At 35.8% G+C, this 1,153,433-nt stretch overlaps 4 protein-coding genes across 13 annotated transcripts; 2 read left to right on the top strand and 2 right to left on the bottom strand.

The window, feature by feature from the left end:
- Window positions 1-241,548: 241,548 nt before the first annotated feature.
- Window positions 241,549-300,475, bottom strand: LGSN (lengsin, lens protein with glutamine synthetase domain). Of its 2 annotated transcripts, none has more exons than XM_039730434.1 (4): window positions 300,362-300,475; window positions 254,665-255,661; window positions 244,385-244,563; window positions 241,549-242,748 (listed from the first exon to the last, which is right to left on the bottom strand). In XM_039730434.1, the coding sequence occupies exons 1-4, from the start codon at window positions 300,473-300,475 to the stop codon at window positions 241,549-241,551; spliced, it is 2,490 nt and encodes an 829-aa protein (XP_039586368.1). The 2 variants fall into 2 exon arrangements, with proteins under 2 accessions (XP_039586368.1, XP_039586376.1); XM_039730442.1 differs by lacking the exon at window positions 300,362-300,475 and adding an exon at window positions 262,491-262,520.
- A 32,529-nt stretch (window positions 300,476-333,004) lies between these two features.
- Window positions 333,005-346,546, top strand: PTP4A1 (protein tyrosine phosphatase 4A1). Of its 2 annotated transcripts, none has more exons than XM_039727006.1 (6): window positions 333,005-333,273; window positions 339,851-340,401; window positions 341,578-341,670; window positions 342,049-342,179; window positions 343,795-343,869; window positions 344,940-346,546. In XM_039727006.1, exons 2-6 carry the CDS (start codon window positions 340,297-340,299, stop codon window positions 345,055-345,057), a joined length of 522 nt encoding a protein of 173 aa, XP_039582940.1. In that variant the 5' UTR covers window positions 333,005-333,273; window positions 339,851-340,296; the 3' UTR covers window positions 345,058-346,546. The 2 variants fall into 2 exon arrangements, with proteins under 2 accessions (XP_039582940.1, XP_039582942.1); XM_039727008.1 differs by having other exon boundaries at window positions 333,078-333,273; window positions 339,854-340,401; window positions 344,940-346,536.
- Window positions 346,547-354,354: 7,808 nt separating this feature from the next.
- Window positions 354,355-405,700, top strand: PHF3 (PHD finger protein 3). Of its 8 annotated transcripts, none has more exons than XM_039729667.1 (16): window positions 361,146-361,254; window positions 364,787-365,055; window positions 374,401-374,562; window positions 375,629-377,444; window positions 388,057-388,381; window positions 389,411-389,588; window positions 391,112-391,262; window positions 391,389-391,545; window positions 392,565-392,681; window positions 394,617-394,748; window positions 395,173-395,305; window positions 395,800-395,992; window positions 397,558-397,705; window positions 398,798-398,887; window positions 400,041-400,236; window positions 401,390-405,700. In XM_039729667.1, exons 2-16 carry the CDS (start codon window positions 364,812-364,814, stop codon window positions 403,561-403,563), a joined length of 6,216 nt encoding a protein of 2,071 aa, XP_039585601.1. In that variant the 5' UTR covers window positions 361,146-361,254; window positions 364,787-364,811; the 3' UTR covers window positions 403,564-405,700. The 8 variants fall into 8 exon arrangements, with proteins under 8 accessions (XP_039585646.1, XP_039585601.1, XP_039585640.1 ...); XM_039729686.1 differs by lacking the exons at window positions 361,146-361,254; window positions 364,787-365,055 and adding exons at window positions 372,391-372,409; window positions 373,724-373,840; XM_039729696.1 differs by lacking the exons at window positions 361,146-361,254; window positions 364,787-365,055 and adding exons at window positions 373,822-373,840; window positions 374,067-374,142.
- A 148-nt stretch (window positions 405,701-405,848) lies between these two features.
- Window positions 405,849-1,113,936, bottom strand: EYS (eyes shut homolog). The gene is made up of 47 exons (XM_039729652.1): window positions 1,113,183-1,113,936; window positions 1,110,913-1,111,026; window positions 1,070,313-1,070,506; window positions 1,068,328-1,068,455; window positions 1,063,126-1,063,240; window positions 1,049,668-1,049,827; window positions 1,034,938-1,035,042; window positions 1,034,536-1,034,675; window positions 1,027,444-1,027,610; window positions 1,019,304-1,019,557; window positions 1,008,530-1,008,634; window positions 932,391-932,513; window positions 918,964-919,068; window positions 902,621-902,743; window positions 901,379-901,492; window positions 900,103-900,216; window positions 899,537-899,650; window positions 884,082-884,279; window positions 881,536-881,657; window positions 856,396-856,517; window positions 837,006-837,265; window positions 829,483-829,579; window positions 828,236-828,343; window positions 827,527-827,672; window positions 816,917-817,088; window positions 816,320-816,398; window positions 804,275-804,474; window positions 747,310-747,434; window positions 743,636-743,760; window positions 740,109-740,361; window positions 668,715-668,905; window positions 666,916-667,004; window positions 650,700-650,850; window positions 622,435-622,547; window positions 597,783-598,012; window positions 551,813-551,977; window positions 544,429-544,582; window positions 514,480-514,588; window positions 511,438-511,658; window positions 458,203-458,375; window positions 447,582-447,764; window positions 442,297-442,463; window positions 441,969-442,113; window positions 435,351-435,525; window positions 428,057-428,229; window positions 418,714-418,875; window positions 405,849-408,755 (listed from the first exon to the last, which is right to left on the bottom strand). The coding sequence occupies exons 1-47, from the start codon at window positions 1,113,934-1,113,936 to the stop codon at window positions 407,557-407,559; spliced, it is 8,736 nt and encodes a 2,911-aa protein (XP_039585586.1). The 3' UTR covers window positions 405,849-407,556.
- Between the last annotated feature and the right edge of the window lie 39,497 nt (window positions 1,113,937-1,153,433).

Here is a 1,153,433-nt window from a genome sequence, read left to right as displayed (position 1 = left end):
GAGGAATCCAAATCTATTTTTCAAAAAACATTCTTCCTTTTGCATATGATTGTTCATCTTCTTTCCTTCTGCTCTATTTTGAAAGGATGAATAAATAACTCCACAAATTTTGAAACAACTAAAAAAAATCTACAGAACTATAAGTATTTGCAACTGTTTTATATTTCTAGGTAGGTTTTTGGTGGTTTTTTTATTGCTATTTTTTTTCCATGTTATTTACACAACCCCATACACACATCCAGATCTGTACTTAAAGAGATTAAATAATGATAGGATTATCTGACTCGAGGCAAAATGTAAATTGTTTACAAATCTGGTTACTGAGTGACAGTGAACAGAATTGGATTTATATTTTTTTAAAAAACACAGGAGAGAAGGCAATTTCTCAAGGCATTGAGAGTGATTCTCTGAACCATGTGCTGAGTCTAACCTGCATACAGAACTGTTTAAGTGACCTGCTAATGTAGAACAAGGACAGTGTATGGCTTTGAATAAACTGCTGACAATAAACCGTGGTTGTGCAATGCTGCTGTTCTTGGGCACCCAAGCAGATTAAAACATCTTGTTTCGACAGTTACATTGTGGTCATTTTTGTATTTCTTTTTCAGCAGTGCTCATTCTCGTACCATGATTGACTACAGATTTTCTAGTTATGTTGGTAGATTTAACTATGAGTTTTAAAATAAAGATTTGCAACCATCTTACATTTCAGAGGCAGAGGAAATTTGATCACTTACATAATTTAATAGATAGCCTCATCTCATTCTGTAATTCTCTCTTTCTCTGTGGTTACTCTGAACACTATTATTCAGAGCGCTGCTAAAATGAATCTCAGCTACCCTGTGGATCATTGAATCGCTGTTTGAACTGAGGAGACATTCTCTCATTGAAAGAAAGCTCAAATTATCATTCAGATATAAAAACATGTCAGCACATTCATATTTTAGCTTTTCATAACAATTCCATATTCTATACATTACAAAAGAGTCCCATAGGTTACCAGATAACCATTAACAGAACTCTGTCAGTATTCTGCACCTGATAATAACATCCCCTAATGAAACCTCAAGAGTTTTTGACAAGTGAACATTAAGTCTTGAATTACCAGGACCATTTTTAGTTGCAACCACTTTATTTCATTGCAAAACTGTTTTACCCGCACTTACTGCCTCAAAGCAAACACAACACTAGTTCTGTGTTGTCAAAAACAAAAAACTGAGTTATTGATTGGACAACTGAAAATAGCATGTTGCATTTATAGAAATATTTTTTGGAGAAAAAAGAGCATTTGGAACCCTAGGTGATATAAATGAAGAGTTGAGACAAAGTTTGCCAATGTGCCTAATTTTCAAGGGACGAGTTGTAATGAGTGGCCACAGTTCTCAGAGCCGAAGCTGTTAGGGACATCCCTCCAAGTAAAAAACACCAGCAGAGCTAGAGGAAGCAGTTCAACTGAAGTTGTGCCTTCCATTTTAATTAAGGACATCCTCTGAGGATTTTTCTTGGCTTCTATAACCAAAGTGAGGCTCAAAGAGCAAGCTAATAGCACAGCAAGCTTACTTTCAGAAACATACTATTTTTTATATTTTCTTTGACCATGGGAAGCAGAAAAAATGTTCAATCATACTTCTGCTCCCACATGCTACATTTCAAAATATGAGCTGAGACAAAAGGTTTGAAACATATCTCCTTCTCATCTTGCTACATACCCCATTGATTACTCTGAGAAACTGTGAGGTGTGTGTATTCAGTTTTGGATACATCTGAATTGATTGCCTCCTTTTTGATATTTCTTTAAAAAACTTTTTTTCTTTAAAAAAAATTACCTATTAGGAAATTATATTTCTGTGCTATAATAAATATAGCTTTTGGTAATCTGAACATTCCTCTTCCTGTTCTCAGGTGCTAGCTTCTAAATGACAAAGCACACTCAGAGCATTCCCCTCTCAGCAAAGTTTCCCTCTGCTTACTACAGTTTTCCTAAATTCCTGCAGTAATTTAAACCTGAAGTCTTTTGTTTCTGGTCATGGTACATTCAGTACTGTTTCAGCTCCAGAAAAAATACGTAAGAAGTTTTTCATTGCTAATTTGTTTTCAGTGATTCTTAACTCACTATTTTGTGTGTGGTTTTTAATAAGTTTTGCTGATTTATCAATGATGCAGAAGTTGGAGGTTTCTTTTAGAGTGCTGTTTCTGAGTTGTCTCCTTAATCCCCCTTTCCTTTGGAGACCCCAGTTTCCTTAGCTATGAATGAAGCAGGAACACACAAATCCTGCAAAGTAATCACAAATTAATTATTGCTTTTGCCACATAGTTGGTCTACTTGCTGCAAACTTTAGATGGCTGCTTAGTGTCACAAGGATCTTAAAGATTCTGCATAGCCACACAGAGGAGGAGCAAAGGTCCAGTTTTCAAGTACTTTTAAATAAGTGACAACCAACATGTTTTCAAGCATGAAAAAGGCTTACAAAGCTAAATGTAGTGTAAAAGAGATAGTTAGAAGAAGAAGAAGCAATTAAATTTAAAGTCTTATGGAAATGTTTATCAACATTGCCAGAGTTTTCAACAGCCAGATCAACAGTGGGGAAAATTATCCAAAACACATATTTGAACCTGTAGCTCCCATTGTGAATTTTCCCTTTTTATATTATTGCTTTCAGCATAAACCACAAACAACAACAGTAAGGGCTGAAATCCATCTATTTTGGATCCATACAGGGATCAATGATATGGTAGTATCCTATGATGTGGAGCAGAGACTAAATTTTGTAGGTGCTGAGTAGATTGCTTACTAGTGTACTGTGTATTGTGCTCTTTAGTGATTCTGTAAAATTACAGTAAATTATTTTTTCAGGTATTTTAAGGATATATATAAAAAATAATGTTTTAAACTTGCATATAAGCTGATAATGTAAACTTGTAAATAGCATTAGGCTTGATTCACAAAATGTTTTATAAAAGGAATGCAGGATAGTGCCTTTAAATTATAAAAAACCCTGAAACATTTTAGTTTACTGGCAAATCTCCCAAGTTTTAAATTTATGTAGATTGGAGTAAAATATTAAAATCTTAAAGAGAAATGCCAGGTAGAGAGACTTGTTAGCAGAGCGTGAGCCCTGGAGTGCTCCCTCTCAGATTAAGATAATCGTAGGGAATCTGTTTTGAATTGCTCAGGCTAAAGGAATAAATGCCAAGGGAAAGATAAGATATATTCTTGCTAAACAAAGGTACAGCAAGTGTAGGACTTTAAGACCAGCATGATAAGCACAAGAACTGAGGATCACGAAGCAAAAGATTTAAAGAAGCACGGGATGTAAAGAGAATAAGAAATTACTATCACATTAAAACATCTAAACTAATCCACAGATTGAGTATGGACTTTCAACAAAATGAAAAGCATTTCTGAAAAAGCACAAGGTAAGAACTTCAACAGAAGATTTCAGAGCATTGAGAATAAAATCATAAGCTGTGGCTAGAGGTGATTAAAGAACCAAAAGAAAGTCAAGAATTGTTATAAAGGAGCAATTAAAACTAAAAGAATGTATAGAAAACAAAGGCTTGTATACAAGAAACAGAAAAAGGACAGTGTTCAAAAAGATACACTGTAAATAGTTTTCAATGGAATTTAATATTTAATGGCAGGACAAAAATTTGTCACTATGACTATATTTTGAAGTTTACAATCTGAAGTTATCTTTCATTTCTGTGTGATGGCAATGTACATATGCTGATATATTCAGAAAACCAGTTACCTGTGTTTTAGAGGTGTCTACTTCCTTTTACTGGTCTCCACCAAACTGTCATCTTTGTATTATCAGTAGATTTTCCATAATATCCCTGTTGTCTCTGTGTATGTATTGCCAATACAACTGAGACTACCAAAACAGGTGTTTCATTTGTTTAGTTTGCCACTTGAAAAAAGACATCCATTGCATATAAATTTTCTTTTAATGGTCGTTTGTAAAAGACTTAAAACTACTGTTGCTCTGATTTTTACCTTCTCAGATTCGTCACTATATGTATCTCTAGGATAATTCATGTCCAAACCATACCAAGGTTACCCTTGCTGTTACAGAAACACCAAAGAGTTTTATTTTCCTTTCATTTCTTGGCAAGAGAATGGGCGAAACATTTCATTAGCACTTCTGAGGCATTGTTCTTACCTACCATATACTGGATGGGGTAGGAATCACTTTAAATGTTTATGTGACTTTGGGGTATGTGTACACTAGGAGGTATTTTACAAAACAAAAAACTAAATTCTTCCTCAATGCTTCCCCAAAATCACCAGTTCTGTGGTGTGCTAGTTGTGTGCTATTTTGAGAAATTTCATGGATGCATAAGTGCTCCATACAGTTCTACTCAAATATATACTATAAGGGACAGAACAAATTTTCTTACAGAAAATAGATATCCGTATTCACCTTAAAACATTAGGAAAATGAAGGTTTGTGAAGTGATGTGTGATTGTACTAAACTCCTTTCTTATACCATAAAAAACATAATCAGAGGCAGGGATGCGAGTTTTCCCTTTCACATAAGTTGAGACTAATTATAAGAGATGCTAACCCATAGTGCCAGAAGACAGATTAGGCATGCCTTTCTTTCTCTTCCCATGGTTTTTAATTTTTTTCTCTGCTTTCCAAGAACTGAAGACTGCTCCCAATTACTGGCAATAAAATAATTCTTTATAAGATTTTTTTATGATATCAAGTGCACTTGGACAGGAAACAGGAGCTTTTGTATCTTCCATTCTCCAAGGCTTTTCAAACTTTTCTCCATATAATGATCCCATGTCTGCTTTCTGGTACACTCTGCCTTTGTTATTACCAGAGGTTCCCAGACCTACTTGTGTCAAAAACTTCCTCTAAGAATGTTATAAGCCACAAATCTCTTTCAATCATTTCCACCTTGTACAAGTTTATGTTTTCCTCTCTGCTTTCTCTTTAAACAGTTACTGAGAAAGCACTGTGCCAAAGTATTTTTCTTTTTAACAAGACCTTTACTACCATTGTTATTATTACAGGGCTTCTTTCTGAGTGTCTGGTCTCTACCAAATATTGGTCTGTGCTAAGGGAAAGTGGCCATTCCTCCTCCTGTAGTGATGGCTACAAAAATCCAGCTCCCTTCTAAGAGGAGCCTGGTCTCTGTGCAGACTCTCAAGGCTTTGGAAGGAATTGTCCCTTGCCCACCTTCAGTCACAAAACAGATTATTGAAAGAGTTAATATGCTTTATTTCCTGCTTTGGAAACTAGTATGGCTCATCTTGCAACAAACTTCTGAAGTTCAGCAAAGCTCCTCTGAGGGCAATTTAAACTTTACTGAAGTCAAACGAATAATGGTGGCTAGCAGCAGAATAAACTCAAAACAGGTTTATGAAAAAGAAAGAATAAAAACAAGCGTGAATAATTTTCCAGAGCGGATATGAGTGCCACACACAAAAACTAAGGAACAGAAAATCCTGAATCTCAGGATTCAAAGCAAGATCAGAGTCCTGAGCTGTAAACAGAACTGAATAAGAAGCACTTGAAATTCGGTGGTGAAAGAGTAGATGCATGTAGTTAGTAGCAAAATAACAACATATATATAGAATGAAATTAAACATAAAGCCTCATTTTCATTTAGAAACTCTTTCTGGAAGAATAGATTTTAAAACTCAGGATACAGAATAATGAATAAAGGATTTAAATTTCCAGGGTCACATGTTTAGACATAATTTAAGAGTATACTTCAAGGGAATTTAAATCAATGTTCATGGGGAAAATTAAGTAACCCTTCCCTTCTTTTCTATTGCAAATAGAATTTATGAACAGTATCTGAGAAACATAAAACCAAATACTTAATTTCCGTTTAACAGATATATTTCGTGCAATGGAAGCAAATAGATCTGTCTCTCTACTAATTATGGAGAAATATTGGAAGCGAATCTCTCTGTCATTAAACATGAAGACAGTATAGAAGTCACACAGCTTACTGGTATTCTCAAAGTTGGAGGAACTTTCTTCTTCAATAGAAGAAATAGCAGAAATAGCAGAAGACGACACTGAAGGTGAAGACCTCAGGTCTTTTTTCACAGGAAGATTTAAGCAACAACTCTGCACTTAATATCATAGTGAGCCTTAGCAAATGTGGTAACTCAGCAAGTAAAAAGATGCTGTTTATTTTGTCCATTCACACCCTGAAGCCACCATGGATTCTGAGAATAGAACTGTGGGGTTCTGTTCTTTGGCACCTCTCAGAGACCTCCAAGCCACATCATGTTAGTCATCATCTATGTTCTGCTAGACCACGGTGATGGATCCTCTGTCCTCCATTTTCAGCCTTGACATACAACATTTAATTTTATGGGGATGTTCCCAAGCCAGATTCTGCTTCTCACAACATCAGAGTTTATGTATACCTTTGAATACTCAGATATTCAACTAATTCCAATGACCATAAGTATATATGTGAATGCCTTTCTGAACAACACCGTGCTGCTAGCAAAATCAATCCTCCATATAAAGAAAGAACTAAAACCACTAGAATGTGTTCTAAATGTACTGGTAAAAACTTCCTCAAAAAATTACAAATTAAAATCTACCTATGCAAAAAACCAGAATTAAAAGTCTCATCAAGATGTCATTTACTTATTTCTGTAAAGAACCCATAAGGATAGTCCTTAAAATTCAATATATCTGTCTTTATTTTTATCCAATATATTTTATAGACTTGATAAATCAATATAAATAATTGATTTACAAAATGTAAATCTATATAATGAAACTGGAATGAGAAGGGAAATAAAAGTTTGAAAATACTGAAAATTATGTCCGTGTATGCACAGTGAAAAATAAAAGTAAGCAAATAAACTCTAGGTTACCCATGATCTTTTGAAAATCATGCATAATAAAGTAATTCTACACATCTGATTTTGCACTTGACTGTATTGGTGTGAAACCTGTGAAGAGTTGGAGGGCAGAGCCACCTGTGAGGTATAGATTTGAGAGTACAGTGAAACTCAGGAGGGTTTTGTCCCTTTCAGAGAAATCCTTTTCTCCACCCCTTGATAATGTTGGCCAGTTCTGCAGACTGTGGTGTGAGGCCACTGATCACCACCTGCCTGTTGTTATCCTATAGCAAAAGTTTCATACCTCTTGGTGGTTTCTCAGGGGCAGCTCCTCACAGCACTGACTCCTTCTTCTCAACACAGCCAACAAACTCCATCTCCCCTCTCATCCAGCCAACCTGCTCTTTTATAATACCCCTCTTAATTGCATCCAGCTGTGGCCTATTAAGAGGAGGCTTGTTCTTAATGCTTGATAATTAGCACAGCTGTAACTCTTTAGAGGCCAGATTACCTTCACCACTGTCTCTATTCCCTTACCTTTTATCTAACCACAATACCCCCTTTTCTTTTAATTACAAGTTTTCCATTCTTTTAAAGTCTTATAGAATGATTTCCAAGTGGCAGCCAAATCTGCAGCTGCCTTGCCCCCTTTTTGACACTATACTTCACAGTTTTTTGTTTTTTTTTTTTTTTTTTTTGCGTGTGTGTGTGTTTCCTTTTTTTCCCCCCTTCCTTTCCACATATATCAAACAATCTGTTCAGCACTCGATATGTTATTTTTCATTGTGTCCCCAGTGGCTCACCTGTACCTCAGGTGTCAAAATCTGTCAGGTCCAGATCAGGCAGCTTCCCCTGCTGCTCTCAATGCTACCCTGGGCTCCATCTCCAGCTGCACCTTGCCCTGCAGCCCATTCCAAATCACATTGGGTCACTGTGGAGATGGCTACTATATATTTTTAGAAGGCTTTTCTTACATGTTGTCTGTGCAGCTCTGACTCTGCCTCTCAGAGCTCCCTGTTGCTGTTGTTCCAGTGCTCATGTTTCAGTGACTTAGCAAACCTCCCCCTGTACTCCTCAGGGGCCATGCTATTGCTGAGGCACCCCCTGCTGCTGTGGCCATGCCATTTGCCACTTCTGTCACACAGCTTGTGTCCTACTGCACACACTGCCATTCAGGGGGAACCCAGCACTATCCCGGGTCCTTGATCACGTCGGGGTCACCAATGTTGTTATCCTATAGCAAAAGTTTCATACCTTCTTGGTGGTTTCTTAGGGGCAGCTCCTCACAGCACTGACTCCTTCTTCTCAACACAGCCAACAAGCCCCATCTCCCCTCTCATCCAGCCAACCTGCTCTTTTATAATACCCTCTTAATTGAATACAGCTGTGGCCTATTAAGAGCAGGCTTGTTGTTAATGCTTGATACTTAGCACAGCTGTAACTCCTTAGGGGCCAGATTACCTTCACCACTGTCTCTATTCTCTTACCTTTTATCTAACCACACCTGCCCATCTCTTCACAATCCTTTGGTATCCATGTTTCTTGACCAGCCTCTGGGAAGCCTGCAATGCAAGAGTTGCAGTTTACTGGGGACTTAGAAAGGCCATTTCCAGCACCTGGTGTGTGTTCCAATGGGGACAGGCAGAACCTCTCCCTGGTTTAGGGGAAGAAGGGGCCTCCCATTCCACAATACAGGAATGAGGATAGGTACCTGTGTAATGCATTCATATAGCAATATTAAATACATAACAAAATAGACCTGATTTTGTTTTTCAGATTTGTAGTTTTGCCACTTGATTGCAAGTAAAATTTTGCCAATTTTACTTGAATTAAAAGGTTTTTGCAGAGGAATTTAAAGAGTGCTGTAAGTGGATGGCATCCTGAACAGTAAGCCAGTTACTGCTCACAATTCCAAAGAACAGAGGGCACCAACTGCTCTTTGATTGATTCACATATGCTTCCAAATGAAGTCAGTAGGAACTTTATCTCTTCAAGGGGAATAAACCATGCAAAAACCAATAGAATTTGAGAAATAGAAGTGCCTGTATTTATTTAGTGAATGTATTTCTTTTGCTTTCAAAGAATCAAACACAATATAATTTCACTTTTTACAAGGAAAGATAAAACAGAAAAAAGGCTTTATATCCACTCTACATGCACTTTCATAGCACCTTACATCTGTGGAACTGTGTATAATCCTGTGTAATGAAAGTGAAAGGCATCATTTTGACTCTGCATGTTGTATTTTCAAAGACCCATTCTGGAAGGTTTGCTCTACTTTAGTCACACTGTGCACAGAGCATGAGACAGTCAGCTGAGGAATGATAATAATTCTTCTCCCCCACAGGAGCCCAGAATATGCAGCCCTGTGCCAGTAAGTAGCAGCTCCCAGAAGGACAGCATCCAAAGGAGGACAGCTGAGCCCAGATTCCTTCTCATTTAAAGAACTCAGTACTGGTGGACGATGTGAGATGGCAATATTTTCAACCTCTGCTTTCACCACTGTCAATCAAAGATATTTTTGTGCTTCCTTTTTTTGTCTCTTTTAATCTGCATTTAATTACCTGCTAAATAGGCTTTTATTCTTTTCTCTGATGGAATTTCTTCTGTTTTTAAATCACTGAAAACCATGTAGACCTGAAATAACACATCGGCACAATATTCCATGGGCAGATGGTATGCTAGCCTGACCTTGTTTATCACTGGACCACATCCTGTGAAACATTTTTTTTGTAAGGACTGCAGCAGTCCCAGACATTCCACATATCACATTCCTCCCTTCTTATTCTGATTACACAACTGTCAGGTCAGAGTGGCGTTTCTAATTGCTGCCTTAGTATTGTACTACCTAATTCTGCTGGAGACCTTCAAAATTTTAAAATATAGATTTCAATCAGTGAATCAAGAGATTTTTTTGGAAAAAAAACCCCCACATTCTAATGAATGATATGACAAAATTGATATAGACTTTGAAAACAACAAAATTTTTAATAAGAGGAATTGTATTTTTTGTACTCCTTTCTTCTTGATAAAGAATTTGTTCAAACTACCTGTTTGTTTTTTCTTTAAAATGTATTTGGATTTTATTGTCCCAGAAATTTCACACCAACTGGATTTACAGCATGTATAAAAACATCTTTTTTTATAAACTAAAAATTAAAAAAATACATTTTACATCACATATTATGTTCTTCTTTCCACTGAAAAAATTAAGCAGAGGTTTTATTTGGTACCTGTAACATTTTATTCCTGTTCAAACATCTTCACCTCAAATTATGCATACATTTTAAATTCAAATGACATGTATCTTAATGTTTCTTCCTCTTAAATTTTTATACAGCTTTTCTGAGTTTCAGTCTCCTTCAAAATTCTACCAAAGAAGTAGGAGTTCCAACAGAAAGCAATTTAGTTCATAAAATAACAATAAAACTTAGGGAAAAGAGCATTTATCCTTCCTTCTACAAAAGCTTACTCTTCAGTTTGGCTAGTCCAGATGCTGCCCTTTTAAAAAGAGGGAAGGCTGAAGCTCAAAAGCCAGCAGATCTTTGCTCATGGTAAGGTCAGCAGAAATTTCAGCAGACTATACTCTTTATTTTGGCAGTGCTTTGTGTGCAGACACAGCCTCAACTGAAGTCAACACATCTGCACTTTAAAAACGCAGTGTCATTTTTCATCCAATCACTAGTCTGTGTAAGTGAGAGATTTTAAGCTTTGTGTCAATCCATAGTACTTTGTTTTGGCTTCAGAGTACAGATCCAACTCCCTAGAAACTGTGATATGTGAAGAATCTCTCATCAACTTTCAGGCTGGAAATAATGTGTAGAATATATTTGTTTGATTATAAAGGATGAGCCACAAAAGATAACTCAAAAGATGACCCTAACAGACTCTATGTTGGACAAGTCTTGTCAGAAGTCTTCCCTATCTAACATTTGTATCAAATGCATATACTGAAAAATTATATATGCAGAGCAGAGGCTTCTGAATTAACACAGTGGGGTGGCAGGATGTTCAAATGCTTTTTTAATGAGATATCAGGCATTTGGGCTCCATTCTGCAGGTTCTCATCTTCAGCAGACACTCGTACTTCCAGCAGACCAGCAAACCGTGCAGTTCCAGGCTCCTTCTTCAGTCCCATGGCCCTGTGATTATCCTTATTCCCTCCTCATAAGAAGGCACAGCAGAAAGCTGCACAGACAGAATCCTGACTTCCATCTTTAGCACAGAAGTATGACATGTTATAATCTGTTTATGCAATGCTACTTCTATGTTGGTTACTTAGTTCCTTCTGTCCTAGCACCCTGCTTTCATTTGTACTTATTTGACTAATCTTTAGCTTCTCAGGCTGAAATTTCCTGTGCTAGATATGTGTGTCAAAATGGAAAGTAGTAGGAAAAGAGATTTAACAGTTTCTACACTGAGATTAGCAAAATTTTTCAACAATAATTTTACTTAAGACCCTATAATTCTTTCAGATTTTCATCAGAAACTTTGATTTTCACTCTGCTATCTAATTTTTTATGTAATTCTTTAAGTGACAATCACAATAATTTAATGGGCAAAATTATTTTCTCTTTAAAGAAGTGACAATCACAATAATTTAATGGGCAAATTATTTTCTCTGTTTTATTAAACAGAACAGAAAAAAATTGGATTGTTCATCACATTGAACACCCAAAATATGGGTTATATAGACACAACAGCAAACTCTTATACATTTGGATGAAATAATACTTTTAAAAAGACATACTTATTTTTTTGCTTTACTCTATAAAGAGGTATTATATAGATTTACCAATTGCCACAGCATGTGTTCCAACTGTAGTTTACAATAAATAAACACACAATTGAGAATCCTACAATAAAAATTTTATGCTTCTTTTTAAGTGCAGCTATTGGAATAGAGGATATTTTTAAGATAACCTACCTGTGGGACTGCAAACTCAATTTGCTTTAACAATATGTCTTTAAAATGCTCTCTTATAATCTACTTGTATGTTGTTCTATCCAGCATGGATTTAGAGGACAGAAATTTGTGATTGTATGAACTCACATCCTATCCATAAAACAAAACATTGTTTTTTGAGTGTATAATATAATCTACATAGCTAAAGACCAGACTAGCATTTTGCTACTCTAAAAAATATTTTCTCAGTCATAAGTCTTTATAGAGGAACTCTGAGTATTCAGAGGAGCTTTGAGTTCACTAGTTCAGAGAAGCCATTACTTGCTTTTTATACAGCAGCTCAAAACCTTCCATTTGAACAGTTCTTTAGGAGGAAATTCTTTACTGTGAGCGTGCTGTGACACGGAACAGGTTGCCCAGAGGAGTTGTGGATGCCCCATTACTGAAAGTGTTCAGGGCCAGCTTGGATGGGGTCCTCCACAGGCTGCGTGGATATCTGCTCCACCATGGTCTTCATCATGGCCTGCAGGGGAATGTTTGGAGAGTTTGGAGCACCTCTACTCTTCCTTCTCCACTGACCTTGGTGTTCACACCCACGCTTTTCACAGCTCAGCTGTGTCCTGCGCTGGGTGGTTGGATCTGGCTGGAACTGGCTGTGTCCGGCTGGAACCAGCTGTGTCCGGCTGGAACCGGCTGTGTCAGGCTGGAACCAGCTGTGTCCGGCTGGAACCGGCTGTGTCAGGCTGGAAATGGCTGTGTCCAGCTGGAACCGGCTGTGTCCAGCTGAGACTGGCTGGATCCAGCTGGAACCGGCTCTGTCCGGGGCAGTCCTGGCCTCCCCTCACGGAGCTCCCGCAGCCCCCGCTGCTGAGCCCTTAAAACCCACTCAATACAAAGCTAAACAAACAACTTGCATTGTTTGTGAGAAGCCTAAGAAATAATAATTCAAACGTCTCCATTTGCTTTTTTCAGTAGAGTTCCAGCAGTTTATTTCAATCCCAATGTCTCTGGAACTAGACTGATTTGCTATGGTTTTTTATTCAAATAAAACAGCACTCATGGTTTTACTACACTATTTTTCCATTACTTACTAGAGCTTCAGGGCCTGAGAAAATTATGGTTCCTCCTAAGAACTGTAGCCTCTGTTACAAGTCAACAGATCATTTTTTATTATATGTTATTCATTTTGATTTTATTCAGCCTCAACTCAGACTGTCCTCAGAGAAGATCATCTTTTTCCATTTACTGTCCTGGGGAAAAAAATTAGGTGCCATTAGCATGAGTCCCTTTAGCAACCCTTTTACCTAAAACTGAGCCTGCTTGAAAGCAATCTCCATTTGTATGTATTCCTAAAATATTTTTACTGGCTCATAAGGATCAGAGGCAGTTTTACTTTGGGTGATGAATTTAAGCAACATAGCACTGAAGAGGACTCACTGAACCCCCCACACTCACATATGAATTCTTTCTCTCTCTAGAGCACTTTGGTTCCAGCTTGAGATTGTGCCCAGATTGTGTACATAGGGTATGAAGAGGGTCACCAACACTGGTCTGAGACTCAAGAAAATAAATTAATTTATGGAAACGGGTTAGAAAATCTTTGCCATGTTACTGATTCACCCAGCGTCTTCTCAAATTTGCAGCAGTGGGACATTAGTCATACTGCTGATTTCTCTCTTTCTTCAGTCCATTATGGCTGTTTTCAATCTTTTAAGGTTTGGAGACCAGGAGGGTATGAAATAATAATTTACAGGTTAATTTTTTTTTAATTCGATACCTGCTGTAGAAGTTACTTAGCTCATGTAATTCCTGTTTTACCACTGAATCTGCAAGACAGGCATCATCAACTGAAAGTATCCTCTTTTCACTTCTCTCTGCTGTAGTGCTACTCAGCTGTTGTCCCAACAATGACTAATTCAGGGGTTTGGGAATCAGGTAAGACAGAAAACAAAATGGTGTTATTTTCCCAAGTGCACAATTCCAAGACCAGTAAATTTTTGAAGGGAAATACAAGGAAAAAGCTTTCTACTGATTTCATCCAGAGCCACAATTTTACATTCTTTGCTTCCAGACAGATTTTCAATATGATTGCCTTATACTATTTTGAAAATAACATGTATAATACACTTACAATGGCCATCAGAATGGTTAAGGGTTGTTTTCCTCTTAAGCCACTATTTTGATGCTTTTATAAAAGGAAAATTATTACTTGCTTGGATGACCTTTTCTGAGGCATGTTTTCGAAGCCAAAGTTATTTCTTTTCCTTCACTAAGAAAAGGTGTGATAAAATTAAATGTTTCTGGTTTAAAACTGTCAGAATGGGAAAAATGACAGTTTCATGCTTTGGAAAAATGTTGAGATGCTTATTTACACTGAGTACTGCAAAATGACTTTATTTTATCTTTGAACGTGGCACTCACAGAAGAGAAAATACATTTTAAAGGAAAGTTGTTTAAGGAAAAAAAAAGTTGGCTTGAAAAGTAGTTAAAGAGCAAGATGGACAGGTCCCTCAGTTTCTACAGGAAATCAGATATGCTTTATTGACATTAAAGACATGCGTATATATATGCTTAAAATACATTCTTTATATTATATATTGTTTTTTTTAGTTGTCCTGTTGTACCACTTTAGAGATACTCGATATATAGGAGGCAGAGCTAGTAGGAAAAAAATATGTTTGAGGTTATCTTATTTTTCTTATAATAACTTGGCTTTTGTTGCATATAACTATGCTATACCTAAAACATTCACATTGAAACTTCCTGACCCATCCCCAGAACATATTGCTTCCATCCTAAACAGTGACAATTATGATAATTTAATTGTGGCTTATCTTATTAAGACTGCTGCGACACAAATTATTAAAGCTATCAATTGCCACAGCTATTTCATTCTAGTGTTTCGTAATTTCCAAGTTTTCTACTTTGTAGTTCTATCACTCTTTACCAACCTGATACAATGTTTTGTGCTTAATCTGACTAGATGTTAGAATCACAAAGCTGCTTTAAATTTTATTTAGATTGGTCTTTGCATAGCAGTTTTTTAGTTCATAGAGGTCCCTGGTATATACAAAACCTGAAAATGTGGCCTGGAAGCATGTGGTAAGTTACTTCAGTTAAAATTTCTCATATTGGAAATATGTGATAAAAAATAAGTAAGATTAAAAATAGTTTGGATAATATAGTTTTAACATCTCAATTTTGCATTACTTATGCATGCACTAAGTATCTCATCTTTCCCTGTTTGAAGATCCTAATTCTACTTTCTATGACCAATCTATATCACACTTTTTTCAAGCTTCCTATTTTTAATGAAATAATATCTTAATCCTGCCTGAAGTTTTTTCCTCTCATTCAAATTCCTTTGAAATGATGAGTTTTCCAATCTCTGCCACACTGGCATCTTTCTATCTGAATTTACTTTCAAGTGACAAAAACATGTAACTGCAATTCCATGCCATTAAAGTCAAAGGAAGATTTGCTATTGCTTTCAGTGACTGCACTGCATTCATCTGTAATGCAAGCAAAGGAAAAATAAGCAATCACATGAGATTTTTTTGAAACCTTCTTCCATTTCGCATAATGTCAACTATCTCCATGCCAAGCCATGTCTCGTTTGCCTAGATAAGACTAGCACAGTTTTAGCACTAATTGTATAATGGATTTCGAGCCTCAGAGAAGCAGAGTTGCTTAATTCTGCCAGTAAAGTGTTATCCATCTCCTATATGTTTTATAAAGATATGAAATGACTGTTCCATATGTACCACATGTTCCTTACAAATATATAATTCCACATTTAGCTGCAAAAATTCACTGAGAAAAAACCAATTTCAGACTTTGGTTTTGATCACTCAGATTTTTCTACTGAAATGATTTTGATAAGAGTGAATTGCTTTTCTCTGGTGGAAGCATAATTTTCTGCAGTATGCTTTGACTTGGAAATTGTGAAAAAAACCCCAGGAGACTAAAAAAAAGAATAATTTTAGTCTACCCAAGGACATTATTCAGCAAAGCAGCTAATTGTATGGTAACATTCAAAAAATATAAGGAATGGGCAAATTTGTGTAAAGTTTGGTATCGTCAGAAATGATTTGGTGAACAAGAGGCACTGTGTTATTTTGGCCTTCATTTATACAGAGGTTATTATGGACAAAGAGAAAGTTCTATGATGGGAGTTATTAGTGCATGGCTGTTGCAATAGAAATTTGGTGACAGACTTAGACCTGCAATAATAGCCATGAAATATTCAGTTAGGCTCCAGTTTTGGACTGCATTCAAATAAAGCAATTCCTGGTGGAGAAAATTGTGAGTAATTTTTTTGGCACCCATCTGTCAAACTGTTGCATTTTTCACCACAAGATAATCACTTCTGTGTAAATGACAGTATCCAAGTTGTAACCACTTTTTTTCTATTTATTTCTTCTTTTATATACAAAAACCACATATGATATTCTGATAGCTGTATTAAGTTTCTTATATTCTACCATTATCTGTGTTTTTAAATTGTCTCCAAGTTTTGTTTTATCAAAACATTTTTGTTGATGTAATTCAATTAAAACTCACTGAGTTGAGGAGCTTCTTGATTTCTACAAAATTTTCTGCAAGAGACACTCTATTGTGGAGGTGCTTTATTGGTATGATTATCATCTTATTTTCCTTGGCAAGCTCATGTTTTATCCTCATAAAGAATTCTTTAATCCTGTGAAACTCTCATTAGAGCAACCAAATCAATAGTGTTTAAGAAATACTGGATAGATTCTTAAAAAGTCACAAGGAAACCCAAGTCTGTTGCTGACAGAGTTCAGCTTTTTTCTCTGTAGCTGAGCTTAAAGGCAGCCAAGACAGATTCTCTAGTTAATACAAAACTGTCTGATACCGTAGAAATGTTTGAATGCCTAAGGCGATTAAACCAGTTTTGTTTTACTGCACTGACATTAGCAATGTCCTTTCGGTGTAAGGCAAAACCCAATCAACATCAGCCACAGGTAAGCAAAATATACCAGAAAAGGTATTGTGTAAGCATCAGCATAGAAGTGTTGATGCATTAATAGTTGATGCAAATTATAGTTTTTCAGTTAGGATCTTTGGGATTTAATTCAGCTTTTGGAAGAGGAAGAAGGCTGGACTGAAATCATAAAAATCCTATAGGCTACAGCTAATTGTTGTGTCAGTTTAATAACTGTCCATATGACTGCTCCAGACAGTTTGCTTAAATGAGATATTCAGGATCCACTGGATCTTTCTGTATTTCATCAAACAAATTACTTTTAAATACTATTAATAAAATTGTTGATCCTCTTTCACTCATTTTCCTGAGTAAAATATATGTGTATTTTAAGGTGTCTAGCCTTTCTCAGGCTTTCTCACCCTGGGACAGGAGGAAGTTGAGTATCAAAACTACAAGCCTTAAAATTAATTTTTACTCTACTAATAACAGGAGTTTAAAACAAGTTAAGGTAAGCAGGGAATATTCATACCACATAGCATTTTGGGACACCATGTGACACCCTGGATTCTGTGTATAGCCAGAACAGAAAGCAGGATGAAACTGTTGGTGCCCATTAGTGGGTTAGGTTCCTAACTTCAGCTGTGTAATCTTACACCCTCAAAGCAGTAAGCAATCTTAACTGTAGGCACTTATTCCACAAGTAATATTTTGAGGGTATTAGAATAACAGTGTTTCAGGTATCAGAACCATCTCTCTGATGCGTAGCTCACCAAATTTTGCACACAAGTCATTAGTGGGGGCTAGGGCTTTTAAAATCTTTATTACTACTGCTCTTAGAATTTGTTTTTTCTGTGACATTTTAAATATATAGTAATCTAGTGTGAAAATTCCAGTTTGAATTGTCAAATGTCCTTTATATATATTTTTTTTTGTTGTTGTTGTTGTTTGCTTTTTTAACAGGCCTTCTGAAAGACCACCATGACAAAAGTTCAATAATGTGGTTAGCCTGGCATGGAAAGAAAGAGTCCAAAAGATCAGAGAATCATCTTGCATTTTTAATGGAAGATCTATGTAATCAGATGAAAAAGAAAATTGCTGGTCTTAGAACTTGTTAAAAGAGTACCAGGGAAATATTTGTCATTGTAATTCGCATTTTAGAGTAACAGAATATGCTGCAGCCGCTGAAAAAGCATATCTGAGAAATAAGAGACTAAGATTTCAGCATTCTCTCATGCTGTTGTTGTGGATATTAATTGTACACAACATAAAAATGTATTGTTTTTATTAGCCTAGCAGGTAGCATTGGTGTTCTGGTTAGATGTGTGCCAAAATATGTATTTTAACATAGCATAGAAGCTATAGAAAATGGCATTTTAAAAAGAGATATTTAGAAATCAAAAATGCATTTAGAACTATATTTTCAATGTCAAAATAGGTGCAAGTTCAATGAAGTCTATAGAATTTGCAAGTCCTAGCAGATAATGCTGCGCATTGTGGAACTCATAATGGCCTCTTAAATAAAATTTTATTAAACACTCCTAGTCATCTCAGTTTGAGATTTATTTAATCGTATGCCTCTGAAGTTATCTGCATTTTGTCGTGACCTTTTATCTTTCTTTTAGAATGCTTCTGCATCTACTCGCAAAGACCCTTATTTACACATTCCCCATGGAGCTGCCTCCTCACACTGCTTAGTAATTGCAGGTTTTAAAATGTTTACTTTTGTGTGGGTGGTAGTGAAATCTATAATTGAAGGTTTCTTTTTAGCAGATGTTCCCTTGTTTATAGCAAGGATAATAAAAATTTGAGGCTCTCCAACATCATCTAAATATCCTGGAATTCAATTTAAAGCTTTTTTGTTGGAACTATAATACTTACTGACTTCATTCAACAAAAAATAATAAAAGAATCCTACCAATTGCTAAATTTCCAATACAGCAGCTCCTGCTTTAAATGGATTAGACTATTAGGGTCATCTATTTGCAAATGCATCTGAGCAGGAGCTGGTGCCTGCTAGTAAAAAGTTCTGGGTTTTGTTTCTAAATACAGGGATAAGATTTAAAAGACCTGTGTTTTGGTTACTTTGATAGACTTTGTACAGTTCGTATTGCAGGTGTCATGTCTATGTCTGTTACTGGAAAATAATTGAACTCTTACCATTGAACCCATCCATTTGAGGTATGTAAGAACTATATGCCAGACCATAGAGCAAAGGGAAAACTGAGCCACAAACAAGCTCTAATCACGTCATCATGATAGCAGACCAAACAAAGCAATAGATGCCGGAGAATCTTGGTGGAGCTTTAGCGTGTTCCTATTTGACATGGTATTGTCGGAAAAGTTGTTGAACTGTTCTAAGACAGAATTATAGAAGAACATAACATTGTCTATCCCCTGTACTCAGCACTGCTGAGGCCACATCTCAAGTCCTGTATCCAGTTCTCAGCCCCTCAATTCAGGAACAACACTTTGGTGCTTCAGTGAGTCCAGAGAAGTGCAATGGACCTGGTAAAGGGTCTGGAGCTCCTTCTATGAGGAGTAGCTGAAGGAGCTGGGGCTGTTTATCCTGAAGAAAATGAGGCTCATGGGAGATTGTTGCTCTCTACAACTGCCTGAAAGGACGCTGTAGCCAGGTGGGGCTCAGTGTCTACTCCCAGGTAACCAGAGACAGCACAGGAGGACTCACTCCTAAGCTGTGTCAGGGAGGTTTATGTTGGACATCAGGAAGAAATTCTTCACACAAAGGGTGAGTAGCTATTGGAATGGTCTGCCCAGGGAGGTGGTGCCATCACCAGACATAGCCTTTAGGGCCATGCTCTAGCTGACACAGTGGTGTTCAGTCATAGGTTGGACTCAATGATCTCAGAGGTGTTTTCCAACCTAGCTGATTCTATGTTTCTGTGTATGGGATGCACCAGCCTCAGCTTCAGTCTGTCATCTCTGTTGAAGTACACACAGCCTGAGGCTGCTCAGAGCCACAATTCATACTAGCTTGAACAGGTTTGTTACTGGGAAAAAATGAAAAGCAGAAGAGAGAGGAAGCAAGAATGCAGGCACTGAGGAAACTCAGGCTGTACTTTGAAAAGAATGGACACATTAAATGTTCAGACTAATCTGTGTCTCTATTGGAAAGATTTTTATATTATACCTGAGCTTATAATTATTTTTCTACCAGAAAAATAATTCTATACTAGCAAAGCTAGAGTAAATCCTTTGTGATAAAATTAGAAGCCAGTCATAAAGTAGACCCATAAAAGTAAGAAGATGAATATTGAGCATTCAGTGCAGTTGACATCAGGTATATTATATTTTTTGTTGTTTCTTAGGCATAACATGATGCACTTTTTGGTTATGAGAGTCAAGGACCAAACCAGTACCATTCTTGAAAGCACTGTCATTCAAAAGGAGAACCCCAGCCTGGGTTGCTTTTCCTCCTCTTTTGCTGGAGATAATTGCATGTCCCTGAGCAAAAACCATTTTTTCTAGAATGTTCCTCTCCCTTTCTCCTCTAAATTATTTGACCCCTATTTTCCAGAGACTTTGGTTACTTGAATGAAAACAAAATATTGATTAAACATTTTAGGGAGTGTTTTTCTTTTGACATCCAAAGATTCTTGGACATGTTCATTTTTTATGCTAGGTTTGTCTTCCTACTTTCAAGCTCTATTGAATTACCATATATTTTTCTTCCCAGACAGTGTGATTTGCATTTATTTTTCTTAAAATAAAATATCACATGCATAACTTTGTGATAGTCTAATAATACCTGATCTCCTGCTGTCCTTTTAATGAAGATTGCAGAGGACCACTGAGGACTGATGTGGTATTTGGAGTGGTTCCTTTTAAACTCTTTTCCAAGGTAACTTCCCCAATCACCTCTTGTCAGAATCAAAGGCTCAAGCTGCCACAGTGACTGACAGGCAAAATAATTACTGAAAGAAACCAGAGATCCATTAGGGAACATGCAGGAAATTTTCTCTCTGGATTCACCTCACAAACCCATTGGAGCTTTTGCTACGATAGATTCTCCTGCACCATTTAACAAGAAAATACTAAAATTTAGGCTAAAATGAGCCTGAAACTGCAGCAGGACACAGTAGCATAGAAGCATAACAGATGTGTCTTTAAAGCTCTCCCTGTTTACACGTGACTGAGAAATAGTAAATTTCTGAGAGGTGCGCAAAATTGTCTGCATTTCATGTAGCCACAGGGTGTGATTTTATTTTTTTTCCCTCTTTGAAAGTCTAGGAATGTCTCTCAAAGCATCCTCGTGTAATGGCTATAGACCTGAAATGTGAAAATGCCATCATTTTCACATTTGGCTTAAGTGCTGCTATTCACTTTTTACAGGGTATCTCTAATAGCTGAATTCAGCTGAGCTACAAATAATGGAGTTATACACACTCCCTTCTATTCACTTTGCCCAGAGACTGCAAGCAGACAACAATTTCACTTAATATGAGATACTTGCCCTTTGACAGGCAATTGTGTGTGATAAGCTCAGTTGCTGTTGCAGCTTTCACCTGTCTCTTATTTTTTAGTATAATAGATTAACAAGGACCATTTTTTTACATCCTGAACTGCTGTTCATCTAAAAACCACAGAGAAGCAGTTAATCTGTTTAAATACAGGTGATTTCAAGTATAATATCACAACAGAATTTTGCCTTTTGTTACTTTCTCTTGGTTTTATTATTCATTTAGTATTTTTAATCAGTAGCATAATGAGATTTTCTTCCTATGTTGCCTGGTATTTCTTCCTTTCAGTCTCCCTCTTCATCCTTACCTCTTTTTCTCCATCTGTAATAACATCCCTCCATTCTTCAAAAGGCCATTTTCTCTCTTCTAAATGTTGTCCCATTTTTGGGGTTGGTTAATTTCTTTCATTGTTTGCATTAAGCCTCTCATCTTTTACTTCAAAGCTGTTTTGGCATTCTAGACACCTGTTTTCTGAGAAGCTTGATTTTTGAAGATGCTGCTTCAGCTCAGGTAGCATTTGGAGTTGCTAACAAACACTTTAATTCAAGAGAGACTCAAGACTTGAACTGATGAAAACTAAAGATCTGATGCTCAGCAGGATATCTTATTGGATGTTTGATAGAGTGAGCTTTGGAAGAGGCTCTGCAGTGATTTGCCCCCAGCAGGACTTTGTGTCACTAATAGAAACTCTTTAAGGCTTCCATTCCAGCCAGTTGTTAATCAACCTCCTTGTACGCTTATCTGGCCCACACTCAGTTTGTCTACTTTGTTTAAGTCTAAGATACTTTGTCATGCAAAATGCCATCATTAAGATTTTGGATTTCAGAGTTTGCATCACTTATATGGAACAAATTATATCAGATACATATAAAAAGATGAGAAGTTTAATCTAAATTTGAACATGTTTCCTCACTTGATGCATATTTCATATGATCCATATATGTTTTGTCTTAAACTGTGGTAACAAAGGTAGGTCTAGGCATGATGTGGCAGTCTGAACAATCAGGATGTGATGGAATTGTTTTGACCTTCAGCACACAGATGAAAGGACAGGCAAAGTGCCCCTGTTACAAGTGACAGCATCTGGAAAGCCCATACAGATTTGAAGCAATGTTTTTCACAACACAAGAAACAGACAGGACATTTAGACATTCGAAGAGATGTATTAAATTTTTTTAAAATCCATCAGCTAAACTACGTCAATAGCTGTAGTGGCATATACATTTCTTAACTTTCAGAAGGTTTGCAGTATCCAAGAACAAAATATCTGTAATTTAATAGGAACAACCTAATGATCTTGGTTCTGTGCTGAAATGCAAACACATTTCTCCAACTGATTTTTGTTTTTAACATCTGGCCTCACCTATTACTAGGTTTAGAATAAAGCAGTTGTTGTGTGGCCCATTTGATTCTCTGACCCCCAATTAACTGACTATGAGGAAATATTGCACTTAAAAAACCCCTATCACATATGAACTTAAAATTGTCTATTTTCTATTAGTTTACTCTCACCATTTATACCCAGCTGCTAGCAGAAGAAGCCATGTTACTTCTTCATAAACAAATTTCAGTAGAAGTTTAGATCTTCAGTTACAAATGCTGTCAATTATTTTGAAAGTAAATGGTGATCCTGACAGTTAAGCACACCATGGAATCCTTTGTACTGCCTGAAATGTACTTGACTATATGAATAATAGATGTTACTAAAGTATTTAATATGCAGAAAATTGTCACAAATTCAGATTATTACAGCTGGAAGTCACTATAGACATTTGCCTTCTATAACTAAACAACAACAATATCCAAATTTGGCTCTTCACTGGAAGCATGGGAAAGTTTAAAAATGCTATGGATGTCATAGTAAATGAAGGAACAAAGCATTCATGTGTTAAAGGTCCACCCTTCTCTGTATGGAATTCTTAGGAATTATTCTATTTTCTCTTTGTGAATGTAGAGGCTTAGCCTGTGCCAGGGATTAGAATTTCTAAGGAATTAAAACTGATCAAACATTTAATGGAGGTCTCATATCAGCTAAGTGAAAATAATATACTAGAAGAACTCAGTGATGTGTTTGATTAAATTGGTTGCATTAAGGACACACTTCACATTTGTTTAAACCCTGAGGTAACCCCATTTATTACTCAAGCTGGGAAAACTGTTGTTATTGAGAGAATGTGTTCAGCAGAAACTGTAAAGCAAGCTGAATTTATAAGTTATTAAGTCAGTTAGTGAACCACCTGGCTGGCTGCAGTTGAAGGTGGTTGGGTAGAAAAGAGGAAGAGATTGTCAGCAAGTATGCCAAGAAATAAATTAAATTTGGTAATGACTTAATGAGAGCACATTCATATACTCACTGTGGAAGAAAGAAGAAAAACACTGGCAATAAAATTTCAGTCTTGTAAATGCATATATTTTGGCCGATATATATTCCCATGGAAAACATAACTTTCACATAATATGTTTAATAAATTCCCTCCCTGTGGTTACCTTGATTCCAGCAGGATTGTTTCATAAGCACCTGCAAAAAAATGGAAAGAAAAGCTAGACACAAAGGCTTTAACAGGTGAAGAAAGAAGGCATATCAGTCCAAGAACACAACCCCAAAGACCCCTGCCCAGCTCATATCAGTTTTTTAAGAACTTTAGTTTGCAGTGACAAGTTTTCAGAGGTTTTCAATGGTACATTGTTTCATCTATTAGTACCAGTCAATGACTACACCCTATTTTGGGAGCAGGGACAGGAACTGTGGCACAATCTTGTAACCATCTGCCTGCAGAATTATTTCTTTTGGTTTTTTTCTTCACTTCAGCCACATTCCCCGGATCACTGTCCTACTGGTGTGCAGATCACACACCAGAAAATTTTTCATAGTTTGGTGTGGTCATACCAGGATCACAAAAGAGGACTAGGGTGCTGTTACCTCTTTTTCCTACACTTAAAAACATGTCTTTTGCAGTTAGCTTTTTAAGTTAGTGTGATTACAGTAACCCTGAGAACAATAACTTTAGGACTTCACTGAAAAAACCAAACCCAAACAAAAAGCAGACAGGGGGGCACCATGTCCTGGAGTGCATCTGGCACCGCATCACCAGCCAGGCAAGAGAGGGGACTGTCCTGCTCTGCTCTGCACTGGGATGGTGTCACCTTGAGTGCTGGGGGCAGTTTTGGTCATGGTGAGCGCCCTGGAGGGGAAGCCTCAGCCTTGTGAGGAGTGGCTGAGGTCACTTTGTTTTTCAGAAGTGGAGACTGAGGGGAGACCTCACTGTGGTCTTCAACATCCTCATGAGGGAAAGTGGAGGGGCAGGTACTGATCTCTTCAGTCTCAGGACCAGTGATAGGACTTGAGGGAGTGAAATGAAGCTGAGTCAGAGAAGGTTTAGGTTGGATATTAGAAAAAGGTTTTTCACCCCGAGGGTGGTTGGGCACAGGAACACACTCCCCAGGAAAGTAATCACAGCACCTGAGCAGGGCCAGGAGTTCAGCTCAGTGATCCTGATGGGTCCCTTCCAGCTCTTATTCAATGAAACAAAATTCTGTTTGCGTTTAGGTCATTGCAGGACAGGAGGTATGATCTGAGAATAGTTTGGGTAAAATTCTCTGCAGATCTTTGGGTTAGAGCTGGAACAGTTCCCCTTCCATCTATGTGGCACAAGGAGAAATGCTAGAAATCCCAGACTTCAATACATTTATTTCTAGAGCACTAAAGTTGGTGAACAAAAATTATTTTTTTTTATATGTGAGTCAGAACATAAGACAATCTTAAACTTTCTGTGTAGAATTACCCAGTTTCCCCTAGGCAGTTTACTCTTGTTCACTTGCTGTAGGTATAGAAGTACAGAGCTTCATGATTTTCAGTAACTTCTTATCCATGAGTTGGCACTCTGTGAACTCTTTTAAGACATTTGTATTCCCCATGGTGGAGTACACTATGAAATATGTTCAGTGTGGCCCATAGGAAATGGGCAGTCACTGATCAAAGTGTTCGTGTGTACTTAGGTTACCTGAGAGGCACTGAAGGTAAGAACAGGACTGTGTGAGGTTTGGTGCAGTACAGAGGGGAGACAGCTACAGTTATCAGTAATGCTGTGCCTTGTAGAAATACTCCACTGACACTGGCAACAATAAAGCTGTGTTAGCACAACTCCCATGTTAATAAACTCTAGTAATAAATCATATGAGAAATAGATTAGGCCAAAAAAAAAAAACAAAACCAAAAAACAAAACAAGTATCATGGTTTAACACTGGCCAATTGCCAGCCACTCATGGCAGCCACTCACTTGCCCTCCTCTGTTACAGCTGGGTAGAGGAGAGAAATAAAAATTAAACAAAGAGTTCATAAATTGAGATAAGGACTGAGAGAAAGCACTCCAAGGGTAAAACAGGCTCAACTTAGAGGTACAAAGTGAATTTATTATTAACAAAGTCAGAGGAGGATAATGAGAAGTAAAATAAACCCTTAAAAACATCTTTTTCCCCGCCCCCCTCAACCCCTCCCTCCTTCCCACCGGCAGCACAGGAAGACAGGATGTGGGGGTTTGGTCAGTTCATAACTCAAGATGATCTTCTTCTTTTCTGGGAGAGCAGTCCTTCCCCTGTGAGACCATGGGGTCTCTCCCATGGGAGGCAGCTCTCCATAAACTCTTCCAGTGTGGTCCACTCTCACGAGCAGGAGCCAGGTCTCACCTACTACAATGTGAGTCCCTCCCATGGGCCCACATCCCTCCCAAACCTGCTGTGACGTGGGTCTCTCTCCCACGGGGTGCAGTCCTGCAAGGACAGGCTGCTCCAGCCTGGAAGCAAGGGCTCTCTCTCTCCGCTGGATCTCCCATTGGATCACAGCTTCTTCCAGGCATCACCTGCTCCAGCTTGGGCACCTCCTGCATGGGCCATGGGTGGATCTCTGCATTTCCCATGGATCTCCATGGGCGCAGGGGCACAGCTGCCTCACCGTGGTCTCACCACGGCCTGCAGAAGAATCTCGGCTCTGGTGCCTGGAGCAGCTCCTCCCCTCCTTCTGCACTGACCTTGGAGTCTCCATGTTGTTTTCCCTCACATATTTTCACCTCCTCCTCTTCTCTGACTTGGAGAAAAACTGTGCTCCACTACGTTTTGATTTTCTTCTTAAGTATGTTATCACAGCGGTGTTACCAGCCTCTGCCATTGGCCCAGCTTTGGCCTGTGGCATGTCCATCCTCAGAGCCACCAGGGATTGTCTCTGCTGGACATGGTGGAAGCTTCCAGCAGCTTTCCACAGGAGCCACCTCTGCGCCAATACCCCCCCCTCCCCCAGCAAAAACCAGGCTATACAAAATCAACAGAATAAGCAAGGAAATTTGTGTCACTTCCAGAGTCTTAGGATATTCAAGCATTACAAATTTATTCTACTGGCCTTTCTCAGTCACTGCAAGAACTTTCCACTTAATTCTGAAATCTTTGAAATCCTTTGGAATTAGAGCCAAATCCAGATAATTTCAACTCAAGCGGAACTAAATTTATAGGAATATAATTTGTCTTAGGAACAAAAGTGTGCTGCAAAATTAAAAAGGAAAGATTTTCATGGGACACATATCAGACAAAATTTCTTCAATAATTATGAACATATGTCTCAAGTGACAATAGATATATAAATGCTTTGGTTTGGCTTAAGAGCATGGTAGCTCCAACTTTTTGGCACTGCCCTGTCTTATCTTATTGTCAGAGGTTATTTCCATAAATGCTTTGCCAGTTTAAATTGTTTGTCTTAAGCTGTTTATACCAGTATGTTCCCAGTCAGTCAGTATATGCAAAATGCACAGCTGACCCTGGCTATTACTATGCTGTAATGTCCTGTGACAGGTGCCATACCTGAAGTTTGAAAATCTGAATAAAAGAAGAATTTTGTTTTAGATATCTGTGGTTTCTAAAAGCTAGAATATATCTCAAAATAACCCATTTAAATCCATTAAAATTAAGAAGTGTTAATTGTAACATTCCAAAGCTATAGGAAGTAGTTATTACATTACTAATATGGTAGTGCAGAAACATAATTAACATAAAAACCTTAGTTTGCAAAAATTTTGCTCAGGATTTAGTCAAGAAAATAAGGTACAATGTGAAAAGGTAAAAGACATAAAAGCTTTTTTCCTGGTCATCACAGAAGTTTCAGGGCTACAGCCCTGCTTAAAACACATTGGTCCAGACTGCAGAACCACATGTACCTGCCAACACATGAAGAAAGACAGTATTTTACAATTCAAATAAACTACATCATACCTTCATTAACATGGCTGAGGCTGATACCAAGCAGAATATGCAATTGTTCAGTCTAGATGTCAGGACGCCTACTTTCATTCCTTTCTTGAGACTTTTTTAAGATTTAAGGGAAATATTTGGAGTAATTCATGATCTATGAGAAACATCAGAACTATATTTTTGATTTTTCTCATCTCCACCTGTTTGGCTACTGGACAGCATCTGATTTGACCATGCTCAACTAAATTTCTTTCCTCTTCACGTAGCAAACCCAAATAATATTTTGTGATAGTTCAGCCTGCTCTTGAACTCTTTCTTTTACTAAAATTCCTATGAATTCTTTTCTTAATTTATATGAATCTTCTTTTCTTAATTTATACGAATCTTCTTTTCTTAATTTAAATGAATCATGTGCATTTACCATATTATTAAAAGTAGAAAATATGGCAGATTTTGAGGGCGATTGAAGGAAATAAGCAGAAGTTGAACAGGTTCTCATGAAAAATCTGAGGAAAAAACCTGTAAACTCTAATGTCACATGGGAAATTAATGCTCAATAATTTAACTGTTCATTTATGTATAAAAGACTCACCTATTTAAATATCAGTACATCTCTCCTGAATGACAAACTAATTTTTTTCAATAAATGGAAAAAAACCAGTCAATAGAGTGTAACGAACTGGAAAAAAACCCCAAAATACAAAACAAAACCCAAAGGAAAACAGAATACCAGAACACACGTGATAATGATTCAGCCAATTCAAACCAAATATATCTGGAAGGAGTTAGTGCAAAGTTCTCTTAAATTGTTTTCTATGACCAATTACACATTACAATTTTTTGCCTTCTACTATTTAGGTTATTGCCTTTCTAAAAGATTTCCCTCATAAGATAATTAAAAAGGGCCAAAGATTTACTTTAGTTTCTGTATGTTTGCAGATAAAATTTACCTCATGCAGAGACTAAGAATTTGGCTGGAAAATTGGAAGCGTCAAACTGCTTGAATAATTAAAAAGAGAGAATTGTACTATAAATTGTTTCCCAGCTTGTGTTAGTTGCTTGAAAAAATGAGAAGAAAACAAACATAAAGTAATAATTTGTGGGGTGGAGGAGAATTTTTATTTCTCTGTGTGCTCTCAAGCTACAGAACAAAAGTTAGTTCATTTTAATCAGACAATTCCGTTCTAATACCAAAATCTTGACAGGGCCTTCATTACTGTGACTGCTTCACATATGTGGCCTTAATTTGCCTTCATAATCACATATAAACAAAAGTATGATTCAAAATCCATGTTCTTATCAGCTATAAAGTTTGTTACTCACTTTAGATTAATTCAAGGATATGAGGAAGGTGTATGACTTTGATTTACTAGTGTTCCAAATAATATTTTTTTCAAAAAAAGCAGGCAGTAATCAGATTATTGTAAAATTTGTTTTATATACAACACAGAAAGCAGTCTTTAAATAAAAAGGATCCTAAATAATTTTTTTCCTGATGATCAGAAAAGCATTATAAAAGGCAATATTGAATAAAGGTGCACAATTTCTGAAACTTTAGATGCTACCCAGATCAGTAAGACAATATTTGTTTCATTCATATTTGGAATGTATTAAACTTAACACTTACTTCAGTATGGTTGTAAAGATAAGCAAAGCTTTTTCTGTACTTAAAGTAAAGATATTAAACACATTGTTAAGCTAGTTGCATCCTTAATCAGTGTTTCAATTAATTCATGTCCAGACATCATTGTCTTCTTCATCAGACATTCAAAGCTCAAGGTCCAAAACATCTAAGATAAATCATATGTCTTTGAACTTTAGTATTATAGGATATCAGATTCTAATGTCTTTACCAGAGCAAAAATTAATAAGACCTGGCTCAGGTGTTATACACAACTTGTTGCTGTGATTAGCTGTACAACCAGATTTTCCTTATACTTGTTTTATGAGAGATATCTGCGCTGTTACTTCCAAGATATTAGTTATTTACACATTGCTGTAGAGTAGTTAAGCAGAGTAGAATTTTCTAACTATTTCTGCTCTTGTAATATGACAATTCTCAGGGTTTTTTTTAATTATTTTTTTTTTATGAGCAAATAAACCCCTAAACTATATTTCTAATTACTTACCTAGAAGTTAATTACTTCTAGGTTCTAAATAAAATTTTGCTTCAATCCAAAAATTTCAAGGAAAAAGACAAAAAAGTACTTGCCAACTATAGTTTTGAACTCTAAGAAAGGAAAAATGTTAGAAAACTTAAGAAAGAATTCTGTTCTTTTTACAGGATAACACAACTGCTGAGATAGTAATAATGGTTTATTTTTAAAATTGATGAGTTTTTATAAAGATCAGGAATTGTGATAGAAATTGCTAAAATATTGAAAAATATTGCTAAAATATTGAAAGCCCTTATTACTAAGGGCTAGAGCAAAACATTAGTAATAAGGGCTTTCAATTTATTTGGGAAACAAGAACAGAAGACAATTACTAAAACCAGGAAAAGAGCCTCCAAATAAATCTTGAAGGTCACATTTAATAACAGACTATAATAATATAAAACACCTAGATAAAAGGCTCAGTGGTTATGAAAGTAAAATTAATATATTTGCATAAGTTTTACACAAGTATTAGATTTGGTATGATGGACTCTGAGATATAGCAAAAACTCAAGAATAAAATTAGACACTTGAAACTGGCAATTAGGGTCACATTTTGCTCTCAGATTTAAATGCATGACTCATATGTAAGACCAAACAAATTAAAGTATCTCTCTTGGTGTTTAAATGATATCTGATCTTGCAGCATTGAATAATGGCAGTGTGAGGGAAAAGAGGAACAAATGACAATTCCTTCTCCTCTCCTCTCCTCTCCTCTCCTTTCAGCATGAAGGAATTTATGTCTTCACAGTCATCCCTAAGGTACTGAGATCAAAGGACATTATTTAGAAGTGAGATTATACTACTGCAGGTCTTAAACTTTCCAAACAAGCATAGAGTTCAATTCTTAAGTTTTTTCTAACAGTAACTTAGAGATTTTGTTGATTGGGCATTTCTTTACGTAAAAATACAAATTAACAGAGAACAGGCACAAATATTCTTCAATTAGCTTGTGTGGCAGTGTCTTTCCAGCTATTTTCACAAATAGTGAAAGGTCTGCAGGTTAGCTGCTTTCCACAGCATCATCATAACAATAGTTCTTCCCTACAGCAGCTGGTGTAACTTCTATGTCTGCCTTTTCACTATTCAGGTACATCAAGAGAAGTTTTGCTGAACACTTTGGAGGTGAACATTCAAAACTGGGTTAAGAGAATAATGGCGAATATGGCTGTAATTTTAAGATCACTCATAAATATACTTTTTCACAATCTTAGTTAATTCAAATTTTTGTGGCAGTATTGTCTCAGCACATGACAATCTCTATCTCAAACTGCTTAAAGAAAGTTCTGGAATCATGTGAATAATTTGACATATGTTGGAAAAGTCCATCTACTGTCCTTAAAACAGGCTTAGTAGAGCCAATTACTGGACAGTAGATGGAAACCAATGAGGCTGCAAACATAGCTCCAAACTGAACTACTTTGTGAATGGACATGAAAGATAATGTCAATTAATTGTGTTTTGTTGAGAGTCCTTCTTAGGTGGGATACTGTTGTAAAAAATTACTTGTGTGAAGGTTTATAACACAGATGTGGTGGTGTTGTTGTGAGTTTAAATTCAAACAAAATGCTTATTTCCCACTGATAGAAAGCTTAGAAAAATCAACCAGCAATAAGAAAAGCTTTGAATTCTCAATCTTTCTTGTGATGTTTTCTTGTTTCTCAGCTCCATCACAAAAGATCTGAAGACAAATTGCACCCTCTCCTGCAGTTAGAGAACACCATTTTCTTCTACTATTGGCCTCAGCATGTCATAAGCTACAGTCTTGTTTCTGCTGTGTAACTGAATGGCTTCATACATTACAATTTAGATACAATTCTACTGACAATACAGGTACCAGAAGAAATAGGGCTTAACAAAACCCTTTCAGAATGTGAGTTACCAGCAATAAAAAAGCTGAAGTGAGGAAAAAAGTTTTTTTTATATATATATAGTTTGGATAATTAGATAAACCTGCATGATATATTTTTTTAGAAACATAGTTATTTTCCATTTAATAATAGAGGGATTTTTTTTAATGTATATTCCTGCTTCTTTCTTCAAAGGATACATTTAATTTATTCAGAGACAGAGCATTTTGTTTCATTTATTAAATAATTAATAAATTCTGTTGAACTATCTTGTTAAAAACAAATTGTTCCTAGTCTAATATTATAATTACAAACCAGCATTTTAGTGTTGAGTGATTATTCCCATCGCTTAAGTCTTTTTTGTTTTTGGCAAAAAATGTCACAACACAAATGACAGTCTGCTGAAAACAGCCTTTAATTCTGAAATTGTAAAAAGGGAGGCCCAGATTTTTTTGTTTCATTGTGCCTCAGTATTAGAACTGAAACATTTTTATTTTGATTCATATAACGAACACATCAATGCTGATAAGAGCAACAAGACATGCCTTTATTCTGTCCACATAGTGATAGATACGTGAATCTAATTTTCTGTGTTTTCCTGATTCTAAGCCAAGACAGATGTTTGCAGCAATTTTTATAGCCATGAAATATAAAAGGCGGAAAAGGGTAAAAGCCACAGTAGGGAAACAATCCATTTCCTCAGCTAGAACTGAGGAGTTATAGTGCCCTGGTAATGCAGCTAAGCAGTTTCTGGACTGAATCTGGCCATTGTCCAGAAACCTACAAGTAGATTTATGGAAGCAGAATTCAGTTTGAGACTAGCATAGGAGTGGGATTGACTTGAGGGTTAAGATACATAAATTTGTGCTAGGTGCCTACGTTCCATTAGATTCAATAAAGATTGGGGTCGTGATTTGATTGAATATATGGGTGTGCTCAGGGCAGTTTGAGATAATATGAGATGTTCAGGATAGCCAGACATGGGGGGCAGAAATGAGGCTCTTTCTGGAGCTGTGATCACAGGTCAGATGCCCTAATGTAGGAGTAATGAAGTAGCCTTGAACAGCACCAGATGTTGAGGTTTAGGCAAGAGAATCTCACCCCCAGTCTGCACAGCAAAGGGAAGCCCAGCCATCCCTTTCTTTATCTCTTCCTCCTTTGAACTTTCCCTTGCTCCCTCTCTCCTCTTCCTTTTCTGTGTCAAAGGAGACAAATGGTTTCAGATATGACACTATGCAGACATAGCTGAATCTCGTGTTCTCTAAATGAGTCAAACAGATATGTGAGTCTGTGACCCACAGAGGAGTCATGCAATATCCTATCATCCAGCGTGTGTCTGCAGTATCTGGTTTTGCAGGACAACTACCTGAATGATGTAGGTTGATTTTCACTGGCTGCCAAGTACCCACCTAGCTCCTCTGTAACTTCCCTTTTCAACAGGACAGGGGGCGAAAACAAGCTAGGAAAGCTCCTTTACCAGCTATTGTCATGTTCAAAATAGCCTTGACTTGGGAAAAATTAATTAAACTTATTGTCAATTAAAAAAATTAAAGTGGAGTGGGAAGGTGAGAAACAAAGAAAAAACTCCTCCAAACCACCTCCCTTCCTCCCTCCTTCCCAGGCTTAGCATCATTCCTCCCTTCTCAACACTTCTTCAGGATTCATTACTGCATCATTTTTAGTCCTGTCACAATTAATTACTTAACTGGCAATTTGAAAGATTCTCAATATGTCATTGAGAGAAGCAAACACTGTAAGCAGTTTAAATGTTCTGAGCTCTTGAGTGCCTGAGAGTGATTGCACAGACAAACATAAATAGTTCTTGAATAGTGAAATTTCAGCAGTGTAGGAAGAGAATAAAAATTTTATTTTCTCTCATGTAATAGTCTGTATTCCAAAGTTATGGCATTCCTTGCAGAATGAAATATACTTGTGTCTTTAGAGTCTGCACTGATCCAGGATTTTTCAGTGAGTGTTAGTAATTAAATCAAAGTCTTGGCCACTGCAGCTGTCCTTTGGGTGTCTGATTTAGCTCGCAGATACACAAAACTGTTTACCAATTTGTAAAAAAGGAACAGGATTTGATTTACTTGGTATAAAAATTTCCTCATAGAGTGCTTTTGGGCAAAAAGTATAATTTCCTCTCTCCATCTTTTAAAATCTTTTTGCTCAAGCTACCATCCTTCTGGCCGTTTTTATACTGTGTGTTTGGAACACGTGAAGATAATAATCTTTTCCAGGGGAAGACAAACAAGTCAATAGATCTTCAATTAAACATTATAATCTTAAAAACATATAAAGGCTTTGTTTTTTTTCAACTCTTTCTTGCGCCCATCTGTTGATATATCATAGCCAGAAAATTTCATCTACTCTTCATTATTCTTCACCTGAGGTCATGATCTTGTTTTTTGATACGATGGCCACTTTCACAGCAACAAATTCTGATGGTGAAGGCATATAATGGTTTAGCTTAGAGAAAAAGTATCAGAAACAGTTGAATTTGCAATAATTCAAAGACAAAGCTTGTTTACAAATGTAAACAAAAAAATGTATCAATGAAAGGTTTCTACCTTAACATAAAATGGGATGCACTACTCCAAAATACATTTCAGCATCAATGAGCTTTTCAGGTTACACACCAATCAAAAGTGTTGCATTTTTGGTAAGTAAATATTAGTAGAAATTTAAATTATCTTGAGAATTAATATATTTCTAATAACATTAATTAAAACCTTCAATAAACACTGTTAAAAATTGAAGTATTTTTACATATAACAAAAATAACAAGTGTAATTTATACACTGGTGGCCATAGAAATAGTTGACCTTTTACACTTACACTGTACATACATTTTCAGATATGGAAAACACTTTGGTATGTGTGTGCCTATGGAAACCTCTAACACCATACCATACATTTATAATACATTTTCACTACAGTAGCTACAAATCTCAGGTGGCTTTTCCAGGTGTTACGCTTGACAAAATGGAACTCTTTTCTGATAAGTGGTTCTGAAATACCAAAGAATTAGGTGTTTTCACAGCATATGCAACAAAAAATATGTACTAATTTAAAATACTAGAAAATATAGCCATGGTTGTGTTTGTCTTGGATACCAAATAATATTGGAATTTAGAGGAATGGAAGAATTGGTTAGACTGTTACAGCTACTGTTTTCAAGGAATAGCAACCAAGTTCCTATTGTAATCTGCCACAAAAGCTCTGCTTAATCAATGACCAATTCAAGCACAGTTGCTTATCAAACTGGAATAATAAATGATATTGTGGTTTTATATTCAGTGCCCAAGAAGAGATTCAGGAGGCAATTCTTTGCTTATCAAAACACACACCACATTATACAAAATATTGATTGACTCTCTGAACTAAATTAAGGAATGGCTGAATCAATCAGGATGATACACAAGTTACTGAGCATCAAAATACAAAAAGAAGGCATGCTGAGCATCAAAATACAAAAAAAATTTCTGCCATCTAATAATAAGTGTGGGGTGAGATTGTGTCATGAGGGAGAACATCTAGGGTAGTATTTTTGCTATTTTCACAGTCATCAAAGCCTTTTTTTGTCACTCACAATGATCAGCATTTGCTGAGGGGCCACCCTCCTAAGGGACATCTCAGGACATCCCTTCAATTCTCCTTCCTGCATTCAGGACTTCCAAAGTGATGCTACTGTGCCAAGAAGAACTGCATCACTCTGTTAATCTGCACTGTATAATCTCTCTTTGAATTACTCTGTCACTCTGCAGGTGCATACAGAGGAGGCCAGGGAAAGTGTGTAGCCAGGCAGGAGCCCATCTTGCACATTACCATCAGTCCTTGGCCCAAGCTGGCAAAGCTGGGAATGCCAGGAGTGTCAGGACATTTCTGTATTGGTGTAGTGAGTTCCACATTTAATGAAAATCCTTGAATTCTGTGAACTGAGTTGGGGGGGAAATGTAATAATAATGAATTGCAAGCACTTATTCAACTGACAATGGCAGCTTAGTTTCAATTATTTATAACACTTCATAATGTGCTAATAAATGTTCTTTAGTAGCATGTCTTGAAAATGTAATGAAGTCTTAGTAAAATAAAACCTCATTAAAGCATTCAGCTATTAATTCTGTGTTGACAAAAGGAAAACATAATCTGTTTTTATGACAGTGTGTTTCTCATATCTTTTCTATGGTATTTGTCTGTTTCAATTATTTATCAGCATTGTTTCTGATTTCTCTGAGTTTTAAGTGTATTATATTTCCCTTATTCCAAAGTAAATTAACACCTTATTTTTTGCTGTGCCTGTCAAAATCTCTTGATCTGAAGATTGAAAAGAAGAATTTATAATACCTTGAAATTAACTTCTTCTGTCCCTTCTTTATGTCTGCTGTGGCTGCCAGTTCCACTACACTTTTCTGGAATTTACAATGAAAGAAAAAAGTAACATAGACACAAATAGTTACACAGAGGAGTGTGGAGATAGAATTAGCTTTGTATAGGCGTCACAAATCTAATTTCATATTCTAGTTAAAATTTCGATGTTGAATGCATTTCAAATGCATTATGCCAGCAATCATTCCGTTTGAATGTTCAAGTCAGGATTTATGCTGCGCTGCCCTGCCTCAGAGCACTGTCCTAAAATTCTAATTATTTGCTGGGTGCCAGGATATAATCTTGGAAGAACTGTATTATCAATTCTTAAGAAAAATAAGTTCTTTATGGTGCCACCCTAAAAAACTTTAATGTAAACATGGAGCAGCAAAATTCAGCAAACAGTGAGGATTAAGCAGAGAATGTTCTGCTTCCATTTATCATACCTTAGATTCTTTCTTCTATCAAAATCCATGACCTGAGGGTACTTATCTATACCTGTTTTTCGGAGACAAATGTCAGACATTATTTAATTCTTTAAAGCAAACAAAAAACTGAGATAGAGGTAAGACAATGCCTAGACTTTCACAAAAGCTGGCTCACTGTGAACTATAGTAATCCTTTATGAGTTGGCTATAGTTGTCATCAGTTTGTAGGAAATGCTATCTGATGTTATGAAGTCCTACAAGAAGAACATTGAGCACCTTCCATTATATAAGACCATTTTATTGACCTCTTTTTCTCTCATATGTGCATAAAAGCATTCCCTATCAATACCTCTGTATGTTTATGCTGTTAGTAGGACAACAAAAACTGAATCACATTCTGTTGAGAATGCCTGTTGGACAACCAATACAAAAGGCTCCATAGAAAGATACACAGACTAGATAGACTCCTCTGGGTTGTAGTTCATCCTCTTCCTTTGAACTGTGCCAATGCTCTGCAGCCCAGTCTCATGCCCATCACCTTTTCTATCTGCTGCTTGTGCACTCTTGTTTCACTCTTATTTTTATCAATTAAGAAAAAAAGCAACAAGGTTCTTCTGACTTTTGTCTGAGTACTACAGCCTAGTCTCAAATCTTAGAGTTGGAAAATGAGATGAAGTTTAGAGCCTTGGTATAACACAGGAACATGTTAAAAAAGAAACGTTAAAAAAGTATTTTTGTATAGGTGAAGTTCTTTTTTTGTGTAAAAGCTACCTTGTGTGCACTGTCAATAGTCATGTAATTCATATCATCCCAACAACAAATGAAGAAGTTTTTACCTGCTTGAGAAATTGTAATGTAACTATAGATTCTATGTGCTTCAAAATAATGTATAATCAGTCAATGTAATATTCTCAAATTATTTAGTAAATGCACAAAGATAGATCAGACATTTGATGATACTGAAAGCTCAGCAGTGGGTAAAATTGATTGAACGCACTTTGAGCATGAATAAAAGAGTTTATGATTTATTGACTCTCTGTAGATTAATCTGAGGCCTCATTAAGCAATGAAGCATAATAGTAAACCTGATTTGAAGGAATGTTAAAAATGGTCCTACAGCAAGGAAAAAGAATTACATCGCACTTCTTGACATTAGGTATTTTTGGCAACTTTCAGTGATCTTAAAAGGTAACACCTGTAAACAATGGGGGAAAACCCAGTGTTCTTTGTGTCAGATTTTCTAATAATTCTATTATTTCCAAGCACTGAAAAATGCTCAAATAAATAAAAAATAAGGACAAAATAGTTGTGATTTGGAATAATATGCTATTTTTTTAAAAAAAATTAATCTACTTATGGCCAAATTTAGTACCTCAGATTTACCAGTCCAGTTTTCCTTGCTATGTGATTGTTTTGCATTTTGTTAGATAATTTGAGTTTGATATGTAACACTGATTTCTCAATATTTGCTATCTAGATCTGAATTTTGTAACTTGAGGATTTGTTTCTTTCACATTAAATCACAGGTCTATTTTGCTTTCAGTGGACAGCAAAGAGAACAATTCTGCTGCATTCACAAAGGGTGCTTAGAGGACACAGACAGATCTTTTGTGTATTTCCAATGTATTTTAGATTTTAGGTTGTTTACTCAGCATGTACTGATCCAGCAGAAAAAACATGTAGGACAAATCCCTTGTAATTATTAATTTGGATATCAGGATCCTAAGGGCAGTCATGCAATAATAGTTGTTAAAAATGTTCATGATAAATAAACCTTTTATTTTCTCATAATATTGTTGTAGGGACAAGTGCTGAAGCACTTTTACTGTGCTGATAGTTTAAAACAATCCTCACTATGTATGCATATATATTTATGATATACAAGAACATAATATACAAAATAATACCTAAGAATTACACCCATAAAATACAGAGTGGGAGTTTTCCACCTGGGCTGATATATTCAGAATGCATGAAGAAACAGAACATTACTCCCAAAACTACAAGCAAGAAAAGAGTAACTCCTCATATTTCCTTACTTTATTTTATACAGAATATTAAAGAGGCTTGAAGGAGCCCCCACCCTGGAAAGAAGTATACAAAACCTTAGATGATATTTCCTTCCACTGGGTCATCTTGAAAAATAACTGTTTTCTTTGAGAAATGGATGTTCTTCATTTGCATTAAAAAGTGATATAAAGCAATGTAATCTTTCAGTTTCTTTTACTGGGAATGTTGAACTTGAATTTTGATTGGGAAAAAAAAGACTATCACCAGATACTTCAAGATGATTCAGCAAAATGGTGTAACATACAGATTTATATGTCAATGTTGTCTGTGAAAGAAGAATACAATAAGTTTGCAAAGACAGCAGTAAAAGTTGACAGGTTATGAAGGTAATGTTTGAACATAAGAAATTCAACAGTTCAGAAAAAAATTTATTTTACTCAGAAAAGTTAGGAGGGATTCAGGAAAGAGGAAGAAAAAAGAAGAAATCTTGAAAGACATCCCTTTAAAAAGTTGGAAAATCAATTAAACACAAAGGGGTTAATCCAAGTGAGAGACTGTTACAAATGAATTATTTGCTACTTTACATGAAAAGATGAAGGAGAAGAGCAAAAAAGACAAAGAAAATAAATGTAGAAAAGATGAGTAAGCAAAGTTTGGAGTGGAGTGAATCAGAGGAAGTTCATGGTAACAGCAATATTCAGGTATTGGATAAGGTGTCCTCAGGATAATCCTGCTTCTACTGGATTACATATCGCTGCAATCCTCACATTCTAAACCTGGCTCTTGAAAAAGACATTTCATTTGGTTTGCAAATCAAATATTTATTGCTTATTTGTGTGTAGGGGTCTTGGGTTTAGGGGATGGATGACAAAGGAACACTTCACTGTTTTTCTTTTTTTTTCTCATTTCCTTAACATAAAATGACTACCATCATAGACAGTGTGGTGGTAAAATTATTAACATACAAGATATGAGAGAAATGTTTACGTTTATCCTAACTAGAAAAATCACTTTTTGACTAAAAGCTGTCAGCGACCATTTCTAAACTAAGGTGACAATGGGTGTGCCACCCCTACAGACTCCACCAAGAGCCAACTCTCCATATTGTCATATTATTTACCATTTTATTCCTTCTTAGGAATTATTTACTGTTTTGTTCCTTTTCTGTTATGGTTACACTGAAGGGTTTTACTAACATCATAATTATTTAATATGCGTCATGTTGGGAAAAGATTTTTTTTCCTTCTTTTAATGTTTTACTTGTAGGCTTTAACAAGTTTATAGATACCAGCCTCCAGTGTTATGATACAGTTTTAATTTAGAGGCAGATGACCATTATTGCACTGTAATTCTTTCTTGCAGATTTATGGAATCATAAACCTGATGGTGCGTTAGGGATGCTTTTGAAAGGAAACAGCAGGAACAACAAGGGAAATGTGGGAAAGAAAAGTATTGTTGGATACTGTAGAATGTTTTTCTGTTTTGAGGGAAGAATCAGAATACCTATACAAGGGAATGATAATCCTGCAATGTAGAATATTTTGGGCAATATTATTATAAATGTTACCAGTATTTCCTGCTAACTTACTCCCTGTATAGCATACACTCTTCTTGTCATTCCATGCCTTCCTTTCCTGTTAGCAAAGTTTTGTGCCAAGAGTTTTCTGTTGTGCTGTGACTTTCTAATACATTGGAATCCATCTTTAGCTTCACCACAGGTGTCTCACAAATTTGTCTCGCAAAAAAATGCACAAGAATGTGACTAAGATGTTGTTTATTTTGATTTAAGGGATTAGCCTGTCTTAGTAGGTTTTGTATGCTTATTATGCCCGATAATTTAGGATTATTTTTGGACTCAATTGTCTATTTAGACATTATATTGCTCATGCATGTACATTTGTGTTAAAACAGAACTCTAGGAGGTTTATATTTTTTTCTGCCCAAAGTCAGCAGGATAGAAAATGATTACAAATGCAACATAAAATTGGACATTGGCAATAAAAAATTTGGTTTGATTTTGAGAATGGTCATATTTACATTAGTAGTAAAAATATTATAAATGCATTTCCACATTTATAGTATGGGTCTATGATCATCTATATTCTTATCTGACAATCTAAAATGTATAGAAAGGACATCAGTCATTAACTCTAAAAAATAAAGTATTTCCAGGCAGACTTTCTGTATTTAGAAACAAGATAAAGGCTTTATGACTCAAAGAAAAAAAATCCAAATTTTTTTTGTTTGTTTGTTTTGGTTTGGTTTTTTTGTTTTTTTTTTTTTTTTTTTTTAGCCACAAGCATCATAGTTACTCAAAGTACTCTAACGATAAAAGCAAATATCTCTTAGAGGAAGTTAGGACAAAAGCTGTCAGAGAACTGGGCAGTAAATAGCCCTAAAATTGTTTTCTCTTCTTCATTTCAAAAGCTGAAAGCAAAGAATGTTTGACCTTTTACAAATGGAATGGTTTCCTGCAGGTCATGGTGCTGTATTGAGTGCTGCTGGTCATGTGCAACTTGATGCAATCATTATGAATGGTGAAACCATGGCTGCTGGCACAGAGTCCTGCATAAGGAGATTTCTATATCAGTGACATTTGCTTGTTTCAGTCCCCCAAAAGTTGGAATATGTCTTTCTGCTTCCTCCATTCAGTTGTATTGCCGGAGTTTTTTGACAGGCGTTGCAAATTAAATAGTATGATTGTTCTACATGACCCAGAAAGTGTAAAAGGGTCAAGGAGAGAAATGTGAAATACAAGCAAAAAAGCTGCTCTTAAACCCGTGATATCTATACTCCATTAGTTTTCACCTTGACATATTAATGAAATATGAATGATATTTCTATTCAAACTTATATTACAACTTATGAATATTTTAATGAATGTCATATAACCCGTAGGCTAAATTTTGCTCCCATTGAGAACAATGGAAATTTTTAGAATTACTCTCAACAGACTAAGACTTGACTCCACTTTACAGTTAATTTATCTGCAGCATTTTGTTAAAAATTCTTGTTTGGATACTGGTTTCTTTCCATGCAGCTGGTGTGTTGATAACTAATACATTAATGCCAGTTTGGGGTTTTCTTCACTTTCTCATGCTTTCTTAAATTTCATTTTTGCTGTGACCACTATAGAAGTCAAACAACCAGGTTGTGCAACAGTGGAGATCATTTGAGCATACATATATATGTATCCCTATCACTATTAGGAGTTATAGATTTAGGAATTATCTAATAAATTATGTCAGACAGTGTTGCTTTCAACTTTTTGTCTGTTTTAACCATACTTGTGTTGCAGTTATTCTAGACTTGCAGTGGAAACTCACAGGAGTGAGATACCACGTGTTAAATTATCCTGACCCTTAATCTGCAGCACAAGTGCGATCACAATAAGCTCCATAGTGGTAAAAATAACGTCTTTGTAAAAAGCACATGGTAAATATTTTAAATATTTTAACACACTATGAAAGATGGTTAGTTGAGTCCATAGAAATGTGCTGTTAGAAACATATGAGAACTGATAAATTTCAATTTTCTGTCATAATAATTTAATTATTGACTAACTATTTTGAGAAGCATTTATGAAACCACAAAGAGTTTCTCTGGTCTCTTGCTGAGAGTGATTCAGGATTCACAAACATTTAGTGCTAAGATGCTTATAGGGAATCTAAATGTGATGACTGGTCACACAAAGTCTGTGACTGCTGCTGAGGATGATTAAAGGATTTATAAAAGAGCTTTGTCTTTCACAGCCAAGCAAGTCACTGTAACTGAACCCATGGCACACACCAGCCCTTGAATGGCTGCTTTGTATGGGTATTATGTTGGAAAACTTAAGAAAGTAATGAACAACTTGGCAGTTTTGGGTGCTCTAGTCAACTCTTCGCATATCCAGAAGATTTGAAGCTGCTTCAGGATGGTTAACTTTGTATGGCTCATCTCAAAGAATGAGGATAAGACAATAATGGGCTCGGGTACTGTCATGGTTTCCCAGTCACATTCATGAGAAGAGCAGCAGAAGTGAAGCAGGAACAGAAGCACTGGAATTGGCAGTGTAAATAACAGGCTGGACATTTTTACAAAGGCTAAGCAGAATTTTCCAGCATGTATCAGGTGTGTTAGCAGTGCTATCGGGTTCACATGCTATCTACTAGACAGGCTGACATGTAGTCATTTTTCTTTAGGTCATTTATGTTGAAATGTCCTTTAATGTTTACAGAGGAACTCTGAAAGAAAGATATCTATTGGCAAGTTCATATAGTAGATACTGAAGACTAATCCTCACTAAAATACTCAATAAACTTATCAAACAAATGAAAGTCAGACGGGGAAATGTTGATTTCCCTATAATCTTGCTGACCTCTGTGGTTTTTTGGATTAGTTTTTTCATACTGTGTCTTGTAAGTATTTTTCCACTTGCATCTTGTTTTATCATCACCTCAACAGATGGCAGAGAAGGGGGGTTGTAAGTTTTAACCCCTATGAAAAAAAAAATAAATTTATCAATAACCTCTTCAAACGTTACAATTTCTTTCTACTAAGAAATTGAAGAGACCCTGCCTTGAAAAAAGAAAAAATAACATTAATAATTAATTTAATATTTAAAAAATATTTTCTTGTATGATTTTAGATTAGCCTTTAGAGAAAGTTTAATATAGTTTAAAAATATTCCTTCTGAAGAAATACTATCAACTTAAGAAGCAAATTTGAAAGGCTCTAACTTATTGTGCAACATCTGCCATCAAAAGCATCAATACTGCTATATATATTTTCTGGCACATCATTAAAATCCAAATATCACTATAGAGATATAATTCAGTTTACTTCTTCTAACTTTTAAATAAAAAGAAATCTTTCTAAGAGGAACCTTAATGTGGGTTTTTATAGAAAATGCACAACACATTTTCTTTATGTCAAGGATGAAAGAATAATTTTTCAAGTTGCTATGTACAAACTTCCTCCTCTCTGTTGCATTTGAAAATTCCAGCTAAACCCCCCTGAATAGAGTCAGTAAGATTAAGCAAAAATGATTGTAATAGCCTCTAAGCATTTTTCCTGAAAAAATTAATTCTGTAGTCACTCACTTTGCTGTTTTCTTCACTATGTACTTTGATTTTCATTCCCAAAAGCCATTAAAAAATAAAACAAAAAAAAGGGGAAAAAAAAAAAAGAGTGCTTTTTGCATTGACATATTGGCCTAGGATTTGAGCTTTCAAATTATATGTAAATTCTAAATAGGAAATTCTTGTTAGCTGCATTGGAGCTTCTTCTAAGATAAGAATGAAGACATATTGTATTTGATATTACTCAAGAGAGTGCAGGTGATCTGCATAGATTTGCTACTGACTCTCAACGTGAAGAAACAAATTCAACTGCAATTTCAAAAAAGGCAGTCAGCTCCCTAGATGAACTTCTGACTTAAATTTACTTATAATTTGGCTTTTCCTTCCTCCTTTTGGAATCCTTTCAATAAGATATGAAGGGAAAATAAGGATTTATCATTCAAATAGGTTCCACACTGTTAGATTTTTGCTCTTCTTTGTAGCTTTTAGAATGCATCATAGGAATGGTGACATGTTGTGCTCAAGTCACCTGAGATCTGTGAAAGTTTTTGGTATGCACTAGGCAGTATTAAGTGGCAGAGATGCTTCTGCCATCTCTGGGCTATGAAGCCCTGTTCCATGATGGAGTGAGCTGTGGATGCCTCCTGTCTTTGATGTGTGAAACTTCTCTTGGGCTTTCTACTCCACTTTTCATCTTAGACATTGTCCTGTGGAGTTTGACAGCATAGATATTTATGCTCTGGTATAATAAATCTCATGGTACTACTATGAAGCTGAATATCTGGCACACAAAGACTGTTTCATTGCTGGTCTTCTGTCCATTAAATTGCTAAAAAACCCCATAGCACCCCACCTAACATCCTGCTCCCCTGCTTTGCATTTACTGCATTTAATCTGTTCATTTAAAGTGGTAGGGTACATAGCTGGTTGGGGACTTTTTCCTTTCTCCAGCCACATAGTAGATTCTGGTGACTTTGGTTCAGTAGAATTATTGTTTCTATAACCCCTAAATTAGACAAGCAAACAGGTAAGGAGGAAAGCTAAAATGGTGGGAAATATTTTCAAAGACAACATGTAAATCTGCATGCATTGCTTGTGCTTTAATTAAAAGGACATCTTGAGGTAACCATTCCGTATCTTGGCTTTACTACGGTTGCCCTCTCTGACTCCCTGTATGCCTCCTTAAAACACCAGGGCCTCCACTTTATACCAGCTCTGCCATGGTTCTTCTTCACAGCACAACATCCTTTTTCCTTCTGACCTGCTGCTTTGCCTCCAAGGACATGTCTGTTCCCTTGTGACACTCTGTTGCTGGCTGTGGAATCCAAGCAGTGTGATAAGGTTGTGGGGTAGCAATCCTAAGTCTAGGACATGGAATTGTACAGGAGAGAAGATGGGATCCTGCTGGTCTTCTTGGCCCATTAAATCTTGTGATTAAGCTGTATAGAAGATAGGTAGATCCATAGAGCTTCATTTTTAGAAGTTACCACTCCTATTTTTTTACATTAAAAGAAAATAAAAAGTGAGACTAGAGAAAATATCTCCTCTTACGTAGATGTGAGGATTGCCACAGAAATCCAAACTGATTTTGCCAATATCTCTGCTGGTGTTATATGACTAGGTTTCTGTAGAGAACTTTCTCACCAGGGTATTTTCTTATGCAAAACTTCATTCTGGGGTTGGAGATATTTCATGGAGAGATCCTGTTATCTATGAGAAGTCTTTCCCTTTAGCTCTACTATATGGATATCCAGAGTTCATAAGTTATTTTCTCAATTCATAAAGCATGTCCTGAAGAAAATAACTCTGATCTTGTCGCCTAAACCATGCAGGTTCTTGAATTTACCATTCTGCTCCATTTGTGCAACAGCAGGTTGGATTGGAGCTGTAAGGTTTGTTATGGGAATAAAGGAATATGTCTTGAGTTCTGACTCCTAGGCTTGACAGATTTGTCTGCAGGCAAACCTCCACAGAGTACGGCAGTTCTCACAAGCTTTTAGGAAGAATATGATTATAGGTTTATTTTTGTTGCTGTTGAACCATGCTTGGCCTAAAGTTCCATTTTTTTTTGGTTTTCATCTAAAATAAAGGTAGCTGGAGCTATAATTTATTCTAATAACTTATTTCCATTAATAATTAGAGCTTTTTCTCCTATTGAGCGAAGGTATAAATGCTTGTCTGGTTGAGCTTTTTATTCTTTCAGCTGAATCGGAGATCTAAATATTTAATACATGATACAAATATGTGTCAAGGGGTCTTTAAATCTGTAAACTTTGGAATGATGCATATGCATCCCTGTTTGGAAGATTCAGCAGTACTTATTCATTATATCAGTGTATAATTATCACAGAGGATTTGAATGCTGAGGGGAAAAAAATAAAAACAAAACAACAAAGGCACATAATACTTTAGCTATATTCTTAGGAGAAAGGCAAGGATTATTTTTTGTGTTAGAGAATGCTTATGCATCTCACAGGTTTTGAAACAGTTGTCTCTGGTACATATTTTTCCCTCAAGAGGGAAATGTGTATTTAGAATTTGACCAGCTGCTAAACTCTCTGCTTCTTTAAAGCCTGATGTACCCTTTGAGTTTGGTTCCAGTCATGTGCACAAAAATGGCCAGAGAGCCACACATTTTCAAGTTGTTTTCCAAGGTGTGCATGAGGTTTAAAATATGTCTTGTGAATGTCTTCAGTGAGTTAAAATCTGTAAAAAAGCCTGATTTAAATAATATCCTCCATTATGCAGAGAAAAGTTACATGATATATTTAAATTTTCAACGGTTTTTTACCAGGATATCCAATTTCCTTCTAGGCCCTGATTATTACTCTTTCAGAACTATTTTAGTCTATTCTATCACTGATTCTTATAATGTCTAGTACCACTTAAGCAGGAAACAGCTAAGTTATAAGCACTATTGAGTAAGTCACATATATACACTAAACTTAGTCTTCAAAAAATATTAGGAGCAGCTTTAAAGGAACTGATCAAGGTTAAGCTGCTCACATCTTGACAGTCCAAATCTGAAAAGAAATGTTCTGTTTTATTGGGGAGTATTTTAAAAACATAAAATACCGTTTGGAGAGGAGGAAGGGTCAACCTTGCAATGTCCCTGTAATGCTTCTCAGGTAGTTTACATTAATGACCCATGTCTAACAAATTTGCCAATAATCTTGAATAGGAACCTTGGTTAACTTTCTGTTTCATTTTATAGGTTTCAGTTAAGCACCATTTCATTGGGTAAGATTATATTCTGTTACATGTAAAATAGCTCTGCCAATGCTGCATAAAAGCAGCACCTTCATCTCATTTTGTGTAATGGAAGGAGATCTTCTTTGTTAATTAAATGCAGCACAAAATGGACTGTTCAAATTGAGTTCTGGATATTGGTCAGACATCCTGAAGAAAATGCTGGGAAACAAGAAGATTCATTTTTCCAGATAATATGTGACAAAGGACAAGAACTTGCTGTGCCTTCTATTTTTACAGATTTTCAATTCCATCTGTATTCATAGTAGAACTTTTAATGAAACTTTATTTTTATTGAAGAGAAACTGTTTATATTTTTTAAGTAATACAAAATATAATTAAGTAATTTAAAAGCAAATTACTGTAGCTCAGAGCTCTCTGTAAAGGACTTTGAAATTTCTTAAATAAATTCAAGTGACACAAAAATGCTCACTGTTGAAATGTATAGCTAAAAATAGAGGCCTTAAAAAAAGGAAAAAAAGAGGAATTAAATGCTAAAATGATACAGGATTTTTTTTTAATCAAATGCTCTTGGGTATTTGCAGGGAATTAATCTGAATTAACTTAGACATCTGCAAGTTGTCTAGACTTAAAAAGTCAACCCAGATCACTGTCATCTTCAGGATACAGTGACCTTCAGGATCACACAAAGAAAATATGCACTTCTAGAGGGCAAAACCCTTTCTGCAAGGACGGGTTGAATTAACTAGAGTGATCTCTATCTCCATTAACAGTATGGATATCTGTACAGTCACCAGTTTGGATTTAAAAAACAAATTTAGATGCACTAAGATAAATAGTTTTCATCCTTATGTTCTGAAACTGTACTTTAAAGAATGTTCTCCATCCGTATTATAATTTATTATGTAAAAGTGATGCAGAAGTGAAGCAATCCAGTCCTCATTCGTTCGTTCATTCATTCATTCATTGATTCATTGATTCATTCATTCATTCTTCTCTAATCTACTTAGTTCCACACTTACTTCAAAGTGCTCTAATGAAACAAATAATTCTGGAATCTGCTACCTGTTTGGAGGTTTCAGAGTAAGATTTCAGGTTCTTGTGATGACTGAACTGCTTAAATTTCCTGCACAAGTTCAGCAATAGAAGTAATCCCAGAGTCCTGATATTTATATTTATTCTTATGCAGATTCAATCATTGAGACTAACAGAGATTTAATTCTGTCATGTAAAGAACAAATATGAATGAACCAAATAAAAAGATTGTGTTTCTACCTTTTGTAAAATCCATATATTCTTAGTGGCAAATACTTTAGGGTAAATTGTGTGGTGAAAAAGTCAAAGTAATCCATGCTTTGGGAATTTGCACTCATTAGAAAAAAAATACCATCAAAAAAATTTCTGAGAAAGATAAATACAGAGAAACTATCAATGTATCATTCTTATCTCTTTCTCTCATTATTGTTTTTATCCTGATTGGCAGAACAGACAAAGAATACCTTTCAAAGTCATAAGCTGCTGAAGTACATTTTCTATGATGTAAGAAAATTAAATATGTCTCCATTGAAGACATAACAATTTCTAACTAGAAAAAAGAAGAGGAAAAAAAAAGAAAAATGAAAATTCAATGCCATCCTGTACTTAGATGAATTCCTAAGTGTTACTTACAGGACATTTACTTTGTTTTGAAAGTCTTGACTGGTGCTGGATTAAAAAAGGTGGTATCATAAACTTCATTTTCCACACATATGATTCATTGTTATTTCTCTCTGAGCAGAGCCATAATTTCTCTAGTCCCAGGAAAATTAGATGGAATGCACAGGGGACAGTATGTGAATTCTACCACTTCCCCCCCCCCAAAGTGAGGAGAAAACATTTGTCTTTCATGTTCAAAGAATTCTTTTTATTGCTAAAGAAAAACCTCACTAAAGGTATGTGTTCTTTAGTTAGATTAGATTTTTGGCTCTTCCTCTGAAATCCTGAAACAAAAATAGCTGTGTTTGTAAGCATGTTTTTATATATCAGGGTGAGAGAGCTATTATTTTAGAGCTCCTTAGACTTTAAAAAGCAAATATGGAAAAATACACATACAAATTTGGTACACAAAATCTGGTAATCTGTGGGACTTGTTCCCAAAACTGTCCTAATTTTCATAAGCTTTCCAAAGAAAACTTCCAGATCTCAGAGGAAGTCATGCATTTCTGCAAAAGGCAAGGAATAACTAAGAAATAAATTGTTGAAGTTTTGGAATTTCCCTTCCCTTCCCTTCCCTTCCCTTTTGTTTATAGATTGTGGAAGCAGAAATTGCTTAGAAATGCAATAGATTAAGGATATGTGCCATGATACTTTCTTATTCACTCATTTCTGGATGATTTTTGCATGTGAAAAAGAATCCTGGAATCAGAATGAATGTATGGCTGAGGTTGGGCAGAACTAGTCCCTTTTTCATCCATCCTTTTATGCCAAGCTCCTCTCCAGCTGCTCAGCTCCCACCCTATACATGGGGTTGTTCCTTCAGAGGTTCAGGCCTTTACACTTGACCTTGTTGTACTTCATGACACTCTTCTGGAATGACTTCTCCAGACCATGGGGGTCCCTCTGCATGGCAGCCTGACCCTCTGGTGCATCATTACTACTCATGCTTAGCTGTTATCTGTAAACTTGCTGAAGGTAGGCTCTGCCCCATAAGCCAGATCCTTAATGAAGATGTTAAAGGGGATTGAGCCCAGTGCTGAATTAAGGGATGGCCAGTCACCCAGTTTTGAATCACCCTGTACTTCACTCATCTATCTCATATTCCATCAGCTTCTTTATTAGGATCTTACGGAAGACTGTTTTGGAAAGTTTACTGAAGTCCAACTGTCCTTTCTTTAGCTTAGCATTTCTTCTATGTTAACATGTAACAAACAAAATTAAGGGAAGGGAATGGGAAGGGAAGAAGTTTTTTGCAGACAGCGTGACGAAGCCCATGGAGGTGGTGGAGTCACCATCCCTGGATGTGTTTAAGAAAAGACTGGATGCGGCACTCGGTGCCATGGTTTTGTTGAGGTGTTGGGGCAGAGGTTGGATGCAATGATCTTTGAGATCTCTTCCAACCTAGTCATTCTGTGAATTCTGTGTAATTTTATGGCCTGGGCTGGACTGACAAGGGAGGCCAAGGAGAAGCAGTTCTGGTTGAAGACATAGATTTGATAGTAAATTATACTGTTCCAAAATGATTATTATAAAGACAGCAAAAGATAAAGAAGATCTACGCTTGTCTGGTAGCAGAATTTTTTTCCTAGACCTCATATTTCATGGGTGAATTCTAAATACACTTAGATGTGAAATAAATGCTGCTTATCTTCAGAAATAGTGTTTGCTCAAGGTATGAACAGAAGTGGAACTGTAGTTGAACAGGCGGTATGACAGATGAGATGTGTCTTGAACTGTGATCCTAAATCCTACTGCAGTTAATTATCTGCTCTTGAAGCTCTGAGTCTCAGAAGACAGAAATTAGGTATTGTATTACTGAACCAGTGGATGTTGAGGGCTACCCAAGAGCCACTTCAAGGCAAAGAGTGGAAAAATACTGTACTCTACTTAACACAAGGAAAACCAGCACAAATCTACTATGATAAGCAAAAAGGTGTCAGACTTTGTTTCAATGTGTAGGTCTCCATATATCAATTACTTTGTGTAAATTGCAAGATACTCCATTATTTACACAACTTAAAGCTCTTTATTTTTCTAAAAATAACTATGTGTAAAATTTACTGAGATCTGTGCAATTCATTTTGTTAAACAGCAATGTAAAAATCCCTTGCCTATATTTGTCAACATTTTCCTAAAACATGTTAATTTAACTGAAACATTTATACATGACCTAAAAGAATTTTACTTTATTAAACTGTGTGGAGTTCTAATATTTCTATGAGTTCTACTGTGAAATGACAGGCGATAACAGTTTTAAGTTAACCACTTCTTCAATATGTAGTCTGGAAATGTATTAATCTCTACTGAAGACTGAAGCATCCATAAAAAAGTCTCAGCTTATTAAAATGGTTCTCTTGCCTTTGTCTTTTTCTGGCCAGTGCTAAGTAAGCTGTAATTTTCCAGGAAAAGATGAATATATAGATATTAGGGCTAGATACCAGATAAAAAATACTGATTTGTAATTTGACTCTTGAATCTATACTGAATCTCTATGTACAAATTTCCTTCTTGAGACAATGAGATTTAAGGATGTTTCTTCTCACACATAGATGCTGATATTGGTTTATTTTTATCTTGTGTACTTCCTTTTCCTGTAGTTGTTTTAAATGCAAAAGTACAACAAGATAAGAAATGCTGATAATCTTACTGACATAATAAAACCACCAAGCATTTGTTCTCAGTTTTTTTTCAATAGGATTATGCTTCCAACAGTACTGGTAATGTTTCCAAATTATATTTTTTTCTTATTATTATCATCTTTGGGGAACATTAATCTCTGAATAATTGAGAAACACTGGCTAAAATGTTAGCTTTAAATGACACATTAGTAGCTGTCAATTAAATTGATAGTTAAAGCTTTAATTGAGAGTAATGTCAGAAGGTAACTACTCTGTCATTGAATATTTACTGCTTTATTAAATTACTGACCTGATGCAACTCTGCACCTGGCTGAGGTGTATCATCACAATATATTGGAATATTTTTACCAAGTAAGGGCAAAAATTGTGATTTTAATCCTTTCCACCATAAAGCTTCATATTCTGTTTTGTTTTGTTGCCAAATTTTGGATGGCTATATAGATGGATATTCTTTCTTTCGGTCTGTCTAGCTATCTTGCTTCATGTCTGCACAATTTTTTTATGACCTTCAGTGTAGGGCTCTCAATTGTTTAGACCTCATAAAGAATCAATAATAATTTCTTACAAACAGAGGCAAATAGTTAATATTCTGTAAGAGAGTCCTGCCACATTGCGACACACTCCTCAGTGCTTTAAATTTTTTTTCAGTATTGCTTTATTTTGGAGAAACAAGTAGATAGATTTGAGCTATTTGATAGAACTGTTATACTCTCTAAATATTATGCAAAATGGAGTAAAAGACATTAGACACTAAATTCTGCATTAAAAGTTACCATTCTGGACCAGCTCATCATACTTGCCCTTTTCTCTCTCTGTGGATATATCATAATTCTTAAACCTGCTATTTGTGCTGTTATGTTTGTAGAGACATTGATAGTGAGCATTCTATCAAAATTTAGTATTTGACCACTGCAAGTGCTGACATTTTTATGCTTCCACTAAAACACTCAGGTTGACTTCAGACCTGCATTTTAAAAACAGAAGCAGCAGTTCCCTATATCCCATCAGGATACCAAGATGCTGTGAATAGATGCAATTCAAGGTCCATGTCCTCTGCTACTATTGTGAAAAAACATTTAAACAGTGGGACTGGTTAGTGTGCTCCTAGCTATTCCTAATGTTTGAGTGAATATTCTGGGGAGAGTGTCATAATGTTCTTTTGTCTATCTGCTGCACAGAGATGTTGGTCTTTGCTCAATATTTCTATTTAGTTTAATGTTCTCAGCATGCTAACTCACTCTTCAGAGTTCTGGGCAATGTCTAGAACATACTAAAAACTCATCTACATATTTTTAAAAAAGATATTGTATCTGCAGTTCTTTTAATATGAAATGAACCTTGACAGTTTTCATTTTATGTCTGACAGCCTGGACTTTAAGCACAAGGCTTACTAGCTGCTCTAAAATTAGCCAAACTAATGCAAAAGGAATATGTTAGATTAAAGTGAAAGGATTGTTGGGTTAGCTGTCATTAATGTGTAGAATTATTTTCTGTTACATAATTTATACATGATCTCTACTGCCTTACGTCTTGGCTCTGCAAAAATACTACTAAGCTGGATACAAGTTGCTGCATTTCTCTATTTTGAACGATTCTCTGACCTTTCCAAAATCATTTTGGTAAAGGAATAAAAATTCTATGCTAACACAGCTCAGGCCTTGTGACTTCAAGACATCATGGAAGCTTGCATTTATTACTAGCTGAACACTCACCATTTTCTTCTGAATGCTACTTCCGTAATGTGCAGACACAGAGAAAACATATCTTCCACAATTTAATGGAACATGACAGTAGCAGTTGAGCCTGAATAGGAATAATTATCTCCACCCAGCACCCCACTCAAGCCCTGCAGCTCAGCTGACAGCCATTCTGTTCCTTTGCAGCTCTTCAGGTCTACCTTGGCCAAGCCATCCATGCAGTTGAAGCCATTTGGCAGGATTCCACTTTTTATTTCAGTTCAGCTTCGTACTGCATAGCATTCTGATTTAAAGACAAAACAGCTGCAAATCTGAACCATACAGGACCAAAAGGTTATTGGGAGGGCTGCCTGAGAAAAAAAGCATATTAACAGGGACTTGCCCTCAAGTGAGACTATTTGTACTTAAATTCTATTTGCATTGATAAAAGACCTATTGCTCCCCAGCATTTTCAATAATCATATGAAATAATGAAAAGTATGAAATAACTTCTGCTAAACATAAAAGAGTGGCATAAAAATGGAGAAATTATAAATAATATTGCAGAAGGAGCTGATACACAGAGTGGTATGGATCATTTAGTAGCTGATTAAGGCTTTTTTAACATAGCCATATAGTCTGTAGAAGATCTAGTAAAAACAATTCATAGGATATACAGGCTGTGACCAAATAAATCAGCATGTGTTCTCATCATAAAGCTTTTGAAAATAAAGGATAGTTACAATAATTTCAAATAAAAATACAATACATGGGTTCAAAAATAGAGAGTAGTTTTACTGCTGTGTATGAGTGCAGATAACATTAGAGCAGTACATAGTCAAATGCATCTATTCTTAAAATGATGCTAAAAGACAAAAGATATAATTCAAAAAGAGAATCAGTCTTATGTCCAAAAATTTGGAAAAAACCCATAATCTTTAAAAACTCAATTTGTGTGTGTCTGTGGAGAATTGGAGAAGGAGGTGAGTATATTACGTGGTGTATCTACCTTTTCAAGGAAAAAATGCCAAGTTCTGAAATCTTAGCATTCTGTGAGGAAAAAGTATGACAAGAATAAAATTTTAGCAGCCGAAGTCAAAAAAATGACATTTGAAATTGAGAAACATGCTTTGAATAATAAGCATGCAAAGCTACTCATAAAAAATACCAAGATAAATAGTGAGTTTTCTATCATTTATCTTCAAATCAAATATTTGCCTTTCTATTAAAAAAAAATTCATCAAATTGAGCTCAGAAGAGTGAAGTGCAACAAGATATTAATCTTTCTGGCTCAAAAAAGTTTCAATATGAATCTGTTTTAATTATATAAGTTATCATGAGCACACACATGATTAATATCATGGACAGGCTTAAATTTCTCTACACAAGAAGGGCATAGGATCACAATGAGATGGAACCGCTGTTAGTCCCTAGTTGTTGACATGGCAAAAAATCTCAGAGCATAAAATGCATGAAAGTGTGAAGTAAAACATCATTATTTTCTGACAGTGTCATACTAATGTTCTGCTTATGCAAAGGGGCATCTGCAACAACATGTCAATTTCCCCAAACTTAAATGGTACCCAGGCCAGAAGGCTTTGCTTTTTGTACAAAGATTTGAGTGATCCTTTTATTTATCAGCGGCGGTTAGTAAATTTAGGCAAGCCTGACCCATTTAAAGGTCATCAGCAAGGATAGGTCTTCACATTATCATACTACTTTCTGCTGAAATACACTACTGATGGCTGCAGATTGTTGGAAAACTCTTACTGAACACATTGCTCTCTGTGTCCTATCCTGCATGTGGAATACATAATTAGAAAGGGGTTTGGATGAATAAGGAGCTGATAAATCACATACAGATTTAGGTAGTAGGTCTTCCTAATGTGTCTGAATCAGAACCATGAGAGATTTTAGTTAGGGATAGTTATGAAACAAAAGAGATGTCTGATTATATTAGAAAAGCAGTCTAGAGAAAGATGAGAAAAAATACCATCCTGAAAATCCTTCTGTTCAGTTTCCATCTAGTGCATAAGCTGGACAAGTGCCTTTCTGTTTGATCTGAAACAACTGATGCCTGTAGTGCTACTGATTTACTGTTCCATATAGATATCCTAATAATGTGCTTTTTGCCCAGATTTTAAAAGCCATGAAATCAATACTTCCACCTAAGTCCCATAAAGCAGTAAAGATGTCTATGATACGCATGACACACATCAAGGAATTCCAAGGTATTTCACTATTTTGGAAAACACAGCTAACAGTGCCAGTGATGGCTTTGCATTCTGTCCTGCTCCTTCTTACATGTCTTATTCTTGCAGCAAAGCATGTAAATGTTATGGCATCTGTGAGAAAGATGACAAATTCAACAGCACGGTGTATTGATCACTGTATAATAAACAATAACATTAAATTCCTGGAGCAAATACATGAAAACAGAATCCCCTTTTCCAGACTGGTTGTAACAACCACAGGGGTAGAGATGATACTCTTACTTGGCTTTTTCAGTCCTTTGACTCATTAATCTGTTCTCTGCTCCTCAGTGGTATAACTTGAACTGGAAAGATGAAAATTAACCAATCTAGTATTTAGGGTTCGTTCTTGAGAGATTTGAAGTGCTTGATTACCCTTAAGATGAAAAAATGCAGAATGCATGTCTCCTTTTGTGGGTATCCTTCTATGGGCTATTTTATAAAAGATTTGTGACCTACCCAGCAGCTACATTTTAAAAGAAAATAAATTCAACTAAAAGAAAATGGAAAATACCTCTCTTTCTCCCCATATCTTGCACTAAAGACAAGAAGAAATTGAAGGAACAGGTATGTTTTCACTTCCCTTTCCAAATTCTCCAGTGTATTTTTTCACACTGACATATTTTCTCCAAAATATAATGTGTTCATTGAGAATGAAATCAGAGTTGAGCATCACAAGAAGAACTGATCTGTCACGATATAGAATCAGAATATGGTGTGACAAGCTAATTATAGTCCATAGCAAAAGGAAGCTTAACTAGCTAAAAAGTGACAAGTGTACTGTGGCTTTACACTGTCTAGCTTATTTCTGTTTCTTAAGATACTTATGAAGAACATGGTCTTCTGTAGGACATTCCTTACTGTGCTCTGTTATTACTGAAGTTTTGGCAGTGAAGCAGCTTTATGCTGAGTTATACAGATATACTGTAAACCCATAATTTAGAATAAATCTAAACTCTTCCTTGAAAAAATCTAGAAGATTTTTCTTCCTCCTAGTACAGCTTGCTGCTAAGTTGACTGAATTAGCAGTATTTTGTAATTAACAATGCATCTCCTTTCTTTGAAGTCATACTAAAGAAGTATCATGGTACCTCTCCATATCTACATCATATTGTTGAGGTTATTTATCATTAGCTTCTAAGAGTCGAGGAATGTGCTTATTTTATATGCCTGTGCTTATTTTATGTACCATTTTCAAGGCATGTGTTATTGGAAAATAATTTTAAGGAAGAATGTTTAATATGACAAACCTATGATTTTCCTTCCTGATTGTAACTTTGTAAATTTCCTTCCTGGTTATTACTGACCACATGTGTGCCCTACTCTTTGTTCTCCATTTTATGATGAGAAGTGAAAGAAGTGCACAAGAACCATGCATCACATTGCACACCACTAATGGGAGAGTGATTATTTCAAAGAACTACCTGTAAAACTTTGTCACAATGCTAACTAGTCTTGGTGCCTAAGATTTGATGCCCTGAAGATTTAGCTGCACTATTCTGAAGCAGAATATTAACATTCATTAAAGAAAAATGTAGTAATAAAAAATTCATGACTACAGGAAACAGCTTAATCATGAAATGTGCATTTTGGAGAAAAGTGGGACACATACAGCCATGCTTGAAGAATATCACACAGGTCTTAAACCATTATGGCATTTTGGTTCAACTCAAAACCCCTTTGATGATTGTACTTCAGTTTTCAGACTACCATGCATCGTGGTTTTGTTGTCCCATAAGAAAAAATTAAATATAAAAGTAAAACCATAAGGCACATGAAACAATATCAGCAATATCAGCATTTCCAAGAGGCTCTGTTTATTGCATTAGCAGATTTTTTATTCATGAACTTTGCTGTAACCATATTATTATCAAAGTTTATTATTTTATTGATGATAGCATTATTAATGTAATTACTGATGATCACTGATTAATTATGGATTTCCATTTTTAATAAAATAATGCTATTCTTTTAAGGTTGAGATAATTTAAAAAATGCATTATGACTAGGCTTTGCTTATGATACATAGATGAATAATTTTCATTCTAAGGCTTAATTTTACTATTTCAGCACAATTTTATACAAGAATCCTTTCGTTTTTTATATTCAAAAATGTAATGATTTTAGGAGGCATAAGAAGTGAGTCCTGTAGACTATTCTTTTCTTACCCTTACATAATGTCACATAGATTGAATTCAGAACCAGTAATTTGCCAAAAATGATGTTCTAAAAGAAGTTCTATATCAGTAAGCCATTACTAAGAGAATAATTAGGTGGGGGAAAGATAGATATATAGGACTACAGAGAGCTTGTAGCCGATCAGGGGGGTGCTGCAGACAGAGAAGTAGAAGGTTGCTATGATATAATGGACATTACCTCCCTTGAGCAGAGTAGGCAGCTAAAATCCCCACAGCTGTTTCCTCATTCCCCTCCAGTGGGAGGGGAAGGGAACTGCATAAAAAGGTGCAACTTGTGGGTTGAGATAGAGACAGTCTATTAATCAGACAGAAAAAGGAATGGGACAAAAATAAGGAGATAGAACAAGTAATACACAATGGAATTGGTCAAGAGCCACTGACCAATGCACAGCTGGCCCCTGAACAGCGGGCCCTCACCCCACAGCCAACTCATCCCAGTTTTATTGCTCAGAATGACACCAGATGGTGTGGAACACCCCTTGGGTCAGTTGTCACTGTTTTGCCTCCTCCCAGTTTCTTGTGCACCCTCAGCATCCTCGCTAGCAGGATCTCATGGGGGACTGAAATGGCTTTGGCTTAATGTCAGCCCTGGTCAACCACAACTAAAACATCAGTCTATTGTCAATGACTCATTCTAAATCCAAAACACAGCACTATATCAACTGCAGGGGCAAAAATTAACCATCCCAGTTGAAAGCATGACAAACACGTAAGTAGCATAACAGGAAACAGAGTATAAGCAGTAATACCACAGTAATGCTACCAGGGTAAACTGGGCTTAAATACATGAATGACACATAACCAAAAAAGTTGTAAATGAGGACTTGTGTCACCACTGACCAGTAGAGTACAGTAAACATCATGTTTTAAATAGTAAAATATGCAAGACCAGGAAAAAAAAAAAAAAAAAAAAAGGAGTGATCAGGGTAATCAGGGTAATTAGGAAAGAAGTCTGGAAGTCTGGTATAATTGCAGTCCCCTTGCAGAAAGAGTGGGAAGCAAACTAAAATAAGTCCTTATCTGAAAAATATGATCAATTTTCTACTTTCTTTGGAAAAGGAACTGAAAGACATCCAGGATGAAATGGGTAAGAAAGAGGTCACCCACTTCAGTACTGACCTCCCCCACTGAATAGCACTACATCCTGGCAGCCCAGCCTTGAAGACTGAGGCTGTGAGGGCTTTGACCTTCACTGCCAGCCACAGCAGTATCATACACTGACACTGAGTGTAGGGTGAGACTGTCAAGGACTAATTATTTGAATATATAATGATAATGAGTAAGAACTAAGCCTTGGCAGCAAGTATGGAGTCGATGAATGACAGTCTTCGAAAGTGCTATTCTGAAGTCTGAAACTGGCCTGATTTATTCATCTCTGTATTCTTCCACCACAGTGGTCTCTCATTTCCTGGGGCTTTTGGATATGCTTAGTTGCCGAAGGGCTTTTGCAGAAGGTCTGAGGGGAAATTATTGATATGTCTTGTCACTCCGATATAGCCAGTAAAACAACCCCAGCCTAAACCAAATAAACCAGATAGCTGACTAAAGCCAAATAGAATAATATGAACATTAAGACTGGAAAGCACCTCCAGAAGTAAATGTCTTCTCCTAATTTAAAACACACATGACAGTGAGGCTTTCTTCAAATTACTTCTTCTTCCTTCTTTCCCAAAGGACAGCATAAAATATGTGATGGGAGCTGGATATAAAAGAGGAAATTATATGAATCCAAGTGATGGAAGTGCCAGAAAACCTGAGAAGGTGTGGAGGAGCTGCAAGACTGAGGGAAAGGACAAGAAGCTCTCAAAACAGAGCAGTGGAAATGAATAAAATAGAGATTAGTTTGGTTTAAACTCTTAAAAGGAATTCTGCATTTCTGTCATAGGAGTCTGAAGGAAAGAGAGACAAAGAAAAAGCTTTCTTGTTTGTGGAGATAGAGACAAGGAGATCCCTTACCAATTACTGTAATGAGCAAGACAAACTTTACTTGGAAAAAAATTGATTTATTGCCAACTAGAAGAGATTGGTGTACTGAGGGGGGGAAAAAGACAAAAAAAACCCCTCCACAGCTTCTTTTCCCCTGTGATTTGCTGGCTGAGCTTCACTTCTTCACTTCTGACTTTCAAGAGCTGATGGAGACTGAGGGGAAAACACTGACAGTGCTGGGGCATGTACACCTCAAAATGCCCCTGATGTAGTTTGCCTTTGTGTTTTTGTAGAGCCCTCGACCAAAGTTTACTTGCCACAGAAAAGCTGATTCATTCAAGTAGTGTTCTAATCAGATCCTACAAAAACACCCAAATAAGCTAACCTGTTTCCTTACAAATTGTTCTGCTCTTTTTTTGGTAAAAAGTAGTAAATATTAGGAGTAATTCCACAAAGCTAGATTGCATAACTTGTATTGTACTTCATGGGATTCTTCTCAGTATTTTGTAGGAAAGGTATTAACTCTGTTTCCTTTTCTAATAGATTATTTTGACACAAATAAAAAATGGGAATGAAACATTGAAAAATAACAGTCACCAGACAAGAGCCCCATAGTTTTTTGGAACATAGTTTTCTGCCAGTGAAAAGTATTATCAATGAGTACAAGAGAGTCTAACAGTTATGAGGGTAAGAATTGGACAGCCCTCTTTAGATCTGTAGAGCTGTGAAGAAGTTTTACTTTAAAAACTTGTGTATTGTATGTTAGAGTTACAGGTTTAGCCACAGATGTGCATTGGTTATGGATCATAACACCACCCATAACAGGCAGCCAGAGTTCACCTATTGCTTCCTCTTCAGCCTGGCTAATTAGCTGAAAGGGGTTGGGATGCTACTGAGCAAATCCTAAATAATTTCTGATAGGAATGACATTTTCGTCCTTATTGTAATGGATATGTTGTAATTTTACAGTAAAGCATTTAAAACTTGACTAGGTTGTTATGAGATTATGACTAGGGACAAAAACTACTTGGAAGGTGTACCTTTAATCATGAATCAGAAACACGGTATTTCCAAAATAAGTTTTTTTTGTTTGAGTCTTGGAAGATAAATGAGAGGCATCTGCTACAGCTGGAGTGAACATTTTAGTTTTAATCTGAATAACTTTATAGCCATAAAATAAATAATTTAAATACATATATGTGTGTGTGTGTATATATATATAATACATATATACACATACACAAAGAGATATATGTATGTCATGTCAACTTTTCATTTTACAAGTAAAATATATATATATATATATACACATACACAGAGAGATATATGGATGTCATGCATACATTGCAACAGATGTCAAAGCTAATATTAATATCTAGACAATGATACCACTCACAGAGGAGGTTTATCATGGAAAGACATTTCATGATACTGTTTAGACACAAGTCAAGCTGGTGCAGTAGAACGTGTTCTTCATTCACAAATGCTAGCAAATGGACTTTTAATTAGTCAAATTCTGCAACACCTGTGACCTGGACAAGCCTCAACACCTTTTGTACTGTTGCCATGTAGACCAAAAAAAAAAAAGATTTGCCATCAAAATCCAGTCATTCCCTCAGGAAGCCTCTGATATATTTAGATTTATATGAAAGCTAAAAATGAGCTCACCAAGTGCCTTTGGCAAAATAAATCCTGAGGGAAGAGTATGAAATAACCCACAATAAATTGCCATCTTTTGAACATCTTCCTACATGATTAGTCCAATTACAGGTCGGTTCCTTCCATTGCAATTGTTGTGAAAGGTAAATATTTCACCAGTAATGCTAGCTGATAATGTGATACCCTAAGAATATAATAGTTTTAACCCATAGTTCTGCAGTGCTATTTCAGTATTTTTTTGCATCTCAAAGCACACTCTCTGTTTTCTCTATGGGGCTACTGTACTCAGCATAACTGGAGTAGAAAATGGATAAGTTGAAGTCTGGCATCACAAATGATACCTGCATTATATCACTGTCCTGTTTGTCTGTAAGACACAATGATTTTTTCTGGATTTCATGTCAATATTTGCTTTAAGATTCTTTTCTTCCTCAGGGAGTGTGATGCCCGTGATAAACATGCATTGCCACAGTGTGTGGTGCTGCTTTGTCCTTGAAAGTGACAAAAAAGCATGCAAACATATGATGTGAAGGGCAGAGGCTGTCAAACCGTGGCTGAAGAAGCTGTGGAGCTGTATGACAATTACCTACCTTGTCACTGGGAGCCCATATACCAACCCAGTCAGCAGCAAAAACAGATTTGAACACTCTTGGCTACTTTTCAGTCTGGTTGACATTCCCTCCATGTCTTATAATTTGCTCTGAATATTAAGAAAACAAAACCTGAATTAACATTTTTATTGCTCTGGATGGTTACAGACATTAAGGCACATATTTCTCTCACATGGTTAAGAATCTGAAACAGAATACTTTTTTGTTGCCTGATCTTTAGTGACTTTTAGATAATCTGGCAAAAAATTGTCTTTGTGTTGTTGATGTTTCTCTATCCAGAAGTACAGTCTACTCATGCCTTTGCTTCTGAACACAACCAAATTAAACTCTTTTCCTAAAAGATTAGGAAGACGTCTGTAAATTAGCCTTTGTGAAAGAAACTTAAAAATAAGAGAGAAGTAAAATAACATTATGAAGCATTAATTGATATGAAAATAAGACTATTTTTCCCTGGAACCATGGCTACCAACAGAAAAATAATAACTTTAATGAATTGTGCCCAGACACAAAAGGAGGTTGTCAGTGATGGAAGAACAAACATATTTTTGTATATGTTTTTCACCATGGGGTAATATTGACTCAAACTGAGGAAAAAGATACTATAAATATATATGAAAGACCACATTTAAAAGAAATTCTAGAATCTTGTCATGACGGTGCAGTACATTGCAATTTGAATCTTCTTTCCTGTCTCTTCTGTGGTGATTTATTCAGACACCGAAGTTAGAAACTTCCAGCTCCTGCCTCAGCGTGTATCTTACCTTAGTCAAAAAAATAAAACAATTAATTTGGATATGCCTTCAGTGAAATGCATGATAGACAGGCCTGCTCCAGATTCAAGTTGAGAGTTCAGAGGCAGTGTCAATGCAGCAGTGTGGCAAATTGCAACTTCCAGACTTGCATGTGCAATGCCTGTATTGACTCTAATAGTTGAACTCACTCACTTAAAGCTGGATTGGGTGTCCCTGCACAGCAGTGCTTACTGGGGTGCCAGCTCCTTAGCCCTGACCTTGTGAAGATGGTCACAGTTTTGCCCACAAAGCAGAGTCCTCCCTCTGGCCTGCCCAGAGCTCTGCTTGGCACAAAGCAGGGGCAGGTGGTGCTCCAGCCTGAGGGACAGGATTGTACTGACCACAGAGCACCCAGTGAACTCACCAACACAACATCAAAGGAAACAATGAAAGCTAAAGCAATGTTCTAAGGGCAAAGGTTGAGATAGCATTAATGGAGCAACAGGGAGCTGGTTAACAATTTTTTGTGAGATAAAGAAATGTTTTACCTGATGACTGAAATCAAGGGAAGTGTACATTGTACAGTAAGAAAGAAAACAAAGAAGTAAAAATTCTTAAATTTCACAGAACTGGAACCATGAGACTGCCTCTAGGTTTTTGACAGAACCATTAATCATATTTAAATGAAACATTGTTGTGATATAAATCTGATTCATTCAACATAATCTGATTCATTCACCCACAGTGCAGTTAACTGAGTGTTCAACACCACTTTGTAACTTCTGTGTCTGAATATGATTCAAGGAAGTCAGAAAATAGTGTCATAATGAAAAAGTGAAATATTATTCTGATTTTCCTGGGCTTTCAGTGGTCTTTTTAAAATATATTCCCTCAATATCCTACACAAGTTTTGAATATATTAAATGTATTCATAATTTTTTTTAATTACTGGTGTAGTCATACAGTAAATATCGCTTGTATTTGTGTAGGCAATCTGTAAAACAGGTTCATATTTTAATGTTTTATGTACTTAGGTTGAGTGCTGAAGATTTTGAAGTATTCCACAATGGTGAAATGTTGTTATATCCAGCATGGAGTTTCACCCAAAGCATCCCCCAGGAGGTACAAATCAATATAAGGCTCTAGATTTTCTGGGTCTGTAGTGTGAAGAAGTATCCAAGGGGAAAAAAAAAGTGATTCTTAGATAAATAGAAAGAGAATTTAAAAATGGAAGTACAGAGCTATTTTTGATTCTCTATGATATTAGTGAGACCTCTACTGTGCTCAGTTTTATGAACTCATTTTATGTTATATTGGAAATGGCTTTAAAAAGAGTTACAAGAATGATAAAAGTTCTAGGGAAAAAAAAGCTATTTCAGTGAGATACCTACCCAGTTCAGTCCCTTTAGCTCAATGAAATGAATGTTAAGAAGTGAACCTGATCATGATCTATAAATGCAGATACTTCCAACACTGGAGGGAAGTTTAATCTACCAAAGACATTAGAGACCTAGAGCCTGAACACAGAGCATAGGTCAATTGAGACTAGAAATAAAAGAAGCATTTTTACAGTGAATAATCACTAGCCAACTGAATAAGTTACCTTGATGCTTACTGACTAAGTTATCTTGATAAGTGTTCAAATAAAGACTAGATATCTTTCTGAAATATATGTCCTAGCTGAAACAGAAATATGAAGCTTGATATGCTATTCAGGAAAATTTTATACAATTATTGTTCTGGTAACAGGCTTTGTTGCAAACCAGTTTCAAGATGAGACTTGGTCCGTAAAACTTATTTGATCTTTCATTCCTGAAAGTGCACAAAATATTAAAACAACCTTCCTAGTAGACTTTGTTCTGTAGTGTATTTCCAAACTTAGGAAATTTATCAAGACATCACTGTCACCCATTTTTAGGTAGTGTCCATTTATTTGTCTTAGGGACTGAGACAGAAGGAAGATTGAGATAAATTATGTCTTATTATGTATTATTATTTCTCACCAATGAAATATTCATAATATAACTGAAGTTGTTCCTACATACAAAAACAATAAGAAGGCTAGCTTAGTATTTTTAAAATCATATATACTTTTACCCTGGAGGATAAAAAAGCATAGAGGCAACCCTTCCAAAACACAGGAGAAAAAATACAGGTTGAATAATGAAGTGATTTTCTTTAATAAACAAGATAGATACATATGCCTCTTGAGTTCATTCCTACTAGCACAAGCATAAGCAATACAGAAAAAAATTGTGATTTTTTTTTTTAATGCTTCTTTCTTTTGATTCCCCCAGGCTATTATTCTGATGCCCTGTTTTTAGGGGGAGGCAATGTGTTTTTTAATATGAATTATGAATAAATGCAAAATGTGGGGATTAGGCTGAAAAGCATACTTATTTAAATTTTAGAGAAACACAAGACAAGAGTTGCAATTTTTCTAATGTAATGTGTCATAAAGTTGAATGCTGAATTTTGGAATGAGATATTCAAGATCTTTAAACAGAAATGTAAAGAAAGCCACTCTACTTGTATAATATCTTATTAGCACCCTACTGAAAAAAAAAAAAAAAGAAGCAGTGAAACACTTTTTTGTGCACATCAGTTGAAAAGTACATCCAGAATTTTTTTTTTTTTGTAGAACAGCAATTATACCTGGGTCACTATGAAAATAACAACTCACTGTGTATTCATACTGTTACTGTTAAAACCAGCGTTTCAGAAAAATTCTTGATAACACTTCATGCCTCACAGTTCCAGGGAGTCTGAGGCTGCTGCTGGTCAAAATGCAGTCCTCCAGTTTACACAGACTCCTGTGGGATGTTCAATGCCTTCAGCAGTAGGAGTGACTTTATCAGTCTTCTCCAAAACCTGCTCTATTTGCCTCACTACAGAATTAATTTGTGTAAAAGCTGTTGGTCCAGGGACTTGAGTGTTTCAAAGCTTTTACTGTGTCACACAGAGCCATCCCTTGTGCTTTCACAACCTTTAAACTCAATGTCAAAAAATATTCTGTAAATAATTCATAAAGTTTAAAAAAGAGTTAGGCTTTATGAAGAGCACCACTTTTTTCTCAGAGGAAGTAGGAATGGAGTGATGCTACACAAAGGCATCTAGTTTTTAAACTGTTTAAAGGGTTGCAAAAACAAAGTAATAAAAATCATCAGCAAGCTGCAAATTAAGCAGATAACAGGTATCAACATTAATTCTAGACTGTATTTCCAACACCTTTGCCTCCACACCAGTAGTATAGGTGCAAGTTTGCTGTCCCTTTCTACCAGAGTTTGATTTCTGATTTCTGACTTTCAGAATCAGGAGTGAATATTGATGCTAAAATCAGTGAATTGTGCAGGTTGTGCATGTACTTTTCCAACAGTTTTCCTTGCCTTGGACTTTCAGAAAAACTGTTGTCCAATCTAAATCCAGTTTTCAAGATGTAGTTTCTGGATCTGTGAGAGGAGCAGGATTTTCTGCAGATTTTTAGGGGATATACAAATAATAAAAGACAGCAAACAGTAAAGCACAGGGAGGTAGAAAACCTAGTAACATTTTTGTTTCTGAATTTGGTGTGTATTCTCACTGCATGCAAGACATACCCCTCAGAGCATCAATATTGTCTAGCTCGGATATTATGTGCACATACAATGTCTTAGACAGGAGAAACTCATGGACAAATAGTGCTTTTAAAACATATACACACATGTATCCATATAAAATATAACTCAAATTTAAAAGATGGCATATTGCCACAACAACCTCTATTCTTTGTTGTTAATTTACATGTCAGCAAAACTGAGGTAATGTTGGTCTTTTCCTTCTCTTTTTTTTCCCTCTTTATTAAGTAATAAGACTAAAGAATCTCAGTAAATATGTTGGGAAATTAAGTAACATATTGATATTTTTCAAACAGAATACCTGGACTTCATAATTCATTTTTGGTGGAAGATTTAGAATTCTAATTCTAAGAGTTTTAAAAAAATATTTAAATAGGAAGTTAAGGTGAAACTGTATTATGATAGTGTACTAGATGGGCTTTTTGATACAAAAAAGGTGAGAAAAGATGAAAAAAAGTCTGTGGATCAAAGGTCCAGACATTAGATACACTAATTATAAAGGAATTCTGCAAAATGTAGAGCACTCTTCTAATAACTTTGTGTAAGTTTCTCATGTTTGATGTTTCAGAATAGGGAGTTGCAGAGTTCCACAGCTCCACAAAAAATAATTTATGTAGAAATAACAGTTGAAAACAGATGTGAGAGAGCACCAACATTCACTGGAAGGCTTTTAATCACACTGGGTACAATTAAAAGCTTCCCTGATATCACAGGAAGGGATCTGTGAAGTAAGACCTGAAGGAACAGGCTGCCAAACATAAATCATTCAAGTTTTTCATTAGCCATCAGTGTTTACAAAATAAAATGCTTCTGAAACTGCTTGTGTTTGCAGCAAAAGCCATTCTCTCTCCACAATTCGTTATCTTCAGTCTCTCAGTATTGTTAATGATGGTATTCATCTCACCTGACATTACACATCTGACAACCACATGAATGTTACTCTAGTTTCCCAGTGAAGGACAGAAATAGGCACCTCTGGGTATGGTTAGTTTTATCCTAACATGAATGAAGTCAAAATAATGGGAAGATTTGATGGCAGTTCTTCAGTGGCAAGGAATTCCTGGGAATAGGCTGCTGGGATTTGCACAGGAGCCTGGTGTTCTGGGGGAGTTCTGCACTTCCCACCCTTTTCTCCCACTCTGTTCCCAGTAAAAGCTGTTCTCTGCAGGCTGAAGGTGCACTTGGTTCAGCACTCACACTGATGAGGATCCTCTTTGGCAGAGCTGTGGAGAGGAGAACCTGAAGCATAGAGGAAGCTGGAGGACAAGGGTAAGACCTTCCCTGAGCATGTGTCTTTGCACACACAACATAAGCACCTTTTATCTTGGTCTTGTATAAACTCTGAAGCATACTGCAGCAACACCAGCCAAAGTCCATGTCCTTTCTTCTCAATGCCTCAGTCTACCTGCCTCAGTCTCATTGGGCCTGGGGTCTCTCCACAACCTGCAGCAGCCAGACATAGAGTTGTTGTTTTCATTTTGAACGTTCTGGAAGCAGATATTAGGCAACTCCATTGGCCTCACTCAAAACTGATTGCTGCAGATGAGGCTTTTAGAAAAATAGCACAGATACCTTGTGACATTCGCAGATTAATTGTGACAAAAGAAATACATTTCCAGGAGTCCAGGGTTGCCCTTTCTAATCTTACACTTGTGATGATCTGTAGATCATGACACAATTTGGTTCCATTTGAAACATCCACTAGGGAAAACCAGATTCCGCAGAGTGGATCAGATGTTGATTTAATGCTCTCAGAGTATTGCCACTTTGGCTGAGATAAGTCTCATTAACATTACTAGAGACACATCAAAGCAAGTCAGAAAATCTTGTGGAAGAACATCTCTGCCAGATTTACTCTTCTCATGATAGCTACCACCTGCTAAAATTTCACAGAACTACAATGAGCAGCAACTATTCCAAGCACTGAGGACAAGCATGAAATTCCTACAACTGGAAGAGCTGTCCTATGTACAAGCTATACTCATAATGGCTGTATATTAGTCATGCAATTTTGGCATTAAACCATTAGTATTTGATCAGTATTTGATCAGTGAACAGGAGGAACAATAAAAGGAGGAAAAAGTCTCCTTTTATATCCTTCTAACGACAGTCTACAAAATTATTTTAAGAATCTTTATGCCTTTCTCCCCATCTTTTCTTCTCTGTGGAGGAAAAGAGGGAAGTACTGAACAGAGAAGAAATGTTTCTATTGAAAGGATGAGGTGGGAGCAACCAACCAGAGGTTTGGGCATTTTCAGTCTTATTAATCTCTTTAAATCTCTTCAGCAACATCTTCCCTCCATTGCTTCCTGTATATAAGAAGCTTCTCTTCAGCAGCCTCACTAATTTCCAAATAAAAATGCATTACAGAAACCATGCTGTTATTCTTTTTATAGCTTCACCAGCATGGGAGTGAACATAACAACATTAGAAATAGTTTTGTTAGAAGCTCTGTGTTGAAGGGCTAATGGGAAACAAAGAGAATACAGTGATCCCAGTTCTCAGGCCATATTTAGTAATTTATATTTTATTTCTGTCTTGGCTTTAAAAAATTCAGAAACTGCCTGGTAATTTAGGAAGCTAAATAACATTTTAAAAATGCATTGAAAACCAATTTCACAAAGTTTTTGCAACATAAATTAAGCAGGATTATCTGCTAGCTCTTCTATTAGGAATTAAAAGAAGGCAAATATGATTATTATTGTCTGATCACATAAAACAGTAACAATAGAATATTTATTATGTGCTTTCATATATTGTATTAAATATTGATTGTATATTAGCAGACTTCTGTGTATACATATAAGTGTATGTCTGTCTGTGCATGCATATATAGAACACCCAGATTGGAAGGGACCTTGAAAATTCTTCTGGTATATTTGTATCTAAAACATCATATTTGTCTGTCTAAAATGCATATACATGTGTTCCCAAGAGCCTAAATGTCTTTAAAATTCATTTGCTTTAGTCTTCTAAGTTTACCATGGAGCCTTGAAATTCTTTGCTAGGTTTCTGTGAAAGGTGAGAACCACTGCTCCACAAGCTGAACTACATTATGATGCCTCTAGTTTCACACCCAGGTTCTATACATATTCTCTTGTAAAGATAGAAAAAAGTGAGTTTCTATGAGAAAAAAAGGGCACTTTTCTTGCAGTGAAAGGGCAAGCTGTAGAAGAGGCTGAGCATTCCTACAGCTTGCATTCTTGGAAAAATATCTTCTTTCTGTATAGGACAAAGTTTATAATGCCTTGCAAATCCAAAGTTGGAAGGGTTGGATACCAAAGTGATAATAGGAAGGATGATCTTGTAGCATTTTTAAAGGAGGATGTTGAATAAAATACTTTAGGTCCCTGGCAGTAGTTTTGATGTACAGGAGGCATTTTCTGTCTGAAATAATTTTAGCAAATGCTGTACCATAGTTTCAGAAATTTCTGAGACGGATTTGCAAAATTCAGTAAATTATTCTTTAAATTCTAAATGTGACATTGAACACTTCTTAAACTGTACAGCAGTATGAACTCCCTGGGTATGAGAAGTCCAGCACATTACAGGTGTCCACCCTCCAAGCCAGGCAAAAACTGAGCCACCCTCAGGTAAGGAAAGCCAAAAGCCACACTGCTTCCCTCACCACCCCCTGCCCTGGAATCATTCCAGTGTTATGCCAAGGCATTGCTACAACTTTTGTCTCTTAATACAGGTCTGTTTGCCATTTCCATGACAACAAATGGTGAGAAAATTCCCTGAAGGAACCTAAGGAGCAAGCAACAAAACTAGGCAACATACAGCTTCATTCCAATGCAAACTGCATAGAATTTTTGCCTAAAGTTTTATTTTTATGCATCCATTTATATTGTTTAGGCAGGGCAATTGCTTTGCTACTTTCAGCAGTGCTTTCAAGCCACAAGTACTCCATAAATTGCAAGTGCTCCACAAAACAGTGGCTGTCAACTTGCAGGAGATGACGTCCATCCAGTCTATCTTCTCACTGAGAAGACAGGCAGCAGTTTTCTGACAAATAAGACTGCATGTCTTTGTCATTGAAAAAAAGATTTTCATGTCTCTTGTAAGCAGCAAGTTTAAAAAATAAGTTTGAAAAATATCTATAGTAGTTCGTCTGACCAGAAAAACTTGCAACTTTCTTCTTTGAGTTAGTTTGCCTTTCAAATTAAAATAGGACTCATACATTCTGTTTTATCAGGTGTCCACAAAGCCATTGTGAGCAGATTTTTAAGACACTCTGATATAGCTGGTCTACAATGTCAGAAAACTGAAGAGTCACTGAACCCGTGATAATTTCTTTTTTCTTCCCATAATTTGTCCTCTAAGAAAAAATCTTCATATTTTTAGAAAAGTACAAACTCCTTTGACCTAACAATTGGGCACACAGAATTGCTTAAGTTTAACTAGAACAACAAACAGGATTACATAAAGAAAGTGAAATATTAGAAGTAGAATAATCAAATTTCTTAACACATTTCAGTATATTTAATTCACCATGAATGTAGATGAATAGGCGCATGGAAAATCAGGGAATTTAACTGTTAATATACAAATTTTGATTTTCAAATTGTGGTGGGTTCATTTATAAAAATATGTTTTTACCATTATTTGCTTGCTATGTGTTTCTAGTGTCCTCTTCTTTGAATACTTTGACCTTACTGATATTGAATATTTCAAAGCCTCAGCTCTCAGAAACTCACATCTTCCCATTTTTCCTTAAATTCAAGTTCTCAATATCTAATTTGGAGGTTTTTTTAAGAATTGGTTTTGAAATAATCACTATAAACAGCACTTCTATGATAGTAATTGACACTGTGTGGAAACATAGTTAGACAGAATGTATAAATGCTGTTAAAATGGAAGGAATAAAGTATTAGGCCAAATAAGCTTTCAAGTTTCACTTATTTGTAACTTTAAATAACCTAAAAGAGATTTATTTGAATGCTGGGTACATGGCAAAGCTACAGTAATCAAAGATACTGAAAAAAAATTTCAAGATTTTTTCTCTTTTATGATTTTGACTTTTTAATCTCTTGTATGTTATGGCTAAAATCATACTTTACATCAAAACCCATCAGTAACAGAAGTCCATCTAATTTTGAATGACATCTGTAATACTGAGGTATTAATTCGTGTAGTTACAGTGTCTGGATCTCAGCAGAGTCACATTACAGCTGCATATCTCAGATCTTGACACCTCTTTCTTATTATTCTTCAGATATTTCTCCCCACCCTTTGAGACACATTTGACAGGTTGGTTACTTTCCATAGCTACACCATCCATGTTCTAGCTCTGTGTAGGTACATAGATTGATATAGACATATTCAGGGTAAAAGATTCCCAAATCAAATACACCAGTCTCCCACCATTCATGCTCTTGAAAAGAATTGCTAATCATATTCTTAGTCCACCAGAGACATATTCATAGGTATTGTAGTGGTATATTAGTGATGGTGACATAAAGAAGAAGAGAATATATTAGGAAGAATGCCAGAATCAGGTCTCTAATTGTGATACAATAATTTGCCCCAGTAATATATGATTCTTCCTGTGGTTTTCTCCTTCTTTGACTGAAAAGGAAAAGGATGGAAAATATTTTAGCCCATACCAAAGCAGATAGTGGAGAATATTTACTATGCTAGATTTTAAAAACATTGATTATATATACATGTCAGTTGTTGTTATATGAAATATAACATTTTAATGTATACTCTACTTATTTATCAAATATATTTCTATTAAAATTTTTGAGGGGCAGCTGTGATTTCTCTAAGTAGTATTTTTCTCTCTGAATAGGAAATTGACTTGTAAATGAATATAGAACTTCACTAGATAGGATTATGACATGACAGATAATTTCACTGTCAAAGAACTATCATTTATAGTATTAAACATCAGTAATTTTACTAAAATGGTGATGTAATGTGAGCTAAGAACATCTTCCAGATTTCAGGGGGAAAAAAGAAGAGTTAGTATCTGTGTATGAAATTGAGTTGCCCTTAAAAATAATAGATACTTCAGTGTTCAGTTTTTAATCAGCAGGCAGAATAATTGATAACTTTATTGCTCAAGTCAATTATCATATATGTACCTAGCCATATATTACCAAGATATTCCTAACTTTTCAGACCCTGCAGTTAATAATCTGGAGCCACAATTAGCTAATGATAAAACCAGTTCTCTCATAAATTGCTTTCCAGGGTGCAATGACACATAAGAAATTTATTCAAATGTATCTGCAGCAATATGGAACTGCAAGGCTGTATTTACATTGGTGCTGCTGTAGATGACTGAATTCATTCAAAGCAGAAGAAAAAACTGGCTATGTCTGCAGAATAAGGTTATTACTCTTGACTCCCTGCTAGCATTTTCCTCTGTTTGATCCTGTCCTCAAAAACTGGTAATCATCAAGTTCCAGGCAGCATGCTCTTTAATGTGAAAATTGAAATAGGCTCAGAAGATTACTTTGGAACTCAGGTACTGTAGGATTGTGCCTGGCAGTGGGATGTGACACAATTCAGAGACAGGCAGCTGTAGTGCTGCTTGAATTGTGGACATATGGAATGGGATCAAAACAGTCCAGCAGGCATCGTGGGAGCACTGCCAGGAGGATCTTGCAGGAGAGTGTTTCATTGTCACCTTCACATCATGGAGATAAAAGCTTAGCAGGGAGCAAGTGAATAGTTCTGGTGCTGATTACAGAATGCAAGGAGAGCTCCTGGAGAGTGGCTGTAAAAATAGTAGGTTAAAAGTCCTAAGTGACACTGCTAATTTGGAGGATTTAATCCTGTGTCTAGATTTCATTATTGATGAGACCTCTGTAAGTAAAGCATTTCTGTAAGGACCTATGTCTGAAGGTTGGAAACTCAATTACACATTGTGTGAATGTGGTTGATTAGCTAGCGGCCTTCAATTTAAAAGCGGTGGCCCTAGGTTTCTTTTTTACATTGTGAAGGTGGCACTTTGCTGTGGGTGTTCACATGCTAAAAAAAATATGTTCAATGTTTTTTTAAACTGTTTCAAGGCCAAATTTAGTTGTTCTTGTCTGCAAAGTTCCAGTGAGGCACGGTCCAAAACCACTGTTTCTTTTAATTAAAGAGGTAAGATGTGTATATATTCAATATCTAAGTAAAAGAATGCTTTAGTAATCAGTTATTTATTTCACTGTGCTAAGATTTCAACAATAAACTGTTATCTGCTATTGTATCTTATTGAATGGGATAAACAGATTGTATGGGGATTTTAAGAGCTCATATTCTCCTGTCCTTGACTATGACTAAACAGATAATGGCACTTGAATTGGCATTCATGTGATCAAAGTGCATAGATATTTGATGACAAATACACAAATGAAAAATTATAGTTACATTTTTTGCTGTGCTTCAGAGAAGTTAATCCTGCATTTCAAGACACTGAACATTCAAATAATGTGAAATATAAATATTATTAAGGTAAATAATCTTCTAATAAGTGAACAATGCATATGACATTGAGAACAGAGATTAAAATGGGCTGTACCCTTTCCTCTTGCTCCATGTATATTGTATACTATTATTCCGACTGGTTATGTATTACAGAAATGTTGACTTACTTTAATGTTTTTCATGACATAAAAAAAGTGTCTGGAAAGCTGTTTATCAGGGAAGATTGACAGCATCCATGATAATAACCCATTATATTACTTCCATTTTATCATTCCTGTATTTGCAGTAAAAAGTAGAGCAGGCACAAATGAAAATATCACATAGAATTCTATTGACTGCCATTGCATGCACAGAAAACAGGATATTAAGAAGATGGATGTAGAAAGACTTCTAAGAACTGTTTTCTTTAAAAACACAAAATAATTATACGTCTGTAGGCTAAAAGTTTGTTCGGAATATTTTCCTCCCTCATTTGGAGCATTTGAGACTAGTTTATATAAAATGCAGATTAAAATCATGACAAACCATTTAACTGTGAAGACATTTTAAACTTTTAATATGATGCACAAGATTAAAGAGATATGGAATCTTAAACCTAATCATCTGTTGGGCAGCTGTTATTCTTCTCATGCATGTAGCATCTGTAAAAATCATGAGGAAAAGGATCAGTTTATCAGCAATGCTGGCCTTGTTTCTTGATAGGGAAAGAAGGCAAGCAATATTATTTTCCCCATAAAGAAGTTAATATTGAAATACCTTGTTGCAAAATTTTATTTTCAACAAAAATTGAAGTCTTAATTAAAATAATCAAGCAAATTCACATTTCCTTAAAATTTGTGGCCATCTTTTATAGTTGGGCTTATTAGTCTTCATGCTTAAAAAACTCTTATTCCTCTTGAACAGAAAAGGAGAATTAAGTTTGACATTTCTCCTAGATGGAGCATAAGGAAAACGAAATGTTCCTAGGTTAACCAGGGCATTGATATCTATATCATACCAAAATCATACCATCCTCAGCAGATCAAAATCCTTCTATATTCTGAGCAGAGACTATGTCCCAATTCCAGGGTCCAGTACAAAAAAAAACAAAAAAACCAACCAACCAACCAACCAACCAAAAAAATTTAAGAAAAATAAGAAAAGCGAAAAATCCCAGGAAACAATTTAACAATTTTTACGTCTGCAATTAGAATACACACCTGACCACCATTTTAAGAAAGGTATGGTTGAATTAGAAAAGTTGCAAACAAGTCCTATGAGAGTGACCAAAGTCCCTGAACACTTCTGATACAATTTTTCATAGTTGATAAAAGCCTGGTGTTTTGTAATTCAGCAGTTTTTGTCTGTCCTTCAAAGTACTTTGAATAAAATTATCTTGTATATAAATAACTTTCTGCAAGGTTATTTTATATAACAAAGTCTTCCTTAGTGTCCTCACAAGGTATCAAAATAGCATCACTACTTTTAGGTCACTTGTCATATAGAGGGACAATTTAAGCAGGTGCCCAAGTTTAAGCATACGACTGCTCTTTGGTGCCCTGGAACCTTGATGAACTTCTTTACAATTAAGTAATTAAGTCATGTAAATTTCCTGTCTTTCAACTGATAGATAAGACCCACAAACTGAGACAGTTAAGACCTTTTAGATGGCCTAGTACTTTAAATGGAATTAAATAGGAACAAATATGAAGGAATTTGGATAATATCAGTCCTACTAATATTAAATCTGTATGTTTTATTTCCCCCGTTAAAGAAAAATTAGGCTTTATGTAAGTCACAATGTTTACTCGACTCTTCACTCTTCTAATCTCTTTCCACATCATTCCTTTAATGAGATAGTGTTCCATATAAATATCACATTACATGTTCAAAACAGTGGCTACTGCTAAAAGTTACTTTAAATATGTGCAATGAATATTCCACATTAATGACAAAAAACAAGGTAAAGAGTTTGTAAAATGTTGCTTCCAGGGCACATCACCATGTATAATACATAATTCTAAAACAAGGTGATTTTCATTCAATTGTTTTTTCATTAACTTCAAAGGTGTGCTGAATTAGTGAGAAAAGGTATAGATGTCCATGAAGCAGAAGATAAAGGACTCTCCTGTTTGATGTTACTATGAAAATTTCACTCTCTTGGTGTGGGAAAAGAAAGCTTATGCAATGCAGTTTATTTAGTAACTAAGAAAATCAATAAAATACAGCATATTAACTATTACATTTATTCTTGAAAAACAAATATGCAACCTGGAGTGTATTTCTCTGCCAGCAGTATCTGTTTATGAAGGCTTTCTATTGTTCTTTTTTACTCTCTGCTTTTGAGAATACTTCAATTCACTTTCAATCTTCAGTATTTCTCCCTGTACAGAGTATTTGCTCTTCCTCTTCCCTGGGACCCTCCTGCCCTCACTGCAGCACCTCAGCCTTAGGGCAGTGCTGGCTGGGCAGAGGGCACAGAAGTTGGGACTTCTGTTCATTATTCCTCCCTTCAGTGCTCATGCCTGCTTCACCTTTGGTCTGTTGTTTTCACTCTGGTTTTTTTTGCTTCTTTTATTTTTTTTCCAACTCAGGTTTGTCCAGAGTTACTTTGTTTTGCAGTTTGATAACCCCTGATACCAGTGTTATTTTTCCAGCACAGCACCGGTGCATCAAGAATGAACAGAGCCATCACTGTTCATGTCTTTTTTTCCCCTCTTCTATTTTAGATTGTTTATTCCAGTGAATGTTTCCTCACACTGTTCTTTTGTCAAAATCTTTGTCCATCTCTGATTCTCAATTTATCTATCTTTTTCCGCTTACCTCTTTTTGTACTTAATGATGCTCCTTTTCTTGCTCACAGAGAGCTCTTCCATGAGTGGCTTGTATTCATAAGAGTCTGAAAGGCACTCAGGTTTAGTTCTTTTTCAAATGAAAGCTAGTATACCTTCCTGTTTATCTTTTAAAATTTTTTTCAAGCTGCTTGATCTCATTATTGAATATATTATCAAACTTGCTGTGTAGAACCTGACAGTATTGATATATTTTGATTACAGGTAAAGCAGTCTTTTCAGGACATGACAGTTCAGGTTTCAACAGAATTTTTAAAATAAAGAAAATTTGAAATTATTGAATCTCCCCTAGTTTTGGCCAAATGTGCCTTTGGATAAACAGACTATCTTAAGAAAGATTATGGAATGTGGTCTTAGGCTCTTCATTATGCAGGCAGACTCTTCAATGCTGCTGAAAGTCTATGTGCTCTGGTCTGCTCTTACGAAACCACAGGAAGCTGGTGACTGCAGCATTGTGCTGGGAGATTCAAGTCCTGGCATGACTATTATCTTGCATCTTAACATTTAACAGCCCACATCACTCACATCATCAGTGTTTCTCTTCTTTCTTTTTCTTCCATATTTCTTTTCAATTTGTAGTTTTATTTTAATCCATTATTTTGAGCTAGAGGCAAACTACAAAAATTCCTTATTTTAACTGGCATCTCTTTGCATCTTTTTTTACCAACCAATCTCCCTCTAATCCCGTGCAGCTCTTGACTCATAATATTGTTATTCACTTTAGACATCAAAATTATTTCAAATATAATGGCCATATTTTATTCCTTTTTATCTTTCAGCCCAAGCATCATTACCTATGCTGTGCATATTTTATTTAAAAAAAAGGCAGTTAAAAGTAAAGCCCAAATGAATTAAAGTACTTTGCTTGTATAGTAAGACTTGCCATAAGTTCTTATTCTTACATGTGACTATAATAAGTTCTTATTCTTACATGTGACTATAATTTTTGGAAATGAATACACAATTCAAGATCTTGGTTATGTGAAATGAATAGGGAAAATGAGTGAAAAGAGGGAAAACAAACTTATTGCATGAGAAAAGATATAGATACACATAAATATATATTAAAAATTTGTGTTGCGTGGATACAAATTATCCAAAATGTTTCTCAGTTCAGCCAGAGTATTCTTTTTTGTACAGTGTTGGGATGGTATTTAAAATACAGTTTTGTGGGGGTTTAATTGTTTGGTTTTTTGGTTGAGTTTTTTTGTAGTATATATTTTTTCTTCACTTTTATGGAGTGTGTCCATAAAAATGAGTGCATTTTGAAAAGTTTTCTGCTATAATGACGTTTTGACCTCAACAAAATCATAATATTATAGAATAATTCAGGTTGGAACGTACCTCATGAGGTCTTTCATCCAAACTTTTCCTCACAGCAGGGTCAAAAAATAATAGAGACTAAGTTGTTCAGGGCTTTATCCACTCAGGTCTTGAAAATCTCCAAGAGCAGAGGCTGCAAAATGATCTGGAAAACTTGCTCTATTGTTTAATCATGGTCATAATTTTGTCCTTATGTCAGAATCTTTCTTTTGAATTTTTGTCATTGTCTCTCAACCTCCTGACAGGCCCAGCTGTGAGTAGTCTGTCTGCATCTCCTTTCCATCTTTCCCAGAGGGACTGGGGATCTCTTTAAATGCCCTGGAAGCTGCCCCATTTTCAGGCAGGAATGGAAGGAATCTTGAATAATATTGCAGAGTTACATTTTTCTTCCTGGGATAAATTTCACATCAAGAACTTTCTTCTTCTTTAGAAACATGACTTTTGAATTTTTCTGTATTTTATGTAAAATCTTTCATACTTTCACAGAATTTATAAATTCACTTAATCCACTTACTATCTAGCAGGTCTGGAAACATCAACTCAACTCTTCAGTGACTTTCTTGGCTTCAGCACCATAAATTGCAGGCAGTGTCTTTAATGTGGGTTATTGTGCTTGATTTTACTTTCTTATCTGAATTTGTTAACTTCTAGTCTGTGAGTCTGAGCATTTCTAAAAAGCCTTTGGCAAGCTGTGGGGATATTGAATTTATGTGAAATAATTTGGTTATTTGATGTGTTCAGTGTTTGTATGTATTGTTAGCAGCTCTGTGTACCAAACTAACATTTACCCCAGACTTTGATTTAAAATGGAAGAAATTTATTATAAGACACTACTCAGAATTACCTTAATCCATGAAGATTTTTTTCTTAAAATAAACCTAGGGTTGAATACATGGCCAACATCACTAGAGGGAGATTTATCTTTATTCTTTTATCAGGTTTGCCCCTGAGCCAGGGAAGTGTTCCCAGCAGAGGTTGCATAATTTTAGCATGGACCTGTGGTGCAGCATTGCTAGAGAAAGGAAGAGGAGTTATGAGATAACCCTGGTTGCTGAGCAGTGTTGCAGTTTCTGTTAGGTAGAGAAAAATTTTAGCACTGTGCAGTAGCTCTGTGTGTGTGTGTGTGTGTGTGTGTATGGAAGAGGTGCAAAGAAAGAGAGCTCAGTCGGTACTAAATTTGCTGCAACATTTCCTTCTCCCTTCTCAGTAAGTTTATGGCTAGGAAAAAAAGTAACACCCCCCTACTGCCTAATTATGGTCCTTTGCAACAGGACTTATTCTTTAAGACCTTTTTATTCAAAACTTTGAAACACGGTTTGTTTTATTTTCCTTAAAATTTACAAAGTACAGGGATACATCAGAATATGAAGATGGTGAGGGCAAAGTCTCAGAAACTGGGCTATATAGGGAGTGAAGCATGTCTAGAATTGCAATCAAACAACCCCTTTTAATGAAAATTTGTCTGCTGGACAGAATCAGAGAATCTCCTCTGAAATTTGAAGCAATGATGAGTGACATTAGCTGATTTTATGGTTCTGTATAACTTTATAAATTTTTCTTAGTGTAGGTCATCATAAGAGTGCCCAAAGAATAATTATCCTGGTAATTTTTTTAATCTTGGATGAATATATTGTATAGCATTGTACCATATTTATAAAAAGCTATGCTATTTTTTATCCTAAAGACAACACCCATCTATCGATCTATCTATCTGGCTTTTTTTTTTCAATAAATTTTTAGACAATTTATCAAAAGTATATTTGATTTATGCATGTGCATATGCATTATTCAGGATAAATGAGGAGTGTTCTAATGCATTTCAGAAAGCATTTTTAAAATCCTATTTCTGAAAGGAAAAAATTAATAATGTAGAAATATTTAAAAGCTATTTAAAATTCTAGACATTTTTCCTTTGAAATCTGAGTTTCCTATTCTGTCTTTATTGTATATTAAATTCTGAAGTCTAAGGAAACATGAGAAATACTGTGAAGTTGGTTTTTCAGTCATTGCCTAAGCTGCTAGGACAATCTTGGGCCTTGGGTTAGAAATTGACCTCAACCCAGCCAGAAGATTAGATTAAAGCAGAACTTCAAGCCACATGCCTCAACTCGGTATTACACATGCAAACTATGTATATATGCAAAATATCATGATTTTGAAAACTTTTGGGTACAATGACAGAATATAGACAAAAAGCTGGGTTTTTTGGAAGACACTTAGGCACTTTGGTGCTCATTGCTGCAGAGCCTTGGGAACTGACACAGAATGTGACATACACAACAAAGGTGAGAGTCATAATTGCAAGTGATATGTCCTAATTTTAGCTGCCCAATCCCAGATTAATTACTCTCAATTACTTTTAGGGTCACAACGAGGAGAGCTTAATACAGCCACATCCTAGGTACAACTTTAAGAACATGCACTTAGTTTTTCTGCATCCCTCAAATTTCTAAATAATGTTTTTTACAATCCCCCACTTCCACCCCGTGAAAAGATAATACCAGGTTGACTAAGACTGCTGAAAGAACTGTGAAAGAGAAAGGCTGATGAAAATGTTGAAAACCAGACATAGGATGATCAGCATGTAGATGATGACAGCACAAAAACAAAGAAACAACAACAAAAAAACCCACATTCCCCAGAAAAGGGGGAGAAAAAGCTGGAAAATGTTCTTGAATAATCCTCTGAAGAGATGTCCTTGTTCAAAAAGCCCAGAGCCAGAAATATTTGGTTGCCAACAATGCAATTTGGGAGATTTTGTCATTTTTCAGTACTTGCAGTGACCTGTGCAATAGAAGATACTAACAGTATGAAAAAGTGCAAAAAGAACTGGTAGTCACAGGGAATGTTCTGAGTTCCTATGACGACTGAGGACTGTCTGGAGGCTGCAAAAGAATCCCATTTTAAATATATGCTACTTAAAATGATCAAAGAGGATATTTTCCTTTTATTCTTGAATTTTTATTCAGAATTAGTTGCCTGCTTACTACCAAGCTGAATACTAATAACATTCAGTACCATGACAAAGGCCGTGGTTGCAGCTTGAGAACGTTTCGTGAATAATGTAAAACTTATATTCCATAAAAATTATTAATAAAACTACCATAGGGAGAAAAGTTCTGCATGTTTATTTATTTATTTTAGCTTCCTTTGCTTTTAAAAATGATAGTTTATAAATAGTTCACTGTACAGGCCATAGGCTAGGGTGATAAATTTTCATGTGTTTGTCATGGGGAAAATATTAAATTTCATGCTTTTTCACAGATTAATAGAAAAACTCTATTAATACAATGCAGAAAATTTATATCATTTCAGAGTCATGCCTAGAAAGAAAACAGAATTAAGAGTTTACATAGGAAAAAAAGGGCAATACAATGTTGAGACATCTTGAAATTTCTCTGTAGTGAAAGAGAACCCCATAAAATATTGGCTTTGTCCCTGTTGTTTATTGAAAAGAAAAATCTTCACATCATTCTCTGTACTTTATCTCCGCTAAATACACAGCCGTCATGATAGGTTCTTCTTATAGAGAGAAATAGGCATTTCCTGAAGGTGTTTTTCACTCAGACTCACATTTAAAGAGGAGATTAAGTGCCTTCTGCATTCTTCTGGAATAATCTGCTTCAGTAAGGTCAGTCTCACATTTTGTGTGGGCCTGTGGAATGAGTGAAGGTTCTATTCTTTGTTGTATAAGACATTAGAAAGTGTCAAATAAGGCAGTGGAGAAGAACAAGAACAATCCACAAGGAATTGGTCTTTTCTAGATGTTGGAACAAAGAATTAATGCTTGTCTGTATCTAGGTACCTTAAAAATTGTAAGTTACTCAAGAGGTAAATACGATATAAACACCATAAAAGAACATAGTATTTTCTATTGCAAAGACTTATGGAAGAGACTTCAATGCAGCAAAAATTGAACTGTATGACTGAAAAATATACTTCAGTATTTCCTAAATTATTAAGACGTGTGTTGTGTATCACACATACTTTCTCTGTAAAGACCTCTCATTTTTCTTTCTGGAATTAATCAGTATATCAGAATAGCTTTTGGGTTTTTAGTCACTTTGAAGTAATACAGGGTCCAGCAAGTATTTTATCTCTATTTCTTTCTACTGTATCTCTGTAATATTAATTATTTCCCTCTCTTGATTTCAGCATTGCTGCTCTTGGGGTACTATCGTGCTATGCTCCATCAGTTGAAGCAATAATCATATAATCAGCAATTATATCTTCTCTGGAAGTATCACCAAGTGCCTCATAACTCTCTTTCTACAGTATTTCACTGACACATTTAATCTCAAATGTTAATCTAGAAAACTGATAATGTCTTCCTGGAGATTTAGAGGTACCTAAAAAGAGATGTACCTGTCTAATTTCACCTGCCAGACCCCATGTTTCTTCTCTGAAATTGTAACAAGTTGCTTGATTTTTAATTGATGTTGCAAATCTTCTGGTGTCAGTCCTGAGCTGCGGTAATAGCCATGGTGCCATTTAACCTTCTGGTGTTAAACATACTGAGTCTCTTTTTTTTCTTTTTTTTTTTTTCCCTTTGTTTTTTGATCCAATAGAAGTGCTGATGCATTCCCTAGTGATATCAGCTTGTCCTCTTTTTTACTGGCTAAGGGCAAAATTTTGATATTTTCAAACATACTTTAATCCATAACTTGTTGTCCTAACTTTACTGCTGATTATAGTGAAACTACTCATGCAGCATTTTAGGTATTCCAACAGCACCAGAATTTATCTTGCTGCAAATACATATACATAATACAACATTTATTTCTATGCAAATATGCTCAAATTCCCCAATTCCCTTAAATATGTCATGGTACACTATGACAATATCTTCTCTGGATGTTAAATTTATTGTTAAATGTCTCTCACCTATATATTCAGCATGTTATGGATGGTCATTCAGTTATGAAAAATTGTCATTTGCCATTGCTTTTTTTGGCTGTCACTTCCAGCTCCACCACTTTTGATTAAGTGTATCCTCTGCTGGTAGAAGTAGATGAAATGTGCTTTACCTTGCAAAAATTAGCTTTTTGGTTTCAGAATTTGGGTTCTTTTAGTACAGAAGACTTTTGTCCTTCTGTCAGTGCTGGCTTCCAGGCAAATTTGTCAGAACAGCTGTCAAGGACTTAAGATTTATTTTTGTTTTATTTTCTCCCTCAGCCCTCCTGGTGGCCCCAGCATGAGCGAGATGCCAACTCAGGACACAGAATAAACTGCAACTATTTAATGGTGTAGAGACTTCATGGAGCTTAATATTGCAACTCTCTGCATTCCTCTCTTTATTAAGAATTTAACCTTTGCTCTCCTCCTAATGTCACCATGAGGCTTTTCCAATGTCATTGCACATGCTATGAGTCTTCTAATATCAGTGAATTCTATACTTCTGTTCACACAGAGTTAAGATTGCTTAGGTATATATCTTGCTTATATATCACATGCTTTCAAATTCATCAGATAAATTAGTACTTCTTTGCAAATGGGATTAAGTATTATTTATTGAGAACAGAAGCAACCGTTAGGGGAAAAACATTTTTTTAATCCCCAAATCGAAATATTATTTAATAACAGCAAGGGATTCTCCCTTTGGACCTTAATTAGAAGGAAGCAATACTTAAAGTTTTAAAATTAAAAAAGAATTTGGGCTATTGAGGGAGAAGAACAACAGGCTTACATAAACCTATTTGGTAAACATAAACTGATTTGGTAAAACAGAATTTATTTTCTTCCTAGGCTGTTTTATAAATAATTAAAACACTTGCTCAATAAATTTCCAAACAAGCCTCTCTCCGAGGACAGTCTGTAAAACAGAAAACATGGTCATTTTGGAACTTTTACTACCCTGAAGAGATGTACACAGTTTTTCTGCAAAAACTGACTAGCATTCAGAGATGATTTTCCACAAAAAGAAAATTAAAAAAAAGAAAGTTGTATTACAGCAGCATTCTCACCACTCTTGCATATTTACTAATGAAAACAATGTTTATGTCTTTAAGATGATGACAAATTTGTAAACCAAGAGGCTAAATTGAGAAAAGAAGGTTCATGCTACTAAGTGACTTTACATAGATGACAAGAGGTAATAAAGCTGAAAAAGAAGACTGACAGAGCATTACATGAAGAAATATGTAAATAGATTAACCCCACAAACGCAGAACTCTTAAGGAATAGTTTCATTTGTCCAAGGACTAGCTAACACCTCATATCCTGTAGAAGGCTGTTTTCACTGTACCAGGGTTTTGCAAAGTCAGGATGATGGAGAACAAGATAAAAGTCCATTGCTGTGATGAAGTAGACTGGTAGGCTGAAAAAAAAAAAAAAAAGAGGTAGTATCTTTTGAAAGCGGTCTCAAATTATCTATAGTTTCCTTCACCCCAGCCCTGCTAAGGGGAGCAACTCTAGAAAATCCTTATATCTCTGGCATGGAGCTCTTCTTGTGTTTATCCTCAAAGAACACAGAAGTTTTGGAAACTATTGATGTCAGCAACCAGCCCTGGTTAGTAATACGGCTCTGACTGTGCTTTGAAGATGCATGGGAAACCTTGGCTCTGCTGAGGCATTGGTAACTTCAGAACACTCTCACCTTTAGCTTTGATGCTTCTTCCCTTCTGTGGAAAGCTCTGTGGTTTGTCAGTCATTCAAAAGGTCTCCGAAAAACTTGCAGCAAAAGATAGTTGCCAAAGAGCAACTTTTACTGTTAGAAAAAAATAAAAGCCAGAGCCAGAAGCTGGACCATTCCTGAAAAAATGCTAAGGATAGTTACAGTTTTGTTTGGGGTGGATGGTGCTGTAGGGATTGGGTGTTATGAGTGGCTAGGATGTAGGAGAAAATGCTCGGAAGGTCCACAATCAACATACAAGTGTAGATAATTCTAGTGTTTATGATTTTATTGATAAATCTTAGTTCTGCTATAGAGTTGAGGGTTTATTGTGGTTTTTTTTGGTTTTTTTTGTTTTTTTTTTTTTTTTTTGTCTGAGATTTTTTAAGAGAACTTTTTCTCACATTGCCTATAATGGATAGGCAAGGGGAGCAATTACTACTTGAGATGGCAGAAACTGTCAGTGTGCTTTGTGTACTTTGCTCAGCAGAAGCTTCTCATTTGGTCTCACTGTAACCGAACCCGAGCAATCCAATATCCTCTTTCCTCATGTGTCTGCTGCTTCTTGCTCTTATTCAAAGACACAGCCTTTCAATACTTTAAGGGGACCTGTATGAAAGATGGGGAAGAACTTTTTTAGCAGAGCCTGTTGCAATAGGATAAGGGTAGATTTAGATTTGAGTGAAGGAAGAAAGAGGTTATTTTACAACAGAGGTGATAAAACATTAGAACGTTTCCAACAGATGTGGTAGAAGACATTCCAGGTCAGGAATGTTTCCTGTCACATCTGTGGATGGGGTTCTGAGCAACCTGATCTAGTTGATGTCCCTGTTCATTGCAGAAGCTATTGACCAGACCCAGTCCATAGGGAGGTTTGTTGCCTCCCTGGGGCCTGGGTAAGAGGCATCACCAAGAAACTTCCCAGCCTGGTATGGCCCACTGATTATTACCAGCTGCTGGTTTCTCTCAGGGTTACCAACAAAGACCCAACAAGAAGGCTGCAGACAAGCAAGAGGGATTTCAATGCCTTGAGACAACAGGTCAAGGGATTCTGTGTTCTCTTCTGTCCTAAGGGTCCTGGATAGGTCAGAAGAATTACACCTTATCATTACCATTAGCAGTGTTATTAACAGTGATATTAGCATCTTCTTTGTCCAAACTTTCATTGAGGTAACTTTCATTGGGATATTTTCATTTGGGTAAATGTTTAATGCATCAGCCTTCAGTTATTAATATAGAGTTAGTAGCTTGTACATGCCTGTATAGTTAAGTTGCTGTCTACTTCATGTGTTCACAGATTTGGCAGGAAAAATAAAGCTTTATGTGAAAGTTCTGGGTAGCTTTGTGTGCTGATGATCCAGCCATTTGCTGATTATCCAGATTCCCTTCAGTCTTTGTTGTCCAGCCATATTTTTTTTATTATTCAACAGGCTAAAATAATGCTGCAAAGATTTCTGCCAAATCCCTATCTAAGCTTTTATGTGCAGAGCAAGATGGAACAGGAGGCATGGCAGGAGTTTGCAAGAATAAATTTTGGCACTTTTTTCCAGAACAGCTGGCAACAGCCTTAATTGATACCAGTTGTTGCACTTTTAGGAGGGGATTGAGAACATGTAAATTCTTACCGTTTCTTAAAGAAATACATGAGATATCTAATGCATGCAAAAATTCGTGGAAATTCAGTTGGGAAAGGTGCCCTTTTTGTGAAAGACTTTTTGGGTTTTTTTAATACATTTCCAAGTCTTCCCTTGACAGTAAAAGGATTAACTCTGTTGCATTCCAGGGAGATGTGCAGATTTCTCAGTGGTTTGAATACACCATCAGTTCCACAGAATTGACATGACTTAGATACAGTGTACAGTGTGTGCTTTTATTGACAGCAATATAACATCTATTGTTTCAGTGCAAGAAGAAGAGTATGTTATTTGATTTTTGTTATTAAAATTGTTTAATAATTCAGTTTATTTTTCAAAGTCTCTCAAAAAAATCAATTTTAAAATATCAAAATACATATGGCCGATGACATCACAAGCACTATATACATCACTTCTTTTCTGAATGGATAATATCACAGGTTAAGAAAGGAGATCTTTCCCAAATACTTCATATATGATTTTATGGAGCCCATTTGGAGGGCTATGAAGTTATCATTTTGATAACTCTTACTTATTCATAAGGCTAAAGTCTGTCTCCAATTCTGGAACCCTTTACCCTGAAATACCCATAGCAGATAGAATGTCATTTGGTATAGGTCTGGATGACAAGAATATTTGAAATATTGCTGCTTGCCATTCAAATTTATAATTGCCAGTGATGAGGTCCTGTGATTACTTGATTTTATGGAAAGGGAGCAAGAAAAATAAGTTTGACAGCCAGTATGAGTAAGCACACAGACTTTTTAATGAATTAATGTTAATCTTCTTTTCATAAGCTGGTCAGATTATTATACAAACATTTGATCTAGATTTTGAACCAGCTCAGTATCTGAGATTTGCAGTCCAATGTTAAAATGTTGTCACAGTTTTTCTGGGAGGTTTCATGCGGTATGTATATTACAAATGATGCAGAATAAATCTATGAAATACATATTTCAAGTCTGTTCATTGGTGCTATATTAAAAATGTGTTATTAAGGAGTAAGTTACAAATGGTTCTTGTACAATGTCAGCATGACTATAGATAAAATAAATAGCATTTGAATTCTAACAAATTTCATTAAGTTTTTACCATTTATGAATGAAACCATCAGATGCCAGCACTGACCTCTGGACAAACGAAAATATGCAGTGGAAATATGAATGTCTTCTATATCAGGAGCTACAGGATTCAAGGACTGGTTGACAGTTAACAATCCTTCATGAAACTTGGATTGCACAAATATGGTTTGTATGGGTTTTTCTCACTTATTTTGATGAAAGTAAAAACTTTATTTACTGCACTAAAGACTTGAGCCATTAAATCAGGTGAAGAAATTCTCTTCTGGATGGGATACTGATGGTACAATTGCATAGTGGACTCAAATGGTTGTGTCACAGAGGATGAGTAGTGATGTTTAAAAGACCTTCAGAGTTCCAAGAGGGATGTAAAGATTTTAATGGGACTGTGTAAGAAGTTGATAAGATTCACCAGAGGTGAGACCATACTTTCATTTTATTGAGTTGGAAAATGTTTAGGTCTGCTAATCATAACATGAAAGTAGCTGCATATTTCCTTACATTGTTCTAAGAAATATCTAGAATAGACAATCAGGATTTAATTTGCTCTGAATAAGTAATTCTACATTAATAATAGTTGATATAATGCATATCTGTGTCTATTTATTTATGAGATATGAGACAATTGATTTTCTCAGTCTGTCAGTTACTCAGATGATTCTTTCATAGATAATATCTGTCAGCTTTCATAGTTTATTATCAGGTTGCTAACTTTATAGTTTTGTCAGAATTCTACACAATATACAAACAGATTTTCTTTATATTCAGCTTAAACTTAAGAAAACATTTGATTTATTAATTAATAATTTCTTGTTTACACCCTCTTTCTGTCTCTTAATTTACTTTTGTGGGAAAAGCAGTACAAGCAGCCTTTCTTTAAAGGGAAATGCCAAGATGAGATTTTAGGGAGAAAAGTGAAGTAGTAAAAAAAGAGGAAAAATAAAGTAGAGAAATTCAGAAAGAGAATAAATGGGTTAGAGCCTTTTATTGGTTTGCATGGCAAGTATTTTGTTGTTTGGTTTTGAGGGTTTGGGGGCAAGGCAGGCTGGGCTACAAGGGTGAGTTTTTTGAGATTCCAAAAACTCCCCTGATGCATCTGCTGCTGGCCAAGGGTGGATCCATCAGTTTATCTTATCTGCAGACAAGATAGCAGAAAAATATGTATAAAAAACCCTCCACTTGTAAGTATAACAACTTGCGACATAAAAAATTGCTCTCTTTGTCAGGATTTAACCTAACAAGGCCAAGAACTAGATTTCTATATTGCTTTCCTAGCTGCTGCTTTTTCTAAAGCTTAGGTGAAAGTGTACTTAGGAGAACTCAGATATATGTTCTTGTTACCCACATAACATTTAAATCACTGCACTATTATGCTTTCTTCTCCTAAGCTTGCTTGCTGTACTCTCATTTAAATAATATTTTCACCTAAATTTCCCATTTAATCTTTAAATAGCCAGCTGGGATTTCCTCTGATCACATTGGTAATGGCAAAAATTGGATCAATCCAATATTTGCCATTTCTACTAATTTCTGTGCTTTAGGAAATGGATGTATGCTCTTCAGGAGAGTATTTTATAATCATATGTATTTATTTAAATTTTTTTATTCACCACTTTTAAAGCAATAGCTGAGTAAATTAAATCAGGTTAAAGTTTATGTGTACAAAAATTCAAGGGAAATTTTTGCATAGTAAGTCTCTGCTCAGGGTCAAAAGCTTGGACACTGCATAAATTCTGTTAGTTGCTCTCTACTCAGTCCAGCAATTAAACCACAGAGGTGAAACTTGAAAGTGAAAAACAATAGCCAATTAACAGAGATAACTGTACTGTGGAAAAGAAACATGAGAAATACAAATAAAGGAAAATGAAACTGCATGGTGTTTGGAGGTTTAAGAAAGTAAAATGAGGGAACCTAGCATCAAAATTTAATATTCAGAAAAATAAAGATGAAAAGAAGAAGAAACAAAAATAATCTGTGACATAAAGAAATTTTAGGGGTCGCTAGTGGTTTTCATAAACAGAATAAGGAAAATATCTAATTAAATCCACCCTTTGTTAGCATGAAAGAAAAGCTGTTGCATATAGTTTTTCCAGCTCTATAAATTACAAACGTTTGATCCTTAGAGCCAAAGTAAACATTTTTTAAAAATTAAGACAAAATAATGACATTTACATATAAATATTCTTTCAGGTGTTCTTTAATCTGCTCAGTCACAAAAGACTTAGGAACAAAAAAGACAGATTATAACAATTCAGAGGAAAAATATTATAAGTATCTGGTTTGGTTTTTTTGGGAAATGCAGCCCTCTTGCCTGTTCTTTAATAAGGCTAGCATTTGCACACATGTTTACTGAGAGTCCTGATCTATCTCTGACCTTGTGTGATCCCCACAAGAATTTGATTAAAGAGAAGAACAATGGAGAAACACAAATTCATGCTTTATAAAGGAGTTAGATTTAATTTCTCTGATTTTTTATGCAAAGATTCTATGGACAAGTGGAATTATTTTTAAGGTTGCCCAGAATCGCAGAACCAAATAATGGTTGAGGTTAGAATGGTGGAGGTTGGAATGGTACAGGTTGGCTTCTCTGGAGATATCTCTTCCAACCCTTCTACACAATCAGAGCTGTCTGGAGCCATTTGCCCAGGATTTTGACAAAATGGCTTTCGAATATCTCCAAGGATGGACACTCCATAATCTCCCTGGGCAATATATGCCAGTGCTTTGTCACCCAGTAAAATAGTGTTTTCTGACAGAAACAGTGATTCCTAGACAGAATAGGCAGAATAGACAGAACCTCCTGTGTTTCAGTTTGTGCCCATTGTCTCTAGTCCTGTCACTGGTCATCACTGAAAAGAGCCTGGCTCTGCTCTTCAGGTATTTACATACCTTATCAGTATAAGGTTACTCCAAGCTTTCTATTTTCTACACTGAACAATTCCAGTTCTCTCAGACTTTCCTCATATGAGAAGTGCTCCTGTCCCTTAGTCATCCTGATGGCCCCTCAATTAATTCTCTCCAGAATGTTCCTGTCTCTTTTGTACAGGGAGCCCAGAACTGGGCACAGCTCTCCAGAAGTGACCTCACCAGTGCTAAGCAAAGGGGAAGCAACACCTGACTCATCTACTGGATTATTTTTTGTCTGCTGCAGCTGAGGATACTATATGCCTTTTTTCTAGCAAGGGCAAACTGCTGACTTATGTTCAACCTGATGTTCACCAGTACACCCATGCTCTTTTCTGATAAACTGCTTCTCAACTGGCTGGTCCTCATGGGATTGTTCCTTCTGAGGTTCAGGATGTTGCACTTTCCTCTGTTGAACATCATGAGGTTTCTGTTGGCCTTTTCCTCCAGTTTTTCAAGGTCCCTCTGTATGGTAGGTTGACCCTCTGGCAAGTCATTCACTCCTACTGCTTTGGTGTCATTTTCAAACTAGCTGAGGGAACACTGCTGAGGTTTGCTTGAGAAGCTGACAAAGGAAATATTAAATACTCAGCCACAAGTAGGTAGAGCAGGCATGTTTTCTAGAACAGAGGTGAACAGGACAGGGTTAACCACCACCTATTAGTCTACCCTGAAGACAAGCTGCTTGTAATGTCCCATGTGGCACACTGTTAGAAAGGGAAGAATTAGTGACCTTTTCTGACACTGTTCATCAGGGTTTTAATCCAAGTAGTTAGAACAGTACTGCTATGATAGTTATTTAGAAATTTTAGATTAGCAGCATGTTTAGAAATATGGCTGTCCATCATGTTTACATATTGAGTTCCTAACTGCACATTTTGTCTATAATTGAGATCTTTCATTAGCTTTAAAACATCTAGTGAACCACAAGACTGCTGTGTTAAAAATTAAAAGCTTCTTAATGTGATTGTGACAAGAGTTATGATATTCTGTGTCAAAACTGATCTCCAAGTTCCAAAGACATAACATTCATGCTAAAAGAGATTGACTTTTGGGAGGGTTTTTCAGGATTAGGATTTCCAGCTGCAGCCATCAACAGTGTAAACTGTGAAATCTTCCACTTTCAAGTTCCAGTATCTTTGTTAAATTAAAATGATGACAACAAATTCATTATTTCTATCTATTTGCCATAGAAATATAAAAAAAGTTTCCACTAATGAAGCAAGATTTTATTTTTTCCTAAACCCAGATTTTATTGCTTGGAACTGAGCAATAAACAGAAATGTCAGAAAGTATCTTTGCTATTTATATTGTTCATAAAGTATCAAATCAGTAGTGATAGATAAACTGCTAAGGTTTAATAAATAAATGAATTAGTACCCTGAGGCATAGCTCCTGTTATATCAGCTGATGCAGGAGAAGTGGTGTACCTGCTATCAACAATCTCTCTAAAAGAGTATTTATGTCTTGTCAGCATTCTTCTTTTCTTGTACTGAAAATCTTTCACCAAAGGGAATAGGAAATGGTCTACACTGAGATATCATTTATACACCTTCAAAACTCTGCTTGCTGTAGACTTTAAAATTATGAGTCTTATATCTTAATTTCCCAAACAAACTGGCCTCTGTAATTATACTGCACATTTGTCTGTCTGTTTTCACTGACTTGTATTTCTTTTAATAAAATTAATCACCCAACCAGGTTCCACCAAATTTTGCTGCAGTCTCATAAATCATACAGGCATCCTGCCCTGTATCAGGAATAGTGTGGCAGCAGGAACAGAGAGGTCGTTCTTCCCCTGCACCCAGCACTGGTGAGGCCACACCTTGAGTGCTGTGTCCAGTTCTGGGCCCTCAGCTTGGGAAGGACCTTGAGATGCTTGAACGCATCCAGAGGAGGCAACGAGGCTGGTAAGGGGCTGGGAACACAAACCCTGTGAGGAATGACTGAGGGAGCTGGGGGTGTTTAGCCTGGAGAAGAGGAGACTCAGGGGTGACCTTATCACTGTCTACAACCTCCTGAAAGGTGGCTGTGCTCAGGTGGGGGTTGGTCTCTTTCTCCAGGCAGCAGCTGACAGAATGAGAGGACATAGTCTCAAGCTGTGCCAAGGGAAATATAGGTTGGATATCAGGAAGAAGATTTTTACAGAAAGAGTAATAAAGTACTGGAATGGTCTGCCCAGGGAGGTGGTGGAGTCACCATCCCTGGATGTGTTTAAGAAAAGACTGGATGAGGCACTCTGTGCCATGGTTTAGTTGAAGTGTTGGGGCATAGGTTGAACTCAATGATCTTGAAGGTCTCTTCCAACCTAGTGATTCTGTGAATTCTGTAAATTCACATGATTTTTGTGATGATCACTTGTGAGATAAATGTGTATGTGACAGAGGTCTGGGAAAGGGAGAGGAAGAGGCAGACTAAGCTGGGTGAAAATATGAGCTGAGTGGAAAGGCTGGAAAAGCAAAGAACTAGGAGATATCATAGGATTATACAGGGACATAAGAGAGAATGTTAATGCAAAGATAAAGCAAAGAATTTCTCTGTGTGACATACCAGCCAAATCAGTCTAGTCTACAGGAGCATCATCTATTTGAAGCTTCCTGTTAATAATAGTTCTTTAAAAGGAGATAGACTACATAATATTCTGAGTGTGAATATGGTATAATTATTACATATAATTATTGTGTCTATGAGATGAAGTCTGAAAACACAAAGTAATTAAAGTGCTGTCCTTTAGAAGATGAAAGCTGTGAAATTACTGTGTACCATAATTGGAAGTTCTAATTTCAAGTGTAAAACCCACTTTTCTCAATTTATACTTTTGTAATAACTAACACTTAAAGTGTTTTGTTTCTTTTCCATTTGATTAAGTTTCAAACAAATTACTTTTTCCCATTCGGACTTGCCCACATTTTGTACTCTTTACAGGGCTGATATACACTGGCAGCTACAGCTGAAAAGTCAAATTGAAATACAGCTACTGTTTCTTCAAGGAGATATTTCACATAACATTTCAACATTTAAAATACCGAAGTGACAGCTTAAGTCCTTGGAGTGTGTGTAACTCAAATGACATAGCAAAAGTGTCAATATCAAAGTGAATTCTAAACAAACCTCAAGTGAAAAATCAGATCATTTAAAATGCAAACACATCTTATAAATATGAAAGCTGGAGATAAAAACAGCGGAAGTGCACAAACCTGCACATGCTTAGAATAAAGTTTCAAGAATCCATGTGTTACAAGGATAATGTAGGACCACAGTGAACTACTTGCAATACCTACATACAGTTCTAAAGCTCTAGTTAAAGTCTTTAACCATCTTTTTAAAAATATCACTTTTGCATGCTCTGTTTAAACGTTCAGGAACTTGTTTATTGAAACTGGATTCATGACTGTGGTCACTCTTATGATGTTTTGAACAAAAATAGGGCAAGGCTATGCACAGATATGCTTTTTATTGGGATTTTTGTTTTGGTTTTCTTTTCTAATGCTCATGACCAGAAAACTCGACCAAGAGCAGACAACATGGCCTTGGATAAGGACGTGAAAATACTGACATAAATACCACATGTAACTCTTTCTTTCTTTCCTCATCTCAGGCTAGCTCTTTGATGAAACAAAGGGCAGGATTCTTTGAGGACTCTCAGATGCATTATATTGAATTAAGCCTCAAGGCTATTCTATCTAAAAACTATAATTAAGACTTCAATAGTGCTCAGTCAATTTTGTAAAGAGCTGGTTTCTCGTAAGATATGTGTCAGGCATGCAGGAAACAAGAGTTTATACTTCTCAAAAGTGCATTAGCACAAAAGCTGTTGCGCATTTATTGGTATTCTCTATACTTAACACTTTTTATACAGAAGTCTGATACAACACCTTCACTAATTTTTAGCAGATACAAGGGCATACATTTGTTATTAATTACCCTGACAGGTATCTGTCTGGATGTGGTGGCCCTGTTGGGTTTTCTGATTTTTCAAGCCGAGAAAAAAAACTTCAAATATGACCTTTTCCAAATATTTGATAATTTCTTCAGTGTATCAGACATAGATTTAATAATTAGTCAATTTACTTAACTTCTGGTGAAGCAGAAATTAAGATTCTGTAACCGGAGTTGTCCAGGCGTTATGATGCACTTTTGAGACTCTACAAGCAGAGTATTCTTCCTCAAATACACCCAACTAAGTTTAGTAAGAATGTGCTAAACTAGAGATTCCGTCAAAAGCAGTCAGACAGCAGCTATTGTGCCATTGCCAGTAACAGCCTGCATAATTTTCAGCTTTCTATTTCATTCCAAAAGTTGTAATAGGACATAAGTGTTATCACAATGGAAAGTTATTCCACCAGAGGTGAGCTGCAGCAATGTTTTGCCTTATACAAAGTGATGCATTTGTTGAAACATAAACCTCCTGGGGAAAAGCAGCTCTTGTTGCTACATGCATTAATCATTCAATTAAGAGATCTGTCTTAAGCTTCTGGGTGTACAGCTTTCCTAATTGACTCCTCATTTTTGGTACATTCGTTTCTCACAAGGTAGGTACACAATGGATGTCTCAGGAACCTTTGAGTCGCTTTGCCTTCCAGTCTGTACATCTGAGGCTTGACACATCCTAGCTATGCTGCAAGAACAAGGTGGGTCCAAGGCCAGTCCTGTCACAGCAGAGACAGCCATGATACACAGAGTAGCATCATACAATTTCAGAAGATTTCAACCCACACAGAGTAACACCACACCGCATCAGAAGGCCTCAGGCATCTACCCTTCTTGTTCTTTAGCCCAGCCTTTTATACCCCTCATGTTGATGCATTGCACCTGTGTGCCCTCTGTTCCCTTTGGTGGTTGGTCAGTGCACCTGGGAACTCCATGGCTCATTGCTCCCAATGCTGCTCACCTGCTGCTCACAGCTCTGCCCCTTGGGGATGAGGCTCAGCTGCAGCCCCACTCCCAGTTACCACAAGCTGTGTGCCTACACAGTCCCACCAAGAGCAGTACAGAGCATATTTATAGAGAAATCAATCTGGCTGATTACTATACCATCCGCATAACCAGATAACTTGCTGTGGGCCTCCTGCTGTGACAGGCAGGTGGAAAGAGGCTAGGGAGAAAGTTCCTTTTCTTGTTCAGAGCACACATTGTGCCTCTGTCACTCCTGTGCTACTCTGTAGTGGAAGGGAGCCATGCAGATGAGAAAGCCACAGTGCCAGTTGTTATCATGGGCAAAAACAAATCAGGGAAAATGCTGACTGACAGGCTGTTTTGCTGCATAATTAACCCCTTTACCTACATCTTAAATCAGTCTTGTGTCAATGTCCCCCATCTGTATCCATAACGATTGTTTGCACTGGCTCCTGATTGATCAGGAATGGTTTACTCACATTGGATGTAAGGATAGCCACTCAGAAAGGCCATTGATTAAACAGACACTTGAGCCATCTTGTAGAGCTTCTAATTTTTTTTTAACCTTTATCTTTTTATTTATTTGCTTGTTTATTTTTGTGCTCTTTTGATTTTAATTGAACTCTCTCAAACAGAATCACTGCATGGAGAAATATAAGTAGCTTTTAACACAGACTGGGATTTTAAGTTAAATGGCTGTTGGAGATGTTGAAATAGAGATTGTACAGACTAAATACAGGCAACCAGGAAGTGTTATGTGTCGTGATGTTTCTTTATGCTGGTTGAAGGGGAAAGCATCGATGTAGAAATGTCAACAGCAGGTTTATTTCCAGAGAATTTCAAATCAGGCAGTTGATGGGTCACAGGTTTGTTCTCAAGTTTCCATCTAAGAGGTGCCAAGGTCGTGCCAACAAAAAATCATCTTCCCAGTGCCACATCAAGTATGAGCATAATCTGTTCAAATATGATTTGAGACTAACACATCCCTATCTGTGGCAAAAGTCAAGGGAGAAATATTTGAAGTACTGATCACTTAATTTATTCATTTCTTTAGATTGTTTAAATATTCATACATCCAATGCTCTGTGTTTTCTATTAAAATGTTAATAGAAAACACAGAAACATAATGAAATCATATAATACACGTCTCAGAGGTACTTTGTCAGAGAAAACCTTTGCATTCTAAAAGCTTTATTGTTCTCTAGAGTTATCTGATGTTTTTCCTTCTTTTTCTTTGACCTAAATTTAATAGAGAACTTTAGGTTTTTGAATAACCTTTGTAGCTTTTAATAGAGGAAAAAATGAAAGAAATGAGAGATGAGATGGAAAAGAGAAGGGGAAAGATGAAAAGGGAAACTGAAGGTAGAGAAACAGGAATAAAACAGAAAAAAGAGATAAAAATAAAAGAAAAGAGATAAAGAAAAAGATAAAAGAAGAAAAAGGAAAATAAAAGAAGAATAGGAAAAGAAAAAGAAGGAAAAACAAATATGTCTGCTAAATCTACATACATAACAGAAGCATGTGTTCTAAAATAGGTTGTTATTCGGAGAGAGTTTTATGATCCATTAGACAAGGAAAGTCTTCAATCAAGAAATTTGAAAAACAGTTTACCATTTCAAGCCTCCTCAAAAGAAAATTCATCTGATCTGATGAGACAAATCAGGACCACCGTGGTGATTTAATGGAGCAATCAGCAACGTGTCAAATCTGATTGATGTGTCCCTTCAGAAAGCTGACAGGTGATTTGATCCCCACCAGCACAAAAAAATCTTCCCCAGAAGACTCTCTTGCTAACACAAGCTATGGAAAGATATTTCCACTCAACTGTTTCTTTTTTGTCCTTGAATTGAGGTGATTTTTTTTATCCTATCCTTTGCTTTGACTTGAGGATTTTTTATCCAATCCTTTGCTTTGACTTTGAATAGCATTGTCTTGACCTAAAGATGTTATTTATGACAGAACATAGCTCTTACCTTTCAAAATGTCAGACATCTTATAAAGTGATGAAAGTTATTCCTTTGATAAAGCTAAAATAGGAAAGCAATAAATATAATTTGTGTAGAATTCCAGTTCTAATAGCTATAAATGTATATTAAACCCAGTGAAATTCATACTAGCAGTCCAGAAAAATAGTTACTTTTTTTTCTGGATTTTAAGTGAGTTACAGTAGAATGACTGCAGAGAAAGGCAGAGGGTAAGCAACAGACATAAAACAATTAGGGGCTCAGTTTATTTCAAAATGGTTTAAAAATCTTTTTATATTAAGTGATTATTTTGTTTTATAAATTATACATATTTGAAAGCTTTATTAAAAAAATATGAAAAATATTATTTTAACTTGTGTCAGGGGAAAACTACATTGAGTTGCCTTGCTGCTTTCGAATCTGTTTGCTTAAAAGATCTCTGTCTGCCCTGCTTTACAGCCCATTCATGGCATTACACACAGAAATCAATTTTTTAAATAAGGCTGTACTGTAATTTCACATTCCAGGCTGTAGATAGAGTCCTGCGTGTATTAGCAGATGCCATAATTGCAAAGGCCAGAGACATTGAAGGCATTATAAATAATTTACTGTATCAATTAATACTCAACATTATATAATTAGGAAGTCAGCATACCCTGTTTATGTAATGCTGGGTGCATCATTAAAAAAAGATAAATAAGCAGAATGTGAACAAACTGTCAAACAGAACAGAGGAGCTGGCTAAGTTCCTTCTCCCTGCCAGGTCAGCTTGGTGAAGCTTTGTTATGATGAAAATGTGTACACAAAGGGAGAGCTCAGGAATGCAGAGGCAAAGTGGTGGTGGCAGCAGCAATCTCCCTCCCAGAGCTGCTCCCCAGACCTGGGGCTGTGGGGCACAGGACAGGCAGCACACTGCCAGTACTGCTGTTCTGCCATCCTGTCCTATGGCTCTGCAGCATCGCAGCATCATGATTTAGTATCCTGCCAGTGGATGGAAACAGGTTGAAAAAAAATAGCAGCTCAGAATCCAGGGAGTTCAAAGAAGAAGATATCTTTTTCTCCTTGGTCTTTCTGTGTGCTCTGTGTGCATCCAGCTATTGGTGGTGCAGGGTTTTCAGGTGCAACCAACAGTCAGGATCATCAATACATTAACTAAAGTGTGATCAGTGAAGGATATGAGAGGGTAGCTAGATTTGCAACAGAAAGGAAAAAGTGAATCAGTTTAATATACAAATTCTATTTATATAACTATCATGTCCACATAAGATCTGCAAGTAATTTCCATTAAATAGGCATGAGCCTGATGGGAGAATTGAGAAGGCAGAATTCCTTCTATAAAAGCTTAGGTCTACATGAAGGTGTTTATTTTTCTTTATGAAGTATAAAAAAGTCTGTTTAAGCTCTGAGCAGTTGAATAAGATAATTATTTGCAATGCATTAGCAGTAATATGAAATTTCATATAAAGTATGCATGTTCTGAATCAAGATTGTGTAGGGTCATTTCTTTTTAATGATGTCAGTTCATAATTAAAATCGACACAAGTGGGTTATTTTTGGAAGATGGGAGCTAGTCTTTAAATGTGCCTGCTACAGATCTTGTGTCCAATCCCAGTCTGACTGCTTTATTAAAATGTATTTGGTGTGCTATCCTAATAAAAATCAATTTTAACACCTTTTTGCAAACAATTTCCTTTCTGTTAGAATAATTTTCCTTTGTAATTATAAAATCATCAGTGTAAGAAGATACAATTGGAGTTTGAAGAGTATAGTTTATTTTTTTAATTACATTTAAGGAATAATTGAAAATTATATTAATCTAATGAAAATGAATTTGAATTATGATTGTTTCATTTTAATTTTTTTAATCCATTAATATATTCATTGCAGGAATAGCTATACATGTTCTACAGCCTGAACTTGTCTTTAAATAGCCTACATAGGATCAAACTAATCTGATGATTTATTCTTATTATCTCCCAGGTTACATGTGCATTAATGTGATCAGTTAGATGCCTACAGTGTAATTTGGTTTCTATTAAAATTGAAGATACAGTTCCTAGTGATGTAGCGAGGTCAATACTTTGTCCATGGAAATGTACAGCATAATTATGTAGGAAGGTCTTTGGGAAGAAATGCTGCTTTCATCTTCTGCTGACCAGAAAGGTAAGGATGACCTCTGCCCCTCATTAGCTTCTGTAGAGTCTGAGGGTGTTCTGCATTTTTTCAGCAGCTTACAGGGCCCACGTCACAGCCCCAGTCCAAGAGCCTATTAGAGGTACACATGGCTCTTTTTGGCTCTGTGGACATGGGATCAGGTATGTTCTATTAGCCCTGAAGGTCAAAGGCAGATTTAGCTTTTGAAGCTATAGAAAATCTTTCTTTGATTATGAATAGATGATGCTTTAAGAGACTCATTTGACATAGTTTTTCCATCTGCAGTTTTAGTGTCTAGTCCAAATTTTCATGTGGGTTTTTTAAGTTTGACTGTGGTATCTACCTTACAAAAAAAAAAAAAAAAAAGCCTGTAGATTTTCCCTTTTATATACTGAGTGAAAGAAAATTTTAAATGAATGGTTAGATTATGACAGTTATGGTTTAGCTCCAGCTGGCAACTGAGCTCCACACAGCTGCTAGCTAACTCTCCCACCCCTCTGTGAGATGGGGAAGAGAATTTGAAGGGTAAAAATGAGAAAACTCATGAATTGAGATAAGAAGAATATAATAAATGAAATAATTTAAGAAAACAATATTAAGTAACGAAAAGGAAAATAACAAAGACAGAGAAACAAAACCCAAGAGAGAGATGTGATGAAATTAAGATAATTGTTCACTGCCAGCCAACCAATGCAAAGCCACTCCTCAGGCAGTGACTCCCTCTCCAACCTTTCCTCTAGTTTTATTGCCTTGTGGTTTGGGATATCCCTTTGGTCAGCTGGGATTAGCTGTCCTGACTGTGTCCCCACCCAACTCCTTGTGCATTCCCAGCCTTCTCACAGGTAGGATGGGGTAGGAGTAGGAAAGGACTTGACCCTGTATAAACACTGCTCAGTAATAACTAAAATATCACTGCATTATCCACACTGCTTCCTGCACACACCCAAATCACAGCTTCATACCAGCCACTATGAAAAAAATGCTCCAGCCAAACCCAGTAAATTAACTAATTTTAGATGGACTTGCTTATAAGGAACAAATTCACTGTGAAGGCAACTGAAATTTCCAAAATATTTATCAGTTCAGGTGCTGTCAGTTTTCCTATAACCAGTTTCAGACATTCTGTGGGCTGCAGAAAACTTCTCTGTAGACATCAGTGTATTCCAGTTGGCTGGATCTACTGGTGGGCACAGCCTTAGTATTTGGAAGTGTTATTTAGGATGTTGAACTTAGTCTATCCTCTTCTAAAAAAAATCCTCTCAGCTGTAATTGCACAAAGACTTCCATCAGGAAAGTTTTGAGTACAAAACTGCTGTAGAAATATGCTTACCTCCAAACTGGCTATTCTGGCCATGCTAATAGTCACTCTAGACTACAAAACCAGTTCCAGTGCCAATCTTAGACAGAACATTAAATTATTGTGATGCAGATTAAGGAAACAACACAGCATGATTTCTGGATAGTTTTAAGTTTATATGCTTCAAGGTGCTGCATGTTCATCCCTGATCTTACAAAAAACCATCTTTAAACTTGAGAAAGTCAAGTCTATATCCCTAATTTATTTTTCTTTTAGGGAAAATAGGGTTCAATTTTTATTAAATTTCTGCTGGTAATGAAAACTGGATATTCCATTATAAAATTAACAGCCTTATTACGTGTGGCTTGAAACTGTCATTAAACACCCTTTTGTTTTATCACTGCACATCAAAGTAATCTCTTTGCCTTAGAAAATCTGTCTTTCTGAGTGAAAAAAATTGATTAGGAAAAGAGATTTATTTACAGCTTTGATAACTAATTTTCTATGAAATTTGCAGCAAGACTGTGTAGCATAAAGTATTTGTGATTTGAATACTCCTAGTTCTCTTTTGTTAAAATTGTAGTCCTGATTAATGATTATGTGATATGAAATTATTTCAGTTCAGCAACCTATACATAGCTATTACCTGTATCTTAAATACAGTTTGAACATAAATTTTTATAAGTGCCAGAAAATGATGGCAGCATAATATTCAAACAAAAGTCTAGGAGCAAATATAGCATTTTCTTCCTTAAATTAATTTATTCATTACTTTGATACTGAGGGCACTTACCTAAAAACAAAAGATTCCTATGTTGGAACAATAATCTTTTGTTTTTAGGTAAGTGCCCTCAGTTTCAAAGTAATGAATAAATTAACAAACTTTTTTGTAACTTTTCTGTGAGATTTACTTAAGGTGTGTGAAATACTCTGGTATCCTCATCTGATGGGATTATATAAAACAAGGCAATAGCTGACAAGGTGGCTGTTTTCATATTCATGTCCATATAACCAGTTCACACACAAAAATAGTTTCTCTATTTGCCAGTTAGACAAAGTCAGCAATCACATTTGGGTAGTAAAATCAGAACAAAACCCCTCCAACTTATACTATCTAAAAAAATGTAGTTTTTCAAGTTTCTGTCAATAGCTTCTGAGATCAATTTATCACATGATTTAACAAGATACAAGGAGACACTTCTTCCTTCAAGGTTATCATATGCCATATGCCTTGTTCTATAGGTTTGCCAAAAGTCACTTAATGCCATATGTCCTGAGCCATTTGTTTCTCAAACAGTATCTCAGCCACTGCAGACACCATCTGATATAAATAATCAGAAAATCTAATCTTTGTGCTTTGCTATGATTTTCTGTGTATGAGATTTGTGCATGTTAAATCTTAATGTTGATTCTTCAAAAGACAATTTTCAGCACCACGCACAGTTCCACCTCCTGCAGCACTGGAAAGAGGGGGTGGGTTTGTCTGCATAGGCAGGTGAATTCCAACCCAAATAAGGGACTCCACCTTTCCCTATCAAAAATACAAAAACATCTGAAGGCTAAGAAAACCTCTCAAACAGCTTTTAAGAAATGGTGTTTAATCACAAAATGCTTACCAGTGTAGTGAACTGCTGGGAGAAGCAGAAGGCAGGGGACATCCTTCATCTGTAATTCTTTCTTTCCTACAGCTGTTAGACAGCTGTCTTGTCAGGCAGATTCTTGAAAATTCAGAATAAAGGTTTGTCTTGTGCCATTGCATAAGATTCATGATGCTTTAAGCTGGACCTTAACTTAGGGCAGGAGTAGTGCAGCAGGCCATACATCACAATAAGCTATTCTACTGAGCTATTTAAATTAGGGATTTGTGGAAGCAGCAAGCATATTTCAAAAAATATATTATTAGATATTTTTAAAAATCCTAAAACTTTGCCTTTAAATTAAAAAACACGTGAATATCTTTTATTGCAGGGTGATTTTTTAAAAAAAACCCTTGTCACTAATTTAATTTTTATTAACCTTCATAATTTTACCTTATATCTGTTTTTTAGCCTATATATTTCTTAAAATAACATTCAAATAAAATCTTATTTTCAAATCTTGGAAAACATGTATAATAGAACAGAGATACAACTGTTGCTGTTGCCAGTGGTCCAGTCATCAGAGATCAGCAGAGATCTCCACTGATATTTACTTTGTACTTTGGTTTAAGCAGACCTATATAGTCTTTGAATTTGTAAAGAGAGCATCCTTTGCAGGATGCTATAGGATTAATTACCTAAGGTTTGTTTAACTCTTTGGAGGAGAAGAATTCTATTTAGATATGAAGCATTGCTTTCTTGTAGGAAAATAAGTTAAATGCTGACTAAATGGCAGTGCTGGGGTAACACAGCTGTTTGGCTTGGAGTTACAAAATCACTCTTGCCATTTGAGGCCTCACAGCATCCTCAGGACTTTCTCTCCAGAGTGTGAAAGTGGCAGGTGTTCATGGCCGTTGCTGGGGGTGCTGCAGCTCTGGAAAGGCTGAGACACCTGGCAACAACACAGCAAGTCAGATGCTGATTACATGCAGGAAAGCAATTGGAGTGTCAGAAGAAACTGAGACTAGAGTTGTGATAGGATTTGAATGTATTCTCACATGCTTTTGTCCTACACTTTTTGTGCAACCCAACGTATGGGCACCTTCTTTTGGTCTTGCACTACATGCAAGGGAGCTGCAGTAAAAAATGTTACTATTTTCAGGCTATTTTCCCTTTTCAGCTTAAGCTGAACACCAAATATTTACTGATTTACACCCCAGAGAAAATACAATGATGAGAGCTGGAGACTGCTCTAAGCCTCTGTAACACATGCATGAGCAGCACATGCTGTTCCAGCCCCCAGAAATGCAGCTTCCAGTGCCACACAATTGCATTTTGCTTGTTCATTAATTAAGGACAATATTCTGTTGTATATCAAAAAATCAATTCAGATACCCTTAGGTATGGAAAGCACCATTGTTGTAGTCATATAGCAGTGGAATTTGGTTAACCAAGTCTTGGATATCTATTTAATTGGGATTTTGAATTCCCTGAGTGCATCGACTATATGTTCACTGATTATAGCAGGAATCAAAATACCCAGTTGTCATGGTTTGACCCTGGCACAGTGCCAGGGCCCCCATGGCAGGTGTATTTCCAAAATGGTTACTGTGAGGTGTGACCCGGGAACAGAACAAAGCAGACTCTCACTTGGGGATGGAGGGAACAAAACAACACTTTATTAATTACAATGACTAAAAAGGAACACATACAAAGCTAAGAATGAAAACTTTCCAAATACATTCCTCCTTCCCCCTCCCTTTTCTCCAAAGAATGAAGTAACAACTTAGATTTCCACCCAGTCACCATCTCTCAGGTAATCAACTTCCAGTCTATCACCACCCCTCAAATAATCAACCCTCAAATCCATCAGGGAGAGAGGAGTCCCCCCTTGCACCACAGGCTTCTCCCGGAAACACAATTGAAATCTCTTGTGTTTCCGTGTCACTCGTGGCACTGCATTCTACAAAGGGGTTAAAATCTTCGCTTCTGTCTGCCCAGGACTCCCACAGCTGCCGGGCACTTCTCTCGACGCATCCCCCGCTTCTGGCCGGCTGAGCTGCCAGCACAGTCTGTCTCTCTCTCTGGGGGGGGCTGCCCAGACATCCTAAGTCTCTTCCACCCCTGCACGGTCTCCTCCACCCCTGCACCTTTTGGGGCTCCTGGCCTCCTCCCACAGGCCGCATGGCCTACCCCTCCCCCACCCAGACACAGCTGAGCAGGGGAGAGGTCCAGACTCCACTCACCAGCGCCGTATTCCCAAAGAGGAAGCTGTCTGGGAATCCTCTGCTTTTAACCCCTGTGTGTTCTCAGAGGCGTATCCAAATCCCCAGTGGCCACACCAGATGCCAATTTCAAATTAGGCCACTGATTGGTTTGACCTAGACTTTTCCAGAAACACACTTCCGGGCCAAACCACGACACCAGTGAAGTTGTAGAAACTTACAAATAGATGTGTAGCAACCTCTTTTCATAAGGGCACAAAATCAGTTCTGTAAATTAAGGTATTTTGAGCTGCCGTAGATGTGGTCTTGGAAAGCCAGGTCCCACCTGGCTTCAGATGATGTTTCAGAAGGGTTAGATGCCAGTATAAATACAACTGCACAAAAAAAGCTTAAAAGTTCCACAAACGTATGTAATTAAGCTGTAAGCAGCACTGAGTTTTTGAGATGACATTGTGTGAAGCATGGTTGATTTCATTACAAATAGAACCAGTTGAAGACTTAAAGGGAAAACCACAAAGTGATTTCATCCAGAATAAATTTAAATCCACTCTGTACAAGTCCTAATATGGGGATACATGATGTCTTGTGACTTTCTAAATAAAGACAATAGTTCTTGTAATACTATATTGTGGGGGTTTTGTGTTTTTATTTCTAATGTCCTTCAAGTGACAACAATAAGCAGTTAAAGCATTTTCTGTTTTCTGCTAGGAAGACTGAATATGACAATGATGAATGAAATATGCTACCCTGACAGGGTTTTCTATAACAGTCATAGAAGGCAATGATTCTGAGCTCTTTGGGTCTTGAAGCCACTAAAGAGAGGGGGAAAATAAATTAAAATTTAAAAAATCAATATTTTCAATACTACGTTTAGTTGTACAAAATCATCATAAGTCTTCTATAAAATCAGAGCTGCCAAACTTCAGGAAATGCTTTTCTGCCTTATAATATCTTGTTCTACATAAAGAAGAAATAAATGGACCAATACAAGGACACGTCAACAGAAAATTTGCCATCTTTTAAAACAGAGAGGGCTGAAGTCTGCATGAAAACTCCTTCACAAATCTTGGAGATCTCTGATAAGTTACTACAGTTGTTCAAGGATCAAAATAATTTATTTAGTTGAAAGTAACAGCATCCCTACTGCACAGCACAGGATGCTTTAGATACCACATGCCAGCAGACTGCTGATTACCAGACTATTTCTGTAGCAGCAAAATTGTCAGTGTCTCAGTCATAAGCAGGTGATTATCTGTATTTTTAATATGCTAATGTAGTTTCTGGCATTTTTTTTACCAGCATGACTGTCTCAATAAACTTATGGACATACTCAAATTGTGGTAATCAGTACAGTGGTTTCTAGGCTGTCAGCTTTCTAAGTTTTGATGGGTTTTTGATGTTGCTGTTGTTAGGGTTTTTGGTTTTGGTTTTTTGTTTGTTTTTTATTTCCTTCTTGACTTTTTCCTAGAATTTGTGTAAAAGAACAGTTATATAAAAATATACATCAGTGGTCTGGAATTTAATTTTCCAGGAATTTTTTTTTCATTATCTTTATTTTTGAACACTTTTGCCACTGAAAAGAAGGAATTCTTATTAAAAAAAGTTGAGTAAAAATGTTTAACTAAACAGAATTCAAGACACAAAACTACAATGTGAGTGTAATGACATTTTTGAAAGAAAAAACGTAAAGTAAAGTATAAAAAGAATTCTGAGCCTACAGTGAGAATTTTCAAAGAATAAAAAACACATAAAATAAATTTTCTGGCTGAAATACACTTAAATATATTCTTGATGTGCCCCGAAGGAGCAGTTTTTTGTAAATTTGCAAGCAGATCATACTAGAAATTGTCTATATTTTATAAAGCTAAAAAAGAAATCCTAAACAGCTGCAGAAATTAAGTATGGATCCCTGCTGCTTTATAGCATTCGTAAAGATGTGATGAAGGAAATGTAGCTCACCTGGAACAGTTTCCCACTGAACAGAAGCTCTTATCATTGAAATCACCTTAGATAAACACAACTGTACACAAAAAAAATGTTCATAACATGTCTCTAGACCTACCTCTGAAGACAGAAAGAAATGTTATTCCTTCCTACTGTTGAAGAGAGGAGTGCAGGGAGTGCAGAATGGTGCTATTTGGCTGTTGCTTGCAACCAAGTAATGTTTTAAGAACTAAGCATGAAAGCTGCAACATCACATGAGAACTTCTTGAAATGCAGTGAAACAGAGAGAGAGAAACACTAAGGATTTTTGTGTACAAGTTTAGCCGTTGTATGCCTACAGTGAAAATATCTGGTACAACCAGAGCAGTGATTTGATTTCTTAGCTCACCAGTAACTGTAATGAGATTGTGTTTAGCACCAAATCTTTGGAGCTAACAAGAGTCAGAAGAAGAGTCAAACACTGATAATTAATGTGGCGGAAAACACAGCTTATCGTTTTTGGTTACGAGTGTTATCTAGTCAGTTTAAAGGGAAAAGCTGTGAACACAGAGATATTTGACAAAAAGAAATGGCATCTGTGGCAGCAGCTCTCTGGCCACGGAGAGAAACAGGCAACTTTCCCAGGCATGCTTCTGGGAAAGGCTGTGAGATCAGAGAAAATAATGAGAAACAATTCTTATCTTCACCTGCTGCACCTGGTTTTTGTGAAAATGTGGAATGTGTTATGGAGATTTTTTTACCAAAGGGTGGTTTCTTAATTAGCCAATGGTGTTTTAATTAAAGGACCAGTCAAGTCCACCTGCAGCAAACAGAATGGGGTCTCTTAAGAAAGATTATGATTAGCCTTCTGTAAATGTCTGGAGAGTCTATGTCCTGTATTACCCAGTCCTGGCCTGTTGGCTGCTGACAGGCACCCAACATGAGGAGAAAAAACTGAAGGGAGAAGCAGAGAGATGTTTTAGTTAAGTAGCATCATGACATCCCATCTATAGGCCAAGTTTCATTCCATTTGCCCTATTGTGTCTGGCTGTTCTTGAGTTGCATCCAGAAGCTGATGACCAGTAGGTAAAAAGGATCACTTAATTTGAAACCCTAGTTTATAGTTTATATAGTTTATATATGAGAAACAAGACCAATTTGTTTTGCAGCACTGAAATTCCTGGGTTTTGGTTGGGGTTTTTGAGGTTTTGCTTGTTTGTCCATAGAAATATGAGAAACAAGACCAATTTGTTTTGCAGCACTGAAATTCTTGGGTTTTGGTTGGGGTTTTTGAGGTTTTGCTTGTTTGTTTGTCCGTTTTGTTGTTGTTTGTTGGGGTTTTTTTTTGGGGGGGGGAGTGATTTTTTTTGCTGGTTCAGGCAGGTCTTTCTTATCCTCAAACCTCTACAGTCTGAAAACTTGCAATTCCCAGTTTCTCTCATTCCTTCAGATCTCAGTGGTTTTGGAATGTTTAAGTGTAAGTTTGTTTTTGGATGTAAGAATCAGCATATTTTTTTAGTTTAGTTTATCATTGAGACCTTCTTGTGCCATGGCACTGACATCAGGAATTGAGCAGATGTCAAACTATAACTGGACTTTTTTGCTGACTACTTCCAAAATTACTTATTTGAATGACCAAATTGATTCTTTCGGGTTGCAAGTCTTTGACAGTCACTGAAAAAATGATGCCATAACAATCAAATGAACATAGGCAGAACAAAGTGACAAAGATAAAACAGCTCCTTTTCCTTCTTTCTTTTCCCACCCCACAGTTGGCTACAGATAACACTCAAATGAACATAGGCAGAACAAAGTGACAAAGATAAAACAGCTCCTTCCTCTTCCTTCTTTCTTTTCACACCCCACAGTTGGCTACAGATAACATTAGTGACAACAACATGTGTGAGAAATGGAACAGCACTGGTTTGTACTTTTTTGCCAGGTCTTTTAAACTGAAGCAGCTTTGACATTTCTGATGAATATTTCAGACCAGATGCCCCAGAATGTGATAATGGTAGTTCTGTACTTGGCAATCCTTTTTCACACAGGTCAGAGAAGCCTGGGACAGTATTCAATTTTGAGTATCTTACCAAAGCAATGGTCTGCATTCTTTTGTTAACAAAAAAAAAAAATTGAATAGTGGCTTCACAAGAATGAAGTATTACTGTTCTGTCTTCTATTCAAACTTGATGATTGTACTATCTGAGTTTTCCAGTAATTTACATAAAGACAAATACAACAAGGCTGATTTTCTGAGATAAAATCTGGGAGGTTGCTTTCTAACAACCTATTTTCCTAAATACTTCCTTAGGGGGGAAAAAAAAAAAAAGGAAAGCCAGAGTAAATTTCTGTGTGGGTGTTCAGAATCTTTTGTTTAGCACTTACTACAAGTCTATGCTAGTGTGACTTTCAAAGCAAAAGGTCTAAGACTGCTGGTTTTGGGAAGGGACGCAGCTGGGAGCTGACCCCAGCTGACCAAAGGGATTTTCCAAACCATATGACATCATGCTTGGTATATAAATGGAGGAAAGAAGGAGCAAGGTGAAGACAGTCAGAATTATATCTTCCCACATAACCATGAGACATGATGGAGCTCTTCTTTCTTGGGGATGCCGAGCACCTGCCTGCCTATGGGCAGTGATTAATTAATTCCCTGTTTTGCTTTCCTTGTGTCCTTGACATTTGCTTTACCTATGAGACTGACTTTATCTCAAGCCATGCGTTTCCTAATTTTTGCCTTCAGATTCTCTCCCTTATCTTGCTGGTGTGGGAGTGAGAGGGCTGCAGCATGAAGCTGAGTTTCTGGCTGGGGTTAAACCACAATAAAAACAATATCAGCAATGAGAGTTGGATCTCCTCCTTTTCCTGAAATTGAGGTTGTCATTTACAGCCCATGAACCTGTATGAGGAAGTTCATAGGCTGGAGAATTACTCTTTGCTTTCAATCACTTTGTGCTTTGTATGAGTTGAATGTGCTTGGTTACATCTTCATGATTTTCTCTGAAAATGAAGAGATGGAATTGCTAATTTTCTTTTCATAAGGAAAGGTAAGACTTAAAAAAAATTATTTGCTGTTGGTCCTAAGCACCTTAATTAGCTAATTTTTTCTTTGACTGTGGTAATGCTGTAGTGATTATTCTTTGACTCAATGAAACACTAAGTTTGAACTGTAAAACATGCATATGAAAATTTTGGTAGTCTGAGCACTTAAAATATTAATTTCACAGAATTTTACCTAAAAACAGCCTTAAATATGACAACCTACATTTCATTTTAAAGTCTAACCCTACATCACTGAAGTAGTTTATACATCCTTATTTGTCTATTCATTTTCAGATTTATTTCCTTTCTATATATTGATTGTCTTACACATACTATTTTCACTTAGTTGTCAACATTTTAGAATTAGTGCAAATAATTAATGCAGATTTGGGGAAGATTGGAGCAGCATAAATCTGGTCCAGGGATATTATCCTTGAGAGATGTCAAATGTAACAATAAGATGCAAACTACGGAATATAATTGTTGTTAATGTTTTCATAATCTGAATTCACTACAAAGGCTTTCAGCATATTTTTATTAAAGCACAATAGCAGATTGTCTGCAATCGTTTGCATGGCTGCAGAACAGTAATTCTTCTTAATATAACAAAGCTTTGCTGATCTTCTTTGGTGAGTGTAAGTACTTGTGGCTCAGACATACAAAGCTGTTTAAGACTGTAGCCTCTATTTTGGTCCCTGTTTCCCACCAATTGCTAGAGGAGCTAGACACCTAAATCTATCAGAGAACCTGTGCCTGAAGTTCTTGAGGGGTGATTTCAAAAGGTTTCTAGCAATTTGCCATAGTTCAGAGGTTAGCTAAATTACTTTTAGAAAGCTTCTGAATAAAACAAGGGGATAAAGAAAGATGTATTTCTTTAACATGAAGCTCCTCTTTGCAATCTGCAGCTGGCGTGGGTCAGCATAATTGAGTTTTATTCTTCCTGAAGCCTTGTGCAAGATTCCAGCCATGTCATCATGCTACATAATAAAAGGTTCCAGCTTGCCTTCCTCAACTGCAGACTACAGGGAAGGATGCACAGCCTTTTGTATTCTCTGTCCTTCAAGATTTCTATATCACCATCAAAAATCTGTCTCCCTGAGGTCTTGCTCTCATACAAACTGAGAATATATTTGCTTTGAATGTACTCTGAAAATTTTAAACTGAGTGTACTTGAGACAGTGCAGAATGTAATTTTTTTGTTCTTCAGCACAATTAATACCTTTGCCACAAAAATGACTAGTATCCAGTCTTTTACTAAACCTGAAAAGGGGAAGCTTCACACTTAAATTGTAAGCTCTATTTCCTCAGCACTTAACCATCCTAATTTATTGCTATCCTAACTTTCTCTAGTACAGAAGAAGAAACAGCTATAATTATCATTATGACTAAACAAGACTGTTTAGTTCCTTTAGCTGAGAATCTGTAGTGGTGAAATGACAGCAACTTTTTTACAACATGATGATAAAATTACAGCTGAAAAAAAACCCCAGACAAACAACCCTGCTGCCATAGATCATAATCAGTACCAGTAAGATATAATTTTATTCCTTGTCTTAATTATGCTTGATTGTGCAAGTGGAATTCCTCACTATGGAACATGAAGTTTTTGTTAAGAAATAGTTTTTTGAATGACAAAAGATTTCAATCTGGCAAAATGTACCACTGCTGGCAGAAAAAGATAAATATCAGTAATAACAGCTTATTTTACTTTGAAAAATATTCCTTCACCATTATGTTTAAGAAGTACAATCTTTAACAGAAGAATCACATATACCCTGCCCTACTTTCCATCAAAAACTGTCCTGTTCATTGTTGTTCATGTTTTTCTGACATTAATAAAATTTGTCTCTGGTTTTGGTATTTGTTGGTCAGCATGTGATTATTCCATATAGATTTTGAGTCTAGCAAAGTGGATATCTCAAGGTACTGCAGGGATCTACTCCTAATCTGTCTGTTATATTTGAACTAGACAGAAAACGTGTCTGCTTATCCTGGAACCCCAAGGCAATAAAGGTTCTCCAAGCTTCTCAGAGCTTGCAGCCCTCTTACCCACTGCAGATAATTGGATTTGACCCAGATTCTGGTCTTCAGCACGATGATTGATGCTCCACTGTCTGCATCTCATCATGCTCTCATGACCTGTACATCCAAAATTTATTTGACCTTCAGCATGCTTTCTGTGCCAAGTCGTACAACCTGAGAGCATCTTGGTTTCTGCTGACAAAGATATTTACCAAGGTACGGCAGATTTCTGTTCTTGTGTATAAGTGGTGCCACCTACAGCACATGGTCAGACAGCATCCTTCCTCCTGGACACTCTGCTGCTTTCCAAGAAATCCTGTGACAGCCTTGAAAAATTAATGTGACATGAATACTTTCTCACACAGGCCACTTAAAACCTGGGCATCCCAGATATACTGGTATTTTTGTTTTCCCTGCTGCCAGTGTGGAAAACTGGCTGAATGAAAAACCTCCTGAAACAGATTAGTGAGGCATGTTAATCATACTCAGGAAATGTCTATATCAACCCACTGACTGTAGAATGCAAATGAATTTTTAACATAGCCACAGCTATTAGAGTACTATAATTACAGAAGATAACTTTTGTCCTTACTTAGATACCCCACTTTTCTCAGTGTTTTCTGTTGCCTTAATTTATGTAACTGAACCTAAAAATGTGTGTGGGAGCAGAATGTCACTGTATTGGGTCTGGCTGAGAAGGAGTTCATTTTTGCCCCAGCAGCCCTCACAGTACAGTGCTCTGCATTGGTGGCTAAAAAGGTGCTGGTAACACACCTTTGGTTGGTGTTTTGGGCACAGCATCAGCACTGTCTGTCCATCATTCCACCTCTGTCAGTGGACTGTGGGTGAGCAAGGTCTTGGGATGTGACACAATTAAGACATCTGACCTAAACTGACCAAAGGGATATTCCACACCATGTGACAGCTCCTTGGATAAAAAACATAAAGAAAGGAAAAGAAAGGGAGGGCATTCTTTATTTACAATGTTAGCCTTCCACAGCAACTGTAACACATGGTGAAACCCTACTTCTTGGGCTGTAGCTAGACATCATTTGGTGATGAGAAGTGCAGGCTAAAATTCTGGGGTTTTTCTGTGTTTGTGCATGTGCAACCTTTTGCTTTAGTTAACAGCCTTACCTCAACCTTCAAGTTGTTTCCTATTTATTTTCTCCTGATGTCTCTTCAAATATGAATTATCAATGATCTCATGAACAAGTCATAATGAGCCTTTAATGAAAGCATGCCTACCAGGGGGTTTGTCTTCTACCATATGGGAAAAGAAGAAACAAACATGACATTGATGTATGCATCTCCTCTATTGAAACAACATTTACATGGTGCCTTTATCAGTTGTTACAATAGTATTCCATTTTAGCTGTGGATAAGGCAGATGTTTGTTTGTTGAACAATGTCTTTCGCAGGACACACACAAATATTCTGCATGTTCAGAGCTCCCCATTTCCTCTTCAAATGTGCTTCTAAAGGCTGAAAAATGAGAACATTTGCTCCAGAAAGATGAGAAGAATGCAAAAAGCAATGTCTAAGCAAAAAAGATTGCACTGTGCTTGCCTTAGGAAGCTGCCAGTATATTAGCAAGGAGTTTGGAAAAATATTCCAGCTTATACCAAACACTGATAAAGCTGAGTCAATAGCAGACAAAATGGAGGAACTTTAGATTGAAGAGTCCTGAAGATTTGTTTCAGACAGCACTACAGTGTTCTATGTTATTTCTAAAGCTAATGTGCAACACTAGTCACCTTAAATAAGTGTTTAGGTGAACTTGAAATCAGGAGACCCCAATGATATTGAATGAGAGCATTATGGTTCATACTCATTTGAACAGAAGCTGAAATTTTATTATGGTTAAAGTAATTGGCATATTTTTATGGATTCATTTTTTAATTTGGCATCCATTCAGATTTCATTGCTCGTGCTACAGTAGTTGTATGATGGATTGCTGTGTTTTTTCAATTATTATTAAACTTAATTATTTTTGCTCATGTACCCAAGATGTGAACAACGTCAAGAGTTCTAATCTAATAATACAGACTGTTTGGAAAATATGTGCTGTCAATTAAAGTCATTTTGTAATAGAAACGATAAAAGAGTCATTAGTGAAAAGTAGTTTGCCTCCCTATGTACTGACTTCAGTTAATCAAAGGTGCTTTGAAATTGAAATCATCAATTAACTTTGCTTGGTTTTGTACTGATCAAGCACTTTCAGAGTTGCTGGAAATATGTGAAATTAAGTTATTCTGCAAAGGAAATCAAAATTAATGTGGATTTTTTCAAATACATTTTATTCTTTCCTTCCAATAATATATTATATATTTATTTCTTCCAACGTTAAAGTGGAAGAAACAGGCAAGATTAAGCTAAGAAATTACTCGTTGCACTCCGCTTTTAAAGGCACCTCATTTATATTTTACAGGGCCATGCAATAGATAAAGAAATACATCTCTCCAATGTATATAGTTTGTTTCTCATTTTCCTGTAATATTTTAAGTGGCACTCTGATGCTGAAAACAAATTTAAAATTAAGAACTTAAAAAATTAATTGAGAAACAGAAAAGCTATATGATCAAATCCCTGGCATGATTATTCTGCAAATAAATCTTTCTGACAAAGCTGTGTGTCTCTTCAGTTCTCCAGCACCAATTTGACACAGGGAAAGAGCCATACAGGCCAGTAGAAAGTGTTGCATTATCCTCCCTCTTTCTGCAATAGTTCCAGACCAGAATTTCTAGTGGCTGAAAACAGCAATTTTACTTGCTGCATGGTTTTACTAAATTTTGAAATTTTTTTTTTTATTTATTTTTAAGAAAGGGCTTTCTTCTGAAAGTGTTGGGCTTTTTTTTTTCGCCACTAGAGGACTGTGAGCTTATATTTTAAATTTCAAAGACCCAGAGAAGTTGGCTTTTTCACAGGGTGAATTGTGGTCGTGCATCGCCCTGCCACCATGGCCACATTATGATCTATGAAACACTCATTAGGTCTCAACAGTGAGGAAAAAACCACCTGGAGAAAGCCCCTCTTGCAATTACCAGAACTATTGTTTCCAGGATCCAACAAATGTCTAATGAGCGCCTTTTTTTCAATGAACAGCCTTGGAAACTTATTTTTGTTCTCTGAATAGCAAGCCAGGTGGAATAGTATATTTACTATTGAACCTTCAAAGAAAGTCTTGAATGGCAAACAGGATGGAAAATTTCTCTAACTAAAGCCCACCCTCTTGCAACCCTACAAAACACAGTTTAAAGCGAGACCATTTGAGCTCTTGAATCCCATAAGAAAGAGGGATAGTGTGTATGTCTCAAACACCAATAACCAGATGGCTGTGGAGTTGAACAAGGACTGTTAGACTGTTAGAAATAACAGACAAGAATTGTTGGTATTAACATGTCAAGAAAAGCAAGATTTGGCTGGAGAATGGAGGCCAAGTGGAGGCAGGGCAGTGCTTTTCTATGATAAAGAACCTCAGCACAGTACAGTACAAATGCAGGAATGAGGCTAAGAAAAGGGATGATTACAAGAAAGTCTTGAATGGCAAACAGGATGGAAAATTTCTCTAACTAAAGCCCACCCTCTTGCAACCCTACAAAACACAGTTTAAAGCGAGACCATTTGAGCTCTTGAATCCCATAAGAAAGAGGGATAGTGTGTATGTCTCAAACACCAATAACCAGATGGCTGTGGAGTTGAACAAGGACTGTTAGACTGTTAGAAATAACAGACAAGAATTGTTGGTATTAACATGTCAAGAAAAGCAAGATTTGGCTGGAGAATGGAGGCCAAGTGGAGGCAGGGCAGTGCTTTTCTATGATAAAGAACCTCAGCACAGTACAGTGCAAATGCAGGAATGAGGCTAAGAAAGGGAATGGTTGGTTATAGGGTGTGGGATTACACACACTATAAGCAAAGGTCCCCAAAGCCATTTCCAGAAAAGACTGAAAGAACAAACTATGCATGATAACTCATTTACATAGAAAATGACAAGCTTGGCTTTGGGATGGAGAAACCTGTACATAGAGAAATACCTCCCCAAGCCTGGGTGATTCCCTGTTAGGCATCTCATTGGCTGAACCAATGCAGCTGGATTGATGCTTATCAGCTGGATCAGTGCTGGAACTAGGACTGGTGGTGTATTTTTCTCTCTCTTTTTCTCTTTCTTTACCTTTTTCTTTCCCCCTTTCTTTCTTTAATTTGTGTCTCTAATTTCTCTCTTCATTTCCCCCCACGCTTTTATCCAGAACTCACTGCTGTGGGCTTAGATAGTAGGTCAGGAACTCATTTCCCAATTTCTATGCCAAGTGTGTAATTTACTAATAAAACCTTCTGAGTGTTTGTGGACCCTCCCGTGTCATTCCTCTTATGAATCTTAAGTGCTTCCTTCTCCATAAGGATGGATGGTTACAGTGGATTCATATGTTTAAAGCTTTATAATAACCTTGTGTCCTTTATAGTGTCAGTCTGAGAGGGATTTTTTTTCAAATTGTTTAGCAAATAAATAAATTCTTCAATACTCCCCAGTTACTGAAGGATAAACAGCTAAATTACAATGCCTAGTCCATCTTTCAGTTTAAAAAAACCCTGAAACATGCACAGAACAGTTACAAATATTGCTAGCTGGTGTAAAGCAAAGTTTAGTTATGCATAAATTCATGGTAAATCGAAAATGGCAAAAAGAAAAACAGAAAATTGATCCCAGGCATACAATCATACATCTCTTACTCAGTAAGGAGTTTTCCTAGGTTTACAATGCACAACTTAAATTACAAAGGTCTTCATGTAGGACTTATTACATAGAAAATACCAAAAGGCTTTGCCTTTTTCTGACAGTAATAGGAGTTGAAAGGCCTCAGCAGTACGACAAGGAAAACGTGCACCTTTCATTTCTCAGAGAGTCAATCATGTTCTGCAAGGTCACAGGCTGACAGTAAAGATTTTTAAAAGCTTTCAGCAAAAGAAATGAATAAAATGCTTTCTAAAATTTGTGTTCATTTCAAATGTCATAGCTGCAACATAATAGTAATTGCAATAATTTGCTGTATTTCTACCACGTTGATAACAGCACAGCACAATGGAACAATGACAAATGCATTCTATAAATAGCCGTGCACCCACTGTAAGTGTGTCTATGCTCTCCACAGTGAATGACAATAATGTTCTGCGTAGGAAATAAACTAAAGATTGTACATTACCTTGGAGTCTTTGGGAATGAATGGTTGATCTTGATAGATTTGAAATGACCTGTCAGTCATTTTAATAATTTTTTTTAATTTAATATAATACTGTATTTTTGCTACAGAAACCCATAAGATGGTTTTTAAAAACTACCGCAAATCTATTATAATCTATTATTATAACTACCATGAATTACTTATAAACATTTCTGTATGCCTTTCTGCATTCCTTACTACTTGTCTGCCTTACTTCTAAACTCTGCAAAATGTCTTCATAAAATTATGTGATATAGTTGTAATTATAAAAGCATGTGATATGACTGACCATATTCACCCACATGTATGTTTAGCACAGCCTGACTACAGTCTTAATTAGAAAGGACATTTTACTGAAAACCAGAGTAATCTTAGCTCTGGTATTATGAACCACTTTACATTCCTCAGAATAAGCCTATCATTAAGGCAACATATCAGTTCTCATTATGTCAGTATGTCAGATTATACAACATAAGTGATTGTGATATGTCAAACCTGGTGGGACTAAAAAAGGAAGGATTTGCTAATACAATATAAAAGTTTCCAGTATTTCTCTTTCACCACATGTCCTGTTGTATCAAAACCAAATCTAAACCGATGCAATTATTACTTGCCATCATGTGAAGGTCCTTGCCAGTTTCCAATATTTTCTCTGCACAGTGAAAGAGTTCCTTGGTGGATCTTTTCTATACTGTGCCCAAGGAGAACTAGAAACTCTGGGTCATAAGTCCCCAACTCTCCCATTTTGTGCATAGGTGTGTCCCCTTATTCTGCACCTTGAAGAAATGTCCTCCAACACTTTTTTTCTGAAGTTGAATTAAAATGAACATCTTCTAATAGGTTTTTTCTGAAGAGGGTTTAAAGATTCTGAAGATTTTATCTTGTTTTTGGCTTTGTTTGGGCTCTTTTTCTTTTGTTTTGTTTGGTTTGGTTTTTTTTTTCCCTTGAGCACAATCCATTTCACAGAGGGCTAAGATGCTATGGCAGCAGGTGGAGCTTGAAATCCAAAGGAAGGGGAAGTCCAATAAGTCTCTTCTTTTGAGTCACACTTCCCTGCAGGCCTTCTTCGTCCTATCACTACTGTGTCTACAGGTAACAAATGATAGTCCTTTGTACCTCATCAAGACAAGTTTGCTGAAAGTATTTTTATGGTTGAGATTATTGGAATCAATAGCTACATGCAAGTGGGAGGCCGTGGACAAGACATGCTAAAAATCAAAGCAAGAAAAGCAAAATAACCAAGAAGGATCATGTAACATTTTACAGAGGTTTTTGGGTTTGTATTTTAATTGTTTCATCCATTATTGCAAAATGTGCCAAAGACCAAATGTTAGAGATAAATAATGATTTGACAGTGTAGAACCAAACACCGACTGCCAGAGCTTAAAAGGGAACTTCAAATTGCCAGGACACGGAAAGTTCTTAAGTGATAGAAGGAAACTGTGAATGCATTGATACTATAAGAGAGTGAAAAACTCGATTCAGTCAAAGTAGCTTCACTGAAAGAAAGCAAAAAGAAATCAGGATAGATTTAGAAGCAAAGATTTTATGGTAGCATAACCTGAATAAACTGCAGCAACAACCTTGGAGAGATTAATGACTTTCATTCTAGTCATGCTTTGTTCCTCAATTTCACAAGTAGTATAGGTGAAAGTATAAAATGGCTGATAGTAAAATCTGAATTATAAACAAATTTGCATTTAAAAGGATTTTGACAAAATAAAAGCTACTTCAGCAGTATGCAAGGTCTAGAAAAATCCTTCTTGTGTAGAGTTACGGCCTTTCTATCTATTGAAAGTATTCAAGAGAATTTAAAGTGTAAATTTTATCACAGCTAATGAACACCTTAGTGAGATGATTTTTCTGCTAAAAAAGGCTTTCCAGTCTTAGAGAAAAAGAGACATTTTAAGAACCAAAATCTGCAGTCCAAATTTAGATATATTTAGACAAGAAGACAAAAGTCCCTTGCTTTATAGAAGAAGAGTTAAGTATGTAAGAAAAAAACCTTTGTAGTGTTCTACCATTTTCCAAGCTGTCATTTGAAAACTTTAAATTAATATCTATTGTAATCTTTTAAAATGTGCCGTAATACAGGTTTCACCAGTACCACGGGAATCACTGAATTCTGCAGCCTGGGTTACGCAGCATCTTACACTGGGTGATTTACATTGTCCTTAAAAATCTATGGCCTTATATTGTATGAAAAAATCCTGACCTGTGCTGCAACCAGCTAGTTAGAGCCACTTGTTAAAAATATTGAAATTTCGCAAACTGCTGTTAAGTGGAATAATTCTCTGCACCTGCTGCAAGCTGATTTCCTCTTGCTCTGTGCCAGAAAATCCTTTCCCCAGGCATATTTTTAACAGCTGGCATTTCTTTTTCCACCTTCTTATCTACTTGTTGGGTTGGCAATCTCTACTTCTGGCCTGTGTTTTTCCCAGTTCAGACTGTCTCTCTCAGCCTCTAGACCTACTTGTTGTCGTCTAGTATCAGAGCAGTAGAAAGGTGTTTGGACCTAGAACTGCCTTCCTGCTTCTCAGGAGCTTACATGATTGCATTTTCCATGATGTTTGCAATTCCAATAGTCTACTAAGCTCTGCCCGATGGACTATGTCTCATTTTTCTGACAAATGCTTTTGGATAAATTGGTGAAGATAATTATTTTTGTGGAAATTTTAAATTTAAAAATATCTGCAAAGATAATGACAGGTCCAGCTCAGGGAAAAATCATTAGCATCCCTTTCCAAAGACATTGAAGTTCTTGGCTAGCCTTTTGTAAATGGCTCTAAATCAATCAAAGCAAGACTTTGGACAACAGTAACCCCATAAGCATCCTGCATTTGCATGTTGGCATCTGCTCTGGTGGTAGGAAGACTCTTCTGGTCAAGATTTTTGGAAAATTTTTGCTATTACAACTTCAAAACTTTGCAAAATATGATTTTGAAAAGTTTCTGAAATTTGGTTTTAAAAACAAATAGGGGAACTTCCTTAAAAAATCTGGAACAATATTTAATTGTCCTTTAAAAATTACAGATTGTTTAAAAAATGACACTTCTGTTAACCTCTGCAGAACACTTGGCCTAAGAGGATGTAAAAAATCTCACATCTAAAAAGTGAATCTTTCCATTGAATAAAAAAATATAGTGAAAAAAACAACTAAAAATCCTGGAATTCACTTAGTAATTCTTGGATCTAATCCTAAAAGGAGATAAAATATAGATAGGTATTATTCCAATTAATAAACAGCCTGCAATTTCTATATTATAAAATCAATTCAACAATTTTTAAGGAATTAAATTATATCTTCACATTAGTATTGTCTTTAAATTGTCAGATTACTTATTTCTGAAATGGCCATAAATACATTTATCAGGTTTTGTCTGACAACCAAGTGAAAATAACTTTTTGTCTACTGACAAATGAAGTAATTAAAAGCTTTTAGAAAACAGTTTTCATTAGTATAGAATACTTCAGATACAATATGAAAACAAAGCAGATGAAAACTAGTCTTTTTTGGATCAAATATTTTTAAAAATATATTAAAAGAGTTTTATGATCTGCAGGGAAGAAAATGCTACTGTTTATTGACATTTTCCTGTTCTTAATACATTGACTGTTTCCACCCTTATGCATGACTTAAGTTCCCTAGAAAAAAAGAAAATATAAATTAATGCTATAGTAGTTTAACAAGGATATTTGCTTTGTAAAAAGAGAAACTATGTGGGTATGAAAAAAAAATCAGGAAAACAGTCATCAGCACAGATATCTGAAATATTTTCATTGGTTTAGTTTCAATTGGTCATCAGTTGGTAGAATTATTTCATGCTCACATACACTGTCATTTTTGGCCCACTCAGAGCGCATGTTCACCCTACTTGCCAACCTTGAGGCTCAGCAGAGTGAATTGTATCATTGAACAGAAATGGATATTTTTTTAAGGTGATATTTTTTTCATCTCTGAGGATGATCTTCCTTTTAGCTGTGCAGCTGTCAAAATCTTCAGTACCCTGTTCAGCTGAGGATGATTCTTACATTCATGATTTAACCTAAACCACATGTTTAAAGAAAAATGAAATTTAATGGGTAAGGCTATGATGTAAGGTTATGTTTTCCAAAGGGAGGCTTTTCCTGTTTCACACATCACTGCTACATAGTCAGATTTTTCAGAAACTATATCCAAACCCACAAGTTTTAATGCCTCTGTACTGACGTTCTCTTAGTTGTGGCCTTAGAGATGAGCGTCAAGATGGTCCTTGCTTTTCTTTGGTGGATACCTCACTTCTTGGAGGTCATTGCCCCTGCTGACTCCTTGGAGACTAAGACTAGATTCACACTGAGGAAAACTAGAGTTTCCTCTTTGCTTTTGCCATGGGGTGTCTTCCACATCAAAAGCAGATGTTGAGGAGGACTGAGCCTTTCAGTAGAGTGGGCTCAAGTTGCTGCCATGGAATAAACTGTCAAGTGAACTGACAGCCACTTCCACTCCTTTTTATTTGCACTTTGAATAGTGTAAGGCTAAAAGCATACTCCAGGATTTAATAGGCATTCATATATAATATATGAGCACAACCACTAAGAGCCAAGTTAATAATTTTCCAGTGCATAGCATACTCCTTAAAAAGACATTTTAAAAGGGATAAAATGAAGTCTACTGACTGCAAACATCCTTAACCAGAAAATAATTTTTTTTTAAAAATCCAAACAAATAAAAGAGAACATTGAAGAAGCAAATTATTTTGTTTATCAGTTATTTTGATTTTAATGAAATATTTAATAATTTATATTTAAATTTAGACAATTTCTTTTGAATCCAAGAATTCCTGTACCTGTAAGTCATTTTCTAACTCAAATTTAGAAAGAAAAATAACCATAGGTAAATTGAAAATGGAAACTGGACTACAACACTCCAAGAACTTTATGCCACGTTATAGCAGTTTTGGTCTTGACATTAATTGTAATTAAAACCAAAAGCCAACACTATTGTCTTTTCAATTTTGGACTTCATATTGAGCCAAATGAAGTTTGTTACCTTACGAGGTTTGAAATAGGTGCCATCAGAAGTATACAGCCTCTGCAAGGAGCTAACTGTGTATATTAGATAATCTTGCAATTCTTTTTGCTGAGTGTCACAGATTAACAAAAAAACCATACTGTATCAACATATCATTGCAACATATTGCATCACAAAGAGATACATGTGAAAGCTAGGCATAATAAAATTGAGAATTGAGGAGTAAGAAATAGAAATAAAAAATCAAAACCAATAAGGGAATTGTGAGGAGGTATTTTAATGCATAGGAACAAATTATCTGTAAAATTTCATAATTCAGGCAATTAAAGGGAACAAAGATGAAGTTTGACAGATATTTCTGTTAATATTAGTAAGTGCTCCAATAATGTCTTTGCTTTCAGAATGGGAACTTATTATGTGAACAACATACTTGAAGTTTGAATATAATTTGCCAGAAGGAAGAATTATTTTCATAGCCCAGAGACAAATAGCTCAACTCAGTTGATTGAGCTTAAAGGAGAAGCGCTTTTAAATTCGGAAGTCCAATTGGATTTTTATTTTTTTTTTCTTTTATTTTGCAATGCTATACTTGAGTCTGAAGCCCATGATGTGGACAAAGAGCAAGGAACTGGAATTTTAGACACTTTGCTTGACTGATACTTAGTGAAGCAACACCTTGATATATATATATACTATATACTGCATTCTTTCTGCTGCACTGTGCTGCTTCTGAGACCGTTCCCTAAAAACTAATCATATTAGTTCACATTACCTTATTTTAAAAGTAATGTTGATAGTGTTTCTGCAAACTGGAGAAATCACCAGTAATTCTGCCTATAATGCAATTTGTAAAGCATCAAAATGGAAAGAAAAAATTGAATCATTCCTTTTCACTGCAGTTGGTTTTTGGAGATGTTTTGGTGTCACCTTGAAGCAGTAAAATGTCATACTACACAGCTAATAGAAAATGGGTTACAAAAATCAGTATAGTACATACTTTTCCAGAGTTCTGCAGAAACAGGTAAAACCAGATGTTTCAAGAGAATTAAGCTCTCACTTAGCTCACATGGCCCTCCCATTAAAATCTGGACTCTTTTAATGCTTTGTATCTTGTTATTTTTTCTTACTGGGATCTGTTCAAAGCAAAACTCCTTTAACAATCCTATCTACAACCCTGTTTTACCAGCATCCAAGAATAGAAAGAAAGGTTTTATCAGGATTAACAATATGCACTGTAAGTAAATGTTAACAGTAGAAGAAAAAGAATTACAATTGGTGCAAAATTTATTAGGTTTACAATTTGGATAAGTTTTCTGAGCACTTACAATGTTTCACACCTTCCATGAAAAAGAAACAATAAAACTTCTACCCATTAGTCTAGAAGTCATATATTTAAACTCTCAAAATCCTGACCCTGAAGTTTACCTCACATGGAGATTAATCATCTATCAATGTACTACAAGTAGGATTGCAACAAAAAATATAGACAAGGGCTTTAACAGGCAAAAGTGACTTAAACCCCTTGTATTTCTTTATTTTTGCTTCTCTAAATGTAGAACTCATCTTGCCGGCAAATCTACTAACTACAGTTTGACTTAGATGTCATAATTTTGTAAAATTATCAGTTTTATTGTTACATGTGAAAAAGAGAAAATAGAATTTGAAGTAATGATTGTAAATGAAAGCATTATAACACAACACTACTGTCTCCTCAGAATAAAATTTTATTATTAGAAGGAAGCATCTTCCATTCTCCCTTTGAAAAATGTGGCTTAGAATAATGTTTTCTTTTCTTCAAGAACTGCCTGGTTAATACTGAGAGGAGACCCTCCAAAACTTTTCTTGGTTTAGCCAGATCTTATCACATCTCTATACAGTAGGGCAGTACTCTTGTATTTTGCTGTAACTGTGGGCATTGTGGACTCCAGAATCTCAGTGTTTAATTAACAGCATGGCAGATGCAACAAACACAGCAAATGCCTGTGGAAGGAACACAGTGTGTAACCCTCTCTTGGCAGTAACTCAAAGACTCCCACTAAAGTTTTCTTTCACACCTACCCACAACAACTTATTAACTCATGCTGAGAAAATATTTGCATTCTCAAGCAAAAGCCTTTTTGATCTTTCATTGTCCCTTAGATGTGTGCATCTCGACAGCAGTATTCCTCACTCTGAAGTATTTCTGGAGCATTCAGTTAGAAAACACTTCTACCCTTTTTCCCATTGTACTGGGTTTTCCTGGCCAAATTTTGGTGGCTGTGGGGCTGCAGGGATGGCTTCTCTGAGAAGCTGCCAGAAGCTTTTCTAATGTATGACAGAGCCAATGTCACCTGGCTCAGAGGTGGACCTGCCACTGGCCAAGGCAATCAGAAATGGTGGCAACATTAACACCCCTGAGACAATATATTTCACAAGGGGGAACATGTGGGAAAAAAGCAGCCAGAGAGGGGAGTACCTGCCGCTGGCCAAGGCAATCAGAAATGGTGACAACATTAACACCCCTGGGACAAAATTAACACCCCTGGGACAATATATTTCACAAGGGGGAACATGTGGGAAAAAAGCAGCCAGAGAGAGGAGTGAGAATGTGTGAGAGGAACAGCTCTGCAGACTCCAAGGTCAGTGCAGAAGGAGGGATAGGAGGTACTGCAGGTGTCAGAGCTGAGATTCCCCTGCAGCCCCTGGTGCAGCCCATGGTGAGGCAGCTGAGTAGGGCCCTCCCCAGGTTGCATGTGGATCTCTGCTTCCGCATGGCCCTCCAAGGGCTGCAGTGTCTGTTCATGGAAGACTGCATCCCATGTAAGGGAGCACTTGGGAGCAGCTCATCAAGAACTTCATCCTGTGGAAAGGATCCATCCACTTGGAAGAAGTTCATGGAGGACTTTCATCACCTGCATGAAGAAGTTCATGGAGGTCATTGAAGGGACTCCATTCTGGAAGAGGGAGTGTGAGTAGTCCTTCCCTGAGAATATAGGATTAGCAGAGACAATGTGTGATGAACTGACTACAATCCCCCTTCCTCATCTCTCTGTGTTGCCAGAGGAAGGAGGTAGAGAATGCAGAAGTGAAGTTGAACCCAGGAAGAAGGGGTGGGAGTAAGGATGGTGATTTTAAGACTTGGGTTTTATTTTCTCTTCAGCCTACTCTGATTTGATTGGTAATAAATTATAGTAATTTCCCCAAATGGAGCCTGTTTTCCTGTGATAGTAACTGTTGAATGATCTCTCTCTATTCTTATCTTGACCTGCAAAATTTTAGTTGTAATTTCTTTCCTTGTAGGGAGAGAAGTGATGGAATGGCTTTGGTGGGCACCTGCCATCCACTCAGGGTCAGCCCACAACACATGTCTCTAATCCAGAGAAATCATTATGTTAGTCTCTCCTCCCTTACCTAATGAAATTGTGAAGGGAATTCTTTGACTGTTTTTCTTTTTTTTTTTTTTTCTTATTTGGATCTTTTTGGCTGCCTAACATTTCTTGGATATCTCTAGGAAACTGCAGCAACTCTCCACAACAGAGGCTCTCTCAAGTCCCTGCTAGTTACCTACCTTTTCCACCTTGTTTTTTCCCATTTTTTAATGTTCCAGTTCCAGCACACTACTTCAGTTTAGTCATCCTACTCCACCACTGTCACCCTGCCTTCAGTGGCATTTGTCAATTGTTTATGGCTATGGCAGTGACAAAACAGATGCAAGGAACAAATTCATGGGGAGCTACCAGGTCTCTCCAGGTTCAGTATATGAGAGACAGCAGTGTTGTGGTTAATGGTTTAAACATTGTCATGAAGCACTATTTGCCCATTATGGCAAAACTGTATAACAAAGTTGCAGCCACTGAAGCCAACCCCTCCCTGAATATGCCTCCTGACTGGAACTTTGGACTGTGAGTTAAGCCAATTTTTTTAAGGTCTAGGGAGAAGCAAACAAGACTGAGGAAGAAGAATGTATCTACCAGGAAAGCCAAACCCAGCAGCTGCCCCGAAGATCATCTCTGTCTGGATTTGTGGTGGGGGAGGCCAGAGCCCACAGGTTCCTCTGCTGAGGCCAGGTTTGCTCACATCCCTCCCAGTCAAAGGGGAGGAGTAGCGTTTTGGGTGTGTGGTGTAACCTCTGGTCAGAGGGAGTGAACAGCCATCCTCCCTTACACAAAATGGCTCAGTTGTGAAACTCCCCACCCTGGAAGGCCACACACACACAGGACATTCACCTGAGAGGCAGCTGAGAAGTCTCATAAACCATCAAAGACCCCCAGAGTGCCCCCACCCCTGACTGATTCCTGAGGCCTTGCACCAGTCCTTCACATGACACAAAGTGATGCAATGGATCCAGAGTCTGCTGCAAGAGGCAGTGTCAAACTTGTCCCCTACAGGGGAGGTACCTGGGTACTCCCACCCAGCCCAAATGTGTATTAATTCATTAAACTCTGTTTTGAGGGACCTCACCACCAACAAGACCAGAAGAGGACCAATGGAAGGCTGTTGGGACCCAAGAAATGGTAATATTTTCTACTTAATCTGTCTCTGTTACTCTCTTTCTCTCCCCCCACTTTTTCTTATTTCTCTCTCTCCCCCCCACCTCACATTTAATGTTAAATAAAATCCATATTATTGACTTTGGCATGTAGTCTCCTTTGCATATTAATTTTGGCAGAGGCAGTTCTCTAACAATTTTAATAACTGGACCTTAACACAGGAATATGATTTATGCTGGTAGAGCAGTGCTAAGCCCACAGCCCACCTGTATTGCTTTGAGACAGTCTCAAAGCCACCAAGGTAAGCCATCTACAACAACAACAACCCTACTAGTAACAAGCCCATGTAAGATATTTTCCTTGGGTCTGCCTCTCCCATTAATGTCTTTCAACTGTGTTAGGAATATAGACAGATTTTTAAAAAAAAACTTTCATTGTACTTTTCAGAAAAAAATAATTAATCTTTGGGACAGGTTTGGGGGTTTGAAAGATTTTCTTCCACTCTATATTTTACATGATATTATAGTGATATAAAGCAATTTTAAACTTCATCTTTCATTTTCATGCTGAGAGATAACTCAGGATACAGGTCCTCCTTACTCTGTTCCAACCTGCCAATGAATTCTAAAAACCAGATTTCTGACCTCTCTCAAGCAGGTTGCAGGTTAAAAACTATGTATTTGTCTTCCAAAACCTTCAAACTTGTACATTTTGTTATTTCCCTCTCAAAAGATGAAGGACATTATCATTCAATGCTGGCAACAGCACTTTGCCAAAGCACTGTCCTGAACTATCAGAGAAAATTATAAGTGAGGAAGATGATAGTCTATCTTAACTACTGCTGTGAGATGCTAGGAGCATCATTTGTTACATGGTTTTATGATCCTCAACTCAAAAAGAAGTTATTTTCTTATTTTTCTTGCATCTTTTTGAGTAGGAAACAAAAGCAAATACTTGTGCAGGAAAATGCTACACCTGAATTGCTTCTAAAATTATTCCAATTCCCAGACTACTTCTACTTGATAATCCCAAAGAAATACCTACAAAAATAATGTAGGTAGTGTTTTCCTTTCAATTGTTTTGTTAAAGTACAAGTTTAAGAATGTGAGTTCCACAATTTCCAGACAATTGCAATCTTGGGGCTTTTTTAATATATCCTTGCTAAGAATTTTTTTTTTTTAATCAGAGACTGTTGTGAATTTAAATGTTGAGTTAATTTAATCTGACAATAGCACAATCTCTTCAGCTTTGTGAAACTGATTGCTTCAGGCACAGGGAATTAATATAATCACTTTTTAGTCCTTTAAGTTACACCTTCACAAAAGCTATCTCTCTAAATTAAAGTTTTTATTTGAGTAAACTCACTGTTTTGAAAAACGAGTCAAACTGTTTGCTGTGGGGAAACACAATGCTTTTAAAAACTAAGATAATAAAATTTGCTTAGTTTCTTTAGAATTTATGTGAAAAAACTCCAACACAATTTATAACAAGAATCTGAAAGGCCATGTGAGGAAACCATTGCCACCCCCTGGTCCAGAAGACAAAGGCAGCAGCCTCTCTCTGACAATGAGGCAAGGACTTTTTTAGGAAAATCAGTCTAGAATGTAACTCACCTTCTATTCAAGGTGCATACTTTGCTGATCCTGATATCCAGGTTTGAGATAATTTTTGGTGCCACACCAGTGCCACTGAAGTCAGTGCCCGCTGGAGGAGGCTCCTACAAGGAGCTCACTGATTTCTGAGGAGGCAGCCTGGCTGCTGACAGCTCAGCCAAAGGCAGGTTCAGCTCCAGCTGGGTCTGCCTGAAGAAGGAGATCAGCTAAAACCTGGGCCTTGTGCTTTGTGCAAAAATTTCATTACTTATCCCATAACTAGAAGTTAAGTTCTAAGTCATCTTTCCTCTGGGATTTCCCCAGCTGAGAGTGAAGGAGCCAGGATGAATATAAGGGAGGCAGAGACCAAGGTGCTGGGCATGAGGGGAAGTCCCCACTCACACTACCAAAGCTGCCTTAGGCCAGCTGTCTGGGACCCCAAATCTATCAGGAAAACTCTGGAATCAAGAATTATTAATGAAGTCAGAATCTTCAGGCTTAGACTGGTGAAGACAAGAGGGTATTAACTGAGGAGAATCTGACAGAGAGAATGCTCTTCCACTGGTAAAATTAATAAGGCAGGAAATTTCTTGAAACTAATTTAATTGCCTCTCCCCTCTGTCAGAACAGTGATTAGTACAAGAGATATAGAGTGATTGATTCCCTGCAGAAGAAAAGAATAATATTAAGTCAAAAGATATTTATGACACAAATTAAAAGCAAAAATGAGCCATGAACATGCTTTCTATTAACATGTGCTATAGCACAATAATATGTTGGTTTGCATTTCTTTCTTTATGATTTCTAACTCCAGAAGACATATTTCAGTAGCAACATATGCAAGATACAATCTGAGAGTAGTGTACTGGCATCTCTGGAGAAGAATCTACCTTCTACTACACTGTCTGTAATTTTATATATACACTAATGAGTATTATTTTTTTGTTCACTGACATATGATAATCAAAAACAATGACATCAGAAAATTTTACTTTTTTATTTTTTCCTTTTTTTTCATTGACCAAAGGATTTGTTCCCCAATTATGAATGCAAAAACAGTTTTGATGGGTTGGAATTGTCCAAAACTAATGGCTGCAGCTGGGCTTTAAATCCTGTTTATTGGATCGGAATGAGTAAGGAAATGTTCTCAATGCTTAAGCTTGAGAGGGACATAGAAATTAATATTAGTCAGTCCTCTAATTAATATCTCTATTAATTTATTTTTTTTGTACACAATACACCCATACTTATACATAGAGGGATATCTGGATTTTGTTAAAAACATAACTCCATGAGCTCATCAGAAAAACAGAGTCTCACTAACGTAACTGGTCCCTTGAAAAGGGCAAATCCCTCCTTATGTATGAAAGTAACATTCCATGTGCCTTCCAAAACTGTTATTCACACACAACTTTTCAGAGTCCAAAATGACAGTTCACCCTTCCATTTTAAATTTTCCTTTGTGTACATCTTCCTTAGGGGGAATTAATGGGAATATTTCTCTGGTGTCTTGAAATATAATACCAAGAGCACAAAGCCATAAATAGCATACTGTAGTAGTTTTGCATCATCTAAAGCACAAGTTGACTCTATAACCCAGATTATTTTCCTGTAATAGATTTGTGAATTCCAGACTGCATCAGTTCTGCACATAGTAAAAATCTGTTTGCTGCATTACCAACATTGGTATGTGCAGGATGATGCCTCCAAAGAGAGGAGGGTACCAAGGCACATCTGATCTCTTATGATTCTACAGAATGGCATAACTCATTCACAGGACTGAGAAGGAACTATAGAATATCTCACACTACAATTTGAAAAATTGCACTTGTAGGATGATACAGATATTTATGCTCATGATTGACTGATGTAAACCATACAACTCCAGCAATGGTGATTTTTGCAATATCAGGAATCATGGACAAGCTGCTGTGCAGTAGTTAATTATAGAGCACTGGTCATTGTAGCCTATTAATATTTTCTGCAAGTTCAATAAGCTTTAAAAGTACAACACTGTTTTAAGGAATCTCAGAATGAGTTGTATGAACCACACTGCTAAGAAATTAAAGGTTGGCAGCAGCAATTCAAAATTGAATTAACCCTCCCTGCCTCAAGGAATGAGATCAAAATAGCTGAATCTGGAGTATAGCATCTCTGGAGTAGATAAAAAATTTTGCTGTAGGAGAAAAATTCATGAAGGAAGATGAGAGAAGAGAGGTAAGAAGGAATCTGAGATCCTTCTGAGGAGGATAATGGAGTTCAGGGAAGAAATAAGGCTGGGGGAGCCTCACAAGTTTCCAACATGCAGCTAATGGGGAAACTGGGAACACATGGTGAGAAAAAAGGGCCCTGCCTTAAGTGTTTGTTTAACACTTAATTGGAAAGTGGATCTAACAGCAGCACCACTTTCAATTTTTTTCCTTCCAGCCAGCCTCAAAGCATAAATGCAGACGTCTCCCATTGTGTTTGCATTGGCTATATCATTAAGACCATTGGCATTTTCCTCTCAGGTGTTCTTTGGCTGTCTGGGATCCTTCTCCTGCTAGCAGATTCTCTTGCACCCATTCTTTTGCAATTCTACACCTTCTTTATCTGAGAATTCTGAGAAAACTCCTTTGTTTTAGTGCTAGGTTAAGCTTGGTTGGCTGTCAGCTGCCCACCCAGCTGCTCTCTCAGTCCTTCTCCTCTACATAGAATAAGGGGAAAATATAAGATGAAAAAAGCCTGTAGGTCAAGAAAAAGACAGGGAGATCACCTACCAATTACTGTCAAGGGAAAAGCAGGCTCATCTGGGGGAAATTAGCATAGCTTATTGCCAAACAAAACGAAAGTAGGATGGTGAGAAATAGAAAAACACCTTCACTCCCCCCTGCCTTGCTCCTTCCCAGGCTCAGCTCCACTTTTTCATTCCTGACTTTTCTGCTTTCTACCTGCCCCATGACTAGCAGGATGGGTGGGGAATGGGTCTTGATCAGTCCATATCAACCTCTGTTATTTGTTCTGTGTATTGAATTTCATAGATGTCAGTAGGGGTTCTGTGTGTGAAATGACCATAGGGGAGAGGACTGGGAAATTGGTGTAAAACAGAAAACAAAGGAAAAAAAGGTATCATTCCTTGGGTAAATCTGACAGTTATTCCTATGATTTCTTTACAGAGAGATTAAAAAGTGAGTATTCTAAATACAGATTTCTGGAAAATGAATGAAGTTATGCTGCTCTTTTATGTACTTTTGCAAATGTTCTTGAGAGTGTTACTTTTGTCATGGCAGGTAAAATGAAAATTAATAAATTATGGTTTTCATACATTTTCTTATTGTTTATGTTTCAGATTCATTATATTTATTTAATATATTTACACTTCAGTTTTATGTGCATTCACAGTAAAACTGATGTTCTCCTAAACAACTGAAACACTCCAGAAGAAACTGCCTTTTTGCACTGCAGATTAAATTATAATTGTCAAAAACTGGGGAATGAACTTTATGATTAACCAGCAGACAGCATGAGTACATGTCTGGTTAATTTACGATCTTGAATCCAGGAGAAATACTTCAAGAAATTGTTTCACATTCCAAGGAAAAAAGTTTTTGCAACATGCCATTTTATATTTCAAATGCTATTATTTTGTGTTGCACAATGATTGATGAAACTGATATAGAGACATTTATATATTAGGTAGATTAGACTTGCAGAAAGCCACAAAAAGTACAGTTTTCTTCCTGTAACTGGAATGTAAGAAAAACCTGAAGCCTCCAAACTGTAGAAATCTACTTATGGCATTTCTAGACTGATTAACCCCTGTTTGTTTTTCTGCTTATTCCAGAAGATTCATAAAACATAATTTCATTACTTTTGTTAGAGTTTTCTATTTGTTTATGTGAGAACCTGGCCAAATGTTCTATTGAGCTACTTTTTTATGAGTTCTATTTCACAAGAAACTCAATATCTTCTTTCCAATAGCAAACTAAAATTGGGTTTGGTATTATATTTACCACTGAAATAGCTGCAGCTAATATAGTTATAGTTAATGGAGCTCATTAATCCTGTATAAATTCTTTAGCTTCCTAAGTGTACTACACAAAATAGAGTGCACTTTAAAATATTTAGTTGACAAATTTCAGTAAAATTGAGCATTTAAACTTCAGCCTAGTTTATATAAACTGTAGTTTATGGTTCAAGCCTAAGTTCTGAGTATATAGAGTATATATATATATATATATATAAAGAATAAATAATTTAAGAAATGGAAAACAGTGACAATGTTTGTATGTTTCATAATATAAGCCATGCACTTATTGGTCTCTAGTTCTGTTAGTTTGAAATTTCCTCTTACATCACTTTTCTCATTCTTTCAAATATGGAGATACATAACTTTCTTTTAAACAAACTTAACCTGATAAACCATTTGCTGAGAAAGAGAGGTAGATGTTTTCTTCAAGGGATCAAGTTGAGGAGGGATTTAAATGTTGCATGTAATGTACAAAGTTCAGCATTTAAAACCACACACATGCAAACACCTTGCATTAATACCTCCTTGTTACAGAACTTTTCATGGAAGAAAGGGCAAATCACAGACTTTATTTGTTAGAACGATTCATCTCACATTAAATTTGGTCTATACAATCCATATATCATTCCAGTGTATATAGCAGCAGTGCCTATACAATCCATATATCTTTACAGTCTATAAGGCAGTGTCTTTTTCCTGAAGAATTATCTGTCATGCTTCATAATGAGCTGCACTTTCACAGGTATATTGTATAGATTTTTGTAACAGCACCTCGTTGGTTTTGTAATCCTTTTTCCTTAAGAGAAGTCATCCATTTATGAAATTTTCAATACTTTGGAAAACAGAAAGGTTATATTGCATTCAAGTTTTGTGGTCCTTCAAACTGAACAGCCTGAAAAGTTTCTACAGCTTACTGCTTATGGTTTACTCTCTACTGATATTTTCCTATTGTACACTGACAGGTACAATAAAAACACCTCCGCTGTGGGTCTTAGACCTAAAAATAAAGCAGTGATCTAATACCATTTCTATAGAGTGGATTTTTGGGTTTTTTCCCATATTGAAGGTCCTTAGTTTTGTCTTCCACATTAGAAGAGGTAAGACGCTCAAATCGTCTTGGTCAACAGTAAAAAACACTTGGCTTAGGTTTGGTGGAGTTTGGGAGAGTTTTGCTGTACCAACTCTACAGACAGGACAAAGGATGTTTTAATATTAAGAATAAGCCCCGACATCAGACTAACTCCTACTTTTGATGCTATGTCCACAAAATATCATTAAAGTGATTTTTTCAGCTGCTGTCTAATTTGGCAGGTTCTTCATCCACATAAACACTGATGTTTTGACATTGCTGAAGTTCAGCTTCCATTTATATTAGAAATTCCTTCTATTTTGATGTCTGATTTTGACATCACTCACAGAGATAGATATATTGCAGATTAAGCACTTTTTGTCCATGCTTACCATTGAACAAGATCCACAGGATCTTACAGCATTGTCCTGATCCTGTCCTATCCATGAATTGTGGCTCCAGGGCTCACAGCTTCCTCTCAAACTTGACCAAATTCCAGCAGCTTAAGCTTCACTTCCACGTAAATTCCATCTTAAATTGACTCAAATTCACATGCAAACTGACTCCTGCAGTATTTTGACAAGCTAAAAGTATAAATGCAATCAGGAAAGTAAGTCCTAGCAAAATATATCAAATACATGTTATTACAGTTATTTGTTATATGGATGAAAGTGATATGTGAATTTAAATGGCTGTTTGTATGACTATAAATACAGTTTCCTGTTAATCTCAGGACGTCCTTTCATTGCAGAACTGCAGTAACCACTTAGAGATAAGCAGAAAGAAGTCAGACATTCATTGGGTCATTTGGAAGACAGGAAAAGTTACAAAAATTAATAAAAATTATTACAATTCCACCAATCCAGAAGACATAGTGGATATTTTCTTAGTTGTGACTCTTGTCCTGGTGTTCTGGTGTTCTGAAGAGATGTCCTGCTCATTGTCTGTCTCTGTTATTATTGCTTCCAGCCTCTCAAATCCCTCTATTTCTCTGCTTCCCAGATAAGACACATAAGATATTCTGAACTACCATATGTTGTGGTGATTTCATGCATGCACTTGCTTCCAGGGTCGTAATCACAAAGTGAGGCAAACTTGCAGAACACTGAGACCAAATCCAGTTGAGAATATATATTTCTATACCATTTTCTTATTAAAATTTTGCAGAAGGTATTAAGACCATGGAAGTGAGTAAAAACATAACAGAAAATTAACAACATCTGAACAAAATCTGACATTTTGGGTAATTTTTCTTCTTCCTAGGTTTAGATTGCTGTAGTACATCCATGCAAACTAAATATTCTTCAAAATTGCTCTAGTTTAACAACTGTGTAATCTGGCATAAAGGTTATGCGATGATGATTCTGTCTTAAGGTCAGCTGAGGAATAGCAGCATTTTTTTCTCAAAAGGCTTTGAGATTCTTCAGAAACTTCTGAGGAGGAAGCTCTAGGAAGGGAATTTAACATCTTCATCTGAGATGAAAAGCTGGAATTAAAAACTTTTTATTAGCCTTGTTCTCACAGTTCCTCTTCAGGTCTAGCAATAGGTACCATCAAAAATTGGATTTTAATTTTTTTTACTTAAAAGCTCAGTTGTTGAGCCTTTTCTGTAATCTGTCAGATATAGTTTGCATTTGTTATACATGGTCCAAGGCTATGTGTTTCAAGCTCTGGGATATTGTGTTTGTCATGAAGAAAGAAACAGAAGCTACCTCATTCTGTTCAATGGAGTATGTTTCACTTTGTCTTAATGAGTTATAGAATAGCAGTGCCAGAAAAGCAACACAGGTGTCATGATATAAATAAATTAACATATTTTTAAAGGAAGAAACATCAAATAAGTGTGGATTAAATATTACAATAATCTTTACAACAGAAACCAAAGCCCATGTGTCCTTCACTCTATCAAAATAGCTTAAATGTCAAATTACAGCAATATTACACTCACTTGGTGTAGTTTTCAGACTTCTGAAAAATGTTCTAGTTAGTATTTTCTTACAAAAGTGAGGCAGGTGTTCCCCAACTGAAATTTGACTATTAACTTCTTTTGTGTATTAAGGCATGTGTTTTTCCCACAGGAACAGATGAGCCAAGTCTGGTTCCTTTGGCCAGAAAAATTATTCATGAAGTTTCAAGACTGATGGGAAATAATTTACACAGCTAACACTTATGGTGCTAAAAAAATAATCTGTAATATATAAAATAAGCATAGAATGATTCAGCTTTTTTATTGTAGCCTAGCTAAGGCCTTGAAAGAAATGGTTCCTTGGTTCATCTTAATGGGAAACAAATTTTAAATCATAATTAAATGTGCGTGCCCTCATTACCAGCCATTCAAAAATGATTAAAAAGCATAAAAATAAAAGCAGAGATCACATTATGATAATATGATTTTATCATGAGTGCTTTTTGGCATAGTATGTAGCTGGCCTTGGGTTATGAGTGGTTTGAGAGAGCACAATCACTTATTTTTCAAGCTTCCTAAGGCATAAATTTTACTTCCAGAACCATCTGATTTCTACTCCTAGTTGTTTGAATTTAAATGAAAAGGAAGAAAAAACATCATGGGAAGTAGCACTCTTATAGACTGCTTTAATTTAGAGGCAATTTTTGTAATAATTTTCTTTGTCTATAAGAATCCATGCTATATTTAGACTATGAGCAGTTTGCATTTCACATACAGCTAATGTACTTCCAAGGTATAACTTTTTTGTTATGTTAAGTGCAAAAACATTTTGACATGCAGAAAAACTTCTGAAAGATTTATTTGTGCTATGATATTTTTACAATGGCTTTATCTGTAGATAATGTATATGCACATATGTTTCAACTATGTATTTTCACTATATGTATTCTATTTCTGAAACAGTAAAGTGAGTATTTTATAGAAATGTGTGTTACAAGCAACAGAATTCAGTCATCTACCCATTGTCTATCTATAGTATTGCAAGATCAAATATATTTAGCACAGCCTTTACACATCTGTTCATATCTTCCTATTATCCAACAGGTTTAAGCAAATTGAAAGTGGATTTCATTTTTCAAAAACTACTGAGTGGACTTAAACACACACATAAGAAACAGAGTCAATTTTTGCAATCATCTGGAATTTTATAATTTATTATTTTTAGTTTTTACAAAGAGAAAATTTCTTTTTTTTTTAAAAAAGCAAATGTATTTACAAAATAATTTGATAATTTCCTGTGAAATGATAATGATTTTTCTAAGTGACTGTCCTGGTTTAGGGCAAGTTTGTGAGGAAAAACCTCCGAAGGGGTTCCTCTAGAAAGCAGATTCAAGCATCCCCTCCTCCAACTGGTTCAGGAAAATATTAAATATTTCCTTGGAGAAAAGAGAAAAAAACCTGTTTATTTAACAGGCAAAGCATTCACCAGCACAAAAAATTAAACAGTACTAAGCAATAAAACCTCTTGCTTCTCTGAAGAGTTGACAAACTCAGAAAGTCCCCTTGGTGGACTGTAGCTCGGCTCACCCAGTCTGTTGCTATCAGTCTGCTATCAGTCCACTATCAGTCTGTTATCAGTCTATTTTCAGTCCCTCCAGCACTGGAAATGCCACAGCCCAGGCCCAGCCCGGTGGGCCACAGCTGTGAGCTGCTGATGCCCTTCTGGTGTTCAGTCCAGAGCAGGTTCAAACAGTCCAAGAAAAAGAAAAAAAATACAGTCCTGGGAACTTCCTCTGCCTCAGCTAGCTAAAACTAACTAAAAGCAAAGGAGAGCTCTGTCCTGCTGTCTGTCCATGCTGCAGACAGCACAGTCCAGGAGCAGGACGCGAGGGAGCAAGTGCAGTTTCTGATAATAAACTCCACACTTCTCTCCCCCGCTTCACTCTTGGAATCAGTCTTAGAGGTGCAAAACTTATTTCTGGGCTGAACAGACAAATGGGGATACAAGCATCATAAAGTTACCCCAGGACAGTGACAAAGCATTGTAAGGCAAGTTGAATTATCACTAATACTTCTGGCAATGTTTAATAATTTCAAAGATGTTTTCATCAGAAGTGTTTTGAACACTCTAATGCAATGGCCTGGAAATATAAAGATCAGTTCTATGTGACAGTTTTCAGGAAATTGCTTGATGAAAAATATTACTTATATTAATCTTTAATAGCTTATAAACTATGAACATCTAGGAAAGCTCTTTATACTCTTCAGCGTAAATTGAAGCTGTGCATAATGTCTGGATGGCAAGAAAACAGATGATCTGTGATAACAGTTCAATCAAAATTGCATAAAGTCTAATGGTGCTCTTAAATTACAATATGGTTCTCCTAATGGCAGTTTCACCCCTGGTGTGAATTTTAGATAGATTCACTTTCTGACTGGAAACAACTGAATTCTTGAAACTAAATCTCAGAATTTAAATTTTTACTTAGTAAACAATCTACAGTCAGCTACGAGGCTATGGAACACTTGTGTTCACAGCCCATCAGTTGGCTCTAGCTATCACTTACTGTGTCAGAAATTTAGGTGACAAAGTATTTACTCTCATTTCAGTTGAGACCCTCAGAGGCTTTGAAGTTTCTTAATCCTCAGAGAACTTCTCCTGCTTATATGAGATAAAGTAATGATCCTTCAGGACTGTCAACTTTGCCTCTTTGTCCATTTCTGTAAGAAAATGGGTCCTCATTTCATACATTTTTCTCTTATGAAAAATTCTTGGCACTATTTCTATAAGGACCATTTAAACTATCTTAGCCATAGAACAAAGATTTTTGTTCTGGCAACAAATTTTATTTCAGAGAAATAAATTAACAGCAAGATAGATCCTTTTTAGCTAACACATGGAACAGTAATATAAAGTCGTCCCTCCACCTTAGGTGACCTGACAGTAAGGTTTGGCAGTGACAGCAGGATTTTTCCTTTACGATTAGCTGATTATACAATTTAATTCTGAAGTTTAGACAATTTCATGGCAGAATAAAGGCAGGAATGGAGCAAGTTTGAATGTTTCCAATTCACTTCCCTCATTAGCACAAACTTGTGTCATCTCACCATCACTGCTTAGTATACATTTTGTCACTCTGCCCTAAGTTGATTCCTACATCCTTCAGGTGTCCAGATGAGATTCAGAGCTTGATGGAGAGCTAGTAAATGCCACTGTCATGAACAACAAGACTGTCTGATCTGACTGCTGACAACTGCACCTTGAGTGCTCATTCTCACAACCTGTGCAAATAACAGTGAATTGAATTTCCTCTGCATGTTCACCTTTTGGAATGATTAATGATCTTATAAACAACACTTTTCCTGCTAAGGCATCAGCCATTAGTTATGACTAAAGAAAGCGCATGTCTCCAACTGTAGAGAAATTTTGTCCCCAGAATACCTCAGTAGTGGGAACAGACAAAATTTTCAGGAAAGCACAGACACACAGGGAAGCCTTCAGAAAATAAAAGAGGTGTCTTTTTGACAAGGAGAGTGGAATTTTACAGACAAATTAAAATGTGAAAGGTGTCTGCCAGGGAGCAACAAGAGCAGAAGTTATGAGTATGTAGCTCTGTTATGACCACAAGTTAATGACTCAAGCTCTTCAGAGTGTAACATTACCTAAAATATTGTGTGGGCAAGACCTCCATGTAAGCAATGATAATAAGTACAGTGAGGATGACAAAGTAGTTAAGAAAACAGATAGCAGACTTACAAATGCAAATGTTTTAAGATGTATGCATATTGCACATCATGGCAATCATTGACCACCAAGCTTAGCAGTCCCATTCACATAGTCCAGCCATAAATGAAACAGCCATGTATTTTCCTAAGTGAAAGGTAAAGAAAAAAGCCTAAAAATACACAGGGATGTTATTCTTATAAGACAGTAATTAAGAGGCACACAATTATGTTTCTAAAATCAATAGAATGAAATTTGTATAACATAAATACAGGTTATATCTTAGATTAAAATATTTTCACTCTCAGACCCACCAGACTGTGGATCCACATATTAACTCTGGTCCTGCTTCAAGGATAAAGAGAGAATTCCCATCTCTTTGGCTGCTTCTTGTTGCTGATAAAATCAGATGGAAAAGCCTTTAGAGAAAATGCACTGGAGTTTTTCAACTCATTGTCCTTCTTATAATCTCTTTCTGCATGCTTTTTCTGCTGTTAAGAGTGACTATTGAAGGAAAAAAATAGTTTTACTGTTGCAAAAACACTTCCTAGAAAAAGAGGGAAAGGCAGATAAATGCATCTTGAAAGACATTTGGCAAATGCATTTCTCTTTCTAATATTAGCCTGTCATTAAAAAGGATAATGGAATATGTCCAAAGTGTCTCTTCCCTCTTTTTGATAATATAAATCTGGACAAGTTGGCAGAAAATTAAGACTTAGGACCTTCCAAAGTAACTTCTTATGTCAATGCCTCTAAACACCTTTTACATATTTCTAAAAATGCAAGGGAGGACTATCTGGTTCAAAGATAGACATCTATGCCTATCAAATCTTGCAGACATTCAGCCAGACATATTTGGGAATTAAAGTTTTCCAATTGCTAAATTGGAAAAAAATTAGAATAGAAAAAGAATAATAAAATGTTTAATTAAAGATTATGTTCTTGCATTAAAAAAAAAAGAAAGCCTTGAAAATGGTCTTAAGGAGTCATATATATGATTGGAAACAGTAAGTACGAACCTTCCCTTTCTAAAAATAGCCAGTAGTTGAGGATTTTTTTATTTCATCTTTCTCTAAGACTATTTGTATTTTATTATTTCTTTCAAGTGTTAGTGGCAATAGGGGTGTCAATCTGATATTGAAATTAAAATATTTCCTACTAAATGCTACATACGGTATTGTAATTAGCAGAGCTAAATGGAATGCTGCATATAAGGCAAATTAAATCCTATGCTATGAAAATCAGTAACAATATAAACATTAATTTCAATATTGCTAGCATTTTTTCTATTAAACATATATTCATTTGCAATCAGAAAGCCAAGAATTTGCAATCATGTCTTAATAAGTGCATACTAAAAGTTATGTGGAATGTAATTGAGCAATAAATAGCACATTGTATGTATGGCCAAGCCTTTTTATATTAAGTTAAATCATTAGCATAAATGTGAAACACAACTTGGATTAATCTTCTAAGAAGAATCAATATGTATAATTGCAAAAAACATTTAATAGTATCCATTAAATAGAAGCAAAAATTGTTCTTAGTAATTTACAATCTAGTTCATAGACATTGATAAAAATATTCATATTGTCTATAAATTTTTACTATGAAAATACACTGATTCTAAAACACTTTGGCAATTCTTTGTTTTAAACAGCCCATATTCCAATCATTCTCATTGATACCAGTGATAATACTTTAAAATAATAGCCTCAAAATTTTTAGAAGCTCACTGGAACTTTTATTCTGACTGAGTTCACAGCTCTAAAAAGTAAATGAGAAATCTCTTCAGACCCTTTCTCTGTAAAGTTCTGAGAAAAGCATTTTCCGTTCCATTTTCCAGAGTGTGATGTTTTGTCTACTGATCTTCAAAGTCATCTCTGGATTAGATATAAATAAAAGGCACAAAACATTTAGCTGTGCAAACAGATGAAAATATTAGATCAGACATGATATCTATGAAGAAACTGAGGTGAAAAGAACTGAAAGTAAGTGGTCAGTCATTGATCTCTGAGTTCTGTAAAGCAATCAGCTACTATCAATAAAGTTCGACCTCGACGTGGACCTGTCATCACACTGCTCTTACCTAATGCTTCACTCTTTTGGGGGAATGATGTGCATCATGAATGTGTGACAGGAAAATTATGGGGCTGTGATTCCCTCACCTCTTTTCCCTTTAGAGTCATTAAAATTCTGTCTCCCTGCATCCAGGATACCTAAGTATCCACTCACTTGAAATTCAGGCTGAGAAAAATTCAAAACAGCCAAAAACAAGTCAAGTAATTTTTTCAGTGTAAGTTCAGGGTTCATTGAAGCCTTCACAGGCTGGATGCCACACTCTGGAGTTCCTCAGAAAAAGAAATCTCCTTTAAATCTCGACAGGCCCGTTTACATGAGGAGCATGCTAGCATATTTTATCCAGTCCAGAATCAAGGCACTATTGCAGACACTTTGTGAACACAGAAGAGAAACCAAATTAAACCATAAATATACCCACAAACCAGGGAGTACATGCTCTAACACACAATGATAGGCCCACTGATGGGCATGTTACAGGTAAACCAGCAGATAGTAGTGTTTCTATCATGTCAGTAGCTGAACACTCATTTCTCAGTGCACAGCTAATCTCCTAATCTTTCCAAAATGTAAATGGAAATAAAGAAAATGTGCTTACCTATTGTTTTCTGATCTGTAGAGAAGTCAGTTTTGCCTAGATCTTCAGATGCCTAAGGGAATAAAAGCTGAGTCTGCTTTGAGGACTCAAACATATTCCTGTTTCATCCAGCTGTTTTCTTTTCTATATCTCAAGACTCACTCCTATTAGTCTTATCTTGTTTTAAGTACCTCTTATGGTCTAAAGTCACTACAGCCCTTATTTTCACAATGCCTTTTACAATAGTCTAGAATCTCCACAAATGCAATTGTTGCACATTACCTTTACCTGGAAGATAGAGACCCTGTAGAGATCTCTGCAGCAGCATCCCTTTCTTCAAATTTACAAACAAGACAATTACCACCAGATGATACTGCCTTGTTTCTTAGGAAAGCTAGAAAGGAAAGGAAGAATGCTTAAGCCTGCAAGTCACTATCCTCTCACTTAAACAACTAGAGCAGACAAGTTTAATATTCTTATGTTGTGTAACCTTGCCACCACAGGTTGATTACATAGATGAAGCTACAAAGGCTCTTAGCCTGTTCAAAACTAAACTAATAAAAATAGTTCTGTAAAATTGTCACTGAAAGTCAGACACACCATTTGCTATAAAACTCTATTTATTATGGAATACCTATGTAATATTGATATTGTTGTCTCTAAATATTATTATTACCCAATAGTTAATATTTATTTGCCAGAATTGTAAATTCTGGAAAACTGGCTTTTCTCCTTCTCTTAGAAGAAACTTATGTGAGTTTGAGCTGGCACACATAGGGTTAATATTTTGTAATTTATAGTAGATAAATTCTCTGGGATGTCATAAAGAAAATGTAATTGAAGATATCCCCTAGCTATATTGCTTTACCTTGTGTTATTGACATGCTTGCAGCCTATTCAATGTTCTTTCATCTAGCAGTGTTAATTTTAAAAGCAAATTGAATCTTTTTAAAATTCTATTTGAGTAGCCAATTAGATGCAGAAATTTTGCTTACGGCTTCTGCAAGAATTTCTATAAGGTGTCCCTATGTTAATACTTTCCCACATTGATTGCATAATGCAATATGACATTTTGTGTTAATAGGCTTTTATTAAGCTGGATTCAGAGGTTGCATTTCTTGGAGATTAAAGAAGTTGTATAATGAAGTTTTCTCAGTTTGTCGGTGTTAGAAAGAATATGGTGATCTAGTTGTGGAAAAGGATGGCTTTAACCCATTTCTCAGCTGGCAGTTATTTTTCATAATTTTTAACTATTGTCAGACCTAAAGCAAACAGATGTGTTTCAATAAAATCAGAAGCCTATCTTTAATTGCTATTTCAGTAGTCAATGAAAGTTTTCATTCCACTGATGACAAATCTATGTTTTCTTCTATGCATTAAAAGCCAGCTATAAAATTAACTCACACATCAACTGCAGTATTTAACATAACATACATTTAGAAATTCATAAACACCATTCAAATCAACTTTATAATTCACATTTCCAATGTATAATCCAGTGGATTACTTTTGGCTTCAGCATAAGAGTCTTAGCTATGGGACACAGATAAAAAACTTCATTTCCCATGGCAGCAAGTGGGATGTTGCACTGGATATCTCAAGACAAAGTGTTCCATGCAGAGTAGAAGGAAAAGACTAACAAACCAGTCAGTCAAGTACCACTGAAGGGCAATTCATAGGCCCAGTTCAATGCCTAGTTTATTTTTTGGAGGTATCTCACTCAGGAAAGAGTAGGGTACCTCCAAAAAATAAGCTCCCTGATACTCTGAATTAACATCACATAAGAAGCTTTGCATAGCTGGCCAAGAAAGTAACAGATTCTTCAGACTCATTCTTCAAGGTTTGGAACTACACAGAGATGGTTTTAGTTATAATGGATACACAACCTAGAAGCTCCTCTCAAGGAGCTGTTATTTGATGGATATATAATACAAACAATAATTTATCAGCTAGCACATGTTAACTGGCATGCTTCACACCTTGTCAAATCACACATTCAATGACCAAGTGTATCTGGAACAAAGAAACTTCACCTCCAAAATCCTAATTGTAAGGAACCTTAAGAGAATGGAAGGAAATAGGAAAATGTTACATGTACCTTCCCTACTCTTCTGATTTTTCTCTGGGATGATAAGATACAATTGATGATTTATTAAAAAATTTGTTTTCTTCTCTCATTAAAATTTACATCTAAAGGAATGAATTTCTTGTGCAGGACATTTTTGTGGGACAGCCTAAAGATTCAGGTAAATGTGTTCTGTTGGATGCTAAAGGGAGTTTTTCAAAACAAGACTACTGAAGCTTCTTGATAATCATGGGCATGTGTCAGAAAAAATTTAATTTTGAAACTTCTATTTCTAGAAGTTGGGTGCTGATCCCTGTGCCTTCCTGCCCCATCTGGTATATTTAAAACTTTTTAAGCCAATGAGAATTAAACTGTTATTTATAGCTCAGTTGTGTCTGTTTTCATAACTAGCACCAGTGAGTTACGTGATCATTTATGATTCATGAAGAAATGTAGTAATTACAAAATAATGAAGTTTGTGAAATTTAACAATTCATCAAAATTAAGCATCAATGTCAACCATTACTACCACTTGTGTCAACAAAAGGCCCTTCTGCTGTTTTCTTTGAAGTAAAGCAAGATCTGTGGGGAGGAATAATACATATTCCGGCAGTAGACTGTCTGACTGTTGCTGAGGAAAAAGCAAATAAGTTGGCTGAAACACAAACCCTTATTCAGACATGAGAAAAATTAACATCTTTCCAAACTAAATACAGGCTGAAAACATTGTGTCCAACACCACCTGGAAGAAAAGCTGGCTGTTACTTGAGAGAATATTAGTTGAGGGATAGTTGATAAGGTTGTCATTTGTGAGAAAGAAAAAGAAATGATGGCAATTTAATGTTTGTGGAACTAGAAGGGGCTAACCTGGAAGGCAGAGAAAACTAGCATTTCATGAAACCGTTGTTTTTTGCATCCAGTGCTGTGTAGCTAATCTTAGGTATTCAGCACTGTTTTCTCTCCCCGAATCACTTCTTTGCATAAGGAACTTCATTTCCCTAGAAACCTATTTCCTTAGACTTTCGTGTCCCCTACTGCCTTGCTTACAGAGGATGCACTCATTTTTTATTCTGTTTTGCAAGTTAAAGCTATGTTTCTGCACAGACAGATAGCATGGTGTGGTTGTCCTCAACTAGTGCATTTAAAAAGTATCTTTTTTTTCATACTCTATATATACTGAATGTACTACTTAATTTTACATAATGTAAAATATAAATGCAATTCTTGTATCTGTATGTAATTTACAGTGATGATTTCTGTCTTTTGAGTAGTGATTACCATGCTGTGTTCTGTGTCAGCAAAGATATTCTCAGGGACTTTCCAATTTACATGTTTAGGTAAGCTGTTTAGGTATTATCCTGGCAAGGAGGAAGATATCCTTTTCTGTCAAGAACAGCTCAGAAGAGCTTGGGAATGAAAATGTTATGCCCACATGCTGGGATAAGTAGGGGCAGATGTTGACTGAATAAACACAGTCACATTCATACCTAACCCAGCTACTTGAATCCTCTAAGCATAGGTCCAAATTTCCCCTTCACCATATTCCTCAGCATGCTTACACCCATGCCCCTGGCCATAGTTTTTTATTCAACTACATCCACACTAACACTCAATGCAATACAGTAGAATATGTTTGTAAAGCTAAAACGGTGTGACTACACACCTGTAATGTGTGTATTTTAGGGAGACTTTTTCTGAAAATACTTTGGCTTTATTGATTGAAGGTTGTTGGCTGGAATTCATTAGGTGTGCTGTAGACGTGGCTCAGTTTTGTTTCAAAGAAGTCAAATTTGCATGCTCTGATATTGGTATAAAGCAAAGCATGATCTATAAGAATTATTGGAGATTTATATCTGAAGTGTAATTACGACCTTTTCTGGAACAGTAAGGGAGGTAAAAATGTATGTAAATATTCCATTCTAGCTAACTGGACTTAGAACAGTAAACAGGTGGTAATAAAGAGAAAATTGAATTTATGGTGATAGTAAAGGTGACACTCTGCCATTTGACAGTAATTTTAGTGATTTGGGAGTCATTAGTTTCCTGGCTAATGAAGAACTAGAAGAATCATTATATACTTAACCTGTTTGCTTCCAACAAGTGGCCTAATCATGACATTTCATTTTTTTATAAAGTAAACTTATTCTATCCTTTATTTTGAAATTAAAATAACCAATTTCATCCATTTCTAAATAATTTTGAAAATACTGCATCTTAAACCCAGTGGAAATAAACAGTAAAAATTAGAAGTTATTTATTTTTGAAAGGACTTTAGAGCTGTAAATAACCAATTTCATCCATTTCTAAATAATTTTGAAAATACTGCATCTTAAACCCAGTGGAAAGAAACAGTATAAAAATTAGAAGTTATTTATTTTTGAAATGACTTTAGAGCTGTGATTGCTAGATCTAACAAAATTCTCTTGTGCTGTTTGTCACACTGCCATAACTAAGGTAAGTAGAGACCCAAATGCTGGATGTCCCTAGATGAGAGGATATGCTGTGAGAAGATCCCTGTAAAGAGGGAAAGGGGTAGAAAGGGGGAAGAAGTTCCTCAGGAAAAGGGAAGTATTTCTAAACCAACTGCAAGAGGGGTTTGACATATATATGGACATTGAGGTGTGTAGAAGGAAAAGGTATGGACGATATGGAAAGACAGGGACAATAAAGGTAGAAAGAGCTGAGGGACAGCCAAGGACTACAAGCAAATTTCTTGCTATAGTCGTGGCACTGAAAGAGTAGTGAGCATTCATCTCAGCTTGTCTCTGCTAGTGGATTAAGGAATGGTTATGGTCAGGAAATACAGCTGGTCTGAACACCAGCTTACATGCAGCTGGGATGATGTGGTTAAAGACCACTTCTGTACCTGTTTCTGCTTAGTACTGAGTATGGATGCTTAGACTATTTGATTTTGCTTTAATTTGTTCAGCAGTGATACCCATGATGGGTACATTAGTTATTTCAGACTTCAAGCAAAAACTCAGGCTACTGTGAAAACATGAAATGTCTCTGCCAAAGTGAAGTGTCCACCAGCTCACAACAATTTCTGTGCAGTGCCAACTTGTCTACCTCTTACCCTGCTGCAACAATATATGTGACATTCTGCCAAGATATAGTCTGGATGTGTTTCTCTCTGAGGGTGCCAAACTCACTCATTTTGTCTGTAATATAAAATCTTGGAACCTGAGTTCACTACAGAAGAGCTTTCAATGTAGAGAATAAAAATTCTTTTTGATGTAGTACCCCATCTACATCCCTGTTTGATTAACTTAGAGATTTTCTTTTTCATATAATCACATTTCTATTAAAGAAAAAAAAGAACAAAGAAAGAAACAAAAAAAAGATATCTCCCCAGTATGATGTCCATGTATTTGAATGGCTATTTCTACCTTTCATGTCCTTTTTGTGTGTATTTCTGGGAATCAAAGGCAACATTAGAAGGAAAACAGCTAACAACTGCTACATGCTGACAGAATTGAAAAACAAATATTGTTATTCAGAAAAATCAATACTGAATAATTATAGTTTGAAAGCTAAAATAACTTTAAATATGTATATAAAAACTATGAACCCAAGTCAAAGCAAAACAGCTCTCCAAACATGTCAGAAAAGTTTTTACAAAATGTACAAGTTGCTTGTTTTTATGATTCCAGGGTAAGATCTCATTGACAAAAATCACATTTAACTATCAATATTTCAAATGGTATGATGCTCAAGATACAAAACTATTAAAACTCATTAGTAGGGTAAAGCTGTTTTATGTACTTTTAAACTGTAGCCTAAATTGATTGTGCCTTTTTGTATATAAACCAGCTGTCCATTCCTTATTAAGGCATCTGTCAGTTCTTCATAGAGAAAAATAATAAAAATGAGTACAGAAGAGCTTTTAACTCAAAACCTTGCAAAAACATTACCTTAGAGGAATATAAAAGAAGAAAAGAAAATGTAAATCAGATAACTATAAAAACAGGAAACACGCAATCTGCATTAAATTTAATCTGGTTTATAGCAACTAATTTTATGAGCTTTCAAATGACTTATTAATCTCAATATATGTTGTTTTACTAATAAAAATATTTTTCTACCTTTGTTTCATAACGATAAGGATGACACTGTGAAAATATCAACCTCTCACTCTCCAGTAGGAATTTAAAATTTAATTATAATATGTTACTTCATTCTTTGTATTAGCCCTGAAAACAAGGCCGTGAACCTCTCAACCTTCATTTAAAAGGATTAGTGGTATATTATTAGGACATGTTTTCCCCCATATTCCAAGTTAAGAGCATGAATCTGGTTTTGGTTCTCCTAGTAATCAAAACTAATTGCAAATGTGCAAGTATATTTCAATTAATTCATGCTTCTAGTTCATGGAACTGCAAGCAGGAGACACGGCTTTAGTTTTTATGCAAGATCGTGATCGTAATCTCATCAAAATCTCTCTCTGCTCTTCCTTTACTAAGGAGAAATGATTGTGGTGTGACCCAATTTACATTTGAAAACTAAGTGGAAGATTCCAAACACGTTTGCTGAACTATCATTTTGTGCTAGTTAAGTGATGTATGCCTGATGAATAATTTAACACTTCAATAAGAAATATTTTTGTGAGCCTCAGGTCCATTCTGCTCTGGAACAACACTTTGACACGAGGCAAGGTTCTATCCATGGAGTCAGGGACTGCACAGCCCAGCCATGCTTTGACTCTGAAAGGTTCATTGCTGCTTTCTTCAGTAACCCAAAACCTCTTAACTGTTGAGGAAGACCCAAGATGAAACTGGTGAAGGAATGGCCACATGAGCAGTTGCTAGAAGACTTGAGCTCCTCTGTTGTGGAAGGCACATGCTGGGGCCATGGCCCCGTGCCAGGCCTGATCCTCACCCACATTCATGAATGTGCTGACACATCCCAGATGGGTCTTGGTGCTTCTCTGATCCAAAACAAACTGCTAACACACACCCACTTCTCCCTCTGGATTAGTGAAAATTAAGTTCTGCAATGCGAATGTGAGATTGTAGTCACAATTCCAGTGGTACTTCAAAGACCTATTTTGCATTGAGTGCACGCACCTCAGTTCCTCCTCATTTAATCTCTTGGAGAAAAATGGTGTAAATTCTTTTGCTCAATCTATTTCAGAACTGTGCTGAAAAAACCCAGACTAATGCATTATACACAAGAGAATGAGTCCAATGAAAGCATACTACACTTTGTGAGTAACATTGAAAGAATAAGGAGCTATAAAAAGCATAATAGGTCTTTCTCATGTATCATTTCTGCAATTATATTTACCAAAATGTCTTTTAATTAAAAAAAATAAAAACAAGCATTCTCAAGGTGAAATGAAAAATGTTCATACTGTACTGATAATACACATTGAGAAAATTACCAGCAAAGGCTGATAACTACTGCCTGTGGATTGCTGAAAGGTAAAGAGAAATGCATTGTTATACCCCTAGGATCTAAGAAAGAAGAAGAAAGAAAAAAACTATTTCTGTTTTGTTTGTGTTGACAGTTTCATTATTTTTTTAACTGAATGCTCGCATTTTGATTGAAGTTTGTATTGAGCAGGAATTTTAATTTGCTTATATTGGCTTTTCTGATTAATAAAAAGTCCTTAAGAAAGAACTCATTGTGCTCTTTCATTTCACATCTTTGGTTAGATTTGCTGAGTTCTGGTATCTACATTGTAAGAAAATGAATAGAGAAGTTTAAAGCAAATCAATACCTCCACATTTATCTTTCCTCTTTCCATTTCCTTAGAACAGAAATTGTGCTATTTTTACTTGAAAACATGTTGCAATTCCATTCCCAGTTAATCCTCTGAAACAACTGTACCTTAAATTAAAATCATACTCTCACAATGAATTGAATATGTATTTTCATTGCCACTTCTTCATGTATAATTAACCCAAAAAGAATACAATTTTCATACGATGGATTTACAAAGCTAAATAAAACAGAAAGCATAAAACCAGCCAGGTTCAAGTTTTATATTCTTCACTGATTTTAGTTCATGTTTTCAGATATGCCATATTGCAAATTTAAAGTTATACCTCTTAAGAAGAGAAGTTGGGAGAAGAACAGCCATCTGAATTATTTATCATACAACATTATCTTGCAAGATTCATCATTGAGGGACCCCAGGGATTTCTTTAGCAGGGAGAGGGGACTAATTTAAAATATTAATGAGTAAATGTCATTTCTTTATTTCAAGATTGAAAGAAAGCATTGAATGCTTTTATTAGCTATAGGTTTTAGGTTAAATTTGCTTTTAGGTTTTCTGAGTCTTGCTATTTTCTAATGGGACTTGAAAATTCAATGAGACTTGAATTTTGTCAGTCCTACTCTGTCTGCAGCTGGGAAACACATTTCGATATCAATGAGATGACAGCTCCACTGGGAAAAAGACAACAGACCCATTTCTTGTACTAAAATACTGTTCCAGGGTCAACAAGGCTTTAAAAATGCATTTAAAAAACATTTTGATTTAGTATCTAAGATTGTAATCTGACAACATTTATTCTCTGTATAATTGATTGAATGCCTGCTCAAGTCAATGGTTAATTTAAGCTTGAAGAAAGCCAGGACGTGGCTCTTCAACTAACAAATCTGATATTCCCCTTCCTTACCCTTTGGTAAATCGAGACTTGCTCCTGCCTATTGCTTACTGTGAGCAAGCAGTGGATCATATGTGGCAAATAAGTAAACCAATTGTATTGTAAGATATATATACTTCAACTTGAAGCTTGAAAAGAAATTAAATCTGAATGCCAATCTATTATATATTAACTTTTTAAAAGACTGTTTCCCTGTTGGGGTGGCTCAAATAAGTTGTCCTAATATAGTACAATGCAAAACTTTTGTGAACTTCACATTGAAAAGTATGATTTTATATGTTATTCTATCAAGTGAGATTAAGAGATCAAGAGAGATTAAAGGGCACTGAAGTTCACTTAGGATGCTCCTGGACAGTTAATGCCATTGCCCCAAGAATTTTTTATTACAGGAGCTGTTGTATAGAATGTGTGATGGACTTAAGATCTGCAGATATTCTCTCTTTCCAAATCTGAGCCTGAACTCAAAGGCTGAACAGAATTTTTCTGTACACATCTTCCTTTCTTTTTCACTGTCCTGAGTCCTGACTAGAGAAAGGCTGCAGAGGTGCCGTATCCCTTAAATTCATTTGCATTTATTACGTAGTGTTTGTATTGTGCCAGTGGCAGCTCAATATTTGGCATTTCATTGGTGACCTCCTCCCTCTCTGAGCCATGCCATGCAGGAGACAGTGAGTTGTCTTGCCTCCCAGTGAGTGCCTTGTTCTTAGTTCCGGGCCACACACTGTCTGCCCATGGCATGGGGCACAGGCAAGACTGAAAAAATGTTGGAAATTTGTAAAACACTGATGGCGACAACCCCCACTATTTGTGGTGCAGGACACTGTCCCTGCATTGCACTAGGGCATGTCACACAGAGCTGTGTCCTCACTGTTCTTGGGTCATCAGTCCAGGATAATTCAGGTGCAGTCTGCTCTTGGGCAAAACAGAAAAAAGGATGAGAGACCTTCAATTGTGTAACATCCCACAGAGCAGAAACTGCAATTCCATTAGTAAGATATGATGCTTTTACCACCTCCAGTCCAAGGAGAGGAAAAAAATTCTACTGTGTGGCACATCAGGAACTGGAGTAGGTGAACAGAGAATTCAGGTCCCAGGTCTCTGTTCTTCCAATCCCTATCACAAGGCATAAATTTTAACAATTCTTTGGGACAAACTGTCACTTATCTCCTGAGAGCCTAGGGAAAGAAGCAGAGATAAAGTCCAGTGAAGGGCAGATTATCTGGAATGCGAAGGGTGAATGTGTTTTTAATATTATGATGTTACTGTCTTTTATAATAAGAATCTTGTATTTTTATTACTCCTTCTCTGGCAGGGGAAAAATAGCAAGCCAGTTATCTAATTGTTTAATAACACAAATTTGCCTTGTTTTATGGTTATATCCATCTGCTAGGACTGCTTTGACTGATGAAATACATTTTAGGCTGTAACACAAAAATATTAATTTACACTGTGTCATTTTTTGTTTCTCATTAGATCACCTTTCGTTGCTTTCTGGAACAATAAAACTTTGCCATATTTTCTAAGTGAAATCCTTCTTAGGGAAGACAATTCAAAGTTCATTTCAGTAACTTGTCTGTGGACTGATAATGTAAGTTTTAGAACTGAACAGATAATGCTCATTTTAATTGTTTTTCTTAATATCTAGTTTATTTCCTATAATAGAGGCACCATGCATTTTACCTTGAAGAAAACCCTAATGAGGAATTAGACACCCTTCCTTGTTTCATGTTGAATACTCTGTGTGTCTTTTGACTGAATTAAACAACTCTTGTGTTTTAGCAGTCAAACTCGCAATATTTTATTGCTGGTATTGTAAAACCAGTTTCAGTTTCAGTTACCTTTTTTTGATCTCCAAACAAACAAATCTGTAGTTTACTGAAATAGAATCTTCCAATTTTTATTGGAAATCATAGCACACTGTGCAGTGGTAACAAAACAATTTTAAACAATGTCAACAGATTTAAGAATTGAAAAATAATAATACGGATACCCATGAAAACCCAAAGCTCTAAATTCCTCATAGGAAGAAATTAAAAATATTTCTAATTTAGCCAGATTAATTTAAATTCCATTTGACCTTGTAAATTATTTCTCAGTTACATTCCTGTAAGTAATTTTGCTGATGTGGGAGACCATGTCAGTTAAGTAGAGGACTGTGCAAAAAAAAAAAAAAAAAAAAAAGGTTAATGCCATGTAAAGGTCTGAAAACTCTACAAAATCATGCAAATCATCACTTTCTATGTGGTTTAGTTATTCTAAAACATGTGGTGAATGCAAATCAGAAGCAAATTATCTGTTGCCTAAAAAATATTTTCCAAGCTATTTTTAATTTTTTCCTCTCAAATGAAATATAATAGACAAGAATTTGTTAATGTAATGTTCTTTAAAATATTTTAGTGTATCTATTTCTTCAGTTTAAAGTGATTGAGATTATTTTTACCTGAATGTGAACTATAAAGTTAAATATTTTTCATTTGCTATATTTTAGCTATAAAGGAGTCACTGAAAACAGGCAAGTACTTTGGAAAAAGGAAAAAAAATCTTAAAAGGATAATGTTTTTTCAATGCAAATTCATGATAATAAAATATCAGCTGCAATTATTCTATTGTGCTCTGGGTTTTTGATATCAGAATCAACTACTGCAGACAGAGAATTAGAATGGAAATAGGGTAGTGAAGTATTGAGTAGTGTGTAGTTCTTGTCCCTATTATGTAACATAATTTTTTTCTCCTTTAACAGGAGATCAGCAATTTGTAAGAATCTCCCTGCACTTCCCAGAGATCATTGTATAGGCTAATATTAAATTGTCCCTTTTCAAATGTTATTGGTAATACAATGCACAGCTGATCCTTCTAATATTTTGCCTGTTTTTTCCCAGCCATTTGTTGTAGTCTTGATATTTGGGGAAAGCATATTTCACTTGTTTTCTCTTACAAAGTATTACACTTCTCTGTTTCTTTTATCTTTCCAACTGTTTTTATGAGGAACATTGTCAGTCACACCTGTTTAAAGCTGTGTTTATGCCACTCAGAATATTGACTGGGAATTTGCATTGCCAGAAAATCTTCTGGTATAGTGGCTTTTTTGCAGAATATGTCAATCCATCAACACCAAAGTGTTCTGTGAGAAAGAGACAGTGCCAGCAGTAGTCTGAGGAGCTTTATCCTCTGCCAGGAGGGGTTTTGGCTGGTTCAATGTCCAGCTGCTGCTTAATGTGATGCTAAGATGCCCTGCTCTGCTGGAAATTACTTCCTGAGTGTCCTGACTGATCTGCCTGCCAAGATCCTGCGATCCCAAAGACCTCACTGTCAGATTCTGTCTATATTTGAAAGGTGGATCATTATGGAGCTGGAACTTGAAAACTTTCTTCCTTAACTAAGAGGGACAAAAGGAACCAGGAAAGCAATTATCTTCATTCTCAGTAGTTCATTCTCAGTAACGAGAAACTTGGCAGGTATTCTGCTTTGTGATACTGTTCATGGAGAAAGCTCCAGATCTCCAGAGTTCCCTATTGCAATGTAATCTTGATAATATTTCCTTTTTTTTTCTTTTTTTTTTTCACATTTTGTAGGTATTGGATAGTTAAAAATTTCTATAGCACATCAAAAAAGTTAAAATACAGTCACACTGTTTTTGATATTTTTGAGAAGTCTGATATTTGGATCATATTTTAACCTTTCAAATTACTTATGAAATTCTTCTCTGCAATCCCATTAGAAGCAGTCAGATTCTTGTTCTCAAAATATATTAAGTAGCACTATAACATTTCCCTTATTTCACACTCTCCTTTCTTTGAAAAATGCTATGTCTTTTGTCTATTTATATATACTTATCTGACAGTCCTGAGAAGTCACTTTGTCCTTTCTGAGCTCTTTGCATGTTTCACAACAGTCTCCAAATTCTGGGGGTGGTCAATGAATTAACTGTGCTGTTTTCATATGGGGAAAATTTCTCTTTGTTCATGATTGAAGGGTGATCTTCAGCTTACTCATCACTTTTTTCCCTTTTGCAGAACTGTTTGCCCATTTTTTCTTCCAGGCAGCTCTGTGCTTGTGTTCCATAATTTTTTTTATCTCAAGTATTGCTCTGCTCTGTGATCAAGAGATTAGTGCATAAAACACAAATATCCAATTTTCAGGCTTATCAGTAATGCATTATGTAAAATGAAGATTAGACTACTGCCTCTGAGTATCTGTGCTTTGTAGTAGAAGGTGGAAGTCTAAAAGATGAAACCGACCTTAGGGACAGCTGTGTCTATATAAAAGAATCTGACCCTCTGGCTCTTTGAAGTGTGAATCATTTGATGCCAAAAATCAGACCAGCTCCAGAGAAAGAAGAGAAGTTAACAAGGAATTGGAGAAAGCAAATTTGAGATTTAGAGATAAATTAAAGACATGCCTTTGAACTGAAAACAAAGTATTTGCATCTGTTTCATAACATTTGAAATAGATTCTCTTACAGAATACTTACAAGATTTATAGAATTGATAGGTTGTTTTTAATGTTCTTTTATAGTCAAACCAAAAAATACCAATGTACATGTTTACAAATCCAGGAGAACAGAGTTAGTGCAGACTTTTTTCAGTATTTTAGAGAGTGGGGAAAGCTCGTATAGCATAAACAAATGAAACTCTGAAAGGTCTTTTGTTCATTTTCTTTTATGGAAATATTCTTCTTTTTTACCTTTTTATAAGGAACAGGCTGTGAACCATACTTTTTTATAGGAACCTTCTCTTCTTACTAAAAAAGATGTTCTCTGCTGCTGCTTCTTGTAATTTTCCAGCAGGGAAGGGAATGTGTTAGGAGCAGTGGGTCAAAAGTAGAACAATGGCAGTGTGGACTATAAAACACTGAAGTGACCTAGCAGCTGGGAATAATTCTTGTTTAGCATGTGTGAGCAGTAGGCCAGTGATCTTCTACCTTGGACTGAGTTACCTTGGCTAGATAGCTAGTAGCAACAAATTTACTCTGAGTTCTAGCCCTGAGTTTGTGGTTGTCCCCACTGCCTCACACATTTGGAGGAGTTAGCAGGACATGGGAGCAAGCATGCTGTGGCTGGTGAAGAGGCTGAGGACTGAGGAAGTTTTCTGAGGATGTGCCCTCACCCACAGTCTTCACCTGTGAGACAGCATAAGAATCAACAAGCACTTGTCAGATATATAGCTTTGCTCTGGCAATGGACAAATCAGTTCCTTTGGTTTCTTCCTGCTGTTGCTGGCACTGCTTTCCTTTATCAAAAGAGCAACCACAGTAAATGAGTATTACTCTTTAAAATTTTTTAACTTATATTTACAGCAACTAAATATCTGGTCTGCATGTTCTACTCAAGTCTGAGGTAAGTACAGTCTCATGTTTTGCAAGAACATGTCCTGCCTTTAAAACTATATCCTTTCTTCATGTCAGGACAAGAACTCTTCTCTTCTTTCTCTTCTTCATTGTCAAGGTCTCACCACCTACAAGTCCTGGACAGCATATATACCATCAAATGCACATCCTTGCAACATGAACTACACAGCCTCCAAGTGCTCTGTTACCTTCAGCCCATGCTGCAGTACCATTACCTTTTGGTTACCCATTTGGAATTACATATTTGCATGAATTGCAAGCTTGTCTTCCAGAAGCTATATTGTTGTATATAGGAATACTCTCTCTATATATGTTTTCAGAAGAATTCTGTCTGATTTCCCTTACCTCTTACCCCACTTTTCTCCCTGAATCTCACTAGATTGTAGGGTTTTTGTCACCTTACAAATTTGCTGGCAACTGCAGTTAGTATAGTAGATTAATAATTATTTTTTTAGAGTAAAAACATAAGGATGCTAACACATAAATTTGCTTCCAGATAGATCCTTTCAATCACTATTACCATCAAGAATTGCAAGACTTTTTTCATATTTGATGCAATCAAATACAGATAATGGTGTCCTCTGCTATGTCTTTGCTCCTAAATACTGCGTTCAAGTGCTGCAGGGCTGAAAGGAGCTGTGTAAGCCAGAACATTGGCTGGGGATAGTGTTCTGGTGTGGTGAGTGAGACTCCCTACATATGCAAATGACAGAGATGAGATAATAATACTGTCCAAGGCATGCTTAGAACCTGCTGTAGGTTCAGCAGACACCCTGGCTTTTTCACTTCAGAGCATAATGAAACACACCTTGACTAAAGTGGTGCAAAGACATTTCCCAGACAGGCTCATGTTGTATTTCTCTGAAACATGTAGCACAGAGTACCAGAACCGCAGCTAAATTCTGTGTCCAGTAATATGGTTGCAACTGATTGAAGATTTTACACAGGATTTTCGACCCTTAAGACCTTACAGGGGAGTCTCTATCAGCTTATAAACCTACCTGTGGCAGAAAGACTGTAAGTCCCAAATAGCATGTCTGCAGTGTGCTTGTGTTGCCTCCCAAAGTAATTAATTCTGCAGGGATGAGAAAGAAAAGATTCCCTGACTGCAGCTTCCCTGCAATGACAGAGGCCTTGGCTGAAACAGGCGAAGCAGCACTGCAAAAGAGGTGATTTGTATTTATTACAAGGTTTGCACAGACTCTTGTCTCCCTGGAACAAGAAAGAGACTGAGAAAGACTTTCTTTTCTAGCTTGTCTTTAATGGAGAAGATCTATCATTCTTTACTCATGCTGAAATTCAAGTCAGCTCTTTGCTGCACTGGTAGGTACTGAAGATAATGATAACTAATGATCATCAGTGAATTCACTTTATTCTTGAAAATGGAGGGGAAACTTGCATGTCTGTGATTGTCCATCGTAGCCTTTAAAGTTCCAGGAAAAATAAAATAAAATAAAGCTATTATCACCAATAACAATGATGGTAAATCAAACAGAAAGTGTTATTATTTTTTCAAGTTCACATTAACTAAGGGATGATTAAAATTTTACAGTATCTAGAATTTAGAACAATTAAGTTACCTGTAATAACAAGCCTTTATAAGCCTTTGAATTTTAAAAATAAGTATATAAAAATATAATACTTCCTGTTTTACCAAGCTAGGCAGTCCACAACACTCCTTATATGCTTTAGGAGAAAAATGTTTTTTAAACCCACATCTTCCAGGCTCCAGATCAGAGTTATATTAATTTATTCCAGGGTTTCACCCTCAGCTGCATTTCCCTTATGCAGTGTCCCAAACAGTATCTCAGTATGAGATTGAGAGACCATTACAAAAATCATTTGTCCATGACAAGCAGGAAGTGAAACAACCAATGTCATAACATATATCAAGTCATTGAGTCTTGCTGCTGACACAACTACATCCAGGTTCTACAGCATGTCAAGTGAAAAGGAATGAAAGGACATATTGTCTGTCCTGAGGGTTCAAGAGAAATGTTAGCATGTATTAGATTTTATGTTGTGATTCTTTGTTAATTATTAGTCTTCTTTGCAAAGATTCTTGCTTTATAAAACCAAGAATTAAACTAGAGTTCTGTAAAATATTGTGCTTCAAGAAAGATAAACAAACAATTCTTTCACCTATAAATCTTTTCAATGGAGGTATGAAACTAGAGCAAGAACTCAGCATGAAAAAGCCAGTACTGCAAGGAATTCCTCCTTGCTTACTACCAGCTAGCCTCTAGTGTTGAGAATGAAAGGGAATAACATTTAAAAGTCAGTAGCCATTCTGATAACTGTGACATTGAAGACTAAAGCAGTATGTTGAAAAGCATGTGAACAGCTTCAGTGATTCTGATAAAATTGTAGACTTTTCAACAAGCTTACACTGCACACCTTGATCTCAATATTTACCTTACTCTGCAGTGTCATTGCATGGAGCGCTCCAAATGGGAATTCAGCAACAGCCTTATGGACAGTCTGAAGCCTCCCTGCTCTCAGACCTCATCATTCCATTTTCTGTCTCATGCTCTGAGTGCCAAGAGGTAATATCAGCATTTACTAGTCCTATTTCATGTCTGGCTATAGTTTTCGTTTCTAAGCCTAGGCATTTTCTTCTGCACTATAAAATGCCAGGAGGTGAAATTCTGCCTGGCAAAGTCCAGAGCAGTGTGCTGAGACTGACAGGGTGTTCAATCCAGACCTGTTAGTTTTGCTCTACCACTTATCAGAGCCAGCAGTACCTCAGCTTGAGGGAGTGTTTTCTTGTTGGATTTAATAAAGACAGCGTTTCAATCCCAACCCACTGTGTTCCCCCAGTTTATTATGGTCTCAAAGTGAAAGGGCTCAAAATTATCCCTGTCCTTTCAATCACTATTCAGCAGAATAATGTAGTGCCAAATATAAAACTGGATTAGGATAGTAAGGACTGACTTCCAATTACTTCTCCTAGACCTGTCTGACTGTCTATACCAAAATTTCTTCAAAAGGTCAGGACACTCCTAAGTAGAGATAAATGGCTGAAGTCAAGAACAAACATGCATCTTAAATATGTAATTCTACTAGACACCTGCAACTGCTTTACCACCTTGGTATAATGAAAACAAATAGATTCTGCTCATAAATCTTCTTCCTCCCTTATGGGCAGAGTGGGAGAGATGAGATATAAGGAGGAAAGAAGGATGAGACTTTCATCCTTCAGCAAAGCAAACAATCTGATCAGGTCAGCTGCCCAGACAACTGCAGACCTGGAAATCATTTTCTATTCTAGGGAAAGCTATAAAGAAATTGTCTTTAAATATGTCCTTCTGTAATGCAAGCTATTTTACCCACCTCTTTACTTAAGACTATCAATATATATATATATATATTTATACATACATGTATGTAAACATATATGTATATATACACATAACAATAAATAATGTCATTTACCTCACAGGCCATGAAAACTTTATTGGTGTCGGCATGACCTTAGAAATACTTGATAGAAATCTTTGATATCAAAACAGCTAAGCCTCAAAAATTTGGGAAATATTAAAATATGTTGACTGTCTCTGACCAACTAAGACTTCTTCAGCTATTCTAAACACCTTCTAGTCCAGTAACTTAGTTGCCTTGCCCATTATTGTCCTTAAAAACAAATGCGTTGTTCTCTAGGAAAGACAACAGATTTCTAGTTTTATCTCTGTTAAGACAAAGATTCAAAGAGTAATGAGAGTGTGGAATTTTTGGTTTTTAGTTGATTTTTTTTAGAAAAGCTGAAATGTCAAAATAACATTATTAAAGGCATTGATCATTGGAAAAATTGTGGAAAGTGCATTCTAGTTTCAGCTGTGTTCTGTAAATACTCTGCTTCATCATAGACCAATTTGTCAATTACTGTAAATTTATACAGATCCATTTAAACCATTTTGTGTTCCCCAAGGATCTGTTCCAAAAAATGTATCTGAGAACTAGTGTAATTCTAATACATGACCTGTCATCAGCAGAGAGGTTTATGGAAAGTATTTTGTCGAGACACTTTTCTAAGTTTTTCTTTTATCCGAAGAAAGACAACCTACACTTAAAATCTTCAAATTAAACAGCTGCTATTATTTAAATTATTCTAACAAACAAAAATAAAGTGCTATTTGCAAGTACAAGCGAATGAACAAAATTGAAGAAATATCTGTTAATTGGTTTTGTGAATTAAAAGGCTGTGTTCTTTGTATTTGAAGGAGAAGCAGAAAATTGCAAACATTGATTTGAAAATGGAAGTTATTCCCTTTATTGTCTGGAGAATGCCCATCAGAGAACAATAAATTTCACTCAAAACAGTCTCTTGGTATTCACACCAAAAGCAGCTCAACCTCCCTGGAAAAAAACCTAATCAGAAAACAGGCTTCTTTTCTGTGCCTGTATTTTCTCCTATATGTTTGCTGAATTCTCAAAACAAAAATTATTATTATTATTAATAGTAGTAGTAGTAGTAGTAGTAGTAAATAAGTTCAAAACACCCACAATTAAATATATACACTGTTGAAAGACTAGAAACTATAAAAGAATGTCTGTAAAACTGTCAAAATATTCTGGGGAATGTAATCAATCAGGACATTGATTAGTTTTCCCTTTGCAATTATTATCTTCAGGTAAAGAAATTTGGAGTTTAATGAGCTCTTTAAACAAGAACTTTGTACACAGTTAATTTCTGTTAACTTCAATAGTGGTGCCTGATCATGGGGATCAGCCTGTGTTTGCTTGATTATCTGTTTAGAGCTGCATGATGTTGTCAAAAGTCAAAATTTTCTATCATAATAAAATAATCTAGAACATAAATAGTGTTTCTGAATCTGAGTTGCTCTCATTTAGAATGGCAGCCTTCTCCATGCAGGGCTGTGACCATTTAGCAAATTTTCCCAGACCAGAAAATATTGAAAGTACACATAAAGCACTTATTGCCTGATCATTCACACCCAGAAACTCATGGAACCCTAGAATACTTTAGGTTGGAAAGAGCTTCTGACACTGAACCCAACGCTCAAAACAAACTTCAGAGCTACATCAGGTTGCCAAGGGCTCTTAGTCAACTGCTGAATACATTCCAGAGTAAAAGTTTCACAGACTCTCTGAGCAAACTCATTCAGTGTGAAAAGTGCTCTTTTGAAATTAAATCAGAATTTCTCTTGTCACAGCAATCTATTTTCTGCCCCTTTCCAGAAAGAGTCTGCCACTTCTACAATTGTTATATACTTGCAGACAGCAATTAGATTCCCCCTCAGCCTGTTCTTGGAGTTGCACAAAAGTTTAGTCTCTTCTCTCATTCTGCACAACAGTCCTACATTCACTGTGGTTGTCTCTCTTCAAGTTTTCTAAGATTTTCATACACCAGGAAGACATATTTGCATGCAGCAAACATTGTAAGATAAAATGCTTCACCTATAAAATTATGAAAAATGAAACATTATACCCATTGCACTCAAATAATTGCCTGTGGAAGCAAGTACCCTTAAAACAACATTCAACCAGGTCATTTCCAGAGCTCATCATTGAATCATCATATAGCGCAATTTGGAAAGGACCTCAAAGATCATGTGGCCACCCTTTCGTGGGAAAGGAAGTCTAGATTATATTACCCAGCATCTTGTCCACTCACTTCTTGAGTTCAGAGTCTCACCTCTGCTAACCCTTGAAAATTAAACTAGGAGAAAACTGGCCTTTCACACTCAGGAGCAGGTGCCAGTTTTAGTGAGACTTCAGTAACAAGGATGTGAACTGTCACAGGCTGTGACCTGGACTCACTGATGAATTTAGCAGCTATGCAGCACAGATGTGCTAAAACTTCTTACATTCAGAGTGTTCTTGCATTTCCAGCATTGAAACTCCATAGGCAGTAAAGTAAGAGATCATAATCTTTTAAATAAGTCCTTGAGGATGCACAGAAAAAAGTGGAACGCTTCATCTGTCTTCTTTACCAGACAAAGAGTAATGTGATCTCTTAGCAGCCTCCCAGTATTTTCTCACTTGAGCCTTCTGTTGGGGGTGTTCTGAAGTATATGTGAAATACAAAAAAGTGAAGTGAAAATTAATTTAGGTACATGGTTAGCAGGTAGCTGTAAGTTATCATAATTTTAAAGGAACAATATTAATTGAAAAATCATCAGCTTTCTGCTTTTAACTTCCATAAGAAGTTCCACAATCATCCCGTTTCCATTCCACATCCACTGATGATAAGTAAAATGTTTTAATTTTAACCTGGAAGACAACGTGCAGAAATGTGATTTGATTGAACTCTGCTGTGACTGAAGATTTCTTTTGAACATCCAGCACCTTACTGAGAATATTGAACTCAAGTGAATAAATAAAACACGAACATCAATAAGAATGAGGAAACTCAAAGTTAAATAAGATGTTATAAAACGACCACAGGGTATTTAAATATGTAGCACAGACTTTGCAGTGAAAGAAAAAAAGGAATATAATTAATTTGTAACCGCAGAAGCTGTAGATTATTGCAGGAGGCAAATAGAAAAATTAGTTCCCTGTTTTAAAAAAGTTTTGTGGCCATGACAACAGATAGGATAAAATGGTGCTGTGCTACAACTGTCATCCTGATTTGCATGACAGGAGGATCTGCTGCAATCTTTTGTAATGCTCACAATGTATATCCTAAAGAATTATATTTGACTTTACATCAAGAGGCAAATTGAAAGGCAACGCTATTTGTTAGATCACTCAATGTAGTTGGAAAAAAATGGCCTTGCTATCAGGTCCATGAAATCATCTTCAGGCTTTTTAAAGAAGTCATGTCCCACCATGTGTCTATATAGAATTACAAGGGATTCAGCCAAGGGATGCTTCTGGGTTAGAATAAGGATATATTTTAGGTACAACTGCTGCCCCTGCTCGTATGAAACACAGGGCCTGCTTTCCTTCTTATCTCATATGTTTTGTCATAGGCAACATGAGTTTCTGTTGCTCTTTGCAGGACAAATCTGTGCAAATGACAAATTTTTGCAGATGGATCTATGCTTCTGTTGCCTTACAAGCACATCAGAAATCACGTTTCATTTTCCAGTGTACAAATTTTTATTTGCAGTATATTGATAACAACCATAAAATATGAACCTGAAAATATATCTTAATATGGGAAATATTAAGATACTTCCACTTATCAAAAAATTATGGCCCAAATCCCTCTGGATCAATGCCATAAGCTGTTTTCTGTGCCTCACAGGGAATACATGGAGAAAGAAGTAGATTATTAACCACAGCTGACTAACATTTTTTTCTTTTGGTAATTCTATTTATTCTGAAACATGGAGCAATGACCATCACTGATATTTTGTCATTGTCATCATGGCTGAGTATTTTTTTTTTAAATATACATCTATGGTCAGTCCAATAAATGCAAAAATATTTACGGCTGTCTTCCCCATTCTTATAATGAACAAACCCTGATTACACTGACATTTTGAGGTACAATTTTTGGTATCTTCCTTTGCAGTTAATTATGATGACACCTCCAGTAAAAGTCCCCAAAACAGCTGGTAGATAGAAAGGCTGCAATCAAGACAATGAAACAATGACTTTGCAAAGGATACCTAACACCCTACTTACATTATAAGCATCTTTAGGAGCAGAGAGTAGATTTACGACCATAACACAGATGCTAGACAGGAGTTTTGATCCTAGAACAATCGGATGTTCTAAGAGAAAAAAAAAAAAGAAGTTAAATGCACCTTTAATCATGCACATAAAGTATTTTAACACTTTTTCATAACACAGCCACACACAGTCTGAAATGTCAGGTTTCGTCTGCCTACGAGACATACTCATCCATGAGCTACAGAGACCTTTTGGCTGCATTTCACACAGCACTTGTTTCAATGTACATGAAGTTTCTGAAAATGGCCTTGAGATAGTCAACCGAAGTTAGGGAATTGTTTTGACACAAAAGTGTTGCTAAAACACAATGACAAGCCGCGGATATGGCAGAAACTGGAAGCATGTCTGAATTGCATAGCACAGCACTTGGCTAAGGATCAGCTTGGGGGCAAACCTTTGTAGTCTGTCTGCGGTGCTGTCAATCCTCAAAGTGTCCTGAACTTAAACCAAGGACCAGGCAAGCCTGAAGTACAACGAGAAGATGAAGGGGGACTTTCATGTCGATAACACTAAAACCAAGGTAAATTTTCCAAGATGGCATTTACCCCTTCTCTAATACTTAAATGTGAACAGTATTAGTCTCCAGAGGGAATTTAGAAATCCTAAGCAACATAGTCACTTGACCCTCCGTGGATTTAACAATACACTAAGTCTAAGTATCCAAATTACATGTCAATTCAGATGGGGGGAATGCTCACAAAAGTTCCTTTCCTTTTCATTTCTGCTCAGAGTAAGAAAGAACAAGTAATGATCTTATATTGTTTGTTGGGGTTGGGGAGGAGGTTTATAAAGCAAACTGAATTTCTTTCCAGCTTTCTCGCCACTTGTATTCCCCCTCCCCCATCTTAATTCCCAAGATTTTTAACCATACTCATGTCTTATGGAAAATAAAATGCTCTGATTCTCCTTTTTGCCTTTGTAAGTAAAACTGGGTCTGTATTTTTACACTAGGGTAAAACCCCATGGCAAACAAAAGTTAACCTGGTAAGGTTAGCCTCAGGTACTACTAACAGAGACTTTGCAGAAGCTTTTTGCTTTCACAGTTTTTAGCAAAAAAGCCCTAACAACTCTCTTAAGAGAAAAACCGGGCTAATACTGATCTTTTTAGTCAGTTCATCCTGTAACATCAAGTGAACTGTATCTATGCATTGTTCTAGTTATTCTCAGTTGTTGCTATTACCACCTGTTTTACAGTATCACGCTGAACACAGATTCAGTTTCTAAAGCACCTGAAGGTACTGTCAGTATTGAAGAAGCATGCTGAACTTGCTATCAAGCAGACTACAGAAGATGATACAGACATCAAATCTGTGAATCAGAAATTAAGTACCTTGAAAAATGCTTGATAGGTTGTAACACAGGTGTAGGGTCTTACCCAGAGTAAAACCTACTGTAGCAATCACAGTGAACATAGAGAACAAGAAAGTACCTCCTGATTGTGTTCAGAGACTAGATTTTTTAATACAAAATGTTGATTCATTCCTGGAAAATGCTTACTTTTTCATTTCATGAAGACTGCCACAGGAAACAGTCAAGTGGTTAGTCTGGGGCCCACTTGAAGGATCATTATGCCTTAAAATGGTTAATTTAAATACACACATCCCCTACCCCGGAATTTCAGTATTTCCCTCCATAATGTTTGCTATTTCTTCATGAGTTAACAAAATCCTAAGAAAACATCACTGAAGAATTTCAATTTAATTTAATCCTAGTGTGGACATCCAATAGAAGTTCTTTACCTTCTTTGGCTTGCATGGATTTAGTATTAAAAAAAACCCAAAACCATTAAGCTGCATACATATGCTTTTATTATTTTGTAAAGGCTTATATGATGAGGACTTGACAAGAAAGAATTAGAGAGATTTGTTACCTGCACATTCATCATTGTTTCTATTAAGGAATCTGAGAGGCAGCAGGCAGACAAAAGGGTCTTCATGAATATTTGAATGGTATTTGATATATATATTAATGAACCTGTATGTTATTTAGTTAAAAAGATTATCTGACATTAGAAAAAAGGTTGTTTTATGGTGTTGATTGCTGAGTACATTTGTAATCCTACAAAAAAATAATTGTATCAGCCAAGGCCATTGTAATTATTTTTTCTTAATGCAACTCCAATAACCTTATAATTGCTCTCTGACTCATGGGAGACACTTACCTATTAGTTAAGCTACTCAGTTTCTAATAGTAAGTACATTTGTAATCCTACAAAAAAATAATTGTATCAGCCAAGGCCATTGTAATTCTTTTTTCTTAATGCAACTCCAATAACCTTATAATTGCTCTCTGACTCATGGGAGACACCTATTAGTTAAGCTACTCAGTTTCTAAGAGTAAACAAACATTAATAAAGAAAAAAATAGAAAGGAAAAAAAAACCCTACTTTATAAAGAAGTAATAAAAATTGCTGTTTCATAGATAGCATTTGCAGGTTTGTAACTGTAGTCCTTTTTGCAGACACCACTATTTTCAGATTAAGTTTTCCTTACTCTGGGCACAGTCTTTTAAATAACTACAAAATCAGTTAACCTTTTTTATTTTTTTCCTTGTTTTTGTTTTTTTTTTTTCTGATGTTGTTCTGGATCTGTGCTATGATGTGAAGAAAGAAAATGTAAGGCATGCTGAAGTAAGGCAGCAGTGAGGTGGAACAATTATAACCAAGCTATACTTGGGAATATTCTTTCCATATGCCCAGATGAAGCATTGCTGTAGAATGTCAACAGCTCACGGGTTCAGTCTGAGCTACTGCATTAAACAGAGTTTAAAAGAAATATGAGATGTTGTTTTTTTATTTAATATGCCCAATGGACTGACTCTTTCTTGTTTTGGAGTCCCTCCTAGTTCTCTTAGAAACAGGGGAATCTTGGTGCTGGGAATACCTGATAGACCAAAACCCAGGCTGCCTCCAAACTTGTGTCTGTTTACAGCAAACTGAAATATTCTGGAAAGTCAAAATCAGAGCAGATGGACTTGGAAATTGCCTTTTTGCAGAATAAAATTAACCTGAGAAGGAAAATAGGTCTAACTCTTGATACTCTTTATGCTTTTATAGAAGCAATAATTTTTCTACTTAGTTGTTATTTTATTTTTTTGAAGAGGCTTGTAATAGATCTTATTTCAATGAAAAAAATCCATTTACTGCAACATCTTGTTCAAATCTGTATATATAGAAAACAACCACATTTCTGTGATAAATCATTGTTTCATATGTTTCATACAGATTCACTTCACCTCTGTTGGAAAATTTCCAGCTTTCCATCTTTGTTCCATCTTTCCATTGGTGTTGGAAAATACATTGATTTTACAAATTGTGAAAGCATAGCAACAATAATTCAGGATTCTTTTTAGTGTCAACAGGATACCTTGACACTTCAACGAATCTATTCTGCCTTCTGCTGATCCCTGCATTTTGCTCTGACTTGCTAAATGAAAGTCTTTTCCTCAGTGACCAAAATGACCACTTTGTGTAGTACATGAGTGATGCTTTTAATTTCTCTCTGTTACTTTGGACATGCATTAGAAAACAAATGGTTATCATTTTACACTAATGGAAGCATAAATAAGTGTGCCACTTACATCAGGAACATCCACAGTGCATAGCATTTACTAAATTCAGCAAAGGTTTTTGGTCTTGGAAGCAAGAACTGCACTTCATAACATAACACATGGGAAACAATTTCAAAAGAAAACATATTTCCGGCTCGTCAAGAGCAAAAAGTCAGTCTATTTAAAAGCTGCTTTTGTTTTGTTTTTCTTTGTCTTGTTCTTCTGCACAAGTAACAAATACACACATGCATCAAAAATGTGTGCAATGAAGAAAGGTGTAAGACTTATGGCTTTATTTTCCTACCTTGACTCCAACAAAGACCAACATGCCGTCTTTGTTAAAGACTATTATCAAACCTATCCAATTGCAAACATAAAATGTTGTTATTATTTTTATTAGGGTTATAAAATTTTATAGGTTAAATGGAAAATAAAAGTGTTTCAGTGACTCCAACACATTTTCTTGGGAAGAGTACCAGTTATGCACCAGAAAGCAAGAGCCAACATAATTCTTCAGTTGTACATGCAGCTCCAGGACTGAATATACTGCTTGTGTTTCATACGACTTTCTGTCTTGGCATTCATGGAAAGAACGTGGTATGAAAAATGAAGCTGTATTTTAATACATTTTACCAAATTCTATGTAAATACTATCATCAGTGAGTTATATCTCACTGTTAGGTTTGATGAAGACCGATTCTGTATTATTATACTGAGAATTGCTGCTTTTGGTAGTTCACTTGCAGCCCTGACAGGTAAGTAAAAAACATTAAGGCCCAAAATTTCAAATTTATTTGGCATCTTTAGCCTAGTATTACTATACTGTACAACTACAGTATGCTAAAAATGATGAGTAGATAATTCCATTTTTCTAGTATATAATTTTCAGTTCACTTCCCCCCCACACCTTTTTTAAGGAAAAATTTCAATTTACCGCCATGTTCCAGTGCATGCAGGTACACATGTAATTTAGTGAAGTTATCAACATGCATTACCAGGAAATTGCAACAAGTTTTTGTTCATTTTCAAGTCATGTACCAAAGGTGGAAAGACAGATGTTGGCACAATAGAAACAGAAGAAACCAGCAGAACTGTTTTATAAATTTTATCAATTTTATCACCAGAAGGAAGGGCAGCTGTTTCTGTGTAATAGCTCTGCCTTTAAATGCTTTACCACGCTTTTCTTTATGTGGTAGGATATTTACTGTACCCAGACTGGACATCACCATGAAATGAATGTTTTGAGCACATCAAATGCCACTGCAATATATAAATGTGCAAAAAAATACCAAGAAGGTTTTCACAGATGCCGTGAAGATAAACACTTACATTGTAATAATTCTATTTTCTTATTTTGCAATTTTATCTTCTGCTTTCTAATTCTGTATTTCTTTGTTTCTGTAACTAATGTATAAAAGAGATCAGACTCAATGTACAAAATAATGCATAATAATCCTTTTTCTTTGCACTTGTGTTTTCTACTTTTTCCTTTTTCTCTTTGTATAACCTCAACATATATTTAATACATGTCCTATTCATATACCTAGATATATCTAATTTGAAAGACTTCTGGAAAAATTCTGGCTTTTAAGTTGGTTAACAGGGTTGAATTCTGTTTCCCTAAACCAGTTGTAAGGTAGACTGTGTAAGTGTAACTGTATCACATTAAAAAAAATCCAACTACAATTGTATAACATATTCAGTGATTTATATTGGACTTAATATATACCTATCCATTAACTGGGAGCTGCAATATATGAAGTTCACCAATATCTTCAGTGAAAAAGCAGATTGACTTTTAATTCCTCATTCCAATTTTGTTGTAAGCCATGCTCTGTTCCACTCCAGTTGTTAAAATTTCAAATTGTTATTGCAAACAGAAGAAAAAAGCTATGGAAAAGTGCCACAGACTTAAGGATTTTGAACTGAAAATATTCAATTATTTGACATACTTTCAAGCAGTGCTAAAGAAAAATTAGGAAGGTTAATTGTACATTTTAATTGTGACTACCATTTTATGGAAATTAATCTAGTCTAATTCAATTTGATTTAATCTTGTTATTCAGTGTGATTGGGAAAAAAAACCCAACACTATAAATGTTTACAGTCTGATTTGTGTTAAGCAATGTGACTTGCTAATAGATCACATTTCATTTTTTTTAAATGAATACAACATATCATTAGAGCATGGTTTCAGTATTTTATGGAAACCAGAGAGACTAACCAGATCACAAAAATTATTACTTCATGTAAAATTATCAAAGAATTTCCCAGTCAGAAAAAATTAAAGTCTTCCAAAAGGATCGTCCTTGCTTCAGCATTTTTCAGCATTTTCCATTTGAGACAACAGTATCTCTTCCTCAAAGGCTGACTGCCTTTCAGATCTGAGCCAGCTGACATAAGGGAGAGCCTCGAGACAATTGTTTTTTTCCAGGAGCATGCAACCCTACAGAAGAGTAACTAATACCAGTCCTCAGCTCCTCCTGCTGCTCCTTGCACCCACAGTATGAAATGCAAGCTGCACAAATGTCTCATATTTTCTTTCTCTTTTCCCTCCACCATCAATTCTTCCCTAAATTGTGACTTTGTTTGGCTCTCCATACTAAGAAAAAGTGATATAATGCAAAAGTAATTTTTGGACAAAACTGTTTGAGAAGTCGAATGTCATTATTACTTAATATTTTAAAGAATATTCCTCTGAGTTAATTCTGAAGTCTCTGACCACAGAAAGAAAGAGGTTCCTCAGTCCCTCAGCCAATTTTTCTGTAAAAATAATCTTACTCAAGAGAGATATTTTAGCTTGGTAAATAGTATTTTATTGTCTTAGTTTTTCTCACTGTGGTCAATAATCTTTCCAGGAGTTCTTTGGTGTATGTTAGACTTCTAAAACTTAGGATGACCCTGAAGAGAGATTTAGCTACTTAACAGTCCTCTGAGGCTGTGGGACTACAGCCTGGTAGTGCAATACAATCACTTTTCTGCATTTTAATGCATTGTACAGTGACTACTCTCTCTTCTTAGTATTGCTGCCAACAAAGTGCATCTCCCAATTTCCAAGGAAGAATGGCAAAGGTGTAAAATGGACTTCAGCACTTTTGTACCCTGTCCAGGATGCATTGCCAGTTTGTCCATAAAGTGAGGATTTATTTGAACACAATCCAGCACACATGAGTACCATCTTTCTCTTAACAAATAGATGTAGAAGAGAAGATTTGAAGATTTTTACTAAAGTACTTTCAAACTAAAAAGTGGGTATAATATATGCATTATTGACTGAAATACATTTTTCCTATAGAGAAAAAATATGATGTCATATCCACCCACCAAATTACAAATTTTGATATTTGTAAATATCAAAATTTACATGAACAAAAGACAAAAAATTTATTTTAAATAATACACATGAAAAAATTAAGTAGTTTTATACTGTATCATTTGTCATAAAAATCTAACAATAGTGTGTTTATGAATATCCGGTGATTTGAAAATGAATTAATACCTTTGTGTTCAAGAGTATTAATTTGTTATAAGAATATGATCCAGAATCAAGGTTCATTTCTTACATTTACTTCCTGCATACAATACTGAAGAGACATCCACTCCTTTAAATGAACCCTTAGATATTATTTATTACTGATGAAGGAAAGCACAAAACCATACATCCAATAGCTACAATAAAGAGAAAAAAAGACAGCCACAGAACCATAATCTGCACACTACCGATGAGATTTGAGTTTAAACCATACATATCTCAATTAAGGTTCACAAAATGTATCTATGATCAAATCTGCATAGATTGACTCTTTGCACATAGGCACAGCTTCATTCACATCAGTTAACTGAGGCATGAATACAAGTATCCAATAAAATAGAATACTCTCCTTAGTTCTTGAGTGAAGTCCTGCCTGGACAGAGAAGGAGGTTGAAACAGACTACAGTCAGAATAGCAGTGCACACCCTTCACAGCCGTGTAGGCACAAACCAATGCCTTTCGATGATAAAAGGAAGAGGTTCTGGAAAGCAAAATGGGGAAAACAGCTGACAGCCAGAAGTGTCAGTCACTCCACATGGCACAGTGATGATGGTAAACTCTTCTGATGTTATAAAGGATGTGATACTACAACATTAAAGAGATTTTTTAAAAATAAAAAAATTATTCTTTCTTTGTAAAAAGTTTAAAAATTATATTAATCCCTGCAGATGCCTTCTTGATCTATTTCCTCTGGTCTAGCATTTTTTCTCTATATCTTCTGAAAATAACATTTATTTTCAATTCAAGCCATTCTATGGTTTATGATTTTAGGATTCTAACACCTTTGTAAGAGATACTTTCTGAAATACAGTTGATTTGTATTTTAATTCGCTAAAATGATAATAACATCTGTTAAAAGCAAATATAAAAACGCTGTGTAGTTCATAATCAACCACAACACTGTCATTTCCTCATATAGACTAAAACTTTGCTGTACTTCTGATCTGTGTTTTTCTTACTGCTGTTACTGCTGCCAGTAAAATATTGCTAATCATTCACCAATAGATTTTGTAACAGACGACAAGAACAAAATACATGTAAAATTTACTTTGTCTTCATTAGCAATACTCTCACACAATTATATCCCACAACAATAAGAAAAAAATCAAAGAAACAGTATTTTGGTGGTCATTTGAGAAATTACTTAGCACCTTAATAGAATTTCACTGATTTTATGACTTCATCTAGTCAATGGAAACATACACAAAATTATTGGATTCTCTGACATGCTGCGATCATCTAGTCTGCTCTCCAACAAAACACAGGTTAGAGAAACCCTTGAATTAATTCCTGTTTTAGCTTAAGCCTATTGTTTAATAAAATTATAGACTAAAACTTTGCTGTACTTCTGATCTGTGCTTTTCTTACTGCTGTTACTGCTGCCAGTAAAATATTGCTAATCATTCACCAATAGATTTTGTAACAGACGACAAGAACAAAATACATGTAAAATTTACTTTGTCTTCATTAGCAATACTCTCACACAATTATATCCCACAACAATAAGAAAAAAATCAAAGAAACAGTATTTTGGTGGTCATTTGAGAAATTACTTAGCACCTTAATAGAATTTCACTGATTTTATGACTTCATCTAGTCAATGGAAACATACACAAAATTATTGGATTCTCTGACATGCTGCGATCATCTAGTCTGCTCTCCAACAAAACACAGGCTAGAGAAACCCTTGAATTAATTCCTATTATTAAACAATAGGCTTAATAGCTTAAGCCTATTGTTTAATAAAAGATCCAGTATAGATTTATGAATATTCTCCAGAGATGGAGAATCCATTAGCTGGATGCTTACTACAGACAATTACTTTCCCTCTTTGCTAGTTCTCTGCTAATAGATTTCTATTCACAAGAAATTATTTATAGATTATGCTTGGGTCACCCTACAGACTTGTCTTTTATTAGACAAACTGTTTGAGCAATATATCACAATGGTAGCCATGTGTTTCCATCCCTTCATCATTCTCAAGGTTCTTCCCTGAACCTGCTCCAATTTGAACATCCTTCCTGCAGTGTAGATACCAGAGTATTACAGCAGAAATCACTCTAATCTCAATATGAATTACACTCCCTTGACATTTCCTCAAAATGTTTTTTCCTTTGTATCCAAAAGGTGGTTTGCCTCAAGCTTGTTAAGTATCTCAAATCTACTCTTCCAGTCCACTGACACAAAAAACCAAAAACAACCCAAAAAACCAAAAAACAACAACAACAAAAAAAACCCCCAACCCCCCCCAAAAAAACAAAACAAAAAAACCCCCTCACAAACAAACAAACAAACAAACAAACAAACAAACAAACAAAAGTAAACTATCCAACAACCCATTCCTCTCTGTATGAAGTACATGTCAAGGTAGATATTTCTACCTGCCTTGCAGAAGAGTAAGATACATTCAGCAACCCTATTACTTGTTTTCAGCCAACTTGTAAATAATTGGAAGGACTTTTCAGCATAATACTTATATATCCTTATTCTCCTGTTAATCGGTGTTTATTTCATTATTATCCTACTTGAAATGTTAATTAATCAAAACCCAGCTCAGCTCAGATTCAATGTCATGTCAACACAGTTTACAACTAGCATTGTAATATTTTCCTTTCTTTTTGAATACTGTGAAAATTTTGCTTTTCTTTTATTTTTGTGGAACTTTCCCAAAACTTTTGAAAGTCATTTACAAAGTTCCAAGAAGTTCCTTTTGGGGGGTATAAAGCTTCCAGTGGTGGTATTTTTTATTTCTCCCATTAATTCAAATTTGGAGATTATTCTCCAAATCACATCAACTCAATTTTGAGAAGGCTAAACCAACAGCACCTGCTGGGTGGATGGATATAGACCATTCAAACAGATCAATCAGGTGTGTTAGGTTTCAGATAGAAGATATGGAAGATTTATGGTGTGGGTAGTGGCTTAAACCAGACTGAGTTCCTTCAAGTCTTCCTCCTCTTACTCAGGCTGCTGAAAAAGATACAAGAAATGAGTAGAAAATGAGAGAGTTTACAGCTTTTTTATGTATGTTCTATTTTTTGCTAGTAGCAATGGATTCCCATAATTTGAAGCATCAGTTAAACAAGTCATCTGTGATACTGAGACTTAATTTCCAGTATTTCCTATGCCAGTCATTTAAAAACCTTTTTTATTATTGAGATACCTTACACATGCTTCATTTTAACCATTTTAGAACTATATCCACTCTCAAGTCTCGTGAGTCCATTGCAAGAGGTTGGAACTCGACTTGGGTACAAATTCTGCTATCAGAGACTGAGAGAGCTCACCTTAATTCCCAGCAACCATATGTACAGACAAAGCTCTGAAACATCAAGGTTCACATCCAAATTCCTCTGTCAGTGACAGCCTCTGTCACTGTCATAGGCTTGTCCATCCCTCTCAGTATTTCACATCAAAGCCTGAAGAATGTTTTGGCCAAGAGAGAAAGAGACCAAGAGAGGTAAATCAGGAAGTCTGTTTGCTTTCTTGAAAAGCCAATCTTCTGTCTGTCTCAAATATTTGCCTAATAGCATTATATGTAATCACACAGGCTATAACATTAGACAGAAATATTGACTGAGTCAGGCATGAGCTCGTCCTGCCTTCCATGTTCGGTCTCAAATATTTGCGTAATAGCATTATATGTAATCACACAGGCTATAACATTAGACAGAAATATTGACTGAGTCAGGCATGGAGCTTGTCCTGCCTTCCATGTGCATTCCTTGGCCAGTGGTGAATCGCTGCATCAGGAATACCTGCAGCTCTTTTGCCCCAGGGTGTGTTTCCAGTATGTGCCTTGAGTCAAGAGGCTGGAGCTTTATTTCTCCTCAGAAATAAAAGCAGTTCTTTACCTACCAGTGACTGCTTTATCCATTCAACTACTGCATAGAAGAGAGGGAATGGGACCGCTTGACCTGCTATAAAAATGAATCTCTGGGACTTATACCACTTGCACAAAACAAAACCTTGCTAGAACTCTTTTTAGATCACTGTAAATTTGAGGCTTTCGTGCCACTGTTCGTTGAAGTACCCTGCAAAAGCTGGTACTTGCAAAAAAGCTCCTGATTTATTTGTTATAGTTTCTTTTGTGAAAACAGTTTTGTAACTTCCCTTGGAAGAAACTTTAAGAAAAAGAATTTCATATTAGCAGTAAAAGAGAATTTTTAATTAAACATTCTACCTGCTCAGATAGCAGTATAATCTTTCTGTGTTTAGACATTTCTGGACAGAGCAAAAACATAACCTTTTCTGAATCTAATTACATCTACAAAGCTGGTAACTGAACCTAAGTCTTGGGTGCATTTTTCATCATTATGGATATTAAAAATCATCCTATACTTTCAAACATTTTTTAAGACCACTAAAAGCAGTCCAGACCTTTTTATATGTGCTCTTAACAATCTTAAGGATTTTTATAGCTGTTCTATTTCCTGTATAATCTCTCCAGACTCACTTAACTCTATTTGGCAGTTGTGGAAGAATTTGTTTTCTGCTGGGGACAATTTCTAGGTGTACATGTATCCATCAAATTATCTTTTTAATATATATTTATATGTATATGTTTAAATATATAAAAAATTTGAACTGAATAGCTGGCATGGATACCATCCACTCTTTCAGAAGACCCAGATGCAGGATAGCTGCCAGTGCTTTGTATTAAACAGCTGAGGTTTTTAATGTCTCACTTTACTTCCAAAATTAGGAGGTATAGGATGCATAATGAAGGAAGTGACAGACAAAAAAAAAACCTAGCAAGGTAAGTCTCAAAAGCCTGACTGGACTGGAAAATATGTTGTTCAGATATGTTGCTATTCTCTCTCTGCTACCAAAAAGTTTTGGGAATCCACTGGAGAAAATTAGTTTCCTCACTCCCCAGTGAGATCTCTATGTAACACAGAGATCCAGCACAGTCTGCACTCATGCAGTGGTCTCATCTGGCAGAATTTCTTGCCATTGGACCAAACCTGTAACTTGCAGTGGAAATGTGCAGAGGTTTGTGTTGTTCACATGGAGATATATCCAACCTGTCACCATGATATTTCAAGAAAAATCCTTTGCTAGGATTTTTCTCCTAGCTGAGAAGCCTCAGAAAAGAAATGTAAACAATTAACTATCTGATGGCTTCAGAATGTGGTCTGGACATTGTTTACCAAGAGGTGCATCTTCCATTGGCCCACGTGGATTGCTTTCACTTGATGACCAACCACAGCCACCTGTGTCGAGGCTGTGAGAGTCACAAGATTTTGTTATTGATTCCATTCCTGTTCTTTCTAGCCTTCTGATGAATCCTTTTCTCTCAATTCTTCTAGTATAGTTTTAATGTAGCATTGTAATATAACATATAAAATAATATAATAAAACAGCCTTCTGAAACATGGAGTCAAGATTCACGTCTCCACACGTGGGGTATCCACCCACTCCAATGGGCTCTGCCACAGAGCACAGCTGAGCTCCCTGGATACAGTAAGGTCATCTCAAAGCCGTGGAAAAGCTTTTATAACAGATGGAAAAACACTTCCTGGCAGAGAGGAGTGAGGTTAAAAAGTGTGAGAGTAGAAGTAGGGGAGGAGGTGCTTCAGGTGTGGGTGCAGAGATTCCCCTGCTGCCTGTGAGGAGAACTCAGGCCACAGCATTCCATGGCCTGCAGCCAGTGTGAAGGACCTAGGGCAGAGCAGGGCAAAGTGTGGGGAGGAAGGAGCAGCACAGAGGAGCTGTTTGTGGTCTGACCACAACCCATGTTCTCCATTCCCTGTGCTGCTTGCCATGGGGACATAGAGGAATCAGAAGTGAGGGACTAAACTTCCTCCTGGGCAAGGGGGTGGGCTGGATCAGAAAGGATTTATTTTAATTTTTGTCTTTCTCCGTCTACATATATTTTACTTGCAAGTAGATTAATCTAGTTTTCCCCAAGTCAAGCCTGTTTTGCCCATAATGCTCACTGGTGAGTGATCTCCCTGTCTTTCTCAGCCTGAGTTTTTCCTCCTATTATCTGTCCCCTGTCCTTCTGAGGAGGGAATTGGCTGAGTAGTTAGGTAATCATCTGGCCCTATTACTAAATGAAGCTGAAGGATGTGCATCAGTTGGAAAGATGAAGAAAATTATTAATTGTTGCCCACCAACACAGTGAGCTGAGATTCAGTGGTGAGAAATTACTATGCAAACAAATAGATTAAGATTGTGATTTTGGGCAAATACAGAAGGACAGTATTAAAATTGTGCAAACAATCATCATTCTTCTTGTAACATTTTTTAAATAAGGGTAGTTTTAGCATATTTTTTAGGATGTCTTATAATCATCTTACTATATGTATCATCTTACTATATGTATACTATGTACATATGTATATATATATCTGTTTACTAAGATATCTGTTCATAATTCTGTTATTCTTATTTATGTGTTATTTACATCCTTAATTTATTGCTATGCCAGCACAAATATATTAGAGGATTTTTACAGTAAATTCCCCACTTCTGTAATGGAACAAATGTTTCTTTGACAGCATAATTATTAAAAGAGCTTTATCTGTTTACAACATTTCAGATATCTGGAATGTAAATGCATGTCCTGCAGACAGCTAATGAGACTGTCAAATGTAATTTAACATCTCTTTGATTCTCAGAGATAGCTTCACCCTGTTACTGCTGTGTCTGTATATTGGAGCAGAATTTTTCTGTTTGAAAGTGATCAGCTAAGTATGACTCTGAGCCATCAAGACATCCTTGCAGTAAGAATGCTTTAGAGATTCAGGCCTAGTACTTCAGAGGTTACGCTTCTAATCTTATTCTTTGGCAAAAGGAGTCTTTCTGCAGTAATTAATTTTAACACTTTGACCAATCAGTTCTGAAGTGACTGTCACTCCAGGCACTTCTGCTCACAGGTATGCAGCTAATCATCATTACCTCTTTCACCAGACTGTCATTTAGCTACAAGTTCCTATTTTTTTTTTTTTCTCACACCCTGGATGTGGGAGTTTTGGGATTTTTTTTTTTTTAGCTAGACTAGAATAAATATTCTTCTTAAGAGCACAGGGGCTGATTTACCTCATTTTCACAGGTACATCTGCAGTACAACAGGATAAGCAATGCTTTCCTTTAGCTGTAAAAGAACAGAAGAATCAAAGTCACCGTCAGTAGAAGTCACAATTTCTCAAAATCAAGATGTAATTAACATTATATTTTCATAGCAGATTCAGAGTCAGCTATTTGCAGCAGCATACTGTATAGTGTCAGATCTTAAATGAATGCACTGCATGAGTATGCAAGCAGACACATGGTTATCAGGTGTAAAACCATTTTGAATTTACAAAAATGCCTTTTCCAGGCATGTTAACAGAGGCCTTTAGGCAGCCTTGGGGTTCACACACAAATCTCTCATTTCTTTACTAATCTCTGCAAAAGCATTTAAGTACTAAATTCAGTGATTCTATTTTAAAACCTATGTCTGTCTGATATTGCACATTTTAATTCCCTGCATCTCAGTCTGTGAAAAGTTAGCCACCTCTGCCATAAGAAACATTTTCTCACAAGTATGACAGAATCAAAACAGTAGAACCTAATTAGAAAAGTGATCATTTATAAGACTTATTTTTTTTTCTGCTAAATGAAACTTTGAGAATTATCATTTAGTCTCCACTTACCTGAATAATAGTAATATCTTGAATAATTGTTTTATGGTGTATCCTAAATCTGTAGAATGGTGCAAGAGATTTTATGAGGAAATATATCTATAAATTAAAGGGGTGATAAGAAATGACTACTATAATTGTGAAGTGAGAAGGCACTTGAAGCTAAAATGCAGTTCATGAACAGCAACTTCTTCCAACCTATCATTCTGTATTTGTCAGATATGATTCATTCCCCTAATAGAAAGCTTAATTTTCCCAATGAGACCTGACAGTTTTCTTGAACTAGTTTCACAGATGATATATCTGCCATGAGTATAGATTGATGTCTCTCAGGTGGCATTACAGACACCATTTTCTGTTGATCTGAGAAGGGAAGATAGAAACAAGATCACAACTTTAGGAAATGTTCATAGATTTTTTTTTTGGCAGAAAATGAAAGAAATTTCAAACTGACCTTTGACGTGAAAGGAGTCAACACTTCAGAGCATCGAGCCCAGTAAACAAACTGACACTTTTGCAATAATACATACACTGTGTAGATTGAGAGACTGCTTGATGTTTAAATTGATCATCTGACAATAATATGTCAAGATGTTGTTCATAAGAATGCAGTTCAGTCTGTCCAAGAATGTTATGAAGAATATTTCATAATTTTAAGAATAAAATTCATAATGGGTATATGCCTGAATATCAGTACACCATTGGGCTGTTGCACATGCAAATAACTGATCTCCATTTAGAGATCAGACGTGAATTGCTAAGGTAAATAAAAATTCTAAAAAAAGAAAAAGCATAATCATGTTATTATTAAACTGAATATTAAGAAAATATTATTTCATTTCTCTCATGTTGGATATGCTTGCTACATATGTTATAGGGCTTTTTCCCCACACAAAATACAAAACAAGCACATATTAAAAAGTAAGAAATATCAGATATAGATGAAGAAAGAAAATATCAAGATGTAATCACTAACGTTTTGACAGGTCTAGTTCTTTGCTAAGTTTTGTTTGCACTCAGAATCTACCATTTGCAATGCTGGGCATCTAACTAAGCCTTGTGCTAAAACACTTATTGGAAGATTCCTTTGAATGAGATCTCTCAAAATTTATGTCCTTGCAAACAGGGAAAAATGTTACAAATCTATAAGATGACAGATAATATGGATATTATGCAGACATAAATCATCAGACTTTCATATGCAAATTTTAAGTTAGAAATTCCAGTTCTATACAATTATATTCCTTCAGCTGAATAAGTTCCATTGTAGTGCTGAGTTTGAAGGTATGAAAAAATATTTTAATTACAGATGATGCATGGTTTACAAATATAAAAAAATATGCTCATTTAAAAAAAAAAGGAAGAAATATTTGACTTCCCCTGTAAAATAAGCTGTTCTGGACATTAGCACTCTTCATAAACGATCTCTTTAGTCAATGTGAAAAGATAAAAATAAAAATAAAATAAGAATGGACTTAATTTATAGAAGGGGCAACTGGAGTAAATAAAAATTTTGATCAAGTACGGCAACTGGAAATCATTTCCAGAAAAGGTGCAGTTTCCCAATTCCCACAGATTTAAGGTCTAGGTAAGTTGTTATTCTTTTCAGGTTTGTTTAGCAACACCTAAACTAATCCCACCATATTTCCCTCTCTACCAGGGAGTTAAGGAGTGGTTCTGGAGCCCAAACTAATTTGTGATTGCTGAATTGTAAACTACATTATTGCTGAAACAATTCCTGTATGTTATTATCATCTCTGTTTTATGACATCTGATAACTTTGTGACTGAATGTGTGAAGGTACTCATTAATTTTACTGATATACGTACAAGTTGCAACCTTTTCTTTTCTGAAACAGATGCACCTTATTTGACTTTTATAGCTTAAAAAAATAGTTATATGTATCTCTAATATGCCAGGTTTTATAGCTGCCAGCAGGACATTAAAATGTATAAACTTGGCTAGCTTTTCAAACAGATTTGACCTCTTTACCTTAGTATTCATGCATTTCTAAAGTGTGCTTGGAATACATTAATTATCTCATCCATCTGATATTTATGTACTTTAGATAAAGCCTTTAATTTCCTGTGAGAAAACAGAAACAAAATCAATAACTATTTCTAGTTCCTGTGCTTACCTGGAAAGAACCATTACTTAATAAGCAAAAAAGATAGCCCAGCATTTTTTCTTGTGATAAGATGATGAGTCTGTGTTGCCTATCTTTCTGGGACTTTCAAATCTTTGAAGGAAACTAATGTAAATTCACTGCTAGGACAGCAAAGGTAAAGTTTGAGACCAAACAGACTGAGCATTGTGAGCATTATACATGCATACAAGATTTTGCTCTTCTCTTTTCATCTAGCTATACAACATTTCAAGGTAATTGCCAAAAATTTCTATTAATTTAAGTTTGTAACATTAGGTATGATCTCATTGTGTTCTGGATGTCTCTAGGAGTATTCTGATTTCCTATACTTCATCTAAGCACAAGATTAATAGCAAATGAGATTTTAAAAAATATTAAATATTACACCATTTTAATCTTTCTGAGTTTATTTCACAAAAACCTATAGGTTGTATTTATTTTATGTTGGATATTTCTTCTGCTTGTGACTTTTCTATTAATGTCAAACTTAAGATGATTAATTTTAAATATGATTGTCTACAATTATCCTTTTAAATATTTTCTAATAGACAGTAAAGACCATTAAGCATTCTGAATATAATCCCCATTTTCCTATCCAAAAAAGTTACTAAAATTTGGTGGAGACTCAAGATCACTAAAATTCTTTTTTTTTTGTTCTTTTGTTATTGCCAAATATCACACTAGAACATAATGTTGAATTCTTTAAAGCTGTTGAGCTGTTGGAATCAGAGATGCACAAGTCTTCATGGTGCAGACAATAGAAAAGTCCTTTTGGGTTTATAATGGGAAATACAACCATAAGGTTCTCAAAGGTTTAGCCACTATGTCAGGATTTTCCCTGAAAACTAATTTTGATGTTGGAATTCTCTTTGATTTTGTGTGCAGCAATTTGAATTATAAATGTTACACCACCACTGACACTTACCAGTATTGTATATTCTGGATTATCCAGTCCATGTTCCAGATACACATTTGTTACATTTCTTTCTGTACTTTATGGTAGATTGAACTCCAAGGCTATGGCTTAATCAGTATGAAAAAGCCACTAATGTTTTTGTGTGTCAGTGACATGTATATTACAATTTTTGTAGTTTAGTAAAATGAGTGACAAGGATGTGTGAGGGTATGCCTGCCACAAAACGGAAAGAAAAATAGAAACAGAGATTAAAGGAAATCCTTAGAAGCCTTTGGAAAGATTATTTGTACTAGTGACACTTGAAAGAGATGATTTAATGTATGAAACTAAAAGAATGATCAATGGCTGGAACACATTTCTTGCAAGAATACATACTACCTGACATGGCACTAGCTTCGTTTCGATTAAACAGAAATACTCTTTGAAGTCAACACCTGCCTTAACAAGAACTCCAGAAACCAAATATTAAAATACAAAATTAATGGCTCGAAAACATTTGTGTCATAAATTAAAAAAAAAAAAAAACAACAAAAACAAACAAACAGTAAATGAAAGCAATGTGCTAGCCTGTCTAGAATCTCTGATATGGTAAAAGCTTGACATTTTTTAAATATTCTCCTCAGGTATTACACTTCTAAGAACTCTGTTTTGAAAAATGTATATTAAAAGGATTTTTTAATGCTTATTGAATTCACTGTACACAGCTCTGTAAAGATTCAGCTAATGCAACACTTGTTTTGTTTATACTTTTAGCTGTCATTATAATAAAGACAGTTTTTATTGGAAGGTAACAGAGTACCCCACACAGTCATTTGTACTCCCAAAGTTTGTCAAGCTTGGTTTTATTTTTCATTAATAGCACTTTTGACAGGCTCAGCTCAGAAGTGCTATTAATTCAGGATGTGTTTAACTCACTCATTTGAGTTTAATCAGACTTTGCAGTTAAAGCTGACTGGACACAGGATTCTCAGAGTTCTCTTGGAAAATATTTATCTAGTATTTTACAGTAAGAAAATAGAGTAGTACAGGATTTGTGAGACAAGCTGTACATTAATGAAATAACAAAGATTTTTCTGTTCACTCTAAGCAGCTGTTTAGTGGAAGCTTAAAGATAAACCCATCCAGTGGTGTCCCTGTGCAAGATACAAACATAACTATGGAGACTAATTTACTTGAGCATGCAGGTAGATGAATGCTTGCTACTTCACCTGAGCAAGATGATCAACAAACTACAGAAGCTCAGCAAAATATGCTCATGGTGTCATGGGACATACCGTATTGAATAACCAAATAATGCATGTCCTTCATTCAAAATGAAAATTCACCTAGAAATGTAAATTCAGTCCCTTCTTCACTGGCTATTTATTTGTGAATTCAGTTGATAAACTCTCCATTTAAGAGTAATCTTTTCCCATTTAATTTAGTCCCACCGACCTGTATGTTTTTGCATTTTTGCTAACAAGATCACATATATTGGTCCAGGGATGGGTACTGAAATGTTGAAAAGCATGTGAGGTCACTGTACTATATTTGTAGAATGCTTTGTTAATATTCATTGTAAAATATGTGGAAAACTGTAATCACAGAACATGAATTTTTTTCTAATATTATTTAGCTAATATTTTGCTGATAAATTAATATTAGCTAAAATTTATTTTGGTCTAATATTTACTTATTAGGACAAGTATGCTGATCCATCATCCCTACAAACAGAAGGAAAAAAAAAACCCAAAGAGAAAAGTGGTAAAGTGACATGGAACTCAAATGTAATCTTTCAACCACCTAGTTTCTGAAATAGAAAGAATTGCTGGACAGCTTGGTAAGAAACAAAAAGTTAATATTTTTAGTTGAAAATGTTTAACACTTTTTCTAAAAAGAAAAAAAAAACCAAAAAAAACCAGAAAAACACCATAGGTAAGACTAGAGAAACATACAGACAAATCCTTCCTCAGACTAGAGCTTCCACTGATGCCTGTTGTCTATTTTAAATATGTTCCTTATAAACTCCTCTACCTGTTGGACAGTATGTAAAATTTTTTTGTATTTATTTGCTGATACTTTTGTGTATCACTTCTCTGAACATGAGATAATATTGCATTTTTTGTGGCACAACACAGAATTCACTTGAAGTAAAAATAGGTCCAGGCTTAATGACAAGATTGAAAAATTGTTTAATTGCTCAAGAAAATAAAGGTTTTTAATGGTAGAAAAGAGACATGTTCAAATCCTCTGTGTATAAACAAACTAACAAAGAAATAGAGATGGGAAATTACTTTGTGCGCTCAGGCTTTTGTTAAAAATGAGCATCATTTGTGTTAGGAAGCAGCATGGTGCTGATGTGTGCAGGCTCAGCTTCTGTGCCATTCATGAGACACACACTAGTGAGGGTAACAGAACTCAGCTGGCACCACAGCTGTGTGGAGCGTGCAAAGAGATGAGCCATTCCTTTGGCTGTTGCATGAAAATTCAGCCTTCATCCTTAGGGATCTGTAGCTTGTTACCCATTATCTCTTTTCTTGCCTTTAGTGGGAAATGGACTTATTCCCTTTGCTTTATGAAAGAAGTTGATTCACATTCACAGAGTGCAAACAATTTGCATGGTATGTCACTATGTTAGATTGAGGGATAAAAATATCAAGAACTCTATGGATATTTCTTCAAACCTGCAATTCCCACTGTTTCACACAACAGTAACTTTCCCTGAAAACTCAAATGTTTTTTGGGTTCCAAGGACAAAATTTTACCATTAGATTAACACTGAATGTAATTAACATCTGTTAAATCTGCTGCAGCTGTACAGAGATTGCCTCCTAATGTGCTGAGCAGCTCCGTAATGTCACATAGCTTTACACCTGATCAAAAGATATATTTTGGATATTGACTACACCAAAGTAGTCAATATCCAGCAAGAGATGGATATTGGGGTGTGGAGGAAGGGAAAGCACTTTTAAAAAATGCTATGGCCAAACCATGAAAAGTGCAAGCTGGTAAAACTTCTCCCTTTCAGATGCAATGCATTCCAAGGAATTTGAAAACAAGATGGATATTTGAGGTGTTTACAGCTCAGCAGTATGTATGCTGCCAGAGCAACCACCTGGCAGCACCTCATTTCAGAGGGAATTTGTTACTTGCCTCCTTATTGCTAATCTGTCTTGATTAGTGCCTTGAGTATCCTGCTGGTATTTATAAAAAGGGAAATAGTCACACACATCCCGCTGAAATTAAAGGAACAGTGAAGGGAAATCCATGTACCTCCAAAGGGCATAGCACTGGCCTGGAGCCTGTGGCTCTGTGGTCACCTTGCCCTTCAGAGCAGGAGGTTACTGACTGCAAGGTGGAAATAGCAATGCCTCCTTCTCCTTGGAGTCTGTGAGATCCTGTCAAGGACAGGCTACATGGTCAGGAAGGACTGTTGCTGAAAAGGGAAAGGGAGATGTTTAAAGGTCCCATTCAACCCAAAACATTCTGTTCTGTGATTCTCTGTTTATATTTTATTGTTTCACAAGGCCTATGAGAACACAGCTCTTTGCCTGATGTTGGTGGAATGCTGAGAAAATTCCTCATGCTTTCTCATCTGTAAAGTTGCCCTGGAATTGTAGGACACATAAAATAACTGCCTACAGATCCTTTTAAGAAATAATTCAGTTTAATAGAATATATTAAGCAAAGGGTAGAAGATTGAGGGGATGCTTTTGTAAGCTTAGGAGAAAGAAACAGCATGAACCTTTCACTCATAGACTTCATTGTGAGAAACCATCAATGTTTGAAACACAAGATCTTTTACCCTAGGTACCCTCTGGACATTTAAGATCCATCACTGGAAAGTTTCTTGCCAGAATGACAGATTTATAATGCAGGGAGTGGTAGCCTTCCCTTAAGGCAAAGGTGGCAAAACCTAACGAGACTAGATGTCAATGCCCTCATCCAAGTGTACATGAATCACCCAGTTTCTGTAAAGAAAAAAAAGATCTGCTTGTCTGCTTTTCACTGTGAATAAAAAGGAGCACTGAATGTTTAATCCCGTTGAAAAGCCTTACAGTGAAAGCTTAGTTGATTTCTGTCTGGGAAACACAAATTATTGCTAGGAAATGTGTACCATGTTAATGAGTAAAATTAATGTCTCATTAAGGTTATCCAACTGAAAAGGAAAATAGTAATTATACCAATTTTGTGAACTTCCTTTGATAGCTATAATAATAATGGTAGGTGGAGGAAAAGAAAAAAGAAAATTCCAAGAGGCAGTACTACATGACAAAATAACATGTATAAAGGAAGGAAAAATAATACAACTACAGTGAAGTAGCCAGTGTGATAGACAAGTGATCAGCCTAATTTTTTTCATTTTAAATTTTACTTTAGATAGTGATAGTTGTTACAAATCCTTAAAGACTGAAGACTTGTCAGTCTGATGTAAAAGAAGTCTCTCTATATGTATCAGAGCATGCATGCATTCCAAAAATGCAACTAGTTAAATTTATCAAATTAGAAATCTTTAAAATCAATGAGGAGAAAAGAACTCTGAGTTTAAGAGGGAGATTAAGGGGAAAAAAACCCCACAACATCCTGTGTACTTAAAAGAAAAATGAAAGATTCTGAGAAGACCTGTCTCTTGTCATGACTGCAGGTTTTTCATGTTAATCAACACACACCCTGGAACAATTTATTTTTGAGACCAAATTTCTTCCTTTGTCAGATCACCAAAGGACCAGTGACTAAACCTAGGCTGATCTTTGTTTGCATCATTACAGTCTAGTGTCAACAACTCAAACAAATGCAGCAAAAACATCACTGCTATTATGTGCTAGAGTGGCACATTTAAAAAATTTAAAATATTTCTTTTAAGAGAGTAAAACTGAAGGCACGGGCTTGTTAGTTGATCCATGCTTAGGTCTGTTAGGCCAGCATCCCACCTGACTGCTACAAAATCTAAGGCATATTCTTGATAAACCCAGAGCCAGAGTCCAAATAAATGCATGAGTTGCAGATGCAAAGTAAGGGCAACAAAAAAACTAGAAGATTCTGTAGTCATTGTGCTACACATTTTATTTTCTGCTGTGTGTTAGCATGGGTTCTTCACTTATCTGTAAAACACAGTTTGGTTTATCTCATTGTTTGGAGTTCTAACTTTGAAGAAATAACTATTTCCTTCTGTCTGAATACAGACAAAGTTATGCTCTTCCATGTATGTATTAGAATCTATTTACCTTAATATACTGTATACTCTTTCTTTCTTTCTTTCTTTCTCACATGTGACAGAAAAAGCTGCAAAATTGAGTCACATCCTTGTTTTTTGTGGGTAGAATACTGTAAATAAAAGTATGTGAGAATATAAAAGTTAGAGAAATATTTTAATTATCAGGGTCATTGCAGAGGCATTGTTCCTCAGGAAAGTGGTTGAAATACAGAGAAATCTGTTTTATTTTGATATCTTAATTGCAAAGATGCTTAAATATAATTGATATGATGTTAATAATGTTATCCTTTAGAAACAAACAAGAAAAAAAAAACCCAAAAAGCAATGTTAAGCACTAAAAGCATGGGGAATAAACTGTCAGGGAGTATCAATCATGTTATAAGAATCTTTCCTATCTTATAACCAGAAACTTGGTCAACAGAGCTTTGAAGAAGTTACTCATACAAAACAAATTACATTTGTGTTTATTTAATAAAACGTTAAAACATTGCATGCAATTGGAATGCTCTGGCATCTCACTCTCAGTGTAACTAGTGATGCTAATGCTATTGAACTAGATATACAAACAATAAAAAGAAAGTCCTTGCCTCAAAGAAGTTAAATCTACATTTTAAAAACTAGGAAGCAAGCTGGTGGAGCATGAAAATACAGATTTAATGAGGCAAAGAAGAGACTGCATCGTGACTTAATATGTGTGAAATAAACAACTCACCAGGCATGAGGAGCAACTTCTCAGTTCTGATTGCATGTATAACTATTGTCCAACATACTCAGAAGAGCACACAACAAACTGTCCACAACTGCCAATTATTTTCCATAACTGGGCAATAAGGCTCTCCACTGTCTTACCAACAAAGCATCTAAGCAGAACTACAAAGGTAAAACCAAAAGAAAGACATTATGTGGATTAGAGTAAAAGAAGGAATATTTCTCATGAGCACTCTTTCACTGCTTGCAGTAAATACAAATGTTCTGAACGATGTCATTTGGCGGTTCAGGAAGGGAGGCTAAGAGTAAGCACAAATGCGCACTGGAGTTTGTCTGAACTGCAGTACTAAGCCTGTCATTTTGTGAGAGGTTTGCTGGGGCCAGGTTGTTTCCCATTGTCCCACATGGGCAAATTCTTGCAAACATCAGTTCACTGAGCACAAAGCTATAGGACAACCTGATCCATGGTGTTGCCTCTAAATCTGAGATCCAGATATTCTTCTTTAAAAGAATACAGAAATTGAACTATTTCAATAGAGTGTTTCAGGATTTTCTGTTGAGGAAATGAGCTTTGAAAGCATGGAAATCATGAGGGTCCCAGTTAGATGCCAGCCAAACACTTTCCAGGCCTCTTACCACAAACGTGGCAATCACAGGGACTACATCCTACTGGATCAGTTGATAATGCTTAGGGAAGCAAAGAAGGGAAATTTTTAATCCCACTCATAAAGTTTTGAGACGATCTTTTTTAGTCTCGACTTTGTGTAGTCATTTCTTCATTACACACTTCTGTACACGTTATTATGCTGTGACTTAGCTCACAATTACTAAATCATCAAGTAAATTTTCTTTTAAGAAAGTTTTCTTTCAGTGAGCTGCCCTAGAAACAGGGATCCTCTGATGTCCAATCATGTATGCACAGTGTTCATTTCTATCATAAAATACATGAGATCTCTAATTTCAGCTTTGATGCATGACTGTAAAAGTGCTAAGATTTAACAGCCTTGAGGTGATGTTGAGTTCATTATAGGAAGCTGCCAGCATTTCTTCCTCCAGATAAAAGAAATTTAATTACTGTCATCTACAGGAGACAGTTGTGTTGACTTTGAATGCTCTGCTTTCTTTTATAATCTAGCTATTTATAATTTCTATGCTGTGCATTCTCCCTAAATGACTCTGGTACTTCAGACAAGGTTTTCAGCAAGAAATAATCATAACAAGAATATCTTTCCTTTCTTTTCTTATCAGAAGAACCAACATTAATCTGATGGTTGAAAGGTTTCTGAAGCCTAATGGCAGAATTTCAAAGGTCTTCTTATTTATTTGAGATTTTTCAGCCAAATTCCTGATGTCCTCGCTCTTTTCTGACTTTTGGCTGATGTAGAAGAAAATTGCCAGCTATACAAAATGTTGTTTATTCTATATATAAAACATGTAGCATTTTTCATCACAGTAAGGTTGTATCATAAATGGGTTGTAAAATTTTGGGGTGACATATTCAATAAATTTTTTAACAGACTTTCCCTGGTTATGTCTAAGAAGGATACTGTAGTTTATCTACTTCTCTCAAGGAAAAATGAAAAAATATACACAAGGTCTGACTGGCTTTGTTGAACATATTTTTAACTACTGAGTCTCAGGAATAATCCTGGCTACTGAAAGCTGCTCAGCTGAAGAACATTTTCAAGTGCTGGTATTGAGAAAAAAAGAATTGTACATAATTTTCTCTCAAGCCAGAGGGTAGGGAAAAGAACGACTCATTTGGGGATATATATATATATATATATTTGCTTTATGTAGCATTTTTGGGGGTCTTAAAGCATTGTTTGGCCTCAGTTCAGCACAGGCTGCACTATTTTGGATAGAAATGGATATAAGTAGTTCCTTGGTTTTAAATATGCTACTTTTCCGAAATGGGTGTTTGAAGGAGTGTAGGGGGATACCCCCAGTGAGAGAGGGGCAAACTAGCCTTTGTCCCCCAAAAAAGGAAGGAAGCCCAGAAGTTTCTCCCAACGATCAGGTGAAAAGCCACCTTATAGGACCCCAGAGACTTCACTAAAACCTTGGGGTCACCTAACTGGATGGAAGCCAAAAGGTCCCGCCTGGGCCATAAGGTAGAAAAAGAGAGAACAAAGGAACCACGAGGCTTTTGTGAACGTGTTTCTACCAGGATCAGACCTCTGTACCTGGATCGGATTTTCTGTTTATTGTTTTTCCTTTTATTAAACCTTTCTGTTTCTAACACTGCAGCAGAAGCCATCCTGCTCATTATTTGCCTCCAAAGGTAATATCTAAGCTATCCTTGGTGTATTAGGTTCCCTTTTAAGGGCTCATAAAACCCTGGCCCGACAAAACAGAACGTAATAGGCATTTCTGAGCATAATGTGAATATTGTTCAGACTAAAGTTATCTCTAATTCCTAGATTAAATTTCTGTCTCTAACAATATAGGTGGAATTTGAACAAAATAATTGCTCTGCAATGGGAATGGCATGCATACCACCAGTCTTCAAAGCCTGTTGGTAGCTTTGTGCCTGATCTGGGTTGAGAGCTGGAAGGAAGTGAACTTGGAGGATGGTACACAGGAACTTATGAAAGTCTGCTGTTTTGGGATATTCCTTGAACTTTTCAAAAGTCTTTAATGTGACGTCTTTGCCTGAAATGTATTAACATTTGATCCATGCCAGAGCATTTGGAGAAAAAATGAAACTAGACAGCAATATGAAATGGAGAAGCAGATGTTGGAAGAGTAAGATGATGGAAGAGTAAGAAAAGCAGATGTCACAAAAGAACAAATATCCTGGGGTAAGTGATGAAAGAAGTGAATGCAGAATGTGAACAAAGAAAGTTGCCAGATGTGATAAACTTATGGATGGAGAAGCAAATCCACTTTTCCTTGAAGTTCAGTAAAAGAGTAAGAGATAGTGTAAGGGCTTGGTTAATGTCAGGAAGAATAGAATAGAATAGAATAGAATAGAATAGAATAGAATAGAATAGAATAGAATAGAATATTAAAGTTAGAAAGGACCTGCAATCATTGAGTCCAACTGCCTAACCACTCCGTGGATGACCAGAAATTAAAATACATTATTACAAGTATTGTCCACTTGTCTCTTAAACAGTAACAGGCTTGAGGCATTAATTATCCCTTGTAACACAATCCTGTTGATATAGAAATAATTCCTAAGATCTAGTCTAAATCCCCCCAGTGCAGCTTTGAACCATTCCCATGAATCCTGACAGTGGATACCAGGGAGAAGAGATGAGCACTTCCCTCTCCATATCCCCTCTCTAGGAAGCCATAGAGAACAATGAGGTCAGACCTCAGACCACTTTTCTCCAAATCAGACAAGCACCTAGACAAAATGTTCTAGGGCCATTCAGCTTGGAAACAGACAAACAAGAGGCATTAAGTTCATGGATAAATTACTAGGGAAATATTTTCATTAACCATAACTCAAGATTTGAAGGAGAGTAGATTTACAATATATATTTTTTTTAATACCAGGTGCCTTTATTATGAAATTCAATGCTACAAAATGTTACTGATGAAAGGATAAAATTAGTTTGCCAATTGCTATTAAGTAAAAAATGTGTAGATGTAACCTCTGAATCCAGAATGCCTAGACTCAGGGATCAGCAGACAGAAATCAGAGGCTTGCCCTGTGCTTTAATTTTTCCCCATCAAAATGTCAAGTGTCTGTTGTAGAAGACAAGATATTGGGATAACTCAGCTGTAATCAGATGCAAATTTCCAAGATCCTGAAAAAAAATCTTTGAATCCTGAAAAAATGTATGAAAATTGAGGAAGTGTTTGAAATGTGTGTGAATTGGAAGAATCTTGAAGTAAAACTATAATCATTATTAGGAAAGCCAGACAGTAAATACAGGTAGAACATTCAAAACCTTATCTCAAAAAAGGAAAATTAATTATGTGCACCATTCAAAGGAAAAGCATACAAAGCAGAGGATTTCCATCATTCTGTATGTCCCATTACATTTCTATTCAGTTCCAAGTACATTACATTCTGTCCTTTTGTCATCTTTATCAGTAATTGTTTTTCTGTTTCAGGGGATTTCTAAGAGTTTTTTCTATGTCTGATGGTTCCTTTACTTCACACTCTGTCTCTTCCCCATTGTTTTATTCTTTAGTCTCTGTTTCTTTTCTCTCCTCATTTAAATAATCCATCAAACAATTGTATTACGTGTGACTGCATTTTTAAGTTGGATCTGAAATATTTGTATCTGATTTTAGCTCATGTAGATGCAGTCACCTTTGCACTGTTATTTGACTAATTTTCTTTCCTGACAAATATTACAAGAGATCTATTCTTTTTATCTTGCTGTGTTTGGGCTTTTTTCTCAAGTCTACCATTTGCTTTTTGGAATAATTAGGGGAAAAAAACGTTCTAAGTATATGGATTACTATGCATAAAAATATACTTAGAACAGATTTTTCAGAAACATAATTTTGTACCCACAGATTCTTATTATGGTGGTTTAATTTTATAGAATACCTACCCTATAATTGTATTCAAGAGAATTAAGTCTTGACTGCTATTTTTTCTGTAGCAACGGGTTTTGACAGTTCATTTTGGAGATGAGTAGGAAAGAAAACGAAGTATTGCAAGGTGTGAGTAGTTTTGATCAAACTGTTCCCCAACGTAAAAGAGAAACAACTTAACTTGCATGAAAAAGCTGAGAGTAAGCCTCTGAAACTCAAAATGATTGATAAATTTCAGATGCATTTGTCTTAGGAAAGGAAAGAGAATCCATTTGTGAATTACTGCAATGAAGTTCATTTTCTCGGTGTTTGTTCCAAAGACTCTTGAATATTCATTGTGCACTGCTGAAATCCCACACCTAGTAAATAAGTACGATTAGACCAATGACTTCTTCTATTCCTCAAATAGATGGACACACAAGTTTCATCCCTCAATTTCATAATAAATAGTAATAACAAAGAGCCTTAGAGCTTCTAAGCTATGAGATAATAATCAAAGAGGCTGTAACTGCACAAAACTAAAAATCAGAGTGTAATTTAGCATGAGGATTAGCCCAAAATCAGTAGAGTGATTCCAGATTTTCAAAGAAATGTACAAATATTCCATGGAATAGGAGTAGCCTGGTCTAGTGATTGCACATTCCTTAGCTGGGGAACAGAATGGTCACTGCTTGTGATTAAAACGTAGTATCTACTTTGATTCAAAAAGTCTGCTGGATCTCTGTAACACAATGCTTGCATTTGCAGTTGCAACAGCTGGATGCCCTAAGGAGGTCATATTGTGCTTCATTTTTTTATATGCTGCAGCTGAAACGGGGAATTAACCTTTTAAGTATTTTTTTTATTTGAAAGAAAAATGATCGTGTAGTAAAGTGACAAATTCCTTCCAAGAAGTACTTTTTATGTGCTACCCAATATTTAAGCAACAAAACCTATTATCAGCCACTCTCATAAAAGTGATCCTGGATCTTGGTATCTCAGCAGAGAGCAGAAGATGTAATGATAAAATGAAAAAGGCAGGCTTAGGTTGTGCAAACCTTTAGAAAGAGGAATACTCAGGAAATCTGGATCTGAAACTTCTGTTAAGCTACTCAGGATTGCTACAGAACTAAGAGTTCCCAAATTCAGGGGAATTCAAAGTGAATATTGAGTTTGCATATTGAGTTGTTGAGAAGCATGTGGGAAATCTAAGGTATCACTTCCAAATACTTTCCATATGTTGATTTTAAAACAATATTATCTTCCCCAGTCGCATAAGACTGTCTCAGAATACAGTAAGCAAATACTACTAGTTAATTTGAAATTTATCTATCCTCATGTTTTTGGCTTTTTTTCTGTCCTGAATAAGCAAACCTCAATCCTTAGCAGACAGAAATCAATCTAGGTTTATCACAGTATTTTGGAAGACCTTAAGTTCAGAGAGTGCTACAGCACAGAAGTCAATAGGAAATGACAAATAATAAACAAAGAGGACTGACACTGATATTTCAATATCTTAGTGACAGATGAGGAAGAACTCCTAACAAGGGAATACTCCAAGATACAGGTGATAAAGATTATTCTACCAAGGAGGCTCTGAGGCTCAATAGTAAAGTTGGTAAGGATAGAGAGAAGGTTCATCGTGAATCTGTGGAAATCCTTGGAAAGAAGCAGAATTGTCAAAGAACTCCATCTTTTCCAGAGACAGAATTAGATTATTTAATCTGTCAAAATTTATCAATTAAGAATTAAGAGAAAATATGCACATATATATATGTATGTTCATATCCTATAAATTTTGAGCTGAAGAAAAGTGTTTTCTTCTGAAGATGACAGTTTTTACCACTTTAATCTGACATTGACAATACCTAGAAGAAAAAAGATGTGGGTGCCAAATTATGTTAATCATGTTAACTTGTCTGAAAATATCATTACACCTATCAGAAAGGAGCAACTTGGCCTTGGGCTGTTGAGTTTGAACTGAATCTGAGTGATGCAAATTCAGGAGACCCTTACAGCTCATGCTTACTCCCTAATTATGCTATTGCTTCCTGCTCCTTCCCAGACCAGAACAGTCCTTTTGATTTTTTTGTTAGATGTGATGTGATTACTGGATTCGTTTTGGGAGTCTTGAGCTATTTGTCTTTGTTCTGCATGTAGAAGAGAGCATCTCTAGTTCTACTTGTTTTGGGGGGTTTGCAGTAGAAGCTTAGAGAGTAAATGTGGTGTGAAATAGAGATACTGGACAAAACCCTGGAATATATGAACAACCTTTATTCAGAATGGTCAGAAAAGTTCAAAAAGTGATGCCTTAGAGTAACAACTATGAAATCTTTTCTATCACTATAGATCCAGCTCTGAAAATCCCTTGAGTTTAAAGATAATTTTTGTACTGAATCAGTTTGCCTATTACTAGTTATAAAACTAGAAACCATATTATCAACCGTGAAACTATATAATTAGTTTCTTTATGGACCTGCAGTTTTTGCTAGATAAAATAAAAACTGTCACCAAATGCAGATGCCATTACGAATATGACAGGTCATTTATGGAAAGAAGGTTTCGTAGAATAACATTTGATAATTTGTTGGAAACATTAGCATATAGATGGCTATGGAATGTGTGAAATATTGTCAGAAGAATTCTAGTCTAAATTGCTGCAATGTCCAAATAGGATTTAGTGTTTTGTTACTCTAATGCTCATAGCAATTCCGACTTAAACAATTTATAGACACAGCATTCAGCTGTGAATAGAACCATGCATTCTTTCTCTGTGTTAAAATATTGAAAGCTGTTGAGTTGAGAGCATAGATTATTGTTATTATACAAAGATATGTGATCAAATGTTCAGAAGTGACTAATAACCCTGAGGAAAAATTATTATTTTTTGGTCCAATACATTTGTATAGCTGAGGAGACTTTTTTTTTCTAACCATATTTTCTAATCATGTTTGACTAAAACTAGTAGGAGTGCTTTTACAGTTCCTGCATGCAGAAGATTAAGTCAATATTTCCTGAAAAGGAAGAATTTTTCTGTAACTATGCACCATAAGGGATTATATTAGGAAAAAAACCCCAAGCCCTACTTATTCACAGAGCCACTCTCTGTGAGTGGGACAGCAAAAACAACAGATGATACAATTACATGTGTAAATAGAATGATTTTAGGCAGACTACCCTGACCTATGGATAAAAGTGATTCATTGAAATGGAGACCAGAAATTTCCCACCCCTGAAATCCAATATTACTCACAATCCAATAAAGTAAAAGAGCAGTAAAAAGTTGGAATTCTCTTCCTGACTGCTTACACTACTGACCATCTTTCCTGTCCTCCACTGCTTGCATGGGCTGTGCAGTTCTTCTCAGCTGTGAAATGAGTGCTAGGAATCTTTTGTCAGATCAGAGATAATACCTAATTTTCCACAAAGACACTTGACATTCTTTCTAAGAACTTCCAAAAGAGCATCTGTAACAAATTCTCTTAACAACTGTACATGTATATAGTAATTTATTCGAACACTCAACATTGGAATGCAAATTCCCATGGGTATATAAATTCCTTTACCCAAATGCAAATGTTTTTCGCCAAATAGTAAACTTGAAAAATCCCATAGTACATGGGAGATATAACATTTATCAACTTCACTTCTGCCTGTTGAATAGGTTGCTCTATCTCCTCTAAGTTTATGATTTCTAACTGGAATTTCTCTCAATTAGTTTGTTTGGGTTCTGTATATTACTGTTCAGTCTTAATGTACTTGTACTCCTTGAGTTTCAAGGACTTTTTTTATTCTTTCCAATGTCTGCAGAGATATAGGGAATATAATTTCTGCAGTTAAGCACATCTTAAAAGAGCTGCAGACTAAATATGAAGATAGCAGATTCCTTCCAGTTTATTTAAAAGAAACTCCTCTTTAATCACTCCTCTCAGTAATGGGAAGCAAGGATTAATTCCTCAGTAAATGAAGTCATTTTACATATTTTTGTATGTAAGTGGGTCAGAAAACACATGTAAGTTCTGTGATGGGCAGGATCTAGTTCTGAGCTGATTTTTGGGGAAAATGTAATTTACTGTAATGTAATATCAACTTTGATTTTTTTTCTAGACGGAAAGTTAATAAAACAGTACAAGTTTTTTCTATTACTTTCCTTGTTTATGATAAGAAAATAATTTTGTGGAAGAAAGAGTGACGAAGGATATATGCTTGTTAGATTTCTTTGTTTATATTTTTGCTTTTAAGAAGGTGGTTAATTATTTAATTAAGTCTTGCAAAAATAGAAAAAATATATAATCAAACTTTGAGGCATGTATCTCAATTACAATTGGTATTTGTGTTCCTGGAAAAACACCTACGTAGATTACAGCTGGAAGAGCTTTCAGTTCATTAAGAATCCAAAATTATTTAAGGACACTTCTATAATTAATAAGACCCCAAAACTGCTCATTCTGAAAATACTGGGCCATCCTTTCTCTTCTAAATGCATGCATCTATCTTTTTGACTGCAGTTCATCAATATCTCAAACAAAGCAACACTATGTGGTTTTGGGAAAGCAAGAACCTTCTCTAGAAGTTCTGTTGTCTTTCCTGTAGCAGCTCTAGTGTCTTAAACTGTATGTCCTTCCCTGTGAGGGAACCTAAAGGAACACAAGATGATAATGCTACCATTAATTTGGATAGTGTTGCATGCTCTCCAAATTCCAGACATCTCATGGTGAATCTGTATTATATTGGGAATAGGGGAAAAAGATAGCTAAATATAAGACATTGTGAAGATGAACCAAAACACTGTTGCATGTTCTGTCCTCAAAGCAAGCATAAAAATATAAAATGAAACCAGTTCATTCCTCTCTCAATAGGTCAACTAATTTAACTATTAAAATGAGTGCTAAGCAACTTCTTTTTCAAATTTTCTACTGCAAGAGTAACACAGCCATTTGACCTGATTATCTGCTGTATTAATTGATTTTTTGAGCATTTGAATTTGATTTATTGATTCAATTTAAATTGTGACTTTGACTATCACAGATACAGGCATCACCCTCTGCCACTTTTAATTAATGCTCTAAAACTGGAGTGTATAAAATAAAGAATGTGTTTGTTTAGTTTTAGTAGAAGGATGAACAAGGAAATATAATAACCATAAAAACCATGAGTTTGTATTTCCTCCCTCAAATTGACACATGTGTCATGTACTCAAGGGCAAGGCAACATTAATGTACTTGCAAGCTGCTTAATTCACTTTCTAAATTCATATTAAGTCACTCATATTTTGATTTGGTCAATAGAAATGTGAGTGGAATATGTTTCTTTAAGGATTAAATTATGTATAAGAAATATTAGATGATCAGATATTTTATTATGTGTTCTTTTACTATTTTAAGGGAGTCTGATTTTGGATAAAAGTATTTTTTTAACTAAAATTAGCACTTGAATAAATTTTGGGTTTTTTTCTGATCAACAGAAACTAAAATGAAGTTATCTTTGGGTAAAAACTCTTAAATCTCTCTACAAGTTGAAGAAATATTGGCACCAGATTTGTAAATCACCATTATGGTAACATAAGTTTCTCTCAGAAAATAATTTACTGTACTTGGTGATGCAATGAGTTTCAGGAAACAGAAGCTGGACTTTCAGGCCTGCTCAAAACATTATTTTAATCCATTAATATTGCTCTTGTACTTTGGCCTCATTGTTATTAACAAGGATGTTACATCCCCACTGCATGTTCACAGAGCATGGCCATGATCCTCAGGGAAGGATCTAAGTTCACTCAAATTATTGCCAGTAATAAAAGAATCTTTCTAAGTAGGATATCACAACTGTGAGTAATCTCCTGGCTTTAGGTGCCAGACTTGAGCTGGGGAGGATCTACTCTGTGTCCTTCCCCTGATGCTTTTCTGAGACATGAGGGTCGTGTAAGGAACAAGAAACCAAGACCTCAGAGTGCCTGCTGGGTTTGCAGCCTGATCTCATGCAAGAGCACACTAAGCACAACTTAACAGACTTCTTTATCTGTTTTCATTTACTCAAATATCAATTTAAAACTCAGCTGCAACAGATAAAACAGTACATCCTATGTCAAAACATCTCAGTGCTCTTCAACATCACCATTAATGACCTGGATGCAGGATTTGAAGAGATACTACGTGAGGTTACAGACAATACAAAACTGGGAGAAGCTGTTGACTCCCTCAAGGACAGGGAGGCCTTGCAAAGAGATCTAGACAAGTTGGAGGACTGGGAAAACATCAGCCATATGAAATTCACCAAGGGAAAATGCCAGATTCTGCACCTGGGATGGGGCAAGCCTGGATGTACGGACTGACTGGGGAATGAGATTGGGAACCCTCATTGCCCTTACAACTTCCTTGTGAGGGGAAGAGGAGGGGCTCTTCTCTGTGGTGGCCAGTAACAGGACCTGAGGGAGTGGCCTGAAGCTGTAACAGGAGGCTTAGGTTGGATATCAGGAAAAAGTTCTTCACCCAAAAGGTGGTTGGGCGCTGGAACAGCTCCCCAGGGCAGTGGTCACAGCACCAGCCTGAAAAAAAGAGCTCAGGAAGTGTTTGGAGAATACTCCCAGGCACATGGTGGGATTCTTGAGGATAATGCTGTGCAGAGATGAGAGTTGGACTCAGTGATTCTCGTGGATCCCTTTCAACTCAGCATATTCTGTGATGCTGTGATTCTGTGATTCTCCTTTCTTTCTATTCATTTATATTATTGTATTATGCAGTACTAAAGCACCAGTTAATTCAGAGAAAACTTCCAGGTTCTCATGATTATTAATCTCTGCTTTTCAAAGAGCTAACTGAGTTACTGTTGTGTAAACCCAAAACATTATTCATGAGGCTCTGGTTGAAATGGCATTTCTTTCAGTTTTCAACAAGATCAACTATATTCTTAATGAACAGGAGCAAATGGGAAATAAATCCAGCAGAGGATTTTGATACTGAATCTGAAAATACTACAGTCTATCAGTCTTGGCAAGAAAATTGCATAAAAAGAGAGAGAAATAGCATTTGAATTATGCATGTTAAAAAGAAAGAAGGAAATGTGTCCTGGTTGCATGAGAACATTAGGAATACTGCAGTGCTCAACTTTGCTGTACAAACCTCACAAATATCACTAGGTACACCATTCCTACTTTATAGCATATCACATCAGATAAGTGTAACTGATTATTATGATTGCAAAAAACTTCAAATTTCCATGATGCCTTGCTTTGTATCCTCAAATGAAATCTCATTAATTTTTTCATTTTCTCTTGGATCCTTCAGTATATTTAGAACATTGCACAACAAATCTGAGAAAAAAAATGAAAATAAAATAATTTCTTTCATTTTAAAGGGTATATTTTTTCATGACATTCTTTCTATTAAGCCAGTCTTTTCTGGGAGATGATGAAATTCATGATGTAGCAGGAAAACCTGCTTTTTTCTCAAATTCCTTTTTGTAGTAAAAGTGAATCTGCCTCCACAATGACCATTTTCCCAGCAGATGCGCCATATCTTAACACTGGATTTATTCACTGCTGTTAGTACCCACCATTAAAAAGACAGCAGGATTTTGCTGTCAAAGTAGCAGCCAGGCTGTGAGGGCCATTGGTGTTCAGTGCTACCCTCAGAGCCAAGTCCTTGCCACGGAGGTAAGACGTTCATAGGAAAGTTGGGGAGGGACCAGGTGCCCCTGCAGGGCTGCAGCAGAGGTTTCTGACCTCTTCACTCTGCCAGACAGGGGCTCCTTCTGGAGACCTGAAGCTTCATAGTCTCTGCTGAATTGTATTTTTCTGTGCCTCCATGAGAACTTTAACACTAATCATCTGATCTTTCAGCAGAAATAGAGAAAACTTGACTTGATCCTTTAGTTCCTTGAATGCTTTTTCTACTGTACTAGTAGTCAGCAGCAGCTGGCTATTCTATACTCCACCCAAAATACATTAACACCTCAATCACTTCTTTCTGTTAATCATTTTTTTGTTGTACTGCAGCAATCACGGCCCCGTTCTGTTAGTCACTGTGTATTTTTTTTCAAGGCTTGTTTACTTGAGAGATCTTGCCACCCAAGCATAAAATCAGAAATGGATACAAAGAAGATGGGAGAGTCCTGAGGAAACAATGAAATTATATGAAATTATTATAATATAAGGAAGCAAAGACACTTATGTCAAAACTTCCCATTAGCTGACCAGCTAATTTGATGACTGCACATGAGAGGGGTCTTGCCACCCAAGCATAAAATCAGAAATGGATACAAAGAAGATGGGAGAGTCCTGAGGAAACAATTAAATTATATGAAATTATTATAATATAAGGAAGCAAAGACACTTATGTCAAAACCTCCCATTAACCTGACCAGCTAATTTGAAGACTACAATCATAAAATCTGCACATGAGGAGGGATCATACCTGCAAGATTCTGCATGCTGGTTTGTCTGAGAGTGTATTGTTAAAACTACATTCCCATCCCTCTGTAGATGTAAATTTATTTTAAAGTTAATTAGGTTTTCATCATTTTCAAGAGATGAAAGAGGCTAAAGAAGCTAAAACACATAGAAAGCACTTCAGTCAGTTGTTGCTGTTTCTACACCTTTCATAGAAAAATTAATTTGGGGCCAAAATTTTTATAATATTGGCAGAGTTACCCTGGCTATGGACATGAACTTGCAAGTCATTCTTGAATTTCTAGATTTACAAACATGGATTTGTCATCTAGAGCACAATAATCATATCTGATTTGCCAAACCACCAATGAAGGTTTATTCTCTGAGATGTGCAGTGAATTTATATAAAGCAAATAATTAAATAGATGTGAACTTAAACCAGGAGACAACAAAGTTGCAGAGCTGTCACCTACTAGATTCACTCTGTGTTGTTCACAGCTTCCTGAAAGGTTTGTTATTTAATGGTCTTTGTCTTTATGCCTAGGTAGAGTATGTTATTAAGACCCTCTATTAAGAAGAGAAAGAAAAAGAAAACTTCTGTGTTGGGGGATTTTAGTTCCAACTAATTTATGTAATATTGCTACATCATTTGTACCCAATTCAGTGACAAGCTCATAAAGGGACTTTATTACACTCTGTGCCTGCAACCAATTAAGGAAAAAAAGAGCCTTTGTTCAGCTAATCATCTGAGTGTTATCAAAATAATCCTTCTGGGCCCCATTTAAAAGTCTAAATACCTCTGGCAGTTGAAGTGTAATGCATGTAAATAATTGAAATTATAAATATCTCTAAACAAAAGAAATTGCTAGTGATCTGGTAGCTTGCCAATAAAGTCTTGCTCAGTGAATTCACTGAATTGAGAACAGCAAAAGAGATGTTGTAATCGGACAGCATATGGCAAAGTTATTTTTAAAGTTACCAAGTAGCATTTTGTTTACTGACTTCTTTTTAAATGGTGTGCTATGGAAACAGAGGGTATGTAATTCTGCTTATGGTAGAAGACAGATGTTCCAGGCAGCAAGAAAATAAAGGAATATTCTTCAGGTGCCTGACTTTATGTTTTAGTTTGCATTTTTATGCCCCCAAAATAATACCTCAGGTGTTGAATCTAGGACTTTCAGTAATTTACTGCAGAAAGTAATTTTATATTCTTTAAGAGATCTCAGCTCCTCTTTAAAATAATCCAAGCAACCTAATGAATTAAACATTATGCAGCTGTAGACTCTCAATTTTTGTTTACTTGTACTATAAGTAGTAATAATATCTTTATATGCAGTAATATTTGGTGTACAAATATATCTGTTTATTTATTAATCAGAAATAGCCAGAGCTGAATTAAAATCAAACAGTCAAGGAAAATACTTTGCACAATATTTATGAGGTCGTGGTTTGGTCTGAGTGATAGTTTACAGATCCAAATTTTTTTTTTTCTGTGCACCATTTGGAAACATCTGTGGATTTTGGTATTCAAAGATGTGAAAATTCGCTTCCTCTTAAAATGCTTCACATTTCAGGTGCTTGAGCAAGTCCTTAAATAATAAATTTCTTTTTAAATTAAAATGGATTTTTTTTCAAAAATTTTCTCAGTGAAATTTAAATAAACACACTATTGGTCTCAGAGAATAAAGAAAACCTGACCACATTCACCTGTGACTTCCATTTTGTGCATCTCTGATTAGAAATAGTGCTTGCATATAAGCAATAAGATTTGCAACATTACATCAAATCCTGGACACCTACAAATGGCTGTACTGGATGAGGAAAATGACCTACCATTGTCCTATCCCCAGCTGTAGCATTGAACACGAGTCTAGAGAAAGGAAAAACAGAGCACACATTGTGCGTATCTCCCACTCAGCCTTTGCCTGTTTTATCCTGAGAACGGTTCATGAGACTGATGCTGGATTGTCATTTAGTTCTCCTTATCTGATCTCTCTTCCAAGAACTTTAAAGTATCTTGTGAATTCACTTCCTCAAAACCCTCTGGAAAGAATTTCCATGGGAGCAATACTCTCTGCAATGGCCTGGCTCTTCTACTGACAGAGATAATGAACAGCTTCTAACCCTGCTCTCTGTGTCTCCCATAATTCTACTGATCTTTCTCATGTCCCCTCTCCATCAGCTCAGCAGTGAGTCCTGATTCACACAGAAGCTGTTTCCTACTTGTGATCATTCCCATCAGCTTTCTCTCAATCTCATAATGTGTCTTTTATCAGGATGAGGGGATCAAAATGGGCTGGATGGGATGGGGGGAATAAATGAATTTATTCCCACAGCATGAATGATCTGTTTTTTTCCAGAAACTACAGGACAGAAACTCAAATAATAATCCAAAGTGCTAACAGCACATTTTTACTAATGCATTATATTGCATTAAACTGATTTCCACCTCTTATTTGACTACCTAATCATAATATTTCATAAAGTCCTTTGTAATTCTTCCCAACCTGCCCTGATCTCATTATCCTGAATAATTACAAATTATCTGTATACTTTCTTCCCTCACTTCACACCCTGTTTTATAGATCACTGCAATGCAACATTTCCCTAAACTTCCTCTTCCCAATGTGATATGAACAGGACACAGCAGGTTTAAGACAGAACAGGTTCCCAGACCAGTACTTTTCCAAATCACTTCTTAGCAATACCCTCTGCCATCACCATTTGCTGCCTGTTCTCCTAGTTATTGTTTGTTTCTGGATGAAGCCAGCACGTGACAAGGAAATATATTTAACAGGCTGATGGAAAGGAACCTTCATCCTGGGTTGTATTGATGAGTGACTTTCCAATTGCAAATTCTTGCAAATTTTGATACATAATGTATTTGATACATTATAGGGACATTTACAAGTCTGAGAATCTTGGAAAAAATTAATGAAATCAAATAAATGTCTGCCTTTAAAATTTCAGTAAGACTATTGTGATTTCTGTCATTGTGGAAATGGTAATTAGTTACGTTACATCTTTTAATCCTTGGACCAGTTTTGGTGCCATCAGTTGAGACAAAGTGGTATTTCCTGCAAACCTCTAAAAGAGTATATGCTGGAAGAGCTGTTGTTCATCGCTATTAACTGCCTGTCCTATTTTAATCTGGCCAACATTCATATTTATTTCTTTGCTTCACAGCATTCTTCAGATAGCTGATTAAATTATTTTTCTTGTCTCTTTTGGTATCAGTATGACCAGATGTTATTTTTTCTGTTTGCTTATTTTGTGCTACTTTTATTAAGTGAATTGTTTTCTGTCTTGTCTGTGGCTTTTGACAAACATTGCCATCAGTATAAGGGCCAAATTCAGTATTTTCTTTTAATGGAGACTATCATAGTTTTTTAGATCTCTTTGTATGATAGAGTTAGGCAAAAAGTTTCATCAAACTACAATTAAAACAGAAACATTGAAAAAAAAACCAAACTGAGGTAAAGAGGTCTATGAATGTAACCTCTCAAAAGGACTTGGCAGGGCTTCTGACTTTGGTTCTGCTGCTGTTCTTACTGTTGTTGCAATGTTATGATGCATTTTAGCTAATTTTTTTTTTTTTACTCTCTAAATATATAATATTCAAATTATCAGGAATATGATAAGGAAAGAGCCCCCTATTAAAAAGAATGGGGAAATAATTCCTCCCTGACATTTTGACACAGGAGGAGGATGCTAGTTTTATGTGTCATTAAATAATAACTCCAGAGGTCACATCAGATGTGACAGAATATAAAAGGATTCAGTGTGACTTATTCATGTCATTCCTTCAGAAGCTGAACAAATCCAGAGGTCAAGATTTCAAAGCAGGGTTACAGAGGTCTAGTTCTGATGCATATATATATATGCTGAATAAAGGTCCAAGACCTTGTGTCCTAACTCCAAAATACCACAAGGAGTTACTGAACTGAGGCAGAGGTTCCAAGCAGACCACACACAGAAGTGAAGTCTCACTGACCTGCTTTGCAGAAGATTATTGGTTCAGAACTTCCCACTGAATCTAAAAGGGCCTGCTGAAAGCTTGGCACTTCTGACAGAACCACTTTCTGTGAGTCCAGCAAGTCAGGATTTACATGAAAGATCTGATAATACATTCCCTATATGCAAAGAGAGGATGTGGGAATTGCTGATTGAATTAAAACATCTTTACAGATGTTTCAGAATTACTCGTCCATACTGCATTCAATTTTCATTTAGTGTGTTAACTCTTAAAACTAGATTCCTCTCTTCATTTCTGCCAAACAGTATTTTCATTCTTCTAATCTAAATTGAACTGTGATGCTGCAAAGTACATTTCCTCAATGATAACTCCAAACTTACATAATTTTCTCACATCCCAAAATCTAATGTGAAGGATACAGCATGAAGCACATAGATGGAAAAGCAAAATTAAGATTAAAATGTCATTACTTTACTTCTGGGGAAAATGTAATTGCTAGGCTTGAAGTTAATTTGAATATTATTTGAGAAACTGGATGACTGTGTGCAGAGCTCTGCAAGACATGACAAATATACTTGCAACCTTCTTCCCTTTGCAAAGGTGAAAGGAGTTGGCCTTAGAGTAAAAGGCATCTGGGGTTCATTTACATTATATTTATACGGTTCTCCACCTGACCACGTTGACAATAAATGTCTTTTCCCTGGAAAAAATACCTACTTTAAATTTCATAGGAAAAAGAAGGTTTAATAATGTTGTTGAAGTCAAAATTAACAGGAATTTAAGTAGGCAAAGGACAGAAAGCTTCAAGAAGCAGGGTTCAGAGTTCAGAGTTGGGACTGACCTGCTTGTTTAGACAATAAATTCTTATTTAGCTGCCATAACTACAGTCTCAAAAAAAGAATCAAAACTGATCTTGTATGTACATCTCAGTGAAAAATGGAAGTAGTTTCTCCATATTAAATAAGTAAGGAACTTGTTAAAATGGCCTTCCCATGGTCACACAGGGAATCTGAATAGGGGCTTTCTTATGGCTCTTTTGCTTTTTACTGTTGAGGCTAAAGTCTATTTGGATTAGGATCTGAGGATTTTTTTGTAAATCATACATATGGACTAACTTCATGTGACCTTAGTGCACGTCTGCACTATGTACACTTCTGCTCAGTGTGAAAAAGGTGAAATCCTAAATAATGTAATTCATCAGACAATGAGAGCTAAAGTACTGTAGAGGAAAACTAGAAGTCTTGATTTAATTTTAAATGTTTCTCCTTTTAATTACTCAAGAGAAAAATCAATTTAGACCATTCCACACTTCATTTGCTTTGAAGCATGTAATTTTAAATGCTTGGTTTTGTACTTTGTCTCACTTTTTTTATTGCTTCTAAGTAATAGAAGTGTAGAATATAAGTTAGAAAAATATGAAAACTACCTAAATTTACTTTACATTGTTTGAAATTTTTAATGGAAAAATTGAATGAATGTAAAATCTGTTTTTCTCTTTAGTTACAGGTTTCCCAGGCTTTATAGTAGGAAAAATGACGAAAAGGGAAATTTAAAAATACTAGGAATAAAAGTATCCATTTATTTTTAATAACATATGTTTTCAGAATTCCTCCATCAGATATGAAACTCTTACAGCCTGTTGCAAGGACTTCATTCACAGTCTGCTGCTTCAGAGGGCAGTTCAATGAACTTGTTTGAGGACATGCAACAACAACATTTTGGAGTTATCTCAGAAAAAGCGACAACTCTCCTCCATGTCCCCACTTTTGCTGAGTATGTTATCCACTCCTGTAACTGCTAGAACCTTCAAAGGACTCAGGCTAATCACTTTAAGGAATAATACATGTTACTGATAATAGAAAACTGACAGGGAAAGGTTCAATTGTTGCCATTGACAGTGACTGACTGCAAAAGCGAATTTAACACAAAATACAGATAAGCTCTAATCACCAATGAGTTAGCTCAGGTAATCATTTATGGTGCATAGAGTTAGGTTCTTATTCAATAGCTGTCCCTAAGGCTGTGAGAGATGGCTGAAGCAGGGTAGAAATCAGGCTCTAGCTGTCAACCAAACCCAGAAAGTGTGATGGAGTTTTTCTTAACTTCTCCCCATTCCTAGATACTTTTATTCTGTTTCTTTACACATAAGTGGAACTTCAGTGCCTCTGGTCTTACATACCTTTGTTACTAATTGTTGTAAAACTCAGTTTGATCATAAGATATAGTCAAGAAAATAGGGAATGCATGCTCAGGAAGGGGTGGTCATACCTTGCAAGTGGATAACTTTGGGATGGAGCTGTGTGTTAGTATCTAAAACTAGATTAAAATGAACCAAGTTCACTGAAGACGAGCAATTTCACCACAGTTGCTGGCTCAGCAGCAGGATGTCCCCTATCTCCCTTGGCTGCTGGTCACTTTGTGGTTTATTGGCTACCTGGAAACACCGAGTTCCCCCCTGCAAGGATTAAGACAGAGCCTGGCTGTGGTGTTTACACTCTGCTCCACCCTCCATCCCATCCCTCTTAGCAGCTGCCTATAGTTGCAGGCTGTGTTGGGTGGGGAATCATGGTGGAATAGACTTTGTGCATTCCAGCTGCATTCCATCCAGGAAGCAGCAACTGCATTTCTCTGTATAACATCTGTACTGTTGCAACTTCTGCTAGAAAGTGAGTATAACTGCCCAGTTTTCTATAATTTCATCCGCAGTCATCTTCCCACAACATGAGACCATCATAATATTAGGCATGGTACAGATACACGGAAATAGAGTTCTTCCTCTCAGAGCACAGTCTTAACATTCTCCTTCATCTTAGCTAGCAAACATGCTGAATACTTGCTTCCCAATATATATTTGTATACAGAAAATAATTCATTAATCTGTAGAAACAAGTAAATTTTTCTGCCAAAATGACCTATGAAAAGAAAGCCAGGAGAAAAAAAAAATCAAAACAAGAAGTGGTCCCAGATTTCAAACACCTTTGAATTCCAGAATAGTCCAGTGAACATAATGTAAAAGCACACACCATCTGCAAATTTCATTTTTCCTATAGACTGATTGTTGTAGAGAATGGATAGTCGGTTCCAGACCAGACCATGTGTGAATGGGTGGCAGATTTTCCCTACAATATATTTAACAAAACCCACACTGACATTTTATAGCATTATCATGTCAGCGCATGACATTAAGAATAAAGATTAAAAAACATTTAAGGCATTTAACTGACTTAATTCCAGCAAATGACCTTTGCTGACATTACTTAAATGCTGTTTTGCAGTGAAACAAAAAATCAGGTTCAAATGTTCGCAGCCTGTCAACATTTTAAATTAATGAGGAACAAATCTGATTTTTCAGAAAACTGGCACCTTTCCCAATTGCCTGGATGGTGAGCTCTTGAACGTCCTCAGGCAGTGAAGCAGATAAAGGAGATGGTGATAATTTTTTGGGAACTCCTTTACCAGAAAGATTTTTCTCCACAACCTGACTGATCTCCTGTCCTCTGGCTAAGCTGAAACTTCAACATGATGCTACATTTTTTCTGACAGAGACCTAACTATATCTCCAGTTTTTCTTTCAATTATTTTTGATCTAATACCACAACTTGATATTTCCAGGTGTTTGTCTTGAACTATGTAAAAAAAGCTGAGTGGAACTTCTGAGTTCCTTCTCCTGCAGTATCCTACAAGAAAGAACAGTTATTTCCATGTTCTTACATGAAATGTCCCACTTAGCATAACTTGTTTCCTTATATTCGCATGTTTTGAACAAGAAACTATCATTAATAAATACCAATCCAATTTCTCCTGTCATACTTCTGCTGCTTTCACTTCTGGCCAACCAAACTTGAAAGAGCCCTTTAAACAGTTCATACATCTTCATTTTCTTCTCACAAATACTTAAAATGTGTTGTTAAGCTTTAAGTCCTATATGTTTACCTTTCAGACTTACATTAGAATTTCTGTGCCTTATATCTCATTGACAACTAATATTTTTCTAAACTTGAATATTTTTGTCTGCAAGGATCAACCAGCTTGACTCACATGGTATCAACTTGAATTTCTAATACCTGCACAGGTCATTACACATCCTATTTAATCCCTAATGACAATGATTTATGTACATGATCTTCTTTTTCTGTATTTCTTTTTCATTCTTCTTTTTCATTATCCTTGTCCATCTCCATAAACAGTTCTGTCTTGCTAGAGAACTGCCTGCTTCAGTAAAATTTTCTCATAAAAAACTAAAGAGAATTTAATTTATCATGCTATTTTTAAAAAAGGATTTGGGCATCCAGAAAGATGTAACTTTTCCAATGAAAATTAAACACAATCAAAGGCATTATGGTGTGTTTATATCCCTGTTAGTCTTTTGCTAGGTACAAAACTGGTTTTCAGCTAAAACGAAACTAGAAGCATGGAAGGTCTAACACATCATCATAACTTTAGAGGGGTTTATTTAGGCTGGTTTCTCCATTTCCTTTAAAATTTAAGTTAGGAATTAGAGTCTGCTAATGGCAAAAAACATAATTTCAATAAGAGCCCTCATTTTTAGTTTAAATGAGAGCCATGCTGTATGGATGCATACCAGCAAAACAGAAGTCCCTTTGTACTGACAACAACTAGATGAAAATGCAGAGCTGTGGTTACTGATGTTTGTATGTTTTAGGTCTGTTAAATGCTGCACAGCAGCTTGGCATTAATAGCTGTGCTGGCTGGTAGCTTTGTCTTTGTTAGCTCAAGTTAATGTTAAACGGAGTGATTTTTCAACTCCCTGGCAATTTCAAGTGAGTTAATACCAGGACATGGATCCTTTTTTGAAATCTGTGTGGGATGTCTCTCTACCTGCTGTGCCTAATTTCAAAGCCCAGTGCTATCATTAGGAAAAAAGTGTTGTTTTCCCTTTTGTCTGTGTGCTCTACTTCACATCAATATCATCAAAAACCTCTCATGACTCTTGCTATAAATTGATCCTGTATAGCCCTCACTGACCTTCAGACCCCACAAAATTGTATTTTTTCAAAGTTTAAAACCTTTCTTTGTGACACATCAAATAGCCTGGGACACATTTGGACCTATGATCATTCCATTGAAAATATTTCATTTCCATAAGGAATGAATTTTTAACCAGGCAGTGCACTTTTCAGCAGTTAGTACAGCCCTGCTCACTCCAGTACTGTACAGGGTGCAATCTGCTTTTATCCACTAGCTGAAAAGAAAGAAGGAAAAAGAGGAAAGTAATTCCAGGCCTCACCTGGTAGTTGCTGCATAGGCAAAAGTGCTTTATTTGAGATGGCTGACTTGGAAGATTTGCTGGATTTTCATAGGCATCATAGCTGTATACAGCTTGCACTAAGTTATATCCTGGAATCCATCTTGCTTTTCAGTTTATCTTCTTCTGCAATTTATACTTTCATATTTTAGGGCAAACATCTGTTTATAATACCTGCTCATACAGGAAACACTTTTTATATCCTTTTCCTAATGCATCCTTTCTTTTGACCTCTAATTGTAAAGGCTGTTACTTGGTACAGATGTTCATCAGTTTTTGTTAATAGAGACAAAAATAAATGGCTTTTTGGTCACTCCCTGCCCGTGTTTGATAATCACTATACTCAGGTACATTTCTGTATTTCAACTCATTACCAATTGGGATATTTCCAATCCTAAAAATTGGGTTTGGGCTTTACCTGTTACTAGGAGAAAAGTATTTTTAAGATAAAATAAATATTATCAAGTAGTGGTTTTGCACAACTTTTTTTTTTAGACTATATTGTTATCAGATACTAAATATGCTGGTAGGGAAAAGCAGAGTAAGAAAGGGGCTGAACAGAAAAGAGAGGATTCTTGAATCCCAGCACAGGCACAGTAGTTTCTATAGCTCCACTTCATGGGACACCAGCTGCTTTTGTAATGCTAGAAAGCAGTGATTTTCTGTGTTCTTCTAATACCTCCTGTGAGCACAGCATTCCTGGGAGAAGAGAGAAAATGCAGCCTGTGAGGCACTCTAAAAAAACCATACACTGTCTGCATAAAACGAAGGAACGTTTTTTGTCTGATTCCAGAATTATTCTGAGTAGCTCTAATTTTTTGTTATTGTTACTGTTATGGTTATTATTACTAGTTGTTGAGGATTTATTAATTATTATTATTATCCCCCACAAAAATTATGTCTACAAATCTGTCAGATGTAGGAACTGCATCTGTTATAAAGATTCTTTCAAAATAAAACCCTGGAGTTTCTTCAGATGGCTAGGTAGTGAATTTTAGGGGTTACAGTCAGGCAAATACCATTAACTTCATTGGTCTGCTTCTTTCACCTCACTCTGCAGGTCTGATTAGACAGGATTTCAGTGGGAATTTCTCTGGAACTGGAACACTGGGGTCATATTGACTTTCTGTGCAAAGTCAAAATGGCACCACAGATTACCAGACACGTGCATTCACATACCAATGGATCCATGCAATATTTGCTCTCGTATTTGCTTTGAGAATGTCACAGTAGCACAGATAGTGCAGTTAGGTGCTTGGCTTTGGAAAGTTGCACCTGCTTTTATGTTCTTAGAACATAATGGCCTTTTTATTTCTTGTAATTTTCATTTTCAGCTGGTGGAAAAGTACTTGCTGTTTGCATTGGGGTCCTTCTATGGCAGCAGACAATGTCTCCAGAGGAATACAGGGCCACTTTTTATATATTGGTGCTAATGGGACCATATGACTTTTACTGTCAGTTGGAAAATTAGGCTACTGCTGGATGTGTGAAACAAAATTGCATTTTGTACTCAAATGCTTTTTCTCAGTGAACTCAAAGGAAGCCTGCAAAGACAAATGTTCTGGCTAGTAATGACAATCTACCTTTTTAAATTAAAATAGAACATGTGTTTTATAAAGGAGTTAAGGAAAATAAATTATAAAATGTGCTAAGTGCTGCAGCTAAATTAAAGCTCTTTTTTTCCAGGTGAAGCACTTTGATTTATTTCCCTAGACTACAAGGACTTTTCCACTACCTTCTGCTATCAGCTAAGAAAAAGGCACTTTTTATTTTCATAGTGGCACTCCAAGCTTTCTCAGATCTCTGGAATGAGTGATCCAGATGTTAAAGGACACCGCAGGACTCAATGGGGATTTGGAAAAGACTGGCAAGTAGATAAGGTCATAGCTTAAAGAGCAAGGATGAGTCTGTCTAAATTTGAGAAGACTTACAAGTTCCTACAACTAGAAGAAACTTTTTCAGCCCCTGGATAACTTGTGAAAGCACCCTTTATCCAGGGGAAACACTCACATATGGGGCAGCTACTGGAAGTAAATATCATGGAAATCCTGCTAACATTTCCTTTCCATAAGGTAGCTAATAAATAATCAGTTTTCCTTAGTGTCGTTTCTTTTTCCCAACTCAGGCAATTTTATTGTGTCAATCAAAAGACTTTTCTAATCACATCTCAGCCCTCCAAAAAATTCTGAGAAGTATTAATTATGGTGTATTAAAATGTAAAATGTAAATTAGGGTTAAGATACCAATCAGAAATATCAGATGCATGAATTTTAACACACCTTGCACAAAACACTTTTGATTTAGCAATTTAGCAATTAGTTAAATTTAGCTGATATTTCAGACTGAATTAATAACAAAGATCCCCCCTCCAAAAGTTTTCATATTGATTGAAGATTTTACAAGAAAAAACATACGCACTGCTTTCCATTTTGCAAAAGCATATGCAATACATGTTCCAATTTGTATTCAAGTGTTTTGTCTCTCCAACACATTCAAATGTGGGGGTTGTAACAATGGATAATAGGAAAATGTAATTTAAAATGCAGAGAAAATAAAGTGTCACATGTCCAACTGGTAGCAAAGTTAGACATGCAGAACACAAAAACCACTGTTCTTCCTTTTTCTTTTATACCTGCCTCCGAAACACACAAACAGATCATCAGTTTATCTCCTTGCTGTTTCTCAGACCAGCTGAGTGTTCCTTCAAGACCAGCTCTATGCTTTTTATAGTTTACCTTGCACCCTAATATTTTTTCATAGGAGTATCATGTCTATTAATTTCTTCTTGGAATCAGCATTCATAAAACACACTGCACAAGGAAATCCAAATCCACAGAAATTTAAATATATATCAAGTTACAGGCTCAATTGTAAAGGCACAAGGGAAGAATATCCAGGCCTCAATCCTTAAATTAAAAATTTTGTAAACCATCTATATAAAAATGCATTCTCTATTTGTGTGTGCATGATATTCATGCATGATACCTTTATACTGTGTCATATAACTTGTCAAGTGTTTATGAATGATGAGCCAATTAGCCTGTCCAGGGAAGTGGATATCAGTATTTTTCCCCACAATGTGAACTGCAGAAGTATTTGTTTTTCAAAATAGAAACAAAAAAATTAAATAGCTAAAAACATAGAAGTTATAAAAGGCCATGCATGTCATAAATAATTGCATCTAATATGTTGTTGGATATACAAGTGGCTAACACTCCCCCTCCTTGACAGGACAGGGTGAGAAAGTGGGATGGAAAAGCTCCTTGGGGAGGTAAGGTCACGGAGGCCATTAACCAACCCCTACTACCAACACATTGACAACTACACCAGGTACAGGCTGGGAGTGAGTGTGAAGGGACAGCCAAACCACTCTGAGATCCTTTCCTCCAAACTGATAATGTTACGGATGAACTCCAGGACAACCACTCATCACACTGAACAGCAACTACGTAATCAGAGACAGATTATTGAAACTGCCTGAAAACCAGTGTGACAGCAATGGAAACTTCTCTAAGGTGTTGGTAGAGGCCTTGGAGCAGAAAATCCCTGACAGCACTGCCATCCCCCAAGACATCCCATCCCCATCCAGGACTGGGCTCAGCAGGTCCCTGTGGGGTGCAGGAGCACCTGTACCTGGCAGTGACCCCCAGGGAGGGGGAGTGGGGACACCCCTGCTCGGCTGGCACACAGGGACACCTGGGTCACCCGTGCAGCCACACAGAGGGGAGGGAGGTTGCCTGTGCTGCCAGACAGTGTGAGAGTGCATGGAAGTGCAGGGGGGAATTACCTATGAAGGAAGTTTGGAAATGGGCTGGTTTCATGTTTTTCAAGAATCTGGGACTGTGGTTTATCTGTTGTGTCACCAATATTGATCCTGAATGTATAGTTCATTGATTGCCAGTTCACTGACTGCCAGTTAACTCTGTCATTAATAAATCAACAAATCCTTATTTGATTTAAGTCACATGAGGTGAGTAGTTTTTCCCCATGACACATGATCTCTCTGTGCATTGATTCAGAGGCCTGAGACCCACAGAGGAGGATACAGGACCATGCTTGTGTCCATAAATAAACAAACGTTCTTAGCTGAAATGGCCCAGCAGTAGCAAGGTTAAATATAGTGGAATATGGAGGATATTATGCTCTAGAAAACAGAATTTATAACTCCATTACTAGGGAGAGCAATTTGAGAAAATTATACAATATGTTTTGCAAACAGCAAGACTCCTTATGTTTAGTAGTTATTATTGTTTCAGTTTATTGAAATACCACAATTTCCACCTTATATTCAGTGTTGATTTACAAAGGAGCTAGAAGTTTTGTGACTATTCTGGCTTCTGCAAGCACAGAATGGGTTTCTCTTATTAGTTTTGAATGTCAGGACTTTGTTGCTAATTGTGATTTCAAGCCAGCAAATTTGGTTATCCAGTGCTATATGGAGATAAAATGGTAACCACTATGTAGAGCAGAGAGGTTCAGCTGTAAAGAGGGTATTCAGCGCAGTCTTCAGCTTTCCCTAGAAAAAACAGATTCCTGCACCAGGGCACAGAGTCAGCCCAACAGAGACATTAGTGAGAAGAAAAATCTGAACCATGTTGCTCACTCATAAATCAAATGTTCATGAAGAATTTTCTGAATATTTATCAGACAAAAGAATCAAAGATTTGAGAAAGATAACTATATTTTAGAAAAAAACTAAAAAGGATCAAAATTCACATGGAAAACTTCTACCCTGACTCATCCCTAATACAACAAAATTTCATGTGAACAAAATTTTCCAGTGCTTCCAGAACACAGAAACAAAGAGATCACTACTGACATCCCAGATACTAAAGAAAAACTATGGGGATATTCAATAGTTATTGAATAATTAGACCTTGTCTCTTAAAACGCCTTTCATAAATTTAGTCTTTAATAAATGCAAAATAAACATTAAAACTGGAGGAGCTTTTTAAGCAGTAGCATCCAACATTTCTACTAAGTAATTAATAAGAATATTTGCTTTTATTTTGAACACAGTCTGGTTTTGACAGGCATTCATGGGGAAAAACTTATCTGTAATTAACTTTTTTCCTCTTAGTTCTGCGGCAATTCAGCCCTAGATAAAAGACCTATTCATTGCCTAATGTGCTGAAAAATCTCAGTTATAAACACCACCCTTCCTTACAATTGAAAATAGTACAATTAATTAGTCAATATTAGAGCAAAATGAAAAGGTTTGGTATTCTGCTTACATTCAGATGTGAAAAGAGTTGGGTGTTTCATTATACTTCAATTTGTAAAACCAAACAATTGGAAAATGCACAACTGGACAAAATTCTCTTGTAAAGGGGCTTCTGGAAGCAATTGTGCTTCTGGCTAATGGCTAAGGTCAATGACAAGTTTCATTGGATTTTGACATCTGGACTCTGCACAATACCTCCTACAGAGTGAGAATTGTAAAATTGCTGATGTGTTCATACACATGGGAGATATTCATCGTTTCACCCCTCCAGCTGATATTTGTATTCTGATTAAAATAGAGACAAAAAAAAGACAGAAGGATAAAGTTAAATTTCAAGGCCAAATTTATTGTTATTCTTTATATGCATGACAACTGCTGATGAATCTGGATATAGCTACCACTGACAGAAAGCTGAATAAACTGCCATTGGAACTATGGGCAGTATTATCTGTGGCATGTCTGCAGGCTCTCTGGAAAATTCATTACCAAAATAGGGCAAACTAATTCAGCACCTTTGTAGCAACAAAGAGGTGAAAATAAAGTGTCAGAATAAAAATGAAGTACTATGCCTAAAAAATTGGTCCCTTTAAGATCAGTTGGCTGTTCTGCAGAAAGCTTGAACTAGTTTAAGCCAACTTAATCTCACCTTACTCTTGTCCACAAGTTCCCAGGCTTTTCCTTGTGTCAGTACAAGCCTTTATGCAATCAAGCATGTGGCTACATCCTACTGGCCCTACCGAGAGAAATATTTTTCTGTATTAGTTTTTAGCAGAATTAACTGTGAGTTGGCTGACTGGAAAGCTAATGTGAGTCATGCTGGCAGAAGTGCAGAGCAGAAACACACCATGGAGAGCAGGCTGAGAAAAGTCCACTCTCAAATCCCAGCCAAGCAGATCAACTGGAACCAAGGCTGCTTTTGAAATTGGCTCGTCTCTGAACTGTTTCATCATCCATGTCACGCAGCTCCTGTGATGTTGTGATAAATAATATGAACAAGTAGAATAAATGTATTATCCTCTGTCATGATCTGCATGAGAACTGAACAGTATATTCAGTATAAAAATAGGTCTGAGGAGACAGAGGGGTTATTTGTGTTGTAAAAACAGTTGCCTTTGAAAATACTTGTTGATGAGTATGCTAAAACAGCTGAAATTAGGACAGACCTTGTTAAGAAAATAAGTTTGCAACAGGCTGAAATGCTGCATTTTTGTTTTTTCAGTGTCACTGACACGTGCATCTGCTTCTTAGGGAGCACGGGGTAGAAAAACCTCTCTTTAGCTGTCTCGTTCACTTCCTTGCCATTGCAAACATCTATGCTACATAGTTGCTTTAAGTGTTTATCAAGATCAATTTTTCAAGAAATTTGTTACATTTCTTATCCCCAGTACTTGTATGAGGAGAGTTTGAACCCAGCTTTCAGTGATAACTAACAGTAGAAAAAACAACTGAATATCTTCACAGAGTTCTCAAGTATAATTTTTAAACACCAGAAAAAGAAACCTAATTTCCTCTTCCAAAGCACAGTAAAGTCTCTCATGCTGACATTCTAATTCTTCCCTAAAGGTTCTGTAGTTAAAAATGTCTCTTTTGTATTTCTGTTTCTTGAGCAAGCTACATTTCTTTATATATTATTTTAGTTCTTCCAGAATCTCAAGTTCAGTGATTTTTTTTTCAAAAATCAAACTGGAATTTATTAAATATGTAATGTTCATAACACATACTGATGATCCCATCAAATTAGAATGTGGCATCAGGATATCACCAGGATATTCAATAAAGGTTTTTCAAATGAGAGTTTTAGAAGCTGTTTCAGAAGATTTTCAAAGAAATATTTTTTTACTTTTCTCAGATACAAATGTGTACATCAATATCAGAAAAATAAAGAATTATGCAAATGCCTTTTCTTGAAGCCAGCAGGAAGTATGGCTTAATCAAAATTCATTATAATCTTGATTAACCTTTCACTGATTGTATTTCCGTATCAACAGAAATAGTAGTATATAATACTAAATAATTGAATCTATTTTGCAATTTAATAAATCATGGAATCAATTATTTAAATCAAACATACAAATTTCTTCTCCAAAACATTTAAACTGCTTGAAAGGTCTGTAGAGAAATGGTTACAAAAAATTGAAAAGGAAACTAAGGAAATTCATATATGCTATACATAGCCACATGCATGCAAAATGCTTCAAGTTGTTTGTATAGCTCATGTTTGAGCTGTAAATAGTCAAGAAAATCCACTTCTCCCTAGAATTACCAATGCAGCAAATAAAAGAAAAATACAAAGTGGAAAAAAATCCCTACCAAAAATATAACTATTGACCTGATTTTAATACAACAGAAATTATTTTAAAATCAAATTTTACTTTAATAAAAAAAAAGGTGGCATTAATACTGCTACCATCCAAAACATTTAAACTGCTTGAAAGGTCTGTAGAGAAATGGTTACAAAAAATTGAAAAGGAAACTAAGGAAATTCATATATGCTATACATAGCCACATGCATGCAAAATGCTTCAAGTTGTTTGTATAGCTCATGTTTGAGCTGTAAAAAGTCAACAAAATCCACTCCTCCCTAGAATTACCAATGCAGCAAATAAAAGAAAAATACAAAGTGGAAAAAAATCCCTACCAAAAATATAACTATTGACCTGATTTTAATACAACAGAAATTATTTTAAAATCAAATTTTACTTTAATTAAAAAAAAAAAGTGGCATTAATACTGCTACCGTGTTATGCAATGCTTCTTGTTATTCAGTAAAGTGTATATCTGGAAACTGGTGTTCCATGTTCCAGAATTACTCAGGAATAAAAAGTATAAAATATACACATGGAAAGAGAAATAGTCTTGGTCAGAAAAAAAAGTGGAAATTAATCTTGCTGAATCCTACGTCTCGCTCTTCTATTTGCACTCCAGCCACTAAAGTGAGTTCTTTTAAGATTTCTGGTTCATAATTTATAGCAACAGCTATTGTTGGCTCACTGGGAATGTGAAAAGAAAAAAAATACTTTCATGGCATTTTAGAAGAATAAGTTGTGTGCACTTTCTTCTTATGCCCAGGGCATGGGAGGATTTTCAGCAAGTTCCACAGTCCTGAGTTACTTTGTACTTCCATTTCTGGAAGCAAAGCATTACACCTTTGGAAAATGTCAATTCCAAAACACTTTCTCTCTGTCTTAATAAATGTGGACAGTTCATTTACTGTCCATTTATGGCAATGATATTCCAACACTTGAAAAGCATAATTCATAGCAGAGATTGCCCTCAGCCTGCCCTCTGCATCATTTACCTTCCTCATCCTTGCATCACCTGGGCACAACAGAATGCCAAGCTGTAAAACTTCCCTTGTTTGAGTTAAAAAATTGAAATTAATCTTGACAGAACAAATAAAACATGTTATCTCTATGATGTGTACCTTTCAGCCACCTTAAAACAAAATAAAGAGTTTCAAAAGTTGTAATGAGTATTTCATATGTGTGAGAGGAACATTGCACTCACCCTTGTGGGTGAAACACTGCATATTTATAGTGATTCATTAAGACATAGGCAGTCTGGAGTGACAGGGTTAACTGGACTACTCTTTCCCCAAGCACCTAAGAAAAAACAGAGGTGAAACACACTGAGAACAAACTCTGATAATTTTAGCTGGGAGTTCAAAATCTATACTACAGTGGTGTTACGAGCACCATGACTTTAACTAGGGAAGTGCTAATGGTGGCTCACATATAGAGGGGCTACTTGGGTATCTCTGCTGGGTTTTGTTTTAGAGAAAAAGAAAGTTGAACTCCATATTATGTTTTGGCAGTTTGCTTCATGTTCTAGACATCTAAAAGTAAATACAGATCTTTAAATTTGTCTTTATCAATGTGTGAAGTATTAAGAAATATCAAAAGAAGGTGTGTAGAAGACAAAAACTTCTCTTGCATTTTTTCTACACAATAACTTTTTTCACTTCCTGAAAAAGCCGAGATATATTTATTTTCCATGAACTACCACAGAAAAGAGACACATAAGCAAACCAAAGTGCAGTTTTATGATGCTGCAAATTGTTATAAATATTAAAAATAAGCTTCTGGACAAAGACTAATGAAGAAAAGTGCCCTGGAGTGCCTTTTCTAGCTAAAAATTTGAATATTCAGAAAACAGGGTGATTTTGACAGTTATTGTCTTGTTAATGTCTTGTCTGAAATTTGTCCAGCAACACTCAGTAGAGGATAATTGAATACGACATGTATAATCAAAAAGAAACACACTTTTTATTTGAATTGCCATTATTGATCGAAATATCAGCTCTCCAGTCTGAATACATTTGGCTTCATAAGGAAAGCTATGGTGTCTTACATGTGTACTGGATAGTTCAGTAATGAACAAGTGCTAAACAGAGTTTGCTGGAGCTGAAATAGTACTGACAGAGTTTTTACATATTGGTTTCAGGAATTGAGTGTAACAGCATTATTCTTGTCACATAGATAAGACATAAAATATAGAGGTAGATTAGACTACCAGGATTAAGCTTTGCAAATGAAGCTGCCTACAGTATGAATGCCTGAATTTGAGCTAGTCCTTGTGAGATCTCTTTATTGTGAATGGAGAGAAAACAAATACACTAGAGTACAATTGACTTAATGCTGAACCTAAAGTCAGCGTGTTCAGAACAGGTCAGATGCATGAAAATCAAGAAGGACTAGGAGCCAGGACAACTATGTTAAAGGTAGATACGTGCTTTGTATATTTAATCTAAAATAAGATTATTGGTACAGGAAGGATCTTCACACAGGAGGGACCAAGACTGACAAAGTCCAGCCATATGCCTCAATTTCAGCAAAGATAATGTCCAGCAGAATTAGTTCAACGGGGAAAAGAAGTTACTCCAAACTGCTCAGTCTGAATTCTGGGACTTACTAATTCCCATACAGTTGGGTTTTTTAAGAGAATTCAAAATTAATTTAAACCTAAAAGGAAAGAAGTACTAATCAGGAGAAGAAACATAGAGGTGAAAAAGTATTACTCAGTTTGAGAAAACACCTTAGCAAAATAAAATATGTTATATATCAAATTAATAATATATGTCAGATTAATAATCTTTCCATTGCTGCTTTCTTCCACAGGTACACTAGAATGTCCTCTGAGTCACACAGAGGACAATTTAATAAACTGTGGTTATACTGATCCCCAAATCTGAAAACTGGCAAAATATGAAAAAAATGTCTGAAGGCATATTGGAATGTTTATGAAAGAAAATAGAAGTAAAATTTCCAGTGTGTCTATATAATGGTAAGCCTGACAGGACAAAGAACCCACTTTTCTTATTTAGAACTATGAGCAAAGTCTGGCTAAATGTGGAGAAATTTGGACTACAAGAAAAAGTTTGTGTGTTCAGCAGTCTCACTGAAGATAGATAGCATCAGGTTTCTGGGCTAAGCCTGTGAAAAAGATGGATGAAAATGATACAAATAAATACCAAGCACATTCACTGAAAAGAGCATCTCAGCCACTGAGGAGGGGAATGACTGTCTCTGATCTTGGCAGCAGCAGTTCAGATTGCAGTTAGTATGTTCATGAAATACTGAGAACCAAAACACAGATAAGTACACATTGGCTCCTAGAAGGGCTTATGAAGTCAATAGATTAGCATGGGAAACTATTGCTCCTCTCAAATGAGAAATATATAAGTTAGCAGATGATCTGAGGTAAATTTTGTAAAATTTCCAGGCAGAGACCCTGCACCACTGTTCTATCTGCCAACCTAAAGCTTAAACACTTTGCCCTATAGTTAAATACTGTGCTTCTTGGTTCAAGAAATTTCTGTGATGTGTCAGAAGTTAATGTGTGTGTGTGCGTGTGTGTTTGTGTTTGTATACAGAATTTTTAAGAGAAAGATTTTGCTAAAAAATCTGTAAAGAGAATTTATGCTGGAAAACTCTCAGGAGGAGTATAGGGGAAAGATTTATATAATACTAACATTAGTTCCATTCCTGTGCTGGAGTTTGTGGGTGGACATTAGTGAATAAAGACACTGATAAAGTGGTACGTAAATTCCCTGGATTGAAGGAAAAATGTGATATCATGAGAACAGAAACACATTTGAGATTCAACTTTTCTGACACATTTGTTAGTGTGATTCTTACAAAAGTTTCAGTATGAGAGACACTGACCTAAGAATAAAAACTTTAGTGGTTATTTGTCATTATCTTGCTGTATCTCCAAGTTAACCACATGCAAGGAATAAGACCACTTGAAAACACCTGGAAAACACCTGTGTTTTTAAGGAACAACACAGCTCTCTCCTTTTATTGGCAAGAGACCACAATTCTACTGCATAGCAGTTGAATATAATTTTTCTTTTATGGTCACCAGAAATAGTGTCTAATGTGCAGAACCTACCATGAGAAATGTGAATTGTTCATTCCTCTTTTTCACTGAAGAGATTGGAAAGAGATGGAAATCCATCCTAACTTAGAATCTGCTTTTTTCATCCTCAAGGTTTTGTACTCTATGTACTGTAACTCCTGCTTTAAAGCCTGTCAAGTTTGTTTACAGAAGCATCATCCCTGGAGCAAGCAAAATCGCCAAAGTAACCCAGTCAAAAGACAAGGAAGAAAAAACTTCAGATACAGGATGATGGGATTCTGCAGAGGGAACTTGGATTTCTTAATCACTCAATATTTCTTCTCAGGAGAAAGTTTTTCATCTATCCATTTCCCCCCACACACACACACTTCTTACCCACACATAAAGGGTGTAGCTCCCTTGCCCTTACATGCCTACCCTTTCCATCCTTCCCACTCAGGCATTTGAATGCAGTTTTTCTGTAAAACACAAGCAGTACGCTCAAAGGAGGGGGTAAAAACCCAATAAATATAGCTACACAGGAATGGGAAATATTCCATTTTCCCAAATGTTCTACTGATTATTTTCCCTCAAACATCCACTTTTTGTTCTGTCTCTAGTTGCTCTCATGGCCTTGTTGAAAGATTTTTAATTTGGAGCCAAAGAAGAGGCCAGCTGACTGCAGGCAGGGCCTGTCCTCAATCTGCCTCCGGCAGCCTCAGCCCTCTCTGAAAGAGATGAATTACTTAATTGCAATTTTATTGGGCCAGCGTTTGCCTTTGCAAGTGTAGCAACTTTTGGGAAAGCACTTTTCGAATATAAGAGACAAGTACAATTTCAAAATAAAGCAGTTTGAACTATTCTGTTTAATTCAGCTAAAGGTAATGGCAAATGGTATTTAAAAAAAAAACCAAACAACTTCTTAAGATGTTATAAAAAAAATCAATGAAAATCTCTTTCCCTAGCTCCGGTTGCCTCATTAGAGAAGCTACACTTTTTGGATTCCATATCTATGGGGCTTTATATATTTGAACCCCATTGAATCTTATGCTATTCTTCCCTAAGGAAGAGAAGAAAACTGACAAAGAAAAACAAACAAAAAAAACAAACCCAAAACACCAAACCCCACAAAATCTCAGAATATAATATTTAATTTCACATTTTTGAAAAATATTTGCTTACTGACAGGGCAATAAGGTCTAAAAATGAGAGACATTAAATTTCAAAATGTGTGGTTTTCAGTGGTTAAATAGCCTCTTTTTCTATTTTTTTTTTCAGGTAATGCAGAAAAGTATGTCTGATGTAAGATTTGAAGCTGCAATACGTCTATTAATATGAAGAAAGGTAATATATATAAACTGTATCCTCCGAACAAGAAAATTTAAAAGGATAAAAGAAGGAAAATACCACTTTTTATTTCACTGCCCCCAACATGTCATTCAACAATTGATATAAAATGAGCTTTCAAACAGAGAAACCTCCCCAGGTCTGTGAATGTGTTTGTTTACTTTTCCAGAGCAGTGCAGGGGAGCACCAGCCCTCCTGGCAGAAGGCACAGCTGTGCCATGCCAAGCCTTGCACCGGCACTCGAAGTCCCCTAGCTCTATCTAGTGGATGGAAAGGAGATCCTGCTTGCCATGCAAAAGCTGCTTGGTGCTTTTGCTGTACATTTGAATGCAACACAAACACCTTCTCTTTCCTCTTTTAGTGTAGATGTGGTGCCCATAAATTGATTTATGCAACAGCAAAACTGGCTGTATTATTTTGTAATACTTCTGTTTTACTCCTCTTGCACAAAAACTTGGAGGTGGGGTCATAGAGAGAAATAATATTTTATCAGGCAACCAGTAAGTCACACAAGTTCTTCTCTGGAGTTAAACAAGAAATTTTATGTTATGGACCAAACTAGGTCTTCACCAAAAAGTATTATTTCCCTCTTTTTGCCCCTCTTTTTTCTTCATTATGAGTTTATGGTTATGAATACTTTGTTTACAAACATACTGCTTATCTCCTCCATACATAGTCTTGCATAAAAATCATAAAGACTATAGCACCAATATAATATTTTTTAACTTCTGTTAAGGCAATTAATTATGACATTTTTGTCTTAGTTTCTATATGTTATACCTATTTAAACAAAATGAGAGACAATACAAGATGAAAATGTTTGCACATCTGTTAGCTAATAACAGTGTTCCCTCTTGAAACTTAGCTGTAAATCCAGCCCAGGCTTCCACCAACTCCTTCATGCAAAACCTTGTGCAAGGACAAGACCTGCATGGAGGTTGCCAAGCTGGGAATACAGTGCAGCCCGTGCCGTGGACTCAGCAGGAGCCCAAAGGCCTGGCATGAGATGGGGGAGAAAAACTTTTAAGGGGATCACTTTTTCAATAAATTTGAGGATGGGGTTGAAACTAATTGTCAGGCCCCCTCACAAAATCAAGAGGAGCTCAATGAGGTTCCATGGGAGGTCCCCTCTATATGTCACTGAGCAAGTATGCTCACCCATTTCTCAGCAAGGTATTTGCCAGACTGAAGGGTGTGAAAGCTCGATCACATTTTTTCATTATCAACACATATTGTACAATTTTATGTGTATTTAGGATCTCCCAAATGAACTGATGAGATGTCTGCCATATGAGGTGTTTTTAAGGCCTACAGGAAATTTATGCTTGTGCTGAATGTAGCTGCCAACTTGCTTACTGGAGTGAGAAATGTATCTTTCTCTTCCAAGGACTCTAGTTTAGTTCTGAACAATGTTTGGCTTTTGCTTTTGATCAGTAAATCGCTGTATAGCTGAAACTTTCTTCACTGCCATTCTTCATTGAGCCGTTGAAACATTTTAACTTCCTTTAACTTTTGCACAGAAGTTCCTTCAATCTACATATATTTTGATCTATTGTCATTTCAGCAAAGGACCATCATTGTAAAAGTCTCAGAAGTATAACTACAATATAAATTGCACAAATCTAAATACATCAGGACAACATTAGGAAAGTAAAAGAGAAGTTAAAGGAAATTAAATATCATTGGCTTAGCTAGATTAGAAAATATGTATTGTAAGTATCCACATTCACTCCAACCAACTAAAATGAACTGGCAAAAATCTTTCTTTCCCCCATATAATTGTGTTTACATTAAGATTTACAACAACAAATATAGAAAACTGTAGTGCTAAGTGTTGTGACTTTTTAGTTGATGCAGTAATTTTTTTAGATGCACTGACACAGCTTTATAAAAATAAACCTATTTATTGAGAATATATGGCATTATTTTTATCACAGAAGTATTTCTAACAACTCCTTCTCCTCCCCTGACAACCTGCAGCTGGTATCACCATACACAAAAAGATTCTAGCATGAACCTACCTGTAAATCAATATTTTAAAAGTGTTTTTCCTAACATTTTTCAAAGTATAGGTGCTTAGAAAGGTCTTCTAGTAGAGATAATGATTCCTGTGAAGCAAATTTCACCTTAATGTCCTTAATTAGCTTTAGCAGACCTTTGTTTAGACCAAAGATCTTGAGAGTCCCATGGAAGAGCAGATTTTAATTGAGTTAATCTATTTTTAAGCAGTAGATGTACATATCATCATTTTCATAACATGTAATTTTACCTACAATGAGTCTGAATAATTGCTGAAGATCAGAGAGCAAGTAACTGGCAGAGATGAGAAGAGACAGTCTTGTTTAGTGCTTAGCTGTACGACACTCAAGTCTTATCATTAATTGCTGGTTTTGCCTGAAGCTGAGGAAAATGCCAGAGGAAGTGCACAGCACTGTCTTGGGAGGAGGGGATGCTCAGAAAAGAATGTACTACAATTAAGATATTATTCTGGGTCTGGAAACATTTCTGGGGTTTTTTAGTGCAAGATGGTGATCCACTGAAATAATATAAAGTCTAAGATATTGTGATACTTTTAATAAATACTAATATTTGTCTGTTCATTATTATTTTATGAATCTGAATTTATGCATTCAGATCTTGTTGATTTAGCTTGTTTCTTAAATCAAAAAGTATACACCCATTTACACAGCTGATATTACATATGCAATTAGCTAAATTAAAAGCTGGAATGAAAATAGGAATATTACCACCATTTTGCAATTCAATGATTTCACAGTCAAAATTCTACCACATGAGGAAGGATTATACAACTGGACACCTTAATGCATTTGCATGAAAATTTTCAAAATTCCTAAGACTTTTTTGTCCCTTGGTGAGGTTTTGCAGAAAAACAGAAATGTCTAAATATAAGTGTATAAAAGTAATTTATTCTACATAGACTGCCACTTAATTGAATTGTAACTACACCATGAGAACTCTTTGAAAGTGAGGAATTAACCCCCTCAGATTATTTCTTCTTGATGAGGAAAAAAAATAAGTGCAAAAGCCTCTACAAATACTGAGTCCTTTTGTTGACAGCATGAAGTAGCTGTGCACAATGCATAGATACTGATTAGACATTTATCTGATATACTGAAACACTGCTATGTAACTGTTTGCATAGCATCAACCTCCCAAACAGAGGTCCAAGCTATGGTGTGTAAAATATTAACAGAGAGATATAGGCTCATTTTATTTGCACATTTTGAAAATACTCACTAGAAAACTCCCAGGGAGGTGAAATGCTTCTGGTCTTTGGATGAAGCATTTTCAACATTTATTTCTTGGACCTTTATATGACTATTCATTATATTGCTGAAGGGATATCATTTCACCCCTACCTTTTTAAATTGTATAAATAGCTACATAGGTTGTAACCCATATATTCCTGCCTCCAAGTGCTATCTCTATTGCACCTTGCCTATTAGGATTCAGTCATTACTAGAAACCATGGGCTTCACTCCCAAATTATTTGTTACTGCAACTTCTCTTCTTGCTTGCCTCCAGACACACCACTGCAAATACAGTAAAAAATAACTGCATTTCGTACAACACTCCCTTATATCTCTTACTATCACTCTGCTTCCAGTTGTAATTCCTGATTTGTAGACTACTGCTGCAGGCAGTCCAGCAACACAAGTAATGAGTCATGCAGAGCAGTACAAAGTGCCCAGGCAAACAGGGGAAATCAGTTACACGCTCAGGAGAGCTGCAGCCAGCAAGGCAATATGTAGAATTTCGACAGTGGCAATATATCTAGGGCATAGCTGAAGATATAAGCCCTTCCTCTTTCACCTAGTCAGAGCACAGCTGGGGAAGATAGAATTCATGTTCGGAGCCTGGGCCATCCCAAGGGGGCAGTAACAGCAAATAAGCAAGAACAACCTGCAAAAGGGAGATGAGGCAAGTGGTCCCTGTCTAAAATATGCTAAATGAAGGAAATGAGCACATGGTAGGGACTGAATTCCTTGCATTGAACAGGGAACAGCTCAGCACTGAGAAAGGGGAAAAAAGGAAAGAAACTCTCTTTTTAAAGCTCAGTGTACTTGTGGAAGTTGATATATTGTATTGGCACACTTCTGAGTTGCAATATATGTGGAGAAACTAGCAAACCTGATTCCACCCTCTCTCTAAGACAGATGGTTATGCTAGTGAAAGAACAGCTGTCAGTGTGCCTCAGGCACAGATGTGATCTTCAGGATATGTCTAAACTGCTAATTGCAAGAGATCTTCAGGCTGCTGGGACCTAGGCCACACCCTGTGTTGTCCTCTACTGGGATGAATGCTGATCACAGACTGGTTTGGGTAGGAATGGAACTTTAGAGGTCATCTAGTCCAACCCCCCTCAATGAACAGTGACATCTTCAACTAGATTGGGCTGCTCAGAGCCCTGACCAGCATGACTGAATTTTTCTAGGGACAGGACACCTCCAACTTCTCTTGGCAACCTGTTCCAATGCTGCACCACCTCCATTGTAAAAAACTTCTTCCTTATGTCTAATCCAAACTGACCGATCTTCAGTTCTAAACCATTACCATTAAAATTATGCACACTAGCTTCCTGTTTTCCTGCTTCACCTCAGTTTGTGTGAAGGAATGGAAACCTGGGCATCCACTGCCAGTAAGGCTACAAAACATGTTATACTCTTTTCCCATTCTGGATGATTGGGGACCACAGACTCTTGTCCTGTTCATTCTTGTAAATATAAACATATAAATGAGTAAAGGCTTATATTCATATTACCTCTTAATGGGAAAAATGTAATCTACTCTGCTTAGCAAGCACAAAAATCGCTCTTCATCACACCTCTGACAACATCACTGTGTCAGTAACACTTTCTTAGACTTCAGATGGTGTTTGTTCAGTGCTGGTTTTGAAGACCCCAGGCTTTCCCTCAAGGATGCAAGAGCATAAAAGATGGATGCTTATGCCAGAGTCTGTTCTTCTTTTAGAGCCATCACTTGCAGTAGACTAGTCTGGTTGTTTATTTTCAGGTTGTTGCGTAGAAGAAAAAAACTAAGTAGACCACACATGAGGATCAAATTAAGGGCTGAACTGTTGAGTTAAACCCTGTCATCACCATGGTGTAAGTACAGAGAAGCTGTACTCATGTTGGTGGATTTAAACTGATATAAAAAGAGGGTAAGTAAAACAAGGGGCAAGGCTCCACATACTAAAGAGTCTTCCCAGTCCTTGGGGTAGTATTATCCAAAATTAACGGATTCAAGAGAGGATTTTGAAAGAAAAGGCTCTGAAGAAATATTGCCCTTGCATTAACACAGTATAAGGTCTGATATGCAAAAAGCTGAGACTGTTGCCTACTATGTCAGGAATCATGTTTAAAATGAGACAGAATAAATCTTCTTTAAGCTAATACTTCCATTCATTGTTATTATTTACTCATCAAAATGAGGTATTGACTTTGAAAAAGCAGAGTGAGTGGGATTTTTCCAATTCTGTCTTTTAAAATGTAAAATTTTACAAGGCAACAGACAAGAGTTCAAACAGGTTAAAAGATATCAAGGACCAGAATGTTGGGATTATTTAGGGTCTTTGCACTAATATAAGTAAGAATCCATGTATCTCACTGGAGGTGAGATTTTCGGTAAGAATATTACTTTTTTTTCCTTAGTCATAGTGTCAATTCAAACTGGTTTTAGAATTAAATACACATAGATGGTGTATACACTATGACAGGTGAAAGAAATGTGGTTTTCTTAAAACAAAACATTTATGTCAGTCACAACTAAAATATATCTCTGGGTGCTGAAGAGAGGAATGGCTATGCAATAACTCAGGAAAAATCCCGAACAAAGATAAAAAAATGTCAGTTATCGTGCACTTGGCAGAACAGCTCTTAACAGCAGAAACTACACACAAGAGTGATGAAAAGAAGATATTTAAAAACCTTTTATTTTACATAAGCTGTAACAGAATAATTAGTTATAATTGTGATAATTAATAGCACTGATTTTGATTGGTATTAGAGAACACATAAATATTAAAAAGTTCTATTTGTGCATAGGAGAAAAAAAAGCATGTTTTAGATGCAGCAATCCATAGACAGAAGACTAAGGAAATACTTTTTATTTTTCTTCTTTTTAGGACCAGGTTCCAGCAAAACAAGGAAATTAATGAGAATAAAAATATTCTTGAAGTTCTTTCCTGTCTTAGTAGGTGGAAATTACATTTTATTATTTTTTTAGGTGTAGTACTATGCTGCTTAATAATCCATTTCTTCATGTTCCCATCTCTACTTGTAACACAGTTGTAGGAAAAAATATTTTTATGGTTCTATTCCACACTGTCTGACTTGAATAATTTTGTTTACTAAATAAAAGCAATCATCAGTTCTTTAAGATTTGCAAGTCAACAAGAAACACTGCAGAGTTAAACCCAAGACAACTTTTTGTTGCTATTACTGAAGAATCTTTAAAATAAAAGCCTCTTCCATGTTCATGACTCTTGGCAGTATACTTGTAGCCACCAGAAAACTAAGCTAGATACAAGTGTGAATTCCATCAAATATGTGAATCTGCTCCCTCAGAATCTGCTCAGTAAAACCAGCAAATTACCCAGCTGTATTTCCATTAGATCTCTCACCTAAGAAACAAATTTCATTGGATCTTTTGGGAAATGTTTTGCTGCTTCAGGAAGCTTGTGCTATATTCTGAAATCTGCTGGATTGACATGGTGGCAGTTTGCACAGGACTGTTGGGATAGTCTTCTACTGGATGAGACAAATTAAGGTGGTGCCAATATTTGACTGTCTCTTTGGATATGTGCTGCTTGGAGTTTCCTGGTCAAATTTAAATTTTATTATCTACATATTTCTTGCCCTTTAAAAAAGTTGTGATGTGACAGAAGCAAGATGTATGGACTTTTTTTCTATTTATTTTGCTCTGAGTTTGTGGGCATTTATCCTGTCTATGGCTCTGTAAGAAGAATCTGTCTAATCCCACTTTTAAAATAAATTATATTTATGATGTGTGGGAGAACTGTACTGTGCTGATCCAGTGGCCCAAGAGAGGCTGAGCAGACACACCCAGCAGGCACACAGACACAGAACACACAAGTACAACTCATACAGACTCCTGGAACAGTCCTGAGAGGGGCCCAGGTGGAGTGTCCCTTCCTCTGAGCCCTTAATTTGTGTTCCCACATGCCATGGGTTCCCTGCTCCTCTGGGGTGGTGAAAATCAGCTTGTGATGAGCTGATGAATCCTGGATGGTCCTCAGAGGACTCACAGCAAAGTATTATTTGGATTCCCCTCCATGTTTTGGCATGTTTTGGCCCTTTGCACTGCACCTCATATCATCCTGGTCCATTTTCTTGTTGTCACTAAATCTCACAATTATTTTTTTTTTCTTTTCAGTATCCAGGCCATGGCTCTGATATTTTCCCCACAGAGATGTGGGGAAATATCCTCCTTGATATTTTGCCCTGCTTTTGCAGTATCTGTCAGGTGAGTTTTGGCATCTTTTTGTCTTTTCTGCTGCATCTCATTTCCTCCCAGACCATTTCCGTGTAGTCACTAAATCTCCGAATGTGGATAGATAGAATGTAGGAGAATAGAGATAGTGGTGAAGGTAATCTCACCCCTAAGGAGTTACAGCTGTGCTAAGTATCAAGCATTAACAACAAGCCTACCCTTAATAGGCCACAGCTGGATCCAATTAGGAGGGTTATTGTAAAAGAGTAGGTTGGTTGGTTGAGTCGTAGGGTGGAGTGTGTTAGCTCTGCAGAAGAGGAGTCAGTGCTGTGAGGAGTTGCCTATGAGAAATCACCAAGAAGGTATGAAACCTTTGCAACAAGATGGCAACAGTTGGTGATGCTGACGTGATCAAGGACCCAGGATGGTGCTGGGTTCCCCCTGAATGGCAGTGTGTGTAGCAGGACACAAGGTGTGCGATAGAAGTGGCGAATGGCATGGCTACAGCAGCAGCTGGTGCCTCAGCAATAACATGGCCCCTGAGGAGTGTGGGGGGTGGTTTGCTAAGTCACTGCAACATGAGCACTGGAACAACAGTCAAATGCAGTGTTGAGAGGCAGAGTCAGAACTGCACAGAAAACATGTAAGAGAAGCCCTCTAAAATTGTGTAGTAGCCATCTCCAAAGTAACCCAATGTAATTGGGAGTGGGCTGTAGGGCGAGGTGCAGCTGGAGATGGAGCCCAGGGTGGCATTGAGAGCATCAGGGGAAGCTGCCTGGTCTGGACCTGACAGATTTTGACACCTGAGGTACAGGTGAGCCGCTGCGGACACAATGAGAAATAACATGGAGTGCAGAACAGATTGTTTTATATATATGGGAAAAAGTTAAGGGAAAAACTGTGAGATATAAGAAGCCCTATAAAATTGTATAGTGGCCATCTCCACAGTAACCCAACATGACTGGGAGTGGGCTGTAGGGCAAGGTGCAGGCAGAGATGGAGCCTAGCGCAGCATGAGAGCAGCAGGGGAAGCTGCCTGGTCCGGACCTGACAGATTTTGACACCTGAGGTACAGGTGAGCCACTGGGGACACAATGAGAAATAACATATGGAGTGCAGAACAGATTGTTTTGCATACATGGAAAGAAGTTAAAAAGACTGAAATTTAGTGTCAAAAAGGGGCCAAGGCAGCTGCAGATTTGGCTGCCACCTGGAAATCACTTTATAAGACTTTAGAAGAATGGAAAACAGAGTAAGACAAGAGAGGCTTGCAGTGATCAACTAATACAACAAAAACTGTAGAAGGAAGAAGAGAATTTTTAAAACAGCAGTGGGGGCTGGGGAAAGAGTAACTATTATTTAGTATGGTGTATTTCTTTGCTAATGAAACGTGCATTTTGTTTGTGAATTGCAACTATGAATCTTTGATTAAGCATGAGTTTAAAAGTTTATATTCCATAAGCATAAGTACACTTGACAGATGCTGGATCAGTGTTGTTCAGAGTTGTATAGCTGTTCATTTGTTGCTGTCTTAATATATAGCCTTTAACTTATTCTTGTGAGTTACCTTATAAAGTTGTACAGCTGTGGATATTGTCAATATTCTAGAGATAGAAATATTAAGGTTTCTGATTATATGTAATTTAAATTTGGGTAACGAATCAAAGTTGGCACAAACGCATTCCAAAGTTAAATAGAAATGACACAAAAGATGATTATACTGGGTTTACGGTCTTCTGCAAAGGGCCATGCAAAAGATAGTAAACACAGCATTAGTTTAACTCATTCTTGTGAGTTAATCTTTGATTAGGCAATTAGGCATAGATCTAAAGGTTTTGATGATAAGTACTCTGTGAATTTAGAAAATGAATCAAGTCTGTACTGGGAAAAGCAAAACTGAATTAGAATTTAGAAACATATACTTTCACTGTGACAGAGAAATCTAAGTACAAGGGGTTTTGGTGATAAGCCTTAAGTTGATGTTCTAGGTTCTGAAAAGCAAAACAAAATCAGACCTTAGAAACACATGTTCTTACTGTGATATGTTGCCTGAACATTCATAGAACTGTTAGTCCTAAGTAATATATGTGAATATGTTATAATATCAATTTACTTGAACATAACTTTTTAGAGATACTGTAACTTTGTAATTAAAAGAAAAGGGGGAATTGTGAATAGATAGAATGTAGGAGAATAAAGATAGTGGGGAAGGTATTCTCACCCCTAAGGAGTTACACTTGTGCTAATTATGAAGCATTAAGAACAAGCCTACCCCTTAACAGGTCACAGCTGGATCCAATTAGAAGGGATATTGTAAAAGAGTAGGTAGGCTACTTGAGATGTAAGATGGAGTTTGTTGGCTGTGCAGAGGACGAGGAAGAGTTAGTGCTGTGAGGAGCTGCCCCTGAGAAATCTCCAACAAGGTATGAAATCTTAGCAACAAGATGGTAACATGGAAAATTTAACAATTTTGGTTTGTTTTTTTTTTCAGTCGCAATTAATTTGATCGTATTGCCTTTCCAGAGCGTTTCTAAGCCATTCTTTCCTGGAAATGGAATTTCCTTCCGGGATGGGAAAAGACATCTTGCGATTTGAATGGGGACAAAGTCGGCTATCCTTGGTCCATATCCCTGCACTTGACGGCATCCCATGACTTTTGAGGGTTTTGAATTGGGAAAAAAATTTTTTATTATTTTCCATATCCATGCCATGGGACTGATATCTTGCCTTCAATGTTCTGTCTTGCTCCCTGATTTTTTGTCCGGATTTTACAACATCTGTCAGGTCAGTTTCGGCATGTTTTGGCCCTTTGCACTGCACCTCATATCATCCTGGTCCATTTTCTTGTTGTCACTGAATTTTTTTTTTTTCTTTTTTCAGTATCCAGGCCATGGTTCTGCTATTTTCACCTCAGTGGTTTGTCTTCCTTCTTGATGTTTTCCCCTGCTTTTGCAGTGTCTGTCAGGTGAGTTTTGGCATCTTTTTGTCTTTTCTGCTGCATCTCATTTCCTCCCAGACCATTTCCTTGTAGTCACTAAATCTCCGAAATTCCTGAATTTTTGGGGTTTTTTTTCTGTCGCATTTCTTTGGATCGTATCTCCTTTCCAGAGCGTTTGTAAGCCTTTCTTTCCTGGGTCGCAAGATTTAAATGAGGACCAAGTGGGCTGTCCTTGGTCCATGTCCCTGCACTTGACAGCATCCCATGACTTTTGATGGTTTTGAATTGGGCAAAATATTTTTTTTTTTTTCCATATCCATGCTATGGGACTGATATCTTGCCTTCAATGTTCTGTCTTGCTCCCTGATTTTTTCTCCCGCTTTTGCAGCATCTGTCAGGTCAGTTTCGGCATGTTTTGGCCCTTTGCACTGCACCGCATATCATCCTGGTCCATTTTCTTGTTGTCACTGAATGTATTTATTTTTTTCTTTTCAGTATCCAGGCCTTGGCTCTGATGTTTTCCCCTCAGAGATGTGTCTTCCTCATTGATGTTTTCCTCTGCTTTTGCAGTATCTTTCAGGTGAGTTTTGGCATGTTTTTTTTCTTTTTTGCTGCATTTCCTTTCCTCTCAGACTATTTCCTTTTAGTCTCTAAATCTGTGAAATTTCGGATTTTTGGGGTTTTTTTCAGTCACATTTCATTTGGTTGTATCTCTTTTCCCGATCGTTTGTAAGCCTTTCTTTCCTGGGTCGCATGATTTCAATGGAGACGAAGTGGGCTATGCTTGGTCCATGTCTCTGCACTTGACGGCATCCCATGCCTTTTTATGGTTTTGACTTGGGCGAAAGTTGGGTTTTTTTTCCTTTAGTGTCCATGTCATTGGTCTCATATCTTCCCTTCGCAGTTCTGTCTTTCTCCCTCATTTTTTCATTACTTCCCTGTGTTTATGTGTATACAGGAGAGCTTTTGGGATATAAGAAACAGATACTGGTGCTCACAGAAACCAATTTTGTGTGTATTCTTTGATCAGCAGGAAGTTCTGCACTGAGGATGTGTGGAAAGGCAGAAAATATTAGAAGAATTTGCTTTTGGGACCATCTTTGAGAAAGCAAATATTTCTATACCTTTTTCAGTGTCATTTCCATAAGGTCATGATTTTATGAAGCCACAGGTTTCCAGCTCACACAGTGCACCCAGAGAGGCACATTCTCTGCTATCAGAAAACAATGATTGACACCTGTCTTTTTCCAAGGTTTGTGGTTACAAATAGCATGTAAAATGCAAGGAAGACACTGTGTGATTGATCAACTGCTTTCAACAAGACAAAACAGATTTTGTTTTGCAAGCTGTCATTTGTGAAGGTGCTTAATGCAGTACATAAATGGAGAGTGCATCTCACACAACCAGTATGAGCTGCATGGTTGGTTGTGACAGGATCAGTGGAAATATCTGTCCCCCTGCTATCAGGATAACAGGTGGTAGTAACATTCATTTCTGTTCATCAAAGCAGCAAAATGTGTAGTGCAGACTTTTCAATCATTTGTTTTACTCTGAGCAAATAACCCAGACCCACAAAAGTGACCCACTGATACTCTGTGGCATCTCAAGAATTAATGAAAATTATACCAGATGACATTGGCATTTCTCTTGTCATTCCACACAGCTCCTTCTGAAATCATCCCTGAACATTTGGTTTTAATGATACAACAATCAAAATGACAGCACAGAGATGTTGCTGGCATCCAAAATTCTTGACATGACAAAGGCTACCCAGGAGCTCTAAGAAATGACCTTTACAGTTTCTAGATTTCAGGAATATATTAATCCATTTTATTCCATCAAAAGAAAGTAATAAACAAGGTATAGGATACTAAAAGTGACTTTGGCTGAGCCCTGATCCAAATGATAGGTTACATTTCCATGACTGGAGTCAAGCACAGAGGCAAAGGGATGACAGCAGCATTTAAACTCTAACACTCATGGGACAGAGCAAGGATCTTTAGGCTTCTCAGATCCAGCAGTACTGAGCTGAAGCAGCAGCTGAGCAGATGGAAAGCTGCTATCTGCTGGATGCCATTGTAGTTCCAGTCCTTTTTGGTTCTTTGAGTTAGGAGAAATCACACCTCAGTCCTGTAGCATGCAGTGACTGTTCCAGAGCTTAGAGTGTGGAACCAGATCCTCTTTAAAATGTCAGATTAAATGTACAGCAACTCCAGAGAAGTCAACAACTAACTAGTAACCACTGGTGTCTATGTGGCTTCTTAACTAATATTTGATGTCTCAGAGGAATGACATTATTTGACACTGTTGATCATGTGTGTTTCAAGGTCAAAAACATGCTCTGAGTGGGGAAGCTCCATCAACACACTGTGATTCGTTAGTAGTTTACAAAGCAGCTTTGTTAGCTATCTCCAAAATAACTTTCGCTTGGGAACTGCCTCCAGAGGGATCCTTCACAGCCACTTCTTTTTTGATGGTTCATGTGCCAAGTATCTACTGGATGAAGTATTTTGCCTGAAGCAGCCATATCATCTCTGTTTTCTTTTGCTTTTCCACAATCAGCATCAGCTTTTTTTTTCCTCCCTCTTCTGGTTTTATTGATGCCTGTACATCTGCATGAATATTTCATGTTCTGCATAAAAATGTGAATTTTCAGCACATTAAAATTAGAGTGTAAAAAATTACGTATGCATATATCCTTAAGAGCACTGCCCTAAGTTTTCAGGGAAAATATTAGAAAATAATAGTCACATAAAAAGGTGACTGATCTGAAGCTAGTCATCAAAACAAAACTAAAGTAAGTTTTAAGGTGATGTTTTGCAGAGATTTCCTGTGGCTGTTGTTTTTCCAGTGTCCAGTGAAGTATTCCCAAAGCAGAACTGAAATTTACTTTCAACTATTTATTTAATGAATGCATATGCTCTTAAGGCAACCAACAGAATCCTGGGATTAGTTAATCCTTACTGTCAAGCAAGGTCAGCAGGTCAGCAGTGGTGGAGCAATGTGCAGAATAGGCCTGTGCTAAAGAGGCCACCTCACTGCCCTGGTTTAGGGCAAGTTTGGGAGATAACCCCCAAAGGGGCTTCTCTACAAAAGCAGATTCAATTGCCCCTCCCGTCTCCAAAGGTTCGGGAGAAAATATCTCCTTGGAGAAAAAGTGGAAAGAAACCTGTGTATTAAACAATAGAAACCACATCATATAGTCAACCCAGGACAGCTGCTTAAAATTCTTTTCCTAGTATGTCTCTGTGTGTTTCAAAGCTACCACATTTCTAAGCAGAATTGTGAGCATCCCAAAGGAAGCACAAATTTGATGCAGTAGAGGTGGCCACACTCCATGTGCATCCCCAAAGTCAAACTGATTTACCATTTTCCTTAACTCTACCTGTCAATGACAGATACCCCCATATCACTACAGCAGTAATAATAATAGCACAAATAAAGCAAGGTGCTTGCTGGGCCTTGCTGTGACTTAGTGATTTATTGTATATTACATGGGAGCTTAAAGGTGAACCTTATAGTAAATCTCCATGATTTAGCATGTATTCCAGAGATGCTTAGCATGTAATTCTGTTGTAAATTTGTATTGATTTGCTGTACAATATACAGAGCCTTATGGTGTGGCTTCATTGGGAGGTTCTTCTTGCTCACTTCCAGTATCATGCACTGTGGCTATAGCTCCAGTGTGAAATGCTCTGATTTACAGGGGGCACGGACAATTTCACTGTGCAACTCTGCTGTGACCCTCTAATGATGTCCTCACTGAGTCCTGCTGGAGGACAGGCTGAACTTTAACAACCCACAGATACTACCATGTGGCAAAGTATCTGCAGCCAATGAAATGTTTAAATATATTTTTTAAAAAAAGCCTTCAGAACACAGACTCCGGATTAAAACCCATTCGCTTCTAGTAAGGTGTCACAAAATGTGACTTGTTCACCTTTTCCACAAAAATCGTAGTATCACCAGCACTACACATCAATTACTCCCGTTTCCAAAAACTCCAAAATTTTTTGCTTATACAGTGTTTTCACCTAGATTTGACTTAGGCCAGGGACACAAATTTTCAAGCAACAGTTTGTGGCAGGTTGATTGCAGTCAGCAACTAAGCACCCCCACAGCTGCTCACTCACCCACCCTCCCACCAGGATGGTGGAGAGAAATGGAAGAGCAAACACAAGAAGAACTCATGAGTAAAGACAATTTAACATGTGAAGGAACAAGGAGAAAAATACCCCAAGTGACATAAAGACAATCACTCACCATCTCCCACGAGCAGATCAGTGTGCAGCCAGTCTCCAAGACATGGCTGCTTTGAAAAAACTTCTCATGGATTTATTGCTGAGCATGTTATTTTGTATATGAATGGTATCAACCTTGTCAGTTTGGGTCAGTTGTTGCGGCTCTGTCCCTTCACATTTTCGTGGTGACCCCAGCCTATTTGCTGGCGATGCAGAGTGAGAAACAGAGAAAACTTTCCTGCTGTAAGCCCTGCTCAGCAGCAACTAAAACACTGATGTGTTACCAACACTGCTTTACTCACAGCACCTTTGTTGTGGGCTCCTTTGAAGGAAATCTATTCCATCCCAACCAGACCCAGTACACTGTTCTACAATATCTAAGAAATCAGATTTCAGTAGAGTTGTTCTCAGTTCTAATTTTGAGAATTAAACAATACAGTATAGAACATAATGTATGTTTTTTTTGTCCTGTGGCAATTTCTATCTGTTTCAATAAACAACCAGAGGTGCATGGGAGCTAAACTTCTAACTGAGGTGTGCCAATAAAGTGCCTAAAATTCTCTGGGTGAGTTTGAGCCCAATAGCTTTGAATTCAATTTAGTATTCTAGATAAAGTCCATATAGAGTGTGTATGGAAGAGACACAAAACAGTGTCAGTAGTAGCTGCAACTCTGTAAGCGGTGACAGCAAAACAAGAAACCCAAAATAAAACAACAACAACAACAGCAACAAAAAGAGCAAAAAACTGAGGACATAACATTACCAGGATGGAACATCATAGTCAGTGTGAGATGGTAGAAGGCTCTATTTGTGGATGTTGTTATGAGACCTTAGTGACAACAAAGAAATCAAAAAGCACTCTGAAATTACAAATTAAATGGAACAATTTTTATTGTATACCTTTAATAAAAATATTGCTCTATTTGCAAACTCATTCAAGTGATTTCTCACTTTCAACCAGTCATTCTTCATCCAAGAGCTGGTCTTCTTTTCTCAGGTTTATTAGAGCTTGCACAAAGCACTCTCACTTGCTCAGTTCTCTTCAGATCTTTCTCCCATTGCTCAACACTAACACTTTTAGTGGAGTTGCTTGCACATAGTTCCTCTCCTCTTTACTTCCTTTACTGCCATACTCTGGGACTGTATTGGAGTGTTTTCCACAGATGGTGTATTCAAATGTGTTAAAAGAGCAGAGTTTCAGAGCAGATAAATTAATGCTCTGCAACAACCTTGCAGGATCAATTTTATTTTGAGCATTTGAGGAATTGTGAACATAATTGAGTTCTTTAGTTAAAAAGAACCAAACAAACGAAACCAAAATGTCATGAAGGTGTTGCAAAGAAAGTGTTGGAGGAAAAGGGTTGCTAAGACTTAAATACTGCAACTCTGTGAAGAAATTCAATATTGAAAAATGTGAGTTGTGGTAGCAGACTTGCAGAGCAATGCTATATGGATATATGTAGACAGTACCACTTAAAAAATGGCTGTCCCACATGCTGAAAGATACCTAGAATGTGTATCTAAATTTCAACAATTCACATTCTGGGTAAAGTTATGTTTCTGCTCAGAAACAGAAAGGAGGTTGGAATAGCTATATCTAGGGTGTGTTTGTTCACTATGCATTTCTTATTTTCTTCCAGCAGATGGGAATAAAATGACACAATAGTTAGGTAAAATGACACAATAGTTAGGTAAAATGAAAGGCCCCATAAGCAAGCAGACCTCCCAAAGTATTTAAGTGAGATGGTGTATCTAAATTTCAACAATTCACATTCTGGGTAAAGTTATGTTTCTGCTCAGAAACAGAAAGGAGGTTGGAATAGCTATATCTAGGGTGTGTTTGTTCACTATGCATTTCTTATTTTCTTCCAGCAGATGGGAATAAAATGACACAGTAGTATAGGTAAAATGCAAGGCCCCATAAGCAAGCAGACCTCCCAAAGTATTTAAGTGAGATGGAAACATGAAATAAATTACACTAATGGCCTACATTAAATTACAAAAATTGAATACTGCCATTAAATGGTTTGTACTTTTGTTGCAATGCTATTAAGAATGATACACCTAAAGATCACACAAACACACACATGAATATAGATACAAGCCTTTTACTAGACTAAGATTTAAATGCTATTATCAATAATTAAAACAATACTTTTGATCTGTGGTCCTTTACTGAAAAGGCAAATTCAACAGATAATTAAGCTTAGCTAAACCAATGAAAAAGATATGCATTAGCTTTCAGCTGCCACACTATCTCTTTAAAAAAATATTGTAGGTACATATATAAAACATATGGGTGTATTTTAATGGGTGTTTTTCAGCACAGCATGACAGCTTGAGATCCCAGAGGAACCCTGCATAGTGCACTGCTGCCCTCTGGCTGAAGCCTGAAAGAATAAAATTTAAATATTCACCTAGTACATAACATCATCACCTTGACATGCTGTAGACATGTTAGCTAACAAATTCAGTTCTCTTTTATATCTCATGAAAGCCTGAAGCCTGGTTAGAAGTATGGCATTTCCAAATTGAAAATAAACTACTGTATGAAGGGTTTTGTAGCTTTTGTATTATTTTTTGGATCCTACATCACAAAAGAGATCAAGTCATGATGTGTATCAGGGACATGAGGTGCCTCCATTTCTCATTGCATACATCCAACATATTTGCCTGATCAATGATATTAAATTGTTTCATTAAATTGTCACTGTGTTCCTAGTGTTTGATTACTTTATATGTCTAACTGTAGCTGTACACCAGTTTTTCTGACTGCTTTGCTACTCTGTATCTTCTGGCATGTTTTCTTCTGCATTAAACTCACCATGGATAGATTTCTCCCATTAAAATAATGTGAAAAATAAATGATAAAAAGTAAAAATAATATAATAATAATAATAATAATAATAATAATTATAATAATAATAATAATAATAATAAAATACATAATTATTAAAATAATTATTAAAATATTTTTATTTCCTAAAATAGTCAAGCAGTCTGTTCAATGATCTCACAGCAACATGGGACCAGCAGACAATGAAAGTGAGCCATCCGATTATACCTGTAAATATTATGAAGGTACCATGACCAGGATATACTATCTTAGTGCATCATAAATTGCACTGTGAAGTCCCTTATCAAAACACTGCCACTTTCCACAGACATCTACCTGGTTCCAGTTTCATTCTCTTTAACAGTCTGATGTATTCCAGACTGTCTAATCTAAATCTCCCTTGATGAAAACCTGCTGCTATGTTCTAATTGCAACAGATAGGAAGAAAAGATAATATTCTGCTCCATAGCTACAACCTCTACATGCCTGAAAACCATTAGTAAAACCTGTACTCTGTCTCTGCTTTCTGAGCTACACACAACAATTCAGTTATTCCTAGTAAGCAGGTCCTACCTAGATGTGTTCACTTACTTTGGTCCCCGGATTTTCTCCAAAAAATCTGCATGTGTCACATTGACACATAATGAGGTGATACACTGAAGTGTGTCACCTTATTATCAAAGGCTGAGAAGAATTTAATTGAGCAAAATGATCAGGTTTTTGCTCTTGCAAGCTATACCCATGTTAATATTTTCTGATCTGCCTCCTCTATGCACTTGCTGAGCTGGTGAAATGAGCACAGCCCAGACTCCTCTCTGAACAAGCACAAACTGAGGCTCTTCACGTCCTTGTCTCAGTGTAGTATCCTGCATTTACTCTTATTCAAGCCCCACCCTGGAAGTGTTCAAGTCCAGGTTGAGTGGGGCTCCAAGAAAATCTGTTTTAGTGGAAAGTGTCCCTGCCCATGGCAAGGGGTTCAGAACTAGATGACAATTTAGATTCCTTTTAACTCAAACCATTCTATAGTTCTATGATTTTATGACCCTGAAAAATCATCAGGAGAATATGCAAAATTACAGATGCCTTTTTTTAATTTTATAACACTGCACATATTTGTATTATCTAACTAATAATGCTCTAGACATTGACCTCAGACCTGTAGATGAGTGAAGAGTACTTTCAGGGAACACTTGAAGATCAAATGTTAATGACACAACAATCAATAATAATTAATTTCAGCTGAGAAGAGTGAAGTAATTAACTTTTTCTTGTTGTCTTTCTAAGGAATATGCATAAAAACTTAGTTGGGAATACATGAAAATTTCAAATTCGTAACTGCTCAAGTTGAAATAAATGTTTTTATGTTTTCCCACAAAGCTGGAGTTACTCTATTTTGATTATATAGAATATATTTAGCAAAAGGTATTGGACAATATTGACCAAAATTTGGGACCCACTGGCTTCAGACTCCATCTGTTAACTTTCTAGTTAAAAAAAAAACCCAACATTTATTTGCCAGAAACATGAAATGTTTCCATTTAATCATATATCAATGTCTTTTCAGAGTATGAATCATCGAGGAGTATGAGTCATTACTTAGAAAATACCTGTAGATTTATTTTACTGGTTTACCTTATCTCATTATAACTGTTTATAACTTGTAGAACATCAGTTCTGGGCACCTGAGGTTTTTTGGTTTATAAATAATGGATTTCTGTCAATCTAGCAGGTAGTTGGACATATACAGCAAGAGGTTTAGGTATGATGTTATTTTGTCAATGTTGTGATAAGAAAAGTTATGGATAATATTTGTAGTATATATAATAAATTTCATGTTTATTAAATTCTGTTATAGATGTCCATTATATATTTTTTTAAAGTGAAGGTATACAGTGACAGGTAATTATAAATCCGAGACAAATGAGGAAATGCCTCATTACCCACACCAACAAATAACTTTTAATATGTGACTGCTGGGACTAAATATTAAGTATGGTAAGTAAGCTCTCTGAGCAAGAGAATAATTTTTATGTGTGTCTTCTTCCAAGAGCTTATGAAAACAGTAAGTAACCAGAAAGAGAAAAGACAGATTTCCAGAGCCCCTGAAGAAGAGCTTGGACAGCAAAAGAGAAGATTTTTTTCAAAATGAAAAAAATCACCCACCAATCATAAACTGAGACATGGGAATTTATCATGTTTCTTTAGATTATTTATTTTCTCTTGCTACCTGAGTATAAAATGAGTTCTTTGGAATCACACAAAAAGCTTTAGCATACCAGGTGCTACATTTCAATTACAACACTTTGTAGGGGAAGAATGGCAGATCCATCAGTAGGCAAGTAGCACATTCCTGTTCACACCTTCCTAATTCTGCAAGTTGATAGAGGCATTGACTGAATCTTGTTTTTACTCCACTGATGACCAAACTTTCACTCACAAATCCCTACACATAGATCAAAATATTGTGACAAGATAAAGAACACCAGAAATCATTCTTAATGCAGAGGTGGTGCAAGAAACAAATGTTATCTTTAATAATAAAGGATGACATCAGCAACAAGAACAAAGAGCAAATCTAAACCCTACCTCCTGCTATTACTAAAAATTATTTTTCTTTACACCAGCTGCCATTTCTAATTTTAGGATTGGGTCTTTTGTCCCTCTATTTTAACCATGACTTTTCAGTCTCTGAATTTGCATCTTCAATCTTTCTTCCTGGTTTCAACTTACTTTTTCTGCTCCTCTCCTCAGTCATGTTCTGCATGCTTGATAAATTGATAAGTTTCTCAATAAAGTACAGTTTAAGCTCTAAATTCTCTGGTTTTCTTGCCTTTTTTATTTTTCCTCATTTGACATTTAAATCTGAATTAACCCATTAGCCATCAAAACACAAATAAAACCAGCTCATTTTTTTATTTCACAGTGGCCTGACACTGCCGCCTTTTTATGGATGATTCCCTCTTCAAGTCACAATTTGATTTCTTTTAGTATCTTTCTTAACTATAATTCTTGAAAACTCCATTTAGGAGCAGAAGTCATGATGTATAGATTATTATATAATCCATCCTGATTTTTTAATTTATGTCCATTCAGATACTAATTCCTGCCTCTACAGGTTCTATAGCCTCAGTCTTTTGCCCCTCTCTCTAAATTGTTAATTGTTATAGTTTATGTTTTAAATCAAACTCATGTTCTTTTGGTTTAGCAACCCATCAGTTACTGAATAAGCAGGAACAAATCCCATAACCAAGCTGAACACAAAATTCCTCACCTTCCACAGTTCTAAACCCCACCCCTCATCACTCTCCCCATTACCCCCATTTTTCTGCATTTTATACACTCCTGTTACTGTTGTTGCAGTTGCTCTTCTTCTCCATTTCACCTTTTCTTTTCTTCTTTTCTCCAGCAGGCCTGCCCAAAACAATTCCACCTGTTTTTTAAGAGCTTGTTAATGCTATTTTATTAACATATCAGCTTTGTGCTGCCATGAATATATATGGACAATTAAATATAATTACCATGTGCTATACAAAGGAAGGGGTGGGGGGAATCCCAACACTTTAAAACTTTTTAAAATATATTTAAAACTAATTTGAAGAATCTGAGTCATTCACTATATGCATTTACACAGCACCACTGCAGAAGACTGCTCTTTCTAAATAAAATATCCCAGGCATTTATTCCTTTCACTATCCATTTCTTCGGTTTCTAACTCATAATGTTTCATGGCAACAAAGTATCGGATAAAACTTTCGCCTAATGCTTCCTTAATGCACGAGTCTTTCTCGAGGGCAACCAGAGCATCTTCTAGTTTCAGAGGGATAGATGAGTGTTTCAGATCACCAGTGTGATTTTCCTCTTCAAGCATATCATCATACCTGAGTCCTCTCTTTACTCCATCTAGACCTGCAGCAATAGTAGCAGCAAGGACCAGGTACGGGTTTGCTGCAGCAGAACTTAACTTATTCTCTATGCAAGTGCCTTTTCCACCATGACATTTGACATTAAAGGCACAGCTGTTATCATTATACGCCCATTTTGCATTTACAGTCTCTTTTGATTCTTTACTGTATTTAGAATACGACTTGCGGCAGCTGGTGGTAGGAGCCATCAAGCAGCTGATAGCTGCTGTGTGTGCCAAGAGACCCGACAACCAGTTTATTCCAACCTCTGAGAGCTCTTCAACTCCATAACCAGCAGAAAACAAATTCTTCTGGCCATTCAGATCCCACAGGCTGTGTGATAGAGCCCCTGAATTGTAGAATCCTGATTCTGAGAAAAAGCTAGCCACGTAGTTATACTTCTTAGCCACCTCTTTAAGGCCTGTTCTAAATGTGAAGGCACTGTCAGCTGCATCCAGACCAAACGCTGGATGAAAAGTGATCTCCATTTGCCCAGGCCCACTGGAAGAAGAAAAGCTTTCAATGTTGGCACCAGCGTAATACATTCCTTCAATGAGCTCCTGAATAAAAGTCTGGTCATGGTTATTTAGTATCGTGGCTGCAGGAAAGGATATTGTCTTTGAATTTACAACCTCAGTAATGCCATAAATACAAAATTCATAAGTGAATGCAGACTGCAAAGAAAAGCCACTGTCCTGAAGCTGGCTCAGCTGTTTCTTGGCAATGTGCCTTGGGGAGGTCATTAGTGGGGTGCCCAGCACGGTGAAGGAGTCACATATCACTCTTGCAGTCTGCTCAGTCCAGGGTAGTATTCGAAACGTTGATAAATCAGGGTTCAGAATTATGTCACAATTGAAATTGGTTGCATTTATGTAATCTAATTCATTATCTTTAGGATTCAGCGTCAGTTCAAGGTAACTTCTGGGCATGGCAATACCATGAATTGCTTTCTCCTAAACACAGAGCAGAATGACATATTACCAAACTAGAAAAGAGCTCAATGGTATTTTTATGTATGTAAAAGACATAAAATTCAGATTCTCAGGTAGAACAATGATATTTTCATTAAAGAACACTAAAATGCAGTATCACTGACATGAAGGGTTAAGAGCCAGTTGCTGTGTCTTTATAAAGCAGAACAACTTTCTGCAAGATTGGTATGAAAACTGTGATGTCAATGATGAATTTGTAAATTTCCATAAAAGACAAAAAATTGTTCAACAGTTTTCTTGCATGGTGTTTATATAATTATGGGTATCACCAGTTAGGTGCACACTTTGCAAGTCAGACTTCTATCTACATTTAGTCTATTTAGCTTCCATACCCTCTGACCATTTTTTTTATGTAGACCCAAGTGACCACACAAGACTCATATCAATTCAATTCAGGTTGTAACTTCTATTTAAATACCATTTTTCAGATGCAACACTTAACAGAAAAAAATCACACTTTCTAGACTTAAAAAGTTTGGGGCAAAATGCAGGGAACCACTTACAGGTGAGAAAAATTAATAATTATACTTTCTTCTCCATTTGAACAGAAAATTTCAACTGATGAAAATGAAATGCAGGTAAGACCCCAAGTAAGGATCATCTACCTTCAATCAAGCACCTTTACAACTTCCCTTACGATCAAACATTTTTCTGATGAAAGCTGCAATTAGGCCAAGCTCTATCAAGTGAAATTTGGCTCATATTTACATCTTACCTTTATTCTTCTAAGGGAAAAATTTGTTATTTGTGTGAGCAGAGGAGAGAGAACAAACCCAGAAAGGGGAAAGCTCAGAGCTAAAAACAGCCAATTTTGCGTTTTCATATGGAAACTGCATATGGTGGCTTCTCTTAATATGAATGAATGAATGAATGAATGAATGAATGAATGAATGAATGAATGAATGAATGAATGAAGTCTGTCTTCTTTTAAGCAGGTGGCAGTCAACAGTATCAATGTGTGACACCCATAACCAAAACTGCACACTCTGGTGAGCCCTGCTCCAACATGTCTAAGCTGTCCCTTTGGCACTGAAAAAGGTGTCAAAGGTGACTGCCCCATAGTAGTACCTCTCCCTCCTTGAGCACTGCTACCTAATTTATTCTGCTTCCTAATTGGGTTTTTATTCCCTAAATTATTACTATAGCAAATATTGCTGTTAAATCATTGTGTGACTCAGTGGTATTTTCCTATCTTATTGATAATTTTGACATTTCTCATAAGTAAAATTATTTTATTTTCAGTCATTTTATTTCTTTCAGTGTTTACTCCTTTCTTGTTTGCAATTTAGAGATGTTTGGCAATCTAAAATGTTAATAATGTGTTTAATCTGAAAAGATATTTCTGAGGGAAGAGATTATTAGAACTTCAAAGAACTGAAATTGTTAGCCTTATCGAATTAGATTACTATTTGGAGGAAAAGAGGAATAAATGATTGCAGCGATGAAAGAAGTCTAGATCCTTTGGAAACATGAGCAAGGGGAGGGAAGAGATAATTTTTTCTAAGTTGGAGTTGTTGCCTTCAGTATGAAAAAAAATATAATTTAAGGATGGGGGCATGAAAACACATAAAGGTAAAACTGGAAACCAAAAACTTACTTGAAAAAATCGAGAAGGAACATTCTTTGATCTTGACACACCATGGAGGTCTATTGATTCAAATCTGACAAACTGCACGTTGTCCCTGGCCATCTGCTGCTTAATAAATTCAATATGAGAGAACAGGTAAAGGAGAGTTGGGTTTCCGAGGCCGTTTACGTCAGGGTCTCTGTTGAATGCTGGAAGTGAAGAGGAGTGTTCACGTCAAACAAAATAATGAATGCTGGAATAAGGCTCTCTGAAAAAGTGCAATAGTAGAAAATTGTGGCATGGGGTGTAAAAACAGAAATGACAAAAAGGTATGGATCATGAAAGAGTTTTGCAAATAAGCATGTATTTTTCCCTGACATCCTGTAAAAAATTCCTTTTTTTTTTTTGGAATGGCCTGTAATTTAAACTTTTTTTTCAAGTTAAGAAGAGAACACATGGTAAAACCAGGAATTTATGAGGTTTGTTGAGGGTTTTTAGGAGCAAAAGCAGTAACTGGATACCTATTTCCCACTGAAAACTGATAGAATACAGGAGTTGTTTCTTGAATGACTTTGTAAAGTGTGTTGATACAGAAACATAATAAAAAAGGCACTTGTCTTCTACTAAACCTTTCTTGAGGTCTCTTGAGGAGGATTGCTTTCTTCTCCAGCACAGGCAGTGACTTTTAAGAGTAGTTTAGGCATTTATACATTTGCTGTTATGGAGTCATCAACTGTGTTTATAGTGTAGGGCACTATAAACTTCTTGACATGAAGGCAATAACACCTGAGTATAACTTCTACAATGGAGCAGAGAGATGGGCACTTTCTCCAACCTCAATCTCTCAGCCTGCTTTTCTTTGGAGTATCTATGCATTGTTTTTATTCAAGTTAAACTACATAAGTAATTAACTTCCACATGGTACAATAAACTAAAACCTAAATTAAACTAAACCAAGAGTAAAATTTTATATTAACAGGCAAAAAGGGGGGGAAATATATTTCTTTTCACATTTCTGGGAGAAAAGTCCTCCATTCTTCCTGAGGATGTGCACAGATGAATTTTTGCAGACATTTCAAATCCATGGTGAAAGATCACCAACGCAAGCATTCACTGCCAACCTTCAAGTGGAAGTTCAAAGCTTCATGCTGAGGCACTCTTAAGGTTGCTGGGAGCAATCCTAATCTCTCCAGTAGCAAAGTACCCAAACTAGAGCAGATGTCCTCTAGCAGCAGCCAGCAGGCACAAACACAGCTTTTTGACCTCTCCTTGGGGCAAGTAGGATGGCCAGTGGCAAGGCTGTAAGAAGGCTCACCAGCTGGCCCAGCACAAGGCTGTCAGAGTATTCCCTGAGAAGGCCACAAATTCATCAGTAGTCACAAACTTCTCAGAATCTTTGAGTATTACTGGAGCGTTCTCTAGCTTACATGGTAAAGAGGATACTTTAGGTAGTCAAGTAAGAAAAAGTTAAGTTATAACAGTGCTTCATGAGGAATGGCAGCTGAAAGCATAGAACAAAATATAAGTAAATAGGAGAACTGAGGAAAAATTGAACAGAAAGCAAATAATTTTGTCACATTTACTTCTCCTCATGACATCCTTCTCTTTGGCTGGTTTCAGCTGTAAATTCTTTATGAAAATAGCTCTTTTATCCTAATGTCTTCTATAAACACAGGGGCAATATGCCTTTTAAAAGATGAGTATTAAATAATGAAGTGCTGTTTAAATGCTTTGTGTAACACTCACTCTGTTGCAGCTGCTGCCAAAACACAAGAGCAAGAAGGGAGGACTGGCCTTGCCTTGCCTATGCCATCAAGTTATTTGAATACCACTTCAGTCATCCTGTCATTTTGTTTTACAATGTATGGATTTACTGGCATTTACCAGATTTGACTTTTTTATGAACACAACCAATATATAGAAGTTTATTAAGAGGTATAAACTGTGACTGTTTAATAGTTTAACGGAACTTTAGAAGATTTCCAAAATCTTCCTAAAGTTTATATCAAGTTTTTTTTTTTTTTTTTTTTACTCCAGGGACAGAAATCTGAGGTTTTTACCTTTAAAGCAGTGCTCAATGCCTTATTTTATACATGTTTAATTTCCTTGGCAAAGATGGTAAATATTTCCTGCCAACCACCTGTCACACTGAGATTTTTATGTCTTTGTATTGTTCAAAGAAAGGATTGGCTGACAACATTTGACATCAGACTACTTTTAATGTAAATTTTGCAAGTATTTCTTAAAATGTCCTGAAATGTTGTCTGTTAAATTTTCATCTACTGAACAAATATTTTTCAGGTAAAAATGTAGGAATAATGAAAAAACGCAACTTTAATTCTGATCCAATTTATTCTTTAAAACAGTATTCCTGAGAGATATAGACTCTAGAAATCAGTATCTAAGAAAAACACAAGTATGTCATATTATTGATGCATAAATTAATTTTAAAAGTACAGCAACAAATATACTTAATTTAAACATCTGCCAATGGCAGATGATTTTCCAAATTTTATATATGTGTGTCTTTGACCTAAAGTTATTGAAATAAATACATAATTCCATACATGAACAAACATTAACAGAAAATTTATAAGCATACAATTTTTCTAAGGAAAGGTAAGAAAGAAAAAATTAATAACTAAAGGAGCAAGAATTTGTCTTCTGCAGTTAGACTTTTACAATCAAAGATACAAATTTTTAAATTATGAGAATAAATTGTATATGTGGGTCTAGTATTAGTCTAGAATTAATCTATATACTCATATAGACACCCTGCTAGTCAAAAGCACTTATTCATCTACAAGAGCCTTTTTCCAAAATCTTTTAGAAACAACAGAAACAGTCATGCAGCTTTCACACATTTTTTAGAGATCATCTTTTATATAATTTTCAAATAAGCTTTCTCATTGAAGTAATGGTTCTGTAAATTGTAAGATAGGTAAAAATGTCACCTCTGATTGATTTTGGAAATATGAAAGGGGATTTGTTTCTTAAGTAATAATTAGTGAATAACTACTAACTGCTCACTTTTCTACTGTACAGGACCCAAAATACATTTTCTTGGTAGCCACCAAATAAATCTCTGTCAAACTATATCCATGATACCAACAATTGTTAAAGTTTGGAAAAGTATAGTAGGGAACTGAGTACTCTGTCTTTACTCAGTTCATATAGTCATTATCCAGAGCATTATTTACTAGAGGTAAAGTAGATAATACATATTTGACAGGCCTAGCTGATTTAGAATCGCAGACTAAAAGTTTTACTTTCTTCTAAGGGAGGATTCTGTTCACAAGTGTAACTTTTTATCTAGGTTTCTGAGTGCCTAGAAATAAGGGTGGCTTCCTGTTAGTTTCACTAAATCTTGTTAAAGAAACATGTAAGTTCAATGAGATGCTCAAATTTTTGTTCATATTTTCGTTTTAAAAATCAAATAAAAAATCCAAACTGGCCATCTTTCTTTAAGCAAGTCATTAAATATCTACATCAGTTTGGGAGGACACGAGAGAACCTAATGCTTGTTTGTTCTGCCTGCATTTCCCATTTAAGTTACCACTGTGAAACAATTGGTAATATTCCTGTTTCTACTGTAATTAGTCCAACATATCTACAAATACAAACTATCTTCACATATTTAAAACATATTAATTGCACAAAATTAAAAAATATTACCAATATTATTAGTAGTAGTAGTAGTAGTAGTAGTAGTAGCAGAAGAGAGGTGCCATTCTTAGGTTATTAATATTTAAATCATCCAGATTGCTAAGAGCAGCTACAGCAAATAGTTGACATCAGCTTTCCCTTTTCAGCAACAGAAAAGTGCCAAAACTGAAGAAAGTGCACATCGCAGATCAATCTCTCGTTTTCAACTTGTTGAAGGGCATTAAACCACACCACAACTCAACCAAACAGTTTCTCAGTTCTAGAAGAGGCTACTATGTTAGAAATCTAACACAAGATGCTCTGAAGATCCATATTTGACCCCTTTTACAAAAACAGATGCATTGTGTTGATGGCACTCACTAGAAATGAGTCCCACAGGGTAATCACACAACTACACTCTTCTAAATCCTATGGAAATTACTGACAGAACCAGTTTAAACATGTCTGCTCTTCCTTACAGTACTCTGATTTGTATAGTTAGCAACAGCCAGTTTACTTTTTTTACACAGCATGTTATTTACTGTTCTCACTTTTGCCTTCAAAACCACATTTGTTTCTCAAACCTTATATGACAGCTTTTCCTATAGCTGATATAATTCTTATCCCTACTTTTCTATTCTCATCTGGTTTTTTGACATGGTAAGTAAACCTGAGTTGCACTTGAATGCTCTACTGATGTAAACAGTGATCAGAAGCACCTTAGGTTGAAAAAATACACAATTTCCAGTTCTTCGTCACCTAAAAAAGGTTTCACCAAAACCATTTGCTGATTAGATTTCTGCAGTAAAGCACATAAAAAGTTGTTTCCTACGTTGTATTTTAACTCACCTGTGAGACTCTTAACAGGGGAGCCTGTTAGCCTACTAGAAACTCTCAAAGGATACAACACAGTAAAAATATTTCCCCAATCAGTTTGACAGTGAAACTTTAAATTCATTTTTTTCCAATAATTTCTTTGTCACATGACAGTCTGCTTTCTTTTTTAATTAATTGCAAAGCAGGCTTTTAACTGGCATGACCATGGAGAGGCTCAGTATTTCCTTGAGTTCTATAGCTAATTTAGAGACACTTATAGCTTCAATCAGCCATGGGTTATTCTTTCTAAACTGTATGACAACAAGATGATGTAGCTTCTGAGAGAAGATACATCTTCAAGAGTGAAATGCAAAGTATATTTCTATCTCTCAATAAGTGAAAGATAAAATAAATAACTTATATTTTTGTACATTCCATGATATTTTATATAATAATTGCAGTGAATGAGAAAATCATCACAGTTGTGTACAAAATTAGAGGATTTGAAAGCAAAATATGCGGGTTTGTGAAAGTAATATAAGTTATGTTATATACAATGGAATTACCTAACTGATAATCCTAAATAAGATTCAACTACACTGGACTATCTTTCTTCAAAATTAAAAATAAAATTTGGATTTATGGAGGAATCACTGAGCAAAGTTGCATGAACCGAGGCGTACACTGTTGCAAACTGGGAGGTCCCTACTGGTCTAAAAATATTTGTCCTAATTTAAAAAAATCAGGAGAATCATAGAACATTTTGGGTTGAAAGAAACCTTAGAGATCATCTAGTTCCAGTGCCTATGCCATGGGCAAGGACACCTTCCACTAGCCCAGGTTGTTCAAATCTCTATCCAACCCGGCCTTGAACACTTCCAGAATGAGACAGCACTATGCCTAAGGGGAAGCAAGGTTAACTAGGGAAGAGACTTTCTACAGTATTGAAGGTAAGGACTAAACTTTTCATTAACATGTTGTAGAAGGAGAGGCAGCCATAACAAGCAAAGAATGCATTTCCCTTACACTAGGTCCAATCTAACAATTTTTGCAGATTTAACTATTACTGTAAAGAAAGCAAACATCTCCAGTGTGTGGGAAGAATTACTGTCAGAATACACCTCTTTCTCACACAGATATGCCATGACTAGCTTACAACAAATACCAGAGACAGATGAGTTGAATCTCAGCTGAAAGAGGATAAAATAGATCAGAATGACTGGATGGAAGTCCTGTCTGAGTATTTTTCTTTTATATAAAGAGGAAAAATGGGAAATCATACAGAGTCACAGAGGAGAAAGATTTCATCTATTAGTATGAAAGATAATGGACTAAAGAGTTTTTGGTTGCTTTGGTTTGTTCTTAGAGATTGTTAGGTAAAAAAAATAATAGTCAGTTGTATACAGCTTAGTTCGTAAATAAAAATAAAGAAAAATACCAATTTTTTTTTTCAACAGAAAATAAGGGTAACCAAGAGAGTTTAGAAAGGAGCTGAGCTTCAGCCCTGCTATGCTCCAACTCCGCTCAAAACATAAAAAAGGAGAGAAAAATGTTGTTGAAACACAGGTAAGACATGAGGGAAAAACATGGAGGAACAGTATATCTTTGATTCTTCACTTTAGGAGAGCTGATGGCACAGATTGTGTAAAACACGAAGCAGAAAAAAGTACCAAGTGAAAAAGACAGTCCTAAGTCCCAAAGTAAGACATTGTTATGCTGCAGGAATTACAGCAGAGGCAGTGACTATGAAGTGACCACTTATATCCCCTGATTGTCCACCTACAGCTCCCAAAGAGCCTCCATTTCTATTTCCTTGTGACTGACTGGATTTACTGAGCAGAATCAATGGGGGCAGACACGTCTCCTCCTGGTGAGCACAGAGAACAGTGAAATTTGATTCAGAGTTTGTGAGCACATTTTCCTATGTCAATGGAGAGAAAAGACTATGCTATTTCTTTGCTGAAGGATTCATAATTCTGGCCCTAAATGTGAGGTAGCATCATTTGTTAGTGCCTCATTATTAAAAATAAGAGCTTTGAACAAGCCAAGAGTAAGAATATGAGGTTAATACTGTAGTAGAAAAAAAGATTTCTTGTAGGATTGATGAAATCCACTTCTAAATATGAAATACAGCCTGCTAGTATCTTCTTGAAATGTTTTCCTTTAAAAAGCCAAGTTAACAAAGGAACTTAGTGTTTGGGGTCAGCATGTGATTCTTGAACCATTCAGACTTTCTTGTACACTTGAAATTTCAGCAGTCTCTAGGTAGCCACTGGTGCCCGCAGTCATAGCTGAAACATATTTTCTTTCTTCAGTTTCCTCTTAAGCAGTTCTTGGTCTCATGTTGGTCATGTTTACATGGCCTTATACTTGTCATATACTCGGGAATATGAGTCCTGTTGAGAGGACCTGCCTTGGGAGCCGTTCTGGATGCCCAGCTCTGCAGTCTGCACTGAATAGATTTTAAAACATTTTTTATCCTGGCTACCGACCAAGACACGCAAAACAAATTTGAAGCCTCAGGTGAGAGACTTATTCCAGTGCTTTGTTCACCTACAGCTACCTGGGGGTCATGTAGTTTCCTAAGGTCCAGAAGAGCAATTTCTCCTCAGCCTGTGTGATGTCACCAGGCTCAGTTGGTCCTTCTGCCCACACACAGTGTGTGTGGCTGCTGAGGCCACCTGCATTCCCTGGCTCTGGGAGACCACATTCCCCTGTGTCAGAGGGGATGATACACCAGGACTCTGGGGTATCATGATCCTTGTGTGCTTCATATTGCTTGAATAAAGTTATTTCTTCTGGCCTCCTCTCTGGCTGCTACAGTATTAACATTCTAATTTAGTAGCATGCAGAGCAGCATGTGACAGGATTTCAGTTCAGATAGGTCAATACACACCTGCCTGATGTGCTATACACACAATACCTATAGCACACATCCTGTGTGCATGTGCACACCATGAATGGTTATTTAATATTACATACATCTTTTACTGTTATTCTTATCCTTTACTGTTTGGAATCATCAGTCTTTTTCTCACAAGAATGAAGGCATTGAGCAGCTAAAGATGCACCTGGTAATTGATGACTACACACCAATTTGCAGAATTCACATCATTATCAGATACAGACACTTGGCAAATAAAATTCCTAAATTCAGGTTCATGCTGTCAGTATATTCACTTAGTAAGCTGCATGTCTTCCTTCCTTCCTTCCTTCCTTCCTTCCTTCCTTCCTTCCTTCCTTCCTTCCTGTTTTAGCTTTACTTTCAGTTCCAGTTTCTCTGACATTGTTCAACATTTTTCTTACTAACCCAAGTATCTGACATGTCTGCTTTTTTCTATTATTTCTTCCCACACCCAAGTACTTATTTCACAAAAGATATGACAAGAAATGGACAAAATGCATATCAGAATTTTGGAAAAAATATATGTATTTATTATTTTAGAGAGATGTTAGCCATGTGACTAAAATGACTGTATATAAATCCTCTGATGTACTCTGAATCACTGATGCTCAGCTACATGTTTTAACCTTTCTACTGCAGATTTCTAGTGATTGTCCCTTAACTGTGTACTTTTATAACAGTAAAGTATATTCCTGTTTTGGCCATATCTCAACACTGAATGGATCTGAAATATAACCTCTTGTAATTCTTCCAAACATTTGGGAAGAAGTCTTCTGATTTGAGCAAGTTCAAGGATTTGAAAACTTGCAAATCATTGGAGATTGTATTTCAGATCTACTCAAAGTCAAGACATCTTTAGATCCAAGACTTCAGTTACTTTGGTAACTGAAATATTTAACATAATGTTTTAGCCAAAAAAATGAAACTATTTAGAACTTTATCTTATTAATCAATAAATTACCACAGGGAGCAACAAAATACTCTTTAGGCAAAGGTTCATTAGACAGTGCAGAAATTTATCTGAAACACTTTTTCTTAAGTTACTGAATGTATTCAATGAAAATTAAATTTTGAACGCATACAGTTCTTATTAAGCAGGAACTATTTCTGTGCATTCTGTTTACTAGTTGAAATGCACAATGAGGCCTACAACTTGTTTGGTCAAAGCCAAATGGAATTCAAACCTCATCAGATTCCAAAATGTTTGCTATTGAATACTTTCTGATGAGACAAAACAGTTTTCTCCCAGCTCCTCCCATAGTTAGTTCTCACCTGTTGGTCTCTTGCAGCCGTTACTACCTCCAGTCATACAGGGCAGGATTAATCCCAGGTAGCTTTAGGCATCTCAGAGCTAGACAAATGACCTAAACTAGTCACAGTGGGGCTTCTTCCCCACTGAGTGGAAATATACACCCACCTTCAGAGATCAATTTTTCATCCACCTCTAATACCTCTTTGAAGACAAAATGCCTCTCTTTACTGACTAGGTAAAAAGCCTGGATTAGCTACTTCATGGTGAGCGGTGACAACTGGGTTGAAATCTCCCTGTGGAATCTACAATTAAGATCATCAGTTCCCTCTGCCTTGTAAGTGGTGCTATGTTTTAAAATACACTTGCTGATTTTGCAGACAATGAGAACACAGTAGTGTTAAAATTTTAATATTGAATTTTGCTAGCCTTTAACAGTGTGAAAAACAATGTAGTCTGGAAAGGGAACAGCATCAAGGATAGGCTGAGAAATAATCCTCTAAATTTTTTATTCTAATAGACATGAATAGAGAGTGGTTCAAGTGTGAATTATCTTTTCAAAGCTTTGTATTTCCCATGCAGTGCCTTGAGTAAACACTGATACTGGTCATGGATTTCTTTTTCAGACTTGTTCAAACTGGTTAGTACAAAATGTCTACCAAGAAATCCTGCTGCATCTAATAACAATTGACATGTTCAAATGGTCTGTTTTCAGAATATCTATAGCATGGTTTCTATCCATCTGTCAGGACACTTGAAAAACAACAGGATAAATTAGTATTATTGTAAATATTTAATTACTATTATTATATTTTCTTACATAGTTAATATTGGATAAAGTATTTTATCAATTAAGAGATGCATATTTCTTGTATTAGCAAGATAAGTCAAAAGGCAAGATATCTGTCCTGGAAAGCTGATAATATGATCTTGGACTGATGCTCATGGAAATGTATTAAACTCATATTCATACAACTGACAAACTGGTGTTTTTGTTCTTCCTGGAAACAGAACAACAAACTGTTCAAACCCATTACATTATCACAGCTAATAATGCTTTTCAGTTTGTTGATCCAGCTAGCCCAGAAGCTTTTACAAAGAAATCACAGACTATTAGTAGAAATTAATTGTCTCTAAAAACACTTCCAAAATGGACTTACTGAACAGCATGAAAATTAGTGGAAGTTCTCTCTGCCTCATTTGCTTTTCTTCCCCTATAATTTACAAGAGATGTTTTTGCATTCCAGTCCTCTCACAAGACAAATAACTGAAAACACCATTCCTACATGAGAACAATTTCTACTGCTGGAAATGTTTTTTTAAAAAAGGAAACTCCAAGAAGAGCAGATGCCATCAGAGCTTTGCGGTATGTAGCAGAATTTTGGGAAATACTGCCTGCACTCAGTTTAAATGAGGAAATATTTCTGTTTTAGTGAAAAAGACATGACCACTTGTGCATGAAAGTTTTTGGCAGGTGGTTGGGCTTTATAAATACCTTGCTTTAAAAAAAAAAAATAATAAAAAGCAGCATAAATATAGAGAACAATATCCAATCCATCCTGATCACACAGAAACCACAGGTATCAGTTCTCTCTTGCACTAGCTCTGACTTAAATTTGCAGTTTGGCAAAATACCACAAAACAACAGGAGCATTTTCTTTAAGGGGAGAGCAGGTGATGTTTAAGTATCCTTACCGTCAAGGCCTGTGGAGGAGTCAAACTGCACCTCAGGAGCTGTGCTGTTTGCAGGTGTAGGAGCTGCTGGAAGTCCCAGAATAAGGTGATCCACATTGCTTCCCACTGGTTGCTGCTGATCAGAGCCGGCAGAGCTGAGGACCAGGACAGTTTGGCTTTGCTGGCCCACTCCCTCCTTGTGGAAGCTGAGATATTTTTGCTTTTTGTCTCCAAAATGGGGACTAAAAGTCTCAAAGGGCCAGCCCTGCTTGTCAGCTGCTTTCTCCCAGGGTTTCAGATTTTTCTGAGCAAAAGTGCTGCCTGTCTTGCCACAGAAATTGGGCCCATGAGAAGGCAGATGACCTTCACTCAGCAGGTTTTTCAACTCTTGTAGACTTCGTTTAGAAATGCCACGTGCCCCCTTGAAGGACTCGCCAGTTCGGCTCCCTGGTATGGATGTAGCACTTCCCAGGGAGCCCATCTTTGTCACATGAAACTTGACAATGTTTTCTTCCATCCCACCCCGTTCTTCTGGCTTACCCCCTGCCTGCTCACTGTGTTTGTCCCTCCGCACTGCCTCCATGCAGTCGCCTTTCTCTGCACCCCTCACAGCCTGCGCACCTGTGGGCAGCTTCATCTGAGCTGCTGTATCTGTTTCCTCATGCATTTTTCCCAATATTCTTTTCTCAGTATCAGCATGTTCCTGGGTTCCTCGTGTTTCTCCACACCTGTCTTCTTTACCATCGCTGCCAGAATTGGAATTGTCCTGACCTCCTTCATCCTTTTGTGCTGAAGGAAAGGCAGTGGCGTTTTGGAGAGATTGCTCTGACGGCAGCTCTGAGCAACCAGTGGTTCCTTTAAGAGGAAAAGGATCTGGCATTTTTGAGGTGTGGGACAGCTCCATCTTCTCATTTTCTAAAGTAGGAACACATTTTGTAGGACCTTTGATTCCCTTTTTCTTTCTGAAACCACATATATTGTTGCCATCAACTTCATCATTGTCACTCTCAGATGTGTTCTGTAACCAGCAATAAAATATACAACCAAACAACATGCATGAATGACACAGAACATGGCAACGGAGCACCACCACCTGCTGCATTCACCTTGTAGTACTTCCACTACTTTTGATGATGGAAGTCTCAAAAGTGAATGCTTTTTTGATCTTTAAATATATCACAGAATTCTTTTTCTTATGTTTTAGAGCAAAATTGGAGAGAATACCTTCATAATACTGCTCTTAGGCAGATTTAGTAGATTATAATACAAGACATACTACATTGTGTGACATCATTTACCATACGTGTCCTTCAAAGTTGAAAAAATGTATTTCAGTACTTACAATTAAGTATATTCATGGTCATATTAAAAGTATTTGTATTTATAAAGGAAATTTATTGTCCTAAAACACAGAACACTGGCAATTCTTATGAGTGTGAGGATTGAAATGTGAAAATAAGCAGCTTTTAAATGAATTTCAGGACATAATTTGGACCAAACTTTCAGAACAGTGTTCAAAAGGAAAAACACATATTTGGATGTTTAAACAGGAAAGAACCCAGTGTTTACCTTTACATATGACATTGATATAACTTATATTGTAGTGGTCAGAGCAGATTTTAAAATGGGTATAAACCTGTGGAAAAAGCGGAAAAAGGGAGCTACGAAAAGTAATGTGCTTGCATTATCCCCAAATAGATCAAATGTCTGGATCACCATCTCTCCTAAGTATCCTGGTCCTACCTAAAGTGTGATTAATTTGATTGTAACAGGGAAAGGGGCAGGAAATCAAAACCAGACACTGTCAAATTAAAAAAAAATAGCACAGATTTCAATATTGTGAGTGATTAATTGTCATGACAGTGATTGAATTCTTCATTTCACAATGTCTTATAAAAGACTCCCTAACTTAGTTTAACCAAAATCACTGCATAGCCAATCACAAACTGTTATATTACTAATGAATACCTACTCAAGTATGTATTTAAGAGATATGAACACTCCTTGGCTTTCTTGTATTCGACTGTAATTAGCACCTGTAAAAACACTGGGAAATCATGGGATATCCTCTGAATGAAACCATTCTTTACCTTTTTCACAAAGGAATAATCTGCACTCTCTCCAATTTCTGGATTTCCAGAAGAAGGGATCTGCACAAAAGCAAAGTGAAAAGTGCAAAGGCAAAAGTGATTTCTGTTGACAGACACGTAGAAGGAAAGCCAGAAGCATCCAGTGTGCACATGGAATGAAGCAGCTATACGGCCTACATTAAGTTCATTAACAACTCCCCCTTTTTACTGTTTTCTCACTGTACTATTTTCTATTATTTTGCAGTCAAAAGATGTTCATGGCTTCTCTCCTAAAGAAGAGCTCACAGGAATGTTTCCTCCCTCTCTCCTGCCTGCCCCAAATTTCCACGGCAGACTGTATGTAGAGCTATTTGGAGCTCACTGGGCCCCTGCTGTTGGCGTGGCAGGCAGCTGGCCAGCAGCTCTAGCTCTGACTCCCAGGCACATATCCTGACAGGGACATGCCCACAATGCCCACTTGCAATCAAATGCAGTCACTGGTGCATTCACAACACAAGTCCTTTCCTACCCCAGCTTTAGCACTCCATGTTTTATGAACCCATTTCTTCATCCAAGAGCTTTGATTTATTCCCATAACACACCCTATAACAGACCATAAAATAATTCTGGGTGTTTGCTGATACCCCTTCACATTCACCCATGCAGAATAGACCTAATTCTTACAGCTCTGTATCATTATGGAACAGAAACGCAATAAAAAACTTTTTTTAAAAGAAAAGTGGACAAAACCAGATTGTAATTCAGAATTATAATTTTAATACTTTCCTTAGTTATACAAAAAGGGAATGAAGCTGGGGGAGAAACAGTAGAGGTGGAGGATCTGGCATCTGCCAAATGGAAATACACAGGTCTTAAAATAAAACACTCATCATATAAAATTTCTAAACATGCAACATTATTTTTTGAGAGAAAGCAGAGAAGAGTTCCAGCTATGAAAGCTATAATAATTTAAAAAATTATATTATCATTAATTTATGATAAATATTTGCTTCATTATCTTTTGTGGCAGACCTGTCATCATCAAAATATCTTGATTTACAATTTATGGGGTTTTCAGAATTCTTTTGTTTCCTTTGAGTAACTCAAAACCAGTAACATAATCATAACACCATATGCATTTTTGCTTTATAATGTATGCTGACTGCCATTGAAAATTTTAAAATCAGACAAAATTTTTGCCTGTTATCCATATTTTAGATCTCTGAAAAATATTCAGCAAAATGGCTGAAGGAAAGTTGAGCTCATCCTTTTTTATAATAACCTCTACTGCAGTAAAGGAAAGGATTGTATAGATGTCAAAAGCAAAATGTCAGAAAACAGCTTATCCATGTAACTAGCCATTCTAAAGCATTTCACGAACACAAGATCCTATTCCCACACTACAATCCTTACCAAAACAAATTCCTTCTGAATAGGCACAAGCAGGATAAGGACTGATCACTTGCAAGTTCGTAAATGGAAATGTCTTTTTGCAACAGACCTCTAATAACTGATGTGTCTATAGTAGTTTGCAAAGGGTTTCTTTTCCATGAAGATCTAGGATATGGTACTGCAGTTTGATTTTAGACCCAAAAGAAATGCTGTACCCATTACTTTTAAACAAAAATAGTAATCATTTTTACTTTCAAATTAAAGAAAAACCTCTTACAATTATACAGAGAACAACCTATGCACTATTTTAGGTCCTCAGCAAAAGGTGCATTGTGTATTTTTGCAGGGAAATGACTCTTAATTTCTAAATAGACTTGGACATTAGGAACTTCCATTTAGAAAATTTCATTGTTAATTTTCATTTCATTTCATTTCATTTCATTTCATTTCATTTCATTTCATTCACAGTATTTTCTGCAGTGAAATAAATATTTCTATATTTGTTGCAAGGTACCACTACAGCATCTCTTCATATTAAAGACAGTCAAATGCATGAGTTATAACACAGACTTAGACTTATTTATCTAGTAGTTTATGTGGTGTCTACCATCAGGAAAGGCTTAGTGCATGGGAACAGAGGGGAGACCACCCAGGAATAGGACTTATGAATTATCTGTTTAACTTTTTATTTCGTTAAAGGATTTTTTTCTACAGAAGACAGGGATGGTTAAGTGAAATAGTGCCTTGAAAGAGATACAGTGAGCTAGCTATAAATCATTACTTAATTTAATTGAACCATGTATCGTGCTGTGCTGAGAGGAAAGCAAAACAGTCATGGCATTAATATAGCAAAAATTCTGACTACTTTTAATTTCCTTCCTGAAAGTTCCTACATTTTTTGTTGCTCTGCATCAGCAGTACTAGGAAATAAGCCACTTTAAAGTTCTTTTACCCAGCATTTGTTTCAGCATCAATTAATTTTTTTTGTTGATTTTCAAATATTTACTTGCACCTTAATTCAGAGGTCTCAGCAGTTCTGAAATTTGTTACTCTGTCTTAGCAAGTGAACGTTTGGGCAGCAATTCAAATACTCCTGCCTGAAGAATCAGCTCCAAAATACAAACAGTGTGGGCCACATTATGCAGCAGATCTGAGATTTGGGTTCTTCTTTCTAAAGTTTTATCTGATGTTATTTTTCATTGATATTTATTGGTACTTTCCCAGGTTCTGGTTTCTGTTAGGTCTACTTGTGCCAGTGCTGTAATTTGTGCTGATACTTCGATCCCCTCTGCACTAGAGGTTGCTCCTGGTAAGCCTTCAGGTAGAGGTGGACCAGTGCAAGGAAGAGTAGGCTGGATCACACTTCATTTCCCTTTATGGATGAGCTCAACTCATAAATAACAGCTTTATTCGCCTTCACTTTGTGCTGGCTGTGTTGCTCTGAGTACACAGGAGTCTGAATGTCTCTGACTATCAACAGATAAGGGCTACACTTAAGCTTTACAGCAGCATGTTAAGGCACCATGCAGGTAGGAAGAGGAGAGAACAGAGGACAGTAACAGCAGGCAACTATTTCAGCAGGGGAAATTTCTTGCTCTACTTAACCAGATTAAGTGCTACTTCTGGCATGCGACCGGGATTCTACATCTGAGGGACATTTTATATCTTGTGGTAACACAGAAAATATAAATCTAAAGCAATTTTTCTTAATCGGTTTGTGTTCATTTTTGGGCTTTGTACAGCTCTGAAGTGAAGCATTAACTATATCATGAGATACAGCACTGCCAAAAGGCAGTTCAACTGTAAACCTGCTGAGCTGAGAGTGCTGGAAATGTAAAGTGCTGCCTTTGGGAGGAATAACAAATACTGAGTTTTGTGGTGCATGAAACAGGTGAAAAATCTAGGGCATTTCTTGAACTTTTGCCTTAAAATGTTATTATAGGTGACTGAAGATATATCTGTAGCGTTCTATGTGGCAAATTCAGATGCTGCAGAGGGAAACTTCTATTTTCTCCTACTTTTTGTTTGTGTAGGCACCAGTGTCATGACTTCAGGCAAGACTGCAAGCACTATTGTATTTTATAAATCTCCCAAAAACATACTGACAAAAAGAGAGATGGAAATGAGAAAAATAAATTCTCAGTAAAGCATTTGAAAGGAGGAAAAAAGAGAGGAACAGAGTTAGTTTAAAAGGAGCTCTGAGTAACTCTAGATGAAGAGCTGCAGAAAGATTTCTATCAAAGCAAAAGATGAAAGAGGCAAGGTGCAACTCTAGCAGAAGCTTTAGTAAACCTCATCAACAAAATAACTCAATGTTCCTTCTACTGACTACCTCAAAAGTGATACAAGCATTCAACAAAAGACAATAAGGGCTAAGTCACATTCTCATTTTTTTATTTCATATGGTTAACTGATTGTTAAGAGGTCACATTGTGATGATCTTTTGACTTTGTGCTACAGATTTTTAAAGAATGAAAGATAATTTTTGCAAAAAACATCTAAACATCAAAATCTGGTAAACCTAAGAAGCAGAAAAACATGGGAAAATAAAAGTCAAAAATATTGGATGAATTTTTTAGATATGAAAAGTTAATTGCTTCACTTAGGTTAGATTTTTTTTTTAATGATATAAAACACTGTTGAAAAACTGAAATTAAATGTTTCCAGTCTAAAAAAATGTAAAAATATTGTTCAGGTCATGCTGACATGGGATATTAGTCTCATTGTTTGATCTTTTTTTCCGGTTCTAATTCAAAAACCAGTTTTTCAGTGTTTTCAAATACTACCATGTTCCAAATGCTGAGGAACTTTTTCTGTCCCAGCCTGGCTGTTATGAGGTTACCCTTTACAGTTCTCCCAGGTTGGTACATCAAGTTTATTTAATCTTTTTGTGTAGTAATGAATTTCAAATACTTGAAGCCAAGTCAGCAGGAGGTGCTGCTTAAGACCTCACAAAACAGTACCCATAAAGCAAATAGTTTTGTGTCCAAGTGATTTCCTTGCCCTTTCCCTGGCTGGAGGAAAACATTGCTCTGCTGCTTCCCCAGCAACCAGGCAGGGAAGGAGCAGAGGATGAGAGAACAAATTATCTACTGCTGGGAATTAATGAAGCTTCACTGGAGTCACTGGAGCTACAAAGATTTGAACCAGGACAGAATCTGGGCATGGAGTTGTATCAAGGACAACACAGATATTTCCAGGGAGTATCTCCAAGCACAGAGAGGGAGTTTGGCTCTTGGGTGCAGTGCTAAAACAAGACGTGCGTGCGACAATAAACAGACACTGATTGTTTGTAAGCAAGAAACATGAGAATCACGTACTTTGTCAAGATATTTCTCCCTCAGTGACCTTGTTTGATAAAGGGGCTCTTTGAGAGTGATTTACTGCTACAAAAACCTTGTTGTGAAGGATGTGAAAGTGGCATAAATGTTAGGTACTTCTCATTATTTTGCAGCTGGAGAAGTTGAAGCACAAACTTGCCTTAGGTCACGGGAGATGTGTGGCAACGTGAGGAGCAGAAGAATTCTCCTTCTTTCTTAAAAACTTTTAAATATTCTCAAGAATATTAATATCCTTCATGTGAAAATGAATGGAGTGAGGTTAGGTCACAATATTTTGCAACTTATTTTCACATCTAACATCTGCCATTGTCTGTTACACCCATTGAAAGCCTTCATACTACATACACAATTACCAGACAAGCTTCTCAAGGTCGTTGATTATCTTGCTGCTTCAAAGCAACAGAGTTGTCCTTGTAACAAGACTATTTGCAATTACCTTCCCTTGACTATATTACCTGCACTGTGTTAAAAAAAATCCCTAAATAAGGTAGTCTCAAAATGAATAAGCTCAAAATGAATAATTATCTTTTCTACACAGTGGTTTGGGACCACATAAGTATGAATTCAGGATCAGAATCTGCTTTAAAATGCAATTATATAGAAACGAAGCATTTCCATTTGGGTCAGTAGCCTGACTCAAGAGTGTCACTTTCTAAAATCCAGGTCAGATCCTGATCCACAGATTGTAGTGCTTTCATTTAAGTTAATGAAGTCAAAGCCAATATGTTTCCCCAATAATATTAATAGGATCAAATTTAAGACATCTATTTCTGTTACTTTTGATAAAGCTACAAATTAAATGAAAATGAAGTCAAAATCTCTTGGACTTGCTTCCTAAAGCAAATGGAGTGTTTTCAGCTTAAACAAGAAGCCTGTCTTTGACCTCCATTTCCTTCAGAATCAGACCATGCTCAACATACACGCATGAAGAGCCTTGCACATCATTCACAAGGAGCAACGCACTCAATTGAAACCTTGAGGTAGATGCAAGAAGTATTTTATATCAGTATATCTGCTTGGAAGTCATTTATGATCAATCTCTTACCTGCTGACTAAGATCTTCTTTTTTGTTCATGTCCACTTCATTCTAGTTCAGGTCACCATTAGAAATGGCCTAGTAAAAGTCTTGTAGAAAGATATCCCATATTTATAGGCACAGACACAATGAAGGTTAGTTCAAACAGAATTGCTGTAAAGTTCTCTTCCCAGAAGGCCACACAGATGATGAACCATGGAGAGCAACCCCAAAGAGTCATGCCCAAGAGCACTGCTCTCTGGAACAGCACAGAAGTAGTAAACTGACAAACACACATTATTAAGCTGCCTGCCTGGAAACAAAAACAACTAAGCATAAAACTGGTTTGCTCAACTTTTCTCCTCACAAAAGGCTTTTGTCCACTAACAAGCCATTTCTGTTCTGGAATAGAAGCTATTGTTAGGCTCCTTAGAGGTAAAACCTATACTGGGCATTACAACAGCAGTATGTTTTTGAGGCACATGAACAGGGATTTGAAAGGCACAGAACACTGCAAGAGCAGCATGCAGCACCAGCCAGTTATTCTGGCTTGCATGTTGTAAATTAATAGTGATGCATCTGGTTGTATTAGAACTGGAGAGGGTTTTGGTTTTTTTGCATGAAATATCTAAAAATATTTCAAATATTAGATAGTTAAGGTTCTCTTTCTTATTTTTCTTTTTATTTTTCAGGTTTAATATGTATTCAAAGAACTGCTTTTAAATGATGTTTAATTCGTTCCGATTCCTTTGGATGACACAAAATTAAAGGATGGCCATATTGTGCTTATAGGACCCCTACCTGACAACCCATCACTCAATAAATTCAAGTAAACATGATGTTCAGGTTGGTATTTAATTACATCAAAACCCAGGTTTGGCATTCTTGTAATACTCAGAAAGAAAAAAAAAAGGTTGTTACCCAAAATATGCATTAGGAGCTAAAATTTATTAAAGTCTTGGGCATCACCAGTCCAATGCATAAATATAAGTGCCCAAGTCCCAAACTGATATTCTGAAATCCTTCCTTTTCTCGTCGGCCAGAGATCCTACATTTGTGACTCCATCAATGCAATTTCTGAAACTGCCCCATTCTGAACTGCCCCATTTGTCACAGACTAGAGCAGGCAACAACTGAAAGTTCACTACTATTCAAGAAATGGGCTTATTTATAAGTCTTGACATTTTGTCAGCCAGACAAAAAAAATCAACACCCAGATCATTCAATAGGACCAGCCTCCTACAAGGCAGATAGCATGGAAGTCAGCATTTTGCTTTCAGTATAGTTCTTTCAAAAATGTTTGCCTCAGACTATCATACAACAGTAGGCACAATTTCACAGTTCCTGTTCTAAGCAATATAGAGGTGTCATAGACCTACAGTCTGCCATGGCAGAGTTGCTTGTGAACCTGTTAGGATGATCTAGGTCAAAAGGACACTTCTGAGCAGGATCATGCACACCAAATTGTCTGAGAGGCAGAGGTCAAACAGCAAAAATTCTTCTGGCTCCCCATTTTTACCATTTACCATTTTGAATGCAAGCAGGAACAATCTCAGTTCTTAATTTAAAAAAGGCACTTGAAGTTAAAAATCTCATTTTTCAGAGCAATAAAATATTCTTCACAACAGCAGTGGTCAAACACTGGCACAGGTTGCCCAGACAGGCTGTGGGATATCCATCCTTGGAGGTATTCAGAATCTGAGTGTAAAACACCCTGAATAAACTGAGACAAGTTCAGAGTTGGCTCTGATTTAAGTGGCAGATCAAGCCTGATAACTACCACAGATGCTATCCAGAATAAATTATTATATGATTATACATCTGATTAATTTATACATATTTTTACTTAACTTCATTGCATTCTTGGAAGTACAAAACATCTCTGGCACATTTCACATTCTGTTCTACTCTGTTCTGCTAAAGAAATCCTAAAGACAAGAAAGAGAAACCTTGGCTTTAAATGGTGTAGTCGAGGCACCAATCTTGTGAACATCATTAGCAAGAAATAATCTTTTCATTAATGTTGAAAGAATCAACTATTTCCATCTCAAGTATTTATTAGGTCCCATTAAAAAAAATGTTGTTTTGTTTTGCCTTGTGGATAGAGTGAAAGAGGAGAGGGAGGAGGTTCTCTGCCATGATCTGTCTGCAAGATGCTTCAGAAAAACTGTGCTGACTAGAGAATCTGAGCATCAGATCCAGAAACTGATGGAAGCTTATTTCAGATATAGCATAACACACACATTATTGCAAAGAGCATTGTTTGGTCAGTAACACTCATCATTTCACATCTTTGGGAAATAAGATAAATAAAGACAAATCACTGCATCTCCTGAGAAAAATCCAGGGGTTTATTAAAAAAATGGCTTCTATATATACATTCAGAAAGGCAATTTCTGTAACTGAGCCATTGTAAAAATCTGCTTTCAAATAGATATGGGAGTATTCTTCCTAAAAAAAAAACCCTCTTTACAGTCTTTCTAGTCTTTCCAAAACAGAAAAAACCCCAAAAACAAAACCAAAAAACCCCAAACAAAAAAAAAAAAAAAAAAAACCCCAAAAAAAAAAAAAAAAAAAAAAAAAAAACCCCCCCCCCCCCCCCCCCCAAAAAAATAAACAACACCTACAGAGGAAGGCATCCTCAGAAGGAGAAGTATTCTGACAATAGAGAAAAGGGAAAATAAAGTTAATGGAATATTGTTTATTTTACATGTATCATTGAATTATGCATGAGACATTATAAGTAGTGAATTCCAAATTCCTGAAAACCCAGTTTTCATTTTGTTTTCATTTCATATTGGCCATAATAAGAAAGGGTGAAAAATTAAAGAGCAATATTTACTGCTTGATCAGGAACACTGCTGTGAGAAACAGCCGTGCCGTGCTCATCCATCCCTTGTTTCCTGGCAGACAGATGAGATGGGTTGGAGCAGACCTGCCTCTTAGGCTTGTCCTAAAATGCTTGTCTCATCTTTCATCCCCTCCTCCTTTTCCAGTTCATTACAGAAGAGACTTCTCCAGTCCTTAAACCCTTCAAGTAGGTGTGAGAGGCCTTGAGATGGTTTCAATTTGGCATTAGCATAAATGTGCTAAAAATGTTCTTTTTCTAGCTATACTGGCTACAGAACAGTTTTTAACATCATTAAAAGTAAACCAAATTTCTCAAGGGCATGTATGGTGCAGATTAATGTTTTCACATTCATATATATCCTTTGTGGCATCACAGGAAAGGGAGTCTGAGAAGAACAGCTCAAAAAGGTGTTTTCTGGAGGAGAAACAAAGATTTACACAAAATAATCCCTTTATTTTAGAAGTAAAACTGATACCGTGAGTTTGCATAATTATTTCATTTGATGAAACATAAATATACAGGGCTTTAACCACAGTTTATCAAATACCAATATAAAAATCTAGACACTTCAGAAATATAATACAGAACAAATGTCACAAAAGTGGTTACTTAATACTTTAGCTACAGATACTTTGTATGCACTGTCTATGATGAATAAGTGCTAATGAGAAAGTGCAAACTACTCATTATCCCATTAGTACTTCTTCAGCAGCTAATAAAAGAGAACCAGCTTCTCTGGTAACAGCTACTGCCAACTCAGGGGAACGATCTGCTGGTGAGTTGATGGGAGCCTTCAGACAGACGTCACCATCATTGTGGCTTTAAACTACTTCTGATTACAGCTACTTACAAAAGGGTGGATTTTTTAATGCATTTTAAAAAATAGTTAAAATTATCACTGCTTGTACTCTCCTCCCATTTAATTTGGTTCTCCAAGAGGAAAAATTCTATATGCTCTGAATTAACATAATTTTAAACAGCAAAGAATCAGGCTTTGTAGCATCCATGAGGAAAATATTTTTTTCTCCTGACTAGTGCAGGTTACATTCAGTTGCTAAAAAACATTTTCTCCCATTTCAGAAACCTTCAAAATAAAAAGCCTTTTAAAGCTGTTTAGCATTCCTATAATGTGGAGATTTCCAGACTGGTGCCAACAACACAGTACTGTATGGATACACAGGTTACAATGTGTTTTGGCAGACCTATTGCAGGAGTCTTTAACCAAAAGACTCTTGAACCCTCCAGTTTCAAGGCTGGCAAAAGAAGGTGTTCACTAAGTCTCTTCCATATCATCATAAAGTTATTAAATTCTGTGCTAATACCTAAGGCTAGTATTACAATGACAAATGCAGAATTTGAACATTGAAATCCCTTCAAGTAAATCTAACCTAATGTGCTCCTTCGCCATCAGGACACATTTCTTTTACCTCTAACCCTGTGTCTTGCCATCATTAATAAACAACACTGTAACTTCTATTCACAGGCCTTTTTTTTGCATTTTTTAAAAGCTGATATGTTATTCAGCATCAAGATCAAAATATTTCAGCTAATTAAATTCCATATTGCCATCTATTAAAACAGATTGTTAGGGCTTAGATTTGCATTGCAATCTCAACTACTGTAGCTACATTTCTCCTAGGTCCTCTTAAATTTTCCTCATATGGCTTTCTCTTCCTGCATTCTCAAAAGGTAGACACAAATGGTGCTCACATTGAATTGGAACCAAAACAAGACCATGACTAGAAGAAAAATTCCTGAGCCCTGAGTTCTATCCAATACACCTTCCTTCTCCTCCTTCACCTCTCTGCTGGCAATGTACACTCACTTCCCTGGCAGTCATGCATTGCCGCAGCGCAGCTGCTGGGGCGGGTGAGCAGCCATAGATCCATGCAGCAGTTAGAGAATTGTGCCCTATTTCCTCTACATGCCTCTTCCAGCACAGTATCACATGGGAAGGCTGCCTTGCAGTGTGGCCCTACTCAGAGCTCATCACCCCATGGGGAAGCATGACCTGTGAGAGGTGCTCCAGCATGCAGGGCACAAGACACTCCTTCCAGTGAGCCTTGTGGCTGAACCTGGCCCTGCAGACTGTAATTAGCAATTAATAAGGATTACAGTAAATTCAGGTAGTGCTTGACATTCTAATCCTGCAAAACACATCATGTGAGCATTAGTACCATTGTTGCAGTTTTACGGCTGCCCCTGTAATTCTGTCTCACTATGACATGCTCCCTGAGGTGAACCACAAGGAGCTGCACAGCAGAAACTGCATAACAGAAGCCCTGACACCATCTGTGGCAGCTGGGATTTTCTGTCTTAATATACCACGCAAATTCCTGGCAGATGTAACAGACCTTACTTGACACAGCAACACAGCAGTATCACTGGCTGAGCACAGCAACACAGCAGTATCACTGGCTGAGGTTCTGTAACTACAGATATTTGCACTCTGAGTAAAACTTTCATGATTTAATCTGGAACCACACTAGGGAGGCCATGAATCCATGCTGGAAGAAGGTTTGATGGTTACCATTAGTTGTCATCATGGACCGTGACCAGTGCATCATCATTTGACTCTTTTTGCCTCTTGTTACTTGCCACCACCCTCCACAGATATATTTTTCCATATACAGTCAGTCTTCAAGAGCCTTTTGACATTACACCTACCAACACCACTTTAGCAGAAGGCTGGAGAAAATTCATGGCATCTTATGGAATCTTATGGCCCTCTAGGGAAACACAGCAAGATGTCCATCACACCTCAATCACTTCAATTTTTCCGGGATTACCCCTGCTTGCTGGAAAAAGAGGAAGAAATTGTCTCTTAATAGACTTGGCCTTTTACTTAGACTTAAGATGGGAGTTCAGATGTGCCTCCACACAGCTTCCAAATTGTCCAACTTTAAAGAGATGGTCAACTGCCGTTAAAGTGCACTAACACTACAGTGAGAGGTGCTCCACAGCAAGGCATGGACTTGAGCATGGATATCCAGTGTCTCTAGGCAGTGTCCCAAAACAAATGGAATAAGAATGTTTACTGCCTCTTAAGGTAAATGAAAACTAAAAACCAACCGTTCACATATTTGTAAACACATTTCTGCTGAATTGTTTGTCTTTGATGTATTTCAAACATTTGTAACATTGTTCCAGATATCTGTAGTCCTGTTTCTGTGCTGTTAATTTGCCATCACAGTTGAAAATCTCATTAGAAAGAAAAAGTAAAGGGAGAAACATTCCTCAAGTACAAGAGGATCAGACTGATCCAACCTCTCTGCAGTGTGCAAACATGCCCTGTGTGGTAGATGATTTGTCAAGTATTTTTCCTGAGGAACGATCAATGGTTTCTTAGTAGGCAATTACGCAAATCGCTGAAAGTACTGTATGAAAATGATTATATTTAGTATGCATTAACAATATTCAATGCCATTCATTCTGTAATCCCTAATTTTCTAATTATATGTCCAAAATTATATATTTTTATATATATGAGATAAATAATGATAAAATAATAGTATCTTCTACTTTAATTGGCACTTATAAATTGGCAAAATCAAAGAAATCAAACAAAAAAAATGCATATTTTCCCACATAATGTACCTGCTTGCCAAAAACTCTTTATATCCACTAACTTTAGGGTTTTTCTCAGGTAACATCTGGAATCTTAAATCTAGAGGAAATTATCTTTCAGATTTTCTTTCCAATTATTTTTAACATTCTATAGCTGAAGAAGAATTCTGCACTGGGTGTTATGCTTACTTTAAACTTTGGTGCACCTGATGATTAAAACTTGACAGAAAAATTATTAGCCTAATTACCTAGATATTTTAATGTATTTGTGCTATGACATAGTTCCAGTACCCTTTATTTTGATTTCCTCGGTAAATCTGTCCACTCTGAAAGTAAATTCTCCTTTATGCCATCTGCATGCATAGAACATTCTGGCTTACTTGTATTCATATTCTTTTTTTCCTTAGTAGATTATTTGTGTTCACACATAGAGCATATACTCCTTCTTCATTCAATAAATTATAGTTATTCAGGGTACAATAGATATGGTTTGAAATCAGCTTATAGATATGGCTTGAAATCAACTTATGCCTGAATGGATTTAGATATGTAATTCTGCTCCCTTTACTGATGCCCTTAATAACAATATTCATATCTGTGTTTGATGTATATTCAAATATGCGAGGTTCAAAACTAAAAGTAGGAAGCATTTCTTTGCCAAGATGGAATCAAGCACTGAACAGGCTTTCTAGAGAAGTGTTTCATGTCCCTAGACTGTCAGTATTTGAGGCATTTGGACAATGGCCTTGATAATAGTAACTTGCAACTTTTGGTCAGTCCTGAAATAGTCAGACAATTGGACCAGTTGGATTATACAGCACTTCCAGCTAGAACTATTCTATTCTATTCTATTCTATTCTAAACTGCTGTTGCTAAATGAAGAGATAACAAAGATGCTTAGTGCTCCTTGTTGAAATTGCTCTGCTTGATGTAAGCTGATTAAAAAATCATTGGGTCAGACAAAGAGAAATAGCATGTATAAGCTTAAATCTCTATAACTAGTGAAAGATTCTTCCAGACAGACAGAGAAACAGCTTTAATCTCTGTCCTGGTAAAAATTATATACTTTAAGTTGAGGCTGTTTTCTACTCACCTTTTCTGCCAGTCAGGTTTTAAATTCTGTTAGCATAGAATAGATGCAGTGGTAAAATTAAGAATCTCTGCTTTCATTTAAAATATGCATTTCTACCATGTTTTCAAAGAAGCCTTGAAAGCAAGCTAGTGTGAGAGGAAACAGAAGGGATAAAGGAGTACTAAATTCCTAATCTTTCAATCCTTGCTGGTAATTTAACAGCATCAAACAAAAAGTAGCTGCCGTGTTCTCTGCTTACATTAGGTGGCACTATCCTCACAGAGTTATTGTTTATGTAAAAAAGCTTAAAAACATTAATTCTGAACTTATGTCAATTCGAGTACAAAATACCTTGATAAAGTTGATGCTTGAATTGAAACTCAGAGGAACATCTGACATTATTTAGACAAGAAAGAGTACTCCGTTTTTGTGTCAAAGAAATCTCCTTTGCTGAAGAAAAGGTGCAAGGAATAGCTAGTAGGAAAGCTGGAATGCTGATGGATTTACCCATAAACCTTGCTCTGTAATAGGCTTATTAAGAAGCCCACAATTCACTCTTCATCTCTAAACAGGTTTTGTTCCCAGAAAAATAATAGTGAAAACCTCTTTATGATTCAACTTATTTAGCTGGGTTATGATATTTTGCCAGGAACTATCCATTCTCACTTATCAGTGGAAGAATTTCTAAAAAAAGTTGAGAATTTCCAATTCCACTTTGCAACATTCAACACTATTTCATAGTGTGCTTCTCCTTGCATTAAAATGAAGCTAGTACTATTAGAAATGGAATGAAGGAGACGGTAAATGATAAGAGTAACTAACATCAAATTCAATTAGGATCAGCCTCTTCTTAAATCATCTCTGTGTCAGGCTAGGCATGGACTTAGGCATGGATATCCAGTGTCTTTATGTGGAGTCCCAAAACAAATGGAATCAAGTAAGAATATTTACTCTGTCTTAAGGGAAATAAATAAAAAACAAACCCTTTTTATATTCTTAAACATATTTATGCTGAATATTTTCTCTTTGATGTATTTCAACCCTTTGTAACAGTGTTCCATATGGCTGTAGTCCTGTTTTCATGCCATTAACTTGCCATCACAGTTGAAAATCTCATTAGAAAGAAATTCTCACAAGACTCATGACACTAGGGCTCCTGAACTTGAGGAGAATTCTTGTAAGAGCTTAGCTTTAAAACTCAATGTTTAGTTTTATCAAATTTGGAAAATTATATACAGTCCATCAGATAGAAGCAGGTAGGTATGAACTGCCTAAATATTTTAGGATCTCAAAAGAGAAGCAACTTTCTGTTTCCTTGTTCCATCTCTAGGTTAATATACTAGGAACTCATTAAATCAGTTTAAGTAACCTCTTTGTCATGGCCTTAGGATCTAGAATGAAATTTATAAAGGCAAATAGATGCTATTTGAAATTTTCATCCACGTATCTCACTGCTCTTATTGCTGATGATCCTCTGATACCAAATTTCACCCCAGTGTGTATTTGTGCCATTTACCAAGGTTCACAGAGACAGGTGACTCAAACAGCCTGTGATGAATATCCCTCCACTCTGTTTATGTCAACTCAAAAAACCAATGACAATTCAAAGTTATTACCTTGGGTAGATGATTAAGGTAAAAAGAATGCTGAAGTACGGAAGGCCCTAGATACCTAGCCATGAAATTATTATTAAATCTATTATATATTACCGTATATGTATAATTATCATATTTTATTATTATTAAATCTATGTATAGTACAGTATGCACGTAAGCCTGGACGGATTACAGGATGCACACAGTCTGTTTTCTTGCCCATATTGCTGCTTCAGAGCTGAATCAAGGATGACTGATCTATTTATTGAAAACAAAACCAAGAATTTGTCTCAAATAACAGTGATAAAAGTTAGAAAACATTGCAAAGTAATTGAGTATGCATTTTCTATTGCTCAAAAAAAATACTTTGGTGTCACTGTTAAAGTGTTTTCAAAGATGTGCAGCAAAATGTTGCTGAAAACTGCTTTTAGAAGTTCCTTTCTACGTTCCTACCGTTTGTAAGATTGTTTACAGAGCAGATATAATGGGTCACTTGGAGAATGGTAATACATAGCTGACTAATGCATGGCATTTATACAGGTTACAAGTAATCTGGATGTGTTTTCAGTAGAGCAGGGTAGTCCTAGAAAACGGATTTGCTCCCACAAACCAGTGTATTTCTTACACACTTATTGGGGTAATAATACAGTCCATACCGGAAGGCAGAGGAAAGAATCAGAGGCTTGTTCCATAGGTTGTTACTGGGACAGTATCTGCAGCTGTAAAAAAGAGTCTTGGCTATAAAAAACCAACCATGTCAGCCAAAAGCAGTCAATACATGCAGCAGCACATACTGCTGTATGGAATAAAGTGAGTGTTCCTTCTTGCTGCAATTTTGCATATTTACTTGAGCCAGGTAATAGAAGTAGATTTCACAAATGTCATTTATCATTTGTCCTAGTGCTTCAAGCAAACATCCTTAAGGCTGAGCCACTGAATGAAGTACTCATTACCTACTGGAAGTAGGAACTGGACAAAGTAAAGCTGTTTGCTGCCTCTGATGCCTCCTAATACACACATTTAGTGTTTCTACCCTAACCACTGAAAGACCACTAGGTCAAGGCTATACAGATTTCTATATTGTTATTACTGTTCTTTTCATCTTTTAAATAAGGATTATTTAAACTTTAACAGGTATTCCAACAATGGTATGGAAACTTCCATGTGCATGACAGATGAATGGATTGAAGGCACACCCAAATCAGTTTGGGAGACCCTCTAGTAGTGCACTCGTGGACCATCATTCTTCCTTGCCCATAATGGACTGTGTTTTGTACATGTTCATGTGCCAGGTGGCATTCAGGACTCAGAACAGGCCGGGGATCATTTCTAATAAGTGGCATAAATATATCAAACCCATTTTGGAAGGCACAAGCTGTTAGACATACAAGGTGAAGGAAGAAGTTCCAATCAGCCTAAGGATTCAAGAGCTGTTCTTGGCAGTATTTACATACTGATTTATATTTAATCCAACAGTGTGGATTAAGTGTGGGTGGAGGAGGAGATGGTGTAGCACATAAAAGGCTATCAAATACGTTGCTCTTATGAGCTCTGCCATGGCTCTTTGAAAGAATTTGGTTGCCAGATCATTTCCTGATACTCTGATAAGAGCAGTGAGGGACTTGCCCTTCTGTGTCACAGTCCAGAGGTCATCACTTAGTGCATTTTGAATCTCTGTAAGGTTTTTGTAATAAGTGAAACAAAATTGGCATAGATTGTTAAATAAAGACATAGCATAGATGTAGTTTCTGACTGATTTTCCTTGCTGCTTTATCAGGCCAGACCTAACATATCTTCTCTAAGCAAATTATTTGCAGTGCCATAGGCAAGTTTTCTTTCCCATATCCAGTCCAATGGTTCAAATTTCCATTCATAAATAACTCCCTTTACCCTGTAGATATTTCTAATGATAAATGAATACTTTTCGTAGATAAAATGAAACTTGATATTCAACAATTTCCTGACCTTTCAAATACAATCCAGAGAAGTAATGAGGAAAGACTCCCTATCTGCTTAGATGAGGAGGTGCCAAATCCCCACTTCTTTACTACTGATTCCGTGTAATTTAGAAGACAATTTTTTTTCCAGTGATCCATATAGCAGGTTGATCTAGTCTAGCATATAAACTCTAGATGTAGGAGCCTGAGGCAAAAGTCATTACAAAAACAGCAAAGAGGAGCCTGACCTGCGTTGCAGTGAAGATTCCAAGGCAAACTTCATGGACAGAAGTGCTCTGCAAATCTTTCTTTTACTCAGATAAGCACCACTCTGTGTTGGTTCCCCTTCTAGACACAGAAAGCCAGGATAGGGTTAAAAGTGTTCCAAGACATGGAAAGATTTTCTGAGTTCTCCCAAAGTCAGTGACAGAAGCATATTTATTCTGTGAGAAAAGCACGTGTTACACCTGATCAGCCAAGAGTAAAACAACAGCTTAAAGTAACAATGAAGCTTGCAAAGTTTTTGTGGAAGATATCTAAAAAGCTTAAAGCTACAGCTTGCTCACAACTTTCCTGAACCTGTATGAATTGTAATTGACATAATCATTATGACCTCAAAAATAACTGGGAGGATTTTCACAGGCAGGAAGGACGGTGTTGCAGTAATGAACGACATAGGGACCCCAGGCAGGTAAAAAGGTGTGCTCCTTATTGCTAAAAAACTGACCTTTTTAAACAGTTATCTGGTTATCAGTTTGCATCATTTTAAAGCACAACAAGCCCAAGTGAGCCAATGACCATACACCATGATGTGGACGTGGCTGTCACACAGCACGTCTCTCACATCTCTCATGTCTCTCTACCCCTATTCCAGCTGAGTCACTCTCCCATAGTTCCCTTCTACTTAGCCTAAGTAACAGGCCAGAGCCGTGTTACAAGGCCTTCCTTTTATAAAACCTTACCTATCGGTAACAATTCCCCCTTCTTTGTTGATGTGTTGCACTGCTAAAACTGTCTGCACCAGTAAAGCCATTATCTTATAAAGACTACTATTGATCATTTGCTGCACATGAAATATAATCCATGGGATACATATCACAATCATTAAGAACATACCAAGGATAACTAACCGATACATTCCAAAGTGTTTAAGCCATGCCTCAAAGCGGAGGTTGTTGAGCTATGAAGACACCCCCTCACCAATCACCTCCATCGTGTTACAGTAGCAGTTTACTGAGCTGCTTAAGATTACTGATACTCTTATAAATGGACTTTGAATGGTCACTTAAGTTCATGCAGCACATGCCGTCAAAATCTTCGCACCCATGGCCATGAGCCAGCAGTAAGAAATCAATGGCTGCCTTGTTTTGCAGTGTTGCATATTGCAACGATTTAATGTCAATCAGAATTGCTGAAAGAGCAGCACTAGTGTTGTTAGCTTCCTTTGCAAGCCAGCAGCTGAACTTGTTTAAAGAAGACAAAGCATGAGCAGTACCAGTTGCTGGTGTTAAGCTGCCAGAAATGCATTCTGCAGCGTTCCAGAAAGTCACCATCGGGTCGCACTTCTCTCTGAGAACCCGTGTGCTGCGCCTGACCCAGTGCTGTGCTGCAACTGTTAGAGCTGTCCAATTTGGATGAAACAAGGTTAGTTGGCCAATAGTGCAACAGCTTTGCCTGGTATACCTTTTTACTCCCTACACATTAAGAACAAGTCCGAGACGAGAGCAATAGCACTGATGCTGGATATCAGTCGACTTTCCAAGGTTCGATTATACCACAAGGAAGTATTGCTGGAAATACCTTTAGGAGAGACATCAAAGTTAACACTGTTCATATGAATATCAAATGTATCATCAATGTAAAAGCCTAGCAAGGTCTGCAAAGTCTCTATCATATCTAGTTCTTGTGGCTGCAAGAACAAAGCTGGAAAGACATGCATTCTTCTCAGATCACTGTACCATGTCTCATCCCACCCTGTGTTCTTCCACCAGGTGTCCTGTCACCACCACCTGGGCTGCCAGATACTTGGGGCCATGCAGTTTTGCTGCACGTTTTCATTGTACAGCTTACCAAAACGCTCCTTGCCAACGGGTACCCCTGCCAAGCACGTGTGAAAGGGATCCCCAGGGGTTGCCACAGAGATGCACCTGGTATCAGTGTGCATAGTATTTGCAAGGGTGATCCATCATACATTTGTGCTGCCCAGTGTAGGGGGTAAGACACAGTGCCTTCACCAATCAGGATGATGCTAACAAATTTCATGTGGTGACCTGTGGAGACACAAGTATAACCCCTTCCCCAATTAACAAGTCTAAAGGTCCTGCCCACTGCCCTTTACCATCACTAGAGGCCTGGGATGAGCCTTTGTATCAAAAGAAAATTGCCTTTCACATGCTGTTTGGCCAGCTCCATCCCGATTCAGGAAATTGAGAACATACAGGGCTTTTGCTAACCTGTTTGCTAACCTGTATGCTAACCTATCATGTGGGCATTCCAGGAAGGCTTATTTTTGACATGAGAGCTATCTCTCTGCCAAATGTAGAATACCTGCAGGGTGGTGCTGGAGAAATTTACAGAAAAGACCTCAAAGTATCAACACAAGCAAAGTGGCACTTCTTTCCTAGGCTCATTTATTGAAGGAGCTGAATTATTTGACTGAAATATTCTGGAATTCAGCCAGCGGCACAGGAAAGATATGAAACATATTGGCTTAAACTTGGTGTTTCAGAAAGGTATAAACAATTAAAATCTGTATGGTATAATGGGAATGGAGGCTGTTTTCAGTGGTGTCTTCAGTGGTGCATAGTGAGTGGTGCTGCTACACCATGTATAACAGACAGACAGAGCTCTCACCCTGCTGCGCCTCTTTCTGCTATTGCAGCAGGGAAAATGATATTTTGGTAGAAATGCCAAACTAGTGTAAAAGGTCATTAATGATCCATTCTATGTAATATTAATTTATGCTCCACTTAGCATTCCATTTTAATTAGTAGCTTAAGAACCAAAGAGGAAATAAGCATCATCCGAGGGCACTCCTAACATTATTCTCTGGGTCATCTCCACAGTAGACCACAATCCTCCCAACAGGCTGAGAGACAAGAAAATATTTGAGAAGTAAGTGATATATATCAGTCTTTCCTCTATGCCAGCTAGCAAGATGTACATGCCACTATGACTCAGCAGCAACAAACCTGCAATTTCCTCAGGCTTTGGGCATTTGACATTAGAATGACTCATTGTCCATATGGAGAGCTGAGGAGTATTTGTATGACTGCACTAGAGCATCTTTGAAAGAACTTAGGGAAACAACTGTAGTTCCAAGGTGGTTTTTTTCTGATAAATTTTCTTAGTTATTTCAGTTACCTCTCTGTGATTGTTTTATCAGTGAGATACTGCTGCTGATGGTGGCTCCACAACTCTTACAAAACAGTATTGCATATCTTCTTAGAAGTTCTTATGGCAGCATCTTTCCACCAAATCTTTGATATTTGACAATTCTAAAACAACTAATACACAAATATGTTAATGTAGGTCGTCACTGAATTGTGGGGAAAGGGAGCTGAGCCATACCCTACAGACCATGGCATTTTACATTGCTAGGAATGAGAAGCAGATCCCACTACACCCAAAGAACAGCTTGCTTTCAGCACCAGAGCAGCACCAACCTTCCTGGCACAACCACACAGCAGGCTCGAGGACCTCCCTGCTCCATGAGGAGTTGAAATTAAAAACATGTGCTAAAATAAGCAAATCTCTCCACCCATGGTTTGGAAGGTGGCCACAGCTGTCCATCCTCAATCAAGAAGTGCCACACAGAGCACAAATTTATTCCATAGAGGAACCACTCTTTGTTACTCTTTCTCCTTCATCAGGGCATCTAAGCATTAGCACCTGGACTAATATCCCACAAAAAATAACATATCCCTGTTGTCCAAAGTTCACCTACATCAAGCTTTGATGTCAGTGATCACATGAACAAGAGGGTTCTAATCTGACTGAGGTTCTTAAATTGTCACATAACAAAATATTTCAGTCACCTTTTCAAATCAATAAAGTAACTAACTACAAAACTACAATGTGAATATAATATCACTTAGGTTGGAAGCTCTTTTGCTGTCATTTACTATTTCAGCCATACAACTATGGCACTGCAGCTGGTGTGTGACCATCCATGGGGAATGCAGGCTGAAGAATTGAGGTCTGACACTGGAAGATAGGAAATGTCAGATAAATTATTTCCTGTCAACCTTTATTCTGTTCCTTGTGCAATTGTATTTCAATTCAGTCTTTAATTAAGTAATCATATTCTATTCTTCCCCTTTTTTTGCCTCTAATGTTTAATGCAGAAAATTAATTCACATGGTAGTTAGATGTAGGTCTCATGGGCAACTCTTGTTTGTGGTGCTCCCTAGCTTCTGTGCAGCTTGATCTTTCATCCTCAACTATATTTTTTGCAGGTTTGTTTTTTATTACATGTGAGCTATTATAAAGAGATAACATCAAAATTAGGTGCTTTTGAGTTCCTTTTACCACAGCTTTGCAGGTGGCTAGCAGAGGCACTTTTTGCTTTTTGTGTATCCCAGGCTTGAACAATATACAATGACATGAGAAAAGTTTCAATATCTTGGTTGGTCTGTTTCCAGACAAAAGCTATTTCTACTAAACAATTAAATATAATCATTTTTCATGTGGGATGCTGCATTTGCTCTGAAAATTGTAAAAAAAAAATGTGATACAAGCAGCTGAGCTGCAGTTCTCACAAGACATAAAAGTAACATTCAACATAAAATTCCCATAATTTTAAACATAAAAGTTTGAGGTTGAAAATTGATGAGGTAGAGCTTACACCTGAAGCATTCAGTATTTCACTGTAAAGCAAATATATTCTTCAAGGGAACAAAATCAATCCTCCTACAAATTCTGCTTCCAAGTGTCTGCCTGCATTATGTGAAAATGTTACCAGACAATGGCAAGTCAGCACAGAACAAATGAAACAAAATTCTCTTCTCAGTATACTCTAACTTCAACATGAATTTTAAGAGAAGAAACTGTAGTTTTGCTTATATAGCCTGTATCAGGTCCTTTCTTTACAGTGAAAATGAACATTTAGCGGTGGAATAACCTCCCTGAAGAATACTATGTTTCTGTCCCTGACAGTCCATGTCTCCAAGTATTGGAAATACAATCTTTTTTTCTTTTTTTCTTGGCAAAGGAAGAAAATCTGATATTTGCTGTTTATGTTTAATGCCTGCTTAAAAGCATCTTTTCCAACAAATCACTGATCAAAAAACCTGTAATCTTTTTTGATTGTCCTGAGGAAGTTAATCATTCTGCTTTAGTCTATGGATGATATAATCCAGACCTCAGGTTTACACTTCATAGAACTGTGTGATTCAGCTGTCAAGACTACTTCTATTTTTGTGTGTCCATAACTTCAGCCTGTGCTTGTGGGTTTGCTGCAGTGTGTGTTTGTCTGCATGCAGAGATGTTCTTCATTTTAGCCTCTATTTTCAGTCTCATAACTAAGCCTAAAGTGAGACTATAAAAGAAACCAAATACTCCAGGACTCTAATGAAAGACAAAGCTTTCTTAGATGTCATTAACCTGTGAAGCTATTTGATCAATCAATGAGATTCAATGCTACCATATGGAACATAGGAAATATTTGAGACAAACTGTTATTATGTTACAAAATTTTGGCTGATGGGCTTTTGTATTAAATTCTTTTACAAATATTGAGGAAATCCAATTTTTCAATGTACAGCCCGGAGATTTTGTTATGGCTCACAGCAGATATCCTGTGCCTGGAGCTAATAAATAGCTGTGATAGCAAAATTTGCAAGGCAATACTGTAGATTCTTATGGCAGTGTTTCTTTCCAAAAGCTATTCAAATATCTTTTTCTCCACTAAAGTCAGACATTTTATCAGAAGTGGTTTGATATATATTGTCTATGCTATCTAATTGCTGTATTAGTTTATAGGACAGGGAAGCTACTGCACACAAGATGCACCTCAAACTAATCTGCTCAAGAAATGGCACTTAATAATTGCTTTTGCTCACCTTTATCAAATCCACTACTGTGCACTGACTATGACTCTTTCAGACAATCTCTGTTGCTTTATGTAAACATTTCTTGAGAAAAATGTTCTCTCTTTATGGTGTAGTTATAAGTTATTTTCTTTTTATTGTGTCTCTCATTTTTATTATTATGAAAATAGACGTGCATGGAGGCAGGTTTTTTATTATTTGAGAATTAATCAAAATACTACCAGGTTTTTTGCATTTATGTAATTATTTTTATGTTTGAAGAGCAATAAAAGTTAACTATCTATCATAATACTATACCACAAATTAATTCTTTGTCCATGAACATCAAAAAGGTATATGTGATATTGCAGTAGACTGTCATGAAAAATACAATTGTAATGCATATGCTTATGACAATTTTACCTGGGAAATAACTGTGCCAGGAGGTGAACTTCAACTCCTTCTAATAAACTGAGGAAAAACCAGCAGAGCACAAAAACTTATTGACCTTTGCTGCCTTCAGACAATTGCTGCTTCCTGCAGTCCTGCTTTGGAGTTTTAATGTCATGTGTAAGTGAATCTAGGGTTCAGGAATGGGATCCTGCTTGCAGAAGATACCAAAGGGAAAAAAAATTTACCAACATACTTGTCCTCATTTTGTTGCGCAAGTTGTTACAGCCATTGCAAAATTATCATAAAGAAGCATTTTTAGAGATTAATTATCTATCAGAATAAATAATATTGTTATCTTTTAGTGAACAAAACAACTAAACAAAAATGCTTCCATCATTTTTGTGCCTAATGAAGCTTCAGACAGCTATTAATTTACAGAGGTCTAGCACTGCAATCAAAACTACTATCCCTTTAATCTTCATTTTCTCATAATCAAGGCCTTGAATCAAGTTTTTCAATTTTCTAGTACAGTCTACTTTTTATAAATACAGACTGACTTCTGTCAATGATGCAAGGGGAAGTACAGACCACATCATGTATCCTCATGATGATGTTTCCTATTCCTCAATACAGGCATATCTTAATCACCTTTAAAAAGTCCCAATTATTTCTGCTTGAAATCCCCATGAAAAGCAGACCATATGTCACAAAATAATGTTTTCTTTACATTGATCCCCTTACCTACAAAGCAAACATTTCATCATTGATGCTCTTTCTCTTTTTCTGTAAAGCAGAATTTTCATGTAAAGAATTTCCATGTGATTTAAAGTATATTTTAGACTTTTCAAAAAATTCCTCAAAACCTTGCCTAACTCCATGTCCCCAAGCCAAGTTTCAGACGTATCATAGAGGATTTTCTAGTTAGTTCTTTCTTCCCTAGAGGAATTCATAGAAGCTTTTTTTCTTCTATGTGCTTGAAAAACTGAAATAATTAAAATAATTTTTGAAAAAAACTTACAACTTCTTTTTGGTCTTCTGAAATTCACCTGCCTAACAATTTTGCCTGTCAATTTTGAAGATAGAAGATAAAATTAGTGCAGAAAAATAGTTATTTTTAATAGAAACATCCGTGCCCTTCCACATCCCCAATTATATTTAGTTCTATGAGAAAGTAAAAATTTTGGAGCACTGAAATGTCTGTTTTAAATGTTTTATTGTCATGTAAATTAGTCTTCTTGGCCTATCTCAGGTCAATGTACCCAACAACAAACAATGTACCCTTGTTTAGAAAATTTGCTGCTGCTGCTGGTTTGCAAAGGTAATTTGCCTACCAAGTTTGCAGGTCATGGCCAAGTCACCAAGTGGTGCTTTCTGGCTGATTAAGCTGTGGACACGTTCCAGTGAGCAGGTCTGAAAGCACATGCTGACCCTGTCTAAATCTTTATCCAGATGAAACCTGGGAACACCTCAGCTCCCTCCTGCTTCCCTCTGAAGGCAACCTGGGAGCCTGGCCCAGAATGTACCCAGCCTGTGCTGTGGGTCCTCGCAGGAAATGCTTCTTCCCTTTTGATCAAACATCAGGTCAATGTACCCAACAACAAACAATGTACCCTTGTTTAGAAAATTTGCTGCTGCTGCTGGTTTGCAAAGGTAATTTGCCTACCAAGTTTGCAGGTCATGGCCAAGTCACCAAGTGGTGCTTTCTGGCTGATTAAGCTGTGGGACATGTTCCAGTGAGCAGGTCTGAAAGCACATGCTGACCCTGTCTAAATCTTTATCCAGATGAAACCTGGGAACACCTCAGCTCCCCCCTGCTTCCCTCTGAAGGCAACCTGGGAGCCTGGCCCAGAATGTACCCATACCCATGTGCTGTGGGTCCTCACAGGAAATGCTTCTTCCCCTTTGATCAAACAGAGCTGAAGCCTATGCACACAGATGAAGGAAGACTTTTGTTTAAACAGCTTTTCATTACAAACACAAGTTCTGCAAAATCTGGAAGGTCAATTGAAAAATTATTTTTTAATGCAAAACACTGAAACATGACAATTCCCTTTATCATGAACATAAAGGTTTGCTACACAATGAATTCTAACTATATCTTCAGGAGCCTTGTGATCTAGAAGCTGTAATACTCCTTTGCCTCCTAGGAAGCTTCCTGGACAAATAACATTTTCCATGATTTACTGGAAACATCCTTTCCTACAGTGAAGAATGGCATTTTTAAATGAGAACACAGATTTCATCTGATGAGGTTTTAATTCTATTCCTCTCTTTCCCCTTATTAGACCATATTTCTGAGGTGGAGGACTGGGACATCTAGATCTGAAATTCATTCACACTTCACAAAGTCTTCAGGCACAGTTGGGCCTTTAAGAGACATGAGTTGCAAAATGATGCACCTTTCCTATGGTAAATTCACAGCATCTGTTGAGCACCCTGTCATCTTTAAAGTATCCAAAGTTGTGCCTTACCCTAAAGACTGGCTATAAAGTAGAAAGCACACAACACATTTTCTCTGACTTCAGATTTCAGTATACCACCCACTGGAAAGTCCTGGATCCATCAGCCCAGGCACACACTTGGAAGCCCCGGATTACTTACAGATGATGGGCACACAATTCCTCCCCCCCACACCCCGCCTTTCAAAGAATCCACGACCCAGGAGGCAAAGAAAGCCAGCAGAATATTTTGATGTGAAGTTGAGGTCCAGAGATTAAGAATGGTGATGATGGGCAGAGACCACTTGCTGGTTTTACTGCTTGGGAGAATTAACACAGAGAATGTTAAAATCGGTTAAAATGTATCAAAATCTGGGCTAGCTGGATAGATGGGCTGAGGTCAGTGGTATGAGGTTCAAGAAGACCAAGTGCCAGGTCCTACACTTTGGCTAGAACAACCCCAGGCAGCACTACAGACTGGGGACAAGGTGGCAGGAAAGGGGCCCAGTGGGAAAGGACCTGGCAGTGCTGGTCAGCAGCAGCTGAACATGAGCCAGTGTGTGCCCAGGTGGCCAAGCAGGCCAATGACACCCTGGCCTGTACCAGCAATAGTGTGGCCAGCAGGACCAGGGCAGATTGTCCCTCTGAACTCAGCACTGATGAGGCCACACCTCAAAATCCTGTGTACAGTTCTGGGCCCTTGTTGTAAGAAAAGACATTGAGGGGCTGGAGCCAGTCCAGAGGAGGGCAACAGAACTGGTGAAGCATCTAAAGAGTGAGTCCCATGAGGACCAGCTGAAGAAGCTGGGAGTGTTTAACCTGGAGAAGAGGAGGCTCGAAGGTGATCATATGACTATCACTCCCTGAAAGGAGCCTGCAGCCAGGTGGGAGTTGGCCTTTTCTCTCAGGCAAACAGTGACAGGATAAGAGGAAATGGCCTCAAGTTCCACCAGGGAAGGTTCAGACTGGACATCAGGAGAAATTGTTTCATAGAAGGGGCTGTTAATGGAATGGGCTGCCCAGGGCGGCGGTGCAGTCAGAATCCCTGGAGTTGTTCACAAAATGACTGGATGTGGTATGGAGTGCCACAGCCTAGTTGACAATGTGGTGTTTGGTCAAAGATTGGACACCATGATCTTGGAGGTCTTTTCCAACCTAATTCTGTGAAATCATAGAATCACAGAATCACTAGGGTGGAAGAGACCTTCAAGATCATCAAGTCCAACCCTTGCCCTAACACCTCAACTAAATCATGGCACCAGTCTTTTTATAAACACATTTGGGATAGCGACTCCACCCCCTCCCTGGACAGACAATTCCAGTACTTTATATCTCTTTTGTTTAAAAACGTTTTCCTAATATCCGGCCTGTATTTCCCTTGGTGCAGCTTAAGACTGTGTCCTCTCATTCTGTCTGTTGCTGCCTGGACAGAGAGAATCCAACCCTCACCTAACTACAGCCACCTTTCAGGAGGTTGTAGAGAGCTGCTTTCTCTCTTTAGTCAAACTACTGTTAGTTCAGTAATATTCACTAATCTTCTTAAGGGATGACTCGCATCCAAGCCTGAATTTCCACATATTTCAGTCTGACTCATCACTGTTTAAGTTGGAATTGTTCTGTCTCACAGTTTTTGCAAATACCCTGTCATTCTTTGCTTACTCATATTAATAGCTTTGCCATGGCCTCATGTCTCTCCCCTCAGTACCTTTCCAGCATCTGTGGGCAAAACCCAATGTTTTCCGGTTGAGACAGGCTGGAAGATTTATTGCCTCCTCCATGAAAGGGGAATCTTTCCTCCTCAGAAAAGCCAGTCACAGCTTTATCACTACTTGCTGCTGAAAGTACACTACAGTTGATCTAAAAAAGCCTTGGAAGGTGATTGAGAATTAGAGCTGCTGGCAAAGCAAAGAAGTGGCAGTCACTCCCTGCCGCCTCCAAGAATTCACATTCTGCAAGGGGGATTTTCCTCTCATTTAAGCCTGAAAACATTCCTGAGAGGAACAGTTTGTCCTCAAGTTGGCATAATGTTGCATTAAACATTTGCCACTTACTGTTCTGCAAGCTGTTAAGCTTCCTGTGAAAGCAGTAAGATACCACAGAAGCACTCTTTTGTAAACAGAGTCCTACATCATTTTATTAAAGAACTGTGGCAATACTTATCTGGGAACAAAACAAGGGGAAGTTGCATCACTATGTGGGCTGCAAATAAGGCAAGGGGAATTATTAGCCTAAATTAACACAGAAGAACGAATTATATTCAGCTGAGAAGTGTTTTACAAGGAAGAAGATGAAAGAGGAAATTGTAGTTTTCTTTACAAGGAAAGATACAACTTTAATGATAAGCATAAGATAGGATATACAGATTAAAAGAAAGGAAGGGTATAATTATAATGCGAAATAAAAAGAATACCAATGAAAATTTCAATACACTCTAAAAAAGGCATAGAAATAAAGGAGAAATGCCCTTATTACAAAGATTCTGGAGAACATTCCAAGTGAGCAAAAAGTCCCTTCTTTTATAACTGTACAAGGATACCAGCATCATACTTGGCAACATCAGTCCCTTGCTTTGCTAAGGCCATTTCTATCCTTACCCAATAAACCATAGATCTTATTAGGAGTCTTGAATGATAACCCTAATTACTATGTGCTTTACAAGCCCCATAGTAATACTCATACCTACTGCTAACAATCCAATTACAACACAAGAATTGACAGATAAACACAGAAGAACGTCCTTCAGTGAATCCATGTGGTACCTTCTAGCCTTGAATCTCCATAAGAATGGGAAATCATGTTGAAACTTTCTCATTCCCCAAGACAGACATTGGTTGAAAAACACCTACATCCTAACCACTACCATCTGAACTATAAATGCATTTCTTGCAGGTTTCTGTTTTTCTGAGTGGATCTCAGTAAATGTAGCACAGTGAAAATCCTGTACTTGTCTATATCTCTGCAAATGTGATCAGGCTAAACCTGCTCAAGAGGTGGCAAGTGAACAGTTAAATAAACCAGTTAAAGCACTGCACTACTTTACAGAAGATTAAACGTGCCCAGAACTTTTTTTTACCGAAACTGGCTAGACCAAAATATGTAGAATGGCAGCACTAGTGACCACTCTGTCTCCAAAGCACTGTAGATTACTTTCAAACTGCCTGGAGGGAATAGCGTCTGTTCTGTACAAACTCCCAAGTAGTGCCCAAGAACTGCTGGGAGGAGCCTGAGCTGATCCAGCCCAAACCAGGGACAAGGTTAATGATCTAGCACTACAGATGACTGAATTTATTACTCTGGAAGATTTAGAGTAAGAGACACCTCCCATGGCACTAACCTCAAGGAAGTCATGAGCAAGAATTAATCAGAAAACAATAGTGCTTTCAAGGATTTACTGCAAAAGCACATTCATTAGACTGCACCCCTGAATGTACCAGAGGCCAAAAACAGATCAATAGTCCAGAAAGCAACCTCCTAAAGGAGCTCTTGTTCAGCAGAACACTGCTTGGAAGGGCAAACTCAGGACTGTAAGTTCAGAAAATACCTTCTTTGGTAAGTTTCTACAGCAAGGCAGCTGAGTGCTGCAGCAGGGGAGGCTGAGGAGGAATACAAGGGCATCCCTATTTACAGACAAGACTGCACCAGAAGTGCCTGACTTACATAAGCAATTTGTTCTCTTGTTTGTGTAAGCAGTTCAGCTACACCACAAATACCGTCCTGAGTACTCAGGTGAAAAGTACTTGCAAGTCATTGTTCTGAGAAAATGCTCTGAAAAGCAGAGCCCAAGGCTGTGACATCAACTGCAGACCTCTGTATACCATGACTGGATGCTGGTGAGTCATGGCATGCATAAAACAGCAGCATTTGGGAAGACCTTCATAATCAGGTCCAGTAAAATTTATTGTTCTAAATTTGCAATTAAGTCCGTTTAAATTGACATAATTAGGAGAACCTGACTCATAGCCTCTTTATAAGTGTATTTTTAAATCTCATTTATAAGATAAATGCATCTTCTGTTTCTGAAATGACATAAATATTACTTTTTTTCTTAAAATGAAGCTATGCTTCATTTCACCCAGTAAAGAAGCCAAATCCTAGTTTATTAGTACTTGGTCTATGTCTGGCTGAGAAATGAATCAATACCCTTAAATCCTGCCCTAAATGAACTTTTGTGCAAAGTTGTGTCTTACGGCACAGCTGAGGATTTACATCAACACACTGACTCAGATCCTGCCTGGAGCCACAACTGGATTTTTATTGCTGTTAGAGAGACCAGAGACTTTCATTGGTCCCCTCCCTCTTCTTTTTTTTTTCATAAGAAACCACCAATTTTAATTCTAACCTGGACTGCACAGCAACTTCTCCTATGTCAGGGGAGCTGGCCTGGGGTGGCAGCTGGATGGGGCTGCACCGAGCGGGAGCTGAGGGCAGGGCTCACTCAGCAGCGTAAGGAGGCGTCGCCAGGCAACGAAGGTAACCATGGATACCTGCATCCCCGGCGGCCCGCGGGCTTCTGAGATTAGTCATTCATCTGGAAAAACACTTTAAAAAAATAAATAATAATTAATGTGTTACAATGCAACACTGTCTCTGCATAAATGTTGTTATAATGACGCGGTTCAATTTAATAGAACTTACTTTACTGGGACCTGGTGTTTGCTCCACCTGAAGACTCTGAGAACTCTAGGTCATAAAATCATGGAATCACAGAATAGTTTGGATAAGAAGAGAGCCTAAGGGTCATCTAGTTCCATGTCCCCTGCCATTGGCATGGACAACTTCCAATGGACCAGATTACTCAAAACTCCATTCAGCCTGGCTTTGAACACTTCCAGTGATGGGGCATGGTCACTCACTTTCAAACATTGTGAGCTGCAGCATTAGTGACAGAACCAGATCTCTGGCCAAGGGTCACATGTTTTTAAATCCTTCATTAGAGAAATACCCTGAAGCTTAAAATGCTACAAGAAAAGTAGTAAAGTCTCTGAGTCTCTGTGGTAGAGATGACCCTGAGGTGTTAGAAAATCACTTTTTCCCAGCCCAGCGATTGAAGAAGGAGTCGGGATTCCTCGGCTCTGGTTTTCAAGATTGTTTATTTTTCCTTATCTATAACATTCTTTTTCTGACCTGCTGAGGTATGTCTGGCAGGTTGGTTCATGGCACACTGACTGCCCTTGGGGCGGTGTTAACATTTTATACTAACAACTACGTGTACTTTATTTAGAATAATTTTCCAATACCTATCACCTATGTTAGACAGTCTGTCTCTACTCTAAACCAATACAAAAGTGCCACCAGCACAGCACAAGATAGAGGCCAAGAAGAAGGACAGAACACACCCAGATTACTCCATCTTGCCTCTTGAACGCTCATTCTAAAACCCCCAAAATTCTACTTTTTCACCCTGTGACAAATTAACTATCATTCTACTTAAACTCTCATCACTTGTATATCTTCGTACAAAGCTGGTAATTTTTATCATGGGTTGAAATCAAAGGCACAGATGTCTTTGACTCCATGCCAAGGTCTCTGAGCCCCTTGTCAGGGTCTCAAGTCCTCCAAGGCAGCCAGAGGAATGTCCTGGGTTCCAACAGTGGAGTTCCTTTGCGTAGAAATTGCCCAGTGAGATTGACCGTCCTTTCCCCAGCAAGCTGGCATTGGCGTTTGATTGGAAGGTACGAATGCTGGCTGATTAATGTCAAAGTTGCCAGTAATCATGTGCCCACAACTAATGCTCTCCCATATTTCACGTGTTGGAAGTTTCCAATTAGCAAAGGCGGCTCAGAAAGAGCAGCATCCTGGAGGCCACAGAGTAGGACAAAGAGCAGCCGAGGTCACCAAGCACCTTCCTTTCAGCTCTTGCAGGAATGTGATTGTGGATAAATATATGTGCACGATTTTAGCAAATCTAGAAAACCTCCAAAATACTTTGCAGTCTGTAGCCACTACACCCTGAGCAAAATTCCCTCTAGCTCCAAGCCAGGGAACCCATTCAACCCTGTGCTTATGTGCCTCATTGCACACATCACCTGCGATACTGGTTTCACCAGTCTCTTTCCTACTACTTCTTTCCCCTAATGCTGAATACTTGAGTCAATAAAATCAATCTGTAGTTAGCATAGGTATTTACAGGAGCATGGATTTGTCCTTGCACAAGTGGTGTACTCACAGTGATTAGCTCAGTCATTCCGGATAGGGTCTTGTAAAAAAAATTATTGATTCCTGGGTGTTTAAGGAATGTTGATTAGAATTAGAGTTTACAGCAACAGCTCATCTTACTTCATCAGAAGAAATTGTAAAAAATATATCAAGGAGATCAGCTGCTTAATAAAAAATAATCTTTCTTATCTGTGATATACTGGCCATTTAAAATATTACTGTAAAGGAATAAGCAAACCAAATAAGGATAACACACATGCTATATATATTACCTATCTTGCCTTAATTAAAGTAGTTTACTTTGTTTACTATTGGAATGAGGCAGGCCCTGTGACTTACTTTAATCTGCTTATTCAACTTCTTTATTAAAATCATGCTTTTCAGCTGTGATCACTAAAGCACATAATACACACTGTGAACAAAAAGCTTATGAAAATCTGTATAAACTATTTTGATCAGTCTTAACAAAAAGTCGAATTTGGCTTCAAACAATGAACCTTTTTTTCTGTGAAGCCTTTTAGAAAACCCCACTGCAAAAATTCTGAAGCTGAAATGGTAGCTACTGAGGATACAATCTGCTTGCTAGAAACATTTAGAAAATTTGATTTACTGAGCATCGTAGAAAAACAGAAAAAATTTTCTGGATTCAGTTGTACATTTGCAATACCGACACAGTCATAAACTACACTTTGATCAATCTTGTGGTTCAGCTTCACTGACGTTGACGTCCTTGGACAAAAACACTTGAAGTAGCTCCATAGTTTAATACGTTTTCCTTCATGAAGCCTGAATTTATACACACATCTATGCAGTGTCCTTGCAATCTCACACATACTTGCACAGTTAGCAGAGATTCTGATTTAGCAATCAGGAAAAAGCTTTTCCTCAATCAGAGTTGTTAAGAAGTTGAAGCCTGAGCAATGGGGCCTTTCATTGTAAATGATGCATCGTGGAGAGCGAAAGGTTTTAGACAAGATAATTAGGATTCATATATTTTATGTTTAGATAACAGCCATCTAAAAATAACCCAAAGAAAGTCTGGAACAAAAGACACTATAACAGATACATATTATCAAAACCTATTTGATTTAGTTGCTGGACTATAAATCACATGACAAATTTATTTTCACATGACTGCCCAGACTTTCTGCTTTAGACTGGCTCAGAAATGCCTTGGCCTTTCTCATAGTGTTACTGAATTTCTTCTCCCCAACCCAGTCAAAAGCAGAGTCATATCAGGAATAAATTATTTACTAAGTAAAAAAAATTATATTCCTGAACATTGAAATTGATAAAGCCTACTTTCATTATAAGTCTGTGCCTTGAACTTGTTTGATTTTGGCCAGACAAGGCACAGGAAACACTGCTTTTCACAAACTGTGCTGCTCAAATGGAGATTTTCATTCCAGGCTTCAGGCTCCCTTTTCATGCACATTCTAATAGAGCATACATTCCTGTTGCAGACTTTAATTAACAGACTTCCTCTCTTCTAACTGTTAATTTATTTGCATAAATCTTGGGGCTTAATTGTTTTTGAAATGTTTACCACTTTATCAGAGTAGTAGAAGTCAGACAGGACTTTCCAGTTATTAGGGAAGATTCAAAAAAATCACCATATATGCAGAATTACCTCACCATATGCAGTTGCACAAAGCTAATTTATTTTTGACAAACAGAAAACCCAAACCTAAAAAGAAAAAAATTATAATTGTGGATTCCAAGACTGTTTTATTTTTATTATAATCTGGCTTTGGCTTATTTGTGCCATTATCACCTGGGAAGGCTTTGAAGACTGATTCCTGGTTCAGATTCCCCAGTGACAGCTATTAATCTCTTCATATCTAAACTATCTCTTAAAGGATGGAAAGCTTCTTTCCCACATCTTCTCTTCATTATTACCTATTCACAGAACTGTTGGAGTTGGTTCTGAATGCTAAGCAGGAGCAACTCATCTTGCTAATGAGGACAAACACAACATCAGTACAACAGTGACTAGATTTAGAAGAATTTTCTGAGGTGATAAAACTGGTTCTTTACACAAAAAAGTGCTGAATATTCCCATGGAAGAAAAGCAAGTTTGTGTGTTTCTTGTACATCTCTACAATATTTATTTTTGAACACAGTGTTGGAACATACAGCTCATACAATGTGATCAAATGAGTGGTTTACATCTTAAACTGTGTTAAATGGATCCTATTTCACCCCTACTGAGATTGTGGCTGAGAAAAAAATTAGATTTCTCCCCAAGAAAATGCCTGGAATTGTCTGTTTTTCTTAATAATTTATTTCACTACTTAATGTCCTTCAATTTAATAAGCCAGTATCTGTAATAAACTGCATTATTAACATCTGTTTTCACAACACTTTCCCTATGGGGTTCCATGAAACCCAGCACCATGGCACATAGTTTGTGAAATACAACAGTTTACAGAAAAATTCAAGCACATAAGAGTCAGGGTGGCCAAAATTGATCCTATAATCTGGATTTTGGTGCTGAATGTGCCTGGACCAGAAGTGACTTCTCATGCTACTTAGATTCCCTCACCTGCAAGCAATATTACAGCTGCTGAACACAAACAGGACCCTCATGCCTTATGTACACCAAGTTTGTCCACATTTGGTGCCTTACAGTGTGCAGTAGCCTGGGAGGGCAAACACGAGGGCCCATGTGTCTGCAGCAGTGTTTTCCCAGTTCCCGATCTGAGTTCTACCACACCCATTTAAGGGACATGGGATAAAAAAGCACAAACAGTACTGGGAATACACATTTCCTCATTTTACATGAGGTTTTGTCTTCCTGGGTCCATGATTTTTTTGCAGTCTTTTTGGCATAGTGATCCAACTTAATCTGCACTGTTGATTATCTGCCAGCCTGGTGCTTCCCCAAACTCTGACACAAGGAAGATGTGGGTTCATCACCTCCCAGAACAAGGGTGATGGCCAAGGTCTTGCATTTCTTGGGCAAGTGCTCTAATTCCCCAGCTGCTGAACAATGGCAAGTATTTCTTCAAATGCAACTCAGAGCTGGGAAATTCCAGGTGATATTCCTGCCTGCAGTGAGTACCTCCATGACAAAGTTTCAGCCTCTAAACAGAGTGTAGCCTAAATGACCAAGCTGTGCCCAGTGTTCATCCTGCTGAAAAAAGTTTTTAGGTCTTAGGAAAACACAAACTTTTAATCAGAGGTAAAAAGCAGTTCTGGCTCACATAGCAAGCACAATGCAAAATTGCCAGAGCTTGACTCCTCAGTGATGGGTCCACTATAGTGGCAAAGTAACAACCTCCCATTTAGCAACAGTATGATGTGGCAACAAATCAAGCGTGTTCTTTTCTGTCCACTGTAACACTGATACAGGTCAAGATGCCATTGGCCTTTTTGGCCACCTGGGCATACACTGGATCATGTTCAGCTGCTGTTGACCAGCACACCCCAGGGCTTTTCTGCTGGGCAGCTTTCCAGCTGCTTTGTCCCCAGCCTGCAGTGCTGCCTGGGATTGTCCTGACACAAGTGCAGGAACCAGTACTTGGGCTGATTGTACCTCATTCTGTTTGTCTTGGTACATTGACCCAGTCTAACCAAATCCTTCTGCAGGTGATAAATCTGATTAAATTTTCATTGGGGAAAGAAAATGAAGATTTGATATTTGTCATGATATATTATTCTTTATAAACACAAGTGGAACACAATAAAGACAAATATTCTAATTTTGTATGTAAAAGCATACGATATGTATTTATACATATCAAGTATTTATATACACTTAAGGAAAAAGGAGGTAAAAACATTCCCCATCTAGCCATCTTAAATTAGGAGTTAGGCTCATACATTTCACCAGAAATACTGAGAAATCTGGAGGATGAGCAATTGGCAGTTAAAATTTACTTAAATCAAATTGCAAGATAACTGTTGTTTAATATTCTACTTCGATGTAGCTCATTTTCTGCTTGACACATCTCTTAAAAGCTGTAAATTCAGAACTCAGTGAGAATCTGAAAGCACAGATTACTCATCACCACCTAATTTGCTAGGGATCACAGGAAAGTACATTTTTATTCCACTATTTTACGTCATATCTGAGACATACATATTGTAGTTTAGGTCACAAAGTACATGACAGTGAAAAGGTAGCATTACAAATTTAACAAATTAGACAGGAGTGATCTTTTCTTAGATGGTTGAAGATATTGTCAGTCCCAGGCTGGTCATCTGTCTGTCTGTCTGTCTGTCTGTCAGTCTGTAGGAGGCTGTTGGTGCAACCTGTGAGCAATCCCCAGTTGACTTCAGGCAAAAGTGCTTGGACTGGTATCACCTCTGTCATGAACTATTTTGTCAGTCTTGTCTGAAAGTAGATTAGAAATTGAATGCACAAGTGTTTTGGCAGCCAAGTCACAGAGAACTAAATAGCACATTTGGGGCCGTTAATGGCTTCAGCTGAGACAGGTTCAGAAGAGACATTCTGAACAGCCTGGTTGATGCCTTTCATGTAATTTGACTTCCTCATCCAAAGGGTCTGAACTTTCTGCAGGCAAAAGATTTGTACTAGAATGTGTTTTGAGTACCTTTCTGCATCTCCCATACCCAAAAGTTTTCTAATTATTTTTTTCTTGGTTTATTAAAGCAAATGGGACCACATGTGGTCATATTCATGGGCTGTGACAGTATATGGTGCAAGGATCTTTCCTTCCAGGAATTAAGCAGTGGTGCAAAGTTGGGGTATCACTTTCTAAGTGACCTGTACACACATGACCCCATCAGGCACAGTGCACTCCAGGGTTTATGGCAGAACAAAGCAGCCAGAGTTACTGACACAGAAATGGATTAGAGAAAAGCAAAACAGTGCTGAAGAAACAGCACTGTTTCTGCTGGTCAAAGAAATTACTTTAGAGCAGCTTTCCTCATCATCCAGACCTGAATATTGAACTGCTTTTATAAAAGCTTCTGCCATAGCCACATCCCTGGACAGCATATACTGAGCTCTACAGAACACTGCTTGACTCATTTTATTACACTTTTTTATTACTTTTTTTCCTTTCAGGTGGAAATATATATTTTTTTAATCTAATGTTTCAACATGACAGTATTCGATTATGCAGAGCAAAGAATTAGTCAATAGAAAGTGGCATTTAAGCATTCTGTGAATAAAATATGCCCACTGTTGGCTTCTTTTTTCTGCAGGGCTGCATTTTTTTTTTTTCTTTTTCTACAGGGCTGCTTTTTCTTTTTCTTTTTCTTTTTCTTTTTCTTTTTCTTTTTCTTTTTCTTTTTCTTTTTCTTTTTCTTTTTCTTTTTCTTTTTCTTTTTTATTTTTCTTTTTTTTCCTCAATTCTGGCAAAAATTTGCCCTTGAAATTACCAATTCCAGCTGCCAAGCTGCAAACAGACCTGAAACCTGTGGTGAGATGCATTGGGACACAGCCAACACAGAGAGGTCACCTGGGAGCTGGGGGTGGCCCCAGCATAGGGAGCACCCCATGAGTAGGACAAAGCCCCGTGGAGCAGGGACCCTCAACAGGCACAGCACGAGATGCACCAGCCCAGGGGCCACCCAGGGTGCTCAGCCAGGAGCACTGGGGTCCATCCAGGACACCAGCCACCTACAGCAGAGGTCTACGGTCCATCCAGGAGACAGGAACACCTGCTCCACAGCTCAGGCTCAGGAGAAATAAAGGGCAGGGGTCCTGGGGGAAAGGTGAGGGTCCCAGGAAAGGCTCATTGCAGCCATTAAAGTCAACTCATGCTCTCAGGGCCCTGACATGTCTCACCATGCAGCAGCAGCAACACTTATTACAAGTCTTTTTTATTGCAGTTTTCTTACAAGTAAAAAAATTTCAGTCCCAGGGCTATACCCATATCAGTGTTATCAAAAATATCTTACAAGTTTGACAGTAGAAAGTTTTATCTGATATTACATTTCATTGATCTTGAAAACCTTCTAAATGATTATTCTATGTCTTAGTACTGGATATATCAACACTGGACATAATATCTTATCTTGCCATGTATTAAACTATTATTATGTATCCTTTATAGATGTTTCAGTTAAGGTCTATGCTGCTGGTGCTGTGCAATATAAAATAGAAAGCCATTTTTTTTATCTCAGCAGAAGTTCTTTAAACATAGCACAAGGCATTATAATAAATACAGTACATTAAATACAGTTAGTTGTGGGGGAAAAAGGGAAAAGAGAAGACAAAGGAAGTCAAATTGTATATTAACAAAAGGCAGCAAAATGAACCTGCAACATTTTGGTTTAATTATTCAGTTGAGAATCATACCTAGTTGTCAGAAACCCCCTTTGGATGTTTATTTTCAGTGATATTTCTGGAACACTGTTTCAGCTCAGTATAAAATTCAACTTGCATGATTGTTTTATTTCTTCTCCAAGAAAAATTTTCTAGTAATAAGAATGCCTGGCACTGCATTTAAAACAAAAATATTTTCTTGATTGCCCTGGGATCTGACCTGGCATTATTAAATGTCCCCACTGCTGACTGGCTAAGGTAGTGTCTTGCAATAATGGAAAATGTATACAGGTCTGCTGTTTCTGAAGAGAAGCAGTCAAGAAATGTGAGTTTTACAGGAGCTACTCTGCTCTTCTGAGATGAACTGGGAACACAGATATCTCTGAGATACTCTCAAATTCTACAGATCTGCAAATTTGCGGGAGGAAATATATAATAGTCACAAATCTTTAACATTTACAGAAGATAATATATAAAATATATATTTTTATATATTTATTTTATATATTATATGTATTTATATATACCAGATATATAAATATCTGGTCTGCTAGATACCCTTAATTTGTAAATAGCCTATAGAAAAAGGTAGAAGTAGGGAAAATGGAATCATCCCCAACACAAACGAATGCTAAAAAGAAGTTGTCTAAAGTCAGCCAAAATGAACTATTTTTTTTTTTTTTTTAAGGCAGTCTGGTCTCTTTTTTGGAGATTTGGTTCCTTTCTTAAACCAGTAGTTAAGTTCATCTATCCCCAGAGATCAAAAGCTAAGACTTACCCAAAACAAATGAAAACTGAGGACACAAATCTAACCCTTAAATTTTATGCATGAACATTAATTTGATGCCACATTTCTTTTAGCAAGATGGAGGTGCAACCTCATCACTATCCACTGCTTGAGGAAATTCAAGCCCAAATAATTTTGGATTGTACCTTGAGCACCAAACAATGGACTAACTTGATAAAAAGGGTACTTGCCACCATCTTGCTCTAGTTGTCATTGTACACAGAAGAATATAGTGATTTGGCCACAAAATACAAATGCATGAGGGAATATGACAAAGTTGGCATAAGCACTATTTTGGGCAAACAAGAGAACAACACCTCTGATACTTTTCCAGAGGTGTTTTACATATATTACCTATGATGCTCTAGTAACAACATTCATCACAGAAGCACTTCAAAATTCAGGTCACTCTTCTCCCAGAGCACAACCTAATTATTACCCTATGGGATAAAGATCTCTATTGTCTTCAGACTTCACGGCTGATGAAATGGTCTTCATTCTCTGAATGCTTTATTTCCAGAAAAGGAATGAGCAGAATAATTTGTTGCTCTTACCACTGTCCACTGTAGGCTGAAAGCAGACTGCAGCAGAGCAGATAGAAATTATCCTTTCCTAAGATTTGCACATCTTTTAGACATAGTGTATCATCAGCCCTACAAAAACTGAAAAGATAACAATTGTTATAAAGAGTAACAATAAAATGTTTAATAACGATAAATTCCCTGAAATCTGACATGGAAAAATTCTGACTATTTTTTGTTGGAACCATTACTTACTTTCTGTTCTTGTACTTCTATATGTGTTGGCTTTATTCCCACAAGTCATCCACAGGCTAAGTGAGTCTCATCTATCCATCTGTACCTGACTGAAGGGCAGGGAGCTTATAGCACTGCTTCTCACAGCAGGAGGAAAATTCCAGGCAAATTAAGGCTTTTGGACTCTTTAATACCTTTGGCTCTATTGTAGTTACTTTTGGCAGGAGGAGGATAAAGTGTAGTCTAAATCTTGGGATTTACTGAAATAAATATAAGGAGGTCAAAGGAGTAGCTCTACAGAGTCCAGACCAGCAGAGTCATGGATGTCAGATGATATTTAAGAAACCAGGTATCCCTAAAGTCAGCTTGCATACTCCAAAAATATCAGTAACAAGTACAAGGGCAAATGTTACTCAGTTTTAGATGCAAACTATTGCAGACTGACTGCTGAGATGCTTGTGCATGTAACTGGGTTAGAAAATATTCCACTGTAAAAACTTCTGGAATTCTGGAAAATTTTCTGAGAGAACAATATATGTGAATACTTACAGATCTCCAAACTTTTTTCCTGGTTTTGCACAGTGAAGCAAAGACACACTTGGCACCTATTTCCTGCAGTTAATGTGCAGAAAACATACATTCACATTTTGTGTCATTTCTTCTTGTTTGTTGTCCCATGATCACAAAGGGGATACTTTTATCAATGTGCACCAGTATGTCTACCCCATAAAGAAAAGAGCAATAAAATAAATCAAGAGAGGCCTACAGGAGAAAAAGTATCTCTGTTGGGTAAACACAGTGTCTTGTGGAGCCAAGAACATAAAATGCACAAACTGTAGCTCTGGTGCCCAAGAAAATGGGAAGAGGTTAATCAGATTCTCAATCAGACTAGCTTCTCATAAATTTGAAGACCCCCTTTTTAGGGTAGCTTTCTATGAAGCTGATCAATCTTAAGAAACTTCTGTTAATAATCAAGACATATTAGTTGCAGTGATGCACATACTGATATTTATCTCTGGTTACAGTGATATCCAAGTCCTCTAAATTTTTAGTTACTGTAAATCTCTAGACACTTCCTATCTATATCATGATTTTAAAAAGTACATTTCCCATCTTTCATCCTCCCATGTTAATCACCTACAGGGTTGCTCAGCCCACTGAACCATGGACAGGCAATCAGCTGAATACATTGCTTAGAGATACTCAAAAACCAGCTTTCTGCTACTTAAACTTTTCTCCATGACAGATTGGAGTCTTGCTGGTTTCAAGTCAGGACTTTTCAGAAGTGTAAGCATGGCTGAATTCTACCCCCAAGCTAGAACTATAAATTATTTCTATTATAATGAACAATAATTATCTCAATTAATCAGTATTTAATCTCCTCAAAGAATTTATATTTTTCAAGAAATTTTTCAAAAGATTCTGTCACAAAGGCTCTCTTAAAAAAGTTCAGTATCAAGAGAGGAAGAAGGAAATTCCTCTCATGGTAGCTAGTCAAAGAACAATCAGCTAGTACTAGAAAGAAATGGCAGGTTTTTCATAAAGAAGGTGCCAGAAGAGTCCCTCAGGTATCTGTGTTTAGACATATGATATTAAACATATTCTTAAATGATCTGGTTAAGAAATAAAAAGTGAGGAAAAATCTCCAAATGGAACAAAATTAATTACAAGAAACAGCACTGGAAATAACAAGGACAAATTTCAGAATGGCCCTATATGCTCCTACATATGCGTGATAGAGGGGCAAATATAATTCATCATTCATGAAAGCAAATCCATAACTACCATTGAAGGGGAACAAACCATAAGGTCACAAACTTAAACTTATAAATACTAGACTTCAAGTGATCATGAAGAAGGTGATCCTGGAAGAAGATCTTATGTAAAGTTCTCTGAAAATGTATTTTCAATGCTAAGACATGATCAAAGCCAAAAATAGAATATCAAGAACTATTATGAAATCAGTAAAGAATCAAATGGAAACAAGGTACTGTGATCCTACCCCCTAAAGAGCCACAGTAAAATCAGAAAATTACAATAAGTGTAATTGGAGATTTGGAATTAAATAAACTAAAATTTATGGAAAAAATTGGGAAATTGGAGATAACTATGGAAGAAAAAAAATTATTAAATTAGAGAGAAGTATACAGAAATTGTTAAAGGCATAGAGAGGGTGAATAGGGAATAACTATTTATTATTTCCCATAACATAAAGACAAGGTGGAACACAATGAAATTACCAGACAGCTGGTTCAGAACAAAAGGAAGTATCTTTTCATGTGACACATGATAAAACTGTAATACTCATTGCTATAGAAGGGTGTGGATGCCAGAAATATTAATAGGCTCAAAAAGCAATTAGACGAAATTAATGGATGAATTAATGTAAGATCTCCATTCTGAAAGCCCCAAAGTCAGACTGGTCAAACTTATAACCATGGGAAAAATTAAGTATGCCCTTGTCTTTCTCAAAATATCTACTAGTAGCCACTGTCAGAGACAGATCAGTAAGATAAATAGATCTAACAAAGTTGTTCTTATACTTCAACACAAGAATTCAACTCTTGTTTTCTTAGATGTATGAACTTCATTCATATTCTAAAATAGATTTTTTTTTTTAAACTCATGGTTAGACTTTTTATTAGTGGCTAGATAGAGATTGGATGGTGGTTGCAAGCTAGTGATGAAATCACTAGTTTGATGTTGTCTCAACTCTGGAACTGAGTAGAAGCTTTTGTCATTTGATGGCTGATTTGTATGATGGGGTCAGTCTGATTCCCAGAAATGAGATGGTTTTTGGATGGAATCATACTCACAAATAAAACTCTGAATGAAAAGCCCATGAGTTCAGTATACTTCAGCCCTCTTTGTTAGCAGGGCACGTGGATTGGGGTACATCACAAGGCCTGCACTCACAACCTTGTGTGTAAGGTTGGCACTGGCAATCTTGTATGCAAGATCTTAGGATAAGCTTCTGTAAACCCTTTGTAATGTAACAGAAGAGTAATTTTCCAAAAATTATTGATACTATTCAGGATTACTCCCTGCACCTAATCAGTTTTCATGCCTGGAGCCCTTGTCTAATTTTTAGTAGTGTAGGGAATGAAAATTTCAGACCATTTCTCCTTTCCATGGAAGAGCTCCAATCTAGAGCATAGCAAGTGACAAGATAGGTATTAGTGGAGGGAATATGAGTGGAGCCCATATTAGCACACTTCATTACTTTGAGTGATGAGGCTGAACTGGAGTTTTGCCTATTCTTTTAGTATGTGATTTCCTAAGATAAGAAGGCATTGTGCTGTTGAATAGCTAAGGGAAGGTGATAGCCAAGGCAGGAAAAGGAAAAAGAAACGGGATTCTTTCACAGCTTTATTACTAATGCTTGGTTTACAGGATGCCTCCTAAACAATGTGAAGAGCTAAGAAACTATTGAAAACCAATTATAGAATCACAGAATATGAGATAGAAGAGACCCACAAGGATCACTGAGTCCAACTCCCGGCCCTGCAGAGCACCATCCCCAAGACTCACACCTTGTGCCTCAGAGTATTGTCCAAACACTTCCTGAACTCTGTCAGGCTGGTGCTGTGACCACTGCCCTGGGGAGCTGCTCCAGTGCCCAACCACCCCCTGGGTGAAGAACCTTTTTCTAGTATCTGACTTAAATTTTTCCTGACACAACTTCAAGCCATTCCCTTGGGTCCTGTCAGAGGTCACCACCTTCGGATGTTCTCTAATAGTTAACAATTTTCTTATACTGCAGCAACCAAAACTGCACACAGTACTCAAGGTGAGGCCACATAACTAGTCCAGAAAAGACAGTACTACTGAGACTTCTTGCTAATAATCAACAATTTATTTTGTCCATGCTGCGTAACTCCTTTTTATTTTTCTGCATTGTTTTCATTTTCTCATTGTTTCAAGGAGAAAGTGTGCTTTCTCCTTGACTATTGTGAGAAATCTAAGTATGGCAATAATTATTTTGTGGAATATAATTGTTTTTCATCAATGTTGTTCAATAGTCTTGCTTGAAAGATAGGCAGATTGCCTGTCTGGCATCAATGTCAAATTTTTACTTACTGCTGAAATGGGGCTATGAAGTCTGAGGTCCAGAAGAATAGACAGCAGTGGGAGGATGGCAGGAACTGCTTGCACAGACATGGCATGGGGGTTGGATTTCATGGTGATCAGCATTTGAAAGACAGCAGCAAGCAGCTAATTGTCGATAAATGACTGCATTCATCAGTTCCACAGGGCAAATTCTAAGCTAATGATACTTAAATTCAATAGCCTGCTACACAATCAGACAGACTACAAATTAAATCTTTTAAAATTACAGCTTTCTTACAACAAAAGCAAACAAATAAATGAGAGAAAATAATGTTTTCATTTGTAATGTTTGCACATTGATAGATTTCTGAGGTTTAGATTGACACAAATGCCATTTAACACTTCTGCACTCAAAGAAATAGATTGATTTAGCTGAAATATTGTAAGAGGTTTTCACTCCAGCTATCCATTTCTGTCCTCTCAGGAGATAACTGCTTACTTTGCACAAAGTTGCAAGACCAGCATACCACTAAATGTCTTGAACATATTTTCTTAATTCATTTGTTTTACTAGTTTTGCTATTACTTGTTACTTAGAACTGAAGTGCATCTGCAAAAGGTGTTAATTTTGTTATGCAAATTTTTGGTAGCCTGATGTATCTATAAAATAGGAAATAACATATTTCAATCCTATTTCTTATTCTCTCTAACGATATGAACACATCACTTTCCATTACACTTTTGTCTTGAACCTTCCCCATTGGTCTGAAATAAGCTTGTTCATCAGTTTTATATTTCTATCCTGCTGTGTCCTCTATGCCTTGAGAGGCACAGAAATGAATCATTTAATATTGTATATACTCACAGAGGTGTTTCTGCTTGTACTTTGGCTACACTTTGTCTTTGCCATGTAATAATTGCTTGTGCAAACTCTTTGAAACCCAGTTCCTAAGCAAAGAAGTAAGGCAAGTATGCTGCCTCTCATTTTTTTCCTGTTAGGTTTTTAACACTGAGTTTTTTTGCAATAATAACCTGTTGGGAATGTCAGAGTTTATTAGACATTAAATACTTCATTGGCAAAGCTGGTCTACAGCAAATATTTTGATAAACTGCTAATAAATGCATTCTGATAAATGTAACCATACATCCTGAGTAGATAGTAAACAAGAAATAACTGCACATTGGTGTCTTTCAGATGCTGATACCTCACCTGAAACATCTTCCTCTAAACAAGGGACTACTTGCCTAGGGACTACTGGATCAGGCAAACCACAACAGTTGCCTGAGAGCAGAATAGCATAAGCTCTGAGATACAGGGCCAGTCTAATGGAATGACACACTTCTGTGGATACCTTTTATCTGCATCTCTTGTGAGGTATTAAAGCTGTATTCAGGCTACTAACTCAGTGATCTTAAGTTTGACACAGAGCAAATATTTTGATAAACTGCTAATAAATGCATTCAGTGCTCTTAAGTTTGACACCATGAGTGCAGAGGAGGATTAAATGAATGTTTGAAGCTGTTACTGACTTATGCTGTTTGCTTCACACTTTCTTTGAAGGACAACCATGGACACCTCATGATGTCAGCAAAGAAAGGGCATTTAAAGGTTTGCAGCAAATCCAATCAAATCTTTCAGATTATATGAAAATGCCTTCATTCTTTCTGGGGATGGTGGCCTTGTTTCTGGGTTTTTTTAACAGCTTTTCTGAAGAGCCCACAACCATCCTCTAATGTGTAAGGCTATTTACTACAGCTGAAACCAAGGAAAATTAACTTCAGTGTCAATAGGGAACTCTACAGCTAGCCCAGGTGAGCAGTACTGTTGTTTCTCCTCCATGAGTATGCAAGGATCTCAATCTATATGTGCTTTAGCTTCTAACTTTTTTCCAATTTATGGGCACACAATGGGGCTCTGGGTGTTCTGCAAACAGGGACATCTTATGGGTTGGATTTAAAATCTATTCTGCCTCAAGAGATATAATTATGAAGTGATCACTATGATCCTACCCCAGGTCCCATTTTGCCTCTGGAACTGTGTCCTATCCACATAAAGACCACATATATCACGTATATCAATGTCCTTGTCACATTACAGCCACTCAATGACTGATTTCACAGATTGAACACAGTCTTTCCTTCATGTGCAGGTACCAAGCTTGTTCAAACAGTCACTTGACCTATCCGATCATCTCTGTAAATTTTCCTCCCCAGCAGAATCAGTTAATCTCCAGGGAATAATAACCCCCTCCTTGCAGAAGGACATCTAGCTGAAAGAAACCTATTACCAATCATAGTAGTACACTTTGCAAAACTTTGCTTTTCCAGTGACACCATATTCCAGATGATACTATTTCTTACCTGGATGTTTGCCTGTCCTCGCAATATCATGTTTTGATACACTATTAGACAAATGGATCTAGTCTTCTCTTGGATTAAGCAAATGGGTGTTTTCTTACTCTTACCAGGCCACTTGCTTCCCTTGCTGTGCTACGGTTCACCATGGCCTTAGGTACTCCAGGATACCAAGGAGAAAGACACTCCTAAGCTCACAGCAGAGCATGGCAGGAAATGAAATCAATTTTCCAATACCTAACAGAGGCTCAGGTAAAAAATTTCTAGCAGTCACTCTTTCTTCCTTAGCATGTGATACATGGGAATGTCACTATCCTCATTTAAAACTTCTGCATCAACTCACAGTCATTCCAGTATAACTAACACCCATTTTTCTCTTTAAAAACTCAGAAATTGAGTGGAATGAGAATGGGACCAACACAGATGGTGATGAATGTCTCAGCCAGACAGTAGGTCTGGACTGCACACTTTCCTTTCTCTAAGTGTCCCACTGAGCTCAGAACAGATTCAGAGGCTGGTACTTACCTGCAAAAGCCCTTCCAGGGCAATGTTTATGCTCTCACTCCAGCCCAGGTGGGAAGTCAGACAGAAGCAGTCGCTACATCTGGTAGACTCAGCTTCCAGGGCAGCTGCCTCTTGGGGCAGCAGCTGAGCTCTGAAGCAAAAAGCATATGAGACATGCTGGATATCACAGATTTGTGGAAAGTGAATAGAAGATTAGTGTGTTGGTTTTGACTGGGACACAGTTAGACACAAGACAAGAATGATCACATGAAATACACAAGATAAACTAGCACAAAATCATAATACATGATTTTTCCAATGCAAGCAGGGAGCCTTCATGACCTGACCTTGCAAGCACATATTGAAATGGGTCCTAATCTGTTCTACCAGATAATCTGGCTCTGCACAATAAAGTAAAACTGTTCTTATCATTAAACTTCATATCTATGTCTAAAATCAAATAAATCCCATGTTCTCAAACCTTTTTTATAAATTCACATTCAAATTACACCTGATAGAAAACACAGACTGCTTTGTGTTAATGGAACACAAGATTAATTTTTATTACCACCTCCTGAAAAGTATAATCTGAGAAAAAGCTTTTGCTTTTACATCTATTTTCATACACCAATTTGAGAGTTTTCCCCTGACTAACAAACTGTGTTGAGTAACAAACTGTGCTGCCCAGAGAGGTGGGCAACACAGTATTCAGAGCCCCATCCAGTCTGCTCTTGAATACTTCCCCATCCCTGGAAGTGTTCAAGGGCAGATTAGACAAGGCTCTGAGCAACCTGACCCAGCTGAAAATGTCTCTTCAGGGGGTGAGACTAGATGGCCTTGAAAGGCCCCTTCAAACTAAAACTATTCTATGGTCCCATAAGAAACAATAAAGGAAGAGCTAAAACAATGTCTCGTGTTGATGGCAAAGGACAAAACTGACAGCAACCAAACTGAGAATGACTGAGGAATGTGGTTTTGCCAAGATCAGAAGGTCTGTGGTTGATAACAGAAGAATGGCAATAAAGATAACATCTTGTTGTATATATCATTCCTGTTATTCTAAAAGCAAGGCAGTCGGTAAGCTTAAGATAGCTCAAATAAGGAAACATACAATGGGCAACCCATTGTCTAAGAATTATGAAAAGAGAAATTAAATTCTGAAACAGAAGAATCACCCTGAAATAATGTTTGATTTTGAAATGGTAGTGAGAAGCAGTCCAAAGAACCCATTTGATATCACCAGTAAGTAAGAAAGGAAAAGAAGTAGTGAGGAAACAACAACTGGATCTGTCCCCATTGCTATAAACCACAGATGATCCTTGCCAGACCACTTAGACAAACACATTTGTGCTTTTATGTGGGTATGAGTACTCACTCATAAAAAATCTAGGGCTGACTGAAAATCTAGGGTTGACTGAAATCAGGGGGTTTAAATAATTTTCTCTAAGTTCTCACAAGTAGTTTTCTCCATAAATTTCCTACAAAGCTGAAGAGAAAAAGGATGTGACCATACTATGACATCAAACACCTAAATTTAACTGTTACAGGTATCTATGCTGTGGAACTGTTTTATTTGCTAGTAAGGCCATAGCCTTAATGTCTGCTCTGAGGTGAACTAAATTGCTCTTTTGACTCCAACTGTGTTGATTACACTTCCATTGACAATAATGGGGCCATAGGCATGTCTATATGCATCTAAATATGAAAAATCTAAGTGGAAGGATCTTAATATCTAGCCCAGTATCACTGTTTTGTTCTAGATGTCATCTTTCTTTGCATGTGTCTCTAAATCACAATTTAGCAATTTTTTTTTATTAATGTCTCTCTATTTTACAGTGTAGACAACACTTTTTATGTGACCAGTTGGTATTTTTTACTACTTTGTTCAAGTAACAGCATGAAATATCCTTAATTTATGCTAAAATTATGTATTTCTTGAATTCATGTTTCATTTTGTGCAGTTGAATTTTTTCACACTTTTAAAAATTGACATATTCATAACTGCTCTAGTTCTTTGGTGTTATTTATGCTTAATACAAGAAGGTTAATGTTGCCTGGGTTAATACTTCCTGAAGGATTAACAATGTACAGATTATGTAAGGTGAAATTCAGCGTATCTGGAGCAATTATTTGCTGTTTAGCTCACATAAATTTTCCATTTTTCAGAGATAACATGCCATGGAAAAATGGTCAGGTATTTCCATTGAAATAGAATGGATTGCATTTTACTTTTCATAGTGAGAGTAAACACCTGTTCTTCAAAGGCCTGACAACAATGATATCTGAAATCTTTTGTTTAGGCACATAGCAACATTCATATTTAATGATAAAGTAAATTCATCCGCATTTGGCTGCTGATAGTTTAAGCGCTGAATTAAATACTTCCTTTTTCACAAGAATGTGATTAAATCTTCTTTCTTTCATGCCACTCTTGCTTGTAAGCTCACTATGACTATACAGTTGTGAGAGTACACGTAGAAATCAAACATTGGGGTTTTATTAGACAGTTTTTGCTGTACCTATACTGTACCTCAACTTACATTTCTATGTTTCTTTGTGTGTGGTGTTTATTGTACAGTCCAAAATCTCATATAATTCAGTATGCAGATAAATTCTAACAAGTCTTGTAGCTTGCAAAATGTTGTTTTTTGAATCTTATTTACCCATCTTAAACAATAGTTGATTTTAGAATAAATCCAAAATCACAGAATGGGCCAAGTCAGAAGGGACCACAGTGGATCATCAGGTCCAGCCTCCCTGGTCTAGAAGGGTCATCCTAGAGCATATGTCAGAGACTTGCATCCAAATAGACCCTGTGCCAACCCTTGGGGACCTGCCATTCAGCCAGTTCTCAAGTTCTGATAATTCTTCTTGCTGTTACACACAAGTACCCTTCAAAACTTCATTTTGATTGTATTTATGTTTGCCTTGATCTGGTCACTACAGAGAGCTTCAGGAAGAACAATCTGCTTTGCTCCCTCACAGTGGCTGTGGTATGAAGCCAAGGAAAGAATACTGCACTTGCAGTGCAGGAGGAATGGGAGTGCTTCCTCCTGAAGAGGCATCCCCTTTCATCCCTTTAACTGGAGCTGGAACCTGTGGAGTTTTCCAAAAAGCTTGGCATCCTTCCATCCACACACCTTTGACAAAGCTGAACATGGATACAGATGTGAGCAACCTAATCTGGTTAAAGGTGTCCCTGCTCACTGAAGAAGGGTTGGAAGCAGGTGACTTTTCAAGGTCCCCTCTAACCCCAACTATTCTATGTTTCTACACCTTCTTTGCTGATTATAGTGCTATAGTGTTGGGTATTTCTGCACAATTTTAGTAAAGATTTATATATTTTCATTTACAGCCATGAAGCAGATGTCTAAGTACAAGGGAAATGCATGCTAGAGGTGATAAAGAAAGAGTTCTTCTAGTCCACGTATATTCTGACCATGATATAATGCACACATGAATTTTGATAATAATTGTTTTTTCATGTTTGTCAGGAGGGGCATGATGTAAAAAACATCTATGGAAAATGAAAGAGGAGTGGCAGAACATGAAACTCTTTTCTTTCTTGATTGCAGTAACAGATTTGGCTTAACCCGTTGCCATTTAATTTTGCCAAAAATGCCAAAAGTCACTATGTAAATTACCCTCAAGAAGAATTGTCCTAGGCCTAAAGTTTGAAGTGATTCTTTTCCTGTTTTGATACATATCTGCCTACTGTGATTTTGAAATAGATGATTTTTTTTTTTTCATATGTAGCTTTTATCCATAAACTGATTTTACTGGTTTGTACCATTTTGCCAAGCTCAAAGTCTTTATTTTTCAAATTTAAAAATATAAAAAATATACTAAAACTGAAATCTAAGCCTAACTCCCTTATAACCCACTTTAAAACTGCTCTGTTGTCTTTTATTTTTCAACAAATAAATAATTATTTGATAATCTGAAACTGTTCAAATATGTCTTTTTCTCTCCTAAACCTAGCCCATATTCTGTTGATTAAGGTGGTCTCACAGAAAAGGGGAAAATTGCCTCAGATCCTGATATATTAAAATGAATTTTTTTTTTTTTACCTCCCACGTAAGTGGGAAAAAAACCCCAACATTGTTTTTGTGAGGAAATTAAAATATCCACTACCACACACTGTAAAAATCTTTCTATCATTCATTGGAAATGATATAAAAGCATCCTCTAAATTGGTCCCCAAAAAAAAGACAGCTGAAAAGATGCCTGGTTTGGCAATCCTGCAGGAGATAGTTTTCAGTGTAGGTGAAAGCTATGCAGTGTTGTCCAGTTATCCAGTCCCTGCAAGGGGCAGAAGCGGGTCAGTGGCAGAAGTTCACACAGTACATGAATTGCAGGATTATGTCTCTGCAAAGCTGAAGAAGTTGTTTTACCTGAGTGAAAGATTTTTACATTAAGTACTTTTTGGTATTAGACATTTTTATTAGACAGTTTTTGCTGTACCTATACTGTACCTCAACTTACATTTCTATGTTTCTTTGTGTGTGGTGTTTATTGTACAGTCCAAAATCTCATATAATTCAGTATGCAGATAAATTCTAACAAGTCTTGTAGCTTGAAAAATGTTGTTTTTTGAATCTTATTTACCCATCTTAAACAATAGTTGATTTTAGAATAAATCCAAAATCACAGAATGGGCATTTTCACCTTACCCTAAGTTACAATGAAGAAAGAAGAGTTTATTTGAAACTACTCACAGAGCAGTTTGAAAAACTTCCCATGTTGTTTTTCTCAATCCTCTGTGGGTCTTGGGCAAGCAAATTGGAGGATGGCTTTAGAAAATGCCAGTATAGCTCGGACAGAACATGCATTCTCTACTTTTTTTGGTATTAGACATACTGCCTCATTTAATGGAGAGAGCCATTATCTGCCCACCTTGCAGGGACTGTGGGGAAAATCCATGCCTTAAAATTTGCGAGGTTCTGAGTTCAACACATAAACAATGGCTTGCCTCACTTTCTAGGATAACACACTGTGTTCAGGACCTATGAGAGATGCTGAGTCTAAACAGATGGACAATGCAAAATAAGAAGCTGGAAAATTTACAGATGGCACAGAAATATTCTGAGGAATCAAGCCAACATTTTCAAGTTTAAATTCTCAGAAACCATGCACACAGTGAAAGAAGCACCTTTGAAGGAAGCCGCTCAGAAGTGTTAATTCCACCAATGCAGACTGCCCCTGATTATTTATTTCAGATTTAAATTTAGTTTTAGGACTTAAGTGAGTATTCAAGCTTGAAAATGTTTGCCTGTTGCTCATTTTAATGCTTCGAACTAGGAGTAAGGTGGGTCAAGCAAGTCATGCCATGACTATGAGTCAGTCAGCCTGACTCCCAGGTATCAAGATCATTTTCATTATCTAAAGAAGAATTAGAGTATCCAGCACTTGTTACTCATGGGCATCAACTCGTCATTTTGGACAAAAGTTTGTTCCAGGAAAACAGCAAACATGACAGTCTGTGTTGATGTAGAACACACTTTACTGCAAGATTCTCTTTCCCTTCTTTTAGTTTTCTTATTTTGCTATATTTAGTTTATCTTTTCAATTTTTCTCATTCTATTTTTTATCTCATTTAACCTCCTCCTAAAATTGTATTTCCAAATAAGTCTCCTATTTCTCTAATCCTCACTCAGTAACTCCTACAATGGTGTAAATAAGGCTTTGGAATCAGTGTACTAAAATTCTTCTGTGATTGACAAGTGAATGGATAAAGTGCATTCAGATTTCTGAAGGTGGAATTTCCTACCTCTGACTGACAGAATGAGTTCAGGACAGATGATTTTAACTTCCTCTCATTTTTTTTCTTCTTTTAACCTAGCCCAGATCTTTATTTTTACTCAGTGCCTTACAGGACTAAAATTTCTCATTTCTCTTCTTTTCCTCTTCCTGTTCTCTTTCCCAGTGATGTCTTCACAACCTTATCTTTCAGCTTTCCTTTTTTTAGTTCTTTAAGAAAAATATCAATTTAACTTACACTATTTCTTTATGGTTTTTATTAATATTTAAGAAACAAAGCACTCTGATGGTGCAAGGAAGGACTTTTTAAAGTTGAATACAGTCATACAATTTTAAAAATTGATGACAGAGAATCATACAGTATTTCACTTAGTTTATGGAGTTCACAAAATAATGTTATGCATTTCAGAACATGTATCAAAGCATCTGGTTATATATGTACACAATGAATAGACATAGAGCCATATGGAAGGATGGGCAGGTATGTGCGTCTGTGGATATATATTATAATTTCAAAAACAAGACTATGAATATGAAATGGAAGTCTGTCATAAAAACAGATAAAGACCCCAAATGACTGAACTCTTACTTTCCAAAAAGCAGCTGGCTTATGATTAATTTCTGTATTTATTCCAATAAAATAGTGTGGTTATTAATTTCTACCCATAAATTAATGCCTTTGAGTCCTCTTTTTCTGCAGAGGTCATATGGCAGCACATTTATTTTTTTTTGAAAAGAAGATAAAAGTATAAAAATCAAGAAGATGTCAATATCTTACCAAATTTGGAACAGTTTTGCTATTGCTAAGGGTAAATTCCATGTACTTTCAGCAGAATTTGTCCTGCAGAGTTATGGATTCAGTCCCAGTATTTCCAGTGTCTCACCATGACAGACAGAGGACAGTGCACTTGTAAATAAAGCCATCTAATTAAACCCAAGACATTTCTTAAATCATAGCATATTTGAAGAACAATTAATTTTCTATGCCAAAGCATTATGAACACATGATCTTTGAAATTTATTCCCAAAGTAAAATTTGGAGACAGACAATCATATCTTTTTGTGGAAAGAACAAATTTTTTCTAAATGCTGTATCTTCTATTTTAAAGCCTTTGACAGTATGTTTAGAATAACTACATGTCAGACAGTTATTTAAAGGAGAATGAGAAATTAGCAGTGTGTAATTCAGAAAGGAACCAGAATACCACTGAGTTTGGAAATCCAGAGAAGAAAGCCCCTCTTCCCAGCCAAGCTTTGCCTCATTCATGATTGCTACACAGCAGCAGTACTCCTTCTCCCGGGCAGTAAAAGAGATTTTTATGGAACAGTTGGTTGAACAGGCATTTTCACCTTACCCTAAGTTACAATGAAGAAAGAAGAGTTTATTTGAAACTACTCACAGAGCAGTTTGAAAAACTTCCCATGTTGTTTTTCTCAATCCTCTGTGGGTCTTGGGCAAGCAAATTGGAGGATGGCTTTAGAAAATGCCAGTATAGCTCGGACAGAACATGCATTCTCTTGATGGAAGAATCCCAAGAGGAGCAGCAGAGCTGACATCTGAAACACATAGGTTATGAAACAACACTTCAGGGAGTGTAACAGAAGTGGATTTCACAGCCATGCCTCAGCTAATAAAGATGAAGTGTCGTACCTACTGTACTTAGTAACTCTACTGGAAAGTTAGTTATTGAGATCATATGGAAAACAATCCCATTTGCTGATAGCTTTTCAGATCACTTTCATTTTCATGCAGAGTGAAACGAAAGTAGATTTTTTCCCCAATTAAATTCTGTTGAAACAACCCTTTAAATTTCAAGAACTCAAGTGTGATCACTAGTAATAATTAGAGAGCCCTGCCAGAGATTCATCATACTATTAAATTCTGCTGAAGGTCTATGAAAATCAACACATCTGAGAAGTATTTCAGCCATAGTAAACTGGATATTTGAACACCTTTTCATTTTAATGAAATTAGTTCTTGTTATAATGTAGAAAAATAATGTAAATGCTACCACTCCTCTCCAGCAACAATGCAACCGCTTCAGTAACATGGATCCTATTTTGCAACTTCTCTAAGAAATTAGTTTAAAGGAATGGGAGACAAACGCAAAGGAGAACCAGAGATATTCTGTGATACTCATTCTTCATGGGTTAATTCAGATCTCTTGTTTTCAGAAACTATAAATTTTTTTTTATTTGACATTATTTTTATTATTTGCTATCATATTTGCACTGATGTTCTTTTGCAGAAATGAAAGTATTTTGGACTTGTACTGATGTAATTTGAGGCAGAGTGAAGTTCTAGAATTAGAGGGAGGGCAAGTAGCTGAGATAGCCATAGCCAATACTTTCCAGTAGAAGTTGGATCAGATAACTTTAACTTGCCAGTTAAAATGTGTTTAAACAAATGTGTTTAGGATGACAGTTTCCATACTAAAAATCTGGCTGAGTCTGAAAGCTTTTAGAAAAAATAGCAATAATACTTTAGTTATTTGCAAGAAGGAAATAAGGAAATCCAGATGGTTTTCTACATAATAATAATAATAATAATAATAATAATAATAATAATAATAATAATAATAATCTGAGGTATTTTCTTGCCAATATTTTAGCCCAATCTCACACTTCCTGTCTTCCTCTCTTCCTTTATGACAGGCTGAACCTGTCCTTGTGAAATACCATCTTAAATGGCCACATTATAAACTTTAAAGTCCCACTGACACATACCCAGAGAGACTTGCGAAAGAGAAGTCAAAATCCTTAGAAATTCCATACTCACTGAACACATTTAAGCTATACAAGACTTGTAGTGATGAGTAACCTGTTCCTATATCATATTCACAAAGTGAATGATTTAACACAAGCACACATTTAGATTTTTTTTTTTTTCCTGGCTGTCTCAGCTGTTCTGCCTGGGACAAGAAATGAAAACTGCAACCATATAATCTGGCACATTTAAGCTATACAAGACTTGTAGTGATGAGTAACCTGTTCCTATATCATATTCACAAAGTGAATGATTTAACACAAGCACACATTTAGATTTTTTTTTTTCATTTTCCTGGCTGCCTCAGCTGTTCTGCCTGGGACAAGAAGTGAAAACTGCAACCATATAACCTTTTTTTTTTAAGTATTAAGCACTCACACTGTAACACTTGTTAGAGGAACCTCTGCTCTAGACATATGGCTTACTAAAAATACTACCTTATTTGAAAAATGAGGCCTCAGTCTTCTTGGTTAGATACATGAAATTAATGGATCCTTTTGACCTTAACCTCTCCATATTTCAGCTTCCTTCACATCAGATAAGGGTAAAATATTCCATCATTTCACATGGCATAAAGTAATAAATCAATGCATTTTGTGGTGCTTCCAGATGCAAGTGATACATCTCATTGAAAAATCTGTGAGAAAGGCAATGATTCAGAGAAGAATTTCAATAGTATGCACTGTCAGCTGTAATGAATTAGATAATATTTTAAATATGTGCTTCTGTGTCATAATACATAAGCATTGCGATGCCAAATAAAGACTGTAGATGCATTTTTCATTTTGGCACTTACAACCTTTTCAGTGCTTGGTTTCTCAACCTTACTCACATTTTTATGCTTGTGCATATGCCTGTAGTTTTTAGAACAGTGGATTTTGCTTCTGCAGCACAATAAGTCTGTAGTTAATGACAAGTTCTACAGACTCTGGATAGAAAAGGACTTATTTCTGAGTGCCAAAATTGTTTTTCCTTGTAATTGGTATTAATCACTCCTGAGAATACTTTGCATTTACAGTTTTTCTCACTGCATGACCTGCCTTGCATGTTTGCAACTCCTGTGTGAGGTAAAGAGACACTGAAGAGATAATGTCCCTTACTGTTCTGCAACATAGTCTTTCAGCTGCTGACCATCAGGAAAAATAAATTATCAATACACTAATGGAGAAGGGATTCACTCTCACTACATGCTATGAAATCACATAAATGAACAGCAGAACACATAACAATTTATCATTTCTTGCCATTTCACCTCTAAAGGACATTTTTACTGCACAATTTGTTTTAGCATCACTTGACTTTGAAGGTTAGAAATTTTTGTCTGTCCTACATGGCCTCAGACTTTATAGCATTTTTAACTGTTGCCAGCTAAAATCAGCCATATAAGTATGTCCTTGATGGTAAATCCAGAGACGTGAATGGAGTTAGGAATGTGAATGGAATGTATTTTCAACTTTCTTTTGCCAATGGCTTACTTGTACAAGGGTTTAATTAATTAGGAATAGATTAACCTCGTAAGAAAGTGCCATATTTACAAAAACAGTGTCTAAGAAAAGTCATAGCTTGATGCTTCAACTAGAATTGGAATACACTAGAAACTGCAGTATTCAATATCTTAGAGTTGATAGAAAACTACATATTCACTTCAATACCAGAGTTAAAGCCAACACAGAAAAACTCCAAAAGTAATAGATGCTGTGGCAAATTTTGCAGGAAGAAGAGCTGTTGTTTTATTTGTATGCTATTCACGCAGGCAGATTTCTAGAAACAGCCTTTTAAAAAGTGCATAGCCAAAAAGACTGAGTCTCAACATAATGACAGCAAGTAGGTCACCAAGAAAACAGCAACACAACAAAAATAAAACAGAAATAATCCCAAAGAGGAAACCTACACACAAAAGAAATCCCAAAAACAAACAAACAAAATAAAAAACCTCACTCAGGGATCTAGCTGAAACAATCATTTAAATCCTAATGAAAAAGAAAAAAACAGGTTAGGCAAAATAATTTCTCTAAGAGAGGTCAGTATAAATCCAGATCAACAAAGATTAAAATAGAAACAGGAGAAGTTCACCATAGCAAATCACTTTTACAAAGCAAAAGTCCTTTATCTCAGTGTTAAATGAGAGACAAATTAAAAGCATGCAGAGAAAATAATATAAAAGAATAACTGCAACCTTTGGTGCAATGCATGAAAGTTAAGCCTGGAATACTATCCATATTTTAGCAAATGTAAAGATCAAACATGCGAAGAGAAGATAAACTTTTGATGAATCCTGTATGTTAGAAATATCCCAAAACCCCAGACAGAAACAGAGTCCTGTGTACAGAGAAACTATTCTAAGCAATGCAGTAAGAGCAAGATACAGATAGAACTTGTTTTATTCATTTTAACTTTTCCACAACAAAAATGATGGGGTTTTTCAATAGATTTACTTTCCTGCTGCAAATTTATCCATAATAAAGGTTACACAAATTATGGGTGTTATGATAGCATGCAAACACCTGTGTAGTAGGCATTAATTAGACATAGTAAGCTTCTCAGGAACAAATAAAACACCACAACAAAAGAACAGCTTTTAAACATTACACCCTAAACTTGCAAGAAGTTCAAATTAATTTGACTGTGGACTGCATTGTGGTTCCCATGTTACATCAATAATGGCAATGTTTTAAACTTTACTACAAAATGCATAGAAACCAATTGTGCTACAGCTAGAAGAGAGTTTGCATCACACATTGCATCTAAAATGCTTCATCAGAATTCCCAAAAGACAAAAGGAACTTTAAAAAAACATTGAAAGATAACAGGACCATGCCATCAGCATTGTTCTCCATAAATTCCCTGTAAATACCATCCAGACAAATGTGCTGTTGCAGGTCTGGCTTGATCACATGTCTAATCTGCCTGAACTTTTCCAAATCTTCCTCCAGAGATACAAATGGTTTTATTTTGTTAGAATATTATCCAAAAACTGTTTCCCCTTTAATTTTTTCTATTTGATATCTAAATAAGATAATGATCATGATTCCATCAAGTAAGCATAAAAATGTTTGCAACTCTAAATAGCTGCCATCTTGTGACTTCAGTTACTGAGAAAGTCCCTTAATATGGCACAGAATTAACAGAAGGCATGTAAGTGATAACCAATGTAAACAGCACTGGACCAACTCAGCTCATGGCATAAAAATACTTGTAGGATGTACCTCTAACATGAACTTCAGAAACAGACTCCTTAAGAGGTTTCTGCCCCATTCTTCTCCTTTTTTTAATAATAATTTTCTATTTACATCCTACTGACTTAAATTCCAAGGTCCTGTCTGACTAAGCTCTGACCTCAGGAGAAAACCTCTACTGCACAAAGTTTCCATTGAGTCTTCAAAATTAATTCAGGGACATAGCATGGATAGTCTAATCTTTCAGCTACTCAATGATTTATTAAAATTATGCTGGTATTAAAATATATCAGTACTTTCTTCTCCCTCAGCATACAAATGATTCAGCCTTATCTAGGGGCATGGAGACCTTACTTAGGAGTAAGGATGCGGAATACAACACATATACAAGCACTGGTATGTGAAAGATAACTTTAAGCTAACTTGGGCAAGTTCACAAGCTGTCAGTACTTCACTTCACTGTCCCAAAGGCCAGTATTAAGAATTTCATTTGATTATGGACATTGGGTTGAAAGAAAAGTTACAGTTGGATTCTAGGCTTTTCCAGCCACTAACAAAAAGTTTAGGAGGTCTTTGCTACAGATTGCTCACTTACATTAACATTTAAGCAGGTAGAGAATATAAATACATGCAAAAAATTGCTGAGCTTTTAGAATACGCTCTGTGTTTGTAGCTTTAGAATGTTAAATAACTGATTTGATTTCCTTTTACCAAAGAAAAAAGAAGGTTTGCTTCAACATGGCATTTTTACACACATTAACAGTTATTTCTTCTAGTAAAATCTCATAGATTAAAAAAATTCTCAATAAGGAAGTTTCTAACTTTCTAGTTAATCTAGCCTATTCCTCTATTAATGAAATATTAGCAATGTTAAAAAAGAAAATATTTTTTTAAATATGTATTGGAACAAAACCAGCTCTCTGTGAATATCAACATTTGTTCATTTCTATAATTTACTTACAATTAGCAGATAGCAAAATCATTGGGTTGTTTTGTAATTATATGAGAGTACAAGTTTACTTAATCCTCATGGATATCAAAAAGGATATTTACCCACTTTTTTTTTTAACTTCATGTTTTTATGCTACTTTTCCATTAGTTCTCTTGACAATCTGCACAGCTGAATTGAGTCTCTCTTTGCCTTTCTCATCTCAGGTCTCCAAATCACTAGACAGTGACAAAAGGTGCTTGTCAACTATTAACAGGGAGTTGTCTGCACTTGTTTTACATTTTACAAGTGCTGCATAAGTTGCATTAATGGCATCTTAAATGGCATTTTGCAGAAATTAAGAAGCTATCATTTTCTTAACTATATTTTCCTAGTCATAACCATGGAACAGTTAAAAACAGTAATTAGTCTGGTGCTGACTAACTCCTCATTGCCTCTGAAGACACTTGTGTTAAATCAGTATAAACATATGTTTAAAAGTTATTTTAATAATGAACTGAGCAGTAATGTATTGATTTTAATTTCAGTTCAAAAAGTTTGCAAATCAAAACTGCAAACAACTTTTTCCATCATTTTAAGATGGGAATAAAACAGGTTGTAATGTAATGTTGTTGCTATGTTCAAATGAGAGAAAGTATCTTACCAAATGTGAAGAGTTTTCACAGAATCAAAAAGCTTTTTCTGTAGAAAATATAAAATTATATATTTTAAATACTGTTCTGCAACATCTCTTTAGCAAAGGTGGGTTCCAGTTGCCTGTTCTAGTTACAGAATCTACTAGTTTGGTAGGAGCTCAAACTAGTGCTAAGTCAATCTGCTTCTGTCAACTATTTCTACAGAATTTTAGCCCAGTTCATCCAAAACATATGAAAAAAGACTTTTTTTTTGTTTTCTTCTTCTTCTTCCTCTTGCAAGTCAGTATTTGCCAGGAAATAATTCCAGGCCAAATTGCTCCAAGCCAAACACCATAGCTCTTAGTGGCAAATAGGCTAGAGAAGGTTTTTCTAAGAATTTTCTTCTATGAAGTTTTGGAATTGTATCTCCCTTTGCAAAGAGCAAATAACACTGGAAAATTTAGATTCTCCACTCCTTTGTGCAGTGTCTTTTTTAACCTACAACAAAAGAAAGGAGAAACGGAAAAATAATATCTGAGACGGTCATTTGCAAGCAAAATGCAAACCTGCTAGAACTGCACTGAATTTTCTACTAGTGCAAGTTTTTTGGAAGACCTGGGGTTTTTTTCTCTTAATGAATCTAACCATCTCACTCGGCCTCTACCCTCTTCTAAAAATAACTCAGTATTGTAACAACCACCTTCTGGCTCTCTCTGGTAAATGGCCTATCAACTAATTTCACAGAGTTAAAATTAGAGGCCAAAAAGCTTTACTCATCTTGGCAAGAAAAAAAAAGGCAAAAAAAAAAGAAAGAAAAAAAAGAGCACAGCTTCACAGCTTTTCAACATAACTTTGTTTATTTTTATATGTAAGAAGACATAAATTACATGAAGCCAAGCCTGTGTCTGCAAGACTTCAGTCACCAAAATACCAGGAGCATTACAATCATAGAAACAGGAGTCTGTAGAGGCCATCCCAATTTAGCTGAAGTATTGCTCTCCTGACACTGTCATCCCATAAACACAAAGCTCTTCCTATTCTCAGCTCCCACTCGCAGTTTATAAATAGCTGTGGTGCGTTGTGCAAAAACAGGTTGCAAACAACATGAAAGGAGCCAGCAGTTGGAAACAACCTACTTTTTTCCTGGGGTCTAATTGCTGTTTGTACTGCTGCAATGACCAGAGTCAAAGCACTTCAGTGTCCTGTGTGCTTTATAAATGAACTATGTCCTTTCCCTCTTCTATAGGATTTTGCGTCATTAAATTGGTGGCCATTAATATAAGTTGATCATAGAGCAGTTGAAATTAAAAACAATCTTCCTTATTTTTTTCTCTTTATTTTTTCTCTTTATTTTTTACCACTCCTTCATGATTCTCCAGGAAACATTTCTGACTGGCACAGACACAGGAAGTGAATGTTTGGTGGAATGAAGGCAAAGGAGTACATACTGTCACTACAGCAATTAGGAGGTACCCTATGGCCCCAGTGGCAGCAGGAGCACAAAGAGGACCTACCACTCACAGGCACTGGCACACAGCCCATGTCGTCTGGGCTGCCTGAGGAAGGGCGTTATCAAATTGGACTTTGTCTGGCCAAGACTTGTGGGACAAAGAGCAATTTGTATAGGAAGCAATGATATTTAAAATCCCAGTAGAGAAATGCTGGACTTCTGCCAGTCATGTATTCAGAGCATTGGGAACTTTTAAAGTGGTAAGTTTCCCCTCACAAGGGAACTGCCCTACACATGTACTCCTCTGCTTTTATTTTTTCACAGAGATGCTATTAACCTTGCAAAAATCCACTAAGCCTCTAGTAAGACAGTTCTTCCCCCAGAAGTTCAACTAGGTCTGCTCTTAAGACTGAACAGCACCTGTTTTTCCAGTAGTTTGCTCCTATGCCCTCCCTGTCCCTGGTATTTTCAAGTGGACACTTAGCCTAAAACCTCATTGCATCCTCTATTTAAAGAAGATCTGAAAAGAGACCCAATAAAAATATTCAAACAGCTGGTCCCAGGAGCAGCTTTCAAAACTGAGGGTTTGGCAACCACATGACATATATAGCACATAGCGGTATGTAAGTGACTAAGAATGACAACACAACGTGACACCCTGCTGCCCAGACCATAAAAAAATCCTAGGATAGTGACATGTCTGAAATCCATCCTGTCCAGAAATGTTGTGTGTGATGCCAGACAACATGCCAGACAGGCACTCCTGCCCCTTTACAATCCACAGCCATCAATCCTAGCTTGAGAGTAGGCTGGAGCTGTATTTATTCCTTTCCTTCTACACTGCAATGACACAGCTCCTGCATAACTGCCTTGATGTTAATATTCTGCTAAAGGAGGGAATGTTTTAGATTTATATCTGCCTTCAGACTCATATATATATATATATATTTCCTATTTTCTAGAGAATTTCCTAATTGACATGCTAATGGTAGGTGGTAAAAAAGTTCCAGAAAGAATTTTAAGAATCCTAAAAAGGTTACAGAAAAAATATCTAAATATTAAAAAGGAGGAATAGAAATAATGAGGAATTTACAAGCCAGTCAGCCAGCTGCAATTCTCAGAAAAAGCATTGTAATGAACAAGCAAACAATATGAATTCCTTTAAGAGACAGCCTAAAAGTTTTTTAGAGAGTCTCTAGCTTTAATCCAATTTAATCTCCTTCTAAACCAGGCCGAGATCACACATATTAACTTACAAAAAGTTTCTTGACACTTCCATATTATTTTATTAAAAGCAATCGTGCAAAAACATCTTCATGAAACTAAAGGAAAATAGGCACATAAACATTTGGGAAACCATTTCAACTATTTATTTTTAAATTAAAATTAATAATTCATTGTCCAATATGAGAGATGGTTGAGTATAGAACCACAGAAATTTTCTTTATACCAGATTCTACTCAGTAATGTGAATAAGTAAATTATCAAATAAAAAAGTAATTTATTAAAGTTATACTTTATATTAGGCTTTAGAGAGTACACAAGCAGACTGAAAGGCAGAATCAGAATTTGGTTGCTTGAATAAATTGGAGGATAGGTCAAGAGAAAAAAAAATGAAAAATAAGACAAATGCAAAGTATTACTCTGTTTAGAGTTTACTAAAAGTGCAACTGCAAGATGACTTGGCAAAATTTCCTCAAAAAAAGAACCTGTAATTCACTGAGGTTCATCAACCAAAGTGAATCAAGACTGTCTTACCATTGACATAAAACATACTAACATGCATAAACAACAGTATTGCAGATACTATATGAGTAATATTTGACTATATTAGTAAATTCATATTAAATGATCCATTTTGACCTTTATAAGTTAGGGAAATATTTATTGAAAACCAAGGCATTTATGCTGCATGCCTCTTTTTTTTAACCAGATTACTAACTGCTACCAACAGGAAGCAGGGCATTAGCAAAGTCTTTCTTTACACTCTTATTTCAGAATAAAAACTTGGACAAAAAGTAAATAAAAACAATTATTTAACTATAAATAGTCAATTTAGACTTTTTAAAAATTGCACTTCCAATTTACAAAGGCCTTAATACAAAGATCTGAAATTATCACATACTTAGTCCCGTGAGCAGAAAAAGTGTGTACTTACATAAAGTGAACTTAATTTTGGATTATAGGACTTCCCTCCCAAATTACAGGGAGATGTCAGACTTTGATAATCAAACTATTACCGGCATCAAAACGTGTAGAAAATGGTGCTTCCTAAGGTCTGTATTTCATGTTAAAAGGCCTGACAAAGGTAAACTCTTTGTCCAAAATTATACCTGAATTATTTAATTTCAACACTGTGTATGGTTGAAATATTTTTGAAAGCATGTTTAAGGACTGTGCTATTGAACCTTTTAGTTAAGCAGAGGAAAAAAAGATTCAATCTGGCTGAACGCCCCGAACAGAAGGCAGTAAACAGAATCCAAATTCCTTTTTGTTTCACACTAACTAACATTATATCTATAGTTCAAGTCAAGTAAATTCACAGCACAGAGCTTCATTAACCTTACAGTTGAGGGTTTTGTCCCTTCTAAATTGATATTGATTTGACTGCTAGCCTTTTAGAGTTCAGTCTTATGCCAGATTGTTTAAAATATGTTTGAAATATATTAGACCTCCTTGCCTTTTAAAATCCATATTTTAGAAATAAATTACTAGTTATTAATGCATTTTTCCTAGAATGTTTGAGACTTCTGTTTAAATCATTACTCATAAACAAACTGATGTAACTTCCTACTCAGGAGAAGAAGACTGGCTACTAGAATTCAGAGCAGAATTCGTGATGGGGCAGTTGGTGTACTGGACCATTGATGATACTGCTCCTTTGCGATTATAAAACACAAATAATCAGCGAACAAAAGACCAAAAGAGTAGAAAGGCAGACAATTCACTGACAGGTTGGCATGTGTACTTCAGCAAAGGTTTCCACATCTTGTTGGAGAAGCTCTGGTCACTCATTATGTACTGAAGACATTGTGCAGTCTGAGAATTAAGGGAGTCTTCTGAGAGATGCAGACTCAAACCCCAGAAGAAAGATGAGAGGATTAAATTGAAGGTCTTGCACTCCTATCAAGTGTGCTGACCCTTCAGTTTTAGGCCAATACAGGGACATAGTTGTATTTGGAAAGCACGCGAGGCCCTTTGTTTTCTTTTGTCTTTTCATTTCGTTTCTTTGAAGTATATAAATTATTTTAGGTCAAAAAAACCTTTTAGTGCTGCAAAAAATAAAATGAAATTATGGTGGATTTTGTTCTTTGTGGTTTCTAAATCTTCTCAAGGAAAGGATAACAAAAAAATTAACCTATTACTTAGGACAACTCAAAGCATCAGTCAGAGTATGGGAACAGATACTGCTCAGAACCGATTTGGACACATAGCATGGTTTTAGACAATGATGAGGTACTTTTTTTGGAGAGGTGATATATTAGAGCCATTGGTAAGGAGCATTCATGCCACTCTGGACTGGTAGGATTCAGGTTACCTCATTTGACCAGTTTGAAATATAGGTGCTTACTCTAATTGCTCATTCTTTTTCTACAGTCATGATAAATACTGCTGAAAAGCAATTTATCCCATCTTTAAGACTTATGCCAGAACAGGATTTATCAGCCTCTAGAAGGACTTCTCTTGCTCTCTGAATTATAGAAAAAGCCTAGACTACTCTCTCACATTTGACACCTAATTTATGGTAGGAAAAGGAAGCTGGATGTCTCCTACTATGGCAGGTTTCTACGAGGCGCAGTCCAACATTAGTTAGTCTGTTTTTCCACTTGAAGGGAAATTATTTTGAAGTAGCTTCAGTTAAATATTTGAATTTGTGTAAATACCAATTAATAAATTTACTTCTGATGAGGGTATTTTATAATTTGGTTTCCTGTTTTGCGTTATAACTTATATTATGATGAGTTTCCCTGTAAGTCACTCTCTTAAGGCAATGACAGTTACTTTGAAGACAACACTTTACATAATTTTTTCCTAATAATCATATGACAGAAGAGAGACCATAAGGATACAAATATGTAAACTGGAAAGGACAGGTCAGGTCAGGGGAATTTTGTAAAAACAGTATAAAAGAAATATAGAGCATGAGGGAGAAGACCAACTGATCACTAAGATTAAATGTAAAACTGCAGTCCTGATAATTCAGCAGGGGGAAATAGAGAAATACATTTTCTGAGGCTGAAGTTTGTAATCCTTGAAGAGTGTTCTAAAGAACACTGAGGTATCTGGGTGCACAAGACACAGGCTTGAGATGACAGGAATAAATACAAAATAAATATGCAGTCTTGGGGCAAAGATAAATAAAACAATATTGCTGGTACCTATAATGCCAGCAGACAAAAAGCAAAAGGAAGGGTTACCAAACACAAAGAAAGCGAAAATCCTTAAAAATACAGAACTTGTGCTGCAAGTAGAGAAAGCAGTACACAAAAACAGTTAAGGTAAATTCATAATTGCATCAGTGAAGAATGCATGCTGCTTTAGTTTCTAGAGAATGAATGGATTTGAGTGAAGCAGCATGTGAACAAGAAAATTGTAAGCAGGAACCTTTAGGACCTCTTTTTCCATTACCATGATGGATGAATAGATAATTTTAAAAATTAATTTTGTTAAAGCACTGTTATCCTCATAGTGTTAGGCTGAAAAGTGTTTATCAATTGACAGGAGCAGTCATTTACTTTGCTGACAATTTAATTTTTTTTTTACCTGTAGGCTGCATTGATATCTCTTCCCTTTTTGAGTAACTATTCAGTATTTTTAAAAATATTTTCTTAGAAACCATAGTATCTTTTAGAAATGTATTTTTCTTTAAAAAATATTAATTTTGTGGTTATAGTCAAGAATTTTATCCCCATGTTTGCCTATTTTTTCCCTCCTTTTGACTGCAGCCTGGCTAAAGAAAGTCAGCTTCATCTTCTAAGAGTGGACCAAACTAATTCAAGTTTTATTTCTCCCCACTATGGTTTTTGTCTGCTGCATTTTTCAGTGAGCCATGCTGACTCCTACTGATTCCATTTTTAGTCTCCTAGTCCTTCTCATGTTTTGAACAGGAATCTGTAATGTGTAATTAAGGGTGTGAATTCCCTTTTGCTGGGACTGTCTAAAGTTGAGCATCCCCAAGCAACTAGTCCCTCAGAAAACAGGACTTATGCTCTAAAATAATATAGATAATTTTGAAAACTAATCTTTTAAACTAAAGGGCAACTTCCAAAGGCAAAATATACTTTTTGTTTGATCAGAGATGAAGTCAGTTATTTATTTCCAAAATTAGTATCATATGCTACATTGTGCCTGAATAAAGCAGAGTAAAATCTGACTAAATAGTTCAGGCTATTTACTGAAAGAAGACTAAACAGGATAATGTTCTTCCCTAAATAAGGATAGTGAAATTAATAAAAACTGGGATATAGTACAGGAAAAAAGCCCCAAAATCTGAGCAGTGAAAAAGTATTTATGATCAATTTTATTTGTAATGGTAACTTTAAGAAAAAAAAGTCAAGGTTCCTGCATTACCTTGCAATGTACTTTATTCATGAAAGAAGACTAAACAGGATAATGTTCTTCCCTAAATAAGGATAGTGAAATTACATAGAAACTGGGACATAGTATAGGAAAAAAGCCCCAAAATCTGAGCAGTGAAAAAGTATTTATGATCAGTTTTATTCATAATGGTAACTTTAAGAAAAAAAAAAAGTCAAGGTTGCTGCATTACCTTGCAATGTATTTTATTCAATTTGGAGAGAAATTGGTAGCCCTTATCTTGTACAAGCAGTGCTTGGTTCTGAAAGCTGCTGTTCAAGTCGAGGCTTACTGGATCACTAACAGGATGAGAGGCTTCAGAGAACATAAGGATGAGAACTGCCTTCTGAGCCTTACAACAAAGGCAGCAGAGCATCCACTGAGCAGCATAATGAGCTTGTTTCCAGAGGTTGTCTCCAAGTTTGTAGTGTTAATCCTTAGGAATAGTGTCTGTAATGCTCATTGCTTAGACATTTGAAAATGTCTCCAGACTGCTTCTTGCTTGCTTGAAAATGATTAAGTAAAATTAGATCGTGAATTGTATATTGAAATTTTATTATGTTTTCAGCAATGGAGTTTATTTAAATAGTGGCATTTCTAATAAAATTACAAGCTACAAGAAAGATGTCAGTAAATTTTGGGATCTATTTTCTTTTAAATTATATTTTATGTAGTGAAAATGTGAGAGTCTGCTTCTAAGCATCCTTAGTTATCCTAAAGTACTGCAGAAAAAATTATCAGTTTTACATTAATCTTGTTTGCATCCTAAGAATTTTTTTGTAATAACTAGGAGGCCTCTGCATCAAGGTTCTTTTGATATTTGAAATGTTTCCATATGTGACAAAGAACGTGCAGAAAATAGTTGCTCTACTGGCAGCTTGAAGCTTCTTCACTTTTTTCTATGATTACAAATATTGTTAATCTGAAATACTTGTTAAGGCCTGTTTAGTGAGACTAAGCACTTAGCTCCATATCTGTCTACTCCTTTTTCCTCCCTTCCAAAGGCCAGCTTCAAGGACACGAGTTTCACTACATACAATTATCCACAGTGGGGTGTGTCACACGACATTTTCACATCTACTCAAGCAACCTTAAACCAAACTATCACCAATTATCTGTACTTCCATAAACCAAGTACATCCTGAATACACAATGGTGCACTTGCTTACTCCAATGGTTATTATGATATCCAGTTTACATAGTGCCCTTCTGAGTGGTGTGTCTCTAGGAACAAAGCAATCAGATTATTTTTCCTTTATGGCTCTAAGGCCAGTGGTTGTTTTAGCTTGCCACCACATACACCTGAGGTACTTCTGGCCCCCACAGCTCTGACTATTCCCCACTAGCATCAAAGACACATTAAACATGCTGCCCCAATTCTAACTGTTTATGTTATGATGCAGACATCCATGTGACATTCCATGTCTCTTGGACAGAACCGAAATGTGAAATTACCACCGTAATATTTTCATGACAAAATGGGAGTTCAGGAAATTGCTGGAATTGTTACTCTATCCCCAAGTATACACTGGTGTTTCAAGCAGGAATTGTGCAATTCTACAATGAGAACATTTAAACACAGATAGGGAAGAGTGGTAGAGATTCTAGAATTTTGTATCTAAGCAGATGTAGAAACAAATGTGACCCACTTTTCTTGGTGTGGAGATGCTAACTCTCATTATTAAAAAACAATTATCCGTGTGGCATCAGAAACATGCTGAAGTAATAGTTTCAGAGAACAGGATTATTGCTGAAATGCATATGCCTACAGCTGGTAGTTCTGAGAGCACATACGAGTATGTGAACTGCAGGAATATTAGACAGGAACATACAGTTTTGGGCTTGATGGCAGGTTCAAAAATATTACTTTGAAAAATTTTAAAAAGTGAGTGGCACTAGGGGCACAAAAGAGGCAGTTCTGCATAAAGAAATTTACGCAAGCAAACTACAGTGTATTCAGTTACATTTTCAGTGAGGTACAGCTCCCTACCATTAGTTTGGTATGTATTATTTTGACCAACAGTCAGCTGACCAAAGTAATATTCTGACTATGCAAACCCTGGGGAAAAAACCAACATAATCACACACACAGCAAAGGCTGGTGCGGAGTTTGTGTGGCAGATGGGAAGCAAAATAGCCTAAGACCAGGAGTACCACTGGAATGTCATCTATGTCACAAAAAGTACATGTTTATTGATAGCCTGACACAGTGTACCTGCTCTAAGACAAAACAAAAGTATTTTTTTATGACAAAGACTTAGCATATTTTTGAACTGTTGAACCAGTTTACTCAAGCAAAAGGCAAAAGAAATTAGGGATCCAAAAGAATTCCAGCACTAGACCATGGAGGCTGACAGTTCTCAGATGCTTTCTTGTTTAAATCCAAATACAAAAGCCACTACATTTTTTTAGGATATTTGAAGAATTACTTATCTTTTCCTAACAGCTTACAGCTTCCATCTTGATTTTTAAACACATGTAATTTTCTTTGTTTAGATTAACAGTAGTTAATCTCGCTTGTGATCTTTAGATCATAAGATTACACATATTTTGGTTTCCAAGTGATTTGCTTTTCCTGTTAAATTGAACACAAGTATATCTCTCTTATAAGACAATTATAATACTATGCTATACAAAAGAGAAATGTTCTGTAATGAGAACATTTAAACACCAATAGGGAATAGCTGCAGAGGCTACTACTAATCAAAGAAACAACAAAAGGACATGTATAGATATCAAGAAAATATATTTTATATTTTCTACGACATGTTCTAAATTTCTTCTTGTATAATTTTGTCATTTAATGGTATAAGGTCATATTTGAGCATGGAATAGAATTGCAATAGAGCTTCCATTACCAACTTTAGCTTCCATTTTTCTATTTTTAATTCAATTCTCATAAATAAAATGAAAGGCAATGTTTTTAACAATAATGGGATTCCAACAGTAAATGACAAGATAAACTTGGAGTCCAGTGACAGTATAGCATATCAGCTAACAAAAGAATATAGTGAGTTATACAAGTGGATGTGCAAAATTTTCCTGTCTCAATAAATTGTTATTTTGCTGCACAAAACAACAACAAAACCCACAGAAAAATCAATAAGCATTCCTCCCTAGCAACAGAGGGGAAAAAATCAGGAGTGGTGTGAAGAGGGTGGTGAACAGGGAGTAAGTGACTGATAGCTGTAGTAATCTGAACAGACTCAGCAAAGAGATTGCAGTTTATTTCTGGCTGCAGCACTAATAATGCAAGGCAATAAAATATGTGGTTTACATTTTGAAATGTAAATACATAAATGAATTTTCACACTTATCCAAAGAAACTTTTTAAAAAGGAAAAATTTCCAGTCCTTATAATTGCTGTATGCTCTTGTAATTGCCATGAACATATTTTATATAACTATTAAGAGTACTGGTTTAGCAGTTTTCATTGCGTTGTTGAAAAACTGTAACACACAAAAATGAAGTATTTCAACACCAGCTGTATAGGATCCTTACACCAAAATTTCCTAAAAAGTAATAGTAAATATGGAAAGCACTATTAGCAGCTAAGGCTCTGTTTGTCATCCCTGTGGCAGGGCTACGATTTGCCACTAACATACTTGAGAAAATATCCCCAGGCTGTCAGCTCAAACAGCTTCCTGAGATAAATGCTGAGCTATATCCAGAATGTCAAACCATTGGACTGTTCCAAAAAGGGAGAAAACCTAATTAAATCAAAAATGTCTAGTTTTCCTAGTGTAGAGACTTTTACTTCAATAGGAATAAAGTAGCAGATATGTTGTAAAAGAGCCTAACAACAGAAAACTTACCTGTAAGCAATATTGTGCAAATATTTTCTGAAATTATTCATCTTTATAATTACTCCTGTAATACTTAAGTACCATCTACTCAGATTACATGTTGCCTAAAGTCCTATAATGAATGTTAAACTTGCCAAGTGACTATTACAGCACGTGCCTGTAAAATATCATAATTTCTTCAGTCATGAAAAATCCTTCTTTAACACATCTTCACAGTTTTAATACAACCTAGGTATTATGGAGACAATTCTTTTATTGAACAGACAGAAGCAATATGAGAAATTCAACAAATGTTTCCAGAAAACAACAGAAAAAGGCTTCACATTGGTTGCATTTGTGAAGACTCAGTGGTAGTGTTCTAATCCCTCTGACCAGTCCAGGGCTAATGCATATAACCAGGGCTCCAGAAAGAAACTAAAATGACCTTCTCTTCAAAATACAGAAACCAGTTTTGGAGCTGAAAATGGAAAATAATTGTCATTATCACAAAACCATATAGACAAGATCTAGCCCAAGATCATGAAACCAGAAACCTTTAGCATAACCCATTTTGTATATGAAGTGCTCACTTCCATGAACGGTGAAAAGGCTGTGTTAAATCCTCATAATGAATTCAGAGCATTTAAAAAATAAATATAAAAAGCCAAACAAATATGAAGAATCCACTGCAAAGTCTTTCAGTTTTGATAGTGTGCTAGAGCATCACAAATAGATTTCCTAGTAAAAATCCTGTATCCCTCTTCTAGCTCATCAGCATAGAAATGTCCACAGCAGAAAGGCTCCCCTCTAGCACAGGTCAGTGTCCCCTGTCTCGCAGCAGAGCAGGGCTCCTTAGGTGCTGTTTGCCAGCAGTACAGGGCTCCATGTGTGCTCGAGACCATGGAAACAGAACCGCGTCCTGAAGGTGCTACTGACCAAAACTGGGGACACAGGAGAGAAATTACCTAATGTTAAACAGTCATGAGACTTTTTAAAGAACCAAACAAAATAAACAAACTTGAAAAAAGATTTTGACTGAAGACATCCATCAAAAAATAAAGAGGAAAATATGCTAGAGGGGAGAATAAATGAGACCAAACTGCAGAAATGAAGCTGACATAGTAAGAACAGACAACAGCAAGAAACACAGGATTTTGCGGGTTTTTATACATACAACAGAATTATAATCAGTGGGAAATTAAAAAGAAGCATTCATTTAAATTATTAATGTTATTAAACTTTAGAAATATTAAAAGCACAATTTCCAATTAAGACACAATATAAGAAATTCTACAGCTCCATTGAGATAAAAATACCATAAAGATTTTGAACTAATTAAAAAAAACGGAAATAAAGCATTTTTACTACAAATCTTCTTTTGCTGCTAAATTTGCGCTTCAAGATGTAAAAATCTTTATTTTACAGTTTATGATCTCCTGTGCATCACAGCATACAAAATTTCACCCAGTAACTCCTGTACTGAAGCCAGTAACTTGTATATTCAGTAACTTCAGACCAAGTGAATTTGTCATACATTTACAAACCAATCCACTCTTCAAATTAAAAAGCCTTTGGGGCCTATATTTTCACCTTGTCAGATATTTTTGAGTTAAACAGGAAGAGTCCTCTATGTGCCTCCCATTCTTTGAACATTTTCTACAGATTTGCATTCTCAAAAACCTATCACTTTCTCTTCTATGACATGGCTGTGGACCTACCACTCTCAAACACAATTTGACACTGCTCTGCAGTTCCTTCCACTCTATTATCCTGCTCACCAGAAGATCACAGAATCCAAGAGACCCCACTGAACTGAACCCAGTCTGAAGAGGGAGGCAAAAAAGGGCTAAGAGGTGGGCCAGTAAGTATAAACAAAGGAGTAGGTAGCAGGGCACACAAAAAATGCCATACACAGGCTCCAGATTAATTGGTTGGGATTTTATGTATATCAGAAAACCAAGTAAGGTCTGTGGTCAACAGATTTGCACATGGTAATTCATTAGTATTGATGCTATTAAAAAATCCTCTATTCCTCACAATGTAACTATCTAAGGATTGGGTCAACAGATTTGCACATGGTAATTCATTAGTATTGATGCTATTAAAAAAAATCCTCTATTCCTCACTATGTAACTATCTAAGGATCACAGAATGATCATTCTTATTGTTAACAAAGCACTGCCCTGGAAGTTCATATTGACTCCTCCATTATCATCCCTACAGTCCTTTAAGAGTAACAAAAGTATTCTTGAAAACTTATAAATCTTGCTTGTGTTCCTTGTTCTAGGTGTATGACTTTGCAAATGTCGGTACTAAACTGCATTTTTGAGTGAATAAAAGTTACTAAACAGCCTAGATTACCCTGAAGAACTATGCTGGCATCGTTGCTAGTTGCTATTCATCAGTCTTTGCATCAGTCACACTTGTTTTTTAGACGGATCTTTGATTACACTCCTTTGATAAAACTGTTTGAAAACACAAATATGTAGTGGTACAGCTATGCAGTTACTTTTATGCCAATCTTGTAATCTTATCAAAGCATTAAATCAGCTTTCTTGGCACTAGCTGTTTTCCTTAGAACTACATTGATTTGCATTACTTATGTTCTTTTCCTTTAATTATTTTTTGTTTTAATGTGCTTAGTCATGTATGAGTTTTCTATTAGATGACAGTCTAACCCAGTGATAGTCAACTCACTTCACATTTTTACACATTGTCATGACATAGGCATTACCACTACCTTCAGAAACGTCAACACAAAAGGCTACAGTAAATATCAAAGATCTAACCAGCAGAACTTTAAATGTATACATTAATTCTATGCATATAGACTAGTAATACATGTGCCATTAAGACCTATATAAAAACCCCAATTCTACTAAAATTTAAAATAGGATTAGTCTGTATAGACACAATGAAACTATGTCCAGCTGAACAAACTCAGATTCTCACATTTCTTTCCAGTATAAAATTCTGGGGTTTTGCCCTAATGTTCTGCTACAGTAGACCCAGACAAGCATTAGGAACAACTGACTGATTTTTAGAGGGACTGAAGAAGCTAAGTGTCTGCAAAAGACAAGGATATCAATAACCAGTACTTTTATTTAGTTTTTGAGTAATATTTTTATAAGTTGCTATATAAAGATATATATTTAAAACATACAAAGTAATATTTTAAAGTTTAACTTCCATGAATGCCATAGAAGTAGCATTCTCAAAAAAGAACATATATAGTGACAATGAATTAAAACCACTTCAAAGCAATACATGGTCTTGATGTGACTTCATGTTGAAAACGACTTCCTGTTCTGGTCCCTCTGACTAAAAAATAATACAATGGAACATTTATAAGTACAGAAAGGTTGACAAAGATGACCAGAAATAAAAAACTTTTTCCTAATTATATTAAGATTCCCCTTCTTTACAAAAATGACTACCAAAGCATATAAAATATTTACACTTTTACATAAAGAGTATGAATAGGGATTTTTTTTTACTATTTATTTTTACTATCCTTAACAGAAAAATAAAGCAATCATAAGGTATAACTCACTCTTTGAATTTGTGAAACTTTGGTATACTTTAAATTGACTGTTTTACTGCACAACTGCCTATTAAAACTTTCAAAAACTCTCGAGAATAGTCGACTAGGCAAGGACAGTCCATACCCACATTTTGTTTTTCATTTCCACTGCCTCAAAAATTTATTCAAGCTTTTCCCTGTTATAGCCTCTTATCATAAAACTTGTATTAATCTTCTTAATTGCACAAGATGGTCATGATCACATCTTTGCTTTGTGTACTGGTAGTATCAATCTCTTCTGATTATACCCCACAGATTTCTCTTTCCAAGCATTTATTTCTTTCTTATATTTAAAGTTCCTTAGGAGTGTCATCTCTTTCTGCTTCCTCAACCCGCTTTGTTTCATCACTTCATTAACTGGCACCTTGTAACTATCCACCTGTCTCTCTCTCTCCTGCACATACCTCTGATTCTGCCTCATATTATATGAAATAAGAGATTATTGCAATCTCCAAGTATCTCTTGCCACCCCAGGTCATAAAATACAGGAACTGCATAGTAAGTGACAACTAGTATGACATAATTAATCACAACTAGGGGGACAAGATAGGGTGAATCTAATAAAAATTATTAATATATTGTTAAAATGATCCAGCCATTCTTTACTCAAGAAAAAAAATCCTTTTAGACCAGAAGTTTTCAGAGCTAAATATTTTCTTCTTTAGGTATATAATTTCAGAGAAACTGACAGGTATTTTCAGTGTAAACTACTATGCTAGAGCACTCAAAGGATGTTGCAGCAGAAAGTAATTTGATTTTAAAATCTTGATCTATTTATTGTGCAATGAAGCAGTAAACAAACCCTTGCATTGTTGGAGAAAAAACCAAACAGCATGGATTAAAGCAGGTAAAGAGCTGTTTAATCACAGACTCTGTGATTCAGAGCAAATTCCTGAAACTTTACTAATGGAAGAAGTTATGTTGACTTTATTTCTTCATTCCCAAAACCTTCCTATCATTGCAACCACCAAAAAGTAAACAATATTCCAAGTACCCATTCACCTTGGGATCTTATTTTACAGGATTCTGATCACGTTTTCAAGAAGTTTTATATGGAGAAGTGGAAATAGCTGTGGGTTCACCAGACACGGGCCCTAAGTCAGTAAATACTAACACAATGTAAATAAATACAGCCCAGATCTATTTATAGCCCGGAGAAGCTAAGTACATTATCCTAGCAGAGACAGGGCTCCTGGTTAGAGATTAGCTCACGGCCTCCTGAAGCCAGGTGGAGTGAAAGAAAGACAGTACAGACGTGTTCTGCATAGACCGTGTCTCACCATCTCAGATATCACGAAAACCTGCTCTGGACAAGCCACAGCTTATGCAGGTTCTACAAACCCAGGACATTTGAGCAGAATCACAAACCAGCCATGCCTCTGTACAGCGCAATAGTAACTTGAGGAGACTCAGAATGGGGCTGTTTATTTTTTATATAAAAAACCAACTACTGCAAGCTCTTGTAATCTGTAAAGCAGAAAAAAATATCATGCAGAAGAAAGACTTAACTAGTTAAATACAACCAGAACAGCTTCAGACGAACCCAAACTAAAAATAGGCAGTTATTCCACAAAGCTGGCAGTGACCCACATGGAGGTGTTTCCCGGGCTGGCAGTGTCCAGCCGGGGACTGCCGGCCCTGCCGCTGTCCCTGAGGCGATACCACCGCAAGTGTGCCTTCCGGGAAGCCGCGTGCCCGGGAGAGCTTTCCCAGGGGCGAGAGGGAGCGCGAGGCTGAGCGAGCCCTGTTGTTCCTCACAGCGCTGCTGGCCTCCTGGGCGGAGCTCCCACCTGCAGCACCGGGATCACGGTTCTCATCTCGACTTAAAAGACACGGGGTAATCAAGCAGAACGCTCTAGGAGCTTCCCGTCGGTATTAAACTCGCCAGAGCGGTTTTACAGCCCGCGAGCGAAGGGGCCGACGGATTAACCCCACGCGGGGCCGGCGCTGCGCCACCCCGCGTCCTACGGCCCGCGCGGGAGCGGCTCTCCCGCCTCGCCCCGCCCCAACCGGTTCCCGCCGGCCCTCTCCGCCTCTCGCGCCCGCCCGCCCCGCCTCCGCCCCGCCCCACGCGGCCTTGCGCCCGCCCCAGACGCGCCGATGGCGCCGTTGATTGGCTGGGCGCGGCGCTCGTCACTGACGCGCGCGAGGGGCGGGGTCCGGGGCGCTCGTGCGGGAGGCGGCGCCGAGTGTCGCTCCTGGTGCAGCCGCGTCCGCCCGGCGCCGCCCGCAGAGCCGCCCGCCCGCCGCAGCCGCTGTATGGTCCTTCCCCGCGCCGCCGCCGAACCCCCGCCGGCAGCTCCGCGGCCTCCAGCGCCTCCTCCTCTTCCTCCTCCTGGTTCTGCTCCTCCTGCCCCCGGCGGTGGCGCCCGCACCCCGGCTGTATGATCAGGCTACAGTCTTCAATGAGTAACCATATTCCTGTGAGTGCCGCTCGCCCGCGCCCCCCGCCCCGGCCCCTCGCCCCGCTGGCCTCCCGGCTACCGCGCCTCTCCCCTATCTCCTCCATGTTGTCTCTTTGTTCTGTCTCCCGGGCCGCGCCGGCTGCGGGCGGCTTCTCGAAGCGCTAGGCTGCGGCTCCCCTCGGGCGGGCCGCTGGGGAGCCGAGCCCGCCCGGCTGCGGCACGGCTCGGCCTCCCTCCCCGCCGGCGCCCCTCTCCTGCCCCCGCCTGCTGGCGCCCCTCTTCCGTCCTCCACCGAGAAAGGAGGAGGTGGCGACCTCTCCGCGGCTCCTGGGCGGCCCGGCCCGGGCACAAAGCCGCTTTGTGAGCTCGGCTGCCGCTTGCCCCGCCCGCCGGTCCGGCCTTCTCCCTGCCGGGCTCTGTGCGGCGGAGTCCGCCGGTGCAGGCCGGGCCGCCCGCCGGGAAGGGCAGCGCCTCCGCGCCCTGGGCCGCGCCGGGAGCCCTCTGCCGGGGGGAAGCCGAGCCGGGCGGCGGCTCCGGGGGACAAGATGGCTCCGCGTCGGGAGCCTGATCGAGGCGTGATGCGAACCCGTGACCGCCGCAGTCGGGGCGACGGCCCGGCCTGGCCCGTGGGGCGCTGTCACGGCGGGGACAGTGTCTCCGCACCGAGGAGACACTGGGACACACCGGCCGGGAGCCCGGCACCCCGCGGCTGCGGGGCGGCCGTAGCCCGGGGCTGTCCGGACAAGCCGGGGCTTGCCCGCGGGCGGCTGGCTGCCAGGCTGGTTGTCAGGCTTGGCTGGCGCTCGTCCCCTGCCGCGGCCCCACGTGCGCGGCGGCGGCCGGGGCGAAGGCGGCTGGGCGGCTGCTTTGTCTCAGCCGTGCTCGGGCGGGGAGTCAGTGCCGGCTGCGAGCGAGGACGTGAGTCCTTTCCAAAATGAGCTCTATGCAGTAGAGGTGGGGTATGCCCGAACTCGGGTGTGCAGCCGGCATTGTTCGGTAGGAAAAGTCCGCAGCCGAGTCATTAAGTACATGTTGGAGCGGATGTTCCTGTAACAATCTGCCTGAAGCCTCAAAAGCTCACGAATACGGTCAAGTACCTTAATTTTGACCGAAACTGCTTTCAAGACCTTGCCACCTGTGTTTTCAAGGAAGGCATTTCCTTCTGGAGGTGGATCGTAGTTCAGCTTTGGAAGATTTGACTTGCTGCTTTTTGGTTTGTTTTCCTTTTAACTCACCTGGTAATCTCGGTGCCTGTGCTGCGTAACATCTGTGACTACAGGGCACAGTGTGTATCTAAGCAGAAAAAAAATCAAACAAGGTACGGCTTGCTGGTGGTACTATGCCCTGCAAAAGTAGGGAAGCAAGAAGGACAAGGAATTAACAAAATCAAGTCGTCTACGACAACAGAAGCAGGATTGTTTGCTCACTGTTAGCCAGCTATGCACGTTCCAAGTATTATGAGCTGACAATTGTACAGTTTGGGTGGCATGAAGGTTCTGTAATCTGATGTTTCTTATTTCTCCTGGACACAGCTTTCCAATATGTCTACCTGCATCTGCTAAGTCTTTCAAAAGCAGTGACTCAGAAGTATGAACCGTGTCTCTTTGTAATCTCATAAAACTGCCAAATCAGGAAAGCTGAAGATTACACCTAAATGTCGGCTCATATTATTCCATTGATGGAACAGCAAAGGGTTTTGAAATTGTCTTAACAGAACAGAGTCGTTTCAGGAGGAAAATGTGGAAGATGTAATACAGAAATTGCACAGCCATGAGAGGAAATATGAGAATGAGAAATAAAAAGTGTGTGATGGATATAGCAAGAGCCAAGGCAACAGGATGTCATTGTCTTACTGAAACTAAACGTTGTCAGTAAGACAGTAAATAAATAGAAGTTAGTCTTATCTAATAACTTCTATTAAGTGAAACTTTCCTGTTCTGACAAAATACATGCCACATAAGAATGCTGGATCAGTCCCAACGTGTAGGCTGACTGTAAGCAATCACTTGTTTTAAACATTAACCAGAAGACCCAGATAAGGGTATTACTGAACCCTAAACAACAGATTGTCACCTTCTTCGAAAAATTAAAATTCATTCTATGTGATCAATACAAGAAAGAATTCTGTGTTAAATGGAAGTCCTTACTACTTTCTTCTCAGTTGCAACTTTTTGCTAGGCATTCATTACTTAATTAAACTCGATTAAATACATACAGACATTTATTGCTGTATGTGCTATATTTCTCATGCTATTGCTTAAAACATAATGAAATAATTTTTTGACAGGATTTTCTGCTATTGAGATGACAGTGTTAAGTCGTTTGGAGATTCCTTGCTTTTAGAAACTCAGGAGGAAGTGCTAGACAAGGGGATGGATTAGTTTCTGTGATGTCTAATTTTTTCCAATATCTGTTAAGGCTTCTTTGCATGTTGTTTTTGTGGTCCAAGCAGAAGAACTTTGAACCAAATCACATGGCTTGGTTTCATCATCTCTAAAAGTTGCATTGACTTGTTATGCAGGAAGTTTTGAGATAATTTTTTCTTCCCCCTTCTTGAACCACAAGAATATCCTTCCGGCACAGAGCATGTCACAGCAAATTTATGATAAACCTTTGGATTCTCCCTTCCCATTGGTGAGATATGAATGTATTTTTATAGGCAGTGGGTCACTTTCTATGGTCTAAAATGGACAGTGTTATCACTGGATATTATAAGGACAGGTATTTATGTGCCCAGTAGATGGGGGGTGCATCTTGTCAAGAGTACCGTATGAAGGTGTGCCTCTACCTTGTTTAATGGCTTTGCAGTTTGTACCCCTTACCCTCCCACTCTTCCCTGTCTGCTTTGGCAGTTGCTACAGAGGCTTTGAATAGTAAGAAGAAGTTGGAGGTATTTGTCATTCAGTATCTTTTTGTTGGGTAGTAAGTTAGAACAATGAACTTCCTTGCAGGTGTTCTCAACTTGTTGTGAAACTTAGTTTATTTTAGTTTTCTGGTGTTAGTCCTGTGGTTTCAGTAGGTGAGTGTGTGTAAGGTCTTAACTTAAGAGATTGTGAGACCATGTAGTTGGTTCTGGGTATAAATGTTTTCAGTCTGTGAGTCGGTGGATTGAGTAACCGTGAACAATCTTGCACATCTTCTGAAGGTAAAGTGTCATATAACTATGTTAAGAAGTGCTTTCGTTTGCATGCTTTTCAAGGTGCAACCGAGTTGTGAACCAGAGTGTCAACAGCGTGGGATAACCTTGCATCTCTGCTTTCCCCATATCAGTAATGAATTAATAGATTACTTTTGTAAACCATTTTTGTTAGACATGAGTGATTGTTTCAAACCCCAAATAAACAGCCATGTGAATCTGCTTGTCAGTGATGACAGATCTGTCCCAGAGAAGGGCATGAATTAAATCCTTCCTTTTCAAGATGCCTTCCTCCTGCTTGAACAGACTATTCTCTATTTTCTATCTTGAGGTGTAGTGGATCATGCAGTCATAATTAATGCAGCTGTAATGGACAGGTTACCTTCTCTCAATACAGGGTCCTGGTATATTAACCCTAGTTTTGTTTTCGAAGTTTATTTTGGTGGCTCTTAACAGTCTAAATGTTGGGCTTTCTATTGGGATAGAAACTGCTACTTTTTCCAAAATCCTTCAGTGTTCAATTTCCTCAAGGAAAATTTATATGTAAATTGAAAAGAACATGCTGGTTTAACATACCCAGCTTGATGGTACAAACGATGTTAAAGAGCCTTTTACTCTATTAAAGAGCCTTCTGCCTTCAATACTACATGTCTGAATTTCACTTACGCAACTTTTTGCTTTCATGCACTGTCTTGACTGTTTTGATAGCTTACTACCTAAACTGTGTGAGACGATCTAGTAATTTTAAAGCTGTATTTCCAGGCCTTTTGAAAGTTCATGACATCATTTGAGTTTCCCAAAGCCCCAGGTCATCATAATTACTGCAACACTATTTTTTGTAGTGGATTTCTTATCTTCCAGGTCTTTTTGCTGAAGCTGGGTGAAGCCTTGTACTCTGGCTTAGCTGCATAACAGAAACAGCATGCCCATATACTACTCATCTTTAATTTTAATTTGACTCCCAGAACATAACGAAACTAGGTTGGCAAAGCTGTCTCGGGATAGTACAATGTGTTTCTGCCTAAAGGTTGCCCTGTCTGTGAAACTTTCCTACCAGGTTGGTGAGAAGTGATGGCATTCACATCAAAGGAAACTCTGAGCTTTGGTCCTCTGTAGTGTGGCAGCAGTGGTTGCCAAGGCAAACAGTGAGGCTTAAATACATGCTTGGTTAGGTCCTTAGATGTGTGAATTACTAAGGTTCTGATGTGTCTAATACTGACTGTTGAGTCAGTAATTAACAAAATTAATTCCTTTGTAAGGGTTAATAACACATGGAACTGAAATGTAACATTGCATAATCTACTTGCTTCTGCTTTGTATAAGAATTTGAACTGTGCACTTAGTTTCTAAAATGTCATTAGCAGTCTGCATTAAAAAGAAGGATTTTTTGCTTAACTAATTGTTTACTGCCTGCCCTTTTCTATATTTACTGGTTTGCCTGGTATCTTGAGTACTCCTAGTTGCAGACCTACGACAGCCTGCCTAGAAGCCTGGATGAAACGTGGTTACTCCTTTCTTCCTACCTGCTGTGGCATGGCGACACGTTAAATGTTCTTTTCTCCCCAAAAGCTCCTTTTTGCCAGTTGAAAGGTTTTCACCCTAATGACTCCATTCTGTGTCCTCAAGCTCACTTGCATGCATTTGTGTTTCTTATAGCCCTCACTCCCTCATCCTTTAGCAGAGCAAGCGTCTGTCTATGATTCTTCTTAGCAGTCTTAAGAAGAGATCGACAAGAAATCTGCCAGTGCAGTGCAAAAAACAGCACAAGACCTTGTGCAGCTATATCTGCTTAAAGCTGCCCTGTCCTTTTCTGCTGTTCTGCTTCTTAAGCTAATTGAAAGTGACTTTAAATCAGTTACCTTCAGTTCTTTTTATTAGTTGCTATTTTAGCCGTTCCCTATATCTGGTCCTAGGAGGCTTTTAAATGCACTCCTGCCACCTTACTAGAGCATGGCTGGTGAGTCAGATGATGATTCTTGGAGTTCTTCCGAGTCTGAATTCTTCTGGTTCCTGTTACTCTGTTGACCTTTGACTTAAGAGGATCCTTCTTACTCCTTTTCCATGCCTATTATATTTAGAGTTCTTGCTCTTTCTCAAGTTGTTAAAGGTAAATACTGAAGTAGCTTTTTTTACTAGAAGCTGGCAAACTTAATCCTGTAGTCTGCATCACTACCAGGTGATGGTAGTATTTCTGGAGTGGAAGCAAAGTGGATGTGAAATTGTCATCTTAGTTTCTTTCTGTTAACTTCATTCTCATGTTTGTTGGTGGGTTGCGGTTTTATTGTGTGTTTCTTTGTTTTTGTGTTTACAAGTCATGCTGTGACTTAACACGCACGTTGAAACTCTTACCAGGAGTAAGCTGTCTGAAAACATGAAAGTAGGTTGTCTGATCAACATAAATAACTTATTCTGCTAAATATTTGTAGAATTGATTGTGTTTCTCTCTAATACCTAAGTATATTTAGTGGACATGTGGTTCAACTTGTACTTCTCTTTTGGAAAACAGAACTCCCCTCTTCTTCCCTCCTGTGCCCTAGACAGGTATAAGGAGTAATACTGGTAGAGTAGCTGGGCACAAAACCTAATGCATCTATGTGCTGTAAGGGTTTTACGAGTGTAAAAAGCACATATGGGTGGTTTGTTTGCAACATCTGCTAATAAACACACACCTTGGAGCAGTTAATTTGCTATCTTAATTCCTGTTTGCTTCTTCCATTAATTATATATATAAGTTCAACCATAGCTAAGTAGCATACCAGTGGACAGGAATGACCTGTTCAAGAAACTTGCCTGTGTATGTTTTTAGCTAGAGCATTACTGTTTTCTGTGTATATTAATGAAGTCATGGTGTAAAAATACTGTTAAAGCATGTGAAGGTTGCCATTGGTCTTTAGCCTTTAGTATGTGAAATGTTCCTTTGTTAGAAATGTGTATGCCTCAAAAACCTCTGTTCAAAAGCCCACATTGTATTGTTAGGCCACAAAGACTGCATTTGCTTTCAAGGCCTACTACTTGAGTCAGGTGGATTTATATGCATTTTTTTTCTGTAACTTTAGGTGCTGTAACTTTAGTAGATATTGTGATGTCTCTCAATTCAAAGTGGAGAAGGCAGTTGTATTGGTATCCTGGAAGACCTATTTTTTTATAAAAATGAGGTTCTTAAAACTTGTAGCTGTGTTTAGCACATCTGAAATTGGTATTTTAATCCATTACAGGATTTGGTGTTGCAAAAACCCTACATGGAAACTTTGTAATAGGTAAATGTATTTATTTTCTAGTAATACATGCTAAAAAAAGGTAACAAGATTCTTGCACAAACCTAATTCTTGGAATAAAAAATAAACCTTGTGAAACTGCTTAGTTGCCGTGTTTTTATTTTTTTATTTTATAAAGCTTGATGTCTTAAAACTTTGTTTCACCTGTACTCATTATGCTTTTCCCCCCTCCCTCTCTTTACAGCAGTTCTGTGGTGTTCTTGGTCACACATTTATGGAGTTTCTGAAGGGCAGTGGAGACTACTGCCAGGCACAGCACGACCTCTATGCAGACAAGTGAACTGTAGAAATCCATTACTACTCCACCAAGAAGCCCCCCTAAGAGTGGTTGACCAGGATAAGAAGTGTTGAATTGAAATCGGCAGAGCATTTACCAACGGAATTCAGACCTGGATGGGGTAAACCTCAGTGCACTGCCTTTCTTTTGCCTCAGTATTACTGGATTGAAGAATTGCTGCTTCTTGTTAGGAGGTTCATTTCATTTCCCATTGCTCCCAACGTCATACTTCCAAGCACTGAGAATTTCACGTGGAGTATAGTGAAGTAGACTTCAGTTTCTCTACATCACTTCTGTATTAGAATTTTTTTTTAATCCTTTCATAATCTTGTTGCATGTTTAACTAAATCAATATGGCCCGAATGAATCGCCCAGCTCCTGTGGAAATCACCTACAAGAACATGAGATTCCTGATCACACATAATCCAACCAATGCAACCTTAAACAAATTTATAGAGGTAAGGCCGGTACAGAATTCTTACTGATGTATTTTTTTAATCCCTGAACTGCATGCTATATTTATATATAAATAAATATATATTTACTAGCTGATAACTGCTGTAAAAGCCATATGAGGAGGTACTATGACTATATATTGATTTTTCTTTTCAAATACTGGTGCTGTGCTTTGAAGATCTGTAGACAAATCTGCAGATATCTGCAAATGTGCAGACAAATCACATATACTTTGGCCTTCACAAATGTAATTCTGAGAGTGAAGTAATAATTATACTGTCTAGTACATGGTACGTTAAGTACATTGTTTAGGTCTGAAAACAGGAATTATCTGGCAGAGTTATGTGCAGAACAATACAAACATCTCCTAGTGGTAGGAGCGCACATTCAGATTGGGCTGAGGTAGTGTAACACTTCATTGCACTTCCTGCATAGTGATACATAGTGTGGGTCAGAACCTTAGGAACTAGTAACAGGATTGCAATAGGCTTGCACTGCCTAGCTTACTTCACTATTAGCAGATCGTGGTTTTAGTTTTACCCCATCCCTCACCAGTGTAGCTTAAGAGGACCCTCTGTGTCATAGCCTCTACGTGAGTGAAATTTGTGGCAATAGGCTTAGACTGCACTCAGAGCTGCTGAAGCTACTTCAAGTGCTTTGGTACATGCTACTGACTAAAGCCAGTGGCTTAGCATATATTGCTAGTACTGAATTTATCATCTAAACCATGTATTTAGCATGGAACTATCAAGTGCATGGTTGTATAAAGTGTGTGTGTATGCTAATAAGTTCCTTATAGAGCTACTTCATGGGAAGGTCTGAGTTTGCTTTGCAAACCAGGAGCCTTCATGTTCCTTTAAGATGAATGATCATTTGGAGATGGACTACTTGATTAATCAATATTTATCAGGATCTGATTTTAAAAGAAAAAAGTCTAATCCAACACAACAAAACTTAGTCTGCATGTAAGACTATGTTTGCAGAAAAGCCTAAAGTATCTGGTGTCAGCACACAAGTTTTTAGTCATTTCAGCTTTCTGTGTCTTTTCAGGATGGCAAGCATTTGTATGAGTTTTGCTACTGAGAATTTTGTAATGAGTTACTAAGTTAGCTTATCCAGAAAATTAAATGGTTAAGTGAAACTAGTTTACTTTTACAGCATTTTTTTCCACTCCTTAGGAACTTAAGAAATACGGTGTTACCACAGTGGTAAGAGTGTGTGAAGCTACTTATGACACTGCTCCGGTGGAAAAAGAAGGCATTCAGGTTTTGGTAAGTAGTGTAAAAGCAGAGTTCGAAACCAACGCATTTTGCTGTTCACTCTAACCCCTTTCCCCAAAAAAAGATTATTTGCCACCTCTTTATTAACTGTAAAAGTGTATTCCAGCAACTGATGGAGGAAGAAGATGTGGAGACATCTTTTCTTGTCAGAAAAAAAAAATTCAGTTGTGAGCTAAATCATGTGATCAATGAAAACTGATTGAGAGGAATCTATTTGTAATATTGCTGTAGTTAGACTGCTAGGAAATTGTAGGTTTGAGTGGTTTCTCAGCTATCAGCTCTTTGTCCATTGTGCCCCCTCCTTTTTTTTACCTGTGCATACAGCTTACAAGAATTCTGTCTTTATGTGTTTGTCACCCTGTGTTCTAGGACTGGCCCTTTGATGACGGTGCTCCACCATCCAACCAGATTGTTGATGACTGGCTAAACCTCCTTAAAGTTAAATTTCGTGAAGAACCTGGTTGTTGTATTGCTGTACACTGTGTTGCTGGTCTTGGAAGGTGGGTGAAGTTTTAAAGATGTGTTGAATTGTCATCCCTCACCAGACTTGTTAAGATGCAGTGCAAAAGTTTACTTGGGCCAAATGTAAAATAGTCACATATCCAGTATTGGAATGACCTCACCCTTAAAAGTAGTTAAGATGGCAGAAAACTGTTGCATGTGTTTATTAAAGATCTTTAGGTCAAGAGATGATGCTTCAATCAAAGCTCTCACAAAGTCTACAGAATTAAGTTAACAAGTATATTCTTGTACCGAGTATGTTGTTGAGTGCCCCATTGAGATTTTTCATGTTTTTCCCTAATGGATTTAGGTTTTTGTGACTTGTCTGCTTTCTCTCCATCTCCATTTCAGCAGTATTGCCAGTCTCCTTGAACGGAGGGCACTGTAACCATTAACCACAAACAAGTGGGTGGTTCTGGCACATCAAGACCAGCTTTCATCCACAACCTATCTGAGGGTTGAAAAGTGTTTTCCAAAGTCCCAAAGCTGTTTGTCTCTAAATGATATAAAAATTTCTAGGGATATGCTACATACTCATTTCTAAGTGATATGAAAATTTTTAGGGATATTGCTAAATATTCTTCTCTTAGTCCTGTTCCTTCTGTCTGCTGTCCCTATCTTGAATAGAGCTCCAACAGTTGTGAGAAAATAATGGTTTTTCTGCTGTTCTAAACTACTTGGGAACTAGATCTGTTCAAAAAGGAGTTGCTACATTCTAACCATGAATTTCAGCATGTCCAGTATAAAAGGTTTCTTGGCTTATCCACTGCATTATGGCATCACACATAACCAAGTTCACTGTAATGAACTTTGTAGATGAATGCTACCAAAACAAGTCCTCTTCTGCTGCTTAGAATGATACTGTTTTTTTCCTCAAAACGGGACAGTTAATTAGTTGAAGACAGTTCTATCTTTCTATCATGTAAATTTCCTTTTAAATCCTTGAACATACGAAACGACTTAAAGTTACTACTGTATGCACGAATCTGTTGCTAGTATATGCTGTGAGGTTTAGTCTTGTGGTTTTTGTGGGGGTTTTTTGAGTCATAAATTGCTAATGTATTTGAGTTTGATTTGAGTCAAACTTTTGTAACTGAAAATTGATTCTGTCAGAGGAGGAGCACCATGGCAAACAAGGAAATTCTATGGGGAGTGTAGCAACCTGTGGATTGCATCTGTTCTCAAAATTTGTGACACTAGTTGTAGGATTTGTCAGTTCTTACTGAACTCAACCTCTCTTCTGACTTTTGTTTTGGCATCCTGACTGCTTCTAATGATGATTTATTTTGGAGAATAAAAACCCATATGCAACTCTTCCTCAGAATCAATTGATTTGAAACAAATGGTTAAAGACTACTTGCATTTTATTTCTATTGTTCTCTCATGTACCTAAAGTGAGATGAACAAAGCTAAGGTTGACCAGAGTTAATTTAAACCCCTATTTAATGAGAATGGCTAACTCAAAACCAGGTGATATTATGTTTCAGTGAATATAGGAATGCCTTCTGCCTTTTCTGCTTTCCCAGTGAAGAAACATCATATATGTAAAAAACAAAGTAAATTGCTTTTCTGAGTATGCTTTGACAAAAACTAAACTGATTTTTTTTTAACCAGAGCTCCAGTCTTAGTTGCTCTTGCACTGATAGAATGTGGAATGAAGTATGAAGATGCAGTGCAGTTCATAAGACAGTAAGTGTGATGCTAACGTGTAGCTATTCCCAAGATTCAGTATGTTTCCCTGGTCACTGAAGGAAATTCTGAATTGTCTTTGATGCCTTTTTTTTTTTTTTTGGGTAAGGTATTTAATTTAGTACAGCTGAAATTGTAGTGCATACAGTCAGTGTTGTAGGATTTGGATCTGTGGAATGGGTATTTTTCTGTTGAAACCAGAATCCATGCGTAATTACTTGAGGTTTAAAAAAAAACCAGAACAACCATTAACAAACCCCCTAACTTTCAGTTAGATTTGCAGAGTTCTCTTTATTTTACATCTGAAAGGCAGAATACCTTTGCCTGTTCTGGTGATCTACTGAATGCTAACATTTCCTTGGATATTGTAATCAATGTATGTAAGTTGGAGGAGAGCAGTTTTAGTCTCAATGTTTTAATTTCTCAGGTTTCAGCTATATTTAAAAGAAGCTGCATCCATTGTAAACAATAACAAAACACTTCTTGCATAATTGCCTGGCCTTAGAAGAATTGAATTCAGCTTGTACTTATTGTATATGAAATAAGGAATAGGTAGCCAGGTACATACTCCAGTCAGGCAACATGTACCTTTTTTTCACATACATACAGTTTGAGAAAACAAGGGAAGCTCAAATTCTGTTCAGCATCTTTATTATGGGGACTTTAAATGTTTATGTACTTTCTTACAATTGTCATATTCTTCATAATTGTTTTGAGAGAATGAATAACTTCAGCTCTCAAGAAGACCATCTTGCATCTGCTCTATAGCTTCCTTTTGAAGTTTCTTCAAAAATCTTAATGTAAAATCTCTGACTTTGCTTATTATAGGCTAGAACACTGTCTAAAATGCTATGTACTCCTTTGAGGATTTGGCCCAGCGAGGTATTTGTGAAAGGAAGCTACCACCCTCTTTCCTGGCACTTAACTTCCAATTATGCTTACTTTGGTTACAGCCTTGACTTAAAGGTGGCTTTTTTAAGTGACCTAAAAATATTTTTATCTGGTTGATGATATTATTTCACTGGGCAGTAGATTAATGTTCTGTTTCAAATCTGTTTTTTTCCATCTAGGAAGCGGCGTGGAGCTTTCAACAGCAAGCAACTTCTGTACTTGGAGAAATACCGCCCCAAGATGCGTCTGCGCTTTAAAGACTCCAATGGTCACCGAAATAATTGTTGTATTCAGTAAAGCTCAACAGCCTGTAGTACTTCTTTGGAAATAAAGGATGGAAACTAGAATTAAGCAGACTGCATGCCAAAGACATGAGTCTGGTATTTTTTAGTAGTAAAGGAAGCTTCCTTAGGAGTATTTATTAGGCTAAAGGCTCAGTAGAAATGCAACTTCTATGTTTAGATAAATATCTGTCTATTTGGAGACCCAGTAAATGTTTTTGCTGTACCCTGTTTCTGAGCTGTCTCCTTGTTCATTAATTATCAGATCAAATATCCTTTAATCATGCCATTGAGTCTTACTGACCTAGTTTCAACTACTAAAAATTGGGGTACTAAAATAAATCAATCTGTAGAGAGATTAGGTGCCAAAATACCCAGCATATCAGCTACATGTTTTTCCTTAAAATGGGCATAGTTCTGATGATGTGAGAACTACCAGCTTATCTGGACCTTACTATCTTTTTTTCTACAGTCATTTCAATATTGAAGAATATGGCCTCTAAAAGTAGTCTTGCCTGCTCACGGTATGTTTTGTCTCCCACAATCGCACTAGAGTTATCAAGATTTGCACAGTCTGTCTTTTTAATACTATGAATTACAGCAACTTTTTACCCCTGCATCTGTACTTTTCTGTTACCTGAACCTCTCCATATTACAAGTCATTACTCTGGTTATTCATGTAGAAGATCTTTTAAATTGTACTGAAGCACACAAGTCTTTAACGTCTCCAGACAAAAAGCCTTACAGTAAAATTAATGTTGGCACTTCATGTGCAACTTAACAGAGGGCCTGAAAAGGTTGGGAGGGGCTATTTAATATTTCTAGTAAAATGTTGCCTTTGTCTTGTGCAGGAAGTATAGAATATGCCCTTTACTTTAGTAAATATTTTTTTAAAACGTAGAAATGCTTTGTTATTGTAGCTAAAAATTCTTAATCAGAAAATTTCTGAAAAATCTTGTAGTTTTCTTTTACTGTACCTATTGAGAGTTGTTTACCAACTATTGCTTTGTTGAAAGTGTGATCTTTTTCTTTTCATTTTTCCTCCTTGAGTTTCTGCTATGACTTGGGCAGACCTCTGTAATATTTTGTATGCCTTTCAAGCTGCGTAACTTAATATTTGGATACTTGATAATTTGTTTTATTATGTAATTGATAAAATGGTGATGTGTATTAATGTTAGTTCAACCATATATTTATACTGTCTTGGGAATGTGTGGTAATAGTTCTGTGGGAGAAATACTTTTGCCAGTGTTCACCAGCTTGTAAAATCTAGTGCGAGAGCTTAAAACATCTAAATAAAGACTGAAATGCACTTACGAAGTTTGCTGAAATGCTCCTCACTTTCACTTATTTTTGTGTACTATGTTAGCAATCTTGAGGTGCCTAAATTCAGAATCTAGTCAGGCATCTGTTTTCTTTTTTTTTTTAAATCTGGACCTGAGTATCCCCTTTGCTGTAATGTTTGCTGTTTGTTTTACTCATAAATAAATGTGGATAAAAGTTAATGGTAGAAAATACAGTATTTTTTCAGCAGCTTACTTGTGACTTGCTGTCCTCAGTATTAAAACAGCTTACTTAGTGTTCTTGAAGCTGTTTTTGCAGTAAAGCAAAGAGGATATGCATCAGTAAAGCTTAGAGAACACTTGAATCAGTACCATTAGAATTCAGGTAAAAATAGTGTGATAGAGTGCTTCGTTGTCAAGACTGAAGCTATGTACAAGCAAGATGTTCTAAAAAATGTGTGAGATTGGAGTTTCCAGAGTGTTGACTAAATTCTGACGAGAACTAGAAGGTGCTCTTAGTAGCCAGCTGAGGTGGTTGTGTGCTTATCTGCTTAAACTTTGGTTAATATATCTCTTCCTTTCTAAACAGTGAGGTGGGATCATAGTATATCAGTCAGTGAGATTTCTGAAGGATTGCTTTTGGAGAAGTTACAGCCTTATTATAAAGAGCACTGTATGATTTTAAAAAGCGTAAAATATATCACAATCTTTAAAGCAGCAAAATAAACTTTGGATCATCTTTCCTGTGGAAGCTGAATGTGGTTTAAAAGGTATTTTTTTAATGGAATACAGCTTCATTTGACTGAAAGAATAAGATGTTATGGAATGACATCCAAAGTCATCAATGTTTCTGTTGTCAAGATGGACTAGATTATAGGAATAATGACAAAGACAAAATCTTCATATATTCTGTAACTTATGCTGCTAGAGTGATTGATGTAAATACTGGTTTAACACAGATCAGTATCCAATTCAAGTTAAGAATTCTGATTTGGTTGCCCATGAAAATAGAAGTCTGTAAAACAACTACAAGTAAAATGCCTGGAATTTTTTAACTTAAAATTATTAATGCAATTTCTGTGCATAGATCAGATTTTGCTCTGTCTACAGAATTCATCATGGCTAAGGAGAGTTCTGTTTCAGTTACGAGCTCTGCCACATTAGTGATGGAAGCTTGGTTCATTGAACTGTAAACTTGAGACTGGCTTGACTTCAATTGATTTCAGTAAACAAGATGAAAAATTTGCATGAGCGTGTTTCTGTTGAAAGTCAGCTTCTGAACTCTCCCTGTTTAGACACGACTTAGGAACAGAACATCTTTCCCTCTTTTGTAACAGTACTTCAGTTGTGAAGATAGGATAGCAGATGGAGCTACATAACACAAGTTGAATGAAATTCCATGTAAAGGGTGTGGGTGTGTATATATATATATACACATATTTACAAATTCAAGTGAATAAATGCTTAAGCAGAATTACTGTATCTTACGGCTAAAGCCTGGCGTTGAAAACAGGTTTTAATGTAACATTTAATTTTGGATGCTGTCAATGTGTAACTGCTTAGCCCCCTCAAGAGGTATGTTGTACATTCCTGTCATCTGCTAGACTGGTTTGTGCCATGGACTTAATGGCTTATATAATGTGGCATGTAAATGGTGGCAGTGTTTACAGCATTCCATAGCATGTAGCAGAAATGTTCATGGGAAATGGGGTGAGAGTTTGCAATTAGTGCAGCAGAAAACTGATGAATTTCCTATATTGTTCTGTCATATGGTCCCTTAAAAATTTGGAGGAAAAGTAGTCAAACAAGGTACTTTGTTACTGATTATCCAAAATTAGGTATAAAATTGAATGATTTTCTTGAATCTAATTCTTAGAAGTGTTGAGCAGTCAGTTTCAACTTAAGTCTGTAAACACTGTACTTAAATATATATGAAATTATGTGGAAGTCTGTTTATTAACAGTCCTGAGCCACTTTGGACTGGACTCAAAATTAATTAATACATCTAATCTCCCTGTCTTCAGTTATCGGTGTATAAAAATCCATTCTAGTCCTTAAATTAGTGGGGCGGTTCTTGAGAGAAGCAGTTATTTCTGAAGTAATCAGACCCATCTGCTTTATTGCAGAAGAAACAATGAGAAAATGTGTAATTTGGTTTTGAGGCTGAATCCAAGGCTAGACTTAAGGTCTTTGGCAGTAAGAAAAGTAGTAAAGCTCTGCTCATTTATGTGAGCATTGTTTATCCTTACAAATGAGATGGGGGAAGAAATCTGTAATTAAATAAATGTATTTGAGAGGGCCAGACTAGGGGTTCATAGATTACTTTACCTTAATTGTTTTTAAGCTTCTGAGTGCTTGACTGCAGCATTAATAATACTGTTTTTCCTTTTTTTTTTTTTTTTTTTTTTTTTTTTAATATGTGCAACATGATTTAAGTAATTACTGAGAGACAGTACTCAAAACAGTATCTTAGATTTGCTGGGATTTTGCTGTGTCATTAAAAAGCGAGTATTTTCTGTCAGTATTGGGAAAGTTATCAAACCAGAGATGGTGTTGTTCCAAGAAGATTACTATTACCTTTTTGTATAATATTTGTGTAATTCCACTGTAAAAAAAATAGTAATACTTCCCAAGTTGAATTCAGTTCATAAAATAAGGCTGAAATTTGGTGGGGTTTATTAATAGCTATGAGGGACTTAACTGAAGAAATACAGATTTCTTAAGTGAAAGGAATTTTGCATTTAGGCATGTCTCAGATCTCCTATGCTAAGAGATACCTAAAATAAGTTAGATGAAGAGAGAGCATATTCTGTAAAGGCAACATGGGATGGCAAATTCAGCTTGCAGTATTGGTATCTACAGGTAGATTAAATAAAATTCACCTAACTTCTTTAAGTGCAGTAGTTCAAAGTGTCAGGTAATGTATTTCTCTCCACATATTCTGCTCTTAATGTGTAATAATCATTGACAATTATAACCCAATTTTATCTTATTAATATGGGTTTATGCTACAGGTAACCACAGCAAGTGGCATTATTTTTGCCTGCATGACTGCTGTTCATTTTGATACATACTGTCCTAATGCATTGATAATTATCTCAATAACAACACAAGTTCCCTATCGGTTGAAAGCCTCTTTGTGAGGTAATAGTGTTTAAATAGTGATCCGACAAGAAACGATGGGGACAGTGCCAGAAGATCAAATTGCCTGCTTCAGTTTCTGATTCAAATGAGAACTCTTTGAAGTGTAGCTGAAGAAAATCAGATACCACTGTTTAGATACATAGAAATGCTCAAGACAGAAATACTCACATAGTAGAACACATTCAGTTTCAATACTACATGTAAAAACACATGTAGTATTGAGTGTGTCTGTAAAAAAACCTAGATGTATAGAATGGGTATTTTCTAGTGGGCTAGAGTCTTAATCTCTGGTGGAGTAACAGCAGTAGCTGGTTCTTATCCTTTTATAAATTTGCACATGCTTTATCATCAAGTTCCACTGATGCTTGTTCTGAAGAGGACAGAACTTGAATTACATTTGGACTTTAGAGGAGCAAGAGTTACAGGTGATGAACCCTTCCCCATTCATAGGAACATAGTTATGATATGTTCTGAACAGGACAGTGCTGCTCAGCATTGTTACGCACTTCCACAGTGCTAGTAGGAAGCTATACGCATTGAAGAAGTTTGCCTTCTTCAATTCCCCAGTAAATCTGTGTGTCTTTAGGTAGGGCATGCAAACCCTGAACTTGCCTTTAAAATTTCAATTCAACTCGGACAACTTTCAGTTCTTCATAGTAAAAGCACATAAAGACAAGAGGGCCATAGCAGATGTGCAAAACCGTGGAGTTCCCTCATACTGCAAGTACACTCATCCCTTTACACTTGATATACAAGGTTTTGCACAGTAACCCTGTCTGTTCCCTGTCTGTCCCGGGGTGAGCTACCCTACTCTTCTCTCCCTGGTTTTGTACAGCAGTATTCTTACTTCTCCCTGCCTTCCAACTGGGACTTCCTTGTAGGATGCTATGGAGGATGGGTACTTGGCTGGAGCTATATACCCCTGATGCTCTCAGATCTACCTGCTACCTCAGGCCACCCTACACGGAATGTTTCTGCACTATGTCTTTATTCAATAGACAGAATTTTGCTAATGGGCAGACTTTTTTCCAGGTAGACACTTGCTGGCTGTTTCCTATATTAAGCTAATCAGTGAGACAATTTTAAAATATCCAATCACTTTGTGTTGTTAAGGTTATCCTTCTGATGGAGAGCATGTAAACTTTGCCATATTTGTGTTAAATCACAAACTTTTTTACTTCTTCTATTCTCATACTTCATACAGTTGCCTGATCTTGAGTTAGCTCTTTGCTGCATAAGGTTTATTTCATACACTGAGAGTCTTTACCTTCCAAGTTCTTGACCTTTTTTTGTTCCTGTTTTCCCTGTCTAGAAATTCTTGGTCATTTGTATTTCACTTGTCTACTTCTCATCAAAACTCCCTTCTGGACTTCCTTAATTCCTACCTGGTTTTCTTCACTGCAAAAAAAAAATAAGTACTGTTCAACATCACTTGATGTTTACATTCCTGTCTCAATTGTCTTTCAGCACTACCAGAGTATTTATGCTACTTTGAAGTTGGGTCTCAATAAGTTCTATTCCAAGCCCTTTGCCTTGGAAGAGGTTCTGAGCCGAGTCCAGGAAGGGAATTTGAGAGAATTATCATATATTATTGGGTTGAAGCATTAGGACATTTTTTAAGGAAATCCTCTAATTGTGCCATTAAGAATATAGAGTAATTTAGATTGGACAAAACATTAGAAGATGATCTAGTCCAACCTCATGCTCGAAGCAGGGATAACTTCACAATTAAATCATGTTATTTAGGAGCCTATCAAATCAAGTTTTTAATACATTCAAGGACAGAGATAACAGCTCTTTCCCAGTATCTGTCCCTCAGCTGAAAACTCTTCCCTTGGGAACTATTCAGAATCTTCCCAGATGCAATTTCCCTGTTTCTCACATTTTTTCACTGTGACCTTCAAGACACTCTGTCTCTTCCTCTCTACCTTCATCTGCCAGGTAACTGACAGAGGAAATTTGCCTCCTCAGTCTCATCACAAGGGTGAAGAAGCACAATACACTCTATGCTCTAAGCCTCTAATAATATCAGTGACCCTCTACCAGGGTTCCTTCCAGTTTGTCAATATTTTCATGTACTGGGGAACTGGACACAGGCTACCATATGATTGCCTTCATAGAAGCTAAAAATTAAGGTAAATAGTATTGGAGTGAAATCTCAGCTATTCAGAGAATTCGTAACCAGCAGCACTTCCATAGACAACCACCTGCAATTCGTGTCTGATTTTCTGGGATGTCTTTTTTTCAGTCTTGAATGTGTGTATTGTGTTGAATAATGCTTAATAGCTTATAGCTTCTACACCTTTTACCTCTTTACATAAATCTACCCTTAGTCATAAAATCAATGGCTAAACATCCTTTGTCTTCAGACCCTTGCCTTTATCCACCCGGCTCTATGGGTAATTTTAAAAGCCTCAGTCCCTTTCATGGGTGAAACTGAATGTTTTCTGCTGCTTTCTAGAGTAGGACACATAACCTCTGTTTGATCCAACAATGGCAGCTGCTAATGAGTCTTTTTGTGGGGAAAGAGAATTATCATGTCACACATAAATTTGGTGAAAAGTGAGTAAGGGGGCATATGTTACTGTTCCTGTACTAACTAAAGCAAGAAGGAGGTAGGAAATTAAAGGGAAAATAGTGTCAAATCGGATATTCTTAACCAAAATATGTGGGTTTCCATTATGAGATTAGAAAATTTTAGATTATTGGTTCTTATTGTTCTGCATTTGAAAAAGTCAATTCTTATTACACAAGAAATAGAAAAGATTTGAAGAACGAATATTTTTAAATTTTGCTAAAGATATAATTCATAATAACTTAAAATCTACTTCAAACAAGCTAATTATGGAGCCTCCTGAACTAGTGATATTGGCAAATCCCAGGTATTGTGAGCAGAGTGTCTGCTGTTCATCCTGACAAAAATCATGGCAGTGAGCTATGAAAAACAGTTATCTAATTATTAAGGGGTACCAATGTAGTATTTCTGACTCTTTCAGAAAACAGTAATCAGAAAAAAAATATTAGCTTGTTCAATATTGTAAATTCAGCAGATAAATGTAACTGGTGCTGGAGTACCTATCAGTTTATTTCAGAAGTCTAACTCTGCTTTGTATAACATTTTAAATTATGCAATTTACAAAGTAAATGCAGCACTCGGGTTTTAAAATAATTTAAATCAAGTATCTTGCAGACAAAAGAAAGATGTTCCCGTGAGACACTGTTTGAATAGTTAATGGCCTACTGCTGTAACATTTCTCAGCTTTTTGAAAGTAGCAAACACTGCCCTACGGCAGGGCACTACCATACCCAATACATTCTTTATCCAGATAAGCACATGGAGCAATCTAACTCCTTTCCACATTTTGACAACCAAAGCATAATTAATAGTCAAAAGCAATCCATGTTTAAGACCAGTGTGATCATAATCTGACTGCATAGAGCATATTTTCAAAAATTCCATTTAGACCAAAAAACATGGAGACTATAAAGAATATAATTCACAAACCTCTTGGGAAGAATTGTGGATAAATGCAGACTTGGAACTACAGGCAAAGAAACTGCCTTCTGCTGCTTTTTCTTGTGTTCAGGGCACTAGGAGACTTAAAATAAATAGGTTGCTTTTCAATGGAAACAACTTGCAAGATCTGTACTACTACCAAGTAGCTCATGTATAAAGGGATCATGTGATAAAAATATTGCTAGGGAAGATAGCAGAGGGTGCAGTTGTAATTGTATACACCTGGTGTGTCACTGTACACAAAGGCCTCTGTAATATCTACCAAATTTGCTATTGGGGTGTTTTTTCTTTTTTATGCTGAATTTCAACACAAGTGCTTCAGATGGTCAAGGTGATTACATAAACAGAGTGGCACAGTATGGCCATGGCAAAAGAAAAGTGCACATACTCTGTTAAACTGAGATGGGTCACTGGAGTTATGTGACTTCTGACAGTGTAAAGAAAAAACTGAATAGAGCAGTGAACAATGACGAGATTACCAGCAATGCTTTGCCTGCTGCTTGTGTCAAAAGAAATGAAATCAAAAGGGCTGAAGGCTGGAAAATTTGTGCAATGCAAATTCTGCTTCTGACTTTTGCTTCAGAAAGTAATTTCATTTCTTTGTCTAATATCAACAGTATTTTAGAGGGTTAACACCTTGTTGAAAGTTCTGTGCCTAAAAAGCCTTTGAAGAAATTAGTGCAACCAACCCAGTAGCTCAGTTCTGCACCATCGTAAGAATTCAGGTCTGTGCCTAAAAAGCCTTTGAAGAAATTAGTGCAACCAACCCAGTAGTTCAGTTCTGCACCATCGTAAGAATGCAGGTTGTTTGGTGGGTTTTTTTTTTTTGGTTTTTTTTTTTTTTTTAAATGCTTGCTTTGGAAAGGAGAGAGACCTACTGAAACAGGGAAAGTACAGGAAGAAAACTGGAAAAAACCAACTTGTGGTAATGTGCATAACTAGCTTTGGAAGGACAGGGAGAAAAAAAAATGCTGCATAGGTTTAAAACTGCTCCACTTCAAAACTGTTCTGTTGCAAATACCTTGTGTATTGCCTGTAAATACTGCTGTGTTACCATGCCTTCAGTTTAATGCTTCCTTTCTTAGCGTGATGCCAGCAAGTGAAGCATTCAATGTATTTCAGCCTTCATGGCACCACAGAAAGCCCTACAGAATACAATCTCAAAGACTCAAAACAGAACTGAAAAAAAGGAAACTACAGGAAACAATCCGGTTTTTGTCCTTACATCGTTTTTATTTCATTACAAAATACCAGGAATATGTAAAGGCAGCGTTAATATAGTAATACATAACGAAATTCCAAATTAGATTTTTAGAAATATTAAAAATCAGTTTCTCTTTTGGATGTGCTGAAACTTGGTACATGCTAGAACCAGCCTGCACTGCATTTCATGCCAGCCATCACAAATGAAAGCAGTGTAACGAATGCAGCATTCAGCCAATGCTGTAACACAAATTAGGAAACAGTCCCGCTCTTTGGTAACATCACGTGGAGACCAAATTACTCCAGGTTCTGATGTCCCGACAAACGCACACTGCGACACCCCCTCAGGTGTCGATTCGTGCGAATGTGCGCCACAGGTCCTGCAAGGCACGTACACAAACTGTTACCAGGAAAAGGCGAAAACGCGCCTGCACCAACAGGCAGCATGACACACGTCTGCCCGGGACCCAGCGACTGCGGAGACTTTCCTGTCCAGCACCTAGGAACCAGGAAGAGCCTGGCACACGGGGAGCTGCAGGAATGTGCCGGGGGCCGACGGCGCCCAGGACAGATTAACAAGCAGGTTGTATAATACGGGCTGCGCCGAGGCGGGGGGATGGCAGCTGCTCTCCGAAGACAAAAGGCCACATCATTACACACGCACTAGTCACACCATGGGTGTCCTCAGCCAGGGTCTTAGGGGAAACCCGCCGAGCCTGCCGGCCGCCCTCCAGCCGCCCTCCCCTGGGCCCAGGCAGGCCCGTCAGGCGCACGGCCCGGCCCGCGGCTGCCTCCGAGCGCCTTGTGTATTGCGGTTCCCGACTCCAGCGAGGGCACCCAGGACACCCCCGGCTCCGCCAGGAGAGCTGGTTCCGCTAAGGGAACCTTTCCAGAGCCTGTCCGGGCCGGGGCCACCGGGGCAGCTCAGACCCGGCCCGGGATCCCGCGGCTCTGCCCCGCCCCGACCCCTCCCGCCCGGCGCCTGCGCAGCGCGCGGCGCCGCCGCTGGCGCCTGTGCGCAGGCCACCTGCGGTCCGGCCGCGGGCCCGGGGGAGCTCCCCGAAGGTGCTCCCCGAAGGTGCTCCCCGGCCGCCTCGCTGTGCCCGGGTGCGGCCCCGCGGCCCCGGCGCGGTTGTTGCGGAGGCTGCCACCCGCGGGCCCCGGGCCGGCCGGGCCAGGCCACCTGGCATGGCGCTGTGGCCCCGGCCTCGCTGCGTGCGGCGTCCGCTCCCGCCCCGTGTCCGTGCGGGACCCTGCCGCAGGCTCCTTGCCCGGAGCCGTGTTGCTGCTGCGAGCTCTCCCACACTGCCTTCCCTGCTGTTGCTACGTTTCGATCCTTGTATGTTTGTCTCTTGTCACCCCTTGAGCCGCTGATGCCATGTTGTCCCATACCAACGAGAGAAACAATCGCCAGTTTAGACCCTGCTCTTCTTGCTCTTGGTCTGACCTGTTCCGGGTGCCTCCTCCCGCCTTTTAAACTTAGCATCACCAACAATTTCTGTGTTCAACTCCTGTGTATAGTACCCACTGTAGGAAGTGCGAGAGGAAGTGTGGCCATCAGCAGTGCTGTGGGATTCAGTGGCCTGGTGGTATTTCCAGATCCTAATCTGGGATGAGGTGCTGTTTCTGGGACAGTGCGTTTATTGCTTGCTACGGGGATGCACGTAATAACTCTGAGGCTTTGGAAGAGGCATCGCTCATGTGATTGCGAGTGTTTGTTCTGTATGGTGTGCGCAAAGGAGACCTGCTAGAGCCGTGAGGGCAGCGTTTGGATGAAGAGCATTCTGTGGCATAGTTTAAATTAGTAAAAATAGCTTATGGAGTGAAGCGTAAAAACCAGTAAGGAAAGACAAGAATGAGGGTGACACTGCGGGGGTGACAGGACCTTATGGAGTGAAGCGTAAAAACCAGTAAGGAAAGACAAGAATGAGGGGTGACAGGAGGTGTACCGTGCGAATTGTAGTTGTGATTTCTTTTATGTAGTTGTTAATTCATTATGCAATCTTTATGCAGTTGCTGTTATCAAAATGAATATTAGCATCACTAAACAGTGGAAATATTTTAGGATTAAATGTAAGGATGGTAAACATGTGCCATCTCTTTAGTACCACTAATTCATGGTTTGTTTTGCTTAATAAATTAATCTGTTGTGGTTTGTGACACAATGTAAGGGAGCCTTGAAAACGTGTATTTTTATATTTCCTGGAGTAATTCCACTTCTGTTTACACTTAATGCATGTCCTGCAATGAAACTCTTCTTTTTTTCTGTAACAAGCAGCTTCTACTTTTAATTTCTATAACTGGCTTTAAAGATTATGCATATAAATATGGAGTTCTGAACACCTATATTTTTTTTCAGTTATTGTTGCTTGTTACTCAGTCATTCAGCTTTTATGTGCCTTGTACATTTGCAAACTGAAAGGGCATGTAACTAACAAACCATGTTGGCTAGATTTAATTTAACACAGTTCGCTGAGGTAATTCAACACAGTTAATTTAAGTTCGCTGAGGTAATTCAACACAATGGTAAGGTGCTTTATGGAAAACAGAAACTCTAAAAATTCCAACCTACTGTATTTCTACAACCTCTCTTAAAAAGAGACTTACCTCTACCACTTGTGTTGTTCTCAGAGTTAAGCTGATGAATTTCTTTAATTGTTATTTTAATTTTTTTCCATTAATTTTTCCTAGTCAATTTAAATATTGTTAAATACAAGCTTTAAGTAGAGCCATGTTATATTAGAAGCTTTTTTTATGGTAAGGGGATATTTTTGAAAGGTAATGCTATAAAGTAGCAATGATAAAGTTCACTGAATTGGGGTATGAGAGTTCATTTTATAGAAGCAGAAAATGAAAAATACAGACAGCTTGTCACATTCTTCTGGGTGGTGTCAATATAGCTACGTGATGGATGGCATATTTCTGTGAAAAACTTCGCAAGGCTTAGCCATTAAGCTTTTAACTATTGCTGATAAAAATCCTAACAAACAAACCCGAATTCTAATAGGTGTTTCCAAATGAATCTTCATGAGAGAGACACTGACAAATTCAAAAGATATTACAAATGAAACTATTGTCTCTGTGACTGACAGATAATCACAGAGATAATCAGTGTAACCTGCTGCACAGTTTAGCATTTTTTACTATATTCCAGCTGAAAATACTTGAAACAAGTATTGAGAAACCTGAGGGTGGAAGAGTTCAAGAGAATAGCAGTCAGTAGTGCGGAAATACACTCTCCTCGTCTTTTCTTTTCAGTGAAATGTCTCTTGGTAGTGAACTTACAAATTCCCAAGGTATATACAGCAATGGAGAGACTCATAAAATTGTGTATGGTCTTTGATTATGCCTAATTTTTGTGGTATTCAGGAGTATTCATTGGTGGGACAGTCCAGCAAAGGAAAACAGAGTACTTAATGTTTCACAATGTAAAAACTTCGCATTTTACATTTACATACTCCACATTTCCCACTGTGAAGGTGTTTTTTGACATAATACAAGTTTTAGTGAAGCAGTATGTGCCTCTGAGCTATAAAGTGAGGGTGTGAGAGCTGTTTTTTTGAGGAGAGGTTATACTCTTCAAAACATAACTATTAAGATGATTTTCAATGATACAATTTGATATTTTATGATTAAGAAAATGTTTCTCTATTCTTCCTGCATTTCTTTGTCTTCTAATTAAATGATTTTTTTGGAAATTTACTTTTCCTTTCTGTTCACTGAGGTATGCAGTGACGTACAGTTATGGCTGGTGAGTGAGATATAAGCAGGGAAGGTTTAACAAAGCAAGTATCTTGAGCTGTCTGCTTTCTTTAAATACCATGATAGCAAGTAGTAAGATATGTGCTCTGTCATTGAGGGGAGCAGCACATAACTTTAGATCCTAGATAGATTTTGGGAGGTGATTATTATTATGTCTTGAGATTTTAGTAGCAGGGGGTTTTGTGTCCGTTGGTGTCTGAAGACTTCAGAGTGAGGTAAACAGAAAGATAGCATAGAAGAGCTTCTTAACAATTAACAAAATGCTCAGATTTACATTTCTTGTTTTTTAGTCTTTAGTGGGGCTTTGTTTTGATGCCACTAAAAGCTCGATCTTAAATTTTAAATGAGGGATTAAATGAATAAATAATAAGTAGGATTTACATAAGGGAACAGGTGGTGTATGGATACCTAATGGGTTGATATTTCAGTGTATAAGTTTGTCAGCGAAGTGTACCTGGCCCTCCTTTACTCTAGTACTGATGATTCAAATACACCTATTCGCATACGTGTTCCTGTTAGGCAGGTTTTTGCCAGTGTCCTGGTTTTTGGGAGATAAGTGAATGAGGAAGGTCAAACTTGATGATGCTTAAAAATCAGAGCTCAGTAAACCATATTCTATACAAGGGTTATATCTGCCTTTTTTTTTTTATTTTGACAAAGGATGCTGAAATCTTCTTTTAACCTTCCAGACATGTTTTTGTGGCTAGATGGCTGTCCATATGCTCAAAGATCACATTGTTTGTTCTGTCAAAAATATTTTGTGGATTAATTTAATTCTCAAGGACTGCCCCAGATGATGGGATTTGAGCTAAAATGAACCAGAGCAGAAAGCACATTGATATGAGAGTTGTAAACTCACCAAAAAGTTGTCAAGTTGATATCTTCTTACTGATGCTGCCTCTGATGCACTGTCTGATATTGATTTTTCTCTTTAATCGAATGATGTGTTTGGACTGTGAATGCTATTGGGTAAAATCTCTTGCTACAGAAGACGTGGATCTCTGCTCTGGCTTTTGATGCTGTAATATCCATGAACATAATGCATGCAGCTTCTGGTGCTTAAGGCATGGCAACATGGATACATGACAACTTAGTCTTAATTTCCAATTAGGTACTTGAGAGCGTAAACTTTATAGTTTGTGTAGGAGGAAGGAGGAGGATGGTAGGAAAATGTGCATCAGGGCTTTGAAGTAGCATTGTTTGGTAGGTGGGTTTTAAGTGTCAAGGTATCAGTAAGCCTATGGAGTGGTCTGATATCACAGCTCCAGTGAACAAAGGTAGGCATTTCATACCTTGGGTGTCCTTTTGGGTTCAGCAGTTGCCACACAGCATGAGTAAAGGTTTGGTTTGTGGTTTGTTTTTTTTTTTTTTTTGAAAGCTGCTTGTGTTGTTACCTAATTGCATGCCAGTTAAGATGCAGTTCCTCTCTTTTGATGAAAAGTTTTTGTCAGTTATTGTTACTTATTCTTCTGTAACAGTGCTGAGTCAGCTTTTCCCATTTGTTTTGATATCTAAGGTGAGAGTTGTCCAAATAGCTTGTTCCTTTGGTTTAGTCTCCTTCCAGAGTTTACTGCTTGAAGAAGTGCATATAATATGGATCTTTTTAATGGAGTCTATTAGAGTTGTTACAACTAGTGCTTGCTGTTGGTCATTTGGTGTGCATCAGCGCAAGATCCCGAGACCAAGTGTATTTTGAATGTTGAAATGTCTCCCACGTAGTCCAGTTAATAACTAGATGTACAAAAGCTTTTAAAAGCACTAGACAGATTTGGCGAATTGGAAGTGACAGACACATTCAGAAAGGTACTTCAGTGAAATGGAAGGAATTATAGTATTGCTATGCTATCTTCAGCAGTTTCAGACTCACTTATTCAGGGAGGTCAATAAAGAACACACCGCAACAGTAGATAGGCTGTTCAACATCTAGGATTCTGAATATCCAAAATAAGCAGTGTGAGGTTGCTTTTTTTTTTTTTCCTTCATTAGGTTCCCTCGGGTTTTTGCCTGTTCAGGCAATTATTTTTTGGTAAAATATCTTTGTAGAAATTTTTTTTTTTTTAAAGTACAACTTCTGAGGACTTTCACAAACCAGATTTATTTGTAAATTGACAAGTATTAAACATACAGGAGGTTCTATTTTATATTACTATAAGCTAAAATATGAAAGTCAAGTTTAAAAGGTAAACTGATATATTAAATTCAACCCCTGGCCAGAGAGGGAAGAAAAGAGAGTAATTATGGTGAAGCCTGACATCTGCTTTGTAGAATAAATGTGTGACTACTGTAATAATATGAAAAAAATGAATGTAAAGGAAAATAAAGAAAACAAGAAAATATCAAGAAAAATGTATCTAACATATATCCAAATATGTAGTTGAAAAATTAAACGTTAACATGCTGCAGTTTAAGGGAGACTTAGTTTAAAATGCAGTCAAGACTATGCTTGGCCTGTCTATCAGCTGAAAAGCACAAGGAATACTTAGTGGTAAGTACAAATTATAATCACCCCTGCCTGAGGTGGATTTTAGATAAGATGATAGAAACATGCGGATGCAGTTGGAGATCTGCACTAAATTATTTTTCTCTGGTGTGATTAAGAAAATAGTATAACAGGAACTGAAGTAGTTCTTTGCCACTTTCATAGACAAACTAAACAATGAAAAAGCTTAAAGATGTACAACATCTCTTGTCCAGTTTCTAGTCTTCCTTACCTTCTAAGATTAGTTTGGAAGGATATGCTTGTTTGAGATTTCAGTTTCTTTGCTTAGCAAGTGAGCATTCTGACTATTTACCTTTTAATTTTAAAAAGTCATGCAGAACTGTTAAAGATGTAATCAAAATATGGTGAAAGGGGAGAAGATAAAAATGTGCTGTGGCAGATCCTACAGTGTGTTTATTTCATACCTGATTTGTTGGGATTTGAGACAGTATTGTGGCATACCTGGCTTAATAAACTCATTCAACAGTGGAAGAAATTATTTCTTTTAAACTGAAAGACTCAGACTGTAGAAGGAAACAATGTTGAGAGTATGAAGAAATTTTATGGTAAACATAATGTAGGGGAAATTCTAGAAGTCATATTTGGCTGTAGTGCTTTCTAACAGGGTTGTTTATATTATTGGATCACTTAATGACAGATATTGGTTGGAGTTACTTTGTAATTGTTACAATATTACTTCTTTAATTGTTGCTTCTGTTTTTACAGTGGAGGGGCTTATAGAAGCAAATAATTTTCGAGGGTGTAAGAGGAATGTATTTAGTGAAATGAGGAGAATGCTCTCTGTACTTCAAGCTTTTCTTGATGGTGAGCTCTTCTTTTACCCAGACTCCTCCTGCGTGTTGCTGTGCTGTAACAGTCTCAGTACGTGCTCTGATGCTCCAGGAGCCAGTGGTGGGAGAAGTTTAACTGAGCCTGACTTGGACTTGATCCTTTGCCTCATTTATCAACACTCCTCACTGGTTCTGCGTGCATAATACTTTCCATATTCTGTTGCTTCTGGTTAGCTACCCAGCGGGAAAGCGCTTGTGAATGGCTGTGCGGTGGGAGTGCGCTCGGAATGTGCGCATCTGCTGGGAGCCTTGCCGAGGCACTGGCCACTAGGGTTCAGGGGGAGGACACAGCTGTGTTCCAGTGGAGTAATGCATTCTGCCTTTGAGGGGTTAGGATTATCCTTGGAAATAAGTGAGCATGAAAATCTTAACTGTGATTTTACCTCTACCTCTGGCTATTTTTCCTGATGTTCAAAGTGTTTCAAATGCAAAATAAACCGTTCAAAATTCATACACCGAAGGCATTGTGCAGGGGAAGATTTTTTTTTTCTTGCAGCAACTGATTTTAACAGCTGTCTATGTTTATCTTTCATCCTTAGTCCCAAAGATTCTACACTTCTTATAATAGGTAATCTAGTAATGTTAGAAATAACTTTTTTAAAGTAGCTTGGTAGTGTACCAATTATGAAAAGAATCACAGAGTAGTTTTTTGACCAAGGTAAAGCAAAATTTTGATTTTATATATTTTGCTGGCATAAACTTTGTATTTTAAAAATGGTAGAACAAGTTCTTCAAGTAGTATTAGTGTTTACTAATACTCTTAGTAAAGTCCTTTGTACTTTTACTCTTAGTAAAATACTAAAGAGTACTCTTAGTAAAGTACTCTTTAGTATTTTTATGCAAGCCCCCTGGCTTTTTGATGCAAAATTTGGATAGAACTTATACTTGAGCATAGGATTATGCTCCAGGAATAAAGTTTTCAGTAAAATTCCTCTTGAATTTTCTCTGCTAGCTACTTAGGTCTCATTGAAGGTGTCTCTGGGCACTGCATGTATAGTTGCTTTGACAGTTACTTCTCAGTGTTTTTTGTGTTCTGAATGGCTGCATGATAGTCTTAAAAAGCTGTATGTAATCTTTTTCTTCATCACATCACTGAAGACAGGTAAATTTCTGTTAGGAATTTTTGTAGCAAGGGCTAATATTCTTAAGTTTTGCTTCTTAACATTGCTTTTTATGAAGTGGTCATCACTGATTTGGGAGCAACAATGTTTGAGTGACAAATATATAAATGTTCTCCTAGCCAGAAAAAAGGCTTGGGATATGTTATTGTGTCTTCAAAGCCTTTGCCACTTTTTAATGTTGGATACAAAATGTTTCTTGCATTCTCACAATATGTAGGTGTTCTGTTGCAGTGTCACTGACACTTGCTAATGTAAGGGTTCACCATAATTTTATCCTGTGGCTGTTATTCTTGTGCTCAAGTAATGCTAATATGAAAAAAAAACAAAACATCATTACAGGAACGTGCTTTAAAGTACTGTATTGGGGCATTTGTAATGATTTTCTTACTTGGAGCCACTGCATCTCTTGTAGGTTATTCTGTATAGTATCAAATTATTGTAACTTCTTGGTATAAGAATAAAAACAGATTATACCATGCAGCATAGTACTTACTCCATTAGTTTACTTCTTCATTTGTTGCCAGATTTGGAACTTCAGAAACCACGGTGGCTGTTATAGGTGCTAGTTGGTGTGTTGTATATGTAGATGCACTGCATTGCTTAATAAAAGCAGTCAATTTTTTTGATGAGGGTGCTTTCAAATTGACTTACTGCTGAAGTCTATTATCTCTTTACTAAATGCAAGTGATTTGGCCGGACTTTCCTGCTTTCTGGCTGCTTGGTCAGTAGGACCTTGTGTGTTAGACAGCTTTGTTGTGGTTAGTGTGCAGAAATTGGAAAGATACCATGCTCTGCAGAGACACAGTTCTATACTGATGATTGCTTTCTTCTGACCTGACCTATGTGAGAAGGAAGAAAGACTGTCATGTTTGAAAATAAAACCTCAACAACCCAAAACCCCACAAACAAAAAAAAACCAAAGAAACCCCATAAACAAAATGAAACACTGTTCATGTTAAACCTGTAGTTTTTGTAAATTTGTGAAATAAAATGCACAAATAAGCTTGAATTTGTAGCAGAGCCCTTACATGTATCTGGTTAGGATATTCCCAGTTGATTGCTAAAACAGAATTGCCCCATTTGTGTGTGCAAGGAAGCATACTTAATATTCTATTAAGCATGAGTAAGTACTGGATTTATTTAGTGGCAGGTTGCTGGATAACCATCTAGAAAATAATTCAAGCACTGCAAACTCCAATTCTTACTTATCATTTTCCTTTAATTAGTGTGTTCATTCTCAAAAAATAATAATTGTCTCATGTGGGAGGAGGATGATGAAAGAAGGAGCAGGAAAGTATTTTCAAAAGTGTCCTTTTGCTGTTTCCAAAAGCTTTAACAGCCTTGTGTGCCAAAAACTGGCCTTTGACAGTAGCCTCTATGCCAAATTAAGCCGGCCGTACTGCACTGCTTCATTTTCCTTACCTGTCTGATCATATTTATTATACCTTTCTCCACTTTGAGTAAATGCTGAAGCAAAACTTCCGAAGAAGTGTTTTGCTGTCTTTTTTCCATTCTGTTGTTTAATTATACATACTTACTACTTAAGTCTTTGCTTCAGTAGTTGCACTTCTGCTGCATTGCAAAGATCTTGAAAATAAGGAATTCCTTGTAAAATGCAATTGCTATCTTTGTATACAATTCCTTAGGTAGACTTCTAGAAGTTCATCTAAGCTTCTTCAAAATTGAAGTTTCAAAAGGCTTCTCCTTTTGTTGCCAGCTCAGAATTTTCATGTACTTGATTGAGGTTAGATTTTTGTATAAAATTTGTGTAATTTTATTGACTGTATTTTATCGATGAAAAATAATAGCAATAAAACCTTGCTGTTTAAAAATACTAACTTGCTATGAAGTATGTGGTAGTTGCTCTTTGAACAGAAATACAGTTCTTCTCAGTATTATGCCATATTAGTAGTGTGGCACACTCTGGAATCTTCTCAGCTCCATTGATGTTAGTGGAAGCTGGCCTCACATTTTTACATTTAAAAAGAGGACAGTCATAGTCACAGTGCTGCTATCTCCAGGTTCGCTTGTTCTTGATATCCTCCTTCTCTGGTGTCCTACCTGCTTGGCCTGGTTAAGATTTAAACACATTTTAGAAAGGAGTTGTTTAGCTACCTTTGTTATTCACACTCTGTAGAAGTGTCAGCACTGGGATGCTGATAGAGGAGATTAGCATGGAATTTCTGTTAAAAATAATTAGGGAATTGATTTTTAGTTATGCAGTGAGCCATACTAAGCCATAAGCAGTTTTTAATTGGTTTTTATAATTCTGAAATACTTTAAGCATTCTTTATAAAACACAAGAGCCAAAAAATTTGCTGGTGTCTTAGGTGTTTTACAATTTGTAGCTTATTTTCTTATGGTATTTTTCTTGTCTTTCTATAGGGTTGAAAGACACACAGGAGTCTTCATGGATATAGTTGATACATTTAACCATTTAATTCCTACTGAACAATTAGATGATGCCCTATTTCTAGAATCCAACCTGGAGAATGAAGTCTGTGAGGATTTTAGTACAAGTCAAAATGTCTTAGAGGATTCGCTGAAGAACATGCTCAGCGATAAGGATCCTATGCTAGGATCTGCAAGTGCCCAGTTCTGTTTGCCTGTTTTGGATAGCAATGACCCCAATTTCCAGATGCCTTGTTCTACAGGTAAATCTTAAAATTTTTTAAGATTACAATTTAAAATACTAGTTTCACTCTAGTACCAACCCTTTTTCATAACGTAGAAATAATAAGTTGGGATTTCTGTCACCTTGCTGTCCTTTTTCAATGTGCTTCATACATGCCTGGCATGTAAACTATGTGCAGGTCTTGTTAATTTTGTAGTGTAACAGTCGAGGAAAGCTCCTTGTGTGGATGAGAAATGGCCTAGGCCTTGTCTGTCAGTTACTCCCAATGAGAGTCAAGATTGGTTTAGTGTAGGTACTGCGATCACTGAAGTCACTGGTTGGCCTAAAAAATACCCTATTTCTGGATCAGCAGTAGGAGCAGGAGAGTTGTACAAATTACTGCTCTGACATCAGGGTTACTCCGTTAGTGCTAGGCCTTCTGGTACTGAGATTCTGGATTCTGGTTCTGGATTCTGGGTTTTGCTTTGGTTGGCTTCAAGACCCTGGAATGATAATAAATGATAATGAATGATAATAAATTTTTTTCTTTTACTGTTTGGAATACCTGATTTGGGAACAATTTAGACCAAAGTTTTAAATAAAAATAATCTCAGAATTTACTGAGTAATTTTAGAAGATTAAAGAATAAATGATGATCCAATCCCTAAAATTATTAATATTTATGAAGAGTTGGAATAATTTGATGCTGAATTTGATGCTAGAGATAAAAATATACTCTGTTCTTAGTGGAGTTCTTTATTTGACTGGAAGTTTAAAAAACATTATTTTTTAGCTTCACTAGCAACACTTTACTAAAAGTGTTGTAGATTATTGCAGTTACATTATTATCTCAATATTTAATTTTTTTGAGTACGTTTTATAACTTTCTGAAAGTCTTTTTAATTTCCTTATGTAATATATATTTTACTGTTACTAACAGACTAAATTTTCACCTTCACTAAATTAGGTGGTATTACATAATGGGAACCTGTAAATCAAAGGTTATACTGTTTAAGGTGATGAAAAGTGAGCTATCAAGCCAAAACAAGATATTTGGCATTTTTTTCTTACTTCAGAAGAACATTTTTGAGGCCATCTTTAATTCCTTTGTGTAGTCTTGCAATAGTCTATATTCCTATGCATTTTTCTCTGTAACCAGCCAAACAAAAGTCGTATCACTCTCAATATGCATAAGACTGTATAATTTACACAACTAAGCCAAATTCCCTCTCACTTGCAAATTCTTTTGTTGTATTGCATCTTGTGCATCCTCCAGTAAACCTGTTCTGCATTTAAAATTCTTGAATTAACTGATAGGGTACAGCTGGTTGTTTTGGAAGGTATGGAGAAACTGTCAGGTGTTTCCTGGCATGTATTTGTCCTGAAAGTGATCAGTAGTGCAATAATTAATACTGTTAATACTTAAATAATCACAATTCAGTTTAAGGTCCTTAAAAACAATTGAGCTAATGCATTTTACTTGGGGCCTACTACTTCAGGCTGTCAGAAGACTAAGGGATTCAAAGCTGATTTGATTTATGCTGAGTTTATGAATTTAATGTATTGTTTTTAAATCTGAAAGCACCAGTAGAACCACATTTCAGTGAAGTAATTAAAATGTGTAATTTGGAATTAATTACACATTAATTTGGTATCAGAAAGAACATGAAATGTTCTTGTTGTTGCTTGTTCTTTGTAGGTCTTGATAAGAACTCTCTATTCTGACATGGCAGGACTGCTTAAAATTTTGTAGTTAAGAATAATGAGTATCAGTTTAAAGTACCGTTTCCTTGCTTGTCTTTTTTCCTTGAAAGTTCATATAGTTGTGATTTATTTGATTTGTCTGACACTGTTGGTGATCTAACACTGTTGATGTAGTCGACTAGTAAGAATGTGGTTATTCAAGATGTGGTAGTACCCTTTGTACGAATAAAGCCATGCAAAAGCTATTTTTCCCAGTTTAAGTGGAAGCTCATGGGTACACCAAGTTCAATTTGTCTAAAAAGTAAAAAAGCATAACTCTCTTGACAGAACTGGCTTCAATATATTTTATATTTTGCATTACCCATGCCTAGACTATTGAACAGTTTAAAAAAGGGAGCAGAGTGCTCATTAGCATTAATTCACAGGACCAGCAAAGGACAGATTTATCATATTTGATGCTTCTTAATAACTAGAATGCATTCTGTTTTGTAGAACTTTAAAAGTGGTGCAGGTTTCATGCTGCAGCTTACTTGATCGCAGTAAGCAAGCCAGAGAGATAAAGGTAGTCGTAGTTAAACTGAGCACGTCCTCTAGATAAAATAGAGGAGCAGAAGGCATGGCTCCCTAATACTTCTTTGAAAGCAGATTTGAGCTGAGTTCAGGAGTAGAAAACCTATGCACAAACAAAATACTATCTTTATATGCCTTTAACCTGTGTAAGTGTGAAATTTCTTATGTGGACATGAGTATATGAGAAGAGCTTGATTCAGGCTTGCTTCTTACCCACCTGCCTACTTTATCAAGATTGTGACATTTTCTCTGCTTTATCTTGGACATCATGTATTTTTTTTCCAAAACAAAAAGCTCTTCTCTCTTGCTCTTAAGTTGTTTTTGAGTGTGGGTTTGCTTCCTGCTCTTTTTCTTGCTGCTGCATGGACATCAGTTTTTGTTGGGAGTTTTTATGGCCTGATCCAAAATTTTTACTCATCAACATGTTTTGCTCAGCTTTAGGGTTTATATTGCGCATCATTCATCAAGAGCTAAGCTTTTTGTTAATACTAAGCTCTTTTAGTGGTGAGTTACCTGTTGCCTGACTGTATGTGATGGATACTGGTAGCAATTGATTGCATGTCCTTTAAACAGTTCAAGTGCATGCCTATAAGAAATACAGAGATGTCTATCCAGAAAACACAGATGTTGTAAGTTGAATTATAACTACATCTCCTGGGGAGAATAGTAGCATAGAATCAGAAATTATGTGGTTTGTAAGGGACCTCTAAAGATCATCTAGTCCAGCCCCTCTGCAATGGACATGTTCAACTCGATCAGGCTGCTCAACCTGACCTTGAGGGTTCTCAGACATGGGGCATCTACCTCATCTCTAGGCAGCCTCTTCCAGTGTTTCACCACCCTCATAATAAAAAGGTTTTCGCTTATATCCAATCTGAAGCTACCCTCTTTTACTTTAAAACTATTACCCTTGTCCAGTCACTATAAGCCTTACTTAAAGGCCTGTTCTTATCAGCCCCTTTCAAGTACTAAAAGGCTGCAATGAGGTGTCTGCCTATTCTTCAGGCCAAACAGCCCCTACTGTGCCAGCCTTCAGAGGACAGGTGCTGCAGCCTTCCAGTCATTTTTGTGGTCTCCTCTGGACTCACTTAACCAGGTCCATGCTGTTTTTGTACTGAGTGTCTCAGTCAGCAGTACTGGTATATGACAAATAGAAGGACAGTGACAGTGGATGTTTGTTGCCCATCTATTGATAGGCAGAGCTATATCAGTACCAATAAAGCAGTCTCATGTTTATCTCTTGGCCTGAATCCAGATTGTGCTGGATTGAGATAGTTTCTTTAGTTAGATGACATTGTTGGTCAGACAAAGACCAGCAGAAACCAAAGACAGAACAGACCAAACTTGCTGAGCTTGCTCTGTAATTAACACTGAGTAACAGAATGGGGTTAGAGTCATAAAATGGGGTTATCTTTTTAGCTTTGATTGAATAATTACATATTTAGAGAAGAGAACAAGATTCTTTGTGGGTGACCCTGGTTATGACTTTGAGCAGAGGTAGACATAACTCTATGACTCTCACAAGCTGAATAGGGTAGAGGTCAAATTATGCTGAAATCCTTTTAGAATTTGTTAGCGAAGAATGACTGCTAAACTATAAAGATGTAGTTAGGTTGCTAGTTTCTGGAGCTAGACTGAGGAGAATGCTGGTTTTACAGCACAGTTAAGAAGTTCTATTACCTCTGTGAATCAAGGTACAAACTATGCACGTCTTATTCACTGCAGCTCATAGGAGCTTAGCAATTATGGAGGGCTCTTCCTGTCCTGAAGTAGGTATCAGCAGAAAGACATCGTGTCCATAGTAGAAATTCATATAACTGCTCTCCTTGCCAGTTAAAGGACACAATTGGAGAAAATGAAACTTTTGAGAAATAAATGAAATCCAAATTCTTGAAGCAATCAGAAGTGTCCCAAATCATGTTTTAGGTGCCTCTCTGCTTCTTTTTCTTGGTTTGATTGGGTGGTTGTTCCTACAAGCTGTGCACGACCAATGTAGAAAATTATATTGTGTAGAACAGCTCTTGGCTGTCTTAAATGTTTGAGTGGAGTGAGTGGGTGTGGAAGTATTCTTTTGTGGTTGTGTTGATTCTTTTTAACCTTATTGAGTAATTCATTGATAAGAAGTGGAAACTCTGAAGTTTTGAATATGACAGAACTCTTTTAAGAGCAACACACTTCTTTCAACTTTGAATGGTACTGTAGTGATAGGTTTTCTGGTTTTGTTCTGGTTTTGCTGGAAGACATGCTGGAAGCTTATCCACCTGTGAGCATAGCAGGTCATACTGGTTGCATGCCAGTGAGCTAAATAACTTAGCATTCATACTAAATTGGTAATTCTTGGTAAATTAAATTGGTAATCACTAGCAGTGTAGCTTTTCAGGATGTCATTTACTGGGGTAGTTTGATTTGTTATAATACAGGGAATGGAATTTTAATTGCATAAGATTTGGAGACATTTCTAGATTTCGTATTAAAATCAAGCTTTTAACTAATTTAGTTTATGGGTATGTTTTTCAAATCAGGTACTTACCATAAATGATAAACAAGACTGATGCTGTAAGAATTACAAAATGTACAAAATATGTTAGGGACATCTTTTTAATTGCCCTTTTTTTTTCTGTCCCTCTGAATTGCTGCTGGGAAGGTGTTTCCCTAAAGTGCAGTCTGCTTTTTCTAGTTTTAGCCTGCATTTTCATGAGTATTATTGAAAGCAGTGTTACCTCTGCTAAAATCGTTGTTACCTACTAAAGCTTTGAAGCCAAACCAATTTTTCTGACTACAAATACTTTTTTCTTTAGCTGGTGTGATGTCTGGCTGTGTTAGGTATTTTGGGGTCTTTTCACTAAGGCCAAATGTACATGTATTTTTCCTCCTACATTTGAAGTAATTTTGAATGTAACTTTGAGATTCCAAAATTTGGTCTATAGTTGTTTCTCTCAGTTTTCTTACCTCTTTATGCCTTCCTTCTTCCAAGCTGTCCATATGAACAACTACACAGTGTTTTATGACCAGGCTAGTAACTCTTCTGTATAAAATTTAAATTTACTGTATTGGTATTGAGAATCTGGAGAATATTTATTTTGTGCCTTTTTCGGTTTGTGGGTGGTAAACTACCTGTATTCCCCAGCGTAGGTCCTTCTGAAGTATTTAATTCTGCCTTTGGGTCAGTTTCATGGGTGGAGAGAGGTTGGATCTGTACGAAGATTTGCAAAGCAATTTAGATTACCTCTCTGATTTGTGAATACATGAAGACTCCCTTCTTAATAAAATTAATTAATTTACATTAAAGTGCTTGGTTTGATGTGGTGTTCTTACTTTGTTATTGAAATTTGTTTTTCTGCTCCTTATTTCCAATATAACAGGCTTGTGTCACTGAAGAACCACTATTCAGTAGGCTTGTGATGTAGCTCCATCTTTTTAATAAAATGAGCATGCAGTTCTGTGTGAAGATATATCCTGTATTAAGTTTATTTATCCTAGTTGATTTTCATATATCTTTATTCTAAAAATTGCCTCTTTGCCTCCTAACAACGCACACATTAATGGAGAATGGGAGCAAGTGTTTAGTTAATATTTCATGTTAGTTACTGTGATTCATTTCTTTCACTGGACAGTCAGCTCAAGGTACTTGCAGGCAAATTCTCAGTTCAATGGATTACAGGCAAACTTTTGTAAAACGGTTGGAGTTTGATGTTTCCTTATGTAAATTATGTCATCAGTCACATAATTACTTTTGAAAATATATCTTCTTTTAACAGAATATATTTTTAATCTTACTTCTTGAACATATGCATCTCAAATGTCAGTAGGAAAAAGGGTTTCTCATAGAAAGTATACCATCCTCATTTATGTTCTTAAGACTTACTCACAAAATATCACTATCTTTATATGTTTTGTTGTTCCACTGGAGTTTATTAGCTGTTCTGAAGGCTTACCTAGATGTGTTAGTTACTGCTTTAGACTGTAACTGTTCTTTTCATTGAAGAATTGTGTTACATCTCTGTGTTATTCCCATGTGCAACAGAACTTTTACAATGTTCAACCATTTCCATATAATCTGTGATGCTTATATGGAATCTACTGTGGATTTGCACATTCCTACCATTAGTGTGATTCAGCTGGACATAATATTCTACAGCAGTGCAAAACAGAAACAGCAGTAATGTTCTGTTTGGTGTGGTTACCTAAGCAAAAGAAATGTTAGCAGGGCTAACATCTACAGAGAAGAAATTCATTTCTACACTTGATATTTACCTTGGTCAGTGTGTCAAAAAACTGAGTATTTCTATTTTAGTTGTGGCTGAAAATAATGGAGGAAAGTCTTATGTTAATAAAAATAAAGATTTATAAATGTCATAGTTTTTGATGGTGTAGTTAGGAGTGTTTCCTTTTTCTTACGTCCTCTTTCACCAGAAAGTAAAGCTTGTTTTCTTAATTTTTGCATAGCTAAAGAACTAAAAAATGGTCATGCTTTTGTTTTAGCATGGGGAAAACATTGCTTTAAATTTGCAAGTAGACTGTTTTTACTGAATGTTGTTCTATTATGGTGTAGCATATATAAAAGTGAGTCAGTAGTACAGCCCAGCAGTTTGGAAGTTTAGACACTTGGCAAGTAATAGAGAAACTTAAAATATTAAGGTGAAGGTCAGTGGTGCCTTTTCCAGTGTAAATATGTTGAATGTGACTTGTACTTTTCTTATTTGCAATCTGTTCAGTTGTACACTGATGTACAACTCTTATATTCAGATAAGTTTTTTCTTTATTCCTTTTTTATTTTTCCTGTTTTATTTTTTAAATTTCTATACTTGATGCTGAGGTAATATTTAGATATTTGTTACTAAGATAATTTCTGCTTTTTTTGTTCTTTCTGATTTTGCTTTTGTTGGTTTACTTTTCCTAGGGTTGTTTCTTTACCTCCACTTCATCTTCATAATTTACTTTCCTAGTCCTCTTTATATCTATTGCTGTTTCTCTTCCCAGCAGGGTCTGTGTGGAATGCTCCTCATCAGGGGCCTCATGAGACTGTCTTTACTAGCTGAGTTGTAGCTCAGGTGGTTTGAAATTAGCAAGATTCTGTGCTTCAGTTCCTCTGTAAAATTAAAGCTACAGCACAGAGTCTTGTAAGTATGAAAACACTTTAATTCTAATATTTCACACTGTCTGTCAATAATTGACTGAATGTGTCGCTTGTTATTAATAAAGAGGAGGGTGTAGAAATTCCATAACTTGAGCAAGAATGTTGTAAAGCCCAAGACTAATGTCAGCCCTTCAACATGCTCCAGAGTTGTTTCAGAAGCTGTCATAGTAGTTTTTATTATTCATGCTGTCTTCAGCAGTTTAGTAGTTTAGTTCTCACAGGAAGAACAGAAGTGGATGTGAAAGGCGTCTCTTTTGTCACAGTCTGTTCCCAAAAGCCAGTTTCGTGTTTTGCAGGAACACCATGAAAACACAAATACTGAAGTGCAGAGCTGCTGGGAGGATATAATCTTTGAGAACACGAGATTGGGCAGCTGGAGTTAGAGTGAGGGTCCTTCTCATTCAAGTTTCCATCTTAGACAATGTCCAGTATTAAATACTTACTGGGAAAATAATGTCTAATGGTGCAGTGTACTTTTTTTGCCAGTGTGTCCAGTATGTAGCTTATAGCAAATAAGTGATAAAGGAACACTCTTGAGTGGAGTAAGACCAGATTTATCAGCCTCATGCACCTTGCATGTGATATCTGTATGTTTGTAAACACACACAGATATAAAGGTGGCCCTGTGGATTGGAGAGAGGAAGTGGACATTAATTGCCACAAACACTTTTCCTAGTAATTGATGTGTACAATGCAGTAACTACAAATAATGGTTAAAATAAAATAAATGACCACAAATTGTAAGCTTAAGAAACTCCTAGCTTTCAGCTCCTGGCACCTATCTGATTACAGAGGTTCAGAATGCTGATTGCCTGTGCCATGATCAGCCTTCATTAAGAGGCTGATAAAAAACTTTCTAATATTTGAAATTCTAACATGTTGCTAGGTTACTTTATTTTTTCATTGGTTTTTTAAAATTGCAGTAATTTCAAACTTGAGAAGGACCAGGAGTTGACAGATTTTCTGAGGTGGTCTAAAAATTCTAACAATTTTTAATTTAACTTCTTGCTTTTTTTACTTTTCTGATTGTTGTGTTAATTTATATAATTTTTAAGTAAGCATTTTTTAGGAATTTTTAGATATCTTAAATGTATCATGTGAGTTTATCTTAAAAATGCTTCAAGGTTTGTGTCTTAGTAGAGAAAAACAGGCATACTTGATTGATTGGAGTCTCTGTTATATTTGTCAGACCTTCCTATGTGTTTTGTAAAGTCAGTTGGGTATTTGGCTTGATTTCACAAATTTTGCATCCCATGGGGACGAGGATTCATTAATCACACATAGGATCTTTAAATAGGAGAGGCTACCACTGCAAGAACCAAATTTAGAGCAAGTGAGGAGAATGGCTGGTGTAGTGACCTGACTGCCTCTTAGGAAACCTGTTTTCAGGAGCAACCTCTGGGACCTTTCTCAGGTTAGTGGAGGATAGGAGTTCACCAATGACAATGTTCCCTGTCTCTCCTGGGGTTAAGTGCTTGCTGTACTTACAACGCTTCCAAAAAGACATTACAGGCACAGATATGTGATATGGGTGGGGCTGAGTGTTTTAAAATGGTATCCTGTCAGAAAACTGTGATTTTTACACTCTGCACTTCTGAATCAGCTCTTTTTGCTGTTTACCTTTCTTCACTTTTTCTTAGGTGGGAAGGGATGGTGAGGGGTAGCTGATCCTCTAAAATTGGGGACCTTCCTGTGGCAAAATAACCCAATAAAAATGTGAGTCCACAAAAAAGCTATGAGGACTATCTACAGAAGTTTTAAACTGTGGGTGATAGCGTCTTCTACACTGAAACTGCCTCACATGGGAATGTTCTGTCCTTTATGTATTCATTTATTTTCTCTTTTGTTTGATTTTAGGTGGCAAATTTATTTGTTTTTTAATGTCTCTTCCCCTGTCTTGCTAAGCATTATAGTTGCAACACTTTTTGATAATTTTAAGTTTTAGGCTCTTTCTTGTTTGTTTGTTTTTTCCAGTGACTGGTCTTGATGATACTATGGATGAAGAAGGAGTTAAAGAGAGTGGTAATGACACCATTGATGACGATGAGCTTGCTTTGCCTAATAGGAACTTGAGAAGCCGTGCTGAAGAAGCATCAGTCACATCACCAAGGAAATCACCACGTTTAATGGCGCAAGGTGATTATAGATTGTGTTTGCACATTTGAAGTAAATCACATCTTTAAAATCCCACCCCCAGCATTTATAAATTTAACTTGGTTATGTGAATTCCTATATAGAACATACAGAATATATACACTGCAGCTAGAAGCTGGCATCCATAGGGTATGAGTCAATTAGAATCTTGCTTATGGTCATTAAACTAATTTTTGACATTTTGATCCTTTTACTTACATAAGATTAATAATGTGGTTCTTCACCAACAAAAGCATGATAGAGTTGCAAAACAGCATTGGAATATTAGGTTAGCATGTCTCTATTTCCAGTTTAAGTTTTGATTCTGTTTTTATTTGCATATTCTCGTTTTACTTTAGGTTATAGTAATTTAGTCAAAAAGTCTTTAATCAAAATATCTCAAGATACTTAATATTCTATTAAAATACCTTAATTCTTTCTGTTAGCTAATTTATTATAGTTATGAGTTTTCTAATTTGTTGAGCTGGAGTTATTTACTACTCTGCTTTTCTCTCCTATAGAGCAGGTTGAGTTAAAAAGATAAAATTATTTAATATGGCGATCAGAATTTGAATAAGAGCCTGTGGTACAAAGCTGGTGATTATGCTGTTTAGAAAGCCACTGGAATGGTTACTTGTTTAGAAAATATAGGTTGTCATCAGGTGAGAATGTGACTGGATCTCAGATTTGTAGGCTGTTTTCTAAAAGATTTTTAAACTTCGGTTATATTTCTAATCACAATATAGCTTGTGCAATTTTTGTTTGAGGTAGAAAAGTAGAGTTAGTTTTGATTGTCTTCCTATTGTTGCTTGTGCTTTGTATGTACTACTTAGAAATTCCATAGCTTTTAGAATAATGGGATTTTACATCCAAACTATTTCAGTGTAAATTTGACATGCAAGTAATGTAGTTTTGGGGGGGTTTTTAAGTTTAGTAAATAACGGAGTTTTAAATCCTCTTTGTACCCAGTAAGCTAAATTGGGGTAAGTCACTTTTGTTCTAAGCAAATCTTGTATTTGCAAAAAGAAGGAAGCAGAATAGCTAAGAGATTTTCTTTTTCCCTTCCTAGAAGCAGTACGGAGTCTGCGTCAGAGCACGCTAGCCAAGCGTTCAAATGTTGCTCCTCCTCTTAATACCAAGAAATCATCTGTAAAAAGTGGATCTGCTCCAAAAAATGGACAGAAACAAGAGAAAAGTCCAGTTAAAGAGACAGATGTTGCTGCACGCTTGAAAACAGAGCAGCCTAGAGAGGTTAGGCGTAGTACAAGACGATCAGGACAGGTGGAAGGAACAGCAGCAGTAACAGCATCCCAAAGTAATACAAAATGTCTGCCTGGTCCTGAAGATGTGAAAGAAGTAAAGTCTGAAACCTCTGAGCAGGCACAAGTTGAAGAAACATCCCAAGAGTTAAGTTGTGCTAATTTAACAGAACCCTGTTCTCCTTCTCCTGGGGAAACAAAGGAAGTAGTAGAGGTTGCAGTGAACACTGACTCTGGGAGTGCTGAGTCAGTTTGTTCAGTATCTGCAGATACTGAAACGATTCCAGTTAAAAATGAAACAAGTGATGTGATTGATTCACTGGGCTTGGAAAATTCTTCAGAAGAAAAGACTGATAATAAAGCAGAGGAATCAGAGAAGAAAGCAGAAGAGCATAATCAAATTGAAGTAACTGGAAAAGATAATGATTCATCTAGTGCTTGTGTGAATACAGATGGCATTTGTAAGACCTTTTCAAATGTGTCCAGCTCTGTGAAAGAGGGGGTTGATTGCAGTTCAGGTTCCCACAATGTGGAAGTTTGTGATGAAAATATATTGTCAGTAAAGGAATGTGTAACAGAAGCTGGAGGTGATGACAAGGGAATGGAGAAAACTGAAACTCCATCTGAGAAACTATTGGACAGTACAGACTGTGATAATAAAGACTTGAAAAGCAAAGAGTTTGCTTCTGCTGACGCAGGAAATAGCATTTTAGAAAGCACTGTTGTTGACCAGTCAAGCCAAAATGTACAACAGATTTGCAGTACTAAAGTAGAAGGTACAGAGACATCAAAAATTCAGGATGATGAGAAACAAACTGGTATTTCAACAAAATGTGAAAAGAACATTGGGCCCCGGCATAGTAAATCTGTAGTACAGAATAAACAAAATCTGACTGCAGGTGCTCGGCAGAAATCTGGTTCAGTGCAACAGGAATTGACACGGTCAAGAACAAGAGCTGGTGTTGCTGTTTCGGGTGTTCACAGTCCCTCTTCAGCAAGTCTGAAGCGAAATGCAGATGAGCAAGAGAGTCATCAGCATCCAAATAACCCAGTTAAAATTAGAAAGAAACAATCTGATCTGGGTTTGAAAGCAAAGAGTAGCATTTCAGGGGTTACTGTAAAAAAACAGACCAACACGAAGAAGCTAAAGAAAATACCCCGAGTCCAGGCTTCTGGGCAAGCCCAGAAGTCATCAGTTCAAAAAGGAAGTGAGAAATCTCCTACTCGTCAAAGCTGTTCTAAGGATACCCACCACTCTGTGCATTCATTGTCAGGTCATGTTTCACATCCTGGTCAGAAGCAAGCCAGCAAACATCAGCTTGCAACTGGGCTAAAAGCAAATAACTCTACAAAGGAAGAGGCAGAGACTAAAGATCCCTCTGTTGCAGAACATCTGAAGGAGGATGATAAGGAGAAAAACAAGTCAAAAAGAAATGATAGGAATCTCCAACCTCGCCAGAGAAGAAGTAGCAAAAGTCTTTCACTTGATGAACCTCCGTTGTTCATTCCAGATAACATTTCAACTGTTAAAAGGGAAGGCTTGGAACATACCTCTGCTAGTGAAAGCAAACATATTTGGGTGCCCAGCAAGCAGTGTGGCTTTTGCAAAAAGCCACATGGCAACAGGTGTGTGTGGCAGTGTGTTTTAGGAATTTATCACTGGTCTTGGAAGGTAATTTTTTTCCTTCCGCCAAATGTTTAATGCTGCTTATGTCAAAACAAATTCCTAGTCTTGCAATACAAGTCTGTATGTAATACAGTCAGTTAATTTCCTTTGCACACGTACTTTTTTTTATCATTTAAAACAGAGCATTAGAAATTAGTTTGGACCAAAAGTTTGAATACAAATGTTTTATTATATGAGTACGTATTTTGATGAATATATAATTCTTCTGCGTGGTTTAATTATGCACTTCAAACTTGACTTTCTTCATAGAAAAGAAATTAGATATCTGTATTCCAGGTTGTCATTTCCTTCTTTCCAGAGACCTCTTAAGTGGAAGGATCACCATCAATGAAAAAAATCAAATAGTTGTTTGCTTGTGACTTTTACCTGGTACAGGTCCAATTCTAATAGTAGAGATACAGAGATTTTTTTCACTTGTGTAATCATTGCCATGACATTTCATGTAACTGTAATTAAGTAATTGCTGGGGAGGAAAGAAAGAAGAACATGAAAAAAAAAACCACAAAACTTCCATGTGGGCATATCTGAAATTGCCTTTAAACATAGTAATGAAGTTGCATCTGAAGTTGATAATATCCCTCTGTGGCAAAATTTGTTCTATACAGTAAGTGAGCTGAAAAAGACCATTGGGTTTCACTAATGATCTGTTAATCCAAGAATAAGAATTCCTTTATTACACATACTGTTTTAATATTTAAGTATTTTTTGTTGTGGTTCCACTACTAGACTAGTTTTTAGTTTTTTAATGTCAAACTGAAGATATTTGTGATTAGCTTATGTGAAATTTTCAGTAGTAACTTTCAGTGTTTGTGCTTTAGAACTCCATACATCAGAGTGAAATATGGAACAATTACCTTTGGCACCTGAGGAGGTTTTTTTTGCCATTTGTTTGTATCTAAGAAGCCCTTCTGACCTTTATTGACTCATTGTATCATATTTGAAAAGCAAATACATGAAAATTCATTTACTGTACAGTAACTGCATCATTGTGGCCTACTAGAAGAATTAGTAAGAGGTTTACTCTGCCTGGTTGCTGAGGATTACCTGATTGAAGGGGTGCTCATATTTAGTTCCCTGTGGTTTTATTTAAAAAAAAAATCCTTTTATTATTAAGACTCTCATGATCTGTGTCTTTGTAAGAGTGTTTCATTTTAAGCAGGTTGCATTTCCTTAGTTTTTGTCATCTTAGACACTTCCATGACAGTTAAACTGTATGAATAGCCTGTATTTCAGTGAATTGTTTACATCCTAAAAAGGCTGCTTTCTGGATAAAAAAATACTTCTGTAGATATTTTTAAAGCAAAATATGATATTTGTAATTTAAACTACTTGATAGCTGTTAAAAATGCAGCTTTGACTTGAACTTGTGCTATACTCTTTCTGTTTTTGCTAATATTTTAAGCATTCTGTGGTTTGGGGTTTTTTTCCATGTCTTGTTAGAGTTCAGAAAGTCTTGATTTTTATTACTAAATGGATCTAACCGGTGTAGGAAGATGTGGCAGTGATTCAGTTAGATCTACTTATTTTAGTTTATAAAGTCAAAGTAGCATTACAGAAGATACAGGGATACACAGCAATATAGGATTAAGTTCAGCAAACCCAGTTTTGCATTGCCAGTTCTTACTGCTGCCAGAAGAATAATATAGTGTAAGAGTCACAGCTGAGGTTGCATTGAGACAGCCCATGAGTTGCCACAGATGGTAATTACAGGTATCATCAGTTTTGTAATGCCAGTCTTCAGTGTTTTAGGGCATTTGTGTTGGAATTGTGTTATTTTTTTATGTCTGCCTAGCAAAACTGTTGATACAACCAGTGCTTTCAGCAGAAGATAATCAGATTTGCTAAACATAGAAAGATTTTTTTAGCACATAAACACAGAATTTTTGTATATAATACAAAAAGAGAGAGACACAGTAGTGGAATAAGGAAACTTGCACTATTGAGCTTCATGCCTAATAACAGAAGATTTGAGACTGTCAGTGCATGAGTTTTTATCATTACTAGTGTAAGTAATAAAATTTTAATTTGTTCAGATTATTTTACTTTTTAATTTTGTGCTACAAATAACTTAAACCTTGCAGATTCACTTGCTGTCCATTAAGATACAAGAGGAAGCAAAACTTGTATCTCCTGTGCCTTGGCATTTGGTCCTCATTTAATTATTAGTGCAAGAAAAAGAAAATATTTATAGTACAGTGCAAAGGAGAAGTGTACGATGATAAATTTGCATTCTGTCTCTTGGAAACCCATCAAAACTATCAACATTTACTGTAATGAAAAGGGGATTTTAATTTGCTGTTTGGACTACTTTTCAAGGAAATGTGTTTTCCTTTTGAAACCACCTAGCTGGTCACTCTTACCCTTTTTTCTCATTGTATAAAAGAAAATGAGAAAGAGTAAGCCACAAATGCTGTCAAATGGCTGTATGGTCAAGAAATGTCAAAGGCAGAACTAAGATCTGAAACAACATTTTTGTTTATAGTTCTATGGTTATTTCAATTTTGGAAATTTTATTCAATGCTGTGGTACAAATTGCTTATAGGAAAAGAAATTAAGCTGAAGTTGCAGCCCTCAAACTGGGAAGTAATTTGCTAAGAGCTTTGCAGGATGTCATGTTAAAGTAACATATTTAAAATTCAGGATGCAGAGTAGTAGTCACTTGAATTTTTATGTATTCATCTAATAAATGTAAAGCCACTAACTTGTTATTGTAATACCAAGCTTGGAGAGTTAGTTCAGGTTGAAGGTAACGTGTGGAACTCACGGCATCAGCTTTCTTTGTGTACAGAATTCCCAAAGGCCAATGCTTGCTTACGCCTTACACATACACAGTGTAATTTTACTCTGCCTGTTAGAACAAGAGTAGAAGGATGGTACTTTACTGTTGTTTTATTTCAGATTAGCACGTGGCAAATGGAGTAAATTTATATCTTTAGAAATACATGTAGTAATTTGCTACATGCAAAGTCAAAGTATGCTTATCTTGTACTGCACATAGCGTGGGTTTAGGAAAGGAGGAATTCTGTTTTATGAACATGAGTTTTGCATGATCAAAAAAGTTTACAAGTTATAACTTCTTGCTTTGTAAGAGGCACTGCTTGCTTGCTTTCTGTTAGTAGATCATCGTTGTTTGGCACCTGAGCTTTGAACAATGACTTCATGCTCTCTTTTCCATTTGTCTTGAAGTTTATAAGCTGTAACCATCATAGCTGTTCTATATATATATACTTTCATTACTCAGAGAATGGGTTGTCAGTGTTTGGCTTTAGGATTCTCTCAGCTTGTTTACTTGATGTATTGTGATGTATCTTTCCTACATAACTAAAAAGAATTGCTCTTTAATATGAGAACTAAATCTTGTGTTTCTGCACAAGTCAGTTTTGGAATTTTCAGCATATCTGAAAGGGTATTTTTTCAGTTCAAGGTTTGAGTTGTTGTTACTCATAGTATTATTTTCAACATGTTTGATGTTGCCAGCATGTTCCCATATTGCTGTCAGATGTTTTCTAATCAGCTAATACCATAAATCATATGCAAAATGTTTCATTTATCTATAGATGAAAAGTGTGTATGGATATGCATATCACGTTGAAAAAGTTTAGATTGAAGTTACTACTCAAATTCCTAATGAATCCAAGTGATGCTGAAAATACTAAGCTTTGCCACAAACAGTACTTACATTTCCAGAAGACAGGTTAAAGTTTGTTGTAGGTTAGTTGAATTTTTAAAATAATTTGTAATTTCTTGGCATAGTGCAAAATGAAGATGGTAGCTCTGCAGACATTGAGAAAACTGCTAATGTAAGATTTCTCTGGTTTTCACTGTAGATGTTCAAATTCTCTGCAGCTGGAAGGCTGAACTCATTCCTTGCTTGTGCAAATAGACAAAATCTAACAGGCATTTTTCAGATTGTCTCCCTTGTCTGTAGTCTGTCTTTAAAAAGAAGTTTGATCAATTTTGGATGAATAATTCATAGTATACAATTCAAGATACTCAATTTCTAAGCAAATATCTTAGAAAACATTATTACAGAGCAAGTTTGTAACTTATTTGGTGATTTCCTCTTTATTTCAACAGTTCCAAGTAAGATTTTTTTAATAGGCTGTGGAAGTTTGAGGATTTTCTTCTGGTGTTTTTTGGGGTTTTTTTTTCTGGTTTTGTTTTGTTGTTGCTTGGGCTTTGATAATCCAGTTTGAGTGGTCAGGCACAAACTGACCTCAAACCTCACAGAAAAATTAAGTGATACAGGAATATATTTTACTTAGGGTATTTCTTCCCCAAACATTTCAGCTATGCTTTAATATAAAGGAAAAGTTAATAAGTTGTAAAAAGGTAGTTAATTGGAAAATGCTGAAGTTAATTTAGCAAAGGTGTACAGTAATTCCTGATTTCTTGCTTATATTAGGAATATAATTTCTAAAAAAGTTCCTTTGGAACTGTAGTACAGAAAAGTACTTTGGCTGATGGATGCAAACTGCAAACCATTTTTACCCATACTAAAGATTATTAGGAGATTTGTGTTTTAAAAATAGTGCTAAATGTGAGTAAATTATAGTGGATCTGGGTTATCAAACTTTTTGTACAGGCAGTGCAAAAGAGAGTGGTTGAGAAAGGAGCATCAGACTCTCCAAACTTACAACCATCCGTGAATTACACATGCATACTTTTTTTTCGGGTGGTGATGCCTGGCATCAGTGGATAGTATACAACAAACAATTTTTTTGTGAGAACATTCTTCACAAGGAACAGTAATTAGAATAATAATGGTGCCTGAGTTCTAATAAACATCCATTAGATAGTATGAGTGTGTTAAGCAGCAGATTATGCAAGACATCATCAATTTATAGTAATGGATGTTGCTTTTAAATTTCCTGCCTCTGCTACTGCTTTCTTCTTCTGTGAAAAGCCTTGCAACATTAAAAGCTATCATGCTTTTCCACCCACAGCTGTAGAAAAACTGAATGACAGTGTAAACAAAACAACTTTGTAATGTATAATTAACAAAGGAAAGGACTCCACTGTGATTTTTATTTACGGTTACGTAATTGCACTTGTAGATTTTATATGGATTATGTTACTATGCTGCAGTATTGGCAGGATTATTATTAATACCAGCGGCATTAAGGAATCAAGTGAATAGATACCATAAGTTGTCTAAAATAGTTTTATAAAAGATGAGCATAAATACAAAGTGCTTATAAATGCAGTTTATAAAGCATATGATGCTTATCGTGCAACATGCAACATCTGTAGAATCCACTGGTAATGGAGCTTCCCTTAATGATTATATATAATATGTATATTTGTGTGTATATATATGCATAATTTTTAGTGCAGGTTTGTAATTAATATTAGGAAACATACTCTTATTTTCAGGGTTTTGGGAAAATTCAGTGGTTTTAGCTTTGCTGTTTGGGATGTTTCATTAATTCATCTGTAATTCAAAAAGCATAGGGTTGTTTGTCTTCCTGACGCTTCCTTTTTGGAGGGGGTTCCTGTAATCTAAATAGCAAAGAAAATTATGCTTTAAGAAAAAAAAAACTTCTGGCATAAAATGTGGGTTATTGAAAATTAGTACTTAGGCAGCAAGTTTGCAGTGTCTTTTTCATATGCAAATTCCATGTAAAGAGATCTGCTGCTAGTGATTGAGATAGGTTTGTGGTTTTTTTCTAGAAGATCAGAATTTGAAAAATCATGTCACTTGTATTAGACTTTGTCAAAAGGGAAGCAAGTGGAACTGCTTATGTCTCTGTGCAGTGCAGATTTTTTTTTTGACAGACCATATTTCATTTGAGCTTTGTATCAAGTCATGCTACTTCACTGATGTGGAACATACACTCTGCTAAAGCTGACTATCTGCCATGCCATGAATATCTTGTCCCTGCTTTAACATTGGCTGGACTGTAGCATCAGTGCAGCAGAGAAACAGTTGAAATATTAATGCAAGTTTACAACAGATCTGTAGAAGATTGGTGAACAGTGCCATTAAGGGATGAAGTGCAGATGGGAGACTTGCTTTAAATACTGAAGTCTTTAAAAAGTGAGCAGTGGGTTTACTCCTGTTAGGTGAATTTGTGACTAGGGTGTTATTTTGAACAGCTTGGTTTGGTTTTTTGAGGTTTTTTGGGTTAAGTTTTGAGTCCTGTTGTGGTATTTTTCCCAATTGCTATGTACCACAAACATGAAGGATTACAGAGAAGCAATTGTTCCAAAACTTTACGATTTTCTGTGGCAATGCATTATTAATTAATCTTAAAATGCTGATTACTGTCCCACACTGATGAATAACTCTTGAAGGTCCTGATTTTTATTTTGCTTTACTCAAGTATAGCTTTACAATAAAAAGCTGTTTTATGAGTAAGGTGGTTTCTGCCCATTTTACAGTAATGCTTTTCTCTGGAAACTTGCTGCTGTTACATAACTTGAATATATGAGGGTAATTTTAAAACGTGGTCCATATATTTAGAAAATAAATTGTCTTGAGTTTTTCATCTAACAAATGAGTTTAATTTATTACAAATAACACACCAAAAGAGGTATTTCAATCGTAAGAGAGATCATGGCAGGTTTGTGTTAATTATTCTGTCTCTTTTTATGGTTCATCTGTTACTTTCTGATTTAAGGTGTCTCTTTTTATGCTGACATGTGGACTACCAAGGGAATTCTTTAAAGGAATGAAACTTTAGCATACTCTATGCAGAAGTCCCAATGTGCTATAGTATTGTGTGCTGTCACCTGTCAGGTTTTTTTAAATTTTTTCTTCCAAAAAATATTTTTATATTAAAGTCCAATGAAAACAAGTCTTTCATTAAATGTGACATGATTTAATATTTTAAAATATACTTTTCTTTCTCTTTCAGCTTTACATCTTCCAATCCAGCCTTACAACATGGGTAAAAGTCCTGCACTTCAGATTTGAAGCAATCTGCAGTCAGAAACTTTGATGTTTTACTCTAGTCCAAGATACCAGAACTGCTTCAGTCAAAAATAACAACTGTGCAAAAGGACATCCTTGAGCCTTCAAACCAGGCTTCAGTTTTTCTTGACTCCTCTATTTAGTTTGAACATTGCCCATTACCTAATCATAATTGCTACAAATTATAGTTATTTTGTGTGCAGATGAGCGAAACAGGCAGAGATGTAGAAGTGGCCATATGGTCTAAAGGGATTATCTAAATTACCAATATCAAAATCAGTATGTTCTCTCCCAGCCTCAAAAGTTGCAGTCTTACATTTAACTAGTGTGGGAAAAAAAGTCCCAATTAGTAGAAATAGCGACGTTTTTTTAGGCAGGCAACACCAGTATTTTTATTACCATTTTGTATAACTAGGTTTAAGCAAAACAATTGTAAACAATACATTGTGTTGCATTGAACAGGCGTTGATATTTCCTGATTCTTTTTGTAGTCTTGGTTTCTGAATCCTGAATTTTGAAGTTTTGTTGTGTGTGTTAAAATACAGTGTAACTGAAACCTTGTTGTGAAGACTGGAATGAAGTCAAATGAATCTTCCATCTTCAGTAGTATGCTTGAATGACCTCTCTCTCGGTGTGCAGTCCTAGCAAAAATTATCTTTTCTGAGCTGAATTCATTGTAGGGTTTTTTGACTTAAAATTTTTATTATTTATTTCATAGACCTGAAAATAAAGATTTAATACTGGATACCTATCCTGGTGCCTTACTTACACACCATCTCTATTACCCACCTTAATATGTGTGAGCTAAGCTGAAAAATCCCATGTGCTGTCAGTTTAAAGTTGAAGGTGTGCAGCATCTTGTGTATTTTAGTTTAATCTCTTCAGCAAATATCCATTTTCTAAATACGAATCAAAAGTTTGTTTTGGTTAGTGAATGCTACAATCTGTCTTCCTCATATAGCAAGTTAGTCTCCAGTGCATGAATTTACAAACTGAGGAAAAAAAATACATATATTTTAATAAAAATTCAATTAATAGCAGTGTGGTGTCATGATGGTGTATTCTTGTTTTCCTTTTTTTTTTTGAACCACAGGCATTAATTCCTTAAGACACCAGAACACCCTTTAAGCATGATACTTTGGCTGTGTGGTTTGACTTTATTGCAGCTTTTGCAGAAAGTCTCACGTGGGGAATTTTTGTAACCAGTTTCATTGTTCCCAAAGCTTTACTAGTATTTTATTGCAGTGGTACAAGATGTGTTCTGTGTAAAGCACCCACTGTGGACCCTTGCAGTTATGAAATAGGCACTCACCTTATATTTTCTGCCCATGCATGTTTGGCTCCAAGCACTCAGAAAGGAGCAGTGAGCTTTGTGTTGCAGTCCTGTCACTTCTTTCTTGTTTTTCTGTTGTGTTTATAAATGGTGTGGTATTACTCTGCTGAGACCATCAGAAGTAATTGTGCCCTAACATTACCTATCTTGTTTTTGCAATTTGCTGGAATATGAATCTGAAAAGATTGAGATACTGACAAAACATGAAGGAACCTCTGCCTTTCTAATTAAAATTATGAAGTAGATGGGCAGATGCTGGTTGCTAGTGACAAGTAATACTATTAATGTACTTGCAGCTCAAAAAAAAAATTCAAAATAAGAAAATACTTTTCCCAAATGAGTTTAAAAACCAGTTTCTTCAAATCTAGCAAACATCATCATAGGCTTTTTCTCAATCTAATGGACCTCTAAAACTTCTCAGACTCATTTTGCATCAAAATAATATTTTCTTCAGCAGAATCTAATCCTGACATATTTTGAGTAGGGAGGGACAGAACATAATGACATGTGTTTTTCTTTTGTTTCAAATGTTTGCTGTTAATAAGAGCTTTCATCTCTGAGGTAACAGTAGTTTGAATACAATACCTGCATCAAGCCACCTGGAACATTCATTTACAGTTCTGGAGAATGAGAATTGCTCTAAGCACATCCTGTAATGTTTATATGGTTCTACCAAGTAGGTAAGTCAGCAGATAGCAGATCCTAGCCTGAGTGGGGGCATACCTAAGTTAGGTATCATTTTGCTTAGAATCACCTTATGGAAGGGATCTATAAGATATTAGGTTAAAGAAATAGGGTTTGCAGGTCAGCGTGTTTAGCTCTTAAATATATTGCTGAAACAACCAAGTTGTCATGAATTACTTTTTCTAAGTCAGGTCTGTCTTCTATGAAATTCAAAACGTAGGAATTCAGTAAATAATTTTTTAGTGTTACCAAAGAACTCGTACTATGTTTAATACTTACATTCTTTTTGGATTTTCTTCATCTGGACTATATGTTAAGGTACATATCTTGAATATAGTTTATGTAAGTATAAAACAAAATGAAAAGAAGAAATAAAAATTAAACCAAAAAACCCCCCAACAAACAAATGAAAACACACAAAAAACCAATGAGCAATCCCCCCTGCTCCCTCCCCCATCAAAAACATGAAAGGGGAAAGAGAATGTAAATGGATATCGCAAGAGATCTTCCTACATCCTTTGAAAGCTGTTCCTTGGTGCTGGGTTCATTATTTTTAAAAAATAATTCCTACCACCTAAGTCTCCTGAAGAGACTAGTTGGTTTTTAGCCTGAGAAACTTTGAAATTCCACATCATTCCCAAATACTTGAACTGGAAACTGTACCTATCAGTGCGATTAGGTGTCCGTCATACCTGAGGAAGTTTTCAAAATGCTTCCTCAAAACAGTCAGAAATTATGCTTTTATTTTAGACCAGGTGATCTTCACAATGCTTTGAAAGTACTGTCTGTATCTAAAATTGATTCTGCTTTTAAAATAATGCAGTTAAGTGAGTTGTGAATTGAAGAGTGTCCTTTAAAAGATAGTCATTTTAGTGTTTGAAGCATTCTTTAAATAACTTAGCTCTGAATAAAATGGCTGAGTAGCGCAGAAGTGTGTACCATGTTTAAAAGAAAACAATCACTGCAAGCTGGACAGGTGGTTTTGGAAGCCAAACTCCTGGCCCCATCTTCAGCAGTAAAGCGAATTAAAAGTAACTTTCTAGAAATAATTTAGTAGTGATGGTCTAAGGAATGAGATATAAAAAACCAACTAATTTAGAATAGGTTGATATGCCCATTGTGTTTGTCAAAACACCTCATACTGCTGTGGAAGATTGCAGCTGCTGATGGGTTTGTGATGAATGATGACAATCATATTTGTAGGCAAGCAAGGATATTATCTTGCAAGAAAAATTTCCCCACATTTTCAATCAAATTTACTGTTTCTGAGAATTGCTGGATTTTTGGTTTTGTTTTTTAACATTCATAAGAACTTTTATAGTAATCTGAAAAGAAGCGTGGTAGGATTTGGAAGCAAGTTACACAAACACAGTGAAGTTTGATAGTCTCTTGGACTACTGTAAGAAGCAAAAAGTTAAAAAATAATACCTCTTGGGAAGATCATACCATGTTGTAAGGCTGGAGATGGATGTAAAGCAGCAAAGAAAATCACTTATTGGGTAAGAACAAATAATTGAGATGCACAAATCAAAATGGTTACGATATATCCTTCTGAAGGTGCAGTATCTTTCATAGTCTTTCACAGTTTTCACTGACTTATATTTTACTTTGTTTTCAGGTTTATGGTAGGTTGTGGTAGATGTGATGATTGGTTTCATGGTGATTGTGTTGGACTGAGCCTTTCTCAAGCACAGCAGATGGGTGAGGAAGATAAAGAGTATGTATGTGTGAAATGCTGTGCTGAAGAAGACAAAAAAATGGAATGTTTTGATCAAAATGTACCAGATACTCAAGTGAAACTTGAGCATAAAGAAGAAAAAGTAATTGAGTGTGAAAAAGTGGGGGTGTCAAAGCAAACACCTATTTGTAATCTAAATACAACGACTGAAAAAACAAAGCCAACAGAGGACACTGGGAAGCACAAAGTCAAAATCTTCAGACGGGTGAGTCTTATTTAATGTTTGAAGTTCTCTTAATTACTGAGGTTGTAAGGTTTCTGTCTGTGCCATTGCCAGTTAATAGACCATGTTTCAGAAATCTTTGTGAATCTAAATTATTTCCAAAGTTACTTTTTAAGTAGCTTGACTCTTTCAAGAGGGTATTGCTAAACTCTTCTTATATTGAGCAGGGATATGTTCACATCATATGCGTATAGAACATCCTGAGTTGGAAGTGACACATAAATATCATTGAAGGCCTACTGCTGTATGTGTATATAAACCTATATATAGGTTTATATACAGGTGTACAAAGAAATGGTGAAGAACCTAATGCATATTTCTTTCAGATTCCTAAACATATTATAGGACATCTGTCAATTTGCTGTGTTATAAGTTTCAGATAAACAGTAGGAAACAATACAACAGTATTTTAGTTTTGATTGCTTTTATTTCAGATGGTATATAGAAAGGAATGGCTAGTGCTTTGATTGGGGTTTTTCTACTTTTTACGTCTAATTTTACTAACCAAAGGATAATTTACAAAGACTATTGAGACAATGCTTCAGTTTGTTAGTATATAATGTCATATTCATGATAACATAATCATCAGTAAGCCTGTGTTATTTCTGAGTAGTAGTATTGAAATTCTGGAATGTAAACTGTTCTTTTTAATTTTAATTTACATATGCTTTCTAAACATCAGTGATCTATGTAGCTAAAACTGGTTAAGGGATGTTCATCAGTATCCCTGACCTTTTAAAATAACTGCAAACTTAATGGTTGTCAGCACAGAGCTTAAATGCAAATTGTCTGTGCTGTATCTTGAGCCAATATTTAAAAGAGATTGTTAAGCAATGCTTGGCAGTAATTTGGGATATTGTTCAGTAATTCTTTAGAAAACAATATGGTGACACATCCAGGGGATACATGGTACAGTGTAAAAAGGAAAAAATGGGAAAAATAGGTGGTAATTACGTAGAGGTTAATTGTAGCATTCAGTAGCATGCTAACATGTGTAAATGTTTCTTTCAGGAATCTGGGGATGGGAAGAATTTGCCAGAGTCCAGAGACTCAGATACTAAAAAAGGGCAGCATGTTCCTTCTCGGAAGGGATCACAAACTACTGCAACTCCTCGGCGGTCCCCTGAAGATAAAAATGAAAAAATAACTAAAGAATCCCTTAGTACAATGGAAAGGTCCACAAAATCAGGTACCAAGGTTTGGGGATGTCCTCCAGGCTGCAGTTCACATCTGTGTACTGTGAAGGATGATACCTTTCTTTATAACATCAGTTTTTCAAATTGTGTTCCATAGTGGACCTGATGATGATCTGAAGAGCTGTTTGTTTCCATAACATTTATGATCTTTATTTCTCATTTCTTTTTCAGTTTTATTTAGTAGGTAGATGTGTCCTAGGTAGATGTGTGTTTCCTGTTTCAATAGTAGAGGATGCTCACATGATCAAAAGTGGGAGAAAAAGTACATAGACATCTCTGTATTAAACTTTATTTTACATTATATGAGACTTTGAAATACTCTTCCGTAAAATACTATGAAATGCTTTGGATACATAAAACTGGTTTAATTGCTGTATAAATTATATTTTGACTTACTGATGTATTTTGATAATAATTAACAAATTGACAATTTTGTCAACTCATTTCAGAGGAATTATTTTACTTGCTGTGTCATCAGATTTTCATATAAACTTCATTTGAAAGGTTGAAGGGACATATTTACCCTCCCAGCAACCTTTGTCCTCTCCCCAGCTGCCATCCAGGAAGTATTTTTCTTCTAAGGTCATTATAATGTGAAGTTGTTGTTATTTGGGATTGAAATCTCAGCAGCAAAGCTAGTGAGATTTCGTGTGAGAACTGTGTCTTTTACTCTGAAACTCAAGCTTTGAATTTTTGTTTAAAAATACATAACTTAGCTATTCTGGTCTTTTGCCAGTGCTGAGGCATTCTAGAAATCTTTATCAGTCTTCAATTTGTTGGGTTTTGTTCTGACTATAAACTGAAAAAAATAATATTACTTAGTTCCCATTTCTTCCCTGAATTGAAGGGTGCTGCTCAAAATTAGTGACATTTTCACATGCTGACACAAATGAGCTTTCAGTTGACTCTCTGAAAATTAGTGATTTTTTCTTTAATGATTTTAGTTTGATTAAACTTATCCATTATTTAAATTATTTATGACACAAACCTTATAATGACCTTGAGTGTTACCTGAATCAGAAGATGAGATTATTATAATTGAAATAATTTTGATGACTAACAGATGCAGAAATGCTAAGTTTAATGTAAAATGGTATTTTAAAGGCTTATTGTGCCTATATGGGCTTCATACTATATTATTTCTTAGTTTATTCATTGAAAAATGAATCTATGCTGTTACAAAATTTAGAGTCAAAAACCATACTTAAGATCAAGCTAATGAGCACTGGTCATCTTAATTTAGAGTAAATGAAAATACTGCAAATCAAAGGGCAAACCCCCTGTTTCTGCTAAGGAAGTTTTTGTTCTGGATTAATCTAAGTAACATAAAATCCAAACCAAAGAAGAAAAAAACCCCAACCAAACACAAACCATCCATCCTAGCGGTCCAGTCCTTCTTGAGGATCAATTCTTAGCAGTTTAAAAATAAAATTTCATTAAAATAATTCCATCAGTAGCAAAAGTTTCTAAATAAACCTACTTGAGTATTTTACAATTTTTAACTGTGTTTTGATAGGTGTGCATGAGAAACAAGAAATTAAGAAAAAGAAAAATGAGAAGGGATCCATTAGTGCAACACACCTGCCAGCTGTGCCAGCTTCCAAGCCTTCTGCTGATCAGATAAGACAAAGCGTTAAGCAATCTCTTAAGGAAATTCTTATGAAAAGGTAAAGATATATTAAGAAATTAAATTATTAATTTGTATTTATAAATAGTTTCCTTTGGAAGGCAAAGGAAAAACTGTTAATTATTTGGATGCATTTTGTAATTTTTTCCATTGTATTCTCTTACAGATTGACAGACTCCAGTTTAAAGATTCCTGAAGAGAGAGCAGCAAAAGTTGCCACAAGGATTGAAAGAGAGCTATTTTCTTTTTTTCGAGACACTGATGCGAAGTATAAGAACAAATACAGGAGTTTAATGTTCAATCTCAAAGATCCTAAAAATAATGTATGTGTGATTAGTCTGTTGTCCTTTGCAGAAATCCTTGATTTGTTGTAGATTAAAGGAACAGTCATCAGTCTAGGAACATTATCAATCCTCCTGCAGTTTAACCAGTTTGGGTTTTTTAGATGTCCGTAGTTTTTTGATATTGTTTGTTCTTTGGGCACTGAATGTCCTCTGTGTTCTTCCCCATCATTAATTCTCCAACTACTTGCTCCCAGCATACAGTTTTTTTGTTTGGTTTCAAACTGTAGTAGATATAGCTCGCCTAGTTTTTGTTTCTCTTTACTGCTGATACGTTATTTAGATATTCCTGTCTCTCCTATAATTCTTTGCTGTTTACTACACCTACTGTTTTTCTGTCCAGGATCTCCTGACTCTGCTTTTTGACACCCAGGTTTCTCAAGCTTGGTCTTCACTCTCTGTTCTGCTTTCTATGAGCCCATTATTTTAACATCATACCTCCTCAGCTTCTGCCTTTTGTCCTGTATCAGTTATTCAGATCAAGTTACTTTGTTTATAGTATTTTGCCATTACAGTTAGCCAGTTGTGAGAACCTCTATCTTAACTTTTATCTTACAGTTAACTACTGTTTGCTGATACTGCTGAAGTAGTTGGTTGCCTTTTTTGTACCCTAGGATTTCATTTAGTCAAGAAGCACAGATATGTTCTTTGATGGCTTCTTCTCTTTGTTGTGTAATGCAGAGGATTTGCACCTTTAAAAACAAAAACAGTGAATTGAGTTACTGCTGCAGTGGGCATAAACTCTTACTCCTTTGAAGCAGCAGTTAATTATACATTTAATCATTAAGGGTATATGTAGATACATTGTTATGTAGAATAAATAGAACTCTGGAATTAAGCTTTTTATGTATCAAGTCTAGTACTTCTTCCTGGAGATAATTACAAACCCACACACTCCATTTAGCTGTACAGAGTGTGTTGCATGTTACTTCTCTAATTTATTTCCTGCTGCAAACTATTTTTGTCTTGATAGCAACAGTTACTTTTCTTCTTTCTTCCAGATACTATTTAAGAAAGTACTGAAAGGAGAGGTTACTCCGGATCATCTAATAAAAATGAGCCCAGAAGAACTCGCTTCCAAAGAGCTGGCTGCTTGGAGACAGAGAGAAAACAGACATGTGAGATTTGTCAATTTACGTTGCTTATTTGACAGCCTAAGCATGTGTAACTTCTGTTTTCAGGTTAAACGTATGCAGAAAGAGCAGAATGGATGTTGCAACCGAGCAGGAGGATCTCTGTAATTAATTCAGTACTCAAAACCCAAAGATGTTGATAGGACAGAAGTGAAAGGACTGTAGTCAGTTCCTGAGGGGAGGAAACTGTGCACTTTCCTTTGCCTTGCAACTTTGTTGCTGCTGGCTGTTTCTTCTTTCTGTCTCAAAGAAGGTTTCTTTGTCCTTATTTTCCACAAGATTTTAAAGCTGTTGCTGGAGCTTTAGAAACACCAGTTTCTTAAAGTAGAAACAGATATTGGACAAACCAAACCAGAGTGAACTGGTGTTGTTTCTAACTTACTGCTGAAGCATTAAAAATCAGTCCCCAAGAAGTAAATCCAGAGCTGAAGACCTGATCTGCCAGTTGGAAAAGCAGCCTAAAGGGACAACGAACAAAAAAAACAGGCAGCAAAAGAAACCCAAGAAAGTGTAGGAAGTTTACTAAGAGGACCTCTATTATTTTGATAGAAAATTCCTTTTGGTTAGACATTGCTCCATTTATTTGTTGGGCATTTAGTCTGACGATAATTGCAGCTGCTTAGAAATGGCCATTAAAAATTTTATAGTTTACAAAATCTGGATTTAATGTTGACAGGATCTTTGGTATTTATAGTCCACATTATAAAACCTAAAAGCATGATGTTTGGGTATTGTAAATTCATCTGTGTGCTCAGAATAAATGTTTGGTGTAACTAATAGTAGAGTGGGATGCTGTTTTAGAAACTGCAGTGTGCTTTGCAATAGTAGTTATTCCTGCGTTTTGTCCTTGTCATTGCACATTGTGGCTAGACCTGTTTATGAATTATAACTTTTTGCTACTTTCTGTGGAAAAACACTTGTTGATTATCTTGTTTCAAAGGCCTAGAAAGAATGAAAAGTTTGTTTATTCTGTATCTATCCAAAGCCTATCTTTTGTAGTGGAACTTTTTTACTTTTATTTTTATAAACATCAGTGAAATTCTGAAAAGAGACCATGCAAAATAAAATTTCATTGCTATGAGAAATATCTTCCCAAAAAATGTATGCTGCTCAGAAAATTGCTGAAGGCTCCTAATTATTTCAGAGAAATGCTTCAAAATTTCTAGAAACATGTAGAACAAATAGCGATCACTTGACTGTATTTTTCATGTTAATATTTAAGCAAGGCATTGAGACTGCTACTTAATAATTTTTTTTTTATTTCCCCAGGATGTTCAAAAGTATGTTGATATTTTTCAGACAGATAAAGCAATCATAGAATTCTTGTTTCCTTAGTAAATTAGGCTTGAGATATTTGGCACAGCCAACACAACCCCTTCCTGGTGTAAGAAATGGAAATGTACTTTAAGAGGCAATATTAGAAATAATGGTTTATATTTTATTTTATTGCAAGAAAGCAAAGCAGCAGTGCTATCGGAATTAGTATCTCCATTACTTTTAAAACTATCTTTAAGTTTTTTCTTGAGGTGAAGCATTAGGTTTATGTACTAAAAACCAAAATGTTGAAAAATAATACAAATTTGTACATATTTATATCCTGTTACAGGAAAATAATCGATGTATCTTTTTTCTTTAGCTCTTGGGAAATCAGAATTACTGGTATTTTAATTCAGTGTTGAAGGTTTGCTTTATAACTTATTTAAATGTATGCCTGGTAAGTACTTGCTGCTATGCTGTAGGAGAAGTTAGACAGGCTGCTTCCATGTTTGCTTTATGAAACTACTTGACAATTGCAAAATAAGAATGTATTACTTTTCTTCCTAGAGGGTTTCTGAATTGCAGTACTGTTCTCTCTTATATTTCTGAATTTTCAAATTTTACTGCATGGGAATAATTACACATAGCTACTTGTTTTCACAGACAATTGAAATGATTGAGAAAGAGCAGAGGGAGGTTGAAAGAAGACCTATCACAAAAATTACTCACAAAGGAGAAATAGAAATTGAAAGTGAGACACCAATGAAAGAACAAGAGGAAGTAATGGAAATTCAGGTAGAAAAGAAAGCATGGCATTACAGTGTGTTTAGTACATAGGCAATATGGTTGTGAGGTGTTTTGTTTATGATTCTGTTGTTCAAGTTTATAATTATCTGATACTTTTTATTTTATCTTAACTGACTTCTTGGCCTGGTGATTTTGTTGGTTTCTTTCCTTCTATGTTGTGTCTGTGTCTGTATGATGAATTCTGGTAGTAGCAGAAATTAGAAAATATTCTGAATGGTATCTGAATATATTTGAGAATACCAAATAGTTATTTTAATTAATTTGAAGACTTTTTGATAGAATTTTAGGCTGTGTAGCTGAAGGAAGAGCTTTATGTCTGAAGGGAGGAAAACACTATAAAATAATAAACAATGTTAGGAATATTAACAGAGGGATTAAAAAATCCTAACTGAAATGTGTTTGACTTTCTTAGGAACCTAATACGAAATTGTTTGAGAAGTCAGAAGAAGCTGAAAAGGATAAAGAAATAAATGAATCTGCATCTCCGGACACCACAAGTCAACATAAAAATCATCTCTTCGATCTAAACTGCAAAATCTGCATAGGTAATTTGGGAAAGCACATGAAAATAAATAGATGGTACTTCTATAATTTTCAGTCATAAATCTCAATATACCTCAAGAATTTAAATAAATGTGGGTTTTTACTTAGCTTGCTGATGAAGTTGTGGAAGGAATGTTTTACTTCATAATTTACAAAAGAGACTATTAAAAGGATAGTCTGTTGGCATAAACTTGTCTTTAAAAAAACAGCTTCAGAGAGTGCAATCCCTATGGTGGATGTACATACTACCGTTGATTCCTCATTTCTTTATTCTATGCCATCACAGTGGCAAAATTGTGTTTAGTACTGTATAAACATAAACAATGTAATAATTTATACAGGGTATAAACATGTGTAAAATATGTATCCTATCCCACTTCAGTGGCAATATGTAGTATTTTTGGTGTGTCTTTTCTGTGTTCAGAGGAAGTTCAGAGGAAGTCCTCTTTTTGTTTCTTTAATAAAAAATGAAACCTGTTTTGCTTCCTTTCTGCAGGCCGAATGGCACCACCTACTGATGATCTGTCAGGGAAGAAGGTGAAGGTGTCTGTTGGGGTTGCACGGAAGCAGTCTGACAATGAAGCAGAGAGCATTGCAGATGCACTCTCCTCCACATCAAGTATTTTAGCTTCAGAATTACTGGAAGATGATAAGCAAGACTCATCAAAGTCATTCACACCTCTCCCAAAGTAATATAAGCTGTAGAAACAGTTTTTTTAAATGAAAGACATTATTAATCTTGTTTAGCTATTATGTCTAAAGCTACGTTTTTAATCACGTTCCATTAATCCATTTGGGTACTTGAAGTTGTACACCTTTTTAGAATGGAGTTCTCTGCTGAAGTAAACACTGTTCATTTATATACATAACACTACATATATTGTTGTGATTGCAAACTTCTAATTACCACATAGTTTACTTTTCCCGAAAAGCCAGTATTTTCTGGTGCAGCAAGGTTTAAAAACAGTTCATATTACAAAAAATCAGTATCTAAATTTCATATTGTCTTTTGCTGTTAAGGCACATAGTATATATAGTGCTGCATTTAAATAAGCGTGTCTTTGTATGTGCGTATATATAAATTCAGGGAATTTGATACTGCTCTAAACAGAGCATTTACACTGATAAATCAGGCTAGTTTCAAATTCCAAAGTAGTGCTTTTCTAGAAATGGCAGGTAACAGCATAACAGCAGCTTGTTTGATCTTTTGCTGTATTTGCTGTCAGCTCTCTCTTCATTTTCTTCCACTCAGCTACTCGCTAAAAATGAAATTGCTGTTTATGAGGCTGTTTCTTTCTGGTGTGAGAGAGGCTTTTCGAGAAAAACGTCCACTCCCAATTGTTTAGAATTGACCAGAGTTCATGCTGAAATTTTGTCTTTATCAGGACAGTGTGATCTTTTACCAAGGATAATGAACTTTGGTTTTTTAATAGCTTACAGCAAGTTCAAGGTAATTTCCAGTGTAGACAGAAATAAACATAGGTCACAGTGTTACAACATCTGGTACTACTGGGCAGCTTAAAACTGCTAATAGCACGCCTAGAATATTTTGATAGCAGCATGTTGAAATGTGTAGTCTTTATCATAGGGAAACTCTCAGGTTGAGAAACATTCTCCTGTGAAATTATTTAAGTCATCCCATTAATTTCTTCAGCTGCTTTGTTGACAAAACTAAGGCTTTTTTTCAAAGGCAGGAAAACCAGTTTTTTACATGTGGAATTAGGAAGAGGGACTCACAGAGGTTGTGGAAGTGATGCATAGATGAGAAGACATGAGGAGCCAGCTCATGGTTCAAGGAGAGAGTAGGGTGACACAGGCATTTAGCTGGTGGACAGACAGTGGTGGCACAAAATGTAGGAATTAGGAAAGCAGTGTAGGCCAGCAGGCAGTGTGTTTTCATCTTTTACTTGTGGCAGGGGAACATCTCTCTGGCTCTGCAGTACCTGTATGCATTTGTGTCCTCTTGAGTATAGCATTTGATAGTTCTCAGACTAAGCAACATCTCTGTTTTTAAAAAATACTGACTACGGAACTAATGTGCTGCTCGTCTGACTATTCCTGTACCATAGAGCTACTCTGCTGGAAGATAAGAAATGTGGTTGTCTGCCTGTCTTTTTTTGTTGACGCTTCACTATGCTTAACTGAAAAAGAAAATTCTTGATAATACTACATTTCTATGATAAAGAAAAATTAGGATTTACACTGATATATCATGCTGTAAACTGAGTGGCCTTTTTGTTTGTCCTTTTTTTAGGTCAGAAACTCCTGGTACTGTGGAATGTGAAAGTTTGTTTTTGGCACGCCTGAATTTCATCTGGAAGGGCTTTATCAATATGCCTTCAGTAGCAAAATTTGTTATTAAGGCTTATCCAGTTTCTGGCTCCTTTGAGTATTTAACAGAGGTATTTATATTTATTGAAAAGAATTAATTTATTAATTTTACCAACTTATTTACCTTGTAGGCTGATATTAGTATAATGATGGAAGACAGTGAGGCATGATCATTGTAGTGAATGAAGTATTTGTGGGAGGACATAGATTAAGTCTATATTTGTAAGTCAAGCATTATTCATTACATGAACCTCTGGTTCATATTCCCATCTATAACAGTAATCTGTGTAACGGAGGGGGATTTTTTGCCCATGTGTTGGCAATTCTGGTCCTAACCTTGCATTGTGTGACTCAATTGTCCCTGAAAGAAAAGGTTTATGTAACATTCTCTTCTGTGTCTGAGAGAGTGGAAAAGCATGTAACTGCTTATGGTAGTTGTCTTCATGTCACAAAATAAAGATCAGAGAGCTTAGAAGGCACAATTTTGCTTCTTGACAGCTACAGAGGATGCATCAGCTTTCTAACTAAAATAACTTAGGTCTTCTGTTAATAAGATTGTCTTTACTTTGCTGTAGATCTTCAGGGAAGTGCAGGCCATGCAGTAATCCTTAATACTAAAGGATAGTTATATGAATATGATATGCTTTTCAAAACCCTTTGACTTTATTTAAAAAAAATTATTTTTCTGAAAGTCTGTTTATTTTGCTTAGGAACAGTGAACTCAGTAGTATCCAAGAATTTATATCTTTGTATACTTGCACATGGTTACATTTTTGCCTCATGATGACAATTTTGAAAGTTTATTATAAACATCGGTGTGGAGCTCTCATTGTGGTGTGGTGTGATGAATAGCTTGAGTGTTCCCAGAGCACAGTACAGTTGTGTTTGCAGTTAATGTTACCAGAAAGGATAATTTTGGCAAGGTATAGATGAACAGTATTGAATGATAACTAATTTATTATGTATCATTAACTTTGTATTGAAAATCTAAAATGTCCAAAATTTAATTTTTTTTTCTGTTGTAACTTCTACTGATATTTTTAAATTACAGTTTAAGAAATAAAAGAACTAAGTATGTTTTGAATTTTTATGAAACAGATACTGGATGAAGGACATACCACAAGATTTATTTGGATTCACATTTCTCTTGTCCTTTCTCATAGGATTTACCTGATAGTATTCAAGTGGGTGGGAGGATATCTCCCCACACTGTCTGGGATTATGTAGAAAAAATAAAAGCTTCAGGGACCAAGGTAAGAATTTTACGTAGTAAAGAGTTGCTGTTCAATATTCATCTTAGTCATCCTAAAGATACTTGGGTTTTTTCTCTCTGAAACATTTGCAAAATATGTGAACTTTAGGAATATCTCGTGGTTATGTTGAATGGCATGGGTAGCAGCTGCTGGCATTTATATTCTTCCTACCTAACCTTAAACTGTCACCTGCTGTTTGAGAATACCTGTCTTTGTTTGACACAGTAACTCATCAGGAATGTTTGGATACCACTTTACCTCTCAAGTGTTACCCTTTCATAGGGTAGTGTTACATTGTGCAAAACCATCTCAGTGGCTCTTTGACGGACTTGTCCCACTGTGTGCCAGTTGTCCTTGTGCTGGGGAGCCCAAAACTTGAAAGTCCTTTCCAGGTGGTGTCTCACAAGTGCTGGATAGAAAGAAATAGCTGTTCTGACACCCAGATTGCAGTAGGCCTTCTTGGCATGGATGCATCACCAGTTCATACTGGGCTTGTTCACCAGGATCCCCACATCATTTTATGCCAAGCTGTTTTCCAACCAGTCAATCCCCCAGCCAGTCCTGGTGCATGGGGTTACTCCAGCTCAAAGTGCAAGATTTTGCATTTTGTCTTTGCTGACATTGACAAAGTTCAGTCTTTTATTTCAGCCTGCTTAGTTGCCATCTCAGTTTTGCAGAGACTGTTTTGTCTAATCTTCCAGGCTGTTCAAAGAACATCAGCTCCTGAGCTGGGCTTTGGGCATAATTCTGGGATCTGAATACTGGTCTTCCACTATTATTAATGGATGTCTTGGACACAACAGACTACAAAACACAGCTTTCTAGTAATGTTAAGGGTAGAGAATGGAATAATTCATTGGAAGCTGGCAAGCTTCCCAGAAACTTGTTATTTAGCTGGCTGTTAAAAATATTGGCTCTTTTGTCATGTACTTCAATTAATTTTTTCATACTAAATGCTTTCTACTTGTTTTATCTAGTTCTGAATTATTTTTGGCCATGTTTCTGCTCCTTCTGTCTCTTCTATTCTCTGCCATTTTGGCGTGGGTTTTACTCCTCAGCACTGCTCTTTTAAATAAAGAGCAGTCAGTAAAAAAAATAATGTTTCACAGAAAATTATTCTTGACCATCTTTTTCCCTCTCATTTTATAAACAGGAGATCTGCGTGGTTCGCTTTACCCCAGTAACTGAAGAAGATCAGATCTCCTATGCACTGTTGTTTGCCTATTTCAGCAGTAGAAAACGTTACGGTGTAGCGGCCAATAATATGAAGCAAGTGAAAGATTTGTACCTCATCCCTTTAGGTTCCTCAGATAAAGTCCCTCATCACCTTGTGCCTTTTGATGGGCCTGGTAAGTACAGCTTGGAATTTGGAATTTTATTATCATAACGCTACTTAAAGAAGTTGGCAACAGAAATATAGGAGGAAATAAAATTAAAAAATGCTGATTTATTCAAATATGTAATGAGTTTTCCATAGTATTATTATATTAGTTTCCTTGAAAAGACTCTAATTTCCTCTTGCTAGATCATTGTGATACACAAAGATGAAAAAACTAGTGTTTACAACCTTTTTTTTATGTCTGCTATCTTCTTTCTTTATTCTAACACGGGAGGCTTTGTAGGTTTCAGTGTCAGTAAACTGAGTCACACAAGTAGACTATGGTTGAAGGCATAAGTTCCAAATTGATATTCTCAATTTAAAGTAGTGTTTTTCATTATTTGGATTGTTTTTATCTTTTTTCTCAAGTATTCCAAAGTTCTTTGCAAAAAAAAATACATTGAAAGTTTAAAACATAGATGGGCAAGTCCTGAAATGGCGCTCAATTGATCTGTGTACACCTGAGTTACTTTACATCAGTTTAGCTTGGTTATAAAGATTTGTGGATGATCTTTCTTTTTGAGATAGGCAGGGCCAAAATGAAGAGAGAATGAGCTACAACTCATTTTTCTACCATTAAATAGAACAAAATAGATGGTGAAGAGGTGGGTAATAGTATGCCTTGAAACACAGCACCTTTCCTGGAATGAGGGAAACATTTCTGAAATTTGCTCTTGGTAAATCTTTGAAGAAGTATGTCTAACACTAATTGATGAGGAGACTTATTGTTTGCAAGTGCTCTGTTTACTTTTTTTTCCCCCTATTATGCTTTGCTACCACTGTTACCATGTTGTAGATGGGTTGGACTAACTTGATGTTTAACTTCTGTGCTGTTTCTGGTGAGATTAGATGTCCTATCTATCTCATATTCTCTGTTTGGAAGTTATAGTCTACTTGAAACAATCTTAAGTTGCAGTGTTTGAAGTCATACGTTTAATACTGGAAATACTTTTTTTTTTTTTTAAGTGTTGTTAATGTTTAACATGACAAGCAGAACAATTTCAAATGCCATAAGATTAATACTTTTCATAGTATATTTAAGTATGTGAGGGTTATTTTTGTTAAAATTATTGCCTTAACCAAAGTACAAAGAGATGATAAATTGCTGTTGCACTTTTGTACAGGGATTGAAATACATCGACCAAATTTATTACTGGGATTGATAATTCGCCAGAAGATGAAGAGGCAGATTACTGCTGTTTCAAGTGTTACCAGTAGTTTTGCAGATGAAGCTGCTGAAAGTACCTTGAGTAGCTTGCCACCAGAGAAGAAAAGCAAGCCAAACAAACCTGAAGTCTCACATCATGATTTGGCACTAGAAGAAGAAGAGGAAAATAATTTTTTTAATTCCTTCACAACTGTGCTACACAAGCAGAGAAATAAACCACAGCAGTCTAATGCAGATGATGCTCCAGCAGTTATTGAACCATTGGTGGAAAGTACCAAACATGAACCACCAAAGCCTCTCAGATTTCTTCCTGGAGTCCTGGTTGGATGGGAAAATCAGCCTTCTACTCTGGAGCTAGCAAATAAACCATTGCCAGTGGATGATATTCTTCAAAGCTTGTTGGGTACGACAGGGCAGGCATATGAGCACAGCAAGTCAGAAGCAGGTCCTAGTGAAGACATACCATTATTAAATGAACAGGCAACCTTGAAAGAAGAAACCATGGATGTTGCTGAGGTAACTGCTGAAGTTGGTGAAGCAAAGACTGGTTTGGATGATCCTCAAGAATCCACTAGTGCTGGTGCAACTGCAGATGCAGCAGCTGTAGGGACCTCAAGTTCTGCAAGAAGTGCTGGTTCTTTGATAGGGCTGAGTCTTAAGGGAAAACCTCCAGATGTTTCCACAGAAGCATTTTTAGCAAATTTGTCTGCTCAGGCACAGAATAAGGAAACTGAAGAAAGTAAAGAAAATGACCCAAAGCGACAGATACCGGACAAGGATAGTGTTGCACAGGAAGTTAGAAGGAGCACAAATTCCAGCTTTTCTTCCTCATCAAATTCAGGAAAAAAGCCCAGTGAGAACAATGTTAATGTAGGCTCTGCTGAGGGTACTACTCCTAATACCTCTAAATCACCACCATTTATTAATCTTAAAAGAGACCCACGACAGGCAGCTGGACGAAGCCAGCAGACTAATATTTCAGAAAACAAGGATGGAGATATTAGCAGAAATGAAGACCGACAAAATGCTTCAGGAAATGATCAAGGAGAACCAGAGAATAAACAACTTTCTGGAGAAGGGGCCTTAAACCTGTATCAAAGTGAGGCACAAACCACTGAGACACAGTTCAGTTCAGCTGGGGCTAAGGCTGATAACGCAGTTGCATCACAAGCAGAAGATACCAAACACTCGCAGGAAGATGGATTGATGCAAAACATTGAAACAGTGAACTCATTTAGAAGGGGACCAGCCGTAACTTCATCTCATTTTGAAACTGAAAACTCTTCTCGTTCTGAATTTATTTCCAAAGTCCCAAGCCCTATTGCAAGTGGCAGCTTCCCATCTGTTGGACCTCCACAGCAGAATTTTCAGCATTCTAAATCTAATCCACCTGGATTTCAGTTTCAGGCTCCTGCACCTCATAACTTCCCTCCACAAAACAACCCTATGTTTGGATTTCCTCCTCATTTACCACCTCCACTTCTTCCTCCTCCTGGCTTTGGTTTTCCTCAAAATCCGATGATGCCATGGCCACCAGTAGCTCATTTATCAGGTCAGCCACCACAGTATGCCGGACCCATTGCACAAGGGCTACCAGTGGCTCACAAACAATCAAGGTTTTTGGGACCAGAAAATTTTTTTCAGAATAAAGACAGTAGGAGACCAGAAAGGCGCCACAGCGATCCTTGGGGTAGAGACGAACAGCATTTGGAGAGAGGATTCACTAGAGGAAAAAATGATCGACAAAGACTTTACAGTGAAACCCATCACCAAAAAAAAGACAGACATGAAAAAGAGTGGAGCAACGAAAAATACTGGGAGCAAGATTCTGAAAGAAACAGGCGCAGAGACAGAAACCAGGAAAAAGAGAGAGAGCGGAAGAGTAGAGAGGAAGGACAGAGAGACAAAGAAAGAGTGCGATCCCCACACAGTGATAGAGCTGCTGATGGAAAAAGCCCCAGAGAGACTAGAAATCCAGAAAAAAAGACAGAGAAGCCTAAAAGTGATGAACAGGCTCATGAAAAAGATAAGGAGAGGGAGAAAAGCAAAGACAAGCATAGAGAACGAGAAAGTGAAAAGAACAGAGAGAGACATAGGGACCACAGTGACAGAACTAAAAGCAAAAGGTAAAAAGATGCAGGCAGTCTTTTAAAATCCTATTTAAATAAACTGTTAGAGTAATGTTGTAAAAGTTTGTATGACAAAAAAAAAGAAGAGAGCCTGCTAGGATTGTGCCATCGTTTTTTATTCTGTGTTGGTGTTTTGCAGAAACAAGTCTGTGTTTTGGTACCACTCAATGTACCAATACTCATCCTTCTTTTCATTATACCAACTGTCGCTAGAAGTAGGAGTTTAATATTTTAAAAATTTTACATTGCTGTATATTCAAAATTTTAAAGGTTTCTTTTTATTAATATGCAATAAAGGCTTAGGAATATTCTTAGCTGAGGAAGTTGGCTTTAGTCAAGTCTGCAATATAGTTACTGCCTTTGGTAATTTGTGCTCTCTTCTGTTTTAAGATGCCCTGATAATTTTCAAGGTTGTTTTCATACAATACCCTTGTTTTTAAATTGCACTGTTTTTAAAGACTGCAGCAAAGCCTCAGAATCCACATGTTAAACAAAATGTAATATGCTTGGTGGTGTGAAGAGTTTGGGGTTTTTTTTAAATTATTCAGTAGTACAATAAAAACTCAAGTATATTTCGTTATATTATATTTCAAGGTTTTCCTAAGCATATGAAGCAGTTTGTGACCAGAAATTGGAAGGCTGAGCTGCTCGAATGTTACTTCTTTAAACTGCACTTGTTTTAATAAGAAAGCATTTCTAACCTAAATTCTTGAAAATTATTTGTAGTAGTAAATTCATTTCTCCCACCATTATCCATGCTTCAAAAACTTGAATACCTAAGCTTGTACATTACTTTGTGTTTTGCTATCCTTTTTACTGTAAAATGTAAATATTTTAAGGGATATTTTGATTCTAAAATGATAAAACTTTCTCACATACTGTGTGTGTTTGATTTCATAGCTGTGAAACTGTAGGCTAAATGAATATATAAGGCTGAATCGCAGAATTCCACATTTGTTGTACACTTTATAGCTCGGTTTGTTTTGAGTTTTGGAGAACAAAGATGGGGGAGAAGGGCAAAAGTGTTTGTACACTTGGGACTTCTGGTAACTTGGTATTTTGTGGGCTACCATCCACCAATGCCAAACAACATGCAAATGTGAAAACAAAATCACCTACTCTAATACTTTTTAAAATACACTGGGCATATTATTGAGTCTGTCAGAAACAACAAAAATATTCCACAGTATAAAGAAAAACTGAGGTTTATTGTTCTGGTTTTCAGTGTTTTGTTTTTCCACTTTGAGTACACAACCTTACTATGCTGCTGACAGAGCATTTTGCACTTTGCTGTAGAAAAGCCTCTTCTATCAAGAAAAGTGTTCCCAGTTTAACAACATCGTAATTGTTAGTTTTCATTATGAATATATTTTAAGGTAAATTTTTACTTGGATACCTTGCAAGTAAATTCGTGGTCAAATTGGCTAAAATTAAAAATCTTGCACTGAATATAGGAGGTGGTAGACTTTTATTAAGTGATAAGTTTCTTCAACTCATCGTTGAGAAGACTAATTAAAAAATTCTCAGTACTTAAAGTGACATTCAAACATCTTTAAAATAAAATTAGTCTTTTCCAAATAAATTCCATAGTCTGTAAAGCAGGAGTGCTGTTGAATATATCTGGTAGTAATATACATGTGTTTTGTTGTTTAAATATTTGCACCAAGTTCTGTAGGTACAGAAATGCACCAAAGCATTGTTCTCATGTTTGGAGTAAGTTTTAAATTGACAGCTCTGCATATGAAGATTTTCTTTTGATCCATTCAAAAGTAGTCTACTCCATGGTCACTGGCGATCTTCCTCTCACATGTGCATCCATATCTGCTCTGAAAATAAACTGGAAGCAGTGAAAATTGCAACTGCCTGTATGGAAAGGATTTGAATGCTTTCCGCCAGAACTACCAGAAATAACTTGTTTAAAAGAGTATGTAAACATTTTTCAAGTTTGCTGAGTGCTTTGCCACCTGCCTTGTGTATGTAAAACCTGAAGAGAGCCACAGTAAAACAGCTCTTGAGGGAGAGTTTTGTTAAGTGTTTAACAAACAGCAAAAGTCTCGTCTTCAGGATTTGTTCCTAGGATGTGAGTTAGTGTAATGGGAATAAATCCTGCTGCTACAGGAATAAAGGATTTTATTTCTGCATTGCCTTCAGTCACTCTCCTTCCAACATTTGTGTTAGCTGGAAGTGCTCTGATTACTTGTTCCTTGTTTTACACCGAACCACTGCTCAGATCACACAAGACAGTGTGAACTGCTGAGGAACTGCCAGTACCCCAGAAGCCCCAGAGAGAACAGGATAAACAAATATGCTCCCTTCTCCAGCACCACATGGCTATAAAAGGCTCTACTTAGAGAAACTGGAAGAGAAGAATCTGGGGACAGCTCAAATGCCAGGTGGGCTTCATGAGCTGCATTTTGGGAAGAATTGCAGAAGCTCTGTTGCATCAGGCTGATCAAATGGGGGCTCAGAGCAGCTGAAGATAGAATGAACCTCACAAAGATGTTTGCAGATGCTTAATAAAACGTCTTAGGGTAGCTCCCATGCACATTACTTACCTTTAAGTCACCTGTAACTGACTTGACAGTGCTTTCATTGCTACAGGTTAAGTGGTGATGTGGAAGCAAGTGTGTGTCACCTAGTTTTAGGTGCTTATGGCCTTTGCTCCATAACACAGACCCCATCCTCACTTCCCCCTCCACCCCAAAATAGTTATTGTTTCTGACAGGTGCATGCTGAAGGCTTGCATTCAGTTTCCATGCAAGGAGGTAATTTGCTATGTGCTTTTAAACAGTAGTAAAGTGAAAGAGGAAAAGATACTAATCAGTCACTATTATTTTTATTTAATAATTTTACTTATTTAGTAAGCCAGCAGTCAAATGATAAATGTAGATGCCATCGTACATTATTGGTATAAGCACATTGAGATAGAATTTTAATTTTTTTATTGCTTCCTAAAGTAGAATATAACACAGCTTTATGAGAAGGAATTGATTTTTTTGTATTTGTGTATGAACAGCTCTAATGATTTTTGAGATTATCAATTAGTGAAAAATATATTTGTAGAAATTTGGTTTACTATGACCAAAACCTCTGTACTCATAAAATTTTGAAATGCCATTTAGGGCAATATAAGTCAGAAAGGTGTACATAAAGTAGAACAGTTCTTGGACTTTTTAAGGTCTTAAGAATAAGAGTTACTTGTAGGCAGACTGCCACATTCCAGTTATAAATCATTAAAGCCAAAAGTTTTCATGTGGTCAAATAGGGGAGACCTCTGCTGGAGAAAACAAGGAAGCCTGTTTCCTCTCTAAAATGATGTATGATTTTTGTTCTTAAAATTATTCTTTAAGAGTAATATTTTAGCAGACTTAAGAGAAGCTTGAGTTCTACCCTCTTACATATATACATACAGGATGGAGACAGATAAGGGAGGGAGAACAACTTCATTGCCTGATTAGAGTCTTTGTGGGCTTAACAAGTAATTATAGCTGTTGCATTTTTAAAAATTCTCATTACAATAAATGTGGGTTTTGCCTCAAGCACACTGTTTCTTCCCCCACCAATTTCAGTTTTTAGACTGGACCTTAACATTAGAAAAGAAACATTTTAATAATATTCAAGAGTTAAAGAAACAGGTAACAGTTTTCTGTTCTCATAAAGCAACAAACAACACTTGAATGATGGTTGGCTTTATAAGCTAGTCCCTACCCTTTTTTTACAGTACTATTTCCAGCACAATAAAGAAAAAAACCCTTCAGACTTTCCCATTATTTTAAAGTAAATGCTAAAAAGTATATATAAATAATTCTAGGAGGAAAACAATTGATCATATTTTATATGTATATGTTATTAATACTCCACATAAACTTGTCCCTTACTAGTTTTTAAGTGCTTTCCTATGTTGGTTGCTGAGTCATACCCTGCCAGCTAACACAATTAACAGGAGGAATAGGAATTTTATCCTTTTTAAAAGAGTCTCGGACAGTTTTTTCAATTAATTTCCAGAATTTCCATCATGAATGTTGTATCCTTCTGCTTTCATTAGCTGAATCTTTTTAGAATCTTGGAAGAGCACAACATCTTTAATCTTACCAATGAATTCCTCCGTAAAAAGCCCTGTAGTGACTATATTGACTTTCCTGCCAATTTCAAACCCACCAAAGTAGCAAATGCCACCATAGTTTAAAGCAGTGTATTTCCTTTGTGGGTCAATATCTTCGAAAAGGATTAGTTCCTCATCAAGATAAACCTTAATACAAGTTTGGTTTTGAACTACAGTTGTGAAATGCCATCTTCCATCAGAACAGGTTAAATACTTCCTATGAATTAGAGGAACAGAGATTCTTTCTCCAAGATTAATCACAACTTTTAAAGTTCCATTGGCAAGACCAATGGCAAGGAAGTCATTATCTTCATCTTCACTTTTTCCCATCCAAGCTATTAAGCCTTCAGTTTGATTAGTAGTAAAATTTAAGGAAAGGCGGCTGTACTGGAGGTCTCTTTTTCCATAAAAAGGATCTGTGTATTTAATGTGGGAGTTACCAACAAACTTTGCTATGTAAAATTTGATTTTGTTATCACAGTACTTACCTGTCCAGCCTAGTGCACATGCACAGGAATATGAAAATGAAGAAGGTTGAGGAATACAAAGCCCGTGAGCCCCACACATGTTTTGTGAACAGTGAATAGATTGTTCACACTTGGTCCCTGTCCAGTCTCTTGGGCAAGAACAAGAAAAGCCTGAGTTTCCAACTTGACATGTTCCATTATTTTTGCACACAGTGTAACCACAATCTGTTCCATCACAGTCACCAATGTTGGCTCCACCCTTGGGGTCAGTCACAGTAAGATTCAGTTCCCTGTTGTTTATAACAATTTCTCGAATACAACCAGTGAAACCTGTGGGCTCATTTTCTATTGCCATTGGATTAACAAGGTTTAAGGAGGATACCCCTCCAACAAAAAAATCTGAATGTGTGTCTAGTGCATTCATTCCAGGACTGGCTTTCTGAGTAACGTTGATCCCATCCAGGTCCAGGTAGCCTTCATTACCAACTCTTCCTGCACTGAGTAAGTGCCATGTATTTCCATTTGTGTGGACCTTCTGAAGGGTCTGTAGGATGATTGTTCTGTCTCCAAGGTTGTAGCGTAACTGTGTAAATCCATTTACTAATGATATACATAGAAAGTCACCTGTAAGAAAACAGTATAAAATATTTTTAATTTTTAGAGGGGTGCACTGAAGAACAACATATTAATGATTCTGATGCTTTCATGCCTGCATTTCCTTGTACCATCATTATATCTAAATCACACAAAGAGAAGTGTTCCCTGATGAGCTGCTTTTAGCCTTTTTTTTTCTTTCTCATTTTTGGAAAGTGAGCTTATGTTTGCCTCAGACTAAAAAGCCCAGCCTTCTGAAATGCTCTGCTTTTGTGCAAAAACTAGACAACTGAGGTAGGAGGAAACAGGATCACTTTGGTGTTCAAAAAGTGTGAATCAGTGTTCCCGTGGAAAATAAAAAAGTTTTGACCAAGTTACGAAGGCAGAAATACTCTCAACTTCAGTATGTTGAATAAAGGCTTGATGGATTTGTCAGTTTAATGAACAGTTTTGTCTGCACCAGACATACTCTGCTTTCCCCGAAGGCTCCTTTTCACAACAGGGATGTTTTGGGTTTAATAATGTGACAGCTATAGGAACAGATATGCTTTTTATTGCATTGTTCTTCTAGAGGCCTTTGTGACAGGAAGTATTAGAAGGGAGTTCTCTCTTCTTGTACTATCAGTGTTTCTGGCCTTACAGGCAGTGTAAAAGGAGAGAGAGTATCACTTAAAACTGTACTTCCAAGCATGAAGAAGGAAAACAGCGAAAGGATAGTAGGAAATGGGAGCTGGAGAAGTTTGTAAGGACAGCAATAGACCCTAATAGGGGAAGGTGACAGGGAAGCAGAAGAGGACAGCAGAAAAGTTTACAAATTAAAGTTATGTTCTCAAATTTGTTGAGGTTTGTCTGTTTAATTTACCTTTTATATCTTACTTTTGGAAATAATAGGCATCAGGTTGTTATCAATTAAATACATTTGTTAAATTTGAATGCAAGCTTTCGTGATAGTTACCAGTCCAGTTTCCTTAAAGATTCAGCATTCCTAGGAGTGGACCTATGGTGAAGTTTGCTTTCATGTGTGTTTAAGTTTTGAGTATTTCTAATCCTTGGATTACATTGCTGGTAATTGAATGGCTTAATTTACTGAAGGCTTGTGAAAATTGCCAAAAATTATACCTCCCTATTCAAGAGATGATCAGGTTGCAATTTAGGCAGGCTGGAGATGTTTCAGTGGTATTAGTGGCTGTAGAGTGCATACTTCATGCCTCACCTTCCCTGCTCCAGATGCCCATGCCAAGAACAAGAGAAAAGCCCTTCCTTCTTTCAACTCTGGTAATAGCAGAGCACTCCCTTTTAGCTTGCTAGTTGCAGTTGTTATGATCTGGTTTACTTCCCTGTATTTGATGTTCGAGGACCTTCCTTGTTTCTTTTTTTCCCAGAAAATTAATGTAATTTCCTTCACTTATGATTTCTGCTGCTTAGTAATGTGGCTTTAAGTGCTTGATTTTTCAGTGCATACATACATAGTTTGTATGCACTGATCTTGCTTTGTTTCAGCAGTGTGCATAATCTGCTTGTCTATGTCTTTTATCAGGCCCTCAGTCCTAGGGTGGGAAAGGAGCATGAGGAAAAGTTTCTGAGTTACCTCTTAGGCAGCCTTCAATCCCCTCCCCTCTCCTCCCTGGACATGCAGACTTGTGTAAGGACACAAGTACTCATACTTTGCTGTCTAGGAAGGAGGAAAACCTCTGACCAGGGTTGCTGTTGCATCTGACGTGTAATCAAGACCTGGAGAAACTGGAGGTTCTCCAAGACTTCCTGGCCTGCAGGGGAGGGTTTTGGTGGCTTTGCACATTTGACAGTGATCTGTTTTGGAATCTTATTTAGTTGTATTGCAAGAAAACAAATCTGTGTTACTGAATCTGCTGTCTACAGTGTAAAGAGGTTATCACTGAATATTCTGTTCTGGCATAAATTTGAAGACTCTCTTCAAACTGGAGTAACTTCTACTTCTGAACAAAAAGTTACACTTCCAGTTTCACCTCTCTCTGAGGCCTTTCTTACTCCTCTGGTTAGACCTTCTCTTTTCACAGATGACTTGCCATTTTAGTTATTGGCAAGAACAACAGAGTGTTGAGATAAATTTTAGGATCTGAAAGTTGATCCTAGGGTGCAGTCATTATTTCTCCATGAAGTTTATAATAGGTATCATAGGTACTATTAGGGACAACTGGCTGAAAACATCTTAGGACTGTCATGTAAAGTGCTGTGTGTTCACTGTCCAAGAAACTTCCTCTTAAAGTGAAGGGAAATGATGGGCTTGTCTTTGATGCTTTTCAATAAATATTTTCAACTGAGGATCTACATCTGCCCTGTCTCTGAGGGCCAGATTGCACAGCTGGAGCCTGTGTGGGCCGATGTCATCATAGGAGTTGTATCACCAGTTTAAACAAATGGCATTCTTGCAACTGATTTTCTCTTCTCAGCAGTCTGTATAGGACCATGAAGCAGGGTGGTTTTTTACTATTTCAATTTGATCGTAGCTCAGACCTGCCTCATTTAACCTGTGCCAGAGACCTTTCTGAGGAAGTTGACTTTGGTTAAGCATGAAGGACATGACGTCCTTAGTTTTTCCAGCACTAGACTGTATAGCTGGTCCCTACTTGAAAAGACGATCTGTGCACAGGACAGACAACTTTACTTCTGGCTTTTTACATTAGCAGCTCATTTAATATGGGCTATTCATCTCCATCAGTGGTGTCATAACAAAAACAGAGAGACTCCTGAGACAGGCACTCACAGTTCTTTTGTTCTGCATGGAAGTCTTTGCCCAACCTGTTGGATGCAAGGAACTGTAAGGCAACCTGTGTCAGTAAGGTTGAATCTTTTTTTTGAAGTAGGCCATTGTAGCTTCGCTAGGCCTTTAAACTGCAATATGTCAAGACCCTGGGCATTGAACAAAATTATTAACAACATTCAGGTCTGTTCTTATGCACCTTCTTGCCCCTGTAATATTCCCTGTTTCACTTAAACAGTGATTTTTTTTTTTATAGCCCAAATGCTAATTCCCTTCTTCTCAAGGGAAGGGAATTTGTAGCAGATATTGCCCTAAGGAAGAACCTGTTCTGGAAATAAAACAGCACTTCTACCTGCAAGTCCTAGTTTGGGGTTTTCACCAAGTGACTGAAGGTCAGAGTTGCTCTGCCTCAAAGTGGATTGTCTCTATTTCATATTAGAAGCCAGAACTCCAAAGCAGGGGTGAATTTTTCTTCGTAACTTTATTTTCACATTTTTCTCATGTGTACAAGTCTCATCTGCTGCCATATTGAATGTTAGAATTCCCAGAAGGCTGGTCAGCCTTGTGTCTTGAGCTGTCAGTTCCTAAAACTGGGAAATAATGAAAAGTCTCCTAAAATTACATCCAACTGCTACTGTGAGATCTGGATTATCTGTAGTAGTATCTTCTTATATGACTTCTTATGATTAATTCTGAGTGCATCACAAAATTTTTTCAGCTTGCTACTAATATGAATATGTATGTAAGTCTCTTCAAGAAATTGGTTACAGTCTCACAGTCAAATTCTAAGTGCTTCCAAATTGTGACAATGCCCTTTCATGTTCAGTCTTTATCTGGACATGCAAATGTGTCTGTATACCCCTATTCTAAGATCATGCTCAAGTAGTATCAACTCTCCATGCTTCTATGTTACCATAGGAAACTCATGTACATCATAATTTGTCAAAACTGGTACACTTGGAAATGCATTCTAGGAAAATTGCACTCTCTTTGGAGATGTCCTATTCAGGCATCCAGAATCATCACTGGAATAAAAAATGTGGTAGTATTCAATTAACACAGCTGTGTTGGGCAAAGATCTCTGCATTTACTGCCTACACTACCAAATATGCCTGATACAGATGTATTTCCTAGGAGGGATGAATACAGAGTGTTTCAGGCTGACACACTATGAGCTGGGACAGCATTCTGGATGGTATTTTTAATATTTCTGTTTCAAGGTCTCTTCCCCACAGTGACTTCAGTCTAACTTTGTGCTCTGGTATGTGTGTGTGTAAGGAAAGGCCTTTCTTAACCTGTTAAAAGAGTACCTGAGGTTTTTCCTATGCTCCACTGAAAATTAAAAAGGACTTCCCACTTGTTTGCCAAAGGAACTTCCAGAACATATTTTTAAGTGACTTCTGTAGTACTGGATGCAATCTTGTACTCAGTGGTGTTCACTTTTTTGCTGCTATTGCCACAGTCTCAGTGGTAAACAGATGCAAGTGTCTCTGAAGTCTCTCTGTGTGCTCAAAAGTCACTGATTAGTCCTGAACTACTGAAGATCTAGATTCCTTTAAGCCATGTGTTGCTTGTCTTTTGTCTCATCCTGTGTTACTGAGCAGGAGCCTCTATGCTAAGCTGCAGATAGAGGCTTTGATGAGCTCAGTGGTTCAGCAGTTTCTTGCAGCTTAAGCATCCCAGGAGCCCTACACTGTGGTTTCCTGGTTACTGAACATCTACAGTCTTGGTTCCTTTATTTGTTTCAGAGCCCTGAGACAGCGCCTCTGGGTGTATGTTTGCATCTGTGCCTTCTGTTGGTTTTACCTCACCCTTCTGTCCTCTAGCTCAAGCCCAGAGTGCCAGTTTCTATCACTGTGGCATTGAGTAGCACTTCCTCCACTCTCCTTCCACCATTTTTTCCAGAAGTTGTTATTGATCACTGGCACCATCTTGGTGGCAGGGCGAACGTTTGAGCCTTTTATCCTCATAAGCAGTAACATTCATGGGAATCACTCCCAGTTAATGAAACCTCTTACTCTAGGTTCTGCTATGTGCTCATCTTCATTCCAAACTGACCTTGTTAAGCCACTGTAATGAAGTGCCTGTGTCTCGAGCAGTATTGCTGCCTTGTATTGGCATGATGCATTCTGTAATCATCACAGCTCCAAGAGCTATCTGCTCACTGCTCCTTCCTGCCTTGCTGAGCTGAGCTCACATTGCTTTCATTCTTTTTTTTTTTCATCATTCTGTTCTTCACAGTTTTCCTCTCATCCTGCTCTCCTGTGTATTCCATGGACCTGAACCACAATCTCTTACACTGTCATGCCATACATATTCTCCAAGAAGCAGAACTTTTCTTGTCTAGAAGGGGTTGAAATAGCCCTATCAGCCTCCAGCTGGATGGCTACAATCTGTGGCCAAGGAAGGTGATGCACGCTGGTGTCCACCTGGGAGGGAATCTAACTGACCAGTGGTTGTCCTTCACATGCCTCCTGAGCATTTCCAGTAGCCAGAGTAAGGCTCAAGGCCAAGGAGAGAAAACAGGGAAGAAAAGGAAGGGCTATAATGGGGTAAAATGAGAGAACAAAGAACAGAGAAGAGATGAGCCTTTTTCCCCACCCTCTGCAGCTTCTGCTGTTAATTGCTAGCTGGTAATATGTCAACATGGTTGAAACTGCCTTCCTTTAAGTTTGTTAACCTTGTCTTTGCCTTTGTCTGAGTGTGTGCATGCATTTAGGTACCATCTGGCTGACAAGGAAAAGGAGCTTGTTGCAACTGTTGTAACTTGGTCTTTTACCTAGGGGTGACCATATCCAGTGCCCCTTACATGCACTTAAAGGAGTTACCATAGATATGCTTTCATGGATTATTATAATTTATTCTGCTCCATGTGTGGAGTTGTAGCTCATGCAAGACTGAAAACTGATATCAAGTCAAGCCTGTATATTTTTCAAACCATGTTAAAAATCAGTGTGTCAATAGGTAGAGTCCAGCTTCAGTTTGGAGCACCATCCCATAGCAGGAAGGGCATAGCTGGGATCCAGAGCAACCCTGCAGACAGTGATGCCCATGCATCTACAAGGGATAGGCACTTATCTATTTGTAGATTAGACTATTCAGCCTCACCTTTCCAAAATGCATTTACTCTTTGTGAAGAAATGCACTGTGCTTCCTTTAGTCATCATTGTCACCCTGGCACATTTTGGCAGCTGGAAGGAGCCACCTTCCTTCAGCAGCCTCAATTTGCCAAACGTTTTTGGTTTGCTTGCCAGTGTCAAATGGGTAACAATAACACTTCATATGAAACAGATTTCAAGACAGTGGGGGTGTCTGTTCTGTCACACAGCTGGCTGCCAGTTCTGCTTCCTATACTGCAGTCTTAGTCCATACAAATGATTCCAAAACTAGTACAAAGCAGAAATTATGTCCCTGTCAGCTAAGGAAATATGGCTGCAAAAAGAAAAACACTTAACCACTCGAATTCCTGTTTTAAAAGTGAGTGGGCGATCAGTTTCTTTCGGATTAGGAAAATAATACTCGTGCCTTTTAGGTATTTAAAAGTTCTGAATATTTCCAAAATATTTTAGTCCAGTTCCATGATTCAGTTTTCATCATAAGCAATGTTTTAGAAAATCATGCAGACATCACATACTTGTATTGGCATTCTCTTATTTTCATGTTATAGATTTATAAACTGAAATGCCTTAAATACCAGGAGTTAAAAATTTTTAGGTCTTTCAGTCAGGTAGGTGACAATCTGGCTAAAGAGAGACAGAGAACTGCTGTTGTAAATGTTGAGTGTCAAATTTAGCATGAGTCATCCAATGACTGACTTCATTCTTAGTCACCTGGCATGACTGTTCGTTCTCATCTCTTTGGGGAGCAAACCTTTCCATCACCCTGGCCTGAACTCTGGAATAATGCAGGCAGTCTATGGCTTATTCCACTTTTGCTAGGTAAAGCTTCAGTAATGCTGTGACTCAATAAAAAAGCAAGGCTCCTTTTAAATTGCCTTTTACTCAGAGTGCCAAGGCCTCCAAATAGATAGAGTGGCTGCTGTGTAAATGGACTGACTTATATACCTTTTTCAAGCACTTGGTGGGCATCCAGCAAGCCCTGTCTGAATTAAAGGCTGTTTAATCATTAGGAGTCTCATGCTTTCATTGGTAAAAATAGAATGCACTGCCCTTGAGAAAATGTGAAGTGAGCTGGCCTTCTACAAACTGTGTGCTGGACTCCACATGAGTTCCATGGTGTTTGCAGAGACCTTGACCAGATGCAGTGCATAGAGCAAGTAGTCAAAAAGGGAATAATGTTCCCTTGTCTTCAAGTTTCCTATCTTCAAGTTTCTGAAGTCAGCTCGCTGTTGGGTTGGGTTTTATCCCCAGCTTATTATTAATATTGCCGGCCACATAAATTTTGTCAGACTTTGGAAATTATTTTCTTAGGGCCTGCAGAAATCCGTAGTACCATACTTAGAGTCATGATGCACATTCAGAAACAGCTGACAAAGCAACAAAATGGATGACTGATAATTATAGGAAATTAGGCTAACAGATTCACAGGATGTTTTCCATTTTATGCCAGCTTCTGAGCTGTTTAAATGTGTGTACTGGAGTAGTGATATTCTTAGAGGAATAGAAGCTAGAACCAGCAGATCAACTTCAGAATAAGGAGACTTGCCCTTTCTAGAAAGTTCTCTCGTGTTCTTTGGGAGGAACAAAGCTGGAAGAAATGTTTCAACAGAAGTCTCATGTTTTTTTCTTTACCTACTAAAGATGGGATTTTATTGTTAATGATGGGAGGATTATTTGGTGGTATATGCTCCTGAAAGAAAAGTCCCAGTGTAGTGTTTATATGGGTGACAAACCAAGCTGATGCATAACTGTGCTACTCAGTATCAGTGCTAAATTAGCTGCATAGTCAGCTCATTAAAAAAACAAACCAAAAAAAACCAAAAAAGCAACCAAAAACAGCATTGCCTAGTGAGGGAAAAATTCTAATTATTTGCTATTAAAAAGAAAGTTTAAAAATAAAATCCCGTGATTTCAGCAATTAATTTATTAACTCTTACATAACTGTCTAGAAGAAAAAACTTTGAGTGCTTTCTAAACTAATCTTCAACAGAAAGCTCTATCTCATCTGCTGGCAGCTAAGAATACTTCTAGGTCTTTCATCAATCTAATTCTGGCCTGGATTTGACAGGATTATATGAAAGCAAAAATAAAAAGCCAGGTGATTGGCTTTTCCTGAATTTTTCAAAATTAGAGGATAGTGAAAGTGGAAATAAGAAATTTGTAAATAAATCTCTCTGTATAAGAGATATTTTAGGAATTTTATTTTGAAGAATTGCTATGATTCTAGAAAGTGATTGAAAGAAAATATTCTTTCCTGTGCAAACTAAACACTCAGAAATGTCAGGAGAATGAGGGCATGCTCAGGCTACACCAGTCCTGGCCCAAGTTAAACATACTTAGCACTTTCTTTGATGCTTCCAAAGAGGTATTTAATTTCATTAGATGCTAGCTGCTTCCATGACCTCTGACTATTCTTTCTGAGAGAAATCCTTTTCCTCTCCTATTTTTCATGGCCCATGTAATGCTTTATTTTATACAGGAGTGAAAAATTCACCAAAAATCTCAGAATTTGGCCTGTTAGTAATAGAAGTATAAAAGATTAATTGTAGAAGACAGAGCTCTTTGTTAATACATGTATTTTTATTACAGATGCTCCACATATTTTTCTTTGAAGCTTCTTTTCTGTATGTGGTTGCAATTAGAATAAGGCAAACAGGAGGTGTCAGCAGTGTATGATGCATTAGCAACCTGTTGAAACATCTGTGTACACAGTAAGGTGCTGGTACATTGGACATATCTGTGTTTCTATGAATTTGTGGCTTATTGTGTTTATTGAAGTATCTTAGAGCTTTAGACTTTGAACAAAGGAATGTAAAAACATATGATCAATAATTAACTTGTTTTGTCATAAAGCATCATTTTTGCATAAACTACTGCTCAATACAAGAGAAAAATATACTCTAAGATGATGTTATGGATGACACAATGCTTCTGTTTAAAATCCTGCAATCAACATTTAAATGCAATTTAGCATGTTAATAAAGTAACTACAAAAAATGTACACCTTAAAGACTAAATTTTAGAACGTACTTACACTATCAAAGTAGGTTTTCTTGACATGAAGTTTTAGGAATATTAATTTAATAAAAGTTAAAATACTTCTATAAATAATTTATTTAGATTTATTTGTCACTCTGCATATCTGGGAAATGCAGAACTTGCATGTTTTACATGCTGCACAGGCACACTTTTCAACATTATATAATAAAAACTACACTTCTGAGAAGCCTCGTTTGCTCTGTTCACTTTCACTTAACTTGTTTGGTCAGTTTTTATATTGCTTTGGTTTTGGTAATTTAAAAGACTGGGCCAGCTCCCCAAAGTGAGAATCTTAGTGTAGCTTCCAAAAAGCTGGTTGAAGTAACTTTCAGGGGGAAGTGCTTTGCTGGACCATTAAATAAGTTCATTAAGTACTTGCTGGCTTTGGACTATCTAAAACTTCAGTTTTGCATGTTTTTTCTTATGACCTTGATTTTTCACAATTCAAATCAACTGTACAATACAGTTCTGGTGTCCCCAGCATAAGAAAGACATGGAATTACTTGAGCTAGTCCAGAGAAAAGCCATAATATTGATAAGTGGACTGAAGAAACTCCCCTACAAGGACAGGCTGAGAAAGTTGTGGCTGTTCAGCCTGGAGAAGAGAAGGCTGTGTGGGGACCTCACAGCAACCTGCCAGTATCTGGAGGGGGCTACAAGGAAGCCAGAGAGGAGGACTCCTCCAGGAGTTCCTTTGTCAGGAACTACAGCACAATGAGTAACGTAAATTTAAAAGTGAGGGAATTTAGGTTAGGTATTAGAAAGGCATATTTTACTGTGAGGGGGGTTGGACACTGGAACAGGTTACCCAAGGGGCTTGTGAATGCTCCATGCCTGGCAGTGTTCAAGGCCAGCTTGGACAAGGCCTTGAGCAACCTGGTCTAGTGAAAAGTGTCCTTGCCCATGGCAGAGGACTTAGGACTTGATGATGTTTAGGGTCCTTTCCAATCCCTTAACGTTCTACAGTTCTGTGATAAAACCCAGCCACCATGGGCAATGAGTTACAGAGACTGAATGCCTGAATCACCCCAATGTACTCCCTTTCTTTTACACAAAAGTACCTGGCTGTGTGATGGAGCAAACTGCTTACCTGAGTGAGTACCCAGACGCTGTGCAGTGTAGAACAGGATACCATCTGGAGAGAGAGGCTGGAACTGCAGTTTTATGTGGGTCTTATACCGGATATAAAAGGGTGCAAATGACATCCATGATGATTCATTATTTCTGAAGGATGCATCACTAATGGAAATATCTGCAAAATGCAAGAGGAAATGTCTTCTGAAAGATATTTTGAGAGGACTTCATTATTATGGAACCAGTTATTTTGTATAGTACTTAAATGCTGTACATAATACTTCCCATTCTTCCCTTTTCACAGAATAAAAATAACCTAGATAGAAAATAAAACTTAGATAATAGCAAATCAATGCCATTGTCTTCTGGGTTCCTTATTTTCCTCAACAATCAAGGCTGCAGTTCTAATGCAAAATATGATCTTGTTAGCACTCATTTTCAAATAAGTGTAAATTTCACATTGTTTAAAAATTGAAATGCAAAATACTGTTGCAGGAGTCAAAATAAACATTTATTTTCTCACCACACAAATGAAAATCCTAGTGGAGGATTTGTAATGTAACACAATTGCTTTGTGTGTTATAAGAATATAACTTTTAAGTGGGAAGTGTTCATTGATTGTTACCGAAATTTATTTTTACGATAATCATACTGAGATGTTTGATAATTCTTATTGTCCCATCTTATAGTGAAAGAGAACACTCACACAATTTCATTAAGTATACAATTTCATTGTTTTATAGTAACTTGCTCTCAGTCGGATATCCCTTCAGGATGCTTGAAGTGTATTCTGAGATACCTTTTGCTATCTTTCCACACTCAAGTTTTCTGCCCAGCATCTGCTGGTGAGCCCACTCACCCCCCAGCTGCCCCTTGCACTGCCTATCACTGATGGGCCTTGGATATGAGGCTGGAATACAGCTAGCATGCTGCAAGCTCTTGTGCCTTTGTCACACCACCTCCCTCAGAATAGGGTTCAAGGTGTCCCTGGTGGACAGTGTCCAGCAGGCAGATGCATCACTAGAGAGGATCCAGATCTCTCACCTGTTATCAGCATAACCTGACCTGAGGGTGCCTCTAGAATGGGCAGTAACTGCACAGCTGACCTTTTTATTAAATCTCCCTGGTAGATTGCAGATAATATTTCTGAGGAAGGTACATGGATTTGATGGCACAAAATCTCAGTAAGGCTAAAAGTAAGTTTTAATCACTGGAATATCAATTATAATGGATTTATTAAATGCTTGAAGGATCAGAATCAGGCTTTTGATGGGCTGTTGTTCAATTTATGTATATATTCTCAAATCACTCCAACCATAAGTATCACAATAGCTGTTATGCATGCTATCAAGGCTAGGCAGTGTCTGTAGTAATATATTGCACAATATCTAAAGCACGAAGTTCCTGGCATCTATACTTAAGGGTTCACAGAAATAGAATTATTTAGAATAGCAATTACCCTAAATGATAAATAGTAACAAAGCTTGCTAAACAGATTTGGTGCTGTACTTTACATGACTAAAACTTATAAACACTATAAGATACAAAAGACAGAGTAATACTTATTATTCCACATGGATTTTTTTTTTTCAGTAGGTAAGACAAGGCTCTTCATTAGAATTTAAAATCCCTATACTGATGTCTTCATATTTAAAAAATAATTAGTAATAAGCATTAATTCTGTACCTAGACATTTTTTCTTCATGCACAATTTGTAAGTCAGTCTCCCTTTAGATTTTTGCACAGTGAGAATTATGTGTGGAGGAACTGTGCCACAGTGTTCAATCTTACATGAAAATGTGCTGCTGCTTAAAAGGCCGCCTTAGGCAAAGGGTGTAATGAGGTATCTGAAAGTCTCTGTGGCAGATTCAGTTTCACTTTATCAATGTAGTTAATTCTTTGCTGCTTGTGGAGGAAGCCTGGACAATGACTAGTGTGAGAGCAAAATCAGCAGGATTGAAATGCTACATTGCTTGTCATTGAGAGGGATATGAAAGGAAGATTGGTATGATAAAAAGCCTTGAAGCAGAGAAAGAGAACAAGGATAAAAGGTGATTTTATAGTATCACTCAGGGAAAGAATTAAGTCCATGGTTTCATATTTCAGATAGAGTATTAAAAAATAAGACCCACAGCTTCAGCAACAGATGTCAGAATTCTTTAGTAAGGAGATATTATCCTGATTTATAGATATCAAATACAATACTCTATTTAATAGACTTCATCCCGGAACTCCTAAGATGCAAATATTTTATTTTCATTAGCTTTAAAAAGTATGCTTATTCTCAATAAATGCATCTTACAAGTGTCAGAAAGTGACATATTTTGCCACAATGCAGCAGAAAGGACTAGAATGACTTACAGTTTTCTTGTAAATGGCCTGTAGATCCTGCGAGTACTGATGATATGCATGGAAAAAATCTGGTTTGACAGGTCCATGGAACCCATCCATGCAGACATATCCCAAAACAGAATGCATTCACTCTACCACAGTGCACAGAGGTGAGCAGTATGAAATTTCATTTTTGCAAAATTGCTTCTATAGACAGACAAACTTTTAAGGTGAAGAATATGACAATTTAAGCTTTTCCATTTTCTTTTATGGCAGGCATATACACAACTAACACATCAGAGGGTGAGGTACTCTAATGATGTTTTCTTGGCAGCAAACTTATCTTTACCTAAGATAAGAAAATAAAAAGTTCAGCTAAACTTGCACAAGACAACATCTGTGTTACATATGCTTACTCCTGAGAAACTCTTTGCTAAAACAAATGAGATAAATGGATGCCTTTGCTGATCCTATAAGCTAAATTGGTAGGAACTTTGCTGTGTAACTACTGCATTACTCACTAGAACACTTAGCACCATGGGATGCATTGTAACTACAACAGGTATTTACACAAATACTTCTGTATCTGATTAATGGCTCTGTTTTCTAAGCTGAATACTGGTGTCTGATGATGCTACACAGAATCACAGCATGGTTGGAAGGGACCACAGTGCACCTGGTCCAGCCTCCCTGCTCAAGCAGGGTTATCCCAGAGCCCATGGCACAGGATTGTGTCCAGACAGTTCTTGAATATCTCCAGTGACAGAGACCCTACAGCCTCTCTGGGCAATCTGTTCCAGCTTCCATCAAGAAGGCAAAAGGAAATGTGAGTCACTGCTCAAAGGAGTGAGGACTTAATAACAAAAGACATTAGAAAAAGACATTTCTGGCTCACTTCTTCACTTGGTAAAGCCTGATGAAGCCTCCCCATGCCTGATAGCTGAGCTAGGGCAAGTGAAACATCAGTTCCACAGCAATGAGGCAGGTGTTGAGGTCCAGACTGCAAATCAGTCTATGAGTCAGGGTCCAGATCAAGTGGATCTTGATGCTGCTACAGTGTAGTTCACCACAGGATCATGGGGTATTTAAAGCTGCTCCTGAAGCAATGCAGGAGGAAACTCCTGTTGGAGGACCTCAGCAAAGCTGTCCTTGAGACCAGACTCAATCCTATGGGCTGAGAAACGCTCTCAAAGATTTAAACTCATAATAGGAACTTAATATATTGAACTCACATTTAGACACTTAAATCTAGGTGCTTTGATTTAAAACCAGTTCCCACCATTAACTACCTACCTACCTACCTACCTACCTACCTTACTTGGAACACCTTCACAAAGTAAGGTGGCAAGCACATTTCCACCTAATCATTCATGCCCATACAGGAAGTCTAAGTAATTTCAGAGTCATTCTGCTAAGTGCTAGTTAGCTGGTTGGATCTTGTTCTTACTCAGTTGGGTGAGTGGAGGGAATGGTAAGTAGATGATTGAATTTTTATTGGGACATCACATCCCATGATGACGTGGCTAACTTGGTGTGGAGGGTATTATCATCTCCTTCATTTTATCATACATGACTTCCATTTGGGTTTATATATGATGTATGTGAATAGGTAACTAATTTTATTCTACTTGATATTTTAAATTATGCAGATAAATATTACAAATGCATGTTTCCTTGTGCCTGCCATAAATATTAAGTTTACTGGACTGTTAATGATAAACCTTAAAGCTTAGATGGCTTTTCAGGTAAAATTTAGACAACGCATTTTATCCTTATGCGACATGAATACTGTGGCTACTACTTAAACGTTTTCTCATATTGCCACAAATTTTCAAAAAATGTCACTAGAAACAAAGCTTGATGGGTTTGGCATTGCTCAAATTACTAAAAGACAATAGTGAAAAAAGTCACAGTGACTCAATGACAAATTGTCCTTGTGGTTAAACATAGAAACAAAAGTGTCCAAATGGTAACCATGAAACAGACCGTGCAAGTCTAACCACGTTGTCAGGTAAACCCAACATAAATGTACATGACTGTGTATAGAAGGGCGTCTTGACATGTACAAGTTGAGCTAAATCTTACTGTGAATTAATTTATCTTACAATAGTAGTCAAAATGTGTCAAGTAACATTCTATACTATGTAGAAAGTAAAAAATACTTTTAGTAAAAATTATTTCAAAAGTAAAGGATTCTTTTTCTGTCAGTTTATCAGGTATTTTCAAAAATTTGCTGTACTTTTATGTCAGAACAATGGAATTTGACATCAAAATAATGCGTAGGAAATTGACTTGAGCTGAATAAACATGGCCCAAGGAAGTTGTTCGCCCTTTGTTCATCAAGGCAATGGCTTTATTGCTTGACAAGTATCTCATTAAACAAGGATGGAACAATGAAAACTCTATACATTTTCTTTCAGGTCTTCAAGAGTTGTACATTGACAGGCAATATTAGTAGCTATGGAATTCACAGACTAATATGCAGTTGAATAAGTCTATTTATTAACTTGTTTCTTTGTGAAAAAGGCAGTAGCATTCTGTTATCATGCCTTGAAGACAAGAAAAAATATCATAATAGATTTTATGAACCTATGTGGCACAAACTATTCCTGCTAAAGAAAACTGCTGAATAATTTAAAATTCATAGAAATACTGTGATGAAAACCCTGTTTATTTTCACCACTGGCAAGTGCTCTCCAATAGTGCCATCTATAGAATCTTTCAAATATTACATTGCTGTTCCCTTAAATAAGAACATTATCAGTCTCTGTTATTTCACAATTAACTAATCTGAAATTGTAGGTCTTCACTCCTCTACAAAATTATCTGGGAAATAAATATACTCAGTACCTATAGAAACTCTATCTTATGTGTAAATATATCTCCATGTGTAATGGAATGTCAGAGGAACTTTATTGACTTAAAATTTACTTTTGTTCAAGTTTTTCACAGTGATGCTTTGGTGATGTTGCTTATGACAAGATTAAAGACTTGATTTAATCCATTAAGATAAATGGCAAGAAAAAAAAAGGTAAGCAATAAATATTTAGATGCTAAAAGAGTGCTTCAGGGAGATATTGTATATAGTTTCTTCATCTAAACCTCCATTGCTGGCCACTGCTGGAGACAGGATTACTGGCCTCACACAGGCAGACAGTTCTTATGAGAGGAATAAGCTGCTAGAATAGGATTTAGTAGAGAATTAGAATATAAATGTAGACTGTAATTATGGATAATATCTGTAATTTTAATGTTCACATATCTTAATAATTACTATTTGTGAAAAAAGATATTGTGTTCACCTATGTAACAATGTGGTGTATAATCAAACTACCTGCTGTAAAAGGGTTTTACACTGTTTCCTCTTTCTTAGGAGGAATCATCCTTGACATTTGATCTTGGCCACTGTTTCTCACAGTAATAATCACAGTGAAACCAACAAGTCTACTATATACTTGCAGAGGAACTGAAAAAACAGGTCCTTAGAAACAACTCCCTCTTCAGAAGCCCTTTGAGAGATCTAATTAAAAAAGGTATTCACTGGCACAAATGGAATAAGCTGGAATTTGGCATGCAAATAAATGCAGGAGACTCCCCAGACAAATTACTGGAAACTCTTGTTAAGTTTTGAATATTGTGTGTTCTTGAAATAACTAAATTATTATGCTGCTGCAGGATGAATCTTCCCTTCTTAATCAGAAGAAAAGTTAGAATTGTCTAGCGCTTCAGTTGCAAACTTTAAGTCAAGTGACACAAAGATTTTATTAGCACCATGTTTTGATGTCATGGAAAACATAACTTCTTTAAAAAAAAACCCTAGATAAACCACTTCCCTATATTCCCAATCCTTGTGTTTATGGGAGTGCTAACTAAGAATTAATGCTGGGCCAGATCATGGCAATATTTGGTTGCCATTTCTGAACCTCAGGAGCTGGGCTGGCTTTGCTGTGTTGCTGTCACAGCTGTGACCTTTTCAAACCAGTAGAACATGATTTGCTGCTTCATGTGTCACAAAGAGTCTCGGACGTGGTTTGAGTCCAAGTGGCAATGTTCACACCAAGTAAAATAGACTCCTCCATAAATCTTCCATTTCCTTTCCATTTCATTACCATCAATTTTGTTTCTACAAGTATAAATTAATAAGGTTTCTGTTTGTATTACCTTTCTAAACCTTACAATCTTGTTTTATGAATGCTAACAGGTTTGGACAACACAGTGCACCCAAGAAGTGGAGTTTTAAGTTCTTGAATGAGTGTATTACTCTGCCTTCCATGACAAGGCTTTATTTCTTGGACCTGTTCTGATCTAATTTACAGCCCTGTCCTTCTTTCCTAGTGCTCATTATGGATGCTTGCCTTCCCAAAACTGGTCTTAGATTTCACAGGCATCTTCCTTCCTATTTGTCAGTCACCAGGGTGCTGTCTACCTGCTGAACCTCTCGATCTTTCTCTGAGAAAAGCAAGTCCTGGTACTTGCTTTGTCAGGTTGAAATGTACAATGAAATATTTGCTCTCACATTTCAGACTACAAAATATCACTGCACTACTTCCTGAATATGAATTGGTTTTGCACAGCCAATAGGACATGCAGAGTAATTGAAACTGCTACCTTCTCTTTGTCAAGTTGGTTGATTTCTTCTATTTCCTCTAAAACATATGAAATAATACATATCTTTCTGCAGCCTCCTGAGAGTATTGCTCAATTTACATATTGTCAAGGGTCACTGTGACATATTCAAGTAAGTCCTGTGAGTCTCACGCCATAAGTACCATGAAAACTGTGTTCTTTAACTGGTCTTTCTCTTCCTGTGCTTAGCCTTGTTCTAACTTAGTTTTGCAACCACTGAGCACTTGCTAGTGGAGCTCTGACATCTAAAGCTTAACCATAATGTACCCTCTTTCTGTGCTGACAGCCATTGCATCCTTGGTGGCTTGAGCTGATGCTCTAAGCAGGACTATCACAGTGAAGAACAACATCATCCTCATCTGCTCATATGCTTTCATCTCTCATCTCTCATATACATAGTTGATAAAGAACCTCAAATATTTTTAGTGTTTGTCAAACAAGTTAATGCTTGTTCATTGACGATTTATGCCTGAGTACCCTTAATACTTGTGTTCAGAGTGCTCTTGTTTATTATTGTGGTTCTACCCCTATTGCCCCATTTTCTTGCTTCACCTGACCTGTTCCTGTGCAATCCATACTGTTGTACTGTCTTTACCAGTTGCTGGCAAACCCCTGTTTGTTCTTACCCTTTGTTATTCCACTCTATGCTTTTTTTGCCTCATAAATCTCCTATGTCTTCTTCTCACACTTTTTTCCTTCCTTCTGGTACATTCATTAGTCTTCATCCTTTAATTACCCTTTGTTTCTCCCAGTCCCTTGGGCTGTTCATTGCTCTCTGTCTCTTTTTCTTTTGGCTCCAATAACCACCATTAATCCAGAGATGAGATATTCAATCTTGATAAGCAGCTGTTTTTTAGCAATTTGCCATCCACTAAAAATGCAAACTGGTCTTTGAAAAATCTCATGATAATTCATTATTCTGCCACAGAGTAAGGTGAAATACAGGGCACAAAGTTTGGTCAGGATCCATGATACCTGTTCATAAAAGGAAAGCTTTTAAATAAAACAGAGAGGAACACTCTAATGTGTTTATCAGGTGAAGAATTACTACAAGAAAGACAATCTGTAAGAAATACAATTTTCTCTTGCTCCAATATAAGTTTTGTACTAATAATGTGGCCATCATAAGAAGACCAATATGTATTCTGGAACCAGAACACAGGAGTGTTTACCTGATTAATTGCCTGCTTTGTGTATAGCACATATCCTGATGATCAGTGTCCTGAATCCAGATGGCATTACTTTTGAAAACTTCACTTGAAATGAGAATTCAAAATTGGCAAGTTCATATAAAGAGCCTTGAACAGCTGTTGCAGCAGAGGCAATAAAGCAAGCACATTCTTACATGGAATAAGGAATTCAACAGTAACTTTCCAGAAGCTATGTGTTTTTTTTTCATTTGAGCCTACCAATTCCACATGTAATGGGATTTAAGAACTATCTGTCTATAGGGTGAGGAAGACTGCAAATCAGGTCAAATGCAGTTCAGATTGTCAGTTTTGTGCTTCAAATTCACACAACAAGGGAGATGAACCTCGACAGGCAGTTTGGAAAGGCAGCTATTTAACAGTAACTGGAGTTCTGCAAAAGTCTTACAGAAAGCTTCTCAACAGGAAAACATAAGCTTCTACAAAACTAACATGAATCTAAGAGCTGTGGAATAGAGGGTGTGGACTGTACTTGCTTACACACAGAGGCACTTCAGGGACTTTCAGGAAAAGCCCCTGAGCTTGCAGCACCTGTGTATCCATATCGTTGAATATTCATTTGCACAGTCTCTCAGAGAAGAAAACAGATAAAGGATTCCTTTACATGATGGTAAGAAATGTAAAACCTGCAAACTGAGGACGTATTTTGAGCATGGCATGTTGAAAGAAAGTCAGGGAGAATAATCACTTGTGGATTTTTACAGTGATGTTTGCATCTCTTGTCATCATTATCAGTGCATCCCTACCAAACAGGCTGTGAAGTCAACAGGAACCTCTCCATTAGGATCAGTAGAAATTGGATAAGGGCCCAGCAGCTGCTTTCTCTTCTGTACCACTAGTGTGATCTCAAGTGTATTTTCCATAGTACTTCATTACAATGAGCTTGGGAATTGCACTATGAAATTGTTCTGCAATGCTTCCTGTCCCCTTGGTGTCTGACAAATCATGCTAGTGAATTTGGTTGATTTATTTGAAAAAATTGAAGGAAAAAATGGCATTAAATATAAGCAAAATAAGGAAACAATATATAGCAATTCATTGCTTTAAATTACTTTTTCCAACCACAAGGAACATAATTTTCTTAAATCTATTTTGTATTTTGTGTCTCTACATCACATTTAATTGATATATTGAAAAATGCTGTGGTTTTGCATCACATAACTGTGTGTACAATGTCCTGTGCATTTAACATACCTTGTTCACAGTAGGTACCAGTTGTTCCAAGAGGACAGTGACATGTGTAGCCACTAGGCAGTGGCACACAGGTACTGCCTTGCTGACACTGATGTGGAGGATCATGCTCAGGTTCACACACTGATACAGTTTCTGTGCAAAATGCACCTTTCCATCCAGTGAGGCAGTCACAGCTACAGAGGGTAAGTGAAGGGAAAGAATGCAGCAGTATTATCAAATGAAATCAACATGTCAGTAGCAATCTAATCAAGACATTTTCAAGTTTGGATGCCTATATTCAATAACCTGATCCAAAATGGTTAACAGAAAAAGAAGTAACCAAGTTCCTAATTTAACTTTTTTGTATCTTAATTTTATTATAAAAGAAAAAGGTATATAATAGGAAATATGTTTTTTTAAATATTAACATGAAAATATTAGCATCTGTTTAAAAAAAAGGGTTGTAGCTTTTGTATATTTGTTTTGCTCTAGAAATAACTTCAAAAGGCCTGGCTCATAAACTAGGAGGAGTTAAAGTGGGCATTAAATGGGAAAAGCAAGCAGCAAAAAACAGTCATAAAAATAAAACCAGCATAATGGAATTGCTAACAGTTACAAATTTTAGCTACTAAAATTTGAGTCTGTCAGCAACTGCCTTTCACTTAGTCATTGTTAATTTCCTGAATTCTTATAACTGACATATCAGCTCTAGGTTCATTGAAGCACTTGACAGAAAAGAATAGTGGATATGGCCATGAAAGAGGTGACAATCTGGGTTTCATATATCTATTATTGTAAATCTATACCAAAATAAATAATTGAACATGTTATTGCGTGCTACACTTTATGCCTTTCATCCAGACTAGGGAACAAACCCAAAAAAGTCACACTAACCTATAAATTTAAATTAGTATGAATTCTATAGAAATTGTTAAATGCAGAATACACTTGGCATTGTTGTTTAAAATGCCCTCCTTACTAAAGAGTTAAAATTACATATATTAGACCTATTTTTATTCTAGTATTTTGCATCACTGTATGATTAAAAAGTTATTCCCTTGAATAAAAACACATGGATTTTTTCACTGGAATTTTTCTCTCTCAAGGCTGAGAATGAAAACTCATATTTTAATTGGGTTTTGATTGGTCCATGTTTGTTTGGCTTTTTGTTTTGTGCAAACTCTTGAATTTTTCTTTGCACCGAGTTTCACATCCTCCATTAATCAGCCCATGGTTTCTGCATAAAACATAATGAGGAGCTTGTGAAACTGCTGTTTCACCAAACCTTCAGATCAGCGAACATGTAAACAAAGCACGGCCGACAAACTTCAGAGTGATAAACAGACATTTGGAATGAAGGGGGAGAGAGGACAGGACCTTGCAAAAGCAAAAGCACCTCAATTCATCAAAGTCAGCAATAGAATGCTTTCTGTCTCAGCTATGAATGTTATGCTTTGATCCATGAAAGCTGCTGAGAAGGGGAAGTGATTTAACTCCTTGAGTGCAAACAGCAGTGCCCCTTCCTTGTGCCGTGAGGGAGGCTGCTGGAGCTGCTGCTGCTGCTGCTCTTGGGCATTGTACATGAGGCTTCTTCCCCTTTCCCTGGCTTGTGTCTGCATATGTCTCTTTAAATTTCTTTTAATTATGTCTCTTATGACCTAACAGAAATCTGGTTTTTAAATTAATTTAAAATTATTTGCACAGAGATGAACCTGTTTGCTTGCCCACAGTAGCAATGATCTATCAACAAATGAAGCCTATGCCTAAGGAAGTTGGACTGCTGTTGAGAAGTCAGATCCAAAATTTCCTAATCTTTACAGAGATGAAGAAAGAGGAAGTGTTTTAAATATTTTCCATCATGCAGCCTGCCATGCTGCTCTAGTTTTCTCTGTGTCTTCTGATTTTGGTTGCTTGTTTTTCCAGACCAGGAGAGCCCAATAGCTTGCTAGTGACTTGAGTATCAGGGATTTAAAGACCCATTTAGAATCACAAAATACCTCAAGCGGGAAGGGACTCATAGGGATCTTTGAGTCCAACTCCCTGCTCCTTGCAGAACTACCTAAAACTAAATTGTGTGACTAAGAGCATCATCCAGATGCTTTTGTATTTCTTTAGGTATAAGAGGTGAGATTCACTCTGAGATCAAGGCAGTTAATTTCATATTATATCAGGTGCCCAGCTGGGTTCCAGTTGCCCTAGAAGTATATGAGAGAGGTAGCTGTTGGCCAGGGAGACAACTTTCTGACAGACACCCAACAGAATGTTCAAGTCAGGCAATGGGATCCTGGAGTAACTGCCTGAGCTCACCTACTAATCAATTGGTGGTGACTGGGCAGGAACAGCCAGGTTACCTGGAGCACTATCCATCCCACAAACCAGCACATGCATGGCCCTAATGATAAAGTCCTGCATTCAATTGCCTCAATACAGACTAAAGATATTTGCCTTCTTATCCATGGTGTGTTTGAGAGATGTGTGAGTCAGCAGATAAGACAGAAGAGCTGCAAAAGACTCGTGCTCCTCTGGAGTGCTCCTTTTCTGTGTTCCTATGAAGACCAGAAAAGTATCCCAGGACGTGTGTCATTAGAATGCCAGGGTTTAGACAACTGGAAAGGCCTGGATCTCCACTGACTCTAACAGGATTCTACACATTTAGCTCACCTGGAGACACTCTTAAGTTTGTGTGTCTTAGGAGACAATGTCACTGCAAGTTATTCCTATTTTCAGGCTTTTTGAAGAACATGGATTAAATTCTGTAAATATCTCTTCTATACTAAAGATACCAGTATCTCAAGAGCAACTGCCATTTTCCCCCCTCTTTTCTAAAGCATAATTTTAGGTGGGAAAGGATAGAAAGGCCTTCAAATGCAACTTTGATTTTGTGTCAGAAAAGAAACTGTATAATCTTGAATCACTTGGTTTTGGAAAGGAATCTTAATAGGATGAATTTCAGAGTAAGTATGGGGCAAAGTAAGCCAGTTCAGGAAGAAAAACAAACTCATTTTAAATTTTGGAAATTCAAATACCACTTCAAGTTCTGAAATATTTGTATTTAGGAAGCTCAAGGATGATTTAATTTAATGGTATTTTCTTTTTTGCTTCTTGTGAAATGCTTAAAAGAGTCATGCAGTATTCATAGAATGGTTTATTCAGGTTCAAAGTTCCTCACCAAAGCCAAAATTAGCTCTCAAACAAATAACAAGTTTCTGCATAAGCAAGGATGACAAGTGTATGTCACTGTTGATTATGAACCAAAACCCAAAATTTTTAATCAAAATTCAGGCAACAATAAAAAAAGTAATGAAAAGTAATCTTGCACATAAAATATGTAAGAAGTGATTCTGTGTGTTACTACACAAAATCCTGATCCAACTTTCTTGAACTTTATAGTGAAATAACTAAAGATCTTAAAGGAATAGAGAAGAATTGAAACGATTACTTAGATCCAAAATGAAACAAAAAACATTCTTCCATTAAATATGGAAAATATGCAACTTAAAATGTCATTCTCAATGCTAACAAATATGGAATTTCCCATACCTATGCAAATGTGGTGTCAAATCAAACAAGTAATCTTATAGCAGAAAAGGAGGTGTTCAGGTCTGCACATTCTGACACCTGAATTTAGGATTGTAGATGCAAGATGGGCATATACTCAATGGAGATCAGAAGCTTAATTAATTTATCAAATTAGTTAGGCCAACTGAGTTTAGGCAGATGTTTAGTGATATCTGAAACCCCTTAGGGTATCCTGTCTGACCTCCAAACACTTCTCCAGGAGGAGGTGAAACATATCTTAACATCACTTAAGTATCTCAGATAGTGCAGGGCATCTCAAATCCATATTGGCATGTATTAGCCCCCTCAGGCTGCCCAATCCATTGGACATTTCTGGATACAGTTCTTGAATTTGTTTATAATGGAAAAATTCTGAGCAAGGAAGGAAATTTCTAAATAAGAGTGGTTTCAAATTCACACAGTGGAAAACCAGAGCATTAACAAAAACCAGTCTATCTTCAGGCTGGGAGAAAAGGATGGAGCCTGAAGAAAACAAGATTGGAAGAGAATCAGCCGTATTTAAACAAGGAGAACCATGGAATGCTGCAAAAGTGTCCTATTAAATAAGGCAAATTGGATGAAAAATTTTAGATAGCAAATTCACCCCCCAAAACAGAACCTTATATTGTTTTAAACCATTATTATTAAACAGAGAAATGTCTTTTCCCTTACAGAGTATGAAAGTTATGTCCTTATGTTCCATATTGATTCTGTCCTTGCACTGCAAATTTATTTTAATTGAATCTGGCCTAATAATGAGACCACAGAAGCTCCTTTATGGGCCACCCCACACATATGGGATAGGATTTGATTTCTGGAACCTGAGTGTCGGTTGATCTTTGAAAGATATAAAGTACTGAGATATCCACATGCGGCTTGGAGATATGACAGAAAACTTATTCAAGTCCCAAATTCTTCTGAAGCCACAGCAAATGGCCAAACATCTACCCTGGGGTGTCTAAAGTGACATTACATGCTCACATTTAGCAGACTGAATCCTCTCCATTTTGTCTGATCTGTTCAAACAGCACATAAGATACACTTTTTTCTTACTTAGCCAAAAAGAAGTAGCCATAACACCTAGCAGACAATCTTGTTACATGTAATTTTCTATTTTCCATAATTTTGCATCACAAATTAAATAATAGGGGATATTATTGTCCCTTGAAAATTATATTCTTCATTTTAATATTCAAGTAATTCCCCTTTGTTTTGTTAAAGCACAGCAGTTGTGCTCTGTTGCTGGCCAGAATGTAAAGATTAATGCTGCATATTTCTGTTTCTATTTAAATCAAAGCATTATCCCTATAGCAACTGAATCTACAGCTTAACAGCACTGCACACTTTCTGGCAGGGTGGTGAAAGCAAGACATAAAAATAGCTCAAAACAGCAACCAAAACCTCTGGAGAGATCTCATTTCAGCAGAGAAAATATTTGAACACAAATCCAGTTCCCTCAAGGACTCTGCTCTTCAAGGAACACGGATGATTTGAAAATAGAAAGAAGTTCCCTCTGAGAAAATATATTGAGACAATGTTGACAGCTACTGCACTATGACAGAAATTATATGTAAGCTACATCCACACCTCTTTGGCAAGGCTTCAGTTTTCTGTGAGAGGAAAAGGTGGCCATTGTTGGTACATGCATGAATATATACTTGGTGTGTGAAGACCTAGCTGAAATATGGGGACAATAATAGAATTCAGTAGTAGGTCACTACAAATTAAATGCAAACAAACAAAGAGCAGAAAAACCAAATTATGCCCTCCTTCCTCTCCTCCCCCTTCTCCTAATGCCCCAGAAATTTTAGAATAATCTGTAAACTAATCTGGAATACAAACTGCAATGATGAAAAAGAACTTTGCCTATAATACCAAGCTTGCTATGTTTTCCTGTCACCAGCTGCCATTCTAGCCTGCCACCTGCTTTCCAAACAAATACAAACTGCAATGATGAAAAAGAACTTTGCCTATAATACCAAGCTTATTTGGTATTATAGGCAAAGTTTTCCTGTCACCAGCTGCCATTTTAGCCTGCCACCTGCTTTCCAAACGTGCTCTAGATGCTGCTTCTGGTGGTTCACCCTATGGACATGAAGGTGACTTAGCTGAGTAAATTGCTGAAGCAAGGATTTAGGTGGGTGGGTGGGAGTGGGACGTTTTAGTCCGCATTTATGCTTTTTTTGGTCTTGCAATTTTGGTTTTGTATTGCCTCTAATATTCTCATAAGAGCATAAGAAAACCATTATCCTTTCTTGTTCCTCAGAAAGACCAAATGTCAAGAGTTTAACAGCTCTGGGAGGATCCTTCAAAGTGCAGCAGTTGTGACATGCAGCAGTGCAACAATCAGAAAGCAATTCCAAATTATGTTTCCAAGTGTTTCCTTCATTACTGTATTTAGGAGAATATAAATACAGTCATAAGGACAGTGGGGAGCAATCTGTGTGCTAAACTTGGGGTTAATTTTCCAAATATCAATACAGCTTACTAGCTTTAGAAGAAGGGTTTTTGTACCAATTTTCTTACAGGTGAGGATTTGTGTCACAGGCAGGAAAACCAATTACCATATAATTCTCTCTCCAATACAGAGTTAGTAGATTGCTTTTAGTTTGACAGATATGCAAATATTTTTCTTCATAGCACACAGAAGGACAGGTTTTTGTTGGTTTAAGAAGTATCATACAGAGGCTTCACAGTGTGAAGCCTTTTTTCTCATTCAAATCTGTCTCACTATCTGCAATGTTTTCAGTCAGTATCTTAACAAGTTTTAAATCAGCACTTTTCTCTTTTTAAAAAAAATTATGCAAATATATGGAAATGAATGAACATATGTGAAAGCACATAAGGGGAAGCAAGCATAATTAATCTTGGCAGATACTTTTAAAATAAAAAATCCTAATCAGCAAAGGTTTTACAGCTGCGTTACAAAGTGTTTGAAAACAAAATTTATTACAATGGAAGTGTTGACACTCAACAGCAATTTGGAACTGCAAATGTGCTTCCTCCTTCTGTACATACAGCTTGGGCACTCAGCTCCATCTACTCTGAGACAAAGCATGAAAGACCAGAGACTCAACTTTTGGGCAACCTCTCCTGGCTACCCCCTCTCATCCCATTGATCAGCCAGGTGAGCAGCTTAGAGATGAACTGACAGACTTTGAGCAATGTTTGGAGCTCCTACAGATTTAAAATGGCTCAGAACTTTCTAATGTTGGACAGCCAGTGGTTTATGCCACAAAGGTTTTTTTAAAGGAAAATAATAATTCCCAGGAAACAGAAGTTACCTATTTTTGCCCCAACAGTCACATTTGGACATTAACTCAGTCAAACTGTCCTCTTTATTACTTTTTCTCTGCTATCCCAGCTGATCACTTAGTTTTAAAAAAAAAGTCACACATCTAATTCTTCCCATGCATTTCCCAGTAAGTCACATGCCAGTGACTTTACTGGAGCAGAACCAGCCCATGAAATTTCTTAAAAATATTCCCCAGAAATTGTTGTAATGTTATTTTAATAGTTTAATATTAATGTGTTTGTCTAACTGAATGAAATTTCATTTCCTTCCTTCCTTCCTTCCTTCCTTCCTTCCTTCCTCATTCTGTTATGAACACAATAAATTACCACAGTTATTACTATGCTTCCTTCCTTCCTTCCTTCCTTCCTTCCTTCCTTCCATGAACACAATAAATTACCACAGTCATTAGTCTAGGGACAGTCTATGCTGTGTCTAAAAACATATAAATACATATATACTTACTAAACAGTAGAGCCACTTTCTATGCACTTGCCACCATTTCTGCATTTTATTAAACTGCATGGGGAATCTTTACATTGTCCAACACTGCGACCAGAATTGGGGTGTCCTTCTGGAGTTCCTGGTGATTTGAACCCTTTATTAAGGCTGGTGCGAACTTGAACATCAAAAATGCAACCTCAAAAGTAGAAAGAAAGAAAGAAATTAAATTTAAACAGATAGCAAAAGGCAAAACAAACTGAACCACGGGACAGTGTTGACCCTCAGTGAATGGGTTCCTCTAGAATATCTTCAGAATGGGCAACCATACCATCTACAGGAGATAAAGGTAAGCTGGTAAAGGCCAGCTACTTTCTGTTCAGGAAAATGAGTGGATCATCAGAAGTTCTTCATTTAATGGTGAGTAAAACAAAATAATTTCTTAAGGAATAGACAGAATATAAAGTCAGTGACTAGGTGCAATTTTGTGTTTACACACCCATGCTCTTCCAGGAATGTGTCTATATCAGATAAAAACAGTCACAAATCCCCAAAAAATATAAAACACCAAAAAACAAACCAATCAACCAACCAAAGCCCCAAAAACCCAAGGAAAAAAAGACAAGAACAGACAACAAGAAATCTACTTAATATAAAATATAATAGAATCCAGATGTCATCAAATAATATAATGCAAGTAAGGAATGTGACTTGAATTTCCATAGGCTGAAAAGGACCCCTTCAGGTAATGACTCAAATTCTTCCCTTCTCAAGTGAATGCTTCAGTCCTTGGTACACGCAGTTCATGTCACACATGGCATTTTAAGGTTGACATTCTTCAGGCCCTTAATCTCAGAAAATAATTTTAAAAATTAATATATACTAGTATGGTAAACACTTCTGGGCCTGTTGCTTGGTCCTGTGGCCAAGTGACCTGGCATGGCCACAATTTTATTATCAAACTTTCATTATTTTCCAGAAGAGTACAGCTGCATGCAGACTGCCACTGGGAAATGATCCAAAGATTATTCTAAGTCCCTGAACACACTAAAGAATTGTTTAGGAAAACAATAATCACCATAAATATTTGTCAGGGAATACTGTAATAATTTGTTTGTAAAGATAAGATTTGTAAAGATGATTGAGTGTCAGTGCCTGGATCTATGCTCTGATTTTCTTTAAATACCATAATCCATTGGTGTCCCAAGTGAAAGGAGGAGCTAAAGCTTCTGAGTGAAGCAGAGGTGTTCCCTACTTGCTCCTTCCCAGCAGCTGCTGCTCAGCCTGTGAGCTTTCCAGGGACTGCCCCTTTGGAGAGACTTTGCTCTTCCTGGTGCTGTCACAGGATAGTCAGCCTTATGGCTCAGGCTGAAGTCACCAGTATTTCTGGATCATGTTTATGGCTCCATGTGCTTATTTCTATACTGCAAAACTGAAGATGATGCCATATAATTATATAATATAATAGTTTTTTGGATCAAATCCTAAATGACCTTTCAAAATATACCCCAGCACCCAAGTGATATATAGTCACATTTAAAGGTAGCCTTAAACATTTTTAAAATGTCATCCAGATCTATACATAAATATATATACAATTTCAAACTAAAAATCAGGTTTTAAACCACATTAGTTAAACTAGTACATTGATTTGAAAATCCTCAGAACTTTCTAAACATGATTTATAAAATTTAGCTGAGACATAGTGAATTCCTACAGTGCCTGAAATCACAAGAAGAGTTGGAATTCAGCAGTGCTTATCAGAGGCTCTCTGCTTAATATTAGAAGCAGGGAAAGGATATGATATGGAGATTGCAAGTAATCATTACACTGATTTTAAAAGCATCACTTAACATGAGTTTTTGCATGATTCCCTGAAATCACAAAAGAAGTAGACTTGCATCTGAAAGACCCAATGAATATACAATGTGATTTTTTATAGTTACATAATTTTTTGAACAAAATATAAGTAATATCTACAAGCAAGATAACTATTTTAACCACAGTTTCATGACAGACTTAAGCTATTTCCATATTTCACACATTTTGTAGCTTTGTCTATATTGACACATAACTGTTAATTCAGAAACTCTTAATAAGTAATTTAAAAATAACCTAGTTTGATGATTATTTCCAATCTTTGCATTATTGCTTGTTTGCTTTTTACAGGGTTGTTTTTTTAGGCTGCCTTATGCTTGGTAAATCCTAACTAATGTTTCATCTCTTTATCAGTAGCAGATAAAGCATGTTCTGTTCTCCTGGGTCTTGCTGGAGTGCTAAGAAAAAGCAGCCCAGAGCTCTGCATAAACAATGGAAAGCACAGTGAGTCCCCAAGGACTTTAAGGTCATCATGGAAAATAAACTGGCATTTGTGTTGATGAATAGTTTGAGTGTACCAACCACAGTTTAACTGTGCCATCTAGGTTAGGAACAGTTCTTGAGCACTGGTAAACAAAGCTTGTAATAGGTACAAGAGTGTTTTGGCCCAGCTGAGTTAAACTGAATCTTTTATTTAATGAGTCAGAGCAGCAATTTGAGCCTGTTGTGGCAAGCACTATACAACCTTCTGCACACAGATCAGCTGATGGATGTGCCTTGTTTCTGACCTAAATTTCCTTAGCTCTGCCAGTTTTGGGCCCCTTTTAATGAGAGACTGCCAACTATTCTGAATAATGGAGAGCTTTCCTGACACAGCCAAGTTAGCAAGAGGAACTGGAAGTTCCCCACTTTGTGAGTTAAACTTGGCATGATTCTGAACATCAGTTTTATGCAAGTAAACAGAAATCAGACACCAAGACTGTACACTCACAGATGGTATACTACCCTTTTTTTTGAAATCTTTTGAATTGTGGCTTCTTAGACCACACCTAGGCCTTTCTACTATCAATTTATTTTTTTGACCTTTTTTACCATCAATTTATTTTATAGCTTTCACCCCAGTCAAGCAGAGCTCATAAACCACTAAAGAGCAACTAACAATGAATTAAGTAAACTTGGTTTACTTAATTATAAGTATTTATAATTAAAATATAAATTATCATAAAATATTATACTCCACTACTCAGCTTTACATTTTGTTTATTTTTTCTGATATATCCTTATTGCACAAAGAATTTTTCCTATACTTTCTTGCTAGGATCTCTTGCCCACTTGTAAGCACTTGGTGTTAATTTGGCTAAAAAGTACACAAATCAGGCATTTTCAATATGTATTAAAAGTGCAGCAAGAGAACTGACAGAAATGGATACACTGATAAATATTTTGTATGTGAATGAAGTACTGAATTTACAGATTTCTTAAATCCTACCTATCCATAAATGCTTTGCTTTTCCCTGTGTTTCTTTGCTGTTTGTGAATAATGGGTTGTTGGAGTGCTGGTCTAAAAGATGGCCCTGACAGTCACTACTCAGGTCTTAGAGCTGTGACCCAAGCACCCAGAGGTACCTGTATGAATCATACAGCACTGACTGAAAGCCAGTTCAGAGCTCACTTTCCTTCTGTGACATAGGTGCTGCAGGAACATAAAGATAAGTAGTCTTAACCCTGGCAGGCTCGTAATGCATTCTAGCTTATGAGCTCAAACTTTCACTGAAAGGCTATATTTGTATCTGTTTGGAACTCAGCTGTGTTCTGGCTTTACTCTATTTTTAAAAAGTGACTGCAGTACCTGCAATTTTATTTACTTTGCAAAATCATTTACGTGAAGAGAAGGCTCTTTCAGCATGAAAGAGGTTCTTCAACAGTTCAGCTCTGTGGTAAGAGTTTCTTTAGCCTATTTATTCCTCCTTTTAATAGTATTTATGTCAAACAACAGATTAGTTCTATAGCCATGCTTCATCCTGCTTAGGAACAGGACCACAGGAACTTTCTCTGCTCCTCACTTATTTCTAGATGCAAGCCCTGGCTCTCCATCAGTTGGATGGATGGCTAGACTGCATCCTGCAGTCATGGTAGCACAGAGCATGAAACATCAGAACTCTCCCTCTTTTGTCCCTGATACTAGATTTCTCTCTGCCTCTTTCAGAGATGGAAGGTCTGGAAATTCAGCTGTAATTTCCAGCTTTTCTCAAATAATTCTGTCTCATTTTGTGTAGGTGAGTCATAGTGCTGAGTTGTGCAGACCTTTGAATGTGAGTCAGTTGGTTTTATACACCCTTTTCAGATTGTCCATTAATGACCAGGCTGAGTCTCTTCGGCCACAAGACTTTCAGCTACCTAAACCTCACATTTGACTTTTTAGAGAATCTGCAGTGTGCTCAGAAAACTCTCAAGGTCTCTTAATTACATTGTTATAGGAAATAAAAAAAAGCTGAACACTTAAATAAACCATCCCATTTACAAAAAGCTCCTGTAAGCCTCCAAGGAACCTCAAATTCAGATAAAGTGCAAAGAGCCTCAAAGTCCACATGAACTTGGCTGCTTCACCTGAGCTCTACCTTTACCAGTTTCTTCAGCTTCCCACAGGGACTTTGAATGGTAATGAAACTTTGAAAATTGCTTACACTACCATCAAACATCCTTCAGCATTTCAAATTAATCTCGACGTGCTGATTTCCTAAATTAAAAAACCTATAATTTTTGGTTATTAAATGACAATTTATTAAAAACATTTGTGTTCAGTTTCCTCCTCCTCTGTGGAAATGTCTTGAACAAGTGCTAAAGGCATGCAGGTCAGGGTAGAAATGGTCTGAAACTGTAGCTGTACAGAATAAAAATCCTAAATTATTGCACACTGACACTGGGGACATTTAGTCTGCAGCAGTAAGGCTGGTCTCAATATTTCTTCATCCAGTAGTGATTTCTTACAAAAGGTGAGGTACACTCTGGTATTAGAAGCAAAATGGTTTTAATAAATCATGTCTTTAAAAGGAGCCAACAGCAGGGTTCCAAAACTCTGAGTGGTTTAATCAACTATGTACTAGATAGATTTATCTTGGCTGTCACTTCCAGAGTTTCTGTGAGTTCCCTACAGCTGCAGTTTGGCTGAAGTAAAATAGTGCAAAATTTTCTTCTCTGATAGTGGTATTGCAGTTCCCACTCTGGGAAAAAAAAAAATCTATGGAGGTTTATTTCTTATCCTGAAGAGCCTGAGAACTGGAACTGGGGAGAATTCTGAGCTAGAAGAACAAATGAGATGCTGACTACGTAAGAAAACATTGGAGGAAATTGATCACAGGAAAGTGTAGATTCCTTGAAAGTCACTGTGCTCTGGAGAACAGAGACAAGCTGCTTCTGGGAACAGGAGCATGGAATGAATTAGCAAATATAATAGTCTTAATACTGTAAATGCTAGGGACAAAGAGAAAGCTGTTTATATGCTACATATTTCCCAAAATTTTGCAGTAATACTTCTTTTTAAGGAGCATGAAAAAAATCAATAAATAATATGGTAACTAGCACTACATGAACTTTGTGTTTTTTTAAAAATTATTAATACTGAATTTGTAGAAATTTGGTCATTACAACACATTTGGAACATGAGAAACCTGGAAAACTCAAAATATTTTTGCTTAAGTAAAGCACTAGAAATTCCTGTTAGTCACCCCTAACATTAGCATGTCTATAAAAAAGGCCAAGGTACTTCACAGATATTGACCCTATGAAAACAATTCCACAGACATTAAGTTTTATGATATGCCAATTTTCAAGCTGCTAAGAGGCTATGGAAAGTATAACTATACAATCCATGCTGCCTGAAAAGACAGAGATAGATGAGATGTTAATTAATATGACATTCTGAGTGAGAAGTTGACTATATGATATGAAATTGAATTTGCGTAAATTTCAGTGTAAGAACAAAAAGTGAAGTAAATAAATAAAGCAGGTACATGGGCTTAATGAAAATGCAGTGTTTTAGGGCATTAAAGTGAGTTTTATTGCTATGATTGACTTTCATAACATACCCTCAGTTTCATAATCAAGAACTCAAACTGTTTTACTATTGCAAAATGTTTTCTTTTCATTTGAAAGGCTTTCCAGTGCTTAAAATTAATTGAAAATTTACCTTGTAAATATCAAGAACATTATTTCTTTGGAAGTAAAGAATAAAAATAAAGTGTTATGAACAAGTCTTTTTCTTCATTGCTGATCTGGTAGGAGTTGAAAATAAATTAATAAAGCTTCAATATCAGTTTTGAGGTAAACATTATTATCTGCTTGATAAATATTTGCAAAAGGAATTAGCTAAGTCCTGTCTTGAGACCTAGATCATAGTGACAGGAAAAAAATCAGATTTCTTTCAGAAAGAAATTTTCAGCATGAAATCTATTACCCAAACTACCACTGCTAGTCACAGTGGGAGAAGAACATAAACTACTTCAGAGAAAGGAAGTCCTTTCAAAGTAATGATGTAGAACAGGGACACATAAGAAGAGATTACACGACAAACATAACAATGGAAAAGTTTTATTTTAGAAGAGACAGAAAATATTAAAATTATATAGCAAAGCCTCTTTTGCATCATCTTAGTTATCTTGGTTTCTTAGTTATTATAGTGAACTAATGAAAAAGCCACAGAAAATTCAGCCAAGGAGATTCTAGTTTGTTTCCTGATAAGGCAGAGATTGTTTCAGTTGCCTATGAAAGAAAGATATACAATCTGATGCATGTATTAAAAGGAATTGAAAATGGTGCAATCTTTACCTTGAAAGCCATTCTTAAATCTGGGTCCCTTTGGTAGGAGTTCTGGAGTATATTCACGATAGCCTCCTAAATAAAACTGACTGAAGACATTGAGTCCAACCAGCCTCCCAGGAGAAGTGACAGTTTTATTCTTCTGATCATCCACCTTTCAATGAAACATTAACACTTGTTACAACAAAGGGATTTGCCTTTATTTAGGAACTCCTAGTGAAGAAAATCCTCCCAGCTTTATACAGAAGCACACAAAAAAAATTAAATTTTCCATGCAAGAAAACACAGAGAACACTTTCATCTAAAGGCTGTCCTTAAGGATATCCTTCTTTTTTACCTTCAGCCAGCCTTTCTGGAGATTTCTGCCAAGATGGATGACATGAATATTGAGTGTCAAATCAAGTGGTTTGCTAATGATTGTTGCTGTGCCAGAACCTAGATTGTAGCTATATATCACTCTCCCATTACGGAGGCCTAACTCCAAGAAATCATCTCCATTCAGACCTGAAAAAACAAAAGAAGGAAAACTACTTATTCCAGGATTTACTGAACATCAGTGTGTAAAATATACTCCAAATCCACTGAAAAAATAGCAAAATATTAGCCAGGAAGCTTATGAGTTTATTATATAATTATAATACTCTCTGTTTAATTTCTAATGCTATTTCTAGCATTCTTGTGTATTTAAAATGGAAACTGCAGAGATTTTAAACATTTATAGGATTTTTGACAGAAGATTTTTTTTCATACTGCAGTTAAGTGAGTGACAAAAACCTGTCAACCCTTCAACCCTGGTGGATTTAGCAGCCATTGCTGTTTTCAACTTCCTCCAAAAAAAAGAAAAAGTTGAAATTTCAAGTTGTAGATGAGATAAGGCCCTGACTTAGCCCTGCTCCGTGATGATTTCAGCTTTCATTATAGGTACTTCAAGAGCCTCAAAACCAGAGGACACCTGCTGCTCTGAGGCAAGGGGAGTAACAGGGACGTGGACAGCTCTGAAGAAGTTCTAGCAGCTTCTATCAAGCTCCTTCAGCTGCCCTTGACTCAATAGCACCTGGAGACCTTATTGCACCTGCCCCTGATTAAGGCAGCTCTAGGATGTTCATTGATGCAATTTCCTTGGTCAGCCAAGGGCTTTAATTCTTTAAGTCTTCCTAACTTTCAGGTTAGAACTGATTGATTTTCCAGTTTGCAATGAATAATTTAATTTCTTTACATTTAGGCCTGCATGTTATAAGTGTTGTTTGTGCTTCTAGTAACTACAGTGTAAAATGTCATTTGAAGGATTTTAAGTCTGACATGAAATCATGCCAGTCTCACGAGTAAGAGTTCAATTCCTGGACCTATTCCTGGTCATGCAAATAAACACATTTTTACACTGTTCTCTTTAAAGAGCATTCAGTCTCTCTTCTCATGCAGGCAAGGGAGGAACCACCATTGTTTAGAGAAAACCTGATCAACTTGTTTCTTTTTATCAACCCCAACCTTTCTTTGTTTACAATAAAAGAACCAGGATACAAACAATGGTGAAATTGAAGAATGTTCTCACTTGTGCCTTAGGATGACCTGAATTGAAATTCAAAGCCATCAATTTCTTTTCACAACTCTCCTGTGAATTCAAGCAATTCAGTGCTCAATTTCATGCCCATACATAGGATTTTATTTGATATTTTCTTCTGTTCTCATAAGGCTGTATTGTTTTGTATTTTCTTCAGGGAAGGTCTCTTCCTATTTGTTATTCCAATGCCACATGGTGGCCCTCATTTAAAATGTGTGTTTTGATGCCCCTGTCTCAAATGCATGGGAAATATTCTTCATTTGCAAAAAATGAAATAGGTTTTTCCCCAGGAAACAATGCTGCTTATATGGTCCTCCCACTGTAGCTCTGCACACAGCTGCTTCACAGCCAAAACTGACATATTCCCCTTATTTCATATCCTGGAAATGAATCTGGGATGTACTGTGCTTTTTCTATACAGAAGTTTGTTTTTTTCTATAGAGTTACTATTCCAATGCAATGGGCATCTATAGGAAAAAAAGGAAAAGTAAATCCTTATTCCAAACACTATAAATCCACCGCCTCTGTAGAAAGTGTGCAGCTACATTCAGTTGTATAGAACGCAAACACTATTCATTTTTTATTACAATGATTTGTTCATTATTTATTTATAACTGAATGAAATCTCATTGCTTTCAGTTACACTGGCATGTTACCAGTGAAGGTTACCAGATTTCCAAACTGAAAATAACAATTCCTTTTTAAAAACCTTTACTAAAGTTTCTATTTTCAGTAGTGTCTGCAAAGTACTTATGTCATTTGACTGGAAAAACTAGGGGAAGCACATTAAATGGCAACCGTTATTTGAAAGGCATTCTGATTTTTTAAAATGTTTTTTCGGAATTAAAGTATATTAAAGGCATGCAACAGTGCCAGTACCCTATGAAACTGACTTGATAGTGAAGATAATCATAGAATCATAGACTGTTGAGAGGTTGGAAGGGACCGTAAAGATTATCTAGTCCCAACACCCACTGCCATGGGTAGGGATACCATTGACTTGATCGAGTGGCTCAAGGTCTTATCCCTGGCCTTGAACTCTGTCAGGGTTGGGGTGATTAAAATACTGTTAATAGTTTGCATAAATGAGACAGCTTTTAACTTTAGCTATGTATTGGGACAGAATTTTATAGTAACTCACAAGAGATTAGCTATGAAATTGATGCCTGTGGTATGGGCAGAGACAACATTGGAGGGGAATCAGGTAGGGTGCCACAAGAGAATGTTAGCTACAAGAAATGGGATGAAATGGAGAAAGGGGAAAATTCAAATTAAGTATTAAAAAGTGCTTTCTTATGGAAGATCACTGGCTGTGAAAACCCTCATGCTTCTCCTGTTGAGAGTGCTATTGCTCAACACTCAGTAAATTGTTAAAACTAGAGCATCTTCTTTTTTAAATAAGTAATATTCCTTTGGTAAGAAACTGATTTTGTTGTTAAAATGTAGTGTGCTAAGTCTCCCCAACCATTTAAACTAAGGAGAAAATCACAAATTATCAGCAGCATTTTACCATCACCTCATTGTTCTGTGTTGTTTGAGCCTTGCACCTTGGCAGGTGTGCTTCTGCCCACCCGTTGTTCGACACGGGGGTGCAGAAACACCTGGCTGCTGTACCACAGTGCTCTCTCACACACACAGGTGATATGAAAAGTAATAAAAAGACAGGTTTCTGCCTGGCAACTGCATAATAAGCCCAGAATGCTAGTATTCTCATTAACAAAATGACACCATTAAAACTTTTTAAAAAAACTCAGTTCAGCCAAATATGATGCCAAGACCTACATTCCACAATGACTTCTGACAGTGCAGGGTACACCCTGCAGGCAGGCCTTTTTGAGACAAATGTTAGTGCAATGTATCATTTATACTTAAGCAATTTTTTTTTTTGTGTTCTCCTTTGGTTATTTTAACTGAAAAACAATCAGATTATTTCATACAATTGGTGTTCTATATTTCATGTTTGCATTTTCTCCATCCCAAATAAAGTCAATGAACTAATTGGCATGATTTTTGTTTGGTTATATTACATACAGTTGGAAATATCTCAAACAGGTTTTTGAAATTCAGTTCCCAAGGGTTCAGAAACATGTCTGAATGTGGTGGTTCATTCTTGTAATTGAAAAGAATGTTCTAATGATTTCTTTGTGCTCATATTACAACAGAGTTTCTTTAAAAAAATTTAATGATGCAGACACTGGCTTTTGAATCCTGTTTTTTGAATTATTAGATGGAAAGGTTTTAGATAATTTCAACTCTGTGCACCATTTGTGATCAGCTACCCAAAAAAGAAAGACAATATTTCATCCATCTACAAAAATTAAGGATAGCAAATGAAAGGAAAAGTTGCCTACAAGTGCATGGTGACTGTCACAGAAATAAAATGTGGCATGATGAGAGTTCTACCTGGATGTAGTTAAAATAATGTGAATGTAGTTCAGTTAGCAGGATCCACCAGGTTTGACCATGTCTCCTCCTGAAGTTTGTGAAAAAACTTATCAAATGCTGATTTCCACAAAGACAGAAGTGGTGCTAAGTTTTGAGTTTAAATCCATTCAGAGTGGTTAATACTGATCTGTGTTAGGCTAATTTGGGTAATCAACCCGATGAATTAAGTACCAGGGTCTCATGGCACACTAAAGTGCTGCTGAGCTGCACTAGCTAAATTTGACAGGATGTTTGCAAATGAAACGTAGCAGACTTAATTATCTCACAGATAAACTGCTGAGCTGTTCTACACTAACAAGTTCTCGTTTGCATTGCAATACACTAACAGTCTGACTCCTGCAAGTCTGCCACAGGGAGAAAGGGAAAGAAGCCTCAGAGGGTATAGGAGTTTAAGTAAAGAAATGTAATAGAAAGAACGACCTAAGAAAATATCAAATGTATTAACATAGCAAATGAGGTCTCCCCTGTATCCTCTTGATGTGATATGCTGCAATTGTTTTGTTGGATATATATGTAACTGCATAATGCCTCCTCAAAATTGATTCTTAATAATGCATTTTGGGAGCTCAGTATCTTAAAACACCAAATAATAATTTCTCCCCTGCTTCATCCTTCTGAAGCATCAATTTTCTGATACTGTTCAGCATAAGTGTAGGGTTCCTGTAGGTCAAGGGTCATATCTGCAAAACTCATGTGATGTTTCAGATATGGTAAAAGATATAATAAAGTAGTAGAGACTTCTATTATCACACCTAAATCACTCTCCTACTGTGATAGGTTCAGACATATGACACATCATCCAACCTCCATTCTCAGTTTCAACAATTCCATAGGACAGCTCCAAACTCAAAAGTTTGTCATGCTCCAATTGTAGAGATGATTAAGATAAAAATAAGTTTTACTTCTTATGAAGTATCTATGACCTATTTCTGCTTTATGTCTGCATCAAATTATATAACATTTTTCTCAACTTTCATTAGTATTATGGCTTCTGTTTGGAGTAATACTGAGATGGACAGAACACAAGTAGTGTTACCCATGCCATGCTGATGCCATGCAGCCTGCCACAGAGGGGTGCTGTGGAGAGATACCTTAAGTATTGTTAAAATCTTGATACAAATACTCTATGTAGATCTACATAACTTGCTTCTCAGCTGTATTAATCAAACCAAACTGAATGATTTGCTGCACAGACTAGCTCAACTTATTCATAGCTAGCTTGGGTTACCTTGCATTGAGAGATCTCAGGGTTGAGGGTCTCCTATTTTATGTGAATAACACAGAGTTCAATGATCAATAATGAAATTTATGTTAAAAACTGGAAAAAAGGGAACCTTGGCCTTCTCGTTTCCATTTATTTTGTTCAGAAATACACTACCTCAAATCAATTGTTGACTTCAATTACTGAAAGCAATTATATTTCTCCTTAATAAAAAGAAATATTTATAAAACCTGATAGATTACTCTGTCTTTATAAAACAATACAGTTTTGAAGAGATTATTTTCCCACTAATGACATTATATCTTAAATAGAATCAAGAAAAACCCGTGCATATTTTTATCCTACTTTTTCAACAAGAATTTGAAAGCTTGTGATAAGTGATACAAATAAAGCCTACCTTGGCCCTTTTGTCCAGTGAAAAAAATCAGGTTATCTTGTAAAGCTGAATTGTGGTTTGCCAAATGAAATTTCAAGCGAAATTCATAGTAGAAGGTGATATTTGGGATTGTAGAATAAGCTAGGAATGAGGTATAGCCAAAGACATCTGTGCCACTGAAACTTGGTTGAGTAATATTAATAGCTAGATTAAAAAAGAATAAATTCAGTGTTAGGGCAAAATGTTCAACATAAACTTATTTTAAAAAATGAATTATTGACAACTACTGCCATCTTCTGGATTCTATGTAACATTGCTACAAATAACAGTACACTAATATTTAATCAAGACTCAGACAGACAAAAGAAAATGCATAAAGAAATGTTCTTGTTAAAAGAAATGCCATCTCTGACAGGTATTTGAGTGAAAGTGAGTACAAGAATGTGCTGATGAGGTTATGGAATAATAATTCTTCACAGGCAGAAGAAATAAGAAACAGCAGCATCATAAAAGTATGAATTTGCAGCACAGCGAACACGACCTACATGAATTACAAATAAAATCAAGTCTGTACCTGTCTGTAGAGAAAACAGAGTGCTGGTACTGAGTACCCACATGGCTCCTAGGGCTGGCACCCAGTAGCCAGACTGCTGTGGTCAGTTCCTGGAGGCGATGCTCAGAGATCACATAATTATTGTATTGACAACATGGTTCAGTAAAAACAGGAGAAAGAGGAATGACAGCTTAATCCTGAAAGATTGGGTCTGGGACTAGATTTAAAAGATTCAAGCAGTTACCTCCAAACAGCCTGCACACCAAACATGACTGGACACAGCTTAATTAATGAAGGCAGGGTGAGGGACTGGGGGAGGAAGGAATACAAATCTGCACCATGCACAAACCAGATGGGGAAACACTAGTAAAGGATTATAATACTCTCCAGGTAAATCTATATTAGCCTAAGTACATCTAAGCACCTAAATGCTTACAGGGTGGGGGAAACAATGACATATAATTGTGAAAATGTCATCAGCACCTCTAGAGTGTGGAATCTGTTTCTAAATTTGCAGCCTGGGAAAGCTGCCATATTGGCACTGATGTGGCAGGCATTGCCTTGGTACCTGCATCTGAGAAAAGGTGCGCACACAGGCATGGCAAACCTTTTCTAGCACGGATTTGGAATTTGCAGCAGTACAGTGTGTACCGTCCCATTTTTTGAGCACTCTCCACACATATGGCACATTATGCCTTGCTCTTGATCTTAGATAGGAGCCAGAAAATATGAAACAGTGGTTTTGTCCTTATTAGCAAGACACTGAAAATGAGTCTGACTGAGCACAACCTCAAGCCTGAGACTTCTGTGAGGCATGGACTGAACTGGAGGCACAACACAACTCCCCCATATTTAAATCTCATGTTAGTTTCAATCCACCCATATTCCCTTAGATTACTTGAACACAACTGAAGGAGTCTCAAATTCTGTATTTTTGCCAGTTCAGGAAAATATGACACACAGACTTCTCCTTTGATGCAAAGTATTTTTCTTTTCTTTTTTCCTTTCTTTTCCCCCCCCTTTTTTTTTTATCTTTATGTTTATTTAATAAACCACAAAATATTTAAGAGATGAGAAGATTTTAAAATAAAGGAGTCATTTGTGTTTATTGGTTTTTCCTTCTTCAATTTATAATGGGAAAAGCAAATTCTCTCATGTACCTTCACAGAGCCAGGTAATTTGGTATGCTGGCGAGATCACTGAAGAGCCTATTCCTGACAAGTTATTCCCAACAGGGGATAATTCTTTATGCCCAGGATGAGATGTGCCATTGTCTCAGCTGTTTCCTTGGAGCATTCTTAGTGGGGAGTTATTTTCTTGCCTTTCTACTTGCTCCTTCAGTATAAAGCTAGATTAAAGATTGACAAAGGGCCTCCAATGCACTATTCCCAACAGGGGATAATTCTTTATGCCCAGGATGAGATGTGCCATTGTCTCAGCTGTTTCCTTGGAGCATTCTTAGTGGGGAGTTATTTTCTTGCCTTTCTACTTGCTCCTTCCAGTATAAAGCTGGATTAAAGATTGACAAAGGGTCTCCAATGCAAGAAAGCCACAGACCTGTTGGAACAAGCCCAGAGGAGGCCACTAATTTGATGACAGGGCTGTAACACCTTTCCTATGAAGACATGGAAGAGTCTGAGACAGCTGGGGCTGTTCAGCCTGGAGAAGAGACAGCTCTGGGGAGACCTTGTAGCAGCCTCCCAGTACATAAAGAGGGCTTACAAGAAAGCTGAAGAAGGATTGCATGAGCACCATATGGAGCTATACCTCCATCAGGCATGTAGTCCTGAAAGGGAATAATACTTTTTAAGGCAGTAGGAGTCCCATGGGCACTTGTAATGGAAACTGTGACATACTATTTTGGTTTATGGATTCACAGTTTTCTCCACTGTGCTGAAGAAGTTTCTCACACTGGTAGAAGTCAGATGAAGTATCCAATTAACCACCCTATCCTTAGCAGGGAGGCACATGTTTGCAAATATTAATCCTCTTTATGCTGGTCTTTGTAGAGCAAAATGTATTTAGAAATGTTAATTAGTAATGAGTCAAAAGCTTATCTTTCTGGCTAACTCAATCTATCTAGCTTGACAGCTATTCCATATTTTATCTGTCTCTGAACTGCCACTAATAGATTTTATACCACATTTTTAATCATGTTTCTTCTCTACAGCAAGTATTGTTTGTCAAGAGATCTTTATCCAATCACACAAAAAAGTGAAAGGTCATCAGTAAATGTACATCAGTGTCTGAGATAAATTTCATACAAGGACCTTCATTAATTTGATTTTAATGCAGACTAGTTTATCATACTTGCACATATTTTTAACTTAAAAATGGAAAGAAAAAGCAGTAACTCTGTATGAAAAATACTATGATTGGCAAAATCATGTGAAACAAAACAGCTCCACCTTTCTTTTTATTCTCTACCTTTTCATTATAAAGCTATGGAGCCAAGACTGCACAAAATTGCAGAACCTTTTCCTTGGAACACACTCTCTAAACAGTATTTGTAAAATATTTGAGTCTGGTTGAATTAGCAGAGGGCACAGCTATCTTCATTGGGTTATTTTTCTTTTCCAGTCTGGACATCATCCAAACTGATTTCTGCTCTTGATTTTGCAGTGCACAGTCTGAAGTGGTAAAGAACAGAGATGTGTCCCAATGACTTTGATTATGAGCCTTGCTCACACACTCCAAATTAACACTGTGACTAAAATACACATTGCTCTGACGGAGTACTGAAGTCTTTTATCAACTTTTTGTCCTTGATCTGGTCCTGTGTCTCTCTGTCAGTTCTATGTCATTCATCATTCTGCTTTCCTGTATTCCCAGTATTGAACAAGTAATAACGCATGGTATGTCCCATTGACTCACAAACAAATAATGACAAATAATCCCATTAGGTAAATGTATCAATATGGTTGACTACTTACTTCCCTGATATTGTATATCTCATCAGAACTGAGCACAAAAAATGGGAGTTAGAAAAAATCAACTATACTTTGAAAAAAAAATCTTAACAAAGTGAAGAGAATAAAGTGACAGAGAAAAAAAGAGAATGAAGGTTTTGTTATTTTTGAATTTTCTGTTACAAGGTAAAATTAATATTCCTTCAGCATTGACTAACAATACGTCTCAGACCACATCTTTAAAATACATTGCAAAAATCAAGACACACTAAGGGGGTAGAAAGAGATAGACTTCAGGCCACAGAACTGCCATCAGATTATACACTTTTTATATTACCACTGACTAACTGTGACAGTTACCAGCTCAGTATCTGGCTCCAAGATCAGCAGCTATATACAGTGTGGGATGAATAGTATAGAGTTCTCCTAAAGATCTGCTCATATTTCATAGAATCACAGAATTACAGAATCATCAAGGTTTGAAGAGGCTTTCACAATCATCCAGTTGAGCCAAAAACCTGGCACCACCATAATCACCATATCCCCAATGTCGCATCTAGACGCCTCTCAAATGCTTCCAGAGATGGTGGCTCCACCACATTCCCGGTCAGCGTATTCCAATGCCTAACTCAATTATCTCTTTTTGGTAATATCTAATCTGAATCTCCCATAGTGCAATTTATGGCCATTTCCTCTTGTTCTGTCCCTTGAAACATGGCAGAGGAGACTGACCCCCACCTCCCTACAGCCTCCTGTCAGGTGGCTGCAGAGAGCAAGGAGGTTCCCCCTGAGTCTTCTCCAGACTAAACATCCACAGTTCCCCCAGCTGCTCTTCACAGGACCTGTTTCCCAAACCCTTCAGCAGCTTCACTGTCCTCCTTTGGACATGCCCCAGACCCTCAATATCTTCTTTGGTGAGAGGCCCAGAACTGAACAAAGTGTTTGAGGTGTGTCCTCATCAGTGCTGAGTACAGGGGGGCAATCACAGCCCTTGTCCTGCTGGCCACACTATTGCTGGTGCAGACCAGGATGCCACTCACCTTCTTGGCCACCTTGGGCACACGTGGCTCATGTTCAGCTGCTGCTGACCAGGAGCCTCAAATTCCTTTCATTTGAGCAACCCTCAAACCAGTTTTCCCTAAGTGATACACAGGGCTGCTGCAAAGACAAATTATTTGCAAAGACAATATTGAAAAAAGAATGGAAATTACTACCAAGTATTGTACTTTACAGTCTTCCAAGCTGTGGTGGGTTGACCCTGATTGGACACCCACCAAAGCAGCTAAATCGCTCCCCTCCTCAGATGGACAGAGAAAATAGAATGAGATTATGTAGCTTGCGATAAGGACAGGGAAAGGCCACTCACGAATGTGGCCATCATTAGAACTTGTGGGCCAGAATACGTCTTTAAATTTAAGGTTCTGCTGAATTCTGAGGCTAAGGTAGGGCTTGTCTGCTCTCATCCCATGACAACCTGTTGCTGTGATGGAAAAAACAGGCTTGACTTGGGGAAAAATTGTCAATCAGATGAGTGTAAGGTAATGAGAAATAAAACCAGTTCTTAAAATATTTGTGCCCTCTCCTCCTTTCTTCCTCGGCTCAACTTCAATTCTGATTTCTCTTCCTACTCCCTGGCACAGGGTGATGTGGCACATGGGCTGTGGATGAGGCCTCTGCCACTCCCTCCTCCTCAGTGAAAGAACTATTCATACTTTCTTCCTCGGCTCAACTTCAATTCTGATTTCTCTTCCTACTCCCCCACGACTGGCACAGGGTGATGGGGCATATGGGCTGTGGATGGGCCTCTGCCACTCCCTCCTCTTTAATGAAAGAACTATTCATATCTTCCCCCATTCCAGTGTGGGGTTCTTCCCACGGGAGACAGTCATCCATGAACTTCTCCAACATGAGTCCTTTCTGTGGGCCACAGTTCCTCACAGCATGAGTTTTCCTCAGGGTCCTGCCATCAAACTGCTCCCGTGTGGGCTCTTCTCTTCATGGGTCCACAGGTCCAGCCAGATCTTGCTGGGGTGCAGGCTTCCCATGGGGTCACAGCCTGGGATCCTCCATGGCCTGCAGGTGGATATCTTCTCCACTGTGGGCTCCATGGAGGAACCCACTGAGGGGGACAGCTGCTTCACCATGGTCTTAACCATGGGCTGCAGGGGAACCTTGCTACTTAAACCCACTTTGCCCACTGGAAACTCTGGGAAGTCCAAGGAGGAAAAGATAAGGGCTGCTAGAGCTCCAGGGTGGTGCAGTGCTAGCTGAGGGTTCAAAGTGGTAGTAAAATACTCCTGATGTCTGGAAGACTGTTGTATCAAGAGTTAGTGATCCACTTAATGGGTCATTCAGGTGTATCGCTTTCCCTCCCCACCTCTAGGACTTACGGATTCCTTTTATCTGTCTTGTGACATCAGTAATCATGGAGTCATCAGTTTTAATTTGGGAACTGAAATTTGAAATAATAAAAGTGACTTCACTGCTCAGAGATGAAACTATGATTCTGAAAAACTGATAGTATAGCAGTGATATTAATAGTGTGAGAGTGTGTCTATATGTGTTTTTTACAATTTTTATGACATTCGTCACATTGGAGGCGTGGGGGAAATTAAGGCCCAGTGAAAACAAGATAACCCAGAAAATAAATTCTCTTAAACAGTAAGAAGAGCAACCCTGCAGATTTTTTAGCTGAGGAAATTCCCTTTGGGCATCTGCTGCCACCAAACTGCACAGCTCAGTCTGCAGACCCACACAGCTCTGAAGGTGACATTGAGTGCCAAACATAGCTGCACAGAAACAATTCGCTTGCAGGCTGATTTTCACTCTACAGAACTTGAAGCAAGTGGCTATTCCCACTTTAACACTTTGAAATTAATTTTATACACGGGGGAATGCATCCCACAAAAAACCTGCTGGAATTCTTGGGGCTGTGAAACATTACCATAAGTGTTGCTCAGAAATGTTTCAAGGAAGAACCTTACAGATTGCTGTGAATGACCCTTTCCAGGGTGTGTTTGCTAAATACAGTGTCACAGTTAGGACTCTGCTTCATGTTGTCACATATGTGAACATATGTGAAACTAAACCATTGAAGTTTGGTTTGGCCTAAAACACTGCAAATGACACAATTATTCATTTTAAGAGTGCACATGCCTTTGAAATCCTTCTCCCTTTAAATCTGCATTTGTACCTCCACTGTGCTTGCCCTTGATTCTCAGCTCAACAGAAGGCCTCATGTTATGACTGACATCTTCCCAAAAGAGCCCCATTTCTTGTGCACCGTATTATTAGAAACAATACCAGGTGTACATTTCCAGTCCTGGTGAATGAACCATTCCTGCTTCACTTGCATTTAGGAGGCCATTACCATCCCACAGTGCAATGATACACTGATGTTTAGGAATTCTGCATCTTATATATCAAAATTTCTTACACTCAGATATTTCAAACATAGTGATCTTACATTTTACGGACTGTATCAATCTCCTGTACCAGGAGATGCCTCTATTCTGTGCTTAGATAGAATTGTAAACAAAAATAGAAAAAAAAGAAAAAAGAAATAAAGGCTGATTACAGAGATGGTAACAATTTAAGAACTCTAATCAACTCTGTAATACTAAACACTGGAGGAGATATATAGTGTGCAAAAACCAAAATGCAAGCAACTTTTGTTAATTTAAATGTGAAAGAACATTTATCAGACTAAAGGCTTGAATGCTGGCTGCTTTCACAAAAATCTACTGAAAAACCAGAGCTCAATAACTGGACTCAGTTTAAATTATATAGATCCCTTTATCTGCGCTTAAAGAAGCAAAGTCGTTTGGGGGAATTTCAGCCCTAGTGTCAAGGTGTGACACACCCCATGATGAATCAACAGTGGATCACCTTTTGGACAGAGGGGTGTAACTACGATTGGGTATGGGACACATCATGAGATGTAGGTGAAGAGCATTTTGGAATAGCACAGGACTTATGGGCATCTAAAAGAGAAAATTAGGTGATTTGGGGAGGAACAAGTGAGGAAAATAGAGTGATACAGAGACAATAAGGGTGAGGCACATGTAAATAGATCAGAATGCTTGTCTGGCCATGTCCTCCACCTGATCAATGTGGCCTGTACTCTCTTCTGTTTTATATTATCATTCCCCCTCCCCTTGGCCCATTGTGCTGTAGCTGTGTAGGTTCTTGAGAGACATTTCAATATAACTTACAGTCAAAATAACATGGCCATCTAATGATACAAGCAAGAAAAATATGTAGTGAGAGATAATGCATCTTGTTATGTATATCTGGAAAAATGGATATGCTTTTGGAAACTTTTATTGATGTCTGAAACAAGCATAGCATAACAAAAATAAACTCAGAGCCATTATCATCAGTCAGCTTAGACTGCAGTATGCTCCATCTGATTCAGAAATATAAGAAAATTCCTTGTTAGTCCCAGACCTTGTCTATTTTTCCATATTTATATAAGTTTGTCTAACAGAAGTTACTATCTGTCCTTACATTTTTGCCTCATTTGTCATATTTACAATCATCCTATAATCTTCACTTTTTGAGTGTTATGCATTTTGCATAAAATGAGGTTCTTTTAGATTGTCACAATTTGGTTTTTCTTAGTTTTTTTCTATTTCAGTTATTTTTTTTTTCCATTTAATGGTGACAATAGTTTTGTTTAACCCAGTCATTCTGTGAATTGTAACTTTTTCTTACATATATTGCTGTTGTTCTTAGCATGACTTCCAACCCTTAACAGATGGCAATTAGAGCTCTGATATGGGAAAACCTGTATCTGTGGGCTCATTTATGGCTCTGTCCACATCTTTATTTATCCTTACTGTGTCTTTTGTAAATAATCTCTGTTGGTAGGAGCAGCCAAGCTGGCATGAAATTGCAATTCTATTTGGTACATTAGTTATGTTCATTTTATCAAATAATCACTGTGACATCTCACTTGTTCTGTGTTGATGAAGACCAACTATTATTTGATAAACATTTTGATAAACGGCTTTTCTTCAGTGTTTCAGACACAGAGTAGCAAGTCTTAGGTTGTAATCTGAAGAGTAGAGACAATATTATTGTGTATCTTAAACAAAAAGATGATTCATTTAAAATCTGTGTTTCTATGCCTTAATTTTTTATGGACCATTTCTTTCTATTAAATTTATTATCTGGGACACACATTTTGTCATAGTAAACAACTAAGTTCGCCTTCTGCTTCTAAAATAATTTAAATTGTTCTACCATTTTAATTAGGCAATCTATCATTATCTTCAAATATCTCCCAGAAGTATGGCTTTGATGCTGCTGGGGTTATCCATAAGGATACACCCATCTTCCACTGCATTGTAGCTCTCTTTCTCCCTTCTTAGCTTTAAAAAATGTGATAAAGGGCCTCTTGAAACTCATTTTAAGGCTTCTGTCTTAAATGCTCAGGTTATTTCTTCTCCTTCTAAATTGTTAAGATACAGTTCAATAAAATAATTTTTCATATTCCAGTAATAGGTTCTTATGTTGTCAGCTGATCACCTTAGATTTATGTTCTACAAAGCTGTGTTCTTTCCCACTTTGTTTGTTTATAGTGATGGTCCAGACAGTTTTCCCTTTCCACTCATTAAAATTAATTCTTTCTGTGCTTCTAAAGACTCCAGTTTTGTAGCCCAATCAAATGAATTCCCGTACTTTCTCTCAATTTAGGCTCTCAATTTTTATGCACTCTCTCAATTTAGAGAAAATTAAATACAAAGATCTGCAGAAGAGCCTAATTGAACAGCTACAGGGAAAAAACATTAGATGGTACTCAGTGTTGACAGATGTAAATTGGGGTAGATTACAGAAACAGTCCTAGCCTTAAACAGAGAACAGTGGGCTCTGACCTCACCATCAGCTTTCAAAGGAAGAGGTGTTGGAAATTTTAATAAGCACTTTCATGAATATGTCAGTGTACTCATAAAAGAAAACAGAAAGAAAACAGAAATGGGTTAAGTAAGGGCAGAGAGTATGACAGAAAAATGTCATACACCACTGTATAAAGCAGTGACATTATCAGACCTTAAATATAGCACCTTGAATCAGCTCTGGAGCCTCATTTTAAAGAGGATGCAGTGGAATTGAGAAGAAATTTCAGGAAAAAGAAATGCAGCTTGGATGACTAGAGATGCAGTAAATTAAGTCCCAGTGTATTTCTATTGTAAATTAGGAAAGGTTACTAAGAAATTATCATACATGTTCCATATATTCACTTATACTATTTGCTATCAAGTATCATGGTTAGATGAAAGCAGATAAAAAATAAATGTTCATCTACCGAAGATTTTGGAAATAAAAATTTTAAATAAGACTTAAATATGTACATGATATGACAAAACCCAAACTGATAATTGTTTAATATTTATTTGAAAAGGCACTTCATGTGTACCACTAAATAAGCTCAGAACCAGTGATTATTTTCTATATGTAGGTTTTTCAATCATTACTTCTTGCTGCATTCACTGTTAGGGGAAAGAATACCTTGCATGTTCACACACAGGAATTCCTGACCTAGAACAATCATTATAATCAATGCCCAAGGAATAAAAGTCCTTCATTTGTGACTTCCAAAGTGACCTATTTCCTTTGCTTTATTATTTTCACTTCATCCTGGTTCCTGTTTCACAACAAAGCACTTAGTAAATTTTAAATTGTCTTTCTTTTTGATCTGAAAAATTAATCAAATTATAGTATATAGTGGTATTTTTACAATCCAGAAAGTATTATTTTTACACTGCTTTAATATGCAAAATGTACGAAGTAATCCTTCTGTAAGCAGATGAAAAAATCAAACTACAGAAGAAATCAATTTCTCCAAAGGATCTCTCACTTGAATCTCTTGGTTTTTCTCCAAGTGATTTACTAAAACATCAAATGCTACCTGGTATCTCCCAGCTTCTCTGAGTAAACTCTCAGATTCTTTGATCCCTCTGTCTACCTTTCTCTGGCTGGAACTTTAATGAAACTACACACGGGAAGGATGATCAGCTTAGCCATTCTTTGTGTGTGATTGGATTTTGGGCTGTGTTTTTAGGAGGGGAGGTCGTGACTTTCAGTATTTTACCTTCAAAACCTTTGACATGTCTCTTACCGCAGATTTTATGAATGATAGAAAGTATGACCAATGCACGAAGAAAATCTTTCTTACCATCACTGCAGAGGATGCCAGACCTTCCATATGGACACAAGCAAACAGCATCTCGCCTGGACTTTGGAAAACATGTAGCACCATTTCCACATGGATTTTCATCACAGGTTGCAAACTGGCAGAGTTTTCCAGTGTAGAGTTTAGGGCATTCACAATACCAATTTTCTTCATCACTGACAAATTTAAATTACAACAAACAAACAAAAAATATAAGTACCAAAAGGCATTTAAAACAAGCAGAATAGGATTTACACTTAGAAAAAATCTGTGACATCTGACTTATGATTGTCAGATGTCACAGATCTCTGTTTTTACTAGTGTTGCTGGCATTAGACATGCCAGAATGTTTTACTAGGACTTTAGATGACATCTTCTTTTGGGTTTAATTTTAAGTTTTAATTTTTCTTTCATTTGCTGTTAGACATATGCGACTTTTCTAATGTCACATATGTGCTGTTGTTTGTGCTGTTTATTTTATAGCATAGTCAAAATAACTGCTACAGATGAACAGGTTTTCTATTACGTCTAAAAAAAATTGAAAGTATGTGAGAACAAAAACCGATTTTGTAAATGGAAACATTATTTGTATAGTCAGGTACTACATACAGTTTGTATCTACACAGTAGGATGTACAAAATCTTGAAATATGAACACTTGCACTAGTGATTATGGTGAACTGGAAAGAGAATAAACAGATATATCACTGCTATCATATAACTTATGTTCTCAGTCATAGAAAGAATATTAGAACAGGCAAGGATAAAAATAAGTTGTAACCAGTCTTGAGGGTTGACAAACCCAACATTTAGAAATGTATATATTCTGGTTATACCAATTTTTTTTTTAATAGTACTCAAAGATTGCACAATGACAGATATGGTAGGAAAACCAAAGCAGATGGGAAAACAAAAGAGTGCAAGACATTCCCATCTATGACTTATTATAAATATAGTTTCACAAAAGGTCTTATTTGATTTTTCCTTTATATTATGGCTAAAAGTAGATGACAGCTAGATAGGTCAATTCATGTGGTTGCTCAGTATTCATGTACATCCTCAATATTGAACAGAAACATATCTGCCTTTTACTTGAAAAGGTCACATGTGCCCGTGGGTATAAATGCAGAAGACATGGTGCACGTTGTATCAAATCACACTCATTGTGCTTTTCCAATAATAGCATAATCATTAGGATGAGCACTGATAAAATTTCAAATACATGCGATTTCTAAAAATTCATTATCTGCTTATAATAGTCACACAATCAGGTTAAAGAAAATAATCTGGAGCTGAAAGACCTCCTGTATTGTACAAAAGAGGGAAATAAGTAATTCTTGTGACAGTCCTTGCTCATAGCAGTTGATTAGTGTGTTCCTAAAGTGACCACCCGCAGAGCTGGGGAGTGAGGATCTCAGCTTGAGAGTCTACCAGAATGAATCTCATGAATAATGCCTCCAGATACCTTTGCAAAAGAAAATTGCTATCAGCTGCAATAATAAATTTCTGTGTGTAGCCTATTCTATTTATAGATCTTCTGCAGACAGCATGAGAGGAATCTAAATGAGGTACTGGATTGCTTTCATTTGTGCAGTGCTGAGAATCCTGCTTTCAGAGGTTTTAATGTAAACATTACAGAGTTCAGTTAATTAAAAGAGCATTAATAAACTGAATTTTTCCTGGAAATCTACAATTGTGTGTGATGATTTTTAGTTATCAAATGTATTCAGTTTTTTATAGAAAAAAAGGTGGATCATCGCTGCTGACTGCCATAAGACACAGATTTTAGTCTTCAAATTTAAAGAAAAAAATTCATACATTATTTTAATGCCCTGTATATGTGTACATTGGTCATTGCTTTTTATAGTCTTGCTTTTGCTAATGTGGAGACGATTAAAAATAGCAGGTTTCATAACAAATAGTGAGTAGTTTATGGTTTACAAAACGACCAATGTTATGACATTTCATTATTGGTGCTGTAAGATTCTACTAACAGAGAAGAGTGATTCCTGATAAGGCAAAGAAAACAGTTTTTAAAAAGCTCTACAAAATATAAAACTTGAAAATATAACAGCTAACCACAGAGAAAGAAAATTATCACATTCATTTCACAAGAATTAGTATTCAAAGCCCCAAAATAACGTATTCTTTTTCAAAGCACGCTGTAACTGTACTAGGCTAAAAGAAGGACAAGCTCTACCATATTCTACTGAATTAATCTCAGATCCAAGAAACACATAATGCTCAAATGGCCAAGAACTTTTCCCAGGTAGATTTCACAATTTCATGATGGTCTGCTACCCTTTATGAATGCAAGAAGCAAGGGGACAGCGACAGAAAATCAGAACAGTAATATCTTTTGCCTGTGCTGTACATCTGTGAGTGACTTCAAGAAAAACTTATTGGACAATTACATACATGAGCTGAAAAATGTGAAAAACAAGGAAAATAACAAAATTTTGACACTGCAGAACAAGAAACAAATTTGGAATGTTTTGTGGAAATGCGTTATATGACCATATTTATGTTTGAGTTCAGATCCAGAGCATGGTTTTGCAGAAAATCTCCTGGTTGTTCCTTGTTGAAATGCTTTGTTCCACATTGTGTCTCTACAGTACATGAACTGAATTTCTTTCTGATGATCCTGCACCAGAAGATGGTCTTACAGCTCAGATTGCTTCAGCTGTATGGACTTGGCATTCAGACCCAGACCAGGTCTAGTGTGAGTCAAAGCTTCTTGAAACATGAATAATGGGAATGTTGGGTCCTCAGCCCTAATTGATTTGACCTGAAAATCTATGCCTATTGAACTACATTACCTACTAATATGGATGAAGATTTATAAGCCATTGAAAGAAAATCATGCAGCCATGGTATATGTTACATACAAAAAACCCTCCAGATTTTACACTAGAGCACTGACAAACTCCAGGAGTAAATAGAGAAAAAAAACCCAACAGCCCCTAACTGTTCAGAGACATATGAAGGAAGAAAGACACAAACAGTGAAAGAAAATGGGAGAAAAGACACAAATAATGTAGAAAAAGAGTGAAAGAGACAAGAAGAATGTTTCTAGAGCACCATCACCTCATGCTTCCAGGATAATGATACAGGAAAAAAAGTGTAAGGGGGAAAAAAGTGTAGGGAAAATGAACTATTCCCTGACATTCTTTTAATCCTCTGAAATGGTAAGGGACATATTTTGTATTACAATTTCCCATGTTAAAATATTCCTTTGGTCTTTGGTTTAGATATTAGATTGGAAAGAAAGTCACCAAGAAATATTTGCATGATATGACATGGTATTGGTAATTCAGTAATACAATTTCTCTCCTTGAATCAAGGTTACAGCAGTGACCTGATTTAATGAAATCAAAGTTTTCTATAATATTGATAGCTTTGGGATGCCAACCCAGATTATAGTAAATTATTTATTTTAAATATTGCACAATACAGAAGAGGCTGGATTGTAATACATTAGTAATCCAGTTACAGCTGTATTTAACCAGCTGTTAAAACCCTGCTTTTGACTTAAATCAATTCTGTTTTTGAAAGAAAAGATTATAATCCCTCTTCACAATGTGTCACAGACATCACCTGTACTCTATTGACAGTGTTGTGTATGCCCAAAGCAGAGTATAATTTTCTATATTCCTGTGCTTTTTCCATCTCTAAAGTGGGAGTACAATGAAAGCACATGCCTTTTGTGTTGTTTTATGCAAGTGGGCTTCCCTGAAAGGTAGCATACTCAACACCCATTAATCATGATTTTAAGGTCCCTTCTAATACAAAGCATTCTACGATTCCATGATTCCATGGTTGTACTGTGTGTCACAATGGGTTCAATATTTAATGATATAGGTTCTTTTCATGCCCTCATTATATTATCTGTAACAAAGCTATGGAAATTGGAGGGAACAGCTCCTTCAATCAATAAGTAGTAGATGTACTTCAGTTTATTTTCAAGTTGTTACTCTTATGTTTTTGTAGCACTATTTTGTTTTAAATTACTGGAAAATGAAAGGACCATCATACATTCTCAGTTTAAGCTTTAAGTTGAATTATGCTTCATGCAAAGATTCATTAAATTGCTTTCCAGAAAACTCCAGCATAATGTAAAGGCAATTACAATCTCCCTTTGAAAGCTTTGTGTAATAGACAAATCCACAGAAACTCTCTGCAGCCAAAGGGATGACCTTATCTCATCAACAATCTTAAAAATACCAAAGGACAATATATAAAGGAGGTGTTTTTTTCTTGTGCACAGCAGGTGTTTTTAGAATGTTATATATCTGCCTGTCTTTCCTTTCATTATACAGCTCCCAAAATCAATTCAGCTTTCACGCTGCTTTAGTACTTTTCACTCAGGTTTCCTCAATTACGGTATCTTGTCTAGCTCTGAATGCTTTTGTTATCTTTACTGTTTTGAATAATTTTTTCCTCTGTCTGGAAGCATTATTCTGCAAGTTCTGTCAGTTCACTTTAATTTGCTTTACCTTTCACTGAAATAAATTTTGTATTGGGTTTGTGTGATCAGGTTTTGGTAGTGGCAGGGACCTACAGGGAGGGCTTCTGTGGGAAGCTGGCAGAAGCTTCCCCCATGTCCAACAGAGCCAATGCCAGGAGGCTGTGAGATGGACCTGCCACTGGCCAAGGCCAAGTCCATCAGCAATGATTGCAATGCCTCTGGGATAATGCTGTTAAGAAACAGAAAAAAGCCGTGGCAGTAGTCTGTGCTGGAGCAGGACCCTGGCAGGGCCATGGCCCTGTGGAGAGAGGAGCCATGCTGAAACACATTTTTAGGTAGGACTTGTGTCCCTGTGCCTTGGGACACACACTGGAGCAGTTCTGAAGTACTGCAGCCCATAGGCCTTTGCACACTGAAGAAGTTGATGAAGGACTGTTTCCTGTAGGAGGAATCTCACATTGGAGCAGGAGAAGAGTGAGGAGCCCTCCCATTGAGGAGGAAGGAGCAGCAGAGACTTGTGATGAAATGACTGCACATTCCCCACATTCCCCACACCCCTGTGCCACTGTGGGGTTGAGGTAGAAAAATCGGGAATGAAGTTAAGGCCAGAAAAAGGGAAGGGGTGAAGGGAAGGGGATTTAAGATTTGGTTTTATTTCTCTTTGCCCTACTCTGATTAGATTGGCAAGAAATTTTTTTTCCCAAGTTAAGCCTGTTTTGTCCATGACAGCCTGACCTACAAGTCTTTCCTTATATCTTCTCTCCCTTCTTCAGCTAAGGAGGATAGGGCCTAGCCACACTCAACCCACCACAATTTTCTAAACTGCTTTTCTTTATATGAAGGCTGTCTTTAAACATCGACCAAATCACTAGTGAATTAAGTTGGTTTAGAAAACTCATAGGGAAAATGTTTTGAGATAGGTTGGGTGCACTCATGGAGGAACTATTTGGCTTAAAATTTTCTTTGGGGCAGACCTAGAGTTATACTGGTTCTTTCACAGATTAAATAGGCCCTCACTTTTAAATGATGCTTCTGAATTATTCAATTTGGATTCAAATATTGGAGTGGAAAGGTTACAATCCCACTTCAAAAGGAGAGCATGAGGGACAAAAATTTTCCAACAGCTTACTTGCCTCTTGTGTGATCAGGATCTCCTGTGATCACACAGGAGAAGAAGAACATTGTGTACAAACTGATTCAACTCTAGCAGAAAATTAATTTATAGGACCCAAATAAAGCTTTATCTATCCCAGTCAGACAGAAATGAAGATCTGCTATATATTACCATTAAGCATATGAGTTTCCTGGAGCAAGAACACACTCTTTAAACAATACCTAAACTGTAGAAAGTTTCTTGCAGTTTGATTTAGTTGTGATTTAGCAAGGACAGAATTTGATTTATGGAAATAATGAAGGAAGAGAAACTCCTCCTTATTGGCAGATTTTCTATTTCAGACCTTCAAAAATGCCATTATTTTCAGGAGTTCAGGATGGTTTTAATTTATTTTGCAGTGTACTAATTGAACTTGAATACACTACTAACTTTTCAGGATCATGAAGCCTACTCTGGAGTCTTTTATAAGCACTCTTTAGAATCTATTTTCCACTCACCTGGTCAACATGCAGTATTCCATAACCATACCCATAACCACAACAATCCCATGAAGGATACATATCCACTAAAATGTATGATGCATAAAAAGTTCCTGCCTGGTAACATGTCAGCTATGATACTGACAGCACAGTTGTAGTATCAAGCACTTCTAGATGTGTAATACTTAATGACAGATGGTTAAGGATCCCTCAGAAAAAGTACAGCAAGTAATAGTTGGTAAAAACAATCTATCTGGGCAGAAATCCATTCCCTGGCCACATCTAGGAAGAGAAATAATGATCTGTCGGGCTGGATCCAGTGCAAGGGCTATAATTAGCTCTGACATTACTCCTTTCCCCAGCCTCGGTCTTTTCAGTTAAATCTACATTTTGTCCTTCCTTATGTTTATGCGAAGAAAAGTCAATAGATGTTGACATATGATAAATGTATTTATAAAAATGATTTTTTTTTAAAGTTGAAAGGCTATGATTTTGATAATGGAAAATTTGGACTATGTGAAACGCATCCAGGGAAGCATATAAATATTTTCAGCAGCATAAAGTTGAAGGCAGATCTCCACATCTTATTGAAGTCACATGCAGCCTAAATTCTGTTTGTCCTTCAAAAATCTATCATAATTCCTTATGACAGAGGATTTCCAATTGCTCTCAGCAGTCCCTAGGGCTCTAAACAGCCTTTGCTTCAATATCTCTATGATTTGCAGTAGGACTTGGGAATACCATACCCAAAGCAGTGACATTGAACATTGGCCTGCACCATACTGCTTGTTGCACTGCTTTCATTAAACTTGCATTGTATTCAATTATTAATTTCTATTAGAAATTTAAAATTATCTTTAAGCATAAAACCACTAATTACTTCAATTTTAGATGAATTTATAGGTTGCAGAACTACATGACAGTATTTTCCAGGATTTCAGCCTCATTACATACCAGCTGCAGTTTGCTAGAGTAATCATGAGAAGACAGGTAACAAAATTGCAGGGCAAAATCTTTAATAGTTTGTGAAATAGCAGCATTTCCTTTAAATACACAACATAATAACTTTGAACTAAGATGACTATATTCTAAATCCAGAACCGTCTGCCTTGGAAAGAGGAAAAAAATTATAGTGCAAATCTAGGTGGTCATTATGCTTTTCTGTCTTTATCAGTTTCTTACTGATTTATTTTCCTGTTTCTAAAAAAGGTTTTTTTTATTTATGTATTTATTATTTTGAACTTCCATAGATGAAAACTACTCTATTCTGAATTCAACTTACAGAAAGAAGCTTCCATAACCAATTCTTGATGATGCTGTCACTAGTTCTACCAATTTGCAGCTTTAATAATAAGTGGCTCAGCACGTCTTTCATGTCTGTTTAGCACCTGTTACCTTTTCTGTTTTAAAAACATTCTGAATCACAAGGCCTTGATCATCAGTACTTTATTTTAAGCCTGATCTATGTACAAGGCTGGAAGACACAAATCTCTTAAAAACTCACATAAAAAGGTAAGTTAAGGTTTGAATGTGTAGGGCATCATTACCTTCCTATGATGATTTCCCCTGTTCAACTAATTTCTTATACCTCCTGGTAATTCAAATTTAGAGCCTTCTCTTCAATCCTAGGTAGCTCCTCATGTCCTAGTTTCAACCCAAGACTCCGAGGTTTCTGTTTATAGGTCAAAAAAATGGAAATATTTATTCCATATGCATATAACACAGTGTAATATTTACAGATAAGAATTTATGTTTATAAACATATAAAAGGTATTCTAAGCCATGAATAAAAACAGCAATTACTAAAGGCTCTATGAAAAGTTGACAACATCGCAAGGGGCCAGGCAAACCACAGCTGCTTTGAACTGACAAAACCTTTACCGTTCCCTTTGGATATTCCTTTTTCTAACTATCCTAAAAACACCACAAGAGAGAAGTTCTGAAGGAATGAACTTCATGGAGGAAAACCTGAATAGAATCTTTCTTTGATGGTTCATCTTTTCACATTAAATCTTCAACTTATTTTTCTCAGTGATTGCCAAAAGAACATTTGCACATTGCTTTTTCATTTCTCGTGAAAACACAAAATTGGGCATGCGCTCAGCTTTTTCTCTGAACAGCTAACAGAACCATGAGGTGGATCAAGAGCCACAACTTAGAAAGAGCAAGTCCCTATGGATAGTGCTTTTCTGTAGGAGGGAATGAGTCATACTGTCACTACAATATTCTAGCCTTAATGAGAAAGTTGTATCTCTCCACTTTGCCTGTAAATCTTTTACATAGTTTCTAATATTTAAATTCTATTTTTTGTCTACCCATGGGCTTTGGGAACTCTTTTTTCTTACTGATTCTTTAAGTTGAGGAAGAAGATAATATTCCTCCACATAAATCATGCTTCAAACCAGTAGGCATTTGCAGACTAGCATATGTGTTTGCCCAGTGGCCAGTGAAATGTAACCTCTTGCTTCTTCTGACTATGAATCACTAAAAATTTGATTCTATAATAACATATATTAATGTATATTAAAAAATGTACTTGTACCATATTATGGTAGTTAACATATTAGAAATGTACCACTGATCTAATCAGTAAAAATAGCACTGCAGAACCCTGCCCAGACTTTTGCACATTTTTTGAAAGAGTATTTGAACTATAACTAAAAGTCATTTGTCAACAGAAAATATTTTTTCAAAGTATTTACTATGCATAATATTTTTTCAAAAAACCTCTTTTTTTCAACCTCAAATGAAATTGAGTACTATCTATACAGAATACTGAACTACAGCCTCTAAGACATGAAATCCTAGGAATCTTGTAGGCTAAGTTGATTTCCATTAATTTCTATTTCTATTATTTATATTATATTATATTATATTATATTATATTACATTACATTACATTACATTACATTACATTACATTACATTACATTATATTATGTTATATTATGAAGATTGAGGTGATATATGAATGACACAAGCAATTGCATTTGCCATATATTCTACAGATTTATTGCTTACAAAAGATGGTAGATTAGCCAAAATTCCTTGGATGGTGCAAACTAGGTAACGTAAGTTTCCTTGCCAATGACCAAGGTGATTTTTTTCCCTCGAAGATAATTGAAATCTCTGTGCCTTTTCAATCTGTAGTTTCTTTGACTGTCCAGGACTTTAACTCTAATACAGATAAGTCCTAGAGTTTTAAATAAGACTCTGGAAATTTCCCAGCCTTCAGACTAGCGCATCATCAGTCACACGATGTGGCTGAATTGGTAGGTCATGTTTGAACACTGGTTTTCAGGAATCACCTCATATATACTGGTACATAAAGTCTAGAATTAAATCATATCTCAGCCCAACAGTGGTGTTTCATCACTGCAGATGTATCTAATTACACTGTAAGCATGGAATGTGTGATGCTGAAATCCAGAGAAGGAGAAAAAAAAAATCTAAAAAAATCTAAACACCCTAGACCTTTATGTTGCCTAGAACAAGACTAGTAAAAATTGGTCTGCAACCAGGCCAATTCACTGTTATCTGAGTGTAGTATAAAGACTTCTCACAAAAACAAAATAGCGTTTTTCTTTAGTTCCAAAAAACCCCCATCTCTTAAAGCTCCTGGGTGTCTTTCCCCTGTCTGTCTCTCTTATCTCTTTGAGATTCACTGTCTTCCCTGTGTAGTTCAGATATTTTCTTCTGCTGTCAGGAAAAAAAGAGGAAAAGAAAGCCTCAACACTGTATCTTGTTCATCCTTTCTCTGGAGTACCAGCAGCTCTCAAAAGGAGCAAGCAATTCCTGCATCAGAGGACTTTTGTTTATACTTTAACTGAAGTGTAGAAGGTTAAGGACAACTTCATAGATTCCATCTGTCCATGGCTCTAACCAAATTTCTACAATTAATTCAATCTGAGCTATTTCTTTAAATGACATCAAAGGTAGGTCACAAAAACTGAAAATAAAAAGCAGCTAGAAAAGTAAGTGTGTATGAAGGACCAAACCTTGACCGCTCTGTCACAGTTTCCTCCTACTAAAATGAAAGGTAATGTATAGGAGAGTGCACAAAGCTTTTAAAAATAGTAATTGCTTAAGCTTATACAACTAATTGAACATGAGAAGGACAAAAGAAATACTGAGTACTAGAACTACAAAATATTGTCTGAAGTGAAAAGTTAGCAATCACCGTGTGCTTTCAATTTTGTTACAATATGCTTTTTATCAGTAGCTTGGGTTGTTCCATCTTGTAGGTTGACCTTTTACTTTGATTGCTGCCTCAGCTCTGAATTTCACACATTCCTGGATGATGGCTATGACTTTTGAAGGATATAAAATGCCTTAAAAACTGTAGAATCAAATACTATAAAACTGAGTGTTGGCATTTTTCAGATGTGCAAGAACTGTAACTGTTAAGCTGTCCCTTTGCTGAGAATTAGCACAGTTGGTGACACACCCAGAGAAACTGATCCAAACTGCAACAGAAGAAGTCTGATTCGCAGATGATCTTTATAGATGGTACAAAAGTCCATTTAGTGCACCATTTTCTCAAACAGGCCTATCTTTAAGTGCTATGTCTAGCTTGTATTCAAGAGGTCAGATGAGTCAGGTCATCTGACTTATTTGCAGCAAAAGTTACAAAAGCTAAATCATTATCTTGAAAAAGTAAATTACAGGAGAATATACAACAGAGGGAAACATTTGCATCATGACATCATTAGCAGTACTGTTATTTGCTTCCAGATTCCCTTCAGAGAAACTCAGTTTCTCTTGATATGACGCTGACCCAATTCTATACATTTATGTAGAAGAATAACAGGAAGTTATTCTGTCATTCTCTCTGTACTGGCTATCTAACCTTGCAAATATTTGGGGAATGGAAATAAACAGTTATTTTAGATAAGACACTTGAACTTGTAAATTAATAAATAAAATCACCTAAATTAAGATGAGAAAAGCATATGTAACAATCTACATATAATCACAGAGGATCTTAGAAAAGTTTTGTCAATAAAGCAGACAACTAATTTCATGTTATTTTCTGGATATAGAGTGTCTTTAACTAAGATTTAGCAAGGCAGTGCCTGTGACAATATTAACTTTTGAAGGTAAATGAGTTTCTTTACACGTTCTGAACACTTTTTATTTTCCAGTGTGCATCAGTATGATGTCTGTCCATGTAAAATGAAAGTACTGGAGAAATTGCTAGTAACAATCTATGTGATATTATACTGTCTCATTCTAATGTCTGAATATTTATGCATGTATAAATGCATATATATGTATGTATTCATGTATAAACTCTAATGCATGCTGTACTCTTCTAACAAAAACACTTCTGATTCAGTACCAATGATGGTGATTTAAAAAATGTATCCATATTTTTGCCATAATGTTTCAATGTGTCTGTGGCTACACAGCACAATGAAAAGATCATGGAAGTGGAATTAGACATATTTGACTTTATTCTAATTAGCATTGCTACCACCTGCAGTGAACACATGATGGGATGTTTCATTCTGGAAGCTAAGTCTAAGCTAAGTGCTTTTTTCAGTTTACTAGCATGTATACTTATTACTACTCATTCTGTCTTCATGAAAACTACCGTAGTTGCACCTTTTCTGCAACCATTATCTCTTTATTTTGCTTTATAGGGCTGGCCGCTATGTATCCATAGAAACAAGCACAAAATGAACTGTGATGCCTTGTGGTCACATTTGTTTTGAAATTGCCACATAAAGGAAGCAAGAATGCCTTATTAGAAAAAAATAAAAGAAAATAAAGGATTTTAAAAAAGAAGACAGAGCTCTAATGCAAAAAGAGGAAAAATTAATTTTAACCCTCTGTGTTTACTTTCTTTAGTCAGTTTCTAACAAATACATTGCAATGGCATATTGGCTGAAATATTAATGAAGGAATTCCTTCCTTCCATTCCTTCCTATTCATTGATATCAATGCTCCTATAAGTGAAATGAACATTAAAGCTAGTAAGAGAAATTAACACCTCAGTTAGGCTATGAAAGAAACAATCTGTTTGTGGTTGCAGAATAATTTAGTAATTAGAGTAGGTCCTTGGAGTTTTCCCAGGCTTTCAGGTTCACTTGACCAAATTATGACTGCACTATTTAAAACAGGTGATCTTGAAAATCGCAACTTTTCACACACTGTAACACAAATAGACATAATTAAAAGCAGAAATTTAATTTAAATTCTCAGTTGAGAGAAGGTGATCTGGAATTCCATTCTCTACTTCTGGACTGCTTTGCTTTAATATTAAGGATTTGTTGACAAAAAGTAACCCTGGAGTACCAACTAAACCTCAGTTTTCCCAATTTCTGCCAAATGTCTCTTCAAAGGTAGGGGCAGATTATACCAATTATTCTGGTTATACTGATTATTTCTGATTCAGAACAACAGACTCTTCCATGTTTCCACTGTTGGCTTCAACATTCTTGGTTTCTAAAGAGAAGGTGAAAAATGCTCCCAGAAAACTTCCAAGACACTTGGGTACTTAAAGGCTGACCCAAACCGGGGTCTGCAGTCCAAAAGTTAATTCAGACCTGTACCATAAATTTCCCTAGAATCCTGAAAATTTGATAGAATCTCAGGTTATGTAGCATTCTTATTTTACAAGTGTAAAATTTAAGAACACAAGTGTCATCTGTGCTATCCAAATGAATTACACAACTCAAAAATGAAAATATTTTCTTTGTCAACTGATTCAATTTCCGGATGTGAGGGGATTTTCTGCAGCTTTTTTAAGGCATTCAGAACTGGAAGGTAGTTCTCTGGAGTCCAGGTCCTACCATATCTGAATAACTTTCACATAAAAGAATGTTTGTCTTGAAGCTCCCACCTGTAACTGAGATTCCAGCATAATCTTGTTTAACGTGTGGAAGGGTCACACCACGGTGTGAATGTTCAGCTTGTCTGAACCAGTTGACGGTTTCATGAGGATCATTATCTTAGCACATGCTTTAATGCAGACAGTGATATGATCCCTATGAAAACCACTTAGGAACTACAGAAGTTGGTAAAAGAGCTGAATTTCTTGATGCATGTGCTTCTTCTCTTTGAAAAAAGAAAAAACGTTCTTCCTTTACTCAAGGCTATATAATTCTGAAAAGTTAATATTAAAAAATATACTGTTGTGTGACAAATCAGGATATGATACAAATCAAATTACTCCAAAATCAAAATAAGAAAGATTAGATTTGTCTGCAGAGTTGATAATTACATTTTGTTGTGTATTGGATATTGAAGAAAAGGATGCTAGAAGGTGGGAATTCCTGCTGAGGCACAGCTACCATTGAACTGTTTACTCTGCCATGCATAGCTTCTATGCTAAATTGATGGGCATTCAGTGGTAGAAAAGCAGTAAATGAAAAAATGTCATCAAAACCAAATATAGTTTATTATTTGCTTGCTTTAAAATGTTTTAAATTAAATGTGTAAAATCCTAACTTTGTTAACATTCACTTAGAACATTTTATATGTTCAATGTAGTAGTGGAATATCATAACCACTGATATAAACAGGCCAGTTTGACTTTGTATCATCTGTGAGATAAGGTCTTTAAGAGATCTTTTGTTAGAACTGATATAAACCATAGTTGATTATAACCACTTATTAGTGTTTATTATTTTTTGCTGAACTATTTCAAATATAAGATAAACACTGGAGTTAACGACTATCTTCTATTATATGATGAGCAAATTCCTTTTAAAATCTCACTTTCCTATTGTACCTACACTGATTTCTTTTTAAAGGTGTTAAAGAGATGAGTAACTGAACCATTTTAAAATATGTTAATATTCATCATATTTTCATTTGTCAAGCTGAAGTAAAAATTATCTCACAGTGATTGTGGGATGGGGATCTCTGGCAGAGGTTTCTGCTAATGCAGATGAACAGACAATATTTCCATTGGGATTGAATCTGCATGATAATTGTGGAGAAAGGAGAGCAAGAACAGTTTGTGTTGCAGTTGTTGGCTTGAATCCTCCAAGATTTTACAGTGCACAAAATAATTTCTGGCAGAAATTCCTGTAACTCATATGGCTACTCTTAAGTGTATTTTCTGTGTGTAATATAATTCTGTGTCTTTTAGTACTATCTAAAGGACTGTTTGTGACAAGATATCATTTATGTGCTTCCTGTGTTCCAGCACTTTCTGTGAGACGGGAAATCGCAGTTCTGGAAGAATGGAGTGATTCATTGCTCGTGTATTTCTATGGTAAGATTTTCTGCTGCTGTAATTGTTCAGCTCCACAGGTGGTAGCTATGGCAGCATCACTTGTGTGGAGAGAAAACCATGCAGCTTCAGATGTTTTAAGGAAGGTTAAGTTTTTTATTGTTAAAAGCAGTACTATACAGCACACTACCTATATATGGCATTAATTACAGTTACTGTTAAAGACTAGTTCATGCACAGTGGAATTATCTGTAATAAATGCTAAAACCAGAAAAAAGGGACATGGAGTGATTTTACTAAACAAAGGATACTTGAAGCTGTACAAATAGAAATTATAAGTGAAAGATACATAAAAAAATGGTTGACATGGCTTAAAAAAAGTATATAATATATACAACAGCAAGAAAGATATTGGTATATTTGTCCACTTTATCTAAGGGTCACCTTTATCTCCAAAGTGGTGCAGCTATGCCCAAACAAGCAAGCTAATCCATTTAGCACAGGACTCCATAAATCTTAAATTTTAAGGAAGATAAGAAAACCAGATTTTTTTGTAGCTCATTTAGCACTCTATTTGTTATTTATCAAATATTTTTTGTATATATAGCTATGCCAGTGTGATTCAGTAAGACGCAAAGAGCACTAGAACCATGAATTCACCTATGAATCACAAGCATAAATCACAAAGGATCACAAAAAGTACATTAATCACTCCTTCCTCCTACGTCACCACCTGTCAGGGGATGGCCACTAATGTGCACTCTCTCATTCTCCAAGAGTTGCAGGCAGTGCCTGAAATAGTATTACGTCCTGTTTTATGAAGGTTAAGTATGCTGGAGAAAAGGCATCATCCTCTTACTACCCAAGCTATTAACAATCTTCATCCCTCATTCATCATAATTTCAACAAATACTTTGCTCTGCAGTCACTGTGCACTCCTGCCTGCCAGGAAATGCAGCCTTGTCTGAAGACAAGAGTGTAACCTCAGCACATTCCTACCACCTGTCATAGTGCAACAGCAGAGCTTTGTGAATGCACACCAGAGACCCTGTGAGAAAGCCCCCAAACAAAATTTATTGAAGCCAATCTGATGACAAGGAAAAAAAATCCCTTCCCACTGTCTCAGAAGAAATTAACTCAATGCTCACAGAGGCTCTCAGGATGCACAGCTGTGCTCTGACCTGTCAAAGAAAACCACTGATCTCCCAGCACGAGTTGCGGCTGACGAGGCAGTATCACACACTCTTTGTTTTATGAGATATGAAAAAGAACTGGTGATCTATTTGAGTCATTTTTGACATGTCTTGCCAATTCACCAGAGAAACTCAGAACCCTTCCTTCAGGCAGGCAAAGCTATACTCCCTTTTAGCTTACGTGACATGAATTCCTGAAATGGAATATTTTTGCTTCAAAGAACTGACCTGTGGCCAAGCACCGTGACACCAGGCTATGTCTTCTCCCCTGAAACAGTACAGGGTAGCAGAAGCACACACCATTTTTCTCTTTTACTACGCTGGTAATGTTTCCTGTTTTGCACTATGGTGAGCAGCAAAGATAAAAGAAGTGAAAAGAGGTGTAACAGATCAGAGCATCAAGCTCTCAACATTTATTCCAGCTAGATGTATTGGAAAGAACTAATATTCAGCAAAGCAGAAGGTGTGGTGCTGTATTGTGGATTTGAAACTGAAACAGTGTTAAAGTGTCAATATTTACCTACTAGACAGAGTAACGTTTTATGTTTTCTCACTCTGAGCAGGCTGGGAGAGGGCAAGGGGTTGGGAAGGGACTCAGGACAGCTGACCTGAACTGGTCTCATAATCTAAGGGACTGTGCTCAGCAGTGAAACCTGGGAGCTCATCTTTCCAAAGTAGCTGTTGCTTGGAGGCTGGCTGGGCATTGGTCTGCTGGGGGTAAATGATTGCTTCTGCATAATTTTTTTTCCTTTGTTTCTCTTAATTTACTAAACTGTCTTTATTTCAACACACCAGTTTTCTTTTTTTGTCCTTCCATTTGCCCCCATCCTTCTGGAGGTCTGTAAGTGAGTAACTCAGCTGGGGGTTAGCTGCTGGCCAGGGTGAACTCACCCCACTGAGTAAGCGACAAATTCCAAATGTGTCTGGGAGCTGCAGTGTCAGGAGCTGCAATACAGGCGCTCTACAGAAGTTTGCATTTGGCTAGGTACTCAAGGACAAATGATCTGGCCCAAAGACTGGAAAATCTGGACTTTGCAAGGGACATTAACTTCCAGCAATTCTTTTGCATTTTGATAACAACAGAAATTTGTCAGAGTGAGTTCACTAGCAGGTCAAGATTTGTGTGACAACCAGGCTGCAACGCATTTAATCAAGAAATAGAGAGTAGAAATGATGCCTATCCCTAAAGGTTTTCATACTCAACTTTGAATGTGTTCCTGCTGGTCCACAGCAAACTCCTTGCCCAGGTTCTGTGATGGTAAATGCAGAAAACCCACTCCCCTGGAATCTGTACAAATCCCAAGAGCATTCCCACAGGGCTGTGAATATGTCCTGTGAATACAGAAGTGCAACTGAGGGGGTCTGAGGAGCTCCCCTGGGCTGGAAATCTGAGGAGACAGATTTGCTTTTCCTGGTGTAGCCCTTGAAATCCAGGAACAAAAAGGACCACAAGGGAGGCAGGCTGCATGCTGTCAAGGGATACCATTATCCTGTCTCTGACAGTGGACATCTCACAGGAAAAGATAATTTTAATGCAACATTGTGACATTCATCATCCCATGACCTGCAGCAAAGGACATCTTCAGACAGATATGTTTCACAGTCCTTAACAGATATTCCTATGTGAACATGTCTGATCATTTATAAACCTATGTCAGCATCTTCATTGCGTTGCATTATTCCACTGCCTATATATGAATATTTCTTATATATTTCTCCTTTTTTACATGACATACACAAGTTTTTTCCACTAGAAGGCAAATAATTAATGTCTGTTTGTTTTCTTATGTCTCTCCTGATGTTGTAGACATGACACTCTTCAAACATCCCTTTTCCGCACCAGAAAACTTCAAAGTAATCTGGAAAAATTCCATTTCTTCCATCATCCTTCTCCCTTCTTTTCTTTTAATCTCATCACTAGTCTTTTTGAGAATAAAATGACAAAGTTAATGAGAAGTAATGGAGCCTTATCAATTAATATTTATGCATCATGACATTTTACCCTTACCTTCTAAGGAGTTACTCTTTAATAATTGTTACTAAGCACAGAGCTGGTCCATTTAATTGATTATTCAGAAATTGTTTCAGAGAATATTAGAACCTATAAAGTTCCAGAACCTTTCCTGAAGGGTAATTGTTGGTTGAGAGCCCATCCTTCCATTTGAACAGTTAAGATCTTTCCTTCTTTCAATGGGTTTTACTTCTCAATATGATTTACTTTTTAATAATTTTCCATACACATTTATTTATCATATGTGTTATCCCCAACGTGGAACCTAGATGAGATCAACCTCTTGCTGTTGTGGAATTCTGCAAGAATCTTTGAATTTGTGGAACTTGTTGGCAATGGTACCTACGGGCAGCAGTTTTTCTTCCAGTCAGAGGAGGAAATGAGGACACACCTTCTTTCAATGTGTTTTACTTCTCAGTATGATTTACTTTTTAATAATTTTCCATACACATTTATTTATCATATGTGTTATCCCCAACGTGGAACCTAGATGAGATCAACCTCTTGCTGCTGTGGAATTCTGCAAGAATCTTTGAATTGGTGCAACTTGTTGGCAATGGTACCTACGGGCAGCAGTTTTTCTTCCAGTCAGAGAAGAGGAGGAAATGAGGACGCTTGAGGGAAAAAAACATGGTGGCACCACGGTCAGCAGAAAAAGAAGGGGAGGGGGTGCTCCAAGTGTCTGAGCCGAGATTCCTCTGCAAGCCATGGTGAGGACCATGGTGAAACAAACTTTTCCCCATGTGATCCATGAAATCCATGGGGAATGCAGAGATCCACTCACAGCCCATGGGAAAAGTGCTCACGCCAGAGCAGGTGGATGCCAAGGAAAGCTGTGATCCAGGGAGAAAGGAAGAGACAGAGAAGGCCCCTGCTTCCAGAGATAAAGGAGCTCTTACTTCCAAATTAGAGCAGCCAATCCTTAAAAGACTGTACCCTGTGGAAAAGTGACCCACACCACAGCAGTTTTGAGAAGACGGTTTGCCCATGGGAGGAGCCCCATGGCATAGCAGAGAACAACTTCTCTCCCTGAGAGAAGAGAAGATCTTGAGTGACAAACTGGCCAAAACCCCATACGCCATCTCCCTGTGCTGTCGGTGGGAAGGAGGGAGGGTCTAGGAGGGGTAAAAGGTGTTTTACAGGCTTATTTTACTTCTCAGTACTTTTCTCAGACTATGTTAATAATAATTTTACTTTATACCTTTACATTTCAACCTATTTGAGTGACAAACTGGCCAAAACCCCATATGCCATCTCCCTGTGCTGTCAGTGGGAAGGATGGAGGGTCTAGGAGGGGTAAAAGGTGTTTTACAGGCTTATTTTACTTCTCAGTACTTTTCTCAGACTATGTTAATAATAATTTTACTTTATACCTTTACATTTCAACCTATTTTGGCCTTAGAGTGTTCTTCTCCCTATTTTTATCTCAAATCATGAGCCCTTCATTAATTTTTTCCCTCTCCTCTGCTGAACTACAGCAGAAGAGGTGTGCAAACAACTTTCATGAGCGATTGGAATTTGGCCAGTGTCAAACTATGACAGCCATGGGTCAGCCTTTAGAGGTAAAGGATTGGATAATATCAGAAAAATGTTACAGTAGACCTTGAGCAGGGCCAAGAGACAAAGTGCAGCAGAAAATATTGTGGATGGCCTACTTACTTACCATAATATGGATGGCCTACTTATCATGAACTTAAAGAAGGATAACAAACCTCGGGAACTAGTGAACTACATCTTAATTCTTTGGCACAAGTCGAATAAAGTTTGTTTTGTTTTTATTTTTAATACTTCAAATTCTTGAATATGTAGGAGAGCAAGTAAGCAATATTAATGCACCAGACACATGCTTATGCTGGGTTAAATGATGTCTCTGTTATATTGTAGTTGCAATTTTGTAAGGACTTAAGGAGCACAGTTGCCTGTCTCAAACACTGTTAAGACCCCAGAAGTACTTTGCTATGAGATAAGTGCAAAGTGGAGCAACAGGCCTGGCAGAAGCAAGGTCTGGTTACCAGCACATCCAGACAAAAATTCCCACTGTGGCAAACTGTGCAACTTCTTGTAGGCCTGTCACCAGCCAAAGAAAGATGACCCCGAGTTATGGGGCAGATGGCACCTGTGACCACCAGTGACCACCAAAACCCCCTTGAATAGGCCTCTCTGGATACCTGGAACTTGGACTGATGGGGCAGATGGCACCTGTGACCACCAGTGACCACCAAAACCCCCTTGAATAGGCTCTCTGGATACCTGGAACTTTAAGTTAAAACACCACAATGGGAACTCGAGATAAGATAAAGGTACTATTGTTTGGGTACAATCTTGGACTTAGGGAGAGGTTAACAAGGTTGAGGTAGAAGAATTTATCACTGATAAAGGACCCAATGAATACAGAATTTAGAGGGTACAAGGAAAGTCAACTCAGGAACTGTTCTGAATCATCTCTGATTGCTTACAAGGTATTTCCAATGAGGGGGGATCATGACCACCAAGTCATGGCACAGTGACACAATAATGAATTAAATCAAGTTAAGAAAAGGCCACTTTCTGTATAGTAAATGCAGTGAAAATTAAGTTTTGCTTATTATGTCATACCCTGTCTGTTTTACAAAGCTGCTAAGTATAATCTAAGATGCTTTGAAGTAAATAGTGAATAAAATAATATTAGGTCTGTTTCTGATTGTGTCTCCATTCAAGGCAGATTAAAGCAATTTATCTCAAAGAGCTGTTGTGCAGAGATTTCTGGAATATTAAGGAAGACATTATTATCAGTTAAGCTTGAAAATGATGAAAAACATGAAAAGAAAACATGACATCTATAAGAAAAGGCCACTTTCTGTATAGTAAATGCAGTGAAAATTAAGTCTTGCTTATTATGTCATACCGTGCCTGTTTGACAAAGCTGCTAAGTATAATCTAAGATGCTTTGAAGTAAATAGTGAATAAAATAATATTAGGTCTGTTTCTGATTGTGTCTCCATTCAAGGCAGATTAAAGCAATTTATCTCAAAGAGCTGTTGTGCAGAGATGATGAGGTTACAAACACACCCTAACTGTAAAGGGCCATGGTCCATTTCTAGAATATTAAGGAAGACATTATTATCAGTTAAGCTTGAAAATGATGAAAAACATGAAAAGAAAACATGACATCTACCTAGAATTTTGTATATGTTTATCTCAAAGAGCTGTTGTGCAGAGATTTCTGGAATATTAAGGAAGACATTATTATCAGTTAAGCTTGAAAATGATGAAAAACATGAAAAGAAAACATGACATCTACCTAGAATTTTGTATATGTACATTTCCATGTATCATGTCTTTTTTTTTTCCCTAGAAATCAGCTAATAGAGCTGCCAAGGCAGACAAAATTACTAACATCCTACACAGAATTTTTGCTGTCTAGTCCCAAAGTGTCAGTAGCAACACATTCAAGTGTTAAAAATTTTCTGTAGGCAGAAGAGTCCCTTGTTCTGATGACTGTAGTATGTGTCATTCTTTATGGTGGTTGTCAATGAAAATTACTTTTTAAAACTGGTAAGAAAGCAAAGAATGAAGCTACCAAAAATTGGATGACTGCTGCTCATCTACCTTTTGAATAAAAGCTTCTGAGGTTCATTAATGTTCACTTTCTCATAAGACCTGCTGTATTGATGCTGAAGATGAAGTAGGATTAGAATATGCTACAAGCTAGATGGGAAAAAATACTTGCTCTTGTCCAGATTTTCAGACCTTGGGCAAATCTCTTAGATGTTTTCACAAAAGAGAATACTTAAGACAGAAATAGCTTCACTACAACATGCCACCTGCAGAGCAATCTGATGAGATCCCTCTGCTATCGCTGCCAACTTGAGTTAAGAAAACACTATATGAAAATTTTTGGTAGTAAAGGAATTCAAGTTAGAGGCTAAACACAACTTTGAATCAGAATAATTTTTCACCTAAGGGAAGACAGGGTTTTTCTCAATGCTAAGGCTTTTCAGCTGTGAAAGTGGTATAATTTTGTTTTCTGGGTGCATTAAGAAGATCAGCATGAAGCACTGTGGAACTATGATCCAGATGAGCCCTTAGTGAATATTTAAAACAAATTCAATTTTAACAAATTTTGCTGTTTGCTCACAGACCATCCAACACTAGTGATTCAGTGGAATGGACAAATATTTCTTCTTCTATTTAGCAACATTTACTTCTTGGCCTTAGTTTCAGAATCTTAGTAGGCCGGCTGGAGAGAAACACTATTTTATTGTCTTTCAACAGGGAAAGATTTCTGTTTGGAATGAAAAGGTGAAAATTGCTGAATAAAAAATTACCCTTTTTATTCTGAATTAAGAAAATTACTATGATTACTTTTGCATTTGTGTTTAAAGCCAGGCTCATAAATGCAAGCTTTTAGAAGCAAAACCAGTAATATTGTAGCAATCCTAAAGTTTTGTAAGGGAAACTTATTAAAGGTATTTTCATGCAAATGGATGCCTGACTTCCTTTCACTAGCTTGCTGAAAATGGCCTTAATGCCAGCCAAACTAGCCAAACACCAGTGGTATGATACTGGCTTCAGAACATTCTCTACAAGGCTGTCCGAGTTCTAAGGATGTTCCCACATTCCCAGAAAACTTTTCCTTAAAATAGTATTGCCTTCATTGAAGTTCCTGCACAAGCTTTTCTAGCTTTGATGTGTTTGCCACAATAAACTCTTGTTTCAGAAGAAACATATTTTTTTCCCTAAAAGAATAGGAACTGTGGTTATTATGAGAAATCTTTAAAAAAAAAAATCTTGCATAGAACAAAATAGTTCTGCTTAGAAAAAAATCAAATGCAACTCCCTAATAGTCTGAGACTTAACTTCAAGCTACTGCTGTATCTAGGTCAGATCAGAAAGGACAAAAAGGACAATAAGTAGTCGACAGGTATCACTATTACGAGCAGACATGCAAGCTTATCAAAAGCTGAAACAGATGAACATAAGGGTATACATGATGATATCCTGGATGTAACATCTTAGGAAAAGATTCTCATCCACTGCTTTTTGAATAGCTGTCAATCATTAAAGAAAACAACTCATAAGGGTAGTTGTTTGAAAAATGTCATAATTACTAAATGCAGATGATAGCAAAACCTGTATAAAAATAACTTGCAAATAAAGATTGACCACCCACATTCAGTGGAATAAAAATGGTCACCCCCTGAAAGGATACCAGAGTTCATCTTTCAAAAGATGAACTTAGCTGGGGAAATTGAAAGTAAAAATGCTGCTGAAAGAAATTGATTTAACAGGTCTGTTTTTAGATTCTCTAAACTGACATAAAATTACATGTGAAAGACCGTAAAGTCAACTAAATTCATTGCAGTTTGTATGGAAATGTCACACTACTATCTACTTCACTCCAGTTTTTCTGTTGAGTCCACATGAAGACTATAGGTTCTATGCCCATTTAACTCCTTCTGAGAAAACTGTGAGATGGTATGTGCCATAATAGCAAATCCACCTTGTTACAGCCTCTTAAAATTGCTAAATATTATCTTTATGCCTTCATTTTCTTTCTCCTTTTCCAGATTTTAAAAAAAGCATGTCTCTTTCCCACTGAATTTGATGTGTCCATGAAAGTGTGTTAACGCTATAGGTTAATAATCACTCAGACAGTGCCTTGTGAAACCATTGAGGATTGGGTCCTGTTATAACAGGTATTTAACACACAGAAATATTCAGATTGGGCAATATAATGTCTGAACACCACGGCAATGGCTCTTTTGGAGCAGTTGATGAATTATGGGGATCTCAGTGACATAAACAAGAAGGCTGAATATGTCAATAGCTTTTCAGCCTTTGAAATTCATATGCTTCTTTCTTTGTAGTCTGGAAAGATGCAGTGATTCATATCCCACTCCCCAAATCTGTGTGTAAGCAGAGTGACATACCTCACACACAGACTCCTTAACACAGTTCATACTGCTGAGCATGTTTTTGCATCTCTTCCACATCCCAGAAGGGTTTGTACTTCTCGAGCATGATCTGCAACATTAATTCCTGATGCTCAAATGCTTGAAAAGTTAAACAAGTCTGGTAATTTCATTGTAGATACAAATGTGGAATGAACAAATTTAGCAATTGAAAGTCTGCCCAGCATGTTACAAATGCTTTGTGCTTTTGCAATTTGTTATTAGACTGTAACTGACCGCTTCTGACTTTGGTGTCCACAGCAGTAGGCCAAAGTACAAGGCAGCACAATTGAGAGCCTTCATCAGTCAGGTTTCAGGATCGTGTTATGACAATTTACAACATTTATGATTCTGGAAAGTGTCTGTAATGTAAACTCCATGGTCATCTAAATAAAATAATGCTCTTATGCTAATATGGTAAGGCAAAACTACTGTATAGAATTTATTACATATATTATGATGCCCTTGGTTTGGCATTATCTTAATGTACTTCACTGCAATAAGGCTCTGTACATTTGCAGTAATATACTGCAATTTTATACAGTTACATAAAAGCTTTATTGAAATAATACTGCACAGCTTTTTATGCTATTCCTAAAATAGCAGAGGCATAATGTAACACCAAAATCATAGGCTATTTAATAATGCATGAGATGTTAAAATTATGCCACTTCTGTATTTTAAACTGTCCTTTTTTTTCTTCATCTTAGTGTCTCAGATGTTCTCTTCTACACTGTACTACTTCACCCTTCTCTGATGTTAATGCAAAGTATCATTTTGCAGCATACTAGTGTTATGTTTTTCCTACCAATCTGTAATATATTATAAGAAGCTGTTAAAGAATAAAGGACTTCCTGTTGCCCCACTTCTCAAATTTGTTTGCTTCATTTGCAAACGTCCAGAAAAAGCTAGAGTAACCAACATGTTTACCTTACTGAATGCTATTTCAGACCTTGCAAAATCAAGAGAAGGATTTAGGTGTGGTTTAATCTCATGCATAGTTTTACTGTCCTTTGGACATCCTTAGGTGTCAAAAGTTGTGTTGGTAGAAAATAGACACTCTCTGCAAGTCTAGGAGTCTGTTTTTCAGTCAGCATAAAGATATTGCTGACATGTTAACACAATTTACCAGGAAGGAACACTCTTTCCTCTTAACTCCTGGAGTAGTCAGGCATTGTCTTAATGGTAAAATGCATTTCTGTCACAAGGGGAGCCTAAAGCAGTGCAATCTTTTTGCTTAGCAATATCAAGCAAACGAGATTAAAACAAATTATCTTGATCCTATTTTCCTTTGCCCCACACTTATTACTTTTCTGAAATAGCCACAGACATTTGTGACTAAGCCATACTAAGCTTATCTCCAGATTTTTTGTTCTAAGTATGAAAAAGGCACCTTTATGAAATCCTTTAATAGAAGTACTAGCCATTATCAAATGTTTAAAATTATTGGACTGCTACTAAAACAGAAAAATACACTTAACAAAAGCAGCTGTCAGATTCAGATCCCTTAGAAAACAGGGGAACCAATATAAGTACCAGAAGCAGATTTTATTGTTCAAAGATGAGAGAATCTGAGAATGGTTGAGGTTGGAAGGAATCTCCAGAGGTCAGCCAGTCCAACCCCTCTGCTCAAGGTCACCTACAGCCATTTCCCCAGGACCGTGTCCAGAAGGCTTTTGTGTAATCCCCAGGGATGGAGACTCTAAACCTCCCTGGGCAAAGTGTATCAGGAGTTCCTGAGCTAATAATGTGATACCAAGCAATTTATAGTTTCAGAGTATATTTTATTGTTCATTTCTTTCCTTATTAAGATAGCTATAAGGAAAAATTAAGAACGCTGGCAACCTGACAGACAATCACTTTAATTTCAAGAAAGATTTTAGCTATTAATAATTACAGCAGTCAGTCAAATGGAAGTTGCTTACACAGGTGAAATAACATTAGATCGGGCCAAATGGACAGTGAAGGATATTCACTGCATTTTGAGCATTTTCAATGCTGAAAATGCTTACTTGTCTGTTGGCTAACTGGCATTCATAATCAAATTTTCAGACTTGCTGTGTCTTGCAAACAAATGCTAAGCAAGGTATGTTTTTCAGAACCTCAAACACCCAGCTATTGAACTGAATGCTTGTAATTTCAGAATGTTCCATTTACCCAGCATTTTATGTTTAACAAATAGTTCAATTTATATTATTTTATGTTCTACAGGAAGATTAAAAGAATATTCATAAATGTACACCTAACACCTGAAAGATTGCAGAGATCACAGATTATTCTAAGCTGCAAAGTACTGAAATTCTTTAGATGAGGCAAATGATGCAGGATCAAAAGAACTGAAAAATGCCCAGTGTATTACATAGAAAGACCTATGGAAAGGGCAGAGAAAAGTCTTTACAGTAAGAAAAATAGAATGTATTTTTTCTCAATTTTAAATGATAAATCAACACTTTGAACGGTGTGTCTCCTTTTACAAGCATTTCCAGTTTAGCTCGGCTATAGGCTATAAAATGCACTAGATGGCAGCAAAAAGTAAGAGAAGAGATCCATAGTGTTAAGGTACAGAGTTGTGGTACAGACAGCTTGAATGATTCCAATGCGGAATGGAGGTGAAAGAAATTCCTTCATTCTTTTGCTTGTGCTTTCCATTAAGCAGTGCAATGCCTAAGCCAGCTCTCCATTGCACTATTTATTAATCCATGTCAAACTGAGATGCTCACAATTGACTTTCAAAGGGGATGAAATTCAGAGTCAATACGTGGCTCAGTGCAAAGAAGATGGGTAACAAGCTCAGTGGTGTTCATAGGTGCACAAATGACTGTGACATCTCAACACTTTGTGTTGAATATTTCAGTTAAAATGATACTCCATATTTAAATATAAGAAAATGGCAAATACTTATTCCAATATAAGATTTTTCTTTTTCAAATTGTACTGTTGCCTCCTCTTCAACACATTTGAGTTTCTATAATTAAGATTTCAAAATGCAGTCATGCACAAGGTTCTCAGAAGACTTATGGGTTGACCAGTATAATCTGATTAAAAGTGGATCTCTTCCCTTAAAAATCCCAAACAACAAAAACTACATAAAGCTGTACCACCTAATTCTTGTCTAAAATGGTTGCCAGAATATTGGGTGTAGTACAGAGGAGTACAGTGTAGTACACTGTAGTACAGTGTAATGACCTTACACTCTGAAAAACATTTTGAAGCTGTCATATTGTACCTGCCATGGTTCCTTTTAAGGCTAATTGCATACACTTAACTGCTTGCTTGCCTATACAAGAGATGCAAAAAGTTACAACTATTTTAAAAAAGAATAATATAATTCTTGCTATTTCACAAGAGGGAATCCCTTAAAAATGTTTCTCTACTAAAGGAAGTAGGAAGCCTTCAAACAAAATAAAGGTTAAGAGGGAAGCAATACTAATGCAAATGTGTAAAGCAGAGAAATTGCTATTTATATGGATTTTTGTATTTTTATCTTTTCATATCTTCCCTTCTACCGTGGCACTACAGACAATGAACCATTTTCAGTAGCTCACAGTTTCCATCCCAGCATGTTCTCCTGAATACTCTTCTCCCACAGGGATTGCTTTGTTTAGGAGTGGAGAAATAGGGAAAAGGAAAATACAACAGAAGGCTCTGCTTAAAGTTCATACAGTGACTTACTGATTTTCAGTTTCTTCAGTGTATACTAGAACAGGCATTAAATAATCTATTGAATAATTCAGGATCAGAGATGATAAATCTTTCTTGCAAATTTTATGTACTATTTAGCAAATTCATCATGTGTAAAAAACACAACAACTATGTTGAAATGTTCTCTTTTGGTCACTACATCAAATCTGAATTAACCCGTAGACTGTAAATTTAAACTACAGAGCTTGATGATCATTCTGTCAAAAAGTAACAAGCCCATAAGAAAATATTTCAGTCCAAGTGTGTGTATAAATTAATAACTGATCTTACACATAATCTTTAATACTAAAGAACATAAGTTTGAAACTTCCATCAGGCTAATGAGGGTAGATTTTCATATCCAAAGATGAATTTAACCTGTATTTATTGTAGCATTTTTCATCAACATATTCCAACCCTTAATGCTGTGATTATCCATTTTTGTTTTCAGAAAGGTTGATAAAACTTCCCTACACTATAGACAAAACTGTTCTAATTATAACAGAATCAGATGGCTTCTGGCATCTCTGTTTCCATGCATGTGGATATAAATCTATGTTCTCTGTCCCTTTCCTGATGTTTCTATAACTTGTGCCATGAACAGAGCTTGGTCTTTGCTATTTTCCCTTTCCTCTGTTTTCTCAGAAGGAATTTCTTGTTGGTGCAATTTTTGCTGAATTCAACAAGTTGAAAGGATATTTCTGTTGAAATAAGCACACAGACAAACCCACATCCACTTTTTTTTCCCCTAAGGTTTCTAATTAAGATTAATTTTCATTAATTTTGAGCAGTACAAACTGGATTTTTTTTTTCCTGAAAATCTAGTTTTTCAGTGAGGGCTGAAATCTATAAAAGATTTTACAGACAATTCCATGTGAAATTTTCCTCTTTTGAAATTGTTGTTATATCTATCTGGATGAAGTTACACTCTCCTCTGGAGAGATGAAGATTACCTTTTCTGTAAAAGGCGGCCAGGAATTCAGAATCACTAAACACAGCTGATGATGGTAAAGAAATTATTTGTGGGTTTTGATAAAAAAAAATTTCTTCAGCTGATGCGCTAAGAAAGAAGATCACAGCCAGTTAGGAAAAACAAACAAACCAACAAACAAACAAACAAACAAACAAACAAACAAAAGTGCAAGTGTTTACTACTACCTCTAAAGAGAAGTAACTCTTCAAACCCATTCAAGAGGAAAGGTTTTGCTGTATTTTGAAACAATTCTCCAATACAACAAATGACACTTCTCAAAGTTTCCATTTTAACTCCTTTAATTAATATGTTTAGAAAAAAACCCAGCAAAACCCAACATAATCCCCAACTGAAAAACAAACAAAAAAATTCACTTTTAAGAACTTGAGATGGGGATACAAATTTGGTCATAAATTGTATTCTGACTGTATTTTGTATAATAAAGTGATTGAGTGCCTTTCTAATGTGTGGAGCTCACCATAACTTAAGTTATTGAACAACAAAGCACAATTCTTGAAGATAATAAATCAAATTGAAAAATATCCTTAAAGGATACATTTCTTTACCATTGAAGGGTGGATTTTTTTAGGAAGGAAAACAGTAGTGGCTGAAAGAGGACTGAACATTTGTACAGAAAATTATAATTTATTTGGGTGTGCAAGCAGAACTGCAACAATCTCTCTTGTTTTTCAGTCAGTAGGTTACTCAAGTGTAAATCTGCCATATGTATTTTTGAATCTAGCAAATTTATAGTAAATATCTAATAGCTTAGCAACTAAGGCAACTAAGACTCATGCCCAAGTTCTTATTCAAAAGAAAATTTCCATGTCCCTTAGTATCAAAGATATTTAACCAGAAGTGATTTAAGAAGAGTGTTCCTTGCTGAATCAACAATGATGATTCTTTACTACTTGGGTCTTCTGAGGAGGTTTCATATTTGAGCACTAAACCAGCATCACATAGCTTAAGAGTTTTGACAGTTTCCCTGCAAAACACAATATGCCCACAGAATACCTGCACCTCTCATACTCTCCTACAACCTCTCATTCTAAAAGAAAATTGTTTTTCTATTCCTCTGCTTCCCCTTTTTAAGTAATTTGGAACTTGTAAGATCCTTTACTGATATAGTATTGCAAACCACAATGTCTGTTTAGGTAAACACATTTATAAATGCAGCTTTAAAAATGCATTGTCAATTTTTTTTCCACATATTTCAGAGGCTTCCTTGGAAAGAAAGTATACAGACTTGAATTGAAGAAAATTTATTTTTCTAATATAAAAAATAAATTGTAAGGAAGCTGTTAGGAAGAATTTTATAATCATCCTTGAGGCAGAAACCATTTAGAGCAAAATTGGTAGAATGCAGGCTACATAAAAACTCAAGAAGGCATTAAGAACATTTATGATTGTTGCAGCAGAAGCCCAATTTACATTGAGTTAAAGCATGGTGGAATTACCAAGGGTGCATATAAGTTGAGCAGGTCAGAACAGGATCAGTGTCACACCTTCAGGTATGTCAGATGTAATGTGTAATAATGTATTATTTGAAGAATTTTCATGAAAACTGAATCAGATCAAGTGAACTGTTTCTAATCTGATTTTCACTGTAGCAGACTCAGCCCTACCCTGAGATAATAAAGCCAATGAAAAATAAAGAAAAATAAATAAGCAATGATCAGTAGAGTGTAAAAAACTTCAATCTGCAGGACCAGGAGTTAAGTAATAACTTTCTGTTATTAGTTGATTCCCAGCTTGCCAAAACACTTACACTTTCAAGACAAATTAGCAATTGATAAAAAACGGCCCCTTTACCAAGAACTGTCAAGAATTACAACCCCTAGTTAGGATTTCTCAAGCGGAATATGTATTATTACTTTCTTCTCACCATCAAATACTCCCTCAAAACTGGCACTTCTCATCTGTAATTAACAAGCAGAACGCAAGGTAAAATGCCACAGCTATCAGTGGTGCAAGTAATGATGTGAAATTGTTTCCACAGGCTCCAGATCCTTTGAGAGGAATAAAAAGGCTCCACTATATAACCCTCTCCAGACCATTTCAGACTCTAATCCTGCTTCTCTCCTACAATACAATCCTCTGGGGAACTGGGAGATCCTGAATTAATAACATTGATTTCTTTTTGCAGTAGCCAGTTGATTCAGAAAACTGCATCAATCAAAATTCGTTTTTCTATGGTGTGTTAGTAGTTCCACAGACATTTCAAGCAAGTTGCTGTGAAGAAAAAATAGCCTCAAGAATACAACTACATTATGCAGGGACTAATAAACTGGCATCTACAAAATAAAAATGTGTTTACAGCCTGGGGTTAACATTTGGCTACGTTCAGCCGAGATAAAGGAATATTTTGACTTTACTTGACCTAGTGACTTCACAGACTGAACAGTCGAGAAAGATTTTGCTAGAACTGATCGCTGACCTTGGCTGGTGAAAAACATATATTGATGGCAACATTCCTTGCAACATTTCATTTACCATTTCTAAATTTTGAAACCTTTTTTGCTGTAGTTGGTAAAGTCAAGGTAAGAGTGAATAGTATAGGTACCTCCAACTCTTAATACCTTGTCTAATCTTAGGAAGTATATTCACAATGTTTCTAAATTATGAAAGAAACAAAATATCTCAGTTTCCCAAGGGCTTCAGTTTATATTTTACACTAATTAATAATAATTTGTCTGAGACTGTTCCTTCTTATCTGTTATACTGGCTTGTGATATTTCAGCATCTTCTCCCATCAGCCCCAGAGAAGCTGAATCAACCTTCATGTTTTAGCACTATGTTCTTTTAAACATTGCAGTTGGTAACATGACTTCCAATTATTTTTATGCAAATGTATATGACAACAACCCACATCTATCTTACCTCTCACTAATTAGATTCTAAGTTTTTAAAAACTTTTTCAGCCTTTTAAATTTTGCAACATGCTTGAAAAAGTATTATTTCTGTAACATTGCTCTTCTTCAAACACTGCAGCTCGGTCTTTCTAATAGTTTCCAGATAATTCCTCCTTGACATATTTCTGCTATATGATATGTCATTCCCTCTGGGCTTTTAAAGGAAAAGTATTCTCCACAAGAAGCCCAGGAAGACATTTACTGCATAGCTGCAACTGCCAAAAAATTACTATTCTTATCATATTGCTGCTTCTAAGAAAGAGCATGACTTCTTTCTATAAAATCAGATGTGCCAGTTAAAACTTGAATGTCCAACTTCATTTTTATTATTTCTTTTCTGTTTTTTTGTCCTTGGGTCTTATCTAAAGTTTGACCTTGTTCTACATATTTATAGATGCATACTATACGCAGTGCCATGAATCCTTGATGACTATGTAAAAAAAAAATCTCATTAATGTTTCAAAAAAATGGAAGAAATTATTTAACATTATATCTGTCTTATCCATAGTTTCCAAGTATATTTAGAATATTCTTGGTGCAGAAGAGACAAGAACGTGACCCAGGGTGGCCAGGATGGTTTTACTAAGGGCAGATAGTGCCTGACCAATTGGGTGGCCTTCAGTGGCAGAGTGACAGCAACGGTTGACAAGGGAAGGTTGACAGATGACACCTATTTAGACTTCTGTAAGGTTCTTGAGATCATCCCTATCTCCAAATTGGAGAGAAATGGATTAGATGTGTGGTCTGTTTAGTAGGTAGGGACCAGCAGGATATATGCAACCAGAGTCTACAGGTGACTTGGATGACCACACAGGAGCTGTGCTCAACAGCTCTGTGTCACAGTGGAGGCTGGTGAGGAGCAGTGTCCCTCAGGGCTGTGCTGTGGACTGGTGCTCTTCAGGGTCTTCATCAGTGACACAGTGAGAACTGGGTACCTCATGAAGTTCAACACAAGATCAAGCGCAAGGTGCAGCACCTGGGTGGGGATAATTCCAGAAATGAGTACAGCCTGGGAGAAGAGCTGCATGTGAACAGACCAGTGGAGGAGGACTTAGGGGTTCTCATGGATGAAAAGCTGGACATGAGCCAGCAGTGTGCAGTCACAGCCTGGAAGGCTAGTGGCAACCTGGGCTGGATCAAAAGAGGAGTGGCCAGCAGGTCAGGGGAGGGGATTCTCCTCCCCTCTGCCCTCTGGATTGCTGCATCCGATTCTGGGGTCCTCAACATGAGAAAGACATGACCTGTTAAAGTGGATCCAGAGGAGACCACAAAGATGACCAGAGGAGAATACTTCCCCTATGAAGACAAGCTGAGAGAGTTGATGTTGCTCAGCCTGGAGAAGAAAAGACTTTGGGGAGGCCTCTCTGTGGCCTTCCTGTACATTAAAGGGACCTATGAAAAGGAGGGAAAAGGTCTTTTTATGTGGACAAATAGTGACAAGGGGCAATGGTTCTAAACTGAAAGAGGGCAGGTTTAGATTAGATGTTACAAAGAAATTCCTTACTCAGAGCATGGTGAAGCATTAAGATAGGTTGTCCAGTGAGGCTGTGGATACCCCATCCCCAGAAGTGTTTAAGGCCAGGTTGGATGGGGCTCTGAGCTACCTGGTCTCATGAATAGCATTCCTGATAGGTGTAGAAGAATGTGTGCATGATAACTCAGTTGTATGGAGTGTGAGAATTGTAGCTTCAGGGTAGGGAAACTTATCTAAAAAAGCCCTAGTGACACCCCCTGGACTGTGAACACCTTATTGGCCAGATTGATGCTGGACCCAGGACTAGTGATATCCTTTACTCTGTCTTCCCCGTTTTAAAGAAATTCTTTTATTTCTATTACTACTAGAAGATATGGGACTAACTTATTCCAATTTCCGTGATGTGAACTTAGTAAGCTTTTTTTGGTTTTGACCCTCTGGCATTTGTTGTTCCTTTTCAACCATGGGCATTCACAAATCTTGTGTTCCTTTTCTCTCGGGAGTGGAACACCACAGACCTGTAGATTAGAACAGTATTTATTTTCATATCTGCTGCTTTCTGTTTTTCACATTATATGAAAGAATATTACACCAAATACATATGACACTCTTCTTTATATTTTACATGACAATAATTAAAATTATTGTCAGAAAGGAGCAAGGTAGTGCAATATTTCTTAGCAGACACAAAACCTCAGCTTTTAAATGCAGTGTTGAATTGTATTAAGTCTGAAAGAAGAATGAAATGTGGGACATCATCAGAAGGTTAAACTCTTGGCTATACCAGCTGCCTTGAGAGAAGAGTGACACTGCTCCATCTCAGGAAAGACAGAGGTACATTAGTGAATTGCACTGACTGCAAATATTACCAGCCAATACCTTCTTGCTGCAAAAGTGTCAGAAAGCACAAATTATGTTGGAACAGTTAAAAGGACTGAAGGCATTTTACAGGATATGCTATGGCTAAACCAAAAATAATAAAAAAAGGCTTAACAAAAAACTCTGCTAAATCTAGCAAAAACCCCCAACAACTACAAGGGAAGGTAAATTACTGTTCTGCTTCTCTGATCTCTGACTTTCACGTACTTCATTATCAGTCAAATTGGCCATGAGTCTCAACCCCTGGGTGTCAGTAGCATCCCCTGTTGAAGGCAGCACCGCCTCAGGACAATCTGTAGGACAGAATGGGTAACCATGGTTCGGTTGCTTCTCTTCACAGCTCAGTACCTTAATACAAACCCACCTGGCTCACACTGAAATGCCAAACTGGGTGATGAGATGCAGGCGTATATTCCTTCATCCAAGACAGAAGTGGAACAGACAGCTTGAACAGGCACTGCCAGCATTATCTGTCAGAGCTTTGAATGAGTTCATCTAGAACTGGAAATTTATACCAGACAAGGGCAAGTTTATGTGACACCTTTCTTTTTGAACTCTAGGTGTGTATCTAATTGGGAAAACAAATATGACAGATACCTTAAATAATAATGCTTATGCAAGTGTATTTTGCTACAGTTTGTCTTAGAAATGTTAAATTACCACTTTCTGCATGCTTTCTGTAGCTATACATAGATAATTTGATATGTCAGACTATGTTTCTCTGGTCCTTCTTGTGGTTTATTGCACCGTTATTACACTATATGTGATGCTACAGAATTATTTTTTAAAATCTCCTTCAAGGTTATTTTTAAACAATGGGCTCTGATGATCAGACTTCTTCATAAAACTTGATCCTGTACATACTCATTTTAATGCCCATAAACAGTTTTTGCAGCTCCTCTATTGATTGTTAAGTGCAATTTTTTTTTGTATTTTTTTTAATAGTTGTCCAATCAGCAAGATAGTACTTCAAAACTAAATCAGATATTACCAAGATGCCTTGCTTCTGATGTTTTGTACGGTGCACATGACCTGCTAAGACATTGATTCCTTCACTGCACCATCAAAAAGGATGGTAATTTTCTTTTTTTTACTTAAGTAGGCTGTTATCACTCTCTTCAACTTTCTGAGAGGTGGTTGTAATCAGGTGGGGGCTGGTCTCTATCTCCAGGCAGCAACTGACAGAACCAGAGACACAATCTTGAGCTACACCTAGGGAAATATAGGCTGTATATTAGGAAAAAAATTTTACAGAAAGGGTGATAAAGTTCTGGAATGGCCTGCCCAGGGAGGTGGTGGAGTCACCATCCCTGGATGTGTTAAAAAAAAGACTGAATGCCGTGGTTTAATTGAGGTGTTAGGGTATGGGTTGGACTCAATGATCTTGAAGGTCTCTTCCAACCTAGTGATTCTGTGAAATCTGTGAATTCTGTGAAAGTTACACAGCTAGACCAAGTCAATAATTCACCTATGTTTGACAGTCAAATATGCAGAAAAGTACTTCTACAGAAGGATTTGGAATCATAGAATGACCTAGGTTGGACCTTAAAGTGACCTTTCGCTAGCCCAGTTGCTCAGAGCTCCATCCATCCTGTCCTTGAAGACTTTCAGGGGTGGGACGTACACAGCTTCTCTGTTTCAGGGCCTCACCAGTCTCACAGTAAATAATTTTTTCTTAATATCTAATCTAAACATACTCTACTGAGGAGTAAGGACATTCTTCCTCGTCCTGACATGCTCAGCATCCACATCTCCACAGGATGGGCAGACCCACACTTCTCAGTGTTTGCAAAATTCACACCGCCTGTGAGGAACTGGTTGTGCACACCCTGCGTGTTATAAATAACTAAGTTATAAATTTCCCTAAGTTATAAATACCTTAGAGAAAGTTTCATGGAAATTTTTTCATGTTTATTAACATGTTGCAGTGTCTGATATTGTGGTTTATCAGTGGCATTGCTGATACTGATCCTGAATTCTTCGCTCACTTATTGTCACTCTTCATTAATAAATCAATAATTATACACCATGAATAAATCAATAAATACATTTATCCCAATTTAAACCACATCAATTAAGTGGCTTTCCTCTGAGAAGAATACCTGTGAAAATTTGAAGATGGAAAAAGAACTGCCAGTACAGTGTGCATTTAGCTTCTTGTACTATATAATTCTGAACATGCACAGATTGTTGTGCTTATGCATTTAGGAAAATCCATAAGTCAAAATGAAAGTACCAGCTAATTTTACACACCACTTGGAGCTAGGAAGTTGTTGAAAGCAAGCAATCTGAATTACTGTCTGAGACAACTTAAAGTTTGTCTAAATTGAGAAAATAGGTGGAGACAGAAAAAATTGCAAATGTTGACATCTGAATAATTATTAATATTGTACTGTGGCAAATTTGTTTCCAGCTGAGTCAAACATAGATGAAAGCATTTAATGGGAGAAAATCTTTGAAGCATTCAGGTGTCTAAAACCAGATGCAAAGGTTCACAGTGACATTCTCTGTAGAAAAAAGGAGAGCCCTCCCTTTTTCAGAGACTCTGACTTTTCAGACAGAACTAATTGGTTATTACATAAGATTTCTGTTCTCTGAAAACAATCAAGCCACATTATTTTTCTTTTCCTTGAAAAAGAACTGTAGTCAAACCAGAGAAAATCAGGCAAACATAATGATATTTGCCAGTAGCTATGGTGACTACTTGTAGCAAAAGGTAAAATGTTCACAGATGAAAGAAAAAACCCTCACTGTCCCTTCTGTAGGATAAAACTGAGCCAAACAAAACTATTTAATTTGTTAATATATATTTTTTTACCCAAGTAAGTGGAGTGGGAAGGAAATTATCTTCCTATATTTAAATGCTTTAATTGGAAAATTCTTCTAGGAAGAGTGGTATAACACTTCAGGAATGCTATCATTATATCAACCCTCTGTGCTAAAGATCACTGTAATAGCTGAAAGCTCTGTAATAATTAACTCCTTCCAGAAAGCAGGAAGATAGTGAGGAGGGAAAAATATTAATAATTCATTAAAAAAATCAGGGTTATTGACACACTACCATTATAAATAATTGAATCAAGTAAGTCTCCTCTTGGTAACATATCCTTGAGGTGCTGGATTCTTGTACATATTGATGTGGCTCTGGGACATAATATTGATTAAATCATCATTATTAAATTATTAAGTCAGATTGGGAAAACAGGCCAATTCTGTACTCCTCTATGTGTTCATTCTTAAATAGGGAGACCTGAGAATGTTTATTTGCAATTGTCCTCTTTGCACTGCACTTATTTAGAAGCCATTTTAAGCTGGAGCACAAAAATGTTGGATTTCATGAGCTAGTATGTATTCAGCTTACAGTGGATTCTAAGGAGCACATCAAAGCATTGTACTTCACCTACATTAAATACACATTAATACCTAAAATATTGAAAGACAAATGTGACAGAAGCGGCTTGATAATAGTTTACAGCTTACAGGCTATCCCTGCTGTTATTCATCAGGCCTGCATGGTTCCCTTAGCCACTCTGTAGTAAGGGTTGCAGTGTCATTTCATGGTGAAAAGACTTCTTTTTTCCAAAGGATGAATTCTCAGACTTCTCAGCAACACATACATTTAACTATGACTGCCATCACTAGAGGTAGAACAGGTTTTGCCCTTTCCTTTGTTCCAGAAGTGGGAGGCAAGTGGATTTCTCTTTTAACTGGTTTCACTAAGTTGCCATCCACTGGTATGACACACATATTGGTAGCAGCAAGCTAGTGACACCACAGCAATTTCTGTCCAACAGAGAATTAATCTAGCAGTCAAATTGTACTTTATTGCCCTTTTTTCCTTCTCTTGTTGTACCACCTTGTCTCTTATCTTCTAGCTGGCTATACACTGAAAGGAATAATTAAATTTGGACAAATTTTTAAACAAGAGAATGGCAGTGGTTTTGGTGGTATTCCCTCTACCCCAACTCTTTACCTTCTATCCACAGAAACCACGTTAAAAGTTCCAGACATTTTTATCCATGAGTCTGAGTTATCCAAGTTCTTCATTGATTTCTGAGGATGATCAAGCCAAGTATGGCAGTACAAAAAACACCTTAACAACTTTTACTAGGTTCTAATTGAGACACTGTTTTTCAGATTTCCCTCCTGTTGTTTTCTGTTCAGTTCTATAATGCAGATCAATACAATCCAAAGTTATTCCGGGTAAACAAAAACTGTTGAAAGTATCCAGCTGTGGTGCTTGATTAGATTTTCATTTCAGTGGTATAAATCAGAGTAACTCTACATAAGGCAAGGAAATCTCAGTTCTCTCAAACAGTGTAATCTCAGACGTAAAACCAGAAAAAAATTCCATTTTTCTACTTTTCCACTGGCAATGTTACATCCCAATCCTGCATCAGAAGATTAACCTCCTTTATACGTAAACACAGAATTATACAATTGCTAGTTATTAACTAATAGACTATTTAGACAGAGAGGAATATGCTCTTAGCATCCTCTGTCAAGAAAGATAATTGGAGATGCTGCCTGAAAGAATATCATCCTCTGTGACTCAGATATCAGTGTATAATTTCTGTTAAAAGAAAGAAAATTTTCTCAAGAAATGCTGATTACAGGCATAAGTTAGCTCAAACAAAAAGCAGGCTGGATGATGAAGCATAGCTGGAATATGTTGATTTTATTTTTTAAATAACACAATGTGTTCCTGCAGTTTATTCTTATGCCCATTCTGCTTTCAGAAACGAAAACCAGGTCTCAAGCCTAATTTCAATATTATAAACGCAAGATAAAAAATTCTGCTTTCTGCACTGCAAATGAAAATAAAGTAGCAGTGATGTGCAGGGTCTTGCCTATGTGCTTACACACCTCACTATGAAAGAATAATTCCATGAACACAGCATTTCTCCTGAAGTACATAATTTGCTACATCTCACTGGGACTATCTGCATAAGAAATCCTTTATGGGAGTGAAGTAGCCTGATGGGTCCACACAGAGCACTCTTCTTCGCTGTTGCATAGGAAACAAAATGAAATCAGGAGAGCAGAGGGAAAAGCCCCTCAGATACCACAATAGTAGTGAAAAAAGAGAATATACTTGAATGGAAACAAGCTAGAATTTCCCATCCTTCCCATGCACACAGAGTTTGTCATGCCAATATTTACTAGGTTAAGCAGAACAGAATAATGTTTAGATGGAAGAAACCCTATATTTTCAGTATTGAAAAAAATAATGCAGTAAAGCTCTGAAACAATAAGAGCAGTCACAGAAAATGGCACACCACTGGGCACTATTATTCTTTCTCTCCTGAGGTCTTAATCTAGAGTGCGACTTTTTTTTTTAACAGCTGGAGATATATAAATGCAAGGGGAGGAAGGAGAGACGTTACAGGGGACAACATTCTAAGCATCTTAAAATATTTACAACACACAAATCACAGTGACTTAATATACCCCAAGAAAGTATAATCTTACTTTTTTTTTTTTCCCTTTTTTTTTTTTTTTCTGGTAAATCTTAGAGCGTTTCAAATGTTAACTGACACAAGGTTTGTCAGAAGCTGAGTTTTTTCTCCTCTCTATGAAATTTATTTCTGCAAGCTACTGCCAGTAGGAAGATGCTTTTATGAGAGGCAAATTGCTTGAGTATGCTACTGGGGGATTTACTTTCTCTGCACCCCCGGTTTTATTTAAATGTCATAAGGAGCTGGCAAAACCCAATTACTACCAGCTCTGCACAGTCTTCCTTCAGCTCACGTCTGTGATCTACTGTTTTTTGTCCAGAGGGCCCTTAGTGCTGGGTCCATTTCCCTGGCAGGGAGCCAGTGACACTCCAGCTGTAGGTGGCAGCAGCCCACAGTTCTTCTCTCTCGCAGCCTGGTGAAAGCCTAAAACCAGCCCAGAGACACGGAGCCGTGTTTTCCTCAAGAGGCAACAGGACAAAATATGGTAATAAGGATTTTTCACAGCCAAGGATTGCAGGATTTCCCTGGCAAAGAAAAGAAGTTTATGAAGCACCCATTTACTTAAAATTTTTTTTTTTTTTTTTTTTTTTTTTTTTTTTTTTTTACTGGAGAAAAGAGTTATTTTGCACACACAAGCCCTTGGACAGTGTATAATTGTATAATTAAATGTCTCCAGAGCATGAAGATGAGATTTGACACAAACCCAATATTTCTCATTTTGTATTTGATTTTATTTTTGTAAGTTGGAGCATTCTGTGGTGAGTGGCCTTGGGATGCCCTATTTTTTTTTGGGCTTCTGGCTCAGGTTGCAGTGTTCTGGTCTAAGGAAAGCTAATTGCACATGTACCTAGCTTTGTAGTGTAACTTGATAGAATACATATGCAACCATTGTAAAGGATATGAGAAATATATATATATTGCCCAAGTTACTAAAAAACACATATTATCAAGTCTAGCTTATAGAAAATATGTGTCAATTTAACAAACCAGGAATTAGGAACTGCCCAATTCATACTAAAAAAAGCCCACCCAAAAAATATGGGCAAAAACTGATACTAATAAACAGCATCAATATATATGCTTGTATACCAATTTGCCTATGAATCCACCTTATAAATATATTTTCTCCTATATACATACTATAAAGATATAATAATACCCAACTGGTTTTGGTACTACTCAAATATTTACCCATAAAAAAAATTTGATGATTTAACTATATTAGTAGGCAGATTAAAAAAAAAAAAAAGATATGTTCATTTCAATTACCATTTTTTTACATATTCTGCAACTAGAAAGATTAGTTCCTAACCACAATTGCCATCTTGTTCACATTAAATCACAGCATTTTACTATAAAAGTACAAAACAAATGCCCTCTCATTTTAAAACTGAGTGTTATAACTCTACATCTGCTCTTGAATCATCGCCCTAGCTTTAAAAACCTGATTGAACACAAACAAGCAACTGTCCATAAATAAAAAGTGTCCAGATATTGAATCCTGCTCCATCTCAGTATTGACTCTTGCCTTGCAGTAGCTTCTGTGTAAAACACTCTACATCTGCTCTTGAATCATCGCCCTAGCTTTAAAAACCTGATTGAACACAAACAAGCAACTGTCCATAAATAAAAAGTGTCCAGATATTGAATCTCAGTATTGACTCTTGCTTTGCAGTAGCTTCTGTGTAAAATATGCTCTCCTACAAATGGAATTCACTTGTCCTTGCTATTAAGTGAAACACAGCAGGACCCAGAGAGCATTTGGTGAAGCTGAAAACCAACGTTACAATTCAGCCTTGAATTTTGAGCTGGCATAACTACTACGTTATAAATCTGGATGCTGAGTCTCAACATTTGTAAAGCTAACAAAATAAACACCTGATTGCTTTGTCTTTTTCATTGCAGTTTAAGCATACATACTAAAGTTACATTTCAGTGTTAAAAATGTTTGTCCACTCAAAGAATTTTAATGCCTAACAATTAAATAGGTATCTGTGAAACAGTTTGTCTACCTCATTGTTCTTTAAAGCAGGGAAATTGTAATGATACTCAAAGACTGCAGCAGGATTTTAAATATGAGTGGCTAATTTGAACTTACTACATGTTTATATATTGCATTCTTGCTCTATCATCCCTGAAACAGTGACAAACAACGAGCTGTTTACTGTGTCCTGTGTCCCACTTCAGCTGTGCTTCACGCTTTAAGTGAATCTTAAGTAGGCAAATTTCACCCTGGGGAAGATGAGAGTATAAGTATTGTACTGCCTGAATCAGAAACCCAGAGAAACATCAGGAAAAGGAAATGGTTTGGAACTCTTTTCCTGCGCATTCTCCAAGCTGGGGAGTGGGAGTATTAAGATCTTCTGCCTAATTTACAGGTTTGGTATTAATCACCAGGGAGGATTTATTGTTGTTGTTTTTTAATACCATTTTTTGGATAATAGGAGAATATGTTTGTATTAGGCATGACCTGAGAGGAAAAAGGAATTCATTAAATTAACATCTCTAAATGTATCATAAAATTTGGAGTAAAATCTCCTTATGGACTGTGTGCCTGAAGGAGCAGAGCAGGAGATTCCAACCATTTGGCAAATTTTCACTTTAATTTCTCCATGAAATCTACTTGAGGAGAAGCTAAAAAGAGTTTTAAAAAGGCAATCTCCTTTACAATACACAATTTATTTGTTAATGGTTCTTAACTGCAAATGATTTTCAGTTCAATTTACCCTAGGTTTTTCTAAACAGTTTGTTCTCTCCACTACATTAGTATTTTTTTCCAGGTAGTGACTCTGATCCATGTAACAATATCCTGAATACTAATGAATGCAAAGAAAAAAAACCTGGCCTGCACAAAATGACAACATGATGAAAATGAGCTTAGTGTGAATTTTGGGATTTAAATCAATCTCTGAATATTTTGGTAAGGTATGATGTCCATAATTAATCCCTGAAGGTATCCAGGGAAGTGCTTAAGTCTGGGTTAATGAACTACTATGCTTAGGTTTCAACCTAGAAATATAATGCACTATTTCTGGAAATGGTTTATGGAATGGAAAAATGAATGAATTACTGGGCAAATCTGACAACTGAAATACAATCATGTTATACTAACATATTATGTTCTACTGCAAAGAAGAATAATTAATGGATATTATCCTGGCTACAGATAGTAGTCTTCATGTTTTATTTTAAGACTTGAGCTCAAAATGCTAACCATTTGTAACTCAAACCCCTTTTCTGTGAAGAATTTGTTTAGATTGAACATCTCTGTTATTGATGATATACAATTCTCTAGTTTATTTCTATGTATTTTCCTTTGTCTTTTCCAGACCCCATGATATGAATAATCCAGAAGAAAAAAAAAATTGAATTAAAGATGTGAATAGGAGCCAGCAGTGTGTCCAGGTGGCCAAAAAGGCCAATAGCATCCCAGCCTGTATCAGCAACAGTGTGGCCAGCAGGACCAGGCCAATGATTGTCCCCCTGTACTCGGCACTGGTGAGGTTGCACCTGGGTGCTGTGTTCAGCTCTGGGCCCCTCCCTCAGTGCAGGGACATTGAGGTGCTGGAGTATGTCCAGAGAAGGACAACTGAGCTGGTGAAGAGTTGGTCTAGAGAGTAAATCACAGGAAGAGCAGCTGTGGTAGCTGGGGTTGCTTATCCTGGAGAAATGGAGTCTCAGAGAGACCTTGTTCCTCCCTTCAACTCCCTGAAAGGAGGCTGTAGTCAGGTGGGGGCTGGGCTCATCTCACGGTAGAAAGTGACAGGACAAGAGGAGATGGCCTTAAGCTATGTCAAGAGAGGTTAAAGTTGGACATCAGGAAGAATCTCTTTACTGAATAGAAAGGTGGTCACGCACTGGAATAGCCAACCTAAGGAGTTGGGAGAGCCACCACCACTGTCAGGAAGTAACTGGAGATGGCACTCAGTTCTATGATCTAGTTGGCAAGGTGGAGATTGGTCAAAGGTTGGACTAGATGATCTTGGAGGTCTTTTCCAACCTTAATTATTCTATTATTCTAATTGCTAAGACTGTAATTGAGAAATATAGAAAAAAAAAGTATTTTATTTACAGGACAGCACTCACACATCTTGAACAAATGCTGTTCATTTATATTTAATTGACAGAATTCACTCCCAATGCACTCCAGTTCATGTGTCTTTTTGGGATTTTACCTATTTTCTCAGTGTCCTTATCTTTGTAATTGGGGTGAGATACAAAATTTTAAAAATCACCATTAGCACCCTCACCAAAAAAATACTGTAAAACCCAAAACTACCATGAAAACAGGATGATTTTGGAGAATAGAGCAATACATATAGCACAGCTATATTCAGCATATAATTTGTTTGAGTGCATACGTATCCACATGTGTTTGTATCTGTGTTTTCACACAGATATTTATCACACACTTCACAAATTCCTCATGATTACAACAAGCTCAAGGCATGGTGACTCAGTAATGAAACTTCACATTCTTTTAGTAGATTCAAAGGCTGTTTGGAAACAGAAAAGTGATGTCATGACCAGAGGTTTTGAAACTGAAGGCTTACACATGTCTCTGAAATCCTGAGAAAATTTGCTGGGGAATGTAGAAAGAGAACTCTAATGTGGATAAGAGTCATTGAAGTGGTCAATGATAATTGTGGTCTAAGTCGATGATGAGTGCTGAACCAGAACAGAGGTGACTCATCCACACTTAGTGAGCGTGAGGGTTCCTGAACGTTCCTGCCAGCAAAGTGAGCCTTGCTGCTGTGCTCTTCCTTGGAATTGTCCCAGCAGCTGGTTGTACTTGGCCAGACACTCAGAAGGTCACGGGGCACCAGTCTTGATCTGACCAGTGCAGAGACCCACTTCTAGATCAGTAAAGAAGGTGTCTGCTGTCTCTCCAGAGCCATGACTAACCTTCACACCCCAGCCACTGGACTGGGCCAGCTTGCCAGTGCAGCCCTTATGACTGGCAGTTTCAATAACTATTTGAAACAAAACTTCTGCCTCTGAGTCACTGGTTTCCATCTGGGATTTTCACCTTGCAGACTCCTGAGGCATCCACTTCCATTGGGATTCTTTAGAACCTGATCTCATTTCTATTACAACCTATTCATGAGTGTGAAAACCTGCTAGCACATATGTGTTCTTTTAGGTACACAGCAAAGTATCCATCAAAGTACTCTATGAATTAACATATACTGAAGTATTTAATGTACAGACGTGAGTAGGATGTTCAAAAACTCATATGACTATGACATCATATATATCCCATATATATCCCATATTATCATCACGGTAATGAAATCAGCTTTCAGGGAGCAGTGGTGTAGTGATTTGCATTGTTCCTCAACAATACTAGACGTCTCCAGTAGCTATGGAGGGAACTAATGACCCAGGCCTTGTTCTGACCTCTTTTACTGTGAAGTAACCTGAGAGAGGTCCTGGTGAAGGATAACAGGATTTTTGTGGTTCTAGGGTCCTTTTACCTTCATATTTCCAAAGACACAGATTTCAGAAAACCAGTCTTCAAAAGCAGTTGTTTCATACATATTTTTTATCCAAGACAGTCTTTCCTGAAGAGGGATGTACTAATTTTCTAGCAGGACACCAGGTAATTCTTAAATCTCTGGACATTTTGAGAATAAAATAACATATTGATCTTCTATGTTCCCCTTCACTTCAGAGTAATACAAAACTTTAATAAGTCTTACCTAGGAAAAAAAAAAAGAGGTCCCTTATCCACAACATGCAAGACTAATATATAACCCGTTATAACTGGAGTGAATTGTGACGAAGACAGTATAAGCACCTTTGGTACTGGCCCATTCCAATGTGCTCTGAGAAAAATGAGGTACTAGTGCAGTTACCTTTGCCTTTGAATAATCAGCTGGACACTTATGGATCCTTTGGCAGAATGTCTTCTCTATTTCTGTCTTTCTGGTTCTTAAAATCTGTCTTTTAGCTAGGTTTGGCTGCTTAAAAGACACCTAATCTAAATTCATTTTATGCATACATATGGAGCATGAAATTAATGTGACTGTCGTGGTACCATTATGTATATTTATCTTTTCAGATGATAACAAAGTTGGCTAGTTATATTAAATCCAAAAAAACCATGGCCTCCCATTAAAAAAAAACCAAAAACAACAAACCAACAACAACCACAATTTATATTTCTAAAAGACAAACTTAAATAAGTGCTTTCTGAGAAAGAAATAAATTACAAAACCAAATTTGGTGTCATGATAACCTTCATTATCAAGGTGATACTTCATATCCAGACTTCTCAAGTTCTGTTTGAATACTAAGCATGTTCCTTGAAGCTAACAAGATACCAAAGGCAAAGAAAGCTTCTCTAAAACATAATCAAAACCTGTTCTGTTCTGTGACCTCTGATAAACTTAATTGTTTTCTTTCAATGATAACCTCCCAAACAAGGTTTCATAACAATGAAGTTCTAACCCATTCAACATCCATCAACTACACTAGAGGTTCTCAATCTGTAATTTTCAGTACTTGAAGTATAGAAATCTATAACTAGTAAGTAGGTGTGCATGTTAGGTCAGCAGCAAAGGAAGAAATGTTCTGACGTGTTACAGATACTGCAGATTATCTGGTGGTTTGTTCACTTTCCTGGGCAGGCTGTTCCAATATATAAACTTTTTGCTTAATTTTTTCCCCTTAATATCCAACCTAAATCTCCCCTGCTGCAACCTAAGGCCATTTCCTCTAGTTCTGTCATTTATTAATTGGGAGAAGAGGGAAACACTCACCTTGTTACAACCTACTTTCAGGCTGTTGTACAGAGCAATAACGTTCCCACTGAGACTAATTTTCTCCAGGCTGGACAGCTCCACCTCCACTGCCCTTGTCTGGACACACTCCAGCACCTCCGAGTCTTACAAGGAGGGCTCAAAACTGAGCACAGGATTCAAGGTGTGGCCTCAGCAGTGCTGAGTACAGGGGACAATCACTGCCCTGTCCTGCTGGCCACACTATTGCTGATACAGGCCAGGATGACAGTGGCCCTCTTGGCCATCTGGGCACACACTGGCTCATGTTCAGCTGCTGTCAACCAGCACGCCCAAGGCTTTTCTTCTGGGCAGTTTTCCAGCTACTCTGCTGCAAGCTTGGATCTCTGCATGGGGTTGTTGTGACCCAAGTGTTGGACCTGACTCTTGGTGCTATTGAACTTCATAAAATTGGCTTTGGCCTATGGATCCAGTCTGTCCAGGTGCCTCTGCACAGCCTTCCTGACCTCAGCAGATCAAATCTCTTACCCAGCTTGAAGCTGTGAATTTACTGAGGGTTCACACCATCCCCTCATCCAGATCATCAATACAGATATTGAACAGGACTGGGCCCAACACTGAGTCCTGGGGAAGCTCACTAGTGACTGGCTGACACCTGGGTGTAACTCTGTGCACCACCACTCTCTGAGCTTGGGTCCTCAGAAAAACTTATACTGGAAAGATTATCTATGTGGGATATTGGAAAACCACTAGTACAATTAATGTGACACACTAGTCAGTTTTCATACATATACTACATGATGCACCTTATAGCAAACAATCTGAGCTCTACTATTTGTCAGGATTCATAGTTAAATGAAATTCTTGCTAAGAACCTGCACACTTCTTCTCCAATTGGACAAAATATTATGAATAGTGTTTTGAGTATTTCTACTTATGCTTAAACATCTCACTTGCCTTGGAAAAGTATTCCATTAATTTTGCTGCTATTTTCTTTTTTAAAGCTTCAAACTAGATATGCCTTCTGGAATTAAAGTTATCAGAAATGCTGATCTAGTTGTGCTGTAATTTGCAGAAATAATGCTACGTAGAATTTCTAGGCATTCAATCAAAACATTCCAAGATGACTGGTATAATAATGGCATTTACTGGTATTTCAATAATCCCACTAAAATTTTAGCAATGGCAGCTTCTCTGATTTAAGTAAAATTCAATAGAGATGATATATAACATGATATATAACATGATGTGTAAAAAATTTTGTGCACAGCCTGCACATTATCTAAAGAGTCAGGAATTTGGAGCCCTATATATTTTTGATCCTTGATTTTCTTATGTGCACTGTTTTCAGTGTGCCACTTTTCACACTAATCGGATACTAAATCTGTGGCTATGAGAACATAAAAAATTGATTTTCCCACAAACATTTTTAACAGAATCACTACAATACCACCTAAATTAGAAGCAGAATGCTTTATGGTTTGAATATCACTTTTTCTAACTTGCTTGTTTTGATTATTTTTCAATTGCCAGAATTTGTTATTATAACAATATTTCTAAGATAAAATTATGTTCTGAAGCAAATACCTCATTTTAATCACTAGTAAAGAAGTTCCATATTTTAAAAATGCTTATTTGAAAAGAATAACAGTTCAATACTAGTATATACAACAAAATTTATGATTTTATATTTTTCTATGTTCCCATAAATTATTATAAAATTTCCTGAGGTCTTTCAGATGTCTTGTTTAAAATCTAAAACATCACCACTTAATGCTGTCAGCTTTATGGAATATGGCTTTGATTTCTTTGTCCAACCTTTCCTCCATACTACTATAATCTGAGGAATACAATGCCTGAGAAATTAAATACAATAAAATGGGAATCTATTTCTGATGCAAAGAGTAAGACACACCTTGTTCAGTTAATTCAGTCTTGAAACAGATATCCTAACAAAATTGAAGATTAAAACAATTTACTGTCTAGTCTTCAAGGGCTAGAAAGCAATAAATTTTAGTTTTCTGTTCTTATTTACGGAAAATTAATAGAGGAGAAATGCAGATTTTATTCAGAAAAACAGTGTGCAGAGTTTTTATATTTGCCTTAAGCCAAATTAATTCCTTCTACCAGAAAGATCAGCCTAGGTAAATGAATTCTCTACCTCTTAATACCTAGTAGCAGGAAAACTAGAAATGAAGTTTTTTTCTTTTGCTTATTTGACTTGTGAGAATATGATGCAACAAACACACATCCAACAGGATTTTTGGTCATTATGGAATTATCTTTCAGCCTCCTCAATTCTATTTTTTTTCTTAATAAGAATGGCATTAATTTTTCCAAAGATCATGAGAAACCATAAAGGATGAACAATCTCTCTTCCAGAAAAAGGAAACAGCTTGGAAATAAATTTAAATTAATTATTTCATTCTCCAAAATCAAATTTGAAGTAAGTAATAGGAAAAAAAGCAATAGATTTCCAAATGTGAATCTCTTTCTTAAGTACCAAACTCCCACTATAATATCTAATCTCATAAAAAGAGCAAGACCCTAAAAAATCAAGTCTCCTAACTAGTCTTCCTAAATAATGGTATGTGTAAGCATGAACCATTACATTATCATTATCACCATCGTCATCATCATCACAACATCAGTTTCTGGAGTTGTAAAGTGTGAGCATCTTTGGTATTGAGAGATCTGCCTAAAAAGCACCCCTTTAAAAGGAAGCAGGTTACTTTCTTCATACAAATCAGCACACATAAGGGCATTTGCTGAAATTTCTGAAAAGTTGTCAGGGTTAACAATGCCCATCTGGAAATTTTCTTCATTTGAAGATCAACTAAGATGAATTTTAATCCCTTTGGTTTATCTTTTTGCAAAACCTGAATATGGTGGAATTAAAGTATTAATTCTGAACTTGATATGGATGCTGACTAGGATTCAGATTGGTAAAAACCCCAAAATAACTGATGTTCTCACAAATATGTTGACCTGTGTCTCCTAGTCTACGAGACGTATGTATAAAATTTTATTGATATAAATTCTGTTATTTATGATTAGCTGGTACCTTTCTTACCCAAAACCACCTACAAATAAAGCAGTGAGAGAAAATCTATGAGCAATTCTAAAAATTTGACCTGTCATACTCTCGCTAGTTTTGAAGAAATGCTTCAGTGTTCCTTAGTTTGAAGGAACCCGCATATTCTAGGGTAACAATTCTATCTTAAGGTCAAAAACACACAAACCAGATTTAACCAGTTGGAAGCAAACCGAAGCTCTGTGCTAAAAATGTGAGAAAAGAATTAATGAAGGCATACAAGCCTATCTTTAGATTAATACTTTCAGCTGAAACCTTCCATAACACATACTTTTGGCTTATGGGCACAAGCAAATATAAATGCATTTTTAGCACATGGCTGGGAAAGGATCACCAGGAGTAGCCTTTGAAATGAAAAAGGAGATTAAAAAAATTTGAAAAAAACCATTTTAATGTCTCCAAGGTCTACAGTTTAAGGTTTTTCTTTTTTCTCTTAAAAAAGCACATTCATAATTACTCTTTCTACTGTTTAATTAATATTCAGGATATATACTAAAAGGACACCACAAAATTTGTTAATTCACTTCATCTGGTCTCCTCAGCATTTACATTATAAGATAGTCTATCACTTAACCAAGTTCAACCATAAAATTATCTTGTACTTATAAGCTAACCTAACTTTGAACTCATTCTCCATTTTTTTTATTAAAAGACATTAAAAATGTTGTCAGGTGAACTGTAGAAAAGAATTTGGTTGAAAATTTTCATTTAGTGATCTGCTCTTAAAGGCTAAAGAGGAATTGCATGATTTCCCAGAATGCAGAAAACAGATAATTTCTGAAGTATGTTTTAAAATATGTATTTCTCTATAACTAAAAAGGTACTATTCAAAAGAGACCTACATATCTAGGAAGGTATCTCTTATATTGTCAGGAGATGAAAATTGAAAATTTAAATTCCTCATATATTTTTGTTGATTACAGCATACATGGCAGTTGAAATCTGAAGATAAGCGTCTCTCTATTGAAATTTATTGCTAATTGAGTTTGATTTTTCAGTCTTGGTTAATTGATTAACATTAATGGACCCATCTGCTGCATCAATACATGGGGAATAACAACAGTAAGAATAATCACTGTGAGAATAGTTTGAGACACTGCAAACATGATTGTTTGTGGGAGCAATTAACTTTGAGATTGTATCCTACAATATAAAAGCTAAGCTTGTGTATGTTTGCATTTTTTGAATCTTTATAAAATTGAAAACAAATGCATTAATCAACTGCTACTAGTGTAGTGGCTGACATAATTGTCAAATCATTGGTGAGGTAATTTTGTGAGTTTATTTCCCACACACAGATGTGTCTTCTTAATTAACACTAAGCTTGGTTTGCAACATCTGGCTCATATGATCAGGGGGCCACACAGAATATTAAGAGCTTCCTAGGTTAATCTTTCCAAACCCATTTCAAACACATCCAAATCCAATGAGCTTTGAATTCTGTAGAACTAGGTGGCATGAAACCCTTAAATTTCTGGAATAGTTGACATTTTCCCCCCTCTGAAATTAATCTGGAATTCTACCTTAGCATAAAGTTAAAGTGCTGTAAAAGAGCCAGGGAACTTGAAAATGTTTTTTTTTTTTTTTTTAAGATGTAGAGCATTTACATAGTTAGATAGTTGTTTTGGTTTTTAATATTATACATAATGACTATGTAAAAAAATTAAAATTTAGATTTCTACTGAAACATTTATCTCATGCAACATATGTTTAAACACTTTTGAAAAGAATGGGTTTTGTTCTATCGTGCAGGCTTTGGCTGGGATAGAGTTAATGTTGCACACATTAGCTGTCTGGTGTGGGGCTGTGTTTTACATTTGTGCTGAACACTGGGTTGATAACGCAGTCAAGGCCTTTCTGCTCCTCACCCCACCACACCAGTGCAGAGGCTGGGGCAGCACAAGGAGTTGGAAGGAGACACAGTCAGGACAGCTGACCTCAACTGACCCAAGTGATATCCCAGACCATATGAAATCATGCTCAGGGTATCAAACATGGGGTAAGAAAGAGGACGTGGGGCACGTTTGGAGGTACATAGTCTGCCTTCCCAAGTCACCATTACACATGCTGAAGCATGTTTTTCTGTCACCACTGCCCTGCCTAGATAATTTATGGCCATGTCTGGCCCTTTCCCCCTTTCTGAGCTTGATCCTGATCCCCTGGCTGATGTCCCAGTCCTGCCTCATCATATCACTATACCCAGAGATATCCCCAAACCCCAAAGCTCAAGGGCTGGGTATGTTCTGATGCCCTGCCTGGTGCAAAGTCTTGCCCTGACAAATGCCAAGGGAACACCTGATACAACCAATGACCAGAACACAGGGTCAGCTGCACCCTGAAGTTTCATGACCGAAAACTAGGTACATTCTAATGCCTATCTTCTTCTACTAAAATGACAAAGAATTTTTTTTTTCCTTTCAAATAAAAAAAATTTGCATAATCATTGTAATTAATAGGCTACAGTATAGTAATTAATAGGCTAAAGAACACTACAGTAGTATTTTTTCTCTAATGATGAGAAAAGGCAAGTAAATATCTTTTCAGAACATCTGCAAAAATGTTTCTTAAAAAACACACCTGTCTATACACAGCAATATGAGTTGACAAACTCCAGTCTTAAAAAAACATGACAGAGATATTTGCTCTGTAATACTTCATGGTCTTTCAGAAGCAAACCCAATAACTATACTTGCTAAGAACCTGAAGCATTAAATGCAATATATATATAAAAAATCTAAATATATATTTTTTCTTTTTGCCATTAAGCATCGCAATTAAAACACGTGGCAAAAATCTTGCTGTGACATCAGATAGTTCACTCATCACTCTCATGTGTGAATCCCACCAGGTCCCACAGATATATGTCCAATTGATTTAAAAACTCTCTAATCTGATTCTCATCCACTATGTGTAAATCTTCCTTTTTTCAGACTTTCTCCTACAGGAGAGGAATAGGATTCCTGGAGCCCAGTTATCCATAAAGACTAAGGTAAAGGTGGCACTTCAGTCTTCCCTGAATCCTTTCTCCCAGAATTTTTCCCCATTCAGCAGCAAGCCTACATTTTCCTAGGTCTTCCTTTTGCTGCTGATATCCTTGTAGAAGCTTTTGGTTTTGCCCTGCCCATCCCTGCCAGGACAATTTCCAGATGGGCTTTGGCTTGTTCCGTATCTGTGGAGCTGGATTTTGTCTCTATACTCTGCCCAGATCATCTGGCCATGCTTCTATCTCTTGTATACTTCCTGTTAATGTTTGAGTTTTGTCAGAAGCATCTTATTAATCTATTCAGGCTTGCTGACAGTTGATTTCCTGCTTAGTGGATTGAATAATTCTTGGGCTTGGAGAAGGTGATCCCTGAAAATCAGTTGGCTGTTGTAGAAAATAATGAAAAACTGTGTTACTGCACAGCCACTTATCCCTGGTTTGCACATGCCCAGTCTTCCATAATGCCTCTGGGCAGAAGAGAAGTGGCCTATTTCAAAACAAAAACATTTCTGAAAAAGGCCCAGGCCAGCAGCTGGCAGGAAAGCAGAAAGGCAGGAAATAAATCCAATCCTCATGAATTATTCAGAACACAAATTCAAATGAAACAGTATTCCATAATGGCATCTGACAAGCCAAGCAGTAGAATGGCAGAGATGCAGTAAAGACCAACAGAGAAAACACAGATTCATTATTCCAAAGTACATACTCAGTTTCACCAGACTGGTAGGCAAATTGTGCGTTTTCATAAAACTGCCTTGCTTTCATTTGTGCTCTAGTCAAACAAGACTTAGAGATCAAAGACCTGTTTTGTGTTCTTTGTGTGTTCACATCAATCAAGAGACAGAGAAGTCCCTCAAAAATTTGTTCAAGATCTCTTCAATCTAAGAAGGACACAGTGGCCTAGAACATCAAAAGAACTTTAAACTGTTCTGTTCAGCATTTGCCTTGAAGTACAATTTTTTTAAATTTGGCAGCTATTTCATAAATTCTATCATTTCTAAACAGAAATGTGTTCCTAAATGCTGAATTCCTTAGATAATGATCAAGTTGCTATGGCTTAAAAAGTTACTTGGCTCCTACTGAACCATCATTCAGCTGAACCATCATCATCTGTTCTTTTAACTCATGTCTCTTTCAGACTCCATTTCCCTTTTCAGCATGATGCACCTTAGCTTTCAAAAGTTCTTTGACAATATCTTTTCACATATGCTGAAGTGAACAAGAAAGTAACTTGTTAGTCTTTCCATAGCATGATGATGAACATTTGCACCCAGGAACACACCATGAAGATGTGTGAGGGTACACAACTGAGTAAGATATGGAGTTGTTAGGAAAAAAGAATGACCTCTTATGTGCCTTCTGTCCAAACTGTCTAAAGAAATGTTCAGATTTAGTCTTGTAGCAGTACTGATCTGGTTGGTTGCAAAGGAATTCTGGCTTCAACAAAATATATATCCTGTGTGGACAATGTCATTATATTTCATATCACTTTTCATGCAAGAAAATAAAGTGTAACATCTCTCTGGCTGGCATGAAAATGTCACATTTTCTATTTGAAATTATCAGGACAAAGGATTGGTGATTATTTAATTACAGAGAAAATTATAGTAATTTTTCATCCAGAATGAATGATAAAACGGGTAAAGGAATACCTCTTACCTAGTGCAGGTTCCACCGTTGTGACATGGATGATAATCACATATTGGAACATTGCAGTTCTCAACATTCCTTCCTTCAAGAGCCTCATCTATGATGAACAACTCTTTGTGGTTAACTTGAAAATCTCTAATGCATCCTTTATAGCCATGTATCTGCCCAGCACATCGATGAACCTCCTCATGAACAGGAACCTTTCCAAGGAAGATTGATCCAAAGTTGATCTGCAGAAACAAAAAGAGAAATGTGATTTGTGATATTATTGTAAACAATGAAAGAATAATAGATACTGATAAAGGAAATAATCATTACTTGAAGATGACCCAGAACTCTGACACTTTCTGAAGCTATTCTTTTAAAAAATGTTGTTCTCTCTCTCTCTCTTTTTTTTTTAAATAATCCTTACAAAGAGGGTGGTTTAATGTGTGTTCTTATTTTCAAATATATAAGACAACATACATCCCTTGAAACACAAATTGGAATTCCCAGCCTTAATCACAGGGAACGGGGTAAGTTTTTTACATAGATTCCCTCATCCTATATGATGAGTTGTACATTCATGGCTGAAGTTTGGTGCAGGAACACATGAGAAGTTGAAGAATTGAAGACAATTCCTTTAAGACCTGGGACTTACAGGATCCCAAGATACAGGGAATACAGGAAAAAATATTTTTGTTTTTTTAATGAGTGACAGAAAATAGACTGCTATACTGAAGCCCAAGGGGGGAAAAAAAGGAAACTTTCACATTTCCAAAAGCCTGGAACATCCTTATAGAGGTCCAAAGAAACAATCACAAATTGTTCACACAGGGTCTGACCAAATCATATTAGTGTTCACTATGGTAATTCCTCTGTTGCCTGACTTAGAATTCAATCCCTTAATCATCACATATAAATAATCTGTGGTTCATTTAACACTCTGAATTCCACTCCTCAAGCTAATTCCTGACTTTCTGAAATTCTGACATGGGGCTTCATCATTCCTAAGTTCATTTGCTAACTGTCTGCCAATTCTTGGGAATTGAAAAAAAAATTGTACTTGTATCACACAGTGATGTATTTATTTGTACAATACTATTAGTCCAGAAAGAGGGTGACACTTAGCCCATTCAAGTCAAGCAGGAATAAACCAATGGAGTCAGAAATTGTCACAGCATATGTAAAACATGTGAGGGGGTAACTTATAGGGAAGAGGCCCTTCACTATCATATTCAGACACGTGTGAAGAAGTAGAAACAGGAGGAAAACATCCCATTTATTTATCTGGAATTCACACATCCATATGATTTTTGCTTTGCTGTTTCCACTATTACTTTTGTCAGTCCTGGAGCTATTTTGCTGACAATTTCAAGTGAAATTTTGTGATACAATGAATGTGAATACTGCCAGATATTCTTCTACTTAGTCTCTTTCATTCTGAAGGGAAAAATAAAAACACCTACTTCTTTTAGAGCATGGATAAATTAAATGAGATTTTTCATGCCAAAGGAATTCAAAGACATTGGCTCTGTACTTGTTGAATTCATTTCAGATCACTTGACTTTATCCCCTTCCAAACAAAGCTATGAAACACCACAGTGATAGACAAGATTTGTAAGTAGTGTTTGCAAACATTTTCTCTCTGCTTGTGAATCTCTTTCAAGAATTAAGCAAAGCATTGGACTGCATGATAAAGTGTCTGTGATTAAGAGCAGTGTTTTTAACACTCCGCTGGCAATACCATCTCCTTTATTATTTGGCTTATTTTACAAAAGCACTAACCTTGAGGGCAGATCCAGTGTATCACAGAACAACTTGAATAGGCTTTGCTCAGTTTCTAGCATCCCTGGATTTTATCATAATGTATTTGATGTTCAAGCTCATGTTACTACACCATAATGCACATAATGCACATTCTTTCTATAAAGGTCCTGTTCTGAATTTGACTGACTTAACCAGAGTATATTTTAAGGAGGCACAAAGAAAGAATTTCTGTAAGTGTTGTTAATAACATAAAAGGTTCAATATAGCATTATATCAATAACCTATGTAATACTCATATTTAACTTTTCAAATACTAATTTGAAAATATCTTTCTTCAGTTTTAGCCTGAGTAGTAAAAAGGATTATCTTGGGTAATAATGGGAAGATATTCATTAGACCTCTTAGTGATTAGAAATGTCTTTTTATTCTTTCTCTGTAAATAGAAGTTCTGGGAGATTAGGAGCAGATCTGTAAAATGTAATTGTTAGTCGTGAGAATTTGACATTCAAAATGCATACCACACAAGGGAAGAAATTCTGTTACAAACCAGCAGTGCATACTGTGAGATGCACATCAATATTAGCATCGCTACAGATAACTGACCTGTCTTCTAGTGAACAAACTTATAAAGCAAGCCATCAATCACAGTTCAAATTCTTGTCTAAAGACATTTAAAAATGTTTCATGCAGAAATAATCTTGCAATGAGAGAATGCATAACAAAGGCAATAAAAAGAAGACAAAGAATAACTGAAAAAATCAAGATTTGGGAAAGCTGACCTCTTGTCCATTCAGAATGAGTCTTCTGATACCAGTTTCAAAATGGAGACAGATATTTTTACAATACTATTCAGAAGCCAAGTCCTAGCAAAAAATACTGACACCAAATTAAATCACTGATGATTCATAGCTGTCCTCCACTTGACAGTGTAGCTTGTAACTAAAAAGTAACTAGAATTACTGCTTAATGATATCTGAATTATTCTAATAACCCCTTTACCCCTTGGGTAAATGAGACTGCTAATATACTTTTTTAAACTCTCATAGCATCCATATCCTTTTTATGGACTTTGTGCAGTAGGAATAGAGGCTTCAGAGTCAAATGAATGAAGAAATTAATGGATGTGTTGTGGTTGCTGGATGAGAAAAGACCTATTAGAAAGAATGATATTTGAAGAGGAATTATATTTCTTTCTTTAGAAGAAGTTAGAATATATCTATTCTCCTTTGAAAATAACTGTAGCACATATGCTGAAGAAATGTTCAAAGCAAATAGCTATTTTTTGATGTTTTGGAGACTCACCTGAGATGCTCGATGTGAGAAGGAAAGTCTGTGCTGTACAGGGGGGTTTCCATCTGCAGCCACTTCAATCATGCAGTAACCTTCAGGACTGCCCACAGGCAACATGTAGCTGTAAGGAAACAGAAGGTCCCATTGCTGTTTATACTGTTGGTCACGGAGTATTCAAACCTCACACAGAAAAGGTAAGGTGAAAGAGATGTTCATATTTCCATAAAGTATGAAAATCTTTGGACACTACTAATTTCAGTTTCATGGCTATTAAATTACTCAAGAGACAAAAGATGCAAGTTTCATCCACTAATGTCCCTCTTCTCTTAGCCTTCTTGCTATTCTTGACTAGTATTTGAAATATGTACAGAGAAAAGGTGAAAAAAATCTTTGAATATTTAAGTGGGCATTGATAAATTTTAAGTGCTAACTGGTTGACATACAGTCTCCCTAATACAGAGGATTGTTGGACAAGTGACATCAATGTTGAATGATGCTGAACAGCCTGTGCTGAAATTTCTTTTTCCTGACCTACAGAGGGAACAGAAATGGAATAAGAGATGAAAGGCTGCATACCTCTGAGCAGAAATGATGCAGTTATCACTACTTGGAAAGTGTGTTAGTGCAAACTTTGGTATTGAGCCTTGGAGATAAAGAAGAATGTGAGATTAAGGGAATTTGTGAAGTAAATGCTAGTGAACATTCAATAAAACGCTAAGAATTTCAGCCAAGTCACTATAATTATGTTTCTGGTATATGACTTTTAAGAACAACATTATATTTTTATGCAATATTTCACAAATGCTACACAACCAACTTCAAAAAAGTTTCTGAAAATAAATTTAATTTATTTATATAGACTACCACATTTTCCATTTCTTTTAGCTGAATGGTAAAGGTAAAGAATAAATGGTAAAGGACAATAATAGGGATCTCAGATATTGTTTTTTGTTGGGATAGATGAATGTTTATGTTATGCCATACACATCTGAAAGAGTTAAAATATTTTAACGCCCGTTGTGATCTGTACATTAGAAGCATTACTAATCATAGAAATTACTTCAGCATTGATAAAGACAAATTTACTCCTGGAGAAAACACATCAAGATGTACCATACTCTCAAATGGTACCTTTTTATATATCACCACCTGGTTGCTTGTATGCAGCTGCCATGGCATGTTTTATTTCAGGTTATGCCTTGAGTTTTGTGTCTCTGCTTCTGTTTCTAAAGTCTTACTTTTTCATCCTTCTCTCTGTAGATTCATTATGAAATTTAGAGTCTCAGTTTTCACCTCTGATGTTGTTGGAACATTGTATTGACATAAATGGATATAGTACTGTATAGTATGGACCCCTAATGAATATTTATCAATTCGCTGCAGTGATTTCTGAGTGGGTAGGACAAAAACAGTGCATTTACTCACTCACCTTATAGCTAGAACATCCACATCAGCAGCTGATCCTTACATATTCATAAATCCCACCTTTCCAATGGTCATATCACTGCTAGTTCACAGCTAAATCAGTCAATACTAATTCATTGACTTTTCACTGTACTCCAATACATGGGGTTGAAATGTGCTAAATTACTTCTACCTTGTAAGCATGTAACACATTCATTATTTTTGAATCTTTCTTTAAAAGTCTGAGATGTTTGAATGGCATTTTTTATTATTGCCTTCTGAAATGTGATCTACGACTCTAGACTACTCAAATGAGTTTGAAAAATATTCATTTTTTATTTATAATTTTTGGCTAAAAGAGAGTCATGTTGTTTAGGTATTCTGAATTGCATTCCTTCTTGAAAAGTCTGAAGTTAGCATAATATTTTTATTTTAAATATAGGGAGCCAGAAACAGTGCCTGCTGTTTTGAAGACCATCTGATTTGTACAATTTCATTATAAATAATGAATTCAGTAAACAGAAGTTTCTCCCTAATAAACAATGGATGTATTGACAGATATTTGGTGATTTCCTTTTAGGTACTTGAAATAAGGACAGTTTTGGAGAAAGTGCTTCCACTGTTGTGTTTTCCAACCAATTCTTGAAATATAAAATATTCTTTGAATTTGATTTATTATTTCGACTCATATTTAAGTTGCTGGAATTATGTCAGTAAGTCAGGGTGTATAAAGATAACTTTCTTAGATAATAGAAAATCAGGTCATTTAAGATTCTCTCTCAAGAGAAACAAACTCACAGCCTTTTCTTGATGTGTTCTGCTCTGAGTGGATACTGTAGTAGAGACCTGACACACTCATAGCAAATCCACCCTCTGCCCCTGCCTTGTTCCTGCTTTTCAGAAAGATTTCTGAAGTCTGCATGCTTCTTTTTCTAAATAACCTATTATAGCATGTTACAATGGTCCAGCCCACAAAGAAGGAAAGTTTAAGTGAAGTGGCAAAATTAATTAAGAAGAATGCTCATCTAGAGAAAAATAAAGAACAATGAGGTCTGTGTCAGTATGACCATCTTCAAGCAATTAGCCAGCCATTCAGCATTGTAAGCTTCCATTGCAAATGACTTGTGTACACATTCTCACTGTTTTGTACACAGCATTTATATTGTTTTTGTCCTTTACTAGAGGAAAAAAGTGCAAGATTAAATAAAGGTGCAACTAAAATAAGCCTTAAAGACTGCTTGATACTGAAAAGTTCTTTATTTTAGGAATCTTTAAACAGCACCTTATTATACAGTGATTTTGATCATTAGATCTTAACTTCACAAAGGACATAGAGGTGTTTTTCTTTTTCTCTAACATGCGGCAATGAAATCTCAAAGAGCAGAGCAGATTTGTTTGATGTCAGCCAATAGATTTGTGACTGAGTCATGAGAATAAAACCACAGGCTACAAGCAGAAACCTACTGCCCTGTATTCTGGAGTGCATGTTAGGAACGCACTCCATGCTATTTCTTCAGCATTTGTTTCTTTGTAAAGATTTCCAATGAATTAATACTTGACATTTTTCTCTGGCTTGTCATGGTAGAGAAAACCTGTCATTTGAAATGTGAACAAAATGGATATTTTTCATGCTTATGTTACCACAAAATTAGGACTGTTTGAATTTGCTAGATTACTTAAGTATGCCTAGAATAGCTTTTAGAAAGAGACAGACCATGGAAAATAATAGTCCAAAAGACAGATTTCTTAGAATATTATAAACATTTGAAAAAAAAGTCAATTAAACCATAAATGCTGTCTCAGTCTTTATTATAGCATTAGGCCCAGAAAGTGCTATGACATGGAAACATGTAAAATATAATCATATTAGTTTTTTAAAACAATGATGGAAAAAAGTAGGGACTTAAAATATTCTGTCACAGAAATTACTCGAACTAAATTACCATTAATGTTGCTCTATAACCTAGTTATAATTTTCTTATAATCTACGTTTAAATCTGTCTTAATCTTGCAATTGAATAAATGCAGTTGTATTATTTCATGCACCTCACAGAAGATTGAAATCCATTAGAAAGCAGAAAATGAAACTGATGATTTATTCTCTTGACATTTTTTCTTTATTTTTCTAATTAACCTCATATTATGAGATACTGACCTCACATTATGAACACCTGAGATGAAAGTGGCTAATCACTGACATCTTTAAATTTTGAAGTATTTTTAGTTCAGTGGTGTTTTTCACTCGTTTAGATGCTGAAGGCATTTCAGTCCATCTGCCTTGCATGTCAGTGGCATATTCTGGCTGCACTTAAAGCCAGCATATTTTTCCCTCCAGAGACAGTGACAGGAGAGAATGCAACATGATTCCTACGATAATTTTGTCAGGCAGCAGAATTGTGATTCATTCATATCACACTCATAATGGTATACAAAGGATTCACAGGGAGGTAAAGAATTGGGTGTGTGAGAAGTAGTTATAGGAAATGTGTATATGTGGAGGACATATGGGCAAGATTATGCAGACTAATCTTAACAGGTCTGGAACCATGTGAAACCCAGCCTGTTCCTGGAGATGGTACGATAAGGCCTGATGAGTTTAAATATTTATTTCCACAAATTTGAAATGAGAAGGTGTTCAGCCTTCTTATTTGCTCTAGGCTTAGAAAATCGTGATTTTTTTCATAGTGGCTGTGGATTTTATATAAAGTTAAGAACAAGAATTACAAAGGATTTGCTATTTTTTTACAAAAGACTCATGAACTTCAACAGGTGCAAAACAGCAGTTATAGACTTTGTCATTAATAGTTGCATGTTTATTAATTATGTGCATGAACACTGGATTTCTAACAAAGTGCAATGTGTACCTCACACACCCATGACACAATCTGGATATTAGGTATTGGATTACTTTAGGTCTGGAACTGGTAGTCAAATAAATCCTCTTAAGCTTCCTAAGATTGGGGCGCCTCTAAATCTCGTATGATCTTGCTCAAGTAAATGTTTTAATTTAAATTACCATAGATTTCTCCAGCTGGAAATAAAATCATACTTTTTTTCCTTTCTAGCTAGTCACCAGGTGGCACTAAAGGAGCACAGTAGAAAGCCTGAATGCAAAATGCCTGCTAATGTCTCTTCTAATAATTGGAAAGACTGACTTAAGCTCTAATTGATAGCATGATTGCTTCAGCTTCCAGTTATATCAAGGGAAACACAGTAAAGTATCTTAAACTGATTACATATTTGACAATATGGATGAGAATAGGTTCAGAGACTGGAACTTCTGGAAGACTTTTAACTGCTTTCATGCATTACAACTACTCAATGTAATCATGTAAAAATGGTGCATTCACAGTTATGTAAACACACTTGAGAAAGTTGAGTTTATAGCAATTATATTTTCTATATAATGCTGAAGGTGCAGCCAAATTTATAAAAGATTAAGAAGTATAGCAAAATTAAATTGTCATATCAGCAGATATAAATAACCCCAGGCATTATAAAGAGAACCTTTGTTTTTATCCAAGCTAAATAATCACAGTAAGAGTGTTTCTGAACAAAGACCTCACACTGCTAGCAAAGCAGGGTTTATGGTCTTCTGAAAAATTATTAGAAACTGGCTACACCACTGTCCATTTTATAATGCCATAATTGGAGGACTACAATTAGAACTACTTGCTATTTTTCTCCCTACAATTTGAAAAATGCTAGCCCAGCTTAACAGTTGAACACAGAAAAAAAATCCCCACAAAAATCTCTTTACTAAAAAAAGTATTGATATTAAAGACATAAAATAAAAGGGTCCTGCAAAACACTGAAATAGCGGCTTCATTTATACCCTTGATTTACCAGAGCAGTTGTCAAGGGAACACCTAACCAACTGTCAAGTATTACAGGTGATTTTTCAAGAATGGTGATTTTACTTTTGACTGAGCATATTCAATTCACAAGCGTGAAAATATGTGTTGTGCCTTGCAGTTTTAATAATCTCTTAATACTTTTCCAAAATTCTTGCACTTACTACCTTTTATCCTCTTAAAAATATATTTCTAAAAATTCGATTATTTTAAAAACCACACCTTCACTTCCCAAAAATTAACTTTAACATAGTTCTTCCGTGGAAATGTTGTCATGTCTCTTTATCATCTTTTATTTCAGTAAGGTCAAATTTTGGTATTTCTTACCAGTTTCAATTGCAACCCTCAGAAGTGACAATTATAAAAATGAATGCTGCATTTTATGTCTGACATTTTATTTGAAATCAATGAAACATATTTCATAACTTCCAGCAATTCAACATTAATTCTCAGGTTTTCTAGCTGCTGCAAACTGACCAAATAGTAAAAGTCTACAGAGAGGGATAGAGAAAAGGAGACCAAGGAGAAGAGTACATGAAAACACGGAAGATGGAAAACCCCAAATTACTTTGACTCCTGAAGTGTCTTGCAGGAGTCCCTTGATAGCCCTTTCTTTAGGAAAAAAACCTAAACAAGCCACACACAAAAAGAGGTGTGTGTACTTTGGGAACATATTAGGGAATGACAAACTTCCAGCTGACCGCGGACTTGTTTGAAATTTGCTGCTCCAGCTGTATGTACATAAATCTCTGGGCCCTGATGGGACTCATCCCAGAGTACTGAAGGATGTGGCCAGTGACATCACAGGACCTTATTCTGGGAATTATTGTAAAGCATCTGAAAAACAACAACCTCGCTGGACAGAGATACCATGGGTTCATGAGGAGAAAGTTTTGCTTAACCAACTTAATCTCCTTTCAGCACTAGGTCAGCCACCAAGAAAAGAGAGTAGATGTGGTGCATTTGGATTATAGCAAAGTTTTCAGTATTATTTCCCAGAGTATCCTCCTGGATAAAATGTACAGAGCACAGCGAAATCCATAACACATTGGCTGAGCATTTGGCTCAGAGAGGTGTTAAAAGGGGTTGCATCAGGCTGGCAGCCAGTTGCCAGTGGGCTGCTCAGGGCTCAGTTTTAGGGCCAGTGTTCTTAAATATTTTTATTAAAGATCTGGACACAGAAATTAAATACACATTAAAGTGAATTTGCTGACAACACTAAACTCAGGGGAGCTGTGGACCCCTTCTGGGGCAGAAAGGCTTTACAGAGATGTCTGGATAGACCAGAGAGCTGGGCAAGCACCAACCATCTGAAATTTAACAAGAGCAAGTGCCAGCGTCTTCACCTGGAATTGTTGTTACGTATACAAACTGGGGTTTGAGAGGCTGGAGAACCACTCTGTATGAGAGAAATCTCAGGATCTGAGGTCATGGCAAGTCAAATACAGGCCACCAGTGTACTCTGGCAGCCAAAGGAGACAACTTGGGGTGCATTAGGCACAATATTGTGAACCAGCTGAGGGAAGTCTCACTCTACCCTGTAGTGGAGCAGAGACGCATCTCAAGTACTGCATGCAGTTTTGAGGGGTCTCAGTAGAGAGGGATGTAAAGTTATTACAGTGTGCTCAAAGGAGACTGACTAAGATGGTGAAAGGCCTCGATGGCAAGACTTAAAAGGAGTGTCTGAGGTCACTTGGTTTGTTCATCTTGGAGAAAAGAAAGATGAGGAGTATTTTGCCTTTTTCAAGGCAATGAAATTTTCACGGGGAGCGGGGTAAGGCAGATCATGCTCTCTCTTTGGTGACCAGCAGCAGGACACAAGAAAATGGAATGAGCTGACCTGCATCAAATGAAGTTCAGATAGAACATTAGAAGAAGTTACTTCACTGAGAGGGTGGTCAGTCACTGGAGCAGGTTCCCCAGGAGAGTGGTCATGACACCCAAACATCAGAGTTCAAGGAACATCTGGATGCTCTTAAGTGTGTAGTTTAATTTTAAGTAGTTTTGTAAGGAGCAGGGAGCTGGAATCAATAATCCTTAGGGGGCCCTTCCAATCTGAGAAAGTCAAAGAATATCTTTTTATCATAGAATCATAGATTCATGGATTCAAAAATTGAATTGGGTTGGAGATGACCTCACAGATCACCTAAATCCAACCTCTCTGCCATGGCCCTTCGAGTAGACCAGGCTGCTCAAAATCTCATTCAACCTGGCCTTGAACACTTCTACAGGTGGGGCATCCATGAATTGTCTGTGCATCCTCTCCCAGTGGCTCACCACAGTCATAGTGAAGAATTTTTGCCTTGTATCTAATCTACACCTGCCCATTTTCAGATTGAAGCCATTCCCCCTTGTCCTGTCACTCACTATATGTGCTTATAAAAAAGAACCTGTTTTCTATTTTTGCTATGGGGGTACTAGTAGAATTGAAGAAAATAAGGAAAACAAATACCCTTTACCTTCCCAAATACTACTTACTTTGCAGAGAAGATGCAATTTCTTCCTTAATATTGGTATACAGGGTTTTTTTGGTACATTATACGGAATCTAAGAAAAAAAAACCCAATCCAATGTTTTTGTATAAGCATGTTAGCAGCTGAAAATGGTAATACCTACATTAGGTGAAACAGATACTGTTTATGTTACATTCTACTTAGCTTGGTTTATGCTTCATTTACTCCAGCTCTGCTAGTCCAACAGTCAAGTTTATGATCCTTTAGTATACTGGCTAATGGGACTCTTTCTAACGCATATATTGCCAAGCATACTACAGGCAGCATACACCCAAGGATCATTTATTTCAATGGAATGCTTTCTTCAACATATATATTTTATGAATCATGACTTTAAAGATATGTGTTCCCAGAAAGGATCTTTAAAGGAAAGTATAAATTCTGCTTTTAATAATATCCTTGAAATTCCATTTACTTCATGGGGATTTCACTGGTTTAAACACAATACATCACTGTGCTGTGACAACCATCACTGTGCTGTGACAACCATCACTGTGCTGTGACACCTCCATTTTACACATGCAAGAATAGGAATAACATAAAGATTCTGGAATAATTAGTGCTAACATTTAGGCAGAGTTTTGAAGTTACAACAAAATTGAACTTTTATTACAATCATTACCACAGTCATTATTGCTGTTCATGATCACAACAGTATTGAAAGAACAGATTGTTACAAAATTGATCCTGGCAGAACACACCAAGTCCTACAAAAATCTTGTGCTCTAATCTGAGTTTCAGGACTAGAAGTTTGTATATAGAAGAATAAAGAATATATATTGTACTTGTATTTATGTCTGTTGGATCATAAGACTTCATAGTGCATATTGTGAGCTTTTTTGTCTGTTAGAAGAGTTAGTTGAGATTTCCTGCTGATAAACACCCTGTGTTTCTAAACCCAGTATCCACCTTCAAGACTGAATACCATTGCTTTCTCCTGCTTCTGACTGCTTTGCCTCAGGTTCATCTACCAACTGGGTATTTGCTGCACTTGAACAAGGCTGTTTAATTTTTGTTATGGCTACCTTTACCTTCTCTTTGAGTCTTCATTATATCAAAGAAAAAGACTTCTACTCTTCTATTCTTTGGTGCTACAGAGATGAATACTCCTTAGGGAAGGTGCTTGTGGTCTTTTGCACAGCTCATTCTTACCATGTAATCTAGCTTCTCTAATTCACTGATTTTTAATATAGGTGTAATTGCATTCAAGCAATTTTATTAAAAATTATATAATGTCTGAAAAGAAAGTTGGCTTTCCTCTTTCAGTAAAAAGCCTCCAGATAAAGCTTATGCAACAGCTAGTACAAAATATGTAAGACATGAAAATTCAACTATAATCTTCACTGAAAGAATATGCTGGTGTGAAAATAGAAAAACCCTTTTTCTTTTTGAAGAGTCACTAGATAATAAGTTTTGGACAGTTCTTGCCTTAAATGGAGATGAAATAATTTTAGCAAACAAAATGACTGTGATAACCTATTACTTCAAAAGTCATATGCCTTTGTCTCTGAGAAATGGGAAAAGTTGTCTAGAACTAATAGGTAATACTGGGGAATTAATTTAGAAAAAGCCAAAATAGTCTTTAAGTGCAATGATGCAATATGACAGTGATGAAGACTGGAAGAATTTGGAAGACTTCTGCTAAATAATAAATAAAATTTGATTGAATAGAACATATGAATGCTAATTAAAAGAGTACCCTAAAAAGTACCAACTCAGATGTCTTTTAGTCTCAAGCAAAATGTGACACTATCAAATCACTCTGACCACTATTAGGCATTTCCATCTTTTAAAGTACAAGATCACTTGTAGGTAGAGTGATTTGGAACACACTGAAAAGGATCATGTGTTTGGATCATGTTTCTGTTTAAGAAAACATTAATATCAGTAGAAGCAGAGTATAACTTCATATAAGAAATATTCAATATTACCACCTGGTGAGCAAATAAACAGTGTTGTAAGACTGGCAAAATGTGAAAAGAGGTCTTGGTAAAACTTTAAATTTCAAAACCTGTCTGCATTGTTGCTTTGGTATCACATCTTAACACTATTTTTATGCTATTTATCTACCTACCAGGTAACTAAATCTCATGGATATGAATAGATTGTGAAAATAAAGAGAAACAAGAGAACAGTTTATGTACATTTAGAAGCAATGGTCTCATGTGAAGTGACTATGAGATGCAAAGTTTGAAGAAAGTACGCATATACAAATATTTCTGACAACAACCAACATTTAAAAATTTTTCTTATGTGTACACAACTTATGTATGCATAATTTGTGCTTTTTAGAATGGTTAAACCAGAACAAAGAGAAGAATAAAGGGAAATAACATATCCAAACCACCATATTTTGGGCAGGGGTAAGTTTCTCTCAAGACATTAAGAAAAAGGTGAAATCATACAAATGCTAAGGGTTCAATTATTTTAACACCTCACTAAGAAAACACGACAAAAAAAAAACATTGGAAAAGTGCTTGAAGGGACACATAGTAAACAATCATCTCCCCTTCCCCTAGGAGGGCTGTCACCCCCAGCAGCAGAGAGACTCTTCTGGAGCTAGCAACAGCTTGGTATTGTACTAGAGCATAGGAATTAATTATTATGTTTAACCATCCTCAGATATAGTCTTCCATCTATTGTCTTACATAAGTCTGATCCTATGAATGAAAATTAGGAAGCCACTTGACATGTGAACAAAGCTCAATCAATGCAGTGTTGTACAGATAATTGCAATACTACAATGATCTCCTGTTGAGGATCTTTTCTTACCTATTACAGACAGAAGAAATACAGTAACATACATTACTTCTCCCAGGCAGCACTAATTAATTTTATTTTCCATATTCTGATGATCTAAAATGAACTGTTTCCTCACCTCTACACAGGAAAACTATGAGAAAAATAGGTTAAGCAATGCAGTTAATGAGAATGTAACTCTTCAATTTGAACACCAAAAGAAGGAACAATTTATATACTAGTACAGGAAATCCTGGGTAGATTGAAGAATAAAGACCTTCTATTGCCAACTAGTGGAAACCCTGAGATATTGACTGGCATATTTATTAGTACTCAGGACCAAGAGACGCCCTACTGTATTTCGGTTTTACACATATAAGTATCAATTGGGAAAAAAAAGAAAGATTGTATTTTGCTTTCAGACTCCTTAAGGCTCATCTCTTCTAATCCTTTGTAATCTTAAACCTTTGGACCTAGGAGCTACTGTCACATTTCTCTAATTATGACTTAGGCAAACTTTATGTGCCAGCTTCTCATAGTGATATTCAAATATTCAAACAGCCTGTTCTTGGTCCCTTCTGGTGACATTCTCAGAAGCATGCCAGTAGGAAGAAAGAAATAGTCAGACACTTAATCTGTTTTATAATTCACAACTGCTGAAACAACTATATCTTCTGCTCAATTCTTCTATAATATTCTGTGAATTCCTAATTCAGTTGAACCAATTAATATCAGGTGTAAATATGGCAAGAGAAAGTGAGTCAGGGCATACATAGCTAAAGGTATGTAAAAGGTATGTAAAGGTATGTAAAACAGGACATTTAGTTCTCCACTGTATTGCTTAAGAATGGAATGTACAAATATATTATTGCCAAATAAATATATTATTTTATTTCTATATTTATTATTATTATATTATTATATATTATTTTAATATTATTATAATATTATTATATATAAATATAAATATATATCACTATATCATTATTATATTATTATATATTAATATTATTATTATTAGTAGGAAGAAAGAAATAGACACTTAATCTGTTTTATAATTCACAACTGCTGAAACAACTATATCTTCTGCTCAATTCTTCTATAATATTCTGTGAATTCCTAATTCAGTTGAACCAATTAATATCAGGTGTAAATATGGCAAGAGAAAGTGAGTCAGGGCATACATAGCTAAAGGTATGTAAAAGGTATGTAAAGGTATGTAAAACAGGACATTTAGTTCTCCACTGTATTGCTTAAGAATGGAATGTACAAATATATTATTGCCAAATAAATATATTATTTTATTTCTATATTTATTATTATTATATTATTATATATTATTTTAATATTATTATAATATTATTATATATAAATATAAATATATATCACTATATCATTATTATATTATTATATATTAATATTATTATTATTAATATATTATAAATCTATTATTGCCAAATAAAAGTTTTCTATTTATGACAAGAATTATCACTAGCACATTATTTGTGTTAAGCATTACTTGTGCTGTCACAAGCAAGGGGCCATGGAAACTGCAGAGAAGGGTAATGCACCATTTGTAACCCAAATAAAACTGGAAATGAATAACTGATCTTTCATATTAAGCCATAACACCAGTTAAGACAGTTATCTCTTCATCTGCAATCTTCACCAGCCTTGTGTCTCTCCATTTGACACCACCAGTAAGAAAGAAGGTAAGGTCTTGTCATCATAATCCCTTCAGGCCCTCTTCAGTACAGGTAAGAATAACTGATTTTTGGAGAAATGAGAGGCATCATTGCCAAAAGTGCTGGTCATGTTACAAATCTTTTTTCACAAAGCATGGACAACTCACCTGAAGTCAATAATATAAGGCAGAGATATTAAATAACACTCCCACTTACCAGACTTAAGATTTATTGATTTGTGAAGCCTAATGGCCACAGAATGTAGCCAGTTCATTGCATTTAAATGGTTTTTGACAGATATTTATTGCTTTGAACACAAAAAGGAACAGAACATAGCACACTTCTGATTTCAGAATACATTCATAAATACAGAATTGCACAGAACTTGAAGCTCATCGTTGTCATCTAAACTGATTAAAGTTCTGTACTCATCTTTATCTGGACCAGACTCATTATGTGTTTTGTTACAGTCTGCTTTTGATAACACATGTGCTGCATTTTCCCCCATCAGAACAAAAGCATGAGCTTTAGAACTGCTCTGTCAAAGAAATTAAGAATCTCATAACAATTTATTGTGTATTTTGTACTTGTACCTATCTAAATCAAAGTATCCAACACAAACAGCTAAGAACATTTTACTGAACTATAACCAATTATTTTTAAAGAAAAAAGAGACTGCTTTATGGTGGGGCATTTATACACATTTTAGCTGCAATCTTAGACATACATGAGTGTACAGGATGCTTATTGCCTATTTGAATATCAAAAGGCATAATATAGTTTATAATGCCATTTGGATGTGCTTCAGCAGAACCTACCTAAATAGCCAGATGTATTTTCCTAGTGTATTAGAAATGTCACTCCTACTGTTTCTGTTCACTTTGTTTGTTGATATATTTGAGCTGAAATGTGTTATTTGAAAAATAAATACTGCACAAGATTCGTGAATATAAACTGCAAAAAAGAAAAGCAAGGTAAATATAATACATTTACTTTGTAGATGTAAATGTGTATTCACAGACCATCTTTTAGGAAATTTTTTGTTTTTTTTAAACAAAATAGATTACTTTCATCAGATTGTAGAAACAAAAAGTATGAGTTCATGAAAAAAAGCAATCTTCTATGATGTGAAATGGGCCAGATTTCTTCATGGATAGTCAAAATCTTACATAGGCCTTTCACAAGATTAAATTTTATGAATGTAAGTCATTAAGGAAATTGTGGATGTGTAAACAAGCACCATAATGCCTGTTGTTGTGGATGTAAAAACTAGTTTTGCTTACAGATGAGGTTCTTTTTTTCTTAGTTTTGATGCCAAATTTTCCAGTTATATATTATAAATGCAACTACACACATATTATGTTTGGAAATGTTAGAAATTATTTCACCACAAAACTACCGTGTGATTAACTATATCGTTTCAGAGAGCTGCCTAGTTGTATTAACCATGTAGATACTTCAGGTCAAGATTGAAGCACTGAAAAATGTATCAATTATCAGAATTAACATTTCTAACTGACAAAAATTAACTTTAGATTGTCTCTAATTAGCAACAAATTAAATCATGCAAATCTGGGATTTACCAGTTACCAGTTATATTCTCTTCTTTGTAGTGTTAGCCCTAATAGAAAGCATTTTAAATTAGTATTTGCAGAGCGGGAATCTCTGCAGACTGAGGCAAACCCTAGGAGGTTGTGCTGGAAGATTCTTTTCCTCTGAAGGACCCAGTGAAAAACTTCATTATTTCCCTGGCTCACACTGAGCAGTAAGGGATGCCATGGGTAACTGACTTCCAGACAGACAATGCAATGCTCAGCAAGAAATTTTTTACCCACTTAGCTGATCTTGATATGAGGGTGTTAGGAGAGCCTTGAAAGGAATGCTCAGTCTGAATGGCAGTGTATTTTGGGAAAGACCTTTACTTATCCAACATAAGTTATTTTTAGAAATTATTTTAGTTTTCATCTATGTACCCCAGAATCCTGTGAACAATAATGAATTTAATAATAAAAAGATCTCTGTAAATCTTGTATCACGGGGAAGGACCTGATGGAGATGAACAGACTTGCCCAAGATGTTGTCCGAAGAATGCCAGATATGTCAGGTAATGAGTGCAGGTTCTGTGATTGTCATGCTTTTATTGATCTGATGTGAATTTGCTAGAAATTAGGATGAATCAATCTAAACAGAAATTGATTTTAAAGAACATACCCATTGCACTTATTAAATTGCAGCAGTCGAATAGTTGCCTGTTTTCAGTCAATATTAAGTGCTTTTCTTAATGATGAACCTGGAAAACTTCACCTGCTATGCATCTGCCTCTCATTTGTGTGCCAGAGGAAGACAGCTGGCAGGAAGATAGGGTGAGCAGATTAGGTCACCTAATTCTATCACTGTTTACATTAAACAACTATTGCACTGGTTTTTCCAAATTAAAAAACAAAACCCAAAACAAAAACAAAAATAAAAACCAAATAACCATAAAAACAAAAACAAAAGCAAAACAAAACAAAACCAACCAAACAAACAAAAACCAAAACCAAACAAACAAGGAAGTAAACAAACAAAACCCCCAACCAAAATAGGCTGCTGTTTGGTCAGGAAGGAAAAAAAAAAGCCCACACACCTGTGCCTGACATATGAAAGGCAGGATACCTGCTGAAGATTCAACTATAATATGTGCTGCACATAATTAGATAAGCAGAATACATTGTGTAGAGAATCAGTTATGGAAAATCTACTTCACAAGTACTTATTTTTTTTTATTTTCCCTGTCTTCCTTTTATCATCATTTCTTATTCAGAAAAGGTTGAGGGAGCAAAGGAAGTTCTATGTTTGTCCTCTGTTGTCAGAGCTGAATATTGATACAACAGCTTGGGCAGCTAGGCAAGAAACCAACCTTATTTGGCTTGAATCAGATACAAACTACATTGACATAAAAAGAGAGCATTATTATTTCTAGAGGGAAAACTGAAATGGAAAGAGGAAAAAGCTTATTAAGTAAAGTTTTAATTCTCATCTTTGATCAACTGAACATTTTGGAATCTTCTATACATGATATGATTTAAGGCACAGTATTTTTACAGGAGATGTTCGTTGGAGCTCATAGGAAACCATTCTCAGCTATCTGGGATTAAAATGAGCAGGAATACTCTAAGCTACTGACATGTAAAGTATTTCAACAACTCAATATGCAGTTTGGAAGACTAAAAGATCTGAAATTTTGTCTGCTTTTTGTTTAAAGGTATGCAAAGTGATTTGGAAAGTATAGAATATGTACACAAAGTTTTCCCAGTTATTAGGCAATGTAATTTATTTCATCATCTGAAGATGCACAGTACTATTCTGTGAAAGTTGTAGGTCACAAAATGTTATTTCATGTTTAGTCCAAGAACTTGTGTAGGGTGAGATGAGATATATACTAGTTTCTTGCAGCTCATCTTGAATTTAAACTGAACAATTCTGTGCTGCTTCATTTCCCACTCAATCTAGCTGTAAATGTTTTGGCCCTTTGGTAGTCTGTACTCAGTATTCAACCTTTGGTGTACTTAACTGTCTTCCTGCTCATAACTGAGAAAAATGGCAGCAGATTTTGAGTAGTTTAAAAAGAAAAAGTACAAAAGGAAAAAACACAAAACATCATACCAAGTGAGAGCAAAAACACAAGTTCAGCATTCACTACTATAATAGTACATGACTGAGGAGATAAAAGTTACCAAAAAATCTCACAACCTTGCTGCTAACTTGTCAGACAACATGATTAGCTATAGTAAAAATTGTATGAAAAAAATCACTTAATTACTTTAAATCACAAAGCAATGATATGAACTAATTCTTATAGTGTTGATGAATTGAATAATGTTTGTCTTTTACACATTAACTCCTCAGAATAAGAATGAGAGGAACTTTCATAATCTAGGCCTCTCTTTGGATCCAACTGCCATAGTTGCTTGAGTGGTGTAATATTTCATATTTAATCTACTGTTAATAAGGGGCATTTTTATTCAATATGAAACTGTGCTGCTGCTAAAAAGAATGGTGCCCAATTGAAGAAATTGTTCAGGGAGTGTAACTAGTGATCTGACCTGACTAAAAAAAAATTTCCAAATCCCTCAAAAGATAATTTTGTCAACAAATAAGCAGAATTTCTACAGCAGTTCACAACTAATCAAACCAAGTTAATAACTTTTCTGTTTAACTGCCTGCTTAGTAAGACTGACATTATCTTCCTGAACAAAGAGGGCTTTAATAAGAGATATTAATTCCAAAAGATGTAAGATGCTGATCAGTGTAAAAAACACATATATATATTGTCTGAAAATACATTATGTGAAATGCAATATATGTAATAATAGATGGCTATTTACTATTCCATATGAATGAATGTTCTTGTATTGGAAGGTGTGAATACCTTAATACTATTGGATTACTTTTTAGCATTCCAAGACTCTTTGCCATTTTAATATAGACAAAAAAAATGGCCATACTGAGAGCATTTCTTTATTATTAAATAGATAATTTCACAATTATTAAATATGGGGGTTTTGTTCTGGAAAACAGAAAAGAAAGAAAGAAACAAAATCCCAAAAATGAAACCCAAAAACTTTCTGGTTGAAATTTGAAGATTAAAGTGTTTTAAAAGGAACCAGATGAAATTATATGGACTTTAGAAAGCATTCATAGCCCCTGGAGACAAATGTGGTATTGTTGGTTAGCAAGACCTACAATACCACATCAACCTCAGTGCATCACACACTGACTCCTAAAACTGAAAAACACAGATATACATTTGGCATAGGCTGCTGCTGAGATTGTCTGCATCAAGCAATCAGCAAACTCCAGTCACGTGTTAACTTGAGCCTTTTTTCCCCTCATATATCCCCACCTTAAATTTCCAGTAAAACTGCTTGTGTTCCGACTTCTCCATATAAGAATTGAAGAAATGTCATTTAAAAAGCAGTAAGTGTCAGATTCACTACCCATGAAATACATAAAGAAATCTTGAAAGATTACGGGTTTAAGTATTTGATTGTAATAAATCCATAAAAACAAAGCAATGTGCTAATTTCTTCTGTTAAAAGTGAAATAAAAACTCAGTCTTAATAATCAATACCTTCCTCTTTGTCTGGTTGAGGATGAGTACCCTTCAGCCAAGAAAAATATTGGTCAGAGCATACCTTGGCTTGTGCCAGGCACAGACTGGCGTTCAGTTTTGTGTTTTTCACATTTGTTGTTGAGCAAAACTTATACCTGCCCCAGAAGGCAGGCAAGCATAATCCTGTTATTTTCCAGATGGATGAACAAAAGAGGTTGTAGAAGATTGTTTCTGACAGTGTTGGGAACAAAACCCAGGGGCCAAACCACATGTCAGATTTACATAAAATGTATTCAAATCAAGAGAAAATGTATTTTCTGAAGGTGTTTTGAACGGCTGCTGAGTAATTTAGTAGCAACACAGCATGCTACACTGTAGCTCTCACATTCACATCTTTCATTACTATTGGTCTGCTAGGTGCTGGCAGCTCTGACAAGACAATGCGAACTGTAGGGGGGATAAAACAATTTCTGTGACAATGTATAGATCCCTAGCTCCTAGTGTTCTCACTAAAACCCCTCAGTGCAGTAGAAGTCACATCCACCGTTGCTACAAACAGCAGAGCAGTGCTGCAAATTGCATGGAAGCTGCAGAAGAAAAACCACAGGGACACGTATCCCAAGGCAGAGGTGTGAGTCAGTGCCATATAAACACCATTTGCCCAGACAGGGAAATGTACAGCAAACATATGATACTGCCCTTGAGCAAAGCCTCCAGAAAAAGCAGTTCACAACTGGAAGAATAATTTTTTTTTTAATGTACTCCAAACCTCCAACAATTACATGTCAGTTTAATATAGTTCATTTGAAGTGTGAGCTCAAAAGCAGATTTGGCATTACATAATGTTTTGCTATTTTATATCAAAGTACAGAAAATCTGTTTACAAATGATTGAAAAAGTTACTTTATCTGGAAATGCTCTGTAATGCAGCAGATATTTTTCACACCTCTGGAAAGGCCATAGCACCAGCGATGTGAGACAATAATTACTCTTCTATGTTCACTGTATGCTAACACTTATGACTACAAGAATTCTCCAATATACTCATATTTACATTCTGTTGAACAACAGAATACAACCTTATTCAACACAAGACAGCACTACTTATAATTCAAAAGATTTAAAAAACAGAAATATTCAAAATAATTAAAAAACAGAAGAGGTCACATATCTGTTACAAAATTTTGCCTGCACAATTACACATGGAAGGAATGCAGGAAATCATGTTCAGTATCACTTCCCTGTTCCTTCTGTGGTGAGTTGACCTCAATCAGCTGCCAGCTGCTCACCCAGCTGCTCTCTCTCCCCTCCCTCCCAACATGACAGTGAGTGTGGGGAAGCATGATGACAAAACTCCTGGGCCAAGCTAAAGACAGGGAGATCACTTACCAATTATCATCACAGGTCTCACATGGGGAAAATTTATTTAATTTATTGGCAATTGAATGTGTTTGGATGGTAAGAAACAAAGAGAAAAATTTACCTCCTGCTCCCTAACCCCCTTTTTTCCAGGCTCAGCTTTGCTCCATTCCCAACTACTGTATCTCCCCCACACAAGCAGGGCAGAAGGAGGATGGAGAATCAGGCTCAGTCTATAAGAACTCCTTTCTGCTGCTCCTTGCCTCACACCTTCCCCCTCATCCAGTGTGGGATCTCTGCGGATCCCAGTTCTTTCAGGAAATATCCACCTTCTGCAGCCCCCACAGCCAGTGCCTGGGCACCCACACTCTGTACATCTCCTTTCTATAACCTCTGTAGCACTTTGCTAAAATATTAAGTAATCATGTAATGGTCACAAAATTACAAAGCATCTTTGGATGAAGCTGATCACAGATGTAGCAGCAACATCACTAACTCCATGGAAAATATGGAAAATAGATCAGCAGTGCTAAAGAGAAAGGGACAGGAGGCAAGTTATACAACATGGTGAGCAAGAAGAGAAGAAAGTTTCCCAGGCACTTTACAGTCTAAGAAAAAGCCAGGTTAATGTGTGCTTTAAAGAAAAAAAAAAACAAAAACAAAACAAAACTAATGATAGTGACAATCAAAGTGGTGGAGAGATAAATAAAATAACTTCTCCCATCTGAATTATTGATACCAAAATATAAATTCCTAATGGAATTGGTGTACTTCAGTTAAAGAAAGAGAAATTATTTCCTTCCTATGATGAGTTCCACAAATGAGTTTCTTGCAGACTCTCAGAAAAATGCAGTGGATGTTTCTCTCTCTCTCTCTCTCAGAAAGATGACATTGACATCTCTCTCTTTTTTCCCCTCTCTCTTTCATGACTATCAAGGAGGACTATTTAATAAATGTGTGTGTGAATTTTAATGAATATTCTCTTAAATCATGTGACCCAGTTTGCAGCACCAAATTTTCTTACTGCTGGTATGCAGCTAGTCTTTAAAAAACTAGTCTTTAAAAAAACAGCTGTCTGATGTCCTGTTTTGTTCTTTCTTCTCTGCCTATGTGAAAACTATGTATTAAACATCTACCTGACATTTATTAGAAAGCAAGAATTTAGAAAAAATAAGATTATAGCTATAAAATTAAATAACAACAATCTCTGTTTCTTTTTTCCCTCAGCACCCATGAAAAAGGTTATCTAATGAACTATATGAAACAGGGATCCCCAGGACACCTGATGTCTTATGAAAATTTCTGGTCACAGAGATGGACTGAGTATAGTGAAAAATACAGGTCATGCACCAGAAGCTCAATGTCACATTTTAAAAATTCTTTGCCTCAGAAAATGTAATCTTTTGAATATGTTTCGGAGATAGGTAAACAGTGCTCCCTCTTTAGAGTTGTCTGAACTAAGATTAACCAAACTTTTTGAAAGCACATTGAAAATTTACTGCTGAGCTAGGAGCTGCCCACCTAGATTGAGAACTGCTCCCTTCTCAGCAAACTAAGAAAATTCAGCATAATCTCACAGCAGTCTGGACTGCATGACTTCACTGCCTGTTTCATTGTTTGTGGAGCTCTGACATCTAACTTAGAGGCCATCTATCTGTCTCTGTGGTTATTGGTGCTCATGAGATGAATCAAAGAGAGCCAAATTGGCTTGTTGAGAGATAGATACATTTTCTTGCCCTTCCCTCTACCTCTGCTTTTTTCGACATTCATACAAAGGCTGGCTGACTACTGGTTTTTATTTTCTACTGATTTTCAATACCTACAGAGCAAATAGTACTTCCTGTTGCTCTCAGCTAAGGCAAACCTGAAGAGAATTGCCAATTGTTACAAGCACACTGAACCAATTTTATTTCTGTATTGATCTTCCACATATAGAACAACAGGTTTGAGGAAGAGAATTAAAAAACTGCTTGCTCTTCACAGTTTTATTTTGTTGTTTAGCTCTTCAGAACTCTCAAATACAACAGTGTAAACTACCATCTCACTTAGGAAGAAGGCAACACAGCACCTTCATATGATATTTGGCTCTATACTCTAATGCTATAGTTCCATGTGCTGTGCCAAACCAACAGAAGGTAAAATGCTGTCTGAAAAGTTCTCTGTGTAAATCACTGGGTGGTCAGACATAGATGATGAATTTTAGAGAATTTATATACATTAGAAATTAAAAAAAAAGAAATTATAAAAATATTTTACAATATATCAAATATTATCTTAAATTTTATTATTCCTTCTGCAATCCAGTGACTCCTTTTTTTCCTTCATGTCAATAATATCTACACTGTTTCATGCGTAGTGCCTGGTGTCCTTGTAGCAGTACTGAAGTCCTTTCACACTAGCATGTATGTGAAATAACTGTTATTCCTTCCAAGCAGATCAGAAGGGCCATGCATCCCACTTCCTCCCTGAAGCTGTGGGAGTAGCCAAATATTTTGAAATCTTTGCTTTTTCACCCAGCCTGACTCAGGCACAAAAAGATGGACAAGTGAATCATATGCAATCACTGTCTATGTAGAGAAACCACAGTGAGTAACCAATCACATCAGCAGTACCTGGAATGCAATGCTTACTCAGCACATAGAAAAAATTGTGTACAGGTCTGCACCATTAAAGCAGTGTCTCCTTTAATACATAAAGGGAAGGTTCTAAAGAACTTAGCAAATTTTGGAAATTAAGGTTAAGTTTAGAATTTCCATGATATAACAAAAAATCTCTTACATATTATTTATCTGCAACACTGCAACATTGAAAGGCAAATAATACAATTTTCAAAGCAGATGTATCCAGAAAATAGAAACTGGGTTACACAGAATATTAGAACTTTATTCTTCCTATTTTTCTAGCAGAAACCCAGAGATTCTTTGGCTATTGGAATTTTAAAATTATAACACATAGCCAAATCTAAAAGTAGAAGATAAAGAAATGTGTATTATTTTGCTGTATAAGATATACTTTGATTCTGGTGAATTCACAACTTACTGTCTTTGGAGGACCTGATAAATTATGGCACAGAGAGTCAGTAAAATCTCATAGAGAAATATCTGCTGTTAACAGCACCACTCACAAAGAAAATAAAATATAATTACTGCAATTGTCAACAGCACATTGAAACTTTATCCTTAACATGATTATTAATCTTACAACTTCCTTTGGAAAAAGAAATTTTCTGGTTATTCTGAAAATCAAAGTAGCTATTATTTTGTCATGTTTGATAAGAGCATCTGATAAACAGGAAGGCTTTAGAATTTTCTGAATTATACAATACTTTAGTCATGCTTTTGAAAGTTGTAGCATGAAAATCTAGCGATCTATTCACATATCTAATTACCTACATATCTTTAATATGCTTAACAATGAAATAATCAACATACATCGGAGATTACCATGGTCATTGAACATCTGATTCTGTTTAAAAATGTTAAAATTGATATGACAAGGCTTTTAAGCATTCCTCATTAGTCGTTTTCATTTTACCACTTCTGTAGGAAAAAAATACAAAGTAAATATCCTGTCTTGAACCACTTGTTTCAAGTGGACTTTTTAAAAATCAATAACTGGAATAAATGAAGTTCAGAGTATGAATATGAAGGATATCACGGAAGTGTTTGACTTATACTAGGAAAAAATGGACATAATAAAAACTTTGCTTCAACTTGATAACATCAACCTTTATTATTATTTTCAAGTCTGATCCTCTACATTAGAGAGGGAGAATGGTGGGAGATGCACCTTAAACATAGTAAGTATCAAAAAAACCTTTCCATTCTACCACTAGTGTATATAAGCACTCTCACTGGGAAGGTATATATAAAATATAAAGTTGGACTCATATCAAAATGACCACTGACATGACGGAATTTTCTTCAGAACTATGAAATTGTTTTTCTCTCCATCATAAAACTTTTTTGTATGTCTTGCAAATTAATGGAAAGTTAAATATCCAAGTCTTTGTGGTGAATGATTGATTATTCTGCATAGCTGTGAGCCACTTATGCCTATCAGCAGCTTTTAGGATGAGTTAATTCATCCTACAATGGTAAACACAATCCAAAGTAAAATACTGTGAAAGTTAGTGCATTTTTTCTGTGTTACTTGATTTTGCTTTATTATGTTTAGTTAAACTCACTAATAAATACAAATACACTTTAGCAACATTGGTAATTCAAAGGAAATATGTTATCTTAAAACAGATAATATGGTTAAAATAATAGTTATCCTTTTTCCTATAGGAAATACAGTCATCTCTAGCATCTCTTATTCTATTAACTAAAATTGATGGATACCTTCAGAAATAAATATTAAATAATGGTCCCTTATTTTTTTTTCAGGACATGGAACTGTAAACAGGAATTTACTAAGTCAATTTCAAGTTCATGGTTGAAGCATCTTTTTGAGCTAAACTCAGCATTTCCCTCCAGACAGAATTTGATTTAACAGAATGCCTGATTTGGCATAAAATTTAAATACATAAGATTACCAACAAAATTTAATTTTTCAAATTCCATGATTGACAGGAGATTGACAGGTGTGCCCTGCTAACAGGACATTCCAAATAATATTTTCCAGTATTATTTTCTGTGATACTAGAGACATTTACAAAATATATTTATTTCATCATTAAGACTTACAATAACAAAATCTTGAGTTTTAAGTAGGTTTGAAGCTGCAGTAATTGTAACAGAAAAAAGGGGTTATCAATGGGATAAAAGATTGTGAGAAACAAAAAAATAGTATTTTGCAAACCAATTTTTCTACTTTTTCAGCTTATTTACCATTTAACACTGAGCACTCAGGGAGGTAACCTAAAGACAAACTGTCAGTTTTTAGCTGAGTGTCGAAAATTTCTAGTGAGCAATAAATGTTTGAGTACTGCATTAATTTTTAATTTTTCCCATAAATCCATGTACTTATACAGACAAACTCTTTTAGATTAATACCTTTATTGAAAGTAGGTGAGGTTAGATGGAGTAATTATGACTCATTGGAATTTTTCTTAAATAATGTAAGTAATCAACGGCCTCATATTTTTTCAAAGCTACATATTTGAAATATGGTAAATATATCTCGCTTTTCCTTGTTGCTTCTATGGTTCCAGGTAGGTAATATCACTCCAGCTGAGACTCAGAGCTCAGTTCAGTATGGACCTCTGGATGCCTGATGCTACTCTGTATTACTTAACTGCTCATACAGTTCACACTCTAACACTTATATAGACATGAATAACTTTGAAAAAGACTGAAGAAAACTCACACCTTGCAAGAGAATCTCAAACCTTCTTTAATCCATAGATTTTGGTGAGTATTAGCTTTCGGAATACACATCTTTATAGGATCTCAAATGGCGTTTAATGCAACTCTTTAATTTGTCCATAAGAAAACACAGCAGATAACACCTATTTTGTGAGATAGCCTTTTTGTCTGAGATAAATGTATAATGACACACTATGAACTGGAGGATGAAAATATTATAACATCATATACTGCAAACTAGTCTGTGGTGAGCCACTTTACAATAAACCATCCAAAACCAGTTAAGGATTTTTTTGTGTATCTCCTTACAGAATATGAGACACAAAAACTAGCCCTTGACTTATTATAAATATGATTTAGCAACAACCATAGCATTCATGTGGTATTAACCTAACCCTCATATAGAATGCAAACACAGCACTATACCAGGTACTAAGAAGAAAACTCTACCCCTGCTGAAACCAGGACAGCCAGCTTGAGCAGGAATGTTGGAAGGATCTCCAGAGGACCTTTCCAGCCTAAAGAATCACTTTGTCCTTCTGAGTTCTTTGGTCATTCCTCTAAGGGCAGTTAATGTAAGAAAATCTAGCATAAACCCAGAGCATGAAGGGTACAGGAATTCAAACATCTGTTCTTCAAGTCAGTAGCTAATGAGCTTGAACAGCCATAGCAGTTGGTTTGTTGGCTTTGACAGATCACTGATGAAATATTGCATACTGCTGATGAATGAAGGCAAAAAAATGTCTCTGAAAGTGGCTTATGTTTCTGAACACACTGAATGTTCTGTTCACACACAAAAGCTGAAATTGAAACAAACACAAAAGGTAACGTTTTCTATATTCTTTATGAGAACCCATTTTCTTATTTGAGTTATTCCAGATAATATGCCACATGGAATCATTTAACTAGCTGATTACAATGTTCCAAATTTTTGTAAATTTTAATTGCATATACAAGAGTTTGTATTCATTAGCTTGATTGAATTAATCTCTTATGGGACTATTTTTAAGACTGAATAGATGAAGTTATTACTTGTGTAAAACTGTAACTGTTTGATTAATGAAACTGGGATTAAGGCTTTCAGAGAACAAACAATACATAGGTGTACAGGGCAAAAGCTTTCCTACCTTAGAGTGGCAAATATGATGATTTTTATGAAATTTTCAATTGCCATAGAAAATGCAGTAACAGAAATTCATGCAGTTGTATATATGTCCTTCTAGAAGTAATCACAAATTTTGTTCAAAATTGATTAAGTATAATTAATATCCTAAAGCATTTCCAGTTCTATGCAGCACAACATGGGTATAATTCATCTACATGCTGATTTAAAATTCGAAATTAATATATAGAGTGTGTAAAATATACCTTTTTAAAACCACATCTAAATGTGTTTTCCTCAACACTTTTATAAATTCATATAATAAAATAAAATTTCTTAAATCTATCCCAGACTGCTTTCACTGTTAATCTTCAAATAATTTTGAAAAGGTGAGGTGTGTTAAGATGACAGCAATATTGCATGTAGTTGTGATTTACCAAATCACTTTGGTAAATGACAACTACATTTCTTTTTCTCATTTATCACATAATTGAATATGTTGGAAATCAGTATGGCCGGTATGAAACCTAGGCTACACTATGTACCTGCTGAGATACAAAACGTGCTGCTCAGATGTTTCCAAATCATCAGAAATCATCCTATATTGCTAGGTAACTGGTAATGATGGAAGCAATAGCAAGATATAAGATAGTTAAGTTTGGGGTTTTTTTTTGTTTGTTTATTTATTTAATGTAATTTTAAGTAATACTTTCACACTATGCAGGATACCCAACACCTGTAAATAACAATAAAAATATGCACTAATATGAAAACCTATATATCTGTGAAATAATTAAATTAAATAGGTAAACACCATGACTGAAAATGAGACATGTTGTATGGATGGTGATTTACATGTTTCTTTAGAAACACATTTTCAGAATGCACATGTATGAAAAAACTTTGTAGAATAGTTCAAGCAATGATTTTCTTCTTCTGTGGAAAGGGAAGAAGTAGAAGTGTAGGAAAAATCATGGACACTGATAATAAAATCATGTAACTAGTACTTAATACATTGCACCTGCCAAAGTTTCCATGTGGAGGTACAAAAACATGCTGAGGACTTCCACATTTCAGAATGTGCCATCTGCTTTTAAAGCTGGAAGACCAAATAATAAACTTCAGCAGCTTCTGTACCACTGCATGGTCTAGGTGATAGTTGGCCAAATTAACTGGATGATGTATTTAACAAATAAACCTTTTTAAGGACAACTAAAGGTGTCCTTCTCAGCCATGAGTAAATGCTCACATCCATACTACTGATTAAAGTCTGACAGAAAACTGGAAACAACTGCTTCCAATATGTTCACTTGGAAGATACATGAAATGTAAATGTACGTAATAACATGATATAGCTCTGTGGGGATGGGCACTATGTTCATTAAATTCCAGAGAAAAATTCTGAAAGTTCTGCAGACGAATAAGATTGAAGAGTGATGTTGTCACATACAGGGAAGATTTTAATTAATGCTTGCTTGTAATCTCCTAAATGGAAAAGGACCTGCTCTATCACATCACTGTGCAGAACAGACAAAAATAATATTTAGAGACAAAAATCTAAGATGTCTAAAAATATCAGTACTCATATTTTAAGAGCGACAATCCACCCTACTATCTAGGTAAATCAAAATCATGATCACCCGAGTATTTCAATCTCCTTGTTAAATTTACCTTCCTTCAGCCACTGAATTGAAGAAACACCATTTGCCCCCATGACAGTAATATCACTTTAATCACAAGCAGAGCAAATTTTACATCAGGCAAATTCATCTCAAAACCTACTCATGGGATGAAATGTGTTTGGATTAATGTTCTTTGAATAACCTTAAAGAACAAATCCATAAAACCAATCCAAACTACATTTCAAGTATGTGCTCAAAGCTTTAACTGAAAAAAACCTGTACATTCTCAATCATGAAATCACGAAAAATTACACTCAAATGAATGCACATTTTCAAACCAGTAATCAAATCATCCTAAAATAAACAGAAATGGAAACACAAATGAAACTGCATCGAAACAGGTTTCTATTTTCTTTAGGCAAGGCAGAAAAAAGTAAGCAATCAGAGCTTTATTGACTTTCTTCTATAAAGATGCCATTTCACAAGTATCATAAAGACAATGACTGAACATTTAAAACTCATTTAATCTTCATCAGGTTTGAGAAAATGGCCATATCTAAGGAAACTAATCATACAGTTAAAAGAAAGCAATAGCTCCAAACTATGGGAATGTATTTGTTTCTTGCACATGTGGATTAAAAAACAAAAGTTTGAAAAGGAGAAAGTCTGTTTCTATAGGTATTGGATGTGCTAGTTGTGGTGTTTAACCACTGCTGTCGTAGTTGCATCCAAAACCGGAATAGCTGTCAAAGATGATCTTCCAAACTAACTCAAAGTCAAATGTAGCCAATGTGTTGTTCCCCTGTAGGAGACCTTTGAAACAGTAACAAAAAATGGTCATTTATTCTATTATTTGACTATTTTCCTGCATTATAGGGGAAAAAACCCCACACAATTTTGCAGGTAAAGCATACAGATAGAATTATCTATCTCCAACAGCCTCTGAGAACACAAATCAACAGTTTGTCATGGATTCATATTTTATATGTTATGATACAAGAGCTTTGGAGGCTACAATTGCCTTGTCAAGTTTGCCTTTTCATTTGACAGAGGTTAAGGATAACTGCTGAAGGATTACAATTTTATTGCTGTTTGCTGAAGGATATACTGCTCTCTCTATATTTTAGAAGGACTCACAAAAATAATCACAAGTCATTTTGAAGACCAAACCCATAAACTCAAATTCATGTAAATCCCTACTAGTCACAGTCTACAATCACACCTTGACAGTTATTTAGTATGCCGCTGTTTCAAAGATAGCACCATAAAATTCTGGTAAACAAAGGAAATGTGTAAATTGAACTGACAGTATTTTTTAGTGTAACAACACAAAGAACGAGGCCATAAATACAGAGGTGTTAATATTAAGATAGAAAAAGAAAGAAATAAAATTTTCAGTGTGAACTTGAACTCTACACCTAGAATCAATTTTTTGTCATTTAGCTGCATTTGTTGCTACAATATTATTAGGCTTTGAAATCTGTATGGCATTTTAATGGCTTAAATGTATGAAGCAAAGACAATGCTACCACAGCTGATGCAGTGCAAACAATTATCTGACCAATGTCTCATACAAGAGAAGCTTCTGGGATTAAAAAACAAACTTAGAATAGTTGATTAGTATTGAGCTGTATAACTCTATTGAGTATATTCTGAGAGAAAAAAACCTCTTTATCTGCTAGATAAAAAGGAGGGGAAGTGATATACTTTTCTTTGTAAATTTTGTATGCTTTTGCAATCTGTACAAAAATCCTAAAATAACTATACTGCCAGCTAATAAGATTTGAATGTATGCTAGGTGACTTTGCTACATTAACACTAGATGTTAATACTAATCATAAAAGCAAAACATCCCTGTTTTAAATGTAGAAAAAAGTAATGGAGAGACCTGTGGCTGAAAAGAAATTAAATATATAAACAAAACAGTTTCTTAAATGGCAGCTCCTATTAGCCTTCCATATATTGAAAAGAGGATTTATATTCTAACAAGTCTGTTTCTAAAAGAAGCAGTAAAGCTTATGGGTTAAGCATACAATCTAACAAAATACGCTGAACATTCTTCTCCCCATATCAATCTACTATACATAATGAGATCAACAAACCTCTGTAATTTCAGAATTTATCAACATTTACATCACAGAGAAATAGCTCAGAAGAAAAACAAAAAAAAATCAGATTTTGCTTTGATTTTTCTTTTTTGATAGTAAAAGGCAATTTAGAGAAGTCTAACATGCACGTTTAAAGATAAATTTTGCAACACTCTCCTTCACAGACTATCCTCTAACAGCAAAAATAGTCCTAGTTAAGGTTTTCTTTAATTTAACTTCATAATTTGTGTATTACATTCCCTCACATCACAAATGTTTACAGTTCAGGCGCAGCAATAAATACTTAATAATATTTAAATGATGTAAAAATATATTATCTTAATTACAGTAATTTGATATTTATATGGGTCAGACTTATTTCGAAACATTTCTGTAGCAAAGATTGAATACTTTACCATTATTTAACTTTATTAATATAAATATAACAAAAGACCCTATATTATTTCTGTTTTACTTCTTACCTAGCTTTCACTAATTGCTTGTATGAAATTCCATAACAGGAAAAGAGTTAATTCATTACCAAAGCATGATACCAATACCCATCTCAATATGATAAATGAACCATTTTGAGAACTATCTCTTGGACAAGATGAAAAATGACAGCAGTGATTAACCATTCTTGTATAACCCTGATAGTACAGTGGTAAATGTAGATATGACAACTTTTAGAATCATAGTTGTTTGGATAAGGCTTCTAAAATCACACCAAGTCCACCCCGTAATGTAAGATGCTGTTAGCATGCCCATTTTTAATTTATCTTAAGCAATAGTTTAGTCTTATATTTAGCACTAAAACATGATGACAAATCTAGTTTATTCAATGTGTTAACGAATAAGCATAAAATATGAGACCCCCATTTGTAATTTCAAAAATTATGTTTAAACTGTTTCAGTTCTCAAACTGACATAATCTGTATCTGTAAATGTATCTGGACTTTGAAGACTTGGAATGATTCATAATTTCTCCAAAAGATTGAAGTAATCTGTGTGAACAAAAATGTATTTTCAATCAAGAAGAATTGAAATTAAATTATATCTTCAAATTTATGAAAAAGTTACCAAATTTGCTTTCCAATTTTACTTGCCTTTTTATTGTCCAAAAAAAGAGCAAAATTATATTTTATTGCTCAATAGAGATGACCAAACTCTTTTAGTGTAACCCAGTTCTTACCTTAGTGTGATAGGGACGAGGAAACCTTTGCTGACAGATTGGTTCAGGGATACAGTCAGAATGTTCTGAGAGTTTCCACAGCCTAATCGAACTGTTGGTCTTCCCTCCACAAGATACAAGTGAAGAAACTGCTCTCCAAAATTTTTTTCACCAGCTTTGAAAACAAAAATGGAGATAGTCACACCTCTGAAAATGTAGGACCTCACAGAACTAAACCACACTACTGGAACACCATCATCAGACACTATGCCTACGTGACCTTGGGGACTCTTCTGTCAATATACAGGACTCTTCTTGAATGAGTGTGAGAAAAAAAAAAAATCAGACTGTAAATCTCTGTATTTAGCTGATAACAGTAAAAAGTAAAAGAAAATAACTAAAAGACAAAATTTACTTAGTACCACTGCAGTGGCATCAACCTTACAGAGATCTTACATTAATTGAACTTCTCTCTCTATCCAGCAGTGTCATTAAGGCAAACAAGGATGACAATAAAAAAATTCACATTCATTCAGCTTTTCAAATAAGTTATAGAAAACAAAAATTATAGGAGGATAGCTCTTATAAAGATTTAAAGATTATGATAAAAATCACCTTTCCCAATTAATGATTTATTTCAGAATAGAAGAACATCAAACATACTATTACTTGAACTCTTAAAAATATTAATGAAAAATATGCTTAGAGTTCACTTCCACTAAATAGTATATTGTACATTGTAAAAATGACAGCAAAATACTTAAGTGATGAATGATACATGGCTTTTCTACAAAAAAAGGACTGACACCTACAGTTTCAAATGATGTTGGATGAATTTGTCCTTTGAATTTAACTGCAATTTACTTTTCATAAAAGGTAAGACAGTTCCTGTTTACAATTTTTATTCACCTTTGAGACAAATAGTTAAAATGTTAATCTGTTTTTTCACTGCATTTTACTATTTTAACTGTATTTAAAAAGACTCATTGACTGGGTCATGAAACTGAAAATACTGCATGTATTCTTTGGTGTACTACTGCCGCTGAACAGGAGGCCCTGGGTGCTGGCATGGGTGCTAACAGGGAGAAATCTCACGCTAGCATTTGGGGGACCCTCAGCTGTGGGGTGCCTGGGTTTGGGTGTGTGAGTCTTGAGAGAGTCTGCCCATGAACCATGAGCAGGAGGCCCTGGAGTGGGTCAGCAAGGCAGGGATCTGGGCTGGGTTTCAGCTGCTGGGTTGGAGCTCCCAGGCCTGGATCTGCCGCAGGGGGCCACAGGTCAGAACATCCTTTATTATTTTTATTCAGAAAGGTAAAAAAAATAGGCCATTCTTGGGGCTTAGAAAACATACCAATTTGTAAAAACAAAATAACTTTATTTTGGAGGGAAAAACAAAAACAAAAAACCAAAAAATGATTCTTTAGATCAGAGAGAGACAGCAGTGCTTGCAACTGCCTGATCAGTTCCTTTTGTATAGTTCCTGGCAGAAACAGTTCACAATGTAAACTCCCTCCTTGAGAGCAGCTTTCTAGTCAACATTGCATTTCTTCAGTCTGTTACAAATCCTGATGACCTACTCAAGTCTTTTATGCTTAGACATATTTTGTATTCTGAATACCTAATTAACTCCAAAGCTATTTTAATTTGACTGGATTTCATGCCTTTGGCTTTTACAATTTTCTTCTACAACAGTCTGATAATTCTCTTTCAAAATACATTGCACTATTGCACTGCTTTTTAACCACCATATAACTGAAATACACACGTATTGTACTTTTTGTTTCCTAGTCTTCTCCCCTCCCTGCACATGCCATTCCTGGCATTTCCAATTTTTACCAGTAAGTAGATCTGTAAGTCACATTGATTCAGAGAGAATTAAGTGGATGTATATGTACATCCACATGTCTTGAAAAAGTGAAGTTACAGATGAACAGCTTGTTTCCCTTCTTCCAGTGACTCTGTTTGTCTATTCACATTGCCCACTCGTAAAAACTTGGAAGCAGGTCCTCATTATTACCAGTAAAGTAAAAAATCTGGGACAGCTCCCTCAAAGGCAGCACTACTTCTTGAAGCTTCAGTGAGTGTTGCTGCTTGAACTTCAGTCTAGGGAGCACTTTTAAGTCACACTTACAGGTGACTAACAGCATTCTTCACATTATTTGCTAGGTGGTATGAAATCCTTTGAAAGGACAGTCCTTTAAATCTTTCTACAGTGAACATGAGGAGTAAGAGAATTTTATTCTGGCAATGTGAAAGAGCATATACTACCTAGTGCATATGATGGAAGTTACCTTCATAGGAAAAGCTCGAGTCATAAGAGAAACAGACAGGTTCTGGGAAGAGACAGAGATCAGGAAATATCTGAGTTAAAAACCTTGTTGGATATTAGGGGTAAATCATCTTGACCTTAGTAGAGATTATGTGAGGGGTTCCGGCAAAAGAATCTCAGCAATCATCCCTTCACAGAAAACGGCGAGCTGGAAGGTTATTTTTGTACATCAGTATGTCAACAAGCAGATGCCCATTGAGCTTAAATGATTCCCTGTCTAAGAGACAGATTTGAAGTCCCATTAAAATATGGGATAGCCTTTATTAAGAAAGAAAATATATTTTGACACAGAGGAAGGATACTGTGAAATGATCTACCTGAAAATGCCAGCCGAAATCAGAGATAGAGACTGCATCTGAAACACCTGAATGGCCTCTGTTTAGTTTCCTAAGGTTAAGGGGAATATGGGAAGATCTGGGGAACAGAGCTCCTGAGAGAAAAGGAAATAATTTATGAGCCCAGCTTAGGAAAAGAGAACTGTTGTCCTTAAGGAATGCTATAAACATGGGCTGTGATATCTGAAATCCAATTGTCAGAAGTTATAGGCTACCATATATAGCAGAAGCTAAACAATCTACCCTTGAAGGGATTGTGAGCAGCATTATGCTGACTCTCTTAAAAGTGAAAATGATGAAGTAAAACTTTACAACTGTATCAGGTTTTTATGATCACTAGCAATTTATTTTGCTTTGTGGCTAAATATCACAATTTGCTTTGACGTGTTGATGAAATTTAATCATGCTAACAAATAAAATACTTAAGGAATAGAATAGAAATTTTATGAATGCATTCTGTAGTCAACAAATAAATCTTCTCAAATGATGGCTAATCTTTATTGGCACAAATGTAATTGTCACATTCTATCAACTATTTAAACATAACAGCAAAAAATTCCAGAGAGTTTTAGTCCATTTGCTGTAAACATTCTTTAATGTATGTATTTCTTGAATACATACTGAAATAATTATGGAAAATGTCATTATTAAGAATGTAAATGCATTTTTCTTTGTATTAAGACAGATGTATGTATAGTAATTTTCTATAAATCACACAGACTTTTATGACATCCTATCTCTTTCCCCTTTTTTTAACAGAAAACCTATTTTTGGAAGCCTCAGAAGTCCTTAGTACTTGTTAATTTCAGCCAACAATTGATGAAATTCTTGCTAATAAAGGCATCAAATAGGAAATTGTTTTTAACAACAGTATGGTACAATCTACTAAAGTGACATGCTTAGCACAAGTTATGATTCTCATATTCTGCCTATTGGTTAGCCTATAAGCAAGCTTTCTTGCTGTATTCTCTATATTTATTTTGTCATATATATATTTGCAATAACTGCTGAAAGGTATTAAAATAATGCATTGATATTTTCTGTGTTCTGTTCTTTTTATTTAAAGGCATGTTGACATGAAAATTGAAGAAGGTACAGATTTTTATTCTTCACTGGCTAATATACTAGGTAAAGACAGATGCATGTTTCAATCCTTTTATATTATCCTTATGATTTTGACTTAAAAAGTCTTCTTATGCATACTTTCTGATACAAATTCATTTGGGTATCAGTAGCATCTTGTCTGAGATTTCTCCCTGTAATTAAATATCTAATAATTATCTGCCAGAAAAACAGATGTAACCCCACCACCACCTGGTAAAAACAGGTGTGTTTGTAAAATGCATAATCTGAAGGTGAATTAATTAAAAAAAAATCAAAAATGTGTAACAATTTTCTAGTAAACTACATCTGAAAGAAGCATATGACTGTAATGATCTCACTATTTTAAAAAGTTATTTTGATGAATAGAAAGGTTTTTGCTATATGAATATGGGAAGCTTATTGTAACCATAATTATTAAAACATTGCTAACATGCATAAATTTACAGAATCTGAAAATGTTGGGAACATTAACCCTTAGAAGTGTGTGGTTCTTGTACCTTGTGAGTGCAATAGCCTCAACTTGGCTTTTTGATGATGGTTCATTCCTTGGATGTTTGATGGTAACACCGTTTCAAAAAAGCAGCAGTAAACGCAGGAGTTGTATTACTATTAAAAACAGAAGAGCTGACAGCAGCAGCTTCTCTTTTGTAGTAGTTAGAAGTGAAAATGAAAGACAGAGCAGGGAGAAAAAATGGGGATGAAGGAAATATAAAGAAAGCATATGGGGGAAATCACAAAAGATATTTATCTGACAGAAGAATGTACAGAAATAATTTAAAAATTCTCAATTATCTGTATAGGCACATGGAGTTCATTCATAAAACAGTGGAGAGATTTTTATTTACAAATTTATATATTTTTTTTATATTCATGTAAAACCAAATAAGAATATTGATCTGAACCATTATAACAAACACTTGTAATATTTGGAAAGGAATCTAATTACCAAGGAGACACGGAACTAAAAAAGAAGGAGTAAAAACAAGGAAAATGTATTGGTGCTATAAAAAGAGGGGAAGAGATAGTTAAAGTTGAAATGTAGAACAAAAATCTATCTAATGTGAAACACAGTATCAGAATTCCACAAAAATTCTGATAATAAGACACAGAAAGTAATGGATGACTTATCAGAATTATACAAGAATTCTGATAAGTCGTCCATTACTTTCTGTGTCTGTGGTCCACAGCCAGGCAGAGATCCAAGATTTACTTATTTACTTATTTAGCTTAATAGAAATCTATCCTTAGAAGAAACCCTACTGTTCACTAAAAGAGCAGAATATTGCAAATCAGTTAAAATACCATTTTAGGGGTAACAAAGGGAATGAGGATGCAAGTATGACGTGCTACTGAGAACCTATGAAGAAAAGGTGAGTTTTCACTCTGTGAAAATATACAAAAATTATCCCGAGTTCGTGGAGCTACCCCAGCTCAATTTTAGGGTGAGAACTGAATTTGTAGCACTAATCCTGACCCACACTGCCTCCTTTTTGAAGGGACAAGAAGTGAGCTGGGACACAGTCCATGGAAGTCTCAGACATGGGCAACTGGAAAACAAAAAACTTCATTCTCTCATTAGTTCTCCACTAATGCCATTATATCTTTCCAGAAAGCAGAAACACTGTTATTCTAAAGAATGTGAAGTCCTCAAATACTGCTGAAACAAAATCTCTGCAAACACCTGAAAAATACTATATTAACAATTTTCCATAGACAGTATGAACTAATAGCTGGACATGTTATATTAGGTTTTAATATCTAATTAGGTTAGATGCAAAATGAGTACATTATCTAGAAAAGAAAATACATAGAGTCTTATGAATTGGTCATCTAGTTCACCCCTAGCAATGAGCAGGAACATCTTCGACCCGATCAGGTTGCTCAGAGTCTTCCCAAACCTGACTTGGATGATTCCCGGGATGAGGAATCTACCACCTTTCTGGGCATTTTATTCCAGTACATTGCTCCCCTCATTGTAAAAAAACCATTTTATATCTAGTCTACATTTACACTCTTTTGGTTTAAAGACATTACCCCATGTCCTGTTGCAACAGGCAACTAAGAAGTTTAGCCCCATATTTTTTATAAACACCCATTTAATACTTAAAGACTGGAATGTGGCATCTCCAGAGCCTTCTGTTCTCCAGGCCGAACAAACTCAACTCCTCTAACTTCAAAAAACACCACTTCCTCCTGAGCATAGCACAGAATCTTTTTTTTTTTTTTTTGAGATTTTTGGTTCACAGAGATGCTTACTCAGGGCTTATTTGTAGACAGCAAGATTAACTTTGGCTGGAGCCAAATTACTCTGCAGTGATGAAGCAAACAAAATCACTAAATGCCAAATATATTCAAAGTACTTCCAATAACCTCCACTGAATTCTGAATTCTTCTTCAAGGGCAAATAACTCCTCTTGAAATTGAAATACCTAACAAGTATAAAACATTTTGATATAAAGAACTGCAACATCACCACTTGTCCATGATTCTTGGCAAATTTTGCCTTGCTGTAGATTAGGCAGCTGCAGCAACAGCCCAGATATAACATATAATATACCAGGATTTAAAATATTATTTTGACAACAGGTAAACATTAATTTTCAGTTTGGGGCTAGAGTGTTTCACATCTAAAAAAAATTTAGTACAGATAATAAAAGGCATAATTAAATAATTCCACAAAGCTTATATTACTTTTAACCCTGGTTTATAAATATGTACATAGTTCAGGTGAATTCACATATAGTACTACTAGATTAATATAAAGGCAATAAAATTTATTCACAATTATTTATGCTTATATTATCAACAAGATTTCTTGTGTAGAGAAAGCCTAGGAAGCTGCAGTGAACTGAAAATGTTCCTAATGATTTTGTCTTTGTGGAGTAAATCTATCAACTAATCTTATTTTTCTAGCTCTTCTTGGGAAGAAATCACCTCACTTTCCATGTTTTCCATTTGCAAGAAATTGCAAGATAAAATATATAATGAAACACTCAACTGGCAGAGAAGTCTATTTTTTCTTGCTGACTAGTGAAAAGTGTACTTCTGTCTCAGAAGTTTATGCCATATATTGAGGAATGAAATATGCAGACAAGAAGCAACTTTTTTATGCAGTATTAACAGGCATCCACCCAAGTCTGCGAGTATACTCTCTGGGGATCACAAAAGAATTCTCTGAAGTGTGAAATCACAGTAAGTACTTCAAAATATGGCAAAACTGCAGAACCTAAGATAGCTCTATAAATGAAGAATTTGGAACCAAGATCACAATTATAAAAAATGAGATTCAATCCAACTATGGAGAAGTTGTTTCTCTATATGTTGTTCAAAACTTCTTCAATATTTGTATTTAAAGTCATATGCTTACTATGTTCTTTCTTGTCAGGAAGCAGCATTTTCTCTTGTAAGTTATGTTTTACTCAATGAGTCATAAATTAAAGAACTTTCCAGAGGAACACAAGGAACAATGGTTCAAATTTTATAATGCAGCATGCATTAGAATACCAAAAGGCTTCTACTGCATTTTAATGACTCATTTTGCTGTTGAAGAGGAAATGCCAGCTGATGTACACTAAAGTTAATAAGGACCTGAAGGAGCTAAAACTGATACTTAGCTTCAAGTATCTTTGGTACTCACTGTAAAGAATTGTGCCATTTAGAGCAGTTGTTTTCACTGTCAAGTACAGAGTTGTCAGATTGCTTGTGTCCTCCCCAGATGCAGTCCTGGTATCAGATACAGATGTCAGAGAAGGTAGTTCCAAATAAGAATTTCCAGTGAAAGATGGAAAAAACAGTGCTATGTCTGAAATGAACAATAAAAAATGAATTTTATTAATTTATTACAAAATAAATTAATAAAATGCAAGCACTTTAGAAAGATCCATTTTTTTTATACCTGTGAATAGCATCATCATTTGCTGAGCATGTATTTCTTTAATTTCAAGCATTCAAATCAAATACACAGAAAATGACAAGGTACTAACATCTGCCTATTACCAGAAGTGAAAAGACCATTGTAGGAGGGATGACTGCTAGAAGATGCAAATTAAAAAGACTGTCATAAATTTTCTTCTTTACAGATGTGTCAGTACAGAACTTTTGCCCTATGACATCTCCATGAAGGACTTTTAATTTTTATTTCTAGATGGGAAACCTAGTTTTTCTTCATTTGCAGAGTACTCAGATTTGTGGGGTTTGAAATTACAAAGAGAATGCCATTGGGCAGAATATGCATTTTTCCACTACACTACTCTGGAAATGAATAATTGTTAAGAGAAAATTTTTAAGTGTGAAGGCTTAACATTTATAATGTTTATTGCATTCATTACTTTAGTCATTATGGTTTTCGTGGTTTTTTTTACCCTTAAGACATGATAATAGTATCATGAATGCAAGAAGAAATAAACTAAAACTAATTGAGGTTAGGCAGAATGTCTTCCCAATGCCTTAAGAAACCTATTTCAGCAAAATATCTTGAAAATTTCCCAGACTGATCACCAAGGATATGAATAAGGAATAACCATCAAGAAAAAATATTTTGAGTTCAGGTAATATTTTTGCAAAGAAATTTTTAATTTAATGAACTACAACTATACAATGAATCTCTAAGTGATGATTACACATAGGCATGACTAGCATTTTTTAAAAAAAATTGTATTTACTTTCTTAATTCTTTGTTTGTGAATCTGACCTCTGTTTATCCTCGGCTGTTTCTATTGGACTTAAGAAAAAAGGGCAAAAGGAAAGGCCTAGCTAAATAAGCACATGGACATGGAGAAGGACAATCATTAAAAAAACCCCACACCCTGACAGTAAAATAAAAACAGGATGACTGCAAACAGGATGACAGCAAAAGAAAAACAGCGATGACTAGTTATGCTTCTAAATCATAGGTCTGGAAAAGTCAGGATTGTTGGAGAAAGTGGAAAAGATATGGGATGAAAAAAGGTCAGTGGCATTGCAAATCAGAAGCAGACCTACATGATTATGAGTATTATTTTTTGCCTAATTAAATTCATGCTTTCAAGAGAAAACGGTACTAGGAGATCTAGCAGTGTAGTGCAGGGCCACAAACAGGATTAAGGGCTAGGTTCTCTTTCACATGAGGAAAGGCTGAGAGAGCCAGGACTCCTACAGCTGCAAGAGAAAAAGTTCAGGTGGATCTCAACACCTGTCTGCAAATACATGGGGATGGAGAAGGGGGAGACAAACTTCTCTCAGCAGTGCTCTTGATAGCAATGGGTACAAATCAAAACCCAAGAAATTACACCTGAACACATGGAAACTGTTTCAGTGTGAGGATGGTCAGCATTGGCAGAGGTTATCCAGGGAGGTTTGTCAGGTCTCAGTTCTTGGGGATTTTCAAAACCAGACTGGGCATGGTTGTGTGAAACCTGTTCTAGGTGATCCTGCTCTGCTTGAGCAGGGGGTTGGACTTGGTCTCAGTATGATGGTCCCTTCCAGCCTCAACAAATTGGTGATTCTGTTATCCTTCACAAGGAGGTTCTGTGCACTCAACCTTAATTATTATTCTTCAAGTGCTGTGCCTTTGGAAATCTCAGTGTAGTTCAGTACTCACAATATAGTGGTACACTGAGCAACAAAGCTATTAAAATGTCTTTTATTAGAAAGTTTAAAAAAAAATGCAAAAACCAGTCAACTTTGAGAGTAACATCTACAATTTATATTCTAAGTTAAAATTTATCTGTGAGGTTTCTTTCAGCTAAGTGAAGGGAAGGGGGAGAAGAATGAGGAGGGAAAGGGATCATGGTATGTCTGGGCAATCTTGAAGGGAGGGATAATCTCACCAGTCCTTTAGGAAGAATAGCTCCCTTCAAAGGAGGGATCTCCCCCAAAGATTGAAAACTTTCCAGGGAGTCCAGTACCTTGCATCCAAAGAAGTTTTTGCATTGATGCATATGCAAAACTACTGAGAAAAAATGCTATTTCAACAGTCCTGTCTACATCTGCAGTGCTGTGCCCAAAGCAGCCTAGGCTTCTATCACCAGTGCTGTGAAGTCCTCTCAGAATCAGCAGAAGAGACACAGCGAATACAGCAACTGCATCAGAAACAAATGCATACCTGGCAAAAAAAAGCCATCCAGAAATGCCAAGATGCAGAGCACATCCCCTTCCCTATGGTCTGCAGGTTATTAGCCTGCTGATCCTTAACAGTCATTTTCTGCCCTAAAGCTGTACAACAGCTGCAATCTGTTGCAAGCCTTCAACATCAGTAAAGAGGTCACTGAGAGCACTGGGATTAGTCTTCTGCTTGGATGAAGGGTCTAAGTGGGGGAAAACAGATTGAGTCTGTGTATTAAGAATCTAAAACCTATGTCTGTGATAAAGTACACAGATAGAGCACTATGGGCAAAGCTGCCAGTCTGGACAAAATTTTTCCACTTCCCTCATTCTATTAAAGTCTGAATTAGCAGAAATTAAAGTCCCATGAAGCACTGACCATGGTTGAACTCTAGTAGGATCCATGAATCAGATCCAAAGAAGGGTATCTGCTGAACTATTATGAGCTAATTCTCTACCACAAAGTGAGAGTATTTCAGTACTGCTTCCTAGCAATATTTACAGATCTTCATATTTTAAGATGGTTGCTGGCAATAAATAATTTAGTGTTTAATATATTTCACAGGACAGGCTAACAACAAGAAGTAGTTACTTAATTCCACCCCGGGTCCACTATCTGACACTGTCACCTCTGTCCATGATCACAAGGGACTCTTTTCCACTGAGGCAATGGTCTCCAAGTGAGTAACTACAAGCTAAGGGGTTCGCAAGACAATTAACTAGGATACAGGAAGAAATATAAACTTTCCCACATTTTAAGGGTAAAAAGATTACAAATAATTAAAGAGAAAAAATTTCTAAGACAGCCCACAGAGTTGGGTCTGAATTACCTGACAAACACATATTGCTAAGAATTATGCTTTAACATTTTAAGGAAAGACTCATTTTCTACTGAAATAAATAGATTAGCTGGGATATTATTTACGACAATTTTCACAATAATACAGTGCAACAAGAAAAAGTTGAGAAAAAACAACAAGTTTCTATTATGTCCGTACCTGATTTTGTCTTAGTCAGAAAATAAAGAGGAGTAAGGGGAAGGATATAATTTTCTACTGCTACTCAAATGGAATCAATCTGTTTCCACTCCTACATCTAATCTTCCCTTTGCATTCTTCTTTTTTTTTTATTTATTACAAGTCTGGCTTAGCTTGAATTTGATTAAATTCTGTTGAATTCTTTTTAAAATATATTTATTTTAAAGTCCTGAAGATTTTAAGAGTCGTCAACTGCACCAACCATCTCTACATAAATTCAAATGAGAATTAAGAAAGACTTTTAACATCACACAATCCTAGAAAGAGAAGAAATGCATTAATCTTCTGGTAGGAAAATCAGACCAAATGTCTGACTAAGCTTATCTACAATCTACAGGGTAGATAACTTCATTGAATGTACCTGGTCCTCTTCAATAATGAAAGTAAATAGCTAATCCTAGGATGTGATTATCCTCACCCAATCATGACTTAAACCTGTCTATTTCTCTCTATTTGCTATAAAAGGACTTGAGGGTCAATAGTTCAGGTGTAAACATGCATGCCAGCATCATCTGAAGGCAGATGAACAATTCTCATTCTTGTTGCTTATGCATCAGAGATAGACAACCTGCAGAAAGATTTTCCTTAGGCAAAACCAAATTAGTACAGTAGTTTTGAGTTGAAATGTTAAAGATGTGAACTGAACAGGATATCCGAGTATTTAGTCAGGGGATTAAACTCTGAATTTGCTGTTTTATCTTTCAATTACAATGGTAAGCATCCTCCGAAACCTATGGACAGATTCTGTGCTTGTTCTTTTCCATCACTCAGAGAATGTAATAGAAGCACAGGTGATAAAAACTTTTATGAGCAGTGCAGCAAACCTTTTCCATTTTATCAAGAATGGAGGTGTTCCCAGCAGGCAGAAAGTCAGTTAAGAAGCAATATCAAGGGTCTGATGAACACATGATCTGTTCTATCCATGTCATGCTCACAGAATATCCCAGGCAACCAAATTTAACCACCTTAGAGTAATGCATTCTTTTATCTTATGTTCATGGTGTGAAGAAAATCAAAGTGAAATAAATATGATTCAGAAAATTCCCAGGGATTATGTCTGGTACATATGAAATCTGACTTGGGTGTTTCATAAAGCATCACACGCACCTACAACAGTACAGAAATACAGTAATCATTTCCTGTGAAATAATTGATTAGCTGAGTTCAGCTGTTTCAAGACAATAAAATATGAAACAAAATAAATCTTACCCTTGCTGCTTGCATTCATTTGTCTCAATGCACAAAAGCCTCTTGCCTGCTGTAACTGAACTCCAACATAACAAAGCACAAAACCCTTACAAAATAAAATGCACAGGCCTTCCTCTATCAGGCCAGCCTGGTGCCTTTTTGATAATGCTCTCTGCTGCCAACTGGGAGGTCTGAAATCAGATCACTGACTTAATCTCTTGCTTTACAGACTGCTAGGGCCTTTGAATGGCAGAAAGACAGTACATTTAATAGTGAAGACTCAAGAGAAAGGCACTATGGGCAATGGGTCACACAAGCAATCCTTAGAGCAGGACATCAATTCATTTTCATTGAAGGAAACTGCCATATAAGTGGAACAGTAATAGAAGAAAAGACATTAAAAATAGGAAAATAAAGCAGAAGATATTCAGCAAGCATGCATCTGCAAAGGTACAATGAAATACAGCACAAAACAGGGATGATCAAAGGGATGGCATTGCTTCCAAATGGAGAAACTGAACAGGCCTATTCAACATGCAGAGGAAAATGTGAGTAAGAAATGGCAGCTCCATGTCTGGGAACACAGCAGGTAAAGGCATTCAATTACTCAATTATTGTCACTAAAAGGTCACAGGCTTGCAGAACAAGAGGAAATTCTTGTTAACTTTTTGCAGAAAGTTTGGGGTATTTTATTGCCAAGAGATATTACGTTGGTCAAAAGTGTATTAAAAAAAATTGAAAAATTAAGAACAATACAAGAACTAGGGAAAATAATCCACCAGACTAACAAATATAACAGAATCATAGGTCAGGACACCTTAGTCTCATTGATTGGTAGGAGCTGAAGTAATGCACTTGGGGAAAAATCTCTGTTGTCCTGTTTTATATATTCTTTTTAAAGAGTGGCTGTTTTTTCTCTGAGACAGGATATTGAGCTAGCTCAATCCCTCCTGGCTTGATCTGGCTTGTGATTTTTGTGTGACTTGTTCTGCTCTGTATATCACTACTAGGATTGCATGACAGAAACTAAGAGAGATGCAGACCATTTAACATAAAAGAAATTAATGGTTTGGTAGATATCTGAAGCATACAGCAATTGTCATCACCTAGTGCCTAGAGTTACCCATCTCCTTTGACAGCTGTATTTCAATAGTCAGATCAATGCAAATAAGTTATTAGACTTATTGCAAGAAAAAAATTGTTGATAGTTTTAGCATTCCTTAAGTACAAAGAATTTGAAGAGTTAGCTGCACGTCTGAAAAATCAAGATCATAGTAATTCAGTTTGATGTTAACATGCTTTGTGGAAAAGAGACACACAGAACAAAAAAATAATTATTTTCATATTCTTATTTTGTAGCTCACAATATCCCTCTTCCAATCTCACATTTTAGGAAGGATGAATAATTTCAAATTTTTTTTTCCCTATACCCTCAGTTGTTTTACATCAGCAAAGTTATAACTGCATTCATTTATAGAAGATCATTTAGTCAACTACTGTGCTTGTGTGAAAGGATGAAAATTACCTGTCTCAGAATAAGAAGAATTTTATTCAGTTGATGGGCAAGAAACATTATAAATGTCCAGGTGAGATGTGCTGTGTAATTATTAAATTCTGTAAATTTTTCTGGATGTTGCATAGACATGTAAAGTCCAGGTGTGTCAGCAAGTACAACAGACTGACATAAAAAAGAAATAAAGAAAATTATTAATACATATTTAGCTCAAGATTTTGTGAAAATAGAAATGACACCTCCACAGAAAGATAAAAAGTAGTGAAGATGTTTTGTGTTTAAAAAATCCCAAACAATCTAGTTATTGTTAGCCCAAATTCACAAACAGAATTAGCCTCTTACTGCCTGTTTTTTCATAGTTTTGAAAACAACAGAGTGATTTGTCTTTTTCTGTTTGATTAGTTTCATCTCAAAAATTTATTACTTTTCTCCTAAGTGCATTGGATTTCGAAGCGGAAAGAATGTTCTTAATTGATACTTGTACCTAATCAGATGTATTTTACCACCTGCATTCAAAATGATGCATAAGTGCTTCTCTTTTCCTGAATTTGACATGGAGGAAATTGGGAAGCTATTATCTAATATTTTTTCAAGCTGAATATATTTGACAGGAAATATGATCTTCCTGCAAAAACACCAGAGTTTTAACTATTTTTAAAAAGCACCCCATCTAGGAGGGAAATGAATGTCCTTTATATCTTAATTTATATATTTCTATCTTTACCAATTATGGGCAAAAAAGTCTAAGACAGACTCTTAATATGAAACCATAATTTAAACTGGAGCTGTCATATTGCACTGCTATATTTGGTGCTGAAATGCTATTTGCTTTGAAGGTCGCTGTAACACATATTATGGCAAAATTTAATGAAGCAAGACTTGTAAAAATCTTTTGAAGCTTCCTCAATAATATATTTGTTCTGTAAAATATCACAGATCTACTTGAACTTAGCTTTCACAGTTTTGATTCATATCTAATGAACTGGTAAAAGAAGAAAATGAAATAAAGTATTGGTTTTCAGTGGGAAAAGAGGCAGCTGTCATAATATTTTTGAAAACTCATACTTTTCATAACAAGTTGATGTACTGGAGATCGTCATTGCAATAAGCACTTTTTGATTCCACGAATGAATGGGTCAAATAGCTTAATTTTCTGTTGGTCTGCAGTGGGTCTCAGCTGACTGTGTATATATTTTATTTGTATGTTATAATTCTTATGCTTATCAAAATTCCAAGGCCTTTTTTGTTTTATGTAGTATGTGTTTTCAGCCATTTTAATTTTATATCTGCCATCTAAGTTTAATTTTATTCTTCGCAATGGTTCTTGAACACATAAACATTCCTATCCCAAAGGATCTTAGAAATACTTGAAGAGTAATTGGCTATAAAGGTTTAATTTGGAAAAATATTCAGACTTTTTTCAGTGTTTGTCATACTTAGTCAGTTGAAGAGGAATCTTCCATCTGGATAACATTGCAGACTAATTTGTCATATGGTTGGCACCAGATATTAGATGATCAATACTAAAAGTGAAATGCAAGCTGTAGTTTCAAGAACACTAAATTTAATGTGCTCATGTAAATAGCACAGTTTATGTATTGCTACGTTGTGTATGCAACAGGTATTTATTACTTTCCTGGGAGATTTTGATGAGAATTTGATTAGAATTTCCTGTTATTATTTAGCTATATAGGTACATAATTTAAAGAATTGTGTAAATCTAATCTGAGCTTGTTTTTACAGGATCAGGGTGCAAAAAAAAAAATAGGAATGTGAAAGCAATTTATTATCCATCTCTTAATTTCTTACTTCTATTAATATCTTGCTATGTCTTCCTTTGGGAATCATTTAGCTAACTCAACGGCTTGGTGGAAAAAAAATCAACAAATAACAGGCAAAGAAGGATATTTAAGGGTTAAAGTCGCTAACAAGTTATTATCAGAGCATGGATTAGAAAACAGATATTTCACTCTGTTTGCCCTTTCCTTTGAGGATTCAAAACCCAGTATTTTTCTGCCCCCAGTTTTGCTAATGCAATTTATTTATTTTAGGCTAAAATGCTAAAAACATAGAATGGAGAACTATCTATATAGACAACTTACCTATTCCTTTCCTTTATTTCCTAACATTTAGCACTGTGTTACCCTGTTACACATTTAGCACTATTTATGGAATTATAAAGAGAGAAGCATCACTTAGATATAATGATCACTTTAAACATTTACACTACAAGATATGCAATGTATAGAAAAGTATTTTCCAATTGATTTTTAATATATTTACTGTGTTAATATTTAACAATAATAAAAAATCTGAGTTGTAGTAACTTTGATTATTTTCTTGGCAATTACAAGACGCAATATTGGGAGAAGAATGTTCATTTGCAAATATTTATGCTTGCTTAATCCCAACAGCACTAATTTAAAAGTATTTTAGTTGGGCTCAGTGTTGTGGGCACACAAACCAGTTCAGTCACATGAAATGGCTAAAGAATATTACAATCAAGTAGGCAAATTTAGCTGGATTAAAATAATGAGGTGGCCAATTAAAAAGGAATTATCTTCCATAATTCCTAATTTTTAGCAGCCTTATTTAGCCAAGCAATAATTCTCTGACATCTTAGGTTTTATCTTGGCTATAGTCTTTAACTGTAGAATCCTCATTCTCCCTCTTCCAAAACATAAAAGTGGTGGAAGTTCCAGATGAGATGGATGTTCAGTATTAAAGCTTTCAGATCATCTGTGTGCTTTTCTTCCATTGATTTGATGTGATAGTGTTAGCAAACCTTTACTGTGGGTGTAGGTGAAACAAAGAGAGAACCTCTTCAATATATCTGTACATTGCCTTGTTTGTGCCAACTCTGGCATGGATTTTTAAACAGGGCTTTGAGCAACCTCTTCTACTTAAAAATATTCCTGCTTTTTTCAGGGGGAGTTAAACCAGGTGGCTTATAAAGGACTCTTCAACACTTCTGATTCTATGATGTTATTAAAGCAAAGCGAGTGAGCAGCAGACAAGACACTAAACTGCCTGCCCATAGCTGAGGCCTCTTGGGTCGGGGAAATCCTTCCTGAGGAGGAAGGCAGAAGGAAGGGGCAGACTGCTTTCCTGAGGAACAGAGCAAGCTCCATTTGGAGTCAAAAGAAGCCTATAGCATGGCTGTAAACACAGCATTCCCAACCCTATTTTTTTCCCTGTTTTCATTCTTCTTGACCACAAATGCCTGCCTAAATTGATTCCCAAAGGTACTAAAAGGTCTGTGAAGAAAACCACCAGTTTTGAACAGAATGTTTTTGCAGCCTTTTTTTTCCTTAGGAGAGCAGATCTGACTTTTGTATATACAGGGGCTTACTTAGTGGTTTATGTTCCATGCAGGATAATTTTAGACAAAGATTTCTTTCATATTTTGGGGTTCTGTCTGAAAGAGCAGCACAACAGTCCTTCAACTCTACCTTTATCTAGCTTTACTTGAAAATCTGAAAAGTGGCTGCTCCAGACTAAAACACCTGGTTTCAAAAGCACTTCTGGTACTCTTTTCCCACTCAATGCAGAATATCACATGCCTATTGATTTCACCACAAGCCAAAATCTTCCTTTTGTTTAACTATGCAGAATTAGATTTTAGCACTACTACTACTACCTGCTTTGCATTGGTGAAAGTACATCTATTCCAGCAGGTTATTGAAATTGAATGAATAGCAAGGTGGTCAGTGAAAGGACAGAGATAATTTTATCCTACAGAAAAGTACGTGCACACAAAATGTTTCCTTTTCTCCATGGCTTACTGCAGATTTTAAATACACTGCTTTCAAGATAAGCAGAACTTCTGCTTGATAGCAATTCAAGTCCAGGTGTCCAAGCTACAACACTAGAATATAGTTTGGAAAATGCACTGATTGAAATGACACAAATGACAGAAAGCAAATAACAAGTTATTTTCCAGCCAATAGTTTGCCAATAGTTAAGAAACAATTTCTTGTGTACATGGACATTCCTACAAAGGATTCCTAGGAATCCAAAGGAGGTGAATAATCATCTCTTGCAGGCAACAATACAACTACAGAAACATTTTTCATGGACTAAAGTAATCCTTGTTCCTCAACACCATGTAAAAGAGAATTTCTTAAGCAAAGTATGAAGCAGCAGTAGATCTCAAGTATATCTAGCTTCATTTTGAAAAACACAAAGGTACTATTAAAAAATTGCCTTTTTTCTGTTGTTTTGTTAATTTTTGAGCTAAGAAATTAATCTTATGCTATCTTATTTTCACTTAAATACCTATTTTAAAATAGGTGTTCTGTGTCATGCGCTGTGTTGTGTTCTGTCATAGATCTTCAAACTGACTACTTATTTCATCGATGTCAATGATTTTCTTGTGTAGTGGGATGACTTTCACTTTATTTTTAAGGAGAAAAAGTGATAATTTCAGCAGTTTTCTGTTATGAGACAGAAAACTGTCTGTTGAACAGTTGAGTAACAATTACAAAAAAACCCCAGCACTGCAAAGCTGATACTGAACTCCTTGTGGAACAGACAGTGAACTTAAATTTTAAGATTTTAATGTTATATAAAATCAGGACAGTCTTCCCTGCAACTTGATAATGAAAAGGATGGGAGATAAATAGTCATTATTTTACAAGATTTAGGAAATTCTACATATTTTGGAAGTGAGGCCAAAGTAAACTAAGTATACATTTGAAAAATGGATGACCCCTTCTGCTGCTTTGCCAAAATACTCTTCCTTACATTAGTACAAATGTCTGTGGATGGTCTGAAAAAAAAGCCTATCATAATGTGCACATTTTGCTGCTGGTAAATATAACAGCTGAACTCACAGGACAGAAGCCTATTTTAGATAAGAGATGCTTAGGTACAGATTTACACCAGGCGAAGGAATCATGCTCCCAGCTAGAAGGAAAACTGACTACCAAAAGAATAGGAGGAATGACAATTATGTTTAAAATATGACTTTTTAAAAGTCCTCAGACAGGCTTTTATCCCTCATACCCATCCTAAAAAGTGACCTACATGGAGCTGTCCACCTGTTTCCCCAATAACCCAACACAGATCAGGAGGAATTTGGACTCTGTGCTGTCCACAAGGTCAAACCCCTTACTCAGTATCCAAAAATCTGCAATTACCCTGGTCTCCAGGTCTGAGGAAGGAAACCCTACACTTCTGGACACCCATCAAGTCATCCAGGAGTTTATAGATTATGATCTATTTGTTCTGGAGACTAATTAATTTCTGCAAGATTGAAGAACCACCTATCTCAAGTTTGCAAAAGCATTGGTGAGTTTTTGATGGTAATAATCTCAAAGTACTAGGTCCCAGCAACCATCTAATTTTGATTTTATTGATCCAAATTGAAATTGGAAGAAAAAACGCAAACTCCTGAATTTTTTCCTCACAGTTGAAGAATGTATTTTTCCAGCAAAACATAAAAACTATTCATGGAACACATTGTGAAAGTGTTAACTTTTTTACTTGTACATTTTTATTTTTTTCTACTTTATTTGTTACTTTTTCACACTGCACATTTTTATATATGCTGCTTCCATCGACCAGGAGCAGCTAAAATAGAGTACATTTTTTTCATTATTGTCTTAAAAATGTAAATTTTCAGGCCAAAAGTTTAGATGGAAATACAGGCATCAATCCATCCAGTACATTCCAGTATTAAAGAGAGAATGGAACCAACCATAAGAATTTATATGAAATATATTAGTTTACTTTCCATATTTAGAAATGCTTTAGAAGTTTATAGTTATAAGTTATTTGATAAGTACACCTTTCCACATAGCAGTTTCCCAAGGATATCCTTGATGTATTAGAATAAGGAAACAAGTGAAAGTAATGCCTTCCTTTCCAAAGTAAACACTTCTGATTTTCTTCTGTTGCTTCCATCCATGATGATTCCAGAACATATATTCTCACACATTCAAAGGCTGAGAGATTAATGCTTCACCTCAGGTTTGATATCAATTTTAGATTTAGCTTTCACAGTCTTTCCATCAGCTGCCTACTAAGGCAGATGGAAACACATGAGGCAAGATGTTCATCAGGATTACGTGATACCAGAAATACCAAAGTATTGGAGCTAGAAAGTCAGCTGCGCTCACTAATGGAAAGCTAAAAACCCTAGCAGGTTCTCAGCTGGTATATTTGTTTCTGACCGTAGAGCTGCTGACAAAGGACATTATATGCAAGAGGGCTGGTCAGCATTTTTTTTAACTCAAAACCACTGATGTCTACACTGCAGCAGGAGTTTGTTAGCAGAAAAGGTTTGAAACTCAAATACGTCTAACTATGTCATATAGTATAATTGGCATTTAGCAAAGTAAACCTGAAGGCTGATATAATGATAAAAAAGTAAGCAATCTTTTACAGATGGCTATTTTTTACTTTGTTCCATTTATCACTGGCCTATGGTTGACACCTATTAAATAACAGTTTCTCTGCCATTTTACACTAATTTATTTCTGTTACCTAACATATTGGAGCATACTATCAAAATATAAAAAGATTAAATTCGCTTTTGTATAACTTATATTAACCAATAATCTAGAACAGACTTAATCGTTGAATACGCCAGTCTTTTTCTGCATTAATTATAATGTCAAGAGCTACTTAATGAAGTTCAGTACTTTTCTTGTTGTTGTTACTTGTTATTTTTTCAGTTTTAAATCTCAGAGGTTCCACAGTAAATTTCAATGGCATTACTGCCCTGGTTTTGGCTGTGATAAAAGCATAGCTCTGTGGTGCTATATTTTGGTTTTGTGATGAAACCTGTGTTCCTCTCTTCTAGCTTCCCTTTCTCTTCCCCATCCAGCTGGGAGGGAGGAATGGAGGGAACAGCTGTACTGGATTGAGCTGGGCTCCTTAAACTGTTACTACCTTATTGCAAAGGTTTCATACCTTGGAGATTTCTCATGGACAGCTCCTCACAGCGTTGACTCCTTCTTCTCAGCACAGCCAACAAACTCCATCTCATCTCTTGACCAACCAACCTGCTCTTTTATAATACCCCTCTTAATTGGATCCAGCTGTGGCCTATTAAGGGCAGGCTTGTTAATGCTTGATAATTAGCACAGCTGTAACTCCTTAGGGGTGAGATTACTTTCACCACTATCTCTAATCTCCTACCTTCTATCTATCCACAATTCCTCCTTTTAATTACAAAGTTACTTTGATTCATTGCCCAAACTTGCATTACAGACCATCAGAAACTCTTCTACTGATTCATTACCCAAACTTACATTACATACAATCAGAAGCCATGATATCTCTAGAATATTGACAATATCCACAGCTGTACAACTTTATAGCTATAGAACTTTGAACAACATTGATCCAGCATCTGTCAAGTGTACTTATGCTTATGGAGTATCACAGTTTGTTTTTTTTTTTCCCCATGTATAGCAAACAAACAATCTGTTCAGCACTTGATATGTTGTTTCTCATTGTGCCCCAAGCAGCTCACCTGTACCTCAGGTGTCAAAATCTGTCCAGCCCAGATCAAGCAGCTTCTGCTGCTGCTCTCAATGCTATGCTGGGCTCCATCTCTGGCTGGACCTCGCCCTGCAGCCCACTCCCCATCATGCTGGGTTACTGTGGAGATGGCCACTATACATTTTTTGAAGTCTTTTCTTACATGTTGTCTGTGCAGTTCTGACTCAGCCTCTCAGAGCTCCATGTTGCTTTTGTTCCAGTGCTCGTATAGCAGTGACTTAGCAAACCTTCCCCCGTACTCCTCAAGGGCCATGCTATTGCTGAGGCATCCCCTGCTGCTGTGGCTATGCCATTTGCCACTTCTATCATGCAGCTCGTGTCCTGCTACACACACTGCCATTCAGGGGAAACCCAGCACCATCCTGGGTTCTTGATCACATCGGGGTTGCCAAGTGTTGCTATCTTATTGCAAAGGGTTCATACCTTCTTGGAGATTTCTCATGGACAGCTCCTCACAGCATTGACTCCTTCTTCTCAGCACAGCCAACAAACTCCATCTCACCTTTTGAGCAACCAACCTGCTCTTTTATAATACCCCTCTTAATTGGATCCAGCTGTGGCCTATTAAGGGCAGGCTTGTTCTTAATGCTTGATAATTAGCACAGCTGTAACTCTTTAGGTGTGAGATTACTTTCACCACTATCTCTAGTCTACCTTCTATCTATCCACGTTAAACTACAACAGCGTTCTAGGAAAAATACTTTCAGGCTCTCTAGAAAGCATTGCAATACAGGTTGTTGTTATTTTATAGAAACCAACTATCAATAATTCTGAAGAGAAAGTGAAGCTCTTTGCTCAGCCTTGGATACTGAAAATCATAGCTGGGAAGTATACATCTGCCTACAGTAATAAGGCTGAACAGGAAACTTGCAAAATCTTCATTGACTGGTAAACGCAAGAATTTCTAAAAATGTCTGAAATGTCTGCAGTAACAGAATTCAGAACAAGAATATCTAGATTAGAATTAATTGAGGTATCACTCTATTGACAGTCCTCTTTGTATACCAACATTTTTTTTTCCTCCAGCAAAATCTAAAAAGGCATTGAGGATGACAGGACTAGTAAAATGCAATGTGAGATATTGAAAAGGAGAAATAAAGGAGGCAGATGATATTTCTGAGAGCCATTATAAAAATAAAATGAACCACACCATTTTAACTGCATCATTTGTGCAACTAAAGAATAGCTAGAGGATGCACCAAGAACTTACTATAGTCACTTTTTGTTTCACAAGCATAGTTCAAATAACACTTTTAATTCTTTACCTCCAAAAAGTAGGGACCTGAACCGTGCAGAGAGGAGCCTCTCCCAGGCTCTGCTCTTATAAAACAAAGCACAGTTACTAACAATTCCTTTCTGATAGGACATGGTACCTTAGGATGGGAAATCTTACTTAAAGTAGATGCAGGACTAGAATTAATTTTCATTTTGAGAACTACCTGCACTACTGTAATATCCATTTTCTAAATTTTTTTCCCAATCTAATAAACAATTATGAAATAACCTTACAATGTCACAGCTGTGCCACTAACGTCACACAATATCATGGTTCTCTGGTACATGAAAACAAAAAACTACATGAAAGTAGAGAATAAAACAATACTGCAATCATATTTACTGCTACTTTTCAGTACACATTCCCTGTCTGCCTTACAAATATCTGCTAGGCTATAAATAGTAATTAGGAAATTACTTATTTTTCTAATCATAGATGAAAAATTGGTGTGAGAGGAAAAAACAAGGTTTAAATGAACTATCATTTGGCATAGCTCAGATGCAGCTCAGAACAGTAGCAGTGCTGATTATTCCTTTGAAATAAACACAATCCCAAGACACTCTGAAAGGGTGACAAAATCAAAGCATCCTCAGGAGAACATGTCCCAGCATAAGGAACACCTGCCCTTTTGACTTGTGATATCTAATTATTTAAAAAGTGCTTTTTGAGTTTTCATCTTTGAACTATATCTTAAAGCTAGTCACACCTCAGATATTTTCTTCCTAACAGTCTCAGTGATGATGGATTTCATATTGGAAAATGTAATTGCTTTTCTGGATTTACGTTCATTTGGTAACAAACCCACTAAAAAGTACCACAATGGGTGAACTGCAGGTAAATGATCCAACACAGCTTTAATCCAATTTATCTGCTAAATCACTTTAATTAGTCTTGGACTGTCAGCTATTACTTCCAGATTTTTAAAACAGAGACATGAATGAAAACACTTACTTGAAAAGAAATACTCCTACACACTTTTCTCAAGTCAAATAGCCTCCCACAAAGTAAAAAAACAAGTGGAAAAAAACCTCGTGTCATTAGTATAGCACTTTCATTTTATAACTTGAATATAAGGCACAAAATAACTAACATCTGTCATTTTGTAAAATGCTCTTCACCTTTATTGTCTAATGTCTAGTAGGCTCAGACAATGAGCAGTCTTGTTTAGACTGATTTAAAGTCACGTTTATTTTAATGTATGCCTATAAACTTTGAAATTTGCCATTTGGCTGTTTTTTCTACTGTGCTTACTTATGTCAGACACAGTAGTATAAATCCAAAATAAAGAGTCTGTAAAGCAATGTACGATAGTGACTACTACCACTAAGTGTGGGCAACCATTTTTAACAATATAAAATACCATAAAAATAAACTTATTCTCTTTTTATATCTTGGACCAAAAGAATGAAAACTTTTTTTTCTTTTATGCACAGCATGTAAATAAACAAGAAATGTTTAAAAACTCATTATATAGTGCACGTTGCTTTGTCTCTGAGCACCAAATATTTTGAAAGTAGTTTCATGATGATTATAAAGAACAAATTGTGTGAAATAAGTAGAACACATTCAAAATTATATCCAAATATAAAATGAATTTTAAAATCATGCTGGCATTGCTAAGAGCACACAGTAGTGGTCTTGATGAGAGACCGTGTTGGCTTTGATAGACTTGCTTAAAACTGTAGAAGAGGAACAAGAGAGAAAATGATAACACAAACATAGAATAGCACCTTACCCAACCACCTAAGTCTTATAAGTGGACATAATTGCTTTTTAATTTATGGGACATTTTCATATATATTAAGAACTGTGTGCCTCCTTTGGCAACAAATGAATTTATCTGCTACTATGACATACAGCTCTGCCATGAAACAAGAAAGAGTGGTGACTAAACTGAAACTACTGCTGTAAAAATGTACTGCCTGGTCTTCAATTTAATTATCATATTTACATAAGGACTTGTCTGGAGTCAAAACCTTTTGATTCTTCTTTTCTTGTGTTTATGTGTCAAGGAGACAAAAACACAAAGTCCTGATCAACAAACTAAGTTAACAACTTTTTCTCTTCAGTTAGAGAAGAAATCCTTCTGTTCTCCTAGGAGGTGTGGGAACCAGCCACTGCAGACCATACATTAAAACCCTGCTAAGAGAAACATCAGAAATGGGATTTCCAAATGGAGAATTATGCAGGAGGCATCTGAATTTTTGTGCCTAGAAATAGCCAAGTTGTTACACAGGTGAAACTTGTATACGAGCTGAGCTGAAATCTTGGCGTCAAAAGAAGAAGTTGTGCAGCCACAGCCTAACTCGAGATTCTTTTTATGACAGGGGCTGAGTGGACGTCACAGAGGAAGACAGAAACATGGCAAGTACACAGTGATGCTTCTGAAAAGTATTCTGCCAGCCTTCAATGATTTGCAGCTCGTAGACTTTATGGGACAAAGATTTTTTTCTCTATATTTAATGTCTCCTAAGAAACCTTTATCTCATGAATTTATACATATTGTACTTTGAACCCATGTGTAAGAAGTTGATCCTGGCTGGATGCCAGACACCTACCAAAGCCTCTGTATCACTCCCCTCTGCAGCTGGAGGGTTCTTGAGTGGAGATAATGACAGAGAGATGATTCACCAAATACTGGCATGGGCAAAACAGGCTCTAATTAGAGACACTAATAGAATAGTGGAAAAAAAAAATCAGAGTAGGATAATGAGAAGTAAAATAAGACCTTAGAAATAACTTCCCAGCTCTAACTCCTCCCACCACAGTGGCACAGGGAGACAGGGAATGGGGATTATGGTCAGTTCATCACAAGGTGTTCCTGCCACTGCTCCAGTATAGGGTCCCTTCCACAGGCAACAGTCTTCTAAAAACTTCTGACACGTGAGTTGCTATTCCATGGGGTGCAGTCCTTCAAGGACAGGCTGGTCCAGTGTAGATACCCCATGGGGTCACAAGTTCCAGGAAATCTGCTCCTGCATGGGCTCCTCTCTCCATGGGTCCACAGGTCCCAACCAGGAGCCTGCTCCAGCACAGGCCTCCCATGGGGTCACAGCCTCCTCTCAGGCACCCATACTCCAGTGTGGGGCTCCTCCAAGGGCTGCAGGTGGATCTCTGCATCCCCATGGCCCTCCATGGGCTGCAGGGGCACAGCTGCCTCACCATGGGCTGCACCAGGGGCTGCAGGGGAATCCCAGCTCTGGCACGTGGAGCACCTCCTGCCCCTCCTTCTGCACTGACCTTGGAGTCTGCAGAGCTGTTCCTCTCACATATTCTCACCCCACTCTCCTCTGGCCACAGTTACATCTGAGCAATAACCTTTTATTTTCTTCTTAAATATGTTATCACAAAGGCACTACCATAATTTCTAATTGGCCACCCTTTGCCAACAGGATGTCTGTCTTGGCTAGCTGGCATTGGCTCTGAAGGAATCTCCTGGCAGCTTCTCACAGAAACCTCCCCTGTAATCCCCCTTCTGGCCATGCAAACCCAATACATTCCACCCTGTGAATCAGATATATATGAATTATTAGCAAAAAGCCACATTCATCACAGAACCTACACTCACATCAACAAAACTAACTAAACAAAGCAAGACAAAAATTCCACATACAAAAGTAAAGTAACATAATCAGAGCACTTAATGAAAATAGACCATTTACACAAAACCCACCCCTTGTCCCTTTGGTGCTGTTACTCAGATGTCATGTCACTCACCATTATGTAACTTCTAGTGTCTACAATTTCCTACAAATAAGAAGTCCCACTGCTTAATTGCACTACATAAAGAATACAAGCAGAAGAATCTCAAACTATTTCAGTTAGGCTGAAGGCTTCTTTCCTCTCTAAACACAGTGTCCTTGAGGCAGCAAAACCTGTGGGAAAATATGAATTCCATGAAATAGTTCTTTGGACACTCTTCTAGCAGACAAGATATTAGTTCCAGAACTGATTTTTTTTTCTGAAAAACTTTGTATTTATCTTAAGAATCTGAAAATTCAAAAACTCTGTTATAACTTTCAGCACATTTGCTGAGGATAGTGAGAGAAAACAAGAAATTCTACTGTTGCCAACAACAAACTAAAAAAAGTCTTGATGACTAAAAAGTATATAGGCATAGCAAAAGTTAACAAACCACCATTTCTAATGTCAAAAGAAATAAAAGACAGTATCATCTGTTGTGAAACTGGTTTCTACCGGCATAAGAGCACAAGAAGCCCTGAAACCTCAATTATTTCTTCACAGTATGCATTCTGGTGTCATGGGAGAAATTCCTGGTCAAAACCCTCATGTTCATCCAGACACATCTACTCTTAATTTCTCTATCTGTAAATGAAATTTAATTCAGGCCCCAATTCATTGCATTTTTATTCTTCTCAATAATATTACCATCTAATGAAAGAATTGAATTTAACTAACTCATCTGAAAAAGAATTCCAGAGGACATACATAGACAGAATAGGAACTTGTTAATTTTAAAATGACAGAAGGAAAATCTTTTTCCAAATGAGCTACAATTTTAGAAGTAGTGGAAATGCTGATACTATATTCATGTTCATTTATGAGTTAGATGTATTAGCTTAAAATGTTACTGTTCTTCAACTGCTCATTACTATACCCTCAAATAAGACCTAATCATGTGAATGATGATTCCTTTTAGTACATTTTAGTGCAGAGTGAAACACGTTAATTTAAATCATACAAATGAGAGCATTGCAGAATCAACGTTTATCACCATGGATTACAATAATATCCTAAATTAGGATAAATTAGGAGAAAAATTAGACAGTAGACTTATGGTTTACCAAGTCTTTGAAAAATATCTAAAAATATGTTGTTTGCTTCATGCATTCAATTTCGTGCTTTCAACAGCTAAATAAGTGTTCAGTCTTTTAGAAAATAGAAAATTTGGAGATTTAAAATTTTATACAAACCATTAAATAAATATTGCCTTGGGCAGGCATGTGGAAACCATGGACTTCTAAAGAACCAGAACACCCTTGATGGCTTCATTAAGCCCAAATAAGAATAATGATAATAACTCCTAACACACTCAGCAGAATCTTCTATGGTCTTTGTGTCCTGTTCTCACTTAATGAATGCTTTCTGCATTAGATTATATTTTATATTATTACAATCCAATGGCTATCATTGATAAACTCAGTTTTTAAGAATTCTTACTATCTCATGCATAAGGTATTTTGGAATGGTCCCAATCAGAATTTTTCATACAAAAACCCCACAAGACTCTCAAATATGATGAGGTTTGCACTGGTTATATTTCAGATAATCAAAATTGTGCTATATTTATGTGAGTGTAGTGTCACATGAAGTAACAGAAATAAATTGCAACATTTTTTTTCCAGGATTCTGTGTTTTACAAAGAAATTTTAGTAGCACAACTTTGTGTGAGAAAGTCTCTGTCATTGTTATGAGACAGCTGATGTTGCAGTCCAATCTCTACAGGTATAACATTGAATATTGATGTAAATTGACCACTAACATTTGCTATAATAAATTTTCTTCCAGACTTATTCTATTTTCATACTTCTACCTAACACTTAAAGGTGGGTTAGGTATTGTATCATGATATCAGTGGGGCATTATTTCACAATGTGAGTGTCTGTCCGAAACCTCCCTCATTTTTTGCCTCCCCCTTGTCGTGTCAGTTTTTGCACCTTGAGATCAGTGAAAAAGAACCTTCACGAATCACGACTTTAGGACGGATCGTGTTACACATTTACTAAAAATATATTTTCAGTTGTTCAGCACTTTTTTAAATGAAAAAGAACCTGAAAATTTTGACCATGTAAAATCTGACTCATTTCCAAAAGATGCTTCTAGAATGCTAGGATTTAACTGTAGAGATTTATAAGAAAACAAGAAAATTAACATTCATAAATTAAGTCTGGCTAGACTCAATTAGCTTTTATTCCGCAGAAGTAATAATAATCATCCACACTTAGAATCATAAAATGGCTGGGGTTGGAAGGGATGTTTAAGGATCCATCTAGTTCAACGTTCATCACTTGAGTGAGAATTGTTGAGGGATGTCCAGACAATTGTTGTTTCCATGTTGTATGTAAAGCAGCTGGGAAGTAGATTGGGTGACCATACTATTCATGCTCAGGGAGGCAGAGCTCTGTTTGCCACACACTCACAGCACCAAGAGCTGCCCAATCTCAAGTTGCTTATGCACACCAACTAACCATGGCACTGCGGACATCACTGAGCTTTCAATGATCTACATAAAAATAAAAAAATAATGGTGGTGCTATCTAATTTATGATTCAGCGTCAGTATCACACCATAACAAGTTGTACTATGAATAATTTTAAATCCATCAGTTAGTTTGGAGGCAGATTTGCCATGTGCTAGAGATAAATGCTTTGAATGTTACTGTCAGTAATTGTCTAGGATGCTAGTACTGATGGTGCACCTGTTAAAAGTGTTCTGCTCACTCACAGAGAAGAAGCAGGAAACTTACAGTTTTGCTACATGAAGCTTCAATCCCGAAAAACAGCCTGCAATTGCAAAGGATAAATAAATTTTAAGAATGATCTGTTTTTTAAATAGCATCACAACTTCTTTCTTTCCATTTTAAAAGAATTCCACTAAGTACACCAATTTTACTATTAACATTGAAGCCCAGATTTCTGTCACATAAATATATGGCTGTGCCAGAGAAGTAGTAGTTAGGACTGGAATTAGCTGTTTGGCTTGCAGACAGACACTGCCAAAAGCTATTGAAGGTACACTTGAAACTCCTAATAGATTTTCGTTTTAATTTTTCATCTTTTTTTGATCTACATGTTTGGTTAACTTGAATGACAGTTATATTGGCTGCATTGTGTCAGCAAAATTAACTGGTTATAAATAGATAGATTCCCATCAAAAGAACAAAACCTGCATTTGTGCCTGAAGAAGAATTTTTGTATCAGTACTCTCTTCAAATTATTGACAGATCCCCTGAAATGGAACCTGACACCTAAGTAGGCAAGCAGTAGAAAATGTGTTGGTAAATTCAAAGTGTTCATCACTGTAATAAATAAAATGCACTTTACCCCACGAAATATACAAAAATTGCATTATCAGGCAGAACTGATGACACGGAAGACTGAAAACAAGTGGAAATAGAATAGAACAATACACAAAAACAAAAGCCAGCAACTGGTTCTGTTGTTTTGTCATTCTTTTAAAGGACATATTTAATGGATATTCCATACATATCACTTTATAATTTTCTAAGTGTTCATGGGTAAATTATAGGCCAGATACAAAAATAATGAAAACAATATGGCAATTTAGATATGAAGTATATGCAAGTGATGACAAAGACTGAGGTGCCTTATGACAGCCAGTAGGTTTTGAGATGCACTCTGCATGGTAGTATTTTTCTCTTGTTCAAGAGAGACTTTTCTACATATTAACAGCAGTTGGGGAAGTTTATTTTCTGCACAGTTTTTATGATTAAGTAATCGTAACAGAAGGCACATCACAAAATCAGTTACAGCATATTTATTTCATGGTACCTCATTTACTGGGAGATAAGAGCCAGTTTCCTCCTTGAGTGGAAATCTTCTATGGCTGGTGTTCTACTGCAATAAGTTCTTTTAATAGAAACTCTGTCAAAAGATTATCCGCAAAGTGACCAAAGCAAAAGTGCACCAAGTTTTGCATCATAAAAATGGGGCATTTAGTGAGAGAATGTTTAAAAATATTACTGTATCATATTCCCCAAAGAGTTCAAGTGAAAAATTGCTTGCCAAGTTTCATTTGATGGCCCTGAGTCCTAAAAGAGTCAGCTACAATTTTGTCAGAATCAGCAAATCTTTCATCTGTATGATGATATAACCTGATATATCCACATCTTACACTAGAGATCCCTTCTTTGGTGATGGACTTGTATTTTATTTCTTAACCAACTATTTCCAACTGTTCAGAACATACTCTAAAATATACCTGTCTAGACAGAGTGAAAATTTTCTTCAAACATGCAATATTATAGTCTGTGTTCTTCTTACCTGAAAGCAAGTTGGAAATGCTGGTGAGACAATGGATTCCTTTATGAAGTCATGCACAATTAGCTAACTTTGGCGTATTTGTAAGGTGAAATGTCACAGAGACTTTATGAAAAATGACCTATGCCCATGAGAGAAAAATGGCACAACCCCTGGAAAGAGAACAGTGATCCACAGAGGTTGAAAGACTTCAGTTTTGTTTGGGCTTCACTATTAAGTGAAGATTGGCACTGACAGTAAGTCAAAATTTCCCAGCAGCAGCTGCATCACCATGGGATAATCTAAGCCTGCTGTATTTGGCAGCCTGGGCTAGAGCGACAACAAAAGCAAAGGGCAGTGCAATTGGGGAAAGTGATTTTAAAAGTAAGGTGACACTTAGGAATCTTCTTATATAAAGTTGAGATAAAGCACTTGTAGATTATCCCTTTTTGCTTTTTGCTATAAACTAAAAACTTCAGTTTTTATCAGAAATGTAAGAGTTGTCCCTTGCATGACCCTCAAGTATGTTCACACCTTTCTTTATCTTTTAATCCTTCTGTATATCTCAAGTATTTAAAGTGTATCTGACAACAAAAAAGTTCTTGTTTTCCTGCATCTTTGCTTCTATTGAGTGTTACATTAAAGAAATAATGAAAGAATTCTGTTGTTTTTGCCTTAGGCTGATGTTGCAGCCTCAATGAAATGAGGGCTCATTACAAAATTTCCTGGTTTATTATTTTTAGTGTTAAAGGAATCCAAATAATGTCAATGTGAAATATATGCAGATCTGGGCTAAACAAAATCCAATGAAATATAACAATTAAGATTCACACGTGAGTTTACCATTTCAGCATCATGAAACAATAGACAATTTCCAAATAATCCTCTTAAATAAGAGGATTCCTTATATAGTGGAAAAGCAGTGTTCCTGCTCAAGTGTTTACACTCATGAAGAGTCCTGCACATCAGGGCAGTCAGGAAAGCTACGCCTTCAGCAATAGACCAACAGGCTCAAACAGAACACACTACTGTCTGGATAACAATTACAACTCAGTTCTTGGTTTTAGCTTTGAGTTTAACTCTCCATTGGATGGATTAAACCCTGTTGACTCTCAAAAAACCCATCCTGTCCCTCAATGCTAAAGGCAGCTTCAATCTTGTGGAGAATCCTCCAGAGTGAGAGGTGGGGAGTGCTGCCTGCCACCATCTGCCATGGGAATTTGGCTCAGTCAGGGCCAGGTATTCCCTCTCTGTGACACAGAGGAGCTCTGGTCACTGAGGGACAAAGAGCTTTGGGACTCTGCCTGGCTGGGAATGCTGTCCTGACCTGTCGCACCTCCTTTCCAAACTTTATTCCCAGACACCACCACCACCAGTACTCCTGCCGAGGGGCCAGAGCTTTCTGTGAGGAGCATTTACTCTGATCTGCCTGGCTCCTCTATCAGACTGTCCCCTCTCCCCCACCGTGGGCAGGGAGGCGTATTAATGTCCCTCATTAGTGGTAAGGACAGACCTGCACTAGCACTGCTCCTGTGTCTGCGTCCATTTGGTCTCCACATGTCAGCTCAGTCTCAGATGCTTTTATATCCCAATTTACTGGTTATTTATAGTGCTCCCAAGGAAAGGCTACTAGAAAAGGACTTTCTGACAATTATAAAGTGATTGCTTGTACTGCACTGATTGTATAAAATTCTGACATAATTAAATTCCTTGCAAAGTATGTTTTCAGCAAAGTCTATGACCGGTGTGGCATCACTAAGATGTTCTGCTTTCACACTCAGTTCTCTCCATGTTACAAGCTTGACTTTAATGGACTGCATAGACAAATGCTGTATGTAATATTGTCAAATGAATTATTTTTACTTAAGGAATAATAATGTAAAATAATATCAATATTTTCAGTGTTTGAGCTTGGTTTTAAAGTCTTGATTTAAGCTTGTCTCCCATTCTGTTTCTATAGTTTTCTGTGTAGTTGTCTCACAACTGCCTTCCCTTAGACTGTTCAGCAGAAGAGTAGTTTCAATCACTGAAGACGCTGGTATAAATCTTAGCAATCAAAGTCTAACATTTTCTGGAGAAGTGTTCAGTGTCCTGTGCTGTTACAGCTAAGGTACATTTACAGTTTCTGTGTTTTCAGATTTGAAAAGAGTATGTATAGACAGACAGGTAAATAAAAATCTTTACTCACACTTTTTTGAGTTGCAATGCCCATGAAAAATAACCCTGTGGTGATTTAAGACTGAGCACCTTCATATTTCCTAAATTCCTTTAGCGTCTTATAAAAAATATTTCCACTTCTTTTGTACACCTCTTCTTTTGTAGGGTACAAACACAGCTGGTGAATCCTTTCTGCCAGTGGTAAGCAATGACAAAGGTATCCAAGCAGGCGAGCAAGCAAACGTGCAAGAGGATAGTAGGACAGTTACTTCAGAAAACTCCTCAGTTTTAAGGATTTTATAATTGTATTGCTTCCCAGATTTACAATGCCTGCACAACAAAGAATGAGGAAAAGAAGGAAAGAACTGTGCTATCTGCTGTCTCTTTTGGCTGGGCACTGATCCATTCAGAAAACTGGCTCTGCACAGTGCTGTGTGAAGTCAGAACCACTAAGTTTACAGAAGATCCAGAACAGACTGGAGTTTTGGTGATGCAGTGAAATAGGAAGAGCATAATTGATGAGATCTATTGCTGAATATTTCTACTAGTAGGCAGGACAGTGGCCTGACAGGTGTAGAACTGACTACATCTGGCCTGGAGTGTAGAATGGTGAATAAAGTACCTATGTAGCGATACAGAGGTATGATGGATAAACAAAAACACAATGTACATTCTTAATTAATTGAAACACATCTTTTGACAGTGCATGAACAGTAGGAGTAAAATATATGCAAGCTATCACTCAGTGAGTAGCACATTTTTCATATATTGGAGGAGCAGAAGACATTGGAAAACTCATGCCATTGTTATAGCAATCCAAGCCATTGAATTTTTAATCGTTCAAGCCATTTGAATTTTTAATAAATCTCAAGCCATTCTCTTGAAATCTGGTAACAATAGCTAACATACATCACTAATTCTAATTATCATGAGACTATGAGAAAAAATTATCAGGGCCTGTAGCTGCAACCCCTGCCCTAAACTATCTAAATTAAGCTATTTAATAATGGATCAAATTGAAGGCCCCTTCAGAGTTTCGGTTAAGTCTTTTTGTAATTAAGGCTTACAGATTTCTGTTTGCATTAGTGAAGACTTAGCTTAATATCACAAATACAATCCTAAATATCAGAAAAGCAGAGGATATTCAAGCCTGAGAAACTAAATCTGTGGGACCTCACTGCTTCTTTGAAATTACACTGAGGAATTTGACATCATTAGTTAAAGCTGCTGGTAGGTTTGAGCTAAGAAGACAAGACAATTGCCTGCCCTGTAGAGCTCACTTTCACAATTACACCTTTGCACAGAGGGGCTAGGATGAGTAACTGCATGCAATCAATATTTATATATATACATTTATATATAGTCATGCCTAAAAGTGAGTTATCATGGCTTGTATTGTGTAGGATTGTGCTACCACAGGTTTCTACCTATGATAATGAAGCACAGATTTTATAGATGAACTAATTAGAACTGAAGTGTTTTCAAATATTATTGATGCTGTTTTCTAGGCTCCTCTGTTGAGCAAGCTCAGTACAACATTTTACAAGAGCCTACTTCAAATGCAGAAGTTTCTGAGGAAAACAAATGAGCATGCTTAAGAGTGATGCAATTCTTTTAAGGCAAATTTTAGAAAGTCCATGGATCTAAGCAAAGTAAGAAAGTATTTTCTGGAACTTTACACTAGTGTTTGACTAAATAGTATCCCTTCAGCAATTCAGCCTAAGTATTTTAATGACAAATTACACATTTGATCCAAAACAAGGAAGCACTTAATTTTTGCCTTGTTTGAACTAAGAGGTATGTAAAACTGTCAGTGATTTGAGGACAGGATGTTAAGGGGGAGAGTGTATAGGAATGTATGCCTAAAAGTTCAGCAATAATTTGTCACATGCTTGAAAGTTTCATCACATTAAATGTTTCTGTTTCTGTAACTGTTTGCTACATCAGTAGAGCTTTGGCATTTTGTGTCAAAGAAAGATGCAACTAATATAATTGTTATATTAAAAAGATGAAAGTTCATGCATCCTGGGGAAAAGTGATCCAATCACTTTTTAAATATGCTTTTTCAAACCTTGTTAATTATTAGTTTCCTAAATCCTTCACACCTTGAAATCAAAGACTTGAAATATAGTTCTTGCTAAATGATTCTTGTTAGGAAAAATTATTAACATGGGAAAGAAGTTGCAGTACATTGCACATTATTTTGGTCAATTTGTAGAGCAAGCACAGTCTTCTAGCCAATTTTATAGGCTGAAGATAAAGAGAGAGACATTTTTCTTCTAAACTTATAGACTATAGTCTCACTGGATATCAGCCACAAGAGATAAGTCATGTGGGCACTCACAAAACACCCAATCTTAATTAGTAGAAGAGACACCAACACACATCACCTATCTTCACTCTATGTTCCCTGGGCTCTAACTTAAAAGTATTGCAACTCCAAAGCCTGTAAAGATCTCTTCTTTCATACATAAACAATCTGAAAGACAAATACTTACTTCTAAAAAGCTAGGAAAATGTGCTGTCTGGTTAAAAGCTAGTCTTCTTCCATTTTGCTTTTTTTCAGAAGATAAAGTTTCCTTCCTGTCAGGATACATAGCACTATAGCACTGCACATCAAATAAAAGCATAATTAAAAGGACAGTGGCAGTAGTGACAACTTAGCTACTTACCCAGCTGTCAAGTTTTACTTTATCTTCAAACTGCTGTACTTACAAAATTGCTGGGAAAACTGCATTACTTTACCTTCTAGTGAGTAATGTTTGCAGTGTTTTAGTTATCCCATCCTCATGCATCTTTTTTTGCCTAGAACTCTGGTTAAAATAAAGCTCTCCTCTATGGTTTTCCAATGCAACTTTCCATTTTTACTAGTCTTTTTAAAGGCCATACTCTTTGAGGTAATGGTTTTAAGTGATTTACTTAGTGTTAGACCAGGGGGAAGAAATCCCCGAGTCTCCTAGAGCAGCCACACTTTTAATCAAATATAACTCATAAATCACATTTACAACTTTCAGAACTCAATCAATAAGATACTTTATAGTCTGTAAAAAAATAATCTGGAAAGTAGTAGAAGTACAAGAGGGATGTTACTGAGGGACCACACACATCGAGGCTCTGCACATTGTCTGTCTTTAGGGACTAAACTGCCAATTTTAACAATGACTGATTTGTCCCAAAACTCTAATGCATTTATAAGCAGTGCATAGTTGGCTGATAATGAAGCATTTCAGGAGGCCATAATCAATAGTACCAAAGCAGAGTAAGTTTACTGTTCCACTTTACCCTGGTTTGGTGAATATTATTAATACTTTTCTCATCAAACTTTAGCTAAGGACTTTTGTTCTCTTGGGCAGAAGTTTTCATGGCTTTTCTCTGAAGCAATCTCCAAGTAAGTTACAGAATACCAAGGACTTCTCAATGCTAATTCAGTTACATGTCTTCCTGAAGTTTAATTTGCATATTTAATATAGCAAATTCTTCATCAAGAGTTTAATTTGTATACATAATACTGAACAGGCTCCTGTAGCAAAAATTACCCTATTACACAGTACTTCATCTAGGACTGATACATAAGTCAAAAGCAAGTTCTGTAAATTACTGCTCAAATATCTGCATAATGTCAATTATATAGTAGATAACTTTCTCATAATCTCTGGACCATGCATTAAAAAAAAAATAAATTAATCACCTCACATTAGATGCTTCAAAATGTGTTGCCTCTTTGTATATTCCCCTAATGACTCAAACATAATGTGTATATTTTGTATGAAGATTTGTTTGAACTTTTTTTATGCAAGAGACACCACAAAATTGTTGTACTCTATGCTAAGAGAAAAAACCCAGAGAAATATTATCTCAGCCTTTTGAAGATCTAATGACAGCAGCTTTCATGAAATATAAACAGATGCCTGCAGCTGTTGTATCAATATTCAAATTGAACACATACTCCAGTGATACCAGAGAGTGGTGGCTAAGAGACTTTGAAGTGACAGACTACTCAATAACAAGTTTTCATTCAGATGGAAATGATCTTATCGGACTGAGTTCAGACAGCTTTGCCTTTCATTCCTTTTTGAGACATCTGCAGAAAGTACTGGCAAATATCTGGATGATTTCAGTTTTTGAAGCCAGAAGACTAGAACAAAACAGAATATGTGAGAGCTGTTAGCAGAATATGTGAGAGCTGTTACCAGCTCTTACAACACAGAAAGAAAAAAAATTAGGATATAATACTGATACATTAAAACTTTGCATTAGAATGTATTTCCGTTATTACTTTCAACAACTTAAATGGCAATTTTGTGTAAAGATAGATGACAAGTAAAGTGCAATCACAGCTCAGAAATCTATTTTCTAGTCACACTGCAAGTGACTTTTAGTGTTAGCTCTATGAGGGATCATGCTGTCACTCATTTAAGACAGTTCCATAGGCTGAAAATGTTAAATTAAGTTCCTAGTAGTGACCGAATTTAATAGGTTTAAGTACTTAGCCTTTTAAATCAAAACTGCCAATAATTTTGCTTTAAGAGAGGACGGGAGAAATTTGTTTGACAAAAACAAATTCGCAAATAGTGAAGTTGGTAGCAGCCAAACAATCTTTGACCAAATTTAATGCCTAATTGCTCTATTTGAGTTTTAATAAGCTCTCTATAATGGAAGGTAACAAAACCTCACTGGAATCAGAAACCTACTGAGATATCTCTGTAAATAACATGAAAAGCATCCCTAATACTGCATGTCCTACTGCTTTCTGATGGACACAAGTGAACCTGTTTGTGAGGTTTGTAAAAGATTGTCTATTTACAGAGCTGCTTTGTTTTGTGATCAGAGATTCAAGTGGAATAGCAGAATGTTGATGAGGGGAGATGAATGGATTTGAACTCTAGAAAACAACTATTTGAATCCTGTATAGCATCAATGTTTTAAGAAATAATTAGAGCCTAAATATATACACACCTAAAGCTATGTCCAAGTCTTTAAAAGATATGTTATCATACAGAGCCTTTGATTTTCCACTGATGGTATGAGGAGAGTATATCTGCTAAAGTTTTCTACACGGTTTTCTGTAGACCCGATGCTAAGTCAAAGGAAACATAATCTGGTTTGGGGTGGTCAACTTCCAGACAAAACCTCTTCTCATCCACATGGAGAATATGGCATATAATAAAATTACTGTATTTATTTATATACTATCATAATCAGAGTCCTCTGGCAGGAAGTCATACATGAAAATGTTGACAATAACATATTTTTGGTATTCAACAATTGGATAGACATACAGAGACCTGTCTGCATGATCTTACATAGAAAAATACTGAGTAATTCAATTTCTATTCAAACTTGGCAGGGCATGAATCAGATCTGACCTACAAGGCATGATACTGCACTAATGCACACAGATGGTAGTAATTCTGCCAAATGTGTGAATTCCTATGCTAATAAAATCACATTATTTATGATTTCTTCATACACTGCTTCAAGACAAGTGATTTTTCAGATAAAGTCAGAGCATGACCATCTGTCACTGATCATAAGGACATGCATAGAATGGAGCAATCATGAAGCATCTGGTCAAAGTATGATTCAAAAGGCTAATAAGGAAACATAGTCTGGAATATGATATGAAAAAGTTGTATCATAAACCAGACATATAGCAAGTTAAGTAATACTTATAGTATGAGATCTGGTTTTTCTTGCATTGTAAGAGTCTGACACCTGTACCAAACCAGATAAACTCTGAATTTAGATTTCTCTCCAGAGAAATTACATATCAGAGCTTCTTTGGGTTTCTTAACATGTTGAATATATGCTGTGTATCCAACTTGTAAGATTATGTTTTCTCTTGTGTAAGCCAATCACCAAGGAAGGATGCACCAAGATAAAGGTTTTTAAAAATTATTTGTATAATCAATTCCATTGAAACTGGAAGAAAGTACATTTATGTAACTACTAGACAGGCATATTTGCTATTAATAACAAAAAGGATTTGTTGCCAAGAATGAATTATGGATACTGGATATATATGGAGAATGCTAATATAGGAAAATTTATATTTAAAAACTGTTCAGTGCAAATGAATCCTAAAGTTACTTTTTCCATTAATGTATTAAATTTTAAAATCATTGAGGAAAGAAATTTTCTTCTGGGAAAATAAAGGAAAAAAAAGTCATCGATGACATATATGTGACTGTTCCAGAGAAACAAAACAAAAAGCTTGTGTTTTGTGAAAATACATAATGAATCAGATCCTCTGTGGCTGGTCTTAGGTACTGGGCAGTGGATTTAAAACTGTTGATCAGAAGTGTCTGTATCCACAGTCTGATGTTTCTATTACAGGCACTGTCAGAATGAGCGTGTCTGTGCTGGTGGTTACGGACAGTGGGTTCGGACTACAAGAACACTGACTCCCTCTGGGTGATCTGCTAATCCTTTGGAAAAAATGGATTTAGAATTAACCTTTGTGGAATATGATTGGTGTCAAATATGTTTATTTGACGGATTACAGCACCCATTAATTCATTGAGCTTCCTGCTCTTTATGATATTGTGTTAAATTTCAAAGGCAAGTGATCTGAATTATCAGACAACCCATGATTAGGAAAGGATGTAAATAAAAATCTCCTTGAGACAAGCCTAGAAATTTAAAAGGCCATCTAGATAAAGAATGGACAAGTGAATTATTAATTAACAAGCAGAATCACATCATCACAATTCCACAAAAAAAAAAAAAAAAAAAAAAAAAAAAAAAAAAAAAAAAAAAAAACCAAAAAAAACCAAAACCAAAAAACCAACCAAACAAAACTGCAGAAGAAAATGCAGGAAGAATTGCAGTGAGGGAACAGAATTCCAAGGTCGTAGAATGAGTCTGAGGCTAATTCAAGAATACAGGTGAACTTGATTTTTAGTCTCCTATGCTATTTAAAAGTACAGTTTCTGTGTCATGCACTGTATTTTTTCAGACTACAATAGAAAATAAAATACATCCATAACTGGAAAATCAGTTATTACAGAGCATGCATTGAGCTGCTTTTAATGTCCTGACATAGTCTGCTTAAACTGCTCCTATGGATAGGTTTTTGCCCTGTGAAATGACTTTAGGTGCACTTGGAGATAGAGGCAAGGATGCTCTTTTCACTTATCTGGTTTTTCTTTCTTTCCTCAAATACACTGTGTTGACTGAGAAACAGTTGAACTCTTTGATTTGTGACAGTTCATTTTACCTTCCTTTCAAAATATTTGGCTTTGTTATTTCTTCCCTTACACTGAACATTGTCAGTGCAAGTACCCTTTCTACTGTTAATATCAAACAATTGAACAGTTTGCTTCAGAAAACTAATTCTGCAATTCTACAGGACATCATCTATCTCCAAAATTTATCTCTTTCAAGTCAAACTCTTTCTCATATAATCCAATTTCATGAGGGTATTTTTTCTTCGCTATCTTTGATTCAGCTTTATAATCCACTATGTATAGCCAAAGAAAACTATTTTTGTGGTCTCTGAGTGATTAAGTTAATCTCAGTATATATGTACTCTTCTTCCTTAAATCCTTTCCCCTTTTCCTTTATCCTTGTTGCAGCTCTGATGTGACATGTGCAGAGAGAATCAAGTTAAGTTGGGTGGTGGATTCTATTCTCTGCTGTATCATATGTGTGATGGTCGAGTGGTCACAAAACCAAGGAAAATAAGCAAGAAGCTCCTGCAGTTTTCCAGAGAATGGCTTATGGAACCATCAGAACAAAAAGTATAGGCCAATAGATTTTATGGTCAAAGAGAGAATGAATAAAGCACAGTGATTGCTAGTGTCAAATTGTAACATAGGTATTTGGATATACTTTCTGAAATAATCTGTCTGATAGCAGTGATTGTATTCAGCTTTTTATTCAAATTCTCCAATTATTTCCTAGCATTGTCTCTTTAGGTGGTGTATATGTTAACAAAATTTCAACCCTAAATTTTCATGGAATTTTTCCCTTCCACTTCACCATTTTTCCCGAAAAAAAAAATAAAATTTAAAGATCACAATGGCTGCTAATGAAATTGAGCCCCTTGCTTGATATGATAGCATATTGGCCAATGCTCTGCACAATCAGACATCCCAGGGTTGGGAAAGGAAGTAAATAGGACCTCACCATACTGCATAGTGAAGTGTTAACTGGAAAACTCACTTTTTCCAAAAAAAACCACTGTATTTTTTCTACACATGTTGTCCAAACCCACTCATATTTTCCACAAAAAAAGAAAGAAACTCCATAGTTCAGTCTTCATTCAGTGATGATGTTATGGAAATGTTCAAGGACTTTTAAGAAAAACAGTACAAATAGGACTTGGAATAACATTACCAGTTCTGAAATTGCACCCAGATTTATACCAGGAAATACTACCAAGAAATAACTGAATTGAGATTTTGTTTAGTAAGTATTATCTCATTTTCAAATTTACTTTCATTATCAGTTATAGACAACCACAGAGAGAACAAATTATGTGTCAGTAGCACACAAAACCAAGAAGAATATTGAAGGAGTATTTAAAGTAAAAGCATTCTATCTGCTAAGCATTCAGTAACACATCAGTAGCCAAGAATCTCAGTTTCACTTCTATTCTCACCTACATTCCCCACTAAATGGCACACACAGCAATCCCACTGACCTGCCCTCCCCACCACAAGGACCACTACAAACACCTGCAGCCACAACCACAGTGAGCACCTTTATTACAGAGTGCATCTCCTGCTGACTCATGCAAAATGAGCGGGTTACTTCAGAGAAATGCTACTCTAGGTGGGTGCTGCATGGCCCAGACTGCGTCTGAAAGCAGTGTGGCAGATGGTACACAACATGCTCACATATGCTTTGCTGCATCTGTAAAATTAACTTAACTTTTAACTAGTTAATTAAACTGGTCTGCACTGGAAATCAGAAATGTTTTCCACGTAGCTGGATTAGCAAAAGAGCAATGCAAGTTTGTAACAGTGGCCACACACCAGGAAGTAGACTTCCACCTGAGTGGAAGAATCTACAAATGAAAGAGTGACTCGGCTCTGGTACCTGGACTACTGTGTCCACTTCTGGGCTCCTCAGTATAAGAAAGACCAGGAGCTACTGGAAAGGGTCCAGCAGAGGTCACAGAGATGATTTGGGGTCTAGAGCATCTGTCTTATGAAGAGACACTTCAAGAGCTGGGCCTGTTTAGTCCAGAGGAGAAAAGATTGAGAGGAGTTCCCATAAATGTGTATAAATATCTCAAATTCTGGTGTCAGGAGGATGGTGCCAGGCTCTTTATGGTGATGCCCAGTGACAGGATGAGAAGAAATGACCATAAAAAAAACCACAGGAAGTTTCATCTCAACATGAGGAAGAACTTTACACTGATAGTGGCAGAGCACTGGAACAGGCTGCCCAGGGAGGTCACGTAATCTCCCTCTCTGGGGACATTCAAAATCCACCTGAGTATGTTCCTGTGTCGCCTGGTCTAGATGACCCTGCTTTGGCAGGAAGGTTGGACTGGGTGATCTCCAGAGGTTTCTTCAAAGCCTAAAGGTTCTGTAATTCTGTGACAAAGAAATTGTCAAATAGAAGATGATAAAAATGTCCCTTTCTTTATACTGGGGCTCAAAAAGAAAGGACATGCTGAGTCAGCTTCTTTTATTTCTGCTCACACTGCCTTGGGGAGGTTGGTAAGCCAAAAAGGACTGTAAAAGCTACAACAAAAATGAGGGAGAATAAACAAACAACAAATGGTGGCAGGAAAAGATACAAAACAATTATGAAGTTGAAATATAGAGATTCTTGTGTTTTCTATAAATATACACAATAGCATATAAATAGTTTATTGCTATTTGGGAGAACAAAGCCAGAAAATAAAAAAGGATATAATATAGTATTATGGGGTCTGTAACATAACAGTAAGGAAGAAAAGAAGAAACAGCATTGGTCAGGGTCAGTAAGAAACATTTCTGGTTTCAAAAAAGAATCTACTTGTAATGACATTTCCCAGTATTGTCATAGATGCTTTCGGCATTTTTCTCCTTTACTTTTTGTTTTTTAGTAGACAAATATTGATTGTAACTTTCTAAAAGACTCATGAATCAAATATTTAGGGGAAAGAAACTTTTTGTAAAGGGAGCACCTTTTAGAGCAGAAAATGAAAATAGCCATGCTATGAGCAAAAAATTGTGGCATAGATAAATGAAGATATTGCCGGAACTTATAAAAAACTTAATGTCATAGAGAGTGACTAAGCCTTACTGATTATTACAAGTAAGCTTCAGCACTACTTACAGAGTCCTGTATGTTTTTGGCAAGCTGTTCATGTGAAAAATAAGCTACAGCAATATAATAGGAAAGTATTAATCTACTGCTTCTGAAACTGTAACAATGCAGCAGGATTTCAAAGTTCTGCTACTGGGGCCAGAAGAAAGAATAAAGAATATTGTGGTTCTGGAAATACAGAAAACATGTGGTGTATTTTTCACAGGTAACAGAAAATGCAAACAGGTGCAGGGATTGGTAAATCTCCTTTTGAAGTCTCTTTTTAGCGACTACAAAGTGGCAGGCATTCCCTGCTCTGAGATATGATGATTAACACTGCAAGCTGAAAGAGTTTGTGGAAAAGGCAAATAAAAAACAGTAATTTTCTTCCTCAGAGAGTTCTGAGCTTTTATTAGCATTGCTGTGACAATTTTTTCTTTATCCTTTTAGGGGAACTTCAGCTGGATTAAGTACAATGCCAATGACTACTTTTCTTTAGAACTGCTCATTTTATTTTCCTTTTCTAGATTTGTATTTTAAAAATATTTTCATTGTTCAGCTGCCCTATCACACAACCTCACAAATATGTCCTCCCTGCTGTTAAGTGCACAGTAGTAATTCTCTTTATCCTCTTCCCTCCTTCTTTTCTTAAATGTTATCAACATTTTAGCATATCTAACTGGGACCAAAGGCTTAAGAACCTTTTTAATGGACCTAAAATCCTAAACAAAGCAAAACAAACAAACAAGACCCCAGGATGCCCCTTGAAAGAAACACATTTTGAGCCAATATTTTGGATCAAAATGTTCAGTTCTGACAAAATGTATTTTTACTGTTTCTTTTAAATCTTTTGCTTCCGCAGCATCTCTGGATAAATTTTAGACCCACAAGCATCAGTGGCTGCATTATTCATGGGAATGTTCAGGCTTTAAATCTGGGCTGACATTCTTTCTCTTATTCTCAATTGCACTTGGTTGGTCTCCAGAAGTGTCGAAAAATGGGAGACTGCTTCTGATTATCCAGAAATGAATTTCATATTCTCAATTCCTCTCTTGAGTGTCTCTGAATTCAACTTTAAAGGAAGAAAATTATGTAGTCTGCTGGATCTCAAAGAACAAAGAATGAAAGGTCCCTTCATACTCTATTTTTTTAATGCATGGAAATTCTTGATTTTTTTCTGCACCTTTTCTCTACATTAATTTTTTCATGAGTGGTATAAAATGCTTTTATATCAAGAGAAGAATTAATTTAATAGGAGTTTCTGTAAAACTCCTGTATAAGAATCTCTAAACAGAGAAGGCTGTGTAGTAATTCTACAATGCTTTTAGCTAGACATTTGATGAAGTTCACGTGTATTTAGTAAGAACATTCCCACCTTATGTGGTTTTTTTTCCTATTACAACAACTCCATAATTTATACCTCAGACAAACCTACAGAGATAAAACTTCTAAATTTTGTAACTGTGCTGCATAAAACCCCAAAACTCAGTAGCATACTACCTTTAATACAAGAAAATGCATGTGAAGACACAGATATACAAGAGGGTCTGGACTACTGCTGTCAAAGTCTAAAATAAATTTAAAAAGCTTGTGGCTGTACACACTGTACACATTTTACTCATAGAAATATTTGATTGATTTTTGCTCTTTATTTTGCTGACATTTACCAATTTCTGAAGCCAACTGTACATATGAGTAAAAAGAAAGCCATTCATTTACAATTTCCATAAGATAATATTAAGAATAAGGCCACATGTTGGAAAATAGCTTTGGCAGTCAGATGAATCTATAGTTTTCCATTTTAGTTGGTAGAATCTAATAGGGCTCTTGTATTTCTTTTTCCCCTGAGTTTTATTTTTCATATTTGCATATTTTCTCTAGTATTAGATATCCAAGTGTCTTTTACTGTTTGCTTACAATACAGTAGTTTGATTTTTGTCTTGTATAGGGATAAAAAATCCATTAAATAGAATTCTTGACATAGAGAAATGCAAGTCACATAGGAATTTTTTTTTTCATTTGTGGAAGTCATTGTTTGAAGCATAAATGTAACAGAGAACCTGTTTGGGCAATGTATCACTCCTTTGCTCTGTTTGATGATGTATTCACTATTTTCAGTAATTCCACTAAAACACAAGGAGACTCTACATGTTGACAAGTTTTGAACCTCTCCATGTTCTGCACAGAACTTATTTACATCCATGTAGAACTTAAGTATATAAGTATATTGTGCTACTAGGAAATTCACCTTCTGAATCCTAGATATCCTGGGTTACTAAAATTCTAAATTACTAAAATGTTTTTGCTTGCCTATATATTTACTTGACTATTTTATCACCACAAGCTGTTATTACTAAAATATAAAGAAAGTGCAATGGTAGAAAGAAAACCAAGATTTTATTTTACATAAAATAAGTGGCTTCCTTGAGGAGCCTCATAATGGAAACTTCGTAACACCTATATTATAAATTTTCCTCCTCTTTAAAAGCCAGCATTTTAAGATTTTATGTAAATGCAGGCACCAGTGTTCCATGAAGATGCATGAAAAAGGACGTGTCAGGCACCCTTAATTAGAAATAATGTGGGGTTTCATGTTTGAGTCAGAAATTTTAGGCCAGGAAACAGCAAAGCCATTTTCTCTTTAGCCACATTATGTAAGTAGCCAACATCCTTCCAAACTGGCCACTGGCGTTGGGAGGTGGCATGAAAGAATTGGCCAGATGATATGGTCCTGAGCAGGACAATTTACTGAGGTACCTAGAGAATCCTGATGTTCACTCCACTCTCTCATCTAGCTGAAAGTTCCTGAGAGTGGGCTGGGAGCACACCCACAGCTTCACACCCTGTGTGAAGGAATGAAAATCCCTCTGTTTTCAATCACAACATTCTTGAAATCAAAATGTCAAGGCAGTAAAGCATACTGTTATCCTAACTCAGTACCACAGATGATTTCTAACTAACTATTACATTAACTGTGCTGTAGAAGCACACACAAACTTCTATGTCTCTTCCTTACATGTTACATAATAAAGCTCAAAAATATTATTTAATACCTCACCTGCTTTATTACACAGTATCTCTTGGGGAAGAACTCAGTCAAGTGTAGAAAATAAGCATTGCCAAACTGCCAGGGGAGACACAGCATTTTTGCAGATGACTTGATTATAAGCAAGTTAGCACAACAGAACAAATGGTTCCAATTCAGGAGTTACTGAAAGAAGCTTTTCCCAGAAAATGCCATAAATGGAGAAGTAAAGCAAGAAAAAAGCAAATATTTGTCACTTACGTGACAATGATTACCTTCAAATGAAAAATTACTCAAAGGACTGGGACATTGCAGCCTAATACATTGCAAGCTTTAGAAAGAACCAACTTTATATTGATGTTTTTGAGTGGAAAATTAAGGGAAGAAAGCTTGATCCCTGCAAATTGTAAAAGCACTATTATTTCAATTTCTGCTATCTGTTGCCCAGAATAGAGTTTGTTATCAAATTGTTACAATTCTCATAAAAATTATTATGACAAGAAAACATTCATCCATGCACATTAAAGAAATAGTGATTCAAAAGCCAAATGCTAGAAATGGCAAAATTTCACAGGTCTGGTCCATGTGATGAGGAGATGTAGATTTGTCTACTGCTTTTATAATTTGTTTTTTCCAGAAATGTTCATTAATACAAATCCTTATAGCAAAATGCTACAGCTATCTAATTTTTAATAAAATCTGAATAAAAATTAGCAACTTTAAACAACACTTAAAATATTTTAAATGGCACATGACTGGATTTTGAATGGACATGAATAAAAGACAGAGGATGTACTAGCACACAACTCCACAAAGAATTTCTATAATTATTAACTTTTTTCACCACAATCTCTGAAAACAACTTAGGCCCAACAGGCTCCATAATCTATTTCAAAAAACAGACTTGTGAAATATATATTACATCTCTGTTAAATAAGAGAACCCTATAGCTCTCCAGTATAGCATAGAGCTCTATATTATATGCTGTAGCAGTAGACTCTACAGATGTTCTGGAGCTCATTGGTTGTGGGTAGATGGCAGCAGCAATCATAAATAACTTTACAAGCAGTGGGACAGCAGTTTTTAAGATTTTGTTGGTGCTTTGAAGAGCTCTTTTCACATCTCAGCTCTTTCTGATGATCCTTCCTCTAGGTATAATTAAGGTTTAATCACATATTTAGTCTTAACAATCATAGAAAACTGTCACATCCCTTTACAATTTCGTTAAGTCCTCTGGAGGGATTTGAGATGCAGGTTGATTTTAAGTAATAAGCTTATATGAGTGACCAAACAAGTAACAGAATGGAGAGATCCTAAATCAGGGTCTGATGTAGTAGAATGCGAATGTCTGCATCCGGAACATAAATCCCATGAATCACAGAGATTCCTTACACTCCTAAAATTAAATATATGTAAAGCTTACATGCTTCACTGAATCTGGGACATAATATCTAAATTGGATGAAAATGTAATATTAAGTTGTATGAAAGCTCATACTGACACTTGTTTCTGAAGTGGCAAAATTCTACAAAAATGTTCAGGAGAGCATAAGAAGGATTAGTCTAAAATTGCTTCACCTCTTCCTTGTGAACTCAGTTTTTTTCCCTGAAAATCCTGTTTTTCTTTGGTTTAAAAACACTTCAGCAAATTAACCCACCTTAAAGTAAAACTGATAGAACAAGATGCAATTGGATTGGGGATATTTCAGACATCTTGAAAATGTTTTGTGAGCTAGGACGGAAAAAAGCAAGGACCATATGCTAAGTCCAGAGACTGTGAAGCTAATATGATTACTCACAGACACAGGGTATTATAAAGTGTTAACAAGTTACACTTCACAAGGTTTGCATTGTCTGATATTAAAGTGCACAACTATATTCTCAAGTGAAAGTTCAGTGAAGAAAATTAATTTATACAATTTCCTTGTGCATTGCTCACCCAAATAATATTTCTGTTGAATTATATTGAATGGAACAGACTGTGGGAATGGCTAGCTATTTCCTATCAAAATTGGTATAATCTCAGCTAGTGTATCAAATCCAGCATACAAAGTTAACTACTGGATAAATCCTTGATTGTTCTTAACTAGCCTACTGTGTTCTTAATTTTCAACCCCATTCCCTAAAAGAAAAAAGACTGAAGGGAAACCTTACTACATTTTTTCAAATCTAGTGCAAAAGCTGGAGAGTTGATTTGAAAGTTTTACATACACAAATAGCAACTGTGGAACATCAATAGGTATCTCATGAGTCTAGACATAAGCTGAGGTTAATGACATGAAATTAATGACTCTGGGAATATATAGAAATCTCTAAACATTATTTTTTCCTGCTCACAGAGTCTTACAAGGTATGAATCATTTTGAAGAAGGACAAAATGAGTGAAAGAACCCTTGAACCCTGGAAAAACAGAGGTTTTGGGGTAGCCACATCCCATTTTTTCTTTCTGGGTGCATCAAACTGAAACCTGAATGTGGAGATGAAATTGCAATCGTCTTTTCTTAACCTCTTGAGATAATTTTCACTGGCTCACTTTTCTTTTTGATGTAAAATGTCACAGACTTGTTTTAAATCATAAATAGACAGTATAAACGTTATTAAGGAGATAAATAGTTCTACTGGAGACATGAGATTGTTCTAAATATGGCCGAAATAAAATAAATCGGGCCAAATACATTTCTTTTCAAAGCCAAAGACATAAAGACAAAACTCTTAATACTTGTCTGAGATGAAATATGGTAGTCAATGACACAAGCTAGAAATGTTTAATTAGAAACGACATCTAGAAAAGCATATGTAAAAGAAACTTCTAATGTTCAGGGTGATATTATCAAGTATTTCTCCACAAATCAGAAATTCAGCAAGTGTATCCGGGGGAACAAATGCAGCAAAGTCTTTAGTGTGACTGTTCCAACCTCAGTGCCTGCAACAGCCTTCTATTTTACTGTTATTTTTGCAGCTTTGTCAAAGGAGTTGACCTTTAAGTAATGTACAAAATATACGCAGGCAACAAATCAAATTCAACAGATTTTCTGGTTTTAACACATGACATTTAAATACACTTTTCATTGAACAATTTATAAAACTTGTATGGATTACTAAAAATTTTGGAGACTTAAAAAATGTTAATCTTATAATTAACAGTCAAGGATAGACTGTCTTCACACATGCAAGACACTGATATTCCAAACTATTGCTATGAACTTTCCAGTAATACAACACCATCTGCTTTCATGCTAAAGCAGAGCCATAGCAGTTTTTTCCACTCGTGAGGGAATTTCACAATGAAGCAGATAATACAGCTTAGCTAATAAAGAATGATACTTTTAATGTTAAAGTAAAAAAGTTTATTTATACAGAAAGGAAAAATAAAAATGGGCAGTGCAGAGTACACTATCTACCCTTCATACCCTATCTATAAAATCCTCCCTTTCTATTGGATGAAAGCATTCTTGTAGCACTCACCACTGAGCAATGAAGATTAATTTTATGTGACAAACATATTTTTTATGCTGCATTTTAATAAAGGTTTAAAATACATCTTGTACTAACTTCTAATTTCCTATTAACTTTGGTAATTTGTAATTAAAAAATAGAAAAATGGAAATACTTGAAAGCAGTATTAAAGGGAACAGAGGCCTCAGATGGTTGCCTTCCATGCTCTATACTATATCCTTACTTTGGCCTTGGGCATATAAGCAGTGTTGATAACTTCAGTTTCAATTTGGCACATACACTGATTTGTATGAATACTTTCCTATTTCCTTAGAAAAATGGAGATAGACTTCTATTTTCCAAAACTGTAATTTAGAGATATTCCAGAGGTATCTGCTTAGAGTAAGTACACAGTGTATTTAGACAAATTGCTATGGTCTAATATATACATAAGGACAATTATGACTTGAATGTATTTTTATAAGGGCAGAACAATCTTATAGAGCTTACTTGTTGAGGAACAAATGAATAAAACCAAGAAATTTAATAACACTCTTAAGTTAAAACAGATAACTGATAATGACACTGACTTGCTCTTTCTCTCGAAGATGTTCTTATACTCAGTAACAAAAATAGTTAGCAACCAACTAAGTGTATCTTACTGTAGCTATTAAAGCAACAAATTCATCCATTCTAGTGAAGCCATGATATCCACAGAGGGTTTGTATGTAAAACCCTGTGTACCTCATGTGCACTGTTAAGACGCCAGGTAAGTGTACAATGAGTTTCTTGCTGAAAGTTAATGGTAGGTAAAAGGCAGATCACAAACGTGATTAATGAAAATTTATGGCTGAAAAGTATAGGTGTACATAACATCATGTTATATCACAGGTATCATTGAGGAGTGAAGAGAAAATTTCCTTGACTGTCATAAAGTTTTTGTATTTCATGACAATTTACTTTCTCTATTGGGAAGTCTATGGTAAATAATTATAAAATTATTGCACATGCTTTTATCTCCTGTAATTATGAGCTCTCTCTAGATTTCTTGAAGAACAGGTCTCTGAATATCAAAGGTTTATAATCATAGTTCAGTTGGTCAAATTGTGGTTTCATTAGACTAAATTATCGATCTCATTGAAAATTTAGTATTAAATAAGATCACTCTATGCTGTAGTTACTTTTCAGCTACTAAATACAGGATCCATCAAGACATATTCTGATCTACATAAAGATGCAATGTGACAGCATGAGCTCTGGGATGCAGCTGCCCCAGTGAGCTCCCAGCCAATGAACTTGTTCAGATACGGCAGCCCTGGCTGCTCCTTTTGCAACTAGCAAAAAGGAAGAGTTCCCTGTATTGAACAGAGGGTTTTAGAGGGTAAAAGCAGAGCTCTGTGAAAAGAGAACTTAATTCATCTTCTCCACACAAAAAAGAAAAGAAATGTTATTCTTCCAGCGCTAGAACTGTTAGACAACGTATGTGGAAATATTAATCTCTGTTAATATCTCAACATCAGGAAAGCTGCAGGAAAGCAAAAGGAATCTCTTCCACTTTTAGGGACAAAAATAGATACACCATGGAAACTGGGTGTTTGGCCGTTAAAAGGATGATATGGTTGTACAGCTGAGGCTATGTTCTCCAAAGGATCTACTTGTTTCAGGGTTTCTTTAAGGCTTCTATTCTGTTTTATTGAATGCAATGGTTACTGCTGTACCTTATGCAGAGTCAGTCCTAACAATCAGAAATTTGGTTACAACTGCGAATTAGTGCAGGAGTCCCTTGCTTTTAATTTGCTCTTGGGGTAGTCATAATTCAGTCATATTTTCACATATAGTTTTTGAAATGAAATGGCAGAAAGGAAGAGAAAAGAAATCCCCTTTATTTACACAACTAAGACAAACTTCCTTGGAAGACGAATTTCCTTGGAAGTGTAGTTGGCGGTCAACTCTTTCCAATGTATGAACTCTGCTGGCCTGCACTGGCTAAGCTTCGAAGAATGAGCAACAATATCTTTTTCAACCAATGAAACAGAAGGTACTTTCCCTAAAGTCTGTGGCACATGGAAGTACTCAGCCCAGATAATATAATTCAAACACAGATTATGTCAGTTATCATTAAAAACATGAAACCAGAGTAATGCCTTAAGTTTTAGCTTTCATATTTTTCAGATTCTGTGCAGCCTTGGTGTGTAACTCTGAACTTCATATAAAGTGTTTGCAAGTTCTCTTCACAGTTTAGTTAGACAAAACAATTTTTTGCCAGCTTGAGAACCAAGGACAGATGTTACAGCCTCAGGCCCAAAAAGCATAAACAACAGCAAATTGAAGAGAGCAAACTGAAAGGATGGGACTTCATAACCTGAGGCTGTAATTGGACAATTAAACCCAATACGCTAATGGACCAAAACTTATAAAAGTGTGAAACCTCATGACCGGTCATCCATTTTGTGAACATTTTGGGTCCATCTTGAGTGTAGTCCTGGCCAGGCTCTTGTGCTGGACAAGGTGTTTCCTTTAAGAGCATTTAATAAATATCTACTTTATTCTTTAACTCTGTCTAGTCTCTGTTCTAGGTCAGCCTCTCTAGGCATCCATAGAAGGCCCTTGGGGACTGAGATGAGCTGGAAGGTCAGGAGAAAGCAGCAAACAGACACTGGTGGAAGGAACCAGTGGAGTCTCACAGAGCACTTACGCACACATACTGATATGGCCTATTATCACAGGATGTCTGTCAAACTCCTGCTTAAATTGAACATTGCTTACTTCTGGCATAACCCTTACAAAAAGCCAGAACCTGCCCTCATCCAAAATAGCACAGATGATGCTGATAAAGAGGATGCCAACTGCATTTTTTGGAACACAGAAGCAAATTCTGGCACATGAAATGTATGTAAATAAATAAAAAACTTTATTGAAATGTTGAAAACACTTAATTGAAGCACTAACTAAATATTTCATGCTTTATGGAAACACACTTTTTTAGTTTCATTATTTCATGTTGCAGTTTCCACAGCTGCAGTGTATTGTAAGCAACTGCAAAGAGTATCTTCATAGACTAAATATGTGGTAAATACTCAAGGGATTAAATTTTAACACTGAAAATGTGCAAATATACGCTTTATTATAAACTTGAAAAGGCTACATGGTAAAATAGTCTCTGATATCTAAAGGAAAATGAATTTTTTTTTTTTTTTTGAGCTGACAGTCAGTGACTGCTTTCACATATAGCGAGTGCAATGACCTATTTTTAGACAGTAATACAACGTGATGCTAACTCACATACACTAGCAGTCTGGCAAGGGCATCCTTAACTCCAGTTGCTTTTACTTCTTACCGTGGGAAGTTCATTAGGAGGATGATACAGTTATATAACCATATTCTAGACATTTTTTGGTTCTTTTCCTGTATACCAGTAATGCCCTTTAGTGCTATGAGAATTATCTACTGCAATTCATTAACCACAGTACCTTAAAAGCTAAAACAGTTTTTGTAGCCAGCTATGAAATTTACTCTAAAAAAGAACTTTCTGAAAAGCAATAATGAAAAGCAATTACAATTACAAAACAGAAATATTGATCAGTTTGCCTTATAGCCTTGATTCATTTTACAAAGAAACCAAAACTACTAAAATAATTATTTTGTATTCAAATAATTCTAATTATATTTATTTGATTGATCTGTGCTTTATGTGCAAAAGTAGTAGAAGTATAAATGAGTGACAGAGAAAAAGAAAAGCCTTTTTCAACAAAGGATCTGATACAGTGATGGAAAAAACCCAGTCTGTAGAAATGGAAAACATAATCTTTTGAGGAAGTCAACTTACTTCTGTCACAGAAATAAAAGCATGAAAAATGTACATTGTGCACTACAATTTTGCACAAATAATGCAATGTTTTTTTCATTAACTCAAATTGCAACCCTTAGGAGTGTGTCTGACTGATATCACCTAATTTACACTGCAAATAAGTATTATTCAAATTACCTCAATGAATTTGCTCCTCAGTTAACAAAAAGTAACTGGGATGAAAAGCAAAGAAATATGACAATCGATACCTCTTTTCTCCCTTTTCATTTCCAAAGCAGAATAAGACTTTCATTTCATAACCAATAGAGAAAAAATTAATCACAATTACCTTTTTCACAGAATCGCCCAGTGAAATGTAGTGGGCAGTCACACTGGAATGAGGTGGCCCCAGTAGGCAGAGAGAGAGGGTGACAAGTCCCTCCATTATGGCACAGTCCTTCCTGGCACACAGATGGAAATGCAGGGGAAATCTGAGAGGGCACACCAGGGTCAGGCAAGTGAGGCACATCAGAAGAAACCACAGGGAGAGCTGTTGATAGACGTGTGGGTACAGAGATTCTGAAAGGAGAGACAACACATCAAAACAAAAAAACCCATGAGATCTAATTTTGTTACTTCACTTAAGCTTCAATTTATATTAGTTTGTTGGTTTTTTTTTTTTAATAGAAATTCAGGCTATACTTAAGAAAATATTAATATATAAGTAATTCCCAAATCTAGTCCCCATCCATAAAACTGGCAAAAACACAGTGAAGGTATTTTTTCCTGTGAGGGAGCAAGAAATAGCCTTCATGCCAGAAGCACAGTTTTTATGTGCTTTCAAAATTCATTTTTGGTGGATGTCAACAACAGTTAAAAAATAAACACAGGCTTCACTTATTAAATAACTCATTGCTTGAAGCTATCAAAACTTGTAAAGCAGTTCTATAGGAGACTTCCATACAAGTTGATAAAGCATGCATAGCAGAAGGGAAAAAGATGTAGTACAGAAACACAGTATCTTTTAACTCACAGAAGTATTGGGGAGAAAGGGGAAAGGCAACAAAAAATAGACTTTTTTGGTTTAGTATCACCTGTTTGTCAGCTCTGTTTGAAAGAAGCCCATGTATTGGCTCCTGCTGTGCTCTTTCTTTTCTCTTTGGCACCTGCTCTTGTATTAGCTAAAACTTTTGCTTCACCATGTTCTAGAGTTGTTAATATGTCTTAATAATAAGCATTGGAAAGTGATGATGCACTGTTAGATTGTAACTGCAGAAACAAGATAGGTGGGGATGCATTCAGTGCGACATTACATTCACCACTCCATGCATCTGTCTAGCTTCTTCTTAAGTCTATCTTCCAAATTGTTTTACGTATCCCACTTACACGAAAACTGATATCAAGAATTTATTTTTTAAAATCCATGTTTTAGAAAGTACCAACACACTTCATAATATTCTGAAAAAACTCCGCCCAACAAAACACATCACAGGTAAATAAGTTGTCTGTTAAAGTCATTATTAAAAATCTTCTTCTGTAAATTATTGATACAACAAAAAAAAAGGAAACATAATCAGAGGCAGTTAGGAAAGAAAAGGAGGTGGACAGAGGAAGGAGATAAAAAATTCAGGGCAAAGTAAATATCTAAGGGGACCCAAACAAAGGCACAGTAACTGAGAAAGGAGTGGAGCCTGGGGAAGAACAAAAGGGATGCAGGGCTTATGTGGCTTATGTAAAAAGAAGATGTGCAGGACCATAATAGTAAAGAAAACATTAGAATGGGATACTTAAGCAGGGATGCATCCAAAACACAAAATAGCCAAAATACACACACTGTGGTGCTTAGCAATGAGAATTTCAAGGCAACAATCTACTTTATATGGGAGAAAAGTATCAAAAAATATGGCAGTCATCAAGGTGGCTGAAAATAAATCCTTAAAATTTTTTTGAGGGAGAGGACTTGGTAATAAAAGGCTTGAAAATTTTAGAAATTAAGTGACTTACTGTTTATTTCCATTTAGATGAATTGAATAATAACATTTCCATTTATATAAATACAATGAAAACAACAAAATTGATGGATTTATAACAATACTTTTCTCCTAAGGGAAATAACTCTGTTGAGCTTCATGTAGGCTATTCCATTCAGAGCAGCATTAAAGGTGCATTAACATGTGTTGTCTTCTACCAGCAAGCACAGCAATTCTTCTATTTGCTAGCACAGTGAATTAAAAATGCTTAGTCACCTGCTGGGATTACAATCTCTGATTAAAAGTAAATAAACCAAAAATCTTGATTTTGTCCTCAAGCATAACCTAAATGTTGTAGAAACTCTGAACTAATAGCAGGTTTACATAAAGATTTAGACATTTACAGGATACATTTTTTGGGAGCAATTACTGGTATTTGTTGATTTTTCTATTACTCCTGAAAAAAAAAAGGTCCACAAAAACTACATAAAACCTGGGGAATGAACACAGTATAAACTAAGCTCTTATTACTAGCTATTTGAAAGACCATTTTTCTAATGACAGATAAACCTATCTGTCCACTGCAAAATTTACTCCTCTGAACCTGGTCAGAGCTACTGTCAGGGGTAAAATGCTGAACAAGAGGGAGAGCAGTCTGACTGGCAGGTGCATTCTTGTCTCTGCTGAAAGCACAGATTTCCAGCTGTGGAAGTTTCACATCCCCTTTCTGATGGGAAGCTACTCTTTTTCTCTAAAATAGAATCACAGCAGTGTGCTTTAAATGAAATTTTATGAGCGCAAGTAATGCAGCGTTGCTTCATTTTTTGGTTGACATTCTAATCTGCAGAGGAGAAAGGAAAGCTACTTGGTAGGCTGATTTCTCCCTGGTTCATTTGCTAATTTTTCACAGGATGTCAGCCTTTGCAGTGTTGTTCTGGATGTTTTGCTTCTAGATGGTGCCTGACTGTGCTCGTGCCAGCGCTGCTTCCAGGCACCCCGCAGCTCTCTGCCTTTCCACAAAAGCAGGGAAGAGTTTGCTGGGGCTGGTTAGTGGGGCAAACATCTGCAGCTGCGCTCACAAGCCGTTCAGGCTGCTGCTGTGAATAAGCAATGACCTCGTCTCAATGAATTTTAACTAAAACACTATTTGAATAAAGAGCTAGGAAGCATTTAAAGTAAAATAGTAATTGAGGTGTTGAAAGGTTTGACAAAGTGTAACAAAAATATATCAGGCAAAACTTGATTCAGTGTTGCTCTGCAACAAGGCCACAATTCTATATTTGTTTTTATTCTTTTTAATTTCCCAGCCTGTCACTGCCTCTCAGGTCAATAATGCACACAAAGATCTTCTGACTTGCTGCAAGCATCAACACATTGTTTTTAATCTTACAATGAGCTCAAAAAGCTGAGCTTTAAAGGTCTGCAAGCTTGTGCTTCATAGCTAAGTGCATGTAAACTTGAAATGCTTGTCTGAACATAGACATTAGTGTAATGTGAAGTCTTGTTTATTGTATGTTATATTGTTTGTCACCCATGAGATGTATGATGAACTGAATGGCAGGAGTATAGTACTTAGAGGTCATGTTCAATGTTATGTTATTAAACCAAAAACACACATACCCAGACCAGCTGTTCTTCCTTCTCCCATACACTCTCCTCTATCCAGCAAGAGCCTGAAACTATCAGTATGTGAAGTTAGAGGCACTGCAGCTTAAAAAGTTAACAAAACCTCTGGGATGCCCTGGTCTGCCTGACCTGGCAGTGAGGGGCTCAGCCTCGACAGGGCTGAGCTGTGTGCTGCCAGTTTAGCCCCAGCACCAGGGCCAGGAGAGTTGTTCTGCCTGAAGAAAGGAAGGCTCTGGGGAATCTGGTCAATTTGTAAAAATACCTAAGGGAGAATGAGAGGGGAAAGGACGGAAGCAGATGCTTCTTGCTGGTGGCCAGAACACACGGCAAGGAACGCAAACTGAAATGTAAGAAATTCCACCTAAATTTGAGAGGGCTATTTTTTTTTTTTGAGGGTCATCTATTTATATAATGGACTTCAAACTGAGACCTGTAAAGAGAGCAGACTTTTCCCCCAAGCAATTCATTATCAGGCTGATGGCATATGTGTCTACAGAAGCACTCTGACATTTCCCATGAAGCAGGTTGATGAGACAAGCAATGGCACGGGAGTCCCCATGATATGATAGCATCTCCACTGCCTATATCTTCTGGTACTTATGCACTTAACATTTTATTACTGGAGTAATGGATTTAGCCTTATCTGATATAAGTAGGATAAGGCAGTTTGTATTTTTATCTTGTCAATAAAGTAGTTTGTGCTGGGAAGCAACTGCTTTTCTTTGCCGTTTTCTTCAGTGTACATCTGCCATACTTCTTAGGTTGTGACAGAATATTATTTTAAGGGAACGTTTTAGAATTTGGAGACAAAATAAGGATTTTTCAAGAGCATTAGCATGCATGGTATAATATACTTTCAAAGTTTATGAAACTGAAAACAACTGCACTTCATGGAAATGTTGGTTTAAACAGGAATAAATACCTAGCACCTTGAATGCAATTTGGCAGGAATTAATAAAGCCTTTTACAGGCTGTTTATTTCACTGTTCACAACCATGTCAAACAGAGTACTTTAAATGGCATCTCACTGATTTCAATGAATCCACAGAGCAGTGTATCTGTGCACTTACCCTCCTGCAGACACCATTTACATCACTCAACACAGTAATTGGGAAAACAATTCAAGAGCTTTCCAGATATGGATTGTTTATATTCTGCAGTTTATATGTGAATCTGTTTTCCTCACTCATGATAATTTTTGTTTTAGTTGGAAGTGCTGGGGGTCAGTTTTCTGAATACAGATGATATATGCTCAGGCATATCTCTTAAAAATTTTTTTTCAGTGTATGTTCCAGACTGTGAGCTCAGCTTCCTCCTCCTACAAGCCACAACATTTGATAGAACTCAGTGATACTGTAGTTGCAGCTTTCCATTAAAAATTCACAACTGGAATAACATAATTATTTGCAAGTGCTTTTGCACACACAGAATCTCATTTAATGGTGCAAACTCTTAGCAATGCAAAAAATGTATTCAATATACAATGCAGACAAGGATGTGAGAATGAAATTAACAGATATAATGAAGTTGATGAAAGGTCTGTTTACAAATATGAAGAAAAATTTAAACTCCAGGTTACATAGTGGGGCTAGATATGAGAAGAAATGTCAGTTACAGACATGAAAGTGGAAAGAAGAAAAGGAAATACATGTACTGAGACATATTCCTGTTGTTTCCTCTAAAGTATATAGATTCCATGAACTTTGCAATGGATAAATAAGTAATTGCACCAACAATATGTTGAAAGTTTAATAGAAAAAACATTTCTAAACTAGACACTGAAGTGAGTGTTCCTTAGTTGATACTTGAAGAACACCCTTAGTCCCTTAGTTGAGGACAATTGTTAAAACTGAAGGTTTTGCTAAAACTGAAGAACTGAATTTCTGCACCAAATCCAGTCATGTTTTTCTTGGCTTGCTTGAAGAAATAAGGGAGCATTCAGTCTTTCAGTAGTTCACACTGATCTTTACTTAAGTGTAAATGATTATATGTACCAATGATCCAGATGTAAAAAAAAACAAAAAAAAAAAAACAAACCAGGAAAGAAGTCAAACTACTGAGCACTGAGTGGACCAGTGTGCAAATCTTACACTTTCTGAAGTTTAAATAAATCTCAAATCTGTGTGAACTTCAGCTTTCTCTTTTACATTTAGTCAATAATCACAGTTGGAAAACCACTTACCATTTTCATCTTAGCTGCTATTTAGAAAAAGAGCACTTGAAAGGCCTAAGCACTGCATCTTTTTGTTGATTTCTGCAACTACTTTTGTTTCTTGGAACTGATGGTTTTGAAAGGAAATAAATACTTTCATTCTCTCTTTTAAGATTATTTCAGCAGATGAAAATTTTTTTTTGTTTGTTTGTTTTTTTTGTTTTTGTTTTTAATATGACACTGTACTTAAACTTTCCTTCTGAAAAGGCTCTGTAAAATTAGAATATAAGCATTCTGTTCCAGTCTTAAATGGCTGAGTAAATTCTACTGTATAAATTGAGTTCCTGTCACAGAGATGCTATGACAACTCCCTCAAAAATCACAATTCCAGAATGGAGTCACTACTGTTCACCAAAGATTCTATGTAAGTTCAAGCAGTTCATCACCTCATTGATGCCATCTATAATTTAGACTACAAAATGCATGAACTACCTATGCAATATTATTGCACAATATATCTGTGAGGGATAGAGGAGGAGCACTTCTCGATCCTGAATATACAATTGATTTCCTAAGCAATAATTCATTCAGGCAAGACTTCTGCATAGTAATTTTTAGGGCTATAGTAGCCAAACTTTGGTCTTTGTCCACAATGAATATTCTCCAGATGGTAGTACCCTGCATTGACAAGGAAAAAACCTTTAAATGCTTCAAGAGATATACTTAAAAAAACCAAATAACACAGTGGAAAAATACAAATCTGTACTCAGGTAAATATTCTAGCCCAAGGGATGGGTAACCATATGTGAACACTCTTCCTTTATCTATTCAACCCAGTCAATGCTTATTCCATGCAGGACAGAACAAACTTTATTTTGGGGAGTTCTTACAGCACTTCTGGGAGGTGTTTTTAATTCCACCAAGCTAAGGACAGAACTGAAGTCAAGAATTTCATAAACCAGAAGAGTGCTATTATCACTGATCTGAGGAATACAAACAGAAAGAAAGGATGTACCAATACTGGACCTGTATTTTACAGTCTCATCTCAACAACTTCTGGGAATATTGAGGAGATATTCTCTATGAGACACACCTGTAAAATAGAGGCATTCTCAGATCCTCAAAAGTGTGAGGAGGACTCTTAAGACAATCAAGATGCTTTCAGAAATGTACTGCAGGCTAGAAAATCAATGTACCCTGATTACATTAAAGATAAAGTGCAGTTTTGAAAGTACATGCTTTGTTTTTAGAGGTCTCACATAAGAATAGTTCAGGCTTTTAAATGATTTTTACAGATGAAAAGCCTTATTTTTTTTAGGATTAGTTTCCCCATGTGCTGAAAATAGTTCTTACCAGCTTAATAAAAGTAGGGAAGATTTACATTTATGGTTTTGATTGGGATAGAGTTACAGTACCTACTGTGTGTCTATGTTTTGTATTCCTACTGAGAACAGTGTTGGTAATATAGAGATGTTTTAGCTGCTGCCACACAGTGTTTGCACACAGTCAAGGCCTTTTCTGCTCCTCACCCCACGGCACCAATGAGCATGCTGGGAGTGTACAAGGAGTTGAAATGGCACACAACCTGATCCCCACTGCCCAAAGTGACACCCCATCGCAATCAGCTGATTGTGCTGTGTCACAATCAGCAGATAAAGCTGGGTGAAGGAGAAGGAACGTTTGGACTGATGGCATTTTTCTTCCCAAGTCAATGCTGCAAGTGGTGGAGCAGTGCTTTCCTGGAGATGGCTGAGCCTCCACCTGCCTGTGGGAAGTGGTGAATTCCTGGTTTTGCTTTGCTCGTCCGCCGTTTAGCTTTACCTACTGAACTGTCTTTATCGCCACAAGCTTTCTTACTTATACATTTTGGTTTTCTCCCCCATCCCACCAGGGAGGGCTGAGCAAGTGGCTGAGTGGGGGTTAGTTGCCAGCTGGGGTTAAACCATGACATTTTATAAATATTACTTAAGATTCCTGGATAGAAAGCATTTTTCTATTCAGGGACTCTGTTACTGGAGAGAAATAGCAATTTAAAAAAGCATTCTGTATCACACACTATAGAAATGAACATAAAAGGTGTCCTGAAAGCAAGATGAGAATAATATGTAGAAATTATTAGTACAGAAGGAGTTAAAAATGCAGAGTACTGTTATGTATCATCTAGTCTTTCTTCCAGACTTAATTTCTAATTATATCTTAATGCTGGAGAATGGCTGACATGCATAAACACAAACATCATTTATTCATCAGTAATTTGGCATTTAATTAAAATATTACTTCATTCTCATTGAGCGCATAAGAAAGAGTGTTGTAAATATGACAGGTCAAAAAATCTCTGCAATATTAAATGAGAGAATGAAAAAATACCCTACTTGAAGCATTCTAAATAGAATTTTACAAGGTATTTTACAAAATAAGGAACTAATAAAATAGACTTCATGTAATTTTTTTCTGGGAGGAAGAAATGATTTTACAATCAATAAAGTGCATGACAGATGAGAGAGTTAACAACAGACCACCGTTAAACTGGGTATAGGGGTTTACTGAGGAACTGATGAGAATAGAGCTGTTACCCTAGTTTATCTCGTGTGCTCTTTTGTGCTCCCAGTTCCTCCATGCCCTGTTATGTTCACTGGGTTTCCCCTTTCACTTCTAGTAGGGATGTTGCTGGTGGTCTGGGAAGCTTGAGTGGAAAGTCATGTTGATTCACATTGAGCTGCTGTCTGTAGTAATTGGTCTTGACTGCTGCCAGCCATGGTCCCTGTGCATCCCCTGGTATTCAACCCCAGGCACCTCTCTTATCTTCAGTAGCCTTCCCCACTTCCAGGATCTTTCTTTCAGCCAGGAGGTTTACCTTCTTTCCTGGCCAGCCTTAAGTCATCTGGGACCTCAACTTTTAGCGAAAACTGATGATAAATGATGAGAGTGGGTGGTGAGCTCTTCTGTCACCTGTCTCAGTGCCCTTGGGTGAATCCCATCTGGCCCATCAGACTTCAGAGTGCCTAAGTGGCTCAGCAGGTCACTAATTGCTTCCTTCTGGGTTACAGGGGGTCTATTCTGCCTCTACCAGCTCAGGCAGCTGCTTGCCCTGAGGATAACTGGTCTTTCTGTTAAAGACTGAGGTAAAGAAGGAGTTAAGTACCTCAGACTTTTCCTCTTTCTAGGTGACAATGTTCCCCTCCAAGAAAATGGAGATTTTCCTTGGACCTCCTTTTGCTGCTAATGTATTTATGAAAATGCTTTTTATTACCTTTCACAGCAGTGGCCAGATTGAATTCTAGCGACACTTTTGCCTCTCTAATTTTCTCTCAACATGACCTAATGATATCCTTGTACTCTTCGTGAGTTGCCTGCCCCTTCTTCCAAAGGTCTTTAACAGTCTTTTTGTCTTAGTGTCCTGTGAAAGCCAGGCCACCCTTCTTCCCCACTGGCTCATCTCTTGGCACACAAGGTTAACCTCCTCTTTGTTTTCAAAGACGACCTCTTTGTCATTAAAGACTGTCTTCTAAGGGACTTTCTGAAACAGAGTACTGAAGAGGCACCCAAAGTCTACCCTCTGTAAGTTCAAGGTAGAGGTTTAGTTGATCTCCTACCTTACTTCCCTGGGAATTGAAAACTCTACCATTTCATGGCTGCCCCAGACAGCCTCTGATCACCAACAGTCTCTCTGTGCAGAAATACAGTGTGAGATCAGCCTCCTAAATTATGCTTTTATCTCATGTCACTTAATTAACTGCAGGCTTCAGGGTCTGCTATTATTGTTTGGTCCAGATATTGTTAAAGTGTACAACCACTCGTATTGATTGAAGTAGAAGGTTTCTGTTTAAGAATTAAAAAGTTCAATTTTGGAAATTCATATGTGTGTCCTTTTATCTGCTGGCTGCTATTGTTTACAATTTAATATTTTCTTTTCCCCTAGAACAATATAATATTTTAGCATGTCCCAGTGTAAGATACAATGCTGGTAGATGACTTTCCCTTCTTGAAACGACTGTAAGGGTACACTAAACAATGTTATGTTCTTACTAGCAGGATTTTCCTAAAGGAAGACTGCTACATGCTGGTAAAAGTAATATTTATCTTTCATACAATTGGAAAACTATTTGAATTTTGCCCCACATGTGTTTTTGCAACACTCTGACTTTACCTGAGAGTGAACAAATACTGTAACTATGATGTTGAGAGCACCAAGAAGAACCATAAATAAAAAAGTAATTAAGAAGTTTGATACTTATGACTTCATGTTCAATCTCTTTTTGGTTCCTAATTCTCCAAGGCATCAAAATACCACCCAATATAGTCTTTTCCCTCCTAAATATTTGAAGAAATTTCATCAACAAATAAAACTCTAGGACAGAATTCACTTTGTCAAACATTATCTGCCTAAGAGATTTGAAACTTGGCTGAGATGGCCACCATAGTTCTCCCGGTAAACAATCTATATGCAGAGAGGTATCTCCAGCTCATCACATTTTAAGAAAAGTAACCAACTTTCTCCATTGACTAGAGATGGTACTAAATAAAACAACTGTGATGAGTGAGGAAAGATTCCTACTTCTGCTCACTATGCCAAACTTAAAATCATTTGAGTTTTGATTGTATAGCTGAAAAACATCTCAAACCACTTTTACGTATTGAAAACACATCCTGAGGACATTTCCTATAAATCATATGCCTTTGCATCAGAGAATGGAGCATACCTTACTTTTTTACAACCTAAAGTAATCTCCCTAACATTTTAAGCAGCTTAAGTTTGCAACGAGAGACTGCCGTTACTTTACATGTGTAACAGAATGTGACTCTAACCTAGGAAAATCTTAAAATATGGAGAGATAGTAACAGGAAACATTATCAAGACTGTGAAGTTTTATTTTTAGTGTGAAAAACTGGAAGAAAAAATAACAGTCCACAAACAAGAAGTAAGGAAACTCCAGATGTCTCGTCAGCAGATTTGTGTCTTTCCTTCTAACATGTTAGCAATATTAAAAATTGCACAGGAAATAAGTTCAAGTGCAGCAGAAGAACATGCCACTGCTCTGCATTAAACTATTCACTTTTGATTAAGATTATGAATAATTAAGGAATAGCTAAGGAGTTGACTTTCATTGATGTATATCATTTGACAGAAAAATGTTATAAATGGATTATTCACACCCTCCCATCTTCTTATCAACCCAAAGGTTGTGAGAGGGCAAGATCACAGTGAAGTAGAAAACATAATGAACTAAAACTCTGTTATATTGAAATTATCAGGTGGCCATGCTGTTCCAGAGTAACATTGGAAATTTTAGATATTTTTCATCCATTGATGCTAACAGCTTTTTATCTTAAACACTACCTGAACCCAACTACTATGTCATTGATGAGTTGGGTTCCCAGCTATGACTTGTCAATAGGCAACACCACTTGTAAAACTAATTGTTCCTTCCGACTACAGAGTCTCAAAACAAGAGTGAAAAAGAAACCTGAGGCAAATCTAGGAGATTATTCTCAATGGCAGACAATATCTCTCATTTTTACATTCAAACTGAGCTATATTTTAAGTCACTCTTTCTTAAGTAACTTTAAATCATGAAGGGCAGCTATGTTTAAAGCATTGATATTAGTGATTCAACAGGGTCATTGTATCAAAGCAGGTCAGATTTAATAATATCAACCAAATGCTCATCATTGTATTAACAAAACAACCTTATGAATGCAGTCAGGCAATTAAAAGATATAAGATGTATGTTTTGCTTACTTTCTTAATTAAAAAATTAAAAAAACAAACTTGCTTTCCTTGTGAAAAATTTAAAAAACTCAATCAGTAATCAAGACTTAAAATATCTAAGCTATAGATTTAAATTATCAAAATAAAATGCACCAAGGTAAGTAGATTGTGCTTTGCCATTTGCAAAGGGCTTAGGAGGGCTTAGGAGGTACAAACATACCTTTTAATGTAAAAAATAGTAATTTTATTCAATTAATACAACTTGATAAAAATCTGTCAAAGGTTGCAGGGCCATATTCCTAAATTTGAGAATTTACCTTAGTCTGTTGATATTAGAAAGTTATTCTGAGGGGAAAAAGTTATTTATTGTAAATAAAACTAATCTCACTTGCAACCAGAACTACCTCACCACTTAAGAGATTTGAATGCTGCCAAATTTTTTTCATAGACTTTAATTCAGTCATGAATACTTTATATCTTCTGGTTTATGAAATGTATTTTTTAATTGATAAATGCTGGAAGCCAGTTACTGATGTCACACTTGTGTTTATAGTGCTCAGAAGAGATTTAATCATTTCCTATCATTTCCATACCATACTTACTCAATTTTATAACATCAGTGAACTATGTTAGACAGTTAGTTCTAAGAAATTAATGCATTTTCAATTGACTAATGTAATTTGGCCTCCAGCCTTCATCTTTGCAGATGTGAAAATCTCACATTATATCTCACTATTTAAATAAGGATTTTTTTGGCAGTAAAGGAATGCCAAATCCTCTTTTTTTTTTCTTGTAAAGTAGGACTTTTTATGGGTTCTAGAATTCAGCATCATCTCCTCTCTACCTCTTAATTTTAGCATGGGTATAGAGAGGGAAAATGGAGAAATCTGGCTTCAGAAAACTGGTCAGAAGTGCATATATCTCAAAAAGTTGATGCACTGCATAGAGATAGGTGTTTTCTTAAAATTAATTTTATTTATGTTCATGTTTTCTTTTTGGCACTGTTGGCAGTTTTAACAGCTCATGGTTTTATGAGCAGAAAACCTTCCTTCTCCCCATACATAGATAAATTACCTTAGATTTCTGCTATGGCCAACCACTGCTTTATTGTAACTTCAGAGTTTCAAAAGAAATCTGTATACCCATAACTAATACTGTGTCTAGAAATTTGCCAATGACTTTAGAAATATGTGGGTATGAGCTGAATGAGAGTAAACAAATCCTAAACTTATCTTTATATTATATATGTAATTTTGAGCAAATTTTCAAAAATATACATGAAAATGTACAAATACCTACAGTTTAGCACAGATGAAGCAGCATTTCACTATTCTCTGAACATTCTACACATTACAGAACTTGGTCTTCTAAGAGTCAGATTTTTTTTCTTTTTTATAACTATTCATTTTAAAGTTTACACATATATTCTCAATTTCTTATGCTTCTGATTCCTGCTTTTCATATGCCAGTGCATTTGAAAGTAAAAAAAGGGACTTTTTTATTCTCACAAATATATCAAGGTCTGTCTTGAGTTTTAGGCTATATTTCTGAAGAATTTTTTCTTTAGCCAAGAGCTGCAATTTCACTTTTAAAGAAAGAAGGAGAAAAAAGGAAAGGATACAACAGGATTTAAAGCTGTTCCTTTTCTGAATAGTTATTTCAACAACGATCAATAGCGTTGGGGTTTTTTAACTGTTATACTAGTTTTTTAAGGCTGCAGGGGGCACTGATGCACTGTTTCTCTACAGTACTGCAGAGCAAGAGTCAGACAGGACATGATTAAACAGTCCTGCAGGTTACAGATTCAGAAAAAAAATATATAAACTATTTATAATCAATTTAGGTCTTGAGAAATTAGGCAATTGTAAAATATTTATATGAGTTTTGGGGGGGAAATTCATGTTTCTTTTGCTGGTTAATATATTTGTTTTCCTGCTGCAATCCAGTGGTTGTGGAGATAAGAATGTTTTCTTAACTTTACAGCCAAGGTCCTTTGAAGGATGATATATCTTTCTAGTCTTGCATTACTTATTATTACAACCTTAAACAAACAATCCCTGTCCTGCACAGAAAATAAAATTTTGCTTAGCAGCTCTCCAGAGAAGCCCATTTGTTCACTGTAAGCAATAACTTCCTCATATATTAATCAGCCAATATATATACTAGCTGATTCACCAAGTCACTTAGGTAAGAATTTATTGCAATAAGAAATAATTATATTTGTAAAGAAATAATTACATATTAGTTCAGTTTATTTAATATTTTCTGTTATAGAACCTAGGAGTGAGGGCATCTAAGATGCAGAGATTTCTTGATAATAAGAATGTTAGACAACTTATGACTCAGCAACACACATCAGATATGCAGCCATGTCTCATCATGTGTTTGTCATTTATTCTTTACCGCTTATTTATTCTTTAATTTCTTTCTGCACATAATCACTTTTTTTGTTTCTTTTAATGCAGGTTACATTAGAGGTCAATCTCTTCTGTTCGTCTCAGGTCTTAGCATTTCCTGCATTTACAACTGTACTAAGGTATGGCTGCTTAGAGAACCCTTTCTAGAAAGACATGAAGTATAATCTTAAAGCAACAGGAAGAAGCCACCACTTCAATTGGTACTTTGCACCAATTATCATCACTTATACCATAGCTATTTTGGGGGGTTATTACCAATTCAGGCCTTCAGTTACAAATTTCATCCATTGCTTCTAACATGCTGGTCTCTGCAGAGCTAAAGAAACCTACTCTGCATCCAATGCTTCTATCCATTAAAGAAGGGTGCTACCTTTGTATACACCATAATCCCCACAGTCATACTTCAGCAAAAAAACTGAGACACTGAATTACTAAAGTATCTTTCTGCATCCCTTTTTATAAAAAAATATAACCAATTTCTTTGTGGGTTTTTGAATTATATCTTTCATCTTTTATGGTTTCTAGGTTCTGCTGCATTGCACATCAGGACACAATGAAATACGGTACGACCAATATCACAATCAATAGTGTACACAGAAAGGAAATTGTTCTCCTCCTTTCTTGCTCACACACACAGAAATCACATTGGTCATTTGGCTCCAGAAGCTTACTTTGAGTTGCATGTCTAATTAACTAAAAGGAACTCTTCAGGACATTGCTCTCCCATTGCGGTTTAGCCTGTTTAAAGTAATTCAGATATGAAGCTTTGTACAAAATTAATTAAAAAAAAGTTACTAATATTGCCTTTTTTTCAGGCTTTTCAACTAAATCTGCAATGTTTGAGCAATTTTAGATGAGCTTTATTTTAATTTAAATACCTTTTATTAAGTCAATTGCATATAATAGATCAAATTTTGATTTTTACAATACATAACTTTGTAAAGAATTTATTTTTGATTTCGAGAATATAAGAGACATTTAAAAAAAAAATCCCATTTTAAAAATTTTGATTCCCAATGATTTTTTGACTTGAAACAAACCATTGTTATAAAAAGTTCTCTGCCAAAGAGAAGTTCAAACAGTCTTTTTAATTATGGAAAATATACAAAATAAAGGAATATTATTTGTGATGGATTTTATTTTCTAGAAAAACACACAAGGTTTTATGATGATGATTGTTTCACTTTCAGCTTTGTTAAATAAAACTTTTCTAAACACACAAATACTTTATAAGTCACAGAGTCCATGGTCTATTCAGCAACACAGTGAAGGACATAGAATGGATACCAGCAGAATGCTGCCAGACAGAACAAAACTGAACTTCCAAACTTTTCTCTTGTCATTCTGGCTGTTAGCAGTTGAATGTAACTCTGAAGATTTCTTATTACTTCTGTACAAAATTTAAAAGTCAAAGAGAAAGTATTATACCAATTCAAGTTTGCAGTAGGCAAATTATTTCTTTCAGTGTGACTTTCATTCTCACTGATTCTCTCTAATACGCCTCTCTTCACAATGCAGCCTGGTATAATACCAGGAGCAACTGCAGCTCCATTATAAGGCACTTTCTGCACATAACTCGGAAGTCATGGAAACCTGCTCCAAAGTTTAATTATTTCTGAATATATAACAAAACACTTCTCCATTTCCAGGTTTCTGTAATTGGAATGACAGCAAATGCTAGCACTAAAGTTAAGTGTGACTGTAATTCAATAGAGAAAGCATGCAAGACAATTTCCTTTTCCATTTGATTGTTTTTAGACAATTCATCATCTTATATACTTAGCCTTAACCACTGCTCATAATATATGCAAGACTAGATATATAGGGCAATATTCTTAAAGCAAAATTTTGTCAAACTATACATGCACCCATTTTTAAAACCATGTTTTAAATGGGCAGAACAAACGGAGATTATTTTTTCTATTCTAAGAATGTAGAAGAAAAGGATTTTATTATTCACATACCTGTTTCGCTAGAAGCCCAAGTAATTATTCCAGGAAGCTATTGAACCCTATCACTTAATGTCTTGTGTCACTAAGATAACCTTTCTTAAGAATTTAGGTAAAGTTTTCAGAGCATTTCAATGGCTATGACGCATGATATTATTAATACTGTGAAAAACATATGTAGTAAAATTTTAAAAACTTTGAAAAATAGCTGTAAATTTAGCTTCTATTGTGTGAATGTGCACAAGTTTTACAGTAAAGTTGATATGTTCTCAACCTTCTTAATTCTTGGAAATGCCTTCTATTTTAACATTAATAATATTATTTTGTTTTAGGGGGAAGCTGTGCTGAAATCTAAAATGAAAAAGTTACATTAATTAATGAAAAATGTAGAAAATATATTTATAGATCATAAATCTTTAAAATATATTTTCTTCTGCTTTCCTATGCCTTTGTATTTCAAAAGCTAGTAACGTTCAACCACTGTGATTTTTTTGGACAGAATTTCCAGGGAAATATAGATATTCAAAACAATTTGGCAAAAGGAAATTAACACTGTTGATAACCTAGAACAACCCAAATTTGTAGCAATTTTCAGTGTTTCTGGAACTATGATCCTTGATATAAAAACATTCTCCTTTACTGTAGCTAAAAATATACAGCTGAAATCCTACACCTCTCCAACCATTAAATAACCACATAATCCACAGGTAAGAAAGTCTGATAGAATGCCTTAAGGCTTTTAAACTATCTCAGCAGCCTTCTAATTCTGATCAGTCCTGACAGTGATGAAGCTCCAGGTATGGAGGATTCATTCACTGTGCTGTCCTTTGGACTGTGATGCCTCCCAGAATTTCCCCATGCTGGTCCACTGAGCTCTTTCACATCCTTAACTCTCTTACCTCTTTCATAAGAACTTGTCATGACCCAGTGAAGAGACATCTGACAGGCAATCTCTCTCACTTCCATGATTTGGGAATGTGCTTTGGACGGATACAGCAACTTTATACACCAAGCACAGTTTGTGGTGCTTTGAATCTACTGCGCGGTGTAAATAAGCCATAGCAGGTGGAGACTCTTGAGGTAACAGAAGTCTTTAACTCATGTTTTTCCTTCATAAAATACTTTGAATCTGAATCATAAAGGATTTGGGTTGGAGAGGATCTTAAGGACCAGTTAGCTCCACCTCTCCAGCGTCATTGGCCAGGCCCTCTCACTAGACCCGGCAGCACAAAGTCTGATTAAACCTGGCCTTGAAAAGTTCCAGAGATGGGGCATCCACGGCTCCTCTGGACAACCTGTTCTAGTGCCTCGCCACCCTCATAGAAAATACTTTTTTCCTAACACCTGCTCTAAATCTTCAGTTTAAAGCCAGTCCCTCTTTTCACTACATGCCCTAATAAAAAGTCCCTCCTCAGCCTTCTTGGAAACACCCTTCAGGCACTGGAGTGTCCAATAAGGTCTTCCCTGAGCCCTCCCTTCTCCAGGCTAAACAGACCCAACTCTCTCAATCTGCCTTCCTAGAAGAGGTGTTCCAGCCCTCTGATTAATGTCGTGGCCTCCTCTGGATTTGTTCAAATGGATCCATGTCATTCTTGTGTTAGGCACCCCAGGGCTGGATGCATATTGTGAACAAATTTGGTTCTAAAATATGAGTGTTCCGCTAAAAGTGACCCACTGTGGTCCCTCCCAGCCTCACCTATCCTGTGTTTCTGTGAATGTGTGATTTTATGACTCATGAAGGGACCAGTTTATATGCAATGGTTTAGCATTTGAGGTGAAAAAACTTTATAAATTCCAGTAGTCAATTTAGTAGTCTAGAGTAAGAATCACCAGCAGCTGGAGACATTAAATATTATATAAATGAACAAAAATAGATCCAAAGTCGTGACTGGAGTGCAAAACCACCCCATCAATGGAGCCTCTTGTTTTAGTACATTAAATCAATACCTTATAAAATAATGAAGTACACATAAGCTGAAGTAGAAATTTCATTAATAAAAATAACTGTGAGTCCTATTCACAAAAATATTTCCTTTTTCACAGTTGTGTCAGAGTGTTTTCCAAAATATTTGACTGTGATATGATTTATTTTTAGTAACACACTGTCTCAGGCATTGTATGCATACCTCGACATATATACTTACAAATGCCTCCTTGATAAATGTGAAAAGAAAAAACATGGTATCTTTTAATACTTGTCTTATTTGTATCCATGCAAGTACCTGGCAATTTCAGCAGAAATCACAATCTCGTTACAATTCTTCATTACAGACACTAATGGACAATAACTGCCACTGAATTCTGTTGACAGAATTAAGAAACCATTTTCTCTGGATATAATGCATATGCCTTGAGTTAGAGAGGCATAATTAAGGTCAAGATAAACATCACCAAGTACAATTAGTAATCTCTAAATAAAGAGTTTTCCTAAAGAAGATTAATAATAGTTTTGTGGTATGCTGATGACAGACAATCTTTTCCAGGAACAAGTAGAGAAATGTAATGTTTGCAAACACACATTATCTCACCTGAATATATTTGACACATGGATTTATCTAATATCCATCAGAAACTATTTTCACAGAATACTTCAAAAGATTGCGATAAAGGGCTTGTATAACATTTTACAGTGATTTTTGAGTATTTATAACAGTAGGGAAGATTACATATGTCACTTGTTTATTTCTTCCTTTTTTTCTTTTCTTTTTTTTTTTAACACTGAGGTCTATCACTGAAAAGTCATTATCTATACAGGAATGCGAGAAGAAGAAAAGGTAAAAGAGGAATAGAATTCATATATGCACAGAGAGCAGAAAGGAAATTGTACAGGATGGCAAAACTCACAAAGGAAAAGAAAATATTGAAAACAAATGCAAAAGATAAAGGAAATCAAGAAGGGCAAACCCAGTAAAAGGATGAAAGCATATGAAAGCAAGCCAGGGCCTGGAAAAGGAGTGAGAGGCAAACACACAGAAAAGTTATCAGTGAGCAAAAGCAATAGATGAGAGAGGGGAAAAAGTAACAAAATAAATGCATAAAGAAGATCAAATTCTTGTTATCACACTCTATGTTAGAATTGTAGAGAAATGTTATTAACATAATATCGAGCATCATGCATGTGGTGAATACAAATGAATGATATTTTTGAAGCTTTAACTTCAGTTCTGTAATTCAGAAAACATTTAGTCCAATCTCCATTTTAACCAGAGAAAGCTCACAAAACCTGTTGAATAAATAAAACTAAGTAGTGCCAGTATCCTTCGTTTAATAATTTTCTACTATAATGTTGATGGGCACTGCGCATTCTTGTCATTTTTTTTTGTGATTCAGAATTAAGCGCATAACTTTAAACTCTTGAGGAGAAGATAAAATGCAGATAATGTAAGAAGTAAGATGTTGGGATGTAAGATTTTAACTGGTAGTCTCTCACATACAACAGAAGCTACATGCTTTTTATAGGATCTTGCATTTATTAATAAACTAAGATGTAAGTGAACAGAAGAGCTTAAGCTTGAACTCTGTGATCTCCCTTTTGATTTTGAGCCAGCTTGTACTTTTGATGTTAAATTTTTCAGTTTGGGTGGATTCATATGAAGAAACTCTTCAAGCTGACCTGAGTCATCTATGGATACTTAGGATGAGCTCTAAAATACAGCATGCACCAGCATAACCACTTGGAAAGTGGAATGGTAACAGTAGGACTTGGAAAGTGGAATGGTAACAGTAGGACATTGACAATTGACTGAAAAATAACTTTCAGCAGATGAACTTTCCCTTTTTTAAAGTATGCAGTTCATTCTGAAGACAGAAGTCAAACACCTTCAGATGCCTGGTGTCAGATGCTCTGAGTTGTGATGTTTTATAATATACTGAAAACCAGGAAGTTCTACAGTGGAAAAAATGCTGAGATATTGCACAGGAGACTGATTTCATAAAGGTGTTGTGGTCTGTGGGGATTCCTGTAAAATATCACAGAAAACTACAGAATGGAAAAGGGAGTATTCACACATCAGGAAATGGATTTAGAGTGTGTTGGAAAGTGCATGACTGAGGCAAAAGTGGAACTGAGGGCTTACTGAAAACATGCAGAGCTCTCCAAAGTGTATTGCATAGCTCCTGAGAAAATTGCCATATATTAGGAGACCCATCAGTCCTCTTGATGGAATGGACCTTGGGTAATGCACTTTCAAGAGCCTCTTTCCAAAATGCAAATAACAATCAGAGTTTTTGCTGAAATAAAGCTCAGTTTAAGCCTAGAAACACATATTAAGATAAATTAATAAGAAAACAAAATATTTTAAAAAAATCTACCACAGTTCTGTCCAATGGGCCGTAATGAAGAATTTAACTTATTAGCTTTTCTCCGAGAATCCATTTCACTGTTGTACATTTGCATCCATCAGTAAGACTTCTCTTAGGAAAACAGTTAACAGTATTTTTCTGTTTCATAGATATGATTCTTTCTTTTTTTAATGAAAAAACAGGGCTTGGATAGGTACAGCTATATATGCATATGTATATGTGTATATTTTCTGTGTGTGTGTTTGGAACCTTTGAATTTAGTACATGCAGTAAACTGTTACAGTAAACACTTACAGCAATATATAGCAGTCATAGTTCCCAGGCACTAAAACAGAAATGAACTGCAGTAAACACCAGCTTTTAATACTGGGACTCAAAGCTTCATTTATATCTGTCATCTGAACTCTGTCTGGAAGTGATAGTCATTTATCCTGCAAATCTATTCCAGCAACATTTTCTGAAACACTTGAAGAAGCTTTATATTGCATTAACACATTCCAAGTATCTTCCTTCAGAAGAAGAAAAAAATTAGAGATTTCATTTATTAAAAAATGTTATCAGGGATCCTTTATTTTCAATTGTCCTTCTACTACTACTATTGTTTGTTATATAAACTCTTTCAAAAGTACCTATATATTGATAACTCTAAGGTATAATTTAAAGACAATCATAACATAAACTTTGACAAGATTTACATAACTATATAGTCTAGCATAATTCTAGAAAACTACCTGTTGGAGGATTACCTTTACTAATTGATACAATTTCAATATAACCTCTCTTGAAAACCAAAGCTGCATAGCTCAGAGTACTTTATGTCTGCCATATTGCTCTCAGAGAGTCAAACTCCTCCTGCCTATGCCATTATTCTGCCATTTCCTGTTTCACCTTGGTTACGTTGAATGGCAGGGAGTTCTGGTGAGCTCTGAGCACACTTCATCGCTCCTACCTGCTCTCTGTCCTTGTGGTATTGTGTAATAGTGTACTTATTAACACAATGCTTAAACAATGATGCATGTGAATAGCAGAAGGATCTGGGCCAGATTAACTGAGTTAAAGCCACATATCTGAAATCTCAGTGCTTCTGAGCATGCACAGAAATCTTGCATCTTTCAGAATGATAAGGATTATTGCAAGTATCTGGTCTTTAATCATATCAAATTGCCTGGTGCTGCCTGTATCAATAATCCTCTTTAATTTAAGCAGAATTTAACTCCTGTTGCCAAAATGACATGAAAGGTAATTTCCATGATGCCCCCATTTCCAATTTTGCTCTACCAAGTTAAAAAAATTCTCTCTCCCTTGTGGTGTATTACATTTGCAATAAAAACATGAATTTTAAAAGAACAAATAACATTCTTGCCATAAATATAGCATTTTAGACTGTAGATAGTCAGATATGTATGCCAATGAAACTAATATTATGGTGTAATTTTTTGCATTTCTTAATTCTGAATATTTTTTAAACAGTAATGTAAATCTCTGAGGTAAGGGACATGCAGTATATAATATCCTGTGAAAGGTACTGTCTTGTTCTGATGTAGTGATTTCAATAGCTTAGAGAAGGTAAATGAACTATGTCTAAAATAAGTTTTTGCAAGCTCTTGATATTCCTTGCACATATCAGATCATCATTTTAGTATTTTAAAATACAAATAGATCCAGTTAGAAAGATGGCAGAACACAGCTGAGTAAATTTCAATCCTATGAAAAAATCATAAGCTTAAAATTTACTCACAAACCCATGCATTTTAAGAAGTGTCAGCATGACCACAATAAGGAAGTAATCCATGCAGCTGGGGCACCAACAAGGACAAAACCCAGCAGGATAATTTAATGGCACTAGAGCATGCTAAATATGTAAAAGCAGGACATTCAATAGTATTATAAATCTACAAATAGGTGATGATAAGTAGAAAGCCAATTAAAGAAAAACCACCACCGTAAGAACAGAAACAATGCCACTGAGTGACAAGTTCAGGGTTGTTCTTGCAGAAGAAATTGGATTGCTTTGTCTGCCACACTGTAGAGCTCTCTGCTACTATTAGGCAGCTCCAAATGTAGCAATACTACATCTGCAGAACCATGCAAATTCCGAAAATAAAATATAAATTACACCATGCTTTTTAGTAGTCACTGCTACTCATATTTGCAAAGTATATTATCTATTATTTCCCTATTTAAACAACTTTCTTCAATCACTTTCTCCTTGCTTCTCAAAACAAATCCATCTTCCCCAAAAGCCTGTCTTGCAAAAGGGGAATGACAGCTGAGCTTCATAGGTGCTTTTAGGGAAGAAAACTATATTTAGAGGCTGATGATGTCAAGATGAGTGTGGGTTATACCTAAAGTGAAAATCAAAACATGACGTTAGCTGCCAGGTGTGAGCAGCCATGAAATTTGTGTGTCACAGGGCAGGAATGAGTAAGGAGAATGTCTGCCAGGCCACCAAGCAGTCCATTCCTATGGCGTTTCCTCCCCATCAAGGGAAATTCAGAATAATTTCAAATATCTGTTAAAATTAATCTGAATGTCACTAGACTAAGTACAACAATTTCCATTGTTGCAATTCAGCTTTTCCCAGACAGGAATAACTGTGACTTGGACCAGGGTGGTGTCAGGTCTGTGTGGACTGCATGGGGCTGGACACTGTTAGACATATCTGCAGCATTCTGAAGAAGCAGGGAGGTAGAGGGAACATGTTGCTTAGCACAGAGCATTGAGAAGGCCCATTGTTCTTTCAACAACCTTTTATGTAAAAGATTATATCTACAGTTCATCTGTACAAAGTCATGTCATTTTACTCACCTAATCAGTAACATATGCACAATAAGTATTTGCAAGAAAATGTCCTAGACTGTAATCTCTGAGTTCTCATTCAAATAAAGCAATCTTTAATGTCTGTATTATGCAGTATGAGCCATATTTGTTTGCTGATTAACTTTGAAGGGTAGAATCAGAATCAATACAAAACTCAATAAATCTTGGTGCATAGTTCTATAGATTATAATATAACAGATAACACAGCATTCTATAATAACGAAAATTTAAAAGGAACAAAGCTATTATTTTACAAGCCACCTCTTTCAGGTCTGTATCCCTCTGTCTGTGTTATATACACAGACTGGACAAAGCTGTTCTCATTGCTTTTTTTTGCTTGTTGAAGGCTATTGATACTTAATAGAATGGTTATATAAAATCTTCAATACGACAAACTGTCAAAAAGCTGAAGGGTGTAAGCACTTGTATCAATGAGAGTATTATTAAAGGGAATGAAAGAAAGTAGAAAAGACAGTAACAGTCCTGATTTTTAACTTATACTGTTTTTACCTGGTAGTTTAAAAACCAGAACTGCCTCTTGCCTGTGATTTAGGACATCAAAGCTCTAATGCATATGCAAAATAGAGAAAAGATTCCTAATCTAGTAACCAGAGGAGACAGCAGAGATGGTTTATGATTTTTTTTCACCATGATTCTTTAAAGTTAATACCTGAATGAAAGACATGAAATAGCTTCCCCACTTGCTTTCAACCTTATGAATTTCTGTTTTGAACAGAGGCATAGTTTCACACACGAGAGTTCATGCCCTCATTTGGGAAGACACCATAGCTCTGACTAGGAAAATTTCTGGTGAAACACTGTAGAGAAAGGCAGGAGAGGAGACATTGTTTCTTTGTTATTTGCGGTTTATCACAACAAAGGCCAGGGTTTTCTTTTTTGTGCAGGATTTAGACCCACTACCATTTGCTAAATGCACTTAGAGAACATATTCCAAGCAAAATGCTTTGGGGAACTTGAAGGGTACAAAGATTTATTTCTTCATCAAACTTGGACAAGGAGATGACACTGAGCTGCTGTTCTAAATAAAAATGGTGGCCGGTCTCTGCAAGGATAACAAATTGAATTTTGTGTCCAAAGTTTTATTGGCAAAAGTTTAAAAGCCTGGGACTTGGGGAAGATAATTTGTTAGACAGTCGGTTTACTGTTGTACCTTTGTAACTTTGAGTGAGATGTGTGCTCATTAAGGGGTTAGAGGTGGAGGTGAGTGCAGGGTTCAGATCTCACCGATCTTTAACTAATGATCTAGCGGGTTACCACCAGCTTTTGAGGACAAGCACATGAACATTAACTGACCTATTCTATAAATTCTAGGGAAAAAAGTCTTATGCTAAAAGCCATATATAATGTCCTCCAGGAATCTAGGACATGTACATCCTATGACTGAAATGATATTCTCTCCCGAAAGACTTCATTATGTACAAATGCAATTCACCTCTGTTTTCCTTTGCTTTCCACTTTGCCATGTTCAAACCCATCATATTCCAGAATAGAATCCTAATGTACACCACTTCCCCTGTATGGCTTTTATTTCAATCAATGCATGACCAACAGCAATGTGAACATGCAAAACTGAAATCAATTGGGGTTTTTAAATGTATTCAGAAACAATGCTTTCCAGCATTTCTCACAATCTCTTGTAGAGTAAATGTGGCATCAGCTTGTCCATATTTGTTACAAGACTAATGAAAGTCCCAAAGACACAAGTAAGACACAACCAGCACATCTCCCCACTTCCCAGTCCTGTATTTTCATGCAGATCATCTTTCTTAGTACACTGTTTCAGCATTCAGGGTGTGACAACTCACTCCAAATAAGCTATCAAGTTTAATTGAACTACTCTGAAAAAAATAAAATCTTCCATTAAGAAAATGCTTTAAAAGCATTAAAGAAAGCAAGATATCTGTCTCTCTGGGGATTTTTTTTTTTCTGTAGCCATTGTTGAAATTATCTAAAATGGTCACCTTGTGTAAGGAAGAAAGCAAAATCAGCACAAACAATTCCTTAGGATTTGGAAAGGCATAGAGGGCGGTTTACCTGCAATTGTCAACATTACTTCTTCCCACAGCATTAGAGAAGCTGAAAGGTCCGACGTTATTGATTTGTACGACTTTTATACAGCCAGTGAAATTGTAGACAGGTCCAGAAACCTATAAAAGAAAAAATGCACACAGTTCTTTTGCTTGTTGACATTGTGATCAAGGTATTTATTTTTGTATGGAGGAATACAGGTCATGGGGAATGGTAAACAGGGAAGATTTGAAATTTGTAAGTGTATTACTTCCCTGCTTAAAAGATTTCTAGCACCCTTAATTGTGTTTCAAAGATGCCTAAGGACCTACTGAAAATACAAATCACTGCAGGAGCACTGAAAACACAGAGAACAGTAAGCTGTTATGCACTGCCAAGGATTCATTTTTAACAATGAAGTCAGGTTTAGATAGTTGCAGAAAGAAAAAAAAACATATTTTGAGGAACAATTTGCTGAAAGCATAATGGAAAGCATTAAATGCTTTTTAAAGCCCAACAGGAGCATTAAGCCTGCTAGAAAGGCTTTAGAGATAATAGACCAGCTAAGTGAAAAGGGAATGTTCAAAGAGACAAGGCTCTAGCAGGAAATGTAAATGACTCACCAAATCAAAATTTAACGAAGAGTAGCTCTGGGAGGTTCCAGTGACTGAACCCCTTTTTTGTTGGGGTAGATCAGAGACCCATCTCAAATTGACTTAATTCTAGAGAATGTTTTTTAAAAAAACCCAAAAAGTGAACAGTGGCAAAAAAGGAGAAAGATCAAGCAGTGTTTCTTTCCAGGGATTCTTATGGAAAATTACTGTGGCCATCTCTTAAAATGGCATCCAAACCATGGGAATAGTAGACATGGATTTTTGGGGGAAGGGGAGGGGGCTTGGGTTTTTGCTTTGTATGATTCTGAAAATGGGAACAAGACTAGGGCATGCAAGGACATACCTCAAACTACAGATCAGTAAGTCCCAATTCCATTCAAGACAGTGATTATGAATTACACTGAAGAACAGAATTAACATATATGTAAATGAATGTAATATACAGGGGAATAGTTGAGAGGGTTTCCGAAAAGAGAAATTGTAACTCACAGAAGGAGCACTGACTATGAGAAAAAGGATGCCTTGGCACATAGTCTTTGATTTCCATAGAAATTTAACAAGTTTCTGTGTTAAAAGATTCTAAAGTAACTCAGTCTCCCTGGGATAACAAGGAAGGCCTTCAATAAATTAGAAGACTGGTTAAAACAGAAGCAGAAAAATTGTGAGCAAATGGTGAGGTTTCTTAATATGGAGAGTCCCTAGAAATTCTCTCTGCAAGTCTGTATTAGGGTCTGTGATCTTCAACGTATTTGAGTGGCTTAATGTTTTCTGCACTACTCAGGATAGCAAAACCAAAATCCTGAGAACAGGATTTCACAATGCTCAAAAGTGTCACAATGTGCAAAATTATAAGGCATGTAAGGATGATTATACATATGAGAGTTTCTGAGCAGAGTAACTGTACAGACCAGGGATCTTCAGTCAGGAAAACTCACTGTCAATGACAGACAGAAAAGAGCAGTATACAGATGAATACAGTTTTCAGTTTCTCAACATACAGAATCAAAATTACATGAAATGACATAAATTAGTGCAAAGATGAAAACAAGGTAAGGGGTTTGCTTTTCATGCAACTCAACATTAAATTGTAGAACTCTGCCGTATCATGTTGCGGACGGTACAAGTGTAAATGGGGTTAAAAATCAATCATATTAAAGGGAAGAAGAGCTGTCTCCCTCCTCACAGACAGATAGGTTGCACAAGTACAATACAGCTGAAGCAAGGAGAATTGCTTTTCTGTGCACTGCTCAACAACTCTGGAACATAACACAGTGTGCCATGCCATACACTATAAACAGAATGATCTTCCAACCCATGGGAGGGCTCAAAGAGTTTACTAATAGTTTATTGTTTATTTCCTTAGCAGCAAAGGCCTACAGGAAATGAAGACTTTAAAAAAGATATATTATTGCACTGCAAAAATGTAGAAAGTTATGTAACCATCTATAAGGCGGCATTTAAAGTCAACACAGTTCAAATGTGGCAAAGGGAAGATGGTTTCTCTGTGGAATAAACACAGAGGATTACAATGAAGCTTCCTGGAACTTAAAAAGAAACAAAAATCTTATTAAAGAACTGGACGTGAACACTCTCGTCCAAGTTAAATTTGTCCATTAAGAAAACAATCCTATTTGATATTCCACATGGGCTGGCAGAGGTTATTCATATGGATTACAAACAATAGAGCGCTCTTTCTCTTCCTCTTTTTCCAGCCACTCTGGCATGGAAATAAGTGTGATGGACTGTCAAGATGGACATACACTCAGCAGCCTGCTTTTGCTGCCATCATTATAATAAGATATAACAGATAATCTTTGAAGATGCCTTGCCCTACTAAGCTTCACATTTTAATTTTTATAAGAGATGCTTCTTATTTATTACCCCAGCCTTTTATAAATAGTAAATAAAATAATTTTCAATTTAACAGGATGAAGGATCTGTCATAAATTTACTATGAACACAGACAGAAATGGTTACAGGATTCTGAGCTGGAAACTACATGGGACCTGTAACATTGCCCCCCACCAACCCCTGCCAAAATAGTCCTTTTTCTTGGGATTGTAAAAATGAACAAACAAAAGAGAAAACAAAAGAAATCAATAAATCTAAAGGGCAGGTACAATAAGATTTTATGATAGCTACTGTGCCAAGTTCATCCAAGAGCCTGGTATAGGGAAAATTCACTATGTCAGCCTATGGTTCATTTTGCACACTGAAGAGCAAATTAGTTTGGAAATCAACATTTAGCTGCATAGTTCCCCAAACAGTATAACAGTGAATATTTTAACAACATGGTTTCCTTCCTCTCACTACTGGCTGACTCCCTAATAATTTCTCTTGCATTGATATGGGTATATTTTGAAGGTAATGTATTCCTGTAAATCAATCTTAAATTTTTATTTTTTTTTCATTTTTAACTATAACTACATTATAAACATTTTGGTCAAATAATTACTTGTATTTGTTCTGCCATGCTATCTCTACAAAAAATCAGTATCTTAGAGATATATAAGAATAAGAGCTATTGGTATATGTAATTAAAATAAGCAGCTTTTATTCTTCTACATTTTAGAAAAGATACCTTTTGTGTATAGCAGAATATTAAAATGTAGACTTCACATGTAGTTGAGTTCCCTTCCATTTGCAAAAATACATTAATATGCTGACAAACTGTAACACTTAAATTGTCTGAAAATGTCAGGGCCAGAGCAACACCAGAAATTTAGTTTAATAAAATTTGCTATTCACAATCTATTGAGATATGTTTGACATATAGTAACCATGCTCTTTAAACGCCCTTTATACTTGACAAAAATTGAGTACTGATACTTACCTTGTAGGAAAAGTTCACACATATATGCCAAATAATTTATTAACATCCCTTACTGACTAGCCCAAATTAAGCTGCTGCTAGATAGAATTAACCTAGAATGAGTTCCTAATGAAATGAACTTACATGCTGTCAATTCACTACTGATTCATAAATAATATAATGAATTTGTGGCTTATGATCTGAGTATTTATTTGAAAAGTATGATTAACTGGAAAGAACACAAAGCATAGCACAATCTTTCCTCATTTGTCTCCAGTCAAGATAAATGTTATGTATCTTAAATATTCTCACAATAGATATTACAGTGTACCAGAATACACTATTTTGTAATCTTCCACGTCTTTATGATTCCTGAAATATGTCTGATTTTGGAGTCTGATTTGTAGAATTCTCATCAATAGACCGCAAAACTTTTTAAATGCAGTATTTCAAACTTAAATAAAATAACTCAGGTGCACAGTTTGGAATACTCAAACAAAATTTTAACTTGTTTTTACTAAAACCATGGTGAACCATTTGGAAATTAGTAACTCAAAAAGCGCCTCAACTTAGATAACAGCTTCTTTATTCCAGTTTTGTTTTCTGCAAGTGACTAGAATCATATGAAACAGTCATAATGAACCCTGAAATTAAGCAAGCTATAATTTAACCTCTGTATTTTCTTTAAATTTGCCATGAAAATTTGGCTAACCATCTCAGTTGTAAGCTCTTAAGTCTATTGCAACTGAACTTCAATATCAAGCTGACTAAAGAAAAATATGAAAATCAAAAGAAATATTTAAAAAAACCAAACCAAACAAAGCAAAAAAACCACATCTAAGTTCCATGGGTTGTGGTGGTAATGCTTCCCTCTAAAGAAGAATTTGTAATTTGTTCTTTAAAGATGTCATTTTAAAACCCATTTTCCTCTCTTAGAAACTGAATTACATACAGCACAAAATAGAAATATACAGACTATCAAATTAGTAGCAAGACAATCAGAATGGGCTTAATCCAATAAAATATTGTTCTGCCTTTATATTTCACTTACTGAGCACTGAAACTTGCCTGCATTCAAAACAACATGTTATATATGGAACGTGCACTTTCTTCAAGCCCAAAAGTTTTCAAGACTTTGTTAAAAATCAACATCAGTGACTCAGACATCACCTTGCAGAAAAATGTCATTTGCTGATTTAAATTTTTTAAAAATCAATTGATAAAAATTAAACCTTATTCATTTTTACTCTGGTAGTTCAAGCAAAATTGACAAGGCTTGGCTGGTTAATTTGCATAGTTGCTAATGAGAGAAAGATGTACCCTTTGAGAAGTCTTGCTGAAGTAGACAATGGCAGGGGAGTGTGTGTCTTTGATGTATCTATACTGTTCATTGCTTCACTTCCTAATATTTACTTTTAATAACACTTTCCATACTCAGTTCAAATTTTAAATCACAAGCATTTTTATTGTTAGATAACAGATTATAAACCTGAGTTTAATGACATTTCAAAATGTGTAGGAAAATAAAAAGTAGTATTAGCTCTCCAACAAAAGTAATAAAAGAAAACACAATATGGGAGAGGGAATATTGCTTCAGCTTCTGTCCTGGCACTAGTGTAGAAATGGGAAGGCAAAATGGGAATATGCACTGGTAAAATTGCCTACATGCTATCATATCAATAAATTGGGTGAAACACAAAGGAACTGAAATTTTCTCCATCTTGACTCATACTGACTATGAAATGAAATATTATATAAACCTATACATAACACCGAGGTTTCATTCAATTAATATTGAAATACAATAGATGATTTTACACTGATATTGTGATACTGAGCCAAGCATCCCAAAATAATTTTAATGAAGTTATACTAGTGCAAGCAAAATGGAGCTCAAGTGGTAAGTGAAATCCAGATTTTTTTCATCTACCTCTACAGAATTTTTTAAAGAATTTACTGTTATTACCTTGAATCTGCTTTTATTGTATCTGCCATGGATATCAAATCCTGTCACTAGAATTTGAATGAAACAAGAATGGTAAAGCATAATAATATAGGCAGAAGAAGGGGAGAAAATAAATCCCTAAGCTGTTTAGTGTGGTAGAGGTTTACATTTCTGCTCTTCATTTGTTCTAGCTACTGAAATCAGGGGTCAGAAAAGTAGCAACCCTGACAGCTCTGCTGTGTGAAACCAGCAAGTCAATAGTTCTTCCAGTCCCTTGTGCTGTAGAGCAGGTAACTGAGGCTATCCTCTCTCATTGGGTCTGAATTGTCAAACCATCTCCTGCACTGCTGTGCTTCACAGTACAAACCAGACTGGTCATCTGCCTGGTCCCAGACTCAGGGGCAACCACACAACTGACATTCACATTCCTCTTGCATAATTTCTTCATCTAAATTGACTGGCAGTCTAAATCTTGTGCATAAGAGCTTCACTGTAAATATTCCATGATCTTGACAGTTTTGCTCAGAATGGTTTGTTAAACCACGAAGGATTAATTAAAATCAGTAAGTCTGAAAGATTCAAGAGTAATGAGAAATTCCCTTACCATTTTTATGAAAGTTCATCCTTGGCCAGGATCCTTATATTTTAAACTTGCTCTTGGCTTGCACTGTAACAAGTGCAATGCAGCATTTCAGAAGGGATATAAAAACTCTGATGTGAAGAAGGATATTTCTAAGCTTTGTGGCTAGCAGTGTCTGCCCCTTTTGTAAACAATTTCAGTGTTTATGCTTATAACCATAATGCATAATTTGCTTACTGCATTTGTTATTGCAATTCTTAACAAATTCAATTACTGTAATTTATCTTTCTCAATTCTCTCGGTTTAATGTGGTACGACATCTTATGACATCTTGTCCTTGAGGAACATTGAAAATATATTGGCCTGAGAGGACTAGTAAATGTAGAGTGAAATTTGGAAAATGGACATATCTTTCTTGAATAGTGCAGACTCTATCAAAGTGTGGAAATCAGTTCATCTCCCTGCATTTCACCTTTGCAGAGTGACACTGAAGTCACACCTGTTGAACACCATGCTAACACATTACAGTGTTCCAGCATTTAGGGAAAGGTCTTCTGAGTCAATCACCATGAACTAGTTAGCAGTCTAAGTCAGTCTCTAGCCAGTCTCTAGTTGTGGTTCTTGTCCAATCAATAGCCAATCACTCAAATGTAGAAACTTTTAACCCAAGGGATGTTTGTATCGAGCATATGTGTTTATATGCTGATGGATTTGGTGATTCTCGTGGGTCATTTTCAAGTCAGAATATTCTATTTCTAAAGTAAGATCCAGTGTGAAACACTTAGTGAATTATAGATGTTGAGTTATGAAAAAGAGAAGAGTTCTAACAAGAAGTTGTACATCTGTCTGATTAGAAGAGATAACACCTTATCTTAAAAAAATGGGTATCTTCAAAATAAAAATATGCCTATAAAAATGAAAATAAAATAGTTTTTTCACAAAATAGGCTTTTCTTTAATGAATATATGTGGTATATGATATTCAGAAGGACCTAATTTTGTCAGACTCCTAAGAAAATTGAAAATTCTCTGTTGAAGAAGAGTGAGAGGAGATAAATTTCTTTAAAATTTTTCATAATATGTGCTTTTCTTATGTCAGTACACCTTTTAGAAATATATGCAACTGGTTTTGTACATCTTAAATACATTTTTTTCCTAGCACAATTTCTTAAGACAAGAGGTATTGCATGATAACAGTATTCCTCACACACTAGGTAAGGAATATAACAGCTGGCACACTATGCCTTTCAATAAATGCCTTCGCTTCCCCAAAATACTCCAGAGAATCCAACAAGGCATATATCAGGATCAGGTGAGAAGCAGTAGTTTACAGTTTTAGGAACATGGTAATGAGGAGAGCTGCCTGACACATAACAGAGATTTTAGGAGCATGTTGGCATTCCAATGTGACCAAGGTGTTACACACATGTATTTATGTAATCAGAGGTGTATCTGCAGTAGACAGATCACATAAAACATTAACCATAATGTGCCAAAATGGTGATGAATCCATAGACTTCCAAAATGCATTTAATTATCCTACTGTTGTAAAACAGTATGAATTGTTGTGCTATAAACCAAATAAACTCTATCAATAACTAACAATTTTAAAATTTTGTTAATTTTTAATGAAACAACTGACAGGTTATCACTCTTTTGTCTGCTCTGTCTTTCACTAAGGTGTTACTGCCCTTGTGACAAACATAGAACATGAAAATGTACCTATAATTCATCATATTAACATAGATTTAGATTAATGGCAGTTTAACTTGGCACAGCTGAGAAGTGGACATATAATCTGGGGTTTTATATCTCTGAGGAAACACAAACTTTCAGTAAGCAGTTGGATTTGGTGACCTAATCCTTTGGTTTACCTTGAATTTCCATTTTGAGAGATGCAGTCCTGAGACACTTATGACAATATATGTTTACCTGGAGTTTTGAACTGTACTGCCCACTCACTCCCAAATTCTGGTGTTGATTTTTGTGGAGAATTTCCTTTTGCTCTAGCTCTAAATTTATTTTTCCCCACCTTGACTTGTATACTATTCATCTACTTGTCAAAAGATACACCTAATTCTAAAATCCTCATACTTGGCATGAGTTTCATGTCTTAGACTCTTTGCCTTAAGCATTTACAAATTTTATTTGGAATTGATAGTCCCCAGGAAAACCATAGTAAGCAAAAAGATTGGGCTCACATGTAACTACATTATGCACTATATGATCTAGAGGAGAAATCAAACTATGTTTTAAAACCTGGAAGTTTAAAGTAAGTTCTTCATTATATAAAAGAAAACACATATTAATTTAAAGTAAGTTCTTCATTATATAAAAGAAAACACATAATTAAACACTCATGGCAGATTCTAAACTGCTCCTTTACTTGATTCCGTCACTCAGATTCTGGAAGTGACTTCCCTCCTCTCCTCCCAAACACTGCTGTAAGCCTGAATGCTCACCTGTTCTATTCTTTTCGAGATGAAATCTTACCTCTTCCATTTTTACTATCAACATACGCCAGGCTGTTATGCAGGACAAGGTCAACACCACAAGGTCAGCCACTTTCCCTTTCCAGAGATTCAATGCATTTGCATTCCTTTTCAAGTATATTCTTTCTTATTGAAAAACCCCAAAACTTTCCAAAAGTCAAAAAAGGTCAATGCTATTAAAAGCCCTTTGAATGAGGTTAAAAAAACCTCATGTTCATGCAATATGTATCCTACTAAGATAAAATAATTTAATTTTCTATTCAGTCTTCAGAGAGATTACAAGTGTCATAAATAACCATATGAAGATCTGGTACTCAGAATACTCAGAACCCTCCTTTCCACTATTCTGCAGCCAATGAGGCTTCTCCTGCCACATCAAAGTGCATTTGACCATGTGAAATAATTCATGTTTCTTCTCCTATCATTTGCTTAGAAACAGAAATATTAGGTGAGGGTAAAGAACCATCTTCAGCAGACACTAAACATGTATCCTACATCTCCATAGTAGCAACCAATACAGGATGATAAGAAAAAGAACAGTAACAGATCACACCATTGCTGAGGTTCAGAGGTTTGAAGGCGCCTCTGGTAGTTCCCCTCTTCCAACTCCCTCCTGAAGAGGTGTCACCTACCGCCAATTGCTTGGGGTCAAGTCCAGACAGGTTTTGAATATCTCATGAATGGAAACTCTCATAACAATCAGAGCAACCTGTGCCAGTGCTCAGACACCCTCACAGTGGAAAAGTTCTGATATCCGTATGACACCTCCTGTGCTTCATTTTCTGCCCATTGCCTCTGGTTCTGTCACTTGGCACTGCTGAAAAGAACCTGGCTCTGCCCTTTTTGGAGCCTTTCTTCAGATATTTGTAGAATATTGGTGAGTTTTCCTCCAGAGCTTTCTCCAGGCTGAACAGTCCTGGCTCTCTCAGCCTTTCCTAACAGGAGAGATGTTCCATTCCCTAACCATTTCGTGGCCATGTACTGGTGTCTCTCCAGGAGCTCCATATCTTTCTTGGATTGAGGAGCCAAGAACTGGACACAGCACTCCAGGTGTGGCTTCACAAGGGCTGAGCACAGGATAGAGATCTCCCCCCTCAACATGCCAGCAGTGCTTCTCCTAATGCAGCTCAGGATACCATTAGCCTCCTTTGCTGCAAGGGCACACTTCTGGCTCATGCCCATTTTGCTCTCCACCAGGACCTCCTGGTTCTTTATTGGAAGAAATCTACATACTCTTTCCTGTAAACCTGTGCAAACCACAGGATGCCTGATGATCTCAGATATTTCTTCTTTCATGTTAGTAGAAAACTTTCCACATGATGAATTGGCTATTGGAATTTCCACATGATGATTTGGCTATTGGAATTTCAGTGGCCATAATGAATAAGCTTTCATATATGAATACACACACACATGCACATGTTCATGCTCCCACACAGGGACACAGAGGTTTGCATTCATGCACTCATTTATGCTGTAAATCAGGAATCACTTTTAACTAAATGTCTGGATAATCAAAATCCCTCTCCTCAAAACCAGTTAAAGGATTTCAAGGTACTCTGCTGTATGGACATACAAGATGGACAGTAGGATCATGGAATGGAAAAACAATTTTCATTTTCACAAACTGATTGTAAGACAAAATCAGTAGCATTATTTTTCAGATCTGGCTTACCTCTGAGCTCACTAATGGCAAACATCATTAGCTTATATGTATAGTCAGGATATTCCCATTATTTCAGGTTTACATTGGCATTTCATCTTATAATTAACTTGTGTTACTTTTTAAATGCATTCTATATATGTTTTAATTTTACTTCTTCCCATACTGTTCAGCCCATGCTGAAAACAATTGTCTTTAAAGCAGTATTCTGTAACCTTGTATAAGAATCTGTATAATGAGATGTGACACAATCACATATAATTCTTTTCTGTTACTAATATACACAGAGAAAACAGCTTGCTGTATTTTTATATATGGTTCTCAGAAATTTGTAATCACAAGCACAGTAAAGTAAGTAAAATCCAGGTAAAGAGAGAGTTTTAAACCACAGAAGAGAGAGATAGGCATCAATAGAGTAACTTATCTTTACTCATTTTTGCTTTCAAAAAAATTACCATTAATACTAATAAAATTGGAAATTAAAGATTTTGTGCTAATGTTTCCCACAGTTCCATTTCATTAAATGATTCTTCCTCCTGCTCTATTCTTTCATTTCCAAATCTCATTTCATTTAGGTGAAAAAGCACAAAATAATAGTTGCATTTCCAATGTAGAACAGCTGCCAGTCCCTTTGTTCTGCTCTTTTTTTTGTGTTGCACACCAAGAATCACAAATTTACAATGTGATCATCATGTTCTTCTCTTAATAATGACTCTTTATATTACAGAAGCTTTGTCAGCCTCTACCTTCAGAGCAGAGTGCATTTCCTGCTGGCTTGGCAAATGTCTTGTTTGACCACTGTTCAGGCTGAGATATTCCCTGCATGCCCAATAGCTACATTCAGATGCTTAGATTAGAGTGAAGTCATTAAGCAAACAGCACTGAAGGGCTTATTTGCCAGGGATCAGGAATGGCCTCCATTAACTGCAGTTTTCTATAAAATCTGCCTCTGCTACATTGTTTGCTATTGGGAAAAGGAATGAAACAACACAGCAAAATGTCAAAGCTGTCAAGTAACACAAAGTCAATTTATTGTTACTGAAATAATGGAAACTGCTACATAGAAGATCAATGAGAATGGGAGATCCTCTACTGAGAATGAATGCAGAGAGAGATTGCTGATATTATTAGAGTAGATTCTAGGCAAAATCACATAACTGTATGACTAATTTAGCATGCAAAACAGAAAACCAAATGCTTTTGAATTTGATAGTCTCTATTTCCCAACAAAAAAATGTATGTCATTTTATTCATCAACTAAACACTCAGCCTAAAAAAAAAATACACCCCACAAACCTTACACTGTAGATTGATAAATGTCAATGACACTACAGAAACACTAATCACCCAGATTAAAGCTGGAAGGAGCAAACAAGAATCAACATAATTTAAACAGAGTCTAGGCAAACAAAACCACATCTTCAGTGGTGGTTTTGTTTTTTGGAAGGAAAAACCACAAAATTAAAGAGATCAGATAAAGAACTGAAAACATCAAAGATGGAAGGTGTGAAATTTCCTTAATTAAAATTGTATGAGTGTCTAGCAATCACCTGCTGGAAGAGGGTACTGGGAATAATGAATACACAGAAACCCACACACAAGGAAACAGCAAAGAATATAATACATGTTGGATGTAGAAAACATAAAGAATATAATATATGTTGGAAGTAGAAAGCATAAAGAATATAATATATGTTGGAAGTACAAAGCATAAAGATTAAATAAAACTTGTCAAAAACTCAAACTGAGCTGGACTTTACACAAGTTTCAAACACGTAGAGGAAAGAAGAGTGACAGACTACAAATAAGAAACAGGACCAAATTACAAATACTGCAGCTGTCACCAAAACCCTTTGTCATATTAACACTAGAAAAACAGTGCTAAAGCTAGGGTCAGGGTTTTCCTAGACAGTTGTGTATCCGTGTGATTTTGTAATAAGCTGCATATTTCATTTGCTGCTATTTAAAATTAGCATTATGATCCCTTAAGCACAAAATTTACACTGCTAGAAAGATAAGATTGTTTTCCATGATGAGCCAAATATAAAAAAAATATAAAACGTTTCTGGGTCACAACCTAGATGGAAGACAATAGGCATCACAGGAAACTAGCAGACTGCAGCTTCAGCAGAGAAACTAAAACTACTCTTTGGAGAAAAGAGCACAGAATCTGGGCTCAGAGATAATGAAGAAGAAAATAGGATCAAAGAAGATGCAAATTCACTAAATTTCACAAAGGAAGTGAGAAACTAAAAACCCACCTGCAAAATCATGGTGGGTGGGTGATGCTTGTCTAGTAATTTTTCTTCTACTTTGTCTGACTTCATTCTGAGCTTTTATTATGAAAACATTAAACATTATAGTTTCTAGACTATTCTACCAAAATGTGGGATGTTACTTATTTTGAAGACTTTTGGTCCTTGATTAAAGAAAACCATGCAGAGTATATCCAGATAACTTCCTGCAATTTAGGTCAAATCAAGAGGCTACCAACTGTGAGGGTAATTATGCATCCTTGTGTTAAGATTCCAAAAGAAAATCCCAGATTTCAACATTCATTTCACTCAAAGATTAGGAAAGTTGTATAACCTCATATGACTATTTTCATATAAAATATGCAATGAGGACTTTCTTCTGGCTGCCTTAGGTATATCCAGATAACTTCCTGCAATTTAGGTCAAATCAAGAGGCTACCAACTGTGAGGGTAATTATGCATCCTTGTGTTAAGATTCCAAAAGAAAATCCCAGATTTCAACATTCATTTCACTCAAAGATTAGGAAAGTTGTATAACCTCATATGACTATTTTCATATAAAATATGCAAAGAGGACTTTCTTCTGGCTGTTTCTTTATAAAGAGGTTGTTAGTTCCTTGTAGAAGGAATGGTTCTAGCTAGTCAGGCAGGGCACTCACTTCTGGAAATACCTTTAGCACATGGAATAGTCAGGCCTAAAAATTATCAATGATACCTAACAGAAGTATAAGAGAAAATTCTGTATGTGATTCTTTGTGAGCACACACAAATTAGCCACAGAAATCCCTCTGAGGTGACAGTGCAGTTGAGGGAATATAGTGGGTAGAGCCCAGCTTGAAGGTAAGATCCCTCCACTGCCTTGCTCCCACCCCCCCATCAGGATGATAGAGAGAAGAAGGGGAAAAATGAGCAAACTGGTGAGTTGTGATTAAGACAATTGAGCAAATGAAAAACACAAAAACAAAAGCAATCACCACCAGCAGGCAGTGAACAACAGTCCCCGAAGAGTCCCTGAACAACAACTACTTTGGAAAAAGTTCTCATTTTATCACTGAGTGTGATGTTACATGGTATAGGATATCCTTTTGGTCACCCAGGATCAGCTGTCTCAGCTGTGTCTCTTCCCAGGCTCTTGCCCACATCCTCTCTATTCACTGAGGGGTAAGAGCAAGGAACAGAAGGAACAGAAGGAATTGATGCTGTGTAAACAGTGTTCAGCAACAGCCAAATAATCCTTGTATTAGCAACACTGCTTGGGTCACCAGTCTAGAACACAGCACCATACAAGCTGCTGTGAAGAAAATTAGCTGCATCCCAGCCAGATCCATAGGGAGATTAATACATATTGACACATTGCATTTATCATACAAAATTTCACAGATACATTATAATGTAGTTGATGCAATTCTTACTGTGAGTCATTGCATGAAAACACAATGGCCACTAAAGAGGTTAGAGAGATGCAAAGTCATACAGACACTAGTAAAAATGATGGCAGAGGTAAGAAATAAAAATCCAAGATACTGTACCAGAATACTGTAAAAAAACCAAACCTGCTGTGAGAGCAAAGATTTTTTTTTATTTTTAACCATTCGGGAGGCACTCCATTATTATGGAAAACTAAATAAACTACCTTAGTGTACCTCATAGCAACATGGATGTTTTTGGTAACTGAGTTTGTATTTATAGAAATGGTAACAATTGGCTTCATTTCCCATCCAAAGCACAGAAGTTTAATTGGTAAAAGTAATTTTCAATGGGATTTAGCAGCAAATTGTCTTTTTTGGTTTTTTTTCTGAAGAGAAACTCATGGATTTGCATTTTAATAGGATGAAGTTACACGCCCAAAGCTTCATGTTTGTGGCATAAATCTCTCTGCTGCTGAAAAAAGTTTGAGAAAAATCACACATATATAAAATAGAAACAGATTAATATTCAGATCAGATTTTATCTATTAAAATGTGATAAGAATTTTGCATAGCATTCTTTTTGTCTCATTCAGTTTGAGTATTATTGTTAGATTGCTACAGCTGTTGCCTCAAAGTTTACCTTTATCAAAAAACCAAGTTAACAGATGAGTAAATTGATAGTTAAGGAAGACTAGCTCTTGATCTTAGCTGTGTGTTGCGGAGAATGCAGAAAGAAACTCAAAGCAATATTTGAGCAGTCTCATCAATTGCATAAAGAACCAGTCTTCAAGAAATGATCCTGCAGTTGCCAAATACAGAAAAAGTGGGTGACAAATCTAGGGAACTGTTGGTTGAAAGCGTTATTTGGGTAATCACTGCATTAGTTGCCTGAATAATACATACATGCTGTCAAATATATCTCTGCTGCCAAGGAGAGCAAGCATCAAAAAGGCACTGAGAGTTTTATCTCAGGACAACTCCCATATCAGTGCACACATCAAGATAAGGTATCAAGGAGATGTCTTGCCAACAAGAATGGACTGTAGCTATTGCCAGGATCCTGTAGTAATGTGCAGGAACTGTGGAATAATGAACTGGCAACATCAACCATAAACTGAAAACCTTAATATCTGATCAACCTGGCAGCTATGGGAAAATGAAAGTCCTCAGAGATGAAAAACAAAAACTGATCTTGCAGGCCTGCCAATATCATTCAAAGACAAATGGTCAGCTGGATTTGAACTTTCAAATTCATAAAAGCAACCTGCATGCAAGTTCAAAACACTGCTATCCTTTTAAAAATGTTCTTCAAAATAAGGAAATAATTTCCACAGAAGCAGAATTGTATTTCTGTATATAATCAAATCATATCTTTGCAAATCACTGAAACAGCATCTTTTTTTCTGATAAAGTTAGGATACTTTTGCCTGGGGTCCCTGTGAGAGTTGATGAGCAAAAGGCCTGGGATGACATGACAGGAAGGCATTAAAAACTCAAAAGAACTGTCACAGTTCTTTCAGTGTTTTCTTATATGAGAGATGTTTCAACCCCTTGATAATATTTCTCTCTACTGGAGATGCTGCAGTAAGTCCAGATGTTTCCTTTACTGGACAGGTACAGGATGGGACCCATTAATTCAGATACAAACTCACCAGTACTGAATAGAGAGGATGAATCCCCACCCATGCCCTGTGGGGATGCCGAATTGGCTCACAGCTTGCTGCCCACCAGAAATCCAAGGTTCTCCTTGGCCAAGCTGTGCTCCAGTCAGCTGACACCACAATGTGCTTGCACATGGGATTATATCCTCAGCTACAGGACTTTGCAAGACTCCTTTTTGAAGTTCATGAGATTTCTGTCAGCCCATTTCTCAAGTCTGTTGAGGTGCCTCTAGATGGCAGCACAGCTCTCTGGAGAATTAGCCACTTTCCAGTTTGGAATCAATCTTAGATCTTGCTGAGGGTGCATTCTGTTCTGTTATCTAGGTCACTAATGAAGAAGTTGAACAGTATTGGACCCACTAGTAAATTCTGGGGCACCTCACTAATTACTGACCTCCAACCAGACTTTGCATCACTGATCACAGCACTCCAGGCCTGGTCATTCAGACTTATTTTAAACTACCTCACTGTGAACTTCTCTATACACCTGTACTTTGTCAGTTTTATGTTGATGTCATAAGAGACAGTGTCAAAAATTTTACTGAAGTTGTAGACAGCATCACTGCTCTCTCTTGTCCACCAAGCTAGTTACCTAACTGCAGAGACTGAGGGGCTGGTCAAGCATGATTTCCTCTTTTAAATCCATGTCAATGACTTCTAGTTACTTTATTGACCTCCATGTGTTTGGAAATTGTTCCCAGGAAGATTTGCTGCATCACCTTCCCAGTGACTGAGGTGAGGTTGTCTAACCTATGGTTTTGCAGATCATCTTGCTTGCCCATCTCAATATGGGCAAACAAAGAAGAAATATGATGCTATTTCTTCTCTTCCAGCCTTCAGGAACCTCTCCTAACTGCCATGACCATTCAAAGATAATTAGCAGTGACCTCAAACGGCATCAGACAGTTTTCTCAGCACTCCTGGGAACAATACATTAAATCTCAGAGACTTACATATGACAAGTGTGTTCAAGGGATCCTAACCAATCCTTCTCGAAGAATCACAGAATTAACTAGGTTTTGAGATCAAGTTCAACCTATGACCTAATGCCACCTTATGAATTAAACCATGGCATTAAGTGCCACATCTAGTATTTTTTTAACACTTCCAGGGATGTGTTAACTATTTCTTGCTCCAGAGTTTCCGTCTGGTCTTAGGGACCTTCCATCCCTGAAGGCTGCTTTTATGGTTTCAGCCTGGTTTCCGCCAGGACAGGGTTGATTTTTGTAATAGCTGTGGGGGGGCATGATCAGGACCCTAATGTTATTCCATACCCACTACCATCATTACCAGAAGAGAGGGAAAGGAACACTCTCTCACTTCCCAGAAGAGTGTTCCTTCAAGTTAAAAAAGGTTGTGGGGCAGAATGCTCCAGTACTTGTTTATTGTCGAGCATTTCATCTCAGTGTGGTATGGCGTGGTTGCAGACATTCTTCTGTTTTAAATGCTGACTGAGAGGAAGAGCTTGAACAGACTCCCTAAAGGTACTGGAATAGAAAAAACTTCTGGTATCACACGGGAATACATGACATGCACTATTTATCAAACAGATTTTTTTTACAGTATATCTATTTATCTGAACATGCCCACCAGTTGCTTTTAGAAATTGAATTATATCTTACTATTTTCCTTTAATTTATCTTGTGTTTCCCAAACTCTTATTTCCCTCTATAGGAAATACTAGTCAAAAAGAAAAGGAAATATTTCTTCCCTACTAAACAGAAATCTGAATTCAAATCTCTTACTAAATTCTCCAAATACAGAGTTTGTTTACATCCCTCTAATCCATATGTTTTGTAGAAATTGTCTCAAGAGAACAAGAAAGAGAAATTATCAGTGATGCCTCAGTCTTTTAATTTGCTGTGGTTGCAATGTGGTTAGCTTCAACCATTTAGTACACACCAGTCTGAGTTCAGGCACGGAAATGATGAAATAATTAAAATGCTTTTGAGAAAAATACTTCAATAAAGCCAAATTCTGAGGGGATTTCGGTGAGATAGTGGCACAACCATCATAATTTAAGATCAGCAAAAGATTTGCAATGCTTTTTTTCCTTTTCTTTCTGACTCAGAATCTTCAGGAGTTTGATTTTCCCATGTACATAAAACTCTGGTTATTTCTAGCTGCATAAAAGAGCTTCTAGAGGACACAGTTAAAGCCAGGCATATCAAAATCTCATATAAACAAGAAACAGATATAATCTATTTGGCTCAGCACAGTGATTCTGGTGAGAGTTTTGGAGCACAAACTCATTACTCTTAATGTTCTGATCCAGTGTGGCTGCTCTCAGCCAAGGCCTGTTGCACAGATGGCCCTGGGCCATGAACTTCTTAAAGTTCACTGGCTTCTTTTTTGCGAGGATATAGTGTAGCTATAATATCACCATTCTGAGTGATTTGTAGATCTGTAATAAGTATAATGATCTTGGCATTTTAGCATTATCTAATGAGAGTGAATTCCATTTTTAATCTCAGTTATAGTATTCAGTTTGTATTGTGGACTGCTGCTATATTATATATGTGGAATGCAAATGCTTTTTTTAAAATATAGATATGTTGATACTAATAAGATTTTGCACTTTTTTGAAGAACAGTGTTGTCAAAGTGATTCAATATTTATAACTTTAAGTATCCCCTTTAATTTGATGCAGAAGATAATCAGTGAGAAAAAAACTTGATTTCTCACCAGTAATACTTTCTGGTATGTGGACTTAGCACAGTGAAGGATATTTCTTGATTTCTCAGTTGAATTAATTTTGTTATGGTATTAGGAGACTTTATTGGAAAGTTTAATACGCATTTTATTAAAATAATATCAGTATTTGAATTTTATTATGCAAATATCAGTATATGTATTTATTATTTATTTTATTATATTATTTAATAATATAAAATTAAATACATGCATATGCACATACATGAATATTGCATATGTGAAATTCTTACTTTGCTAAATCAACTCTAATGAAATTTAAAATAGAAGCAGTAAAAATATCACAGAATACAGCTGGAGTAATATACATTTTCACAATCAATATGTCTGATATTATAAACTTCAAAAATACTTCTCTTAATATCTTCCTAATAAAATATGATGTGCAACCTATAACTAATAAAATCACCCAAATTAACATAACTTTTAAATATAGACTTATTAAGAAGCATTCAAGAAATGGTATTGAAAATCTTTACACTTACCTTTATGTCTCCTATTTTTTTATTTTTGATATTATAATTTTGGAATTTATTAGACATATTAGAAACATTTATTGTACTTTTTGATTAATAGCTTAGGTTTAGATTTTACAATAACTAGCAAAACTCAAGATTTCTGTGATCTGTAAAGCTGTTCTTGTTTACGAATCACACAGTACTAATAATGATCTTCAGGAAGAATTCAAACTTGTTTCAAGGAGATAAATTAGTACTGAATTGTCCAAAACATTTACATGAATATATTCAGATACAAGAAAAAGAATTAACAAATCCACAAAATGACTATAATCATACTGAATAACCTAATTAGAAAAAAAAAATAAAATGTGTCACTCTTCATTACAATGCTCCCTGTGCATACCTCTTTTCTATAAGTTAATATCTCTAATGCTGCAGTGTCCAAGATCATCATCTGCAGCCTTTTCAACACAGATTAACTTGAAAAGAATAACACAAGCCAGCAAAACACTATTACAAGAATGTTTTATCTTTCCATTGATGGTATCACTTCTCTGTATTGTTTAGCCTTGAAGAACTAACAAGAACATATTTCTAGATGGTAAAGGCTACTGGCAGACAAGTAACAAAGAATCCTACAGGGCAGCATTGGATACTTTCAGCAAAATACCTCAAGACTCCTATCTATTTATTTTTCGATCAATGGATTAGGCAAGAGTGTCTATTACCATTATATAGAATGATATACCATAATGAAAGAATACTGAAATTAAAATAAAACTGATTTACTAATATAATTCCATTATATTTTTCTCCTTCCCTGCAAAAAGCTTTTTAAAAAAAATCAAAAATTCACATTCAATTATACATGACAGAACTAAATATGTTACAAAAACTGTAATATGAACATTTGTGTAATAACATCTCTCTCTGCCAAACCATTAAACTGTTATTTTCAAAAGACAAGTAACTGCCTATGAAAAAATGCCTGAGTTCTAAAAAAGGAAAAAAGCAGTAAAACAGTAAGAATAGGATAAAAATCTTGATAGTAGAAATATAAACACGGGGATGTTATGATACAAGAGTAAAAATAAAGAAAGGTGTAGGCTGCACCAGAAAAAAGCAATATAATAAAAGTAGTCAAACAAATATATACAAACTGGCACAAATAATTTTGCACTAAATTTTCATTCAAAATTAAAAATATTATATTATATCTGTATTATATATCACCAAGGTGATGATAGTATTTGTTAAATACTCTGGCAGGTTAGAAGGGGTAAGGCAGAAAAGACAGTCATAACAGGGTTTAATTACTCCAAGCAGTCTGGTAAGAAATCATAACAAAATATGCTGAAGGGACTACATTTTTAGGTGCTGTAAATAATGGTTTCTTGGAGCTGTTAGAGAAACTATGAGAGATATAACTCTAGGCAGATAATGTGTTTCAATATGTCAAAATATAATAACTAAACCCCCCACCCCCCCAGCTTCCAAAACATTAAAAAGCCCCTGACTATAATATACTCAACTTCTGTGTTCTCCTGGGAGGAAATCACACTGAAAAAGCCACCAGAAGGTTTAACTGCATCAGGACAAGGTTATTAAGGATAAAAAAAAAACCTAGAAAGCTCAATGGGTAAAATGCTTGCAAGTTGCAGAAGAATACTTCTATAGAGTTCTGCATATATAGATCATAACTTCATATGATCAAGTAGAAAAAAATCAAGCATGACTTTAAAAAAATAAAGCAAAAAAAGAGGGATTGATTGTCCAAGTAGCAGAATAAAGAAGAATATTACTCAACACTTTTTGAGCATAATATTGGTGGAGGTTAAAAAGAGTAATATGTGGTAAATTCAATCTACTTTAAAATGTTCTGGAATATATTTTAATTTTGGCTGAAAAAAATACTTAAGCCATAAAATCATAAAAAATCTCAGGCTGGAAGGCATCTCACTAGATGATCTGGTCCAACCTTTCATGTATAAGGGAGTTTAGATGAGATTATCTGACACCCTGTCCAGCCACATATTGAAAACCTCCAGGGACACAGACTCTATCATCTTCCTGGGGAGGTTGTTCTATGTTCATCAAAACTTTCTAATATGTGAAAGCTAGGAAGCCTGGAATTGTGCAAAAATATTAGATAATTTTTAAATTAAATATGCTTGGTAACCATATAGAGAAAAGTGGCAATATGATACCAGCATTTCAAAAGGGACTGTGAAAGGCCAAAATGATGGAAGAAAACTAAAACCCAGCAAATCTATTTTCAGAAGAAAATTCCCTATATTCAGAAGAAAATTCCTGAATTTTGTATTGAAGAATGTAAGTAGCAGAAACATGGGACAATATCACATAAAGAATCCAAAATTTTGTTTAAGGGAGTTATGCTTTTTATTAATATCTTTTAAACACATCAATGGTCTCATATAAGAGGGTCACCCAAAAACTGAGCCAACCTAATTTCCAGAGATGTTTTGACATTGTTCCTAAGCATAAGGTCTTCAAGAAAATTAGTAATTGTGGGAAGTACAGGAAGGGAGTTTCTTATGTGGGTGGTGAACAAACTGAAAAAAAGAAAATACAAAAATTACCAATACCAGTTGAGTTTTCACACTGGTTAGATGCAACAAATATTTCCCACTAAGTCTTATGCTGTTAAACACATTCACAAATTATCTGACAATGTAAGAAGTACTGATGAAAAAAACCCATGCTGATCAAAACAAACTATTCAGAACAGGCAAAACATCTCTCCAGTCAAGAGACAGGACCCCTGACTTCAGAATAATGCTTAATTATATAAGAGCAGAGCCTGCAGACCACGACTTACCAATCTAAAGAAGAACAAATACCAGAATATGTTATAATAGTCAATGAAACTTTGACATATAGAAGTATTTTTGATGATGTGACAAATATCTATTTAGTTTATAAAAGCGCATAAATATTTAAAATATCTTGAGTAACAGTAAGTGGTGCTCTTAATTAAGATAAGCATTCAGGTGATGCAAATGCAGAGTCAAAGCATATCCTAAGTAGGACATTAGAAAGTAAATACATGTCAGGATCTAAAGCTGTCATGCCAAGATTCAAAAAGAAGTCAGATTCTCCTCAGGATGCAAAATGCATTTCAAATCAACAAACACCCTGAAAGAGCCTTTCTGAATATTGTGAATCACAAACCTGACAACAGAGCAGACTTAGAAGTTGTATAATGCGTGTAGGGAAAGTCAAATTAAAAGGGAGCGGCATAAATATAAGGACAAAAAATTTCATCCCATTTTTTTGAAAAATACAGATTCTGGAATTGATGCAAACAGGAACAACTCACAGTTTCAGAAATGTAGAAGTAAAACCACAATGACATTCTGGATAAAAGAGTCAACAGTGTTCATTTTGATTTTCTGTACCACTGCAGAACCTTAAATTCTACTGCATAGCTACTACAAACTAAACACCTGTATTTCACTATATCTAGGGGGAGGACTAATGCTTGGCAACTGGCTTCCACTTAGTCTATCATTAGCTAGATCTTAAACTGATGGATCAGATAATTCCTGAAATTATATGAAATATGAAATATTGTTTGGATAATTTCTAGGCAGATTTATGATCTAATGAAAGAAACCCATAACCACTCTCCCTAAAAAAATATTTTAAGCAACATATGATTTTAATAGTTAAATATGGAAATTTCGGATGTGTTGTGGAACAACAGTAAATGTCTGGACATTCAAGAACTGCCCCTCTAAGGTTTCAAAGTACCCATTCTTGCTTATACCACTATAGCAAGCAGTTGCAGCCATGTAACAGTCTAGTATGCCTCGCAGTCCTGTGACAGATTGGATGTTCTTTCCTTTGTTGGCTTCCCCAGAATCTTCTCAGGCTGAACACTGCAGCCCAGGGAGCATTAATTGGGTCAGGACCACTGTAATTTGCTCACATCCAATGATTACTGTAGCAGGATGCTAAAGAATCATGTACATATTATATTATTATAAATTATAGTGTGAAAGCTGCTGTCAGAGCCCAAGATTTATCAGATAAGGTGAATGCCAGATAATCAAATCTAAAGCACTGTGCACAGATTGTACTAAATTCTCCCACTGCTTTGCAATGCTCTGGCAAGGGAAATGGATCATAAACTGTTTCTAACTAGACAGTTACAGAGGGGTTACTGTTGTGTTAGTCTATGGAAGCACAGCAGCTGTAACACAGAGCAAATTGCTTTTGGATCATTCTAAATTAAGGGTCTGATTCTGTATTTTGCAGCACCTGTTTCACATTGTCCATTTCTTCACTCAATGCCACTGCATTCTGTGGATGAGTTATTAAAAGAGAAACAATGTCTCTTCGTATGTTTTAGCAGTTGGTTATTAAAATGTTTAAAACATTTTTATCTACATATGTATATACCTGAGCATATCTTAAAACTAGGCAGTACATATGATTCTGATATCACATTATCTCTTTTTCATATAAAAAACTATATGCGTTCTTACATATGCATATTTTACACATTTGTATTTGAAGTACAAGCCCTCTAGACTACTGTGTCTGAGTGTTTAAATATATAATAATTTCCACCTCACCTTCAACATCAACACACTATGATCCTGAGCATATCACTCAATTATCTGTTGCCATTTCCCCATTGGTAACATATTGATGTCCACATGTGTATTTGCACATCTTCCCCTTTATATTTTATCTTTATTTAGAAGATTGCTTTCCTGGTACAGAAGTTTCTTTTCCTTCTGAAACTACACTGTTTTAATACTTGCAAGGTTTAATTATAGTGAACGGCTTGAGTTGAAAAGGAATATGAAGATATAATGACATTTCACATTCTCAATACTAAAATACTATTAAGTCTAGAAATATAAATTACTGGAACAATTATAGCAGCAGAAATAACAGTATTACTCCAGTCAGCTGCTACCACTGTAGATATTTGACAACAATATTTAATTTCCCTTTGAGTGTACCAATCTTCTCTGCAGAGAAAAAGCTATTGTAAACAGTTAAGAATACTAAAACTAGCATGAAATTAATTATTCTGAAACATGTCTTGAGATTTCAGAAACAATACCTTTTCTCAATTTCTGATCAGAAATGTTTTTTTTTTTCTCTCTGTGTAATTTGGTTTAGCTTCATTTTCTGTTGATTTTTATGTCCTAAAAAACAGTGATCATAAACAGCTTTAAAACTCCAATGTTTTAAAAAGATGACGCTATTTAACTGTTCAAATTATTTTGCCATTTACCTGTGGCAAGTCTGAACTATTCCCATCATATTCTTTAATAAAGAAGTAGGATAGAATACAAAAATAAATAATAAACAAAGCTGGCACAGAACTGAAGGGAATTTTATTCACTGTGGAGAGACAGCAGGACAAGATGTTTGCCAGCCAGCTATTCAGAGTTCAGCTTTCATTCTGACTGCTCAGCAATGGCTTCCTAGACTGTCAGATGACTCCACTAAACTTTGCAAAGGACAGTTTACAGACTCATAAAAACAATTTCTTGCTTTGCATAAAACAGATTGCAGTACTTGAACTTGGATGAATTAATTTAAGGTGTTTCAGTGCACGTATCTGTTGCCTTGATTTCTACCCACACCCCCATTTTTCATCCTTCTGTGCCACTCAGAGGTAGGAGACAGAGTTGGGAGTGAAGCTTCTGGGACATGAAGTAAGGATTATCCACTGCCCTCCCCTTGCCCACAGGGCCAGTCTTCTCAACAGGGAATGTAAGCATACTGATCAGGCAGAGTTTCCTTTTGGTAAATCCATGCTGGTTGTTCCCAAGGATGTGCTTGTGCTTCATTTGTTTCTGTATTAGTATCAGGAACATAATGGTGCCATTGACCTGACTGGCTCATGGTTACCTATCTTCCTTTTTTAAGATGAACATAACATCACATTTGTCTTTTTTCACTGTCATCAGGGGCTTCCTCTGTTTGCTCTAGGCTTTCAGAGGTAATGGAGAGTGGCCTAGTCATAACATCAGCCAGGGGTGCATGCTTGTAAGTGTCTCTCTGAATCCATGGTACTTTATATGTCTGGTTTACTTAAGTTGCCCATTAATTTATCTTGCTCTTGTGTTTCTCACCACCAGTCACAGGCACTAGGACTGAAATCTGGGAGGTCTGAGAGCTTCTGAATAGTGAAGAAATATATTGGGTATTATGGCATTGCTTCCCCAGATGTCACAGATATTATTTTAAATGCATCACTGCTTGAGGGTAAGGCTCTGATCTTCTGAAGAGACTGTGGCAGAAACAAGAGAAATCAGTAGAATTGTTGCACCTTGCCTTACATGCTAAGTGCATTCTGACTCTAAGGAATACCAAATAACAAGCATACAGAAAACAAGAAGAAATATGTAGAAAGAATGCATGGACATTTCAGAGCTGATTAGGAAAATGTATAGGAAATCATCAGAGGAGACAATATTTTACACCGAGGGCTTTATAGGTCATCTCAAATTCCAATCAAAATGAAACATAGAGGAATCTATCCTAGAAATGAATCATTTAACATGAGCCAATTCCAGAAATACACGACTCCCATGTCAACAATTTCTGGTACAGACAGCTGAAAGTTCCTCTTAGTCAGAAACTGAAGAAGTCTAGGGTCTGAAGTCACTGTTCTCTGCAACTTCTACAATATTGGAAGGTAGGAGACACAGAGTGAACAGCAGAGTGAACTATGAGAGAAGGAGCTAAAACAAGACAACGTATTATTAGGGGAATACTGCAGATATCACAAGGGTCATTATCAAACTTGACTCCAAGAGCGATCAGAGCACTTGTCAGAAAAAGCTGAGTCTCAGCTGGAGCAGAAATCTCCCTTGAAGCAAACTGCAGGATGAAGGTCAGAAACAGACCTGTACTGTTTCAGGGGTGAGGAAGGTTTTATAATAGAAGCCTGACTGCCTGGGTCTAAACTGATGGAAAAGAAACTTTCTGGAGTGGTTTCCTACTGCTGGGGTTGAAAAGCCCACAAAAAGTGTACTTGGACAGGCAGTTCTCCATTCCCTGACAAAAGGGAAAAAACCCAGCCTTTATAGACTATATTTGTCTTGGACCCTACAGACTTTGACAGGGAAGCCAAGGAAAATGGAACTTCCCTGAAGCTAGAAAAACAGTTAAAAAAAGAAAAAAAAAAAAGAGATATTAAGATCAAATTGATACAAAAATCACAAATATGCAAAGAAAATTAAGTGAAAGGGCTGAGGTCATCTCAAACAGAAAGAAAGCTGCAAGAAAGCTCAGTGGAAAACTAGAGAGGCAACTGAGAGCAGAGGATATATTTTGCCTTTTTGGGGAAGTTATAGGAACATATGCTTTCCAAGTAGTAATAGAGGTTAAGTATCACCAGCTTGAGCACTTGTACATGCCCCACATCCATTACCTAATGTAGATAACAATGATGAACCACATTAATCCTGCATTAAGAATAGAGTTGAACTGCAACATTCTCAAAGAAGGAATGACAATGATATCCTCAACAGAGGATATGATAATCCAACCCATGCAGGCAAAATTTTTAGCAATACATTACTGGTAAAACATTGTGTTTAATTTCTATTTGAACTTCCCTAATGTAAATTTATTGTTCTGGATTTTATTTGGTCTTTAGCTACTAAAGTGCTATTTTTCATCTCAAAATTCATTCTCATATACATATTATTACTATATCCCTCAAAGAAATTGCTTGTATACCTGCTCCAAAATACACTATGTGAATTGAACTTCTCTAAGCCTTCACTATAAATTCTTTGGGGTATCCTCCAAAAATTTCTCTTAGCTTCTACAAGAAAGGTCATTTAAACATTGAAAAAAATTTTTTTATATATCTCATTAGTATGGATAAATTTTTGTAATAAGTAAAATTATATACACAACTGAGGATAAAATATTCCAGATGAAGGTATAGTTTGTGTATGAACATTTGAGTTAAGGGAAAAGTTGTATAACTATGAATACTACTTGATGTGTTCTTTTAATGTCAGTATGAGTTACTTAGAAGTACACTTTTTGTGAAATACTTTACAACCTAAAAAGCACTTATTCACAAGAACTTTTAAGTTGGATTTCAACAGTCCTGTCACATCATTGATTATTTTGCAATTTATTATAAGGTGAAAGCAATCTAGAAATGCTAGACTACAGTAGCAGTATCAAAAACATGCTGGTGCTTGAAATGACTCTATTTGCCTCATGATGAGATGACTTTCACTTACTGAAGAATGGAACATAAATAAAAAGGTTAAATCAGTTGCACAGGGTGGTGCCTACCCTAAAGTATGCCTTAAAAAAATGAAAACTGGACTACATATGCCCAGTTTTTACAGTGCACTGGGGAACAAAACCCCTGCAGTCTAACTTTGCTCCAGTTGTGGGATGACACCAATCCAAAGATCCCTGTTCAGATGATACTCACACTACACCATCTCAGTGTCACAGATTAATTTATTTAATGATGTGGAAAGCACAAACACTCAAAGATACTCTTTATTATGTAATGATGAACAGTTTTGCATTCTGGAAGCACTTCTGAGAATGAGACAAGAGAGTTAAATAGTCCAGGTAGCAGCACAGGTTGACTTTGGATAAGCAAAAGTGAGAGACCAGCTTGGAGCTATATAACTAGTGAGGTCACCGGCACCTTATGCTAAAAATTTAATTAAAAAATGTGTACATAGCTCTAACAATAGCCCATTAGATGCTTAGTTGTGCTCCCACTTGGGCACCTGACAACATGTGACCTTGCACTGGGAGCTGTGTTGCACAGGGAGCTGTGTTGCTGGAAGCTGGCTTAAGTATACCCTGGGCATATGGTGCCAATCTCAAATGAATTACAGGACCTGGGGCTTTGATCTGTTTGCATGAGTTAGAAGAGTTTGAGTGTCATAAACTGGAATAGAAATTGCTAACTACACTCATCCTGCTTTGGAAAAAAAAAATAAATTGGAAATCACTTAAGTCATGTGTATCTGTTACTGTGACTACTCTACCCTAAAATCCTCCATAAGAACAATTGAGTAATGATCTGCATGACCCTGTGGGTATTCTTCTTCCCTAGCTTTGTACAAGCCCCACTGCACATTACTTCTTATCCCTGCATAGGTGGTGACCTGAGCTGCATACAGACCCCAACAAATTCCAGCTCCTGTGTTCTCTCTCATTCATTAATGCAGTTTAATGGGTTAACTTTCTCTTGCCTGCTCCATTTTTACATACACCCGTCTGAGTCAGCACAGGATGCAAACAGAACCTTCTTTGTTTTGGAAACCATTGCAGTTATACTTTCACATCCTCACAGAACTAGCACATGATGTAACAGGTACCTCCTCTAAATTTGATCATATTTGCTCCTTTTCTCTGCCTACTAAAGGCAAACAGGATTTCAGATAGTAACTTTAGACTATAATGTCCTTTCAGTTCACTTACCAAAGTCCCACACATGAGCAGTACTTGCAAAGGACCATATACATCCCTTAGATGTAACTCCCAAAAAACTCTAATTTCTATTTTTTGCATGGTTTAAATCTTTTCAGTTATATAGTATTCAACATGCCACTCCTAAAACAATACAAATTTTAAATGAAGATAAATAAATAAATAAATAAATATAATAATAATAATAATAATAATAGTAATAATAATAATACCTGTTTTTCTGCATAAGGATGAGGCAAACCACCAACAAATATGGATCCTGATTCAAGCCAATAAGAACTAGACCAGAAATTTCTAGTTACACTTGTATTTGAAGATAACTTCAGGATTGACATTTCTGCTTCACATGGTACCATGCCTTGCCTGCACAAATTCAGAAATAGGCACATTTTACCACCATATATTGTTTACATTACTGTCTATCTGACAAATTAATTAGGCCCTTACTAAACCAACAAAGAAAGAAAATCAAGTAAATAGCTGTTTTGTATTATGGAACTATAAATATAAAAGAAGCTGTTTAACGAGCTGTAAGTTGACATGTCTTTGGTGTTTGAAATTCTATTAAAATGAAGCCATATTGTAAATCTGGGCAGTTTAATTGCTAAAAAAGGCAAAGCACATAAATGGCTGAATAAAAAGAGTTAGAAAATTTTGAATAATAACAAGAAGACTTCTTAATTTGCAAAAAATACACCAATTGAACTGAAATATTTTAAATATCCTTCTTTCTCATCACACACACAAATCACAAAAGCAATTTAAAACAAACAGCATTTTAGAAAGTACAGAGGTACTATAATAATCTGTATTACTTATCTTCAAAAGCATCATTTCTAAATCTGAAGTTAGTAATATTAGGCCCTGAAATTGATATATACATTCCCATTTCCCTCCCCCACTCACATACCCTCTTAAAAATGTTGCCGTTAACAACATGCATAAATTGGCAGCAAAAAACAGAAGGTAGCAAGCAAACAATTTGGTTTCTTTCAATTTTTTTAAATGATGTAGAGGTCATTTGCATTCCAATAACCAGCTGGCAGCAATAATTTTATCTTTATGTAGGAAAGTGCAATAAGGAAATATCAGAACTAAACCAGGCTCTCATGGGGGGAAGTTCTTTCAGCCTATCCTTCTCTCTGTACATGAAACAAATGAGAGTTCTATCAGCTCTATATTTAAAGCTATCCAAGTGTCTTTGTAATATAGGTACCACAAAAAATCTATGGGAAAATAGCACATACAACCCCCACCCCCCCAAAAAAACCCCAAAACAATAAAAAAAACCCAAACCAAAATCACAAACCAACTAAATAGCACATACAACCCCCACCCCCCAAAAAAAACCCCCAAAACAATAAAAAAAACCCAAACCAGAATCACAAACCAACCACCCCCAGCTCTGTAAAAGCAATTTGGGTAGGATGCAGTAGGTATTGTAGCAATTCAGTTTATTTCTGACAATGTGAAACAAGTTTCTGAAAATTCTTACAAAAAAGATCATTAAAAGCTTTCTTAATATATTAAAAGCTTTCTTAACTATATTAACTTACTGTCATACAACAATATATGGATTCTCACATATCATTTCATAAAGTCCTCTATGTGTTTTTTACAGACATAGTGGGGAGCTAACATTAGTAACACTTGCAAACAGTTCTCTATGTTTTCCATGTAACTCTGTTCTGAGATACTTTCAGAACAATAAGCAAACATGGTTATACATATTTACAGAAAGGATTATAAATATCTGTGTATGTAAAATGGCCTGTTCATCATATGGCAAATAACTTCAGGTGTAGAATAAAAAATCTTGGTTTGCTGCTAAAATCAAGAATGAAGAAGAGAAATAAATTGGAGTTTTGATTCTGTGGACTGAAAACAGGGTTTTAATGGATCAATTCAGGGGATTTTTTGTTCTCCCCTCAATTTTGTTGAACTTGATAATAACTAACAGGAATGCAAAAAAGGAGCCAAATATATCTAGAATGAAGGAAAGAAATGTTTTTCCTACCACGTTTTTTGAATATTATACAATGGCTGTATGTCTAAGAACACACACAAGGTTCTGTAACACACCATTTTCATTAATGACTTACAAAGGACATTTGCTGATAATGTATGTAACCAACACAATCATTCTCTGTAGCTCTATTTTCAATGGTCAAGCAATTTTTACTACTGTTTGAACCCAGTAAGACATCTTGGATATATCATTCTACAGAAAACAGTAGCAGTGAGACTTCAAACAAAAAAACATTATGATATTTTAAATATCTAAAATTACTTCTCTTCCTGAAAGAAATGATATTGTAATAATGAATAAAAACATATTAACAAGACAGCAATATTTCAGAAATATTTTAAATCAGACTTGTTTTAATGCAGCGTAATTCTCAAGATGGAGTGGAAGAGGGTCAGGGAGGAACTGCCTTTTCATTTCAACTGTTTGTCTGATATGCTAAGTGAAGTACAGCTGCTCAAACAACTTTTATTTTGTTTCACTCTTAATTACTATTTCTTCTACATGTTTTCAGATATTAACACTCTAACTAGTTGCATGACCATGTATGTACTTCTATCACACAAACACCATATTGATGTTGTTCTTTGCACATTAGCTTTGGACATACATTTTAGCTTGTCCTTAATAGCTTATATGATTGATATGTAAAAGTATTTTTGTATGCATATATTGAAAGAATAGTTTGAAAATAATTCCCAGTATTTGGTTTCAGAAAACAAGTTAATACAATTCAAAGCATGAGCTGCCTTTGCCCTAAGCTTGTTAGAATGTCAGCCGTGCATCTCTGATTGTGTTTGATTGAATCTAGCTGGGTCTGGCCAAATTAGAATAATTGCTTTAAACCATTGTTTAGCATTTGCTGATGATACAATCACTGGGTCATATATGCACTCTATGAAATTTCCATCAGGCTTTTAAAATACTTTTCCTACAATCAGCACATTGGGTGCTTTAAAGGTCAAGTAAGACGACAGGGCTTTTTGCATAATTATAAATGTGGAAATGCATGCAGCAACTCTCAAGCACTTTTGCTGGGTAAGCTACCAGTAATTGTGCCTCGGTCCAAGCCAGCAGTAATAGTTCACAGTTGCCTCATTTGTAATCACACAAATGTAGTGATTAAATACTGGCCTATTAATTATAACCTGAAGATGAATTCTGTCTAAACAGTACTAAATCCATTGCTCAATGCCTCGCAGGTTAGAACGATGGAAAGGTCAGACAATAATGTGATAACTATTGATATAACAGTCCCTAAACATGGCAATGTCTGCATGAAATCCCACTTCTTTTACATAATGTTTTTACCTTCTGACATTTTTCAGTGATGATTAAATGACATTTTTAGGATTATCATAAAATGGCAAAAAAGTAACAAAACAAATGGTAGAAGAGGAGGAAGGAAAGGGGGATGATCAGAAAAGGTATTGTGTCAGTCATGCTGTGCAGTCTTGCTGAGAATAAAAATTATTTTACCTGTTCTTTTCTGATAGAAAAGAGAAATCTTTTGTTCTAGAAACAAGATTGAAACTTTCATCTGTCTCTAGGAATTTCACTGGAATGTGGTCATGCTAAACAAAAATAAATAAGTAACTAATACCATTGAACTCTTTAGGTTGTAATATTAGCATTCAGTCTATTATACAAAAGCAACAAGATATTTAAAACATCTATACCACATATGAGTTATGAACCAGTAGGACTAAAGATGTTTTATTATAATATATTATAAGACAAATAATCCATAATTTTCCCAATTGTATTGAAGACAATTGTTTAATTAAAACTGAGAACATATTTCACTACCATTATATTTAGTTATTATTTATAGATTTATTGGCTTAAAAAAAGACAACTTGTTTTTCACTCATTATCTGGAGGTTTACGTTTTCTGGTTTCATACTCAAACCGTGCCTTGCAGTAGAATGTTTATTTTTGTAAAATTATGACAAAACAAACCTATTGTCACTACAATCAAGAGAAACATTTTCTTAATGCACATTTACAAGGTTGGATCAATTTTTACCTAACACTGGTTTTGAAATCTTTATGGGTTTTCAAGGGTGTTTGAGCAACTTTAAGAATTGATCATTTGGACCTCTCTACTCAGAGAGCTTTGCAGGTTTCACTGCTGAAGGTTTACAAAATCCAGCTGAATAAACCACTGAGCAACCTGTTCTGACCTTGGCTGACCCTGCTTTGAGCAGGAGGCTGGGCTAAAGACCTCCTGAAGCCCCATTATCGCAAAATACCCTACAATTCTACAATCCTAAGACACATTCCTTCAGCAAAGAAAACCACAGAAATTCCATACTAATAACAGTTACAGAATAGAGCAGAATCTCTTATTACCCACAGTAGATTTATCTAGATAAAATATATACCAATTCACTCACAGTCATTACATTTTCATTCTGAAATAAAATGCACAGTTTTAGACTTCTCTCATCTGTTGGCGCTGACTTTGCCCTACTGAGACACCAGATAACACACACTTCCATGTTGCAGATGAACTAATTGGTCAACAACATATTTTTTCTCATTTCTCTGATAGCATGTTTCCTAGGCCTGAAGCTGATTTATTGGTCTGGTCTTATATTTAACAGTGATTTAACTAAACAAATAAGAACAAAGATGCAAATTTCTTTAATAATACAAGAAATGGAGGAAATTAACTTTGTTTCATATTCTAAGAAATAAATAAATAAATCTAGTACCCCCTTTTCACAGAAATGATGCTTACACTGTGGAGACCCTGGGAGGTGTATTCCCTGGTCTAGGGAGAAACAAGAGTCTTCCCTCAGAAAGCTGTTAGACCCCACTGGTTCCTTCCCCTGTTCCTATGTCTGTTCCTATGTCCCTGAGCCACCCCTTCCCTATTTCCTGATTGGCACTCATCTTTGTAATGCCCCTAGACCAGGGTCAGCCCCCAGGCCCCTGGGGAGAAAAAGCTGGACCTTCCATGTATGTGCATCTGGAACTTGAATATCTCACCACGCAGCTGAATTAAACATCTGTGGATATTATACAAAGGACCATTTTGCTTCCTTACCCTGGACTATGCTAGCAGCAATTCAGCTTGCTACATTACACAACTACACTAAAGTCCACAACTTGAGTTTAAATCCTGACATGGAATCATCCATATTTTTGCAAAGACATCACTGTTTCTGTTACAGTTACTATGGAAGTTACATATTATCTTCAATTCTGAAACTTATAAAATTCACTGGTTAGTGCAATTCAGAAATCATTTCAAACCCACCATATCAAACTATTTTACCATAAAAAGTTTTTATACACATGACCTCAGACTTGCCAGTTGGCCTCAGTCTGGAGACTAGCCTTCAGACTTTAGTTTAATTTACTACTCTAGCTATAGCTAAAGAACAACTATCTATGCCTCTGACACTTTTTGTCTTTGCAGTTTCCCGTTTCTAGTTTCTTGCTGCTCACTTCATACCAACCATAGATACTACTTACAGAAATTAAACTTGGAAAACAGTATGCACTTATTTAAAGTTGATGCAGATGTAAGTCTAACTTAGGGAAAAGTTTGGCTCGAATGAGAGTACTATATTGAAGCATTCAGACAGCAGGAAGTTTAGAGTTGGATTTAGACTTGCAACACTATAATTTTACATGAATCTTACAGACTTTTTAATGAAATTAGTTACATTGTGGGAATTCATATTTACATCAACTCTGCAGGCCAGTCTTATTTCTGATCACTGTACCCTGTGTTCTCCTTAATACAAGTTCTATGTTTATAACGTGGCCAAAGAAACCACAGAACACTGAACGCACTTTTAGTATCCATAAGTACCCTATGATGTTCCATAGAAAATAATACAGAGCAAAGCCTGATGTATTGGCTTGTTATTAGAGTCCTATTTTACTGCTTTTATGTTTCTGTTCCTGCAATAAACTGCTTCAGAAGATAACGGAGAAAATTTTAATTCTTGTAAGTGACTAATGATCTCTTTTGAGATCTAAAGAAAAATAAAGTAGCTATGACAGAACCATTTTTAGCATTTTTAAAAATTAAACAACCTGAGGACAAAAACTTCACAAGACACAACAGATTTGTCACTTGCATAATTCTAAATTTTAATGAGTGTCTGCTTTTTGGTAGAGTTCTGAGAATGTGTAGAATGTGATTTGTACCCAAGATGTAGCACGACTAAGTAAGCTTTTATCTTAAAGTGGCTGTAAAACAACTTTAAGATAATTTGTATCAAATTAATTGGTAGCATTAAATCACTATTAACTGTTATTAGGATCAATTTAGTGTAATTAAATCCATTGCATTCAATGATATTACAAGGAAAAGGCAGTTGCTTATTCTCTGTTGATTCATAAGAAGTTTGTGAAAAATAGCCAGTCTGGAAAATTAAAAAATATGTGCAACATCTTAAATTTTCATTTCATAATGGGTTTTGATTTCAGTTAGGATTTTTTTAACATTGCATTTATGCAAAATAAAATAAAATTACTTAGCTGAAAAAAAGTCACATAAGTTTCAAACTTTTGTTTTAGTAGAAGACTTGATCAGTGCAAGGTAGGGTTTTTTCCTGTACTCAGACAGCCATGTAATCAGAAAGTCTACTTTCATTATTCTCAATTTATTGAAACTAAATGCAAAATACAAAAAAATATTAATGTCAAGTTTCTCTGACATAATTTCTAGGTTTTATCCATTTCAACTATTCTTTTCTCTGTGGAATCTTTGTTCTTGCTGAATGAATAAAGTAATTGCTGTGACTTTGGAACAGCAAAAGATATTCTGCCATGTATGACAATGCAGGACCAAGATCATTCCTACACAGTTCAAAAGGAGTATCATCCTGTAGCATCAGCAGTATAATCCAATGATTGTTTGCTGACAGAAATTTTGTTTCTGAAACAAAGTTAAATTGATAATTTTAAGAAGGCAAACTTCAAGCTAATATTTTAAAGAAACTCTGAAATTAGTGGAGGGCTGTGAATATATACAGTAGATATTGTGGAGCCTGGATAATCTCACTGGAATCTTGTATAGTTACAGCTGAGGTTTGAATGGCATCTATATGAGCCCTGGCAACAGGGGTCAGTAGCTAAACCAAGAAAGAAGAAGAATAAAGTGGTTTAAACATGGAAAAAACAACCATGACTTTTAAGGTCAAAAGTGTTCCCTTGACATTCAGGCATTCTGAATTGTCTCTCTTTTGTTAGAGTAACTTATTCAAAAAGTCATGAGTTCCCTCTTTAAGGATAGACTTTATTTAGCACACCAGATAAATAGTTTCTTAAAAGAATTTTTAAAAAAATGCTGAAAATGTAGCAATAAGTGTGATTAAATAAAAACCTTGAAAGGAAATTTATTCTCTAACTTGAAATAAATTTTCAACTAGATACAATTCATCCTAAACAAAATCTTCTTCTTATGTCTCTTCTTTGTCTTCTTTTTCCAGGATTTTCTGTCTGTGCTGTTGCTGCAGACTCTCTGCAAGCTCCATCCTGCCTTCAGGGAAAAAAAAAGCTTATTTGCTTTCAGAAGAAGTGCAGTCTCCCTGCCTCCAGATAACTCTGACTGAAAGGGATTCATGTGGGATAAAATAGAAAGCCAGCTTCCTTCTTGCTAAGTAGGAGTTACAGTGTACAGAATTCACACAACACTCTCTCAGTAAACAAGACTGTTATACTGTCTGTCCTGTTCTTTGCATATCCTGCTTTATTCAGAGGAGAAAAGGATTGCTTGCATCATCTTTCAAATACTCATGCTGCCTCATATCTGCAGCAGTACAATGACTCTAAAAAAAAAGAATGTCCTCAAATTTCTGGATGCAATGTGCACTGGCTATCAGCATTTTTCTCCCACTACAATACTGTCTAATTATTTTAATTTCTCCATTTTCTGGACATATCTCAAATAACAGAGTGGTGAAAAGGTATCTAGCAGACAAAAAGATCTTTGAGGTGGGAGTGATTACACTTCTTATATGCCTGCACTGCTGGCTCAGTCCTGAGCATTACCTCAATACCTGAGACAGGGTTAGCAGGGTCAGAAGGGAATCTTTACCCACTTTTTATTTTCAGCTTTTTACTGAAGTACTGGCTGGGGTTTGCCAAACGGAATGATCTGTATACATAAACTGCCCACCAATGCTGTGGATTTAGGAAGAGGTGACCACAGTAAAGTGTATCTTAGGAAAATATTTAATAGAAGGGCTTGATTTAAATGAAGTCTATGTTTTTCATAGACTTCAAACAAAATATTGATCATTTAAGATATAGAAAAGGTCAAACTAGTGGTCACTTGGTGGTCGAATAATATTCCCTTCTAGCCTGAAATTTGAAGCCCAAGAAATTTTAGAAATTTTAACTTAGATAAAAATGGTAGCTTATGTTACCTTATGCTGCTGCATATAAATCATTATATACTTTCATCCATAGAGAGAAAAAGAAATTCTATAAAATATTTTTTAAAATCTACACTGTTTTTTCTCCACTTAGCTTCCTTTATGCATAGCTAGTATATTTACTCCTTATTAATATGCATATATTGCATAAAATACCTTGATATATGTGAAAACCTGAGTTCTTCAAATCACTTTGATTACAAAATCAAAGACTTAAGTGCATTTAAGTGTATAAAAGAAAATACTAGATTGTATGTATGATAGATGTTATATATAATATAATATAATATAATTCAATACTAGATTGTGTGTATTATATATGTTATGTCTGCTTTCCTAAACCCAAAATCCATTCAGAAATAGGATACTGATAAATTCTATTACTTTTTATAAGGAAAAATAATTATAATGCAGTAAAAAAGATCAGCTGATAATATTACTACTTTATTTAAAAGTAATAGCAATTTTAATTATTCTGGTAAGAAAATTTTGAATATTCTGTGAAATTAATAATGTGAACAATAGAGTTAAGAACTATTGTATAGATCACATGGGATAGAACACGATTTAAATACTCTTAAACAGACAACCAGTTAAAGACATATCCTGAGGAAAAGCCTGCAGCAAATACATAAATTGTTTAGACAATATCTCTAACAGAAATGACATTTGGTGATAAACAGCAGTCTGTAAGAGAGGCAAGTTGTTTATTTGCTTTTTGTAATAAAGATAGACAAAGAAAGGCAATTTCTAGTAGGAGAAAAAAGGAAATAATAATTTCTGAATCTAGAATTAGAATAAACTTTAGTTTTTCACAATAAAGACACTTCAAAGAACAGTAGAACCCTTACTTGTGGTACAGTAGTTCTACTACTGAAGCTTAAGATGTTCTCTTTAGAAAAAAAACAACAACTCAGCCTAACTGGTATTTTAAAACTATCCAGGATTAATAAATATGACTACAGTGATACACTGTACTTGAAACTTATTTCTGGTATTTGTGCACAGAAGTGATCTTCAGCTATAGAAATCTATGCTTATTCATAAAGGAAATTGGGTAAATATAAATTCATGGATGGCCTATCTCTTTTCTTGATAATTATTCAGCAAAAGATACAATAAATTCATTCTCCTATTCAATCTATCTATGGATCAACCTATGCATGGATCAGTTTTCTTATCTGTGTTTTTTAGTGAGATGCTGTTAGTGCTCTCTAGCATCTACAGAGTCATTATTTCCACAGTGCTTTAAGTCATTAAAAAGGGAGAACTATCACAGAATAATACAATAATTAAGGTTGGAAAAGACCTCTAAGATCATCCAGTCAAACCATTAACCTTATATTGAAATACTTCCAGTGATGGTGACTCAACCGCTTATTTGGGCAGCCTTTTCCAATGCTTAACAACCAATACTGTGAAGAAATTTTTCCTAATATCCAACCTAACTTCCCCTGGTGCAGCTTGAGGCCATTTCCTCTCATCTTGTTACTTGGGAGAAGGTGCTGACCTCCACCTGGCTACATCCTCCTTTCTGGTACTTATAGAGAGCAACATGGTCTCTCCTGAACCTCCTTTTCTTCCAGCTAAAAAATCCCAGCTCCTAAATAGAAAGATAGATTAAACTACATTTAAATTATAAAGTATTTATGCGATAAAGTAAAAAATAAAATTAGTCACAGGAGGAAATATTATTGGCTTGGTTCCTCCTCTACTGATCTGTGAAAGGATTAAAATCAAATTAACTCTCTCTGAATGTACTGTGCACATTAGCAGAATGAACTGGAAAATACATATGTTCTGACTAGAAAGATTTCAAAACTTTTCCTCTATTTAGTGTTTTTTGATTATTACTTGGCTTCAGTTTCACAGTTCATAAATCAGAATCTCCTTTGATTCTGTTGCTTCAATCCAGCATTACCATTTCTGTCGTACTGTTATGTTCTACTAGCAGGTAGTAATAGTGTCACTGTGTAACAGAAATCTTTAGCCCCCAGAAATTAATTGACCACTTTTTGAGTTACTTGTGCCAATAGTCAATCTATACTGTTACAAAGTTAGTATCTTTTTTCCTTTCACAAGTATTTCATAATACCCTTTTTTGGGGATATTGTTCATTTTTCCTGATGATCTGTGTGATAGTTACCATATGTATTTAACATTAAATTTCTTTATCTTTGTCCAAAATCCCCAAACCAAGATGAAAAAAAGAAACCTTCCAATTTTCTTCATATTTCATTATCAACTCATTCCTATCTTCCACTTTACAAATCCAGGTCTTGACATCAGTATCAATATTTCCAATGTTTTAATTATTTTCATTCCATATTAAATGAAAATGCCTGTATTTCTAAACTAGATTCTCAAACCCATTTGTTTTCAGTGACTTAGCATCTCTGCAATGTATACTGGATATTAAGTAGCAAATACAACCTACTTAGGATTTAACATACAGAGAATTTAAGAAAATACAAATGTCACTGTATTACCAGTGTTAATACATCATAAATAAATTGAACTAAGTATAAAAACCTGTACTTTTTTAAAGTAAGCTCCTCTGATCTGGGAAAAGTTTCAGACCATATAAAAATTAGAAATTATTAGACAAGTCAGCACATATATTTCATTCACCCCTAGTTTTACACTAGGCACTTTAGGAGGGACTGAAAACAAAGACCAACACAACTGTGGCTAAGAAGTTTGTTTGTGAGGACCCCCTCAATGACCAGCGGAGAGGTCCAGCAACTTCCTAAATCTTTTGTATTGGTATCAAATACAAAGCAGGCTGAACCCTTCTAGACCCAAGTACTTAAACGTCTTGCAGCTGATGCAAGTCCATTGACAACTTTCTTGCGAGATGTGAAGAAAATTAAAAGACCCTGAAGCTATTTTATATCAAGAATATATTTCTCACTGCATTTTATAAATATGGGATACAATTCTCTAACTAAACAGGAGGAATAGCTAATAATATCTTTTGACTTACACTAGTTTTTGAGGTTATGGACCGTTAAGCATGTTTCATTAAGTAGAATATATGACATTTACATGGCACATGAAACAGATGAGTGACTTCTTAACCCATATGCTGTCAAGCTAAAAAGGAAGCTCAAAGTTCTGCACCTTTTAAATAAAATAAAAATAAGAATTTATAATAAAAGTGAAATAAAAAGAACTAAAGAAAAACAAAACAGAGAAGCATCTGCAGGATTTGCTACCCACTTTATCTATCACATGCTTATCTTAACAGCCTAAAAGCCCTGGGGAAAAGATGAGGTTTGTAGCATGTTGTGAAGGATAATAAATACAGGATACTTTGCACCATATGGATTATCTCAGACCCTCATAAAAAGCTGTCAAAACCAAACAATATAAAAGCTCCTGAATGAGCATATGCCAAATTCTGGCATGATTATAAAGATCTTTTTCTGACTACAGGAATTAGAAAACTTTTACATCTCAAAAGCAAGACAATCAATCACTAAAAGTCCTATAGGTTACTAGTGCAAAGCTCAAATTAAAAAAAACCATAGGAGTTAAAGAAGAAAAACAAAACACTCTTTGAAAAACAATTGCCAGATTTTGCAGTCAGCTTCCGATGGAGCGCAGCACCAGATTTTAATCCTAATAATCTCAGACAATTAAAAAAAATTCAAACATGATAGATTCATATTAAATAATGAAGTTGTATTAATGACATCTATTGCATAATCAATTTATAAGTGGACAAATTTGCTAAAGCAATTGACAATTATAATCTGAGACCTCAATTATATAAAATATTTTTTATATAATTGAGGAAACTTTTTGTATCTGTATTAAAATGGAGAATGCTGGGGCAAGAAAAGGCAAATTTCTAATATTGCTTCTGCAGTTTGGTTTGTTTCTGCAATACATATTATTTTATCAACTTTTTTTGATTAAAAGATTGAAGAAGAAAAATCTTAAAGCAGTTAATGGAGGCAGTTTTATAAAGGCTGAAATGAGAAGATTGTGGTCGAACATCCCCTGCATCACCAGTAAGAAAACTGTGTCTTCACTACAAAACCAAACATGTAAAATTTCCAGTGCTTGAGTCTAACATTTTCTTCTCTTCACAATATCCTGCAATAATCCAGTCCCTGTGGGATACTGCCCATATCCATTTTTCACTGTTGCTCACTCACTTCCCTGGTAACATTGTTAAGTAAACCAAAACAATAGTCAGAAATGTGAGTGAAACAGCTGCAATGAAGTTTCATTAACAGGCTTAGTACACAACCACAGTAGTTTACACATGAAATGGATCTCTCAGTCACTACTCTCAGACAAACCTTGTTAACATGATGGTTTTAGCAGCCAATGCTACAAATTAGACTAATCTGAAGCAAAAAGTTATATCCTAATCCAAATTATCCAAGATATCCCAGATTTTGAAGCAAATACATTCCTTATATTGTACCAAAATTTATTAAATTATTACAGTTTGTGTAGTCACAATATTCTATCATCAGAAAAACTGTAATTCAGCAATGCTGCTACTTTTTTTTTTTTTAGCATGAATACTGTGGTGAACCATGAGAACTGGATAAAGGACATTGCTTGACAGCAATATGCACATTCATTTGCAAACATTAGATGGTGTGTCATTTATTTTAATCACATGAATTATTTCTGTGGGATAAAGGAAGCAGTAAAATGTTCTCCTGTAAGGAGAGAAGGAAGATACTATCACTATCTAATTTTCACTTAAACTTGTATTAAACAGCACTCACGACTTTTAAGTCTACTTTCATTTAATATGATATTGTAGAGGCATCATGCTCTTTGAAGATGGTTTATCTTCAGTTGCTGAAATGCATTGCTTTTCCTTAATTGAAAAGACAAAATCCTTTCCATCACAGGACTACATCAGAAGAGTTTCAAACAATTAAGATAACATTAAACAATTAAAATTAGCATTTTCTTAAAAAAAATATTTAATTGTTATTATCCACAACGTTTGTTCATAATGCTTAACACATGCACAACAAAGAAAATCTTTTGTTCATACCCACTATGTTACAATATGCAGAATCTCTTACGTTCCCATTTAACTTCACTGGTTTCCCAGATACCATTGTTCAAAACTTAACTTATTTATCTCACTGAAAATCAGTTCTGAGAAGATTAAATATTTGCACGCCTCTAGAAAGTTGCTGAATAAGTTACAGGAATTTTTCACCAAAGTTATTTTAAGTTTTCTTATGCTGTATTACACTGCAGTTGATTAAATGAAATGTTAATTTTATAAAACTATTAACTCATATTTCAAGACTGACTCTATCAAACAATACAAAAAATGTAAAGCATATATGTACAGGATATATACTTTATAATTAATTCAAGCACATGTGAAAATGCATGAGATGACAGTGAGAAGCAACTCCAAATCTTTCTGACATCTACATTACTAATATTTTGAATCTTAGAATCATAGAATCACAGAATTGTTTAGATTGGAAAAGATCTTTAAAGCCATCAAGTTCAACTGTTAAACCAGCACTGCCAAGTCCGTCCAACACTAAACAATAGCTCTAACTGCCATGTCTACATGATTTTTAAATATCTCCAGTGATGGTGACTCAGCCACTTTCCTGTACAGCTTTTTTCAGTGTTTTACAATCCTTTCTGTGAAGATTTTTTTCCCAAATATCCAATCTAAATCTCCCCTGGTGCAACCTGAGGCCATTTCCTTTTGTCTGATTTCTTGTTAGCTGAGGACTAGAGACTGACCCCCACCTCACCACAGCCTCCTTTCAGGGAGTTGTAGGGGGGCCATAAGGTCTCCTTTCAGCCTCTTTTTCTCCCAGCCAAACGGCCCCAGCTCCCTCAGCCACTTGTCATAAGACTCACACAATTGGCCTTGACCCATTGATTCAGTCTGCCCAGATCCTTCTGCAGAGCTTTCTTGCCCTCCAGTGAACCAACATTCCCACACGACTTGGTGTCATCTGCAGAATGTCATCTTAAAACAGCATCCAGAACTATTTCCACTCTTCTAAAGTGAGTAGAATGATTAATTATTAATTGCTCTGTAACTAGCCTGAATCTCATAAATGGTATGCATGCCTTCTTCTTCAGCAGGAAAAATAAGTGGCCCTTTTCCTGAGCTGTCCTGAAGTAATTTCCTGCAAATGAAAATTCCTTTCTTTTTACGCTCAAAAGGAAAAGAAAAATATAAAGATTAGGTTGGTTTTCTTTTGTTATGGGCTATTGTCATGGGCTGATTTAGAGACTCAAGCTATTTTCTGCTTGATGGAGTAGGGGGAAAATGCATAGAATAAGTGTATTCCCATCATGGTAATTAATGGATCTTTGAGGGATGACAGTGACATCACAGTTTGAATGCTTCAGTGCCAGGGGAAAGGCTGTTTTTGTAGACACTTCCACATTACTGAGGGTTCAGGTACTTTTGCTATTTTCAGCATCTTAAATCTTTCTTAAAATGAACAACAAAGTAATAACAATTGAATTCTAATGGATTTCAACTATAGAAGTAACTAGAAATTTTATGTCTCCACTCATCCTCTTTCTGTGTCACTTGGGATTTGTCTTTGGTATCCTCTCTTACTTGTCTTTAATGGGCTTGCAGAGTACTTGAATATTTAGTCTCTATTCATATAGAAGCTGCTTAATGATTTTATCATCTTTATATGTCTTCTCCAAAAACTATTTTCCAATTTAATTTCTCTATTTTGATATGGAGAGAGAGTCATAACCAGGAATCAAACAGAACTCAGTATGTTATTAGATTTTAGAGAACCTCACTTTTATCTATGTCATCAAGATACTTGTGTTCTACTGTGTTCTTCCTGGTCACAGAGGAGCTTACACTTACTTTAGCTTCCATTAGCATGGCTTGGTTTGTGGGGCTTCTTTTTGGGTGATAAGCACAACCACAGTGCATTACTGGCTTTTGCTCCTTGTATTAATTTGTGTATGTTACTGAGCAGTCCTAGCCATGAGTGTGGTTTAACTTGCTGGAAAAAATTATGATAGCGATGGTAACTGAAATGCAAAAACAAACTTTGGTTCTCCTCACTGAGTACTGCTGCCGAATATTGAGGCAGCAAGGTACAGTATAATGGATACACATTCCATTACATTTCCCATAGAAGGAAGTGGGGACTGTGTTGCCCTGAAAAAGTTCTCCATTTAACAATGTTTGCACAGATATAGCTATAAAAGGCCTATTCCAGTAAAAGGTTTGTGTTCCTTCTGCATTTCTCCACAAACATTTGAAGGACTAACTTACTCCTGAGAGACAAGCAGACAGCTAGCTTGCTTTCTTTTTGCTGGACAAGATGACTGAACCTATTTTAAGCTACCTAATAGGAACTAGGCACCCAGAGAATACACTAGGTGCCTAAAGTGAACCCAAAACTTTCACTTCCAAGGCTATGGATTCTATGAGCACAGATATTTGGTCATTAGATACATCTATGTACAAAAAAACCATGGAAAGCCTACTACCTACCTCATTTTCCTACCTCATTTCATTTTATTTTCCTTCAGTTGCAAGTCTCGTTACTTTTACAGGAATAATATATCCTGTTACGAATTGCAAGTCACTGACAGCAATGAAAGTCATGGTGCTGTTTCTGCCTATTTATTTTCCAAGATTTTTCTATGAGTCACACTCTCATTGTTGAAAATTCAATTATTTTCTGGACTAAGTAGCTTGGAGTTACTGTGCAGCATCTTCCCAGACTGAATGTTTATGTTTGCTACAGTAAATTATTTCCATGAGAATAAATTTATTTCCACTAAGCACATCAGGGATGTGATGAGGACTGTCCAACTGTAGTCTCAAACATTCTTTCCAAGGATGTGTTGTGGCCCAGACTACCATAACATGATTTTACAGTATGTGTTCAGGTATTATAGTTAATCAGATATAATATCTGTGGGATTTACTAATGGTCCAATCTGTGTAATCTTTGAAACAATGATAAAAACAGGAAACAGTAAACTTACCTAATTTGCACACTGTACCAGTGTCCATCGTCCACTCTAGCAGTGGTAGTGATGTTTTTGACTTCTGCTTCATGACATAAGTACTGGTACTACAGATTGGGAAAAGGCTTTAATTACATTACTTCTAATAGTTAAACAGTTTCAGGCATTGAAATTTGAATTTTAAAACAATAAATGGTTTAAAAAAACCTGAAGAATATAATGTGTATCAAGGAAAATTAATGTTTCATTAAAAGTTCTGGATAAAGAACCCTATTGTACAAGAAATACACAAGAACACATATATGCTTCCTAACCTGCATGAAAATGCTTTAATCTTTGTGTATTGTACAATCAGATATTATGGGTCTGATTTGCAAAGAAGTCGACCATCTGCAACCCATCGGAAATTAACACTGGCCATGGGTGAATTTTACTTAACATTTTATGGCTTCCTTACACTTCCAAACACGTAATGTAGCGTGCAGGCTTGAGCATTTTGGAGCACCATTTAATTTCCTATACTAATGTGAACAAGCACTTGATTTCATGGTTTGTCTACTTGTAATTGTAGCTTGATTGTGAGCTTAGAACCATTTGTTCATTGGGTTTTAAATCCACATTTAATTGACCAGCTTTGTGAATGATTAAGTGAATTCAATTAGTTTTAACATGGCACACTGGGATCTCTGAATAGATTTGTGTCAATTAAAGTACTTTCATATTTTATGGTGCTTATGATATGTTAGAAAAATATTTTTCCGCATCATTACTTTACCATGAATACAAGTGAGATGAACTTAAAGCCATCACCATTTTCTAAATGTTGGATAACTTCCTGCCCGTGACTAATCTCATCTTTTTTTTCTGTACAAAGATAGTCACAATATATTAAAAGACAAAAAAACACAATATAAAAAAAATAAAATAAAAGGTAATTTTATTCTTTCTATTTATCTTCTGTTGATGTATATGTTTAGTATGGTCATGGTCTTTAAACATGAAGGCAAATACAATACAAAAAGGCTGTCTCTAACAGACATTTCACAGTTCTTACAAAAGAATATAACTACAGGTACTTTAGGAAACATTTTGTAGGAAAATGAGAAATAAGTTATGAGAAAAGTAACTTTTAATATCTTTTTATAACCTCTTTAACATCTGCCTATCTTCATAAAGCTCTAGCTTTACCTCTTCCTCAGAAAAGATGGAATAATTTGTGGAAGGAAAAGATATACCATGATAAAAACTTTACTCTTTAAAGTTTATAAACAAATGTATTCCTAGTTAGTCTGTCCACAAAAGTCAAAAGAATGTTTTTTTTCCCAGATCTTGTGGAACTGTGATTTAAGTAATAGATGAAGTGAAAGATTTCTAGTTAGAGACACATGGTAAAAAGACTCACTCTATTCCCTAACATGGTAAATTTTCCTATGACTATTCACTCAATTTCTATGCCTATGCCTATGTCATAAGTCTTGATTATGACAATTTTAATGAAGTTCCACATGAAGAAGTTCAGTTAGTTTAGATATAAAATACAATAACTAAATTTGTACCACATATAAAGATGAAACCTACTTTTTTTGGTTTTGTGTTTTAATGTATAGTCTTGTGAGTCTTATTGACTATATTAGGCAAAAACTGGACAAAGCAGACAACAAGTTTGACAACTATCTTCCTTAAAATACTGAAGATGTCAAGAATCTCTGTAGCTTTATTTACTATCTTCTACAGTAAGAAAATGAAAAAAATATTAAAATTTTTACAGATTCAACTTTTGATTACTTTTCCTTCAGTGGGAGATTGTGATGCCTTACCTGCAAAGTACTATTATTGATGACAAGTCGAATTAAAAAATGTTGCATTGTTTCTGGGTTCTGTTCAATATTTAGGAGGAGTCCATGAGGATCATAGGTCTTAAATTCCAGGAGGATGAAATTTTGCACATTCAAATATAAGCCTTGAAATTCCAGGTAAGAATCGCCATAGTACCGAGCATAACTAAAATCTGTGAAAAGAATTTTGAGACATGTAAGAATATAAAAACATTTGACTGCTTCACACACTTTCTTATTCTGGTAGTCCTAGCAAAGATATAGAATAATTGTTTACATCTTTCAAGGATTCATAAATAAATCTGAAAAATGATATTGGTTTTCTTCTGTCAAAGGTTAACACTGAGAGTTTATCTAACTAGGCATAAAGGTTTTTGTCAAATTATATTAAGCAAGCATATAGATCAATCCCTGAAAGACTAGGCTACAAAGATGAAAGACTTGGTACACGTCTAGCCTCTTTGGGTCAACATTTTCTTCAAAGTTTTCTTCAAAGTTTTCATCAAACCTAGATGCAAGAATAAATGGGTTGGAAGTCTTTACAGAAACTACACTGTATGGAAAGGGAGGGAGACAGTCTACAACATAATTATGAAGTTGGCATCTAAATAATATATCAAGTATTTTTTGGTGCTGGGTGAAAGATGAAAATTTCCCTTGGAAATATGCATCCATCTTGTCTGATTTATCTATAAACCTCACAGCATTCAGCACTCTGTGCAATACCTGGCAATGGCAGATGCAACTCTTACTTAAATAGAAAAAGTATGTGAATACATGGCTTCAGGCCCACCACGTGACATATGACTGCACTTAAAAGGGGCTTCCTTGTATTTTTTATTTCTTCCTGTCCCCTTCTTTCTTCTCCTTTTTATTTCTTCCTGTCCCCTTCTTTCCTTTCCCCACTCCTGTCCTCTACTTTTTCTGCTCCCTTCCCTTCCCTTCCCTTCCCTTCCCTTCCCTTCCCTTCCCTCCATACCTGGCAATGGCAGATGCAACTCTTACTTAAATAGAAAAAGTATGTGAATACATGGCTTCAGGCCCACCACGTGACATATGACTGCACTTAAAAGGGGCTTCCTTGTATTTTTTATTTCTTCCTGTCCCCTTCTTTCTTCTCATCTTTCCTTTCCCCACTCCTGTCCTCTACTTTTTCTGCTCCCTTCCCTTCCCTTCCCTTCCCTTCCCTTCCCTTCCCTTCCCTCCTTTTGTTTCTTGTTCTCTCCTTTTTCTCTCCTCCCCATTTTTGCTCACTTTCCCTCATTTTTTCTCTCTTCTTTTTCTTTCCCTTAGGGTGTTTTTACAAAGGAAGAGATGTGCACATAGGTACCTATTCATATGCAACTGCAGTCTTGCACTTAGGTTTTTTCACTTGCCAGTATTTAAACTGAGATCACTACTTTGGCTGCTTGTAAAGACTAAAAAATATGGGTCCTCTTTCATATTTTTAAAATGAGAAGTATTTTGATTTTTGTAGAAGCAGGTATATGCTTTAGTCTCATAGCACGCAATTATTTGTTTGATCAGCTTCTTGAGACTGATAAAAATGTAAAGAAATATTAACAATTCAGCCATCTTGTGAAAATGTTGGTGCAACAATATCAACCTGTGTACGACACACAACACATAAGTGAATTATTCCATTTCACTTCAATCATATTCAAATCATCTTTACAGGGGTTTACAGTATCTTTAAAGGTCACAGATCTCTTTTTATTTCCAAAATAGGTAAAATTTTAATCTGTTGTGACAACAGCTCCAATAGCAAATACCTCAATATATATATGATTAAATTCTGAACAAAAATTATACTGGGATAAAACAAAAACTGTTGTTGAACTTTTGTGTATCACTGTAAAGGTATGCTGACTTTTATCTTTTCACGATTTTGCATTAACCTATTTACAGTCTGAGTCACTGTGGTCAAATCTCAAACAAAGCTCTTAAGAAATTCTCAGTACTATATAAGGATCATCAACATATTCATACATACAACATTCAGTAAAATAGACCAAAAATTCCAAGCAATACCATTCAATAACCAGTGCTGCAATAAAAGAGATTTTATATTTTTAAGTGTATTTAATCCTTAAAAACTCTTTTTTGAACTATAAGCCTGTAGGTGTAAATTTCAGAAAATTAAATTAAAAAGAAAGGCACAGAAAGCTTTTTACATTTTATAGACAGGACAATTTCTCAAATAAAAGGCTTTTGAGAATTATTGCCAATCCCTAACCCTTGTTTGTTTTCCTTCCTGACCAAGCCACTGAGCTCTAAATCCTTCTCTCATTCTGTTTGCCCTGAATTGCCCCTGAATACATTCTGTTTATCCCAAGGAACCACTCAGTTATCCCCACACTCCTGAAAATCTGATATCTAACCTCCTCTTTTCCTTGATCCATTTAGGAGATCAGCTTGGCTAAAGCACAGCAAAGTTGCACACAACATCCTCTTCCTGCAGTCCTAAATCCTTCTGCTACCTTCCAAATATTTTGGAGGTGGGTTGCTTTTACTGTTGGGGTGTTTTTCTCTCCGACATTGTTCAGCTTATAATAACAAAAAAGGTGAGAACAGGTCAAAATTATGTCAGCTCTTCAGAGATTTGCTAACACAAGGTATTTGAGACTCTAGATCTCACAGAAGAGTAAAATTTGTAATCATGATGAGGAAAAAAAAAAAAAGGTAGTTGTGGGAACAGTTTATTCACAATTCCTGAAACTGTAATTTAACTCTGATACCTGAGGTCAGACTGAATTATCTACTAAAATTCAAGGAAGACCAAACAAGCACAAGCTAGTGGCATCTTCCTTTAGCTTTCCATACATAATTGTAGCAAGTGCACAGACCACTGCAGACAAAACTTGCTGCTTTATTCTGACCAACATCCATTTATTTTTATCTTCATATGACAAGTGATGATGCCTTGCAAGACAATACACTCCATTAGTCCATGGATTTGAAGCCAGTTTGGCTTCTTCTGGGAAATACATTCATGCTGCTAAACAGAAAACTTCCTAAACAAATCATCTGCAGTAAAGTTGCTACAATTGTTCTTGTCCACAAATATGGAAAGAGTTAATGAGAGAAAGCACTGAAGAATATTTAGCAGGCTCAGGTTTCTGTAAAATCCATAAAAATACTACTTCAATAACAAACAGGCTACATACTTTCCCACAACAGCTATTAACATAAACTGCAAGTGTGGTTTTACTTATTAAGATTCTCACATTGTTTATAACAGTACACAGTTTCTTTTTATAGAACAAAAGCTTTTCTTATAATCCCTCTACTGCACTTAGATGCAGTGTTTTCTTTTGACCTCTGGAGTTGGCATCCTAGATTGCTTTTTGTCCTAACGGAGAGGACTCATCCCCCAAGCCTTTAGAAAAAAAAAAAAAAAAAAAAAAGAAAAATTGAAACTGTATCTCATCTTTTCCTAAGAATGCCTAACACTTCCTTTCCTAAGAAATAGACAAGCCCTTTGCTTTATAAAATCCTCTCAGCTTTAGCTTGCTCCCCTGCGTACATCCAGCTCTCCATGGTTTTGTGTTTACTAGATTTCATATTAATGTCTGAATGTTAAAAAATTTGAGATTCAGCTGTAATAGTAAGCAGATACACAGGCAGGTCTGAAACCCAACTGACAGGCAAGCTTCATTAACTCTTGCCACTCCCTACTGGTTTTCTCTATTCCAATGAGTACCAGCTGTATCAGTTTCAGAATGGAGGCCTGAAAATTAAAAATTTTTTGAGAGCGACACAATTGTAAGTCTTCATTTCTAAAGGCAGGTAGAGAAAGATAATAAACACTTTTAATATGTTCACGAGCATGTGCTCCTGGTGATTGAGCTTTTGTCTCCATGTATTTCTATATATAATGTACCCCCTGTAGTTTGCATGGACTCAGGCACAAAGAGGATTATAATAATGCTCTTCTTCTTTCTTCTGCTATTCTTTTTGTTATGTTACACCTGGGAACAAAATCCTCCCATTCAAGCTATTGGTCTTCTCTTTTTCATGGACATATATTTCACATCTTTTGTTATTATTTTAATTAGAACTATCTAACAACATTCAAATAGAGGGCATTAATGCCTATGGAAAGAACCTGTCATGAAAAATCAGAACAATTAATTTTCTATTTGAAATTTAATTTATTTTTATTAAGAAGGAACACAAATCTTAATAGCATAAAACTGTGGTCATAAAAACCACTGATGTTTGTTTAAAACTGGATAATTCCAAAAGAAAAAGAAATTAGAAAAGCAAAACAAGAAAGTCAGAGCAAGGACTATTTCACAGGGCTGTCTGCAGACCCCTTGAGCCCAGCTGATGACTTCCAATGGATGTCCATGTCCCAGGTTTACACAAACAACATGCAAGCAGCAGTGCCTCCACTGGGACAGCTTGTCAGCTTCCTCCATACAAACTGCCATGGCTTCCTCAGCCAGGGTAAGCTCCTGGCCCACCACACTGGGCATCCAGCCCTGCCAGCAACTCCTGTGAGCCTGGCTGGCAGGACTAGTGCCCTGCCCCTCCAATGGCCACACTGATGGATGGCCGTGCCACTGGCTGCCATGCATTGCACAGTTCCCTCCCACAACTGCCATGGCTTCCTCAGCCAGGGTAAGCTCCTGGCCCACCACACTGGGCATCCAGCCCTGCCAGCAACTCCTGTGAGCCTGGCTGGCAGGACCTAGTGCCCTGCCCCTCGAATGGCCACATCGATGGATGGCCCTGCCACTGGCTGCCATGCGTTGCACAGTTCCCTCCCAGTCCTCGCTGCTGCTCGTGGTGAGGTCCCTCTGTCCTCTGTGGGCTCTGGCAGCAGCTCTGTGTTGTCTGGTGAGGGAGTTATAGAGACAGACAAGGCAGCTGCCACCATCAGGCACAATTTTGCATAAATGTGTGGAGGAGAAGCTGAGTCAGACACAGAAAGGGCCAGAGGCCACAACCCTGCAGGCAGGGATGGGTGGGCTGTTGAGACAGGAGAGGCTGGAAACTTGTGACGGACCAGCAGACATGCAGCTGCTCAGGGCATTGCTGAAGGCAAACAAGGCTTTTCAGGAGACCCCCAGAGGGAGCTCAGCCCAGAGCTGGTGGAGATTGCTGGCTTGAAATATTTCAGGCACATGTGTGGGGTAAGGGACGAGTCATGTCTTGCCCTGGCAAGGTGCTGCCCTGCTCCACACACCCTGCACCCCTAGGTGTATTTCACTGTATTCCAGCAGTGGGGCCAAACCCTGCCATGTGGGGGGCAATGCTCCACACTCCGACCCTGGAGCCCCTAACCTAGCTTCTAAGTGGCAAAATGACCAGAAGTCCCACCAAAGGGAAAGGCCTAGGAAAGCTAATGGGTAGGTAAGCCAGAGCACAAGGCACACACAGGTCTTGACCCTACATTCTCTTGGAACTTCTCTCAGGTGAACACCACAGGAACACCACAGTGGTAGCTATATTTGTTCTTTTCTATATCTCTTCTCTCTTTCTTCTAATTCATTCTTCTCAAAGTTTGAGTAACTTAAAGTCAGATGGGTTGGAATTTGATAAGTGGAATGGGCTTAGAATTTGCTGAATTAATGCTATGTGAAATGCTTTATGTTGATTTAATGTTGTTCTAACATAAAAAAGTTCCCAGATTTTCTGAAGTTTGACAGTAAAGTTTTTATTTGTTTGCCCTCTTGAGAATATCTTGTCAATGTTTCTCCCTTGCATCTAACTCAAGCTGCAAAAAATAATGTTAAATCCTTTTAAAACACTCATTGAATGAGCTCTGGGGCCTTACACCAATCCAATCTGATGTCCTCAGAGGCTTGTCTGTCAACTTGACTGTCAGAGCAAGGATCTGGGATTCTACACGGGGACCAGCAGGCTTGCCCAGCTCACAGATGTTTAACCCTTGTTACTCTTCCCTTCCCAATAACACTGCAAGGGTAGCCCAATGCACCAAGAGTGACTGCAGAGCTCTCGGTGTGGGAGGAAGGCATGGGGGGCCTTCAGTCCTGCTGTTGAGCAAGAAGCCTTAAAAGGAGGTTATTGAGCCTCCAGTCGGCTCTAGACATTAATGACAGAGGAATAAGAGAAAATATTTTTAATTTGAAACAGGTATCTTACCACAGTAGAAATGCAGTTGCTGTCCTAACTACAAAGAATTCATCTCCCTATTTTTTTTTAATGTCACAGAATACAAAAGCGGGGTTAATGAATAATATTAGTCATATGATGCCTTTTTTTTTTTTTTTGTTACCACTTTTATAAATTTCTGTTTCAGGTAGCCTATGCATGTAAGAGTGGGATTTGGTTTTTTTCATTCTCAATGTGCTAAAATTACCTCAGCTTTAATTTTCCTTACATTTGTTTTTTCTCAAAAAATCTAATTTCTTTGAAGTTTCATATTTAATGAGTAATTTCAATCACTTACTTTTGCATCTAAAATAAGGTCAATCTTTCCAGCAAGTCCTGAAAAACAGCCACAGCAAAATAATCCATGAGTTTTACTCTTTACTCCCTTAAATACAATAATCTACTTCATATTTGTAACCACCATTTAAAAGGCTTTCATTTATTTTCAAATGAGTCTCATTTACTTCCATACATTTCATTGAGTCTTTTCAGCTGAAACACCTTAAAGGCAGAGCAGAACATTGTTCTCTAACCATTATTTCTATTTACAGTTGCAAAGCTATTTCACTGCAATGTGCTTCACCTTTGGTTCCACATAACAAACCCACAATTACAGTGAATCCATGTTTTATGCTGTCACAGAAGTCTGTGCTGCATGACTAGCAGGGAATTATAGTTATGTTTTTCTCTCAAAGTTGAAATGTTCTCTAATGTGGCGTGTTAGACAACAATAAAATGTGGTTAACATCCAGAACGTTTGCCAGTGCAGCCACAAGTAGCTTTCAAGCAAAGAAAAACAAGTTATGAATAAAAGCCCTTTACTGTTGCTTTTTCATGCTTACACAGAGCTAGGGATTTGAGTAGCCTTTGAAATTCTTCTGAAAGAAAAACATATCTGTTTTAGAGCTCCTATTACTTCACAAGATTTTCACTACCAGCCTAAACATACACATACACACATGCAGAAACACATATATAGAATTCAGGTGCCTTAAAGGTATGGAACATCAGACCCTAAATCCCAGGAAGCTCCTTTTATTTCCCTGAAGTTATTACACATCTCTCCTTTCCTCACACGTGTCCATCATGTCTGTTGATCTAAGTTTTGATTCTCAACTCCTACATGTCCAGCAGCCAATCTGTAATGTTTTTGAGTGAGGTCTGTACTCACCTTTGCTACTCATTCCATGAAGGGGACAGTAGGCTGCATTTTCTATTAATTCTCAGTTTTTCCCTCATTCTGTTCAAGAGTTACAGTTAGAAACAACAAGAAAACTACACATATAGTATTTCCTTACACAATGAATTTTTCAGATTTTTAAAATTAAAATGCTGGCTGCAAAGAACTGAAAATATCCTCCTTGAACACAGGGAAAAGGGGGGGTCAGAATCTTCTAGCAAGAATCCATTTGAATTATATTAGGCACCTGGAATGCAATTAGTACAGGAAATTGTTTTATTATGGTCAGAAAACTATTAATAGTTTCTAAAGTAGGATTCTGTTTCCTGGTGAAGTGTCGATTTTAAATTTAAATCTACTGCCTGTATCTATTAATTGCAGTAATAGCTTAGAGAGATTAACTGATACTTGCTTGACTGCTGCCTGCTAGTCCCAGAAGCAATTTTTTGACTTGTGGGCTAGCTCATCAACATATAGATAATGGAAAGAGGTATCATGTTCGTGGCAGTCAGAAGGGAATAGAAGAGATTATCTCACGTAAGGCATAAAACATACATACATATACCTATATATATGTAAAAATCAGGAAAAACATCAGCAGTGTGTGGTTCTGCTTCAGCAAAAGACTGTGTGTTTTTTCTTTTTAAAATGTACTAGAAGAGACACAGAGAGGATCACGTAGTATTGCAGCAGAAATCAGGAGCAGCTCTTACCTCGGGGATAATTTGGCTTGCTTCAGCAGAACTTCACAAGCCTTGCTAAAATCTTTTCCCCCTGCTGCTCTTTCTTACAAAGCACTGGCAGCTGGCACACAGCCAGCACCAAGCCCAGTGCCACTGCCTACATGTTGATAACCCCCATGGCTAGAAAGCATTAGAGCCACCACTGGGAGAAAAGCAGTTCTATCCAAAGGAAACCACGTTTTTTGCCCTTTACTCATAAAACAACATGCTGTTTTTCAGTCTCTTACAACTAGATTTTGAACAAACAGAACTGAACTATTTTTAGCATATAATAACTGTTTTAAAGATTAAAACAATATTAATGGTCAAAGCAAGAAGAGTTTATAATGTGAATTTAAGATACCCTTTACAGTACTATAAACTGTTCCAAAGGGAGTTATTTCCCATTATTCAGAATAAAAACAATTCATGTAAATAGCAAGATAATCAAGATCTTACAATGTATTGTGAGAGCTGCGCACTTAAAGCAGAACTTTTTATGCCTAAGCTAAAAAAAAAACAAAACAAAAAAAAAAAAAAAAAACCAAAAAAAACCCAAAAAAAAAAAAAACCAAAACCCAAAAAATCCCTTACCCCCAGTACCAAGTCCATAATATAAGCAAAATATTTCCTGACTGGAAAATAAACAAAACCATTGTGAAATCTAGAAAAAGACCATATTTATATCTGGTCAAATCCAATGCACTGGTAGAAAAAATAGATTTTTTAAAGGTTGTTTCATGGTATTCTATTTTTCTATTACAGTCAAAAAAATCACCTTTAGAAAGGTGCATGGACTATCCAACCATGGGTATTGCTCTAAAGTGACATGCACAATAATGTTGTCTATTCTGTGCATTTAGTTGAGGATGTATGTGTGGTATCTAGCAGGAATATAATGGAACTCTGTGAATAATTTGGTCTTGTTTGAGATCCAAGTATTCAGATATCCAACATTTTGATTTAGAAATTCAGCCTGAATTTGTTTAAGATTATGCAGCTATGGGAGAAGTGAAATTCAGGTGAATTGCTGACAAGTATTTTCAGGAGTGTGCTTCTTCCTCTTGAAGGTTATTATATAAATTCTTGTGAAGGCTTTAGATTCAAGTCATGTTTATCATGAAAACCACCTCTGTCAGTCACTGATGAAATACTGTAGCAAGATGGCCACCTAAGGCTTGTGAACTACCTGTGTTTGTTCCTTTTAATTTGTAGTAATTACTTTTACCTATTAATTGTGCACATGCCCCACTAAATTGACAATGAACGTTTATCTGTTCCGCATTTGTAAGTAACTATTGTTGTATTCACCATAGTTGTGATTTTGCATATGCTCCTAACTGCCTAGTGAGCTGCAGTTAAATCAGTCAAGTGCATATTTCTGTTTTCAGTACGCATTGTTTTGGTCACACCTTTGTATGACATCTCTCAGGCGGGCTAATATCAGCTGCACAATCTGTCTTCATCTTGGACACATAAAGCCTGAAAACATTCCAAACTGAAGTTGTACTTTCAGATATGAACAGCATGCACAGCATTACCATATCAAGTTGTCTTTCACAAGCTAGGATGACACTCATGACCCTGACAGCAAAGCTATGGTGCTCTGAAAAAATACTTCATTCACTCCTTCTGGTGAAGTTGGGACTAATATCTTGCATACAGTACCGTGTTCAGTATTTCTGTATCCCCCTGCTTTCCTTTCCCCCAGTTAGACAGTGCAAATATGCAGCTGTCCTATGAAAGAAATACCAAAGGCTAAATTAAGAGTCTGGTGAGCATTGTTTCTGCTTCCTTCATCTTAAATAATGTATAAGAAGCCTGCAGTCTTCTAATGCATTTTTTTCGTAAGCATTTTATAATGCATTCTTATTCTAATGCACTGAGCATTGTTTCTGCTTCCTTCATCTTAAATAATATATAAGAAGCCTGCAGTTTTCTAATGCATTTTTTTTCTCAAGCATTTTATAACGCATTCTTATTCTAATGCACTGGGTTTTTCAGTTGTTCTAATGAAGACCTGCATGCACAAAAAGCATCAACAAAAAAACACTTAGCAAATGTTAAAAACATGAATCATTCATGGTATTAACTTCTTCAATGATGTCCAAAAAAGATAGATTCATATGACATTTTATTTTCTATTTCACTTTCTGAATCCCAGTAGTCTAGGATCTGCTAACATGTATGAGAACTATGGAAACAAATGTTGCCATTAATATTAAAGAACACAAGTAAGAAGTGAGTCAGTAATAATACACCACACCAAGATTCCAACACATAAAAATCAGTGAATGTTTTTAAGATCACACAAAAATACTTGAATTAAAAACAGGATCGGAAAATTTGGTAGATATAATTTACGATGCACAACCTTGTAGAGAAACCCAAACTCAAAACTTCAAATAGATGGTTTATAAATTACAGATATAATATAACATACAATACTGGCTGATCCCCCTTTCTGTTTTGTATGTGATTTAGTGCCTTGAAACATACACATGTAAAATTCTTTTTTGGTATCCTTTTAATATGGGAACTGACAGTTGAAAGGATGGGGAAGGTTTAGAATTATAGTGCTGCTTAGGTAACTTACTTCAAGATATGCATTTGAATTAATTTATATGCTGAAAAATTCAACCTTACATTTAGTGTCCTAATGTAAGTACTGTAGAATAATTTCCCCTGTGTAGAAAAACTTACTGTGTAAAAGAAGGCCTTCACACAAATTTTCTATAGCGCAGATTCTGTACGAGTCATGAGGAGAAAATTAAGCGTGCAGACATGGGACATCGTGCAAAATAAATACATGTATGTAATTTGTTGGTGATAATGAAAAATTAGTAGTTTCTTGTTGCTTCAGAGCAAATAAATGGGTTTGTAGAGGGCTTGACTAGTATCTTTGGTTAAATGCAGATTGGACCCTGAAGTAACTACATCATGGTTGAGATAGAGGTTTCTAAATGAGAATTTGTGGAAAGATCCTCATCTTTTATCCTAAGATCAAGTTAAACACAAAACTGACTGGAAACCTAAATGAGGGGACATAGCTAGATGACTTAAAAATGCTGCCTAGATAGCAATCAGGGCTGCAAAACAAATATGTTACTCATACACCTTTAGCTGTGATGGAAAAGATAGGTAAATATGTCTGTTATCAAGATGACACAGACAAGGTGGCAAAACCAAGACTTTTTGCTTCTAAAGAAACTATGCAAAATACATAAGGATGAGCTGTTATAGCATAGAAACAAAAACTTCTTTTATCTCTGGAACAGAGGTTTTCTTCTTTCATCCCTGGGGCAAGGTTTCTCATTTCTCTCCTATCTCTGTTCAGGCTTCTCACTGGATCACAGCTACTTCAACATCTGCTTGCTTCAACATGGGTGCCTCTACTCATAGCTCAACCTTCATGAATTACAGGGAAAAAAACCAAAGTCTGATGTATCAATTTTATCTTCACCATTGCCTTTCAAGAGAATTTCAGCCCAAGACTAAGATATCTCCTCATTCTCCTCCCATCTAGGATTTCACTCTTTCTTCACTAACCTTGTGTTTCTATGTTTTTTTCTTTGTGTGTCTTCATCCTTCCCTTTTTCTCTCACTTGAGAGAGGATCAATGTCTGCAAGTTTCATGTGCACAGAAAGAGTTAATATCTCGCTCGGGCCTGCGGATGGTTATGTGGTCTCTGCTGGGCAGCCGCTCTGGCTGCATAGCTGTTTTCCAGCCTCTGCCAAAATCATGCGGACGAGAACAGAGGCAGCCCGGCAGCCCCTGCCACATTCAATTTCAGCCTGGGGCTGCTGGGCTGCCTCTGTGATTCCTCCGCAGCACCAGCAGGATGGCTCAGTGGCTCCTGGAGCCTGCTTGGATCCACCTGAAGCCGAACAAAGATGGCCTGCCCTGGCCTGCTGGCCATGGTTAGAAGTCAGCTGGCTTGGATCCACCTGAAGCCGAACAAAGATGGCCTGCCGGCCATGGTTAGAAGTCAGTGGTGGCAGTATCTCAGCAGAGCCCTGCTGCGGGCTGAGCCGACCTGGCTGCGCCGAGGAGTGAGCGTGGTGCGGCCAGCGCTGCAGCAGAGCAGGGCCAGACCCATCCCCACCAGGCCACATGGGCCATGTGGCAGAGCAGGGCCCTGCCTGGCCACTGTCCAGCCACCTGTTCAAAGGCCAGAAGCAAGACAACTTATCCTGGGATTTATTCCTTTTTAAATGTGATTTCAGAGGCATGTTCAGCTTTCTAAAGTGGTTCAACAGGGTGTCAATATTCAAAATTAGCCAGCTGATTGGTTCCGCCAAGCCTGAAGGAAGCTGCCAAGATCCCCACAGGGAACCAGTTCTCATGGACTCCCTCCCAACTAAAAACCAAACTATGTTAAACCACGACATAGTGTGATTCCGATAAGAAGGTAACAATGAAGAAAACATGGCAAAGATCCTGGATAGTAAATGAAAGAGAGCAGAGAGGAGAAATCAGGAATGAAGAGTAATGGAATCAATCACTAGGATGAGTGGAATGTAAGTATTAAGAGCTTCAGAATAAAGAGGAATATGGATGGCATTTCTGAAACTGCGAAAAAAAAAAGGCAGGATTCTGTGTGATCAGAACTCAGGTGGAAGTACATTCAAAGTGTTTATACTATTTATCTGCAACTCCAGAAGAACTAATTCAGTATGAAGAAGTCCCTGTCAGCTTTATGCTTATACTTGCGCTGAAGTAAGATAAGGCAAGTAGGGGCAGACTTAAATTTCATGTCACACATACAAAACAGAAGTAGCTCTTCTTGCACTGATGATGTGGTGTTCCACAATGTAGAGGAAAGCAAAGGGATTTCTAGAAATTCTAAGAGACAAATGAGAGGCCAAGTATTTAAAAGGATCATTGTCTTCAAAGTTTAAAATTTTCCAAATAATCTTCCCAGTACTAGTATTCAGATGGATGTATTCAGACATCTTATTCAGATTTAATTTAAAAAGGTCATAAAGTAATGGCCAGAATAGAAATTGCCATACTAAAATTTATAGTTAATTCTACTTGGTCTGGAATTACTTTAAGTGCAACTGGTGCATCTTAGAATCAAGGTGGAATTAAGATGATTACAACAATATCTATACTTGATGCTGTTTATCTCTAAGGTAAAAATTAAAATAAACCTCAATTCCTATTTTGCAGTGAATATGATTACTTTTAGGTCTGCAATAGAGAAAAAAATTTTCACAGAATCACAGGATGGGGAGGGTTGGAAAAGACCACAGTGGATCATCTGGTCCAACCTCCTTGCTCAGGCAGGATTATCCTAGAGCACATAGCAGCAGATTGTGTCCTGATGGTTCTTGAATATCTCCAGTGATGGAGAAAGAAGTTCCTCCTCATATTTAGGTGGAACTTCCTGTGCATAAAGTTTCTGCCCATTGCCTCTTCTTCTATTGCTTGGCACCACTGAGAAGAGCCTGGAAACATCCTCCTGACACCCTCCCTGCAGTCTCTTAACCTTAAATGAAGTCCACTCTCAGTTGTCTCTTCTCGAGGTGGAACAGGCCCAACTTCCTCAGTGTTTACTCATAAGAGACATGGCCCAGCCTCCTAATCATCCTCACAACCTCTCTTTGTTTTATATTTCAGCTCTTACCTTAAGAAAAAAGTCTTCTTTATATAGGCAGTCTATCTTCACATATTAGAAGCCTACAGTCATAGCTACTACAGTGGTGTACATTACTCATTTCTGCTGAGAGTTCTACCCAGGAGATGCAACTTCAACTTCTCCACTAAGTTTTCTCAAACATATTTCATTATAAAATACAAATTAATCTAAAATATGAAAAAGCACCTATTTCTCTGCTTAGATTTAGCCCTGACTTTTACCAGAGATATAGCAAGACTCTTCTGATGTCCATATTAATCAGAGTAATTATCTTCCTCTGTTCTAGTATGTGGATTTAGACCACATTGTCATCCTGTTCAGTCAATGGAGAAGAATTCCCATTTCACTCAAGCCCAAGAAGACTTTCTAAAAGAGCAGAAGGAAAGCCTTCTAAAAGAACAGAAAGAAAACTGCAAAGCTCCCACTACTAAAATATTCCAGATCACCATCTTATCTTGGTCACTTGGGAAATGACTTATGTCTATATGGAAAGAGTCTTGCCCTAGTAGAGATCAGGAGTTTTTGTATAGTTCTATAAATCTCTGTGCCTGCAATAGCAACACCACTTGAACTGTGATCTGCTTTAGGAAGGTTTCCTTATTGTTGTGAATTTGAAAGGACCAGATCTCTATAACTTCGGGTAATGTATTTCCTAATATGCCATCATCCTTTAAAGATAAAAATTAGAAAACAAGAAGCTGGGTACAGAAGAATCACTGTTTAAAAGTTATGTTTCGTAACTTTTACATAATTTTCTGATGATTGTTTATTTTGTTGAAATTATATAAAGTAGGAGTAAATCCAGTATATTTTTATATCTTGTGCATAGCACTAAAACCAGTTTCCATATTTATATTCTAACAAATAAAAAACTTTGTAAACGAGGTGAATGTAAAACACAAAACTAATTTGCTTCAGAAATCTCCCATATCCATGAAATGTAAACAGTCAAACAGAAGTATTTGACGAAGGACTGAGGTACAAAATTACAATTTGTATAGGGGTTGGAAATAATCTAATTTCACAGTCAAGCCTTTGCAAAATTCTTAGCTGTTCCTTTTCTGCTGTTTGGTCTTCTGCATAATCTGGCAATATGCCAAGTACTTCCATCTAAATGTATTTGTTAACTTTCTCAGAAATTTAAAATTCACCTCTGGTAAGCCCATGGTTTACATTGTCTATATAAAATACAATTTAAGAAAAACAATATTGTCCCCAATGCCTCCAAGAAAAGATTACTCCGGAAAATCAAACTACATATACTCACTTATACTTAAATACCGCATAGCAAGAATCACTGAGAATTTCTTGGTAAACACTGAGGTCTGCTTTGATAAAAAAAGCCAAAAAACTTCAAAAATAGATTATTCGGGAGCTAGAGCATCCAAATTTAATTTCTTTTGAAAGTCAGATGGGAACTGACAGCAGATATTGATAACAAAAGAAAAACCTATTATTCACACCAAATAAAATTTGGAAGAAATGTTTATTGTAATTTTGGATACAATGACATTTCATTCATCCAACTGTGTTTAAAATTTTCTTCCAAGTCTTTGTTAGATTAGTTAGGAATTTTAGGCACACTAAATGCAGACAATTGAAACAAGTAATTTCAGACACACAAAATGTAAAAACTAAAAATAGCTGCATCTGAAAGCTATTTGTATGATAAATATGATTTTCACCAAAAATATTAATGTGAAAATCACTTAATTAAAAAGAAGCACTATTGTATTTAAGATTCATTATTTTCAATTTCTAATATGCCAAAAGTAACAAAATAGTTGCAATACATTTTATAATAACAGGAACAAGTGCTGTGCACACTTTGGAGAGCAACAGATATTAATGAAAACCAGAAGGACCCTGGAATAAAAAATCTTTATCCTGAAAATTGATATTAGCTCTACACAGAGAAATTTTCAGTTTAATCTATTGTATGGTGGTACACAATGTGTGTATTATTTAGGATGGTCTTTACAGTGTTAGAGAAATATTGATTCTTACTGGTGATGTCATTAATTGTCTTCATTAATTGTTTTGTAAAGGTCCTTTCTTTCTCTTTATAGGCTGGGAAAGTTATAGTCAATCTGGTTACCTTGAAATTTCAATCTAGCTGATAATGACTATCAATATGACTATTTCTTTATATCTAATACTATAAATAAATATTGGAGAAATATTAAAAATATCTGGAAAACATGTTAAAATACTCTCTCACAATTATAAGGAAAAATTAAACATCTAGCTTGTGTCTTTTATAGCCCACTCCTAAGTTATTATTTTTCAATTTAATACTTTTAAATTTTTTGATGCTTTGTGAACCAAAACATAAAAAATTCATCTTATGTCCTTCAAATACTCAAATTCAATGTTTTACATGAAAGCAAAATCTCAGTATTACCAATTTCTAGTAATAAAATCTTCATTCTCATGAAGAAAACTCCATGGCTTATCTTTCCATGAGGTGCATTATGAAACTTTTCCTTTAGCATAGTTTCAAATTTTATCAACTTTCTAAAGACAATACCAAAAATGACCTGATATTTATAACTTGACTGTTGTCAGTAAAATCTAATGGATATCAGCTTCTCACTGTACTGGAAATGTGTTAACACAGCTCTAAAACAGCACACTGATCTTCATCCGAGGACTTAGAATTGTCACCCTTATTTAAAGTACAAAGCAGGCTTCTCATCCCTTGGGAGCACAGTGCTAAGCCCTCTGAAGGAATTAAAAGCATTCTCTTACGCGTAGCAGGCATATTGAATACATGACAATTCACAAACATTCACAAGCAAGGCAGAAACATACATATGACAAAACCCCTCTGCCTGGAGAAGTTTAACCTGCAGCTCCCATCTTCCTTAGGCATGTCATAGATCATATACATGTCTCAATAATGCCATTCAGCAGAAGTGAAAAATCCACTGGGACAGAGAAATGGGGCGAGATGTGCAAGACATCTCACTATGGCCTAGTGAATAAGGTTGTTTCCTGGCTAGAAACATCAGAATTGTAACAGGATATTGACTACAACTGTACCACCTATACAGAGAAGAATGGAATTTAAGTTATCTATAACACTAAGAAAATCTATGTTATAAAAAGAATGCGTAATTTTTGGATTTGGCCTGACAAAACATTTGTAAGAATCAATAAGAGGAGATACATTTGCAAATGAAGTGTATGACAGGCAATGGTCATTTTATATCATTTGCATTATGTCTAGAAAAACAAAAAGAAAAAAATAACATGGCTTTAGTGGCATAAACCTCTTCCTTAGTCTGACAAAAAAAGTAAAATCAGATATACAATGCTTCAAACAATGAAGGCTACTATAAAAATTACCTATCTAAAAATTCAGTTTGCTAAATAAAGAATATCCTTTTGTTTCCTTACATAATTCAGGGAATTACTGATAAAACAACTCCTCTAAAGTGATCATGACCAAATCCCTACACTCTGTCCTTCTGCCCCTCAAAATGGGATCAAGAAATATGCAGTAATTGTGAAATTAAGCATTTTCAAGCAGTAAACCAAAACAAAAAGTTCCTTCTGAAAATGAAGCAGGAACCTGTCCAGCACTATATAATAGTAACCAGGAAAAGCCGTAGCTGGGATGCTAAGCCCTCCTCAGATGCCAGGTATTGGATTAAGGATTGCATGCAGATCTGTCCACCTGGATGCTGAAGGCCAGAATTTTGTCCTGGGGGTTGACATGCACAATTGCACTTTCAAAGAACTAAACAGGGATCATTATTCTCTTTTACAGCAGTTCCACAAAGGTGGAGGCAGTGGCACTGTTCATCTTTTATGCTACAAAGCAATTATTATACTGTTCAGCCAGCGGGAGATCCAGGTTAATTTTTTTCCTTGGTCTGGGACTCAGTATCTCTGTCCTCTATGTATTAGCAAATGTCCCAGCTACTAGATAGAAAGCTAGCCCAGAGGGTATTTTGTGCCTCGGAGTGGCAAAATTAATGAAAAATGTAAGTGAGGAGGAAAGTATAGATTTTGTATCCTTAGATGAGGGCACTTATCTGAGAGAAGGGAGACACAGGATGACTCAGATTTACTTTATGGTGGATGAGGAGAGAGGAATTTCTGCAACATGATTTACCTGAATAATTTTAGGTGCATTTCTTCAGATGAATCACATCCTAAAAACATCTATTTCTCTGCACAGAGGCAGTCTGGTATCATACTTCAGATCCTGCCATAAGCAAAAGAGAAAACAGCACTTACGTGGGGACTAGACATCAGTGTTTTAAAGGTCTCACACCCTATGCTGTGTAATTAATATGGAAATGCTGTATTAACATTAGAATTGTTATATAATAAAGTTTTCCTGTTATCTGTCCCTTTTCTTAGCTGTTATACTCATCCTTCCTGTGTCCTACTGGGTCCTGTGGTTGACATTTCAGTCTTCCTCAGCAGTGATGAGGGTGAGAGTTTGCAGGGGGTCACAGTCAGCTGTCAACACCTCAGGTCTTCACCAGAAAAACTGTCACATTTCTGTTTTCCTCAAGCTTTGGTCACTGCTTTGGGTTCTTTTTAAATGTTTCCCTGTGACAGCCTTTTTCCTTCTCCCAGACTGCCAGCTCCAGCCTTACAGTGGCCTGCAGCTCCACACCAGCCCCATGCACACAAAGGACTGTGCATTTTCAGGCAGTGATGGTGATGGGGGTTGTCACCCCTTCCCCAGTGGGGCCACCACAGGGCTAAAGCTGGAGCAGGGGAGGCAGCAGCCATTGGCCCCAGCACAGGGGTTAAACCAGCAACACCCAGATCAGGCCAGAGTGAGTCTAAGCCCCTGATTGCCAGGTCAGGGCAGACAGCATATTTACTGGGCTGCACTGACTACCTAGATCCCACACAGATAATATCATTAATCTCCAAGGTAAGTCATGATGGTGTCTAAAGTCTTGCTAAGGACTGTGGACTTTTGATGATCTCTTAAATGATCACGTGTAAGATGAATAGTATCTCTTCCAAATTTTATCAGCAAAGCTGACTTTTCTGATTTGATTAATAGTTACCTTAAATGTCCTGGAAAGCCGGGGAGAGTAAGAAAAGAAGCTGCCTGGGGCAATGTTGGCCCTAAAACTGGTAAAAACCATCCGACTGCAAGGTTCTGAGAAGTATCTATTCATCATGCAGAACAAGAGAAACTCAATTGAATGAAATATTGACCTTCATCTTCTCTCACAGTTCCTCCAAATCACCTAATCTTTTAGAGAAGGAAGTTTCAAATTCAAGGAATATGAGATGACCTCAAATCCAGTGAACATAAGAATCAAGCAATACAGTTTTCTGGATAAAATAAAGTTGTACTACTGCTTTTCTGTACACTGAAATAAGAATGCAATACTTAATTTGTCTCATATATTCATTCAATACATTCCTCCAGATTTTATATCACTGATTCCCTCACCCCATTATTTGCTGTTTGTTTAAAATTCACCTGAAACACTAAATTATGTAGTTGAATTTTGATTACAGAAAATTATATTTTTTCTGCTCAGCTGAAGGACAGAAGGGATACCACATCAGGGTTTTACTCATCACTGAATTGTTTCTAGTCCTAGTTTCTATGTTAACCTAGAAAGTAATAATATAGGGTAAAATTTTATCCACTGATGATTCCAAACAGAAGCCTCTGACATTACTGAACCAGTAATATTCTAATTCCATATTCTATGAAAAATAATATTTTACAGCCAAGTTCCTTACACCCTTTCTTTGCTGAGCAAGTCCTTAAAATTTTAGGAAATTAAATGAACCATTTTTTCAAAGCCTTAAGAGACTGTTTACTTTTCAGTCATCAGAATAAAATGGAGTATGTCAAGAAACTTCTCTCTAATAAATATATTCATAATGCTAAGATAACAAGAAAAGTCACTTCAATCCTGGAAAATATTTTAGTACATGTTCAGTTTCATCTACAGATTATTCAGGAAAAAAAGGCTATTTTAAGGTTGATTCCAAGCTAGCAGAAAACTCAAGAATACAAACATTTCATGTTTTTACTACACTGTGTTGCAAATTGTCTTTCAGATTTATCAAATCTCTCAGAAGAACTACTCAGAGGTTTGAGTATGACAAGTCCCAAATTGTGGCTGTGTTTTGATCTCAGATAAGATTTCTAGTAGAAACCTAATCTAAATAAAAACACTGTCTGATTCATCAGTGTCTCATTAGTTTGTGTAAGTTAACATATCTGCTTTTCTGCTATCAAAAATAGCAGCCTTCAATAACTGTTTAGTGTTTGCATTTTACATCCTGTAAAGGGGAAGGGTACATACCAAACTAACTTTATTGAATTTTTCTCTATCCTTATCTATTGCTTAGTTCCTGATAGAAAGATAGTGTCTCAAAAATTTCATACACATAATACTTTAACAAAATTTAATTTTGTCATAAAAGGCCCTCTTAGGACTTCTTTCACAGATTGTTCAATATGGATTATCTGTAATGCTGAGAAGAACCATAATGAAGAACTGCATTGAAGCTGATGAATTTTCTCATAATTAATTTTAAGACAAGAAGAAAGAAAAACAGTAGTAGTACATATTGAATACATGTAACAAAATGGCTGTGGTTGCTTGGCAACCAGCATCAGACTTATGGGAGAGCAATAAATACCTACAGCAAGCTTTAGAGATTTTCCTATAACAGAAAGATACATAGTTGATATTTCTTGACAGGTTCATTTACACTCTATGTAAATTTTGTCTGTGTGTCTTTTAGTGATGAAAAGTTTGAATTTACCTGTTTAGATTACTGACAGTGTTATATTCACTTTATTTCTTCTTCTCAATCTCTATTGGCAAACAATAGGTCAATCTGTTGAGCAGATTTTATGTCCAGCATCCTGTATGACTTTGAATGTTTTTTGGAACACTTTCATTTGCTCATTCAAGTAACTAACTTTGGGTCATGGCTTCTGGGAAGACATTTTCAGAATGGTGTCTCTTAACCATGGTAGTGTAAATGCGTTTGTTTGCTTTTGCAGCACATCTTAGACATTTATGTGTAAAATATACCCTAGACCAAAACTCTGTTTTCTGCACTGTGAGGACCAAAGGCCATTGCAAGGTCCAGACTTGGAGGGCTGCAGGGAACTATAGACAAGACCTACATCATTATTATTAAACCAACATGTGAACTCACCTTCAGTATGAATGGCTGGGATACTTTGTGCCTGGTCTATGTGGCAGACACTTTTGTAGCTGCTGCTCTCCTCTGTATGAAAGAGTCTTGAGCTTGGCTGCTGTAGAATTTAATGCGAGGGGTAGACAGTACTTAAGAAATAGCTGCTCTCCAAGAACCTGTCCTTAAAGAGCTGAATCAAGAAGACTGTGAACTGAAACTTTTTCCTGACCTAGCACTTCATCATTAGCATAGATACAACTTTTCTTGTTAAGTGAACTACTTCAGAGTTTTAAAAAAGAAAAACAAAAACTTGTTCTCAGCAAAAAATACAATAAATTCAATTGGAATATCTTCTTTTCACTTGGAATAACTGCAAAGATGCTCCACTGCCTTCTGTGTTCCAGATGATGCAGCTAATGTGCTGGTAAAGTATTCTCTTGCCTGAAGTAGAAGTAGATAATTTCATGACAGATTAACCTTGTAGCTGCTGTTGGCTATGTTAGGTGTGTTGCAATTGTGCATACATTTAGAGCTATGAACTTCACTGAATATGTGGAGGGATTTTCTTTAAAGAAAACTAAACTCTGAACCAAGTTCTCATCATCAGTGCAATGGATGTTTAACATATAAAGATAAAAAAAAAAGCAATCATGGTGCAAAATTACCTCTTTTTTTTGAGGTTTCTTTCTGTAATTAAGTGCAGCAAACTTAAGTAAGTAAATATTAACTTTAAGTAAGTAAATATTTCCTTTGTTTACAGAAGACTGATGTTTATATAAATGCATTGTTCTCTCACAATTTTCAATGTTGCCTTACAACTTTTACTTTTAAGCTACTGTCTAAGGTTCAAATTGCTGTGTTTTCAAGAAAGATCTTTAAAAAGGAATGAGAATATGGCACCACAATCATGAGAAGAGGAGAATTAATTTAAAACTTACAGCTATAACTTTCTTTGAGAGAATTTCCTCAGCAAGTTAATGCTCCCATCCTGTAGACAGGTTATCTAATGATAAAGGACAGGAGTTTAAATAACACACTTCTTTCTCTTAGACACCAAGGCAAAACTCAGTAACTTACAAGACTAAAGAATCATTAAAGGGATTAAAACCAGACACAAAAGTGTTACACTACAGAATAAGCAAGAGAGTGTTTTATTATCTTTTTCTTCCACCTGACTACAGTGGGTGAGTAAATCTAAGGTAATGTCATTTGATTTAACTGTCTGTGGAGAATAGTATGAAAGTAAAGGAAGCCATAAAAGAGTAAGCAAAAGTTTAAGTTTTCTAATTATTCTAACACATACCCATATACCCTACGTTTCATTAGTACATGAATAAGATTTTGCTAGATATGCTACAACATAGACCTGTCTTTTCTGTTTAATACTTTTACAGCAAAACTGTTTTCCATTAACGGGCACATACAGATTGCGAGAAATTCTTTATGGCTGTTTACAAGAATAGAACTATTGATGGGAATGCAAAAGGAAATTCAGAATTAGTTTCTATGTACTAATTCCAAATAATGCACTTAGTTTTTATTATCTTCCTGGAGTTCACTCTACCTTTGGTTCATCATTTAACACAATATCACTGAGCTGTAATACTGTTCCACATATGAGAGGTTCAGCAATTTAACTGTTTTAGTGGTCTTAAAGTGATTATACCTATAATGCAGAACTAGAAAAAGCCTTTTGATGCTTAACACCTATAAACCTGTCGTTGTAGATCACAGAAAATCTATTATAGCAGTGAATACTTTCTGCTTCAAATTGAGATGAGCAGGCAAGCCTTTTATGGCAATTTGAGAGGCATTTAATGGTGTGAATCGCTATTCAGAAGCTTTTTATATATGTATTAAGTCCAATATAATACCTGAGCTTAAGAAGGTGACAAACATTAGCTAAGAATTCTGTCTCTTCTTAGGTTGTACCAAGTGTTAAGGAAAATTGCATTGGAAGACTTAGCAGAAAATAAAACAAAATGTACAATAGCTACCACATGTCATTTTAAAACACCACACATAAATGACATATTATAACATTACTGATCATGTCAAAAAAGGCAAGAAACTGTTATAAAGGACACTGGTTAACCTTGGAAGTGGCACCTGGCCAGAACAGCAAGAACAGATTGACTGGATCTGCAAGATCAAGTGGAGAAGGAAGGCTTACAAGGCCATGACCCCTTTTTACACATTGCCAGTAGTCTAAGAGGTGAAAGTTCTATTTCACACAATAAATGAGATTGATCCATAGCAAGCTCTAATACAATTATACATGTAAATTGCATGTCAGTAACTAAAATATACCTGCCAGTTTATCTCTACCCACTACCTTCAAAATTCACTCTAAAATACGCCAAATGGATTTTTAAAAAGGTGATAGTTCCCTGCATAGTTTTTAAATGTGTAGTTAGCACAAAAACTAACAGTTCTTAGTTAATTTAACAGATCAGCATATCAGGTATCTATTGATAGTTCAGAAAGAGCCCTTAGTTGTCCTGTAGTTGCCATGGTTTTTCAAACCATTACACTTGGTGGAGGTTCCATTTTTGGCTATTACATTTCTTGGAAATGTGGTGAAACACTCTTTAAAATGGCAGTGTCCACTGGGCCTTGAGGTCACCTCACTTGACAGAGATTTCACAAGCTCTGAGAGCATTTTCAAAAGAGATAAATATATGAGGGATCCAAGATGTAGATACCTAAATGAAACTACAGACATTCTAAATTCTCACTATAATCAGTGACATTGTTGCTGCTAATAATGAAGGGATGAAAACATTGTTGTGCTAAGAATGATTTATTGCTCAGATAAACATCAGTGTCAGAGGCTGTGAGATTTTAGAGGAGCAAGCAGTCGGCCATAGCTCACGAGCAGTCAGAAGTTTCTTCATTACAAGGCAATATATAATTTTCTAACTCAATAGACAGTCACCACAAGGTTTATTTTTCTTTTTTGACCTATCACCTTTATTTAGTTTTGCTGCACTGCGGGTACTTTCATCTAATGGGCTTCTGTCTCAGGTGTACACAAATGCTTCTGTTATAACTTATAAACTCTTAACTTACTTTATACAACCACACCCTTACATTATAAAGCTTTCACCAGCTTAGCAATACAGTTTCTCACTTAAGGCATATTTTTACTTACAAATATAGAAATATAGGTTTATGATTTTTCTGTTTAATATATGTGTGTTGTATTTTTACATCAATCTAAGCTTCCTCCAAAGCTACGAATCAAGCTCTTCAGTGTCTGTAGACATTTCTATTTTTCTAATTCCCACAAATCAGTACTAACCACTTTCAGTTACCTGAAACTGTTAGCAATACCCTCATTCACTTTTCAAAATTGAACTGACTCTCAGACCATGAATGTCAGTCTACAAATTCTTTCCTTTTATTCCTAGACATCCTATGAGAAATAGCAGAGGCCACTTAGTTTAGACCTTAAGTATAATTAAATACAAAACTGAAAATCCTTTAAGCAGAATCCTATTTTTTATTTGGAGTGCCTTGATTAAATGTTGATCGTGCAATATGTGATCTCTGTTGATGTACACAAAGCTACCTTATAAATAGATTTTTAGAATAAAGACATGAAAGCCACAAGCATCTCAGTGAAGAGATATCTATGGGAATTGAGAGCTGTCACCCTTCCTAGATATTCTCTACTAATTCTCAGAGTTGAAATGGAAAACAGATTAAATCTCAGTATAGGAGGTCTACAACTCTCATGCAAATGGATTGGCTCTGCACAGTGCATCATGATTATAGTATCAAGAATGTCAGTGATGTGTTAGAGCTACACAGGGCACTGAATCATTGTCTCTGCCTATGACTTTGAGCTAAAATTGCAAATCATGCAGGGGTCTTGTAAGAATACTGAGGTCTGGGAAACAAAATAAAGAGAAGATATTTAATTTCCGGGACATTCAAATCCAACCTGATATTTATGGTAGAAAATTTTCCAGTTTCCATTTTCGACCCCCTATTTCTGAACCTTTCTAATCAGAAATGTTCTTGAGATAGACACATAATACAGAAAGGCTGAATTCTACTTGGGAGTCTTTAGTTTCTATACTTAGTTCATCTCAGTGATGATGTACCATTAAAATTCAGCATTTATAACAATTGACATCTCAGGCTATCAATGTTCCCTCCCCCGGGGTGTTTTCCTCAGTAACACACCCAAGCCAGGTCTATCATATTTTCATACAATCTAACCCAGAATGAGTTCAGAATTATCCATTTACATTGAAGAATGTCAGAAGTGTTCTAAGATATCATAGGCTCATTATCTTGTCTTACTAGATCTCTGACATTCAGGAATAAATTCAGGAATAAATCTGTTCAATCAATCTACTTTAGTTGTTAGACCACTGTAGTAGTTAAGTATTAGCTGACTATACTACTATTTGCATAAATACATAGAACTAAATCAAACATATAGAACTAAAAACTAGGTGCCATTAAGTCTGAAAAACTTCTTCAGCTAAAAGAAAAGCTTAATGAACCTGAGCTACTCACAATTAGACAGGAATGGCATACAGAACTACTATTCAGTCAACTGTCCTCATTTCTGCATGGGTCATGTGGACCAGCAATTTAATTTCATTCAGGCACAAACTTGTTCTGTCTTAGTGAACAACTGTCAGCCTTAATAAATATGTGATCGATATTCAGGGGTAAAAAAATGTAACTTCTTGGAAGACTGTGTGCAAAACAGCATCAGCGAGATGAAACTACAACCCAAGATGAACATAACCAGAAAAAAAAAATTAACCTCATAGAGGTGGCATTAGCTGAGGAATTTTCTGTTCTCAGTGTTAAGTAAGCTGAAGTAGGACTCTGCTATAGAGGCAGACACCACAATTTGTCCATGTGAAAAAGGGAAGCTCAAAGAATACATGGCAGGAAAACCCCCACAACTGAAGAATGCATGGCAGGAAAAACCCCATAACTGATAATTACAATGCAATCCACATCCCATAGGCTTGCACTCCTCTTCTCTTGCTAATGCTGTTTTCTGGCCCCTTTTTTTGTCAGTTTTACAAAGCAAATTGTCCTTTACAATATCAAATGAGCTTGTAGAAAACATACAGGGAAAAGATGCCTGATATTACCAATTAATATCAATTTTATAGAATATATTGCTTCAGGAGGTGAATTGGAAGATTTATTGAAAAAAGATAACAGCAAGCTCTTAGTACTCCATCATGATATAGTGTTGAAAACAACAATAAAGCACTGCTGCCAGTAAGCTGTTTACCTACCTCAGGTGCCATAAGAAACATGTATGTGGAGAGGTCTCATAGTTGCAAACGAATATTTTCCTATCCAAGCCCTACTGGTGGGGATAAAATGAAATCTAAATTCTCCTCAATTGCTTAAACCATGATGTTTCAATAATCATATTAGTCAGTAAATCGAAATACTTAGAAGCAACAGGTTGAGTTGATTATAATTGTAATAGCAGCAGCTTTCCTTTATTCATCACAGTTTACATTTTGAATACAAATCTTTTGATAGACACTCATCCACATGTATCAGAAAAACTAGAAAAATAAATCATAACTTTGCAGTTGAGCAAAGGAATAAAACATCAGCTGGGCTATCTCCCACAATATTAATGACCTGAAAAAAGAATATGTTGCGAAACTATCCTCACATGTATACAACCTTTATTTGTATTAGACAAAGATGATTTTCTTGTGGAAATTAAGTAAAGCTTTCAACACAGTCATTATGATCACCATAAGTTGTGAGGAAAAGCATCGTTTTTGCAGTGAAGAAAGACCAGGAAATTAAATTATGTCATTGATATGCCCATAATTTTTTCATTGAACCTGAAAGATTTTTGCAAAGAAGGATGTGCACATCCACAGGAGGGGAAAAAAAAATCCCTTTTACTTTAGCATGGTAGTCCAGCTGAGTAGTACATTTTTCCTGACAACAGCATGCCTTAAAGCCATGTTGCCAAATGTCAGGTCATTTTCATGACCAAGACACAGAGTGAAGACCTGAAAAACCATACTGTTCTGTGAGAGACTGAAATGTTGATGCATAATGACTTCAAACTCCATTTGCGGAGGCAGCAGGGTGCTTTTGTGAGGCCAGGTTTGCACTCTCCAAGATGAAGAGGTGAATTTTTGGGTGTGTAGCAGCAAGCCTCATATGACAGTTGTGTGAACACCCACCACCAAAGGCAACAAGCCAGGCTTTGAGGCAGATAAGCAGCAGATCCTGTGAGGTGGGTGGGATAGTGCTTTTTATCATGCCACCTGTTCTCCCTCACACTCATTCCCCTCCTTGGGGAAGGTCACATTCACACAGAACATTCACATTCACATGTGGGATTGACATTGTTCATCCCTTCTAATGAGATATAACTGACTCACCTGAGCTGACCTGAAAGGCAACTGTCATGTCTTAGAAGGTGTCATAACCCATAAAAGACACCCAAAGCACTCCCAGACTAATTTCTGAAACCTTCCATCAGAGGACTTAAAGCTCCTTCTCTCAAGGGCGGTACCTGGGTGTTCCCACCAAGCCTGAGTGTATATTCACCCATTGAATTCTATATTTAATGGGTTTCCTCTGCCCTCCACAGAGGAAGACCATGACCTTCACATTGACAAGACTGTGACCATAACTTTTCGACAATCAAGTCTTATCACAGATCCATGGGTGATCGTATTTTTCTATTCTTATCTTTTCTTTATCTTTTTTCCCTCATACATTTTCTTAAGTGATATTTTTGTGTTTATGTTGCTATCTTATTATAGATAATAATTACCAAAATGGCTACATACCTGATATCTATTGCAACCAAATTGTTCTAAAATAAACCCTACATATATATATATAGTTACAAACACAATCATTCAGTGTCCTTTCACTCTAATCTGCACCAAGGGGTATCTTAACAGTCTGTGTTACCTCGTCTTCTGGGGCTCGTTGTAACACTATCCTTCTTGGAAATCTCACTTTCCCTTTCTTGTCCTGAGTTTGGTATTCCCTTTTGTGTGCTGACACATTTTTTTGCCAGCTCTGTGGTGAAATGGACTGTGTCTCCACATATCTGCAAGATGCCAATCTCACTTTCAAAGTTTCTTACTTAAGAAACTGTACAGATTACAGCGGAAAAAAAAAAAGTAACTGCGTCATATAAGTTAATTGAGTTGTATCCTCGAAGTTTCACTTTTCATACCAAAAGACTGTTGCAGCTGGAACTAAAACATACAGATAAAGAAGCCAAAATACATAGGAGAGTGATTTAGGAAGAGGAGAAAATGTGTCCTCTTCCACAGTGTATCCTGTTTCAAAATTTTTCGGGTTTGTTTTCATTTTTTACATAAAAATCCCTACAACCAATCAAACAAACCCCAAATATCTAAACAAACAACAAAACAAATTTCCTTGGAGATCAAGGTTATAATTTATCTTCTATTACACACTTCCTTATGGTATCTCTACTTCTATTCTGACTCTTAGCAACTTTTGTCTTCTATTTAAACATTCAACACCTCAACATATATAAATCCATTCCCTCAGCTGAATGCTGGCATTATTGCATCCCCATCTTTCCATGGTTTACAGAAACTGACAAATCACAGCTCTGTCTAGTCTAGCCCCTCCCCACCCTATGTAATTGTGTCATGATTACAACATACTGTAAAAATCCCAAAGACCTGCTTAGGAACCCAGTGACTTTTATCCAGCTCCTGGATTTCTCACCAAGTTTATAGATTTACCCACCATCTGTAAGCCTTCCAAAATGACTGCTTTTTCCAAGTTTGAGTCTGCAAAAATTTTCCCTCAGAAATTTCTATTCCTGTTTTTCCCTGCTAAATGTTTTTTCCTTTTCCTAAGCCTGAAGGGTTCAGGAATTTTTTGCTCGACTGTAGCTGTATCACAGCTCAGGAGACAATGAGGTAGGAGACATTACAGACACTCATAAATCCTATGATTGTATCCTTGAGGGAAGAAGTGATAGCAATCACATGAGAGGCACTACATTTTACATCTTTCTTAAACTCAGCAAACCCTGAGGAGGAGTTAAACGCAGGTAGTTTCAGCATTCTTGATCTAACTTTCAACTGAAATAACTCTGAAAAGAGGAGCATGTTGTTCAGAGGGAATGCTATATGCTTAAGGAAGCCCTCGCAATCACTGTAACATCAAAAAAGGTTTGTATCCCCAGAAGCATACCCTTTACACACCCACACTGAGTTAGACATGCCTACCTTGGAAATCTCAGGCTATTCTTGACAACAAAGATGAATTGAACTGATGTTAACCTCAGCATCCCACTTTTTACATTTTGCTTATGGCACAAGGTCAGATCACTTGCTTCCCTTGCTTTTGCAAAGTGACAAAGGCTGACTGCTGGGAGAATCTATTCTGCCTGACCAGTCACTGTAACTCACTAATAGATTATAGAAAGCACTGCAAAAAAAACAAGAGTATATCAGAGAAATCTGAGTAGGGTTTGTGTTAAGGGTATGAAAATCTGCAATAAGAACATAATTTCCTTTTTAATTGTGGTGGGAGAACTTAACAAATCACCATGGGTGGTGCTTTTTTAAAGGACAAATGCAGAAATAACTTGTAGGAGTTCTTGGGAAAAGTTCTGAATTTTTTTTCTTGATGGGGGGGATTTGTTTTTATTCTCTGGTTTTAAAAGGAAGATCTTGTGGGAAAGGTAAGACATAGCTAAATGCATCTTAAAGCCTATTTACATTTAAAATTTATTTAAATTTTTAAATGTTGAGTTTCTGTGAATAAATAAGATCAAATCCTTTGTAATGCAAAATGATCTTTTAACAGCTAACTTAATCTGGAGATGAAATAAGCATCAGCAGAGAAATCAATTGTTGCATAAAGGTTCAGAATTCATATAGTAATCAGATTACAAAAGACAACTGATGCAATCAAATGTAATAAATGGACATAAATAAAAAGAGTGAAGAATGAAGAGTAAGCATGGTTTAGCATTAAGAAAATAATTAATAAAATGCAACACAATAATGAAAAGCTATTGGAATTCAGACTATAAGCAAAACACGGCCATTCTGGTATCGATCTTTCTGATACTAACAGGACACCTGAAGAGGACATGGAGGTAAATTTACTTGTAAATTGAGTTTAAAAAGAGTGTACTCTCTAATATATTTTTAAGTGTATAACCTAAAAGCTTAAGAATTTAATATAATTTAGCTTTAAAACTTTGTTATTTTATCTAGACTGAAATAAAATAATAAAATTGTGAATGCAAAATATGCAAGTGCATGCTACACATATACTTTCAGATTGCTGAAACAAATTTCATTAATCTGAAAACAGATTTATTAACTGTACAGTCATTTGTAAGTATCTTCAAAACAATGCCATGTTTTCTAATTCTGTCCATACTAATTCTTTGTACAGAATATATATAAATACATACACATATACACACATATATCTCCACTATATCATATCACAGGGTTTATCCAGAGCTGGCACATGCACGTAAGTGCCTCTAGTATAACAACAAGCTGATTTTACCTAAACCTAGAATTTTGGAATATATTTTATTGGCTCTTTTGAATACAAAGGCATGGATTTTTACTTTGCTATTACAAAACTTATTGGATACCTAATTAATACTCTCTTTACAGCAGTACAGCCCTGAATATTTTGGGATTAACATGCCGAATACATATTATTCCCAAAGAATACCTGGCTAGGAGTATCAGAAAATAAAGCACTCTAGTACACATTGCTTCTCTTGGAGCCTGAAAATCTTCTAATGTTTTTATAACAGACTAGGAATAATTTCATTCAGAATTAATTTCATTAATTATGAAAGTTTATTAAATGCTCTGAATAGTTATTAATTTGTCATCTGGAAAATAATAACAAAAAAGTGGATATATAATTTTCTGCCTTATTTCCAAGCATAAGGCTTGGGTTTCTTTAAGATATTATATGTAGCATTATCAGGTTTGGAATGAATGTGTTGCTCAACTTAGTACTTATATGCATAGAAAACTTGATTCTCCTTCTCTTAATGCTTATTACTTTGTTTCAAATTTGGCTCAAATATACTTATTATAAAATACTTATGTGAAATCTCCTCACAGATGTACAGAAGACAGCAAGGCATACTCATAGCCTTGCCCTGATCTGGAGTACAGTGCAGAGGTCAAATTTTGGAACCCTTTTCAAAAGAGCATGACAAGGAAAATGACAAGAGTACAATGAGCTTTTATCGGTGCCGGGCAACACCAACGTAGGGAATAATGTGCTCTGACTCCATGATTTCAGAAGGCTGAACAAATGCATTATTAAGTTATGTTATATTACACTAATACTGTACTATATTAAAGAAAGAGATACTATATTAAAGAGATACTATACTAAAAAAATACCAAAGAAAAACCCATGACTGTCTGGAGACAGTCACGACACAGCTTTGACCTAATTAACCAATCAATCTAAACAACTATCAGCAGAATCTAATTAACAAACCACTCTCAGTAAACAATCTCCATAACACATTCTACATGTGGCAAACAACAAGAGCAGCAAGTAGAAATAAGAATTGTTTTCTCTTCTTCTCTGAGCTTCTCACTGCCTTCCCCAGGAAAAATCCTGGGAGAGAGAATTATGTTCTCTCTGTTCAGAGAATGAGAATATCCCATGCCTCAGCATGTGCCATGGAAAACAGTCAGGAAAACAGTAGCAGAAACTACTGGAAAGATGTATCAGAACAGTATTCTACAGTGATTTGATTGATGGTCTGTGCTAAAATCTGTCTATGAAGACACCACATTGCCATCCCAGTGTTTTCAGACGTAACTTATAATAAATTCAAAGATGAAAGGGAAACATTTTTATGTGGGATGCAGAGGACCTGAGGTGCAGCAGTTTTGTATTTGTTCCAAGCTACTGGCTAGACCCCAGTACTCACAGTGGCCAGAGCTGTGCACTCCTGAGCTCAGTAATGCCTGCTCATCACAGCAGGAGAGATGCATCTCAGTTAATTGTGCATCTCAGTTAATTGTGCATCTGTGTATGTACACAATGTTTTCTTTTTTCTGTTCCCTTACTAAATCCAACATCTAAGTGGCATGCTGTGGTGTTCCCTTATTCTCTCCTTGTGGCAAAGGGGTTCCATGTGTTCTATCTCTCAAAGGTGGGAGACAATAACTATTTACCTATGAAAAATCCAAAGGAATTGAGAACAGGAACTGATTTACTTCAGTCTTCTTGTGCTGTATCCAATATAAGCTCCCATAAAGCAAGAATCTTTAAGAATATGATGTTCTGACAACTTCTGGACATCCTGAACTTTAGAGATGGACAGATATCTCTGTTCTCTGCCTGAAGTAAACAATGCTCTGGGGAGATTTTGTTGAGGCCTTTCAATGCTTTTTGTAGCAACGGGACAAGGGGTAATGGTTTAAAACTAAAAGAGGGCAGACTCAGACTAGATACAATGAAGAAATTGTTTTACAGCAACACTGCTGAAACACTGTTCCATGTTTCCTGGAGAAGTGGCAGATGCCCCATTGCTGGAAGCACTCAAGGTTGAATGGAGATCTAAGTATCCTGATCTAGTGGAAGACATCCCTGCTCATTGCAAGGAGGTTGGACCTTTAAAGAGTACTTCCAAATCAGACTGTCTATTACTGATTCTATGACTCTATTCTGTTCTGAACCCAGCACTGTGACTTCAATAATGGAACCAGGTATCACACGTATCACAGCCATCAGTACGAGAAATATGATTTCCTCTATATCCCCTTTGGAACAGTATTTACAAGAATATCAGAAGAAGATATAAAAGATATAAAAGAAAATCAGAAAGTTTTTTTATAGGTAGTGCTTTCCTTCCAAGCACTTTCCTTTGATAAAAAGATATGCAATATCAAGTTACTGTATTGTATGTTCCTTTTACCAGATCTCAAATCCTTTGCTGGCAAGATCTAATATATTAGGCACACATTCCACAGAGGGAGAAATGGACACATGCTAAAATTACTTTTATGAAGTCAACACATCAGAAGCAGAGAGTGAAAACACAAACAAGGCACAAACTATTGATGTTTTCACTGAAACATGATTGATATTATCTTTTCTGAGAACATTAGTAAGGCAGCTGAATTTTTGGCTTGTACATTGTAGGATTCACTTGACAGTCCTCAGATACCATCATTTGTATGAGGATCCATTCATCTGCTCCTCTTTTCCTTACGAAGCATGACACATCTAAGAGTGTATTCAATCACACCCCTACCCCAGCCACCAATGCAACCCATGAGACCCAGACCAGAATTTTTTTAAACAAATAAAAAAAAGTCTGTACTGCCAGACACCATGAATTTATACTTATTACCTGCACAGTTCTTGTGGTATAGACTGTATTGCACAGTTTTTCTCTTTTTCTAATATATCTTGATGTAAATCTAATTTCTGCATGGGTTGTTAAAAATGTCTAGGAAAAAAGTTATCAGTTGCTGAAGCATGCAATTATATTTTTTATTAAAAATAAAACAAATTAAAAAAAAAACCCTCCAAACTTTTTAATGTTTTTTGTAAATGATATAAAAAGAAAATACCATGAGTGTAATTTTCTCAATTTAGATATTGAATATGCTGAAAAACCCATAAAAAAAAGTAAGATTCTTCATATTTGTTAGTAGGAAGGGGGTTCTGGCTAAAATAAATTAATACAAACATTAAAAATATGCAGCCAATCTATAAACAGTGCTTAAAGACAAACCTAGCACTAAAGTGATGCACATTAGTGAAAATAATTAGGAGTTGAATCCTACATGGTCTTATTAATGAACCTGTTAATTACCATTCAGGATCATGAGAAATCTTCTGAATTAGTAATGATTTAAATTTTTTACCCATAATAAATAGCTAAAACACATAATTGACCATCAAATTAACTTTAATGTCTGTCTTTTAACTTCTCCATATAAACTGCAGCTGAAGAAAGAGTGAATTTATAACATTGAACTATAAAATAATCAAGAACTAATTAACAATTCTTCTGGCAGGTCTGCTGTGCTACAGGTAGCGCAAAATTAAAAATAATGAAAATGTGTTCACAGGTAGGATTTTCCCCTGGCAAATATAATGTGTAATTTATATTCTTCTGGGGTAAAGGTAAATTTGTAAATCTTTGAAAGAAATAAATGGTTAATAATATTAAATTATTAACACAGGAACTAATGAGCTTTCTATAACTTAGGAGCAAATATTAGTATCTAAAATGAAAGAGGACTGGGGAGAATGGAAGCAGCTAAAACAACAAACACTTTTCTCAAATTACTCAAGTATCTGCCACATTAATTTTTTTTCATTACTTTAATTCTCAGCTGCTCGGATCCTGCAATTGAGGTGGACTCTACAGCAGTATTTGCACTCCCCAGGTGGCATATCATGTCCAGTAAACAAAATATAGGAAGATCCTGTGGGCATCCAATAATATCAGCCTCAGAAAGAGCTATTTTGAAATTGAGATTCTGTCATTATAAGAAAAAGCTCCTGTGCATTTCATATTCTCCTTATCAGGTATTTCTACCCATACATTTTAATAATATGTTATTTGAATTTTAAATGTCATGAAAATCACAGGCATTTATAGTCTCAAGAAGAAAAAAGTAAAAGAATGAGAACATAGACAAAGCTTTTTAATATCAAATGTCTTAATTGCCAGGTCCCCTTTTCCTGAAGGAAAGAAGGAAGGAGAAATGTTAGCATGGACTAACATCTATATATAGCTTTGGAGTTTTTATTGATGGTTAACAGCAAGCATGAGAAATGAAGCTTTAAATAGATTGTCAGGAGTCCACAGGCATCGTGATGTATCAGAAATTTGTCATCTGTCATCAGATTTATCTTCTGGCTACTGTAACATCTTTAGACCAGCTATAAAGGGTGCCGTTAGTCCCTACTGGTAACGTTATTCTCATGGATCCTGGTGTTTCATGGAAGAAAGGTTTATAGTAACTTTTCATATGTATGAAAACATGCTTGGCATTATTAATTGGTCCTGACACAAGCAGTATTTTTGCTGTATACAACTAAACAAAAAGCCTTACTCCGTGCAAAGCTTTCATCAAATTATCTACCAGTGAAAGCTGACAAGCTGATTGAAAGTGTCATTGAAAGGGGGAGGTGATATATAACAACACAATTTTCATTGCACAAAGAGGTATTTTTAGCCTTTGCAATTTGTACTGAAACTCATTATTCTTCTCCATTATGGGTAAAGGGGAAACTCTGTAAGTGCTGAAGTCTGTGACTTCTCTAATTTTAAATCTAGCTTAAATGACTGTTTTCCACAGGGAGAAGACTAAATGATATACAGCCACTCACCAGGCATTTGTCTCCTGTTCACATTTAGGGAAAACCATCAAGAATTAAACTCTGTTCTGCCATTATGCTGGTAGGGATATTAAAGCTAGGACTGTGAAACATTAGATGCAACATAATGAAGGATGTTGCATAGCAGTCTGTCTAGAATTGATGTCACTGGACAAATGCCTGTGTCTCAAACACAGAGAACTACAGCACCATAATTAGGTACCTGCGCTTGGTTGAACATTTCTTGGCACAACATAATCACTTGCCATCCCTTTAGCCTCCTTTTGGGAATCCAAACAGGCTGATTTTTTTTTTTTTTTTAATAACAGCAGGATTTTATTGAACTGCCCGACATACCTGCGCACAAAATGATTTAACAGTACTCATAATATGCACATAGATGAGAGAACTATATTAGCAGCTGATGGGAACATGTGAAACCGTTTGAGAAGCATAAGAATTCTTTAGTTTTCTCTTCTTTTTTTTTTTTTTTTGTAAGTTAAAGTAGTGAAGTGGTAAATTAAAACAGTAAAATCAAATCATTCATAGAATCACAGAACATACTAAGCTGAAAGGAACCCACAAGGATAATTGAAGTCCAAATCCTGTCCCTGCACAGGACAGCCCAAGAATCCCACCATGTGCCTGAGTGTGTTGTCCAAGTCCTTCTTGAACTGTGTCAGGCTTGGTGCTGTGACCATTTCCCTGGGGAGCCTCTTCCAGTGCCTAACCACCCTCTGGTTGCAGGACAGCCCAAGAATCCCACCATGTGCCTCAGTGTGCTGTCCAAGTCCTTCTTGAACTGTGTCACGCTTGGTGCTGTGACCATTTCCCTGGGGAGCCTCTTCCAGTGCCTAACCACCCTCTGGTTGCAAAACCTTTTTCTAATAACCAGATCAAACATCTCCTGACATGACTCCAGGCCAGTCCCTTGGATCCTGTCACTGGTCACCAGAGAGAAGATATTAATGCCTGCCTCATATGCCTTCCCCTCTAGGCTCTTCCCCATTTTCATATCTTTCATTTGGACACTAACCACTCACTGACCTTTTTTTAGTTTGAGGGTTGTTTTTACTGATTGTTATTGTTATTATATAATATTATTATTATTTTATATCTGTGTGCTAGAAATAAATTCAAATCAGGGAATTTCAAACAAGTGTTTTCATGAAAGTGTATTACCCATTGTAAAGGCAATGAAGCACATCTATGAATTCTCTATTTAACAAGAAATATCTAGGTATAATAGATGCCTTCAATTTAAAATAAACAATTTTTATTAAAAAAAAATTAAAAATACTTCAAAGTAATTTTAATTAATTCCTTCTTTATTTCAGAGTCAGTTATTTGAAGTACTTACATTAAAACCACATGATAGTAAGACTGTACTGAAAAATAGAAAGTAACAGTGTTGACTCTGCAGCACTTTTCTGGGAATAATCCCCTAAAGCCACATGGCCACAGAGAAGAAAGAAATATCTAATCCAGCTTTACACATAAACCAAGTCCTATACCTGACTTTTATTTCAGTGAACTCTTTGCTATACTGTGGACAAAAAAATTTACAGGCCATACTTAGAAGCATGAAATGTTAGGGGCCTTCCCCCATGTATACCTCTATGTGTTCCTTCAGCAAAGCCTGTATTTCTGTCTCAAGTTCCTCACTCCAATGCAAAGTAAACTGAGATATGTCTGTTATTCAACTGCAAAAACAAAAATGTTTTTGTGTGAAATGTACTAAGGGAAAAATAAGCGTGCTGCTTTGTCTCCTCTAGCTTTTTCTATATTTCAGGATTGAGACAATTCAGAACAAGCATATACAGACCAAGGTTAGTAGCACACACAAAACATATTCAGTAATTATCAGAAAGAAAATAAAACAACAAAGGTATAAGTCACACTAGAAGGAAACTGCAGAACATTCTTTAGAAACAAATAAATTCCCATTAGAAATGAGGAATTGTTTTAGGAAGGAACAGAACCACCTGTCTTCTTTCTCCAGGCTGAGAGCATTAAGATCCAAAATTGTCATTGAAAACTTGCATTTGGGATGCTTGGTTTGTAAGTATGAATTTGGAAACATGTGTTTTCCACTGATGATCACAGAGTCTAGATAGAATCTTTACAGACCCTTTCTGTAACACCTGTTCAATGCTGAGAGCATCATTTGATCCTTTCATAGGAACATTGGAACTCAAATGTTTGTCTCTCCGTTATGTATATAAGTAAACCATATATACATAAAAACCTCCCCAAAACACTGTATAGAAGGACAAAATTTATGGCTCCATAACTTCTCATCTTTCAGAGATAGAGCTGAAATTCCCTGCATAGGTAGACAGTGGTCCACATGATGGGGACCATCAACTTCACCTCTGGAATTGTAAGACATAGTTTATAGTCTTGCAAGCCAGATATTCACCATGCTTTACTTCTATAGGAAAAAAGAACAAACAACAAAACCCAAAAAAACCCCAAAAAAACCAAAACATCGAATCATGAAAAGGAAATTTTGTTTAGATTATTGTACTGTTCCAGGAAGCAGTTAGTGGGAAAACCCAAATCCCTTTTGGCTTTCTCCCCCTTTTTGCAGTCCATTGGCAACATTAAACTCAAAAGAGCTTTGCAACACCTATCACCCCAGCAGGCACCTGTGGTCCTTAGAACAGCTCTGGCCTCAGTCATACCGAGGAGAGTGACTTGAGCAATGGGTTGTGGGTTGCTTCTATCGCAGTTCTGTACTCATCCTCAAAACACAGTCAGCTAAATGCAGACATGAAATATTTAAAGCTATTTAGAACTTCATGGAAATTTTATACTACATATAAAGTTCTCTAGAAGTAGTTTGTGGTCATCTGAAACCTGTAAGTGAACTTGAGTACTACAGCATTACATTCAGCATTTGGGTTAAAGATAATCTCAACCCATTGTAACAGAATGACTTAAATGTAGTATAAGAAATAAAGACTCCAGAACAGTATAAGATTTTAACAAAATCTACAACACAACATTAATATTATTATTATTATTGAGATAACTCATTTACTCAAAGCATTGCCATTTAGAAGAATGTATAATTTTGTTACACATTTACAAAATTGCCTCTTAAAAATTCTGAGTTGAGCAAGTATGCTTGCTGAGATACTAGTATGAGGAGATGGAGAAGCAGCACATCAGATCTACCCATATTGACTTCATTTAGTATTTCCAAGTGTTTTTACCAGCAAAAAGAAAAAAGCCTTTGCAGAATGCTGAAAATCAGCAGCAGCACTTAGGTTTTTTCTTATTTCATAGTCTATATTATTATTCTAGTCCTGCCTAAAGCAGCATACAAGTTGTACTTGCCAATTTATTAAGGTTGATTTAAAAAGGAAAAAAAATATATATACCTACCAGGTTTGGGGTAGGTATATTTCAGAAACAGATGGCTAAGTTATCTTGTAAATTCCGTGCCTGGTGATACACAAGTGTTCAAAAGTTCATAAGAAAATTATTTCCTTGGTGGAAAGAGGTCAGGATCTGAAAGTCAACTTGATATCTAGTCAAGAAAAAGAACAAAATCACTAGTAATAAAGTTTCTGCAGGTCAACTTCCTTGGGCAACTTCTATGGAAGCTGACTATTCCCAAAATAGACTTTAAATTACATCTTTACAATTCTATTATCTTTAGTATGGTAGAATTTGAGGATGCAATTTGATGAGAAATCTGTTTGATAAAAGACTTTGCAAATAAAATGGAGTTCTGATGACTATAAACAAAACAGTGTTGATTATAAAACCTCAGAGACCAATTCATTAAAAGTGTGCCAGTAATGTACGTGGGAGCATATAAACAAGTGAACATAAAAGCAAGTTCAATGACTTTTTTTAATTACAGTCATTTCAGGACTGAATTATGTATTGAGGGAAAAGAAGGGCTTTGTACTTTCTTTCTCTTGTTTGTCCTTTGCCCCAAGTACTGGGCATATATTGCTCAATAATAATGTTACTTATCAGAGGTGGACAATCTTTTGATTGAGAGCTACAAGGTACAGACACAGAGAAATACAATATGGGATGTTTTATAACCATCAGCATGTTTTAATGATAAAAGAAGGAGCCTAGTCTTAAGAAAGAGGATTGAACAAACAAAAACAGGGACTTCTTAATGCCATTTTCTGATTTCATGTACCTGTAGATATAGATGAACATGAATTGGTAGACAACAAAAAAAACTAAGCCACAGCTAATTAAGATAAAAGAATGAGGTGTGCAAAAATGAAAGACTGCTGCCAAAGAACTGTAGATAAAATGTCTCCCCATTAATATAAAAAGAAAATGAGACCACTGACAGGGAAAAAAAAGTAAGAAGATAAGAAAACAAGTAAGAAAACTAATGTATGTCTGGAATAAGAAGGAAGTCAGTTGAAAAGATTAATAACACAATGGTAAGAGAGTGTCAAAGACAAACTTCCTAGGGCAAGTGGCAGTTCAGAAGCATTTGTTCTCTACCTTGGAATCCTCTGGCAGAAATTGCTATGCATCCTTTAAAAGATCTTCCTTCTACCACTGCGTTCATTGAAAAAGCAGTAAGTATATTGGTTTTACTATCTCTATCTCAGGACACTTTTCTGTTAAGACATTTTCAGTTAACTCTCAATGAAAATGAAAACTTTAAAAATTGGAAACGATTAATGTTAACTTGTGAATTATATTTTCCAATTTTTATTTACCATGGGTGCTTTTAGAGACCTGATTGACAGTACTATTCTAAAATTCAGAAATTCCATATTAACTCCAAAGACTATTTTGATAATCTTAGTAACTTATTGTTTTGCTTATAGAACTAAAACTACACAATCAAGTGTGTTTCTCAGTACAAATTTGCTTATTCTGTCCAAAACTAAGAAACTGTTTATTCATCTATATCTACCTGTCTATTTATCTATTTCAAATCAGTACATGGATAAAGTACATACAAATCTAGTACATGGATAAAGTTAATGGATAAGTACTATTCTAAAATTCAGAAATTCCATATTAACTCCAAAGACTATTTTGATAATCTTAGTAACTTATTGTTTTGCTTATAGAACTAAAACTACACAATCAAGTGTGTTTCTCAGTACAAATTTGCTTATTCTGTCCAAAACTAAGAAACTGTTTATTCATCTATATCTACCTGTCTATTTATCTATTTCAAATCAGTACATGGATAAAGTTAATGGATTCATTCAAATTTCCAGCTTGAACAAAATAACCACAAAACAGACCTTGAGCATACAAGATGAAGGTACAAGTGTGTAAGGATTGCGAAAAAACGCTTCCTACAGAGAAAATTGAATACAAGCTTTTAAAAATGAGTCAGATTAAGTATGAAGAACTTCCTTGGATATTTTTATATGGTGAGATGAAATTCTCTTAGGCTTAAGGTCTGAAAAGAGGTATGTAAAGGCTTCCAATACATGCAGAGTTTTGTTTATCTTGTGACAGCCCCATCTGGGTTTGATTTTTTCCAGTTCATGAAAGCCTTCTTTTCTTCTGTATTTTTGCAGTAACATTACTATGAGCTTCAGCAAAGTATAAGATTATATATTTTCCTGTTTTCTTTTTGTTAGTGTTTTGATTAGGATTTTGTCGTTACACTTAATATACAGCTCATTCACTCTGTTTGTTCTCTTCTGATAACACACTGTGTATTTAGTTTTTCCCAAAATAATTTTTAAATCATCTTAAGAAAATAAATTTGTCTCTGTATGAATCTCAGAAGGATAACATACAAACCAGAAAATTTTAATATTCAAAAATTCGTGCTAGGTTGAAAGAAAAAAGACACCTATTTCTGTGTAAGCTTAGTTTTAAGCAATCCTGCCAGATGTGGGACACTGCCTTGAATTCAGTGTATCTTATAATGAAACTTCAAATTACTCAGAGACAAGTTAGAGGTGTTAAAATTAGCATACAGAGATCTTAGTACCATGTCTACAGCTGTAGACTGTTATATCTCTCCAGAGTGACTCAGGTAACAGCACATTAAAGCAAGAGCAAGAGCAAAGGATACAAGGTAATACAACCTCAGGATCCTGAATTATCAAAACTTAAAATGCTTAAAATTTTGTGTCACTTCGATAAGGTCAGGATTTAATTCTTCTGTAAGAGACAGAGGAATCCATTCTGTTTTAGAGAGAACTGAGTACTTTTTGCCAGGACAGTACAGAAGAATCCAAACTGGCACAAATTTCTGTTTCACCAGACCATAGTGATTTCACTGGAGTTTCTTGTCAAATATCTATAGATATAGATCTGTGGGGTTCATACATTTAGTTTTAGTCTATGGAAGATTTTATCCAGTCATTTTCCACACATGGGTAGCTGCTGATGACTGAAGGAGATTCTGTGACTCTCACTGTCCTATTTAAAACTTTGTCTATGACTAGCTTCTATTATGCATCAAGATATGAATTTCATATACCCTGAAAAGCTTCTCAGAGTTGTACAGAAGCATGCCTTAGAAGTTATTTTGTTGCTTAGATTCCTTTTACCAATCTTTTGGATTCTTTCAAAGGACTAGATTCACATAAAGATGCAATCATCTGATCATTTGACATGATACTGTGTAATGTTTACCTTTTTGGTTCCTGGCACAGAAACCAAATTCTTTTTGCAGGTAAATGCTTTAAGAGAGCCCCAAGTCAATTAGCAGAAGAATCATAATAGGCACTGAGGAGGATCAGTGTAAAATTCATTTCCTGTCTCACTTTGTCTGAGTCATGAAGCAGTGACCTGAGTTAGACTGGAAAATCACTGTAATTCGTTTTTTCATTCAGTATTTAAATCTTAATTGAGGTATTTCTAACAGATTAAAATAATTGCATTAATCTGTAGAGATTAAAAAAAAAGTTCTTAGCAAAACAAATTCAAAATAGAATTAGGGAGTAACTGACAGTAAAGGTTTTAAAGCCCTCAATAAAACCTGCTGAGATCAGATACAGGAGAACTATGTACCGACCCCCTACTTAATTTTTTTTTGAGTTTTATAATTAAATATTACAGAAGTGTAAGTTCCTGTGAGAGCACAGAAGCACCTAGCTGTATATGGCTGTCCTGGAGTTTTACTAGGACAACTTCTTTGTAGAAATCCCAGTTTGCCAGTCCTCTCCTTTAAAATGAGCACTCTCTTGTTCCAAATTATATTTATAACTTTTTAATTCATACTACATTGGAGCATGTTTTCTTTGACCTTCCTGCAAATTTGAATTGAAACACCAGTTTCTGTGGCAATTTTCCATCTCTCTTGTGCAGATGCAGTTTTGTTCCATACCTATCCCCCACTCCAATAATAGAAATTATTATTGAAAAGTCTGATACAGCTTTTAGGTTACTGATTGCAGCTTCCTGAAAATATTTTGCAGCTCTGGTAGAACAGAGAATCTACTGACATTCAGAAACCAGGAAACTGCAGGAACCAGCAATGACAGATTGTAGCCATGGTGCCATTTGTCATGTATCCAGCTATTGGGACTATATCATTTGAACAGAAACTCTTCAGTTGATAGGTCACTGTATTTTCAGAATTTCCAAATAACAAAAGCCATTACAGAGAGCTTAAGAATGGTGCATTTGATGGTTTTTTGGTTTTTGTTTTCTGGGGTTTTTTTACTACAGTGTGCATTAGGAAGTCTAAAAAGTAATGGCCAACACATTTATTAATAACCACCACATTCTGAGAGTGCTTTCCTCTCCTAAAACAAAGAAGAAAACACATTTTATTGTCACAGGAGGGTATAAAGCTGTCTGTAAGCCACGCATCACCAAAACTGTAAGTTATGTACATTGCTTATAGCTCTATCTTTACCTTTTACTGTGATTGACTGCTCCTCTCTTTTACCAACACATCTTCTAAAAAAAAACATTTCTGTTGATCAAACTTTGCCTTCCCTTTCCCTCTTCTAATGAAATGTCAGACTTCTTTTCTTTCAATTTCTCTCTGATCGCCATTGTCTCCTGCTACATCACACTTACAAAATTTTCCCCCGTGTGCTTCTTGTGTATTAAATACGTTGATATTTTATTTGTTTATACAATGATGGTGCTGTTTTACTGACATTAAATTCTTTACTGGATCTAGTCCTTGAACAAAGGTCCATGTTTGCACTAAAGTTCTTTCCACAAAGCCCACGAGGTGTCAGGCATCAAAAAATGTTCTGAAAACTGATGAACTCTAATTGGTAGGATAACCAGAATGTACAGGTACTTTTGATTTACTGCTGCTGAATGTCAACTCTATCTGACAGATCCCTTCCTGAAGAAAGGGGTCAGTGTCTTCCTCAATGTACTTGGTAGTTATTTTGTTCTTTTTAAGAACAGCAGTGCTAGAGGTACTGCAGCTGCAATTTTCATGAATTGCTCAGAGTTTATGAAAGCGGATTTCAATCTTTGTGAACTAGGAATAACTTCAGAAGCTTGAAGTTATCACCCAGAGCTAGAAAGAGAGTAGCCAACTTTGTTGCAGATTCAAATCTTACTGATCTGTGCTAAACTCTGAATGCAAAACAGACTGTACTCAAGAGTGTAGATGAAGAGGAATCCTGGAATCATTACTTTTCTGCAGTGAGAGGAGGACTAGCCATGAACTGTAAAAGTGCTCAGTGCCAACACTTTGGTACAAAAAGAAACCTGATAGAATTTCTTATCAATTTGAAGAAGAGAAGTACTGAAAAGTGGACCATTTTGAAAAAGCCAACATTGAAACACTTCTAGGGATGATCCAACATCTGATTCATGACTGGAGGACATATATAAAACACTACAGGGCTGTGATTTATTATGTTCCTGCTTTAGTATCTTCCAGTGGCTAGACATTGTTCAACACTAGCTGTACTGTTCTCTTTTTCAAAAAAGCTAGAAATGCTATCTTTACCTCCTGCAGCTTCACTTGTGTTCTGGTTTGAACTTTTTCTCTTGGAACTTTGATCTGTGTGAATGTGGAAGAGGGGAAGGAGGCAAAAACATTCTCTCTAATTTTTTTTTTCAGAGCAAGAAGTCAGTTGCCCTAATTGAAATCTCTCATCCTCTTTAAAGGCTGCTTTTAATAAAACTGTATGTGCAAATACTTACATCAATACTGATTATACCTGTCTTTGTATTTTGAGAGTTTAGATTTAAATCGCACTCTTCCTGGGACATTGTTTTGCTAAAAATAAAGAATCTCATGTCTATCCTGCCTCTAATGAAGACCTGGAAATGATGAAGAGAGTCACTGAAAATAATGGTCTGATCATGAGAGCAAAGGATCAGAAGTCTTGACTGAGAAGAACCTGATCCTCACAAAGAGAGATTGATAAATTGCATAATGCCCGTGTGCCCTCCAGGAGGGAAGAAAAAAACATCATTTGCTACACATGTGCACCACACAGTTCACCTAGATTTATGATAGGAATTATGATTAAGGAGAAATTTGATCATAAACAGTGGCATAAAACAGTAAAACCTGGCATAAAACAGTTACTAAATATATTCCTACAATGAATTGTAATTTATAAAGTGCAGTAAAAGTCACAGTGACAAAAATAACCATGAACTTTCACTTTATTCTATTTTTAAAATCAGATGCTCACTATGACTCTTCAGCCTTTGTGGTAAAATCTAAAATAACTCCCTCAGCCCACAGAGCTACATTTACCCCTTCAGTTTTAGCAATGGCTAAGTTTCTGAGCTGATGCCTATTACATCAAAGGAACTGAAAATAATGTAGAAGGCTTTTGCAATATTGACCTATGGAACAACAAGACATAAAAACAGAAAGGTCTCATTAGGCTCATGTACTGGTGATGTCCCACTGCTATGAATACTCAGTGTTCTGGTCCAGCATCTCATAGATTGGCAGTATAGATCTGGGGAAACAACATAGAAGGATGAACCCCTTTTTACTAAATAAAATGGGAGGAATGGAAGAATAGTAGAAGAAAGGTCTAGAAAACTATGGATGACATGAAAAATGTTAATAAGGCATTCACTGTTTTCCAGCAGAAAAAACAGGGGCATTATTTTAAATCTATATTTGCTAATCAAGAAAAACTAGCAGAAAATGCACTGGTTTGCTTTAATTTTTACATTTTTAAATTTTTCCAGTCAATATCTACTGTTCTATTCTCCCAGGATAGGACTTGTTGTAGTAGATACTAAAAATTGTCTTTGGGAAAATTAGAAACAAACTTTAGGTTTAGTGTTGAATCTAAATGATTGAGGAGTGCTTATTAATTGTCCTGAGCCCATAAAGAAGTATACTCATTTTCTCATTTTCTTTTTTTATAAATGCACTTGAAATGTAAAGATTATAAAATGCATTGAAAAGTGGTACAAATAAAAAAATTAACAAATAAATCAGTTTTTCTTAACTTGTGCAGTTAAGAATCTGCAGCTACTGGTCTTTGTTTGAAAGCCATATTGCACATTTATTCCAGTAATTTTCTCAAAATAGAACCTGTGCACTCTTGAGATGAAGAAATACTGTCATATAACCACCACTGCACAGAAAAGCCACAATTCCAAAGGGTGAGAGGAAAGGAAAACACTGAAGAAATACTCGGAATCTGTACAATGATGGACAAAGACCAGTATATTAGGTACATATCTGAAAATTTTACCTCCAAGTGTGTAGACTTAGCACTTGCTTAGATGAGCATCACTCCTTGGGCATCCTTTCTGGTGCATGAACTTTACCACAATAGCCATGCAGTTTTCATTAGGAACTGCTCACACTCCTTCTGGATTGCTCATGCTGATGATGACTAGAACACGCTTTGGTCATGTACAGGTGCTGCCCATTAACTGGTTAAGTTGTGTATGTGCACTTTATTGTGTTGTCTAATGCAAAACAAAAGATACAACTGCTGGGTTGAAGAAGGCAGGGGGGTGGCAGGAGCATGGGGGTGGGAAATGAGGTGATAAGAATTCCACTGGAATTTTCTCCCCAAGAATACCCACCATAATGACACCATCAGAATTTGCAGGAAGATGCACATGACAGTGACAGCACAAGAACACGGAAAACACACCACCACCACCACCACCACCAGCACACTGCTGGCTCACAGTCAGCTTGCAGACATCCAGGTTCTTCTCAGCAGAGCTGCAGCCCAGCCTATTTGCCTGTTACAGGCTCTAACAATAATTTCATTGTTTCTACTTCACATATACCAGCACACTAAGTGGACTGGCAGCACTGCTTCTTCCTAAGTGTGTGCTTCTTTTGACTTCTGCACAATCTTGTATTCTAAGATTGTATTCTGTATCCCTCCTGATTCATCTAGCTACCTCTGTGTGAAACACAGCTAGCTTAATTTACACAGCCCTTCCTTTCTCTGTAATTTCAGTGCTTATAGAACAACATCCTCAAGTTTAAGTCTTAGCATTACTTGTATGGTTATGAGTTTGCTCCTCACAATTGTATCCCTTTTTCAGAGAAGTTCACTTGGTTTGTTCAGCCTAGAGAAGAGGAGACTGAGGGAAGACCTCATTGTGCTCTTCAACACCTTCATGCGCAGAAGCAGAGGGGCAGGTACCATCTCTTTACTCCTGTGACCAGTGACAAGAGTAAAGGAAATAGCATGAAGCTGAGTCGGGGAAGTTCAGGGTGGATATCAGGAAAAAGGTTTTTCACCCAGAGGGTGGTTGGGCATTGACAGGCTTCCCAGGGAAGTGGTCACAGGACCAGCCTGACAGAGTTCAGGAAGTGTTTGGACAACACTCTGGAAGTATTAGGACAACACTCTGAAGCACAATGATCTGATTCTTGGGGTGTCCTGCAGAGGGCCAGGAGCTGGATTTGGTAATCCTGATGGGTCCCTTCAATCTTGGCATATTCTCTGATTCCATGATTTCTGAATTCTCACTTCTGAAACATTCCTGGACATGTAAAACCTCCCAGAACTCAAATATTAAGCAGACTGACCACACTATTTACAACACAAAATTATTCTGTCTTTTAAGCTGTAACAACAGTTGTTAAAACTATGTTTTTCACTCTGACTACATGTAATACTATCACCTCACTTACAAAATCAGCAGAGCTTAGCAACCTCTTTTAATATAGTGTATGCTAGTCTTCTGCATAATATCCCACAGATGCTTAGAGAGCTTATCCTCTGAGAAGGGAACCTCTTTAGTTAACTAGTCAAATCATGAATAATTATTCTCTACTTGCATTCAGAGTAATGATCTCATCTGCCACAGGAAAGGGGCATAAGAAATGTTAACAATTTTTGTATATTGATTCCATTTCTACTGTGTGTATTTGCAGCCAGAAAATTGTTGATTGGGCCACTGCAATTGTAGTTTTTCAGATGTTGTTCAGTATCACTGTGACACATCTTTCTGTATGAATGTTCTTCTCTGTTGTAGAAAATAGAAGGTAGCTGATTGCTACGAAACATTCAGAACAGTATGTAAGATTATATCCTCTGTCTGCATGGAGCCATATCTAACTTTCCAGAGGTAATCAAAGCCACATATTCCTCAAATTTCCCTCACCTCTTCCAGGGCCTAAGCAGTAGCATAGCTATTCTCCAATATATTATGCTTTAAAATATATTTTTTTAAATATGGTAGCATGTACTCTGAGAAAACAATGATGAACTGCAATCTATCATTCAGAATTACAGAGCTGGTACATGCATTCTATGAAGTTGATTTTAAGAAGTTTGACAAGTTCTCCTAAATACATTTCTACTTGTATTCCCTTGCTAAAAGTGTTGGAAATAAGCATGCCCCCCCCCAACCCCCCTCCTTTTTAAAAAACAATTACTAAAGTAAAGAAGAGATTAGGTTCCAGAATTTTGTATCTATGAAGCATTCTTATATAGACATACTAGCAAATTCATGTAGGTTTGGAAATTTTTTTCATATCAGATGCCATAAATTATCACATAATAGTTGAGACCCACTTAGATTGTAAATATACGGAGATCTATTAGGGTGATGAGTATCATCTCATATTGAAAGAATATTAAGAACTAGAATTGCTTGAGTATTTCTTTTCTAATTCATTATTCTATTGTGAAACAGGAAAAAAGAATGGTACTGCTTACAATCATAATTCCTGCTTTAAGCAACCAAGAAATGACATCATTCACAGAATGTGATATTTGAGGTATTAGAAGGGAGGTTTGTTTCCCTCTACTCTTGTAAAAAATAAGGAAAAAATGAAGTACATATACATTAAAGAGTTTTGTGTATTGTTTTCTATTAAAAGGTAGATGCTACCTGGAAATTAGGTCAAGAAAAATCACAAACAATAAAAAAGCCTTTGCAACTTCATGTTCTTTTTATAGAATTTTACTGTGTTTGCAAAAAAATATAATTTACTGTCACTTAAGATTGACACAATCCTAATTCTTTCTCATTTGAGTGAGTATGAAATATGAATAACTAAACCTCTCTGGAAAGATGTAATTGAAACATAAAACAAAAAACCTAAACCTAAGCTCACTGGGCAGTGTAAAGTAGGTACTGGCAACTGAGTGGCTAAACATTTTCATGCAATTCTGTTGTCTCTGATAAACTGAACATTACACAAGTAGCACTCTCAAAATATTATTTAAAAATTAACTGAATTGTTAGTGATCGCACTTGAATAGGGCCATTATGTTTTTTTTCAAACACTATGCATATGAGTGGATTTTTTCATTGTTTAGATGTTTGCACAAATGACAGGTTACCCTTTATATACAAATATACAAACAGAATCTGAACATTTATACAAATACTCTTTGGTCACATAATATCTATTGAATTTCCCCAAAGCAAATGGATAATAAAAAATAAAATATGAAGGTACTTTCTGCTTGATCTCAAGGTTGCAGGATAGATATCAATGTTTCATAGCTCTGAAATTAACTGCTGTGTAGGATTTTTAGGGTTTTGTTGACTTTTTTTAAAGTTGTTGACAATCACATTTAAATCTCAGTTTTATATGGCACTTTACAAATAGTTACACTTTGAAGCATTATTGCACAAAGAAAAGAATGTTGTTCACATCCTGATGCTAAAATGTACTTAAAAATGAAAGCTAATTCAGCTGACTCTTGAAGGAGGACCACTTGTTTATTTGCAACAGGGTTCATCAGTATCAGAAATTACATTATTTTAAGATACTCTATACTGTGAATAAATTGATTAACTTTTGATCAGAAGTTGTAGCAGAAGACAGATTCAGAGAGAGAGACAGAGACAAGGGATAGAAACACTGAATAAATAAGTGAGGAAGGGAGGCAGTCTAAAAAGCCCAGATTACTTTCCTTTCACTGCCATTTTACCTCCATCGTATCTGCCCCCAAATCCACTCATTCACTCAATCTAATTAATAGGTCTGGGAGTGGATAAAGCACTCAATACTTCTCCTTGACTTCAAAAATACTGAACATCCACTTGAGAAAATATATTGGCTCTACTCATAGCTTGTTATAAGTCAAAACACTATCTAAATTCTCATATTTTTCACTCTGCAAGATCCCAAGAGTACTTAAATTTCTATATTTTGGAGTATTTTCCCCAGTGATTGCTTACATGAATAGCTTTTTTCATTTAAGTCAGTGAACATTTATCCTATTTCCCTGACATTCACTTTGTCTCCTTTCCCTCTCCACCTTCAAAAGAGTTTGACCAAAGTTTATTGTGCTCAAAGACAGGTTCTTTAATGTAGACATTAACTTAGTGATGACAGAGGCTTTATCTTCTTTGTTCACAGTTTATCCTTAGAGGGACAACTCTCAGCAGCAAAGAGGAAATATCCATAAGGTTTTGCCCTTCTAGTGAGCAGAAACACTGCAATGAAAGGAGGAGAATGGTCCTTCCTCCAAAGTAAACTCGCCCCATTGGGATAAACATAGCAAGATTTACTACCAGTGGAGAGTTTGTGACAATAACAAGGAGTGAGAGGTATCTGAGAAGATACCTGTTTTATGTTAGGACACTGTGAGTCTTCCCACATGGTTTTGGTTTACCCATGAATTTTTTTTTCCCCACAAGAAAAGACAAACAAAATTCAACCCTGTGAAAAAAAAATTACTAAGACTTTGGGTGTTCATGAAACATGAACGATATGACAAATAGAGAGTAAAGCAGTATTGCAAGCACAGAGCTTCATAAGAAGCTTTCAACAACTCCCAGCTAAGAAAATAAAATAAATTCTTTCTTAAAATGTAGGTTTATACAGCGGGTATTCACTGCCATATAAAGGTGCTGTATTTTCAAAGTCTTAACAGGTATTTCTATATTGAGCAAAATGACCCATGATCTTAGAGGTCTTTTACAAACAAAATTATTCTATATTTCTGTGATTTCACTTAAATGTCTATTTCAATGTAACATTACATTTGAGATAACTTTGGATTATTTTTTACCTTTCTGGTAGGCAACAAACTTTATTGGAACGTCAAGAAATATAGCAGAGTTATGATTAAGGTTTACTAGACTTTTCCCCAGCTTATATGAAGCCAATATAATGAACTAGTGCTATCTTCTCCCTATGAGAGATTTAGTAATCATTCTCTATTACTGTGTAGACCTAGAACTATTTACATTCTGAACATTTTCACATTCACACTTATTTAAGGGTGAAACAGACTAATTATTTTACAGATGTTTTGGTTTCAGTTGCTCATGCATACACCTAATTAGCCATTAGTTGCACTTTAGCCTACTTATAACCTTAAACTATCGGAATCTACTTCTGCTGCCTGTTGATTAGATTATAAGGATACTTCCCACCTTTCCTATGAAAGATGTGAAACTGTTGTAACACAGAATACACAGTGGACTCCCTTGTCAAGTTAGACAACACTAGAGATTTTAAAGAGTAACACTCTTTGGAAGTTGAGAAAGAAAGATTAGATGGGCACTACAGTCTGGTGACTAAGTCTAGGGAAGAGAAGACTGAAAGAACTGAGAAAGGATCTCACTAAAGCATATAAATTTCTCAAAGATGGGTGCCAAGAGAATGGCACCAGACTCTTTTTGTGGTGCCCAGTGACAGAATGAGGAGTAACAGCCATAAATTAAAACACAAGAAGTTCCACCTCCACATGAGTAAGGACATCTTCTCATTCAGGGTGGCACAGCATTGGAACAGGCTGCCCATAGAGGTCATGGAATTTCCTTCTGTGGAGACACTTAAAATCCACCTGGATATGTTCCTCTGTCACTTGCTCCAGGTAACCTTGCCTTGGCAGTGGGATTGGATTATATGATCTCCAGAGAACCCTTCCAGCCCTAATGATTCTGTGAATCTATGGTTCTGTGACAAGCAGAGACACATTATGAAATAAACATAAAAGAAAAACAGAAAATCAGTAACTTTTCAAATATAAAATAGACCAAAAAAATCCTGGAAGAGTGGGAACACACGAGTCTTTTTTGTTAGGTATGGATAGTTTATTGGCTGTTTTTAATAGCTACATTTGCTTTTCATTTTCCAGAGTGATTTCGGCAGAAATCCTCAAACCTTGAAAAACAGGTTTGTGTTTGACTGAATAAGCCCTTTTCATCTACAGTTCTGTAACCACCCTGAGGGAGTTCAAAATGCTCATAATGATTTATATAACAAGGTTGACTCACCTCGGCTGTCAAGGACAATTTCAGAACAAATACTGAAACCAGCATAGCTACTGTAACTTTCAAACCTGACACAGATGATTTTATATTGTTGCTTAGTTTTTTAAAAAAAAGCCTAATTGGCATATTAAATTTGTGACTTTAACTGACCAAACATATCAAAATTTTCTATGTAGTGCAATTGTTTCATTAGCCCTGCCTTAGTTAACTCTCTGTATTCCCTTTCCACTAGACAAACCTACTCTGCAGGATTTTCTGCAAGGAAAGAGAATATAAGCTTTTTTGACATAAACTATATCTCAACAGCTGTCAAGACTTGGGACATGTACTACATTCTTGCTGTCACAAGGAAGCCAAAATTTTAAGCTCTGTTTCTCTAACAAGATCAAAATTTTAGAAAAGGAAAATAAAATAAGTCCCAGGTTTCATGACACACTTTTCAGTTTCTTAATCATTGTGTTGGTTAAGAGCAAGACTCCTGGAACACTTGTTCCAAGTTCTTGCAAAAAATATCTCTTGCCTGGAAACTTCTGCTCCAGGGGCTGTGAGAGAGAAGAAATCAACTTGTGAAAAAATAAGGCCATATGCCCTGCCATGGGAAAATCCCCATTTCAGAAGTTATCTCTAGAAATTGACTTCAACTGATTTTATGCCTTTCTTTGAACTACTCACAGAAAAAATATAAAGGTAGGGGAGAGTATAATATAATCAATTGTTCACAGCAGTGTTGCAAAGATCTTAAAGGAAATGAGTAACAATCTTTCAAACAGGTCTTCTTTAAAGCAGAAGCAAAACTATAAAACTATTAATGTTACTGTAAAAGGGACAGACTATGTTGGCATGTAAGGTATAATAAGTCAACTACTGAATTGCACTTGGACAAGCCCCAAATGTTGTTTGTTTCTTTTTTTGTTTGGTTTTTTTTTGTTTTGTTTAACATTGATTTATGACAACCAACCAAGATTTTTGTCATAATGAGGATGAAAATCCAAATTTTATCACAAGAAGTGTGGCAACTGTTTGATTTCAGGAGTTTTCTTTCTCCAGAAGTCCTTTAAATGAATGTTTATAGAAGGGCAAAACCAGACCAAACATGCAAATCTCTCTGCCAGTCTCCTACTATTCTTCAGCTCTGATACAGTTTTGATGCCTTTCACACTAATAAATTTGGTCTTTGATCAGTCGGTATTCTATTCCATTTCTCTAAACAGAGATGGGAAGGCAGAAGCTTCAAGCATTCAAGATACTAACATCTATACTATATCTTTGAAGCTATAGAATATTCAGTTAATTTTCTTAATAGTTTCTAACACTTGTTTTGGGGTTTTTTTTAATGATTACTCTATGCTGAGTTGACGCTTTATGCAAATAGCAAGCATGAACTGCTAAAACTGCTCCTTAGTCTGTCACTGTAAAACAAGCCAGGATTTTTAAATCTTCCTTCAGTACCTGTGCACCATTACTTACATTCGACTTCATTATGCCATTTCATAGTACAATCCCACAGTATCATAAGACTCTTTACTAATCTAATTAATTCTACTAATCTAAGTTAATCAGTTCTTCAAATGACCAACTTGATTTTCCCAGTGAACTGTTTTTCATTCCACTGATTATTCCATTTTCAAGGCATTAAAAATCTTACTGGCTTATCGAGTTTCACTACTGATCTTCATCTACAATAAACACTTACTGTTTTACTGGTTCCTACCCTCTAGCTGTTCCCTTTCCTTAAAAATCTGTTTTATGGGACTCAGCAGCAGACTTCTGAAAATTTAGAAAGCTTCCATCAATCCATTATTCACACAGCAGCTAACTCTTCCAAATCTGCCAAGAAGTTTTAGGGTAGAATTTATCTTAAAAAAAATCCCAAACCAGACATATTGATTGCTCCTAACTAGGTAATATTTAGCTGCGAGTTCACCAATTCTATTCTTAAGTATTATTTCTATTGCCTTTCCTGATACAGCAGGACATCAGTCTTATGGCTTGTAGCTTCCTGGAGGTATCCTAAAACGTTTTCTGTCATCACAGTTAGTATGTTGCCTGAAACTGACTTGTCATTGAAGACATCAAAAATTTCTAATGCTCATTTTCTCTGTTTATTCAACTATCACTCATGTAGTTTATTTTCCAAAGATGGATTTTTTGAACACTCACATGCAAGAAGGAATCCAACCTAAATGTTTCCTCAGTTTTTTGCAAATGAAGACAGAATAAAGTGCAAAAAATGTAAAGTTTTTCTGTAAACTTTCTTTCTCTGTCCCTGGCTTCTTCTTCATTCATCAACCTTGCTCACTGACACCCGGCTCGTGAAATACAGAGGAAAAATGTGCTAATAGATAAGACACATTGTGCTAGTTGTTCTTCAAAGCCTTTTTGATTTGCCTTATATTTTTGTTTAGACTAACAGTTTCAGAATTTGTAATTTCTAATTTTCTTCATTTAGACAATACTTAGCCATACTAGTTTCCTCTAGCACTTTTTGGAGTCCATTTCTAAGTACTCTACAATGACAGATAATCTCTATCATGGCTGCTTTAGAGCTGTAGAAAAAGAGCACTAAATATTCAGAGAGGTGGGCACCCAATTTTCTAGTTCTGTGAATATAGCAGACAGAACAGACTACTGGTTTCTATTTCTGCTTCCAGAGCTGTTTCCACAAATCATAAACACATTTTAAATGCAAATGTGAATGAGATAAAAAGCATGGCCAGAAAAGCCTTAGCTGATGAAGCTCTATTCTCCTTCCTTCCCTGCCATATTCAAGCATGTTGCACTGCATAGGAGTTCCTAAATGCTTGTATTCTTTTTAAGTGCAAATTTATACTTTGACTGTCTGTGATACTTGATATCTGCTAAGTGAAGTGACAGGAGATTAAATCAACACCATGAGGCATCACAGTTGGTGTACCTTATAAACAATAAAACATCAAGCAGACTTTAGCTAATTTGGAGACAGTGCTTTGATCATACTGAGCAGAAGAAAGTTATAAGGAACGTAACAAATAAGTTATGGATCCTGACAATAAAAAAAATCCCTCTCTCATTAAATCCCTTGCCTTGCAAATACTTGAAATATGTGTGTGTTTTACTTTAATTTCATAGTTAACTGCCTTTCTTATATTATTCAATAAACATGCCTTATATTACACTTAAGGTTTCTTAAACCATATTTTTTTCCTTTGCATTAGAAAACAGAAAGTATACAAAATAGAAAGTTATCCTGATGATAACTTCAACTGTCAAGGAATTGGTACCACCATTGCAGAACTGCTGGCTAGCTTTGCACTTTTCAGCTCAGATAATATAAACACTTGTTTACAAACATTTCAGACTCATTTAGAATTCAGGAGAAAAGGCAAGTTTTTGTTAATTGGAACTCTAACAAAATTCTGAGACAGTATTTTTAAACTATGCATTTTTGCTTCGATCATTGTCAGCAGTTAAAAAATCTATACATTACTACTGTTTGATTTTTTCTGTTAAATTTAAGTGTTGAAGCATTAAGGATGAGAAATAAATTCTGCAATGTGAGATGGTATCTTGCCTAGGGAAAACAAAAGTTACTGATGCTTCTTGTTAAGGAAACTGCCCAACCCTCCAGGAGCCACTCTGTCAGTCACACTCACACACCTGAGCTGGGACCGAGGCCCCTTCACAGCTACGCCCCCACACTCACCCAGCCACACCAGGCTTCTGAGCTGGCTCAAACCCAGGCTTCCCACAGCAGAGTCTCAGATGAACCAATCCTTAAAATAATTGAATCTTGGTGCAATAACTAAATAACAGAAAATGAGCTTGAACTGGTGCCTCTGAGGAGGTGCCTCTAACAACAGGACTCCCTGAGCTTTCATCCTCCCACTGTCCCAGCACAGGAAAGTCTGGAACCCTTGGCCCCTGCTGTGTCTTTGAGTGTCCGGTCCCCTGGCCAGGCCACAGGTCCCCAGGCCCTTTACTGTACAAAGGGTCAGCAATTCCTGACCTCTCACCTTGGGCTCATTGTCCCACAGCTCAACCTGGGGCTCCTGCTGCAGCTGCCCACCAAGATACTGGCACGGAATGGATTCCTCAATGCTTCTCATTAGGACAGCCTTTGCTTTTCTTAAACAAACTCAAAAGTGAAAACAGTTCAGAATGAAGTATAGTTTAGCTATGTAGCATTTTCTATAATCAGTGTCATAACCAACCTACAGCCACATTTTCAGGGGCAATTTTTTTCTCCTTCTTCATACATTGTCAGAAATTGTCATCCTTTCATACATTGTCAGAAAAGAGTAACTTTTTAGCATTGTGGTTGGTGTACTTAGAGAGTCAATACAAAGTCAGGGTCATGAAAGGCAAAAGGGCCAAATGAAAAAACCAGGAACTCACAAAAGAACTAGACCATTCTAACACAAGAAGTAAGGACATAAAAAACCCTGTATCACCAATAGGTGAAATTATCTTGTATAGATTTAAGTGGGAAAAGCTGAACTTCTAGATTGGTACCATGACATAATTACATTGTCAAGAGGTTTTACTAACTGACACAAAAATCCTTATTCAGCAAAAAGCAAAGAAAACTCTAGGACCATCCAGGAAAGAGATGTATGTGTGTTTGATAACAATTAATCTAGAGAATTTTTTTTCAAAGAAGAATGCTAAAATCTCATCCAAGTTTCACAAAGAACACCAGCACTAGAGCATAATTTTTTAACTACTGTAACATATGAAATCTATTTTCTAACCAAAACAATAATTTAAGATTGTAATACATATTTTCTTGATGGCCCTATAAATTTTACCATTTTTGGTCTTTATACTGCAAATATTAGGAGACCAAATGTTAACATACAAGAAAAGTAATTACTGATCAGTCCTGTCTCTAGACACAGCAATTTTAGAATATATGGTTATTGCCATCTTATTGCAAAGGTTTCATACCTTCTTGGAGATATCTTAGGGGCAGCTCTTCATAGCACTAACTCCTCCACACAGCCAACAAACCCCATCTCACATCGCAATCAGCCAACCTGCTCTTTTAAAGCACCCCTCTTAATTGGATCCAGCTGTGGCCTATTAAGGGCAGGCTTGTTCTTAATGCTTGATAATTAGCACAGCTGTAACTCTTTAGGGGTGAGATTACCTTCACCAGTATCTCTACATTTCACCTCTCCATATATGGTAAATGTCACATGCAGTGCTCTATAAGATCAGATGTTTCATTCAGTTGTAGACTCAGGTTGTATATTTGGAGTTTAATTGAATGGGGTTTAATATTCTAATTAAAAATAATTTTGCTCATGAATAAAATAAAAGCCAATGTGATTAATTAATTTAAATACTACTCTAACTTTCTGAGAAAGGGCAGGAAAGTTTCTGTTTGATTACTACATTGTAGGAGCTTTGTTCACTTGATTTTAATTTTGCATTTAGAATAATGCATTATCTGCCTAAGTAAAGCCTGTTAATCTAATTTCAAGTAAAATATCAAGACACTGAAAGCAAAAGGAATAGGGAAATTCCCACAATCTTCAAAGGCAGTTTATTCTGAAAAGACACTCAGTGTAACTCCTTGTTTTTCTCCATCTAATTTCAAAAATTTTATTTCACAGGCTCTGAAATTCTGGGATCTGAAGGTAGAAAAAAAAAGTTGAGTTCTGATGAAGCATTTAAGAATCTGCCAGTTTTAAGACGTTTAAATGCACTACTGCAAACTAAGGCAGTAGGAATGGCTGTACCCACACAGCAACTTTCTGTTGTTTGTTTCTGTGTTTACTGAGTAGAACTCTGCAGTTTGTTACAACAGCAAAAATCAAGGTCCTTTACAGATAGAACAGGTTCACAATTTCTTGCAAAATCTGAGCTTAAAAATAACATTTATGAAACGTACATATTATAATGTTTGTAAATATAAAGTAACCACCTTTTCTCAAATGGAAAATACTATTTAAAAGTTTAGTTACTGTTTATTTATTTTTAAGTTTGAATCTTACAGTTATGCATTTGAATTTAAATGAATCAGAAACTGACAAATATTAAAGTACATCAGGATATATTTTTCCCTTGAAACACTGCACTGTTTTTCTTTTGAGCCTGCTGGGACTTTCAATTATGAAATCAAATCTCACCTCATCATCTGTCATCTCCTGAGAAACAAAAACATGTTGACCTTACCTCCCACTGCTTAGAAGGATGAGTCATTTCTTCACTTCATTTCCACAGATGAAATGCACCTGCGTAAGCAGTCGCTTACATTTTATAGGCCAATGCTGTATTATGCCCAGCAAATTACATTCCCAGGGATTGCCCTATGCACTAGGCAAATGCTTCAGTACTTGAGGAATTTCTATTGCTTTTCTTGTCACACTTACTGTGTTTTTTCCTAACACAAATCTTAATTGAATAGTTATCAGCAATAACCTAATCAAGCTTGTATCACACTTGCATCATAAAGGCATTTTAACTGATTGATAAGTGAAAGCTGCATATAATAGTAACCAAAGTACTACAAAACCATAGTTTTAAACCTAAGTCATTATCTAGAAGCAAAGGTTTACAAAAAATGTTCAGAAGTTTTATAATTAATATGTTGATTATGGGTAGATACTTTGCAATCTCATCAAGATAATGTTTTATTAGTACAACTAAAGGTATTTTACTGCAATAAATGCTGGTATTAAGATGTTTTCATTTGAAATTAGTAGAGAGCAATGATTAACCATTCATTACAAATGTAGTGGATTAAGCTTTAATAGCTCTAAAACATAACAGAACAATGTTTATCGTGCTGGAGTTCAGTGAAGTGGTTATTTAAACAGCTTTTACAAATGAAGTCTGAGAACATCTGTATTATTTGTATGACCCACACTTGCTTACCCTGCAAACAGGGCATGTTACTTTCAACAGTTGCTATAGCAATAACAGTAATGATTTTTAAGTAGTAAAGAAGGTAATGATTTTTAAGTAGTAAAGAAAGTGCTTTAGTAAAAATCACTTTAAATAACATTATCTAATGATAATTCACTGAGATGTTATTTGTTCCTTTTCCCTAATTTAAAACATACATTTTATAAAGGCAATTTTTAGTTAATCACACTAAGGCCCTGAAAAAAAAATATATAAGAGTGATACATAATAAACTGAAAGAAAGTATCAACATTTTTAGAAAGAAAAACTCAGAAAGACTAGAAAGATTTTAAAATTGGTGTAACAAAACATATACAGCTAGCTGCTAGCTGAGGCTTACATTCTGCAACTTACATACAGTAAAATCAAGTTCATGACAAGAAGCATTACACCCATTAGCAAATACTTGTAGGACTGTACACAGAACTTGCTGTCTTATGAAATATATACCTACAGAAACATGAATATTTATAAATATTTATAGATAGTCTTATCATAACACTGAGGAGTAAAAAAAAAAAAAAAAAGCCTTGCCTTTCAGATGAGAATTCTGCTAATGGCATTAAAGTAGTATCTTATTGTTAACATTGGAGCTCAAGTGAATATTTCTTATATCTAGTGTTATGGATAGGTTCCAGAACAAAACAGGCACAGGCAACCAAAACAAGAAACTTAAATATCAAATTAAAAATACCCCAAATTAATGAGTGCAACATCAGCTGTATGTGGATGCACCAATAAACTTTTTATGCTTACTATATGGGATACTCCCAGGAAAAAAAAAGTTACTCTTACAATATTATTTATTTACTAGATAGGAACTGGCAAGTTTAAAAGTCTATTATAAATAATCAGAACCATTAAAATAAGTACTCATTTTTGTATTTGTACCTTTGATAAATGTTTCATTCATCTATTCAATGGAAGTATGCACACAGTTGTACCATTTATGTTCAAATCTAAGTAAATATTTTAGTGAAGTCAACTGGTTACAAAGAAATAAAATTCTAAAATGTATGAGACTTAACTACAATATTATTTACAGTTGAGAAAGAGCAGATTATAATGTACATATTTTTCTCATTTCTGAGCCTTTACTGACTCATATTAGTAATGATGAAGTAGGTTCAAGCTAGCAGTTACTGACACGAATTTAGAAATGCATAATGTAGCCAGTATTTTTCAGATGTCAGAAATATTTCATAATATGGTAAAAAAAGGAGGTTCTAGCTATCTTAATAAAACATACAAAGGACCAGAGCTGTTACTGCACTAAAGGCATTGATGGCCCTGTTTATGTCTATTTGCTGTATGTTTCCAACATTCATTTTATATAGTTACACAGCACAAATTAACAACTCAAAGGTTTAAGAACCAAATAAAAAAAAGACCTCCAAAATCCAGAAGAAATATAGAAGATACTATAACCATAATTATAAAAACTGAAAAGGTAAAAAGAACTCTTTTCAGAACTTGGGATGCTGGCATTTGCAATGTTTTCCAATACTTCAAAATTCATAAATGTGTTAAGATGCCCCAAAGCACAAATTCCATCTCAAAAGATGGAAAGCAACAGCATTTCATTTTATGAAAACTCAGGAATTTCTATGAGTCCAAAGATGTCCAAACAATGTGTTTGTTCAAGTGCTTCGCTGTGCCACTGTGTCAGACATGTTAGTATGCTTTCAAAGAGAATAGAAACAGAAAGAGCATGACTTTAAACTAGAAGGGTGTCTACAGTCATTTCTTTCCCATGGTCTCAAAGACCTTTCCTGTGACCCCAGCAGTAATTTGGGGATGTAGGCTGGAGTAGGCAGACAAACAAACCCAAAGGTGATGAAGCAGACATAAAGGACTTTGTGTTTCATTCTAAACCAAAATTCAATACACAGTTTCTTTGCCAGTAGTGCCAATTCCTGATCAGCCATACTAGCTCATGGAAGAACAACTGCAACAAATTATCCAACTGATTATCTAATATACATTTTGTCTGTAGAAGCTGCTCAAGTAAAATACAGTGAATTTATACCGAAGAGCTCCATACTCATTGTAGGTATAACTTCCACTGCATACTGTGGTTGGAGGATTCAGGTGGTTTTATTCCTTAATCAGGAGTCGGCTCTAATACATAGAGCATACTGATAATATGAACAATCTAAATCTTAAACAAAAGTTTGAAGGCTGAATTTCTAACCAAGCAATTCTTCTGTTTTTATTTATGTGAGCTACTGAGGTTCATCGACCGGACTACTGACCATATACGAATGTAAATTCTGAAATTTTGCCAAGTCCTTGTCCTCACATATTTTTTATACAACTCCTGAAGCCACTGTCTTTAAGTGAATGGAAGATAAATAACAAAGTTTAACAGTTCTTTACTTGATCTTGAGACAGTCTATTCAATGTGGAAAAAATCCAGTGAGGTTACAGTGAAAAAAATCTCCCATAACTAAGGAATTTTGGTTGAGTCAGTATTATAGAACTTGGCTGTACTTTTCAGTCTTGAACAGGTACCTATCTTTCAACATGATGGCTGTCCAGTAGTCTTAAAGAAAAGCTGTAAGATTTAATGGTTCACAATTTTAGAGGTGGTCAGGATTATAACTTAGCACCAGAGCATCACTGATAGATACTCTATTTCCTTTCTACATTTGAGGTTAAGGAAAAAAGTGAAATATAAAAGGCAAACAATTACTAGAAGAAAAAAATAACATCGACAGAAGAATTAACTTAAGAAATAAATAGACTAATAGACCTATCTTCTTTAATGAATGATATGGAAAAATTAAATCCCTTCACTTCTTTCCCTCTATTTATTGCCGTTTGATATAGACCAATGAAAAAATAAGTATAGTAAATGAAGTTCAATTCTAATCTTGATAATGAAATTCTTAGTTTATATTCTTTAATTTTGAAATTATGATTTTTAATTTCAAAGAACTAAAATAAATTCAATACAAAATAAAATATTTTTTTGGCCTAAAAGAACCTGTGTTGTAACCACATTCACATAAATCTAGTCAGTATGTGAAGCTTGTTTACCAGATTTCATATAGCCACAGCTAAAAACTGCAGTTGGGTGTCTAAACAGGTACTGATTCTTCCTCTTCCAATTTCTAGAAGTACTAATGGAGAGATAGGTGGGCTAATCAGATGCAATGCATCTTGGAAGAGGTCTGTAATTTTGGAGGCTGTTAGTCTTTCAGATTTGGAAGTCATGATATTTCTAAAGGTCTGAAACATACCCTGTTTATATGAAAAGGGTTTGCAGAAGCCAGAGAAACCACAAACATCAGAATAATTGAAACACCTGGTGCTAAGGTTAGTTTCACAGGAAATACTAGAACATTACATAATATGAAATTTTAAAAATGTCCTTCAGAATAAGAAACGTGTAGCAGATTTTCGAGTATCAGAGAATTTTCTTCTCTCTTCAACAGAGAAAGTAATGCATACTGGATAGGTCTTACCCCTCAACCAAACACAGATACTAACAGTCATGCTAATGGTTAGGTTAATTCTTAAAAGAATGTTTAGAAATTTTTTATATTGAGGTGTATAAAAAAAATCTGTGTAATCTTCCATACTACTAGTAATTCTGTCTGTCTTTTTTTTTTAATTCCACTTCCTCAAAGTGCTTCTATTTTAAAGTATAAAGGCAATTAAATTCCTGTCACCATTAAAAATCCTGTTATTTTTAATAATATTTAAAAAGATAAATATATTCAAAATAATCCATTAAAATTGATGGTTTTCAAGTGGTGTTTGGAATCCAGAGAGGTCGCAGTTAACTGGAAACTAGAAAATGTTGTCCTGGTTTTCAAGGAGGACCCTGGAAACTAGAGACCTGTCAGTCTCACTTCAATGCCCACTAAAATAATGGAAAATACAATTCTGACGAATATTGAAAAACACATAGAGGACAACACAGTCATCAGTCACAGCCAGCAAAGCCTCATGAACAGGGAGTCCTGCTTATTAAACTTGATTTCCTTCTACAACAGGATAACTCACCTAGTTATCTAGGGAAGCCATTAGGTGTAATCTTTTTGGACTTCAGCAAAGCTGCAAAGCTTTTCATACTGTCCCTCCCTCTCTCCTTCCAGACCAAATGTCCATAATTCAGCTGGATAACTGTGCTGTGTGAGAAATTGGCTCCAGGATTTAAAGACACAGTGTTACCTATGATAGAAGTACACACTGGAACAGAATTGCTGTTCTGTGTAAGGAAAAATATTCTTTCAGTCCTACTTATATCCTGAAAGACTGGATAGGAACTAGGATTTCTAAAGTGACTACCTTCAGTATATTTTATCCCCTCCAAACTTTCCTGACTTAATTATTGTGATACTAAATAAATTCTGAACAGCGAATAGTTCTAAAAGGTCATTCTGAAATTATTCTTTTAGAGTTAATAGTGTAAAACCTACTTATGATACATACAATGACTGAACTGTCATATGATTTAGTGTTTGTGACACTTTAAACTGCAGCAATTCTTTGGTATTTGAATATATGACAGTTTGCTAAAAAGCAAATCATGATCTAAGTAAGGATTAACAACCTTGCACCTGCCCAGCTTGGAAAAAGAAAAAGAACATTTACAATAAACCATGCCAAGATAGGCTAAATAATTTTTTTTTTCTTTAGCCCACAAAATGGAAAATAGTAACTGAAAAGCTGTAAAATACAAACTTTAGACGGAGAGCAGCCTTTTCCAGCACATAAGAACAATGAAACATTTTTCATTTGATATATTCTTGATCTATTTAGATATGCAGAATACGCATAGCCTTTCTCTTCTGCAAAAAAGAAGCAACTGCAACGTAGCAACTGCATAGTTATACATAAATGGACAGTGTTAGGAACAGTAGTTTAAAGGTATTTAAGGCATCTCTAATTTGTGAAGCAGAGCTAAGACAACAAATACTTGAGAGAAATTGAGTGAAGTGAAAGAGTGAAAAATGTGTTGTGCCTTTCTATTCAAGAAGAAGAAAAAAAGAAAAGCTATATATGAAAAATTGCTGGGAGGCCAAGCCAAGTCACAAGGCAGCTTACCGTTAATCAGGCAAAATTATCTCAAGAGTATTGAGTAATCAGTTTAATCTTTGTGACATGTTGACCCATGTGACATCAAAGGAAAAAGTAGGATTTGCTTATGAAGTAATTTTATGTTTTCCATAACTGCACATAAAGATTTACTGGCTACCTGAAATAACACAAACTCTCTGGTCAAAGGTTTGAGCTGTAGAAGCCACTGTTGCTCACAATTCTACAAGGCTGTTAAAATTTGGGATAATAAGAAGGTAAAATGGTGAGGCAACATGACATACTGTAGAAGGGATACTGCTTTACTCTTGCTTCCACCAGAGTAAATATGGAAATTTTTAAGACTTATACATTGACAGAAGCTGAGGGGTACAGAGGAAGAGTACAGGCACTTTATTTTTCTTCAGGCCAATAATATGTACTATTTCAAGACTTGTTCTTAAACGTGTCACCCTGAATATCCTGTCCCCTGTTACCTCACTGTGTATACATTTATTTTGTCTTGTCCTGACCCTATAATTTTCCCATCCATCTACATCATAAGATTTTTCTTTTACCCTTCCTATCCTACAACTTGCTTCATTGCAAACACATATCACAGCATTTTGGAAGATTTGGGTTTTTTCCTTCTTTCATTTTCCAAAGCACACAAACTTCTTTACATGTGTACACATATGACTGACCTGAGAACAAAACCGAGACTTATAGATTTTGAACAATGTTTTTCAATTACAGGACTAGAGATCTTGCACTAGAATCCAATAGTACAACCCTCTTGTTGTGCTGCTCTCTTTGGTTCAGATCCCAGGTACCATCAGAACTTTCCACTGCCAGTGAGCAGCTACTCACTCAAGGGAGTCATACAGGAACCTCTCTACTTCCTCAGTTAAGATGAAGGAAAAGCTGAACTGACAGTGATTACACTTCCTGAATGCTGCTAAATCATCCTTAGGGATTACTTAACTCCAGGGAATGTAACAGTGCCTCTGAGGAGCAATCTGTGCATTTGGGATATGTTTCATATTATACCAAATAATAGGTTTTTCAAATAAATAATAAGAGACAGTCTTATTCAGAGGTTCTCATGACTATAAATTCCCTTCTTATTTTAAACTGCATAAGTTGATAATTATGATTTATTTTCAATATATTCAAAATAAGGTTTAAGAGCAAAGCATAATTAATTCAATAACTGCTCTGAAATGTAAATGCAAAGTGTGAGCTGCGTGGAACACCTCATATCTTTTATTTTTTCAAAGAAAAGTAATCCTAATTACTTTAGGCTCCTCAGGACACACTACACAAATGACATTTTAAGATTTTCAAAACAGTACACTTGCTATGCTGATGAATGTTAGCCCACATGCTATATAGTTCAGTTGATTCAAGAATCTACAATATAATTCAATCTTAACATAGAATGCTGATAGCATTCAAAAAATCAAGGAAAATCTTTTGAGTTACCCGAAAAAAAGCCCACTTCCCTACCCCAGAAATACTTGTATTAGTCAATGTATTTTTTTCTTATTTTGTATTTGTTTTTGTTTGTTGATTTGGGTTTTTCCAATCATATGGAAGTTAACTATGCCTGTAGGAAATTTCTTAGAGTAATATTTTTCAAACACAGAAGATGCTATTGAATATTTCCCTGTTCCAGGAGTAGATGATGCTCATAGATCTCCCTGGCTTTGAAACTCTAAATGACAGGAGATACTGAGTGGCATAAATACTGTTCACAAATTACCTCATACCTGAAAATCAACATCTGCTGTCTTTGGCAGATATGCCAAAAGTTTTATTCCCAATATCATGATTCTTTCTGCTTTAAAGTACCTGGGAATATCGAGCACAATGAACCTCTGAGCAGATGAAGAACGCATAGCCTAGAAGACATTTAGATATTACTAGAACACTTTTTTGATGATTAGAAAGCAGAAGATATTTGTCAGCTCAAAAGGGAATTTAAATTAATTTTGATACAGAAACCTAGAAAATATCAAATTATGTATAGTTTTTAAATGAAATTTTAATTTCTTAAATTTTTTTCTTGTTGTGACAGCCATTTACATAGAATTCCTACAGATTTTCCTATATATCTGGCTTGCTTAGAAGTCTTAACACAAAGAAATCTGAGTGAAAAATACACTGAAAAGTTGCAGACTATCAAAATGCTTTTGCCTGCAGGGCAGCAGGTTGCACTTAAATAAAACCAGAACTAGGCCAGGCTTGTGATTATTCTTCAAGGTCTTCTTTATCAGAACTCTAGGGAAAATGACTGCTTGTGAAAGAGGTCTGGAAAGTTACCAAGTTTGAGCTTCTAACAATTACAAATAAAGTGCAAATAATGGATCAGTGTTCAAAGCGCTCACTTTGCATGAAATTCCATGCTAACCTACATACATAGTAACTTCACTATGTCAAAATTAATTACTTTCTTGATGTGGCAGATATAACAACATGTATTTAAAACCAGCATATGATTACAGATACTGAGAACAGGGAAATTACAACAGAATGAACAGCCATATGTCTGGCCGAACTGATGAAAGACAAAGTTTAAAGGAACAATGAGACTGATGACAAATCCAGTGAATATAACATAAACAATTCAATATGATAAAGATAGATTAGGAGGCAAAGGCATCATGTAGTTTCAACATTTTTCAGAAAGCAAGTGTACCCTGCTGTAATTGAATAGAACTTGATTAAGGAGAAAGCTGAAAAAGCATTATGTTATAAAGAAAAGCATTGAGTAAAATCCAAAGCCCTGAAATTTTCTTTATGCTAAAGGTGCTTAACCAGTAATGTAATCAAAAGCAGAATTTTTGCAGAGCAAGATTTTAAACAAAATAATACTGAACAGGAAGAGCTTTGTAGAAATGTACCAATTTGATTATTAGTGATATGTTCAGAACATATTTCATATTTTAGGCAATCTTAAAGGAAATAATGAAATATTGAACACAGGCAGTGAAAGTAGGTGACTCAATAGAGGGATGAAAATCCACTTCAGTAAAGTATTTGTTTAATGTATATTTTTCTCCATAATTAATGGAAGTAAATCCAGTTAGCTGCTGTGGTGTAGCAGATGTGGTACCATTCATATCTGGTTCTGCCAGGTTTTGTCTTTCAAATGTCTTTGTGAACTCTACGATCCACATACATTACAAAACCAGAACATTCAAAGCAATATTCAATTCCTTTGCCAAAACCAAAACCTTTCTGCTACAAAGAAGCAGAATAGTATACATTAAGGAAAGGAGAAAAGTTTGCATCCTATCCCAGAACAGACATCTAAAGCAGATGGTGCAATTTTTCTTCATTTATTACAGTGTTATAGTTTACACAGATTAATGAATGGATTGGATAGGTAAGATGAATTCCACTCTTGGTGACTAACTAGATACTTACATAGAAGTAAATTCTAAGAGTCTTTATAAACAATGTCTGAAAGGCAATTCTGTCCTAACCATTACATGGTACCACAGAATCCCAGACTAACTGAGGTTTAAAGGGACTGCTGAAGTTTATCCAATTTAACCTCACCTGTTCACAGTTAGGGTCAGCTACAACAGGTTTCTCAAGACCTTGTCCAGTTCAGTTCTAAATATCTCCAAGAATGAAAACTGCAATCTCCCTGGACAACTTGTTTCAATGCTTGGCTGCCATAACAGGAAAGAAAGAAAGGAAAGGAAGAAAGAGAAGGAAAGTTCCAGGAAAGTTCCAAAGTTCCAGGGGAGGGGAGGGGACAGGGGAGGGGAGGGGAAAAGAAAAAAGAAAAAGAAAAAAAAGAAAAAAAGAAAAGAAAAGAAAAGAAAAGAAAAGAAAAGAAAAGAAAAGAAAAGAAAAGAAAAGAAAAGAAAAGAAAAGAAAAGAAAAAAGAAAAGAAAAACTTTCCTGCATTCCATTTGTATCAATTGTTGCTTACTGGGCAATTACTTCCTGGCAGATCATGGGAAAATGAAAAAGTCATACAGAATTTCACAGAGTGCTAACAGACATGTGATTAAGAACTTAGGTCATCCCCTCTGGTCACATGAAAACTTTTCTATAACAATAAATATTTTTTTCTAAGAATAAATGTACTTACAAAACATTATTTGCCACAAGCAATGTCATAGCAGTGGAAAAGCACACCTGGAGACCAGATCAAAAAATATATTTTCCTGCCAGATCTATCTCATCTCTCATAGTCCTTTTCTAGAGATCACTGCTACTCGAAGGTATCTTAGAACTTGCTGTAATGTATCTACTGATTGTCAGATGAGAATAGCTATTCTAAAATATATGAAAAGTACGTAGTAGCAATTTTTCAGAGACTGAAAATTTTCTGGGTGGGTCATCAGTATTTTTTCTCAAGTTTTAGTAATAAAGATTATTAATAAATACACTAAATCTATAATTATAGACAAGTACAACATGTTTAACAGCTTCTACTTATACATTTCTTCTACTATGGATTGTGTATTAAAGATCTTACTCATCCAAAAGCATTTCTCACTTAACTTTCTAATAGTCTTATTTCTTCCAATAAAAAAGACATAGATTTGCTTATGCATCGATGTAAGGGCAGCTATTAGTTTTGAGGATGCATTGTTGTTCCTTTTCTATTTTCTCCCCCAAAAAACCCAATCAAACTAACAAAACTCCCCAAAACAACAACAACAACAACTTCAAATAAAATTCCTTTTAGGTCAAATCATGATCAGTTGGAAATCCATAGTGGTATGCTCAGACAGCTTGACCTCTTGACTACAGTCACAGTATCAGGAGGCAGTTCTGGCAGTATGAATTTGATCTGTGTATTTATGTACGCATATTGAGAACAGAATCTATTTAGACATGCATTCACAAGAAAATAAATGTATTCTATACCCAATAAAAATGGTTTATTTGTCTTTTTGGTGCCTTTATACATATCTTTCCTGGTCTAGAAATACTTTTCTCCCCTAAGTGCTTTAAATCAATGATATAAAGTCATTTTTTCCAACACAAGCCCTTGAGCAAAGAATGAAAAGTAAAAAGTCTCTCCTTGGCTTTATGGGTATTCATTCTGATTTATAAAATTATAGTATAAAAATGTAGACCAAAGAATCAATATTCCATAATACTTAATTCCAGAATTCTTTGGTTTTCCCGTGTCCTTTCAATTCCCTGAATTTATTTCTGAAATGGTGCAATGTTCTAAAAGTAGCACTGCTTTTAAAAAATGCAGCCATCATTTGTCTCATTGTGAAACGAGAAATGTCAAGTTAATTGTACTACATACAAAAAAAAATTATCTCAAGAGATATACACTTTTCTCTGTACCTATGTTACATTAAAAATGTTGATTATGCTTATATACTATATACTCATATATTATAACTTATACTGTAATATTATAACTACATACTCAAGAGGTAGAATTACCTCCTGGGTTTATACCTAAGTATGATGAAAGGAACACCTGAAATCCTGAAAAGATTGTTGTAGTGAGGTGACACTTCAGTTGCTGATCTCCTGTCAGCATTGTAGCAGTCTCCAACCTGCTTCTCTACTGCTCGAGTAGCCTGTGTGGCAGAAGGTGAGGAATGGCCATCTGTGTCAGGTACGGCAGCAGCTGCCATATCAGCGGCTGCCGGGTGACAATAAATCTCTTCCAAGCACCTGGAAACTTTGACAGACACTTTTATCTTTGTATAATAACACCCCACCACCTCAAAAAGTTCTCTGAATAGAAATGAGGAACTCAAGAGAACACCAGCTGATAAAGGCCAGAACCTACTGCAGTGCAGATGTGCTGTGCAGTCCATGTAACAGGGTGTACTCATGAGTTCTTTATCAGGCACAGCAGTCATTTGTTTCAGTACAGTATAGCTAACATATGTATACTATATGTATAAGGCTGAACTTGAAGCAGGATATCAGGTATGTAAAAATAAATGGTTTGTCATTAAAATTTTACAAATTTCTGTTTGCACAGATGTGACTTGTGCCAATAAAACCAAGTAGGATATCTCATCATTAGGAATTCAAACAATGACAACTTTTCAGTATCCATCAGGAACTTTCTACCTGAAGATTTTGCAGGAAGAAGATATACATAAGAGCACTTAAAAATATCTTGAGTCTCACTTTTACAAATAGATGCTTTGAACGCAGTTAACTACTGCTAACTATGTCGATGAAAAGTAGTTCTTGAGATACACTATTCAGCTGAATGTTTCAGAAAGTACCCTGATTTCATGAATGACAGATCTCCATGTCTGGATCATGGATCTGGATCATGGCAAGAAATAATTATGTTATGCAGTTTTTTCTCCAGTACTAGTTGAATTTTGTCTGTTGTCAGCAGTTTAACACTAGCTAATCATTTTGTCAAGTTTATATTTGTCTCTTTAAAGAATATGAGTGATAAAAATGATGATTATAAAGAGATGGTCTTTGAAGGAAAATAGACAATATCAACCAAAAAATAGAAGATGAGTATATGATTCTTGTGAAGGAAAAGGCAGAACAAGCAGTTCAGTTAATCAATCACTCAATCAGTGAATCCCAAGGGAATTCTGTATACCAAAAATTAGCATTCTCTAAGACTCAATTACCCAAATAAAACACTCAAACAAATAAAAACCAATAAAACTCAAACAAATAAAAACCAATAAAAACCCAAACAAAAACAACATAAAAAAACAAAACCAAAACCAAAACCAAAAAAAGAAAAGAAAACAAAACAAAAAACCAAACCAAAACAAAAAAAAACACCACCAAAACAAGACAGGACTCCACTTATTTTTTATACAAATAATCACTTTGAAGAGGTATATAAGCAAGAAAAGAAAAGAAAAGAAAAAAACAAAAAAAAATCCCCACCAAAACAACAAGACAGGACTCTGCTTATTTTTTATACAAATAATCACTTAGAAGAGGTATATAAGCAAAAAAATTCTGAAACTATCTGTAAAGAGAATACTTGATACATGCTACCTGTGTAATACTATTTTTAAGAAAATGAAGAGGCCACAATGAAGGTACAATTTTCACAATGAAATATTGCACTTCTGTTACTTTTGACTTTTTTGTAAATGTTTTTAAAATAACAGGATAAGCAAATTTTGGTATCCCAAAAACATCACTACAAACAATTAGAATGGAAGAGACTTTGAGAGGTTTGTCCAATATATTTTTAGTCTAGAAACATATAGGTGCACAGAAAAAGAAGCACTCAGAAAACATGTGAATTAGGAAAAAAAGAATCAAAGTCCCCATGGAGTAAGGCAAATTATCTTTCTCTCCTGCTGACTAGCCAAGGAAGAAGGGAAGATTGGCATTAGAATCAGAGATTACTGAACACAATATGAGGCATATGAAATTGTACACTCTGGAAAACTGAAAACCCAGCTAAAAGAAAGTGGAGTTTTCGTCATTGGATGTGAAAGATGGTGAGAAAAATTCTTTTGAGAGATAAGAGTAATTTTGCAGTTACATATAAATGCAATTAAGAAGGAATGTTGGAGTAAATACAATAAAAATAAAAGGGAATACATGACATTTAAAAAATTATTAAAATTAATATGTTTCCAATATTCTTACTATTTTAGAAGTATTTACAGGGAAAGAAGTTTGATATATGCATTGTTCAGAAGCTCTTTCTACTCACCTTGGGATACTTCTCCTGCATGTAAATCAGGAGAGACCTGTTTAGCCCAAAGTTCCATAGACACAGCCAGCATGGATGGAAGGTCATTGTCTGAAATTTCAGCAGGAAAAACTTCAGCCACTTCACTGAGAATTTTCTTGCTTTGGGGCATAGTAGGTAAACAGGTGATATTGTTTATTCCATCAACACAAAGAAACCCAGTGGAGCAGGAGTATATAAGACAATCATTGTAATTAATCTCACAGCTTCGTCCCTGAAAGAGAGTTTTCAAATAAAAGACATTTATGAAGGCAATTTACATTTCATAGTGATGTTAGTTAAAACTACTGCTTTCTTTTGATTCTAAAATATTTTTTGTTTATATTAAACTGTTTACATTTTCAAAAGGAAATATTATGTGAAAAATATTCCTTAAATAATTTAATAGTATAGTTGGATATTTAAATTTTAACTGAGTGACATTTTGACTCTGATTATCAGGAAAAATAATTTCTCTACAAATTTTTAATTGCAAAGTATCAAAGACAATATTACCAGTAATAAAACCTGGTTAAAATAATGATCTTCAGATAGAATGTAGGTATAAAAAAGACTTTTTACAAAGAACTTAGCTGTCTAAAAATCTATGGCTTGGTCTGACTTGCAAGCTAATGTTCTTTCCTTTTGTACACTGCAGCCCATTTTTTGTTGTCTGTTGTTACCAAATCTGCACACAGCTGCCTTTTAATACCTTGCATTCACAGATAGTGCTTAGAAAAGAAAAAAATATAGTGGCAGTCTCAAATTGGACCAAGCATTCATTTCCTATTTTTTTATCAAGAGTAACAATTCATGGGAAGTGTGAAATATCCTCCCTAGTAATAAACTAAAAATGATTATATTCAGTGGTCTGTAAAAAGGCAAGGAATAATTATGTGAATTAAATGCATTCTTGAAGTGTGAAATAAATATATTCTGAAGTCAGGCCTGAGTTCATTTTATTTTCACTTCTGTTGCAATGAACTAATAGGCTGCATGAAGAGAGACAGCTAACAGCTATCCTAGAAGGATACTACATATTTGGATAACTATTTAAAATACGAACATTTCATCCCTGAAGACATACATCTCTAACAACATATCATCATGGCGTAATTTCTGACTGAATCTTCTCCTGCAACTGGAGCATATGTAAAAAAATCCAAACCTTCTCTAGAGCTCAAGAAGCATGTGTTCACTACACACTTTCCTGTAGACAAATGCTTAGATAGTCTTTCATGTCTACCTGGCTAACTATTCACACAGAACTTGGGACAACTTACATTTTATGAGATCTCTGTCAACTCTATTATATTAATTTATGATATTAAGAAACAATAGGAAGGACAAGAGAGAGAGGGGGGAAAAATGTAGACATGAAAACTTAAATTACTTTTTTTACAAGTAGTTTAAATTATTTGGGGTTTAAAACAGAAGAGTTTAAATTGGTGGGGTTTGAGTAATTTTGATACATTCACGTTGTTTCAATCAACTTCTTAATTTCTTTAGGCAAGCAGACAAGCTATCTGGTAAATTCATGGCGTCTTATAAAATCACTCACTGTGTCAGTATTCCAAAGCACAAAGGAAAAACAGGGCAATTAATACGTCAGTTTCCATGCATTTCCTTCTTGCTCTTTTCTAATTCCGCACATAGAACAAATTATCAGTTTGAGCAAGCTCATAATCATTCTTAATCCTATAAAACTTATGTTTCATTTTGACTTTCCTGTGACAGATTAGTACATTTTTATGACTGCTACATTTAATGGCAAAGAGCATTTGATTACGATTTTATGACTCATAGAAACAAAGCAGATGTGGATAACCTCCAGTGTGCATGAAGGGTACATTAAGTAGCCATAGATAAATTTTATAGCACTGAAAGTGCCTGTTAATGCTTTAACAGTTTCCATGCAGGGGGATAGAATCCATGCAGATTGTATTTAAAAGTAGGTATATGTCTGTAGATGGTTCCACTTAAAAAGTAAACATTTATTTCATATACCACTGACTATGCTTTTCTTCTGAAAATTTATGAGAGATTTCACAATCTATGCTTTATGATCCATACTTTGGATAGCAGTACAGACATAGACTACAGAAGATTTACATACACACTGTAGCTGGAGTCTTTTGAATACTTATTTCTCTATGAGTTTTGCTGTTTCCACTCCACACCTACTCATGCTTAGGAACCAGAACCCATTGGTACCTAACAAATATACCTCTTGAGGTGTTTAGACCATAACTTCTTATCCTTGACACCGAAGATAGGTATGTTAAAAATGTTTCTATGGTGGTTCCCCCACCGTGTTTTCTTACTTTTATATTTCTTCCCAAAGCACAGTGGAATTGGAGGGACTGAAGATGGAAAAATGAATAATGGAATAAAAAGCAAAGATGATGCATCTTAAATTTCAGGTGCTTCAAAGGCTTGTTATTTTCTGCAAGGGCTTGCTTTTTCTGCAACATAATGTACAATTAATACTCAAGCTATGAACTAGTAGAAAAACTGCCCCCATGGGTCAAATATCTATCTAGCTTCATCATCAGTGAGCTATTAATGAATACTTTGGGAAGAAAGCAGGAAGAAAACAAGCAGAGTTAGCATCTGGTAACTCACCAGATATACCATTCCAACTTTTGGCAGTAAGTAAATCAAAGACTCCCTGGGCCAGGGTAACATTCAGGAGAGTAGTTTGAATAACAATTAATGTATTCTCCTTCTAAACCATTTCTGGGTTTATTTGTTCTTCTGGTCTCTATAGTGTCACACAACACTGACTTGTACCAATAAATTTTGTACTAATTGAAAAAAAAATTCTCTAAACAGATTTTAATCTTTCTCTCTGGTGGTTTTATTTGGTATTCGGAAGTTTTTTTGGGTTTTTTTGGTGAGACATAAATGGTAAAAAAGTTGTGAACCTGATCTTCTCCAGTACAATTGGTCATGTAAGAAGAATTCATAAGCATGAATATTTCAGGAAAAAATGAGATTATTGTAACATAAAGATCAAACTGTTTCTCATATGAAAAGACTGTGGCCTTCAAGTGATGTATCCTTCATCACTACTTGACATTGTTTTGAAAGCCAATCTGCTTTAGAACCCAAAAAGGGAGCAGTTCTCTGTGGGAAGTATCAATGTTACCCATACTACTGTCTAAAATCCACCTTTCAAAAATGGTATTAATTTTTATTGGATAGTTTTTCTTTCCCAGGATAGTTTGTCAGTAAATTTAGTCATATTGTTTGCACTTTTAAGATCCATTTTTACCTACCAAGCCCTTATGGTAAAATAAAGACTTTACAAAATTGTAGACAAAGGGTCACTGGAACAGGGAGAAATTCCTGGTGAATTCCTGTAACAAAGCATGTGTCACTTCTGTGATTCCATTTAGTTCAAGAAGTATAATAACAATTCTGAGCAAGCTTAAAAATAAAAAGTATTTTCTGTGCAATTTTGAACAGCCAGGTAAAAGGAAAGATAAAGAGTTTCAGCATCTCACCACAAATCCTGGCTTGCAAAAACAGGAATAACCAAAGCTGGGCTCCTTCTGAACACAGATACCATGTATGCAGGGGTTGGACATGCACTCATCAACATCCAACTCACAATGGAGGCCTTCCCATCCTGTCAGAAAAAAGCAAAGAAAATCCCAAAGCAAGACTTATTAAAATCTACATCCATTTACTGAGGGTCAGTGGAACAAAGGTATGGGTAACTATCATCCATTCTCACATATATGGAGATATATTATGGGGTGAATTATGGATTTTTTGGGCTTTGGTTTCTCAGAGTTGAAAAAAATAACGGAAAAAAGTTTAAAAGAGAAACTCTGAGATTACTGTACCAGATCAATGAAGAGGACATTTTCTGAGCAAATACTTTGTGTTTGAACACTATGAGACTCTGTCTTCTCACAGTTCATTAGTCAGATTACTGGAAATTTTATTAATGTACATTTCTAACTAAAATCTCCTTTACAAGTAAGTACACCATACATTAGAGGCTAAATTCTCATCTTGAAGCTGTGTTTTAGATCATGTAATTTAAACCTGTCTTGAATTTGCTCCCTGTAGGCTAAGCTGAAATGGAATCAGTCCATTTGCTTGGTAAACACAAACCCAGAACTCTGCAAAATATGGCTAGTTAATGAAGAGCACCAGACTTTCTGCCATGATATTCCCACCACCCATTACAGATTTGTTTTTTCTCCATTTTACTATTTCTAAACAAACTAACAAAGCAAACCCAATGGCTCCACAAGTCCCCTAGCAGTTCTTGGCTGCTAAAAATCTCGTTGCCACTGCTCAGACTTTGCCTCAGACTATGCATCAAATGGATTCACCTGCCACGTTTCAGTCTTGCTTTAGCTGCCCTGGTAGAAGAGCAGCCTGCCCAGTTAAAGACTTAACCATGAGCCTACTATTAATTCCAACAGCTGCTGTTGTTGCTTTTGAGCTGTCTGAGGTGCTGTTAGAACACAGTTTACATCTCCATGCTGCTTCTGCACCTGAACAGCCTGAAGCTGCAGGCACAGAACCTGAACATGCATCTATTATTCTAAGGGTATGGGGCCTGCTACTGGGACAATAGCTGACAAAATTCATGATCCATTACAAAATGCATTTGTCAGAGCTAAATCCATTCCCTTTCCTGGTATCACATGCTGTCACCACATGCTTCACTTTGTTCTCTGGAGGTTTTTGGAAAGCTGCAATCATCTGCCTAGTTCCTATTTTAGTCTTGGTACCATCCCTTTTCCATTTCATTAAATTACAACAGGGAATCTGTTGAGAGGTATATCAGACTACCTGCCCAGTTGTTTCCCATTGTTGCCTTTATAGCCCAAAAAATCCTCAATCCCAGCTCCATATTTCTATAGGTGAAGCTAAGAAGAGAAATATAAAATCTATTATATGTGAACAGTCAGAGACTGCAAAAAATGCCAATTTTTTCCCCCTAGGTATTTCTACTTTCTCTCTCTGGATGATATTTTTTCTTCTAATCCCTTGCTTCAGATGTGCAACTTTGAAAAAAGTTTCTCCTCTCAAAGGTTCCCCTGACTCTCCAAATTCATCCCTTTTCAGAGCTGTAAAATTCTCATATCTTCAGCTGTTTTAGAGACTCAAAGAACATTGGAAAATACCATATTAATTTAAAAAAACCCTTCAAGATATGTAAAAATGATGTATATACTTAATGCATGTGTTTTTTCTTCTGTGTTTTTACGTAATGGAATAGTGACTTACAGATCTTTCACCCCTACTAACACATGGTATTAAAAGGAATATAAAAGAAAGTCAGCCATGCTTGGATTGGGAGTATTTAAAACGTGTTAGCTGTAGGAGTGAGTTCCAAAGCCCCAGAAGACTTTCTCCTACTTATACCAAAAGTTTCTATGTTGTACAGAGACAGCAGTCACAGTTCTTGGCTAGTGAGCAATTTTTAAATACCTATATTAAAATATCTTTGATGTCTTATTTTAATAAGCTTTAAAAATAAGGAAAAAATGGACTTGGCAATGTATTCTGTGTGAAACATTTTAATGACTGAAAAATACATCTTTATGTTTTTAAGTCATTAATATTGGTGGAGGGGGATATGGCCATATGCAGTACCAGGTGGATATGTAGTACTGAAGTTAGGTCATGACTCAAATTTTTTAAGGTCAGAAAGATCTTTATTATAATGAATTCTGTATGAAAAAGTCCAAAAAAATTTCACTCATTGGTTCATACATCAGAACTATAGTGTTTTTTCTGAATTATCAAGTATCTCTCTGACATTAAAAAAAGTTGCTAAAATATTAGGCTGTAATCAACATAGTCCTACACATAATTAGCCTTTAGTAAGCCAAAGATACTTAAATTTAAGTCTTACAAGTTAGAAAATCATTCTTTATTATCAATTAAACAAACTAATAAATTGACTATCAAAATGACTGCCAAATTGACTATCATTATACACATGCATTTGCTTCAGTATCTTCCATAATTTTTTGAAGATCTTTTTTATATAGTTTTGTAAGCTGCATTAAGACAAACTCAGAATGAAAAAAAATGAAAAAGATATTCATATTCAGTTTGCTATGTGCTTTCTTATAAATGCAGAGCAAGAATGAGTGGAAAGACTCTAGAGAAGTGTATGGTCACAACTTCAGGAGAGTTTGCTAACATGTTTTTGCTTGTAAATTGAAACCAACAATGTGAACATATTTTGACACAAAGTAACTAGATCGGATATATGGAAATATTATGGGTTAACAGACTATTTATCATCCAGATACCTAAATTATCTCTAAAATTGCCAGTAAGAAACTTTGTGTCAGTAATATCACAGAAATCATTCAGCAGAAGAAGTGAGTAAAATATTAAATAGATTTAAACTGAAAAATTAAAGTTTCAGGAGGCAGGTACTCATATATTTCTTAATTTAAGAGTAATTTATGGAGCAGAATGCTACTTATGTATATGGATTAGAAATCTTACTTATGTTGAGAAAATTATTTTTGTTAGTAGACATGACGGGAGATTTTAAGCAGTCCTGAACAGATTAAATTTGTGATTGCATGACAATGCAGGCTGATTTTGACCTTTGCTTTTGAATAAATACTAAATGTCTTATGTTTTCATTAGCCACTAGACCTGTTTTAGTTAGTCTCTGTCAGAGTTAGGAAACACTTTTTAAGCAAGTGCCTTTTTTCATTCTATTTTTAATGTTTAAAAAAATTTATTTTAACCCCTGCCAGCGGAATAAGCATAGGTATGCCTTACAACACCAACACTAAGGATAATAATCAAAATGTTAATTAAAGTCTTCAGAATTTCTTCTCAGTCAATCTCATTCTATGGGTAGTAAAGTTATTTTGCTGTTAAACATTGACTTTTTGATGGCTTGGTCAGTAAATTACATTAGCAAAGATCATAAACAATAAACCTGGCTCTAGATAATACTTCAGACTCCCTCAGTGAGCTGGCTTTACTTTGAAGCCTTTCTCATATGCTTACTGGAGTAGTTAATTTTTTTTAGATTTCAGCTTGCCAAAGAGATAGCATTTTGTACCTTATAGTTAATATATAACAAAAGAGGTTGATGTGGTTTACTAATTTTCTCACTAGTAACACTGATAATTCAAAACTATCATTGTTTAAGATTGCTCTGTCATATGGCAGTTACCTTGTTGACATTTACAAGTGTATCCATTGATATGATCAGTACAGGTTGAGCCATGTAGACAAGGTGATGAATTACACTCATTAACTTCTATTTCACAAAATTGTCCAGAAAATCCAGCAAGACACCTGAAGAAAACAACATTTCAAAGTGTCAAACTCTGCATAAACATCATATAAAATAGACCTTGTGTGGAAACAATGTGTCTAAAATGTGTGCATTAACAGGACATCATATATTACTTTCTGTTTCAAGGTATTTTACTGGAACACTTCCAAGCTTCATGTTTTGATATACGCTGATTTATGATGGTAAAACCCATCCAAACATTTCACATCTGGACTAAAATCAAACATAACAGTCTCAATTAGAGTGTACCGGTTCTATCAAGGTGAATACAAACCTTTCTTTATGTACTCTTGGGAGATTGTCTACTAAAATAATTTAGCTAAGTAACTGCAGCCTGTGTTTGAAAAACTGCTTGCTGACAAACATGTACTATCAAATATAAACTACAGCATAAAAGCTAATCTTCAGGGCCCAAGCTTTAATTATTATTGTAGTTATAAAATATTAGTTTTCTTAAAAAAACCTCTTCTGTATTTTTGTGGTTGTTAATTCTATGTGACAATTGTATCAAAGTAGTTCCATATGATTTCAACATGTAGCTTACAAGACTTACAAGACCTTTAATGAAGTTCAAAAATCCTGCTAATCTCATTATTAAAACATGTTTTTGTGTTTATATACACACAGATTTATGGATATATGCAAATGTGTTCTAAAAAACAGAGTCCCAAAATGATATTAATAAAATTTACAGATGTGTTGGATACATGGATATATTTCACATGAGACAATGTTTTCAAAGAGTCCTTTTAGTAGCTGGGTGGGGCACACCTTCTATGTTGTCTTGAGTCTACTGAAAAGGATAAAGGTTTATGCCTCACTTAAGAGGGAGATGAGTACATTACCCAAGTACCTTTGTAATACATAATCCAAAGTACATAATTATTGGATATATGTACTACTATTATGTAGTACATAATCCAAGTAGCCATGTCACCTACTCCTCAAGGTGCTACACTGAGTGAACTCAACAGGTATAATTAGAATGAGGTACCTGCAGTGCCTACCTTAGCTTTCCACATTATGAAGCAAAAGAGGACGATGGACAATGAAACACATGTATGTGACACCTCCTGAGCCGTTATTCAACTGTGTATCAGGAATTATACTTTGGTCTACTTTTTCTGTGACTATTAGACTATGGTTTTTTCACTTCTTATGGAATACACTCTGGGTAATGGCAATTTGCAATCTACCAAGAAAATAACAACAGAACAGATTTGTCAAAGTCTACATCAACTACAGATGACAGCTATGGCACACTGCTTGGAAAACAAACGAGCTGAAGTGTGCACTACTACTTTTCAAATATCTAGTCATAATATATGAGAGAAAAAGGATGGAAAATACACCTTAATGAGTGCGCCATAAGCCCATCTGCTTTTTGGTTGAAAAACATTGAAAAAAATTCACTGAGAAGATACAGTTTCATCCTTTGATCCTATTTGTAAATGTCAAAGCCCAGAAGTTAGAACACAACTTCACATACCCAGCATTAATCACCCTAGCTATCCCACCCAATCCTATGCTCGATGGGATAAGGAATGCAGAGGATGATTCTGCTCACTGAAATCTTCGTTTTCTTCATATACCTTTGTCTTCACACTGTCTACAGAGCATATTAAAGAAAAAAAATTAAAATACCAAAAAAAAAACCAGATTGAAGGGAGCAAATTTTTCCAGACATGAAAAGGACAGAAAGAATATTCTATTAGGGGAAAAAGACAACTAGACACAGGCAATACTATGCCAGTTTAAATTCAATTTAACTTCATGCTTTGGTGCAATTGTACGTATTTTATCTTAACAATAAAAAAGAATTTGCAAAATAAATTGGGAAAAATGTACAATTGTGTAAAACATCTGAAGATAACAACTACCTATGTGTATCTAACATATGTGAGGTTGATATTTTATTCTGTAAAAGTCAAATATTGAAAAAAGATCTTGTTAAGAACTCTCTTGTTGGCTGCCTCAGTTGGGCACATTTTGATATGTGGTGTATATACTTGCTGAGGAGTAGACACCAGTAAAGACTAGAACAGTTAACTGAGCTCCTGTGGCCATAACTATTTGGAGCAAAAATGATTAGTGGAGCAGGTTCCTATAACTCCCATGGAGAATCAATAGTATGGAATCAGCTACATATTGCAGGTTACAGCCTGGATGAACTCTGTGTAATTTCCTACTCAGAAAAGCTTGAGACTTCAGAGACTCAAGGCTCTACAAAGCCTTGAAACTTCAGAGGTATAAACTATATAACCATGGGCCTAACTCTATAGACACTGAGGTAGAAAAATATATATATTTATATATGTGTGTGTGTGTATACATATAAATGTTTGGGAAAAATAACCTATTTTGTATTGCAAGATTTCCAAATATTTATTAAATTTATCATACCATGTAAAGTGATTGTGGCACCACCAGAAATGAAAAAGTTTTACAAATAGGACTTTGCTTTCAAATTGAAATTTAGATGGAAGGCTAAAACCCATGAAAGCACCTAGATATCCAGTATATCAAGTCTTACATATATCAATATGTACAAGGTGCCCTTTTTCCAATGTCAGACATTCATTCAACTTATAAAATACTTTAGAATATTGGAAGCATTTAACAAAATGTTGTGGTTTTTGTTTTTTTTTTTTGTAAAAACTGAAAAAATTGAATATCACAGTATTCAATTTGTTTCTGTTGAAAAAGCATGATGCAATATAAAAAGAGTTTCATTGCTGCAAACACAGCCAAGTTCTTAACTAAATTATTCTGAGCAACTATGAAGCAACTATGAAGCAACAGCTTAGAATCAGCAGCTTTCACAAATTTCCTAAAATTGCAAAAAACTTTACACTTTATTAAAAGTTTTAATATAGTTAACTTTTCTTAGGATTTGACAAGCACTTCAATAATCTTCAGCTTTTGTGCACTCCCACCTTCCCTTCCTTCATATCTATTCCTTTTAAAAAAAATAAAAAAGTATTTTTGTTCTGCCTCTCCACATTCTTACTTCCCTTCTGTCATTCCTTCTAGAACATTAGAAGGGACAGAAACAGTAGAATCTCAAAACAACTGATATTAGAAAGTTTAAGTAGGTATGGAATATGTTTCTTGTTGCTATAAATAGAAGTAAAAATAACTGAAACACTCTGCAACATATTTCTATGTGTTGTTTGGGATATGAACATTCTGTAAATGAAAAACAGAGACTATTAGATAGCTTTCATATGAAGGTATGATCATTGCAAATCTTGTATGTCGATTACCATCTAATAGAAAACAATGTATGTCTTTATAAGTAAATGCATTTCTAGGTTTATCAGCAAATAACTCCTAGGGCTTATCTAACAAAGTAAGTTAGTGCACTGGGAAGTCTGAGCTTTTAAACTTACAGAAGGATCAACATAAGATCAGTAGTTTTGTACTGAAAGGCAGCAAAAAGTAGCGGTCATTTGCTATAAGAATAATGCATTCACAATTTATTTATGACCAGTTTTAGGGATGTTGACAAAGATCTTTCTTTTTTCTGTCATTCCCCACAGATTTTTTTATCTCATAGAAGATGCTGACATACTGTGGTGCAAATATAATCCCTTTTGTGTTGTGCCTTTACATCAATCATTATCAGGAGTAATTATCTTAATTTGAGCATATGCCGAAGCAATAGCTGAACAGAGACTGAAAGAGGGAATTAAATGAAGGATTTTGATCTATGAAAATTCTTGCTATGGTCACAGTAATTTTTTTTTCTTTGTTAGTAAACTTTCAGCCTCAGAGAAAATCTACAAGAATCCAAACGTCAGCCGCATTTTTCTCTACAACACTGATTTATCTTCTCTTGTAACCCACTGCTCTTTGAGTCTGTTTTGTATCTCATCATTTGAGTCCATTTTTTTTCTGTACCCTTTTCCTTCTCTCTCCCTCTCTTTCTTCATCTGCCTTGTGACCTTTTACAGCTTATGAATAATTTGTGTATCAGTGAGATATGAGGTTCAGAAAAAACATGGTTTCTACAGCACAGAAGTTTATTAGGTTTATCTGGAGCAATGATTAACAGCAATTGTACTTAGAGGAGAATGTTTATGCGGTAACCTTTACCTGCTTATGTGACTCAGTCAACCTGGTAAAATCAATGAATTTTGTGGATGAGTCCACACTATGGTATTTTTTGGGGACATCAGTTTTTCTTCATGAGAGTTAACCTTGATGACTTTGTTAATTTTTTGCTAATACCTCCAGGTTAGATAATTAGGATATTGGGCAGAATAATAGATGAATGTGAAAAGCATATCTCCTGAGCAAATGCCCTAGCTAAAATTGTCTTGTAAATGTGCAATCTCTTTTGACATTTGTCATGATTTTTTTCCAAATCTGCATTTTCTGTCCAAAATAAGTCTAGTTAACTGCTCTACTGTAACAGGCCAGATCTGTCACTGCAAATTTACACTGGAATTGCTATACATTATTAACAAGCTATGAAAAGTCACTGGCTAAATGTCATGGACGCTGAGATATAGCAGCACCTTGAGATTCATATAGCAAACAGTTTAGTTTTAATCATCTTGGATCACAAGGTGCCTTGACATTTGCAAGGTAACTTTTTCCTTTTTGACTTCCAGGGGAATCATACCTCTATTATCACAATCATAATTCTTAACTTCAAATGTGATAGAAAGTTTTACTGTCTAAATTAAAAAAGTGAAAAATCGATCAAACATGGACCTTATAATTCATTTAATCGATACTCATGTGCCACCTTAGAAAGGAAAAAAGGAAGAGCAAGGAAAACCAGATAATTTAACCAGCTTCAGAATTATTAAAGACATTTCCTGTGAAATAGACAAACCTTAGCACTACTGAGGCATGACCTTCATGAGAAGTATTAGCACTACAAACTTCTGCAGAACCTTTTTAATTTTAATTTTAAAGAAAAAATAATTAATTTTAAATATACCTACCATTATAAAATGATTTCTTAAAGCTTTAAATTTTTGGCAGGGGGGAATTTTTCTAGAGTGATAAATAAAAAATTCAGTCTTTATCATACTTTACTCTCTAACAGCTAACCTTTTGGATAGTAAATTTCAATTTACTGGAAGCCAATGCATCATTTTTGCCCTTTTAAGTAGGTTTGCTCACAGACAAAATATAAAAAACCAAGCATCATTTTATTTAACTGAATTTTTCTCTCAAGATATACATGAACAAACCAAAATCCTGGCCCTATCAACATTCATTTGGAAAATGAAATGTCTCATTTCAAAGTTACAATGTGATGTTCATAAAGTTCTGAATGTTCAGATCTTTTTATTTCTTTCAAACTTAGCTGCTCTAATGTGTGGGTTTTATCTTATCTTACACATCTGCCTATGTATATTAGCTCAATACACAAGTATATTCACATGTATATGTGAAGTACTGTCATCAGGTTACACAATGAATGACCACAACAACCCATTCCTCATTATCCCTAAACCACCTGGGGAAAGAAGTAGTACAGGAGTTGGGAAAAGGGAGTGAACTTAAGCCTGTGAAAAAAAAAAAAAAGATGGAATTGTGGAAGAAAAATGGTTTATTTTTGTCTTTTTTTTTTTCTTCTGACTATCTTATTCTATTTGAAATTGGCAACAAATTCAATTTCCCCAAGTCAAGACTTTTAGCCAGTAGTTCCCTGTGTTTATTTAGACCTCTGAGTTTCTCCATCTTATTTTCTCTCCCCATCTTACTGAGGAGTGAAAGAGTAGCTGGGTGGCATCTGGTAGCTTGCCAAGTTTAAACCACTATAAGGTTCTGTGTTTCAAATGATTTCTACATAAGTAGTGAAATTCTCGATTTCTTTTCCTGCCTCAAGAATTAGTTCTGTTTATGGCAATTAAGACAAGTCCTCTTGAGGGCTTGCCAGAACCTTGGTAAGGAACTTATCTCAGAAAACACTAATATAACATGAATTTCCTCATGAATTGATCTGTACTTAAGGCATATTCTGTAAAAACTGAAAAACTAAACAAAAACCTTAAGGCAGAATTATAAAATATAATTTTCAGGAATGATTTGGGGTTGTTTTTTCCTTCTATTTCTCACAATAATACAGTTGACTACTATAACATTGAACTTGGTCATATAAAAGTCTATTGACAGTAGAATCTGTTATAGCATTCTTGTTTCATCTGTTAAAGTTACTGAAAGTTTTGCTTTATTTGTTTCATTAAAAGTGAGGTTAATAGCTATGGGCAAGTTACTGTGAAGCTGATAGAAGAGTCAGAGAGGAAGTTTTTATAATTATCTAATAAAGGCCAAGCTCTTCATTGCTTTAGAATTAACTTTTACAGGCAAATCACTTCAACTGAGAAACCTTTTTTTAAAATGTTCCACTATTCCAAACTTTGCATCATACATTTTAAACACCTTTCATAGTGAGCTTTACCATGGCCTTCAACAAACACAAAATCATGGGTGCTGGACAGGTCACATAATGAGCTTACCTTGGTAGTCACTGTCCCATGCAGGTTTTCCTGGCTACAGGTTTTGGGCTTTTATCATACTACACTCAGATGCAGGAATTCCCAAAGAAACATTGAAAAAAGGAAGGTATCACATGAAAGCAGATTATCTGCTGCGTGGTCATCCATCTAGTCTGAAGACTGTGGATACTGCTGATGAAGCAGGAGACAACCCAATCAATGTGTATGATATTAAATAAATACATAAATAAATAAATAAATATGTGCTCTTCTGATCTTGGAGTCTGAAAAACTGAGGAGAAAAAAAGAACATCGACTTCTGTGTGCACATGTGTGTGAACTCTTAGTGATTGCTGGGATCTTATGTTGGTTCAGCATGGATCTTTTTGGTACTGTGGTTTCACAAATGGGTTAAACTGATTGTCTTCCTAAGACAAATGGCTCTAAGTTCAAAATAATAAGAGTCAGCTGCCTTATCACTAATACTACTGAAAATTTCTTCTCCTGATCTCCTTTGAAGCATGTTTTTATGGAGAGAACTTGAGAAAGCAGCCACTAAGGAATTTATACAAGTCTCCTGAGAGCTTTTCTGAGATTATTATCTCTAAAACCCTTCCCAGAGGTGATGCTGTGATTTTTAATTTTAGAACACTGACAATGAAGCTTTCCCCAAGCTACAAGTATAGCATATCATGTTGACTTTTTTATTTCCTTCTCCTCCTCTGTATTCTCCTTGGATGTACTGTCTAGAATGAAGCAAGTTTATTTACTCTGAAGACAAATTTCCCACAGGATGAAGTAAAAATACATTATAGCTCTCCATGGTGGTCAGGAAATGTTAGTTCTATTTTAAAGAATATTCAATATTAATCAAAAAGAAAAAAATTGAATTAGCATACTTGAGTGTGCTAATTCTGTTTTAAAAGGTATACCATTTATTCATCTAAAGTTCTGTTCTTGTCATATCAGAATCAGAGTCCCTATTACAGATCTATAATCTGAAATAACACAAGACATCTTTTTTTTTTTCTGCTGTATTTCTTAGATTATGGGAGAAATCATTAAATTATTAATGCAATTTAGAATGGTATGAAAATAGTTATTGGAGAAAAACTAATTTGAAAAGAGCAGTACCCTCTATAGTACAAGAGTCCCAAGTTCAGATCCTGTAAATTTTCTGGTTCTGATGGTCAGGAACTTCTCCATATTCATCATTAGTTTACATTGAATATCTTTGCAAGAGTAAAATGAATTTTAACAGTGTAATTAATAGTGGTATTCTCTAGCAGAACTTCTTTTAGAACAGGAACTACAAACCACAAGGTTGGAACCTTATCCATATGTTAACTATTTTCACTAAAAATGAGAACTTATCATAGGCTTACAAGAGTGTCTGACCAGCTTAAAGATATTAGAAATTTGATATGTAATTACAAATGTATAATTACCTATGATTTATATTTGCAGGGGTAAATGTAAGAAAGAATGAATTAATATATCAATACTTTGTAAAGAATGAAGGAAATAGAAGAAGTTTATTCTTTATTTCTTTATGCCCTTGAAAGGTGATCCTATTGGCATATTGAACTGGATATACTCTAGTGCAAGGCATCCTTCTTCACACAGGAGGACTGTTGCATGTAAAAGTCCAAAACAGATTCAGATTGTTTAGGCAGAATTGGAGTTGGAAGCTTTGCAACTTTTCAGCTTTCTTTTTATCAACTTTCTTCATCCTTCTTCTTAACTTGTAAAAATGTTACTAGAACAGAGAACTAATTAAGTCTATAGAAAAGAAGAAAAAGACCATGGAATCATAGGACAGTAAGGACTATATTAAGAGCTTTATTCCTGACTATAATAATATAAGTGCAATGTGGACTATATAAAACTACTTTTTAAACTACTCTGAACACACAGCGTTACCCTGGAAATTGTTGACAGTTTAATTAATTAAATTAATTAATGTATGTCATATTAGAGTCTTTATTCTCAAAGAATGTTTTGGGACCATCACAACACATACTAAACATTTGCTAATAAAAAGTTCCATTCTTTCTAAGGTCATTCTCATTACAAGAGATGTTAAACTTTTTCAGTCCACTTGGATTCAGTCTTTATTTTCCCTATGAGAAAAGCAGATTTTACTGCCAGTAAAAGCTCCCACTGTGCTTAACATGGACGTTCTTATTAAGTGATAAATTATGTACTTGCTAAATCACAGTTGGTGGGGTGTGACAGCCTTAAAGGAAAGGTTAATCTGTGGAATATCAGGGTACAATGAATACAGTAAAATAGCCAGAATGGCTAAGCCTTGATGAAAATATATTAGAGCTAAGAAACTCCTTTCTTTATTTTATTAACCTACCCAGTTGGAAACTATATGTATTTCTTCACACACCAGACACCAGTAGTGTGGGCAGAATTAAAGGAGGAGCAAGAATGTGTGTGTGTGTGTGTGTGTACCTGTGTCCTTGTAGAACTGATGAAAAGCCACCATTCAGCTGTTTGCTAAAATAATCCATATTTGCAGTGAGATTTTATATAGAGGAAAGCTAACATCTGGTCAATCCTTTCTCAAACAGAATCTCTCCAAGTTTTTATTAATAGTTCTTATACATGAAGGAATAACTTAAGACAGGTCCTTAGCTGATGCAAACTCCCATAATATCGGTCTTGACATACCTCTCTGCTTTCCAGGCACTCATTCAAAATCCAGGATACAAAAAACCAAATTAATATCAGGCACTATTTTCCTATTCTTCATTTACTTTTCCAATGTTTTTGATTTAAATTAGCTTCTGTGTGCATGACTGTGTGTACATGACTGTGTTGAGAATCATGCACATGAAAATGGAAGATTTTAATTAATAGAGTTTACAAAATCTGTTAAGAGCTCACAAAATGTTGCAGGAGAATAGGAGAAGGGAGCTGTTAAACACAGTTAACCCTTCTGCTATAAAATGTTCTGTACCACTTTAATTTTTTAGGTAATATTTAAGACCTCTGCCCTTTCCAACTCTGATAATACAGATAAAACACTCATAATGCAGAACTGTGAGCACTTTATTAGCCGCCTGCTATTTCTTGTGAAGACCAACCTTCCTACTCCCCACAGTTTATTGCTAGAATCCCCAGGGACCATTTCACAGGGCTTGTCTCAGCTGATTCTTAGTGTTAATCATTTTGGCTATGAATAGTTAAAAAACAAGTGAAGTGTAACAAATTGCATTTCAGCATATATTCCCAGTTTTTACAAATAATATCAACACAGTTTTTCCTGTGTCTCACTTTTGTAGTCCTTTGGTTTAGTAAATATGGGATTGCTGAAGAAGAAACCACAGGGTTTGTTCTTACACTGCAAGGCTGTAGACTGGGGCTTATCAAGCCTAATTTGTCTGGACTTGTTTTAGGCTTGCCTAGAGCTTTGTTTTAGCTTTTTTAGGTTTAGTAGACTCATATCTAATTTGTTTGAGTTTTGATTTTCATTGTACAATGGTGTGCTGATATGTCTTTTTTTATAATAATTCCAATATGGCTCAGATAGTGATAACAAAGTATTCCAGTGACACTTATTTTTGTGCATAGAATAAATTATATGGTATTATGGAATGCAATACTGGATAACAGTTGATACCTTGAAAAATATAAACACAGAATCAGATATCAAGGCTATCAGGAAATGATCACTGAATAACTACTGGTCATTGAAGAGATTATATATTTGAAGCTGGGTGAAAATGGCTTCACGAGTAACAAAAGACAAGCTTCCAACATAAATAAAACACCACTTCCATAAAAAAAAAAAATCAGATGTAACACAGAAAAGCAAAAGAAGCAAGGTATAGGACATATTAGAAATGCTTAAAAGTGTCCCCTGGCATAAGCCCCTCAAGTACAAGAATGAAGAAGTCCTCACTGCATTCTCTTGGCAAAAGACTCATATTGTTTAGGCTGCCCCTTGTGTGAGGACATGAGGCTTGACTCCATTTTCATCAGAAGGCTGATTTATTATGTTATATATTATATTAAAATACTACATTACAACTATACTAAAAGAACAGAGAGAAGAAGATCAGAAGGCTACAAAGACAAGAATAGAATTGGAATGAATAACAAAAATCCTGTGACTGCTCACAGCCTTGGCACAGGTGGCTGTGATTGGTCACTAATTGAAAACAATCCACATGGACCAATGGAAGATGCACCTGTTGCATTCCACAGCAGCAGAGAGTTATTGTTTACATTTCTTTCCTGAGGCTCTCAGCTCCTCAGGACAGGAAAAATCCCAGCAGAGGCTTTTTGACTAAAATATCATAGCTACAGACTCAGGATGACAATAACCCCTCCTCCTGAATGAAACAAATGGAAGTATAAAGTTTGTCTGTAAGTTTCAAGCATTAAACTATTATTATTGTGATTGAACTTCAGTATTTGGATAACTTGCATGGTAAGTTTTAGTACTTCTATAACTGGACTAATATTACATTTTTTGCAAGATTTATCATTCCAATTAGATCTACAGTAAATTCCTGACTTTACATACAAAGCATGTCTCTTGACCAGTTGAGACACTGAAGTTTTAATATGACCTACTAGTAGAGGCAAAAGGACTTAAATTTTAATTGAACCTTTTTTTCCCCAGCTCTTTTTCATATCTGTAGTGTATTTTACACCTACAGGCTCTGCTGGGTGCTTCTAGTATAAAGCCCTATGAAATTTGGAAACACTGACAAAAATTAATCCCTTCCAAATACAGACTGATTTACAAAAGTGAAGCAATAGTGTCACCTGGAAAAAATGTTACTTCACAGAATATCAGGTTGGAAGCAACCTCAAGGATCATGTGATTCAACATTTCTTGGCAAAACACTGTTTAGACAAGATGCCTCAGCACTCTGTCCAGTTGAGTCTTAAAAGTATCCAATGTTGTCCAATCCATCACTTTCCTGTCAAGATTATTCTGGTGGCTGATTGTTTTCATTGCAAAAAATTGTCCTCCTATGTCCAGCCAGAATCTCCTCAGGAGCAACTTGTACTCACAACCTCTCATCTTTTCCATGTGATTCCATGAAAAAACAGTTCTCTCAGCCTTTCCTCATAAGGCAGGCTTACCAGTCCATGACCATGACTAATAAATAACTGCTACTGTTTCTTTGGCTGATGTGAGAAACTCTAAACTAAAAGTTTTCCCATAGTGAGGGTCAGGGAGAAGGCTGGTGAACTACCACAGCAAGAACAAACTGTGATATATAAAAAATGCCTTTAATGACTAGGAAAAACTCATTTAAAATCAAACCTGTTCCTTTAGATTTCCCAAAAGCATGATGAGACAACATTGCAATCTCTCCTGATTACTAGCATTCACAGTGATTTCTGTGGTGCAGACATTTTGGGAGAGCATATAGCTTCATTTAAGAGTAGTAGAGAACACTGTCAAATCAGTTTATTTGTCAAGGGACGCATTTGACTGCCCACAATGCAGTTAAAACTCTTAAAAACAGCATTTCCACAGAAAAAGTCAGAGCATCTTTGTGAAACAATGGACAAAGCTATAATAGTTCTTGGAGAGCTAAAAACACAATAAAAGATATTAGTGGAAAAAGAAAGAACTGGGAAGAACCATCTTATTGACTGTTTTATTTGTAAAGTACTTATTCCTTATTCCAGATGACAGTTGAAGAATCATGTAGAGCAACATTACATGCTGCTTCTTGGAGAGATTGTATAGGTGTTAATCGGCATGAGATAAGTGTTGTTTGTTAACTAAGAGCTCCACATGATAACTAGAACTTTAGTTGATTTTCATCTTATACTGTATAATTGCAAGATCCTGCATAGAAACAAAAAATGTCTAGAATTTGTAACTAATATATACCATCCATAACAGTTGATTTTCATCTTATACTGTATAATTGCAAGATCCTGCATAGAAAAAAAAATGTCTAGAATTTTTAACTAATATATACCATGCATAGGCAGTAAAGCTCTTGGTAAAAGCAGAAAGCTAAAATAGATACTAAGGAAAAACAAGAATGTGTATTGAAACTGGTACTCTCAATTTTTAATGTAGATGAAACAAAAAATGTCACTTTTTCCCATATTTTCACATCTTTCTTTTTCCTTATCACAGGATATTCCCCTTCAGGGCAAGCATACCTATTACATATGAGAAGGAAATATTTGCATCTTATTTCATCTAGTATCTTACAAATATTAATGACTATCTGTGCTAAGTTACCAATGCTGCTGAAAATGGATCATACCTAGTTCCTGATTAAAGCTAAGAATTGGATTCCTCTTCCCATTCCCATTCCCTCACCCTGAAATGGATAGAATGAATATAACGATAAAGATGTTGTTACATAGTGCTCAGTTATAAACTGTATTTGTAAATTTTTTTGTGGAAATAATGTGTTATCTCTCTTAATCCATCCCTTTTCACTATCACTTACATATATGCTCTCCTGTCTACTTGAAACACTCCTATTACAACGCAACTATTTTCGTATCTTCTTGGACTAAGTTAGAGGTTCTTTTCAAATCCATATCTGCCTAAGTGCTTCCCCAACCTTGATATCTGCTTTATTTACTCAACTTTGTGCTTTCTACTTGTTAAACTATGTTTAGAACATTTATGCTAACTAAAGGTTTAATTATTGCCATCTGGAGTGTGTAACGCCTTGTGCCTATTTTTGTTTTCTAGTGTTTGGTTGCCAGCTATAGTGTTATGAGTGGGATTCAGTCACCTGCATAGAGATACCAAGGAGCCATTTCAGCAGTCTAATGTATTCCATCAGGCTTTTTGCTACATTTACAGAAGTTCTTAGCTTTTCCAGAAGTCCCATACCATAGTTACCACCCTCTGTGTGTCTCAGATTCAGAAGGAAAATTATGATTACACAACACCTACTGTCCTCCAATGAATGTGGTTTGTGCCTTTAACAGTCAAATACAAGCCCTGTATTGACCTGGCACTGCAAAGTCTCAGGATTTGTCTCAGCTTGTTTGGGTCTGAACTGTTTTTTCTCTGTTGGAGCATCTATGCTGCTCTCAGTGACTGTTGCTTCCTCCATTCCAGCTCCAGCTCTGGGAATGCCCCTCTGAGGACAGTGTCATACTCACTGCTCAAGTGACTGCCAGACAAATCAGAGACTTTTGTGTGAGTGGCTGCATTAAAGAAACCAAAGTGGATCCAAATAATGAGAAGAAAGAAACTCTGCCAACAGCATTATGCTTTATGCTCCTCTTCACAGAGAAGTCATCAGCATCCTCCTGGCTTGTCACAGCCTACACCACATTTTGCATAAGAAAGACTTTAAATGTCAGCCTTTATTGTACGGAGAAACATTGGAAGTGTATAACACCAAATAAAAGCCCAGCTATCAAAAACAAAAAAAAAGGAAATTTTATAAATTATATAACAACTCTAATTGCATTTGCTAATGTGTTTTTTGGTATTAACTAGACAATTCAGAGCACCAGAATGTTAAAGCTAGTTCATAGCTCCACTACATATTTTGTGCTCTTTTTCTAACCCAACACTGATTGCAAACCTTTCTAGACAATGAAATGCCACCCACAGGACAGTTCCCATGCCTTCAGTGACTGCCATTGTACTCCACAGCTCAACCCTCAGTCCGAAATGCAGTGCTATGCCTGACTTTATCTGATGAGGTGAAAAGCTTGAAGCTACTGTAACACCTTCTCTGCAGAAAGTGATATTGGAAGTTAAGATCTTATGACTGAATACTTGAGAACAGCAATCAGCATTTGCATCCAAAGATTTGATTTAACTGATTTCCTGTACTTTTATTCATTCTTTTCTGGCACTCAGAGAGCTATCATAAATATCTGTTGAGAAAGTTACCCAACACTGCTTTTATTTATTTCATAACTTCTTCAGGCCTTAGTCTCTTGAGTCAGCCGTGTCCTTGGTCTGCAGTGCTCATGAAGGTAAGCCACTTTGCAACTGAGCTGCAAGTTCACAGAAGGGAGAAAAACATAAGGATAACTTAGAATTCCCTGCTAACATTCAGGAAAATGCTCTTTAAATGTGTTGTGGCCTTGTAAAAAAATTATTTTATGAGTAGCAAGTTTGATGTGTGTCTGACCACTATAAAAATTGGCTGATGGGGAATGAGTGGGGGAAAGTGGAGACTTGGAGAAGAGGGGCACCCTCCCCTTCCCAACCAGCTGACCTACCAGGGAAGAGCTAACAAGCAGGATCCCAACTATCAGGGAGAGATTTGGAGAAGCCATGAGCCATGGAGGGCCCTGGAAGCTGCCAGGATGGATGGATAACGACAGCTTGGATCCATGACATGGCTAACCCAGAGTAAGGGATATCCTGCCTCAGCAGTGTTGGAACTCTGCAGGGGCAAGGAAAAGCTGCTGGATGAAACAAAAGAAAAAACAATTGAGTCAACCCGGCCCCCAACCTCAGCTCTGAAAAAAAAAGCACAAAAAGAAGACAAAAAATAAAAAAGTATAAATAACTCCCACAAAAAATGTGGAAGGAATGCAAGAAAAAAAAAAAGGCAAGCAAAAAGTTCTCTGGGATAAATGCTATCTAAATAAAAACATATCCGCAGACTGCCTGAGAATGGGATGAGAATGGGATGTCCACCCTAAAAGCTGATCTTGTAAGAGGGGAAAATCCCTACACAAACATGCCAAAAAAATTCCCTTTCTGCCCTTCTCCTGCCCCTGGGAGCACTACCTGGATGTACCACCAGGAGAGTCACTGCCATGTGCTTGCACAAGTAGGGGTTGATGAAGGAGAAAAGACCTTCCCAAAGCGTCATTGGAGGTGGAGCACAAATGTGTTGAGTCCATGCTCTGGGGCATCCCCAGAGGAGTTTTCAGACCAGATGGTAACTAGAAATGTCCTGCTTTTTCCTCACTCTGTACTGAGGCTGAGCTAGGTTAGTAGAGACTGAGTAAACTTCAGATTCTGTAAAGTTTCCTCTGGGATTACCACAAACATAATCATTTTGGGGTGATGTTTTGCCAGAACAGAACACTAAAACCTGCTTCTTCCTCCTCATGTCAGTAAATCAAATTACTGAAAACCATATGTCCAGCTCTGAACTAAAACCCTTTTTTGCCATCTAAACCCCACACCAAACTTCAGTCTCCCCAAGCCTTCTACAGTACATTTATCAGTTGTGTAAAAGAGGTTACAGACAGATATTTTATTGTTTTCACTGACTCTGATACTATGTTGAGACATACAGAAAGGCCCAAATTGCTCCAACCTTTAAAATGTTTATGCCTGCCTTACACTACTGTTCTCTTACTCCAAACAATTAAGAATGCTGGGACCTTGCACGACTAAACTGACCTGCTCATTCTTTTGAAGTCAGTAACTTACTAGATAGAAGCCATAAGTAATATGTTTCTCTTTGTGCCTCTTGCTGACAACAAGAAAAACATTAATTTGAATTCTTTGGCTGAATGTGAACTAAAGCCTTAAAAAGAAAATTACTTCGCTGCTGTTGCCCTACAACTCTCAAAGTGAAATGAAGTACTGCAGGGATTCCAGAACAGTGGCTTTCACAGAAGAGAATCATTTCAGATACAATGTGCCAAGCCATAAAAAAATACTAGTTCAGCTTTTATGCATATTATGTCTCCTTGACCCTGTTCAATTCTTAAAAGGATACATATATTTACAGGACTTAACAAACACTTTGTTTCCAGCTGATTTCTCTCTGGCAAAGAAGCCATTATTGAAGTGTTACTTTTTCTTCCTATAGACTCAGAATCACACTACTGAGAGATTTATTGCTGTCACTCTTATTATCATTTGTATGAATGTAACATCAAAATAGCCAGTTCACAGTCTGTGAGTCTGTACACATGATAAGTAAAAATTCTAGCAGTATAAATAGATGAAGCCAGAGGAATGGGAGCACAGTCAAAGAGAAGTGAGATACTCAAGGTCATGCAAAGTACAAGTGAGAAAGAACTGAGGTTTTATCCCCATAAAAATTACTAAAGCATTCCATATGGTAACCTTTTTGAAAGTAACATAAACAAGTTGCCAAATTAGAACAATCTAAATTTAGGATGTTATCCTTCATAATGTAATGTAGCTCTAGTTTAATTTTTTCAGTGAATCTGTAGTGACTTGCTAGTCTGACATAAATACAGAATAATCAGAAGTAATAATCAGTAATTGATTAATTCTGCTGGTGGTGTATGATGATTTATACTATATTTCCTAACAGTGCCTTATAGAACATTCAGCAGCAATGCAAATGATTAACCAACATTAGAAGAGGAGATGTTGTATAAATGAACTCCTGCCTTTTTTCAAATTTTCTTTTTTTACACATATATATAATAGTGCAATAAACACTGAACTAATTAATAACTGAGTATGTTTATTAAGATATGTAATAATTTCAGATTTTTACAACTGCTTGTCTCATACTAACTACCAGGAAAAAAATTAAGCCATTTCTTGTGTTTTCAAGCTGCCTTAAACACATTCTACAGATGGCATTTTTGAGTAGTACTCAGCAGTAATGATTTATAAAAGTTGCATAGAGGCTTATGAACCCCAGTTAATATTTAAAGACTGCTTTCAGTGGCAGCAGGAAATGGTCCATCTATATCAATAGTAGAAAATAGCAGCAACAAAAGTTTCCTTGGGAGGTCTGCCCTTTTAACTACAGGGCAGTTCACATATCTTGTAGAAAACTGTTCAATGGGCACCCTGGGTGCACACAGTGTCTCCTCTTTTGTTTAGGGTCTATCCATCACACCTCAAATTTTCCATATATCTTCATTAAGTGTAGTGTGGTTAACCTGTGTGATAGTTTGCACTCTCCTAACCTAAAGCAGAAATATCTTTAACTGCCCGAACTTCTGATTATATTTGTATACCTGTTACTCAATAATAGTTTTGATAATAGATTAGGTCTTTTACAAGTTTAAAAAGAGAGTATGCATACACACTAATATTTTTGGATTGAAGAAAAAACAGAAACTAGGAGTTTGCCCTCACAAATATCTCTGCAATCACTGTTTTACATTTTTGGCTCTTCAAAGTCCAATGTCTCAGTTGAAAAAGACACAATATTCATTTTTCTAAATACAGGTGTCATTCTATATTGCTATATCTAAAAAAACAATCAACAAAAATTAAAGTATATATAATATGGGGATAAAAGAAATTTTTTGCTACAGTAGAATTCTACTGTCATTAATAAATGTTGATCTGTTAAAGACAGAAACTGAAAACAAATTTCAAAAGGTGGAAGTTTCATATTTTTCATTGTTCCTTCTCTCTTTGAGGAAATAAAATCTTATTCTTAAGTGTGCATAGGCAACACATAAGCTTTTAAGGTAGAATAAGTCCCTGTGGGTACCTAGGCTTTTTCAGGTAAAATTCTAAAACAGGGAAGTGATGAAATCTTTCAAGAGCAATCACTTTTTTTTTTTTTTAAGATAAGCAGAAACTATATTTCTTTGCATACATTATTAATTCTTTTTCATTTTTAAATACATATATGGACTTACATTCACATAAACACCTATGTGCATATTTAAACTGACTCTATACAAGGAAACTGATTTGCCATTACAAATGCTAATGTTTGCAGATGTCTGTTACAATTTTAGCACTGTGTCAGAAGAAATGCATTTGAAAGAGTTTATTTTCTGTTCTGAGTGTTGACTTCTGAATGAATTACAAGTTATCATTCTATGCAGATTCTCCAGAAATTATTAAGAAAGCACCTAAAAAATTTTAATACTTGGACATATCCAGACATTAAATCTTCTAAATTCATGAAACCTCTTTCTAGGGCAGGAACTTGATTTATGTATGCAAATGTCTGCAACTTGAAAAGTGCATGTGCATGCTTAAGCACATGTATTATTGCTGTGACCAGATGCTTTGATTTAAATTGAATGCTGGATTTCCATTTGCTTCTGAATGAAGAAGCTGCAGAAAACCAAACAGCAGTTGTCTAAAAAGGCCAGGTAAAATGCAGCTGAGAAGTAAATCAGCAGAGATATCAGTCTCAAGCACCTTTGCATGCACAAACAGGAGACACTGCTGGTTCCATGACAAAAAAATAAATCCATAGACAGTTTTGTTAAATTTAAAGTGACAGTTGTGTCAATTATAAAGTTGCAGATGTTTCAAAATCTGGTTATGACTGACAGTCCTTTTGGTTTTAGGCCATTTATTTCAAATGAGTTTAGAGATTTGCTAGAAGGCATAGTGTGCAAATCTATAAAAATAAAAGTGCTGGGAAATTGCTCAGTATTAACTATAATCTTATAATTCAACAATTTTTTTGTGGGAAAACAAAATGCTTGATGTGGCAGTCAAGTTTTCTACAAAGTAGGGCTTAGCAAACAATAAATATTCGGTGGTCTTTTTTTTTAGATGGAAGATGGAAACATGATAAAATAATTTATCAGAAATTATTATTTCAGGCTTAGCAAGAGTCATGATTGTATGGAAATTAAGAAAATAGTAATGAGAGTGGTATTATAATGTAAATAGATATATAAAGGTTCAAAAAAGAAAAAGGAGATATGGTTTAATTTCATAATTCAGTAACACTTTTGTATTTTTATATCCTCAGTATCACATTAAATCTTTGTAATGGATAAAATTTGCAAAGTAGTAAGTGTTCCAAGTAATTCTTTGTCAGGGAAGCTGTTTCTGCGTTTCTTTTCTTAAAAAGAAAGAATGGGTGAGGAAACAAACTAGTACTTGGACTTGAAGAAATAGTGAACATGTGTATAAGAAAACATAAAAAGGCAGAACTGTAATCCAAGTACAAAATATGGATGCCCAAGGAAAAAAAGTAATTTTAGCACTCCTTACTAATATTTTGACCTGCTAAAAATATTAAATAAATTATTGTCATACTAAGGCATATTCAAAGTATATCTAGTTCTATATTGCAATAGATTAAAAATTTAATTTAAACATAATTCACAGGCCTTTTTACATTAGCATTGAACTTTTTCTTTTCTATCCAACCTTCACTGTAAGCCCTGCAGACTAATATATTCTGTGCTCAGAGGGATTGCAGCCATTAGCTGTTTAGATTTGTGGGAAAAAAAAAACCAAACCCAAAGCAGATCATGAAACTGCCTCCAACAATTTATTTATTAAGCCTATCAATTTCTCTTTAAACAAATTGTGTACATAAACTCTCATTTTTTAAAAAAATATCATGTGTTTAATCCACTATTTTTTATTTAGCAGCCAGAAGGATCACTGCTTCAAGAACCTGATCAAGCCTCACAGTTATAGACAACTATATCTGTTAGAAATTTCCTTGTTCTTCAGCTGGTTTTCTTTATCACTTCTGGAATAATGTACACATAAACATTTTTCTTCCACTTCAAATAAGAAAAAAAATATCATATATTATGTTTAAAAATTATATAAATCATTTTGCATTTTGTTTTAACTTGATTACTCATAGACTCTGTTCTGATCAGCTAATAATGTATTCTGATCTGCTCAGACATTTTATTCTGCTAGTAATGAAGAATCCCAAAGGAAGATAATCATCATTCAAGACTATATCTTCTCCCGAGCAAGGGTTAAGCCTAATTTACTTATTTTGCAGTGCTAATAGAAGTTACAGGCAAATAGATTAATGTTTAAGTATTCAAAGAGGCCATATAGTTCTATCTTCAATATTAAACTGTTTGCCACCTAACCTGGGTATAGAAAATGTTTCCATTTATTTCCTCTAACCTCGTGGATACTTTTGTAGGTGTTCAGGGAAGGAGCATTTAGATCACTTGTGACTGTGACTAGCAAGAGAGGTGGTGATGATGATAGACTACTAATGAGCTATTTAAATATGCTAAAACTTAGTTTTGTTTCTATTTTCATTGTATGTTCAGTTCTGCTATACAGCAAGTACCTGTATCAATAACAATATTCAGAGGGAATCACTCTGATGACTACAAAATGTTGCTACAAAAATCATATGTGGCTATACATGTAAACATAGGGGTATATCCCTCTCTATACACACACATTCACACGTATATATACATGCACACATATAATCTGTATGTATTTACACACAGAAACTGGAAAAGTTTAGCATTACAGAGAAATGTTCCACATATACTTTACTTGGAAGAAATATACAAAAAAATAATAATAATCTATTAATAGATAAAATCTATTTCACAATTTGAAAAAAAAAAGTTTGGTAAGTAGTGTTTTCCAAGCATTATATTTTCATTTTGCATTTAAAATAGCAATGTAAAATAATTGAGTTCATTGTATGAAATAATAAATCATTTTCTACTATGGTTTGTGGGTGTTAGTTTCTTCTCAAGGAAGAATCAGTGAGACAAGAGGGAAAATCATCAAGTTGTACAGGGGAGTTTTAAATTGAATATTAGTGAAAATTTCTTCAATGAAAAGGTGGTCAAGCATTAGAACAAACTGCCCAGGGAAGTGGTTGAGTCTTTGTCCCTGAACATATTTAAAGACAAGTAGATGTGGCACTTGGGGAGGTGGTTTAATAGGGGACTTGGCAGTACTGGGTTTCTGGTTGGACTCAATGACTAGGAAATGATGGCTTATTGGCTTAGGAGGGGAGAAACTTGTGAAGATTTATCCAGAATTACTTGGTGATCAAGGCCACTGTCATAACCATTGAAATTAAAAAGCAATGAGTAGTAAAAGCAGTGGTCCCTTAGGGGAACATGTTTGCAAACACACAATGCTGCAGTGGTGGTTTAGTCTGAAATAGAGACCTGCAGGAAAAGGCCAAACAGCCACCTGGACTGGGATAAGCCAGGAGTGACTGTCCTGCTACTCCAGGTCCATGGTGCTGGACACAGCCACACCAGAGGATTTGGGGCCTTGGTGAGTATGAATATGTGTGTGTGTCGGGGGTGGGGGGGTATGTGTGCTGTAGAATAAGAACTGCTGTACTGTTGTTATACTCATCCCACAAAGTAATCTTTTGTGTTACTGAGGAGTGTGGTTCTGTTCTTGCAACCACACCAGCCTTAATTCCTCTGTTACAATCTGTTTGGGTCAACACTACACCAACAATCAATACTAATCAAGAATGCAGTTTGCCTCACTGATACAGCTTTAAATCAGTGTTAAACATGGGTGCCTAGTAACAGAAGGTATATGGACACTGGTAATTAACTTTTTTTAAAAAACACAGCCTTATTACTAAACTGAGGAAGAAGCAAGAAGTTTTTTATAAGGTTCAGTATAGGTCAGAGTATCGATTATAGCATACAGAGCCTATAGCTCTTAAAGCTGTTAACTTTTTTTCACAAAACAGGTGACATAAAATTGTTATCTCTAAGATGTCTTTGCTGCCTTCACAAATTGAAGTATGCTCAATCCAGTAGGTAGTGTACACCTAGTATTAATATATAAAGCTAGGATTTAATTTAGCAAACAAATATGCTTGGATACCTAAGGCTCAAACTGTTGGCAAGATGTGATCTGATAGGAGAAGAATTGAAGATCAAACTGTTTGATTCTGACAATCTCACATTCTGACTCTACATTTTTCATTATTTTCTTCGCTGTTTTAAACTTTAAATTAGTCATGAACTAGTTCTATGGGCAAACCCATTGCATTCAGAGCTTTGGTTTTGGAACACATCTCATTTAGTTTCACCCAAATTAATCTTATTTGTGTACTTTGAGATGGCTTAATTTTATGAATCAAAGCATAATAAATCAGTCAATGAAAAGATATTTCAAAAATGCAATCTACATAAAGCAAAACATAATTTATGCCCTTTCTTATCTCATAATACCTAATGAACCCCTAACCAGTACAATTAGCGAACCACCTCAGAGAGATATACAGTTGACATACATAAGGACTCATGACCTTAGTGATATGAGTCACTGACCCACTGCTTTAGAGACTGAAAACCCAGACTGCTACCAGATCTGCCAGAGATCTGTTAGGCTCTTGTGAAAGTTTTGGGTACCCTAGGGCATTTGCAATGGCATTTCTATGAATGCTGAGGCAACAGAGCCTGAACTAGATGCTTGAGCTCCAGGTCTCCAGGGAGGGCTGATTTGCCTTTCCAGCTGCAGCAACTGCACTGTATTTCATTGACTACAGTAGCGGCATAGACAGCTGCTGGCTGTATATTGTTTAGTCCTAATCACAGGGACATGGAAACTTAAATGTATGTGTTATTCTGGATGTAATCACAACAATGGTCTCCATTGCACACAAAAAGATACATCATCGCTAAGAGTGTCTTGCCACTTTCTGTACCAAACCAAACATTAATACAGCAAGCTAATTTTTTCTTGTACTCAAATGGCCGGTCTTTGCCAAGAGGTAGAATGTTATTGCTGGAGTGATATGCCAGATTTCACAGGCTGGTCTGTGTGGATGTGACAGTTTAGTCAGAGAGAGAAAAACAGACAGCTTTCCCAGGCATTGTCCTGGGGAAAATGGTGGGAATGCACAGAGAAGGAATTAAAACAATTCTTGTCTTAAGTCTCTGCAGCTGGTGTTTGTGAACATGTGGAACGTGTTATATGTGATGTTATGGAAAGATGATGTTGTTCCCAATGAACTAATGGTGTGACAGGTGTTATTAAGAACCAATCAGGTTCTGCGTGAATGATCTTGCCTATAAAACATGTGTGATGTTCTAATAAAGTTCACTCTTCTACCTTCTGAGCACGGAGTCAAATGTCACTTTCTATCAGCCATCCCTAACTCAATAGCAACATGTTTGGAATGAAAGGGACCCTCAAGATCATCTTGTCCCAACACCCCTACTGTGGACAGGAATACCACCCACTAGACTGGGTAACTCAGGGCACCTTCCAATATGGCTTTGAACTCTTCCAGAGATGAGACATCCACACAAATACAGCTTCTCTGCGCAACCTATTCCAGTGTCTCATTGCCCTCACAGCAAATAATTTCTTTCTAATATCTAACCTGAACCCATACTCTTTCAGTTTAGAAAGAGTCACTACATGTCTGTCCTGTCACTACACGCCCTTGAAAAAAGTCCCTCTCCAGCTTTCTTGTAGGTACTGGAAGGCTTTCTGTTATTACTGCCTAGTCTATCAAAGCGCAAAAAGGCTTTTTCTCCAGAGAACTCTTCCTGACTAAGAAACACCATATGAATGACAATAAGTTTTACAAAGAGAAGTTTGTGGCAGCCTGACTCTTAAGTTAATGCAGGAGTCTTACCAAAGCACAGGGCTTCAAATAAGTTTGTCTGTGTGTGTGTGTGTGTGTGTGTGTATGTTGGGGGTTGTTAAAAGGCTGTGCTCAGCACCTTATGAGAAACACTTCAGATGGAAAGATGGCATAATCGCTTCATAGCACCCGTGTTTAATCTCTGCAGGTCTGGGTTCAAACACAGAAGATCAGTAATGGAATGAGATGTGATCTTGAACTAATCTGTAATTGAAATTCACTCACATTTGAAACACTCACATTATAGAAGCACTTATTATACCTTGGTAGAAATAGGACTTTACTTAAAAGCACTGCACCCATTAAATAATTTGGAAATAGAGAGTTATGGAATACTACTAAGCATCATGAGAAGTCACATAATATTAATCACTGGGAATGTTGATGTAGACCAGGTGTGGAAAAATGTGTATAAGATATAGAAAACCTATTCTTCTGGATGCTTATTTCTAATGGTCTTATACAAAATCTTATGTCAAGAATAGTAAAAAACCCCCACAATTTAAACAGAAGTAGAAAAGTTCTAAATTAATTCTTTCTTTGATAACATTTTTTCCTTAATTTTACATGAAACAGTAATTCCTTCATCAAACTGTATTCTTTCAGTGAATTCTGTTTCTTATATTCATTATGCTTTTTTTCTTGTTCCCAACAGGAGGAATGAATAGTCTCCCAAAAAACCCGGAAACTTTTGTGGCCCAATTTTTAATTATTCATTCTGCTATAACTGTGTTTCAGTGTGCAGATGTTTTAATTAATGCTGTAATCCTCTTTCTTAATATTCATTGTAATTTAAACACCAAAATATGAGAAAGGAACTGTGTTTGGAATTGACTAAATAGAACATGGAAGAATGTTTAATTTCTAAATAGAAAGTTGTATAAATTAATTTCATGTGACATACCTTGTGTCTAGGATTTGGCAACCAACTTGATATTTCATTGTCAGGATTGCCATGCCATCTGCATGATGCTTAGCTAAAGACAATAGAATATTCCATTTAGTTGTCTTCCATCTTCAATTAGGCATTATTTTCCTGAAACTGAACGGGCTATTGAAGAAATGTGCCTAAACATTTAAATAATTTCCCAGAAGACTGACCCTTAAGCATAGATCTGTGTTGTCCAAGGAAAATCAATATGGATTTCAGGTTCTTAAATTAAAAAAAAGAACCAAAGAACCAACCAACCTCTGGGAAAAAAAAATAGCACACATATTTTCTGTCATAATGTAGGAACAGTTTTCTGAGTACATTTGAGTGCACAAGATTGTGATAACAGCAGTGACCTAAAACTGCTGAATCATAACTTACATTTAAGTCTGGGTAAAATAATAGAAGCCTTAGTTTCTGTTGTAATGTGACAGGGATGTCAAGGGAGAGACAGTAGGAAAAGAAAACTTGTCAATGTGGCCCTTATGCTCAACTGCTTTCCAGACATTATGTTACACTGTACTATTGTTTGCCTTTCAGTGTGTGATCTGAGAAACTGTCTGACTGCAAACTGGTGTGTAAATCTTCATTGATGAACCTGCTTTTGAACCACCAAATAATGTTCTAAAGACTGTTCTAAGGCTGCCTGGATCTGTTTTTTGATGCTCTACTTTTGCAAAGCAGGTCTATACCCAAAGAATTATCCTGTGGGGTTTTCCTCAAACAAGCAAGTCACTGACTAGAATAACAGGAGCTCTAATATGCCAGCTCTCTGATTTTGACAAAAAGTATACTTTAAACCTAGTAAATCCCAGTTTTTAGTCTGTACTTATGACTAACCAACTGTCACAGAATTAACATCAAAATCTTGGAAGCCCTGAAATATCTGTTACAGGCCAATACATATTTTGCTTTCATATCCTTAAAGTGGAATTTTCTCAATTTCCCTTTTAAGTCACAATCACTATTTTTTGTATATTTTTTAAGCTACAGTTTTGGTTTGTGTATTTTTCTCCATGGACTCTGTATTTTTTTTTCTTTTTCTTTTTTTTTTTTTTTAAGCATTGATGCCTTTAGAATTTTTTTTTGAAAGAACATGTGCCAATTGGGGGGGGGCTTACATTCCCTTGTTAGTAAGTATCAAGGGGGCAATCCAGTGTTACCAAATCAGCTGCTCTGAACCACCTCTAGGAAGCACATATTTCATGTTGTTATCAACAGTACTGTGTACTGTGAACATCTCACCATCTCACTCTCCTTAAACAGACATCACTTTTATGTTCCAGAAAACTTCTACATAGTAACTGCATTCAGTTTCATTGTGACATCATCAAAAAAGCCTTCACAGATAAGATAGAAAATACTGTTTCTTCTTTTTAAGTCCTACAAAAACGTATATTAAAAAATCAGTGGAAATATTTAAAAACTTTTCACATAAGAGATTGACTCCACCAAAGACAATAATTTAAAATTAAATGTATTGATTTTTCTCTATTTGACTATAAATTGCACCAGCCTGTGCAATGTAAATATCATTCTTTGTACCTCACTCAACCAGAGTTGAGTATTCAGAAGGATACATGAAATACAGTTAGGATGGACCAAATTAGAACTATTATTACTCATCAACTCACTAATATCATATATACTTTATCCATTAGTTTCTATTATATTGATCTTAAATAGAGTTTGAAAAAGAGGTTTTGTTTTCTTCCTTGGCAGCCTATACAAGTAATAGAATATAGCAGTAACAAAACACTGCAGAAAATTCTGATAGGAAGAGACAGATAGCAGACCTCATTTGCCAGGTAGCCCATAATCCATGACCGAGCCTTTCTCATAGAAACACAAATAAAAGTACAATAATAAAGGAGTTAATATAATGGGAAAATAAATCTGTGTTTCTCTACAAAATATATTTTCTCACAGAATATATTGTATCCTGTCAGACAGACTTTTATCAGCCCCTGACTCACCAAACACTCAAAAGTAAATGTTTTTACATTTATTCACTGGTTTTAAATGACATGTTTTTTCTTTCCTAGAAAAAATATAGGAAAACAGAAAAATAATAAAATATAAATATATAATCTGTCATTCTCTTCATACAGTTGCACTTTTTTACGTATAACCCAAAATAAGTTACTTTGTCTTTTCTGAAGAATTTCAAGTTAGCAGCTAAATAATTCATAGATTTCTGATAACTAGTCTCCTTTTTTTTTTCTTTTTAAAACTTAATCCTGTTCTCCAAATTTTTTCTTCCCTTCTAAATACAATATTCCACAGGTTTCAATTGCTAGGAATGATGAATCACAAAACTGCAAAAAAACTTCATGGTGAGCCAGAAGAGCAAAAACACAACTCTCAGCTATCTCAGGATTTTAGAGTCTGAGTAGAAATTGAGTTTTTTCTCTATGCATTTTTTTTTAAATGCTTGCCAGAGCTTAGACTTTAGTAACACGAGATCAGTGAGACGTAAACTAAATTTTGCAGAAACAGCTGCAGGTAATGGAAATGCAGTTGAGGGTATATGTATCATTCCATATGTTCTTGGTGTTTGACCAGGTAGACACCTCAATATGAGCTTCGTGAAAGGTCACTGTCTTGGATGTTCTCCAGGATACACTGGCATCCATTGTCAGTTGGCTGAGAATCTAAATTTCACAGTCCATTAGCATGCTACATCTGGAGGTCTTTATGTACATTCTACATAGCTGTATTCTTTGCAGTCTACAGAGGGGGCTAGAATTAAAAAAAAAGAGGGAAGACACTTGTTTTTCAAAATGAAAAAAAAACAAGGACTAACAACTTACAGCCATCTTTATTTGGGACATAGGTACTGGTAAATATTTCAGCATCATAGAGACCAGGAAGAAATAGTGATTTTTAATTAAAAAGACTCCAAAAAAAGTAAAAAGGTTTTAACCCCCTCAATATAGTCAGCAACTTAAAATGGTGTCAAGAACTTGAATAATATAGAAAATTGAAAGAATTCTGCTTTTGGTTCACTGCTCTGCAGTCAGGTCACTATGTACGTGCACAGTCTATTTGAATTCCCATGGAAAATATAAAACCGCCTCCATGTCAGTGCTTGAGCAGATGCTCCCACTGGCTTGAGGATATATACTACCTATTTGAGACTAGTTTTTCCATTGACTAGTGGCAAATGCCACTGAGCCCAAAGATTGAAAAACACTCCAGTGTAGAGAACCAAATCCTTTTGAACTTATAGAACACATGGATGACAAACCTAACTCACTTTTTAAAGACAGTTATTTACCTTAACCTTTTATTAAAAAAGTCTTGTCTGAGCAAAAACAACCCTACTTATTTTTATTCATACGTAGAAATGTTTCCAAAGTTTACCCTAATTTTGTTTTTAAAAACCTAATTGTTAAAACATAAGCTAGAAAAGATGCCTTCTTGGAACAAGATATTAATGATATCCCAGGCTCCATTAAGAGAAGCTTTGCCAGCATGTCAAGGAAGATGATCCTTACCCTTTGCTTAGCATTGGTGAGGCCAAATTCTGAGTGCTGTTCTGTGTTCCCCAGTGTAAGAGAGAAATGGACCTACTGGAGAGAATGCAATAAAGGGCCACCAAGATGCTAAAGACACCAGAGCATCTCTCCTATGAGAAAAATCTAAAAGACCTGCAGCTGTACAGCCTGGAGAAGAGAAGACTCAGAAGGGGATCTCATCAATGTCTACAAATACCTCTATGGAGGGCATGTACAGGATAGATCCAGTCTCTTTTCAGCACTGCTCAATGACAGTACCAGAGGCAATGGGAACAAGCTGTACACATGTGGTTCTGTTTGAACATTGGAAATCACTTTTTCACTGTGAGAATGATTGAACACTGGCATAGTTTATCCAGAGAAGTTGTTGAAGTTGGAGAGAAGTTTGAAATAATCCAAACATGTGTTTGTTCAGGTTCTGGCAACCAGTTCTATGTGACACTGCTTGGAACAGGGCCATTGGACAAGATAACCTCCAGAACTCCCCTTCAAACTAAGCCATTCTGTGATTCTGTGAAACCACTATAGAGATAAAGCTGTGTTCTACATAGTAAAAATGACAACCCCAGTCTACAAGAAATAATAGAAGTATTTTAGCTATTATAATAAAAAAAAATTCCAAAAAAGTCTCACAAACAAACCCAAACAAAAAACCCCAACAAACCAAGTAATTCAGTGCCACTATGTCAATCAAGTTATAGGTAAAATACAAGTGCTACCATTTCAAATTTAATCCATGGAGGTAAATGTACTGTATGAAGATGAATTTGATTCTTTGAAGGTTCTGTTTTGAAAGGCTATCATTCAGAGTCTTAATCAACATGAATTCTTACAATCCCCATTTTAAAGAATTTTTTCTTAGATAATCTACAAGTAAAAGATATTCAAACCAATACAGTAGTGATGTCATTCATGTTTGTTATGCAGATATGATAGGCTGAATACCAGTTTAATGTCTGAAACTGAAACTGACTCAACCAGGATTAACACTGAGTACACAGCTTCACTTGAAACTTGTGCCAAAACAAAAAGTTGTTGAAATTAGTTTCTTTAATGAAAATAGATACATTCAGTAGCAGATTACAAGCAGGTAAATAAAGACTAAAAACCACAAGGTATTTCAGTTGGTTCACTAAGCTACTCTATAAGCTAATCATAAAAAGAACAAAAATTATAGGATTATCATTGGAATGCTTATCTTTACAAAGAAACATCCTACTGAGGGCAATAACCAAAAGATCATGGGTTCTTTTCAGTAATTTAATGCATGAAAAACAATTCATACAAGATGCTTACTTTATATGCACACTATAAATTCATGAAAAATATTGTAAAGCTTTTTTAAAGAGCAACTCAAAAAGCTCAGGATTTGGTAAAAGGCAGCATGTACTCAAAGTACTTACAGGTACAGCACTGAAAGAACATTACAAACATGGTCAGAAACAAAAATGATCATGGGATAGACTATCAGAAGTCTCATTCTTACACTGTCTTTTATAAAACAGAAAGATTTATAGCAAAACCTGTCTATCTCTGTGGATATTATGGCCTCCATGCCTTGTAGAATATTTTTTTATTTAGTTTTGTCTTACTATTTGTTTCCTTTTGCTTCAGTTAGGAAGGAAAATAGAGGTTGTCTATAGCAACATTATTGATGTTAAATAGCTTTGAATTGATATCTGTATAGACTGGGTATAGACTGGTAGCTGTCTGATTATTTTATGGAAAATAGACAAAGTTAAAACAATTTTCATGAGGCTTATTGCAAGATCTTCTCCCCAAGTAGTAATCTGAGCGAATGATTTTTACATAGGCCACTGGATTTAAGTCTGGTCTTAATATCTTCAGAGAATAATTTAAGACAATATCTGAACAAAAAACATGTTGAAAATAGTTATTACATATCTAGGGAGAGACTCAACCACTAAGACACTATGAAAAGATGGAAAAATATTTTAAAATAATTAAGCTTCAAAAGTGAGGCCTGTTCAAAATATGTATCAGTTATTAACTATCCATTTCATACAAGTAAAATATTAACTTAAAAAAATATAATAAATCTGCATTCTGCCTATTTGAAAAGAAAAGAAAAAACAAGTAAGAACCATAGCAACTGAAAGGGCAGGCTAGCAGTAAACCATTGATTTATTTCTGTATGGAAAATAATCCTGATAGAAAAGATTATTATACTATAAAGGTCTTATACTATACATAAGTAAATTTATCTCTGAAGATTAGACCATCAAATAGGAAACTTTTTATAGTCATATTTACAGTGTAAGGTTTGTTGACTATGCCCTGCTAAGTGAATGGAAAAGTAAGCACTGACTTGTACAGAAGCAGGATTAAGCTGTAGTACTTGAGGCAATATGTACCATTTCTGTGGGGATAATTCAAGTGGCACATTATTATAGCAGGGGGAAAACAAATTCTTCACTGAGCTTTGCTGTAGGCCTGTGTGGTTCATTTAAATGTAGCTCAACTCCAGCTTTTATAATATATGTTCCAAAAGTAAAGTAGGGCATCGGTTCAGAGTGAAGCTAAAATGTTTGTCATGTGAATTGTAAACAACAAGCAACAAGAAGAAAAATATAATGGAAGCAAAACCACACATCTCCACACTCCAGTCTTGCTACAAAAATGTAGTTTAAGCAGAAAAATCACTCACTTTAAACAATGGAGACTATCTAATAGAAACAGCACATATTAATACTGTCAGTGTGACAGATGGTTCTGCAGTACATAATAAAGTAAAAGACATTCTGATGAGAAAGAAGATGTATCTGATAATTTGCAAATCAGAATCCTGGCAGCACAGCAAGGGAAGACAACTGAGTGCACTTTATGTTGGTGCATCTTTAATGCTTCACATTTCAAGACAATAAAGGAACGGAAGTAAATACAAGTACTTGGAGAACTGAAAGGGGAAACAAAAAATATGTTTATCTGCTGCGAACTATATACACTGTGGCAGATTTTGGTTTGAAAAAATAATTCTACATTTCTAAATAGCTACATATTATCTGTATGTGGGTATAGGTACACATTGAAAATATTCTAATGAGTAACTTTGTTCTTAAAAAAATCTTTAAAGTTGATCCATTTAAAAAGTCAAAGTTCCAAGTTAGGAACAAGTAAATTTAAAACCTGCTTAGTGACAATAACTTCTATGTCTAATACTGTTGTTTTAACTTACAATGTGTACAGGGATACTCAAGATTTTTTAATCAGTCTTCTCCAAAGGAAATCTCTTCCCCAAAATAACAGAGAGACTTGAATTATAATTTCAGATATCTAGAAAAGGTTACAGTTAGTATATATTTTTACTGCATAGTATATATCCAGTGTATATCGTCCTTCTCCAAACTGACAAATTTCAAGGTTTATTTCTTCAAAATATACATTATCTAGTGAGCTTTTCAAAGAAAAAAAATGCTATGTAGAAAAAATTTTGTCTGTGATATATTTCCTGAAGTTATCAGTTCGTACTAATATTTAGTAAATTTAATGGAGCTCTATTTAACACAATTCTTTACAGACTAATCACTGAGACTCAAGAGAAACAGGCAATAATGACTCGTATTTTCTTAGCATTTTTGACATCTATATTATTTTGTCTGTAGACCTACACAGGTATTTTGTTATGAACATCTGCTATGGACGCGGATATTGAAAAATAGTCAGATCAATGAATTTGACTTTTATCCTGAAAAAAGAGGGCAAAAAAGATCAGAGAAGTTCAGTGAAGTTTCTAAAATTTATTTTTAAATTGTGTGCGTATATACATGTATTAAAAATAATAAACCACTGCTGGCAGTTGTACAACAATACAAAGGTAAAAAATGCATAACCTCAGAAGAGGACAGAAACAGCTGCTACTGAGTTTCTGAATGGTGTGTACAGCTCTCAGAAAGATTTATGTTGACATCTGAGACTGTGAATTTCCATTAGAGTCAGACATAGGGACACAACTCTCATTTACTCTCCATAAAAATGTATGAGTCCTGCTAAAGGCATTTCATGTATCATAAGGATATGGGATAAAGGTGCTCTGAGAATTACTGCTCACTTGACCATTTTATGATTACAAACTAATGGCAATTGTTAGGCTGTAAACTTGTAGTTACATTAAGTAATTTATAAGGTGAACATTATGAAGTGCTGCTCTATCAAGCCTCACAAAAAGGTAAAGATGGTGTATCTCTACCCTTTGCAAAATATTCAAGTGAATATTTCAAGGAACCTGCACATGAAGTTATTAAGTTAAGCCTCTAGGATCCAGGTGTCTATGCGCATATAGACACCAGAGGTGACCCATGGATTTTTTGCAGAGACAAATACTTTTGTTGCAAGTATCTTCAGAAACACAGAGAAAAATGGATGACACTACAGTGTGTATTGTAAAACTGAATAGAAATTTATTGGGTTTGTATGGGCAGGTTTTGCTAACCATGGAGGTTACAGGGTTGGCTTCTGGGATTAGCTGCCAGAATCTTAGAATCTTCCTCCCTGCCTGGAATAGCCAATCCCAGGCAGCTCCAAGACTGCTGTTGGCCAAGGCTGGCCAATTAGAAATGATGGTCATGCCTCCATGAGAACATATTTCATACAGAAAATAAGTTATTGCTTGGATGTAATTTCAGCTGGAGAAGAGTGGCTGAATATGAAAACACATGAGAGGAACAGCTCTGCAGACTCCAAGGGCAGTGCAGAAGGAGGAGCACGAGGTACTTCAGGTGTGGGAGATGAGATTCCCCTGCAGCGCCTGGTGCAGCCTGTGGGGTGGCAGTTATGTCCCTGCAGTCCATGGAGGTCCATGGGGATGCAGAGATCCACCTGCAGCCCACGGAGGAGCCCCATGCCAGAGCAGGTGGGTGCCTGAGAGGAGTCTGTGACCCTGTGAGAAGCCCAAGCCAGAACATGTTCTTGGCAGGGACCTGCAGACCTGTGAAGAGAGGAGTCTACACTGGAGTTGCCTGTCCCTGAAGGACTGTACCCCATAGAAGAGTGACCCACATTGCCTCAGTTTGTCAAGAACTGTTGCCCATGAAAGGGACTCACATTGGAGAAGTCCATGGAGAGCCCTCCCATGGGAAGAATCCAATACTGGAGCAGGGGAAGAGCTCCTCTCCCTGGTCAGCAGCAGAAACAACCTGTAAAGACCAGACCATAGCCTCCACTCCCTGTCTCCTGGCACCACCAAGGAAGGTGGCTGAGCTGAAAAGGAGGAAAAGGTGCAGGGAAGGTGTTTTTAAGGTTTTATGTTGCTTTGTATTGTCCTGCTCTGATTTTGTTGGCAATAAATTCAATTAATATCTCTAATTTGAGTCTGGTTTGCCTGTGACAGTATTTGGCGAGTTATCTCTTCCAATCCTTATCTCAACCTGTGAACACTTGGTTATATTTTGTCTCCCCTGTCCATTTTTGGAGGGGAGTGATAGAGAGGCTTTGGTGAGTATCTCGCATCCAGCTAGAGTCAACCCACTACAAGCAAGTACACACTAACTTGATTTAAGTAATTACGTTTTGAAGATAGTCTAGCGAGACAAGTGACATAAAGATAAAATGAAAAGACAATTTAAAGCAAGAGCCTGCAAATTCCATTTGACAGCATATAGAAGCTTGGTAGAACTATCTAAATTTAATTTATTTCTTCAAGTAATCTATTTTCAGACATGAGACTTTTCAGAGATAGGAATTAATACTTTAGGAAGTCAAAAATGCAGAAAAAATGGCCACATACAGTCTGGTTTAAAACTTTGCTGGAGTTTGTATAAACAGCTGATGGTTTGGCTTTGTTAATTTACTTCCTAGTAGCCGTTATGGTGCTACCATGGTTATGGTGTTATCCTAGTAGCTTTCATGGTGCTTTTGGATTATTGCTGAGCAGCTTGCATAGCCTCAGGGCCTTTTCTGCTTCTCCAACCGTCCCACCAGGGCACAGTCTGAGCATGCACAAGTAGCTGGGAGAGGACACAGCTGGGACCGCTGCCCCAAACTGACCAAAGGGACATCCTGTACCGTATGGTGTCATGCTTAGCGATGGGAAGAGGAAGAGAAGGATATTTGGAGTGATGATTGTCTTCTCATGTCATCATTAAATGTCACTGATCCCTGCGTTCCTGGATATGGCCGAATACCTGCCTGCCCATGGGAAGTGGAGAATTAATTTCTTGGTTTGCCTTGTTTGTGTGTGCAGCCTTGTTTTCCCTATTAAACAGTCTTTATCTCAACCCACAAGTTTACACAATTCTATCTTCGTGTTTCTCTTGACATTATAACCCAGGGTTGTGAGAGCCACTGCATGAAGCTCAACTGCCTGCTGGAACTAGCAGGCAGAAATTACAACAAAGCATTCTTCTCCAGTAAGCATTAATTAATTTTCAATGGACTGCTTTTTCATTTAAATTTACTATGATGCATAGAGATATTTAAAATATATATCAGAAAAGCTATCCTTGAAAATATGTCCACCAGCCTTTAGTAATTTGCACCCAGTACATGATACTGTTTTTTTTGGGTTTTTTTTGCTAATAAGTGAGATAAAGCCAGTCAGAATCAATCAGAGATAAATCTAACTGGTCAGCTCACTGATTTTTTCAGTCCTCCAATTTTACACACTGTACGGTATTAGCTAGTTCCATGACTAAATGTCTGCCTATTGCTGATTACTGTTTCTAAAGAAACAGTCCTTATAGTTAATATTTCTTCCCTTCTGCAGAATAGAACTGTCATTTGATTATCTTTTTTTATGGTATTTCAAATATAAAATTATCTGGATGCATTAATTTTTCAGGATTTAGTAAAGTTGATGCTGGCATTCTGTATTGTCAAGATTATAATGATCCAGAAATAATCTTAGAATATATGAAATAATCTTTCAAGACAGTGAGACATGTCAGTCAGTGGGTAACAGCAGTAACACATCAAAACTCACACAAAGAGGTGAACATTTTTGCTGAATGAACCAAACATGAAAAATAGGATTTAAACTGAGAAAAAGGTAGCATTAGATGCATAAAAATGACACATTTCTAAAAAACTGGTTTTTCTGTGTAGCAAAGTATTTTCTCTCCTAGAGGGAAAAGTTAGTTTTGCAGTCCAGTGTAGCAAGTTTTAAGCTCAAATAGCAAACATATATGTATTTTAACTCTTTGCATCCTGGACTTCAATAAAGAAACCAAATTAGAGTCTATTAGAGTCTAGACTCCTAATATATGTACTTGACATCTTGATCAACTATACCATACTTATGCTAAAGGAAGAATATTAAGAAACTAGTTATATGAACAAACCATGAGTAAGTAATATCTGGAACTGCAACTCATAACACTTAAACTCATAAGACTTAAACTCCAAATTGTGTAGGGAAGATGTTCCAAATATTTAATCTCTACAGAAACAGATATAAAATTTTGATTGTAGATCTAAATATACTTTTAAACTTTCTGTTGTCATCAATAAAACATCACAAGTAAGCACTTGCAAGTCAGTCCCCACTTTCCACCAGAAACACACACACAATTCTGGGTGAGATTTAATGATGATAGGGTGAAACATAGTTCAATTAAGGGTCAGGAAAGGTATTTAAATGGGCAGTTAGGAGTTAATGAACTGAAAAATTCCACAGATAATGAGCAATTCTGAGAGAAAGATACTCCAAAGTTATCTAATGAGATGGCCTTAACAATGAAAGTGATGTCACTACGTATGTGAGACTAAAAATGATTTCAATTTAGAAATTGTGGAGAGAGAAATTAGAGAAAAGATAAGAAAAAATAGAAAGAAATCGGATTAAACTACCATGGTGGGACTTCCAAGGTATCCTTACATAGAGGTAATATAGGAAGTTTTTAACTTTGGAGATGTTTGTGAAGAAGCTTGGGCTTAGGATACACAGCTGTGCTGAAAATCTAGAGCAAAGACAACAGAAAAATTATTCACTTCATCTGCATTAGAGAAGAAAAGACTGCTCATATACATACAAATTTGCTAAATACCAAGCAAATATAAGTTCTACAACAATGCAGGAGAAAAACTATAGGGAGATATCTCTCCAATATCTCTCCTGTGTTCAAATGCTCAAGTTAACTGAAAAGATGGGTTGTCACTCAGTTGTAGATTGTGACATGTATGTGTGTTTTGACCTAGAAATACAGTTTGACTAAAGGAATGTCACCCTACATGAACAATAAATGGATAGTCAACATTAATTTCAAACAAGGAATTATGCTATTTCAAAGACTTATGAAGGAAAATATTATTTATTCTGTAATTAATAAAATGTGAATTTGGAAGAAGGACAACTATAACCAGACACAGATTAAACAGAGTTCTTTTGTCTTCAAATATATGAAGATAATAAAAACAATCACTAGATTTGTGAAAGATATGAAATAAATATGAAATATAATGTAAAATCAAAATATATTGATTTTGTACGTAATTTAGCTTTGAATATGAATTTAACATTTTAAACTAAAAATTTAACATCTTAATCTCAGTCTTCCAAGGAATATCTGCTTTTAATATATTAGGGCCAGCATTTCTTCATTTTTAATATTAGACATTAAGCTATTCTTTCAAAAACTTTTACCTGATACAGGAAGGTAGTCAGCAAGGAAATGTAAAAGGATGAACTAAATCATTTAGTCAATGAGAAAGAAAGAATTATTCAAAGACAGAACCTGAAATTAAATGCATTTGTCCCCTTCCTCATAACACCTGTTTTTCAGAAATTGAAAATAAAAGAATGAAGGTAAGCTGTTTTTCTCATTGCTACTTGTATAACTTGTTCAGTGTTGCCCTGTAGTATCATATTTGCCTCAACACAATATTTTTAAATATAAAAACACTGGAAAAGTACTCCAGGTACTTCAACAGTTTTTATGGCCTTACAGATTAATCCAGAGGTTCAAAAGTTTCTTTGTATCCATAAATGTTATCCTTAATAACTAATGGCTTCTTTGGCTTTAATATTCATGCAGAGGCAAATGATTTTTATAAGAGCTTAAGTTGGAGAGGAAGTGGGACTGAACTAGCTGATCTTTTTTAGTCAGTAAAACATAAGAACTGGAATTCTCTTAGATGACACTAAAAAATCCTTCACTTTTGGTTTAGGGCCATACTATATCTTAGGGCAACTTATAATGAAAGGAAATATTTAATATTTAATTTTAAAGAGATACTAACACATAAAAATATGTATTTAGAAATGGAAAACATTTTCTTTCCTGTTTCTCTCTTCTACAAATATATTGTGTTTTCTAGTGTTTGTTTAATAATCCATGGTTTTGGGAAGAAAATACACTACAAACCTGGTCATTAGAGAGGCCATGAATAGAATAGCTGACACCAAGTTCTTTCTGTTGAAAACTACCCTGTGTTACTATGAAATGAATTACCAGAAGACAAAGAAGAAAGTCTCCTTCAGCAAGCAGTTAAAGGTAAGAAATGATTATGTATCTACTTATTGCACCATTTTCAAACTGATCAAGAACATGCACAGTTAATGACACCGTGATTCATTTTCTGCTCCCAAAAAAATGCCCCCAATAACAATGAACATATTGTTATTTATGAATAAAGTTTTTAGGAATGCAGTGATCTTATCCACAAATATATATCAAATGTATATTTTCTCTTATTATTTGAAATATATCACATATCTGCTAATTTGCAGAGAAAATGAATGTTTTAATCAATCAAAGGAAAATCTTTGGTCAAGTACAGATCCATTTAAATAATTCACAAACAAGCTTAGCTCAGGATCCAGGTTAGCATCAACAGAGGAGGTAAGAACAAGTAGATATTTACTGTGACAAATCTATGCTTAGAACCTATGTGGTTCACTTTTCTTCTAAGTGATTTATTAAATATTTGAACAAAGAACTGTGATGATTATTTGACCTGAGAAATTCATAGCTGAATGATCCTCCAAAGAATTTTTAGTAAATAGATTTATTTGCTTTTTAAAAATGAAACAGCAAAAAGATTTTCTTGAGGATTTGGTGATGCTATTCTGTCTACTCCTTTGACTGCTAGATACTAAAGTAGTACTTAGTTTTGTGGTTGCAGGTTTGCCTGATCACCATGTAAGTTAAAAGGGAGAAGAACTTAGGTGTTTCTGTGAGTCCTGAAAGCAATGCTGCAGGTTGGTAGCAAAAAGATGGGGATAACAATTAACATAATTTGAACTGCACAATCTTTAAAAGCAGAAATAACTTGTGACAAGATAAAACGCAGGTGGGCAAAATACCATATGAACCCACATAGTACAAATGATCTCACATGAATTAAAAAGCTAATTTGCAGAGAAAATGAATGTTTTAATCAATCAAAGGAAAATCTTTGGTCAAGTACAGATCCATTTAAATAATTCGAAAACAAGCTTAGCTCAGGATCCAGGTTAGCATCAACAGAGGAGGTAAGAACAAGTAGATATTTACTGTGACAAATCTATGCTTAGAACCTATGTGGTTCACTTTTCTTCTAAGTGATTTATTAAATATTTGAACAAAGAACTGTGATGATTATTTGACCTGAGAAATTCATAGCTGAATGATCCTCCAAAGAATTTTTAGTAAATAGATTTATTTGCTTTTTAAAAATGAAACAGCAAAAAGATTTTCTTGAGGATTTGGTGATGCTATTCTGTCTACTCCTTTGACTGCTAGATACTAAAGTAGTACTTAGTTTTGTGGTTGCAGGTTTGCCTGATCACCATGTAAGTTAAAAGGGAGAAGAACTTAGGTGTTTCTGTGAGTCCTGAAAGCAATGCTGCAGGTTGGTAGCAAAAAGATGGGGATAACAATTAACATAATTTGAACTGCACAATCTTTAAAAGCAGAAATAACTTGTGACAAGATAAAACGCAGGTGGGCAAAATACCATATGAACCCACATAGTACAAATGATCTCATGAATTTTTTAAAAAAATTACCATACACTTTGAAGAAAATGTGGAAATCAACAGGGTTAAAATTTCAGCAATACTACCATATTTCCATGTTTCTTTTGCTGCTTCCATTTTCTTGAAAAAATTGTTCATAGCATTACCAGTGATGATCCATGTCACAGAAAATGCCATAGTGGCAGTAACAAGGCCTGTTCTAGCAGGAACATTCTTACTGTACTGATGGCTACTTCGCACAGAGGGAACTACTTAAATGTGAATGAATAAACATCAAAGACTAATAACACAGCAGGACTTGTTCTTTACACCACCTTGTGTAGTTAAAAACCGCTATTTCGTTATGCTAATCATTTAATTCCATCTGTTGAAATCCTGCCAGCCACATGTCTAACATAATGACAGAATTTGTACTTCAGAGTGCCATTCACATGTCTACCATGCCTATGAATTTCTTCCCATGGATAATGCTATAACTGTATAAAATAAACTGTAATACATTTTAAAATGGTAGGTGAAACATATCAATGGAGCAACTATATCTTTTTAGGAGAAGTGACACAATATCTTAAAAAAAAAAAACCAAAAACAAAATAGGCCTGTGCCAGCTCTGCAGACTGCAGACAGTTAGAGCCAGGTGTCTCCTCCCCTCAGCAAGTAAAACTGCTCAGGCAACTCCCAAGTAGTCCCAGTGCAACATATGCTGCTGCTGCAGCTGTTACTTTGGCAGCACTGTGAGCTTAGCTCTTAAAAATGTTCTTGCTCAGTTATCATTTTGTCAGATGGCCAAGTTTCTTCCTGAGGAGAAAGACAAAATGGTTGAGGTTGAACTCCAAATATTTTGCTAGCATAGACTGATTGAAAGTGGCGGCGGGGGGGGGGGGGGGGGGGGGGGGGGGATCACATTTCTAACCAACACAACTAGGGGGACGAGGAAATCTGTGTCATTCAAGAAGGCAGTAAGTCTGGTGAAGAAAAAGTTTCTTTTACAAGCAGGTATATCTCCAGCAGGGGGCTTTATTGGTATGATTATCCTAAAACTTCTCACAGACATAACACATTGAGATTTTGTAAAACAAGATTGGGCAGCAGTTTTGTTTTGCTTAACATTGAAGGCTACTTCAAATAAATGTTATTAAAGTCAGAATAACCTCTAATAATAAAATTGGTCAGTTTAAATGAAGTCTTTGATGACTTTATCATGTGTGTATATTACCATGTTTACAGAGTACACTCTTCCAGATTATCTGTACAGGATGGTACAGAGAGCTGACATTCTAAAGATCAAAATGCCAGATGCTCTGTATCGAAACCTAAGATTTAAAGAGGTGATTTAAACATCAGTAAACTTCTTAACATTTTATTTCTTTATAAAAAAAAGGAGAGGGATTTTTTTATCTGGGTAGACAGTGATAGGGCAGAAGTTTAGTTTACATGTTAGGAAGAAATGCTTTACTCAGAGGATAGTGAAATCTGGAACAGGTTACCCAGAAAAGTTGTGGATGCCCTCTTCCTGGAGTTCAAGGCTAGATCAGATGGGGCCCTGAGAAACCTGGTCATGTGGGAGACATTTTTGCCCATGGTGGAGTTAGAAAAGTTGGAATGAGGTGTTCTTTAAGATTCCTTTCAACACATCTTTTTTTTTTTTTTCAATGATTCTATGTTGTGTTGCAAAGGAAGCTAAACTGAGAAAATTTCTTTATGAATTTTATGTTTGCTTCTTGTAAACGTTGCTTAAAATTTTAAAATGAAAGTATGTTTTCTTGCAGATGTCTATGAGGTTGGATGGAACTCTACTCTTCTCCTCTCTAAATAGCTGTATACTTAGGCTCTGGTAGAAGGAACAATTTGTCCCCCAAAGTTCAATAATGGGTCCAGTAATGTTTAGTTTATTCGTCAATGACTTGGATGAAGGAGCAGAGACCTCCTCAGCAAGTTCACTAATAACAAAGCTGGGAGGAGTGGCTGACACCCCAGAGGGCTGTATAAAATAAACTGTAATACATATCTTCAGAAGGACTTTGACAAGCTGGAGAGATAGGCAGAGAACTGTCTGAAACTCAAAAGAGGCAAATGCAGGGTCCTGAACCTGGGCAGCTCCACACAAAAAATTAGGATGAACTCTTTTGTTGTGCAGTGACTCGGCACTGGAATAAATTGCCCAGAGAGGTCGTGAAGTCTCTCTCTGGAGATATTCAAGGACCATCTGGGCACAATTCTGTGCCATGTACTCTAGGATGACACTGCTTGAGCAGTAAGGTTGGACCAGATGATCCTGTGTGACCTCCTCCAACCTGAAAAATTCTGTGATTCACACCCTGACTTCCATTCTAACCCCCATGATAATAAGTGAGGAGGAGATAGGCAGGAAGGTGTGGAAGTTTTGACAGTATATCAACTACTATTCCTGAGTCAGGGAGCTGAAAGGATGCCGGCCACACCTAAAAAAGGATTTGTTCACTAAAGGACTCAGGATGCTTCCCTGTGTGAGCAGAAAAAAAATGGATCTGAATGGTAATAATTTATGTGGGCATACTGGCACCGTCCCAATATATTTTTCCTTGTTTGTGCTAGCTTCCAAAGTCAGACCATGGCTGTCAGATGTATTTCCTGTAGCATTTTCTATTTTCACAAGTTTGGATTAATTGCAAGCTTTGTTTTGCAAGTCTGTTTGCATCACGTAAGTCTTAATAGACCGATCCTGCTACATTTTAAACAGAATGCTATATTGTACTTTCCATAGTTTTAGTAATTGCTGTGCTTTCACTTTCAGTTCATGTTTCTGAACAAGTGCAAGGTTCAGAGTGGCCTATGCCTAATAACTTCAAAGATCTGCCTCTAGAAAATTCAGTGTGTAAAGAATATAAGTTAATAAGATGTATAAATAGTAAATGATAAGGTAATGCATGAGAAAACTGTTGAGTGCAGAATAGATCTAATCATGGAGATACTAGATGCTTCCTGAGAAATAGCCAGTATTCAATAATGCTTATCTTGGCTGAAATTCAGTCTTTGATACCTTTTACAATAATATGATCAATCAGTGCTTGTAAGCCCTCAAGAAGACTATTGAAGTGTCTTTGTCCTCTTGATTGGTGTTTTTTTCCTTTGGCTATTTGTATATTGTGTGAAGGATACAAAGTCAAACTAACAGGAACTTCTGAAAAAAACACAAGGATCTATTTTGATTGGGGGAAACATCAATTCAAACTGGAAACAAAGATGAATGAAAATTATAACAGAAATTTACAACCTTATTATTTATAAAATGAAATATTGAATGTGTGTCACATACATTGTGGTAATGTTAAAAGATAATGGAAATGGTGTCAAATACTTAACATTTAACATCTTCTTTCATGCCACATATATCGTAGATCACAGAATCAGAGAATGGCCTGGGTTGGAAGGGACCTTAAAAATTTGCAATCCCCTGCCATGGACAGGGGCACCTTTCATTAAACCAGATTGCTCAGAGCTCCACCCAACCTGGCATTAAACATTTCTGAGGATGAGGCATCCACAGTGTCTCCAGGCAACCTGTTTCAGTGTCTCATAACTCCCACAATAAAAATTTTTTTCCCTAGTATCTAATTTAAATCAACCCGCTTTTCAGTTTAAATCCATTTCCCCTTGTTTTGTCAGTACATGTTCCTGTAAAAAGCCCCTCTTCAGTTTTCTTGTAGACGCCTTTTGGGTACTGGAGGGCCAAAATTAGGTGACCCCAAAGCTTTCTCTTTTCCAGGCTGAACAATCCCAGCTCTCTAAGCCTTTCCTGATAGGAGCGGCTCTTCATCCCTCAGATCTACTTGGTGGGCTCCTCTGGACGCAGGCTAATGTCCCTCCTGTGCTTGGACCTCAGAGCTGGATGCAGTACTCCATCTGGGGTCTCACAAGAGTGGAATAGAGGGGAAGAATCACCATGTCACACTATTTCAAAGTTATTATACATAAAATAAATAGTGTGAGTAAATAGTGACATTGAAGAACCACTAACATCTGCACTACCTTCAGTTTACGCTGTTGTATTTTAATGCAACTTTTTCAATGCCTACATTTTCAAAAATAAAATTCAGCAGCTCTGAATTGAAGACTGTATATATTTTCTGAACAGCATGAAGATTTCTTGTGTATCAAGTCTTCTGCCCACATATTTATAGCAGTGTACAGAAGTCATTAGTCATCATTTGCTTCAGAAACAAAATTTATTTTTTCCATGTAAAGGCGCATTATTTTTTTTACTTCCAGTGATAAGGTTTAATATAATAATTTTAACATATATCTTAAAAGGGCTTATACAATATTTGGTACTGGAAATGTGAGTTATTAATTTATTTCTCCAGATAAACACTATTTTTGTAACAAAGTTGTGTACATAAATATGCATGCATGTGTATATATATATGTAGTCTTGCTGATGTCAGTTTTCATAATGGGATTTTACTGTAGGAATCATGAGAAAAGGAGATGTCTGAAATAATATAGCAAAAGCAAATGCAGAATTCCTCCACTCCCTGCTAGCTATTGTTGGTCTCCTATTTGAAGGATGGATATAGCTTGGAGAGGATTTTCTTTATTGTTTTGAAGCAGCTGGCTCTGAATCTAAAGAAAACATCATGCTGAGCTACCAGGAGCTGCATTCATTCTCATTTGAAAGCAGGTCATGCATTCATCTTTGCTCTCAATTTCTGAATAATCTCAGCAATATGTGCCACACATGCTGCTTCAGCTCTCTCAAAAGACTCATACTGGTAGCATCCCTTCACACACTTATTAGTGGTCTGGGCTTGTCTTTCTTTTACTTCAGGTTCTAAGTTTGCACACTTGCCGCAATGAGGCAATTGCAAAGTCTGCCTATGTCATTAACTGGGGTTTTTTTTGTTTGTTTGTATTTTTTGGTTTTGTTTTTTTTTTGTTTTGGTTTTGGTTTTGATGTTTGTTTTTTTTGTTTTTTGTTTGTTTGTTTGTTTGTTTTTTCAGGTAGAAGCATTCAGCATTTCTCTCCAAACAAAGGGAAAAATAGTATAATCACTGAAAATTCTGTTATTGCTTTTCAAAAGGTATCCACAGATTGAAGCAAAACTAAATGAACTGTCAGCATAATACTCAACAACAGATTTAACAGGGCATTTTCATCTTCAAGAGGAGCTTCATTACTGAGAACTCAATCTGGGAAGCTATTTAGATCCTATCCCCAAAGGTGTCTATTGTTCTGTATCAGTCAGGGACATATTCAAATTAGTACCCAAAATTAGGAAGCATTGATTTTTACTTTTAGGTCTTTTGTTTCTATATTGTACATCAACCAAAGAGGAAAAAGAGAGTTAGCAGGAGCAAATGGTAATTTAGCTACATATGTTTGGTATATTGTACTCTTTTCACACAACTCTAAAGAATAAATTCAGGGAAGACAATGCAAATTGGACGCCACTAAAACATACAGACTACTCCATTTGTTCCAGTTTGATTATATAACAATTACAACAGTGACAATCAACTAAGGCTGATCAATCAACTATTATTTGATCTCTTCTACTGATAGCCATTCACTGTCTCTATATCTGTGCTCGTGACTGAACTACAAGACAAGGCTTATGTTACTGATTTTACCACTCTATCCAAGTAAAACATCTATTCAAATATTTAGAGCTTATCCAGCTGGGTTTATAGTGTTTATATATTCTGCAACCTCTGCAATGTTAAGCATACTAGCTGTTTAAGACAACCTAGAGAAAACTCAGAAGATAGAGAAGGAGACAGTAAGAACAAAAAAATGCTTCTAGAAGACATACCTTGGAGCAGCCTCTTTCCAAACACATCTATTTAACTTTCCATAACATAAGTGTGAGAGAAAAATCAAACCAACAAGCGAACAAAATCAACAAAAACAAACAGCAAAACCAAAATCACAATGAAAACAAAATCACTCAAAAAATAGCAAAATAAGCGGTGGCTGCCATACTTCAGAATAATACAACAGATTCCTTTATAGGATCTTATAGGCAGTATTATCCATGAATCCAAAGAAAATAGTAACTGATTAAATACACTTTTCTATTAGGAGGCAGGCTACCATGATCATCTGGATTGCCTTCATTTGCTGTTCAGTAACCAATAGGAAAAAGATAGATGGATTGTGCAGCTGCTATAAGAGAACAATTTATATGTTGGTGTGTGTTATTGCTATCATGTTTTATAAAGATTGCCAATTTTTAAAAAATGTATACCTGAAGTTTCCCAACTGCTTCAGTGTAAATGAAGGAATCAGCAATGAAAATAGGTATTTCTCTATTGTGCTTATATCAGTGGTCAGCCACCTACAGTTAGTTAAGAAAAACAAAGATAATTTGTGAGGAAAATATAATGGCTGTTTTAGTACTTATCACAACATGGAAATTAAAGCTGTCAGTGGCCTTGGGTGATTTATTAGCTGGAAGAAGATTAATACCATGTTTACCTTTAAGAAGAAAAAGTGGAATGGAAGACTGCACACTATAGGCCAATTATCTTTATCTCTGTCCCTGGAAAGGTCATGGGCAAGTCTTCTTGGAACCCATTTCCAAACATATAAAGGACAGAAAGTTAATTGGGGCATTTAACAATTATGAGCTCCTCAGCCACTCCTCATTGGACTTACTGTCTAGACCCTTTTTCCAGCTTCTTTGGACGTGCTCCAGCATTCTGAACACAGAATTCAAGGTGCAACCTCACCAGAGGCAATAGCCCCTTCCCTAATCCTGCTGGCCATGCTGCTTCTGATACAAGTCAGGATACCTTTGGCCTTTTGGGCCACCTGGGCACAAAGCTGGCTTGTGTTCAGCCAGCAGTCAACCAGCATCTCCAGGTCCTTTTTCTCCAGGCAATTGATTCCTGTAACAACTGCAGTTACGGTTAAAGACTAAGGCAAAGAAGGCATCAAGTACATCAGATTTGTGTGCCTCGGTTTCCACCGTTTCCCCCCTCGCATCCATTAACGTACAAAGCTTCTCTGTATCCCTCCTTTTATTGCTAATGTTTCTAGAAATATGTTTTTATGCCACTAGGAAGATTAAGTTTTACTTGAGCTTTGGTGTTTCCAATTTTTTACCTGCATAACCTCACAGCATAGAAAATCATGGAATGGTTTGAGTTGGAAGGGGACCTTGAAGATCATTTAGTTCCAACCACCCTCCTATGGACAGGGACACTTTTAACTAGGCTAGGTAGGCATCCTTGTAAGTCTTCCTGAGTTGCCTGCCCTTACTCTTAAAGGTCACAAAAGGTCACAAACTCTCCCTTTTATTTTCCTGTGTTCCAACCACAGCTCTCTGTTGATCCAATGTGGTCTTCAACCTGGCACATCTTCCAGCACATGCACAGTATGAGACAATTTATCCATTTAATTAAGATTTTAAATAAAAAAGGAAAGTTTTCATTTCTTCAAAACAAGTAAAAATAGTATTTGTTAACAATATTAGCGTTCACACAATTTCTTCCACTGTCTGATTTTCCCTACTATCTAATTTCTATTTTGTCATTCAACCATATTGTACCAGAAAAGTTCTCAACAGTGCCTAATGTATCATGTCTGGTGGCCTTCCCATTGAAGAGAATTTCAGGAAACAAGCCTGTAGATTGCTGGGATTACTCACGAGTAAACTATAAATTTAATTTCTCAGTTCAAACTGTTTTTGTTTGCCAAACATGGTAAGACTTAGAGTGAAAACCAGATGCTTATAATTTTTTCCCCAGTTCCTGCCTCTCCAGAGAATGTATTACAATGAGACAACTAAGGCATTGCACAAGGTTTATAGCATACTGTTTTTTTAAAAGTTTACCATTCTAAGCTAACTTTACTGCTCCCATTGCCAAAGTAGTGTCTAGAGTGCCATCTTAATTTCTTAATCTAGCTAGCTGCAGATATGTGAAACTGTTGAGAGATTTACAAAACATAGTACAAAACAATTGTTTTCACCAGTGTGCAAGTAAGAGTGGGATAGAAAATTGGCTTGCACCTTACAATTGCACCTTTAACCTTTTCTAAACCTTGGATCAAATATCACTAATAAATGAAATAAATGAAATAAATGAAAATAGGAGACAACTCTTTGCTGGTGAAGAAAATAATGAAACATAGTCAAAGAATTGCTGATGACCACAGTCTCTTCATTCTTTTTTAGCCCTCTTCACATGTTATTATTTTTAGTTTTTATTACACTTTCTATATCAGTTTAATATTTAGAATAAAAAAATAAATATTTTAATTCCAACAGACCACTGGCAGTAAAGAATTATGTTTTATGCTCCTTACTTTCATAGCTTTGCAATTACTTACCGTTGGTCCTCTACATTTGCTTGGAAAGCAAAGATGGCCGAGTCTGAAGTCTTTCTGTTCTCTATTTAATATTTGAGAGAAAATAGCAATTAAATTTCTTACTGTAAGGCCATCACAAGTAGATTGTTGATGAGAAAATGAGAAAAATACTAGGAATACTTAGTAAGAACCAAAGTACCTAGTAGCTGAAGTGCTAACAGAGAAGAAGACAGAGCATCTGCAATCATGCAGTAAACAGTGTTTCAGGGACAACCATCCAGAATGACTTATACTTGCTTTGGGTAAAACTGAGTTCTGGAAGAAATCAAAACAAGGAGACATATAAAGCAATATTTATGACCTACACAACACTATTAAAAATTAACAAATGAACACTTTTTAATGGTAGACTTGTGAGGGAAATCTTAGAAATGTTTTGAAATTTAGTGGATACAGAAATGTTCATATTCAATGCAAAAATATTTTAAGATAACCTTTATGAAAGATCTTGAACTTATGCTTCAGGGAAATCACTGCCTCCAACCAGTTAAAATGAGACCTATTTGTGGTGGTAGATGAGTTGTGGACAAAAATCTTTTTCTACTGAATTCCACTGGCATTCCTCTGAAATCAGTACAGGATTAGATAGAGAACAAAATGAGGCTGAGGTCTGACACTAAATGGCCATTCCTATGTTCCATTTTCTCTCCCCTAATTCTCTAACACAATAATGAGTACAGAGAACTATATTTCAATATTAGACAGAAAGTTATTGAAAATTTTATCAGCAATGAAAATAAACTATTACTTCAATGCTCAAAGCCTGAGGAAGATTATTTTACAAAAGTTGTCTTGTTTCTAGCATTAGTGTTTCCTAAGTTATGGTTACTTCAGCATGAAGTAATTCAAGTGTACACAGTTGGAGAAAAATTAAATCTGTAGCTGGGTACTACCTAGTACTGTAGTACATGTACATAGTACTATGTACTACATTATCTTCTGAAGTGAAATGGTTATTCCCCTGGGCTGAGCTCCCATAAAAAGAACCTAATTCACCAGTGCAAATTAATAGAAACTGGGAGAACACTGGTCTTTAGCTGTGTCTTACAGAACTGAAATTGAGATTTTTTCAGCATGAAATCTTCAGGAAATAGCAAAGCATTTCAGGTAAACCCATAAAAAGAAAGAATATGTAATTCTATTTACATTAATATACACAGTTTATGACACTTAAGAGAAATTCTAATAGAATTACATTGTGTGTTGAATTTAGGCATAGAATACAACGCCTTATATTTATATTTAAATTTGAGTAAGTACAAATAGTATTTATAATTACTAAAGGGTTTTATGGTAATGAGTATACTTCCAGTATTGCTACTCAGTCAGATGCACTTTTTTATATTTATTTATAAATAAATATATATGCACTTTTTAATATTTATTTATAAATATGAAATATTTATAAATATCTAAGGTAGTAACTAATCATGCTCATGCATCCTGGCATAGACATGTGCTTGTAAAAAATTGTATGGCTCCCCTGGAGACTAATTCTGAAATGTCCATTTTAAATGCTGAACTTAGATGGAAAAAACATTTTTATTATGGCCTTTAAAATGACCAATTTACCTTCATAATACCCTCTTTTTTCCCTTTCTTTTTCCCTTATCTATGTCCTTGCCCATCTCTACAAAGCATCAATCTGAAAAATAATAGGAGCTTGCTTTTTAAGAGAAAAAAATTAAAATATGCTCTACATTTTTTCAAACCTACTTCATTTTCTCACCTTTTTAAATGCAAGCTACAATGAAATTAAATAGGCGTAAGCTGCCCTGCAACTTTTTCAATAAATGCACTTTAAAAAGCAAAATCAATCATTCAATCCATCAAATATAACCTGCAGAAATTCTGTTGCTTTAAGCAATGACCTGAAACAGGCTTTAAAATTTTTTGTGCTACCAAGGTCAATGGACAAGTTTAGACGAAACCTTTTTTATACAGACAAGTTGAAATGGTAATACTTCTATTTTGGTCTTAAAATAAGGAGTAATATTTTCCATTTTTTAAATATTTCTTGTAACAATTTTTATTGTAAAAAGTGAGCATATAATCTAATTATTAAAAAATACCCTCAAGGATTCTACAGTAAATTGTTGTCTTGTATTCTGAGTTAGCAGACCTCATATGAAGCACAGCCTTTTTTTTTCAAATTGAGGGCTGTTACTCAAGATACAAGGTAGTAAATTTCTTATGTTTGCAAAATGCCAGAAGGTTTGAACTCTATAAAAGAGTAAATAAGGGATTTTAAGCAATAACATATTAAACATTGTGAACTGTCACATTATATGACTTGTTAATATGATGTAACCAAGTATAATAATCTTATTTTTAAGTGATGCAAATTCTGATAGGTTTGTTGCTGCTTTTGTAAACAGTCACTATAAAATGCTCAGACAGTTAACTCTTAGCAATATATTTTCTATATGTGCTTAGAATACACATTTTGGAAAGAGAAAAAAAAATGCCACAAATATCACAAAGTTTTGAAGACTAACAGCAAAAATATCAATAGTGACATGTCTTTGAACCACTTGTGTAACATGCTTTAGTATTTCATATGGTATGCTGTATAAATAAACAGCATATTTTATTGTAAAGTACTGTGAAATTTTAAATATTTTTCTAGGTCTTGGATTTTGCTTAGGCATTCATGTTTTGGGTAAGTTTGAATTAAATATTCGTTGTGTATAACTAGAAAAAACCAAAATGTTCTGTTACAGGTACATTCCCACCTGCTCAGTCCCTTGTATAATGAGGATGTGACTGTGATTCCCACCAGCTATTTTTATTTGTCTTCCATATCATAAAACAACAAAACAACTTAGCTATAAAAACAAAGCCAAAACCCCAAACTAATGCATACATAGGGTAGAGGCATCCTGTGTCTTTTAAGGCAATGAATTTTTAAAAGGTTTGCTTAAAAAATAGAATACAACAATTGACAATAGCTATTCAGATGTAAGATTTAAAATGGTTTTATTCTGGAGCTGGGCAGATGGGTGATTTGTATTAGATTTGTGTTTTGCTTTTGGGTGTGTTTTTATTCCTACTAGATTTTAGTGCCTCATTTCCAGACACTGCTGTCTGCATTTTTGTAGACAATGCTAATTCTCTAGCAGATTGCACTTTACTGTTGAATTTTAGGAGAGTAAAACAATAAGGAGAATGGGTAATTTTAACTAGATTAAGTGCTGCCATTGTAAATATCACTAGTAAAGGCAGAAGAAAGAGCATCAATTTATCTAAATAAATAAATATATATAGTCATGTTTTGGATATGTGTCTTAACACCTTCCCTTTCTTCATGTTCCACTTTTACCGCTTCTAGTAATTTTCAATTTTCTATATTTCCCCTTCCTTATGTAATTAGCTAAATATCACAGTGGGTATTTAAAATGGTTTGATATGTTTGAATATCAAAACATATAATCCACTTGAGTGACAGAATGATAATTTTCCTCTGCCTTTGCCCAGAAGCTCTAGGAGACAGGCATATTGTACACATTAAGCATCTTCAGATTTTTATTCGTTATTTATTAGGTTTACATACTTATTCCAAATTCTGTGATCTTGACCTTCTGGTTAATTTGTTAATACAGGCACAACCGCTCTAAAACAGATCTGTTGCCTCGTTATGACTATTGTAGATTGCAACATTTTACATGCAACATCATACAAAAAGAACAACATATATATTCAATATTCTTCTCAAAAATATTTCTAAAATAATTCTGAAAAATAATTCACTGAGAAAGCTACTTTTAAAAAAATTACATGCTAACTTTTTGATTACAGTTCTGTTTATAGTTCAAAGTGCAGGGGCTTGTTAATAGTTATTAAATGCGGTTTATTAAAGTAATTTTTTTTATTAGCAGCTATCAAGTGAAGACTACGATAGACTTGCTCTTTTTTTCCTTTATATTCTTGTCATGTAAGTACGAAAATACAGGACATGATCTGCATTTTTATTATACTATTTCATTTGATAGGGTTACAGTTAGTATTTTTCACATGAAGACACCAGCACTTGTCATTATAAAATGGATAAATAACTAGGAAATAAGACTAACATAATTTTCTATTCTTATTTATCTGATGGTAAGAATGAGATTTTGATTAAATAAAAAAGTGTGATGCAATGAAAAAAATAATGTATACACATATTTATATGCATTTTATATATATATATATATATACATATATATAGATATAAAATACATACAGTAGTATAGATACATGCAGCATGCTAACTTTGTCTAACTATTCTCCATGGAAATTACATTTGAGTGATCAGCCAGATAATAATAATACTGAACACATGTGTTCCCTTTCCTCACAGCATCACTGAAAAGTTAGTTGCTGTTGTAATGGGGGGAATAGAGGAGGAGAAAAAAACCATGCCATTGTATAAATCACAGAGTGGGTGGCCCACAGCCTGGATACTGTGTGTACTTCTTGTCCTGTTCTGTTAGCAAAGGAAAAATAGTTATTAAAAGGCCTTGAAAAAAGGCAACAAGGATGACTAAAAGTTTGTGATGGCTTCTGAAGGAGAAAGGACTGGGAAAACAAGAAACCTTTACCCTAGAAAGGAAGAGGCATAGAGCAATGTGGCAGTGGCCCACAAAAACAAGGAAAGCTTGGCTTGGAATCATCTTTTCATTCTCCTTTTCCACACTAGATATGGGATAAAGCTGGCAGCAGCAGTGGTTAAAATTTTTTAAAAGGGAGATATTTTTCCATGCAACAGATGAGAGCTGTGGATCTGTTTGCTGTACCACATTGGCACAGAACAGCTGATATGGACAGGGATCTATGGAGGTTTCCTAGTCAAAGCCTCCTCCTCAGAGGAAAAGTTTATATATGTTCAAGGGAAAATGGTGCAAGTAGACACTCACTGACTTCTAATGAACAAATAAAAACAGGTTCAGGAAAACCCCATTTGAGAGAACATAAGAAAGTACTGGATGACAAATAACACGTGCATATTTCATTTTTTTTTCCTGGCAATCATCTTATGGCCACTTCTGGAAATAGCATACAGGGTTATATGCTTCTTTGATTGAATCCATACACACTTTGTTTTGTTTTCCTGTAACCTAATATATACACACAATGCAAACACTAAAATATTCATGCCTCACTAAGTGTAAAGAACTAGGCAGTCAATTATGAAATCAGCTAAATCCATCTTGTTATCTTCATATAAATGGAGTGGCATATGTTCTCATAGCTGAAACAGTGTACTGCATATATATTAATATCTCATACAAATGTGAGAACCTATTGTTTTATGACTTGCCAGTTTTAAGATATTCTGATGGTCCAGTGAAGTTCCTTCTTCCATATTAAAATATGACTTGCTTCTTACATTTATTTCAGTGTGCTGAGGAACATAGATGCATAGCTCTGTGTAATGTATATTCTGCAACTTTGGTCAGACCTTGCAAGCTGTCTTCCACCATCTAAATGAAATGAAGCTTTACAATTAGCAATCTTCCAGCAGAAGCAGCCTTTTCTGTTACCCAGCACACAAGACCTGAGTAAGCCTCAAAACAAATACTATACTAATAAGTCACTTTTTGAGTTGATGGGGGCACACAGCTGTGTAAATGTTCCCCATGTTAAACCGTTGAAATACAGGAGAACTTTTAGTGTATTTCCTGGAGGTACAGCTGACATGAACAATTCCAAGAATAGCTGTATTTCCCTTGGGGTAAAAGACTGAATGTTCAGTACTGATAAATCACATTTCTGCTTAAAAATACTTAACAAATCCTAAACAAGTTTGATTCTGAAAAATAACTTTTTTTTGATACATTTGCCTAGGCTGCCCTACATGACTGCACTTCTAGGGTCCTCCCCCACAACTGTTTGCTTCACGCTAGTAGTATACTGCTTATCCTATACAAGCTCTAAGACAAACTGTTCTACATTACCATTTCTTATCTTATATGCTGTCTGCATACTACAGCCACAGAATAATATGTCTTCCAGACTCCAGTTTTTTGCTCATACAACCTCTCCATGCTTGAATTGTTTTAATCCTTTTCCTAGATCCTTATAGCAGTCCTAGTTAATTATGAGGACTGCTGCTCCTTGCTCAAACAGATCAAGAAAATTAGAATACGTAGGTAATTGAAACAAAATGCTCTAAAATCTAAACTCCACTTCCTTATCAGTAGAATAAAAGAATAGATAGGTGTATATTATAATGAATGTTTAAAAATAATTGCACGTTATTTTGAGGAAATGTGGAATAACATATTCCTATTTTAGACTTTTATAAGATCTCAGGAACTGAAGGAAGAAAAAATTGGCATTTTTATCAGTAATTCTGTTGATCAAATATTCACACTTACCTGTCTTGAGTATAAAATAATCTTGTAAAGATGCTGCCAAAAAAGCTTCAGTTCTGAAAAAAAATTATGTAGTCAAATGTATTCTAAAAAATTTATTTAAAAAGCACCAGTCCTCCTTTGTGAATCAAAAGATAGGATCAAACTTGTGGTGCTACACATCTCTCAGACTCACAAACAATAAATACATTAAACTATAACTTATAACAATAACAATAAATTATTTTTAAAAGATTGAAAAAGACAGAATGCCATCAAAAGTTTCCTCATTTTTCCCTTAAAAAACCCCATGTTTACAAACCCATATGTTCTGTGAACTGCTGAAAAAGTACAATGAAGCTATAATATTCAAGAACATAATCTAAGGCAAGACCTGTCATAGGACTGTTGACATTATTTTCACCTGATCAGGCTGAAAGCACTACACAGATAATCCTTCCAAGATGCTATGACTTCTGAACCTAATCAACAAGAAGTACTTGAAATAAACATTTGAAAAATGACAATGCAAGAATTAGAGGGGAAGGAAGAATGTTTTTTCTCATTATTATGCTTACATTTTGAAATCTCAACTTAAATACACTGAATGGTCTGGGACCAAAAGATGCAAAAGTGGAGATGAGCCAACAGTGGATTAAATACAATGAGAAATTTCAGGGTATTTTATATAAACAATTTCTCTTTCCGAGAATACTTGTAACATTCCATGAAAAGGCTCTGGAATTCCTATTACACATTCATTATATCAATCATATGAATATTGGATTGAATTGTCTTCTGAAAGGCCCCCTAAGCCCAATGTTATCTTTATTATTAATCTGCTTATTCGTATATTGTTTATTGTTGTGGCAGCCAGCACGCACTTCTTTAATTGAGAAGACTGCAATACAAAGGAAGGTAGGTGGGCATCCTTTCAGATGGTAATCTGTTTCCTGAAGCACTGATTCAGTGGCAATCTGCCCAGGATAGAACTGAATTACAACTCCCAGCATCTCTCTCATTTCCAATGAGTTGTTTTATTTTTAAACCAGGGGTTTGAAGACAGAAAGATATTTAAGATAACATACAATTTGAGCAATATTTCAAAGGGTATTTCTCATACTCGTCTCACAAGAAGCCTGTAGGGTTGTTAATGTAATTGATTTACACATAATTCAAGGAAAGTTGAAGTGTTCATTGTACTACTGAGTAAAACATCACATACATCGTAGGTGAAGCTGGCAGTGGTGCTCACAGTTAAGGCAGCCTGACACTTGCCCATTACTGGACCATTTTCACTACTTCCTGTTTTTTGATCTACCACCCACAAAATCAAAACATCCCAAAACAGGAAGACTCTAAGCAATATTGGATTAAAGTCATTTTGCTGACCATTCCACAATGTTTGTGTTGTTTTGTTACAGTAAGAGATATTTCTCTCTTCCTTTTTTTTTGCTCCTCAATTCCACTTTTCTATCCTCCATATAACTCCTATCCTCCAGTTTGTACATGAGAATTGTTCAGACTGCTTAAGACATGTGAATGGAAGGGTACAAAAGGAGTAGGGTTCACACCGTAACATTCACAGCACAGTAGCAAACCTGACTTTATGATCTTTTTATGTTTCTTACTTCTATTTGTAGGCATTACTTGAAACTGTAGCAACTGCTGAATGCTAAGAAAGGGAATTATGTCTGTTTTCTAAAGCATATCAATATAGGAGAGGAAATCAGCTGAAAAAAGTCCTTTCCCTGGACCCCATCAAAGGAGACATATCAAATGTACTTCTTTTTGCACAATCACAACTGTATCTTACATCAACCTACCTTACATTATTATGTTATATTTTATACACTCATGAAAACCTTTGTGATCTTGGCAACACTAAAAATTCTGATTATATTTCCTTTCAAGTTCCCTGAATCTGGTTCCATGAAGTCCTCCTGATGGTCAATGCTGGGCTCAGAAGCAAGTGCAAGGTAAATATCCTTACAATGTTTGGTATAAAATCCCAAGCAGAAGAGGAAAACAATATAAGTGATTAAATTTAATTCAGAGGATTCATCCATGAAAGATGAAAGGGTGCTGCTGTACTTGAAGAAATGAGTCTAGAGTGAGAATGAGCTGGGAAAGAAGAAACAGGACAATGCACAGGTTTGAATTTTGAAAGTGGCCATCAAACAATAATGAACTAAACAGGTTATGAGACATCTGAGTCACAACCAAAGTCTTTGTGCAGGTAATAGCCCACTGCAGAATCAAGAGTGTGAATTACTTTAGCATGTGTTGAAAGGTGTAAGCTAAACCATAATATTTTTTGAGTTGTCATGATATAAACACTATTTAATATCTTCATCAATGACATAGATAGTGGGATTAAGGGCACTCTCAGCCAATTTGCATATGACACCAAGCTGAGTGCTGCAGTAGATTCACTGGAGTAAAACACCCAGAGGGACCTTGAATATATGATTTTATAGGAGAAAATATTTATGTTTCTCTCTTAAGAATGTTTATAAAAGAAGTTCTTAGTATTCAATATTTCTACAAATGTAGCAATTGAAAAGGGACTTAGATATTAAAATTTGTCATAATAATGTAAACAGTCTATAAAGTAGTCAAATTTTGAAACCATATTACAAGTGTCTAAGATATAAAATTAAGTGCATTTAGGCAGAAGTCTAACAGCTGGAGAATGATGATGATGGATCTTAGGATGTTGTTTTGGATATGTCTGTGCACATATAACATGTAAATTACCTGCCATCTAAATTTGATTGCAAGTTCATTTTCCCTTTGAGTATGAAACACATGAGTACACACATAACAATAAAATAATAATTCTAAATATTTTAATGTCACTTTATGTTAGACATTTCCACCCATGATTCTGAAAAGCACTAGAAGATAACTTTCCAGATATAAGATTCTGATGTTAGCAATGAATCATTTAAGATAATATTTTTGATGACTAGATTGAGCACCAAATCCATTTGAATTCATATAGTGCACATGGTATCTGTACTGCCCTGAAATATTAACAAATCAATGTGTATTAATTTAAACAATTTAAACAATTATATGACAGTATTCATACTAACCTGCAATGAAACATTCTTCCAGGTCCATCAACACATACACCTCCATTGTAACAAAGAACTGAGTTCAGTGTGGGCTCACTGCAAACATCAACATCAACTTCACAAAACCTGCCAGTGTAGCCACTCAGGCAAACACAAACAAATGCATTGATGGCATCTTGGCAAGAACCTCCATTAATGCAGGGAGCAGATTCACATTCCTGAGAAGAGAAATAATAATACATTGATTACACACCTTTAAAACACATTAGTTACTCATTCAGCTCAACAAATGCAAGAGACTGCATCTGGAGATTAGAAAAAGTATTGGACTATTTTGCTGTCTGATAAACAGAAGTCTCTAATTTGATGCAATTTTTTGTTTATATAGAGATCCTTTGTTTACAGCTCACACTCACTATACTTGTTCTTACTCATTAATCTTGCAGAGATGCAAATATAGCTTTATATAAGCAGTCTTACAACCAAAAGTATGCAATCCCAATCATTATTAAATATTTAAAGCATGTTTTTGAGCCACAGTCTTATAATTATTTATTAGAATTTTTTATATTAGGGCCTACTGCTGTAAAAGTAACACGTTAGTAAGGCAATTATGGACAGAATAAAGAATTACTTATATAAATGAATGCACATAAGCTTTTTATCAGTATTTCCTGATAAACGTTTTCTCATTATCAATTAATGCCTAATTGCAAATAGAAAAATGTTTATGTGTTCACATAATAACAATTTCCTCTGATAAGGCTAATGTAAAAATCATCAAATTCAAACCACACAAATTAGCAGCAAGTTAATATTTCTCCAGAATTACAGGAGTTTGGTTAGTGCAATAGACAGTGTAAGAAATATGTGTTTGTCCTTGATCACAGAAACCTAGTTTTTACCTGTATCCCAAAGGAGTCGTATTTTGCAGCTGCAACCCAAATTGTCTGCCTAAATCCAGTATTTTAAATTTATTTTCACACTCCCATAACTTTAGAATGTTTAATTCTTTAAGGATATCCAAGGGCACTCACATTTCCTGCAGGTAATACAGTAGCTTTGACAGACTATAAATGCAGATATCCATGGGGAATTGTGAGAAAACAACTTATTTTCCTATAAGCTCTCCAGCTGGGTGTATATAGGATGATTTATTAGCGAGCATTACATAAGCTAATTGAATTATATATCCCACAGGAAGATGGAGATAGCCCTACAGACTGCCAAAATTTCTGTGTCTAGGTTCTAGAAGTAATCTTTTGCTATATTAATTACTTTTTTTCTCTTTTTTTGGCAGACAGTAGTGTTCCTTTTGTGTTTTAAAAAATTCTTAATTCTCAGTTCCAGCTATCTGACTTTACTCTATTCCATTAACTTGTCCAATCTTCTTCATTTGTATTCACTTGTATTCCACACTACAAACCCAAAATGTATTTATTCTCATTAGCAGAGTAAATTAAATCTACACTAATTACTGGATCAAATTTTTACTTAATTATGATTCAAAAGTTAAAGTCCAAAAAATACTGAAATCATCAAAGTAACTAAGGATAAATTTAAAGCTCAGGCTGAAGTTCACAGCTTTGTCTGACTTGTATCAAGTTTCAAGTTGTGCCAAGTTTCAAACAACACAAAACCTTTTTATTTTCTTCTGTGAAATGTATTTTCTTTTAAGATTTTACAGTCAGATAAATGTCAGACAGTTTGTAGGAAAGAAATCACTCCCATCACTTTCCAGTACATTCTGTTTGGCATTAGACTTGCAAAAAACCAGAGTACATAACTACCAGAGATATGCTAGTCTGTACTGGTCTTTACTCATGCAAGAAAATTGTGTCAGTGTAAAAACAGAACTATGTTAAAAATGCCTCATGTAACTTTATCCCAAAATTTATGAGCTACCACACTACCACCAAATACTATAGTTTTTAGTCTAAAGAACAAGGACATGAGATGAAGTTGCAACTGAAGTTGCAAGACAACTGTTATCAAGGTTTGCCTATCATAGATCCCACCAGAGAATGATTTTACAGCATGACACTAGGCTGGCTCTGCAGAAAATTCCCAGCTACCCTGATTATCTCAAGACAAGTTTGTTGAAACACCAATGCTGTTTTCATTTTGTCCTCCTTTATGTAATAGGAGATTGAATCTTAACTATGACCCCTAACCAGACAGCTGCCAAGTTGGAGCAACAATAGGGACCCACAATCCTAGAAACATTGCCTCTCTTGTTCAGTACAGAAGGAGAAAAATACTTTCTTGGTCACCTCAGCTGTCCAGTTCCCAACCTAATAATATATAATTTTAATATTTTCTTGTTTAGAAGTGATCAGATAAGGAAAATTGTCTCTGAACAACTAAGAAAAATGAAAACTACAAGAATAACATTCACAAAAATGGGCCATTTTAGCTTTTCCAAAGCACAAATTTGTTCATCTATAGGAGTGTTGGAATTACCGATTTATTTATACTTAAATTTGTAGCTTCTTATTTTCATGGGGTCTTTTTAATCTTTACTAAATCTGGAACTTTAATTTGAACAGGATTTGAAAAATGCATACTTTTTAAGCTTCAGAGAAAAAATCTTGATCTGACAGCAAACCTCTTAAGAATTTTGCAAATTCTACCATTAATTTTCTAGCAATAAATGTTTAGGAAAAAAAGAAAAAAAAAAAAAGAACCAAAGTCAGACACACAAAAAATACACCCAAAACTCAAAAATATAACCAGCCAAAAATAAACCAACCACAAAGAAAATAATACCAAAATTAAACTCCTCCCAAAAGGCACAAAAATTACTTTCAGCTCTGAGTTGGACGTCTCAATAGAATTATTACATTTAGAAAGCAGAGAACATGCTGAGACCTCCAGGGCCTACTGAGCAGTGATAACACTGAGAGGTCATGGGGTAATACCAGTGACACCTTTGGTCCCCAGCTTGTTTTCTTCCTCAGGACTTTCTGCAAATGTCCAGCACTCCTTTTAATTACTATTCTCTCAGATGTCTTCATTTTTTTCAAGCCCTACTTTCATTTTCAGTTTCCTCTGAGAACCCTAAAAGTCTGATTGTATGAGACTTCTAGTCTCATACCCCACCCGACCTCACTGCCCTGCTGTGCTCTGGTCCAAGCAGCAATACACAGCTGCAGGCCTAGCAGATGGCTTAGTTCAACACAAAAGAAACTGAGATAATTTAGGTTAAAAGAGCTGTTAAAATAGCTTCATGTGGCAAGGTTTTGCTTGCAGTGGGTGGCGGGGGGGGACACTCTGTGAGGGGAGGCCAGGGCTGCTCAGCTGGACACAGCCGTTCCCAGCTGGACAGAGCCAGTTCCAGCCAGATCCAGCTGCCCATTGCAGGCTGCGGCTGAGCCCACAGCTGGGGCAGCAGCAATGTGTTTAGGAAGTGCCTAAAAACGGGAGGAAAAGCATCGGAGACAGGAGTGAGGAAAAGTGTGACAAAAACCCTTGCAGGTTGAAAGGAGAAGAAGGAGGGGGAGGCAGCATCCAAGAGGGATCCCTGGGCAGATCCTCATTGTGAGGCAGGTTGGCCCCTTCTAGCCCACAAAGGACCATGGAGGAGCAGGTATCCACACTGCCACATGTGTGACCATCACACCACAGCAGGCGGGTGTGCCCTGAAGGAGGTTGCAGCCTGTGGGAGAGCCCATGCTTGACCATACTCTGGGCAGAAGCTGCAGCCCCTGGAGAGGAGACTCTTCAGGAAAATGTTTTCTGGCAGGTTGGAAGGAAAGTATTTCAGTTTTTCTTAACAGTAATTTCAATTATTCTTTCCCAGGCTGAGACTGTTTTTCTTGTGACAATAATCAGAGATCACGACCAATCTCCCAGTCCTTATCTTGACCCACAAGCTTCCCATTTCCTCCCTCTCTCCTGATAAGGAGGGGGAGTGCAGGAGCGGCTGTGCAGTGTGGATGTGTGGCCAAAGAGAACTCACTACACCTGGGTATTCATAGGCTGTAAAACTTTAGTTTCTGTCCTATCAGAGCAAGTAACCAGTAATCAGAGCAGCAAATGGAGCTGTGATGCCTAGCTTTCCTGTGGCCATCATTGCTCTTTTTCCCTTTCTGTTTTGTTTGTTCCATTCAAGGGTAGCTTCAGTCAAACCAAGGCTACAGCCGTACACAGACAAGGAAACCAGGACAGAAAACTTCTCCTAAGGCCTTATCTTCTCTTCTTGCTCTGAAGAGGTTTGTTGCTTACACCGCCACCAAAATACCCTAAAATGCTCCACCCTTGACTTCAGTCGAGGTGCTCTGTTTATCCCAACCTTCCTCACATGCATAAGGGATGCCCAATACTCACACTTTGCAGCATATCAGTGCTTCCCTTCCCAGCTCACCTTTCAAAAAATGTGTGGCTTTCATAAGCTCCAATGCAAAGAAAAAAAATTATTAAAATAATTAAAATTATGCAATTGTAATTATTTGTATAGAAGTTCCAGAATTCTTGACAGCTCTATGAGTGTTCTCATGTTTACATAACCAACAAAAAACTGAGAGAGAGATAATGGCAATGCACAATTATTTTCACAAGAACTATTATAAATTGAGCATTTAACTCCCAGAGATAGTCAGTACAAAAATAACCACTGGGATTCCCCAAATCCAGATATATCCAGTAAGAGATAAGGTTCAACTTGACTACTAAGGATCAGTCACTGTAAAACTGCTAAATGTTGATCTTCCACCTCATTATGTTTTAAGATAAAGGCTTGAGGAATCTCTAAAACATATGCTCCAGGCAAATAAAAGTTAAATACAAATATTAATTTTCATGGAGATACAAGTGAATGCAAAAAACACATACTTCTAACAGGAGAACAGACTGGTGATTTTCTGGATTTATTTTTACTAAACTATGTTTACAGTAAACATAAGTACTTATTGAGTTTTTTAGCATAGCAAGGCAATTTAAAAATCAAGGCAAAAAAGTGAAAGAATATTGAGATTTCTAGTTATGCAGCTCATTTAAGGGTAGATTTTATTAAAAATTCTTTGTTCAAAGAATGCCATACAAGATCCATTACATGTATTAGAGTAGTAGCAATAATTTATTATTTCTTTTCTTTATTTCCTGTTCTCTGAATGTCATGGTGTAGTAAATCTTGTTTGTACTAGGAAGAAAATTACTGTCCCTTAAGAGAGTCCACCTTGGCATGGCACAGTTCACTGGTTCTTCTGGCAGGGATTGTTCTGAAATCTGGACTCTTAACAAGTGACCTAGAAAGGCAATTTGCTCAAGGCATACTACTTCCATATCCAAATCTGTGGGTCCAAACTGACATCTGTCTTTGAAAGTGAGGTTATTCTGTCTAAGAAAGCCCAACTTTCTACATATTTCATTATATTATCTTCAAATTCACAATCCATAGCTTGAAACAGCTCTAGAGGGAACATATTTTGGCAAACTAATAAAAATAGTGAAAATCTATTACTTTTCAAAATAATGTGTTTGTTCAACACTGTTTCTTAAATAATAATCTGGAGGTGCATTTTGGAAGTTAGGATATTTTTTTTATTTTCCAGCAGAAAGGACTGTTTTCCAGTAGTCTGCCTTGGAAATGCTTACTAAAAATACAAAATTATTTCTAACTAATCTTTAAAATCTATTTCTATAAAAGCGATTCAATACAAAAAAAAATTGCAAATGTAGACTTATTTTTATTAAAGTGAAGTTTTGCTTTGTACCAGAAAGGTAATTATAAAGTAGAATAATTCTCAAGAGAACTCATTCAAATCCACTACGGTGATTTCAGGGGGAGGTAATGGGAGAAAAGAAATGGATAAGAAAGAGATTTAAAGACAATATTGTACCACAAGAGAAAGATGTTTTCAAGAGACATGCTTCTATTCACTTAATAATAGGACAACACTATTCTCAGGTCAAAACTGAAGGCTTTTTATTAAGCAAGAGCCATGTGGCTAAGAGGTTGGAATGAAATAAAAAAATAAAGCATGTAGAAAGTAAAAAAGGCTGTAAATAAATGCTTTAGAAGCTAATTAATGTTTTAAATCAAAGTTTTTTACATACAGAATATAATATGTATATGGTTGTAATTAATGCTGAATTCAGATTTTGAAAACAATCACCTAATTTTACAGTGTATATACTTTGGGTTAAATCTCAATAGTATTGATGCCATATAAGAGTATGAGATTTATACTGAGACCTTTAGATGACTGGTCCAGATATATTACTATTTGATTTTTGTCAAAACTATAAATAAAATGTATTTTTCTAACGAGTAAAATTATTACCCTATTTTTTGCAGTTAATATAATCATGTATTCATTTTGCTTAACAATTTACTTCCCAAAATTTTTTCTTTTGGTAGGTTGAATATATATACAACATCTTGAGGACTGAACATGGAAAACTTCTGTCCACCGTTCAGAATGTTGGCTTTATCCAAAATAATTCAAAAGGTGTTCAAAATGATAAGAAGGTTTTGCCTAGAAATTTTGTGTTATAAGCACAAGGAGAAGAGAAAAAATAATAAAAATAAATTTAATTTTGAGAAAATAATAGAAAGCGGAGTCATACTGGATCAGACCAGTGCTCCATCTGCCCCAGTATTCTGTCTACTGTAGTGATGGAGGAAAAGCCACTTTAGCAAAATCTATGTCCCATGTATTCTCCCTTCAGCAAGCAGAACTGTCTAATCAGACATGAAAAACTGTATTTCCCTGATGGATTCATTTATCATTCACTTATGAACCTGGTGTCTGTAACACGCCTAATTTGTCTTAACCTACTAAGAGATGACCTGACTCCCCAGCCTTTGAGGATGGGGCAGGAAGTTCTAGGTGTTCTCTGCTTCCTCTGAAACAAAGTAGTTTGATTTCTTCCAGATATTTCTCTGTTTATTTTTATCATGTCCCCCCAAGTGTCTGTTCCTCACTACAGAATTTGAGGAAGTGATTTTCCATTTATCTTCTTCTGCAGCAGTTTTCTAAATCTTAATTACATTTCCTTTCAATTTCACCTCTTTAAAGGGAACAATTTCAGGCCTTTAAATATCTCCTTATATATTGGCTAGGCAATTCACATAATATTTACTCTCTGTAGCTTCTCTAACTCTCCTTAACGTGCAAGGTCCAAAATTGTTCACAGTAACCAATGTATGAGCCCACCTCGGTTTTATGTAGAAGGGAAACCCTGTCCTCTCTCTTGTTCCTCATACTTTTCCTGATCATGCCCGGCAAGATTTTTTGCTATGCTTTGCTGTGACTGTAGATTGAGACAATTACTTCAGAGAGCTGTCAATAATTGTTCCAAATCTTCTTTCCAGAATTATAACTGGCAATTGAATTCAGATGTATGAGGCTATTTCTCCCTAGAATATTCCTTTACACTGAGGCTTATCTGCCACCTTTTCCCTATTTCCATTCTGTGAGGTTCTTGCATTGGTCAAATGCAAAGAATTCACTAAGTTTCTCTCAAGCCTTGTTTGAGTGCACATTTTGCATTTTCACCATCAAGCAATCCCACTTATTCCCTGGTTCCAGACTTTGATAGATGTGAATAAATTTTTATAAGTTAGACTGCTCTTTAGAAGACACTTTCAAATTTTTGGTTTAGTTTTTTGAAGTTCCTGCCAATATTTGAATTAATATGTTTTGAAAATGTTTATATTCTTTCCATATAGGCAAACTCTCCATTTATTAAAATGCCATTTTTTCCTTGTGACAGTCTGAAGTTTCCTTCTTAAGCTAGTCAGGGGCTTTGAACAACTTTCCATTCTTCAGCTATAACACACATTTTACCTGGGCTCTTAACATTATTTGTTAATATACTTGTGGGCCTCACTTTTACAAAGTTAATTTTCTTGAAACTGAATATAATAATTTAATATTCCTGGGGTTTAGGATATACTCTGTTGCTAGAGTATCTGTGATGCAAGATCATACTATGGTATCAGTTGATAGGATTTTCTCATGTTATAGTTTTATATATTATAAATATGCCTGTCAGTTGAATGTCCTTAGAGGTCTTAGTGCTTTGGGGGTGAAACTCCTCTTCAACATTCTTGTAGGTCTCACCCATTTCATTGTTTCACCAATCTATATTATCTATTTTTCTTATTACTTTCTATTTAAAAGACTCTCTAATTCAGTCACTCTGACTTAAAACAAACTTCCTATGTCATGGCCAGATGTGTCTGAAGTATTACATGCACTGAAATTGTCCTGTGGGTCTGTAATTACAGATATTGTGTTTTGCACAATAAAGTGGGTATCTCCCTTTCTTCCTACTCTTAAATTTACCTATCTGCATCTTGTGCACAAACCACATTTTTTTTTTTGCAAAGTTAATCTTAGTTTAGTTTATTTCAAGAAATTATTTACTTTACCAAATGCTTTTTAAACTAGTTAGCAATAAGTAAAAATAATCAGGAGTCTGAAGTCTCAGAGAGATATCCGCCTTATCAGAGGGTCTTAGTACATCCATCAACGTTGGCCATACCCATGTTTTTGTGCTATCTGGCTGGTCCTGACGAATAAATATTTATTTGCTTGAAGTAGCCTCTGCATGTGCATAAGCTGTGGTGCTTTTGCACATAAAATTAGCTGATTTTCCTGATTTACTATTTGTTTCTATCTTTTATAAAAACAGAGATAAAAGATCTGTAAAATCAGATAAAATAAAACAAATCTAGGATGCGGCCTGATCACAGCTTTCTATCAGATACAAGTCAAAACAACAAGCTGAATATTCTCCTGTGTAAAGACTCAAAATGTTTTTTGCTTCTTTTTTGACAGGATGAGCCATCTTAACTGAGCATGGAAGAAGCACATCTGTCAATCATGTCTCATACCTCACAGCAAACAAAGAAAAAGTCCAAAAAATTAAGAAGCAATGTCTATTTCTAACCATAATTGCTATTACTGCACATTTTATTATTCTATGTTTATCAAAGAATAAAGATCAATTTTCCATTATGTATATTCATTTTATAATTTTAAAAATATGCAAATTTCAAAGAGAATTGTGTGTATTGAAATTGATTCATATAGTGCATATATTTTTACTGTTATTTGTTTTTGAGTGAATTCCATAAATGAAAGCAAAGAAAACTGTAGTAGATAGGGAAGTTCCAATATACACACTCCATAATTGATATACAAAAGTTATAGGCTATAATTATAAAGTGCTTATTTTGTACCTAAAAGAACCTAAAAGTATTAGACAATCAGAGAAAGTTTTGAAGTGTATTTTCTTGAAAACTCTATAGCCACATAGGCGAGAATGAAAAAATACAGAGTAAAAAAAGAAAAAATCAGGGTAAAAAAAGTAAAGCATGCCTAGGGAAACACATATACACACATAAATCTTATTTTTAAACTGGTTATTTGAATCATCTTAGTTGCTGATCTTGTGATGACCACCCAGCCATTCTCTCACTCTCTCTCCTCCTAAATGACAAAGAAAGAAAAGATGACAAAGCTCTTAGATTGATAAGGACAGAGATATCACTTGCCATTTACTGTAATAGGTAAATCAGACTTGATATGGGTAAAATATTAATTTATGTTCAACTACAAACAGACCAGTGAGAACAGAAAAAAGTGTAAATCCACACTCCTTACCAAGCTCATCTTCACTCCTCTATTTAAGTGTTCTGCTTCCTTGTTTCACCCTGAAAAGTTTGGATTGGGTAAGGAGAGAGGGATCTTAGGTCACACCAGCTCCTCTCTGCTGCTCCTTCTTTCTCCCACTTTTCCCCTGCTTCAGTGTGGGGCCTTTTCATGTGCTGCAGGATGAAACTGCTCCTGCATGGGCTTCTCTCCATGCATCACAGTTCTTGCCTACAGCCTGCTCCGGCTGGGGCACTCCATGGGCTGCAACACTCAGGCCATATTCACATGGGGTCTTATGTGGCCTGCAGTGCAGATGTCTGCTCTGGCATGGTGCTCTCCATGAACTACTGGCAAATACCTGCTCCACCATGATTCTCTTCAGGGGCTACAGCTCCGACAATCTCTGCTGCAGCATCTTGAGCTCCTCTTCCCTCTCTCCTTCAATGACTGTGGATACTGCCTGGTTGTTTCTTACAATTATTCCCCTCCCCGCCCCCCCCACTCCTTTCTCTGCTGAATAGTGTTTTCTGCTCTTTCTTAAATATGTTTTTACAAAGGTGCCATCATCTTAAGTGAGAGGCTCAACTCTTCCTTACAGTTGGTTGGTTGGAGCTGACTCAAATGGATTGTTTCCAGCATGGTGCAGCCCCTGGCCTGTTCTCACAAAAGCCACTCCTGCAGACCCCCTTCTAAACAGAATCTTGGTTCCTGCGCCAATGAAATTGCATAGCCGTTAATATAAAGAAATGTGCCTTCAAGTTATGAAAGAAAAAAAAATAAAAGATATACATATATCAGATTAAATAATGATTATTTTTTAAAATGAAAAAGTGGCTGAAGCTACTCTAGAAAAAAACAATTACAGAGCATAAACTTACTACGATTATTATGATATGCATAGCCCTACACAGTCAGAAAGCCTAGCTGATCACTGTAAGAGTTGCATCGGTATATGTCTGAGCAGGATGAATGCAATGATAGAACCTTAAAATATGACATTTGCAGCATAGTGTAATCTGGGAATCATACTGCATGCAAATTGAAAGACTATCAGAAAATGAAGTTGTTACTCTGACAGACTTATCTATCAAAGGTATATGTATATTGTTTCTTCCTATCAGTTTCTAATCTATGCATTTTCAAACATCTTGCTATGAAATATGATGATCTTTTGAATATAATTTTATTATGTTTTCTACAGGTCATTTAATCTCTTGTTCTCTTCAAATGGAGAAAAGTGTAAATCATGGATGCTTCAGGAGAAAATATTACCTAAGGGTATTCTGTATTAGCATTTGCAACAAATGATAAACATACAGATTTGCAAAACCACATCTTATCATATCATGATGGGCATTCTGTAGAGCTGGATTACTTATTACTTTCTTTTTCTTTCTGTAAAAGAGTTTGGAAGCTAATATACCAGCTAGATTTACCCCTTGTGTAATTCTCATGTATTTTCAACAGAAAAATTATGGACTATACTTCCTTTATGTAATATGACACATTTTTAGTTATTTAGTACTTTAAGCTGTAAATAAAAATTATGAAAAGTCCGTGCATTCAGGTATAAAGTAAAAAGAAGCTTCTATAACATTTTGGAATTTTTTTTGAAAATTCAGTAGTACAATATTAGAAACCAGCTAGCCTGAAGGAAGATTCATGCCAAACTTTTTCATGCCAGATTTTCTCATGAGATCAAATGCATTTAAAAGGATCATATCCCAAGATCATATTAAACTCCATTTGGCAGAAAACCTAAAAAAGTCTAAATCAATTCAATACTTTCTACAAAGTATAGTCAATATTGTAAACTCTGTTCACTGTTCTGCCAGACATAGTCACCTTCTACAAATGGATTTGCTGACCATGGGAATCTCCACAGCACAGACTTATGTATATGGATCCCTTCTTGACCACAGCCATTCCCCATGAGAACATAAAACTGTTCATGAACTTCAGAAGACTAAGTGGGCAGAGTATTTAGAACCTCATGGTTTTATACCATAGAATTCTATTATTGCATGGTTTTTGAAATTTAAATACAAGCCATGGCAACTTTCAGTGTAGAACATTGTACCTTGAGATTTACTATTCAAACATGCAGCTAAATTGCAGCAAATGAGACTCAAACTCGCAAATTAGTTAATTATACTCTTCATCCCAAACGGAGGGACTAATGATATTCAGGTAATGTCGGCTTAGCTTGCTGTGGCTTTCCAGATTTATCATTCACACTTCACCTTTAAACTTCTTTCGACATTTTTTTAATGGTCTTTTCTAATGCACTGTCATGTAAGCAAAAAGTAATGCACTTTTCAGAATGGATTTTAAACAACTGAATTTCTGTCATATGTTTTCGATATGCTGACTTCAGAGGTTAACTAAACAAAGATGAGTTTCAATGACATATTACCCTTTACTCTATAATTAAAAAAACATTTTGAAAACATACATTAATATTTCTCTCACATCTTGAGCTGGTCCATCCAGGTTCACAAGAGCATTGATAACCATCAATAAGATCTGTGCATCTGAAATACAAAAGAGTGTTATTTAGCTCTTATTTAGTTCCAGATACAATACTAGTAGTATCATTCCATGAATTTCAAAATAGTGGTCTGGTGTAACTAACTGTAATGCATGATACTTTTCAATCGTATTGTAATAGATTTCAAATTTGCCTGCTGTGGGTGCTGAGGCATTTTGTAAGGATTTTGATTGTCACATTAGAAGACATCTTCTCATTTCAACTGTTGGCATGTAACAGATAAAGATTTTTTTCTTAAGTATATTAAATGCTAATTAATCCCCACTTACTGAATACTAGTTATGGTAATGAACAAAAATGCAGGAGAAATTGAGATAATATCACTATATTACATTAGATTAAGCAGGCAACATCTGTCATGTTTAAGTGTGCTTAAACTCTTACTTTATGGAAGAACATAATTAAAAGTATATTTATCAAACATCCCATATCATTAAGTCTTGAAAATTGTTAGTTAGCTACATTATCATGGAGATAATAATAGTTAAATAAATTAGACACCTTCCATGAAGACAAGGGTTTGGCAAGCATTCATTGACATTTATCTCGCAGTTTGTCCCGATGAAACCTCTCTTACAGTGACACTTGTAGGAACTGATGCCATCGATGCAACTTCCATTGTTGAGGCAAGGAGAAGACATACATTCATCTATATTTATTTCACACCTATCACCTGTTTAAAAATCCAGAAAATGCAACTAAGTTTTGAATTCTAAACTCAAACCAGCACTATATTTATTAATATCAATATTTCCACATAATTTCTTTTAGTTATATAGATTGTTCATATAGCTCATGATATTCATCAATTAAAAATATCCATCTGGAATTGCCTATAGTGTAAATACCAAAAGGATGCTAATATTGACATTCATAATGAAAAATGACAAATATAAAGTGATGACATCTGATTGATGTTTGATATTTGAGTGCTGCTTGAGAAGATTAAAAATTCAAGATACCAGTTTATGAGAATTGAATAGTTTGAAAAGACAAAAAGGAAGAACACAGAATTTTCTACCTGGTAAAGAAAAACAAATGCATGATAAAAAAGCAATTGATTGCCGAGAGCATACTCAAAAATGGAAAAGAATAATAAATTATCATGCCATACTAATTTACACATGATATAGAAAAAAAAAAAAAAGAAAAAAGAAAGTTGGTCTTTCTCCAGTAACTGAAAATTTTATATCTTTTTGAAAATAGAAAGTACTGGGAGAAAAGGAGAGATTTCCTTTCAGAATTCCTCAGCAGCACCTAGTTCCCTTGTTCAAGTCAATTTTGGTATCAAATATTATGAGACTATTGACAAATACTTGTTACCATTCCATAGGATTTCAGGATAGACAGATGTGAATCAAATGATCAGTTAATAGGTTTATCATATGTATAACCAATAATTAAACCAATTATGTATATTAAAAAAAATCTACAGCATAAATCAAAGGAATGAAAATTAACAAATAAACATGAGCAGAAATACTAAAAACCATATTGCAGAGCATATTCCAGTAACAGAAAGTAAATAAATTATTTGTTAAATAATTTCTTACAAATCTAAAAACATACTTAAAAATAGTAACTGACTGCAAAGAATTCATTTTGTCACATTGACATTAATCTTGTGAAAAGAATAACATCCTTTCAACACCATTTAAGCATTGTCTCATTCAGTCTGAGTAAATAATCTGTTAAGAAAACTTTTCTATGAGTTGTGCATGGAAAACTAGGGCTCAAAAGGTTACTGAACTTGTTTTTGTTGATTTCATCTTAAGTAAGATTTATTACAACTTAGTGACTAATACCAGAGATTTAGATTTTCTATTTCTATTGTTTGTGTTAGTAATAGACTTATCTCAGGCAAATATTTCATCTATATCAAGTCAAATTCAATTTGTGCTGATTGGACTGCAATAAATTTGGAAGGTTGCCACCTATTTTGAAGTATCTTTTTCTTTATTTAGACAAGGTTTGATTTCCACTACAGAGAACTTTTCAAGATAAGATTAGACCACAGGAAACAAAACAATTAAAACAATTAAAAACTTCCTTGGTTTGAAACTTTGACAACCTTTTTTTTCATTGAATATCAATTAGGGACCTTGAATACATATGCATGGCTCTTGAGAACTATATTTCGCCAATTAATTTAAAAGTGAATACAAAAACCAGAGGGATAAAATATGAAAATATCACCTGTAGCTTGTACTGTTATTTAGATATCTGAACTTTAGACTGGAGCCTGATTTCTTCTCTTTGTTTGAAGGAACATGATACTGATACTTATTCCCCTAGTCTCGGGCTCTGCTTGGGTTTCCCTTTATACATTTACTGCTCCCAGGCTTCCAGCAGTAGCCTGGGAGTGGTGCCCAGACACCCCAGCCCCTCAACACCCCATGCACACAGAGGACCATGGTTTGTCAGGCAGTGACAGGTGGGGAGTGTCACCCCCTCTCCAGTGGGGCCACTCCAGAGCTGAACCTGGGCAGAGCAGGCAGCAGCCACTGGCCCCAGCACAGGGGTTAAACCAGTAACTTGATAGGTCTTGGCAAGGCTGAGCCTTTGCACTGCTGGATCAGTGCACAGCTGGGGCATCCCCCTGCTGAATGCAGAAATATTTACTGAAATACAAAATGAAGAAATCAAACCATACCTAAAGACATAGCAGTTAAAAATTAAGATTTAGTTGACAGTTGAATAAACTTACAAAAAGAGATATAGAACAAGAAAAACCTGAAACCATGCAAGTAAGCCTATTAATTAATGTCTGAATATAGGAAACATTATAAGAAAATTAACATGGTTGTCAATATTTCCAGAGGAGGCAATGTCTCATTGTCATACCATAGCTGGACAATGTGCAAATATCAATTCAATATCTGTGATTTCTTAACATTGACTTTAAGAACATAGGATTTAGTGGGATCAATTACTTTATTAAAAGTCATTGAGAAAAGCTTTTAAAACTGAAAGATAACTGAAAACTTGTAATTGAAAAACAAATTTCTAAGAAACAACGTATCTCTCATTTGAACTAATACAGTTCAATATGGAGAAAATTATTGTATTGGTATTTTGCACTGAATATAATATGTATATATTTCCTGTGTTTCCTATATTAATATAAACACACTCATATATCTTGCAGATTAAAAAAAAATATGTTTTATCCAGTATAGTCATTGTTTGTTATTTTAACATTTGTGATATAAAATGACATGCAAAAAAAAAACTAAAATAAGGAAAATTTTAAGAGCTGTACTATGTGTTAAAAGGCACAAAGAAAAAAATCACTGTCAGCACTCTAAGCAATGTAAGTATAGCTTTTTTTAAAAAAAAAAAGTTCATATTTAATTCCAAATCACACTATAACTTGAATGATTCCAGGATACACTAATATTACTATTATATACCTATTATTATTATTATTAGTGTTATTATTATTATTACTATTAGTAGTAGTGGTAGTTTTGTTTATATTTAGTAGTAGTAGTTGTTTTGAATTTCTTCTCCATTAAGCATGTTTTAAGTTGTATGTAATGATCTTATTTAAAATGGAAGCATTTTTATGCATTTTTTAGTGTCAAATGACAATAAAATACAAAGTTTGTTGTTCAACTAAAAATTCAACTTCTTTTTCTCTTCTTGGGACACAAGAAATCATATTTACTATGAGTGAAGCAATGTATTATTTGCATTGCAGTTTAAATATTCTATCAAATATGAGAACTGTTCTGTGCTTGGAGGTTTTCCAGACCAAACTGGACAAAGACTTCATCCGGGTCTGACCCCATAGCTAAAACTGATTTCAGCAAGCAATTGGACTAGAGACCTCAGAAAGACCCTTCCAACTTGAAAATTTTGATTCAAGAATGAAATTTCCCCTGTACAGTTTGACCCAGTAATCTAGTCAATAACAAAATGCATAGGATCAGAAGTATAACATGGGTGCAAGGAAGGAGATGAAAATGCATGTGATGATGGTATATGAAAAATTACTTGGGACTAGAATGTATTTTATTATACCCTTGTAATTTTCTTACACTTTTAAATAAAAACCTGGTCAAATTCAGCCTCTCCCATATAAATCCAAGAGATGCTATTATGGCCATATTTTTTAGGAATAAGACGCCATCTTTACAGGAACTGTTTTAACATACAGCATGTTGTGTTCTGCAAAGTAAAACCATCTGTCAGCATTCATTGCTTCAGATATTTATTTCTGTGACTGACTGAAATATCCACAGGTTCTTAAGTAATGAACTGCTTGTTTCTATCTTACTAGTTATATCTGATTAATTTGTTTCTTTTTTTTCTACCCCCAGTTGTTGTGGGTTAGGAACCATATTCCCCAGTTCAGCACTGCCAATAGAACCATGCTGCCTCTCCCACTCCAACTGGAGACACAAAAGGCAAAGATCAAGAATTGAGACAAGAAAAGTTTACTGGAAACAGCAATGATATAAGGAAATTAACAATACCAACAACAATATTAATTAAAAAAAGAAACTATTTACATGGAAAACCTATGAAAGTAAAGAAATACTGGACAGTTTTCTCCCCCAGGTTTTCTTGACTGGAAGGACCCCCTCTCCCTGGAAGAGTGACTGCCTTTCATCCGGCTCCCAACAATGACCTGAAGTGGTATAGAAGAGTATCCCAGCCTTAGTCATACCCCTTTCTAGCTACTACAAAAATTAACCCAGTCCTGGCTAAAACCAGTCAGGAATATTTCAGTGCATAGTAAAACAAACCGCAGCATGAGAAATAGTTATTGTAATATTATTATATTTTATTTTTTAAATACTACAATAATTTAACATGAAAGATATTAAGTACCTTTACAACTTACATAAAGCTCAAAGAAATATCATGGAGTCACAGAAGAATAGACTGGCATTATGATATGTAATGTTCCTTTGTGATGTTCTCATATTAGAACTGCCTAAATGATCCTGTCTCTCAGTATTTGTAGCAGAGCAATTTGTGTGGAAATTGAGATTTCAATCCCCTGGGCCTTGGTAACTCTTACAAAATAGAGACTCCTTTAAAGCACGCACAATGATATACTTAAATACATTCAAAGATCCCTCCCAAGTTACACCAGATGAAAAGTAAAATGACTCTCGTAGTTAGCAGTAATAGTTAGGGAACAACTCCAACAGCTCTGGAGCTCTTAGAAGTACATGTCACTTATGATTTTAGCATGGCTTTGATACTATCTCCCACAATATTCCTCTATACAAGTTAGGACTTTATAGTCTGGAAGGGTGGACAACTAGATTTGTAAAAGGTTGGTTGTGGTGAGCTGATTATATTCTGTCAGAAGGCCTGTTAAAAAAGGAGTATCCTCAACTCTGCCACTAGGCTTAAAACACTGGAAGGCTTAAATCTGATCTTTAATCATAAAACTTGAAGAAAACTTTGCATGTTGCAGATACTTCCATGTCTTTTGTCACAAGGTCCCCCACCCCACTGAGAAATAGGTCCACCTTTTTTATTGGCCTTCCTTTTGCCCCCAATGTATATATAAAAGACTTTCTTATGGCTTTACACATTTTCTCAATTCTCAGCTCTAGTTTAGCTTTTCCTTTCCTAATTTCAATTCTAAACACTTGGGCAATGACTTAATATTCCTTCTAAGTAGCCCATCCCTACTCCTTTCATTGAATGTGTGTTTCCTCTCTGCATCTGAGCTCAGTCAGGTGTTTCCTGTTCATCCCGTTGGCCATACCTTCTTAAACACTGTCTTCCATGAACAAGGAGGAGCAGCAATGAAGCAAAGCTGATACCAGACTAAGACTTAACTGTTTAAAGTATGTCTTAAGTCATTTTGAGAGGAAAAAGGATGTTTATGCCCTTACCTTGGTACCCAGGAGAGAAAGCTAGAAGCTTCGATTTGTCACTTCAAACCAAATACTCAATGAGGTTACACCTCACTGTTCTAGGTTCTTTCTGGTCTAGGAAATCTTTACTGAATTGTGTTCAAGTTCAACAAGTCCAGCAAAAGCTTCCCCTCCTTTCCTCACAGATCAGAATACAGCACAGACATTACACCACTTCTCAGGAAAATGCATAAAGCATATTTGTGCCATTCTTATACTGTGTTCACCAAACCTAAAGGTTCTACAGTTCCCCAAACTTATGTAAGTACTCTAATATTAAAACTAAAAGACAGACACCACAAACTACATTTAGTTCAGAAATGCAGATCTGTCAATCTGCATGTTGCATTTGTTCTCAGTGTGCCAGTCAGTTTTGACCTCTTTATATGTAAGCTGTCTCTTGCTTTAACGTCTTAAGGAGATCAGATTCCTCCTATCTGACTGAATGAGTGGTCACTTCAGTTAGTAGTGTAGTTACTCTTCTTACACTGGATATCAATAGCAAGAAATGCCATAAGGCTTGAGGATTGCAGATGCAATAACTACTGGAGCTGACTGGCAGTATAAAGCTGTACAAGCAGCTGGGAAGATCAAAAAGACAAAGTAAACTTCTAACTGATTAGATTTTGTGGGACTTTTTTGTTGGGTGAACCTATTGAATGAAAAGTTGAGCAGTTTCCATTGTCACATAGATAAGATGAACAGCAGGGTCTGAGGCTGATAATAAGGAAGACTGGGCCTCAAACCTGAAGTAAAAGATAAAATACAAGCTGAGTTATTTAAGCCAAAATTTTTATTTAATTTAACATATAACTTAAGTAAACAGTCACTTCCAAATGTCAGTTTGTACTCATCTCATAGGGAAGATAAGAAAGAGAGACCTGTGCTTAACAGAATAACTATTTAAAGCTAAGGCATAATTATTGCTCTGCAGAAGTGACTGAAATCAGTGACTTCATGGTACTTAGTTATTTTTTGGCATCTTTTGGGATGATAGCCAGTAATTTGCCATTTGAATGAGAATTTTGAATTAGTCCAGCTCATTTTAACACACATTCTCTTTTAGCCACTGAAATCTTATTTTTAATATTGACTGGAGGTGAGAAAGTGTTGCTGGACGAGCTGCAAGGCGCCTTCTGTAAGAAGAGACCAGGGATTACCTCATGACAGACACAGTTTCCTCTTTTAGTTTATAACCATTCCCCCTTGTTCTATCATTATGTGGCATTTAAAAAGTCCCTCTGTAGCTTCCTCGCAGCCCCCCTGTACACACTTGAAGGCTGCTATAAGGTCTCCCTGGTGCCTTCTCTTCTCCAGGCTTAACAGCCCCAACCTTTTGGCCTGTCTCCACAGGAGAGGTGTTCCAATCCTCTCACTATTTTTTGTGACCCTCCTCTGGACTTATTCCAAAGGGTCTGTGTTGTTCTTGTGCTGGGTCACCTGAGCTAGACACAGATGGGAGTTCACAGGAGCAAAGCAGAGAGGGAAAATCACCTCCCTCATCCTGCTGGCCACATTGCTTTTGTGCAGTCCACAGTATGGGTGGCTTTCTGGGCTGCCAGTGCACACTGCCATGCCATGTTGACCTGACTTCCCTGTCAACAACAGTTTCAGTTTGGGATTGTCCTGACCCACATGCAAGATCTTGCACTTGGTCTTGTTGAGCTTTGTGAGGTTCCCACAGGTCCATCTCTCCAGTGTGGCAAGGGCCCTCTGGATGGCATTCCTTCCCTCCAAGCAAATCAGCTGTACCACACAGCTTGGTGTCATTGGCCAAATTACTGAGGGGGCACTCAATGTTACTTTCTATGTTGCTGACCCATGAGATTTTTCATCTTTACTTTCTTTTTGAAAGGGACTGAAAGAACAGCTGGATGATCAGCTGGCAGCAGGACAAGCAATGCAACACATTTAAAAAAGCCAAACACTTTGGTCTCTCAAAGAGATCTTAAAATTGTTTTCTTAACCTCAAATAAAGAAAACCAGAAAGTAAAGTCTAAGGAATGATCAAGTCTTTCAATGAAGACAATTTGGTAATCCTAGAATCCTTTCAAATTAACCAATTAAAAATTAACAAAGTTCTAGTGTCAAAAACTTATATTCTTTTTAAATCCATTTTACAGCAGAGTTGGTGACCCAGACACTTATGGTTTATACTTGAATATAAAATAAATTTTTCTTAACATGAAAATTATTTCACTTGAAGCATGTCTGAATCATCTGGGTTATATTTTGACATAAGATTATTCAGATGGCAAGATTTAGAAAAGAGATTAACACCTCAGTCATTAAACTGACCTTGAGGGCAAGAGATTGCAACACATTGTGTTTAAATATACATGCCTTTTAAAATGTTATACCGAGCATTTGAAGTGAAATTAATATTACTGGTTTTTGCTATTTTTTTAGTATCAAATTCATTGAAATATTGAGATTGTTTTTTCTAATTTTATTCTTTATATAATTTTATAGGAGTGCACACTCAGAATGCGTCAGACAGCTTTGCATCAATGAAGATATATCTGTACTCCTAACTTGTATTTTGCTTCTAGTTTTAATTTGCTGGTTAAATTACATTTCATTTATAATTCCACAAATAGTCATGAAAGTTCCACTTGTTTACAGTGTATCTTCATATTCCCTCACAAAGAACCTTGGTAACCTATTAAGCCAAAATAATTGTTACATACCCTTTGGTGTCCTTAGATTATTAACAAATTTCCTGTATTTATAGTGACATTTACAAAATCAAAGGATTATGGAATCACGTAGAAAAAAGCAGTCCCTGAGTAAGACATATTTCAAAGACTATCTTAGTGTAAAGAAGACCATGGAAACACAGTGTTTTCTTACTCAAAATATCTGTCCTCTATGCGCATTAAGTCTCATTACAAAGCAAAAGGTTTAGTTGTTAGTTTCTTTAGATTTGAAGTATAAATTCAACAGTTATTGATGTAAGCACTAACTCCAGCCAACAAATGCCTGTCTAGACAAAACAGATTTTAGATTCAGTGACTCACAAGGCATCTTCCATTTTGTGTTTTTATATCTAACACTCTGATACCACCAACGTACAAACAACAAGCAGCAACAGCTATGATCTATTCTACCTAGGACTTTCAGAACTGCTTTGTGAAATCACTTTGCTTCTCATTTTGCTCTAGGAAATAAAGTTTCATACATGCCCAGATCACCAAAGTTTTATTCTCCAAAGTATCTGGTGTAAGGGTTTTAATCAGGGTGCATTAGTGATATTTAGAGCTTAGGAAGATCATTGTTGTTGCCAGTGAAATCATGACAGAATACACCTGTGCATTTTTACTCTGAAAGGTGATCATATTTTTTAAAAGTCTATATATGCAAATCATTAGATTTTATATTAGCAGTGTGGATAACAACTATATTTTAATAGTTTACAATTATTTCTTAAGTATTTTTTATTAAAAATCTATTTAAAATGAAATAAACTTATGAACAATGTAAAATAAATTCAAAATAACATAAATCCATGGAGGACTTAAAATTATATTTTACCTTAAATAACTTAAGAATTTAAAATAAGAGATACATGCCAAAATTTTAGAGGCAACAGAGCAGAGATCAGTTTCTAAAGACTGCCTTCTCTAAGACAGTAAATTATATGATGACCAAAAAAACTATTCAGAATATCTAATAAAAGTTAGTAATTTTAAAATAAGATTGAATAAACAAAATGAAATATATTACCATAATTAGGCCTAAACAATTAAATGCATTTCAATTTGTTTCCAGTTTCCATTAATTATAAGCGTATGATATTTTAATAGTTGATGATTAAAGTTGGCAGTATATAAAACATTTTTTAAAATTCAGCTGATCATTGGGAACAATTCATGCTGTCATCTGTCTTAAAAGGGTCTTCGAAAGAAAAGTTCTTCCTAAATTACAGCTAATTGGAAAAAAAGAAACACAAAAAAACCCAGAACAAAACCAAACATCTTATCCATGTTGGTTAAATATGTTAGAGAGAAGCACTAAAGTCAAACTGCTTTGTCAATAATGAAAAATCAAGACAAAAGTACACCTGCAGATTGCTTGTTCCTTTTCAAATTCGAATCCCCTAAGTGCTCATGTTCATGTGTCTTGTCTTTTATAAATATAACATGGAATTGTTAAAGAAACATGTAAATGAAGTTTAATAAAACTGTTTTAACATTTATTAGAAATTACATCTGCAGCACCAATGCCTAATGAACTGAAATTTCTGTGACACCCAGGAAGTACTACTTAGAACACAGGCCATCTGAAAAAAGTATTGCAGGGGAAGGCTTTAAAAGATTTAGGCAGGAAAATTATATAGTTTTTTTCATTTTTTACTGAAATGTCAAGGATAATTTTGAAGAACAGTGCACAAGTGATATGTGGACTCAGATTTGTGGTGAATGGAAGAAGGATATACAGCTATATAGAAATTCCCAAAACTGTACTAGTTCTTTGTTCTGTGGAGAATTACATTCCTCTCAGTTCAGTGGATGCAAATTGCATCCTTTTTTATCTTGTACTTTATGTGGTGTTCATCACAGGCTGGAATAGATAGGAAAAACCATTTTATGCAGAAAAAAAATCAGAAATTATTCAATTTGAGAAAACAACTGTAAATATTTCTGCAGTCATATGATCCCGTGTGTTTTCATGTTGCTTAAGATGGATCTATTCAAACATTGTGTATGAACTAGCTCAGCAGCACACTGAGCATTTAAATAAAAGTCAACATAATTTTAGTGAAATTTTACTGCATTTCTACCCATTGAATATTTTGTCATGACTCTGTCAAAATGTAAAGATCAGCACTAAAGGCAATGGTGTCTATCAAACGGGTCAAAAAGTCAAGGTGTTTCTATGGTTCTGTGCAAATTCAAATGACAACATAGCATTTTATTGTTTGTAAAATTTACTCTGTATCTATGGTAATAATTTTTTTTCTGGCTGAATTAAAATGAATACACAATCATTTTCTTTATATTATGCAATAATTCATTTCAGCTGAATGTATGGGTGATTAAAAAAATTATAATTCAAGTCTTAATGTAAATAATCTTAAACTACTTCAACAGAATTAGATAAAATTATTTTTAAATTAGTATTGATTTATCCTCCAATAAGGAGATTAATTTTGGTTCTTGCTATAATATTAAAACCATGCAAGACCTGTGAGATAAGGTTCTTGGCTGAAAGAGTAGATCATACCTGTGAATCCGGGTAGACAGAGACACCGATAACCTCCAAGCCTGTTTATACAGCTTCCTCCATGTAAACAAGGCAAAGTTTCACACTCATTTACGTCCATCTCACACAGAGACCCATAGTATCCAGGTGCACAGTTACAAATGAATCTTTAGAAAAGGAAAAATCAGGTATGTCCATGGAAGTAACAACGGGATCTATTGCAATAATTTAAAGCCTTATGAATCTCCAAATACCAAAGCAGTGTCCCTAATCCTCACCCATGTTAAAATAATGAACAGAGTTTTCTCATTTCTATGTTTCTGAAGCAAAGAGGGTGACTTACTTTTTGTTAAATTAATGGAACAATTTGGCACAGTAATTTTAACTGAAGATATAAGAAATTACATAACGACTAATGATCTTCTGACACAAGTCTCTGAATAACTTCGAAAGTGCTGTTGAACAAACACAGTGCTTGCAGCAATCTAACAAGATAAGTTCAGTCTTTTTTTCAAATTAAAAAAAAAACAAAACCAAAAAGATAAGGAGGAAAAGTACAAGTGCAGAAGACATTTTCCCTTCTATCTTTCTTTAAGGTCATATAAGAAAAAAAAAAAGAGTTAGTAGAATTTGCTTACTCCATTTTAACTTGTTGTATGGTGAAGGTCCCATCCAAACCCAGAATTAACACAAGGAAATCAAGGAAACTTGTAATTTAGTAGTAACTAACCTGTTTATGAGATCCAGGCAAGTTCCATTGTTCTTGCACGGTCTTGATAAGCATTCATTAATCTCCACTTCACATAGGGTCCCAGTAAAGCCGTGTTGGCAGGAGCACCTAGCAAAAAGGATGTCACTACTTACTTTTTAGATCATTACAGATTCTGGAAAAATATGGCAGATGTTGAGAGATATTAATTAAATAGCACCAAAATCATGTTTACTTTTTACTGGTAACTGCAAAGGGCAGTATTTTAACAAGCACAACTAAGTAGAGTGTCTGAAGCCTGGCCTGTAGTTATCATTAGCCAATGGCCACAGGCTTTGTGCTGACCCCACTGTGCAAGGGTTTAGAACTTGCTTTGGCCTGAGCTGCTTTTCACTTGTTTTGACACCTGCCCTGAAGTCAACTGACTGATGCCTCTCATGCTATAGCTTCAGCTCTGGAATAGCATCTATGGTGAGGGCATGAGACACCAAGATGACCATGGTGTTACGAATAACAGCCATTTGTGTTCCACTCCTGAAGGATGGGATGACATCCAGAGGGACCTAGACAACCTTGAGAAGTGGGCCCTTGGGAATTACATGAAATTTAACAAGACCAAGTGTGTGGTGCTGCAGCTGAGTCAAAGCAACCCTGATATCAACACAGGCAGGGCGACGAACAGATTGAGAGTAGCCCTGCTGAAAAGGACTTGGGGGTGCTGGTGAGTGAGAGGCTCCAAGGAGGTCTGAGACTTAAGATGAGAAAAACCCCAATGTGAATATCATAGTTCTCCTGACAAAGACTTCCAGATGCCAATGACCTGCAGTAAGACTGCCAGTTCTTGAAGAAGAACAAAATCACTGATCACAGGATGCACACAGACACTGTGAGGGTAATCATAATCAAAGATACATAATTGCAAGATTTATTATATTACACCTATAACTATATCATTCATAAAGTTTTTGTATTGTTTTCCACTCAGATTGTTTGTACTATTGTAACTGGACTAACAACAACTCCGTTTTTTAAAATTAGATCCTTATGATTTTAATTCACTGTGCAATAAATTCTTGGGGTCATATTTGTGTATATGTATTACTTTTTGCACACAAGAAGATTTAGATTATAATGTAACTGTCAAACACATTACAAACCCCGCCCCCTTCACTGAAAGTCAGGAAACATTAGACATTCAGAGTACAAAAGGAAAAGATAGATGATAAAAATCCATGTATCATATCTGTCACTGAAGTAATTTTCCTGACCTGTAGTGGTTGACCCCATCCACACAAAGACCTCCATTCTGGCATGGATGGGAGATGCACTCATCACTGTTAACTTCGCAGTAAGTGCCCTCAAATCCTGCAACACAGATTTAATTAACAGTGAATGAATGAACTCAACTACTTCATGTGAATAAAAGGGTCACAGATTCTTGTGGACATTTGGCTAACCGAGCCCACGACTAACTCAGACAATGAAAGTGGCAGCCTGGGAAACCTCAGCTGCACTCAAAGCTGTTTAAGAAAAGCCTGAAAGAAGCATCAGCAATGGCTACCTGCTTTCTTTGGGGAATTTAAGCTGCAGCTCTTTGCCCTTGGTATCTGACTGAGCTGTGTTGCAGCCATGGCCAATGCCTAGCTGTGTAGTATGCTGACTTTGGCCTACAGGCAGGTTCCCTGGCTTGACCTTGGATCTACCCAATTCCCTGTCGCCATGACTGGCCCCCTCTGCTGTTCCTGGACACAGCCACCAGTGGTGTCCTGCCTGCCTCATTCAGACTTGTGGCTGACAATTACTTCTGAAGGAGAGCCCTTACTGCTCACTGACCCTAAAATCAGAACCACAAGTAGAAGTAACCCTGAAAGAGCTTTCTCCAACTATTTTTATTCCTTAGCTTCAGCAAGTTAATTTCCAGACAGTATATGAGGTCTCAACATAGTTTAATGAATCAGTGAGAAAAGATTTGGATAGAGCATCTGAATAAATATACTGGGGAAATGCAACCCATTTTAAAGGACAGAAAAGCTTCTTTGTAGAGTGTGGTACAAAATCAGAAATGAAAAGCTAATTCAGTAATTAATACATTAGAGAGTAGTGAAAGTTAGAGGACTGCACTATTCAAAGCAGTCAGTAGCTGAGAAAAAAACTCAACTGGTTTTATTTTTAAATGAAGACAAATTGTGATTAAGGTCTTATCTGCAGAGTACATCACTTGCATAATACATTACGTTTGCCTGTGTAAGTGTTCCAGAATATGTCCTAAAATGAAATATGACACTTTTAAGTGATACATGAACCCTCCCTATTTTTGCTCTTAGACAGCAATTGGTGTTCTCCTAAATGCATACTAGTGGTGAAATTCTATACATACTGTGGAGAAACTATAGCTACTCAGTTGAATTTTGCACAAATTCGATATATTTGTTTACAATTGATGGAGAAATGAAACCATTGCAATGAGCAAACTATTTGCATTGTATGACTAATATGTGAGTGCTGATTGCAGGTTGCCTAAAGACCATTAATAGAGTTCACCAAAGTGATTTTGAACATCACTGAGATTAAAAAATTAAATTGAAACAACTTTAAATTTAGCTATTGAAATTCAGTATATATTGCTATAAATATGGAAAAGTTTCTACTGGATTCTTTATTAAAACAATAAGCAAAAATTGTTAACTGTAGTATTCTAGATACTTGAATAAGCATAATATTTTTTGTTATGTTTTGTATTTGTGGTTTTCAAAGTACTTAATGAAGGTGAGGAAATAATGAAAGACCACTGTTAGAATAGTATGGTTTATTTTTATCTAGAGAAAATCTTGTCTGGAAGAATAAGTGTCTGGGTCAGAGTTGCAGAGAAAGCTGTAGAAAGAAATCTCTGCTGGTACTCCATATATGATCTAAACATGAGCCCACATCAAAGCAGTCGATATTTTTTTCTTATTAGGATTATTTCTATTCAATAACTTTCGGGCCTGACTGAAATGAGCTCTTAATATTTGTGAAAGTTTCACAACAATGTTACTATAAAACTGGGAAAATAAAGCCTGGAACATTCCTCAAACTAGCCTTTAAATTATAGTCATTTATGCTGTTATGATTTTTTTTCAGAAATTGAGCATGAAAGGATACTCTCATTTATTTTCTACTCATATGTTTCACAAAATTAAAACCTAACAACAAAAAAAAAAAAAAGTGAAAACAAAACCAAAACCAAATGTAAACAAAAAAGTCCAAAACAAACCAGTAAAAAAAACCCCAAAAAACATCAATTCCCCCAAAAAACTGTAAAAGAATTGTCATAGTAGCGAAAAAAATTCTGTCTCAGTATACTGTTTTGAAATATATCCCTCAGCACCGAAAAAAAATTGTATTCTGGATGGCTTAGTTTATTATGTGCAAATGAGCCTAAGCCAGAGAGAACCACCCATACTTTTCTTATCTGTGGCATGAATAATCTGCATCTTAATGCTGCTGAACCTTCATCTATTCCTGCCTGTACCTTGATTAAGGAAAAAAGAAAGATAAAATAACTATAAACTAGTACACCACAGACCAAGTTAAGTACTAGGCCTGGTTATGTGAGTCGGCACAAGTCACTGACACAAAATATTCAGTAGGTGTTTGATACGTGCCATTCAGTGCCAGAGAGTAAGAGCAGAAAAGATGACAGACAATACATTTCTCTGGTTTAATTAAGAAATTGGAGGGCACAGGGAAAGTAAACACTAGAACTCACAGGACTATTTGTAGTCAACTTCCTCACATGTAGTTTCTCTTTCATTTGTAATGTTTGAAATTTCTAAAACTAAGTTTGATTACTGAGTGGAATGCTGTCAACGGGCAGGGAAAATGGAACTTTAATGAAAAGGACACACTAAAGGTAAACCAATATAACATTATAAATAACTCACAGATATATAGATATATTTTAGCTTTATAATGCTATCACAAATAGTTTAAAACATTTATTTGTGAATGTATTGACTACATATAGATATATTTGAGAAAGTATCTCAGTAGGTTAAATTTTGTAGTAACATAACACAATCAAGACTTTCAGAAATTAAGAGAGATAAAAAACAACTGAAAATAACTACAGTTACTTGTGTTATAAAATAAACTCTTATTTCTGTCTATTTTTAATTGTTCAGGTGGCATGAAAATTAATGATATGAGGTCTAGGAACATCTGGAAAGCTGTTACTTAAGATGAGACAGATACTGTTTTTACTTCTGCTTCTCTGAAATAGAGAAAATACTGCATTTTTCAACTCTGTCTATGGGGCTTCTGGGAGTTGCAAAGTGATGGAATATGCGGAATATAGAAGCTAAATAGTGGCTGCCACAGTTATGCTCATTTCCATCTTCTTATTCCATTGCAGAGAAATATTACAGAATTGACCTCTGGAAGTAACAGAGGATTCTTTTGCTCTAAGCTCTCTATTGTTTCACTCATCAGAACAGTGCCATGGATGTTTCTCTCCTTACCATGAAGTATTTATGAACCAATGTTTGCAAACAGCAGAGATATCCTAGCAGTCCCATAATCATTAGTTCAGGTGCTTAGACTGCTCAGTATAACATAAGTAGATACATGAATCAAAATCAGAGGTGCGTAAAATGTTAGGCACTGTAAAAAGGCTATTTCCCCCTGTAAATTATGTATGCGTGTGTCTGAAAAAGAAATTGGCACTGAAAGACTCAGAAATCTGACAATGGCAAACTCCAATTTAAACAACTTGGTTTTCATAATCTGTTTATTATTTCTGCTTGATATTATAAATTTTGTACATTATGATAATTTTCACTTAGCCTTGTTTTAGGCATTGGCTGAAAAATATTTTGCCTCCGTTCAAATTTCTAGGTATAAGATGCTATAGAAAAATAAAAATGATCACTAGCAACTAGAACAAAGAGTAGGTGTCATGGGAAAGCTACTGACAGGAGACTGATAAAAGAGGTGAAAAAGTTCAGAGAAAATCTGTTTAAAACAAGGACTTCAGAAATTACCTTGAAGCATCAAGGATGTATTGCTTTTAGAAAGGGAAAAGAAAAAACAGAATGCATAATTCCAGTAAAAACCGTTGCTATTGTTTCTCCTTAGAGAGGAGTCCTTTTCATAGATTTCCCTGGAACAATACACATAATTTCACCACACCCTAAAACTGATGGCTTTGACCTTAAGCCCCATGCATAAACCAGTTTTTCAATTTCTCAGTTTCTAGCTTTATATCTTTAAAGCTGCAATGAGCATAAATAAGATGACAAAGCTTTTGTGTACTTGTGTTCTGTAATGACATCTGTGGCTACTCTGTTCTTTCTACTATTCTCTAAAACTGTGTGCTTCCAAAAGCTATGTAATTTTAAAAAAAATTACAAAAAACAAAACAAAAAAAATACAAAAAAAACCCACCCAAAACCAAAAACAAAACCACAACCACTTTACAGAAATAATAAAACTACAAGAGGCAACTGGTCAAGAATTCAACCTGCCTACCACCTGAAAGATTTTCCTAAGCTGGCTAAATAGTTGGCAGAGTGACATAAACATTTCTACAGAATTAGCCATTTGACTTTGTATGTGTGCTTTTGTGTGAAATAAAGTACATCAGAAAATAATACTTTCTTAATGTAATACTGTGGACATCCACAATCCAGATATTTCTGTTGAAAGTTCTTTCAACAATACACACATTATTATATTGGTTCAATCTCCCTTCTACCATATATCATTAAGATGTTACTGAGTTAACACAAATGCTGGCCAAATAATCTATATTTCTGAAAAGAGCAGGTAAAGCTTTGATATGAACTCTCTCTATATGTATGCAATACCTAATGGATAATACATAGCATTTCCTGATAATTTTTCTATCACAATCCAACGTGTTTATGGAAAATTGTTTCCATTGTAATAAGGAGGCTGCACGAACATCCTGAGGTTATCCCATCTGTATTACTTGGACCAATGAAGGAAGTTCTATATCTAATTTTAAACAGACATTCATTTCTACCTTCTAAGAAGCAGGAATTCTAGGAACCATTTTAATTCAGTGATCTTGCCCTTCTCTTCCTCTCTTTATGTCGGCAGCAACTCTATCTGCCTTTCCTACTAGCTTGCCTTGCTACTATACCAATATGTACCAATAATTCTCACAAAAGAGTAAATCGCAGTTAAAAATTCTTATTAGAAAACACTAGATATTTTCTGACCCATAGTTTATGGTTGTAAATTATTTTTTATCTTGTTATTCTCTGCAATATTTATATGCTTATAATTACACAGGTTGCACACCTTCTTAAAATAGTTATATTTTATCTCCCATTTAATTATTAATTAAACTTGTTCTTCATCAGTTCCAGCCAGAGAGCTGATCTTGCACTCAGTAGTTGTATGCCCTCTCATAGTTTTCCTTCATTCTGAATACATTTTTTCAGTAATTTTTGTTTTTGTCTTGGGACACAAATCTTCTCAGAATGCATCACTATTTTTACCAAACTGTCCAATCTCTCTTTTGTGTTGCCTCTAAAAAACTAACAGTTTTGTGCTTGCATTATCTAGAAGAGCATGGTCTAATGCCTAGACTCTTGTTTATTTACCCTCTATTTTACTTATATATGCAGTTAAATTGCTCTTTGGATATTTCTCATGTAGACCTTTTATGGAATTTACGAATACTGGCCAAGACTCAGCTACAAATATTTCAACATTATTTAAATTATATAGTCTTGCTTACATCTCCTGCCTTGCTTTACTGTTACACTAAATTTTCACTTCTATTAAGATTAATTCTAAGAATGGAGTTCTCTAATACTGGAAAGGCATGTTGATAAATTAGGCAATAAAAATTCTGCTATTTGCCCTAAGTTTTCCATTCCTCCTGTTTTCTTTTCATTTAGCGTGTATTATTTAAGGAGATTCAGTGCTAGCTATGTGATTAAACCCACATGTCCTCCCAATTGTCTTGCTCAAACCCTTGCTTATCAATTACTGGCAAAGTATTTAAGAGGGGTTTTCTCTACACCTCTTGGGAAATTTGTTCAAAACCAGTGATTCATAAACTTTTGCAATAATGGCCCTCTCTACAATATTTTTTGCAAACTTGAATATACCATCATGCAATTGTAGAGATCATAACCTTTTAAACTGTTTAACCTGCTTCTGTGGACAATTTGACTTAAAGACATGGTGTAATACTGTTCTATGATCTATGATATGAGAGATCAGTTTTGTTACACAAATATTATCATCTACCTCTGAAGGAAGAAAACCTCTGTATCTAGGGCAAACAGTTCAAGAGGAAGTTTTACTTTAACAGTATTTATAGAATTTTAGAACTTGTTATAGAAAAATCAGACAGCTAGAGTTGCTGATGCAACTTTGTTTTATACTACAGCTAATCTTGACTCCATCACCTTCCTACCAATTTCCTGTGGTAATTCTGTCCTAAACTAACATCTTACATCAACTTTGATGCTGCCCAATTCATATTCTATCTATTATCTTCTCTGACCTAGCCAGCACATATTCTCTTTTTCTTCTAAATATGTACCACTGGTAGTGGCATAATTTATGGTCCTGTTGTACCTATTTCAGATATAGTGTTCTATAGATGTTAAAATTTGGTAAGCATTTCTACATTTTGTGATTCCTGCTGTACCACACTCAAACTTTCTAATGACCAGACTGTTAGCTAGTGGGAAGTTTAATCTACGTGCCATTTACTACTAAATTAAGTGTCTTGGATTAATCTACCAATGTTTTTGAAAAACAGTGCTTTCTTAAAGATGCTTCACTAAGCAACTTGCATAGCTCCCCAGTGATTTTTGTGTTTTTTACCTCAGTAGTCTGTAGTAATTTTACCTTCATAGTAAAAACCCCAATGTATTATATGCTTCTCATTCCTAGATACTATATCCATATCTTTGTAGCTTAATAAACAAAAACTAATAGTATTGTCATGTAACACTGCAGTTATCTTCTAGCCTTTGTCCCTAAGAGACCCCTATCTTTATAGGCATAACAGTGAAGACCTCAAAATCCTGCTCCAGTTTCAGTAATTGTACTTCCCCGCTACTTAAATTTTCTAACTTTTCAGTACAGTTGTTGATTAGTTAATGTATTCTTCAATGCCTACATGGAAGTGTATAGCAATGTTCTGCACAGTTAAGCTGTTGCTCTGTTCCACCTTAGCAGTTCTGGTACATTGAGGGTGAGATTGTGTCTTTTAAGCCATGGCCCAGGGAAGCTGTCAGCACCTGCTGTGATCTGGTTCATTGTACATACAGGGAGAAACCCACTATACCCATTAAGCAAGGGAAGATTACTTCCCTGATGTGCCAGGCCTTCCTGACAGCCCAGCAGGAAAAGAAACCATTTCCAACTTGCTCCAATTTTTGTACTTTCACCAATCTGCATACATTTTTTCTAAATCCGCCTGTCTGTTTTGTAAATTTAGTTTGTCTTTGCTGGCCAGGTGCATGTCTATCTCTATGTCATTGTAACAATTGACTGAAAAAGACTGATTGTCAGTGCTGAATCTAAGCCACCACAGATTTAATAAGTATTGTAAAATAAGAAATTAATAATAAGTAAACTGACAGCTGTCTTTCCACTCTTTTAACACAACTGATAGACCTGCTGCAATTCAAAATGGTTTTATGTTGTTTGAAACACATTTTTTTCTAGTTACATTAAAGATAGCGACAAATTCAACATATATTTGCAATTTTCCAGAGCACAACAGAAAATGGAAGAAATTAGCTATTCCACTTCTCACCTGTTTTGCAAATGCACATTGGATTTCCGTCTACTTGTGCCAAGCAGGTTGAATTGTTTATACATGGATTGTAAGGCAGCTCACAGGGGCTGAAGCGCTGGTGGCAGAAGTCACCAGTATAAAATGGAGGACAAATGCACACAAACTGCCCCGGCTTCACAGATTCAAAACAGGTGGCTCCATTCAAGCATGGTTCAGATTCACATTCATTTATATCTTCACTGCAGTCTGGCCCTGTCCACCCTGCTGTACATGTGCATCTGCAAGGGGGAATAAAAAAAGAAAAGAGAGATAGTGCACTGACATGGCAAAAATAAAAATTAATAGCTTGGCCAAATCACTTTCAAACCTTTTTCTTTTAAAAATAACAAAAAAAAAAAATTTAAACAAAATCAATAATACGTTTCTGCCACTAGCTTTTGTTTTCCTGGTAATTGTATGAGAATGCATTATGAATAAAAGTTATATTCAGGTTATCGTCCCAGAATTTATCTGAGTAAAAGCAAAATGACTTATCCTAAGTCACAGTATCACTTGGAGAACCATCTGGTTTAGGAAATGCAGAAAGAATCTTGTCTAGATAACTTTTAAGATTAAACAAGAACACAAATTATCAAATATAAAAAATAAATTTTCAAAATGTTAAGAATTAGAAGGACATCTTTTCATATGTGTGAAACTAGTAAGTACTTCAATGTTTGGTGTAAAGTGCATAAAGGAGCATCTCTAGTACACTTAAGAAAGTAGGAATCATGAAGGATCCTAATTTCATTTTGTTCTTCCTCTTTTTTGAATGCTTTTGTGACGATCTGTTAGTGATAACACAGAAGAGAAAACTTCAACCATAATCTAAATTACATCTGATTGTAAGGAACCTATCTTCATGAATTAGATAAATAACTTTTTTTATTCACGATATACGTATGTGGTTTTGTAAATTCAAAGAAAACAATTTGTGAATGTTTTCAAAGCTTGCAGAACCAAATTTCTTCACTAGCTGCAATAAAAGAGGCTTCTATGTACTTTAAAAGTCATACATTCTTGTTACTTTCACTGTAAATAAAATTGAATTTAATTTTATTTTTGCAGCTATTTGGCAGGACAAGAGACAATATGAAAGATTAACTATTCCAGCTCTTGTCTGCTTTGATCAATATTGATTTCAGGTATTAAAACATTCAAATATATCTTCATAGTTATAATTTTATAACAAAAATTGTCTTAAAAAACGGCTCGTTTAATGGAGAATCTGTTATGTAGTTCTGTTCTGTAAGGCACAGGTATTTCTTGACACATGAGTGGCAAATTTCACCCAAACCTTCTTTCCTTTCAGATTTTTTCTGTTCTGTGTTATTTGGTTGTGGGATACAATTACCATGTCACATAAAAAGAAATGGATATTACAAAGGAATTTTATTTATACTTTTAAAGGCCTGAGATTTTAGCATTAAGGATTCAAAAATCAGGCTATTTTTCTCATGTTAAAAATGAACAGTCTTTATTGTCAACAAGCATTCAGACATTCTTTATTAACTGACAAAAATCACATTTCAGGTCTCATAATTTACAGTACTTAAAACATACTTTTAGAAATATGGTTAAAATATTTTTTGTTTTATTCTCTGCTTATGCACAACAAATATGCCTGCTTTTTCTGTACATGGCAGAATGCATTTATTATCCAGAAGCAACATCTACTGAATAACACTGCATGCCCAAACAGTGCTTTACTGAATTTTCCCTTAAGTAGTCAATATATAAAAGCATCAAACTCTTACAAATTAAGCATCTCCAAATGTCTCATAGTGAACATAGGAGAACACTCTGACCCAACAGATGTTAATTGTTTTACAGCTGCTCTTTTTTTTGTCGGCTTCTTTTATGGAGTTGTGAATAAATTACTACTGATGCATTACTACAAATTGGTATGTAGCACTTGGCTATGCTCCATTTTTAGCTTAAAAAGCTCATTAAGTGGAAAGCCTTTCACTCTCTATTAGGAGAACACGGTTCACTTCTGACCTGGTCCAACTTTATGGACATAACTGAGCTGCAGAGGAGCAAACATTAAACACATTTCATTCCCTTTTTTCCCCTAATGAGTTTCATAACTGCCTTTGAGTTATCAAAACTATTTTGCATGACTACAGGGAGCACTGGGTCACTGAAACACAGCAGTTATCTGCACTGCACAACTAGCCAGTCCTACTCTGGCTTCCTGCCAGCCACCAGCTGAGATACAACAGTCAATATTAATGCAAAAGGGGAAAATTAATAACAGAGCTTTTTGTACTCCTTTCTGGATTATTAAAAAGAGTTACTAGAAGCCTCATTAAATATGAAAAAAAAAACAAAAAAGACCACATAGAAGCATCTGGAGGGCCAGTTTTAAGACTGAAGACAAAAGTTTGTGTTAATGAGAACTGTTATTTAAAAAAAGGTAAGGAGGTGCTAGGACTATTAAAAGTGAATTATAAATTAAGCTATTATATCTGTTATTCTTGGAAATTAACTGATCAAGTGGCAAAAATTCAAACACTTTTTCAAAATGGCTAATTTTTTTGCACTTCATTACAAAAATCAAGATGACTTCTAGAATTCTCAGGGGAATATAAAAGCTGATACAGGCTTTTAAGAGTCCATGTAAAGATAGTCAAAGCTGAATTTCTTTCCATTGTTTTACCAACTTGCCAACATCAGTATTTTTTTTTCAATAACCAAATCCAAATACACCCATTTATATTAGAAAATCAAGTCATGACTCTTTTATGTAAACTATAAATTTTAATAATATAAGCCCCATTAACTGCTTAGATTGTGACATGTGTAGAATTGCTCCAATATATATGAATCAGCTTCCATAAGTATTATCTCTTTACTTTCCATACATCTCTCCACAAATTGAAAAGCTTTCTATAGAAAAATAACCAAAGGGAGAGGGCAATGAAAATACACAAATTCATAGTTTTATATTTTACCGTCTGTATTAACATTAAAGTCAGAATTAAAAACTGCAAGCTATAGTCATGAATTGTATTCAGAGAAGTAGTGTTAATGTAACAAGTTCCTCTGTCTCCATATGATGAGTTAAGTATTAAATTTGGTTCTCACCTGCTTTAAAACTCCCTTTCTACTTTTCACATTCCAGTGAAATATATACGTGTCACCTGCCTTATATCCTACATTAAAGGTTTTAAGGAATTAAATAACAGGGAAGAATTTTAGGAATACCTGAACTGTTGATTTTGAAAAAAGTTTCAGAGGTTCATCTAGACTCCCCTGCTCAAAATAGGTACAATGAGAATTCTCTCAGGTCTGTGTCCAGTCTGGTTTTGAATATCTCAAAGATGGAGACTCCACAACCTCTTTGTAAAATCTATCCCAGCACCTGTCCACATTCACATTAAAAAAAGGAGCATTTTTTTTATCTTCATGTGGAATTTAATGTAGTTTACCTTCTGTCCACTACATATTTTCCTGTCACTGGATAACCCTGAGTAGAGTCTGCCTTCTTTTTTTCTTGCTCTTTTTTACCAGTAATTTGTATATATTAGCAGGAACCTCTCTAAGCCAAAACCATTTTCTCAGCATGGTAACTGCAGAGGCAGTCTCTCCTGAACCTTAAGAGTTCTAAAGTGGCTGTCTATCAATTAGAAAATCATATTCTAACTCAGCTAGAAGCTCTGGAAAATGCCAAAGCTTGACAAAAGCACGTGGTGTGACTCTTGAGGATGGTCCTGTGCAGGGGCAGGAGCAGGATATGATGGTCTTTGTTGGTCCCTTTCAAATCAGCATCTTCTTTGATAAGCAGTAATGTAGATGAATATTCCAGAGTAGAATAAGCCTTTTTTTTTCTTTTAGACCTCTTTTTTATACCATAAAAATGCAAGAAAACTGTCTTTTTAGTCTTCTGTATAAAAACATTTCAGAAGATATCAGTCAGAGCACTTACTTTTGCCACAGATAAAGGTGGTATTGTAGAAAAAGTTGCAATATTTAATAAGCACCAGAACTGCATTTTCCTCAGTGGTTCAGTCAAAGCAACAGGAATCCAAAACTGAACCCTCAGCTACAGTGTGCCCATCATTCAACTGCCTCTTTGACAGATTTTTGATGAGAAATGGCAAAACATTCCGTGAAGTTTAGGTCAGCCTGTTAGCCATACAATACATGCAACAATGGGCCATTCTGCAGTAAGGATTTATGCTGTTTAGTGCATTCAATCAAATCAACTAACAGCCTGAGAAACCACAGTGCTCAGTGACAAATTTATTCCTTGTAAGCTAGAGGCTATTGGATCATCTGAAGTAGAGAAATAAGAGCTTGCTTTCAATACATGCAGCTTGAAATTTAGGGCACCAACACACACCACAAAGCTCCAAGGACATACACTTCTAGTCACTACAAAGGCTTCAAACACTCATGTTTCTATCTCTTCTTTCCTTCTACAAACATGTTTTTTATCTTTCATGCTCTGAAAGTTTATTATGTTCTTTGTTACACAGACAGCTACCAGACCTCTTTCACCAGCTTCAACCTGAAAAACTGTCATGAGTTTATCTCTGAAGTTCTTGTGCTCCTAGTTCTTTACTCTCATATGCCACCCTGAGATGATCTCAAATTTTCACCTATGTGTCTCCTCCTCTCCCCTAAATTCATTTGAGCCTGCCTTTACAATCATTACCATAATTAATTCCCTACTTTATTCCTAGATCTCTCAATTTGTAACCAATCAAATGTGACACTGATCAACTAATTAGGGAAAGCATTAACCTATGCTACAGTGCTTATGCTCTAACGTAATTAACAATCTTGAGGGATATAGGGCAGCAGTGGAGTAGTCAGGACCTTGAATTTCAGGAAAGGAAACTTTCAGTTGATTAGCAGTTTAGATTAGATTTCAGTATTTGGGTCCATGGGATACCCTATGAAACTGCCTTCAGGGAAGAGGGATCTGAACAAAGCTGTCACCTCTTTAAAGACTTTTTTTAGAGCACAGTTCTTGATTTACCCATGTAAGAAATCAGGTAAAGAAGGCAGAAGACCAGCATGCTTTAGTAAGTGTCTCCTGTGTAAACTGAAGTGTTAGAAGGAAATACACAGGCCAGGAATAAGGGACATAAAGCTGGAGAGAATATGGGATGTCATCTCTATATGTTGTAGTGGCATTAGGAAAGCTAAGGTCCACATCAAGATTAATTTGGCAAGAGCTGCAAAGAATAAGAAGGGATTTACAGGTACATTGCCACAAAATAAGGTTTAAGAAAATGTACCACTGCAATAAATAAGACAGGAGCACTGGCAACATTCAATAGAAAGAAGACTGAGATATTCAACATTTTTTTTTGCTTCAGTTTTTACTGTTAATCTCACTTCCCAATTCTCTGAAGCTCGTGCCAAGTACTGAGGGACTGAAGTCCTTCCCATCCTGGGAGAAGGTCAGGTTTGAGGAACCTGAATATACCTAAGTGCATGGAACTCCATGAGATGCACCCCAGGAGTCTGAGGGAAGTGACTGATGTAGCTCTCTCGAAAGGATTAATCAGTAAGTAATCAAAGAACAATTTGTCCACCACTGAGCAAATTGATAGGTGAACGTAAATTGCAAAAGGTATACATTAAAGAAGTCCACCTGCCTTTTTACACTGTTAGAATAAGGACATGAAGCTAAAATTAGGGGAAAAAAAACAACCTATTGTTATCTTTGTCATACAAACACATGCAATTTTTTAATTTAACTGAGATGTAGATACTAGTTTATGGGAAGTATATACACCACCTGCAATCTACAAGTTGAATCTGAAATGGTGGCTAAGAAAGCCTAGATTAAGTACTTGGGGAATGGTACCAAGTAATAACAGACATAAATGGATCTTGACCCCAAACTGGAGAAGAATTAATTGCGAGGTATATTGTTGGGAAGAGAGATAAGAAGATTAAGTTTCTGCTACTCTGTTAATATTTTCTAAGGGTTTTGCATATTTGATGCATACAGGAAGCCTTCAAAGGGCCCATGTCATTTTCATTCCCTTCCAGTTCAGTTGCTTCAGACTTTGAATCACTGGTTGTTTTTGTGGTTTTTTTTTGTTTTTGTTTTTGTTTTTGTTGTTTGTTTGTTTTCTTTGTTTGTTTGTTTTGTGGGGGGTTTTTTTGTTTTATTTTTTGGGGGGGTTTTTTTAGTTTTATTTTAAAGGTATACTTTATTTGTTCTTTACACTTTCCTCCCATAATTCTCTGCTCATGTTCTTCCCTTGGTAACAGTAACTAAAATTTATTCCTCATATTCTGTATATTCAGGAACATTACACTACAAAAAAACCCAAACAGACATATTTTAGAGGAACAGATAGAGAAAGTTGTATTTGTTTATTTTCCATATATTTTTTCCTTAATTCTCTATTTGAAGCTATGAGTTCACACAATCACAAGGTAACATTCAGCTCAATGAGACAGCAAGCTGTATTTCAGCTTCTGCTTTAAGCTCTGTTTCAGCTGCAATGCACATATTTCTGTTTCAGGAAACAGAATTTTACATGCTACAAAGGGTATTTATACTTTCAACTCTTTTTTTTTTCATGCTGCTGATTTCTTTTTTCCATTTTCCTGAACCAGAATATTAGATACATCTTATATCAGGCTGGATGCAACTTTCAGACTACTGGACCCCAGAGATGAGGTACACACTCATTTTCTTTTTGGATCAAACTCTTTCCTTATTTATCTCAATAGCAGACATTGGTCCTATCTACAAGGCCAGATGAATTTACATTGTTATATGTTTCAGCTGGTAAACACTAAAATAATTAAAAGTATCTAGTCAAACTGTCTCATTTGAATGAGTGTTTGTGCTTTAAAAGCACAAGTGCTGAATACTTTGAATACTTTTAACTAAGAAAAACAACAAAACAAGTAAAAACTGTAATAAGCAAAACTGAAGATTATTGTTGTCATATGGGAGGATCACTTAGGTCATATGGCCTTGAACCAGAAAATAAAACATATTTGGTATCAGTAGTCTAGTTCATAGACCATTACCATGGGGAAAACCATTGCTGAAGTTCCTTCCCATCAGTCTTGCCTACTTAAATTCCTATTTTAGAGACAATAGAAATTAATATAAAAATACAAGAAAAAATACTCCATTGTTTGGGTGCATTTTTTACTCTTGCTTTACAATTTTGGTTATTATCTAAGGTGTTAGAAAAACTGTTTACCATGTTAAAGTTTTTTAAAATAAATTAAAATTATATTGAAGAATCATCCCTTAAAATTTAGGAGCTTCCATGTCCTGAACCTACCATGATGTACAAAAAGGATGTCATAGTAATATGAAAATCTTGGAATGCAGTTTAGCAAGTTATCACACAACACAGGGTGAAGAGAAAAAAAGGTCTGTTTAAATTTGTGTTCTGTGTGTCAAACAATTTGCTGAGTAACACCATTAATTTCTTGAATTACTGCAGACCCCCACAGAGAATGTTTATGCATTTTGGCATGTGAAGCTGCTCTTTGAGTAACATCCTCTATTAACTAAACCCACATTAGACTTCCTTCTGTTCCTGACAAAATGCAAAGGGAAAAGAACATAAATGCCTTTTTATCTTACCATCTCTGGTCACTAACACCAAGAGCTGCATTCTTTGCCTGTGTACCTTTCATCCCTCACTGGCACAACAATCAGTACAGCAGCAACAAGATAATTCAAGATTTCACCACAAAATCTGAGAAAAAATATGTAATTTGCAGCCTTTTTAACGGGCAGCACCTCTCCAAAGATGTGTCAAGGAGAAAACCCTTAATTTGTGATAACTGAACATCAGTAAATCAGTGCTACCATGAACAGTAAGTAAATTATCTACCTCCAATATCTTGGGTGGTACTGATTCACTTTTGGAGAGAAAAAAAAGAGAAGTATTATTTCATTCTTTCAAGAATCCGAGGGAATCAGTTGTTCTTGGGTTCCCTACTGTTGGGATGACCCAAGAGTCCCTTTTTCTCAGCATGCCGGCCGAAGAAAGAGTCAGGATTCTTTGGCTCTAGTTCACAAGTTTGCTTATTATCTGTTGTCCAAAATATTTTCTCTCACACCCAGAGTGTCCCTCCATCTTGCCTCCTAGACCCCCTAAAAAGAAATCCTCAAAACATCACTTTTCACCCAGTGATTAATTCATTATTACTCAAACTTCTGTGACTTATGATTCTTCATACAAGGTTGGTAATTTGCTCCATGGGTTAAGATCAAAATCCCAAATGTCTTTGGCTTCCTGCTAAAACTCCCCACTCCCCTGACAGGGGCACGTGTCACCCAGGGAAACCCTCTGGGTGTCCTGGGTTCCAGAAAGTTGTCATGTGGCTTCCAAGAGTTACAGCAAGTTAAATCTGTTAAATTCAGATGTTGAATAAATCAGGTATCAGGATGTATTTACGTTTTTCAAGGATTTTGAATAAAAAGATTCTATCTCCCCAGCTGCCTCTTTACTTGTGCTCTTCTCTCTTAATTTAATGTCGGTCTTTGATGACAACTGGGTTTATTGCTGCAGGTGTGGAAACTGGTATCTTCAGCACTATTTCCCCTTGGAAATCTCTTCGTCTAACTTAAGATTGCTGTGTAAAGAGTGTGGTTGTTATGGAAAGCAGCTCAATGCCTTTTCTCGGTTTTTATTGCACTGATATTTTCTGAGAGTTACAGGTAACTCTTACAGTATTTTAGTATTGATTTTGAAACAAGTCCTCTTTGACCTGAGAAATCTGAAATGAAGAAAAGTGCTGTGCTGAAAAAGTAGGAGCTATCACCTGAATGCAAGTAACAGCCCCTCCAGGAGAAACATTTGTTAAATTTAGGAAGTTTAGCAATGCAGCTGTAGTTCTGCCAATTGACCTCAAAGCTCTTCACCCTATACAGAGAGATTACACTGATTGCAGAAAAGAAAAAAATGAACCCTTTGAGTAGAGTGCTCACAGTGGAAGGGACTTTGGCTCAGGGGGAATAAAGGAGATCTTTTCTGGTCTGCTTCTTCCACTACAGACAATCAAAAAAGGCCAAATAAAGGTGATTACAATTGCAATCTTTATTAGCAATAATTGCATGGCAACATGAAGTGCTAGATAGCATGCTCCAACTCTGAAATTTTATGAAGCATGAACTGTACAAATCTAACTGTGAAGATAGATTACCTTGACATTTGAAGAATTTGACATGAGGAAAAATGGAACATAATACACACCAACTCAGAAGTCTGTGCAAATGACCTCTGCATAATTATTTGAGTGGATGAGCAAAGAAATGTTTATCTCCTTTATATTGCAGTTTTTGAACTCTGCAAGTCATTTAAGCAAGAGGTCTCTATATCAGTTTTGGGGGGGAGGGGGGACAACTGCTTCCAATATTCTATGGAAAATTTTTCAGAATTATTGATTGATGTTTACCTGAGGTCTACTCAAATTCCAAGGAAGATAATCTATGGCTTAGTCTGACATTAAAGCACTATCTGATCCAAGAATAGAAGCAAGAGTATAAGAAAACGTTTATTTGAACAAATGGGCTAATATATTTTTTCTCTCTTTTTTTTCCTTTTTTTCTTTTTATTCATTCCAAACATAGAAGACATTGAATACTTTATGCCTAGAACCAATTAGATGCCTATAAAAAACTGTTGATGTTTATAACCAATACATATAGGCATAACCAAGGATAGATATTGTATTTATTATGGCAGAATATATTAGACCACAATGACACCACTTAACCATATAGTAGCTATACTTATATATTTGAAGAGAACTATTGACACATTTTCAACACAACAGCAGTCACGCTAACTTCAACATTATAACTCAGATTTTCAAAAGAGCCTATAGAAAATAAAACTTTTAGAAAGGCTAGAGAGTGTCATAATACTGGCAGTCTAAAAAATACTTTGTAAATAGATTAAGAAGCAGAGATGTCTCTGTTTTCATATTTGTTATTGGAATAAGAGAAAGAAAATAAAAAAGGATTTGCAGAAACTGACCTTCATTAATGTCAACTTATAGCCTTTTACCATTCACCTAATAGTGCAAGAGGATTGTAACCTTAAAAAAATACCAGAGAAATTAACATTTCATTTTAAGACTAAATTTACCAAAAATCACCTAACACAGATCATGATTAGGTTAGCCAAAGAATATTTATAGTAGTAAAACCTTGAAAATTTTTTTCAAGGAGTGTTACAATTTCCAAGCATATAAATAGTAAAAAAGAAATTAAACATCTTTAAGCAAGACAGTACTTCTCAAAGTTATAAAAAACCAAACAAGCAAACAAACAAATATATCTGCAGTGCTCCAATACCGCAGTCACACATGAGGTAGCTATTTCTCTACTGCAGGTTCTGTTAAAAAAACAAATTTGTCTTGACGTGTCCTGGCAAATAGCATTTAAAAAAATAGCTTTGTCCTTATAAAGATTATTGTTCTGATATAAGGTGTAAAAGCAAACAACAAAAATTATTTGTCTCCAAGAGTCAGTTATATCTTTATCTACCTTTGATATCTACTGTAATGTAAACAATCCAACTTTCTTCTATGGGTGTCTTGCTGAGTTATTTCAATAGGGCAAACCCATGAAAATTTTATGACTATCCCTTCCAGACAGGGAATGAACAAGTCCAAGAGACCTACATATAACAATGGTTATAGATGTTCATAAAGAGCTGTGATTTTTTGCATTTGTAGTCCCTTTTCTCCACCTGTGACCTTCAAAGATAAAGGCTCACTTCTATAACTCTGATAGATTTTTTTCATATATCCAAACTGGCATTTAGTAGAAGAAAATATGATGGTTACTGTTCCCGAATTAGTCTTCTTGCTATTGCTGAAGAGTGAGCACTGGTTTATAGAGAATCTCTAACAGTGTACAGTCTGTAATTTCAGTCTAAATAAACTCCTATAATGCTTCTATTGATCTAACAGAGCACACACAGTGTAAATCCCAGACAAATCCAAAAAGACAATTAACTAAAATTTTATTACCTGTAGAAACTAGTTGTGGGGAAGCCAATGTTGATTTTCTAATTGTGTTGTGTATAGTTTACTTACACTAGAACCATTTAATGTATAATTTTTACATGTGTATATATGTTTAATGTTATACTGTTATATACAAGCAATTATTTCTAAGATGCAACTGTTTTATCTGAGTAACTCATACTTTTTCAAAAGTGGTTTTCTAAATATACAATAATGCTCTTCTCCAAAACCAATTTTGTAGTTTCCATCCCATTGTAATTTTTAAAAAGATATTGTGACTGTTATGCTCTGAAAATAATTCTCTATTTCAAAAAAAAAGCCTCACAATTGAAGATGAAATCTTGGTATTCTTTTGGCTGTGAAGTCATTTCAAGACAAAATAAACACATGTAATGTCTTGACATTAAAACTGACACATTTAATTTACAAAAATTTTGACCCTTGACCACTTTAGAATTGCTTTAAGAACATAGGAAAAAGGAATGATGTCTATGAAACCAATGAAATCTGTTCCAAGAAGTGAAACATAGATTTCACTAATGACCTCTCAAGTCAAAGGAAAAAGTACAGTTTTTATAGTAATAAGCATGGGATCTGCACCCTGTCCTTTTATGTGGAACTGTTTATTACTGATTCTCCATGGTTCAAAAGGATATAATGTCAGCAGCAATCCCCATAATCCTTGAAAAAATTTGTTCCTTTGTGCATGTATTAGACATCGCTGATGCATGAAATATCTAATCTGTAGCTAACAAAGACAGATGGTTTTCCCATTCATTTCTAATGAGCCATTTTTAAAGCGTCAGCAGCATTTTTTGTTTATTTGCTTGTTTAAACTTCCTATTTTATTAAGGTTTTCCAAATTAAAAATGTGCACGTTCTTTAAGGGAGCAGTTAAATGAAGGGGAAAAAAACAAGCAGGAATGAGTCTATTATGAATCATGTGCAGCAGAAGCATTATAATATTAGGATTAGAAATAATGAGGTAGTGAAATCTGTCTTGAAAACTTTTTTCAGACATTCTTTTTGTGTATTGTCTATCTTATTTCTGTCTATTGTATTTTTAATTCTCACCATCCCACACATCATTACATCCCATGACATCTCACCCAAGATGACTATGTGGTGGCAGCATTTTTGTTATTGACCAGAACTGTAGCTACAAAAGACAAGCCATAGAATTTCAGTTTTATTGTCATTGCTACATAATGTGATGAGACCATGAATTATGTTGAATATGGTCTTTGTATCCAGTAATTCAGCATGTTTTTTCTATGAGGCTGTTATGGCAGCGTGTGAAGTCTTGTTAAGGTCAAAAGAAACAATACACAGTCCTCTCATTATCTGTCAAGCCAGCCATCTCATTGAATGCTATCATCAGGATGGCTTTCCCCTTTGTGAAAACATTCTCCTGAGCACCTTCTTTTCTATCACGTATATGGAAACAGTTTCAAGGGTTATTTTCGCCATCATCTCTCCAGGGACCAGGGTAAGGCTAACTTGTCCACAGTTGCCCAGATCCTTCTTGCCTTTCTTGAAAGTAGCAGTAATTTTCTCCATTCCTAGCCTTCTTTTTTTCTTTGTTTGTGTCCATTCCATTCTCTGACATATTTCCATAACTCTTCTTCTGATCCTTAAAAACATATCCTTGTCACCAAGATTTTTTAGAGATAATCAAGAGCAGCCTCACAAGGACTTGAGCTATTACCTCAGGACTCAGAATATCTCCTCTCAGGAGCCTAAAGCTGAGAGTCTCCCAGTTTGCCATCACTCATCCTTCTGGTGCTGCCTCACGACTCAGGTTAAACTGATTGAGATGCTTCACTGGACAGAGCTTCCAATTCATCCTCTGGTACCAGGTCACTGAGCCTACTCTGTAGTGGCAGAGCTCAGATAGCACAGGACCCCTCATCCTGTTGTCAAGGTTACAAGCTTCTAGCCTTCATTGTAACTCCATTTCCAAAATCTTATGCAAAGGCTCTTTCTGGTTCTCCTTCACTATGTCTGGGATTTCAGGTTCTTGTAGGGTCTTAGAGAGAACGATATTTTCCCCATCTCAGCTTCAACTAGTGCTGACTGCCTCCTGAAGCTCCTTTACTCGGCAACACAGATCCTCCTCCGGCATACAAGTGCTTCCTCCAGGCAGGGACACTATCATCAGATCCCAGACTCAACAAGAGGTTCCAGACATTTCTGTAGCTCTAGGCCTACAGAACTGCATCCTCCCTGAGGAGCTCAGTCTGGTTTGAGGTCTCCATTGGGCTGATCTACTAACTCCTGTGGCTGGTCATGACAGTGCCCTGCAGCACCTCACTACCTAAGTACACAGTGTCCTCAGTGGAATTTCTGGCCCCTTCTACTCTGTTGGCTGTGCTCTGGGCTTGGCAGTCACATACACTCTTTCTAGCATTTGCTGAAAGCATGCTTGGCTGTCCTTAATGTTGAGTCAACTGGAAACAAAAAGCTTCAAGTCCCCATAAATCAAGGAAAGTTGGCAACAAAGCTTGTGGGACACTGCTGCAGCTTGTTAGCAGTCACAGCCTTCTGTAGCTATCCCTTCTGGGGAGCACCAGGCACTCTGAAGCTCTTCAAAGTTTCACAGTAGTCCTCTGATGACCCCAGGAGTTCCCAGGAAGCTTAGCATATCATAAGCTAGAGCCCATAAACTGCTGTGAAAACTGCTTTGTTTGTTAGCTCTGCTCATGTATTATTAGTACATTATTTGCAATGAAAGTGTTTTACTGCCCTACAGCAATGATAATTTTGGGTAACACATTACATTTAATGCACTCTCAAAGCTATGTTTGAGGTACCTTATTATTTTAGAAACTGGTTAAAACTCCCTCCATTTAACTCATGAGTTCATCGAATGATTATTTGTGTCTCTCACGGTGTTTGTAAACAAAATAAATTATAAAAAAAATATTCAAAATATATCACCTAATGATTAAATAGGTGGAACAATGCTATTGTTCAGGAAGAAAAACTTGATAAGCTAATTTTGGGGGGAGGGAGGTATTTCCCAGATACTTACTGTGTTTTGTTTCAAATTTTAATATTTATTGGGATTTTGAACAAAAATGATCTTGTTCTTTGAGAAGACTATTGAATTATGGCTAAAATATGCCCTAAGGAGTGCAGAATGTCAGTGACTGTTAGATGATGCTGAGGTGGCACAGAAATATTTTCTTATTTTGCTAAAGGCAATAGAAACCCTAAAGCTCATTTCACTGCAGTATGGCAAGAAGCACAATACACATTTGGAGTAGCTAGCAGTATTACCAGAGAAGAACTATAAAACACTTGCTATCTGTGGAGGAAACACTTGTTTGTATTTTCATACATTTCTTTAGCTAATTTATTAGTAAATCTCCTGATTGTCCATATAAATCTTTTAAAGTTGGTTTTGAGTAAGAAATACATACATAACCTGGTACTAGGATGAAGGAAAAAAACCCTACAACTCTGAATGAAAGATAAGTCAGAAGCACAACAGACAAATGCTTTGGGAAATGTCTCTATAGCAAGAGAAGAAGAGTTGGCCAAAGAACCCTGAAGAAATGATGCATAAGAGTTGCTGCTTGCAGTAAAATACTTAAGCATTGGCATCTGGGATCATTGAATACCAGGGTGATACCCTTCTATGGGAAAAGCTGCTTCTTGCTTTTGGGGGGAAAAATTAAGGAAAGGTATAGCAGGAGTTAAAAGGAATGTGATTAAAACCAGAAGGCACACTGAACACAACATTATAATTATAATCATATTGTGACTTTCTTTAGAATTCCATGATGGTTTAAAACTCATTCATTTAGAGATGAAAATATCTTTAAAATGCACTGTGTAAATAGGCATGCTTTTACTTACAGATCGTTCAGATATTTAACTTAGGAATTACCTGCTTCTACAACTCGGCACAGAGCAATTCTTGCATATTTCTGAGAAAATGCAGTGGCTGATTTTGACTTTGTTTTTCTAAATAAATCCTTTCCAGAAGGGGAAAAAAGAAGCAAAACAGTATGCTAATATTCTGTAACAGTACTGTAATTTAAGTATGCATGACATTGAATATATCCTAATGACTTAAAACTGGTCTTCTTTTTCAGAGCTTAGCACAGGTTACACTAATGAAAAACTATTTTATTATTCTGAAAATACGTGGCTTCAAAGGTTAAGGAGCAAAGAGGGAAGCAATAGGACAAGATGTTTTACTTGAAAATGTACTGAGAAAGTAACAACAAGGAGGCAGGAAAAGTCTAACCTTAGTGGACAGTATGGTTATCCAAATTGTCAGTTGGCATAAATTATTATCTAAGTAAAGGCAAAGAAAGATGATCATGACATGGTCACTAATTGAAGAAGCATTGCTAAGGAAGACTAGCACAGTTTAAGCACAAATTATTCTTTCAGCTGGAGTCTAAAGGGAGATAGGAAAACTATGGCCTCCTACAGGACAGGATAAGTACAGAAGAGTTTAAATGGAGAGAATTTAAATGCAGACAACTGTTTTGCACACATTAGCAGTAATTTCTCAGAAGTGCTTAAGGAACCTGAGCCTCAAATTTTAAGGTGATGTTGGCAGTTACCAACTTTTGTCCTTGCAGAACTTAGTGGGAAGGAGAGCTTTCAGCATTTTATAACACAGCCAGCCATAACTGTGAAGGAGTAAATGGAGGTCTGTGATATAGTTGCACAAACAGGATGTAAGAAAACATGCAATAAGGGAAAATATAAAGGATAAGAATGAGCAGGCAGGAAAAATGACTGTCTCCAAATCAAAGCAAACAAATAAAAAATAAACAAAATAGCAAGGAGAATTGATTGCAAAAATAAAATATCAGGAGTGGATAAGATAGCATGAAGAATTGGACTTCAGTTTACACTGAGATAATAAAAAGGTGTCTTAGTGAATGGATTCAAGTACTGACAAAGGACAACACTTCTGTATTCAACTGAAGCAAACACTGAACCTGTCACAAAACATAAAAGATAAATTACATAAGAAAATATAATTTGGTAGGTCTAATTTCCTGTTTGGTATGGAGAAGTCTATTTGTATGTCATAAGCAGAAAAGCAGCAGCAAGGTACCATTTTTGTTCTTTATAAAAAACTCAACGACAAAAATTGACAAAATGCATTTGTGAATATACAGAAAGAACTGAGTACATTGGAAAGACACTTGATTAATTCTCCAAGTTCTAATATCATATAGATTACAGACAAGTTCCAAACTATTCTACATCATTAGAAACTCCAGTTCATCCATAAAATTATGTTGCCTGTTATTTGGCAAGCAGTTAAATAGATTTTCACTCAAAAGTTGGTAACAGCAAAGGAGACACAGGAGGTTTAATTAGGGTTTGATGTTACTAGGGCTAAACCTCAGAATTATCAATACAATAGAGAAGAAATATGGAATTCTGCTGATACTAGATGAATCTGTCCATAAATGTTCAGAGCCATAGTTTGAGATTTCATGTTATCATGAGGATTAAAATCACATAGCACTGGAAATAAATGCATGAAATAAATGCATAATTTTTTTTTCTAAATTAATTTATTTACCATGTGCCATGAGTCAAACTGAAAACTGAGAAGGAAGAAAAAAATATTTCTCATTTCATCAGCTGAACATAAATTAAGTCAAATGAAAGGGGACATATTAAAAACTATTCACATCCAACAATTCAAACCTGACTACTGGTTCAGAATCTTTCTTACCTGATTTTTTTAAAAATAAAAATATGCATCTGAGAAGGCTTTATTTTCCTTTTTTTTCCCTGTTGGGATGGGATTTACTTTTCTATGATGGAATCCATAAAGAAAGATACTCAGTGTGACAGATTTGGTGACACTTCAGTTTTGCCAGATAGTTTTCATTTCAAGATTCAACAATGAATAGCCCCAGATAAAGAAAATCAACTTAAAAGTGAAATTTTAAATTAATAATTATGTTTTGTATAATTATTGTTTTATCACACATTTGAATTTGGTAGGAAAATATTTCATTTTTCATTATATTCACTTTCTATACAAAAATATATTTTTAAGCTGTTGCACAATAAATTACTTATTTTTTAAGTAAGTGATGTTCTCAGCTGGACTTACAAATATTTACAAGAAAGTAAGCTAATGAAGAATATCAAAGCATAAAAGAAAGCTAAATTTATCTATCCTTTACATTAATTTAAGTTGTAAGTGGTATCAAGTACCAGTCATGGTGAGGCAAATTTCAAAGAAATTCAGAGTATTCTGAGTATTGCTGCCAGCAACTCAACTCGCAGCAGGAAAATAAACAGTGCCAAAACATGGCCACAGGCAAGAAAACTTCATTGCCTATCACTGGTGCATTCTCAGATCACTTGCTGGTCTGACTTTGGTCCAGGCTAATGCCTGTCCAAAGCAATGCCTGGGCACAGCTCAAGAACTGCAATGATCTTTTCTGTTAGGCAACTATAATCCAGTTATCCTGTTTTAAAAAACACATTTACATTTAAAGACATGGCTGGATTTCCTCAGGTTCAGGTATCAGTTACTGACACTGCTTATCTACTGTAACACAAACACTTTGTCTTGTTGATGTAGCTTTTAAGAGAAAAGTATTAATCAAGGTAAAAAAAAACAACACATTTTTTAATTAAGCGTAATTATGATCTTTTAGCATCACTGAGTACAAACAAGGACAGTTTTAAGAGAAAAGTATTAATCAAGGTAAAAAAAAACAACACATTTTTTTAATTAAGCGTAATTATCTTTTAGCATCACTGAGTAGAAACAAGGACAATTCTATGATTGAAATGAAATTTCTTTATAATATAAAAATAAAACATTGAGCTATACTAATTTTCCTCGGTATTGCCATGTCTCAGAGACAACTCTAGGTATCTTTGAAGATATTGTTTTGTTTGGTGTAACCTACCCCTTGTATACGATGATTCAATGGTATATCTAATTTTCCTGTTCTGTTATGTCAACTAGGACAAATAGCTCTGAGAAAAAATATGCCTGGTGCTTACACTTCAAACCAATTTTCCTGTAAACATTTTTTATATCAGTTCTGTATTTGCAAAATCCAGAAAAAATACTTCTTGAGCATTTTTATTCTCAATAAAAAATAGAAGGCCCTTGAATTTGTGCATAAGTAGTTGACTCAGCTATGAGTAAAATCAGAAGAAGCCCTGTCACCTTCTGCAATACATATCATTCTTTCTGGCTGGAAAAATTGGGAAAATGTAGGGATTTATGGCTGCACAATATCCATTCACATAGAATTGTTCTTGAGGGTGGTAGACTACAAAGAAGTAAAAGCATCAGAAAAATAAAAACCACAAAAAATAAAATATTTAACAAATTTTTTTTTTACATTCCAACGGGCTTTAAAAAGTGGGAAAATAGCAATTAAAGATATTTTAACAGGTTTTCTCAATATTGCTATACTTTATTTTATTAAAATAAAAATATTTTACCAAACTAAGTTTTATACCACATAGAAATATAGCTCTAGGATGTAACAAATAATTTTTGTTAAGTTTTGAACATAAAATGATTTGACTTAGTTATGTTTAGCTACTTGGGAAATAATTTCTCCATTGTCAACTGTAGTTAGTTTCCTTTCTGATTATTGTTTGTATTACCAGGAATATAATCACTGTACAACAGATAGACTATGTACCACATACAGTTATTACACTGAGATGTATATGCAGTCTCATCAGTGTCCATTAAGAATTTACAGGACTCTTCTAGTGTTGGCATCATAATATAGACAAACCCTGGCTTCATGGAGCAGAAACTGATTACTAGATTATTCATGGAATCTTAATCCTCATGCAACTGAAATAAAATACATTTGAAACCATAAATGCATGCATGAAATAAAGATTGGGGTTTAAGCTAAAGAAAATATGGTTAGTGTCACACTCTCATGCTTTGTCTGAGGGGATATAAATTTTAGTTAAATTACTCTTTTGTTGGTATTTTGAGCCACAAGGTGGCAGCAATGATATAATCTCCTTGTCCAACTGCCCACTCCCTCTACTTTTACTCCTCAAATCAACTTTTGTGTTTATAGGGCAAATATGACAGAAAGAGAAACTATATTTTCTTTGAAAAAATACAGTTCCAAACTTTGTTACTTGTTAAATGTTTTTTAAATCATACAATTTTCTTTTCCTTGTTTTATTTTTAATTTTACGTATATCATTTATTATATCTGCTGGCTTCACATGAAAGTCCAGTTAAGCACTGTGTCCATGACACAAGTCGTTTGCCCATTTGTGTAATAACATTTCCTTCACAAGCTGGGAAACAAAATAATGGCTGGATGTATAAGCCTGGCCTTCCTGGAACACGATTGATCATATAGTGAAGAGGTGCAATTCTTACCCATAACTGTTGAAAAGGTCTATGCAGGTGCCATTGTTTCTACAAGGCTCTGAATTACATTCATTTGATTCCTTTTCACAAAATTTTCCTTCCCATCCAGGCAAGCAATTACACTGATATCTCTGTAATACATTAAGTAAAATAAACAATCTGTTACTCTTTGTATTTTAATTACAAAAGTATTATTACTAATTGTTGGAAGACATTAACATACAGCAAAACAACGGGAGTGTTTTAAAACCTGAGTACATAAATAAATTGCCACAGCACGATGGTAAAAAGTGTAGTGTACCAGCATTCTGGCATCTATAGGTGTTTAGAGACAGCAAATAAATTTTTTGCATTTTAGGTTTTTTGTTACTGAAATTTGGAAACAGACAGAGACAATGACATTTCAAAGATATATGGGCTATGAGCCTCATATAAAAAGCAAAAGAAAATTATTTAATTTTCTAATACACTTTAAAAATATAATAAATTAAGAGTCAGAACTCTGAAGGGAGTCCAGATTGACCAATTGACCCAGACCTTTCTGTAATGATAGTCTTACACTCTCCTGACAAATTAAAAGCTTGAAATATTTTATTGGAGCAAAGATAACAAAAAAGAAAGGAAGTTAACAATTTAAAGTCACGCTCAGTATGATTGTCCGGGAGTGCAGCACAGCTTCACTGATACCAGTAGTTCAAATAAAATTATTTACACTTATATTCTCTCATATGTGGTCAAATCAACTTTTGCACCAACCATCTTATACATAGTGTATTTGTGATTTATATTTTCCCAACTGCATTCTGCTTGTTTTTTGCTCACATTGATGAACATAATTGCTATGCTTGCTTGGGACACACCCATGATTTCTGTGACATGGATGTTCTAAATGCAGTGATATAGACTTTGAAAATCAGGAAATAAAATTGAAGGGTATCTTTCTCAGTTAACATAGGGCATGGAACATGGGCAGATGAAACCAAGTTTTGTGGGAACGTTAAGGAAGGCTTTTCAGAGGAATCTGGACAGGCTGGATTGATGGGCCAAGACCAGTTGTGTGAGGTTCAACAAGACCAAAGCTGGTTCCTGCCCTTGGGCCCATCACCCCTGGGCAGTGTCACAGACTAGCGTAAGAGTGGCTGAAAAGCTGCCCTACGGAAAAGGATCTGGGTGGGGGTTGGTTGACAGCAGCTGAACATGACCAGTGTGTGCCCAGATGGCCAAGAAGGCCAGTGGCATCCTGGCCTGTATCAGCAATGGTGTGGCCAGCAGGACCAGGACAGGGATTGGCACTGGTGAGATCATACCTGGAGTGCTGTGTCCAGTTCTGGGCACCTCACTACATGAACGATACTGAGGTGCTAGATTGAATTTAGAGAGGGACAACAAAGCTGATGAAGGGTCTGGAAAACAAGTCCTAGAGGGTGTGGATGAAGGAGCAGGGGTTGTTTGGTCTGCAGGAAAGGAGGCTGAGGGGAGACCTTATGCATCTCTACTACTACCTGAAAGGAGGTAGTAGGAAGACGGGGATCAGCCTCTTCTCCCAGATAAGAAGTGACAAAACAAGAAGAAATGGCCTGAAGTTGCACCAGGGGAGGTTTAGTTTGTATACTAGGAATAATTTATTCACTGAAAGAATAATCAAGGTTTGGAACAGATTGTTTTGGGAAGTGGTTGAGTTACCATCTTACAAGTGTTCAAAAAAACATGTGGATGTGGCACTTAGGGACATGATTTGGTGGTGAACATGGTGATGTTACATTGACAGTTGGACTTCATAATCTTAGACTTTTTTTCAAATGTTAATAACTTTATGATAGGACACAGAGAGATTTTCTTATTTTAAAATATAATTCAGAGAGATGAACTTGGAAAGAAAATAATTTGCTGTGAATTGTGTCAAAGAAAGAAAAAAACATACATTTGAGACAAATTACATTACTAAACCACATGTTGGAGTTTCCTATTACATATTGACCCTGAGATTAGCTTAGTTGTTTAGAGCATGGTGCTAATAATACCAAGGTTCTATTCCCATGTGGGCTACTCACTTTGGAGTTGGATTTGATGATCCTTGTGTGCCCTTTTCAACTCAGAATATTCAGTAATCTCTGATAATAGCCACACCCAGAAATCTGTGTCAAATGGTAAAAAATGGGCACTACTAATCCATACCCACGAGTAATAATCAGACACTTCTTAAAAACTGTTCTATTGTCAGGTTAGATTTTCTTATATACTGGGAATGTGAGATAACAACTTGTTTCCAAAAAAATTCTTCAAGAAATGAATTACAAAATGAGAAGTGAAAGGAGGCTTGCCAACAGTTTTGTTTAGAAAGCAGCAGCATTTTTCTAGCCCCACTAAAATTATCTGTCAATCAAATGCTGAAATTCTGTTCTTTGCAGATTTTTCATTACATGAAGATTGTCACATCAAGTACAAAACCTCACTCACATTTATGTATATCATGCATATGTGCAGAAAAAACCTAAAAATTTTTACACAATATTTCATCTCTGTGTTGTTTTACAGTAGCTGAAAGTGCAATGTTGCAATAAGCAATATATAAATAAAAGGTGTTTTTATAGATACAAGTCTTTGCAGAGAAGGACCTGAGAGGTCTGGTGGACACCAAGTTAGACAAGAGTCAGCAATATGCCCTTGTGGCCAAGAAGAACAAGAGCATCCTGGGCTGCATAAGGAGAAATGCTGTCAGCAGGTTGAGGGAGGTGATCCTCCCCTCTACTCAGCCCTGGGGAGGCCACACCTTAAGTGCCATGTCAGTTGTGGTCTGCCCAGCACAAGAGAGATACGGGGCTATTGCAAAGAGTCCAGCCAGTAACATTACTAAGAGATTGACACATCTCTCAGATGAGAAAATGTTGAGAGAGCTAGGATTGTCAGTCAGAGCATAGCTAACACCAACAACATAAAATGACAAGAAGTTGCATAGTAGAAAGCAGGTGGTGGATCAAGCAAGAGACTGAAGGACTAGAATTTGATATCTATTTATATGTTGTCCCCTTTATTTACTGTAACTATGTATTACTATTCATTGGAGACAGGTTAAAAAAATGGTACCTTTAAGTTCCTGCAAATTGTCTTCTGTTTGTCTCCTATACAGAACACAATAAATGCATCAATAACCCTATAATAAATACTGGTATTCCTTGTACATAACTCTTCCTTGTACAATATGTAGCACAATATGCTTAAGTAGAGTGGATTTTACCAGCCAGGGTAAAAAATTTCTGATCCCTTGAACACATACCCAGAACCACATATGCACATGAGCATGTCTTTATGCAATTAATTTTGTGTATTGTAAGAAAGTATCATTTAAGAGCAATTGTATATTTCCCTTCTCCAAAACTGTAAATGAAGAATAATTTCCTTAAGCCCTAGTCAATGTTACTTCACTAGGAAATGGCAGCTGAACATCTGGTAAACAGAAACTGCAATGAAAAATGTTCATCACACACAACAAAGATCTAAATTATGAACAAGTCAAGCCTGTCCTGTGTATATCTAGGTTGATAGATATTTTTTTCATACAGATATATACTCCAGATATGTTTTCCATGTCTAAAAAAAACCCAAAAACTGAATCAATTTCATTTTTAAAGATACCCATGGAGTTGGAGAATTTTTGGGGGGATTTTAAAGTTTTTAATTCACAGAAAGAACAAAAAATACTCACCTGGAAACAGAAACACACAAAAGGAAACATAGAAACTTCCTTTTATTCTGTGTGTTCCAAGTTCTTCTGCCAGACCATTTCTTGGGGTGCAACCCTTTATTCATTACGGCCAAACAAGATGAACCTATTGTAAGACTACTTATCACTGGCATGTAATCAGGGATGTATTTCAGCCTCTATAGAAAACTCATCATAAAACTCTTGTCTGTAGGAATCAGGCCTTTTTTTCCTACAGAAAACCTTCATGCAACTTCATTTTGTTAGTGCTAACAGCACTTCATTTAACCTTGTGAAATAAATGTGAACATAAAAATGTAAGCATCTGTGAAATCATATTTGCAATTGCTCTAAACCATATTGAGATCCCAACATTATTTAAGCAGCCTTTTTTAATTTAAGGGTCTTTTCTGAGTTGCTACTTTAGGGCTTTACTTTAAAGTTGTTATTGATTTAACCATTTGCATAATCATACATATTAACTGAAAAAATTAGATTGCCATTTATCATTATGGCATTGTTTTCATTGTGCAAGTCTGTTTGCATTTATATTGTCAATAACAAAACTTGTTTAAAAACAAAATAAAACAGAACAAAACAAAACCAGGATATCTGCTTATCTTCATTTGGTTTAACACTTACTTTTTTTTATTATAGAAGTCTGATCTAAAACAAGACCTACGCCAAGTGAAGTCCCAGCAAATGCACCACTTTTCTGATAATGAATTATTTACCTTTTCTTCACAGGTTGTAGGAAGAGTGAATGTATTAACCATGCTGCTCAACAAATTAAGGAAATCTGACTTCTGACACAAAGAAAATCTGCAATTAGCTCTGTTGTTGCTACTCTAGAAGACATACACGGCTTGCTCTAATATTAGTTAATAACTCTGTAATAATCAGATTGCTTAACTCAGAGCAAAGAAACACCTCTGGGGCTGAGTGTCATGAGGTTCTCTATATGGTTATTAATACTGATGTTAATTGAAAGAACAATTATAATAAGTAACATAAAAGAATAAGGTGGAAAAAAGTGTGAAACATGGATTCAGAAGCAATGAAAAAATAAAATTAAAAATATAATTTCTAAACAGTACCACAAGTGATTGGTTCTGATAAGACTACTATTTAAAAATCACCAAAATTTGTTACTGAATCTAATTAGAATAATTAGCTGATGCATTTTAATACATTACTTTATTAAAATTAAGACTTTATTTTACTCTAGCTATGTAAGTTACAAAGTCTATGTGGTGTTTTGTATTAAGCACTTAAAATTGTGAAATAGTAGGGTAAATATCTTAATATTAAGTACTAGCTATCTACAGATGTTAAGATAGCATTAGGTAATGCTAGGTATTTTTAAAGACTTCTAAATTCTCTATTTTTATGTACATATCCTTTCCTATGCACTTATATGTTAAAGATGCTAAGCAGTATATTTATTTGTTCTTCCAAACCACTTATATCTTTTACATCCTAAGGTATTGTAAATTATATAACATCTGATATAGAGAATATACCAGGTTTTCTTTAATTCAAATATTAAGCAAGGCTTAGAGGAGAAACAAAGAACATTTTTAATTTGCTTATCTCTCTAAGATTTTAAATAATAAGTTAAATCAACAAGAAAACATATTTAAAACACCTGGTACAAGTAAAATCAGGTAAGTTGTGATGAGTTTTTGCTTTACATTATAATAATTATTTTTATATTAAAAACATTTCATAAGTATATGCAAAAAAGTAAGATTTTCATCATATTTGAATAGCACACTATTAGTAAAGAGAAGCTTGCATTTTCATTCAGTGCAAGTTCTGGCTTAAAATATGGCTGGCATCTAGACACGCTGCTTATTTATAACTCTAAATGGACTCTACTGTAATTGATAACCACAAAGAAAATTATCTTAAATGGGAACACATGGTATTTTCACTGCAGGTCTCTATACACAACCATTTTATAGAATGATTCTTTGTTAAAAAATCATTATTATTGCTGCATTTGATACTGATATTTTTAAAATAACATTTTTTGTAAATATATTTTAGTGAAAGTTTCGCTCTCTCAAAATTTAATCACAGTTAATGCTAGCAACAGGCATCTCTTAAATTTTTTTTAGATTTCATGTTACATTAAACATGCAAATATATTTTGGCCTATGCCTTTAAAATTGAATCAATTATTTCCATCACTGCTCAGACATGACAGACAGCTCTCAAAGTCCAGTGTAAATCCTGTTGGGGTTAGTTTTCTGTGTGGAGATTTACCCATAACATGCTGAGGCAAGCAAACATGCAACATGGCATTTACTAGTATTGACACATATATACGATGTTAAACATTATGTATGTATTATTTCTTGAGAAATAAAAGAAAAATAATAACAAATTCAAATCTCTATGAATTTATACTTTTTAGTAAATTCAAAATGTTATTTTATGAGATGCTACAAGACATATGGACATTTGAAGACCGTAAAAGGTATTTAAGAATAATTAATATAAACAAATGTTACAGTCAAAGTGTTTTAAAACTTGTTGATATGAATAAGGAAAGATTTTTCTAAGGAGAGATAAAGGATTTTATGGAAAAAATAAGATTTGGTACTGGTCCAATGCAGCAATAATTTTATGACAACAAACTAAAATCAGTTGGAGACCTAATTAATGATAGGTGATAAGTCTTTTTTTTGTCTCTACTTCCTGACTGCTGCCATTTATTCTGTTTATACCTTTCTTTTGTTCCTCTCCTAGCGAGCTTACTAGGAAATGTGCCAATCAAATCATCTTCAACATGACAGGTGCTGAACAGTGGAGGAAAACTAATGGAAAACAAAAGCCTTAGGTTGTTTGTGCAAAATAAACCAAATAACTAATCCAGCTAGTGACAGACATTTGAGTATCAGCCTTTGGTCGGTGTATCTGTGTTGATGTTTAGCTCAGTTGTTCAATGACTAGAGAAAGGTCATGAACATATTCCTGTTAAACCAAAGTACTGACAGGAACTTGACCCTCATAAAAGCTTGTCCAAAGCTTTCAGTTTGCTGTTAGATCTCAGGTAACAGGAGAGCTGTGGGAATTAGCTGTGATATTCCAAAGGAATAGTCTAGGTACTGACAAACAGACATAACATCTTGCTTTTGAATTATGAACCTGGTGTTGCAGCTGGTGACTTTTTAAATAAAGTAAGAAAATGCAGAAGATCAACTACTGGTTTCCATAAAACAAAGCTATCTCCTCCCTTAGCATAACAGCTCATTCAAATTCAGATCTTAAGCATGAAGCCATTATCACAGCAGTACACTTCAGTCAGGACAAAGTGCCATTTTTGCCAACCTTTGGCTCAAAAGTAGGGGAACGTTGAAGAAACGGTGCTCCAAAATTACTTCAAACTAAATATCCTTAGAAGCACCCAGATATTCAAAATATTTGATGTCAAGTCTCCTCTTTTGAACTTTCACTCATCCCTACTTTAAATTTATAGAACATTTCATTATAATAAAGCATATTACAGGAAAGTCATTTTGAAGAATGAGAACATGTATCCCCACTCACCTGAATTTGCAACTCTTGTGGCTTGGCTGTGCTTGTTTTCAGAGATATGCCATCAATCTTCACTTTTTAAATTAGAGCAATGAGCACAGAATTTTAAAACATAGTGAAAACTTTCCCATGTATTTACTTCATACTTCTAGACAGTTGCTAATGTCCAGGTAATGTGCATGTCTTTGTGAGAAAGTTCAGCATCTTTTTATCAAGAGTTTTGTCATTCTGAGCTCAGTGTCACAGCTCCTGGAAGGACATTGGGTACCTGGAACAGGACAGGTTTAGTTTCCCAAAACAGAAATTCCAGTGTCCCCAGATTCTGAGGCATTAGACACAGCCCAGTTTTCTAGAATTTACTCCAAGACCAGAGGAAAAAATAGTGTTTGTGGTGTATGATACATGTTCTCTGTATTGGAAACTAAATATCAGCACTCTTTTCACCTTTTCTTCACTCACTACATTCCATTACTAAAACTAAGAATATGCAATGCTTGATAATGCATAACTGAAGTTGTTTCATACACCAAAAACTTGGATCAGTCTGTTTATCAGGGTCACCTAGTGATAGCTGCATCCACAAATGAAAAATTCATAGCAGCTTCTGATTGCAAGGGAATTTCTGTAATACTTATGGTCTCAGAATGGCTTGTTATAAGAATCAATACTTTCTGGGAAAAGCACAAATTGTGTCCAACAGTCTAATATAGTTGTTGCATAACACAATTTAGAAATAAGCCACCAAAAGTCAAGTACAAACACTCTTTTGAAATCCAAATTATTTAATTGGAAAATCAATGAGAGTTTACTTTTGAGGTTTTTTCTTAAAACTATACTTCACTTAAAAATTTAGAAATAGGTTGTCTGACAAGAAGTAAAAGAGTTGCATTTTGTTTTTCCAAGTGTTCCCACCATTTTAAACATGCAGTTTCCTAGAAGAAAGAGAGAGAGAGAGAGAGAGAAAATGGAACTGTAAAAATAGAAACAACTGAGATAAACTGAGGGATAAGAGCATTGCCAGCCCTCCTCATTTTTATAAAACTATACCAGTCTCAGTTTTTCCCTCTCTACTTTACAATGTCTGTCATACTTTGTCTTGAAAATCAGAACATGATTTTAAGAGCACCGGCTCAATATGTTAGTAATATATTTCTCCTTTTCCTGAAAATTACAGGTTAATTATAGATTCTTCAGCATACTAAAGGACTGTTAAGAAGAGAATTCCATTATGAAACATTTGTACAGATAAGATAAAAGGGAATAGTATTTCTACAATAAAATCCTAACATAATACTTCACATTCAAATGTTAAGAGCTGTTTTCCCTTCTTTATCTATTCTCCTAATACAGAGTTAAAATTAATTTTAGTATAATTTAGGATGAAGCAATAAAATATCAATAATTTGTGCAGTAAGTTGACCATACTGTGAGCTTAGGAAAGTAATAATTTAACAAATTATGACTTTGAATTTTATGGTTCAATCTGTATTTGGTATGGTAGAGGTTAACCACTCTTTACCTGTTAGCTCATATTTCATATGAGAGAAAAGATGGCTTTTCTCTCTGATAGCAGGAAATTTAAAGACTTTCATTCTAATCTTGTAAGGCTATAAAAATATTTAATCTTAGCTATAACTTTTTCTGTCTCATTTCCACTCCCTGGGAGAGCTTGATCTTATTAAGGGCAATCTTTTGCAATTTGCATTTTTCTGGCCTTCCTGGAGTTTCCCTCTTATTACTTTAATGAAGTTCTATTTCTGGATATTGAAGGTGCCTGCCTACAAGACTTCAGGAGGCTCACACTTTTTAATGGTATTGCAAACACGGTACCCACTAGCCCTATTTATTAAATCTATTACACTTTATGATGCTGGTGCAAAGTTAGAGCTTTTCTTCATGCTTTGGATTTCAACAGCATATTGATGGGATCAGCAACTCATCGATAAGCCATACAAAAAGATCATTTGTGAATGAAATTTTTATACAATGTGATATATTATTTTTCTTTTCCTATTGGTGTGATTGCAATTGTGTCATTATTACACCACTGACCCTCTCTTTCTTTTTGTCTCTTCTGCCTCTTCTCCCCTCTCTCTTCTCTCTTCTCTCTTTCTCCCTCCTTCTCTGCACCCCTAAAGATGTATCCTGTTCTTCTACTCATGGAATTCTACCCAGGTCCTGGCAGGAACTGGATGAAGGGTAGGGTTTGTGCAGCCATTGCAGCTAAGGGGATGATTCTGAAGGATGCTATAAACCAATAGGATTTAAAAAAACAAAACCAACCAACCAACCAAACAAACAAAAAAAACAAACAAAAAACCCAAAAAAACCCCCCCACATTTGAAGTGCAAACCTAATAGAAATGTGAGGAGACAGTGGTGGATCCTGGAGGGATAAACTGAATCAGAGAGATTTAAATAAGTGAAAGCACTAAATAGTGGAAATCATGAGGCAATTGATAAGAAGTGCACCAGAACATTTTGCTGTTTTGGTATTTCATTAAGCATGCATACTCTGAAGAGAAATAAAGAATATTTGTTTACTGATATATGTGGAAAAAGCCAGTATAAGCACTCTTCTGGATTAGCTGCCACAATTGTACTCAATAATAGATGAAGAAGGAGGTTTCAATTTTCTAAGACAAACAGGATGGTGCTTATTTTGAATACAAACCCAAATCCATAATGAATAGTCCATCTAAAACATGAAGATGAGAAGTCAACTGGGACTTTTACATAAAAAGAAAAAAAGAAAAAAAAGAAAAAGAAACAAAATAAAAAAAAGAAAAAGAAAAAAGTAAGAAAATGTTTGGAATGACCATTCTATCAGAAAGAAAATGCAGCATAATAAAAAGTACTTGTGTAATGAAGCTGGTGAAGGGTCTGGAGCACAATTCTTATGAGGACTGGTTGTTTATCCTGGAGACATAAAGGCTCAGGGGGAGCTTACCAGCCCTTATCACCCTGAAAGTACAGTTAACAATGTGGGAATTGGTGTCGTCTCCTAAATTACACATGACAGGAATTGAGGAAATGGACACAAGTTGCACTAGGAAAGCTTTTGGTGGGATTTCAGCGGGAAAAAAGTCATGGAAAAGGTTATCAAGCACTGGAACAGGCTGTCCAGGGAAGTAGCTGAGTCACCATCCCTGGAGGTACTTAAAAGTTGTGTAGATGTGGCACTGAGGGACGCTGTTTAGTAGAGGACTTGGCACTGCTGGATAAACAGTTGGACTTGAACTTGGAGGTGTTTTCTACCGTAGCTGATTCCATGATTCTAACCATGGCCTGGAAACATCCCCAACATACAATTTCTCAGCTACAAGCACATAAGCATTGCTGTGACTTTTACATTTCTGGAGAATGATGTTTCCTAAGCATCCTAGTTTGGATGGGATAGAGTTAATTTTCTTCCTAGTAACTGGTACAATGCTATGTTTTCGATTTAGGATGGGAATTATGTGGATGACATTTTAGTTGTCACTGAGCACAGCTGACATGAAGTCAAGAACTTTTCAGCTTCTCACTCTCTCCTGCTACTGAGTAGGCTGGGGGGCACAAGGCTTTAAGAGGACAAAGCTGACCCTGATTGACAGTTGTGATGTCATTCACAATATATAAAATTGGTGGAAAACTGCCCAGGGGTCGACTGCTTAGGTAGCAGTGCAGGCCACTGGGAATCATTTGGTTGGTGCTGAGCAATTGGTTTCATTTGCATCACTTTTCTTCCTTGGATTTAATATCTCTCTCTCTCTCTCTAATGATTTAATTTCAATCATTATTTTCTCAACTCCTAAGTTTTCTTTCTTTTAGCCCTCCAATTTTCTCCCCCACCCCACCAGGATGTGGAGTGAGCAAGCAGATCTCTGGTGCTTAATTGCTCTCTGGGGTTAAACCTTGACATAGAAATTAAATCTGCAGCACATTTTTCTCTCAGCTACAGGTTAGAGACAAAAAAAGATAAAGATATTCAGATACACCCTTGCTAAATAAAGACTGTGTTTGATGTGTGTTCTGCTTATATCTGACAGTTTAGGAACTTCAGGAATTTTGGGGTTGAGAAGCAACAGCATCATAAGAAAAAAACTACACATCTGACAGTAGCAATGAAATAATTGGGGCAATTCAAAGAAAATAAAAGATTTGGGCAACTATTGTAAAGAGGAAATATATTCAGGAAAGACAGGGGAGAAGAACCTAAGACTGCAAAAATCTGGATTTTCTTAGCATCTATGACATTCAATACACTTCAGCTGGATCAAACTGGTATTATATCAAACAACTATTGTTTATTAATGACCCAGTTTTAAAATAAATTTCTGATTTTTTTTTCCTGATACGCATTTATTTGACCGTTTTTTGTCTAACCCAAATTTAGTCTAAATTTCTATCATGCAAAGCAGTTGGGAATGGAGACTCCAGAAACTCCACCTAAACTGCTGGGGTCTTGGTGCACCTCCTGAAATCTTGGTTCACCTCCTGAAAGCCATGTGATTAGTATTACAATTTTTCCCCAATTTTTTTTTTTTTTTTTGGCAAAGGGATATTTTTATTGCTAGAAGATCACAATAAAAACTTGCTTCTTTTGCACAGTTCCTGTCTCTCTCTTTGGTCAGTTACAATTCAGCATTACATAGAACAAACCTAAGATTCTTTTAATCTCTCTTAATGAAAGGCACACAGGTACTAATAGAAACAGTATATATATTTTTTTTTTTATTGACAAAGGTTTAGTGGAGAAAAACTGAGAGCCTGGAAGGTAGCAAAACAAGCTGGGAATACAGCCAAAACCAACAGAAGTAATATAAAGCTGAGAACTTGGAAGCTACAGATGTACATAATGAAGGCTGAGGAGAAAGATCTGAGTTTCTACATGGTAGCAGGTACTGTGAAAAGGTGTACTTGGCCTACTGTTCCTAATTACTGTTACTAATAAAGTTGACATATTTAAAGCATGTAAAAAACACTGTCTCAATTATTGTTCATTCCTCAAGCATGAAACAAGTATCACAACATGACTAAAAAGCATATGTCCACAGCCAGAGGAGACTGGGAATTCTGCCTAGGTAATAAAATGAAAATGCCAGACTCTTTGATATGCCTTTTGTGTCTTTCCCCTGTGGGTACACATGCAGAATGTGCATTTTTGTTCTCTATAGCACTGGGACTTTTGCTCGCAGATGCTTCTCAGTTTTGGATGTATTCAGAAATCATTTAGTGACAGTCATCCCAGATGTATAACTAACCAGCAAGTGGCAACAGAGTAAATCAAAAAGTGTATTGTGGTTTTCTCTGCTGTACAAAATACATTATTTTTCATAACAAAAGACCCAAAAAACTATACCAAAAAACCAAACACCCCTGCACTCCCCACCCCCAAATCAGCTCAATATATGAAATTCTGTCTCTTGCAATATATTTGTATTTTCAGACTAAGCTAATTTTAAGAGGAATTTTGATATTTCTGAGCTTATTTTTAAAAATACTGCATATATTTTATCAGAGGTTGCATACATTAAAATCAGAAATCATCTGATAATATTAATCTTACATGAGAAATTTCTTTCTTTCTTTCTTTCTTTCTTTCTTTCTTTCTTTCTTTCTTTCTTTCTTTCTTCTTCATTGTTTCTATATCTCAGTGATTGCATTTGAGCGAGGTTCTTGAGCACTACTCAGCACCTCAAGGAACATGTATCAAGAAAAAGAATATCTTTGTAGTACTCAGAATTAAGGAACTGAAAATAACTCCTTACTAGGCTTGTATTTCCTATCACTTAATAAACTACACCAAGACAGATGTTACACTGAGCTATAAATCAAGCTTATCATATTGTGAAGATACCTAAAGCATCTAGGCACTCACCTCTCAAAGAAGGCATGGTACTTGCTATGGTATCTGTCAGTGCAGTGCTAACAGCTAGCTGGTTCCTTCATGGTTCAGTTCAGATCAATAGTATACCTCTGCCAACAGGCAGACTGTCAGTAAGAACAGTCTAAATTTAGTTTCTGGCATCTTTTGGGGCTTGGGACAACATGCAGAGTTTTTTCAAAGAACAAATTCTGGGTTTAATTGAAGTGGTATGACATGCACTGTTATGGACCAGTAAGAGTTAAACTCTTTCAATCACTTGGCACATTTTGTCTGGCTGTGTTAAATGGATCACTGATTTTCCAGTGGGCACAAAACCAGACAAACATATGGACAACATTTATAGGCAATCAGTACATTTTCACTTAATTTGAGTATCTCAGCTGACTAATGAGGGACAGACTTAAAGCCAGAGATTTCCAAGCTGTTGTCCATACTGAGATCACAAACTGCTGTTTCAGAAGACTTGTCCTTTATGAATCTGTTGGCCAAAGAAATTTAAAACTGACCATGTGTTCATATGCTTCTTATTGTCACGGTTCTTATGGTTCTGACTCATTAGTGTTTTAGTTTGCCCAAGGACTAAGCTTTGGACATTAATTTCTCATTGGTCCTCAATTAATTGTGCTTTGGTATACGGTGGTCTCAGTGCACACAAATCAAATCACTTTTGAAAGAAACTGAAACACAAAATGTGTGCACTTAATGCGCTCCATAAGTCCAAAAAATAGCAAGCTCCTCCCTCCAAACAAGTATATAGTTTGCATTCAGGTCTCAATCTGCATTTTTTTTTACTCTGGGGTTATCTGTGTTACTTGCTAACGTAGTATAACCCTTAATTCAGGTATTCTATAAAATATGAGTGAAAAAGAGAGAATTTTTCCTTTTTGAGTTTTGAAATCTGAAATGTGTTGAGATTTCTGATGCTCTGATCTACACATACTATGTTTACACACACTGTGACTACTTCATGCTTTCAGTGAAGTCCTACATAACTAAATTTACAGATCCATTTACAGAACATTTTTTGTTTAAGTAAGAAAAGCATAGAAATGTGACCTTAAGTCACATATAATATAGTGACTAGTAACTAAAAGTCCGATTCTATCTTCACACAAGTCAATCTTAAATGTTTTTACTCTAGGATTGTATCAAAAGCATTTGAGCTTCCTATCCTTGGATACTCATTTGCACTCAAGTCAAACAGTTGTTAAATAAATTACTGCTGCATTTTCTAATGGAGATATTTTAGTGCCACTTTCTGCTGACATCATTTTCTCCACCTAAGTGTTTTCAACAAGTGTGAAAATCACCTTTTTATAAATTATCAATGTATAATATTTCTGCAATGCAATTCTAGGACTCTAGTTTTTTTCTATATCTGTAAAGCATTCCCATAAAGGTTTATATCAATGTTGTGAAAGTAATACATTAAACTGTAGGTGTTTTGATGAGATACAGATATCAAGTTTCGGTATTGGAAAATCATACATAAGTAGAAAAGTCCGATTCTATCTTCACACAAGTCAATCTTAAATGTTTTTACTCTAGGATTGTATCAAAAGCATTTGAGCTTCCTATCCTTGGATACTCATTTGCACTCAAGTCAAACAGTTGTTAAATAAATTACTGCTGCATTTTCTAATGGAGATATTTTAGTGCCACTTTCTGCTGACATCATTTTCTCCACCTAAGTGTTTTCAACAAGTGTGAAAATCACCTTTTTATAAATTATCAATGTATAATATTTCTGCAATGCAATTCTAGGACTCTAGTTTTTTTCTATATCTGTAAAGCATTCCCATAAAGGTTTATATCAATGTTGTGAAAGTAATACATTAAACTGTAGGTGTTTTGATGAGATACAGGTATCAAGTTTCTGTATTGGAAAATCATACATAAGTAGACACAGGAAGGGACCTCTGGATATTGTTCAGTTCCCTTGTTCCATTGCCCTGTTTACAGCAGGGTCAACTATATCAGGCTGCTCAGAACCTCAGAATCACAGAATTTCTAGGTTGGAGTCCTTTAAGATCATAGAGTCCAACCCAGGTTCTAACACCTCAACTAGGTCATGGCACCAAGTGCCACATCCAGTCTTTTTTTAAACACATTCAGGGATGGTGACTCCACCACCTCCCTGGGCAGATGATTCCAGTATTTGACCACTCCTTCTGTGAAAAACTTCCTCCTTAAGTCTAGGTTCCCTCTTCCTCCTTAAGTCAACCTCATCCAGTTGAGTTTTTGATAAATCCAAGGATGGATACCACACTTCCAGGCAACCTATTTCAGAGTTACCTTTATACTAAAAAAGAATTTCTTTACTTTTTAATGGACCCGGCATTATTTCAATTTCTGGCCTTAGCCTATTTGACTGAGGACCACAGTGGACTGAGAAGTCTGGCTCTGTCTTCTTCTCTTGCTGGGGTGCTGCAGGGGTTAATGTACTGGCATCTCAGACAGACACACAGTCAGACTAATTTCTCAGAAAAAGTGTGACAGTTTTGTTCATGACTGTCCTCTTGGCACCTCCTTTTTTTTGTGTATAGAGAGAAGTGGGTCCTCTGCAGTCCTAACATGTTTATCAGAAGGTCTCTCTAAATCACTTGCACCATTTGTTTGACAACTGAGTTGTCACTTCTTCATTTCATTTTGGTTGACCAATCTGTTGTCAAAGATACTTCTGTCCCTTTTGATCGACTCAATCCCACATCTTCCTAGCCTCAATCCTGTGGCAAGGTCCTATGGCCCTGAAAGATGAAACTCTGTTATCTATATCAGTTATGTAAGCAGTTGTTGACCAACAGCATTTATCCACACCCTTTCATGTACTTCCTCTCATTGTCAGGATTGTAGAGAAAAACACTGGGACACCCATGTCCTTTACAACTCTTCTGGAGACATGGAGTCACCTGTGGTGTGTTCCAGGTCTGCTCTGGCCACATCATTAGTACCTACATGGAAGAGCAGCAAGAGATGGTAGTCTTAGGGCTGGACAAGCCTTGTTAGTCTCACCATGGCATTCCAAATCCAAGCCCTTGGAAAGCAGCAATCCTACTTAAAAGACAGGTAGTACTGGCAGATGGGTGCCTTCATCCCCAGCATGGAGTCCCCCAGTACTGCCACTTGCTGTTCTTTGTTGTGCTGCTGAGCACTTCAGGTTCAGCTGGTTTGGACACTTTTTTGGCATAACTCCCAGTCTCTCATCTGGACAGTGAACCTGTTTCACATATTCATTAAATAAAAATACATAATGAAATTAATAAATTCTTTTCATGTTTTGTTGGTTCTTGGTTTCACCTCAGGGGGAGTTCTGATGAAATTCTCTGTCATACTTTTTTCTTGGTTTGTTTTTGGGTTTGTTTTTTGGTTGCTTTTTTATTATTCCCACTACAGAAAGTCTAGCAATTCCTGAATAAAAATTGCAGCATTAATTGTCATTTCCCCAGTTAGAAAAAAAGAATAAGGAAAAGAAAAGGGACAAAACATAGGTGGAATGCAAAGAATTCATGTCACCTCTGTATCTCAGTAATTTTTGTTCTCCAGACACTCAATGGTTCCACTGAGCATGTGTGAATGAGTGAAAACCAAACATAAAATTCAGAATTTTTCCCAGGGAAATTGCAGCGGTATTTATACTTCAGACTACATTACAGGTATTTGATAAGAAAGAGAGTATATATTAATGTGCTGAAGCTTTTGCTTTTGCTTCAAATAATCTGCTTTGCCTATAAAAAGGAACATATTTCTATAAAAATTAAGCTCAAAAAGAGTACTAGATTGAATATGAGAAATACAGTGTCAGACTAGAACAGAATTAATCTGGATGGAAACTCATTTTATTGAGACATTCAGGGTGTGCTGGCTGGTATTAAAGCTGTACTGAAACAAACATAGTAAAGCATTTAGGCAATATGTCAAATATTTTCCTTAGCATAAAAATTTCATGAATTATTAAAAATGTTAGTAGAGAACTCTAAATAAGCTTTCTTTTTTTATGATAGATCATAAAGGTGATGAAGATGCCTAACTATTTCAAAGCCTTGGCATTATGTCTCAAAGAAGAAAATGCATATGTAATTACTGCTTCAGAAAGCTGGTTAACCACTAGTTTTGATAGGTTTATGTGCAGGTGTGTCCCTGCTTAGGGCTTCAATAGCCCTTACAAAACGTGTTTGAAGGCAGGACTTGAAGTGATGTGGGAGAGTAATGAGGAAATATTTAAAGTCTCTTGATTATTTTGAGAGGAAACTTGGTTTCAGACCAAACTTTGGTCAAGGGTTTTTATTTCAGTCCAATCACATCTGGCATAATCTTGCATTTTCACAGTTCCATAATAGACATGCAGAAATCAATTAATATGATTACTCACTAAATGAATTACATGTTTTCCCAGTGCTTTCACACCCAATTTTCCTGTAAAAGGATAAACTATTTATTAGAATAATCTTGTAAATTATTTTTTCTGGGAAATAGCTTATTTCAGAATTTTATGTTGTGCAAATAAAACAAATTCTATACAAACACAGTAAATTTGGCTTTTTTTTTTTTCTCTGAAAGAGGCTAGCTAAGCAACAGAAACAAGAGAAACTGACTCTTAAACAGGTAACTCGGTGCCTAGTAGTACAAGACCTGGAAAATTGTCACAGTGTTCTTCAGCTCCTTCTTTTCTATTGTCATAAGTGAAAAAGGATAGGGGTCAAATGATAACAAACAAATCAACAAAAAATAATACAAGATATGGACCCTGGGCAGGATTACCTTCCACTAGATCAGGTTGTTTCCAGGGATGGAGCATCCTTAGCTTCTCAGAGCAACCTGTTCCTGTGACTCATCACACTCACAGTCAAAAATTTTTAGCCTGAATCCTTGGAACAGAATATTAAAATCTAAAGGAGGACAGATTGGAGAACTCTAAAATAACTAAAAGAAAATGGGATAACAAATCTTTCTCTGGACTATTTTCCTTTCCAAGCGCTACATAATTTTCCCAAGCCTGGAGAGCTTAGCAGCTAAAGAGACCTAATGAAACTAGGAAACGACCTCCTAGTCTTCAGATGACAAAGATTAATACGTAACTTGTCAGTTGTACATGTTTATGGGATTTTTTTTTAAATGCAAACATAAATGAGAGACTGTTCTTTATTCCTGCAGAACTTATTGTGTGAAAGCGACACCATACTGTAATACATAATTGGTGGATTGGGAGTAACATTCACATTTTCTGCAGAAAAGCAAACAGGTGCAAAGTTATTTAATATACTTTAAGCAAACTAAAACACCCTTGCTACTATATGGAGAATTTTTTCATATTTAATTAATTCTTCAAATTACTTATTGTGTGCTGTGTGGCAAGGACATATACGTGGGAAGCTTTCAGAAAGTGACCGAGCACCTATGGATTTCACCATTTAACTTGTTTCAGAATAATTTCCTTCTGGACTCATACCTTTCCATGACCTTCTGCTCTCTAAGTCGGCTAAGTACATGCCATTATGTAATTCTCTGCATCTAAATGTCCTTTTTTAGAATTCCCTTCCTTATGAATCAATACATTTTTATAGTTCCAAGTCTCCGTAATACCATTGATACTCTTTTAATGCCTTCAAAGATACAAACTCTTCATTTCCCACCTCAAGCACAGTGTTAGTCTCTACAGAGTGCACAAATCACATTTAGGGTTGTGCTTTCCACAACTAGGCCACAATTCTCCAGCTTCTTATGTTGTGAAGTTCTTCACTTCTTTCCCTGCTGTCACTGATTTTGTCTGTCCAGCCTCCTCACTGTGGGCAAAACGTAAAGCACACCATCTGGGACCACCTTCCTGTATCTTTACCACATTGATTTGCCTTCTATTCACAAGTCTCATTGGAAAGCCAGTCTTTAACTTCCTCTTAATCTCCAATTCCTCCATTCTGTAACAGTTTTATTCATTCTGTAGAGGACTTAAAATTCAGTTTATGAAAAAGATAATAGAAGGCTTTCACTCCTATGGTATTTAATGGTATTGGTTGAAGCTACAAATTTTTATATAAATCTACATCTTCTTTCAAAAAGATCAAATTAAAACATGTTAAAATAATGTCATAAATAAAACAAATAAATGGAATGATGATACTTGTTTGCCAAAATCATCTTTCAATTAGATGAGTAAAGCATAAATATCATAATCACTCTATCCAAGTAATGTATAATACCACAGATCAATACCAAGGACATTATCCTAAGTCAGTAAATCAATAGTTAATTTTGTGTATTCAAAAGTCTTTGACTCAACTGGACTTATTAGAGCATAAAGGAGAATACCCAATAATGGCTAAGTTTCTAGTCTTTTTACTGTTATATTCACTACAGTACAAGGCAGAGGAGGGAGGCATTTCAACAGATCTTGAAAAAACCTTTTATTGAAGGACTATGAAGATGCTGTTCTTTTTTTTTTAGCTAATTATAAATTGAAGATGAAATATTTCAGGGATGGCAAGTCAAATCTTCAGGGCAGCACAATGAGTTGTATCAGCAGCAAAACTTCGCAGAATAACTGCTGCAGTTGCCAGTTTTTTGGGTGAACTACAGCTGCTGTATAGCTCTTCTCTAGGATGTGTAATTGGCAATGTGAAACTTATTTGTCCTACATTCACAGTTTCACCACATGGGTATTCTCAATGAGGTCAATACATAAGTTTAAGTCACATAGAAGTCAATTTGAATTTATTTGGCCTGGGAACTATTACGAGCTTGTCATTTGTTATGTACACTAGACACCATTCATGGTATGTGGTCTGACTTTTAGTTAAGTTGAGGTTTCAGACCAAATTCAGTGGCAGTGTTTGCTTGCTTTATTTAAAATTTCGAGAATTTCCTCTCCCACAGAAATCTAGAAACTTCATTGATGCAGACCTATCTAGCCTTTTATTTCTTGTCAAATGTCAGATCACCTGCTCTCATCACCTAGGAAGATGATCCTCCTGAAGCTCTTTGAGTGCTTCTCAATGTTTAAAATAAGTTATAGGTTCTAGAGATCATTCTTATTCTTTTTTCTATTTAGCATAATGTGCAAAAAATTCTGTTTTACAAGGAACTTAAGTGTAGTGTACCAATTTAGGGAATTGTTTTATGTTAGTCCAAAGATCTGACTAATTTATTTTTGGGTAACTTATCTGTTAACAGTTAGCTACTATGTATATTAGTCCTCAAAGCCAGAGTTATTTTCAGATAATTTTCATAATTTATGAAATGAGCTAACCTTCTTGTCCTTGAAATTTAACCTGTCAACTCTATTTTTCTTGTTATTAAAAAAATAGCAATCATCTCTCTCCACCCATCACATAAGCCTTCCATACAACCCAGAACATAAGTTCCTAAAAGACCTGAATTACATTATTTCTCTTTGTTGTATGTAACCCTTTTTTCCCCCTTACCAATTTAAAAACATAAATCAAGCAAGAAATATTTCTTCTTCTAGTTCAAATTAACATTATTGTCAATTTTTTCATTGGAAAGCTCATTTCCATAACATTAAATGTTATTGAAAGGGAAATAATTGTCTTTAAAAACAAAAGGATACAGAGTTAACCGAAAGAAGGACATGGAACTGCAAGACAAGCAGTATCATATAACTATAACTTTACCTACAGTTTATTTATTTTTTTTTTTACTTTACTATGTGGTAAGTACAGAGAAATAATAGCTTCCAGAAACAAAGCTCTGAAAGAAACATCTATTATAATTTTCTGCATGGATCTCCACATACACTAAAGTGACAGGATTTGCATTTTAATTTGACATACAGAAGAACACAAGCAAAAACTGAATTCAGAGCTATTGTGAAGACACTATTTTCTTTTCTTTTTTTTTTAAAGCAAATACTTCAAAATAATGTTTTATGTTGTATAGAATATATACATGATCTGATCTTATATAAATTATTAGGGACAACATATCTTTGTATATTGTCCCCCAAAAATACTTAGAATTAATTATTTTAACTTTTAAATAAGAATTTGCAAATTACTCTGGTGAAACTCTACCATAAAGTGGCCATTATTCAAATGCTGGCTGGGCATCAGTGTTCTTATGGAAGGTGTGAGCTATTGCCTTTGAATCACATGATTTGTTTTATTCTTTCTTCCTCCTCTTTCCTTTGCTTTTTAAACTATCTCAACCCACAAGTTTTCTTATATTTGCTCTTTTTCTTTTGTCTTCACTATCCCATAGAAAGGACAGAGTGAGTAAGTGGCTGTGTGGTGTTTAGCTGGCAGCTGGATCAACTCCTCACAAGTTTCATTCTTGTGCCTGTTCATTCTGATGCATTGCTAAGACAGCATTGCTATCTACTTTCAAGGCTCTATATTATACCACATTACCAACACCAAAAATGAAGCACACATATTGCAAGTGTCATTCCGACAATGGTAATTCATCCTTACCTTGAAAAAATGCATCAAAATATTTGAGCTTCTGGACTGCAGAATGAAGCTTTTATAAGAGTAGCTGATTAATTACTCCTAAGCCACCAGAGGGTTAACATGACTGACAGTGGCTTGTTCTGCCATATAATAACATGCTGGTATGTAATTCTTGGAGAACTGGAGTTTTCAGATGCAGTAGAAAATCACAATCTCCTTATGCTGATGCATTTTTGTGATTAAACTTTGTATTTCAGCTATCCTGATCTCCCACCAGAGAAGGTTTAGACTGGATATTAGGAAAAATACCTTCATTAAAATGGTGTCAACAGGCTGCCTAGGGAAGAGATTCAGCCACCATGCCTCGAGGTATTTACTAGGTGTGTATGTGTGGCATTTGGGGACGTGGCTGAGTGATGAACTTGGCAGCATTACCTTGCAGTTAGAGTCAGCGATCTTGAAGATCTTTTTCAAAGTAAATTATTCTGTGATTCATCCCACAGTCCAGTTGTTTAATGCCACCCCCTACCTGGAGATCCAAGGTAAAGTCTGTGAAATATATGTTGCAATTAGAGCATATGTTGAAATTCTTTCTCATATTCAGATCTTTGTTCTTTGGTCTTGTATAATAAGGCTACTGTAATATAACTTTGAAAGAAAATGGTATTTGATGTAGAAATTATGAAACTCCTGAAATCTCCATCTGTTTTTAAATATTCCTTTATTATGCTTCACTTATTTCCTATCTTCCAGTTTTTACCTTTTGGAGGAGGAGGAAGAGAGCCTGTATTATTAAAAATTAATTTTCTAGGGGATTGTTAATTCACTATCTGTCTTTTAAAGCTGCTGAAGAAGAAGGGATGAGTCTTCTTCCATTTTTATGAATGTATGTTAATTCATTAATACTCTTTGTGTTGATCACTGAGGAATCTTGATGTATAAATGGATAATATGATTTGAAAAAATTTTGGTACACTTTGATAATGAATACAATAAGAAAGACATAGCATATGAAATAATATAATCACATATAAACTGAGTAATGCAATCACTCAGTGAACAAGTCTTTTAGGTCTCTTTCTAGATTCAACTTAAAAGATGATAATGAAAGTTATTTCAGAAAAGTGCATGATAAATGTTAGTTTAAATAAATATACTCTGGGGAGGACTAGAGAAGGAGAAATTCAAATATTGAATAAAAATGAATTAACATTACTATAGCAAAATAATACCAGAAATTCCCAATTTCTTTTCAAAATCACTTTTCTACTTAGCAAAACCCATGCTGGGGAGGGGGGGACGGGGAGCGGGGTTGAGTGTGAAATTTTGTTGCACTTAAAAATGCCAAAGAACAATCCCGTAATAAAAAAAAATACTGAAAATTTTCAATGTGTATTAGTCACAACAAAATTAATCCTTTCACATAAATGATTTCTGCAATATTGACAACATAGGTGAAAACTTTTGAAAAAGACTGCAAAGGATCAAACACAGAGTTTAATATAACACCTTGCCATTAAGTTTCTACAGCATTCATTTTCTGTAGATACTAACTGTATCAACATTGATGTTTTGAATGTCATGCTTTCTCAGAAAGTAGTTTGAATGCCTCTCACTTATTTGCTGTGCTGTGTTCCATTTAAAATAAAATTGCATAGCTCTGTGACAAACAAGGTGAGAAATATATAGGAAATACAGGAAAAAAAAATAAACACAAATCAAGGTAAAAAAATGGATGAAAGACCTGAAGCTGTGACAAACAAGGTGAGAAATATATAGGAAATACAGGAAAAAAAATAAACACAAATAAATCAAGGTAAAAGAAATGGATGAAAGACCTGAAGAAAAAAATTAAAACAGTGTTTGAAATTGCAGTGATTTGTCATGCTAAATTTTGCTCAAATTACTAAAATTTCCTGGATCAATATTTCAACTATTTTGGTGAAGCATAGCCAAAATTCTCAAGGGGTAAAATATATTAATTTTATTTTAAAAATCTGTATTTTTCTCCATTTCTGGCACCTTGTTTTTTGGGAAGAATATTGTTTAAACTGCATATAAATCCTGTAATGAAATGAAAAAACTGCATATAGTACCTGTAATGTCAACAGTTGCAACACACTCTCCTAGAGAACAAGAAAGCACATGAATTTGAGGCATAAAATTTATTTTGGGGAATGCTCTCTAGCATGACTTTAGGATGGCAATATGTGTCCAGTATGAGATCTTGAAACATTAACTGCAGTCTAGTGGTAGAAAAATACACATTTACAATAGCATCCAAAGACAATAATAAAAGTGTCACAAACTGTGGTCTCCATATCAAGCACTTGATTTTGCCCAAGGTGAAAAATCCCTCCAAAATATTGTACAATACATAAAGCGTTCTAACTGTGTAAAGAAGAAACAGCTGTGTAAAATGGAGAATTTGAGAAAATTATTTTGAAGCAGCTAAGTTTGGTTCAAGCTTAGGAAATAGTGACAGTTGCAGGTTGCCCTCAGGATTTGTAACAAAAAAAAATGCAGTTTCTTTATGCATGTATTGAGACAAGCAAGCAAGCAAAAACAAACAAACAACAACAAAAAAGTAAATCAAAAGAATCAAAGAAACCAAGCAAGGAAAACCCCCAAAACCCACACCTCTCATACTTCAGGGTTCCTGAAATTGCAAACATCTTCAGCAATAATGCAGCAGTCAGTGTTGTTCAGTTGTCCCAAAGTGAAGGTTCAAATGGTGGGAAGCTGAACTATGGATTATGCTGCCTACATCCTCAGCAATCCTTAGTTGGTGCTTAGATGTTTAGTTCATTCTGTATATAGTAACCTACATTTAAGCTTCATAATATAAAATTGAATTCAACATTTATCTGTTTGGTATTCTCACAAATGAACCTGTAGAAACTGGAATAAGAAAGAAAAAGCTGTCTTTTCTTACATTTTTTCTTTTTTTAACTGGTAATTTCTCTGACAGCCTGAATGTTTCTTAACGAAAATATTCTTACTGTATGATCTTAGTGTCTCTGTTGAGTACATTGAAAACAAATTGCTTCTTGACAGATTCCTGGAAGGAGTGACAGACAACATGGGCCACCTCTGGTGTTGAAGTTTACACCATGTGAATCTCTGTCTTCTTTCCTCTCATGGAGGAATCAGGTGATAGAATGGTTTTATTTCTAAGATATGTTATTTTTAACACACTTCATATCTCCAAAACTAATATATCTGAGGAATTTTTAAAATAAATGCTGCTGTACTTGAAGTAAATCAGTTTTCTTGGGTAAGATACTTTTTAAGTCCTTTTGAAGACAGTGCAATTGGTGTAAATGAGTATTTCTGTCATTTATAATGAGATCATAAACACACCCAGTAGAAAATTTTCTGCGCCTTTTGAATTCCCTGTATAACCACATTGACCCAGTAACTGCTTTTAGATGATAAAAATACTCCTCTTTCCCACTGCCTATAAAATTATAAGTAAACAAAATTACCAGTGTCTGGAAAGTATGATTATAAACCCTTCATATGTGTATGTATGGATCAAAAGGAAGTTTAGAACTCAAAAAAATATCACTTTAGATTTTAGAACAAAAATTTTACAATAATTTTAATTAAAATAAATTTGCTACTAACCAGATGTAGGTCAACACATGTAGAATTGTGTTCACAAGAGTTAACTATGCAGTCATCAATGTCTTGGTCACATTTCAGTCCTGCATATCCTGGATTGCACAAACAATAGAAGCCATCGACAACTGCAAGAGAGATCACACTTTAGTACTAAGAGTCATGACAACTGAAGGTAGTAAATTTACTAAGTTCCAGTTATGAATACTATCTGGAAATTATTAAGACCAACTTAAACAGTGTGGACATGTTAAAAAATTGAAATAAATTAAATGTGGTCTCAAAATATCTTATAAATATGAAAGCAAATTCATGTACTGAATTTTACTTACACAATGGAAATATTTTGATTCAAGAGTTATAAAACAATGAGTTAAAAATGATGTTATAAGTAATGAGTAATTTTCTATCACAAAACAATCACAAAATACATAAGATCCTATCTTTAAAATGATATCAAAATAAGATATGGAAGTTAAACAATGCTTGGTTTATTGGTTGCTTTTAATGTTGTTATTGTTTTTGTAAGGAATGCCTCATATTATACCACTATATTAAGGGAAAATATACTTGAGTTGAATTTTTTTATTATGTATTTCTTAACAAGATAATCATAATAATCCTGTCTCTTTTTTTGTCATTAGTAATCCAAATGGCAAGGAATTTTTAGAGTGCTCCATCCATATATGGAGTTCATGACAGAAGAATCACGCTTCTTGCAGGCCTGCATTTATTTTAACCTCACAGGGGTCCCTGAGTTCTTCATTATCTCTGAAAATTACCATAGAATCTATTCTACCATCGTGTCTGTACACACAGCAGCTACTGTGTTCATTAAATGCTTCAAGTCCTTCAGCACAGGAGTATTATTCATATGCTAAAAGCTTCCCAGCTTCCTTAGGATTCCAGCTTTCTGCAGCCAGTGCACATAGGGTAGAGGAACTTAAATGTCCACATGATAAAACTCAAGCCAGAGGCACCACAAGGACAAGCTGTTCTCCAAAAAACTGGCACTTCATCAGCATGAAAAACTTTAATACAGCTCATCTGAATTCCAGTTCAAAAGTATCTCTAAACTAATGTAGACCACATAGAAAACATCTGTAAATGTAATAGGAAATAGTATTTTCTATATGGAAGATAAAGTCACTCACCTTATTCCCAGATTAGGAAAGAGAGAATTTTCAGGATATTTTATTGAAACTGATTTTTATATTTTTATTATTTTTATTTTTGTTCTTATTTTTACCAGAAGAGTTTTAGACGATGCATTTAGTAATTTGGGCTTAGTTTTTTAAGATCTCATTTGAAACCAGTAGGCTGATTAGGTTGTCTGCAAATTTTTCTAAAAAATATTAATTTAATGGAAGCTCTTAAATCATTCTTTTTAGAAAAAGCTGCAAGTTTTTCTAAAAAATATTAATTTAATGGAAGCTCTTAAATCATCATTCTTTTTAGAAAAATGATGTGAGGAAACAGGAGAGAGATGTAGAAGAACACAAACACAGTTACTCAGTGCTTGAAGTGTGGACCCTAAAAGTTGAGCAGGCTTGTTTTGTATTAGACCTTTAGGGAAGTGTTCATAGTGAGAGGACTATTTAACAATAACTTCAAGGATACTTGCACAAATGACAGAACTGAAATCTCTTAGTAGTACTAGGAGGTACTATGAGACAATGGCCAAAGTTACAGCTCAGGAGATTTGGATGGGACTGGAAGAGTATAGGAATTGCCAGAGTCGTTAACTGGTGGAATACACTGTCCCAAAAGGTTTGTGAAATTTCTGTCCCTCTTTGAAGGCTTTCAAAACTCAGGTAGAAAAATCCCTGACTGACCTGTTCCAGCACTGTTAATAGTCTAGCTTTGGGCAGGGTTGACTACATGACCTTCAGATGTTTTTCAGCTTTCCAGTCAGCATTTTAAGATCTTCTGAAAATTACTACTTCTACTTTTTCTTTTTTTAACAAGTATAGAAAGTGTCAGATAGATGGTAAGAGCCCTATAAAATTTTCAAATAAATACTCCATACTAAACTTGGCCTGCCAATCCATACAGAATATAGTAGGGTAATCAAGCTGCTTCTAAAACCTTTCAGTACATCTTGCAATGAAAGAGTAAGTTACACAGTTACATGCAGAAGGTAAACAGGTGCACCTTTTTACATTAGTTTGAAATTAAACAGAATTTTTTGTCTTATTAGACTTATGACATGTAATGCCTAAGTGCTCTGTGAGCTCTTTTTCAGCACCTGAATATTCTCTCATGAAATGCACAATGTAAGATGTTTTTGGTTAATTTAGGTATCAAAGGAGACAGCACAAATCTCATTAAAATTTCTCATTAGCTATGATTCTGACCCCCGAACACAAATACCCAGTGCCGGGAGTTGAGGCATTTTGGCAAAAATAATCCTTCTGGTACAGGCTGTGAAGCTTCAGACAAGCTAAATTTCAGTAAATTATCCACTGTTCTCCCCAGAGCAGCTCAGCAGCTACAGAAGCTTCAAAAGAAAGACTACCCTACATTAAAGTGAGTAACCAGACTGAACTCACTGTCATAGCAGTATCCGTGGAGGCAAGGGTTAGAGCTGCACTCATTGACATTGATCTCACAGCGTGGACCTGCAAAGCCCTTCACACACTGGCAGTGGAATCCAAGGGGAAAAACGTCCAAATTCATTTCTTCTATGCACACAGCTCCATTCTCACAGGGATTGCTGGCCTCACAAGGCCTAAACTCACAGTTCAAACCTGAAAAAGAAAATGGCAAAGCTGTCAGTGTTAAAGTAAAGAATATATCCCTGCAGCTGCTGTCTATTATGAGCTTTATTTTCTTGATAATCCTGGTTAAAATTGAGTAGGAGGGTCTCAGAGGTACATAGATGGATATTACCATGCGGAAACATTTATTCACTTGGTATCATTAAAAAAAAAAAGAAGACAATTTATACTTTGTTTATATTACTTTATATGATGCAATACATTTTAAAATCTTATAGCTATCTCACAGTTTTAGATAGATAGGTATATTTGCCATCTATTCTCTTAACCCTTGTGCTTTGGACAGCTCAAAAATGAAATTTTTTAGAATGTATTTTAAAACACTATTTTGATTGAAGCTTCCTGCTATTTTGTCTTGATAACTTGTTGTCACAACTACCACGTGAATTGTTCATACATTAACCTATAATAGTGAACATGAATTAAACGTATGTAACATTGTATAATAATTCCACTTATCAGCCATGACTGAATAAAAATTATTTTACTGAAAATATGTACTTATTTAATCATTATTTATAAAAATTCCATACAACAGAAAATCTTGCACAGTCCAATTGTACTCTTTCCTTACTAACACTCTTGTATAGCAGAGTACGTACATTACGTACATTTATCTGGGCTACCCAAGGAAATGTGTGATTGTGGATCTTGGGTCACAGATGTCCTCATCTAAATCTTTATTTTAAAATAATTACATAAAAAGAGATTTAAAGGTCCTATAAATTGAGTCTCAATTTGTTAGAACATAACAAAACTGTTTCATGTTTTCCAGTACTGATATTGGAAATGAGGGTGGCAGAGACAACTGAGATCAAATGGGTTTCGGTTTGTAAATCTGCTTGCATTTTCAGTCAGTGCTGCTGGAGGCAAGTCTGTTCTTTTAGGCTTACTTTCAAACAGTGCCTAGTGACTCTCCGGGCTGTAACAAACCTTACACAAGCCCCTCTGAATCCCTTTGAAGCCTTTCCATAACTACTGAAGCTGTGTCTATCCCATGCTTTCTGGTGGAGCTTCCCAGGTTTTGCTGTGCTCCAAGACTTCTGCACACCAGTGCCCTTGCCTCCACTATGGTTGTGCAGCGATTCCTTTCTGCAGCAGTTTCTCCCTGTCCCAAAAACCTCTCCATTCCTCAGGCAGGTTGTAACCTTAATCCAGTGATGGGCAAGACAAAACACCTGGGTAATCATGTAGAAGATATAATCCACACAGTTACACTAGAGTGGGTTGGTCGCTGACTGATGCCCATACAGCCGCTCTGTCACTCCCCCTCAACAGGCAGATGAAAATAGTAAGAAAGAAAACCTTGAGGACCATGATAAAAATAGGAGCATCATTTACAAATTACTGTCATGGACAAAAAAGAAACAACTTGAGGAAAACTGGTTGAATTAACTGCCAATTAAAAATAGCACAGGATTGTAAAAAGCAAACACAAACTCACCTTTCTCCACCCCTCTTTTCTTCCCAGACTCAACCTCACCCCTTCTCTTCCCAGACTCCTCTATCTCCTCCTTACCCATGAATAGCACAGGGGGATGGGGAATGGGAGCTGTAGTTAGCCATGACAGCTCTTTGACCCTGACACTTCTGCCCTGTGTCAGTGCAGACCGGCCACAGGCCACAGCTCCTTCATATTAATGAAACAAACACCATCCAAAATGTCAGCAGGATTGTAGGTGAGTTGACTGCTTACTGTAAGAGTGTCACTTAAGGGCTGAATTCTAAATGTTTTTAATAACAAGTACAACAAGTAGGAACAGAACTGAGGTTAAAAAATTCAACAACCCTTTGACCCCAGTAATGATGCTGACAAGAGAGGAAAAAATATCACAAGTTGTTCCCTGTCTTTACGCTTATGATTTTTCTGATGCAGGATGATCCTGCTACAGACAGCCAGCACTTTCAGATATGGAATTCATGAAATTGCACAGCAAAAGAAGCCATATGGCTCATTGAGATTTTGCCCTGAAGTTTCCATATTTATATCACAACAGCTTGACATGAGTGAAAACCCTGCTGATTCCTAAAGTGGAATACACAAATAAGCTTAACACATGGCTCACAATCCTAAATGGACACGACAGATGATCCAGTAATGCAGTACTTAATTTTCTTTACCTGGAGAAGCAGCTTTACCTTTGCATCTCCCTTCTGTGCACTTCCTTTTCTCTTTAAGCTCATTCAGGAGCCCATTTATCTGTTTTTCAACCACACCTGCTTGAGTTCCTGCACATTAGAAAGAACTGTGCTTTGAGGAAATGGTCTTTTAAGATAAATCAGTGGGCTCAAGACAAATCCTTTTTCCCTTCAGTGCAATCTCTAATGGGAGCTTGCCAAACAGATTTGTGAGCTAATGAAAACCAGCTCACTGAAGTTTGGAATCATTATTGTGCTACTTGAATTTTGCATTTCTCTTAAGATTATGAACTCTGTCATCTCATTGCCAGTATTGGCAGAATTGTTTCCTACTTGTACATCCCAAACTTCCTGTTGCTTATTCACAAATACAGAATACAGATAAATATCTCCCCTAGTTTTCTCACCCTGCAATTACTTTAAAAAATTGTCAATATGATCAATTATTTGTGTCTTTCCATGTCAGTTTTCAGCAGAAGTCAGTGTGGTAATATCCCAAGGAGAACTAATGTTCCTAAGTTTTTTTTCCGATTTCCTAAAGATGACTTAATAAAATTTTCTTGATCAAACTATCTGTAGAAAATATCCACCACAACATTTCTGTAAATGCCATTCCACTCTGCCTGATCTACTTGAGTGATGTATCAATGAAGTTTTGCCTGTGACATTAACCAGATGTTAGCCCCCAGGATGCTTAACTTCCTATCAGCAGTGCTGGGAAAACTCTATCTTTGCCCCTGCTGCTGGATTCCCCTTGTCATCTTTGATATGCTCTGGGTATCTGCTGGCATTGTCATTGGTGCTGTCCTGGACAAGCAGCAAAAGCAAGCAAGCTCTGGTAATCAGCCACAAGCAAGCTCTTGTGGCTGATTACCAGAGCTTATTCACCTTTAATTTTGTAATCACTGCTCCTGTGTAGCCTATTATTCACCAGGTCGTTCCCCTGTGAACATGGAAACTAAGCCAGGATGCATGGAGAGGAGCTCACATTCCTCTTTCCTCCCAGAGTGTTCTGCAAACAGGAGCATGAATCTTGCTCAAGGTAGCTCCCCAGAAGAGTATGAATTACAGTGAAATTTGTGTAGAAATTACACCAAAACTATTTCCTGACAAAAAATAGATTTTTCCCTTTTTAAGGATTAAGGGAAAACAAATTACTTCTTTCATTCTAACTATCATATAGTAGAAAAAAAATTAAATTAGCCTGACATTTATAAAGAATGGTAAATGAAAATATGGCCATAAAAATTTTACCAAGTGAGGCTAAACCACATTAATAGCAAGCCATCTTGCTATTAATATTATAATCTTTTTAGTGCCTTGTTTCAAACAATATTCACATTGTTTCAAACAATATTCAATTAGATAGTCTATGTCCTTTTTCTTCCACCCAGCTTTCATGCATATCATTGCATGAAAAATCTTTTAGTCTGCTACTGTCAGAAATGGCAAAGGTTTTATTCCTGTTCTAACTGGAAGATTGGTAAAACAAAAAAAAATAAAATAATAAGACTGTCCATCTCACTCAATTTTTTTCCCTGAATCAAATAATTTTTAACTATCAGTGTTGAGAGTAGTAAGTAAAAATACTATTTCCTTACTCAGAGAATCACAACTGTTGATATCATCTTAATACATTTTTGTTAAGTAATTAATTATTAATGCTAATTGATACAAGAAGCAAGAAAACAAGAAAATAAAATTGAATGAGTTAATGTAGAATTTTTTTTTTAAAAATGCATATTCACACAAATATTAAGGGTGAACAGGAGTAGGTTGGATAGGAGTAGGTAGTGGTGGTTGCACACTTGCAAAACAAGTTCATTTGCTGTTGCTCTCATACCAGCAGATTTTTACAAAGCTGTAAAAAAATACCTGAATCATAAAGCTGTTTTTATGTTTTCAGCATTTTCTCTCTCTTCTAAATATTTGTTAAAGAATTTACGTACAAATATTTTTGTACAAATGTTTTACTGTAGCTGATTGACTTCAATGCATCTATTTTGTGCTAAACCGGAAACTTCTCACTTGATCTGAAAAGTTTCTGAAACAGCAGGTCTGTGATTGTTGACAGAAAGGAATGCTGTGCCAGGAAAACAGTTTATAAACTGCCTTCTCTCCCTGACATATCAGAATTTTTAAATTCAGAGTAAAAATGTAATTCTCACTAAACAGGTAAATGACAAAAAAGAGAATGTCCAACAGATGAAATGTGAAAGAATCCATCAAGTCAATTAATTAATTAATTAATATGTTCAGGTCATCTTCACAACTGTGCTTATTTCTTTTAGACCGATTTTGCCTTTTTGCTTGTTTAAATCTTGGCTTCATTTTATTGATTGCAATAATACACTGTCTTTAACGGGCAACTAAAGGCCTGTCTATTAGAAGAATCCTCAAACGCATATGCACAAACAATTAAATTAACAGTCAGCTGAAGGACAATTTCCTTTAAAGTTGCACAATATATTGCAGTAAGTATTATATGTCTTTATCTACATTTAAGCATATACTAATAGCATACAGTATGCTCCTCTGTTAGCATACTATATATCAAACAATGAATAATCTATTTGGAAAATATTCTCTCGCTCTTTTCTTTTTTTTTTTAAGGAGTGAGAAGCATAGTGCGTATTTAGAAACTTCATTCTGCTGATAATAATGAGTTTGCTTTTCTTATTAAATATTGTTTATAATACTTCTAGGGTAGAGTTTCCAAATACCATAAATGAACACTGAAAATAGATTTTATTTTGTTGAAATACACTGTCCTTTTAAGGCTATTACTGAAAGTCAAAAGCCTAATTTATAAAAATGACATAGAAAATAAATTGCCTGATATAAATTTATATTTCTTTATGTGAAACTATTGATATTTGTTTGTTTTATTTGCTCAGCATAAATGTGTACATGAAATGTTTTGATGTGTAGTACTGAAGTCTCCTATAATCAGAAGTGACATCTCTTCAATGTTGTTATTCTTTACGAAAATAATCTAATAAATAAAACATTTGCTACTAACATTTTGTGGAATGAAATCTGACAACAGTTTTCAAATTCAGCATTTTACTGTAAAAGTATGGCCTGCAAAATACATCTCATTTCAGACTGATGGTACAATTATGACAATACAGTGAAAATAAAATATCTACCAGAAAAACAAGTGTGTCATTTGGATGGCAATTTCCTAAATTATAACAAGAAGTCTGGTAATGATGTAAAGTACACATTCATGAGGACAAGCAACTTTCAAGAACAGCAAGAAGGTAGCAGCACCAGCACTGTGGTTTTGTGATCATAACATCATTGTAATGGCATTGTTTCAGTCTTTTTTACTTATCTTTTAACAACAGAGCTGAAAGACTCTTCTAACACTGAAATGAGTCACTACTCTTTTCCAAGATAAATTAGACAAACTGAATTCTTTACAACAAAAATAAAATATATATTTAGTTATGGGACATAACCCAGTGTTCAAAGGCAAAGTTTTACATAGACATGCCTACCCACCCCAGTCCCTGCCCCCAATCTATATGAAGCTTACTGTTTTTCCCAAGATTATCCTTTTGAAATGAGTGGATATAACAATTTTAATTCAAAAATTATTTGATCACTTCAGAGAAATATGTGATTTTGTTTTCATCACCTTTACACAGCGTAGTAGCTCTTGATCCCAAAGGTTTTCATAGACTTGCCATAAAATCCCAGGAACACTAATGAGCAAGAGGTTAGATACCTAACATCTGAGTTTCTTGCACCTTTAAATATTAAATGTCTTAATGCTAAAGATAAAATTGTTTCTACTAAAAGTTCAAAACCTTGAGAAGTTTAAATGAACCTCTAAGCTTGCATTATTTTAAAAACTGCCTGCTTGTCTTGATCTGCTATGGGACATAAGAAAATATTTCAACAACTGAGATCATTAAAGACTGGTAAAAGTAAATTAAAAAATCCCCAGAAATACCCTGAAAATGGATAGGAAACAGTAATAATAAGTGGAACATGCATATCTTTATATTACTTGAAATTAAGCTGAGTATTATAATATTTTAAAAACTTAATCATTGTTTTTCTGTACTTCAGGTTTATAGGAAATCCATTATTTTCTTTGGAATCCAAATTCTACTTTTAATTAAATGAATTGCTTTGAGATTCTGTGTATAAACAGTGAAAAGACATTTTCTATGAAATCCATACTGATTTCAAATCATATATTTTTTATTTTTAATGGATGAATATTTGAAAAAAAATACTTAGCACTTTTCAAGTAAAAATACATTTCCTTAATTGTATATGATAATGCAGAGCATGCAACAGTGCTAAAACAGAGTACAAGAAAGACCCGTATCACAAATTTTAGAATTAAGACCACACAGAGATGTATATATTATTGCTCCATACCTGTAAAAATTTCCGTAAAAATAAAAGGAAGTAGAAGTTGAATATATTATTTAGGTGCAGTTTTTTTCTTCAAAATATACAAGTTTATAATGAATAAACAATGAAGAAATGTCTGTATCCACATTTGTGAATTTCACATTTCAAATAAAAACATGGCTCACTCTTTCTCAGAGACCAAAAGAAGTATTCCATTATGGAAAACAATTAATAAAAATTTATTTCAGACTGAAATATATGGGAATGCTTTTCTTTTCATTCTTTATTTTATCTGCAACAGCATTCACCTGAAATGAATATTAGGTGTGGGAAACTTACAGAAAACTTGTATCAAACTTATGTTTTCCTTATGGCTTAGGACTTTTGGATGTCAACCATGAATTACAGTAATGGCTGCCTTTAGTTCTGGTGGTCAAACTCTTCTTTGTTCCAAGATTACACTTTCATTTTCTTAAAGTCTGAGTGATTAGACAGATATTATTTATAGCATTTGACACCAAGATTACAATTTTATTACTTTTAGTTTCTGAATTGGCAGATGACCCTATGCCATAAATAGGCTCGCTATGTAGAAAAATAAAGATAAAAACATTTGCATCAGTACTCAAAAAAACCCATCTGAAATTTAGTAAACTTTTGTTTGAGCAGCAGCAATTCCTTCATAATTTGCAGAGCAGCCCTGGAAAAGGTAACCATGTTTTAAGTCTTTAAAAATGGTGGTTTACACATACTTTCTGGAAAAATAAGGGCCAAATTTCCATTTGCAATGAATAGAACTTGTATCATCTCCATAACTTAAATCTGTTTCCTGAATAGAGGAACTTGAACACCATTCTCACCGAATGACTGATGAAATTCAAACCCCTTGATCAGCTGTAGGTGACTGGATTTACACATGAAGTATTCCTAGATTACTTATAGCTGTAAAGGATTAGAGAATGTTTCTTGTGGATCAAGATGTGTCCCAGGTGCAAACTAAAAGCAGAGTTGAAACTGCAGCACTTACCTCACTGAATCTGTATGGACAGAGTTAAACAAACACAGTTTTTAGAGATGCCTTTGTGTTCTCAGCGCTGTTCTGAAAGGCCACAGCTCTGCTCCAGACCTTGGCATATCTGCCAGACCCTTGTGGATATCTAACATACCCAAAAGCACCTAAACAGATACTAGAAATGGCTAGGAAAAAGGCTTTCTCTCTGAATTGTTTCATTTTGGAGACAGAAGCAGATGAGAGTATTCATTTAGATGGCAGCTCTTAGGAACAATATATAACTGAATAGAAATACCAGAAAAAAAAAATCCAAAATCCTCCAGTGACTTCATAAATGAGCCAAAAGCAAGTCCCAGCCCATACTGATTTCCATTCAGGCATTATATATCCTTTATTGTTCAAAAGCAATGCATTTCTTGGTAATATAACCCAAATAGGGACACTCTGCTTCTCTTCCCTCAAGAAGCTCCTATGTGATACAGATTGCCCTTCATATATCTATGCATCAGTTTCACTTTTTCCCCTTAATAAAATTTTATTTGGCTGTTCAGTGTCAAGAGAGTGGCCAAACAAGATTAAACCTGATGTTGAACAGAGTATAGTGGTTTATGGTCTAACACACAGTTATACTAGAAAGAACCAGAGGTCTTGCAAACCTGCCTGTTTGCATAGGGATTGGCACAGGAAAGGCTGAATTTGGCCTATGAGCACTGGAAAAGTAATTGCTCTATTATCTCTACTCCAGCTTTTTGCCTTCATGAGCACTTACATTTCTTACTTATTATCTGTTTTGTAATTAGCTGTTCTCATAATAGAGTGTCCTGTGAAATCTCCATTATTACTCTTGTTTTTGATAGACTTAAGCTTTTTTTTCCTGCTGAGTTGCCTTTCTTACTAGTTTACTTTCTTTTGCAACAAGTTTGATGGTCAATTACCATTTTTGCTTTGATCTTAATTGGAACACATTTGGAGATGTGTCATTAAGGCTGCAAGAAATAAGTAGACATTTCCTCAGAACTGAATTTCAATTTTCCTCTACAATTGTGTATATTTGATTTAAAAGGTCATACCTATTAGCAAATCTAGACAAAATACATGCAGTGCATTTTTTGAAATGAGTGATGTAAATAATTTGGATCCAACAATAAAAATCTTTGCTCCATTTATTAAAAACAAGTTACTAAACAACTGGTGTTTTTTCTCCTTTCTTTTAAAGAAAAAAATCATGCCAACTCTCATAGGACTAGCACACATCCAATATACAGTCTTTAATTGAAACTAGAATTTTAATGCTTTCTTCCTTCCTTCCTGAGATTTTTCTGGGACGAGCAGATTACTGGCTCAGTCCATGTGTCATAGAAATATTGTTGTTAGTTTCAGCCTTGCCTTAAATACAAGTGTAGAAAATGGAGAAAATTTGCACTCCTGGCGTGGGACTGAAAGATCTGTTCTTAGTTATCAATAATATCAAAGAAGAAAAAGCCAGCCTTTTAAGTCTTACTTTATCTTCTGTAAAAATGAGCTGGTCTAGAAACTAGTGAGATCCTTCACCTTTTTTATTATAAGAATGCTGAAAAGCAGCTTGCCTGATACAAGGACAAACTCGCTCTGCTACACTCTCAGCAAGGACTGCTGTCTAATAGCTGTGAGTAACTTCATCGATGTGGCTTTAAAATGTTGGCATTTCAAATCTCTGAACAATAAGGTTCAATAAATTACTATGAATTTGGCAATTAAAAGATTATTTGAATATAGCTCAATATTCTTACAAAACACTAAAACCACCAATAAAAGCAGCATGGATATAAATATAGGCAAAGCTGTAACCTTACTAATTGCAGTGGTTTTGAACATGTTTGAATTTCTAATGGGACAACTCAGTGTTTTCTGATAGAGCCATGGGAGCTTTTATTCTACCTTCTGTGAAGTTGTTAGGACTCCTAAATGAGATACAGCCTCATCATGTTTCTCACTCCTGCTCTCTACCCAAGGATTTAACATCAATTCTCTAATAACTGCAATTCCGTTATAGAAAGGCTTCAATTTTAAAATCAATATCATAATAGAAAAGTTAGTACAATAACTTCCCAGTGTATAATTCCTTCCCAGCTAGGACACTCTAATGGAATTAAATGCTTAATAATATTAATAATATTAAAATATTTTATTTGTCTAGCATCCAAATCAAGTTTATCTTCCTTCCTTCCTTCCTTCCTTCCTTCCTTCCTTCCTTCCTTCCTTCCTTCCTTCCTTCCTTCCTTCCTTCCTTCCTTCCTTCCTTCCTTCCTTCCTTCCTTCCTTCCTTCCTTCCTTCCTTCCTTCCTTCCTTCCTTCCTTCCTTCCTTCCTTCTCCCAGTTCCAGGTGTTTGTCAGCAGCAAATGCAACAGCTTCTGTCTCCTCTGTTGCTGAAGAACTTCAAAATGTGCACTGATACAAAATGACTGATATACATGACTATCACTGTTGTGCCTCACTTATGATACAAAACAGGTGGAAGTGCAGATATTTCTAAAATGTGTATTTTCAGGTATTACTATATTACAACGAAGCAGAAGCAACTGTACCAGATATATTAAGGATAAGACTTATATATAAAGAACATCACACGGCATTGTATGGAAGTGGCAGCATGGCCACTTTTAAGCATTTCAGCTTTAAAGCATGAGGTGTGATAACGACTTGTACTAAACAGCTTAGTGGCAGAACACTGCTGAAAACCATCAGAAACAAAGAGCTGGGCTTTTATAAGTGGATTATCATGTTTGATTAATTAGACATGTTCACAGACACATACAGTACTTCTGGCATAGATAACTATTATAAATGACAAAAGCATATTGTACAGACCTATATGATATATATATAATTTTTTTTCTCTGTTTAACCGTAGTCACAGCACAGACTCAGAGGGGATCAGTAACTTCTAGGATATCTGTAGTTTTACACAGGAATCTCTTTCTCTTACTAGATTAATTACATAATATGGTATAGATTTTCTTCTGTTAATCAAATCTTGAGCTTCTCCAAATCAAGGTCAAAAGAATTATGATGTAAAAGTACAGGGAATTTGAAGTTCATTATTTTGTACCATATCAGGACTACAGGTAAAACTCAATAATTTTGGAAAACAGAAAATCAATTTTCAACTCCATGAGGACAAGGAACTTGGCTGAAATAGGATGAAAATTCTTCAGCTATCATATTTAGTAATTAGAACATTATTAGATGTTGACAAGATTGTTATTTCATATCTGAAAGTCTTATAGGTTCATTCCTTTTTCTCTTGAATTACGCATAGGTGGACTGCTAGTACCCTCAAGCTGTTAGTGTGAAATTTGGGAAGTCAAAGGTAGTAATTTCAGTGGCAAAAAGTCCATTGAAATACTGGAATTTATATAAAGACCATGATCTACACTGCATGGGAGGAAATCTACTGTCAGGGGAGCACTGGTAGAGAGGAATGCATTAGTTTTGTTAGGGTTACACCAGCAGCATTAGAAGATAGAATTCTCCAGTGCTCTCTATTCACATTATGAAAATTGGATTTTCTAAACAAAGAGTTGGTGCCCACAGAAATAAAACTTCATTCACATATCAGACTTGTAGAGTTAAGTCACACAACCTGGACTAGAGACATTTGAAGGAAAATGTAGCTATATATCACTGCCCAAGCATCATTTTTGTTAAAAGCCTTTGATGTCTTTCATTATTCTATGCAAACCAATGGAATGAGTTAAAACATTTTTTCTAAGTAGAAAAATCTATGCTTTGAAAAAACAAAACAAAGAGACCCACTGCTCCTCCCAAGAAAAAGACAAGAATGTATGAGTACACAGTAATACCTTAACTAAATTTCTGATGAATTTTCATATTAATGTAAACTATTATAAAAGTTTTAAAATATAAAAGTACCGATTCAAGATATCATAAAGTTTGCCACACATAAAAATGAGTAGCAGCTATCCTGCTCTCAGAAGACTTGAAATGTGAAGAAAGAAAAAATTTGCTTTTCCTTTTTAAAAATCATGAGGAAATGAAGGGGAAGAATAAAGAAAAAAATCAAAACTTTCTGTCTTCCTTAGTCTCCTTGTCAAAGTAACAAATAAAAATAGTCAAGGAAATAAAACCAAAAGCAAGATAAATGTATGTAAGCCAGTTTCTATATATAGAATCAATTTCTAGCTTAATCTGACAGACTACCTTTTTTATGAATGCACCTGAATGCCCAAGTCATGCTCTGAATTCTTTATTTCCACATTCTATGTAAAGGGCATCTGCTGTACATCTCCTGATCAACTGGTACATGTTCCTGATATATGTTCCTAATAACAGTGCATGCCCTTCAAGTCAGATTTTGTGATAGAACAATCAAATCATTGCAATATACTATGGAAATGCATCTTCAGATTGCTTTCCAGGTAAATCACAGCATTCATAATGCAGAATTTATTGTTTTCCCCTGAGAATATCAGAAGGAAGAAAGTCTGTGAAAATACTCAAAACCAAAACAGGTGTTCCCTTATAATTTTTGCCATTAACATCATGCATGTGCTTTCTTGACTAAGTAATTCTGTAATCTGTAATTAGTGCACACAAAGCTGTTCATTAAAATGCACGGAATATATCCACACAATTAGAAAACTAGTTTAACTAGCCGTTATGTTGGCTTACTGTGAATCTGTTAAAGGCTACATTTGCAGCAGTTTAGCACTAAATAAACAGATGGTGTGAGACAGAGGTAGCGTTTTCATATAAACCTAACCTACTTTTATTTATACCCATATAAATCTAGACAAAATCAGTATAAGAATTTTACACTGGAAGGTGTTCAACAGAGCTGTAAAGAAGTAAACAGACTCAGACAACCTGTACCAAAAATATTATCATAGAATGGAGTCATAAAATTATGACTTATTTATGTCATAATTTATGTTTGACCAAAATGACCTCCAAGATCATGGAGTCCAACCTCTGACCAATTACCTCTTTATCAATTAAACCACAGCACCAAGTGCCATTTCCAGTCTTTTCTTGAACACCTCCTGGGATGGCAATGCTGGTACTTCCCTGAACTGTCTATCCAATGCTTAATCACCCTTTCAGTGAAGAAATTCTCCTGGTATTAAACCTGAACCTTCCCTGATTCATCCCTTGTCCTGTTGATGCCTGCTTGGGAGAAGAGGCCAAGCCCCACCTTGGTACAATCTCCTTTCAGAAACTTGTAGAGAGTGATATGGTCACCCCTGAGCCTCCTCCTCTACAAGCTAAGCAACCCCAGCTCCCTTGGGCACTCCTGGTATGACTCACACTCCAGAACCTTAACCTGCTCTGTTGCCCTCATGTGCACACTCTCCAGCCCCTCAATGTCATTCTTGTAGTGAGGGGCCCAGAACTGGACACAGGATTTGAGGTGTGGCCTCACCAGTGTTAAGTACAGGGGGACAATCCCTGCCCTGGTCCTGCTGGCCACGCTATTGCTGGTACAGGCAAGGATTTCAGTGGCGTTCTTCCAATCCCTGCCCTGGTCCTGCTGGCCACGCTATTGCTGGTACAGGCCAGGATTTCATTGGCCTTCTTAGCCACCTGGGCACACACTGGCTCATGTTCAAACTCTGTCCAGCCCAGGTTCTTTTCTGCTAGGCAGCTTTCCAGCCACTCTGCCCACAGTCTGTAGGGATGAATAGGGTTTCTGTGTAGGACCCTTCACTTTGTCTTATTGAACCTCATAACACTGACCGTGGCACACTGAACCAGACTGTCCCAATCACTCTGCAGAGCCTTCCTAACTTCCAACAGATCAACAATCCCACCCAATTTGGTGTCGTCTGCAAAGTGACTGAGGGTGCCCTTGAACCCTTCACAAAGATCATTGACAAAGATACTAAACAGGACTGGACCTAATATTGAGTCCTGGGGAACCCCGCTAATGACTGGCCATCACAATGATGTGACTCCACACACCACCACTCTCTGAGCCTGGCCATCCTGCCAGTTCCCAACCCAGTGAAGAGTGCACCTGTCTTAAGCATGGATTGCCACCTTCTCCAGGAGTATGTTCTTAGACACAGTATCAAAGGCTTTGATGAAGTACAGGAAGACAACATCCACAGCCCTTCCATCACTCACCAGGTGGGCCACCTGGTTAAAAAAGAAGATCAGGTTGGTCAAGCCGGACCTGTCTATCCCAAACCCACGTGTTTGGGCCTGATCCCCTGGTTGTCCTGTATGTGTCATGTGATCACACTTAATCTGTTCCATGACTTTGCCAGGTAACAAGACCAAGCTGACAAGCCTTTAGTTTCCTGAACCCTCCTTCCAACCTGTCCTGAGAATGAGCATCACACTGGTCAACCTCCAGTCATTTTTGACCTTCCCAATTAGCCAGAACTGATGACAAATGATGGATAGTGGCTTGGTGAGCTCTTCTGGCAGTTTCTCAGTACCCTCAGGTGGATCCCATCTGGCCTTACAGACTTGTGATTGTCTCAGTGGCACAGCAGGCCATTAACAACTTCCTCCTATAATGTTCTCAGAGGATCTCAGTTACATTTTATGAGTCTTGCCAGCAGGGCTTACCTTTTCCATAAAGCATATGAGACACTGCTAGTCTCTTGAAGGATGACTACAGAAAGGTTGACTTTCTGAATTTTTAATTACTTACTTAAATATCTAAATGAATACCAAAATCTGCTGGAAAGCTGGTTCCTTTTGCAAGATGTACTCAAGAGACTAGTTTTTCTAACTATGTATTGAAAATTATTTTACATCTTCCTGCACAGAGGCAATTCTGATACTGCACTAGTCATTTACTTGTTATTGTACTGGATTTTATTCAGTAGAACATAAATTAAAACTAACAAAAATGACAAACTAAATTTTGACCAATTAAAATAATAAGAACAAATATGAGTGGTTTTTCATGAGCTCATGAATAATGAATTCTATTCAACCATCTTCCCTAAAGGGGAAAAGTCCTGCTGTCTCAACATACCAGGAAAATTGCCTTTTAATGATTGTTCTGGAATCCTAAGCAAGTATCATTATATTGAACTGCTGGAGGAAAAATGTGTTTATATTTAATTTACAAATCAATAGGTGCTTTTAATTGAGACTATCACTTGAACTATATTTGCTCACCACAAAATTTGTTTCTTTAAATTATTTTAGCAGTAAATGTTTAAAATTTAACTCCAAAATTTATGCAAAAAAATGTCACAATAACCTTTGCAATTTAACTGTATTTCTTTTAAAAGTATCAAGAGAAATAATCACACAGTTTCTGGATTCCAAGATAGCTATAAATTGTTTTCTCAAAATGATAAAATAATGTAGAGAATGCCAATAGAATTAGAGAGAAAACTGTGTAGAAAATCAACCAATCTTTGTGATGGCAGCTTAATGGGTATGTACCTAGTATTACCTGTGTAAGCAATTCTATTCTGTTAACAAACTGATTTTAAAGTATCAATTTTGTTTAATAAAGAAACACACCTAGCACCTACCAGATGTACAAACGATGTTCCCTCCACCTTAGTTGCAGCTGAAGGCATATACATGGCCAGTCACTTTGAAAGCTTTGCTTGGGGAAGTGAAAGACTATTAATGCTATAGGAACACTGAAAAGCATTTAAACAAGTGATAGAAATGCCTTCTAAAGTTAATTATGTTTGCTTTCCCCTCTCCCTTGGTGTTCATTACCTTTAAAAGGATCCACACATTGGCAGAAATAATTGCCAGGTTGGTCAATGCAGGTGGCTCCATTCTTGCAGGGAAATGAAGCACACTCATCTATATCTGTTTCACATCTTGCACCTTTGAAAAGACGAAAGTTTTGAACACTTACTAAAAAAATCAGGTGTCAACTTCTAATTCATTTGCACCACAAAAATCTCAATTAACTTGTGAAGATAAGCTAATACACATTAGCCAAAAAAAGAGCCACACTACTAATTTCAGCATCCATTTTGTTCTTATATCCACAAATGCACACCAGCTTCTTTCTGAGTTGCTAACTGGTAACTAGTCTTCCTTAGGTGTGCAAGCTTTGAAGGCCTTTTTAAATGCAGACTAATTTATGTTGTGCTATGTAGTTTACAGATGCAGTCAGTGTTCCAGTTAGTTGGAATGCAAATTAAGCATTAGATCAGGGCAGATAAAGAGAAATGACAATAAAGCACGAGCAAATTAGTCAATAATGTCTTAATGGATGCTTTGTGGACTACCTGGCTGTGAAAAAAAAAAAGTTTACTATGAAAACAACTCACCAGTAAAACCAGGTAGACAGATACATTTATAGCCACCAATAAGGTCTGCACATGATGAATTATGAAGACATGGAGAAGACTGACATTCATTTATATTTGCTTCACAAGCTGTACCTATGAATATAGAATCAAGGAAAGGGGGAAAAAGTTATTCCATGGCACCTTTAGGTAAAGACTGACATTTATTTCAACTGAATATAACTCACATATCAGAATCTATTTGACACCCTTTTTATAGTCAGATCCGGGTGTTTATGACAGATGTTCATCTTCTGAATGATTAATTTGTTCACTAATTTTTCAAAAATATTAAAGTACAGTAATCAGTTTACTAAGACTTAAAGCAGAAAAATTTCTTATTATATAAACAGAGAAGAACAGAAACCAAATTACAATAAGTATAATAGACAGCATTGCAGTGGTGTGAGAGGAAATACTTCTTATGTTCATGATAAGGCAAAATATGTACTCCCAAAAAACCATGAAAAAGAAATCCATTATAGACAAGAAGAAAATTTATTTCAATGTAGACTATAAAACCCCACATAAGTATCAAATATAAAAATACTTAATTGCTAATATTTTTCAGTGAACCAAATTCTTTATCATTTGAAGAATCATTGAAAAATTGCATCAATTGCATGATTTGGGAAGTTAAAAGCATTTAAAGAAATAAAAATGCAAGTGATAATTCTTCTGAATAGATGAGTGGTAAAAATGTACTATTTTGCACTGAGACATCTTAATTATGGATTGATTTTTATTTAAATTATTAAATATACATGATGTTTAAAAAATTATGCTTTAAAAGGAAAATGGATACACTTTAAATTCCTGATCTAAGCTGAAATCATAGCTGCAGCTATTAATGCACCCGCTTATCAAAGCTATTAAAGTTTTCATATAAATTATACAAATATGACAAAACCAAAACCTTTACCACACAATTGGATTTTTTTTCTCAATTCGAGAACATTAAAGCTTCAGAATATTTTAAAATCTTGCAGAAAAAAAGTATCTCCTATTTTCAGAATTCACTGAACCCCACAGTTCCATTTTCAACAGCCAAGACACCTGTTAGCAGAAAATACCTAGTTTCATGCTATCATGAAAACAAAATGGGTAATTTAGTCAAAATATACTTCTAACTGACATGTTTATGACTTCAGATGATACCCATATGTGAATACACTCATTTTATCTGATACGTTAAAAAAAATGGTGTAAAACTGAGTAGATTTACAAAGTTATCGTTCTGTGGAATTTATTTTTTTACCTTCAAATCCATCCTGACAAATGCAACTGAAGGCATTCAGTTGATCAACACAAGTAGCTCCATTGTGACAAGGGTCACTAAGACACTCATCCACTTCAATCTCACAGTTATGGCCTGGAAACAAGTGGAGGATTCATTTCATTAGGACAGACCGCTAGCGAATCATCAGTGCAGGCAGCAACAACAAAATGAATAACTGAGCTTAGGTACAGGGAGCTTTTAACAATGAGCCATAAATTGCCTTTGGGGAATTCATTTCTTGTTGATTAAAGAAAAAAAAAGACTATAATGTTCCACAAAGATTTTATAGAGTCCTTACAAATGTACTCAAACTACTCAAAATACTCAAAATACTTGAGTATTTTCAGAATTTAAGGGCAAGAAAACCTTGAGTTTTTATAAAATATCACAAATGTAAATATGGTTTCCAAGAAAAAAATTAAATCTATGTAATTTTTCTCTATTATATTATTTTTCATTAATTTAAGTTAAGAGGTATGCAATCTCCTTAAAATCTCAGTTTTTCTGGTTATCTCTTTGTCTCCTCTGGTGTCCTCCTTGACTATTGAGGAAGATTTCAGTGTTCTCTTATTTCTGCTTTTGGAACCCTCTCAGCATCCTTGGAGTTAGACAGGGTAGATCTAGGTAGCACAGGTGATCTGTCACTGGGAATTCCTACTGCCCTTGATTATTTCACCATAGAGTTGATCAAAAATGCCTGCATATGTATCTAGAAAGATTTTTTCTTTTACACTGTCATCTGAAAGTACCCTGTCAGTATGTCAGTATGCTGACAAACTAATTTTAATCTAATCAGTGTAATGACAATGGTCTGCAGGGTAGATGCAAACATAAGCAGTTAAACCTCCCCAGGATCTTGGATGTATGTTTGGCAGTTGAGACCCTTGTTACTGCAGCCTTATTATTACAGAGAGCACAAAGGAGATAAATTAAGGCCAACTTGCATATGGCTGGGAGTTCAAACCACATCAGTGTATGACAGACACCATGTCTAAAATAGTATAAAGAGTAATTGGAGTGGAAATAGTCCCTTGTAGTCAGTAATTTTTACAGCTGAATACTTTTACACAGCCAAGTACTTTTGTGTGCCAGGAAACAAAAGTTGTTTCTGCCTGAATCAGAGACATGCTGCTAAATTATCTATTGCTACTTTTGGACAAACTTCTGTTCTCTGGTATAGGACTGACTGAAACATGTTTAACAGCATTTCTATGAACTCACCTATAAAGCCAGGTGCACAGAAACAAAGATAGCCACCCACAATGTCTTTACAGATGCTGGAGGATCCACATGGTTGTGATAGGCAGGCAGCAACATTAGCTTCACATAAGTCACCAGTAAAACCTGTTGAAAAATAGAGTAACAGAAGAGTTAGGAAATTTATTACATTTAATCTGAGAAAACAGACAAGTGATAGACCAATTAAATGTGTTCTTTTCTTATGTTTTAAAATCTTATTTAGGATAGGGTAAAATATTCCAATTTCATTGAAAGTTTCAGTTTCATACTGAAACAACTCTAAATGGAACAAACTCATAATGATAAAGTCAATGATAAAGGTGTACTTCAAATTCTAATAGAAACCCTTCAACATACAATGGGCATCAAGGAAATCATAATTTTCGTTGATGACAGAACTTTTCTTTTTGAACATACACAATAAATAGTTGCAAGAAAATTTTTTTTGTTGGACTGATTTTTTTTCAAACCACATGAATATATTTAACTAAGTGATATAAAGCAGTTGAAAAATCAATCCATGTGTGTGGAGCTAGTATCGAAATGCTGAATATAAACACAAAGTTTCAAATTTTAGACATTCTGGTTTGGTCATAAAAACTTAGTGAGCTAAAGCATAAGAAGTATAGTTTTCTGGTTTCCTATTAGCTGAGCACTTAAAATTTTCTAAATATTTTTAGCACAAAAAAGATCAAAACAGACTAGACCAATTTATTATAATTTAACAATTGCACCATGAGCAGCCATTAAAGACTTAAACCAGAGATTTGGTTCAGTGAGTTAAATATAATGAATTCTAGTGTCTTGCAAACTTAGATACCAAGTCTGTCTGAAGATCTTAACTTCACATTTAATTTAAAAATATATTTATAAAGCAATGCCATGCTTCAGCAGCATTGGTATTGCCATGACAGATTCCAGTGTACCATTGAAATTCCTCATACCTGACATTGTGTTAGTCAAATTTTTAGACAGAGAGGAAGACTCTTTGGCCAAAGGTGTTCAAATAAATCTACATTCCTACACTATACCATGATAACTTTCAAAACTAAACAAAACCTAGTTTTAATAGTGTTTATTAAGTGCAGTTGACTAGAATAAATAATTACAAAATTTAAGAAGTTCAGTACTGCATCGACATAGTCTTTAAACTAGAGGAAATGGAAACCGTGTTCTTAAGGCATGACTGAAGAGCTCCTGATCTGGTAGATTTTTTAACTTTTGAACATCTTGTTACATGAAAGAAGAGAGCAGCTTCTGGCCATCAGGGTAAATTGCTGGAACATGCTGCAATTTGCAAATTCTGGCTTGTTGAACAATCCTTTGAGGCATAAATACAAGGCAATGCATATTAAAACTGCCCTACACATTCAGTCATTTTCGTTTCTAAATCAGTAGATGCAGAAAAGTGACTTTAAGCTATGTTTCAATTCCATCCTAAACACCAGCTGTGCAACATTCTTGCACAGCTGAAATTTTCTTCTTTGTTGATTGCCATTAAAAATTTAAGTCTCTCATTTTTGCCTTTGTAAATAGCTCTTAACATCTGCATAATGAAGTACTACATAAACCTAATATAAAAAATTATGATAAAGATATAAAATGAAAACGTTGATCAATGATGGCAACAGCTATACACAGATTTATCTATAGTTGTTGCATGTGTGACTTTCATCAAAAAAGCGATAATTAATATAGAAAAGCCAACAGTTGTTTTTTCCTTGATGAAATAAAAATTATTATTCATAAGTTTATAGTTTTGAAATAAAGGTCTTAACCTATGTATCCTTTTATTTCTATGTTTTGAATTAGTTATTGAAGTACTACAGCATGTATTATTGGGCTTTAAGCAATCTGATCTACTTAAAAAGTCACTATACTAAGTTGAAGAACAAAGAGTAGTGGTTTCAGGGCTCAATTTTAATATTATACATCTGATTATGTAATAGGTTTCTCATCAAAACAAATTCAGTTGCAGTACTTAACAATACTTAACATTTCCTACAGAAAGAAATTAGTACATTTTGATTTTTTTTTTTCTGTTACACATATCCAAAAGATACTTCATAAGTTTAGGTAAGAAAAATTTAGCAACAGAGTGTTTAATTTTTTTAAATGCCACATTTACATTCTTGAGACATTTCTTTTTGACAAACCCAAATGCCTCATGACAAAAGTGATTTTTACTAGTCAGGCTGTGACACTTAAACTCTCCAGGGAGATCACTGAATTGTGATCCATTCTGACATAGTCCAGCCACACAGTGATTTATGGCAATTTCACTACATGGCTCCTTATATTCTGGATGGCAGGTACATCTGAAACTATTAAGTGAAACCTCACATTAAGGGTTATTGTCAGAGCCAGCAGGATTTGATGTGCATTCATTCACTCTAATTGAACAAATAGTACTTCTGGGGAAAAAGTTTTATGGTTGCTGTAGAAATTACATCTAAGAAAAGCTTAAACAGAGAAAGAAAGAAAGAAAGAAAGAAAGAAAGAAAGAAAGAAAGAAAGAAAGAAAGAAAGAAAGAAAGAAAGAAAGAAAGAAAGAAAGAAAGAGAAAGAAAGAAAGATGCTAGAATTTAATATATTCATGTAAAACCTCAACAACATTTTCATTGTCATTAGGATTCTTTCATAATGGGTTGCCAATTTCTCCTTATTTGTACTGAATGCAATAATAATTAGATATAAAACCATTCCATTCACTTGATTTTTGGGATAGAGTAGTTGCAATTGTTTTTGTCATTCAACACCTCTCATAGTGAAATTCTGCTTGTGCTTGGGTCTTCTGGAATTTCAAATATAAAAATTGTACTTGTCAAAAAATTATAAAAAATTTAAAAATTGTAAGAAACACGCAATAAATAATAACTGTGTTGAACAAAATAAAGAGTAATAAAGTTGAAGAATCATCAGCTTGTCATGTGTATTGTGTTTGCTTGGCCAGGTTTTGGTAGCAGGGTGGGGGTTTACAGGGTTGGCTTCTCTGAGAATTTTCCAGAAGCTTCTCCCACCTCTGACAGAGGCAAGGCCAGATACCTCCAGGACAGACCCCCTGCTGGCCAAGGCCAAAGCCATCAGCAAATGGCAGTAATCCTTCTGCTATTATATTTAAGGAGGAAAAATCTGATTGTGCAGAGGTGATTGTGGCCAGGGAAAAACGGGGTAAGAATGAGAGGAACAGCTCTGCAGACACCAAGGTCAGTGCAGAAGGAGGGGCAGGAGGTGCGCCGGGTGCCAGAGCTGAGATTCCCCTGCAGCCCCTGGTGCAGCCCATGGTGAGGCAGCTGTGCCCCTGCAGCCCATGGAGGGCCATGGTGAATCATGTTACGTAGGGACTGTCATATTTTTGTTGGCTTCAGGTGCTTATAAATAGTTCAACTTCACATTTTCTCCAGTACTTTTTTCAATAATTCAAGTTAGACCTGACAGTTCTATACTTCACTTCTGCTCTTTTCTACCTTTATGTAACTTGGCCTAACCACAAGCCACAGCTCTGAAATTGCTCTGAATCCTTTCTAAATAGCACAGTTGAAGCTGTAGCCGAACAAAGAGATTTTACAGTATACATTTTCATTTGAACACACTAGGTTCTTCTGTAACTGATAAAATTATTAAGAAGATTATTCCGGAGTTATAGAAAAACACCCGAAAAACAGCACAGTATTGGTCACCACTTCATGAGGGGAAAGTCCTGCTTATCAAACATGATTTCCTTTTAGGACAAGACAACCCACTGTTGATCAAGCAAAGCCAATTGGTGTAATATTTCTGGGTTTCTGCAAAGCTTTTGATACTGTTTCTCACAGAATCCTGCTGGACAAAATGTCCAGCATATAGCTGGATAAACATATCATGTGGTGGGTGAGGAACTGGCTCAGGAGTTGGGTGCAAAGGATTATAGTGAATGGGGTGACACCAGTCTGGTGACCTGTCACTGGTGGGGTTCCTCAGGGCTCCATCCTCGGCCCTGTGGTCTTCAACATCTTCATACATTACTTGGACACAGCACTTAAAGGTGTACTAATTTTGCCAATAATACTAAACTGGGAGAAACTCTTTACTCCCTCAAAGGAAGAGAGTCCCTGCAAAAAGACAGAAAAATTAGAGTACTGGGCAATCACCAACCACATGAAATTCAACCAGGGAAAGTGGTGGATTCTGCATCTGGGTCAGAGCAATCCTGGATGAATGTACAGACTGGGGAATGAAGTACTGGAAAGCAACGCTGGGGAAAGGGTCTTGGCTGACAGAAAATTGAACATGAGCCAGCAGCGCCCTGGCAGCCAGGGTCAAGACTATGCTGGGAGGGCATCAGACACAGCATCACCAGCTGGGCAAGGGAGGGGATTGTCCTGCTCTGCTCTGCACTGGGGCAGCCTCACCTCAAGTTCCATGTGCAATTTTGGGTGACACAATATAAGAGTGTCCAAAGGAGGGCAACAAAGATGGTGAAGGATCTTGAAGGGAAGCCATATGAGGAGTGGCTGTGATCACTTGATGTGTTCAGACTATTGCTTTTCTTCATCTATTCTTGAATATAGTGCCAACCAGCAGAACAGAACTTCTCATCAAAATTATTTCAAAAGGAGTAAATCTGACCTTTCTGTAATTTTTTCTCTCTTCATTCTCCCCCATCTAAAATTTCTTTCTCCCAATGAGGGCTCGTGAGTGCACCATGTCTCTTTTAGCTACTTGACTTCAGTGACCATTTCTACTGCTTTTAGACAAGCTGGACCTTAAGCCACACACTTAACTGAGAAGGTGTAGCAGAACTATTGCTCTGCAGTGTTTTTCTTTTAAAAAGAAAGACCTTTAGCCTATGCAAAGGGACACAATGGCTAGATACATCTTCCAATACTGTAAGCATATTTTGTTAGTTCCTCTAAAAAATAGATTAGAACTAGAGAAAAAGGATTAAGGAAAAACAGAGACATACTCTACACAGCTTACAGTAATACACAAGACTTACAGCTATTACAACAGAAGTTTGATTACTGTACCACAGCAGGCAGTCTCAGAATCTCTCTTATTTACACTAAGAAAACACAGAATAAGTTTTTATTCTAACTGTGCTTGCTGGTTTGAAATGTGTCAGGCTATTCTATAATTTTGTGGTATGATGCATTAAGACAGCACCTAATGATGCTTTCCACCTGCAGAATAAAATAACTTCAAGAGTAGAAAAAAAATGAAAACTTTATGACATAATATCAGTTATCCATTTTCATTTTCCCATGAGGACTGAGAAGTTGTCAATGTTTCCTGCTTCTTTTGTGATGATGTCAACATCTGCTGAGAAGGTGATACATATTGCATAACATAATTTGATTGTTATTAGGAATAGATAATTTATTACCCTTTCCTATATAACATCTTCCTGTAATTAATATGCAAATCCTGTGGTATTTACAATTCCCTTATGGAAAATGAAAAATGAGAGTACGAAATTGCTTAATTGAAATAGTTTATGCCAGTTAGAATTGAGGTTTTGAATTAGAATTTTTTTTTTCTGATTGCTGCTAGTAGATCAGAAAGAAAAAAACCCAACAAACAAAAGCAATGACAAAAATATAAACAAAAATAGTAATCATTAATATGAATTACCTAACTTCTGAATTACACAGATTTTCAGTTTAACATCTCTGAAAAAAGTTCAGTGAAATACAAAGCTCCCAATGAAATCAGCACATGCAGTGGGCAATGTTGCTCTTCTTCCTCAGTTAGATCTCAGAGGCATTCCATGTTTTCAGATTTTGTGTGTCAAGAATGAGGAGATAAGAGGATGAGCTGACCCTGCATTGTGTAATACAACAGTGGATTAAATAAAGAGCTCTTCAGTTCAATATGATGAATTAATTTGTTACAGAAAGTAAGTTCAATGACTTTATTAAAAAGAGAATGGTTTCAAGTGACACATAAAGTCAGGTATGCATTTCCTTAGGATTGTAAACAATTTTAAAGTAGAATTTAGGAAGACAAATATAATAATAAAAACATACTTACATTGGCTTGCTGTTCATGCCATTCATGGAATTAAGATTGGCAGGCAGTAGCAAGCAAAATTTTGGTGTGGAACTACTTAGAATTCGCTGATAAGCAATCTGTTTGACAGAAGCATGGTACATAGACATTTCCTGTCATTGACCATATATTTTCTAGTCTGCCTTTTGTAAAATTTAAAAATAATATGAAATCCAGATACGATCCTTCATTTCTCATCTGATTAGAACACCATATGGTACTAGAAAAGTTGGGGGAGGGGAAAGAAATTGATTTTAGTAACAGGTAAGTAAAGGAAAAAAATGGTGATTAAACAACATAAAGCAAGAGCAGTGGACTTTGCTGAAGGTCTAGTAGGGCAATTCTCTTAATTGCTGAAAATTTTATGTAATATTGTTACTCCTTATTGATGCAAGTAGAGAAATAGATTATGAGAACTGAACAAATACTAATTATTTTTCAGTTCATTGTAGGATCAGAAGATTTCTTGGAAAGTGAGTTGTCAGAGAAGGAAATTATTTTAGAGAAGGGTAGAGAAGCATAAAGACAGAATAAAAACATAGATAAAGAATTAAATGAGTGGAAACTTCAAAGAAAAAGAATAAATCATATCCAAAATAAAGACTGTTAATATTTCTTTATTGCAGTAGAATAAAGAGTGTTTCAGTTTTGGCTATAAAATTACACTTCTGAATTATTACTTTTTTTAAAAAATCAGAGATGGCCAAACAACATAACAGATCATAATTTGAAAACTTTTGGATCCTTTATTAGAAATTTGAATGTATTTAGACATGTAGACAAATAACCTATTAATTATCTCCTTTCAGAAATAGATGTTTTGGAATGAACAATTTTTAAACATATACATCAAATATAAAAAATATATTAATAGGCGTAGCATACTAATATCAGGAAAAGACAATAATTTGATTATCATATTAAGTAATCCATGAAATGTATGATTTTAAGCCTATTGACCAAACTTTTTAGCAGTTTTCTGGAATGTGATGTCTGAAAACAAATATGATTTGCATTTTTAATGTCAGAAATGGAAAAAGGTAGAGAGGAGCCAGAGATTACATAATCGTAAATATTATTAATTTCTTATTAAAAGTGATATGAATGGGCTCTTTCTATAACCAAGAGGCGCTTAACCATGGGAACATATTCCAAAAATGTATTAAAAAAAAAAAAGAGATACCAAAACATAAGAAGCAGAAAATTAAAAATTAGTCACAATTGGCAAATGAAATCCTTTATAAAACAACGTAACTTTGGTGAATTGTGAAATAGAGCTATGATGGTTTTAACAGGTCTTTAAAATAGCTGGTTAGTGTCATAATCATTCCTTTCCATCCTGTTACTGCCATTACAGTACTTTTAGAAATAAATAGATTCAAGCTAAAGGCTGTCATAGAGATATTTCCTGACCTGGGAGATTTGTAATGGGTTATTACAGTGTTCCTCAAGACATCACTCTTTTGTGTCTGCTTTTGGTAGCAGTAACTCAATGTCTTATTAGACACTTTTGAAATAAATAGTGTTGTTTTTATCAGAAAAATGTCAAATTTTTAAGTCATCTGCTAGGGTTGGTGGATTGAATTGACATTACAAATGAGCTATTAATCAATTTTCTTCCCTGTATTTTTAGCCTCATACATGACAGCATATTTTTTTAAAAAATGAGAGGAAGTTGACAATTTTTACTTTTTCGATTGCAGGAAAATTTCTTTTACCACTGGCATGAAGCGCTATACTGCAAAATAGAAAAACAGGTGGAAAATTGGAATTATAAAAAAAGAAACTTTCTTTATGAAGCTATTACACTTAATAAGGTATCTTTTTAGAATATCAAGAAATTTTCCATGTGATCCCTTCACCAAATTTGCTTTCTCTTTCTTCGTCACAGGCTGCCTTAACAGCAAAGTCTTATAAGAGGCTTTTTAATGAGCTTTTCAAAGCGTGTTGCTCTTCTCATTTGTCCTTTCCTCCTTCCTATGATACTTTTGGATTCCACCTTTTCCTTCTGCTACACTTGGGTGCAAGTATATATACATAGTATGTGTTAATGTATAATTAATTGTTTTCAGAGTCATTTTGTGAAATTTCTTCTTCCTTCTTCATTTAATTATTTTCATTTTAAAACTGTAATTAAAGGTATATCTAGTTCAAGATTTTTAAAAAAATAATTCTATCTTGTCTTACATCTTTTTAATTTACCAACTTTTTATATATTTCAATCTTTCCATACAAAAACTCACTAAATGCTTATTTCTATAAGAGTAATAATGAAATCTCACTGAAGTAGAAATTGCAGAGATTCATTTTCTCCTAATACCTTTATGTCTAATTTCTAACAGATAATAAAGATTAGGTTTAAAATTTTGAATCTTACTGTGCTTCTAGGAGCATTTTGGACAAATAGAAAGAAAGTACAAATGCCAGGGTATTACAGAATGCACAGTCTGTATTACATCAGTATTACATCATAGTGCACACTTTGAATACACAAAGCAATTACATCTCCCCTAGAGGAATGAGCTATTATGCACTTTTCCAGCAGCATTTTTGTTTACATAAATCTCAAAGACTTTTGTCTGCATGAAACATGTATATTAAGGTTAGCATTACAACTTCAAACATGCATGGCAAGTTAATCCAAAAGTATAATAATTGCAAGTGAGGAAACTTAAGACTTTTCTGCACTGTCCTCTTGCTTTTCTTGTGAAAATTATGAAAGTAGAAACAGGCATGTATATCTTGAAGTTTGATTTACATAGACAATTAGAAAAGAAAAAGTGAGAAAACTAGTGATTTACGTAAAAGACAAATTAGTGGGCAAAAAAAAAAACCAAAAAAAAATACACCAAGTAATGCAAAGGCACTCTTCACCTCCTCCCAATGGCCATATTGTCTCTAGCAACAGCTACTTTAGAAAACTCTTTCCAAGATTTTATGGCTGACTATATTATTGCATTTCGAATAGAATATTGGTCCTTGGTCCTTGGGGGTCAGCTGTCCCAGCTCTGTACACTCCCCAATGGCCATATTGTCTCTAGCAACAGCTACTTTAGAAAACTCTTTCCAAGGTTTTATGGCTGACTATATTATTGCATTTGGAATAGAATATCTCCTTAGTCCTTTGGGGTCAGCTGTCCCAGCTCTGTACACTCTGAGGTGTTTTTCCACTCCAGCCTACTCACTGTCAGGGCAAAATGAGAAACTGAGATGGTCATGATGCTGTGCAAGCACTGCTCAGCAACAGCAAAAACATTCCTGAGCTAGCAACATGGCTTTGGGCTGTTACGGGAAGCCCAAACTTTGGGAAGTTCAGCAAAAACATTCCTGAGCTAGCAACATGGCTTTGGGCATAAATCTAAATCACGGGACTGTAACTTCTCTGAAGTGGATTATTTCTGTCTCAACCCAACCCTGTATGTAGATCCAATAAATTCTAAGTTTGGGGGAAATACCCATTAAACATTAATTTTCCTGAGTATTATCAAGTCTTTCTCTTCTGATAATGAGACGATCAGGGGCTTTTTTCCAGAGTGAAAAAACAAAGAATGGCCTTCAAAGCTTTTTTTTTCCTGCTTCCTAATATTGAAAATGCTATCGAATACTTCTGAATTCTTTTTCTTTATAAAAGGGAACTCCCAACTTGTGCCAATTTTAGAATTGCTGCCTTTTTCAGCTAGGTAATTTATGAATAAATTGTTACACATAATGTAAAAAAGTTTAACTTTTTTACATTATGTGTAACAATTTATTCATAAATTACCTAGCTGAAAGTAGGTAATTGTGTAACAATTTATTCATAAATTACCTAGCTGAAAGTAGGTAATTGTGTAACAATTTATTCATAAATTACCTAGCTGAAGTTTAACTAATATTATAAAAGGCTCCATGAAAAAAAATTAAGTAAACAATCCTACCTTCAGTGATAAAAAATGCTTGGATATGCTTAGGAATATCTTTATTAAAAAAATCTTAATACACTAAGAGTCTTAAAACCACAGAAGAATTACTGGGATATTAAAATATATTTAACATTTCACAACTATCAGAGTAAAAACTACTAGTTTATGGAGGAGCTATAAACGTAAGGAAAAACTCTTGGGGAGGACCCCTAATAATGTTCCCTGTCACTTACTGTTTCCAGATACTGCTTTTACAAGGAGCAGCAAAAATGGCAGGTCCTGGAGACCCATCCACATAACCTCTGCTCTCCAACATCTCTGACTTTAGGTGGCCTCAGGCTTCATCCTGGATGAAGAGCCAACACAAATGTCATGGATGTCACTGTGTACAGAATTCTCAGTATTAAGACTTTGCAAAAGAGACAACATAATACAAATATATTGGCCTCTGTTTCCCTATAATATTGAGTCAATTAACTGCTGCTACAAGCAATTCTGTACTATTTGCTATATGAATACTCAAAGTATCTTCTGTGTCAGTCTACTGAAAAACCTTTCTACAGGTGATTAGATGGACTTGTTTAGAAAGACTTGTTTAGATGGACTTGTTTAGTTTTATCCCAGTACAAGTTAGGATGTTAGGTAGAAGAGAAACATGATTTACAAGTTGCAGAATTGAATTGTGACTTGGAGCAAGAAATAGAGAATTGGAATTTTAAGCTACGCATCAGGCAGTTGTCTTGGCAAGCAGAGCAAGAGCTTCATGTGAAAAATGCTGCACTTTCTGATCAAGAAACTTTGAAATCAAATCAAAAAATATCATAACAAATTCTGTGTTAAGGATCATTGTGCAGCAGCAATGTGAAGAATTGAATGATTTTGTAAGCTTTCTTCATCTGTAATCTTGATGATTCACTTTATTTTTTGAGTCACAGCATGCAATAGTTTTTCTAAGGTCTCTTCCTTGCGTAAAAACTTTCAAGTATAAGCATCTACTTCATAACAAGGGTTGCCAGAAAGGTTTGAAAGAAAGTACAGTCTTATTTCATGGTACACTAAACTTTAATAACAGCAACACCTTCTGAAAAGGAAGAATTTGATTTACAATTTCTCTGTGTGCATGTTTACTCTTAATCAGAAGTACTGCTCCTTTGATTCAGTGTATTAAGTTGAACAAAAATTTATTTTAGGTTGAATCCATCTTCTTATAGGATTTTCTGCTTCAAAATCAGTCTCCTTTAGTAATCATGCTAATCATCCAGTAATCCCATTTAAAAAAAAATAAAGGAAATAAATATTTATGTATTCAATTAAGTATAGCAGGAATAATACATCACTGATGCACAAATAGGAATGGGAAAGAAATTGTGTAGAAGATGTAATGTTTTCTAAAAGAGAAAAAATGTTGCATCCAGCCTACAACTGTCTGAGAATAGAAGGAAGGGAGACTATTTATGGAAAGATTATTAGTTTAGTAACTTCTAGCTGCCTGTTCCTTTTGAAACTTCCAAATATTCCGGTGTTTTAAAAGTCAAAGGATTCTTCAGTATTGACTTACAGATATTTTGGTTGTGAACTTGTCTAATCCTTTACCAAAACTTCCAAATAAATTCTCTAGTTATATCCCATTCTGTGGTAACAAATAGAGAAGTGCAATGTCAACTGTTTAAAGTTCTTTATGTTTCTAAAATTCCCTCATGCTTATCTTCTACAAACTTAAGCAGTCTTCACTTTTCTGTAAGGATCTTGCTACATTCCACTGAGCACTTCTGCTGCCTTTCTGAATATTTTGTAAAAAATACAGCACCTTGTAGGTTAAAATGTCCATAAATATCACAAAAATATGGCCCGTAAACACCTTATATATTTTAGAAAGAGGTTTCTCACTTCTTTCTCAAACTGTTCTTCTCTACTTGACCATTTCAAGGCATGGTTTCCAGATGACATACTGCTGTTGTCATAAAATATAGCCCTTGTTTTTAACTTTGTTTCCCCTCTTTTCTAAATTCAATATACACAGGTAACCATTTCCTAGTGAAATAAAAAATTAATATTCAGGAAAAAAAGTGATAGTTGATAAATTCTTGAATACTCATAAAAATATGGTTTTGGAAAAACATTTCATATAAACAAACACTTTTATTCTTTTCAGCCACAAACTTGATAAAATGTAATGGTATCATTAAGAATATGCAGAACTTTTTTAGATCTGCTCAAAATGCTTACAGTCTTAAAGACTTTGCGTAGATATCATTAGTTCAACTCAAATTCACCTTAAAGAATTGTATTTATATAGTAAAACTGGGCTAAGATCCCTTAATTAGTAATAGAACCACAGGAAAACTTGAGTTGGAAATGACGTCTTGAGGCCAGCTAGTCTAATACTCCCTCACAGTAATCCTAGCTAGATCAGGCAGCTAAGGGAACTGTCCTGTCAATATTCAAATATGATAAAAATGATTCCATAGATGGGGATACCACAAACGTTCCAGAAAATATGTTCCAGTAGTTAACCACTTCCATAGTGTTGTTTGTTTTTGGGGTTTTTTTGCCTTAATGTTGAATTTTCCTGCATTTTGACTTGTGTCCATTGACTCTTGTCCTGAGAGAATTTTAACCTGTAAGAAAAACCTTCTTCTGTCTTCTCTGTATCCTTTCAGGAGATAGTAGTAAACTCCAATAAATTGTCTCAGCCTTTTCTTCAGTGTGAACAGGTCCAATTACTTCAGCATCTCCTTGCATATCATGTTCTCCATTTTCATGGTCCTTTGCTAGACTTGCCTCAGTAAGGAAATGTCCTTCTTTTAGCAAAGAATGCAAAACTTAGATACAGTAATTCAGATGCAGTTCCACAAGTCTGTAGCAGGGCTACTCACCCCCCACAAGAATTTACCAGTTTGTTAACCAGTCAGGTAACTCAAGTAGGACAAGCTGTCTTGTAGTGAGTTATTTTGGTGCCATGGGGTTAACGCTGGTCTGGCATCTCCCAGCTGACAATTAATATCTTAATGTTTAAGTGATATCTGGGACAATAAATCAGATTTTGGCTGACCTTTTGATACCTCTTTTTATGACTATAAAAGCAGCATCAAACTTTCACAAAGCCTGTACATTTTCCTGAAACTGTGTGGAGTTTCTCCCATGAGTAGAGATGCTTCACTGTTACTCCCTAGAGATTAAGTGAAGAAATCTGTGCACATTACTGTAATTTCAGTAAGTCACATTCAACTCCTAATCAATACTATATCTTTCTTTATTTTTAATGTCGGTCCCTTGATATAGTGCACTGTTTTCTCTTATGCTGTAATCTACTAGTAGTTCTTTAGTTTTACACTGAGTAGTAAGTAATCCTGATTAAGGTCTTTCATCTGTTGCCTCTGTAGCCCCTCAGTTCCAAAATTCTGGCTACACAAACCCAGAATGGTTGAAGTCCTCTATAAGAACCAGGGTTTCACTAGGGTGAATGTGAGGCTCCTCCCTTCTCTCTACAGAGACCCTCAACCACTTGGACTCTCTGGTGGAAGAGCCTGTACCAGACTCTCAATGAAATGTCACCTGTCCCTGTCCTTTCTTTAATCCTGACTCATAAACTCTTAGTTGACTGCCCATCCTTCACCAGCCAAAGCTCCATGCATTCCAGCTGGACATTGGCATAAAGTGCAAACGCTACCTCCTCGTCTGCCTTGTCTGCCTTTCCTAAAAAGCCTTTATCCTCCCATTGCAACACTTCAGTCATAGGAGTCATTCTGTTGTGTCCCTGTGATGCCAATAATGTCATAGTCGTGCAGGCATGCATCCATCTCCAGCTCAGCTTCTCCTGTATATTCCCCATGCTGCATGCATTTGCACAGAGCCATTTAAATTGATTTCCTGATAAAGCAAATTTATTAGCTGAAATTCCTTTGTGCTGTCTATCAGGTGCTATATTGACTTTCTACAGTCCTAAATACTGTCTAAACCATTGCTTTTCATCCTGCATTTTGCAGATGGGTAAATTCTTCACAAAGACTGTATCTAACAGGTGTTCAAAATGGTAATAGAAAATGTTTATAGTCTGAGATTTCATATGTGTACTTCTTACAGCATTTCAGTATTCATTTCATGCATATGATCTCACTTTTTAAGTACAACAGGAAGATGTTCTCATACTTATTGTTGTGTTTGTGATTTCACAGACCAAGCTACACTGACAAAATGAGATGTGACATTTGGTTTATCCACAGTGGAAGGAATGATGAAATATAGTCACAGTCTTTGCAACTGAAAAAGTAAAGCTAACTTATTACAGCACCATATAAGAATTCAGCCTTAAAAATTAGCCAATAATAATAATAATAATAATAATAATAATAATAATAGCAGTAATAATAAACCTTTAATTTTCTGCATCTTGAAAGTCTATTGTAAGACTCACGTCTCAAAATATAGTATGAAATGTATAAGTATGCACATGTATAATACACAGATACATATACTGCTATATATAATAATATCCACAAATATTTATACATATATTTAAAATATATTCTTGCCCTTATACTATTACTTAGTGGCAGTGCTGGCTGCCAGTTCCTGTATTCTACACATCAATAACTTTCAAGGTATTTGCAAATAAGGCTTAAAATAGCGTGTATACATTTTAAAAACCTGTATAGGGACATAAAAATTTTAAACCACTTATGTTGCCTATTCACTTTAAGTAAATATTTCAGTCTAAATACAAGATTGATCATTTTATCCTTACACTGTTAACTTGACATTGTAGAATAAGGTTTAATGCAATGTAATTGACTTAAGAGTATTAAAAAACTGGAAGTGAAAGAGTATTTTGCTTCATGTTTTGCTCACTACTTTCCAATTAGCTGACAACCAGTCAGCCCACAAAAAAGAAAGCAGAGAATTAAAAAAAATTACTCATGTTATGCAAGTGTCACATATTAAATTAGCTGGTTATATTAAAACAGACTACATTTCAATGTGTAAATTCTTGCCCATAGCACCAATCCACACTGAAAAGCCACACTGAAGCATAAAGGTTCATATATCAGTATGATACTGTTTATTTGTTGGACTCTAACCTCAGAGGGTTTTTCCAACCTAACTGATTCTGTGATTCTGTGAGTAAAATTATGTATGCCACAGAAAGATAGAAAATTGATCTACTCCTTTTGACAAATTCAGATATTGCTGGTGTCTCTCATCACTGCAAGTAACTGAACTGGGTTTGCACAGCACTGTTTCAGTGGGTGGCAGGTACAGGGGTGGCTTCTCTGAGGAGGTGCCAGAAACTTCCCCCTGGTCTGATGGAGTCAATGCCAGTCAGCTCCAGGATGATCCACTGCTGGCCAAGGCTGAGCCCATCAATGATGGTGGTAATGCTTCTGGGATGACAGTTAAGATGAGGAGGAAAAAAATGAACTGGGCAACTGCAGCCAGAAAAAAATGTGAGGATAGCAAGAGTAACAGCTCTGTAGACACCAAAATCAGTACAGAAGTAGAGGAAGGAGGTGCTACAGGCACCAGAGCAAGATTCCCCTGCAGTCTGTGGTGAGGCAGCTGTGCCCCTGCAGCCCATGGAGGTTCATGGTGGATCAGAGATCCACCCGCAGCCCACAGATGACCTCATGACAAAACAGGTGGATGTCCAAAGGAAGCTGTGACACTTCCTCTCTCCTTGGAGCCACAAGTGCTGCCAGAACAAGCTTCTGGCAGCATCTGTGGTCCCATGGAGAGAGAAGCCCATATTGGAGCAGGTTTCCTGACAGGAGCTGCGACCCAGGGGACCCACACTGGAGCAGGCAGTTCCTGAAGGACTGCACTGGAAAGGAACCATGCTGGAGCAGTTTGTAAAGAACTGCAGGCCATGGGAAGGAATTCATATTAGAGAAGTTTTTGGAGGACTTTCTTCCTTGGGAGGCAGCCCACACTGGAGCAAAGGAAGAGCATGAGGAGTCCACCCCCTGAGGAAGAAGGAGCAACAGAAATGATGCATGATTGACTGAATGCATCCAGCTCCCAGCCAGGGTCAACCCACCACAGCAACCATTATGACAACTGCTGTATATATCCACGTTTTCTTTCAAAATTTTAAAAATAATTTTTGCTAGTAGAGAAGATGGAAACAAAATCATGCTAGTGGCAGAGTTGGTTGATTTTTAAGGCTCTCTATTCATAAGTTTGGAAGGCAGGACTTCCAGATTACAAGTTATATTCATTAAACAAATTCTGCTGACACCACCCGCATAACAATTGTAGCATATGCTTAAAGAATACCAGTTCATCCTTCTCTCTTTTCAAGCATAATAAATTACTACTTAGTTGTGTGCTTATGAAAAAACTTGGTTTCTTTTTTGAATACCACAGAACATTTCTCAACTAAATGTGACTTCTTACCTGGCAAACAGCTACAGTAAAATTCACCAATCAAATCATGGCAATGGCCTCCATTTTTACAGGGCTCGGAGGAACATTCATCAATATCCGTGGAACAGTTTTTGTCTGACAGAAAAGAAAATTAAACATTAAACTATAAATCATGCTGGGAAAGTAGAAAAGCTGCTTCACAATGCAAGTGACAACTGCATAGTTTAACTTTTCCAGGTTGGAAACAATATTTTATTTCTGCTTGACAGTTTTAAAACTAGAGATATTCATAGATAGAGTTGATAGTCAAGAAATTAAATATTTTAAAGGAATAAATATGAACAGCATTTGAAAAAAAGTCCTTTGTATATTCTAGCATCACAACTCAATGCCATAATTACTAGAGCTATATGCTACTTTGAAAAGAATTGTTTTAGAGAGTTAATAACCTTAGTAACAATAGCAAGAAAAAATATTTCTCAAGGTTGTATTCATATTTCCAGATGAATGAAGCCATTTCTCAGATCCAAACAGAAACCCACAAGTTCACTCAGCTGTTTCTTCATTTTTCTGCTTTTAAAAAGATTTAATTGAGCTGTAATTCAGATTCATTCAAATCTGAAACAAGAAAAATAGAGGCGAATATACAGAAGATACATAGAAGGGAAAATTTAGTAGACAATGGAATGGTGGCTTATGAAAACAGTTAACTCATTGGACATACCAAATAAAATCCAGTCTCCTGTTTCTCTGATGTGCATTACATTAATTTAGGGCAATAGCTACCTAGGCTATTATAAATAATACTGGGATCTTTCTGAACAAAAAATTGATCAAAAATAAATGGGACAAATATTTGGACTAGGAGCTCACACTAATACCAAGGGTTCAGCCAATTATAGAGAAGGAAAGCTGTAACTATCACTGATGTGAACAGGCAGAACTTTTGTTGGTGTTCTGTGTAGAAATTATGGAAGGTTCCTTGTATCACTCAAATCAGATATACCAGAAAGGTAATGAATCCCAGGGACCTCAGTCTAATGAGCCGAATTAAAGGATCATGTGGGGTTACTGGGGTCCCTCTTGGACAAAAAAAAAGCTGGACAATTATAAATTCATTACAACAGTAAATGCATGGATGACAGAGGGAGTTTCGTCTTCCTTAACAATAGGATGTACTGTCAGCTAACATGTAAAAATAGAATGTATGCAAAAATCAAATTAAATGGGAAGGAGAGAAAGTGAGAAGACAGAGGAAGGAAAGAAAACAAAATTAAGAAAAAGGTTTAAAGGGATGGTAGCAGAAGCTCATAGACAAGGATAATTATAGAAACCAGGTATGAGTTTGACATTTTGTGGAAAATACTGCACAGTCATATATAATAGGCTGTTAAATGATTAAATACAGATCAAAAATCCAGTAGAATCAATCTAAAGGAACCTTAAATTTTTTATAGCTTGTGGGTTTTTCTGTTGTTGTTTTGTTTTGTTGTTGTTTTTAAATAGCTAAAAGAACTAACAGAATCCTTAACAACACAGGACTTGGACCCATGGAGTATTTAATTTCAAACCCATAATTTTTGAAAGGAATCATTGTTCAAAGACACAAAGATATTTGAATGCAGAATTGGTAATTTTTCATGCCATAGTGGAAAAGGTAACTTAAAGGGAAAAGTGTTCTCTGACTATAAGGAATGAAATGTGAAAAACTTAGCTGAGAGCAGTCAAAATCCATGGTAAAGGATAGGAGGTTTAATAATATAATAGAATATTATATAAAATAATATAAGAACTGCAAAGAATGCAGAGAAGTTCTGATTTGAAGCCTAATAAAGAGTGAACATCTTACCTTATAAAGGTAATTATGAAAATTGCTCTTTGCTATAATTACACAAGGAAAAACTTTTTGCAGGAGAAAGACCCTGAATATTAGGAAACCAACACAGCACTTCCTGGCTTTCAAAGTATGAAAAAAACCCAATTTACAAAAAAAGCCAGTTGAGTTGCTAAGGGTAAACTAAAAAGTACAACATAAATATGGAGGCATGAAATGGGACCAGCAAAAGCATGTAGCTGTTATAGGATGGTCAGGGTAACAAGAAATTGCGTTGTATGTACTTCATATCAAAGATGAAGGAGAGATGTGGTTTCTCATCCAGAGAAGAAGGATGGCTACTGATAATGGTAATCATACAAAATTGTTCAATGCTTCTTCTGCCTCAATCATAGTAAAAAGACCAGCTGAAAAGCAGGTCATTATCATAATTAATACTTACAATTAAAGGGCAAAACTTCAGTGTTGAATACAGAAGAAAAGCTGTAAAATTTTCAGATGAGTTAAATATTCAGATAGGCTGGTCTGATGAACTATACCCTTGGGTACTAGTGAATAAAACTCAATAGTTTTCTTCGTGAACATATGAAAAATAGGTAAGGTACCAGAAGACCCACTAAAATCAACCTTCAGGAAAGGAATAAAAGGCAAAGACATGAAATTAAATCCATTTGTGAAAATCCTGTTCCTGGAAGAAATATTGGTAAAAGTTTTAGTGTTTACTTGCAAGAACCTATAAATAAAAATAGATCCATAAAAAATGGGCCTTATATAAGCAAATTGCTTTCCTTCTACATTAAATTTACACATTTTGTAGATAACAAAATCCAGTAGCAAATGTCATGCTTCTTTTGTGCACTAATGCTATTTTTTGTGAAATCCCAGTAATTGGTCTTCATATAAACCATACGAGCATATTATCAAATGAGTAAAACTTTATGGAAAGCCATATTCATGCATTAGTTATCAGTGTTTTTGCTACCAGACTGGATGAATCAACCACAGAGGTTTTGAAAGAAATCTACTGCCCATTCAATTCTGCTAAATTTTTTTCAACAGCCTAGATGGTGGGTAGCAAAGTAAACTCACTGATGGCAACACAAAAAGGTACATTGAAGAACAGGATTAGAAGTCTTCATGAATTTCAACCACTTGTTGATAGATTCTAATGTAACAAATGTAAACTGATCAGAAGAGAAGATACGATACAGAAAATCACAAGTAGGAAAAAACATCAGAATTTTGTTTTAAGATAAATAGTTTGCTGGGCTACATAAAAAAGAACATATCCAGTTAGAAGCTTTACTGGAGTAAAGCTTCTTTTGGAGTGCTTTGCACTGCACTTGGTGCAGAAATTTTTGAGCCAAATAAGAGTCCATATGAGCATGTTAGGAATGACAAACAGCTCAAAAGCATGACCTTGTAGGATGAACAAAATAAATGAGCCTATAAAGCCTAAATAAGGAATATTTGAATAGAAATGTGATGGCAATCATAAACTAAGGAAGTACTCTCACAAAATTCATCAGTTTGCTGTGTTCATAGTAGGCAGGGTGAGAAGTAATGCATTTAAACTGCAGTGAAATATTAGACAATAAGGAAATCCTTGTAGTGGTTAGTATAACAGCACACTGGGAAGATTCCACCAAGAAAATAAGGAATTATTGGATTTCTTTAGCAAGATACATAGGTGAGAAAGCAACATAGTATATTATATGTGTTTGGCTGGGATAAGAATGAAACAGATTATAGTTAGTATTTTGTTCTAGTGTTGTGATTATATAATTTACAGGATATAAATTCTGTTTATTACACTGAAGAATGTCCAAAGACTTATGTTTGTGTAATGAGTAGGATTGTCTGGAAACTTGCTTTGCCTTATAGTAAAGGTCTTAAGTTATTTGGTGTGTGATAACTCTGCTCTGATTTTGGAACCTAGGGCTTCTATCCAAATCTGTGTCTTTACTCTATTTCTCTGTCAAAACATGTTTCTACATTATTGGTATTCAAGGAGAGGTGAGCCCAGGCTTGCAGCAGACAAGAGAGGTAGGATACAAGTGTTAACACCAGCAGGAAGAGAAAAACACACTCTCTGCACACCATGAATGCACTTGGTTGAAATTACAGAGTGACAGATACTAAGGCCTACTCTTCCAAGAAAGCAGTACAGCTTTTGGCACATTCAATCTGAGTTCACCCCTCAAATCTTCCTCATGAAAAAAACATAGTGAGGCAACTGAGGCATTCTATACTTCCATGTGTCTCCTTTTCTGTAGGCAAATGTGAAAAGTCCTTACTCTATTATTTCAACACTGACTTTTAAAGAGATAGCTCATTTCCACTCTCACTTCCTTTCCTACATCTCCTTTCCACAGGGGACCAAGCATATGCACCAAATGAAATCTTGTGATAACTTTTGTTTAGCTAAACAGTACATTTTTCAATGTAATGCAGGTCACTTCTGGTCACTTGTAGTTTTCAGATACAAGCACAGAAAAAACCATGCAGATTAGAGCTACTGAGCTGTTGCTGAGCTGTATGTGGGAAAACAACAAAAGCAATTTGAAAAGGACTGCTGCAGGCCTCAGCATATGAGCACTATTGCAGTGCTGTGAGAAAAAAAATCTCAGACATATTTAAATAAAACAAAAAGCGAACATTGATGTGTAAAATATTTCTGTATAAAACATTGATTAGAATGTTCCATATTTAAAAATAAGTGGGAAAGATGCAAGAAAAGCTACACAATTTATTCAACAACTGAAGAAAGCATGCTATTGGCAAAGGCTTAAAGAGCTCCATCTGTTTCATTTAGAAGAAACAAAACCAAAAAGTGACTTGATTACAGTGTGCAAGTATCTTTGCAAAGAGAAAATACTTGAGTAGCAAGAGCTTTTTCATTTTGTGTAGAAAAGGTAATGAGCTGCAATAGATCAAAGTTGAAGACAAAAATTTAAATTAAATATTTAATATAAACTTCTAAATCTGATGGTGATTACTACTAGAAAAAATGCTAGCAAAATACTGGCTTCTTTTCATGCATTCAAATCAGGATTGAATGCTTTTGGATTCATTGTCTGCTTTAATCAAAACTAGAGTAATTAGTTTCAGTACAAGGTGGTTAATGGCCAACATTAACTTCCTTCTGGTACAGAGACCTAATACAGAGCATATAACCAGCAATCTATGGATTGTTAGAAGACTTGCAGAATATATACACTCATCCTGTAGCCCTCTCTGTGTCTTTCCTGGGAGAACATCACAGCAATTTAGTGAGACGGGTATATTTCTGTGATAGTAATAGCCTACCCTGAGGCACTTGGGCTCTGTAGCATCACTGTCATCATGTGAAATATGTATGTCCTGTAACTGAAGGTTTTGGAAGTTACTAGGAAAACTGGGTGCAAGGTGTTGCTCTGATACTAGAGCAAATAGCCAATGCTATTCCATTTCTTGCCTGGTTACCAATGTGCAAAGGAGGAAAAAAAAAATTATGATAGTTGTGTAAACAGCATTAAAAATCATCATTCTGCATTTAACATTTCCCCTCCTGCCTCAAGGCTCCTCAGTAGTCTCTGGTCAACTCACTACTTAAGGAAAGAGAGTCTTGCTGTGGTGTAATGTTCCCACTATGACCACTGCAGCCCTGAGGCCCAGTACACATGGCACTGGCATTGCTAGCCACTGGTCAGATATCAAGCTAGGAGCAAGGGCCTCAGGGGCCAGGCTGATGTTAGCTCCATAGAATCATGGCATGGTTTGTTTTGGTAATGACGTTACAGATCACCTAGTGCCAACCTCCTGTCATGAGCAGGGACACTTTCCATGAGACCAAGTTGCTTAATGCCCCATCCAAACTGGTCCTGAACACTGCTAAAGATGAGATATCCACAGAAAATAAAGAAAAAAATAATGACAAAGAAGAATTCCAAAGAGTAAAGAAAAAAAGAGTCAACAAGATGGCACCAAATAAGACTCTTATTTAGTGCAATCATACTAAAAGTGACTGTGTCATACTGTGAATGTCTCTATCAAAGGAAAGGATGACAAGAAACAATTGTTTCATTATCTAAAATGGTAAAAAAGAGTCAACAAGATGGCACCAAATAAGACTCTTATTTAGTGCAGATACTAAAAGTGACTGTGTCATACTGTGTATGTCTCTATCAAAGCAAAGGATGGCAAGAAACAATTGTTTCATTGTCTAAAACGGCAACCCAGTATACACATTGGTATATATAATTTAGTATCAAATGCTCCAGTATTATGCTAGTTGGTATGGTAGAGGCAGTGTTGAATAACAGAGCTTTTCCAACATCAGTGATTAGCTGGATTTTTTTAAGAAGAGGAGCTATCTACTAGAAAAAAGCTAAACACACCCTAAATATTACCATTCTTATCCAAGATGCCACTTCTGTTTCTCAAATTCATTAACAAAATGTCTGTAAGGGATGAAAAATGTGCACTGGGGAAGTTGCTTGGAGGTTGATTTTTTTCTGTGTCAGGGTTTATTCATTAATTGCTCAGGTCATTGCAGAAAATTAATTCCTAACAGGATTCTTGAGGCAGCTATAACAAAAATTTTGATTGAAATTGTGTCTTAATAGCCATATGTTATTTTTCAGGTGCACTCAGATGTAAGAAGTAGAAGTGAGCCTTCACCCTGCTGGCATATAACAGGATTCTTGAGGCAGCTATAACAAAAATTTTGATTGAAATTGTGTCTTAATAGCCATATGTTATTTTTCAGGTGCACTCACATGTAAAAAGTAGAAGTGGGCCTTCACCCTGCTGGCATATTATTATGTTTCTTTTTCTTGGGCCAGGTCTCATAAGCCCTCAAAAGAAATATAATACACCTTAGGATAGCTCAGCTATTATTTTGGAGGCATAAAATATGCTTATTGATGACTTTTGCTGCTGTGTTAGAAAATAAAAAGGTTTAATAAAAGGCAAAATAACAAACAGAAAAACTCGAGCCAGGTGCAGAGGTCTGCTCCTGGTATAAACACCTCACAAAAGCCCTTTAGCTCTTTTGTTCTCCTCTTTTCTACCTGATGGGCCAGGGAGGACTTTTTGGCTTCTATCCAATTAGATGTCCTCAAGTTTTTGGTGAAGTCCCTGAGGTTCTATGAGGTGCCTTTTCACCTAATCATTGAGAGAAACTTCTGGGCTTCTTTCCTTTTTTGGGGGACAAAGCATAGTTTTTGGCTTCTATCCAATTAGATGTCCTCAAGTTTTTGGTGAAGTCCCTGAGGTTCTATGAGGTGCCTTTTCACCTAATCATTGAGAGAAACTTCTGGGCTTCTTTCCTTTTTTGGGGGACAAAGGCTAGTTTTGCCACTCTGTCATTAGGCCGCACACTCCTACAGCATATTATATGTTCATTGTATGGTGTCATCAATGACATTAACAAAGGAAAAATATGGAGTTAAGGAAAAATTAGGTTGGTTTTCCACAGTAAGTCAGGAAAACTAAAAATTTCAGCCACATGTTCCAGTGTCTTCTGTGTGTGTTTTAATCATTGTATGAGCATACCTAGGCATGATTGTTTTTCCTTTTTTTGTTTGGTAAGAGCCTCCTAACAACTGACAACAGCTTTAAAATAAAAAATCAAGCCTATTCATATAAAATCATTATTTTCCAATTTATCTTAAAGTAATTAATTACATAGTCCTGCCCAGAAAGATATTAATGGATATTCTACTTACATTATGTAATGCATGACAGTTGGAATCACTACTAAAAAACCCTACCATTTTATCTGAAATAATGGGGATAAACTGGAATACAAAAATAATCTCATAACTTCTTCAGAAGAGCAAAGATAAAGTAAATTCCATACGAGCTAATTAAAGTTTTGATTGAAGAATTAACTTCTCTTTTGTCAGGTGGTTCCAACTATTATTATTCACCCTCTAATTTAAACCAATCATGCTTAGTATTTGCAGATGGAATACTCTTGGAGGAATGTGCCATTTTGTTTCTCATATTAAAAAACTGAGGAACTTTTCTTATATTTGAAATGACTGGAAAAAACCAATTGATTTTCTTTTCTTTCATGCAATTCATTAACTTTTATGTATTATTTTATAAAAAATTTTATGCAATGTAGTTTGCAGCATGATGAAACTTAAACAGATTTTTCTGCACTCTACTGATTTTTTTCCCAAATGTACTAACCTGAATTCCTTCCAAGCAAAGCAGGTACACTTACACATGACATGACAATAAATATTCTCTAATAACTGAGAAGTACATAGTGAATACATTTCCATGTATGCATAAATGTTGTTTATTTTCCAGCATGTTAAGTTTGCACGCCCCACTGTGGGAAGCCTGCCCTCAACAGCCTGCCATTTATAATGTTTGTGGCAACCAGCAGCCCATCCGCACTGCTCCAGCTGAACAGGGGAAAGGAAGTCAGCCCTTCACTCCTCCATGGCCTGCTATGAGTCAGAGCTCTGCTGGCCAGGAGCCTGGGGAACCATCTCTCCCTCCAGTTGATAGCTTCTGGGTCTTGTTTTGGTTTGAAAACCCTCAGTGCTTTGACTAGCACTCAGACAGAGGCATGTTTAAATGAACTTGGTCATTAGGGAACATCACAGAAAAAACCTGGCTTTTGAGCTGCCTCAGTGATGGCCATAAGGGCTGATTGATGTGGAACAATTATCTGATGCATGAGATGCAAGCAAGACTGAATTTCTGTGTCTGACTCTAAGGATGGGTGAGCATCCATAGATCACAGAATCAATCAGGTTGGAATAGACCTCCAAGATCGTAGAGTCTAGCCTTTGACCAATCATGTCAACTTAAACCATAGCAATAAGGGCTATGTCCAGTTGTTTCTTGAACATCTGCATTGTTCTTGACTCCACTGCTTACCTGTCAGAATCCATAGATCACAGAATCAATCAGGTTGGAATAGACCTCCAAGGTCGTCGAGTCTAGCCTTTGACCAATCACCATCATGTCAACTTAAACCATAGCAATAAGGGCTATGTCCAGTTGTTTCTTGAACATCTCCATTGTTCTTGACTCCACCACTTATCTGTCAGACCATTCCAATACTTGACAATCCTTTCCATTAAGAAATTCTTCCTAATGTCCAACCTGAACCTCCCCTAGTGCAGCTGTGTCCTCTTCTCTGTCACCAGCTGTCTGGGAGAAGTGGCCAACCCCCACCCTGCTACAACCTCCTTTTGGGTAGAGGTAGACCTCTCAGGCCAGTTTTTTCCTTAGAATTGTTTGGGAAAGTACTTTTAATGATTAACAAGAAAAAGAGGATGTAGTGACTCAATATTTTTGTACTGTGAAGTTGTGCTGATAGTAACTAAAAGCATCCAGGTCAAGCAAAATGTGTCTAAATAGACCAGCTTTTGCAGGCTTACTGAAAACAAAATTTAGAATAACACAGGAAAAGAGTACACAGGAAAGATTTTTGAAAGCCCAGAGAAAGATATCATCTTATGTCTTGTGATGGTTTGAGCTGAGCTGCAAGACCTTGATGATATTTGTATAATTGTGGTTTTCAAATGTTCAGTGTTGCAGTGCCCACTTGCTCAGCCATAATATCTACTGCAGGATTCTTAAAGCCCAATAGTATGAGACAGAACTGAGGAAACTATAAAAGACTTGATCTTCAGGGAAAGGCTTGCACATTTATTTAGTTTCTTGTGTAAATTTAAGTCAATGTGTTACTGATGGTAGATACTGACTGTTGATTCATACTGTTTATAATGGAAAACATTAATGAGACATGGGGAAAACTTAGAGGGAGGATCATTTACATGTAGAGGATTTATATGGACCTTGATATAAGTAAGGAAGTCAGATTAAGAATTTCATGCATATAAACTACAACTACAAAATTCAGTGCTAAGTGATGAAGTAAAAATCACTTTAAAATCAAGGTTTTATTCTACCCAGTATTCACTGGTGTCTTCTTGCTAGTATAGGGCTTATCCATATACATGAACAGCTTTGAAATCCTTCCAATAATTAATTAAATAACTAACTAACCAACTAAATAAATAAATAAATAAATCTCTTCCAACATATAAAAAAGAAAAATGTTCACGATGGAACAGTATAATCCCATCATTTATTAAAGATTAAAACCCCATGCTTTGTCATCCAAAACCACTGAATTACAGAGTTCTTTAGTTCCAATACTTATATTGCCAGAGAAAATCCCCTCAAATAATGACAATGGTCAGTAGTCGCATCTCACAGAAGTGCCTCTTCCTTCTCTATCATTGATGAATTCAACACACTCTCACTGATGTTTTAATTCAAAGTGTCTTAGTACCTAATGAACTAAAGGTGTCCCACTGTTCAATATTAAAATTCTCTCCTTCACCTATCTTCAGGTTTGTATGTGTTGAGCAAGATGTTTTCTAATATTTGGGGCTGACCAGTTTGACAGACTTGGACTGCCTTTACCTATCTCAACTTCCAAATGTTCTCAGACCCCCTCTAATTGGCAAAATCAAATAAAAATACTGTGAGGGAAGGAGGTTGCACTTTTGCTATCTGTCCATTTGTCCAGTAGCTCTTTACTACTGTTGTAGTCCTGTGTATGCAGATTACCATGGGAGGGCATTTAAGAGCAAGTTTTTGTTGTAGAGAAAGTATTTTCCTGGTCTTTCTCAGGAGCTGCCTTTCTTGGACAGAGTAAAAGAAATTCTTGGAACAGCAAGCTCCAAAGGCTGCCTGAATGCTGGTGCTCACCCTTTCAGCAACAAACAATTCATCTGGCAGCAGAAGCTGCAAGAGGGTTCCCTGTTCTTCTCAAGACCCTCTCAGATGATTTGGGTGTTCCTGTCTTTCTGTCTTTGCTCAGCAGGAGAGAGTTGCTTCCTCCATCCAGCCCTGCTCCCTGTTGCACACGTTGCACTGCCTCTCTCTACCTCTGTTCTCAGGGAAAGACAAAGATACACCACCTGTGCAGCACCACAGCCTGACTCAAGGGGGATTCATCCAAGGCCATTCATGGAGCCCTCCTGTCCAACGCTGCCCTTCCATCACAGCGGTAGTGCAAGAGGCATGTGATCCTAATCAGAACTGATGCCACCTCACACAGATAGTAAACAAGAAAATAAACAAACAACCAGGTCTAAGACATTTTTGTACCCGACCAGCAAAGATGATAAAGGTAAACTTTTTCTGAAATTGCTTTTAATACGATAGGAAAACAAAAGTGTGTTTAAAAGAAAATAAAAGGTAGAAATCAGTCTTATACACTTAGTAGACTTTTTCAAATGCTACTTCCTGATCAAGTCTAGTCAGAAGGCTACAAGAGGTGATTGGCAGGACGTTAGGAGATCTGTTGATGAACTTTTTAACATATGCTTTCATCAGAGCTAATTGTTGTCAGCTAACTGCTCTGTTTATGGTGTTTTTCTAAATTAATTATACAATTTCTACATTGTTTAAATATTAAGTGGATAAAAATTGTATATATATGCACACTATGTTTCCTTTAACCGTTAAATAGCTTTTGAGTGTATCACTGTTACTACAGCAATATATTTGCATACCATTTGTATAAATCTTAAAACTCAGAAGAACATGGAACACTCTTTTGACATTGCCTTTTGTAGAAGATAGAAGCCAAAATATCCAGTATTTTGCATCACAGACTTATTCTAGAGAGGCTGAAGCCTCTCTAGAGGTTGGAAGGCTTGGAGACAGCAGACCTAATAAGATCCACAATGACTGACTGTGAATTAATTGTCCAAAAAGCATGAGCACAAACAAAAATATTCAGTGTAATCAGGAGGATCCTTATCCCTACTCCTAATTCCAGTCAGTAGGCTGGCTTACTTTTTTTCTTGTGGGAGATGTACTGTCTCACAAAAAAAAGCCAGTATGAAGTGAGATCAATAACACATTCGTGATGGGAAGTCTCTTTCCTATATGCAGAAGAAAATTGAGCTTTTTTCATATTAGCCTATTATGCAGTCATGTGAACTTCTATGACTTCAATATAGGCTTCAAGGTATTAACTAAAATCTACTTATAACTCACTAGTAACTTTTTTACTGTTTACAGATCCTGAATCCTGCTTGTCTTGGAATGAAGAAGGATGTTACTGGCAAACTTTTTGCACCAGTATGATGCATATATATCCAGAATATAGGATAAAGAGTTCCTCCTAAGGAACACATACTCTGTCCCAGGCTTACTTAGTGACACACACATTAATTTGTAGTTCTGGTTCTAAAATGTGGACTCCAACGCATCCCAAAATTGTGTTACTGTTTTTCCAAATGAACAGCTTTCCCTGCATTACCCAGTACAAACTGACTGTTACCAACAGTCTGCAAAAAAGTTAGACATTGCAAAACGTACTGCAAAAAAGTTAGACATTTTCTGTTTTGATTCTAGCAGTACAGGAGAAAGTTTTGAAAGTTTCTTATTTTAATTTTTTTGCATTAAATGTCTTCTACCTATAGCAACAAATACTTTGTAATCACCTCTGTTATCTTCAAAATTGATGCAAAATAGACACACTATGCAAACTCATGACAACAAAGCAGTTACCAACTGTAGTAGAAAGGAGCATAAGATGTTACAGGAACTATATCACATCTCAGTTTTGTAATGCTGAATAATATAAGAACACTTTTGCATGAAAACTCACAGAAATCACAGGCAATTGCAACTACCATTACTTCCACAGATTCTAAATGTCTCTATATTTTCTTAGATTCCTTTTCTCTCATCTTCCTACTTTTAACCATTGACAAAATATGAATGAAGAATTTCTAAACTGAACATCACTGGTGGTACTAACAACCTGAAATATTTACAACTAACTTAATTCTGCCTCCTCATCTTCACTGTTCTACTTCTTTAACTTTTAATTTCTCCATAATAGATCTCTTCCAATTTTTTTTTTTCCTTTCGTCTCAACTGGTCCCCACCCATTTTGAGCTCTTTGGACAAACTTTTTTGGCTTTTTATTACAAGATCCATTAACTGTGTATGATTTCTTAGACTGCCACTGCTTCTTTTCCTGTTACTGCTTATGACTAATGCTGCTCCATTTGCATCTCTGAAATCAGCAGCTGAAAGTCGGTGTTCAGTGCCTGACATTGATTTTTAGATGGCTTATTTTTGGAGACAGTTTTATTGATTTCCCCATGATCCTGTTAGCTGCTTTTGGCAGAAAATAGAGACTTGAAGACTCTCCACGATGCAAGAGCTATTTTCTTAAACCTATTAGACATGGCAATAATTGTGCAACTTACAAGAATTTATCATAAGTATCTGATGGCACCTTTGTTAAAGAACAAAGTGTAATCTTTCTAAAATTGTGTTCTTGTTACCATCTCCATCAAATCTGGCTGTGATAAAATCTGAGAAAAATAGCACCAACTACCTGCTCACCTATGTTTCATAGACTAGGTGGTTTTGAACAATTTTTTTCTTCTATGCAAAGTACAGTTTTGTTTTCTATACACACACTGCTTTCATTTTTATCATATTATCAATTGCACAGAACGCTGAGTTGATTTCATTTTTCTTAATGCTGAAACAAAGTCCAATTAATTTCAGGAAAGAAAATGAATTGTATAACTATTTAACTCATTTTCCAAGTTAAAAGAAATCTTACCAGTGAATCCTGGAGGACAAGCACAGCTGTAGTCTGCAACCAGGTCTAAACAAGTGGAATTGCTTTTACAGAAACCATGAGTGCACTCATCAAAGTTGATTTCACAGTTCAGGCCTTCAAATCCTTGGAAATAAAACCAAAGAGTTATGCATCATTCAGCTATATCTGTGCCTTGTTTTTCTAAAGCAATGTCTTTAGGTCCCGTGTTTTCAATTTACTCTTGTAAAAAATCATCTTGAATCCTTATGGATTCTTATTCTAAAAGTTTTTTCTCCACTGTCATTAGTAGGAAAATGCATTTTTTTCCTGTCAAATATACTTAAAAAAAACTCAATAAATGAAAGCACAAATTTAGGATTCAGTATGCTCATTAAGACTTAAGAACTTATCAATTATGTATCTGCTGCTGTTTTGACAACATTACAGATGAAATGAAGCGGGGATTTGGATATCTGCTGTCAAAATAAAAATCAACTCTTAAAATATCTCTTAAAATCTGTTCTCAAATAGTTGCTTTTCTACTTTTTTCTTTATTTGTTTTACAGAACCCCTGAATTATCAAGGCTGCAAGAGGCTTTCCAGATCATCCAGTCCAACTGACAGCCAGTATCACCACACCACCCCTGAACCATCTGCCCAATTGACACATCCAGACACGTCTCTCACTCTTCCAGAGATGGTGACTTCACTATCTCCCTGAGAAATTATTCCAGTATCCAACCACTGTTTCAGTGATTTTTTTTTCTTAGCTAAATAATATCTAATCTGAACCTCCCCTGGCACAGTTTAGGGTCATTTCCTCTTATTCTTTAACTAAAAACAAAGCAGGAGAGATAGACCCCCACCTCAATAAAACTTCCTGTCAGGCAATTGTAGAGAGCAGCGAGGTTCCCCTGAGCCTCCTCTTCTCCAGAATAAACAACCCCAGTTTCTTGTGTCATAACGACTTTTAGCAAACTCAGAGATCCAATGGGGTTTTTTTTGTAGTTGAAATTGCTAGAAAATCTCCTCTCCAATATCTGACTTTTCATGCTCTTGTAAATGTATTCTAATTCATGGTCATGCTACAAAATGAGTGTCATTAGTGCTGTCACAGGCCATGGCTGCAGGAAGACCATGACTAATGCTAAGCTATTGGTACCCTCAGTGCAAGCTATATTCTTATAATTTCTCAAACTGACCACGGAACCAATTTCCACTGATCCTTAAGTCATAAAACTTTAGAATTGCCCTTAATTCATTAATAATGTATAAAATAACAGCTCTTATTTGCATTTAAAGTTTAATCAGACCCATGTCTCACAGGTAACATGTAAGCCACAAAATTAGCAATGTGGATGCCAAGATTTATTTTTGTATGAGCTAGTCAGGCAGGCTTAAACAGCAAAATTATCTTTTCCAAGGTTAATTTCCAGCTACCTTCCAATATCTGTTTTGGCTTCTAATTTAAGCTGACTAATGACAGAGACTGTACTTATGAGAATTATTTGTGGTAATTTCACCTCTTGTGATGAGTTTCTGAAGTTATCACCACTGGAACACCTGTATTAATACATATATACCTGAATTATTCTTAGCTATGAAATCAGCTATCATGAGTCCATATATAGAAAATAGTAGAATTTGAAGATTAAAAAAAAATTAAACATAGAATGTATCAAGTTATAAATTACAACCTTGGCTTTATTTTTAAATAAAAACACATTTAAAAATATTTGTTAGGAAGGCATTTATGAAAGCATTTCAGGAAGAAACTGTGATTTTAAGTGCTTTAAAACATTTTCATTTTCTTTGATTAATTTTTTACTGCAATTGCTATATTTTCATACAGTACTGATAATAAAGAGCAGTGTGCATTTTTAAAGAAACAGACCACAGGTGCTGAAAATTGTATCATTTTTCTCCATTAAAGTTCTAATAGACTTTTTTAGTGAAGGCCTATTAAAGTCATTGTGACCGTTGTAGCTTGCTATGATCAGTGAGAAATATGCATATTATTAATGAAGGTAAAAATACTTTTTGTAATCTTATTGATGTTTTTGAAGGAGTGACCGTTGTAGCTTGCTATGATCAGTGAGAAATATGCATATTATTAATGAAGGTAAAATACTTTTTGTAATCTTATTGATAATGTTTTCGAAGGAATTAATGTACTGCTTATTTGTGTTTTCTCCACTGCTTTAAACTTTGCTAAAATCATTATGTTCTGCCTGAAAAAAGGTAGCATTTAGGAGTATATCTGTCTCCATTCTTAATTTGTCTCCAATCTTAACGATCATGGTTGTTTTGGTAGATACATTGACTTGGTGGACAAAGATGCCAACAGGACTTCTGAAAGGAATGAATGACTTTCATGGAAAGGAAGTTTTAATGATGACTTGAAGCCTGTCAAGAAGATGTTTGCAAACTGCAGGCACTTTTGAAAATTGTCAAAGATAATAAAAATAAATTATTTTGAACAACTTACCTTCAGGGCAAAAGCAATCATAGCTGTTGACATCATTCTGACAAACAGCACCATTCAAGCAGGGAGCTGAATCACATTCGTTCATTTCTGTTTCACAGTACTGGCCTGAAAAACCTGCAAATGAATTAAGATAAGCTTTGATTTTCTTTGTCATTATGTACACTATTAGCATGAAACATGTATTTCAAATGGTGTTCTTTAATCAAAACCCAGAGATCTTACAATCCATATTCCCCTGGAAAAGGAAACTTTAAGCCAGAGTTTCTGACTTAGATTAAAGTTAAATTTTATTCATTTCTTATTCAATATTGCAAATGCATCTTGATGGAATAAAGTAAAAAATGAAGCAGCAAATGCTTCCAGAATGCAAGACATTCATAGATGTAAGAAAACAAGACAGTGATTTTCAAGTGTTTTTCTTGTATTAGAGTAATTTTAGTATTTTTGTGATAAAATCCCAGAATGTTTTGGGTTGAACTGACCTTAAAGATTAACTAGCTCCAAGCCCTCTGGCAGGGCCAGGGACACTTTCCACTAAACGAGGTTGCTCAATACTTTTTCTTAAATTTTGCCATCATTATGAGAAATAGTACATCAGTTATATTCTATCCACTGTGTTGTCCCTATTGCTGTGGAGAGTAACAAAATACAGAGGACAAATATACTGAGGCATAGCAAAGATGTGCTGGGCAAGTCAGGCCTCAGGACATGTAAAATGCACAGCTCAGTTATGGCACATAAGGTTTTTGGGTTTGTTCCTGGAAGACAGAAGGTGTACCTCATTAAAACAAAAATCTGAAGACAAATTAAACTTGCATAAGTTCAGTTTTTCCATTTCTTAGAGGTACTTTGAGATGCTGTACAGGGCACTGTGCTGCAGCACCAACAGAGGGGGGTTGCAAGGGGGTCCTGTCAGGAGAGGAACACAGGGATAGAAATTGTTTGGTTGATCTACAAAGCAAAAAACTATTAATTAGCTTTCATTGTAGGAAAACAGGGCAGAGTTACCCAAGTCCTAGATGAAGACAAGATGAATTGGTATTTTCATTAATAGCAACTAAAGGGGCAACATTTATTTTGAACTATAATGAAGAATTATTCTAAGGGGCATATAATGTGAATCGAGACCTATACATTTTAATTTGTTTTGATGATACTCAATATTGAAGAAGCTTTGTGGGGGTGGGTGGGGTTAGAAAATTACTGACATCAATTAAATGAGCTTGTACTTTATACGCTTAAAATGTAAAATTCAGAGAAGAAGAAAATAAGTATAAAAATCTGGTTTGCATGTTAGTGTATTAAAAAACTTCAGGAAACATTCTTTTTGCCGGTGGTTTAGAGCATTATGACTTTTATGAAAACAAAAGGTGTTAGGTATAGCTTACAACCTACTTTAATTTAGCTGTTACAGATGATTTTTTTTTAAGTTTTAACAAGTTAGAACTGTTTTCTAGAAGTTATGTTCTTTTGAAAATGTTAGCTTCTAACACCTGTAACTAAGAACTGGCTCCCTAGCTGAAAATTAATTGAGATTGGAAACTTAACTATCTGAAATCTGGCCTAAATAAGGTTTGTTGTTTTATATTTTTCTTCATTATAAGGACAGAAAATTAACAAGTACAGAAGGACAGAGAAGAGCACCCTCATCCTTAAAAATTGAAAAAAAACCTTTTTCAAGCTGATTTTTAGCCTTTATGCCTATTCATAAATTATTTTTTGAAAACAATACCTGGTAGAGAGCTTCTTAGAGGAGCTACTGGGAAGCATATTACGACATATTTGACATAAATATTTAGCATTTTTATAAGTCTTGCTGAGAGTGTTAAAATGTTTTAAGAACCACTGCTGCCACTTCAGGATCAGAAAAATGCCCAAATTTAGATCCTACCATGTGAAACTGTGAAATCTGAGAAGTGACTCAAGAGCTTCCAGATCTCAGCAGGTCTGGCAGTGATGTTACAACAACTCCCTGTGACAAGTCCTGACCGGGTCACCCTTTCCTGGGAGTATTGGAAATATCCAGCAGCTACACCTGACAGTCTGAGCATTTACAGCAGAGCTAGCAGGCAAGGGGAAACATCACAGGGGCAAATGCAGAGCTGCAGGTTGCAGAAGCTAATTTATAAAGCTTTTAATTTACATAGTTTAGTTCATTGCTGTTTTATAAACTTACGGATTAGAAGGGAAGAAATTAAAGGTATAAATAGAATCTGCTTTTAATAGCATTTGTTGCATACGATGTGAATTATCCACTCTGAAAGAGCTGAAAAGAAAATATATTGATAGAATTTTATTTCTTTCTGTCACATTTTTACCAGAATATGTCCTTCAGACAGAAAACAATTTAAATGTAGCTTGTATTTTTCTTAAATTGTTTCTGCTGCTATTGAATTAATACAATAGAATATAATAGAATAGAATAGAATATAAAATATAATATAATATAATATAATATGATACTTTGATTATGTTTATTTCTTGCTGATCAACACACCAACAAATGGCATGTCTTTCACAAATATTAAATAAAATACATAATGGGTTGAAAGAACATGAGGGAAAATAAGCTTAATTTGTATTATTTTAAAATCAAGAATGAATTGAGGAATGCTTTTAGCTACATTATAATCCATGTATTTTTACTAAATTATTTGTGATATAACAACATTAAGTTAGGCAACAAAATAGAAGAAACTAGTCAATTAAAATAGAAGTATAAATATTCATTTTTTATTTGATACAAGTTAATCAGTTCCATACATTTGAAAATGTGAAAATAAATTTCTCTGTATGCGTTCTCCAAACCTTTGGGCTCTACCCTCTGATCTCATAAGATGACTTTGGCAGAGCCAATACAGTGCTTTATGAACCACGAAAAAATTCCATTCCTTCACCAATCCAGCTCCCCTCTCCATTAGCTAATGATAAGAGATATCAGAGATACCTATTCCTGAAAAAATATTTCCATGTAGTCAAATGAAAAGGCATGTGTCCCATATATTTAAATTCTTTTAAACAGTTGAGAAAGTATTTATGGGAATCTTTTTATGTAAAAATGTATTGATATTATTTGTGGTTTAATCTAGAGTCTCCCTTAAAAATAATATAAAATTATATAATATACATATAAATGTATAGAATAGTACAGTACTGTACAGAATAGTACAGTACGTTTTTATCTTGTCACATCACATCATAACTAACTGGAAGTTTATCATAAGTAATAGTGGGTTTATATTAGTATTAAAAGTAGGTAAACAAATTATGTTCTCCAAAAATATTTTGTTATTGCCTTCACTGAGTGGCAAATAGCTATCATCAGAGAATATAATAGATGATGCAGCTGTTGCAAACTTTCCCTACACTGAAAATGCAATGGTAAAACACATCTGAAAGATTAATTAGAAGTATTAAATTATCTTGCTTCAATTATTGCAAGGAAGGAATTAATAACTCAGAGTTTCTAGGGTCAGAACTGGCAAAACATATCACAATTATTTACTAAGGATATAATTTCATTATTTTTAGTCAACACACACACTGCAGTAAATATTTTCAGCTCTCAAGCTTTATAGCTCTTTATTTGGACTTCCTCCTCAGATGAGGATGAGATCTTTATTTCCACTGGCACCTGTCATAGTTTCCCTATCTAATGTCAATATAAGATAAAACATAAACAGTCAAGAAAAGTAATAAGATTTACTGCAAAGTAATTTTGTGAAAGTAACATTGTTTGCAGGACACTTTTACATATATGAAGTTGTTCCAAAAATAGAGTAATTTTCATAGAGTTGTAGATATTCTCTTAAAATATGTATGCAGTTATCTGACTCATAAACACATTTCATATGTAAAAGCCTCAATGTTATTTTCTTTCCTTTAGCCTAATGTTAAGGGATAAATCATATATAAGAAAAATATTTTCTGTGTGTCATAAAAAATTTTAGAAACTCTAGGTCAAATCTAAAAAATAGTTTGTTTCAACAGAAATATGAAATAAATATATTTCTAATATTTGACAGCTGAGAATTATGATTGCACATTCTCACTCTTAGCAGAAAATCCTCAATGAAAGAAAAGGAAATCTGCATTATCAATATGTCAGAAAAGTGGGACACATCCTCCCTGGATGCTTAAATCTACTAGATCTAATCCTTATTCATTACGGGCAAGAAATCTTTACTATTAAATTTTATTTTTAATAATACATGTGTTTGTAAAAATGAAACAACATATGTCTAACTTTTGTATGGCTCTATTATCTTCTACTAAATTTTACCAATACAAATGTGGTCTAGGATGATCTAGGGTTTTGAATGCAGACACTATACTTCAAAGTAATAATTTTACATAGTGGTAAGACTCCTAGACATTTTTCAAGGATGAAAGCATAAAACTGAAAATATTTTATGTTGCAGTCTTTAAAGTCTCAACACTTAAAATGTCAAGTTAAGCCAGTTACTAAAGTAGCTTATATGTGAAACTCTTGCACAGGTTATGCATTGAAAAATAAGGCGTATTGGGAAACTGAACTGTCTAAACCTCAAGTAATGATGTGAGAACTCTGCTTGTTGAGATCACATGTTTTTATGGTTTTGTTCCAAAGGAAGGTCATTACTTTATTAAAAACTTTCTCTGAGGTTAAACAGCATCTCAGTCCCCAGAGCTGGTTGAATTTTAGGCAGACAAATGTCACAGTATTTTCAAATGCATATTGGCAAAACAAAAGGAAGGGTCTCAGAGAAAAGCACTGCTTTTTCAAGAAGATGTAATGAAGACGTATCTTACAGAAAAAACCTTCTGGAACATCCTCCCAAAGGACATGGTAGGTTTACCATCACTGGAGGTTTTCAAGAGGCAACTGGGCAGGGTGCTAGAAACTCTCACCAAGGCTCTCTTTCTAATCAAAAGGGATCTTCTGAGGACCCTTTCCTACTTGGCTGTTCTATGGTTCCATAATAAAATCCAAAGCCTGTAAAACAGGCTGGTAGAATGACCAGGGAAATAGAAAGACTGTCCCAGAACAGAGGACTCAGAAATTCTAGTTTGTCTGGTGTAGCAAAATGTAGGCTGAAAGGAGATACAAGTGTTTTTGTTAACTTTGTCAATGAGAAAAATTGCCAAAAAAATGTGAACAGCTATTTAAGTTAAAGAATAAGTATCACAGGTAAAAAGTGACATTTTCACAAACAAATTTAAATTACATAGTAGAAAACCTTATCAACAAAGAGATTCTACCAGTACACACATTCATTAGAGGTTGTTCTTGAAGTACTCATCATTCTCATGAGCTTCTTAAATTTGCATATATGAATTGTGATAACATTTAAAATTAAAGAGTGGATATAAAATTCCTTGCACAACAATTTTCATAAGATAACATGCCAGCTTTGTATTAAGAACACATATTAGCAGCCTGAATGTGATTAAAATGAATTCTAAAATAATCAAGATTAGATTTATAATTGAACTATCACTGCACCCAATATTACAAAGAAGTCTCCTCAACTGCTATAATCCAGCAAAAAGCAGAAAAAGGAGTTATTACCACTTAATCTAACATCTTAAATAATCCTCTAAACAGAAACACAGCCAGTATTCTGATATTTAACTGACATGTATTGGAGTACAGGTATAGAAACAACATAATGTAAGCAAAAAGTAATTGTTCAACTTCAGATTATAATGTATTTACACACAGAGGAACAGAGATGGTACAGGAAATCACACTGGCAACATTAATTCTGGCTTTTCCACATATTGAAATCTTAATCACTCTTTTAATATGGTTTGTGGGTATATGCATACTAGGTGCATTCACGTATTAAGAAGCAAATAATAAAGTTGTGCAAGAGATACAATATAGCAAACTGCTATGCTTTTATGAAATTCCACTGACCTAGATTAATCTAGAAGACTTAAAGAACAAATCTCATCTACCAGATGTTTCAGTATTCTAAATCTGCATATAGATGATTTGTTTTACATCTGGCCATTCAAGGTTAAGCCATTACTATCTCCATGGGGTGAAGAAGAGGAGGGGGACATCCATAATTTAGTTATCCGGTCTTCTGTAAACTGCTCTGCTTCTATAATAGGGTTCATCTAATATTTTTATTTTTTAAGCCTTCAGTTGTGTCAACCTAATATTAAAAAAAAAAAAACCACAGAAATTTTCAGAATAAGGAAGAACTGCCACATTAAAATTATCTTGTACAAATGTCAGAATTATTTGTACATGAGATAAAGCTTTCTTGACAGCCAGTTGAAGACTGCTAAACAAATTTCAATAGGAATTAAGAATAAACATATAGCAGACAGCACAGGTGTTCCATTATTTAAAAACAAACCAAACCAAAACAAAACAAAAGAATACAAAACAACACACCTGTATGATTTGTCCTTGCAGAGAAAAATTAAGACAGATTTGCAGGTGGAAGATGCTAGTCACACAAAACATACAGTGGGCCTGAATAGAAAACTATGTCCTCTGAAAGGATGATTTTCTAAAAAACTTTGCCAGCTGAGGCTTGCTGATTTTATTTATGCTACAGCAGGAGATGTCCCAAGCTTTTCTTTCAACGTATTCTAATTTTCCAAAATCCCATTAAATATTTGTTTAAAGATGAAAAGCATCAGCGTGGTTTCTTCCATTCCATTAAAAATCTTTCCTCATTTCCCCCCCTTTTTTTTTTTTAAACTTTTACCATTAGTATCTGTCTTTTTGAAAGGATGTCATTACCTCAGACAAGTTTGTAAAGCCATATCAAAACAAAGGGCAAAGGAACAGCATCTGGGTACCTCCCACAGATAAAAAGCTGCCATGACAGGACAAAGAACTCTATTCCAAGACAGATGCTAAGCATACCTTTTACCACAGGTAGCACAGGGACAGCTATTATTTCATTTCTATCTCTCGGCCTGAGGTATCTCTGCTTACATTTGTGATTTTCAGGACTTACAGCTCCAGTGGAAAAAACAGCAAGATTTATAGCTTAAATATAAGTAAAAAAAAAAAAAAATGAATTTGTGGAAGCAGTTGTAAGAAAGTACAACACACTTTTTACACTCAAAATTTGCCTTGGTGAAAATGCATTAGAGGTAATATAAAAAGGATTTGAGGAGATGTTTTTACTTGTTATTCTTTCATTTGGGTTTCTGCTTTCTTTCTCATAGGGGTTGTTTTGGGTTTTTTTGTAGAAATGTCTTACTCTATTTTTCTAACAGATTTAAAACTGACGTCAATATAAAATATTCTTGATCAATTCACTGTAAAAAAGTGGAATGGATAAATGGCATTGGAAATAATAATTGTACATCTTGAGTCTAATAACCAGATGAGCACTGTTCTGTCAAAGAGGCTAAAATTATCATGCAAGAAACTGTGACATTGTCATTGCCCAGCACATGCACAACACGGATGTCATTTTTTTTCCCAGATAAGTATCTCAGGGGACATGAAGCATTGTTAAGTTCTTTTAAATAATTCAACAGTCCATTAATGAATTCACATATCTTTAGATTCCTAAGTCTATTTAAATTTGCTGTCCTCATAAGCAAACTATTCAGGTCAAAATTTTACACTAGTGAAAACCCAAACAGAAGTTTAGAAATATTCTAATGATTAACCTTAAATCTAAATGACAAATATATCATAGTATTTAGGATTGAACTAAGCTGAATGATAATTTTTGCCTCTTGCTGGTAAATTCGGCATTAATTCTACCATGTAAAGAAATAATGGAATCTCCCTAATTTTCCATAATTTATAGAGGCAAAGTTGCTGAGTATGAATCCCAGTGAAACTGGTTAGATTGACACCCCTGAAATTTGGTAACCATTCATCAAAATAGAAATCCTTAGTATGATTTTCAGAGGGGAAAAAAAAAGCTCAAATCACAAATGCTAGCAGACAGTAGATAATTGCGGATTTGGGTGTGGGTAAACATCTCAAGCAGAAGTCTGCAATTTTTGTCTTCATTCATCGTGTGGCCTTAGATTAAATGTTGATAATATTGTAAACTTTGATAATAAAACTTGTATTTTTTGAATGCAGTTAAGATGACATGAGAGCATCATCCATTCAATCATATGTTGAGACTGAGAGAACTGGGAAGGGGAGGGCAGTCCAAGCTTTCAGAGAGAGTTGGTGCTGAACAACGGTAGCTCCTGCAAACAAGAAGTGGTGTTGAAGAGAAGAGGGGTGGTAAGAAAGAAGTTGAAGAGCTTGACTGGAAGAAAGATCCTGGAAGTATGGCAGGAGCCCAGAGATCAGAGAGATGGGGGTGGGGGGGGAAGCCAGGGTATGCACAGGGATTGTTCTTGGTAATGCTCAAGACTGATAACTCTGAGCAGCAGCTGAGCATGAAGCAGCATGTCTTTCTGCCTGAGTTTCCCAGAAAATCAAACCAATGCAGACAAAGCACTGAAAGGGTGGGTATAAGTGGGATAACCAACTACACTAAGAGCTCTTATCTGGATTTTCTTAAATAAACCCCATTCTCCAGATTAATTTTGGACAATCATTTGCATTGTTACCCATGACCATGGCTGGATCGGCACCAAATGTGTAATTTTGAATAGGCTCAAAAAATTTGGCTTTCCTTGACAGAGAATGTTGCTTTGCTTACAATGAAAAAGGACCATACTGGATAATACACTTATCTTTAGCACTCTTAGATGTATTATTAATATACCAAATATATTTTGTTTGCTAAGTACTCAAAGATAGTCCAGCTCATTTTCAGACCCTTCTGGTACAGAAAGATGCTGCTTTCTAGTTGCATGATGAAAATGGGAGCTTTTATTAAATAAAAAAAAAAAAATTGATCTTAAAGCCAAAGATGAATCAGTGCAATTTTTTCTCTTACAGAAGCAGGATAATTCATTTCTCTTTCATCTAGGATTTCAGTGAACTGGTGTGCAACTATGGTCAGGATAAAAAAAAAGAAAAAAAAAAGCCATTGGAAAATGAATATCCAAAAATTTTAAAAAATTAAGTAAGTGTCCTCTGAGGGGAGTAACTGAGCTGTATTTAAAAGGAGAAATTAAATAATCATGAGTAAAAAAATCCTGTTAGAGTATATTTAAAATGGCTTGAAAATCAAGGCAAGCTAAAGTACAATAAAAAAAAACAAAAAAAACCAAACTTCAAAATTCAGTACTGGAGTTGTAAAATGTTGGTATGATCAATTTGAGACAGCTAAACAAGCAAAGAAAATGGTTAATTGCTACGATCACTTACTACTGAAAAATGTTTTCCCCTCCCATATAAATAAATGAGTAATCTGGTTTTACAGAGCCACTGAGTATGGGCAATGAAGTCGTTATTTTTCACAGCACTGAAGATGTACTGTCACCATTTCCTGAAACAGAGGATTTTAACAGTGATGTGACAGTTTAATGCAAGACCATGGAGACCAACTGCTTTCGGTGCTGTTACAAGGTGAGATAACCATGACAAAATGATTTCTGTATGTGTCTATAGGGAGCCCATTATGAGTCTATCATTCTGGCACTACAGTGTGAAATTATGATGAGGAAAAAAAGGCATTCAAATTTGTACTGCATGACAATGATGCTCCAGCACAAGTTAATGATATATAGCAACTGAAATTCAAGCCTTTTTTTTTTTTTCACTGTATACTGAATAAAACTACTTAACCCCAAAGTTTTTATTTATATGTAGTGCAAGAGAACTGGATACAAAATAAATTATTAGAATTACTTTCAATTAATCTCTACTAAATGTAAAAAATTCTGGTTTTATGCTGAACCTAGATGTTTCTTTGCAAATTCACCCACAACAGAAATTCATCTTGTACAGATAAAATACACAAACAGACCCATACAACTAGAAATCAATAATTTCTGTCTGCATAATCTAAAAAAAAATAGAGTGTACTCTCCTCATTTACTCAAATTTCCATTTGCTTTCTCCAATCCAATTATTCTTACACATCTCCAACTTGGAATTCTTTAAATAAAATAATTTTAATCTTGCTCTTTTAGGTATACTAATATATCTATGTATATATTTTCTAATATCTCATTATGTGCCCTTTGTCATCAGTGATTTTCTTTAACGAACCACTAATTCCTTATTCAAAGACTGTTTTCTTTTTTCTCATAAATGCCTAAATTACTCAAAGTATGTTTAGTCATCATTATGGGTAATTAATATATTAATAGACATATTTTTCTAGGACTTTCAATTAAAAAATATGTTTCATGCTGCTTCTAAATTGTAAATTTTCTTTATCACTGCTCTGTCCTTTTCCTTTTTTTCTAGAGTTCATTCTAAATTTCACCTCTTTGCATAATTCACATTTGGTCAATTTTTTTTCTTCTGCTGTCTTCCCTTTCATGAAATACTAGTCTGAATGTCCTTATTTAGTGAACAAAAATGAAGAAAATGGTAAGAATTCTGTCTGTTCAAGATAAATTTACATAGCATGAAGACTTAATTTACCATTGTTTCATATCTCATGTGCCAGGTAACAAAGTAACTTCCTGACATTGTGCGCAAGGATTCTTGTTTCTGAAATAGGTGTGGGAATATGGCAGAAAGCAATGGAGTTTGAAAAGCCGATATTTCTGAGTTCTCTTAGTTATGTAGTTGGAAACTTTTCATTTAAAAAATCAGCTTAATGCTGGTAAAAATATCAAATAAACGTTTTCTAAAATACAAGCATTCAAGTTCAATGATATCCTGCAGGATTCCTAAACAATGTGACTCATTCAGCTTTTGGAGTGACCTACTTTGAAAGTTAAATTTAATTTCATTTTCCAATATATATTATATTTTATTATTGAAACTACCTAGTGGGAAAGCATGACATAGTAAATTAGGAAGGAAAGAAAAATAAATAGCTCTCTGGTAGAGTACCAGAGAGAAAAGGATGGTTTGAATGTTAATGTAGATTTGGGATGTGATGGATGAAATTTAGCATTTTGTTGTCCACACACATCCTACAACTAACTTTAAGTTTAGCTTTCTAAGCGAATTAGTAAAAAAATATATAGAGTCCATAATGCAAACAAAAATATCTTTCAATTGTAAGCGGTTTTGGCCTATCCAAACTGAATATGGATTTCTAGAAGTTGCTTAAATATTAGTGAACACATCCTATACAAGTTTTGAATATGATCACACTAATTATATGCTTCAATTTAAAAATTAAAAGTAGGTTGAAGCTCGTAACAGATCTTAGAAAGACAGTATGTATTTCTTCATGGAAATGTTGCAGGAATCAGCTAATTTCAGAACCACCGTAAATCACAGAAACACATACCTGTCAGGAACTACTGAAGTCATTGAATCAGTCACCACCTCTTTTCTCACTCCTGAAAGCTTCTGACTGCGAAATAAATGCTTCCTTTGGAAGAGTTAACATTTTCTTTATATTTCCTTCAGAAATATTTTCAGTACACTGTCATAAAATTAGCACCCGTGACAAAAAAATCAATTGCAGGGAGAAGGGAGGACAGCAGAATTAAAGGTCAATATGCTGGCTAAAATGTTAGATATAGCAACAGCAGAGAATTTATTAGATAAAATGGTGTGTGTTACAGATAAACACTAAAAGTATCTAATGTTTATAAAAGAACCTGACACAGATGAAATCTTAAAAATAATTAACAAATTAAAGTACTTAAACATGTGATCTGTGGTGTTACTTTTAGTAAAATCTGGTAGTTCTCCCCAGCCTACTTTGTGAGCAGGCAATCAGCTGTTTAACTGCAATTAGGAGTCAGTGGAAATCAGACACTTATGATCTTAAGGTGCTTTGGCAACTATCACCTTGAAGACAGAAAAATGAGAAGATTTCATTGATGTATTTTTGATAAAGTAAATTCATGTGGTTAGATGTAGCATTAAGACCACAGAAAAAACTCAAGGATTAGCTACCGAGGAGCTAGTGTCTATTATCCACATGCTTTAAAAACATTATTTTGAGAATTATCATTATGGTGTATTTTAAGATAAATTAAACATTAATAAAACAAATAAAATCTGAGGTCATGTCAGACCTTGACTAGTATCATCTAAAAGGAAGCGCAAGAGATCTGCCAGCAGATCAAAAAAGATTTATTGAATCTTTTGCACAGGGTTTGGTCTATATTCACATTCATTTCCTATCACTGATCTTAAGGCCTGTGCAAGAAGACACCTGTCTCTGTTATACAAATAAAGTAAAAAAATACTGTGTGAGATCCTGAGATCTGCTTCAGTTCCTTTGTCCTTCCATAGTCTAACAGGACGTAAGAATTTCACTTTATTTTACAAGGACTTAAACCAAATCCTTTACATCCCTTTTGCTCAGTCCATGAGCACTGGATCATGCATAAAGATTATCTTCCTGATTATAAACTTTTTATTCAAAGATGGTGTACTTTAACCTACTTTTCAGTAGGTTATATATGTATTTCAATAACATTTTCTTGTGGGTGATGAAGTGCCGCCCCAGTACCTGACCCTCATTTCCCATAGCTCTGCTCAAGTGATAACCAGTGGTATCAGTTGTGATGGGTGCACCACAATCACAGCCTATGTGAGGGAGACAGATAACAGCACAATAGCCAAGAGCCAATCTGAGGCCCCTCTTGTTACCCAAAAATAACACTGGTCAAGATCTGGCTCAAGCCAAGTGTGATAGAAATTAACTTCTCTGGGCAGCATGAAGGTATGGCTGTAATTCAATTATCTTTATAAACATTTGAGCTCTCTTGCATGACAGTCAACTGCACAGCAGGATGTTTCTCTTAATAGGGGCACCTCTCAAGGTTACTCCTCAAGTTTGAGACAGTCCTTGCTGCCACAGATCCTTAGTAAGTGATTTATTGCATATTAAAATTTGAAATTTTAACTGATATAATTGATTGATTGTGCACCCATAAACCTTTAGACATAAACATTGAACAAGTTTCAGACTAGTAGAAGATCAGTTGCACCCAAACTCCTCTTTGAGAAGAATTGTAGAATAAAAGGGTGTCCTTCCTGAATCAGAGGATATCTCCCAGATAATTTTGTCTCACTTTATTTTCTATACAATAATAATCCAGCGTACCTTTGCCATTGAATCTTGTTAAACTACTGTCATTTTTACTATCAGACTTGGTTAAATTGCTGTTTTACATCAATAAACATATTTTTTACTTCTCTCTTATGAGTGAAGACATCCCATCTGTGGCACTGTCATATCAGGTTTTTTATGAAGGGGTTTTTGCACCTATTGAAACAAAACAGGAGACCCTACTATTTTTAGTGAACTGTTTTTTTCTCAAAGCTGTATTTCTTTATTCAAAGACAAAATTTATGTCTAGAGAATCAAATCTAGATGCCCATTTCTAAGTATTCCTACCACAAACTTGAGAGTAGTTGTGACTAGAAATTGCTGCTTTGTCCTTCTCAGTAATCCATTCCATCAACAAGTGCTTACACAGTAACTGACCAAGAGTATAACATCAGTTTAAATTGCTCTTGAACAGGTGTTCAAAATTGTGTTTGAATAGGTGATATTTATTTACTTAGAAATTATCAACACAGATGCTCTCACCCACTGTGCGCATTCTTTGTTTTTTGAAATGATTTAATGGTTTCTTATACAGAAGTAGTCCAAGACCATTAAAAAGCTAATAAATAGTCACAGTGGAGGGTAAATTGCCTTTCCGGCTTTCAAGAAGCATGTGTGCAGCTATAAGATAAGATGTTGTCAGTTTGTTAAAATCTCAGCACAATCTTTCCTCATCAGATGTTTATAGCAGAGCACATCTCAACTTCCTAGAAGTACTGAAGGTCATTCTTCAACACAGTGTCATGTCTTGAGAGCATAAACAAAACAGTATTACTTTTGACACTACAAATGCAAGTAATAACTTAAAAATCTTTTACTTTAGAATCGACTAATAGATCACTTTTAATTCATCTAAGTTAAAATACAAAGACATAAAACTGTGATTAATATTAAATTAATAATAAGATAATTATTTAGCTAAAATAATAAAATACTGAAAAGGAAAATGTTTTAGATAAGGGCATGCTACAAAATTATCTTAAATGCATGCAAACTTATTTTTTCCTATACTTTTTAAAGCATTTGTCAAAAATAATGTGAAACTCAAGAGGCAAGATCAATTTTTACTTTTAGCTTAGGAATTAGTCCTATTTATACAGTAATCATGAAATATTGATTATTTCCTTAGTGTTACAGTTAACATTAAATGACAAGTATTCAATTTGCTACCTTTTATAGTCCAAGAAGACATGGAATCCTCATTTAAGATTATGAAAATAATTAACTGAGTCATCCCTCATAATTAATACTAATTAAAATAAAATTTAGAATAACACAAAATCTTTAGAATTTTGAAGGGAAGAGATATACATTTTACTGCTACATCAAAAGTCCCAATAAGAGGGCTCTAGAGAATTGATATTTGTTACCTTGGCAGTATTAGTTCCAACACCCCTGTAATGAACATGGAGTTTTCCAGTAGAAAAGTGTTTGGATTTTTTGTTTGGGTTTTTTTTTTAATCTTGGGATCATAAAATTCTGGAAAACGCTTCAATGCCATCCAGAATATGGCGTTCCAAGATTTACTGAAATTAAAATTAGCTTACTGAGACACAAGTGATTTTGACTGCTGCGCATCTGCACAGCAGAAATCTTTTAGTCAGATATAGAAGAAGTTTTTTCTTGGTCTGAAGGTATTATGTATATTAATAATAAAAATTAAATAGATATTAACTAAGTTTGCACTTGGAAGTGAGCTGGAAGAGAATAGTTATTGATGTAGATGTGCAGGTCATAAAATTCCATGGATTTGTAAGATGAGTGTCTGAACAAACAGTTCCAAAATCAAATGCTTAAACTAAGAAAGCAGGCCACACTTTCAGGTAAGGTTTAAAACATAGTTCAGAGATACCTACAAAGAGCTTATGTAAAAAAAAAATGACATGTTGTATGTAGGATGTCAATGTAGGAAGAGAGAGGTTAAATGTGACAAGGAAGGTACTAGTGAGACAATTATAGCAATTCTCTAACCCAGTGCTCCGTTTGGTATTTTTAAAATTATTTGTGAAGGCTTCGAATCTCTCGAATTTCTTCCTCCAAAGACAGTCTTAAGATCCACAGTCAATCTAATCTGAACAGTTTAAAATATTGCATTCAAAGCAAAGATGAAAAAGACAGCCTCTAGCAGCAAACTTCTTATCATGTATACTTTTTGCCCGTTCCAGTAGTCAGAAAAGCTTTTGATTGTTACTGATTCTGTTTACTTTTAGCTGTTTATTTTTAAGATGTAAATTTGTAGTTCTGCCTTCCAGCCAACCAGCAGTTCTTGCTAGGACTCACAAAAATGGCAGTAATAGTAAGCTGTATAATTTTCTTCAAGTTTAAATGAAACCTGCATAAAATTCCATTATAATTAATCTTAATTCATGGGAGTATAGGGGACTACGTAGAAAAAATGAATTAAATATATCCACATTTTTAATGAAAACAGGCTTCTCAAGTAATTTAAAGGGAATCAATAGACATATTGAATTATACTTTGTTTGTTTATAATTTTTATTAATGTGATCCATTGACTCAACCAGACCTTATGAAATGAGCATGCATCTGAGATGTGAATGTTTTACAGAAATACACCTTTATTGTTACATTTCTCTGAAATATGAAGAGACACATTTTCTAATGACAGTGTTTTGGGCCTGAATCCAAGAAAGCACTTAAGTAGGGGTACAATTTAGGTGTGTGAGAATTGGTATTGATTTTAGAGGAGGCACTTATATAATTAGAGTTACTTGGGTGATTAAAAATTCTACTGGACTTGGAACCCAATGATGAGGCATAAAATTCACCTTTATGGAGAAATTCAGTCAACAGGATGAAAAAAAATCTTACAAATATTTCAAAATAAGGGCTCTATTGTGAGCTTAAACTCAAACTTTTCATTTCTGGAGAGAGAACACCAGCCCAGCTGTAAAATAAATTGCATGGATGAAGAAGGATGTGGCTAAGTAGCATTTCTTTTTGTTTAAGATAGCCCGAATTATTTCCCCTGCCGTCATCTTTCAAGCAGACCACTCCCAGAGTAAACCAAAGAATAGGCTACACCAATGAACTTTCAGAAGATGCTGAAGAGTACAGGAAACTGATTTATGACATTTGAAAGTGGGAGACTTTGTATGTTGTGTTTTGGGAGGGGAATGCATGAGTGGGTAGGTTGCACACTAGAAATGCAGATATTGGTGCCCTCGGGAAGGTGCTTATGAGGCTTCTCAGATTCTGGGAGGCAGCAGCACAGTGCCTCAGATTTCTACTAAAGAGACACACCATGTCACTCAGAAATGGGGTCAGAAATCCATTGTGGCCCTAAAGACTGGAAGGGAGGATGTCCTGTAAGACTGTGCAGAAGAAAAAGGCAAAGAATTAGCAGCAGAGTGGTCTAGGGCAGGAGCTGGTCGTTCGACCCTTGCTCAAACTGTGTGGGATTTGCTTCATCCTCATGTTGGACAGTATAATCAGTTCACCATTTCTCCTAATCTAATATTCATTCTGGTTCGAAGTGGGGCATAAAGCTATAGCATAGGCATTATAGCAATTTGCTGTCATTTGACATTACTGAAAAGAGGTGAGAGATGTCTGGGTCTGAGGCCTCTATATCTCTGCATTAAAAGTGTATGCTAAAAAAAAATCAAAAGATTTATACAAACATTATTAGTGGCAATAATTTAGAATGTTATAGCATTTTAGTACATGCCTTCTTATAGTGCTTCAGTATATATCTGTAGAATTTTCCAAACAAATTTCTCTCTGAGGTTACCAGAAAATCTAGATTATTGGGATTTTACCCAATCTGATTCAACCTCAAATGCCTCCACCTATTTGTTTTTCTGTTTATAAAAATACTTGTAGAACGCTTCATGAAGTCAAAGAACTGATGAAGCAGTTTGCTACAGCAGACTCATTTAAAGTTAAAACATGCTTTACAATTCAGTAATTAAATTGTTCTCATATTTTTGATTATTGTCATTATAATTAATTTACATGATTACATAATTAATTATATGAGAAAATTTATCAGCACTACTTCTTTAAACTGTTATTTGACACAACTGCAGCTCTAGATTGCAGAAATACTTACACTGACCCTAGATAGTATTTACTCTCATCTAGTCTATATGCATTTTTCTTAATCTGATTAAGAACTGGTCTAGAACTGGTCTAAAACTGGATGTAAATATCTATACTTACTTTTGGAGTTTAGCTGTTCCACGCCTTCATTTTTGGATCTTTTTATTTAATATTTTGGTGTTAGAATAATTATCTGAAATACTTTTCTATTCAAAATACATTATCACTCAAGGATTGACTACAATCTATTCACTCTTCCTTTGTTCTTTTTTTTTTTTCAGTTTTGCACTATAACTTGTATTTCTGTTGGGTTTTTTTAAATAACTGCCAAAACTGAGGAAGTATTTCAAAAATTCTTCCAGGCATCCAACCAAACAATCTTGTTGATGAGAGATTTTTAGGTTTCATGCATATTTTACCTTTCTCTCTTTTACAATATTGGTTTTACATTATTAGTTAATTACGATGCCAATTCCAGGTGGTTCAGATGTTTAAATTAATTTCCCTAAATGAAAGTGATATATTAGTAAGAAATTCTTTACTGTGAGGGTGTTGGGGCACTGGAAGAGGTTGGCCAGAGAAGCTGTGGATGCTCCATATCTGGCAGTGCTCAAGGCCAGGTTGGATGGGCCCTGAGCAACCTGGTCTAGGGGAAGGTGTCCCTGCCCATGGCAGGGGGATGGAATTAAATAGACTTTAAGATTCCTTCTAACACAAGCCATTCTATGATTCTATGGTTCTGTATGTACAGATGGCCCCCACAAAGATGGCAGTACTAGAATCTTACAACTCACACAAACAAGACAGATCAAGGAGAGAAATGGAAACAGACACACAAAAAAACAAACCTAATTTCTCATATCTTGAGAAGGTTTGAAAAGTCAATCCAAGCTTCACTTACATTATTCATAGCTTTGGCAGTGTTAGTTCTTGTTTTTACAAATGAGAAATGAAATGAGCAATGCAGTACAATGGCTTCAGAGGGAAAAGAAAAATCTAAAAGCCAGTAGGTTGCCCTGCAGCTCATTAACCACTGATGAAAATGTTGCAGCTGAATGTCTGTGCAAGATGCATAAACATAACAGAGGAAGAAAAAGCAGTTTGCAATTTTTGTAACTTGAAGATGAATGAGAAATAGTTCAAATATTGTTCTCCATGTCAGAGTCTTCAGAAAGGCAGTATTCAATACCTAGCCATTTGCAGCTAGACTCTGTACTAGAGGAGGCCCACAGCTTTATCCAAGAGCCAAAATAAACAGTGCCCAGCAAAAGTCAGTATTTATCAGTAAGTAAAATACCTAGCTGCATAATGTACAACAACCGGGTTTTATTTGAAGAAAAAAAGAAGCGTAGGACATATGTTGCTGTGGCTATATGCTATTAAACAAGGAATTAATTCTCTACAGACACAGATTTCTTAAAGATTTTACAGCACGTAAGCATTACAGAGTCTGTAGCATAGTTGAACCATGTGATGGATTGTAATGTTGGATTGAGGGAACAGATTTCTTAGTCATATCAGAACAGCTATAAAATTAGGATTGTTGCTATTTGGTAACATGTTTTATAAAGACAGATACATTAATCTTGGTCTGATTCCATGAATATCCACAAATAAACAGTATGCTGCCACATGCGACTAGCATACATCTTTCCAGTTATGCTGATAAAGTCATTTTAGTCTATTATTATAGTCTAAGCAATAAGCAGTTTGAGATGGCCAGAATAAATCTATCAAACAAAGACAAAAAGCAGTAAGGTCCAAGCATCTGAAGAGTTTAGATAACTGAAAAAGAGTTTCTAACCTGAAGCATATAAAACAAGGAAGCAATCCAGCAGGTTTATGACATATTTGTTTTTATTATCTGTGCAAGAAAACTGACAAAACTACCCCGTCTGACAATTCCAGTGCCAACTAACTTGTAAGTGCCAACTAGATGACTCTCCACGAAAACAACAGTTCCAGCCTGGACAGAAGTGGTTGCTGTGGTTAACCTGGCTGGAATTGGTGTCCTTTAGGTTGCTCTCCAAGGACTTGATCCCACTGAAGCCAATAGGGCTTTCTCTTTTGTTTTAAATTGGCTTTGGCTCACACCTTAACCTGCCCAAGCCAGGGACTCCATAGTGAAGATTTCACTTGCTAGTCTAACAGCCAAAGCTCAGCAAGATGACACAGTACTTCATTGGGAGGCATTTGTTAAACTTTGGATAATAAGGACTGTTTTCAACTTAAATTTCTCCACATTATCATTAAAATAGCTATAGCTGTGCATAAAATCATCTGTCACACTATCAGATATTTCCATAATTAAATGTTAGAAGATGACTTGTCCAAGCACAACTGCTAGGTTTTTAACATTTTCCACACATTTTCATATTTATGACACTTTCTGTGATAATTCGTCCTAACTCATTAGGCAGAATCTAGTGAAAACTAAATAAGATATAGGGAAGTTAACAATTAGGTTTAAAATGACATCAGAATAAAAGGATTTGTTATAAAAAGAACTGGTCTTATTCTTTATTCATAAAATTTGCTGGAAGCATCATTATTTGTGGTTGCATATAAATGCTCAAGAGTACTTACACAGATTTAAATTTGCTAGTGTTTGCTAGAATATTAATTATGTGAAGAAAATTACACTTTGACACTCTTTTAATGACTCTTTTTGCAACATATATGCCTTAAGAATCAAAATAGAAACAATGTAAGGTTTTGTACTACAACATATCTTACCTGATATACCTTATAGCTATTTTATGTTTAAGCAAATACTTTAGTTTCAGTAGTTCAAGTATTTTAGTCTCTTCTCTATGGGTATCAACAGAAATTCATCATAATTCCTCCTGACAGCTCAGTAGCAGATATGTATCTAGAATAATCACAGCCTTTTGTGTTTTAAGGCATTGTTCTGTATTCCCTGTTCAGATTCCAGTCTCTTTAGGTCCCCATTGTGTGATGACAGTAAAAACAGTTAATTATATGCTTTGCCAGGGATTCTTTTTCCTCATTTAATTTTATTTCTATACTGAATGTACTTAATCAAGGGTGAAAAGCATTTTGTTAGGAGTTTTATATTAGAAAATCAAAAATATCCAGCAAATTAACTGCAAAGCAGACAGTTCCAGTTGCAAGTAGGAGTAAAAGTATGTGCATTTAAAGATAAAAAGGAAAGAAAACAATGAAAAGGAAAATCTATGACTACCTTCAATGGGTACTAGGAGGATATGTCTATTTAATTGTTTGTATGAGGAAAGATAATAGATGATTGCAGTATGGATATGCAGGCTGTCAGATTTGCTTCAAGCCGAATACATATAACAAATGCACTGAAACTTTATTTATTAATTTTATGATCTGACAGTAAATCAGGTGTTATAATTCACTAAATGTTTCTAGTATGCTGCATTTAAAAATTTGTGTGACTAATTATGTAAACCATATCACTAATGACTTCTCTATTGCAATTATTTAGCACATAAGATACAAGGCTTTCAAACTTTTATTGTTTAGGATTAGTAATATTTATTTAACAGGTAATAGAACCAAACATTATTATCAATTAATAAAACATAAGTGTTCTAGAAAACCCTTCACTGCTGAAAGTCAATGGATCTCCTTTTTGATAATGTTCTTCTGCCCATTTCAAACAGATGTCTTTTGATTTGTTTTTAATTCTAATTGCATTTAAGTTTTTATATATTATTACTCAAATTCTTAGCATTGCGCTAATTAAAAACATGTATTTTATCTTTACACTGTTATTATAACTGGAAACTATAAAAGAGGTATATATGTCTTTCATCAGTGTGAATGGGAAACTACATTTGAGTAACAGACCTGACCTGAATTTAAAGTCAACTGAGGGCTCTTGTATAATACTGAATATCTTTGTACATCTGGGTAGCTCTGCAACAGAACAGAATTTTACAGAGATCAGCCATGAACAAACCCCAAGAGCATGTGTGAGAAGCATCACTAATTTAGAAGGGCTCTGCTGGGGCAAAGGGCTGTCAAAGGTCATCACGGTGTAAGCAGGAACTAATCTGCTGCTATCAGGAAGCAATATAATTGCACCTTTTTCAAAATTATGACAAGTATTTGCTGTGGCATAAATTAATTTGACAAACTACAAACTATGCAGTTAGATTTATTAGTCATGCTCAGCAATTTAGAGTGGTGCGGTGACCCTTCATCCCTGCCCTGCTGACATCAATTTGTGCCTAAGTCTCAGGATGAGAACCTGTTTTTGCTCCTGTTGGATACACTTTCCCTACACAATACATCTAGATTAGTTACAATGGTCATTAACATGTCAGCATCTAACTGGAAGAGATGGCTTCAAACTTGATGGGCTGAAAAAACCTATCCGTGCTCACTTATGCTGGGATAAATTATCTGGAATTTCACTAATGCCAACCTGCAATTCTGAATGAGAAAAATAAGTGTCATTCTTTACAGGTTATGTCTCTGCAGATTGTCCAGATCTGTTTGTTGCTACGCAAAGAAAACGGATAAGGTAGAAATCAGTTATACCTTACTGATCATAACAAAGGGCTAGTAGAAAATATACTGTATTGTCACCAAGACCTGTTAGGCTGGGGGAAGAAAAGACAGGACCCCCAAATTCTTTGTCCCTCCTCTTGCTGTAATAAAGGGAAAAAATAATGAAAATAAAAGAGGAACTATGCAAAAATTCCACTCAGCCCTCCTCTCAGCTCTTCTCTTTTATTCAGTTCCATTCCAGCTGTTGAGGTCAGATCACACCAAAAGTGATGGCTTGGGCTGAGACCATCTCTGTGTTCAGCAGCCCAAGCTGACTAAACATGGCTATCTGAACTTGCCCCACTTCGTACCAGGAGGTGAACTGAACAGAGTGAGGAAAAACTTGCACAAAAACAATATTATGGGCAGTCTCTGGACAACCTTAATGCAATATTGATTGAGGCAGCAAGGATCCTTCCTTGTAGATATGGAAGATGTTTTTTTTAAGGATTGTTGGTATAATGGGCAAGGTTTTATATGGGGAGGAAAGATACTAAGAAAACTTTTAAAAGGTTCAAATGAGTCACACAAGATGCTTCAGAGGCAATGAAGATTGTTGAGAATCTGCACTGGAAGTACAGGAGGAAGAAAGGAGGTTTGGGCTGGACACTAAAAATGTCAGACACATAACAGTCATGAAATTGGGATATATAAAGGAAATTAATATGGATTCTCTGCATACATTTTGTTTGACCTTGCTCAAATTACTATAATAAAGAAGTAAAGAAATCTAAAAAATCTTATGACACTACGACATGAAGTAGGAGATATGTCAAATCTCTTATGTATATTTATTAAATTAAGACTGAATTTTCATTTATATCTGAATTTTAAACTGAACTCTGTCTACTATGAAAGTAATAGAGCAAATTTCTATAATTTCTAAATTAAACTCTTTTTCACAGGAGTTGTTCATGCTTCACATGCACTGCACAAACTGATGTTGTCTACAGAGCTGAGCAGAAAGTCCTCCATGTCATCACAAACAGACACACAACATTACTGGACACAGTCAGTGTCAGGAATCTTGTATATAAACCCAAGGGAGAACAGATGGTGCCTTGAAGCCAGCATCTGGTTGGGAATTTTTTTGAACGCTTTGGGGCAGACTGAACATAATGAGGAGCAAAGACTAAGAGGAATCTCAGGACTTCTTTCATTATAGAGTCATGATTCTTACTGGTTTAAAATATATTAAGGAAAAATACTGAGCTTTTCACCCCAGCCAGTGAAAACTGTTCTGCTGAGGACATTATTTTTGAATCAATCTTCTCTTGAAGCATATTCTGATAAACAAAATACATTTATAGAAGTATTTCAACAGAGTTAGATGAGTTTCAAAAGAGAGAAAATACATACAATCCATTACTCCATAAGTTTACTGAATTTTCCATATATCTGTGGGTATTGTGTTCAAGGCAATGTAAGTCCTTCTTGATTACATTACATAGATTTACAATAGAAATCCACTTAATAATATTTTTAAAAATTTAAAGCAGAAAAACCATATGTCCAGATTGCTGGAGATTAGCCATGCCAAACTCGTTGAAACCATGCAAACCAGAGTACCACCAAGAGCTATTTATATATAATTTTTCCACATAAATGATCACTGAAAGAGATTATTCTTAATGTATAAAATCTCAGCCTTTGTTAAAGTCAGAGATCCTTCCTACCATTTTATTCTCTGGGTACTTACTTTCACTCATTCCAAAATATTAGGTATTCTTTATGTTATAAATTGACTTTAGTCAGATAAATATAAATTGGGTGAGGAAATTATAGAAAGCATAAAGAAATAATTTGACACATAATAAGTTATTTAAATAATCAACTAGCATCAAATTTGTTTTATATTCTCAGAATTTTAGTTGGAGGGAAATCCTTGAATAGGCATAGAATCATAGGATCCTAAAATAGGAAGTGTCGGAAGGAACTAATGAGAATCATCAGTTCCTACTCCTAACCCTGCACAGGACACCTGAAGAATCACAGATGTTGTCTGAATCCTTCCTGTGTGTTTGTTGCAGAAGTAAGAAATAGCAGTCACTATCTTGAAGTAACAGAGTCTGCTTTACTGCTGGGATGTGAGTGACCCAGGCCTTCAGGAAGATGAAGCAACAGAACTAAGGCTAAAACTTCCTGCCACATAATCTTAACTCTAAGTAAAAAGCCAAGGGACTTTTTAACAGTGAAACCCTTTAATAAGCTCTTCCAACATTGCTCCATTCTTGTTTTCAGAAGAATCTTCTTATCTGACTGCTCTGTTACTCCTTTACTGGAGCAACAGTAATGTTTAAGTGTTTGCTTAGTGAGACAGGCAAGCTGCTTTGATAACTCTGTTTTCCACAGACTTTGTTTTGGGAAGAGGTACCTGCCATCCTACCTGATACAGATTTCTCTGCAAGCTGAAGGGAAAAAGGGTGGCATCAAAATACCCATCCAGACAAATCCACTAATATCCTGATGACAGCCAAAGGTTGTTCATACTCTCCTGTTCCTCAGCTGCCACTAAAACATGGGCAGAAATTTATATTCATATATTTATTTACACAAGATGAAACAGGGAGCACCAAAATCCTCTACTGCTGTACCCACCAAGAAAATCCTGTATACATACTAGCGGTCAGTTTGATCATTGGATTTGTATTTGAGAACAAATTTTTCTCTACTCTGCATTGCCAGGAATGTCAAAATTTGTCAATTGTCTTTTACATTAGTGGTTTGTTGTTTTTTTTTAATGGCACCAAATCAATATATTCCTTTTAGCATGTTTACATCCTTTCAGGAGTTAAGATTGCTTTATCTATACATTTGCTTTCTGAAAACAGTCCCCTACAACTGTACCAGAGGACTGTGATGTTAAATCTTACTGATTAATATCAAGAGGTTAGAGGAAGATGAGAGTTTTTAATATGAAAGTGGAAATAGATATTTTGATTATACTTTCTGGTATAAAACTCAGTATAACATTTTTTATTCATCATTTTCTCACACAATTAAAATAAAATAGAACATCAGGAATATTTGACAGAAACAAATCTCTTAGATCATCACTCCCACTTCACTTATGCTTATCATTTGTTCTGGATAAGCTTATTCTCATTTAAATAACTCTCTTGTAAGTGGTTTTGTGCACAACTTCCAGACTCCTACCTGAAGTTAAAGTTTATTGGTTGCTACCAGCCGGGCTATGCGCAGTGGGGCTGCCTTGGCCAGGATACCTCAGTGGTGCTCTGCACGGTGTCCAAGTTCCCAAGCAGCTGCTAGCCGCAGGCAACCTAAGCAAGCTCAAGTAATATAAGCTCTTAGTGATTATCAGCTCTTTGTGATTTCAGCTCTTTATCTTGCTAGGCGCCACAGCAGACGCTGGGAGAGAGAGGAGAAGCACTGTGTGAGGCTCCGAAGAATTCTTTATTTGGGTCTTCCATGAAGGTTCTCAGTGACAGCTCTCCTAGTGAACTGGGCAGAAGTAGGAGTTTATATACCTTACAGGGGTTTTGGAAATTGTCCAATAGTAAGGGTTAGGGGAAAGTGACCTATTGGCTTACAGAGAGATGAGCAGGGTCTGAAGGCAGAAGAGAGGGGCTTCTAAGGCCCAGTCATCATGACTTGGCGTTTCCTAGCCCAGGCTTTTGATCTCCAAGGAGCCATTGCAGGCCCTGGGCCTGCTGCAAAAGTTAATATTTTGAGTCACTCTGGACATATCTTTGACTATTCCTGTAATGTTTGTTTTCTTTTCTTGGTGTTTTGTTTTTGTTTTTGGTTTTGTTTTTGTTTTTTTTTTTTTTTTAGGTTTTGGTTTTGTTCTGATTTTTTTTTTTAAAAATATCTGATACACATATTTTGTGCCTCAACTTTCTGCTGCCAATGATTTGGAACGGAAAATAATTTTTGCTTTACAACTGTAAAGGTCATCTCAAGTAGAAACACCAATATTTAAAATTTATAATCTGCCCATAGAGTCATAGGATGGGTAAGGTTGCAAAAGACCTCAAAGATCAAGTCCAACCATTAACCTGACACTGCCATCTTCGCCACTAAACATGTTCCCAAGTACCACATCTAGATATTTCTTGAACATTTCCAGAGATGGTTGTTCTACCACTTGTTTCCATGCTTGACACCCTTTCAGTTAAGAAATTTTTCCTAATATACAATCCATCCAAGACTGATCCCTTACAAGAGCCATTTGATGTCACTCTAGACAATCTGCTTTGTAACCTCTCCCAACACCAAGATCAGACTGATAGGCCTGTAATTCCATCATTCTGGTCATTCTTGTAGATTGGCCTCACATTTTCTCATCTCCAGGCACCTGGGGTCTTCCTGGTTAGCCTGGACTGCTGGTAAATGATGGAAAGTGACTTGGTGAGCTCTCCCAGCAGCTCTGTCAGTAGCTTTGGATGGATGCAATCCAGACCCATGGAATTTTGTGTATCTAAGTCATGTAGCAGGTCACTGACTGTTTCTACTTGGATTAAGGGGTCTTCATTCTGCTCCCTGTCCCTGTGATAATTTATCTTGAAAAGACAAATAGAGTTACCTTCATTCATATTCTGCTATTTTTGTAGATGGTATTTATATAATATTCTTTAGAAACATTTAAATTTGTCTTCATTTTTTCATTTCAATAAGGATTAACCTTTATATCTCACCTCTTTGTCCTGACTTCAGAGTATTGCAAAGTTGTTTGCTACCACAGATACCAGGATATGTAGCAATTACTATTATGAACAACCTTACTTTTTCCTCTAACAAAGCTTAGTGCCCCTTGGCAAGGTCTCTGCACTCAAAATGTTATTCAACACAAAGTGAACTTGATTATCTATTACTTAAAAGCTTGTAGAGTAATTTCTACTTCTGTATAGTGTGTATGATGTCCTGAATTATTTTACATAGTTTTACAGGGAATATATTCACACAGGAAAGAGATTTTGCCTCAGAAAAATTATGTTTAGTACAGACAGCAGAAAATTTGTGTTTAAACTCTAAACATTAAAAAACGAAATGTAATTGGAATAAGAAGAAAAAAAAAGGTTGAATGGAAGGAAAAAAATCTCATAATTTTTATCAATAAATTATTAACTACATAGGCACTACATCATAGAATCATAGAGTAATTTGGTTTGAAAGGCACCTTAAAATATCATCTAGTCTAAGCCCTCTGCTGTGAACAGTGTTACTTTTCACTAGACTGGGTGCTCAAAGCCCCATTCAACCTGGTCTTGAGCACTTCAAGGGGTGGGGCACCCTCAGTTTCTCTGGGCAGTCCTTTCTAGTGTCTCACCACCTTTGTAATCAAAGATTTCTTCCTTTTATCTCATCTAAACTGACAGTTTTCAGTTTAAAATTATCACTTGTCATATTGCTGCAAGCCCATGACAAAAATATCTCTGTACCTTTTTTATAAACCCTCTTTAAGTATTGAAAAGCCCCAGTAAGGTTTTCATGGAGCCTTTTTCCCCCCAGTCTCAATAATGCTATCTTAGCCTGTCTTCACAGGACAGGTGTTTCAGCCCCCCGATGAAATTCCTGGGGAGCTCCCAGCATGTTTTACCAGGTCCATGTCTGCCTTGTGCTGGGGTCCCCAGAGCTGGGAGCTCTCCTTATGAGTCCATTCCAACCTGGCTTATTCTATGATGCTGATTCTATGATTCCATGATGTGCCAGGAAAGTACTCCAGGTGAGGGCTCACAAGAGCAGAGTGACAGAATCACCTGCTTTGGCCTGGGGACCACTCTTCTTGTTATGCAGTCAAGGATCATAGAACGACAGAATAGTTTGAGTTGGAAAAACCCCTGCAATGAACAGGGGTAATTTCAACTAGGTTAGATTGCTCAGAGCTCTGTCCAACCTGACCTTGAATGCCTCCAGGGATGGGGCATCTACCAGCTCTCTGGGCAACCTTTTCCAATGTTTCATTACCAAAAAGGATATGGTTATTGTTCTGAGATGCAAGTTTCTAAAACATTCCCATTTATTCATCCATGATTAGCCTCAATTCCTTCTCTGCAAGGCTGCTCTAAATCCATTTGTTATCCACACTGTACCGATACAGATTGAAGACAATAATTATGTCTCTAAGGAAATCTACACATTTGAAAAATATTTTTATTTGTAGATACTTTACCTTGAACAAGCTGTATTTCGGTACTCACTAGTTTATTTTAAATTTAAATTAAAACTAATTCATTCATGCAAAATAATTTTGAATTTCAACATACAATCTAATGAAATAAAATAATTTTTTAATAAAATTATTCAGTCTAGCTAAGAAAAGAATATGTGCCAAAACATCCTTCGGGAAGTAGTTTTGTGTCAGGCAGGAAGATGAAAGAGAAAGCAAGAAAGGATACCAGAATGGATAAAAATACTGATATTCCTTAACATAACCTTATATTGTAACTTTATTGAAAAAGACCATCTATGGTAATTGTAAAAATTTAATGGTACTGGTACTTTTAGAATTGTTTCTACAATGAAAATTTTGGGTTCTTTAAAAGTAAACACAATATCCTTATTACTTTTTGATATATGTGAAACTATTGATGCTTGGCTATAATGATATCAGTAAAAGAACCTGACAAATTTTAAACAAAATACAACACAGACCATATGCCATAATGAGATAATATACTTTTTTCTTTAAAATTATCCATCTCATTAAGCTAGAACATTAACTGTATCACTGCTGTTGCAGGTTTGATGGTTTGTTGTTTGGGTTTTTTTTTGTTTTAATTAATATGCATTAACTCATTTTGATTTTTCTAGTGAGCACTGAGTAATCTCAATTCGCTCGAGGCATCCAAAAAGACAAAAAGATCAAGAGTACAATTTGCCAACAAGACACAAGAAAAAGGCTGTTTCTCATTCATGCTGAGAACAAATGTCAGCTGTCAACTTCAATAGTTACAGCCACAAGGCTTGTCAAGTTAGGGTTAGCTGTGAAAATCAGGGAGCCCAGAAAGGTCCAAGCTGGATGTAATATTCTGGTGCATTCCCTGACATTTGTAGATTAGCTAATTTTGCCTCCAATTTCTAGTTCACAATTACAAATTCTGAGTTACAAATTTGGAGTTTCATATGAGAAGGTGAAATACTGAAAGCACAATTACACGAGTCTAGGACAGGCCACAGAGCAAAGCTAATTCCTGCACAGGTGCTGTTTCTGAGTTGTTGTGTGACTTGGAAAAATCCTTCTCAATCTTTTTCTCTGTCCCTTTTTATTTGTTTTCCTTCACATGTAAATCAGTGAGTTCCCAAATACTCTTGAGGCTTCTAGCTAGAAGGAAAGCTTGTTTAAGGGTTTAAGGGCGCAATACCAGTCACACATATTATTTATATGCTAAAAAAATAAAATAAAAAAAGGAGTTATTTGGCTGTGTAAAACTTCTGTGCTCTGGAAAAGAAGCTCAAGTTCCTGGCATCATCTGGTTGGCTTAAGGAGGGAGCAGGTCGACAGCAGATGAGTTAGGTTACACTAGTCATAAACGGTCATGGAAGATAAATCAATTTTAGAACCTATGGAATAGAAACTTGGAATACAATAATTTGAGAAAAAAACAGCTTATCATGTTGACAAGATAATATACACTTCTCTTCTGTAAATGTTTTAAAATAACATTTATAATTTTTTTTCATTCCAAGCTGTTACAATTATTAGATGATACAGCTTTCCACTCAACTGCAAGGGCAAAGGAACCTGGATACTCAGTGAAATAGGATGAGAGGTGGGATTTTCCATGGTCATCAGGGCTTTCTGGCTTTGGGATCTTTTTTATATTTCCTGGAACCTCCGCAAATTCAGTTCAAGCCACAGAAAGATTCCTATTCCAGAAGAGTAGAACTCCAGGAAAATTTCACAATCAGATAGAAGTTTTTTAAATGATATTTCTATGAAATGTATGGCTTCTACAAACCAGAATAGAATACATAAACAGACCTTTGCCACATAATTTACAGCTAATTCTTATGGTGATTAGGCTTATAAGTTGAGAGCATTTCAGTATCTAATTCCAATGTCTTTGACTGAAATTGAAAGAAATTATAAAAGTTTAGCACTCCTTAGATATGATTCCATATAAAGTCTGTCTAGTAGAAATAAACATTAATTCTTATAATCACAACTCCATGGGGTTTTTTCGTTAAATGTTTTTTATCTTTAAAATGACCCTTGGGTTTGCTGTAAAAGTGTTGCAAAAAAATTTGATCAACTTTTCAAGATGCTTCATTCTGAACACTTATACAGTGAGAAGTGCTCCTTGTCATCATATGCTGCAAATTTCCCTTGAAATTAGCCTTTTCATTTTAATGCTTAATAAACTTCATGGAGAAGACCCAACTGCCAGTATTTTTCACCTCAAAATTCAGATAAAGCTTCTAAAAAAATGAGATTAACTCTCATTTAGACCATTTGCCAGCTGAGATCTAAAAAACAGAGTGTAAGACTCTGAAATTTATTATAATGCCTTCATCAGATTATTCGTACATTTTCTTTACTGGAATCTGGTTTAAGTCAGAATTTATCCCCAAGTTTATTCTGTGGGAGACAGCACAGACTAAAAAGCAGCATAGATCTGATTTAGTAAGATTGTCTTCAAACATTAAAACTACAGCAAAGTAGGAATTGAATTACAAGCAGAAAAATATTTTAAGTCAATACAAAAATTTTAGAAATTGTATCACTGACATGAAGAGTCATTTAAATACCTCCTGCCCAAACACAAAGCCAAAATCAAATCCAAACTATTTTCTCTTGTATAATGGCACAAGCAACTTAACTCAGGATGATACTAAATCACTCAAGACAGATATCTTTTAATGAGGTTCCTTTTTTGTGCCAAAGATTAATATGGAAGTCATTCCTTCATAAGAAAAGAACAGGTACATATTTGAAGCTCTCACTGGTGATTGTTGAATCACAGCCACTTTTCAGAATCAGAGGACAAAAGTTAGTTACCACAAAAAAATAAGTATCAGATAATACCTTTACAAATCTATGGCTTTACTTTGAAAGGTATTGATGTTTGTTCATACAGTGAAATATTTGAAGCATTAGCATGTGAGATGCATAATCTGGAAAAGAGTTCACAAAGTAGCCCTACCAGCTTTTTAAAAAATGTATTAGAGAAAAGAGAAACAGTGATTATATTTTTACTCACATCTTACAAGCTTCATTACACCTAAAATAAATATTTTAAATGTCACATGAAACTCAAGGGGTGCTGCAGAAAATACAGTCATACTAGTACAAGAGCAGCAGAATGTAACTCACTATGTCTGCAATTTCAGGCAAAGTAGAAGTTGCCTCTGATTCTTATCAGGTCAGATACAGTTAGTCCTATATTTCTGTTGAATGCATTACATTGAAATGCCTTTTATTACATGCTTCTGTAGTAGCTTAGAGTAGATAATTTGATAGATATGGAAAGCCAAGAGAGCTGCAAACACTCCAGAAAGTCCAGAGATCATCTTAACAGAGTTTCATCTCGGCAGAAAAGGATGAGACTCCTGTAATTGAGGCATGTTTTGCTAATATATACCCAAGAGAATAAGAGAAAGGCTGCGTGGAAGCTATGAACAATTTCATCATATTCTTGGCTCTACCAATCATAGTCTACTGTAAATATGACCAATGCCTTCAAGAAGCAGCGGCTTTTTTTTTAAATTTTCTTTTTCTTTTTTTTTTTTTTTTTTCCCCAGTAAGTTTCACTGTGTGTCTTCCAGCTGCTATTTGGACTTTATATCCACTTCAGAAAGCTCCAGGGCAACAGGCACTTTAACAGCCCAAAGAACACTTAGTCTACCTGTGGGGTGCAGTTACAAAGTCAATTCAGTTGAGATTCATTGAATCTGAATGTAAAAAACACAATAGGAAACATTATTGGTAGCTAAAACCAGCTGCACAAGATTTAAGTGTAAAGCCAAGAAGTCCATTTGCTCATACTGACTTACAGTTGTTTTTGTCATAAAAATAAAGGAAAGAAAAAGAAAACCCTAAACCTAGTTTTCTATGTGATTAGGATATGACAAAGATAGAGAACAGTCCTCTCTCTCCTCATGCAAAATCCATTTATTTCTTACAGGGCTAATTTGTCTGCCTTTTAGTTTAGCTGCAGGTAGGACCAAGGTTTAAATTAAAGACCTTCATCTATGAGAGTGATGTTTATTTCTCATCATGAGAGTCCATTTGAGTGGCTCAGTTGGCTACAGAAGGTACTGCTAAAATGCTAATTTATCCCTGTCATCCCTGTACCTAAAAATAAAGGTAGCATCTCACTGAAGGAGTACATAATTCTGGACTGTGTGGCAATATGTGAAATTATTCAGGCTGTTCTGAAGTTGAGAGCCCCGGTTTTGGGGTTTTGTTTTATTTTGGGGTATGTTCTGGTTGTTGTTTTTTTTTTTTTTGGGGGGGGGGGGTTGTCTATTTGGTTTGGGTTTTTTGGAGGGGGGGGCAGGTTGTGCTGTTTTTATTGGTTTTGGTTGGGTTTTTTGGGAATACAAAGACTTAGGAAACCCAGATAAAGAGAAAGCAGAATTTCTTGTGTAAAGGTTGACAAAAGCAGACCTCCAAGGGTTTGGAAATTTAGCATTTTAGTACAAAATATATGCAACAATATGTGTAAAAATACATTTGTTTTTGTACACATACACTTGATAATAGTTGGTGAGTTTTTTTTATTCTAATTGTAATGTTGACAGGCAATACAGGAGAACAGCTCAAAAGTTTGTTTTAAAAATGTATTTAAGCTGTAAATTCGGAGAAAAAGGGAAAGGATCATTAACTGCCTTCGTTATCATGACTTGTTCATGCTGTGAACATGTGAATGAGTCATCAAATGTGCTAGGGCTTAAACTGTGTAATTTCCTTTTTGGTCTGTATAATATTCTGTAATTTTCTTTGCTTCAGAAGGTCCATTTTCTAAATGTCTCTTGTTTTGCTTTGACAATATGAAAGATAATGAAAATGATGGAAATAGTTTTTGCTGTTTAATTATAAAAAAAACCAAACCTTTAAGCAACTCTTAAAGGAAAAAAAAAAAGGAAGAGTGAATATAAATCCCATGAGAATAGTGCTGTCTTCTACAATACGTGATCACAAATATTATGCATTTCTGGTATATATTTCTTGACATTTACAATTAGTTTGCATATCTTGAATTTGATGAGTATGATTGAATATAAAAATATTTTTTAAGTAACTTTTGCAGAAATGAAATACCAGGGCTTCATAATAGGCAAATTTCTTACTGGAACAAATAATATTTTTAAAAGATAGAATCGTTTTAAGTACCAATTCTTCAATTCTGTTTGACAACAGCACCCTATATGTCATACAGGATAATTAACAAATTGTCTGACAAGGGCTAGAGAAACAAGGGTTGTAGAGACAGCAAAAGCAATCTACACAAGAGCAGTGTTCTTAATAGCTACAATGTGTAACAATAATAAGGACATTTTGGCAGCAAAATGTTTCTTTTTAATGGCTTTGTATTTAGTTCCAGGTACTTAATTCATTCAGTAATAGGTTTCAGAGAATTTAGTACTGTTTTCAAAATAAAATTCAATATGAATTTCAAAAACAACACAATGAGAAGAGATAAAGACAAGATAAAAAGTAATTTAGGGGAAAAAAAAAGAAAACAAAATCAAACCAGTATAATTTAACTCTTCCCATTTTTACAATTGATGTTCTACAAGCTGAGTCTGAACAAGGTGAATAAAAATGCCTTTCCTCCTGCCCTGCCTATGGCATGCCTTGGGATCAGGATATGATCTGACTCTTCTGACACTGAACATTTTAATGTAAAACCACTGTTATTTTCTGAGCTATTTTGTCTCCAGAATATTCCTGAATTCTTCTATTTTTCTTCCAGTAGTAAATTACATGAAGCTTTTGGCAGAAAAGAAGTTGAAAAGCCATGACATTGCAGCTTTTAGCAGCCTTCAAAGTCGACGCACCTTTGAGTGTTACTCTGATGAACTTCATTGTTTTCACTGATATGGATTTTTAATTGGTATGATTTTTGCTTCTTTTCACCTAATAAACATTTAAAGACAAACAGTGGCACAAGACCCAAAATTATCTATAAAATGTTCTAATCTTTTGGGTGTTCTAATCTTCATATACTCATATACTCATCTACCTCATTTTAGTCTCTTTACTTAAAATCTTTTTCTCAGTGTCAGCTGAGGCAGCCAAAGTTCCCATTCCAGTTCCTCCAGACACATCCTTGGGAAAAAAGGAGAGGGTTACAGGATGTCTAGAACACAGTACCTGCAGGTTCTTGGTTTGTTTCCTGGCTGTCTCCAGCAGGGTGTCTCTAATCAATACTCAGGTTTAATTGTTGGAGCAATTAATTTCAGGAACTGCTTCCAAAATTAAAACTAATAGAACTGAACCTGTTTGGGCTCTTTCAGCCCTACAAAGCCCTCTGTAAAAACAACAGAATATTCTGCTCTCAAACGTGGCCTCATGCATTCATATTGTATTCAAAGTTAGGTAATATGTATTTCCAATTTCAAGTGATTGTGCTGTACTTAACATTTTGTCTGGTTAAAATGCAGCTTTTAGACACTTTGAACTGAAAAATATTTTCTATACCTGTAGCTTGAGAAAATATAACCAAGTGCTGTGGAAGAAGCCTGTCTATTTTCACACGGACCTAGCCCCACCCAGGGTGGATACAAGTGTGTGATATATACAACAGCCCCGAGGCTGAAGCTGGATCAGGTGAGGCAGCAGTCAGTTTTTGGGGTTAAATCAAAGACATTCAGCTCAGGCCATGGCCACACTGAGCCCCTGCAGTGCATCCCCTGATGGAGTCTATAATCATATTTACAGGGCTACAATGTCTGTCCTGGCACTGATCTTTTGTTCTGGTAGCAAAACATCAAATTAATAAAGACACATTGGTTTTCATAGACCCTTTCTCTGAATAAATCCTTACTCATTTAATGATTTTTCAATCTTTATTGAATGGAAACTCTTCTACCTCCTAAACAAGTTATTTTGCTTACATGTGCTAAACTTATAATGAGAATTTTTGCCTTTTATTTTTTCTAACTTATTATGAACCACGGATTTGGAAAATATGAACTCTAGAAAACTAGATAAATATAGGTGAGATACATGAAGCCCATAGTACACTGAGTAAAAGTAAACAGCTGAGTAAAAGTAACATAAAATCAGTGTTGGTAAAAAATAATCAAAACATCCTCGTGTGGATGGTTTTGCATTTTAAATTTGCTCTGAGGGACAGAAATAATAATAATTAATGCTTTGCATTTACACGTGACCTATCATCTGAAGATTTTGAGTTTTGCACATTATTGTCTCATTAAACATTACAACACCCTTGTGAAGGAAGAAAGTGCTTTATTATAGATACTTTACAGGGGTATTAATTTAGGAAAAAACATGGAAATGCCGTAGCAATATTAACCCATACTGCCATATGTGTTAGAAAGCAAATGCCACAATTTTGCCCTTTAAGAAAGAGCAGAAACAAATAAAGAAGTGATTAAAACTATTCTCGCAAAAATAGATAGGCTTTCATTTAAATTAGTTTAACAGCTTTAAATAGCATTTTGGAAGGACTGCTTCAGAAGGCAAAGACAGAGAAAGGGCTGCCCAGAGAAGCAAGAGATGTTCTATTCTTAGAGATTTTCAGAAATGTACTGCACAAGATTCTGAACAACTTGTATGTAGCTCTTTTTTGATCAGAAGTGGGAAAAATTATCCCATAAAGGTTTCTTCAAACCAAATTGTTTTGTGATTTTTTTATAATACATAATACACTTCAGACATTGAACTCTCAACTACATAAAAATTTTTGATAGAAATTAATCTATGTTAGCCATTTACCAAATACACAATGGTAAAGAAATATCCTACCACAATTTTCACTCCAAGGAGAGCATAAATCATAGATTTCCTATGGGGTTACAGGCTCCCTGGGGCACATCCACCTGCTCCAGCATGGACTCTGCTCTCCTTCCACAGGCTGCAGTGGATCTCTGCTCCCTTGGGCTGCAGAGGCACAGCTGTCTCACCATGGTCTGCACCAGGGGCTGTTCTCTGTTCCAGCCCCTGGAGCACCTTCTGCCCTTCCCTCTGAACTGGCCTTGGCATCTACAGAATTGTTCCTCTCACTTATTCTCACTCCTCTTGCTGCAATTGGCCCTGCACAATAACTTTTTCCTCTTGTTAAATCTGTTTTCCTGGAGGCACTACCACTCTCACTGATGGATTCAGCCTTGGCCAGTGGCAGATCTGACTTGAAGCCAGCTGCTTGTGGCTCTGATGGAGAGAGAGGTAGCTTCTGCAGCTTTTCAGAGATGTCAGCCTTGTAGCCTCCCCTGCTACAAAAACATTGTCACAAAAATTCCAGGAAATTCTTAAATTTAAATTATTTAATTTAGGCTTAGAATTTTTTTCTATCCCTTTAATTTTTATAGCATTATAGCAGATATAGAAAAATTTTAGACACTTACTACCCATATAAAACTACATATGTGCACTGAACAGTTTGATTATTGGGGTTTTTTTAGTAAATTTATAAGGATAATGATAAATAAAGTATACAATGGATAGAGTTTATTGACAGAAGGGACTTCAACTCTTTGTAGACAGAAGCACAGTACAGTTCACTTGGTTCTTCTAGAAAGACATAGCCCTATTTACAGATACAGATAGAGAATACAGAGGACTTTCTTGTATCTTTATCACTAAAGAAACCACTGCTGCCTGTTTTCTACATCATAGAGGTTTACTTACAAGCTATGACACAACACTCCATTATTTCTTCCTGATAACTGAACCCTTACATCTTCCTCTATAGACTGCTTAATCAATTTTAGACGTTCAGCACTGTCCACTCCAATTTTTCATCAGACTTTTGAAAATAATCAGACAGTGTGCTGTCCTGACAACGTCTCAAGTGTAAGGGATACTGAATGTCCATACTAAACAGACTTTAGTTTGTCTATCTTGTCCAGACTAATAATCATACTTCTAGTAGACTCGAGAACTTCATTCAACATGGCTATGTAACGGAGGCACAATGCAAATAACTTCCTTTAGCCATGCTTACTCCATCTTCAGCACTAGCTACTGGCATTATTTAAGTTTTTATATTGGGTATATTTTTAGCCTATCCTCTTTCATTATAGAGAATAAAGGAAAAGAAATTGCCATTGTTTTAAACTTTGTTATGAGCTGATGAACCGAGACTTTTAACAACAGCAAGAGTTATTGCTTCTTTTAAAAAATGAGACAAAACAGAGCATTAGATCACACATTAAATAATTCTATCCTAAAGTTAGATGTCTAAAATATATTTTCCTGGTTAAAACTGGAGCTTCTAAATTACATAAGTGCTTTTGATAATTGCCTTTTTAAACACCTTGAGATTAATCTGCTTATGAATTATTGATGGTGAAAGAGAAGTTGTGATAGACTCTCTCTTAAAACTGCTGTTAGCCCAAGCGTTTAGGCCATAACTACACATATACCAGAAAAGAATTAATATAGGAAATGAGAAATACCATTAGTTTTGAAGAACTTTGAAGCACCAAAAAAAGCAAATGGATATACCAGGTTTATATTGTGAGGGTTTTTTCCAGTGCTTCTTTTAACAGTGTCAAAGTTCAATGCTAATGTTTCTCCCAAAGTACTAAAAATAAGTAAAAACAGGTAACAAAGGGAAATATAGAGTAGTGAAATGAATCCAAACTTAAAATTCAGGGACTTCATAAATAAGCCAAAAGTTCTTCTAAAGGTATAAGTATATCAGGTGCCAAATTTAAAATGGCCAGTCAATTGAAATTATTTTCCTCTCTTTTCTTTCTTTAACATGAGTTTATTTTTTTAATTTTCCTCAGGGACAGGTCAAAATTGGTTCTGCAGGTAAGAAATAGGAACATTTGGCAGACTGAAAACATTTTATTTCAGTCATTTAATATCTACAGTTTTTTATTTATAAAAATTGTTTTTAAAAGTGTTACTGATAGGAAATCATATTCCAAGGACTAGATTATTGTGTAGTCCCCTATGAAATTCTAGACACCCTCTGCTGACTCAAACTAGACTATACCTACTCTTAATATGATGAAGTGGGTTTTTTTTACAGATTTTCCATTAAGTTCAGTATTGAAACATTTAAAACAGAGGAACTTACCAAAGACTCATGTAACAAGAAACACAAAAAGGACAAAAGCACAAAGTTCTTCATGAGGCCTCAAAATGTTGAATAAAAAAAGACCTTTTACATTCCTACTACTTAGTTTCTTACAGAACAAGACAATGATATATCTTAAGAAAACTACAATTCTTAAAATAAAACTAGAGTAATGAAGCTGTAAATGTACAGCTTAGATTATCCTGCTTACTAATTATCATAAATACTTTAAATTGTATACAGATTTTTTTGCTGATTATGTGTTCTTATAGATAAGCCCAGACTCCCAACTCTAACCACTCCCTATACAAGTTCTGAGACCACCAGTTGATGAGATCAAGGTTCCTTAATAATTCTCTTTGTTCCCAGACTTCTTATTTTTCTTTCTATGATAACATTGTTAAACTGTTTAAGAAGAAAGCTACATTGCTTCTACAATCAAACAAACAAACAAACAACAAATACTATCCAGTTAACTTTCTTTTAAATGAGTTTTGACACCATAGGAAAGAATAGCAGGAAAGGTTGCTGTGACAGGAAGGTCAGCCTCATATATCAGTACATATAACTTCAGATATACTTATTCTCTGTTTCCAATTACAAATGTTGTATATTGAAACTATGGAATATTTGCATTACTTTCAAAATAGAATGTTATTGATGTCTAGGGGTTCAACCTGGCTTGCTGCTGACCTTGAACAATCTGGTTTTTCGGTTAATGATCATATGAATAGAATAAGAAGTAAAAGGTAATATAATTTACCATTCTTCTTTTTCATTGTTTGCGATACAGTGGAACAATCTTTTCTTCTTATTTTAAAATGAGTTATGGCTTGATCTAAACCCTTCTGAAAACAGCCCTTGCTTTAGAACAAAAGGAAGGCAAGCTAAATTCCATTTCATTTAGTAACAATCTAAATAATAGAGGTCATTGTACTCAATTTCAGCTCCCTGTCATGATTGAACAGCAGCTTAGAGACTTAAGGTACTTTCCAGGAAATTATATAGCAAGATGAAATCTAGTATATAGATTTGGCACTACAGGAGATGAAAAAGTTTAGCAATAGATAATGCAGTCTGCTATAAATCTTATAAGAATCTCACTTATTTCTGTATAAGGTTGACATAGCCCCTTGGGTATTAACTGATATTTGGCATAACTGCTGTAATTTTATCACTTCTAGTATGAGATATTTGCCCCTGTTCTAAACATCAATATCTTAATATATAAAGATGCTGTGAGATAATCTGAGCAAACAAAATGAAAGTTACCAAATATTGCTAAAAATTATATTTATAAGCAAAAATCTCAAGGGGTGTTATTAACAACTCTTTATTCATAATCAAAAAATTTTTGACTATATAGACTATTCTGCTAAAACCAAAAAAGCTAATTATAGTTGTAGCTCATAACCAAGATAAATAATGACAACCGCATAATGGGTTCATATTAAAAAGAGAAAAAAGTCTACTGAGCAGCGAGAGCAAAAGGGAGAAAGCAGTATTGCAAACAGAGATTAAACTGAATAGAGCTTTTGACATTTATAAAAACTTCACAGGTTTTAATCCCAAGCAGACTCTGTCCTTTTTCACGTAACACTATGACATTTTGTCTGACCACTGACTTCTCTTTGCCAGACATCTTTTCTTGACTTCATATGCATGAAACAAAACTAAATCCAATATGTATTAAATAAATTTGTGTTGGTAAAGAATTTGGAGAAAAATCTAAATTTCTAAGTCTGAGGCAGTAACAATTAAAAAACTTTTTATGATATATCATTTCAGCTCATGACTCAATTCCTCCACAATCTATATGCAGTCAGATGAGCTTACTAGTTAAAAAGAAAATAAGTTTGAATTCTGGCACAAAGACAGTTTCTTAACTCTTGTAAGTAAATGCATTTGAAATATAAGTTATGTATTCAAAAGTATGTTTTATATGGTTAATTTTTCAAAAATTGTGCAGTATTTACAATTCAAAGTAATTGCAAAGCATGCAGAATTAAGTGAGTAGTTTGTTGTTGCCACTAGTATTTCATGCTTAGTCAATTAAAGTAACACTGTATTTTTTAAGTGAATGGAAACCTTAGACTTACGTCTTTTTTTTTTTTCTTTTTACTGTTTAAAACTAGAAAAATGCCTTTCAGTTATTTTAGAATGCAGTAAATATTTGGGGAGGACAATGGTCACAATTCTAAATTTTGCAAGATACCACATTCCTCTTGAACTGATAAGTACTCAATGCAAAAGAGCTCTATTAATCTAGAGTGTGGTTGATTGGAAGCTAAAAAGTCAAATCAAATCAAAAGACTGATATTTTTCACCCCAATTTAATTTAGAATATTTCATTCTTGAGTTCATAGCTTTTAAAAGTAATGTTCTCTACTGTAATGAAATGATATATCATTTCAGCTCATGACTCAATTCCTCCACAATCTATATGCAGTCAGATGAGCTTACTAGTTAAAAAGAAAATAAGTTTGAATTCTGGCACAAAGACAGTTTCTTAACTCTTGTAAGTAAATGCATTTGAAATATAAGTTATGTATTCAAAAGTATGTTTTATATGGTTAATTTTTCAAAAATTGTGCAGTATTTACAATTCAAAGTAATTGCAAAGCATGCAGAATTAAGTGAGTAGTTTGTTGTTGCCACTAGTATTTCATGCTTAGTCAATTAAAGTAACACTGTATTTTTTAAGTGAATGGAAACCTTAGACTTACTTCTTTTTTTTTTTTTTCTTTTTACTATTTAAAACTAGAAAAATGCCTTTCATTTATTTTAGAATGCAGTAAATGTTTGGGGAGGACAATGGTCACAATTCTAAATTTTGCAAGATACCACATTCCTCTTGAACTGATAAGTACTCAATGCAAAAGAGCTCTATTAATCTAGAGTGTGGTTGATTGGAAGTTAAAAAGTCAAATCAAATCAAAAGACTGATATTTTTCACCCCAATTTAATTTAGAATATTTCATTCTTGAGTTCATAGCTTTTAAAAGTAATGTCCTCTACCGTAATGAAAGTTAACTGAAAAAGAGGTACTTCAACTGCCTTTATTCTGTTCTTGATGCAATGTGACAATTTATGTGTATCTTCAAAATGCTCATGCTTTCCTTCTTAAGCTGTCTTCAGAAAGTCATCTGTTACACAGTCTAATAAATGACCTCAAGGTTAAACTCCCAAAGTGAAACATGAGAGTTCTCATACCAGGCTTTGAGATGACACTGGTACTGTGAATAGGCAGTAATCAGATGCCAAATGGGAAATCACCTAGAACTAGATGACAAGAAGTATCTTCAGAAGGCATGCCTTGAACCCCTTTCTTCCCTAATATCTGACTCTACCCTCTTCAAGAGTAAAGCCTCTAAAGAATCAATCACTCTACTCATCTTTCAGTGTTTTAAGTGGTAAGACATAAGAGAGTCACTGTCTGAGTATTGTGGGCTGTAATAGACTTTTGTGACCCTGCTCAGCTACTTTGCTGCTTTCTCTGGTACTCTGACACGGCTCCATGAGCCCCATTTGATCCCAGTACCTTGTTGTGGTCATGCCATAGGAGAGACCATGTCTGTGGTGTCTCTGTGCTGTCTCCAGGATGGACTTCAGCCCTACAATGTAGGTAGGTTCACCCTTCAGCCCTACTCGGCAGTACTGTCTGCAGTCTTTCCACTGGCCTTTTTTGCTTCTGGCTGAACTTTGTCAATGAATTCCAGACTTGGTTCATCGCTCACTCTGGATTGCCCTCTGCTACCAGTCCCTTGCACTGACCACAATTTTCAGCCCCTAATTGTGTAGCACTGTCTGTTCTACTCCCTGACAGTGTTCCTCTTCCTTTTTAGCTTTATAATTTGAATCACCACCAATTACATTAAGGAACATGATTTACAGAGTTTCAGATGCTGAAGCTATTTGCACTGACATAATCTATTACCAGGAGAGTGTCCTAGCCTCAAGGTCATCAAATATCTTGTGAAAGACGCAATCTTCACTTTTTTTCTTCGTCAGTGAAGAAAGAGTACACAAATAATGTAAGAAAATGTGGAGATAGAGACAAAAAAAAGAATGGATTTTTAGCCTAATGCTTAAAAAACTGTTAAGAGAGAGAGAGTTCTAATGGCTTTGACAAAACTCATGTCTTTTCAGAAAATCTATGAAAAACACCTTGCTGGTGTGAGCCAGCCAACTAAAAGGCTACAAAAGCAGTCCACTTTGGTTCTCAGGTAAAGCAATCTTCTTGAAATCCCATGTTGTGGCTGATATGTCCCTATTTTGATTGAGTCTTGCTTTAAGATTATTGCAGAATTTAAACCTAGAGCCAGTTCCTTGTATTACAGGATCACAGAAAGTTTTGGGTAGGAAGGGATCTCAAATCCGATCAAGTTTCAATTCCCCTGCCATACTCGGCACCTATATCCCAGTGATACCATGGAATTTAAGCAATATAAGAATGGAATTGTAATAAAAGTGGAAACTATTTTACACGTTAACTGAATACTCAAGGTGGAGCAATTTTAAGACCAAGCCTAAAGGTTCCCACATCCCTAAAGGCATCTGAAGTCTTTCAGGTTAGCCTCTTACTAGTTTGTATCTACAATGAGCATTGCAGATACTACATATCACAGTATACTTCAGTGTAAGAGGTTAATAAAAACATATTAACATGCAGTATAAATTACCACTTCTTCTATCAGGTCAGCCATTATATATGATATAATAAGCTCAAAACAGCTTAGAGTATTGAGTCATTTTTATACCACAAATGGAGGTTCTTAATACTATATTAAATTGTTTTCTGTGCGCTTATATGAGAACTATGGTGGTCTGAAAACTCCATATCAAGAAAGTCACAGAAAAGTTGCAAATATGTACATTACAGACAGAAAGAGAGAAAGGGAGAAATAGAGCATCAATTTTATAATGCATTTGTTTCAGAGTAACAAATGTGTTGGTGTTTACTGATGTGCTGATAAGCATGAGATACTCCAGTTTAGGAACAGAGCAAAATACATCTGTATCTGCTATTCATGCATATACATCCCTATAGGTGCAATCTTTTTCTAATGCATGAGAAATATTAAAGGCTTATGGAGAAAATGCTCCTTTTCTCAAAAAATCTCCTGTGAAATTATAAATCATGCAATATTAATATCTGCAGATAGAGAAGTGTGGAATAAAAATTACCTAACACAGACATTAGCTCTAAGCAACATCAGCTAGCAAATCATCCACCTAAGATGCAGTGGTAAGGACATAATTTCAAGCTACATTGAATATTGCATGGTATAATACAAGCCATTCTGAAACAAAATTAGATACATAATTTTCTATACAGACTGCATAAGAAGTCCAATCAAACTAAATTCGTTGTTCTACTGACATATTTTTGCTATCTGTAGTGTCAGTTTCCTGCAATTTTTTCCTCCCACTGTGTTATTATTTTTGGTAAGAAAGAGTGCCACAGAATCATGAGGTACATCTTATAAAAATCAATATATTATAACAGCTATGAAACTCATTTACAAAAAAAGACTACATAAAGTTTGAAGAAGAGACAGTAATGAGCACACACATAAATTCAAATTTGTAGGACTGTCTCTCACTTTTCTCATGTGCCTTACATATATTTTAATTTATAACAAAGGCAGAAATTTTATGAGATACAGATGACTGAGACATTTATAATCCATATTAGTGATGCCAGAACTGAAAAGTTCATATAAACTCTACAGTCCTTATGAAATAAAACAACAAAAAGAACTTTCCATCAGGCTTTCAAGTCCTATGTCTTCAATATGTTTTTCTGATAAATTTTATTATAAATTCTGGGAGCAAACTGAAAAAATTATGCCATTCCAATGAAATAATATTGTTTTAAACCAAATCAGTAGGCCTATTCTCCCTCTCACATGTTCATTTGCACTTACATAATTGACGGTTACTCAAATTATGTTCTTCTTGTTCATGGTGACAAATATGTGTACTTTATACTAAGCATAGTTAATTAATTTCAGTATTCATTATCTTCAGAGCTTTCAATAACCACAGTTATAACCACAATTATGAATTTAATGTAAGTAAGCCTGCACATGTGGACTGAATGCCATTTATCTCTGTGCTCTGTTTTCTTCAAATTATGTTAATTCATTATGTTCTCAAGGCAGGGGGGGTTCAGTTGTGGCTTTTTTGTTTGTTTGCTTTTTTCCCACAGGTACAACAATAACATTATGTTATTCTTGAGTTTTACTAGGTTGGGTCTTTGGATAACTGAACTTCCTCAGTCACACAATAGAATCCACTGCTCAAAGCTGTGTGTTACCCTCTAAGCAGGAATCGGAGACAACCTGTAGCTCTCAGAGTTCCAGGCAGCAAGTTATAGGAGTCAATAGGAAATAGGAAAGTGATTTCACTTCAGATATGAACGTTCTGTGTTGAACGGAGATATGCATACCAGAATGAGCACAACAAGGGTTGAAGTTAAAGGAACAAGGACTCTTTTGTCCCAAAGGACAAGAGACAGTTTTTTATACAGTTTTGTAAGAGAGCACTCATGGGAAGAAAGCATCATGTGTCTTGTCAATTAAACATGTTTAAGCTTGACTATTGCAGTAGCAAGCCCTGTACAGCAGGGTTACTCCAAGATTCTTCTGCTGAGCTTCATTCTGGGAATGAGCAGCAACAAATGCAATATTCGGGAAACAAAACTTGAAAATATAAGCTTGTGTCTGATAGTTCACACAGGGTTTTGACTATACTTAATCTAGGTCAGACCTGTTTGAATTGGGGTACAGAAATATTTGTCTGAACAAGAGCTGAACACATGGTCTCAGCAGGAACACATCAGTACTAGGTTGCTGAGACTTAGCACAAACTCTCTTACATGCTTTTCTCACACTTGTGATCCCTAAATCCCTCACTGTGCAGTGGTAGGGTTGATTCAGAAGGGGTTTATACAACTTGCCCAACTCATATGCTAGTCCAATAAGTAAGGCTTGGCATTGTTCTCAGTAGTGGGAGATGTAGGCTGAGAAGGAAACGAAAACTTTTCATCCTTTTTTTTCTGGATGAATATATGATTGCTTTAGTAAGTAGGGCTGTTACAGAAAAACAAAACCAAAACCACCACACCAAACAAAAAAACTCCATATTTTTTCTCTATTTATTATTAAACAAAAATGAAAAACATGTAATTTTTCTTTGATTGATGAATGTTTTCAGTCCTCATACATCAAATCTTTATCCTATCTATGCACTTTCCCAATGTTACTGTCTGATTAATAAATGAATACTAAAGCAGCTGAAATGTTAAGCAGGGACTTGGCTTTGAAATCTTGCTTAGTCTTTCTGATAAGAACATATGGTGCTACATATATCTGCCTAATATGACAAAAATGGTACAAGAATATTTTTGTCAATATGATCTTTGTATTAATTTATTTCTTGCCATTAATTTCTCCATCAACTGACAACCAATACCAAATACACAAACACGTAAAAATCATGAAAGGAATTAATTTACACCACCAATGGCTTTGGTTTCATACAGTAAATTCTGAGAAATACAGTGCAGTGATTCACTTAATAAATCACCATATTCCAAATTTAGCAGCAGTTAAAGTTTCTTAATTCTTTTTGCCTTTTTTATAGACTTTAAGTCTATGTGTCACATTCCTTTCAGAGATGCTTTGCACCAGAGGGAAACTACTTCTACTTCATCTGAGGCACTGTATGCTACTTTTCTACTACAGAATGTGTAAAATTGCAATAATTCATCTAGTAGTGCATTTTCAGTTTCTTTTTCCTTACTATGTCTTAATTATATCCAGCGAATGACGAGCTATACAGTTTGGTTCCTTATCACCAGACACACAGAAGCAAAATATCTTTATATGTACATTGTTCTCTTCTGACAACCCTCACAAATCTGATTTGAAACAGCTCTCTACAGGGAGCCTAGAGAGATGATAATATAATCGTTTGCAATTGGAATGTAAAGAAAATTACTGATAGGTTCATGGATGGTGCTAATAAAATGACTGCACTTCTCATTACAGGATTCAGCATTTATGAATGCGTTCTGACCTAGTTTGATATACCGAGTTCTCAAAGCAAAGATTGTTACATAATGGTACCTTCATTTAAGACCTACAGCTTGAGATACTCAAGACTTCATAAAACAATGTATAGAACTCACTACTAAGAAAAAGCCTGGAATACTACGCTTACCTTTATGTAAGCTTTAAGATATCAACTGGGTATCATATGGCTGAACTAAGCATCAGCTGAAGGGACTGTGCAATGGCAGAGCCACTTGCCCCATTCTGTGCCTGGGAATGAATGCCTTCTGAAGAGGCAAAACAGAGGATATACATTCCCTAAATATCCACCCTGAGAAATAATCTATATGCAGAATAGAAACTATGAGAATGAACATTCCTTCATCTTACTGCTTTTCTGCTGAATGGCATTTGAAATAAGGGTTCTACTAACTATTTTCCACTTGAAGGGGCATTCTGTGAGGTAACATCTGCATATGGCCTTGATACATTTATCTTGTCTAAATTTACCTGGGTACATAAGTGGATTCATACAGACAAGCCCCCCCTGCTGAAATCTAAATCCCAGCAGCAATATCCAGTCTTGTGTACAGCAAGATTAAAGCAAAAACAATGTTTGTTTTCTTCAGCATACACAAAAATCAAAACAATTATGAATAAAGAATATAGGAACATGTTAAAAAATGCAATAACATATCTGCAATTTATGTTGCAGCACAGTGAAGCATTTGCACAGGAGTACTACTACATTTCATTCTAGCACTCCAGGGAGCAGGCAGGCTGTGCCTAGCTCTAGCCAGCCCCCACACAGTCACATTCATTAGCTCCAGCCATCTCTGATCTGGGTCTAGGGAGAGTATCTGTGAGTTGAATCCAAGCCTCCTTGGCTCTGTGTATCTGTGAAACTGTACTATGCTACTGTGCCAAATGAAGAAAAAGTGGTAGATCACCACACAGCACTTCTTTCTTTTACCTAATTTCATGCATACCCCTTTTTCATTTTCTATTTCCCCCTTTTGGGTTTATTTTTTACAAAGATGCTCTCTGGGTTCAGTCATGCATGGACAAAATGAAAATGTATTAAGACCACTGGGAGCTCTATTCTGATTGAAACAACAGCCATGTAGAACTCTGGCTGCTACTAAAAAAACGGTTGATTTGATTGCCTAATGCTAGCTGAGCAACTCATTATCTTCTAATGACAAGTCTGTGCACCCCCTTCAACAGACTTCTGGATTTGGAACATTAAAAAGATGTGTAAATGACAATGGAGAGATATTTCTCCAGTACTTGGATGCCAATAAAGGAAAAGTGACAACTGTTGTTTCTACTATACTTTTAATAAATTTATGCTGATAATATTAAAACTTCAATGGAAAGAAGAGCCTACCATTTAATTTTGTGCAAAATTACATGTGATAGGCACCTTGTAAGAGTAAATAAAAGCCATTATTCTTCTTGAGAAAGTTTATTAGAATAAATCTAGTGAAATTAAATAGAATTCTAGCAAATGAATCTATCTCTATATTATAATAACAATCTGCCATGAACAGGCATTACAGACATACACAGCATTTCCTAAGGAACATTTTCTGTACAGACTTGTACAGACTTTTTTTTAGGATGCACAATCTTTTCTACCCTTGCCTTCCTTTTCTCTCTCCTCTACTTCCCTCCTTTCCCCTTCCTCTCCCCTCTTCTTCCCATTCTCTCCCCTTTCCTTTCCCCAGCTGTTCCCTCCAGCTCAGTTACTCTTCTTAAATGTCCAACTGTAAGCATTATTATAAACAAGCACATACACCATGTTGAAAATTAAACAAATAATACTAAGACTGTCAGAATTAACTACACAGAACTGAAAGCACAGATCCTTTAATGTACTTATTCTGAACACACAAAAAAGATTAATCAAAGAGGGATATATTTGTTACTCCCTCCTGTGTGGATTATTTTCTCCTATATAGTTCTACACTTATTATGACTGATGGCAGTAATATATCATCACACTCTAAATTCTGTGAATTTTTTTCTGGAAAAAGCATGTGTTTCCTGGATTTAATTTGCCACTGTCAGATTGAAAAGGTATATGAGATTATAATAGATGCATCAGAGAGTCTCTATTATGTGAATAAAATCCCAGTAAATTAATATTGGTATGATGAATTCATGAATATTTACATTGTCCTTGAAATTGATTACAAGAATAAATATTTGTGCAAAATTTATCAAAGCAGACAGGTGCAAAAAGATGATAAAATGCGTTTTCATAAATATAGGAATATATTTCAATGCAACATAAATTACAATATACCACTTTATTCTTTTAACTAGAAAGTGAAATTTTAATTTCAGAATATGTTGATAAACCTGGCAACAGTAAATGCCGTGCTGAAATGCAAACCCAATGGAAACTGTAGAAGAGATGTTGGAGTACCCAATATGCAGTTATTCTGACATATAGCAAAACAAATACGTGCTGCATGTTTTAAAGTACAACTCAGTGAAGTTTATCTGATACAAAATAACGTATTTAAAAAGTATATAAATGGCAGCACTCTATGGAAAAATGCAGCTGTAAAGTGCATTTCAGAAGTTTTTCTAAAAGTCAATTTTTCTTGGAAAAGCCAGAAGCTGAGTATTTAATGACAAATAAAACAGGACCTTTATGAATTAAAACACTTATTTACCTCTAAGAATTTGGTAAGGTGTGGAATTATACAATGCATAAACAGGTAATTAACATATTAACATCTGAAAAGCATATCTAGTTGTTGCTTAGAAAAGAATTCAGAGGAACTCAAATTCACTTACAGTAGTTAGATTTTAGAAAAATGGAAGTTGCCTAGTGAAATCAGTAATGGACTAATCTGGTACTGGCAGGTGAAACTGGTCATCTACAGATAGGGTTTTCTCAAGAAGCCCAAATCAACACACTTCTTATCACATAATCATCTATTAATTATTAGATCTTCAGTCACATTCATTTCACAAACGATTCTCCTCTTCATATGATGCCTTGTGAGTCGCAAAAATCACATATATATGTACTTTTTCCTTTTGTACTGAAAGGCATCATTTTTTCATATACATGAATCACATATATGAATCTTTTCATATATTTATTAAAAGCTATGTTGTTCACTATAACAGGACATAAAAAGGTTTGGATTTTTTTTTAACAAGCGGTAGAGGCATCTAACTATGCATTTGCATCACAAAACATATTTCCATGGTAAGCATAGTATTGGTAGACAAATAAAGTGGTACAAACTGGTTGTGAATGAAAAGAAATAAGGTTGTCACCCATAAAAGTTATTGAATTTTCATACTTTAAATGTAATTTGGTTGGTGTACTGGGTCATGACCAGGTTTTGGTAGCAGTGGGGCTACAGGGGTGGCTTCTGTGAGAAGCTGCCAGAAGCTTCCTCCATGTCCAACAGAGCCAATGACATTCAGCTCCAAGAAGGATCAGCCACTGGCCAAGGCTGAGCCCATCATCAGCAGTGGTAGTGCCTCTGGGATAAGGCAGTTAACAGGGGTGGACAAAAACTGCTTCTCAATGGCAACAGAAGGCAGGGGTATGTGAGAGCAACAGTTCTGCAGATATCAGGGTCAGTGAAGGGGAGAAGGTTCTCCAGGTGTCAGAGCTGAGATTCCCCTGTGGCCCATGGTACAGACCATGGTGCAGCAGCTGTGCCCCTGCAGCCCAATCCCAGTGGAGCAGAGACACACCTGCAGCCCTTGGAGAGTCCCACATGGGAGTTGCTGAATGCCCAAAATGGCTGGGAACTCCTGCTGGAGTGAGCATGCTGGCAGGAGTTGTGTGACCCCCCACCCTCCTGTGGGGGATCCATGCTGGAGCAGCCTGTTCCTGACAAACTATACCCCTTGAAACAGACCTATGCAGGAGCAGTTCATGAAGAACTGTAGCCCATTGGAGAAGTCATAAGAGAGATCCCATGCTGGAGCAATTAACTCATAACATGTGAAAATGCAGGCAATGATAGAAATTTCATGTTGTGTCTAGATAAAAAATAAAAAGGTTTCAAGTATGATTGTGAAAAATAGGTTAATTATCAAAAATAGGATTATATACGTAATGATACAGCTCATGGATAGTCCAGTTTAAACTTAATCAGTGATCTGAATTACTCAGAACAAATTTTAAGTGAAGTCATAATTTAGTCCAGTCTCCGGGATACTTGCAGAGCTCATAGCTACTTTTCTCTGCATTTTCATGCCTTGACATTTTCCTTTTTTCACAGACATTTTCTTTGCATTGTCTCTTCTGTCTAGGTTGTTTTTTGAAATACTGGTTATTCCATAGACTGAATTGGCTGACAGGCAGGTCCAACCCATTATTTTAAATTAAGCTTTGCTCAAATTTGACCTTAACATCACCACTTCAGCACATGATCTTTGAAGAACAGTATCTTTTCAGGTTTCTAGTACTATCTGACCCTCAGCCAATAATGTTAATATATTTAGACTAAGTATATTCAAATTTTTTAAACAAAATTAGCATGCATGCTTTTTGACATATAAGGTGCATTTTTAATATGATTTAAAATAGCTGAGTTATAAAGTTCTTGGAAATTAAGGTTAATAATGAAATCATGGAAAGACACTCGAACACAGCAATAGTAGATAATGGCTTCTTGATGTATAAAAGAAAATTCATATTATCTTTTAAAATTCGTAATGATTTTTCATTACGCTTTCTCAGTATCCCTGAAGTACAGCTTCATACCCTTGAAGTACCATCTAATAGAGGCTTCATCCTATCACTATTTGTCATCATTTAGAAGGTGTCTCAGGAAAGAACATATTAAAACACCTTCACTTCCTCTCACTAGTTCAAGCCTTTACGGAAACTCAATTTTACAGAAATTGTATTTCAAAAAATTTATATCTGCAGTGTTACAGCAAACAAGTACTTTACCTCAGCAGGTAGCAAATCTGAATGACTCATATTTACTTGCACAAAGGCTTCACTTCAAAGATAAAAGGACAAGGAGTGTTCTTTTATTCTCTTAGCTCCCTTTCAAGGACCTTAAAAAAACCTTACTTTTTTCCCGTTTTAAAAAATAGTATCTTTAAATGCTACAGCAGAAAAGTACTAACATAAACACGTTCCCTGAAGAGATATCAGTACACGTAAATTAATTCTGTATTAAATAGATACAAAGGAATTGCTTGTTAACTCTGAGAAACTGCATGAAACTTCTGGGTTTTGTGCTAATTGAAGAAGCAGATCCATTATGGAAATAGCATCAGAAACAGTTCAGAAAGCTTCACAAGAGGCTCTGAGCTCTTGTGTGTGCATTCATATTCTAAATAATTCAGGTAAGAAGCTCTTTAAAGTTAAAAAGAGAAAAGGATCACAGACAGAAATAAATCATGGATTTTCTTCCAAACTGGTTTAGTGGGTAATAGGGAGAAGAAATAGTCAGTCAGTTGAATTGTGAAGTAATTTAAGTTAGAAGGAGAGGGGTTGTCTAATTTAAGCCTCCTGCTTAAAGCAGGTTTACCTTCAAAGGTATCTAAAGATGCTTAAGACTATGTCAAGTTGTATTTGAGAAACTCAGAGGATGTCAATTCTGCAATATCTTGGGAAGTTTTGCTAAAATTTCTGGCTAACAGCTCCTGCCATTCTGTTGTACACGTCAGTGAAAAGTCTGCTCCACCTTCTCTATTGGACTGGAATTAAAGCCTTGACTGCTTGACTTCTCTTCCCTGAGCTAAACAAACAAAGCCTCTTGTCTCCTCTCAGCTTATGTATTTCATCTCTCTAACTGCCTTACTGATCTTTGGATGGATTTGGCTTTCCTTTATGAACATATTTCTTTCCCTGGGACCCAGAAGGAGACATATTACTTCAGCTGTGGCCTCCACTGTGCAGGAACAACTCCCCTCAGTCAGCTGGCAATAATCTCACTAATACAGCTGTGCTGGCTCTGCCTGCCATGGATGTGATTCCATTCATAACATCTCCTATAGTGCTGCTTTGATTTTCTCACCAAGACAGTGTTAACACACTGGCATGGCTGAGCAATGCTTTCAGTGTCAAGACCTTTTCTTCTTCCCAGTCTGCCACCTCAGAGGCTGGAGGTGCACACAAAGCTGGGAGAGGACACAGCCAGCACAGCTGACCCAGATAGAGCAAAGAGATATTTCATGCCACATGATATTGTGCTTAGAAGTAAAAAATCAGAAAAATAAGGTAGAAGTGGGGCCAGGGCATTTGTGGTGTTTTTCATGGTGTTTGTCTTCCCAACTTATGTGTGCTGAAGCCCTGCTTTCCTGGAAGTAGATAAACATCTACTTGTGATGGGATGTGGTGAACTCATTTTACCTTGCACAAAGCAAGCATTTCCCGCCCACTTTCCCCTTCTGATTCTCCCCCCATCCCCTTGCAGAGCAATCAGTGTGCACACATGGGGGAACTTACCAGCTGAGGTCAAACTACCACAGCAGCCTTGTGTGCGTTTAGCCTTTACCACCACAAGAGTGCAGTCCTGGCTCATGCTAATTGGTTCAAGACACAGACCGAGGACCTTTTCTGCAGCCCTCTTCCCAGCACATCCGCCTCAGCACTGATGATAGGAGTCCTTTATCAGTGGCTGAACTTCCCGTTTATCTCTGTTGAACTTCCAGAGGCTCGGTTGTCTCATTTGTACATCTACAGCTATTCTACCATGAACAGCAACACCTCTCTTCAATAGACCATCTCTTTACACCAATTTGGGTCATGCATGAACCTGCTGAGGAAGTCAGATGTGGGTCCCTGAATTACTGGAACAGATCTCTCAGAGAGGCTGTGACATCTCTGCCAAAACTGGAGGTTTTCATCTCTTTAGTGGAAAAGCCCCTCAGTGGATTGATTTAACTTTCAAGTTAAATGTTATTCTGACATAGATCACCTCTTGAAGTGATCACCTCGCAAAACCTTAATTATCTGTAGAAACAGAAAATACAGCACAAAGCCTACTTTTTCTCAGTTTTATAAGGTTGTATCAGATCTCTAGTTACAGAAGGAATAATTAACTATTTACAAAAATAATAATAATCCAATTTTTATAATGTTTTCATTACACCTCTGGTAGCTTTTGTTCATATAAAATTGATTTAAAAGAGACAAGACAGAAAATCCCTGTTTCCTGAGAGAAAAAGTGTGTTTTCTAACAGGAAGATAGAAGAAGAAAGACTCCATAATCATTTGAGAAAGCCAGCTATTTCATGTTACCTTAATTCCATCATATGGCCGTGATGAACACCATTTGTAAAACAAATTATGTTATTTACATGATGCTGTCAAGAGGCTTTCATTCTTCAGTTTGTTCTTGAGGATGATCCTAAAGATTAACATGTTCTGGGAATACCTGCCACTGGCATACCAGAAGTTTTTAAGCCTCTCTGTGTGTTCTCATCATGAAAAAACCTTTCCGATCCAAAATTTCCTTTACAGTTAAAAATCATACCCAAAGGCATTCGTATAACTTCTTGTTCCTCTTTTGCTATTCAGAGATGTTAGAGTTATGGTTTTATTCATGAAGGAAGGGTCCTTATAGCTCAAAGGATATTCTTTGAAATTCTCTGAGTGGCTCAGAGATTGAGCCATTCTCAATATCTGAATTAATTGGTTAAATTGCACACTCTCTTATCTTTGCAGTCCTGTTCCAGTGCAATGGAAACCCAAGGCAGTCCAAGCTGAATTATAATTTCATGTCTAGCACAGCCACACAAACACACAGGATGCCTTAGGAGAAAGTTAAGATAGATAGAAGCAGATACAATTATTTTCTTCCAGACATCTACATTTGCTGAGAAGAAGCTGTTCATAAAGGTTTCAAATAGGATTGATTTAATACAAAATAGACACCTAAAAATTATTAAATTAATCATTCTCTTAAAATATCTCTTTTCCCCTCCTTACTACACAGCTATGTAGTTTATCCATTACTATTTCAGAAGAAGATAGCTCAAGATAAATTAATACCATCTCTAGCTAAGGAACCCATATTAGGTACTAACAAGATTGTTATTAGAGACTCTCCACGTGCTTCCAGTTTCTGATGTTATCTACAAGGTGTGGTACTCTTTGGGCTATTCCACCACGATGAAAGCCTCATCTTACTGAAGATATCTGTACTATTATCATTATCATTTCAAGGAAGTCCAGCAGCAGCAAAAACACCTGTTTGCTCTTGAGAGAATCTGGAACACGAAAAGTTTTATTTCTAGTACACTATAAGATAAAAAGGATTCCATGGAACTTGATACTTGCAGTATTCAATTTGGCTTAAACACGTGCTTGCCCAGAATCTGATTAAGGAAAACTGAAAACTTTTAACTCCTAATGTTAAAAAATCCTGCCCTATTTTATATAATGTAAAATGACTGAAGCTATTAATAGCTCACAGGTTTACTAGATTGATGTTAACATGACACAGTCAAGTACTTGATAACCTTTTTTTTTCCACCATAGTACTTCTCCAGCTCAAAACAAAAATTATTTTACACTCATGTTGTCTGAGAATTAAATTTTCAGGAAGGAGTTCATGTATTGTGATTTACCTCTGAATTTCTTGGCACAGTTAGTTACCAATGAAATTAGGAGCAAGAGCTCAATCATTCACAGGTTTATGTACTAAACTTTAATTTGTCTTAGCAAGATTAAGAAAGCCATATATTATTATGATAAAACTCTGTACTTTTGTTGATGATAGTGCACAAGTTTGGATGCACTAGTTTATATTTTTTTTTTTTACAACTCCCATGACTAGAGTCTATGGAAGGAAAAGCTTAGAAGTGCAAGATTCAATGCAAAAAAAACCCCAAATACATAAATACACAAATACAAAAATACACAAACACACAAAACACATCCCCCCCTTCCAAGCCTGATCTCAAAAGAATCTCATGTTCTAAATGTTTTGGGGTTTTTTTTCCACATCTGTGAATAGGAGGGGTGTTTGGTTTGATTTGAGATCTTTGGCTGATTTTCTATTTCCTGTGGGCGCTGCAACATCCCTGCTCATAGTCTTGGCAATGGTACACGCTGAGATGTTGGTATGAGAGACACTGTGCAGAGAGAAGTGAGAGCAGATACTGGCCTGGCTATACCAGAACTTACTTGTACAGAGAATTCCTAGTGCACAATGTTTTCTTGCTGAGCCTTGGGGCAAAGACTGCAGTATAAATAGTGATAACAGATGTGACCTGCCTGGTAGACTACTATAAGAGCTGATCTTGTATGTGGAACAAATATTCACTGTACCTGAGTTTTTTCTCAGGTCAGTTATAGCATCCATTCTGTTTATCACTCAAAGGAAAAAAAATCAACATCAGCAAAATTATTGCACCTAATTTGTTTTGCCTTTTCACTTGAGGAGTTATATTGGGTCCTTCTTTATTAGCACTTTGGAAAAGGCAGATTGAGGCACAGGAAAGGGGAAGAAAAATCTTGTCTACTGGAAGATTAAAAAAGAGAAAATCTGCAATTCAACCATTTCTTTCCATATAGGATGTATTTCCTCACTAATATAATGGAAAATATTGTTATTATATTAGCCTATTTATTGGATATATTTCTTCATTCACATTTCCATGAAATTTTGTACTTACATGCATTATCTATAATGATCTGTTAGATTATTAGATCCTCTCTAGGAAACGGCTTGATGTAGAATGCACCAAATGATTAATATTAATTCATATTGATACTGTTTATCCTTTATGCCCAGTACTCCTCCTCCATCTTTTATCTGCATTATTGAATTATTGTATAACATTTGTACAGTCTTTAACATGCTCACTATTAAAAAGTCAATGAACTTTAATAAAATTGATTTTTTAAAATATGGCATACAGGGTATTCTCTAAGAAATTATACCTTGTCTATAAATTTTTTCCCACACTGTTTGGCTAGGTATAATGTTTGGAATTTTGTTTTAAATAAATAAATGTTTTAGTTAATAAGGAAAGCTGAGAAACCACCTCTCTTGATCTGCTCACCATCTGCTAGATGTTGCAGCCCATGATGTGGTTTCTGGCTCAGGATGTCCATTTTTGAAGTATGAAATCAAATGAAGCATATGCTGAAGTAAGTCCCACAGGCTGAAGTGCAGCTTGAAATGCACTCTGGTCCCAGTGCCTTCCCAGCAGAGATATATTCCCACCTGCTTGCAGGGGTAAAGACCCCAGCTCATGCTGCTCTTTGGGATTATTCCAGTTACTGGACTTTGTATTAAACTGTATTGAACTGTTGTGATTCTTCCTGACCCAGATTTTCACGCCTGTCAAAATCTCTCCTTAGGGGCGCTCTTCCTTCTAACTAAATCACTTCACCCAGATTAATGTCATGCACAAACTGTGCATGCGTGATGATGCATTCAGTCCTGTCATCCATATAGTCTAGAAAGATATTGAAAAATATTGAACCCTGAACAAACCCAGTCATGAGTGGTTGCCAGTTCAATTTTATCTACCCTCATTGTGCATAACAGTATAGGTCATTTTGCTCCAATACTGGTCTATCTGTGCAGTCCATTTATTCACCAAATTGTCAGAAGGGATGTTGTGGGAGGCTGTGCCAAAGTGATTTACTAAAATCAAAGAAGTAAATTCACAGCTCTCTTATAATCCAGTGAACAAACTGTTTCATCATTGAAAGCAATCAGGTTGGTTAAACCCAATTTACCTTTGTTAAATCTGTGTTGGCTTCTGCCAACAAATCTGCCACATAAGAATGTAAACCCACACTGCTCAGTAGTCAGCCTGTCTACAAACAGCAGTGATGCTTCCAGCAGGGTGAAAGGCTGTGGTTCTCAGTCTGTGTTGACAACAAATATAATTAAAGTGTTGGTGATGGCCTCAAGAATTCTTTCAAAACATAATTTAATCATATATATCATAGGACTTTTTAAAAAATCTAAATTACAGTTCTTCACTTCCACTGAAGTGGGTGGGGAAATAATTTAGCTTTATTCTGTACCTCAATTTCTCTTATACTTCTGAGAATTTTATTTGGGTTCTTGAAAAGTTTATTGTCTTGTAATATTAACCCTCAATTTTTGAGGCAGAAATTAAGCCTTTAGCATTACTTTCCAAATATTGCTATTGAACACTATGATCACAATTTGGTATTAATTAAAGGGTAAAAGTTACTATAAATTAAAATAAACCAAAACCAAACAAAGACCTAAAAAGGATTCACTTAGTTAAAAAAGCAACACCATGACATAACTATATTTTAGACTTCATGTCCAGGCCATCATGTTCTTTGGGAATTAATCTCTTTGTTCTGATGCACGTGTCCTTAGATCTTTAATTGTGTTCAAATATAATTAATTATGTTCAAATTGAGGTAACTTAATATATAAGGGTCAGACTCTTGATCCTACAGTCCCTGTGTGCCAGGCAACCAACTCTTTAAGTTACATTCCTTATTTCAAATAGCAGTTGAATTGTGTGACTATTAATATAATTCATGAGTGATGGACTACTAAACATGGTGGCAATTATATACTGCAATGATTATACAAGTAATCATTGAAATTCAGATAAAAGAACAAAATTCCCTAATAGCATAAAATACATTTTGATTAATATCCCTAGCATTATGAATACATAAACTGTCCTTTCAAAAATGTGTGTATCATCCAATTGTAAGGAAATACTGGAGCAGTATGTTATTTTAGCTTTTTCATCATGGCTAGTTAACAGCTTGATCCACCTGTTAGTGTGCAGGACACCATGAAGCAGAGGTGAAATAAATTGATTTTCAAGTCATCTTAATAAGAATAGGTACCAAAATATACAACTAAACTCAGAAATATTTGGAGTAATTTAATGGTTTTCTTCACTGCATTTCTATTTATTTCTATTTTGCACAGAGCATGAACCTCTATAACAATTTATTGTAATATGTTTGTTTAGTTTATAAGCTACATTTATTAAAAATACTATATGCAATTGATATATATTTAGATATATATATGAGGAACAATCACTTGAATGACAATAAAGCTTTTATTTTTTGTCATATTCTTCTGTCTGACATTTAGATGAAAAGAACATTTATCAGTAAAACTGGGTGAAGAGACAGATCATTTAGAGGGAACCAGAAAGGGTATTCTGAGAAAACAAGACTACAGAAATAGAAACAGTTCTATCTTCAAGATGCAAACTATGTAAGATGTAACTGATTTTAAATATTATAAGGTCAGTTACCTTTCCTGTTAATACATAGGAATTCTGACCTGCATCTAGTCAGTGTAGTCACCCACTAAGCATGCCATCTCCCCTTACTGCAAAGAAACCCTAACACAACAATGTCTGGCTCATAGCCTTACATTTTTAATAAAAATATTTTGCACTCTATTTTTACTATTACTTTCCTCTCATGTTCTTTCCTCCTCTTGAGGAAAGTTATGGTTTAGGCTGTGTAGGTCTACTACTTTTCCCAGCTGAATGTGTTTTCTGTGTTACCATGCTTTATCCTGGCCACCTCTATCTGCTGCTGGGTGTACAGTTCTATCCATCCTCCAGCTCAGCTCTCTGCAGTTTCCTGAGGCAACTTAACATCACTTTAGCCAGATCCATACCCCAGGCTTTAAAGGTATTTTTCACATTCTAGTTGCTTTCCTTAGACCTCTTTCTTGTACTGCACTGTTTGTCCAGCCAATTGCTCACTCACATTTTGACAATACACAGTTCACATTTGCTTCTGTCATTTTGTCGGGGCTAGCATTTCAATTTTAACAATCAATTGTTTCAGCAAAACAGCCTAGTTTGTTGAGAAAGTTTGACTTCAGATGACTGTTAGATGTAGCTGTGAGACTCAGAAGATGCAACACGTATCTCACAAAACATGAAGATTATAATTTAGCATTGAAATACAATCAGAGGTAGTAAGTTATGAAAGAAATAAAATTAAGCACCATGGTAACACCACTTTTTTGTTGCTGTTTGTTTGTTTGTCCATTCTAGTTTTAGTTATAAGGCATTTTTCTTCCAAAACAATTTTTACTATTAGAACATTCTTCTTCTTTTTTTTTCCTCAGGAAAATACAGATGAACTGAACCCAGTTTGACAGTCAAGACATTTAAGCACTGATATTTTCCCAGTGATTCTAAAGCTAGCATTTCATAAAGTATTCTCTTTTTCAAAGCTACATTCATCTTGAAAAATGCATTATTCACTATAAATAACCAGTAAAATCCACAATGTTTCATCAGAATCAAGATTTCAACTTGTCTTTCTGAGGTCTTTCTAGTAAGATGCCACTTGGTATTACCGATGATGCCGCTACACCTAATTGTTGAACAGTTACTGTATTTTTCCAAAATAAGTATTTCAATAAAAGCAGTTACCTACAATACAAAAAAAAAAATCCCAGGACTTGGAAGCATGACTGTGTTACTTGGTCTTCTATCAGTAAGAAATTCCCTTCTAATATTACTAGGGATTGTTGGGGATTTTTTTTTGGCGGGGGGGAAGGGGGACAGGAAGTAGGAAGTTAGCACATATTGCAGAGTAGCTATGATCTGCATTATTTCCTATAAAATGTTCTATTTGTGCAATTCTTTAGAAAAGCAGACTTTTAAATAGGTTTTGAGTGTCTCAGAGTATAGAAGTGAAAAGCTATTTGGACCTTTCTGACATTTGTGATACTAATTTGAAAATCTGCTAAACCTCATAACATTGTAGATATAAAGAATAAAAACTCTAAACATCAGTTTCAACTTGATATACATCCTCAAGAAATCTAAAACTCACTGTTATTCTTTCCCTTGCTTTCACTTGACTCCTACCTTAAAAGTAGGAATCGCACACGCATTTCACTGAGGAATAAAGTTTGGTTGTAATGACTGTTCTTTTGGTGATCTCAAATACATTAATTCTTTTGTAGAAAATGAATAATTAGAAGACATTTAGTACAACTAATTATTTCTCAGGATTTCATTAAGCAGAATAAATAATTATTTAATTCAAAACATGCACAGGTAGCAAGTGCAATTATCTGATCAATACACTTTCATAAATGATAGTGACATAGAAATTGGCATTTTGCTGATATTCCTGGAGATGTTCTTAAAACCATCTGCCTTTATAAAAGGCAACAAGATAACTGGTGTATTCAACTTAATAGAAGTAATTATAGCCTATCTTTTATAACAGGTATAAATCTTCCTGAAATGCATGATTTTTCTTTTTTTTCTATAAATTCTAATAAAACTTTCAATGAAATATTGCCTCATTATTTCTTTAGAGTCTTGACTATCAATTTCTCATTCTAAAGCCAGATAATATTTCATATGCTAGAATATATGCAAAAATCTATTATTTTTAACTTGTCAAAAAGTTATGTCCTTGTTATAAATTTCTCATATAATTAAAATTAGTAAATGGAGACTAAGAAATTATACTTTAAGCATTTAAACAGTTTATTATATTTATCCTGATACCTTTAAAAATAAACTTTTTGAGTTTAAGTTTATGTAATAAAGCTTTTTGCATGCTAAATCTCATTAAATTCAATGGGTAATTTCAAATTCAAAAAAGTCACAGGTCTAAAAGTTCTATTTCTGTCTACTCCATGGATGGTAAAGTTGTGTTCTCATGCTTCTAATGACTGAAAAGCTCTGTCATTAGCTCTCCTTTTTCATCACAGTGGAGCATTCACAATAGACTTTTGTCTTAAGGTGGCTAAAATTGAACATTACCTTAAATGTAGAAAAATCTAATCTATGATAAGGAAATCACAATACCTAAATATGCAATTACCACTGTCAGTCTTTCAGCTCTCAGTGAGAACTTATGTTATCTGTCCCGAGCGGAAAACAGGAAAGAGAAAACTATTCCTAAAATGCACCTTTTCAACATATTTTCTTAAAGAAACCCAAAAAAAACAAAAAAACCAAAAACTACTAGCTCAGAGATATGAGAGAGGAAAAGAAAATTTGGATAAGTAACAGGTTATGTTGCACATATGTGATTTGTGCTACCAACCATTACTATTTACAGCAAGCATTTATATCATATAGCTGATTTAGTCCTCCTTTGCATCCTTGTGGATAAAAATCTGTACAAGAGACATAGTGTGCATTCACATCCCAGAAGGCCAACCACAAAAAAAAGCCCATAAACTCGGTAACAAACCCCAAAAGCTGATTTAAAATAGGCATGGACAGTAGACCAACAAAGGATATTCTCCCCCTCTACTCTTCCCTCTTGAAGCTCCCACCTGGATTACTGTACCCAAGTCTGGGGTGCTCAAGACAAGAAATGCTTGCTAGAATGACTCCAGAGAAGATCCACAAAAACTACCAGAGCGCCTCTCCTATGAAGACAGGCTGAAACAGTTGGGGTTGTTCAGACTGGAGACGAGAAGGCTCTGGGGACACATCATTGTGACCTTCCAGTACCTTAAAGGAGTTTATTAAAAGAAGGGAGAGGGTTTTTTTATACAGGAAAATAGTGATAGGACAAGGGGCAGTGGTTCTAAACTGAAAGGGGCAGGTTTAGATTAGACATTGGGAAGAAATTCTCCATTGCAAGAGTGGTGAAGAACTGGAACGGTTTATTCAGAGAGGCTGTGGTATGTCCCATCCCTGGGAGTGTTCAGTTCGACTTGATAGGGAGTTGAGCAAGCTGGTCTAATGAGAGGTGTCCCATGGCAGTGGGGTTTTGAACTAGATGATCTTTAAGATCCCTTCCAACCCAAACCATGCTGCATTAAAGCAATGCTAAAACAATCAGTTTATGATGCTGCATTCAGTTTACTCAGTTACATTAGAATAAGTGGAGAAAAAAGGTTTAAGAAAAAGGTAAGTGTAACTAGTGATGCTAAACTCCCATATTTTTGGGAGTTTATATTTATGCTAAACGTTTAAGAAAAAGGTAAGTGTAACTAGTGATGCTAAACTCCCAGTGTTCAATTCATAGCGATGGCTATATACATTTACCACAGCAGTGGATAAAGGTAATCCTCTTTGCACTTTGAAGAATACTTAGAATTCTTTTATTACAGAAAAAGTCCAGGAATGAAATGAGTATTCAGTCTCATAAAGCAGAGAAACTTCAAGAGGGAGATGCATTCTCTCTTGTAGTAGAGTACGTGGGTGGCCATGGGTGACAAATTAGATATGAGTTTGCAGTGTTATATGACAGAAAAGTGCAATTCAACAAAGATAACAAGTCATGGAGGATGAAGGCAGTTGTCATTCTATACAGCTCATGTGGTATACAATCACCCAAACATGCCATTCTACTGCATGTACCTTGACATCAGTGAAGTTGTTGATATACAGCTTGAGAAGATAATTTGTGTTGAAGGACTGTATATTTGAAGTAAAAAAAAAAAAGAAAAAAAAAAAGATTATTAGAAAGATGTAGGTGGGTGGACAAGAGGATTACTCACTGATAATTTCCTGTATATACCTGAAGAAAGAAAATGACTGGTGGGATTAACTATTTGTTGTGCTCCTGAAATGCTACTGCAGCTCTGCAACAGCAGAGCTAAATTTATCTCGAAGCCTACTAGAATATGCAACAAATCTGTTTCACTAAAATGTTGCCATATGAATGCCTCTATTAATCTTTAGAATATAACTGCATCATATTTTATGGAATGAAAACAAGGACGAAAAGATATAGTAATGTGATTAGTTAATGCCGGTGGGCAGCCGAACACAACACAGCTGCTCACTCAGTACCCCACAGTGGGATGAGAGAGAGAACTGCAAGAACAAAAACAAGAAAAACTCATGGCTTTGGAAAAAAGACAGTTTAATAGGGAAAGAAAAGCTGTGCATGCAAGCAAAGAAGAACAAGGAATTTATTGACTGCTTCTCACCAGCAGTCAGTTGCTCAACCATCTCTAGGAAAGCAGAGCTCCATCATGCCCAACAGTGACTTGGAAAGACAAATATCCCTCACATCCTTCTTCCTTCATTTTTATATGCTGAGAATGATGTCATATGGTATGGGACATCCCTGTGGTTAGTTGGGCTCAGCAGTCAAGCTATGGCCTCTCCCAAGTCCTTGTGCATCCCCAGCCTACTTGCCAGCAGGGCACTGTGAGAAACAGAAAAGCCCTTGCTGTGCAAACACTACTTAGCAAGAAACATTGATATAATATCAACACTAATTTTGTCACAAATCCAAAACACTGCATTATATGAGGTACTATGTGGAACATTAACTCCATCTCAGCCAAAAAATAGAAAATTTTTAAAAAGTAAAAGTTTGTTTTTGATGACAAGGAAGTTAATTTAATGAAGAGGAAGCTAAATGAACTTGCTTAAAAAAAGAAACTTGAATTTAACCAAAAAGTTCAACTAAAGTTTAACTAAATCCCAGTTAGCAAAGCTGAATAATTCTCTTGGAATTATGTGCAATCTGTACTATGCTCTATTTCTCTCCTGGTTGATGTACAGACTCCCCATCCAGCTGTCAAAGCATGCTTTTTATTCTCTGAAAGTCCAGCTGACACAGTTGGCACAGTCTGAGTTACAAGCTTAAAGAAGAAAGCTGCTGAATCCTCTCAGGGAGTACTTGCAGATTGGTTTTGGGCTGGATTCCTCCATAAAAAGTAGAAAGAGTAAGCAGATATTCAGTTTCCTGTCTAACCACAGTTTATGCAAAATAGACTGGAGAAAACAACCATGCCTAGTTATGAAGGCAGGCTAGAACTTCATACAGATCTTCTGCACTGCTAACCACAATGGATTATTATTTCATTGTGTGATAGTGCTCATCAGTGATAAATATGATATTCAAAGTTGGTCTGCAAGGATATCCTTTTTCTACAAGGATAAGGCTTTTTTCCCAGCCCTTTTATCAATTCATAAACAATAAAGATGTAAAACACATCTGGCAAGACTGCACTAACATCCAGGTGTAAAATAAATGGTACTAAAAGAAGGCAAAGAAATGATACAGTGTGGTGACATATTCCCATGAAGTGCAGCATAGTTTAACAACCACAATCAGGTAAATAAAACTATATTTCTCATTCTATTAAAAAAATATAGAAGACAACAGAAAGTTTTGCACAGGTTCAATAAGTAAGTTTACGTGGAATTCAGTTAAAGAAACATTTCATAAAGTTTCTTGATAAGAAAAATTCATCACATATAGAAAGGATAAAAGTCAGTGAACTTTCTAATGAAATACTTCCCTGAGAAACTACATACAGACCTTTTCCATCAATCTATAATTTTGTTCGTTTAATAAATTTCCATAAGCAATTTTGATTACATGAACAGTCATAAATATTTATTAATAATAAGCATCTAGAGAGATATTATATATATATTTTAAGTGGTATTATTATGAGTGTTTATCTGAATGTGGTTTTATCATTGATATGTAAATTGAATTTCTAGGTATCATAAGGAATCTGCAAAGATTAAACTGAAACTACACATATAACCAAGAAATTTTATTTATTTATTAAATAAATATGAATTTATTTAACAAAATTTCAGTAAGATGCAGTCAATGGCTCAATGTCCAAGATGAGATCAGTGACAAATGGCATTTCTCAGGGGTCACTATTTGGACCAGCATTGTTTAACATCTTTGTTGGGATTAGGACAATGGAATTTAGTGCACCCTCAGGGAACTTTGTTGACTACGCCAATCTGTGTGGTGCAGTTGAGATGCTGCAGGGTAGGGATGATATTCAGAGGGACTTTGACAGGTTTGAGAAGTAATTGAAAAATATAAAATGCAAGATTCCATGCCTGGGACAGGGCAATCCCAAACACAAATACAAGCTGCGCAGAGGACAGAAAGGACAGAAAAGGACTTTGGGGTATGAGGGTATGTAGTGAGAGGACAAGATGGGCACAAAAACCTAAAGGGGTTTTTATGAAAGCAAGGGAGAGGGACTTCTTCTATGGGTAGATAGTGACAAAGACAAAGGGCAATGGTTTCAAACTGAAAGAGGGCAGATTTAGTGTAGATATTAGGGAGAAATTCTGTACTGTTAGGGTGGTGAGGCACTGGAAGAGATTTTCCAGAGAAGTTTTGAATACCTCATCCGGGGAAGTGTTCAGGGCCAGGCTGGGTTATAAAATTTGGTCCAGTGGAAGGTGTCTCTGCAGGAGTGCTGGAACTAGAAGATCTTTAAAGTTTCTTCCAATCCAAACCATTCTATGATGTTGTGCAGATACTAGTTTATAAAAATATCTGCACCAAAGAAAAACATACCCAGTCACAGGGTGTACAGATGAACAGGTTGTCTCAAGTGTACAGGCCATATGCAAGAAAAGATAAACAGAAGAGTAGTTGATATAATATTCTATAATTAGAGAAAATGTTGATTCTTCCACAAAAATATTTTCTTGAAGAATCAATTAACCTTGGAAAGGGATCCTGACTTAACCACGTAGATCATCATTAAATTTCATTATAACTAGGATGATGGCTAAAACTGCCCCTACATTTGATACATAATGCTGTAATAAACTCCACTGAGTTATGCAGGTGTTCTTTTCTTAAGAAACAGTTATGCAAAATTGCTCATTGATGATCTTTATGTTATTGCTAACTACATCAGCATTGCTTTATTGTTTTTAAAGTGAACTGTGAATCTGGTCTCAGAACATTCTGGTTCTGTTTGGACTGAGTACTAGATTTGAACTGCTTATGGAGGTTGGATGCAATAACACATTAATAGTGTGGGCAGCCTAGGCTACAAGGTGGCTGGAGTATTAATATTATTAATTCATTTAAATTTTTATTTTTCATTGTTGAAGTCATAACATATGCAGATAGGGTGCCATTTGTCTCAAACAGTGTGCTTCAATTTGGGCAGCAGCTTCACTATTTCCATCCTGAGTTATCCTCTTAAAAGGACTGACAATTATGTTGAACATAATAAAATTGTGCGGTAGCTTTTGTGAGGTTTCATTTTATTGAACTTTTTAATTGTGACTTATTACAGCCAATTTTCACTGTTTGTATGGACTGCAATTCTGCTCTTATCATCCTGCTACACATACCATTCTTCCTGTTATTTTTTTGATGATTCACATTTAGTTATAATATATATGCGTTTTCTACTTGTCCTTTTTAGGTCCAGACAGTGGATAAAAGCATAACATTGTACTTTATTAAAATAGAGGAACTGTTTTAAGAATCTTAAAAGTATAAAGAGAAGAATATGGAAGACAATTATGCAAATTTTTAAAAAACCTCAAAAATATTTGTAATGATTAAAAAATGGCATCAGAATGATGCTAAGGAGACCTCTGTCCACTTTTAATGCAGTGTCTTTAGTGACGGAGTAAGTCACATCAGCTGGTATTCATCTCACCTATCTTCTGCTGGCTAAAAGTTAGTTTTCTGAATGCAAGGTCATCCAGTTTAAACTCTGATACAAAAGACTGGTACCTCTAGCAAAATGTTCATCTCATCTGCATTACTGTTTTCTATACAACCACAAAATAGGGAAATTAAACTGTGGTATATCCAACTATTTCCTATTTTGTTTGCAACAACAAGGTTTGCCCTTCAAACAAACAAACAAAACAAAACCCATTGAACTCCCTGGATCATATTAACACTGAAAATGAAAACAACATGAAGAAAGCATGTCACATAAGTGCTCCTAATATAAATCAGGCATCATGACACTATTGTATTACAAGTAGAACAATACTTTCTGTCACATGTTGAATCCAGAAGTCTATATGAATAAATGGAAACATTTATCCATTTAAATAACATACAACAAACATGACGAGTAGCACAGGAGTAATGCAGAAATGGTTTTTGAAACCTGAGAAGGGAGGTTGTCATGGAAACAGCTGGGTTAGAAATCTTTTTGTTGCTACAATATTATTCAGCTGCTGATGCTTATTCTTTATGTTATTTTAATATATTAATCTTCCTGAACTCATCAATGACTTTAATTTTTTCAGAATAAGGAGTTAGGTTAAGAACTTTTCAGATGTAAAGAAAAGACTAATGGCATATTCATGTGTACTGAAACACAAAAAAATGAAAATTTTCAGTTTACTCCTACTCTCATCTAGCTGAAAGACTGAAAGGAATGGTGAGTAAAAGAGTGAGTCATTCCCTGCATAAAAGGATATCATGACACTCTGCGCAATATTTTGCCTCAAGTGAACTAAAGGAAGAAATAAACCTCCAAAAACAATCTCACCAAATTTGAAATTATTAAAATATTTATTCTACATGAATAAAACAGGTGAACTGAAAACTACAACTAACAAAACGCATTTAAAAAAGTAATTTAGAAACAAAAAATGTTTAAAGTAAGTAAAACAAACAAGTAGCAAGTTAACCAGAAAAATAATACATGTACTCAGTGACAAAAAAAAAGAAGAATTCTTTTCTAGGCTAACTAGCCTGTCTGCAAGAAACAGAAATTTAATTAGTTTTTATGAGCATACCTGCAACAAATACAAATTTCTAAATATTTGTTTTCATAGAGAAAAAAAAGGTGAGTTACCAATGGAAGCAGAATGGAAAGGGTAATAAGTGGCACATCTACATAAAACAACCTGAAGGATGCAATGCAAAACAAATTTGAAAGCAAACCCAAAGAATTAATAGTGTTTCAATGAGCAATATAAATAGCCAAAATGAGAAAAACCATCAGGGACTAATAAAAACAATCTGAAGACTGAGCGACATAAAAGAAGAAGAATGTACAAAGAAACTTCAAGGCAATAAAACATACAGGGAATGAATCCATGGGATTGAAAATGTACATTATTTCTTGGAACAAGAGCTGATCTAAGAGTCTCCATGGATACCTTTTTCCCTGCTAAACATGCTGGTTCACTGATAGGTAACAAGTTTTCTGGATACATTAATCTTAACAAAGGTTGGAGCAGAACACAGGTCCTTTAGGACTTTCTCATCAGTTACCAGCCCTTCCATTTTTTGATAGATTGTGTGGAGAATTATTTTCACTCTATATTGAGCCAACACCATATTAGTTCCAACATCACATATTAAATCAAGTATCAAATAGTAGCTGCATATATATCATCACTTAAATTTCCTTGGCCATTGTCTCCATCACAGATGGTATGAAGATGGTATGAGGTTGCACTTTTATTACAGTGAATTCAGAATACCTATTAATCAATACTGATCACTCCTTATGTTTCCAATGATAAAGATCACATCAGCAAGTGATGGCAAGAGACAGTGCATATAATTTTCCTCAGTATTTTTGGTACTGATAGGAGGTTTTCTCTCCTCCAAGGAAAGAAGCTGGAGTTTCTTCCATTAAAATTCATGAAAAACATCAGGTGATATTATTTAATAACACAAGATACCTTGCTGGGTTGGAACACAGGTTTCAGACTCCTTGGAATACCTTGGTTTTCCAGTGTCATCTTCCAGACAGATCTGCTATAGATGCAGCACTTGGCTCTATCACAGTACTGAGCAGAAGGTTTATTTAGAGCCTTTCCATTCTGCTTATAGGACTTAATGTTACAGTGCTTTCCCCGTATTTCAAGAATCTTATAAATTTTTTCTTATGTTACTTGTAGCAATAAAGAACCTGAATTTAAATATTTTAGAACTTTCTTCCTACAAACTTCATCCTTTGTTGCAAGAGAGATTAGAGGACATTAAAATAATGAAGGTTCCTGTTTTTACTTTTCTTTTTCTTAAATCTGCTGATTCACAGCATTGATGCTTGTGGGTGTGTGGTAGATTCACCCTGGATGGCTTCCAGACCTCTACCCAGCTAGCTGCTTTCTTACTCCCTCTTGTCAGCAGGACAGGGAGAGAAAATTAGATTAAATATCTCATTGGTTGAGATAAAGACAGAGAAATCACTTGCTAGGGAGAGCTATGGGAAAAATAAACTCAACTTGGAGAAAATGAATCTAATTTATTGCAAATTAAACCTAGAGTAGGATAGTGAGGAACAAAGCAAAAGCTAAAACATTTTATACTTGATCTGACCTGCCTAAAATTCAGAAATAATGCCTGTAAAGTCTCCTGTACAAGGTCATCAATATATAGCAGTAACCCACCACCCAAGCTATATTATTATACAATTACTTTCCGGAAAAACAGTTTCAGAAGATGTTCATCTAAAAGAGACACATGTATTTTACTAAGAGAGAAAAGGACTTTAGTAATGATTTCATGGAGTATCTAAAGATATTGTCTGATTCTATTTGATCTATCTGCATATTACTCCCTCTTATCTTGATGTGCAAAACTAAATATCATGTTCTGTCACAAAAATCCACAAAAGTAGACCCTGAACAGTCCATTACTTAATGTAACCTATACCTTTTGATGCATAGGCTTCCTAAGTTGTGTTAATAAAATAAGAATATAGTACAGAGAAATGAGAAAAACAAAATCAAAAGTTAAAAAAACAAAACTTGCCAAGCAACAGCAAACAACCCTTCCAAAAATAAACAAAAACCAAAACAAAAAACCTCAATATCAACCCAAATTGCTTACAAGGAAATTATTTTGTGTAGTTATCTACTTTTAAAATTTGACTCTAGTCATTTCAGGTTTCCAGCAAAGCTGAGATACAGTTATGTGCATTAATGATCTGTATGATTAAATGACCTCATTTCATCCTATTTAGTGACAATATCTTATCAACAGCAGGATGGACTACAGGAATAATTTCTAAGAAAGGTCTCAGCTGTATTACGGAGAATTGTAATGGATTATTTTTAAAGCTGCTGAAAGGGGATTTGTCATATAAAAACAGTTTGAGTATTAAAATTGACCACATATGAAGAAATTGAACTACTTGAAAGTAATTAATAAAGCATAAGATATATTTTCATAAAATGAGCTCATACAATTAAATGCATATATTTTAGATTTGATAAATATATAAAGTTCTCATTTATTGACAAGGAAAAACAATTGTGCTTCTCAAGGATGAATGAACTCTGTATGTTAAGTTTGAAAACTTAAACTAAATTGCAATTTTTGGGTCATTTTAATGGACTGTGTAGGCTACAGAAGCATTTGGGGTAGATCTGGGTAATTCTCTAGAAGAAAAAAACTGTCTTGGAAAGTTCATACAGACATAAATATGTTTGATTGATTATTGCCTTAATATAGCACAGATCAATTTGCACATTCTGTGTGCTTTTCCCACTTTAAACTCTTTAAATAAAGTAAAACTGGAGGACCACAAGTCTCAATCAAAAGCAGTTTTATCCAATTATGAATCTTCCCTGGCAATTTAATTCTCTTAACTCCCCCCAATGGCAATATGCTAGTTGCTCTGCATTTCTTAATCACTCTACTTTATACAGACACAGGATCTGAAAAATCCTACTTATTATCAGAGGCAGCCTAAGTATTACCATAACATTCTTGTTGAGTTAATGATCCTTGTTTATTAATCAGGCTAATCAGCTTGCTTTCTTCAGATACAACCAAATATCTACAGCACTCATTACTGCGAAGAATTCTGCCTTACATTTGTCATACCCATGTTCTCACTGGGTCAGGTATGCATTTTCCAGATGCAACACCATACCATGTGTAACCAGATGAGCTTTTGGAAAAATATATATCTTTATAGTAAAAAGTGCTAGCCTTACATTCACTTTGCATGGAAATTCTATAAGATAAAGAAAAAAATTCTATTTCCTTTCAAAACATACATGTTTATTGTATGTTTATTATTATACAGCATTTGTTCATTATTAAGCCATGTCAAGATCATTAGTTAAACTATCTTCACCCATTGCTAATGCAAAACTCCATATCTGCCTTAGTTTAGCATTAATGTTTATGTAAGAAAAACTAAAAAGAAATTAATTCTTTCCTTCTAAATTGTACTTTAAGAGGACTTATTTTTTAAAATATTCAAATAAATAACAATACTGTTGCGCCATAATTTGAAGAAGAAATATTCAATGAATTTTAATTGTGATTACCCTTTTAATGTATGTAACTTCTAACTGTGGTTACCCCTGAATTTTTAGTAAAAGGTAAAAAACATTGCAGCTCACTTACGACATTGAAGAAATGTTGACATATTTCGTGCCCAACTAAATTATCTTAAGATGTATCTAGTAAAATAGAGATACTATTACTCATAAAATAATAACATAAATAAAATTAGAAACAGAACTTTCACTGAAGACAGAGGAAATATTTTTATGTTCATTGTTTGTAACATATTTGATATTGAAAGGTCAAATTTGAGAAGACATCATTATACATCTAAAATAAGGTGCAGATACTATTTTAGACAACACAGTCAAAGCAGAAAAATGCAAAAGAAACAGCTACCAAATAATGCTTAAAAATGTTATTGGGCTAGTCAGACAATTACAGATACATTTTTTTCATTTCATTTTTTCATTTTTTTCATTTACAAGAACTTAATCATTAGGAAGTATCAAAATTCTCTGTGTTCCCTTGTCTATTGCTATTGAACACATGTGATTTATTAAATATTTTGGTTTTTATTTACTCATTATCATTTAGTTGCTAAAAAGCCAACAACTACAGTTCCTCTGAGAAGCAAAAGGTTTTTTTTTTTCCAGAAATCCAGTAGTACACTGGCTGTCAATGAAGGTATGGCAGATAAATTGTCATTTTTCACTTAAAGATTAGCTCAAGTCAGCTGTGTTATTGTTTGAAGTGATACTCCTGTTAGAACTGAACTAGCAGGAAAAAATATCAAGTAACATAGCTACTTGTGATTTCAGGCAATTTACAGACTTTTTTAATCATAGCAATGTATTTGCAAGATGGTTACATTTGTTTATCTGCACCTTTACCTAGAGAATATGAACAGGGATAATAATTAATTTAGCCAAGGGCACAATTAGAATGTTTATCACATTTGTATTAAAATTCTCCTCTTTTAAGCTCATTGTTAGTTATTCACATTAGTACAAAATTTTTCCCTTGTCTAATTCAGTTTGCTATCATAATAATAATGTAGCTGCAAATTACAGCAAGTCTTAATCTTTTCACAAATAACTGATCATTTCTACAGATGACCCCTGGTTCACCATGAGGTTTTTTTGATCATTTGACTGATGATGATGAAGATCCACTGCCATACACATCATTTTTTTAGAGTCATTAGAATGAAACTCGTAATTTTAGTGTATATGTCCATTACATAAACTTCATTGTTCCAGATGACACACACACACTGGGAATTATTACAAAAATTAACTGGGTAAGGAAACCTTTACAAAGTGACTGGCCTTTCTTTCAAGAAAGAGACACAGATGATTAATAATACTATGCCACAACAATTTTGTTTCCTGTCACTGACATGCATTCTGCTGTATGAAAGAGATCTCCTTTTAGATCTGTGAAAATAAAGCAGGAAGCTTCTGTATAAAATCCATTGTAGATAAAAGTGTTGGTGAACACCAACAAGAGTCAAACACAAGATAGCAAAGTGGTGCATTGAATGTGATAATCTCCATCTCAGAAGAACAAAGGAGATAATGTTTGTGTTAATGTTTTGCTGCAGCCTTTATTCAGTGAAACACCTGGCAGGCTTACAATTGTCTCAGTGAAGCAACAAACTTGAAAGCATCACCTTATCTTTGAAGATATAACTCAGTATTGTCTTCAATTCCCAACTCAGCACATAGCAACGTTAAGACATTTAAGGATCTTATGTTACTAAATACATTAAAGCTCTCTTTTAAAAAGTTATTCAGTTTGAGAGCGCTCATTGGAGACCTGTATTTCTGACATTTCTGTCAGACCAGTACTCTGACATTTCCAGGCTTTACTGATCACCATGACTTTATCCTCAAAACACCACAATACTATACATACTTCTCAGTCCATAACCATATCAAATTAATTTTCTTGACCTTATTTTCCATAGAAACAATGAGCTTATAAATACACATGTAAAAACAAAAACCATTATCAGTAATTTATCATCCATATTTATGAATTAACAAGTTGCAAAATCAGTACCCCAGGCTCCTTTGGTCAAAACAATTTCTGAGGTTAGGAATTTCTAACCCACCCTTTTCTACGTTTTCTTAGTCAACACAAAATAACATGTAAAATCTCAAATTAAACAATACATATATATAATTAGTAAAACAAAATCTTCAGTGTCATATATCTTCCTCCCTAATTTTGATTGATATTTTTGCATTGTTCTTAGTTTATTTGCCACCTGGCCTGATGCATCTTGGATGTCCCTTATACCCTCTAGCATATCTTCCAGCCTATGATACCTTGGATACCTCAGGACATTTCAGATACCATAAAGATCAGGCAACCAGATTGAGGTCATACAGACTTAAGAACAATGTTCAGTTCTTTTGGAAATTAGTAATTTGGCCAGTGGAATAGGATTTGAAAGACTGGGGGTTTTATGTTTGCTAAATTTCACAATTTTGCTGCCTAAACCATACATTTTTTGAAATAATGTACTGTTGTAAGGTGTCTATACAAATAGATACTAAATGATTTAAAATCTTAAGTTCTGTCATATTTCTTTCCCAATATGTTCCAGTATTACAACTACTTTTTAAAATCTAAGTAATCTATAATTTATAAGAATTTCTTATGACAAATTAGGGAAAAAAAAACCTCTTTGTTAGTGTAAATAACTAGCTCTGTACATCTCAAAATGTAAGCAGAATGCTTGCATTGTACAAGACTTTATAGCACTTGAGTAGCAAATACTGTGTCATATTGTGCCAACTTAGGAATGATATAAAAAGTATAAATGCTTACCAAAGGGGCAATTGCATTTGAAGCCACTTATGTCCTCTTCACAGGTTCCTCCATTCCAACAGGGTCTGTCTTGACACTCACTGATGCGAACAGAACATGTTTCTCCTGAAAATTTGAATTTAAAAGAAAAAAAAATGCTGACATGTTCAAATCATAGAGATATATTTGTAATGAAAAAAGTCTATGGGATTGTCACAGTCCACGTGGTGACCCCACTGGCCACAGCACACCATGTACACAGGACTACTGATAGACTCCCTGTGTCTTATGAATTTTTCTGCTTCATTTGGTACAGGACAGTCCATTTTGACAGGCAAAGTTGGAATCATTACAGTCAGAAAAACAGAAAGCTTTCCTACTGAGGTAATACATAATCCTGATGCTTTTTCCCCCCAGTATACAAATGTACAACATTCAAAAACAATTTTTGTACAGTTTTGTCAATAATTTTTTTTCATTTTGCTCTCTGACACCTTTAAAACGGAATTGTGAAGTATCATTGACTATGAAAATAAGGCAAATACTAATTTACAGACATTTATTTGCAATAGAGCAGTTCAGCCTATGTTCTACAGCAAGTTGTCAGTACTGTAGTATTGGACAAAGGAGGAGTAAGAACAAATCACTAAAGAACATTTAATAAGGCAAAATGCAGATAAAAGGGGACAAAATAATTAAGAGCAAATCTAGGAAGTAAAGTGAAAAAAATATTTTTAATTTACAAAAATTATTGTTTTCATAAGTAACAGGAAAAGCTATTTCCAATGTATTGGGTTTGTGTGGCCAGATTTTGGTAGAAGGAGGAGCACAAGGATGACTTCTGTGAGAAGGTGTCAGAAGCTTCCCCCATGTCCAAGAAAGCCAATACCAGCGAAGTCCAAGATGGGTGTGCTGCTGGCTAAGGCTGGCTGGACTAATCAGAGATGTTGGTAAACACCTCTATAATAAGACATTTAAGAAGAAGGAAAAAAAGTGCTTATGCAGTTGAAACTGCAGCCAGAGAACAGCTGAGTGAGGATATGTGAGGGGAACAGCTCTGCAGACACCAAGGTCAGCGCAGGAGGTGCAGGAGGTGCTCCAGGTGCCAGAGCTGAGATTCCCCTGCAGCCCCCAGTGCAGCCCATGGTGAGGCAGCTGTGCCCCTGCAGGCTTTGGAGGAGATCCATGCCAGAGCAGGTGGTGCCTGAAAGGAAGCTGTGAACCTGTGGGAGGTCCATGCTGGAACAGGCTCCTGGCAGGGACCTGCAGACCCATGGACAGAGGAGGAGCAGGGTTCCTGGTATGACTTGTCACCATGTGGGGTACCACACTAGAGCAGCCTGTCCTTGAAGGACTGCTTGCCATGGAAGGATGACCCACACTGAAGTAGTTTGAGGAAAACTATTTCCTATGCAATGGACTCATGTTGGAAAAATTAATGGAGAACTATTTCCTGTTGTAAGAATCCCATGATGGAGCAGGGAAAGGGCTCCTCTTCCTGAGCATCAGGAGAAACCACAGATGAACTGACCATAACCTCCATTCCCTGTCTCCCTGTGCTGTTGGCAGGGAGCAGGTAGAACTGGGAAGGAGGGATGGGTGGGGGAAGGTGTTTTGAAAGGTCTTATTTTACTTCTCATTATCCTGCTCTGATTTTATTAGCGATAAATTCAATTAATATCTCTATATTAAAACAGACTAATTCCAGTCTGTTTCGCCTGTGATGGTATTTGGTGAGTGATTCCTCCTTGTCTCAACCCATGAACCCTTTGTTATAACTTCCCTCCCATCCAGTTGCAGAGGGGAGTGATGAAGAGGATTTGGTGGGTGCCTGATGTCCAGCCATGGTCAACTCACTACATCCAGCCACAGGAATATGGAGGTAAATCACGTTCAGTAGTTATAACAAGTCAGCAGTACGGAAAGCATGCTGGGCTTTCTGTGTATCTTCCAGCAAAAGATAAAAAGAAACCAAATACTGATATTCCTCTGAATTCTTTCCATGGTGAAAATAATTTGTTCTCTTCTCTGCAGCACACCTACATGCCATCTCATGAACCAGGACTTTTGGTTCTCAAAACCTGTGTCTATTGGATACAAAAGGTCTTCTTTGGAGAAATGAAGCACTAAGATTCTCTTCCACACATAAGCTTGTGATAGAAGGGCTCCTATTGGGTTTTTTTCTGCCTCTAAACATACTCTGCATTTTCCATAAGATTTGAAGATATATGTATGAAAAGGAGGAGAAAAAGCATAGTCCAGGGAGAGTTCAGGTAACTCAGTAATCTAAAAAGCTTTCTGCTAAGAGCAGCTGCTAAATGCTGTCTAACATATGCCATGGCACCAGTGAGCATTACAGCAAGGACTGGCCAACATATAAATTAATTTCTAAGTTCTTTAATTTTTTAAAGAATTTTCTTTGAAGTGTTGATAAAGTAATGGCACTATATGCAACCTTGCTGATCTAATTCTGGTATTTTGCATTCCTTTTTCTTTCCAGTTCAGGTCCCTGATTATGGTTGGATTACTATTTATCTCTTTTGAGGGAGATAAATAAAAATGCATTGGCATCTGTTCCTCTGGCTAGGCAGGTGAAGAGTAGCACAAATAGCACAAACAGAGTTTCCTGCAGAAGTAAATTATCTGGCCACAAGCCATGGGCAAGCTGAAGCATGTACTAGAAAAAACTCCTTGAAACAGATTCTTTCATCTCCTGAATTCTTAAAGGTTAAAGCAAATGCAGTTTCAAGGGAAACAATAGAATGAGAGCATCATCATATACTGATGATATCTAAGATATCATGCAAGGGGCAATTTAGGAATTCATGTTCTCAGAGTACAAAGGTAATATGTGGGCAGTATTTAAAAATATTTCAGAGAGAATCAAAGACTCTATGAAGCTACTGTGAGACCATATTTTCTGAGTATTTGAGACATGAAAAAAGCTGGACAGATAAGAGAAGCCTTTTTTGTTTTCAGCATGCAGCTCCCCTCAACTACACATTTGAAATGTATGATGAGAACCTTCTTTGAAAGTCAGATAAAAATTGTTAATTGGCTACAAATTACTTTCAGCATCAAAGTACGTTAATATAAATTTTTTTTTGGTTTATGCTTTTAAGGTTAAATTAATACAACACATTCCAAACATAATTACTAGTAAAACATAACATTTAATTAGCTATTTAATAAATCATAGCTTTAGGTCTGAGATCCTATACATTTTAAAGGCATCATATCACCAATTCTGAAGTACAAAGAGAATGTTAAAAATTACCATGAGCCAAAAATTAATACTTTGATTAATGCTATAGAATATTTTATGCTGTATAAAATTGCAGTGTTCTCAAATATATAACAGATAATTATAGGAAAGTCTGTCACTTGCAAATTGCATTGCCTGATCTTTAACAGCAACATTTTCTACCAGCACATTGATGATACACAAGACATTATTCTGCAGGATCACAAAGGTGTTGAGAAGAGCATAAGGACCTGAGAAGGTGATTACTAAAAAAATTAGCAAACATATTTCATCATCCTAAGTGTTACTGATATCACTTACTCTCTTTAAAATAATCATGTTATTTTAGCAAATGGAGGGACTCTGAAGTTCTCAGGTAAATATAACTACAGACGAAAAACAAGAAAAAAAATTAAGTTTCATAAGTCTGATGGATGAACTCTCATTGAATATTCCTCACCTTCAGAAGTGCAACTCAATAAGACCACTAGATGGAAAGTTTGAAAATTTCAAAAGTTGGATGTCTTTTTTCTGTTTAACTTAAAGACATTAACTTTGCACTTTATCTGAACTTAGCAAACTATTGTTAGATTATGTAGAGTATCCACAAAATTGAGGGTTTTTTGATATCAAAATAAGTTCAATTTCAAACTGTTCTCAAATATAATATTCAGATATTAGAACAAATATCTGAAATTCATTCAGAAATTAGAATAAGATTGTATTTGAGAGCTTATTTTCTTAAGATAATATACACTATATTTAAAGTATCTCTTATTAAGTCTCTTATCTTATTCAGACATTTCTGTCTGAATCACAAAACACGTGAAAAAAGATAAAAATACAAAGTTTAAATACTGTTTATACCAACTATTGTTTTATAGGCAAAATGAAATATAAAGTTTGACAATCTAAAGGCACACAGAATGACCACAATGAAGAAAAGGATGTTTAAGAATATTTTTGAAGTAAAACTCCTTACTTGAGATACTCAAGACATAGAATTGACCTTTCTATTCCAAAATCAGATGAAAAGCAAATGATTTAAAATTCTGCTTAATGTAAACTTAATGAAGTACTATTAAAAAAAAAAAAAAAAAAGAAAGAAAAAAAAGAAAACCACAAGGGATTCATAAAGTTCAAGAAGTAGCCAAAATATTATCAGTGTGTTTGAGGATTGTCTTCACAACAGCTCTGTGTTACTGTCCACCATTTTATAAAATGTGCATAATTGCAAAGCATTCCAGTCATGTACCGGATAACAAATTGTGATATTTTGTTGCTTGCTAAGCAACTAAGCTATTCTGTTAGATAAGAGATGCATCAAGCTGAGTAATGCTTCTGCTGACTTTGCAGAAAATGCAGTTATGTATAAGAAAGACAGACGGTCCAGGTGAGGCTTTAGTGAACTTGACAGACATTTCTTTTTCTTAACTGTGTTGTTCTACACACTTGCTCATTTTTAAATTTACTTTGAGGTCTTTTCTGCTTAAGATATTGCAGTAGTTAAAAATCCAAAACTAATCTAATTTTATTGACCTCATACAGAGTAATCCTTTCTGTGAATGTCTATTACAGATTGAAAATTTATATCATGTGTCAAACCACTCCATCTTCCTAGCTTCCATGAAAGAGTATTAACTCAGAGAAAGTCTATGACTCTTCAAATGTAGACTGCCCTGAGCCCAGCTCATCTATGTCTATGGGATTACATTGTACATCTGACAGGCTGCTCTGGCACAATCTGCCAGCAATAATCAATCTTTCCTAGCAGCAAAAGCCAGCCAGAGCCCCTGAAAAGGTTGCACTACCCAATGCCCTGAGCTGCAAGCCCAGCCCAGCCTTGATGTGTGGTGGAAATGTGGGAACAGACATGAGCTGTGCTTCTGGGATGGTCTACTATTGAGATAAGAAATGTACGAATGGAAATGGAAGCAGGTGTTTCAAATGCAGAACAGGTGTGGGGAAAAAAATGAACCTGTTTGCCTTCCTTTGTCAGCAAAACAAATGATTTCATGTTTTCCAGATGACCCTGCTTCAGGCAATTCCTATAAAGCAGCTATCAGAGTGCTGAGCGCACTAATATACCCAAACTGTCTGCAGCAGACCCACCAATGTGCTTCCTACAGACCCTGCCCATTGTCAATGACTTCACCTGTGGGTACCCTGATCTGCCCTTAACTGTTCTGTAGATATTTTGATTTCCAATCCTGCTTCCCTCTCTGTCTCAAGAGTGCTCTTGTAAGGCTTTTTTCTTCTAACTTGCTTCCCTAGCTGGATCCTGGATCTGATCCATTGCTTGTGCTGTCTGGGGCTTGCCAGGGACCCTGTTACCAGACACTTTTTCTGACTTCTCTGTGTAAATGCTGCAGAAGTGTTCTTTGCTTAGTGGTGGCAACATTGCACTGCAATGAAACTTGGATTCTAGTTTGTGACTCCTCTCATGGAACAGCCTTGATCTTGCTGCTCCCTGTAAAGAGGTTCAGTCATCATAATGCATTAGGGTGTCCATCAGCTGTTCTAGACTTGATTTGTGTAAGGGATTAAGTCTTCTTAAACTTACTTGTGTCAAAAAGGATTGGCTTTCACATAACTTAAAGTACTTTCCTTCAAGATTTGTTTTACTTGATGGCATGGAGGATATACTATCCACACCTATTACAGAAGGAGGAAACTATTTAAAAACATCCAATGAATGCTAAACCAATTAATAATGTACTGTAAATACAAAACCAAATATTTTCTCAGACTGCAGATATCACATGGACTTCTCCTGTGTATTTGTGGAATAAAAAAAGTAAAAACAAAGCCCAGAAATTTAAAGTAATGGAATGATTTCAAAAAGACCACATGCTATTTTTCCCTTCTTGGGTAAAAAGAAGAATGATGAAGAGCATGACATGTAGAATATATGAATGTCAAACTCAAAAAGTCACTGTGAGTCCTACATTACTGATGAGCTTTAATACTGTTATTTATTAATTATACACAGGTGAAGCAATGACAGACCATATTTTGCTATGTGGGGTACAGTATATATTCAGAGTGAAGAGATTTCCCAAACCTTAACTCCACAATCAATATTACATAGATACAAACCCTCGAGAGAAACCAGTGAGGCAACATTGCCTATCTGCCTAGAGTAACTGCCTTCACATTTTTGTGGGCATCTTAATAGAAAAGAGTTTTAATGAAGGACATGTTTAAATATGGGATTTTTTCCAAATAATTTGAAGAAGTAAATAGAGTGCTATTTATTTAGACTTACCACTCATCATGAAAGATGGAATTATTTAATGCTGAACATTGATTTATATATTAAGATATAGTTACCACAAAGATATGGGAGAAAGGACAGACTAGGAATTAATCTGAATGTGAACTAGGAATTACTCTGAAGCATTATGCTACGTTAGAAGGACTGAACCAGAAGATGGCAATATAGAGAGTCACCACATGAAAAAAAGTTAAAAAAGATTGGAAAATTATTAACTTAATTTTTAAAATCATACTGAAAACTTTCAAGTTTGACATGAGTGAAGTTCTCTTATAGGCAGCAGAGGGGAATTTGATATTTAATCGGAAAGTGAATTTATTATTTATGAAGAAAAATGGAGTACATCTGGATTTGTTAAAAAGCTAAATTACAGAGAAACAACATAACAAACACACAAAAATGAGATAAGAATAAATGTGGGGTTTTTAGTTGTACACAGAGATAAAAATCACTGATTCATAACATGCAATTATGACTGAACTTAAAATCTGTTTTGTATGGAAAAATATCCCAGGATTATAAACCCTCAGAGATTATGAAAATGTAATTGCCAGGGTAGTGATAATATTTTTATAAGTTTAAACAGCTTTTTATTAATTGTTTGTGGTTTATACTCTGAAAAATCAGAAAATATATTCAGTATATGTGGTAATGTCTTACACCTAACGGGTAACATTATGATATTTCAATTTTCTTTAAATTTACTTCTATGAAAATGCCATTATATAATATCTCATTGTGTGATAAGATAAAGATTCTTTTAAAGGGTTTTCCAGCAATATATAATTATACCATTTATATAAGCAAGTCCTCACAGTAACAGTCACATGGTTGAGATTGGAAGTGACCTCTGAAGTTCATGTTGTCCAATCCCCCATTCAAAACAGAACACCCTGACCGAGTTTCATGGAACCATGTACATGGTATACTTGGAATATCTCCATGGATGGAGACTCCATAGCCCCCTGTTCAATCTGCGGCAGTGCTCAGTCACCCTCACAGTAATAAAGTATTTCCTGATGTTCAGATAGCAGCATCTGTTTCCCTTTGTGCCAATTGCCTCTGGTTCTGTCACTGAGCACTAGTGAAAAGCGCCTGGCTCCATCTTCTGTACCCCTTCCCTTCAGGTATTTATATACATTTATAAGATCCCGCGCCTGGCTCCATCTTCTGTACCCCTTCCCTTCAGGTATTTATATACATTGATAAGATCCTTCTCTGAGCCTTTTTTCTTCATGCTGAAGGGTTTCAGCTTCCTCAGCCTTTCCTCATGGAAGTTAAAAAGGACTGGATCCTCTATTGAGTCCTGGAATACACCACTGGTTACTTCTGGAAAGGTTTACTCCATAACAAACATTTCCTCTGAACTTGGCCACTCCTCCAGTTTTCAGTTCACCTCACTCTCTACTCACCCAGCCTATACTTCATCAGCTTATTCATGAGGATCTTGTGGAAGATCACACAGAAAACTTTGTTAATGTCAAGGTAGACAATACACATTGCTTACCCCTCATCTACAAGTTAGTCATTTCACTTCAGAAGTTTATCAAGTTGGTTAAGTATGACCAACCCTTCCTAAAACCATGCTGATTACTTCAGATAATTTTCTTGTTCATGATTTCCAGGATTAACTGCTCCATTACCTTAATAAGGATCAAGGCAACAGTGAACTGCTTGAAGTTTTCCAGGACTTCATTTTTGCCCTTCGTGAAAAGTGACATTTACTTTCCTCCATTCTTTGGGTGCTTCTGCTAATCAATATGATCTATTAATGTTAAATGACGGTGACTTTGCCATGATATCTGCCAGCTCTCACATAATTACATATCCAAAGAGAGGCACAAAACTGGTGAGGGGTATGGAGCACAAGTCATATGAGGAGCAACAGAGGAAGCTGGGGGTGTTTAGCTGGAGAAAATAATGAGGGGGAATCTTATTACCCTCTCCAGCTGCTTGAAAGGATGTTGTAGTAAGGTGGGCATCAGTCTCTTTTAACACGTTATAAGTGACAGGATGAGAGAAAATGGCTTCAAATTGTGCCAGGGGAGGTTTAGAAGAGATATTAGGAAAAAAAGGCTTCACTAAAAGGCTTGAAAGGATGTTGTAGTAAGGTGGGCATCAGTCTCTTTTAACACGTTATAAGTGACAGGATGAGAGAAAATGGCTTGAAATTGTGCCAGGGGAGGTTTAGAAGAGATATTAGGAAAAATAAATCTTCACTAAAATGGTGGTCATGCATTGGAAAAGGTTGTTAAAGGACGTAATGAAATTGCCAGCCCTGGAACTGTTCATAAGGTATGTGGATAGGGCACATGGGGGTGTAGTTGAACAGTGAACATGGTGGTCCTATCTTAACATTTGGACAGGGTGATCTTAGAGGTTTTTTTCTGCTTTAATAACTGTAAAATTCTATGATGGTACGATTTGTAAGTGCATCCCAACAGGGCCCATAGGCATACATATTGCCTAAGTATTTCCTGACATGTGTCTCATCTATCAAGGGTGTGTCTTATTTGCTTCAGCTCTTTCTCTGGTCTCCAGAATGGTGGATTTTTGAAGGACAATTTTTCCAGTACAGACTGAGACAAAGGCAGTATTTACAACCTCAAACTTTTCCACGTCCAATCTCATTAAGAATGGGACTACATTTTTCTTTCTCTTCCCTTTGTCACCTACATACTCATAGAAACTCTTTTTGATGTCTTTCACATTTCTTGTCATATTCAACTTGATCTTTTCCCTTCCTAAACTTATTGCTGTGTGCTCAGATAGTGTGTCTCTATTTCCTGACAGGTTACCTGTCCTTGCTTCCACCCTCTATTAGTACTGAAGTTCCCTATGAAGTCCAGCAAAGTACAAAATAAGGCTTGAAGTTTAAGCAGCAAGATGGAAATACATTGTGTTAGATTTTGCACAGGTGAGCTAAGTACTGTGTTCTTCACTTCTATTCAGGCATACAGTTCTGCTATCATAATGGAATTTAAGTCACTTTAGGGACAATTCTCTGTTTTATTGAACATTTATTAATAAATGAGCATGAGCAGGAAGAAACATCTTTTATTAAATGTGCAAGCAAATTACCAAGAGCTTGTATAATCAACTAAAATTGAGGACAGCAAATCTGCAAATGTAGATCATGTACATAAATGTGTAAATGAATATATGTAAATGAAATATCTAAATGAATATAAACATATTTGAAATTAAAAATGTTAGTGTTTAAATGTTAAAAGTATATGTATCTAGCCAGAATACAATATAATGAAAATATAATTAATATAATTAATATAATGAATTTTTTATATAACAAAAAAGTAGCATTGAATTTATTATTACTTAGTATTTCAGTGGTTTAACTTGGAATTAAAAATCTAGTACTACACACACACTCTGGACTAGAGCAAAAGCAGTAAACGGCTTGGAAGAAGAAGCTGTAAGTTAATGTCTAGTTAATACAAATGACACCGTGCATACTGTGCTATTTATTTTTGCCTTTGTTAGTGGTAGCACAGATTGTCAATAGAGAAGCATTTGGAGTATTAATTGCCTGTTCTCAATGATATAGACTAAAGGCTGAAAATGCAACATTTTGGTATTACTGTATTCAAAATTATTTTCTGTCTCCCACATGTAGTCTGACTATTACTATTATTCACGCAAAACAGAAATTAGTACAAAAAGAAATCAGAGCACCAGGTTGTGTAGGATTTCTCTAACGCAATGCAGAAATCTACAGCCCATCTCTTCCTAGAAAAGACGTCTAGGACAGACAGATGCCCTATCTTCCTCCAGTGTATACAAAAGGAGTCTGAACAACTCACTAAAATATAGCTGATTATATTCTGTACGTGCAAAGGGATGATACTGCTGACCTTACTCCTCCTGAAGCTCACATTTTCCTGTTCTGTACCAAAACATTTGTTCTTATCAGCCTGTGTATGACTGAAGCCACAACAGGTAAGACTGCATAACTGTGAAATTAAAGTATTGCAATTAAAAATGCATTTTGGAACTTCACTGATTTTTTTCCCAACAGAATCAAAGCTAATACTCAGAATTGTGCATTTAGTGGAGGGAAGGTCAGCTGGGGAACTGTTAGGAGGCACAACATAAGAATATCAATGCTAATTAAGTTAAAGCTCCAGTGAGACGTACAATAACAAATGTATGCATATTTATATATAACTGTAATTAAACAGTCACATAAATATTGCTTGCATAGAGTGGGACAAACACATCTATAATACAAGGCACTTCAAAAGAGCAAAACTTACCTGTGAACCCAGCAGTACATTGACAAGAAAAGTGGCCACTTAAATCCATACAAGTAGCTCCATTTTTGCAAGGTGAACTTGAGCATTCATTAACTTCAACTTCACAGAAGGGTCCTTCATATCCAGGCGCACAGTAACAGCTGTAATTATGCAAGTGGTCCTGGCAGAATCCATATTGAGAGCACTGGTTTCCAATGCAGTTGTCTATATCAAGTTCACAAAATGTGCCAGTGTAACCAAGGGGACATATGCACCTGTTATTGAAATGAGAGGAGAGGAGGGAGGAAAAAAACCCAACTAAATCACTAGTCTGGAATATATAGGTCAATTATCACTAATAATGTTAACAATACTCTGCCTTTAAATTACCCACAAATGAATCACAATTTTTTTTCAATCTTCTCTCCTTACCTTTAATTAGTCACTAAGTAACTTCATTTCACATGCACTGCTAGCAATAATTAAATTAAAATCTTAGCTATTTACATTTGAAAAAGTAGGAGCTATATTCATATTAAGCTTCAAATGAAAACATTGAAAGAGAAAACTCTTATAAATATGAGTATTATGCATTTTAATTGGGTTTTTTTCTGAAAAAAATGGTTAGCTGCTACAGTATCTCTAGGAATAAGCAATATTACAACTTGTTTGGATATAAAATCAGTATTTGTGTATCAAAAAGTGCTTTGTCATTGGCAATAAAAGTTACAGTTTCTGCCTAAGCAAAGAAAAAGTATCTACAGAATACTATAGGTATTTTTCATTATATTTTATAGAAATTGTTTGGAGTATTTTTTCCAAAATTTAGACAGACATCTAAATCATGTAAGGCCAGAGATGACTTTTTCATGGTTACCCTTTCTACCTTTTTGTTTTCTTTTGCTGAATGAATGAAAACAAATCTGGATTATCTCATAGCTGACCCACATCTCATAAAATTAGAAAATTCCTTTTACTTGGCAATTTATTCTTTGATTGATCCTCTCCTTATCATGTCCAGAGGTGTCCTCACACATGAGGTAATTTTACTATAATACATATTCTTGACCCACAGAGGTGCTATCCAGAAGATGGAAAGAACTAACAAGTTAAAGAAGCCTTGATTATAGTAATTTTCTCTACTGATCCATCTGGCAGAAAGAGTATTTTTCCCTTTATTTTTAACACAAGTGAATGCTCATGTGGCTCTTTGCTTCTGTCCTTGTTTACAGTGCTGCATTTTTTATGGTAGACATATGGAAACTAAATCAGGAGCTGTGTGCCTTGGAGTACAGCTAATGGACACCAACTGCTAATGGGCTTTTAGTCCATGGACCAAAATAGAGCTTGCTTGAAGTAAGCCCTCCATATCTCACTTAGCGTGGTTGTGAGCCCTTCATCACTACCATTTTTGCTCTACAGATCCATTGCTACTGCAGTAATGACTCAAGTATATATATCTGTTGCATTCTTTTTTCCAGCCTCAGTCACTTCTTAGTAAATGAGAAATCTCTCCCTTCTCTTGAGAGCTTCTCATGCAAGTTGATTCTGTTTCTCATTTTTAAGGGAATGGAGTACACAAAAATATCATACATACTTTACTGTGCTGGTTTTGAATGCTGTAGAGTTAATCTTCACAGTGGCTAGTACTCATCCTCTTTGTTTCAATACACTGTTTTGGATTTATGCTGGGAAGAGAGTTGCTGATATAGAGACGTTTTTGTAATTGCTAAGCAGGGCTTACACAGAGCCAAGGCTTTTTCTGCTTTTCACATTGCCAGCCTGGTGAGGAAGTTGGGGCTGCATGGGAGGCTGGGAGGAGACACAGCCTGGACAGGTGACCAAAACTGACCCAAGGGATATTCCAGACCATGGGACATCATGCTCAGTATATCAAGTGAGGGGAAGAGGGAAAATTGAGGGACATTTTGACTCATGGCATTTGCCTTCTGAAGTAGCTGTTAATGTGTGATGGGGCCCTGCTCTCCTCAAGACAGCTGAACACCTGCCTGCCCATGGGAAGCAGTGAATTCATTCCTTGTTTTTGCTTTATTTGTGTGCATGGCTTTTGCATTTCCAGTTAATGTGTCTTTCTCTCAACCCATGAGTGTTCTAACTTTTACCCTTCACTCTTCTCCATCCTGCTGGTGCAGGAGTGAGTGAGTGACTGCATTGGGCTTGGCTGCAGGTGGTGTTAGACAATTACATTTATAGCCAAATATAAATTTTGACTTGCATAAAATTTCATTATGCATAAACATTAAAAGCAGGTGTGCTTTTCGTTACCTTTAGTTGCACATTTTCTGAATCAGCCTACAATATTATTGTAAACAACTAATCATATTAATCTTCCTGGTGCAGTTGATCACTTTATTTCCTTTTTTTTTTACAGTAACAATTAGTGTGTGCACTGTAAAAATGTAACTGTTCAATCATTCCTTGAAAATATGATTATTATCATTAGCATTGAATGGAAAATTTAACTTAGAGCTCTCCTTAACAAAAATATGAGGATGAAGAATTTTCTGTCCTTTCATGACTATTACTAGTTGTATAGTCTATCTTCAGAGATGAAAGAAGAGCTACATGGAAACAGATGTGATGTAGAATCTTCTAGTTTAGGTTTCATACTTCTGATTCCATACTACAAGTAATGATGTCGTGAATATCCTGTTTTTCAGTGCTTTGATGTCTGAAGAAATCAAAAACAGCTAAGAATGAAATGCATTTTGATTTTCCTAGTGAAATTATACCTGGATGTCTTTTAATTTAGTATGAGTCATCTCCTACAACAGTGTAATTAAGTTCTGTACCATTATTATTATTGTTATTATTACTATTACTATTATTACTACTACTATTACTTTTTTTTATTCTAATTAATTTTCTTTTTATTATCTTTAGCAGTACTAAAATACTCAGCATGATATCAGAAGTTTTGAGGCATGGATTGATTTTCAGTCTTATTTGATTTGAAGCGTAAATGTTTCTCTACAATAAATTTAAAAAAAAATGTATATAGATACATACAATAACAGAATTTCTATTTGTAAGTGTATTTCTAGCTCAGGGAACTTGTATTTTGTCCGTATCAGAGGGACAACTTAGCTGTGCACTGGCAACTCAGCAAAGAGGCTCTCCATGGCCTGTCTGGGAGTCAGTCCCTGTGCTGGAGTCAGTAACTCCTTCCTCTCCTGCTCCAGCTTCAGCTCTGGGATGGCCTGTCTGGAGTGTGTGTGTGAGACCTCCCAGCAGAGACCAGGAAATGCTAATGACAACAGCCTCTTTCTGAAGGAGGACTAAAATGTCAGCCTTACAAAATGGGGGAACAGTGAAAACAGAAGCATGGCACCAGAGAACCAGCATTTGAAAAGGTTTTATGTTAGAATTAATGGGAACAACAAAACTTTCTTAGCTTCACGGATGTCCTCTTTCATCCATAGCAAGATTTTGAGGGTAAGAGATACTAAGAGAGAAAACAAATACCTCAATGCTTTTGCTGCAGACATGGATGTTAGTAGTGAGTAGCAAACACAAGTCATTTGAGGATCCCTGTGCTCCCACATATATGCAGATGATTGTAAGTTACTGTTCCAGAGCCGAAACACAGTGAATGTTGCACGATAATTTGATATACTTGTGAAATAAATGTTAAGTGGAGATGCAAAGACAGGCATGGAATTTAGTCTAAGAAGGAATGTGTTGCTAAAATGAGAATGGTTATGGCACAGATGGAATGTGTTTCTACCACCATTTTATCACTAAAGTTCTCAAATGGCGGATGTGTGGGAAAATCGGTTTGTGCAGGTTTGTCCAGGCAGTGTAGCTGTCAAGCTGTCACCATAGGCTGCCTGCACTAAAGATGTAGTGTGACTTGTGTTATTGAGTAAATAATTGTGTACATCAAAGGAATCTTTAAAGTGACTGCAAAAAGCCAAAGACCAGACTGAAGATGTGTCTATGCTAACCTGTGCTAGTAGATGACCTTGCTATTGTCTATATTGATACAAGAGGCATATAGGAACACTGAAACCTGGAGTTAGCAAAGATTTCCCAGAATCCCTCTACTTTTTTTTTCATATTTTCATATTAATATGTTTTTCTTCATATTTATCATTCTTATATATATATATACATATATATATAAGTTTATTAGTACTTGTCCAAGCATATTAGCTGCAATTATTCAGTATTAATCATCCCTTTTTGCCATTGAAATTTGAACTGCAGACACATAAGTTGTCGTAAAGGTTATTTAGTTTCACTTTGACTTTTTATATGCATCTCTATTCTCTGCAGAAAAGCCATTGTATAACTTATTGCAGAGGTATTCCCTAAGACATTGTGACATATATTCTCCCATCTTCTGGAGTTCTAGAAATGAGGAAAAGTATTTCTCCTCTTTCTCTACTGGAAGAAGCCTATTATTGCTGCAGACAACTGTGTATATTGCAGTACTAACTTTATATGGCACTGTCAACTAGGTCCTGCAGTGAAATTGCATATATAGTATAGGATGAATAAACTTGTAAAAAGAAAATTAGATACAAAAAAATATTCTAATCAAACAGCTCAATTTACCCAGCTGGAAGAAAATGGAAATAGTCAAGGATGAATAAAATAATAGGAGCTTTAAATTTTGTGATACTCAGAAATCATCTAATTTATGTTTACTTGTCACAATCTTGCTGGCATCATGCAAAGAAGTGTTTCATTTTCTAAAGCATTTTACTCTACAATGTGTCACTTTATTCTTTTGTACTGAGATTAATTAATTATTTAATTGTGTACACTGAATTTTGTATACTGAATACTGAAGAATGTGTTGGCAATTCAAGTTTTACCATACACCAAACTTAATTTCTTAAAGAGACATTTTTCTGCATAAAAACTAAAGAAATGCTGATGTCAGAGCTACTTTGTATACTGAATACTGAAGAATGTGTTGGCAATTCAAGTTTTACCATACACCAAAATTAATTTCTTAATGAGACATTTTTCTGCATAAAAAACTAAGGAAATGCTGATGTCAGAGCTATAGCTATTGACTAAAATACATTTTTTAAATATATTAGTTCATAATGACTTTTTAAACAGTGGTAAATCCTGCAATACAGCTTCAACATTCCCAGTCCTTCTTGCTTTCCTGGGTTTGTGATAAATGTAGCACTTCATCTGAACACACCGGACTGAAGAAATGGGAAACAGGACAGGTAAAGGAAACTACACTGAGTTTTAAATTGGGTCTTTTCATTCTGTTGTTCCTTTCCACTGAATAGACAATAGTAAAGTATCTACTGTTATTGTCTTATTTCAGTTAGGATCTTGGTTTTCCAAAATGCAATGTTGACAAGAAAAAAAAATTACAAGGGTGAAGAAATCAGAGTAATAAATTTCCCCTTGGATTTCAAAGGAGGAGGTTATACTTCTCAAAGATCTCTTTCATTTTAATTATTCATAAAATGCTTCTCATTGGAGCATATTAAATCAGTTCTCTCTCTTCTCCTATGCAGAACATAATTAAACAATGCAGGTTCTTTAGAAGAGAAAAATTATTATTATTATTTTCTTTTTATCTAGAAACATTTTCTATTTGCTGAGGTAATAAATCTTATCTGTCGTTTTTTCTCTCACGTATATGTAACCAAAGGTCAAGAGATTCTTTTGGCATGTGGATGCAATTACTCTATTGCATAGTATCTGCCAGATTCATATTGACAGCTACACCATCAACCCAGTGGCAAGAGCAACAATACTTTGAAGTTATCATTTTAAACACATGCTGATTGACTTACTTCATGGTATCGCAAACAGCACAGACGCAGCTGGCAGTGCAACAATTAATTTGAATTAATTACAGGTTTTGTGTCACTGTGATTGGAGCCACTTTAGTTGTAAAAGGCTCACTAAACCAAAGGAGTAAAACTCTTAAGGCTTCTTACTGTAATTATAAGGATCTTAGTATGCAGCCTAGCTGAGAATTACACTGTATTAAAGTTTAAAAGTCCCCTTCCTTACTTACAGCAATTCCCCAATCTGAGCTCAAAGGAAATTTTTTGCATATATATAAATATACCTCTAGGTGACACTACAGTCTGGAACAGTATTTCAAAATGGGAGGAGAAAAAGAACCTGCCATGGTAAGGGGACAAAAAGCTAGAGACATTTCCTTCAGTTGACAGCTTATTTCCCATCTAGAAAAAAAATGATTGCTGGCAAAATGAGATCTTACAGGAAGGGGATGTTCGTGAATGAAAGTTGGATATTTTCTAAGATTTCCTAGTGTTAGCATTACTATATCAGCTACCACTAGAAAAATACATTATGACCAAAATTTAATAATTTAAAATTTAAGATTTCTTTACTAGGAGAAAAGTCTAGAGTTTTATATTAATTTTTTAAATTAAATTCTAATATACATAAAATGTTGGCATATCTCTATCTTCTGCACTCATTAAGAGAGATTTTGAATGGGTGTAATAGTTTTAAAAATGGATCTCTGTAGAGTTCTTTATGGCACTTATACATTTGATTCTCCATATATTCTGCTGACAGTTCTCTTATGTCTTCCTGAAACTACTTTGCATCAAAAACAGCTCTTGATAAATACTTTGATAAAAAATTATACCCATTTAGGATGGAAATGCAATTACAAATCTTTAGAAAAGGTGTGTGCACTTACATTCAGCATTTCCTCTTGTATTCTTTTGTTTTTAGTCATGTATTGGGAAGGGAAAATTATTTTTGTTTCACTTGCTAACACTAACTTGGCAAACATCATTATTTTTAAGTCAGGCATAGTTTAGTTACTTAAAAAATGCTTCACTGTCATTGAGAAACCACCACACTCTTTCAACAGAGCTGATATTATATAGTAAAATTGATACACTTTGTCTTGACAAAATAAAAGTTGTCTTCTTTTGGGGTCAAGTTCTCTGCTAACAAAACCAGCCATCTGAGATTCAGATCTTAGTGGTGTATTTTCCTGTTCCTTAGATAAACAGACTGATCTGTCAATTTAATTTGTCTTTCAATGACTGAAAAAGTAAGAATTAAGTGCTTTCTGTCAGTAAAGTCAGTCTGGATTATCAAGGTGAAATCAAAAGTTGTTTATTACCAGATATCTTCAGAACTACTAATTTCTCACTAAATGCTAGTGGAATTTGTAACATAAACATAGCTTTGTACTTCTATCAGAATTATTTTCCTAATAAAGAAAGGAAAGCCACAGATTTAACAGTTAAACAAGGTGCCAAAATATGGTCCAGTAACTTGATACAAGAGTTGATTGCAAGGTGGAAAAGAGGAAGGATGTTTATTTTGCAAAGATTCTTTGACAAAAACTCCTTTAACTCTGATATACTGAGAATCAACCAATTTTCTCCATTTGTGTGCCTGTTTGGTGATTTTAGTTATTTTACAGAAGATACTTTGAAAACAGAAGTGAAATTGAAGAAATCTTTAGTTGCTTCTATTTTTATTTTATGCACAATTGTAATCTTTTCTGAGTAGAAACATTAAAGTATACTAATTACAGTGCTTCTAAGTAGGGCATGGAACAGCATAGAATAATGTCTTTTAAAATACATTTGCAGGTATTATGGAGAAGTTTTATTTTTTCTGGATTTTGTAGAGGAAAAATAAATAATTCAAGTCTGATAAGAACAGATAATAATTCTGTTTATTGAAGAAAACCTTCCCCATTTATTTTTTCACCATATTTTATAAAATATCATTTTTAAATATCTACAGCATGTTACAGTTCACTAAGGAGAACACATAGTTTATGTTTCTTTCAATAACTGAAATGATAATAAATTATCATTCAAATTTTTATAAGCCACTTATGACAGAGTCCAGGCTCAAAAAGTGTTTGCCACTTAATAAAATAGATTATTTGTTTATGTGACATTCTGCATAGCTGATTTAACTTCTTTGACCAGCAAAGAGGAATATTTGTGATTTCTTCCTGCAACACTTCAGAATACACAGTTTTAGTGAATGTATAATCTTTGCGAAAATTACTATTCCATGGCATTATTAATATGAAAATTATATTATTGCACTAACAACATCCTTTATAATTCTTGCTGAAAGTCAAAATATCCTCATATGGCATAAAACACTTTATGAAGGCTTGCACAGCAAGCAATGTTAGTACCTGTATTTATTAATTCCATCTTCACATGTGGCTCCATGTTGGCACTGGTTTATCTCACAGTCATTAATATTCTCCAGGCATGTGTTTCCAGTCCATCCAAGAGCACAGACACAGTGAGATCTCTGATTTTCTTCATCGTAGAAGCAACTACCTCCATTTGCACATACCTGAAGATGAGAATTACAAATACGCTGTGTTGGGTTTGCATGGTCAGGTTCTGGTAGTGGAGGGAGCGATATAGAGGTGTTTTCTCTGAGAAGCCAGAAGCTGCTCCCATGCCTGACAGATGCCAGCCAGCTCCGGGATGGACACACTGCTGGCCAAAGTCAAGCTCATCAGTGGTGGTGGTAGAGCCTTGGGGTAACAGAGTTAAGAAGAAGGAAAACACTTATTTCACAGAATTACAGCCAGAGAAGAGCAGAGTGGGAACATGTGAGAGGAACAGCTCTGCAGAGTCCAAGGTCAGTGCAGAAGGAGGGGCAGGAGGTGCTCCAAGCACCAGAGCTGAGATTCCCCTGCAGCCCCTGGTGCAGCCCATGGTGAGGCAGCTGTGCCCCTGCAGCTCATGGAGGGCCATGGTGGATGCAGAAATCCACCTGCAGCCCTTGGAGGGGATGCACACCAGAGCAGGTGGGTGCCCAAAAGGAGGTTGTGACCCTATGGGAGACCCATGGTGGAGCAGCCTGTTCTTGAAGGTCTGCATCCTGTGGAAGAGACCCACACTGGAACAGAGCAGGAAGAACTGTAGCCCTTGTGAAGGGCTCACACGGGAAAAGCTTGTGGAGAACTGTCTCCCATGGGAAGGAACCTACTATGGAAGGGGAAGGACTCCTCTCCCTGAGGAGGAACTGGCAGCAAAAAGAAGTGACATGTGATGTACTGGCCATAACTCCCATTCCTCATATCCCTGCACCACTGTAGGGAAGAGAAGGTAGAAAATTGGGAATAAAATTAAACCCAGGAAGGAGAATGGAAGGGGGGAAGGTGCTTTTAAGATTTGTTTTACTTCTAATTATCCTGCTTTGATTTTCTTAGTAATAGATTCAACTAATTTCCATAAGTAAAATCTGTTTTACATGTGATGGGAATCATTAAGTGATCTCTCCCTGCCCTCATCTCAACTTATAATCAATTTTCTCTCCCCTGTCCAGTTGCAGAGGGCACTGATGGAGTGGCTTTGATGGGCACCTGGCATCTATCCTGGATCAACCCACCACATACATAAAGAGTTTTTTCTTTACATATTGGATTTTTTCCCCCAAGAGTTTAATGGAATAAGCCATTGATAATAAATATGGTTATTTAATCTTTTTATGTTGTAATATTAAAAAGATACATCTCCAAGAACCTAAAATACTGAATGTTATTAAATCAATATATTAATTTATTGTTTAGTTGGTAAAATGCATTTATGTTTTAATTTAACAGTACCATTTTTACAACTGCCTTTAAAATGTACTTGCTTTAGGAGGGACAATAGTGAACTAGACTGTTATTTTTTCATTGATAGAGTAGAGCAATTGTTCCTGTGTGGTATAATTTAGCTTAATGTGTGTCTATCAGGAAAAGACTGATTTTTTTCTTTCATTTCAATTATAATGCTGATTCAATCTATCCTTGAATCTTTATGTGTTTATAAATTACATCTATGTTGTAGAACCTAAAATACTGAATGTTATTAAATCAATATATTAATGTATTGTTTAGTTGGTAAAATGCATTTATGTTTTAATTTAACAATACCATTTTTACAACTGCCCCTAAAATATCCTTGCTTTAGGAGGGACAATAGTGAACTAGACTGTTATTTTTTCACTGATAGAGTAGAGCAATTGTTCCTGTGTTGTATAATTTAGCTTAATGTGTGTCTATTAGGAAAAGACTGATTTTTTTCGTTCATTTCAATTATAATGCTGATTCAATCTATCCTTGAATCTTTATGTGTTTATAAATTACATCTATGCTGTGGGAAAATCAGAAGCTGCTTTATTTTCAATTTTCAGATACTGAAAGATTGATAAATTTAGACTGGAACAGTTTTTTTCCTTTTTATTTTTAATTGCTAATGTTACTTACTAAACCAATATTTCTTATATTCTTAAAAAATTATGGAAAATTATAAGTCTGAGTTAATGCTCCTTTCCTCATTTAACTTTTTAGATTCCATTTTGATTTCCATTAAAATTTTTCCAGTATGAAGACTGATAACTACATGTTCATTTCAAAGCAATTAAGACCCCTCCTTCTAATCAATTGGTTTTTAAAGAAAATGGTGTCTATAAGATGACTTAATGCACTACCACTTCAGTTTGATTGAGTCTGAATCTCTTTTTAATGTAATTAAGATTTGTAATAATAATAGTCCTTGGCAGAAATATTTTAATATTCATTTGTCTTTGATTAAGTTTTAAATTGACCTTAAAATGAAGAGATTTTTGTTATGCTTCCTGTACTGAATTTTAGACTTACCTTGGGATACTTATTCATTACAACAACATATTGAAGGAAAATGCAATTCAACATAAATGCAAAAGATAGGCCTTCTATGGTACTGGAATTGTTATTTTTAATTATTTTTATGTGTTTTCTTACTTTTGTATTTATATGCTTTTGCTGGATTTTATCCTGATGCTTAATATTTTCTCAAAGCTCAAATAGGTCAAATAAGCTCATACTCAAGAAAACCATCCAGAAAACCTTAGGAGATGAAGACAAATATTTCAATATTGCCACATTATGTTTAATTTATTCTTATGTCATTTTGATACTTTATATTGTGAAGGAAGGTGCTACCATTTAAGCTGTTAGTGCAATCTAATGATTTAAATTGAAATGAAATCTATGGAATGTATTTAAATACAAATCTCATGTTTCAACAGGCCATAAACAGGTCTATTCTTGTCAGTCTGACCACCATACTTCTGTCTACAGCAAGTACTTTAACACAAATCCGCCTTTTTGTGTAGTCGTGATAAAATGTAAGAATCACTTTCTTCCAAAATCAATCAGGAGACTTTATTTCAGCCAGGAAATATAATTAGCCCTTAGAGAATTTTATTATTCTCCTATCTTTCCTTTGCGGGAATTGAGGGATACAACTATATGTCTGTCTATTCCCTAAGTATCACATGTTGTCAAATGCTCAAGATAAGGTGGCAGTCATTATTTCTAACCCCTCTTTCATCTTACATTTCGTGGAATTCTCTTCAGTTTAAATGAAACTGCATTTTACATCTATAAAAAACCACACATATATTGTATTTTCCCCCAAGCATACAATTCTTCTATAGTCTTCAGGTTTTATTACTGCAAAGTCAATTGTCCCCGAGTATTCAAATTTTTCCAGATGTGCAATTTTATTTAATCTGACCTATATTCTTTCCTAGACAAGTGGTACACTAAGCAAGTAGATAAAATTTTTGTCTTATAAACACTGAAAACAGAAACTGCCTTACTTTTACAGATGAGGAAATTTTGTAAAATTGCATATAAGGACCAGAACAAACACGGAAGTGGCAGCTCCTCTATACACTAAATATATACTGAGCATATAGATATTTCCATTGAAAAAATTGGAACTGTGGCCTTGACTGCAAGTACAACATGGGATCATGGCTCATAAAAAGAGAAAATTTTCAAGTAAAATATGCAAATGGAGTTCCATAAATTTCAGTATTATAAAGCTGTAGATAGACACTGAGAGAAACACTCACATGTGGTTTAGTTCCTAACTCATATGGGATTTATTTTTGACAAAGTTGATGTCTGCTAAGCAAGTCTATTTACATCTAAAAACTGCAAAGAGAATGAAAAATAATTGTAAAGTACTTTTTAATTTCTATTCCAAATATCTTTTTAAAAAACAATAATCATTGATCAACATCTTGCAGTTCCCATAGCTTATGGTTACACTTTAGAATTTTTCATAGTAAGAGCTAAAGAAAACAACGATTTTTTAAGATTGCTGACAGTATTTTGAAAAAAAAGTGTTTTAAGGAAAGCAATAATTCTTAAGTAAGATGTAGCTGTAGCCACTAAAAATAGTCACACATAGAATCATAGAATTAAGGCTGGAAAGACTTTCAGGATCATTTAATCTAACCCTTGATCAAACACTACCATGTCAGCTAAACCATACCATTAAGTCTCACATCCAGTTGTTTCTTGAGCACCTCTAGGGATGGTGGCTCCACCACCTACCTGGGCAGATGGAGGTGGTGGAGCCCAAAGTTTAACAGCACTTTCTGTGGTTTTTCATAGTAAGAGCTAAAGAAAACAACGATTTTTTAAGATTGCTGACAGAATTTTGAAAAAAGAGTGTTTTAAGGGAAGCAATAATTCTTAGCACTTTCTGTGGAGAAATTCTTCCTGGTGTCCAACCTTAACCTGCTCTGGCACAGCTTGAGGCTATGTCCTCTTATCCTGTCACTGGTTGCCTGGGAGAAGAGGCTGACCCCCACATGGCTATAACCTCCTTTAATGTAATTGTAAAGAGTGAGAAGGTCTTCCCTGAGAATCTTTTTCTCCAACCCAAATAACCCCACCCCCCTCACTGCCACTCATAAGACTTTTCAGACCCTTCACCAGCTCTGTTGCCTTTTTCCGGACACCCTCCGACACCTCAATATCTTTCTTGAAGTCAGGGGCCCAGAACATCTTATAATGCCTCTTTTTTTGTCATTGTTTGGGTCACGGGTGGACTTTCAAGGCATGTAAACTATTCAGTGGTGCAGTACCTCTGTCACTGGAGGTTTTCAAAATGTGATTTATAATCTAACCAATGTTTTTTTTTCCATTAAATGTTGGACTAGATGGTCTTATGAGATCCCTTCCAGCCTGGGCCGTTTTATGGTTCTGTGATTCTGTTACTTAGGCCTATCATGTTGCACTACAGTTATTTGTTATTATGAGTGATCTTAGCAATTCGCTATGAGCTATCTTTTCAATTCTCCATGAGCTCCTGTTAATAAAAATACTAAAATTTGTAGCATACATTGAGTATCCAAATGAAAAAAAAATATTCTTTTTAATGTCTGCCTGAGTACATTACAGAAGAAAAGGTGTTATAATAAATAGTGGCTAAATTTGGCCCTGTTGGAAGTCACTAATTTAAAGATGAAAAAATTTTTACTTATTTAAAGTTCTTTCATTATTCTTGGTCCAGAGCAAGCAGGAATTATCCTAGTTAAAAAGTTAAGATTTGGTTTTAAACTTTAAAGGCAGATACCCCGTCTTAATCTGTTCACTACAATTTTTTTTAATATTTGTTTGAAAAAAAAAGAAATTAAACATAACTCTAGAGTACTCCTTCTTGGGCTGGGAAAGAAAAAAACAAACTCTAATGCATAAATATTATATATTTATACAGAGATAGAAAAGCCCCAGTTAATTACATCTATTTTTTGTTCAATAAGAAAATATTACAAATATTCAATCTATTTTGCTGAATACACAGAAGTAAAGCAGTTCAGCTTAACAGAGATACCACTGAAAATGTAAATAAATGAAAGAATGCAAAAATGTATACTTATTTTCTATCCACAACAAATAAATTAAGAACTCAATGCTGAATAATGAAATTTGATTAATACTAATCTTTAATTTCAAATTATTGCTTACACTATTTCAGAAATATACTAAATTATTAGTTTGAATACAGCCATTTGTTTTTTCCAAGAAGGAAATTATATAATTTTAATGATCTGTAAGCCAAGGAAACAGGTAAAACTTAAGCATATAGATCTATAATTTTATTTTCTATTCCTTTTCCCATTAAAAATATCTACTAATTATTCACATTAGGCCCAAATCCAGCATCTCATAAAGTGTGTGTGTATTTTTATATATATACATATAAAATTACTTTTTTACCATATGACATTTATAACAGTATTTGAAAAGTTTGTATGAATAAATTAAATATGTCTGAGGGATTTTAAGTGAATATTACAGTAAAATGTTTTACTAGCTCCCATCAGCATCCTTGGCACAACATCACTTCCTATACTAACTAGCCATAATGATGATTGCACCATTATAATGCTATACCATGTACTTGCCAATATATTTGCACTCAGTATGACACTTTAAATCATAAAAATGTTAAAATTTACCAGATGCTGAACAATTTAAGGATAAACCTTTGAGCCAGTGTGTTTTTCAGTGCTATATTTCATATTCACTGCTAAGTGTCTACTCATGGACTTCAAGGTGACATAAATATTGATTGTTCTTTGTAAATATGTTCCCTACTATGCATAGTATATTTTTATGGTGAATATATTTCAATAAAAGAATTGATAAAGCCTGTAAAACACTCATTATCATGTTTGTGTACTTGTTTGGAAGGCTAAATAGCACTATGTATGGAGCTTTTAAAATAACTATCAAAATAAAAAAGTGCAACAATATTTTAGTTTAACCCATACCAAAATCTCATAGCCCACCGTGATATGATTTAATCCTGTGCAAATGTAATTTAAAAGGTCATAAATGATTGTGAGAAGGATGCAACAAATACATTTTTTCTACAAAACTTTGAAAGTGCAAAAATAGTTTTTATTTCCATATGCTGTGAGCATTGAATAGGCAAGGCAAATCTAGATTTCTTTTTCTAACTGCATTTTCATCTCCCATGGAAGTGAAATTAGTCTTGCTTTTTGTTGTTGAATATAGTTTTTATTTTTGTTTGTAATGGAAATGAAATTTCTATCATTCAGCCTTCTATGTGTTAACTTTAAAACATATCAAATATTGCAAAGAGATTTTGCCTAAAGTTCTTCAAGTTTCATGATACAGCAGCAGCAAGTAGGGGATAGAAGGAAACATCAGTGACAAAACCTATAAAGAACAAGAAAGGCAGAGCTCAGACATTACGTGGTTTTTGGGACAGTGACCAGACTAATCAGATCATGCACTTTTACATGCATATGTTACACAGAAAAAAGGAAAATTAGCATAAGAATATAACAAGAATGAACTATACTATGTTTAGGAAACCCGTGTGAAATGAGGCTTAATCAGCTCTCTGCTATTAGAATAAGTTGTTTGATTTCCCAAAAAAACACTGGGGAATATATTGCTTTATCCTACCTCTGTGTTTCCAATACATGGTGATAAGCATGTGTAATTAAATCCATGAGATTTATCCATACACAGTGCTCCTGGGGCACAGCTTATATTGTTGAATAAGCAGGCATCAATATCGAGTTCACATCTTTCACCTTCAAAACCTGCACCACAAAGAGAATGTTTAATCACAGTTCATTCAGAATATTGACATTATGTCTGTTCAGGGTGTTAGCAGTTAACACCACTCTAGTAGAGTTATTTGGCAGTTTTATTTTGTGAACAAAGAGAAAAAGGGCTTTGCTTCATAAAAATGTTCACTGCATTTATTGACATACTTTACTATTTTTATGTCACTATTTCTTAACATAAATATGTGGATGACATATTATTTGTTTTGTTAGAAAAAAATTACCAATGGCTCACCTATAGGGCAAGTGCACTTAAAATTATCTTCATAGTCAACACATGTTCCCCCATTTTCACATGAATTGGAACCACAGTTGTCAATTTTCACCTCGCAGAATTCTCCTGAAATAGGAAAAAATGTCCTAAAATGATTAGAAATTTATATCACTTTTAAGGAAACACTGTAAGTCATATTATGATATTGATAGAATAACCTTCTTTAAATGAGATCTCTGGGATATTGGTTAAAGATCTTGTGCATACTTTCACACTTTTTTTTTTTTCTCCACTTATAAAAAATAGATTTCAGTGTTTCAAAAAAGGTCAAACCAAAAATACTTTTTCAGCATTTGAAACAGTCTAGGATGCATCCAGGAGGGGATACAGAGCTGGAGAGGGTGTCTTTCCCCTGGAAATAATTAGCTGAAATGGAGGTAATGCCCTATTATATGTGTATTTCATTATGTATTTTCTGAGCTCTATTTTGGCTAGGAAAAGGCTAGTCCACATTTATCTGAGGTAACCTTTAGTGTGATTCATTAAACAACTTGCTCATTTAGCTGAAAACTACTTTTAGCCCAGCAGGAAGAAATAATTAAATTTGTAACTGGACAGTTCTAAAAAAAACATACTGAAGAGAAATAGGTCTCATACAATGTGATATGAATCAATACGGAAGATGATCAGGTTTACCATTAGTCTTAGGAAACAACTAGATTTGACAAAAAATAAGCACCTTCACTTTTTATTCTTATTTTTTTGGTACTTAATTTAGTGAATTCTGTGTATACATTTTTGATTTTTTTCACCCCTTGTTATTGATGTGCTTTGTTTCATTTTCCTTGATTTTTATTTAAAAATTACTATTTTTACAGCCAGAATTCAGAGCCGGGGGGGGGGGAGGAGGCGCAGAGGGGGAGAGGGGGGCAGTTTCCAAATTTTAAAAAGATAAAGAATAGAGAAAAAGAAAAAAATCTTTACTGTTGACAAAAGTAGAAGAAAGTTCAGGAGTTTTGAGATATTTTGAAGATAAAAACTTCAGAAAATACAATAAGTGTAAATTACTGATGTTTTTACCACCAACTTGTTTGTAATCAGTGCTATTTTATGGCTTAAGAAGAAAACATAGAAGAGCTGTACAGGATAAAAATGCTTGGAAGGAATATAAAGAAATGTGGATAAGTTCTTAAATCAGATAATATGTCCTGTAAAATTTTGAGCCAGAAATTAGTGTTTTATTTGAAATTCTTCATATGTAAAAAAAAAATAAATACTTCTAACAAAATTTTGAATAATTTATCCTTCTGATCTAAAGCTAGAGACATCAGGAAAACACAAATTAATATTTGTGATATTAAAATCATTATCATTAAAATTTTATCATTAAAAATGATAAAATTTGATAAGAAATTACTATGTCTCTCCTTCAGTATTTTCTGCCAGTTTAATTCACTTTTAGTATGCTAGAATGGAGTCCCAGATTAAGACCTAAAGACTGTTTCTTATGGACTTCTGTAAATTCAAACAGGAACATGTTCTGAATTTTTAGGCAAAAGTCCCTATTTTGGGCCAACAGGTGCTAAACCACAAGTGCAATCTCATGTTTTTATAGCGAGGTTGACCAGCATGCTTTTAAGAATTTTTAACATTTACTCTATCCTTTCAGTTCTCAGTTAAAAATCACCCACTAATAAGATCTACCAAATTTTTAACAGCCAAGATTATATTTTATTATAATTTATAAAGTCTACTGAGTTTAAAATGTTTTTAATAATATGTAATACTAGAGAACATAGGAAAATAGGAAATTAGATACTTGCTATTTATTTTCTATTATAATATATAATATTACATGGGAAACTATGGACAACCAGGCCTTCCATATACAAGACTCGCATTTGCTCTGTTCATATTGACTCTAATGGCAACCCAAAGTATCTCCATTTCTGGGGAGATTTCATCGTGATAAATATTGTTGGAAAGTCACTTTTCGTGTAATAGTGGCCAGCAAAAAGACATGCTAACACATAAATAAACATTTTCATTCCAAAAGCAACTGGATGTGCTAAGGCAGTTTCAATCTCCTAGGAATTGTGGGGTTTCATTTGTTTTGTTTTTTCTTAATGAGGCCTGGAAGGCAAAATCAGGAGAAAAAAATAAAAAAAAAGCTGGGAAAAAATACTTCAACTCAATATGTATTTTGGATCATTTTTTTCATGTTTATTCATGAGGATGGAATTGTCTTGTCCAAGAAACCCTTATGAATAAATATTAGTGCAACCCAACAGGCTTTAAGAATTATTTTGCTATAAATCTGAAATTCTTATAGTGGCTGTATCCTTTAAGCAAACTTTATGACTTTTCCCTGCCACAATGAGGTCAAGAAAACCTAGTAAATTCAAACTGTTATAGAATTTATTGGAATCTGAATACTGCTGAGAAATGCATAATTTATGGTATTAAAGTCTGATTAAGTGATAAATGGATATCAGGAGAGATCTCCACAGTAATCCACTTAGCTTTTAATGCCTAATTATCACTTCATAGTGAGTAAGGGCTGAGTAATTGAGAAATGTAGTACTTAGAGAACTCAAACAAGATTTTTGTGCACAATTAAGCATGTTATTCTTCTATCAGGAATAAGTTCAGCAGGCCCAAGGAACAAAGGGGAAAATAAAGAAATTTTACAACATTAGGAGGAGGGAAAAAATTTGATTAAAGACTACTTATTAACTACTGTTGCACTGTTTATTTTTGAAATAACCTTATATATTATTTATCTAAGGATGTGTTCTTAAAAGTTAAAGTGTTTAAACATTTTCCTTAATTTTCTTTTACTGCCAAAATATTTAGAGGAAACTTTCTTGCCCTCCTTGATTCTTGTTCTTTTAATTTCCAGTTTAGCTTTTCTAACTCCATCCATACACAAACACATAATCTCTCAATGTCCCTTTTATCCAGCTTCCAACTTCCACTGTCTATGTACCGTGGGATAAGACATTTAATTGCATTAACACACTAAACCTGAAAGAATATACCTTGCTGCTCATCTATGTATTTTTTACCTTTGAATCCATGATTAGCTAAAACAACTACATAGCTTTGGGGTTCATACCAGCCAGCTAAGAAACAGTAGACATAAATTAGTGTACTTATGCCTATACCTGATAAAAAACTTACTGTTAAATTTAAATGAATAACCACAAATAACCTAATCCAGGTAAAATTCACCAAAGAATTTTAAAGCGACTGAAATGTGACATTGCTGAAATCAAGAAACATCAGTAGAGCACGGAATCCTTTAAACAGAGTTTGGGACCTGAAGAAGGAAAGATGACAAACTCAGTACAAATTCTAAAAGCAATTTGAGGGATTTTTTCCTCACAGTCCTGCAGAACAACACTGCCTTTTCTAGCAAAAGACCATAAGCTTTGCACGGAATTTGCAAGAACTGAGGGTCATCAGACCTTCCTGCAGTGAAGTTTTACTTGGCCTAATTGTGACAATAGATTTTTCTTCTAATATGATTTAGTTTATTTATCTTTACATGGAATAACCATAGGTTTAATAAATAAGAACAAGTAGATGTTATAAGTACGACTGCATTTACGAGCCAAATGCAGTGATGTATACAAATAGAGGGCTGGTACCATAACAAGAGATCTTGAGAAGTAGAGATATAGGATGTGATGTTAGGAACAGTGGATGTGAGGATCAGAGATGGGAGACCCCATAACTATAGGTAACTCACCAGTGCCCAGTGAATGAAGACCTGTAGCTGAACAAAACTTGTCTGAAGGCTAACAAAATGCACAAAGAAATTTTATTTAATATACTTTAGACCCACCATAAAATTAAGATCTAAAATAGAACTGCAGTCCAATGAAAAAAAAATGTGTAAGTGGACAAATAGAAATGACCCCAAGTGGATCTTGAAGATGAAAAAGAAACCACCAGTGTGAATGTCACATTCCTTCCAGTGAAGGACTACAGATTCTGCAACACTGCTCCCAACAGAAGCACTATGAAACCATTGACCTTAATATCTGGAGGAGGAGGGAAAAGGGGGAATATAATATCATAAAAAGGGACAGAAAGCAAAAATTGTGTTGAAACAGCATTTCTACTAATTTTCTGCAGCAATTAGATTTGTCCTGATAATTATTTTAATTTTAATATTTCAGTTACATCCTCAATACATTACTGGCTTTACGTGCATATAGGGTGTGCTTTTACCCTGCACATAACAAAGATTTTCAACATAACAAAATAATTTAGTGGCTTATGTACCATTAAGTCTGACTTTATCACATATGTCTCTGATGGTTCTTAAAAAGAATATAACTCACAGTTGCATTCTGTATTGCACAGTGTAGTAAAGCCAGCACTTCTAGTGTGGTTCATTTTTAATTCACCCAAACATTTTAACCTATAAAACAGAATTAGATTCCCTCGGACTTTGGCTGCACTTACAGTTGCTAGAGATATTTTTAGTTTTATGCGATCTTCTTTAGTCTATTTTTGTATTCTGCTCTAGCCTATATTTTTACTTCTCTCTCAATTTAATATTCTTCTTTTTTTTCAGAAACTATGTTAACAACCAGCATGATAATACAGAGTGTGTAGAGATGATCTACAGTAAACATTTTTAATTTTCTGTGTCATGCGATAACAAATTTATCAAACAAAGAGAATACATGACGTAACAATTCACTGCACAAGTACTGGATTGTATCATAATTATTTTTTAATGTTTTTTCTCCAAAGTAATTTTATGAAGCTACAGCTCAAGACTTTTTTTGTATGTTTCTTTGTTCCCTGATTTTGAAGGCAGTTGCAACACCCAATTAAATTTATTGCATATGTACATGCATGTGCACATGCTGAAATAATCACAGAACCATTTACCTTTCAACTATTAAAACCAAGAAGCTAGTAGGAACTTCAAAAAGCATGCTCTTTGACAGAGTACGGGCAGTCAAAGTTCACTCTCTCAAATGTTGGCTTTTACATCCATGCTATTGAATTATAGGTCATGAAAAATTCCACTTTGTTGTATGATTTGTCTCATCCTGAACTCAGTCCAAAAAGTGTCATATGAGTGGAGCTTTCTAAATTTCTCAGCTCTTTCCATGTATCCTAAAGAGATCAAAGAGTGATAAGCCTGATGCAGACATTGTAAGCACTTAAAAATTACATGTTTTATTCAACTTCCTGGAAATCTACATTTATTTATTTTTTTAATTTTTATTTAATGTATTTATAAATACATTAAATCCACTTAGAGTAATATTTATTGAAACCACTAAATAAGTTTCCATGGATTCAGAATATTTCCTAATTTTCTCTTGGAGCTGTGTAGAACTGTGCAGATAAATCTAAGTATACCAATAAATCTTTGTGATTTTCTAAGTAAATTAATTTCAGCGAATGAGAAAGGAATTTAAAAATAGCAGAAATAAAAAACTGATCTGACATTCACACATGTAGGCGTTCAAAGTTCTGCCTGACAGTTGAACAATCAAGCTTAAATGACTTGGTTTTGACACTAGAAAACCTCTTTTATAAACTAGTTAGAAAAAATATTCAAGTGAAGATTCATTTAAAATTAACATATGTGTGTTTTCAGGTCTTCTTAGAACAGAATATAATCATATACTGCTTAAAGAAATATTTTATCTACAGCTAAACATTAAAGAAAGGATCACATCATTGTTCTCATTGGTGGAAGCATTTTTGCTATATGTGGGTTGAGGAAACATCAAACTGGAAAATGCTCACCAACTACAGATGAAATCTAGCCATCTTATTTAGACTAAATTATTAAATTTTAGATTTCTAAAGTACATCATACTGAAATTGCTCATTTATTGATTATCACTACCGTATCCCTGTATTTAATGAAAAAAAAAATAAAAATGATACAGCCATCTGAGATGGCAGCTGGCATCAGAAGGAACATATTTATCTACAGTGGTATTTGAAAAATAATTTAAAAATATTTATTTTGATGAAATTTGCACAATTAATTATATTTTTTCTGTTATTCTACTACCAAAATTCCTTTGTATCTCCATTTTAGGATGGTGTTTCACAAATCCCTGTGAAGAAGAGTAATTCTTCTGAGAGAAAGAAATTAAATAAGGTAAACCCAATAACAATGCAATAATAATTTTGTAATGACACATCTTTTCTAATTAACATATAAAGGAGATGATTTCCATTAGCTCATGAAAAACAAGAGTTTATTTGGATTGGATATAACAATTCCAAGACTGGAACTCATCATGCACTAAGTCTGATTAGATTTTGATTAGGTGTGAATGGTTAGGCATATTTACATCATATCATGGGCCACTGTTCTAGAAAACTATTTCCTTTTTTGGGAAAGCAACATAACTTTTTCAACATAAAGACATACATGCCCAATAGGTAAAGCAGCCAAGGTAAAACACCTAAGTTCATTAGGTACTGTTCCAGCTTCATAGACTAAGGGGATACAAACTATAATAGGAACATTTTCCAGTTCAAGTAAAAATTATTAGGCTTATTCTTAAAATTTAGCAGCTATCATAATTTATTTACATGGAGCTGAATTTAAAGCTTTTTGAAAAGATCAAAAAGACTTCCACTGACCACAGTCAGATTATGACTTAGTGCAGTTGTCTGCTACTGCATGAATTATACAAAGTCAAATGTCAAATATGCAATTAAAATGTTACCTTCTCCTGGTTTAGAATACAACTAATCATTTAAGGGCACTTAGGAATAGTCCTTTCTGAAAGTTCTTCTGCAACTGTTGGTTAAGCACAGTCTTTAGCTGATACGTTTTACAGAATGTCTTTAAATTTGTTTGAGATGTATTTTAATAACCTTGGCTCTTAAGTGAACTCATTATTCTGGAACATGCAATTAGACTTCTGACCATTTAATAGATTATCTGTCCTTTCTCTTAGCTGCATTCAGGATTTAGATGGAAATCTGGTCATAAAGATTCATCTCTTGGCAATGTCTTTTGCAGACCTCACTTTCAAGGAGCCTCTTATCCTCTTGTGAAGGTTTTGTTTGTTTCTTTGTTTTGTTGTTGGTCAAAGTGCCCTTTATATGTCTCATTAAAAAATCTGGTTCATGTAAAAACCACAACAGGTTACTAGGAGAATATGCAAAACAATTTTCATGCCTGGAACACAGAAATTTCATCTAGCTTGATCTTTTTTCACTCATCTTAAGTGAAATATGAAATAATACAAAACAGTCATTCACAGACGCACCCACTGAGAGAGGTCAGGTTACAGAAAGAGCATCCTACCTAGCCTGCATAAAAAAGCAGCATACTTGCAGGTCCCTCTGCTCTCTGGAAGACACTTGAACATCACTCTTGGGTTCCAGAGAGAAGGCGGAGCTTTTTTAAGTTTTAAAAAATATTCCTTGGCAAATTGGCTCTAATTATTTAGATACAAGGATTCTGGATTGAGAATAGATAAGAGTTTATGAGCCTGGAGTAAAGATAAATGTCAGTGCACTGAGCCAACAGTACAAATTTGGGTGGGTGACATAAAGATTGATCATGGGATAATAGAATAGATTGGGTTGGAAGACACCTTTAAAGATCATTTAGTCAAAGTCTCCTGAAATGAGCAGGGACATCTTTAACTCAGGTTGCTCCAACTTGTCCTTGAATGCTTCCAGAGATGGGACATCTATCACATCTTTGGGCAGCCTGGTCCAGTGTTTCACAACTCTCATTCTGAAAAAAAATCCTTCTTATATGTAGTGTAAATTTACTGTCTTTCAGTTTAAAGCCATTACCCCTTCTCATTGCTACAGACCCTTGTAAAAAGCTCCTCTTCAGTTTGTTTTCATTTGGTTTTTTTTTTGGTAAGCCGCAGTATTGAAATGCCTCAATAAGGCATCTAGAAATTCTTTTCTCCAGGCTGAACAACCCCAAACCTTTTAGCCTGTCCTAAAAGGAGAATTGTTCCAGCCCCTGTACTGGCTCTGTGTCCTTCCTGTGCTGAGGGCTATAGGACTGGATGCAGCACTCTGATACAAATTCAATATTACTTAATGTTCTTATCTGAATTGCTCTGCTCTGAAATGTAAATTAAATCTCCTATACAGAATTTATACTAAATTGGTGTCAAATGCTGAGGAGAAACGTATCATGAAAACAAATCTAAAGAAGTCAAATATTTTGAAGGAACACATTTGTAAAGTGATATATCTCAGTAAATAGAAACAGAGGCAAGTATATTGTAGAAAAAGTAAACCTGAGCAAATCACAGAGTCCCAGAGTGAGGACCAAAGTATAGAAGTTGTTGCTGAATGTAAGTTTCTGATGTGATTCAGGTTAAAAAACCTAAATAAACAAAACCAAATAAAAGTGCCTAAGTCTGCTTATTTGGCAAGAGAAATATACATTATAAGAGATATCATTAACACAGCTGAAGTCATGCTTTAAATCTTTAACAAAGTGGCATTGTATATCATATTTCAACAGAATGTATTTGGGTTGTTATTGTTTTTTTTTTTTTTAATAAAGGAACAACTACTGAGCACAAAGGTTGAAATATAGAATAAGGAAGTCTAGATTATTTCGTTCATAGATTAACATTATTCCAGCTTCAGTGGAGATACGGTAGGCTATGCCAGCTAATGATGGTGTACATTGTGTTTGAGAAAAAGGAAGCAATATAGGATTTGCCTGGTTATCCATACTTTAAAGAGGAAATTTGATATTCAAACCTAAGATGTAAGTCTGAGAACATTCAAAGAACTAAAAGAGAGATACAGAGATCAGCTTTGTAATGAAAACAGCCACTAGATCTACACTATAGGGTTATTCATCTTTCCAATGCATTATATATTTTTAAACATGCTATAATTATATCTACACTGACCATCTTATAATGTTTTAAACCCATTAGTATGATAGGTGATTTGTAATGCTGTTGACAGTTTTTGTACCTTGGCAAGATCTGAATTTGTGTACTTGGCTGAGTAAACACAAGTTCAGCTAAGAAGCAGAAAATAATGTCTCTATGATTATTACAGTAAATTAACTTTTTAAAGCACTTCAACTTGTTCAGAAGACTTTTTGACTGATTTTACATAAAAGACCTACAATCCTCATGTTTCCTATTGATGATGTGATGGGGTTTTTGAGGTGATATGTAGCTATATGGATGTTTGCTATCTATCCAGTTACCTCTCAGAATGTTTAGAGAATGCTACAGATTCCCTTTTCACTAACAGCAGATTTATATATTTGGGAATAAGAATGAATAATGCAGTGGTTTTCTCAATAAGAGACTTATAAACTATCCATGGAAAAAAAAATCTTTTAATTTTTGCTCTGAATGAGTTAAAAAAGAAAGCATAAATATCAATAGCTGTAAACCCAGAAGAGCCAGACAAACTAAAGCAAATCAGTACAGCTCTAACTTCTTGACACATAAAACTTTGAGTTGTATGCCTTAATAAAATGAGGCATGGTAGATTGGTAGGAAATAGGAAGCAGGAGAATAAAATGGTAGGCTCTGTAATATGTACCTGGACTTGAGGTCAAGCTTTCACAGGAATACATTGTGAATAGGAAACACTCCTGCTACCCTGAAACTTTGCTACTTTTAAAATAGTCAGTCAATTTTGTAAAATTCCTCTTTAGTTTGAGTTCTGGGCTAATAGTCCCAGAAAGTCAAGTAGCTTGTACTTCTCTTAAAAATACAAGGTTGATAGAGGTGGGTGAAAGTCATTTTGGAGTTCATGAGCAAATGTAGCTCTCTGAAGGATTTCATATGCCAAGTTTTATGGGTGTATTTTAAAGCATGTCTTCCAGTTGAGAACTTTACTAATTATGTGCTTAGAAATCCAGACCTTGATACAGCCATGCTTCTTAAAATACAACAGCGTCTTTAAGTTAACTGCAACCATTCTTAATAAACAAAACTTCCATCAAAATTCCTACTTAATCAAATGGGCAAAATACACTCTGCACACAAAATTAAACCAGAAATTGAACTATTAGGAAATATGAACATATACATATCTGCCTGCACTGGGAGCATTTTGTTCCATTTTAAAAGCTGGCAGAACTTAAATACTGATATTACATTTCTCCTTGAATTTTCATGTAGAACTTTTTAATAGTCTTTTGGCTTTTCATGCAATTGCTGCATGCCAAAATAATAGAAGTATTTCCAGCACAAAATTTCAATAGCTTTAGTGATTTGTGTGGAAATTAATACCTGAGGGGGAAAAAAAAGTTGACTTGAACTAGATCAGAGTCTGCATGGAGTAACTACAAGTATGCTACAACATCAGAAATTAGCCCTAGCCCTCATTTATTGCCCAAGAGTTTATCTGCTTCAAATTAAACATTATGCCAGTATGGATAATGTCCTTTTTATTTTTTTTTATTGTTTACTTCTCTATCCTTGCATTGCAATTAGTACTGTCGAATGCCCTAGATAGACTGAAACTGTTGTGTTTTCCTGTAATTCATCTTGCTATCATCTTAGGTGAGAGCTCTTAGTCCAGACCGGTGTCCATACAACACACTTTCTGGTGAAGCATCACCTTGAGTCCTGAGTGCAGTTTTTGCTTTGGGCACCACAATATGAGATGGATAGAAAGCTATTGGAGAGCATCCAAAGGGCCACAATAAGGTGGAAGGGCCTAGAAGGGAAACCACATGAAAAACAGCTGAGACCACTTGACCTGTTCAGAAGAGACTGAGGGGAGACCTCCATGTGATTTTCAGCATCCTCATGAAGGGAAGGGGCAGGTACCAATTTCTTCTCTGTGGTGACCAGTGACAGGACTCAAGCAAATGACATGAAGTAGAGCTGAGGAAGGTTTAGGTCGAATATCAGGAGAAGTTTCTTCCCCCAAATGGTGGCTGGGCATTTCAACATGATCCCCAAGGAACTGATCACAGCGCCAAGCCTGACAGCACTCAAGAAGTATTTATAAAATGTTCTCAGGCACAGTCTGTGATTTTTGGTGTGGTCTTGTGCAGAGCCAGGACTTGGGCATGGTGAACTTCGTGGGTCCCCTCCAATTCTGTACATGCTATCTTTCTGGCTTATAGAGTCAGTGTAACTCATGTTTTATCTTGGACTTTTACGAGCATTGGGAGAGACTGGCATTGTGAGCAAAGTTAAAGGAACAGGCTAGCTAAAACTATTTCCCTTTCACTCTAACTAATGCTATATGGACACACCCCCTAAAAGGTATTTTAAAAAGCAGGTAAGGTTTCTTGCCATCTGCTGAAGAGGATTAGAATGAGAGATACTTTGGTTGTTCAAATTGCTTTCTGTCAGTTATCTCTGAAAGGTCTTCTTTAATAAAAAACTAAGTCTCCTGAAAAGCAACAAGCTGTTCCCTTTTTATTCATCTATGAATGTAAGTATTCTGAGTGAATTCCTGTAGCACTCCTTAACAAGTGACTTCTTTTATTCCATTATTTCACTACATGGTCATTGAAGTTTGGGATGTATGTGCCCTAACCATTTCTCTTTCAGAAGTGACAATCACAATAACATATAAAGTGCAATGAGCAAAGCTTAAAGTGGCAGCACCTGCTGCTGAGACAGATACTGATGTGTAATTCCAGTATGTTACTGTGATATAGGTACCTCCCATGATGTTTCAAAAATTCCTGTACTTGCTCACCTTTACTATAGGGATTAGAGCTGTGGGGAAAAAAAGTATTACTGTTTTCATCTATTTGAGTTTTGAGACTTATGAGATTACCACTGTACTTTGACATGAAATAGAGACCTTCCCCAAATACTCTAGAAATGGCTGAACTCTTGCTTGCTAACAGCAAATACTGAATAAGTTCCTTATTTTGCTTCATTTTTGTGAACAGCTTTTGCTTGACCTGATGATTTATCTTTATCTCAACTTTTCTTACTCTTGTGCTTCTGATTCTTTCCAACACCTCGCAAACAACCAGATGTTTGGTTAGCTGTCCACCAGGGTTAAAATATGTCACACTGTATTCTTGAGAATAAAAGAATTTTAAAATGTCAATTTGTCCAGAAAGAAGAATCAAAATTAGACCATGTAACTTCTTTTTTTTCACTGGTAATAAACGTTACCTTAACTACACTGTGAAAGACATAGGAACTTTTACATCCCATATCTCATTCTCTGGGACATTGGTTAATCTGGCACCAGAGATATCTTCTACAGAATACTGTTTCAAGTATCCTACACAGTTCAATAGGGAAATCTCCATCAAAGTATCTTTATATACATTTCCCATATACCTGTAGAAATTAGATTTGTCTCAATAAAACAACGACAAAAAATAAATTGTGGATAAATCTATGAACAATCTTAATGAGTGTTATAAAAAGTTTTAAGATAAGGAAAAAGTATGCAATTGAAGCAGTACTTTAAACTGGTTGGTGAGTTGTCTTGGGATTCAGTTTATTTTAGCAGTAGTAAGATTATTTTAGTTAAAGGACTTTCGTGTGAAGTGAGAATGAAGTGTCTAACATGCCAAATCAATTCCTGCCAATATGATTGCACTACACCCAAGGAAAGATAGCAATAAATTAGAGGAAGTTTATTCAAGGGCAATTGGTCTACTGTGCAGGACATGTGAAATTGCTGATATGAATAATTTCAATGACCTAAGATGTATTACTTACAAGCACTGATGAAGACTCAAAGGTTTTTATCCAGAGAAGAGAAAAATTAAAATAAGAAACTAACAGTAGAAGGAAATTAAAAACACAAAAAAGACACGAATTCAACAAAAATAACTGTATTTTATAACCCTTTATTCTATGAGCATTCAAACTTAACATTTACTTTCTGAGTAAATGACCCAATTTTTTTGTACATATAAACATAAATAAAATCTATAGTTTAAAATTTCATGTATATATATTAAGTTTCTACAAGGTTTTATTAAAGAGTATGGAACCAAAGGGAAGTGGGTTTATTACTTTTTAAATCAAAATTCTTCTTTTCACAGCTGAGAATGTTACATCATGTCATATTTTGTGTTCCCTAAGATTTGTTGCAATCATGATTTGAATGTAATGCAAAAGCTGCAGCTGTAGTGTTTATAATTTAAAAGCACGATTAAGAACCAATAGATGTGAAACTACAGTTGCTTTTCTGGTTGTAGAAAATATGTAATTCAGAATCAAGAAGACGTACCAAAATTGCTACTACATTTCCCTTCCCTTTCCAAATACATAAAGGAAACAGTAAACAGGTATAAATTAATTTTTTATGGATCAAGACTGAAGAAGTAACTGGCTATTAAAAAGCAGAAAAAGTGGGAAAAAAAACCCCTATTGCAATATATACAACCTCTTACAATAAGAAGTCACAAAAAAAGAATCTTGGCCTCATAGAAAGATATCCTTGAACAAGAAAGTTGTTTCCTCTTGAATTCAGCCATGACTCAGTGTTTGGCAATGTTTAATTCTATTAATTGCATATATTTATTGCCATATATTGTAACCTGCTAAACTTTTGTTTCATGACCATATTGTACACTGAAAACCTTAAATTATCGCAAAAGCTTTGAAGCATTGTAGTGAAATATTACTTTTATTCACAGTCATAAGTGTCACACCAATTTAAAAAGTCAAGCATAGGTTGAAAATATAAAACCCTAAAGCGGATAATGGAGAAGTGAAAAGAAAGGCTGATAAATAAACACTGGCTTATTCAAGTATTCTTTTCCAATGGTAGTAGATTTCAAGTCTGTTTTCTCTGTGTATTGCCATCAGTTATTTACATTAAATTAATTTTAATTCTTTGGGTAATAAACATTGTTCCTATATTTCAATTGTTATTTTTAAAGTTCTCTTAACATTTCTGGCACTTATCTTTAAATGGATGTACATGTGGTTAATGTCTCTTTCCATAATATTACCTAAACCTGCAGTGAATCACATTTGAATATTCTCTTTCAATTTCCTCTCTAGACAAAGATTAGTGAAGGATTTTAGAATCCACCTTCAACGTGCTTTTATTTAAAGATAAGGCTAGAGGAAAAAATCAGAAATTATTTTCTTTGCCACTTAAAAAAAACAGTGTGTTTAACATAAGCTACTTTTTTAGGCTTCTTTTGTATCTAATTAAAAGAGAAACATTGCTGAAGAAATTGTGTCAATCAATAATAAATACCTGACGCAGTGGTTATAATCCCCCTCTAAAAAAGTGACTTACTGACAATACAGAGAACATCGAAGACTAGGCTTTAGTTCAGCAAAATGAATCAGGTAATCCCACACCAAATTAAATTTCATAAATCACTGGTGGTCCACTAAGATATTTAAATAGAAGGTGAAATTCAGCTCTCAAAAGCTGAGTAAAGTTATCTGAGTAAATGCACGTTGATAAAAACTAACAAACTTCCTGAACTTCATTTTTCTCATTAATTAGATATCTAGGAACTATAATTAGACATCAGACATGTAGCTCACATCCAAAACTTTTATGTGTAGACATACACTTAACTTCTTAAACTGAAGCTAAAGCTTATTGTAGGACTATTCTTACTGTAACCTTAATTGGAAGACTTAAAAGTAACCTCTAAATTCCATTCAGATTTTATAGGCATCACAGCAGAGGGCAGAAAATATAGAGAGGTGTGATTACTCTCCAAATATTTTGTCCTCTTTTTTTCAAAATCCAACATACTTATATATGAATATTTAAAAGAAAATGAAACTAGATTGTTTATATCTACCTGATTTGTATATGCCTTACCTGTAGAATCATGAGGACACAAACACTGAAACAAAGGTTGTTCTCTCAGTTGACTCATATCAATGCAAGTTGCTCCATCAGAACAATTATTTGGGAAAATTAAACATGCATTTTCCGCAAATTGGCAAAATTCTCCTGTCCATCCAGGTGCACAGAGGCACTAGACATAAAAAACACAAACAAACAAACACAGAAAATCCAAAATGAAAATTCAATGTGAAGTTCATAGAATTTTCTTTGTGTCTTCTATTTTACTACAGAGTAAAAGTGTGGCAGAATGCAGTGTTGCACCCAGCTTAGACTATTCCTCATGCCTGTATTTGTGGATGATAAAACAGTTAAGAGAGGCAAAACTAATCTACAATGAAATTTTTTTCATCTATTGAAAAACTGGGGGAAAAGGAGATGCATGAATTGGGGAAAATGGTTGGCTGTAAGGGATAAAAACACCATCAGGAACAGAAGTACTGAGTGTCCAAAAAGTATTTTAAATTGATAGACATGAGGGAGAAATTGGGCAGTGAATGATAACAAAGCTTGCAAGACAAACACTGTCACCAACCAGTAATCAGAAAACATAGTACAGGGTTTCGGTTATACATGCAGATGTTACCTGTTAATTAAAATAAATTAAAATTACTTATTCAGAGGAGAGAGAGAGATGTGAAGCTTATATTAGCTTCTCAACAGAGTCCTGTGAAACTCACACAAGTGCTCTCATCAAATATAATTAATAGCTTGCCTTGCATCCCATTACAAGGGCAATAAAACAGTATAGCCAACAGCAGCATGCAAGTATTTCAGAACACTGGAATGGTATACCAGATTCACAACATATAAACATTTTACATTAATAAGTGTACATGTGACCACCAAAGACAGAGAGATGCATTGTAGTGACTCATACAAGTAAAAAGAAAGTTGCCAAAGAACAAGATCAGAATAAGGCATAGAAAACAGGCAGAATATATTGCTGACTACAGAAAAAAAATACTGCAAAAAGCCCCAAGGCAAGTAGTACCAGGAGAAGACCATCATTTTTTGAAGGGTAGGAGAATGAATGGGTGGAGATAAAATATTGCCAGCCATCAAATCTGTAGAGGAAGGATGGAGACAGAAGACAAGCTCAATTCACTAATAATTTCTCTCATCAAAGAGTTAATGAGACAGATTACCTTGACCTTTGTTGTTAAGTACCACCAGGGACTGTAACTGTCAGCATCATTCTTTGGCATCAACTCCATAGCATTGTATGATCACAGAGAATTTAGAAAGCAAATGTTACAGAGTAACAGTATATGGGTATACTGACAATGCCTAATAATCTTTAAAACCACTAGCATTAGGTATGCTGTTTGTGAATTAATTCATTCAAGTTTGTTTTAAAGTTTTAAACTGGCTGTATCTCTCAGTCTTTTAAACATTCCCTTTACAGTGATCTCTGATTCCCTATCTGGCACATATATTTTGTAAAAATGAACAGTACTTAAGTGGTCAAGTCAAGGCTTCAAGAGAACTGCACTGATGGGAATTCCTTACTGTGGATGTCTGCATTCAATGATTGAAACAGCAGATAATAAAGAAGGCTGCCATCTCCAAAGTGACCTAGCTATAAGAGAAGCATGATAGCCTACAGAATTAGTGTAACTTACCTTCCAAGGCCTGGAAGAACACTATGCTCTCCAGCAGCTGTGCATTCCTTTGTATCTTCTGCATTTTTATTCCTGCATCACTCTGTTGTGACAATACCCATACACGCCCCCGACATTTCCTAATTTCCTTCCCCTTGATCTCCAGGGCCACCTTTCACTGCTATGTACTGTGCTTACCATTGATGTTATGTTTGATTAAATATGTCACTACTAGGTGAAAGGTCATAAGAGGTAAAAACAAGATAGCATTTTTTAGGTAACTATATCTATGGGTTTGTCTATCTTAGTCAGTTCACAAAGCTTATCCCAGGCAAACCTACAGAAACTTTATTTATCCTGTATGTCAATATATTTTACATTCATGTGACTCCAGAATTATTTAGGTTGAGAGAGACCTTTGAAGGTCATATAATCCTACTCCTTGCTCAGAGCAGGTCAAACTTTAAATGCAAGCTGGTCACTCAGGATCTTGTCTACTCGAGGTCTTAATATCTCCAAGAATGACAATTCCACAGCCTTTATGAGCAACTTGTTGCAGCACTTAAGTACACTACTCACAGTAAGTACATTGTGAACAATTTCTTCTTCCTACCTAGCCATAATTTCCTTTGTTGCAACTTCTGCCAGTTGCCTCTCACTCCAGTGCCATGCACTTCTGAGAAAAAAATTGCTCCATCTTGTTTATGATCACCCAGTGAGGAGCAGAAGAAAAAAAATATGTCCCCATTCAGCTGTCTGTTTTCAAGATTTAACAAAGACAGATCCTTCAGCCTTCCCTCATATGCTGCAGTTTTCATGATGTTGATGACTCTCCATTAGACTTATTACAATGTTGTCAGTCTTATTTTTTGTACATTGAAGTTCTGCACTGCACAGAGTACTCCACAGGTAGCTTATCAAGTGCTGAGCAGAAGGGACTGATGACTTGACCTGCTGTCTATGTTTTTATTAATGCAAGCCAGTATTAGATGAAGCTACCTACCCTTTATCATGATTTGGTTACATTGGCCCACTCTCTCATCTTCCACAGATGTATTTTTTCTGCCACTGTACCTATACAAATTTATAAGATAGTTTCTCCTTTATGAGTATTTTTCATGAGGACCCATTTGGAAATTCTCCTTGACTAGACTCAATCTTTTACCTACCCAGTCACCAAACATTACTACTTATTGATAAAAACTGTTTAGCCAGTAAGTTCATTCTGTAACAAAGAATTTCAAATAACTTCACTGAAGTCTAACCCTACTTCTAGTGGATAAATGTTAACTTAAAAAAAATGTTCTCAGAGATGGAATCGTGACTGTAGCTGTGAAAGCTACTTTTTTTTTTCCTCTAGAAAAGTGACTTTTCTGCACCTGCAGTAAAAGGTATTGCTGTCAAGACAGCATTCAGGACTTAAATGGCTATTTCCAGATAATGCCTGAATCATTTTGAGGATAATTGAAGGACGAGTCTTAGGGATGCTTAAGCCAGCACTTTCCACAAACATTAAGCAATTTTTTAAGCTTAATTATTATCACCTCCATGGTATACCTGTACAATAACCTTTCTTTTTTTCCTACACAGTTTTCAACTGCCTGGTAAAACAGCTTGCAAAATGAGGATGTTAATGTGCTAGACTTCTTTGCTCCTTTTAAAGTACATGGAGAAAATTCCAACTCAACCCAAAATTTAGGCATTAAACTGGGTATGAGTGCTTTCAATTTTTGATTTAACGTGTTCTGTTATGTTGTTTATTCCTATGCTCAGATTTTCCCCTTTGCCCACCACTCCTTGTTACCCCCATTCCACAAATATAATCTGAGTTATGTGTACACCCTTAGAAGTGTTTCTATTTTCAAATTTTTCTATAGGTATTTTTGACATTAGGATCTGGAGAGACTGGCTTGTGACAAAAAGGCTTCAAGAACTCCAAACACGTTTTTAGGCTAAATGCTTAAAATAAATAGTATTTTTATTTTTATGTACTGATGAAGCTCTGAAAATTGTTTAAATGAAGAAAACAGAATCCTTAGCTTCATTTAAAAAAAAAAAAAATTCTGCTTACATTTTTTTGTATATAAAGTTCATTCCTAACTGAAATTCTAGAAGTCACTCACACAGGAAAAAATAACTACAATAAATATATAGAAATTTATCTCATAACCAACAAAAGTGTAGCTTCTTAGTGGATTGAGAGATTTATTTGGGGAGAATGTTTTACTCACTTCCTTATTTGAACTGATAGATCTTAAAGCTTTACAATATTGATCTTTAACCTACAATACACCAGGGCACATAAGTGACTTTAAACCTTAAAAGAGAAAATTAATTGGTCCTAACTTACTATATCTGTCAAATTTGCAGATGACACCAAGCTGAGCAGTGCAGGTGACACACCTGAAGTATGGGACATCATCCAGAGCCCTGAACAAGCTTGAGATGTGAGTCCATTGGAACTCATGGCAAGTTCAACAAGGCCAAATGCAAGATCCTGCACATTGGCTGGGTTCACCCCCAGTACTGACACAGGTTGAGGGGAAAGGGATTGACAACAGCGTAGTAGAGAGGGTTGGAGATGGTGGTGGATGAAAAGCCAGACATGAGCTAGCAATATGTGCTTGCAGCCCAGAAAGCCAACCATACCCTGGGCTGCATAAAAAGCAGCGTGACCAGCATGTCATGGGAGGTGATTCTGTCCCTCTACTCCACTCTGGTGAGATCCGACCTGGAATGCTGCATCCAACTCTGGGATCCTTATTACAACAAAATGATTGACCTATAGGAATGGGTCACCTGGCGGGGTACAGAGGCCTGGAGCAGCTTTCCTAAGAAGACAGGCTAAGAGAGTTTGGATTGTTCAGTCTGAAGTAAAAAAGATTCTGGGGAGATCTTCCTGTGAACTTTCATTAAAGAGGACTGTGAAAAGATGACTGGCTGTAAATTTAGAGGAAACTGAGACTTTATACCCACATCCTAACAGAAGTTAGGTATGGAAATAATAGGGTAAAATACAATCGTTGCATGCTCAAAACCTATTCCATGATAATTCCCAATACACATGATCTGGAACTATAGGCAGCTGCTAAGAGGGGGTGGAATGGAGGGTGCAGCAGAGTGGAGACACCACAGCCAGGTGCTGTTGAAACCCTTGCAGGGAAGGAAACTCAGTGGTACTTTGCAGTTGAGAAACTGTATGGTACCTGTCAGCTAGGGGAGATAGGGAAAGGTAGCCTCCTGTTGAGCCAGCAACTCTGGCAAAATCACATTCCTCAGATGAACTTGTTTTATTATAGCCTGATTGTAAGATTAATTCACACCTTCATCACAAAGTTATCCCCCTCCAGCATATGACCCAGACCCACAAAGTGTGTGTGCTCTGTTTTTTTAACTGTATCTTTAAAAGTGAAGCGAGAGAATTTTACACCTATCAGTAACAAAGGTTTGTATGACTAGAGCTATTCAAGCTCCACCTTAAGACAGAGAGATAGTATAAAGGTAAGTAGAGAATGGGGGTGAAGTTACGGAACTCTTTCATAACTGCTAGGATCAGTTGATGGGCTGAACCTGTCTTCTCCCCCATAGGGTCACCTATTGGGTAAGAACTGTACTCTGTCCATGCTGAATGTTTTCATTGGGGATGTTACCTTTGCTGTGTATTGCTTTGAACATGTTTTTGCAGTCAGATACTACCACTGACAATCCTTGAAACTTGACCTTTCATAGTTTTGTGTTAATAAGGAATGTTGTTCTGTGAACTGTTGGTGTGAGTCCTTCACAAGCTCTGGCAATCTCCAGCAAAAGGCAACATACTCAACATGGTGGAAGACCCAGTGAGAGATCACAAGGTGGGAAGACCTGCTGAAGGATCTCCTTCATGCTGTTGGTGTGTGTCCCTGAATGAGTCAGTCAAGCCAATCTCCAATCTAGCTGGACTGCTCAGTGAAGGATTCTCATAATGGGACACTGACAGGCTGGAAACAAGAGTCTTGGCTTTCCTGGGGTGCTGACAGACAAATTAAATACTGAGGGCTGAGTAAACTCCCCATATCAAGAGTCAAGGAAATCTCCCCTTTTCACATGACAAGGGCTTACAAGAAGGATGGGGACAAACTTTTTAGCAGGTTATATAGCAATAGAAGGGATAATGTTTATAAAGTAAAAGAGGATAGATTCACTTTAGATAGGAGGAAGACATTTTCCACAATGAGACTTGTGAAACACTGGAATAAGTCGGCCTGAGATGTGGTAGATGCCTTGTCTCTGGAAACATTGAAGGTCAGGTTGAATGGGACTCTGAATAATCTGATGTAGTGGAAGATGTCCCTGCTCATCCTTGGGGATATGGACTAAATGACCTATGAAGGGCACTTCAAACCCAAACCATTCAATGATACTGTCATCGCTGATATGACGGGCTCCTTCATATAAAACCCTGACTGTAGGTAAAACAATTAGAAGTCTCAGCAGAAATATGTCATAACTTTAATTAATTAATTAGAAAAAAGATTATATTCTTTCATTTCTCAAGTGAATATATGGGTAAAATAGAAACTAGAATTCTATCCATGTACATCTCATATGGAAGTTGGGAAGATGAAGTTATCTTTTGTGAAGTTTGAGCAGGTGCCATCTCTTTATATATGATTCCATAAAACAATGAAATTTTATTAGTATTTAATTATGATTTAAAAAGGCAAATTAAGAATGTGCATTTTTGAGTTTTTGGTAGTAGATGACAAAAGGGCAAATACTGAAGAATGAGAAATAGTCATCAACAATGTCAAACTAGAAACTTACTGTACAATGCTGGAAACAGCTGCCAAAGACACCACAACACTTGCACAGCATATGGAAAATGTGTGTCTGATCTTACTGGCATTAATAAACAGGCAAAAAAAAGATAAGTTATGTGCTTCAGAAATGCATAGTGCTGAGTTGGCTGAGTAAAATTTTATGGACTCTTTCTACAGATATTTTCCTTATCTCAAGGGGCCAGCTCCTTATTAGATAGGGAAGTCAGTGAAGAGAAATGTGGGAGATTTCTGTGTCTTTGAAAAGTGGTTTAAACTTGAGCACAGGCTTGATTTTAATTTCTCAGAGGTTGCATTTAGAAGTAAACCAGAGCATTTCTATTGGTTATATATGGTGTGTTTTGCTGTCCATTTATATTTAATTATATGTTCTTCTACTGTGTAAATTCAGATCCATTGTACTAAGATATCTGAAATGATTAGATGATCACAGTTTTAATTAAATATTTTTAATTTAAATTTTCTTTTTAAAAGAAGGATATTTAGTTTATTACATGAAGACCTCTACTGTTTATTAACTTCTTTACAGCTCAGAGATAATTAGCAGCACATATGAAATGTACCTGGGGTGCTTTGATGGTGGTAATTTTAAGAAAAGCAGGAAAATTAATTTTGACAAAGTCAAAATTAAACACTGAAGAAGGAAAAAACTTAGGACATTTTCAAATTTATGTGAACTCTTCTGTAGAATTACTGCTACTGTGCGAAAGAAAATTGACTAATTAACTTGTTTAAAACTGGCCCCTAATGGAAGTCTCTGACTTTGAACTACTGCTGTTTTGAACACTCAGCTGGAAGGACAAACACAGGAGAGACATCAATAGAATTAATGATGGTGGCAAAGTGGATTTGCAGAGATGAAACTATAATGTTCTCCTATGGTCCATGGGGAGAAACAGTAGGAGAGACTGTAGATTTTTTTAAAAAGGAAAATGACAATAATCTATTTGATATGTTGTACATAAGTATAAAAATCCCATCTGAGAGCAGTAGACTTTGCAGTGCCAATTTTCATTGCTTCTAGCATTGGTTGTAGATCTCTTATAAATATTCATAATAATTTTTTCCCTCTAACCAACTGCCTTAACATATAACATGCCAAATATACTAAATGTTTGTTTCTTTATGGCTTTTTTATGCTCAGAAAACAAACGGTGATAGATGCAGTGTAGAGGGCTTTAAAAAAGCCCCAGTGCATTTTTCTTAAAGAACTGAATTTGGTAAACAAGGTAATGTTTTCTCTCAGCTATACTGCCTTTTAGTTCTGGATATGTGATCTGGAAGTTTTTTTCCTCTCATGCAATAAATACAAATAGCTTCTCTAAGAATAAGTTGGAGGCCTGTCACTGCACATGCCACAGCACATGCCATAGTTGAGGCAGCTATGATACACAGAATAGCACCAAACAATTTCAAAAGGTTTTAAGAATTTGCCTATACAGAATAACACCATATCTCATCAGAAGACCTCCAGCATGCACCCATACAGAATAACATCATATCACACCAGAAAGCTGCAAGCATCTGCTTCTTCTGTTCTTTAGCCTAATCTTTCATACCCCTCATGTTGATGCATTGCACCTGTGTGCTCTCTGTTCCCTTTGGTGGTTGGTCAGTGCACCTGGGCACTCCATGGCTCATTGCTGTCAATGCTGCTCACCTGCTGCTCACAGCTCTGCCCATTGAGGATGAGGCTCGGCCACAGCCCCACTCCCAGTTACCACAAACTCAGTGCCTACAGAGGCCTTCTTAGGGCTGTGAAATCCAAGCAGTATGACACAACTCCATTTTGGAGTTCACTGCCAATTCTGCATAGACGTGTTTTGCTTCTGAGCTATAAATTCAGCCAGACTTCTAGGGATAAAGTATTATCAAAAAGCATTAGGACTGAGAGTGGCTCCTTAGGGAAAAGCTTACTAAGAGGACCAGAGCAGCAGACTTTCCACAAGGATTTTTCAGGCAAGTCTGTGGAGCTTGGCACTCACTGCTCACTGCTCTTCTGTAAAGAAGCAATTTGATTCCCAGACTGACAGCTGGCTGATGGGCCTGGTTCTGCACTCACAAAGGCAAATCTCATCTCGAAAGGATGAAACCTGGACCTCTGTCTGCCTGGTTGCAATTTCTGTACAAGTTCTGCTGAATGAGGGCCACACATCAGCTTGACATGGGGAAAAATTGCAGGAGAAAGTGATGTTCTCTCCTCTATCCTCCTTCTCACATTGCATCAGAAGGAATATATTAGCTTGGTGAGGACTGTTTTCTGTGTTAATATACAGTCTCCTGCTTTCCTAGAGAGCACAGTAGTCTTTGGGCAGAACATATTTGCTGGGGTTTTTATCTTCAACTACAACAATGCGACCCATGGTGTTACTGATTATTAATGTATATCATAATTTTACTTTATCAACCATATATCCTCTTGGTGCACAGCTTGTTGTTGAAATATCTCAAATTCACCATAAAGCTCCAAATATAAAAGCCATGGCTCCGTTATATGTTTGTGAGAAAAAGATCAAAAGAGTATAACACGAAAAACCACAGAGCCATCTGCAGGGTAAGATTTTAGATACCAATATTTTCTATTATATTAATTTTTGTATCCTCTTACAGTAAATCATGCTATTAGATAAACATTATTAAATGTATGTCCATATAAGAAAGCAAAATTCTGGTGACTGGGGAACAATTTTCTGAAGTGAATTGACTGAAGGAATGCACCTGTTATCATTAATCAGTGTTCTCCAGGCAAATTACTTGTAAAAGTTAAAACCATAACTCCTTTTTGCTTAGCTTCACTCTCCCTTAAAAGAACAATCTACTTGCACTGCACTGTAGGAACACTAGTTAGAAATCAGTAGCATTTCCTGTTCCTCTTGCTGAAGGTACCAGGACATCCACTGAGAATTTTTCCAGCACAAAATTCCACATGCAAGTGTCAGTGCAGCTTCTCAGAGAAATGTCAAACATTTTCTTTGAATGGTCAATAGTAGTGTAGTGGTAAAATCCAGAATGATACCGGAGATTGTTTTCTCTTTCTTTAATGCTGCCCTGGTGTGCATTGCTTGCCAACACAGCTCTGCTGTTCAGGCAATATGTATAATTTGTTTAGACCTTGTTTCAAGTGTAGTGCTGGCAAATGGAAATAGACCTTACAATGACATTGCTTCCTCTTCATATTTCAGCCTCAGTTTTTTGAGTCTACATAACTCAATTTCTTTGCTGGCTGTAAGTACACAGCCTCACACGAATCAGTGGTTTGTCAGGATGATGGGAGAAAGGCATATTGACAAAATAGACTTGGATACACTATGCAGATCATATAAGTTGAAAGATAGTTTCTTGTAGCATAGTAAGGAGCTGTTAGGCAAAAAACAAAAAAATCTTAAATGAGCATTTTTGCACCCTATGAGAAGTGGAAAGCATCTTTAATTTGCATGCCTTCCATGGAAGTGTATGGCAGGTCACAAATGGGAGAAAGTGCAGCTCTACAGTGGTTGCTACACATTCTTGTGCATCAAATGCACTTCTGTAAGTAATCATTACTGACCTGCAAATTATGTCATTTTCATGCAATTCAATCGTTTCTCCCTGGAAAGTAAAGATGGCTAGTATGCCAAAGACTTGACAATTTTCATACCTCAACTTTCCCGCTACCGTGTTTTCAAAGCTGCGTTCCTTTCCAGGCTTGTAAACTCCAGTAAATTATAGTTCTATTCTCCTCAGAATTTGCCCTGGATTTATTTAACATATTTTTTCAGTATGTTTACTTTGTTTGATTGGTTTGGAGGTTTTTTTCCAGTTTAATACTAATGATTTAGCAAGACACGGGATCTTACGGAGAGATAATACTTTTGGCCATGATCTACACTACTTGCTGTGAATAAATAAATAGTAAGGTACTTGATCTGCCCTTAGGACCCAGGGAAAAGCTTTACATCCACAAGTGATTTCTTGTTTGTGTACTCTCTTTATCAGCTTTCACTGCCCAGTCATGTGCCAGAGGCTTTACTGAAGCCATTCTAAATCACGGGGTGAACCCTACTCAAGCCACTCCATACCCTGAGGTGGTTAGCATGTGGCAGCAGTATGATTAGCATGAAACAAACAACAGCTCTTTTTTCTCTACCACTTGCCTTTTGGGCATTGCCCATATTTTCCCTGTCTTCAGGTAAAGATAAGGAAAACAGATACCTACAGCCATAAATTGTTTAAGACAATCAGATTAAAAGCAATGAGAAAATACTATCAGCTGCAAAACAAGAACACTGACTTTTCACTTATGAAATCCATGTAAGAGAAAGAAAAGTTGTGATGAGAACACAAAAATCTATTGAAAAGGGTATCTGTGGGTAGATATTGAAAAATATTTTTAAGAAGCAAGTTATCGTATTGTCAAAATAATGTAGTTAAAGAGTTTTAATGAATAAAAATCTGCTGAAATATGAAATTGATTCACACACTAGTATTTGTATAAGCATGATTCATGCTCTACTTTTTCAGTTTATTTCTTTTCTTAAAACAATGTCCCCTGTCTTCTAAGTAGGTGGAGTTATTATAAAATTGACAAACCAGTACATTAATTTAAAACTTTCCTGTGGTATGGATATAAAAAAAGAAAGTGTTATATTATATTTTCTTTAGAACATTTATAATTACTATATTTATTCTTAGAAGCAGTTCCAACATTGCAGCTGCAAATCAGGAGAAATTCAATAGCAGACTTCTGGCAATAATTGATAAATCAATAGTAAGTAATAGAATTTTTAATATCAGTACTTTTGAGAGAGGAAGGCCTACTCATGTTCAAACATTGTGTTTGTCATCTGTTAAAATTATATGTCAAATGATAACCATATTTCTCAAACTGAGTCAAATCTGCGTGTTGTCTTTTTGTGCTTTAGAAACCAACAATGTAAACATCATATCTTTTATCTTCTTCAGAGCCCAAATAAAATGGGGGAATTTATGTTTTCATTATTCATGGCAACTTTGGAAAATATAACCTTTTTCCTAACCTTTTAATATCAGTGAAGTATGTGTGCTACATTGACTACTAGAAGCAATCCACAATAAGGCCTTCAGGCTTCTGTGGGAATTATGGATCCCACAGTAGTAGATCCTCATGAAATTTAATATCTGGTGAAATGATTCACAAGGACAGGACAGATGTGACCTGGCACTGATATGATGGGAAACTGCTAAAACTCAGCATTGGACCATATTACCTAAAAAGCTTTTGAAAGTGTTCCTGCTATAATCAATAGTACATAGAAGAAGCAGCTGCTCAGAACTACGCACAATACTTTTATCCCTTTGTCACTAATGTGGCTTCAAAATTTTTAGTACCAACAGTTGAGTATTTTAAATACAATTGTTCCTTTTGTTCTTCTTCTGAGAAAAACTGATAGATCACGGACTGTTTTAAGATTGCAAATCTATATGCACTTTTGAGAACATAATTTTAAATTATTTCTTTATTTTATTTCATACACCTCATTTTTAATAGTTTTCCTCATTTGCAAACTTTTACAACAGTTTAGATGATATAGCTGCATATGATGACTCTTCACTGACAATCAAAGAAGTATGACTACTGAAAAATGCTTCTATATATACAAGTGCTTATTTTTGACTACACGGATTGTCCTTCTGTGTTCATCAATGGTGTTGTGTCACATTTTAAAATTCACTTTGAGCTAAAAGTTGCCTTCTTTGTCACTGGCTATTAGGAACACTCAGGACTGTATAATTCCTATTATTTTTTGTATGAATACAGCCTTGAATTTGCCTCTCATAGAACACACGTTTTCCTAAAGTAGTGCAGTCCACCTGGAAATACTTATCATATTTGTGTATTATGAACCACTTTACCATTTTCTGTGGTCACTTGCATACACAGGGAAGGAGACCCCAGAAACTAGAGCCTGTCAGACTCACTTCAGTGCTTGTAAAACCATGGAAAACAATATTCTGAGAAGTATGCAAAAGCACCTGGACTGCCTCAGTCATAGGTCACAGCCAACACAAGCTTCCTGCCTGTCAAGTCTTGTTTCCCTCTATGAAAGGAAAAGCCACTTAGTTTATCTAGGAAAGTGAGTGAATGCAATCTTCTCAGCAATGCTTTGGATACTGCCTCTCTCAGAATCCTTCTGGACAAAATATTAATAACCAGGTTACATGATAGTTGGGCAACTGGCTCACAGGTCAGGCACAAAAGGTTATAATGAATGGTGTGACACCAGTCTGGTGACCTGTCACCAGTGGGGTTCCACAGGGCTCCATCCCCAGTCCTGTGCTTTTCAGCATCTTTATAAATGACTTGGACAAAGGGCTTGAAGGAATACAATATAAGTTTGCTACTGACACTGGGAGGAGCTTTAAACTCCCTCAAGGACAGAGAGGCCTTGACAAATTAGAGGGCCAGGCAATCACCAGCCATACGGAGTTTGACAAGAACAAGGGCCAGATTCTGCACTTTACTGAACATTTTCAGGAACAATTTAGAGAGTTAAAACAAGCTGATCTAATATTTTCCCCAAACTGTCTGTTGGAATGAATGTCACCACACTACAGTTTCATCATCAAAGTTTTAAGTTTGTATTTATTTTAAACATGTTTATGTGTAGACAAGTAATTTGATTCTGGTTAAAATAATGACAACAGATGCTCTTAATTCAAGTAGTGCATTTTTAAAGGCTGCAACACAGCTGTGATTATCATCTTTGTGGGAAACAACACTGGACCACTATTAGTTATATATTCTTTTTACTATAAAAGTACCCTTCAGTTATCTTACTCGATATAGTACTAAACATTATCTCAGTAGAAAAGTAATAAAAAATCCATATTACCCAAGTGAATTGCCCTTGTGCTATTGATTAAAGTAAATAAAACCTATAATATTGTGCCCCTCTTGTCTTTTAGAGTAATGAATGCATTTCAAGTTTGCTTGTCTGAAGCTTTTATACTTTGGAACACTGAATTAGTTTAACATGTATTAAATTACTTACAGTGAATCCTCCAATTACATTAAGACACAATCCTTCATTCAGACAGTTGATGCTGAGCAGCCTGCAGTAGTCAATTACTTCCTCACAGTTCTTTCCCGTGAATCCTGGCATGCAGCTGCAAATACACCAGTGTATTTTAGAGAACTTGCATTTTAAAAGTTAATTGTATTTAATTATGTTCCATAATTCTATTAAATTATGTTCTTGCAGTAACAAAACAAATCTCTTATGTTATTTGAAAAAAACAGAATATGTTTTCAAGAAATTAGAAATCCCTTGCATGATTCTGAATAATTTTGCTTTTTCATAAATAATTTATTTCATTAATTAAATTATTTTAACACCAATATTTAATATAATCTTCCAGGAAAAAAAATATAGAATGAGGTAGTATTTAATAAACAGTTATTGACAAGGTAACAAGATTTTGGAAAGCTATTAGAAAGGATAAGTAAATTTAAGCATCAGAGAGGTTTAAATATAAAAATAAAAATATGATAAGTGAGGAATAAACATCAATCATTGCTAACGAATAAAGAGTAGTATAAATAATAAATAATGACATTCTTAATTATGTAAATAACAATCTAGAGACAACAATGCATAGTTGTTTATGTGTTGGCTTAATTGTAGTGCAGTATTTTCTTTGAAGAAAAAAAATCTAGCCTTCGATTTTTGTGACTGTTAGTTCCATGTGATGCCAATGGAGTGATGGATAACTCATATGTAAAAGGAACTGCAGAAATTTCTTCTGCTTCACGTCAACACTTACTATTAGTAGGAGAAAATCCTTTCCTGATGTAGCCCTCCCATGTTAAAAAAAACCTCATATACACAAATAAAAGAGATTAGATTCAAATGGATAGTAAAGAAGTCTTATCTAAAATCAGTAATGGAATGATGTAGAAAAATATCTGAATGCTTATACCTTGATAGATAGAGAATCCTTGTAAAACACTCTCACTATGTTCTTATAGACACAGCATGTTCCCCTGTCTAAAGGCCATTTCTGGTATCAGAGAAAGAAAAGATTTAAGAAAATAAAGGAAATTGCCAGTTAGCTGAAAATTTGTGTTTGTAAAATAATCCAAAAAGAATAAATGGGAATTTCTTTAGCTGTTCTTAAGAGGTAGGTTTTTTCAAATTATTCAGTCCAGAAGCTGAAAATTATGAAGATTATACAGAATTGCTTTTGGTTTTCCTATGTTCTTGCTCCGAATAGATATGAGATCCAGATGTGTTGCTTATGTTTTCTCATTTAGAAAAAAAACCTATCCAATTCCTGGTTTCAAAATTCATGAAGCTTCTCATGTAGTTACGCAGCATACTACACTAAGGGGTATATTTTCCACAGCAACTTCTTGGGCAACAAGACTCAATAGAAAGCAACTGAATTAACCAGAATTTCTAAACCAGTTAAAGATGTCTATCTGTGGGTATGGCTCTGAGGAATGCACAGACACATTTAGCATGTCCAGAGTTTTAAGTAATTTATTAACCTTAGTGAAGTTTAACTGGTTGGATTTAATCAGAAATCTCTGGAAACCAACCACAATTCATACAGAGGACCATGTGGGCAGAGGTAAATGGATATGGAAAAACCTTCTGTAAATGGTTATATGCTTTGAGGCCGGTATAGACACAACCACATAAGAACACTTTAAGCAAGTTGCACTGCACCACATAATCCTCATCTTCCTCTTGAAAAAGATGGTAAATGCAATAATATTTCTACCATTTCATGTACTTAACTTCAAAATTCTTGCAAAGTCTATTCTTAATAAAGACAATCTAGAAAAACAATTTTAACAGTGGCTTCTTCTAATTTTTATATTTTCTCATTTTTTCTGGATTTTGTTTTTTTGTTGTTGCTGTTTTGAAATAAACATACTAATGTCAGGAAAGGGAAAAATAAGCTAACAGGAAAAAAAGTTGACAGTAAAGTTCCAAAGATGGCACCAACAGAACATATATTCTGAGGATACCCTTCCACATTTTTTGTGAATTTTTATTTTCATAAAGCACATGGACAATAGAAGAAGATAGAAAGCAAACAATCATAGTTTATTTTGATGGATATGCTTGTTCACTGTCTATTTGAATTCACCTTAAATTCTGACATTTAGGAAAAAATGCAACTATTAGATTCTTAGCACAAAGTTATGTATGCTATCAAGACTGAAAGGATGGAATTAGAATACAAGATGGTCATACATCATAACTGAAATGGGGAAAATTAAATTGGTCCTGTTTCATTTTATGTTTAGAATAGAAAACAACAGTTTCCAAAGAAAGAAGGATATGTTGAGAAGAAGCTGAGATTTTGTAGGATTAGAATGTAGTTTGGGCATATAGAGAACAACATAGCATAGGGGGAATCAAAATAAAAAATAATGAAGTAATAAGTTCAGTTGAGCTATTACTTTAACTTGCACGTGCATATGACCTAAACACAATTACATTTATTTATGATGTGAATAGAATAGAAATAAATACATTTATTTATAGAAGTGAATCATGTTAGTTTGGGCATATAGAGAACAACATAGCATAGGGGGAATCAAAATAAAAAATAATGAAGTAATAAGTTCAATTGAGCTATTACTTTAACTTGCACATGCATATGACCTAAACACCATTACATTTATTTATGATGTTAAAATGCTATAGAAGTGAATCATGTGGCACTATGACATGTAGTATTACACCAAATGTAGTATGAAACACATACAGCTTATTGTGGAGTGACTAGACAGAGATATAACATACAGTATTTGACAATGATTACCAAAAATGAATCAAATCCTCACTTAAAATGTTGATGAGCAGCTACAAATCTCCCAAATTAAAACAACGTAATTAATGGTGGATTTCCTTTGGGTAAAGTGCATTAAAACATGAATCACAAGCAGATTTCTAAAATCACAGGTCCAAGCCTGTGATTTTAGAAAACTGAAATTGTCTAACCACTATTCCTATACGTCTTCTGAAATCCTCTATTGGTCAATTAGGTAGTGCAGAATATGAATTTAAAAAGAAAATTTTGAATTCTTAAAATGGTGAAGCCTGCTGGCTGTTGGATTTCCCTATCTGTCAACACCTCCTTTGCATTTCAGCACTCCAGCATTGCAGCTCTCACAAACAAAACTACTGAATGTGATCTCCTTGTGAAAAATATGTAATTCATACTACTTCAAATGCTTTCTCTCACCTAAATGCCTCCTTTCAAGTAGAGGCATAAATACTTATATTAACTATTTCAGGCTAAGTGGTGAAAAACTAATTGTCATTTCACAAAAAAAGAGAACAATATTTTGTATTTATTTTTAAAAATCATAAAAATTATTGCAATCAATAATTGAAGCCTTTGTGGACTGAATGGCAAAACTAAAGCAGAACACTGGAGATTTTCAACAAGCAGTTGGACAGGGTACTAGATAATCTCATCTAAACTCCCTTTCTCATAAAAGATTGGACCAGAAGATACTTCAAGATCTCTTTCAACTTGGGCTGTTCTATGAGTCTCCATCAGTATTGTGCATTTATTTTGTTCTAACATTCTGTGATTGTACTGTAACCCTCTACCTTTGGACAAAACAATCTGCAAATTTGTGTAAGATGTGTCAAGGCACCTATTCAGGATATTCCTCTGTGGAAGATATGAGTCACTTTCTGGAGTTTTCCTTCATCATGAATGTCTGGTGGGCAAATTGGTTGCTAGGGTTGACTATGTGGATTGAACACTATTCACAGTGTTTTTTCTAGGTTGTCAGCTCCCTTTTAGAGCATTCTTAATGTTAATGAGCTTATAGCCCACCCCAATGTAAAACTGATTCTTAATTGCCCATTTTTATGTCTGTTATGTTGATCTAAATAATGACATCCATTCTTATTCTCACATAATATTAGTTCAACCACAATATTTTCCCATAGACATTTTTATTAAACAATTCCTATGGTACAATGAGGTTCATGGTACAGACCATTTCTACAAATACTTTGTGGAATTGTAAATGATTCAATATGAATAACAGGACCAGGATAATTTTTTATGGCTTCTCTTTGTGGTTTGGTTTCTGTTAATAAAGGCAATGTACATCTGGATGTTAATTGTTCATGTTATGAATATTTTAAAATGTAAACTTCAACATTTCATAATAATGTAAACACATTGTGGGAAAGACTGGCTATATAATAATAAATTATTAGCTTATATCTCAGTTTAAAGAATTGGAAAAGGAATGATCAGTATTGTTCTGTACATTACATATCTATATGGGAAGATCTAGCTCTATGTGAACTCACATATGTACGTTTGTATGTATATCTGAATTTGGGAGTGAATAAGAATGAAATTGTTAGGATTTTCTTCTTTGGGAAGATTATATTTTTATTTCAAGTCTTGTCAGTTGAATCTCTGCTGATGCACTGTAACTCTGTGTTCTATACTTTTTTTTTTTTTTTTTTGAAGATTTTAAGTTCATTCATAGTATGTTGTCAGGCTTTTTTGTATCACAGCTTTTAATTTTCTGCTTTTATGAATATCTTAAAATTCAAAAAATGCTTACTTTAGTAATGCTTATCAGAATTTACTCAGGCAGCAAGATAAAAACCAAACAAAGGGGAACAGGATAAATTGTACTCCTTACTGGCATAGAAAAATCTAAAAATCAATTAAAAAATGAAATTAAATTATATATTGGGTCACTTCTGGTATTTTCAAATGGATATTTTTTAGTGTGGTCTTTCTGAATTAAACAGTTTTTCATATGATGCTTGAAAAATCAATTTAAAGTCAACTAATGCATGTCTGTGAACTATAAATTAAATAGATTCCCTTATCTTTTCAGAAACAACATACATTTAATGCAACTTGAAAGGCAGTGACTCATGTAGCATAACTGTCTCAATTGTCATCAATGTTTTAAAGTTTGTATATATTTTTTAATAGTATTATAATGAAAACATTTGTAGCCCTTAAATGCTTTACATCTTTTTGTATTGCTCCCAGAGTTTACAAAAAGTTTACAAAGTTTACAAGCAGCTTAACGGAGTAAAGCACAAAAGATAAATACAAATTTTTAAAACAGAAGTTTATCGTTTTCTGTGCTCTCTGTGAATGATGTCTTTCCTTTCTGCAATCTGTGTGATATCATCAAGTGAACCAACAAAATACTGAAATAAATTAGTTTCCAATCTTACCGGCAGTTATAGTTTTGATGTTGAGCTACACAAGTTGCATTATTTAAGCAAGGCAGTAATTCACATGGATTCAGAATTTTCTCACAGAACTTGCCAGTAAATATTGGCATACAGATACATGCCACATCCTGTAGAAGAAAGGGAAATTAGAAATATTTGTTTTACCCAAGACAGTACAAAATTTTGTGTTTATGGTGTTTACATCCATTACTAGAGAGATCCTAACTAGGGCAACTTTTCATTATACACAGCAGTCTACAAAGACAGAACAGTTCTAGTCTCAGATAAGTTACAAACTTAATTTAGGACAAGTAGAATAGGCCTTCCAGCACAAATTATACCATACTTGAGTTTGCTAGATGGAAATATCCCAGCTTTAAAATTACAGTTTCTTATAACTGAATCAAGAAGGAGTTTTATAATTAATTTGGGGTTTTTTCCTCATTTCTGATTTTATTTCAATGTAATGTTTGCATCTATTAAACACTAACAGTACACAAGGTACATCAATAACAAAACCGTTGTTAACTAGAGGAGGAAAGAAAATTATGGGTATCCATTTTCTCCTTCAACATAAAGCACAGTCTATGCTTCTCTTTAACCATTAAAGACATGTGTCAGTTACTGCAATCTCTAATTTTAACAGTAAGAAAATTAAGTTATTTTACAAAACAAAATATTTCTTAGGGCTGACAGTCCCACACATTTTCCTATGCTCTTCATGGGCCTTTTGAAGTCAGAAAATAAAGGGAAAAGTAAAGGGGTTTGTTCCCCTAATGAAATTGGAAGTTCTTAGGTTTTTCTTTAGAACCGGTCTTAACGGTATCATCAGGAAACTTCAATTCCCACTGAGACATTTCTATACATGTGAAACAAACTACTACAACTATTTGCCTTTTGCACAAAATGGTTTATGCCTATATATCTAGTAAAGAAAATATTTAGACAGGTTCTATATCTTAGAAATCCATCAATTTATTCAGTAATTTAGATGTCTCGTTTTCTCCCTGTGTATGAATATGTATCACTGCTATGTGACAACTAAGCTTTTGAACTCTGTTTTCACTGTTTTGATTCTGTACGATCACTGCTCCTTGCAATAGATATGCTAATGAAAGGACATCAACAATTTATTTTGACATACTACCGGGTATGACTTCATTGTTAAAACTTCATGAGTTCTGCATGAATTTTTTCTATCTTACAAAAAGAAAAAGGAAAGAAAAAAGGGGTATAAAAAATTTATACTGCATGAAAAGCAAGAACAAGACAATAACTACTTAACAAAGATCACATGATGCCTCATGTTTGTGTCAGATGATTTTATTAGGGAGAGGAAAAAAGAAATAAAATAACATGGGTAGTTCCTTAAGTGTTCACCATTCAACTGACATGAAATGGGGAGTTTGGGGGTTTCTATAAATATAAAAATAAAAATATTATAAACAGGACACATTGAGGAAATGCTATGTTTCTTCATGAAGCATGCAAAGCTAGTTAAAAAATTTACATTGGAATTGAATATTTTGGCACTTTCTTCGAACAGGTACTTCTGTAAGGTACATCAAAGCATATGGATGACAGGAAGGTGATTAGAAACAGACTATATGTCTTCACAAAGGGTAAATTATGTCTGACTAATGGTGTCTTTCAATGATGTAGTAACTGCATTGATGGGTAAGGGGAGAGCGACTGATAACATTTACCTTTACTTCTGTGAGACATCTGACATCATCCCACACATCATCATTTCTGCTAAATTAGTGAGATAGAGCATTTACAGCTTTCCCCCTATCCCTTGAAGTGTTTAAGGTCAGGTTGGATGCAATTTCCAGCAACCTAATCTAGAGTTAGAGGTCTCTGCCCACTGCAGAGATGTTGGAAATATATAATATTTAAATGTTTCTTCCAGCCCAAACCATTCTATGATGCAATGCTGCAATTATATGTTTGTTCAAAGAGGGATCTCTAACATTTATACTTACATTTGGCAAATCGATACATGTACCTCTGTTCTGACATGGCCTTGAAGAACATTCATTGATGTCAATTTCACAGTTGTGACCAAGAAAACCAGAAGGGCAATTGCAAACATATCCAGACTGGTCATACTGGCATATACCTCCATTTAGGCATGGCTGAGAGGCACAAGGATCACCAGGTTCCTCACAAAATGGACCTAAAACAAATAAACATAGAAAAATACAGTGTTGGAGTGATGTGGGCTCTTTGATGTTACTTTTTTACTATATCATGTTTCTGTAATATTATTGTATTATTCCGTATTATTCTTGTTGTAATTATTGTTGTTGTTGCTGTTGAGGAATTGAGAGTCTTTTATTAATTGTATGTCTCTACATTTTTTTTACACTGTGAAGCTCCAATTACTGCCTGGGACATCTTTAAGCTATCACCCTCTCAAAAGCAAAGAATTTAACATATTCCCAAATGCTTTGTTTGTTTTGGTCAATTAACATGGTAGGAATCTCTGGGAGCAACTAATCCCATCTGTAGCAAAGGAAGGATATGCTTGGAGCCAAGGTCCGGTGAGATTGCAGTTATTATTAATGGAAGCTGAATCCAGTGGACTCCCAGACCAGGAGGGTTCTTCTCATTCCTGTTTACAGATCAAGCCAGTACTGAACCTGAATATGCTTTCAGTAAGAAAACACAATCACACACATACACACTCTACAAATCTGCTGGCCATGTGATTCACATGAGGAACAGTGTCTTTTCCCTCAGATAAACGTGAACAGCAGACAAATGAGTATAAGCAGCAATGATGGCTCAAACTTTTTCCTTATCTTTGGCTAGTTAGTATTGAAGTTCAACAATGAACATACACATTTTTTAAAATGTGTATGTTCACATAATTTTTTCCTTCATTTTCTAAATATAAAGACAAACCCTCATTAGTGGATACCTCAAGAATCGGCATAGATTTTAAGTCTATCTGATTTCCATATCCAGATCCTGAACCTCTTGCTGACTTGCTGGCTCAGAGATTGAGTTGCTCCAGATCTGGATGTCATTCTAGTTTCTGGCTAGTCTAGTTCAAAGACCTATCACTCCCCACTACAAGAGGTGTTAACACAGAATTAGTAAAGAAAAGAGATTGTTACTCAGTCTCTGTTAGCCTTGCAATAAAATAATGTGTAAAATTTCCCCAAGTCACCCTCTTGAATTATTTGAACTTCCATATCTCTCACAAAATTCTGTCTTAAATGTCTGTGAAATTCAGTCCTTGTTCATGGTGGTCTATGCAACATTTGCCAACCACTTGTCCTGTTACTTGTTGAACTCAGCAGTTTCTCATGTTATGTCCAGTAGCTTCCCATGTTCTCTTAAATTCTTGTAACCCTAGGCAGGATTTACCTAATCTGTCTGCATACCTTAATATTTATTAATTGCCTAGGTATTTTTGACAATTAACTCTTTTTAGTCCTGTGACATCAAAGATAAAAACGAATTATATCATCTAAAAATTTATTTCAATTTACTTCTGGAAAATTATGTATCAAATACGCTTTTTACATACATGCTACTTTGGTGCACTGATTCAAACCACCTTTCTAATACATACTTACAAATTAAATCAGAAGAATTTTTTAGCTATTTGCTGTAAGTATAATACAGCTTTGTAATAAATTCCTTCTGAAGTAGTAGTATGTATTGATTCAACATTTTGTTAGTAATTTGAATCCACTGACTTAAAAATAGATATTCATAAAAGAATAAATTATACTTTGCAAAAATATGTATCATTTCAAAATGGTAAACAAAATACTTTTACTCAAATAGTAAACTGCAGGATAAACACAAATAATTAATTACAAACCACTTAATAGATAAGTATGTGGACCTTCCATAATTTAATTATTAATAGAATAGCTATCTAAAGCAACTGAAAGTATGTGGAGCAACATTTACCAAAAGATTGAAATATCACACTCTGTCTCCATTATATACCAGAATGGTTGATGTGACAGGGTCAAAACATTTTCCTTTTTTTCATTTAGTTCAGTAGAAATAGTTATTCCAATAAGGCAAAATTAATTGGATCTATCTTTTATTACAGATTATTCACTTGCCTTTAGCATCAGAGGACACTCAAAGAATCTTTCAAAATTTTTTTGCCATCCCTCATCACCATAGTAACCAAATTACAGTACATTGCCAATTCCAGATGTTAGGGCTTGCTAATAGGGAAAGCTAAGGAGACAATTCCTCAGAAAAAGGCCATTAATTGGTATTAGTGCATATATAAGAGAACATTTCAACATGAAGTGAGGGGGATTGGTCAATTCTCTCTCATTATTCAATTTACTATCTAGCTGTCCTGTTCTACTTCAGTGCAACATTGTACACCAGCAGTACTTAGAGATGAGGTTATATATCAAGGCTCACCCTATTTTATCTCCATTATTAGTCACATTTGACAATAATGGGTGCTCCTGTCCCATCCACAATAATAATCAGAAGAAGGAAAATGAGAAAACAGTGACCCCATTTGCTCAACCCAAAGGAAAGCCAGAAAGTAAAGTCTCCCTAGGTGAATGGAATAATGAGGTTTTCCTGCCATTATTTCTACCCCTGAATCCATTCATCCCTCCATGGTTTTTTGTGCCACCATTACCAAGCATTTCTTAGCCTCTTGTTAAAAAAAATGGCTTTCAATGGGATTATTAGAACAAGGAAAGTCTAAATGAACAATATAGGACAGAACAATGAAGACCAGTGGGGAAAATCAGATGAAAGAGATGCCTTTGATAATGTTATGCTCATTTGTATCAAAACTAGGAAAACAGTATTGTTCTGCCAAAAAAAAGTGATAGTGCAAGATTCTTTTAAAAGAAGACTAAAGCAGCTAGAAGAGGAATAAAGAAAGCATGAGAGTGGATAAAGAAACACAGTCAATCCAACAATGAGAAATATATGAAGGAAAACTGCAGGTTTCAAGGATAGTAAAAAAAAAGAAAAATATATTTAGCATATTACTCTTTTCTTCTTGGGATTTCGTTGCAAATGGAACAATTTTTTTTTGTTGTTAATTTGGGGAAGAACAGTGCATTTAGTGGAAATTGATAGCCAATTATTTAACTTTGTGAAGGGGTATTAATTTAAATGAGGATACTGACTCATGGTCTAAAACACAAGTCACATCTACCAATGTCTTTTATGAAGAATTCACACTTGAGCTGGAATTTCTCCTTACTCATTGACAATAATTATGTCTTTGATATTCCTCTACTTTATAATTCCCTGCATTCAGCATCTTATGCAAAAAGTAAGAGCAACATTCTTTCACCTGAACATCCATGCCTGATGAGTTTGACAAATCAAGTCAATAAATGGAATTCTGGAGAATTAGTGGTTTGAGATTTTTATTCTATCATTCCCAAACCCAATGTCACACTCAATCTATTTGCTAAATAAGATTAAAAGGTGACTTGATTACAGCTCTTGGATGGGGAAAATATTAAGCACTAAAGGGATCATTAATTCAGAGAGAAGGGTGTATGAAAAGCAAATGACTGAAGAGAGAAGCAGAATGACGTAATGTGAGAAAAACCTCACACATTTTTACCAGAGATCTCTTTATCTGACTACCATGAAAAAATTGAATTCTAGATTTTCTGTCTTCACATCAATCTGTATTAAAACAATACTTCTTTATCTGCGTACAAGAAGGCAACTATATAGAAGAGGATATAGGTAATATAACAAGCTTTGGTCAGAGGAGATGAATGACTGGTTCTCTAAACCTGCAAATCTATTTATCTACTTTGACTCAAGATGTACACAAACCCTTTAAAATGTTGTGCAAATCCGAAATTATTTCTAATTTTTTTTTACTATAACGTACGTGTTTTGTCATTATCAGTGGCATTTTAAATGTTTGTGCATCTTCTGAAGACCTGAAACTAAAATTAAAGAAAATAAAAAAAAAAAAAAAAAGAAAAGGCAAGGCAGATTGTCTTAACTGCACAGACTTGATACATAACCTTCCATTTTACTTTTATATCAATAAAAAACATGGTGTAGGCATAGTATTTGCCCTAGATGCTGTGCATTTCTGTTGCTAAAAGAAGTAATTTTTCCCTCTCAAAAAGAGACATTTTCTGAAAATACTCAAGTCCCATTAGCACTCACTGATGAATGATCAGCTACTCAAAGCTTATTCAAATTCTCAGGAAGATAAATGTAGAAACCATGCTCTAATGGGAGATGGTTGATTCCAGAAAATTCAGTGTAGAAAAAAGAAATAGTTATCAGTTTGATTGAATACCCTGATTAATAAGAAAATCCCAAGAAATTAAATGTATCATCAGTAGGACCAGTTCACCTTTGTCTTTCAATATAATGAATTCTTCTTTATTTTACTTCAATAAAATAAAAATTGTGGAAGATTAAAAAACAGGAACAAATAGGTAAAGATTATCTGATAGCCCAAAATGAAAGCTAATGAATTTTAGTTTAAGGAACTGAACTTTATTTCCTCTGTTGTTTTTACACATGAAAAGAATCAATTCTTTCACCAAACCAAAACTAATGCCAGAAGAACCCCAGCTTGTCCTTGTCCAATTTGACTGTATCCCACCTAGTCTTCCTTTCCACAGTTTAATTGCCATGTTATAGTGATAACCCATTTAAAGACAAAGGACATTCCTGACACCATTGAAGAACATCACTCAATTTGTTAAGATATCACATAGTGACACTTACATAAATATCTGAGTTTACTGATTAAAAGAAGAAGTTTCTATTTCACTTGCAGTATTTCTGGACTTCACATTTATGGAAACATTTCTCTGCTGAAGCAGCAAAATATGCTAAGAATCATATTAGCATACTACACATTAATGTAAGTAGTCTCATTTTGCTGTTCTTCTAATGAAAAGTCAGTATTTTCTAGAGGAGTCATGCATAAGGCAGAGTAGACTGGTTCAGGAAACAGCATATGTTATTGTCAATTACTTGTACTTGTCTCAGAATAGAGCAATAATATTTCAAGGTTAGGATAAAAAAATTAAGTATGTAGTGAAAGAACGATTTATTTTCAGCATAACTGAAGCAAGTGGCTGCCACTTGATGCAATCAATGACCAAGATACACAATAGGCAGTAGAAAAAGTAAAGACTGAGTATGAAGACAAGTATGAAAATTTAATTGTTTAAACTACTGTTAATATTTTAATATGTTCAGCTTCTATCTAGAATTACAGAAACCTGCACAATGTCCTTACACATGCCATTAATATGTATTATGTAAACAAACAACTAATTAGTAACCAACTCTTTTAATCTGATGACCATCAGATGCGAATCTATTCAGTTGTGAAAAATATTTTTACAATTAAATATTTCCTATCTTTTTAGTTCCTTTAAAATTTTATTAAATTTAGTTTAGGCCAGTCCACTTCTTGTTTTCACGTTCATGACCTTTGTCAGATGTCCTTCCTTTTAAATGTAAAATTAAAAAGTGCTTTTAAAATTTTCCTCTGTAGATTTCATGCTTTTATTTTTTCTGTTTAAAAATATCACAAGTTTTTGTCCTATATATCTCAACCCTGAAACATATCAACATTTCTATTACTGTACTAAAATCATTAATCTTTTAAGTTCTTTTAAATACATTATTTGCATCTTTGTATACATTTCTAATCAAAACTGAATGATACCTTGTTTTTCATGCAGATGAAGTTTCAGTAAAGTATGAATCAAAATGAAATCTACTTTAGGCACTGTAAATCTAGGTCTTTCATGGAGTAAAAATCTCTGAAAGATTATAAGGGCTATAGTCCTAATTTTAGACCAAAAAGGCAGCATCAAAGCTCACTGATGTGCTTTATAGAAAAGCTCCAATCAGCATACTTGAAAATGGACATGTTAGAAATAAATTAATGGGAATATTAGCTTCCATCAGAGGGAAGCCTATTAGAGAAAAAACTACAGTACTGCTGGAAAAACTCATCAGGAGTCCTTATACACTTTCAGCTTTACCTCTTATCTTGACTAACCACAGTGTTCAAAAAACAGTATAAACTAACAGAACTGGTCTGATCCTGAGCAGATGACACCCTGGCTGCTACTGAGGCAGTGTGCATAGGCTGTCCTTGCTTCTGGAGGGCTGTTATTCCCTGGGCAACAACAGGGCATCACCCTAGGTGTAAGAGATAATATACCATTGCTCAGCTAAAATCACATCCTAGTGCCTCAGTCTATATTGCCATCTTATTGTGAAAAGTTTGTGCCTTCTTAGTGATGTCTCATGGGCAGCTCCTCATAGCACTAACACCTCCTTCTTCTCAGCACAGCAAACAAACTCCACCTTCTTTCTCAACCAGCCAACCAACTCTTTTACAATACCCATCCTAACTGGATCTGGCTGTGGCCTAATAAGGGCAGACCTGTTCCTAATTCTTGATCATTAGCACAGTTGTAACTCCTTAGGGGTGAGATTACCTTCATCACTATCTCTATTTTCTTACATTCCACCCATCCACAAGTCTGTTGCAGAAAGGGGTATTCAAAATTTTGCTAGGGACATCAGGATAAGAGCTATAATGTTCAGATTGACAGTTATGACTTTTGTCCAGAACACCGATGCTGCCCAACCACTGAATGCCCAGATTTAAAATGGTCTTTCTCTTTGGAGCCAGCTGAGGATGTTCACCACACAGAAGAATATCTGAGTGTGTCCATTAGCAATGAATTCACTTATACTTCATGGGTTTTCTTACAGTGAAAATTATATTATTTCTTTCCGAACATTTTTTGGAAAGATGGTTTCAAAAATGTAATGATTAAACAGTGTTTTCTCTGAGGCAAGTTTCTTCAGAAAGCATTAGTTCAATTGCTCATCTTCTCATCAAGTGATAAGACTTTGTCTATACTCCAATTTAAAACATGTTCCTGCTGGCTCATATACTTCTGTGAGAAGCTAATTTTTTTCAAATTCTGAGGAATTACACCTTTTAGAGATGAGGTTCACCTGGGATTCATGGACTTGCATTGTGCATGTGGTTTCTCAACATGGTTCATAAAGGTATGAATGGGAAACACACTTCTGATTAAAATCCTAAATGAAAACAGATCAAGTCAACATGCTAAGCTGGACAGACATTTTCTTCATTAAAATGAAAAAGTATATGTGATTCCAAAGTAAAATAGGTCAATAAATAAAAATTTTAGAAAGTAAGACACATATGTCAACCATATATTTTCAAAAAATTATTGGTAAATCTCTGCTAACAGGTTTACTTTGCATAGTAATTTATTCTGAGTGCCTTCTTGACACACTTTTCTTTGCCAAAGTGATATATGTTATATTTGTTGCATTATTCATAATTCAGTTATGTAAAAATTTACACCTCTCTTTTTTTTCTGGGCAGTCATAATTGTCTTTATTTATTATTTATTTCAACGGAACCTCACATAATCTAGTGTAAATCAGAAAAATCCTATAAAACATGTTGGACTGATCTAGACATAAGGCATCAATATATACATTAGATAGATTTTTGAAATTCCTTGTCTCTCTTTCTTTAGGAGCTGAAGTCAACAGATGAGGAGTAAAATTTAGATATTTGGACACCAAAAGCTATAGGCTAATACCTATGGAGAGACAAATAAACTAACCTGCAATTGAAAGTTCCATAAAAAGTTTTTAAAAATTAGCTGTAACATGCCTATATTATACACCTCAATATTCTGCAATCATGACAATATCATAATAAATGTACACCTTTAAGAATTGTAAAACTATTCATAGGCTTTTTGCTGTTGTTGATGATGATGATAATTGCTATTATCTATCCTATTGGCAGCAATATTTTCAAGGATTCCTCTGACACTGAGATAAATGAAATGCAATAATTTATATATTGCCAGTGGGCAGTTCAGTTAGTTATGTGACTCCAGAAAGAAGAGTCAAATAAATCAGCTATCAGAAAGTTGATACTCTTTTTATTTCTTTGCTAATATGCTTTTTAGAACAGATTACAGGTGATTAACTTTCTCCTCTCTCCTCAGTGCTACCACAGCCAGCTGAGTGATGGCAAAAGATGCATGGGCTGAAAAATCATGTAGTTTCATGAGAATACCCAAACACTTTCCTCCATAAAAAATTATATTATGTGTGGTATGGTCTTTTCTCTTGTTTGCAGTCAAAATTGTGTGAGAAGACAAAAAAAGCTTGTATAAACATGTGCCAAGACACTTGGAACTTTGTACATCACCTCTAAATAAGCAATATACAGCTATGGCAAATGCTGCATATTGGTGTATATATATATATATATATATATATATATCTCACAGCAATTGCATATTATGCACAGTTGCAAATACTGAATTTTAAAATATTGAAAAACTTTCACTACTTTCAAATTTTCAGATGGGAATATACAGTTGTTTAAAACCTTCAATTTCCTCAAACAGCTTGAACCTTTGGAATTCACTAATTTGTATGAATTCTTATTCCCTTAACAAAATTCTTGTCAAAATCAGTTTGATGGATGTGAATAACTGAAGCCTGTGATTCAATTGTTTCCATAGTTTCACAGCTAATTATTGTTAAAGATTATATATCTTCTTTTTCCTAATCTATAGTAGTGTGGAAGCAGGTATACAATTACTCAAGAAGAAAGAAATTCACATAGGGAATAGTCTTATCAAAAGATAATTGATTTTTCAAGTCTTTGACAAAGGAGTATATTCAAGATATATACATTTACTTTTGTTTCATTCTCAGAAATCACAAGTCTAAATGACAATATACTTCTGTTACAGTGAAAGAGAATTTTGGCTGAAATGAATTCCTACTAAATTGCTTAAAAATATTCAGAAACATGACTCTAGGCTTGAGACAACTACTAAAGACCTGGGAAATGGATCTTCAGGAGATATAGCCACTTGAAATTCAATAACCGAGGTAAGGGTTGAAAAGAAATGTAAATTATAGGAATATATTCTGTGAAGGTGTGCCCTTGGGCAACCGCAGAGTCTAGGGATGTGTGCTAAATATGGGGAAGTCTGAGACAGCACAGGGATTGAATATTTTGAAGAGAAGCAGGACACTCCATGTGATATAGAATGTGAGAGCAAAAGGAGGCTTGAATCTCAGGATGAGAAAAGCACATCACAGTAACTCAGATGCAGTAGGATGGGCTGAGTAGTTACCAATAGTCATGGTTTGATACCTTCTGTATCAAACAGAGGGAGAGAAAAATAACTTTGAGAATACATGTTTAAATAAAAATAGTTTATAACCTGTATGTTATTGGTGAGGAAAATAGTATGTTGGTGTTTTATCTTGAGTATTTTATCCTAGCTATAAAATTTTAACCAAATAGATTGTCAAAAGGTCTCAAGAGGGTGCAGTAGGGTTAATGTCTAAAATGCAGGCTGGTCAAATGGATAAAATGTAGGGTATATTATCAAGTGACCATATTACATCATCTCATAATCCAAATTTATATTCTATAGTATGCATTAATTTATTGTAAATCATTACTCTTGAGAAGAAAAAAAATCCCTAGTAGTACATATGGGAAAAAACCCCAGAAAAACAAAATAAATATTATTGAGATTTAACTAAGTTTGTACATCTGTATATTCTATTAGAATTTTGATGTGAAGATCTGCTTATTGTTCGGTTTGTAACATTATTAGATACTGAGAACCAACACAGTATTATACTGTTTGCAAGTAAACCAAGCTTTGAACATTCAAAATTTCTCAGAACTGTAACTTTTAATCTCCAATGACCTTGGTTATATTTCCATTTCTTGACATCCATCAGCATTAGTTAATGGGATAAATGGGTGTGTTCAAATCCCTGCACATTGCACTGAGTAGTGTAAGCACCTGCCAGTTCTGGAAGCACTGTAGAGGTACAACGTGCTCAGAGCTGGAATAAATGCCAAGGCACTAATGTTGAAAGAAGAGTGGAGCCTGAGAGTCTTTCATAAAAATATTAGTCATTCTCAAAAGCTGGTAATATCAACATGGGTTTATGGCTCTAACATTGTGATGTAATTTAATAGAATGGTAAAAGAGGCCTTGAAAATTGCAGACACAGCATGCAGTATATGGCAGTACACATATGGAATATTTGGAGACAAGGCATTCTGTAAGCCCTGGAGACCCCACAGCTGTAAACAATTCATCAGTGAACAGTCAAAGAAATGCAGACCTGGAGGTGGACAAGAGTGGTCCTAGGGGCAAGAGAAAGAACAATATCTAACATCCGTTAACCCCACAGATTGTAAATTCAGATGTTATTTGGAACTACAGCCCAGTGATGAAAAATAAAGGTATATAAGGATGTTAGAAAACATATGCATAATATCCTGAGTGGATCCTAGAGCAAGAAAGGTAAAACCACCAGCACGAATGTCATATTCTTCCTGGTGAAGGACTACAGATGCTCACAGAAACACCCACCATAACACACCCCGGCTGGCAACGACAGCAAAAGGACCAGAGTAAGTTTGAGCACAGCATCTAGAACAGGGTTGGAAATTAGGAAGCATGTATATATAAGTCTACAAGTATTATTATTAAAATATTTTCTGCACAGAGGAATCTTAAGATTTCAAGTATACCATAACTCTCTGGCTTTCTATTTATAGTATTTTCTCCAGAATCCTTCCTTTAAATGTCAGTACATAAATGTCACAGTCATATTTTCTGGAAAGATCTCTTTGTCCAGGATTTTGCTCCTGGGAAGCTGAGAAGCCTCAGAGAAAAAGGAAAACCATATTATCTTGTTTGTTTCTCCTGTGTTTTGCTCCTTTAGAATGTAGCTGGATATTGTTTATCAACAGGTGATTGTTTCATTGGTTTCTGCTGTGAATTGTTTTGACTCATTGGCCAATTGGAGCCAAGCTGTGTCAGACTCTGGAGAGAGAGTCACGAGTTTCATTATTATCTTTCTAGCCTTCTGTAAGTACCCTTTCTGTATTCTTTAGTATAGTTTAGTAAAGTATTCTTTAAAATAATATAGTATCATAGAATAATAAATTAGCCTTCTAAGAAAATGGAGTCAGATTTGTCATTCTTTCCTTTGTCTGGGAACTCCACACATACAATACATAATGACACATAACAATGTGTAGCAAGATATTGGCAGCAATATAGCAACCCCAAATCTGATGAAATACATGGAAAGTGGAAAAAAATTCATTTTATGTAGAAGACACTTGCTGTATTGATGAGAAGACCCCTTCAGTATTAAGTGAAAATTCCACAAAAGACTGTGTTTCTCTCCTCATTTTGGAGATTTGTGCTCAGTAATATGTAAAAAGCAAGATCATATGACCTAATTCAGCAATTTAAAAATTAGATGTTCACTGTCACCCCTGTTAGAACCAACAGTTTAAACTAGACACCTTTAGAAAATGGTTAATTCCATCCAAAAAACATATCTAGGAGTAATTGTTCATGGGATGTTTGCTTTTCTTCTAACTAAACATGGCAAACTAAATAAGTGTTTCAGGTTAGATACCAAACTCCAGACATCTGATGTTTCATAACATGCAGTCAGTCAATGTAGGATACCTCAAAGTTTGCTAAACAAATAGATTCAAGATAATCAGATAATAGACATTTACAACAGATTCATCTTCAAAAGCATTCCCATTCTAGCAATCTCCAAAGGCTAATTGATAAAAATAGGTTTTTTGAGTCTGTTGCTTTTACTGCCAAAGTGGTAAAACGTATTGACTTCTGTTTGGAAAAAGGTCCCATATCTTGGAAGAAAAGTAACTTAAAATATGAATTATGAGTTATTATAAATTATGAGTTATTATGAGTTATTATAATTATAAAATATGAGTTATTCCTACCTATCTATTTAGGGATTTCATTCACACGTATATTTACTAATCAATTAAAATGGGCAATGGTTATACAACCTTCCATTTTCATATATGGTGTTTTTATCCGCATCTGTAATTTTGATTCATTTTGAAAAATGCCTTAGATTTAAATTATTTAAGTTTGTTTATATTGATACTGAGTTTGAACAGTGCAGCAAATAAGTTTTATTTTTATGTATAATAAAGGGTTTTAAATATATCAGCAAGAAAAACCAAAGGAATTCTCAAAGATTTCTCCAAGGTTTGAAAACCTTTTGAAATAGTGACTCTGTCATAATTCACTGGTGGTCATTATCTCCTTGTAAAATAAATTTGGCTTTTGTCTATTTAGTAGTCTAGAAATCATGGATGCACAACATGGAATTCCCTTTAAATGAAGACAGACATTATTTTACTTATATGTTTGGAGCAATATTGATTCTATACACTGGACTTTATCCCTCCTGGAGATAGTGATATTGTTTGTAAAACTGTTTTGTAGCTAATTCCATAAAATAAGTAAATGAGTCCTACTAAATTTGAAATGTGTATGGCCATCAGATTTTCAAAGTGAAAAAAAAGAGAACTGCATGAAATCTTTTATGTTTTCTAGTGTTTCAATTTCATTCATGAATTAAGTAGGTTAGGTAGATTAGTTGTGTGCTGTTGACACATGGTAGGACGTCAATAAACATTCAGCTACTTTGAAGACACATTGTCTATAACAGTTTAGTTGTCAACACATTGTCAAATCATCAATTTCCAGACCTTGAAATAAATCATATTATGCTATTATAGACTCTAAGTCCTATGGTCCTTTGCATTTTAATTAATTATGAAAAATATTATAATGACCACCATACTCACACAATTTTGAATTGATTGCCTGCCATGGAAATATTCCTTCCAAAATTTTTATTAAATATTTTTAGAAAGCTATTTGCTTACCTTCTTGCATGTGGATGTTAGACCTACTTGCTTTCTTTGTACTCATTCACGTCAAAGAACAGAAGACTGGAGCTATGACAACAGTCAGGAAAGAGTTGTTACCAGAGTACAGCCTTGTACCTCAACTCAAACATTAGTCATGCAGTCACCAACTTTCTTGGATGTTGCCTCTGGGTAGGTATGGATCTGAGGGTATTCTGAAGTATGGAAGAGGAATTTGAAGTTGAGATACTATTAGAGTGGGAAGACAAGCCAAGTGAGGCCTGGTTTGGGAAAGTGATCTTTGATATGAGAACAAAGGTTGACTTGCTTTGAGTGCACTGTGGTGGCATCACAGATCCTGTAGCACAGCCACCCTAAGGTTTCAGTACCACTGCTCACTTCAGTCAAAAGGCTGTATTTTCTCAATAAAGCCCTCACTGTGAAAAGCCATAATTTATTTGTAAATGTAAAAGGCCCACTATATATTCAGCGTCTGCTATTATTAACTAAAGCTGCAAGTATTTGGTGTGTTACATGTCAAAGATAAAACTGCAAGAAATATTGAGTCATTTGTAAATGGTAATGGTAAATTCACATGTGATGTGGAACTGCAAGCCTAATCTTAAATAATTTGGTTTTTATTTATATTACTTAATAACTTGTACTAAACCCTTTATTTTGAGATTTTAAACATGCTCATCTTTCCATGCCAGTCCTGAAGAGTAAAGAAATCTGTGCAATAAATTCTAATATCCTTTCTCCATCAATGGTAATTAATCACTATCCTGGGGAGAAAGATTAGTATACTCCATAGCAGTGTTATCAGTCCTCTGACTTTGTGTCTGGAAATATTTCCCAAAGCACAAACTTCTGGAGACATGTCATTATGCAAGGAACTTCACTTTAATTCTTAAAGGAATTTTGTATGATAGGTGAAGAGAGTTCCAAGTGAAAAGGTTAAGTACTTGTTAGATCATTTTGTTACTAGATATAAAATGTCAGTATAAGTTAGTGTATGTTAAATTATTTTTAAAATTATGTGACTGAGCAGCATAAAGGAATGACATCTGTCTTAATTTTTAACTTTTTTTTTTTTTGTCTTGTCACAAAAACCTTTAAAAACCAGCAGAATTAAATATTTGAGAATTAAGAAAACAAAACCAAAATTCCGGTAGCGATAGGGAATATATGTTTTTTTTTCCCAAGTACTTTGCTTACAGCTGCCTATCTGATTTTAAAACTACTCACATTTCAGAGTAGTGGTTGAGGTCAGATATTAGGATGAAATTCCTTACTGTGAGGATGGTAAGGCACTGGTATGGGTTGCTCAGAGTAGTCATGATGCTCCATCCCTGGAATTTTCCTAAGCCAGGTTGGGTGGGGCATTGAACGACCTGATCTAGTGGACTGCCCACGGCATGGGACTTGGAAATAGATTATCTTTAAAGTCCCTTCCAACACAAACCATTCCACGACTCTATGATTCAAACTGAAAAAAAACCCAAATGCAATCTGAATTAGTGAATTTAGCCTTACACAACCTGCAGTAATATCAGTCAGGCCAGCTCTGTTGAAGCTGCTATGTTATTTTTCATTGCATGAATTTTTAGAAATTAACTCAGAACTGTAAAAATTAGCTAAATGAATTTTTGAGCTATTTAAGTGCTACATGATTGTATCACTGAATCTCATGCTACATGGCTAGAGCTAAATCTCCAAAGTCACTGCTCTTGAAAATGGAACAAAAAGCAAGAAAGTTTCTAATTACTGCTTATTGTCTCACTTGTAATTTAACGACAAATGTTATCTTTTTGACTGTGTTTACACTGAGGATGAGCTGGGACATCAAATGATAAAAGTAGTATGGATAAAAAACAAAGAACTAAAGGAAATAACAAAGTGGCATAGGGAACTCAAAGCTCCATATGGTGTAGACTTCTGGGTTACAACCGTGATGTTTGTAGGAGGTATTTCTTCCTCCTGTGTCTTAAGTCTGAAGTTTGTGTGTGTATTTTTGTTGTTGTTGTTGCTGCTGTTTGTTTTGTTTGGTTTATTTTTATTTTCCATTATTATTTTTATTTTAAATACACTTTTCTAATCACGGACCACTTTCTTTTCTGGACTTCAGCTGAAGCCTTATCCCTCAGGCATGAAGAGCTATTGTTTGCCTGGCAAAGACTGAAGGATGGAAGTGTGCCCTCCTCCTCAGGAGCCATATCCAGAGATGAAGCTGGGACAGGGGAGGCAGCTGTTATGAAACCCAGCTCAGACCAAGGTGAGTCTGCACTGCTGGGTCAGTACAGAGTCTGAAGCCTTCTACAGTTAATGGCAAAAATCACATATTCACTGCACTACACAAGCTTTACATTTTCTCAAAGTTGTAAGAAACTGCCAGCCATCTAATCAGTAATGTATTTACCCTCTAACTGGCAAGACAAAAAGGCAATCTGGTGTAAATACACTGAAGAATTTATGATATCCTCTTTAGAAAGCACTTCAGATTATCCATCAACCTATTGTCTTGTTATCCAAAACTGTATCTTCTTGATTTTATTCATTCTGCTATGGAAAAATGTTCAGTTGTCATTTTATGCAGAGCACTGATTTACAAGATAAAGACTCTTGTAAAGTTTCATCCATCCTCTAAGCCCACATGATCCAATAAGCCAAAAAAGCCGGGGGGCCTTCATTTTATTTTCACATTTTTAATTTGTTCTGTCTTCATCTCCTTGCTTCTTTACTAATTTATATTCTGTTTATTTTTAATTCATATTTTTTCTAGAATAGAGTTATTTTTCTTCATAATTATATGTATGAGGCTGTGTTAAGGATTTGTGCTAAAAACTGTGTTGATAACACATGATGGTTAAGCTAAGCAGTGCTCACAGTGTCAGGCCCTTTTCAGGCTGTGCAGAGAAATTGTGGCTACCCCATTCCTGGAAGTATTCAAGGCCAGGTTGGATGGGGTTTTGAGCAACCTGGTCTAGTTGGAGTTGTCCCTGCCCATGCCAGGAGGGCTGGAACTAGATGATCTTTAAAGTCTCTTCCAACCCAAACTATCCCATGATTCTATGATTCACACAGTGCCCCACTATCAGGTGTCCCTGAAGAGGTAATAATTAGCACTGATACGATGATTCTCAGAAGGTTGATCAATCACTTTATTATACTAATTAAGAAACCCATTGCCCTTACAGACAGACAGAATACAGGTGGACACAATTGGTCCTTCAATCTAAACATCATTACCGTTGGCCAACTTTAAAGTCTCTTCCAGGCAAACAAATCACCCTTTGGCAAACAAATCTCCATAAAACATTACACGTGTTCACAACAACAAGTGCAACAAGTAAAAATAAGAATTGTTTCTCATTCTCTTCTCTGATCTTTGCACAGCCTTTCCCTGGGATAATGCCTGGGATAGTTGTGTTTTGCTCTCTGTGGCCAGAGAGCTGCTACCACACCCCACCAATGAAAAGGCTGGATGTGCATGACAGGGGACAAGAGGGGACAGCTGACCCCAACTCACACCAGGGATATCCCAGAACATATGACTCTGTACTCAGCAAGAAGAGCTATGGGCAAGAAGGTACAAGTGGAGGGACATTTAGACTTCCTGCATTTGTTGGCCCAAATGTAACATATGATGGAGCCCTGCTTTCCTTAAAACAGCAGAACATCTGTCCCCTGATGGCCACCACTGAATGAATTACTTGCTTTGCTTTTCCTGCATGAATGGCTTTTTTCTTTTCCTACTGAACTGTCTCATCCCATGAGATTTTTCACTTTTACCTCTTCAATTCTTTCCTTCCTTTCCACTTGGATGCCCTGTTTCTGGGTTTGATTTCTTGGCTAGCAGTTCAGTCATTCTAGTTCCTAGAAATTTCCCTCCAATACCACTGACTCATGTCTATCTGATGCTTACTCCTCTCCAGTAGACTTTTCATAAGCTGCTGTAAACTGCCTTTTTCTCCTATTTGCTACACTGCCCCAAGCCTGCTGAGTTTTTCACTCTGGAAGAAACAATCTTTAGTCTTTTTTTAAATAAAAGGGCATGTGAATTGAGATTAGAAAACAAGAGTAACTATTTGTTACCCCCATTTTTCAAGTGCCCTGGTGGATGGGTGCTACTATTACATAATACTCATTTTGTTATTTTAAAATTATGCTACTGGTGTTGATAACTCTGACTTATTTACAGTCTACTCTCTCTTCATCCTGGCCTGTGACTTCCCTGTTGCATAGTATCATTAAAAAATTGAATATTTGAATACTTTGAGTGCTACAAAAATTAAGAAGCTATTGCTGATTTTGCATTTCTCTAAACATGAGATATATTTACAATTAATATTATTTCTATAAATAAACATATGGAAGATGTTTTTTTAAAGAATATTCTCTTTATCTCTCTAAATCTCTTATTCCTAGAAGAGAGTGTGCATTTGTATAGAGAGGCTGATTTTAGGAGATTCTCATAAGCAAAGATGTATAAGTGCAGTAGTTATTGATGCAGTAATACAATCAAATATATAAGAAGGTGCCTATTAGCACAAGAAATTTATTTATGCATTTACAGCTATTGATTATGGGCATATACTTATGAACATTGAATAAGTTGTGATTTTTTTTTTTGACTACGTAGATAACATACTGAAATATTTAGAATGTTAATACACGTGATAGGTTTTGGTGTTTGGGCTTTTGAACTAGGTTCAAAGTTACGGTTGCTTTTTTGTGATTATGATCAGTATGCTGGAAGGATTCAAGGGATTTATATGCTCAGAACACTGTCCTATCATGTGTATAAATCATTGTGAAGAAAAATTAAAACTAGAACTGAACCCTTGGAAATGTAGCAAAATTGCCAGGGTCTTTTTCTCCCTGAAGAGTGATAAAAGATTTGTATTAATGGCTTGTTCAGAACTAGTGGAATTATTTTGAAGCATAAACTAAATAATCAATCAACAGCCATTATCTGCGCTGCATTGAACTTTGTCTGTTTTGCAGGCAAGACCAACAGTGTCCAGGATGGATTCCAAATGAACCATGGGTTAAAAGCCATTTGCAGACTATTTAATTTTTTTTTTTATTTTTAGCTCTTGATATAACTACTGTAGAGAAATAAATTGTACAATCATGAATATATAGACCAATAATTTGTCCACATATTAATGGACAAAGCATTCAATTCTAAATTGAAATGGCATGACAAAAGACCCAAATGAATTACAGTCTTTAATTACATAATGCTTCTTAACACCATATATTTCTAGAAAAAAATGTAGCTCCTTTCATTTGCTTTCATTTGCAGGAATGCTGGTCTTTTCAGTTGTATATGCAATTAGCTTTTTGAACACATAATCTTCAACCAGTCTTCTGTTCTTTTGAAAGGATGTAAAAAGATATTTTTTAAATGACAGACTGCCTGATATAAAAAGATAAGTGACTTTGTTTTCAAAAGGCATAATTCTATATTTTCATGACCTTGATTCATTACTATATGGACAAAGTTAAAGAAAAGATAGTGCTGAAAGGTGCACTATCTATTAACTTCAGAGTGATTAATGACAAGACAAGTTATCAGGTATCTCAGAGTTGAGAACCCATTAGCTTGGGAGAAAGCTGAAAAGCCAGGGGGAAGAAATAAGTCATAGTAATAAAATGAGATGAAGAAGGAATGTAGTTCTCTTGACTATAGATTGATATGCTCTTGTAGCCATACTTAGTGCCAAAAAGAAATTCAAATTACTGCTCATGTTCAATCTGGCTTTACATTAAAAAAAAACTACCATAAGTTGATCAGTAAGCAGTAAGTGCTTAAGTAAGAGAAAATAACAGATGCCAGCAGCAAACCAAAGAAATTATTCTCTAGAGTGAGTTCATAAAACCAACAAGAAATAGTTGAATATAGGAAAAAATTTTATTTAATAATTTTTCCCTACTAACATAATTACAAAAAGAAATCTAGACTGTATCAAACAGAATTATAAGTGTACAATATAATTTAAATCAATAAATCATGTACATAATTCCTTTTTCTTCAGATTCTAGAGTTCTTCAGTCTACTCAATGTTCTGTCTTACAACTATTACAAATTTGCCTTTTGCAAGGATATCCATTGAAGAAAAGGAAAATATTTAGAATTAATTAATCTCAAGAGGAATTGTATGATATTTGCTTTACATTTCTAACTTCTCTGTATTTGCAATTATCTCCATAATTAAAAAAAATATCCAAAAACCACATCATTTCTCTACAGGAATGAACTGTAGTATCAACTCCATGTATGATTTCTTGTGCTAATAGGCACCCTCTGAAGTTTCTGTATTATACAATAGTTTAACACAGTGTATAAAGGATTTCTGTGTTTTGAATAAAAATGGTTTCAGGAACAGTTCTGATTATGTTTTCTTTTTATAAAACTATAGCAACAAAACCCCCACTGATATAAGCATAACGTGCTTTAGTTGTCAAGTGTTGATAAAATGGGGCCTACAAAGTGATATTCTACGAAATTAATTGAGTAAAGACTACCTGCTGGCTTTAAAGAGCAATAATAACAGTAAGAAACTGTGAAACTGCAGCTTTTTGTACTGAACACTTATTAAGCTCTTTATTCCTGCAGTGAAATAGATTTCTTTAGGTCAAATCAAGTGAAGAATGCATGCCTGTGTTCTACATCAACACACAGTCATGAAACACCTAAGGGTGCAGTGACATACAGGTCATGACAAATCAAAGCAGGGAAGACTGCGAGTATGGAGAGGAAGCAGGCACTGCACTCTAGAGCTCATGGAAGATTCTAGATTGGTGGCAGGACATTGGAAAATAAGTTATCTCTCATCAAAACTGTGATAAAATACCTTCAGAACAAATGCCACCTAATCATCAAGGCACCCACACTCTATAATGATTTTGACATTCTGTAATTGTCTAACATACAGTTGACATATTTAGGCTCAAGCCTACCTGATTTGATGTGTTTGCTGCCTTTCTTCAGTGATGTATCTGAGATAATGGAGTTAAATTATATTTATTCACTTCTAATTAAAGTAACATACTCCAAGGACATCAGCTTATTTATTTTTTGACACACTACAAACACACATGCTACATACCTAAGCTCAGTGAAGATACAAGAAATGGGAGGCTCTCTACCCTAGAAGTTTGACAGGCTATAAATGATGAGGGAAAGTCATGCATATCATCAACCAGGAAGAATTCACTCCATGAAAAACAACAGTTTTGGGAAATCACAATTAATTTTATCAAAACAGAGCTATGCCCACTTATTGTGGGGAAGATCATATTAATTTCACAAAAACTTACTGCACAATGCATGTATCTTAAGTCATGACATTTTGGCTTGTTGTTAAAACATATATATTCAGAGATATCTTTATTTAGAAATAGTTATAATGGTCCAATACTATTGGTAGATTTGACACATCAGTGACGTACTCAATTGTTTTAAAAGGACAATGAATAATAAATGTGTATAATTGAATGCAGTTTAATTTGGGCAAAATAATGAATCACAAAGAAAAAGAAAAACTATGCTGAAAACATTGAGTACACAGTGAGTAGATGTGGTTTGACTATTTATGTTTTTATTCATAAAACTACATAAATGCTTAAGCGTTTTGTTCCTTTTGTCCAATAAATCCATGGTTATCTTGGAGCTGCAATTCAGTACATTCAAAACATATTTCTTGCACTTCAAAATGGGTATTCATTTACAGAATGCTGTTTGACTTGAGGTTTACAATTTTTTGTAAATGATCACTGAACGAAATCCCTAAAATTATGTTGGTCACACTGGAAAATGAGTCTAACACAAATGAGAGTCTGTAATTACAAATTATTGAAATTTGTTGGGGACAGCTTTTGCTGTGGATGGGTTTCAAAATACTACAGAAAAATAGGATGTAATCCAGTGAAATGTGCAGAGTCTACAATTAGATAAGAATACTCATCTATGCAATAACTGACTAAACAGTATTTAGAAATTAGTTTCATGCATTTAGAGCTTAACAATCAAAAATGTGAATCAGTAATTTTTGTCGTTCCAAAAAAATATTTGTTTAAATGGAAATACTTTCCTTATAAATAAAATATATATATATTTACTGTAACTTGTGAAATGCATTCTCATCTACTTTTTTTTCATTTAGGCATAGATAGTAATTTGAGACCATCAAATCATAGACTGTTTTGGGTTGGAAGGGACTTTTAAAGGTCCTCTTGTCAAACCACCCCTGCAAAGAGCTGGGACACTTTCAACAAGATCAGGTTGTTCAGAGCCCTGTCCCACCTGGCCTTGAATGCTTCTGCCTACCACCAACCACCTGAATACATAAGTAGAAACCACAGATAGGAAAATTGAAATGGGAATATGAAAATTTGTTCTTACTACAATCACATAATTTTCCATGTATTTTCTACACTCTTCCTTTTATTCTTGACTATATTAAGTTAGGCAGTGCAGAAAAGTAGAAAAAGTAGCATGCCAATGCTGTAGGTAAAGTGCTTGGCCACCTTAACTGGAAGGCTTTGGGCTGCCAAACTAGAGGAAGAAAACAAACAGTACGTGATTACTGACAAATCCATTTTATACCTAAGGAACTGGTAGGCCAGCTACTGGTTACACAGAGGCAGCTGGTTATTTTACTGCTCTTAAAGGTAATATACTAACTATGACAAAAGAAAAAAGGAGATCAGAAAAGTGTATAGTGTCGCAAAGTTGATGGCATGAAATGGCAAACCTTGAGTTCTTATTTAAAGAAGGGACCTAGATAAGCATAGCTCTAGGACAGAAAATAAAAACAGTGTACTACTGAGTTTCAGAACACTGGTCATCATTACTGTAGTACTTTAATCAGCTGATAAGGAAAAAATATATCTTCATACATAGTCTAGGCATAGCAGTTTTCTAGCTAGATCATTGAGAGGTAGTTTAGAAGTTGCAGATGTCAGAATTACCTATGTAACATGAAGTTTGAGTGCAGATATCAACCTACAAGTTGCTACAGGTCACAGAATGCCTGACAATTATGATTTAAATACCAATCATAACACATTAAAGGGTTCAGATTCAATTAATCAGATAAGCAGAGAATAAGAAATTAATGGAAGTCATTCTTAATGTTTATCTTTTTAAAAGATCAAATGGAAAATGTAATCAAACTATTCGCAAATACCTGGAAGACAATAAAGATACCATAAAATAGCAAATAGACAACACAAGTTGTAACCTACAAATCTTGTCAAACTAGTCTATGTATGTGGAAAACAACAAGTATGTTAGTGACATTTATATCACATTATTGTCATAGAGCATTTAACATTGCTTTTCATAAATAGTTGAAGAAGACATATTCTCGTTCTACCTCAGATTACTTTTCAGTTGAAAAAACAATGTAAAATATAAAGGGAATCATTTCAGAAACTCCTGCTTAAAAGAAAAAGCAGCATCAAAATTTAAATGAGCAGGTTTCACAAAGACAATTTGAATAAAATTGAATTCAATTTAAGGAAAAGAAAAATAGTCTTGGAATAATGTGATGGCAGCTTCCAAATACAAGAAAGATTTCATTATTTTTCCTCCAAGAAAATCCTGCGGCAACATGAATGACCACAATAGAGTAACTCAATCCATAGACTGAGTCAGCATGGATGTCTGCATGGTGTGTTGAGGACTGTTCAAAACTACACAATTTGGGATTACCAGTATCTATACAGATAAGATTATGCATACTATTTTATCTTTTTTACTATTATTATCATTTTTCTAGCCATTATAGATATAATTTTAAATTATCATTTAGCATAAGGCTTTACAGACTCTGAGTGCCATTCTTCTTGGGGTCCTAACACCTACTAGCAAATACTTTCATGCTAGGAAGTAGTAGCAAAAAAAAGTTTGAGACAATGACTAGAAATCATGTACTGGTTATCTTGTTGCTGTCTAATAAAAGAAAATATTTTTTTCTTATAGGGAATGTTATAGTTATCCAGCAGTGGAAAAGAGTGATGAAGTAGATAATACTGGTATTAATTTAATATTAAATTTCTTTGATTTTTTTTTCAGTCAGCATGGAAGTCAGGCAGCATAAACTAACTCAGAGGATGTTCTTTACTTTGTCAGAGGCAAATGTGAGACGTGTTTAAGTTGTTTTAAAAATAATTTCATCAGAACACTCTTTAAGTGTAAATGTAGAATAAACCTGGAGTAAAATGTAAAAACTGACAAATAAACAAGCTGCTTACCATAAATGCTAAAATGTTTTAAAATGCTAATGAAAGAAATTATAAATGTCAACAAAATGCAAAATAGTATCACATCAAACATCCTTGCAATGGCTTCAAATTATTTATGTACCTGTGATGGTGCTATTGCACAACAATTCAGTGGAGACGATCAAATTCTGTCAACTGATGGAAAAGAAATCCTAAATCCTGGTGCAAGGTGAAAAATTCAGTACCATTAAATCATTAATCTATCATTTCTGACAAAACGCTAAATGAAACTTAAGCTACCCGTCAGGAAGCAGATAGCAGCAGTTCCACCTTTGTGATATGCTTAAAACTACTTAACAGCTGCAATAGAGTCATTCAACAGAAACTTGCAGTGTTCCCACCAAAATACAGAAATATAGGAGACATTACTGATTCAGAAAGACTGTGCTTTTGACAAAGTTCATATAAAGAACATTTTTTCACTTGAAAGATAATGTTCATCTCTTCAAATAGAAAAATGACTCCTCAGGCATGATAATGACCATACTAATTCTCCCAGTGATAAAAATATTATTAGGAGAATTATGCTTGACAGTGCTGATCCTAATAAATTTCTAGCTACTCTGTTTAGTTTCTGATTTTACTGCTTTTGGCTGCTATCAACTCAATTTTATTCATAGCAGTTAGCATGGTGCTGTGTTTTAGATTTGTGACAAAAACTGTTCTGAAAAATCAGGCGTGTTTTAGTTATTTCTCATCAGTGCTTACACACAGCAGCAGGGGCCTTTTCTGCTCCTTCCTCCTTATCAGTGCCATGATGCCTGATGGGTGGGAAGAATGATGCACAGAACTCCATGATATCAGAAGGCTAATTAATTACTTTATTATACTATATTATACTATAACTATTACAGAATATTACACTAACAAGAACTATCACTAACTCACTAACTAACTAACTAACTCCTGACTGTCTCCAGACCGACAGTCCACACAGCTCGGACCTGATAGGCTAATTAACGTAAACAATCTCCACCAGAATCCAATTACCAAATTCCTTCAGGTAAACAACCTTCCCAACACATTCCACACATGCAAATATCAGGAGCAGAAAATGAGATAAGAGTTGTTTTGATCATTCTTTTCTCTGCTTCTCTCACAGCTTCTCTCTCTTCAGATGGCATGTGAATACCACAGCCCCACTCTGTTCAAGCTGGGGGTGCAAAAGCAGGTGGGAAGGAGCGTAGCCAGGATAGCTGACCACAACCAACCAAAGTGATATTCCACACAATATGTCATCATACTCAGCAACAAAACACTGGGAAAAGAAGCAAGAAAAGAAGGATATGTGAACTGATTGTCCATATATCATTTGTCTTCCCAAGTAACAATTACATGAGATGGAGCCCTGCTTTCCTGGTGATGGCTGAACAGCTGCCTGCCCATGAGAAGTGGTGAATGAATTCCTTAATTTTCTCTTCATGTATAGACAGGTTTATCTTTACCTGTTAAACTGTTTTTATCTTAACCCATGAGTTTTCTCACCTTTACTCTTTTGATTTTCTCCCCCTTCTCACTGGTGGGGAGTGAGTGAGGCTGGGTAGGGCTTTCCTGCCTACTGAACCATAACCCTGATCACAGCTGGTATGATTTTTACAACAAAGGAAATTTTAACATAATATGCATCAATACAAACCACTCAGTACTACCAGCTGTCAGATTCCCTGGAGGTTCCAGGAAAAACCCATTATACAGGCAAGTTTACAAATATATTTTTTAAATTCATAATGGGTGAGACATCCTTGTTTAACGTAGACTTTAGGTCTTTCAGTGATAAAAAAGTTACAATGCAATAACTTGTTTGATAATAAAACCTGTACATTGTACTTAGTTGGCAGAAATGAATCTGTATTTGTCAGCATATGTAAGAGAGAGACTTTGTGCTAAATCAAAATTTATATAATTGCTGGGATAGAGACTGTTCTTTGCCAATCATTATGTATGTATTAGGATATATGCCATATATCATCAACTCTTTTGATCAAAACAACAAGTGATTAAGCCTCCACATCAGCATCAAGGAAATTAAGGCCCTCATCCATCTTCATAGTTCTGAAGAGCTAGAAGATGCTGAAAATTCATTTAGATCTGTGCATTGCTACTGAATAACTTAGAAATCTGTATGAGAATTCAGCTAGGCTGACAATATAACTGATAAAATATACATGGATAACAAAGAGATGAATTTGAGCTCTGTTTTAGAACATTAAAAACTCATCATTCATTATTTTGAATTCAAGTACGTTCTATTCATTTTTTCAAAAACAGTTTTATGTAATGTGTAGAAGTTAAGAAGCTTGCAGTCATCAGAATAAGCATCTCAGTGTTTTCCGTATGAGTCTGTATGAATTATTTTGCTCATATAAAGTGACAGAATATAATTTTGACTACTGAGGAAAACAACACAGATGGATGCTTTTTAAAGAAGAAATTCACTTATCCAGGTGTCTCTATGTCAGGTAATAGACTGCTGCAACCTATTTTCACTGACCAGATAATATATACATACATGGCTGAAAAGAAGGGTGATGAAGCATTACATGGACATACTGAAGATGAATCTGAAGTGGAATGGCAACAGTACCACCACAATGTATAAACCTAAAGGCTAAGAGTAATATGTTGTGTCAGAGAACCTATGTTGATATTTCTAAGGCCTTCAAGCAAAAATTGATGGAAAAAAGAGACTGCAGTGAAAAGTTAAAAATATTTTTATAGTATTTCTTTTACTAATTGGCTAAAAAATAGCATGATAATTTATAGTGGCTAAAAATTATGTTGTCTTCAAAAAATGAGACGATTTTTTTATAAAGAAGCCATAAAACTGAATTTTCCCATATTGAATCAGTAATGGCTCTGTAAAAATACGTCTAGAAACGCAGCTTGATATTCAGACTATTCTGAAGGAAATCTGGCACTACAGAGCTTTGGAGTGAGGGGGAGCTGAGAAAGAATGAGTAAGACTTACAGATTTATAGGAGTTGTGGAGGTAGTAATGTGTAGATAAAACTGTCCAATTTTTGTGTAACAAAGTGTTTGTGGACTAGTCCCATTTTTATTTTTATTTTAGAGATATATTTTCAAAATATTCTTCTGGAAAAGCCAAGTAACATATAGGCTACAATTAATTTAGTTAAGCAATTACACCTACTACCATTTTCACCTGTATGTTCATGATGTGATTTAAAGTTGTTTTTTTTAAGTCTGACCTATTATGTGAAGACAGCCAGCACGATATTAATTTGTAGGGAAGAAGCCAAGTGATATAACACATGTTTACATTAAGAAAATATTTACCTTGTCCTCATCAGCTGCTCAGCTGTTTTATCTCACATAGATGATAGGTAATTTGGTGTAAAGGCCTTTAACAGTATAACTTATTTCATCGCAACTTATATTCATATGATACAGAGTCTCTCCTGCCAGGAAGTACTACTTTATTGATTTTACTGCAGTGGACAAGTCAGCAGTGACACCATTGCCTTTTACTTCTTATATTTACATTAGCAAGTATATTACCATGTTAACCTTCTGTTATTATTAATTTCTTTATTTTATATTTTACCTAGGGATATTAATTCATTTTGTGCTTCTTCATTAAAGATTATTAACTTCTTGAATAAGTCTTAATTTATTCTAAAGCATCAACAAGTTCTTAGAAAATTCTTGGTTTCCTCCACAGTACTCTGTTACAATATTCTTTAGTTGTCTAATTTAGTCTTCTCTTTCAATATTTCTTTCTCTCCAATCATTTTAGCTGCAATTAAAACTGCTCCTTCATATCTCCTTTTTCCAATTAGTCTGCCTTGAGACTGCTATTGAGTGAGCTGAATTGAAAATAGATGGTATTAGCAGGAGCATATTATACTATATAAAGTATATAGTTCAGGCTGGAGGAGACTGAGGGGAGACCTCATTGTGATCTTCACCATCCTCATGTGGAGAAGTGGAGGGGCAGGCACTGATCTCTTCATTCTTGTGACCAGTGACAGGATTTGAGGAAATAGCATGAAGTTGTGTCAGTGTAGGTTGAACATCAAGAAAATGCTCGTCACCCAGAAGGTGTTTGGGCACTGGAACAGGTTCCCCAGGGCAGTGGTCAGAGCACCAAACCTGACAGAGTTCAAGCAACACTTGGACAATGGTCTGAGACACAAGATGTGATTCTTGGGGTGTCCTCTGCAGGGTCAAGAGTTGGACTTGATGGTCCTGATGGGTAACTTTCAACTCAGAATATTCCATGATTCTCTGATCCTGAAAATATAATGCTACTTGGTGACAAAAATTTGCATTGGCAATCCTAAAGTAAATAAATCAAGCCAGAATGAGTAGTGCTTTTCTGGTTGTTTAGTTGCTACTTATGCAGGAATGTAACAGCCATCTATTGATACAAACAGATCCAATTTGCTCCATAGGAATATATTAACTAAAAAGCAATACATGAACTAAAAGACTTCTTGGACTGCAGAGCCCCATAACCTCTTGCTAATACTACTTTGTGTATTCCCTTTTATAACAATAAACAAGCTACATTTTGGAAGACGTGGAATCCTGTTAAACAGGCAGGGCAAAGGTTTTATTTCCAGAATGATGATTGATTTGGACTTTAAACTAGAAACCAACAGAAGAGAGAGGGTTACCAGCAGCCTGTAAGGGAGTGACAGGTCGATTAGAGTCTGAAGTGATGAGAAAAAAAGGGAACACAAAATGGCTTAAACAAGGCCACCTCCGCCATTTGCATGAAAACAAGAAAGTACCTATAAAACACTATTATAGAAAAAAATGAGATTGTTTTTCGAAATAAGCACACTGAAGTGTTTTATTTCAGGTATCTCTGCATGTGAAGAATAACATGAGAAACTGGAGGTCTTTGTGCTATTGCAGGACTGCAGTCTTGTTGGTATCACAGACTTGTTTAGATGGCTTGTTTCATGAATGCTTCAATAGAGGAATACAGGCTCTTCAGGATCAGCAGGGTAGACAAGGATGAGAAGTTGCACTCTATGTGAGTAAAAGGCAGAAATGTGGAGCTGCACCTGGATAGGAGCTCACCTGACTGAGAGCTTATGTGTGAGGATGAAAAAGCTGAGTGGAAGAGGTGACAAGTGCGTGGCTGCTATAAACTGGCAGACCAGGAAGAACAAGTGGGTGGTGCCTTCTCTGGATGGAGAGAAGTAGTCTTGTGTTCACAGGACTTTGACCTAATAGGGAACTTCAGCTACACTGATATCTGCTCAAGGAACAGCACAGCAGGGCATAAGCCATCCAAGAGGTCCTTAAGGAACATTAATGACAACATCCTGACCCAAGTCGTAGAGGGGCAATGAGATGTTCTGGTTGACTTCATACTCACAAACAAGGATTGGCTAACTGGGGATTTGAAGGCTGAAGGCAGACAGTCCTCCAAACAGTTTATGGTTTTAAGATATTCTCTCTTTCTCTCTCTCTTTCTCTCTTTTTTTAAACTCATTACAAGTATAACATTAACATATTTTTTTTTTTTTAGTCTTCCAGGTCACCCAAGTCTTCCTGTAAAATTTATCTAATTCTCCTTTTTCTTGAAGGAATATTCTAACTGGTGTATTTAGCAAATTTCATTACTACAGCTTTAACTTCTTTAATCAAGTTGCAACCTTTGTTTTTATCACCATTGATCATCTCTCATGCATATTTGCACACCTCACTTTCCTAACAAGCAGTATTCACCACTAGGTGTTAATTTCCAAGTGTAATCACCTTTCTATTTGGGTGTCTGATACAGACCTATAAATCACAATATTTAGAACATTTATAGATGAATATGTTATTTGATTGCTACAGGGTTTTCACTGGCAGTTTTTAATATTACACAAGATGAAGCTTATACATTTTCCTATGAAAAGCTGCAGTAAAATCTGGAGATATAGAATAGTTTAACATTATAACATGCATTTGTATAGAAATATAAGCAATCAGGTACTGTGATTTCTATTGTTGTGCATAACATCTTTGGTATTGTAGGTCCAATAAATAAACTTTCCTTTTAATGAAATCTGAGTTTGATTATTTTCTGTTGCTACATCCTACATATTATAATATGATACATCAATATGATGTCTATCACATAACTCATTTATGCACACAAAATTCCAGTAAAGCTACAGTTTTCCAGTGAATAGGCAGGAATTCATGTCAAAACACCTGAGTTGTATTCTTGTCTCCTATGATATCCTGATGAGTGACTTAGGAGGTTTAGATATGGTTTCCTGGAATTCAGCTGACATTATTTCAGTCATAAAATCTTTGAAGAATATATATTTTTGCTTGCACAGTGCTTAATACAACAATGACTGAAGTTGCAGCTAGAATTAATGTAAGGGTGATATCTTCTATTTTTTTTTTTCAATTTCACAGTATTCTATCTTATTGTCTTTTTCCTTCTCTGTATGCATTTCACATGATATTATTGTCAACCCACTGTAAAATAGTAACACTAAAAGTTTATTTTTGCTCATAAACTAGGGAATTGATTTCAAACTTTTTTCTTTTAGAAATTCGTCACTTGCTTAATGCTGAGAATTTTAAACAGTTTTCTGTTCAACGTGGCAGTAACTTTATTGCCTATGTCAATTTCATTATTTCCTGTAGAATTTGTCTTCTTTCTAGAATGACTATTATTTTTAATATTTGCTTTGTCAGAGTTTGTGAGATTTCAGTATGCTCTCTAAGCTTTCATATCACCTTGTGGGTTTGGTTTTTTTTTCCTCTTACTAAGTGTAATTTATAACACTGTAAGTGAAATGGCAGCACAGGCAGAACCAAAAAGAAATATTACATCTCTATTTTTTCATCAATATTAACCCAATATATTGCATTGTATGCTTTGTCTTCACCAATACAATTGTGATTGCTAAATATGAATAATGACCGTTAAACCATGAGCAATCTCTGTTGTGTTATCTACCTACCTGTCTATTCATCCATCACCCCACTATCCAATCACTTCCATAAAAATGAATAGTGATATATTTTATGGACTTAATGGAGCCTTTGGCATATCTCCCATTTCAGGCCCAGCATTGTGCTGAGGTAGAGTTCTTTTGTGCTCGGTATTTGCTGTGGTTTATGGTCAACAAAGGATGCCATATTTCAGCAGCTCTCATTCATGAGCCCCATTGACTATCCTAGGTTCCCAGCCTTAAGCAGTATTAAGAACACTAACTTTTACCTGTTTTCAGAGTGCTTCTGGTTTTATTTCACCACTTTCATTACTCTTATTTTTCATTATTTTATGTCTTCTTTTGTTTTCAGGTTTTTTTTTTCTCTTTCAATAGTAATCATGAAACTTAAAATGTCTTTCTCTAAATCCTCAGTTGTATTTATTTTATTAGCTGGTACCACCTTCTGAGCCTATCTTCTGTGAAGTAACACTCAACTCAGTTTTATAAAAACAAATCTCTTTTCCCTCTTTTTTCTTGTTTTGCCACTATGTCCTCTTTTGTGGTTACATCCTATGTTCTTAAATTATACAAAAAGTTATTATTAAATCTTGGCTTTAAAAGCCTTGAGTTCTACACTGATTAGAGTTACATCAAACAGTCTGGATAATGTATCTGTAAAGGTCTATTAAGAAAAGAAAATACATGTATGCTTCTGGCCATATGGAAACGTTCTAGCTGCATCCTACTGCTTGTCATATCTCATATATATATATATATATATATATATATATATATATATTTTAAAAAGATTTTTACACTGGTGTCTTATAAAGTTGTAAGAGAAGCAGCATTCTTTCCCAAAATAATCTTTTACAGAACTGTCTGCTTCCTTAATAAATACTATTGGTGATATTCTCTTTCATGAAGTACCTAGTAGATGCTGAAACAATAAACTAAAATTAACAATTAGCTAGAATCTGTGTCTAAACATTTTCTCATTTCCTATTTCCCCATTTATTTACACCATTTGATTAATCCTCTTTTATATGCTAATTAAATGAAACTCGCAGTATTTCTCCATCATATTTTAGGCATTTAGCTGAAACATGCAAATGGCTATCTTGCTTACTGTGATATCTTTGTTGTCAGTGGAGACACAATTCTACAGCAGACCAAGGAAAATCAAAATTAATGTCTCCACTGACTTCACATTATGCTTTTGCTAAAATCTTAAAAAAAACCCACTGTTGAAATCATACCGAAAATTTTAATAGTGACTCGGATACTAATTATAATCAGTTGAGAAAGTGATACATATGCAGTGATAAGGTTTTAAACATCAGTGCTTTTCATTGTAAGCTATTGCAAACTGTTGCAAGTATGTAAAAGAAAATAAGCAGAAGACTTTGGGAGGGGCTCTGGACAGTTCAAAGAAGAACCTTGGAAAATAAAGAAACATGTCTGACTGCAGTGTGATGCACACAATTGGCCAATTAATGACATAAAATTGTGCAACAAGCTCATGAAGCTGTCCATAAGTACAGCATGTCTGGAAGTGTCTTTACAGTGCATGCAAAACTACATGAAAAAGGATTGATTCTGCAGATATTGTGCTTCAGAACTGTATATGCAGCCTGGTCACTCTGGTACCCAACAATGTATTATTACATACCTAAGTATTTTTCTATTGCCCTTAAGGAAAATTTTATTTAGTATTTGGTATGAAGCTTTTCTTACTCCTTGGTCTCATTACCCATATTTAAAGCCATACATGCTATTTGATATAAATAGATTTGAAATCATATAGCTAATTTTACATTCTTCAAAAATATATATAAGCATCCAGGGGTTTTTATTTTGTCATTGTCTTTTCTTGGTATACCAAAAATATTAATACACCTGTACTCAGTGCCATTCTGAGTACACCTTTCCTCCTCTCTGTCTTAGGCCTCACTTCATTCCAGACTGCTACTCACCCTGCAGGGAAATACCTGCTCCAGGACAGCTTTCACCACCAGCTGCAAGGGAATATCTGCTCTGGTGCCTGCAGCACCTCCTCTCCCTTCCTTTACTGGCCTTGGAATTCAATAATGAGCTGGTTGGGGTTTTTCTGGGGGGTTTTTTGGGTTCTTTTTTTTTTTTTTATTTTGGTTGGTTGGTTTTTTGGGGTTTTTTTGGTTTTGGGGTTTTTTTTTGGTTTTTTTGGGTTTTTTTTGTTTTTTTCCTTTATTCCTCTATATGTGTGCAGCATTTTGCCCTTTCTCAAGGTGCTCACATTTCACCCAAGGTGCTCCTATCTCTGCTGTGGGCTTAGCCATGACCTGTGGTAGTGGGTTGGAGCTGGCTGGAACTGCAGCCTGAACTAGGCACTCTATATGATAAAAAATACAGATAAACCTCCTGAAAAAAGGGATAAGTATAGGTTACTTTGGGATATCTTATCCTCTTCTTTTTTTTCATTTAATTTTACATCCTCTTAAATAATAATGATATCAAGTACCAGCCTCTTCTTTTGCACATATGAAAACTCTTTGTAAAGATAATGTTTCCTTTTCTCCTAGGTAAATGAGATTCTTAAAATCATATCATCATAGAATATGCTGAGTTGAACCCATCTGGATCACCGAGTTCAATTCCTGGCCCTGCAAAGGACAGCCCACGAATCACACCATGTACCTGAGAGCAAGGTACAAACATTTCTTGAGCTCTGTCAGGCTTTGTGCTGTGACCATGTCTCTGGGAAGCCTGTTCCAGTGCCCAGCCCCTGGGTGATGGACCTTTTCCTGATATCCAGCCTAAACCTCCCCTGACTCAGGTCCAGGCCACTTCCTCAAGACCTGTCACTGGGCACAAGAGAGAAGAGATACCTGCCTCTCCTCTTCTACTCGTGAGGAAATTGTAGACTGCAATGAGGTCTCCTTTCAATCCCCTCTTCTCCAGGCTGAACAGACCAAGTCACCTCAACCCCTCCTTACACGTCATCCCCTCAGGGCTCTTTACCATCCTCACAGCCCCCCTTTGGACAGCTTTTTATATTCATCTATACTAAAAGCTGTAGTTGCATCACCTGCAGCACCGTTCTTCACACTCTTCTTTCTTTAAGAGGTTTCATAATTTGATTTCCTGTTTTCTATCATACATGGAATCTGATTCTGATCAGATTAAGAACAGTAATAAAAAATTTAATTATTATGCCTACATCCAAAATATCCATCAATTTTGTGCTCTTTTTACATAATGCAATGTATTTTAGCACTTCACAGGTCCTGCTATTTTCCAAAGTCTAAATTTAGTATAAATATTAGGTAAGGTTTCTTCAGGAAGGTCTGTTTTCCAGAAGACTTTTGTATAATTGTCAATTGTGTAGTCATAAAGAGTGTTAACAGATTAACCACATTTTACCAATTCATGCTTTTGAGGACTCACAGTAATATTTTATATAGTAAGGCCTTTATTAACAAGCATCTCTTTTAATTCACATGAACAAAACTATTTAAAGTCACTTATGTAAAAATATATTTTAATATATTTTAAATATGTACTTTAATCCAAAGCACATCATCAATGTCAAGTGAAATATTTATTTCAGTATACCTGATTTATTTTCTAAATTAGAAAAGAAAAAGATGCCTGAATTACCAAAATGTAAAACAAGACACAAGGTAAACAACATGAGATTTTTAGAGTATTTAAAGTATAAAAGAGTAAATGGGCCTGACCTTATTAGTTATACTATATCTATTTTATTTCTTTCATTAAAAAATAGACCTTTTGCATATTTGAATGAACTTTCTATGGAGTAATTTGCAAATTAAATATAAAAGTGGGATATTAACTGTTCAGATGTATAACTCTGCAGTCATAATTAATGATACTATGATACTAATGAAACTATGATAGTGTAGTCCTCTCCAGTTGATATTTGTGCTGAGATTCTTCAGCCACTTTTCTGACTGGAACTGTATTTTTTTTTAGAAATAGAAGAATAGAAATTCTTCCCAGCAATATCTAGGATTGCAAAAGGTACCTCATTATAAGAATCTTGTATACAAGTCTTTTTACAGGATAACAAAATGAACAATGTATTGATATGATGAACAGATAGGTACCATTAGCTTGCAATCAGCTTTGATGCCATAGTGAGGCCTCTGAGACATAGCCTAATCTTCACAACCTTTCTCCCTCTCTCCCTCCACACACATCTTCCATTCTACCTTCTCTATTCCTTTCTCTTCCTCCTTAATTTCCCCCTTCCCCTTCCCTTTCCCTTTCCCTTTCTTCCTTTCTCTCCCACTCTTCCTTCAGCTGATACAGCTCAACTACTTACTGAACTTTATCTCACAGACCCAAAGTCTATAAAACAAGTTCTATGCTGGTGCCTTTTATAACATCAGTGTCACATTTAACTTTTTTGGGTATCTAGCTGAGAAGCAGACTGGTGCTAAATGAGATGAATCTCCAGAGCTTTGCAAGTTCAAACTCGATATTTCTAACAACTTTTTGCATGGGAGACCATGATATGGGTTTACAGGCTTAGCCATTCTGCTCAAAGTGTGTGTTAATGATGATGGAGTAGTATCTTAGACAAGGCTGACTTTTGCTCATTTAGGGCCTAAGAACACCATGTGTTCTCACAGGATAAAGGATAAAGTCCTGCCATCCCTCCTTAGGTAAGACTAAGGCATTTGGTGTCCTGTGAACAGGAAACACACATCAAGACTTTCTTAAGAGCCTGGAGTTGTTCAGTATCACGTTCCAAATGTCTTCTTCCAAATGTCTATAGATGTCATTATTTCATTAGAGGATGAATACCTGTTTCAATCATAAACCATCAGAAATGTGTTAGAAGAACTACAACTCCAACAAAGTTATTTTTTTCTTTCTTACAACTAGTTACATTTGCTGTGTTCTGTGTTTCAAGTAAGCATATTACTAGCAGATAACTAATCAAGTGGAAAATGTTTGTGTTTTTCAGATAGCAGAGGTAGTTTGGATTAAAATAGGAAGGTCGAGGGGATAGAATTATTTGGGTATTTCACTACCACAGACACATACCTCAGAGTTTCAGTCATTTTAATATCTTCTACAGATTATTTCTAATTTGGTGTTTAGTGTTATCAGTATTTATTAGCTGATAGTGTCTGTAAATATATTTCATCTTTTCTCATTACCTTTTGCAAGATCATGTGTAGGCATTACTTTGTTTTTCATTAACAACTATAAAAAATAAAATTAATGTAACTGAAATTTAAAAATAACTAGTGAACATCTCGAGGGAAGGACAGATATCCAAAACCTGAAGAGACTTTCTGTCTGTAAGGAGATAGGACAGATTATTAGTCTGATTTGTAGCCTCATGATACAATGCTATATTCTTATATCTATCATGGCTCAGAATATAAAAACTGTAAGTGGAGGTGCTGTAACTTCATAGCAAATTCATTCATTTAATGTGTATTGTGTGATTAATGATTTAATGCAGTTAAGATTTGGCAGGAATTACATTGCTTTTCCATACTACAATAGTGTAATAACTTCTTTTAAAAATTAGAATTAATTTAATAAAAATAATCCCAAAAATGTTATTCAGTTTAATTTCATTGCAAAGTATGATATTAATAATCTTGCTGTGAAAAAAATCCTTCCCTTAAAAAGAATATTTCAGAAACTTATTCATATGCAGAAAAGTAAACTACAAGAATAATGCATACCTGGTGTTTTCCTAGAGTAATTATACTCATCAGTTTTAAAGTGCTATGAGATATTCACTCACTACACTGTTGAGTTGATATACTCAATAAATATGACAATTACTTATAATTCAATGTAAATCTATTAATAAAAGGAAAAAAAGATTGTGAAATATGGAAAGGTTATCAAAACTAATATGAGTTTTAAACATAGACTACTGAAGTGTGTCATGAAGTCATGCCAGGAGAGTACATTTGAGAAAATTAAATCTACTTAGGTCAGACAACCTAATTCATGTCATTGGTGTAGTTTTGACAAAATCCTTTCATGTATACCTTTGTCACTAGCTAAGATGAATTGATCTGCATCATGTCTGGAAAAGTAAATACTAGTAGTAGAATTATCTAGCACTGAAGTGAAAGCATGTACAAGTAGACTAAGATAATCTCTTAACTGATAGGTGAGAAACTTCCAGAGTGAAACACTCTCAATGAACACCACAAAATGCTGATGACTTGGTGCAGTTGTTGTGCCCTCCTATTGATGGAGATGGATGGATTTCACCAAGAGGTGCATTGGGAAGCTTAGTACCAAAGTAAAACATAGATAGTAGAAGAGCTTTTTACATCATGTTTTTAGGGGTACTATTAAGAATTCTTTGGGTATTAATTTGGGCAAAGAGTGTTAGTCCTAGACAAATTTACCTATTAGGCTGTTAAAACAGTAATTGTGCAAACAGTATATTCTTTTCTTCTTTTATATATGTGTAAAAGTATCTTTACTTTTATGACCTTTTTCATAAGACTCTGTGTGTAATTCACCAATTAAGCAAACATACCATTTCATACTAAAGCACCTGGATGAAGAAAGCTCTAGCACAGTGGCTCCAAGCAAGACCACCTCATTCTCATAGTGTCTCCTGTTCCTCAGGTGAGGAGGGAACTCATTATAGTCTGCAAAGAGGTCAGTTGGACCATTGGGGAAGACAGGAAATTGAAGTCTCTCTTACAGGAATGTGTGAAAAAATAAACTCAAGTGCTCTACAAAGGGTTGTTTTTTAATCAATCTCATCTTCCCACATAAGGAACAAAACGCCACACAGATTCACCAAAACATATTCAAACAGAAAACAATTTCTCTTAATCCACTAGATTTTATCTAGAGTAAGCATACTGAACAGTATGATTACATAGTTAGCTAAGATATTGTTATTTCCTGTAGTTTATGGATGAGTCACATTAATTTTCTATGCATCTTCAGAACAGAACAATAACATCCATCAAAATTGTTGAGACATCCTCTTCGTATAAAAGACACTTGCTCTGGTGGACTCAGGGGCCTGGAGAACCTCCTTCCCAGCTGCTAAATCCCAGTTCAGTGAACCCAAAGACCTGGGAGACCCATCTATCCAATTACTGCAGCTGCTGCTTTCCTGTTGGCAGGCTCAGCCAGCAGCCAAGATGAACAAGTATGCCAGAGATGCAAACATGCAGAGGACACTAATGCAGCCAGCTACATACACTGCTGTCAGCTAAAGCATTGCCTTTACCAGCACGCACTCAGAACTCACATAAAACATATGTACAAACAGCCAAATTTTAGTCCTCTTCTCTGACTGATAAGGATGGAAGCTTGCTAATAAAGACACACAGATCCTTACCCTTTATTTCAAAAGGACTAACACATTTATGAACTCCTTCAATACACAGCCCTTATCCTCTGTTTCACAAAGACCAACACTTTTGAGAACCCTTTCAGTAGCACTGTGGGACCTCAGCTCACCTAATATTGATGCCCAAATCCTGTGCCTGCCTGTTCCAGAGTGCTAATGAACTGCACATGCACATACACATGTGCACATGCATATCTGTACACACACACTGAGAGACCAGCTTAGAGCAAAACGTTTTATCTTCCAAGTGGCTCCTGCCAGTGCACACAGGCCCTGGCACCCTTACTCCCCTCTTCATTTGCTGATGCTGGGACTCTCACATGCTCAATTGGCACTAGGCATGTGAGCCACTGTTGCCCAGAGTCTGATGCCCTTTGCTGGTACAAAATTTACTCTCTTCAGACACACACTCCTGCAATCTGTGGTCTCCCTTCAGTTTACTGATGCTGAGACCCTCATTTACTCCAAATGCTGGCACCAAAGTTATGAGGACCACTACCACCAGTGTTCTAACTCAAAATGCAGACACCAAATTCAGGCACTTTTTTCTCTCCAGTTCTGGCATTGGAACCTTAGAACACATAGACGGGGAGAGAGTGAGATTAGATGGGGAGAGAGTGAGATTATATGTAAAGAGAGTAAAGAAAATATTTAATAAAAAGAATAGATAGACTAAAGTGATTCAGTGCAGGTGTCGTTCAGACAAGAGTATGGAGCAGCAACTGCTTACACACTACCAGCTTATTTTTCCCTCCTTCCTCTCTGCACCCACCCCATCTTTGTTTTATCCATATTTCCTTTCTCTAAACGACTTAATAAGTCTAAGGCTGCAAATTTTTGTATGAATCCGAGTATTCAATCATAAGAATACAAACCTAATGCTAGCGGTTTCCTTTTGTGTTAAAAATCTTCCTTCAGTAAAGATTAAAGAGAGTTTTGAGAGTTCAGTGAATGAACAAATCAAGAAAAAAGAAAAATCAATAAAAAAGAAAAATATACCATTGAAATGAGAATTCACATTGCTTGTCTAATAGACCCATTCTATCCTTGTGAACATAACAACTTGGACCCAGCAACCTTTATGTATTTTGAATAAATGTTTTCAGAGCATTTTTACCTTATTACAATTTTATTTACTTCCCACCATTTAATATTTAAAATATTAAACATACGTGTTACTCCCATAGAGTAACACATATATTTAATATTTTTCATTCAGATCATGTGAACTAGTTAGTGTCTTGACTCATTTTAGAAAAAAGATAGGATAAAGTTTACAAAATCTTAAATATAATGTGTGCAATTTTGTTTTTATGTTTTGTTTTCAGGATGCAAGTTCAATATCAAGACAGAAGAACTGAATTTTCTGCCAATTTCACATCATTAAAATATCATTCATCTTACAAGATTCATAATTACACAACTCACCTTGGCTGAAACTAAAATACAGCTGCAATGGAACAACAACAGGAAAATATCTGTTTTCCTAGAAAAATGTCTGTTTCAACATAGTAGTATTCTTTTAGGTAGCTATTCTCCAAATTGCCTTTGTGCTAGCAAACACCTTTATGCAGGACCATAGGAAGACATGTAGCCTTAAACCACCACATTTGGTTAGTAAATAATTGTAAAATTATACTGTATGTTATTCAATCAATCCTGTTATATTACAGAACCAGAAAAAAAAATTCAAATCCTTCTCCTCCTTAGAGCCTTATTCTTGGAAAGAAGAAAGGATTCCCCATTTTCTTTTGGCTAAGTGGAAAATAAAAAGGCAGCTACTTAAACTCATAGCCTCCTTTTTTCCTTCTCAATCCTTATCAGCTATTACATAATAAGTTGCAGTGTATCTTGCCCTCCAGTAGTTCAGAATATTAAACTATTTCCATGTCATTATGGATATGTATTTACTGCATCTGGAAGGGTGTTCCTCCTGTCTCATTTCTCCCATCCCTCACTACGTCAAAATTGCAAGGATAACAAAGACTTTTGTAGGGAAAATTTCAAAAGTGATGTGCCTACACAATTTGCATGAAAGGACAAAGGTAAATGTTCTAAAAAGATATGGACTATGAGGGGGGTTGAAACCCAGTTCTAGAAAACTTTACTAATAATTTTTTTTGTTCAGAAAAAGAATGAGGGTTTTTTTTTCAGTTTTCTCAGAATTATGCTGACCATGATGCTTCTATAGTGAAAGAAAGTGAAAAAAGGGAGAATAGCAAAGAGATTTAATAGGAATTTAGAATTCAGCAGGTCTATCCCATTTTTAAAAAACATATTTCTATACAGACTTAATTAGAATATAAACACGGGTCTTCAGTCTTTCACTATGAAAATAAAGATTGGCTTTTTGATCCCTCTAACTCCATTATGATTGCTTTTTATTTCTTTTAACTCTTCATTTCAGTGTAATTATTTCTTTATATTCTATAATTGACAAGATAAGTGATGCTTCCAAGAAATAGGCATTTTGAAAATTTTACTGTCTTTGGATATTCAAGAGCTAGCTTTATTCTTAGCTCCTCCTTTAAAAAATATTCTTCTGAGTCCTACTATTTTTCTCACATCTGTACAGTGAACTGCAGTTGTGAAGCACAAGAATAAATAGTTTTTCACTGCTATCCTAACCCCCCAAAAAAGTGTTTACAAGAGGATGGTTTTAGATACATTTTTCTAGTCAAGCTTTTCTAATGAAAATATCTTATTTGTCCCATATATAATAAATAAAACAATTATCTTCTTTTTAATCAAGTTGCACCCATAAATCATGAACATTATTGACTTATTAGATTATTTCCATTTTATATTTCTAGTACATCTATAAGAGGGTATTGAAATTATGAATACAAATGTGTTGAAATTCATCCACCCAGAAAGAGTTCTGATTCTTAATAACTGTGTATTTAAGAACCAGTGAATCAGTGATTAAGAGTCTTCCTCTGTTATATTGCCAATAGAAGAAAGGTAATTGTGGATAGCAGCTGATTATGAAAACCTTCTATCATTTATATGTTTTTACTTCAGTACGTGAGAAATTTGGTAGTCTGATTTCTATATTTTACAAAACATATTTTTACAAAATCTAAGGATATGGCAATATGTGCAATAATTATCAAAAAGAACCATTTTGATAAAGCAAAAGTTCATACCATTACTATAACAGATAAAATTATTATTGTAAGAAAGGACAAAAAGGTGTTTCCTACCTGTAAAGCCCTTGTCACACTCACAAAAAAAAGTGTTTGGAGTAACATTGATGCAGTTACCATTTAAACATGTGGATGGCTGGCACTGTCCAACTATTTCTGTGCAATTTTTACCTGTGCCAAAGAAATAATAGGAACATGGGACTTTATTAAATATTTAGGGAGTTTGGTGAATGTTTTATAAATGTCAAATTTATAGTTACATCATCGATAGGCAAATGGATAGAAAGGTGTTTATGCCGACATTTTTCATTAGTTTGCATCAAATTTACTGAACTTCTAAAGCATGTCAGAAATATATTAATCTACTTTTGTGCTCACTTACTGTGCTTAACCTCCTCTGACGTATAGTTACAAATTCACATATACCTTAAAATGCAGAAGCACTACTAGAACTGTAGGATTTATTTTTTTTAACATGAATCTTACTTACAGTTTCTTTCAGCATTGAGAACAAAAGATGTCCTTATGTGGAGTGGAAATGTGAGAAATTTTTTTTGATATGCAGCTTTCTGGAATTTACAATTCCAGTTATAAATTGTTTATTCTATTATGGCATACAGGTCTAAATACCATTTAATTATGTTTGCCTCTTGAATTATTACCATGACATTATTCACACTTCAAAAAGTGTTCAAATTTCTAATAGACTTTATGTTATGGGAGGCACTTTTTTCTTCCTTACTCTTGTGTAGCCCTGCCCATAATATATGATGATTTAGTCTTCTAATTCTTCCTGTTTGCATCCAGCTTATTTATGAGACCAGTATTGTCAGCTAATGGCATTACCTAATACTTTCCCATACAGGCTAAAAAAAATGTTTTAAGCATTGCTTGTTGATAACATTAAGCATGATGATTGCTTTTAACAGAATTGCTTGCAAATTTTTTCATTAATTTGAGTTCAATTAGTACCAGACACTTTGGGTACTGTTATTTTCAAAGAATTTTACACAGCCTCTAGTAATGATAAAGGAAATATAAAACACACTGCATACCATCAATGTTTTCCACTATCTTATTACACTGTTCATAATTATAAAAAAATTTTCTCACAACATTGACTTATTCATACCTGCATAATCTTCCATTGGTAAATGCTTTAGTAACCAAATTATTATGCACTTTGAAAAGCAATTAAAAATAAATTACAGCAATCTTTATGCAACATAAGCTTCATTTCTATGAAGTGTATTCTATGAACCTCACTCATTCCTAAGCTATCAGCTGTGCTTCACAGCATAGCATCACTATTGTGAGACCACAGAAATTCAGTCCAACAGAGGAACATTTCAAGAATTCTGCTCCACAGATAGAAAAGGAGCTACAATGATTCTTTTTTTATGAGAATGAGTATTTCTGTGACTTTCTAAAAGATACCCAAACTCTCTTGGTCTGAAGGCAGGAACCACGTCCCCATAATTTCCTTAATCCATTTTCTTTTCCTCCATGAAATAAGAGTAATGATTAGATAAGAGTCTACCCAGTTATATTGTGTTCTCTTGTACGGTAATCCAAACCCAAATTCAGTTTATCCAATTAGTTTTGGCTAAGTGCTGCAATATTTCCTAGGAGGATAACTTGATTTTTGTTTTTACATTTGTGACATATTTTATTTGATAATAACAGTATGTTTAACAAATTGCCTTTGAAAACAACTTTAGGGGACAGAACAATCTGGAAGAAAGTACTAAGTATTTTGTTTTGATTGTTCTTTTAAGTTAAGGTTTGACCTTTCAGTTAAACTAAATGTTGATTTTAAAAAAATCACTAATGTAATCTGAAAGGTCTTTAAATGAAAATGGAGGTGAGTTCTGGCAGATTGAATGAAATCATTACTCATTTCAACAAAATCACTCTTTCTACAAGTTTGGTTAACTAGCTATTTTTGGGGGACCTTACGCCAAATGATTTATGTTATTTGGTCTCAGAACCTGAGCTGCAGAACAAAAAAAGTAAAACAGATACTTCTGTAAGCCAAAAAGCATTTATTTATGCCTCATGCTTAAGTAGGAAAGAAGCATGAGAAGAACTTATTCTGTTTTTCTCTATAATGTATTTATGAATGTCTGCAAGTATAAACTGTCTTCAAATGCCTGCACAGTCTCCTATAAGTGATACCATGTAAAAGATACCCTGCATGTATGGTAGCAGCCATGGACAATCAAATAATACAAAAGTCTTGCTAGTGTTATTCTAATTGTTTTATCATCTCTTAAGGAAAGTGTATTATCTACCTAATGTTTACCCCTGGAGGAGAAAAGAAATACCTGAAAATTTTGGAGGACATGTGCATTCGTAAGAATCTCCAGAAAGTTCTGATTTCTCAGTGCAGGAGGCATTGTTATGGCAAGGCTTAGTGGAACATATATCAAACTTCTGGCAGAACGTTCCCGAATACTGTGAGAAACAATGGCAATTATATGTTTTCTCCCAGATGTGGCTTAGACATTTTCCATGCCCAGAGCATAGTGGTGCACCCAGAGACTGTTGGCAAAACTGCTGCTTCACGGTAACGTTCAGACGAAGGCCCATGTTGCACAATAGTGGACCTCTCTTGTGAAGTTCTGCAAAGTAGTGAGTTCCAGCACCAAGCCAGTTAGGGTCCACTTGGTGCAGTCCTCTTATCTGGCAAACAAAAATCAACTGCTCTTGAAGAAAACCAGCCTTAGGGCAGTTGATAAATTCTTCCTTGGAGACATTTACCAGATTCATTCCATAGGACTGAAAGGACGGCTCAGAGGAGATGAAGAGACTATCACCTAATTGAAGCTGTAAAGGGCATATCTGAGGGATACTGAGGTTATGTTCTTCAGACATTTCTCCAGTAACACTTTTATTCATATTCCAGCATTCAGTGTAAAAATCTGAACAAACATTTTCCCTTGGTGTCCATTTTATTATGGTAGGTTTTGGTTCTGTTCTCCATTCAGTAATCATTTGTCTCTCACATATTACCTGTCCATTGACAATGCAAAGTTGAAGAAAGCACACTACCATGCAAAATGCTGATTTCGTAGTCATCATTTCACCTGATCAATGGAAGTTTCCTTTCACCTATGCTTCATTACTGAGGATAACTTAGAACATTTGTTCCTGAAGGTTCACATGTATTTTCCATGGCACCCTAGGAATTCAAACAGAGAAAAATATTTCTGTTTTCACACCAAATACAGTTGAATATTAAAATCACATTACAAACCATAAAATGTACAACAAATCAAGGGTAACATCTAATTAGTAATGAGAAATTGGAATAAGTCAAATGAAACAATCAGAACTCCAAAACTGTAAAAAAAGTCAGGCTTTTTCCTATTTTTATTCCTGCTAAAAATTTGATATTTATTTAGTGCATTTCATTGTACTTGTGTGCACAAGAGAAAGAGATTGAAGGTGTACTTTTTCATGCTTCCACCCTCTGATGATAAAATTAATGGTAAAAAATTAAGATGGGCATCTGAGGCAAAATGAGGAACTAAACAAGAACATCTAAGGTCTAGTCATAAGCTTTAACCATAAATATTTTTCTGATAATTATTTAAGAGTTTATTATAAAAGTAGATATTCCAAAGATGTAGACCTGAGAATTTTTACTTTTTAAAGAAAACATGCAATCACTACTCAACTCTTTTGTTATACATTTAACAAAACCCTTCATTAAATCTTTACTTTTCAAAGAACATATTTTAAAAGTAAATGTCTCTAATCATATGCTTGAAACTTTTATGTATTACAGTCAAATAAAACAGATTACAGAGTCCTCCAGGACTATTTAATTTATAGACTAGCCTTTTCTGTCTCTTGAGTATATCTAGCACTTTTTATTGCATCAAGATGAGTGATTACAGAAAGAACAGCAAAATAAGATTATGAAGCTTTTTCTTGGAGTCATAATGAAAATTATGAAAACCTAATGTTATGTTAAATACCTTAGAAATTTTCAATAGCTTTGTATTAGTAATACCTTAATTTGTCTTAAATACAAAGCTTTTTCTTTTATTCTTTTTTCCCTTCAGTATCCTTATCTGAGCGTAGCTTTGTATTAGTAATACCTTAATTTGTCTTAAATACAAAGCTTTTTCTGTCTTTTAGTCTTTTTTCCCTTCAGTATCCTTATCTGATCCACTCAGATATTTATATTCCCCTTTAAGATAGTGGCCACTAAACTGATATTTACAAATGAGAAAGTTATTCTAAAGAAAATTTATCTTACAAGGGAAGCCATTCAATATAAATAAACTATAGTATTTATAATTTGAAATTTGTTCACATTGCTTTCATTTTTGCACAGCACATGTAAAAATAATGTAGATGCATATTTTTCTACACCTACGCACATGTAGTTTTATTAGGTTTGCTTGGCCTGGTTTTGGTAGGGGGAGGGTTAGAGGAATGGCTTTCTCCAGTCCAGCAGAACCAATGCCAGCCAGCTCCAAGATGGACGTGACACTGGCCAATGCTGGGCCAATCCCAGAAATGATGGTAAGACCTATGAGATAAAAGATTTAAGAAGAAGTTATTGTGCTGTTGCAACTGCAGCCAGAAATGAGCAGAGTGTGAATGTAAGAGCAACAGCTGTGCAGAGACCAAGGTCAGTGCAGAAGAAGGGGCAAGAGGTGCTCCAGGCACCAGAGCTGAGATTCCCCTGCAGCCCCTGGTGCAGCCCATGGTGAGGCAGCTGTGCCCCTGCAGCCCATGGCGGGCTGTGGGGATGCAGAGATCCACCTGCAGCCCTTGGAGGAGCCCCACACTGGAGTAGGTGGGTGCCTGAGAGGAGGTTGTGAACTTGTAGGACATCCAGGACACCCATGCTGGAGCAGGACCCTGGCAGCGATCTGCAGACCAGTGGAGGGAGGAGCCCATGGGGGAGCAGGTTTCCTGGTAGAACCTGAGACTCTGTGAGGAACTCATGCTGCAGCAGCCTATTTTTGAAGGACTGCACTCCACAGAAAACTATCCCTCATTGCAGCAGTTTCTAGACAACTGTTGCCTGTTGGATGGACTCACATTAGAGAAGTTTGTGAGGAACTGTCTTGCTTGGGAAGTTCCCCATGCTGAAGCAGGGGAAGGACTCCTCTTCTGGAGCATCAACAGAATCAATTTGTGGTGAACTGACCATAATCCTCATTCCCTGCCCCCCTGTACCACTGGTGTTGGATGTAGCACTGGGGAAGTTGGAGGGGTGGGGGAAGTTGTTTTTAAAGTCTTATTTTACTTCTCATTGGTCTGCTTTGATTTTTTTAGTAACAAGTTCAATTAATATCTCTAATTAAAATCTGTTTTGCCCATGTACTTGGTAAGTGATCACTCTCTGTCTTTATCTCAAGACATAAACCCTTCATTATATTTTCTCTCCTCTGTCCAGTGTGGAGGGAAGTGATGGAATGGTTTTGATGGGTGCCTGGCATCTGCCCAGGGTCAACACACTACACTGGTTTATCACAAAAGGGCATGTGGATCATGATACAAGAGTATATTATTTCCTTAAATGTCCTCATTTTCCCCAAAATGCTTCACGTGTATTTTGGTCCATACTCTGGACTAGACTGAAGCATCAAAGGACTTTCAAAGGACAAAGAAAAGACACTGTTTGCAGAAACTTTTAGATGAAGAATTTGAAAAAACTTAATGATATGATGGCAATTATAGGATAATATTAAAGGGTCACATTCAGTCTCTCCTATTTCTATCTCAATTGGGATGAAAACATCTAAAATGTAGCTATGTCCTATTAGTAATATGTTGAACATGCCCCAATGACCTTTGTGCAGCAGAGTGGTCAGCACTGTTTAAGATATCAGAAAAGTGTGGACAATAACTAACTAATAGTAATAACAGGAGACTTGGAGTTAAAAATATTAAACTCAGAAGGGGTACAAACTCTATTTTGACCCTTGTCCCAGAATAGTTTTAATTTTAATTTAATTACTGGATCCAAATTTTGTCTTCAAAGAGTTTCAGCACTCTAGCCACATAGCTCCAAAGCTAGGCAAGTATGTTAGTACTAATTTCCTCTCTCTGCCTTGTATTTTCACCCCTGAGAATTACCTCCCCATAGAAAGAAAGAAAGGACATGGATCTGCAAGAAAAGTACTATTCTTACTGCTGAATACTCATAGTCTTTCTATTTTGAGACCATTCCATTATCTTCATAATCTCATGATGTTCAAAGATACTATTAGATAATGGGGTATCAAATGTGTAGTTTGGGTCATTTAGCATTTTTTTTCTTTTAAGGTAGCAGTCTTGAACTATTATGTTCATTATAACTGCTATTACATCTGTTACTGTTATCAGGTGTAGAAGTCTATGATCTATATTACTGCATAGATTTAGAAATCCTACATTCAGCAGCCCATCTTTTCATACCTATTTCATAATGAGATTTTTCCAGGTATTACTAAAATAGACCTTTACAAAAGGTTGTTTTTTTTCCTTTTAGACACTTCAAAAAAGAAAGCTATTGCATGTCTAATGCAGAAGAGTTCTTGCCCACTTAAATTTTGTCCTTCATTCAGGTAACTATGCATCATTCTGGTGTCATATACAAATTTCATTTTTACTGGAAATGAAAATGTGGTTCATTACAATATTTGGGATATGTAGATATATCCCATATACAATATATGGGATAGATCTGAACTATTTTAAAATAAGTAGTTGGCAGCATTTTAACTATTTTTATTCTTCCCAACATCATTATTAGTCTTCATGCAGCTAAAAAATTATTATGGGAGATATATAAAAAATAAACAAAATAAAAATAAACAATATTAAATAAACAAAAACATCCTATAAAAGCAATGAAAAAGACCTGAAGTAATATAGAAAAGAAATACCAAGGGATTGTTTATTTAGAAATAAAATCATGAAAGGAAAAAATTATAGAGTGATGAGTATAAAAAGTAAAAAGCTCTGTATGAACCACAGTTGTAATATTAACATACATTACTTAGAAAATCAGCAAAGAAATGAAATAACTGTGAAATGCCGAGGCCATCTCATGAGATAAAAAGATGTCATGAGATGAAATTTGAAAGAGATTATGACAGCTGTTATACCTTACATCTGCTTTAGGCAAGGATAAAAATCTTCCTATTTATAAACCCAGCTGGCTCCATGTCATTGATGAAGACTAAAAAAATTTCAAGACCAGGATTTGTATGGATACAGAAATACTTGAAGAAAATCTAACTCTTAAACTTACATAAAGATGAGTGAAAAGCAGCACAATACTCTATTTTGCTCTAGAGGAGAATAAAGCAGGTAGATTTATGCAAAACTTCAACAAAAATTAATCCCAAATGATCTGTATTCCTGTCCAGCATTTTAAGGATTAAAATGTTCTTTCTATTAATAGCTGGTATTAATATACTAATAACAAAAAATATAGTGCATTATAAGTGAGATTGGAGAAATGCCCATGGATGATATTTAACTTTAACAATCTCTCAGGAAAAGAAAATCTGTCAAAGAAGCGAATAAACCAGGAAATGTTTAGTAACATCACACCACCATGTTTTGGCCAGGAATGAACGTCCTCTTTCCACATTCCCACATGTTGCATGACCCCTTTGTTAAATTCCTTCCTGTGCTTGAGAAGCTTTGGTGGGATGGACTGCAACCTTGGACCAAAATGATGTGAAGTAACTGGGAGGGTGGTGTTGGGGGGACGGGGGGTGCTTTGAGTGTGCTCCTTCCTTCCTCAGGAGCTGCATTTAAGCTCAAGTTCTGATCTTTGATACTCATCTGGGCTATGCTGCAAGTGAGCAGGTACTTGCCCCTATATCTTGATTACTTAGGCCTTGACCCTGTCCTAAATATTTGACTTACTCTCTTGAGCACCTGTCTCCTTGCTGTTTATGTGTCTGGGTACCACTGGACTGTTGGCTCCCTCTGAGCACCATCCCCAGACACTCTCTGTCCCATATGGGTGCTATGGGATGGTGCCTCTTGTCACTGATGTCACCATCACTCTCCCCTTCCAGCACTCCACCCTTGCATGGCAGCCCATGTTTGCTGCTCCCCAGTACTGTGATATTATGTTTGTTTTATTCTGATGTGTATTTAAAAACATAAAATTTAAGCATGATGTAATAGGTATAAATAATAAAGTGAAAGCCATAAAGTACAGAACCTGCAAAATTTTACTTCTACTTCTGAATTTGCAATATGTACTAATGTTCTCAATGACATACCAAGTAGCCCTTTGTACCTTTTTATTTCTCATCAAAAAATTAATACCTCCTAGGAAATTCTGCATTATGTTTGCCAATCCTAATTATTTGCAAATGATTCCTTATTTACTAGACAACATTTAAAACATATGACATTTGTTTAAGCAATATTGAACATGCTAGAGAGTGAATTTGCCTACACCTCAAAATACAGAACCCTTATTTCTACCTTACAGTTTTACTGTAAATATAAACAGAGCAGTGATGCAGACAGTGTTGAACTTGCTTATCACAGTTTCTGGTGTCTAGTCTTTAAGGTAGGCATAACAGTATTAAGCCAGGGAATTTTACTTTACTCTAGTTTACTGTTAGCTGCCATGGTTTAACCCTGTCTAACAGCTAAGCTCAACACAGCTGCTTGCTCATTTCCTCTTATTGTGATGGGAGCGAGAGTTGGAAGGGTAAAAATGAGAAAATTTGTGAGTTGCAATGACACTGTTAATATAAAAACACAGCATATATAATACTAATATAACATATACAACACAGTTGTAATATAATAATACAACACTAAAAATGCCCCCCTTTGTCCTTCTTCCCCCAGCTTTATATGCTGAGCACAACACCCTACACTGTGTATGGAATATCCCTTTGGTCACTTGGGGTCAGCTGTCCTAGCTGAGATCCCTCCCAACTTCTTGTGTACACTCAGACTCCTCATTGTGAGGTGAGGAGCAGAAAAGACCTTGGCTCTGTATAGGCACTGTTTGACAATATCTAAAATATCACTGTGTTATCAACACTGTTTTCATCACAAATCAAAAGCACAGCCCCACACTGACTCCTATGAAGAAAATAAACTCCAATCCAGTCAAAACCAGCTCACCAGCCAGCCTGAAATTCTATTTAGTGGTTCTGATAATGAGAAAAATGATCATGGAAACAACACATACATAGGCAATCTTTGTGCCCACACTCAGGTATCTGGAGCCTGTCCCAATTCTTCCAGGATACACAGAGAAGGTTTTAGTGTAGTATGTAACACAACTTTTTCTGCTGCCCTGTGCATTTGTATTTGTGCCCTGTGTATTTATGATGCTTGTTTCTGCAGTCCTGGGACATTAAGTTGACCTTGGCTGAAGTCTCTGAGGATATCTGTATCCATACATCACAATGTCTGTGCTCCAACCTGTCTCCAGCCCCTATCAGCTACCAGTGCCTTCCATAGGTATGTCTGAAAAGGACCAGCAGTTTCTCCAGCTTGATGACAGCTTTGCACAGATGGGTTTCCCCACCTAGAGACTTCAGGAAACATCTGTGAGGAACAGAAGGTAGTTGGCGGCCTGATTCTACCAGAACCCTACCACTCAAAACCAGTCCTCTATGCCTGTTATACCCCACACGGTTCTCTTTTACTTCACTCACAGTTTTGCACACCAAACAAAACAGTATAAGGACTAAAAATCTGCCAAAAAGGCAGCTGAAGAAGTTATAGAAGAAAAACAGATCCTAGAAAAAGTGTTTCACATGGCATGGCTTCCCCTAAATAAATCTATAAATACACAGTCTTGAAACGTTTTCTTCATTGTAGTTTTCTTTCTAAGACCATGATGAAGCCCCTATGTGACTATGACTGTGACCTGCAGAGGTCAAAGAGTGAGTGAAGAAAATTATCTGTAATGGGAGATTGCAGCTATGAGGTACATTAGACAAATAACACCACGCAGTTTAAATAAAGATTAAATTTCTATGTAGAATTTATTACTCTTTCATGTAGAAGTTGGCTGAAAAACACAAATGGCAAAGCAACTTTTGATGTGATTCTAGTTCAGTGTGTCTCTTTAGCAGTGGCCATCATGTACTTGAATTCCAAATGCCTGCAGGAAGAATTAAAATGCAAAAAGGTCAACAGTTGCCCTCAGTTTCCAAAAGAGAAACAATTAATGAGGTAATTTGTTAAAAAAATGTTTAAAACTGGCAATGGTGTTAATAGGAAAAACAGAAATTATATAAGGATACTGTATTAAAAATAAATTTAAAAGTTGTATACCATTGGTCAGGGCTTGAAATAGATAAAAAGAAGCTGGTATATCTAAGAGTGTGGGAAGGAAAGCAAGAAGCAGACCTGTAAATAAACTAAATAAAAGCATCACAGAACCTTACAGGATGAATGTGAAAAAGAGATTCATATGCAAACACAAGAGGGGAAAAATATTCCAAGAGCAAGTAATAGCATGAAAATCAACAACAAATCTCTAAAAAGACAGCAGTAATAGAAATTCCAATAGAGACCCTCCATAACCAACAGACATTCTAATGATGAACTTATTTTTCAGTTATGATACAGTGTCATCCTAGATCATATTGACACTCAGTGGAAACTGTGGTTGCAGTATAAACTAGAGCAGAAAAAAACAATATCCCATGCTACTGAAAATTACATTCTCTCTGGCCCCACTGATCACTCTGCTGAATTTCACAGCTTTGTTGTATTCACTCATGATACTTATGGTGCCTGGGGTTAAAAAAAAAAAAGCTAGAAATATTAACAGCGGAAATTGTTAAGGAAAATACTGTATTCTTGTGGTGAAATTCCTTTCTAATGTTTCTTAATCTACATACTAATTTATATTGCTCATATTTAGTTTATTGCACTACAGCTGTATTAAAAGAGAGAAGGCAGAAGTGGTTTTAAACATGTTTTGTCCTTTAACACTGATGTATTTGACAACACAAGGTCTGCAACCATGAGAAACCTTGAGCCCTTATTAGTTATAGCCCAATCACAGAACAAGGTTGTGAAAGTGACCATCAAGGATTATGATAAAGAGCATTGACATTCATTGAAACACGTATGGAGTATTTACTTCAGTTAAATTCCTTCAAACAGTTTGTCAGACTAGTGTTGTATAAAGAATGAAGTGAAAACAGATAGAACAGAATACACATTTCTCATGTCTATCATCATGCTGCCTTTCACTTGTTTTTTAAACTTTGAAAGTATTTAGTCATGCCAGTAAAGCATGTACACACTTCTTTAAAGTAAAAGCAGGATTTTCAAGGAGAATGCATGAAAATTATGATGGGCAAAGTAAAACTGCAAAAGGATTCTAAATGCAATAGAAAAGTTTACTCTATTTTCTTGTTGTCTATAAAAACAATATGTATGTTTAAACTGGATTATCACATTTTTTTCCATTTCTTTGAGGTTTTTGAGTTCCTCCATTTCAGAGGTGCATTTACAGTAAACTTTTTGTTATGATCAAAAATATGCTTCTGAACTTAAAATTGCCACCACACAGCACACTTTAGTTTACTTAAGGCAGTAATCTCAAACAAGTCAATCTTCAAATGGAACAAACCTTAAAGAAACACTTGAAGAATATACCTGCTACACCCCAGTGAGTATGGATGGTTGATCCATATGTGTAAGGCTAGTCAGCAGGAAAACCCCTAAATGAAAAAAAAGCATGAATATAATTTAGTGGTATCAGGTAGCTTCACAGCTTCACTGCTTCACTTTTAAAGTCCTCTCTTATCTCTCCATACTGCTTGAAAACATAGGCAAATCTGTGAGCTGTATGTGAACTAAAATAGAACTAGTTTCCTAACATATTCAAGGAGTTAAATTCTATTGGATTCAAAATAATTGATCCTTAATTAGAGCAATGGAATTAAGACCGATCTCCCTGAAAAACAGCAGAAATCATGAAAGGAAAATTAATTTTCATCAACCCCACCAGATAATACAGGTTAAGTGAATTCCATTCAATACTCTGTTAGAGAAAGCATGAACTTGACATTTTCATGGTTAAGGAGCCATATTATTAAAGATGTCTTGACTATTACAGTCCATTGTGTCCAACTTTAGTTGAGGCTAGATAGAAAGGATGAATAAGATAATTGGAGACTCCTAGATAGCAAAGAATCAAAGAATGCTTTTGATTGGAAGGCATCTTAAGGATCATCTAGTTCCAACTAGATGCCATGGGCAGAGACACCTTGCACTTGACCAGGTTGCTCAAAGCCCATCCAACCTGGCGTTGAGACCTGCCAGGCTCGGGGCACCCACAATTATTGACAATCTATTCCAGTGCCTCATCACCCTCAAAGTACAGACTTTCTAACATCTAATCTAATCCTTCTCTTTGAACCCATTACTCTTTGTCATATCAGTTCCTGATGAAGAGCCCCTCTCCCTCTCCTTTATAGGCCCCCTTCAGATACTGGAAGGATATTATGAGGTCTCCATGCAACCCTCTCTTCTTCAGGCTGAACAGCCCCAACCCTATCAGCCTGCCATCACAGAAGAGCTACTCGAGTCTCCTTACCAGGTCCTCTGCAGAAGCTCTGAAGACAAGGGGCTTTTAGGCATGTCTCCAAACCAATCACCAAATAACTATGGAGGCAAGGAAGGATTGTTGGCAAGAACATGCTGTGAGAAAGGACCAGATGTGCCTGGAGTAGGAGCCCATACAGAGGCAGGCCAGCACTTTTCTGGGACAAACTCCTTGTATTGGCTCCTGGTAGACCAGTACGGGTCTCGAGACTGCCAAAACCCCTCTAAACCCAGCATGATAATGAATTTAAATAGAAAGCGAGAAACTCAGCCCCAGGGCAGGGAAGATTTAGGTGTAAAAAGGCATCCCTATGAAGCCCAGGTGATGTATCTACATATGGCCTTATCTGATGCAATGGCCATTCTTAACACCATGTGTAAATAGAATTGTAAAATCATAGACTCATTTAGGTTGGAAAAGACCTTTTAGGATCATCAAATCCAGCCATAAACCTAACAGTGTAAAGTCCAGCACTGAGTGCACGCACATATAGTGAATACATACTAACTATAAATAACAATATTTATAATCTATGTTCCTAATAGGCCTCTTGAAATACACTAATATATTTGACAGAAACTTCTGTTTAATGATAGAATTAATAAAATCATTCCATAATTTAATATATTTTAAATAAAATATACAACAGTATATCTAGGCAACAAGAGAAATTTAATAACTGGTTTATTGTTGCTAGGATTTTGCAAGTTAGTACTTTGCAAGAATTAAATCATCACTGCTTCTCCAACTACTTTCTCACTGATACTGACTTGGAGGGCTTGTTACTACTCACGGAGAATTTAGCAAAGGCTTTTTATTGAACTTCTTAGCTGTATTCTTAAAATAACTGCAAAAAAAAGAAAAGAAAAAAGAAAAAACAGGTACTTAATGCTGCTTATTAGAGTTATATATAATTTTCTGTGGTTTTAGTTACCTCCCCATTAACTCTTATAGGAATTCACAAAGTAAAGAATATGGGACAACTACATTTGAGGGATAATGAAACATCAGAAAGCTTACAATTTTCACCAACTGTATTTTGAAAAATCTGAGTAAATAGGCAGATGAGTCCATCCTTCTAGGTCTTTGGAAATCACTATTAACAATGAATATCAGCCAAGCCCCGCCAGTAACCTGAGTTCTAGCCATCTGAGTTAAGCTGCAGCAGGTATATGGGGAAAATCTTTTTCACATATGGCACAGAAAGCCAATCCTTCTACTAGTCAAGGTGAGATGAACAGAATTTTATTCTAAATTTTGAAGAAGGTGTCATGTGGCTTGTATAAAAGAATTTCAGTCTTGATGTCAAAATGAAAGAGCTAACAAGTATAATACAGAAATGAACAAGCAATTCTCCTAAAACATAGACAAAAATGACTCTTGGGGAGTAACCAAGACTCTACAATAATCCTCAAAAGAGGATTTTAGCTGATGGTAGGAAAAAAGCAAACTGTGTATAGGAAAAAAATTTTATTGACATTATTATCCAGATTCTCATCACAAATAATGAATATAATGTGTTATATTTTGCTGCCATAAATGTCCTAGTGTTTCTGAAAGACTATTCAAACTCTCTGCTTGTGAGGAAACAGGTATCGTCACCTGTTTCAGCTGCAGAAAAGCAATATAGCTCAGAGAGTTTTATAAAACTGGTGAGGTTATGCTTGTATTTAATTGCCTGGAAAGATCTGGTTTGGGCCTCATGCTGCTTTCATTCAAGCGACGATTTTATTCAACTGCACTTGCATTTGTAGTCAAAGCTGAAATACTTCTTGGCTCAGAGGTAATAGGATACTGATGCATCAAAATTAGTTTTCATTGGTATCTGAAATTTGAGGGAGGTTCTCTTAAAGCAACACTGCTCCAACAGTAGATTTTGGATCAGTAAAATACATTAATTTAACTCAGAATCTCATAATAACCTCAAAAAATGAATTTCTCACAAAACTGTGAGAGATTCCTTGCAGTTGTCCTGATTAGTCATAAAAAAGTGGAGAGCTTTTAACTCTCAGGAAAGCATGCAGACTGCAATTTTCAGAACAAAGCAGAAAGTGGTTCAATGCTTCCTGCTGAAAGAAGTTAATTTTCCCAGTAAGCTTTGGCAAAACTCAGGGATAAAAACCAAATCAAATCAAACCAAACCGAACCCAAAAAAAAAAAAAAAAAAAAAAAAAAAAAAAAAAAAACAAAAAAAAAAAAAAAAAAAAAACAAAAAAAAAAAAAAAAAAAAAAAACACCACCCCAGAGCAAAACAAAACAAAACAAACAACAAAACACAAACAAACAAACAATCCCCTTCCCAACTCTTAGAACAGCTGACAAAGATGGAAACAATTTTTCCATAAATTGTGAAACCAAAACCTGATAGATGGCTCCTGATCACAATCCACTTGCAGCTTTGAAATAAGTACATCACCTTTTCAGGTTTTTTTCAGCAGTGAAATGGTTTTGAATTTCTAGGATTGCTTGAGCAGGATACTTACAAGTTAAGAGTTAATCAGACAAGAAGAAAAGTATTTTTAAACAGCATCACCAAAATACCTATGTGTAACCGAATAGTATACTTTTTTCTGTGGTCCAGCAATTTTCAGAGGTCTTTTGGATTCAAAAGCTACACTGTTGTCTCTAGTTAAAAAAATCAGTCTGTATTTCCTGTAGTCACTAAAACCTTCTATGTTTTCTTTCCAAGACCTTCCTGGCTGTGTTCATGCTTGGCAGTCCTTGCTACTGAGGTGATTGCTCACCACCTGCATTGTAAGAACATCTTCCAAGCTCAGAAGTGCAATTAAACAAAGCAGCATTTTTTCCTCTTTCCATAGAGATATCTGTATGCATCCATTGAGGCAGGAAATGCATATGACTCTATTCTCTGCTGCCCTGCAACACTTAGTTTTATATCTTTTGAAAAAAAAACAAAAACAAACAAAAAAAAACCCCCACAAACAAACAAACAAAACCACACAAACAACAAACAAACAAACACACAAACAAAAAACCCAACAAAAACCCCAACAAAATACAGGGAAAAAACAAAAAATTGCATCATCTTTCAGAAGCTGAAGGAGACAGAAGTAGAAACTTATAAAATCGATTGGTCAAGCTGAGAACTTTGTAAGTCTGAAAAGCAAACCAGATGATATATTGTCCAGCTCTTGATAAGATTCAAGTTCTGTAATACTTATTTTGGCATTAAAAGTGTTATGCCACATTTGTAATGAAAACACTGGAATTTTTTTTTCATAAAGTGTAGGTTTTTTAGCCTGAGTTAGTAATAGTATCAGTTGTGGTGCTGCCTTTAACATAGAGAATTTTTAAGACTTAAAATCAATGAGCAAATATACATAGAGCAAATTTGGAATATTTGTATCAGCAATTATGAAAATAATATCTAAAATTAATTCAATTCACAGTAGGTAAAGTGTTATCCAAAGTTTTTCAGAATGTTTCATCAACATTCTTGAAGCTATGACATATATGTAAGCCACATTAATTGCTTTTCCACAATTATGTAATGAAAAAGGTATTAGCATAATATGTATTGACTAACTCATCAGGAAATTCACCTCACATAATTGGGATTTACAATCTAATTACATTTTATTCTCACTTCTGTGTCTTGTAAGTTTTCTGGTATTTTGTTAGCTTGTTTTGTGCGTAAGCATTCTTATTCAAAAGGCAGGATCTGTTTAAAACATTTTTGTCTCTTGAATTCCATAACACATTGCAATTCATGAGCTATTCCTGGAAATTTAAATATCCGTTTGAGGCATTTGCAATTACTTTTAGTTTATGTATGATTTAATTCATGATCTTGCATTTTTCAATAACATTACTCTACTTTTCCATCTGTGAAACTCAATTGTCCCAAATTGTTTTCTCTTCTTATAGTCCTTTATCAGAATTAAGCATCACTGTCTCTTAAAAACTGCATATCTGAATAATATGTCTTATTTGGTCTCTCAAAAAAGTACTGGGTTTGAGGTTATTTTATATAAAATAAAGTCAAATTACTTCATCATAGAAATAATGCCAGCATATATATTTCTCAAATCTAGAAAGTGTGACATTTCAGTACACCTAGTCTAGGAGCTGCCTATTATTTTATTAATCCTTCTTTGCACAGTCTACTGTCATGTGTAAGTGTAGACAGAAAAATTCTGAAGTAAACTTGGATTTTTAATTAATACATAATTCCTGAGAATATTTAGGCAATTCTATTTTGTGGAATGATAGCTGAATTTTTATTGGCTCTTATATCATCTGGAAGACTGAAGTGTTGGAATAGATAAGTTATTTCATTGCAAATTAAGATCTGTAGCACCTGTGCTTGGCTTCTATGGAAAAGAGCGGCTGTAAAAATTACACCTAAGACAGGGAATCAAAAATCAAAGCTGAAGTATTACACTCAAGGAGGTGATACTTATGTCAACCTACAGCTGTAAATTGTTGGTAATAGAATATCCAGTTCTAATGACAGAACCATCATTTGAATTTAGAGTTCTATATTTGGCTTTCACAGAACCTCAGAATGGTTTCAAGGAGCCTCTAAAGATCATCCTGTCCAAAATTCCTGCTCAAGAAGTACAGTCATGTTTTGAATATGTACGTACATGGGGGACTGTCACAGCCTCCCTGGGCAAATCTCCCAAGTATTTGACCACACTCACAGTAAGAAAAGTGTTTTCTTTTGTTTTTCTAGTATGTGTCTTCTCTGTGTCATTACATCTATTAATCTCTATTCACTAGTTATGAGGCGTATTATTGCTATAGATGATGATATAACAAGGTTCTAGCCCACTGACTTGGATAAATGTAGAAAAAATATCTATTACCATGTATCTTAAACTCAGTCTGTAAATTAAAAAATGTTACAGAAAATATTTATAGCTCAGTCAGAAAGTTACTGATTTTTCTAGAAAGGCATTAAAAATGTATTTACCTGCAGACCTTCAGTGTCATACCCCTTCTTGCTCCCCCAATATTATTTCTTCACATTTTTTCATGTGACACATCTTATTCTCAAAAGATTTCTACATTCTCATCATATAGTGATTGAAAGCCTCCTAATTTCCTTACTATGTCTTATTAATTTCCCCCATTTACAGCTGGTTTTTGAGTTGTACATTGCTATTACTCTATTTTTAGGCCTTGCCTTGGGGATGCACCTTTCAACTTTCTTTGTGGAAACACTTTGCCATCACAAAGGGACAGATTTAAAACTCTTGATTGTTTGACTCCTAAAGCCATCAAACCAAGGCCTGACAGAATTAAGGCTGAAACTCTGGCCTGACACTGGCCTCTTAGTATAAATCCCATCACACAAGTAATCCTCTTAAATAGTTCCTTTTTCCATGATCATACTTGTAGTTGAAATCAAAAATTATTTTAATCCTTTAAGCAGTAGAAGTACATTAAATTCAATTCTTTCAAATTTATAGTGAAATTATGTAGATTTACAGGATAAGAGAAGCAAGAGAAATGACCTGATTTATTACAGAGCCACCTCAATTTTTTTTTCATAAGTTGACTGCAGTATAGAGTATTTAGAGCAGTACTGATGTGCTCTAGAATGAAAAGTCAAAAAAATTCAGGTAAGTCATGATTAGCAACATACATTCACCTTTTCTACTAGCAGAGATGATCCAAAACTATTCAGTTTTTTTAGACATTTGGAGGAGAATTTTCTTCAATAAATTTTATTAACTTGCTAGGTTTCTTTGCATAAGAGAGGAAAACTTTTGAAAAAAATGTAAAAAAAATTTTTTAAAATACACCATTTCACAGTATTTTCCTTTTTCAAGTAGTTGTTTAATTTTTGGTTTTTTAGCATTTCTTTGCCCCTTTGTCTTCTTTTTCCATTTAAAAGGGGAGAAAATAGAAAAGTATATTAAAAATAAAATATTTTTGTTTTCCATATATTTTATTTTCATCTGTTAATGAAATAAAAATAACTCCCCAAAATTTACATTTTTTATTAATTACAAATCATTACATACTTCTGTCAGTACAATGCATGTATATGTTTTCTGCTAGCTCATTCCCAAAACTGTGTTTGGGTTCTAACCATCATCTCAGCCTCACACAATCAGTGTGAATTTGAATTAATTAAAAAGTGATGTATTTCTACATTTTTATTTGAAACACTTAATTCATTTAACAATTTTTTGGTTCAGATTTTTAACTATTGTTTTTTCATTATATGACACAATTTCCTATGCTTTTTGAATATTTGAGTAGAGAAGCAAATCACATGGCTTCTACATTTCTTTAAGTCACATGGCTTTCTCATTTCATTTTTGCCAGAGCTTACTGTACTTTGCTTTAACACTATCTCTGCACATTAGAAAACTGGCAACTCTTTCAGAAGTAAATGAGCTATCATTACTTTGAAAGGCATGGAAGGTTATTTAATATTCAAATGACAAACAAACTAAAGCAGCCAACCAAACAGAAGAAAACACACCAAACCCCCCCAAACCAAAACAAAAATAAAACCCAGCCAAACAAGAAAACCCAAACCAACCAAACAGTCCCCTGTAATCATTCAATTTAGTAGCATAGTAAAGAAATTGATCTCCTAAATCTCCTAAAATATGACATAACATCTTGCTGACTTTTGTATTAATTATTACATATTCTCCTCTCTTGTTGTCTTTTTTATCCTTCCTCTATTTCAAAAATAAACAGACTTGTGAGAAGTCTTTTGTGGATCTATAACAAATTTTTGCAATGGGTATTTTTAAATAGTAATACTATTCTTATATTCAGTTTTTTGTTATTTTCTATTTATATTATCATTTCAATATGAAACATAGAGCTTGGTATCTATGAAGCACATTAACTAAGCCAGGGAGCTTCTCTAAAATAAAGCTTTATAGTAGAATTATATATTGGCATATGTTGCATTTGGAAATACTCTTAAACTGATGATCATTATCTTAGACTGAACATTTAATGCACTCAAATAACCCTGTAACTTTTTCATTTGCGCTTACTGAACAGATGTAATACTGCATTGTCATGTCAGAAAAAAGCTTTAACTTGATTAATAACTGTACTAACAGTGTAGAAATATTTGTGGCAGTTCATATTTTGATGACTCATATACAATATTAATTTTTCCTAGTATTGAAATTCCATGGATTTTTCTTAAAGATTAAGTTTCTAAAGTAATGTAGACAGCATATTCTTCAGTGATAGTAGGGGGGAAAAAAACCCAGAAATTTCCATTTTTCTCCATAAATAATTTTAGAATCATAGTTGGCAGTCAACAGACCATTAAAAATATCACATGAAAAAGCAAAAGAGTATTACATAATAGTGTGCTATTAGCTAACTGTCATAATAAAGTACTTCAAAATACTAATGTTTCCTCATAATTTAGTTCAATTAAATATCTAATTATTTAGATTTATCTGTTTGACATTATTTTTTGTTACGGGAAAGGCCAGTACATTATATTCTATCTCACCATACATCTTTTCTGATTGAAATAGTCAAACATAAACCTACCACCTATTTTAAAATTCTAATTAATTTATTTGTGGTATGGAGTAGACACTGCATAAGAGCAATCACAATAGCTACTTAGAGGCATTTGTTACCATATAGAATCCCTATCCTTCCTGCACTTACTGTGAAATTCCAGGAATTAGGAACTTGGTGTATGGCTAGTAAATTTCTTCAGGAATATATCAGTGTTAGATTTTCCTACATTTGCAAAAGAGAGCAGCAAACAAAGCCTATGTGAATAAAACCCTCTCAAAGTAAATAGGGAGATTTGTAACATAGGAGATTTTTGTCTGGAGAGGAAAAAGCTGTAAACTTAGATGTAAAGCACAAATTAAATTAATAGGAAGAAAAAATGTCCTTTAAGAAAAATCTTGCTCAGGTAAATGCATTTTGTAGTGTGCAATATTTAGGACTATGTGTTTACTGGTCAGGTCTCCCAATTTACAAGTCTTAGAGCACCACTGTCGGTTTGTCATCAGCTCAGCATTTAACCGCAAAAAGAGAGAGTGAGAGAGTGAGAAAGATTTATGCTCTGTTTCAAAACTGTCTATTCCAGCCTTTAACTGAGTAAACTTCTGGTACAGCAAGCATAATCTTTACAGAACTCACTTTCTCATGAATGTCTGAAGGAGTGCTAATGATGCCTCACACATATAGGAGATCACTGTAAAAGATGAGTTTACAGAGGTAAGTTATAGGCTTTGGGAAAATGAGATTTGATCATTCAAGCATTTCAGGTGATGATCATGAGAACAGTTAACGAACTTGAAAAAAGGTGTTAACTCTCCTGAGACAAGATCCTAGCAGCTGGGTGGTAATGATACTTATTTGCAGAAACAATTGTAATAAGGCATGGCAAAAGGAGATTCAATTATACTAATTATCAGAAGGGTTCATACATACTGCTGTATGATAAATACAAAAACTTATTACAAAAAAATTTAAAAGAAAAAAAATTGAGGTTTTATCATTTCTTGCCTTAAAAATATGTGCCTACTTATAATGTCAAGGTCATGTGTTCAGTCCCCAGGAGCCATTCATTTAAGTCATTGATCCTTGTGAGTCCTTTGAAGTCAGATCATTCATATTACTCTGTAATCTTTTCCCATCCAAGCAAAAAATTATTGCAGGAGTTTAATTATTTCTGTTAACAGAATACAGGTTTCAATGTACCATTATTTCAGCATAATTCTGAATTCTTCAGTAATCCAGACTCAATTGTAAGACTTTTGTGGCTGTTCAAAAATTTTACAGATTTTAATAACTGTTTGTTTATACTTAATAAAGAGGATTTTAAACAAATATTTTATTACTTTTCAGTCACAAGGTCTCTGATTCCTATAACCATGGAGCTCATGAAAGTCCAGTGTTAAAAAGAACGTGTGCTTGAAAGTTTCCTTAACAAAGTAACAAGAAGATAAGGATTTTTTGGCAGAAAAATATTGTCTGCCAAAAGAGTTATTTAAATCCATATGTGGAAAGGAAAACGATCTGATTAGTCAAAGCAGAATGGCAACTAACAATTGTATCCCAGGCTTGATTATGTACAAAGAAGCTCGAACTTGAGAGACACGGCACCTTTTTTTTTGGTTTATTTTTTAATTGATTTCATGTGTTTCTGGATGAATCCACCTTTCTTTTCCTACTGTGTTAAGCTGGAGTGCCTGACTATCAGTGAATGTCATTCAGTTAAGTTATATGTTGTCCAGAGACTACTTCTAAATTTCTCATTTTTACAGGGTAACTGGTTGCCTAATATAATCATAAGTTGCTTCAAAATGAAAACATTCCCCAATTGTTGCATATTCTGTTCATATCCATACTCTATGGCAATAACATTGCTTATAGTTGTGTGCTCAGTGTACAAGACATTTTTGCACTCATAAGCTGGTCCCCACCACGAAGGCATTTACATTCTAATGATAAAGAGACATAAAAGGCATTTGCATTCTAATGACTAGAGAAGGAGAAATAATGGGGGAAGTTATAGGCTAAAATTCTCAAACAGAATCAAAAAGAAACATAAGTTTACTAGACTGCATGCTTTCAAGTTTACAGAATAAAAGAAATGTCTCCTTAGAAGGCCTGAAACATGACCAGACTGGGGCCTTGCACAACAAGCCACAGGATCAGATGCAATGCATAAGGAACTGAGTGACTGAAATCATGGGAAGATTCTGTGAGGAGCTGACAAACAGGCAGCCAAGGGTGACAATCAAGATGGGAGCTCTTTACACATGGCTGAGCAAGAATAAACTTTACAATGAAGCAAACATAAATAAAGTGACAGAATCTAGAAGTTTTTATACATGTTTTTCATAAATAACATTGTCATGATGAAAAGTTACATAATTAAATAGATATTGGGGGAAACTCTGAGTAACATGCTTTTGTTGTTCATAGCTTTTAACTACTTGAACCTGGGTGGAATAGGAATTAGTGTTAATTTATTAGTAGTGGTATCATTTGTCTGATTTGTTAATATTTGGCTATGCTAATTTTGTTTTCTTTGTTAGCTTCTTCAGAAAACAACACACAATTTTAAAGAACACATGCTAATTTTTATAATTTGAAAGAATCTAAACATCTAAACACATATTACACATATGAGAATAAACTTGCAATCCTTGATTCTGCTTTGAATAATAAGAAGAAAATTTTAGTCATTTGCTTTTGCAAACTTGCAACAGATTTGGTTTAGGTTTTGGATCTAAGAACCAACGCTTTATTTTTTTTTTTCATCTTCATATTATCTCATAGATTATTTGAACAGTAAGCCTTATACATACAGGCCTGGAACACACTGTCACTTTGGGATTCCCTATTTGTAATACAAGTAAAAAGGCATTCTCTCATAAAAGTATTTGACAGGAATTGCTGTCCAGCTCACTCAGGCTGGGGGTGGAGAATAAATTGTCCTCACAGTGGCTGGCATGGGTTTGTGTTTTGGAATTGTGCAGAAGACAGGGTTGATAATAGATATTTTTGTTACTATTAAGCAGAGCTTACACAGAGCCAAGGCCTTTTTTCTTTTCATATGGCCGTGCCAATGAGGAAGTTGGGGCTGCATGGGAGTTTGAGAGGAGACACAGCCTGGACAGGTGGCCCAAACCGACCTAAGAGTCATTCCATATCACATGACATCAAACTCAGTATATAAAGTGGGGGAAGAAAGAAGAAGGGGATCATTTTGGGTCATGATGTTTTTCTTCCCGTGTAGCTGCTAGCTGTGATGGGGCCCTGCTCTCCTGGAGATGGCTGAACCTGCCCATGGGCAGCACTGAATTAATTCCGTTTTGCTCTGCTTGTATGCAAGACTTTTGTTTTCCCTATAAAACTGACTTTATCTCAACCCACCAGTTTTTAGTTTTTACCCTTCTGATTCACCTTCTGATCCTGTTAACTGGGGAGAGTGACTGCATGGGACTTGGCTGCTGGCTGGGGAGAAACCACAACAAAACCTGACGTCTATATAGAACATTCCCTAAAGCCAGCAGTGAAAATTAAAACTTTTCCACACAGATTGTTAAAACAGATTAAATATTTGAAATTTAGATGCTCACTTTGAAAAAGACTGTAACTGGAAAAGGAACTGTTTAAATAGGAATGACACTAGGGACCAGAACTTAGTGTAAACTCGTTAGACACTGACTTTCACTTTAGCACCTACTAAGGAAAAACAGCTGCTTCTGCACCTCAAAATAGACATTTTCTCTGCTCAGTGTGACAGGTAGAGCAGCTGTTCAAGGACAGTAGTTTCCCTAGGAGAAATTTGATTACAGAAAAATATATGATCCTAAACAGTCCATGACATATAACCAAAATTGTCACTGAAGTGTGATCAACAAAGCCTGCAAAAAGTGAACATGAAATTCTGAGCATTTTTGTGTAATTTTGTAGTGTAGCTTAGTCAATTATAACATTTAAAGCAAATTATATCATTTTCCCCTGTCCAGATCCAGCTTTTCACTGTAAAATAAATATATGTCTGTTTACACCAAGGACTCATTTATATTCACTGAAGTATTAGGAGAAAAAAAACAAACTTACTATTATCTATATTTCTATGAAAAGCCTATCCTACTATGTTTGATCAGCAGTCTTGAAATGACAATGTCATCCTGTGGTACCTGTTGAGATTCATCTGCAGGTACTGAGGGAGCTGGCAGATGAAGTTGCTAAGCCATTATCCATAATTTTTGAAATATCATGACAGTCAGGTTAAGTTTCCAATGACTGGAAAAGGGAAACATGACCTCCATTTTAAAAAGGAAAAACTGTAAGACACAGGGAATTACAGATCAGTCAATTTCACTTCTGTGCCAGGCAAGATCATGGAGTAAATTTTCCCAGAAATCTTATGCTGAGACACATGAAAACAAAGAAGTGAATGGTAATAGCCAACATGGTTTTACAAAGCAGAAATCATGCCTGATTAATTTGGTGCCCTTCTGTGAAGAAGCTACAGCACTGGTGAATAATAGGACAGAGAAACAGAACATTGTCTACCTGGATTTATGCAAAGCATTTGACAGTGGTCCACTCAACATCCTTGTTGCTGAATTGGAGAGAGATGGATGGGTGGACCATTTGTCCATGAAGACAAATAATAAAGAACTTACTGGATGGCTGCATGCAAAGGGCTGTGGTCACGAGCTCATTGTCTGCACAGAGAGCAATGGTGAGTGGTATCCTGGGGGGTCAGTACTGGGGATGACACTGTTCCACATCTTTGTTGGCAACATGGACAGTATAATAAAGGACACCCTCAACAAGTTCACTGACAACACCAGGCTGTGGGGTGCAGTTGACAAGGTGAAGGGAAAGGACGACATCCAGAGGGACCTTGACATGTTTGAGAGATGGACCAATGCAAACCTCAAGTTCAACAAAATGAAGTGCAAGGTCCTGTACCTGGGTCATGGTCATCCCAAACACACCCAGAGGTTGGGCAGACAGGTGGTTGGAAGCAGCCATCAGAGAAAGTCTTGGTGTGATGGCTGATGAAAAACTCAGCATGAGCCAGCAGTGTGTACCTAGAACGCCAAACATATCCTGGGCTGTATCAAAAGGAGCACTGCCAGCAGGTCAAAGGAGGTGATGCACCCCAACTGCTTTCCTTTTCAGGTGAGACCCCACCTGGAATACAATGTACAGTTCTGGTGTCCCCAACAAAAGAAGGACATGGAACTGTTGGAACTGGTTGAGAGGAGGGCCAGGAAGTTGAGAGGACTAAAGCACATTCCCTGTGAAGACAGACTGAGAAGTCTGGGGCTGTAAAGTCTGGAGAAGAGAAAGTTGTATGGAGACCTGATAATAATCTTCCCAGAGGAGGGGCTACAGGGAAGCTTGAGAGGGACTGTCAGAAACTGCAGTGATAGGACAATGAGTAATGGGGAAAAATTGAAAGAGGGGAAATTTATGCTGGATTTTAGGGAAAAATTCCTTACTGCAAGTCTGGCAAGATCTTGGAACAAGTTGCCCAGGGGGATTGTGGATGCCCCATTTCTGGCAGTTTTGTAGCTGGGTTGGATGAGGCCTTGAGCAACCTGATCCAGTAGGACATGTCCTTTGCCCACAGCAGGGGCTCCTGGGACAAGGTGATCTTTAAGGACCCTTCCAACCCTTAGCATGCTATGAATATGACTCAGTGTGATTTGTTAAAACTAATAATCTCTTTACAAACTCTGCAAAGTAAAGCTGCACTAGTAAGAACTTAAAAAAGCATGTTTTAAATCAAATAAACAATTAAAATATATCCCATGTCTTGAATATCACAGTTACATGATAGAAGTGAAATGTATTTACCTAGCTATGCTTAAAGGCATATCATATATTTGAAATTTTATTTGCTTGCCTTCATGAAACATATCTGTTGATTTGAACTTTTTCCTTGAAAACATTTCAGCTGTTTTCCTATTCTATGCTAATTCATAAAAGAGATCCAGGAAGCAAGTGCCAGGAAATAATCCACCTTCAGTGTTCATTGATCATGATCCTTCTGCATTGGATTTCATGGGATTTAGAAGATGATGCCATAGTAACCAGATGTGTTTACTCTGTTTTACTGGAGGTGGTGGATGGGTAGGCCCACTAAATTTGTAGGTTGTTCTCTTTTCCACAGTGTACACAGAGAAATTGATAAACTGGGACTTGAACATTACTCTCTGGCATCTCCTATCAGTCTTTGTCTTGACAAAATAAAATTTACTCAGTTGATAATTAGGCCAAGATTATAATATTTTTCACATTAACTATAAACTGACTCTTGAGAAAGGTATCATACACATCAGATATTTGGTTTATATAATTTTAAATATTTGTTATCATCTTGCCAGCAGGGTGTTCTGCCTTTTATGTGAGCAGTGGACTTAATATGATAACGCATGTGTGTTCTTAACAAAGAATGTCAACCTGATTTAAATCCTGGGATAAGCAAAGCTGAACAAAGATGATACCAATCACAAGCCAATTGTGATAATCAAATAAAAACACTGGTAGATGATGAATGATAACTTCATTTTTACCACACCTCATTGGCTATAAGGCTATTTTATTTAGAGCAGAGTGGTACCCATTAGCCCTTGGGTAGATCTGTATAAATTGCTTCCTGACTTTTGTAGAAGCCAATAGTAAATACCTAGGAAACTGCCCATAAAGAGGGCTCTTTTTGTTATCCCAGATTTCTGAGACTTGCAGCCAAGGGCCAGCCTGAGACAATAGTGATAAATTTTGCATGTCACAGCTTTCAAGGAATTTCTTGATTTATGAAAATAATTTTTTAGCTCTTCAAGGTCTTCCTGATAAGATAGGAACATTTAGATATATATAGAGAGGTATAATTTTATAATACTCCTCTGTGTTTTCTTTACAGTTTCAAATGGAGCTATTTCTACATGAAACCTCTCAGGAAAATATCAGAAAGAAGAATATCAATGTGTCAATCAGCTAGTGTTTTGTGGGGGTCAGAACATTTGCATCCCAATATAAAGGGCTTTGAAAATAAAACTCTTTATTTACCAAAGCACAAATACAAACAGAAACTCCACACTTTAGATGCCTAGTTACAGTCATGGAATTCATATACCTAAAACAGAGCATCTCCTGAAGAAATAACAAAATATAAATATTTCATTTTCTTCTATGTGATCTACAGGCTTTATACGCTGCATTTTAAACTCCATTCTAAATAAGTAGGCATGTAAGTTTCTGTACTGCATATGAAATCAACTCTGAATTTAAATCTGAAAATGATGCACAACAGACAGATAGTCTTCAGTTAAAGAAAGTGTGACTGAAGACAGGAAAGTAGACTGTCCACTTCTCTGGCCCAGACCTTCACATCCTGCATGAAAACCTTCCAGGTTTTCTAGATTGAGCTCATTGGATAGTGCTCAGTTTTGGAAAACTTCTATAAATGGGACAATGTGTTCAAGAGGAGAATCTGCAATAGAAAGGACAAGGATATACAGCTGGTAAGAAATTCAAAGGTAAGTCTCAGAAACAATGACAAGAAAGAAGGTTTTGTGGGAGTAAATAACAACACATTTTAGCATATAGAGCCTCTAATTCACTAAAAGCTTTTTTTGGAGAGAAAGAAGGCAGGTTCCATAAAAGGAAAATTATTTTCAGATTTAAAGTTAGTTTATTTCACCCAAAGAGAGGAGTATTTCACTATTAAAGTGTCACCTTTTCCCGATGTGTTGATCTCAGAAATCAGAAGGTTGTTGCTATATGGTTAAAGGTTGTAAGGGACACAACACCCAGAACTTGAAGCTACCTGTTAACTTCTCTGATGATATTACTTAGACTGTAGACACGTGACAACTTGTTGAGGTTGATCCTATTATAGAATGAGGATTTTGGTGCAGCTTTATTTAGGATAACATAGGATTGATGACACAGGAATAATTACATAGTGTAATCCCCTTTGAAAATCTCACATTTTCTCAGGGGGGGGCTTGAGGGACCGGTCCCATTCATGACTTGAGTTGACTCCATGTGATCCTTGAAGAGATTGAAACCAAACATGTTTTCAACTTCCACTAAAAGAAAAAAAAAGAAAAAGGTCCCTGTGCTGCCACTGCTAAAACATCTCTAAATGGGATTAGTTATGCTTCTATACTACAGTTCTATATAATAAAAGTGTAGTACTTTTAACCTCAAAAGTGAGGTCTATGATCGGTTCAGGATTACAAATGTACTACCAAACAATATCAAAATGTCTACAGAAATATTTTGCCAATTATTGTCAGGATATTCTGAAAAAGGATGTTAGGAATTTCAAAAATTATATCTGAGATTTGCTATTAGCAAGAGTATAACAAACACTTTCTCAAATCTTCAGAAGTCTGATCTTCAAATCTTAAAAACACTCTTTTTCTTTAAAACACTTTGCTCTGCTCTTGCTTTGCAGTTGGAATTCATATTATAAATTTAATCTTTGCATGGTAGCAACATTCTAGCTAGTGGTTACATATTCTATTCTCTCCCTAAAAAAAAAAAATTAAAAAAATCTGCATCTACTGGGAAAAAGGAGAAAAAAGATCTCTGTTCAATAGAGCATGTAAAATCTGCTCTCAGAGCCAGTTTTGCTACCCCTGCTAAATTATATCACATTGTTAAAAGTCCTACCAAAAGCATACTAGCTGTACATTTAGGAATAAACCAGCCTAGATTTCCTTGATAATAGGACTTTGGGGGTTAAAAATTAAAACCAAATTCTTGTAATTCTTCAGATTTTTAATATCACTTGAACAAATTTCCTATTATAAGAGATATAAATAAAAATGCTGTAAGAAAAAGATATTAAAACTAAAATGTAAAATTAAGACTATAGAACAATTAAATCAGAACCAGCAGGAAAGCACAGAATTTTCTTTTTGTTTCTTTTTGAAAATTAATTTAACCTGCACTTACTGAAGAACTGTCACTCATAGATTGTTCCAGTTAACAGACTGTCACACTGAACACTATATGCAGCTCAGCAAAACTGGCACTGCTCCATAATTGAGATGCTGGATTTTAAACCTCTTTCAATTATATAATATCCTCAGAGTCAATAATATAAAAGCAGCAGCTTTTCTCATATGGATGAGAACGTTTACCATGTCTTAAATTAAGTAATATGCAACATGATTTTGCATTTTAAAATCCTCACTAGACAAGTAACTGGATTAACTGTTCTTGAGGTCAGATTAGTGTGGATCAGGTCATAAAAGTAACAAATGGGTTATAGTGTATTCTTTGTATGAACAATGTCATGCATTATATATCTCAGATGCAAAAAGCATACCTAGCATAATTTAGGTACTCTGTATTTGGGAGATAGTCTGTATTGGAGCCTTAAAAATTCTTTGTCTGCTCTTATTTCTCAAGAAATCACATTTAATCAGGAACTACATTTAGCTAATCCTATTTATATGAAATTGAGATTAAGAAATAAAGTACTATATGGAACATGGTAATTCATGCTCCCAGAAAAAGAAAAATGCCTGATTCAAGGAATAAACTTGCCTATACATGTCAGATGTCATAAATTTCTTATATGATTGTCAAAAATTAAGTGCTCACCCTACTTCTAAATGTAGTGCTCATTCCTCTAATGTTGCTTTTCCCAGAAAAGTTGTAAGGCACTGTTTTTGTTTTTTTTTTAAACTCTTGAGATATGATGCAAAGCATTTAACACAGAGCCACAAGGCTAATTATTCTGAAGTTGGAGAATGAGAACTGCAGTTGTAAGGGGTTTTGCTTCAGACTGAGAATAATAGTATACAAAGGGAAACCACCAGGATGAAAAGTAAATTCTTATTTCAGGGATCTCACAAATAAGAGCAAAAAGATAGCAAAGTGTTAATGACATTTTCCTAACTCAAAATATGGAAAGCATCATTCATAGAAAGAATCAGAACAGGAAGAATTAACTCTGAGGGAGCAGAAATGAAAATGAAAAATGAACTATATTAGTATAAAGTGCATGATTGCTCATAATGAAAGCTTTTATGCATGGAGATTCTGAGTTGGAAATGGCAAAGGAGGACAAAATCCTGACTGCATTAATTCAGCAGCTAGCAGTATAATGGAGACATGAAAAAGTCATCGAGTTTGGTAGGGCTGATCAGGCCATGTGCTTGCAATAGGTAAGGAGTCGGGCAAAACACAAGGGAAATTTCATCTGAAATATTGGGAAGAATTACTATGACCTAATTTAAGGTTTTCAGTTGGAATATCATTATTTTAAGAAAAGTCAGCTTAGGCAATTAACAGAAAAAAATAAGCTCCAGACTGTGTCAACAGTACTCTGAATTCTCATTCTAAATGGTCTGGGTTACAGTTTTATCTCATGAGAAACTATCTTAGATTCCTTAAACAAATAATATGGGCAATAGTTGCTGTATACATTATGGGTCATTGTTTTAAACAGATTTAATCAGATGCTGAAAAGGAATTATCATAGAAATAGCTTAATTTAGTCAAAAATACTAAACCAGATTGACTTACTTATCCTAGTGAAATGAAGGCTATTCAGGTTTACAATTTCTCATAAATACATTACAGACCTAAAGTGCAAAGTTGGCACAAGAACAAATTTATATAAATGCAGCAGAAATAAATTCAAGAGAAAAAACCAGTTATTTCTAACATTCAATCTGCCAAAGGTGGAGAGTAGTAAGTCAGTAGAGTAAGTGGGACAAAAATATATTGATAATTTTATTAGAAAAGTGAATGAATTTACAATATGGTTGCTTGCATTACCAGGGGACTGGGTTCAGTGACATGTAGAAATATACAACTCCTTCCAGGATAAGAGAGGCTTAACCTTTAAGACACTGAATGATTTTCACATTTATTTTGTTACAAATAGTGAAGAATTGTCTTTTTTAAGTTCATGACATTGTTTTAGTTAATAAGATTATTATAATTTACCATTTATAGTATTTCAAGATAAAAGAATTTGCCAGAGACTGATTTTTCTTTCTTAGTCATATATAAATTTCCACAATATTTTTTGTCATTCCAAGGAGGGAAAATTTAAAAAAATTCTTTTCAACTAATAAAGGGTAGACATATGTAAGATTAGTATTAGATTATTTTTTTTTTTATTTTTAGTTATTACTATTACTTAATTGTCTTATTAAAACAGTAATCAGGAGAATCTTCATGAAAAATCATAGTTTTAATTTACCTTTACAAATACAGGGAGTTAATCATTATTACCTGTTGACATAAATAGCCCCATTCTTGTAATCAGGAGAATCTTCATGAAAAATCATAGTTTTAATTTACCTTTACAGATACAGGGAGTTAATCACTATTACCTGTTGACATAAATAACCCCATTCTTTCAGATATAAATGAAAAAAAAAAAAGGGGGTCTAGCATAGCATGCCATCTCAATGTTCTTACTATGTCATAAATAATTCATTTTCTCATTATGAGATGGCCTTCTTCTATTCTTTCAAGGTGTTATGAGAAATACAGTTTGTACCTGATAATCGTGATGTTACTTGATAGTTTGAACTACCAGAAAGGCTGCAAACCTCAGCTATTCAGAAAAAAGTACTGAAGGTGATTTTAAAGAAAATACATTTATTTTACATACACTACTCTAGGAAATGTGTGCTTAGGAGAGTCTAGAAGAAATCAAAGTGAAATTAAAGATTGACAGGTTACAGATCTTATGTTACAATGGTGCAATTATGCATAATTTTAAAACTCTAAAGTATATAAAATAAACATATGAAATAGCATCATGACTGCGTTTCCTCATATTAGCAATATTCATCAAAGTCATCTGCTACTATTAAGTAGGCATTAGTTATATCAGTATTAGTATTATTTCAGTCATGGAAGTTAAGGGAAGCAACATGTTAAAAAAATTCTAGGAAAGTAGACCATAGTTTTTGATCTTATTTGACATGACTAAGCTTTCTCTGTAACCAGGTATAAATCTTGTATAGCTGGAAACAAGGCGTCTTGGAGAACTGTGAATAAAAGAGAAGCAAAAATAGTTTTCAGGCACCAAATAATCAGCCAGAGTGGGTATACTGCTCAGTCCTGCTGCAACAAAGCTCTATCAGCCTCAGCAGTCCCTGTTCATTTGCTGTTTTCCATGACTAAGTACTCAGACAGTCTAACATCCCCCTGCCAAAACAAGCTTCACTGCTTCTTACACATTGCTCCAGCACAGGAGTTGTGCTTGAACTACTTGACACCGGTGTGCAGTTCAGTAGTTTAATATTATTTCACTATTTCAGTATTATATATAACTTATCAACTATTAAACTTGCTGCATGTGTCTGTGTTCATGTGTTTATGGGGGGTGATGCCCTTGAGCAGTTGATCAGCTGTAGAGATAATTCTCAGATAACTGCTGAACTAGAAAATAAAGTTTTGAATAAATCCCTATTTCATGGGGTTCAGGTTGATCAGCTGTAGAGATAATTCTCAGATAACTGCTGAACTAGAAAATAAAGTAAGGTTTTGAATGAATCTCTATTTCATGGGGTTCACAAAATGTTTAAATGTTTATATGCAATTATACCTGCAAGGCTTTGTTCCCCCCTGTAATCCAAAATGGGTGTCCAAAGTAGTCTTGGAAAGAAAGGTGATTTAAAAGAAAAGTTCTACTTTCTTAGTGAGTACTTAGACAAATATAATTTAATGGCAGAGCAGCCACTAACAGATTTTCAAATCTAGTCTCAATTTGACTTTGCTTTTTTTGGGCAAGATAACATTTCTTAGCCAATTGAGTCCTCTAAAACAACAACAAAAAAGTTTTTATATTTTCATTTCTCTTAAAAACCAAAAACCAAATACTATTTCTGCCTCATTTGATTTGATTAAAAAGGATCAATTGCATGTGCAGCTTTGGACTTTTCTTGGCTTCTACTCCTTCTTCATTTGTAGCTCTTTCAGGAGAGTAATAGATTGGTCATGTATGGGATTGTATGTGTTAGAAGCACATACATTAATTTTTTGCAGTTTATGTTAGGAGCTTTCTGTGTACCCTAGAAGAAGAAGAAGCAGGAGTTACAGTTTTATGACTAAGTGTACTGTTTTCACCATCATGATTTCTTAGAAGTCATTAATTTAATCTCAAATTCTGTATTCTGCATTTGTAATTATAACATTTGTGCCTGTCCCACAACCACTTGTCAAGCCATTTGCTGATCGTCACATTATGTGTACAATTTCTTATGCTAAAAGATTTAGATAAGAAGAATAAGTACTATTCATTGAATTTATTATACTGTTGCTGGTTATATTCACTCATCAGTAACATGCTGTTAATTATCCTATACCAAAGACTATCAATCTGTACATAAACTGCAGAGTGTTGTAACCTACTTTTCTAATGTATTGCATTGGCCAAAATTTAGTATTCAACAGTATTTTAGACTTAATATCTCATGAGTGAATTCAACTGGCTTTAAACTGACTAACATTTCTTTCTTGAGCTCCACTTGAACATGTATCTGCATCTATTTTATGAACTGAGATTGTGTTAATTTGTGTCCTCTTCAGTCACTTGGTTTTCAATTGAATACAGTTTGTCAACTTCAGTGAGAAGGAATTTAGAAAAACACATGTGGACAAGCAGATTTCTCTTTAGTCTCCTGCTCTTTTGTAAATGATTTGAGAACCACTTTTCTTCTGTGAAATAACCTCAGGCTGTTAATGGTACTAGTGTGAACAAATCCATTACACCTGGTAAATACCATTATGATAAGGCACAGGTTAGTCAAAGAAAAATGGAGGAACCTGCCATTTTACAAACATACTAAATAACTTTAGGCTACTGTTCCTTATTTAATGGTTTCCATTTAAATGTTCTTTTACTTGACAATTTATTTTGCTATTTCCTTACATGCTCTCTGCTAGATGTCTTCTTTTTAACAAATATTTGAATTATTTTCCAATATTTTATTTTACTATAATCAAATTTTTACACTAATTGCCTCCATTACAATTTCATAAGCTTTCTATTTTCCTCCACAGTTCATACAGATATTATTTAATTCCATTTCCTCATTTCTGATATACTTTGTTTTGTTTTGAAGATTGTCCAAAGCCTACTAAATTTATGACAATTTATTTATATCAGAAGACATGCACCACTCAGGTTGATAACATCTGGAATGCGTGAAACATTGCTTGTTTCTTTGGCTGCTCTTTCATTTAGTAGTCAAAGTCCACATGGTTGCTCAATATGTATATAAAGGTAAAATTCAGAAACAGATAATGATAAGATATGCTGGGAATTTTTTAATCACACTACACTAAAGTTAGGAAGATAAACAATAAAAATAAAATTGTATTCAAACACACTTTAATTGCAACTCAGCCAATAGATGGCAAGTGACGTTCAGTAAAGAAAGACAATAAGACTGAAGATCTTGCTTGTACTATGCAAATATTCTATAAATTGAAGATCCAGACAAACCTTTTTTCTCACCCACATAATTATAGAGTATACTCTGCTTCTGTTACTAGGGGAAGGAAAAAGACAGTATCTTATGCACCCCAGCATTCTCAAGGGAAAGGCACTGAAGTTGTACAAGGATTCCATTATAGTGAACCTAAAGGGGATTTTTCTTTTTTTACTGGATTCCCCAAATGTTAATTTGTTTATATTTTGGAGTATTTAATCCCTATTATTTGCCTGAGGATGCTGAGGGGATTGTAATGTGAACAGCATCAGAAATGACTGATAATGAATGCAAAACAATACCTATAAAACATTAACAATTCAGCCAGGAATTAGCAAAGAAAGTAAGCATAGCACAAGCATGAAGTAAATGCTACAATAAAAATGACAAGTGACCAGAGGCGTGGTCAAAAACAGTGTAGAGAAAATAAGGATCAAAGGCCTTGTTACTTTTTATAATTCATCACAATCTGTTCAATTTAATGTTGGTATTAGAGAACAGTTTTTGAACCTAGAAATATAAATTACTCTAAAAATATGAAATGTTTGATAGTAATGTAGTTATATGGTTCTGGGTGATTTTTTTTTATGCCATATAAAATCACTTTTCAAATAAGGATGTCTTGAAAAGGCAAAAGTCAGTTAAATTACCAGCAGCTTCTACCCTCTGTATGTGACCAAGCACAGTGTGACATATGCTTACACCACACAAAGAAGAGAAAGAATTTCACCAAAAAAAACATTCCGAACCGTGAGCCAAAAAAATGAATAATCACCTAGATAAAGGCATGTTGTATTTTCCTTAGTTCAGAGGAAAATGAAAGTTATCACCTGACTTCTTCCCACATTTCTCAAAACTACTAATTGATGACTAGTGGTATCATGTTCTCTTGGCATTCTCTATAGGATGCTAAAAAGTCCTCTTTTTGGAAAAAAAATGCAATTAATCCTACTGTTTAAAAATTCTTCCTAATAGAGTGTATATTGGAACTGCATAAATAATTCACATTAGATTATATGATTAATTATCTGAATGGATACAAGGCAGGAGAACATAGGAAAAAGAAAGTATGGGTTTTTTTTGTTAATTATTAAATAACTTTTTTTTTTTCTTTTTGCAACAGTAAAACACAAATTCTGATGTGAACACAACAGTAAACTGCATGAAGTAGAATTAGAAGACTGAAAGTTTGTAGAAACTTGATGTTAATTGATTTAACAAACCTGTCAAAGCAATTAAAGCAGATGTGGGTGGTTTGAGAATGATGCAGATCTTTGATGGCCCATCAAAATTAACACAATCACAGACATATTTTGCCTGAGTAGCTCCTGAACAAGCCACCCACACGGGACAGATATTTCAAAAATCCTCCGTTTAAAAGGTTGCAGTGCTAAGTGAGTCACAAGTGAATGAAATGTTGAAGATTTTTTTGGCTTCTAGCATTGGATATAGGATAAAACCTTTAAAATTTTGAGGAAGAAAGAACAAGTCTTCTTTTTATTATGACCAGTAATTAAAAAAAAAAAGGAAGAAAAATAAAAAGAAAAAAAAAAAGAACTTGTATTTGGATTGTATTTGGATTTTATGCATGGTGCTTCAAGATAACCAATAAAGTAAAAGCAAGATCTGAGGAAGAAAGAACAAGTCTTCTTTTTATTATGACCAGTAATTAAAAAAAAATAAATAAAAAATAAAAAAATAACTTGTATTTGGATTTTATACATGTTGCTTCAAGATAACCAATAAAGTCAAAGCAAGATTTTTTCCTGTATGTATTTTTGAAGCATGGTTTATATTTTAGTCATATTACTTAAATCGCCTTTGACTGAAAACACAAAGATTGAACTTTACATTCAAAATTTTAAAACTGTATTCAACTTGAGCAAAGATATTAAAGCAGAGTTATTAACACTCGTGAATCAAACCACTCTACCAGTAGTTGTAGGAGATGTCAGAATCTATCTCAGCTACTTTAAGAACTTGCCAACATTTGGAATTGCTTTTAGTTTCTGTATTCCCACTCTGCTTAAATAATTTAAGTGAAAATGTCTTTGCAATGACTTTAAACACTCAAATGCAAACATTCCATTTAAATATTTCAAAACAGTTCTAGCCTTGTACATTGTATTTTTTTTCTTTAGTATCCTGATTTAAAATCCAAATTTATGGCCATTAACATTGTAAGTAGAGAAAAAGAAATTTAGAGTTTGCATTTCGGGACATATTTTGTCTTTATCTGTTCCATTAGTCATCCTGTTTGAGGGCCAGTAAATCAGGAGAGATTTCAAATAAATGTTTTTCTGAGTCCAAGATTTTGAGAGGAGTATTAGCTTTAAGTTAATAGCACTCCCGTTTTTATGTCCCTTCTGCATGGTATATCATAGAACTGTAAAAAAATGAGCCTCAAGCTAGCTCTATAGTGAAAAACATTATTCTTAATTGAATTTTAGAATTTTTAAACTTTGTTTTATTAAAATTAAAACCTCAGTCTTTTAATCCAGAAACATCAAATCTAATAATCAAACTAATTATCCACAAAGAACTTGGGAAATTCTTTTTCTCTGTACATATTCCCTATACGAAGTGTAAAACTCAAATAATTCATTTGAAAACCAAATTTTCCTCAAAAAAAGCCCCAAAACATGTCTTGTCTGTCTTGTCTGTTTGAACAGAATGAAAGCAGAACTACATGCTTAATCTGTACTGGGATTTTTATCATGCTGAAGCCAAAACAAACCCTCTCACATCAGAAATTTCTTTAGTTGCTTTGGTTTTAGTTTTAATTTTTTGACAGAATTTTTCTGTGCTTTTTTGGTATTGTTTTTGTTGGTTTTTTGTTTTGTTTTAGTTTTTTTTAATGGATTTCACACATTAATTCTATTTTTTATTATATTGAGTGCCTACAAACAACTCCTTACTTTTCATCCTTAGACTATGAATTACGAAATGCACAAAAAAAAAAAAATACCAACCCTGGGACTCAAGACAACGAGAAAATATAGTTGTTGTATATGGTAAAAGTAGATAAAGCTGATATATGCTGCTCAGTTATAAGATTATCTATAGAGAAATTATTTCAAATCTTTTGATCTCGATATTTTCCTGAGCACTTTGTTTTTTGAGAAGGGGTATTGTCCTCTCATGTCAAGTGTGTAGTAATTACGTATCCTCTGAACAGAGGGAGACATGGTTCTCGCAGGAAAATCCTGGGAAGATCTGTAGAAGCTGTGGGAAACTTAGTGGAAAGAATAATCAAACAATTATCTCTCTTTCTGCAATTGTTTATAGATGTGGTTCTCCAGAGTGTGCTATTGATAGTTCACCAATAGAGTGAGAGGTTTTCGCTTTGAAACCAATCAGGTATCAGCTTAGTGAGTCAGACTCTAAAAGTCAACTTCATCCTAATAAAGGAATTCTATTTCACCTTCTGATGACTGGAGTCTTCTTTCTGTCCCTGACTCAACAGCATTGAGTCCCTGTCACAAGTGTAATTTCTTTGATAGTTGTTTTTATAGTTGTATATGATTAATTTTTTTCTAAATAAGCTTGCAAGCCTAGTGAAAATTGGAATTAACTTTACTGAAGCACAACAGTTTTAAAGGTACATGGCATTGAATCAGGATTTTTTGAGAAAACCTGGAGTTCAGTTTTGTCTACCATTAGTAAAGCTTTTACTGTAATCATAGCCAAAGATTTTACCCTTTGGCTGTCAAAGCAATTTAGCCGCATCTCTGTTTCATGAGGCCAGGGATCCTGAAGCAATCTCTAACCTGTTGTAACAAATAAATAAAGTCCTATCATTTTACCAACTTAGCAGTATGAATAACAAAGTTAAATCACACATTTGTTGATGTCATGACAAATGAAGTAGTTTTTTTTATTAACTACTGCATACATGTGAAAGCTTATTTTTTTAGCTCCTTTACTGACAATGCACTTCTGCCATCTGCATCTTCAGACTTTACATCATATTCAAACTTCTTTAATTATGAAATATATAAGTCACAAAGGTTACGTATATTTAAAAAATCAGTTAAAACATAAAGTTTAGAAAATCTAAAATGTATGTATATTGCTAAGATTTTAAAGGCTTTCTATCTTTTAATAGAAAAGATAGGCTTCTTTACTAATTTTGGTTTTGTTTTTTTTTTTTTTAATAGATGCAACAAAACCCATCGAGACCTTTGATGGAAGTTTCATATAGATATCACAACTTTGAATCTATTTTGGGATATGTATGGTCATCTACTTATCCTAATAGACTTCCTTTCTTTTACAGAAAATGTGTTTGTTAAAGCTAAATAGGGTACTATTTTCATGTACTCACTGTTAATTTTTGCTACTTAGTCTAAGTACTAAAGACTAGGACTATAGTGTTATATAAACTGAGTCTGTCAATCAATAAATTGCTGCTGGCACTCCAAATTTTTATAGTTCTTGACTAACCTTTCAACACCAATTGCTTGCTACAATTGAGATTTTATATGTTTTTTATGGGAAAAACAGGAAATAACACAGTTGCTTATTGCTGACCACAGTTTGAGAATTAATAATTAGACTCTTGTGAATCTTTTGAGTCTAACAATGCATTCTTCAGCAAGGTGAATAACATGAACCTCCTAGATGTCTTTTATGCATACAGTGATCATACCTTTAGAAAAAGTATCGTTTTGAAGCCCAGCTTTATCTGTGAAGGTGTTTAAAAGAGGTATGAAATAACCTCTACCTCTATCAGTATTTAAGCATACTAAATTTAAGCTTTGCCTTTTAGGAATACTTAATTTCAATAAGTATTCAATAATTTTCTGTTGATTTTTTTTCTTCTGAACATAGAAGATGGAGTGTTTGAGACTTTTCAATGACTTTTTTTTTTCATTTCAGTGTTTTCAAATAGTATTATGGCTGCAATCTTGTCACAATTCAGCTTTTTAGCTTTACGTCCTGAACTTTACCTCACCTTACCTTACTTTACCGTACCTTACCTTACCTTACCTTAATCTGTTTTAGAACCAGCTAAGCTTACCTATTTTTTGATGCAAAAGATGCAGAATGTCACTTCAAAGAGAATTATTTATAAAACTTCAAAAGCTATTTCCTATGAAACGTGTATTCAGATGCACAATGCAAAAAATAGGTAAGGGGTAGAAGCAGTGCTGTTATACAGAGACACAAAATAACAAGGGTTAAGTAAAATATTGGAAACTCAGAACACTTATAGACAAATTTCTTCTCCTGCATTTAGTTGGAGCACTTAAGTGTCTTGACATTGTCTGCCAAGTGGTATTAGTCATTCCACTGTCATTGCTGGTAGAGCATACTATGTGATTATTTTCTGAGGGTTTTGTTTGTTTGCTTTGTTGTTTGGGGTTCTGTATGCACTCAGATGAGGAGCTTGATGAGTAAAAACAGACCTGTCTTTCTGGGTAATGGTGGAAGGCTGTAGCTTCAAAAGGAAAAACATCTATATTGACATAAATATCTTTGCATTTTCACAAGCTGTTTCTGACACACTTCCAGATTCTATTAAAAATTTCTATGAAATGTTTTGTATCTACTTGAAAGGTTCAGCATCTCCCACTCTGCAGAATGCTTTGCACATGTAGATATTGTTAAGATGTAATTTTTTTTCTTTTATGTCTTTTATGTTCTTTTAATTTATAAAACTTCAAAAGCTATTTCCTATGAAACGTGTATTCAGATGCACAACGCAAAAAATAGGTAAGGGGTAGAAGCAGTGCTGTTATACAGAGACACAAAATAACAAGGGTTAAGTAAAATATTGGAAACTCAGAACACTTATAGACAAATTTCTTCTCCTGCATTTAGTTGGAGCACTTAAGTGTCTTGACATTGTCTGCCAAGTGGTATTAGTCATTCCACTGTCATTGCTGGTAGAGCATACTATGTGATTATTTTCTGAGGGTTTTGTTTGTTTGCTTTGTTGTTTGGGGTTCTGTATGCACTCAGATGAGGAGCTTGATGAGTAAAAACAGACCTGTCTTTCTGGGTAATGGTGGAAGGCTGTAGCTTCAAAAGGAAAAACATCTATATTGACATAAATATCTTTGCATTTTCACAAGCTGTTTCTGACACACTTCCAGATTCTATTAAAAATTTCTATGAAATGTTTTGTATCTGCTTGAAAGGTTCAGCATCTCTCACTCTGCAGAATGCTTTGCACAGGTAACTGAAGACAGAAAAAGCAAGAGTCCAGACGCCTTCTTCAAAGTGCGGCCTACCCAGAACCACCTTTTCCCTTGTTGTGGCAGAAACGAGTAACAGCCGACCCCAACACTTTTAACATTTCATTGTACCATAATAATCATCCAGTTATACAGTAAATGTAATTTTTTTTTTTCTTTTAACATTGCATTGCACCATGGCAATCATCCAGAGTTATACAGTAGTAGCTTGATAGATGTGATATTTTAAAATACTACACATTATTTTTAAGAATCACTGACCAGTTGATTGCCTGCTTCCCTTACTGTCCTGGAGGTGAATTTAGAAAGGTAGCTGAGCATGTGGAGACAGCTTCCCCAACTTCCTTTTGTTGTAAAAGCTTGCTTATCTTGGCAAGATACAGCTAAACCATTATATCTCCTGGATGAAAATCAGAGGGAATTATTGGTAGGAGAAAAGGAGAGGCATAAATGATAGAAGACAATAGGAACCTTCAGCTAAGATTTTGAATAGATTCATGTAGACACATTTTTTTCCCAACTCCTGCTCAAATATTTTAAGGTGATTGAATACTGTATGATTTTAATGAGGGGAATAAGATTTGTTACTTCAGCACAGGTAGCACTGAATTGTAAAGAGTGTATTGCAATTCAAGTGTCTGATGTCAGTAAAGCCTAAAATTCACACTTTCCAAAAGAAAATGTATTAACTTTGTAGGCAGTAGACAACATTAAAAGTTTCTGAAGAGGAAATACAAAACTTCATCTTTTCATCTCCAAAAACCTCACAGCTTAATCCTCTGAACTTCATAAAATTTCTGCTTTCCTTGTACATTAGCCAAAAGAGAATGGAAAAAAAAAACCATATCCAAAATGTTCTGATTATGTATTTTTATTTATGATCAGAAAATGAACTTTTTACTAACTTCTACTTAAAATGTGGATAGAAGTGAAAAATAAGAATACATGGCAGCTTGTAGAATAAGTCAAACTGACAGAACAAAACACAAGTAATCTCTATCAGTGATTCTAATGCTGATGTTAAGGCAAATGTAATGGCAATGGAGTTAAGCAACAATGTTATTCAGATCAGGGACTCCTGATTTAAAAAGTTAAAATAAAACCTACCAGTAACCAGATTAAGCTTTTTTATGCCAGAATAAATCAAATCTCAAAGTCAAGTCATTTTTCCCCATGTTTATACAGGCTGAACTACAGAATAATAGGCCTCCAACAGCAGTGCTAACTGTATTTCTAGTTTATCTGAAGCTCAAAGGATTCTATGGCCCAATACTCATTAATCCTTAATGCAGACCAGTGAATACATTTGTTATTTTTCTAAGGGTGAAAAACTTGCTTTATCCTACAGATTGCATTTAGACATGGTTACAAATAGTAACAATAGACACATAAAAAAGAACCAATATCTTAGAAAAAGCTATTTAAGATATGGGCAAACAGGTTAATCCACTATCTGAAATATTTGTTGAAAAATTCATAATCCTGAAGACTGTTAGTTCCTTCTCTTTGTGGAGGTTTTATTCAGGCTTTTGGGATTAAGAACTCTGTGTTGTTCAATTTTACTTAGGTTTATGGCTTAGTGACCTCAAATTTTATTTTCATAGTCCATATCTTCACACTTTAGGCCCTGGTTTCTATTTTTAAAGGGATTAAATTTCTGTGAACCATTATTTTGCTGCCAACATTTTTACCGAGACTAGAAAATGGATTGGAACCAAGACATTCCTGTGTTCCCTCCTGTCCATCCTCCTCCTCCTCCCTGAAGCAGTTTCTGTATTTCAACAAATAACACAATTAAAACTTTTTGTGAAATCCTACAATGGTGATTCACCCTTTGTCACTAGGGCTCTCAGTGGT

The sequence above is a fragment of the Passer montanus genome, unplaced genomic scaffold (assembly GCF_014805655.1).
Source record: "Passer montanus isolate IOZ18808 unplaced genomic scaffold, ASM1480565v1 scaffold11, whole genome shotgun sequence".
NCBI classification, from domain to species: Eukaryota; Metazoa; Chordata; class Aves; order Passeriformes; family Passeridae; genus Passer; species Passer montanus.
This window is presented reverse-complemented; position numbering and strand designations above follow the sequence as displayed.

Bases quoted from the DNA above. Each gene is read 5' to 3' on its own strand.
- LGSN (XM_039730434.1), bottom strand. From the start codon at position 300,475: ATGCTGATCACCATGAAATCCAACCCCCATGCCATGTCTGTGCAAGCA. The intron at 255,662-300,361 runs GTAAGTAAAAAT...TGCTGGTTACAG, and splicing joins TTCATAGCCCCATTTCAGCA to AACACATCTGAGAGTGACAA. The intron at 244,564-254,664 runs GTAAGGATACTT...CTTCACTTCCAG, and splicing joins CTCCTCCACAGGCCTTGACG to CATTCAACAGAGACCCTGAC.
- PHF3 (XM_039729667.1), top strand. From the start codon at position 364,812: ATGGATATAGTTGATACATTTAACCATTTAATTCCTACTGAACAATTA. The intron at 365,056-374,400 runs GTAAATCTTAAA...TGTTTTTTCCAG, and splicing joins CCAGATGCCTTGTTCTACAG to TGACTGGTCTTGATGATACT. The intron at 374,563-375,628 runs GTGATTATAGAT...TTCCCTTCCTAG, and splicing joins ACCACGTTTAATGGCGCAAG to AAGCAGTACGGAGTCTGCGT.
- EYS (XM_039729652.1), bottom strand. From the start codon at position 1,113,936: ATGACTACGAAATCAGCATTTTGCATGGTAGTGTGCTTTCTTCAACTT. The intron at 1,008,635-1,019,303 runs GTAAGTTTTGCT...TCAAATTTTCAG, and splicing joins ATGTACTGCTGGGTTCACAG to GAGAAACATGTTCTGTTCGC. The intron at 829,580-837,005 runs GTGAGAAGTGGA...TCTGTGTTGCAG, and splicing joins AATGTGCATTTGCAAAACAG to GATTTGAGGGCACTTACTGC.
- PTP4A1 (XM_039727006.1), top strand. From the start codon at position 340,297: ATGGCCCGAATGAATCGCCCAGCTCCTGTGGAAATCACCTACAAGAAC. The intron at 341,671-342,048 runs GTAAGTAGTGTA...CCTGTGTTCTAG, and splicing joins AAGAAGGCATTCAGGTTTTG to GACTGGCCCTTTGATGACGG. The intron at 343,870-344,939 runs GTAAGTGTGATG...TTTTCCATCTAG, and splicing joins GCAGTGCAGTTCATAAGACA to GAAGCGGCGTGGAGCTTTCA.